Genomic DNA, 1056973 nt, shown 5'->3' on the forward strand with positions numbered 1-1056973 from the left:
AAAAAGGTACTTTGAATCCTTGAATTCTCCAATGCTCTTTCCATTGATCTCTCATATTCCATTATTGCCAGGGTAACCAAAATACTGTGATTTTAACAATCACAAGGCCCACATCATCACTATCCTTGAATCATTATTTCCTAGACAGAAACTTCCTCACTATCTTTGTCACACCATCAACTTTCTTTCCAGCCTCAAAAAACTGTTCATAACCTTTCCCTTCAATTGTTCTTCATGTGGTAGGCTGGGCTAGTGAAAGCACTCTCACCTCTAAAGTTCATATTTTGGTGTTCAAGCCACCTTCCACCCTATATGAAATAATGCTTAAGTGCTTGTGATAATGTTTTTCATCTGAAACTTTAAATCATTTTCATGCCAGTTGAATGTAAAATAATCTCCTCGTGTCCTGGCTTACATTATTTTTTTCAATTAACACAATCACATTAATTGAGGAACTTGCCGCATGTAAATAGATAGGAATGTTTGAACCAAAACCAGAAAATTCTAGAAGTATTCAGCTGGTCAGGCAGAATGGGGAGATGCAAACAAAGTTAACATTTCAGGTCAATGGCCTTTCATCAGACTGTTTGCATTTGATTTCACTTCTAATATAGTGAGTTGACTTTGAAATGTTTTGGCAGATCTCAAGGGCACCTGAAAAGCAAGGCTGTCATTTCATTCATTCTTCTCTTTCATGGATTTTCTATTAAATTCACAGATTTATGCACATATGATTAACAAAACAATCAGTAAAAAAGGAGTAACCTAATGTATCTCATCTGGTAACTTTGTCATTTGGATAGATGTTAAAAATCAATTGGATAACAAAGAAGCCATCTGTTAGGACCTAGAGTACACTCAGGCTGTCAAGCCAAGTAGAAACCACATCTGATTCTTTAATGTGATGAATCTTGATCATTGATAATCAGTCAAGTACAATATTTTGTATGTTTATGATCAAGGACAAGGTGAATGGATTTTTTTAAAATATAAGAGCAAGGTAAAATCTGGTGTACAGATGAAATTTGGGGAAGCTGAAGAAGATCATATCATCTGTAAAGGACAAATGAAACAGCACTAAATAGTTGAATCTTTGGAAAAGCTATATTTTCTATGTAAAGCAAAAGTGGAAAAGGACTTTGCGTGTGTAAGTAGGTAAATTATTCACCCAAAGACATTTAAATTGCTTCAATCTGTCTGTCTGTCTAGGTACCATATCCAATGCCGACGTTGGTGACCATTGTTTTCCATATAGATCTATCCCTCGTTCTTTGGATGACTTCCATTTCCTCGATGTGTAGCCACCTGGCTAGCCTTTTCATGTACATAAGCTGAGATCTTCCTCTAGGTTTGCTCCCCTCGATCTTTCCAGAGAGAATGCGTTTTTCTTCAATCAATCAATAAAAAACTCAGTAAAAACAAATAAAAATACTTAATAAATCAAGCAACACACATAAAAGTTGCTGGTGAATGCAGCAGGCCAGGCAGCATCTCTAGGAAGAGGTACAGTCGACGTTTCGGGCCGAAACCCTTCGTTAGGACTAACTGAAGGAAGAGCTAGTAAGCGATTTGAAAGTTGGAGGGGGGGGGAGATCCAAAATGATAGGAGAAGACAGGAGGGGGAGGGATGGAGCCAAGAGCTGGACAGGTGATTGGCAAAAGGGATATGAGAGGATCATGGGAGAGGAGGCCTAGGGAGAAAGAAAAGGGTGGAGGGGGGGTAAAGCCTAGAGGATGGGCAAGGGGTATAGAGAGAGAGACAGAGGGAGAAAAAGGAGAGAGAGAGAGAGAAAGAACGTGTGTATATAAATAAATAACGGATGGGGTACGAGGGGGAGGTGGGGCATCATACCCAATGGCATGAACATTGACTTCTCAAACTTCTGCTAGTGCTCCACCTCCCCCGCGTACCCCATCCATTATTTATTTATATACACACATTCTTTTTCTCTCTCTCCTTTTTCTCCCTCTGTCCCTCTCACTAAAATCATCCCTTTTTCTGCAGGTCAAGAATCTTCTCTTAACCATTTGAAGGCTCCAATTCTATCCCAGGTGCAAAAGAGAGTTCAGCCATCCGATAATAGAACAAAGAACATAGAATAGTACAGCACAGTACAGGCCCTTCGGCCCACAATGTTGTGCTGACCCTTAATCCCTGCCTCCCATATAACCCCCCCCACCTTAATTTCCTCCACATTCCTGTCTAGTAATCTCTTAAATTTCACTAGTGTACCTGCCTCCACCACTGACTCAAGCAGTGTATTCCAGGCACCAGCCACTCTCTGAGTAAAAAACCTTCCTCTAATATCCCCCTTGAATTTCCCACCCCTTACCTTAAAGCCATGTCCTCTTGTATTGAGCAGTGGTGCCCTGGGGAAGAGGCGCTGGCTGTCCACTCTAACTATTCCTCTTAATATCTTGTATACCTCTATCATGTCTCCTCTCATCCTCCTTCTCTCCAAAGAGTAAAGCCCTAGCTCCCTTAATCTCTGATCATAATGCATACTCTCTAAACCAGGTAGCATCCTGGTGAGTCTCCTCTGTACCTTTTCCAATGCTTCCACATCCTTCCTATAGTGAGGCGACCAGAACTGGACACAATACTCCAAGTGTGGCCTAACCAGAGTTTTATAGAGCTGCATCATCACCTCACAACTCTTAAACTCTATCCCTCGACTTATGAAGGCTAATACCCCATAATCTTTCTTAACTATCCTATCTACCTGTGAGGCAACTTTCAGGGATCTGTGGACATGTACACCCAGATCCCTCTGCTCCTCCACACTACCAAGTATCCTGCCATTTACTTTGTACTCTGCCTCGGAGTTTGTCCTTCCAAAGTGTACCACCTCACACTTCTCCAGGTTGAACTCCATCTGCCACCTCTCAGCCCACTTCTGTATCCTATCAATGTCTCTCTGCAATCTTCAACAATCCTCAGCACTATCCACAACACCACCAACCCTTGTGTCATCTGCAAACTTGCCAACCCACCCTACTACCCCCACATCCAGGTCGTTAATAAATAATGCCTGTCATTCCATGAGACCCAGGTTTTCTGGGTGTCGATTACTCATGTAGTAGGAGAATTAAGGGTTATGGGGAAAAGACATGTAGATGGAGATGAGTCCATAGTCAGATCAACCATGATCTTACTGAATGGTGGAGCAGACTCGATGGATCAGATGGCCTACTCCTGCTCCTATTTCTTATGTTCTTACCAGTAGAAACAGCTGAACTTTTATGCTCCCCGTGGAACTGTTGGTTGACTACAATTTTGAGAAAACTCCAGCTCAATAGGACAAACAGGAGCTATTATGGAAATGGGAAGATGCGTACAAAATTTAGAACATAGGTTTATACACCAAGGACAAAGTTTCAGATTCTCCTGAAATCAACAATGTTCTGTACCTCGTACATGGTGAGATACTAGTAAATCAAATGGAATCAAGCACAGGGCTCTGAATATCAACTACATCTACACTATCAAGTAATCCCAAATCAATCACCTTCCTTCACCACATTACCTTCATTGAGACTCTCCTTTTTTATAGCCTAGGAAATTTGAGTTGACTAAATTTGGAGCGTGCCATTGTTTAGAGTGGCTTTGGCTCATCAGGCTTAGGTGAGATCAGGTTTGGGTGAGGTAGATTGTCTTGTACGTTACTCTGTTTCAGCCCTTATTTGTTCACTTCTCCTCTGTTAGGCCATAGTTGGTTTGTGAGAATGGCTCCAGGGTAAGTGTTTTGTACTCTGTGTGGGATGTGGGAAACCTGGGAGATGTCCAGTCTCCCAGATAAACACATTTGCACCCAGTGCACCGCATTGCAGCTCTGAGAGAACACATTAAGAAACTGGAGCTGCGGCTTGATGACCTTCAACTCATGTGGGAGAATGAGGAGGTGATGGACAGGAGCTACAGGGAGGTAGCCACACCGCGCTTGCAGGAGATAGGTAACTGGTTGACTGTCAGAAGAAAGAAGGGAAATGCAGAGCCAGTACAGAGTACACCTGTGACCGTTCCCCTCAATGATAAATATATAACTTTGGATACTACTGAGGGGTATGGCCTACTGGGGGGAGCCATGGTGACTTGGTCTCAGGCATTGAGTCTTGTATTGTGGCTCAGAAAAGCAGAGATGTGAAGAGGACTGCCGTGTTGACAGGAGATTCCATAGTCAGAGGAACAGAGACAAGGTTCTGGGCACAATAGAGACATCTAGATGGTATGTTGCCTAGTTGGTGCCAGGATCAGGGATGTCTTGAGTTGGGTCCATGGCATTCTCAAGGGTGAGGGTGAGCAGTCAGAAGTCTTGGTGCATATTGGCATCAATGACATAAGTAGACAAGGTGAGGAGGTCCTGAAGAGAGATTTGAGGGAGCTAGGTAGAAAGCTGAGAAACAGGACCTCCAATGTAGTAATCTCTGGATTGCTGCCTGTGCCATGTGCCAGTGAGGGTAGGAAATAGAATGATTTGGCAGGTGAATGTGTGGTTGAGGAACTGGTACAGGGAACAGGGGTACAGATTAATGGATCATTAGGATCACTTCTGGGGAAGGTGTGAACTGTACAAAACGGATGGTTACACCTGAACCCAACGGGGTCCAATATCCCTGCGGGCAGGTTGGCTAGAGTTGATCAGGAGGGTTTAAACTAATTTGGCGAGGGGATAGGAACTGGAGTGAAAGTGCTGAAGATGAGGTAGTTGGTTTACAAACAGAGGCAATGTGTAGTGAGACTCCTAGCAAGGAGAGGTTGATGATAGGGCAAAATTGCAGTCAACAGGATGAGTTGCAATGCAAAAGGTGGACAAAATCAAAAAGGGTGAATACAGGACTGAAGGTGTTATATTTGAATGTGCGCAGTATACAGAATAAGGTAGATGAATTTGTAGCAGAGTTACAGACAGATTGGCACATATGATGTTGTAGACATCACTGAATCATGGCTAAAAGAAGATGACAGCTGGGAGCTTAATGCCCAAGGAAACACATTGTAACAAAAGGACAAGCAGGAAGGCAAAAGGGATGGAATTGCTCTGTTGTTAAAAAATTAAATCAAATCATTAGAAAGAGGATACATGGGGTTGGAAGGTGTTTAATCATTGTGGATAGAGCTAAGGAATGGCAAGGGTGAAAAGACCCTGATGGGAGTTATATACAGATCCCCCAAAAAGTAGTAAGGATCTGGTCTATAAATTACAATGGAAGATAGAAAATGCATGCCAAAAGGGCAACGTTACAATAGTCATGGGGTCTTCAATGTGCAGGTTGAATGGAAAAATCAGGTTGGTGCTGAATTCCAAGAGGGGGAATTACTAGACCAGACTATCTACAAGATAGCTTTTCACTGAAGTTCATGGCTGAGCCCACTAGGGGATCAGCTATTCTTGATTGGGTGTTGTGCAATGAACCAGAATTGATTAGAGACCTTAAGGCAGAAGAAAGGGATTATCGGCTAGTCAGCCTGACCTCAGTGGTTGAGAAGATGATGGAGTCAGTTGTTCAGTATGTGGTTTTATGGCTGATTGGCAGGAGGCAAAGAGTGGGAATGAAGGTAGCCTTTTCTGGTTGGCTGCTGGTGACAAGTGGTGTTCCATAGGCCTCTGTGTTGGGATTGATTCTTTATACATTATATCTTAATGATTTGGATAATGGAGTTGATGGCTTTGTTGCAGATTATATGGAGATAGGTGGAGGGGCAGGTAGTTTTGAGGAAGTAAAGAGGCTAGAGGAGGACTTAGCAAAGAAGTAGCAAAGGGAATACTGTGTCGGGAAGTGTAGGTCACGCACTTTGGTAGAAGAAATGAAATAGTTGACTATTGTATATGGAAAGAAAATACAAAAAAAAACTTAGGCACAAAGGGACTTGGGAGTGCTTGTGCAAGGTTCCCTAAAGGTTTATTTGCAGGTTGAGTCTGTGGTGAGGAAGGCAAATGTGATGTCAGCATTCATTTCAAGAGGGGTAGAGTATAAAAGCAAGGATGTAATGTTGAAACTTTATGAAGTACTGGTGAGGCCTCACTTGGAGTATTGTAATCAGTTTTGGGCCCCTGATCTTAGAAAGCATGTGCTGGAACTGGAGAGGGTTCAAAGGAAGTTCATTAAAGTGATTCTACGTTTGAACGGCTTGTCATATGAAGAGCATGTGACAGCTCTAGAGCTGTATTCATTGGAATTCAGAAGAATGAGGGTTGACCTCATTGAAACCTATCGAATGGTGAAAGGCCTTGATAGAGTGGAAGTGGAGAGAATGTTTCTGATGGTGGGAGAGGTGGGTAAGCCTCAGAGTAGAGGGGCGTACTTTAGAATGGAGATGAGGAGGAATTTCTTTAGAATGGAGAGGAGGAGGAATTTCTTTAGCCAGAGAGCAGTGAATCTGTGAAATGCTTTGCCATAAGCAGCCTGTGGAGACCAAGTCTGTATGTATATTTAAGGCAGAAGTTGATTGATTCCTGATTGGTCAGGGCATGAAGGGATACAGGAAGGAGGCATGAGATTGGGGCTGAGAGGAAAAACGGATCAGCTACGATGATCCGAGGTACGAGGCAGAGTTGACTCGAATTGTCAAAAGGCCTAATTCTTCTCCTATGCCTTATGGTCTTAAGGTCTAATATTTCCTCTCTGTAATTTTGATTAATTAATTTCTGTTTTCAATTCAATAACAATCTACAGACTTTGTCAAATTCTTCATTCATGTGATGAAAGAAAAGTGGTAGCAAACGTCATCAGCTATCCTAATAGGTACCACTTTGCTCACCAATATTATGTTTCCTGATGCTCAGTTTGGATTTTGTCTGGACACTGAGCCTCTGCAATTATTCAATCTTGATTTGAAAATGCACAACTTCCAGTGGAGAGGTGGCTGCAAATGCCCTTGACATTAGGGCAATATTTCATTGATGTGCCATCAAGGGGCCCTTGATCAATGCATGCAGAATTAGCTTCTTGATATTCTTCTTTGGTGTTAGAAATCCATTTTACAGCCAGTATCATATTTGCAGCTAATAAAAACGGAAGAAGATACAACCAACACCCAGGACAGATGTTGAATTGCCAACTAATCACTGTAAAATATCAGCAGGGATGATCACTTCTATGATTTAACCTGTGTAATTGAGGGCAATTTGTAACTAAAGAACGTACCAAGTGAAATCAATTAAAAAGCTTTATGTACATGTTTCATGGTTTCAGTGTTCAGCTGATCACACATCTCACATGCATATTCTACCCTGAAAGGTGTTTATATAATCTTAGCTTGACGTGCATGGCCTTGCACCTCAATGCTATGAAAGCAAAATAACAAAGGCTGCTCTCAAAATATCCTTGTATTCAAGGACAGCAAAGTAAAATGAGCAGTATGTTTCAGAATAATATACAGGAGTCATTTCAAAGTATTACAGGGAAAAAATGGTATGCTTTTGCAAAGCAAATATTCACTTCACAGCTGGACATTTGAAAAATGAAAAAAAGGTTCAAACCAATGTAAAATTCCAGCTGTGTTGAAAATGTAATCAAGAAAATCGCAGAATCAGGCGAGGAGACCATGCAACTGCTTGAAAAATTATCGCAACATGCGTATATGGAATCAAATACTGTAGGTTCATACACACAAACACCCAAATGGTAACAGGACTCCAACCTGCTACTGTTTTCATGTTTATTTTTATACATATGCAGTCATTTTCCTGCCTTGAATACAAATGAATGACAGGAATTCAGATGGCTGTTTTGTCACCATCTGCAGTGCTTCCTTCACATCTGGAAACATGTTATGATTGAAATGTAGTGATGTGTGCTGGGTTCCTGCTTCACAATGGCAGGTGTCATGAGTCATGAGTGAGTATCAGTCAACAATCCAGATGGCATGACTCTTTCTAGTTAGATACCTCTTCCTCTGAATAAATAAGTAGAGCCGCACACATATTATCATCTATTTTATGTTATTTTAAATAGAAATACTTTTGTTCGGATTCAACTTTAAGGCAGCTTAGACAAGTATATAAAAAGACTCTCAGAGATATTCCAATATAGCACCTTACACTATTCAGCTTCCTTACACTTCTGTCACCTTTAAAGATACGACAGGGCTGAAAAGGGTCAAACGAGATAGATTGGAATGGTGTGTTTCAGTTATGAGAAGAGATTGGAGAAGATAGGTCTGCTTTCCCTGGAGAGGAGGGGGTTATAAGGGGACATAATTGAGTGGAAATAAAATTGTGAGAGGCAAAGAGGGGGATGACTGCAGGAAACCTTTCCCCACGTCTGAGGTAGATAAAACTAGAGGACATCGATATGCAGTAAGAAATGTTGAAGGGATATAAAGTGGACCTTCCTCACCCAGAGACTGGTGAGTACCTAGATCACACTGCTTGAAAGAGTGGTGGAAACAGAGCTATTTAGTGACATCATTTAAGAAGTGTCTCTACAAGCACTAGAATCACCTAGACATAGAAGGATATGTGGCAGGTGAGGGAATTTGGGACTAATATAGAAGAATGCTCAGCGGTAATCGAGGACATCATGAGCCAAATAGCCTGTTTCTATCCTGTATGACTATGATTTCAATGAGGGCTAACAGCACTCACCACCACCCACCCATGCTTGCCTTCACTAGTTAGGGCATTGAATATAAAAGTTAGGAAGTTATGTTGCAGCTATATGTATAATAATATTGTTAGGCCGCACTCGGAGCATTGTGTGCAATTCTGGTCACCCCGTTAAAGGAAGGATGTGGAGGCTTCAGAACTGTGCCAAGGTTTACCAGGATGCTGCCTGGATTAGAGGGTGGGGGCTTCAAGGAGGGGTTGTTTTCTTTGGAGTGTCGGAGGCCAGATAGAAGGTTTTAAGATTATGAAAGGCATTGATAGAGTAGACAGTCAAAATCTTTCTCCCAGGGTCGAAAGGTCAAATACTGGAGGACATGCATTTAAGGCGAGAGAGGGAAAGATGTGTGAGGCAAGATTTTATTTACACTGAAAGTGGTAGGTTCCCAGAACAGGCTGCTGGCGGATGGTGGAAGCAGAGAGAGAGGGAGTGGCATTTAAGAAGCTGTTAGATAACATGACTATATAGGAATGGAGGGATATAGATCATGTCGTGGCAGGTGAGAATGAGTTAAATATAGCATCATGGTTGGTGCCTGTGCTGTTCTGTTCTATGTTCACTGTTCCTAAGTTCTCAGAGAGTTTATCTGACCTACAAATACTGGATGGATAAAAATGATGTCACACCAAATTTCAGGATGACCAGTGCCATTATTTTCAGTGCCCACAACAAAGTCCTTTTGTAGCATTGATTCTCACACTTTAAAACAATCATCTGAGGCTGAAGTAGAAATTTACAATTTAGCATCACAGTTGACACAAAATTAAGCCTACATCCAGGGCCATCACTATAGCACCCTATTTCCATCTCTATAACATTGTCTAATTTTGCCCCAACTAAGGCTATTTGCTGAAATTCTTGTCCACATATTTGTTTCCTTCAGGTCGGTAGTAGATAGTTGGTACTCTAAATGAATGCCTGTGATTAGTAGCATGTCACTTGAACTGGTGCTGGGTCCATTGTTGGCTAATGATTTAGATGATAATGTGGAAAACTGGATCAACAAATTTGCAGATGCCACCAAGGTCAGGGGTACAGTGGATGGTGAAAAAGACTCTCAAAGCATGCAGCTTGATCTCAACCAGCTGGGAAAATGGGCTAAAAAATAAAGGATGGAATTTAAAACAGAAGAGTGTGAGGTGTTACATTTTGGAAGGACAAATCAGGGCAAGACTTATACTGTGAATGGTAGGGCTCTGAGTTGTGCGGTAGAACAAATGGGTCTGGGAACAGAGACCCATAATTCCTTGAAAGTGACATCACAGCTAGATAGGGTGGTAAGGAAAGCTTTTGCCACATTGGCCTTCATATTGAGTATAGGTGTTGGGATGTTATGTTAAAGTTGCATATGATGTTGGTGGGTCTTGAGGACCTGAGCTATAGGGAAAGACAGAGGTATACAAAACTATGAGGGGTATAGATAGGATAAATGCAAGCCGGCTTTTTCCACTTATAGTGGATGAGGCTAGAACTGGAGGTTACAGATTAAGGGTAAATGGTGAAATATTTAAGGGGAATCTCTTCACTCAGAGGGTGGTGCAAGTGTGGAATGAGCTGCCTGCGGAAGTGGTTGATGCAGGTTAAATTGTAATACAAAAAGACGCACATGGTTGAGCGACTATGGAGAGCTCTGGTCTGGGTGCAGGTAGATGAGATGAGGTCAGCAGACTAGCTGGGCCAAAAGAACCTGCTTCTGTGACTCTAGATGAATATTCCAGTGAAGTAGATACCCAATAAGTTTCTTTTAGATTTTGATCCTAATGATTGAATATTGACAACATTATTAGTTATTATTCATACCATGCACAAATAAATGAATACTCAATTCTTTTTCAGTTTAAATATAAAGTTCAAAGTTCAAATAATTTTATTATCGAAGTACATATATGTTACCATATACAACCCTGAGACCCACCTTCTTGCCACACAAACTTGGACATTCAACCAGAGTGCAAAAGACAACAAACTGTGCAAACACAAGAAAGAAAGAAATAATAATCATTAAAAAAACAAGCAATAAATATCTAGAACATGAGATGAAAAGTCCTCGAAAGTGAGCCCATAAGTGTTGGGAACATTTCAATGATGGGGCAAGTGAAGTTCTATAGTTCCATTTAATATCAGAGAATGTATACAATATAGAACCTGAAATTCTTGCTCTTCACAGACATCCATGAAAACAGAAGAGTACCCCAAATAATGAATGACAATAAAAAAACTGTTAGAACCCCAAAGCCCCCTTCTCCCCCTTGCAAAGCATCAACCCTGCCCCTCCCCCCACTTACTCCGCAAAAAAGCACCAGCACACACCACCCACCAAGCATGCAATGACAAAGCCCCAAGAAAAACCATGAGCTGCAATACAGAAAAAACAGTTGTTCACCCAACCAATTCAAGATGCCACAGGCTGTCTCCCGAATAAGGGGCAGGGAGATGTCACACAGTGAGAGCGGAGACAACAAGAACGAAAAACTCACTGATTCATGGTGTTAAAATCTGCCAAGTTTTCTGACTCGAGAATTGGCAGCAAACCCTCCCCCACCAATGAGACAAAGAAAGAGAGGGGTCTGTCGAGTACCGAGACCTCCGACAGCTGACCCACTGTTCCCAATATTCCATTGTCTCCCTTGACGCTTCAGTTGGTGGCACCGGCTTGGAATCGGCTTGTCCACAGGACCGCAATGCCTCAGAACCCAAAGGTGCATTTGTTTTTTAGGCCGCGTCCTTGGGATATTGAAAAACAGCTGGTCAGTGAGCCCTGGGAGCAGGTCCAATCGTTGTAAAGTATCACAGCCTGAGTGCAGGTCAAGGGCATTGATAGAACCCAACCACCTTGAAAAGAGAGAAAAGAAGACATTAAAAGTATGTAACCCTCAGGCTCGGCCAGCACGTGTTCGTCCAGGGGAAAACAGCTTCTGGCCTGCCAGACTGAGAAATCTCGTTTGTGTGGATGCAGCATGATGAGTTTCCCGGTTACAGATCCACACCGCAAAATATCAGACAGTTCACCATATGCAATTAAATGATTGAATTTTATAAATCTTAATCGGAATATAGGGTTAGTAAAGTAAATAAAAAGAAAAAGGGCCCATTTTAAGGAAAAAGTCAAAAGTGCACATTGGCACTCACTGATACGGCCATTCATCAACCATCGACCTCCTCCAAGCGTCGCCGACCTTCGGACCCTCGCTCCCAGTCCACTCCATCCGGTGGTCTTCCAGCTCTCTCCACACGCGTCCTCCTTCTTCTTTTCTCAACAACGAAAGACCGCAAAAATCGCTCTTCCAGACCCACAAGAAAGAACAACATCCCTCTCATTGGATAGTTCCACATTCCAAAGCCCCGTTATCTCGAGTCATAACCCAAACATTGCTGCTACAGAGAAACCATTCCGTTAGCAGTGAAACATTACAGAGAGGCCATTACATTAGCAGTGAAACCTTACAGCGTGTTACAGGTAGAAGTTAAGCTGTTTCCACAGATGAGTTTGAAGAGGCTGCTCTCTAACGCCATTGTAGCTTCTTTGTTTCAAGAGCCTGATGGTAGGTGGGTAACTACTGTTCCTGAACCTGGTGGTGTGAGTCCTGAGACTCCTGTACCTTCTTCCCAATGGCACCAGTGAGAAGAGAGCATGTCCTGCATGGTGAGGGTCCCTGATGATGGATGCTGCCTTCCTGTGACAATGCTTCATGTAGATGTGCTAAATGGTGGGGAGGGCTTTATCTGCGATTCACTGAGCTGTATCCACTACTTTTTGTTGGATTTTCCATTCGAACAACCTTTTGTAGGATTTTCTGTTCATCTTACAAGAACAGCAAAAAAGATCAATTATAGTTGGCACTGCTGTACAACAATTCAGCACAGAACATGACCTTTTGCACCAATGCTGGACTAGTGGAACGAAGAAACTAATTCCACTCCCCTGCTCTCTCCCTATAGTTGTATAGATTTTCTTCCCATCAAGTGCTCCATGATCTTAATGAGACCAACATAAAGAACATACTTACTAAATTCAGTAAGCAACTGCCACAATAGATCTACAACAGCTGCAATCTCAATGGCTCTTCACACAGCCTTAGCTCACCTGGACAATACAAACACTTATGTCAGGATGCTGTTCATTGACAATAGCTCAGCATTTAATACCATCATTCCGTAGTCCTGATTGACAAGCTAGAGAACCTGGGACTCTGTATCACCCTCTGCAATTGAATCCTTGACTTCCTTAGCGGAAGACCACAATCTGTGGATTGGTAATAATATCTCCTCCTCATTGACACTGGTGCACCTCAGGGGTGTGTGATTAGTCCCCAGCTCTACTCTCTCTATAATCATGACTGTGTGGCTAGGTATAGCTCAAATATCATCTACAAAGTTGCTGATGATGCAACCATTGTTGGCAGAATCTTCGATGGAGACAAGAAGGCATACAGGAGTCAGATATACCAATTAGTTGAGCGGTGTCACAGCAACAACCATGCACTCAATGTCAGTAAGACCAAAGAGCTGATTGTGGACTTCAAGAAGGGTAAGACAAGGGAACACATGCCAATCCTCATAGAGACGTGGAGAGAGTGAGCAATTTCAAGTTTCTGAGTGTCAAGATCTCTGAGGATCTAACCTGGTCCCAACATATCGATATAAAGAAGGCGAGACAGTTGCTACACTTCATTAGTAGTTTGAGGAGATTTGATTTGTAACCTAAAGTATTGGAAAACTTCTACAGATGTACCTTGGAGAGCATTCTGGCAGGCTGCATCACTGTCAGGTATAGGTGGGGAGGGGGGTTACTACTCAGGATCAAAAGAAGCTACAGAAAGTTGTAGAATTAGTCAGCCCCACCTTGGGTTCTAGCCTCCGTAGTATCCAAAATATCTTCAAGGTGTCGTGCCTCAGAAAGGCGATGTCCATTATTAAGGACCCCCATCACCCAGGACGTGCCCTCTTCTCATTGCTACCATTCAGAAGGAGGTACAGAACCCTGAAGGCACTCACTCAGTGATTCAGGAACAGCTTCTTTCCCTCTGCCATCCGATTCCTAAATGGACATTGAACCCTTGGACACTACCTCACTTTTTTTGTTTTTATATTATTTCTATTTTTGCACTATTTTAATTTAACTATCATATATATATGTATATATACATACATACATACATATACACACACACACTTACTGTACCGATTTACTGATTTGCATATTTATTTTTTCCCCTATATTAACATGTATTGCATTGTACTGCTGCCACTAAGTTAACATATTTCATGACATATGCCAGTGATATTAAACCTGATTCTGATTAATTATGCTGTGTTCAAGGAATAATGCATAATCATTAACTCATTGCAGCAATAAGATGATCCACCAAATTGTGGAACCTGTTGCATTTTTAATGAGATAATTGATCCTTTTTACTGATATATAGTGTAACCTATGCTAGGAAAGTATGCTCCATTATTTAGTTTTGTTAGTCTAAGATTGTATTCAATTACAACAACAGACCTACGATATCTTCCAAATACTTTCTGAGCCACGAATTATTCAATAAGGTCTTATACACCTGCATGCCTACAAGAAAATGGATCTCAGAGTTGAATATGGTGACATATATGTTCCTTGATGCTAGATGTACTTCAAACTTTGAACTGAAAAGAGATCAAGGGTATATTCCAACATTAAGAGCAAAGTACTCATAAGGACATAAGAAATAGGAGCATAAGTGGGCCATCCGGCTCATTCAATAAGATCATGGCTGATCTAGCCATCCATTTGCCTCCACCAAACTGCCTTTTCCCTATATCCCTTAATTTCCCTACAAGGCAAATATCTACAGTCAGTAGTCACCGTATTAAGTCCACCTGTACACCTTCTCCTTGATGTAAATATCTAATCAGCCAATCATGTGGCAGCAACTCAGTACATACATGGTCAAGAGATTCAGTTGTCATCCAGACCAAATATGAGAATGGAGAAGAAATGTGATCTAAGTGACTGACGGTGAGTGATTGTTGGTGCCAGATGGGGTAGTTTGAGTATCTCAGAAACTGCCGATCTGGTTGGATTTTCATGCACAACAGGCCCTGGAATGAATTTACAGAGAAAGGTACAAGAAACAAAACAAACATCCACTGAGTGGCAGTTCTGTGAACGCAAATACCTTGTTAATGAGAGCGGTGAGAGGAGAATAGCCAGACGGGCTCAAGCTGACAAGAATGTGGCAGTAACTCAAATAACCACACATTACAACAGTATCACAGAACACACAATACATCAAACCTTGAAGAGCAGCAGAAGACCACACCAGGTTCCACTCCTATACGGAAGAAAGTGGTCACTGAGTGTACCTACTGTTGCCCTGGGCAGAGAATTTCACAGTTTCACTACTCTGTGGGAAAAGTAGTTCCTCCTCATCTCTAAATCTAAATCATGGCCTAAATCTATTCTCCCAAATCTTGAGACTATGTCCTCTGGTTCTAGTTTCACCTAGGGGTGGAAACAACTTTCCTGCCTCTATCTTATCTTCCCTTTCATAGTTTCATATGTTTTTATAAGATCACCATTCATTCTTCTGAATTCCAGTGAGCAGAGAAGCTCCAGGCAACTCAATCTCTTCTTAATAGGCTAACCCCTTCATCTTCTGCATGAACCTCCTCTGCACAGCCTCCAAAGCTCAAGTAAGAAGACCAGAATTGCACGTAGTACTCCAGGTGTGGACTCACTAGTCCCCTGTACAGTTGCAGCATCACATCTCTGCTCTAAAAAATTCCATCCATCCAGAAGACCAACATTCCATCTTCCTTCTTGATAGCCTGTTGCACCTGCAAGCCAACCTTTTGCAATTCATGTGCAAGCACTCCCAAGTCCCTCTGTATAACAGTATGCTGCAATCTTTCACCATTTAAATAACAATCTGATCTTCTATTTCTCCTTCCAAAGTAGATGACCTCACATTTAGTAACGTTGTACTCCATCTGCCAGACCTTTGCCCAATCAACTAACCTATCTATATCTTTCCACATCCTCTGCACAATTTGCTTTGCCACTCAATTTACTGTCATCAGCAAACTGACATTAGGTTCCCGCTTCCAAATTGTAAGTGAGTATCATGAGCAGTGCAAGTGTCGCACTGGTCCCTATGGCACTCCACTCACCACTGATTGCCAAGCAGGGAATCACCCATTTATCCCAACTCTCTGCCTTCTATTGGTTAACCAATCCTCTCTCCACGCAACTTCATCTTTTAAAAAGCACATGATCAAATGCCTTCTAGAAATCTAAGTAGACAGCATTCACATGTTACCCCCTATCCACAGCACTCATTATACCCTTAAAAAACTCCAGTAAGTTTGTCATTCCTGAATCCATACTGCCTGCCTTATTGAACCATTTCTATCTAGATGCCACACCATTTCTTCCTTAAGCTTCAAGCATTTTCCCGACTATAGTGGTCCATAACTGGCCCGTACTTACCTGCCTTTTACCTACATCCTACTTTAAAGGGGTTCAGGTACTCAGTTTTTATTGGAGAGGATCCGCGATTGAAATGGTGGCCTTCTTGACTATTTCTTTCTGTGATAAAGTTATGTTGTGCTTATTAATAAAACAGCGAGATAAAACTTTGCCTCTTCTAAAGGGGAAATCACAGAGAAAAATAACAAAGACCAGAGCAATAGGGTAAAAGAGACCTTCAGAGTTATCTTTTTTTTTAATTGTCTGGGAGTGAAATTGTTTTGGATCATAATACAAACAACTGGAGCATATCATATTATTTTACAGCCCGTCCAATTTTGCTTCCATAATGGTTGGCATGGACCAATTGTGCCAAAGGATCTGCTTCTGTGCTGTATGACTCTAACTCTATAATGGCAAGAGAACATCAGGTAGTGCAGAAAGTGGCTTCAAATCTGTTATTCTGCTGCAATAAAATACCAATTTTTCTTGAGTATTTCATGTTATAAATCAGAAGATTATTCTTTGTGAATTTGCAATAAATTTAATGCTGCTACTTCAAATAACTCAGGGGATAAAACAAGAATTTAACCATAAACATTTAAAGTTTAAAGTTTGTTATATTTAACAATTAGGCTTGTAGCATATTAGAATGGCAAGAAGATATTCTTTAATTGAATTGGAAAATATTGTAATAAGACCTGTGTTTGCTACAGAAACCTGGATTCATGCCAAAAACAATCTCCCTTTGATTCATCTGTCTTAGCTTTTTCAATATGATATGAAATACTCATCAATTTTCTGATAGCCAAATGCGTTTTACATCTGAAATATGCTAATTAAATGGAAATATATTTTGGCTATATGAAAGGCTTAAATTGCTATTGGAGATTTGATGCATAAATTGTTATATTTTCATTGTTCTTCAAAGTAAATTTCCTTATATAATTCACCAATTACATTTATTTTTTAAACAATTTAACATGCAGGTCAGGTCGCTCACCTGAGTGCTCCATACTACCTCTCGCGTGGTCGGGTGGTGGGCGACTAACCACCAGGCTTGCCTGGTGAGGAGGGTGGCTAGACACCCTGCAGGATGAAAAACAAGACCTGTCAAAGGGTGGATGAACCCTCTCTAGGGTCAATGGCCATCTAGCAAACACGTGCCGTGAAGCGCGGAAAGGGCATCCCTTGCATTGAAGCTTGGTCTGGCCATTCACTGCAACAGAACTTCCCCCAGCCGTCTTGGACTCCACCATGCCGCTGGATCCGGGAGGGGATGTCGAGAGGGTGGGACTGGGTCTGTGCAACCCCCTACTCACCTAAAATCCATTCACGCACACGCTGTTCCTTTCTGAGCAGTGGGGTCAACCCCACTAACTGACTAAAAGGAACCACCATCATCCTATGGGATGGATAGCCAGAGAGAGAGAGAGAGAGAGAGAACATGCAGTGGCTTTCTGTATCTCGAAGAAAAAGAGCAGAATTGATAAAGTCACGATATTCCTGATTCTTCTGTTTAAATTTCATGTAACCTATATCAAAACAATAATGGTGAAAATCAAAACAACTTAAGATGCTGGAGATGTAAAATACAAACAAGACATGCTGGAAACACTTTGCAGGTCAGACAGTACCCGTGGAAAGTTAATATTTACCATTAGCTTGGGGTTCTCTTTCTAGAGGTGTTTCTCACCCACTCAGTGTTTCTAGAAATTTCTGCTTTTAATAGCAAAGCCATTTCAGAAAATATCTTCATCATTAAACTTGCCTTACTTTGCAATTTCATAGGCTCACAAGGATCAGTGATTCTTTGATTTTGATTTCAGAATTTTTTTCCAGAACGCTTATGATTGATTACACCATTTCAATTGTTGCCTATTTCAAAAGCATATTTTAACCTGGTGATATGCTCTATTGCAGATGGTAGTAATGAATGACGCATTCCATTATTTTCCTACTGTTAACAATGTACTGAAAGTTGGGTGTGCTATTTTGCTGGTGATTCATTGTATTGGAGGTGTAATAATTAAAAGTTGGATCATTATTGGCTTTACATTTGCTTAATGCAGAGGATTATAAACTCTCCACCTCCTCCTGACAGTGCTGTAGTCTACTGTTGTACAGAAATAAATCAAAGGTAGCATGCAACAGAGATGATAGAAAGAACAGGCAGGAGAAGAGGCAAAATCACAGTCAGTGGAATGAGTTACAGGGCAATAGAAGTGTGCTGCAGTTGAAACAGTTGGACTGAAAGTGCTATATTTGAATGCAAGCAGCATAAGAAATAAAATGGATGATCTTGAAATTCAGCTGCAGATTGGCAATTATGACATTGGTCATCTCTGAAACTTGGCTAAAGGATGGCTGTCATTGGGAGCTGAATGTCCAAGGATATATGGTGTATCGGAAAGATAGGTTAGTAGGCAGAGGGGGTGATGTGGTCCTGTGCACAAGAAATAATATTAAATCATTAGAAAGGGATGACATAGGATCGGAAGGTGTAGAGTCTCTATAGGTTGAATTAAGAAGTGGCAAGGGTAAAAGGACCCTAATGGCAGTTGTATACAGGTCTCCAAACAGCAGCCAGGATGTGGATTACAAATTACAGCAGGAGATAGAAAAGGCGTGTCAGAAGGGCAATGTCATGATAATCATTGGGGATTTTAACATGAAAGTGAATTGGGAAAACCAGGCCAGTACCGGACCTCAGGAGAGAGAATTTGTAGGATGTCTGAGGGATGGCTTTTTAGAACAGCTTGTTCTTGAGCCCACTAGGGGATCGGTTGTGCTGGATTGGGTGTTGTGCAATGATCCAGAGCTGATAAGACAGCTTAAGTTTAAGGAACCCTGGGGCATAGTGATCACAATATGATCGAGTTCACTTTGAAATTTGAGGAGAAACTAAATTCTAATGTGTCAGTATTTCAGTGGAATAAAGGAAATTACAATAGCATGAGAGGGGAACTGGCCAAGCTTGACTGGAAAGAGACATTGGCAGGAAGGACAGCAGAGCAGCAATGGCTGGAGTTTCTGTGAAAAATGAGGGAAGTGCAAGACAGATATATTACAAATAAGAAGAAATTTTCAAAGGGAAGAAGGACACTACCATGGCTGACAAGTGAAGTCAGAGCCAAAGTTAAAGCAAAAGAGAGGGCATACAAGGAAGCCAAAGCCAATGGGAAGATAGAGGATTGGGAAGCTTTCAAAAACTTGCAGAAGGAAACTAAGAAGGTCATTAGGAAGGAATAGATGAATTATGAAAGGAAGCTGGTGACTAATATCAAAGAAGATACCAAAAGCTTTTTTAAGTATATAAAGGGTAAAAGAGAGCTGAGGGTGGATATAGGACCAATAGAATATGATGCTGGAGATATTGCAATGGGAGACGCAGAGATGGCAGAGGAACTGAATACGGATTTTGCATCAGTCTTCACAGTAGAAGACATCTGCAGTATACGGGACATTCAAGAGTGTCAGGGAAGTGAAGTATGTGCAGTGAAAATCATGACTGAGAAGGTACTCAGGAAGCTTAATGGTCTGAGGGTGGATAAATCTCCTGGACCTGATGGAATGCACCCGCGGGTTCTGAAGGAAGTAGCTGGAGAGATTGCGGAGGCATTAACAATGATCTTTCAAGAATTGATAGATTCTGACATTGTACTGGATGACTAGAAAATTGCAAATGTTACTCTGCTATTTAAGAATGGTGGGAGGCAGCAGAAAGGAAATTATAGAGCTGTTAGCCTGACATTAGTGGCTGGGAAGTTGTTGGAATCGATTGTTAGGGATGAGATTACAGAGTACCTGGAGGCACATGACAAGTTTGGCCAAAGCCAGCATAGTTTCCTGAAAGGAAAATCCTGCCTTACTAACCTACTGCAATTTTTTGAGGAAACTACAAGCAGGGTAGACTAAGGACGTGCAGTCGATGTGGTGTACTTGGATTTTCAGAAGGCCTTTGACAAGGTGCCACACATGAGGTTGCTTAGCAAGATAAGAGCCCATGGAATTACGGGGAAGCTACTAGCTTGGGTGGAGCATTGGATGATCGGCAGAAAACAGAGAGTGGGAATAAAGGGGTCCTATCTGGCTGGCTGCCGGTTACCAGTGGATTTCCACAGGGTCAGTGTTGGAACATGCTGATTTTTACAATGTTTGTCAATGATTTGGACTTTGGGATTAATGGATTTGTGGTTAAATTTGCCGATGATTCAAAGATAGGTAGAGGAGTGGGTAGTGTTGCAGAAACAGAGAGCCTGCGAGAGACTTAAATAGTTTAGGGGAATGGGCAAAGAAATAGCAAATGAAATACAATGTTGGAAAGTGTATGGTCATGCACTTTGATGGACGAAATAAACAGACAGACTATTATTTAGATATGGAGAGAATTCGAAATGCAGAGATGCAAAGGGACTTGGGAGTCCTTGTGCAGGATACCCTAAAGGTTAACCTCCAAGTTGAGTTGGTGGTGAACAACGCGAATGCAATGTTGGCATAGATTATAAGAGCAGGGATGTGATGTTGAGGCTCTATAATGCACTCCTGAGACCACACTTGGGATATTGTGTGCAGTTTTGGGCTCCCTATTGGTCTACCTCTGACACTTCTCTCCCCTTTCTCGATGTCTCAGTCTCCATCTCTGGAGACAGACTGTCCACTGACATCTTCTACAAGCCCACTGACTCTCATAACTACCTCGACTATACCTCTTCCCACCCCGCCACATGCAAAAATGCCATTCCCTATTCCCAGTTCCTCCGTCTCTGCCGCATCTGCTCCCAGGATGAGGCTTTCCGTTCCAGGACATCTCAAATGTCCTCTTTCTTTAAGGATCGTGGTTTCCCTTCTACGGTGATCAATGATGCCCTCACCCGCATCTCCTCCATTTCCCGCACTTCGGCCCTCACCCCATCTTCCCACCACCACAACAGGGACAGAGTTCCCCTTGTCCTCACCTACCACCCCACCAGCCTCCAGATCCAGCACATTATCTTCCGCAACTTCCACCACCTTCAACAGGACCCCACCACTAAACACATTTTTCCCTCTCCACCCCTCTCCGCTTTCCGCAGGGATCGATCCCTCCGCAACTCCCTTATCCGCATGTCCATCCCCACGGATCCCCCACCCGGCACTTATCCCTGTAAGCGTAAGTGCTACATCTGTCACTACACCTCCTCTCTTGCCACCATTCAGGGCCCCAAACAGTCCTTCCAGGTGAGGCAACACTTCACTTGCGAATCTGTTGGCATCATCTACTGCATCTGGTGTTCCCGGTGCGGCCTCCTCTACATCGGTGAAACCCGACACAGATTGGGGGACCGCTTCATTGAACACCTCCACACCGTCTGCCACAACAGACAGGATCTCCCGGTAGCCACCCGCTTCATCTCTGCTTCCCATTCCCATTCAGATATGTCCATACATGGCCTCCTCTACTGCCATGATGAGGCTAAACTCAGGTTGAAGGAGCAACACCTCACATACCGTCTAGGTAGTCTCCAGCCCCTTGGTATGAACATAGAATTCTCCAACTTCCGGTAATTCCCTCCCCCTCCCTTCCTCTATCCCTATCTCACATCACCTCCCTCATAGTTCCGCCTCCTTCTACTACTGCGCATTGTTCTCCTGTCAGTCACCTCTGTGCTTCCCCTCCCCCACCCCTGTGTCTTTCAAATTACTGTTTTTTTCAACTACCAGCATTCTTCAAACCGTCCCCGAAGTTCTTCCTTCAGTCCTGACGAAGGGTTTCAGCCCGAAACATCGACTAATCTTTTCAACTGATGATGACTGACCTGCTGAGTTCCTCCAGCGCATTGTGAGTGTTCCTTAAGAATAAAAGGTAGGCCATTTAGAAAGGAGTTGAGGAAAAACTTCTTCACCCAGCGAGTGGTGGATATATGGAATGCTCTGCCCCAGAAGGCTGTGGAGGCCAAGTCTCTGGATGCTTTCAAGAAAGAGATGGATAGAGCTCTTAAAGATAGCCGAATCAAAGGTTGTGGGGATAAGGCAGGAACTGGATACTGATTGTGGATGATCAGCCATGATCACAGTGAATGGCGGTGCTGGCTCGAAGGGCCGACTGGCCTACTCCTGCACCTATTGTCTATTGTCTATTGTCTATACTTATTTATTTATTATTTTTCTTCTTCTATATTATGTATGCATTGAACTGCTGCTGCTAAGTTAACAAATTTCACAACACATGCCGGTGATAATAAACCTGATTCCGATTCTGATTCTGACCATGACCATGATTGTTCTTGGCAAATTTTTCTGCAGAAGTGACTTGCATTGCCTTCTTCTGGGCAGTGTCTTTACCAGATGGGTGATCCCAGACATTATCAATACTTTTCAGAGAATGTCTGCCTGGAGTCAGCGGTCGCATAACCAGGACTTGTGATAAGAAAAGATAAAACTTTATTTATTCTGAAGGAAATTATTGTTGGAAGGTTGCTCAATCAGAAGTATACACTTTAAAATACAAAATGTAAGCATTGAAGCGCAAATAAAGTACAAAATGTGCATTAAAAAGTAATAGTGCAAAATACTAATGTGCAATGAAACCATATACTTATATACTTAAGGAGGAGCATATGCACCAGCTGCTCATATGACCATAGAAACATAGAAACATAGAAAATAGGTGCAGGAGTAGGCCTTTCGGCCCTTTGAGCCTGCACCGCCATTCAGTATGATCATGGCTGATCATCCAACTCAGAACCCTGTACCTGCCTTCTCTCCATACCCCCTGATCCCCGTAGCCACAAGGGCCATATCTAACTCCCTCTTAAATATAGCCAATGAACTGGCCTCAACTGTTTCCTGTGGCAGAGAATTCCACAGATTCACCACTCTCTGTGTGAAGAAGATTTTCCTAATCTTGGTCCTAAAAGGCTTCCCCTTTATCCTCAAACTGTGACCCCTCGTTCTGGATTTCCCCAACATCGGGAAAAATCTTCCTGCATCTAACCTGTCCAATCCCTTTAGGATTTTATACGTTTCAATAAGATCCCCCCTCAATCTTCTAAATTCCAATGAGTATAAGCCTAGCCGATCCAGTCCTCCATCATATGAAAGTCCTGCCATCCCAGAAATCAATCTGGTGACCCTTCTTTGTACTCCCTCTATGGCAAGAATATCATTCCTCAGATTAGGGGACCAAAACTGCACACAATACTCCAGGTGTGGTCTCACCAAGGCCTTGTACAACTGCAGTAGTACCTCCCTGCTCCTGTACTCGAATCCTCTCGCTATAAATGCCAGCATACCATTTGCCTTTTTCACCGCCTGCTGTACCTGCATGCCCACTTTCAATGACTGGTGTATAATGACACCCAGGTCTCGTTGCACCTCCCCTTTTCCTAATCAGCCACCATTCTGATAATAATCTGTTTTCCTGTTTTTGCCACCAAAGTGGATAACCTCACATTTATCCACATTAAATTGCATCTGCCATGAATTTGCCCACTCACCTAACCTATCCAAGTCACCCTGCATCCTCTTAGCATCCTCCTCACTGCTAACACTGCCGCCCAGCTTCGTGTCATCCGCAAACTTGGAGATACTGCATTTAATTCCCATGTCTAAGTCATTAATATATATTGTAAACAACTGGGGTCCCAGCACTGAACCTTGCAGTACCCCACTAGTCACCACCTGCCATTCTGAAAAGGTCCCGTTTATTCCCACTCTTTGCCTCCTGTCTGCCAACCAATTCTCTATCCACATCAATACCATACTCCCAATACTGTGTGCTTTAAGTTTGCGCACTAATCTCCTGTGTGGGACCTTGTCAAAAGCCTTTTGAAAATCCAAATATACCACATCCACTGGTTCTCCCCTATCCACTCTATTAGTTACATCCTCAAAAAATTCTATGAGATTCGTCAGACATGATTTTCCTTTCACAAATCCATGCTGACTTTGTCCGATGATTTCACCGCTTTCCAAATGTGCTGTTATCACATCTTTGATAACTGACTCTAGCATTTTCCCCACCACTGATGTTAGGCTAACCGGTCTATCATTCCCCGGTTTCTCTCTCCCTCCTTTTTTAAAAAGCGGGATTACATTAGCCACCCTCCAATCCTCAGAAACTAGTCCAGAATCTAAAGAGTTTTCAAAAATTATCACTAATGCATCCATTATTTCTTGGGCTATTTCCTTAAGCACTCTGGGATGCAGACCATCTGGCCCTGGAGATTTATCTGCCTTCAATCCCTTCAATTTACCTAACACCACTTCCCTACTAACATGTATTTCCCTCAGTTCCTCCATCTCACTAGACCCTCTGTCCCCTACTATTTCCGGAAGATTATTTATGTCCTCCTTAGTGAAGACAGAGCCAAAGTAGTTATTCAAGTGGTCTGCCATGTCCTTGTTCCCCATAATCAATTCACCTGTTTCTGTCTGTAAGGGACCTACATTTGTCTTAACCAATCTTTTTCTTTTCACATATCTGTAAAAGCTTTTACAGTCAGTTTTTATGTTCCTTGCCAGTTTTCTCTCATAATCTCTTTTCCCTTTCCTAATTAAGCCCTTTGTCCTCCTCTGCTGAACTCTGAATTTCTCCCAGTCCTCAGGTGAGCCACTGTTTCTGGCTAATTTGTATGCTTCTTCTTTGGAATTGATACTATCCCTAATTTCCCTTCTCAGCCACAGGTGCACTACCTTCCTTGATTTATTCTTTTGCCAAACTGGGATGAACAATTGTTGTAGTTCATCCATGCGATCTTTAAATGCTTGCCATTGCATATCCACCGTCAACCCTTTATGTGTCATTTGCCAGTCTATCTTAGCTAATTCACATCTCATACCTTCAAAGTTACCCCTCTTTAAGTTCAGAACCATTGTTTCTGAATTAACTATGTCACTCTCCATCTTAATGAAGAATTCCACCATATTATGGTCACTCTTACCCAAGGGGCCTTTCACGACAAGATTGCTAATTAACCCCTCATTGCTCAATACCCAGTCTAGAATGGCCTGCTCTCTAGTTGGTTCCTCGACATGTTGGTTCAAAAAACCATCCCGCATACATTCCAAGAAATCCTCTTCCTCAGCACCCTTACCAATTTGGTTCACCCAATCTATACGTAGATTGAAGTCACCCATTATAACTGCTGTTCCTTTATTGCACGCATTTCTAATTTCCTGTTTAATGCCATCCCCAACCTCACTACTGCTGTTAGGTGGCCTGTACACAACTCCCACTAGCGTTTTCTGCTCCTTAGTGTTATGCAGCTCTACCCATATCGATTCCACATCCTCCCGGCTAATGTCCTTCCTTTCTATTGCATTAATCTCCTCGCTAACCAGCAATGCTACCCCACCTCCTTTTCTTTCGTGTCTATCCCTCCTGAATATTGAATATCCCTGAATGTTGATCTCACATCCTTGGTCACCCTGGAGCCATGTCTCTGTGATCCCAACTATATCATATTCATTAATAACAATCTGCACTTCTAATTCATCCACCTTGTTACGAATGCTCCTTGCATTGACACACAAAGCCTTCAGGCTTGTTTTTACAACACTCTTGGCTCTTATACAATTATGTTGAAAAGTGGCCCTTTTTGATTTTTGCCCTGGATTTGCCAGCCTGCCACTTTTACTTTTCACCTTACTACTTTTTGCTTCTATCCTCATTTTACACCCCTCTGTCTCTCTGCACTTGTTCCCATCCCCCTGTTGGGAACTAACCTCCTCTCTCCTAGTCTCTTTAACTTGATTCCCACCCCCCAACCATTCTAGTTTAACGTCACCTCAGTAGCCCTCGCAAATCTCCCCACCAGGATATTGGTCCCCCTAGGATTCAAGTGTAACCCATCCTTCTTGTACAGGTCACACCTGCGCCAAAAGAGGTCCCAATGATCCAAAAACTTGAATCCCTGCCCCCTGCTCCCATCCACCACCTCCTCCCGTGGCTTCACATGACCGTGATCAGCGGGCTAAGCAGGATGATTTGCAGGCTAGTGGAGGGAAGGAGCACCTTATACCTCCTTTGGTAGAGACAGATCTCCATCCTACCACCCAAAACTTCCATATCCTTCCTACAAAGAGATGACCAGAAGTGAACACATAAATGCAGTCTAAACTGAGTTTTAGAGCAGCAACATTACCTCACAGCTCTTCATTTCAACCCCACCAACTGATGAAGGCCAGTGTTTGATACACCTTCTTAACCACCCTACCAACTGTGCAGCAACCTAGAGGAATCTATGGATTTATACCCCAAGATCTTTCTTCTCCTCCACACTGCTAAGAGTCCTGTCATTCTTACATTCTGCCTTCAAATTTGATCGTCTAAAGCTTAACACTTCACACTTCTCTGTATTGAACTCCATCTACCACTTCTCAGCCCAGCTCTGCATCCTGTCTATGTCCCATTGTAATCTAAGACAGTCTTCTAGACAATCCACTACCCCTCCAACTGTTGTCTCATCTGCAAACTTGCCAACCACGCCCCCCCCCCATTTATCATCCAAGACGTTTATAAAAATCACAAAGAATAGCGGTCCCAGAAAAGATCCCTGCAGAACACAACTAGTCACTTCTGCCTCCTGTGGTCAAGCCAATTCCAAATCCAAGCAGCCAAGTTCCCATAGATTCGATACCTCATGACTTTCTGGATGAGCCTACCATGGGGAACTTTGCCAAATCCCTTTTAAAATCCATATGCACCACGTCCACAGCTCTGCTTATATCGATTTGTTTTATCACCTCCTTGAAAAACTAAATTAGCCTCACCAAGACATACTGATTAGCTTAGCCCTAATAAGACTATGCTTCTCCATATGCTCTTAAGTTCTGTCCCAAAGAATTTTCTCCAATACTTTACCAATTACTGATGAAAGGCACACTGGTTTATAACTCAAACTTGACTCAAACTCGCTATCACAGCCATATATCCTTTCTTGGAACGTGCCTCCGTCGCCAACTTACTCCAGTTGGCTTTAGGATTCGTTTCCAAGCCTCTCAATTTGGATGAGGATCCCAGGTACTCACATTTTATTGACTCTGCCTCTCGCCGCTTCTCCCGTCAAGCTCTGAAGGCGACTCTCTCCGCCATGAGGAGGTACTTGGTGTCCCTATCCCAGACCCTTCCACACCTTCGGGACACTTTCTTCGCCGTCTGTAATGGTCCTACCTGTTATTTCATCCTCAGTCGGATTCACGCCTGCAATCGCCGTTTTTTTGACTTTGTCATGTTAGGCAAAGATCGCAAGATCCTACATCTACGGACTCCAGAGCCTGCCGGCCCCGACGCTAGCAGGCATGAACTTCAAATTACGGCTCCTGCCATTGATCTCGGCGGCTCCAACACCTCAGGACATATTCAAAACCCGGACTCCAGGATCGGCCATGGACACATTCGAAGCGATTGCGCAACCACCAACTGCGACTCCAGCCTTGAACTCCAGGCCGGGTCTTTATGTGCTGCTGTTGTGACTCCCGTCTCCCCTTCCCCCACCACCACTCCGCAGCCCCGTCTTCCTCAGATCCCACCGTCAGCTCCTGGGCCCTCAGAGGCTCCATCTTCCTCTCACCCCAACCATCCCCTCTCCACTGACACCCCCAGCCTCCCCCCTCCCCCCTCTGATCCCAGCTCTCATCCGTGCCGGGTCTTTACCATCCCCTCCGACCTTCAACTGTCGGAGGCAGAGCGCTCTGTTCTCAGTAAGGGCCTCACCTTTGTCCCCCTTCGCCCACACCTCAGCGAGTTCCGTATTCGCCATGATGCAGAATTTTTCTTCCGCCGTCTCCGTCTCCGAGCCTACTTCTTCGGCAAGGACTCTTCCACCCCCACCGATGACCCCTTCTCCCGTCTTCAACCCTCCTCTTCTTCATGGACACCCCGCTCTGGTCTTCTGCCTGCTCTGGATCTCTTTATCGCTAACTGCCGACGGGACATCAACCGTCTCGACTTCACCGCACCTTGTCCCCATTCCAACCTCACTCCTTCGGAACGCTCTGCTCTCCACTCCCTCCGCACTAATCCTAACATTATTATTAAACCCGCTGATAAGGGGGGTGCTGTTGTAGTCTGGCGTACTGACCTCTACCTTGCCGAGGCACAGCGACAACTCGCGGATACCTCCTCTTATTTACCCCTCGATCGTGACCCCACTAAGGAGCACCAGGCCATTGTCTCCCACACCATCACCGACTTTATCCGCTCAGGGGATCTCCCATCCACTGCTACCAACCTTATAGTTCCCACACCCCGCACTTCCCGTTTCTACCTCCTACCCAAGATCCACAAACCTGCCTGTCCTGGCCGACCTATTGTCTCAGCTTGCTCCTGCCCCACCGAACTCGTTTCTGCATACCTCAACACAGTTTTATCCCCCCCTGTTCAACCCCTTCCGACCTATGTTCGTGACACTTCTCACGCTCTTAAACTTTTCGATGATTTTAAGTTCCCTGGCCCCCACCGCTTTATTTTCACCATGGATGTCCAGTCCTTATACACTTCCATCCCCCATCAGGAAGGTCTCAAAGCTCTACGCTTCTTTTTGGATTTCAGACCTAATCAGTTCCCCTCTACCACCACTCTGCTCCGTCTAGCGGAATTAGTCCTTACTCTTAATAATTTCTCCTTTGGCTCCTCCCATTTCCTCCAAACTAAAGGTGTAGCCATGGGCACCCGTATGGGTCCTAGCTATACCTGCCTTTTTGTTGGGTTTGTGGAACAATCTATGTTCCGTGCCTATTCTGGTATCTGTCCCCCACTTTTCCTTCGCTACATAGACGACTGCATTGGCGCTGCTTCCTGCACGCATGCAGAACTCGTTGACTTTATTAACTTTGCCTCCAACTTTCACCCTGCCCTCAAGTTTACCTGGTCCATTTCCGACACCTCCCTCCCCTTTCTAGATCTTTCTGTCTCTGTCTCTGGAGACAGCTTATCCACTGATGTCTACTATAAGCCTACTGACTCTCACAGCTATCTGGACTATTCCTCTTCTCACCCTGTCTCTTGCAAAAACGCCATCCCCTTCTGGCAATTCCTCCATCTCCGCCGCATCTGTTCTCAGGATGAGGCTTTTCATTCTAGGACGAGGGAGATGTCTTCCTTTTTTAAAGAAAGGGTCTTCCCTTCCTCCACTATCAACTCTGCTCTTAAATGCATCTCCCCCATTTCACGTACATCTGCTCTCACTCCATCCTCCCACCACCCCACTAGGAATAGGGTTCCCCTGGTCCTCACCTACCACCCCACCAGCCTCCGGGTCCAACATATTATTCTCCGTAACTTCCGCCACCTCCAACGGGATTCCACCACTAAGCACATCTTTCCCTCCCTGCCTCTCTCTGCATTCCGCAGGGATCGCTTCCTACACAACTCCCTTGTCCATTCGTCCCCCCCATCCCTCCCCACTGATCTCCCTCCTGGCACTTATCCGTGTAAGCGGAACAAGTGCTACACATGCCCTTACACTTCCTCCCTTACCACCATTCAGGGCCCCAAACAGTCCTTCCAGGTGAGGCATCACTTCACCTGTGAGTCGACTGGGGTGATATACTGCGTCCGGTGCTCCCGATGTGGCCTTTTATATATTGGTGAGACCCGACGCAGACTGGGAGACCGCTTTGCTGAACATCTACGCTCTGTCCGCCAGAGAAAGCAGGATCTCCCAGTGGCCACACATTTTAATTCCACATCCCATTCCCATTCTGACATGTCTATCCACGGCCTCCTCTACTGTAAAGATGAAGCCACACTCAGGTTGGAGGAACAACACCTTATATTCCGTCTGGGTAGCCTCCAACCTGATGGCATGAACATCGACTTCTCCAACTTCCGCTAAGGCCCCACCTCCCCCTCGTTCCCCATCTGTTACTCATTTTTATGCACACATTCTTTCTCTCACTCTCCTTTTTCTCCCTCTGTCCCTCTGAATATACCTCTTGCCCATCCTCTGGGTCACCCCCCACTCCTTGTCTTTCTTCCCGGACCTCCTGTCCCATGATCCTCTCGTATCTCCTTTTGCCTATCACCTGTCCAGCTCTCGGCTCTATCCCTCCCCCTCCTGTCTTCTCCTATCATTTTGCATCTCCCCCCCACCCCCCAGCTTTCAAATCCCTTACTCACTCTTCCTTCAGTTAGTCCTGACGAAGGGTCTCGGCCTGAAACGTCGACTGCACCTCTTCCTATAGATGCTGCTTGGCCTGCTGCGTTCACCAGCAACTTTGATGTATGTTGCTTGAATTTCCAGCATCTGCAGAACTCCTGTTGTCTGGTTTATAACTCCCAGGATTATCTCTATTACCTTAGTTGAAAAAATGAAACAATATTTGCCATCCTCCAATCACCTGGTACTATTTTTCTGTCCAAGGGAGAGGCAAGGATCATTGTCAATGCCCCAGCATTATCTTCCCTCACTTCCTGCACTAATCCTGGGTATATTTGGTCCAGTCCCAGGAACTAATGTTCTTCCGAATCTTCAACACTGCTCTTTCTTAGTTGTAGCATGTTCCAGCTGATCTCATATTTGTCAAAGTCCCTCTCCCTCTCCCTCTGAAGCAAAGGAATAAAGAACTCCCCTATCTTCCCTGCCTCCATGTTTCTCCATTTATCCTTGAGCAGCCCTGTCTGTACTTCACATTATGTAGAATCCCTGGGGGGTGTTCTTAATCCTATTCACCACTGACTTCTCATGCTTCTTTCTAGCTCTCCTAAGTCCGTTCTTAAACTCCTGACTACTTTATATTTCCAAGAGTCCAGCATGACTTTTGCTTCTCAAACCTTAAGTATGCTTCCTTCTTCTTATCCAGTAAATGTTCATAGTAAGGTTTGTGGTGGATAATGTTTGATAAATACTCCAGTTTAAGTGTTTACAATCTTCTCTAAACTGCCAGCAATTCTCTCTTTTGGAATACGACTGAGTGGAGCATTAAGATGCTTCCCTTCTTCAATGTTATTCTGGTGCACAGTGGCAGGTTTCAATAACAGAAAAATATTCTCATAAAGAATTCTGAGGAACGGTCACTAATCTGAAACCAGTTCTCTCTCAATAGATGCTGCATGATTTACTGATATTTTCCAATACTTTCTGTTGTTATTTCAGAATGAATTATGCTTTCTTCACCAAGTACCATGTAGACTCTTTTTGTATTACTCTTCACTAAGGCAAGTAACTAGTACAGAGTTGCCAACAAAACTTCACTTATTATAAGCAGCCAACTTTCAAATTGTGCACAGGTGATACAACAGTGCATCAAACGTCATACAACTTTACATATATTTCTTAAAAGCTATTCTTGTACTCACAGAGACTACTTATCCATCTTTTGTTGCAAGGAATTGGGGATAGTTATTTTCAGCCAGTATATGTTCCTGTAGCTCAGCATTAACTTCATGCCTGTGGTTGCACATAGTAAATATTTTATGCCACAGCGTAAAATCCTTTTTAGTTGTTATGACGGTTAGGGTCTACAGAGGATGTATAACTTTGGATTTAATTGCATCCTAATTTTTGATAAACCCTTAACTTCTGTAAACACAGATGCTTGGCCAATCATCTGTTTTGAGTGCCAAACCACATAAGCAGAGGTGTGGTGGCCTAACTAGCTAAGCAATTGCAGCAATGCATTGTGGACATGACGAGAATCATAAGTGGCTTTATGGAATGATCAAGTAGCAAAATAATTAACAATAACGTTCTTTGGTATTGTGAGCACAGGAAATTCTTGATGACATCCTCAAATCATCCTGAACAACAAAGCAAAACTGCAAAAATTATGACCTTCATAAAGGCACCCTTGATTTGTATATCCTGCCTTCCAGGTACCTCTGTTAAGATCCAACTTTTTTTTTCTGGGAGTACACTATTTTTCCCGTATTTGAAACGACAATTTGTTTATCTCCTCAGACTCAAGTGCGTAGATGACAAGGAGCAGAATATGAGAATCCTAAGATAATTTTCATAGGTTGATTCAGTAACAGAAAATGACAGTAACCCCAGTATAATAGTTTGTCAGAACTGTGAATACTGTACTATAATCATTAATGCACCAGAGCCAGTCTACTTTAGCTTTAAAAAGAGTATGCTGATTTGAATTAATATTTAATCCTCACGAGAAAATAAAACATTTCATATTGGATAGTCAAGTCACAATGTCAGAGAATGAATAGTATTTATTACCAAAGCAATCATTAAATAATTTTTCAAAATTGATTATGAAGGAGAATAATTTTAAGGAACTATTGCTAATAACCTAAGCCTAACACTGAAGAGGTAGTTTCCGATGGCTAGCTGACAATGGTATATATATGTGTGTGTGTGTATGTGTGTATATATATAAATAAAATTAAGAACAGATAAGAACAGCTCAGAGGGCAAGGGGGAGAACTCACAGGTTTTCAGAAGCAGAGATGGAAATGCTTTTGGAAGCGAAGAAGGCATTTCCTGAAATCACAGGAAGAAAAGTGATAACTGAAGTGGTGTATATGTGCTTGGAGGTGGATAGCATCAGAATATTGCTCTACTGTCACCAAAAATGAAAATTTTTATGTTAGTGGTCATGTAGAAGTTTCAACTAATTTTTTAATAACTGCATAACCAGCAACATCACAAAGCACATGTTGAGTATGCACTGACATTCACAAAACTCAGGTTATGTATCCTGAGCACACGTACCTCAGACACATTTTTTATTCTTTATTCATGAGAGACACCAGGCACTCCTTCACCAGCACCTGTTTTTCTCTTCTGAAACAATATTATTAGGACTGAGGAAGCATGACGATTCTACTAAGGAATTTGTGCTGATAATAGTTGGAATTGACAAGGCAAACACAGTAGCTAAATGCAAAGCCAGAAACAGGTCTGTGACCAGATCAAGCTCTGAGGAAGGGCTTGAATGCCAGTGAAGTGAAATCATGCGACATAGGTTGCAACAAGGTTTCACTCCCAGATGAGCTCGATGCCTTTTATGCTTGCTTGGACCATCAGAACATGGAAGCACCTTCATGTATTCCCACAGCCCCCAAGAACCCTGTGATTTCAGTCTCTGAGGCTGCGAGAGCATCCTTCATTATGGTGAAACCACAGAAAACATCAGGCCCAGATAGGGTACCTGGCCAAGACCCCTAATCAAATAGCTGGAGTGTTCACTAATACCTTTAGCCTTTCACTTTGGCGGTCTGAGGTAGCCACCAGCAGGCTTCAATTATATCAGTGCCCAAGAAGAATGAAGCTTCAATGGCTATCACCCAGTAGTACTTACATCCACGGTGATGAAGCGCCTTGGAACTTAGTGATGAGACATTTCAGCTCCTGCCTGAGGAGCAACTTGGATCTGCTTCAATTTGCCTACTGTCACAACATGTCAACAACAGATGCTACTCCACTGTTCTTCACTGAACCCTGAAACATCTGGACAGTGAAGGTAAAGACATCAGACTGGATTGTCAATAACATTTTCTCCACAACCACCATCAGCACAGGGGCACCACAAAGCCACGTGCTTAGACCCCTGCTCTAATCACTTTATACATGACTATGAAGCTAAGCACACAGCTATTATGCCAAGTTTAAGTTTGTTAATGACACCACAGTCATTGGCTGAATCAAAGGTGGTGACCAACCAACATATAAGAGGGAGACTGAAAATTTGGCTGAGTGATACCACAACAATCTCTCACTCAAAGTCAGCAAGACTAAGGAGCTGATTACTGACTGCAGGAGGAGGAAACCAGAGGTCCTTGAGTCAGTCAGTCATCGGTGGATCAGAGGGTCAGCAACGTTAAATTCCTCGGTGTTATTATTTCAGAGGATCTGTCTTGGATCCAGCATGTAAGTGCAATTACAAAGAAAGCACAGCAGTGCCTCTACTTTCTTGGAAGTTTGCAAAGATTTGGCACATCATCTAAAACTTTGACAAACTTCTGTGGATGTGTGGAGGAGAGTACACTGACAGGCTGCATCGCAGCCTGGTATAGAAACACCAATGCCCTTGAATGGAAAATCCTACAAAAAGTAGTGGATAAGCCCAGGCCATCATGGGTAAAGTCCTGCCCACAATTGAGCACGTCTGAATCGATCGATGTCACAGGAAAGCAGCAACGATCGTCAAAAATCCCAACCAGCCAGGCCATGTTCCCTTCTTGCAGCTGCAGGAGCCTCAGAACCAACACTACCCAGTTCAGGAACAGTTATTATCCCTCAAGCATCAGGCTCTTGAAGCAGAGGGGACAATCCAACACCGAACTTCTTCCACAACCGATAGACTCGCTTTCAAAGACTCTTAATCTCACATTCTCGATATTTGTTCCTTATTTATTTATTTATTTATTTGTTTATTTTCTGTATTTGCACCGTTGTCTTTTTCACATTGGTTGTTTGTCTGTTTTGTTTTGTGTAGCCTTTCATTGATTCTATTGAGTTTCTTTCTACTTACTGTGAATGCTAGCAAGAAAATGAATCACAGGGTTGTATATGGTGGCATATATGCACTTAGATAAGAAATTTACTTTGAATTTTGAGATCATCTAGAAATCTACACCCACTTATATTTAATACATTTATGCTTAAACAGCTGGCACGTGGCCAAGTGGTTAAGGCGTGGGTCTAGTGATCTGAAGGTCGCTAGTTCGAGCCTCAACTGAGGCAGCGTGTTGTGTCCTTAAGCAAAGCACTTAACCACATATTGCTCTGCGACAACACCGGTGCCAAGCTGTATCGGCCCTAGTGCCCTTCCCTTGGACAACATCAGTGGCGTGGAGAGGGGAGACTTGCAGCATGGGCAACTGCCGGTCTTCCATACAACCTTGCCCAGGCGCAAATCCATGGTCACACGAGACTAATGGATGCCTATATATACTTATACCAAAGTATCTTAACACAATAACTCTTCTTTCTAAGTAAAATACAACATAACTGAACCATGGCCTACAAAACTAAAATAATTCAAGAGGCAAAAATATCAGGAGCAATTTAGAATTTGGTAAAATGAATTAAGAATTTGATTAGGGAGGAAGAAGAAAAACATTAGAGAACAAGCAAAAAGGAGGACTTAAAAAATAAGTTTTAGTAAAAAAAATTAGTACTGGAGAAATTAATGACACTGAAAGCTGATAAACCCTAGCACCTGATGATCTGTATCCCAAATTATTAAAAGAGCTAGCCATGGAAAGAATGAGTGCATTCAGTACCTTCCAAAATTAGATTATGAAATAATTCCTTCAGTTTGGAGAGTGGCAAAAACTGTATAACTCCACTACGTAAAATGTTGGGAGAGAGAAAAGGGAAACTGCCAGATCAGAACACTTGAAAATTTATGATAAAGTATATGGTAGTTAGACACTTTGAAATATTGTGATTAGACAATGAAAATTCACATTTGATCTAATGGAATTATTTCAAGATCTAGTTGGCAAAAATAGATAAGAAATTCAGTAGATGTGGTGTATTTGGACAAAGTATCACAACAGAGGTTATATTCCAAAATTGAAAATATTATACTATCTGGAACCGGAACGACTCGTCGGGCAGCATGGTCTAGGCCTGGGGCCTTTTGCAGCAGTGGTGCCTGGGTGCCAATGAAAGGAGCAATGCGCTGTTTAGACAATTTAAAGGCCGGCCCAGATTAGAGGAGAGAGCCAACTTCACTTGCTCTCTGCAATGTTCACTCCTCTCACCAGGGCGCCCAAAACTTTCACTGTTCCATCCTTGGTTCAATTTAAATGCCAGCCCAGATAGACCGAAAAGACAGGGTGTCAGTCAGGACAAGAGCTGATTTCATTCGTTCTCCGTGATGGCCATCTCCATGGCACTGAGGCTTTGAAGACTGCTCCGGCTGATGCACACTGTGCCCGCTAACATGAAAAGTGGGGCTTGGGGCCTGCTCCAGGCTGCTCCAGTGTTCAGATCTGTTCGGAATGCTGTTGTTCGCTTCAATTGTATGCAGGACTAGTATTTATTTTCTTTCTGTTGCACGTTGAGTGTTTTATTTTTATTTTTAATATTCTTTTTCTTTCAATTGGGTTCTTTAGGGTTTCTTGCTTTATGGCTACCTGTGAACAAGCAAATCTCAAGGCCGCATAATTTTTACATTCTTTGGTAATAAATGTACCTGAATGTTGACTTGAATCCTATATTGGAATGAATTGAAAATTGGTTTACAAACAAGAAAACTCAATCCAGCCCAACATTTCATTTTCGTAGAAAACATAGAAAACCTACAGCACAATACAGGCCATTCAGCCCACAATGCTGTGTCGAACATGTATTTACTTTGGAAATTGCCTAGGGTTACCGATAGCCCTCTATTTTCCTAAGCTCCATGTACCTGTCCAGGAATCTCTTAAAAGACCCTATCGTATCTGCCTCCACCACCGTCACCAGCAGCCCATTCCACGCAGTCACCACCCTCTGTGTAAATAACTTATCCCTGATGTCTCCTCTGTACCTACCTCCAAGCACCTTAAAACTGTATCCTCTCGTGTTAGCCATTTCAGCCCTGGGGAAAAAGCCTTTGACTAACCACATGATCAATGCCTCTCATCATCTTATACACCTCTATCAGGTCACCTCTCATCCTCTGTCACTCCAAGGAGAAAAGGCCGAGTTCACTCAACCTATTCTCATAAGGCATGTTCCCCAATCCAGGCAACATCCTTGTAAGTCTTCTCTGCACCCTTTCTATAGTTTCCACATCCTTCCTATAATGAGGTGAACAGAACTGAGCATAGTACTCCAGGTGGGGTCTGGCCAGGGCCCTATATATCTATAACATTACCCCTCGGCTCTTAAACTCAATCCCATGATTGATGAAGGCCAATGCACCGTATGCCTTCTTAACCACAGAGTCAACCTGCACAGCAGCCTTGAGTGTCCTATGGACTCGGACCCCAAGATCCCTCTGATCCTTCACACTGCTAAGGGTCTTACCATTAATACTATATTCTGCCATCATATTTGACCTACCAAAATGAACCACCTCACACTTATCTGGGTTGAACTCTATCTGCCACTTCTCAGCCCAGTTTTGCATCCTATCAATGTCCCGCTGTAACCTCTGACAGCCCTCCACACTATCCACAACACCCACCAACCTTTGTGTCATCAGCAAATTTACTAACCCATCCCTCCACTTCCTCATCTAGGTCATTTATAAAAATCACGAAGAGTAAGGGGTCCCAGAACAGATCCCTGAGACACACCTCAGGTGGCCGACCTCCATGCAGAATATGACCCATCTACAACCACTCTTTGCCTTCTGTGGGCAAGCCAGTTCTGGATCCACTAAGCTATGTCCCCTTATATCCCATGCCTCCTTACTTTCTCAATAAGCCTGGAGTGGGGTATCTTATCAAATGCCTTGCTGAAATCCATATACACTACATCTACTGCTCTACCTTCATCAACATGTTTTAGTCACATCCTCAAAAAATTCAATCAGGCTCGTAAGGCACGACCTGCATTTGACAAAGCCATGCTGACTATTCCTCATCATATTATGCCTCTCCAAATGTTCATAACTGCTACCTCTCAGGATCTTTTCCATCAACTTACCAACCACTGAAGTAAGACTCACTGGTCTATAATTTCCTGGGCTATCTCTACTCCCTTTGTTGAATAAGAGAACAACATCTGCAACCCTCCAATCCTCCAGAACCTCTCCCGTCCCCATTGATGATGCAAAGTTTGTTGCTAAAGGCTCAGCAATCTCCTCTCTCGCCTCCCACAGTAGCCTAGGGTACATCTCGTCCGGGCCCAGTGACTTATCTAACTTGATGCTTTCTAGAAGCTCCAGCACATCGTCTTTCTTAATGTCTACATGCTCAAGCTTTTCAGTCCGCTGTAAGTCATCCCTACAATCATCAAGATCGTTTTCCGTAGTGAATACTGAAGCAAAGTACTCATTAAGTACCTCTGCTGTCTCCTCCGATTCCATACACACTTTTCCACTGTCACACTTGATTGGTCCTATTCTCCCACATCTTACCCTCTTGCTCTTCACATACTTGTAGAATGCCTTGGGGTTTTCCTTAATCCTATCTGCCAAGTCCTTAATGTTTATTTTAGAGTTTTACCACTTTACCTATATTTTATTTTTTTATTTTACAAAAGTTCTAGTTGCTTCTTTCTTTTGATCATTATTATCTTATTGTTTTGCAGGATGGACAGAATTCCTGAAATGTACTTGTAGCCCCCTGGTAAGCCTCAGGCTCGCTCAGCTCACTTCCGTCTAGGGGGAGCAGCTTTTGGTCCCGCCAAACTGGGTAATCAAGTTTGTGTGGATGCTGTGTGATGTACCCCACCCCGCCAAATAACAGACAATACACCATATACGATTAAATGATTACACTTTATAGATCTTACTGGAACTATGTAATTAATAGAGATAAAATATAAAAGGAAAGTAAAAGGCGCCAAACTTATCAAAGTTCAACCACTTTGTGCACAACAGTTGGAGCTCAGGTAACGGAGTCTTCTTTCCTTCATTCGATCTCCTCTGACCACCTCGACCTGCTGCCTGGGACCAACCACGGTGGTCGACCAGATGCTCCACACGTGTCTGTCTTCATCTCCTTTCCTCGCGAAGATCCTGGGCCTCGGACCCCCGCTCGGGGTCTGTTCTGCCGCCCAGCTTACAGCATCGTGTCTCCTCTCCCTGTCCCCATCGCGCCTTCTGCCTCAAAGCCCACGAAAAACAATAGCTTACAGACACACAAGAAAGAATAACATCTATCCCAATTGGTTCGTTCTCTCTCTTATCAATAATATAACCCAAACAAACAGAGAGAGAGAGAACTCCTTACATTGCAGTTATTATTACAGAAAAGCCATTTTAATTATAACATAACAAAGAAGCCATTTTGTTAGCCTTCGCAGTAACATAAAAGAAGAAACCCCTTACATACTTCCTGCTACTTAAGACAAACTCAGTGCTCACTTTATTAGGTACAGCTGTATGCCCGCTTGTTAATGCAAATATCTCATCAACCAATCACGTAGCAATCTAATGCATAAAAGCATGCAGACATGGTCAAGGGGTTCAGTTGTTCAGACCAAACATCCGCAAGAAATGTAATCTAAGTGTTTTCGACCATGGAATGATTGTTGGTACCAAATTGGGTGGTTTGAGTTGCTCAAAAACTGCTGATCTCCTGGGATTTTTATGCACAACAGTCTCTAGAGTTTACAAAGAATGGTGCAAACAAAAGTCCAGTGAGCAGCAGTTCTGTGGTTGAAAACGCCCTGTTAATGAGAAAAGTCAGAGGAGAATGACCAGACTGGTTCAAGGAAGGAGATAGTAACACAAATAATCACACATTACAACCAGAGATATGCAGAAGAGTATATTTCAACACACGTTGAACCTTGAAGTGGATGCATTATGGCTGCAGATGACAATGAACATACACTCACCGGCCACTTTATAAGGTACAAATAAATCAGCTAATAAAGTGGCTACTGAGTGCAGTTTAATCTTCCTTTAGTATAAATTTGTAAAATTGTAAATCTATTTCTCTAACTTAGATTACTGGTTTTGTAGCAGATGGGGCTAAAATTTTACCTCCTTTCCTACCAGCATATTCCCCCCCCCCCCAACGTCTCCATCTCTGTTTCTGGAGATAAACTGTCAATGACATCTTTTATAAACCTACCAATACCCATGGTTATATTGACTATAACTCTTCCCACCCTATCTCCAGTAAAAAAGCTATTCCCTTTTCTCAGTTCCTTTGCCTCCACCGTATCTGTTCTCAGGATGTGGCTTTCCTTTCCAGGACATCAGAGATATTCTCCTTCTACACCGAACAGGGTTTCCCTTCCTCCACTATTGATGTTGCCCTAATCCGCATTTCCCATACATCTGCGCTCACCTCATTTTCCTGCCACCTTAACAGTGATGGAGTTCCTCTTGCCCTTACCTACTATCCCATGAGGCTCCACATCCAACACATCATCCGCTGCAGCTTCCACCAGCTCTAGGGATCCTTTCTCTCCCCTTTCGCATTCTGCAGGGATCACTCCCTCCACAATTCCCTTGTCAATTTGTCCCTCCCCACTAATATCCCTCCCTAATCCCAAGCAGCCTAATTGCTACACCTGCCCATTCACCTCCTCCCTCACTTCCATTCAGGGCCCTGAACAGCCCTTCCAGGTGAGGCAACACTTTACCTGTGAATCTACTGTTGTCATCTATTGTGTTCGGTGCTCCTGATGTGGCCTCCTCTACACTGGTGAAACCCATTGTAAATTGGGGGAACCTCTTCCATCAAGCACCTCCACTCCACCTGCCAAAAGCAGATCTTGCCTGTGACCAAACATTTTAATTCCAATTCCTATTCCCATTCAGACATGTCAGTCCATGGCCTCCTGTTGTGCCAAGATGAGGCTGCCATCAGGGTGGAGGTGAAACACCTTATATTCCACATGGGTACCCTCTAACCTGGTGGCATAAATATTGATCTGTCCTTCCAGTAAGAAAAATTCCCTCCCCTTCCTCTCTTCTTCTATTCCCTACTCTGGTCTTTTACCCCTTCTCACCTACCTATCATTTCCCCCTGGGTCCCCAGCTCCTACCCTTTCTTCTATGGTCCACTCTCCTCTCCTATCAGATTCTTTCTTCTCCAGTCCTTTACCTTTCCCACCCACCTGACTTCACCTATCCTATCATCAGCTAGCTATTCTCCTTCCTCTCCCCTCCCCAACCTTTTTTTATTCTGGCAACCTGCTCCTTTCTTTTCAGTCCTGAAAAAGGATCTCAGCCTGAAATGTTCACTGCTTATTCACTTTCATAGATACTGTCTCACCTGCTGAGTTCCTCCAGCATTTTGTGTGTGATACTAGGGCCAAATTCAGAATGTGACACCATGGGTTTATTTCACAATTCTACCAACATGACATGAAATAATGATAACTTTTACTATGATATGTTACAGTTTTGCAGACTTGTTTACCCTAGGTGTCACTAGTATTTCACTCTGCTGAAGAGAGACTATCTAAAAAATGGACTCAAAATGGTAGCAATATGCATTGATTGTAATAGGATAGCTAAAAAAAGATAAGAAAGCACACTACAATAAATCACTATATGACCATACATATTTTAATAATTTAAAATAAATCAGCTGTTTAACTTCTACCATTAAAAATGCTGCTTTTAGTCAGAGATGGGAGAGGGTTGGTGAGAGAGCAGTTATCTTTGTTTAGATTAATGTGCATAATGCCAGACATCTTTGCTAATGACAGCTTCAGAACCGCAAGAAGAAAGGCAATGAATATATGGCTTTCTGCTCACATCCCTTAAATAAATATTGCACTACTCGATTGTTTCCAAAATTGGCATTAATTTTCTCCCATCTTTTATGTCTTTCTCGCCTGCAATGCCATATTTTATCATTGGTACCTACATCCTTCCTTACATTTAGGTATGTTTTCGTTTCCTTGATAATTTTATGATTCTTTCACAATCACAGGTTATTCCAAAGTCATTCACAATGAGTTCATTATCCTGTTACTGAGTTTTGACAGTGGTATTTCAGGGATAACTGTTGGCCAGCACATAGGGAGAACATTTTATTCTTTTGCTTATACATGATCTTACACTCTCCCCAAAAAACTGGAAGAGAATTTAACACAGTATCAAGAGGATGTTACCTCCAGTGGTATGTACTCTCTCAGGATTGTAATGAAGTACTTGAATAGGAATTATAATCGGTAATTTACTATAGGGACACCTTTAAAATGAACTCATGGCCAATCAATGTATCCAAAGACAGCCATTTTTAATACTTCTGTTATTAAATAATGTACAAGAGTTGTTTCGGTTCTAAGTCAAATAGAACTATATGAAGCAATTCAAAAAATTATAAAGAAAAATATGAGCATTTGACCATAATGCGGACTTGGAACCAATGTAAAAATATGATTCCTTTTCTCTGGATGAAAGCTATTAGTCCGTGAGCCAGTAGGGTTGGTCGGTACCATCTGAGGGGAATAATGCACATAGTGATTTTTGGCAAGGTATACATCTCTAGAGTTAGAAAATATGTAATAACATTGTGCCAGTGGTAGCTTTATTACTTCAAATAAGTAATCACTTTTTTTATATATTCCATATTAACATCAGTACAGCAGAAAATGTTACCCCATCCCCCAAAAGGTAAAAAACTTCATTTGGAGAGATTTCTGGAGTTTTATCAATGTCATGATATTTTCCATATTGTTGTATCAAATCAAAACAATCTTAAGCTTTTGTCATAGCATATAGAATTACAGTACAATAATTCAAATGTGGGGTTCCACACGGTCATAACGTAGGCCCCATTTGGTATGCTTTTGGGGCATACAGGAAACATGTAAGTGCCTCCAGTTTGTCCATCAGTTCTGGGGAGAGGTCCCATTCCTGACCCAACTCTAAGAATGTGTCCTGAGTTTCCCTGCCACTGGTCAAAAGTTTTAGGACACTTGTCTTCCCTTTGCCTGCAAAAGCGCTTACAGTGTCACATCCTGTATATGCATGCAACCTAATGAGAGCCGCACAAACCTCTATGCCAACAGTGGCAGCAACCTTCCTGATGTCTACAAGCCTTGTACGGGTTCTAGTGCCACACTTCTGGAACAATGAGGCCTCAATCTTGTCACAAAATGCTAAAGACATGATAAAGACATCTGTGTCTTCTGAGCAGATCGCTACAGATTGGTATCCCTCTCTTGTGGAATGGGCAGCATGCAAGCGGCCATCCACTTCTTCTTGTTGACATTGAAGAGCTGACACCTCCTCACTGTCTTAAGATGTGATTCTGAAACATCCACGGCTGCATACAGAATCTTCTCCTATAGCTTGCTCTGTACTCCACTTTCCTCCATTCGTGGACTATGAAGCTAATGAGACTATTTTTGTTACTGACTTTAGTCAGGAAGCTCCTCCACTGCCTCACCATCTGTGTGCCTGTGATACCTTGCAACTCATGACCAGTCTCTTCACCCCACAGAGATCTTTCACTATTCTTGGTAGAGCTCTCCTTGTATGTGTCGAACACAACATCTGTTCTGCTACTCTGACTGCCTTGTCTCAGATCCATACCCAGAATTGTTGTGGCAACATCTCTGAAAGTAACTTAATCACCTTTCACTCTTTGGACCAAGTTTATTCCATCAACCACTGTAGCAGAGTTTCCTGAGAGTTGCTTTTCTACTGCTACATTTTTCTGCAAGGTTGTGGCTAAAGTAGCTTTATTTGTCTTTCTCAGCGATCCTTCTGGTGTGGACAGGGCCCAGGGCAATGATCCAAGCGGATGAGAAAGGATATCCTCCATACGTAGACTGCACCCTTGTGCCATCACTATGATGCGTCCGAACAAAGACCTGTCTGCTTTCAAGATGATTGCCCTCCCATTTGACTTCGCTTCTCTCTTCTTACACATACCACTGAATGTTTTCAGCTTGTTGGTTTTCATTGGGTCATGGAATTTCTTTGCTGGTGGGTCTTCCTCTAGTCTCTCATCCTTGAAGGTTGCATAGCATTGCTCACCAACCTCATATGCCTTCATCAGGTCAGAGGCAATGTCCTTGGGGGCTGCCTTTGCCATAGAGATGCTAATGAGGTCCTGTTTCTCTGCAAATGGGTTGACCCATTCATGTATGAGGCTAACTACTGCTGAAACTGCTTCCTCATCTTTCTGGATTCTTGGCCGCTGTAGCTCCGCATGACAAAGCTCTGATTTGTTGCCTTGCACCATCACCCTTAACTGTCCCAGGAATGCACTGTGGTGCTCAACTGTTATGTAGTAAAGCTTGATAGCTCCAGCATTCAGTCTGAACCGTGATGTGCCTCCAGGAGTCTGTGCACACAGAAAGCTACCACCGCTGCAATGCTATCACATATTTTCTAGGACTAGGGGTGTATACCTTGCCAAAAATCACTATAAGAATTATTCCCCCCAGATGATACCAGTAGCCCAAATTTGGGGTCCTGGCTCACGGACTATATGAAAAACAACTCAAACAAATCAAACACAAAAAGTAAAATTTTGATTATATCTAAGAAACAGATGAATAAAATTAAAGTATAATGTTTGAAACAATGTTATACAAATAATTTAGTCAAAATATCAGATTCTACTTGGACTCATTTTCATCCAGAAATCTGCACAAAGTTTCAAAAGTAGAGATGCATAGTTATGATGATTAAAAGCACAGGTTTATGTAGGAGTAAAACAAGCAAAATTAAATTAGGATGTCAATGTAAATATGGATAGGAAAAAGAAAATAATTAGCATCCTGAGCACAGAGAAAGCTTGCTCAAAATGAGGAGTAAAGAAGATGATTAATCTGAGCCTGAGAAAAGAGCCTTGAAAAATATTTTTTGGTATATCCAAAGGAAATACTGCAGATGCGGAAAATCCAAAATACAAACAGAAAATGCAAGGAAGCAACAAAGTCAGTTTTCAGGTTCATGTTCTTTCATCATGTAGCACGAGATATAAAACCTCTGAGATTCAGAAAAAAAGTGGAAAGAGAGTAGAGGACAAAATGGAAGATCTGTGAGCTGATACAAAAAGGAAGAGAACGAGAAAGAGGAGAATAATTGTCTAAAATCACCAAACAAGTTTAAAAGGAACTCAAGATATTTGTGATGCAAGTACATGAGATTGTTTGGAAATGGTGAAGACAGCAGTGCTGACTGTGGAGAATTGGACTGTGCTGAGTCAAAAAATAAACTACAGCTCCTTGCACTGACAGTGAGTTTCATTAAATCAATGTAGGAAGCTGAGGTCATAGATGCCAAAGCTGAATTTATTTGAAGTTCAAGGTCATGCATACATACTGAATTTAGATGTTTTACAAAGTGGCTGCCTCATCTGTCTTTGGTTTCCCCAGTGTAGAGGAGATAACTTTGTGACCTGCAACCACAGAGAACTAAATTGGAATAAGCATATCTCTACATTACATGGAAAAATCGTCTTAAGTCTTGGTGAGTGAGAAGGACAAATGGTAAAAGTATTTTCTTTCTCTATAGTTACATTAGAAGCAATCATGGGAGGAAGAATGGGTCCTGGTGAAGTTCGAGTGAATCAAAGAACTCCAGATGAAATTAAAAGGTTATTTTCACTAATTCCATTTCCAAGGTCATCATCAATATATTTTGTACACTTCATCTATGGATTAAAGTTTTAAAAATGCAGATTATTGCAGGTTTATATTAAATTATTAATAATATAAGAAAGCTTACAATCCAGTCATTAGGCTGGCTGGTGGCGTAGTGGCATCAGCGCCGGACTTTGGTGCAAAGGCTCCCCGAGTTCAAATCCAGCCGGCTCCCTTGCACGCTTTCCATCCATGCTGAGTTGAGCGTAAAGCTAGCAACTCAGCCTCGTAAAAATAAGAAAACCTGCTAAAAAAACACTGTTATGATGGCGTCCCGATGACTCCACTCAGAGTTAAGGGCTTTCTTCTTCTTCTTCTCTTCTATAATCTAGTCATTGGAAAATTAAGTGTTAATTATTTTTAATATTAGCCATTATTATTACTCTGCCTTTTCATGTAATTTCCCATTCTGCCATATTCATATGATGCCTCATGATTTCATAGTTTTTGCTATTCAGATTTAAAGCACCGTTTTCATTTTGAACTAAATCACTTTAATCTTTATACAAAAGTGTTATCAGATCATCCATTGTCACTTCCCATTACACAATACAGCAAAACTCCAATAGTCTAGCATGCATGGAACTTTATAGACTGCATGGAATGGCTGATTTTCTCTTCTACAGCACATTATGTTCTCAATATCTCAAACTTTTTATTTACTCCTTTTAGATGTCACATGGTATTATAATAAATTTACAAGTGAATCACTCTAAGTTGAAGGTTAGTGCACGATCTCAGTGATTTCAATGAGAGTGCAGGGACTAGGGTCCCAGTCTGTGGAAAGGGAGGATGGAGACTGCAGCCTTGGTTAGTGGAATGCAAACACAGCAGACATCACCTAGTCAGCCAGATTGCAAGCCAATGGTATTTCTTAAGTCTGACTGCAGATTATTGAAATGTTACTATAAGATCCAAACTAGCTTGTTTCCTCATTGGTTCCTCAGACACCTCCTTTTCCCTTATTAGGGAGAGAGGGAGAGCCTGTGGTATGCCAAGTTACCGGGTGAACAAGTAGTCCTTGGGGTACTGCAAGTCTGTGTCTTTATTGAGGCTTTGCTGCACACTTGAGTGCCAATGTTTTTTTGCTGGTGGGGGGAGTGGGTTCGTTGCTTTGCTGCTGCTTATGCGTGGGATGGGGAGTTGGGGTGGGGACTTTGGGGTTCTAACCTTTAACTGTCATTCATCCTTTGGGGCATTCCTCTGTTTTCATGGAAGGTTGTGAAGAAAAAGAATTTCAGGATATATATTGTATACATTTCTCTGACATTAAATGTACCATTGAAACCTTTGAAACCAAGATTAAATAAACTACCGCATTCATCCTCTAAACTATTATTTATCATTTGGCTTGTCTAATCTATATACATACTATAGTACCTATGATTTCTGCATCATCTTTATCACATGCCCCTCTAATATTGTGAGGTTTTTTTCACAAGGTCCTGCATTATCATTATTCTTAAGGTGGTCCATTTGCTTCTAGTATTATTTGACACTTGCTACTTCTTTGCTCCACCATAACTGATCCTTTTATTGATTTTCTGAGTTTAGACCTTCTCTTCTACCTTTGTCAAGTTATTTAAAATCAGTGCTACTTCACTTTTCTTTCTGTTTTCTCCTTCTAATATTTAAATATTCTAGAATATTTAATTCTTAAACTGGTCATTGGCAATGTCCCTGCATGCTCTCTTCTCTCTGCAATCATCAGGAAGAAGGTACAGGAGCCTCAGAATTCACACCACCAGGTCTGAGAGACAGTTATTACCCACAACCATCAGGCTCTTTAACCACAGGGGATAACTTCACTCAGCTTCTCTCGCCCCATCACAGAACTGTTCTCACAACCTATGGAATCTCTTTCAAGGTCTCTTCATCGCATGTTTTTGATTTTTATTGCTTGCTTATTTGTCTGTTTACTTACTTACCTTTGTGTTTTCACAGTTTGCTGTCTTTTGCACATTGGTTGTTTGTTTGTATTGTAGGATGCGGTCTTCCATTGTATTCCTCGGATTTGCTGTGTATGCCTGCAAGAAAATGAACTTAGGTTTGTTTATGGTGACATATGTGTGCTTTGACAATAAACTTACAGTGAACAAATTTACTTTTACTTCTTCCATCAATTCACCTGCACCATTACCAATGATTCATTTTGGTAAAAAAAAGAGCTTTAGTCTTTATACCATGTTTCCCTCTTCTGACTCCACAAATCTAATTCTCAGCCCAATTCAGTGAATCCCACTTCAACTATGCACTTCTCTCCTGTAAAAGTACTGGTGTCAATGGTCCATTTATTCCATCAGTCTTCGAACCATGCAGTTAATTCCAGGACCTTCTTTGCCCTATATAGCTTGCCTGTGGCTCAGTAACCCAGTTATTATCATATTTGTACTTATGGTTTTAAATATTCAATCAGCTGCTTATACTCCTTCATCAGAACCTCCTTCTTTATCCTATCTGAGTAATCAGTTCTCATGTGGACCAAGATTTCAAGATCTGTTTCCTTCCTGGAATGTACTTCCAGTGCTGAAGATAAGTCATTAACACGCAAAACACAGCACTCAAGACTCATGCTCATGGCTGCAGACTAACAGCAGCTATCCTGCTAACTATACCATCTTGTAAAAAAATAAGTCTTTTGAGCTTCACATACTTATCATATAAGTAATAGGATATGAACATCAAAATATTGCTTATTTCTTCCCTTAACTTGAATGGTTCCCACACCTCTGTGTTGTGGTCACCATTTTTATCCACGCTGCTATCTCTGTTCTCATCTACACCAGGTTACAGGAACCTTGAACTTGATTGAGAAGTGCAAGATTGGGGCTTCTGCCATACCTTTATATCCTCACTCCTATCTTATCTTATAATTGCACCATTCTGTGCCATTGGCTGACACATTCTAAAGTAATTAATCTAAGAGGTGCATCTGCATCTTGCAACAGATTGTCAAGATAACATTCCCCCATCTCCCCTTGTCTTCCTAACAGTGACTGGGAGCTGCACTCTACCACTAGTAAGATTGACGCTCCAGATTTTTTGGAACATAAAATTTATTCAAACCAAATAAAATATTTTCATAAAACTTGAATTTCTCTTAGTCACAGAAACTTATGCATCATAAAGCACTATTATGGGTATTTTTGTTGATCATTGGTACGCCTAATCATTTACATCCTCTTCCTTTCAAGAAGAATCAAATGCAATTAGGATACAGAAGGGTAAATCAAATAAAATGCAAACATTCAGGCAGAGGAATAAAAAAGATGACTGGGAAGATTTACAACATTCCATCTCTTTTAACCATTGAATAATGCACTGTGGGGTTCTGCAATTGTTATGAGAGCATTTTGATTTTGGGAATCTAGAAAGCAAATAATGGCCTTCTGAAGATAAATCAATATTTCCATTAGAGGAAAATATCAAGGCTGTCATCAAAAAATGAACAATGCTGATAAAAGAGATACTTTTCAAGTCTGAGGAGACATTTCTAATCAAAGTATTAACACTGTCAAACAGCAGCAAGTGGGTCATTCTCTCTTCATGCTCAAAATGACAAATGATTGAAAATAGACAGGCTCCTTGGTTAAAGCACTGCTGTGTGACATAAAGTAGAGCTATACTCTTTATTGCATTACATGTACAATGGAGATGTAAGTTTCTGAAAGTGTATAAGGTGAATAATTAAGACCAAATATTCAATCCTTTAACATTGATAATGGTAGGGAAGACAAAACATAACTGCAAATTATTTTTAAATCTTAATTACTTTCCTTTAGTTGGAGACAACATTGTTTTTATCACTGTTGTTAAACAGCAGCTGATAGGCTGTACTTTGTGATTGTATTACAAACTGGAATAACAGCAAGCACTGCAGGAATGAACTACACTATGGAATTACCAAAACAAAGCAAAACAAAGTATTAAAACACCACCTTCATCTTAGCTGAACGTATTAGAAAATAGTGGTGTCAATGAGACTAGAGATGAACATAGAACATAGAACATAGAATAGTACAGCACAGTACAACCCCTTCGGCCCACAATGTTGTGCCAACTCTCAAACCCTGCCTCCCATATAAGCCCCCACCTTAGATTCCTCCATATACCTGTCTAGTAGTCTCTTAAACTTCACTAGTGTATCTGCCTCCACCACTGACTCAGGCAGTGCATTCCACGCACCAACCACTCTCTGAGTAAAAAACCTTCCTCTAATATCCCCCTTGAACTTCTCACCCCTTACCTTAAAGCCATGTCCTCTTGTATTGAGCAGTGGTGCCCTGGGGAGGAGGCACTGGCTATCCACTCTGTCTATTCCTCTTATTATCTTGTACACCTCTATCATGTCTCCTCTCATCCTCCTTCTCTCCAAAGAGTAAAGCCCTAGCTCCCTTAATCTCTGATCATAATGCATACTTTCTAAACCAGGCAGCATCCTGGTAAATCTCCTCTTTACCCTTTCCAATGCTTCCACATCCTTCCTATAGTGAGATGACCAGAACTGGACACAGTACTCCAAGTGTGGCCTAACCAGAGTTTTATAGAGCTGCATCATTACATCGCGACCCTTAATCTCTATCCCTCGACTTATGAAAGCTAACACCCCATAAGCTTTCTTAACTACCCTATCCACCTGTGAGGCAACTTTCAGGGATCTGTGAACATCTACCCCGAGATCCCTCTGCTCCTCCACACTACCAAGTATCCTGCCATTTACTTTGTACTCTGCCTTGGAGTTCGTCCTTCCAAAGTGTACCACCTCACACTTCTCCGGGTTGAACTGCATCTGCCACTTCTTAGCCCACTTCTGCATCCTATCAATGTCTCTCTGCAATCTTTGACAATCCTCTACACTATCTACAACACCACCAACCTTTGTGTCATCTGCAAACTTGCCAACCCACCCTTCTACCCCCACATCCAGGTCGTTAATAAAAATCACGAAAAGTAGAGGTCCCAGAACAGATCCTTGTGGGACACCACTAGTCACAATCCTCCAATCTGAATGTACTCCCTCCACCACTACCCTTTGCCTTCTGCAGGCAAGCCAATTCTGAATCCACCTGGCCAAACTTCCCTGGATCCCATGCCTTCTAACTTTCTGAATAAGCCTACCGTGTGGAACCTTGTCAAATGCCTTACTAAAATCCATATAGATCACATCCACTGCACTACCCTCATCTATATGCCTGGTCACCTCCTCAAAGAACTCTATCAGGCTTCTTAGACACAATCTGCCCTTCACAAAGCCATGCTGACTGTCCCTGATCAGACCATGATTCTCTAAACACCCATAGATCCTACCTCTAAGAATCTTTTCCAACAGCTTTCCCACCACAGACGTAAGGCTCACTGGTCTATAATTACCCGGACTATCCCTACTACCTTTTTTGAACAAAGGAACAACATTCGCCTCCCTCCAATCCTCCGGTACCATTCCCGTGGACAACTAGGACATAAAGGTCCTAGCCAGAGGCTCAGCAATCTCTTCTCTCACCTCGAGAAGCAGCCTGGGGAATATTCCGTCAGGCCCCGGGGACTTATCTGTCCTAATGTATTTTAACAACTCCAACACCTCCTCTCCCTTAATATCAACATGCTCCAGAACATCAACCTCACTCATATTGTCCTCACCATCATCAAGTTCCCTCTCATTGGTGAATACCGAAGAGAAGTATTCATTGAGGACCTCACTCACTTCCACAGCCTCCAGGCACATCTTCCCATCTTTATCTCTAATCGGTCCTACCTTCACTCCTGTCATCCTTTTTTTCTTCACATAATTGAAGAATGCCTTGGGGTTTTCCTTTACCCTACTCGCCAAGCCCTTCTCATGCCCTCTTCTTGCTCTTCTCAGCCCCTTCTTAAGCTCCTTTCTTGCTTCCCTATATTCCTCAATAGACCCATCTGATCCTTGCTTCCTAAACCTCATGTATGCTGCCTTCTTCCACCTGACTAGATTTTCCACCTCACTTGTCACCCATGATTCCTTCACCCTACCATTCTTTATCTTCCTCACCGGGACAAATTTATCCCTTACATCCCACAAGAGATCTCTAAACATCGACCACATGTCCATAGTACATTTCCCTGCCAAAACATCATCCCAGTTCACACCCGCAAGTTCTAGCCTTATAGCCTCATAATTTGCCTTTCCCCAATTAAAAATTTTCCTGTCCTCTTTGATTCTATCCCTTTCCATGATAATTATAAAGGCCAGGGTGCAGTGGTCACTGTCCCCCAGATGCTCACCCACTGAGAGATCTGTGACCTGACCCAGTTCATTACCTAGTACTAGATCTAGTATGGCATTCCCCCTGGTCGGCCTGTCCACATACTGTGACAGGAATCCATCCTGGACACCCTTAACAAACTCTGCCCCATCTAAACCCTTGGAACTAATCAGGTGCCAATCAATATTGGGGAAGTTAAAGTCACCCATGATAACAACCCTGTTATTTTTGCACCTTTCCAAAATCTGCCTCCCAATCTGCTCTTCTGTATCTCTGCTGCTACCAGGGGACCTATAGAATACTATATGAACTGATAATTGTTTATCATCTAGGTCATCAAGAAGGCTAAGCTGGTTAACAGTGGAAAACGGGAATTTGGGTCATAATGCACAGTTAACCTGCAACTTTTCAACCCAATGTAAAACCTGCATAGCACTGATACCACTTACTCACTGTGATGACTTCAGCATTCATTGTGCACTAACTGCATTATTAATTAACTCATCATCATGGAATTCAGTTTCATTAGTGACCAGCAACAGCTTAAGCTTCCTGACACCGTTGAAAGCAGCCCTATAGGTCTGAAAGTGGATATATGTTCCTGGAGCAGCTTGTATAGCTGCTGTTGCAGCAAGCTGGGTTCAATCCTGACCTCCAATGCACTCTGTGTTGAGTTTTTATGTTCTTGAAAATGCAGACTTCCTCCAGGTACTTCAATTGCCTCTTGCATCCCAGAAGCATGCTGACTGGAAGGTTAATCAGCCCCTAGCATGGATGGTAAAATTGATGGGAATGTGGGGAAAATGGGTTATAGAGAAAATTTGTTGGGAATATAATTACATTGTGAGTCAGCATAGACTAGATGGAACAAATGACCTCCCTCTGTGTTTAAGGAAATATGGAATCAATGATGCATATTAATCCATAGATCTCTGCAACTTGCTGAGAAACATGGTGAAACATGACACCGAAATTTTCTATGCGTCCCCAGAGGACTGGCAGATAAAATGCCTAAGAGGAGTAAGGTCTTCAAGTCAAGTCAAGTCAAGTCACTTTTTATTGTCATTTCAACCATAACTGCTGGTACAGAACATAGTAAAAATGAGACGAAGTTTTCCAGAACCATGATGCTACATGAAACAATACAAAAACTACACTGAACTACGTAAGAAAAAAAACACAAAAACTACACTGGACTACAGACCTATCCAGGACTGCATAAAGTGCACAAAACAGTGCAGGCATTACAATAAATAATAAACAAGACAATAGGCACAGTAGAGGGTATAGTAGGTTGGTGTCAGTCCAGGCTCTGGGTATTGAGGAGTCTGATGGCTTGGGGGAAGAAACTGTTACATTGTCTGGTTGTGAGAGCCCGAATGCTTTGGTGCATTTTTCCAGATGGCAGGAGGGAGAAGAGTTTATATGAGGGGTGCATGGGGTCCTTCATAATGCTGTTTGCTTTACTGATGCAGCGTGTGGTGTAAATGTCTGTGAAGGCGGGAAGAGAGACCCCGATGATTTTCTCAGCTGACCTCACTATCCGCTGCAGGGTCTTGCGATCCGAGATGGTACAATTTCCGAACCAGGCCATGATGTAGCTGCTCAGGATGCTCTCAATTCAACCTCTGTAGAATGTGGTGAGGATAAGGGGTGGGAGATGCCTTCGCAGGAAGTAGAGACGCTGCTGGGCTTTCTTTGCTATGGAGCTGGTGTTGAGGGACCAGGTGAGATTCTCCGCCAGGTGAACACCAAGAAATTTGGTGCTCTTAATGATCTCTACGGAGGAGTCTTCAATGTTCAGCAGAGAGTGGTCGCTCCATGTCCTCCTGAAGTCAACAATCATCTCTTTTGTTTTGTTTACATTCAAAGACAGGTTGTTGGCTCTGCACCAGTCTGTTACCCGCTGCACCTCCTCTGTATGCTGACTCATCATTCTTGCTGATGAAACCCACCACGATCATATCATCGGTGAACTTGATGATGTGGTTCGAGCTGTGTGTTACAGTACAGTCGTGGGTCAGCAGAGTGAACGGCAGTGGACTGAGCACACAGCCCTGGGGGGGCCCCGTGTTCAGTGTGATGGTGTTAGAGATGCTGCTACCAATTCGGACTGACTGAGGCTCCCAGTCAGGAAGTCTAGAATCCAGTTGCAGAGGGAGGTGTTCAGGCCCAGTAGGCTCAGCTTTCCAATCAATTTATGAGGAATGATTGTGTTGAATGCTGAACTGAAGTCTATGAACAGCATTCGAACGTACCTGTCTTTTTTGTCCAGATGGGTTAAGGCCAGGTGGAGGGTGATGGCAAAGACATCGTCTGTTGAACGGTTGGGACGGTACACGAACTGCAGGGGGTCCAGTGAGGGGGGCAGCAGGGACTTGATGTGCCTCATGACAAGCCTCTCGAAACACTTCATGATGATGGATGTGAGTGCAACAGGGTTAACATTACAGGCACATACTAAAGTAAATAAAGAGAACATAGATCTGTTGGGGCCTAAGCCAGAATTCAGCCCTTAAGGGCATGGTTTTACTGCTGGAAGATGGTAAAAAGGCAAGGTCAGCATTATCACCCAATGCACTACTGACCTGACTCGCTGCTCAATGCACTCAATCTCCATCATTCAGGCACAGCTGGCGAAGTGGACAAATAATTGGCTTGATGGTAACAAAGCAGAAGGTGATAGTAGAGGGTTATTTTACAGAATGGAGGCTTGTGACTCATGGTGTGCCACAAGGCCTATTGCTATTCATCATTTTAATGAACAATTTCAATGATAATGTGCATGGTAGTAAGCTTGCAGGTCACATTAAAACAATGTATTGGAGATAGTTAAGAAGATGATCAAAAATTACCTGGGGGTCGTGATCAGCTACGTAAATGGGTTGAGGAATTGCAAATAGTGTTCAATACAGTTAAGTCTAAGGTGTTGCATTTTAGACGTCAAACCAGGGTTGGACTTTCAGAGTAAATAGTTAAGCTACTGAAGAGTGTTGTAGAACAGAGGAATCGAGGTGTACAATGACATAGCACCTGGAAAGTGGCATTATAGGTGGACAGAATGGTGAAGAGGGCACTTAGCAAACAGGCCTTCATCAGTCAGGGCAGTGAGTACAGGCGTTTGGACATTATGATGTAGTTGTGCAGGATGTTGGTAAAACCACACATTGATTTTATTGTATAACTTTGGTTACCCTGTTACAGGAACGATGTCTTTAAGCTGGAAAAAGTGCTAAGTGTTATGAGAACATTGTCACGGCTCGAGAATCTGTATTCCAGGGAGAGGTTGGGCAAGCTAGGACTTTATTCCTTGGAACATAGGAGACTATTGGATGACCTTGTAGAATGAGGTGTATAAAATTATGAGGGGCAATAGATAGGATAGATACACACAATCTTTTCCCAGAGAAAGCAATCAGGGCTGGAGTTCATACGTTTAAGGTAAATGGAAAGATAACCATACTGACTTCTAAAAAATATAATTTCTAAGGATGACTTTAAGTTCTTCCTTTTTACTTGAGATTTCCACATTATTTAAATTAAAACCATTAATTTTGTTTGGGCCTGTTGTTTTTGTCCCTATTTTTATTTTAAAGAATTAACCATGCAGATTATTATCATATCACATACGTATTCAATTTCAAGCCCATTTATATCTTTAATGGTTTCAGACTATTACCTTGATTGCATTTCTATTGCTATAATACATACTTCTCTTTTCCTCAACGTTTCTCTAATTCATTGAACAGCTGTCCTCCATCTACGTGTTTTCATTTTTCCCTTTATTTTGTTAAACTTATTGATTAGTAGCCGTCTACTAATCTTAGAAATACTGTATCTGGCACAAAAAATACATTAATCTTCATTCACCCATTGTTCCTAGTCTCAAGAACTACAATGGCTGTCATTTTCTACATATTCCAATATCTAGATTCAACCATTCAGACCGTATTTAATTCTTTGAAACTCAGTCCTATCACAGACATTATAATTCAAGGAACAGACAGTGTCTCCATGCAAGCTTTTAATGTCTTAGAAGAGAATTGTGATTTATTCATAAACATGATCTATTGATTTTTCCAGCTGGTTTTGAAAGCTACACTTGTAAATTTTATGTATTGGCAACAAATAGATTGGATTTTACTATTCAATTACTAAATACATGATCCTCCTATTGTTGTATATTTGTTACATATACCCTAAGGAATGTCGTCAGTTAACATGTTGCCTTTTGAATCTAGTTCATGGCTCTGCAGCCACCTACCATCTCCTATTCACTCTTCAGAATGAAAGGTGGATATTTGGAGACGATCTATTAACATTGAGATGTATTGCCACTTCCTATCAGTAACGAAATAATTATAGAGAAACTAAAGCTGATTATGGAGTTCTAAAATCGCCTCTGATCTGGGCCGACATTTACATGCCAGGTGGCACCTAATTAATTAGCGTGTTTATTTCGGCTTTTTTTCTTAAAGATGTGCTGGGTGCTTTCCGACTACCGCTGCATCACTGCATTCTTTGCGGCAGTGTATCGGTCCGCAGCCCGGAGGTTGGGGACCACTGCTATATGAAAGATACTCCCCATGCTTCTGTTCTAGTGGAATATTTGCCAAACTTACTTGCTGTGGCATTTCCATTTACAATAAATCACTGACCAAAAATATTTGAGACATTTAAGGTCCATGCCACAGTACTTGCATGTGATTGTTGAAATTTTTGGGGATACAGACTGAATTCTGATTTGACAATTCTGATTTGATGAAGACATACGTGAGAAGCAGAGGAACATCTGGAGAAATGTCTGAAATGCCTGGTTCGCTGCTGTTGTTACTGTGCGATCGAGAATCTCTGAAGGGTAGGCCCCAAAGTCCCCAGCTTTGCCTGCTGCTGGCGACCAAGGCTGAGGTCGAAGCGTTCGGATAGAAATGGTGCTCGGTACTCGGTGTCGGAGGGCTGATCAGAGCTCGAAGTTTTCGGACTACTCAGAGTTGGACTGTGGTCGGGCACGGCAGGGAGAGTTTTCTTCCTTCTCCCGTCTGCGTGAGATGTGGGACTTGCGAGAAACTTTGAACTTTTTTACTGTGCCATGGACTGTTCTTCATCAGGTTACGGTATTGTTGCACTGTTGTAACTACGTGTCATAATTAAGTGGTTTTGTTAGTTTTTCAGTCTTGGTCTGTCCTGTGTTTTTGTGATATCACACCGGAGGAATATTGTATCATTTCTTAATGCATGCATTACTAAATGACAATAAAAGAGGACTGTGTGTCCTCATAATCTAAAAAAAAATTCATTATAATACAACCAGAAAGTGGTCTCCAACATGTTGGGGCTTCTCTGACCTTAATTGTAGTGAATAAATAATAGACAATAGGTTCACAATTGGAAAGGATGGAGTCAAATATTGTCTACAATGATGTTTGGCTTATTGGTCTGTATTTCTGTTTTCTGTTTGCTCCTTAATTCATTAAATAGTGGGTTACATTTGTCTCTCTCCAAACAGTAGGAATACCCCAGAATCTAGATAATTTTGGAAGGGATGCTGTAGTTAGTGTAGCTGCAGTGACCCGACCCAGGTTCAATCCTCATCTCAGCTGCTGGTTATGCAGAGTCTGCAGAGTCTCCCTATGACCATATGGGTTTGATCACACATCCCAAAAGACATGCAAGTGGTAAATGATCTCTAATGATGTGGGAGAATTGGGGTGGGGGGAGTTGGGGATTAAGGGAGAGTAGGTTACAGGGAAGTAAGTGGGGGTATTTTGGGCTGAACTGATAGCCGGCGTAGACTCCATATTCCAAATGGCTGCCTGTGTCAAAAGGAAATATGAAAGCTTATTTACAACTCACAGTGATCTGCAGTGCACTTTCCAAATCCATACATCTCAGTAAGGATTACATTTACAGTATCAGGGACATGTTGACTTTGAGCTTTTACCATCTTGGTTCTACAAATCTCCCATTTATTGAGTGTTATTCCCCCCCCCCTTCCCCCCCCACTCCCCACACCACGACCTTAGCAGCATCTCCCAATCTAGTTCTCTTCCAGGGCCTATCTTAAATTATTGAAATGGAGACTATCAAGTCTGCTCTGCCATTCAATCATGGCTGATTTATTTTCTCTCTCAATCCCGTTCTCATGTCTTCCCCCTATAATGTTTGACACGCTTGTTAATCAAGAACCTATCCACCTCCGCTTTGAATATACCTAATGACCTGGCACCACAGTTGTCTGTGGAAATGAATTCCACAGATTCACCATCCGTTGGCTTAGAAAATTACTTCTTGTTTCTATTCTAGAGGGACATCCTTCTAAACTGAGACTGTGCCCCCTGGTCCTAAATCCTCCCACTATTGGAAACATCCTCTCCATGACCAGTCTATCTGGACCCTTCAATATTCAGTAGGTTTCAATAAGATCCCCCCTTCATTCTTCTAAACTCCAGTGAGTACAGGCCCAAAGCCATCAAACACTCTTCGTAGATTAATCCTTTTATTCCTGTAATCTTTCTCATTAACTTCTGGACCCTCTCCAATGCCAGCACCTCCTTTCTTGGATACGGGGCTCAAAACTGCTCACAATATTCCAAATGTGGTCTGACCAGTGCCTTATAAAGCCTCAGCATTATATGCTTGTTTTTTTTTATATTCTAGTTCTCTTGAAATGAATGCTAACATTGCATTTGCCTTCCATACTACTAACTCAACTTGCAAGTTAACCTATAGGGAATCCAGTGCTAGGACTCCCAAGTTCCTTTGCACCTCTAATTTCTCAACTCGTTCCCCATTTAGAAACCAACGTGTATCACCATACACTTCCCTACATGTATTCTATGAGCCACTTGTTTGCCGATTTTCCTGATTTGTCCAAATCCTTCTGCAGGCTCTCTGCTTCCTCAGCACTACCTGGCCCTCCACATGTCTTTGTATCATCTGCAAAGTTGTGCACAAAGCCAAGAATTCCGTTATCTAGATCAATGACATATTACGTGAAAAGTTGTACACGCAACACCAATTGGGGGGAACACAAATAGCCACTGGAAACCAACCAGAAAAGGCCCCCTTTATTCCCCCCCCACCTTGCTTTCTGCCAGAAAGCCAATCTTTTGTCCATGTCAGTACATTTTCTGTACTACCATTGGCTCCTGTATTGTTTAGTGACCCTGTGTGGTACTTTGTTAAACGCTTTCTGAAGATGCAAGTAAACAACATCTTTTGTCTTCCTGTTATTCCCTCAAACAATTCCAGCACCTTCTCCTCGGTTATAATGACTATACTCACCTCTGCCCCTGACGCTCCCAAATTTCTGGCATACTGTTGGTGTAATCCACAATGAAGACTGATGCAAAATACTTATTCAGTTTGTCTGGCATTTCATTGTCCCTCATTACCACCTCTCCAGCATCATTTTCCAGCTGTCCAATATCTACTCTCGCCTCCCTTTATACAGTGTATCTGAAAAAAAATTTTGGCATTCTCTTTTATATTATCAAGTAGCTTACCTTCATATTTAATCTTTTCTTTCCTTATTGCTTCTTTAATTGCCATTTTTTGCTTTTTTAAAACTTCGCAATTTTCTAGCTTCCCACTAATTTTCGCTATATCATATGTCCTCTCTTTTGCTTTTATGCCGTCTTTGACTTCCCTTGTCAGCCATGGTTGCCTCATCCTCCCTTTAGAATGCTTCTTTGTCTTTGGGATGAACTGACCTCGTGTCTTCCAAATTACTCCCAGAAACTCTAGCCATCGCTGCTCTACCATCATCCCTGCAAGTATCCCTTTCCAATCAAATTTGGCCAGCTCCTCTCTCATGCCTCCGTAGTTCACTTTACTCCATTCTAATACTGATACATGTGATTTTAGCTTCCTCCTCTCATATCAGGAGCAATAAACAAGATTCTGGATGAACTCAATGGGTTAGGCAGCATCTATGGAGGGAAATGGACAGGTGATATTTCTGGCTGAGACTCGTCATCTTGACAGAAATAGAAGGCAATTAGCAAGTATTTAAAAAAAAAGGGAATTGGTGAGGCAAGAATTTACCACACAATAGACGAATCAGAATGAGAAAAGAGTGGGAATAACGTCAGAAGCTGGGGAATGATAGCTGGAAGTAATTAAGGGCTGCAGATGATGGAATCTGATAGGAGAAGAAGTTGACGTATGGAATCAAACAAAGCAAGTGAGGTGGGCAGTAGGAACAATGGGAGAAGGTACCCAACAGAAGGAATGTGTGGGTGATAAGTAGATGAAGTGAGGAGTGAGATGGGTGTAGGACAAAGTTGGTAGATCAAGAAAAAAGGGAAAAGAGGCAGAAGGAGAGCTGACGACATAAATTTAGAATGTTTATGTCCTGATAGAAACATAGAAACATAGAAAATAGGTGCAGGAGTAGGCCATTCAGCCCTTTGAGCCTGCACCACCATTCAGTATGATCATGGCTGATCATCCAACTCAGAACCCTGTACCTGCCTTCTCTCCATACCCCCTGATCCCCTTAGCCACAAGGGCCATATCTAACTCCCTCTTAAATATAGCCAATGAACTGGCCTCAACTGTTTCCTGTGGCAGAGAATTCCACAGATTCACCACTCTCTGTGTGAAGAAGTTTTTCCTCATCTCAGTCCTAAAAGGCTTCCCCCTTATCCTCAAACTGTGACCCCTCGTTCTGGACTTCCCTAACATCGGGAACAAACTTCCTACATCTAGCCTGCCCAATCCCTTTAGGATTTTATACGTTTCAATAAGATCCCCCCTCAATCTTCTAAATTCCAGAGAGCAAAGCCTAGTTGATCCAGTCTTTCATCATATGAATATCCTGCCATCCCAGGAATCAATCTGATGAACCTTCTTTGTACTCCCTCTATGGCAAGAACGTCTTTCCTCAGATTAGGGGACCAAAACTGCACACAATACTCCAGGTGTGGTCTCACCAAGGCCTTGTACAACTGCAGTAGTACCTCCCTGCTCCTGTACTCAAATCCTCTTGCTATGAATGCCAGCATACCATTCGCCTTTTTCACCGCCTATTGTACCTGCATGCCCACTTTCAACGACTGGTGTATAATGACACCCCAGTCTCATTGCACCTCCCCTTTTCCTAATCAGCCACCATTCAGATAATAATCTGTTTTTGCCACCAAAGTGGATAACCTCACATTTATCCACATTAAATTGCAGCTGCCATGAATTTGCCCACTCACCTAACCTATCCAAGTCACCCTGCATCCTCTTAGCATCCTCCTCACAGCTAACACTGCCGCCCAGCTTCGTGTCATCCGCAAACTTGGAGATGCTGCATTTAGTTCCCTCGTCTAAGTCATTAATATATATTGTAAACAACTGGGGTCCCAGCATATACTAATGACTTAGACGAGGGAATTAAATGCAGCATCTCCAACAGTCTTGGCCTAAAGTATCAACTGTTCACTCTTTTTCATAGATACTGCCTGACCTGCTGAGTTCCTCCAGCTTTTTATGTGTGTTGCTTTAAATATAGAATGCTCCAATTTCAGATAAACTGGGATTGCAATCTGACCAACGAAATTATGTTGTCATGATCAATGACCAGTGTGCTTTCTTTAAGAACTTTGGTTCAGGGATTTTGCTTTCTGATCATTAACTATGATCACAGGGACACGATTTTTTAAATTGCATATATAAATTTCCCAAATTTCATAGGAAAGAAGTAATCAAAATAATATCCAGTAGCCTTTGAAACTGATCTAGTGATTGATAGCACAGAAGGGATCATGCGAAAACCAAACTGGTATTGAAAAATCACTAGAGTTTCTACAACAACATGGACTATTTTAAACAATTTACTCTCCAGTTGGGTGAATCTATCCACAGCCTTAAGTATACAATCACTGATACTGATGAAACATGACCTGGGACTTACTAGAAGAATGTCACAGTTATTTTAAAACTCAAAATCAAGTTCCTTTGTACTTCACCAGGGAAATAGGACTACTGATATTCACAAAAAGAACTTCACAGCAAAGTGCATTGAAAACTTTAGTTTTAGTCTAGAGAAAAAGGCTGAAGACTACCTATCTGATCTGAATCATACCTTAACTCTGAGGAAATTACGATCTATAACAAGCATAGATACACCCAAAATGGTAAAAAGTATATATATTTCAAAAACACATTCTTGCTCAGAAGTCCTCAAAAAGTCTCCATCCTCCATCAATCTAGCCATGGGAATTGTTTTAACTACAGTATTTCAAAATTCTTTTGTGAAAACCAAATTTGGAAAGGGATTTTCAGTGACTTCCAACAATGTTTAATATGTTTCCGGCCAACAAGCAATAATAAAAGTCTATCAATTGTATTCTATGTGTTTCTTCATTATCAAAGGAAAAGTAGATTTTCTCTTTGTTAATCCATATTGAAAAATTACTGCAAGTCAATCAACATATAAAGTGCTTGAGTATCATTCTTGTAAATTATCAAAGATAAAACAATTTTTTATTTCATTTTAAAGGGTAAAAACTGAACTACTTTGCAGATCCCAAATAATCTATCATCAGAGACATACAATAAAGCAATTCATTCATGAATTTAACTGAGTAGATGACCCAATTTTAATATATTTTATATTGGGCAGCAACAGAACTACCTAGGGGCTTCTCACTCAAAAGCAACCTGATGACCTTTTTAGTCTCTGAATTGGGTGCATCCTGTAAAGAATAGAATTGATGGCAGAGTGAGACAGCTGAACAATGAGAACTGGCTTTTAAAAAAACACTTAATTGATCCAAAAACCATTTGGCTTTTCTTAGGTTTGTGAAAGGCACCATAAATAGAGTCATAGACGCAGAGTTGTACAGCGTAGAAATGGGCAATTCAGCACATCTCATGCATGCAGATCTTTTTGCCAGTCTAACTAATCCCATTTGCCTGTATTAGGACCTTATCCTTCAAAGTCATGTCTGTCTAAATGCCTCTGAGATATTGTGATTTATCTCCGACTCCACCTCCTCCTCTTGCAGAGTGTTCCAGATTTCAATCACTCTCTGTGCAAAAAAAACCCTACGCCTTGGATCTCTTTTCAAAGTATTACCTCTCATCTTTGAAACTACACCCTCTTGTTTTTGATAGTTTTACTATGGGAAAAGCTTTTGACTATCTACTCTGTAAAACCTCTCATAATTTTACAAAGACTGCACCTGGATTAAGGCAGCCTGATTTATGGAGACCCTTACATATGAATGAGCTCACTTAATATTATTAAATTCAAAATCTGATGTATGTATACATGTTCGTTCCTACGAATGGCAGAACTAGCTTCCTCCATCCACTTTATTAGCTGTTCTTTCTTATCAGTCTTGGGTGCTTTTGATGCCACTTGTTACAAAACTGTGGAGGTATGGATACCATGCTGAGTGATTTTTGTGTATGTTTCAACTTAGAGACAAAATCAACTTACATATATCTGTAAAATAGAGCCTGTCCATTACCTAGGAAGAACCTGTATATTTCTGTAAAATCACCCCTTACCCTTCTTAGGTCTAGGGAAAATAAGCCTGGCCTATCCAATCCCTTCCCATGACTAAAGTCATTCAATCCAGACAACATCCTAGTGAATCTCCAATGCAATCACATCCTTTGTATAATGTGACAACTAGGACTTCACACAATTCACCTAACCAGCATTTTTGATGTTGCAACATAGTGTTCCAACTTTTATATTGTAAGTCCAAATCTGTACTATATACCCTCTTGAAGGAAACTATGGACTTCTGCCCCTAAATCTCTCAGTTCATCAAAATTCCGTAGTGCCCTATCATTAACTCCATGTCTACCCTATCTTGACTTATTAAAATGCATCATCTTGCACTTAGTAGGATTAAATTTCATCTACTGATGCTCTGCCCAACTTTCCAGGTGATCTATATCCTCTTGCAGCCTTAAACAACCTTCCTCATTATCCACAACAGCACCAAGTTCTGTTTCATCCACAAACTTATGAATCATACCTTCTACATTTCACATTCATGTCATTACTATGTATCACAAACACCAGAAGGTCCCAGTATCAATCCCTGTGGAACATCATGAGTCATGGACTTCTAATCAAAAAAGATATTCTTCCACCTCTACCATCTACTTCCTTTCACAAACTAATTTTGGATCCAAATAGCCATCATGCCTTAAATCCCATATTCCTTAACCTTCTGGACACCCCTGATATGTGAGACTTTGTCAAATGGCACACTTTGTCCATAGAGTTAGTATCTACCACTCTTCTTTCATCAGTATCCCTGGTATTCTCCCAAAAAAACTCAATGAAATTAATAAGACAGAGTTTCTCCAATCACAAAATCATGCTGACTATCCCCAAATTAATGCTTGCTTTCCTGTCCCTTACATTTTTCTCCAATAATTTCCTTATCACTTAATAACACTCACTGGCCTGTAATTACCTCTCAAATAAAGAGACAGCATTAACTTTCCTCTTGTCTTCTGGTATTTCACTTGTGGTTAAAAAAGATGCAAGAAACCTCTGTCAGAAGCCCAACAATCAGCTCTCCTGTTTCCTATAGCATTCTGGGAGAGACTGAATGCTACAGGAAACTGAATAAAATACTGAACATGGATATAACCTTATTAATTCAAGTTGTGATTGAAAATTATTTAAAAAATAAATGGAATAATTTATGAATGCTACTATCAATATAACAACAACTAAGCTTTAGAGTACATTTATCCATCACCCCCTAAAAAGACAATAACTAGCAGCTTTAGGTATATAATATACAGAATTTTATGCATCCAAGATCATTTCAATAAACTAAAAGAAATATACATATTATAAAGATAATCATCATAATATGAAATATTTCATGTTTTTTATAAAGACATAGGCATTTTGTTGATACCAAATAAGTGTCAATAGAATTGTGGTATGATCGATAGAGATATAATAGTGAGCTTTATTAGAGTGGGAAGCTGCTAACCCTGAAGGTACATGTTCAAATAAATTCTAAGTATGTCTTTGCTTTAGAACTTGATGTTGTGATTTAAGCCTCGTCCATCAAAACAGGCATTATGATCTGAATGCCAAAAATTTTACAACCCTGGGATATCAATTAATTCAAAGATATTGAAAGCCTCAAAATTTAGACTTGTTCTTTAAGTAGGAAATGTTCTGTAAAGATAGCATGCTGCAGAAAATGGATTGCATGAAAACAAAATTGAGCACTAGATCAAGTACATTTCTTTAATACTATTTCCCCTACCTTACCAAGATTGAAATTTAGTGTTTAGGTCTACAATAATCTGTTTTAAATAAGCTAACATCACAATCCCAAATATTTAAATTTAGGTAACGTAATCAATTTCATGAGAACTGTGATAATAACTATATTGCATAATCATCACATTGCCTGATGTGAATTTTCGAGGGTGCTCTATTAGCTGTATTGCCAATGGCCGAGCAGTTGCTTGTTAATGGAAAAATTAAACTTTTGAGGTTCTATGAAGTTAATCTTTTTACAGATTTGTTGTCGGTGGTATTAGTCAATATTTATTTTCATTTATTTGAAACCTAGATTGGTAGCATAGTGGACTGCGAGAAAGGCTATCAAAGCTTGCAGCAGGATCTGGACCAGCTGAAAAATGGCAGAGGGAATTTAATGCAGATAAGTGTGAGCTGCTGCACTTTGGGATGACAAGTCAGGGTAGGACTTACACAGTGAAGAGTAGAGCACTGAGGAGTAAGGTAGAACAAAGGGATCTGGAAATACAGATCATAATTACCACAATCCAAAGATGTACCAGCTGATAGGTTAATTGGTCATTGTAAATTGTCCCATGATTAGGCTAGGATTAAATCGGGGGATTGCTGGGTGTTGTTGCTCAAAGGACCGGAAGGGCCTATTCTCTGCTGTACTTCAAAAATGTTTTTAAAAAATAAATAATTCCATGAAAATGGCATCACAGGTGGATAGAATTGTAAAGAGCTTCGGCACATTGTCATTCATAAATCAGAGTACTGAGTATGGTGGGGGTGTATCCAAAAGATGTTCAAAAGGCTAAGAAGTCAGGCTCAAACTGAAGTCAGCGAAGTATTATATTATTTTGAAAATAATAGCATTGCTCATGGTGGCAGAGCATGTTCTACAGGACAAAACATTGGTAGCAGATCTGATTAACCCATTTGAAGTTGCTCTGAGAAGATGATGAGGAGTCTTCATCAGAGGGGACAGGTCTTCCTCAGAAAATTGTAAGCACTAAAAAAAATCATGTGAGGCTTTATGCTGTACCAACAGGGACTAAACTTCCTGCTCCCAAAAGTGAATAATGCAGTTTTTAACGTTCAATTTATCCGCTGTGAGGCCAGAAATAATCAGACTAAGTTTGGTTTAATAGGTTTCCAAGGAAAAACCTTGTCAAGTTGCTGTAGTAGATCCTTTATATACTACACATTGCAGCTAAAGTGATTAAGATTATGCCAAATATTCGGAATATATTTTTCTGGATATCGTGGAGCTTTTTGAGCACTTTAGCTTGTATATTCTGGAGGGGGAGCGACAAGACATATAAAAAGTTTCTCAATCTCTGACTTGCTGCAACAGGAATGGCATTTTTATAATCAGATCACTGGTGTTACCAAGAATATTGACAGTGGGGAATAGTATTCCCATTGACTATCAAAAACAGGTGTTCAGACTTTCTCTTGCTGGTTATAGTTATTGATAAGTATGACAGTACATGCCAGCAACCAACCTGGGAGTCCTAGAGCAGGATTCCCTAAAGGTTAATTTGCAGGTTGAGTCAGTAGTAAGGGAGGCCAATGCAATGTTAGCACTCATTTCGAGAGCAAGAATGTAATATTGAGGCTTTATAAGGCACTGGTCAGACTGCACTTGGAGTATTATGAGAAGTTTTGGGCCCTTTAGCAAAGAAAGGGTGTGCTGGCATTGGAGAGGGTCCAGAGAAGGCTCTCAAGAATGATCCCAGGATTGAAAGGGTTAACGAATAAGGAATATCTGATAGCTCTGAGCCTGTAATTACTGAAGCTTAGATGAATGGGAGGGTGGGGGAAATCTTATAGAAACCTATTGGATAATGAAAGGCCTGGATAGAGAAGACAAGGAGAGGATGTTTCCAATTGTGGATAAATCTAGGAATAGCGGGCACACCCCAAGAATACAAGGATGTTCCTTTACAAGAGACACGAGGAGGAATTTCTTTAGTCAGAGGATGCCACAGACAGCTTTGTATATATTTAAAGAAGAGGTTGATTAGTAGGCGTGTTAAAGATTACAAGAAGAAGGCAGGAGAATGGGTTTGAAAGGATATCAAATCAAACAAGATTGAATGGCAGAGCAGACTCGATGGACCAAATGGCCTAATTCTTCTCCTATCTCTTACGGTCTAATGTTTCTGTTCTTGATTTATTGAGTTAATTGAATTCATATTCATAAAATGATTATGATCAGAAAATTATGTTGTAGCAAATAGGGTGGATAAAGGAAAAATAGTAACTGTAGTGCATTTTGGTGTTCAGAAGTCACAAGTGTGCATGTTGTTGGATGAAATATATTGGCATGAATAGGGGAGTTCCAAATATCAGAGAATAGAGATGAATGGGTTATTTTCAGATTTGGCAACCTGAAAAAAGTGGGATGCCACAGACCTCAGTACCAGTGTCTCAATCATTTATAAACTATTTTAATAACCCAGGTGAAGAGTATGAAGGTACTGTAGCCAAATTTGCTGATACAAAGCTAAGTAGGTTAGCAATTTGTAAGGACGCAAAGAATCTGCAGAGGATAAAAATAGGTGAAGTATGTGCGAAAGCAAATGGGATATGGAATACAAATGTGGGGAAAAATGACACAATCAACTTTGAACTGAAGAAATGGTTAAACTTGACAGCATAAATGGCAGTAGCGCTTCATTCCCCTACAAGCTCAATGCCTTTAGTGCATGTTTAGAAAGGGAGAATAATACTCCATCTGTATGAACCCCCACAGCACTCAGTGACCCTGTGATCTTTGTCTTGGAAGCTGATGTCCAAACATCCTTCAAAAGGGTATCAGGTCCTGATTGTGTATCTGGCCAGGAACTGAAAACTGGCAGAAGTATTCAAGGACATCCTCAAAATCTCACTGCTAAGGTCTGAGGTTCCTGTCCTCTTCAAAAGGGCAGCAATCACTTTGGTGCTCAAGGAGAGCAGGGTGAGCTGCCTCAATGACTACCATCTGGTAGCACTCACATCTATCATAATGAAGTGCTTTGAGAGTTTGGTTATGGCTAGAATTAATTCCTGTCTGAGCAAGGACCTGGACCCGTTGCTGCTGCATAGGCCAACAGCAGGTGCAATCTCACCAGCTCTCCAATGTGCTTTGGCTAAACACCTGCAATACATATGTCAGGCTACTGTTTATCAATTACAGCTCAGTGTTCCACACCATTATTCACTCAATACTAATAAATAAGCTTCAAAACCTAACCTCTGTACCTCTCTCTGCAACGGGATCATCCACTTCCTTATTGGTAGACCACAGTCAGTGCAGATTGGTAATAACATCTCCTCTTCACTGACAATCAACACAGGCACACCTCAGGATGCCTTCTTAGTGACTGCTCTACTCTCTCTTCGTTCATGGCCGTGGGGCTAATCACAGTTCAAATAATTCACCAGTGTAGATGGTAGCATCTCGGATAGTGACAAAGGGATATACAGGAGTGAAATAAATTGGCTGGTTAAATGGCATCACAACAACCACCTTGCACTCAGCATCAGCAAGACAAAGAAGTTGATTGTGAACATCAGGAAGGGGAAGGAGAGAAGCACACACTCCATCCTCTCTGAAGGGTTAGCACCGGAAAAGGTGAGCAGTTTCAAGTACCTGGGCATCAACATCTCTGAGGATCTGTCTTGTGCCCAGTACATTAATGCAATCACAAAAAAGGCACTCCAGTGGCTCTCTTTTAGGAGATTTGGGATGTCACCAAACATTCTTACAAATTTCTGTAGGTGTATAACGGAGAGAATTCTGACTGGTTGGATCACAACCAAGAATGAAGCCTCTAATGCACAGATCTCAAGAGTCTACAAAGGGTTATAGATTCAGTCAGCTCCCCACCATTGAGGACACCTTCAAGAGGTGCTACCACAAAAGGCAGCATCTATCATTAAGGACGTTCACCACCCGTAACATGTCCTCTACCATCAGGGAGGGGTTCAGAAGCCTGAAGACCCACCCTCAACAATTGAAGGATGACTTCTTCCTCTCCATCATCAATTTTCTGAATGGTCCATGACCCATGAACATGACCTCATTATTCCTTTTTTTGCATTATTTATTTTTGTAATTTATAGGTTTTATGTCTTACATTGTGCTGCTGCCCCGGCACATTTCACATCGTATATGATATATTAGTGATAATAAATCTCATTCTGAATGAAAAAGTAAATTATAATTTTAATGAAGGCTATGAAATAATGTCTTGCCAATGGATCTTGGAGTCTATGTACAAAAGAACAAAAATAATTATTTATCTCACTATTCAGTTGCAGCTCTTGTCTATACGAATCCCAGGGTACTGATGATGGAGAGTTCAACAATGGTAATCTACTAAAGGTTAAGGATAGGTGGTTCATTTCTCATTTGTTTAAGGTGATCATTGCCTGGCATTTTTGTAAGTAAACATTACTTGCCTGAACATTATCTGGACTCTGTCACATAAAAGTACAGACTGCTTCATTTCAAAATTGCAGTTGATCATTGTACAATCTTAAACAAACATTCTGACATTTTGTGGAAGGAAGATCATGAATGAAACACCAAAAGATGACTGGGCTTGGGGCACTGTCAAGATATCCTGCATTGATAATTAGGGGGTGATATGATAGAATTCCAATGACTATAACCATATCCCCAAGACACTCAATGACTTCAGTTTTTCAACCTTCAATCATATATTGTATTGATAGTACCTCATCTTCGGAATTCAGCTATTTGATCCAGGTCTGAAGTCTGGAGTTCAGTGGTCCTGTAAAACTAGGCATCATTGAGTAGGCTATTTATTGATAATTGAGTATAGATATTAGGCAATAACTTGCCAGATCAAATGTGTCCATTTGACTATTTTTGACCTTGCTAGGTAAATTATCAGTGTTACTATTGTATTGCAATATCGAGTCAAAAAGAAGGGCTACACTTTTTCTTCAGTAATACAACTGCTATATTAGCTGATCCCATTGCTAATAGTATATCTAGAGCTCTCAGACATTTCTTGATGTTACATGGAGTAAATTCTGTTGACTGCAAACTGGCCTCTATAATGGAATCCCAGTGGAAAGCCAAAATGGTTCATCCACTCAACACTTCTGATGAAAACATAGCTGCAAATGCTTCAACCTTTTCTTTAGCTATCACAGGAGCCGGCACTGAGAACAGAGATATTGTTGGATCCTGTTCCCCCCACAAGCTGTCCATCACCATTTATAGGTAGATGTGGCAGGAATGTAGAGCTTTGATCTAAACCATTGGTTATGAGATAGCTTAGCTCTATCTATTCTATCATATTGTAGCATGCAAGTACTCCTGTTTTAGCTTTACCAGACTGACAAGTTATTTTTATGCATCTCTGGTGCTGTTCCCAGCATGACCTTCTGCATTCATCAATAAAACAAGATTCATCTCTTGGTTTGATGGTAATAATAAGCACAAGGTTACAGATGGAGAAACATTCTGAATTCTTAGATGAACAGAGGGACCTTGGGGTTCAAATCCATACATCCCTCAAGATCACTGCACAGGTTCATAGGATAGTTAAGAAGGCCTATGGGATGCCAGGCTTCATTAATAGAGGGATTGAGTTCATGAGTAGAGAGGTCATGTTGCAACTCTACAAATCTCTGGTGAGACCACACAGAGTATTGTGTTCAGTTCTGGTCACCTCATTATAGGAAGGATGTGGAAGCTATGGAGAGGGTGCAGAGGAGATTTACCAGGATGTTGCCTGGATTGGAAAACAAGTCATATGAGGCAAGGTTAGCAGAGCTGAGACTTTTCTCTTTGGAGCGTAGAAGGATGAGAGGGGACTTGATAGAGGTCTACAAGATTATGAGAGGCATTGACAGGGTGGATAGCTAGTACCTGTTTCCCAGGGCACGAATAGCAAACACCAGAGTGTACAAAGTTAAGGGAGGGAAGTTTAGGGGAGACATCAGGGGTAAGTTTTTTGCACAGAGGGTTGTGGGTGCCTGGAATGCCTTGCCAGGGATGGCGGTGGAGGCTAAAACAGTAGGGGTATTTAAGAGCCTCTTGGACAGGCACATGGATGAAAGAAAAATAGAGGGTTATGGGGTAGTGTGGGTTTAGTACATTTTTTTAAAGGGTATATGGGTTGGCACAACATCGAGGGCCGAAGGGCCTGTACTGTGCTGTAGTATTCTAGTATCTAGCGTCTTCTAGTGTCACATGATGCAATTTAAAATCATGTTGTTTTCTTCCATTCCATTTCTGACAAAGGGTCTTTAACCTGAAGCATTACTCTGTTTGCTTCCCACAGAAACTGCTTGATCTGCTGAGTGTTTCTAATGAACTCAGTTTTTATTTCAGATTTCCAGCAACTGCAGGGTTTTATTTTATTTTCATTGAACACCATTTGTAAAACCTGACATCAAATCAGAAAAAAATATTGTCACGCAAAATGCAAATTGAAACCATGAAACATTGTACATAAGCATGATGATAAATGAAGCATGTACTACTTGAAAAATGTACTACTCGCCACCATACATTCCCTCATATTGATAACAGCTACAGTTTCTCAACTTGAAGGAATGAAGATACATCTTCCAGTAATGATTTTATTCTATGACCAAATATTTGGAGTATTTCATAAACCTTAATTAATAACTTACTTACTTACTGCCCATTACTCTGCTGACCTTTGGGAAAGCAATGAAGGTCCGCCTTCTCTCTCCATGGCCACTCAACTGTAGAAGGATTCTTCACTGTTGTTTCCGTAGTAGTTTTGTTTTACCAGACAGGGTTGCTAGCCCCAAGATGAAGCCCCGAACCTGGAGGACTGGTGGACCACTCTTAGTCTAGCCTCTACTCTTTGACCTGTTTGGCATGGGTGACTCTACCAAGAGCTAAAGTATAAAGCCCCAACTCCAGCCAACATATCTCTCTGGGTCATGGAAGCACACAAGCCTCCAAAACACAACAAGGTTGTGGTTCTTCTGGAGGTTAATTAATAAGCAGCAGTGATAAATGCAATTAATTGAAAATGATACAGTGATTTTAAATGATATACTATTCTGTTATTAAAATATGACCATATATGATGATGAACATTATAATATACCACATTAAATATCTTCAGATTTTAATAGTGAACACACATTCAACATGCTACACATTTTCGCAGGTACTCGAGTGCTAAGTCAGGCTTCACTTGACATATTTAACTTTTTCATAAATCCTTGTGATATACGTTTGTAGTAGTAGGCCAGTCAACCTATTGAGTTAATGCCTGCTCTCAGCACTATCTCATCAATCCTGTAGTCACTTCTATTTTCTATGTTAACTATGTATTTCTCTCACTTGTCTGACAACACCACTCTACTCCCACCAATTCTTCAGCTACCCACCTACTCTAGGGGTACATCACAGCAGCCAGTTAACCTAACAACAGGCACTTCTTCTAGATGTGAAAGGAAACCAGAGAATATGGAGAAACTCACACAGTAACAGGTAGGACATATAAATTCCCCATAGAATGAACCTGAGGTCAGAATCAAAGGTAGGTTGCTGGATCTGTGATTTGGCCACAATACTTGTAGCATCTTTGCTCCATCCTTTCATAACTGTTCCAAATTGAAAATGTAGAAGGAAATCCATATGGAATTACTCTGGGGAAGTTCAACAGTTCAGGCTTTACGTTACCTATTTAAATTCTGTGATACCTTTATGGCTTCTGCTGTTAGGAAATTCCAACAGAGAGAAATTACACTTTACATCTGGATTGTGAAAAATTTTCACAGTCAAATTTTCCGTAGCTTATTTCAATGAGAATTCTTAGATTGACAAGATGCCAAAAACTTAATAATGGTAAATAATAGTACTTAATAAATTTTAGGGTTTCTTTTCTTTCTCCATGAATTTTTATAGTTTAGTTTATAAACATGTGGGATTTCTACCATCTCACTCCTTAACAGATTAAATCATTTCACCAGGAACTCCCTGAAGTCACATAGTAGAACCAGTGCAAAGTTTCAGAGCATTCATTTTTGACAGTTCTAATAAAAATGTTTATATCAACCCAAATGACTACCAAGTTTCAATACTGATATTTTTGTTTTGGAGAAATCTTGGTTTCAATAAATCAATGCTTAGATTTGACCATTGCCTGAGCATGCCTGTTTGCTAAACAAGTCATTGACATTACTTCTTTTTGTGGGGGTGGGGGTTGAGGTGGAGAGGGAGAGAGAGAGAGAGAGGGCGAGAGGGAGAGAGGGAGAGATAGGGAGAGAGAGGGAGAGAGGGGGATGTTGACAAACTTGTAACATATTGGTTCTGTTCATGTAAATTTCAGAATGTACATTAAGCTTAAAGGCATTCAGTAGAGCCAATTTTAGCTTCAATTTGTACAAATGGGCAATAACATATTTAAAATGGCGCTGTGGTACCAATTGTCTCATAAACTACCATCTTGAAAGAGGTTTATTTGGTTTATTCCTGGACAGTGAAGCTTTTATGTACTATAAAGCATATATTGATGAAAAGATTCCATATTTCAGGTGATGACCAATTCACAACGCATGGTCAATGAAAACCATTAATTAATATACCACAATTAATATTTTTATGCAAAAACTTCAACTATGGTTATAAACACTGTCTTTAGACAATATTTTTTCTGTGACTCTTCACTTCATTGAAAACAGATTCTAACAATGGGCAGAGGACACAATATCCCAACATACAGTGGCAGAATTTCATCAGGTTAAAAGGTGAAATGCTTCACTCCAGTTTGTAATGATATCTCTTAAGTTTCATTTCAAAATAATGTGCAAAATAGAACCAAAGGAAAAATTCAAATACTTTATTCAGGAAATTTCTAAAGCCGGCCTGTATTTTTTTAGTGTGAGTGTGGAAGAGATCCACAAAAAACACCCTAAATATTAAAGACATAACTATACTACTAATAAGATTTGGATTATTTCATACACTTTTGAACATGTAAAATGCAAAGGTAGATGCTAGCATTTATGGCAGCAATGAAGATCTCCATCTCCTCCAGTATTCAGGGCTTCCTTCATCATGTCGTAGAAACATAGAAAACCTACAGCACAATACAGGCCCTTCGGCCCACAAAGTTGTGCCAAACATGTCCCTACCTTAGAAATTACTAGGCTTACCCATAGCCCTCTATTTTTCTAAGCTTCAAAAGTCTCTTAAAAGCTACTGAGAAAGTATCACCATTGCTGGCAGCCCACGCACTCACCACTCTCTGCATAAAAAATTTACCCCTGACATCTCCTCTGTACCTACTCCCCAGCACCTTAAACCTGTGTCCTCTTAGTCATAGCCATAGTCATAGTCATACTTTACTGATCCCGGGGGAAATTGGTTTTCGTTACAGTTGCATTGTGGCAACTATTTCAGCACTGGGAAAAAGCCTCTGACTATCCACACAATCAATGCCTCTCATCATCTTATAAACCTTTCTCAGTAGCTTTCTCTCAGTTTTCACTGCTGTGAGTCATGCAAGTCCTGGGTGGAGACTCAGGAATACCATCACACTCAAATGTAAAAGGATTCTTCATTACCAAGAGCCAAAGACTAAAGCCCTGACTCCAGCCAGCATAGCTCTTCAGGTCATTGAGACATGCAAGTTTCCAAACCACAACGTTTGTGGTCCTCTTGGAGGAAAGGCTAGATGTGATGTCCCCAAATAACAATGTTGTGCAAGCCACCTTAACTCCAATACCTGTACATAAAGGTCACTGCAGCATTTAACATCTAAATCCAGGTATGGTAATTCCATGGGTCACTGCAAAGGAAAGGCTACTAGGTAGTTCCAGAAGATCTTTGATTTCAGGCTACCAAGATTTTAATTGAAAGCGTCACACTACTCGAAAAGATTCTCTAGAACAAAAGGAGATACAATACCCTGCTTAGGATAAATCGATTTACTGGCACTGTAGTTGAACCTTTATATGGATGTATAGTTCAGATACATCAAGTTAGGTTTTAATTTTTGTATACATACTTTCTCCAGGTTATGAGTGCATGAATTATTTTACCTTTACTTACTAACAAGCTCTGATATACATATGTGTCCATTCCAGACTGAGTTTCCTCTCTCTCTCTTCCATTTACATTAATTGTCCTTTCAGTTTCATGTGTTTTTGATACCATTAACTACAATGCTGTAGAGGTATGGTTACCTCTACAGAAGTGGAATTCTTTTTCTGTACCTACTGACATAGACAAAATTGACTTAAGGACATCTGTCAATTACCCAGGAACAGTCTGAATGCTTACATTTTTGGGGAGTAAGCTAAAAAGGGAACTAGCAAAAGCATTTTATGAAAATGGGGAAATATGCATATCTGCAGTCTTTGCTTGCTAGGGTCATTCACTATTCATTGAAAACAGTGAATATTAAGAGTCCTGTATTCTTTCCTGTTTGTTCCCTGTCTTCAGTGCCTCTTCCTCATTCTTCATGATCAGCACTATAGCTGCTTATTATTATATCATGTATTATATCATGCACAGGCTCTCCCGACATTATGAACACCTGACATAAACACTAGTACATATTAACGAGCTCCCACAATATATTAAATTTAAAAAAGAACCAGTCTCAGGAAAAAAAATCCTCTTTTCCCATAATCTCCCTGCAGTATTATATGCCATTTCTCTCTTAAGGACAAAGGCTACCAATTTCACATGGACAGTCGCTTGGGAGAGTTGCTTTGAAATTGATATGCAATCACTTCTATTGGTATTTGTGCATTGATACTCTACTAAACTATGTAGCAGTCACTAATACTTCAAACCCATTAACATTAGCCATGGAATGTGGGACACCTTGATTCTTCATTTTAAACTAGGCAGGGGAAGACAATAAATGTTCTTAATAATTGGCTGTCATCAACACAATTCATTGCAATATTGTATGGTGTGAATTTGTGTATTTTCTGACTTATGGACACGATCAATTACTCAACCAATAAAAAAAAGGAATCCATATGTAACCCAGGAACAGTGGGAAGTGCATAGCAAGCAACAATGATTTTGCAGCTCCTTAGTGGACAATGTTGCAGAGATCCACTATGACTTCAAGCATCCAATTAACTCAATGGTAATGGTAGTTCCTTCTCACTCATTGCACCTGTGAACTACTCTATTTATGAAGTGTAACCAATGCCTTTAGGTACAACTGCAGAGAGCCCAGATCATTAAGTAGTCTTCACAATTTATGTTTCCGAATCTTGAGAACTGATACACTAGATTGTTGTGTGATGAAAGTATCACGGTACCTTCCCGCATTTCCAATGTTCATCAGTAGTATGAAATTGGTGGCACTAGGCAGTAGCTGAAAATTGATAGGATGCTCACAATTACCATACATTAACTGGGAGTTTGAGTACCGCATGCATTCCATCAATTACATCTCTGGGAAAGCTTCCAGTCTGAAATTTAAAAACACTCTTTTTTGTTTTGTTCGTTCTGCCAGAAGGGTTTTGAATTACATAACTCTCCTACACAGAGTTTCAGTCTTTCGTTTCATAGGGTACAGCTAACAGTACTAAAACCAAAAAGAAGAAATTAACAGATTTTATCTCGTAAAGGGGCGGTGTTTTAATTGAGTTGAGAATGATGTATTATTGAAGAGATCAAAGGACATAAACTAACCTGGTCTAAATCAAACAGAAAAAAAGAAACCTGTTGCATTGTGCACTAAATCTGTTATCTGCTTCTAATCTTTTCCATCCTTCTTTCTCTGAACTGTTTAAAAAGGTTTCCTTAAAATAATTTCATTGAACTTTTTAGAGAATCTTTTGTTTCTACTTCAATCTAGGAATAGATCATCTAATGTTCTAGAATTAAGCAAGATCATATTGGTTGCTATATTGCATGGAATCTCACTTATCTCAGGAGAACAATTGGAAAGTTACATTGTACTGCTTTGGATAAATGGGACTTAATTTTAAAATAGTCTTGATACATTTGTTAAGAATAGAAACACAAACAACTCTTAAATACAAACACTTCATGACCTTTACTTTTCTCTAGCTCTATATTTCTCCCACTTTTTTTTTTGCTTCTGGATATCCCCTTACCCAAGAAAACCACCAAGTTTTGGGCAGACCATGGACTTGATATCTTACTGTGCAACCCCAGAAATCAATCCAATTACTTCCCAGGAATGGAATAATGTACATGTACAGCACCTATAAAAAGTACTCATCCCCCCTTGGGAGTTTTCATGTTTTATTGTTTTACAGCATTGAATCGTAGTGGATTTAATTTGGCTTTTTTGACAAAGATCAACAGAAAAAGATCTTTCATGTCAATCAAAGTGAAAACACATCTCTACAAAATGATCTAAATTAATTACAAATATAAAACTCAAAATAATTGATTGCGTAAGTATTCACCCCCTTTAATATGACACATCAAATCATCACTGGTGTAGCCAATTGGTTTTAGAAGTTATACAATTAGTTAAATGGAGCGGCTGGTGAATCAGTATTCTGGAAAAACTACACCATGAAGACAAAAGAACACTCCAAGTAACTCCATGAAATGGTTATTGAAAAGCACAAGTCAGGAGATAGATACAAGAAAATTTTCAAGTCACTGAATATCCCTTGGAGTACAATTAAGTCAATCATCAAGAAATGGGAAGAATATGGCACAGCTGTATATCTGCCTAGAGCAGGCCATCCTCAAAAACTAAGAGACTGTGCAAGAAGGGATTAGCAAGGGAGGCCACCAAGAGACCTAGGACACCCCTGGAGGAGTTACAAGCTTCAGTGGCTGAGATGGGACAGCCTAAGCATACAACAACTATTGCCTAGGTTCTTCACCAGTCACAGCTTTATGGAAGAGTGGCAAAGAGAAAGCCACTGTTGAGAAAAACTCACAGCTGTGAGGTGGGGGGAGGACTGTGGGGTTCTAACATTTAACTGTCATTCATTCTTTGGGGGCACTCCTCTGTTTTCATGGATAGTTGCGAAGAAAAAGTATTTCAGGATGTATATTGTATACACTTCTCTGACATTAAATGTACCTTTGAAATCTCATCTAGAGTTTGTCAGAAGGCATGTGGATGACTCTGAAGTCAGCTGGAAGAAGGTTTTATGGTCTGATGAAACCAAAATTGAGCTTTCCAGCCACAGGCTGCCAAACACTTCACATCATGAAAAACACACTATCCCTACTGTAAAACATGGTGGTGGCTGCATCATGCTGTGAGGATGTTTTGCTACAGCAGACCCTGGAAGGCTTGTGAAGATAGAGGGTAAAATGAATGCAGCAACATACAGAGAAATGCTGATGCAGTCTGCAAGAGGACTGTGTTTTCCAGAAATTTCCCCCCCACCCAAACATGAAGCCAAAACTACACAGAAATGGCTTAAAAATAACAAAGTTAATGCCCTGGAGTGGCCAAGTCAGAGTCATGACCTCAATCCAATTGAGAATTTGTGGCTGGACATGCAAAGGTCTGTTCACTCACAATTATCATGCAATCTGACAAAGCTTCAGCAGTTTTATAAAGGAGAATGGGGGGGGGGGGGGAAGTTGCAGTGTCCAGATGAGGAAAGCTGATACAGACCTATCCACATATACTCAAGGCTGTAATTGCTGCCAAAGGTGCAGCTACTAAATACCTGAAGGGAGTGAATACTTATGAAATCAATTATTTTTTTAAATATGTAATTAATTTAGATTACGTAGAGATCTGTTTTCCCTTTGACATGAAAGTGTCTTTTTCTGTTAATCAGGGTCAAAAAAGCCAAATTAAATCGACGCAACACACATCAAAGTTGCTGGTGCACGCAGCAGACCAGGCAGCATCTCTAGGAAGAGGTACAGTCGACGTTTCTGATGAAGGGTCTCGGCCTGAAACGTCGACTGTACCTCTTCCTAGAGATGCTGCCTGGCCTGCTGCGTTCACCAGCAACTTTGATGTGTGTTGCTTGAATTTCCAGCATCTGCAGAATTCCTGTTGTTTGCAAAATTAAATCGACTGTGATTCAAGGTCGTAAAACAATGAAATGTGAAAACTTCCGGGGGGGGGTGAATACATTTTATAGGCACTGTATTTTGCAATTCCCGATGTGAAATACCAGAGAGCATAACTTTATATCATGATTTTAATGTTTCACCAAAATATATTGAGCTATACTGTACCCAGTAACAAAATCATCTGCATCATATTACCGAAATAGTAATCAATTAGTTTCCCTCAATTTTTGATTGTCGTACCACAACTCAGCCACATATTTGTAAAGTTCGTTTCTCAAAAGACTCTCCACTAAACCATCTGAGCGGAACAGAATTCTTCCACTGCTTGCACTGAATTAACTCATCCTTGGCATCGGGGCTATTGTCATCAAAGGTAACAGTAGTGTGCTGGCGTAAGTTACCAGCAGTAATTTACCCCTTTGAACTGTTATAGAATACGTCTAACGCAGATGCAGCTTCAAGATTTAAATCACTTCTGGTGCGCCGCTGATGATTTTAAATAATTGAAGAGCGTCATTTATTAAACGAGGGCCTCTTCATTTATGGATGAAGAAGGATGTTCGGAGAACGGTGAAGGCCAGCCCGCGGGCCGGTCGCTGTTACTACACTTTAGCCGATTCCAGTGGCCAGCAGTGAAATCGCGCGATGACGCGGCCACCGTCCCTCCTCCGAGCACTTCGCCCGTCCTCGCCTCGACCGCCGTGCGCGAGGGTGGGCGTGCGCGCGGTCCTGGGGCTTGTTGTCGGCGATTGGACCGAGGCTGCGGCGCGAGCGCGAATGAAGTTGGAGCAACTTGGAAGCGGATTCAGTTGTCCTGTGTGGATGGGAGTGGGAGCGAGCCCCCCGGGGACATCCGCGCAACGCACTCCCCACCGTCACCTCTCCCCCGCAGTCCCCCACCCTCGCTCGGCCGTCTCCCAAAGTCTGCTCGCTTCTTTAAAACCCGCGCATCTTCTTTAAATCTTGTAAGGTGTGTGTGTGTTTTTTTGCGCGATGGAGGAGGAACTCCACCGTCATTACCGCCCGGTGTCAGCTGTTTACTCCGTGAAGAGACAAAAATGCGTATTCGCCGAGAGCAGCGGCGCAGGGACAGGAATTACCGCTATGAGTATTTGCGAGGAGTGTGCATTTTAAATCTGGAAATCTGCCACAGGCCTCTCACTCCCTCACCCTTCACTTCTCGATTCTTCCATCATCACCATCATTAAAACGGGCTACATGGATATGTCAAGGAAAGTTGAATTTTCCGCTGTCACCTCCAAGGTTCCGGGCTATTCTGACAACTCTGTCGGGCTTCGGCTGTAGTTTTTGCTCTCTGCTGTCTTAACGCCTTCTCTTTCAAACCCAAGACTCTGCAGGCTTCTGCAGCAACGATGTCCAAGGTATTAAAAAAGAAAAGTCATTGGACTAATAAAGTCCACGAAACTGTGATATGTAGAAATAAGGATGGGGAACTTAATGTGGAGATCAAAGGTGGCGCTGAGAATGGTCTGTTCTCCTATCTGGGAGAAATGAAACAAAACAAAATAATCTATCAGGTCGGAAAACTGCATTCTGATGACTTGTTGTTGGAAGTCAATGACACAGCAGTGTCTGGACTCACTATCAGAGATGTATTGGCTGTGATCAAGCATTGTAAGGACCCAATTCGTTTGAAGTGTGTGAAACAAGGTATGGTTCTCTTACAGTAAATAACTGCCACTTTCTTATTTGGTGTCAAGATATTTTTCCAGTGTTGTAATATGTAAATAAGATTCAGCAGCATGCTGCAAAGGTGGATTTTGAAGCATGTGATTGTTATGTTTTTTGAAAGGTATGTTTTGATATCATTTATTGCTTACTGCTGTACAGTTAAAATATTGGAAATTAGATGGGAAAGTTTTCTTACAAAATTAGCAGTTGTCTTTGCTATTTTGAAATTCCCTGGATTGCTTGACTAGTATAAAAAAACAGCAGTTTCATTGTGCAAGCAAAGTGTAGTGTACAACTTGCAGTAATTTTATGTGAGTCAAGTGGCATAGTTTTGCTTTCTGTTTCATTTCACATTGTAAATTTTAGTTTCTGTCAAAAGTTGTAATAATTTAGCCCAAGTTGTCATTAGCTACTTGTTTAGGAATTATATGCATTTAAAATGGTTCAACGTCAAAAACCATTTTTATGAAATTAACCTCACCATTGTTATTTTGTATATTGAAATAATTACTAGTCATGTACAAAATTGTTTTGACAATGATGTAGAAAACCAGACAATGTTGATAAAACTGAAAATTCTTGTTGACATGTTCTCTGTATTGACATATTCTAAAGCTCTACCGTTATTCCTAACTGAGTTATGTTGACTTGCAAGGTTTAGTAAAGGAATTTGTAAACATTGTTATTCTTAGTTGTTTTCTCAGTATTGTAACAGTTTTGTTTTGCACGTGTGTGCACATTACACAAGTGCCCATGTTATGTGATAAAACTTGAATGAATCAGAACAAGTTAACATAAGTTTGTAAACATCAGATTACTTTTGGTAAATGCCAAAGGAATCTAAAGAAGTAACTGAACATAGATGAAATTGGGTGGATATTGTTTGAATGTATTTTTAAATAAGTTTGATAAACTACCTTAAAAGATTGTGATCACTAAGAGTTTAAAAGGAATATGTTCTCATGGCTGAGAAGATGGTTGGATTGCAAAAAAAAACAAATGGTAAGGTTAAACTCAAGTTTCTCAGACCTGATTTGGTGCATAATATTCCATGGGATTCTATGTTAGAACTTGTGCTTGGGGCTTGAATTACATTTCAAACATGATTTTTGTTTATTTTAATTGATACAAAATGAAAAAGTAACCATGAAGGTCAATCGGAAAATGCAGCTTTTCTTACCAATAAATCATAGTGCACTAAATGTCAACAATGCAGAGTTTATAATTTCATTGATTAAGCAATCCATTATATAAAATGCAATAGTTTGTGATGTGAGGATGGTGAAAGTAGACAGAAGAGTGAAAGTATTGACAAAGATTGGGCAAAATATTAAACTTGCCAGTGTTTAGAAATCGAGATTTTATAAAGGAATAATTGAAGAAACTTCCAAAATAATTTGTAATTATAATTTTCATTATTATCTATTTGGTTGCCCTAAATGTTGATGCATTTTTTAAATGAATAGTGCCTCTTCTTGCCAGACTATAATGAAGCTAAATGAAATATTTCCAGACTCCAGAATAAAAGGTGAAAAATTTGAGTCCTACAAATAAATCTACTCTCTATATACACATGACTGTGTGGCTAGGCATAGCTCAAATACCATCTATAAGTTTGCTGACGATGCAGCCGTTGTTGGTAGAATCTCAGGTGGTGATGAGAGGGTGTACAGGAGTGAGATTTGCCAACTAATAGAATGGTGCCGCAGCAACAACCTGGCACTCAACGTCAGTAAGACGAAAGAGCTGATTGTGGACTTCAGGAAGGGTAAGACAAGGGAACACATGCTAATCCTCATGGAGGGATCAGAAGTGGAGAGAGTGAGCAGCTTCAAGTTCCTGGGTGTCAACATCTCTGAGGATCTAACCTGGTCCCAACATATCGATGTTATAAAGAAGGCAAAACAGCGGCTATACTTTATTAGGAGTTTGAAGGGATTTGGCACGTCAACAAATACACTCAGAAACTTCTATAGTTGTACCATGGAGAGCATTCTGACAGGTTGCATCACTGTCTAGTATGGGGGAGGGGGGCTACTGCACAGGACCGAAAGAAGCTGCAGAAGGTTGTAAATCTAGTCAGCTCCATTTTGGGCACTAGCCTACAAGTACCCAGGAGATCTTCAGGGAGCAGTGTCTCAGAAAGGCAGCGTCCATTATTAAGGACCTCCAGCAGCCAGGGCATGCTCTTTTCTCACTGTTACCATCAGGTAGGAGATACAGAAGCCTGAAGGCACACACTCAGCGATTCAGGAACAGCTTCTTCCCCTCTACCATCTGATTCCTAAATGGACATTGAATCTTTGGACACTACCTGACTTTTTAAAAAAATATACTGTATTTTTGTTTTTGCACAATTTCTTTTGAATCTATTCAATATACGTATTTGATTTACTTGTTTATTTATTATTATTAAGTTTTATTATTTTTTTCTCTCTGCTAGATTATGTATTGCATTGAACTGCTGCTGCTAAGTGAACAAATTTCACGTTGCACACCGGTGATAATAAATCTGATTCTGATATGCAAGATTAATACTCAAATCTTGGTGACATTAAATTGTGATTGTATTAGTTTTGGAATTTTGGAAGGTATACATTTCTTGTCCATCCCTAATAAACAAAAAAGCTGGCAATGAGCTACTGCTTTGTTCAGCTGCTGTTCTTGACATGTAGATGCAGTGTCAGTGCTGTTTAATAAGTGAAACCTTTTCTTTAATAGGTTTGACAATTGCCCTCCTGTTCATGATCCCCTTGGCACACCAGTCCAGGTGCAGAGGCACCCTATGCTCCCTCAGCTCCAATACCTCCTCTCCTCCCTCCTCCCTCCTCCCCCCTCCAGTTCAACACATGGATGAACAACGCAGTCTACATCCTCTCCTTGTCCTGCACCTACCATCCAAACCTCCACATGCCAACTGCAATTGTCCTGATCTTCAGCTTCCCTGGCTCCCGGCTCCCACCTTCCACCAACTTCCCAGATATCATGGACTTGCCTTCACTACTGAGCAGATGAGAAGAGCTCTGGAGAAACTCAGACACAGCAAAGTATTGGGACTGAATGGTGTGAACCTCAAGGACCTGAATGAGTGTGATGAGCAGCTGTGTGGAGTTCTCCAGCACATTTTCAATGTCCTGGAAAGGGCTGCGATTGTGTGGAAAACATCATGTGTGGTCTCAGTACCCAAGAAGGGCCAACTGAAAGTCTTGAATAACTACCGTCCAGTGGCCCTGACCTCACACAACATGAAGACTCGAGAGGTTAATCCTGGTTCACCTTCAACCCCTGGTCAGACCAGCCCTCGACCCCATGCAGTTTGCTGAACAGAGCTTACTCCCATATGGGTAAGCAGGGCAACACTGTGAGGATCATGCTTTTTGATTTCTCGAGTGCCTTCAATACCATACAGCCTTCATTGCTGGGAGAAAGCTCTGTTCAATGCAGGTTGGCACTTCCATTGTATCCTGGATAATTGACTACTTGACTGGCAGACCACAGTTTGTGTGGCTTCAGAGCTGTGTGTCAGACATGGTTATAAGCAGCACTGGGGCCCCACAGGGGACTGTATTGGTTCCCTTCCAGTTTACCCTGTATTCCTTGGACTTTGGATACAACAGTGAGTCATGTCATCTGCAGAAATTCTCTGATAATTCTGAAGGTACAACAGTGCCTCTTTCACCTCAGATGGTTGAGGAAGTTTGGTATGGGCCCCCAAATCCGAAGAACTTTTTACAGGAGCACAATTGAGAGCATCCTGACTGGCGGCATCACTGCTTAGTATGGGAACTGTACTTCCCTTAATCGCAGGATTCTGCAGAGAGTGGTGTGGACAGCCCAGCGCATCTGGAGATGTGAACTTCCCAAGTTTCAGGACATGTATAAAGACAGGTGTGTAAAAAGGGCCCGTAGGATCATTGGGGACCCGAGTCACCCCAACCACAATCTATTCTGGTTGCTACCATCCAGGAAACATTACCGCAGCATAAAATCCAGGACCAACAGGTTCTGGGACAGTTTCTTCCACCAGGCCATCAGACTGATTAATTCACACTGATTTGAGTGTATTTCTATGTTACGTTGACTGTTCTGTTTATTATAAATTACTATGATTGCACATTTAAACGGAGACGTAATGTAAAAATTTTACTCTTCATGTATGTGAAGGATGTAAGAAATAAAGTCAATTCAATGACTCAGCAATAATTGGGTGTATAAGGGGAGGACATGAGGATGAATACAGGGCCCTGGTGGAGGACTTTGTCAAACGGTGCAAGCTGAATCATCTGCAGCTCAACATCAGAAAGACAAAGGAGGTGGTGATGCACTTTAGAAACACTAAGCCTGCACAGCTCTCTGTTACTATTTACTGAGGACCTACAGGTACCTGGGGGTGCACCTGGATGACAGATTTGAGTGGAGCACCAACACAGAGGCTATGTACAAGAAGGGCTAGAGTCGCCTTTACTTCCTGAGGAGACTGAGGTCCTCTGGAGTATGTAGTCCCCTCCTTCATATGTTCTATCAGTCTGTTGTCGCCAGTACATTTTTCTATGGAAAGGTGTGCTGGGGCGGTGATATCAACAGGCTCAATAAACTGATTGGAAAGACTGGCCTGTTATAGGAGTCAAACTGGACATACTGGAGGCTGTGGTGGAACAAAGGACCCTACGAAAAATCCAGGCAATCTTGGACAATGTTTCTCACTCTCTGCATGCTACCTTGGCTGAACAGAGGAGCACTTTTAGTAATAGACTGAAACAATTGCGCTGCTCTAAAACAATTGCGCTATTTGATGTCATTCTTACCCTTGGCTATTAGGCTCTATAATGAGTCAAGCTATAGCTGAGGAACTGATAATGCCCTCCTGTTGACTGTTTGAGGTAACTTTTTTTGTTCTTTCTTCTCTTCTAATATTTGTATATCTGTGCGCTTGTAATGCCACTGTAACACTGTAATTTCCTTTGGGATCAATAAAATACCCATCTATCCAGAGGATTACAATTTTTTAAACCCTTCAGCTACGGAGAGGAGCAGCAAACTTTCTGAATGAAAATGGATTTATGACTTGAAGGGAACTTGAAAGTCATAGCTTTCTGAATTACTATGTGTATCTACTGATCTTGTTCCTCTAGATGTACAATTAGGTATAGTTGTCAGTTTATTGAAAACTGGCATGCTTCTGATACTGCACAGGTGGCAGGGGGAATGAATGTTTAGGGCAGAAGATAGAGTGCCAATCAAGCACTGTTCTGTCTTAGATGATCGTGAGGTTCCAGATTGTTGTTGGAACTGCAAAGTATATATACAAGTAGTAAATATTCCTTACTCTTGATATACATTCTGTGGCCACTTTATTAGGTACAGGAGTGGAATCCAGTGTGTCCTTCTGTTGCTGTAGCTCTCCCACTTCAAGGTTTGACACGTGTATTCAGAGATGTTCTTCTACTGTTGTAATTTATAGTTATTTCAGTTACTGTCTCTATGCTGTCAGCTTGAACCAGTCTAGCCATTTTCCTGTAACCTTTCTCATTAACAAGGGGCTTTTGCACATAGAACTTTAGCTCACTGAATATTTTTTGATTATCTCACTGTTCTTTGTAAACTCTAGAGACTGTTGTACGTGAAAATTCCAGGAGCTCAGCAGTTTCTGAGATACTCAAACCACCCTGTCTGGCACCAACAATCATTCTGAGGTCGAAGTCACTTAGATCACATTTTTTTTTCATTCTGATGTTTGGTCTGAGCAACAACTGAACCTCTTTACCACGTCTGCATGCTTTTATGCATTGAGCTGCTGCCACATGATTGACAGATCAGATATTTGTATTAACAAGCAGGTTTAGACGTGTACCTAATAAAGTGGCCACTGAGTGTACTTTATAGATGTACACTCTATAAAGGTTTGGTATCAAACCTTGTAAATATGTTATTTAGGTAATTGGTCTAGTTATTTTTTTCTGGCCAATAATCATCCTCAGGATGTTCATCATAGGTGTCCTGCTGATGATTATACCATATAATATCGAAAGGTTAGCCTTAATTTTGAAGTAATGTAAATGCCAATGGCCCAAATTGGAAATTGGAAGAAGATAGCACCTGTGAACAACGTGACCAAGGTTGACATCCTCCAGATGGTTCACGAAACTACTTCTTTCATTTCTTTTTTGTCTTTTGCCTTCAAATGTATCTGCTACTGTTCTGAGACGTACATTTTTGTGGTGTGTCCTTAGGCCGAATGATCTGGCACTTTTCTGTCTCTTGAGGGTGTTCCGTGAGGCATGCAGTCTTGAGGTCATGAAGCCTATAGGCAAGGCACGAGCACATGATCGACACTCCATTTCTCACTGATCTCACCAATTAAAGTGCCGAGGAAAACTGAAATCATTGATGCGTGCAGAAGGTGGGGGTGTTCAGCGCCATCTACGAGCCTCTCACTCGCTGCTACTGGAGGAAGGTCCCTGCATTCGAATGGTCTTTCTCTCCCTGAATGCTGCTGAAGGACTGTTCTGGAGACAGAATTCGGGTCTTGGGCAAGGTTTAATCAACTGTTTGTGGGTTGGATTCTGTAGGTCATGTTGTGATATGTTTCTGGTCGCTCCTTTCTTTTGTTTTTATTTTGGACAATTTTGAATCTGGGCGGCCTGCAGGTAACAAACACTGAGCTGAGCTGAATATGCCTGGACTCTCGCAATTTTGTGTTTTCATATTTCGTGTTTTTCGTTGGTTTTTTTGTTGCTGTTACACATGGAGTGGGGTTGATGTTTCTCATTGAATGGGTTTGCATGGTTTCTTTGTTTCTGAGGAAGCAACACTTTTGAGAAAATTTGCTGACCATTGTATTCAGTCAGCATTGATGGATTCCAGTAGCCCTGATACTATTTCGCCATGACTGCATTGTCCTGGTAAAACTTTCACCATGCTTGTTACAGTGACAGGATTTACAAGGAAGAAGTCAAAATGGGAATGCAGAAAATGAATCTTTAGTGACATGGTTTTGTATGGTTGAAGCATGTTGTCAACCAGCAGCACGTAGTTCGGTGCTCTGTAGGTAACAAGAAAATTTTTAATATCCTTGAATGCCTTCCATGCAATTTTCTCCAGTACCCCTAGAAGTTCTTCAAATTGCCTGTCATTGTGGACCAACAAAAATGCCATCCTCAATCTTAGCATCAGTTATTCTGGGAAACATCTGTGTCAAATGTTGAATTCCTTCGTGGATATTTTTTTGCCTGGTCATTACAGTCTTAAACCCAATAATTCTGCCTTGCTTTTGACAAACCCAAGTCTCTGACCAGGTCATTTAACTCTGATTGAGTTAACAGATGAGGCTCACTTGACAGTAAGGGCTCAAAATCTGTATCATTATCAGTGTTGTTTTCCATTCTTGGCTCGTGTATCGTGGCATCTTCGTCTGCCTCCTCGACTCCATGTCTCTGGAGGCTTTGGAACTGGAAGACTATCGTCCTGTTGCACAGGTCTCATGGCTGAAGGGAGATTGGGGTATTCAATGGATTTCTTGTTTTTAGCAGAAACCAGACACACTGGTCAGACAGAAATAGCAGTCTGTCACATGACTGTTCTGCTCTCGCTGTATCACCGGGACAGCGAACAGCATTGACTTCTGAGTTACTTCTGAGCCAAGCTGTAAGATCAACAATGCATGTTGCCCAACAAATATGAGGAGCCCAGGCTTTGTCTTGGTTGCCAATTTTACACCCAAAGTAGAGCTCATAGGCTTTCTTAATAAGAGGAGTCATGCTCTGTCTTTGAGATTTAAGCGTATATTCGCCACAAATATAACAGAACCATAGCGGCTGTTTCAACATCGGCAAGATATTTTGCTGTCACAAATAGTCCTGAAGTACAATTACTTTATTATAATGAGGACACATGATATGCTATTTGCGTAGAACTTGCGAATCAACGTGATCACAAACCGATATACATGTAAATGCAATGCATAGAACAGTGTATGCATGATGCTTCTATAACCTTTCTAAAACCTGTCCTGCCATGCAGCTTCTGCCCTGCCTAAGCATGCCTGGACAAGGTAGAAAACTTTTCAGCTTGCATAGTGGGCAACACTTTAATTGACTTGAATTATGAATTGAAATAACAAATATAGGTAATTAAAAAATAGTGCATGCTAGGGACATTTCATGGTGATTTTCAAGATTAGCAGTCCAAAATCCATAAGATACACCCATAAGTATTCAGAAAGCAAAATCTTTGTTGTCCAGTGTAATAAGTGTACTTTGAATCTTTGAATTGGGTCAAGTTGAAGAGTTGTGAATGGAATTGCTACTATATAATCCCCAGTAAATTTAGACCTCATGATAGGTAATTGCCAAAGTTTCCCAAAATATAGTACAAGAGTCAGAAATATTTGACATGATGTGCTGAGGATGAGTTATTGTTATGGATGCAGGCTGATGAGTAGCAGATAAACTAAAGAAATTAGGCCTGTCCCCTAAAACCCTCACTAATTTTTATAGATGCACCGTAGAAAGTATTCTTCTAGGGTGCATCACAACCTGGTATGGAAGTTGTCCTGTCCAAGACTGGAAGAAGCTGCAGAAGATTGTGAACAGAGCGCAGCACATCACACAAACCAATCTTCCGTCCTTGGACTCACTTTACACCGCATGCTGTCGGAGCAGTGCTGCCAGGATAATCAAGGACACGACCCACCCAGCCAACACACTTTTCGTCCCTCTTCCCTCCGGGAGAAGGCTCAGGAGCTTGAAGACTCATACGGCCAGATTTGGGAACAGTTTCTTTCCAAGTGTGATAAGACTGCTGAACGGATCCCGACCCAGAACTGGGCCGTATCCTCCAAATAACCAGACCTGCCTCTCGGGGTTTTTTTGCACTATCTTACTTTCCATTTTTCTATTTTCTATTTATGATTTATAATTTAAATTTTTAATCTTTACTAGTGATCTGTAATCCAGGGAGCAGGAAGCGCAGAATCAAATATCGCTGTGATGATTGTACGTTCTAGTATCAATTGTTTGGTGACAATAAAGTATAAAGTATAAGATATGAATCTTGAGAATGTAGTGTTTTCCCCCTGATTTGTAGTCTTCAATTTTAAGGGAGCCTCTTGGTACCATACTCTATCAAATATTGCCTTGAAATTAAGGACCTTAAGTAGTTCTTCAAATGTGATAGTCAGCTGTTCTCGAAGTCTGAGCTGTTGTGTATTTAATGTTTTAGTAATATTTGAATGATATAAGTATGTTGATTAAGCATTCTTTGTTTATTTAAATAATTAACTACAGATTATATGTAAAAATACGTGAATTGCATACATCATGAGGCTACCACGTGATAAGTGCGTGCCTCGCTTAAAGTAAAAGCTGAAGTTAGACTTTCATTCCCGGTCCTTTGTTTTTCTTTTAATGTTTTGAGTTACTTAAGCATAACATGAGCCTCAAGCTGACCATTGTTGAGTGGAATAATGGTACAGCAATTTTGTTGAGAACTCTGCTACCTTAAGAACAATGCTAAATGAATCAAGGTTAGTCCACTGCTTGACTGTAAGAGTGTAAGATATACTAGGCCATGATATTTTAGATTATTATATTTTACTACTTCTCATGGTCAACAGCCCCTTAGTTTTGGAGCTACTAAATCTGCGATGAATCTATTTTATTTAACATATTAACAAAACCACAACATAATGGAGGCACTCCAGAACAAAGATGAGTCTTCATCTCAAAGAGATGTGTTTGTTCCTATAATATTGCAATATTCTGATGAGTTTTCAATGAGGGCAATTTAAAATAGGTTTTTATCCTTAAAGTGACCAATAATTTTAAAGGCAAACAGGCCAGCATACAGGGCAAATTAGAGTTCTAAATCTAATATTAAATATTCTATTTCTCAAAATAGAAATAGAATGTTGAAAGGCATGGACAGAGTGGATATGGCAAAGTTGTTTCCCATGATGGGGGAGTCTAGTACAAGAGGGCATGACTTAAGGATTGAAGGGCACCAGGGCGCCCATTCAGAATAGAAATGCAAAGACTTTTTTTTTAGTCAGAGGGTGGTGAATCTATGGAATTTGTTGCCATGGGCAGCAGTGGAGGCCAATTCATTGGGTGTATTTAAGGCAGAGATTGATAGGTATCTGAATAGCCAGGGCATCAAAGGTTATGGTGAGAAGGTGGGGGAGTGGGACGAAATGGGAGAATGGATCAGCTCATGATAAAACGGCAGAGCAGACTCGATGGGCCGAACGGCCGACTTTTGCTCCTTTGTCTTATGGTCTATGGTCTAAAATTTTATATTTTGTGTGAAACAAAGGGAAACTGATCATGTAAGATGGCATCACCATGGAGAAGTATGTAACAAAATCATATTGTACCCTTAAATCTTGTAGGGACAGTGAGCAAGGGATTGGGAGTAGAAAAAATGGATGGTGGAGAAAATTATTTGCGTTGAATGACTTGTTTTAATTTTGTAACGTTCAAAGCCTTTTCTTGATCTGCCAAAGTGAGACATTTTGTGTGCTTTCATTTCTTGTGTTTTAAATTGTTAACTTTTTAAGAGAGATTTTGTTCCTGTTACTGCTTATGTGAAATTAGTTTGGCAATAAAAGGTGACATTTACATTCCTGCACAACTGGTATGTTACAAATGTTCATTTTTGTTTCCATAATCTTCCTTTTTACCTTTGCTCCTTTAATTCCTTTGACACAGTTAACCTCTTTAGATATTTTCACAAAGCTTTGTCTTTACTTTGCCAAAGTGAATATCATTCACTTTAGTAGTTTTGCTTCCAGATAAGCCCAATGGCTTCTCTGCTCACTTTGACCATCAAAGTATGGTAGAACCATTACAAGTTCCCACAGCCCCCGATGAAAGCACAACAATGCTTCTATCTACTTCCTTAGGACTTTGTGTAGATTCAGCATGACATCTAAAATTTTGGCAGACTTCTATAGAAGTGCAGTGGAGAATATATTGACTGGTTGCATCACAACCTGGTATGGAAACACCAGTGCCCTTGAATGGAAAGTCCTACAAAAAATAGTGAATACAGTCCAATCCATCACGGGTAAAGCTCTCCTCGCCTTTGAGCACATCCACACAAAATGTTGTCGCAGGAAAGCAGCACCCATCATCAGGGTCCCCTACCACCCAGGCCATGCTTTATCCTAGCTGAATCATGAAGAAGGTACAGGAGCCTCAGGAGTTGTACCACCAGATTCAGGCACAGTTATTACCCCTCAATCATCAGGCTCTTGAACCAAACAGGATAACTTCATGCAACTTCACTTGCTTTTCTCATCACTGGGATGTTCCCACAACCTATGGACTGACTTTCAGGAACTCTCTATCTCATGTTCTTAGTATTTTTTTTGCTTTTTTTTAATTATACACACTAGTTGATTGCCCAATTTGGTGTGGTCTTTCATTGATTCTATTATGGTTATTATTCAATTGTGGATTTATTGAGTATACCTACAATAAAATGAAGCTCAGGGATGTATATGATGACATACAGGTATGTGTATTTTAGTAATACATTTACTTTGAACTTGGATTAATTTTGTGCAATCTACAAGTCTGCAAGTTTTTATCTCTCAGTTTAACTGTCAATGTTCATATACAAGTATAGTGTAATTTTTGTTTTCTTCGCTCTTCATTATACAAGAAATGCCTTTATCCTGCCACATTTTACTTAGTCTTTTGGCTACTTTTTTTTTAAACTACAGCCAGTTATTTTACTTTCATTAGGAGTTGATATTGCTTTGGAACATTGAAATATGTATTTTTCACTATTAGAATTGGCATTTGTCAACTTTAGTTTACTTCATGGGAACTTAATAAATTTGTTGGCAACTCGTTGTTTATGTGTCAAAAAGTTCACTCTGCCTACCCTGACAGATAGTAATGAATTGAAATTCAAATTGAATTTACAGTTTGCCCAATCACAGTGAAAATTGAACTATATATAAGTTAGATTAGATTATGAGGACACGCAGTCCTCTTTTATTGTCATTTAGTAATGCATGCATTAAAAAATGATACAATGTTCCTCCAGAATGATATCACAGAAACACAAGACAAACCAAGACTGAAAAACTGACAAAAACCACATAATTATAACATAGTTACAACAGTGCAAAGCAGTACCGTAATTTGATAAAGAACAGACGATGGGCATGGTAAAAAAAAAGTCTCAAAGTCCCTTGAAAGTCCCATCATCTCACGTAGACGGTAGAAGGAAGAAAACTCTGCCTGCCATGAGCTTCCAGTGCTGCAAACTTGCTGATGCAGCATCCTGGAAGCACCTGAGCACAGCCAACTCTTGAGTCCGTCCGAAAACTTCGAGCCACCGAGCACCATCTCTGCCGAGCGCCATCTCTGCCGAGCGCTTCGACCCCGGCCCCGGCAACAGGCAATAGGTAAAGCTGAGGATTTGGGGTCTTCCCCTCCGGAGATTCTCGATCACACAGTAGCAGCGGCAGCAAAGCGGGCATTTCAGAAGTTTCTCCGGATGTTCCTCCGTGTTTCTCACGTCTGTCTCCATCAAATCAGGATTGTGCACGATACCTACTTACAAATACAATATCATTTCGGAGCAGCCGCACGCGCTGCGTCGCACCACCATCTTCTCCTCCCCTCCAGAATACAGTATATACAATAAATATAGTATTCCCAATTTGTGTTTTGTGACTATGATTTCCATTTTTCCCCCTGCAATACGTTAATGCAGTTCACAGAAATGTTAATATTTATCTATTATAAAGTACAATGTTTAAGCTTGATAGTTAGGTAAACCAAATTTTGTGAATCCTTTATGAAATCTGGAATCACAACCTGAAAGGGAGGGCAGGTACTTTATAAAGAAATCATTTGCTGGGTCTTGGTTGAAGGTGCTTATTATGAATCTGAATTGAACTGGGTTCAAGTTTTTTTTTGTTACAAGATCCTTTGATTTTTATTCTGAACCCATTATTGCTCAGACTAAATTTCTCTTTATACATGTACCTGGGATACTGGAGTAGTTTTGCTGCCCTGTCAGTTTGGATTTTGGAAAGATCTTCAGATTTGCGAATCAGTTACTGTTGTATTCAGGACCCCATTGGAATGGGCATTATACATGTCTATTACCTCTTGATTCAAGGTGGTGCTGTTTTTAAAAAGATCAATAACAATTAATTTTTGCTCAGATTTCAACATTCTCACACATTGTGTTAATTCTACATGTTTTTATTGTTTGATTAAATCTATTCATGATGAGCTACTGTGTGTTATCCATGATCAATAGGATCTAAAAACTAAGATTTATGAGTTTAATGAAGGTTAATTTGCTTTAATCCATGGGTCACATGTACACCACTCAATCCTACTGTTGCACTGCCTGTGACGATTTTGTGCATGAGTACGTGGGAAAAATTTTGAGTGCTTGTAGCCATTGCAGACATTATGAGCTAAGACTAAGCAACTGTGGAGAAATAGGATAGATAAACCTTGAATTTAAGTCTGTAATTATAAAAAGAAGTGTCTTGCGACTTGCCTTCTTCAGGATCCTCTTGAATCACAACTGACAATTAGTCCATAAGACATAGTAGCAGAATTGCGCCATTTGGCCCATTGAGTCTGTTCTGCCATTCAATTATAGCAGATTTATTTTTCTCTCTCAACCCAATTTTTTTGTTTGCCTTCTCTTGTAACCCTTGACACCTTACTAATCAAGTATCTGTCAACCTTCACTTATAATGACTTGCGCTCACGGCTGTCTGTGGTAGTCAATTCCATAGATTTGCCATCTTCTGGTTAAAGAAATTCCTCCTCGTTTTTTGTCTAAAGTGATGTCCTTACATTCTGAGGCTGTGGTCTTGGACCTGTACTTTTGCCCTACTGGAAACATCCTCTCCACGTCCACTCTATCCTGACCTTTAAATTTTTTACAAATTTTGATGAATTCCGCCCCCCCCCACCCCACATCCTTCAAAACTCCAGGCTCAGAGCCGTCAAACACTCCTTTCATTTCATTCCCAGGATCATTCTTCTAAACTTCTACCAATGCCTGCATATCCTTCCTTAGATATGGGGCCCCAATACTGCTCACACTATTCCAAATGTGGTCTGACTATCACCTTATACAGCCTCAGCATTACATCCTTGTTTTTATATTTGAGTCCTCTCAAAACAAAATGCTTTCCTTAGTACAGCCTGAACCTTTAAGATAACTTTTAAGGAATCCTGCTCTTGGGTTCCCTTGTCCCTTTTACACCTGTGATTTCTGAATTCTCTCGCGATTTAGACAATAGTCTACACCTTTATTTCTTCTATTAAAGTGCATAACCACATATTTCTCTACGTAGTATTCCATCTGCCACTTCTTTGTCCACTCTCGCAACCTGTCCAAGTCCTTCAGCTGACTCTCTGTCCCTCAGCACTATCTGCCACTCCACCTATCTTTGAGCCATTGATAAACTTGGCAACAAAGCCATCAATTCCATTATCTAGATCATTAACATGTAACATGAAAAATTGTGGACCAATACTGATCAGCTGCAGAACACCATTTGCCACTGATAACTGACCCTTTATTCTTACTCTTAGCCTTCTGTCGGTCAGCCAATCTTCTGTACATGTTAGTACCTTTTCTGTAATACTGTGGGCTCCTACCTTGTTTTTCAGCCTCATGCACCTTGTCAAACGCTTTCTGAAAATCCAGGTAAACAATATCTGCTGACTCTCCTCTACTTCCTCAAAGAATTCCAACGGATTTCTCAGGCAAGATCTCCCATTAATGAAACCATGCTGACTTCAGTCTATTTTATCATATGCTTCCAAGTATGCTGAAGCATCTTCCTAATAATGGACTCTACAATCTTACCAACCATTTGAAGTTCGGCTAATTAGCCACCCTCCCTTCCTAAAGAGTGGAGTGACATTTGTAACTTTTTAGTCCTCTGGAACGATTCATGGCTTTAGTGATCAGCCAAAGATCACCTGTAATGCCTCTGCAATCTCTTCATCTACTTAATTCACATTATAGGTGTTGCAGCAAAAATTGATCCAACAACAAAATAAAACAATTGCTGCCAGCCTATGACCCCACAGAGTTGTTAAACTGCATGACATGCCTACAGCTCTAATGATTGCTCAAAAGAGTTGAATTCCCTATTTCGATCCTTTATTAGCAATTAGCATACATATAATTAAGCATTATTGAGCAGTATCTCAGCAGTCAGCAATGATGTGACCTCTGCAGTCCCAAGCTACAAACTACCAGAAAATAAGCATGAATATGTAATTTATTCCCTTTTGCTTTTGCCATGCCCCCACTAATGTGACTAGTTATCATAATAAACCCGCAACACAGAATACAAAGCAAATAGAGAACAGATACATGGCTCCTACATTCTAGCCCCTTAATTATTATACTGTACTATAATAATTACAACTACATGCTACTAAGACAGAGGAGACATGAAATCTCAACATTTACACAAATGACCTGTTTTGGTAAGATACTAGATTGTGCTCTTTTCCTGCCAAACCAGGTTATCCTTCTTGACTACATTCAGGAAAATCTGTCTTGAAATGTTGCTGCCAAAGCTCATCCAAGCACAAAACTGAAGTCCCATTAACTATTGGCTCTGGCCAAGTGTAGATTCTTCCAGCATCATGGTCTCAAGATAGTATTGTTCTGATTACATCATTAACACAGTGAATCACTTGCAATGGCTCAAACACCTTTGGTACAGTACATTCACCTCTATCAACATCTCAATTTCTGGCAAATAAACATGCTTCAGCTGAGAACAAGCATACTTTCCTGTGTATAGACGTTAGGCAGTTCACAGTAGATTTCACTGTCCAAGCCAGCCACTTCCAATCCTGAAACGACGTAGATACTCACAACGTTCTCTTGACCCATGGTGTATAAGAAAATGCATGCTCCTTTTCCTGTCGGGTTGAGCTTGTTCAAGAGGCTCTCTGTGCAGAACACTGCTGTACTTCCTTGATCTAGAAAAGCGTAAGTAATCACTGTCTTGTTACTCTTGTTAGACTTTAGCTGAACTGGAATTATAGGAAGTTTACAATCATGGTCACCATCCTCCATGTGACCATTAGATACCAGGGTGCTACTCACTACTGTGTTTGCTTCATTCATAGCTTGTTTCGAATCTGCACCCTTTTCATCAGCTCCAGTCTCAGTTTCACTTTTCACAGTAGCTATAGTAGTGGCAAAGTTGCTTCCTTTAGCTGAAGAATAAATTTGTGATCCAGTTTTGCTTACACCTTTACTTACACGATGTAGCCTCATATACTTCCCAAACACTGGATGTGTAACAATCTTCACATGCAGTTCATACACTGCCGACCTCCATTCTTTCCAAAGCTTATCAGACAATTTATCTACGACAATCGTCATATTAGCAGGCATGTTCGGCTCATGTATGGCCTGCACATCTTCCTTGGCATTGCAACAACTTTTAAGAAGAAGACTGTAGTCCTGAAGAGTTTTTTGCATCTTGCAATATAATAAGTGGTCAAAAAAGAGCCTTTTCCATGTTGGCCGTGGCGATTATCTGCTCATAACCAAATGTTCCTGTAGTAAAGCTTGGGCCTTTAGATATCTTTGCTCCAGTCCACTGACAACTTTTAACAAGCTCTCTAAAGTAACCTCCAGTGTACTGTTTGAGAAAATAGACAGGATCACCAAAATCTTCAGCCTTACTGTCAATGCTATTCCTGAAAGCTCTCATAAATGAATGATACTGCAATGGATCCCCATTGAAGATTTCAATTTCTCTTTTAAGCAGAAATGAAATGTGTTGTTGTTTCATCACTATGCTTGTTATTTCCTTTCACGTCCTTATGGCCTCCAGTATGGCATTTAGACCTTTAACCATCTGAAACATGAGTGTCATTATACTGTAAATCAATGTTCTCAGAATCACCTTGTGCTATTAGATATGACAGCAGTTCAGAGACCCTCCTTGGTGCAGGCTGAGAATGAACTATCCCTTAGGGTTCAAACTCGTGGCTCATAAGCATTTGATCTTCAGATGTGTCCACTTTGATGCGAGTATGCTGGATCTTCTCTGTTCCATGTCAACATAGGAACTCTCACCAGAGAACTGCTCTGCTAGAGTATGTTTAGCACTCACAGCACTTGTAGCTTTTTAACTCTGGCCATCTTGGCTGCAATTTCTACTTGCAACTTAAACTCCTCCATCTTCCTCCAAAGCTGTTCCGCCAGTTGCTCCTGACTTCGAAGTTGGTTTGCCTGATCCTCCAAGGCGTGTATATCCCTCAATATCTGTTGTTTTGTGTATAACTCAGCTAAGTCAGTGTGATATTAGATACTCAGGACTTCTTGCTAACAACAGAATGTGGTGCTCCTCGCACTTCAGACACTGTCTTCAGCGTGTACATCATCCTGTAATTCGTCACCTTTATACTTAGTCACAGCTTGTTCTTTGACTTCACAAATATTTTTATTTCTCCCAGGGAAATGACTTTCAACATGTTATGTTTGTTTAATTGCTCTCGTAGCTTCAAGATCGCTCCTTCTAGCTGAAATCATTTTGTCTTCCAAGTGCGCAATTGAGACAAAACAATGGCAGTTTTAGGTTAGCATTTCAACGATAGAAGCAATTCAATTATTTCAATTCTTCAGCATTCAATGGAACCAAGGGTCGAACACTTCAGGCAACACCACTACAGCTTTTCAGTCCAACCCAGATGGTTAGCAACGTTTGACCACTTCAAAACTGTGTTTCATGCCAAACACACAGCAATGACAACAAAACAGGTCATACTGGCCACAAGCTGCTGTAAGCCCGTGCCTCCAATTTCTCAGGCACATCCAGGTGCTGATGTTCGTTTGGTATAACGGTCGAAATCTTTGCTGACAAAATGTAGCAGCAAAAATAGATCCAAATTCAAAACAAAACAATTGCCGCCAGCCTGTTACCTGACAGAGTTGTTATACTTGCATGACACGCCCACAGCTCCAATGATTGCTCCAAAGAGTCGAATTTCCTATTTTGATCCTTTATTAGCAATTAGCAAACATACAGTTAAACATTATTGAGCATTATCTCAGTGGTCAGTAAAAATCTGACTTCCACAGCCCCAAGCTACAAACTGTGATGAATAAGTATGAATATATAATTTATTCCCTTCACTTGTACCACACTCCCACTAATATGACTATAATAAAAATAATAAATGCACAACATAGAGTACAAACATAAGAATAAGAATAGGCATCCATTAGTCTTGCGAGACCATGGATCTGCGTCTGGAAAGTCTTCACTCTCCAGGGCGCAGGCCTGGGCAAGGTTGTATGGAAGACCAGTAGTTGCCCATGCTGCAAGTCTCCCCTCTCCACGACACCAATGTTGTCCAAGGGAAGGGTATTAGGGACCCATCCAGCTTGGCACCAGTGTCGTCGCAGAGCAATGTGTGATTAAGTGTCTTGCTCAAGGGTACAACACACTGCCTCGGCTGGGGCCCGAACTCACGACTTTCAGGTAGCTAGTCCAATGCCTTAACTACTTGGCCACATGCCCACAAACATATAGAGAGCAGATACATGGCTCCTGCAGATACAGCCCATCAGATGGGTTGTAGCTCAACTGATCCTGGTGACTTATTCAAATTCATACTTTGCAGCATCTCAAGTACCTTCTCCTTCATAATCATAACTACTCTCACTTCTGCCCTCTGGCTCTAATTTCTGGCATGTTGATGGTGTCACCTACAGTGAAAACTACTGTAAAAGACTTTCCATTAGTCTGCCATTTCATTGTCACCCATTACTACTTCTCTGCAATATTTTCCAGTGGTCTGATATTCATGTAGCCTCTCTTTTCCACTTTATATATCCAGAAAACTTCTGGTATCCTCTTTTAAATTATTGGCTAGCTTTCATATTTCATCTGTTCTCCAGTTTTTGTTTTATTAGTTGCCTTCTGTATGTTTTTAAAAGCTTCCCAGTCATCTAGCTAAAGTTAACTTTTGCTATACTGTATGCTCTGTGCTTTGGTTTTGTGGTGTTTTTGACTTTCTTTGTCAGCCATGATTGCCACAAGGTCCTTTTAACATGTTATAGTTCAAATCTTAATGTACAGTTTTACCTTTTTTTTATGCCCTGTGCTTTACTTGTACCTCCTGCCTTTGGTTTGCTTAGTTCACATCTAACTGAGGCATAACTGACCTAGGTATTTATGTGTTGACAAGATCACTGGTATACAATAAATTTAGCATATCACTCTTAAAAGTAATCCTATCCTTCACTGCTTTTCATATTGTGGTATACAGTACTCCTGTAAACATAACAACAAAGGGGAAGTGTTGCCACTAATGACCATTGAATGCCAATGTTTACACGTTGTCAAGACAGTTTTAGTAAATGTTCTGCTAATTTCACTTATTACATTTAAATTATTAAAATAGATCAAAATGGGGAAGAAAATGCAAATTAAACATAAAACATCAGAAGTAATTGAACCATCCAGTGGCTAAAGAGTATGCACTTTAATGTTTTGTTAGCTGGCAATAGACATGTCTGCTGAAACTGCAGAATGTACCACCTTTAACTTTGCAGAATATAACTTTTACCTTTAACTTTAACTAGCAAGCTCTGTGTTCTTGATGATAATCCAAGCTGATGCTAGGAAGCTAAGAATTTATGGAATATAGGAATGCTGAGTGTTTAGTTCATGATCGTGGCTGGGCAATTGTGCTATATGCTATATACTCATTTCTTCAGTGAAAATGTGTGAATTGCCACCAGAATTTATTTTAATCCGAAGAAAATAACAGAATCAATTAATTATAGAAGATGGTTGAGAACTTCTGAAATAGTAGATAGTTGAAAGGGGCTGTCCTTGAACTGGTTGCTGCAATCTCCTGGCTTTCTTAATTGCTGTTGATAGTGGGAGATAATAATTCTTAGGAGATTTATAGTAAGTTGGCTTGACATTTTTAAAGCGTTTTCCTTTTTGGTGAAATTGTGTGCCTGGCAGTTTTATGGTATATATGGGTTATTCTCTATCTGGTTGGATAGGCCAGGTGACCCAGTGATCTTTTTATGCTCTTTTCTCAAATGGTGATGTTTTATTTTCAGGGGTGTTGCTTGTGACCACCTGACTTGTGAGACCAGTGTGATGGATTTTCTGGTTCAGGCATTTACAGGAGTGAAACCATGCTGTAGCATAGAACATTATAGCACAATACAGGCCCTGTGGCTCACAATGTTCTTCCAACCTTTTGACCTACTCCAAGATCAATTTAACCCTTCCACCCCTCCCACATAGCCCTCAATTTTTCCTTCATCTTAAATGCTCCGAATGTATCTGCCTCGACCACAACCATAGCAGTATGTTCCATGCATTTCCAACTCTTTGTGTATACAGAAAAAGTATCTCAGAGATCCCCATACTATCCTCTAATCACCTTAAAAGTATGTCCTCTCATATAGCCTTTGCAACTCTTGGGGGAGAAAGCTGCTGGCTGTCCACTCTGTCTATGCCTCCTATAATCTTATGCACCTCAGTTGAGTCTCCTCTCATCCTCCTTTACTCCAAAGATAAACTCCCTAGCTTGCTCAACCTACCCTCATTAGATATGTTCTCTATTCCACGAAGCATCCTGGTAAATCTCCTCTGCATCCTCTCTAAAGCTTCTATGTCCTTCCTGTAATGAGGCGACCAGAACTGAACTCAATACTCTTAAGTGTGGTCTAACTAGAGTTTAATGGAGCTGAAAGATTCCTTCAAGGCTCTTGAACTTAATCCCTCAACTAACAAAAGTCACAGACAATACGCCACCATAACTACTCTACCAGCTTGCACAGCAACTTCAATGGATCTGTGGACTTGGACCCCAAGATCCCTCTGTTCCTCCCCACTGCAAAGAATCCTGCTATTATCTTTCTACACAGCCATAAAATTTGGCCTTCCAAAATGTGTCATTTCACACTTTGCTGGATTGAATTCCATCTGTCATTTTTCCACCCTGCACTGCATCCTGTCAATGTCCAGTTGTAACCTATGATAACCTTCTAAATTATGCACTAACTTTCGCGTCATCTGCAAACTTATTAATCCACCATTCCACTTTCTTATCCAAGTCATTTGTGAAAATCACAAAGAGTAGTAATCCCAGAGCAGTCACAGACTGATAGGCAGTATACTGCCCATCTGCCTTCTGTGGGCAAGTCATTTCTGAATACATACAGTCATGTTTCCCATGCCTCCTGATTTACTAGATGACCCTACCCTGGGGAACCTTGTCAAATGCCTTTCTAAAATCCATATACATCACATCTAACACTCTACCTTCATCAGTTTGTTTTGTCATTTCCTCAAAGGTCATTCCAGCTCATATAGTACTATCTGCCCCTCAAAAAGCCAGGATGGCTATCCTTAATCAGGCTATGCTTCTTCAAATGCTCGTAAATCCTGTTTTTAAGGATGCTGTCCTATAGTTTGCCCACCACTGATGAAATACTCACTGGTCTATAGCACACATGATTATTTTTGTACAGGTACCCCCCCGCTTTTCGAACGTTCGCTTTATGATACCTCGCTGTTACAAAAGACCTACATTAGTTACCTGCTTTTGCTAACAGAAGGTCTTTTCGCTGTTACGAAAAAGGCAGCACGCGCCCCAAGCAGCCAAGCTCCTCCCCCGGAACTGCATTCTAGCCGGCATTGCTTAAACACGTGCCTGTGAGCATCTGTGCTTTATGTCGATTTATTTTGAGCATCCGTTAGCAAGATGAGTTCTAAGGTATCGGAAAAGCCTAAAAGAGCTCATTAGGATATTACACTTAGCGTAAAACTAGACATAATTAAGCGTTTCGATCGTGGTGAATGAAGTAAGGACAAAGTGAATTTGGCTTGTGGAAGTTGACGAAGATGATGTTGAAGAGGTTTTGGCATCCCATGACCAAGAACTGATAGATAAAGAGCTGATGCAATTGGAAGAGGAAAGGATAACAATCGAAACCGAATGCAGTAGCGAACGGACCGAAAGTGAAGTCGTCCAGGAACTGAACGTGAAGCAACTGCGTGAGATTTTTGCTGCAATTGACAACAATGATTGCAGAAAAGTACAACCTTAATTTTGAAAGGGTACATAGGTTTAGGGCATATTTGCAGGATGGTTTGAGTGCTTACAAAGATCTGTATGATAGAAAAATGCGCGAGGCTAAGCAGTCAAGCATGGTGTCGTTTTTCAAGCCTTCCACATCAGCCACAGCAGACAATGAACCTCGACCTTCAACATCGAGGCAGGCAGACATAGAAGAAGATGACCTGCCTGCCCTGATGGAAACAGACGACGATGAGATGGCACCCCAATGTCCCACCACCTCACCCTCCGACGTCTCATCCCAACACAGCATCATCAGTGTGCTCGCTGTCTTCCCGATTCCAGCAAGTACACTGTACATACATTATTTCTACTTTATATAGGCTGTGTATTTTTATGTGTTATTTGGTATCATTTGGCAGCTTCATAGCTTAAAGGTTACTGGAGAAAGTGTTTCTGCGAGAGCGCTTGCGCTGAGTGTTTCTGACGAGAGCGCTTGCGTGAGATTTTCGCTGTGGTGGACAGTGCAGCAATGATAGTAGAAAAGTATTTCTACTTTATATAGGCTGTGTATTTATCATATCATTCCTGCTTTTACTATATGTTACTGTTATTTTAGGTTTTATGTGTTATTTGGCATGATTTGGTAGGTTATTTTTTGGGTCTGCAAACCTCACAAATTTTTCCCATATAAGTAAATGGTAATCTCTTCTTCACTTTACGACATTCCGGCTTATGAACCGTTTCATAGGAATGCTCTACCTTTGGATGGTGGGGGAAACCTGTATCTTTATTGAATAAAGAAGTAGAATTTGCAATCTTCAAATCCTCTGGTATTACTCCTATGGCCAGTGAGAACACAAAGATCATTGCCAATGGCATAGCATTCTCTAGTAACCGAGGGTATATCCCATCCAGCTTCTGGGGCTTATCTATCCTAATTTTTTTTTAAAGTTCCAACACTGCCCTTTTTCTTAATCTCTATGTTCCAGGACATTAGCCTATTGTGTGTTTACTCATATTTGTTAAGGTACCTTTGGTGAATACTGAAACAAAGGATCTCCCCTACCTCCTCCTAATCCAGGCATATTTTCCCTTTTATCCCCGATTGGTCCTACCGTCACTCCAGCCATCCTCCCATTCTTCACATGCATCACTATGTTATAACTCTTCAGAGCCCTGCCTGATCTTTGCTTCCTAAACCTTAAGTTTGCTTCCTTTTCCTCTTAACTAAATGTTGTACCTCTATTGTAAACCTTGGTACCATCCTTTATCAGTGAGACAAACTTATAAAGAACCCCATGCAAGTGTTCCCTAAACTTCCATATTTCCATTGTACATTTTCCTGAGAACATCAGTTCCCATTTCACATTCCCAAGTACCTGCCTAATAGCACAATTTGCCTTCCTCCAATTAAATACTATCCCATTCTGTCTGCTCCTATCCTAAAGGTCAGGGATTTGTAGTCACTATCTCCAAATTGCTCACCTGTTGATAGGTCTTTCATCTTGGGTGAACTTGTATTTGATTTCTTTGCCTTTTCCATGATGTCAGCAGGTCTGTTTAAAATTCATTAATTGGGGTAAGAGTATTGTTTGCCAAACCAGCTTTTATTATCCTCCTACTGTGCAAAAAAAAGCAATAAGGAGAGAAAAGATTAATTATAAAAGTAAGCTGTAGAAAGGCAAGAGTGATATTGGACTGCTGGAAATTATAAGGGAGAGGTAATGGGGGACAAAGAAATGGCAGACAAATTGACTGTGTTTTGTGCCAATCTTCACTGTGAAAGATGCCAGCATCTTGCCAGAAATTTGAGTGTTGGGGACAGAAATGAGTGCATTTGCTATTACTATGGAGAAGATGCTTTGGAAACTGAAAGGTCTGAAGTTATACAAGTCATCTGGAACAGATGGACTACACCCCAGGGTTTTGAAAGAGGCAGCTTAAGAGATTGTTGAGGCATTAGTAGTGATCTTTCAAGAATCACCAGATTCTGGAATGGTTTGAAGATCTGGAAAATTGCAAATATCACTCCACTCTTTAAGAAGGGAGGAAGGCAAAGAACAGGAAATTATAGGCTATTAGTTTGACTTTAGTGTTGGCATGATGTTAGAGCTCATTATTAAGGATGAGGTTTTGGGATATTGAAAGGCACATGAAACAATTACCTGAAGTCAGCATGGTTTCCTTGAGTGGAAATCTTGCCCGACAAATCTCTTGCAATTCTTTGAGGAAATGACAGGCAGGATAAACAAAGGGGAGTTAGTGGATGTTATTTTCCAAACTTACAGAAAGCCTTTGACAAGATGCTACACATGAGGCTGCTAAACAAGGTAAGAGCTCATTGTATTACAGGGCAGATACTTGTATGGACAGAAGGTTGGCTGACTGGTAGAACACAGAGTGGGAAGAAAGCATTACTTTTCTGCTTGGCTGCTAGCTAGTGGTATTTCACAGGGGTTACTGTTGGGTTTATTACTTTTCATGTTATCTGTTAATGATCTGGATGACCAAGTTAATGACAATGTGGCCAAGTTTATAGATGATGCAAAGATACGTGGAGGGGCAGTCGTGTTGAGGAAGCAGGGAGTCTGCAGAAGGACTTGGACAGATTAGGAGAAAGTGCAGGAAGTGGCAAATGGAATATAGTGTAGGGGAGTGTATGGTCATGCACTTTTGGTAGAAGGAATAAAGGCATAGACTATTTTCTAAAATTCAGAAAATTGATGTGCAAAGTTGCTTTGGAGTTATCGTGCAGGATTCCCTACAGGTTATCTTGCTGGTTGAATTGGTAGTAAGGAAAACAAATGCAATGTTAGCATTCATTTCAATTTCAAGAGGACCAGAATATAAATCCTAAGAAAGGATGTGCTGGCATTGGAGAGGGCTCAGAGGAGCTTCATGAGAATAATCCTGGGAATGAAAGGGTTAACATATGAGGAGTGTTTGATGGCTCTAGGCCTGTACATGCTGGAGTTTAAAAGAATAAGCAGGGATCTCATTGAAACCTGCTGGATATTGAAAGGCAAACACGAGGAAATCTGCAGATGCTGGAAATTCAAGCAACACACATAAAAGTTGCTGGTGAACGCAGCAGGCCAGGCAGCATCTCTAGGAAGAGGTACAGTCGACGTTTCGGGCCGAGACCCTTCGTCAGGACTAACTGAAAATCTTATTTCAGTTAGACCTGACGAAGGATCTCGGCCCGAAACGTCGACTATACCTCTTCCTAGAGATGCTGCCTGGCCTGCTGCGTTCACCAGCAACTTTTATGGATATTGAAGGGCCTTGATAGAATGGAGGTGGAGAGGGTGTTTCAAATAATAGGAGAGTCTGGAACCAGAGGACACACCTCAAAATACAAGGGTGTCCCTTTAGAATAGAGATGATGAGGAATTTCTTTAGCTAGAGGGTGATGAATATATTGAATTAATTGTGACCGTTGGCTTTGGAGGCTAAATCTTTGGGCGTACCTGAAGTGGAGGTTGGTAGGTTCTTGATTAGTAAGGGTGCCAAACTTTACAGGGAGAAGGAAGGAGAATGGAGTTAAGAGTGAAAATAAATCAGCCATGATCAAGAGGTGGAGAGGACTCAATGGGGCAAATGGCATAATTCTATTCCTATCCTATGATCTTATGTTAGAGGTTGGTAGGTGATGGGTGGATCTAGATGGGGAGGAGATGATGGGCAGGTGGAACCTTTCCTAACTTCTTTCCTTATTTGATCCATTTTAATTGGTGGTAGTATCTAGTTACACTTGGTGATGGATGTTGATATTCCCTCTGAGGGCAGATTCTGTGTTCAGTTTGTTTTGATGCATGTTTGAAGTATTGTGCAACTTGAACAAATATTGATTTATCAAATGAGTGGGGACAGTAGGCCATGATCAGGAGGAGGATTTCTTAACTATGAACTGATGTCTTAAGATTTTATGGGATCTTGAGACACTGTGGAGGCCATGATCACTCCTTTCATAATCACTCCCCAGTGATTATGATGGAGGAGTCTGTCTTGCGCTTGTAACCCTCTCACTGTGGCTCGTAACAAACTTCACTTGTTAGCTAACTCTGTTAACAGCCACATGACTCAGTGGTGAGAAGGCCCCCTTCAATAAGCAACACACATCTAGGGTCTGTATGATTTGGGTTCAACCAAACAGGAACATTAGAATGTTCCGATGGGAGAATGAAAATTGTGAATGCTGTGTAAATACTGCCCCGTGCAAAGTTATCATATGCCAGGCAATAACAGATTGTACACTGGCATACAATTACAGCGGAAGTATATTTACCAGTATTTAAACTTTAACGAACAGCTAACAGAAAAAGAAAAGGGACCATTAAACGAGTCTAATTGTGCACATAAATGTTGGAGCTCATTTCTGTAGCAGTTGGGTGTATCACTTTATTTATGACACTGAACTCCCATCACCAGCCATGGGTCAAACTTCTCTCGAAGAATGTGACTAACAAACAGGCTAACTCAGAAGTATTGGCACTTCCTCCTTGAAACCATTCATCTGCACAAAGCACAGCTTGCAATAAGGTCTCTGCTACCAGTGGGATCCTTCAAGCATCTCCCTTTGTGCTCTTCTCTGCACCTCCTCACAAAAGACTCCAAACCAGACTACTGTCTTTCACCAATCTGATCCTGCCCAGCTCTCTCGAATCTTCCATAGAATCCTACTGGGCAGAATGTTACAGTACATTACCAAAACAAACTCGATTGGCTGATACAACATTTCTAAATTGGACAAATGGCTCCTGACCTTAAGCCAAAGCCAAAATACTGGTCTGTGAAGCTTAAATAACAGGACACACAGTAGTTACAGAAAAGCTGCTAAAATAAAAATACCTCGCAGTATAGCAGTAGAAATGCAATAAAACATGTTCTTAACCAGGGCATTACATATGTAATGAATGATTCAAATGCAGTTATGTCAGGTTATTACTTAACAAATCAGTAGGAGAACTTTCTAAATTGGACCAATTTCCAGATGTTTATGAGGATGACTTGTTGAGGTGAACTAGGCTGGGAGAAAATTTACCATGTCTAAATTTGATGTGTCTAGTGATGCTCATTGGGTGATCAGTTTTATTCTTTATTTGTTTTAAGGTAGTGGTTACAGTATCCTTTAATTCCTGTTTACACTAAGAGGAAACCAATCTCCTTCATTCTTTCAATATGTAAGTCTCTGTTGCTATACCTCATTGTAATTAGTCCAGCTGAGTAAACAGATTCTTGAAATGTTTGGAATCTTTCCCTCCATTAAAAAAAGTGCTGCTTAGATGCAGATACTTGTTATATCTGCATGCAGCAGTGCAAACTAATGCTTTTAAGAATGTTTTTGATTAAGGATGTAAAATTATGTTTCTGTGTTTTAGGACATTATGTAATGCGTACTTTGGTCTTGGAAATGTAGACAAATATATTTGTATTATTTCAGAATACAATTATCATTTCATTTAATTTCTTCTAACTGCTGGGCAATCACTTTACCAATCATCCTAAAATGCTACTAAATCTATCATCCAATATCCAAGTAAATTTCTTGTGAGGGAGGTTCTTCTGCTTGGTTAAAATTGTAAGTTTATATTGTACATAATGTAAAAGAAATTGATCAAAAATTTAAATAATTTAACAAAAATCTTATGTTTAATGTAATGTCTGTGCTATATAGTAAACCTCAGGATTTGTAAGCACATTTTTAGATTTGAAAACCAATTTTCAGATTTTTTTTCTGCTACGTGCAAAATTGAATACATACTGTACTGAGTATTTCACTACAAAATGTGAGTAAAATACAGTACATCTTGTTAAATTTTGGGCTGGTTAAAATTACATGTTCTTATGTTTCTAAACTAGAACTGTACTATCATTTACTTTCATTTTTTTATTCTGTAATCTTTTTTCTCTTTATCATTTCTCCTTTTGCTATACCCAGTGTTGCACCAATGGTGCCATTCCTATATGTCTATCCCAACTTGCCCCCAAAGGATTTATAAATCCTCATCACACACAGAATGTTGGAGAAACTCAGCAGGTCAGGCAGCATCTATGGAAAAAAAGTGCAGTCGATGTTTTGGGCAGCAGGACCAAAGGATTTCCTGGCCTGCTGAGTTCCTCCAGCATTTTGTGTGTGTTGCTTGGATTTCCAGCATCTGCAGATTTTCTCTAATTTGTGAGTAAATCCTCAATGTCATGTGCCTAAAGAGTGGTGGGATCATTGGTTTCTTCTTGAAAATCTGGAGTGGGACAATTATATATTTCTGAAATTTCGATATACCCTGTATTTTGTGGTTATTTTTCTGGTACTGGTTTATCTTGGTATATTTTCACTTTTATGCTCTGGATTGCTAAACCAATCACAGAATAAATAGATTGCTCTGACACTGAAAGAAAAAAAATCTAATATTAAGCTGACATTTTTCAAGGCAGGCTTACAAATTATTTTCTCAGCCCAACATGGATTACACGTTTTATTAATACTGTTATTCGTGTCTACACAAATGTGTCTCCACAAACTAACCTGAAGAATGAGGTAAAACTACTTTATTTTTCTGTACAATTTCCCATGGATAGAAAAAACCATAACTTGCCATGGAGATTCCTTCATCTCTACGATTTTCATGTTTCAATTATTACTGACAGAACATTTTTAGTCTCTTGGGGTGGGGGGGAGAAAGTAACTTTAGGAATGGAAAAGTAACTTGCGGTGTCTTCTCAAGCATTAATATGAGCCACTTTTGTATTCTCTATAGGCATTAATGCTTGATGTGTGCTCTTTCTGTTAGATTCTATATATATCTTTAATAATATATTTCTTTTCGCATGTCATAAAAGTTATAATTCCTTTGGTAAGTTACTACATAGATTCTGATCAACAAACTAAGTAATTTAGGTAAGTATTTCCAGTACTGAGTGATCCTGAAATGAAAATTAAGCATGGCACATTTCATTTGAATAAATAAATACTTATTTGAATATATATTCTCTGTGTCCTGTTTCAAGACAGTTTTTAGTCTTTTTACTGAATAGTTCAAACACCTTTTTATTTTAAAAAGTAGCAATGATACCTCTTTCTGTGGGATATAGCACGTTGGTAATGTAGAAACGAGAGATTCAGCAAATGCTGAAAATCTTGAGCTACAGACACAAAATGCTAGAGGAACTCGGCAAGTTAGCCAGCATGTATGGAAGGGAACAATCTACGTTTCGAGTGGAGACCTTTCATTAGGACTGGAAAGAAAGGGGGCAGAAGTCAGAATAAGAAGGTGAACGGAAGGGAAAGGGTACAAACTGGCAGGTGATAGTGAGACCAGGTGAGAAGGTAGGTGGATGGGGGAGGGGAGAATGAAGTAAGAAGCTGGGTGATAATAGGTTGAAAGGGTAAGGGGCTAAAGAAGAAGGAATGGGACAGGAGAGGACAATGAACTATGGATGAAAGGGAAGGAGGGGGACACCAGAGGGAACTGATGGGTGGGTGAGAACAAGAGAAAAGCTGAAAGGGGAACCAGAACGTGGAAAGAAAATGAATGGAAGATAGAGTAATAATGAACTATGGTAATGTATTTGAAACTTAATATTTTATAGCCTTGCAGCACTTTTAGAAAGTATGGATTGATTGTCATTAATTTATTAGTAATTGATAATCTGCATGCCTTTCATGTTTGTGCTACCTGACATTCTGTTATCATAGCCTAGATTAAATAGCCAAGATGTTGTTAAATCTGTAGCTTCATGACTTTGTTATGCCTGCAGTATGTTTCCATGTCACGGATGTTTTGTGATGTTGAGGCAACTTAGTATGGTTTGAACTTGTTGAATAGTTGACTTTCAACAAGATCATATTTGATCAAGTACTTTTGCTACTATTGGTACTTAGCAGTTTAAAGATGCCCATTATTGAGTTCTGATATTTAATGCAGTAGTGGTGGTGCAAATTATGATGGAGGGGTCATCTTTGTGATGACCATACTTCCAGAAATTATGTGGTGGTAATTGTATTTGTTGTAATGAACTGATGAAAATGACTGAGATCCTCCATACTCTGTCACCGATTTTTTTTCTCTCTGTGCTGCTTCCACATGGTGCTAAACATGGAGGAGAACATGGTCATCTGCCGACAGATTCTTTTCTAACATTTGTCCTTTTAGCACAAAATTTCATGGTTTCAATGTTGACCCACAAGGCTACTTCCTCAATTTTGCCACCCTCTAGTGTGTCAATTCAGGCGGAAATATACAGCAGCCATGATGGAGCATTGGCCACAATACTGGATTCTGTGTAGATAGCTATGTCAGAATATTTCTGTCTTCCATTTTTGTCTCCTTTCCAAGCAAAAAGAGCTGGTTGGACTGGCTGGACATCCTTTATCATATTGAATGACCAGGTTGGTGGTGATTGGGCTCTCTAGTTAAAAAAGAATTGCAATTTTTTTTTACACAGACTAACTTGGATCATTTCAGAGGCCTTTTAAGAGTCTACCTCATAGCTGTGTGGCTGGTGTTACTGTGCCAGGCTGAGGAGTAATAGCAGATTCTTATTTTTCCCCAAAGAACTTTGTGAACCATAACTGAGCTACCAGTAGATCCATTGCAAGTGTCAGCTTTTAATTCTCTTTCAAATTTTGTAATTAATTTATTTAATGTGAACTCCTTGGCTTAATGGGATGTGACGAGAATACACATAGATTAAGAGGTTAGCTGGCCTGGGCTGGCACCAGTGGGATCAGCAGTTGGTCTGCCACCTGTCTTCAGGAGAGAGAGAGATAAGGAAAACAATGGAGCAGCATTTGGAAATGTGTAATGAAGGGACAGGAGAGAGAGTAACAGAAGGAGAGAGCTGTCAAGATCAGCTCCCCCTTTGAACCCTGAACTGTTTGAAGTGATGGACAGGCGATACCCCAGAAGGGGGATAAAAAGGGACAGGTTCGCTAAGGTAGGACACACACGACACCCGAGGTAACGAGACCCTGGAAGCGGTGCGTCTGTCACAAGTCGGTGGGAAGTTTTGGAAGGCTGGTTGCGGGACCAGGCCATAGACGCACAGGGTGGAAAGGCACAATCGGCGGGAACCTGGTGTGTGTCCACCCTTGCCTGGGTGCCGGGTTCATCGCAGAGAAACGATCGTATCTGGAAACGGAGGGGTCACGGTCGGTGACCTCAGATGACATCACAAAGGACTCGCCCGAAAGCTGACTGCGAAGGTCTGTGTGGAAGCTGTTTTGAATATTCATTTGTTTTGCTCTCTCTCTCCTTCCCCCACACTGTCCATCTCCCACGGCAGCGATTACTGCGAACTGAACTGAACTAAATTGAACTGAACTTTGCGTCACTTTGAAACTGGTCATGTACCCCTAGACAATGATAGAGCTTGATTGATCCTGTTATCTTAATTCTGTGTACATGTATGTTTATCATTGCTGAACTGTTGCATTCATTATCCTTTTGATTAGAGTACTGTGTTGCTTGTTTCTTTAATAAAACTTTCTTAGTTCTAGTAATCCAGACTCCAACTGAGTGATCCATTTCTGCTGGTTTGGCAACCCAGTTACGGGGTACGTAACATAAGTGGGGTTCTCGTCCGAGATTTTGAATGCTAAATTTGGGACGGAGTAAATTGATTGGGTCAAATTCCCGAAAGAAAGAAAAGACAAACAGTAGAAATGGAGGCTGAGGAATTTATAAAGGCGCCAACCTTGGAAGCATTAGAGGATGCCAGGAAATCGGAATTGGTAGCTGTGGCCAAATGGTTGAATCTTGCTAAGGGGAAGTCGACAATGAGGAAAGAGGAGATACACAGAGCTATCGTAGAGCACTATGTATCTAAAGGTATGTTTCCCCAAGGCGAGCTGGAGGTGGTGTCTATTGAAAAACCTGCTGGAGACGCGGTACAGGTGCAGCTTGAAAAACTGAGACTCGAGCACGAGTTCCGGGTACGGCAGTTGGAGCGAGAAGAGAAAGAGAGGGACAGACAGTTGGAGCGAGAAGAGAAGGAGAGAGAGTTAGAAAGGCAGGAGAAAGAGAAAGAGTTAGAAAGGCAAGAGAAAGTTAGAAAGGCAGGAGAGAGAGAGAGAGACAGTTGGAGCGAGAGGAGAAACAGAGGGAAAGGGAATTCGAGCTGGAGAAGTTAAGGATAAGGGCAGAGTAGGGGTTTGTGCCGAACCAAGGTGGAGGGTTCCGGGCGACCCAGGAGGTTAGGCTGGTTCCCCCATTTGACGATACCGACGTGGATCGGTACTTTCTCCATTTCGAAAAAGTTACTACAAGTCAGGACTGGCCGAGGGATAAGTGGGCTGTTTTGCTTCAGAGTGTACTGAAAGGGAAAGCCCAACAAGCTTACTCAGCTTTGTCCGCGGAAGATGCCCAGAGGTATGAGGTGGTGAAAGAGGCCATCCTCCGGATTTATGAGTTGGTCCCGGAGGCATACTGGCAGAGGTTCCGGAATGCGAGGAAGCAGTGGGACCGCACGTATTTAGAGTTTGCCCGTGAGATGCACAAGCGTTGGTGCGCCTCAAAGGGGGTAGAGGGGGATTATGACAGACTGCTACAGCTGATCCTGATTGAGCAGTTTAAAGGTTGTGTCCCTGAGGGTATGAGACCCTACCTAGATGAGAAAGAGGCAGCCACGTTAGCCGCAACTGCTAAGTTAGCGGATGAGTATGCGTTGACGCATAAAATGAAGTTTGCCCCGAGTAAAGGCTACCAGAAGGGTAGTCAGGACGGCGGGGAGAGTCCGCCAGAAAAGTCAGAAAGTAAGCCGGGGACTAGTGAGAAGGATAAGGTAGACCGGGAGCAGTCTGATAGGAAGTCTCCTGGGGTCGTCTGTTATAATTGCGGGAAAGTCGGACACTTTGCGTCCAGGTGCTTTGCCCCAAAGAAGGAGACGGGAAAAGGAAAAACGGCGATTTTGACTGGCTGTATCGAGCTGGTAAACGAACCGCTAGGACAGGACAGGTCTGCCAAAGTTCAGGAAGGGTGCGAGAGGTTTATCTCGGCCGGATTGGTGTCAGTGAAAGAGGGGTTAAAACCAGTTCCAGTGCGGATCTGGAGAGACGCGGGAGCGTGTCAGTCACTAATACTGAAGAGTGTATTAGAGTTTAGCTCAGAGACCCAGACTGGGGAGGTCAAGGTCAAAGGTATTGGGGAAGGGACAGAGGCCGTCCCTTTGCACCAGATACACTTACAAAGCAACCTGGTCTCTGGACTAGTCACGATCGGGGTGAGGCCCGAATTACCGATGAAAGGCGTGGAAGTCTTGCTCGGTAATGACCTCGCCGGGGGAATCGTGTTCCCAGCCGTGAGATTGACAGGTCAGCCTGCCAGCATTGAGGCCCCGCCCATGGACTCACAGGTTCATCACGGGACTGCGGTAATAAATTTAGCTGAGACGTTTCTGCCAGCCTTGTACGAGAAGGGGGTAGAAAGTGAAAAGAAGGAGTGTAGTGAAACAAGAGGTAGTGAGGGAGCTGAGACAGACTTAGCATTAGCCAGGAAGGAATTTGTGCAGATGCAGGAGCAAAACGAGGGGCTGATGGTTTTGGCAGAGACAGCTCTCCCTGACACAGAATTAACAAAGGAACCAGTAGGCTATTGTGTGGAGGAGGAAGTGCTAAGGAAGAAAGGGAAACCAAGTACCGTACCCACAGATGAGGAATGGGGGGTGGTGCAAAAGAGTTATGGGGATGAGATTTTTAACCTGGCCCACAAGGTACCCCCCGGTGGACATTTTGCAGTGCTGGAAGAAACAGTTGGTGGAATCATGAAAGAGGTTTACCGGCTGCCCAGGAGGAAGGATGTTATTGATTATGGCCGACGCGAACTGAGACGGTCACAGGCTTTTGATATGCTAACAAACCTAGTCGGTGTTAGCGCGGAAATCAATGAAGCTAGGGTCCCCCTGATAAGAGAAAAAAAAAACCATTTTGAAAAGATGAGTATGGAATCGACCAGATGGGAGAAGGCTATTGTTTTGGCCAGCTCTGCTGATAAGGTCTCTCCCTTAATCCCCGAACAAAGCGACTCTTTAGGAGAAGTAATTAAACGACTCGCACACGTGTGTTTGATTGTCCCGAGGCGATGCAAAGAACTGGGACGTTGGGTGGTGTCTGTTACACTAGGCCAGCCTAGCAAGCACCAGCCCTATAGAATGAGTAATTCAGTGACTAAAGGGCTGACGAACACAGAGGTGTGTATTGGCGATGTAATACGGCTGTCTGAAGCCAGCTTGATAGTGAACCCTGAAAAAAATGAGTTCGGCCACACGAAGGTCACTTACCTGGGAATTGTGGTGACACAGGGGCAGCTGGTAGCGATGCAAGCTAAAGTCCGGGCTATCTCTGACATCCCAACCCCGACAGACAAGAGGACCCTCAGAAGGCTCTTGGAGATGGTAGGGTACTGTAGGAAGTTTTGCAATAACTCTGCGGTTACTACCCCTCCCCCTCCTACTAAGCCCTTGCCAGAGAAAAGTAAGTCGGAATGGGACGACCCTTGTTATTGTGGTCCGAACGAAACCCAATGAGAGGTTACATTGATCGCAATTCATCAGTGTTTTTGGCCACTATGAAGTTTGCTAAGTTGGAGCCTGGTCTAAGGGATTATTGATAACACATATAAAAGGAACAGAAAATGTGATGGCTGACTGTCTGTCAAGGCGTTGACAACTTCAAATTCGCTGTATTAGCCAAATAGCTGATAAAGATGTGTATTTGTGTGTATCAAATAATGTATTCATGTTTGTAATTTCTACCCCGGTAAAAATCCTTAAAGGGGGGAAGTGTGACAAGAATACACATAGATTAAGAGGTTAGCTGGCCTGGGTTGGCACCAGTGGGATCAGCAGTTGGTCTGCCACCTGTCTTCAGGAGGGAGAGAGATAAGGAAAACAATGGAGCAGCATTTGGAGATGTGTAATGAAGGGACAGGAGAGAGAGTAACAGAAGGAGAGAGCTGTCAAGATCGGCTCCCCCTTTGAACCCTGAACTGTTTGAAGTGATGGACAGGCAATACCCCAGAAGGGGGATAAAAAGGGACAGGTTCGCTAAGGTAGGACACACACGACACCCGAGGTAACGAGACCCTGGAAGCGGTGCGTCTGTCACAAGTCGGTGGAAAGCTTTGGAAGGCTGGTTGCGGGACCAGGCCATAGACGCACAGGGTGGAAAGGCACAACCGGCGGGAATCTGGTGTGTGTCCACCCTTGCCTGGGTGCCGGGTTCACCGCAGAGAAACGATCGTATCTGGAAACGGAGGGGTCACAGTCGGTGACCTCAGATGACATCACAAAGGACTCGCCCGAAAGCTGACTGCGAAGGTCTGTGTGGAAGCTGTTTTGAATATTCATTCATTTTGCTCTCTCTCTCTCCTTCCCCCACACTGTCCATCTCCCACGGCAGCGATTACTGCGAACTGAACTGAACTAAATTGAACTGAACTTTGCGTCACTTTGAAACCGGTCATTTACCCCGAGACAACGATAGAGTTTGATTGATCCTGTTATCTTAATTCTGTGTACATGTATGTTTATCATTGCTGAACTGTTGCATTCACTATCCTTTTGATTAGAGTACTGTGTTGCTTGTTTCTTTAATAAAACTTTCTTAGTTCTAGTAATCCAGACTCCAACTGAGTGATCCATTTCTGCTGGTTTGGCAACCCAGTTACGGGGTACGTAACAGGGATTTGAACTCATGATTCAAGGTTATTATTCTAAGCCTCTTGTTACTAGATGAGTTACATAATTATTCTATGATGACTTTTGCTCTTACTTGTAATGAGAATCTCGTTTGTAAACTGCAATTCTCTGCAGCGTATTTCATATCTCAGTAATAGTTGAGTAATATCGCAAATGTATGGTTTCACTAAGCATTCTTTGTTTACATAATTAATTACGGCTTATATGTGAGGGGTATGTGAATGGCATACGTCATTATTCCACCATGTCATATGTGAACGCCTCACTAAAGTAAAATGACGTACATGAGTATCCCTGGCCTCCCATGTTTTGCTTTAGATTAATTCGTGGAGTTACACCATGTTGAATCGCAGCACATGTTTTTCTTTGTAAGGGGAGAGAGACATTCAAGTTTTAAAAAAAAACATGCCATGTGTTTCTTCGCAAAGGGGCAGAGACAGTGGAGTTTAAAAAAAGGCAGAAAATGGATGAAATTCACAGGTTCCTTAACAGTGAGCACAGGTGATAATAATAAATTAAATGAAGCAGAAATGGCTAGCTACATTGGAAAGATAGACGTGTTCAATTGCACATCAGATAACTGGATGATATGTACTGAATGAATTGAGCAGTATTTTGAAGCAAATGAAATATCCAATGAGAAACCTATTGCTGAGTGTTAAAGGTGGACAAGTATATAGTTTGCTAAGAGGTTTAACTGCTCCAACCAAACTAGCCAAAATGAGTTTTGCTGATATCAGGAACATAATATAGGAACATTTAGAACCAAAACCATTGTTGACTGCAAAACACTTCAGGTTCAATAAGCAGAATAAAAGGTAATGGGCATCCACTTCAGCATACGTGGCTGAATTGAAGTTGCCTAAACATTGTCAGTTCAGCAATGAGTTTGGGGATCATTTAAGTTGTGGAATCTTACAAGAAAGCATTTAAACTGAAGCACAACTTACATTTAAAAGAGCAGTTGAAATTGCTGTATCATTGGAAGCAGCGACCAGAGACACAATTGAGTTGCAGTCAGGAATGAAAGTGAGTGTGAACAAAATTGCAACGTCTAAGCAGAAACCTGCCTGGCTGAAGAAACAGTGTTATCATTGTGGCAGGGGCTCACACACACACACACCAGACCAATGTAGGCTTAAAGATGAAAATTGAAGAAAATTTAACAAAGTAAGACACATACAACGAATATGTCAAGCAGACAAAAAAAAAAGACTGTACAGTAGTGGTCGCCAACCCATCGATCTTTGAGACTTTCCCAGTAGATCCCGAAAAAAATCAAAAATAAATACACAAATACTGTTGTAATGTGAGCATTATAAAAATAAGTAATACTAATTAGGATAATGATAATATAGCAATACTTTCGCTACTGAAAGCTGTTTGTAAAGAGAGATTGTTTCTGGGTTGCGGGGTTTTAGTTCCGTTCTTTCTGCCCAGTGCGCATGTGTGTAGCTCCCTCGCCATGCACCGCGTTTTCAGCGTAACTTGTGCTGCATCAAAGTGACCAATTAGATTAGATAAGAGTACAGACTGTCGCAAACATCAATATACAGCACTCATGAGGAAATCTGCAGATGCTGTAAATTCAAGCAACACACACAAAAAATGCTAGTGGACGCAGCAGGCCAGGCAGCATCTATTGGAAGAGCTACAGTCAACGTTTCAGGCTGAGACCCTTCGTCAGGATGAAGTGTCTCGGCCCGAAACGTTGACTACCTCTTCCAATATATACAGTTCACCAGCATTTTTTGAATATGCGGCACTCACTCGTGATATCCTGATAGCATAGCGAAGGATCCACGAAAGAAGGCGAAAATGTACAAATTCCATCCAGAATGGGAAGAGGAATTTCTGTTTACCTTGGTGAAACACAAGCGCTGACTAAAAGAGTGAATCTGGAGCAGCACCACAACACCAACCACCAGAAATTTAAAGACACCTACCCCCCAAAGAGCGCAATTCGTGCCAGGAAAGTTGGGGAGATGAAATCTGGGTTGAAGGCCCAGCAATCATTTTACACAAAACATGCTGCTCAAAATAAGGCTGCTATTGAAGCATCATTTCATGTAAGTCACCTTTTGGCTAAACACAAGAAACCTTTTACAGATGGCAATTTATTCAAGGAAGCAATGGCCATTACCACAGAGAATGTTTTTAATGACTTTAAAAACAAAAATGGCATCACAACTGCAATACGTAATATAACACTTGGCCCTGCAACAGTGACAAGGAGGGTTGAGCCACTGTAGGAGTTCGTGGATCGACTTGTCACTCTAAATATTTTTCACTACAGTTCGATGAATCCCTGGAGGTAATGCAAACAGCTCAACTTGTTATATTTGTCAGAATGGCTTTCCAGGATTTTACAACTAAGGACTTCCTCACTCTTTTGCAATTAAAGGAAAGAAGGAGAGGTGAGGATATTTACAATGAGTTTTAAAAATATGTCCATGAAAATGACATCCCCATTCATAAACTGGTGGCAATTACTACTGATAGGCCCCAGCAATGCGTGGTGTGCACGTTGGTTTTATAGCACTAAAAGTCAGTGCCTACTTCGGGTCAACTTATCTTTGTGAAATTGCATTTTCACAGATGAAAATTACTAAATCTAAGTACAGGAGCTGTCTTACTGATAGACACCTCACAGACTGTCTCAGACTGGCTGTCTGTAGTTATGAGCCAAATTTCAGGGAACTAGCAGAAGAAGTTCAGCGCCAGTCATCACACTGAGTGCAACAGTCAATTTTTATTCATTTATTTTTCGTGTTGAAATAAAATTAAATAATGAAACTTAGAATTAAAGGTGTGAAGTATTGTAATATTCTTAAAGACAGCTATGGCCTGTTTGATATGCTAGTTACATTGTTTTCTTGTTTGAATTAATTTGAAAGTTTGACAAACTTATTTTGTGTAATTCAAATACAATTCGCCCAAATAAAAGGCCTCAAATTGGAAGTACAATCTGAGCTGTTTTTTCTCTAAATGATTTAGTAGGTAGATCTTGCCTTTCACGAAGGTCGAGGTAGGGGATCTTGGGCTTAAAAAGGTTGGTGACCACTACTGAACAGGAAAAGAAAAAGCTAAAAAAGTCAATTTACAGTTTCAAAAAACACTATTTTGCATGCAGTTGATGAAAAATCATATAATGATGAGAGTGACACAGGACTGGCAGCCTTTAGATTAACAACTGAAAAATAACAAGACAAGTAATATGGCTTACAACAGAAGTGAATGGCAAATTAATTAAAATGGAATTGGATATTGGCTCTGCTGTTTTAGTCATTCCACAAAATGAATTTGAATGGCATTTCAAAGATACCATCAGGTTTAAGATGGCACTGGTGAATCTCAGCAACTTCTGGTTGGTAGCTAACGAAACAAGGAAAACAACTAAATACTTTGTTAGTCACATTTTTTCTGCAAAGGATCATCACAAGTAATAGTCTGTAACTTCACTTTGGATTTAGAGGCAATTTGATGTGCTAGACCCAAGGTGAGGTGAGGTAGCGGGCCATTGCCAAGAGTGAGGAAGACCCAAGATTCAATCAATTTGAGCGCCGGGCCACATCGGAGAGGTTGGTACAGGCAGAATTGAGGCACGAGGTTGAGGCCCAGATCGTGTCGAGGTGACTGAACCTGATATTTGGACGAAGATTTAAGTGTCAAGCCAAATCAGAAAGGTTGGGTACAGGCTGAATCGAGGTGGCGGTGTCGAGGCCCCAGAGCATAGCGAGGTGATTGGACCCAACGTTTGGATGATGATTTGGGCACAGGACCAGATTGAAGAAGTTAGGGTGTCAGGGCCCAAGGCAAGGGATGTGCCGGTTCAGCTTGCTGCTCCACGACACTTATTTGGCTCTGTGCTTTGTGGACTTCAGTTCAGAATGCTATTTGCTGCTTGCTTGTGGTTACTGTTTGCATGATTTGTTCTTTTTTCTCTCTGCACATTGGGTGTTCGGTCTATTTTATGGGTTCTCTTGGGTTTCTTTGTGTCATTGCTGCCTGTTAGATGAATCTCAAGTTCGTATAATTTATAAATACTTTGATAATAAATGTACTTTGAACTTTGATACTGAACTGAAGCGTACAGATATCCCACTAGGAACTTGTACTGGAGAGAAAGATAACTTCTGTTAGAATGCATTTGTTACAGTGAAATACAACAATCAGCAAGCTACGTTGGGCTTGTATGTGGTAAAAACAGGAGGGCCAGCATTGTGGGACTGTGATTGGCTGAGACAACTACAACTTGATTGTAGATCCAGGCAACATTTGCGTGCCACACCCTGTGTAATACAGTCATCTGAAAGCGAATTATGAAAGGTACTGGAGTATGGCACAGCAGTGTTCAAGATAGCATTGGATAACTTTAAACGTATCAAGGGTAAAATAATGTTTAAATGAAATTGCCACACCCAAATTTTTCAAAGCCTGCCCAGTTCCTCATACTATCCATGATAAAGTAGCCAGTGAGCTGGATCGCATGGAGGCTGAAGGAATTCTTTCCTAGGTTGAGTGGAGCCGATGGGCAATGCCAGTGGTCCCACAAGCCAGGATGGATGGGTCTGTCAGGATCTGTGGTATCAAAAAACTATGGACCGGTACTATAAGACTGCCCAGGCACTCAGTGTTACCTGGATGACATCATTGTTACCAGTGAGGATGACAAGAAACATCTTCAAAATCTCACAACAGTGTTAAAAAAGATAACATTATTGGCTCAGAGCATGACACAACAAGTGTAAGTTCTTTAAAACATTGATGCCCAAGGATTACACAAGTGTACTGAGAAAATTCAAGCAGTGGTGGATGACCCCAAAGCCAAAGGACATGATACAGCCGTGTGCCCAGATTGACCGAGAGGACTCGCGACTGTATGGGGTGTAAAAGATTTCTACCAGTACCATATTATTGATTATTATCTGCTAGTGACCATTTTCAATCCACAGAAAGGTATTCCACTATCAGCTGCAACACGAATGCAGAGATCGGCTCTGTTTCTTGAAAGTTACAATTACAGGATTGAATGCAAGAGGACAACTGGAAGTGCTGAAGTATTGGCCCATTTATCCTTGGAAAAGGAAACAACTGAAAAATTTACAAAAGAGAACTCTCTTCTTGATGTATTCTCCTGAATATAAATTAAAATTTTCTCTATAATGGCAGAGATGATCCAAGAGACACCAGAAAAGAACCTACACTGTCTTGGGTCTACTTGGCAACCCAAAATGGCTGAAGTGTGCAGCAGAAATTCCAGTTCCCCCATTTTTAACAGCGTAAAGATGAACTTGCTCTTGACAGGGTTGCCGTAAGTGGGGACTGAGCATTGTTGTACCAACCAAGCTGACAGCTAAAGTGTTGGAGGAGGTACATGCTGGTCATCTAGGCATGGTCAATATGAAAGCATTGTTTTGAAGCTTTATCTGGTGGCCTGGGATAGATCAGCAGATCAAGCAGTTTGCCATGCACTATTCAGGATGCCAACACATCGAGAAAATGCCAAGAGCAGCACTTCTCCATCACTGCGAATGGCTTACTTTACCTTGGCAGACAATTCATGTGAATTTTGTCAGATCATTCATGTGTACACATTTCTTGGTGCTAGTAGCAGATGCAGCAACAAAGTTGATAGAAATGTTCCCAATCGCCTCCCCAACAGCCTTGCACGCTGCTGATGTGTTGAGAAGCCTCTTCTCAAGGACTGGTGTTCCAAAACACTTAGTCAGTGATAATAGACTACAGTTTGTTGTGGAACAGTTTCAGTCATTCCTGAAAATGAATGGAGTAAGTCACATTACATCTGACCGTACCATCCAGCTACAAATGGCTTGGCAAAAAGGTTTGTTCAGAGTTTAAAGAATGCATTGTTAGCCATGTCAGCAGAACACACTACACTAATGCTGAGTAAGAATCTCATCCATTTCCTCTTTGCAGCACATTCCACAACCAACAATTCAACAGCAATGCTATTTCTGGATTGTCCCTTGTATACGATTATTAGAGAACAATACCTTACATATTTCAGTTGCGATGCATTCTCTGTTGAATTGAAGTTTATAGCTAAGCAGGGAAGCAGTGTTGTGTATTTCATATCTCAGTAATATTTGAATAATATTGTAAATATTATTATTTGATTAAGCATTCTTTGTTGTTTACATAATTCACTACTGGTTATATATATGTATGTGAATGGCATTTGTCATTATGCCACCACTTCATATGTGAACACCTCACTAAAGTAAAATGAAGTATGAATATCCCCGGGCTCCCATGTTTTTCTTTTGATTTATTTCTAGAGTTCGAAAACATAACAACTTCCACAGGCTTTCTACAATCCTGTCAAATCTCCTGACTTTTTAAGAAAATTTGTTTTTTCAGAAACTACAGTGGTTGAATTGAGGAGGCATTTGAATGTAAGAAAACCAAATACCAGGAAGTGGTGGAGCAGTGCCAGTAATTAGGGTGGAGTGCATGATGAAAGTCTATAGATGTGCGATGCAGAGGTTTTGCTGGCTGCTCACTATGCAGAACTTACTCTCTCCTTGGCATTATGTGGGCTGCAAAGTAAAGAAACATCAGGGTCATCACAGAGGGTGCTGAGTATGCCTCAAGATAGCAATGGATCAAAAAGTGTGACCCATGGGCCAATGCTGCTGAGACACAGGCCAGGATCTTATCAACCCTGGCTGGGTCACCTGGATGAGAGTGTCTGAAGTTGAAAGACCCAAGCACCTGATTACACCAACTTGCATCACTGATGATGTGTCCCAGTGTATCCTTGGATGTATCTCAGCATCAATCATATATTTGCAGAATGAATTACATTGGAAAACTCAAGAAAAGATTGCATAGAAATTACCATAAATTCAACAGTGTAAGAATGGTGTGAGAGAATGGGAAAGAGCATTACGAAAACAGAGAAGTCTTTGTCCAACATAATGTGCAATGTCTTAGATTGATTAATAATAAATAAAAATCTATGCTGCCATGTGCTTTTTGTTTAGGTTTTCATTTTAAATTTCAATACCTGTACTAAAGAAGATGATTTCATTCTGAATTTCAGTGCCAAGTTTTAAGATGTAAGACTCCTGTATTAAGAATGACAGATTACACACAATTCACTAATCTGCATAGGAATTCAGACCCTTCATTCTTTTGATATTAATTTTGATAAAAATGTATTCATGAAAATACAAAGGCTTACAAATAAAAGGAAAGAGAGTAGAAAGGGAACCAAAGAAACTGTACAACAGGAACATAAATGAGCTTGTGTTTTCTTTCTTTAGGAACGTTTGCAAGTAACTTTAATACTCAGTTAATATTCCACAATGAAATAAAACTTTAAACTCATTCCAAAGTTGAAACAAAAAAAGGTTAAGATGAGTGGAGCCTTGCACAGCTCTCACATTTACATAGACTTCTGAGAGAGGTACTGATTTAAGCATAAGACATCTCCTCCAATTTAATTCCACAAAAAAATAACAGAATCTTTCCCTAAGATGCATCCTATTTTCTGGTACATAATTTGTTTAGGCTTTGTGTAGTACAAAGTTTAACATGTTCTTAACAGGTTTTACTGTCATCCAGATATTTCCATCCTCTCTCTTTCCGCTCAGCTATGAGTTTAAAACAAAGGAATTATATGAAGTGTTCATCATACAAACACATGCTATCAATAGCCCCAGATTAACCATGCTTTCTCACACTCTGATCCTTGTACTAAGATGGAACTCGGTGTCTGGTCTTGCCAGAATTATTCATCCCAGTAGCACTCTGTTTGTTTCTTACCCTTTTTTTCATTTTGTGTAGAGGATACCAGTCTGATTTTTTTTTGCAGTAGAATCATTCAAAAGATGCTGTACTCCAACTGCAAGGCTGTATTTTTTTTGATGTCCATGGTTGACATCATTGGGATCTTGTCCTGTTTGTACTCTCTAAGGAAAATAACTATCTTTAACACTTATATTTCTTTCATCTATGGGTCCTCTAAATCAAATTTCATATGGTTACTCTAGTAGACCATAAAATATAGGAGCTGAATTATGCCATTTGGCCCATCAAGTCTGCTCTGCCATTTCATTCATTTTTCCTCTCAGCCCCAATCTCCTGTCTTCCCCTTGTATCCCTTCTAGTTGGTTCAAACCTTCAAAAACCCCTAATCATGCAGGTATTGATTCTGCCCATGACCAACCTCTTAGAACCATAGAACCATAGAAACTACAGCACAGAAACAGGCCCTTTGGCCCTTCTTGGCTGTGCCGAACTATTTTCTGCCTAGTCCCACTGACCTGCACACGGACCATATCCCTCCATACCCCTCCCATCCATGTATCTGTCCAATTTATTCTTAAATGTTAAAAAAGAACCTGCATTTACCACCTCGTCTGGCAGCTCATTCCATACTCCCACCACTCTCTGTGTGAAGAAGCCTCCCCTAATGTTCCCTTTAAACTTTTCCCCCCTCACCCTTAACCCATGTCCTCTGGTTTTTTTCTCCCCTTGCCTCAGTGGAAAAAGCCTGCTTGCATTCACTCTATCTATACCCATCATAATTTTATACACCTCTATCAAATCTCCCCTCATTCTTCTACGCTCCAGGGAATAAAGTCCCAACCTATTCAACCTTTCTCTGTAACTGAGTTTCTCAAGTCCCGGCAACATCCTTGTAAACCTCCTCTGCACTCTTTCAACCTTATTTATATCCTTCCTGTAATTTGGTGACCAAAACTGAACACAATACTCCAGATTCAGCCTCACCAATGCCTTATACAACCACATCATAACATTCCAGCTCTTATACTCAATACTTTGATTAATAAAGGCCAATGTACCAAAAGCTCTCTTTACGACCCTGTCTACCTGTGACACCACTTATAGGGAATTTTGTATCTGTATTCCCAGATCCCTCTGTTCCACTGCACTCCTCAGTGCCTTACCATTAACCCTGTATGTTCTACTTTGGTTTGTCCTTCCAACATGCAATACCTCACGCTTGTCTGTATTAAACTCCATCTGCCATTTTTCAGCCCATTTTTCCAGCTGGTCCAAGTCCCTCTGCAGGCTCTGAAAACCTTCCTCACTGTCTACTACACCTCCAATCTTTGAATCATCAGCAAACTTGCTGATCCAATTTACCACATTATCATCCAGATCATTGATATAGATGACAAATAACAATGGACCCAGCACTGATCCCTGTGGCACACGACTAGTCACAGGCCTCCACTCGGAGAAGCAATTCTCTACTACCACTCTTTGGCTTCTTCCATTGAGCCAATGTCTAATCCAATTTACCACCTCTCCATGTATACCTAGCGACTGAATTTTCCTAACTAACCTCCCACGCGGGACCTTGTCAAAGGCCTTACTGAAGTCCATGTAGACAATATCCACTGCCTTCCCTTCATCTACTTTCCTGGTAACCTCCTTGAAAAACTCCAATAGATTGGTCGAACATGACCTACCACGCAGAAAGCCATGTTGACTCTCCCTAAGTCCCTGTCTATCCAAATGCTTGTAGATTCTGTCTCTTAGTACTCCCTCCAATAACTTACCTACTACCGATGTTAAATTTACCAGCCTATAATTTCTGGGATTACTTTTGGATCCTTTTTTAAACAACGGAACAACATGAGCCACTCTCCAATCCTCCGGCACCTCACCTGTAGACAGCGACATTTTAAATATTTCTGCCAGGGCCCCTGCAATTTCAACATTAGTCTCCTTCAAGGTCCGAGGGAACACCCTGTCAGGTCCCGGGGATTTATCCACTTTAATTTTCCTCAAGACAGCAAGGACCTCCTCCTTTTCGATCTGTACAGTTTCCATGATCTCACCACTTTTTTCCCTTAATTCCATAGACTTCATGCCAGTTTCCTTAGTAAATACAGACGCAAAAAACCTATTTAAGATCTCCCCCATTTCCTTTGGTTCCGCACATAGCCGACCACTCTGATCTTCAAGAGGACCAATTTTATCCCTTACAATCCTTTTGCTCTTAATATACCTATAAAAGCTCTTTGGACTATCCTTCACTTTGACTGCCAAGGCAACCTCATGTCTTCTTTTAGCCCTCCTGATTTCTTTCTTAAGTATTTTCTTGCACTTCTTATACCCCTCAAGCACCTTATTTACTCCCTGCTTCCTATACATGTCATACAACTCCCTCTTCTTCTTTATCAGAGTTTCAATATCCCTTGAGAACCAAGGTTCCTTATTCCTATTCACTTTGCCTTTAATCCTGACAGGAACATACAAATTCTGCACTCTCAAAATTTCTCCTTTGAAGGCTTCCCACCTACCGATCACATCCTTGCCAGAGAACAACCTGTCCCAATCCACACTTTTTAGATCCTTTCTCATTTCTTCAAATTTGGCCTTCTTCCATTTAAGAACCTCAACCCTAGGACCAGATCTACCCTTGTCCATGATCAAGTTGAAACTAATGGTGTTATGATCACTGGAACCAAAGTGTTCCCCTACACAGACTTCTGTCACTTGTCCTAACTCGTTTCCTAACAGGAGATCCAATATTGCATCCTCTCTAGGTGGTCCCTCTATATATTGATTTAGAAAACTTTCCTGAACACATTTTACAAACTCTAAACCATCTAGACCCCTAACAGTATGGGAGACCCAAACAATATATGGAAAATTAAAATCCCCTACCACCACAACTTTATGTTTCCGCAGTTGCCTGTTATCTCTCTGCAGATTTGCTCTTCCAATTCTCGTTGACTATTGGGTGGTCTGTAATACAATCCCACTAATGTGGCCATACCTTTCCTGTTTCTCAGCTCCACCCATAAGGACTCAGTAGACAAGCCCTCTAATCTGTCCAGCCTGAGCACTGCTGTAATATTTTCCCTAACAAGCAATGCTACTCCCCCACCTTTCATTCCTCTGCCTCGATCACATCTGAAACATCGGAACCCTGGAATATTAAGCTGCCAGTCCTGCCCCTCCTGTAGCCAAGTTTCACTAATTGCTATAACGTCATAATTCCATGTTTCAATCCACACCCTCAACTCATCCGCCTTCCCCGCAATACTCCTAGCATTGAAATATATACACCTCAGAAGATTTTTACCACCACTCACAACCTTTCTATTAGTGGATTTGCTTGAGCTTTTAACATCATTTATTTTCACCCCAGCCACACAGTCAGATCTGGCACTCTGGTTCCCATCCCCCTGCAAATCTAGTTTAAAGCCTCCGCAATAGCATTAACAAACCTCCCTGAAAGGATATTGGTCCCCCTGTAGTTCAAGTGTAACCTGTCTCTCTTGTACAGGCCCCACCTGCCCCAGAAGAGGTCCCAATTATCCTGAAATCTGAAACCCTGCTCCTTACACCAGTTCCTCAGCCACTTGTTCATCCTCCAGAGCATCCTATTCCTACCCTCACTGGCATGTAGCACAGGTAGCAATCCTGAGATTACCACCCTCGAGGTCCTGCTTTTCAACTTCCTACCAACCTCTCTATACTCACACTCCAGGACCTCCTCACTCTTCCTTGCTATGTCATTGGTACCGATATGCACCACAACATCTGGCTGGTCACCCTCCCACTTCAGAATGTCATGCAATCGATCAGAGACATCCTTGACCCTGGCACCCGGGAGGCAACAAACCGTCCTGGATTCTCTGTCACGACCACAGAACCTCCTATCTGCACCTCTAACTATCGAGTCCCCTATCACTACTGCTCTCCTCTTTTTCTCCCCTCCCTTCTGGACTGCAGAGCCAGACTCAGTGCCAGAGATCCGGCTACTGCAGCTTGTCCCAGGTAAGTCATCCCCCCCAACAGTATCTAATGCGGTATACTTGTTGTTGAGGGGAATGGCCACAGGGGAACCCTGCTCTGCCTGCTCTTTCCTCTTCCCTCGCCTGACAGTGACCCAATTTCCTGTCCTCTGCTCCTTTGGTGTAACTACCTCCCTGTAGCTATGATCTATAATCACATCATTCTCCCGAATGATCCTCAGGTCATCCAGCTCCTGCTCCAGTTCCCTAATGCGGTTTGTTAGGAGCTGCAGCTTCTTGCAGGTGTCGTCAGGGACACCGGAGGGCTCCCTGACTTCCCACATCCTGCAAGAGGAGCATTCCAACATCCTGCCTGGCATTCTCTCTACGCTAGACAATGTGAATAAAAAACTTACCAGAACCTACCCTGACCTCTGCCTATTCTCGACGAAATCTGTTTGAGCCAAAGCCGTCCCACTCTGACTCAGTCCACTCCGACGATGGCCGCTGTATATGGTGGTCTGCTTTTTAAACCTTGGCGCGCTATGTCACGCGCCTGCGCAGTGCAGACCCTTCTCCCCGAGCAGTGTTTGAAGCACATTGTCACAGTAGATGTGAGTGCAACTAGTCGATATTCGTTGAGGCAGCTCACCCTGCTCTTCTTGGACCCTGGTATAAATGTCACCCTTTTGAAGCAATTGGGAACCTCCGACTGCAGCAGGGAGGGATTGAACATGTCCTTGACCTTTGCTTTGTATTGACTTTGACTTTCTTTTCTATTTCTACTCACCATGTGACTAATGCTTTCCTTTCCTCTTTGGCTATACATACAACACCTCTTTGTCTCTGTACCTTATGTGTGGACTGATCAGCATGTTGCTTTTACTGCTGTCCCAGCACATGGAATGCTAGCTTACTAAATCAGTACACCCCTAGGGTATGTCGCTATTTCATTTTTCTTTTCTATCCATTTTTGTCTGGTGACTGAGTTCATGGATTTTACAAATGAACCTCGTGTGGTTTTAACCAGTTACACCTTGTCTCCATTTATTTCCTTTATGCAGAGGAATAATAACCTTGGATGTTTCTATTCATTCCCTCCTTCAAGTAACAATGTCTCCTGAAAGCTATAGTTGTTTGAGTGGACTGGATAAATAGGCAAAGAGATGGATAAGTAATGAGTTGTAGTAGATATTAGAACAACTAATTCATAGCTTTCAACAGACATTTATTTTAGCTAGAAAGAGGCATCACAAGGAGAAGGTTATAACCAAGGACATCAAGGAACATATTAATCCAAAGACTAAAGCCTACAATGTTGCAGGATTATTGATAGTCTGGGAATTTTACAAAGGTATTAAAAAATAAATAAGGAGGGAGAAAATCAATTATGAAAGAAGTCTGACAAGTAATATCAAATCAACCATAAGGGCTTCGATAGATTTTTAAAAATAGTAATTGTGAGACCCCTGGAGAGTAACAGTAGGGAACTAGTAATATCAAACAGTCTTCATGGAGAGGGTACTGGGAATATCTGATGGTGTTATTTTTTCAAACCCTGTGTGTGGGGTGGGGTGCAGGAGAGAGGGAGTTGTAACTATCTCTATCACAACAGACAAACTAGTAAGACTAAACATAAACAAAGGCTGATGGTTGCATGGTTCTGGTTTAAAGGAAGTGGCTGCAGAGGTGGTGAAAACATTAGTTGAAACATTTTCAAAACTCAGTGAATTCCAGGAAGATATTATTGGATTGGGAATGATGAACATGAGACTTTATTATTTAAGAAGGGAGTAAGATAAAACTAGGCATGTTAGCTTAGCACTGTTGTTAGCAAAATGCTGGAATCTGTAATTAAGGAAGAAAAATGCTAGCCATTTAAAGAAGCTCAATGTAATCAAAAATACTATAGATACTATAAGAATATATATTTATGTAATATGAGCAAAAAAAGTGAGGTAGAGTTCATGGGTTCGCTGTCCATTCAGAAATCTGATGGCAGAGGAGAAGATGTTGTTCCCAAAATATTGAGTGTTATCTCAGATAGTAATAATGAGAAGAGGTCATGTCATGGGGGGGGTGGGTAATGATGTTTTTGAGGCATTGCTTTTGAAGATGCCCTCATTAATGGAGAGTCTAGTGCCCATGATAGAGCTGGCTGACTTTATAACCCTTGGCTGCTTTTTACGATTTTATGCAGTGGCCCCAATGTACCAGATAGTGATGCAACTAGGTAGAATGTTCTCCACTGTACATCTGTAAAAATCTGCTTGAGTCTTTAGTGACGTACAAAATCTCCTCATACTCCTATGAAATATAGCAACTATCATGACAACTTTGTAATTACATCAATATATTGGTTTCAGGATAGATCTTCAGAGATGTTGACAACCAGAAATGTGAAACTGCTCACTCTTTCCACTGCTGACCCCTCAAAGAGGACTGGTGTGTGTTCTCTTGTCTCAAGAATTTAGAAATCAAAGGTTCAGTGTACATATATTATCAAAGTATGTATGCAGTATATGATCCTGAGATTAGTGTTCCTCACAGACAGCCACAAAACAAAGAAAAATCATGGAACCCATTCAAAGAAAATAGCAAACCCCTCCTCCCATGTGCAAAAAAAATCACATAACCAGCAACAAAAAAAAATCGAGTGTTGAAACACTGAATATAAATTACAAAATTGAAAGAGTCCAGGCATATTCAGTTCAGTTCAGTGTTTGTTATCTGCAGGCTGCCCGATTCAAAGTCGTCTAAAAAAGCAGTGACCAGAAACACATCACCATGAACTACAGAGTCCAATCCACAAACCACATTGATTCAATCTTGCCCAAGAACTCCTGCACCATCCTCCAACTGCACTGAGTTAAAGAGAGAGAGAGACCACTTGAACGCAAGGACCTTCCTTTGGGAGCAGCGAGGGAGAGGGATCGAGAAGCCGTCACACCCAAACACCTTCCTCCAGCAGCAGCAGCGAGTGAGAGGCTGGTATTGAACATTGAACATCATTGAACATCCTCTCGCCTTCTGCACTCACCTCAATGATTTCAATCTTCCTCAGAAATTGGCGAGAAATGGAGTCTATCATGGGCTTGCGCCGTGTCTGCAGGCTACTTGACCTCAAGGCCATGCACTTCGTTTGAAGCCTCCCGGAACATCCTTGGAGATAGCAAAGCATCAGATCGCTCAATCAGCCTGAAATCACACGACCAAAATGTAGATCACTGGCTCCCAAAGTAGCAGAACCACATTTGAAAGAAAAAGATGTGAAAGAAGTAGTTTTGTGAACTGCTTGGAGAATGTCGCCCTTGGTCGCGTTGTTCACTGGCGCTACCTTCTCCAGATTCATGTTTTGGATAAAAATATTGTGATTATTCTGTATTTTGTTCTCTTTAATTTTAATTTATACATCTAATATTGTTTACCATCCAAAGCTCTGTTTCAGTTTGACATCTTGTGAAAGGCCTTGTTAATGTATCACTCATTCTCTTCAAACAACAGGAATTCTGCAGATGCTGGAAATTCAAGCAACACACATCAAAGTTGCTGGTGAACACAGCAGGCCAGGCAGCATCTCTAGGAAGAGGTACAGTCGACGAAGGGTCTCGGCCTGAAACGTCGACTGCACCTCTTCCTAGAGGTGCTGCCTGGCCTGCCGTGTTCACCAGCAACTTTGATGTGTGTTGCTCATTCTCTTCACTTCGTCACCCTATAATCACTGGATACAAATGTTTCTACCTTTGCCATTACAATTTGTAATTTTGTAAAACTCCAATATATAAAGTTGTAACTTTAATTTATGAACAAATTTGTTTTAATAATATGCTAATTTACCCATGTTTTCATTCATTTTCTTCATTGCTGTGTATCTTTCAAAATCACTTATCTGATTTTTTTTCTTTCGTTTAAGCAGTAGACATCATATGCATTCTTCACACTTTTTATTCATGCTTTCTAGCATATGAAGATGTTATTTCGCCCTTAAAATGATATCTTGTTTTAATAAAGAAACAGTGTAATATTTCCATATTCTATTTCATTTTAATGTTTGCTTTATTACAATCAGTTTTATATTATTTTGCTCTTGCTTCTTGCATTTCCATTTAGATTTTGAATTACATTATATTAATGACACTACTTCCATACTGTATACCCACATTCAAATGTCCTTTCCAATCTACTTTATTACTCTGACTAGAAATGGAACATTTATCCCCTGGTATGCATATTATCATCCTTTACTTAAATGACTTGTTTATTGTTTTTGTCCAGCTATTAAAAATGAACAAGGCATAAAAATGCAGAATTGCTAATTTTTAAAACTGGACAAATATAATACTAAGTGCTACAAGTCAATAAATTGGAGCAGGTGATCATGCTACAAGGCTTCTTTAATATGAAATAATACAAGTATTATCAAAGGAGAAATTATCATAACAATAGGAGGTAGTGTATATCAAATCTAATTAACGTTTTAAACATATAATAAATAGAAAAAATACATTTCAGTAATTAGTATACAAATTTTACCAATGTGCTATGTTGAGAGATCGTGCTAAATGCCTGGACCACATAAACCAGGTTAACAATATTCATTAATTGGTAATGGTGATTGAAATAATAGAAAAACTTGCTCATGACTTAAAATTAGCAAAGGCCTCAAAATTGAGGCAAACTAGCAGGAGACTCTGGCTATGGTGAGTAAATATAAAGCAATGAGAAAGGAAACAGCGTTGAGCATGAATGTAAGATATACTAGGAAAAAATAGAATAGCTCACATATCTTTGAACTTTGAACTTTCAAAACATCGAGCACATTTTGCCAACCACATTGTTTTCTTGTAGTCAAATTCCTTAAAGAATTTGTATGGTTAATGTCTCTGCATCAGTATATTATCTCTACAATTCTCACTTTAAGAGTTCCGCACAGATAAATTCAAAAGCCCACTGGTGGATCCTGGTGATTTTGCAAACCAAAAGTTCTTTGCAAGTCAAGAATGAGGCATCAAACTTGTTGCTTTCTGCTGTTTACTAAGTGTTATAAGAACAATGAATGAGCACAAAAAAGACAAAGAACAAAGAAGTTGTGGCCGGTTTAAACTAAAAATTAGCTCAAATTAGAAGGATAACAAAACACCATGGTAACAAATAATCTGTGAAATAGCCAGATTCAAGTTGACATGACACCTGCAGAAAAAGAAGCTTTTAGAAAAATACAAAATCAGCTATACAACAGTTACTGGAAAGTTCACATATATAGGTGATTATATAAAATATACCAGAAAACATCGGAAAAGTTAAACCATGAGAAATATAACAATTTTACCCTCTAATGGGAACAACTTCATTTTCTTGATGGGCAGAGGGGGTGGGGTGGCTGTGTTGGTGAGGAATGATATTCAGTCCCTTGTGAGGGGGGACATAGAATCAGGAGACGTAGAGTCAGTATGGATAGAACTGAGAAATTCTAAGGGTAGAAAGACCCTAGTGGGAGTTATCTTCAGGCCCCCAAACAGTAGTCTGGATGTAGGGTGTAAGTTGAATCAGGAGTTAAAATTGGCATGTCGCAAAGGTAATGCTACAGTTGTTATGGGGGATTTCAACATGCAGGTAGACTGGAGGAATCAGGATGGTACTGGACCCCAAGAAAGGGAGTTTGTGGAGTCCCTCCGAGATGGATTCTTAAAACAGCTTGTACTGGAGCCTACCAGAGAGAACACAATTCTAGATTTAGTGTTGTGCAATCAACCGGATTTGATCAGGGACCTCGAGGTAAAGGAGCCATTAGGAGGTAGTGACCATAATATGGTAAGTTTTAATCTACAATTTGAGAGGGAGAAGGGAAACTCGGAAGTGTCAGTATTACAGTTGAACAGAGGGAACTATGGTGCCAAGAGGGTGGAGCTGGCCAAAGTTTAATGGAGCAATACCCTAGCAGGCATGACAGTGGAACCGCAATGGGAAGTGTTTCTGAGAATAATGCGGAAGGTGCAGGATCAGTTCATTCCAAAGAGGAAGAGAGATCCTAAGGGGAGTAAGGGGAGGCCGTGGCTGACAAGGGAAGTAATGGACAGTATAAAAATAAAAGAGAAGAAGTATAACATAGCAAAGACGAGTGGGAAGCCAGAGGATTGGGAAACTTTTAAAGAGCAACAGAAGGTAACTAAAAAGGCAATACGCGGAGAAAAAATGAGGTACAAAGGTAAACTAGCCAAGAATATAAAGGAGGATAGTAAAAGCTTCTACAGGTATGTGAAAAGGAAAAAAATAGTTAAGACCAAAATTGGGTCCTTGAAGACAGAAACGGGTAAATTTATTATGGGGAACAAGGAAATGGCAGATGAGTTGAACAGGTACTTTGGATCTGTCTTCACTAGGGAAGACACAAACAATCTCCCAGATATAATAATGGCCAAAGTGAGGTACCTTCATACCTCATTTTTTCTCCGCGTATTGCCTTTTTAGTTACCTTCTGTTGCTCTTTAAAAGTTTCCCAATCCTCTGGCCTCCCACTTGTCTTTGCTATGTTATACTTCTCCTTTATTTTTATACTGTCCATTTTCCCTTGTCAGCCTAGGGTAATGGATGAACTGAAGGAAATTTATATTAGGCAGGAAATGGTGTTGGATAGACTGTTGGGTCTGAAGGCTGATAAGTCCCTGGGACCTGATGGTCTGCATCCCAGGGTACTTACGGAGGTGGCTTTAGAAATAGTGGACGCATTGGTAATCATTTTCCAATGTTCTATAGATTCAGGATCAGTTCCTGTGGATTGGAGGGTGGCTAATGTTGTCCCTCTCTTCAAGAAGGGAGGAAGAGAGAAAACAGGGAAGTATAGACCGGTTAGCCTGATGTCGGTGGTGGGAAAGATGCTGGAGTCAATTATAAAAGATGAAATTACGACACATCTGGATAGCAGTAACAGGATCGGTCCGAGTCAGCATGGATTTACGAAGGGGAAATCGTGCTTGATTAATCTTCTGGAATTTTTTGAGGATGTAACTATGAAAATGGACAAGGGAGAGCCAGTGGATGTAGTGTACCTGGACTTTCAGAAAGCCTTTGATAAAGTCCCACATAGGAGATTAGTGGGCAAAATTAGGGCACATGGTATTGGGGGCAGAGTACTGACATGGATTGAAAATTGGCTGGCTGACAGAAAACGAAGAGTAGCGATTAACGGGTCCCTTTCGGAATGGCAAGCGGTGACCAGTGGGGTACTGCAGGGTTCAGTGCTGGGACCGCAGCTGTTTACAATATATATTAATGATTTAGATGAGGGAATTAAAAGTAACATTAGCAAATTTGTCAATGACACAAAGCTGGGTGGCAGTGTGAAATGTGAGGAGGATGTTATGAGAATGCAGGGTGACTTGGACAGGGTGGGTGAGTGGGCAGATGCAGTTTAATGTGGATAAATGTGAGGTTATCCACTTTGGTGGTAAGAACAGGAAGGCAGATTATTATCTAAATGGAGTCAAGTTAGAAAAAGGAGAAATACAACGAGATCTAGGTGTTCTTGTACATAAGTCACTGAAAGCAAGCATGCAAGTACAGCAGGCAGTGAAGAAAGCTAATGGCATGCTGGCCTTCATAACAAGGGGAATTGAGTATAAGAGCAAAGAGGTCCTTCTGCAGTTGTACGGGGCCCTGGTGAGACCACACCTGGAGTACTGTGTGCAGTTTTGGTCTCCAAATTTGAGGAAGGACGTTCTTGCTATTAAGGGAGTGCAGCGTAGGTTCACAAGGTTAATTCCTGGGATGGCGGGACTGTCATATGTTGAAAGATTGGGGCAACTGGGCTTGTATACTCTGGAATTTAGAAGGCTGAGAGGGGATCTTATTGAAACATATAAGATTATTGAGGGATTGGACATGCTGGAGGCAGGAAACATGTTCCTGCTAATGGGCCAAGTCTCTGGATGTTTTCAAGAAAGAGATGGATAGAGCTCTTAAAGATAGCAGAATCAAAGGTTATGGGGATAAGGCAGAAACTGGATACTGATTGTGGATGATCAGCCATGATCACAGTGAATGGCGGTGCTGGCTCGAAGGGCCAAATGGCCTACTCCTGCACCTATTGTCTATTGTCTTATCTACATGCTGCCTTTTCAAGACAGCATCTAAATTTGAGGCATTATCTCTGTGGTATTTAGCTATAATTTATCATTGCCTCCATGCTGTCAGGTTGCTTGTTTAATAATTATTTTTTAATGTGTCTGAACATTCTCCAACTAAATATCTGCAAGACCAAATTCATGCCCTACTTTACCATTTGTAATATCTACTTTATATTTATGTATCTACAGCTGAATCTAGTACACATATCCGGGTAACTCAGAGACAAAATTAGTTCAATACCTTTTACCAAAAGTACATCATTTTGGTTCTTCATTATGTTTCATTTAATACAACCAACCCTTCATCATCAAGAACTTGCATTGCCCTCCTTTCTCTCAACATCCTATATTTTAAATCTCATTCAGTTTTCAAAATCCCCTATAATTGACAATAATCAAACTCATTTCCCAATCTTTTGGTTGCTTGGATACCTCTATAAGGAACTATCTTCCAAACTTTCTCCATTCTCTCTTCCTATTTTCCTTTAAGATTCTTTATATCAACTTCCATTATTACCTCTTTCTCAGTGCATCTGTTGTTTTTCTTCTATAAAACAATATTTTATAGAACAAGGTGGATGATCTTAAAGGGAGACTCACCTACTGCAGGGAGATGCTGAACTGCTGTGTATTCTGTTTCACCGCGACCTGTCTCTCCCCTGCCACCCCCAACTGTGCCATCCGACTGGAGGAATTTTCGATCCATCGGATGGATCGCACAGCGTCTTCGGGCAAGACGAGGGGAGGTGGTGTCTGCCTACTGATCAACACTGCATGGTGCTTGGACACAGTGGCACTGACAAGCTTCTGCATCCCGGACCTGGAACACCTCTCGGTGAAGTGTCGTCCCTACTATCTGCCAGGGGAATTCACCTCGGTCATACTGACAGCGGTCTACATTCTCCCCCAGGTGGACGTCGAGTGTGCTCTGAACACACTGTATGCCAACATCAGTGAACTTGAGACCAGGCATCCGGAAGCTTTGCTCATTACAGCTGGGGACTTTAACCAGGCCAACCTCAGAAAGGTGCTGCCAAAGTTATACCAAGAGGTCTCCTGCCCCACTAGAGGCCCGAATATACTTGACCACTGCTACACAGCAGTCAAGAATGCCTACCGTTCCGTCCCACGACCTCACTTCAGAAAGTTCGACCATCAGGCCGTAGTCCTCCTCCCAGCTTACAAACAGAAACTGAAGCGGGAGTCCACGGTCCTTACGAAGGGTCTCGGCCTGAAACGTCGACTGCACCTCTTCCTACAGATGCTGCTTGGCCTGCTGTGTTCACCAGCAACTTTGATGTATGTTGTGTCAAAAGTAGTGTTGTGATGGACGGAGGAAACAGATGAGGTTCTCCGTGACTGCTTTGAATCAGTGGACTGGTTAGTATTCAAGGACTCGGCAGCTAACCTCGATGAGTATACCTCAGCTGTCATGGACTTTATTTGGAAATGCACGGAGGACTGTGTGTCTCGCAAGACGATCCGGGTATTCCCTAACCAGAAACCTTGGATGAATTATGAGGTCAAGTCCCTTTTGAAGGCTAGAGCTGCGGCTTTTAGGTCTGGGGATATCAGTCGCTACACAGAATCCAGGCGTGAACTCTGGAAAGCCATTAAGGATGCCAAGAGGCAGTATCGAGGCAAGTTAGAAGCCCAGGCTAACCAGAGGGATGCCAGTAGAATATAGCAGGGCCTAGATGAGATCACTGGGCGCAAAGAAAAGACTGGGAATATCAATAACTGTGGCGCTTCTCTTCCTGACGAACTTAACGTATTCTACGCAAGATTCGAACAGAAGAGGAGTGTCCCGTTCCCTCCGGATGAACCGGACCTGGTGGCATCAAGGTTCATCATTCCCGAGGAGGACGTTAGAAGGGCCTTCCTGAAGGTAAATCCAAGGAAGGCGTTGGGCCCAGATGGCGTCCCAGGACGGGTTCTCTGGGCCTGTGCAAGTGAGCTAGCTCGAGTGTTTGCTGACATCTTCAGCTGCTCCTTGCTTCAGTCTAATATCCCCTCATGTTATAAGAAGGCAACGATAATCCCAGTGCCGAAGAAGAGAGCAAGGTGGCATGCCTGAATAACTATCGACCTGTGGCTCTGACATCAATTGCTATGAAGTGCTTCGAGCAATTGGTTATGGCACACATCAACCACAGTCTATCAGTCAACCTCGACGCTTTGCAATTCGCCTACCGGAGCAACAGGTCAATGGCAGATGCCATCTCTCTGGCCCTACATTCCTCCTTAGAACACCTGGAGAATAAAGACACATGCGTAAGGCTCCTTTTCATTGACTACAGCTCTGCCTTTAATACCATCATTCCAAATAAACTGATTCCTAAGCTCCGGAACCTGGGCCTTAGCACTCGGATCTGCAGCTGGATCTTCAACTTCCTCACAGACAGGACCCAGAATGTAAAAATAGGGGACAAGCTCTCCTCTACAATCACTCTGAGCACCGGTGCCCCACAAGGCTGTGTACTCAGCCCCCTGGTGTACTCACTGTACCTCCATGATTGCGTAGCCAAATTTCCATCAAACGCCAAGTTTGCTGATGACACAACAATTGTAGGCCATATCTCGGGTAATGATGAGTTTGAGTACAGAGAGGAAATTAAGAACCTGGTGGCATGATGTGAAGATAATAACCTGTCCCTCAACGTCAGCAAGACGAAGGAATTGGTTGTTGACTTCAGAAGGAGTAGCGGACCGCACAACCCAATTTACATCGGTGGTGCACAAGTGGAGCAGGTCAAAAGCTTTAAGTTTCTCGGGGTCAATATCATAAATGACCTGACCTTGTCCAGCCAAGCAGAGTCCACTGCCAAGAAGGCCCACCAGCGCCTTTACTTCCTGAGAAAACTGTAGAAATTTGGCCTGTCCCCTAAAACCCTCACTAATTTTTATAGATGCACCGTAGAAAGCATTCTTCTAGGGTGCATCACAACCTGGTGTGGAAGTTGTCCTGTCCAAGACCGGAAGAAGTTGCAGAAGATCGTGAACACAGCCCAGCACATCACACAAACCAATCTTCTGTCCTTGGACTCACTTTACACCGCACGCTGTTGGAGCAGTGCTGCCAGGATAGTCAAGGACACGACCCACCCAGCCAACACGCTTTTCGTCCCTCTTCCCTCCGGGAGAAGGCTCAGGAGCTTGAAGACTCGTACGGCCAGATTTGGGAACAGCTTCTTTCCAACTGTGATAAGACTGCTGAACAGATCCCGACCCGGATCTGGGCCGTACCCTCCAAATATCCAGACTTGCCTCTCGGTTTTTTTTGCATACCTTACTTTTCATTTTTCTATTTTCTATTTATGTTTTATAATTTAAATTTTTAATATTTACTATTGATTTGTAATCCAGGGAGCAGGAAGCACAGAATCAAGTATCGCTGTGATGATTATACGTTCTAGTATCAATTGTTTGGTGACAATAAAGTATAAAGTATTTTATGCTAGTTTTGTTAAAGCAAGTAATTGCTCAGTGAATGGAAACACCAGGTAGATTATTTAACATTTGCCCTACTATGTTGATTGCCGTGGTGAAATTTCCCAATTTATTATGGTTGCTTCGTAATATATTTCAGTAGCTCCTCATAGGACTGAAAGCTGTAACTATTAGCCTCAAGGACTTGCTAACCAAGTGGTGGGTAAAAACTTCTTGGCTATAATACATTTTCTGAGAACGGCCAGTGGTTGAAGGATAGATGAACTATTCCTCCTTTTGATTACTTCTTTTTCTCATCTTAATTTCAGATTTAACTGATGGCATATAATGTGACATATAAGTGTAGTGCCCTGGTTCACATCTTTACTGTTATGCTGTAGGTATTTCTTTTAGCAGCTCTGTAAGGACACTTGTTCTGCTTTCAGCCTGTTTGGGTTATTGTTGAAGATAATGGATGATGTGGGAAGTGTGCCATCCAGTTAACGGGAGGTTTTCTTGGTGAGGGACAATAAGGTTGGTTGGGCTTGTGTTTGGCAGGAGATGAAGAGAGAAGACTGGGGGAAACCAGCCATAGCATACGATCTGGTAGGAGACCCATTGGTCTGAGATGGACTGCGAGGGATGTTCAGAAGGTGGTGTGTGGATTCACGCTGACCGAGGGCCCAATGCCTGAGTGACGAAGAAGTTCAACATGAGCTCCAGCTTGTGCACGTTTAACTGTTTAATTAGAATGGACTCTTTTCTTTTTGTTACTCTTTACTAACCCTTTAGTTAAGACTCATAAATATAATTCCTTTAATCGTATGCAGTGTACTGTCTGTTATTTTGTGGCACTAATTTGTAACAGGGTAGAAAATTACACAGCATCCACATAAACCGGGGTTTGGGGTGGGACGAGCTGTCTCAATCTCATGAGTTTGGTGGGACTTGAGAGTGTCTCCCCTAGCCAAGGTGTTTCATGAGATTTTAGGCACTTTGAAAACTGAAAAAAAGCACGAAAGGCATTTGAGATTTGAAATAAGAGCAAAAAATGTTGCAGATGCTCAGCAGATCTTGTGGAAAGAAATATGGAATGGACTTCTCAGGTTGAAGGCCCTTTGTCGAATGTTGCTGAACATTTTCAGTATTTTCTGCTTTCAGGAATGAAACAACCAAAATGATTTCTTTTTTTCTTTTTAGAAGGGATCCTTATATTTTTCAAGCTTAAAGCTGTTAGCTATATTTTTGAGAACTATATTTTTGAGGAATGCAAGTCTAGAATTTATTCTGTGATAAACATTGAGAATGAAGACCAGTTAATGTTGTTCTGCAGAGTTAACCTACTCTGTGTTCTGGAATCCAAGAACTTATAGGTATGTATTTTTCTGTATTTTAGTAAATACATGCTATTGTTATAGAAATATGGCACAGACTCCTGCCTGGTGCTAGGATTCTTGCAATGACAAAGAATGGTCTCATGGCCACACAACCTCAATATATTGTGAGTCACTAGGAATATGTGGCTGGACTGCTTGTGAGGTGTGTTGTTGATAATCAGAGCAGGCAAGGCGGCTGCTCAGGGATGATATGTGATGCACAGTGGTGCATGTGGTGAGTGTGGGCCATTGCTGATGATGAGCAGACTGCTCCTTGTGTTCACAGATTACTCAGATCCTTCAGTTAATCTCATTATTTCCTACTGAATATGCCAGACGATGCTGCCTTTCTACTCCTTCCTTCCTGCTTTTGTTAGTTACACAGCTTTCCCCAACTTGAATAGTCTCTTTTAATGAAATATCACTGACCTGACATAGATCTCCCTTTGCAGGTACAAAATGTCCTGTTGAGTAGTTCCTATATCTCTAGTTTTCTCTCTTAAATGAACATCTGCTCTTTTGGTATTGATAGTATATTAATCATCCTTTTTATCATGTATTTAAGTTGCGTCTAATATGTATCATACACAGGGAAGTAATTATAGCAACTATAAGAAGTGACATTGAAAGACTTCACAAGAATAAATGTTCATTAAACTGTGGTGCAAATCGATTATTTTTTTTATTTCGTAGTCACACAACAAGCAATTTGTCTAAAGCATCAAGATTTTACAAGAAAACATTTACACAAAAATGAGTAGTTCATTTCCTAAATTTATTTTATGTTTTCATGCTTGAGATAGTATTTAAACTTCAGTACTACTATTTGGTTTGGTTAGTTGTTTATCTATCAGTTATGGGTATTGGTTGATTATTGTCAGGTGTACTAAGATGCAGTGAAATCTTGTTTAGCATACTGTTCATACAGATCAGATAATTACATAATGCATTGAGATAGAACAAGGTAAAACAATAACAATGCAGAATAAAGTGTAAATCTGCAAAGAAAGTGCAATGCAGGTAGATGGTAAGGTGCAAGATCATAACGAGGTAGAATGTGAAGTTAAGGGTCCATTTTCTCGTATAAGGGAATCATTCAAGAGTCAGTGGGATAGAAGTTGTCCATGAGTCTATTCTTTCATTTCTTCTGCCTGCTGAGAGAGGGGAAGAAGAAAGAATGTCTGGGGTGGGTGGGGTCTTTGGTTATGCTGGCTGCTTCATACTGAGGCAGCAATATAGACAGAATCCGTAGAGGGGAGGCTGGTTTCCATGATGTGCTGAGTTGTGTCCGCAACTCTGCAGTTTCTTGCAGTCATGTGCAGAGCAGTTTTCCAATCAAGTCACATACATCCAGACACTTTCTAAAAATTGTTAAAGGTCATCATGGGGACATGCCAAATGTCTTGAGCCTCCTGAGGAAGTCAATGCATTGGTAAGCTTTCCTGGTCATGACATCAACTCGGTTTGACTTGGACAGGCAGTTGATGTTCACATCAAAGAACTTGAAGCTTTCAACCTCAATGCCATTGATGAAGGCAGAAGCATATGCTCTGTTCTCCCTTCCTGAAATCAATGACCAGCACTTTTGTTGGCATTAAAGGAAAGGTTGTTGTCATGACACCATGTCACTAAGCTCTCCATCTTCTTTCAGTACTCTGACTCATTGTTATTTGAGATACAGGTGTCCCCCGCTTTATGAAAGTTCACTTTACGGCACTTTGCTTTTACGAAAGACCTACATTAGTACCTGTTTTTGCTAACCGAAAGAAATCTGAAGAGGATTTTCACTTTTACAAGAAAAGCGCCCGCATTAAACTTGTGTTTACCCCAAGAAAGACTACCATGACTGTGAAAACTTGCACGGGCTGGTCTGTGCGCATGTGTGACGTATGCATGCATGTGCGTGCTGATTTTTTTTTTCTACAAATCGGTTTTTGGCTGAATCTTCCTGATTCACGTAAGTGAAACTGCACTGTACATACATTATTTCTACTTTATATCGACTGTGTATTTATCATATTATTCCTGCTTTCATTATATGTTAGTGTTATTTTAGGTTTTATGTGCTGTTTTGTATGATTTGGGTCTGGGAACGCTCAAAAATTTTTCCCATATAAATTAATGGTAATTGCTTCTTAGCTTTACGCCATTCCGCCTTATGAAAGGTTTCATAGGAATGCTGTACTTTCGGATAGCGGGGGAAACCTGTATGGCCCGCTAAAGATGGTATTATCAGCAAATTTGTAGATGGAGTTAGAGCAGAATCTGGCTATATAGTCATGAGTTTGCAGAATGCAGAGTAGGAGCTGAGGATGCAATCTTATGAACCATCAGTGTTTAGAATAATTGCAGTGGACGTGTTGTTGCTTATCCTCACTGAATGCAGTGTATTAATCAGGAAGTCAATGGAGGCATTGATTCCCAGGGCCCAGGGTTTGTTGATGAGTTTAAGTCAGAGCTATGGTTAATAAACAATGGTGTGACATAGGGCTTTTTTTAAAAACTGTCCAGATGCTCTAGAGCAAGGGTCCCCAACCTTTTTTGCACTGCAGACCGGTTTATTATTGACAATATTCTTGCGGACCGGCTGACCGGGGAGAAAGTGGAGTAGGGTTGCCAACGGACAAGAGGAGCAGTCAAATATGTTGTGTTTACCCCGAGAAAGACTACCATGACCATGAAGCCTTGCACGGGCACCTGTGTGCGCATGCGTGTACACGTTGATTTTTTTCTACAAATCGTTTTTGGCGATTTTGTTGGGGGGGAGTGTTAATCACGACTGGAATACAGGTGGTAAGTGGCTAATACACTCAATTTTGTTTCTAAAAGGGTTTATCTAATGAATTTAATATTAAACACACAGCGCATATTTTCCTCGCATGAATATGGTGATAAGTCAATTATCAGGGGAGGACAGGGGAGCTTGAAGTAAATGTTGAACGAACTTCCAGTAGAAGTGGTAGAGGCATGCTCGATATTATTACATAAAGGAAAAATGGATAGGTATATGGACAGGAAAGGAATGGAGGGTTATGGGCTGAGTGCAGGTCGGTGGGACTAGGTGAGAGTAAACGTTTGGCATGGACTAGAAGGGCCGAGATCGCCTGTTTCCGTGCTGTAATTATTATATGGTTATATAAGTCACTTATAAGTCAATAGCATCATAACATTTTAAGTAACGTTTGGATATTAAACACACAGCATGTATTTTCCGCGTATGAACATATACAATCATTGCAACACACCAATATTGCTGAATCAGTGAGAGCCCTGGGTTTGTTTTCCTGCAACAAGACGGTGCCATCGAGGGGTGATGGGAGACAGCGATACTCGAAGGGGGTTCCTTATGTCCAGTCTATTCCGCAATTTAGTTTTCATTGCATTCATTGCAGAGATATGTTGGAAATGGAAGCAACGTTTTCAGTGCTTTCGTGGCTGTCTCAGGATATTTAGCCTTGACTTTGATCCAGAATGCTGGCAGAGCTGTTATATCAAACATACTTTTCAGCCCGTGGTCATTTGCAAGCTCAAGGAGTTGATCTCCTTCCCGCGCTGACGTGGATGAAAGTTTGTTGGAAAGAAAATTTGCTTCAAGTCACAAGTAGTTGAAGTTCAAAGTAAATTTATTATCAAAGTACATCTATGTCACCTTATACTACCCTGAGATTCATTTTCTTGCAGGCATTCACAGTAAGTACAAAGAAACACAATAGAATCAATGAAAAGCTACACACAAACAAAGACGGACAAAAAAACTAATGTGCAAAAGACACCAAGTCATACAATTACAAAAAGAAAAACAAAATAATAATAAATGAATAAATAATATTGAAAACATAAGTTGTAGAATCCTCGAAAGTGAGCCCATAAGTTTTAGAATCCATTCAGTGTTGGAGTGAGTGAAGTAATCCACTCTGGTTCAAGAGTCTGATGGTTGAGGGGCAATAACTTTTCCTGAACTGAGTGGTGTGAGACCTAAGGCTCCTTTATCTGCTTCCTGATGGTAGCATTGAGAAGAGAGCATGGCCTAGATGATGGGGGTTCTTGTTGATAGATGCAGCTTTTCTGTGCTGGCACTCCTTGTTTCTGTGCTTAGTGGCAGGGAGGAGTTTACCTGTGATGGAGAAGGCACTATCCACTGTTTTATTTGCACACTTTTCTGTAGAGCATTGGTGTTTCCACACCAAGCTGTGATGCAACCTGTCAATATACTCTCCACCACACATCTATAGAAGTTTGTCAAAGTTTTAGATGACATGCGGAGTCTTCGAAAACTTCAAAGTAACTACACACCCAGCCGTGATTTCTTCATAATGGCACTTCCGTGCTGGACCCAGGACAGATCCTCTGAAATGATAACACAGAAGAATTTAGAGTTGCTGACCTTCTCCATCTCTAATCCACCAATGAGGACTGGTTTATGGACCTCTAGTTTCCTCCTCTTGAAGTCAATAATCAGTCCCTTGGTTTTGCTGACACGGAGTCATATGTATAAAGCAAGAAGAACACAGCAACAGGGTAAGAACACAGCTTTGTGATGCTCTGGTGATGATGGTGATTCAAGGAGATATTGAGACCAAGGTCTTGGAGCTTATTGATTAGTTGCAAGGAGATAATAGTGTTGAATACAGAGTTGTAGTCAATGGAGAGCATTCTGATGAATGCATCTTTGCTGTCCAGATGTTCCAGGGTTGAGTAAAGAGCCAGTGAAATAGCATCCGCTGTTGACTTGTTGTGATGGTAGGCAAATTGGAGTCAATCCAAGTCACTCCTCAGACAGGAGTTGACGTGTTTTATCACCAATCTCTCAAAACATTTCATACCAGGGATGTAAGTAGATGTCACAACTGGGATCTTCCCAGGTTCCATGACTTCTCATCATGCCCTTTGCTCTCCATGTAGCATTGCAGAACCGCCTTCCTGGCCATTGGGTTTCACTGTAGATCTCATCCACCCTATCCATTGGAACGAACTTTGCATGCTAGGACAGACATGTCTCTATCTCACCAGGGTATGAGACCGGCCGGCTACCTTAACCTGAATAAGCCTGCCTGTCGAAGCAGTGTACCAGGGTGTGGCTGCTGTTGTGTGTAAACAGCTACTTGTAGCCACAGGTGAGAGGTGAGTGTCCTTTGAGAACGGAAAATAAGTTTCAAGATGATTGTCGCTACCTTCAATTTCCTTGTAGATCCTAACTTGTTAAAATAGTGAAATCATTTAATTTTCACTGCCAGCCATTTCTTGCACTTCCAAGTCTGAATGCTTGAAACTGCAGTGAGCAAAACAGTTCTGAATTGTCTTGTTGCTTATTTCTCACCAACTATCAGTAACAAAAATCACACCAACACAGGCAAATGATGCTATTCACTCTAACACAGTGTAGTGTCTAACAGCAGGGGTCCCCAACCTTTTTTGCATTGCGGACCGGTTTAATATTGACAATATTCTTGCGGACTGGCCGACCGGGGGGAGGGCGGGGGGTGGGTAGGGTTGCCAATGGACAAGATAGCAGTCAAATGCGTTGTTTACCCAGAAAGACTACAATGGCCATGAAGCCTTGCGCGGGCACCAGTGCACATACGCGTCGTGACCTGCCGATTCTCGCCCCGCCTGCCCGCCCAGCAAATCCTTTTTGGCGATTCTGTTCGTGGGGGTGGGTGTTAATCACTACTGGAATATAGGCGATAAGTGGGTAATACACTCAATTTTGTTTCTAAAAGGGTTTATCTAACGAATTTAATATTAAACACACCGCATATTTTCCTCGCATGAATACAGTGATAAGTCAATTATCAGGGGAGGACAGGGGAGCTTGAAGTGTTGAACGAACTTCCAGTAGAAGTGGTAGAGGCAGGTTCGATATTATCATTTAAAGAAAAATTGGATAGGTATATGGACAGGAAAGGAATGGAAGGTTATGGGCTGTGTGCAGGTCGGCGGGACTAGGTGGGAGTAGCGTTTGGCATGGACTAGGAGGGCCGAGAAGGCCTGTTTCCGTGCTGTAATTGTTATAGGGTCACTTATAAGTCAATAGCATCATAACATTTTAAGTAACATTTGGATATTAAACACACAGCACATATTTCCCCCGTATGAACATATAAAATCATTGCAACACACCAATATCGCTGAATCAGTGGGAGCCCTGGGCTTGTTTCCCTGCAACAACACGGTCCTATCGAGGGGTGATGGAAGACAACAATACTCGAAGGGAGTTCCTTATGTCCAGTCTATTCCGCAGTTTAGTTTTCGTTGCATTCATTGCAGAAAACTCCGCTTCGTAGAAAAATGTTGGAAGTGAAAGCAATGTTTTCAGTGCTTTTGTGGCTACCTCAGGATATTTAGCCTTGACTTTGATCCAGAATGCCGACAAAGATGTTACGTCAAACATAATTTTCAGCCCGTCGTCATTTGCAAGCTCGAGGAGTTGATCTCCTTCCCACCCTGACAGGGATGACGCGCGGGTCATGACCTCACATGCGTAATGGCTGATCAGTGACCAGGACAGGGAATGAGGAAAGGTGCGGCTGACTCATATCGCCAAGTCATATCGTTTCCTCACGACCTGGTAGCGCATGCTCTGCGGCCCGGTACCGGTCCGCGGCCCAGTGGTTGGGGACCGCTGTCTAACAGCCATGCAGTGCACACGACTGATGCAGTTTAGAAACTGTTTGGCAACAACCTCCTGTCCCAATAAGTGGCATGTTGTCTCAGCTAAAAGAAGGAAATCTCAGTTAACTTCTGGCCCAATTAACCAGAATATATTGTATTTTGAGTTTATTAGGAAGAAAGTGAAATTATCGATAAGTGCAGTTGATGGTGACAGCATTTCTGCATAAATTTATCTACTGAGGCATTATTTTCTTTCTCCTCTCTTTCTATCAATTGTTTAACATTCTTCTGTTGTGCCTAGTTTTTTTTAACCCATTTAAGTGACATCACTAACTGTCCTTCAGAAGGTGGTAGAGATATGCCTTCTTGTAATGCAGTCCCATATTCAAATTGTACTTTCACATTACAGGTTTCCCCTGCTATCCAAAAGTAGAGCATTCCTATGAAACCTTTCGTAAGCTGAAATGGCGTAAAGCGAAGAAGCAATTACCATTAATTTATATGGGAAAATTTTTTGAGCGTTCCCAGACCCAAAAAATAACCTACCAAATAACACATAACACCTAAAATAACACTAACATATAGTAAAAGCAGGAATGATATGATAAATACACAGCCTATATAAAGTATAAATAATGTATGTACAATGTAGTTTCACTTACCAGAATCGGGAAGACAGTGAGCACACTGGAAGGTTGAGAACCTGTCCTAAACCTATGTGCCCTTTCAAAATTAAAGTCATACTTTTCTGCAATCATTGCAGCACTGTCAATTGTAGCAAAAATCTCACACAAGTGCTTCACATTCAGTTCCTGGACGACTTCACTTTCAGGCCGTTCACTATTGTGTTCAGTTCCGATTTGTATCCTTTCCTCTTGCAATTGCATCAGTATTGATAAAATTGATGCAATTAGTAATTGCATCAATTTAAACAAAAGGAGTAAAGTATCCACTCATGTACTCAGAAAAAAATCACTTAGGTATGCCAACCGCTTGGATGTGAACGAAACACAACAGGAAGCGAATGAAACACAAAAGGAAGTGTTCTCCACGATTAAAACGCTTAATTACATCCAGTTTTACACTAAGCATAACACCCTTATGAGCTGTCTTAGGCTTTTCTAATACCTTAGGACACATATTGCTAACGGATGCACAAAATAAATCGAGATAAAGCACAAGTGCTCACAGACACAGTTCAAAGCTATGGCGGCTTGATGCTGAGATGCTGAGTGCAGTTCCTGGGGAAGGAGCTTGGCAGCACCACTCTCGCTGCTCGGGGTGCGCGCTGCCTCTATAACGGCTCGCTGCAAAACAAACGCTAAATGCTATTTCGCTATTTCGCTTTTTGCCATTTTTCGTAAAATCGAAAATCCTCTTCAGATTTCTTTCGGTTAGCGAAAACAGGTACTAATGTAGGTCTTTCGTAAAAGTGAAGTGACGTAAAGTGAACTTTCAAAAAGCGGAGGATACCTGTACTGTTGCATGGGATTAGGACAATTTAGATACAGTTATGATGAAGATGGGTAGTATATTTTAAAATCTGAATATTATTTAACTCCGAGGATAACATGTAGAATGTCATCCCAATGTGCCTCTCCCTTTATCCTTCTGCTGGGCTGTGTTAGTCACATTTGATGGTGCACACAGCATCTATTTCACCTATAGTGAAGAGTGAATGTTTAAGACAGACAATTTAGTGCCATTTAAAGGTATAATTTAATCTTGGATGTCATCCAGTTTCTTTAATGCCTTTGGACCTGAAAGTGGAATATAGTCTATCACAAGAGAGCATTCTATAATTTTCTTAGTTTGGGCTTTGAAAGTCTTGGAGAGATATTAGGTGAGTCCCTTGACACAGAATCAGAATTCAGAATTAGCATCAGGTTTATTATCACTGACATGTCATTTTTTTTGTTTTATGGCAACAATACAGTGCAAGATATGAAAAATTACTTCAAGATCTATGTAACTTTTGTACGTTTATTGATAGTGTTTAAGCTGTGTTTGGCCAGTCATGAGTGTAGGGAGAGTAGAGTAGTGTGCTAAGCATGCACCCTCGAGGTGCACCTGTGTTGATTGTCAGCGTGGAGGAGATATTAATTACTGATCCACACTGACTCTGGTCTCCCAATTAGGAAGTTGAGAATCCAGTTGCAGAGGGTGGTACAGAGGCCCAAGTTTTGCAACTAAAGCTTCAAGCTAGTCTTTGCTTTCAAGTGGTGGCTCCAAAATTCCTTGGAAGTGGAATCTGTTCCCAGTGCAATATTTCCTCAAGGAAGTATATATTTAAAAACTTGGAGAGGCATATCTACGGTAGATGGTTTGAGACTTTCCCCTTTCTGAAAATATCGAATACCAGTGGGTATAGTTTTAAGGTGAGAGAGGGTGGCAGGGTAAGGGGGAAGCGTAAAGGAGATGTGCAAGGCAAGTTTTTTTTGTGTAGAATTATAGAGTCATTGAGTCTTACAGCATGAAAATGGACCCTTTGGCCCAACTGGTTCATGCTAATCAAGGAGCCCATTCCAGCTGCCTGGAGCATGGGGGTAGTTGAAGCAGCAATGACAGCAGCATTTAAGAGTAGTTAGACAAATACTGTACATGAATAGAGAGCGAATAAAGGGAAACAGACCATGTGCAAGTAGATGGGATTACTTCAATTTAGCATCATGCTAGTCCAGATATGGTGAACTAAAGAACCATATTTATGTTCTACTTTGCAGCGCTTCATTGGTGTTGGTGCTTGGCATTTGTAGGACAGATAGTTAAAGCTGTGGATCAGTCAGACTGCTTTAAGTATTCAGATAACACAAGGACTTCGATAATAAATGCTATTCCACTTAAAATCATGATAGAATTGCTTGTTCTTGAAAATTGTCTTTAACTTTTCCCACTTAAGTCAGATAGAAATTGCAAGTAAGGTGTTGCCTTGAGCTATAAATCCAAATTAAAATCCAAGTAGGGTGAAAGTAATAGATGCAATGCTCTTAAGAATAGCACTGTTCATTTTCAACCAAAATTGCTTTATGGAGCCCATCTGCAAATTAGATTTTAAACTAATTCCTTATTTGTTTAAGTTTCATGAATAGTGACTTGCATGGCACTTTGTCAAGGACTTTCTAAAATTTATATTTGCAACATAGAAGCTGCATTTTCTCTTACATACCATAACCATCATGTTTAATAGAACATTAGGTTTCTAAGGTACAATGATCTAGTCTGAAAAGTTTGGCCTCTTCATTCTGATTTTTGGTAACTTCATCAACAATTAAAAATTCCAAAGCTGTCAAGTAGATGGCAGTGCAGCAGACTTACAGAACTTGAGAGCAGCAACTGCTCTTGAAATGAACCAGTTGTGTTTTATCAATTCAATTATTAGATTTTTAAACATGATACAAAGTCGATATAATATACAATGTCTTATTTATATCTGGGGTTCAAGAAATAAGTACAGTAATTGAAAGAACTAAGAGCTTATACAAGCACCCATTTCTCAGTCATGTTGAGACACCAAAAGTTGAGGTTGTGTGCAGTAATTTACTACAAAATTGCACAGTATCGTGACAAAGGAAGAATTAAATAAAAGTTTTATATCAACATAAAAAATTATATTTTGTATGTTCAAATCTAAGCTTAGTTTTGAAAATGTTGACTCAAATCACTTAAAAATAAAATCTTTTCACGTCAAATCAAAATAAGTAATGGGGGTTAGTAGTAAAATTTCTATCCATTCAAATATTGACATTATAGAAAGTAAAAATATGGATAATACACACAGTTTGATCCTGAATCAGTCCTACAATCAATTAATTGCCTGCAATCAAAATCTATAGCAAAATTAGTAGTGTCTTAGGGTCATTGTCGTGGCTATCCCTCGAGGTCAAGGATGATGGTCTTCGTTCCATTGATCTATTTATGGGCTCTCAAGTGGCTTATGTCCAATCTTGGCTTTGAAAGTTCTTCCGCAGGCCCACAGAGCGAAGACGCCTGTGCGTGTATTTGTTTAACGTGTACTTGATGTTGCACTCCCAGAAGCACACGATACTTCACAAATCAACTAATTGATTCCAATGGCATAGAAACCACAACGATTGGTGCTGATGGATTTGTTGCAACCTTCATCCGCCTTCACATCCGTTGAGTTCGAAGTAACTTCATCTGCCTGTTCTACCATTGAAGTCTTGGTTGGATTGTTCTTTGTCAGGGACCTCACCCTTGACCTTATCGCCATGGATGACCCTACCAGGAGCATAGTTCCAGACGGCAGTGCTCTCGGGATCTCAGGACCACACAAGCTTCTCCACCATGACAAGGTGACAATCCACGGAGAAGTGTCTTGGAGTACTACGACACTGAAACAGGCCTATCAAGTCATGCCAACTTGATCTTCTGCCTAGCCCCATCTACTTCAAACGCTTACTCTACTTCAAGGAGCATCCTGTTAGTTACCTATTCATCATCTTTAGAGATTCTTTTATTGACCTTACTGAGTTTAAATTATAACTATTTTGTTAAATTATAACTATTTTTCACTTCACCAATCGATTATCCATGCCAGTATATATTATCATCAAATGCCTTCTGAAATCCAAATAAACAACAGTATTATGCACATGTCTTCGGCACATGTAAAAAAAATTCTATGAAGTGAAGATGCTTTCAAAAATAATGAAAGGGAAAGTTTCTAAATATCAAAAAAAGTTACTGTAAAGAGCAGTAAACAGTAATAACCTAAACCAAATCAATATTTCTTGTGCCTTTAACACTGCATCAATTCTCTTAGGTACACTGTCATGAAGTTTTAAAATCAGCTGGAAGGTTGTTCCAAGCATATCGGAGAGCTTGCCGTAGTTCTTTTGCGAACTTTGGCTGTCTCGCTTTTGTCCCACTAGGTAATCCCAGACAACCTTGATAATATTGAGATCAGAGGCAATACCATCTTTTGCAGAATTCCTTGTTCATTGTGCTGACGGTAGTTCTTTGACCTTGGCCATGTGTTTGGTGTCATTGTCTGCTGCAGAGTGAAATTGGGACCAATCAGATGTCTCACTGATGATTTTGAGTGTTAGTTGAGAATTTGCTTGTACTTCTCAGGATTGAGGATTCTATTAATTCTGACCAGATCACAAGCTCTATTTACAGAAATGCAGCCCCAAACTTGCAGGGAGCCACCACTGAGTTTCACTGCAGACATTCATCCATGTAGCAGTCTCCAGTTCTTCTACAACCACACTATCTCCTGTTTGAGTCAAAAATTTTCAAGTTGAAAGTGGTTTTCATGGAAGAGTTGCTACCAAAAAGGTATTCCTCCGAAGTGGAAATAAAGCCAAGCGACTCACCTGCTCACAAAAACACAAAGACTGGGGTGCTAAACATTGGCAGCAAATGCTCTGGACTGACAAGTTAAAATTTGAAATCTTTGGGTCAAACAGGGGGCAGTTTGTAGAAGAGCTACAATACAGCAATATTCTCTTCATGAACTTTTTCTTCCCTTTCCATTTTATTAAAGATACACCTTGATTCTGGAAACACTGAGGTCAAGCAGCATCTGTGTGAAGAAAAAAGGTTAAACTTTCAGGTCAAAGATGGATGGTGAAAGGATTTCAACCTGAAATGCTAACTCTTACCAAAAGCGCTGCCTGATGTTAGTGTATTATCCATTTTCACTTTGGAATGCTAAGGAAATTGTAGATGCTGTCGCCATAACCATCCCAATATCTGTAGATTCAGTGTCAGTACTGGAGAACTGCAACTTTGCAGAAGCTATACACTTATTCAAACAAGGATGTAAAGATAGACCCAGTAGGTACAAATCCGTGTTGGGGAAACTTTAAGAAACAATACCCCAGGACAGAATTTCAAGTCACTTGGACAAGTATCAACCCATTTAAAAAAAATTGACTCTTTTGTCTATATAACTTGATAGGGTTTTTTTTGATGCGGTAAGTGGGAAAGTTGATGTGGAAAATGGAGTAGTATCAGTGGACTTCCAAAAGGCATAAACTTCTCGTCAAGATTGAAGGCAATATAATGTTACATGGATCATCCCTTGTAATAATAATCAGTGAGGCCCAGAGAATCTGTATTTACTGGCAAGTAACTTTTATTGTCTCAACTAAAAAGCAAGTGGGTTCACAAACTAACTACTGTGTGCACCTCACTAGAATCCCTGGCCCTCCATAAACAGTTAATGAAGAGAAAAGGTATTACCCAGGAAAGGAATCTATGCTGGCCAGGCCTTCCTTGTGGTCCTGATTTCCACGGGTCTGTGGGATCCTCCTAATCTGCGATGGTTGGTCTCTGGTTACTGGAGAGTTATCGTCATTATGTAATTGGAGCTCCTGACTCTTAGAGGACTGGTGGATCTCCATCCCATTGACTCAAGGTCATCTGACCTACCTGGGTCAGCTTCTTACTGGTTCTAGTCCAGGGCTACAACTTACATTGTTTCATAGTTCTTACCGCCAGCCTTGTTTATTTGTGTCCTTCAACTCTGACTGGTCCAAACTAGTTAAACTAGGCAACCAGAGTCTAACAAGAAGTACAGTCGATGTTTGGAAATATTGACTGTAGTTTTAAGCCACTTGAGAGCCCATAAGCAGATCAACAGAACGGACACCATGATCCTCGACCTCGAGGGATAGCCACAACGACGATAGATGCTGCCTGGCCTGCTGCATTCCACCAGCATTTTGTGTGTGTTGCTTGTGTTTCCAGCATCTGCAGAATTTCTCGTGTTAGAGTCTAACAAGATTACAGATTGCTTCTATGGTAGGTCTGGCACTTTGCATAATAAATAGCTACTCGTGTGAGAATGGTTTCAAGGTTAGCAGGTCATTACCTGAAGCTCCTTGTGTGCACATTCAATTGTTCTGATTAGATTATCCCATAGTCAGGCTACGTCCACACAACGCCAGATAATTTTGAAAACGAAGCTTTTTCTCTTCATTTTGACCCTCCGTCCACACTGAACCGGCGTTTTCATCCCCCGAAAACAGAGATTTTCAAAAACACTCTCCAGGGTGTGGAAATTTGAAAACGATTGTTTCGCGTTGTAGTGTGTACGGGGTAAACGGAGAGATTTTAAAATGTTGTCATGACAACACCACAACAACAATACTTTTTCTGCTTCTGCTTGGGACTGCACAAGCACTGCCAGACGGCTGTTCTTGGTTCTTGATCCTCCAAAATATTCCGCATGGAATTTAAACTGGAGGTGGCTTTCAAGCTGGTCTCCTCGGTTTCTCTGTTTGCATCCTCTGTTCTTCTGCCCGTACCCTCCGGTCTCCCAGTCTGCGGTGGTCGTACCCTTGATCTCCTGTACCCCGGGGTCTCCAGGCCGGCATTGTCGCTGACTGACCACCGCTGTTATAATGCGCAGTCGGTGTGAACGGCGTGAGAGTTAATTTGTAAAGTGAGCTTTTTGACTAGATCCCCTAAATTGATTTGATTGAGTCTATCTTTAAAAATATTAATGTCAGAAATACTGCCCAGGTCTGGTGGCAGAAGATTCCACTCTCTTGTTGATCTTGGGTAGAGGACGGCTTCATGTGTGTGTTGTTTACTTTATTATCTACGTTAATAGTTTGTTTGGAATTAAACATCTCCACTGCTTTGCTGACTTTGTAGTCGTTTGCAACTTGCAGAAACAGCTCAACCTCATTGTCTGTCTAAACAGAGAATTCTGGTCTGATTTTTCCAGCGGAGGTTTTCTTTGTATTCCTTGAAGACATTGTTGAAAACTTTCTTTCGCTGTTGTTGTTGGTGCTCTAGTTTTATTCTATGGAAATAGCACAACGCCGCCATGGAAACATAAATATTATACCGTTTCCTCTTCGCTTGTTTTCTGTAGATGTGTCTGTGTATGCCCAGTAGGAGTAGATTTGCCCAAATATCTGCTTTGGTGTGGACAGAGATATTTTGAAAAACACGTAGTGTGGACCCTGTCGTTTTTACTCGAAACCGGCGTTTTCAAAATTATCCGGTGTAGTGTGGACGTAGCCTTAGATTCAGTTCAGAGTACACAAAATGGGGGGAAACAAAGACAATTGGTTTGTCTGCTTCCACTATCATTGATTCATTTGAATCCACAAATTTGTAGACTGTAGTTCCTTCTGGCCAACAATAGTGTGCAAGATATTGTACAAGAATTGAAAATTGACCACATAACAAGAACCAGAGCACAGTAATGAAAGGTTGTTTGTTGTCCTCAACAAGTTCCTTGGGATTGATACTGGGATCACTGATTTTCTTGCCAGTCTTGATGAAGGGACTTTGCCTGAACTGTCAACTGTACTCTTTTCCATAAATGTCTCGCCTGCTGAGTTCCTCCAGAATTTTGTGTGCGTTGCTTGGATTTCCAGCATCTGCAGATTTTCTCTTGTTTGCCACATTTTTTCTTAATGTATATTAATGACTTGGACTTAGGTATGCATGACATGATTTTTATTTTGAAGATGACATAGAATTTGGAGGCAAAGTGAGGAGGAAGCTTATTGACTTGGTGGAATGGGAGGAAAGGTAGCAAACAAAATTTAATACAGTAAAATGCAAAGTGTGTCATTTTTATTGGAAAAATGGAGAAGTAAACTACCCAGTGACCCCTACTGTAGATAATGTACTGGAGCAGAACATTGAAATGGAAAGGGTGGGTTGATAAAGTGGTTAAACAAATCAAATGAGATCCTGAGTTTGTAATAGAAACACACTCTACAAGATATTTATAGTTATGAATGTCTATAAAATACTGGTTTGGTCACAACTGGAGTATGTAGTCCAGCTCTGGTTGCCACATTTCTGCAAAGAGAGAAGGTGCAGAAGAGGTAGACTAAATGATTTCAGGAACAATAGACATAAGTTAACTGGAGAAACTGGAATATTGCACTTGGATATAGTAATTTGATATAGTAATTTAAAATCATAATGAATGTAGACTGTGAAGATGGTGTGAAACTGTTTTCTTTGGCTGAAGGGTGAAGAATCAGCAGGCATAGAATAATCGGCAGAAGAATAAAAATGTTAGAAGCTCTTTTACACAGCAAATGGTGAGGGTCTGGGATTTTCTTTAAGCGGTAGTGGAAGAGCTGTATTGAATGCTGATGTTCAAAATAGCTAAGTATCTAAAAGGAGTGAATTTGTAAGGAAAAAAGATGGGCTTAGCTGGATTATTATTACGGAAGGTCTGTGGGGACTAGACAGGCTGAATGTTAATCTTACGTATGGAAACAATTGTGAAATTTTGTGATTCGCTTTAGCTTTACTAGTAAATTGTAAATTCTAGCATTTTTATATAGAAATGGTTAACATTCTCCAACTGTTCGGTCATATCTGTGTTCTATTAAATTAAAATATTAGTGGCTTAAGTGGTTCTGGTTCCCAAACAGAGAGGAGAGTTAGGGGTCTGGTTAGAGTTTACGGACAAGGATGTGAGGAAATGGAAGTCAAGCTGGAATCTAAGTCTCTGCTGCACATTCGAAGGCCAGCAACTGTGAGATGGGGACACCTGTAGGCAGACGTTGGACTGGTAGACCGATGCAAATGAGGGCTGTGCCTCCCCCCCCCCACCCCACCCCGCCGGAGTCAGTAAGTTGTCAGCGAGTTCCAGAGTTGGATTTTGGAGTTTTGTGCAGGCAAGGGGTTCGAGATCCGATTACTCCCTAGGTTCATGAATCGGTGAGACTGGAGTTCGAGGCCTAGTGTTCCAGGTCCCATCAGTGATGACGACAGGGTTTGAAGCCTAGCAACACACACAAAATAATGGAGGAACTCAGCAGGCCAGGCAGCATCTATGGAAAAAAATGTACAGCCGACGTAATGGGTTGAAACCCTTAAGCAGGACTGGAGAAAAAAAGCTGAGGAGTAAACTTGAAAAGTGGGGGAAGGGAGAGGGAAACGTCAGGCAGTAGGTGAAACTTGGAGAGTGAGGGATGAAGCAAAGAGCTGGGAATTGATTGGTGATAGAGACAGAAGGCCATGGGAGAAAGAAGAAGTGGGGGAGGAGCACCAGAGGGAGACGGTGGGTGGGCAGGAACAAATGAGAGGAGGACAAAGGGATGGGAAATGGTGAAGGGGGTGTGGAGGAATTACTGGAAGTTTGAGAAATCGATGTTCATGCCATCAGGTTGGAGGCTGCCCAAACGGAATATACGGCTCCACTAAGTGTGGCCTTATCCCAACAGTGGAGGAAGCCATGGATGGACATATTGGAATGGGAATGGGAAGTGGAATTAAAATGGGTGGCCACTGGAAGACCCCGCTTGTTCTGGTGGATGGAGCGTAGATGCTTGGCGAAGAGGTCTCCCAGTGTACGTTGGGTGTCACCGATATACAAGAAGCCACACCGTTGTATGACCCCAGTGTACAAACACAGTTTATGACCCCAACAGACTCATAGGTGAACTGTCCCCTCATCTGGAAGGACTGTTTGGGGAAGAAGGTGGTGTAGGGACAGGTGAAGCACTTGTTCAGCTTGCAAGGACAAGTGCCTGTGGGGGGGGGATCAGTGCGGAGGGACGAATAGACAAGGGAGTCGTGTAGGGAGAAAACCCTTGGGGGGGGAAGGGAAAGATGTGTTTGGTGGTGGGATCCAGTTGGAGGTGGCAGAAGTTTCAGAGAACTATGTGCTGGATGCGGAGGCTGGTGCGGGGTGGGGGGGGGTGGTAGGTGAGGACAAGAGGAACCCTATTCCAAATCGAGAATCTTGAAAACCATCAAAATCAAGATGGTATTTTGGTGATTGGCGGATCCTGAGGTTGATGCCGAGGATCAAAGCCTGAAGATCAAATTGGAAGTCTAGAAGTTGAAACCTATTAGCTGAGGCCTCGAGCCAGTGAATTTGTGTGAGTCCGCTTGGGAAGCCAAAGCCCAGTGTCTGCAAGCAAGATGGTTTGCCCTTTGGTTAAAGGATTGTGCATGTGTATGGGTGGGGGCTGGTTTTGCTGTTTTTATTTTGTTGCTTGTTGTGTTCTGTTATTCTGCCAAGCATTGTGAACATGCTGTGTTGGTGCCGGAATGTGTGGTAACCTTTGTGAGTTGCTCTCAGCACACCTTCTAGTATGTTGGTTGTTAATACAGGCGGCATATTTCACTGTATGTTTCGATCTATACATTTTGAATCTTGAATTGTGAATCTCTTGATAGCATAGATTAATAGAATTATTATTTATAGACATCAATTCGGCCTATTGAATTTGCTCTTTCCCCAAAACTCTGGATATCTTTTTCTCTTGAGTACCATTCAAATTCCCTTTTAACATTCCTGATTGATTCTGTTTCCATCATCCTTACAGAGAGTGAGTTCTACATCATAATCACTCTGATCGATATTCCTCACATTTGTATCTTTTACCCAAACTTTCAGCCTTTATCCAAATACTTGATTCATCTACACACGGGAACAGTTTCCTCTACTTATATTATCTAAACCCATTGTTATCTTGTATAGCTGTATTAAATACTTGGACCACATATCCATTTTGCCAAATCCCTGAATGTGGAGCACTGGTTAAGTGAGTCAAACCAGTTTAAAGGGAGATCAGGACTTCGCCAGACGGTGCCACCTACCTCAACGCTGCAGAATTGGCTACCTACAATTATCACGCAAACTTTGATGAATATGCATGATTGGTGACTGACTATATAGAAAACTGAATTGAGGACATTACTGTGATTAAGCACTACACTGCCAGGGCAAATCAGAAACCATGGCTGATTGCAGAGGTTTGTGCACTGCTTGGGAATCGGGATGCTGCCTTCAGACTGGAGAATAAAGTGACTCTAAAGTCAACAAGATCTTTGTGCTCTCCCATGCCATCAGAAGGGTAAAGCAAGTGTACTCACAGAAAATTCACAGACACCTTTGTGACACCAGGGATACACGGTGCACGTGACAAAGTATACAAACCATAAAAGATTACGATTCTGCCCTGCACATGAGAGACAGCAACACACTCTTTCTGATAGGCCAAACACCTACTATGCACAATTTGATGCAATGAATGATGTGACTTTGAGGAAAGCTCCCTCTTCTCCTGAGGAACAGGCATCCTGACTGGCCGCAACCAAAGTGAAGAGGATCCTAAACAACAGGAATTCTGCAGATGCTAGAAATTCAAGCAACACACATCAAAGTTGCTGGTGAACGCAGCAGGCCAGGCAGCATCTCTAGGAAGAGGTACAGTCGACGTTTCAGGCCGAGACCCTTGTCCTGACGAAGGGTCTCGGCCTGAAACGTCAACTGTACCTCTTCCTAGAGATGCTGCCTGGCCTGCTGCGTTCGCCAGCAACTTTGATGTGTGTTGCTTGAAGAGGATCCTAGCCAGGATAAACCCATGTGAAACTGTGGGGCTGGAAAACATATCTCATCAGGTGCTAAGGAATTATGTGGCCCAGCTGATAGAGGTTTTAACAGATATTTTTACTATCTCTTTGTATCAGACTACTTCAAGGCACCCACCATCATTCCAGTGCCCAAGAGACTGATGGTAACTGGCCTGAATGATTACTGAGTAGTTGCAGTGACCTAAACAATCATGAAGTGCTTTGAGCTACTGGTAGTAGATCATATAAATTCCTACCTTCCAGCTACATTGGACCATTTTCAGCTTGCCTACCACTCAAATCAGTCTGCTAATGATGCCATAGCCTCGGCCCTCCACTCCGTCCTGTCCCACTTAGAAAACTATATCTAATACTCCAGGATGTTGTTCACTGACTTCAGCTTGGCATTTGACATGATCATCCCTCAGAGGCTGGTGTGTAAACTGTCCTTGTTGGGACTCATACCCTGTCTGTAACTGGATCTTGTACTTCTTGATGGAAAGACCCCAGTTAGTCTGATTTGGCAGGGTTGTGTGTGTAGCTCAATGCTGTTCATGCTGCTGACTCACAACAGCACTACCAGATCCAGCTCAAACCACATCATTAAATTTACTAATGATAAAACACTGGTTAACCTCATCAACAATTGTAGTTGGCATGCAGAGAGGAGTAGAGAGGCATGTCAAATGATGTGACAACAACTTGAGTCTCAACATTGAAAAGACAAAAGAGATGATTGCAGACTTTATTAAGGCACTGGTTGTCCACTCTCCATTGCACATCAATGGGTCTACCATGGAGAGAGTGAAAAGCACAAAGATCATTGGCATGCACATAACAGATGATTTAACCTAGACCCACAAAGCCACCTCATTAGTCAAGCAGGCACAGTAGCATCTATACTTTCTGGGGAGGTCAAGGCGTGCATGGCTTCCTTGCCCATTCTAACAACTTCCTAATGGAGCACTATCAAGAGTGTCCTGTCTGACTGCATTATTGTGTAGTACTAAAAATGGAAGGCATTGGACCGCAAGATTGTACAGAGAATAATAAAATCCACCAAGAGGATCACTGGGTTCTGTCTCCCTCTTATTTGTGACATTTACTGGGAGTGTTGCGTATGAAGGGCCTGAAGTATTGTTGAGGATCCTTACCAACCACCCCATCTCTGACCCACTACTGTCAGGAAGGAGGTAAAAGAGCATCAAGTCAGGGATTGTCAGACTGGGAAACAGCTTCTTTCACCAAGCTGTGAGATTAATGAATACCATACCACCACTGAGCTCTTGTCACTAGGACAGCAAGCTGTTTATTGTTTATTGTACTGTTTACCCGTGCTACACACTTTACATACTTTTTGAATTATATTTTATTAACTTGTTTGTGGTAATATTTTTCTTTTATGTGCTGTGTGTGATATTTGTATTGTGAGTGCACCTTGGTCTGGAGGAATTTTGTTTCATTTGGTTGTATATATGTACTGTCAGATGACAACAAACTTGAACTTAATTCCCCTTTCAATCTCCTTGCTCAAAAGAGAATAGTCTTTTTTTTTCAAAAGACTAATCTTGGTGTTGAAATTTTTTGAGCATCCTCTCTATTCATTTATGTCTTTCCTAAAATTAGGTGACCAGAATTGATGCAATACTCTAGTCGTAGAGGTTTCGTTAGTATTTATTAACTTCTCGGGCTCTAAACAGTACTGACAAGAAGTCTATATATTGCCTATTCCAAATTAGCACTTTGAACTACTTTGTATGCAAAGTGCTCTGTAAAGAAAGTTATTATGATTATTAGGCCTGTCAGAAGGCATTGAGGAGCTGCTATCTTGGACAATAGAAGGCTTTTCTGTAAGGGTGCTTTCCACAGTGCTCTTTCAGGATTTAGACACTGTCACACTAAAGGACCAGTGATATAATTCTAAATCAGGATAAGCAACAAATCTAGATTTAATATACTAATTTTACCTCTTTTTATAATTCTAAATCACGAAAAGCAAGAAATCTAGGTTTAATATACTAATTTTACCTCTGCTTTTATTTTTGGTATTAGAAAGTATTTGAAATATTATGGGAAATATGATTTAAAAATTAAATTATGCTGATTTTAATATTTAAGTATATCCAAAAGTAAGAGGAGAAAAAATCTAAAGCTTCTTTCCTCTGTATTTTTAAGATTTTTTCTGTTTCAAAAACTACCTTTCTACTGCCCACCTTTTCTTAATTGTTTCCATTGCACACTTACACTTACATTGCACACTTACACAGAGTTCATGATGACTTTGTTTTGGCTTATCTGTATTGTTTCTCACAGGAAATACCATGGAGTAAAACTGTTACAAATCTTTTGGGACCAACATCTGTGGAGTCCTTATTTTAAGGAAAGCAGTGCAGAATATCACTGCAGTGAAGATAATTTGTGTTCAAGGACTGTTCTTGAGTATCTTCAGCTTTATCATTATTTACCTCATTTCAACATTACCTCAATTATCCTCCTTAATGAAGAGATCCACTCTAGCAGAAAATCAATCATCAATAAAATCACATTAACTGTTGTTGTAGCTTGTACATACTTCTCTGTTTTCTCCAATATACGGCTCTGTCTTCCTCAGTCCCTGAAAAATCAACTCTATAACTACTGACATAGACTGGTCCATGAGGTGAAATTCATAATTACCACATTCCATGACTGAACATAGCAAGCCCACCATAGATCTGAGGATTGTCTTTTGACAAATAAGGTCCCCACTTCAGAGATTAATATTAAGTACAACATTGGATATAAATGTACATTTTCTTCAGATATGATTTCATTGGAGCAGACAATAGGTATCAATTGAGATAAGTGCCTGCTGCCTTGAGTACCCATAGGACCCTTTTCAGGGTAGAATTTCTGCACAGATCTTTACTTTAATGTCCAAGGTAACTAAGTAAAATTGGATAGAACAAGTTATCTAAATATTATACCTTCATACAGATAATATTTGATTCTTATGTGGTTGAATGGTATAATTGTGATAATACAAACAAAAAAGAATGATATAGTTCATATTCAAAGTTGAATAATGCGTGACGCATTATCATAGGTGAAAATTATACAAGTGCTTTGGTACTGATTTAAAGTATTTATATTTTTTGAGTGTAATTACATGAAATGCTTAGAAGAACTGCAGATTATGTGCACAGAACAGAGTTTAGTGTACATAAAATCAAAAAGATATAATTATCTCCCATTCTAACATAAATTAGTTTCTTTAACCATGGCACATGTGCACAAGTTAGAGCATATGTTATAGAGCTATAGTGGTAAGTAAAAACAAACTAACAAAAAATGATAGTGTATGGAATGTAATCATCAATGCTTAGTGCCTCTTTTACAGGTCTTCAGAGTTGGTTTGTTAACTGAACCAAAGTAACAATACAATATATAAGTTCAGCCCTTATCAGTAACTCTAGGCATAATAGGGGCCGTGGACAATTCTGATTTGATGGAGAATGGACGTGAAAGCACAGAGGAACATCTGGAGAAATTTCTGAAATGCCCGTCCACTGCTCTCGCTACTGTGTGGTCGGGAATCTTTTGGAGGGTAGGCCTCAAAATCCCCGGCCTTGCCTGCTTTTGGCGACCGAGAAGGAGGTCAAATCATTTGGCAGAGATGCCACTCAGTAGTCGGTGTCGGAGAGCTGATCAGAGCTCAAAGTTTTCGGATGACTCAGAGTTGGATCGTGGTCGACATGGCAGGGAGAGTTTTTCTTCCTTCTCCCGTCTGCGTGAGATGTGGGACATTTGAGAAACTTTGAACTTTACTGTGCTCACGGACTTCTTCATCAAGTTGTGGTATTGTTACACTGTTTCTAACTATATGTATAATTATGTGGTTTTGTCAGTTTTTTTCAGTCTTGGTTTGTCTTGTGTTTTGTGATATCACACCGGAGGAAATAATGTATCATTTCTTAATGCATGCATTACTAAATGACAATAAAAGGGGACTAAGTGTCTTCGTAATCTAATAGCAGATGTATGCTCTGTTCTATTTCCAAATATCAGTTCCATTAATTTTATTGGAACTGAATTTTAATCATGGACTCGCTGCACTGATACAACAGATTTAACACTACAAATGAAGGACACATTTCCTTTCATGTTTGCTTTATCTTTGTTTAAATTCATAAGGTACTATAATGGTGATGTTGAAATTATTTAAGTATTCATATTAGTTTTTCAAAGTTCAGTTTTCAGTAAACTTCAGTGATACTGATATGTTCACTTATGGAGTCATAGAATCAGGCTTATTGACACAGAATATTCATACCAATTATCAAGCATCCATCTATATTGGAAATAACATGGAAAATTTGTGCTTTTACATTGAATAAAGCCATGAGTACTTAGGAAAAAGCTTCACAATTTTATACCACTGTTCAGATATTAAGTGTGCTCTCTGAATGGAAGTTGATTTTGAAAATTTTACTGTGCTATCATTGGCGAAAAATAGAATGGGCTGCCAAAAATTCATTTCTTAGCTGATTTACCATTTTGGAAATTTGGAAATATCTAAAAATACATACTTCTGCTGAGAAGAAAATGGCAAATATGTATTAAAAATTTTACAAGTTAACAAATTTTACTGCAGTTAATAAATAGGTCACAAAGAATATTCTGAAAAGAATGAATGGAAAAGTGTGACTATTTATTTTCTAAAGAGGATTGTGAGAGAATTGCCTGTGAATCCATGATGGCTTGAAATAAACTCACATTTATAAGATGATTTTCATATAGGCTTCTGGTCATTAAGCTGGAAAGTGTGCAGAAAAGATTCATAAGAATGTTCCTGGAATTAGAGAGCTTGAACTATGAAGAGACAGTGAATGGTTGGAACTTTGCTACCTGGAATGCAGAGGGCTGAAAGGTAATATTTATAGAGGTATCTAAAATCAAGTGGGGCATTGATAATTTAGACTCCCCCTCTGTTGAGTTGAGTTGAGGCCTCTGTTGGTCAGAGTTGACCATAGATATTGTGTCCTAGCTGTTTAGATACACAAGCCTGGACAGTACAATGTGGAGAGCAAGCTGTTGCCCATGTAGCAAGTTCCCCCTCCCCATGCATCTGATGTACCCAAAGGAATGGCAGACACCGATACTGTTTGATATCAGCACCATCGCAACTGTTGCCAGTCAACATTGAACTCAATGTAGGACTGCCTTAGGGATTCCAGCTCCAGATTTTTCCCTCAGGGTTTACTTCCGAAGCAGTCCCCATGTGTGGGTATAGCTGCAATTATCGAGTTTTCCTTCTCCCAAATGCTCATGTGGAAGCGCTCCAAGGACTTGATGTGATGGCTATAGGTTACCTGAGCTTCACAGCTATAAAGGACGGTGGTGACACAGACCACTCGGTATACGGCGACCTTTGTGGAGGGACAAAGGTTCATGTTTTGAAAGACTCTACACCGAAGTCTCCCAAAGGCAGCTGATGCCTGTTTAATGCGGCTCTGGATGTCGTTGTCAATGCCGCTATCCTCAGAGAGAATGATCCCCAGATATTTGAAAGATGGCGCTACTGACAGCTTTTCATCACCAACAGTGAAGGCAGGTAGAGTGGGCGGGGCACTAGTATGCCATTGGCAAACCACTTCTGTCTTAGTGGTATTGACAATCAGCCCCATCCTGCTGTACGCTCTCACCACCACAGCAAGGACAGTCTGAAGATCCTCCGGAGTATGGGCCACAAGAGCACAGTCGTCTGCATACTGCAGCTCTAGGACCCACTCTCTACAGAGTTTGGTGGTTGCGTGGAGCCTCTTGATGTCAAAGAGGTTGCCATCTAATCTGACGTCTACTGCCACACCGCTGCTGTCTTCAATCTCGTTGTGGAGAAGCTTGGTAACACACGAGAGGAAGATGTTAAAGAGCATTGGTGCTAGCACACACCCCTGCCTCACCCCTGTGCGTACAAGGACCTTTCCAGCAACAGAAAGGAGTGATATGCCCCTACTATTGCTGCAGATGGCCTTGCCACCCTTGTTCTTATAAATGACAATGATGTTTGCATTTCTCCATTGCTGTGGGATGTTCTCATCAGTCCAGGCCTTGGTGATGTACTGGTAGAGGGTGCGCATCCTGGGAATTACCTGGCATGAGCGGGTGCCTCACACCAAAATACTTGTAAAGACCAACTGCAGAAGTATTTAGGCCATGATCACCTAGCGTCAGCTGCAATAGCTGGGGCATGTGATAAGGGTGTCCTCATGTCAGCTACCCCGCAGAATGTTATACGGCCAGCTACATCATGGTCGACGCTCAGCTGGAGGGCTGAAGAAACATGTCAGTCCCAAGGACCTGGAGGATGTTGCTGCTGACTGTACCACTTGGCGACAGCTGTGTAGGGGCAGGGTTCGTATTCTGGAGATGGAAAGAACAACCAGAAGGCAACAGAAGAGAGCCAGGAGAAATGTAGCCATGGTTGCCACCACTACTACATATACATGTCCCACCTGCAATAGAGCTTGTGGGTCCAGGATAGGATTGTATAGTCATCAAAGATCTCACCATTAAAGGAGTGGACATCGTCATTAGATTTCGATGGACAACCGAAGAAGAAGATATAACCAATGAGTTGCCCTCCACAGCCATCTGGCAATAAATTCCACAGATTCACCATAATTTCGCTAAATAAATTCATCCTTTAATAACTTTATGACTCTACTCTAATCACTGATCGCATGTAGAAAATGCAGTAGGCAATCTTTGGTCATTATCACATTTTCCTGAACAAAAGGATGATAATGCCCTGGAAGTATGTTTAGGTGATATTTATTGGCAACTAAATAAGTCTTCATCTGGTCTCCATAATGATGGAATGGAATGTTTTTTATGTTCACACCAGAAAGCATAGTATTGATTTAACTTCATATCAAAAGAATGAACTTTCAACAATGCAATAACCCTTTGACACTGCAAAGATATGTTGGCCTAGATTAATGTATTCAAGTTTCATGAATACAAAGCATTCTGATTCGCATGAATTGGTACCCACCAAACTTCAGTGTGCATAAAAATAAAAATTGACTATATAAGTATTTAAAGAAAAATAATTAAAACATTAGTATCATAAAACCGGGGATTAAGGTAATTGTCCTTTGAAATAGTTTTATATGCACAATACCCAAATTTTGTTTTAACATCCCAAGTGAGGTGTTAAACTAATATCTTCACTACTTTAAGGGGGACTGAAAAAATCTCATAACATTATATCAATTAAATTGAGACTTGGCTCCTTTTATCTTAAAGTTTTTATGCCTTACTTAACATTACAAAATTAAAGGTTACACTGGACAAAAAAGATTTTGCTTCCTAAGTACTTTTAGATGTATCTTAAGGATTTTGGGCTGCTCATCATGAAAATCACCTTGAAATTTTCTGATCACACACCATTTTTTAAAATTGCCTACATCAGTTATTTCAATGCATAATTCAATTCAGTATAACTGATGCCAAGATTAAGCAAGGCACTCTTTGATTGTGCACAAATCAAACAGGTCATTAATGACAGGCAATTCAAAGAACTTCTAATGGGACCAGAGAAAATTGCATGGAAGGTATTCAACGATGTTGAAATTTTTTTTGGCAACTACAGAACACCAAACTATGCGCAGCTGGTTGACAACATGCTTCAAGCATACATAATCAAGAAGTGCAACATGTCACTAAAGATTTATTTTCTGCTTTCCTAATTAGACTTCCTCCGTCCAAATGTTAACGTTGTCAGTGACGAGCATGATGAAGGGTTTCACTAGGATACTGTGTCAGGGAGAAATGGTGTCACGGCAACTGAAAACTATTAATGCTGGCTGATTATTGTTGGACACTTAAACAAGAAGCCTCAGACACTGAGTTCAAATGGAAATCAACAACAAAACATTTTTAGCTTAGTTGAACAATTGCAAAGCATCAGCACCATTATGCAATTAAACACATTATATTCAATAAAAATTAATTTCTTGTTACTCCAAATTCCTATGTGATATAAGTAATCTAAAATTACAAAAGAAATTGCTGAGGAAGCAGTACTTTAGGAAAAAATATTGTCCCATGTTAATTTGATCATTTTCACATTGTCTGTTTTACTGCATGACAGAAGTATTAGCTCATTGATTTCCTTAAATTAATTACTATTCAGAAAAGACATGGCAAAGAATGATATGTATACAGGAGATTGCACCATAAAAATTGGCTTAACTTGGTTGGATCTGCCACTTATGTAGATTATTAATGACAATTAGTTCACTTGAACTGTTTTAGATTGTGAATTGAAACATTGATACTGGGGGCAGATGAATATTCAGAGTCCAAGATTAGATAATTATTCCATTAAAACAAAAAGATATATAACCCTCCTCTTTGACTACCAGGCCTAGAAAAAAATCATATTCATTTTTTAGTACGCTCATTTAATGTTATGTTTGAGATTTAATTAATAGGGTGTGTATTTCAGTCACCATTACAACCTAATTACTGCTGCTTAATTTATACATTATTAACAGCTCTAATTTGAAGAAATAATGATTAATGCCACTAAAATAGTTTTGTACATTTTGCCAATTATTTTGAGGAATGGTGGTTGTGTTTAAGTGTCTTTCACAGTTTAAAACATTGCGGATTTTCTGCTCTTTAAGGGAATTCAGCCGCTACATGTGGACAAGAAGATTCCCAACATTTGTCCCCTAATTTGCATTAATTTAAAATAGAGCAATGGCAGTGATACTATAATTGTATTTCTGCTTCTTTAAGCTTAGAAAATCACAATTGGCAAGGATTCCTTCTGGCTGTTTGTTATATACTGCAGTGAAAATTAAGCTCTGATGAAGCTCATAGTTGAACAATTTAATTAAGCGTTATTTAGGCTCATATATAATGACCATTTGAACAGGGATTGAAGAGGAAAATCATTCAAGGAGGGTTATGGCTTCTAAGAAAGTAGGCGATAAAACTTAACTGAAAGGTGGCAAAGAATAGAAAAAAAACCTGTATTTACAATGGGAAATACCATACTCTCAGTGCTTAAAATGAACAAAGAATGAATAAGAGAATGAGCAGGAGAATAAACAGCAGGGAAGCAGAGCAGGTTACTACATGGAGGTATTCCTGTTTGTTCACAGCTGACTATTCTTCAGCTCAGCTGTGGTTCCAGTGCACTTGATTGTCCAACATGAAGATTCTTTTTGCCATCCACTAAGTATTGGAGCTGGCAGCTGCAAATGTGAAATCATGTGAGACAGTTCTTCTATCTTCACTTCCTTTTTCCCTTCACTATTTAAGGCAGTACTGTTCTTGAATATTTGAAAAGAAAATGAAACCAACCTTGACTTGAAGAAGAATGTAAGAATTTGTATGCAAGAAAGGTAAAAACAGGGTATTTACAGTTTTAAAGCAGAAGAGATTGAGAGATGAGCTGAAGTGGGATAAATAGGAATGAGCAAGTGGATACCTTCAATTTAATTGCTTCAGTCGTCCTATTGGTCAATACATCAGTAGGGTCCTTCGCATACTTTCCGGCACTCTCGATTGTAATTAAAACATTCATACATATTCATCCTTCTATTAATTCTTATCATGAGTTGCAGTTTCTTACAAGCAAGAGTGAAGTGTGTCAGTATTTGGCTAATGTTTCTGACGTAGTTGAATAACTGCCAGTGACTACACACTGTGCCTGACAATTGCAAGACTTACAGTGCCTAAAATGTGAGAACAAGGTAGGCACATGAATGTGAGATAATAGATAATAGATGATGAAAAATATAAATGAATAATGGAGGTGCAATGAATTGAGTAATTCATAACTCCTTGCTTGAAAGACAGAAGACAGTCTTGGAAGTAAAATAAGCATCAGGTTTATTATCACTGACATATAGTAGTTGTTGTTTTGTGCCAATAGTACAGTGCAAGTGAAAATACTGGTGGACTGGCCTTTACCAAAGCCATTTCTGAAAAAGCTACAGTAAGTTGTGTTACTTGAAACAACACTGCAAGAACTGAGAGCCGGAGACACAGTAGGAGCTCCTGAATAAGCTTGACCTAATTCCACGTCTGAGATCATCTGAGTACCTGAGGGATTGGTTTTCAGCTAAATTGGAATAATAAACACATCTTCATAATTGTCATCGTCACACTATTTACAATCTAGTGGAAAGGGAGAGGATTCTGTAAAAGCAGCTAACTGCTTCTAAGAAAGACAATAGAAGCATACATAAATGTATGCTTCAATCTCTTGACACAAAGAAACATTTTGACATTTCCTTTCCCTGACCAATTAACTTCCAGATCTGAATAATATTGGCAACAACTGCAGAGTTTTTGATTTCACAAACTGAATGGCAGAGTGAACAAAATCATGGTGCTGTGCACTTCAATTTCTAAGCATCATTTTTCCAAAGAGCTAATATTTGTTTATGAAACTTGCAGCATGACTACATGTTAACCATCTGTGGGAGCATCACAGTGAAGCTCACTCTTACTCTGATTTCCCCCTTTGTTTTTTACAGTAGGGATAATCACATTTGCACAAAGAGAAAAAAGCTCTAGATGGTTTTCATCTTCTATGGCCGAGTGGGCTGAAGCTAATAGTAACCTGAAGAAGGCTGTGAAAGCCCAATCACTGAGTTTATTCAAGGATGAGATCCTGAGAATCTCTGACACTAAATACTGTAATCAGATATGGAGATGTAGTAGCAAGTGGACCTGAGGCACAGGATCTGGCATGATAATATTTATGGCTTAACACGCTGGAGGAAAAGTATGGTGTACTCCAACTTTTGTTTCTAAATCTTAACAAACTGTCTGGCATTTTTATTCTTTATTTGACACATATAACTGATTTTGGAAGATGGAGAGTTGAATATACTTAATTGTAAGGTGGTGAACAGCTCTTTAAAAGTAGTTCTGCATTAAGTAATTTGCAACTTGCACTGAATTTAATTAACTAGGTAGTGACCCATTGACTTAAAAAACAAGACTTCTCCAATCAGCAAAATTGTTTTAATATAAAGCACTCCAGTTCAATATCCATAATTTTAAATGTAATTACTTTAAATTGATTATATTGTGCCACTAAGTATCAAAGTTATTATTATCTCAATGTATCAGTTTGTGAGACATTAAAGTATGACATGGAAGAGAACTATTAATATTCATTCCCTTTGCAAGCAATGTTAGGTGTAATCCAAAATGTCATTAGCTGCATTTTAATTGCATTCCAAAGAATTAACAGCACAGAAACATAGACATTTGGTCGTGTAAACTATGCAATTGTGTGTGTAAAGTGCAAGCCATCTATCACCCTTTTTAATCTAATCCCATTTTTGTTACATATTCTCCTCTTCATCATGTTCTTGTCTATTTTCCTCTTTTAATAAGAACATAAGAAGTAGGAACACGAAGGGGCACTAACCCTTTGAGCCTGCATTGCTCTGCTTCTGATTGTAACCTCAACTCTGCATTCTTGCCAACTTTCACTTTATTTCATCTTCTTGCTTCTCAAAAAATTTACCTATCTCAGCCTTAATATTCAAGGTTGCTTCATCAACCCTTTGAAGAACAGAGTTCTAAAGAATTGCATCTCTTTGAGAGAAAATCCTCCTACCCCAGATCTGTTTTTCAAAGGGAAATCCATATTTTTAAGCAGTCTTAGGTATTCCCAAGCAAGGAAACATCTTTTCCAACCTGCCAACCATCCTGGACCTTCCGTGTTTAAATCAAGTTTCTGCTCACCCTTCTAAATACCATTAAATACAAGTATGGTTTGACAAACATCTCCTCACAAGGTGAGCTACACTTCCCAGGCATCAATCTAGTAAACCTTTGAATGACTTCCAATGTATTCACTTTTATTTTGAATGAGACCTTTACTATACATGGTATTTTACATGTGGACTTAATAATATCTTATATAACCAATGCACAACCTTCCCACTTTTATATTCAATTCACTTAAAATAACCATAATATTTTGTTAGCTATCCTAATTACTTGCTGTATTTGATACAAGCCTATTGCAAATCATTCAGAAGAACATCCAGGTCTTTTTGCATCTTTCAGCCATGCAATTTCCCTCCAATGAAATGTATTTTTTTTAAATGTTCCTGCTGAAATAGGCAATCTTACCTCATTAAAGACTAATTGCCAGATCTTTGGCCACTTATTTTACCTTCCTGTATCTATGATGGCCTCTTTGCACCTCACCTTTCACCCTAACTTCAAGTCAACAGTCTATGGCGGCTTAAACCAAGTCATTAAATATAAATTGTGAAAGGTGAGGTTCCAGATACAACACACTTGACATTTTGCTAATTAGTAGTAGATCCATTTATTTATGCCCTCTCCTTCCAGGCCATCTGCTATCCATGCCAATATAATTTTTCCTATATATTCAGTTTTTCATATGGTGCCATGTTAAAAGCATCTGAAAGATCTCAAATGCCCATGTATGCTTTTGCACCTTGGCCCCAGAGGAAGGCTGTCTCATTCGGCTGTCTCCATGTATGCTTTGGATAACAATTAAACTTGATTTGATTTGGTTTGATTTAATATTGATAGGACTGATACTCATTTTGTTAACTCTTTAAATATCTATGGAAACAATAACTATCTGCTTTCAGATTGCTGATTAGCTTACCTCATTTTAATTTTAAATTAATTTTTTTAGTCATTCTTTGTGTTTTCTTTTGTCTAGTCTTATAACCAAATACCCATCTTTGCACAATTATATACTTTATTTTGTATGATACAATTTTTAACTTTTTTTAGTTAACCACAGATGGTGATTTCTCCCTTTGGAGTTTTTCTTGTCACAGTGTATCAATTCTGTGAAGTCTTAAAAAAATGTTTTTTTCAAAAAACATATGCTATTGTTTCTTAAATGACCAATGCCTTAACCTGTTCTGTCTGTTGATAAATCTTCCAACTATAGGAATAAATTATCGTATAGAATCAGAATCAGGTTTATTATCACCAGCATGTGTCGTGAAATTTGTTAACTTAGCAGCAGCAGTTCAATGCAATACATAATACAGAAGAATAAATATAATAATAATAATCAATTACAGTATACGTACAAATGTTTGTATATTGAATTGATTAAAAATTGTGCAATAGCAGAGGTAATATATATTTAAAAAGTGAGGTAGTGTTCAAGGGTTCAATGTCCATTTAGGAATCAGATGGCAGAGGGGAAGAAGCTGTTCCTGAATTGCTGAGTATGTGCCTTCAGGCTTCTGTACCTCCTTCCTGATGGTAACAGTGAGAAAAGGGCATGCCCTGGGTGCTGGAGGTCCTTAATAATGAACGCTGCCTTTCTGAGACACCACTCCTTGAAGATGTCCTGGGTACTTTGCAGGTTAGTACCCAAAATGGAGCTGACTAGATTTACAACCCTCTGCAGCTTCTTTCAGTCCTGTGCAGTAGCCCCTCCATACCAGACAGTGATGCGGCCTGTCAGAATGCTCTCCACAGTACATCTACAGAAGTTTTTGAGTGTATTTGTTGACATACCAAATCTCTTCAAACTCCTAATGAAGTATAGTCGCTGTCTTGCCTTCTTTATAACTGCATCGATATGTTAGGACCAGGTTAGCTCCTCTTGAGATCTTGACACCCAGGAACTTGAAACTGCTCACTCTTTCCACTTCTGATCCCTCTATGAGGATTGGTATGTGTTCCTTCGTCTTACCCTTCCTGAAGTCCACAATCAGCTCTTTCGTCTTACTGACTTTGAGTGCAAGGTTATTGCTGCTACTCCACTCCACTAGTTGGTATATCTCACTCCTGTACGCCCCCTCGTCACCACCTGAGATTCTACCAACAATGGTTGTATCATCAGCAAATTTATCGATGGTATTTGAGCTATGCCTAGCCACACAGTCATGGGTATAGAGAGAGTTGAGCAGTGGGCTAAGCACACTTCCCTGAAGTGCACCAGTGTTAATCATCAACGAAGAGGAGATGTTTTCACCAATCTGCAGAGATTGTGGTCTTCTGATTAGGAAGTTGAAGATCCAATTGCAGAAGAAACTACAGAGGCCCAGGTTCTGCAACTTCTCAATCAGGATTGTGGGAATGATGGTATTAAATGCTGAGCTATAGTTGAGGAACAACATCTTGACATAGGTGTTCGTGTTGTCCACGGGGTCTAAAGCCATATGAAGAGTCATTGAGAGTGCATCTGCCATTGACCTACTGTGGCAATAGGCAAATTGCAATGGTCTTGTGACCAGTTGAGACCAAAAGTCCATTTTTTGATCTTAGCACTAAGTGATATGTGTGGCGCAAATCTAATACTGCTCACCAACCAGCTAACACCATCTCTACAGTAAACAATGGTGGAAAAAAAAATCTTGCTTCAAGATGATTTTCAGCAGCAGGGACAAGAAATCTGGTCAAGATTTATGGGAAGATGAATGCTGCTAAATGTAGAAGATCCTGGATAAATGCCTGCTAACCTCTGCCAGAAAGATTAAACTGGGGAAGAAGTTCATCTTTCAGCAGAAAACAACCCAAAGCACACTACCAGAGTGTATATACCCATGGAGTGTCTTCAAATGAAGAAAATTGATTTCCTTGCGTGACCCAATCGAACGTCTCTGGCAAGACCTCAAAAGTAACGTCCACCGCTGCTAACCCAACTAACCTGGCACAGCTTGGAAATTTTGCAATGTGGAGTGGGAAAATCCTGCTCCATCACATTGTGCAAAGCTAATAGAGGTTCATCCAAAAAGACTACTGGCTGTAATTTAAATGGGGAGAGAATTCAAAGTTCTGAGATGCAACGGGACTTGGGAGTCCTCATGCAGGATACCCTTAAGGTTAACATCCAGGTTGAGTCGGTGGTGAAGAAGGCGAATGCAATGCTGGCATTCATTTCTAGAGTAATAGAGTATAGGAGCAGGGATGTGATGTTGAGGCTCTATAAGACACTGGTAAGACCTCGCTTGGAGTACTGTGGGCAGTTTTGGTCTCCTTATTTAAGAAAGGATGTGCCTACGTTGGAGAGGGTACAGAGATGATTCACTAGAATGATTCTGGGAATGAGAGGGTTAACATATGAGGAACGTTTGTCCACTCTTGGACTGTATTGGAGTTTAGAAGAATGAGGGGGGACCTCATAGAAACATTTCGAATGTTGAAAGGCATGGACAGAGTGGATGTGGCAAAGTTGTTTCCCATGATGGGGGAGTCTAGTATGAGAGGGCATGACTTAAGGATTGAAGGGAGCCCATTCAGAACAGAGATGTGAAGAAATTTTTTTAGCCAGAGGGTGGTGAATCTATGGAGGTTATTGCCACGGGCGGCAGTGGAGGCCAAGTCATTGGGTGTATTTAAGGCAGAGATTGATAGGTATCTGAGTAGCCAGGGCATCAAGGGTTATGGTGAGAAGGCGGGGGAGTGGGACTAAATGGGAGAATGGATCAGCACATGATAAAATGGTGGAGCAGACTTGATGGGCCGAATGGCCGACTTCTGCTCCTTTGTCTTATGGTCTTATGGTAATAGTTGTGTGAGGTGGTTAAACTAAGTACTGTGCAAAGGGGGATTTTTTTTTATTTTTTGAATTTTTAGTGTTTCATGCTTTACAATATTCCCTGTTTTTTAGATCTACTGTGAAAAAAGGAGCATAAGACCTTAAGACATAGGAGCAGAATTATGTCATTCAGTCCATCAAGCCTACACCATCATTCCATCATGACTGATCCCGGATTCCACTCAACTCCATACACCTGCCTTCCCCATCTTTGATGCCCTGACTGATCAGAAAACTATCAACTTCCACCTTAAATATACCATGGACTTGGCCTCTACCACATTCTGTGGCAGAGCATTCCACAGATTCACTACTCTTTGGCTAAAAAATTTCTCCTTACTGTTGTCGTAAAAGGTCACCCTTCAAATTTGAGGCTGTGCCCTCTAGTTCTGGATGCCCCCACCATAGGAAACATCCTCTCCACATCCATCCTATCTAATCCTTTCAATATTCGGTAGGTTTCATTGAGATCCTCCCGCATTCTTTTAAGTTCCAGTGAGTACAAGCCCAAGGCTGGCAAACATTCCTCATATGTCAACCCCTGAAAAAAAGTTAGAGTATTCTGCTTTATATTATTGGCTAGTTTGCCCTCATATTTCATTTTATCTGTCCTTATAGCTTTTTAGTTGCCTTTTTTTTTAATTTTAAAAGCTTCCCAATCCCACTCCGTTTTGCTACCCTATATGCCCTTTCCTTGGCTTTTATACTGTCCTTAACTTCCCTTGTCTGCCACGGTTGCCTACCCCTGCCATTTGACAACTACTTCTGTGGGACATATCTATCCTGCACCTTGAGAACTATTCCCAGAAACTTCAGCCACCTCTGTTCTAACGTCATCCCTGCCCTATTCCTCCTCCAATCCAGTCTGTGTTTCATAAATAAAATTCTCAGTTAAATTGATCAGAATCCCTGATTGCAGTACTTATTTACATAACAAAGGGTTGGGGGCTGAATACTTTTACAAGGCATTGTAAGTGCAACAATTAATTATCAATATCTGAGCAATAGAGTTCAGAGACAAGCCGGCAGAATGTATTAATCTGTAACCAAGTATCTACATTGAATAGATAGCTTCATCACTGAACAGACTCAATGACACAAAAAAACAAACTTAAACCTGCATTTCAGAAGGAGTTATTGCTTTCACCATGTCATTTGTATTTTTTTAGGGAAACCATGTCAATTATAAGCACAAAGTCATTTAAGAATGTTATAAATTACCAAAACTAAAAAAGTATTCACTAACGCAAACACGAGGAATTCTGCAGAAACTGGAAATTTAGTGAATACTCAAAGTATTCACTAGCTTGGCCATATATTGGCCTCAGTAGGTCTTGAAATCATGGACGTTGCACTGGATTTATATTCCATGAGTTGTTAGAAATACTGTGGGAATCTCCTCTCTAAGAAGTTTCTCATTACCTTTGCCAGAGTTTCATTGATTCCTCACTAAAGAATATTAAAACATAAATGAAGCAGAGACCACTTTGCATCTGCCCTAAATAAATGAATGGATATTCAGTCTCTCTGCTTTGTCTATAATTATTCAATATTCTGAAAATGTTTTAAAGGAGCATTTACCTTTCACTTTCAAAAATATATATAAAATGGCTGTTCTATATGGCTGTTCTCAATTTCCCCCGGGATTAATAAAGTATGACTATGACTATGACTATGACTAAAAAGAAAATAGCATTCTGAGCATTGGAACGGAATAATTTTTGATTTCTTTAATTGATACAGTGGAGTTCCAGTTGTGCAATTGAAATAGAGCTACTTATGTTAGACAAATGTCTGATGTGCTGCTTTCATTCTTATCAAAGGTAAAATTTTAACTATCGGAAATTCTATTTAGATCTTCCATCCTCATAACACTCTGTAATTCACAATCCCACCAGTATAGCTCTCACCACCTCTGAAATTCCTTGCCACTGATTTTAGCTTCTGCTTGCCTTCTATATTCACCTCACCATTCCTAGCTCCAAAATCAGACATTTTTCTCCCTAACTGCATCTCCAGTTCCCTGTCCTTCTATTAGACCATCAAACCAAGTTATTGTAAATGGAAATAGTATATTGACATTCATTATAAGACATTTTGAATACAGAAGTTGAAATGTCTTTCTATAGTCATAGAATCTATTGCCTTAAATGTATTAAATAATTTTTGACCTCAATAGCTTGCTATTGTAGAGAAGCAGACTCCATCCTCTGAGTAAAGAGATGTCTCTTTAGTTCAGTCTTAAATAACCTATCCTGTAGCCTGAGCTTGTGATCCCTGGTTCCAGACCTTAACCTCCAATTCTGCAATCTGGATAAGGGAAATATTCTCTCTGCATCCAATCTGTTGAGCCAGTATCAGAATCTTCTACTTTCCTATGAGATCTTGTTTCAGTCTTCTAAATTCCAGTAAATGTAGGCCAAATTGGTCCAAAATGGTTTATGTTGGTTTATATTGGACCAACATAAATCAAGTATAATAGCCCATGAAAAGTCAGGAGAAGAAAATTCACTGTCCATGAAATGTTATCAATTGTATTTCCATTTAATATGCTGTAAATCAATTTGTTGAAGTAAGGAAATATAGAACAGATCTTGGGGTTCTGTTTGTGCAGAGAAATGTCAACAATATAGTAATGGGCTATGAAGTATTATCATGTGCGTAATCCAGATTTCATAATCTTGACTTCAACCGTTATGCCCCTTTGAGATCTAACAATCCTGTAATTGTTACTTGTGCAATTCAGAGTATGTTGCTGTTTAAATGATACTGGTAGCATTTCATATTGGATGTAGGACTGATGCAAATTTGAATAACAACAGATCAGTGTAATATTTAAGACTGATACCACACATTTGATGATAGCCAATCAGTTTTGTAGTCATTACCCACATTGTACTTGTTTTTATTGAAACTTAGGGAGCTGTAAAATTATTTTTTGACCACCAATTATCGAACTAAAATATCTATCTAGTAGCTATTGGGGCACCATGCTAGTGTAGTAGTTAGTGTGACACTATTATAGCTCAGGGTGCTCCAGAGTTCGGAGCTCAGTCCCAGTGCTGTCTGTAAAGAGTTTGTACATTCTCCCTGTGACCATGAGGGTTTCCTCCCATGGTTCAAAGACATACCAATGAACAGGTTAAATGGTAATTGTAAATTGACCTGTGATTAGGTTAGTGTTAAATAGGTGAGTTGCTGGGCGGTTCATTAGGCTGGAAGGGCTTCTTCTGCACTATATCACTAAATAATATAAAAATAAATAAAATTTATTATTCAGATACTTAAAGTTATGAAGAAAATTTAAAATCAAAATATTTTCACTTGGTGATATGAACCATAGTGACCAACTATTATGTGTTTACATTACTAGTTTTCAGAAATAATGGCATTTGTGGTGCTTTACTTTTTTTAAAAAATGGGAAATGTGAACTATAATAAGATAATTATCCTTCTCCGAATTTGTTTAGTATTGTGATCTTAAATGAAAATTATTTTTTTCTGAGAGTAAATAAGTTATTGCAGTGATAAACAGCAATACCCTTGGCATCAGCTTCTTTATTCACCTGAATAAATTGACGGAGTTTTGGTTAGTTATCCAAGTACCTAGGAGACCAAAACTACTTGTTTGCCTCCTGTTTCTATTTAAATATATATTGTTAAGAGAATTTAACTTTAAAAAATGGATTAGACAAATGTAATATTGATATGCAAGTTGAAAATTATTTCCTTACTCATCAAATCTTATATTCTGCGGTTACTGCAATCAGAGAACATTGCATGTGAGACTTAGAAAATAAATCAGCAATGCCTTGAGGTTAAGTATTGAATACTGTGGTTTAAAAATAGATGCACGCGAACCTTTCCATCTCTATAAGAAAGGCTATAAGATATGGTGGGATACCATTCATGTTCTTTTGACATACAGATTGGCCTATCTGTTCTTCTCCATTGGTATTTTTGGTTTTAAATCTGCTTATGGATTTTGCATATATTTTTCTGTGATCTTTTTGGCACCATTGAGAGTTTGGCAGTACTGGATTGGCAGATATACCAATTAATACCAGCAGACTTTTAATTCACTTTTATTTCCCATGTTACACTGTAGTATAATGAATATTTCAATGAACTCACCGAGTTTAAAGGGAGAATAGGAAATTGAGTCTGTTGGGTTTGAAAGGTTTTGGAGAACAAGACCTTACTGGGTTTAAATGCAACATTGTAAACGGACATGGCATTTTAAAGGAGCATTGAAAATGGGGCTCCAGTGAGTTTAAAAGGAATGTAGGAAGCTGACTTAGATAACAAACTATTAAACAAATGAGATGTAGATATCAGAATCTGGATCAACAAAGTTCAAAGTAAACTTATCATCAAAGTACGTATATATAATTATATAGAACCCTGAGTTTCTTTTTCTTGTGGGCATTCATAGTAAGTACAAAGGAACACAATAAAATTAATGAAAGACAGCACACAAGACGGACAAACAACCCATGATTAGTTTTGAGGGGGTGATAGCATTGAAAGCAGAGCTGTATTCATTGAAGGTCATTCTGATGTATACATCTTTGCTGTCTACATGTTCCAGAGTTGAGTGAAGAGCCAATGAAATGGCATCTGCTGTTGACCTGGTGTGATGTTAGGTAAACTGGAGAGCATCCAAGTCACTTCTCAGGCAGGAGTTGATATGTTTCATCACCATCCTGTCAAAACACTTCATCACTGTGGGTGTAAGTGCTACTGTACAATAGCCACTGAGGCGGGTTACCATGTTCTTCTTAAGTACTGGTATCATTGAAGCCTGCTTGAAACCTCAGTCTGCTGAAGTGGGAGGTTAAGGATATTAGTGAACACTCCAGCTAGTTGATCAGCACAGAAGTTTAGTGTACAGCCAGGTACTTTGTCTAGGTAGCATGCTTTCTGTGGATTTACCCTCCTGAAGACTGCTCTCACAGTGGCTTCAGAGACTTAAATCACAGGGTCATCAGGAGCTGTGGGAGTTCGTGAAGGTGCCTCCATGGTTTGACTGTCAAAGCAAACATAAAAGGCATCAGATTCATGTAGGAGTGAAACCTTGTTGTCACCTATGTTGCTTGGTTTCACTTTATAGGAGGTGACAGTAGGAAAGCCCTGCTACAGCTGTCAAGCATCCTTTGGTGATTGAAGTTTGGTCCAGAATTGCCACTTCGCATGTGAGATGACTTTTCTGAGGTCATACCTGGATCTATTGTATTTTACTTGGTCACCAGACCTGATAAAGCACTCAGCAGATTGTGGATCTCATGGTTCATCCAGAGCTTCTGGTTGGGGATGACTCTGAATGATTTTGTAGTGACACACTTGTCTAAAACTGTTATTAACAATCTCCTGGAGGAATTCTGTGGGTCTAGCAGCATCTGTGAGCAGAAGGAGAATTGTTGACACTTTTTGTCAAAACCCTGCATCAGGACTATACTTGAGTTCCTCCAGAATATTGTTTGTTACTTCAAATACCAATAAGTTCATTAGATGCTACATGTGGTTTTGAGCTACTGTCACTAGATGGCAACCCTGTGTGTGTATGTATTTAGTCTTTTAGATTGTTAATGCAGCATATCAAGATACAAATCCCTGCACCACCAACCACTTCTCCACTCAAATCAACTATCTCAAACCCAGTTCTGTTCTTTTTGGTCTCCTGTATCATTCCAGTTGCTCATAGCCTCTGACTGTATGTATTTTCCACTGTTACCACTGTTATTCTTGTCCCCATTTTGCTTCAAATTCTCTCTACTGGAAATTAAAACCTTCTGATTTGGAAGTTCCTTGAAAAAGTATTGTAGGAGGCTTTAATAGCCAAATACTTGCTCCCAGTTCTGTCACCTTCTGTTCTTTCCCTCCTAACCCCTTCTACTGCTCTTGCAAGTGACCCTGCTATTCAAGATGTCCTCATCTTTCAGAAAGCATGGCTCCCGTCAGAGTTAGGCTTAATATCACTGGCATATGTTGTGAAATGTATTACTTTATGGCGGCAGTACAGTACAATACATAATAAAATCATAATTTACATTGAGAAATATATAATACACACAAAAATATTAAGTAAGTAGCACAAAAGAGCAAATAAAAAGAAAAAAAGAAATAGTGAGATGGTGTACATGAATTCATTGTCCATTCGGAGATCTGATGGCAGAGGAGAAAAACTCTTCCTAAAATGCTGAGTGTATACCTTCAGGCTGCTGTAACTCCTCCTTGACGGTAGTAGTGAGATGAAGACGTGTTCTGGGTGATGGCATTCCTTTTTGAGGCATTGCCTTTTGAAGATGCTTTCAATGCAATGGAGGGTGGGTGTTAGTGCCCATATTGGAACTGGCTGAGTTTGCAACATCTTGCAGCTTTTTCCGATCCTGTGCAGTGGCCTCTCCATTACAGACAGTCATGCAACTAGTTAAAATGCTGTCCACAGTACATCTGTCAAAATTTGCAAGTGTCTTTGGTGACGTACCAAGTCTGGTCAAACTCCTGATGAAATAGAGCCACTGTCATGCCTTTGTAATTGCATCAATATGTTGGGTCCAGGATAGATCGTCAGAGATGTTGACACTCAGGAGTTTGAAACTGCTCACTCTCGAAGAGGACTGGTATGGGTTCCCTTGATTTTCCCTTCCTGAAGTCCACAGTCAGTTCTTTGGTCTTACTGATGTTTAGTGCAAGGTTGTTGTTGGGATATGACTTGAGCAGCCCATCAGTCTCACTCCTGTGTGCCTCCTTGTCACCATCACCAACAATAGTTGTGTCATCAGCAAATTTATAGATGGCATTTGAGCTGTGCCTGGCCACACAGTCGTGGGTGTAAAGAGAGTAAAGCAGTGGGCTACTGTCATTGTCTGAGCACTCACTCCCGTCTCTTTTATTTCCCATATATTTGCCCTTGCCCCATCATGCCCTTTCCAAGCATAACGGAGTTAGTGTTGCTCTAATGACTCACCTACCTGTCACACCACCAGCCTATGCATTCAACATGTCATTCTCTGCAAATTCTGCCATCTCCAGTGGAATCCTACCATCAGGCAGTTCTTGTCTTCCCCTCTCCTCTCTGCTTTCCTTAGGGAACGTTCTCTCATGGCTCAACTGTCTGTTCATTCCACCTCACTGATCCACCTGCAGACACTTGGCTGCAACCACGTTGATGTGTAACATCTGGTCCTACACCACTTCCCTCAGCACCATTCAGGGCCCTAAATAGTCCTTCTAGGTGAGGTAGTCCTCCATATGTGTATTCATAGATGTTATTTATTGCTTCTGGGGCTCCTAGTGTGACCTCCCGTAAATTATTGAGACCTAATGCAGATTGGAGAAATCACTTTCTCGGGCACCATCTTTCCACCAGGTGGACTGTCCCAGTGGCCAGCTATTTTAATTCCACTTTCATTCTCACATGTCTGTACACAGCAACACACATAAAAGTTAACCTTCAGTTAACCTTCAGTTAGTCCTGACGAAGGGTCTCGGTCTGAAACGTCGACTGTACCTCTTCCTAGAGATGCTGCCTGGCCTGCTGCGTTCACCAGCAACTTTTATGTGCATTGCTTGAATTTCCAGCATCTGCAGAATTCCTGTTGTCTGTACACAGCCTCCTCTAATGCTGAGTTGAAGCTAGACACAGATTAGAGGAACAGTCCTTGGCAGTCTCGAATCTGACAGCACGATTATCAGTTTCTCTAACTGCTAGTGACCACTCCCTTCTGTCCCTTCCAATACCTCACTATTATCCCATTTTCCTCTTGATCTCACTGACCCTTATCACCCTATCTCTTTCCATTCCCCACCCTCTGCATCTGCCCATCACTCACATTCTACTCCTAGTGGGTTCCTGTCCTCAATTCCTTCCCTTTATTCCTTGATCGACTCTCATCTACTGTTGAATTCTTCCTTCAACCCATTGTCACTATCACCTCCTAGCTTCTTACACTGGTTGTGCTCTTCCTTCCCATCACCTGCTTGTTACTGTGCTCACCTGGATGCACCTACCACCTGCCAGCTCTTGCTCCACCACTTTCTCCCCACTTTTGTTTTTCTCCTGGCAATCCCTCCTTTCTCATTCTGATGAAGGGTCTCAACCTAAAAAATCGACTGGCCGTTTTCCTGTATAGATGCTGCTTGACCTTCTCATTCCCTCTGGTCTCCTTTTGATTGTGCTGTAGATTTCCAGCATCTGCTGTCTCTTGTGTCGCCTTTCCCATATGTTGTCTTCCGCTTGCCTCTCCACTTCCGTGCAACTAGCAACCTCACAGCTCCACTAACACAAGTTCAGTCCTATGACCTGATAGTAATTTCTATGAAATATGAAGAATTGGAAGGAGAAATCATTGACTGATGAACCTGATGCTGAAAAGTCCATACTGCTGTGCAGAATGGAGATTATACATGGAACTGAAGGAGGATAAGGAAAGTGACATAAAGTCATAGACTGATACAGTACAGAAACAAGCATTTTGTCCATTGAATCCACGCGAACCATTTTCTCTAATCCCAGGTTCTTCTTCACAGCTTCCCATTAACTTCCCCTGGATTCTATTATTTACCTACATACAAAGAACGATTTATAGATGCCAAAACATGTATTGAATCCCCGGAGCCATGAGGCAGCACCTCCATTAGATAAGGTACATAGTCACCCATTTTGTTACCACAGTAATGCTCAAGGTCCAAGGCATCATTTGGTACTGAACAGGACTTTCAAGATGAAAAAACTTCTCTTCACATGTTTTACTGTTGGAAATTAAATCAGAAAATATCCATGGTCAGGAAATGGGAGTGGGGGTGGGGAAAGAAGTGTGTATATAGGAAGTGAATTTGGTAGCCATGGATTGTTAGGGACATTTGGAGTGAGTTTTAGCTTGGACAAAGAACTTAAAGCTAGAGTTAGGTTACAAGGACAGAAAGATATAAGAGGTCAGAATGACAAACCTGTAGGATAGTTCTTTAGCATATGACTCACTGTAGGTAGAACTTCTGATGATTAAGGATATAATCAGGTGAACATTGTAACCTTGTGGGGCGGTGAGGAACCTGAGAAAAATACAACAAAATACATTTCTTAAAATGAACTGATAAGATACAGAGGCTGGGGGCTGCTGAGGCAGCTTTTCTTGAAGAACTGCTGATTGAGGCTTCACAACTACTATGTTGGGTCCTATGGATAACACGTGCATGAATGAATGTCATAGAAGTGATGTATTTGGTTGTCACATAGTATGTTGGGCTCCTCCATGCATATTGTTAACTGATTCAAACATCTAAATAACTTGGGAAGAATGTGACGATCTTCATGAACTTGATAGTGGGACTTGAGTTCTCTTCACAAAATTGCTGCACTAGTGTCTCGCATTAAGTGGTAAAAGTGGCAGTGAAAATGAGGGGTGGTGATATGAGAGGAGGACAGGTTGATGGAAAAGAGAGAAGGCAAATATTTAATCATCCTTTCGGTCAATGAGCCTTTAATTTTTTAGAGGATTCAAGTTCTTAAAAATGGAGTAAGCACTTTAAAATGACTAATAAAATTAAGAATTGAAATGACCTAAACACTTTATTTTTAATTTATTTAAAACATTAATGTAAAAACACAATTTTAAAAAATAGTGAAAATTGTTATTTTTCTTTACTTCCTTGTAGCTGTAAAATGACTGTCCTAATAAAAGTATTCATGGACTTTGTACCTGGAGCAGATCCCCTGCATAAATATTAGAAAATTTCAGCAAGTACCTGCTGTGGAATGAAAGCATGAGCTACTGAATTTCACATCAGGAATCTGTCAGTTTAGGATTTTCAGGTGTGGAAGGGCTTCTGCTCTACTGAGGTTCTGAATTCGTTGGCATTTAGCTAAATAAATGCTAACAGTTCACATCGGACCTGCTGGAAAACCCTTTCGGTCAGCTCGTATACTTGTTAGATATGAAAATACTTAAGCAATTTGCTTACACAAAATGTACGAAGAATTCCAGCTTCAGATCAAATGGATCTGTGCAATTAAGCCACTCTTTTCCTTTAAGCCATCCATCAGGATCAATGATAATTACAGACTGTTCCAAAGATGGGACTGATGGCATAGGTGAGTGTGTAGTATATGTCCTATTTTTTCAAAAAATGGTGCTTCCCTTCCACCACCCAACCCTCATATCCACTGTTTCTTGTACATCTGTGCTCACCCAATCTTTCTACCCCTGATATCACAGAGACAGGGTTCCCCTTGGCCTCACCTACCATTCCACATCATTCTCCAGAGCTTCTGCTATCACCAACAGGATCCAGGATCCTACCACCAGGTACATCTCATGCGTTCCCCCCACCCCCCACTTTCCACAGGAATCACTCTTTCTATGATGTCCTTGTCTACCTGTCCCTCTGACAAATATTCCTCCTATACATCCCCACAACCATAATATGTGCTACACTTGCCCTTACACTTCCTCCCTGACCAGTATTCAGAGCCCAAAACAATCCTTTCATTTGTTGTATCTGGTGCTCCCGACACTGGTGAGATTAGATAAAAATTGGAGGAATGCTGATGAGTACCTTAGCTCTGTCTGCTGCAACAGTATGGATCTCTGGTCATGGAACACTACAGCACAGAATCAAACCTTTCATGCTATCTAGACTGTGTGAACTATTAATCTGCCTAATTCCATCGACCTGCACCCAAACTGTAGCCCTCCATACCCCTCCCATCCATGTACCTATCTAAATTTCTCTTAAATGTTGAAATTGAACCCTCATCCACCACTTTTGTCAGTTGCTTATTCCATACTCTCACCACCCTTTGAGTAAAGAAGTTCGCCCTCATGTTCTCCTTAAACATTTTACCTTTCACCTTTAACCCATGATGTCTAGTTCTTCTCTCACAGTGAAAAAAGACTGTTTGCATTTATGCAACCTATACCCCTTATAATTTTATATACCTCTATCAGATAATCTCTCTCACTCTCCTACGCTTCAGGGAATAAAGTTCTAACCTATTCAACCTTTCCCCATAACTTGGGTCCTCAAGTCCTGGCTACATCCTTGTAATTTTTTTTCTGCACTCTTTCCATCTATTGATACAGTTCCTCAAGATAGGTTACCAGAACTGCACACAGTACTCCAAATTAGGCCTCATCGATGTCTTACGCAACTTCAACATAACATTCCAACTCCTGTACATTCAATACTTTGATTTATGCCAAAAGCTCTCTTCTTGACTCTATCTACCTGAGACATCTCTGTCAAGATATTATGGATCTGTATTCCCAGATCCTTCTGTTGTACTGCACTTCTTAGCTCCCTACCATTCACCCTGTAAGTCCTACCCTGGTTGGTGCTCCCAACTTGCATCACTTCAAACTTGACTGAATTAAATTTCATCTGCCATTTTTCAGCCCATTTTTCCAGCTGGTCCAGGTCTCACTACAAGCTTTGATACCCTTCATCACTGTCCACTACACCCCCAATCTTGGTGTCATCTGCAAATTTGCTGATCCAATTTACTACATTATCATCCAGATCGTTGATATAGATGACAAACAACAATGGATCAGCACTGATCCCTGTGACACATGACTAGTCACATACTTCCAGTTGAGGGGCAACCATCCCCTACTACTTTCTGACTTCTCTTGCGAAACTAATATGTTGTCTGTTATCAACTGATCTAGATTAGGCAATTCAATACATAACTCTTAATCAAAGCTTGAACTTTATTGTCGCTGTGCAAGTATCAACATAACTATGTTGACCCTGGGCCAACAACTTAAACCGTGAATTCTGCTGTTTCTCCTGTACTAATACTCACTCAGACCACTTCTCCAATTTTTAACACCAAAACAGGGAATCTCCCATTGGTCAAACAATAGCTCCTTCTTCTTACAGCCCCTGGCATAAGCATCTTCCTTGCGATAATTGGTCTCCAGAGCTCCTGCTGCTTTGCTTTAAAGCCCCTAATTCTTATACTCTTTCTTTATCAGTTCAAATGTAGTGTTTTGATCTCTTTGGCTCTGGCTAACTTGCGTCAGCTTCCCATGTGCTCTGGTCTAAGCCAGCATCATTTTATTGCTCCTCTCACAAGTGACAACTTGTAATTAGTATCTCTTTTGTTCTGAATCAGAGCAACCAGCAAGTTACTAGGCTTGGGTTACTTGAGTCAGCACAGACTCCCCTATTCATAAACCTGCATGTTCTATCTTACCAAAGAACACCTCACAAATAACTTCTTATTTGGAAATAATCTCTAGTTCAGCAGATTATCAGGAGGATCACTGTGCCCATTTTAAAGCACTTTGGTACACCTATTACAGAGAAAACCAGCTAACAAGACGGTTCACAAAATGGAGATTACAAAGCAGCTTCACAAAATCACAGCCTCCATTCCTTCAACCACAAGGCAAAAACAAAGACAATTGGTTAGTCTGCTTCCACTGTCCTTGACTCATTCAAGTTCGATGTTTTCCTCCATACTTTAATTCCTTCATGGCCAACAAATGTCTAATCCAGTTTACTGCCTCATCCTTAATGCCAAGCGACTGAAACTTCTTGACCAGTCTTTCACGTGGGACCTCATCAAAGGCCTTGCTAAATTCCATATGGACAACATCCTTGGCTTCATCAGCGTTCCTGATAACTTCCTTGAAGAACTCTTTAAGTTTTGTTAGACATGACCTGCCATACACAAAGCCACGTAAACTGATCAGTTCCTGTCTACCTGAATATTTATATATCCAGTCCCTTAGAATACCTTCCAGTAACATATCCACTACTGATGTCTGGGTCACTAGCCTATCATTTCTTGGCTTATTGTTAGAGCCTTTCTTAAACAATGGAACAACATTAGCTGTCCTCCTAACCTCCAGCGCCTCACCCATTGCTAAGGATATTTTAAATAGCTCTGCTAAGGCACCTGCAATTTCTGCACTAGCCTCCCACAAATTCCAAGGAAGTATCTTGTCAGGCCCTGGGGATTCAAGATAGCAAACATCTCCTCCTCCATAATCTGTATACAGTCCATGACCTTACTGTTGTCTTACTTCACTTGTATAGAATTTGTGTCTGTCTCCTGAGTAAATACAGATGCAAGAAATCCACTTAAGATGTCCCCCATCCCTTTTGACCCCATGCATAGATGACCATTCTGATATGCAAGACGACCAATTTTGCCCCTTACTATTCTTTTGCTCTTAATAGATCTGTCGAACCCCTTGTGATTCTCCTTCGCCTTGTCTGCTGGAGCAACCTCTTGCCTTCTTTTAACCCTCTTGATTTTCTTCTTGTGTGTTCTCTTGCATTTCCGATAATCCTCAAGTACCTGATTTGTTTCTTCCTACCTATACCTGCTACACACTTCCTTCTTCTTTTTAACCAGGGCCTTAATACCTCTCGAAAACCAAGTTCCTTAAACTCTTTATCCTTGTCTTTTATTCTGACAGGAACATATAAACTCAGTACTCTCAAAATTTTACTTTTGAAGGCCTCCCACTTACCAAGTACACCATTGACTGAAACTCTAATAGGGCAACCACGATAGTATAGTGGTTAGCGCAATGCTTTACATTGCCAGCTATCACTGATTGGTATTCCAATTTCTACTGCTGGCTGTAAGGAGTTTGTACATTCTCCACATGACTGTGTGTGTTTCCAGTAAGTACTCTGGTTTTCTCCCACATTCCAAAGCTGTACAGTTAAGGTCAGGGTTAGTGAGTTGTGGGCATGCCATGTTGGTGCTGGAATTATAGTGCTGGAAGCATGCCAGCATGCCGATACTTACAAGCTACCCCCAGCACAATCCACAGAATGTGTAAGTCATTGATGCAGACAACACTTTTCACTGTATGTTTCACTGTTTCGATGGACATGTGACAAATAAAATCAAACTTATCTTTAATATGGATAAGCCTTCACCAGCTGGAAGGATTAGGAGTTTCCCACAATTGTAGTTATTACTGAATGTTCATTCTGGTCATCTTGAAAAAGGTTTTTTTTCCAAGGGTTTAGCTTATCTTTGAAGTTCAGTCAGTAAATCTAATAGCTTATTGACATCACCCTCCCATATAATTTGTAATTTTATCAGAAGAGTGTGGATACTTGGAAGTTCAAGCAACACACATCAAAGTTGCTGATGAATGCAGCAGGCCAGGCAGCATCTGTAGGAAGAGGTACAGTCGACGTTTCGGGCTGAGACCCTTTTTCAGGACCTCGCGGATACTTGGAATGTTTCTTTCTGGGAGAGCTATCTTTCTATCTGATATTCTTATCTCCATTAGTTTCCTCAATTACCCCATGCTAAATTGGATAAGCTTTATAGAATGACATCTGACAGTGTCGGGGTTCATGGCAAACAGTAACATTTTTGACCTTCTCAGATTTTGAGCTTTATCATGTGATGCTTGTAAATAATCTGGACTTTAAGGGAGTGATATCTTTACCAGTTGTTGGCTGACTTCCAGGTTGTTGTTCCTCCATCGTTGACATCGATGAAGACCTCAACACAATGGTGATAGTGTCGAGACTAGCGCTTGATTTGGATTTAAGTGAGCAAGAGTTGCACAGCGTCAGCCTCACTCTCTCTTCCCAATTCCCATCTGGATCCAGTGGCAAGACAAAAGTCGAGATGGCTGGAGGTGGGACTAGGCACAGTGGATGACCAGGACAACTTCTGTGTCTTGTCGTGCTCTACATGTTCCATGACACTTGTAGAGACTGCCTTCTTGACCATTGGACCTTCCATTGGTCTCGTCTGCTCAATCCGCCAGAGTCTGTCTTCACATGCTGGGATAGACAACTCCCTATCTCACCGAGGGTTTGAGACCCGTCGGCTACCCTCACCTGGTTTAGCCGGCTCGTCGAAACCGTTGCCCGGGATGTGTCTGCTGTCGCATGAAAACAGCTACAGGAAGTCACAGGTGAGAGCTGAGTGCCAGGTGGGAACCAAAGGTGGACTAACCACCTTGAAAAGAATGCGACCTGCTCCCCCACCGAGGTGCTACCCCTCCCTGACACCCCATACACCCCAACTTCCAGGTAATACTGTTTCCACTGCAGTAACAGGCACAGGGATCTAGAGATGCTGTTGGAGGAGCCTCAGCCATCATACATCAACTGATATGAAATTCTGAAAGTTGTGTTTCAGGATACTGCTGAGATTAAGGACAGCCTTGTCCTTAAACAGCTTGTGTTTTTCTCTCTCCCTTCCCCCACCTTTTAAACCTACTCCTCATCTTGTTTTCTCCAATCCTGCCAAAGCGATTTGGCTCGAAACATCGACTTCACTTTTTTCCATAGATGCTGCATGGCCTGCTGAGGTCCTCCAGCATTTTGTGTGTGTTGCTTAAAAAATCAAGTAGATGTAGTGCTGAGCAGATTGCAGTATTCAGCAAAGGAGTTATTGAAAAGTCCTTAAACTTGCTGCTGAGAGAATTTTACGTAATTCCTTTTTAACCTGTCATAATTTTATTAAATATGGTGATCTAGATGTGTGAATCTTAAAACTATGCACCAAAACTAGCCAACACTTTAATTTACTCTGAACTGTACCAGAATTTGTTTTGATTCACTTCTGAACTAAGTTTTAATGGATCTGTTCCAAAAAAGACAGAAAATCCCACTCCAGACAGATGACATTCCAGTGAAGGAATATTTAAAATCCGATTTTCTCCTGTCTCGTTACCACTAAAACATCTTGCAAGGAATAACATGAGGAGGAATTTGAGCTGATCTTGGGTGTTTATTGCAAAAGCACTTGTGGAAAATCATGAATATTGATGGCACAATCTAGATTCAGCTACCATTTGTAAGTTGGTTGTGAAGGAAATTTATTAAGCATTAAAAGTAGGAAAAAATAATTAGTGTTGTTGCTGTTCACAGCTGGAAAAAAAAATGAAAAGCCAATATTTCTTTGTATGTGAAATGTAAAGCTATAATTGCCTAGCAACACTTCCACGTCTTTTAGAATCTACTGTCTCTGGTTGAGCATTGGTATTGTAGGCAGCCATAAACCCATTAAATCACTGTTATTAAAGCCAATATATCACAGTTAAAAGTTTGATAAATGTGCCTGTGAATGTTTTTCTCAGTTTAGTCCTTATAATAGCGTTAAGGCACCAATTATAGATTGTATTCACAGCACAAATTCATTGAAATTTCTCATGTCTTGACCTTAGAAATGCCATGCAATCGGACTCATTTCCTTGTTTCATTCATTGTAATTGAGACAATCTTCAATACAGAACATATTTGAATGCAATAACTCCAAAGCAATATATATGATTATATTATTTCCTGAATTATATTGTGCTCTACATTACTATTACTTCGTGACCTACAGACAACTTATACCAATGTTTACTACCAGTGAGCCGTCGTACGTGTTCAGTAGTGCCCTTGGGATAGTAGTATCTGTGAGTCTTAAGTTTTGTTAATATTGGTAAACATTTGGTAGATATGTTTTGAAGGAAGTATTATGTCTATTGTTATTAAGTTATCATACCACGAGTTTACTCCTGTTTATATGGTGCAGCTATGGAGCATTGCGTGTGTGTATGTTACCTTGGTTAACACCAATTATGAGAATAATCAACAGTATTAGTATATTCCGGTATGCAATGATCCTGTATTGAATTTAATACATATTTTACTTACCATTTTGCAGTTTCACAAGTAAGATCTCATTAAAAACCCCGAAGAACACTTCCATCTTGAGTGATTTTTGAGAAGGTGTTTAAATCACTGCATAGTTTTGTATATAAGCACTGCAAGGGCAGTAGAGTAACCCTTTCTGTTCTATTTGCACAATATCCATGCATCAACTATAAAATAGAATATTATACATTAAAATATTCTATTCTAGTTGAGCTACTGACTTCTGTAAACATATTTGAAAATATTATTGGAATTCCTATAATTGAAAAATGGCAAGTATTAAGGTAATTTCAAATGCAATTAAATTCTGTCATGACAAATTTAGATCTCATTGCATAAGAATACCACTTTTTCACTTGTGTGCTGCTTCTCCCCAGGATTAATCCCTGAACTAGAAATATTGTGTTAACAGCAAATGCTAATAAGAAGCTTTGTACTGCTGTTACAATTTAGAATGAGCATAACACACTGTATAAATATAAATTTTACCCCTCTTTTATTTAAAAGTACACTGACAGAATGGCAATAACACTTTCTTGACAATGCATAAAATCATAGCCTAGGAATTAGTTTGTTTAGTGGCAGCTTTTTTTTAATACAGGTTGAGTACTGCTTATCTGAAATGCTTTGGCTGGAAGTGTTTCGAATTTTGGATATTTTCAGAGTGGGATCACCATCATTTCTGACTGAGTTTTTGTGCTACTGGTAAGCAGTCTTTGTCTTACACTTGTTCATCACACACATGTACAGTAAAAATGATTACGTGCCATTAATGTAATAAAAATATAACGTGTAACGAAAGCAGCATAGCAGCATTGGGAGAATACCTGAATCAGCTGTTGAACAGTAACAAACAACATCAAGCTTTCTGTCTCCACCTACGATGCCATGGTTTGATGAAAAGGTTACAGTATACTTTATTTCTATTTTACTCTTTTTTAGCTGATATGTAAGGTTTCATCAGCGATGCTTTAAAAATTTAATATTTTATTTAAGGTATAAAAACAACATCATAGACTGGTTCTGGTGCTAGATTTTTGTGATCAGTAGATGCTTTAAAAATTTAATACCATGCCATTTCTTAAATTTCTGCAACTAGCCTGCTGAATATTTGCAATGACCTTCAATTTTTAGTTTGTCGTGATAGATTTTTGCTTGTTTCATGATCAGCATGCCATTAAGTGGCATATGTTCACTCTGGTGCTGATTAATGCATTCCTTCAATACACAATCAAGATGTTCATTTTTTCACTTTATGAGTGCTCTTTAATTTTTCATTACATATGTGATTTCACTTCTCAGAGTCATTTCAGCACTCAAAAATTGTGGATTTTGGAGGTTTTTGGATTTTGGAATTTTGGATAAGGGGTGTGAAACGGCAATACAGGGACAAGATCCAGACACAACTCTCTACCAACAACACACGCAGCTTATGGCAAGGTCTGCACACCATCGCAAATTTCAAAGCTAAACACAGTGGTGTTTCCAACATCGCTGCCTCTCTCACAGATGAGCTAAATCTTTTTTACTCTCGGTTCAATGTCGCCAACACTGAGCCCCTGAGAGCTGTTGAAGCAACCTGCATCTTGGTCATCTCTGAGGCTGAAGTACACAGGTGTTTCCAATGAGCGGACAGTCATAAGGCTGCAGGACCGGACGGCATCCCAGGGCGGGTAGTCAGAAATGTGCGCGGTACAACTAGCAGGTGTGTTTACTGACATTTTAAATCTTTCCCTCTCCCAGTGTAGAGTGCCCTCCTGCTTCAAAACATCCACCGTTGTTCCTGTACCTAAAAAAAAACGAAGTCCTGTTGTACTCACCTCAATAATAAGCAAATGCTTTGGGAGGCTGGTCAGGGACTACATCTACAGCATGCTGTCACCCACACTGGACCTCCTACAATTCACCTACTGACACAACCGATCAACAGATGACACAATAGCCACAGCTCTACACACCATCCTTGCACATCTGGAGAAGAAGGATGTTTATGTAAGAATGCTGTTCTTGGGCTACAGTTCAGCATTCAACACCATAATTCCCTCCGGGCTCAGAGATGACAAGGAGCTCAGAGACCTTGGTCTTCACCCTGCCTTGTGTAGCTGGATCCTGGACTTCCTGTCAGATCGCAGGCAGGTGGTAAGAGTGGGCTCCCTCACCTCTACCCCCTGACCCTCAACACAGGTGCCCCTCAGGGTTGTGTCATAAGCCCCATTCTTTACTCTCTGTATACTCATGACTGTGTCGCCACCCGCAGCTGCAATCTGCTAATTAAATTTTCTGACAATACTATATTGATTGGCCTAATCTCAAATAATAATGAGGCACAAATGTGTGTGTTCTATCGGAGACATCTTCTTCAGTTGCTGGTCTTTGTATGTTCTTCCCGCATGTCCAGACGGTGACCTCTACTCAAGGGAAGGCCCATGCTGTTCACAAGATTAGTACCAAGGCTGTCATTTCACCTGGGAGAAAGCAATGCATCTGTTACTGTCACTCTTACACAAGTTTAACTCATTCTTGTTTGGCCAATTTCTCCCTGTTGAAACACAATAAGATGGTCTTTCCTTTGTAATGATACCCGGTAAGGGTTACCTGCTTCTTTGGCCACAATCTCCCCCTTGCAAACCACACTTTCCCTCTTATCATGGGAGCTCTTTCTTCAATGCCTGTTTCCTCTTCCAGTTCTGGGGTACACTTGATCGTCCTGGTCATTAGCTAATCTGTTGTTCAAATTGTTCAAGGCTTGGGATAGGACAGCCAGCCACCCCTGTATGGTGTGAGTTGGTGTCAGTTCATAAATATGTTGTTTTGGAAGTCCATTCATTCTTTCGATCAGCTGTGATGCTTGGGGGTAATAAGTATATGATACACCCAATGAATGCCTTTATTGGCAGCCCAGTCTTTCACAGCTAGTCCTGAGAAATGAGTCCCATTATCTGAAAGTGTCTCTTGAGGGTCCCCATAATTAATTACTGCAAACAGAATCAGGTTTCCAGTATCACCAGCCTGTGTTGTGAAATTTGTTAACTTAGCTGCAGCAGAATAAAATAAATACAGGAAAAAAATTTAATTAATTACAGTAAGTATATATGTATATTAAACAGGTAAATTTAAAAATAGTAGTGCAAAACCAGGTTGAGTGAACTCAGCCTTTTATCCTTGGAGTGACGGAGGATGAGAGGTGACCTGATAGGGGTGTATAAGGATGATGAGAGGCAGTGATCGTGTGGAGGCTATGAGGGGCTTTTTTCCCGGGGCTGAAATGGCTAGCGCAAGAGGGCACAGTTTTAAGGTGCTTGGAAGTGGGTGGCAACAGAGGAGATGTTAGGGGTAAGTTTTTTTAGGCAGAGAGTGGTGAGTGCGTGGAATGGGCTGCCAGCAACGGTGGTACAGGCGGATACGTTTGGGTCTTTTAAGAGACTCTTGGATAGGTACATGGAGCTTAGAAAAATAGAGGGCTATGGTTAACCATAGGCAATTTCTAAGGTAAGGACATGTTCGGCACAGCTTTGTGGGCCGAAGGGTCTGTATTGTGCTGCAGGTTTTCTATGAAATAAAAAAGTGAGGTGTGTTCATGGGTTTAGTATCCATTTAGAAATTGGAATGTAGAAAGGAAGAAGCTGTTCCTGAATCGCTGAGTGAGTGCCTTCAGACTTCTGTACCTCCTTCCTGATGGTAACAATGAGAAGAGGACGTCTTGGGTGATGGGGGTCCTTAATACTGGACACCATCTTTCTGAGGCACCCCACCTTGAAAACTCTTGGATACTACAGAGGCTAATACCCTTGATGGAGCTGACTAATTTTACAACTTTCCAGTCCTCATGAATGGTCTCAGCCCAAAACGTCAACTGTTTACTCTTTTCCATAGATACTGCTTGGCCTGCTGAGTTCCTCCAGAATTTGTGTGTGTTGCTTGAATTTCCAGCATCTGCAGATTTTCTCTTGTTTGTGTTACAACTTTCTGTAGCTTCTTTCAATCCTGTGCAGTTCCCTCCACACCATACCAGACGGTAATGCGGCCTGTCAGAATGCTCTCCATGGTACATCTGTAGAAGTTTTTGAGTATTTTAGGTGATAAACCAAATCTTCTCAGACACCTAATGATATATGGCCACGGTCTTGTCTTCTTTATAAATGTATTGATATGTTGGGACCACCTTAGATCCTCAGAAATATTGACACCCAGGAACTTTAAATGTTCCCAGTCTCCAATTCTGATCCCTCTATGAGAATTGGTTCATATTCCCTCGACTTACCCTTCCTGAAGTCCACAATCTGCATTTTGGTCTTTTTGATGTTGAGTGCGAGGTTGTGGCTGCAACAGCACTCAGCTAGCTGGTATATTTTGCTCCTGTGCACCCTCTTGTCTCCATCTGAGATTCTGTCAACATTAGTTGTATCATCAGCAAAATTAAAGATAACTTTTATCCCTTCACTGTGTAATCCTGGTCAGCTTCTGTACAAGGAATTGTCATTAAAAGACCTGGATGGGTGTCATCCATGGTAGGCATAGATCTGAATCATTGCTACTGTGGCAGGTGGCCGATGTAATCAAACTGCCAAGACTGAGCTGGACAGGCATCCCTCATAATGTGGGCAGTCAGCTTCTCGGAGAGTGTTCTCCTTTTAACCAGCTGACAAATATCACACACAGTAACAGCTTCTTTAGTCATGTCTACATGTGGTCACAGACCTTGTTGTTTAGCCCATTCGGTCATACCATGCACTTCCCAGATGACCAGCCATGTTATTTACCCATTGTCCCATCACACGGAATTCAGAGTTGTTGAACTTGATTCACAACACACTGGAGGAACTCAGCAGGTCGGGCAGCATCCATGGAAACGATCAGTCGATGTTTTGGGCCGGAACCCTTCATCAGGACTGTAGAGGGAAGGGGCAGAGGCCCTATAAAGAAGGTGGGGGGAGGGTGGGAAGGAGAAGGCTGGTAGGTTCCAGGTGAAAAACCAGTAAGAGGAAAGCTAAAGGGGTGGGTGAGGGGAAGCAGGGAGGTGATAGGCAGGAAAAGTGAAGAAGGAATAGGGGAAAACACAATGGGTGGTAGAAGGAGGCAGAACCATAAGGAAGGTGACCCGTCACTCTGCCCCCTCCCCCTGCTGCCTATCACTAGGTAGTGCTGAGGAAGCAATATGCTTGCAGAATGACTAAAGCTACGTCCACATTACGCCAGATAATTTTGAAAAAGAAGCTTTTTCTCTTCGTTTTGACCCTCCATCCACATTGAAATGGCTTTCTCATCCCCCAAAAATAGAGTTTTTCTAAAACATTCTCCAGAGTGTGTAAATTTGAAAACAATTGTTGCGCGTTGTAGTGTGGATGGGGTAAATGGAGAGATTTTAAAACGCTGTCATGACAACACCACAACAACAATGCTTTTTCTGCTTCTGTTTGGTACTGCCAGACAGCTGTTATAAACGCGCAATCGATGTAAACGGCGTGAGAGTTAAATTGTAAAGTGAGCTTTTTCGACTATTTAAAAACGCTGACATGACGTGCCAGAACAGATGGCAGCAGCACGGCATTTCATTGTTTTCTTGAACGCAACCCCCCACACAACCTAACAATTTCAGAACAGATGCAAACGAGACTGAAGCCAGAAGAGTTAGAAATGTACTCACCAATTACTTTGACCTATAGCTTACTGAATAAATAAGTATACTCACTTTGCCCTGTTTTCTGTCCTTGCTTGTATGAAGGTGGTTTATCTATTTATGCAAGTACTTCTCTGACAATAGATGTGTAACAGCCTAATGTAACATTGTATGGAAATACAAGATAACACTGATGTAGATATGTTTTATACATTTGACAAGGTGCTTTATTAATGCAACAGAGTTAGTCAGTTTTTCAATGTTCGTCATCAGCTGGGTAATACTGTCCATGAACTCCCTGTCGGTTGCCTCCATATGCCCCAGTATTGTTTTTTAGTTTTAAGTCCTCCTGCGCGAGAGCGAACAGCAATTCCTTTAAAATTTTTCTAGTCTGTAACTAGACAAATGAGCACCAAGTATACCGTTTCCTCTCCGCTTGCTTTCTGTGTCCTGTGCATGCCCAGTAGGAGGAGATTCGCCCAAATATCCGTTCTAATGTGGATGGAGATATTTTGAAAAATGCTTGGTGTGAACGTCTGTCATTTTTACTCAAAACTGGCGTTTTCAAAATTATCCAGTCTAGTGTGGACGTAGCCTTAGACAAATTGGAAGAATGGGCAAAATAGTGGGAGATGGAATACAGATTTGGGAAATGTGTGATAATGCATTTTGGTAAAAAGGAACAAAAGTGCAGACTATTATCTAAATGGGGAAAATTCAGACTTGGGAGTTCTTGTGCAAGAGTCCCAGAAGGTAAATTTACAGGTTGAGTTTGTGGTAGAGAGGGCAAATGCAATTTTGGCATTTATTTCAAGGGGAATAGAATATAAAAACAAGGAGATAATGCTGAGGCTTTATAAGACACTAGTCAGGTGGCACTTGGAGTATTGTCAACAGTTTTGGGTCACATATCTTAGAAAAGACATCACGAGGATGAGTTTGGGAATGATGGGGTTAACATATGAGGAGTGTTTGGCAGCTTTGGGCCTTTACTTGCTGGAATTTAGAAGAATGTGGGGCTATCTCACTGAAACCTACCGACTGTTGAAAGGACTAGGTAAGGTGGATGTGAAGAGTATATTTCCTATGGTGGGGGTGTCCAGAAATAGAGGGCACAGGCTCAAAGTTGAGGGGTGACCCTTTAGAACAAGGGTAAGGAGGAAGTTTTTTAGCAAGAGAGTAGTTAATTTGTGGAATGTTATGCCGTAGACCACTGTGGAGGCTAAGACCATGGGTATATTTAAAGTGAAAATTGACAGTTTCCTGATTGTTCAGGGCAGCAAAGGTTATGGCAAGAAGGCAAGTGTATGGGATTGAGTGTGATCCGGGATCAGCCACGACAGAATGGCAGAGCAGATGCGATGAGCTGAATGGCCTAATTTGCTCCTGTGTTTCAAAGGTTTCAAAGGTACATTTAATGTCAGAGAAATGTGTACAATATATGTACATCCTGAAATTCCTTTTCTTCACAACTATCCACGAAAACAGAGGAGTGCCCCAAAGAATGAATGACAGTTAAATGTTAGACCCCTAAGGAATCCTACACAAGGAGTCCGATTCCCTTTGCACCTCAGTTTTTTTGTATTTTCTCTCCATTTAGTCAAGACTTCTATCAAAGTGCATGACCATACACTTCCCAACATTCCATCAGCCATTTCTTTGCTCATTTTTCTAATCTATTTAAATCCTTCTGTAGCCTCTCTACTTCCTCAAAACTACGTGCCCCTCCACCTACCTTCATATCATCTGGAAACTTTGCAACAAAGCCATCAATTGCATCATCCAAATCATTGACATTTAACATAAAAAGAATTGGTCCCAACACAGACCCCTGTGGAACACCACTAGTCACCGGCAGCTAGTCAGAAAAGGTTCCCTTTATTCCCTCTCTTTGCCTCCTGCCAATCAGCCACTGCTTTATCCATGGTAAAATCTTTCCTGTAATACCCTGGGCTCGCAGCTTGTTAAGCAGCTTCATGTGTGGCACCTTGTCAAAGACCTTCTGAAAATCCAAGTACACAACATCAATCGATTCTCCTTCGTCTATCCTGCTTCTTATTTCTTCAAAGACTTCCAACAGATTTGTCAGGAGATTTTTCCTTGAGGGAATCGTGATTATTATGGCCTATTTTATTATGTGCTTCCAAGTGCCCTTAATATTCGACTCCAAGATCTTTCCAACCACTGAGGTCAGACTAACTGGCCTATAGTTTCCTTTCTTTCACCTCTCTCACTTCTTGTAGGGTAGAATGGCATTTGCTCAACAACGAGCTGCTCTAAAAAGCCATCTTGTAGGCACTCTAGAAATCCCCCTCCTGGAATTCAGTACCAACCTGATTTTCCCAATTTACCTGCATATTGAAGACCCAGTGACTGTTGTAACATTGCCCTTTTGGCATGCATTTTCTATCTCCTATTGTAATTTGTAGGCCACATCCTTATTACTGTTTGGGGGTCTGCATATAACTCCTATCAGGGTCTTTTTACCCTTGCAGTTCCTTAGACCTATCCACAATGATTCAACACATTTTGACCCTGTATTACCTATTTCTAATGATTTGATTTCATTTTTTACCAACAGAGCAACCCCACCCCCTCTGCCTTCCTGCCTGTCCTTTCAGTACAATGTGTATACTTGGACATTAATCTCCCAGCTATAATCTTTCAGCCATTATTCAGTGATGCCTACAGCATCATACCTGCTAATCTGCACCTGTGCTGCAAATTCACCTACCTTATTCCACTTTCAAATGAAGTGACTTTCAAGTGACTTTCAAATCTCTTACTATCTCTTCTTTCAGTTAGTCCTGACGAAGGGTCCCAGCCCGAAACGTCGACTGCACCTCTTCCTGTAGATGCTGCCTGGCCTGCTGCATTCACCAGCATTTTTTGTGTGTGTCCCTAGGATATTAGTCCCCCTCCAGATGACATGAAAACTGTTCCTTCTATATGAGTACCACCTTCCTGGAAGAGAGCCCAATGATCCAAAACTCTTATGCCCTCCCTCCTACAGCATCTCCTTAGCCATGTATTAAACTCTATAATCTTCCTAGTTCTGGTCTCACTAGCATGTGACATGGGTAGCAATCCTGATATCACAACCTTGGAGATCCTGCCCTTTAACTCAGCATCTAACTCCCTGGACTCCCTATGCAAAGCCTCGTCATTCATCCTACCCATATCATTGGTACCTATATGGACCACGACTTTTGGCTGTTCACCCTCCCACTTAAGAATGTTGAGGACTTAGCCTGAGATACCCCAGACCCTGGCACCCGGGAGGCAACATAACATCCAGGAATCTCATTCTCGTCCACAGAACTTCCTGTCCATTCGCCAAACAAATCCCCTATCACCACAGCATGCCTCTTCTTTCCCCCCTTCCCTTCTGAGTCACAGAGGCAGACTCATTGCCAGAGACCAGACCACTGTGACTTTCCTATTAGGCCATTCCCTTTGACTGTGTTCAAAGTGATATACCTGTTGTTGAGAGGGATGGCCACCGGGGGAGTCTGCACTTGCTCATTAACCCATTTACCCTTCCTGACTGTCACCCAGTCTCCTTTGTCCTGCACCTTGGATGTAGCTATCTATCTATATGTCCTAACTATCACCTGTTCAGCCTCTCGAATGATCTGGAATTCATCCAGTTCTAGCTCCAACTCCTTAACACGGATTATTAGAAGTTTCAGCAATAGTCGTAGCTGCAGTTGTAGTTGTAGTCATCAGGGACACTGGAGGTCTCCCTGCCTTCCCATATTCCGCAAGAGAAGCATTCATCTATCCTGCCCGGCTTCTCTACTATGCAAGCTGAACAGATATAAAGAAAGGGAAAAAAACTTAACCTAGAGCTTTTCTTTCCTTTACTTTTTCTGACTGAAGCTTCTCTTCATGGAAGCCTTGATGAACTAAAACCTGAAGATCACACTGTGGCTCTGTCCACTCAGATAATTGCCGCTGCGCTTCCCCCTGCCTTCTTTTAACTTGCTCTTGCTAAACAATTGCAAACGTCAATTGGTCACTGGTTAAAGCTCTTTTACATTGTGCCAACCCACTGCTGCCTTTTGTACTCGGGCAGTGGACCTGATTGAAGTCACCTCCTCTCAAAACATCCGATATCCGGTTTGGTCACTGGTCAAACCTCTTTTTTTTAGTGAGAGTACTCATAGCTATTTATATCCAATAGGGCTTAAAGTAATTGTTTAAATTTAAAGCTTCGCAGTCAGCAAACCCAGTACCATTGCACAAGTGTGACTTGACCAATGCTTTATACAGTGGAAACAGGCTTTCTCAACTCTTACACTCCTTGTCTTGTCCTGTAAAAGCAAGTATACCAAATGTCTTTTGCACTATCCTATCCACCTGTGTTGGCACTTTCAGAGAGCTATGAACTTGCACTCCAAGGTCTCTCTGTTAATCAGTGCTCCTGAGATCCCTCTAAACCTTCACTATCCAGGAACCAGATGGATGTTGTGTAATGCAATGGATTTGATTAGGGAGCTTAAGGAAAAGGAACCCTTAGGAAATAGTGATCATAATATGATAGATTTCACCCTGCAATTTGAGAGGGAGAAGTTAAACTCCGATGTATCGGTATTACAGTGGATTAAGGGGAATTACAGAGGCATGAGAGAGAAGCTGGCCAAAGTTGCTAGGAAGGGGGCTCTTGGAAGGGGATGACTGCAGATCAACAATGGCTGGAGTTTCTGAGAGCAATTCAGAAGACTCAGGATAGATATATCCCAAAGAAGAAGTAGTATTCTAAAGCAAGATGACACAATCTTTGTTGATAAGGGAAGCCAAAGCCAATATAAAACCAAAGAAAGGGCGTATTATAGAGCAAAAATTAGTGGGAAGTTAGAGGATTGGGAAACTTCTCAAAACTATTAGAAGAGCACTAAAAAAAGTCATAAGGAGGAAAAGGTGTAATATGAAGGTAAGCTAGTCAACAAAATCAAAGAGGATACCAAAAGTTTTTTTCAGATAAATAAACAGTAAAAAAGAGGCAGAGGTAATAATGGAGGACAAGAAAATGAACTTAATAAGTATTTTGCATCAGTCTTCACTGTGGAAGATACTAGTAGTATGCCAGATGTTCAAGAGTATTGGGGGCAGAATTGAGTACAATTGGTATTGCTAGGGAGAAGGTGCTTGGGAAACTGAAAAGGTCTTAAGGTAGATAAGTCACCTGGACCAGATGGACCACACCCCAGAGTTCTGAAAGAGGTATCTGAAGAGATTGTGGAGGCATTAGTATTGATCATCTACAAATCACTGGATTATGGAATGGTTCTGAGGACTGGAAAGCTGAGAATGTTACTCCACTCTTCGAGAAGGGTGGGAGGCAGAAGAAAAGAAATTATTGGCCAGTTAGCCTGACCTCAGTGGTTGGGAAGATGTTGGAGTCGATTGTTAAGTATGTGGTCTTGGGTTACTTGGAAGCACATGATACAATAGGCCAGCATGGTTTCCTTAAGGGAAAATCTTATCTGATAAATCTGCTGGAATTCTTTGAGGAAATAGCAAGGAGGATAGACAAAGGAGAATCAGTGGATGTTGTGTACTTGGATTTTCAGAAGGCCTTTGACCAGATGTTGCACATGAGGCTGCTTAGCAAGATTAAAGCCCATGGCATCCCAGAAAAGAGACTAGCATTGATAGAGCATTGGCTTATAGGCAGGAGGCAACTAGTGCTTTTTTCTGATTCTGATCAGGATTTTTCTGATTCTAAAGTGAGCTTTTTCTGATTGGCCACTGGTGATTGATATTGGGACCGCTTTTTTTTGTTGTATGTCAGTGATTTGGATGATGGAATTGATGGCTTTGTGGCCAAGTTTGTGGACCATACAAAGACAAGTGAAGGAGCTAGTAGTGTTGATGAAGTAAGGAGGCTGTAGAAGGACTTGGACTGATTAAGAGAAAGGGCATGAAGTAGCAAATGGGGTATAGTGTCAGGAAGTGTATGGTCTTGCACTTCGATTAAAGGAATATAGGCATAGACTATTTTCTAAACGGGGAGAAAATTCAAAAATCTGAGCTTCAAAGAGGCTTGGGAGTCCTTGAAGGTAAGTTTACAGGTTGAGTCAGTGGTGAGGATGGCAAATGAAATGTCAGTGTTCATTTTAAGAGGACTAGAATATAAATGCAAGGGTGTAATGCTGAGGCTTTATAAGGCACTGGTGAGGCCTCACTTAGAGTGTTGTGAACAGTTTTGGGCCCATTATTTAAGGAAGGATGTGCTGACTTTGGGGAGGGTTCAGAGGAGGTTCAGAGAATGATTACAGGAATGAAAAGCTTATCCTACGAGGAGTGAATGATGGTTCTGGGCCTTTACTCACTGGAATTTAGAAGAGTAAAGGGGATCTCATTGACTGTTAAAAAGCCTCAACAGATTGGATACGAAGAGGTTGTTTCCTATGCTGGAGAAGTCTAGAATCAATGGACATAGTCTCAGAGTAAAGGGTTATCCATTTAAAATAGAGATGAGGAGAAATATCATTTGCCAGAGGGTGATCAGTCTGTGGTATTCATTGCCACAGGTGGATGTGGAGGCCAGGTCAGTGGGTGTATTTAAGGCAGAAGTTGATAGATTCTTCTTTAGTCAGAGTGTAAAAAGTGACAGGGAGATGGGAGGAGAATGGGATTGAGAGGGAAATGGATCAGCAATGATGAAATGGCGGAGCAGACTTGATGGGCCAAATGGTCTAATTCTGCTCCTATGTCTTATGGTCTTGCCTCTTTCACTTCCACTAACATTGCATTCCATACAGCCACTTGGTGAAAATTTTGCCCCTCACGTTTCATTTGAATCTTTCCCCTCACACCTTAGACCAATACCCTCTAGTTTTAGGCTCTCCTATTAACAGGGGAAAAAAATTGTGACCATCACCTTATTCAGTCCCCTAATGATTTTACCCTTCAGCCTCCTTTGCTCCAAAGGAAACAGTCCAAGCCATGTAGACTAGCCTTCTATGCAAGATGTTGTCAAAAGCCTGATAAAGTTTTAAGTATATTTGTCACTCTACCTTTATTATTTTTTTAGTTACTTCCTGTAAAATTTTGCTCAGATTTGTGAGACAAAACTTTCACTGCTCAACTCTTTTTAGGCTTTCTACTAAACACCTTAAATCCTCTTGGCATGATGTCACCTCACTTCCTATTATGTCATCAGTACCAAAATGAAAGCTGCTGGTTGCTCACACCTCTCTTTCCAATGTTCTGCACCTGCTTCTTGACTTGGGTTCCAGTGAGGCACACACAATCAAGTCTCACTCATGACCACAGAAACTCCTGCCTGTGATCAAGTCCCCTAATACCATTGCTCATCTAAACTTTGTCCCTACAGTACAATAGAATCAGTCATGGGGTCAGTAATCTGACAGTTACTGTCATTTTCTAACCACTGAGAGGCCACCAACCTCTTCCAACAAAATCCAATGTGATATATCTGTTAGAGAGGGGTGGGAGATATCCACAGGGACACCTGCACTATCTGCTTGTCTCTCTTGGCAGTCATCCAGCTACTACCTGCTGAACCTTTGGTGTGATTACCTACTGTATCTGAAGTTCCTATCTGTAACACTTACTGTCTCTTGTATAGGCTTCAATGAATCCAACTGCCGCTCCAACCAATCTTAGAAACCAATCTGCAGCAGCAGTTCAAACCTCTTAAAAACATAGTCATCAGGAACATTGACATCTTTAATTGTTCCAACATTTCACAGGAGGAGCATACCACTCCAATAACTACCATTTCTATGCATCAGATCTTTCAAAGGAAAAGACCTTCCTATTCGCCAAAGTCTACCTAGTCAAAGTCTTTGCACTTAGAGCTCAAAACTGCTGTCTTAAAATAACTGCTCCAAGATTGCTTCTCTTACAGATCTTGCCTCCATTTCATATCGCAAACACGAGGAAATCTGCAGATGCTGGAAATTCAAGCAACACACAAAAAATGCTGGTGAATGCGGCAGGCCAAGCAGCATCTATAGGAAGAGGTACAGTGGATGTTTCGGGCCAGGACCCTTCATCAGGTCTCGGCCCAAAATGTCAACTGTACCTCTTCCTATAGATGCTGCCTGGCCTGCTGCATTCACCAGCATTTTTTGTGTGTGTTGCTCCATTTCATATGTTGCTTTCAATGCTAGCCCTACTGGTAGGAAAAATCACTCTGTCTTAGTTTTTACACCACTTTATAAATTACCTCTTTAAAGTTGACATGAGGTCTACTGGTATGAAAAATTGGACTCTCTTATTGAAGATGTTCATCTCTTAGCAGTTATCTTTCACAAATGTTACTTAGCAAATATTAATTTTTTGACTGCATTGTTTTCTGAGGAGTTGCACATAGGATTGAACATTGTGCATTTGTAAAGAAGAATCCCCATTTCTGACCTAGTGGAAGGGCAGTTATTGATGAAGTAGCAAAAGACAATTATGCCTGGGATTCTAGCTTGAGGAACTCTGGCAGCTATGTCCCAAAGTTATTTGACAATCAACAGCAGGCACCTTCCTTTGCAAAGATATAACATAAACCAGTAGGGAATTTTTCCCTCAATTCCTACTTGCTTCAGTTTTATTAGACCACCTTGATAGCTTGCTTGGTCAAAAGAAAAAGATGCCTTGATATCAAGAGAATACTATTCTCAGGATGTGATTTTGCTTGCTTCTAAAATGGATAGTGTTATCATTCATCATGATTTGAATGTTCCATACTTTCATTCTGTGAAGGCATTTTGTAATGCCCACTTATTTGAGCATTAGTTAAACTTTGGGGTATCTGCAATATCAGAGTTCTGCAATCATTGTACACTCCAAAAGTTAATTTTTGTAAACATCAGTTTAAAGTTTTACTATATGTGATTATGATAATTAAACTTCGTCAATAATTCTATAACACTATGTACCTTTTGTAAAAAGAAGTGTTAATTTTCTTAATGGTAATAAATAGACTAATTATGAATTCATTTTCTGCATGATGAGAAAATATTTAAGATGGATCAGAAGAATTAATTGATTTTACCTTTCACTGTTGTATGGCAAAATGTAAAATTACAAAGGCCATATTATCGTCTGATTTAAGTATCTGCTTCCCTCACCCATTTAAAAAAATGTGATGTTGGGTTCTGTACTTGGGACACACGAAAGACTGCATATGCTGGAAGTCTGGAGCACACACACGAAACACTAGAGAAACTCAGCAGGTCAGTCAGGAGGAAAAGAGGAAAATGAACGGTTGTCATTTCAGGCCAAGACCCTTCCTTTCAGTCCTAATGAAGAATCTTAGCTGGAAATGTTGACTGTTCATTCCCACCCCACCCCCATAGGTGCTGCCTAACCTGCTGAACTTCTCCAGCGTTTTGTTTGTGTTGCTTTACATGGGACAGTAGTGTTTTTCAGTTTAAAAAATGCTTTGCCTTTAACTGAACAATGAATGGAGATTGACGGAAAATCAAATGCATCACATCTGTCACCAGTCAAGAAAAGTCACAAAAAATAATGCTAAATGAGATTGAACATGTGTTGACTTTTATTGCTTGACGAGAGGAATTATTATCTTAAAGCAATTAATAAAGAACATTTACACCTTTAGGGGAAAGTATACGGTTCAAGTATCATGTTTAATGCTTCACAGCTTTGTTTCATAAACTTACATCGAGTTTAGCGTGAAGGTTCTTGATTGGGCAAATATATTTATCATTATAAATGGACAGTTTTTTACTCAGGAATACAATTTACAACTGTCATTCTTTGTTCTACTATAATTTTGCTTTCAGCTAGTTGAACTTTTGGAGCAACAATTACATGAATTGAAAATGACAGGGCTAGTTTGTTCGTGAAATTAAGTTCAGGATTAATTACTTTAAATTTTCATGGTAGCATCTACCCTAAAACAGAAAACAACCTGAGATAAAAGTACTTAATTTTAACAATTCATGAACTTTATTTAGGAAGGGAAACAAATAAAGCTATTAAAATGTAAGGTGTGGAATTTTGAGCAATGATTATATCAGCTGATGGTCCTCACAAATTATTGAATATTATGTTGCATGGTTCACTCATGCAAGTTACAAAGATAAATTAAAGTAGGCTGTGAAGTTGGCTAACCATTTAACTGTTACCAGAAGTGGACAGTATTTAAAGTAGTTTTTGATACAATACAAAGCTAACACAATCCCTAAAAATGCAAGGGCTGTATTTTAGTCATTGAGCACTGTTCATCATAAATGAGATGAGAAACAGTATCAATATCATGGGAAATTCAAAAACCTGTGGGCGGGGAAAACTATAGAAGCATCAAAAGGATAGCAAACAAAGGTGCAAAAGGAGAATATGAGAAAAAACATATAAAATGTTAAATCTGATTGCATAGTAATTATTTTGGACCTGTTCACAGATTTTGGTCACTTTGTACTCATGATGAATTCCATTAACCTTTTAAAAAATATATTTTGCTAGTTTGTTTCTACTTTTGTTTCATTATTTTTTCATTTTTGCAAGTTAAAGTTCCATCCCTGGATTTCTGGATCCTTTTCTGAGGTAAGGAATTACAATTACAAGGCGAGAGAGATTAGAGTAGAGAAGATTGAGGGGAAACTCGATAAAAATATATTGAATAACAAGAGACCTGGACAGAGTAGTTAGTGGGACTTGTTCCCTCCAGTAGAGAGTCAAGCGATAAGGGTCACAGGTAGAAAATAAACAATAAGTGAATTAAGAATGACATAAAGAAAATGTTTTTGATACACCATGTGATTGGAATCTGGAATGCACTACAGCAACCATCCAAGCCCCCTTGAACAGCACCTTCCAAACCCAAGACCTTAACCAAGGTGTAGGGCAGCAAAAGCAAGGACCACCAGGTGGAAGTTGCCCACTAAGCAACACACATCCTGTTTTGAAAATGCTGTATATCAGTATTCCTTCACTATTTCTGGAAGAAAATCATGGAACTCTGTACCTAACAGCACTGTAGAGAAACCCACATGTCAAGGACTACAGCAATTTAAGAAGGCAATTCGCCTTCACCTTCTCCAATTACAGGTAGGCAATTAAATGCTGGCTCTGCCTGTGGAATCCACATCCATTGAATGAATGAAAAAAGGCAGGTTCAAATATGGCCTTCAAAGAGAAATTGAATAACGGGTGGTGAAGAAACCTTTGCAAAACTGCAGTGAAAGGTCCGGGGTTGTAACTAGGAGGTTGCTGTAGTAGAGAGCTGACACAAACCTGATAGTTTGGATGGGCTCCTCTTGTGCAATAAGCAATCAGGCACTTACAATTTCAACCCAATTAGTCTACCCCTGATCATTGGCAAAGTGATGAAAAGGGCAATAGATGGTGCTATCAAGATGCACCTATTTAGCAACTGCAGCTTACAAAAGCTCAGTTTGGGTTCTGCCAGTCACTCAGCACCTAACCTCATTACAGCCTTGGTCCAGACATAGACAAAAGAGCTGAACCCTAGAGGTGAAATGAATGCAGATGCTTTTGACATCATGGTAACATTTGACTGAATATGACATCAAGAAGCCTTGGCTAAGTCGGAGTCGATTGGAATCTATGTAAAATCCTCTGCTGCTTGGAATCATATCTGGCATTACAAAAGATTATTGTAGTGGTTGAAGGTCAATCATCTCATCCACAAGTCATCTCTACAACAGTTTCTCAGGCTCAATCATTTTTAGTTGCTTCATCAATTACCTCTTTTCTGTCGTAAGAACAGAAATAGTGATGTTCACTGATGATGGCATGAAGTTCAGCACTATTCATGATTCCTCAGATAATTCACTCCAGTACCTACAGTTTGTATCATCTGTAGGACTGCAGCAACTCACCACAACTCTTTAGGGTTCAACTTCTAAACCCCTGACTTCTTCCAGCTAGAAGAACAAGGGCAGCAAAAGTATGGCAACATCACTGCCTGGAAGTTGCCCGCCAAGCCACATACCATCCTTACTTGGAAATAAATCACTGTTCCTTCACCGTTCAATTCAATTCTAGAATTGCCTCCCTAACAGCATTGTGGGTATACCCACACCTCAAGAATTACAGTGGTTCAAGGAGACAACTCACCAATATCTTATCAAGGGCAGTAGGAGATGGGCAGTGTAGTGGTGACTCAGCCTGCAAAACCCACATCTCTTCGAGTAATAATTTCAGAAAATAAGATATTAAATCCAAGCCTCATTTGATCTACCAGGTGGTTATAAAAGAACCCATGACAGAACCTTGATGAAACAGAGGCCATATTAAAAGCAGAGCAAGTTAAGGATACTCAATCATTCAAGAAGCATTTGTGGAGAGAGAAACAATTAATGTTTCAATTCAGTGACCTTCATCAGAAGTGGAAACGTGCAAGTAACATGCCTGTTTTATTTAGAATAGAGACCAAGACATAGATGACATAGCCTCTTTGCATGCAATCTAAAATGCTAATTTATCATAATTAAATGCTTATTAATCATAATTAACCTGTCCAGAGGAATGTAAGTACAGGAAGATAAATGAGAATGGTAGTACTGGACATGTGTGTTGTAGAGCACAGCATTTACAAAATCTGACATAAAAGAGAAGTTTGGAAATAGCAAATCCAGTGGGCCTGTAGAGAGAAAAAAATGGAGTTAATGTTTCATGTGGTTGATCTTGCAACAGAACTTGCAGGGTCTGATTCAGACAGGAAGCAGAATCAGGTTTATTATCACTGACATACTTCATGGAATTTGTTTTGTGGCAGCAGTTCAGTGCAAGACATAAATACTACTATAAATCACAATAATAAATAAATAAATAAATAGTGCAACAGAGGAACTGCAAGGTAGTGTTCAGAAATCTTTTGGCAGAGGTGAAGAAGCTGTACCAAAAATGTTGAGTGTGGGTCTTCAGGTTCGAGTATCTCACTCCTGATGGTAGTACTGAGAAGGGGACAAGCTGAGGCACTGTTTATTTTGGAAGATGTCCTCAGTGGTAAGGAGGCCTCTGCCTATGATGGAGCTGGATTAATTACAATCCCCTGCAGCCCTTTTGATCCTGTGCATTGGAAATCCATACCAGGTTGTGTTTCAACCAATCAGAGTTGGTCCATGGTAATCTGTAAAACTTTGCTAGAGTAGGAAAGGGTGGTTATATGAACTCATTAAATTATTAACTTCACTCCTGAGTCTTGAGTCTATTTCTTGCATTCTTCTTTCGGATTTGTTGTTTATAATAGAGTCTGGATAAATTCCTCCATCAATAGCTATTAGGAACTAATACACAGTTTTTATAATACTGTAGTTGTATTAGTTGCATTCTAATTTGTTCTAAATTTCATTTAGATACATAATGTGTTACTCAATTATATGGGTGTTTGACTTTTTTATACATTTTTAAGTATTTCCATGAAACTTCGACTAATTGGGGCAGCTGCTTAATTGTGCCAAAGTGTACTTTTCCTGAGGTGTCCCAAATAACCAGAATCCACTGTAGTCGAGTCCAGTACTGCTCAGGTCAAGGATGCATTAGATATTTTCATTCTTAATAAGTCATAAATAAATATTCTAAGCCTTGCACTGTTTTTTGCCAAGACTTTCCCATGATCTTAGTTTTTTGTCTGTCTTTAGTTTAACTATGTATTTCCATTTTTATAATTTTTTAATCTCTGATTTTGATGGCTCCACGATATTCAATATTCTAGATATTCATTGTATTATGTAGGTATCCCCATCCCAAATATCACCACCAATTCATTATTTTGTCCATCTAGTGGATGGAATTGTTGTTTTCCTTGTTTTGCCTCACCCTTTCTCATCTTGCATTTAGTCAAAGGTTCAATTCCAACTTCAAGTATTTAGGAACCATTTCTTAACTTATGGTTGTCAGTACAATCTTGAATACTAGCTTATGGTGATTAATGCAAATGTTGAGTTGGACTCTTAGTTTCAAAATGCCTGAAAAATTGTACTAGTCCTGAAATCAGTATGCAGGAGCCTATATATTTTGACTACCGTTTTCAAATTGTTCTTAAACTTCCAGACATTGTATTAACCATCAGCCTAGAAAAAACACAATTTAAATATTTTCTATCTGTCATAAAGAAAACTTACACTGCTTGTGCCAGGAAATGGTGACAGTTCTATAAATGTGACTCTATGGAAATCTGAACCACAAAACAACATTTTGTGGTGGTGGTGGAATTCATACATAAGTGATGTTATTGTGCTATAGCGTTCTGTTCTCGACTGTGAAATCTGTGAACAAAACCTCAGAAATAGCTCTTAGGCTGCATTGTGGGGATTTATCATTCGGCTGTAAAACTACCTTCTCTTGAATGTTTTGTTTCAACTATGGTTGTACAGTCTGGCATTGTCAGTGAACAAAAACTAAAAGACCTGCAGATGCTGGAAGTCTGAAATAAAACCTGAAAAAGCTTTAAGAATTCAGCCAGTCAGGCAGCATCTGTTGAAAGAAAAGCGAAGTTAAATTTAAAGTCTGAGAGCTGACAAGGTGTCTTGCACTTGAAAAGTGAGCCTTATTTTTCTTTCTACAGCTGCTGCCTAAGAACTGAGTGCTTCAGCATTTCTTGTTTTTTATGTTTTGTATGTCTTTGTTTGTACACTGGTTTTAATGTCACTTTACTGTCAGCATTGTATGTAATTTCACCCTAATTGTGTCATGAGATATACATGCTCTCAGCACATTGAAAATCTGTTTGCAGTCACTGTAAATGTCAACAGAAAACAGTACACTTTGGACTATTACAATCAACTTATTAAATAGCATTTTGAATTTGCTGTATATTAGTAAATTCAAAAGTTGAATGTCTTACTAAAGATAACCTTTCAAACTCTTCAAAATGCTTTTAATTTATCATCAGGGAAAATAAATGTGAACTACTACAGAATGTTGTGACTAATTGGAACTTCAATTTTCAAGTTCTTAGCAAATGAAGCTGACAGTGTCACTGTATCTTGAGAATAAAGATAATGTTTAATAGCATTTATTATATAATTTTACAGAGGTCATTTCCGCCATTTAATCTCCTGGATGTGATTATGTTCATCACATCAAATCATGATTCTATATAATCCTGAATGTCTAATAAATTAGATTATGCTTGAGGAGAGTAAATTAATGTCATTGCTTAATTTTCTCTTGGCAGCATCCCCCAAACACCTCTGAATTAAGACACTTAAAGTTAGGAAGCTGGATTCATATCATTTAGTTTGTGCTTTTTCTTTATTTTTTTGCCACTTTTTGTTTACATGCCAGGCAGCATAATGGTACAGCATTTACAGCTCCAGGGACCCAGAGGTCATTTCTGACCTGAGGTGCTATCAGTGTGAGGTTTGTATGTCTGTAACCATGTGTATTTCTGCTAGCTTCTGCCCACATCCAGAGGCTGGTGGATTAGTTAGCAATCGTAAGTTTCTCCTTGCTATAGGTAAGTCGCCCAGGATGAAAAGGGATTTACAGGCACATGTAGAATAGGTTGCAAAGCCTTAGGGAAATAAGAGCGAGATTGAGAGTACGTCACTGTGAGCTACACAAACCAGTAGGCCAAATAATGTGTCTCTGTCATAAGTATGTTGAGAATATTAATAATAAAGGCAGCTTCAATATATGTATTCAGTGTGTGACTTAAAGATTTGGCCTGTGTGCATATGTCTGAGTTCACAGCTGTAAAATAAAAGTGACATCGTAATCTACGAATAGTAGAGCAGCACATACAAAAAGTAGTTTATGATGCTGACACATGAGAAAGTGTAACAGTATAATGTTGTGATTAGGTTCCTAATTTGAATTAAATAAACATGCAGTTAACTAATGTGCTAGTGGAAACCATAACATTTGGTTTACATTCACTCTGGGATGTCAGTTACCACCACCTTCATATGTAGTTTCACCTGAATTTTTGATTTCACTCTTATGGTTTAATTTGTACTGATGAAATTATCTCACTACCTATGGTACTCTGAAGCCCGGTTCAAAGACAGAGAATTTTTGCTCAAACCAGGTCAATTAATCATAAGAGTGCTTTAGATTATGAAGACACGTAGTCCTCTTTTATTGCCATTTAGTAATGCATGCATTAAGAAATGATACAATATTTCCTCCGGTGTGATATCACAAGACACAGGACAAACGAAGACTGAAAAAACTGACAAAACCACATAATTATAACATATAGTTACAACAGTGCAACAATACCATAACTTGATGAAGAAGTCCACGAGCACAGTAAAAGGTCAAAGTCGCTCAAATGTCCCACATCTCACGCAGACAGGGGAAGGAAGAAAAACTCTCCCTGTCATGCCGACCACAGTTCAACTCTGAGTCATCCGAACACTTCGAGCTCTGATCAGCTCTCCAACACCGAGTACTGAGCGCCATCTCTGTCCGAACGATTCGACCTCAACCTCGGTCGCCAACAGCAGGCAAAACCGGGGATTTTGAGGCCTTCCCTCTGAAAGATTCCCAACCGCACAGTAACGACAGCAGCGAATGAGCTTTTCAGAAATTTCTCCAGATGTTCCTCTGTGCTTTCACGTTCATCCTCCATCAAATCAGAATTGTCCACGGCCCTTATTTAACAGATACGATATCATTTTTCACCGGAGGGCTGCGCACACGCAGGCGCGCCGCTCTCTCTCCTCCCACATTATAACCCTTATTTACCATCATTATCAAGAAATTAGGAACTCAGAAATGGTATTGTTATTACTTCTTTACATAACCCTAATTACTGTACTTTCATAAGATTGCATATAGTAAACATAAGTTGAGTTGCAACTGAATCTAGGCTATCATAAAAACTCCAATAATCCATTATCTGACTATTCAGAAATCCTGATGATTTAGCATTTGTCTAATGGGATGTTGAATTCCATATTGACTTTCACTTAGTTTGGCCTTGATTCCTGCAATTAATTGCATTCATTTTGTTCTAATTCCTGTACTCCATTCCACTCAGATGCTAGTTTCCATGCTCCCTTCCACTCAATGGGGCTCAGATTCCCATATGCCCTTCCACTCATCAAGACCCAGGTTTCTGTGCCCCCATTTCATCTAGCAAAGCCTGCCTCCCACATTTATTTTCTCTCACCAGTCAAATGAAACCTCTTAGTAGCATTTCTTACTAACATATTATACTGATATATTGGGAGCCTACATGTAATACCGTCAGTCAAAAGATTGCTTTATTCCTTTTTGCATTTCCAACTAAGAAGTTACTTATTCCTTTTTGCATTATGCAGATGAAGCTTGTATTTGCACATATGTGAATGCTGAGGTCTAAAATATTGTTTCTATGATTCAATTAATGAATTGACAATGTCTGAAAAACCAATTTCATCTGTCAAACTGTCCATGATGCACCATATTGATCTTTAGCCACAAAGGTTCCATGATGAGATCCTGGAAATTGTGAAATACTTCTCATATCTTGTGTGCCACCTCAGCAAAGACAGACATCCATGCTGAAATTCACCATCACTTTGAACACACTACCATAGCCTTTGGTCAATTAAGGAAATGGGTATTTAAAGATGAAGACTTTAGATCTGGCTCAAAATTTATGGTACACCAGACAGGAGAGATCTTTGCGCTCCCGTATGATTCTGAGATCTGGACTATTTCAAATAGGCATTTCAAGATAGTAGAAAAATACTAGCAATGCTGGTCTCTGCAAATCCTCCAAATTAACTGGAAGGATAAGTCTCAGCATATTTTCCACGGCAACATCCCCAGCATTATGACTCTAATCATTCTCTGTCATCTACATTTATGATGATTATGAAGACACGTAGTCCTCTTTTATTGTCATTTAGTAATGCATGCATTAAGAAATGATACATTATTTCCTCTGGTGTGATATCACAAAACACAGGACAAACCAAGACTGAAAAAACTGACAAAACCACATAATTATAACATATAGTTACAAACAGTGTAACAATACCATAACATACCTGACACCAGACTCCTGGGGAAAAAAACACTTTATTCAAAGCTTTGTCATAGGAAAAACTAACCAGGTAGATAGAGAAAATAAGTTCATTGGAAAAAGTGGAGTTCTTTTCTTCCAGACTCTTCAAGCATGAAGAAAGAACATTGTTGTAACATATAGAGATGTAACAAAACAGAAGTGCAGATTTTCCCATTTCCTTTAATCGTAATGATTAAAAATTGGAATTATTCACATAGACAAGGTGGAATAGATTACCAATTTTCACATAAGTGTAATGGTTAAAAATTGCTTATTTTTTTGTATTTATGGCAATAATATAAGTTATTATTGTTTTTATCAAACACTTTAATATATTGGTAATTTCTATTTAATATTGCGCTATACTCCTGGAATATTTTTCTTAATCTTAGTTTCATTCAATAATGGATACCACACCAAATACTTACATCACAGTAATAGGAATGTATTGGAGAATGTAGCAATTAATTATCTACATAAGTAAGTTTTCTTGAATACTGGAGTTTAGACCAACATGTTCACTGTTCACAAAAAGAAATTTCATATCACCTAACCCTAATGTGAAGTTAAAGTACATTTTTAGTAAGCACACATATCAAGTTATATTTCAGCTCAACTTGCAACACAGCACAGATAATTTTTTTCATTTGACTGTTTGTGAACTCTTAGTTATCCAATTCTCCTTCTCTAGATAGTTAAGTTTTGCATTAATTTAACTGTTGGATAAACTTGGGAAGTATATAATTAAATACTAAGTCTTTTGTATTCAGGAAGATTTTATGTTACATTTACCTACCACGTTCTCCTTGTATGATAGAATTAGAATACTGTGATAAAATTAGCTAGTGATCCTAAATATATCATACAACATTGTTTTCCAAAAAGTTAATAGTGTGAGAAAATTTACTTTGTAACTTCGTATCCTGCTATTTTATCATTGCATTTCTTTTGCGAGGATACCTAAAATATTGTTTCTTGAAGGCCTTTTTTCTGAAGATTAAAAATCCCGGTAGTTGCCCCTTACAAAGTCCTGCCTGCTAATTAAAACAATCGCTGTTCCAAACTGGAAACTAGAGATGGAAATTTGTCACCGTTGTTTTCTTGGCATCATAACACCACTGGCAATCTCTTTAACATTGTTACAAAATGTACCAAAAATCATGAAATCCAGCAGCATGAATTACAAAAGAGGAACACTAATGTTAGGATACAAATCATTCAAATTATAACAATTTTCCACAAAGCTCTGTCCACAGGAGGTAGTTGTTAAAGGGTCATACCATAATACAACCACTATCTTTCAGCAACTCTGACTTGTCGGTAATGAGTGAGTGAATGAATCAAGGGAGGGGTGACAAAGACTTTTCAGGAAGTTGAGAAATCTACACAGGTTTCTGAAAAAATCTTTGTGCAGTATGTATGGCAAAGAAGTGTCTAAAAGGCCATAATGACTGAACAGTCTATCTGAAGCCTTTTGATATTGGGAGCCCTGTAGTGCAGCAAATTGGCCCTTCCAAATGTGAATCTAAAAGTTGCAATTATCAAAAATTTTAAATGTTCCCTTTTTGTTTTAGTAGAGCATTTTTTTATATTTTTGCATTGCAGAAACAAGCAGCAAAATTATCATATGTGACTTGTAGCATCAGAGAGATTACCTCCTCAACTACAAGGAAAGGCTTCCTTCCTAAAGTGAAGGTGGCACCGACTTTGATTTTGAAAACAGCGCAAGAGGTTTCTGCCCTTAAAACTTCTGATTTAAGATGGTACTACTGAAGTCAGGCGACAGCATACTGGTAGTTCAAAAGGCAAGAAATACAACTAAATATCTTATTAACAAAACTTTTTCTGTGGTAAATGTTATAAACTATCACCACAAACAATGAAGAGCAAAGGTGAAACTGACTCGAGAGTTGAGCCGTGTGGGTGCAGTGCAAATTTGGAGCATGGAATTGTGGAGAAGAAGCGAGGTTGAGGCATGGTTGAGACTGTGTTGAAGTTAAAGATGGAGTTGGAGTGATCAAATTGGAGCGAAGTCAATGTGGAGGAGTTTTGGAGCCCGTTCACCTAAACTGGGAGTGAAATTGGGTTGCTATAAGTGCCGAGCTGATTTGGAAAGGTCAAAAACGGCCTTGGACTTGGCAGCGAGGTCTAAGCCCAGAGTGTATCACTGTGCTGGGACCAAGGCTGTTGTGCATGGCACGATCCGGTGTTTGGACGATTTAAACACTGGTCCAGATAGGCTGAAAAGACAGGGTGTTGGGACCAGAGGCGAGGGTCGGGCCAATTCTGCTCACTGTTCCATGATGTTCAGTCCTCTCTCCACGGCACTGAGGCTGTGAGACTATTCTAGCTGCTATGCACTTAGTGTTTGCAAGATTTGTGGTGATTTGCCTCGCTGTGTGATGAACTGAGACAGAGGCTAATGACCTACTTCAGGCGCCGGGCCTATGGACACAACAATTGTAGGCCATATCTCGGGTAATGATGAGTTTGAGTACAGCGAGGAAATTAAGAACCTGGTGGCATGGTGCGAAGACAATAACCTATCCCTCAACGTCAGCAAGACGAAGGAATTGGTTGTTGACTTCAGAAGGAGTAGCGGACCGCACGACCCAATTTACATCGGTGGTGCACAAGTGGAACAGGTCAAAAGCTTTAAGTTCCTCGGGATCAATATCACAAATGACCTGACCTGGTCCAACCAAGCAGAGTTCACTGCCAAGAAGGCCCACCAGCGCCTTTACTTCCTGAGAAAACTGAAGAAATTTGGCCTGTCCCCTAAAACCCTCACTGATTTTTATAGATGCACTGTAGAAGGCATTCTTCTAGGGTGCATCACAACCTAGTATGGAAGTTGTCCTGTCCAAGACCGAAAGAAACTGCAGAAGATCATGAACATGGCGCAGCACATCACACAAACCAATCTTCTGTCCTTGGGTTCACTTTACACCGCATACTGTCAGAGCAGTGCTGCCAGGATAATCAAGGACACGACCCACCCAGCCAACACAATTTTTGTCCCTCTTCCCTCTGGGAGAAGGCTCAGGAGCTTGAAGACTCGTACGGCCAGATTTGGGAACAGCTTCTTTCCAACTGTGGTAAGATTGCTGAACGGATCCTGACCCAGATCTGGGCTGTACCCTCCAAATATCCGGACCTGCCTCTCGGTTTTTTTGCACTACCTTACTTCCCATTTTTCTATTTTCTATTTATGATTTATAATTTAAATTTTTAATATTTGCTAATTTTTACTACTTTTAATATTTAATATTTGTAATCCAGGGAGCGGAAAATGCAGAATCAAATATCACTGTGATGATTGTATGTTCTAGTATCAATTGTTTGGCGACAATAAAGTATAAAGTAAAGTATAATTTGGTTCAGAATGCTGTTGCTTGCTTTTATTGTTTGCATAATTTGTGTTTTTTTCTCTTTCTCTGCACATTTGGTGCTGGTCTTTTTAAAATATGGTTCTTTCCAGTTTTGTTCTTTGAGGCAGCCTGTAAGTAGACAAACAACACACATCAAAGTTGCTGGTGAATGCAGCAGGCCAGGCAGCATCTCTAGGAAGAGGCGCAGTCGACGTTTCAGGCCGAGACCCTTCGTCAGGACTTGTTGTTTGCGTTTTTAAAAACTCTGAATCCTTTGTTTTTGGAATTTGCAGTTTGTGTAGCTAACAGTAAAAGTGCAAGATGTGTTGAAATCATTAAAAATTGAAATTGTGTATAGTTATGGTCCTGTCTTATCTGTAGGAATATGATTTCTATTGGCTGGTATTCTGGCACCACAGGAAATGTTATATAATATATTGGTAATATATGCGCATTAGCACTGCCCTTAAAATATCTTCCACACAGTTAAAGTTGATCAATGGTGAAAGCAATTTTGTTTTTAAAGATTTGGCATTTTATATACTTATGTGAAAATTATTGGTATTGACAGATTCTTAGGATGATTACTCACGCATCTTGGGCTTTAACCCAGAACTCTGATGCTGTAAGGCAGCTGCTCTGCTAGCTGAACCACTGTGCATTATGTGTATCAGGAAGGTAATACAGAATTTGTGTAATATTCAAAGTAGAAATTTGGAAGGGATTTAACATGATAGATCTGCTTCATTATACATTTTCATTTCTTACATAATGCTTGTATATTTAAGAGATTTTCAAGTATGCTAAAGAATAGCATGAAGTTTTTAGCTTGCAATTCTGTCTCAGCTTACTGACTTGCACCATATCCTAATGGGTAAACACAAGATAGTATTTGACAAGGAAGGTAAAACATCTGAGATTTCTTTTACTTACCACCCAGGGATCTCCATTATAACTTCGATTAGCATTTTTGATGCAGATATCCAGCTGCACCAAGAGTAGAATACAAGGGAATGTAACTCTTTTCTCCTTCCATCACAATTTAATATCTGTAGAAGAACTCCTAAATAGATCATCAAGAATTTGCAGTAAAATTAGCAAGTGCTCAGGAGCTATTAATTAAAATTGCTGGAACGGCTCACCAGATCAGGCAGCATGCTTGGAAATGGAGACATTTCAGATCAGAGATCCTTTGTGAGAACTGGGACTTTGCAAAGGGGCCTCTAAACTGAGATGCTAACTCTTGCTCTTTCTACAAATGCTGCCTGATCTGCTAAATGCTTCAAGAATTTTCTTTCTTTTTTGGCACGTGTTTGCATCTGTGCGTGTGCGTTTGCATGCATGCATGTGCAATGTCGGTGGGACGATGTCTTTTTCATGCCTTTACAAGGTGCGGAGTGAGAGAGAGAGACTGTGCGGCGCGCTACTCCTCACACAGACATTTCACGGTATTTTTCCCATTATTTTACGAGGTTGAGTTGCGATCTCGACACTCAACCCGGTACAGATGGAAAACGTACTCGAGAGCGGCCCTGACTGGGTTCGAACCCGGGAACCTGCATTCCAGAGTCCGGCGCTGATGTCATTGCGCCACTAGCCGGCCCAAGAAGAATTTTCTATTTTTATTTTATGTTTCCAAGGTCTGCAGGGATATTTTTCAGCACACATTGATTAATTAATTATTCTAAATTATAAATAAGACAGCTACTTTGGTGAAAGAATATCACTACCTAAGTTGCCCTGTTCCACAAGAAGCTTCACCCTCCCAACATCTTGCAAGTGTCAGCATTAGACACATAAAATGAAGTAAAGTTACTGTGCCTGCCTAATAATCGTTTAGAAAACTTAAGCAAGTGATTAATTGTTACATTAGTATCAATTAGATTTTAGGCCCAGAAGATGATAGCGAAATTCTAAGTTCTGCTCATAGTGATGTCAAATTCATGGTGAAATGCCGACGACAGATACGGATTGTTCAGGAATATGATTTCTACTTTCACTTCACCTATACAATACAAAAGATCCTTTAAAAAGAGTACACCGAAGAGTGGTTTTGGTTTGTATTTTTTCTTTTTGACTTCTTCATCTGTACTACTAGGATGAAAAATAATTATCAGGACATCCATTGCAATGCAAGTAAATGTTATTGGAAAGTTAAGATTCATCACTGCCAAACAACTTGGACTGAAAGAATATTTTTCCTGATAGAAATCATTAACATCATAATTCGCTCCAGGCTAGACAAGGAAGCTCAGAGACCTTGGCCTTCATCCTGCCTTGTGCAGCTGATCCTGGACTTCCTGTCAGATGGCCAGCAGGTGGTAAGAGTGGGCTCCCTCAACTCTAACCCTCTGACCCCCAACACAGGAGCCCCTCAGGGCTGTGTCCTAAGCCCCCTCCTTTTACTTTCTTGTAGATAGCATATAATTGAAAAGTTTTAACATTCCCCAGATATCCTGCCATTTGTACCTTGTGGACAATTAGCCATCAATATAGCATCTTGTGGCTTTTATCAACTATAATGATGTACAAGCAATTGCTGTCTTTCCAGTGTAATAGTTCCTGGCTATATTTATCAAGATGATCCTTTCAGGAATCCTGTAAAAGAGAACAGAAAGTGAATCTACACAGCAACCTTCATGTTTTTGTGGTGCTCCAAGGCTTTTCACAAATAATTTTCCAACTCAGCCAATACATACATAAATCAGTGGAATGATTGTTCTCCACTTATTACACTTCTTACATAAGGTAAAGAATGTCTAGCTCCAATTTCTGTTGGAGTTAGAGAAAGGAGCATTGCACCTTTTAATTATGTTTTCATGTGCATGAATAATATGATGGACATGACACTTAAGTTAAAGTAATCTGCACCCAAAGTGCATGGTCCAGTTTACTGGTGGGCTGGACATCAAATGGAAATGAACACAATCAACAAAGTATGTGCAAAAGACATTTTATGCATAGCCACAGACACAAAGGGGTCCACTTTCTTGGCTACTGACTCCAATTTATGCACCAGATTACACTGTTAATTGTCTTTGATATTGGTTGTGATCAGATAATTTGTATTAACTATGTTGCTTGGGAAGTAACTATTGGTCTCAGTGTAACTACACTCCTCTTCAAGAAACACTGTCATTATGCATCTTCCCCTATGGAGTGTCAACATTGGTGAGTTTTGGTCTCTGGAGTAAGACCTATATCCATAATCTTCTGAGTTAGATGCAAGTGTGATACAACCAAGCAAGGGCTGGCAATGACAGGCACTGCCTTTATTGCAGAATGTGCAGAAGATGAGCGCATGTCAAGTGAAGTAAAAGAGCTGGCTGAAATGGAAAAGCATTAAATAGTTACAAGTTAGGCTGGGCTATGTATCTATTAGTGCTGACATTGTTAAATTTAATTATTGTGATCACTTTTATTTTGGGTTCTATGCATAATTTAAATGTAACAGTGATGATATTTAAAATGGACTTCATTGGTAAAAAATATCATTTGGGTCCTGATTAGTGATTTTTAATTAAAAGTTCTGGTTTTCTTTTATTTTAGCTGAACTTTTATTGAGAACCAAAGGCCACATTTTCACCATGAAAGCATTTTCACTATGGACAAACATAGGAAATAGGAATAGAAGTAAACCAGTGGATCCCTATGGCCCTGTTTTGCCATTCATCAAAAAGCATGGCTGATCCATCTCAAACGCACTTTTCTTACCTTATCAATATGTTTTTTAATATGCAGAAATCCATTGATCAGCAGATGCCGTTTGACCTGCCAGATATTTGTTGATTTAGAGTTCAGGATCTGTAGTCCCTTGTGTCCACATCTGTTGATAACTGTTTTGAAAGCAGTCAATATGTGAACAGCCCACCACGGGAAAGAATTCCAAAATTCACCATTGCTTCATAAGAAGAAATTTGTCTTCATTTCAGTCCAAAAGGACCGCTGCCTTATTTTGATACTGTGATCCTTAGTTTTTGACTCCTTAGCCATCTGCTCCAAAGTGCTCCAAGAATTTTATACCTTTTATTGAGATCATCTTTCATTTCTCTGCACTAACCTAGTCTATTCAAACTCTTTTAAGATAGGCCTGCAATTTCAGGAATAAACCTTGTGAACCTTCTCTGCACTCTTGAGCAAGTATGCCCCCTATTTTAATAAAAGAGGCCTAACTGTAAACAGTCACCCAGACATGGCCTCAATAAAACCCCACTTAATTGACATAAAAGATAAGGTTTAAATTAAAAAAATGTTAGGATACTAGACTGCTGTAATGCCAGTTCTGATAAGATGCAAAACTCTTGTGATGTAGGGCTCTGTACGGATTTTCGTGCATTGCCCAAAAACACTGTGGTTCTGCAAGTGTCGGTAGGGATAAAGAAAACACCCGATCACCGTTGTAGATTTTTTTTCAAAAGGCAAGTAAAAATGAACAATATAAACTCCGACAATAGAGCTTTAAAACTGATAGGCAACCCGAATCCGCCCCGTTTCCGCCGGGCACATTGGGTTGAAATCTGCATTTATTCACATATTTGCTGAACAATTTGATGCCTTATCTTGGCTTGGTTTTTAGCATGTCATCCGTTATCGGGAAGAATAGTCTCTACATGAATACATTATAGGTTGCCCCGTTTCCACACGTCACAGCTTTCTCTATAATGTGAGTGATTCGAGCTTATGTCAGTAGTCACAGTACATCTGTTATTGTCTGCCTGGCATTTTCACAGGCTGCCAGAAAGCATCTGCATCAATCGGCGGGCTTCACATCCCGGAGGTAGCTGCAGGACCTATCGTTTTCGCAGCCAATTGGAACGAGCGTGAGCTGCTCCTACGGGATCCGCCGCTGTGTGTCTCCAGTGCCCACGGCGGCATGTTGTGTGACAGTAGCCGCGGACAGGGCATTAGGGGCAGCGAATAGAAGCTGATGCAGCAAGGATAAGAGGTGTGGCAGTGCCTTGTTGAGGCACCAGCGCAGAGACGAGAGCGGGATCATTCAGGCTTTCCCGCCAGTGTGCAATAACGGGAGCTCTTGGTGGATGGCTGAAGTGTGCCCTTTAGGTGGCTGGGCGTGGAACTGACGGACTGCTGCCACCGAACACCCGCTCGGGCTGCCTAATCCAGTTAGTATAAATACGAACATTTATAAAGAAAGGCGAAGCAGATGTAGCTTAAAGGACGGCAGCTCCAATGGTATAAAATATAACAAAGAATCAAACATAATTCAATTTTAGCTGTGATTCTCGAGGAACTGGACTCAAGTGAGGCTGTGTTCAGGCTCGTCCAGTGATGATATTGGTATGGCTTTAACTGTTGAACTTTGCATTACTGTGTGAATGGCCAATTTATCGTGGAGGTTCCGTGCGAGGAATATATGAGGTGGGTTTTTGATTCGCAGTTCGCAAGCTCAAATCGAAACAGCGGAGGGTTCTGTATTGCTTTTCTTTTCACTCTGGGCTCTGCTATCTTTCCGGTAGTGCTAAATGTAACTTGTATTCCTTTTTGCAGGGGGCACTGTTGACAAGGACCTTCGACACTATCTCAATTTACGGTTCCAAAAGGGTTCGGTTGACCACGAGCTTCAGCAGATTATCCGCGATAACCTGTATTTGCGGACCGTGCCATGTAAGTATCGTGCTTTTGCTGAGGTTCAGACAAGAAGCGAAGAGCCGAAATGGTTAAGAGTCGGTGAAAATTAGTTTGGTATTTTAAATAATATGCTATAAAAGTAAAATAAATTACGTCGATTTGAACCCTTGAAAATAACAGTGATATGTGCGAACCAGAGTCTACTATTCGTTATATTCAATATTTTTGATATTCAGCGTTTTATTCTTGATAAAACCTTCGTTTTAAAATATCGGTTGAAAGAAAAGCATTGGAGGGAAATCGTCACATTGGGGAAAAATAAAGGACAAGATCTTCCATTTTCTAGAATTCGTTTATTTTCCAACAGAAACAGTTAAGTCTCTGCTCTGCTTTTTAGATAGTCCCCTGCGAATATATTTCGATTTTTAAAGAACTCTTATACTTTATATGACAAAACATAGCAAATCAAGTAAGTTATAATGTGAAAACTTTTTATGTCAAATTGAAATGTATATTAAACTAAGATTAAGAGTGCTGCAATGACTTTGAACTTAATTCAAAATGGAATAAAAAACCATCAATTCCAAATAAATAATTATGGGATATGGAGATCATGGATTTTTGGCATCTTTTATGAGGTTGTATGCAGATATTGTTACAAGAGTAACACCAATTAAATCAATATTTGGATCATAACCTGACATGAGTTTTCAGGTTACTAAAGTATATATAAAATTGGTTATGATATAATAGAAATTGATGTAGTTGGTTGTATAGTTTCACTTGTATCATTGAGAAAATAAAAAGCAGTACTTTACCTATAATATCCAATGTTTGTAATTCATCTTACTGAAACTAATTGTGCATATTTCTTGAGAAATGGCTTTAATTCTGAATATTTGGACAAATTTTGGTATAAACTAATCTGGAATTAATTTACAAAAATATCAGTGATAGCATTGCTTACTTCATATTTAGTTGCACTAAAGCGTGGACTCTTACACAGTTTATGGGAGGTGCTGGAGGTGTAAAATAGATGGATGGTGTAGCATTAAGGAAGAAAGTGAGTCAATATATACTAGAAAAGAATAAATAGGTAGAGAAGTAAACCATGCAGTTATTTGATCCTCTGCTGCTGCTCATTAAGATTATTACTGATCTTCTGTCTCTTGTGTCATTTTCCAGCATTGTCCCTATGTGTCTTAATTCTCCTAGTGTCCAGAAGTCAGCCAATTAATCAATCTGTATATTGAATGAACACAGTAAGAGTCTGTCCATTTACCTTCAAGGCAGAATATTCCAGAGGTTCACCACCCTCAAGTAAAGAACGTTCACTTTGTTTCAGTCCCCTTATTCTCAATGCGTTTTCCTAGTCCCAGGCTCTTCAGCCAGGGCATATAGTTTCCTTACATCAAGCTTTATCAGGGCCCTTTTCGTACTTCATTGAGCTTGCATCCTTTTGTAGACAAGTGATCCAAAACTGCATACAGTACTGTACTTCAGGTGTGGTCTCCCCAGATCTCTGTATAATTAATACTTTCATGCCTCCAATAGCTTCTCACATCACGTACTTACACTCAGAAATGTATTTTTGTTGGTTAGGTTGCTGTGAGAAACTGGAATACACATTTTACAGTATTAAACTCAGATCAGTGCCAGATTTTAAGAAATGGCATCAATTTCTATGCATATTTTAAGTGCATTTACATGTATATTTTGAACACTGATATGATAATTACTTCATTCTGGAGTAATGAAAACATGAAGTAAAAATAAATAATGAAAAATTTCAATCAGAAGCAATTTCTGCCAAATTTTTAACTGATTAGTTTTCCTTGAGAATTTATTTACCATTGTACTTTGTGGGAAACTGTTTAATGTTGTATAATTTGTTCAGGATATGTAGGTGCGACTAGCAGGGCTAGTATTTTCAGTCCATTTAATTGCTGCTGAACTGAAGAGTCAATCACATTAGTAAAAAAGGGGTTACACATAAATCAGACCTGGTAATGCTGCAGATTTCCTACTTTGAACCACTCTATTGCCTGATAATTATTGTCTCAAATAATTATTCTTAGAAGTTTGACACAAATATAATAAGTGACATAAAGCAATGCGTTACAATCAAGTTATGTGTATTACTGGTTAGCTAAGCATCTGTTGTAGGAACATGTTAGTTCTTCAGAAAACTAACCAATAGAAAGACTTTGAGAAGCTATTTAATACGGTATGCCATTGTATGTTATTGTGGAAAATGAAAACCCATGGCAGAGAAGGTAACATATTGACTGACAGAGAGAGGTTTGGCTGGCTAACAGAGAACACAGATTGGCAAAATGTAATGTGGTGTGCTGAGATCTCAACTTTCTACAGTTTATATAAGTGACTTGGATAAAAACATAGAAGGTACTATAGATGGATTAATAAAATGGGCAAAGATCTGGTAAATTAAATATAATGTAGAAAAACTGACATTGTTTGCAAAAGGCTTGTATGTGGGTACAGTGCATAAAAGGGTAACAGAATTGCATCATTTATTACAGGGAAGCAATGCAAAACTAGGGAGGTTGTGTTTCAGTTATAAAGCACACTGGTAAGGTCAGCTCTGAAATCTATATACAGCATTTGCCTTATTTAAAGAAAGATGTTGATGCCTTGAAAACAGTTCAAGGAAGTTTTAATAGGCTAATATCTGGTCTTATGAGGAACAATTGGATTAGGCTTGTATCTGCTATAGTTTAGTAGAACGAAAGGGGGCTTGATTGAATAGTATTGAAAATGGATGTGGAGTGAATGTTTGATTTTCTGGGGAAATCAAGAAGCTGGGGTTACTGTTGAAGGGGTTTTCCATTTAAGAAATGAAGAAAAACATTTCACTTAAGATGATGGAAACAGAGTATTGGAGTATTTTTAAGAACAAGGTAAATAGGTATTTGGTAAACAAGAGTATGAAAGGTTACTGGGAGTGGATTGGAATGTGTTGACATCAAAGTCAGATCATTCATGATCTTACTATTTGGTGAAACAGTCTTGGGAGTGTACTAATGCTCCAAATTCATTTGTTTGTAAGTATTTCAATAAACTGGGGTGTTTTTTTAATATAAAGCCAAAACTACAGTATTTCTTTGCATTTTGGAAAAAGACCAGTTTCAAGATGGATTTTTTCCTCTTGGATAATTGCTTATTTTCAGAGCTGGCTTGCTCGAAACTTCAATTTCTTGGGGATCTTTGGTGTGAAATATGAATAGTGACATCAAGCAGGCTGTACAGACTTTATGTTGAGGAATTCTCATTGATTTCAAATTGGAAAGTTTAATAAAACACAGTATTAAGGCAAAGTGCAATAAACGGTGAATCTTACTCATGAAACTTAAATAGAAGCTGCAATATATTATTTTAGAAAGTAAAATAAATATTTATAAAATCCAGTTAATTTTTGATATTTGTACAAGAATAAAAGTCTTTCAAGTACAAGTTCAGCCAATCAGAAACTCACTTCCATCTTGTAGTACAAAGTTTAATATTTTCAGGAATTATTACAGGTCAAATGCAGGTAGTTCTGCTATAATGCATGTATCTGTAACACACATTGGATATAATGCAATCGATTAATTGGGGAACATTAATTTTATTGCATGGCTGAATTGGTTATAAAGCAATTTTGATCTATCTGCAGTAATCAGACAATCATGTAACATTGTCTCATTGTCTGTTAAGAACATAGGCTGCTAGTTTCACAGTGGGAGGCCATTAGAACATGACAAGAATCGATTCTATTGATACATGTGGAACAATGCTCTATTGAACAATGGCAACACACAGCCTTTAGCTCTTCTAACTTGTAGTAACAAAATGAGATTATAACTTTTGAAGATGCCTTTATTATTGAAATTGCTGTGGGGGAAAGAATCTGAGGCAGTCTAGCCCCTAACCTTTTTACCCCATTAACACAATTGTTTTTATAATGTGATTTTCTATAATGCAGGGTTTCTAAGGAATGACACAGTTGCATTATAGCAGAACTCCATGCCCTTCACAAACCACATAAAATGCTGGAGAGACTCAGCAGGCCAGGCAGCTTCTATGGAAAAGAGCAAACAATTGACATTTTGGGCCGCAACTCTTCATCAGGAATCCTACTGAATTCTTCTGGTGTTTCATCAGGAATCCTGAGGAAGGGTCTCAGCCTGAAACGTTGGCTATTTACTCTTTTTCATAGATGCTGCCTGGCCTGCTGAGTTCCTCTAGCATTGTGTATGTGTCACTTTGGATTTCCAGCATCTGCAGATTTTTCTCATGTTTGTGTTATGTCATGCACTTCAATTTTTCCAATTTTACTAATTATCATGAGGTAGATTGCATGACAACACATGGTATGGTTGAGCAAGGAATTATTGATAATTTTTGGATTTCACACTTAACTGTATAGATGCTTGTTCCAGATGTTACCAACAATTTCACAAAGTCCTTGAGGCAAATACTGACCTTATTATTGCAATTCAAATTCTTCACTATGAATTTATTTTAAAAGTGAAAATATTCTACCAGGTTTCATGAAGTGACGAAGAAGAATACCAAATAATGTTGATTTGAATGGTATTATGTAGTTCAAATTGTTCAGTATCAGGAAATATCTTATTGTCTCATGACTATAGGACCATAAGACAAAGGAGCAGAATTAGGCCAGATGGCCCATTGAATCTGCTCTGGCATTTCATCATGGCTGATTCATTTTCCTCTCAACTCCAATCTCCTTCCTTCTCCCTGTAACCATTCACACCATGACTAATCACAAACCTATCAACCCCCACCTTAAATAAACACAATGACCAGGCCTCCACAGCTGCCACAGATTCATCACCCTCGGCTAAAGAAATTTCTCCTCATCTCCATTTTAAATGGATGTCCGTCTATTCTTAGGTTGTGCCCTCTGGTCATAGGCTCCTCCACCATAGAAATATCCCCCTCCACATCCACTCTATCGAGGCCTTTCAGCAATTGAACGGCTTCATTGAGATGCCCCTCATTCTTCTAAATTCCAGCCCAGAGCCATCAATCGCTTCTCATAATATAAGCTTTACATTCCTGGAATTATTGAACCCTCTCCAACATCTGCACCTCTTTTCTTAAATAAGGGCCCAAAACTGCTCACAATACTCTCAAGTGGCGCCTCACCAGTGCCTTATAAAGCCTCAGCACTACATCCTTGTTTTAATGTTCTAATCTTCTTGAAATGAATGCTAACATCACATTTGCCTTCTTCACCACAGACTCAACCTGCAAAATAACTTTTAGGGAATTCTGCACAATGACACCCAAGTCCCTTTGCACCTTGGATGTTTGAATTTTCTCCCCGTTTAGAAAATAGTCAATGTTTTTATCCCTTCTGCTGAAATATTTGACCATACACTTTCCAGCACTTTATTCCATTTGCCTTTTCTTTGCCTATTTTCCTAATCTGTCCAAGTCCTTCTGCAGCCTCTCTGCTTCCTCAACACTACCTGCCCTCCACCTGTTTTTGTATCATCCACAGACTTGGACATTAAACCATCAATTCCATCATCCAGGTCATTGACATACAACGTAAAAAGAAGTGGTCCAACACCAACCCCTGGGGAATACCACTAGTCACTTGTAGCCAAGTAGAAAAGGCATTCTTTCTTCCCACTCTTTGCCTCTTGCCAACAGCCAATACTCTATCCATGCCAGTAATATCTTTCATGGACTCTGAAAGGTGTTCTGAAAATCCAAGTACAAAACATACAACGATTTTCTTTTGTCTATCTTGCCTGTTATTTCCTCAAAGAATTCTAACAGATTTGCTTTGCAGGATTTTCCCTGGAGGAACCATGCTGATTTTGCCCTATTTTGTCATGTGCCTCCAAGTACCCCAAAACCACATCCTTAACAGTTGACTCCTACATATTCTCAGCCACTATGGTCAGGCTAACTGGCCTATAATTTCCTTTCTTCTGCTTCCCTCCCTTCTTAAAGAGTAGTGTGACATTTGCAATTTTCTCTTCATCCGGACCATTCCAGAATCTAATGGCTCTTGAAAGATCATTACTAATGCCTTCACAATCTCTTCAGTTACCTCTTTGACAACTCTAAAGTGTAGTCCATCTGGTACAGGTGACTTGTCTATCTTCAGACTTTTCTGTTTCCCAAACACCTTCTCCCTAGTAATAGTAACTGCCCTCACAACTGCCTCCTGACGCTCTGGAACATCCAGCATTCTGCTAGTGTCTTTCACAGTGAAGACTGATGCAAGATATTTATTCAATTTGTCTGTCATTTCCTTGTCCCCCATTACTCTCTCCAGCATCATTTTTCAGCGGTCGAATATCTACTCTCACCTCTCTTTTACTCCTTATATATCTGGAAAAGAAATTTCTGGTATTCTCTTTTAATTTATATCTTTCTTAGCTGTGTAAATTTTTGAAGGTAGTATGCATTGCAAAGATAATGCAATTTATATTCTTGAGTGTGATTTGATAAATAATTTTTCTAACTTGCCTCATTTAAATAGTTCAATAAGAGTAGAAGCAATGCTCCATGGGCAATTGAAAGAAATTAATTAACTGCATTGTTAGAAGGTGTGAAGGTGCAATGTGGCAAGCCAGCTGTAATGAAGAAAATGGCTGAAGAGAGAATCTGTAACTCCAAATTTATCAAGACAATTTGATGTTATCTGAACTATCCTCTTAAAATAGAGATACTTATAAAATATCAAAATAATAATCACAATCACGTCCAAATTATGCATTTTTCACTTATTTTTATTTGAGTTCTAACTTCTTCATAGTCAAGATATACAATGTTATGGCCAAAAGCGCATACTGACGCTTTTACATGTTCTTTGTCACTTATTTCTGACTGAGCATGCACCTAACTGAATTAGTTGTACATCTAGTTTGGAAGCTGATCTACGTTTCCAAAATGCAACATGCTCTGCACACCTTTGTCTGAATAAAGTCCTGATGTTCAATTCATTGCTTTTAACTGCAAGTAGTAGGATAGCTGGGTTTAGAGTTTCTAACATTACTGTTCATGTGTATATTCAGTGGCCACTTTATTTGGTATATCCTGCAGCTAATAACATGGCCACTGAGTGTATGTTTGTGGTCTTCTGCTGCTGTAGGCCATTACTTCATGTTTTGCATTAAGTGATGCTCTTTTGCACAACACTGTTGCAATGCATGATTATTTGAGTTACTGTTGCGTTCCTGTCAGCTTGACCCAGTCTAGCCATTCTTCTCTGACCACAGTAATAAGGCATTTTCATCCACAGAACAGCTGCTCACTAGATGTGTTTTTTTTTACCACCAGTCTTGGTAAAGTCTAGAGTCTGTTATGCGTGAAAACCCTAGGAGATCAGCAGTTTCTGAGCTTCTCAAACCACCCTGTATGGTACCAACAATCAATCCACAGTCAAAGTCATTTAGGTCATATTTCTTCCCCATTCTGATGTTTAGCCTGAACAACATTTGAACCTCTTGACCATGACTGCATACTTTTATGCATTGAATTGCTGACATATGATTGGCTGATTACATATTTCCATTAATGTGCAGGTGTAAAGATGTGTCTGATAAAGTGGCCACTGAACGTATACGTCTTGTTTTCTCTTGACAAGAGTCGAGCCTGGTGGGAGACCAAATACAAGCATTCCCCTTGGATTATTTACCCAGACAAATCTTCATATTGTAACATTCATTGTTCAGGATTACCAAAGAGTATGCAGACAGATTTCTCATCGGGCAGATAAGATGGATAAAGCTGCACAAACAATTGTGGTTGATGCATTGAATATCAGAATCATATATCAACTATGTGCAGTGTACAACTTGAAAATTAGAATATGCAAATAGATAAATGAAGGATGCCTTTTGCCTACTTCAGGTTTGTCAGGAAGCCATCTACAATGTTTCTAGCCGAATTGCAGATATTCTTAGCCAGTTATTTAACATGTTACAAAGAACTCTACTCCTATCTCCTGAAAAGTTCTCTGCACCCCCTCTGATGACTTCTTGCAGGCTGCAATATCTGCAGATGAACATTCCAATTTCATTCGCTCTGAGCCAGCTGAGGATGAAGTGAGCATTGTTGCAAAATTAAAATTAATGCAGCACCCAGATATGTGATATCGCAGAGGAAATGTTGAAATTCTGAGACATAACAACTAGGTTTTTTTTAGTAAATACAGAGTACAGGTTTAAAACAAACAGATTGGAATGGGAACTTATTACCCTCATATAAAGGAAAAAGTCACAGATGCAAGAAATTTTTTGGCATTAAATTACTCTTCTGCTGAGGAAAATATTCACATAATTCTGCTGGCTGAAGTTGAAAACAAACTTTTCAAAAATTACTGCAGAGAACAAAACAGTTTTACATCCAGATATTCGGCCATCAGCTGCATTACATTGATTCCTGGTCTTGCTAACAAGTTGAGAGTTTTTGCAATCCTTTTAGCACAAGAAGATAAGAAACAAGTAGAAACAGATTCATGAAGCTTTTCAAGGCTGCGCCATCATTCATTAAGATCATGACTGATCTACCTGTGTACATACATCTATTGATGCTTCTGGACACATCTTCAGTGATGTTCCTGGAATCATTGGGTGTTTCGGGTCTTTCAACATCATACAACCTCCTCCAGGTGACCCATTCGGGGCTGATCAGACCCCAGCTTGTGTCCAGATGGCCAGCTACTTATGACTTCATGGCTCCCTTCTTTTGAGCCACAGCCATCCTGAGGCCCTCTCTGCCGCATCAGTGGTACTGCGGATGGCTCTCCTCTTCCTCTCTCCCTCGATGCCCAAAATGCTGAAGGCTCTAACTAAAGAACGGGCTATGAATCCCCTACAACCAACCTCCACTGGGAGACACCTCGCTCTCCATCCAGCCTGCTGACAGTTGCTAACCAGTCCTGCCTACTTGGAGAGCTTCCTTTCAAAGGCCTCCTCCAAGCTATCTTCCCATGGGACTGTCAGCTCCAGCAGCACCACTTGCTTAGTAGACTCAGACACTAGGACAATGTCTGGTCGCAGGGTGGTGGCTGCGATATGGTTGGGGAACTTCAGCTGCCCTTCGAAGTCATATTATCCAACACTATCCCCACATCTCTTGATTTTCTTAATGCCCAGCAATCTATTGATCTGTGTTTTAAGTGATGACAGACCTTCCACATACCTGCAGGAAAGCGAGTTCAAAAACTTTGCCATCCCCAAGTGCCATGTTGCTGAGGCTTTGGTGAGAGGAGGCTGAGCAGATAAGAATGGGCAAGTCTCCGTACGGTTTTCTTAGAATTATTTTCCCTATTAGAGAAACTGGAATGCGAGTCAGGGCAGTGGTATGCCCCTCCTGCAGGATGTGGGTAATCAGGGAGATTGTCATTTTCCTTGATTACTTCACCAGTCGGAAGTGGGACCAACTACAGCTATGATAATGTGAAGGAACTGGAGCTGGAGTTGGATGCTGAGAGTATCACAAACGATTTAGAAGGTAGGTCACAGCTAAGCTGCAGGGTGCAGTTAGTTGGATGACCATCAGGAGATGTACAAGCAAGAGACAGACAGTACAGGATCCCCTAGGGGCCATTTCTCTGAGCAACAGTATACCCCTTTGGATACAGCTGGGGAGGTGAGAGGCAGATGGAAAACTGATCTCTGTAGGAACAGCAGCAACAGCCAGGTTGGTGTCATTGAGACCAGTTCTGAAGCTCAGCAGGTAAGGAGAAATCAGGCAGGCTGGTAGTGTTAGGAGATTCGATAGTTAGACGGACCGACAAAGGATTCTGTGACCAGAAAAGAGATTCCAGGAAGGTGTCTCGTCTCCCAGGTGGTGCCAGGGTCAGAGACATAAGACCACAAGACATAGGAGCAGATTGAGGCCATTTGGCTCATCGAGTCTGTTTTGCCATTTAATCATGGCTGATCCTTTTTTTTTCTCCTCCCAACCCCATTTCCTGGCCTTCTCCCTGTAACCTTTGATACCATGTCCAATCAAGAACCTATCAAATTCTGCCTTAAATACACCCAGTGACCTGGCCTCCACAGCTGCACGTGGCAACAAACTCACCACCCTCTGGCTAAAGAAATTTCTCCGCATTTCTGTTTTGAATGCACGCACTTCTATCCTGAGGCTGTGTCCTCTTGTCCAAGACTCTCCTACCATAGGAAGCATCCTTTCCACATCTACTCTGTCTAGTCCTTTCAACATCTGAAAGGTTCAATGAAATCCCCCTCATCCTTCTGCATTCCAGTGAGTACAGACCCAGAGCCATCAAACGTTCCTTGTATGATAACCCTTTCATTCCCAGAATCATCCTTGTGAACCTCCTCTGGACCCTCTCTTCTAAGATGAGGAGCCCAAAACTGTTCACAATACCTAAGGTGAGGCCTCACCAGTGCCTTATAAAGCCTCAGCATCACATCATCGCTCTTGTATTCTAGACCTCTTGAAATGAATGAACATTGCATTTGCCTCCCTCACCACCGACTCAGCCTGCAAGTTAACCTTTAGGATGTTCTGCACAAGGACTCCCAAGTCCCTTTGCATCTCAGATTTTTGGATTTTCTCACATTTATTTTGCCTGCCAAAGTGCATAACCGTGCATTTTCCAACATTATATTTCTTGCCCATTCTCCTAATCTGTCTAAGTCCTTCTGCATCCTATCTGTTTCCTCAACACTACCTAACCCTACATCAAACTTGGTGTCATCTGCAAACTTGGCAACAAAACCATCTATTCCATCATCTAAATCATTTATATGCAACATAAAAAGAAGTGGTCCCAACGCCGACCCCTGCGGAGCACCACTAATCACTGGAAGCCAACCAGACAAGGATCCTTTTATTCCCACTCGCTGCCTTCTTCCAATCAGCCAATGCTGTAACCACCTTAGTAACTTTTCTGTAATACCAAGGGCTCTTAACTTGGTAAGCAGCCTCATGTGTGGCACCTTGTCAAAGGCCTTCTGAAAGTCCAAATATACAACATCTGCTGCATCCCCTTTATCTATCCTACTTGTAATATTCTCAAAGAATTCCAACAGGTTCATCAGGCAGGATTTTCCGTAATGGAAACCATGCTGACTTTGCCCTATCTTGTCCTGTGTCACCAGGTGCTCCATCACCTCACCTTTAATAATTGACTCTAACATTTTCCCAACCACTGAGCTCAGGCTAACTGGTCTATAAGTTCCTTTCTGCTGCCTTCTTCCTTTCCTAAAGAGTGGAGTGACATTTGCAATTTTCCAGTCCTCTGGCACCATACCAGGGTCCAGTGATTTTTGAAAGATCATTTCTAATGCTGCCACAATCTCTAATGCTACCTCTTTCAGAACAATAGGATGCAGTTCATCTGGTCCGGGTGACATATTTTTAGGTCTTTCAGCTTTTTGAGCACCTTCTCCTTTGTAGTAGTAACTGCACCCATTTCTCTTCCTTCACACACTACAACATCTGGCACACTGCTAGTGTCTTCCATAGAGAAGACTGATGCAAAATATTTAGTTCATCTGCCGTCTCCTTGTCCCTTGTTATTATTTCTCCTCCGTCATTTTCTAGTGGTCCTATATACACTCTCATCTCTCTTTTATTTTTTACATACTTGAAAAAGCTTTTACTATCCACTTTGATATTATTTGCTAGCTTGCTTTCATATTTCATCTTTTCCCTTCTAATGATTCTTTTAGTTGCTCTCTGTAGGTTTTTAAAAACTTCCCAATCCTCTATCTCCCCACTAATTTTTGTTTTGTTGTATGCCTTCTCTTTTGTTTTTACATTAGCTTTGACTTCCCTTGTCAGCCATGGTTGTACTATTTTGCCATTTGAGTACTTATTCACTTTTGGAATACACGTGTCCTGCACCATCCTCATTTTTCCCAGAAATGCATACCGTCGCTGTTCTGCTGACATCCCTGCCAGCAGCTCCTTCCAATTTACTTTGGCCAACTCCCCTCTCATACCACTGAAATACTGCTATGTCAGACTTTACTTTCTCCCTATCAAATTTCAAGTTGAACTCAATCATATTGTGATCATTGGTTCCTAAGGGTTCTTCTACCTTAAGCTCCTTAATTGCCCCCCGTTCATTACATAACACCCGATCCAGTATAGCTGATCCCCTAGTAGACTCAACAACAAACTGCTCTAAAATGCCATCTCTTAGGCATTCAGCAAACTCACTCTCTTGAGATCCATTACTAACCTGATTTTCCCAATCGACCTGCATGTTAAAATCTCCCATGACTCTCATAACATTGCCCTTTTGACACACCTTTTCTATTTCCTGTTGTAGTCTGTGGTCCACCTTCCAGCCAAATTTGGGAGGCCTGTATATAGCTGCCAGCAAGGTCCTTTTAACCTTGCAATTTCTTAACTCAATCAACAAGGATTCAACATCTTCTGATCCTATGTCACATCTTTCTAATGATTTGATCCCATTCTTTACCAGCAGAGTCACGCCTCCCCCTCTGCCTACTTCCTATCCCTCCAATACAGTGTATAACCTTGCACATTCATCCTTCAGCCACCATTTAGTGATGGCCACAACGCCATATCTTGCAATCTATAATAGTGAACATCATACCTTGCAATCTGTAATAGCGACATCTTAGGGCAGCTGCAGCACATTCTCAATGCAGAGGGTGAATAGTCAGAGGTCATGGTGCATGTTGATTAAAAAGGGGGAAGAAGTCCTTTGCAGTCAATTTTAAGGTGTTATGGGAGAATCTAAAAAGCAAGGTCTCAAGTATATTATTTTCTGGAGTAGTCTCAGTGTCATGTGCTAACGTGAGTAGAAATAGATAGCTCAAACGAATGCGTTGTTGAAGAGCTGGTGCAGGGTGCAGGCATTCAAGTTCTTAGATCATTGGAATCTTTTCTGGAATAGGCGTGAATTTTGTAAGACAGACAGGTTGGGCCTAAACTGGAGAGGACCAATATTCTGGCTGGGAGATTTGCTCCAAAACCTGGACACTCTGTACCTCCCTCCACAACTGAACCTTTGTCTTCCTCACCAAAGTCAATGTAGATTGAAAGTAACATCTCCTCCTTGCTGTCAGTAAGCGGTGGTGCACCCCAAAGATGTGTGCTTAGACTACTGCTCTAATCTTTCTAAACCCATGACTGTGTAGCTTAGCGCAGCTCAAGCACCAACTATAGATTTAGTGATGGTTATTATGAGCAGAATTTTAGATGGTAATGAGGAGAAATATAGGAGTAAGATCAACTGGTTCAGTGGTGTCAAAAAAAAAACTGCCTTGCACTCAACATCAGTAAAATTTATTCTGGACTTTAAGAAGGGACATTGAGGAATCACACACCACTCTTCATTGAGTGATCAGCAGTGCAAAGGGTGAGCAGTTTCTAGTTCCTGGGTGTCAACATCTCTGAAGATCTATCCCAAGCCTAACATATTGATGGAATTATAAAGAAGACAAGACAGCAGCTGTATTACATTTGGAGTTTAAGGAGACTTGGTATGTCACCTAAGACTCTTGCAAATTTCTACAGATGTACAATGGAGAGCATTCTAACTGGTTTCATCACTGTCTGGTATGGAAGAGCCATTTCACAGGATTGGAAAAAGCTGTAGAAAGTTATAAACTCAGCTAGCTCCATTATGAGCACTAGCCTTCCCAGCATCAAGGACATCTTGAAAAGGTGATTACTCAAAAAGGCACCATTTGTCATTAAGAACCCCCATCTCCCAGTACATGCCCTCTTCTCATTGCTACCATCAGGGAGAAGATACAAGAGCCTGAAACCATATACTCAATGCTTCAGGTACAGGTTCTTTCCCATCACCATCAGATTTTTGAATGGCCAGTGAACACAGAATAACAGAGGTGATCATGGTCTCATGACCATGATGGCAAACAATATTGAAGGAAAGGTCTTGGCCCAAAACATCAACTGTTTACTCTTTTCCATAGATGCTGCCTGGCCTGCTGAGTTCCTACAGCATTTTGTGTGTGTTGCTTTGATTTTCAGCATCTGCAGATTTCCTCTTGTTTGTAACTTTAACCTAATCTGCCATGCAGAAAATTGACAGAATCTGACTGGCCCAATTTTTTTTTTCATAAAAAGTGATAGAAAATAAAAATTACACTTTGTATGAAAGTTCTGATCACATCACTTTCTGCTCAATGGGTTAGATTTAAATTATCATAATGGGATTAGTGAATTATTGGAATAAAACTTGTGGGTGATTTTGTTCACATATGCCTGTTTACCTTGTTCTTCTCGGTATAATTGCCAAACTTGGAATATGTACACTGAACGTACGGATGTGCAGTGAATTTTTGCTGTACTACTTCTATGGCAAGTCCATTCTAGTAAAAAAAAACCAAGCAAATTTGCACACATCCTTGCCAAGGCCTTATACACTTGTAATAAGATTTATTTGCTACTAAATTAAGTACAGTATCCTTTTAATACAGTTGACATACTATTTGGGGTCCTAATTAATTCTTGCACCAATATCTTGGCCAAGAAACACACTTCGGACCCTTTGACACCACCTAATCTCTCACCACATAACAATTACCCAGTTCTTCTTTTTTTCTACATTAAACTGGATCACCTTACATTTTTCCACAATGCATTCCATTTCACATATTCTTGTCAGCTTGTTTATATCCTCTCAAGCCCCTTTACATCCTCCACTGTTCTCACATTCACACTTATTTTCTAGTATATACCTCATACTGGGAAATATGGCCATGTCATTAATGCATATCATGAATAACTGAGACCCCAATCAGACATCCCCGTAGTACCCCACTGTCAGTATTGGATATCAAATCATGTGAGAGTCCCAAACCGCTGGTTATTGTGCTCTAAAGCAATCAACCACAATCTCTCAAGTGACATGACCCTAGCTACAGCATAGAAGTCCTTAAAAGATGCTATAATAATGTAATTCTACACTGATTGGTATGTCACCACTGAGTACAATGTTTCAAGTTAGTATTCATTCTGTATATCCATGTTGATTGTGGTCTTCCACAAAGTTGGCTCCAGTCCCTTATTAGGCCACTGATAAACAATAACAATGCTCTGATAACGATGTATTGAACATCTGCTGAAGTGATGTAAGAGTAAGTGAAGCTGGATGTATTGCTCAACAAGAAATATGTGATTGATAATATGCCCGCTGAAGCAGGTATAAAGTACTCTACATGCATTCGATTTCCTATGCAAGGACCACATTATGGGACCTCATGTGAGCATTTGAACTGCATGACTTTGCTGCCAGTGTGTACCAGATGTAACAATTGAGCTGTTTCATGCAATTGTCTGCTTATGAAATTTGACTTTAAATTCCTGCCTGGCAGCAAACATTTGAGATTTCATGGAAAGCAGAATAATTTTGCCATTTCAGCAATATTGACTTTTATTTGCATGTCACTCAGGTCCTGTATCTGCTCTTTAGCAATGTGCATTTTGCTTGTCACAGTCCAAGTTGATGAACATCTCACTAACTGGGATTCTTCCCACAGGTTTTAGTGAACAGTGCACAGTAAAATCTAGATGAAAAAGACAACTTCAGAGCAATGGCGTCGCCTTGCTTCATGCCATTTTTAACAAGGATCAGGAAATTCTCTGTCCACTTGGGAACAGTTGAACGTATCTACATTAACATCCCTTATCAGAATCATTTTTTTTAACAGTACAGTGTTTGAGGAGGAAACAAATTTCTACAGTCAACAGACTCAAAACTGCCTTAAGGTCTTCATGTGCTACTTTGTACAAATCGTTGAAGCTGAACTTATCAAGTACAATATAAAATTAAGATGACAAATAATATTTTAATCTTTTCAAGGATTTGAATGTAGGAATAGGGAAATTTTATTTAAACTGAAGTACTGTTTTCAGGTCTGGTTTCCTTACTCGAAGAAAGAATGCATTTGCTATAGAGGGAGTACTGCATAGATTCTTTATTGGTTTTACAATAAGTGAGTTTGCCACATAAGGAGAGATTGAGAAAATGCGGATGGTATTCTCTAAAGCTTACAAGAATCATAGAAGATCTTAATAAGACATTTGAAATCCTCAGGCCAAAGTCAATAAACTGCCATGACTGTAAAATCTAAGTAAAATGCTGAAACATACATCATGCTAGGCAAAATCTACATGGACAACAATTGTCAAACTGGAAAGAGCAAAAAACAAGAAAAATTTTGCATTTTTTAATGTTAAAACTTGACAGATTTGACTGGCAGGATGCAGAAAGTTGCATTTTTTGAGAAGGTTGGAACCAAAGGACACTTTCACAAAAGGGGTGGCTCAGTCAGGATCAAGATGTGGAGAAAATTCTTCACTGATAGTTCTAGTGTGATAGAGTAGGGAGACAGGCCCTTCAGCCAAAATCATCCATGCCCAATGAACTAGTCCCATCTGCCTGCATCTAAACCTCTCCTATTCATGTACTTATGTAGATAGATTTAAATGTGGATAATGTCCCCATCCCTATCTCAACTACTGTTTTTGGCAGTTCATTCTGTATATGCATCAACCTTTAACTAGCCTACAAAACTGGCTGATCTAGATACACCTGTGATTTTTCATAACCTTCAATATTATCTATAACACTGTGAAGCAAAAATTTCTGCAAGGCCCTCCAACGATTATTTCTCTAGCTGCCCGCAAATTCTGAGAATGTACCAGGTCAGGCACTGAGGATTTATCCACCTTAATGCACATCAAGGCCTCCAATACGTCTTCCCTGCTAATTTGTATATGGTGGAAGATAACACCACTAATTTCTCCATTCCCTTGGATTCCATCACTTTCTCCACAGTAAAACCTGAAGAGAGAGATTCTTTAAAAATCTCACTCATTTCCTTTGCATCCAGCCACAGATGGCCATGCTGATCTTTATGAGACCTATTTTCTTTTCGCCACCTTTTTAGTCTTAATATTGCTACAGAATATCTTGGAATTTTGCCTCATCCAGTCTGCCAGTCCTTTGCAATATCCTGTTTTTTCCTTCCTAGCTTTTATCTTAAGTGCACTCTACACTTCTTGGAGTCATAAAGAGATTAATTCATTCTCAATTGCTTATGTACAGTGCATAAGCAATTGGGAATGAGAGAATCTCTTGATGACTACAAGAAATGCCTTAATACCTCATCAACCAGCGTTCCTGAAATACTGTATGCTAGCCTTGTCCTTTACGCGAAGAGGAACATGCAGGCTGTGAACTCCTAACATCACACTCTTACGGGCCACCCACTTGGCTGATGCTCCTTTCCTTGCAAAGGTTGACTGGGGGAGATTGTTTCCAAGATTCCACTTAATGGCTCCAAAATTTGCTCTACCAAGTTCAGAGCATTATGCTATGAATGAGTTGTACTTTCCTGTATTACTATTTTGGAACAAATATAATAACTAGACCCAAAGTGTTTGCTGACTGACACTTCTGCTACTTGCCCTATCTCATTTCTCAAAAGGAATTCAAGTGTTGGACTCTTTCTAGTGGTTCCCTCTGTATATTGATAAAAGCTTTCTTGGACACTGTCTCACAAATTCATCTCATTCCAAGTCTTTTACACTATTGTTAGCCCAGTCAATGTTAGAGAAGTTAAAATCTCCCACAATTACTACCCTATTGTATTTACAACAGTTGCAATCTCTGATCCTCCTATTCCCACTGACTGCTGGGGGCCTATACTACAATCCCATCAGTGTGACCATTCGCTTCTTGTTTCTAAGTTCTACCGTATGCCTCAAAAGATGATTCTCCCCAGAATATCCTCTCTAATGACCTTTGTTATATCTTCTTTCATCAAGAAAGTAATTCCTCCTCTTTTATCTGCAACTGTGTCACATCTGTAGCATCTGTATCCAAGCACACTGAGCTGCCAATCCTGCCCTTTCCTCAGCTATGTTTCTGTTATGGCTATAATGTATTGGTTATAATATCCCAGGGTGATATGAACCAAAAGTTGGTGTAAGGTGCTTCTTCCTTCCGCTAGCCTACAGGCCACCCTTGGGCAAAGCGTAGGAGTTGGTTAGCAACCCCCCCCACCCCCAAATAGGATTGCATGAAGCCATGGGATTAGCTGATGGATGGTTGTATGAGCAGCTGCTGATTCACAAGTCCTGGTTATGCAACCACTGGCACCAGGCAGACAATCTTTGAAGAGTTTTCATAATGGCTGGGATCAAACGTCTTGTAAAGGCACTACCCAGAATAAGGTAATGGGAAACCACTTATGTAAAAAAATTTTGCCAAGAACAATCATGGAAGCAGTTTAATCACCTTCCAACTGGTTTGCCTACTTGCCCTAAATAAATATCTATTGGTAATGTTGTTTCAGTCAGCATATTGGCCATACTCTGCATAGTGTTAGTACCATGTTCTCAGTACTGATGCCAGGTAAGTTTTGCATAGAGAACAATATGTACCTATATGATGAGTTTAACTGCTCAGCAGAGACAATTTAGGTTCAGTGTAATGTTCTGTATTTTCTGACCTTTTCTGATATCTATATATGTCATCAGTATTGACTTGCAATTTATTGTGATAACTTGGGTAACTTATCAGAAATATTAATTGTTATCAATTATTCTGGATCAATAGACATTACATATAACCATTGAAAGATAGTTACTTCATAATGCAATTCTTCAGTGGGAAGACAGACTGCCTGCTCAGAATAACTAAAAACCAGACAATGAGTTATCTACTTTAAGTCTAAAAATTGAAAAAAGACTGTCAATTCTAATGCTATTTGATATCACAAAAGTTGTAGGTTTCTGAATGATTACTTTTCTTGATATCAGTTCATTGATGTGATGTTGGTTAATAAATGTAGTTTTATCACTGAAGATATTATCTTAAGATATGCTGTTTTACTTTGCTTCTGTTCAAGTTTAATTTTCCATCTATTCTCTTTGTCTTAAAGCTCATTATTTTAATTTAAAAAACTTAGGTTTATATTTTTATTAGCACATTTTATGAAGAAGTTTATAAAATTTCCAATTTAATTCTATTTTGTTTACTTTATTTGCTCTTTAAATAACAATCCATCTGATTTAATATAAATCGTCTTCTACACTTGTTTGAGGATGAGATGGAGTTGAACTTAGTTACACTGAAATGTAAAGACCATAAATTTAACCAGAGTAGTCACATACATACTGTTAACTTAAGAGTAGGTCAGATGTTGGCTACTTTGCAGTGTGACTAAACCCTGAATCTTCGGTATAGCTGTTCAATCTCCAGAGCACAAAGCAGAAGAGTGATACAATAGCCTACATTTGATTGGATGAGTAGATGTCCAACATTAGTGAGTTTGAAACTATCCAAGACAAAACTCACTTCATAGGTGCCTTACCTTTTTTAGAAATACTCAACCCCTCTAATACTAGCAAATTGTCCCCATAGTGTACATCTTCCTAGTTTGCCAATTATACTGAGACGAATAAGGTAAACAAGACAGGCATACATGAACATCACCACCTGCAAGTTCTATTCCAATAATTCACTAATCCCAAATTGGTAATATATTACCATACTTCATTGTTCCTGCAGTCAAAAGCTGGGAGCTCCCAATTCAGCCATCTTGTGGGTGTTGCTCAACACTCAAACTGCAATCTTAAGGAATATACTTAATAATCTGCCCCCTAAATCTCTCTGGTGTGAAGAACTTTTAAATGTCATAGTCCTTTGAGAAAAGTTTCTCCTCATAGTGATCTTAGATCACTGACTAGAGAAGAACATTCATAAACCTCGATTACGGCATTAGAAGAACATACTTTCAACATTTATTCTGTCTTCAGAATCTTATGTGTTGCAAAAAGTTCACTTCACATTTGTCTAAAGTCTAGAGTGTAGGTACAATCTGCTGACCCTTTCCTCATTGGGATAATTTCTTCAGAGTGCAATCAAGATTACTAATATCATAAAAAATGGAAATCTGGCATACTCCTGATGCACTTCTAAACATCTAATGCAAGGGTAACTTGAGATGGACAATAGATATGTTATTGCTAATGTCATTCAAAATATTTTTAAATGACGCATTTTTCATTATAGCTCTTTCATAAAATGTATTGTTGCTAGCTTTGAGGTGCTGTGCTACAGAAATATTTCTTTAAGTGTCTTATGCCTTGAGGAGGAGATGAAATCATTGGATTCAAATACAACTTCTTATGGTTTGTTTGATTTTATATTTGATTGGCAGCTCTATTTGAATTTGAGACATTTATTTCAATTTCCTAAGTTAAGTTTTCAAATGCATCGTTCATTCTGGATCATTCATTCAATTGAGTAGTCTTTTAGAAACAAGTAGTGTTGCCAATCAAACATAAATTCAAGCGAAAGAAAGTAAATATATTTCAGCAAGAATTCAGTATCTTAATCATCTTCTCAAAGAGAAATAATAGATTACGTAGACAACCAGCTACAAAACACTTATTTACTATTTTTAATCATCTTGAGAAAGAATAGCTAACCAGATAGCCACTTTAAATTTTAATTGGGTCACATCTACTGCTAAGGTTTCAATTTATTATTTTGTGCTTCTGTTTGGCAGTATAAGCTACTGTCACAGATTTTTGAACCTAGTTGAGATTATTAATGGGTTGAAAAGATAACCAGGAAATTCAGGCTCAGTCTCCACCCAACACTGAATACAAATGGACCCAGGTATTGAATAGGCAAAACACACCCTGAACCTCAAGGAACAGCTTTAAACCAAAGAAAATTGTCTTGCATAAAAAAACTTGAAATTTAGATGTGGGAGATGTAGATGCACCAGTCATAATTCAAATTTGTTAAAATTATTTTCAAATACTTTCAATGAATGTAATGAAGAATGTGTACAATTTGATAAAGAGAAAACAAAGCAATGGACACACATCAAAGTTGCTAGTGAACGCAGCAGGCCAGGCAGCATCTCTAGGAAGAGGTGCAGTCGACGTTTCAGGCCGAGACCCTTTGTCAGGACGAAGGGTCTCGGCCTGAAACGTCGACTGCACCTCTTCCTAGAGATGCTGCCTGGCCTGCTGCATTCACCAGCAACTTTTTTGTGTGTTGCTTGAATTTCCAGCATCTGCAGAATTCCTGCTGTTTGCGTTTTTAAATTTACAAAGCAATTGAATCTACTTAGTAAAAAGATTAGAGCTAAAAAGGAATGTGTGGTTCTATGACTGGCATTGAAGGAGGCACTACAAGTTGGAAAGAGCTGTTAAAAAGTAAAGAAACTTAAACAACAAATATAATATTGTAAGAAATAGAGTTATAAGTTGGCTAGTCATGCCCTTGTGCTAGGTCCAGCAATAAGGAAGATCTTGTCTGATCTTTTATTTCAACAGACATCACAACATCACAGGAAGGCCCTCCTACCATTGAGCATTTACATTGAGTGCTGCCACAAGAAAGCAGCAACCTTTATCAAAGACCCGCACTATCTAGGTCATGCCCTCTTATACTATTTCAATATAACATCCCATCTCCATTACTCAGTACACGGATTTATGAAGGCCTATGAGCCAAAAGCTTTCTTTATGCCCAATCTATCTGTGACACCACTTTCAACAAATTATGGAACTGTATTCCCAGATCCCTTTGTTCTATCACACACATCAATGCCCTACCTTTCACTGTGTAAGACCTATCCTGGTTGGTCCTACTGAAGTGCAAAACCTCCCAGTTGACTGCATTAAGTTCTATCTGCCATTTTTCAGCCTTTCTCACTGTCCACTCTATCGTGTCATTCTTAAATTTGCTGATCCAGTTAACCACATTATCATCCAGATCATTGATATAGATGACGAACAACAAAGGACCCAGCACCGATCCCTGCAGTACACCATTTGTCACAGGCCTGTAGTCAGAGAGAGGTAACTCTCTGCTACCATTCGCTAGCTTCTCCCACAAAGCCAATGTCTAATCCAATTTACTACCTCAATCCTGAGTGACTGAACTCCTCTTGCCCAGACTGCCACATAGGACCTTGTCAAATGCCTTACTAAGGTCCATGTAGACAACAACATCCACTGCCTTGCCTTCATTCACTTTCATGGGAACTTCCTCAAAAAAACTGGATAAAATTGGTTAGACATGGCCAACCACTCACGAAGCCATGCTGACTATCCTGAATCAGTCCATGTCTATCCAAATACTTATATATCCAGTCCTTTAGAATACCCACTCCCAGCTGAACATCAATGACTCCTCCGTAGAGATCGTTAAGAGCACCAAATTTCTTGGTGTCCACCTGGTGGAGAATCTCACCTGGTCCCTCAACATCAGCTCCATAGGAAAGAAAGCCCAGCAGCGTCTCTACTTTCTGCGAAGGCGGAGGAAAGTCCATCTCCCACCCTCCCATCCTCACCACATTCTACTGAGGTTGTATTGAGAGCATCCTGAGCAGCTGCATCATGGCCTGGTTCAGAAATTGCACCATCTCGGATCGCAAGACCCTGCAGCGGATAGTGAAGTCAGTTTAGAAGATCATCGGGGTCTCTCTTCCCGCCATTACAGACATTTACACCACACACTGCATCCGCAAAGCAAACGGCATTATGAAGGACGCCACACACCCCTCATATAAACTCTTCTCCCTCCTGCCATCTGGGAAAAGGCACCAAAGCATTCGGGCTCTCAAAACTAGACTATGTAACAGTTTCTTCCCCCAAGCCATCAGACTCCTCAATACCCAGAGCCTGGACTGACACCAACCTACTATACCCTCTACTGTGCCTACTGTCTTGTTTATTATATATTATTATTTATTGTAGTGCGTGCACTGTGTTGTGCACCTTATGCAGTCCTGGATAGGTCTGTAGTCTAGTGTAGTTTTTGTGTTTGTTCTTACGTAGTTGAGTGTAGTTTTTGTATTGTTTCATGTAGCACCATGGTCCTGGAAAACATTGTCTCATTTTTACTATGTTCTGTACCAGCAGTTATGGTTGAAATGACAATAAAAAGTGACTTGATTTGACTTGACCTTCCATTAACTTTCCCCCAAGTAATTTCTGACACACTGGCCTATAATTTTCTGGTTTATGTGTAGAGTTATTTTTAAACAGCAGAACAACATTAGCTATCCTCTAACCCTAGTACCTCCTCTGTCACAAAGGATGATTTAAATACCTCTGCTAGGGCCCTGGCAATTTCAGCACTTGCCTCCCATAGGGTCCGAGTGAATGCTTTGTCAAGCCCTAGGGATTTGTCAACCCTGATTTGCCTCAGGATGGCAAACACCACCTCTTCTGTAATCTGTACAGGGTCTATGAAGTTGATGCCACTTTGCCTCACTTCTGCAAACTGTGTTTGTTTCCTGAGTAAATACAGATGCAAAGAATTAATTTAAGATTTCCCCCATCTGTTTTGGCTTATTCCATTTTGTTCTACCAGAGGACAAATTTTGTCCCTTGCAATCCTTTTGCTCTTAACATATCTATAGAATTCCTTAGGATTCTCCTTCATGCCCTCTTTTAGCCTTCCTGATATCTTAAGTGTTCTCTTGCATCTCTTTAACTCCATAAGCACCTCATTTGTTCCTGCTAGCCTAAACCAGCTATGCACTGCCTTTTTTCTCTTAAACAGTGCCTCAATATCGCTTGAAAACAAAGGTACCCAACACTTGTTATCTTTATCTTTTATCCTGACCGGCACATACAAGCTGTGATCTCTCAAGATTTAGTTTTTGAAGGCCTCCCACTTACCAAGTACACCTTTACCAGAAAACAGCCAGTGCCAGTCCACACTTGCTGGATCATTTCTGATATCATCAAAATTGTCTTTCCTCTAATTTAGAATCTCAATACATGAATCAGACCTATCTTCTTGCTTCAAAACTAATGGCATTGTGGTCACTGGATGCAGAGTGTTCCCCTACACAAACTTCTGTCACCTACCCTGTGTCATTCCCTAATAGAAGATCCAGTATTGTGCACTCTCTCATTGGGACTTCTACTTACTAATGAAGGAAACTTTCTTGAACACATTTGACAAACTCTATCCCATCTCGTCCTTTTACTGAATGGGATTCCCATCAATATGTGGAAAGTTAAAATCACCTACTATAACAACCTTTTTGACTTCTTTCCAAATTTGTTCCACTAAATCCCTAGGACTGTTGGGTGATGTAATATAGCCCAAATAGCATGGTGATACCTTTCTTATTTCTCAGGTCCACCTATAACGTCTCGCCAGTTGAGTTCTCCAGTCTGTCCTGCCAGAGCACTGCTGTGACATTTTCCCTGACCAGTAATGCCACCCTCCTCCTTTTATCCCACCTTCTCTGTCATGTCTAAAACAATAGTATATTGAGCTACCAATCCTGTCCCTCCTGCAGCCAAGTCCCACAAATGGCTACAACATCATAATTCCAGATGTTGGTCCATGTCCTGAGCTCATCCGCCTTTTCTACAATATTTCTTGCATTGAAATAGACACAGCTCAGGACACTGGTTGCACCATGTTCAACCTTCTAATTCCTGAGATGGTCTGAGGCCTTACCGACATCTGTTTGTTTATGTGAAATAATCGCTTGAGTAGAGTCAAGCAACTGTGGTTATTTCATGTACCTAATATCATAATTGGGTAGGGACTCAGGAATTTAATTTGGAGTTGGAGTAAAACACTTGGTGAATTGTAAAGATTAAAGTTATGCAAAATGAATTTAATTCTCCATTAATTCTAAAATAAGTCGCACATTCAAAAGCTCCATTTCCAAGATGATGTACTTAAGCCACATATTGGGAAAAACTCATACCACAATTGAGTTTGTGTATAAAACATCCTGTAGATAGCAAATCCAAACCACCAGAAAAACAAATTATTATCAACTGGGGAGGAGAAATTGTGGAGAATGTAGTCTGTGACAGGCACAAGAGACCCATGGTGTTGCATTCAGCTTCAATATCTGTTAGTTTTATGTCCATTACATGGATAAAAACGTTATTATGGATTGGTTTTGGGCAGAAGACAATACTGTTTAAAATTGTGTCAAACAATTCTGATTAAACTGATCAGGAATTGATACCAATTATTTTTTTCCATTGTTTGTGTCAAAGTCCTGTGAGAGTTGAGTGTATGATTGAGTTCCATTTCTGTTTCTTTTTTTTAAACTGTTTCCTTTGATACAGTGCCTTGTAAATGTATTCAGCCCCCAACCGTTTGTTCACATAAATAAGTATTAAACCAGGGATTTTAACGAATTTAACTGAGAATTTTGATTTGTGAGTCACATGTTCCTTTTTTCACAGTAGAGCCCAAAATGCAGGGAAAATTGCTTGGAAAACTAAAAACTCAAAAGCTGAAATGTTAGCAATTCAGAAGAGTTCATCCCCCTTTGCTCAGTACTTAGTTGAACTACCTCTTGCAGCTATTACAGCCAGTAGTCTTTTTGGATAAGTCTTCATTAGCTTTGCACAACACAATGGAGCAAGATTTGTCCATTCCTCCTTGCAAAAGTTGCTCAAGCTATGCCAGGTTAGTTGGGGAGCAGTGGTGGACAGCGATCTTGAGGTCTTGACAGAGATATTCAATGAGGTTAAGGTGTAGACTCTGACTGGGCCACTCAGGACATGATTTTCTTTATTTGAAGCTACTCCATGATTGCTCTGTCTGTGTGCTTTGAAATGCAAACTTCTTCCCCAGTTTAAACTTTCTGGTAGAGACTAGCACATTTTATTCAGGATTTCTCTGTATTTAGCAGCATTCATCTTCCCATCAAACCTGACCGGATTTCCAATCTCTGTTGCTGAAAAGCATTCCCATGGAATGATGCTACTTCCACCATACTTTACAGTAGGGATGGTGTTACCTGGCTGATGCACAGTATTTCCATAAATGTCCTTCTCGAGCAAGGCCTTATGGTTTGTGGTGCCTCAAACTTCATCTTCAGTTACAGCCACTGACTTCTGCAGCTCACTCAGAGTGACTGTTGGCATCACAGTGGCCTCTATTATAAGTGCCATTATTCCTTGACAACTAAGTTTAGAGGGGCAGACTGACCTTGGCAACATGGCTGTGGCTTCATGTATTTTCCACATTTCACAATGCACTGCACTGAGATCCGAGGTATATTCAGTGTCTTTGAGATGGTCTCGTATTCTTCTCCACATTTCTCTTTTATTATTTCTCTGACTTGGCTTGGATGTTCTTTTATTTTCATTTTGGTTTGGTCTGTTGAAAATCTACCATATTGTCAGACCTTGCAGAGTGAAGGGATATATGTTCTTATGAATTCATTGAAAACAGGTGATTCTCCGATTTTCTACATCAACAAATTGAGTAAGTTGGTAAGGTAGTGCACAGTATTGCACCTGAGGAAAGTTAGCATAGTAATTACAATGGGGATGAATACTTTTTCAGTCACATAGTTTTGGTTTTAATTTTTAGTGAAGTATTGACAGGTTTTGGAATTTTTCTTTTGATTTGATATGATGCACAATGTTGTGTAGATTAGCTCAAAATTTCCTACTTCAATAAATTTTAAACTTAGAAAATGCAACAGTAAAATGTGAAAATAGTTGTGGGGACTGTAGTTTTTCAAGGCACTGTATGTTTATTGAAAATACAGCATGGTATAATGAGAACATGAGTTGTAGAGTCCTTGAAAGTGGGTCTATAGGTTGTGGGATTAATTCAATGTTGAAGTGAGTGATGTTATCCATGTCGGTACCTGTTTCTGAACCTGGTGGTGCTCTACCTCCTTTCTGATAGGAATAGCGAGAAGAGAGCATGGCCTGGATGATGGGGGTCATTGATGATGGATGGTGATTTCTTGTGGCACTGCTCCTTGTAGATGTGCTCAGTAGTGGGGAGGGCTGTATCCACTACTTTTTTTCGGCTTTTCCATTGATGGGCATTGGTGTTGGTGTTTGCATCTCAAGCCATGATGCAACCTCTCAGTATACTCTACCATCACCTCTGTCCATCTATAGAAGTTTGTCAAAGTTTCAGAAGACATACCTTATCTGCGCAAATTTCTAAGAAAGTGGAGGTGCTGTCATGCCTTCTTTGTAATGACACTTAACTGCAGTCCTCTGAAATGATAACACCAAGGAACTTAAAGAAATTTAAATGAATTCAAATAGCTAGAAACTTAATAGAAAGGAGTGAAAAATATGATACCTTCTTGCAGAGTGCTAGATTTTGGAAAGACATTAGCTAAAATGATTAAGAAGGGAAGGAATGAAACAGTGAGCAGGGCTGGTATTAAGAGAAAGAGGGGATGGATAGTAGGCATGGGATAGGCATAGGAAGCAAAGTGTATGACTTAGTTTGTGCAGTGCACAAAATTTGTCATGTTTGTTAATTGTTGATAATCAGCATCTCACAAGCATCAATTAGATTAGATTAGATTAGATTACGAGGACACTCAGTCCTCTTTTATTGTCATTTAGAAATGCATGCATTAATAAATGATACAATGTTCCTCCAGCATGATATCGCAGAAACACAAGACAGACCAAGATTAAAGCTGACAAGAACCACATAATTATAACGTATAGTTACAACAGTGCAAAGCAATACCGTAATTTGATAAGAGCAGACCATGGGCACGGTAAAAAAAAGTCTCAAAGTCCTGAAAGCCCCAACATCTCACGCAGACAGTAGAAGGAAGAAAAACTCTCCCTGCCATGAGCTTCCAGCGCTGCAAACTTGCCGATGCAGCATCCTGGAAGCACCCGATCACAGTCCAACTGAGTCCGTCTGAAAGATGGGGCAGAATTTGTTAAGTGTGTCCAGGATGGATTCCTGTCGCAGTATGTGGACAGGCCGACCAGGGGGAATGCCATACTAGATCTAGTACTAGGTAATGAACCGGGTCAGGTCACAGATCTCTCAGTGGTTGAGCATCTGGGGGAAAGTGACCACTGCTCCCTGGCCTTTATAATTATCATGGAAAAGGATAGTATCAAAGAGGACAGGAAAATTTTTAATTGGGGAAAGGCAAATTATGAGGCTATAAGGCTCGAACTTGCGAGTGTGAATTGGGATGATGTTTTTGCAGGGAAATGTACTATGGACATGTGGTCGATGTTTAGAGATCTGTTGCGGGATGTAAGGGATAAATTTGTCCCGGTGAGGAAGATAAAGAATGGTAGGGTGAAGGAACCATGGGTGACAAGTGAGGTGGAAAATCTAGTCAGGTGGAAGAAGGCAGCATACATGAGGTTTAGGAAGCAAGGATCAGATGGGTCTATTGAGGAATATAGGGAAGCAAGAAAGGAGCTTAAGAAGGGGCTGAGAAGAGCAAGAAGAGGGCATGAGAAGGCCTTGGCGAGTAGGGTAAAGGAAAACCCCAAGGCATTCTTCAATTCTTCAACACGAGGCGAGAGAAGAGATTGCTGAGCCTCTGGCTAGGATCTTTATGTCCTCGTTGTCCACGGGAATGGTACCGGAGGATTGGAGGGAGGCGAATGTTGTCCCCTCGTTCAAAAAAGGTAGTAGGGGTAGTCCGGGCAATTATAGACCAGTGAGCCTTACGTCTGTGGTGGGAAAGCTGTTGGAAAAGATTCTTAGAGATAGGATCTATAGGCATTTAGAGAATCATGGTCTGATCAGGGACAGTCAGCATGGCTTTGTGAAGGGCAGATCGTGTCTAACAAGCCTGATAGAGTTCTTTGAGGAAGTGACCAGGCATTTAGATGAGGGTAGTGCAGTGGATGTGATCTATATGGATTTTAGTAAGGCATTTGACAAGGTTCCACACGGTAGGCTTATTCAGAAAGTTAGAAGGCATGGGATCCAGGGAAGTTTGGCCAGGTGGATTCAGAATTGGCTTGCCTGTAGAAGGCAGAGGGTGGTGGTGGAGGGAGTACATTCAGATTGGAGGATTGTGACTAGTGGTGTCCCACAAGGATCTGTTCTGGGGCCTCTACTTTTCGTGATTTTTATTAACGACCTGGATGTGGGGGTAGAAGGGTGGGTTGGCAAGTTTGCAGACGACACAAAGGTTGGTGGTGTTGTAGATAGTGTAGAGGATGGTCAAAGATTGCAGAGAGACATTGATAGGATGCAGAAGTGGGCTGAGAAGTGGCAGATGGAGTTCAACCCGGAGAAGTGTGAGGTGGTACACTTTGGAAGGACAAACTCCAAGGCAGAGTACAAAGTAAATGGCAGGATACTTGGTAGTGTGGAGGAGCAGAGGGATCTCGGGGTAGATGTCCACAGATCCCTGAAAGTTGCCTCACAGCTGGATAGGGTAGTTAAGAAAGCTTATGGGGTGTTAGCTTTCATAAATCGAGGGATAGAGTTTAAGAGTCGTGATGTAATGATGCAGCTCTATGAAACTCTGGTTAGGCCGCACTTGGAGTATTGTGTCTAGTTCTGGTCACCTCACTATAGGAAGGATGTGGAAGCATTGGAAAGGGTAAAGAGGAGATTTACCAGGATGCTGCCTGGTTTAGAAAGTATGCATTATGATCAGAGATTAAGGGAGCTAGGGCTTTAGTCTTTGGAGAGAAGGAGGATGAGAGGAGACATGGTAGAGGTGTACAAGATAATAAGAGGAATAGATAGAGTGGATAGCCAGTGCCTCCTCCCCAGGGAACCACTGCTCAATACAAGAGGACATGGCTTTAAGGTAAGGGGTGGGAAGTTCAAGGGGGATATTAGAGGAAGGTTTTTTACTCAGAGAGTGGTTGGTGCGTGGAATGCACTGCCTGAGTCAGTGGTGGAGGCAGATACACTAGTGAAGTTTAAGAGACTACTAGACAGGTATATGGAGGAATCTAAGCTGGGGGCTTATATGGGAGGCAGGGTTTGAGGGTTAGCACAACATTGTGGGCCGAAGGGCCTGTACTTTGCTGTACTATTCTATGTTCTATGAAAGCTTCGAGCCACCAACCAGCCCTCCGACACCGAGCACCATCTCTGCTGAGCACTTCGACCCCGCCCCGGCCGCCGAGCAACAAGCAAAGCCGAGGATCTGGGGCCTTCCCCCCGGAGATTTCCGATCACACTGTAGCGGTGGCAGCGAAACTGACATTTCAGAAGTTTCACCAGATGTTCCTCCGTGCTCTCATGTCTGCCTTCTCAAATCAGAATTGTGCACGGCATCCTACTTGACAGATAACAGATATTCATCACCAGAGAGGCCTCGCGCACTGCGTCACGTCGCCATCTTCTTCTCCTCAAACACATGAATAACTTCAATTGCATGAATAACTTCACTTACTTCGATACCTTACTGGTACAGCATAAGTCTCAGCTTTGTAAGTGTCGGACGCCTACTAAATCTAGTTTTTATTGCTCGAAGACAGCATACTGCATACTTTTTAAAGATGATACGTAGTGTTGTTGCAGAAAGTGGAACTGAAGACACAGCATACGGTTGTGCTGGAGTTGGAGTGGATGATAGAAATTGTCTCTTTTACACCAACTGATTTCCAGTGGAATGGATTTGTTAGAAATATGCTGATTTAATCCCCTTCTTCAGGGCAATCCATACAGCAGGTACAGCCTAGTCCATCACAGGTAAAACACTCCCCACCATTCAGCACCATCATTCCTACAACACTGTTTGAAAATATGTAGGTCAATATGATGGCAGAATATAGTATTAATGGCAGTGTGGAGGACCAGAGGGATCTTGGGGTCCAAGTCCATAGGACACTCAAAGCTGCTGCGCAGGTTGACTGTGTGGTTAAGAAGGCATACGGTGCATTGGCCTTCATCAATCGTGGGATTGAGTTTAAGAGCCGAGAGGTAATGTTACAGCTATATAGGACCCTGGTCAGACCCCACTTGGAGTACCGTTCTCAGTTCTGGTCGCCTCACTACAGGAAGGATGTGGAAACTATAGAAAGGGTTCAGAGGAGATTTACAAGGATGTTGCTTGGATTGGTGAACATGCCTTATGAGAATAGTTTGAGTGAACTTGGCCTTTTCTCCTTGGAGCGACAGAGGATGGGGAGTGACCTGATAGAGGTGTATAAGATGATGAGAGGCATTGATTGTGTGGATAGTCAGAGGCTTTTTCCCAGGGTTGAAGTGGCTAACACGAGAAGGCACAGTTTTAAGGTGCTTGGAAGTGGGTGGCGACAGAGGAGGTGTCAGGGGTAAGTTTTTTACGCAGAGAGTGGTGAGTGTGTGGAATGGGCTGCCGGTAACGGTGGTGGAGGCAGATACAAAGGGTCTTTTAAGAAACTCTTGGATAGGTACATGGAGCTTAGAAAATAGAGGGCTATGGGTAATCCTAAGTAATTTCTAAAATAAGTACATGTTTGGCACAGCATTGTGGGCCGAAGGGCCTGTATACTGCTATAGGTTTTCTGTGTTCTATGTTCTAGAAGCTACAGAACCTAGGCCCTTCTACCTCCCTGTGCAAGTGGATCTTTGACTTCCTAACTGGAAGACCACAATCTGTATGGACTGGAAATAACATCTCCACCTCGCTGACAATTGACACTGGTTCACAGCAGAGATGTGTGCTTAGCCCACTGCTCTGCTCTGTCTACGCCCTTGACTGTGTGGCTAAGCATAGCTCAAATGCCATCTCTAAATTTGCTGATGATACAACCATTGTTGACAGAATCCCAGATGAAGACTAAAGGGCATACAGGAGTGAGATATACCAGTTAGTTGAGTGGAGCCACAGCAATAACCTTGTATTCAACATTAGCAATACCAAAGAGCTGATTATAGACTTCAGAAGGGGTTAGACGAGGGAACACAAACCAATCCTCATAGAGGGATCAAAAGTGGAGAAAGTGAGCAATTTCAAGTTCCTGGGTATCAATATCTCTGAGGACCTAACCTGGACACAGCACACTGATGTAACTATAGAGAAGGCAAACTTTCTTTAGGAGTTTGAAGAAATTTGGTTTGTCAGCTAGAACACTCAAAAACTTCTACAAATGTACTGAGGAAAGCATTCTGACTGGCTGCATCACCATCTGGTATGTGGGGGTGGCTACTACACAAGATTGAAGTAGGTTGCAGTAACTTGTAAAATTAGTCAGCTCTATTGTGGGTACTAGCCTCCATAGTATCCAACACGTCTTCAAGGAGCAGTGCCTTGGGAAAGCGGTGTCCATCATTACATAGTCATAGTCATACTTTATTGATCCCGGGGGAAATTGGTTTTCGTTACAGTTGCACCATAAATAATAATTAGTAATGGAACCTGAAATAGTTAAATAGTAATATGTAAATTACGCCAGTAAATTATGAAATAAGTCCAGGACCAGCCTATTGGCTCAGGGTGTCTGACCCTCCAAGGGAGGAGTTGTAAAGTTTGATGGCCACAGGCAGGAATGACTTCCTATGACGCTCTGTGTTGCATCTCGGTGGAATGAGTCTCTGGCTGAATGTACTCCTGTGCCCACCCAGTACATTATGTAGTGGATGGGAGACATTGACCAAGATGGCATGCAACTTAGACAGCATCCTCTTTTCAGACACCACCGTGAGAGAGTCCAGTTCCATCCCCACAACGTCACTGGCCTTACGAATGAGTTTGTTGATTCTGTTGGTGTCTGCTACCCTCAGCCTGCTGCCCCAGCACACAACAGCAAACATGATAGCACTGGCCACCACAGACTCGTAGAACATCCTCAGCATCATCCGGCAGATGTTAAAGGACCTCAGTCTCCTCAGGAAATAGAGACGGCTCTGACCCTTCTTGTATACAGCCTCAGTGTTCTTTGACCAGTCCAGTTTATTGTCAACTCGTATCCCCAGGTATTTGTAATCCTCCACCATGTCCACACTGACCCCCTGGATGGAAACAGGGGTCACCGGTACCTTAGCTTTCCTCAGGTCTACCACCAGCTCCTTAGTCTTTTTCACATTAAGCTGCAGATAATTCTGCTCACACCATGTGACAAAGTTTCCTACCGTAGCCCTGTACTCAGCCTCATCTGCCTTGCTGATGCATCCAACTATGGCAGAGTCATCCGAAAACTTCTGAAGCTGACTAGACTCTGTGCAGTAGTTGAAGTCCGAGGTGTAAATGGTGAAGAGAAAGGGAGACAAGACAGTCCCCTGTGGAGCCCCAGTGCTGCTGATCACTCTGTCGGACACACAGTGTTGCAAGCACACGTACTGTGGTCTGCCAGTCAGGTAATCAAGAATCCATGACACCAGGGAAGCATCCACCTGCATCGCTGTCAGCTTCTCCCCCAGCAGAGCAGGGCAGATGGTGTTGAATGCATCTTGGAGAAGCCAAAAAACATGACCCTCACATTGCTCGCTGGCTTGTCCAGGTGGGTGTAGACATGGTTCAGCAGGTAGACGATGGCATCCTCAACTCCTGGTCAGGGCTGGTACGGATCCCCTCTGCCCAGAACATGCCCTCTTCACACTGTTCCATCAGGAAAGAGGTACAGAAGCCTGAAGGCACACACCCAGCGATTCAGGAACAGTTTCTTCTCCTCCTCCATCGATTTCTAAAAGGACATTGAACCCATGAATGCTACCTAACTACTTTTTTATTTCTGTTTTTTTTTGCACGACTTTTTCATAGACGTATATATACTTAATGTAACAGTTTTTCTCTATACTTATTTAACATGTACTGCTGCCGTAAAGTTAACAAATTTCACAATGTATGCCGATGATATTAAACCAGATTCTGTTATACAAGAATGTTTTGTCTATCTGTCTGGTCTGTCTTTCAACAAGTTGTCGTATTTTGCACATTAGTCGTCTGTCCATCTTTGTGTGCAGTTTCTCATTGATTTTATTATGCTTATATTGAATGCCCACAAGAAAATGAATCTCAGGGTAGTATAAAATGACATGTATATACTTCGATAATTACTTTGAAATTTGAACCTTGAACTAATTTGTGTATATACATTTTGTAAACTACTTCTGGAGTGCCTGCTATGTTTGATATTGTAGTTATTGTTTCAGTGGAGTCACAACTGTACACTGTGATTTCAAAACAGAATAATGCTAATAATTGTGAAGTCAGAGTATACATTATCAAAGTATGTATGCAGTTTACAGCTCTGAGATTTAGCTTCCTGCACAAAACCAGAAATCAGAAACACATATAAAATGAACTGCAGTGTCCTCAAAAAATGAGTCCAACCCATAGGCTGCGCAATCAAACCTTGTCCAAGGCCCAAGGCAGCAAGCATGAGGAGAGGGAGACCGGTCAAAGGCAGGCAGACAGTGCTAAACACCTGCTCACCTTCCTCTCTCATCTTCATTGATTTCAATCTTTCTTGATGCTCAATCAGTGAGATTGGTGAGAAATGGAGTCAATCATGGGCTTATGCCCTGTCTCCAGGCTCCTTGGCCTCCAGGCTGTGTACACTGCTCCAAAGCTCATCAAACTCCCTCGGAGACAGCAAAATGGTAGATCACTCAATCAGTGCAAAAACACACCATCAAAATGTAACTCACAGGTTCTAATTGTACAGAGCTTAATAGAAAAATCGTATCTGAAAGAAGTAGTAGTTTCATGAACTGTCTGAACTGCGTTGCCATTGGTCACATTGTTTGCTTGTGCCATCTTAACATTGATTAAAGAGGTAGCAATACCTTCAATAGAAGTAGCTTGAACACTGGTTCAAGTCAAGTCAAGTTTACTGTAGTTTACCTATATTCATGTATATAATGTACATAACCATATAATGTATACAGAAACAAGATAATGTTTCATCAAATCAGGGTGTAAAGCACAGTAGTACACAACACACATATGCAGTAATTTATGAAGGTAAGGATAAAAATCTACAGAGGAATCACATGTAAATAACCAACTGAAGTGCATTGATATTGTATGTTGTAAGGTACAGAACAGATTAACCAGTGACACTTAGAATACGATGCAGCAGGAAGTTCAGAAGCCTAATAGCCTGAGGGAAAAAAGCTCTTTCTCATCCTGATCGTTATTGTTTTTATGCGTCATAATCTCCGGCCTGATGGTAGAAAGTTAAAGAGGATTCTGGCTGGATGGGTGGGATCTTTAATGATGCTAAGGGCCCTGGGTACGCAGCACTTCTGATAAATGTCCCTGATGGATGGTAGGGAGACCCCTTTGATCCTCTCAGCTGTTCTCACAGTCCCACATACCAGATGGAGATGCAACTTGTAAGGACGCTGTCAATGGTGCTCCTCTAAAACGTAGTAAAGACGTGTTGGGGCGGGGAGAAGAGAGCCTTGCTTGCCTCAGTCTTCTTAGGAAGTGGAGGTGCTGCTATGTTTTCTTTTTCAAGGAGGTGATAAAGGGACCAGGTGAGTACATCATTGATGTGAACTCCCAGGAACCTGGTGCACTTAAATCTCCCTACAGAGGAGTCATGTATTCACAGAGGGGGATGGTTCATCTGCATTCTTCCTGAAGTCAACAATAATTTCCCATACTTATATCAATAGTTCTAATATAAACCATATACCCTTTATGATTCACTACTCCACATCAGAAGGTGTCATTTTTAGTTATTGAGAATGGCTGGATGTGGAAGACATGGGAGGCAGTTTGGTTGATGACCCTGTCCAATCTAACAAACATCTTCCAAAATTTGATATAGGTGGAATCAATCTCACCTAGTGTTGAAACCTTACTTCTAATTATCACCTGTTACCCGATGCAGGAACACACAGTACTACGGGAGATAAAGCAACTGCTTCTTTATTAGTAGCTCGCTACTGGAGAGAGAGCGCACTTCTCGGGCACACATGGGATCCGTACCAGTGGTGTCTCTCTCTCAAAGTACAGAGATACAGAGTTTTTATATCATTAATGTCATGCAGCAGGAAACAAGTTTTAGCTATCCCCATAGTCACATGCCCAGCATCAGTGGTATTTTAAGACAAAGACCCTTTGGTTACCTTAAAAGGCAAAAGCCATCAAACTGAGATTGTGCACAATGAGGTAGTTCCTCATTTTCCAACCGTAGTACCACATTTTTCTAGACAGGAATATAATTATATTACCACTTTCTAATTTACAGGTGCTCAAGCCAGCAGAGCTTAGCTTGAAGTCTAATTTTTACATGTCAGCTGAACAAATTAACCCTTTACTATCTCACTAGCACAATGAAAAAACATCATATTACAAAATTGCACCGTTACTTCTCCAACTGCGTTTTGCCCAAGGAGACTATGCAACCAGCTTTAGAGTATTAGAGCAAAACAGCATGGATACAGGCTCTTTAGAACAACTAGTCTGTGCCAACCATGTTGGCCACCCAGCACATCCTAATATCCTGCATTTAGCCCATATCCCTTCCAGCCCTGCCCCTCCATGTACCCAACCAAATTCTTCTTAAGTGATACTATTGTACCTGCCTCAAACACTTACTATGGCAGCATATACATATACTCACCACCCTCTGCTTGAACAAGTTGTTCCTCATTTTAAAATCCTCTTTCACCCTAAACCTACACTCCCTAGTTTTGGATTCCCCGAACCTGAGGAAAAGACTGCCTCCATTCACTTTATCAATGCCACTAATAATTTTAAGTACTTGTCACACATTCTCTTAAATTCCAAGGAAAATTGGAAAAATCTGCCCAACCTTTTCCTGTAAATCATACCCTGTATTCCTGATGACTCCACGTAATTTTTTTCTGCATTCTTTCAAGTTTAACCATGGTTTACCTATGACAGGGTGACCAAAACTGTACACAGTACTCCAAGTGTGGCCTCATTAACAACTTACAACTGCAACATAGTGTTCCAGCTTCTTTACTCAATGCCTTGATGAATAAAGACTAGTGTGCTTAACACCTTTTTCACCATTCTATATAATTGTGATACTGCTTTCACTGAACTATACTCTTGTACTCCTGGTGCTCTCCATTTCATTGCATTCCCTACAACCCAACCATTTATATTACAAGTCTTATGCCGGTTTGATTTACAACACCACCTTCTAATTTCACGTCAACCACAAACTTGTGCCTTGTGAATTCGCATCCAAATTATTTGTATAAATAATGAATAACAATGGTCCCAATGTAGACTACAAGTTTTTCTGGAATATACCATGTCAATAACCTCTATGCAGTAGGGAACAACTTGAGATACATTGCAGATCCAGCTTGGAATGAGTTCAATGTGTTGAAGTTAATTCATACTGTTTCCTTATCAACTATTTATTTGAAGTTGCCTCAGGGCAATGAGGCTTATACCATTCCTTTCTAAATCACGGGTGCCTTTTAGAGTATTCTTTGACAAGGTGAACGTTGTAGTATAATCTCTAAAGAACTTTGGCTATGGAATCCTGCTGGTCCCACTTTGGTCCCATTCTGCTCATTCTTCTCGCAGTGCATTGTTGAGGAAAGGCTACCTATCACCCGTGATCAGGCAGGAACAAGTTATGCAGAAGCTTTGAATGCAAGACAAAGTCCAACAATTTTTCATACAACTGTAGACTTTACCAGTTTAAAAGCTTGAAATCACCACACAGCTAGTAACCTACCCACAATTATTAGATGATTCATTTTGCTGTTGTAGACGGAGATTGCTTTCTGTCATGTAATAACATATTAACGTATTCTGCAATAAATTAATGAGGATGGACCGGAAGACTCATAGTATGCTGAGGGCTGGATCTGTGGCATTCAAGACTAATGATCCAGAACTATACAAGAAGTCCAGGTATGACTTACGGAGGGCTATTTTAAGAGCGAAGCAATAATTCTGATTGAAGTTAGAGACGGAATCAGATGCACATCATCTCTGGCAGGGTTTGCAGTCCATTACTTGCTGCAAAGTAAAACCGAGCATCATTAATAGCTGTGATGCTTCATTCCGAGATGAGCTCAATCCCTTTTATGCTGGCTTTGAAAGGAAGAAACTTAAACCTGTGTGAATCCCTGCAGCATCTGGTGACACTGTGATTTTTGTCTCGGAGGCTGAAGTCAGAACATTTTTCAAGAGAGTGAACCCTAGCAAGCAGTTGGGCCCTGATTGAGCTCCTGATAGGGCAGTGAAAATCTATGCCAACCAACTGTAAGGAGTATTCAGGAACATCTTCTATCTTTCACTGCTGCAGTTGGAGGTTTGCACCTGCTTTAAAATGGGAACAATCATACCATTGCCTAAAAAGAGCAGGGTGAGCTGTCTCAACGACTATTGCCTAGTTGCGCACACAGCTACTGTGATGAAGTGCTTTGAGAGGTTGGTCATGGCTAGAATCAACTCCTGCCTAAGCAACTATCTGAACCTACTGCAATTTTCCTATTGTCATAATTGGTTTGCAGCGGATGTGATCTCACTGGTTCTCCACTTGTCCTTGGATCACTTGATTAGTAGTAATATCTACATCAGTCTGCTGTTTATTGACTACAGTTCAGTGTTCAGCACAATCATACTCTCCTTTCTAATCAAACAAAGTACTAAACTTGGGCCTCCGTACCTCCCTCTGTAACTGGATCCTTGACTTCCTCACTGGAAGACCACAGTGTGGATCAGTAATTACATCTCCTCCTCACTGTTATCAGTAATAACACTCCTCCTCACTGACAACTAACACTGGTGAGCCTCAAGGATGTGTGCTTAGCCCACTGCTCTACTCTCTCTAAACCTTTGATTGTGTGGGTAGACCAATCAAACGTCATCTATAAATTTTCTGCTGATACAACTATTGTTGGCAGAATTTCAGGTGATGATGAGGTGCACAGGAGTGAGATAGATCATGTGGTTGAGTGATGTTGCAGCAACAATCTTGCACTCAACGTCAGTAAGACCAAAGAATTGGTTGTGGACTTCAAGAAGGGATGTCGAGGGAACACATGCCAGTCCTCATTGGGGGATCAGCAGTGGAAAGACTGAGCAGTTTCAAGTTCCTGGGTGTCAACATCTCTGAAGACCTACCCAGGCCTAACATGTTGGTGCAATTACAAAGAAGGCATGACAATGGCTACATTTCATTAGGAGTTTGAGGAGATTTGATATGTCACCAAAGACTGTAGCAAATGTCTACAGTTGTACCATGGAGAGCATTCTAAATGGTTGCATCACCATCTGGTATGAAGGGGCATTGCAAAGAATCAGAAAGAGATACAGAAAGTTGCAAACTCAGCCAGCTCCATCCTGGGCACTAGTTTTCCCAGCATCGAACACATCTTCAAAAGGCGATGCCTCAAAAAGGCTGTATTCATCTTTAATGATCCCCATCACCCAGGACATGCCCTCTTCTCATTGCCATCATCGATAAAGAGGTCCAGGAGCCTGAACACATGTACTCAGTACTTTAGGAACAGCTTCTTCCTCTCTGTTATCAAATTTCTCAATGAACAATGAACCCATGTAAACTGCCTCACTATTTTAATATATATAATAGTTATTGTATAGCTTTTCTATAATATATATTGAACTATGCTGCTGCAGTAAAACAACAATTTTCACAACATATGCCGGTGATATTGAACCTGATTCTGATTATATTGAAAGCTTGCTGTTTTGGCAAGATAGTACATCCATTGGCATTGCTGGCTTACAGCTCCAAGGAGCCATATGCAGTCCTGACCTTCAGTGCTATCTGTGTGGTGTTTGTAGTCTTTGTTTTCTGTGACTGCATGGGTTTCTGTTGGCTAACATGGTGGTAGATTAACTATAAAAAGCCATTTTATATTGGTAAATGTCCAAAAGAATCAAAGAAAAGTTTATGGGCACATTGAAGAGAATAAGTTTTAAGACTGCAGTAAAATAAGGAGGACTGGAGCTGGACAGGTGATATTGTTCTGGTTGGAGTTGGCAAGGACTGAATGGACCAAACAGACTTACTACATGCCCTGATAAGTAAGTTAATTAGCTGAAATGCTAAGCTCTACCTTAATATCATTGATATTAAATTATGCTTATACACTGATTAACCAACATCTGTCTCCTCTGCATGTTTCCAAGCAGCCGAAGTGTTGCATGCACCAGTGCCTTTCTCCATATGACAACAGGCATGACTTGCACAACTAATCATATCAGGCACTAAACTGATAGTAATTATGAATCCATAGTGCATAAAGAACAGTCACCAAGGAATCATTTTTTTTAGCCAGAGCCTCAAAATTAATAGTTATAGAGATACCAAGAGAACAGGCTTTTGGAATCAAAGATACAAAGTACATTTATTATCAAAGAATGTATAAATTATACAACCTTGAGATTTGTTTACTCACAGGTAGCCACAAAGCAAGAAACCTGAAAGACCCAATTAAAGGAAAAAATAAAAGACCAACACCCGATGCACAAGGGAAAGAAAAAACACAAATCATGCGAACAATTGAAGCGAACAACAGCATTCCGAACCAAAGTGAGTCCTCAGATCCAAACCCTGGAGCAGCCTGGAGTAAGTCCAAAGCCTCGCTCATCAGGTCAGCATACTAGCGGGCATGGAGCAACCAGGGCAATCTTCATAGCCTCAGCACCATGGAGAGAGGAGTGACCATCATGGAGAGCAAGCAAAATCAACTCTTGCTTTGGATCCCGACACTCTGTCTTTTCAGCCTATCTGGGCCAGATTTAAATTGACCATACAATGGAAAGGTGGAAAGCTCTGCCACCTTGGAGAGAGGAGTGAACACCACAGAGAGCGAATGAAATAGCATCTTGCCTCTAATCTGGGCCGGTGTTTAAATTGACTAAACAGCAGATCGTACGTCGCACTAGAACCCAGCTACTGTGAAGGACACCAGGCCTAGACCACACAGCCCCTTGACTTGCTCTGGGCCCAGATTTCACCATCCAGTTGAAACTGCTTGGCACCCAGAGCGATTCAGTCGTACCTGGGTTGGCTGTATGGGTATCAAATCTCCTCTGCCTGGGCCCCGACTTCTCTTAGCACTCAGGGTGATCCAGCCTCGTCCCTGGGCCAGTTGATCGAAACCCTCATCTGCAATAATTCTGCAAACCATCATCTCAGCTCACCCTCAGAATTTAACACAATTTACCTCAGAAAAGGTATTTTTAATGATGTCATGCAGAGAAAGATAGTAAAGGAAAAATATGAAAGGGTAGTGAACTATTAATTTCATTTCCATGAGCCATTCCACAGTGTACTGTACCAGCAGTTATGGTCGAAATGACAATAAAAAGTGACTTGACTTGACTTGACTTGAAAATTAGAATTAAACAAAGGTCTAAATGACCGAATCGTCCAACTGAATTTTGACAATTGTATTAATCAGAAAATCATTATAGATATGCTTATGTTTCTTTTTTTTTTTTGGTTTTCTGTTTTAACCCTCATTTATACCTTTTTGTCTTCCATCACTGATTGGTAAATTCACCAAAAGCTTCTCAAGAAAAGCTAATCACAAGTTTTCACCTCAGTTTCTTCATAGTGGAGAAATCAGATGTGTTTGAGAAATTATTTCTGGAACTTTTAATTATAGTTGCATGACATTTTCTTTTGGTCCAACACACTCACTTTGTCCTTTGTCATCGAGCAGATGAGGTCACAAGTAAAGTTTAGATATGAATGCAAATTAGAAGAAAATGTTCAAGACTCCATTGCAATTATAAATTACCTTCCCCAACATCATGAATAGTTTATTTCCAAATCAGTTATATTAAGTTCATGCAATGCAGTGTCCACTAAATCACATTTGTTTTCTTTGGTACATAAAATTCAGGGACGGCAGAATTTTAAGTTCCATGTGTAAAGTTCAAAATGTTTCATTTAGGCAAATCCAGAACCCTGTTGAACTTTGTTAGGAACTTGCCATTGTTAACATACGATAGGTGTCTGTTGCATCAATTTTGGGGAAGTTTTAAAAGAATCCTTTATTTCTGTGAGAAATATTTGTGTAAATCATCTGCTCAATGAGTCTTTCTTGTTAAAGTGAGTATGGGTCTGCTGAATTAAAAATTGTCTAATGCCTGTCTTTATCTCCACAAATTCTATCCTTTTCTTTTCAAAATATGTCAACGCATTAGAGGAATATAAATTGCAGCTGATGATCAAACAATGGAAAGGCGAAAAGCTCTATGGTATCTTAGTAATGTAAGCTTTGTTACTCAGCACTGGTAAAGTGTTCAATTTCCAACCCATTAAATTCTGATCCTTCCCTCATCAGATATCCAACACTCTCTCCTAGATAAGCAGTAAAAATGGGTTTAATATGTAGCCTGGATTAATGCCATTACCTAATTGAGAACATCTGTAGTGTTTGCTAACATCACGATTCAGAAATTGATTCGACATCAAACTTGTTGCATGTGTCTTGTTTGCTCACGTGGTGATACATTAAGAAGTCATTAGCTTCTGTGTGTGTGCTTCATTTTTGTATTACATTTGGCATTGTTACAGAAGTTGCAATAATTATAATTACATTTATTGGAACAGTTATACTCCGCCATTTTGCCAAGTTTGATTTTTGTCCTTCATGTAATGTATTGTCTGAATGTTCATAGTGTCAGAGTGCATATGACGTCAGGACGTGGAGAAGTAAAAATGGAAGTCTGGTGAATAAACATGGTTGTTCAATCTACAGCGGTGTCCGAGTCACATCAATATTACATGGTGTCAGAAGAAATCGCGGATAAAAAGGAAGAGAAGACACGTAAAAGATGTCACAGTTACAGCCACTGTCAAGTTTAAGCCTACAAGGTAATCTTGCTGAAAACTGGAAAATATGGATCCAGAAATTTGAGCTGTTTTGCACCGCTACCGGCGTAGCGGAAAAGACAGAGAAAGTGCAATATGCTACATTTCTGCATGTGGCAGGAGAAGAGGCAATAAAGGTTTGCAACACGTTTGTCTTCCAAGATGATGAGCAAGATAAAATTGAAGTGTTGAAGAAAAAGTTTCAAGATTACTGCGAACTGAGAAAAAACCTACCGTACATCTGACACAGGTTTTTCACGAGGGCTGAAGGACCAATAGAGACCATAGACGCCTATGTAACAGATTTGAAGACCAAGGCAAAAGACTGTGAGTTCGGACAACTGCATGACTCTTTAATATGTGACAGGATTGTATGCGGCATACGAGATGATCAAGGGAGAGGCAGGCTATTGAGAGAGACGGATCCTACATTAGAAAAGACGATTAATGTTTGCCGTGCCAGCGAGATCACGTCAAGTCAGGTTAAAGTGCTCAATGAAGAGATTGAAGTGCACAAAATAAAAACTGTGAAAACTGACAAGAATAGGACAAAGCCAGCTTCACAGGATGATCAAAAGGAAGTTAACTAGTTATAAACATGGATACAGAAAATGTCCAGCCTTTGGTCAGACATGCAAGTTATGCCAGAAAAGAAATCACTTTGCAAAGATGTGCAAATCGAAGGAGCACGCGAGGAAAATGCATGCTGTGGAACAGAGTGAGGGCAACAGTGACATGTTCATTGGCACAGTTGAAGTGGAACAGGAGGTATGCATCAAGAATATTGACAATGCGGAGATGGAAGATGAAGATGATTGGACTCAAGATCTGATAATAAACAGGAGGAATGTGACATTTAAGCTTGACACTGGGGCAAAGTGCAATGTAATGTCAGCAGAAACATTCAACTCACTGGATATCAGAGGAAGACTGGAAAAATCTACCTGCAAGTTTGTTGCATATTTCGGCCACAAGACAGCGCCACTGGGCAAAAAAGCACTCACCTGTGTGTTCAAAGGTCAAAAATACTAGATCGAGTTTGAAATAGTACAGCAGCATGTTCCAGCAATACTGGGCAAAGCAACATGCACAAAGCTAGGCCTGATGAAGCAAATCTATGGTGTTGAAAAAGAAAATGACATTCTCAAAGACTTTGATGACTTGTTTTCTGGAGTAGGATGTTTACAAGGGAAACACCATATCCAGATTGATCCAACTATTGCACCAGTCGTGCATGCCCCAAGAAAGATTCCAGTAGCTCTCAGGGATCAAGTAGTGGAGGAGCTACACAGAATGGAACAGATGGGAGTCATAACAAGACAAATAGAACTGACCGACTGGGTGAACAGAATGGTGACAGTGGTCACAGAAAAAAAGACGAGGATTTGCATGGATCCACAAGATCTCAACCAAGCCATCAAAAGAGAGCACTATCCGCTGCTCACAGTTGAAGAGGTTGTCACCCGCATGCCTGATGCGAAACACTTTTCAGTATTAGACGCAAATCAAGGTTTCTGGCAGATCAAGCTGGATGAAGAAAGTTCTAAATTATGCACTTTCAACACGCCCATAGGGAGATATCATTTCCTGCGTCTACCCTTTGGGATTTCTTCTGCATCAGAGGTATTCCAGAGATCCGTGGCACAAATGATTGAGGGCCTGGACCGGGTGGTCAACATCATTGATGATTTGCTGATAGGGGGTGACACAATTGAAGAACGTGATCAGAGACTGAGGACTGAGACGTGAGTACAACCTAAAACTGAACAAAAGTAAATGTAAGATCAGAACTACAGAGATCAAATACATAGGTCATGTACTCATTGCTGATGGGCTAAAACCAGATGATGTAAAGGTCAGAGCTGTGGTACAGCTACCACCACCCAAAGACAAGCAAGAACTATTGAGGTTCATGGGCATGGTACAGTATTTTGCCAAATTCATTCTCAACTTACCAGAAGTCAGCGTTCCACTCTGAAAGTTACTAGAGAGCAACACTGAATGGCATTGGGAAGACGAACAAAAGGAAAGTTTTGACACATTGAAGCAGTTGGTTACCAATGCACCAGCACTCAAGTTCTATGATGTCAATAAACCAGTGACAATGTCTGTGGATGTCAGTTTGGAAGGAATAGAAGCTGTTATACTGCAGGGTGGGAGGCCTGTGGCGTATGGATCACGAGCACTTATGGACTGTCAATGCCGATATGCTCAAATTGAGAAGAAATTACTCGCTATAGTTTATGGGTGTGAGAAGTTCCACCAATATGTATATGGCAAAGAAATCCAGGTTGAGAGTGATCACAATCCACTTGAGAGCATCTTCAAAAAGCCACTCCACCAAGCTGCTATGAGGCTGCAAAGGATGCTGCTCAGGCTACAGAGGTACACTCTCACAGTCACCTATAAGCCAGGAAAAGAACTGTACATCGCTGATGCTTTGAGCCGTGCTTACCTCAAAGAGCAAAAGGAAGAGTTGCTAGGAAGAGAGCTGGAGGTCAACTGGGTTACACCTCAGCTACCCATCTCTGAGGAGAAGTTGAACATATTCAGGAAAGCGACTACAGATGATCCTGAAATGCAAATGCTAAGAGACATTACAATGGATCGATGGCCAACAGAAAGAAAAGATGTTCCAAAGGAAATACAGGAATACTGGACATTTAAAGAGGAACTCAGCTATGCATCAGGACTAATGTTCAAAACAGCAAAACTCATCGTACCAAACCAAATGAGACAGGAAGTGCTCAGCAGAATTCATGAGTCACACCTGGGGATAGTGAGATGTAAAGAAAGAGCAAGGGACATTCTCTATTGGTCAGGCATGTCAGCTCAGATAGAAGACATTGTGTCTCAGTGTGCTGTCTGTAATGAAAACAAAAACAGCAATCCAAGAGAGCCTCTGCTTCCCCACCCACTACCGGGAAGACCATGGGAGAAGATTGGCACAGATCTCTTTCATTACAATGGTGCAGAATATCTGCTTTGTGTGGACTACTATTCAAAATATCTGGAGGTCACCAAATTAAGTGACACGTCCAGTCGAGGTGTCATTACCGCAATGAAGTTGACATTTGCAAGACATGGGATTCCAGATATTGTCGTTAGTGACAATGGTCCACAATATGCCAGTGGTGAGTTCAGAGGGTTCTCAGAAAGCTGGGAATTTCAACATGTTACTTCCAGTCCAGGGCACGCTCAGTCTAATGGACAAGCAGAGAGAACTGTACAAACTGTCAAGAACATGCTCAAGAAGGCACATAGCAGCAACGGTGACCCTTGCATTGCTCTGCTTGAATACCGCAACACACCGATTGAGGGTGTGGGGTTCTCTCCTGCGCAGCTGTCGATGGGACGTCATCTGAAGTCCAAACTGCCAACATCCACAACTCTACTGACTCCTGAAGGTAACGCTCAAGTACATGACAAGCAAAAGTACAAGCAAATAAAGCAAAAGAGCTACTATGACAGACATACAAGACAGTTGCCAGATCTGCATACAGGTGAAAATGTCAGAATACAGAGAGGAGACACTTGGCAACCAGCTGTGGTTGTGAACAGACATCAGCAACCAAGATCCTTCATAGTTCGCACGCCGGATGGAGGAGTCTACAGGAGGAACAGGAAGCAGCTGCTGAAGACAGGAGAGAGGGAGTTTCCACGTACAGAAGCACAGGACATTTCCACATATACAGACATGGAAACAAACGACACTAAGAGTGATGCAGACCCCAAAGACACAGAGGTCACTCGAGAGACTGACATTGATGAAGGACAAGCACAGTCACAGTTCTATCACACACGATCTGGGAGACAAGTCAAACTTCCAGCTAGATACAGAGACTGGACATACATACAGTCTCACACAGTTTGAGGCAAAGTCACACATGTCATAAGTTTCAAGGTGTGAAATAAAAGGTTTATTCGTCTATGTTAGTAAAAGAAAATACACTGCTGTTAGTATTGTAAGATACAATGCAGAATACAGTACAAGAAGGTAAGATTTTTTTTAGTTTATATCATGGTTGTTGCACTGTAAGAAGGGCATACCTAGAGGAATTGTTTTGGTAATTCACAGTGTTCTAAAAAGAAAAACAATCATGAGAAGGGGGATGTAATGTATTATGTGAGTATTCACAGCGTCAGAGTGTTTATGATGTCAGGATGTGGAGAAGTAAAAATGGAAGTCTGGTGAATAAACGTGGTTGTTCAATCTACAGCGGTGTCCGAGTCGCATCAATATTACACTTCAGAAACATCCTTCAAAGTTTTATGTAGCCCACTGGTAGAATTTTTAGGGACAGAATAAACGTGCCCTCATCTGTGTTGATATCTTTTGCGTTGCATGACTGGAATGAAGTTTCTTAATATGATAAACAGCATGTTTCAGAAAATGCATCTGCAAACTCTGCCAGAATGCATTTTCCCTAAAGTTCAGTGTAGCTTGTATGAAAGGTTAATAGAATGGTTCAAGCATAACTACATTATACAGCGTTAAATTATTTAATAATCAAGGAGACCGATGTAAATAAACAATTTTTAAAAATTTAATCAGAAATTTGTTTGTGCTCTGCTAAGTAGTATTTTGACAAGGAGAGATGCTGACCTACAAGTACCTGGATAAATACTTTACTTGCAACATTAATGTATATCTGACTGTAAATTAATTTCCACCTCCATTTATGTAACCAACATATTGGAAATGCTACAAGGTTATTATGCATTACAGCTTTAGTTGATTTTATGAAAGGTATATTATCTTTGGTGTTATCAATTATTCTGACAACTCACTGTTAATTTCCCCTATGTTCCTAGGATGGTAACCATAAAAGAGAGCGCAAAGAATGCTTAGCTGTCAGTTTCAATATTGATTAGTAACTGTGTCTGGGCTTCTATCATGCTCTGTTTGTCATCACAAACAACTAAAGTGTTAGTCCGAGAATAAGAAAACTAATATGTTATGCTCTTCAATCGTGAAACAATCTGTCTGGTCAATAATCATGTTACCTCTCTGCTATAAATCAGAGCATGAGTGCAGGAGGAGAAAGATGCAATGATAATAGACTTTGTGGTTTATTAAATCTATTCCAGAACATGGGAGATGAATACTTAGGACAAGCTTTGATTTCCAGACACATGTAGTGTTTTGTACAATCTTTTGAATGAAGAATTGCAATTGCAAATCTCAAAACCAGTCTTCTCTAGTTTATCTTTCTGACCTATTATGGCTTCAAGGAATTATGATGTCTTCTTGTATTATATTAAGAACTCATGCTATTACTTGGAGCCTCATGACTGCCATCTCCAGTAAAAAAAGAAATTGAATCAGTGTCCTAATGAGGCAGGTTATGCAACAGAATGAGAAGAAGGTCACTTGATTCTTAGGGGTATAATATTTTTTTAAATGTTCCAATGATTTTCATCAGAAATAACTTGTGAAGTGTATCAGCTGGTATTAGAAATTGTGACTATGAAAACACCAGATTATAATGAAAGGCATCTAGTTTTCATCTTCTAGGAAGGAAAATATGGATCATCATTGACTACCACCCTCTCATCATGAGCAATTCACCTAGCTGGGCAGCATCATCTCCAAAGGGACGTTGACAAACGACTTGCCAGAGCCAGCAGTACCTTCGTGCCCCTCAAACACGTGGGGAAGAAGCACTGGCTGCGTCTGACCACAAAAATCCAGGTTTACGGGGCTGCCATTGTCACAACACTACGATACAGCTCCAAAGCCTGGGTCTTGTACTGCAAGCGAATCCGGTTGCTCAGGTGCATCCATCAGCACTGCCTCTGCTCCATCATGAGTATCAGTTGGCAGGATCATGTCTCCAACAATGGGGTCCTGGAGAAAGCTCAACTTCCAAGCATTGAAGTCCACTTTGCTGCTCAAGCAGCTCCACTGGTCAAGTCACATACAGGTGTCCCCTGCTTTTCGAAAGTTTGCTTTACGAAACCTCACTGTTACGAAAGACCTACATTAGTACCCTGTTTTCGTTTTCAGAAGGTGTTTTCACTGTTACCAAGAAAGGCAGCGCACGATAAAAAATCCGCGCAAAAAAATCAGCGCACAATAAAAGGCAGCGCGCACCCCGAGCAGCCACTCTCCCTGCCCTCCGGATTCTTGCCGGCATTGCTTAAACACGTTGCATTGAGCAAGATGAGTTCTAAGGTGATGGAAAAGCCTGAAAGAGCTCGTAAGGGTGTTACACTTAGCGTAAAACTAGACATAATTAAGCGTTTCGATCGTGGTGAACGAAGCAAGGACAAAGAGAGTTTGGCTTGTGGAAGCTGACGAAGATGATGTCGAAGACGTTTTGGCATCCCATGACCAAGAACTGATAGATGAAGAGCTGATGCAATTGGAAGAGGAAAGGATAACAATCGAAACCAAATGCAGTAGCGAAAGTGAAGTCGCCCAGGAACTGAACGTAAAGCAACTGCGTGAGATTTTCGCTGCATTGATAAAGTACGACTTTAATTTTGAAAGCCTTTGAGTCCTTACAAAGAACTGTGTGATAAAAAAATGCTCAAGGCTCAGCGGTCAAGCAAGCCTTCCACATCAGCCACAGCAGACGACGAACCTCGACCTTCGACATCGAGGCAGGCAGTCATAGGAGAAGATGAGCTGCCTGCCCTGATCGACGATGAGATGACACCCCCGTGTCCCACCACCCCAACCTGCAACGATTCAGTCTAACACACCATCATCAGCGTGCTCGATATCTTCCCAATTCCCGTAGGTGATACTATACCGTACATACATTATTTCTACTTTATATAGGCTGTGTATTTTTACGTGTTATTTGGTAGATTTGGCAGCTTCATAGTTTAAAGGTTACTGGAGAGTGCGTTTATGCCAACAGTGCTTGCGTGAGATTTTCGCTACGGAAAACTGTGCAGGCAATCATTGTAGAGAAGTACATCTACTTTATATAGGCTGTGTATTTATCATATCATTCCTGCTTTTACTATATGTTACTGTTGTTTTAGGTTTTATGTGTTATTTGGCATGATTTGGTAGGTTATTTTTGGGTCTGCGAACGCTCACAAAATTTTCCCATATAAATACTTGGTAATTGCTTCTTCGCTTTACGACATTTCGGCTTACGAACCGTTTCATAGGAACGCTCTACCTTCGGATGACGGGGGAAACCTGTATCTCGCGTGAACAATTCCAAGTTACTGAAAGCAGTGCTCTACAGAGAATTCTCTCAGGGCAAGAGAGATCATGGGGATCCGCACAAGAGGTACGAAGACCAACTTAAGCAGCAGCTCTCTCAGGCAAATATCAAGGTCAATGAGTGGCAGCATCTAGCTTATGAAAGAGACCGCTGGAGAACACTGATCTACGGAGCAGCCAAGAATTTTGAGGAATCCAGAAGAGTGGCTGCTGTAGAGAAGAGGAGATGCAGGAAGGATCCTGCTATCCAAGCACTGCATCCCAGCTGTTCCAGTGCATTACTGCTCCAGAGTCTGCAGATCCAGAATTGGCTTCTAATCAACAATCTTGCCATTGCCCCTGAGGACTCTTCTTCCCTTCTGATCTTTGCAAGCAAAGAACCGGCCATTATCGTTGTCGTCATTAGAAATTGTGACGATGAAAACTCCAGATTGTAATGAAAGCCATCTAGTTTTCATCTTCTAGAAAAGGAAATATGGTGGCTTAGTCTAACCTTTATGTGACCTCAGCCCCTCGTAATGTGTTTGACTTTTAATTTCTCTCTGAAAAGGCAAAAGAAAACTGTAGGTTAAAACTGAATAGGCCCTTAAGCAGATACTGATTTGGACATGAAAACACCACACACTAGCCAGGCATTCCTGTAAAATCTTTATTATGAGCAACTTGTGAATGAGTAAAGCAAGAGATAAACACATCCAGATGCCCGGAATCAACCTTTCAGCCAATGTTCCAGATTCATTAATTCCCACCTCTGGATGTATTTAATGCCATTACAATAACATAAGGAAAAAGAAATAGGAATCTGCTTCACCATTTAATGATATCATGGCTGATCATGGTTAAACACCATTTTTCACCCAGTCACCATATATATATTTTTCCTTTATTTTCTCAAAATATATTGATCTCCATTTGAATGTTTCCAGTTTCTAAGTTCTACAGTCATCCAGGATACAAAATTCTAAAGTTGCACCAAAATGAGTTAAGAAATTTCTCCTCTGCTTAGTTTAAAATAACCTATCCTTAATTTTGAGACACTATTCACCTTCTAAATTTCTTAGCCAGGGGAAGCAGACATGCTTTATCCACCATGTCAAGCTTGTTAAGATGTTTTGTATGTTTCAGTGAAGTCACATTTTCTACCCTGTGATTTGCAAGAATCATTCACAAATCTATGTCAATGTAGAAACGAGGGCCACTTCTTTTAAAATTCTGGGATGTAGATCCTCAAGTCCTTATGTATTTTCAATCTCATAAGTTACTCCAATTGTATCTCAAAGCTAGCAGAAGTGACGTCACAAGTTCAACATTAACTCCTGACTACATGTTGTCTCATAATATCAGCCAGAACAAGAAGACATCTTGTTGATTTCCATCTCCACCTTACTCAATATATCTCCATGCTGAGTTGTAATTGGAAGAAGTATTTGTTATGTTTTGTAACTCCAAAACAAAAAATCTAATTGAGGGAAGAACACGAGAGCCAGGGATAACTTGTGTAAGTTTAATTTTACTTTAGTGGGGCGCTCAAATATGACTTGGTGCTGTAATGACGCATGTCATTCACATACTTCTTACATCTAACCCATAATGAATTATGTAAACAAAGAATGCTTATATAAACAATATATTTACAATATTACTCAAATATTGCTAAACTCCTCCCTGCTTAGTTAGAAACTCCTGTTGGCAAGCTGAACAGCGTATGGCAAGCTGCTTGATCTACTTATCTATCCCAGGTCACCAGACAAAGCTCTGAGCCAACACTTCCATTTTGATTATGCCTACATGACTGACATATAACTCCTCCAGCAATTTAGCTGTTAGCTTGGATGGTACAACAACTCTCAATCCCCACATAAGGCAACCTCCATCAAGGGAAAGTTCATTCTGGCACTGGTTAAAAATGGGGAACTGGAATTTCTGTTGCATATTCCAGCCCTTTTGGATGGCCATGTAGACCTGAAACAATGTGGGCTCTTTTCTGGTTTCCATTTAGATCATCTCTGCTGTAATTGGGAGAATAGAAGTGTCCTGTTTTGTAAAGTTTTCAAGTATTTCCTTTTCCAAGGGTAAATGGGATGATCCATCAGCATTTCCATGGTTAGTTGCTCCTTGAATGCTATCTGGTAATTGTGTTCTCAAGAAACAGAGCCCATCTCTGCATTTGCACTGCTGTTGTTAGTGGATCACCCTTCTGTAGATTGAAAATGGACACCAGTGGTGGAGGGTCAGTAATGACGGTAAACTCTCTCTCATACAAGTATTAGTTGAAACATTTTACACCCCAAACTAGTCTCAAGAGCTCCTTCTGTCAATCTGTGTATAATTTTTCTCTGAGATGGTAAGGGAACATGATGCAAAGGCTATGGGACGTTCACTCCCATCACTCATAACATGTGACATGACTGCACCTATATCGTAAGACAAGGTGTCACTGGCAAGGTTGACGGGACAATGTGGGTTATAACGTGTGAGTACAGTGTTTAATGTCACTATTTTCTTTGCCTTTTGGAAAGCCACCTCACACTGCTTAGTCCATTGCCATTTCTTCCTGATCTATAGTAATGCATTCAAGGAGTGGAGCAGAGAAGACAGGTTTGGCAGGAATCTGTTATAGTAATTGACAAATCCTTAAAAAACACCGCAACTGTGACACATCCTTTGGCCTTGGGGCATCCATCACCACTTGAAATTTCACAGCTCACTCATGTAATCCTGTAACACTGCTGTGACCACAGTAAGTGATGCTTGGTTTAAATCACACTTCTTGTGTCATGCTCTGTGCCCATAATCTTCTAATCTTTTTAACAATATCTTGTGATTTTGGAGGTATTGCTTGTCATCATCAGCAGTATCAATGATGTCATCCAGGAAGCACTGGGCCTGGGCAGATTTGCAGCACCTGATCCATAGCTTTCTGCCAAAGTGCAGATGCTGCTCCAAAAAAACAGGCCTATTATAGCAATAAAGTCCTTAGTGAGTGTTTATAGTGCGAAACACTTTGGACTGTTCTTCCATCTTTATCTGTAGGTAGGCTACAGACAAGCCCACTTTGCTGAGTTTTTTCCCTGCAGAAAGGTTTGCAGAGATATCCTCTAACCTGAGCAGAGGGCATTGATCGTTTGGTTTTGTGTGACCTGAAAATCACCACAGATCCTGACAGACCCGTTCTTCTTGGCTACTGGGACTACTGGTATTGCCATGGGCTCCAGAAAACCTTGGAAAGAATTCTTTCAGCCTTAACGTGCTCTAGCTCACTGGCTACTTTATCACAGGTGGTATAAGGAGCTGGATGGGCTTTGTAAAACTTGGGTGTGGCATTTTGATTTAACACTATTTTACCCTTGAGTTTTCCTTAACCACTGCTCTGGCATCATCCAGTACCTTTCTTAATTCGCTTTCAGTTGACTTTATTACAAGGGATGTGGCATCCTATTGGTGGAGGGATCTCCAATCAAATTGTAGTTGTCTCAGCCACTCATAACTCCTGTTGGCAAGGCTGGCCTTCTTGTTTCTTTTAAATCATATACAAGCTCAATGTGGCTTCTTGGTTGTGGTATCTCACTGTTACCAACGTTATTCCCACAGGAGTTATGGTTATCAGACTTTTCATCAACAGCATGTAGATTAGTGCTCTTTTTGAAACTACAACTTGATTTTTTATCTTTATCTCTTCCCTGTGCCATCCATTTATTTTTGTCTGCCCAAAATGCTCTTTGTATGTGTCCTACTTTGTTGCATCCTTTACATCTACATTGGTCTGGTGTATGTGAGCCCCTGCCAGAATGGTAACAGAATTTGTACAGCCATGACAGTTTCTTTTGAAATGTTGCAGTTTTGTTAACGCTCACTTTCATTCCTGACTGCAAGTCAATGCGCCTCTGGCTGCAGCTTTCATTGCTATGGTGATTTCAACTGCTCTTTTAAATGTGAATTGTGCTTGCATTAGGAGCCATTTTTTAAATTGTCTCTTGCAAGATTCCACAAACTAAACGATCTTTTAGTGCATTATTAAGTCCATCACTGAACTGACCATGCTTGGGAAATCTCTTCAATTCAGTCTCAATAAGCTGTAGTGGATTCCCCTTCCTTTTGATTCTGCTTATGAAACCTAAAGTGTTCTGCAAAAAAAAACAATGATTTCAGTTGTAAATATTCCTGCATTATGTTCACAATATCAGCTAGTTTGGTTGGAGCAGTCAAACTGCTCAATATACTGAATATACAATTATCTCTTGTGCAATCGAACACATCTATCTTTCTGATGTAGCCAGCCACTTCTGTTTTTTTTTAATTGTTAGATTAGCCTGGTACTCACTGTTTATGAATCTGTAAATTTTATCTATTTTCTGCCTTTTTTTTAACTCAGTTATCTCCCTCTCCCCTTGCAAAGAAAATTAATATTCTGTGCTTCAACAGGTAGGTAGTCACTTCGGATTCATTTTAAAACTTCCTTGTTACCACTGTTTTGTTTTGTAACTCCAAAACTTAAAACTAATTTAAAGAAAAGCACCGGAGCTGAGGATAACTCGTGTACATTTAACTTTACTTTAGCTTGTGCTCAAATACGACATGGTGGCATAATGATGTATGCCATTCACGTGTTAAGGTCGAATCTGAATAAAATTCGGTAGACCAGCTTCTTATAGTTACAGCAGTTTGTTGCGCACCCTCCTGCAGGAGTTTGAGACCCAGTTGTCAGAGGGAAGGCATATAAGTACTGCCATCATCCGACAAGTGGACCCCTTAGGCAGGTTCAGCTATATATTTATATATAGTAAACCCCATACGTTACTGTTGCAAGATGTCATTTGAACTGGTACACCCACAAAGTCTGTTGGTGAGAAACTTAGTTACAGATAAGAGAGTCTGCTAGATCAAGGCTTAATTACAGATGAATGTGCTATCCAGTCCTTATCAGTTACTCCCTTTGCTAGGCCCTGACTTAATTACAGACGGATGTTCATTCCTGTCCTTATTGGTGAGTCCTCCTCTCCTTACTCAAACGAGGGTACAATGTATAATGTTATCAACTCTCAGTGTCTCTCTCTGCATACCAAAGGAGAAATAGTATAAGCCGGTTTTTTTTAGCTAACTGCCGAAGACAGAGTTTACTTCAGTTCAAAAATTCCTATTCAGTCCCAAATATTCTTTTAGCCAGAGGTTACATAGGTTCAAAATGATTTTTTTTATATCCCCAATTCCTCATTCCCTCCTTTTTATCATTTCATGATAACTCTCAGGGCCCAAAGGTTGCAATCGGATCCCTTAGCTGAAGCAGCTAGCCACTAGCAGCCACAAGCATCGCAATACAAGAATGACAGCAATTACAAGTATAATACTTCCATAACGCAATAGCATACCACCAATATTCCCAAAGAAGCTCCCAAATGACCACCATCCTGTCCCACTGCCAAACCCATGCAACCTCTGTCCTACGTGATGAATCTTTTGTATTTCCTGGGTTATATGCTCAGGCTCAGAAAGGGACGACATGTTACTAGATTCGTCAGGTATGTGGGTACAGCATTCTTTCCCTATAATGGCACGAGTTCCTCCTTTTCCTGCCAGAATGAAATCAAGGGCCATCCGCTTCTGTAGGACTGTTAGCCAGATTGCATTCATTTCAGTGGATATTTCTGTTACTTGGGCCTGTGTTTCTGCCAGGGCCCCTCCAGTATTGTTGGCTGCAGCCAAATTGATTATCTCTCGCAAGTTCCTGGCTGCTCCATAGGAGGGAAAAGCAATCATCAAAAATCACTCAGTCTCAGTTATACCTCTCCGCTGCCTGTTCCAGTGGAGGTGATCCTGCAGCTGGGCCATGACTTTCAGATGGGGTACTAAATACGCCAGATAACAACAGTTGGTCCACCCTTTGCTGGGACTTTGCTGATCCCATCTGCTGGCAGTTTCCCTTGGGAGTCATAGATAGGCCCGATTTCCACACACCCAGTGGGTGCCATTTACTGGCCGGGGAGGGTCTGCAGTGGTATAGGTGGCCTAACAATATATTTACAATATTACTGAAATATTACCAAAATATTAAATATGCAACAGTATTGACGTAAACAAGAACCCTGAATATCCTCCAGGTGAGGGAGTATTTGTAATCAAATGTGCCTAAGTGGTATCATTGTAGAATAAGTTGGTAGAGTCTTGAAGGATAGGGCCCCCAGACTGAGCCTGCAACTGATAGTGGGAGTACATGACCAAAGAACTTAGCATGCCATAGAAAAGCTAAGCAATCTGAATCCAGTGGATTGTATGCAAACACCACCTTCAATGTTTTGGAGTTTAGCTTTGAGATATATACCATCTTGAGACTTCTTGCCATTTTAAAGGTTCTATAATCATATAGTTGTTGGAATAAACATGTTGGAGCTATGTATTCATTAACAGCAATTGTCAGGTATTCCGTGGTCAGGAAACCAGTGTGATCCTTACTTGTATCTGCATCCATTATTTTTTTTGTTGGGAACCACCTTATTTAAAATATTTTAATATATGGATGTGCGTTGATGCAGCTGAATTTTTACAGTTTTTATTTTTTTGCTCAGTTCAGGGAAGCCAGTTTCTTTCATTCATTAGTGTTTGCAAAATAAGTTAATTTATGAAATAAATTTCTGATCTTTATAAGCTCTGCTGAATCAAAATAACAACTAATTCCATATAATGACTGAACAACAACTAAATTCTGAAGGTTATATAATGAAGCTGTTCCATGATTTAAAATCTACTGTTCAATCTCCTAAGTGATCCTGACTGATGTACTGTACCATTGGTTTTCTTTAACCAAAATCTTAGGGCATGATTGAATAATAAAGAATATTAATAAAAACATTCTGCCAGATAGAAATAACTTCCGTCACTATCCACAACTTCACCAAAGGATTCAGCAGAATATGGACCTGTTGGAAATCTGAGAAGAAAAATGGCAAATAGAATTTAATCCAAACAGGTGTGAGGTGTTACACTTTGTAAGATCAAATGTAAGAGAGAAGTATAAAGTAAATGGCAGGACTATTCAGAACCATAATGTACTGAGGGAAAGTACTGGAAACAATAAGAGGTATTTAGACAGGAACTTGAACAAGCAGGTAATAAAGGAATGTAGACCATTTGCAGACAAATAGAATTAATTTAGATTAACAGACATTGTGGACTGAAGGGCCTGTTCGTGTGTTGAAATGCAGCAGCTGGAGCAAATCCCTCAGACTAAAAAACAGACAAAATCTTCATTTTCTTTCATATATTTGTGCGTACACCTTTTAGAGAAAGCATAAGTGGTTAGAAAATGAAACTGAGGTTAGCTTCTTCACCACTATATCAAAATCCTGAACTTACCCATCTAATTGAGAATCACATAACAAAAAGTATCTTAGCATGACTTCTCATGGCAGTTAAAGATGGCTATTTCTGGCCTTGTGTCACCAATTCCAATGAATGTGTATAAGCATTTCCTAAAACATATTATCTTTATCCAAAGAAATCTCTGATGATCATTACAATAATCAAATAATATGTTTAATGCCATAAGCCCTAGTTGCAGTTTTCATATGTTGCAATTATTATTAGCCTCAGCATTTCATATTTATTAACAACTCACAGACATGCAACCTATAATTTCACATTTTCATCCTTTGAAGTTTTATCACCCAATGCACACATGTTCATTTACTGTGAAACTAGGTATATTCATGAGTTGTTGATGTTGAAAAATAAAATGGTTTGTAAATGCTTGATTTTGTACAGCATCACACAGTGTTGAATTAAACTGTAAAAGTTATTTTGAACCTTTCTTTAATTTATCATGTTAACTTTAACTTTACCTCTTCCACCTATCACCTCCCAGCTTCTTACTTAATTTCTCCCCTCCCCCATTCATCTACCTGATTTCACCTATTACCTGCCAGCTTGTACTCCTTCCCCATCCCAACATTCCTATTCTGGCTGCTGCCCCCTTCCTTTCCAGTACTGATGAAGGGAGTTGGCCCAATATGTCAGCTGTTTGTTCCATTCCATTGATGCTGCCTAACTTACTGAGTTCCTCCAGCATTGTGTGTGTGTGTGTGTGTGTGTGTTAGTATCAATATTTTTTTTAAATCCTCCGTAAATATGAAGAAATTCTATGGCTGTTTCTGAGTTACATGTTCAAAGTTAAAAAATTCAAAACAAGTTTATTATCACAGTACATATGTGGCACCATATACGAATTTGAGATTCATATTCTTCTGGGCATTCACAGTAAATACCAAAAAACACAACAGGATTAATGAAAGGCTGTACCCAACAAGTCGGGCATACACCAATATGCATAAGACAACAAAATATGCAAATACAAGAGGAGGAAAAATAAGAGCAATAAATAAGCAATAAATATCAAGACCATGAAATGATGAGTCCTTGAAAGTGAGTCCATTGATTGCAGAAACTGTTCAGTGATTGGGTGAGTGAAGTTAAGGTGAAGGTATCCCCTCTGGTTCAAGAGCCTCATGTTTGAGGACATGTGAAGATAATGTAAAAGTTAGAAATATTCTGCCATATTAATCATAATTTGAAGAAGGTTTTGTGATTTACTCTTAGGTATTTGCCCACCCATAGAGTAAATATCAAATCCCACTGCTTAATATTTGGGTGTGTAAGCCCCCCCCGGCAAGCCTCAGGGTACCTCAACTTGCTGTTGTCTAGGGAAACAGCCCTCAGCCCTGCCAAGCTGGGTAATTAAGTTTGTGTGGATGCTGTGTGAAGTATCCCACCCTGCCAAATAACAGACAATACACCATATACGATTAAATGAATCACAGTTTATAGAGATTACTGGAACTATATAATTAATAGAGATAAATATAAAAGGAAAACAAAAGGCACCACACCTATCAAAGTTCAATCTCTTCATGCATAAACAGTTGGAGCTCTAGTAACGATCCTCTATTCATCATTCGATCCCCTCTGAATACCTCGACCTGCCGCCTGGGACCAATCACGGTGGTCGACCAGACGCTCTACACGAGTCTGTCTCCGTCTCCCCTCCTCGCCGAAGACCCTGGACCTCAGACTCCTGCTCACAGAACCTTGTCCATCCTCTCTCTGTCCATCACGCCTTCTCCCCAAAAACCCGCGCATCACAATGACTTACAGACACACTAGAGAGAATAACATGGACACCCATTGGTTCCATCACCCTCTTAACAACAATATAACCCGAACAAGCTGTGAGTGAGAGAACTTTCTCAGCATTTAACATATCAAAGAAGCCATTTTAATTATAACATAACAAAGGAGCCATTTTAATTAGCCTACGCAGTAACATAAAGGAAGAAACCCCTTACAGGTGTTTAAAGTCTTGCCAGGTTTTATTCCAATTAAATCTCTTCATCTTACCTAGCAACTACAAAATAACTGTATAACTAAGTAATTTTAGATATACATCATGTTCTTTGTCCCTGATGTCAGTTTTCAGCTATTGAGATCCTGTGTTGAAAATACTAAATGGGATTTTGTTTCTCTTCAGCAGCTCTTGTTATCTTCTTCCACCAAACTCACAGAGCTGTTAAAATCTAAAGATTAAATTGGTAGGCTGATAATTAAGTCTAATTGGAAGTGATAAAAGATACGGATTGATGAACTTCAAATGTGTTCACTTTGGCAACAAGTATTAAATTCTTTTGTGCTTTGTACTATGCAAAGTATTTTTAATTTTCAAGCTGAGTTTATTGTTATGTGCACAAGTTTAGTGAGAAACATGTATAATGAAAAACTTTCAGCAGCATCATCAGTATTTCAGTTGGAGTCTGAAACTTCAGTTGAAGTTGTTGCAGGGTAATGTGCACATCATTTTTTGTTTTGGAATAAATATTTGGTGCTCTCTAACATTTGAAATGTCCAAATTTACTTTATTTCTTCCATTGTATTCTTCTGGGCAACAATAGTATGTTTGTGTTGGATTAAATTATCCTTGACAATTAAAACTGTCTCTATAGAATTAAATAAATTTGGATTATTTTATATTGAATTAATGTAGATAAACCAACAATATCTGACCAGGGAACTTTATGTAGTGTGGTGTTATCAAAAGTTATTGTACCAGTAAGAATTACTTTATAGATTTTATGAAAGTCTAAGGAAAATTGTATTAACCTATGGTGGGTATCTACTTTTTGTGGCTGTTAAATCAATAGCTTAAAGGGTATACAAGTAAGTTTCCCTTGGTTTTGCTTACATTATGGTGAGTTTTTTGGAATCTCTCAAGAATAGTTTTGGAGAACTTTTCATTTCCACTCTCTGAGGAATAGTCTGTGGATTTAAAAGGAAGATATTTTCAAAGGTTACCAATCCGGGAAGTATGTTTAGAAAACAAAATAAAAAGAATTTCTTAGAGCATATAACTCTGAAATTTCTTAGAAAAGTGGTAATTATAGAAAATTGCTAGTACCTTTATTTGGTTCAAAATATTAGTCATTTTGAGGAGAATTTAGTCTTTTATCACCAGCATTAAACATATATATTTGTTCTCAACTCCATACCTTTGATTCTAGTAATTAAGTAGAATTTAATGAGAGAGGTAAGCACACCTAGAGATCAATTAGTATTTGCGTCTTTAGTGTGAAAAATAAAAACTAATTTCTTATTAAATTTAATGTGTTCTAAAATTGAAATACGGTACAAATTTAAACATTTAAACATTGAAGTGTTTCATGCTGAGACCCTTCATCAGGACTGTCCTGGTGAAGGTCTTGGCCTGAAACGTCGACTGTTTTCTCTTTTCCATGGATGCTGCCTGGCCTGTTGAGTTCCTCCAGCATTTTGAGTGTGTTATCCAAACACACAATCCATACTTGAGTCAGTTTTTCACTTTAAACATCAGAAAGCACAAGATTTGTGGAATGGGGTCTATTATGGCCCTTTGGCATCCTACTCTGTCACTGAAGTCCTTTGGATATTTATAAATAAAACCACTCTATGTTAGTCACTCATAGTAATTGATTATGCATATTATCACCCAGTAATGTTGTTGACAACATTATTACTGCATTACCTTCTTGCTCTTATACATCACTTTTTAACCAAGTTGTATTGTAGTAATGAATAAAGTTACTTTTAGCTTGCACTTATAATGACTGGATCTGTCATCTAACAGCGGGATTTGTCCACCGTAATTGCAGATTTAAATACTGTAATTCCATTACAACAAGTTTGAAATTTTTTTTTGCAAAATGGTTGCACATTCTGTTATTATTAAATGTTGCTTTATCAAGAGCAGTACATAATGCGCTCGTATACAGCTTCTGCTTTTGCTAACATTTATAGCACTCGTTTGTCTTTGGTAATTCTTTAGCCTCACTCCAAAGCTTTTGAGTTTTTTTAAATTTATGTATTGCAGATTTGTTTTCAAACTCACTAATGGTATTAGATTACATAAGTGTAGTTTCACCCATTTTTATATATCTCATCTTTCTCTCAAGGTTAGATTAATTCCTTAAGTTAATCTTTATCATCCTTGGAATGTTTCATCTGGTGTTGTGCTGATTTACACTCTGTGGTTGGCAGTGTTGGATTAACTTTGCCATACTAGTGTTAACTTGTCTCTATCCCTGTGTCAGTCTGTCCCAGTGAAGTATATTTAATCCTTTATTTTATTGCTGTAAGAAATTTTGTTACCTAACCTCATTGCAAATTCTCCATAGCCAAAGCAATTTTCCCTGTGTTTGTTCAAACTTCCATTTTTCTACAATATTAAATCTCAAGCTATAGAGGTCACCTGGAGAGAATTGCTTTAAACGATCTTCACTACTGCTGCAACTCTGTATCAATTCCTCCTTTAAAAGAACAAGCATAATATTTTATATGTACAAAGGGGAACAAAGCAGGTCAAGCCAAGTTTATTCTCATGTGCACAAGTACATTGAAATACAGGTACAATGAAATAGGGGCTTGCAGCAGCATCATAGGTACAGACTACACCCAGAATTTAAAATGCATAAATTATACTAGATAATAAAGAAGAAAGAAGACTGTGTGCAAAAGGTCAGTTTAAGAACCTGATGATTGTAGGTTCCATTGAGAGTAGGGGAGATTCAAACAAGAGGACATGAGTTGAGAGTTAGGTGACAAAAGTTTAGGGGTAACATGAGGGGGAACTTCTTTACTCAGAGAGTGGTAGCTGTGTGGAATGAGCTTCCAGCAGAAGTGGTAGAGGCAGGTTCAATATTGTCAATTAAAGTAAAATTGGATAGCTATATGGACGGGAAAGGAATGGAGAGTTATGGGCAGAGTGCAGGTCGGTGGGACTAGGTGAGAGTAAGCGTTCGGCCTGGAATAGAAGGGCCGAGATGGCCTGTTTCCGTGCTGTAATTGTTAAATGGTTATATGGTTAAAGTGATTGTCCTTGAACTTGGTCGATGGGACCTCAGAATTTTGTACCCACTGTCTGACTGTTGCAGCAAGAAGAGGGCATGATGAAAATGGTGGGGATCCTTAATAAATGATGCTACCTTCCTGAGGCAAAGCCACCTGCAGATCGTTTCATCTGGTGAGAACTATACCTGCAATGGACGGGGCTGTGTCCAGTACTCTCTGCAGACTCTCACATTTCTATATATTGGAAACGTTGCACCAGGCCATGATGTAACCACTTAGAACAGTGTTCAAAAATCAAAATATAGAGGAATTTACTGCATTATAACATCCCACCAGGAGAGAAAAGATTTGGGCAAAGTTATTGCGTAATCCAGTCATCAATTCATCCTGTGTTCTGTGTTCGTCCATTGTCGACGTCGATGAGGACCTCGACACCATTATGATGGTGTTGAGACTAGCGCATGATTTGGATTTAAGTGAGGGAGAGTTGCGCAGTGTCAGCCTCACTCTCTCTTCCCAATTCCCATCTGGATCCAGTGGCAAGACAGAGATGAGATGGCTGGAGATGGGACTAGACGCAGTGAATGACCAGGACATCTTCTGTGTCTTGTCCTGCTCTACACTTTCCACGACGCTTGCAGAGACCTCCTTTTTGACCATTGGACCTTCCATTGGTCTCATCTGCTCAATCCGCTGGAGTCTGTCTTCACATGCTGGGATAGACAACTCCCTATCTCACTGAGGGTTTGAGAACCATTGGCTACCCTCACCTGGTTTAGCCGGCTTGTCAAAGCTGTTGCCCAGGGTATGGCCGCTGTTGCATGCAAACAGCTACGGGGAGCCACAGGTGAGAACTGAGTGCCAGGTAGGAACCAAAGGTGGACTAACTGCCTTGAAAAGGACGCGACATGTTCCCCTCCCTGACACCCCATACACCCCTCAATTCATCCACTGATCAATTGGAGTTGGTTTATTTTTGTCACATGTACTGAAATACAGTGAAACACTTTTGTCTGGTTGCCATCCATAAAAATCATTCCATATATAATTACATTGAGGTAATAGCAAGAGAAACACTGCAGAATATTACAGTTATAGATAAAGCACAGTGCAGGAAGACAAATAAAATGCAAGGGCCATGATGAGTTAAATTGGGAGATTGAGTTCACCTTTTTGCATATGAGTAGACACAGCCCCAGTCCATTATAGGCACAACCCTCCCCATCATTGACAGCACCTATAGGAGGCACTGCCTCAAGAAAGCAGTACCTAACTATTAAGATCTCCACTATTTGGGTCATATCCATTTCTCATTGCTGCTGTGATTATGCAGAAAGTTTGAAGTTAATAACTCATCAGGGATGATTGATAAGTTCGTGGCCTAATGTAGAAGGAGATGAGTTATTAACTTCAAACTTTCTGAATAATCACTCAAAGAGTTGACCTGCAGGTGCATGTAACAAGAGCTGTATAACTCATCTCCTTCTACCTTAGGCCACGAACTTATCAATCATCCATCTGTGGACACTTTCTGGAGGTCCAAGATCCGTATGCTCCACGGCTGCTGGACTAAGTGTGTAAATGTAGGAAGGGACTATGTTGAAAAATAAATGTGCTAGATTTTCTAGAATTGACTCCTTCTGCCTTAAGCCACGAACTTATCAATCACCCCTTGTAGAGGAAAGGTTGTTATCTTGACACATGCCACTCATTCCTCTGTCTTCTCCCTGTGCTTTATCTCATCATTGTTTGAGATCTATGATGTCATCTGCAAATTTGTAAAGGGAGTTAGAGCAGAATTTGAACACACCGTCATGTTCGAATAAGGATTAAAGTAAGTATCTGAGGACGCAGTTTTGTGGGGCACCAGTGTTGATGATTACCACAGAAGAGGTGCTGTTGCCTGTCATTAATGATTACCACATTAATTGTTTGGGAATGAGTTAATGCTAAGGGTGATTTTTAAAAGCCAGACCTGAATCTCAAAATCTTAACATACATGCTTTGAAGTACAATAATCGATAGCTCAGGGTCAACTAGAGAGCTGGAGAAACAATGATGAATGAAACCTGGTGCAGTGATTATTTTTCAAAAACATGATGACTTTTAGCTGCAAATCTGTTTTGTAGATAATACATTGTGGTTGATATTCTTTCATCTAATAAGTTTACTTTTACCAGTTCTTGAGCTTAGATAGATAATCACTGGCACTAGTAAACCCCAAAAAAGTATTATTGTGATCATTTGTAATAAAAGGAATAAGAAAAGACCCAGAAGTACTGAAATTTACTGAAAGAAAGCAACACTATGGTGCTGAATTTTAGATGATTAAGTTGCTACAAAGAGAGGCATGGGAAACTGAGACAACTTTAAATGGGGAAATGAAAAACAGGATCAAATTTTAAAAATAGTAGAGGAAATATACCCAGATTCATAAAAATGTTATATAAATCTAGAAGTGCCAGAAAAAAACACAAAGTAAAGTAGAAAAATATTATCTTTGTTTATTGCTGGGCTGCTAAAATACGCAATAAATACTTCATTTAAATACAAATTAGATCATTTTGTGATTCTGGGCCATGAATAATGGTGAGGGAAAAAGTAAATGAAGTAGGCTTTGTGTTGAAGTAAGCAGGGAGAAATAAAAATGCTCATTCCTTATTGCATTTTATGTCACAGCGTAATGATTAAGATCTTCTGGTAATATTACATAAATGTAGTGAAATGGATTGTGTACAAGGATTGCAGTATTATTGTTTTCAGTTAAAGCAAAACTTGCCATAAGTAGCGGATGGTGTAGCAGTGGAATTTAGAAAGACAAAGGGATACAATAGGCCAATACATAGCAGATATAATCTGCGACGCAGACTGGGAGACCGCTTTGCTGAACATCTACGCTCTGTCCGCCAGAGAAAGCAGGATCTCCCAGTGGCCACACATTTTAATTCCACATCCCATTCCCATTCTGACATGTCTATCCACGGCCTCCTCTACTGTAAAGATGAAGCCACACTCAGGTTGGAGGAACAACACCTTATATTCCGTCTGGGTAGCCTCCAACCTGATGGCATGAACATTGACTTCTCTAACTTCTGCTAGGCCCCACCTCCCCCTCGTACCCCATCTGTTACTCATTTTTATGCACACATTCTTTCTCTCACTCTCCTTTTTCTCCCTCTGTCCCTCTGAATATACCTCATGCCCATCCTCTGGGTCACCCCCCACCCCCTTGTCTTTCTTCCCGGACCTCCTGTCCCATGATCCTCTCGTATCCCCTTTTGCCTATCACCTGTCCAGCTCTCGGCTCTATCCCTCCCCCTCCTGTCTTCTCCTATCATTTTGCATCTCCCCCTCCCCCTCCAGCTTTCAAATCCCTTACTCACTCTTCCTTCAGTTAGTCCTGACGAAGGGTCTCGGCCTGAAACGTCGACTGCGCCTCTTCCTATAGATGCTGCTTGGCCTGCTGCGTTCACCAGCAACTTTGATGTGTGTTGCTTGAACTTCCAGCATCTGCAGAATTCCTGTTGTTTCCTTTCAGTATTCAGTTGGTTTCAATGAGATTCTCCCTCATTTTTCCAAACTCTATCAAGTGCAGGCCCAGAGCTATCAAATGCTCCTGATACATTAATCTTTTCATTCCCAGAATCATTCTAGTAGACCTTCTCTGGACTCTCTCTAATGCCAGCATATCCTTCCTTAGATACAAGCCCCAAAACTGACAGAAATCAAGAGAATAATAGAAGGTTGCTTTTGCAATTGCCTCTCCTATAATGGACTATTTACATACTGTTTTAAGAAAAACTACTGGATGCACCTAACAGGAGTAGCAGACCGCACGACCCAATTTACATTGGTGGTGCGCAAGTGGAACAGGTCAAAAGCTTTAAGTTCCTCGGGGTCAATATCACAAATGATCTGACTTGGTCCAGCCAAGCAGAGTCCACTGCCAAGAAGGCCGACCAGCGCCTTTACCTCCTGAGAAAACTAAGAAATTTGGCCTGTCCCTTAAAACCCTCACTAATTTTTATAGATGCACCTTAGAAAGCATTCTTCTAGGGTGCACCACAACCTGGTATGGAAGTTGTCCTGTCCAAGACTGGAAGAAGCTGCAGAGGATCATGAACACGGCGTAGCACATCACACAAACCAATCTTCTGTCCTTGGACTCACTTTACACCGCACGCTGTCGGAGCAGTGCTGCCAGGATAGTCAAGGACACGACCCACCCAGCCAACACACTTTTTGTCCCTCTTCCCTCCGGGAGAAGACTCAGGAGCTTGAAGACTCGTACGGCCAGATTTGGGAACAGCTTCTTTCCAACTGTGATAAGATTGCTGAACGGATCCTGACCCAGATCTGGGCCGTACCCTCCAAATATCTGGACCTGCATTTCGGTTTTTTTGTTTGCACTACCTTACTTTACATTTTTCTATTTATGATTTATAATTTCAATTTTTAATATTGACTATTGATTTGTAATCCAGGGAGCAGAAAGCGCGGAATCAAGTATCGCTGTGATGATTGTACGTTCTAGTATCAATTGTTTGGCGACAATAAAGTATAAAGTATAAATTCTACCCCATCTAACACTCTTGCACTAATATTGGGGAAGTTGAAGTCAGCCACTGCAACAATCCTGTTGTTTTTACAATATCTTGGTGACATTAGGGAAGGGGGGAGGGGTCTAATGTAAAATCCCATTGGGTGACAGCACCTTTCTTATTTTTGAGTTCCACTCATATAGTCTCAGTAGATGAGCTCCATTATGTCTCAGATGAAGGTAGCTTTGCTGCTGTCCCTGTCCCTGATTAGTAGTGTAGCACCTCCTTTGCTAACTCTTCTGAAACATCAAAACTCTGGAACAATTAAGGATCTGTTCCTGTTTCTCTCTCAGTGAAGTCTCTATAATAGCTCCAACATCACATTTCCATTTATAGATTCATGTATAAGCTTACCTCTATGTATTGGTCCATGCTCTGAATCGTACATCTGAGTGATTTTAAAGTGTGTGAAGTATAGAGTAATACAACAAGGAAACAGACCCTTCAGTCCAGCTTGTCCATGCTGACCATCGTGCTTAACAAGCTAGCCTCATTTCCCTGCATTTAGTTCATATCTCCTTGAACTCCTTCAATCCATATACTTATCCAAGTAACTTTCAAGTGTTATTGTACCTGTCTCTACCATGTCATCTGGCAGCTTGTTCCAAAAACAGACCCAACCCTCTTGTGTGAAGAAGCTGCCCCTTCAGATCCCTTTTAAATCTTTCCTGTCCTCCTTTATACCTATATTCTGTAGTTCTTATATCCTCTTTCCTGGGAAAATGATGATGTATGTTCACATTATCTACATTCCTCAAGATTTTATACATCTCTATAAAAATCACCCATCTATCTCCTGTGCTTTGTGGTTTGGTTCACTGGTGATCGATCACTGGCAGTCAAAGCTATGCTGTAATTACATCTGGCCAGTTATACTGAGAGAGCCCATGCCCTGAGTACAGCAGTAATCTATTGGAATCAAGGATATAATCCATCAGGGTTGATGAGTTTTCAGTTTACTAAAAAAAAAATTGTGTGGATGTACGTGTTCTTCTGCAGTGGAGCCCATTTTGTTGCATAGGGGAGTAAAATTTGTGGAACGAGATTGTTCCCTTCCCCTTTTTTTCACCTCTTGAGCATCAAGTTGTTGGGTCTTGAAATGGTGGTGCCAAGCTTGGCAACTTAAAGCATGCTGTTTCCAGTCATGACCGTCATGCCTCTGTGTTTCTGGCCAGTCTGAAATGTGTACTGTTCTATTGTTTCTTGCTTACGAGATAGAAATCTGGAAAGGGAGACGGTTCCCATACATCCATACTTAGCAGCCTATTATAGTTTTCTCAAAATTAAAACTTCAATTCTAGAGGGTTCAGCTTCATACTTGTGTTGGCCTAGATTTGGTATGATTATGGAGGCACAAGGTACTGCAAAGGCTTGAATCTGGAGCAAAAAATAAACTGCTGGAGAAACACAGCAGGTCAGGCTGCAATTCTGAAGGGGTGATTGTTGTACTCAGCCTCAACCTGCACATTGACCATCCCTTTGCCTCCATAAATACAGCTTGGCCTGCTGATTTTCTCCAGCAACTTTTTTTCCATATAATTACAGTTCATATAATTTTTCATATAATTTCATATAATCTTTCAGGGGTCTTAATATGGCATCGGCAGTTGGTCCAGGTTTTGTTGTGATATGGGGGATAGAAAACACAGGGCACTATAAACCCAGTCCTTCGTTAGCCTCTAAAAGTCTCTATTTTTAAGACTCTTTTCACTGTTACGTACCCCGTAACTGGGTTGCCAAACCAGCAGAAATGGATCACTCAGTTGGAGTCTGGAGTACTAGAACTAAGAAAGTTTTATTAAAGAAACAAGCAACACAGTAATCGAAAGGATAATAAATGCAACAATTCAACAATGATAACCACACATGTGCACAGAATTAAGATAACAGCATCAATCAAGCTCTATCGTTGTCTAGGGGTAAATGACCAATTTCAAAATGACTCAAAGTTCAGTCCAGTTAGTAGTTCAGTTCGCAGTAATCGTTGCCATGGCGATGGACAAGGTGGGGGAAGAGAGACAGAGAGAACAGGAACAACTCATCATTCAGCACAGCTTCACTCACAGACCAGCGAGATTGCTCACGAGCAACTTTTGGGCGGGTCCTTGGTGATGTCACCTGAGGTCACCGACTGTGACCCCTACTCCAGATGCGGTCGATCCTCTGCAGTGAACCCGGCACCCAGGCAAGGGCGGACACACACCGGGTTCCCGCTGATCGTACCTTTCCACCCTTGTCGTTGTCTGGTACTTCTCATTCACTCGTGAGAGGCGCACCGCTTCCAGGGTCTCGTTACCTCGGGTGGCGTGTGTGTCCTGTCTTAGCGGACCTGTCCCTTTTTATCCCCCTGCTGGGGCATCGCCTGTCCATCACTTCAAACAGTTCAGGGTTCAAAGGGGGGAGCCGCTCCAGACAGCTCTCTCTCTCCCACGTCCCTTCATTACACATCTCCAGACGCTGCTCCATTGTTCCTTATCTCTCCTTCCCCTGAGGGCAGGTGGCAGACCAACTGCTGATGCCACTGATGCTAGCCCAGGCCAGCAAACATCTTAATTTTATGTGTATTCTCGTAACATCACATATTGACAAAAACAGTAGTGTACAGTGATCCAGTTCTAGACTTTTTTCATCAATTGTACCTCATTGAGAAAAGTGACGACAAAGAGATTAAAAATGCCTCACATAGCCAGAGCTGCCCCATGCACATACTGTAGATGTTACAATGGAAGAGCAGCTGGCATGAGTAGGTTAGTATGGGCTTTTGTTTTGCCATTGAAGAGATCCACCATCACTTGCAGATCGAGTGCAAAGGCTAGTATTACACAGCATTTGCCTGCAAACTGAAGATTATGAATGTCCTAGTAATAAATTTTGTTTTCACCGAAGGTGACAAATAATTTTTAAAAATCCCATCCACTTGTTATTAAAAAACTGAGGGGTAGGTCACTTCCAGTAAGGTGATTGATGACAGTCAAAAAGATTGTGAACAATGTGAAAGGGATCATGCAACATTATTTGACACCAGTTTGGATAATCAAAGTGCCGGACTTACATCTTCCATTTGGGACTGTGGTTGTCATATTGCTATGCAGAAGTCTCACCATGGCAAAAACCTCAGTGGCAAATAAGGAATCTTGCTGTACTAGGCTGGGCCTCAACGATACCTAGGATCCTGGCATCCAGAGGAAGTTTGTACCTTGAGTCATGCTGATATAACAGCAGCATACTGGAGCAGACAACCACCAATGTCAGGATAGTGGATGATTTCTGCCATTGTACTGGTGAATTGCTGCGAAGATTTATCGTAATAAAATCAACCCCTTGCAGTTGTTCGGTGCAAAACAAGACCCCTACTGTAGCTCAGAATGAAAATCAATTGCCTTAAATTTTGCAACTAAGTTTCATTGGAACAGTACATATGATAGCAAATTTTAAGTGAATCTGTGGTAGAAAATTATAGAGACATGTTATACCACAGTAAAACTTGTCTTTTGGTAAATCAGTGAATCTTACAGGAAATTGGTTTACAGAGATCTGGTGAGAAACTATTTTATCAAGAAGCTGAGTGTCAAATGGAGTGAGTTGATGGAAGAAATTACTGGATCATGTTGCTCTGATAAATTACTGCTGGAACCTAGCAAGCCAGCAGTGTCAGAGTAAATTGGTATGATGAATGACTGTGCCCAAAATGGCACAATTTTCACAATCTGCTATAAAAAATGAGGGCAGTTTTAGAATTTACAGCAACATGGTTTGGCATAAAATCCCTCAAAGCAGGAAAACCCATTTGTAATTTGGTAGGCAACATTTGGGGTGGGCTGAAGAGTAAAGTAGCCTGGAGGCATGTCACAAGAAATCAAAAAAATAATTGCAGAATATACACAAATGTGAAGTTGTGGTTTCTGAACAAGCTAAAAAAAAATCGCTGTTCGAATCACAGCAAGATGCAAAATCACTGAGGTGAATCTCTGCAAGAAATCAAAGATTAAAGACTTGTTTTATTTGTCACATGTATATCAAAACAATGAAATGTGTCAGTAGAATCAATAGAATGAAGCAATAGAATCAGCCACTATGAGAAAAGCAAGTAGTGCAGAAAATTGTTAATGAAATAATAAAATAATAGATTGCTGCATCATGATATAATAATTAGAAACAACTTATGAGATAGATTGCTTAAATTGAAACTTAAGATAACTAATTCACAACTTACCTCCTCCTCATTAATCTACAGGAAACACAAAAACAAAGTGTCACCTCAGTATCTCTGCCAATTTTTATTAGTCCTCAGAATAACATTTGCCTGTTATGTTTCCCACAAGAGCATCCTACAGGATATACTGGTTTGCTGATTGGCTGTATAAAAGCAAGGCAAGGGTTCTTGCAGAATTGTTATGACTCAGAAGTGCATCATTTAGATCTTCAGGTCTGTGCTTTCCCATAGTATATCAATCCCATCAATCTCATTCTCTTTCCTATTCGTACGGGATTTATTGCATTATGGAAGTGAAGGGTGCATATTTTAACTGAAGTTGTCAGTGCATACAAAGTACATGGCAGATGCAAAATTCATTTTGTTGGTGTCTTACAGTAATAAAAACTGTCCACGAATGCAGAGAAATGCTGGCTCACATTTCAATATAGTGCGCAATATCCTGGTGACTTTGATCGGCCTGACCTTGGGCCCAGGGGAGGCAAATTACAGCAGTTTTTCCCCCAGGGCAAAATGTCTCATTGTATTTTCCTAACCGCCCTGAGCACCACTCCAAAATAGATGAACTTCCTGTCTTTAATTGATACATTTTCCTATTAACATTATAAGGTAGAGTATTGAAATGAAGGATTGGTGTCGAACAGATGTGATCTTCTGATAATACTTGAAGAAAAAAGAAGTTTTACTGATGGGGGAGATCCTTTCATAATTATTTTTATTCAAACATGCTGTCTTACCTGTGTATTGCTACAATACTCTGTCTACGTATGTAGTGATGACCATAATACAAATACATTTTTATTTTATCAATGTAGCATTCAGGGATGTCACAAGAATATAGAAAGGAATTCTGCACAGTATTTTGCTTTTTAACTATGGTTCCAAGTAATCTTGTTTTCCACATTGCACTTTCATACTGACTGCAAAACTGAAAATAAACTTTATTGACTTAAAGATAATTTATCCCTGTTGGAGTGTTGTAGGACCAAAGGGACAGTGATATATTGAAGCCAAAGATAAATGGTGTGTTAGTCTTGCTTGTACATGACAACGTGGTAAAAGCATGACAAGTATGGAACAGCAAACATGGTTTACCCTGAACTGAATTTAATGATCTTTCAAATGACAGATGAATTGCAGAGTAATATTATATTTGACTGTAGAAAAAAATCATCTTTAATTTATGAAGCTATATGCTTCTGAATAGTCAAGTGAATTCTCACATTTGAAGACAAAGTAAGAACAGTATTGCCTCTGAAGTACTAGGACCTGGGAAAGGAGATAGTTTTCACCAGTTCGTCTGATAGTATGAGCAGTGATTTCATTTATTTTATGTACATGGTTAATTGGGACACATCGGGACCAGTACATTTTGGCCCAATTAAGCAGCTATTCCAATCAGCCGAAGTTTCATGGAAATAGTTAAAAAGATATAAAAATGCTAACTACAGTTTAAGTAACAAATTATGTATTTAAATGAAATACAAAACAAATTAGAACACTACCAATACTACTACAGTACTATAAAGCTGTGTATTAGTTCAGAATAGTTATCGACAGAGGAATTCATCCACTGTATTTTGCCATGTTCTTTTCGTTGACTGTAGATGAACAAAAACAGCACAGGCACCTAGGGTAATTTTTTTGACTTAAGTCTTTTCATGGCATCTTGACAAGGGTTTGAATTTTTTTTAAGTCAAAGTAGAAAAAACAAAATAATCAAAAATCACTGCTTTTTAAATCAGCATATATCAGTCCAAATGGGTAACAGAGTAGGAGAATGGGCGAAGTAATGACAGATGGAATACGGTGTTGGGAAGTGTATGGTCATGCACTTTGGTAGAAGGAATGAAAGGGTTGACTATTTTCTAAATTTGATGTGCAAAGGGCCTTGTGAGTCGTAGTGCAGGATTCTTTGAAGATTAATTTGTAGGTTGAGTCTATGTAAGGCAAATGCAATGTTAGCATTCATTTCAAGAGGACTAGAATATAAAAGCAAAGATCTAACGTTGTGGCTTTTTAAGGCACTGATGAGGCCTCACTTGGAGTATTGTGAGCAGTTTTGGGATCCTTATCTGAGAAAGGATGTGCTGAAACTGGAGAGAGTTCTAAGAAGGTTCACAAATGATTTCAGGATTAAATGGCTTGTCAAATGAAGAGTGTTTGATGGCTCTAGGCCTGTATTCACTAGAATTCAGAAGAATGAGGGGTGACCTAATTGAAGCCTATCGAATGGTGAAAGGCCTTGACAGATTGGATGTGGAGAGGATTTTTCCTATGGTAGGAGTGTCTAAGACCAGAGGGGATAGCCTCAGAATAGAGGGATGCCCTTTTAAAATGGAGATGAGGAGAAATTTCTTTAACCAGAGAGTGGTGAATTCTTTGCCACAGGCAGCTGTGAAGGCCAAGATTTGGTGTATATTTAGGGCAGAGGTTGATAGATTCTTGATTGGTCAGGGCATGAAGGGATACAGGAAGAAGGCAGGAGATTGGAGCTGAGGGGAAAATTGGATTTGCTATGCTGAAAGGGTAGAGCAGACTCAGTAGGCCAAATGGCTTAATTCTGCTCCTGTATCTTATTATCATGTGTCTTATAACACAAGCATACACAATTGATGCTATTTAAAAACTGTTTGCTCTAAGCACGTGGGTATGACTGATGCTAGTTAGACACTGTTCAGTAACAATCTCGAATCCCAATTAATAAGCATAGTATCCCAAATAAATGAAGTAAATCTCGTTATTTTCTCTAAGAGTTGCCCCAAATAAGCAGCTGCCCTGATTAACCACTGGCCCAATTAACCAAATTCATATAACATCAAGCAAGACTGATTTTGAAGATATTCAAGGAACTAGATAATTTGTTTCTATAACAAAATAATGACTTCTGTGCATAATTGACTGCATCTACCAATTCTTGGAAAATTCATGAGGCCAAGATAATTTCTCTGGTTCATGTTTTCAGTATACCAAAATGCTATATTCTCATTCATATTCATTCATTCATTCATTCATTCTCATTCTCTCTCTCTCTCTCTCTCTCTCTCTCTCTCTCTATCTCTATCTCTCTATCTCTCCCCTCCCCACCTCACATGACTGGCATTTAATGTATATCTCTTTATTTAACAATCAAAAGGTGGTGATGCTACTGTCTTAAAACATTCTGGTTTATGTAGTGAAAGCTTTTAAAATAATAGAATATTTATACCATTGAAGAAGGCTATTTTACCCATTATGTCCATAGTAGCACTCTACTAGAGTAACTCAGTTCTAGTCCCAGTTCTTTCTCTGTAGTCTTGCAACTTTTTTCTGCATAATATATTTATCCAATTTTCTCTAAGGCTGAATTGGTACCTGTCTCCACACATCTAAAAATTTGCCTAAAGTAAGTTTTTTTTTAAACCCACATTAGTCTTAATTCTCTTGCTTTTTATTTTATCCTGTAACCTCAGGTCCTCGGCACATCAATCAAGGAGAAAAGCCTCTTACTATTCATTTTGCCCAGACCCTTCAGCATTTATATACTTCATTCAAATTAGTCTTCTCTTCAGTTCTGTGAATGTAGTTCCTCTTTATCCTAGGACCCAATTTAATTCACACTTTTTGGACTTTCTTTGATACTACATTTGCTGATCGGCACATTTGCCAATTTAAGGCAACACAGTAGTATTGTGGTTAACAAAATGCTATTAAAATGCCTAGTTCAATTCTGCTGTTACCTGTAAGGAGGTTGTACATTCGCCCTGTGACCTTATGAGTTTCCTCCGGGTGCTCCAGTTTCATCCCTCATTCCAAAGTCATACAGATTAGTAAATTAATTGGTCACATGTATGTAATTGGGAGGCATGGGCTAATTGTGTCAGAATGGCCTGTTACCATGCTGTATTTCTTAAAATAAAGAATATCCCCACATCCTATCTGTAGTGTGACAAAAAGAATTGAAAATAGTAGTATAGCTGAGGCCAGACCAGTACTTTATGAAAGCTTCCCAGCTTTTAAAGTTAGTCATATAGAACCACAACAGGCCCTTCAGCCCACAAGTCTATACTAGCTATCAATACTACTCCCAGTTACCCAGAATTAAATCTTTTGTCTCCTATACCTAAGCAATTCATTATGATACAATCCATAATGTCTGAAAGTAACTGCCTCCACCATCTTCACAGGTAGTGTATTTAAGATTACAGTTACACTACGAGTGAGGAATAGAGCTCAGGTCCCTTTTAATCCTCTTACACAAGATCTTGTGTATTCTTCCAATTATATTACTTGAATGAGTTTAAAATATTCTAATTTCTGCAGCTCTTTTAGTCTTGTCTAGTTTTGTTCCACCTTGAAAAATTCAGTCTGAACATAGATCATGGAGGATTACCAATATGATCACCCAGACAATTGAAACAGAATAAAGGCATCCGTTAGTCTTGCAAGACCATGGATCTGCGCCTGGAAAGGAAAGTCTTCACTCTCCAGGGCGCAGGCCTGGGCAAGGTTGTATGGAAGACCAGCAGTTTGCCCATGCTGCAAGTCTCCCCTCTCCAATGTTGTCCAAGGGAAGGGCATTAGGACCCATACAGCTTGGCACCGGTGTCGTCGCAGAGCAATGTGTGATTGAGGGTGCCTTGCTCAAGGATACAACACGTAGCCTTGGCTGGGGCTCGAACTCACGACCTTCAGATTGCTAGTCCAATGCTTTACCACTTGGCCACATGCCCACTGTTAAAACAGAATATTTCCTGGTAAAGTGAAGTCTGCTACATATAATTTGCAGTAGTATCTATTACAATCACAGCTGCCCAATCAAATTTCACATCTACCCATGAAAAAGTGTTATAAGTTTCCATTAAAAAATCCATCATGTGGCTTTGAATTTGAGGTTTGATAAGTCATTTGCTATGGGTAACCTGCAGGATGTGGTCAGTTGAGCAGGGTTGAATCAATTGGAAAAACTCAACAGTGCCTAAATGTCTGATGAGATTGTAATGCACAAATGGTAGATTGTAGATCACATTGTACTAAGCTTCAAAGTTTAGGTATATAGTCAAGGATGGGCTTTGAATCTTCTAAACTAATACATAGCCTGCATGATTTCTTATCATTCATTTTTTTTCTTTTCTTCCTTTTCATTAGATACAGTTTAAATTAAGAATATAACACTAAATAACATACTATAAAAATTGTGGTAGCTGCTTCAAAAACCGTATCAGGTCAGTCAATGATAGCGGTGAAATTAAGTATCAGTTCCTGTGGCCAGATGACTTGTTGAAAAGAATATACTGTTGACATTTTGGGCCGAGAACCTTCATCAGAACTGCAATGGAAAGGAGAAGGAATCAGACTAAGGAGGTGGGGCGGGTGGGGAGGAAGAAGTACAAGGAGGCAGACGATAGGTGAAACCCCGAGAAGGGGAGGTGGTGAAGTAAAGAGCTGGGAAGTTGATTGGTGAAAGAGGTAAAGGCTGGAGAAGAGGGAATCTGATAGGAGAGGACAGAAGACTATGGAAAAAAGGGATAGGGGAGGAGCACCAGAGGGAGGTGTGGGCAGGTAAGAAGATAAGATGAGAGAGGGAAACAAGAATGGGGAATGGTGACGGAGAGGAGCAGGGGCAATTACTGGAAGTTCAAGAAATCAATGTTCATACCATCGGGTTGGAGGCTACCCAGATGGAATATGAGGTGTTGCTCCTCCAACCTGAGTGTGGCCTCATCATGGCAGTAGAGGAGGCCATGTCGGAATTGATTTGGGGGGCTACTGGGAAATTGCACTTTTTGTGGTGGACAGAGCAAAGATGCTCAATGAAGCAGTCTCCCAATCTATGCTGGGTCTCACTGATATACAGGAGGCCACACCAAGAGCACCAGGTACATAGATGACTCTGTTAGATTTGCTGGTGAAGTGTTGCCTTATCTGGAAGGACTGTTTGAAGTCTTGTATGGTAGTGAGAACAGAGGTGTAGGGGCAGATGTGGCACTTGTTCTGCTTGCAAGGATAAGTACTAGGAGGGAATTCAGTGGGGAGGGATGACTTGACAAAAGGGTCGCATAGAGAGCAACCCCTGTGGAAAGCAGAAGGTTGGGAGGGGAGGGAAAGATGTACTTGGTGGGTTCCCTCAACCCCACTTTCTGCTTCCGGGATCCTACCACCAAGCCCACCATCACTGTTCATTGCAAGAGAGAGTGTTCCGGACAGCATTATCTATACGGGGTCTGTGATGTCAGAATGCTAAACATGGATTTTGAAATAATTATTATAGAATATTAGACACCATTCACCTAAAATTAACTTCTCCATGCCAGGGTGTCCAGTATTCAATGGTAACCAGAGTTTAGTACTATTATTGACCCGTTTGCACCTCCTTCAATAAGGCATTATGATTCCAATTATACTTTAATTGTGGGAGCAGTCTGTAAAAAGCTAATTGTTTTGTATTTAATATTTCAAAAATATTTCAGTACTGTTAAAAATATATTGTTTGATTAAATATTCTCTGTTTGTTTACATAATTCGTTATAGGTTATATGTATGAAGTACATGAATGGCATATGTTGTTACGCTATCACCTCACTAAAGTAGAACAAAGTAGACACATTTGCCCAGCTCCTGTGTTTTTCTTTTGACTAGTTTTGGAGTTACAAAACATAACAGTGATGACAAGTAAATTTTAAAATGAACCTAGGATGATTACCTACCTGCTGAACTGCAGCACATTTTTTTCATTGCAAGAGGAGAGAGACGGTCAACCTTTTTTAAAAAAAAAGTACAGCACACATTTCTTTGCAAGGGGAGACAGATGGTTGAGTTTTTTTTTAAAAAAAGGCAGATAACAGACAAAATTCATGGGTTCATAAACAGTGAGTACCCCAGGTGGTGATAATAATTATAAATATAAAAAACTGAAATGTCTGGCTACATCAGAAAGATAGGCACATTCAATTGCATAACAGATAACTGGATCATGTATACTGAAATGAACTGAGCAGTATTTTGAAGTAAAGAAATAGCCTATGAAAAGCGAGTGCCAGTGTTACTGAGTGCAATAGGTGGGAATGCATACTTAGATGTTTGACTGCTCCAACCAAGCAAGCCAAAATAAGCTTTACTGATATCATGAACGCAGTGCAGGAACGTTTAGAAGGAAAGCCATTGTTGATTGAAGAACACTTTAAATTTCAGCTCAGCTTATGTGGCCGAATTGAAGAACTTGCATGGCTAAATGGTGCACTGAGAGGCCATTTAGTTTGTGGAATCTTATAAGAAAGCATTTAAAAATGCAAGCACAAGTTGCATTTAGAAGAGCAGTTGAAATCGCTGTATCAATGGAAATAGCAGTCAGACACGCAATTGTGTCAGGAATGAAAGTGAACATGAACAAAATTGCAACGGCTAAACAGAAATCGGCCTGGCTGAACAAATTGTGGCAGGGGCTCACGTACACCAGTTCAATGCAGATTTAAAAGTGAAACTTACAGAAAATGCAACAAAGTAGGATACATACAAATAGCATTCAGACAGACAAAAATAAATGGACTGCACAGGGGAGAAAAAAAGATAAAAAGTAAAGAAGCAGTTTTAAAAAGAGCACTAATCTGCATGCTGTTGATGAAAAATCTGATAATGACGCGAATGACACAGAACTGAGTAGCCTTAAGATTTACAATGTGGCAAATAACAATAGACAAGCAATATGGCTTACACCCGAAGTGAATGGCAGATTTATTAAATTGGAATTGGACACTGGCTCGGCTGTTTCAGTCATTCCACAAAATGAGTTTAAACAACATTTCAATGATGCTGAACTGAAGCAGATATCGAACTAAGAACTTATACTGGAGAAAGGATAACTCCTGTGGGAATATCATTCATAACAATGAAATACAACAACCAACAAGCCACATTTGATTTGTATGTGGTAAAACAGGAGGGCCAGCAATGTTGGGCCGTGATTGGCTGAGACAACTATAGCTTGATTGGAAATCTTATCTACTATTTGCATGCCACATATCCTGTAATAAAGTCAACTGAAAGAAAGTTAGGAAGGGTACTGGGTGATGCCACAGCAGTGTTCAAGGATGGCATTGGAAAACTCAAATGTTCTGTATCAAGGGTAAAATAGTGTTAAATGAAAATGTTATACCCAAGTTTTATAAATCGTGTTCCTTTAAGTTCGTTATACCATTTGTGATAAAGTATCCAGTGACCTAGATTGCATGGAGACTGAAGGAATTCTTTCCAAGGTTGAGTGGAGCCCATGGGCAATGCCAGTGGTCCCAGTAACCAAGAACGATGGGTCTGTCAGGATCTGTGATGATTTTAAGGTCACCAGTACTGAAAGTAAATCAATTCCCTCTGTCCAACATAGAGGATACCTTTGCAAACCTTTCTGGAGGGAAATACGAGGGGTGGCTGATAAGCTCGTGGCCTAAGGTAGAAGGAGTCAATTTTAGAAAACCTAGCACATTTATTTTTCAACATAGTCCCCTCCTACATGTACACACTTAGTCCACCGGTCGTGGAGAATACGAATCCCTTCTTTGTCGAAGTGGTCCACAGCAGGGGTGATTGATAGGTTCATGGCCTAAGGTAGAAGGAGATGAGTTATTAACTTCAAAACTTTCTGCATTATCACTCAAAGAGTTGAACTGCATGTGCATATAACGAGAGTGCCTTGAACTTCCAGGTGGTCCACAGCATGGGTGATTGATAAGTTCGTGTCTTTAGGTAGAAGGAGATGAATTATACAGCTCTCGTTACATGCACATGCAGTTCAACTCTTTGAGTGATTATGCAGAAAATTTGAAGTTTCTCCTCACTTCTTTCTACCTTAGGCCACGAACTTATCAATCACCCCTGCTGTGGACCACTTCTGGAGGTCCAAGACGATGACTTCTACAAGAAGGGATCCGTATGCTCCACGACTGCTGGACGAAGTGTGTAAATGTAGGAAAAATGTAGGAAACGTGCTAGGTTTTCTAAAATTTACTCCTTCTACCTTAGGCCAATCACCCCTCGTACTTCAGCAAAGTGGACTTAGCTGAGGCCTACTTACAGATGAAAATGGAAGAAGATTCCAAGGTGTTTCTTACCATAAACACTCACAAAGGGGATTATCACTATAATGGGCTTTTTTTTAAGAGTGGCACCTGCACCTGCACTCTAGCAGAAAACTATGGACCAGATGCTTCAAGACTGCCCTCCCATTCAGTGTTAACTGGCTAACATCATTGTTGCCAGTGAAGATGACGAGGAACATCTCCAAACTCTCGTGTTAAAAAGACTAGTAGATTATGGGATCAGAGCATAATGCAATAATTGTGAATACTTTAAATCAGGCATCACTTACTGTAGTCACACCATTGAAGCACAAGTTTTACACAAGTTTTCTGAGAAAGTTCAAGGAGTGGTGGATACCCCAAGGCATTGCCACTGGCAATGCCAAAGACAAGGCCACAGTTGTGGTCCTCTTTAGGATTTGTCAATCACTTTTAACAGGCTCTTGCCGAACCTGTCTACTGGGACCCAACCCTTGAACTCATTACTACAGATCGGGAAGAAATTACAATGGACAAAACAGTGTGAGGTGGCTTTCCAAAAGGTAAAGGAAATGGTAACGTCGGACACTGCACTCAAACATTATGATCCTCGTTGTCCAGTGAACCTTGCCCATGAGGCCTCGCCTTATGATATAGGTGCGGTTATGTCACATGTTATGAGTGATGGAAGTGAAAGCCCTTTGCATCATATTCCCTTACTGTAGATCTCTATGTCCTGGATCAACATATTGACATTATGTGGAGACTTGTGTGCTTCAGGGACTCAATAGGTGATACCAGATCAGTGCCACCCATGTTGGAACAGTTGTGAACAAGATGCCAGACGCAGATTGATGCAATCCTGGCTCCCGAACAGACAGACGCGCATTTGCCCCTCCTGGGCCAACTTTTCAATATATGCTCTCCCAGCCTTGGACATCCTTCACCTAGTTCAAACATGCCCTCTCACAAGATTCAAGACTGCTTTGCTGTGGTCCATTGATGTGGCCACGATCTCGAGGAGTGACTTGACAAAAACCAAATAGAAGTATGAAGAGAAAAACATCCATCATACGAACCAACAACAACCGCTGCAAAGAAAAATTACACACAGATTGACAGAGAGGCCTTAAGTCTGGTTTGGGGTTTAAAATGTTTCAACCGGTACTTGTATGAGAAAGATGTTACCCTCGTTACTGATCATCAACCACTGGTGTCCATTTTCAATCCACAGAGGGTGTTCCATTAACAGCAGCAACATGAATGCAGAGATGGGCCCTGTTTTTTGGAGGGCACCATTACAGGATCGAACTCAAGAGGATAACTAATCATGGAAATACTGATGGATTGTCCCATTTACCCCTGGAAAAAGAAATACCTGAAAAATATACAAAAGAGGACACTCCTCTTGACGTGTTCTCCCTATTACAAGTCAAAAGTCTCCCTTTAATGGTAGAGATGATCCAAAGGGCAACCATAAAAGACTTCACACTATCTCAAGTCTAATGACAACCCAATATGGCTAGAACATACAGCAGAAATTCCAGTTGCCCCATTTTAGCCAGCATTGAGATGAATTTTACCTTGATGGAGGTTGGCCTATGTGGGGATTGAGAATTATTGTACCATCCAAGCTGAAAGCTAAAGTATTGGAGGAGCTATATGCCAGTTAGGCTAGCTGCAGTATAAATGAAAGCATTACCTCAAAGCTTTGTCTGGTGGATTGAGATAGATCAACAGATGGACACCTTGCCACAAACTGCTTGGGATGCCAGAAAGTGCTAAGAGCAGTTGCCTCTCTGTACCTGGGAATGGCCTGTGTTGCCCTGGCAGAGGATTCATGTGGATTTTGCCAGACCATTCATGGCTACAAATTTCTTTGTAGTAGTGGATGCATCTGCAAAGTGGCCAGAAGTGTTTCCAACAGTGTCCACTACAGCCCCGCACACTGCTGATGTGTTGGAAAGCCTGTTCTCGAGGACTGCTGTTCCAGAACACTTAGTCAATGACAATGGACCACAATTTGTTGTGAAACAGTTTCAGTTATTCCTGAAAATGAATAAGTCACATTGCATGTGCACCATACCACCCAGCTAGAAATTATTAGGTGGAAAGGTTGATTCAGAGTCTAAAGGACACACAACAAGCAATGTCAAACAGCTGAGACAAATGGAGGATTCCACAAATAAAGAGATTTGATGTTTCACTCCTGGACAAGCAGTCCTGGCGAGGAACTACAGAGGTGATCAAAAGTAGGTACTTGGAAAAATTAAGGACAGAACTGGAATACTCTCCTACACAGAGGAGATTGTGTCTGAAGTCATCTGGAGATGACACATCGATCAGTTGAGGAGAGCAGAGTCAATTGTTGGAGAAGAAACGTGTCCAGAACTGTCAGAACTACTTCCTGTAGTCCAAGAGTCAGCTCCTAAAACCATCATGGAGGAGGCCCCAGAACCTGAGATTTTTTCCACAACCTCAAGTCTCTGCTACCAAGCAGAGTGACCCCCCTGCCCCCACCATTTCTCCGGTCAGGAAGGACATTTTCCCACGAGAATAAGAAATCATGCGCAGCAATTAAATCTTAAGGCCTGAATGGGATAATTTAAAATTTACTGTGCGTTACACCACCACATCAAATCTGAGCTCTGCGCTGTAGTAAAATAAACACATTTTCCCGTGCTCCTGTGTTTTTCTTTCGATTAGATTTGAAGTTACAAAGCATAACACTAATTTACTTTAAAGTGATTCTATGTTGGTTGCCTCAGTGAAGCCTACAAATGCAATCTGTGCATTTATGCACTACCTATCCATTTAATACTACAGATAAGGTAGACAGAAGGTGCTGTCAATTACGCAGAGTAATTACAGGAAATGCTGCCAGTTCTTTGTCACTGTAACTAAAAATTTCAGGTCCATATTTAAGAGCAAAACCTCTAAATATCAAATGCATAGGGTTCAATGTACAGTACTAGGAAATTAAAGTATAGCTGAGAGGAGGAAAAAGTAACAAACTGTTTTTATCAGGGAGAAGAAAATAAGACTCACCTTGTGCCACTCAGCAAGTGTTGTTTCAGAGAGTAAGGGCAGTGGTGGTTAAGTTCTGGAATAGCAGACTGAGTGAACATATTTTTGAAAGTCACAGGATACAGTAACTATAATTCGTGTACAGTTTTGGCCATTATCCAAATTACAAAGGTTTCAAATCAAGAGTTCAGGACCAACATGTACTTGTCAGGGTAAAGAGTGAGGAAGGCAAGTCCAGATATATCGGGATGACAGAGGTTAGATTTAAAAAGCAGGTGAGGCTTTTCAGGAGTATAGAATATGTAAAGGAGTACTTTAAAAATAATAAGAGGCAAAGCAGTGCCAAGATAAAGAAATATCGTAAGGTGTTTTATTATTATAAGAGCAAGAGCGTAGCCAGGGAAAAAGTAGTCTTTTAAGGGCAATCTGTGCATGGAGCCAGATGATATATGTAAAGCTTTATATGAATGTCAAGTTATATCACATGCGATCCAGCAAAAGCTAGCTAATTGGGTACACAATTGACTTGATGGTAAGAAGCAGAGAGAGGATGATGGAAGATTGTTTTTTTCCCCTCTGCAAACTTCACTTTCTGGAGGGATTACTCTTTATATGATTCCCTTGTCCACTTGTCCCTCCCCACTGATCTCCCTCCTGGCACTTACCTGTTTAAGCATCTCCAAGTGCTGTCTCACCACCATTCAGGGCCCCAAACAGGGATGAATACTTTTTTCAATTTTGGATTTTAATTTTTAGTAAATTGTTGACAAGTTTCAGAATTTTTCTTTTGATTTGACATGATGCACAATGTTTTGTATTTAGCTCAAAAATAATATATTTTGCATTTAGAAAATGAGACAGTAAAATGTGAAAATATTTGTGGGGGCTGAATACTTTTTCAAGGCCTTGTATATAGAGGCTGTAGATAAGTTGAGTGTTTGTAAGCTGGGAAAGACCTGTATATTGTAGAACCAACTAAAAAAGAGGATACTTTAGATATAATATTGTGCACTGAGAAACGCTTAACTAATCTGTTTAGATCTGTTAAAAGATCTTCAGGGAAGAGAGATGATGTGGAGTAGTTAAAGATGTGTGGGCCACTTTGGTAAAAGGAGCAGAGAGCCAGAGTATTTTTTCAACAGTGAGTGATTGAAAAGTGTTCATGATTGGAGGGACCAGGGGTCCTTGTATACAAATCACTCCACGTTAAATTACATACACAGTAAACACTCAGAAAGGTAAATCATATATTGGTGTTTATTTGAAGAGGACTTGAATATAGTATAGAAACATGTTGTCCCAGCAAGAATGCATCTGGAATATTGTGCACAGGATTGGTTTCCCCGCTCTAGGAAGGATCTCCTTACAAAAGAGGAAGTGCTTCAGAGGTACACTGGGTAAACTCCCAGGATGGTGGGTTTATTGTATGAAGGGAGCTTGAGCCCATATTTTCTAGAGTTCAGAAGAACAAGATGTCATTTCACTGAAGTGTACAGAATTTTTACAAGTCTTGACAGCAGACTTGATATTTCCCCGGCAAGTGTGTCAGAAGCAGAGGTTAGTCCCGAAATAGAGGTTCAACTATTCAGAGCAGATGAACCTTTGGAATCATATACATAAGAAGTATGTGGAGACTTGGTTGCTGGGTGTATTTAAGACAGAGAGCAGTAGATTCTTACATTGTAAGAGTATCTAAAGGTTTGGGTTTAGTACGGAAATTAGAGCCCTGATAAAGATTTAACAGTGGAATGTTGCCAGTAGGTACACTAAATTTAGATGGTGATTGTTATGCATAGTTATAAATAAGAAATAATTATACAAAATAAATGCGCATGCCGAGTTTCAATGTGAATCATGATCTAAAACCATCTACAAACTGCGGCAAAACACATAGGCATATGGTAACCATGCAGCACAGAGTTAATATTTCAAATGAGGATTGATCAAATATCCAGACAGCGGATTTTTTTTCACTATTTTGCCAGTGTCTTCATAGTCACAAAGCAAAGATTCTTACACGGAATTTTGCAAGGCAATAAATTTATTACTTAAGTAAAATATTTGCTTTATGTGGGGATATTTACGAAATGAAGAACATTCACTAAATACTTTACTGTTTAAAAAGGAATAAATCATTACTGTAATTATTAATTAATTTACAAACAGGAGATAATGACTTAATAATCCCCAGCTACTTTCCTTTCGACTAGGTTGGCTATTTTGAGCTAATCTTGTCAATTCTATGTTAAGCCTTTACATTGAATAACATGTATTTGGGTTGGAAAGTCTGCCTGTTGAACCTGTGCCAGATTAACTTGGTACAAGTCCAATGGGCTTTTCATTTTAGCAGATAAAGTTGGCCACAGGGAAGAATATATCTAATTTCCATAAGTTGATAAGACATTGGAGCAGAATTAGGCCATTCAGCCCATTGATCCTGCTCGGCGATTCCATTATGGCTGATCCTGGATCCCACTCAAACCCTTACCCCTGCCTTCTTGCCATATCTTTTGATGCACTGACTGGTATTAATTTCTGCCTTAAATATAACCACGGAATTGACCTCCACCGCAGTCTGTGGCAGAGCATTCCACAGATTCACTACTCTCTGGCTAAAAAAATTCCTCCTTACCTCTGTTCTAAAAGGTTGCCCCACAATTTTGAGGCTGTGCCCTTTAGTACTGGATACCCCCAACATAGGAAACATCATCTCCACATCCACCCTATCCAGTCCTTTCACATTCGATAGGTTTCAATGAGATCCTCCCTCATTCTTCTAAATTCTAGTGAGTAAAGGCCTAAAGCTACCAACCATTCCTCATACGCAAATCCCTTCATTCCTTGTGAACCTCCTCTGGGCTCTCTCCAAAGACAACACATCCTTTCTGAGAAATGGAGCCCAAAACTGTTGATAGTACTCCAAGTGCAACCTGTCTAGTGTCTATAATTATAAAGGCTCAGCATTATCTCCCTGTTTTTTATACTCCGTTCCCCTTGAAATAAATGCCAACATTGCATTCGCCTTCTTTAACACAGACTCAACCTGCAAATTAGCCTTCTGGGAGTCTTGCACGAGGACTCCTAAGTCCCTCTACATCTCTGATGTTTGAACCATCTCCCCATTTAGATAATTCTCCGCACTATTGTTCCTTTTTACCAAAATGCACAATCATACATTTCCCAACACTGCATTCTATCTATTACTTTTTTGCCCATTCTTCCAATTTGTCTAAGTCTGGCTGCAATTGCATTGCTTCCTCAGCACTGCCTACTCCTTCACCTATCTTTGTATCATCTGCAAACTTTGACACAAAGCCATCAATTCCATTATCCAAATCATTGACAAACATTGTGAAAAGTAGCAGTCCCAACACTGCCCCCTGAGGAACACCACTGGCCACTGGCAGCCAACCAGAAAAGGCCCCCTTTATTCCCACTCGCTGCCTCTTGCCTCTTGCCTGTCAGCCTTTCCTCTATCCATACCAGTATCTTTCCTGTAATACCATAGGATTTTATTTTGTTAAGCAGCCTCATATGTGGCACCTTATTAAATGCCTTCTGAAAATCCAAGTAAATGACATCCACTGCTTCTCCTTTGTCCACCCTGCTTGTTACTTCCTTGCAGAACTCTATCAGATTTGTCAAGCTAGATTTCCCTTTACAGAAACCATGCTGACTTTTACTTATTTTATCATTAGTCACCAAGTACCCCGAAAATCTATCCTTAATAATAGACTCCAACACTATCCCAACCACAAAGTTTAAGCTAACTGGCCTATAATTTCATTTCTTTTGCCTTCCCCTCTTCTTAAGTAGTGGAGTGGCATTTGCAATCCCCCAGTCCTCCGGAGCTTAAGAAGGGATGCAATTATTAGTTATTGCTTAATACTCCAAAGTGAAAATGTAATTTAAAATAAACTTAAACTGACTTCAAGGCTTCACTACTAACATGACTTTTATCTTAGGCAATCTTTCGCAACTATTGTGAGTGTGACAGATGGTCTGTTTTATTTGTATGTTTTTTAAGAAAGTAGCAAATCAGTGGGTTCCTGAAAGCAGTGGAGAAAGAGTCCAGCATGAAATGTCGTCTTTTTATTCATTTCTATAGATGCTCCCTGACCTGCTGAGTTCCTGCAGCATTTTGTGTGTGTGTTGCTTTGGATTTCTAGCATCTGCAGAATTTCTCATGCTCTCTATATACTTAACATCCTTACAACAGTATCATTTCTGAGGAAGCTTCCTATCTTTACTGTGAATCTTGATTTTTTTTATTCTACCTGTGCATTGTTCACATTCTGAAGTTATTTGTTCAGAGGACAAGTTAAATATTGTAAATCTGTTCCTTCAGATTTTTTCAGATTTAACAGTACAAGTTTGATTTTAATATCTCTCAGGATTGAGCAGATGGTATATTAGTTTCTATAGTTCTATAGTTAACTTCTATAGCCGTACCGTGGACAGCATTTTGACAGGCTGCATCACTATCTGGTATGGGGGTGGGGGGGGGGGTTGCTACGACACAGGATCGAAAGAAACTGCAGAGGGTTGTAAGTCTAGTCAGCTCCATCTTGGATACTAGCCTACAAAAGTACCCAAGGCATCTTTAGGGAGTGGTGTCTCAGAAAGGTAGTGTCCATTAGTAAGGACCTCAGCACCCAGGACATGCCCTTTTCTCACTGTTACCATTGGGTAGGAGGTACAGAAGCCTGAAGGCACACACTCAGATATCAGGAACAACTTATTCCCTTCCTAAATGGACATTGAATCCTTGGACACTACCTCACCTTCTTTAATATACAATATTTCTGTTTTTGCACATTTTTAAAATCTACTCAATATACGTAAACTGTAATTGATTTACTTTATTTATTATTTATTTTATTTTATTTATTATTTTTTTCTCTTCTAGATGATGTATTTCATTGAACTGCTGCTGCTGCTAAGTTAACAAATTTCACGTCACATGCCGGTGATAATAAACCTGATTCTGATTTGCAAAATATTGAAATATAATATCACAGATATTGTACATATTTTTGTAGATATACAAAGTTTGTGGCTTTTATAAAGCTACCTCTCAGTATACACAACATTTTGGAGGAAAGGGGATTGCCTCTACACTTGCATCCTGATTTTCCTTCTGAACTGCCTCGAATAATTTTAAGATTCCATAACCTTGCTTTGTATTTGTATATTTGTAAACAGCTTATTTTTGTGGATAGACTTTCTTGTGATGCTTGTGAAAAAACACCTAAATATAATTGTAGTAAAGATTAAGTTGTTTTCAGATATTTTTACATTAAAATTAGACAACATCAAGATTTGGTATTAAGAATATTACAGGTGTAAAACACTTCTTGTTTCCATGGGAAAAACGTTATCTGAATATGATTGATGAAATCAAATTTAATGCCTCTGTGAACTTGATCAATCTTTAAACTTTCCCTAAACAGCTGAAGGTCCTGGAAAGATTGGGGCTTTACTTAACAACAAGTTGGGACAAATGTGTGTTGCATCTATTTCAATGCGTGGAGTATTGTAGGAAGGCAAATGAGCTGAGAGTATGAATTAGCACCTGCAATTATTGTATTGTAGCCATTAGTGAAACTTTGTTTCAGGAGGGGCAGGATTGTCAGCTCAGTGTTTTGAGGTTCCATTTTAGACATGATAAAGTGGGAGGTATTAAGGGGGTGGGGGTGGCATTACTAGTCAGAAAAAATGTTACAGCACTACTTAGACAGGACAGACTGGAGGGTTCGTCTATTGACGCTATCTGGGTGGAATTGAGGAATAAGAAAGGAATGACTACATGAATGGGATTATATTATAGGCATCCCAATAGTCAGCAGATCCCAATAGGAGCAAATTTGTAGACAGAGAGCAGTTGTGAGAGAAATTAGGTTGTGATAGCATGTAAATGCCATTTCAAACAAAGCATGGCAGCATCTCTATTTGTCTAGAAATTTGTGCAGATTCAGCATGTCATCTAAAACTTTGACAAACTTCTACAGATACACTGTGGAGTGTATCCTGACTGGTTTCATCACAGCCTAGTATGGAAATATCAGTACCCAAGAACAAAAAAGCGTACAACACGTGGTGGTGTTACGTACCCCGTAACTGGGTTGCCAAACCAGCAGAAATGGACCACTAGTTGGAGTCTGGATTACTAGGAATTAATAAAGTTTTATTAAAGAAACAAGTAACACAGTACTCTAATCATAAGGATATAAATGCAACAGGTTAGCAATGATAATACACACATGTACACAGAACTAGGGTAACAGGAATCAACCAAGCTCTATCGCAGTCTAGGGGTAAAATGATCAGTCTTAAGTGACAGAGAGTTCAGTTCAGCTTAGTACAATTCACAGTAATCGCTGTTGTGCTGTTGGAGAGAGAGAGAGATGCAAATTTGATTCAGGCAGACCTTTGATGTTCTTCGCAGTTGGTTTCGGGCGGACCCTTTTATGTCTTCTATCCAGCTGTGGTCACCGACTGTGACCCCTCCATTCCGGATACAACCGTTCTTCCGCGGTGAACCCGGCACCCAGGCAAGGGCGGACACACACACCAGGTTCCCACCGATCATACCTTTACACCCTGTGCATCTATGGTCGGTTCCCGTGAACCAGACCTCCAAACTCCTACCAGCTTGTGGGGGCACACCGCTCTTCCAGGGTCTCGTTATCTCGTGATCTTGTGGTGTCCCGTGCCTTAGCGAACCTGTTCTTTTTATCCCCCTGCTGGGGTATCGCCTGTCCATCAAACTTCAAACAGTTCAGGTTCAAAGCAACCAGTCTGTCAATATTCTGAATTGTGTTTCTTTTCCGTTATCTCTCTCTCCTCTCTCATTAACATTTTGAACGTTTCTCCATTGTCTTCCTTATCTCCCTCATTAGCACCAATCATCTGATAACTTGGTTTGTCGTCACAGTGGATACAGCTCAATTTATAACAGGTAAAGCTCTCCCCACCACTGAGCACACCTACAAAGAGCATTGCAACAAAAAAGCAGTATACATTATCAGGAACCCCAGCATCGAGGCCACGCTCTCTTCTCACTGCTACCATAAGGCAGAAGGTGCAGGAGCCTTAGATCCCATACCGCTAGGTTTAGGAACTGTTTTATTCATTCCTACAGTTCTGAACAAAAAAACACCAAAACTTGGGTCTCTGTACCTCCTTCTGCAACTGGATCCTCAACTTCCTAACCAGAAAACCACAGTCTGTATGGATCGGAAATAACATCTCCACCTCGCTGAGAATCAACGCTGGCGAACCTCAAGGATATATGCTTGGCCCACTGCTCTACTCCCTCTAAACCTTTGATTGTGTAGATAGGCACGGCTCAAATGCCATCTATGTATTTGCTGATGACACAACTATTGTTGGCAGAATTTCAGGTAGTGACGAGAGGGCGTACAGGAGTGAGATATATCCACTAGTTGAGTGGTGCCACAACAACAACCTTGCACTCGGTGTCATTAAAACTAAAAAGCTGATTGTGGACTTCAGAAAGAGTAACATACACCAGTCCTCATAGAGGGGTCAGAAATGGAAAGAGTGAGCAGTTTCAAGTTCCAGGGTGTCAGTATCTCTGAGGATATTAAACCTGATTCTGATTTTGACCCTTCAACCATCATGCTGCTAAATCAGTGTGGACATCTTCATTCACCACAGCACTGAACACTTCATTGAACACATCCTATGGACTCACTTGTAAAGACTCTACAATTCAGGTTCTCTGTATTATTTATTTATTTGTTTGTTTCTTTTTGGATTTATACAGTTTGTCTTCTTTTGCACATTGGGTTGCTTGTCTTTCTTTGTGTGTAGTTTTTCATTGAATCTATTGTACTTCTTTGATCTGCTGTCAATGCCTGCAAGAAAATGGATCTCATGGCACTATTTGGTGACATACTGTATTTGTACTTCGACAATAAATTTACTTCGAACTTCAAGCTTTGATGTTGTCTTTATGCATAACTGGAACTCCCATACTGTAAAAGGACTGGATAAGATACAGTTTGTCATATTTGTTTGGGAAAGGTTCTTTAATCAATATATAGAAGTTCCAACTAGAGAGAGTGTGATACTGGATCTACGAGTCAGGGTAGGTGACAGGTGTGTGTAGCGGAACACAATGTAGTGATCATAATTCCATTAGTTTCAAGGTACATATAGAGGAGGATAGGACTGGTCCTTGGGATGAGATTCTAAATTGGGGAAAGGCCGATTTTGATGGCATCAGAAAGGATCTGGCAGGTATGGATTGGAATAGATTGTTTTCTGACAAATGTTTGCTTGGTTAGTGGGAGGTCTTCAAAAGTGAAATATTGAGAGTACAGAGTTTGTATGTTCTTGATCGAATAAAAAGGTAATGCTAACAGATTTAGGGAACTTCCGTTTACAAAGTTCAAAGTAAAATTTATTATCAGAGTACATACATGTCACCACGTACAACCCTGAGATTCTTTTTCTGCAGGCATACTTAGCAAATCTATAAAACAGTAACTGTAAACTGTAAATATAGAAACATAGAAAACCTACAGCACACTACAGGCCCTTCGGCCCACAAAGTTGTGCTGAACATATCCCTACCTTAGAAATTACTAGGCTTACCTATAGCCCTCTATTTTAGTAAACTCCATGTACCTATTTAAATGTCTCTTAAAAGACCCTACCGTATCCGCCTCCACCACTGTTGCTGGCAGTCCGTTCTACGCACTCACCATTCCCTGAGTAAAAAACTTACCCCTGACATCTCCTCAGCACCTATTCCCCAGCACTTTAAACCTGTGTCCTCTTGTGGCAACCATTTGACTATCCACACGATCAATGATCAATATCAGGAACTGTCAATTGTAAATAAACTGCAGATGCAGATATAAATAACTAGCAAAGATAAAGAACACAATAATAAAAAAACACAATGAATCTATATGCATAAGGTAGCTTATAAACATTGGTTATATATTCATAAAGTGACACTAAGTACAGAAGTGTCAGGACATAAGGTTGTTCTGACAGGAAATGATAAAGTAGTGGTAGGCGAGGGTGTGGCTAAATAAAAAGATTTTCAAGAGATATTGATGCCCAGGTTATGGAGAAGATGGTACTTAGCAAATATAGGCAGCAAGGATCAAATGGGAAACTTGAGGAGCATAAGAACTGCAAAACAAAACACAAGAGGGAAATCAGGAGGGTGAAAAGAAGCTCTGGCAGACAAGGTGAAGAGGAATCCCAAGGGCTTCTATAGCTACACTGAGAGCAAAGGACAGCAAGGAACAACTTGGCCCACTTGGCCCAGTCTCGTCATTTATGCATTGGAGCCGAAAGAGATTGGGGAGATCTTAAATAAATTTTTTGCATCTGTATTTACTTGGAAGACAAACACAGACTATAGAACTGAGGTAAAGCATTGCTGAGATCATGGACCGTATCCAGATTACAGAAGAGGTGGTGCTTGCTGTCTTGAGGCAAATTAGGGTGGATAAGTCCTCAAGGCCTGACAAGGTGTCTCCTCAGCCTTTGTAGGAGGTTAGTCCAGAAATTGTGTTTATTGTCTTTTTATTATTGTCTTCTTTACCTTATTTGGGTTTTTTTTGTGCTGCATCGGATTCAGAGTAACAATTATTTTGTTGTACTTTACACATATATTGGATATGAAATTAAACAATCTTGAAAGTGAGGTACTGGAGGATAGCTAATGCTATTCTGTTATTCAAGAACATCTCTAAAAATAAGCCAAGAAATTACAGGCCAGTGAGCCAGATACCACAAGTCTGAAAGTTTTTGGAAGGCACTCTAAGTACTTGGATAGACATGGTTTGATTAAGGATAGTCAACATGGCTTTGTGCATGGTAGGTCATGTCCAAACTTAGAAAGATTTTTGAAATGGCTATCAGGAAAGTTGATGAAGGAAAGGCGGTGGGCATTGTCTACATAGACGTTGGCAAGGCTTTGACAAATTCCTACATGAGAATCTATTTCAGAAGGTTCAGTTGCTTGGAATTCAGAATCAAATAGTTAATTGGATTCTACATTGGCTTAGCAAGAGAAGCCCAGGGTAATAATCAATGCTTGCCTCTCTAACTGGAGGCCTGTGGCAACTGGTGTGCCACCATAATCAGTGCTGGGTCCATTGTTCTTTGTCATCTACATCAATGATCTAGGTGATGATTTGGGAAACTGGATCAGTAGATTTGCAGATGATACAAGATTGGGGTGTAGTGGAGAGTAAGGAAGGCTATCAAAGCTTGCAGTGGGATTTGGATCAACTTGAAAAATAGGCCAAAAAATGCCAAATGGAATTTAATGCAGACAAGTGTGGAGTGTTGCAGTTTGGGAGGACAAGTCAGAGTAGTGAGTGCTGTGGAGTATAGTAGAACAAAGGGATCTGGAAATACTGATCCATACTTCCTTAAAAGTGGCATCATGGGTAGATAGGATCATAAAGAGAGCTCTTGGCGCATTGCTCTTCTGAAATCAGAGTACTGAATATAGGAGTTGGGATAGGCAGCATCAATGGAAAAGAATAAACAGTTGATATTTCAGGTCAAGATCCTTCATCAAGTCTAGAAAGGAAGGAGAGAAGTCAGGACTTCTCCTGAAGAAGTGTTTCAGCCTGAAATGTCAACTATACTCTTTTCCATAGATGTTGCCTGGCCTGCTGGGTACCTCCAGCATATTGTGTGTGTTGCCTCGGATCTCTAGCATCTACGGATTTTTTTGCATATAGGAGCTGGGATGTTGTTTTCAAGTTGTTTAAGAAGTTGGTGAGGGCAAATTTGGAGTGTTGTTTGCTGTTTTGGTCACCTACTTACAGGAAATAAATTAATGTGGTTCAAGGAGTACAGAGAATAATTACAAGGATGTTGCTGGGACTTGAGGACCTGAGTTATAGGGAAAGATTGAATAGGTTAGGACTTTATTCCCTGGAGTGCAGAATAATTAGGGGAGATTTGATAGAGGTACAGGTGTCCCCCGCTTTTCGAACGTTCGCTTTAAGAAACCTCACTGTTACGGAAGGCCTACATTAGTACCCTGTTTTCCCTTTCAGAAGGTGTTTTCACTGTTACGAAAAAAAAGCAGCGCGCGATAAAAGGCAGCGCGCACCCCGAGCAGCCGTTTGCAAGATGAGTTCTATGGTGTCGGAAAAGCCTAAAAGAGCTCATAAGGGTGTTACACTTAGCGTAAAACTGGACATAATTAAGCGTTTCGATCATGGTGAACGAAGTAAGGACAAAGTGAGTTTGGCTTGTGGAAGCTGACGAACATGATGTTGAAAAGGTTTTGGCATCCTATGACCAAGAACTGATAGATGAAGAGCTGATGCAATTGGAAGATGAAAGGATAACAATCGAAACCGAATGCAGTAGCAAAATGAACGTGAAGCAACTATGTGAGATTTTCACTGCAATGATAAGCACAACTTTAATTTTGAAAGGTTACGTAGGTTTAGGAGGTATTTGCAGCATGGTTTGAGTCCTTACAAAGAACTGTCTGATAGAAAAATGCGCGAGGCTCAGCAGTCAAGCAAGCCTTCTACATCAGCCACAGCAGACGACAAACATCGACCTTCCACATCAAGGCGGGCAGTCATAGGAGAAGATGTGCTGCCTGCTCTAATGGAAATAGATGATGAGATGACACCCCAGTGTCCCACCACCCCAACACCCAGGCCGTGGACAGATACTGTACCGACTCGCGGAGAATGCAGCAGTAGCCGGGAGGCATACAGCACATCTTTAAGAAAAAAGCCGAAATAAACATGTTAATTAATTAGGTGCCGCCCCACACTTAAATGTTGGCCCAGATCAAAGGCGATGCAATGGGCAATTGGCACTGATCTGGGCTGACAATTACATGCCGGGCCGCACTTAATTAATTAGCATGTTTATTTTGGCTTTTTTCTTAATGATGTGCTGGATGCCTCCCGGCTACCACTGGACCCCTGCATGCTTCGCGGTTCGGTATCTGTCGGTAGCCTGGAGGGTGGGGGCCACTGCACCAGCCAACCTGCGACGACTCAGTCTAACACACCATCATCAGTGTGCTCGGTGCTGTCCCGATTCCGGTAAGTGATACTACACTGTACATCCATTATTTCTACTTTATATCAGCTGTGTATTTTTACGTGTTGTTTGGTATGATAGGCAGCTTCATAGCTTAAAGGTAACTGGAGAGCGCTTGCGCCGAGTTTTTGTCAACAGCGCTTGCGTGAGATTTTCTGCCGATGGCGCTTGCATGAGATTTTCGCTACGGAGAACAGTTCAGTAATGATTGTGGAAAAGTATTTCTACTTTATATAGGCTGTGTATTTATCATATCATTCCTGCTTTTACTATATGTTACTGTTGTTTTAGGTTTTATGTGTTATTTGGCATGATTTGGTAGGTTATTTTTGGGTCTGCGAATGCTCACAAAACTTTCCCATATAATTAAATGGTAATTGCTTCTTCGCTTTACGACATTTTGGCTTACGAACCGTTTCATAGGAACACTCTACCTTCGGATGGCGGGGGAAACCTGTATACAAAATTGAGTGGTATGGATAGAGTAAATGCATGGAGGTGTTTTCAACTGAGGTTGGGTGAGACTCAAACTAGAAGTCATGGGTTGAGGATGAAAGGTGAATTATTTCAGGGGCAACTTCTTCACTCAGAGGGTAATCCAAGTGTGGAATAAGATGCAGTGGAAGTGATGGATGTGGTTTCATTTGAGAAGATTAGATAGGTACGTAGATGGAGGTGCATGCAAGGCTATTGTCCTGGTGCAGGTTGATGGAACTTGGCAAAATAAAAGTTCAGCATGGACTAGATTGGCCAAAGGGCCTGTTTCCAGGCTGTTGTGCTCTATGACTATGACTCTAACCTTTCATATTCATCAGTTTCTTAGCCTACAAAAATAAGTGAAATAATGTGCTTGTCAGTGTTCAGTTTCTGGGACATTTTAACTTAAATAATAGATAGTAATTGCTAGAGAAAAGTTCAGTTCAAGATTTTACTGCCTGTTCAATCTCCTTAAATTCAGTTCCCCAAGGTACTCATTTTCAACATGTTACATGATCTCAAAAATTTCCTTTTTCTTACAGTTGAGATAATTCTTTCAGCACATACACTGCTTCCCCACCCATTTTATTTGATTAGATTGTAAATAATTCACTATAATCTGAGAGATGAGCTGCAAAAGGACGGATACACCAGCAAAAGTATAGCACTTACAGTATGTATGAGAGTGAGCAATTTCAAGTCCCTGGGTGTCAATATCTCTGAGGATCTAACCCGATGTCAACATACTGATGGAGCTTAAAAGAAGGCAAGACCGTGGCTATATTTCATTAGGAGTTTGAGGAGATTTGGTTTGTCACCTAAAACACTCAAAAATATCTACAGATGTACTGCGGAGAGCATTTTGATAGGTTGCATCACCGTCTGGTATGTGGGGGGAGGGGGAAGAAACTGCTGCAAAGGATCAAAAGTCGCTGCAGAAAGTTTTAAAGTTAGTCAGCTCCATCATTGGTATGAGCCTCTGTAGTATCCAACACATTTTCAAGGAACGGTGCCCCAGAAAGATGGCATTCATTATTAAGGACCCCCATCACCCAGGACATGCCTTGTTCTCATTATTACCATCGAAAAGGAGGTACAGAAGCCTGAAGGCACTCACTCAGCAATTCAGGAACAGCTTCTTTCCCCCTCCCATCCAATTTCTAAATGGGCGCTGAACTCATGAACATTATCTCACTTATTAAAATTATTTCTGTTTTTATACTATTGTATTTAATTTAACTATTAAATATAAATCTATATGTTTTAATTCATTTATTTATACGTTTTTTTCTAAATTTAACATGTATTGTCTTGTGCTGCTGCTGCTGTTAACAAATTTCAGAACATACGCTGGTGATTATAAACCTGATTCTGACAGCTTTAGTCTTTTTGTTGTTTGACTGTAAAAATACTGTAGCTTATCCAAGTCTCTATAACATCCAAGCAGAATGATGCTATGGAGGCAGTGGCGAAATCAATTGAACTGTGAGTCTGAAATTTGAGTGTTGAGACTAATTGCATAACTTTGGGTGATGCTACCAAGAGGCAACTTCTTGTTGCGAGTGGAAGGAAACAAGATCGCTTAGTGGGGGAGCTCCAAAACCAACAAATTTGATGACATAGTATTTTTTATTTTAACACCACGTAATTGACATTACGCTTCACATTTTTTCTATTAACTCCAAAAGTCTAATGAAGCACTTCCTGTATATTGTCAACTTGGAGTGTATGACAGGATTTTCAAATGAGATTATTGTCCTCTTTAGTCAGATTTATACATAAGGAATTAGCTGTTCCTCTGAACAATGTGGATTATCATTTGTTGCTTCAGGTGGAATCATATTTTCACTGTGCTGTGACAGACTAGAATCGTACTAATGCAGGTCCTTCACCACCTCTACCAACACATCTTATGTCTCTGACATTTCGACCACTCAGCAGTCCCTGATGATGATTTCCCAATGAGCTGATTGCTGAACTTACTGACTACACATATCCATGATCTTCCTACCCCAGCCTACTGAGAGGCATGACTTCCCAGTCATCTCTTAACTATTGAACTCCCTAGTTTTTTTCCTGGCATTGAGACTCTAATTATCCATCTTGGTCCCCAGAAAGTGTGACTGAAAATTACCTGGGGGATTTATTTGTAATTTTGACTAGTTAAGAAATTTTAAAATGACATTTAAATTTGGGGAGAGGGATGTGATCAAGGGAAAATTGTGTCTAATGGACAAGATAAACTAATCCATGGCATGAAAGGCCTTGAAAGTGAATTCTGATAGAAGCATTTGTGGTCGGGCTTGGCTAACAAATGGAACTGTAGAAGAGCAGGTTTGCCATACTGATTCCTGGGATTACAGGACTGAAAAGTGAAGCGAGATTCGGTCAATTAGCACATGGGTACACAAAAGCCAACAAAAGTCTTAACAAAACTGGGCAGGCAGAATAACGACAGGAAGGATGTTCCTTATGGCCATGGTGTCCAGGGCCAGGGTCACAATTTCAGGAAAATGAGTAAATCGTTTAAGGTCAAGATGATAAATCTCTTCTCCTAATAAATGGGAAACCCATGGAATACACTATGACAAAAAGAAATCGAAGCCAGATCATTAAATATATTCCAAAAGGAGTTGGATTTTAACTTGGGGCTAGAGGGATCAAGGCTTATCAGAATAAAGACAATCAAGGACATTTATTTGAATGATTCATTGAGATCATGTAGAATGGCAGAACAAGCTCAAATGGCTACTCCAACTCCTGCTCCTATTTTCATTATTTCTTTGTTTTCCTCCTTTAAAGACTATAACCTTCCTATTTAGCCCTGAGTTAATCTGCTGCTGAATATCACAATCATACTTAGAGTATGTAACATGCTGACTCAACTTTGCTGTTATTGCTAACGTCCCATCTTTCATAAACTGTGGCTAATAAGAAATGTTGCTATCTATACCTTCCCAACTATAAAAACTGCTCATGGATTGCTGTTATGCTTGGTGATTTGTAATGACTTCTAGTTTTCAAATGCCATTGATTGCAAAGTTTCATTATTTGCATTGTTTTTACTTTTATAATATTATTGGACAAATTATAATGTTTCAGACATATTCCAACTTAAATGGTTTTATTGTCTTCTCTGCCTTTCCTGAATACATTTCTGTTTGGTAAACTATTTTGTGGCCTGTTGTGTTTGTTAACTCGTGTCTAGCTGGAATCGTAAGTACTGTACCCAGTATTTCACACTTCCTGAAGAATATTTTGTCATTTAATTATTGCCCAAAGTTTTATTGGAATTCAGTGGCTGCATATTGTGTTTGGTGCTTTCCTAGGGAAATTGCTGATGCATTTTAAGATTAACTTTGTTGGATGCTGACTCCAGACATGCTAGTGATTGCCCCCGCAACTGCAGATGCATAGGGAACAGTGGACTGCAGAAATTATCCTTGTTTAGTATCCCCAGTTTTCTAGTACTTATTGCAAATAATTGATTCTTTATACATGATGGAAAAGTAGTTTTTCTTTTCAGATAAATGTAACTTAAATCAGATTTTCCCCATGCTGGCTTTAAAGCATTGCACTTGACTGTTCCAAGTGCTTTTTGATCCAATATTCTAAAAGGTTTAATCAAAATGACTGCTCATTTACTGAGTAGAACACTTTACTTGCTTTTTATATTTTAGAACTTTTTTTATTGCTTAGTTAATATTTCTGAGGAACCCATTAAATGTGAACAAGAAAGTAGTAAAATTGAATCTCACTATATTCCTCGCAAGTAGTGACATAGTGCAAAGTGTTGCATACACAAGACAGGGGTCCCCAAACTTTTTTGCACTGCGGACCGGTTTAATATTGACAATGTTCTTGCGGACCAGCCGACCCAGGGGTGGGGGGGAAGGGTTGCCAACGGACAAGAGTAGCAGTCAAATACGTTGGGATTACCCCGAGAAAAACTACAATGACCACGAAGACTTGTGCGGGCACCAATGCGCATGCGTGACTTGCGCATGCGAGTACATGCCGATTTTTTTCTACAAATGGTTTTTGGCGATTCTGTTCGGGGGGGGTGGTGTTAATCATGACCAGAATATAGGTGATAAGTGGCTAATACACTCAATTTTGTGTCTAAAGGGTTTCTCTAACGAATTTAATATTAAACACACAGCACATATTTTCCTCGCATGAATACAGTGATAAGTCAATTATCAGGGGAGCTTGAAGTAAGTATTGAACGAACTTCCAGTAGAAGTGGTAGAGGCAGGTTCGATGTTATCATTTAAAGAAAAAATGGATAGGTATATGGACAGGAAAGGAATGGAGGGTTATGCGCTGAGTGCAGGTCGGTGGGACTAGGTGAGAGTAAGCGTTCAGCACAGACTAGAAGGGCAGAAATGGTCTGTTTCCGTGCTGTAATTGTTAAGTCACTTATAAGTCAATAGCATCATAACATTTTAAGTTACGTTTGGATATTAAACACACAGCAGATATTTTCCCCGTATGAACATATAAAATCATTGCAACACACCAATATCACTGAATTGGTGAGAGCCCTGGGTTTGTTTTCCTGCAACAAGACGGTGCCATCGAGGGGTGATGGGAGACAGCGATACTCGAAGGGGGTTCCTTATGTCCAGTCTATTCTGCAATTTAGTTTTTGTTGCGTTCATTGCAGAGATATGTTGGAAATGGAAGCAACGTTTTCAGTGCTTTCGTGGCTATCTCAGGATATTTAGCCTAGACTTTAATCCAGAATGCTGGCAGAGATGTTATGTCAAACATACTTTTTAGCCCGCCATCATTTGCAAGCTCGAGGAGTTGATCACCTTCCCACACTGACATGGATGACGCGCTGGTAATGACCTCGCATGCGTTCAAGCTCAACAGTGGGCGTGACAGGGAATGAGGAAAGATGCAGCTGATTCATATCGCCAAATCATATCGTTTCCTCGCGGCCCGGTAGTGCATGCTTTGCGGCCCGGTACCAGTCCGCGGCCCGATGGTTGGGGACTCCTGTACAAGAAGATAATGAATTTGAGAGTAGTATGATCCCAAGACATAAAATATTTAAAAAATTATAGAGCAAACACAATACAGCATAGGAACAGGCCCTTCAGCCCTTGATGTTGTGTCATACTTATTAAATTAATAATCTTATGCTCAACTAAACTAATCCCTTCTGCCTATACAATGTCCTTCCATTTCCTGCACATTCATTTGCCTATTGCATTTGACTCCACCACCATCTCAGGCAGTACAGTCCAGATATACGTCATTCTGTGTTAATGTATTTTTAAAGAACTTGCGCTGCACATCCCCTTTGAACTTATCTTCTGTCACTTTAAACACAGTCCCTTGTCATTAGGCATTTTATCCATAGGTAAAAGATACTGGCTTTCTTATCTATGCTTCTCCTTAACTCATAAACCTCCCTCAGATCTGCCTGCAGTCTCTGCTGCTCCAGGGAAAACAATTCAATTTTTCTTTAGGACATGCCTCTAATCTAGGCAGCATGCTGGTAAACCTCTCTTACACACTCTCCTCAAAAAAAAACAGTTGGTAAGACACTAAGTGACCTCCACAAGATCAAGCTGACTGTCATTAATTGGGCCATGGTTTTCCATTTGCTCGTAAATCCTATCCATAAGAAACTTCTCCAGTAACTTCCCTACCAATTTTCGATTGGTATATATTTTTAATGCCGTTGTTAGAAGGATAATAGTTATTGCTACCACTGTAAGGAATAAACAGAATAAAATGCAATAAACAGTATTGCATTTCCAGCAATACTCTTGTCTCGTAGAATTAAACCAATGATGCACCCAAATCTCGGAATGGGGTTTGAGACTACAACTTTCAGTATCAGTGCACACCGTTGCCAAATAATAAACATGAGAAAGTCAGCAGATGCTGAAAATCCAAAGCAATGCACACAGAATACTGGAGGAACTCAGCAGGTTGGGAAATGAATAGATAGTCAGCATTTAGGGCTGAGACCCTTTTTCAGGATTCACAGGGCGGGAGAAGATACCAAAATAAAAAGAAGTGCAGGGAGGAGAAGGAGGCTAGCTGGAAGGTAATGTTTTACCTCTTCTCATCTGCCTGTTACTTCCTATTAAGGTCTCCTCTTCCTTCCCTTTCTCCTATAGTCCACTCGCCTCCCCAATCAGATTACTTCTTTTCCAGCCCTTGACTTTTCCCACCCACTTGGCTTCACCTGTCACCTTCCAGATGTGCTCAATTAATGGCAATCCACTGTACAGTTTACGGTAAACCTCACACCTTAGTCTTGTAGGATGCATAGCTGCTAACTCATCATAGATACATTCTCCATACATGTATGATACTCCCAAACAAGTTTCCCTCTACTTGGTGAAATGAAGTACATGTCATTGCATGGTATCAGGAGTTAAATGGTAGGACATGGGGACAATTGATTCTTTGAAGTCAATGGAAGTGTATTTTGGAAGCAGGGCACAATATGAAGACACTAGTACATTGTGAGTTTTGGGTGTGCAACTAGGAATGAATTTATACCTCATCCTGACTTATGCTTTTATTGCCTCTGACGAATGCATGTTATTATTGCAGCCCTCTCTCAAGTGCTTATTCATTTCCCTTTTGAAAGGACTAATTAATTTATTTTTTGCCTCCCTTTACACAATGAATTCCAGATCATCATTACCCTTGTTTTTTTAAAACAGGAATAAAAGTTTTTTTCACTGGTATATTTTGCCTAAAATTTGAAATTGCATTCTCTGGTCCTTGAATTATTTGCTATCTGATCTACTTTTTTTTTTACTCCAAAGGGAACAGGCCCGGCTTCTTTAGTCTTATTCCTGGAATTTTAACTCATTACAGTATCAGAAACTGATTTATTGTCTTTGACTTGTATGCCACGAATACAAGTTTGAGCTGAGATAAGAGGCTTGTTGATCAATGTAGGAATGTGGTGTCAGCCAGTCAGGATGGTAGAATTAGGAGAAGGTTCTAGAGAACACTGGGCAGAGAGGTCTTTGTTGGGGGGCTGCTGGGTGAAAACAGAGGCAAGATGGTAGCGGATACTGTCCCTGTTGCACAAGGTGCTTTGTGCAGATGAATGGATTCGAAGAGGAAGGACTAATACTCCTGTGGGAAAGCCTGTTTATTCAGGATAGATTTAGAGCTACCTTTGCAAGGCGATGTGGGCTTTCCCGTAGACTGAGGGTCCAGGGTTTGAGTTACAGACAAGTTCAAGATTTGAACTGCACCGTGCACATGTGACTGGTTAAGTATTGAAACCCCGCTGGTTTCCTTGGCTGCATACACACTCCGGTCCTGCCAAACTTGTGAGATTACGTTAGCAGTGAAACCTTTCCCAGGGTGTTAAAGTATAATGGGCCCTTTTTGTTTTATTTTCCTTTCTTTCCTTTACGAACTCTGGGTTAAGTTAATGTTTACAAATATACTTCTCTGTAATTGTATGCAATGTGTGATCTGTTATTTCTTGCTGATGGGCTATTACAGGGCAGTAAACCACACAGCATTCACACAAATCGGAGTTTGGGTGGGCAAGACATTCCAACCACACAGATTTGGCGGGACTAAAGTCATATACAGCCTCGACGTACGAAGCCTGAGAAAGGTGGGTTCTTGCCGCGGAATCCAGTGGCTGTTAGCAAGAGGCTATTGAGCTGCATTTCCAGAGACACCCAGTAAAAGGGGGTTTTGTGTAGAACGTTGTCATAGGTTACAGCGGGGGGACATAGAAAGGATGCAGAGCTGGACTGAAAATAGGCAGATGGAGTTCAAACTGGAAAAGTGTGAAGTGATGCACTTTGAAAGGTCGTACTTGAAGGCAGAGTACAAGGTTAATATCGGGATTCTAGCATTGTGGGGGAACAGTGGGATAGAACATACATAGCATAGAACAGTACAATACAGTACAGGACCTTTGGCCTTCGATGTTGTGCCAATCTTTGAACATATTCTAAGATTAATCTAACTCTTCTGTCCCATATTACCCATCTCTCTTTCATCTATGTGCCTATCTACGAGAATGTATCTTCCTCTGCTACCACCTCTGGCAGTGTGTTCGGCAATCCACCACCCTGTGTAACAAAACTCTACTCTGATACCCTTCCTAAATTTTCCTCCAATTATCTTAAAATTAGCCATTTCCACCCTAGGAAAAGGTCTCTGGCTATCCTCTTTATCTGTGCCTCTTATCTTACTACCTCTATCAAGTCACTTGTCATCCTCCTTCACTCCAAAGAGAAAAGTCCTAACTCACTCAACCTATCCTCATAAGACATGCTCTAATCTGGACAGCATCCCGTAAATCTCTGCACCCTCTCTAAAGCTTTCTATATTGAGGTGTCCAGAACTGAATACAATACTCCAAGTATGGTCTAATTTGAATTATATAGAGCTGCAACATTACTTCATGGTTCTTGAAAACCAACACACTGTACACCTTCTTAACCACCCTATCAACTTGCATTGCAATTTTGAGGGATCTATGGGTATGAACCCCAAGATCACCCTGTTCTTCCATACTTCTAATAATCCTGTCATTAACCCTGGACTTGCCTTCAAGTTTGACCTTCCAAAGTGAATCACTTCATACTTTTCTAGGTTGAATCTCCACTTCTCAGCCTAGCTCTGCAACCTATCAATGTCCTGCATAACCTTTGACAACCTTCTGCACTATCCACAACACCACCAATTTCTATGACATCTGCAAATTTACTAACCCACTCTTCCATTTCCTTATCCAAGTCATTTATAAAGATCACTAAAATTAAAATTAAGATCCTTGAAAAACACCAAACAAACAACCTGCTGGAAGAACTCAGTGGATGAGGCAGCATCTGTGGGTAGGAACTGCTAATTTTTCATGTCAAGACCCTGCATTATTATTGACTGAAGCGGGAAGATAACACATATAAAGAGGAGCAGGGGAGTGGTGAGACAGGGGCCAATAGGTGATTGATGGACTAAAGTGGGATGGTGGTGAAGAATAATTGGCATATGGAGACCTGTAGGGGAGGGGAAGGGGTGGAGTTGGGAGATAAAAGCAGATGGAAGCAGACAACAAAAAATGCATTGATGCTGGGGAGGCGATTTTGAAGTTGGACACAGCTGGGAGGATGATGGGTGTAAACACAAAAACTAGTGGTGCTGAAGTCTGATGAGTAACAAAGAACATTTTTTTGAGAAGTGAAGGGCAAATGGGGAAAAGAATCTGGTGAGTAAGGTATGGGAAAGGAGCAAACAATGGAGAGCTGGATGTGGATCAGAAGGGAGTGGAAACACAGTAGGTGTGGGAATGGAAAATTGGTTTAAGATGGCTGGTCATTGGAAGTTACTTCACTCTCCGTCTGTTGTGCCAATTGAGATCTCCTGGCAGCTGCCAGCTTTTGCTCTATCTGGTAATATCCCCTCTTTCCTTCCAGTCCAGATGAAGGGTCTTGATCTGAAACATCAGCTAACCTTTTCCCTTTATAGATGCAGCTTGACTCCTGAGTTCCTCCAGTATTTCACAGAATAGTTACCATAGGAAAAGAGGCCAGTGAGTCCATCAAATTCCATCTCTTTGTCACCTTCCCATAACTTTGCAGATTATTTCCTTTCAGCTGTTTATCCAAGCCTTAGAATGGTACTAATGAATTTGTCTCCAGTTTTCCACAACTGGCAGTGCATTCCAGATCCTAAACTATCACTGAATAAAAATGGATTTTCCTCAAGTTGCTTATTGACTGCCAAGAAATTTTACTTAGATCTTTATTAATACTCTTCTGCCTGCTGTTCCTCAGCGTCACCGGCATCTGAAAATATAGCAATATACTAATAGCACCAGCTTTGTTTCAACTTTGATTCTGTCAACACTGTCTCTAAATTTTCTAACTACTTGTCTATTTTCTTTAATAGTACTGCATAACTCGAAGTAGAAGACATTATTGATAAATCTCTGACTTTTAGTTTCCCATACATTCCAAATGGGTTTGGTTTCATATTGATAACAAACAACATCCAAGTACTTCAAGGATTTCAGTAGCTGTTCGTTGTGCATATATTTGTGATGTATTATTGATTAGTTTTAAATAACCTCAGTGTTATGATTTAGTGCTACTACAGGTTTATGCAAATAATTTAACTTAACTGCACTCTGAAATATTATTTCTATCCAATGGTTTTATTTATATTCCTCACAAAGATTAGATATGCTAAGTAATTCAGTTTATATATCCTGGACCATTTTCATCCAATTTGCTCAGCATTATTTATTATGTAACCCTTGTCTTTTTCTTTCTTCCAGTACTGTTTTGTATTGAATTCCATTCGCCACAGATTAATTTAGCCATTTGCATACTTTTTCCACATCTTCCTATAGTCTACTGCCTGCTTCATTAGTTCAAACTAACAATGTATTATTTTTAAACTTGATCAGACTGTATTGCATTTTGGAATCCATCTGCTTTAATTAGAAAGAGACAAATATTACTACATTAGAAAATAAGGATCTTCAAGCAGCCACCAATCTGCCTAGAAATAATCAGGCTCTGGATCTGTTTATATATGATATGGGCTGTGAACTTGCATATATTAACAGCAGGACAATGTATTTAAGTGCTATACAATAATATATTTATAAATGTTTGAATCCATTTAATAAATAATGTAATTATATTTTTACATACAAGAAAATATAAATTGGTTATAGACTTCCCTTTTATTGCTCACACTATTGCTCCTAGTGTTCCCAAGGAAATTAACATAACTTCTTACTATTTCTCATTAGAAGCATCTGAATGCAAGGTATAAGTTTACACTTTTACCCGAATGGCACCCAGTGTTACTTTAGTTTCTTCTGTCACAATGTGTATTACTTGTCTAATACCAATATTGTATGAGTAGAAATCTCCTCCAATTAAACGTTATTATCTTTAATTCTGACTATAAACTTTGTTTTCTTGTCATTGAGTGAAACTGAACCAGATTACTTGTAGTATTGATGTCCAATTTGATTCCAAAATAAGTTTATATTATATTTCTGTAGCAACTCATAGAGTGCTTATTTTCACAACATCTTTTGACTCTGGCAGTGTCATAGCTCATTTGCTGCTAAACAGTTGTCCTCATTTGTTTTACCTCTAGACTAGACATACATACATATACTGAAAATTAATTATAACGATTAGAATGAGATTTCAGCTGGCATTCCATCTACCATAAACTGAGGTTGTGCAATGTGTTGATGCCCATGTTCTATCATGCAACTGTATGCTACCAAGCTTGTACTGGTTCCCAATTAAGGACTTTAAAATCTTCTTCCATGCCCTAATCCTTTCCTATGCCTGTAATCACTTCCAGTTCCAAGCTCTCTGAAAATGAAGTGTTTCCTCATTTATAGCCAGGTCTTCAGCTGTCATCCTTAAACCCTTAAATTTCCTTCTTATAACTCTCCCCTAGACTCTGAGATCCTCCTTAAGGTACCAATTATAACTTTTGATCAAGCTTCTGGTCTTCCACCAGGATTTCTCCTCAAGAGCTCCGTGTCAAATTTTGTTTGGCAATTCTTCTGTGAAGCTCAGGGGAAATTTTGGGTGCTATATAAATACAAGTTTTTGTTCTTGTCTTTATTCCGATGGGTCCCTATATTTCTGGAACCTTTGTCGGCATTGCTATCCCTGTAAGTACCAACAAATAATGTTCTATTCATCATCTCATTTTAGAATTCAACTGTCCATATGTTGACCTGCTCTATGTTTTACATGGTATTTGTATCGATCTTCCCCTCACTGATCAATACTCCAGTGCACTGAATTTCATTTAAATTCTAATCGGAAAATTCTTCCTCAAGTTTGTCCCACTCCACTGTAACCCATTCCACCATAAACACCCTACACATAGCCTTCAGTTCTCAACCCTTCTACCTTATTGCAAATTGTAAAATCTTTGGTGGTTGTCTTGGGTTCATCCATGAGAGATTTTGTAGCTCAGTTTAAAGAAAAATGACCAAAGTTAGGAATCAATTATTTCCATTAATTGCTGCAATTAACATATTGGTTATTTGACAGATTAACTTTGAATGTTTATTTATTAGAGAAGCTAGATGAAGTAATAATACTGAGTTTCTCAAGAAAAAGAGCCCAAAAAAATTAACACCCACAAAATGCTGGAGGAACTCAGCAGGCCAGGTAGCATCTATGGAAAAGAGTAAAAATCAATGTTTCGGGCCAAAACCCTTCATCAGGCCGGCTGAGTTCCTCCAGAATTTTGTGGGTGTTGCTTGGAATTCCAGCATCTGCAGATTTTCTCATTCAAAGATTCTTTATTTGGTTATTAATGCAGCTAAAAATGTTTCTGTGTTTTGTGCTTTCATAATGAAACATAGTTGATTCCTAATTGTTCTGGATTTAGTCTGGAAAATGATGGGCTGAATTAAACTATTTAAGTGAGTGAGTTTGTCATTTGGACCCCTTGAAGATATGAAGACATGTCCAAGCAGTTGCCTGAATCCAGCAGGATCTGGCTCATTAAACCAATTGAATAAGATGTGAGGAAATTTTCCTTAAGCCGCATCTTCTCCAGTTCTATAATTTGACTTTATCTGTTGTTTACTGTACTGGAGAGTGTACAAATTTGGCAGTGCCCTAAGATAACTTATTATGCATTCAGATAGCACAAACTGCTTACCAGCAAACTGTAGGACAACTGATAAACATATATTTTTGTGTTCAAAGTATGTTTACTACCAAAATATGTACATATTATACAACCTTGAGATTTGTCTCCTAACAGGAACCACAAAACAAAGAAACCTAAAAGACTCCATATTTTAAAAAAGACCATCAAACACTCCATTTGCAGGAAGAAAACAGATCATGCCCACAAAAAAAGAGAATCTGTTAAAAAAAAGACTGTCTCAGATCTGGCCCTTGATTTGGTCTTTAACCGAGCTTTCTGATATGGCCCTGCACTTAAGTCTCCATCCGAACTGTGAGTTCAGACAAATAGGTACACTTTGGTGCCCGGACCTCACTGCCTTGATTCGGCCTTTGGCACGGACCCGTCACCTCACCTTGCCTCAGTTCTGCCACATCAAATTGCCTTCAAGTCCAAAGGGAAGTTACAGACTATTATTTGTGATGATTGTTTGCCAGGAAAAGTGTAATTAGCAAAGAATTTAGTTGTATTCCTTGTTTCGTTACCCACCAGCCAGAAGTCGCTGAGATTCACCATTGCCACCTTAAACCAGCTCTAAAAGTTGGATAGAAACTTTGGCTATCAAATGATAGTATTTGTTTATCATCCTTAGGTTCTTCTTTGGAAGTCAATGAAACTTTTCTTGCTGAAAAGCAAGTTGTTTAGTACAAAAGGAAGTTTTGTACTAAAGTGAATCAAAAAATATTCCACTGAAACAAAAGATAGGTTTCAAGAAGTGTTTAGAATGGAACAATTTTATATATAAGAAATAAGTATAAAGGAATAGAAACAATTAATTGACTACGGTTTGAGTGATTTTTCATTTTTCTTGCATTTAGGAAGCTGGGATTATGTTTATCTATTGTCCATGTGGATTTTTATTCATTGATATTCATGTCACAATGTGAGTTAATGTAGACAAGACTACCACAGGGTTTGTTCTAGGTAGTATTTTATCCCAATTCCACTCACACTCTTAACTGTATTTGAGGTTTCTATAAGCCCAGGGACTTGAGAAAAAGCAACTCATCTTCTATCTGGGTACAATGCTGCTTTCCAGATTTGATAAAAATTCAACAGCTTCATGTAACTTTTTCTCTCTGGTTGAACTCAGTGTTTTTCTCTTTTCATTAGCATGACCTGACCTGGTTAGAATTCCCTACAGCTCTGGATTTCACAGTGTTTTCTTTCCTTATGTTTATTTTTAATGTTAATTATCATTGTTCATATATTTCCCTCAAATTATTCTCAATATCTTTGATCTTTTTTGTTTACATTAAAAAGCAATGATTCAAATTTTAAATTGAGCCCTTGTGATCTTGGTGTATTTATTTAGGTATTGAATCCCATACTTTTGGAAAGCCTTGTCTTCCAACTACTGTGTACTCTGAAACTATCAGCTTAGTAAATCCTCACAGTGTCTAAAAATGTTTCTAACTGCTCTATCATTGAATTAAACTACAGGTATAGTACCCCTTATCCAAAATTCCAAAATCTGAAAACCTCTGAAATCTGAAATTTTTTGAGCACTGACATGATAGTCATAGTCATTGTCATAATTATACTTTATTGATCCCGAGGGAAATTGGTTTTCGTTACAGTTGCACCATAAATAATTAAATAGTAATAAAACCATAAATAATTAAATAGTAATATGTAAATTATGCCAGGAAATAAGTCCAGGACCATCCTATTGGCTCAGGGTGTTTGACCCTCCAAGGGAGGAGTTGTAAAGTTTGATGGCCACAGGCATGAATGACTTCCTATGACGCTCAGTGTTGCATCTCGGTGGAATGAGTGTTTTGCTGAATGTACTCCTGTGCCCAACCAGTCCATTATGTAGTGAATGGGAGACATTGTTCAAGATGGCATGCAACTTGGACAGCATCCTCTTTTCAGACACCACCGTCAGAGAGTCCAGTTCCATCCTCACAACATCACTGGCTTTACGAATGAGTTTGTTGATTCTGTTGGTGTCTGCTACCCTCAGCCTGCTGCCCCAGCACACAGCAGCAAACATGATAGCACTGGCCACCACAGACTCGTAGAACATCCTCAGCATCGTCCGGCAGATGATGACACAATTGGAAAATTCCTCAAACTGCCGGGAAGGTTCCCAGGCAATGTGCAGGTCTCTGTGCATCCCAAACAGTTCTGAGCAGTGACCTTACATATATATTGAACAGAAGTTAATGAAAAATAGAAAAACTCAGCATAAAGTGAAAAATGAGTTCTGGATCATGTATTGAAGGAATGCATTCATCAGCCCCAGAGTGAACATATGCTGCTTTACGGTATGCTGATCATGAAACAAGCAAAGGTCTATCACAACGAACTGAAATTTGAAGATAATTTGAATATTCAGCAGGCTGGTTGCAGAAATTTAAGAAAAGGCACAGCATTAAATGTTTTAAAATTTCAGATTTTGAAGATAAAGTGTCTGCTAATCACGAAGTAGCAGAGAAATTCATTGATGAGTTTGTGAAGATAATTGCTGGTGAAAATCTAGCACCAGAACAATCTACAATGCTGATTGTTTTTATACTTTACATAAAACCCCCAAAAAAGTAAAATACGGATACAGTGTACTCTAACCTTTTAATCAAACCATGGCATTGTAGGTGGAGACTGAAAACCTGCCATTCTTTGTTGCTGTTCAACAGCTGATTCAGGTATTCTCCGGATGCTGCTTTTGATACCCTGCACACATTATATTTTCATATTAATGGTATGTAATAATTCTTACTGTGAAGTACATACATGTGATGAGCAAGTGTGACAAAGACTGCTTACCGGTAGCAAGTAAATTCTGATTTGGAAATTATGGCAATCCCAAACTATCTCATTATATATTTCAAAATCTGAAAAATTCCAAAATCCGTGACTCTTCCAGCCTCAAGCATTTCGCATCAGGGGTACTCAACCGGTACAAGTCAGTGAACACACAGTTTCCATTGGGCCTCAACTGATAACCACAGTGTTTTACTTCTGAAAGAGAACTTGGAAGATTTAGCTGATTATGTAACAAGCAGATTTTGCAAATAAATTTTGTATTTTTATTGTCAGCAAAAATATGGCAATTTCATCTTGTTTGCTAGTTTGCCCCTTTACTGTAAAGTGGGCTACTGCTATGATTAAACAGCTTCTAAAACTCCAATTCTGAGTAGCTTGCAGTTGCATGGCTCACTATAATCAGGCAGAGTGAACATGATGAAGTAATTTCCTATCAACCACGACTGGTGACCATATTGCTGCAAATGATAGAGATTAATTTATGTTTGAATCACCACAACATTTTTATTGAGAAATTACTGTGCTTTTGTTTTGGAAGAATTACTAAAGGTTTGTTTTCTGCCTCCTTTAAATTGCCTGTTTTCAGCACAGATTGACTTTGCTTATGGTTTTCTGTGGGATGTATGCAACATTCTTCCCATACACCAAACTCATTGGCTGATGTAGTATTATGCAGAGTGTGATGCTGATAACAAGCCAGTTGCATTATGAAGGAGATTAGGATTTCTCTTTACCATCACTCAGTTGTTGTAATGACTTCCATATCTCCTTGTTTAACTACTTATTGCATACTCCAGAAGCTATTGTCAGGTTCATAGTGTGATGGCAGTAGATGCAGATGTTTTGTCATTACTTTGATGCAAAATTCAGGCCAATTGAGTTTTTTGTTTAACGGTTTTTATCCTGTTACTTTCGTCTTTCACCTCTGTATTTCCCAATACAGATTTAATTCTTTGTAGAAGTTTTACATTTTGTTTGAAGACCCAAGATGCTTTTCTTTTTGACCTGCTCAATGATGCCACAAATCCACAGCTGAGCTGCAAGAGATGCAGTTAAAGGATTTAAGAAGACTGAAGAAATTCTGGGCTCTTACCTGCAAATTCACCATTATTTTACGGAGACTTTGTTTATCACCTGGTACTTCAGGGTGTGGTAAACTGTGAGGTCCACTGGCCATTTATTTCAATGTGATGATTCCATGTTCAGTCCGAAGAAGAGGCTACTGCCTTGATAATGGAGGCATTGCCTGATTTTCTAGTCAGAAGATATCTAAAGTGTGAGAATTGCAGTATTACAGTGAGAAAAAAGGAGACCATATTGATACCCAGTTGCTTGTATACTTTTAAGTGTATTCTGTAAGTGTGATTCATCATCATTTTGCTAGTCCCAAAGGGGGAAATATTTTGTGTGTGTTTTAAATAACTACTACTTTTTCATAATGCATGGATTTGACATGAGCTGTGCTAGTTCATTTGCTGCATTTATAATTTGGAAATCTGAGTTCCATACCTGCATGAAGAATCACATACTTACAACTGTATCATCACATATTGATACCTTAATGATGAGAACAAAAAACATTTTTTAAATAATCAACCACTTGTATTCGTCAAAATGAGATGGTTTTGCCTTTCAGTATTTTCTAAGAGAAATACTGTTGTACTACCTTAATTCTATTTTAATTCTCTCAATTTTAAGTAACATTTGCATTGCTAGGAAAGTATAATTGCACAGACAGTACAAGCAAATGCAAATATACTCTGTCAATCTTCATTCAGTTAAATGAAGATCTCTTTTATGATCTGGTTATGACAGCTTCTGCCTGTTGTTTTTGCTAACAGATTGGCTGATGTATAAGTATTGAACTTCCTTTATCATGTTGTCCATCTTTGGCTAGCTGGTCATGTATTTGCATTGTAATGTAAAACTTCATTAGAGATCAATTAAAGCATTCTTATTTACAGAATGCTGCCTTCGAGGTGTAGGTAATTATTTTGAATTAGTCACTCTGATCACGAAACACTGGCTGTCTTACCTAGTATGCATGTATGTTTATGTATGTGAAGTTATATGATTAAATCCTATAATTCTAGCCTTTTATCCTCTGTTGCCTGGTGCAACAGGTCAACAGCAAGTGCCATCTCATTGGCTCTTCACTCAACCCTGGAACATCTGGACAGCAAAGATGCATATGTCAGGATGCCCTTTATCGACAATAGCTCAGCATTCAATGCCATCAGCCCCTCAAAACTAAGTAATAAGCTCCAATACCTGCTATGCAATTGGATCCTCAGATTCCTGACTTGCAAACCCCAGTCAGTTTGGATTGGCAGCAACACGTCCTCCATGCTCTACATCAACAGAGGTGCACCACAACCCTGCTCGACTCACTTTACACTTATGATTGGGTGGCCAATCACAGCTCCAATGCCATATTCTAGCTTTGCTGACATCACCACTGTCATAGGCTGAATCAAAGGTGGGAAGGAATCGGCATATAGCAGAGAGATTGAAAATTTGGCTCAATGGTGCCACAACAACAACCTCTCACTCAAAGTCAACAAGACCAAGGAACTGATTATTGACTTCAGGAGGAGAAAACCAGAGGTCCATGAGCCAGTCCTCCTTGAACAATCAGAAGTGGAAGGGGTCAGCAACTTTAAATTCCTTGATGTTATTATTTTGAAGGACGTGTCCTGAGCCCAATATGTAAGTGCAACTACAAAAAAAGCATTTCAGTGCCTCTACTTCTTTAGGAGTTTGTGGAGATTCAGTTTGACATCTAAACCTTTCACAAACTTTTATAGGTGTGTAGTGGAGAGTGTTTTGACTGGCTGCATCACATCCCGGTATAGAAGCACCAATGCCCTTGAACAAAAAATACTACAAAAAGTAGTGGATACAGCTCGGTCCATCATGGGTAAAACCTTCCTAACCATGAAACGTTGCCATAGGGAAGTAACCTCCATCTTCAGGGACCCCTACCACCCAGGACATGCTCTCCTCTCACTGCTACCATCAGGAAGAAGGTACAGGAGCCTCAGGACTCACACTACCAGGTTCAGGAACAGTTATTACCCCTCAACTTGAACGGAAGTGGATAACTTCACTCAACTTCATGCCCCATCATTGAAATGTTCCCACAACCCATGGACTTACTTTGAAGGACTCTTCATCTCATTTTCTTGATATTTTTGGCTTATTTATTTATTATTATTTCTTTTTGTATTTACACAGTTTTTGTCTTTTGCATGCTGGTTGAACGCCCAAGTGCAGTCTTTCATTGATTCTGTTATGGTTATTATCTATTGTGTATTTATTGAGTATGCCAAAAAGAACATGAATCTCAGTGTTGTATATAGTGACATAATTGTACTTTGATATTAAATTTACTTTGAACTTTGAATCTTATAAGAAAATTTTGCTGTAAAAGATAGAAATGGATACAGGGGTATTGTGTAGGCAGGTGCAAATGACCCTTGATTAAGTAGTGGCTGTCTGGAAATAGCTTGTTTCATCAGTTGAGGGTGGGGAGGGGGAGGATTAAAAAAAATCAGCAGCAGTTTGCACGGCTGAAGCTAATACTGTCACATCATCTTTTTTTTACCCAAAATGGATTTTAACATCTAACTAAAAAAACTGACAAATTGTCCATGTTATTTGGGTAGGAAGCCTCTTTGTGCAGTAAAGGTTGCATTTTTTTTAACCAGAAATCATGGTTTTAATTGTAACAGTAATAAATATCTCAGAGGATGACTTAATCTGGTCTTCTGCTATGATCGTGTGCTATTGAAAGCTTGCTACTATTTTTCTAAAGACAAATGTTGAAAGACTAACTACAGATACTGTTAAAGCATGAGACTACAGACAGCATGACTTCTTGCAATACTATTATCACTGCTGATCATGGTGTTAATAATAACATCCCCCCAGTTCATTTCTCCGTATGACTTGGCTTTGACTTGTATAGTGTGAAATATTCGTTCCATGATATTAGGAGATGTAAAGCTATTCTGTTGAAATGACTTGGCCTGGCATCTTTTGGTGCCTACACACGTTTTAAATATATTTATAAAGCCAGTTGAGTGTAGTTTTCAACCAGTTTAAAAACAGTAGCTCTGTTGGGTTATCTGCTAAGGCCTTGTTATTTTATATTCTCATCTCAAAAATACTTCTGAAAAGCACTTTGCCTTAATTACATCATGTGTGATAAGCTCATCAGATGTACAGTGAGATCACAAACTATAAATTAGCACATTTGTCCTGTCGAATTAATTCAGTGAAATGCTCTTGAGGAAAAGACTGGGGAAAAGAAAATGAGTTACTGCAGCGTAATCATTTCCTCAGTGGATAATGTTGGCTTTGTCAAGCCAGCTGTAGCAGGAAGTAAATCAACTCATGACACAAAAAAAAATAAAATTAAATGCTCATTAAAAGACCAGTATATTTTTTCTCTTGTCTGCTATATATAACCTAACTCATGAAATAGTGCAACTATTTGTGGCCTGTGTGTTTTCATGATTGTATAAATGGAGGAACTAGTACAGTTGATTTTCTATGAGAATAAGGAAAGGATATGAAAATACATGGATGTTAATGTTGAAAATCTATATATTGTCAACTTTGTTCTTTTTTTAATAAAGCCAAATTAAAGAATAGTCATTTAAAAGTAAACATTAGATATAAAGGGTGAAATATTTTGTTAATTATTATTAATTAGAACAAAGCCTTGCACAATAATAAATCTAGCTGAGCTACTTCTAGTCTAAGTAATGTTTTCTATACAAAAAGAGTTAACAAAATGTAAAATGCTGCCAAAGCTTTGAAGTAGTCTTTGCTCTCTTGATTTTCAGGTGTGCCCTGTCTGGGGTTATCAAGCATGTTGAAAAATGCATGGCGGGAACAAAACTCCAAGGGTAGCCTCAATGAGCAAACATTTTTAAAAAGAATGAGATTTCTGTTTATTTTATTGAACTGGCATTTTCTGATTTCTGGATGATTCAAATAATGTGTCCAAGTTTTATTTGTTGGTTTCGTTTAATGATGCATCTATGGAATACTAAATTCTCGACAATGATATACCAACAGTGCTGACTGGAATACTGCAGAGACAGTACTTGCAATTTCTCTCTTATATGCTGGACTGCCACTTTGGATAGATGGGTCTGATAACCAAAGATATACCAAGTCAGCTTCAACTTGCTTTTGTAATACTTGCAGACAACAATCAAGTAGACATATAGGTTTTGTGAGAAAGTGGCCTCCAGCAGTGGCATGCATGGGTAAGCATAGAGGAAGTCAAGTGGACGGTAATCTTGATGTTAGTTCTGGGCCACCGCTTAACAGTGGTTGCAGGTTTTTTTTTTCTCTTGGAAAGCTTTTTTTTCTCTTTTGGTTTGATAATTTTTCCATAAAGTTGATCCAAACAAGTGTCAATTTTTGCATGTGACTTCATTTTTATTCAAAATATTCAGAGCACATTACAAAATTAGGTAGAGGAATTGAATTCGACAGTACATTTAAAGCTACTTAGGCTGGCATTTGAATAGGCAAGGTATAAGAGGATCTAGGTATAATTTTGTCAAATGGGATGATGTCGATGGGCAGAATGGTTGCTGTGGATGGTGTGGATGAAGGTAGAAGTGTTCATATAGATAGTTCTAAACAGTTGTGAAAACTGAAGAGTTGCCCTCCAGTGATGGAACAGTTAGATTGGGGAAACTCTGGAGGCCTAAAGCAGAGGTGTTCAGATATATTGAATGTTTGTAAGACTGAAAGAGGTTACAGACAGTTGAGGCATTTGAAAACAAGGATGAGATTTTGTAAACTGAGGAAGTTATTTCCTTGGGAGTTGGTATAGATCAGCAAACACTGGAGTAGTGGCTATAAGGCTTGGTATGCAGTTCCGGTCACCTCACTATAGGAGGGATGTGGAAGCATTGGAAAGGGTACAGAGGAGATTTACCAGGATGCTGCCTGGTTTAGAAAGTATGCATTATGATCAGAGATTAAGGGAGCTAGGACTTTACACTTTGGAGAGAATGAGGATGAGATGAGACATGATAGAGGTGTACAAGATAATAAGAGGAATAGATAGAGTGGATAGCCAGCGCCTCTTCCCCAGGGCACCACTGCTCAATACAAGAGGACATGGCTTTAAGGTAAGGGGTGGGAAGTTCAAGGGGGATATTAGAGGAAGGTTTTTTACTCAGAGAGTGGTTGGTGCGTGGAATGCACTGCCTGAGTCAGTGGTGGAGGCAGATACACTAGTGAAATTTAAGAGACTACTAGACAGGTATATGAGGAATCTAAGGTGGGGGCTTATATGGGAGGCAGGATTTGAGGGTCAGTACAACATTGTGGGCCGAAGGGCCTGTACTGTGCTGTACTATTCTATGTTCTATGTTCTATGTTCTAAAAGACAGATAGCAGAATTTACAGAAAGTAAAATGGGGGAGGCTGGTGAAAAATGTGATACAATACAGTAGTCAAACCTATAAACTAACAAAATTATTGATGAAAGCTTCAATGGCAGAGGCATTGGAGGAGTTGGGTAATGTTGTAGAGATGTAGAGTGGCAATCTGAATATTGACAGGGAAATTGAAGTTCAGATTTCAAGTCGGAGCCAGATGTGGCATAACATATTTTGTATGTCAGGGGTTTGTTTTTTTAGAGTAGGTAAGAAGTTGGAGCTGAGGATGAATTTCTTCTCTGAGAGGGTCATAAGTCTTTGCCTGGGAGCTGTGGAAGTTTAAGTCATTGTATGCGAGGGTGAATCTGACAGATTTTTGCATTATGGAAAGTTATGTGGAATGAGCAAGAAATGCAGCTGAGGGCAAAATCAGATCACCCAAGATCTGGTGAAATGAAAGAGCAGGCTTGAAAAGCCTTTTGTCTGATCTTTCTCCTTTGGCTTGCATTCATATGTGTATATTTTATGTTTTGTAAGGGTTTTGTAGCATTGGCGGCAATTTTGATAGAAGGAATGATTCCTGTTTCTAAAGGTGCATCAGCTGAACTATCAATTGGATGTTCTGAGAGTACAATATTTACAGTAATTTCATATTCCATTTATTTTTGAATATTAATTTTTGAATTCATATTTCTGGCTGCACAGGAAATCAAAGCAGAGTTTTTCTTTGCCTTTATCATTATGTTTGTAGCTATTGATTTATGCCTTGATTTAATGAAACTGGTGTAATTTTAGAATGGACATCGGGATAAGAATGATTTGAAACAATTTACTGAGTGGTCATATATTCAATACAATTCAAGTTTAATTGTCATTTAACCGTACTTGAATACTCATGAATACAGTCAAATAAGACAGTGTTACTATGAGGTGATGGTGCAAGGACACATTACCAACAGTCAACCACAGTAAGCACACACAAGATCACAATCATGTAATAAGAGTCCTAACACCCACCCCCCACCCAACCTCCCGACAACATGGCTTGGTACCCAGACTCACGTATACAAGTCAACAATTTCATATAGAATATCAGTAAAAATGCAATGACACACACACACACACACACACACACACACACACCAATATCATCTGTCAACAGGCCCCGACACCCGCTTAGCAACACCATAGCTTAAAGGCCTAGTCCTCACATATAGAAGCACATACAGTAATGCTAGAAAGTTTGTGAACTAACATTCTGGCAGAAGTGCATATTGCTATGTTTGGAGGAAAAAGGGCACTGCACACCAACACCAAAACCTCATCCCAATTGTGAAGCAAGGAGGAAGGAGCATCATGGTTTGGGGCTACTTTGCTGCCTCCCGGCCTGGACAGCTTATAATCATTGAGGGAACTCTACCTTCTATCAAGGCATTTTACAAAAGAATTTCAGGGTTGTAATCCGACATCTGAAGCTTATAGAAGTTGGATAATGCAACAAGACAATGATCTGAAAGACGAGAGCAAATCAACATCACAGTGGTTTAAATGTGTTTTGGAATGGTTGAGTCAAAATCCTGACTTTAATCCTATAGAAATGTTGCGGAAGGACCTGAAGCAAGCAGTTTGTGCAAGGAAGCCCACCAACATCTCAGAGTTGAAGCAGTTTTGTAAGGAGTAATGGCCTAAAATGCCTCCAAGCCGTTGTGCAGGAATGATCAACAGTTACTGAAAGCAAAGGTTCACATACTTTTTCTGACAAATACATGTAATATTGGATCATTTTTCTCAACAAATAAATGAACAAGTTATTTATTTAATTTGGTTCTCTTTATCTAGTTTTAGGACTTACGAGAAAATCTGATCACATTTTAGGTCATACTTATGCAGAAATAGAGTAAATTCTACAGGGTTTACAAACTTTCTAGCACTGCTGTACAGATTAGTAAAACACACAACTGTGCTTTGCTACCCTCGGAAAAGCGTGATGGCTCGGACGCTTCTCCCCCGGTGACTGAAAAGCAAGTGACCCCATAGCTTGAAGCCTGAGTTCATTGAGTGCCACTGAAAATCTACAGTCAGCTACAACACAGCTTGTTGTCTGCCAAGCGAAATTGTGGGAGGCCAGCTCTGACTCCATTTTGGATGCCACGCTGCACCGCCCCTGGTGAAGCACAACAGCTTTGTCCCCTCACTCTGGGCGGCTGTAAACAGGCAACACCATGGCTTCAGGCCTAGTTCTTGCTGCAACTGAGGACTAGGTCCCCTCCATCCATCCCTGCTCACATCCAATAAATCAGCAAATCAACTTGTGGCATACCAGATTAACAATGTCCAAAGGGGTCTTGCAATCACAAGAAAAGTGACCAATGACAGCCACTTGCTATTTGACTGTGAGCCTCCATTGACTCAGGCAGCAGCATGTTGTGCAGCTCCTTCATTATCTCTGCCAGCAACCAACTCACTGATCGTTTAGACCTGCAGTACTTTGAGTTCTTAATGTATAGCAGGATCTTGCAATCATTAGACGTACGTTTAAGTAGAACTGTAGCACTTTTTGGTGAACCTATAGAAGCCACTACAACCAGTTGCACCACCAGCTTGCCAGATCTATATTATAGAGAAATGAGTATTGCCACAAATAATGTGTCTTATCAATACTATATATAGGCATCCGCTAGTCTCATGAGACCATGGATTTGCACTTTGGAAGGTTTCCAGGGCACAGGCCTGGGCAAGGTTGTATGGAAGACTGGCAGTTGCCCATGCTGCAAGTCTCCACTCTCCACACCACCGATGTTGTCCAAGGGAAGGGCACTAGGGCCGATACAGCTTGGCACTGGTGTCGTCGCAGAGCAGTGTGTGGTTAAGTGCCTTGCTCAAGGACACAACACGCAGCCTCAGCTGAGGCTCAAACTAGCGACCTTCAGATCACTAGACCGACGCCTTAACCACTTGGCCACGTGCCAACACCCTTATCAATATTAAAGGTGCATTTTTCTTTGGCGTCAGCCAAACACCACATATCATCAAAAACACACCATCTCTACCGTGACTACATCATACTGGGGGATGCTTCACTGCAGCAGGCACTGAGAAGGCAGAGGGTTAAATGAATGCAGCAAAATACAGGGGGAAATCCTGGACGAAAACTTGAAACAGTCTGCAAGAGAGCTGTGACTTGGGAGAAGATTTGTTTTCCAGCAAGGCAGTGATCCCCAACAGAAAGCCAAACCTACATAGAAATGGCTTAAAAACAACAAAGTTAATGCCCTGCAGTGGCCAAGTCAGGGTCCAGACCTCAATCCAATTGAGTATTTGTGGCTGGATTCGAAAAGGGCTGTTCACTCACAATCCCAATACAATCTGATAGAGCTTAAGCAGTTTTGTAAAGGAGAATGTGGAAAAATTCCAGTGTCCGGATGTGCAAAGCTGATAGAGACCTATCCACACAGATTCAATGCTGTAATTGCTGCCAAAGGTGCATCTACTAAGTACTGACTTGAAGGGGTGAATACTTATGCAATCAATTATTTTGTGTTTTATATTTGTAATTAATTTAGAACACTTTGTAGAGATCTTTTTTCACATTGCCATGAAAGAGTCTTTTTCTGTTGATCAGTGTCAAAAAAGCCAAACTAAATGGACTGTGATTCAATGTTGTAAAATAATAAACATAAAACTTCCGGGGGGGGGGGGGGGTGAATACTTTTTATAGGCATTGTACATGAAATGTTGCTGTGGAAAAGCAGCATCCATCATCAAAGATCCTCACCACCCAGGCCATACTCTTTTCTGGCTGCTGCCATCAGGTAGAATGTACAAGTGCCTCAGGACTCACACCACCAGGTTCAAGAACAGTTACTACCCCTCTGCCATCAGGCTCTTGAACAAAAGGGGATAGCTGCACTCATGTAAGGACTCTGTTATATTGTTATTTCATGCTTGTTATTTATCGCTATTTATTTATATCTGCATTGCACAGTTTGTTTATAATTAACACTTCCTGATGGTTACAGTTTACATTTATTGCTCTATAGATTTGCTAAGTATGCATGCAGAATAAGAATCTCAGGGTTGTATGTAGTGACATGTATGTATTCTGATAACTTTTTTTTACTTTGAACTATTGGCGTTTCTATGATCAGTTTTGAAGAGATGCTCAAGATCGGGTTGTCTGAACTCCTATTTCACTCAGTCTAAGACTTGATGGGAAGGGAACTGGAAGCAAAGATGGCTGGTTTCATTCTGAATGAAATATTAAGTCTAGGCATGCTCTTCATGATGCTGAGATACATCCTAGGATGCTTTGAGACATATCATCAGTGATGTAACCTGGGTCATCAGGTGTTTAGGCTCTTTCAGCATATGACACCCTTGCCCAGGCGACCTGGCCAGGGTTAATCAGGCCATTGCTTGTGTCCTAGCAGCATTGGTCCACAGGTCAAACCTCTTGATCCACAGTCATCTGGAGTCATCACATGCTCAGCAACCACTGTGATGGTCCTGATGCTTGTTCTCTTTGCAGCCCCTGTTACACCAAGGAGAGAGTAGGTTCTGCACAGTGATGAGCCAGCAAAACTTCTACAACTCTCTTCTATAGGCTTACAACATGCTCTCTATCCCTGTCTCTGGCACTGTTCTACCAGTTCCTGGTATTTAGCCTTCTTTCAGTCAAACATCTCCTCTATTCACTGTCAGTTCTACCATGACCACCTGCTTCAAGGTTTTTGACTGAATAGCCATATCAGGTTTCAGTGATGATGATGCAATGAAGTTACGGGACTTCATTGCTTACAAAGATCGACTTTCAGTTGCCAGTCAGACACCGTGGTGAGTAAGCCTGCAGGAGATCTGGGCTGAGCCTTTAGTTGGTCTCCAGCTTTGACAAAGGATATGGGCTTTCTGGGTTGGCAAAGGTGCTTACTCTGTCCACTGTAAAGTGTTTTCTCTGTACACTTTCAAATTTATTTACGTTTTTCCCGTCGGTAGGTGATCAAAACTGCATACAATACTCCAAATTAGGCCCCACCAATTTCTTATACAACATCCCATCTCTTGTACCTAATACTCTGATTTATGAAATGGCCGAGGAGTTACTTTCAGTCACTGTCTTCAGCACCTGGTCATGGCACCAGTGGTAGCAGCCTTCTCACAGGGCTTTTGGGCAGCTGTTGAGGATGTGTTCCAGGGCAGAGAGGACATGATGCTGCCTCACTTTTGCCCCAAGCAAAAAGGTTCACTGGACTAGGCAGGACATCGTACACAGCCTACGATGCGCTGGGATTCTGCCTGCCAAATGTTGGATCAGGAGATCTTCCACTTCAATGCACCCTTCCACCTTGTCCAAACTCCCTGCTGTCCCATTCCTGCCATCTGGGTGGTACACACTTGCTTGACAGCTGTTCGTATCTCTTCCTGAACCCCAGTGCAAAGAGCCTGCTTACATTACCCTATTTATATCCCTCATAATTTTGTGTACCTCTAGCAAATCTCTTCTCAATCTTCTACGTTCCAGGGAATAAAGTCCTAATCTATTCAATCTTTCCTTATAACTCAGGTCCACCAGACCCGGCAACATCCTTGGAAGTTTTCTCTGTACACTTTCAAACTTACTTACTTCTTTCCTGTCAGTAGGTGATCGAAACTGCACACACTACTCCAAATTAGGCCCCACCAATTTCTTACACAACATCCCATCTCTTGTACTTAATACTTTGATTTATGAAAGCCAATGTGCCAAAAGCTTTCTTTAAGAATGTGTCTACTTGTGACACCACTTTCAATGAATTATGGACCAGATCCCTTTGTTCCACCGCACTCCTCAGTTCCCTACCATTCACTCTGTAAGACCTACCCTGGTTGGTCCTCCCAAAGCGCAATACCTCACACTTGTGTGCATTAAATCCCATCTGCCATTTTGTAGTCTACTTTTCCAGCTGGTCTAGATCCTGCTGCAAGCTTTGATAGTCTTCTTTGCTGTCACTACACCCCCAATCTTGGCATCATCTGCAAATTTGCTAATCCAGTTTTCCACAATATCATCCAGTTTGTTGACATAGATGGCAAACAACAATGGACCCAGCACGTATCCCTGCGGCACTCCACTAGTCAGAGAGGCAACCATCTATCAGTCTCTGGCTTCTCCCGCAAAGTCAATGTGTAATCCAATTTACTACCTCATCTTGAATGCCAAGCGCCTGACCTCCTCATCCAACCTCCCATGTGAGACCTTGTCAGCCGCCTTGCTGAAATCCATGTAGACAACATCCACTGCCTCACCTTCATCAATTTTCCTGGTAACTTCCTTGAAAAACTCTACAAGGTTGGTTGACCTACCATGCACAAAGCCATGCTGACTGTCCCTAATTAGTCCATGTCTATCCAAATACTCATATCTCCAGTCCTAATACCTTCCAGTAACTTTCCCACTACTGGTGTCAGGCTCACCGGCTGTAATTTCCTGGTTTATTCTTAGAGCCTTTCTTAAAGAGCAGAACAATATTAGCTATCCTCCAATCTTCTGGTACCTCACCTGTCATTAAGGGTGATTTAAATATCTTTGCTAGTGCCACTGCCCCTCCTGCAATCTACCTCCACTGCATCCTGGGCCTTCCAGTCCCTACCTGGCTGGTCCTCAATGTCTGCTTTTGAGACTTTGGGATCGCTGGAATCTCTGTACAGCAGCAATTCTTTTATACAGTAAACCATTAACTCCTTGTTTAGGTTACTGGAGAGAACCTGCAGTTTATTCTCCTTCCCGAACAGAGCAGTATTGCTGTAGCTACATGAGAGGCTCAGCCATCTTAAAAGGTAGATGCTGGTCTTTCTTTCAAGAGCCTCAGTTGTTGACATGCCTACCTCATATACCAGCATTGCCCGGAGAAGTCGGGGGAGGATGCCATGCAGGTAGATCCATGCCTTGAACTTGCCCAGTGGGAAGGTTTGCATAGTGGTGGGGGGGGGGGGAGGGGGGATTGGTGGTGAGGTTAAACTGGGGTTGCAGGAAGGATGGGAACCAAAGTGCCAGAACAGATAGTGAAGTGGTTGCAGAGACAGATGTTGTAGAAATGGCAGATGAGCTGAGGGCATGGATCAGCACATGGAATTATGAAATTGTATTCATTTGTGAGACTTGGTTGCAGGAGGAGCAGGACTGGCAATGCAATATTCTGAGGTCCCATTGTTTTAGATGCAACAGAGCGTCTCTAACACCTCTGAATGATGAAAAGGACTTTGACAATACTGACCCCATCTGAAAGGTTGTCAGTGTGTTCCAAGAACATTATGAAAAGATACTCAAGAGCTGGTGGCTGAGGCCTAGTTACCACTGGCAGTCTGCACTGCTGCTATAGGCAATTATCAGTTCCAGGGATTCAACTCAGCCAGCCCTTCTCATCTATAACAGGTTAGTGCAAATATGCAAACACCTCTGATGATGAGTTCTGGCAGTGGGCCAGATAGAGAATGAACTGGCCCAATAAGCAATGCAATTAACTGAAGTTGGAAACATAGATGCAAATACAGCACCAACCATGACTGCCAATCAGAGAACTTTTCCAGTCAACTGAAAATGTTCAAAGTGCTTTGGCATCCAAACTTCAATTTTACTGTCTAATAATTTCCCAACAATAAATATTATGCTAATTAGTAATTATTTCCTGTTTATCCTGTCTCACATAGTAGAGGAGTTTGTATATTTATTCCTTTACAATAGAATAATTCCTAAATTAACAGCATTTTAGACAAGTATTGTCAGAGCAGCTGTAACGTTTTCACCTGTGTCCTTTAAAATCCTGGAAAGACAACTGTTTTGGAATGGGGATTAGTCCCCCTTTAGTGACATTTTTATCTATTTCTTTATCAACTTCAGATGAATCTCTGTCCTGAGTCAACATATGTGTTTCCTTGAGATGCCTAACATACCATCTCCTTGTTCTACTTGAAAATTTTAAAACAATTTCTTAGTATTATCCACCATTACCTCATTTTCATTCACAACATCACTGATCCCTTTTTTAGGGATCCACTGTGCTTATGATAAATTCTTTATTATACATGATTGTGTAAATAAATACTGTCAATTTTAATATCCCATTCAAATTTTGAAACCTTTCCTTGTATGGGGGAAGCAATATATTCTTAATTCTTTGTTTCTGTATCCATTCATAAATTCTTCAGTCTCTACTGGCCATTTATTACACCTTTTCTTCTCTTGCTGCTCAGTTATATCCCTATTTTTCTTGTGGATCGTAAAACAACATATGTGATATTCTTTTTAAAAATAAAATTTTGAGATATCAATGTTAGTAATTTAACAGTATAGCGGTTACTCGAATAAACCAACACTGCTGTTAGAGACCAAGAAATATATTTGATCCGTTATTGAGCAACTAGCAAAGCAGTCTTGAAAGGATAAAACTCATGAAACTAAAACTAGCAATATTAAATGTACTTAAGCGAAATTAAGCATACTTAAGCGAAATTAAGCATACTTAAACAGTCAACAAAAAGATTTCGCAGTCGGCTGTCTCCATCTCTAACTGCCTAGACTGTCAAAGCATGAATACGCAACTAATCGCTATACTTTTACCACACCCACCCATGTAACTGACTACCATAATAAATGAGCAACACAGAGTATGGTGCAGATAGAAAACAGATACATGGGTCCTATATTACAGACCCCTAATTATTATACTATAATAATTGCAAATACATACTACCAAAACATGGGAGACATGAGATCTTAACATTCACACAAGTGCCCTCTTTCTCCTTTCTTTTTCTTCATGACGAGTCATGTAACCCTCATCTAGGTCAGAGATTACCAGCACTTAGCCCAGTAAAGAGTGATCTTTACCACCACTCTCTGAAAAGACAGAATCATGAAGCTTCAAAAGCTGTAGCTTCATAACCCTTGCCTCCTGTAGAAAATAGATCTTGGTTACAGGTTGATTCAAACAGCTGGTCTTAGTCTTGATGCACAGCTGTCACAGAAATCCTCTTCTGTCTGGAAAAACTTGAAAGATTCTTCCCATGATCCATGAGTTTCAAGGCGCTGCGTCATTGACTACAAGCACGTTATCTCCTGGGAGGAAATTGCATCTTATACTTGACAATATATAGCTAGAGTAAATATTCCTTGACCCACCATTACCAAAACAAGTTTGACATGTACTGTACTAGCTTTCATCTATGATGAACATTAACATCTTCCTTTTGGAACTCTCAATGGTAAGGATGGTGAGGTCTTCAGATGGAACAAATGTTTGGGTGTTAACACTTCCAAATCATTGGGGTCATATGATTCTTTAATAATCGGATGACCATTGATAATAACCTCTACTTCACAAATAACTGTGCAAAGACACTCTTCATTAAGATTCTGCACCTCTGTGGTAGAATTGAGAACCATTCTTACCAACCTGGTCAATCTCTAGTGGGGGGAGGTGTTTAAAAATTCATTTAATTTCCTTCTGAAGAAATACATCATTGGTCTGTAAATGATTCCACTTCTCAGTGGTTCTCTCAACTCATGCTCAGTTCCAACAATGTTTGTCGTATTACTGCAGCATCAAAGTGCATTAAATGAATCCGTGTCCAAAGAAGATGCCACTCCAAAATGTATAGCTCATACAGCAAGACAGCTAAATATAATGCCATACCTATTCACTGTACTCCTTCTGCTTTTCACCTCAACAGGTCCAAAGTAGTTCACCCCTACATGTGTAAATGGAGGTTCATCTGGAGAGACACTGTCCAGAGGTAGATCTGCCATACACTGATATTCTAGTACTGCGTGCAACCGTTGACAAACAACACACTGAGACAAGATTTTTCTTATAGCTTTACTAGCACCGGGAATCCAGTATATTTGGCGCAACCTGGCTAACGTGGTTATGGCTACCATGTCCCACTTGATGTACATACCGCAGAATAATATCTGTGTTATGAAGATCCTTTGCCAGTATAACAGGACATTTAGGCTCTTCAGGCATGGCAACCCTACTAAGTGATCCACCAACTCTCAAGACATCATCTTCAAATACTGGATTAAGCTTGAAAATATGATTGTTCCTTTTCACACTTTTTCCTCTTTGCAAATTGGAGAATTCGAGAATTCATCTGGAACTCTCTTTCTTTGACAAATAGCAACAATCTCCAATTCAGCTTTTCTGAACTCTTCCACTGAGAGATAATTTTGGCCAATCTGACATTCTCTCTCTCTCTCTCTCTCTCTCTCTCTCTCTCTCTCTCTCTTTCTCTGTCTCTCTCTCTCTCTCTCACTCACTCTCACTCTCACTCTCTCAGTCTCACACTCACTCTCTCTCTCTCTCACTCTCTCTCTCTCTCTCTCTCTCTCTCTCTCTCTCTCTCTCAAGAAGGAATATCTTGATCCAAATCCTTCATGTCTTTCAATCTTTGCTCTTCTGGTATTACAGATACCATACTAAGTCTATTGCTTATCCACTATGTGAGTCAAAAAATGCTTTTATACAAGGTCATGATGGTGAGACACCACTTTTTCCTCAAGCCAATGCTGATACCAGGCAGTCATCAACATCAAAGCAATGCAAAACCCTATCCACTGTCTCATGGCTGAACAATTCTTCATTGTCTATTGCGCACTTCCTAAGAGTGAAATTGGCACAACTCAGTGATGAAGTTGCTCCAAAGAGATGAACCACCATTCTAAAGTGCACCATACCTTGGCTGAGGTCATCATCAGGCCACCAAAGAAACCTCAGTAGGTCTGCATCTTCCGTTGGCACCTTAACCTAATGAAATATTGATTCAGTATCCACCATAATCACTACTGGTTCCTTTCTGAATCTGGTCATGACTCCAGTCAGTGAACTGGTAAGATCAGGTTCATGTATTAACTGAGCTTTAAGTGACGTTCCCTGAAAAGTCACTCCACAGACAAACACATCACAAAGTTTCCCTTTCTTGGGATAATAAATACCGTGATGTGGAATATACCAGATTTACCCATCACTATATTCCAGGTCCTCTGCTGACACTGGGATAATCTTTAGAGATGACAGCCCTCATAAAAGCTGTATAGTCAGAGTGAAATGACAAATCCTTCTTGAATCTCTTCCTTAGATCCAGAGCACACTGCTCAGCAAACTTGCTGTTATTAGTCATATCAAGCAGTAATAAATATAGGCAACCGGACTTGCTGTGTTGTCTAGAAGACGTTTTGCCACTCATTCGAGAGGCTTCTTCAGTTCTGATCCATGGCGGGTAGTTTTCCGGCTTATAAACTCTGTGAGTTTTTTAAAGGTATAGCAATCTTTTTCTCCAGCCGACAGCAGGAAACCAAAGTATGCTCACCCTGGCAGAACAGACAAACCTTTTTCCCTTTCATTAGTTCCAGGCTTAGTTTTAGCTTTAATTTTCACAGTAGCCACAATACTGCTTCCTTTAACATTAGAATGAATTTGTGACTTAGTTTTGTTCATGCCTTTGCTTATTGCAGGTGGTTTAGTATCCCGTATATTTCCATGCATTGGGTGTGTAGAAATCCTTACTTGCTTTTCGATAAATTCAACAAGGTTGATGAAAGTAGTTTGCGCATATATTGAACATCTCCCATTGCATTACAGCAGGCTCCAAGAAAAAGACCATTGTCTTATAGAGACCTCTCATATTCAGATTTGCTAGGTGGCTGAGAAAGAGCCTTTTCCATGTAGGCTGATGCAGTTTTATCCTCATTACCAAAATGCTCCTGTCATAAAGCTTTGACCTTTAGCGATCCTTCCTCTAGATTGGCTCACTGGCAACTTTTGACAAACTGTCTAGGGTGATCTCCAGAGAACTGTTCAAAGAATTAGAGATGGTGGCCATAATTGTTATTCTTGCCTCCAGCACTATTCTTGAGAGCCTTCATAAATGCAATGGATTCCCAGCAAAGATGGCTGAGAATGAACACCCTGCACTATCCCTTGGGGTAACTTCTGGCCTCAGGCTCTTGGACATTTGAAGAACAAGTGTATCCACATTGATATCAAGTATGTTGGATTTTCTCTGTGCCATGCCACACCATGGAACTGTCCTGCTACAGCAGCTGTAGTACCACAGTATTTGATGCCTTCAGCGCTTTCGCTTTAGCAATCTTGTCTACAATTTCTTCCTGCAGATTAAGTTGCTCCATCCTTCTTCATATCTGCTCCTTTCCTTTCCGAATTTGCTTTTCATTTTTCTGAAACTGATCTTCCATCTGCTGCTCTTGTTCTTCCAACTGACGTTTATCTCGCAATATTTGTTGCCTTCTGAATAACTCAGCTAAATGAGCCTCTGTTCTATTGCGTGCTGAGGAGCTGTCAGACACATGAGAAGGTTTGCTGGCAATAGAACCTGCTGCACGCACATTAGATGCACTGTCGTCCGGGTGTACATCATCCTGTAAATTATCAGCTTTATACATAATAGTCAAATCGTGCTGTGGAATTTGATAAATATTTGCTTTTGCTTCTGTAACATGATCTTCAACGTCACATGTTTATTATAGCCATTGTTCAGCCTCTGCTGTGACTGAATTAATAAGAGTCTCAATATTTGCAAACTTTTCAGTTTGTTTACCTTGCTCCAAGATAGGAATTAAAGATGTTATGCCTTTAATGTTATATAATTAATGTTATGTTGCTTAGCAACAGCTTCAGGAAAATTTCTCAAATCTTCCAAATGAGACTGCACTTGTGAGACATTTTGCTTTTCTTTCATAAAACTTTTAATTGATGGTATTAAATCTTTAACCTTTTTCACAATGGTCTTAATTCCTTTTGAGCACTTTCAATTCTACTTGCTAAAGCTTTCTTAGTAAGTTTAATTTTTCTTTTAACTCCAACTTCCGTGGTAGTATTTGCAGCTTGTTTTTGTTCATGTTACTTTCCATGCGTGCAAACGAGACTGAAGAAAGAACATTCAATTCAAACGTCAACAATCGAAATATTTTTGCATTTCAACAGACCAAGCGATAAACTTTTAAGCAAAGACCATGCTATAGACTATACAGTCAGCTACGACCATTACAAACTGTGTTCCTACACCAAATGCTCAGCACGACTTAACAAAAGGTCATCACTTGCCACAAGCCGCTCCTGGTTTATCAATGTTGCTTTTAATTTTGCTAACACATCCGAGTGCTGATGTTCATTTGGTATAACTCTCAAAACTTCTTGTTGATAAGATATAGCGGCTACTCAAACAAACCAGTACTACTGTTAGAGACCAAGCACGGGCATTTATCCTGTATGATACACCTTCTGATCCAATCCAATAATAATGCTTAAAGTCAAAGAAATATATTCGATCCTTTATTAAGCAACTAGCAAAATTAACAATCTTGAAGTGATAAAGCTAATGAAACTAAAACTAGCGGAATTAAGTGGTCAACACCACTTCACACCCGGCTGCCTTTAGCACTGACTGCCTAGACTGACAAAGCATGAATACGTAAGCAGACTCTTTACTTTTACCATGCTCTACCCACATGACTAACTATCATAATAAACGTGCAGCACAGAATACAATGCAGATGGAAAACAGATACATGGTTCCTACAAGCAGTACTCATCATATAATGATGGGATGAGTCATCCTGTGTTTTCTTGTGATATCATTCTGGAGGAACATTGTATCATTTTTTAATGCATGCCTTTCTAAATGACAATAAACGAGGACTGGGTGTCCTCATAATCTAATCTAATCTAATCTAGTATGACGTTATTGGGTTTGCTAACCACAAAATTCTAAACTCAAAGGAAGACCTTAATCCTATCGGATATAAATGCCATGACTATCCTCACTAAAGGGAGATTATACAGTAACTACCCAATCTTCTAAGGCTAGTTCACTTCCCTGTTTATTCTCCACAGCAAGTTTAGCTGTCAATATCCACAGTCTGAGTAGTGGAGAAGATACTTCAAGCTAACAAAGTAGTTTAAACACAGTTAATTTGATTTTAGTGATGCATATTTAAATCCAAAGGATATTCTTAAAACACATTTAAAACTCACAGAGGAATTCTATCTTATAAGGTTTATTTTTATTATCGAAGTATATGACTTGAAAATTTTTCTCCTCTGGGTAGCAATGAAACTGAGAAAGAAAAAGGCAGCATGATCATCTACCCAAAAATCCCCCATCCCCATGCAAAAAAATGAACAAAATGGAACAGGCACATCAACCCCCAAATCCCACCTCCCACACAAAAAAACAAACAAAACAGAACAGGCACATCACCCCCAAATCATCCCCTGCACAAAAAAAACAAGAAAGATCGATCAAAAAACACACAATATAAAAACCTATAACACTGAAAAAAGTCTATGGTCCAAGTCCACATCCAAAATGCAGAAAACCTGGGGACACTCTCCTGGTCCAGTGGCAGATCTTTCCCTCTCTACGTCAGAGCCATCAAAAGACAGGCAGCTGGTGCTCACTCTCTGCACTCACCTCAATCTCCCTCGTCACTTTAATCGGTGAAGAATGGAAGATTTAATCGGTGAAATGGAGTTGAACATCGGCTCACAGCCTGCCCACCGTGTGGTTCTCTCATGTTGCCTCTGCCTCCTAGAATCCTCTCAGACACTGCAGAGCGCTGTGTCACGCAGGTGAGAAACTGCTAGAAAGTTCAGCAGTCTAATGAATAAGGAGGCAATTAAAAGAGAGAGAGAGAGTATGGTGTGAGCTGGGAAGTCACCATGGTAACAGCTCAGAGCGGTTGAGCTAACGGACGCTGGAACTTTGGATGGATTATAAAAAGTTGATCCTATGGTCTGATAATGGCAGAGGAGACACAACACAAGAGAACTGCGGAAGCTACCCGAGAAACCACTGGTGGAGTTTAAGACCACCACGATGGTGGAGGCGATAGACCGATTAATTTCGACCCGTGATTACCAGTGCGGGTAAGGGTTTGCCTGTCGGGGTCTGCTGTTGGTGAGCCCGTGCCGTGGGGTAGACCAGTCCCTAAAAGGGGCTCTGTCCATCTGTGTCTGTGAGGGAGTCACACGAAGTGACTCTGAAGACTTCGGAAGCAAGAACAACTAAAGCTGCCAACTTGAACATCAACTCAATTAACTCTCTCTTTCTCCAATTCAGCTCGATGCAACACAAAGTGAACTGAACTGCTTAAACTTACCTGACACCGTAAGACTGATATCTACCTCCTGGACTATTATTTTATTTTTGTATCCACACACACATTTACGGATATATATATATATATATATATATATATATATATAATAGTTTATAACCTGTATTGTATTATTGGATTTAATGATATTAATTCGTAGTAGTAATAAATATAGTCTTAATTTATAGTAAACCAGACTCCAGGTGTGTTCCATTTCTGCTGGTCCTTTTCAACCCATCACGGGGTTCGTGACAGCTGGAACACCCAAAAGATCTCCAAATAGCAAATCACAGGCTCCAATAATTCCAGAATCATATCCAAGTTCAAAGACAAGCATTAAAGACATAAAAGAAATGAAATATATGGCTTCATAATCTATCCAGGAGATGTCAACCGAAGGAGTATTGTACGCAAACGCTAACTTGACCAGATAATCAAGTACGGTGGTAGAGGCAGAGGACTGAAGGGTGGGGGGGGTGGCATTGCTAGTCAGGGAAAATGTTACAGCATTGCTCAGGCAGGTCAGATGAGGGGGCTTGTCTACCAAGGCCATATGCGTGGAGCTAAGAAACGGGAAAGATATGACCACATTAATGGGGTTGTATTATAGACCACTCAATAGTTAGCAAGAATTGGAGGAGCAAATCTGCAGAGAGACAGTGGATAACTGCAGGAAACATAAAGTTGTGATACTAGGGATTTTAATTTTCCATGTATTGATTGGGACTCCCATACTGTTAAAGGTCTAAACGGGTTAGAGTTCGTAAAATGTGTTCAGGAAAGTTTTCTAAATCAATATAGAGGTGCCAATTAGAGAGGATTCATTAGATCTCCTATTAGGAGATGAGTTAGGACAGGTGACGGAAGAGTGTGTAGGGGAACACTTTGTTTACAGTGATCATAACACCAGTAGTTTCAACTTGATCATGGATAAAGATAGATCTGGTCCTCGGGTTGAGGTTCTAAACTGGAAAAAGGCCAAATTTGAAGAATTGAGAAAGGATCTAAAAAGCGTGGATTGGGAGAGGTTGTTCTCTGGCAAGGATGTGATTGGTAAGTGGGAGGCCTTCAAAGGAGAAATTTTGAGAGTGCAGAGTTTGTATGTTCCTGTCAGGATTAAAGGCAAAGTGAATAAGAATAAGGAACCTTGGTTCTCAAGGGATATTGGAACTCTGGAAAGAAGAAGAGATTGAGAGGAATGGAGTCGTCGACACTAAGATTTTCTTCTTTCCCATTTTCAAGTTGTTAGTATTGCCCAAGTCTTTTAGTTTAATTGACTAATTCTGTTTAGTTTTTTTTTGGGATGGGTTTTTTTTTCTTTTTTTTCTTTTTCATGATTTTTCTTGAGTTTTTTTTGCTTTGTATTATTCACTATTATTCTACACGATTGGGAGCTTTGTTAATTTTTACTATTTGGTTTTACAATTACTCATTTTACATGTAACAATGTATCTCCTACTAGTATTTTTGCTTTGTTATGTTTTCATTCTGTGAAATTAATAAAAAGATTGAAAAAGAAAGAAAGAAGAAGAGAGAGATATATGACATGTATAGGAAACAGGGAGCAAATAAGGTGTTTGAGGAGTATAAAAAGTGCAAAAAATACTTAGGAAAGAAATCAGGAGGACTAAAAGAAGACATGAGGTTGCTTTGTCAGTCAAGGTGAAGGATAATCCAAAGAGCTTCTACAGGTATATTAAAACCAAAAGGATAGTAAGGGGTAAAATTGGTCGTCTTGAAGATCAGAGTGGTTGGCTATGTATGGAACCAAAAGAAATGGGGAAATTTTAAATGGATTTTTTGCGTCTGTATTTACTAAGGAAACTGGCGTGGAGTCTATGGAAATAAGGCAAACAAGTAGTGAGGTCATGGAACCTATACAGATTGAAGAGGAGGAAGTGCTTGCTATCTTGAGGCAAATGAGAATAGATAAATCCCCAGGACCTGACAGGGTATTCCCTCGGATCTTGTGAAGGAGACAAGTGTTGAAATTGCAGGGGCCCTGGCAGATATATTTAAAATGTCGGTATCGATGGGTGAGGTGCCAGAGGATTGGAGGATAGCTCATGTTGTTCTGTTGTTTAAAAAAAGCTCTAAAAGTAATCTGGGAAATTATAGTCGGGTAAGTTTGACGTCGGTAGTAGGTAAGTTATTGGAAGGAGTACTAAGAGATAGGATCGATAAGTATTTGGATAGACAGGGACTTATTAGGGAGAGTCAACATGGCTCTGTGCGTGGTAGGTCATGTTTAACCAATCTATTAAGAGTTTTTTTGAGGAAGTTACCAGGAAAGTGGATGAAGGGAAGGCAGTGGATATTGTCTGCATGGACTTCAGTAAGGCCTTTGACAAGGTCCCGCATGGGAGTTTAGTTAGGAAGATTCAGTCACTCGGTATACATGGAGAGGTAGTAAATTGGATTAGACATTGGCTCAATGGAAGAAGCCAGAAAGTGGTAGTGGAGGATTGCTCCTCTGAGTGGAAGCCTGTGACTAGTGGTGTGCCACAGGGAGCAGTGCTGGGTCCATTGTTATTTGTGATCTATATCAGTGATCTGGATGATAATGTAGTAAATTGGATCAGCAAATTTGCTGATGATACAAAGATTGGTGGTGTAGTGGACAGTGAGGAAGGTTTTCAGAGCCTGCAGAGGGATTTGGACCAGCTGGAAAAATGAGCTGAAAAATGGCAGATGGAGTTTAATACAGACAAGTGTGAGGTATTGCACTTTGGAAGGACAAACCAAGGTAGAACATACAAGGTAAATGGTGGGGCTCTGAGGAGTGCAGTAGAACAATGGGATCTGAGAATACAGATACAAAATTCCCTAAAAGTGGCGTCACAGGTAGATATGGTCGTGAAGAGAGCTTTTGGTACATTGGCCTTTATAAATCAAAGTATTGAGTATAAAAGTTGGAATGTTATGGTGAGGTTGTATAAGGCATTGGTGAGGCCGAATTTGGAGTATTGTGTGCAATTTTGGTCACGAAATTACAGGAAGGATATTAATAAGGTTGAAAAAGTGCAGAGAAGGTTTACAAGGATGTTGCCGGGACTTGAAAACTGAGTTACAGAGAAAGGTTGAACAGGTTAGGACTTTATTCCCTGGAGCGTAGAAGAATGAGGGGAGATTTGATAGAGGTATATAAAATGATGATGGGTATAGAAGCAAGCAGGCTTTTTCCACTGAGGCTAGGGGAGAAAAAAACCAGAGGACATGGGTTAAGGGTGAAGGGGGAAAAGTTGAAAGGGAACATTGCGGGGGCCTTCTTCACACAGAGAGTGGTGGGAGTGTGGAATGAGCTGCCAGATGAAGTGGTAAATGCGGGCTCACTTTTAACATTTAAGAAAAACTTGGACAGGTACATGGATGAGAGGTGTATGGAGGGATATGGTCCAGGTGCAGGTCAGTGGGACTAGGCAGAAAAATGGTTCGGCACAGCTAAGAAGGGCCAAAAGGCCTGTTTCTGTGCTGTAATGTTCTATGGTTCTATGGTCCATTATAAAACATTTCTAAATTACAAACCATTTCTTAAACAGGAAGAATTTCCAAAACACAGGTACAATTTCTATAAGCTAAAAAAAATACCGGCAACGCAGATGAACGAATTGTCCGTTGCAGAAATTGAAGGCAGAATAATGGATTTTAGTTCATCTCGTGTTTCTTACATACTTTTTGATGTTCTTTACCCTATTCCTAATAAGCCTGAACTGCCTTCTACACTTATACAGTTTCTTTGCCACTTGAATGTCTTCACATATATATGATATTTCCTCAAATACCCCGTCTACACAAGCGATCTAAATGTTTCTTGGAGGCACAAATCCCAGCTACCCACAATTAACGCTGTGAAGATAACTTTATTGAGGACATAAGCCTTCCAATATTAATAGATCAGTTATTGATTTGCTTAGTGATTGTCTCCAACTGGTCTGCAAGCTTCCTTGAACTAAGAAACTTAGCTAGTGTTGTCTATTTTGAAAAAAGCCAAATTAAATAACCCATCATCTTATGCTGCACCTCTTGAGCAACAGTGACGTACATCCTGCTTTCTATAGACCATGTGTCTGTTTGCAGAGCTGTGTTTTCAAACTTCAAACTGATTATTGCTTGCATTTACATTTTTAGAACTGAAGACTGGCTCCTGTTTGTGACCAGAAGGTAGACAAATGCTTGATCTTTACAAGTGGCAGCTGCTGTGTTTAGAAAGCCAAGCTTGGCAAAAACAAGAGGCTCCTCTGGCCCAGGAAGTGAATATCCAACACACTAGTCAATTTACATAAAATCTATTTTAACAATATTCAAGTAGACAAAAAAGCAGAGTTTCTAGATTGAATGGATTAGACAGTAATAAATGTTTCCTGTCACAGTATGTGGACAGGCCGACTAGGGGGAGTGCCATACTAGATCTAGTACCAGGTAATGAACCGGGTCAGGTCACAGATCTCTCAGTGGGTGAGCATCTGGGGCACAGTGACCACCACTCCCTGGCCTTTAGCATTATCATGGAAAAGGATAGAATCAGAAAGGACAGGAAAATTTTTAATTGGGAAAGGGCAAATTATGAGGCTATAAGGCTAGAACTTGCGGGTGTGAATTGGGATGATGTTTTTTGCAGGGAAATGTACTATGGACATGTGGTCGATGTTTAGAGATCTCTTGCAGGATGTTAGGGATAAATTTGTCCCAGTGAGGAAGATAAAGAATGGTAGGGTGAAGGAACCATGGGTGACAAGTGAGGTGGAAAATCTAGTCAGGTGGAAGAAGGCAGCATACATGAGGTTTAGGAAGCAAGGATCAGATGGGTCTATTGAGGAATATAGGGAAGCAAGAAAGGAGCTTAGGAAGGGGCTGAGAAGAGCAAGAAGGGGGCATGAGAAGGCCTTGGCGAGTAGGGTAAAGGAAAACCCCAAGGCATTCTTCAATTATGTGAAGAACAAAATGATGACAGGAGTAAAGGTAGGACCGATTAGAGATAAAGGTGGGAAGATGTGCCTGGAGGCTGTGGAAGTGAGTGAATTCCTCAATGAATACTTCTCTTCAATATTCACCAATGAGAGGGAACTTAATGATGGTGAGGACAATATGAGTGAGGTTGATGTTCTGGAGCATGTTGATATTAAGGGAGAGGAGGTGTTGGAGTTGTTAAAATACATTAGGATAGATAAGTCCCCAGGGCCTGACGGAATATTCCCCAGGCTGCTCCACAAGGCGAGGGAAGAGATTGCTGAGCCTTTGGCTAGGATCTTTATGTCCTTGTTGTCCACGGGAATGTACCGAAGGATTGGAGGGAGGCAAATGTTGTCCCCTTGTTCAAAAAAGGTAGTAGGGATAGTCTGGGTAATTATAGACCAGTGAGCCTTACGTCTGTGGTGGGAAAGCTGTTGGAAAAGATTCTTATAGATAGGATCTCTGGACATTTGGAGAATCATGGTCTGATCAGGGACAGTCAGCATGGCTTTGTGAAAGGCAGATCGTGTCTAAGAAGCCTGATAGAGTTCTTTGAGGAGGTGACCAGGCATATAGATGAGGGTAGTGCAGTGGATGTGATCTATATGGATTTTAGTAAGGCATTTGACAAGGTTCCACACGGTAGGCTTATTCAGAAAGTCAGAAGGCATGGGATCCAGGGAAGTTTGGCCAGGTGGATTCAGAATTGGCTTGCCTGCAGAAGGCAGAGGGTTGTGGTGGAGGGGGTACATTCAGACTGGAGGATTGTGACTAGTGGTGTCCCACAAGGATCTGTTCTGGGACCTCTACTTTCGTGATTTTTATTAACGACCTGGATGTAGGGGTAGAAGGGTGGGTTGGCAAGTTTGCAGACGACACAAAGGTTGGTGGTGTTGTAGCTAGTGTAGAGGATTGTCGAAGATTGCAGAGAGACATTGATAGGATGCAGAAGTGGGCTGAAAAGTGGCAGATGGAGTTCAACCCAGAGAAGTGTGAGGTGGTACACTCTGGAAGGACAAGCTCAAGGTGGAGTACAAAATAAATGGCAGGATACTTGGTAGTGTGGAGGAGCAAAGGGATCTGGGGGTACATGTCCACAGAGCCCTGAAAGTTGCCTCACAGGTAGATAGGGTAGTTAAGAAAGCTTATGGGGTATTAGCTTTCAGAAGTCTAGGGATAGAGTTTAAGAGTCGCGATGTAATGATACAGCTCTATAAAACTCTGGTTAGGCCACACTTAGAGTACTGTGTCCAGTTCTGGTTGCCTCACTATAGGAAGGATGTGGAAGCATTGGAAAGGATACAGAGGAGATTTACCAGGATGCTGCCTGTTAGAGAGTATGCATTATGATCAGAGATTAAGGGAGCTAGGGCTTTACTCTTTGGAGAGAAGGAAGATGAGAGGAGACATGATAGAGGTGTACAAGATAATAAGAGAAATAGATAGAGTGGATAGCCAGCACCTCTTCCCCAGGGCACTACTGCTCAACACAAGAGGACATGGCTTTAAGGTGAGGGGTGGGAAGTTCAAGGGGGATATTAGAGGAAGGTTTTTTACTCAGAGAGTGGTTGGTGCGTGGAATGCACTGCCTGAGTCAGTGGTGAGGCAGATACACTCGTGAAGTTTAAGAGACTACTGGACAGGTATAGGGAAGAATTTAAGGTGGGGGCTTATATGGGAGGCAGGGTTTGATGGTCGGCACAACATTGTGGGCCAAAGGGCCTGTAATGTGCTGTACTATTCTATGTAACCTATGTTAAGATGCCAAAGACTTCCCAGTAGGGATGAATTTGTGCAAATTGATGACTTAATTCAGTTTGGGAAAACCATGGCTTATCTGATATGGTTTTGACCAGACATCTACATATGAATATTTATAGCAGGAGTTTCAAGATAATAATGAGGAATATGAATCCTGATGATATCACTGGACAACAAAGATTTTGCTTCCTGAATACCTTTAGGTGTATCTAATGAATTTTGGGCTACTGATCATGAAAATCACCATAAATTTTCCTATCATGCACCATTTTTTGAAATCACTTACATTTATTATTTCAATTCATAATTCAAGTCAATTAAAATGTTGCCTACAATGTAAGCTGGAAAGTTTTCTATCTTGTCCAGGTGTGCTTGGGCGGTGCAGCTGCTGCATGGCGGGACAGGTTTTAGTAATAATTATCGGGTTCAGGACTGTAAGGATGGAATTTTCTATCACCAGGCACAAAAATTTCTATGAAGGATTTTGAAATTTGAGACAGATGCTTCCCAGAATAACTGATGCCAAGATTAAGGAAAGCATTTTTGTTTGTCCACAAATCAAACAGGTAATTAATGACAGGCAATTTGAAGAATTTCTAGTGGGACTGGAGAAAATCACATGGAAGGCATTCAAGGAAGTTGTTGAAATTTTTCTCGGCATCTACAGAACACCAAACTACATGCAGCTGGTTGAAAGCATGCTTCAAGCATATAAAACCATGAAATGCAACATGTCACTAAAGATTCATTTTCTGCATTCCCATTTAGACTTCTTCCCTGCAAATCTTGGTGCTATTATATGTATTCTTAGTTGGGCCATTTAGATAAGGGAAATAGATTGCATTTGTCTTACTATTACTTTGACTGAAATTATCTCAGCATACATTAACAACTCAACCTGACTTTTCTGAGTCTTGATGAAGGGACTCAGCCTGAAAAGTCGACTGTCTACTTTTTCCCATAGATGCTTCCTGGCCTGCTAAGTTCCTCTGAAACATGTTCAGCCGTTCACCTTCAGTCTTGGCGTTTGCTGAAGGATCTCAACAAGTCAGGCAGCATCTGCAGAGGCAGGAGGAAAGTTGATATATCAGGTTGTGATCCTGCATCAGGACTTATCCTGAAAAGTTGACTATCCCTCAACCTCAACACCTCAGCTACCTGACCAGCTGAGTTCCTCCAATGGTTTGTGTTTTGCTCCAGACTACAGCTTCTGCTGTCTTTTGTGTCCCTAACATTCTGTTTTTAAGTGCCAAGTTGATAATTTTCCTTTGACATTTTAAACCCTTTATCAATTTTGCCATATTTTGAATTTATTTAAATCTTACATCCATCCCACAATATGAGAGAGTAAATGACTCTCACAATGTACAGATGTGTGAATTTATAAGTCTAATGGCTTGTAGAAAGAACCTTTACCATAGCCTGTTGGTCCTGGCTTTAGTGCTGCAGTACCATTTGTGGGACGGAAGCAACTAAAACAGTTTATGGTTGGGGTGACTGGTGTCCCAGATGATCTTCCAGGCCTTCTTTATGCATCTGCTGCTGTAATTGTCCTCAGTAGAGGGAAATTCACGTCCACAGATACGCTGGGCTGTCCGTACCACTCTCTGCAGTGCCCAGCAATCAAGTTTGGCGCAGTTCTCATACCAGGTCATGATACAGCCAGTCAGGATGCTCTCAATGGTGCCACTGTTGATAGTTTTGAGGATTTGAGGGCTCATGCCAAACTTCTTCAGTCACCTGAGGTGGAAGAAATGCTTTTGAGCTTTTTTTTGCCACACAGCCAGTGTGTACAGTCCAGGTGAGATCTTCAGTGATGTGTATACTGAGGAACTACTCACCCTTTCAACTGTAGACCCATTGATGTTGAATTGGGATGAGCCTGTCTCCATTCCTCCTGTAATCCACAATCAACTCTTTTGCTTTTTGGACATTGAGGGAGAGGTTGTTATCTTGGCCCCAATATGTCAGGTTGTCAGCCTCTCATCTGTTGGCTGTTCTGTCATTGCTAGGAATAAGGCCGATGAATGTTGTGTTATCTGCGAATTTGATCAGCAGATTGGAGCTGTGTGTGGCATACAGTCGTGAGTGTAAAGGGAGTAGAGGAGGGGATTTAGGACACAACCCTGGGAGGCACCTGTGTTGAGGGGGCAGAAGAGAGGGAGCCCATCCTTAACACGTGTCAGCAATCTGGTAGGAAGCCTAGGATCCAGCTGCACAAGGTGGGGTGCAGGCCAAGGTCTCTGAGCTTCCTCTCAAGTCTGGGGAGAAGTATGGTGTTGAATGCTGAACTGTAGTCCAGGAACAGCATTCTAACAAGTGCATCCCTCTTCTCCAGGTGAGTGAGAACAGTGTGTAGTGCTGTGGCTATGGCATGATTGGTAGACCGGTTCCGTTGATAGGCGAAATATAGGTGACAATATATGTTAGGATTATTTAATATGGGGATTATATATCCCCATATATACATCCTCATATATATGGGGATGGTACTGGACTCTCACACGGTGGTGTCTGAAAAGAGGATGCTGTCTAAGTTGCATGCCATCTTGGTCAATGTCTCCCATCCACTACATAATGTACTGGGTGGGCACATGAGTACATTCAGCCAGAGACTCATTCCACCGAGATGCAGCACAGAGCGTCATAGGAAGTCATTCCTGCCTGTGACCATCAAATTTTACAACTCCTCCCTTGGAGGGTTAGACACCCTGAGCCAATAGGCTGGTCCTGGACTTATTTCATAATTTACTGGCATAATTTACATATTACTATTTAACTATTTATGGTTCTATTACTATTTATTATTTATGGTGCAACTGTAACAAAAACCAGTTTCCCCCGGGATCAATAAAGTATGACTATGACTATGACTAAATATTGAATCTGCAGTAACTAAACAAATTCTGTGAAGCCATATGATTGAAAAGTTAGTAGTTGATGAACATAAACTTCAGTTGAAAGCAAAACTGTGTGCAATTGTTAGATGTTGCTTATGTGAAATAATAAAACAAAAATTATGTTCATGCTATCAGAAATTAACAGTGTAAATGGCAGGGGAGAATTATTTGCTTTGGCTGGATTTGCATTCCTCTAACCAGTCTTAAGAGGCATTGACCTGAATACTTGTATGTACTTCCAAGCATACAGTTGGGCTGAGCTAGGGAGGAAATGGAGCTAAGCCATCATTCTTTTGCACAGCTTTGTAGTAATTTTATGTATTGTACTGTACTACTGCCTCATAAAAAAGACAAATTTCATGAAATGTGAGTGATGATCAACCTGATTCTGATATGGGTCTCTATCGTGGACTGAGAGTGGGAAGGAGACAGGGAGAGGGGAATCATGGTTGGGAGAAAGGAAAGGGAGGGGGAGGGAGCGGGAAACACCAGAGAGACATTTTGTAATGATCAACAAATCAATTCTTTGGAATCAAATGACCTTGCCTGGTGTCTCAGGGCTGGATGTGTCTTTACCCACACTATCCTCCCTCCCTGGTACTCCTTCTCTGCCACCTGTCCCACACCTCTCCTGTGGTGGTCCACCCTCAATATCCTTGTTCCCACCAGATTTACAAACTTGCTCTCCATTCCACATTGACAAATACAGTGCTGTGCAATAGTCTTAGGCACCCTAGTGTGTTCATTCTCTCTGTCTCTCTCTCTCTGTCTTGCACTGTACTGTACACAGATTACAAGTATTATTTTTTGTATAATTGTATAATTTGTATAATTGGTTATGCTGCTAACTATACAGCTGAGTTATGAAACTAACTTAATTTATTTTGCTTTAAGTTTTTATGTAGACATCAAAATTACATATAGCATCAGGTAAATAAAGAATATTTTTCCTGATAAATATAAGTCTGAGAAACTAACAACATCATATTGAGTAAAAATGGTGTAAGTTATTTATTTTCAGATAACAATACATCCAAAGCTTTTGCATGACAAATTATATGCTTCTATTTAGTATGTGAAGAGGTGAAAAATATATTAATAAGGTTTCCTGTGCTCTCGGGACTTCTTCATTATTGTACAGTCATAAATTTCCATTGTCATTCTACTAAAGCAAATAAGCTTACTAAGCATCATTAGCCTTGTAATAGCATTCCATTTTTTTTTGCTATGTCTCTATAGCTGTCACTGCTTCCACAGCGCCCACTAAACTGGTATCACTTCTGTAAATAGATGAATCAAAAGATTTCGTGGCCTCCTTGTAAAATGTGATGCTTTTTTTCCCGATTATTATACTTATGATATCAAAGGGAAGAATCAGAGAGCAGACACTAGTGAATTGACAGAGTTGATGCCTAAGTAAATCTGGTTAACTCTGTGGCGTGAAACAAATAATAAAGTAACACACAAAATGCTGAAGGAACTGGCCAGGTCAGGCAGCATCTGTGAATGGAAATGAACCATCAATGTTTTTGGTCAAGACCCTTCATCTGAACTGAAAGATAGAAGGGAGATGGTCAGTATAAAAGAGTGAAGGGAAGTGGTAGAGCAAGAGCTAGCTAGAAATAGGTGGATCCAATTGAGGAGGGGTGTATATAGTGACAGAAACTGGGCGGGTGATAGTTGGAGATGACAAGGGGCTGAAGGTGATAGAAATAGACTGAAGAGGAAGATGGACCATAGAATCAAGGAAGAGATATGTGGAGGGCAAATAGAAGCAAGGGCCAAAGTCAAAAGGGATTATCAAGCAATCATGATTAATGTAGTGCAACAAAATAGATCACATCTTTTTCATGATAGTTCCATACCGAAAAGTATACCAACAGAAGATGCTTATTCAACGTGGTTCATTTTTTACATTCCATGTATTGAGATTTCAAATACACTCAGCTGACTCCACTGAGCAGATGTTTTCAAACCTCCTTTACAAAGTATAATGATTCCAACAATCTCAAGGCGTGCTTGTACACATGGCCACACAGACTTTAGCAGGATGTAAATTCACATTGCAATTCTTTTGCTCACCTGTGACAACATTTATGGATTGGTCCATAATTCCACCATTGGCCTTATCAGCCATCTTGGCTCCCACAGGATAAGAGTCAGAATCAGGTTTTATCACTAACAATACACTCAGTGGCCACTTAATTAGGTACAGGAATGGAACTGGGTGTGGTCTTCTGCTGCTGCAGCCTATCCACTTCAAGGTTCAATCTGTTGTGCATTCAGAGACACTCTACTGCACACCACAATTGTAACGTGAGGTTATTTGAATCATTGTTACCTTCCTGTCAGCTTGAACCAGTCTAGCCATTCTCTTCTGAGCTCTGTCATTAACAAGGCATTTTCACCCATAGAACTGCCACTCACTGTTTTTCATACCATTCTCTGTAAACCTCAGAGACAGTTATGTGTGAAAATCACAGGAGATCAGTTTCTGAGATACTCAAACCACTCCATCTGGCACCAACGATCATTCCACAATGAAAGTCACTTAGATCACATTTCTTCCTTATTCTGATGTTTGTTCTCAACAACAACTGAACCTCTTGAACCTGTCTGCATGCTTTTCAAGATTCAAGGTTGTTTAATGTTATTTCTAGTACACGAGTGCAAAGGAGAATGAAATAAATGTTATGCCAGATCCAACGCAGGAGAGAAAAGACACAATAAGATAATGAATATAATAATAAAAAACATTAACTGGAAGTACTTAAGGAAGTTCATATACATAAATCGATTGTCCATAAAGTAAGCTAGGCCCAGGGGTGTCTGTACATAAGGTGGCATTGAGTTGCTGGCACTTGAATGACTGATTAGATATTTGCATTACAGAGTAGGTGTACCTCCATACTACAAAAGTAAATAGTGCAAAGGAGGACTAATGAGATAGTGTTCATGGATTCATGAAGGTAATGCTTAGAAATGAAGTGGAAGCAAATTACCCTTGTCCCCAAGGGTTTGCTCGAAATAATTATGTAAACTGTTATCTCATTTATGCTGGATTTTGTTATGGCTATTCTGTGCAAAGGCCAACATTCTAAAGAAGTATCTGTCATCTATCCACATTTGATAGAAAATTAACACTGACAATGCAGAAACATTTCCTTTTGACTGTTTTGAAAAAAAAATATATAGCAATGTAGTCACCTAAGAGGGAAAACAAAATCTAAGGCCTAGTGGTTTGGCTCTTGGTTCCTGTGTTTTATAATCTTGACATCTGCCTGTGATCAGCTGTTAACTCCTTTTTGTATAAAGGCAGTATTTTAAATCTGAACTACTGTATGCAGAACAAATTTTTAATCGGGAACAGGGAGAGTACTATGTATAATTCTATACTGTATGAAGGATGTGGAGGCTTTGGAGAGAGAGCAGAAGAGGTTCACCAGAATACTTTTTGGTTTGGAGTGCATAAGCTTTAAGGAGAGTTTGGACAAACATGGACTGTTTTCTTTGGAGTATCAGAGGCTAAGGGGGTGACTTGATAGAACTAAATAAAATTATGAGAGGCATACATAGGGTAGATAGTCACGGTCTTTTACTCAGGAAGGAAATATAAAATATTAGAGGGCACAGGTATAAGATGAAAGTGGGAAGGTTTAAAGGAGGTGTGTGAGGAAAGATTTTTTTTGCATGGAGAGTGGCTGATGCCTGAGCCTGCTGGGGAGACGGCAGAAGCAGCTATGATAGCAACACTTGACAAGCATTTAGACAGATGTGAACTTAGAGGGAATAGTGGCATATAGACCATAACCTTGGAGTACAAGTACACGGTTCACTGAAAGTGGAGTAACAGGTAGACAGGGTAATGAAGAAGAGTTTTGGCACATTGCTCATCATAAATCAGGGCATTTAGTATAAAAGTTGAAAGGTCATGATAGAGTACAAGGATGCTGCTGAGTTGGACAGGCTAGGACTTTATTCCTTCAAGTTTAGGAGATTAAGAGGTGATCTTACAGGGGTGTATAAAAACATGAGCGGCATAGATAGAGTGAATGCACTCAGTCTTTTTCCCAGGGTTGGGGATTAAGAACGATAGGGCACAATTTTGAGGTGAGAGGGGAAAGATTTAAGAAGAACTCAAGGGACAAATTTTTAAACAAAGGGTGGTGCCTCTGTGGAGTTAACTACCAGAGAAAGTGGTTGAGGAAGGGGATATAATATCAACTTTTAGAAGACAGTTGGACCAGTTGAGTGGATTGGAAAGCTTTAGAATAACATGGGTCAAATGCTAGCAAATGGCACTAGCTTGGATGGGGCATCTTGATTAACATGGACCAATTGGGCCAAAGTTCAAAGTAAATTTATTATCAAAGTACATATATGTCAATATATACAACCCTAAGATTCATTTTCTTGCGGGCATTCACAGTTAATACAAAGAAACACAATAGAATCAATGAAAGACTGCACATAACAAGACGGACAAACAACTAATGTCCAAAAGATAACAAACTGCAAATACCAAAAGAGAAAAAAAAAAATCAATATCAAGAACATGAGATCGAGAGTCCTTGAAAGTGAGTCCATAAGTTGTGGAAACAGTTTAGTGTTGCTATGAGTGAAGTTTATGTTGCCAAAAAGTTTCTAACTAGCACCAGACATGCACACTTGTGTGGTCGTTAGACACTACACCATGCTTAGAGTGAATATTTTTAAATAGCATCAATTGTGTGTGTTTGTGTTCAAAAAGCATTGATCTTTTGTCACTGATGGTTGATGAAGAACAAGCAGTAAGACAATTCAGATCTGTTTTGCTCACTGCAGTTTCAAGTATTCAGGCTTGTCATGCCAGAAATGATCTGGAGTGAAAGTAAAACAATTTCACTACTTCAACAAGTTCAGGAGTACGAAGGGTTTGATGGTATCGACAATCATCTTGAATGTTACAATCGAAATGAAGACTTGATGGATGCATTCATCGATAGCATTGTATGAAGGTAGTCCATTATCTACTGTACACTCGGTGGTGTGCTGATTTTGTTCATTTACAGTCACTCCAGAGATCATGGTACTGAATAACTAGCTCTGTTGATAACTATTAGGAACTAATACTCAGTTTTATTGTACTGTAGTGATTTTGATAGTGTTCTAATTTGTTCTGTATTTCATTTAAATGCATAATTTGTTGCTCAGTTAAATGATAGTTTATCATTCTTTTTCCTTTTTAACTATTTCCATGAAACTTCAGCTAATTGGGCCAAAATGTACTGGTCCCAATATGCCCTAATTAATCCAAATTCACTGTAGTACTTGTTCGTTGGCTTATCACAAGGTATAGTTTTAATGTAGATGTATATAATTATTTGCTTGAAGAATTAACAGTGGTACTAATATGCTACGGTAAATAGAAAAATCTGTATTTTAGTGAGATACTTAGCAAATTGTATTGCTAACTCAAATCTAAATATAGACAGCCATAATTTTTTTCTGATGAATTTATCATATAAATTGCAGTATTTTGTTGATGAGTATCACAGGCAACCACTTTCTGTGAAATTCCTCTGCTGTCAGTATCTATTTAATATAACTCATTTCAGTGATTTTGCATCAATTTTCCATTTAATCAATGATGATATTGAGGCTTAATCAGCTAATGCACAATTTAATTTTGTTCTCATCGGGTGAAGGTTATCAATACTGTGCAACACTTTTAATCAATTTTGAAGTTTTGTCGTTTGAACTCAGCACTGCAAAGAATAATATTTCTGTTTTCTTTTTCTTTGTCATTTTTTATGACTTTTTTAGATTATGAGAACACTCAGTCCTCTTTTATTGTCATTTAGAAATGCATGCATGCATTAAGAAATGATACAATGTTTCGCCGGAGTGATATCACAGAAAACAGTTCAGACCAAAGATTAACACTGACAAAACCACATAATTATAACAAAGCAAAGCAAAGCAATACCATAATTTGATAAAGAACAAACCATAGGCACAGTAAAAAAAAGTCTCAAAGTCCCGAGTTGATCGACTCCCGAGTCCCCGATAGCAGGTGGTAAAAGGGAGAAACTCCCTGCCGTAAACCTCCAGGCACTGTCAACTTGCCGATACCTTGGAAGCAGCTGACCCCAGCCGACCCTGAGTCCATCCGTCCGAAAACTCCAAGCTTCTGAGCAGCCTCTCCGATACAGCCTCCCGAGCGCCATCTTCTGCCGAGCGCCTTCGACCTCTCCCTGGCCACTGAAACACGCAAAGCCGAGGATTTTGAGGCCTTCAGCTCCAGAGATTCCGGTTACCACACAGTAGTAGCGATTTAGCACTGCACAAATAATCTCATCCTTAACTAAAGGTATATTATGCATTTTTACACCTGTAAAATCATGCTTAAAATCCTAATAAAATAATTTATCAGTTTTGGGCTGCAGAAGAATCATGACCAATCACAGGTCACACAGTACTATAGTACACAGTATTTTTTCAGGAAAGGGATACATAGGTATCTGGTATCAGATAAAGGGATAATTTCATAAAGCATCTGAATTGGGTTGAGATTGCCCAAAGTGTTGATACTTTGTCAGCAACAAGAAGCAAGTTTCATCAAATAATCTGGGTTTAATTCCAACCCAGATCCCACAGGTGAGAGTGAAGTACATTGACTCAGTTGTATCACCGTTAGGGCTCTTAGTATGGTGTGTGTGCATCTTTTACATCTGAGTGTGACAATATTCCTGAGTCTCCATCCAGGACTTGCATGACTGACAGTATTGAAAACCGAGCTACAGACACAATGAAGGAAAATCTGAATAGTGCCAGAGATGGAGGGCCTTTATTGCTGTCCTAAACCTGAACAGCGTAACAGACAGTAAGTAAGTAAACTTTACTGAGATGGCATGCAGTGTAGACAGAGTATGTGGATGGTGGGCTGGTTTTTGTGATGCATTAGCTGTGTCCACAACTCTGTAGCTACTTGCAGTCAGGTCCAGAGCAGTTGCCAAACCAGACCATGATGCATCAGAAAAGGATGATTTCTGTGGTACATCCATTAAAAATAATGAGGATCAATGGGGACGTGCCAAATTTTTTTAGCCTCCTGAGGAAGTAGAGGAGCTGATGTGTAGTTTGACCAAGACAGGCTATTGGTGATGTTCATTCCCAGGAGTTTGTAGCTCTCAACCTTCTCGACTTCAGCATTGTTGATGTAAACAGGAACATGTGTTCTCCCCTCCCCCACCCCCCTCCTCAAAGACAAAGTCTAGCTCTTTTGCTTTGCTCCTTGAGGAGTGCTTTGGAGTAGCATTGACACAGTGGAAATTGCTGACTTTAGGAGATCGACCAGTAAATAAAAAATGAATGGAAATTGAAATACATTTCAGGCAATGAAACTACTTGTCAAAGTTGTGTGGCTATAATGTAAGAATACAGATTCAACTGCACAACTCCACGTGTAGCATGTGAACCTCATTAGTTATTTGAATTAGAAGGATTAAATGGTAATTTACATTTTAATTTTAATTTTCAAATAGGCTTTTATTTAGGAAAAGCATTCCTTCAGCAACATTTTGCAGATAAATTTAATCCAACTTGCCTAGCATGAAACTGGAGGATTAATGGGTTAAACAACAGGAATTCTGCAGATGCTGAAAATTCAAGCAACACACATCAAGGTTGCTGGTGAACGCAGCAGGCCAGGCAGCATCTCTAGGAAGAGGTACAGTCGACGTTTCAGGCCGAGACCCTTCGTCAGGACTAACTGAAGGAAGAGTTAGTAAGAGATTTGAAAGTGTGAGGGGGAGGGGGAGATCCAAAATGATAGGAGAAGACAGGAGGGGGAGGGATGGAGCCAAGAGCTGGGCAGGTCCCGTTGGAGGTGGCGGAAGTTACGGAGAATAATATGTTGGACCTGGAGGCTGGTGGGGTGGTAGGTGAGGACCAAGGGAACCCTATTCCTAGTGGGGTGGCGGGAGGATGGAGTGAGAGCAGATGTACGTGAAATGGGGAGATGCGTTTGAGAGCAGAGTTGATAGTGGAGGAAGGGAAGCCTCTTTCTTTAAAAAAGGAGGACATCTCCCTCATCCTGGAATGAAAAGCCTCATCCTGAGAGCAGATGCAGCGGAGACGGAGGAATTGCGAGAAGGGGATGGCATTTTTGCAAGAGACAGGGTGAGACGAGGAATAGTCCAGATGGCTGTAGATAGTGGAGGAAGGGAAGCCCCTTTCTTTAAAAAAGGAGGACATCTCCCTCGTCCTAGATAGTGGAGAAAGGGAAGCCCCTTAATGGGTTTCATGTTTTACATTATGCTCTAGTTTACTTTCTATAGAAGTCACAGTACTGAAGCAAATATTATTGTAAGTAAAGGTAATATAAGGGCTTTACCTATTAACCTTAGGTGAGAAGAAATGGCCATGACTCAAAAATCAATTTACAAATGAGGAATTACTCATATATATGATGGAGAAAATCTTTTAAAATTACATTTTTAAACTGTGGTTGCAAGAGTTAAAGCAACAGCATTATACTGTGTTTTTAAATAGTCAATATTTATAGAAGTTAGGCTGCCATGGTGGAATAGTAGGCAGTAATTGTCATGAGGGATACAATGAAACATTTATTGGGGCATTGTTGCTTTGCTAAAATGCCTGAAAGACATATGACTAAGGCTGCAAACAGAGTAGCATATAATATTGCTACACCATTGTAATTAACTTGTTTTTATCACTAATCCTTTCTGCAGTTCAAAGTAAGCCTAATTCTCTGGTTTGTTCATTCTCTTTTACTACTTTCTAGTCTACAAGGTTGACTTGGCATCTTCAGCCTTTTGAAATACTGATGGCAAAATGGCCCAGTGACAACTTTGGGCTGAATTTTCCCTCTCAGTCTGTGGCAGTGATTAGACTCACTGCCAGCGCTACTAAGAAAGACTTTAAGAAGAGATAAATAACAAAAAGTACAGAAGTTGAAAATCTAAAGTACAAGCATAAAATGCTAGAAGAACTCAGCAGATCAGCAGCATATTTGGAAGGGGAAACATTGATGTTTCATGTCTAAGACCCTTCATGGCAACCTTCAAAAGAGGAAGGTTGAATTAATGCCCTATCAGTTCATTGAACCTCATGTTGCTGCTGTAACTCATCGTACAACTGTGACACCTCACATTTACTCATACAAATATCTCCAGAGCTAGGAATATCAGATTTGCTACAGAATTTATTTGGAACAAGACAACACTGCAATATTTTCAGAGCAGGCTGCTGAAGAGATTGAGCTTAACGAAAACAACAAGATGTCTGGTCGCCACATACATTCAGTTATCTTTGTGTATGCATTTTATCCCTGTTTTTTTCATGATGTTTATAATGTCAATATATTTATCACCACAAAAAGGGACTACAGATATTATAGATTTCTTCAATTTTCTTAAATTGTATTCAATCGTATGATAGTCATTTTTCTCATAACTCTTCAGTACGATATGAGGGTAAAATCAAACTGGCAGTGGTATTCATACTAAAAATTTTTTAATATATGCATGTGGCCTACATTCAAATTGATACTCATTATATTAGCGGGATGTCATTTGTCTTGTATACCTGCTGATTTTTTGCTTTTGAAAAATTGTACAATGAAGTAACCATTTTCAAAATATGCTTCATCAATATTTACATTAATAGAGGACGTTTATTCACTCAGCAATGTGTTTTTTTCTGAAATATTGTCTTTTTCCTACAACCGAAAAAAAGGAGAAAAAACTGTTCTATAGTATCCGCTGTTATTTTCAGGCAGGAACTAGTCGTAACTAATTCATAAAACAATAGTGGCAGGATGCAGGGTGTTCCAGAACAGTGGCTTAGTTCATTCTCTACATCACATTTTGTATACTAATTAGAGCTTTAGAAGCTTTCTTGGCTCAATAAGATGGCTAGTCTCAGGATTCAAATTTGTTTATGCTTCAAGCCTGTGTTAAATTCATAATCTGAATTGCATATTTTTCTATTTCTAAATGAGTAGTGTATGATTATGCTTGATAATATCTGCTGCTGGAAACAAGTAGCTTTATGTGTGGAATTAAATTTGTTTTTTTTTGTTTAGATGCCTTATGCATATTAAAATTCTGGTCTGAGTAACTAGGATCAATAACTCTGTTCATCCAGTTCTAACCATTGCCTGATGCCTGTATCTGAAAACAGTAAGAGTACTGCCAATTTAAAAATAGAACACCAGTGCACTCATGATTTTAAGAAGGATGAAAGAGATGTACTATACTGTTATAACTAGGTTCTGGGAAGCACTTAGCTTTGTGGGGTGAAGTATCTAATTGTTGTAACCCAGTAAGTCTCTCAATAATGATGACATGCATTTATTAGGAATATTTATTAGGAACTGGCCGACATATCACTAAAAGCAAGTTCCTAATAATCTAAATGGATTAGTCAACTCATTTATCCCTAACTGATATAGTCTATAGTTTTGTGAAGTACTTTTCATCATATTTATAAAATTGATGCCTTGAAACCTTTTGCCATTAATCTTGCTGCTTTAGGCCTTGTATATCTTTACAGCAGCTTTCTTAAAATGAAATTTTCTAAGAAGGTTTTACAGGCAGTCAGGAAATCAAAGCAGGTAGAATTATGAGGAAAGTGCTAGAAGAATTGGCCTTAGGAGCAATATTTTGAGGCACTCCTCAAAGATAAAGAGATATAATTATTAGGAAAATAATTCTAAGTTACGGGCATTTGCATGGTTGAAGGAAAAGAAGCCACAAGAAATAGCTCAGCTGTAGATCTAAGTCTGATGATCAGAAGATGAATCCTGAGCCGGTTGCTTCATAATAGAGATAGTGGGAGCAGTGGGGGAAGTTAAGGAACTAATGGCAATAGAATTCAAGTTATCATAATTCAGGGTCTATTGCCCTTAGTACGATTCAGCAGGCAAGAGGAGACCAGCTTATAGACCACGAGTCTGTGGTGGCCAGTGCTATCATGTTTGCTGTTGTGTGCTGGGGCAGCAGGCTGAGGTTAGCAGACACCAACAGAATCAACGAACTTATTCGTAAGGCCAGTGATGTCGTGGGGATGGAACTGGACTCTCTCACAGTGGTGTCTGAAAAGAGGATGCTGTCTAAGTTGCATGCCATCTTGGTCAATGTCTCCCATCCACTACATAATGTACTGGGTGGGCACAGGAGTTCATTCAGCCAGAGACTCATTACTCCAAGATGCAGCACAGAGCGTCATAGGAAGTCATTCTTGCCTGTGGCCATCAAACTTTACAACTCCTTCCTTGGAGGGTCAGACACCCTGTGCCGCAAGGCTGGTCCTGGACTTATTTAATAATTTACTGGCATAATTTACATAGTACTATTTAACTATTTATGGTTCTATTACTATTTATTATTTATGGGCAATTGTAACGAAAACTAATTTCCCCCTGGGATCAATGAGGTATGCCTATGACTATGACTAAATCAGTGCATGCACCTCCTTCTGATAGAGAAAAACAGATGAGAAACCCTATCTTCCTGAAATAAACTTTGTCACCAAGAATGATCTCAGTGACTTCACAAAATTCTGGCTTACTCTAACATGGAATTAGCACACTAAAATCATCAATGCATACAATCCAATCCTAAAGGCTACCAAAGGGGCCCGAGGGCCTTGTACTCTGACCTAAAAAACATTTCTGACCCATATCCCAAAGGCAGAAAAACCAGTTTCACTAGTTGGAAAGAGATGCAGTTCTCTGGTAAAGTGTGATTAGCAAGGATGGAATGGGGAAAGCCAGTTGCAATAGGGTGCTCCTGCTGATGAAGTATTGTACTAGATTCGCGGTCTCATCATAACCAACAATCAGTTCTGCAGAATGCATAAAACTTCATGGCAATGATCCCCAGCCAGGCACTGGAACCTGTTAGACACTCCTTACACCCAGTTTGATTATTTATTCTGCTAATTAAATAGCATGTCTAGTTTAGGTTTATGTCTTTTTTCTTTTGTAGCTCTACATGATGTCACATCTTAGTCATTTTTTCTTTGTGTGAAATAACTTGTGTTGGTTGACCTTTCTTCATAGCTTAGTCCCTTAAAACCAGAAAAATTCCAGTGACTATTACCCGACTCTTTTGAGTACATCAATATTCTTTTTGAGATTGTGTGATTTTATTAGATTTTGCACACAGGATACATACAAATGAGAAATGCAAATGAGGAGTAATGTCTTTAGGTTGGGGTCTATTTAACAGAGTACTGGGGTGATGTTCCATCTGAACTGAATTAGTATTGTTATGTTCTTATAGAGAATTGTCAGGCAAGAGCTTTCATATCTAAAGTCATGTTGCTGTTGAACTAATACTTAAGTTGATAGTGAGGATTAATTCTGTCTTTGAATGGTATTCCAGTTTTCTGTATTAATGTTCTTGTACCTTTTGGACAAGGCTATCATGTTAGCTTTTTGATTCATTTACATTTTCTCCATTGCCCACTACACTACTATATATATATAGTTCCTGACAATTTTTCTGGTCTGATGTTGCTTTATTTTTTTTAATCTTTCAATTTGACATGCATGTCCATTTCATTTATTTTAAAGCTTTGGTCATAGTGCATTTTTTGTTATGTGATAATGTGTCTATTCTCTTGGTGCCACCTGCAAATTTGAGCCAGACGTTTGTGGATTCAAGTCTCACTGAAACACATGGTCTAGGCTGATGGCTCAAAGCAGTGCCGAACAAGTAGCTGCATTGTCAAAGATGCATCTTTTGGATAAGATATTAAACTGAGAATCCCTCTGTCTACTGAGATGGAGATAAAACATTCTATGTCATTACAGAGATGTGCATATGGGTTAGCATTTACATGCTGGGCTGAAGGGCCCATTTCTGTGCTACACAACTCTATAACTCTATGACTATCATAAAAAAAAAGCAGCAGGAAAATGCTCCCTGGTGTCCTGGTTATTATTTAACCGTCACTAATATCCCAAAGGCTGATTATCTGGTCAGTTTTACAAAATTAATTATAGGAATTTGCACAAAATCTGGCTGCCACATTTCCTACAGTACAACATTGACTGCAGTGCAAAACTGTTTCATTGCTTGTAAAACAGAAAGATGTCATACTCTACTATGTAATTGAAGCTTTTTTCTGTATTACTCAAATGAAATAATCATTCAGATAATATATCATTTTGTTTGAATCCTAGTTTGAAGTCCATTTGTGTATGATAATTTTTGCACCTCAATTCTGACAAACTTCTTGATATCATTGTTTTAAACAAACTACAGTCTTAATGAAGTTTACTGTGGTTTGTGCAGTTTTTTTTTAAACAACCTGGGCTTCTTTCCAGCTTGTTTTCATTAATCTTACAGTCAAGTCTGCAAGCCTGCCTGCATTTCTCTCGCCATGCTTAAAGAGACCTCTCAACTTCAGCTATTTGTATATATTATTACATAGCCCAGTTATTTTAGTAGCATTTTATATATTGACAATAATCTTGAAGTTCTCTCTCACCTTTTTGAGTTTTGACATTTTAAGTTAATAAGCTTTATTTAGTATTTTAAATTTAGTATGATGCACAATATATTAAGCATAATTACTCTATAATGACTTCTATTTTCTGCATATTTGGTTTATTTTTGAATTGCAAATCAATATAAACAGGCTGTTTTTGTTATTGTTTCACTTAGCTAGTTATTCCAATAGCAAACATGCATTAGACTTACCATCAGTATTAACCACTGGACTTCTACCTAATTACATAAGATTAATTTTGAATTTTCTCACAAAAGAAAGCTTTTTATTTCCAGATACATGTTTTTATACCCTTGTTAAACAATGCCACTTCTTTTATATTCTGGCCTGGTGAACTCTAATCTATTTTTAATATTACTTTGAATTTTTCATATCAGAAGATTCTTTTCGAAGTGTGGTTTCTTTACCAGTTGTTATCTTAAAGTTGTCATTTAGCAATATGGATAATCATCTTTTTATATTTTTCTAAATAAGCTGTTCTTCTAGATAATAAGTTAATCATCATGATGAAAGTTTACCTAAATTTACATTATTAAAAAGAGAGTTCTATAATAACACAGAAGTTTTCAGATCTGAAATCAGATTTCTTTTGTATCTAGTCCAAATGTATTATCTTCATAATTTTCTTCTATCACTTTGGAGTTACAACATTTAGATGGTCAAAGGCATTGTAAAAAAATGAACCATCTACATATTATTTATTGTTAACTTGTTTCTCCTCTAGCTTTTAGATTCACAAATTTTGCTCAATTATTTTAAAAATTGAATCGGTTTGTCTGTGGATTGTAACTGTAGTTAACTTTTGCTTTGTTTTTTACTCTCTTAGGCACTACAAGACCACCTAAAGAGGGAGAGGTCCCTGGTGTTGACTACAATTTTGTGACTGTGGAAGAATTTATGGAACTTGAGAAAAGTGGTTCTCTGTTAGAAAGTGGAACGTATGAAGGTAATTACAATTGTTTTGATCAATCCTGGCAGACATATTTTTTGCAATGCTGCATAGAAACCATCTATGCCTCTCACAATACTTCCTATAAATGTCAGATTGTAGCAATTGCAGATACATTGCAGTCAGGTTTGTGATTATTATTATATTCTCAAAAATTAGGTGGTTGCAGATTGTTGTAAAAAAAACTTTTTGGATAGTTTTCCATTAATTTTGTTAATAAATCATTTCTTTTCTAGAATCATATTTAAGGGAATAAAACAACTAAATGCTTGATTAAACTGTGTAGGAGCTTACAATCCTAATGCATTTGTATTTGCCTATCAGAGTGGGACCTTCTAAGTGTTTTTAATTCCATCATCAGCACTTACATTAAAATTACTCTTTGGTGTATCATGGAGGATACTGCTAGAACAAAATATTTCAAGCTGAGTTTTGAAAGTAGTAAACAATATCACAATTATTTGGATTTTGCTGAACAAGTAGGATCGTTTGTGGTGAACGTTGCCATTTATGTGCAAATCAAGCAGCATGTCTTGGGGATTAAGAACTACATAGGAACTGTGAATTTAAACGACTGTCCGGTTATTCTAAATAGTTCTATCTATGCCTCCTAAAATCAACATATAACTGATGGTTTACCTATTATTCTGAAAAATTTGCTGGATTTTCATATTGATTACCTATTAAATTCTTTACAGAAAGTTAATTACAGTAACTTAAACCACAGGACCTTATTTCCCTTGGTGATGAACTGTTGTTAGAAAGTTCTAAAACTTAATTGATAATACATATTTCTTACTTTCCATTGTCCATACATCGTTCCCTGCCATCAGCCCCCCACCCCCACCTCCATCCAGTATTTCTTTTTGTCTTTAATTTATTTTTGTAAATGATTTAACTCTGATTTACCTTCCTTTTCAATGGTTCTTCAATTCCTGCCTACTTCTTTAATCTCATTATTTAAAGTGATAATGCATAAATGTCATTCACTAAATGTTATAGATATCCTCACTACTAAGTGAAGATATCTACTACTAAGTAAGTTAATTGCTGTGTAGTTACTTTGAGCAAGAGAGAGCTGGAAGCTAGCAATAAACTTTGAGGTGCCCTACTCCAGTAGTTCCAATGCAATAATTGAGCAAATTTCATTTTCATAAGTTAATCGCCACAGAAGGAAAATGGATCAGTTACTACTGTGTTCCTAAAATATAGGGAATCGTATTCATGTGTTGACTGCCAGTTATATGTTTTGTATCTTCCAGATATAAAACATGCAGAACTCTCTGTAAGCAAAATATCAGAGACCCTCAACATTTTTAATGAAGACATAGAATATTAGAAATTTTCAGCAGGGTAAGTGGCATCAAACAAGAAAAATAAATATCCCAAACCAGAGATATTACAGGCTTTAAAGAGTTGTGAAGGCAGGAAGGAGAAGGAGAGAATAATGTGTAATGTCAGTGTGAATAGAGAAATTATTCTAGGTTGGTTTACTATATTTCTAGAACTCTTAACATTTTGCATGATGCACCTGATCTGAACTTGGTACCTATGACACCATCTGTACCAGATCACCTATAGCCTGAGTCTGTTCCCTCTCATGTGGCCAAAAGCTGCCCTTGGGGTTTTGTTTTGTCAATCTTGGTTCCAAACGATTTCCACCTGACCATCACACCTTTGGCACTTCCTTACACAGCAGTCATATGGATTCCTACGGATGAATTGTGAATCTGAATTGCAGCAATCAGGACAGAGCTTCAACTCGGAGTCCTTCCCAAGGCAGCAGAATATCAGCAATACAGTTGATGAACACCATTGAAGGGAGACTATGTAGGGGAAAGGGAGGGAGCGCAGAGGTTCTCTGAAGAGAGTTTGGAGATCTTGGTTAGAAAGATAAATGGCAGAACTCCTATGTGGCCATAAGTATAGCAGGACAGGAAAATATTGACATCTCAGAAGGGAGTGATTCTATAAGGACAATTAAGCAAGCTCAAAGGAAATATTCTGACTTCACTAGATATATCAAGGTCAGCTCTGCACACTCATTTTGTTCACTTTTACTGCCATAGCTAAAATGTACCCACACCCTCTTCTCTCTCACCCCTTACTAACTCCCACTCACAATGAAGATCAGCCGCCTTCATTAACAGATAAACACAATTCCATCTACACACCACGCATTCCTAATCATGCATTCATGACTTTAAGCGTATAATACACACACATTGATTAAATCTTTACAGTTAGGATGTTTTAACTTGGTATAGAGCCAGTGCTCACCTTCATACTTTTGGTAAAGACTGCCAGTAACTTCAGTGAGGCCACCAGAACTGGAGTCAGTCCTCAAGAATGTCCTTCCCTTTATGGCAAATGGACAAATGAGACCCCCAAGTCAAGAATGAAGAATGAAGGAAATCAAAGTGGCGTGCACATTTCATTGCATCATTGTGTAATTTCAATGCATTTTACATCTGACATTACATAGCATCACTTCAGATACTGTCATTGCAAAAGGTTAAACAAGGCAGATTAGAGGTAAGTTGGTTTATTATTGTCACTTACACCAAGGTACAGTAAAAATCTTTGTCTTGCATGTCGTCCATGCAGATAATTTCATTACAACACTGTATTAAAAAAACAATATCAGAATTCAGAATAATAGTTTTAAAGTTACAGAGAAAATGCAGTGCAGGAAGACAATAAGTATAAGCTATAAAGAGGTATATTGTAAGGTCAAGTGTTCACCTTATGCTTAGAGGTCATTCAATAGTCTTTTAACAGTGGGATTAAAGCTGTACTTCAACCTGCTGCTACAGTTTTTCAGGCTTTTCCATCTTCTGCCCAATAGGGGAGAGGAGAAGAAAGAATCTCCAGGGTGCTCGGGGTCTTTGATTATGTTTACTGAGACAGCAGGAAGTGTAAACAGAGTCCAAGGAAGGGAAGCTAGTTTTCATGATTCTCTGCAGTTTCTTGCAGTCTCAAGCAGACCAGTTGCTATACTAAGCTGTTGTACATCTTTATAAGATGCTTTCCGTGGTGCAGTGACAAAAATTGTCAATAGTCAAAGTTGACATGCCAAATTTCTTTAGGCTCCTGAGGAAGCAGAGGTACTGATGCATTTTCTTGGCCCTAGCATCTGCGTGATTAGACCAAGAAGGCTGTCATTGATGTTCACTCCTAGGAACTTGAGGCTCTTGACCTTAGCACCATTTATACACAACCCACTTCCTGAAGTCATTTTGTTTTACTGACATTGAAGGAAAGGTTGTTGTCATGACACCAAACTTCTAGGGCTGTGTATCTCTTTCCTGCACTCAGAATCAATGTTTTTTTTTTGTGATTCAGTCTACTATGATGAGATCATCGACAAATCTATAGATGGAATTAGAGCAGAATGTGGCCATGCTGTCGTGAGTGTACAGGGAGTAGAGGAGGAGGCTAAGGACACCATCTTATGGGGCAACAGTATTGAAAATAATCATGGCAGAAGAGTTGCTGCCCATCCTTACTGTTTGCAGTCTTTTGGTCATGAAATTGAGAATCCATTTGCAGAGGGAGGTGTTGAGTTCCAGACTCCCAGGTCTCAGAATTTGAAGATGAGTTTACTTGGAATTTTAGAATTAAAGGCAGAGCTATAGTCAATAAAGAATAGTCTTTTCTTTCCAGATACTCCAGTGTGGGCTAGAGAAAGAGGTTGAGCTTGTCTGGGAGGCTGAACTTGAATTGTGCCATGGCCATCCTCTTGAACATCATGAATGGTGGATGTCAGAGGCACTGGGCAGTAGTCATTAAGGCACATTACTTTGTTTTTCTTCGGTACCAGAAGATAGTGGGAACATCATATTGAAGTAAGGAGAGGTTAAAACTGACTCCCCATCAGCTGACCTGCGCATGATCTGAGGACACAGCCAGGGATTCCATCCATGGCTGATGCTTTCTGTAGGGTAGTGCAACAATTTGCCACTAGTAAACTATGGTTAGGCAGGAGGGGTTGGGAGATAGGCAGGTGAAGGAAACTCGTGAGAGACAAAATGGGTCCATACGTTCACATTGTTCCAGGAACTATCATCAGGAAATGTCCACGAGAAACTGGCTGCAAATACAAACAGAAATGCTGGAACAAAACAAGGAGGGTTGGAAAGTCCATGTGCTACCTTATACAGAACCAGGATTTATCACTTCCACTCTGAAACTAACATGAATTTTGTAAGGGGTTGTCAACAATCTCCTCACATAGTTGCTGATAGATGGAGGAATAAGCAGAGTTTACTTGCCTCTTAATACACAGTGAAATGTCAAGTAGATCCATGTAGACCTTTTGTTTCTGCAGGAGCATTAGCAGCACCCAATCTTCATTCAGCAGAACTGGGCAATTCTGAGCAGTTTGCTGCTATAACTGAGCAATGACATACCATCTTTATATAGTTGCTGCCTACTTTTAGAAAGAGTAGTGCTGCCCATGAACTGAATTGAATTGAATTGACTTTATTTCTTACATCCTTCACATAAACGAGTAAAAGTCATTACTTTACGTCCAAATGTGCACTTATAGTCGCGCGCAAACAGGCTGCTAAAGAAACACATGGAGGCAAAGAGAGCTGAACTCAGAATGCCTTTACTGATTCAAAAACGCATGCTTAAATCTCCCCTCCCATGGGCCCCTGCGACCCGCGGGGCCGACATGACATCAGACTGTCCCCGGAGGGTCTGCTCCGAGTGGGTAGTTCCAAATGCACTACCGCGTGTCTGCCCGCAGCTCCCGATGGCGGTTCGAGTCCCACATGTGCGGGCCGCCACCCCCCCCCCACCGAGAAACGTCCATCAGGGGAGTGGAGTCCCCAGTCTGTGTGGCTTGCCTGGGTGGCCGGCCTTGCCGGCACAGTGCAGGTACCCTCACTGGTTGCTCAATGTCCAAGTGCGCCGGTCTAAGGCAGTCCACTGTAAAAGTCTGTTCCCAGCCACCCACCTCCTCGACACACGTGGTTCCGTTGTGCCGGATCACCTTGAAGGGTCCCTTGTACGGCCGCTGTAGAGGTGACCTGTGGATGCCCCTGCAAATAAAAACATACCCACAGTCTCAGAGGTCTTTAGGGGTGAAGGATGGCGTGGGACCATGCCTGGAGGTCGGGACCGGTGCCAGGGTCCCTACCTTGTCCCGCAGCCTCGTTAGCACCGCTGCTGGAGTTTCTTCCGAACCTCAGGCCTCTGGTACGAACTCACCTGGGACCATCAGGGGGGTGCCATAGACCAATTCCGCTGAGGAGGTGTCCAGGTCCTCCTTGGGGGCTGTGCAGATGCCCAGTAGGACCCAGGGAAGCTCATCTGTCCAGTTGGGGCCCCTGAGGCACGCCATTAGGGCGGACTTGAGATGCCGGTGGAATCGCTCTACCAAACAGTTGGACTGGGGATGGTACACTGTGGTGTGATGCAGCTGGATGCCCAGGAGCTGCGCCAGTGCTATCCACAAACCAGACATGAACTGCACCCCTCTGTCGGAGGTGATGTCCATTGGGAGGCCAAACCTGGCGATCCAGTTTGCAATGAGCGTCCTGGTGCAGGACTCAGTGGACATGTCTGCGAGTGGTACGGCTTCCGGCCATCTGGTGAACCTGTCTACCATGGTAAAGATATACCTGGCACCCCAGGGGACTGGCAGGGGGCCGACAACGTCCACGTGGATGTGTTGGAACCTCCTGTGCGTTGGCTGGAACTGCTGGATGGGAGCCTTCACGTGCTGCTGGACTTTGGCGGTCTGGCAGTGTACGCAGGTCCTGGCCCAGTGTCCAACCTGTTTGCACAAACCGTGCCAGACGAATCTGTCCGCTACCAGCTTGATGGACGCCCGGATGGACGGGCGGGCTATGTCATGCAGCGTGTCGAACACCCGGCACCTCCATGCTGCTGGTACCACAGGTCGGGGTTTGCCAGTAGACGCGTTGCACAGGAGTCGATCTGCTGCTGGAGACGTCCTCCCACTGGAGTCCCGAAACGGCGGTGCGGTAAGCCGGGATCTTGGTGTCCAACCATTGTGCTTCCGCCAGTGCTGCATAGTCTATTCCTGAGGACGATATGCCTACTGAGTGGAGGCAGGGGCGAGACAGTGTGTCGGCGACGACGTTGTTCTTCCCTGGGATGTGACGGACGTCCGTGGTGAATTCTGAAATAAAGGACAGGTGCCTCTGCTGCCGAGCCGACCATGGGTCCGATAGCTCGGCCAGTGCGAAGGTGAGGGGCTTGTGGTCCATATACACGGTGAACTCCCTTCCCTCGAGGAAGTACCGGAAATGGCGGACAGCCAGGTAGGGCACTAGCAACTCTCTGTCGAAAGCGCTGTACTTCACCTGTGGTGGCCATAGGTACTGGCTGAAGAAAGCGAGTGGTCGCCACTGGTCCTCAACAAGCTGCTCCAGGACTCCGCCGACTGCCTTGTCGGAAGCGTCAACTGTGAATGCCGTGGGTACATCGACTCTCGGGTGCACTAGGAGGACCGCCTTTGCCAGCGCCTCCTTGGCCTGCTCGAACGACTCCGTGGACTCCGCGTCCCGTGCCACTTCTTTGGCCTTGCCGGCCATCAGGCTGAACAAGGGTCTCATGATGCGTGCCACCACCTGCATGAACCGATGATAAAAGTTGACTATCCTACAAACTCCTGCAGGCCCTTGACCGTGCTGGGCTTGGGGAACTGGCGGATGGCCTGGACCTTGTCCGGTAGGGGAACTGCACCATGTCGGTTGACTCTCTGGCCCAAGAAGTCGATCTCTGTCAGCCTGAACTGGCACTTTGCCCGATTGATTGCCAGTCCGTGGTCACTCAGGGGTTGGCAGAGCTGGCGCAGATGTGCCACGTGCTCTTGGTGCGAACTGCTGGCCACCAGGATATCGTCCAAGTAAATGAAAGCGAAATCCAGGCCGCGTCCCACTGAGTCCATGAGCCTTTGGAAAGTTTGGGCTGCATTCTTGAGACCGAAAGGCATCCTCAGAAACTTGAACAAGCCAAACGGGGTGATGAGGGCTGTCTTGGGCACATTGTCGGGGTGCACTGGGATCTGATGGTATAACCTGACCAGGTCGATTTTCAAGAAGGTGGTCGCTCCGTGCAGGTTCGCCGTGAAGTCCTGGATGTGGGGTACTGGGTTTCTGTCGGCGGTTGTGGCGTCATTGAGCCTTCTGTAGTCTCCGCAGGGCCTCCATCCTCCTGCGGACTTGGGCACCATGTGCAGCGGGGATGCCCATGGGCTGTCTGAGCGGCATACGATTCCCATCTCTTCTATCTTATGGAACTTCTCCTTGTTGGGTGGGGGCCTGCGAGCTCGGGCGTGCAGCGGCGGTCCTTGCGTGGTGATGTGGTGCTGCATACCGTGCTTGGGGTCGGCCGTGGAGAACTGCAGGGTGACTGTGGAGGGGAATTCCACCAACACCTTGGCGAATTCGTTACTTGAGAGGGTCACGGAATCCAGGTGGAGGGCCGGTAGCTTGGCTTCTCCAAGCTGGAAAGTCTGGAACGTCTCAGCGTGGACCAAACACCAGCCTTTTAGGTCGACCAGGAGGCAGTTGGCTCATAGGAAATCTGCCCCTAGTAGTGGCTGTGACACTGCTGCCAACGTGAAAGTCAAGTGAAACAGCTGGACCCAAAATGCAGCGAGATAGTTCACGGGTCATACGTCTGAATACTCGTGCCATTTGCAGCGGTGAGTTCAGGGCCTGGGACCACGTTCATGTTCATGTCCATGTTCGAGGTGGGGAGTATGCTGACTTTGGCCCTGGTGTCTACCAGGAAGCGCCGCCCAGAGCGTCGGTCCCAGAGGTACAGGAGGCTGTCTCGGTGGCCAGCCGTCGTAGCTATTAGCAACGTCTGGCCCCAGCGTTTCCCGGAAAAGTACATAGTGGATGGCAGCGGCGCACGCCTGAGACCCATCTTTGGTGATAGAAACACCATTGTTCCGAACTTCCATCTTTTTCCCCCGTGGGTCTCGACGGCTTCAGTTGCGGGGCCTGGGCTTTGGGGCGCACAATCATGGCTAGGCCAATGGAGGCTGCTCCACGTTGCTTGCTCTGCCAAAGGACGTCTGCTTTAGCCGCGACCCTGCGTGGGTAGCTGAAATCCTCACTCGCGAGGAGGAGGTGAATGTCCTCTGGCATTTGCTCGAGGAACAACTGTTCAAATAAAAGGCACTGCTTATGGGCATCCATAAGTGCCAGTATATCATTCATGAGTTCGGATGGCGAGCGGTCACCCAGGCCGGCCATGTATAGGAGCCGCATGGCCCGTTCGCGGTGGGAGACTCCGAAGGTACAGGTCAGGAGCGCCTTAAGCTTAGTGCACCTGTCCTCCGCTGGTGGCTGAATTAGGAAGTTGATAACCGGCCTGCCGTCTCCTGGTCGAGCGTGCTGACCACGTAGTAGTACCGCGTGGCGTCGGCTGTGATGTCTCTGATATTGAACTGGGCCTCAGCCTGCTCAAACCAAACATGGGGCTGAGTGGCCCAGAAAGTCAGGAGCTTCAAAGAGACCACGCTGTGTGAGTTGCTCAAACTCATGGCTGGTCGCTGAGTCACTGGCTCCAGATGCCATCTGGAACGTTGGAGTCACCAATGTAGTTGCGCGCACACACGCTACTAAAGAAACACATGGAGGCAGACAAAGCTGAACTCAGAATGCCTTTACTGATTCAAAAACGTGCGCTTAAATCTCCCCTCCCATGGGCCCCTGCGACCCGCGGGGCGGACATGACGTCAGACTGTCCCCGGAAGGTCCACCCCAAGTGGGTAGTTCCAAACGCACTACTGCGCGTCTGCCTGCGGCTCCCAATGGCGGTTCGAGTCCCACGTGTGCGGGTGGCCACACACTGTGCAATCATAGTAATTTATAATAAGCAGTCGGTGTAACAATGTTGACAATGTCAGCTGTTTCTAAGCTCTGCCGATATTGCATGATGCCTGAAGAATATCCTCTCCTAGGACCATGGTATGTCCTCTTTCATCAAGAAGGAAACTCGCTCTGCTGTCTTGCCCTGGAATATTGAGCTGCCAGCTCTTCCCTCAGCTGCATTTCTGTTCTGGGTTATGATGTCTCAGTTTTGCAGAACCAATTTATACCTTATATAAGGAGTTCATCCACCTTACGTGTCGTACCTTCTGGCCCTTCGAGCTGCACCATCCCTGCAACCCCTCATAACCCCAGTTTAACCCTAACCGAGTTATGGAACAATTTACAATGACCAATTCACCTACCCGATACATCTTTGTGGGAGGAAACCGGAGGACCTGGAGATAACCCACGCATTTCACGGAGAGGATGTACAGAAATTCCTTACAGAGGATGAACTCCAACGCTCCAAACTGTGATAGCATTGTGCTAATCACTACAGTACCGTGCCGCCAATTTCCTCTCCTTTTTCTATGCTCATGTCATCCTGACGACTAAACTTCCTCTCAGTATGACCTCCTGATTTTTCATAGACATACTAGTTTTTAACTCTTCCAAGTAGTGCCAGCAATCTTCTCTCATGTGATGAATCTCTCAGCTCAATCAGAGTAAGACAATTTTTCCTGTAATTCCATAGGGTCTTATCTTCTACAGCAGCCTCATGTGCAGCACCCTGTGAAAGGTCTGAAAATATAAGTAAACATAATGCAATGACTTTTCTTTGTCTATCTTTCCTGCTATTTCTTCAAAGAACTTCAAAGTTTTATCAAGCAAGATTTCCCCTTAAGGAAACCATGCTGACTTCAACCTATTTAATCATGTGCTTCCAAGTACCCCAGAAACATCATCCTTAATAATGGACTCTTCACATCTTTTGTAACCACTGTCTTTTGGCTCCTTCCCTTCTTAAGGAATGGAATGACATTTGTGATCTACCAGTCCTTTAGTACAATTCCAGAATTTTGTGATTCTTGAACGCCTCCACAATCTTTTCAGAACCCTTGGGATGTAGTCCATCTGGTCAAGGTAACTTATTGACCTTCAGACATTTCAGCTACTCAAGCACCTTCTCCTTAGTAATAGTGACTACATTCACTTCTGCCTACTAATACTCTTGAATTTCTGGCATACTACTGGTGTCTTAAACAGTGATGACTGATGCAAAATACTGATTTGAATATGAATTGAATTAAATTGACTTTATTTCTTACATCCTTCACGTACATGAGAAGTAAAAATCTTTACGTTACGTCTCTGTCTAAATGTGCAATATTTAATCATAGTAATTTATAATAAATAGAACAGTCAATGTAACATAGAAATACAGTCAAATCAGCGTGAGTTAATCAGTCTGATGGCCTGGTGGAAGAAGCTGTCCCGGACCTGTTGGTCCTGGCTTTTCTGCTGCAGGACCATTTCCTGGATTGTAGCAGCTGGAGTAGATTGTAATTGGGATAACTCGGGACCCCAATGATCCTACGGGCCCTTTTTACACACCTGTCCTTGCAAATGTCCTGAATCATGGGAAGTTCACAATTACAGATGCACTGGACTGTCTGCACCACTCTCTGCAGAATCCTGCGATTAAGGAGGGTACAGTTCAAACACCAGGCAGCGATGCAGCCAGTCAGGATGCTCTCAATTGTGACCCTGTAGGAAGTTCTTAGGATTTGGGGGCCCATACCAAACTTCCTCAACCATCTGAGATGAAAGAGGTGCTGTTGTGCCTTTTTCACCACACAGCTGGTGTGTACAGACCACATGAGGTCCTCGGTGATGTAGATACTGAGGAATTTAAAGCTGTTTACCCTCTCAACTGCAGATCCATTGATGTCAATAGTTAGTAATAGTAACGTTGCAGATAATACCAAAATACGTCGTGTTGTAGATATTGTAGAAGCTTATGAAAAATCACAGGGGGATTTAGATCAATTGGTTGCGTGGACTGAAGATTAGCAAATAGTTGTCAATCCTGATAAATGTGAGGTATTGCATTTTGATAGATCAAATAGGGGTAGGACTTGCACGGTGTATAATAAAGAGTGCAAGTATATAGTTAGCTGAAAACAACATCACGAGCAGATCGATTATTGAAGGTGTTCATCAATCACAGCTTTGAATGCAGGTATTAGGAAGTTATAAAGTGAGGCCTTACATGGAGTATTATGTACAGTTCTTGTCACCTACAGGTGTGGGTGTACCTACAGCTCACGACTGCAGCAGTTTGAGAAGGCAGCTCATCACCACCTTCTCAAGGGCAACCAGGGCTGGGCAATAAATGCTGGCTTAGCTGGCGACACTCACATCCTGTAAATGAATAAATAAAAACCTTGTTAAAGGAAAGATATTACTAACCTAGAAGGAATGCAGAAAGGATTTAACAGGTTAGTGCTTGGACTTAGGGTGCCTGAGTTATAAAGAGAGATTGTGTAGACCAGGGGTGGCTAACCTTTTACATTCCATGCGGCAATTTCTTCATGCTCAAGTTCTATATTAATGTATTTTTGCAAGAATTGAATGGGGGTACAAGAGTTGTATGGCACATCTGAACTCGTGAGTGAAAAAATTGACGCATGGAATGTAAAAGGTTGGCCATTCCTGGTGTAGACTAAAACTTTAATCCCTGGAATGTAGGAGGTTGAATGGTGACCTGATAGAGATATATAAAATCATGAGATGCATAGACAGACTGAAAGTACATGATTTTTCCTCAGGGTTTAAGATTAGAGTAAAAGGTTTAAATAGAACATCAGGGGTAGCTTCTTCGTGGAGATGACATTTGGAATAAGCTGTCAAAAATAGTGGTTAAGGCAGGCACATTAGCAACATTTCAAAGCTACCTAGATAAGCACATTGATAGGAGGGTTTTAGAAAGTTATGGGCCAATTAAAGGCAAATAGGCTTAGCTCACTGGGCAACATACATCAAAGTTGCTGGTGAACGCAGCAGGCCAAGCAGCATCTATAGGAAGAGGCGCAGTCGACGTTTCAGGCCGAGACCCTTTGGAAGGGTCTGCTGCGTTCACCAGCAACTTTGATGTATGTTGCTTGAATTTCCAGCATCTGCAGAATTCCTGTTGTTTTAGCTCACTGGGCAGTACAGTTGGTATGGAAGAGTGAGGCTGAAGGGCATTTTTCTATTCTGTATGACTATTACTGAAGAAAGAAGCATTTGAACACCATTTGTCAGCCATCTCTCCAATGGATTTGGAGATTGAAATGATGGTAGTGCAGTACGGGTAGCTGGAAATCAGGGTGCTACCCACCTACTCAGTGGGTAGACTGAGAGATTCACTGTTGTGCTGTAGTCAGTTGTAGCTGACCCTACCTCCTCACCACACCTAGTTTCTCCACTTTCCACTGCCTCTCAGGCAACACTGTCATTCAAGTCAGCCATACCAGGTTGCAGAGTCAATTAGCCAGTTCGTTAAAGGTGAAGTCAATCATCACAAACATCTTCAGAACTAGTACAAGGGATCAACCTATCAGTTTGATGGCTGCAGCTGCTGGAGTAAAGGAGAACATTGCATTGTAGAGGTGAGGCCAGTGATTCCCAACTACAAGGTGGTCACCGAGGTACTTCCGAAAAGAATATTTTTCTGTATTGTTTCTTTTAGATAGTTAAAATTGCTATTTGCATATACTTTCAACACATATTGCAAATGATATTTGGCAGCCCAATGTGATCTTCCAGGGCATAGCATTATGTCATGTCCTGGTCAACAGCCACATTTTGATCTGATAGTTCAAGGCAATAGCATATCTCACGGACAGATATTTATTTTAATGTCTAGACATGAAATGGATTCACTGCATACTCATGATGCCTATCTCCTGTTTCAGTAGACCAGTTTCTTTGAAATTGTAATTGTATTGAAGAGTATTATACTGATCATTATCCAGCTGAGTTTGTGCAGAGGTATGTGCCATCATTACATGATTTGACAAGGTACTCCCAGGTTATGAAGTATGAATTTCCATGTGGCACTTCAGTTACTGATGTCAGATAACCCATTTACTTTCAAACCTAAAGCTATCATTGAAGCGGTGGCAGTGCTCGATACTTACTCATTTTTCAGTTACTATTACCCACAATTGGAATGCACTTAACTCCACACATCAGTGCACAAAGGAGATAAACTTTCCTCTGAAAGGTGCTTTATGATTACTGTGTGAGAATAAAGGTTCTCAGGTTACACAGCTTCTGTAACTGGCTTGTAGTTCTGTCAGTGTGGAAGGGTGACCTCTGATTTCCAGTTGATATATCTCTGATATATTGAAGAAGGATAGTTATGATAGGCTCAATGATGTAAGCAAAGCTTTAGAGATAAGTGTTGCACCTCAGAAGGCAGTGGAGACCAATTCTCTGGATTCTTTCAAGAAAGAGTTAGATACAGCTCTTAAAGATAGTGGAGTGAAGGGATATGGGGAGAAGGCAGGAAAAGGGTACTGATTGTGGATGATCAGCCATGATCACAGTGAATGGTGGTGCTGGCTTGAAGGGCTGAATGGCCTACTCCTGCACCTATTGTCTATTGTCTATTGTCTCTTCACTGCTGCATTGGATATAACTAGCATCATCCCTGTATAGTCTGATTGAGAGAGTCAACATAGATGCTTGTTTCAGGGATCCCTCCTGAGTGAGCAATAACATCTTATTGCAATGAGGAGTAAAAATCTTGGCTCAAAGGCTGGGTCATCAGTTAATTGTTATGTTCCTTGGAGGCTTCAGTTGTATCAGTAATATTGACTTTATCTCATTGCACGAAGTGAGTTTTATAAGGATTCTTTTATGAGGTCATTGTTGATTGAACATTGACTTTATTGGCTTGGAGAGTTAACCCTTTTTGCAGGACTGTATCCTCCAATCCATTTTTATTATATAATGTAATATCTATTGCTTTCAACCACAGTAACCCTCTAATGAGATGACAGTTATGGATCAAGACATTTTCAAAGGTTTCAAAGGTACATTTAATGTTAGAGAAGTGTATACAATATACATCATGAAATGCTTTTTTCTTTGCAACCGTCCACGAAAACAGAGGAGTGCCCCCAAAGAATCAATGACAGTTAAATGTTAGAACCCCAAAGTCCCCCCCCCAGCTCCCCTCCCACCCACGCGTAAGCAGCAGCAAGCAACGATCTCCCTCCACCCACCAACAAAAAAAAACACATCGGCATCCATCACCAAGCACTCAAGCGTGCAGCAAAGCAACAGCAAAGACACAGACTTGCAATACCCCAAAGACTATTTGTTCACCCAGTATTCGACATGCTACGGGCTCTCTCTCCCTAATAAAGGAGAAAGAGGTGTCTCTGTTTCACAGCGAGAGAGGGGAGACATAACAAACAGCTTGCTGGTTTACGATGTTAGAAGTCCATTGCATGGCTTTTCACGAGCTCTGTGCCCAAAGGTCTCAGATCTCTGGGCACACAGCCATAGGTCTTCTGACTCCCACGACACACCGATCTCCTGCCAGGACACAGACCTTCGATCTGCCCATCTCCAGGGCTATGGGATCTCGGACCTCTGAAGGCTAAGCCCTTAGGCCGTGTCCTTGGCATGTCAAATAACGGCCAGTTGTGAAACCCCGAGAGCAGGTCCCATTCCCATAAAGAACCGAACTCAATATGTAACTCCAGGTCGTGGTCTTCAAAAGAACCCTGAAAGGGAAAAATAGAGATATTAAAGATAGAAATAGAGCTGTTCCAAAGATGCAAGCAAAGGAGTTGCTGTTTAGCACCATCATGACTAAGCTCCGCCAGTGATTTGACCAGTGATTTCACAACATGAATTGGTTATATGTGAGGAACCTAAACTGTGTACTCTAGAATGGGTTTTATACAATCTGAGATCTTATGTAAATAGTGCCACATGTCAACTTAAGCTGTTGTGGAAGAAATATGTCATGATTAGAATAATTTTTGTGAACCCTCACTGGGTTCACTGAAACAATTATCATATGACTTGTGTAACATATAAAAAAGTAAATAAGAAATACGTAATAGCAGACATCCCACCCTGCAGGCAAAAACTCATTTCAGGGAGGTAGCACCAACAATTTGAGGGAGACTCCCGGAACTTCTGGGAGAGGTGGGATGTTTGCAATAGAGTAGCTCCTTAGCAGCTAGCCAGCTAGTTTAAATAACGTTAGCTATGCTAATGAATGAATGACACCTGTTAAATTCACCTCAACATGTCTTTTACAGTCTTAACCCACCATGGGCAATAGAAAAGTCACTGTTTCAGACAGTGCAGTGAGCAACATTGTCACTATTTTTGACCCCTATTAGGCAGGGGTACACTTTAGTGTAATCTGGGGTGACGTATGTTTTATATTTTCTTTCCTTAGAACACTCTGCCATGGCGCTCGCGTGCTCTCGCTCTCTCTTGCTCACTCTCTCTCTCTCTTGCGCTCGCCCTCTCTCTTGCTCTCTCTCAAAAAAAATCGATTTCCGGGATATTGTATATAATTTGTGGGCATCAGGGAACCACTGTCAATATGCGGGAGACTCCCAGAACCTCCGGGAGAGGTGGGATGTCTGTAATAGGAATTATATCTGAACAGTTTGTCAGTTTAGCAGCATCAATGTCCTGTGTGTTTATTGCAGCTTTATATCATCCTGCTTTGTAAGTCATTTTAAGTGAGAACATCTTCAAAGGGTGATGTCCGAAAAAGATGGCATCCATCATCAAGGACCTCCACCACCCAAGGTATACCCTCTTCTCATTATTATCATCAGAAAGGAGGTACACGATCCTGAAGACACACACTCAACATTTTAGGAACAGCTTCTTCCCCTCTGCCATAAGATCACTGAATGGACAATGAACGTACCAACATATTTGCTCTCTTTTTGCATTACTTATTTAATTTGATATATATATATTAAATATTTCTTATAATTTATAGTATATTTTATGTATTGCACTGTACTTCAAAACAACAAATTTCATGACATATGTCAGTGATTATAAATCTGACTCTCATTCTCCTTGTGCCCTTGTTACAGCTTGGTTTCCTAACTACTACAGGTCATGAGTAGATTAGCAACCAAATCTCTGATCCCTTCATGCAAGTCATTTCAATTGTAAATGTTAAGGCCCCAACACCAATCCTTATATTTGTCAATCAAAAAAGACATTTTGTTCCAACTGTCTGTTTTCCATTTGACAACCAGTCTTCCAGCCCTACCAATATGTTATTTCCCACATTGTGTGTTGATTTTGCCGTATGGGAATCAGAGCTCAGGGCATCTACTAGTTTGCGTTTATCCAATGTGTTTGTTACTTCTTCGAGGAATTCCAGTAAACTATCCTAACATTATTTCCAACTCTAATTCACTAAACCATTAACTGATTGCCTTGATGTTTTCCTAATGTCCTGCTGTCACATTTCTAAGAATAGTTTCTAATGTTTTCCCTGTGCTTCCTGCGTGATGCTAAATGCATCAATAATCTCATTGGTCATTTCTTATCGATGACTTGCTGGCTATCGCTTCTCTGATTGTGATTTTCTTGAGTTCTTCCCTCCCTTTCAGTTAATAATTTTTAACTTATTGGAATGTCTCTTCTATCCTTTATAATCAACACTGATGCAAAATACCTATTCAAGTTAATCTCTTTATTTTCTGTATTTAGTTCTTCAGTAGTAAAAGAAGAACATGTTATAAACACTCAGTAGGTCAGGCAGCATCTATAGAAGGAAAAACAAAGTTAGCATTTCAGGCTTCAGACCCTTCACAGATACTGCCTGATCTGCTGAGCGTTTTAAGAGTTTTCTGTTTTTATTTCAGATTTCCAACGACTTAATTTTATTTTGATTTTCATTTATTCATTCTTCAACTTAACTTTCTAAAGGACCAATTCACTTTGTCAATGTCTTTTAACTGTTATTAACATTGAAACTCTTACCATCTGTTTTTACATTTTAGGTAGCTTTGTTTTGTAATTCTTCAGTCATTATTTGTATTCATTCCAATCTTCTGATCTACCACCTGTCTCTGCTCAATTCCATTTGCTTTCTTCAACTTTGATGCTATATTTAAGGTTAATTCTGTGAATTCTAAAAGATGCCTTTAACTGATTGCCACTCCATCTCAAATAACCAATTTCTTAACTTCATTTGGCAATTAGCTTCAGCTAGATGTTTTCATACCTTATAAGTGCTTTTCTTTAAATTGAAAATATTTATCCTGAGCCTTTTCTTCTCTGTCTAAAACTGAATGTAAAGTTCAAAGAAGATTTTATATCAAAGTAAATATATATTACCATATATTACCTTGGGAGGGGATGTTGTTGCCAATCTGTATTAAATGGAGTTTTCCATTGAGGAAATCGAGGATCCAGTTGCACAGGGAGCTACCAAAGCCAAGGTCTTGGAGCATGGTGATTAGTTTCAAGATAATAGGGTGGAATGCTGAGCTGTAATCCATGAAGAACATCTTGACATATCTTCATTGTCTAGGTATTCCAGAGTTGAGAGAAAAGTCAATGAAATAGCATCTGCTTTTGATAGTTGTGACAGTTGGCAATTTGGAGCTGATCCAATTTGTTCCTTAAGTAGTAATTGAAATACTTTGCTACCAATTTCTCGAAGCATTTCATCATGCTGGATGTAAGTGCTACTGGATAATAATCATTGAGTCAGGTTACCAGATTCTTCTTGGGCACATGTATGATTGATGGCGGGTGTGTATCTCAGATTGCTGAGGCGAGAGGTTGAAGATATCTGTAAGCACTCCAGCCAGTTGATCTTCAGTACTTAGCCAGGTACATTGTCTAGGCCAGATGCTTTCCGTGAATTCACCTTCCTCAAGATGCTCTCAAGTTGACCTCAGAGACTGAGATCTTAGGATCATCAGGGGCTCTGAGGGTTCATGAAGGTGCCTGCATGTTCAGTCAAAGTGAGCATAAAAGGCATTAAGCTCATCTGGAAATGAAAATTTGTTGCCATTTATATTATCCGGTTTTGCTCTGTAGGATGTGATTGCATTCGAACCCTCAGTCCAGAATTGCCACTTTACAAGTGAGGAGGCCTTCTGGAGATCATAATTGGACTTCTTTAACTTTCCTGGATCATTAGTCCTATACGCCACCGATCAAGCCCTCAGCAGGTTGGGAATATCTTGGCTTCTGGTTGGGGAAAAGTCTGAACAATTTTGTGGGCAGAATTTTGTATGATTTTATGATATATTCATTGAGATCTCCAGATGAGTCATTGAACATGGCCCAGTCCACCATCTCCAAGCAATCTTTTAGCTGCTTCTCTGCTTCCCGTGACCACCTCTTTGTTGCCCTTACCTCTGATGCCTTGCTCTTTAGTCTCCTGCCTATATGCAGGTAGGACAAGGACAGCCAGTTGGTCAGAGTTCCTGAAATGAAGTTCAGGGATGGAATAGTAGGCCATCAGTAGTGCAACTCTTCACTATGAAATTATTAATTAAACCCGTTACTCAATACTGGATCTAGTAGAGCCTTCTGTCCTGTTGGCTCCATAATGTGTGGCTCAGAAACTATATCAGAAGCACTTTCCACACTCCTCATCCAGTATAACTTCAACCATCAGAATCTTCCTTTTACGATGTAGATTAAAATCCCCTTTGAATATTGCTGAACCTTTCTGACTATCTCCATTATGTTGTCCTTTATATCCTGTCTTACCAGTTTAAGGAGCCTTTTTACTACTACCACAAGCCACTTCTTGTCTTGATCATTTTCCTTCTCCATCCAAACTGATGCTGCGCCCCAGTTTCCTGCACTTAGGTCATCTCTCTCTTTTACTTAAACTATTAAATAACCAAACCACTCCTCTACCTTTTCCCCAGCCACGTCTTCCCTGAATGTTATGCACGCTTTAATGTTTAAATCCAAATACAAGTCATCCTGAAACCGTGTCAGTCTGAGTTTTGATTTTTTATTTCTGTCCCAGTTAGCAGAATTGTAGCACCACAAAACAGAACAGAAGCTGTTCTTGGTGCAAAAGCTTGAAGTTATCTCCATAACGATCTGTATGGTCCATAACGATCTGTACCTGCAACGCCTAGTCACAACCACCCACTCAAAATGCTGCCACGTTTGTTAATCGGGAAGTTATTTGCTGAACAGCACCAGGTGACAGCCGAACACACTCTGAGCACTTAAAAAAGGCACAGGAAGAGTCTCCACTAAGATTTGGAGCAGCTTTCAGAAGTCCCTTATTGTTAATTTAGCAGCCGTTTAATTGGAAGGAAGGAAGGAAGGAAGGAAAACATGGTAGGTTGCAGACTTGTTTTTCCGTTACTGTCAGATGACAATCATTTTGTGAACCTGGAAGCTCCAGTTTATTTTGAGAATAGGTATTCTATGTCATTAAGTGACATTAGGTTCATGTTGATAGTTGAGAAAATGTTGAGATACACTGGAGTAAACCTTGATTGGAAATATCTGGTTGAATTTCATAATTCGCATGATTGCACAAAATAGTGATAAATATACTATACTTTTGGTCAAATTAATTATCAATTGCACAGTACTGAAGAAAGTAACACTTTTTTTGGTTGATTTAATTCTTAAAAATTAAAATCAAAGGGTATTTTATTGCAAGACATTAGGCGGCTGTAGACTAAGAATACAAAAGATGTTTGTAAAGAATATATAATGGCAATGCTGCAACTGCATACATCTGCATCAGGTTTTTTACACATCTGTATTAACACTGGAAATTATTTCCATTGGGTAAAATTATTTGGTGTTCTTTAGTTGAACACTTTCAAGCATATAGCATAAAAGCTGAAGACTAATGAATTTTATGTGGCTAAATACACTAAAATGTGACTACTCTTTCACACACACAGCATGGAATTTATTCAGTATACATGAAATAAGACTCTTGCTGGAGCAATTTTGGCACAATCACAATGCATTAAAGCAAATTAAAACCTTCACTCTCAACTTCAATAAGCACTGTCTGTACAAGAGGAATTTATCCATGTCTCAGGAGAGGTATTTATGTGCATCAAAGCTAGTTCTGCAATGGTATAGCCATTCCCCATGCAGGTTGAAGCACACATTGTAATCATGCTCTGCATAGGGATGAATCACTCACTATATTTAAGCATGATTATAGAATTCATAACATCTGAATAGCTGACAATATGACACTTGAAATATCTGGGTAGTCGTAAACATGTTTTGATGTCATCACAGTGATCAGCCTGATGAATTTAATTGAAGCTATCAATTATGGATGGAGCTGATGATGCCTGGATAAATTGTTTGTTCTCCACCTTGGGTAGAGAGTATAGAATTGAGAGATACAGAGAGAACCCATGGAGTCTCTATTAACAGATATGTGGACTTAAAACATTCCATTTAATGTCAGAAATGTAAGATCGGAACAAATTAGTTGTTTTATAGAAGTTGCTTAAAACAACAGTTAAACTGTTATTATTTACATGTCTCTGGCATTCCAAATGTTCATTTTATTGTGTGCTAAATAGAACATATGATAAGATTGCATTTGAAATTTCTTTTTATGAGTATTCAGTTGATCTGCAAAGGACATCTGTGGCCTTAATTATAAAAAAGACTGTTTTCTCTAATTTTCATGTCTTTTGTTTTCATATAAATACCTCTAGTACTCTTAATAAACTTGTTCTTTCAAGGTCACTATCAGCAAGTGAAAGTAGTCTAATGTCATGACAAATACATGCATTTGATGATAATTTGCCTTTTATATGCTACTTGGAAGCTATTAGCATTTTTGTGTATGGGTAGCCTGAAGGTACAATACTGCAGCCCTGTATTCACCTCCAAACATCACTTTGTCAACGATATTCTGAGGACTGAATTTTACAACCAAGCTATAACGTTTGATTGAGGAAAATATATTTTGATCTTTGATCTCTGAGATATAAACAACTGCATAGAAATAAGCTGAGTAAATAAAGTACCAAAGTTCAAAATTTGCGTGTAAAATTAGAAAATTCATATCTTGCTGAATGGAGCAGATGCTCATGCATTTTCAAAGTCCAGCAAATAAATTAAAACAAAAGAATCAGAAATGAATTACAAAACAACATTTTTGACACAACATGAGTACCTTGCATGTTTGCAAGTTAATGATATTCACTAATGAAACTACTAGACTCAATTCCTGTCACTTTCAATAGTAGGATTCTGGAATATTGCTGTCAGATTAAGTCCTAAGAGTTTGTAAATTGCAGGCATGCTGTGCGGGTATTAATTCTGGTTCACTGCACTTAATATTTTTATCTATTTATGCCTGTTCAATATCAGTAGACTTAGTTATATTGGGTACTTCTCTTTTTTCCTGCTTTGCCTTTAGATTCTGCTGCAGGAATTATATTCAATAAGAGGAGACCACATCCCTCACAATATATTTCAATCACTGTGTTGAAAAAGCAACATGTCAGCTATTACGAAGTCTGACCTTTCCCAAAGCCTTGGGAAGTGTGCTACAAGTTGCTGGCTGCAAGAATTCACAGTTCATTGTGCAATATACCCTAGTTAATTAAACCAAGTCTGGAGCTAGTAAATGGTTATTTTCATCATAGGTGAGCTTGTCAAAGGGAGATACAATTAAACTCTCATTTGGAAAGTATATTTAGCAACATTTTGCTGAAAATTGTGTGTGTGGTAGAGATAGTATAAAACCCCAATCAAGCAGCAAATGATGAATAAGAAGACAGTGAAGACTGCAATGTGCCCGTAGTCTAAGAAATGAAGAACTAAAATCTAGTGCCAAAATTTATGGAAAAAACTGATAGGTTAGAGATAGACGGTGACTTCAAGTGTAAAATATGTTTAGAAGTGCCAGTCTAAGTCTTCATGAAATTGGAATTTTACTTCTATTGTACTTCAATCAAATCGCTGTTGTTTAGATAGAGAGATGGATAGATAGATAGATATATACTTTAGTGATCCCAAAGGAAGTTACGGTGTTATAGTAGCATTACAAGTGCACAGATATACAAATATACAAATATTAGAAGAGAAGTAAAAAGAATTTTTAAAAAGTTACCTCAAACTGTCTACCAGGAGGGAGTCATCTCTTCCCCAGCTTTAGGTTGACTCATTATAGAGCCTAATGGTTGGGGCTAAGAATGATCTCATATAGTGCTCTTTAGAACAGCGCAGTTGTCTTAGTCTATACTGAGAGTGCTCCTCTGTTCAGCCAAGGTGGCTTTGCACAGTGTGAGAAACGCTGTCCAGAATTGCCAGGATTTTCTGTAGAGTCCTTTGTTCTATCACAGGCTCTAGTGTGTCCAGTTTGACTCCTATAACAGAGCCAGCCTTTCTAATCAGTTTATTGAGCCTATTGACATCATCCGTATTGATGCTATTGCCCCAACACACCACTACATAGAAGATTGTACTGGCAACGACAGACTGATAGAACATGCGAAGGAGAGACTTGCGTACACTAAAGGATTTCAGTCTCCTCAGGAAGTAGAGGCGACTCTGGCCCTTCTTGTACACAGCCACTGTGTTGGTCTCCGCTCAAATCTGTCATCCAGATGCACCCCCAGGTACTTGTAGGTCCTTACCACATCCACAGCTTCACCATCAATTGTAACAGGGAACAGTGCAGGCTTAGTCTTCCTAAAGTCTATTACCATCTCCTTTGTCTAAGGATGCCTCTTTAAGATAACATAGAATCTAAGCTCATTAGTAACTCTCTTATATATTTTTTCATCTAACCAGCAAAAAAAATCTCCACTTCATTTATCAAAAATAGCAAAAAAGAATTCCTAAAGACTTTTGCAGCTATATAAAATTGCTAGTTAACTGTGGATGCCATTTTGCCAGAAAAAAGCTACAACAATAAAATTGAATTGTGATTTTATGTGACATTCCAGCTCACATGCAGTTATAACAAGCTTTTTTGCCCCAGATGTATTGTTCTGGTAGCATTGGCTTATTTTTTTCTCTCTCAAACATAACATCAAATGTTTTTTTTGTACAGAATTTTAGAACTATAAAAAGTCACTAACATGTGTGGTACGTTGTGTGGTTTCTCAGCAGTGATTATTTCAGAAATATTTTTGCTTAATTAACCCTGCAATAAAAATTAAGTAGAATTTTTTGAAACTTAGAAAATAAGTGATAGTTAAAGCTAACATTTCAGGATCTGAGTTGAATTTTTAGCTTTCCATCATGTTATTATTACTGATTACCAAAATACAAGCATTAAGAGATTTTAGGGATATCTCTTTATAGAAATGCGATACCATGTGAAGCTTATTTTCATTTTGTTGTTAAGATATATCTTCACACAGCATATTAAGTATATTTACTGTATATTAAGTAATGTATTGTTTAGTTCCAAGCAATGCAGTAAACTTCTGTTTTAGTCTTATTTTTAAATGGATGGACTCTCAAGAGAAAAAAAGCTAAAAATTACGTATTTATTATAGTGTACTCCATTTTCATTTTGAAAATGTGATATTTGTTTATATGTACTAGCAAACTGAATTTTAAATAACTGCACAGCATTGTCTAAGAATCATAGGATCATAGAAAAGTACAGCACTGAAATAGGCCCTTCAACCCACTTAGTCCTTGCCGAACTATTTAAACTGCCTACTCCCGTCTACCTGCACCAGGACAATAGCCTTCCACACCCCTACCATCCATGCACCTATCCAAACTGCTCTTAAATGTTGAAATCAAGCTCACATACACCACTTGTGTTGGCAGCTCATTGCACACTCTGAGTGAAGAAGTTTCCCATCCTGTTTCCCTTAAACTCTTCACCTTTCACCCTTAACTAATGACCTCCAGTTGTAGTCCCACCCAACCTCAGAGAAAAGAGCCTGCTTGCATTTACCCTTATCTATACCCCTCAGAACTTTGTATACCTCTATCAAATCTCCCCTCAATCTTTTACATTCCAAGGAATAAAGTCCTAACCTATTCAATCTTTCCATATAACTCAGATCCTCCAGACTTGGTAACATCCTTGTAAATTTTCCCTGTACTCTTTCAACCTTATTTACATCTTTCCTGTAGGTAGGTGACCTAAACTGCACACAATATTCCATATTAGGCCTCACCAATGTCTTACACATAACATAAAATAACTTCAACATATCATCCCATCTCCTGTACTCAGTACTTTGATTTATGAAGGCCAATGTGGCAGAAGTTTTCTTTACAACTCTATCAACCTGTGAATTATGGGCTTGTATTCCTAGATCCCTTTGTTCCACCGCACTCCTCAATGCCCTACCATTCACTGTGTAAGACCTACCCTGGTTGATCCTAACGAAGTGCGACATCTCACACCTGTCTGCATTAATTTCCATCTGCCATTTTTCAGCCTAATTTTCCAGTTGGTCCAGATCCCGCTGCAAGCTGAAATAGTCCTCCTTGCTGTCCACCACACCCCCCAATCTTAGTGTCATCTGCAAATTTGCTAAGCAAGTTAAGCACATTAATAGGAAGGGAGGAAAAAGGATCAGCCATGATTGAATGGCGGAGAAGACTAGATGGGCCAAATGGCCTAATTCTGCTCTTACTGTATGTCTTATGGTCTTATTATCATCCAGATCATTGATATAGATGACAAACAGCAACGGACCCAGCACCAGTCCACTAGTCACAGGCCTCTAGTCAGTGATGTAACAGTCTACTATCACTCTCTGGCTTCTCCCACATAGCCAATGTCTAATCCAATTTACTATTTCATCTTGAATACCAAGCAACTGAACCTTCTCGACCAACATCCCATGCGGGACCTTGTCTAATGTCCTGATAAAGTCCATGTAGACAACATCCACTGCTTTGTCTTCATCAACTTTCCTGGTAACTTCCTCATAAATCTCCATAAAATTGGTTAGACTATCCTTAATCAGTCCATGTCTATCCAAATACTTCTATATCAGGTATCTTGGAATACCTTACAATAACTTTCCCACTATTGATGTCAGGCTCACCGGCCCATTATTTCTTGGTTTATTTTTAGAGCCTTTCATAAAACAGCAGAACAACATTGGGTATCCTCCAATCCTCTGGTACCTCACCTTTTGCAAAGGATGATTTAAATATCTCTGCTAGGGCTCCAGTAATTTATGCCTTTGCCTCCTGTAGGGTCTGAAGGAACACTTTGTCAGGCACAAGGGATTTATCCACCCTAATTTGCCTTAAGACAGCAAACACCTCCTCCTTTCTAATCTGTATGGAGTTCATGAAGTTGATGCCGTTTTGCCTTATTTCTGTAGACTCTGTGTCCATCTCCTGATACAGATGCAAAAAATACATGTAAGATCTCCCCATTCTCTTTTGGCTCCACACATGAATTACCATTCTGATCTTCTAGAGGACCAATTTAGTCCCTTGCAACCTTTTTGCTCTTAACATATCTGTAACATCCTTCAGGATTCTCCTTCAACTTGTCTGCTAAGGCAACCTCATGCCTTCTTTTAGTCCTCCTGATTTTTTTCTTCAGTGTTCTCTTGCATTTTGTATACTCCTTAAGCATCTCATTTGTTCCTACCTGCCTGTACCTGCAGTGCACCTCCTTTTTTTCTTAACCAGGGCCTCAATATTCCAAGGTTTACTACACCTGTTATCTTTATTTTTTTTATTCTGATGGACACATACAAGCTTTGTACTCTCAAAATTTTACTTTTGAAGACCTCCCACTTACCAAGTACACCTTTGCCAGAAAACAGCCTGTCCCAATCCACACTTGTGAGGTCCTTTCTGATACCATCGAAATTGGCTTTTCTCCATTTTAGATTCTCAATTCATGAACCAGACCTACCTTTTTGTATATTTACTTTAAAGCTAATAGTATTGTAATCACTAGATGGAAAGTGTACACCAATGCAGACTTCTAACACCTGCCTTATCTCATTCCCTAATAGCAGATCAAGTATCACACACAAAATTCACAAACAAAGAATTTCACAAACAAAAGTCTTTATGGTAAATTTATTAACTTAACGCTGAAGTCAAAATAATTGACAGTGTACATCACTGTGTTACTGCAAGATGTAACCAGATATTACAGTAGAGTTTTTAAAATTTCTCGGCATTGAATTTTGCAATTTATGAAACTCACTGATCTCAGCTAAAAAAAGGGTGGGGATGTCATTCAACAATTCCAATGTCAGGAACCATTTAAATGTACTGCTACATTGTACATTGGAGGACAGCGCCTTCAAGTACAGTCGCTGCAGCCGAGACTGTCACTCCTGTGTGGGCCTCTGCAGCCTCAACATACGCTGCTCTACCAACACAGACTGAAGCAAGACTTTCCAGGTGCAGATCCATGGTCTTGCGAGACTAACAGATGCCACCATGACCATGGCATTGTATTACTGTTTTAGGAGGAGAAAAACCAAAACTGTGGCAGGAACATGATGAAAATTTGAGCAATATCATTGTGGTCAGTTCTACAAGAATAAACTTAAGGAAAAGAAATAAACTAAAATCTTCAAATAATAATGACCTGGATAATGATTTATCAAAGAATGAAAATGATAATAAAGAATTTAGTTAAGTAATAATGAATTTAATGGGTAAGATTGTGCCAACAAATGCATTTGTTTAGAGCATATATTCTTATTTCTTCTTTTTATTCACTTCCATGATGTGACTGTCGCGTGGAATCCAAAACGTATAGCCTAGCAGCTCTTCAGAAGTTGGCAGTAATCTGGCTTCAACTATTCAGTGAATGTATTCCCATATTGTTTTTTTTTTGCTTAGATTATTTTTCATAGGTACATCGAAACATCAAAACATACATTTTGCATCAGTCTGAACATGTGCTGGGGGCAGCCTGCAGGTGTCGCCATGCTTCTAGTGCCAAACAGTATGCCCACAACCAACTAACCCTAACCCGAGCCAGTATGTTTTTGGAATGTGAGAGGAAACTGGAGCATCCAGAGGAAACCCATGCAGTCACAGGGAAAATGTACAATCTCTTAAAGACAATGGCAGAATTGAACCACGATCGTGGATCGCTGGTGCTGTAAAGTGATAAGCTGTACCACCCTTAATGCTTGGCAGATGATAGTTCCCAAGTGCCTTAGTCTTTGTCCAATTTGGAGATAAAGGTTGCAGATTGGAGAGACAGTGTCGATGTAGCCTTGCTGACTTGCTGTAATGAATTTCATAATTGTTAGACAGTGTATCTGCAGGAAGTCAATATCTAGCATGGTGAATGGGGTGCCAATCAACTGCAAAAGGATCTTAAGCATTAACAATTTAATAGTATTATTCTGTAAGAAGTGCCACAGAGTAAAAATATTAACATATTGATGAACCAATCTCTAAAATCATCATCTATGCATGACAGAGAGCCAAAATTGGATTTTAAATTTTAAATCCACAGAAATAGAACACATACCTGATCCATTTTGAGTTTGAAACAATGCCTGACACCAGTCAGAGTACTGCATATAATTCTGGTCACTGGGTCATGAAGAAAATTAAACGAGCCTTAAACGTACATCAAACAGTAGTTAACTTGATAGTTTGAATTCTGAGAAGTTGGTGAGCAATCTGGGGATTTTTACTGTATATTGGAGAAAGGAAGGCTCCAAAGTGATTGTATTGAAATATTCAATATTTTTAAGATAAAAGTGAAACTAGATTATGAATGGTTTAAGGTTCTACAACTAGGCATCTAATATCCTACAACTAGGCATCTAATATTCTACAACTAGGCACCTAATATGCAGAAAAGGTGGACGCCATGGAGGGGTTGTCTACGGAGTGTCTGTGGGTGTAGGTTAGAAACAGGAAGGGGTCAATAACTTTACTGGGTGTTTTTTATCGGCCGCCCAATAGTAACAGGGATATCGAGGCGCAGATAGGGAAACAGATCCTGGAAAGGTGTAATAATAACAGAGTTATCATGATGGGAGATTTTAATTGCCCAAATATTGATTGGCATCTTCCTAGAGCAAGGGGTTTAGATGGGGTGGAGTTTGTTAGGTGTGTTCAGGAAGGTTTCTTGACGCAATATGTAGATAAGCCTCCAAGAGGAGAGACTGTACTTGATTTGGTATTGAAAAATGAACCTGGTCAGGTGTCAGATCTCTCAGTGGGAGAGCATTTTGGAGATAGTGATCATAATTCTATTTCCTTTACAATAGCATTGGAGCGGGATAGGAACAGACAAGTTAGAAAAGTGTTTAATTGGAGTAAGGGGAAATATGAGGCTATCAGGCAGGAAATTGGAAGCTTAAATTGGAAACAGATGTTCTCAGGGAAAAGTACAGAAGAAATGTGGTAAGTGTTCAGGGGATATTTGTGTGGAGTTCTGCATAGGTACGTTCCAATGAGACAGGGAAGTTATGGTAGGGTACAGGAACCGTGGTGTACAAAGGCTGTAATAAATCTAGTCAAGAAGAAAAGAAAAGCTTACAAAAGGTTCAGAGAGCTAGGTAATGTTAGAGATCTAGAAGATTATAAGGCTAATAGGAACGAGCTTAAGAAGGAAATTAGAAGAGCCAGAATGGGCCATGAGAAGGCCTTGGTGGGCAGGATTAAGGAAAACCCCAAGGCATTCAACAAGTATGTGAAGTGCAAGAGGAAAAGATGTGAAAGAATAGGACCAATCAAGTGTGACAGTGGGAAAGTATGTATGGAATTGGAGGAAATAGCAGAGGTACTTAATGAATACTTTACTTCAGTATTCACTATGGAAAAGGATCTTGGTGATTGTAGTGATGACTTGCAGCAGACTGAAAATCTTGAGCATGTAGATATTAAGAAAGAGGATGTGCTAGAGCTTTTGGAAAGCATCAAGTTGGATAAGTTGCCGGGACTGGATGAGATGTACTCCAGGCTACTGTGGGAGGCGAAGGAGGAGATTGCTGAGCCTCTGGTGATGATGCTTGCATCAACAATGAGGACGGGAGAGGTTCCGGAGGATGGAGGGTTGCGGATGTTGTTCCTTTATTCAAGAAAGGGAGTAGAGATCGCCCAGGAAATTATAGATCAGTGAGTCTTAACTCAGTGGTTGGTAAGTTGATGGAGAAGATCCTGAGAGGCAGGATGTATGAATATTTGGAGAGGTATAATGTGATTAGGAATAGTCAACATGGCTTTGTCAAGGGCAGGTCGTGCCTTATGAGCCTGTTTGAATTTTTTGAGGATGTGACTAAACACATTGATGAAGGTAGAGCAGTAGATGTAGTGTATATGGATTTCAGCAAGACATTTGATAAGGTACCCCCTGCAAGGCTTATTGAGAAAGTAAGGAGGCATGGGATCCAAGGGGACATTGCTTTGTGGATCCAGAACTGGCTTGCCCAAAGAAGGCAAAGAGTGGTTGTAAACGGGTCATATTCTGCATGGAGGTCGGTCACCAGTGGAGTGCCTCAGGGATCTGTTCTGGGACCCTAACACTTCTTGATTTTTATAAATGACCTGGATGAGGAAGTGGAAGAATGGGTTAGTAAGCTTGCTGATGACTCAAAGGTTGGAGGTGTTGTGGATGGTGTAGAGGACTGTCAGAGGTAACAGCAGGACATTGATTGGATGCAAAAGTGGGCTGAGAAGTGGCTGATGGAGTTCAACCCAGGTAAGTATGAAGTGGTTCATTTTGGTAGGTCAAATATGATGGCAAAATATAGTATTAATGGTAAGGCTCTTGGCAGCGTGGAGGATCAGAGGGATCTTGGGGTCCGAGTCCATAGGACGCTTAACGCAGCTGCGCAAGTTGACTCTGTGGTTAAGAAGGCATACAGTGTATTGGCCTTCATCAATCATGGGATTGAATTTAGGAGCCGAGAGGTAATGTTGCAGCTATATAGGACCCTGGTCAGACTCCACTTGGAGTACTATGCTCAGTTCTGATCGCCTCACTACAGGAAAGATGTGGAAGCCATAGAAAGGGTGCAAAGGAGATTTACAAGGATGTTGCCTGGATTGGGGAGCATGCCTTATGAGAATAGGTTGAGTGAACTCGGTCTTTTCTCCTTGGAGCAATGGAGGATGAGAGGCATTGTTCGTGTGGATAGTCAGAGGCTTTTTCTCAGGACTGAAATGGTTGCCACAAGAGGACACAGGTTTAAGGTGCTGGGGAGTAGGTGCAGAGGAGATGTCAGGGGTAAGTTTTTTACTCAGAGAGTGGTGAGTGCATGGAATGAGCTGCCAGCAACGGTGGTGGAGGTGGATACGATAGGGTTTTTTAAGAGACTTTTGGATAGGTACATGGAGCTTGGAAAAATAGAGGGCTATAAGTTAGCCTAGTAAGTTCTAAGGTAGGGACATGTTCGGCACAACTTTGTGGGTTGAAGGGCCTGTATTGTACTGTAGGTTTTCTATGTTTCTATTTCTCAAAAATACAAAACTAAGGTGAAAATAATAATGTTAATTCAACAATCTTACACGCAGGATGGTAAATGTGTGACCAATGGAAGCATCAGACAATAATTGTAAAAACAAATTCAGGAGAATGACAGATGGTAGCATAAAAGGTTAACAAAGTGATGAAAGTAATACATAACTGGTCTTTTTGTGTAATGTGATTCATTGCTTTCAAAGAATGTGTAACTTGCTACTTCAACATTCAAGATCATTCCAGACCAAGGATCTTTGTAGCACTCTGTTCTGACAGGTATTTTACAAGTAACATCTCTGAACTATGTAGACTTATTTCTGCTTTGAAGTTGTTTAAATTGAAAGATCAATAGACATTTGAGACAGACAGCAACAGGAACAGGCATAGAATGGAGAGATATAGACCATGTGCAGATGGGATTAGTTTGTATAAGCAGCATGGTTACCATAGAAGAATCTATTCCTATGCTGTACTGTTCAGTGCAAAAGTGTATGCAAGAGCAGAGGAGGGTACATTTGGAGCAGCTATTATTGAGTAGTCCACATCTAACATGGGAGTCACTTAAAGGTCAGCTGGTCAGAATTCAAGACTAACATATTTCTCTAAGAAAGAAAGGATTGCAAGGTTTATAAACATTGGATGGTGAGAGATGTTGCAAATTTAGTGAAAAGAATGTACGTAAATTTGGGAAGCTGAAATTGGAAAGGGGCTTTGAGGAATTTAAACGAAGTAGAGGAGAACTTAAAAATGGAATCAGGATGGCTAAAAGCAAACATGAACTGTCTTAGAGTGTAGGATTAAAGAGAATCTCATGGTTTCCTGTACATATATTTTAAAAGGGGGTAACTGGGAAGAGGGTAGAACCACTCAAGGACAAAGGGAGGAATTTGTTCCTGGTGCCAAAGGAAATGGGCGAGATACTAAACAAGTACTTCACATTGGTATTCATGAAGGAGAAGGACATGGAGGACACCAATATCAGGGAGGTGGTATTGGAGCCCGAAGAGGATTAAGGTGGTTAGATTAAAGGGTGCTGATGAAATTTATCTTAGCTTTTTGAGAGAGGCAAGAGAGGAGATTGTTGTGGTTACAACACAGATCTTTGTTTCCTCTTTAGCCACAAGTGAGGTCTGAGAGGCCTGGAGAACATTACCAATGTTGTTCCTCCATTTAAGAAGGACAGTAGAGACAAACCAGAAAGTTATATGCCAGTGTACCTTACTTCAGTGGTTGGGAAATTATTGGACCATGTACAGGTAGATATGTAGTTTAAGTTGGCATCATGTTCTGTGAAGTAATTCATTGTGTTGCTGAGTAAAATAACCTAAAGGAAATTTGTAAGTTGAATCAAGAGTTAAAATTGGCATGTTGCAAAGATAATGCTACAGTTGTTATGGGGGATTTCAACATGCAAGTAGACTGGAAGAATCAGGTTGGTACTGGACCCCAAAAAAGGGAGTTTGTGGAGTCCCTCCGAGATGGATTCTTAGAACAGCTTGTACTAGAGCCTACCAGAGAGAAGGCAATTCTAGACTTAGTGTTGTGCAATGAACCAGATTTGATCAGGAACCTCAAGGTAAAGGAGCCATTAGGAGGTAGTGACCATAATATGATAAGTTTTAATCTACAAATTGAGAGGGAGAAGGGAAAATCAGAAGTGTCAGTATTACAGTTGAACAAAGTGAACTATGGAGCTATGAGGTAGGAGCTGGCCAAAGTTCAATGGAACAATACCCTAGCAGGGATGACAGTGGAACAACAATGGCAGGTATTTCTGGGAATAATGCAGAAGGTGCAGGATCAGTTCATTCCAAAGAGGAAGAAAGATCCTAAGGGGAGTAAGGGGAGGCCATGGCTGACAAGGGAAGTAAAGGATAGTATAAAAATAAAAGGGAAGTATAACATAGCAAAGATGAGTGGGAGGCCAGAGGATTGGGAAACGTTTAAAGAGCAACAGAAGACAACTGAAAAGGCAATACGCAGAGAAAAAATGAGGTACGAAGGTAAACTAGCCAAGAACATAAAGGAGGATAGTAAAAGCTTCTTTAGGTATGTGAAAAGTTAAGACCAAAATTGGGCCCTTGAAGACAGAAACGGGTGAATTTATTATGGGGAACAAGGAAATAGCAGACAAGTTGAACAGGTACTTTGGATCTGTCTTCACTAGGGAAGACACAAACAATCTCCCAGATATAATAGTGGCCAAAGGACCTAGGGTAATGGATGAACTGAAGAAAATTTACATTAGGCAGGAAATGGTGTTGGATAGACTGTTGGGTCTGAAGGCTGATAAATCCCTGGGACCTGATGGTCTGCATCCCAGGGTGCTTAAGGAGGTGGCTTTAGAAATTGTGGACGCATTGGTAATCATTTTCCAATGTTCTGTAGATTCAGGATCAGTTCCTGTGGATTGGAGGGTGGCTAATGTTGTCCCACTTCTCAAGAAAGGAGGAAGAGAGAAAACGGGGAATTATAGACCGGTTAGCCTGACGTCAGTGGTGGGAAAGATGCTGGAGTCAATTATAAAAGATGAAATTACGATACATTTGGATAGTAGTAACAGGATAGGTCTGAGTCAGCATGGATTTACGAAGAGGAAATTGTGCTTAACTAACCTCCTGGAATTTTTTAAGGATGTAACTATGAAAATGGACAAGGGAGAGCCAGTGGATTTAGTGTACCTGGACTTTCAGAAAGCCTTTGATAAGGTCCCACATAGGAGAATAGTGGGCAAAATTAGGGCACATGGTATTGAGGGCAGAGTACTGACATGGATTGAAAATTGGCTGGCTGACAGGAAACAAAGAGTAGCGATTAACGGGTCCCTTTCGGAATGGCAGGCAGTGACCGGTGGATACCGCAGGGTTCAGTGCTGGGACCGCAGCTGTTTACAATATGCATTAATGATTTAGATGAAGGAATTAACACTGAGTGTCATCGGAAATCATTCCTGCCTGCGACCATCAAACTTTACAACTCCTCCCTTGGTGGGTCAGACACCCTGAGCCAATAGGCTGGTTCTGGACTTATTTCCTGGCATAATTGACATATTATTATTTAATTATTTATGATTTTATATTGCTATATTTATACTCTGTTCTTGGTTGGTGCAACTGTAACGAAACCAAATTTCCCTTGGGATCAATAAAGTATAACTATGACTGTTAAAAGTAACATTTGCAAATTTGCAGATGACACAAAGCTGGGTGGCAGTGTGAAATGTGAGGAGGATATTATGAGAACGCAGGGTGACTTAGACAGGCTGGGTGAGTGGGCGGAAGCATGGCAGATGCAGTTTAATGTGGATAAATGTGAGGTTATCCACTTTGGTGGTAGGAACAGGAAGGCAGATTATTATCTAAATGGAGTCAAGTTAGGAAAAGGGGAAGTACAACGAGATCTAGCTGTTCTTGTACATCAGTAACTGAAAGCAAGCATGCAAGTACAGCAGGCAGTGAAGAAAGCTAATAGCATGCTGGCCTTCAAAACAAGGGGAATTGAGTATAGGAGCAAAGAGGTCCTTCTGCAGCTGTACAGGGCCCTAGTGAGACCACACCTGGAGTATTGTGTGCAGTTTTGGTCTCCAAATTTGAGGAAGAACATCTTTGCTATTGAGGGAGTGCAGCGTAAGTTCACAAGGTTAATTCCCGGGATGGAGTAGGCTATTCGGCCCTTCGAGCCAGCACCGTCATTCACTGTGATCATGGCTGATCATCCACAATCAGTATCCAGTTCCTGCCTTATCCCCATAACCTTTGATTCCACTATCTTTAAGAGCACTATCCATCTCTTTCTTGAAAGCATTCAGAGACTTGGCCTCCACTGCCTTCTGGGGCAGAGCGTTCCACATATCCACCACTCTCTAGGTGAAAAAGTTTTTCCTCAACTCCGTTCTAAATGGCCTACCCCTTATTCTTAAACTGTGGCCTCTGGTTCTGGACATACCTATCAGTGGGAACATGCTTCCTGCCTCCAGCGCGTCCAATCCCTTAATAATCTTATATGTTTCAGTCAGATCCCCTCATCATCCTTCTAAATTCCAATGTATACAAGCCCAGTCGCACCAATCTTTCAACGTATGACAGTCCCGCCATCCCAGGTGTGGTCTCACCAGGGCCCTGTACAGCTGCAGAAAGACCTCTTTGCTCCTATACTCAACTCCCTTGTTATGAAGGCCAACATGCCATTAGCTTTCTTCACTGCCTGCTGTACCTGCAGGCTTATTTTCAGTGACTGATAAACAAGGACACCAAGATCTCGTTATACTTCCCCTTTTCCTAACTTGACACCATTCAAATAGTAATCTGCCTTCCTGTTCTTGCCACAAAAGTGGATAACCTCACATTTATCCATATTAAACTGCATCTGCCATGCATCTGCCCACTCACCCAACCTGTCCAAGTCATCCTGCATTATCTCAACATCCTCTGCACATTTCACACTGCCACGCAGCTTTGTGTCATCTGTAAATTTGCTAATGTTACTTATAATCCCTTCATCTAAATCATTAATGCATATTGTAAACAGCTGCGGTCCCAGCACTGAACCCTGCGGTACCCACTGGTCACTGCCTGCCATTCCGAAAGGGACTTGTTAATTGCTACTTTTTGTTTCTTGTCAGCCAGCCAATTTTTGATCCATGTCAGTACTCTGCCCCCAATACCATGTGCCCTAATTTTGTCCACTAATCTCCTATGTGGGACCTTATCAAAGGCTTTCTGAAAGTCCAGGTACACTACATCCACTGGCTCTCCCTTGTCCGTTTTCATAGTTACTTCCTCAAAAAATTCCAGAAGATTAGTCAAACATGATTTCCTCTTCATAAATCCATGCTGACTCGGACCGATCCTGTTACTGCTATCCAAATGTGCCGCTATTTCATCCTTTATAATTGACTCCAGCATCTTCCCCACCACTGATGTTAGGCTAACTGGTCTATAATTCCCTGTTTTCTCTCTCCCTCCTTTCTTAAAAAGTGGGATAACATTAGCTACCCTCCAGTTCTCAGGAACTGATCCTGAATCTATAGAACATTGGAAAATAATTACCAATGCGTCCACGATTTCTAGAGGCACCTCCTTAAGTACCCTGGGGTACAGACCATCAGGCCCCGGGGATTTATCAGCCTTCAGTCCCATCAGTCCATCCAACACCATTTTCTGTCTAATGTGAATCTCCTTCAGTTCCTCCGTTATCCTAGGTCCTCTGACCACTATTACATCTGGGAGATTGTTTGTGTCTTCAGTAGTGAAGACAGATCCAAAGTACCTGTTTAACTCATCTGCCATTTCCTTGTTCCCCATAGTAAATTCACCCATTTCTGTCTTCAAGGGCCCAACTTTGGTCTTAACTAATTTTTTCCTCTTCACATACCTAAAGAAACTTTTACTATCCTCCTTTATATTCTTGGCTAGCTTGCCTTCGTATCTCATCTTTTCTCTCCATATTGCCTTTTTAGTTATCCTCTTTTGCTCTTTAAAAGTTTCCCAATCCTCTGGCTTCCCGCTCATCTTTGCTATGTTAGATTAGATTTTTTTTTAGATTATGAGGACACTCAGTCCTTGTTTATTGTCATTTAGAAATGCATGCATGCATTAAGAAATGATACAATGTTCCTCCAGAGTGATATCACAAAAAAAAACAAGACAAACCAAAGACTATCACTGACAAGACTACATAATTATAACATATAGTTACAGCAGTGCAAAGCAATAGCATAATTTGATAAAGAGCAGACCATGGGAACGGTAAAAAAAAGTCTCAAAGTTCCAATCAACTCCCGATAGTCCCCGATAGCAGGCGGCAGAAGGGAAAACTCTCTCTGCCATAAACCACCAGGCACCGACAACTGTCGATGCATTGGAAGCACCTGTCCACAGCCAACTCTGAATCTGTCTGAAGACTTTGAGCCTCCGACCAGCCCTTCGACACCGAGCACCGAGCACCATCTCTGCCAAGTGCTTCGACCCCATCCCGGCTGCCAAGCAACAAGCAAAGCCGAGGATTCGGGGCTTTCTCCTCCAGAGATTCTGGATCACACAGTAACAGCGGCAGCGAAAGAGGCATTTCAGAAGTTTCTCCAGATGTTCCTCCGTTCTCTCATGTCAGTCTCCATCAAATCAGGATTGTGCACGGCACCCTACTTAACAGATAACAGATATCATTCACCGGAGTGGCCGTGCAAGCTGTGCCGCACCGCCATCTTCTCCTACTCCTCTTCTATTTTCTTTTTACACTTCTTCTCTTTTATTTTTATACTATCCTTGACTTCCCTTGTCAGCCACGATCGCCCCTTACTCCCCTTAGAATCTTTCTTCCTCTTTGGAATGAACTGATCCTGCACCTCCTGTATTATTCCCAGAAATACCTGCCGTTGTTGTTCCGCTGTCATCCCTGCTAGGGTATCTTTCCAGTCGACTTTGGCCAGCTTCTCCTCATGGCTCTTTGTTCAACTGCAATACTGACACTTCTGATTTTTCCTTCTCTCTCCCAAATTACAGTTTAAAACTTATCATATTATGGTCACTACCTCCTAGTGGCTCCTTTACCTCGAGTTCCCTTATCAAATCCAGTTCATTACACAACACTAAATCCAGAATTGCCTTCTCCCTGGTAGGTTCCAGTACAAGCTGCTCTAAGAATCCATCTCGGAGGCACTCCACAAACTCCCTTTCTTGGGGTCCAGTACCAACCTGATTTTCCCAGTCTAGCTGCATGTTAAAATCCCCCATAACAACCGTAGCATCACCTTTGCGACATGCCAATTTTAACTCTTGATTCAACTTGCACCCTATATCCAGGCTACGGTTTGGGGGCCTGTAGATAACTCCCATTAGGGTCTTTTTGCCCTTACAATTTCTCAGTTCTATCATTACTGACTCTACATCTCCTGATTCTATGTTGCCCCTCGCAAGGGACTGAATTTCATTCCTCACTAACAGAGCCACCTCTGCTCACCTGTCTGTCCTTTTGATAGGATGTATACCTTGAATATTCATTTCCCAACCCCGGTCCTCTTGCAGCCATGTCTCTGTTACTCCTACAACATCATACTTGCCAATTTCCAACTGAGCCTCAAGCTCATCCACTTTATTTCTTATACTTCGTGCATTCATATATAATACTTTTAATCCATTACTTCCCTCACCTTTCACATCGATGCCTATTGCACTTGGCCATGAAGTGCAATAGGATGAAGAGGTCATGAGTCTATGTGCAGCAACATACAAATATAAAAATATATATAATAACAAGGCAAATACAAGCATGGATAAATCTACACTCCCCACTCCCAGATGAAATTTGGAACCTAAGAAAATGAATGTACTCTCACTAGAAACGTCCCTATTTTCCCTGTTTTATATGCACTGAAAGAAGCACAACATTAGGGATTCTAGCAACATTGAGCTGTAGGAGATTTGTGTAAGGACACTGGGTAAATATTTTTACATTTTTCCTTAAAGAAGTATGAAAGGTTAATCTCCACTTAAAAACACTACTGTAACTGCAAAAATAACATTAAGGTTTTCTTCAGTATGAACTATATTAGCTCTGTAAACATATATTGTCAGACAACCAATGGTCAGATAATCAGACAACTGCCATCACATCTGCATAGATAAATGTGGGAATCAAGAAGTTGCTGTCCATTTAATTCCATTCTTCTAAAAGCTTTGCCTTAGCTGTTCATCACCAGGTGATTTTAACATTCAAAATAAATTTACAGTACTGACTTATTTCCTTTCCACCATGCACAATGGAGTAGTTAGTGCACATTCATTCATGTGTAAATTAATTTTTAAAAACATTTTAAGTCTTAATTTTCAACCTATATTCTTTGTGCATTTGAAAATTTTCATTCATCTCTAGTGCATTTAATTACTTAGGCATTATTAAAACCATATTTGCTAAATTGAAATAACCAGTTGCTGGTTCTCATGCATGATTTTAGCACTAGCAATCAATGACAAATTTCTCCCCCATGGACGAAAGGCAAAAAACTACAGATGCTGGAGATATGAAATAAAAACTGACAATACTGGAGATACGCAGCAGGGTCTGCTGTGAACCTGCTGACTGGCTGTCTACAGTTTTTTAAAATTTTAACTTCTCCTGTTCAATGCTGCTTTCTCTGCGGATTCAGGACCAAATCATCCATTTAGGGTGTCATGCTGTTCCACCCTCTGAATAACAATGTACAAAATCTCAGAAAAAGGTGGGCAACTTAAACCTAATGAACAATGCATAGAAGTTGTTCACCAGTGAATACCAAGTCTGGAATATTGTTTGATTTAATTAGATGGTGTTTTTTTCTAGTTTTAAAGTCCAATCACCAATTTTCTTTTGAAACCTGAATTTGAGGAGACATAGCTTGTAAACTTCATCCCTTATGAATGCCCTACTTTGCCATTTAAAATATTTAACTGACAACGTAGGGCAACCTCCAACCCCAAACCGAACCTGAAATATGATCCATAAAGTTTCTTTTGTTTTATACATTCTGGTTTAAAAGATAACTACTTAAATCGGATTGCCAAAACTAAATGTTCAAATAATCTTCAAAAGGACACAAATTAAATATTCCATAATTTGCCTTTTGCCACTGTGCTGAAAAGGTGAACAGAATGAATATTTAGGCTGGTTAATTAAATGCTAGTCATTTGAGCTGCTTTGTCATGGATAGTGACAAGCTTTTTGAGAGTTGTTGGAGCTGCCCTCATCCAGGCAAGTGGAGATTGCTCCATCACACTCCTGCCCTGTCAACGGTGAAAAGGCTTTGGAGTGTCCGGAGGTTAGTCCATTCACCTCAAAATACTCAGTCTCTGAAGTTAGTCAATGAAAAACTTCAAGATATTCTTAAATATTGCCATGGTCCCTAGTTATCAAACTCGTGTTCAACAAAAATTATAGATTCCTGAACTCTGTGCCTTTGCCAGAATATAAAATATTATCTCATATTGTATCATTTGCAAATTACTTCACTCACTAGATTTTATAAATGCTGCCATTAAATCTATACTGAATGTTCATTTGTTTCTTTGTATCGACTCTTCCAAATCCAAAACCTCTACTGGCTAAAAGGGCAGGGCAGCAAAAGCATGGGAACATCTGGAAGTGGTCCTTCAAGCTACACCTTGAACTATATCACCATCCCTCATCATCCCTCATCATCACTGAGTCAAAATTCTGGAATTCTCTACCTAATAGCATTGTGGGTATACTGATATTGTAGGGACTGCAATGGTTCAAGGTGGTAGTTCAATGTCATCTTCTCGATGGCTAACTAGCTCTGGGCAATGAAATGCTGGCTCAGTCCGCAAAACCCACATTCCTCAAATGAATAGAAAACACAGAATTTCTTATTTTATAAGGTAAACAACCATTTGAAATTTGTCTCACAGAATTTCCAGACCCAAAATTGATGATGATACTGCAAAGCGTGATGTGAAAATGGTTTGCTAGAAAACATCTTGGATCGTGGCCAAAAAAGGAGTACGAAATAGAAAGAATTAAGCTCACTTAAAATTTCCTTAAGGCTTGTTGAGATGGCCACTGTACAAAACACAAGTGGATTCAGCACTGGTGTGCCAAGACCGTAAATCGTTTACTATTATGCAAGTGAGGCTTCTATATTTTTTGGATGCATATATCAGGCACTTCAGATCCTCTCCCAAGGCAACCCTTTCTCCACTCACAGTGTTCAAATGAGCACTGGAGAAGTAGGATCGCCTTTCTCATACCTGTCAATTGCTGCCATCCCTTTGTTTATTGTACTAATTTCCAATGACAGCATGGTGCTAAGAATTCTAGACATGGTGGGACATTATGCAGTATCTTCACAATTCAATGTCAAAGTAAATTTATTATCAAAATACATATATATCGCCATATACTACCTTGAGATTTGTTTTCTTGTAAGCATTTACAGGAAAATATGAATACAATGGAATTTATTTTTTAAAACTACATAAATAAAGACTGACAACCAATGTGCAAAATAATTTTGCAAAGGAATAAAGATAGATAGATAAATAGATAATACTGAGAATGTGAGTTTCAGAGTGAGTCTGTAGGTTGTGCAATCAGTTCAGAGTAGTGGTGATTGAAGTTATCCACATCAGTTCAGGATCCCGATGGTTACAGGGTAATAACTGTTCGTAAACCTGGTGGTGTGGGACATAAGGCTCCTGTACCTACTGCCTGATGGTAGTAGCCAAAAGGCAGCATGACCTAGATGGTGTGGGTCTTTGACAGATTCTGCTATCCTGTGGCAGTGTGCTCCTTGTAAGTGTGCTCAGTGATGGGGAGGGCTTTGTCTGTGATGGACTGGGCTTATCCACTACTTTCACACAATACTTCAAAAATTATGACTGATAATTGAACCAAAGACACAGGAACTATGCTGCTTATGTGTTGAACGCCTTGACTGCCAGTGACATTTGTAAATCACTTCAGCATGGCCAAAGTGAAACGAACAGAGGTTCCTAGAACAGCACCATTATAAGGCATATTTTTAGGGCTATTGCAATGTCAAGCATATCCAGCTGTAGAAATGAAAATTTGCATTTATACCATGGCCTTACTGTAATGAATGTCCAAAGTGTTTCACAATAACTTTTCCATACTTATGCCTGATGGCAGAGATGTGAAAGCAGGTTTCAATACTACAAAGAACCAAAATTACACACAATTATGATAATGATTTCTCAGATACTGGTAGCATTCAACAAAAGACTTTGCAGTTCAAGGAAATCAGAGTTCAAATTGAAAGGACAAAGAAGATGAGGAAATGCTTTTATTTCATTTTTGGGATCTGGGCATGACTGCCAAGTTCAGTGTTTATTGCCTGTGCCTGATTTCCTACAAATTGAATGGCTTGCTGCACCAATACAAAGGAGGCATTTAAGAGTCATTCACAGATGCACACATTTTGTGTCGCCCAGTAGATACTAGGCAAATCTTTTGCGATTGCTCAAGAATACCAAAGCATTCTTGTGTACAGGACAAGTTATGTGTTTAGAAGAGATCAGTATACAACTATTGGATTTGTCAATTACTTGTCACTATGCTGTATGTTTATATCCTATTCAGAAATCAAAGAAACTGCAAATTGTTTTCTATTGAAATACAGTTTTTCTGAGGGTGGAGTCTTCAACAGTCCTCAAAATATTAGCATTATAGTCAAAAGGAATAGAAAATTCTATACTATTTAACAAGTTCTTACAAGTATATGAAATACAATGTGTTAGTAAAATAATTATACTTACCATATTTACTCAAAGATGATCTGATTTAATTTAATATTATTTTGCTGTTATATAGTTTAAAATATAAATGTATCGATAACTTAAATAATTGATAAGTGAAATTTCAGGCAAAATTGTTGTGCAGTGTATTTGTGGCATTTTTGCCTTTATACTATACCTGCATAATTTAAAGTGGACAAAGAGTGGCTATTTTCATTTACATAATTCTTAAATGACATGTCTGGTAGAAAATGCTACTAACCTTTTGAATCATTAGCAATCATCCAGCAAAATTACTGTTCTTTAAGAAATGAAAACAGCTTTGGTGCAAAAGAATAAGATTCAGTGGTTCCAATAGCTAGAGCATTTTCCTGAGCTAATTTTCCTATTCTTAAATGGAGAAAGCAAATCAAAAAATACTCGCTAAGCTAATAACCACTGATAATAAGCACTGATGTGTTTATTTAATGAGCATTGTCTACAGTATACTAAAGCTCACAATAGGGAAACTTTATGGGAAAATATTAGCACAAAGGAAGTGAGTAATGTTGCATTAGGCTCTTCTGTACATGCATGTGTAAAAAAAAGGAAAGGTACGTTGCATCCGGAATTATTCCAGTTAGTGGGAAATCGCGTACAAGGCAAGTTACAGCAGTGGTTTGCCGTTGCCTCTGCCAGGTGAGTTTTTTCAAAGAGATCACCAGCTCGTAACCCAGCACGGATGAAAAGCATGCAGGGGAGCCAGCTGCATTTGAACTCAGGACCTCCCACGCCGCAGTCCAGTGCTGATGCCACTACACCACCAGCCGGGTCATGCTTCTAAATAAGGTAGTTTCTGTGGTTACTTTGTTTATTCAAACACAGGTTGAGTACCCCTATCCAAAGTTCCAAATTGTGAAAACTTCTGAAATGCAAAGTTTACTTGAGCACTGACATGACGTCACTATTGGAAAATTCCTCAATGTGCTGGGAAGGTTCCCAGGCGATATGCAGGTTTCTGCATATCCCAGACAGTTCTGAGATGAGAAATAATCTCACATATGTAATGAACTGAAGTTAATGAAAAATAGAAAATTACTGCATAAAGCAAAAATGAAGATTTCAATTGTGCATTGAAAGAGTGGATTAGTCAGTGTAGGCATGAACAAATGCTGTTTAACGGTGTGCTGATCATGAAATGAACAAAGATTTATCACAACAAACTGATAAATTGAAGGTAATTGTGAATATTCAAAAGGCTGGCTGCAGAAATTTAAGAAAAGGCACGACAATAAATTTTTAAAGATTTATAAAATTTTAAGGATAAAGTGCCTGCTGATCATGAAGCAGTGGAGAAATTCATTGAGGAGTTTGCCAAGATCGTTGCTAATGGAAGTCTACTACCAGAACAAGTCTACAATGCTGATTGTTTTTATAACTTACATAAAGCCTTTACAAAAATACAAATACAGTGTACTGTGACCTTTTAATCGAAACACAGCATTGAAGGTGGAGACTGAAAGCCTGCTGTTGTTTGTTGTTCAACAGCTAATTCATGTATTCTCCTGATGCTGCTGTGCTGCTTTTGATACCCTACACACATTATATTTTCATGATATTAATGAAATGTAAAAATTCATGTTTGCTAAGTACATACGTGTAATGAACAAATGTAAGGCAAAAACTACTTACTGGCAGCGCATAAATTCTGAGTCAGAAATGATGCTGATCCCAAGCTATCTCATTATAAATCTCAAATTCTGAAAAATTTCAAAATCTGAAACACTTCCAGCCCCCAAGCATTTCGGATAAGGGGTACTTAACCTATACTTACAAAGTTAGCAACAAAATCTTTCATTTTTCTAAACAATAGTGCAATTATCTTTTTTTAGATAATCCTTTTTTATTAACATTGACTGTTATGACTGAATCTCAAATATAAAATATTAATTTGTTAATATAAATATTTTATATTTGGGATTCAGTTAAAACTGTAAATGTGCATGTTTCTAATTTTCTTATGATCCAATTGTAAAAAAAAGGAACAATTTTATTAGACATAAGTACCTAATAAAGTGGCCAGTAAGTTTATGGTGCCTTACCCTCAGCAGTATTTCAGGTATTAATATTCCTGAATTTTTTTACAATAGTTTGCTTTTATTCATCCTGTAGGGTGAGAGAAAACAATGGTTGCATTTTAATTGTAGAAGTAAAGGTAGGCTTTATTGTACATCTGCTTTGCAAGTGAATACTTAGTTTAAGGGCACAATTTCACCGTTACCACAGATTACCTGCAACTGTTGCATTTTAATAACTTTAAATATTATAATATTGAGCATTTTGTAGACCTATTTAAGTGTTAATAAAATCTAGAGTAGGAATTTAACAGCAGTTGGTCATAATTATTCTGCTTCATGATGACCTGCAAGCTATAATTGTCACTGCACGGCCATCTCAGTTGATGGGTTAGCCAAGGATGTGTTATCTTCTCAATTTTGCTAACTGTATTACTTCATAAAGTCATCGAGTAATACAGCATGGAAGGAGGTTCTTTGGCCCAACTGATCCATGCCAACCATAGCATCCTCCTATCTCATCCCAATTGTCTGTTTTTGCTCATAAACCCTCTAAACCCTCCCCTCCATATACCTATACTAATGCCTCTTAAATGTTGCAATTATACCCACAAGTTCCGCTGGCCATTCATTCCAGGTGCTTACTACACTCTGTTAAAAAAAAACTACCTGTCAGGTCTCTTAAATCTCTCACTTTTTAACTCATATCTTTGCCTACTAGTCTCAGATTCCCTAGCCTTGCGGAAAAGACCATGACTGTCCACCTCATCCATACCCCCATGATGTTGCACTTTATTCTGCTAAGCTCCAAGGGATTAAGATCCAGCGTTGCAAACCTATCTCTATAACTTGGGCCCAGACAACATCTTGATCAATCTCTCCTGCACCCTCTCTAGCTTGACAACATCTTTCCTGTAACGAGGTAACCAAAACAGTGCACAACTCTTCAAATTGGTACATAAGTCAGTACTGCCTCACCAATTACTTAAATAATTGCACCATAATATCCCTACTTATAAATTCAATGCCCCTGACTGATAAAGACTGCATGCTAAATGCCTTCTTCTTCACCCTGTATATTTGCACAAACACTTTCAGCAAACTGTGTACTTGTAGTCCCAGGGCTTTCTGCCATTTACTGTGCAAGTTCTACTGTGGTTTGACTGTCCAAATGCATCACCACACTCTGATTAAAGTTGAAATTGATTTGCTATTCCTCAGCCCATCTTCCTAACTGATCAAGAGTTCTGTAATCATTGTAACCTGTTTCACTATCACTAAGACCCCAAAGTTTAGTACCATCAGCAAATTTGCCAGTCATGACATTTACATAAATATATGAATAACTTACATCCTTAATGAGCAGCAGGGGCTCCAGTACTGACCCCTGGATAACTCTGCTGGTCACAGGCCTCCAGTTGGAGAATCAATCTTCAACCATCACCCTCTAGTTTCCATTATTGAGCTGATTCTGAACTGCTGGTTACCCCTGAATCCCATGCAACCTACCTTTTCAGATCAGCCTGCCAGGGAACAAAGAACATAGTAAGCACAGTACAATACAGTAGAGGTCTTTCAGCCCACAATGTTGTGTCAATCCTTTAACCTACTGTAAGATCAATCTAACCCTTGCGTCCCATATAGCTCTCCATTTATCATTCATCAATGTGCCTATTTAGTAGTTCCTTAAATGTCCCTAATGTATCTGTCTCTATCATCAGCCCTGACAGCAGGTTTCACGCACCTACCACTCTGTGTAAAAAAAAACTATGTCTGACATCCTCCCGACACTCTCCTCAAATCACCTTAAAATTATGCCCCTTGTCATATTCATCATTTCTGCCCTGGAGAAAAGTCTCTTGCTGCCCACTCTATCTATGCCTCTTATCATCTTGTACCGCTCTATCAAGTCATCTCTCATCCTCCTCCTTTCCAAAGAGAAAAGCCCTAGCTTGTTTACCTTTTCCTCATCAGACATGCTCTTTAATCCAAACTCTCTGTAGTTTCCACATCCTTCCTATAATGAGGCAACTTGATCCGAACACAATACTCCATGTATGGTCTACCCAGAGTTTTATACAGCTGCAATATTATCTTAAATTCTTGAACTCAATCCCCTGACTAATACACTATAGGCTTTCATTACCACTTTATCAATTTGCACTGCAACTTTGAAAGATCATTGGACATGAACTCTAAGATTCCTCTGTTCCGCCAAATATTAAAAATCCTGCCATTAACTGTGTATTCTGCCTTCAGGTTTGATCTTCCAAAGTGAATCACTTCACACTTTTCCAGGTTGAATACCATTTGCCTCTTCCCAGCCCAGCTCTACATGCTATCAACATCTTACTGTGTGCAACAACCTTCTACACTATCCACAACACCACCAAACTTAATGTCATCTGCAAATTTACTAACCTACCCTTCCACTTCCTTATCCAAGTCATTTACAAAAATCACAAAGAGCAGGCATCCCACAACATATCCCTGTAGAATACCACTGATTACCAGCCTTCAGGCTGAATACAGTCCATCCACTGCCATCTCTGTCTGCTATGGGCAAGCCAATTCTGAATCCAAAAGCCATGTGAGACCTTGCCAATTGCCTTACAAAAGTTCATGTAGACAACGTCCACTATCCTGTCTTCATCCATCCCCTTAGTTACCTCTTCAAAAAACTCCAAGATGCTCCACACTAAAGTGAAGAAAACTTTTCAGGCTTTGCCACCTCGTCTCCTGACTTAAGATCACTCTAACCTCGGTCAATATGCAGATGGCTCTTAAATATGAGTAGGCTTGGAAGCCAAGCTCCAAATCTATGAAGCATAAAGAAGTGTACAGTTTACTTAACTGTACCTAACTGTGCAGAAGACAAAACCCTTTAACCAACTTGTCTCCATTGCAAAACACTATCCTCTTACAATGAAGATCCATAAAGAGACACGATTAACATGATTCATTACCCATATCTTTGAGAGTCATCGCTCAGTGAGGGCAGACAGAGGAGATGAAATTCACCATTCTGGCAGCATGTCCCCAAAGTCGTAACCTGCCTGAGGAAAACAATGTCCAACCAAGATCTAAAGCCCAACATTATAATCATGGTCTATCATGCAGCAGCGACCCCAAATATCTTGCATTGTTCCTAAGCTTGTGTTAGGTTTCATTATAACAATGTACGATGTGAAAGGCAGATAAGTAAGAGTGGGACTGGAAAGGAGAATAAAAGTGGCAGAGAACAGGAAAGTCAGGGTCGTGAATGCAGGTGCTCCACAAAGTATTCATCCAAATTTTTTTCTCAGTCATAGAGGAGCCCAAATTGAAAACACTGATTGCAGTATATAACTTTAGAGAACAGCAAGTGAATCACGGATGTAGATGAAAAGAGTGTCAGATGGCAGGAAAGGAAGACATCAAAGGACGTGTGTTTGCATCTCCTGCACTTGCAACTGAAATTGCCTAGAGGCTGGGTGTAGTTAGAGGGGAAGGAAAAGTAGAGTGGTGAAAAAAATTTGCCCCTTGAAAATGCTAAAAGGGCAAGGAGGACAAGATGTAACTGGTAGTGGAATCTTTTTACAGCTGGCAGAATTTGAAGAGGAGTTCAGTTGGAGGTGGACACTGATGGATGGTAAATGAGAACCAGAGGAACTCTGTTCTTGCTGTGTCCGGAATGACAGGGTGAGAGCAAGAGATGTAAGAAATAGAGGAGATGTAGTTTCAGTAGGACTGGAGCTTATGATTTGGAATTTCTTGTCTTAAGATGAAATTACTTTCAAAATATTTCAACTGTACATGGCATAAAATAAATTGTAAGTGTGTATTCCTACATAAGTATTTTAAATGCCATTGCACAGAGGATAACTATGCTTTCAAATATCTACATTTATGCAACAGTTTTGTATTTACTCTGGCTTTGTTTTTGCTGGAGTCACTGTGAAGTACCTTCATAGCTGCCTCTGGTAATTCATTACTTCTATACAGGGCCTATAACAAGTATTCACTCCCTTGGAAGTTTTAATGTTTTATTATTTTACAACATTGAATCACAATTGATTTAAATTGGCTTTTTTGACACCGATCAACAGAAAAAGACTCCTCTGTGTCAAAGGAAAACACCTCTACAAAGCAATCTAAATTAATTACAAATATAAAACATAAAATTATTTTCCTCCTTTAATATGGCACACCAAATCATCATTGGTGCAGCCAATTGGTTTTAGAAGTCATTAAATTAGTTAAATTGGGATCACCTGTGTGCCATCAAGGTGTTTCAATTGATTGTAGTAAAAATATACTTGTATCGAGAAGGTCCAACTGCTTGGAGCAGAGGGTGGCAGTAATGCACCATTAAGCTGGATGCCAACTGCTGTAAAACAAGATACAGACAGACAGCTTCATTTGGGAAACAGAAGAGAGGAGACTGTGTGGACTAGGTTAAGGCTGGGGCACTGTGCATTAAACAAAACATTGAAAATGATAGGGAAACACCAGACAGGATTGTGTGAGGAATGTCAGGAAGAGGAGTCAGTAGAACATGTAGTTCTGTGTTGCAGGAAGTATGGGATACAGAGAGAGATGATGAAAATTAAACTAAGGGAATTGGGGGTGCAGGAATTCACATTAAAAGTGTTGCTGGGCATGGGTGAGAGAGTACAGGTCTGGGTATTTTTAGTGTTCTTAAGGGGTACAGGGGTTTTTTATAGGATATGATGGATAAACAGGAATAGGGTACTAGGATGGTCAAAGATGGGAGGGTAAAGTGTAGGTTTGTGTGTGTGTGTGTGTGCGCGCGTGAGATTGGGTGAAGGGATTTAGATTATATGTCTAGTGCACATTGCGGAGCAGAAGGTGGCGGTAATGCACCATTAAACTGGATGCCAACTGCTGTAAAACAAGACACAGACAGACAGACAGAGGTCCAACTGCTGGTGAGTCAGTATCCTAGCAAAAACTGCACCATGAAGACAAAAAAACACTTTAAGCAATTTTGCAAAAAGGTTATCGAAAAGCACAAGTCAGGGGATGGATACAAGAAAATTTCCAAGTCACTGAATATCCCTTGGAGTACAATTAAGTCAATCATCAAGAAGTGGAAAGAATATGGCGCAACTGTATATCTGCCTAGAGCAGGCTGTCCTCAAAATCCTGAGTGTCTGTGCAAGAAGGGGACTAGTGAGGGAAGGAGGCCACCAAGAGACCTATGGCAACTTTGGAGGAGTTACAAATTTCAGTGGCTAAGCTGGGAGAGACTGCGCATACAGCAATTGTTGCCTGGGTGCTTTACCAGTCTCAGTTTTATGGGAGAGTAGTAAAGAGAAAGCTACTGTTGAAAAAAAACTCACATGAAATCTCAACTAGAGTTTACCAGAAGGTATGTTGGAGACTCTGAAGTCAACTAGACGAAGGTTTTTGGTCTGATGAAACCAAAATTGAGCTTTTTGTCCTTCAGACTAAATGCTGTGTTTGGCATAAGCCAAATGGGGGAAAATGATATTCCCCAGATGTGCAAAGCTAATAGAAACACAGACTCGAGGCTGTAATTGCTGCCAAAGGTGCATCTACTTGAAGGGGGTGAGTAGTTATGCAATTAATGAATGTGTTTTGATATTTGTAATAAATTTAGACCAATTTGTAGAAATTTGTTTTCACTTTGACATGAAAGAGTCTCTTCTGTTGATCAGTGTCAAAAAAGCCAAATTAAATCCACTGTGATTTAATGGTATAAAGCAATAAAACATGAAAATTTCCAAGGGGGGGGGGTGGAGAATACTTTTTATTGGCACAGTGCATAATAAGGGATGCAAAATACTAAAGAAAAGTAAAAAAAAATAAATATTTGATGTAAAACAAAGTATGTCTTTTGTACGAAAATGTTACCAAATGCAGCAGTAGTCGACAAGTAAAGCAATATCTTGATCATCTCAAATTTCTTCGTTGAAAAAATATCAGCAATTTCTTGATAAAATTCAGAAGTTCTTTGCTTGAGTTGATATAATTGCACCATGTAATTAAGTAATTTCGCTATCATGGTTGAATCTCTTGTTACATCATTTGGAAAAATTGAAAAACTTTGAAAAATTGAAGCCCTTCGCAGAATTTTCTGTCTTTGGCTCATTTCATTAACAATTCATCCAATTCCCAGTAACTCAACTGAGTGTGGCTCTTATTATTTAAATATATAAAAAATTAAACAATTATTGAGAATTTTTTTCTGCTAAGCCTAGCAACACTTTTTTAGGTGATGGCTGTTGCAAATTACTTTGGTTCATAACAAAAGAATTTAGCTGCTTGGAAGTTTTGTTTGTATATTATTACATCAAATCCTCACAGTACTCTATAGAAAACAGATTTAAGAAGTTGTGTGGGTGAATGAATTCTGTTGATTATTACATGTCCACAACATTCTCTAACTAATACTTGCACTGGATTCAGCACGGTGCTTGTGATACTTCATATGCTGGAAATGTGCAGAGTTGGCAGGCTGTGATGCCAATGTGTACACAACATCAATTTGATCTCAATGTGGCTAAATTGTACCATAATGTTCCAGATAATGCCTGTGGTTAAGTAATAAGGAGTATCTAGTATTTTGTAGCACATCCCCTGCATTATTAACAGTAATAATCAATGGGTTAGAATGATATTTCATTAAGATTTTTATTCAGATTTGGATGCCTGCGGAAGCCTGTAAAATTTGAGGATCCTGCATCCTATTTCAGTAGAAGACAATTTCCCCTGGACATTCACACTTTATGAACTATCCCATAAGGAGATCACATTTTAGGAGAAAAAGAGGGCACACAAATGAAGGGGGAGGAAGCAAGAGAAAGGGTGAAGGAAAAGTGCCCTGGTCAGGATACCGAAGTCGGACCAAAACTTTGATTGCACTCTTTTCCATAGATACTGCCTGGCCTGCTGAGTTCCTCTAGCATTTTGTGGAGAACTTGAATTGTCACTTCCATTCTGCATCTCACTCCCATTCAGATTCATCTGCCTTTAGGTGTTCTACACTATTCCAGTGTAGCTTGAGGAGCAGTACTTGTATTCCACCTGGAAACATAGCAATGTTTGGGACACAGTATCAAATTTGGCGTGTTCAGGTGGCTTACTTCTTAGTTTGTGTCAAATTTTCCAGTGCTGCTATAAGATTATCTATGTGTAATACTAACTCTGTTTTACTCTCTCCACATGGGCTGGGTGATTCCAGCATTCTCACTTTGGTTTCTCCGTTATGCACATTACAACCTTTAGATGTACACTTGTCCTCTTGTTTTCTCAACAACACACACGATTTACTGGAGGAATTCAGCAAGTCATAGAACCATAGAACATTACAGCACAGAAACAGGCCTTTTGGCCCTTCTTGGCTGTGCTGAACCATTTTTCTGCCTAGTCCCACTGACCTGCACCTGGACCATATCCCTCCACACACCTCTCATCCATGTATCTGTCCAAGTTTTTCTTAAATGTTAAAAGTGAGCCTGCATTTACCACCTCATCTGGCAGCTCATTCCACACTCCCACCACTCTCTGTGTGAAAAAGCCCTCCTAATGTTCCCTTTAAACTTTTCCCCCTTCACCCTTAACCCTTAACCCATATCTTCTGGGTTTTTTTCTCCCCTTGCCTCAGTGGAAAAAGCCTGCTTGCATTCATTCTATCTATACCCGTCATAATTTTATATACCTCTATCAAATCTCCCCTCATTCTTCTACGCTCCAGGGAATAAAGTCCTAAGCTATTTAACCTTTCTCTGTAACTCAGTTTCTCAAGTTCTGGCAACATCCTTGTAAACCTTCTCTGCACTCTTTCAACCTTACTAAAATCCTTCCTGTAGTTTGGTGACCAAAACTGCACACAATACTCCAAATTCGGTCTCGCCAATGCCTTATACAACCACACCTTAACATTCCAACTCTTATACTCAATACTTTGATTTATAAAGGCCAATGTACTTTGGTTTGTCTTTCCAAAGTGCAATACCTCACACTTGTCTGTATTAAACTCCTTCTGCCTTTTTTCAGCCCATTTTTCCAGCTGGTCCAAATCCCTCTGCAAGCTTTGAAAAGTCAGGTAGCATCTATGGAGAGGGATAAACAGGTTATGTTTTTGGCTGAGTATCTTCATTAGGACTGGAGGGGTAGAAGCCAGAATAAGGAGGTGAAGGAGTACAAGCTGGCAGGTGATAGGTGAAACCAGGTGGAGGGGAAGGTGGGTAGGTAGGGTAGAGTTGATGAAGTAAGAAGCTTGGAGGTGATGGGTGGACAAAATAATGGGCTGAAGAAGAAGGAGACTAATAGGAGAGGACAGTGGACCATGGTAGAAAGGGAAGGAGGAGAGGAGTCAGAGGTAGATGATGGATAGGTGAGAAGAGAATGAGTTGAGAGGGTATCCAGAACAGGGAATGGAAAGAGGGGAAGGGAAGGGGGGGGCATTATTGGGAGTTAGAGAAACTGATGCTCATGTCATCAGGTTGGAGGCTACCCAGATGGAATGTGAGGTGTTGCTCCTCCATCCTGAGTTTGCCCCATTGTGGCAGTTGTTTTTTCACTTTGTTTCTCCCGTCCCTCATTAAACTTTCAACTAGCTAGTTCATTAACAGTGAGATCACCTCAACAACCGTGGCCTCATTCTATCTTTAACATAGCCTTTTCTCCATTGTCTCTATAATGTCAAGCTAAATTCTTTTCTCATTTTCCCAGCTCTGATGAAGGCTCTTCGATCTACTGTAAAACATAAACTCTACTTCTCTTCGGTATTCACCAATGAGAGGGAACTTGTTGATGGTGAGGACAATATGAGTGAGGTTGATGTTCTGGAGCATGCTGATATTAAGGGAGAGGAGGTGTTGGAGTTGTTAAAATACATTGGGACAGATAAGTCCCCGGGGCCTGACGGAATATTCCCCAGGCTGCTCCACGAGGCGAGAGAAGAGATTGCTGAACCTCTGGCTAGGATCTTTATGTCCTCGTTGTCCACGAGAATGGTACCGGAGGATTGGAGGGAGGCGAATGTTGTTCCTTTGTTCAAAAAAGGTAGTAGGGATAGTCCGGGTAATTATAGACCAGCGAGCCTTACGTCTGTGGTGGGAAAGCTGTTGGAAAAGATTCTTAGAGATAGGATCTATAGGCATTTAGAGAATCATGGTCTGATCAGGGACAGTCAGCATGGCTTTGTGAAGGGCAGATCGTGTCTAAGAAGCCTGATAGAGTTCTTTGAGGAGGTGACCAGGCATATAGATGAGGGTAGTGCAGTGGATGTGATCTATATGGATTTTAGTAAGGCATTTGACAAGGTTCCACACGGTAGGCTTATTCAGAAAGTTAGAAGGCATGGGATCCAGGGAAGTTTGGCCAGGTGGATTAAGAATTGGCTTGCCTGCAGAAGGCAGAGGGTGGTGGTGGAGGGAGTACATTCAGATTGGAGGATTGTGACTAGTGGTGTCCCACAAGGATCTGTTCTGGGACCTCTACTTTTTGTGATTTTTATTAACGATCTGGATGTTGGGGTAGAAGGGTGGGTTGTCAAGTTTGTTGACGACACAAAGGTTGGTGGTGTTGTAGATAGTGTAGAGGATTGTCAAAGATTGCAGAGAGACATTGATAGGATGCAGAAGTGGGCTGAGAAGTGGCAGATGCAGTTCAACCCGGAGAGGTGTGAGGTGGTACACTTTGGAAGGACAAACTCCAAGGCAGAGTACAAAGTAAATGGCAGGATACTTGGTAGTGTGGAGGAGCAGAGGGATCTCGGGGTGCATGTCCACAGATTCCTGAAAGTTGCCTCACAGGTGGATAGGGTAGTTAAGAAAGCTTATGGGGTGTTAGCTTTCATAAGTCGAGGGATAGAGTTTAAGAGTCGCGATGTAATGATGCAGCTCTATAAAACTCTGGTTAGGCCACACTTGGAGTACTGTGTCCAGTTCTGGTCACCTCACTATAGGAAGGATGTGGAAGCATTGGAAAAGGTACAGAGGAGATTTACCAGGAATGCTGCCTGGTTTAGAAAGTATGCATAATGATCAGAGATTAAGGGAGCTAGGGCTTTACTCTTTGGAGAGAAGGAGGATGAGAGGAGACATGATAGAGGTGTACAAGATAATAAGAGGAATAGATAGAGTGGATAGCCAGCGCCTCTTCCCCAGGGCACCACTGCTCAATACAAGAGGACATGGCTTTAAGGTAAGGGGTGGGAAGTTCAAGGGGGATATTAGAGGAAGGTTTTTTACTCAGAGAGTGGTTGGTGCGTGGAATGCACTGCCTGAGTCAGTGGTGGAGGCAGATACACTAGTGAAGTTTAAGAGACTACTAGACAGGTATATGGAGGAATCTAAGGTGGGGGCTTATATGGGAGGCAGGGTTTGATGGTCGGCACAACATTGTGGGCAGAAGGGCCTGTACTGTGCTGTACTATTCTATGTTCAATAGGTTTTAATTTCAGATTTTTAGTGCCTGCAGTTTTTTTTTAGTTTTCAAGTTATTTACTACATTATGAGTATCTATGCAAGTCATTGTCACCATCACATTGTATGCTTTTGTTAAATTGTTCATACCGGTAATATACTATCGTTTCCATCTTAACCTGTTGGATTAAGATTAACAATGTTCATAATTCCCTTACAGAATTTATCAAAAACAAGGCTTTTGAGGGGGGAAATTAATAGAATAATAAAAAAGTGCTTATTTACAATAAAATCAAACATGCTATTCTATTGTCTTGCTACAAATCTTAGTTCTAAGAAGTTAAAAAATATTACTTTAAGTATTCAGAATTCAAAATCAGAATAAGATTTATTGTCACTGATATGCCATGAATATTGATTTCTGGCAGCAGTACTAAATAATAAGAATAAAGAAATAGTACAAACTACTAAAAAGGAGGTAAGGTTTACGGGAAAGTGGACCATTCAGAAATCTGATGGTGAAGTGGAAGAAATTGTTCTTAAAGTGTTTGAGTATGGACCTCCATGCTTGTGTGCCTCCTCCCTGATGGTAGTAATGCAAAGAGGGCATTTTCCAGATGGTGAGGGTCTTTAATGATGGATGTTGCCTTCTTGTGACACTGCTTCTTGGAGATGTCCTCCAAGTGGGGAGGATTACGCCCGTGATAGAACTGGCTGAGTCGATTGAAGTTGAGCCCTCTGCAGCCTCTTGTAATCCTATGCGTTGGAGGTTCCTCATTGGGCTACTGTTCAACCAGCCAGATTGCTCACCATTATACATCTGCTTAAAATTTGCTAGAATCTTGATTGCATCAATGTGTTGGGCCCAGGTTAGATTCTCAGAGATCTTGATGTCCAGGAAGTGGAAGCTACTCCCCCTTTCCACTGCCGACCCCCTCAATGAGTACTGAAATGTGCTCTTCCAAATTCCCCTTGAAGTTCACAATGAATTTCTTGGTCTTGCTGATGCTGCATTGAGTGTAAGGTTAGTGTTGTGACATCACTCAACCAGCTGATCTATCACAGTAAGCCTCCTGGTCACCATCTCTGATTCTGACAACATTATTGGTATCATTAATAAATTTATAGATGCCATTTGAACAGTTATGAATGTAGAGAAGGTAGGGGAGTGGCCTAAGCACAATCCTTGAGGTGCTCCTATGTTGATTGTCAGCATGGAGATGTTATTACTGATCTGCATTGACTGGTCTCCTTATATAGAAGTCAAAGATGCAGTTGCTCAGTGAGGTACAGAGGCCCATGTCTGAAGCTTGCTGAGAGGATAATGGTGTTGAATACCAAGCTGTAATTGATAAATAGCAGTCTAATGTATATTTTCCTGTTTTTCATGTGCTCCAAAGCAGAGTGAAGTGCCAGTGAGACTGTGTCCACTGAAGACCAGTGATGGCGGTAGGCAAATCAAAGTGGATCTAGATCCTTGGACTTTGTTCAGGCAGGAGTTAGTTCTAACCATCACCAACTGCACAAAGTTCTGCATCACAATAAGTTTGAGTGCTACCAGTTGATGGTTGTTGAGGTAGTTCACCCTTCTCTTCTTGGTAATCACTATGATTGATGCCATTTTGAAGCAGGCGGGAGCCTCCAACTGCCGGTGTGATAGGTTGGAGATATCCTTGAACACTCCAGCCAGTTGGTCAGCGCAGCTTTTCCGTACACTGCTAGATACACCATCGGGGCCTGACACCTTTTTAGGGTTCATCCTCTTGAAGGATGTTCTGACATTTGCCTCTGAGATGGAGATCACAGGGTTGCCACATGCTGTAGGAATGTACACATACGTGGTGTCATGCTCCCTTTGAACGCCTACATAAAAGAATGAAGCTCATCGAGAAACGAAGCATAACTGCCATTTGTGTTGTAAGGTTTTACCTTGTAGGAAGAAAAGGCATGCAATGCCTGCCACAGCTGACGTGTATCTGATTGTGTCTTTAACTTCACACGTAATTGCCCTTTTGCTCTCATGATGGTCTTCCGTAGGTTGTGCATGGATTTCTTGTAGGGTTTCAGATTGATGATCTTGAATGCTACAGATTTTTAGCATATCCTACATTTTAAGTAGGAAATAAATAAATTTGGTGTCAAAATGTCAATATCTTATGATATTTAGAATTGAATTCAAAACCTTATGGTATTTTATTTGCTAACTTATAAAAAGAACTTGTTAATTTAAAACTGAAAAGGAAGATGCTGTGTCATGATCATTCTAAATTGTCTTTAAATTGGATTTTCCAGTTATAATCATGCCTATATAATTAGGTCTCCTAAATTTTCAATCCAATACATGAAATCCATCACTGGCTGAAATTATCACATCACTCTCTCCAATAGGTTCCTATAGGAAATTAGCCATTTTAATTTAATTATAAATCATGAGGAAAAAATAAATGAGAATTGTGCAATTTGAATCTATTTGATTATGCAGTTTATTGTTTCATATTTTAATTTATGACCTAGTAGAAATGGTCTGAAGGAAAACATTAAAAGCACAAAAAAATTAAATCATTAGCATTTAAATCATTAAACATCAAAAAGCAAATCTTTTTACATTCAAAAATTGATCAATGAATGATAGGGTGGTTACAGCATAGATGGAGGCCAACATAAAGACTCCAGCTAGTTCTTCTCATGGCTGTGCAGATCGATAAGGAAAGGAATAGACAATCTGAGCTCTCAGGCCTGCCTCGCTATTCAGCATGAGTGATCTGCTTCAGGCATTGTGCCTCTTGTCTGTCAGTTCCCCATAGCCCTCAAGCTCCAGACATTAACCATACCCTAAAAAAAAGTGTTTTTCCTGACTGACAAAAGGGGGAAGAAGTGAAAATATTTGGAATGGGTGTGGTCTTTGATTATGCTGGCTGTTTTACTGAGGCACTGTGTCTATACCTCTCCAAAGAGTCCAAAGAGGTCCCGTGATGTGCTGATCTTTGTCCACAACTCTGCAATTTCTTGACATAGCAGGTTGCTAAACCAAGTCATGATGCATCCACATGGGGTACTTTCCATGGTGCATTGATAAAAATTGATTAAGGTTGATGGGAGCATGCCAAATTTCTTTAGCCTCATGAGGAAGTAGAGGCATTGATGGGTTTTCTTGCCTGTGGCATCTCTGTTGTTGGACCAGGAGAGGCTGTTCGTGATATTCATTCTTAAGAGCTTGAAGCAGATAAGAGAATCTCATTAACTTTGCTTCCAACGTTCACCCTGCCCTCAAGTTTACCTGGTCCATTTCCGACACCTCCCTCCCCTTTCTTGATCTTTCTATCTCTATCTCTGGAGACAGCGTATCTGCTGGTATCTATTATAAGCCTACAGACTCTCACAGCGACCTGGACTATTCCTCTTCCCACCCTGTCTCTTGCAAAAATGCCAACCCCTTCTTGCAATTCCTCCGTCTCCACTGCATCTGCTTTCAGGATGAGGCTTTTCATTCCAGGACGAAGGAGATGTCCTCCTTTTTTAGAGAAAGGGGCTTCCCTTCCTCCACCATGAACTCTGCCCTCAAACGCATTTCTCCCATTTCACACACATCTGCTCTCACCCCATTTCCCGCCACCCCGCTAGGAATAGGGTTCCCCTTGTCCTCACCTACCACCCACCAGCCTCTGGGTCCAACATATAATTCTCCGTAACTTCTGCCACCTCCAACGGGATCCCACCACTAAGCGCATCTTTCCCTCCCCCCCCACCCTTCTGCTTTCTGCAGGGATCGCTCCCTACGCGACTCCCTTGTCCATTCGTCCCCCCCATCCCTTTCCACTGATCTCCCTCCCGACACTTATCCTTGTAAGCGGAACAAGTGCTACAATGCCCTTACACTTACTCCCTCACTACCATTCAGGGCCCCAGACAGTCCTTCCAGGTGAGGCAACACTTCACCTGTGAGTCGGCTGGGGTGATATACTGCGTCCGGTCCTCCCAATGCAGCCTTCTATATATTGGCGAGACCCGACGCAGACTGGGAGACCGTTTCGCTGAACACCTACACTCTGTCTGCCAGAGAAAGCAGAATCTCCCAGTGGCCACACATTTTAATTCCACATCCCATTCCCATTCTGATATGTCTATCCACGGCCTCCTCTACTGCCAAGATGAAGCCACACTCAGGTTGGAGGAACAATACCTTATATTCCATCTGGGTAGCCTCCAACCTGATGGCATGAACATTGACTTCTCTAATTTCTGTTAATGCCCCACCTCCTCTTCGTACCCTGTCCGTTATTTATTATAATTATTTCTCTCCTCCTCCTCCCTCTCCCTCTCCCTCTCCCTCTCCCTCTACCCCTTGCCCATCTGGGCTTCTCTCCTCTCTCTCCCACCCCCCTCTTTCTCCCTAGGCCTCCCATCCCATGATCCTCTCATATCCCTTTTGCCAATCAACTTTCCAGCTCTTGGCTCCATCCTTCCCCCTCCTGTCTTTTCCTATCATTTCGGATCTCCCCCTCCCCCTCCCACTTTCAAATCTCTTACTAGCTCTTCCTTCAGTTAGTCCTGACGAAGGGTCTCGGCCTGAAGCATCAACTGTACCTCTTCCTATAGATGCTGCCTGGCCTGCTGCATTCACCAGCATTTTTTATGTGTGTTGCTTGAATTTCCAGCATCTGCAGATTTCCTCGTGTTTGCGTTTTTAAAAGAATCTTTTTGCCTGAGTGGAAATATCAAATACTAGAGTGAGGGGGCAAAATTTAAAGATTTATCTGGCAAGGTTTTTTTACTCAAGTGCGGTAGATGCTCAGAAAGCTCTGCTGGGGAGGTGTTTAAACCAAATACCATTTAAAAAAAAGTCTGGGGTAGGAGGTACAGAAGCCTGAAGACACACACTCTGCAATTCAGGAACAGCTTCTTCCTCTCTACCATCTGATTCCTAAATGGACATTGAATCTTTGGGCACTACCTCACTTTTTTAAATATACAGTATTTCTGTTTTTGCATGTTTTTTTAAATCTATTCAATATATGTATACTGTAATTGATTTACTTTATTATTTTTTTTCTCTCTGCTAGATTATGTATTGCACTGAACTGCTGCTGAGAGTTAACAAATTTCACATCACATGCCAGTGATAATAAACCTGATTCTGATTCTGACAGGCACATAAACAAGAAGGAAATGAGGGATAAAAGACCGTATGTAAGCAGATGTACAATTCAAAGTGGCATTGTGGTCAGTACAGACATCAAAGTCTGAAAGACATGTTTCTGTGCTGTACTGGTCTAACTAAGCAAATTCACCCTTCATCTGCATCCCATCTCTAGCTTTACTGAGAAATGTTTCCCTCTTGGGGGAAAACATAACCAGCAGGTGGCTATAAACATCTTTGTACATATTGAAGCAAGGGGGAATAAAGATATTAAGTGAGTCATCAAAGGCTAGTATGTTTTTAATAAAAGCAACACACATCAAAGTTGCTGGTGAACGCAGCAGGCCAAGCAGCATCTATAGGAAGAGGCGCAGTCGACGTTTCAGGCCGAGACCCTTCGTCAGGACTAACTGAAGGAAGAGTGAGTAAGGGATTTGAAAGCTGGAGGGGGAGGGGGAGATGCAAAATGATAGGAGAAGACAGGAGGGGGAGGGATAGAGCCGAGAACTGGACAGGTGATAGGCAAAAGGGGATACGAGAGGATCATGGGACAGGAGGTCCGGGAAGAAAGACGGGGGTGGGGGGTGACCCAGAGGATGGGCAAGAGGTATATTCAGAGGGACAGAGGGAGAAAAAGGAGAGTGAGAGAAAGAATGTGTGCATAAAAATGAGTAACAGATGGGGTACGAGGGGGAGGTGGGGCCTAGCGGAAGTTAGAGAAGTCAATGTTCATGCCATCAGGTTGGAGGCTACCCAGACAGAATATAAGGTGTTGTTCCTCCAACCTGAGTGTGGCTTCATCTTTACAGTAGAGGAGGCCGTGGATAGACATGTCAGAATGGGAATGGGATGTGGAATTAAAATGTGTGGCCACTGGGAGATCCTGCTTTCTCTGGCGGACAGAGCGTAGATGTTCAGCAAAGCGGTCTCCCAGTCTGCGTCGGGTCTCACCAATATATAAAAGGCCACATCGGCAGCACCGGACGCAGTATATCACCCCAGTCGACTCACAGGTGAAGTGATGCCTCACCTGGAAGGACTGTTTGGGGCCCTGAATGGTGGTGAGGGAGGAAGTGTAAGGGCATGTGTAGCACTTGTTCTGCTTACACGGATAAGTGCCAGGAGGGAGATCAGTGGGAAGGGATGGGGGGGACGAATGGACAAGGGAGTTGTGTAGGGAGAGATCCCTGCGGAATGCAGAGAGAGGTGGGGAGGGAAAGATGTGCTTAGTGGTGGGATCCCGTTGGAGGTGGCGGAAGTTACGGAGAATAATATGTTGGACCCGGAGGCTGGTGGGGTGGTAGGTGAGGACCAGGGGAACCCTATTCCTAGTGGGGTGGTGGGAGGATGGAGTGAGAGCAGATGTACGTGAAATGGGGGAGATGCGTTTAAGAGCAGAGTTGATAGTGGAGGAAGGGAAGCCCCTTTCTTTAAAAAATGAAGACATCTCCCTCGTCCTAGAATGAAAAGCCTCATCCTGAGAGCAGATGCGGCGGAGACGGAGGAATTGCGCGAAGGGGATGGCGTTTTTGCAGAGACAGGGTGAGAAGAGGAATAGTCCAGATAGCTGTGAGAGTCAGTAGGCTTATAGTAGACATCAGTGGATAAGCTGTCTCCAGAGACAGAGACAGAAAGATCTAGAAAGGGGAGGGAGGTGTCGGAAATGGACCAGGTAAACTTGAGGGCAGGGTGAAAGTTGGAGGCAAAGTTAATAAAGTCAACAAGTTCTGCATGCGTGCAGGAAGCAGCGCCAATGCAGTCGTCGATGTAGCGAAGGAAAAGTGGGGGACAGATACCAGAATAGGCACGGAACATAGATTGTTCCACAAACCCAACAAAAAGGCAGGCATATACGGGGGTGTTTTTAATACGTTGTTCAGCCTGTGCAAGACTTTTTTTTAAACAACAGCTGTATGGAATGATATTGTAGCTAAGTGATGCAGAAATTGGAATATCCTTTCTCACATTCTTGTTCTTTTGTACTTTGCCATGTGTAAATTGGCTGCATTGTTTCTACTAATTTAGAGAGCCCTCATAGAAATGCAAATCTTTGTTTCTCTTTTAGCACTGTGAAGTAGAAATTCATTCACATTACTCCAGAACAATGCAAGCCAAGCTGTTGAAAATCACAGTGGATTTATAATTAGATAGATCAGAAAATTTTTAAAAAGTCATGTAGTCAGTGTTTATTATTTTATAAGTGCATAAATTTTAACTAGACGATTAGGCGGTATAAACATGTCAGAGAAATGTGATTGGAATGCTGTATGATAGATGACAGTTACTAACTTGCTAACATTATGGTAATTTTGCCTAGGAGTGCAGTCATGTATTGCTTAATTTTGGTTTTATTCTTTGAAGTCAGAAACTTCAAAAAGTTACTAAATGAATATGTCACAGCTGACACCATCGTTATTAAAACCTCCATGGATGGATGTGTGCTTTGAGAACATACCAAGTCTTCCCAGACCAGGGCCCTGGATGAGCCAGTCAGCTGAGGGCTAGATCTGTGCCATTCCAAGACTGGTAATCCCTAATCCTCCCAGAAGTCCAACTATGAAAGCAACCAGGCAATTACATGTGTATTTAAAGGTACAATGAGATGCAAGAGAGCTGTTGCAAGGTCGGTGTGCCACTACTTTCCTATAAGGTGGAACATAACAGCATAAGTGGCAGTGATGAGCTCAATATGATTAATTATGAAAAGGAGAATAACACATACACCTGTATGAATCCCCACAACATCCAGCGACCCTGTGATCTCCGTCTCTGAGGCCAATGTCAGAATATCCAAGAAGACAAAATATTTTAGGCCCAGATGTTGTATCTGGCAGGGAACTAAAAATCTGTGCAGACCAACAGGCTGGAGTGTTTAAGGACATCTTTAACCTCTTAATGCTGAGGTCTGGAGTTCTACCTGCTTCAAAAGAGCAGCAATCAAACTGGTGCCCACGAAAAACAGGGTGAGCTACCTCAATGCCTGTCACCCAGTAGTACTCACTAGCTGTCTATTCTGGGCCCAACACAGTAATGCAATCATGAAGAAAGGTGTGCCAGTGGCTCTGCTTCATTAGAAGTTTGAGGTTTGGTAGGTCACCAAAGACCCCTGCAAATTTCTAGACATGTAAGTTGGACAGCATTCTGACTAGTTCCATCAGAACCTGGTTCCAATACAAAAGATAGCAAGAGGACACAGAGGGTTGTAGACTCAAAGTTTCATTATGAGCATCTCAAGGACCTTTTCAAAATGGGGTGCCTCAAGAAGGCAGTATCCATCATTAAGGGCCCTCACCATCTGGGGCATGCCCTCTTTTCATTACTACCATAGGAGGTATGGGAGTCCAAAGACCAACGCTCAATGTTTCAGGCACAGCTTCTTCCCTTCCACCATCCGATTCCTTAGTGGTCCATGAACACTATTTTCTTTTAGCGCTATTTATGTATCTTGTAATTTATATTAATTTTTGTCTTTGGCTGTACTGCTGCAAAACAAATTTCATGACATACAAGTCACTGCTAATAAATCTAAATATACTTTGAATCGTTGATTCTTTATACAGTCCGTCATGGCTCTAAATGCATATCTATTATAGAGCATGATTAGTTCGCCTTTCCCCTCTATACTGATGCCACTGGTTTCATACTTAAAATAATATTCAAACCCTAGAAGTTTATGTCATTACATAGTTAAATAAACAGCAACTACATGATTGGTTTAACACTTGTGAAATATAGAAGTTACTGTTGGTAATTCTGTCTTGCCCTGCAGGCCTGTTTTCCTTCCTTCACTACTGCAACCGATGCCAACCTAAGTTACTTACTGATCTCACTGTAAATTAACCTGGGTACATTAAAGCAACACATACAAAAAATGCTGGTGAACGCAGCAGGCCAGGCAGCATCAATAGGAAGAGGTACAGTCAACGTTTCAGGCCGAGACCCTTCATCAGGACTAACTGAAAGAAAAGATTTCAAATCTCTTACTGTCTCTTCTTTCAGTTAGTCCTGACGAAGGGTCTCGGCCCGAAACGTCGACTGTATCTCTTCCTATAGTTGCTGCCTGGCCTGCTGAGTTCACCAGCATTTTTTGTGTGTGTTGCTTGAATTTCCATCATCTGCTGATTTCCTCGTGGCTGAGTACATTAAGCTTAGTTACATGAGGTATAAATGAGTTCTAATAGCATACTTTATAACTTAACAAAGTTTCTGCCTTGCAAAGAATTAATTTTATGTATGTAAATAGTAATTTGTAATTCCTTCATAATTATAATAGATTATTTATTTTAATAAGGTTTACTGATGACTTTGCTGCTTTCAACATGCTCCAAGTTCTGTTTTGGCATCTAAAATGTTCAAAATATTCATACACATGTTTATTCATTCTTATTTTCTATCTTTGAGAATTAATTAGTGCTACTGACTCCTCAGCCAACTTAACAGTTTTGTTGTTGCTAGAGGTCAGGGAGCCCCCTGAAATGACAGGAACTAAGGAAGAATAAGCACCATAGAGATCACTAGATCACTGTGGCCAGCTTTCTGTAGGCGCTGGAACTTTATGCTGACTGCAAAATCTAGATCAGCACTGAAATAATTGTATGGTTTTTTTTATTCTTTTGAAAATGTTGTGAAGTCTTATGGCTTTACCCTTGATCACATCATGAATTTAATGAACGGAACTTAACACTCCCAATAATGTATGGCAATCTGTTCTGCATAATATTGAGATAAACAACAGCATGACCCGAAGATTATGAAGGTGAATGTTTTCACTGTAGTCAGCCACCGGAATATTTCAAATATCACATGCTACCACATGAGTTCTCTTTTTAGATAATCAACTGAATCGTTTCACTGATTTTAGGTTTAGTCACAAAATCAGTAAATGTATTTTTTATTATATAGGACAAATGAACAAAAATTAGTCTTAATCAGTGAACTTAATTTTGATCTGAACTCTGAATCAAACAATAAATAGCCACTTCATGTAAGTATACTTTCCAATTATGTATTTGCTTAATTCCTGTACTCAAAATTACTCAGCTTTAATTATCAAGATTGCATGGAAATTTCAAGCCTGAACTTCTTGCCACTTTTAGTTTCAATTTACTTCACTTACTAATTACTTCTGCTGTAACACCAACTAAGAACTACTGTAAATTAACGACATTAATCACTATGGAAGTAAAAGAAAATATGATGGCAGGGTATGGGATATTGAAAGGTTAGATATTCTTCAGTCACCTACATGAACCCCAAGCTGAGAGTTACAAATATCTCCTTGAGGCCTGAGAGGAATTTAGAATGAGGGACTGATCCAGTTGTCATAATCTGTGTAGGCCTCAGCAACATTAGCTAGAAAGACAGGTAATATGAGTAGCTAGGATATAAGTTATAAAGCAGAACCTCTAAGACATTAGTTTCTAGATTAGCACGTGAGCCACATGCATATTGGTATAGGGTTGGTAAAATTGCTGAATTAAGTGCACGCTTCAAAGAGTGAATTCATGAAATACTTGGCACTGAAACAGAAGAAAGAGAGATGTTCCATTTGGACAGACTTCATTTGAGTCCAGTTTAGACCACTGTACAGGGTTGCAGATAAAACTTTAAACTAAATAATGATCAAGGAACATTCAATTAAGGCAAAGTTTAAAAAGAAAAGGAAAGGCAATAGAGTAGAGTAATGGCATGGGTTCTGAAAATCAGACTGTGACAGGAAGGGACAGAACATATTTATAAATTACATTTTGGAAGGACAAACTCCAAGGCAGAGTACAAAGTAAATGGCAGGATACCTGGTAGTGTGGAGGAGCAGAGGGATCTCGGGGTACATGTCCACAGATCCCTGAAAGTTGCCTCACAGGTGGATAGGGTAGTTAAGAAAGCTTATGGGGTGTTAGCTTTCATAAGTCGAGGGATAGAGTTTAAGAGTCGCGATGTAATGATGCAGCTCTATAAAACTCTAGTTAGGCCACACTTGGAGTACTGTGTCCAGTTCTGATCACCTCACTATAGGAAGGATGTGGAAGCATTGGAAAGGTTACAGAGGAGATTTACCAGGATGCTGCCTGGTTTAGAAAGTATGCATTATGACCAGAGATTAAGGGAGCTAGGGCTTTACTCTTTGGAGAGAAGGAGGATGAGAGGAGACATGATAGAGGTGTACAAGATAATAAGAGGAATAGATAGAGTGGACAGCCAGCGCCTCTTCCCCAGGGCACCACTGCTCAATACAAGAGGACATGGCTTTAAGGTAAGGGGTGGGAAGTTCAAGGAGGATATTAGAGGAAGGTTTTTTACTCAGAGAGTGGTTGGTGCGTGGAATGCACTGCCTGAGTCAGTGGTGGAGGTAGATACACTAGAGAAGTTTAAGAGACTACTAGACAGGTATATGGAGGAATTTAAGGTGGGGAGATATATGGGAGGCAGGGTTTGAGGGTCGGCACAATGTTGTGGGCCGAAGGGCCTGTACTGTGCTGTACTATTCTATGTTCTATAAAGAGGGCATTTCCAATAAGGTCAAAGTATTGAGAAATACTACAAAGATAAAATTAAAGGTTCTCCATCTGAATTTATGAACCACCAGAATATATAAAATGATGGCACAGTTTTAAAAAAATGTGGGCAAATCTCATTTTTCTGCCTGTCAGCTAAAACAATTCAGTCAGATAGGAAAGCATCTGCTAAGTGTGGAGGGGATAGTTTGCATTTGTGAGAAATGGGAGGAAATTAAGATATGTTAGAGTTAAGCATCAGATACAGTGCAGTGATGGAGAGAACTGAGAAACCATCCCAAGGAGTTGTCAGTGAATATATGAGGAAGATATTGGAGGAGGGAAAGGCATGCACAGAATATCTTCCTGCTCTCCAGGCTGCAGGCTGTGCTGAAAATACATCTACTTTTTGGATATTTTTTTCATGGAAACCTCCAACAACTGCTTTAAACTTGGCCTGGAAGGCTGCACACTCTCCTAATTGCAGATGGTGTTGGCTACTTATGGCAAACTAATGCTGCACCCTAATGTTGGCATTGTTTTTTTTTCCTTTGGCTTTTCCTATAACCTTTCACCTTTTAAAATTGATTATTTATCAATCCGGTGACACAACTTGGTGAACCCTCTATCAAATGGACATCCAAATCCACACACTTTCTGGAGCCAGTCAGAATTACTGCTTATCCCTCTGGGTGGTGCTGCAAATAATTTAAGAAATGGATGGTTCAGAAATGCATAGAATCCTAGTTGCCATAGCTTATGGTCAGATTCTGTAGGTTAATCCTTTATTCACAATGCAGTACTTTCTGACTGGCTGTGAGACCATAGACTCAAACTCATGAATCTAGAGGCACTTGTAGGAAGGAAGGGCGAGTTCTATTCAAAGTAGGAAAGAGAATTGGAATTGGTTTATTATTATTACATGTACCAAAATACAGTGAAAAGCTTGCCTTGCATCCTGTTCATACAGATCAAATCATTACACAATTAATTGAGGTAGAACAAGGTAAAATATTAATGGAGTGCAGAATAAAGTGTAACAGCTAAAGAGAAAATGCAGTATAGGTGAGCAGTAGGGTGCCACATCATATCGAGGTAGATTGTGAGGTCAGGAATCCATCTTATCTACCAAGGAGCTATTCAATAGTCTTATAACAATGAGATAGAAGCTATCCTTGAGACTGATGTATAAGCCTTCGGGCTTTTGTATATTTTTACCTGATGGAAGAGGGGAGAAGGGAGAATGTCCGAGGTGGATTGTGTTATTAATTTGTGTACATGATAAAGAACTTCATTTCCCCATGGATAATGCAGGTGGTTCACCCCAGAACCTGAAATAACAATGGTGAGCTGGTCGCACATGCTCAGTATTGAGCCAAAGCTGCTCTGTAAATAAAATGTTCTAGCATTAAAGCTACGCTAGAACAAACATAACATGGTATAAGAAGCGGGTGTAAGGTCTAAATACAGAGCATAAATAAATACTGTAAGCAACTGAGAAAGAGACATTAGTTCTGACAGAAAAAAGATGGCTGGCAAGGCAAGTGAGTATGTGTGTCCCTAAGTTCACCAAAAAATTTGGGTGAGAGGCCAAAAATTCCTGTCGTGGATAAGTCCTCCTGCATCAATGGAGTTTACTGTCAATTTAACAGATAACTGAAAACACTTCAAACAGTGATTCAATATATACTTAGTAGCTAGCAGAGTGGGAAGGGCTAATGAAAAATTGAAAGCATTTATTATTTTGCATGTAATTGGGAAGATGTTATGGACATTATTGTATAACAGCTTTCAAACTGATGAGGCAGTCTTTATATTGAACACTCTGATGACAAAAATTGAGGAGTATTTCATCCCCAGTTAAAATATCACATTTGCGAGTGAGTTTTTTTCCTTATGGCCTTAAACAAGGTGTTAGCTTTGGCCAATACGTAACTGAACTTCACACACTGAGTAAGTCCTGTGAGTTTGGAGATTTGAGAGGCTCGCTAGTTAGAAACAAAATAGCTTGTGGAGTCCCAGATAATAGGCTCACGGAAAGATTTCTCCATGAAATAGATTTGACACTTGGATATGTATAGGTCAGCAGAGACCATGGAGTGTAAACTAAGGAGCCACACAGGACTGATACAACAGCACATGCTGTGAAAATATAGGGACAGAGCACAAGGTATTTCCCAAAGCAATAGTAAGGCAAAAAGGAAGGCTGAAACAGCAAATGTGGAATTAGGCTCTTTCCAAACAAGTGTCTTGCTTATGGAAATTCCTGCAATAACTGTGGAAAGAAGAATTATTTTGCCAAGAGAAAGGTGCACACAGTTGCTGAGGAAACCATTGTTAATTTTCTACATACTGCTGCTACTGGTAAGACAGAATGGATTGTTCCATTGACTGTGAATGAGACAGTAATTCCATTCAAACTTGACATGGGAGCCCAGGTGAATTTGTTAGCCCTGGATAACTACAAGACTCTCAAAATAAAGAGCAAGATTTACCCAGTGAAATTAAAATTGACAGACTCTACTGGAGAGAATGTTCCTGTAAAAGAGGGCTGTATAGTGACCTTCAAGCACAAGGAGCAGAACCTGAAGGCATAGCTACAGATTGTAGAAAAGCAAGTACAGTCAGTATTAGGTCTGACTGCATGTGAAAAGCTCAACCTGGTGAAAAGCTTTCATAGAGGCTTCACAGATCAAAGATGACCACACTTCACTGGAAGAGTACGCAGATGTCTTTGAGTGGCTCGAGTGCTTATTGGGAACTTGATAAATTCACAACAGCATCTATGAGAGCTCCAGAGAGGTTATGCAAGAGAAGCACAGAACTCTACCTTCCATAGACATCTTTACCTACTACACCAGCATGACAGTCAGGATGCCAGTGCTGAACAGGGTCTTCATGATGAAGTCATCACCAGTCGAGCTTCCACATGCAGCCTTTAATTCCAAGTATGGCTTTCATTGACTCTAAAGACTGGAAATGAAATATAATCTCACAATCCTCGCCAAAGTCGAAAAGGAAAAAAATTAAAACGAAGATGCGGACACCCCAAGGTCAAAACAACAACAAACCAACAGGAGGAGTTGCTATCTACAGTGGTGCTAAAAAGTTTGTTAACCCTGTAGAATTTTCTCTATTTCTACATAAATATGACCTAAAATGTGATCAGATCTTCATGTAAGTTCTAAAACTAGGCAGAGAACCTAATTAAATAGCACAAATAAACATTATACATGTTCATTTATTTATTGAGAAAAATGGTCCAATATTACATGCATATGTTGGGGAAAAGTATGTGAACCTCTGGGGTAATGCCTTCTACAAAAGTTATTTGAAGTCAGGTGTTCCAATCAATGAGATGAGATTAGAGGTGTGGGTTGTAGAGGTGCCTTGCCCTATAAAAAAGACACATAAAAGTCAGGTTACTGACAGAGCCTGCTCTTCTCAAGAAAGATCTGTATGTGCAGAATGTCTCGATCCAAACAACTTGCAGCGGACCTTAGAAGAAAAATTCTAGAGACGCATGAAGCTGGAAAGAGCTACAGAAGCATTTCTAAAGACCTGCGTGTTCATCAGTCCATAGTAAGAGAAATTGTTTACAAATGGAGGAAACTCAAGACTGTTGCTACTCTCCCTAGGAGTAAGCATCTTGCAAAGATCACATGAAGAGTACAACGTGCAATGCTGGAGCTGAAAAAGAATTGAAGGGTAACAGCAAAATACCCACAGAAAATTCCAGAACTTGCTAAAATCTCTGTTCATCTGTCCAGTAAGAAAAACACTAAGAAAAAGGGCACTGCACACCAAAACCTCATCTCAACTGTGAAGCATGGTGAAAGGAGCATCATGGTTTGGGGCTGCTTTGCTATCCAGCTTGCAGTCGTTGAGGGAACAATGAATTAAAAATTTTATGAAGTCATTTTATCAGAGAATATCAGGGTAGCTGTCCATCACCTGAAGCTTGATAGAAATTGGATAATTCAACAAGGCAATGATCCAAAAGACCAGAGTAAATCAAAAACAGAATGGTTTTTAAAAAAAACAGAAAATTCATGTTCTGGAATGGCTGAGTCAAAGTCCTGATCATAATCCTATAGAAATGTTGTGGAAGGACTTGAAGCAAGCAGTTCATGCAAGGAAACCCACCAACATCCCAGAGTTGAAGCAGTTTTGTAAAGAGGAATAGCCTAAAATTCCTCCAAGCTGATGTGCAGGACTGGTCAAAGATTACTGGAAACGTTTGATTGAAGTTATTGCTGTACAAGGAGATCACACCAGCTGCTGAAAGCAAAAGTTCGCATACTTTTTCCAACATGTAATATTGGATTATTTTTCTCAGTAAAGAAATGAACAGGTATGATATTTTTGTTATTTATTTAATTGGGTTCTTTTTATCTAGTTTTAGGACTTGCATGAAGTTCTGATCACATCTTAAGTCATATTTATGCAGAAATAGAGAAAGTTGGTTCACAAACTTTCTAGCACCACTATATGATACACAGTCAACAGAGGGAGCTCTGTGAATTGAGACCGAATCAGTTGGAACTTGTGCAAAGACTCATTGATCACATGTATGTAGTTCAGTGTTCCATTATGGGGCATGTGAAGTGAATTATGGTCACACGGCAAGAAGAAAAACATGGACGAGTATATAGGATCTTGGCAGAAGGATGTGAAGGAAATGTTCATGTTGATCAGCGTTCTCAGAAAGGCACTAATATTAACACAGCAAATAAAAGCAATAAGCCAGCTGGTGTGGTGGCATCAGCACCTGACTTTGAGGTGAATGGTGCAGAGTTCAAATCTAGCTGGCTCATTGAATGCTTTCCAACCCTGCTGGGTTGAACGTCAATCAAGCATCTTGACCTCATTAAAGAAAAAAACAATCTAATACTATGGAAATGGCAAAAATTGCCACCTGATACTCCACAAGGCATGAAAAGGAACAACATATGAAAGCACCACATCTGTGGAAACAAACAACAGACTAAACAGGATTATCAAACCACTTCAGAGACAAATGAAAGTTGTTGAGTGAATAAGAGACTGTACTTACTCATTACAATTGAAGTTAATACAAATATCTTTGTTAGAAAGAATTATTGTTGCTTGCAGGTTTATGAAGACATAATATTGAGTTTGTTTATCCTCGGGGAGGGGGGGGGGAGATGCATTATGTGTGTGCATAAAAGGACTTCAGTTCCCAGTGGGCAATGTAGACATTTCACCCCGGAATTAGAAGTGATGATGGTGAGCTGGTCACATGCGCCTGAGTGTTGAACAACAATGAGTAATAAAATGTTCTAGTATTAAACCCACACTAAATTTGTCTTTATTAAAAACATAACTTGGATGAACTCTTTGATTATGCTGGCTGCTTTACCAAGGCAGTGAGATGCATAGACAGAGTCCATGGAGGGGAGACTGATTTCTATGATGTGCTGAGCTGTGACCACAGGTCTCTGCAGTTTCTTATGGTCATGGCAGAATGGTTGCTATACCAAACTGTGATGCATTCGATGTTGCATCATTAGAAATTATTAAGAGTCGATGAGGACATGCTAAATTTCTTTAGCCTCCTGAAGCATTAGTGAGCTCTTTTGGTCATGGGAAGAGAGAATACAGCACAAGCTAGAAGAGCAATGAGGGAAAGAGAACTGCACAAACTGGGGAGATAGAGAACAACACACTGAAGAGGACAGTAGAGAAAACAAAACTAATTGGAGAGAGGGGGGAAAGTAATTACAGGACAGAGAAATGTAGAAATGACATCTAAAGGAGGCAAACTATGAAAATATAAAAAAACAAGATACTGAGAACACTCATCAGATCAGGCAGCATCAATGGAAGTAGAAATACTGTCAACAATTCAGGTGAAAGAGCTCAAGATCTTTCTTAATGCATCTGGACAGATAGCCCAGTGTAAAAAGTCAGTGACAAATCAGTCAAGGAGTAGGTTCAGTACTTGTATATTGCCACAGCACAAGTATCAGCCATTCCAACAGTGTGGGCTATGTTCTGCAGTAAGGGGGCTTGTCCACACCTGGATAAGTGTTTTAATGCTTCCTATACTGGGTTCGGCAGTCTTAGTGCTTCTTCCTAAGGAGTGAATCACATCTCCCTTCAATGACGAGGTGTGAAATCAGGGAATTGAAATATTTTTAGCTTTGTCATGTAATGTTAAGCTTTAATTGAATTCTCATATTTCCCATTGTAGTTGATACTGTAGAAACATCACAGATGTGTTCCTTCTTTGACTTGTAAATTATCTTAAATTGATGTATTTCTTCAGAGCTTGATGATAAGTTTCTCAGCAGAATTACATGTGGTAATATTTGTAAGCTGGGCAAAGGCCACATAATTCAATATTGTACTTATGAATTACATAATCAGTGTCTCATGAACAATTCCTGTTTTATTAACTATAATATAATCAATGGTTGCATAATCAAATCTACAGAAATACCTTGAATCATGCTGCCAAGTTGACCTATGCTTCTTTATAAGGTGTATCTGAGAAATACAGATGCTACAAGCATAGTAAAGGCAGAGTTAAGAGAGGAGGGGAGTTATTTTTTTAATTGGTGAGAACATGGTGGCAGTATTTAGGATGGTAAGGTTGGGAAATTGCCCATTGAGGCTACACCTGTATATAGGTGAAGCTTTGATGGGATTGTACTGTAGAGCCCACCAATAGTCACAGGAATTGGAGGAGCAAATGGTGGAGATCACGAATAGATGTTGTAGTGTTCTCATGCAGTGTGATGAAACTCTGACTAAACACCAAGTTAAACCGGAACCAATGAAGACAGAGTCGTAGTAAGGTTAACCATTTACTGTTCACTCTTCCACATTAACATCGTATGGTGAAAACTGTTGATAAAAAAAATATAAACATATATGGCGTCTGTTTCATTTTGGAGACTACGCACGCTCTCTTCTTTTAGCGGGTGTCTCCAGCCGCCCCGTGTAGCGGGCGAGGAGGGTCCCGTCAAACCGCTGCCAGGCCCGAGCCCACCCCGCGTTTGAAATTGAAAAGCCGACACACGCGCCACCCAAACCGCCGCTTTCTTAACAGAAACCGCGTTAATATTTTTACCTCAAATACTTTCTTATGAACTCACGGCATTGCTTCTATAATGTTTCTTTGTGGGTAGAAACAGAGCTCTTCACGATCATGCTGCACGCATGGCACCCACCTTCACACCTCCGAACCGGAGGTTACACGTAAGACATGGCGAAACTGGAGGTGATGTCATCACATGCCGCGATATACCATAGACAATGAATTTACTTTTGTTATACTGTAACATAGTTATCAACCTTTAACTTTAACTAGAAAATAGTTACAAACAAATCATTTAAAGCATAGACCCAACAAAGTCGAATAAATGCCTTAAGGGCATCACAGATGTTATATTAAGGTTGTAATAGTGGGTGATATCAACTTTGCTCATATTAGCTAGGATTATCAAAGGCTTGACTGGACAGTATTTGCAAATGTTTTCTCAAACAATATGTCAATGGGCATACGAGAGAAGGAACTACACCAGACCTCCTATTGGAAAATAAAGCATAACAAGTGACTGAAATGTCATGGGGGAACATATTGAGATTCGTGACCATAATTCTATTAGTTTCAAAATCGTTATGAAAAATGTTAGGACTGATCCACAAGTTAGTCTTAAATTGGGCCAAGGCAAAATTTGAAGGAATTAGACAAGACTTGGCAAAAGTTGATTGGGAGAGGCTGTTAGCAGGTAAACTGAGAAATTTATAAAGTGAGATACGGACAGTTCAGGTCAGTGTGTACATTTAAAACAAGGGGAAAACTAGTACATAATATATACGATAAAGAAGATTCCTAAGAAATTCGACCTGAACTGTATATTTGAAGGGTAATTAAGGAGAGAATAGGTCCTCTTAAGGATCAGTGTGGTTGTCCATGTGTGGAGCTACTGGAGAGAGGTGAAATTTTAGATGAATATTTCTGATCTGTAGTTACTGTAGAAAACGTCATGGAAGCTGAAAGTTTAAGGGAAATGAATAGTGTTGTCGTAGAACATAACCATATTACTAAAGATGTGGGCCTTAACAGATATGAAGAAGGATGAATCTGCAGGCCTGACCAAGTGTAACCTAGGACATTAGGGGAACTTGGGGAAGAAACTGCATGGGTCATGGCAAAGATATTTCTGTCATCAGAAGATGAATGTTGTACCTTTTATAAAGTGCTGCACAGACAAGCCAGGGAACCTTATATCAGTGGTGGGAGGTTGATCAACTGGGGAATAGGCCAGACAATGGCAGATGGAATTTAACTCCGACAAGTGTGAAGTGTTGCATTGTAGAAGTTAAACCAAGGTGAGACTTGCACATTAAATGGAAGGGCCCTGGAAAATGTTGTAGGTCAGAGTCCCTGTACATTTTCTCTTAAAGTGGAGATATTGGTAAATGGGGTGGGGGAGGAAGGAGTTTGGTATGGGGTATCTTTTTACAACTGTACAAGTAATTGATGAGACCAGATTTGGAGTATTGTGTGCAATTCTAGTTGCTAAGCTACAGAAAGGGTGTCATTAAGCTGGAAAGAGTACAGAAAAATATTGCGAGGATATTACTGACACTGGAGGGCTTGGGCTATTAGGAAGAGCTGGATAGGTTAGGACTATTTCCCTGAAGCATAGGAAACGGAGGGGTAACCTTGCAGAGGTATATTAAATCATGAGGGGGAAAGACCAGCTGTTAAGTAGGAGGGCATAGGTTTAAGGTGAGAAAGGAAGGGTTTAAAAGGAACCTGAGTAGCAAATGGGTGGGGCTAGATAAAATGGGCTGCCAGACAAAGTGGTAGATTTGGGTACAATGTTAAAAACATTCTGAGAGCTATCTGAATAGAAAAGATGTAACGGGATATGAGCCAAATGCAGGCAAATGGATCTAGCCCAGGTCAGCCTGAACAAGTTGGGCTGAACAGTTGTTTCCATGTGTTGTAGCACTATGATAAGTCCATGATTCCAAGTTTCTTTTCTGTTTCTCGCTACTACTGCTAAAATTTTGGTTTAGGCTGTCAGAAACCCAGATGAAAAATTTTTACAGGTGTCCATAAGGAAAGATTTTTACAAATGTTCAATACATTTTTGTTAATTTAGGAGATCAGAAATATGAAACAGGAATTATTTTAAAAATATAATAGTTATAAGTAACTACTACCAATCCTAGAATTAAATCAATATTGAGATTTTCTGTATCTGAAAACAACAGAAGACACGGTGAAGACCCCTCACACCCTCTCCAAGAACTGTTTGTTCTTCTGCCATCATGCAAACGTTACAGGAGCATCAAAACTAAACCCACAAGGCTACTAAACAGCTTCCTCCCACAGGCAGTCAGACTACTAAATAGCTGCTCTACCTGACTCTGCTTTGGACATTTTTAACTTGCACTGGACACTTATAACTTGATTTTTAACTGACATGTGGCTGTTGTGTTTTACTATTTATTGTTATGTTTATTATTTAGTGTTGCGTTTGTTATGTTATGATTGCACTGCTCCAGGAAAACGCTGTCTCATTCTGCCCTGCAGAGCTGATGTACAGTTAGAATGACAATAAAGTTTTTTGAATCTTGAATCTTGAATCACAGAGCTGATAAAATTCCAATAATTGACTTGTGCTTGTTAGATTCAATTTCAAAAGGAAAGCTTCAATCATTAAAACATAATTTTGCTCACCTACTTTTAATGATAAATTGGCTATCTTAAAATAAAATTACTATTCATTAAAATGTAGATTCTTAGATCTAATTCATTGTTTTAATCTATATTGGGGTAAATACAATTATTAATAAGCAGTACATTAATATGGAAAGTTGTGTAGTTCTAGTGGTTCATTTGGAAAAAAAAACCTAAATATCCTCCAAACATGGAGCCATTTCCTTATCATCTAGACTGGGAGATTGAGAGTTCTCTGCGTTTTTAGTTTAGGGATTAATGTGCTGTGCCTAAATTACATTTGCCATGGATAGAATTTCGCACTTACAATAGATTTTGCTAATGGCTCAAATCCAGGAACTATGGCTCAACACCATCACAATCTGTCGCATTGTCAAGTCCACTAACATTCCACTTAGGATGTTTCAACCACCAATTAATGCCTAATCCCTGAGAAATATTTAAAAAAATAAATATCACTGATTCACCCTGGTCAATTTACTATATTTTGTTAGCCACTACAACAAGGAACCAGATAACCCACTTGGTAATTTAAAAAAAATATGTTTTAAGCTATCTTTTTAAAATCATATGTAGGAAAATTTGGAAGTCGTCCAGTTTGGGGATAACAATTTAAAATTTCTCCCACTCTTCTTACTTACAAGTCACTTTGAAGATGAGTTAAATTAATTTAATTCAGTGTTTCCTAATAATGCCACTGTATAGAAAAACCACAGATGAACTGTCAGTATACATTACAAATGACTTGCTTCTTCCTGGGATGCCAGAGTGACTACCAAGAGACTAGCAAATTTGAATTTAATGTTTGTTGACTTTTCCATGAACTGGCACCAGTTTCTATGAGCACAATATACAAGTTAAATATTTAATGGATTCCATTAGAAATGATATTCATATCTCTTCTAAATAAGTGTGGCCCTGCAAAATTAGATGGCATTTACATATATAGTAGAAAGAAGAGATTGTAAGTAGAGAGATACAAGAGAGTACAAATGTTGTAAACTGTAGTGCAAACCAAACTGCTGGGCAACCTCAGCAGGTGAAGCAGCATTGATGGAGAGTAAGGAATTGTTTGGATCAAGATCCTGAACTGGTCCTGATTCCTTTCCCTTTATAGAGAATCAGAATCAGGTTTATTATCACCGGCATGTGTCATGAAATTTGTTAGCTGAGCAGCAGCAGTGCGTGCAATACATGATAATATAGGAAAGAAAAAATAAGTAAATCAATTACGGTGATATATATGTTAGTTAGATTTAGAATAGTGCAAAACAGAAATAATAAATTTTTAAAAGTGAGTTAGTGTTCATGGGTTCAAAGTTCAATTTGGAATTGTATGGGAAGAAGCTGCCCCTGATTGGCTGAGTGTGTGCCTTCAAGCTTCTGTACCTTCATCCTGAAGGTAACAATGAGAAGAAAGCATCTGTTGGGTGACTGGGGGAGGGAATCCTTAGTAATGTTACTGCTTTTCTGAGGCACTTCTCCTTGAAGATATCTTGGATACTATGGAGGCTAGTACCCAAGATGGAGCTGACTAATTTTTCAACTTTCTGTAGCTTCTTTTGGTCTTGTGCAGTAGCCCCCTCCCCCATACCAGAGAGTGATGCAGCCTGTTAGAATGGTACATCAAAAGAAATTTTCAAGTGTTTTAGGTGACAAACCAAATCTCTTCAAGCTCCTAATGAAATGTAGCCACTGTCTTGCCTTTATAGCTGCATCGATATGTCAGGACCAGGTTAGATCCTTAGAGGTATTGACATCCAGGAACTTGAAATTGCTCACTCTCTCCATTGCTGATCTCTCTGAAGATTGGTTCGTGTTCCCTTGTCTTGCCCTTCCTGAAGTCCACAATCAGTTCTTTCATCTTACTGACATTGATGTAAGGTCGTTGCTCTGACACCACTCAACTAGCTGGTATATCTCGCTCCTGTATGCCCTTTCATCTCCATCTGAGATTCTGTCAATATTAGTTGTTTCATCAGCAAATTTATAGATGCCATTTGAGCTATACCTAGCATGGATATAGAGAGAGTAGAGTAGTAGGCTAAGCACACATTCCTGGGGTGTGCCAGTGTTGATTATCAGCGAGGCGGAGATATTATCACCAATTCGGACAGATAGTGGTCTTCTGGTTAGGAAGTCGAGAATCCAATTGCAGAGGGAGGTACAGAGGCCCAGGTTCTGTAGTTTATTGATTAGGACTGTGGGAATGATAGTGTTAAACATGGAACTATGGTCAACGAACAGCATCCTGATGTGGGTGTTTGTATTATCCAGGTGATCTAAGGCCATGTGAAGAGCCATTAAGAATGCATCTGCCATAGACCTATTGTGGCAATAGATAAATTACAGTGGATCCAGGACCTTACTGAGGCAGGAATTCATTTTACCCATGACCAACCTCTCAAAGCATTTCACCACCATATGCTTCTGGATGATAGTCACTAAGGCAGCTCACACTACTCTTCTTGGGTACTGGAATAATTGTTGACTTTTTGAAGCACGTGGGAAATTCTGACCATAGCAGTGAAAGGTCGAAAATGTCCTTGAATACTCCTGTCTGTTGGTTGGCACAAGTTTTCAGAGCTTTATCAGGTACTTCATTGGGTCCTGCCGCTTTGTAAGGATTCACCTTCCTTCTCAATCCATCTCAATCTCAGCCTGACATCTTAGTATTCCTCCTACATTACATGCCACTCAATCCACTAATTATTCCTCCTACAGTTTTTTATTTGCCTTTGGATATCCAGAGCTGGAGAAAGTAACCAACTGGCATTCAATTAACACAAGACCAGATAGATCAAGAACAAATGAATGTAATTTAGGGCACATATCAAACTCATAAAAACAGAAAGACAACATCAACTGGTCGATATGTCATCTCCAGGTGACATCAGATGCAGTCTCCGCTGTGTAGGAGAGTGGTCTAGTTCTGTCCTTAATCTTTCCAAGTACCCACTTTTGATTATCTCTGTAGTCCCTCGCCAGAACTGCTTATGCAGGTGTGAATCATTGAACCTCCTTGTTTGAGGAGCCATCAATTTATCTCACCTGTTAGTCATGCATACTCCTTCTGAGAATGGGTTTGAGGAGATCCAAATAAGGGGTAACTTGAGAACAGCATAGCTGGTGAGTTGTTGGTTGTGGAGTGTGCTGCATTGCAGTGAGCAAAGAGGAGATTGGTGAGCTTCTGATTCAATGTAGTGTGTTCTGCTGACATTGCTTGCAGTGCGTACTTTGAACTTAGAACAAACCTTTCCTGCAAGCCACTTGCGGTTGGGTGGTATGGTGTAGATATAGTATGTCTTATTCCATTTATTTCATAGATGACTGAAGCTGTTCCACAACAAACTGTGGTCCATTGTTATTATAAGTTCTGGAATATCCGTCCTTGAAAAGAGGCTTCTCAATGCATTAACAGTGTGTGAGGCTGTAGTGGAGGTTGTTGGGAACACTTCTGGCCACTTTGTAGTAGCATCTACTACTACCAAGAAATGTGTGCCCATGAATGATCTGGTAAAATCCACATGAATCCTCTGCCAGGTCTATGCAGGCTATTCCCAGGCATTGAGATGCATTGCTCTTGGATCTTCTGAACATATTGGCATCCTGAACAGTTTATGGCAAGCTGCTTGTTCTGTTGATATATCCCAGACTACCAGACAAAGCTTTGAGTCAATGCTGTCATATTAACCACACCTAAATGACTGGCATGTAGCTCCTCCAACACTTTAGCTCTGTTTGAATGGTACAACAACTCTCAATTCCCACAAAAGACAATCCCCATCCAGGCTTTGATATAAATGGGGGGAAATGGAATTTTTGCTGCACAGTCCAGGCATTTTGTGTTGCCATGTAGACCTAAGACAGTGAGCAGAGTTTTCTGCTTTCTTTTTGGATCATCTCTGCCGTATTACAGAGACTTCTGATTTGTATTAGGGAGAATACATCAAGAGGAATGTCCCCTCTTTTAAATTTTTCAGGAATTTCCTCTTCCAAGGATAAACGGGACAATCCATGAGCATTTCCATAATTGGTTGCCCTCTCGAATTTGATCTTGTAAATGTAGCCTCCAAAAAACAAAGCACATCTCTGCATTTGTGCTGCAGCTGTTAGTGAAGCGACCTTCTGTGGAGTGAATATGGACACCACTGGTTGATGATCAGTAATGAGGGTAAACTCTCTCCCATGCAGGTGCTCGTTGAAATGTTTTACACCCCATACAGAACCCAAGGGCTCTGACAATCTGTGCATAATTTTTCTCTGCAATGGGAAGGGAATGGGATGCAAAGGCATTCACTACCATCACTCATAATATGTGACATGACTGCATCAATACAATTAGGCGAGGCATCACAGGCAAGCTTCACTGGACAATGTGGTCTGTAGTAATGAGTTCAAGGGGTAGAGGACAGTAGCCATGTTTGGCAGGAATCTGTTATACTAATTGACTAAATATACTAAAAAGAACCATAACTGTGACATGTCCTTTGACCTAGGCTTATCCATTACTGATTGAATTTTCTCAGCACACTTGAATATTACTTGTGTGTCGATGGTGTGACCACAATAAGTGATGCTTAGTTTAAAGAATTCACATTTGTTGCATTGTGCTCTGAGCCCATTATCTTCTAACCTTTTTAGCACTGTGTTGAGATCTTGGAAGTGTTCCTTGTCATCCTCACCAGTAACAATGATGTCATCCAGGTAACACTGAGTACCTGAGCAGCCTTGCAGCACCTGGTCTGTAGCTTTCCACCAGAGCGCAGGTGCAGATGATACGCCAAAAATAAGCCTATCATAGCTATAAAACCTGTTTATGGTGAGGAATGCTTTGGACTCTTCTTCCATCACTATCTGTGGTTAAGACTCAGTTAAGTCCACTTTGTTGGTGCTTCCCTCTAGAAAGGTTTTTAAAAATATCCTCTATGCTGGGCAGAGGGTATTGATCTACTTTCAATACTGGGTTGATGTTGACCTTGAAATTGTCGCAGATCTTGACAGACCCATCTTTCTTGTTTACTGGGAGCACTGGTGTTGTCCATGGGTTCCAATCTACCTTAGAAATAATTCCTTCAACCTCCATATGATCCAGCTCACTGGCTATTTTATCACATATGGTATAAGGAACCGGACGGGCTTTGTAAAGCTTGGGTATGGCCTTTCATTTAACATTATTTTACCTTTGATATCTCTGAGTTTTCCAATGTCACCCTTATACACTGCTGTGGCATCATCCAGTACCTTCCTTAGTTATCCTTCAGGTGACTTTATTGCAGAGGATGTGGTATGCAAATTATGAATTGACCTCCAATCAAGTTGTAGTTGTCCTAGCCAAACATGATCCCACAATGCTGGTCTTCCTGTTTTTACCACATACAAGCTCAATCTGGCTTGTTGGTTGTTACATTTCACTGTTACGAATGTCATTCTCACAGGAGTTCTCTTCTCATCAGTATAAGTTCTTAGTTGGATATCTGCGGGCTTCAGTTCAGTATTGTTGAAATACCATTCAAACTCATTTTGTAGAATGACTGAAACAGCTGAAACTGTGTCCAATTTCATTTTAATTAATTTGCTGTTCACTTCTGTAAGCCATTTTGCTTGCCTTGTTAGTTTTCACACTAAATTTTAAGGCTACACAGTCCTTTGTCACTTTCATCATTATCAGATTTTTCATGCAGATTAGTGTTCTTTTTGAAACTTTTTATCTCTTTCTCTTCCTTCTGCAGTCCATTTATTTTTGTCGGCATACAAACATACTCTTTGTATGTGTCCTACTTTGTTTCATTCATGTACTTGCATTATGAATTACATAAACAAAGAATGCTTAATCAAACAATATATTTACAACATCAATCAAATATTACTGAAGTATTAAATGAACTACGCTCTCAAGTTTGAGTTCTCAAGTTTGGTATCAGTTAGTCACTTAATGATCTTTTCTTTTCTGAAAGTATGCTGTGAATCTGTTCCTCAAGAAAAGATCATTTTGAAATTGATTGTACTCTTTAAATAATATAGTGTAAGACATTGGGCTAAATCTTGCTAACATTAAGTTATTCAATTTAATGCAAGTCCAGAATTCATAACATACATGAACTTCCCAATATGTGCCATGAATGCAGGACTTACTGACAGATTTGGAAGGCAGCATCTGAAAGTGCATTCCTTCATTGCGTGACAGATGACCTCCATCATGAGGACCTAAAGAAACACTTTACAAATCCTTCACTACTCGAGAGGATTAAAACTCATTATTTTAGATCTGCAGATTGGGAAACAAAGGACAAGGCTAGTTACTATATTAATTACTTTGCTTCAAATGCTTTTGTATTTTGTATTTAGTTAGCTTTTTAATTTTTTAAGTAATTATAAACATTCTTGTTTTAATTGCTTCAGTAATTTTTGTATGTTTTTGAATGTGACTTCTTAAAAACTGTTAAATACAATGACAGTTTTGACAGAAGGCAAAAGTCTGCCCTCAGCTTTGCCTTTTGTCAAATCTTGTCTGAGCATTTCTGGGGTCACTGCTTCAGTGCAGCAGCACCTGAGGGCTAGTTGCCATTCAGACTTTGACAATCCACTTGAATGTGTAGAAGCCACATCTGACCTACTTTTGTGCAGACACCTGAAATCAGCACTTTGAAGAAGCAGGGTTAATCCAGCTTAATCTAACCTTAAATTTCATCTTAAACTAAGAAGCATACTAATGTCTTGTTCATTCTTCTTATCTTCATCAGTCTTGGATCAGAAATAGCTTGAATTGAATTGACTTTACTTCTTACATCTTTCACATACATGAGGAGTAAAAATCTTTACATTACATCTCTGTCTAAATGTGCAATATGCAATCACAGTAATTTATAATAAATAGAACAGTCAATGTAACATAGAAATACGCTCAAATCAGCGCAAGTTGAATGGCCTGGGGGAAGAAGCTGTCCCAGACCCTGCTGGTCCTGGCTTTTATGCTGTGGTACTGCTTCCCGGATGGTAATAGCTGGAATAGATTGTGGTTGGGGTGACTTGGGTCCCCAATGATCCTACGGGCCCTTTTTACACACCTGTCCTTGTAAACGTCCTGAATCATGGGAAGTTCACAGCTACAGATGCACCGGGGCTGTCCGTACCATTCTCTGCAGAATCCTGCAATTAAGGGAGGTACAGTTCCCATACTAGGCAGTGATGCAGCCAGTCAGGATGCTCGCAGTTGTGGCCCTGTAGAAAATTCTTAGGATTTGGGAGCCCATACCAAACTTCTTCAACCGTCTGAGGTGAAAGAAGCACTGTTGTGCCTTTTTCACCACGCAACTGGTGTATACAGACCACGTGAGGTCCTCGGTGATGTAGATGCTGAGGAACTTAAAGCTGTTTACCCTCTCAGCCCCAGATCCATTTATGTCAATAGGGGTTAGCCCGTCTCCATTCCTCCTGTAATGCACAACCAGCTCCTTTGTTTTTGCCACATTGTGGGAGAAGTTGTTTTCTTGACACCAGTGTCACAGAGATGACTTCTTCCCTGTAGGCCACCTCATTATTGTTTGAGATTAGGCCAATCAATGTAGTGTCGTCGGCAAATTTAATTAGCAGATTAGAGCTATGGGTGGCAACACAGTCATTGGTATGTAAGGGGGTTTCGACTTTTATGTTGCTGCGGAGGCTAATTAAAATGGCGTCTTTGTTATGTTAATCTGGGGAATGCGGCTTTGTTGTGTTAAATGCTGAGAAAGTTTGCGCTAACAGTTTGTTTTTGCTTTAGTGTGTGATAAGAGAGTGCTATTAACCAATTGGGATAGTTGTTATGGTTTTGGTGTATTTGAAGATACTGTATGCGCGGGGTTTTGGGGGAAGAAGGCGGGAGAGCGAGACAGAGGATGGACGAGGTGCTGTGAGTCCGCTAACGGGGTTGGACCCCGAGCGGGACATTCGGCGAGGAAACGGAGACGGACTCGTGTGGAGTGTCTGGTCGACCACCGTTGTTGGTCCCAGGCGGCCGGTCGAGGTGGTCCGAAGGGGTCGCAGGGTGAAGAAGAAGGTCCTTGAGCTCCAACGGTTTTTGTACACGAAGAGATTGAACTTTGATAAGTGTGGCGCCTTTTATTTTCCTTTTATATTTTATTCTCTTTTAAATATATAGTTCCAGTAATATCTATAAACTGTATATCATTTAATTGCATCTGGTGTATTGTCTGTTATTTGGGCGGGGTGGGATACCTCACACAGCATCCACACAAACAAATTACCCAGTTTGGCGGGGCCGAGGCTGTTTCCCTAGACGACAGCGAGCCAAGCGACCCTGAGGGTGGCCGGGGGGGGGGGGGGGGCTGCAGGTATACAGGGAGTAAAGGAGGGGACTTGGTACACAGCCCTGAGGGGCTTCTGTGTTGAGAGTCAGAGGGGCGCAGGTGAGGGAGCCCACTCTTACCACTTGCTGGCAATCTGACAGGAAGTCCAGGATCCAGCTGCACAAGGCAGGGTCAAGTCTGAGGTCTCTGAGCTTCCTCTCAAGCCTGGATGGAATTGTGGTGTTGAATGCTGAACTGTGGTCCAAGAACAGCATTCTCACATAAGCACCCTTCTTCAGATGTGTTAGGACAGTTTGTAGAGCAGTGGCTGTTGCATCGTCTGTCGATCGGTTGTGTCAGCAGGGGAATTGTAGGGGGTCCAGTTGGGTAGTAGCATGCTGCAGATGTAGTCATTGACCAGCCTCTCAAAGCATTTGCTTATTATTGGAGTGCAACAGGACACCAGTCGTTCAGGCATGTTATCTTGGTCTTTTTTTGTACAGGGACAATGGTGGATAATTTGAAGCAGGAGGACACTCTACACTGGGGGAAGGAGAGATTAAAATGTCTGTAAACACACCTGCCAGTTGTGCTGTGCACATCCTGAGTACTTGCCCTGGGATACCATCCGGTCCCACAGCCTTGCGACTGTCCACTCATTGGAAACATTTGCATACCTCAGTCTCTGAGGACCAGGTTACAGGTTGTAGTGGTAGCTTTCCTCGGAGGTTCAGATTTAGCGACATCAAACCAAGCGTAAAGTGATTGAGCTCATCTGGGATGGGGGACCGCAATGTTGGCGGCACCACTACATTTAGTTTTAAAGTCTGCGATGGTATGCAGCCCTCGCCACAAGTCACATGTGCAATTCATTGTGAATCTTGACTAAATCTTGCCCCTGTATTGTTTCGCAGCTTGATAGCTTTGCACAGATCAGAACTGCTTTTCTTGAGCTTCTGCTGATTGTCATGTGGTAAGTGCTACTTGCATGGAACTATTGATCCAGGGTTTCTGGTTCGGGAGCACCCTGACTGATTTCTGAGGGACAACGTCGTTGATACACTTCTGGATATAGCACGTGACTCCATCCGTGAACTCGGAAACATCTTCATCATGGAAGATATTCTAGTCAGTGTCATCGAAGAAGTCCTACAGCATGAAGACTGATTGGTCTGTTTTAACTCCGCCTCTTGTTTCAGCTTCTGCCTGTACGTCGGCAAAAGCAGGAACTTGCTTCCATTCTGGTTTTGAGATGCCCAATGAGACCAATGTGGGAATCACAGACTCTTCCACAGAACAGGAATTGCCTAAGAGGGCGGGTGGGTAGTTTGTGAGGTGGTGCACTCCTTCTTTTGCTTATGCAGGCATTCTATGTGCTCTCAATGCACAGTCTTGAGGTTCTGAATGCAAATCCAAGTGCTCTTTCTCTATTTTCTGTAATTATGAGCCATAAATTCCCAAGACTCAGTGGATATGTTCCAGAAAGAAACATTGAGTGTATCCTTGAATCTTTTGCTAAATACATGTGGTAATCTGCTCCCACTATAGCACTCAGAATAGAGTGTCTGTTTCAGGAGTCAAAAGTTGTGAACACCAGTTGGAGATGGCTATTACTGTGATTGTAACACTCTAGTAAACTGGTATCTTGTTAAAAAGTGTGTTTAAAAATTAGTGCAAGCAGATTGCTTAAAGGTAGCTGAGATGAAATATTAACCCTGTTTTTCTCTCCCCAGATGTCACCTAAGTAACCAATTTTTTTTTGTTTTGTTATTTTTGAGTTCAACATGTGCAGCATTTTGCATCAGGATTGCTCTGCTTTTGGTAAATTGCACTGAAACGACAAGCACAGGATAAACATCATTCAATAGTTCCTGCCAAATTGTCTTTATTTATATTAAATATTTATACCATGCTATGTTGGTCTTCAATCAATCTTCATATGTCATCATGCAAATTTAACAACTTGGACCCTTCTGTGTTTGCATACACCATTACTGCATTTTCCAAAGTCTGTCAATCTTTCTTTTGAACACAATCAATGATTGAGCTTTCAGAACTGCCAAGAGTAGAAATTTCAAAGACTTACCACTCCCTGTGTCAAGCAATTTCATTTATTTCACTCCTAGGTGGACTAGCCCTTATTTTGAGATTGTGAATCCTGGTTCTTGATTCTCAGCCAGGGTAAACATCTTCCTTGTGCCTATCCTATTGGGATTTCTAAGAATTTTGAATGTTGTAAAGAGGTCAGCTCTCACCTTCGAATTTCTAGAGAGCAAAGGCAAGCCTCATATATGTGCAACATTCTATTAAAAACAATAGTGTGGTGAGTCTCTGGTGAATATGCTCTCTCCAGAGCAAGTTAATGCTCTTTTTAGGTTAGGAGACCAAAATTATTCACATTACTCTGGTATATTCTCACCAAGGTTCTTTTTAATTCTAATAGCATTTTTCCTGTACTCAAAAATACAAAGTCAGTGCACCAACAAACTGAGGCAGAATATTCCAGGTATAAATTCCATTCCAGAAACTTGACAGGAAAAATCCAAAAACAACATCCCAAAGCAATACTGATGGAATAGTGCTGTATCAGAATTGCTGGCTGAACAGTTCAGCTGTTAGTGCTGCAAAAAAAGATTTGTAGAAGTGAAAATCATATTGACCAATTTTGTACATTTTCAAAGCAAATTAATGCCAGTTGTTAATAAGATGTATATCTTCTGGTGTGAAAATTTTGGGCACCATTGCACTATTTTTCCAGCTTACTTAGAGTAGTGTAATTTCCAATATCAGCTCTGGCAAAGTTTTCTATTTACATGGCCTGACTCAGAAGAAGGGCTGCTTACTCAGTGAGAACCAACTTTTAATAATACTGCTGACTAAAGCAATATATGAATTCAAAGATGAGACACAAATTTCCTGAAGTCATAATTTTTGCCAAACATGTCTCAAGTAGACATGCCCTCTTCTCATTGCTACGATCAAGAAAGTACAGGAGCCTGAAAACACAAACTCAACTGTCCAGGAACAGCTTTTTCCCGCTCTGCCATCAGATTTCTGAAAGGACAATTAAACTATATACATTATCTCACTTTTTGTTCCTTTTTGAGATGTATGTATATATAGAATTTATGGCTTTTTTATTATTATGTATTGCAGTATACTGCTGCAGCAAAACAAATTCACAACATATGCCAGTGATATTAAACCTGATTCTGATTTTGATTCAGATCATAAACAGAAGGAAGATAGCAGACAAAAAATATATCTGAATGGAAGAAATGCCAGCTATTGAATTTTTCAGGTCAAACACCAATTCTAAGAAAGGATTTTCAACCTGCTGATTGCTTCTATCAGTCTTGTTTATTATTTCTGATTTTCAGCATCCACATTTTTTCCCCATTCAAGGAAGAAACTTGGCAGAGATGCCAGTAAGGGCAGAAGTGTCCTCTATGAAAGCCTGCACTTTGGGAGGTCATGCATTTTACTGCTGCTGTATCACAAAATTCAAGAAATTGTCTGCCAAATTTGTCCTTTGTCTTTATACCTGGAGTGGACATTGGGTTGTAAAACAAGGTTTCCAAAAATTGGGGATATTCACAAGGATGCTCATTTCCTTACAGCATCCATTGGTAATATCTTTCAATTTCCATGATGAGGCTGGCCCTGCAAACTCCTCTACTTTGCTTCTTGAGAAAACTCTGCTTACTATCCCCTATCACTACAGTTTGCACTCACTCTCAAACAGCACACTCTGCTAGCAGGAAAATTGCTGGTTATTATGGCTTATCCTTTTAACGGCTACGTTCTGAGAAAAGCCATTTTTAGGAAGGGAAATCAAGTCGTGAATCCTTCTGCTCCTGAAACAAAGAGGGATTGTCCACAGAACACACTAGTATTCTTTTGCATCTGATAATAAGAAATTTAGTCATTTTGGGAGATAGAGAATCTTGACAGAGTCATAGGGAGATCTCTGATCTTAACACGATAAAAGCATGGCAAATAAATCTCATGGTCACCTTTTGGATGGAATGTTAAATCCAGGCCCTATCTTGGCCTTCAGGTAGAAGTAAAATATCCTATTGTACTATTTTGATTGAGGTCAACATCAGTCAACTTCACTAAAACAGTTATCTGGTCATTATATCACATAGCCATCCATTTAGTAATCAACTGCTGTTTTCTACATTACAAAGTAACAATGAAGCCCAATTGCCTGTAGAGTGCTTTAAAGTGTGATGTTGTGAAAGGAGTTCCATTTATAATTCTATTTCTATTTTGATTTATCAAAATAGGCTTGGAAACTAGAAAACATGCACAGAAAATTACATTGACTATTTCTCATAGTCAAATAAAATTAACAAGAGATAGCGCTAAATTTCTGTTGAACAGTATGTGGTAAATAATATTTAAATTACTCAAACTTTGAAAGTATTATGCACTGTGCGTGGAGGCTACCAGATGATTAAATCATTATCTGTTAAAATGGTAGACTCAGTGATATCATTTTCACCAGGCATTGGAATTAATTCTATTTCATGTTAAAAATGTTTGACTTTTTATCGGCATGCAAAGAATTTGAGAATTTATGGTTCTCTTTTTGCAGACAACTACTATGGTACACCAAAACCCCCAGCAGAACCGATTCCACTTTTACTCAATGTAACGGATCAGATTCTGCCTGGTGCCAGACCTAGTTCAGAGGGCAAAAGGAAAAGAAACAAGTCAGTAAGTAACATGGAAAAAGCTGAAATTGCCCCTCCTGAAGCAGAGGAAGAAGAAGAAGAAGAAAGGCCTGTTGTCAATGGAAATGGAGAAACAATAACACCAGGTCAGTATATCAGTGCAAGAAAAATAATGGAATGGGACTAGAACAAAGAGATTTAGGTTTTGTTTTGTAGTGGCATGTACCTTTGCGATATTGGGCCTGAATTTGCTATGAACATGGATCATTCATTTTTACGTTTGCTCACAAACATTCCAATAACTATTGCCAGGAAAGTTATTATAAGTAGAGCATCCGAAGTATAATATAGGTTCCTTAGGGTTTATGTGAACTGGGAAAGGTATCTTAAGTTCCCTTAATCAATCAAATAGAAAAAAAGTTAATGAGTCCAAACAATAGCATGTAAACTGCAGAAGTACATTGATCAGTAGAGAAAGAATAACAAAGAGAGGGGAAGGAAGATGAAGTCTAGGACAGAGATGATGAAGGTAAAAAGAGAAACTAAATTTGTTTCAATCTTTCTCATAAATTATTCATACTAATTAGGATTTGAAGGTTTGAGAGTCCATGTTTGTAAGGTTGACTTTCAGGGCATGTTAAGTTGTTTGGCAAGTAAATTTTATTTACATAGGCTTGAATGACTTGATGTAACTTTCTATATCAAGTTAATTATGTATCTGCAGTAAAAATACATTAATGCAATTCAATAAATTTGAAGAGTATCAGAGTTCCTGGGTTTTCACTTCTAATTGTGCATGTGCCATCATGAAAGTTGCTGAATGCCAATAATATTAATCCCATTTATTTATCTGTCTATCTATCTATTTATTTACGAGCCTGGATTTCATTGTGAACATAAAGGTAAACCTGGCAGTGCTGCACATCTTTACACACAAATAAATTAGGTTAATAGAAACAAGTTTTTGCTTTACTCAGTTTTGTAAATTATCTTATACACGGTAATTTAACAATTGAATCGTGAAAATCACGTGTGTCACATCTTCTAGTATTTATCAATTGTATCTTCAATAATGTAAATATACTTCAATAGTTTACAAAAATTACAGCTCCTTTCTTCCAGTTTTTGTCAAGTTGATGTTTGTATATCACCTGTGATGAGGACTAAAAAAGAAACATCATCTTTTTTGGTGGAATTTTCATTATTATGGCTTGTTCAGTTAGATGTTCTTCGAGTAACAAAGCTATATTGGTAATTCTTGCAATCTGTTTTATAGTTTCCTGAAATCAAATAGTATTTAAAGAAGCAATGCCAAGTAATCATTCTTTTAAAATGGTATTTCTTTATATATCTATAAAAGTAAAGGTAAAAGAATGTTTATTTTAGGATGTAATAAACAACTATTTGTTAAATCTACAGTCCACCTTCAGGTGTGTGACTAGAAATTTATCTTATAATCATGTGTTCTAACATTTTCTTCTGTTTACTTGCTGACGTTTATGGTAATATGTTTCCCAATAAATTTGATCCCAGGTGGGGCATTTTGTTTGAACAAGGAGTGCAGCAGCGTCTCGCAGTTAAGTGCTGCACGTAATGTATTCTACCTTGAATCATAAATTACATACTGTGTGACATTTAACTTGCATAGACATAATGAAGGGCCCTGAAAAATGGATTAAACAAATGTCATTAATATATTACAAGTGTATACTCAGTATAGAACCACATACAACTTCATTAATAAATCCTGGTCTTCCTTCCTTGCCTATCTCACTTTATAAACAAGAATTAAGGTAGTGGCTATAGTAGTCTTCAATGCCTATTTCCTCACCAGTGTACTTGCAATGATAATTGTAAGAAAATATTTATTCCTGTGCTACATTATCTGAACTGAATGTATTATTCACTGAGAGACTGAATGTATTTTATTTCGTGATGTTATAAACATAACAGAAAGGGTTTGAAGTGAGACAAACTAGCGCTGGTTCCTGAATTGGCTGAGTGATAGGAGGTAGATGTATTGCAGAAGGGTTGCTTTTCTGATTGGAAATCTATGACCAATGGTATATTGTAGGGTTCAGTGCTGGGACGTTCATTGTCTGTGATGTATGTTAATGACATGGATGTGAATGTTGGACGTATAATTAATAATTCTGCAGTAAAGTTGGTGGTGTGAATAGCAAATAAAACTACAACTAGATATACAGTAGATCAACTGGAAAGTTTGAGAGATTAAATTTAATCCCAATTAGTGCAAGACGGTGCATTTTGGAATTCAAATAAAGTCTGGAAATATAGAATAAATCGTAGAGCCCTGAGGAATTTTAATAAACAGAAGGTTCTAGAGATAACAATACTAGTAAATAGGGCAGTATAGGGCAGAAGTGGGGGCACAAAATATAAGAATTGGTGCATCATGGTGCAACCTTACATAACATTGGTTGAGCTACATCTTGCAGAATACAGTGTGCAGTTTTGGTGTGAATGCACTGGAGAAGGTATGGAGAATATTCAACTCGATATTTCCAGGATTGGAGGACTTTTATTATAAGGTGAGATTAGAAAAAAAGTTAGCTTGTTTTCCCTGCATGGAGAATCCTGAGGGGTGGATAACTTATAGAAATATATAAAATTATGAGATGTATAGAAACAGTTGATAGTTGGCACCTTTTTTCTATGTTGGGGTATTAAAAGCGAGGACATACGTGAGAAGCAGGAGATTGAAAGGGGATATGAGGGAAATATTTTTCATACAGGTTGATATCTCATACTATCTTCCAGGGAATGTGGTGGAATTGGATACAATGACTGTTTTAAGAGACATTTTGACAGGTATTTGAATAGTTAAGGCACAGAAAAATATGGACCTAATGGTGACAAATGGGATTAGTGTAGGTAGGTCAAAACAGTCTTCAAAATTTCAAAGCTACTGAGCTCTGACTCTCAACTGTATCAACTAAAGGAATAAAGAATGTACATAAGGAATGAAGAGTGGAAAAAAAAACTAGAAGAATAGAGAAACTGACAGCCCTTCCAAATACCCCTAAGCCAGTGGTTCAGAAATGATGCAGCTGGAGTCCTAGTGTGCTATTTTTTTTCTCCAACTGCTTTCAGAAAGGCTGCGGTAAAAATGGAAAATTTGGCTATGCATGAATAGTGGTGATGAATTTCAGTTTTATTTTTGTAATGATCTACCAAAATATCATTTTATTTAAACTAATTTTAAATAATTATCAAAGCTTCTTCTCATAATTCCTCCATTACATCATAACTATAGAAAAAACAAATTGCTCATTGTGAGCTGATTGGTTCAGTAACAGCAGATCAATATTCTACCATCTGGGCAAAGACAAGATGTGATTTTAACTGGCACTGAGTCGGTCTGTTGTAATGTTTACAGGGGTATGGTTTGCTTCTTGCAGAACGTTTCAGTTTGGATCGATGTTTTGTTTTCTTCTTATTTGCAGTATGCAGTGTTTCATTCATAGACAATCAAAATAAAATGTAGGTTTTATTATGTTGAGTTAATGGAAATTGGGCTGGTGGATTAGCTCCCTTTAGGCAGTTCTTACAGCTTCCTTAACTGATTTGCCAATGTAATTCTCTAATACTGTGCAACACACAAAATGCTGGAGGAACTCAGCAGGTCAGGCAGTATTTATGGAAATGAATAAACAGTCGACGTTTCAAGATGAGACCTTTCATCAGGACTGGAAAGAAGGGGGGAAGATACCAGAATGAAAATGTGGGGAGAGGGGAAGCTGATTGGTGAAGCTGGCTGGATGGAATAGGTAAACAGCTGGAGAGGAGGGAAACTGATGGGAGTGGAAGTGAGCCGTAGGAGAAAGGGAAGGAGGAGGGGACCCAGGGGGAGATGATAGGCAGGTGAGAAGAGGTAAGAGGCCGGAGTGGGGAACAGAAGAAGAGTGGAGAGGAGCGTGAACATCTTTCTACTGGAAGGAGAAATCGATATTCATGCCATCAGGTTGGAGGCCTCTCAGATTGAATATAAGGTGTTGCTTCTCCACCCTGAGGGTGGCCTTATCTTGGCATGAACTGACATGTTGGAACAGGAATGAGAATTAAAATGTTTGGGCACTGGGAAGTTCTGCTTTTAACAGATGGAGCGGAGGTACTTGACAAAGTGGTCCTCCAACTTAAACAGGTCTCAGCAATGTATAGGGGGCCACATTGGAAGCACCGGATACAAAAGACGACCCTAGTAGATTTGCAAGTAAAGTGGATAAGTGCTGGGAGGGAGATTAGTGCGGAGGGACAAATGGAGAAGGGAATCACGGAGGGAGCTGTCCCTGCGGAAAGCAGAGAGAAGGGAGGTGTTAAAGATGTGTTTGGTCATAGGATCCTTTTGGTGATAGCAGAAGCTGCAGAAGATAATGTGTTGGAGGCTCATGGGGTGGTAGGTTGAGACAAGAAGGACTCTATTCCTAGGAACAGAAGGAACTGAGAAAAGGGAATAGTATTTTTACAGGAGACAGGATGGGAAGAGGTTACTGTGGGAATCGGTAGGTTCATAAAAGTTGTCAGTTGACAGATTGTCTCCAGAGATAGAGACAGAGATCGAGAAAGGGGAAGGAGGTGTCAGAGATGGAACAAATAAATTTAAGGGTAGTGTAGAAGTTAGAAGCAAAGTTGATGAAATTGATAAGCTCAGCATGGGTGCATGAAGCAGCACCAAATGCATTTGTCAATGTAGTGGAAGAAGAGTCAAGGAGCATTGCCAGTGAAGGCTTGGAACATGGACTGTTCTGTATAGCCAACAAAATAATAAAGAAAGTAGTAAAAATTAAAAATCCAAGGAATGTCATAGACTTCATAGTCTCCTGTATCAGTCAGTAAGAGGATAAGACGTGAGAGAATAGGACCAATCAAGTGTAACAGTGGAAAAGTGTGTATGGAACTGGAGCAGATAGCAGAGGTACTTAATGAGTACTTTGCTTCAGTATTCACACGGAAAAGGATCTTGGCGATTGTAGGGATGACTTACAGCAGACTGAAAACCTTGAGCATGAAGATACTAAGAGAGAGAATGTGCAAGAGCTTTTGGAAAGCATCAAGTTGGATGAGTCACCGCAACCAGACAAGATGTACCCTAGGCTACTGTGGGAGGCGAGGGAGGAGATTACTGAGCCTCTGGTGATGATCCTTGCATCATCAGTGGGGATGGGAGAGGTTCCGGAGGATTGGAGGGTTGCAGATGTTGTTCCATTATTCAAGAAAGGGAGTAGAGATAGCCCAGGAAATTTTAGACAGTGAGTGTTACTTCAGTGGTTGGGAAGTTGATGGAGGAGATCCTGAGAGGCAGGATTCATGAACATTTGGAGAGGCATTATATGATTAAGAATAGTCAGCATGGCTTTGTGAAAGGCTGGTCGTGTCTTACACGCCTGATTGAATTTTTTTGAGGATGTGACTAAACACATTGATAAGGGTAGAGCAGTAGATGTAGTGTATATGGATTTCAGTAAGGCACCCATGCAAATCTTACTGAGAAAGTAAGGAGGCATGAGATCCAAGGGGACATTGCTTTGTGGATCCAGAACTGGCTTGTCCACAGAAAGCAAAGAGTTGTTTGTAGACGGGTCATATTCTGCATGGAGGTCGGTCACCAGTGGTGTGCCTCAGGAGTCTGTTCTGGGACCCCCTACTCTTCATGATTTTTATGAATGACCTGGATGAAGAAGTGGAGGGATGGGTTAGTAAATTTGCTGATGACATAAAGGTTGGGGGTGTTGTGGATAGTGTGGAGGGATGTCAGAGGTTACAGCGGGACATTGATGGGATGCAAAACTGGGCTGAGAAGTGGCAGTTGGAGTTCAACCCAGATAAGTGTGAGGTGGTTCATTTTGGTGGGTCAAATATGATGGCAGAATATAGTATTAATGGTAAGACCCTTGGCAGTGTGGAGGATCAGAGGGATCTTTGGGTCCGAGCCATAGGACACTCAAAGCTGCTGCGCAGGTTGACTCTGTGGTTAAGAAAGCATATTGTGCATTGGCTTTCATCAATTGTGGGATTGAGTTTAGGAGCTGAGAGGTAATGTTGCAGCTATATAGGACCCTGGTCAGATCTGACTTGGAGTACTGTGCTCAGTTCTGGTCGCCTAACTATAGGAAGGATGTGGAAACCATAGAAAAGGTGCAGAGGAGATGTACAAGGATGTTGCCTCAATTGGGGAGCATGCCTTGTGAGAATAGGTTGAGTGAATAGTCTTTTTTCCTTGGAGTGACAGAGGATGAGAGGTGACCTGATAGAAGTGTATAAGATGCTGAGAGGCATTGATCATGTGCATAGTCAGAGGCTTTTTCCCAGGTCTGAAATGGCTAGCACAAGACAACACAGTTTTAAGGTGCTTGGAAGTAGGTACAGAGGAGATGTCAGGGGTAAGTTTTTTTACACAGAGAGTGGTGAGTGCATGGAATGGGCTGCTGACGACGGTGGTGGAGGTGAATACAATAGGGTCTTTTCGGAAACTCCTGGACAGGTACATGGAGCTCAGAAAAATAGAGGGCTGTGGGTAACCTTAGGTAATTTCTAAGGTAAGGACATGTTCAGCACAGCTTTGTGGGCCGAAGGGCTTGTATTGTGCTGTAGGTTTTCTATGTTTCTAAAGTACCAATTATTTAGCATAGTACCATTTCAAGCTTGATCAAAAAGTCAAAATCAGTCTGGGAGAAAAGAGAATATTAGGTGATCAATTTGTTCCCACTCACCTCCAGGGTCCATGAATTCAAGTTTGAGAACAAATATCTCAGATAATAATCTTTTCGCAAACACCTCATTTGATCTCGCAAAATTCGTTATTTCGAGGCTTCAAAGAAATATTAGTGACTTTTATGTGTTGAGCAGAATTTGATTGCCTGGTGAAATATTTTCAAGCTTTTACAATTGATGTGCTAGGAGGATATCAGCAGCATGATATTTTGCCATTTGAAATGCTGAATATCCAGAATGCAGCAATGGTAACATCGAGCATCATTATCATACAGGTATTCAATTTGAAAATAATGTTCGTCTGACCACAGCTTCCACAGTCTAAGTTGAAACATTTTCTCACTTAGAACCATAAAACCTCCAGACCTCTCCCATCCAGGAGTCCTTCTTTACAGACATTGGTCAATTGGATTTTATTCATTGTGCAGATACTAATAAATAGAGTAAGTGGTTGATAGTTCGCAACCCTGAGTACGTGAGTTCAGGTTAAGGGGAAACCTGATAGAGGTACTCGCATGCAACTGTTTATTTCCGCTTCTACAGCATCAGTGAATATAGCGAACCTGCAGATTTCACAGATCCAACACTTTCAAAGTCAGCCTCCCAGTTTTAAATCAGTTAACCTTGTATTCACCCAAAATATTCCTGCACAAGTATTAGCACCTATGTATCCTAAACTAATCTGACTGCTACTCTCCCAATGCCTCTATTTAAAGTCTTGTTCATATTTTCAAGACCATGCATTAATCCCACACTGTTCCCCTCCAACATCACCACCACCACCACCACCACCCTGCAGTGCCTTCAGTTACAGCACTATCTTCCAGTCCTGAAAGCTTTCATAGCTACAGTTTTCTCCTCTTGCATGTTCCTGATTTTGAGTTGCTGCATTGTTGATGGCCATGACTGATTCCAGAGTTTTGGAATTCATTCCTTAAAACTCCTAGTTATACAGCACAGAAACAGACACTTTGGCCCAATCTGACCATCAAATAACAAATAATGCTAAAATGCCCCCAGAAAATGTTGGAAACATTCATATTCAGATTTATCACGTACAATGAAGCGATGTGTTGTTTGTGTGTTAACAAACATCATTCTGAGGATGTGTTGGGGGCAAGTATTGTCATACATTCCAGTGCCAACATAGCATGCCCACAATGCTTGGCAGAACAACATACAAGAATGAAATGGAATGCGTAGGCAGCAAAACAACAGCAACAAAATAAGCAGTTTTCTCTTTCCTTCCCTCCCTCCCATCAACATACGTGGACAGTCCTCCAACTCCAGAAAAGGCCTCCCGGCCTCGAAGCTTCAACCATTAGGCTGCAACTTCAGGACTTTCGATCAGCCTTCAGGCTTCAATCTTCTGGATTGCCAATGACGGGACTACCACAGCTCGAACTCCGACTGCATCGCCTGACCGATCCTTGTGCTTCCTACTCACATAGATATGCACCAACATGGGACAGCACGACAACCATGGATGCCTTTCATCTCCATCTCTACATCACTGACCTTTGACAACTTCCAGCTGTCCTTTGTCCCATGTCCACATCACTAGCCTTTGAGCACAGAGCGGATTTCTGGACTCTGGATTTCTTTCGTCCCAGGGTCCGCATCACTGGCCTTTCAAGCGTGGAGCAGTGGCATCAACTCTGGATGTCCTTTGTTAACTGTCCACATTATTGGTCTTCAAATACACAATGTAGACCGGAGGCCTGACCTCTAACTCTGTCCAAATCCTTGTCCCTAAACTGTAATCTGACCTTTAATTCCTTGCCTCACTGCCTCTAAATCCTAACCTGACCCCTAACTCCCCTCCCTGTCCTCAAAACCATCCATGCAAACCCAAGTCTGAGCCATGATCTCAATGGAGACTGCAGCTCGGCACCATCTTAAGTAGAGATGAATGAATGCCTTACTCATCGAGGGAAGCACCGTATATGGGGAAAAAAAAGTTAACATTTTAAATCAAAGACCCGTAATTGGAGCTGGAAAATGTGGAATTGAGGAAATGGGTATTTAAAGATCAAGCTACCACACCTGGCACAAAACTCACAGTCTGAGATGCAGCTGTGATTCCCATCCTCCAACAGACTAGGATTATCTACAACAGGTACCTCTAAAACTTCCTCCAAATTCACTGGAAGAACAAACATATTAATCAGTATCCTCTGGTCAGTCCAGCAGTCTGACCTTAATTACACTCAGTTGCTTACCACATTGTAAACATCACAAAGAAGAGGAAAAAATCTGCAAATGCTGGAAATTAAAGGAACACACACAAGTCCTGATGAAGTGTCTCAGTCGGAAATGTCGACTGTTTACTCTTTTCTGTAGATGCTGCCAAACCTGCTGAGTTCCTCCAGCATTTTGTGTATATTCCTTTGATTTCCAGCATCTGCAGATTTTTTCTTGTTTGACGTTGTAACATGCTGAATTTTAGATTCTTGAAACCTATTATAAGCTCTATAAAGTTTAAAAAAAACAACTAGAGAGAGGAAAAATTAAGCAATGATATGCTTAAAGTTTTTGTGAGAAAATCTAATATTCCCCTGAATCCTAGAAATCTCTGGCCCACGATCATTCTGAGTGGAGTAGGAGCATTCAGAATGGTTTCAGGAATACTGCGGCTAGAAGCCTTTTATAAGCAGCAGAAGGAGCTAACTCTCACCTCACCAATTACCTAGTCACTTCCTTCAACACCACCTGATCCCTGTGTGGGAGTATCTTTAATTCTCACATTGGTCACATTAGTTACCTCAGGATATACAAAGCAGGTTATTATTGATCTCAAGGGACTGCTTCAGAGCCAACAAAACTGGTATGGAACATGAAAGAGTGCCTGAGAAGAAGACGACAGACTTTTGTCCACTCACCCAACCTATTAGTCTTTGTAATCAGTCTTCATCCTTTCACAATTTCCCTTCCTACTTTGGTAGCATTGTCAAATTTGGTTATAGTGCATTTGTGTCCTTATTTGAAGTTATTAGTACATGTTATAAATGGCAGCACTCCCAACACTGATCCCTGCAACACCCCTCCGGTTACAATATACTAACCTGGAAATTCCTAATCGCTATCTCCTGCTAGTTAACCAATCCTGCGTTCATATGGATATATTCCATGAATTCATACCCTGTGAATTACACTTCTGCACAGTATCTTGTTAACCCCCTTTTGAAAATCTAAATATATATTACATCTGATCTTTCCCTTCTGGCTGACACTTCCTCAAGGAACTCTAATAAATTTGTCATGCATGATTTTCCCTTCATGAATCTATGCTGACTCTGCTTAATCAGATTATAACTATCCATGTGTTTTGCTGTTACCTCCTTAATAATTGAATCTAACAATTCTTCAATCATGGCCTTGACGCGAACCTGCCTAGTTACCTACTTACTGTCTCCCATTCTTTATGAGTAAGCTCAATTTTCCAATCCTTTGCTACTTCAAAAACAAAAGATTTTTGAAAAAATGCAATCAATGCATCCACAATTTCTGTTGTCATTTCTCTAGGTCTAAGGGACTAGTTACCTTCAGTGTCATTATGATTATGAGGACACACAGTCCCCTTTTATTGTCATTTAGTGATGCATGCATTAAGAAATGATACAATGTTTTTCCAGAATGTTATCATGAAAACACATGACAAACCGACTTAAAAACTAACAAAAAACACATAATTATAACATATAGTTACAACAGTGCAAAGCAATATCGTAATTTGTTAAGAACAGACCATGGCACAGCAAAAGTCTCAAAGTCTCTTGAATGTCCCATCATCTCACACAGATGGTAAACCTCCAGCACTGCCAACTTGCCGATGCAGCATCCTGGAAGCATCCGACCACAGTCCAACTCCGAGTCCGTCCGAAAACTCCGAGCCTCCGACCACCTCTTTGACACCGAGCACCGAGCACCATCTCTGCCGAGCGCTTCGACCCCGGCCCCAGCAACAGGCGATAGGCAAAGCCGAGGATTTGGGACCTTCGTCTCCAGAGATTCTCGATCTCACAGTAGCAGCAGCAGCGAAGCAGGCATTTCAGAAGTTACTCCAGATGTTCCTCTGCACTTCTCACGGCTGTCTCCATCAAATCTGGATTGTGCACGGCCCCCTAGTTACAATAATAGATATTCATTCGGAACGGCCGCGCGCACTGTGTCGCGCCATCTTCTCCTCAAATTAGTTTCCCAATGTTAATTCTCTACAGATGCGATGGTAATTAATTCCTCCCATGGTTGTTTTAGTATTATCAGGATGTCTATATTATGTTTTATCTTAAAGATTGATGCAAAATATGTTTAACACTTCTGCCATTTCCTTGTTGCTGTAACAATTTCCCCACCTCCTTTTTTAAGGGAATTATATTGACTTTGATCTCTCATCATTTTTGTATACCGGAAGAAGCTCAAATTATCAGTTTTTGCTTTTTATATTTTTCATTATTTTGTCCTCTAAATTTCTCTTGGTTTTTATCAGTTATCCTTTGCCAAAACCTGAATTTCTCTGATCTTCAGGTAACCTTCATCTGCAACTTGGTATGGTCCTTAATTCATTTGTTGACTGTTTGCTCATTTTCATAGATGTTGCCTGACCTGCTGAGTTCTTCCAGCATTGTGTGTGTGTGTGTGTGTGGGGGGGGGGGGGCGGCACTCCTTAATTTCCCTAGTAAGCTGTGGTTGTTTAATTCCCCTCTTAGAATTATTCCTCCTCATTACGACATAGTTTTGCTGGAAGCCATGAATTATTTCTTTGACTGTCTCACTCTCAAGCTGAATATTAAATTGTTTCATGCTGTAATCAGTACTTCCCAGAGGATCTTTTATTCTCAAATCATTTACTAAACCCTCCTTATTATACATTACCAGATTCACAATTCTCAGTTGGATCCAAAACATATTGCTATCCAAAGTTATCCTGAATGCATCTATGAATTAAGTTCAAGTTCAAGTTTAATTATCATTCAACCATCCATGAATATCCATGAATACAGTCAAATGAAACAGTGTTCCTCTGGGGCCAAGGTGCAAAACACAGTACCAACAGTCATACACAACACTAGGCACAAAGAGCACAATTAAGACAGCAAGTAAACATACAGCCATGCAAAAAATATATATAGCCTAAGTCCCTTTGTGATTTGTCCTGTAAATTGATGGTGCATGGGTGTTTTCGGCAAAAACAAGCAGTTCTCAGCATTACACAGACGAACATACGTATACACGCCCACACACATACGACATGCAGCTTGCTATTCCACCGATCGAACATTGGAGGGCAGCTCCGACAGGAGGGGTCAGCCCCCAGCCCAGCATGGGTGCCACGGGTCTCGGCCCGAAATGTCGACTGTACCTCTTCCTAGAGGTGCTGCCTGGCCTGCTGCGTTCACCAGCAACTTTTATGTGTGTTGCCATGTGTCTCCTCTCCTGGACTGCTGCAACAAGTAGTCAAAACAGGAGGGCCAGCATTGTAGGGACATGATTGGCTGAGATAACTACAACTTGATTGCAGATCCATCCATCATTTGCATGCCACATCCCCTGCAAGGAAGCCAAATGAAAACAAATTAAGAAAGGTGCCAGATGATGCCATAGCAGTGTTCAAGGATGGCATTGAAAAACTCAAACCTATCAAGGGTAAAATAATGTTAAATGAAAACGCTGTACCCAAGTTTTGCAAAGCCTGTCCAGTTCCTTATACCATCCATGATAAAGTAGCCAGTGATCTAGGTCACATGGAGGCTGATGGAATTCTTTCCAAGATTGAATGGAGACCATGGGCATGTCAGTGGTCTCAGTAGCTAAGTAGAATGGATCTGTCAGGATCCATGGTGATGTCTCCATCAATCCTATACTGAAAGTAGATCTATACCCTCTACCCAAAACAGAGGATATGTTTGCAAACCTTTCTGGAGGGAAACACTTCAATAAAGTGGACTTAGCTGAAGCCAATCTACAAATAGAGATGGAAGAAGAGTCCAAAGTATTTCTCACTATAAACACTCATAAAGGGCTTTATCACTATAATAGACTTACTTTTGGAGTAGAATCTGGCCTGCACCCTGGCAAAAAGCTATGGACCAGGCGCTGCAAGGCTGACCAGGCACTCTGTGTTACCTGGATGACATCATTGTTACTTATAAGGATGGCAAAGGACATCTCCAAAACATCAAGATAGTGCATAAATCTCTTATTAGTAGTGGATGCAGCTACCAAGTGATCAGAAGTATTCCCAATAACCTCCACTACAGCCTTGCAGACAGTGAATGTGTTGAGAGCCTCTTCACAATGTCTGGTGTTCCTGAACACTTAGTCAGTGACAATGGGCCACAGTTTGTGATGGAACAGTTTCAGCCATTCCTAAAAGTGAATGGTATAAACCATATTACATCTGCACTGTACAACCCAGCTGTAAATGTTATAGGAACCATGTATCTGTTTTTTTCTGTCTGTATTTTATTTTGTTTTGCGAGTTTACCAAGGGTAATTTGTCAGGTGGTTTGAGGTGTGGTAAGCAAATGAGTATAGCTACATATTCATGTTTTGTCTTTAAGTTCAGTTTAGTATAGTTAGATCTAAGGGTGAGCCTAGGATGATATTTTTTGTTGACTGCTAGTTACGTCAATTTCTCTATTACACTAAGATCGCTTATACAGAGTATCAATCGTTAATTAGTCCATTGTATTGTTATTAGAACACTTATTTCACTAGATTGTTAATTCAGTTTTATTAGTTTGTATCACTACAAAATTGTTCATCTTTGCTGGTTTCATAATAAAGGATCAAATGTACATTTTTCGATTTGAAAATTCGTTACTTTGGAAGTGCATCATACGGTATGAACCCCCAACTCTGAGCAATTGTGGTTTGCTTTCAAGTATCCACTACATTTCAACAACAACAAAAATAGTTATAAAAAATGAGCACCAGGTGATGGCAAAGGATTGCATGGGCCTGTTGGCAAAATTGGAATTGCGGCCCCCACAGCATGTGGCAAGTAAACAGCCTCTTGTAGATTCAAGCTGTGTGTTTGTGCTTTGTACCTAGTTTTGAATGGTCAGCACTGCCTGTCCATTGGGGACTGTTGCTTGATCATGTGATGTTAGTTTGAGGGTGCATCGCTTTGCTTTATTAAAGTGCTGAAATATGCTGGTGGCAATATTCGAAGTTGAAGGCTGTTGGCATGGTTTAAGCACTGCGGATGTGCATACAGTTTGTTCGTTGATTACGTTTATTAAACAGAATATCGCCAGTGTTTCTGGCAAACAAAGAGTTAATTGTGAGTGGCACGATAAAGAGAAAATGACATGAGTGAATTAAAGTATGCAACTGACGTCAGCAACCCTCATTTCAAGGCTGGCAAAAGGCAAATTAAACTTACTTTGAAAGCTTTAGTGGGTATAATCAAAAGTCTTCAAAAGGATTTGAAAACAAATGTGAATAAAATTGAAGGTTTAATACCATCAATTAAAGATTTTATGGGAAACAAGTGAAAATGTGTCTCGCTTTCCATCAGACAATGTTTCTCAAATTCCACAGTGTGTTTTGACTACGCATATAGCAGAGGACCCACAGGATGACGTAAACCCAAATAGCAGTGTCAAATGTCAGTGCTCCAAGATCTGCTGCAGGCAGAGAATCATCTGTATCTAATACCTCCTCTGCACGCATTAAAATCGAGGATGATTTAGCTGCATGAATCACAAGGCAACAATTATTGAAGGACAAACCTGCTCTGGAAGAGCAAGAGGAAAATAAAAACATTCAAAGTGAATGTTGATTCATTTGTTTCTCAAATGTTTGTGGAACATGAACAAGACCTCAGATGTAGTTCAAAGAGTTTACTCTCAGCCTGTACTAATGTGACACTCTGAACATGTGTCATATCCAACGGCTCAAAGTGCTCATGAACACGTTAATTTACAGCATAGAAACACTCCTGTTTTAGATGACAGAGTTTTAAAATAGTACTGTTGATATTATAACGGAGCAAAATGAAATGGCAACCTTATTGGTACAACAGCAACACATTTCATCTTTGCCTAAAACAGAAATTCAAATCTTCGATGGAGATCTATTATGCATTCATAAGGGCTTTTGAAAATAGTGTTGAAGGCCAGACTGACAACTGTGGTGACTGCCTCTACATCCTTGAACTGTACACTACAGGTCACCCTAGAGAACTTGTTGGAAGTTGCCAGCATGCTGACCACAAGAAAGTGGATCTAAAGGCTAAGGCTTTACTGCAGGAACATTTTAATCATGAACAGGAAATTGCATCCGCCTACATGCAAAAGGCTGTTTCTTGGGTACCTATCAAAGCTGAAGACATGAAAGCTCTCCAGCGTTAGTCTTCTTCGAGGCTATTGTAATGCCATGGAAGAAGTGCTGGACATGTGCTTGTATGTCATTTATTGTAAAGAAATTGCCCTATATCCTTAGGAATACATTGAGAACAGTGGTCTGTGAACTGCAAGACAGGCACAACCATAAGACTACTTCCACTGACATTGTTGATTTTATTGAAGGGTAAATAAAGATTGCTACGGACCCTAATTTTTGGAATATACAGGATGCTACACTACCTCCAATAAGCAAAAGCGTGAACAAAACTAAGACACAACTTCATTATAAAGCTAAAGGAAGCAGTTTTGCCAATGGCAAGGTATGCAATGGCAAGCATCTCAGCATACTTCATATTCACCCTAATGAAAAGGATGCAAAATTAAAACAAGCTGTGAAAGAATCAGATGTCGCAATGATTAGTGCCCTGGTATCTAATGCTCTTACAGGGGCTGGAGATCATAATTGTAAACTTCTCAGTTCCAGTACAGGTGAAGTCTAAGAAAGGTAACAAGATTGTGGTGATTTAAACTTTTCCAGATCAATGAAGTACAACAGTGTTCTGCACAGTGGGCCTCATGTACAAGCTCAATCTCACAGAAAAAAGGACACACATTCTCTTAAGCATCATGGATCAAGAGAAGATTGTGAGTAGCTACATTGTTTCAGGTTTGGAAGTGACTGGCTTAGATAGTGAAAACTGTGTGAACTACCTGAAATCTATATGCAGGAAAGTATGCCTGTCCACAAACAGAACATTCCCCAACAGAGGGAGCTCCAGGAATGGTCTCACCTAAAACATGTCCATTTGCCAGAGATTGGTTCAGAAACTGAGCTGCTGATAATGACAAATGTGCCTACAGCATTCAAGCTGTTGCAAGTGGCTCACAATGTTAACGATTGACTCTATGCAATTAGAACAATGTTGGGTTGGACTGTGAATGGACCACTGAAAGGAGACATTGGTAATGAAAGAGATTGTGCTCAGCCTGAGCTGACAGTAAGCAAGATCTCAGTTTTGAACTTGAATGAGCTTTGGCAGCAGCAATTTAAGACAGACTTCACTGAATGTCATCAGAATGAACAAACTGGTTTGTCAAGAGAAGATCACAAGTTCATGGAGCTGATTGCAAATTCTGCACAACTGGTCAATGACCATTATCAGATTAATTTACCTTTGAGAAAGAAGGTAGTTAGCATGCCAAATAATAGGAAGATTGCAGAATAGCGTGTTCTAAATCTAAGGAAGAAGTTTAAGAAGGATTTGTCATTTCACACTAACTACACAGCTTTCATGAAGGATGTCATCTCCAAAAATTAGGCTGAAAGAGAGCCAGTAGAGGAGCTAGAACACAGTGATGGAAAAGTGTAAAACACAAACAAGAGAAAATCTGCAGATGCTGGAAATCTGAGCAACACATACAAAATGTTCCTCCAGCATTTTGTGTGTGCTGATGAAGAAGTGTGGTATATTGCACATCATGGTGTTTACCACCCCAGAAAAGAGAAACTTCATATTGTGTTTGACTGTCAACAATCTTACAGTACATATTACGTCATGCTCAGCTTTTGCTGGGCCAGATCTTACTAGCTCACTGATTGGAATCATAACCAGGTTCAGAAAAAAAAGTGATTATCATGGCAGATATTGAATCAATGTTTCATCATGTTAAAGTACCAGCAGAAGATGCAGATCTGCTGAGGTTTCTCTGGTGGCCTTTAGAATAATGGTACATCTTTTTGGAGCAACTTTGTCACCAAGCTGTGCCAATTTCGCTCTTACAATATGCACAGAAGACAATGAAGAACATTTCAGCCGCAAGATGGTGGATAAGATTTTGCATTGCTTCTCTGTTCATGACTTTCTTGTGTCAGTATCCTTTGAGGAAGAAGCAGTGGTTTTCTATCATGACCTTGTATCTATTTGTGCTAAAGGCAGCTTTCAACTCACAAAGTGGATAAGCAATAGACTGTCCTATCTGTGATACAAAAAGAGCAAAGAGAGAAAGACATGAAGGATTTGGATCAAGATATTCCTGTTGGTGGAGGGAGTACTGGGTGTGTAATGGTGCATTCAGTCTGATACTTTCAAGCTTAATATCATGGTCAAAGATTATCCTTTAATAATCTTGAGTCCGGGTGCTGTTAATCTGCTAAGAAGATCGTACAAGATCCGTGTAAGAAAGGACTTGGCCAGGATGACACTATACCTACATCAGTTGTTTATGAGTGGACAAGCTGGCTGGAAGAACTCTGCCAATTGGAAGACTTAAATGTTGTTAGATGTTTGGAAACCCTAGATTTTGTAGAAGTTATTGCCGCACAGTTACACCACTTTACAGAGGCAAGCAAAGATGGCTATAGAACAGTGACCTACCTATCGTTGCACAACTTGTACCCTGAGGTGCGCAGTGCTTTTATCATGGGAAAATCCAGGGTAACTCCATTGAAGTCACTTTTCATCCCTTGTATGGAGCTCACACTGCTACAGTGGCAAGCTGTATGGACACATTGTGGAGGAAGGAGTTGCAGATGCAGCTTCAGGGCTCAAGTGTTCTGGACTAATAGTGTCTTGTCTAAGTGTGTTGTTTGTCAATGGTTGCATGCAGCTTCAGGATGCCAGCACGTGGGAGATCTACCTCTGGACAGCATCTCTCCAGGTGAACCTCCATTCACACATGTGGGAGTGGACTACATAGTGAAGAAGTGTGGGTTCATATTTACCTATCTAGCTATACAAACGATTTACATTGAAGAGGCATCTTCTTAAGATGCAGATTCCTTTGTTAATGTGCTTAAATGCTTTATAGCAACACGAGGACAGGTTTGTATACTGAAGTCTGATAATGCGACAAACTTTGTTGGAGCTCAGCATGAGTTGCAAGAACCCATTGAGAAGTGGAATCATTCAGATCAGTGATGCCCTTCTTCAAAAAGGAATTAAGGGGGTTTTTCCCACACACCCCCCCCTCCCCCACCACCACCGCAACAAGCTGGTTCACATCACGAAGGAACATGGGAGAGATTGATCAGGTCTGTGTGAAAAGTCCTCTAGTCCATCATGAAGGTACAGGATCTTGATGAAGATTGCTTCCATACAGTCTTTTGTGAAGTAGAGGCTATTATCAATGGTCATCCAGTTACTGAAGTATCCTCTTGATCTCAATGATTTGGAAGTACCTGCACCCAATCATCTGTTGCTTCTGAAGACCTCACCATCCTTACCACCAGAAGAGTTCCAAAAGGAAGACATTTATGCTTGTTGTAGATGGAAGCAAGTCCATTACATTTCAAACTTGTTTTAGGAATGGTGGGTCAAGGAGTATTTACCACAGCTGCAGGAATGTCAGAGTGGTCAGGTATAAAATGCAGTTTCCTCCCAGGAGACATTGTGCTTACAGTTGACAACACAGCACCTCAAAATTCATGGATCATGAAAAGAGTCATGCAAGTATTTCTCTGTTTTCAAAGAGTATTTTATAGGGTTGTTGCATATAATGTCCACAGAGCTGTCAGTCTAGACAAAACATTGGATAAGGAACATAAAACAAAAAAGCAAAGTTAAAAGATACTTTTTTAGGTTGTCATCATGGAAATCAGTTTAGGGTTTTTATCAGTTAAGTGAAGATATGAAAGTAGATAGGAAAATAAAGTTGAGAAAGGAATAGTCTATAAAGGGATAGAGCCGGATGGAATAAGTGCACAAGGGGATGAAAGGTGAAGAATACTGTAAGAAAAACTGAAAAAAAAAAAATTATATGGTGAGAAACTAGGAAACATTCAAACAAGTGACCTGAGTTTGGTGGTTGAGGAGATGCAGAAGGTGAAGCTGCAAGTTTACACCTTCATAAAAGATGTAAAATTTGCCAACTAGTTTTCCCTTCATAAGACTATGCTTATCTTTCTAATCATTCTATTTTTAAGTGCTTTGCTACTGCACTCTTAATGATGTGCTAAACATTTTTGACAACAGATGTCAAGGCAGCATGGTAGCATAGTAGTTAGTGCATTGCTTTACAGCACCAGTGACCTGGTTTCAATTCCTGCCACTGTCTGTACCAAGTTTGTATATTCTCCTGCATGACCACATGAGTCTCTTCTGGGTGCTCCAGTTTCCTCCCACATTCCAAAGATGTGTGGATTAGTAGGTTCATTGGTCTCATGGGTGTAATTGGGCATTATAGGCTCCCTGGCCTGGAAGCACTGTTACCCTGCTATATCTCTAAATAAAGTAAAATAAAGACTGCTGTTCCTCTATTTTGTCTGGGTATTCTTTCTTAAATAGTAATGTTATGAATACTATCTACTGTAACTGTTCTAAAATAGTTAGAGATTTTTAGTACATCACAAGGTAGCCACTATTAAAAGCTATAGATGCAGAGCATCAGGTCCAAAGGATTTGTCAGGATTTAGTCCCTTGATTTCTCTAAAATTGCTTCTTTGTTGATTTGAAGGCTATTGGTTTCCCTGTTCCCCTCTATTTTTCTTACTTTTTATAATATTAGCCACAATTGCTATAAATTAATTTTGTACATGAATAAAATACATGCTCAAATTTATTCTTTATTTGATTTTTTTCCAGTTACTCTGACATCAGTGTTGTAATTGTAGATTGAATACAGCAAATTCCTTTACATGAAACTGCATAATCTTCTCTCCCATAAGTTGGATATTAAAATTTTAATATCTTTCTCTGCTTGCACTATAATTATTGCCATTAGCTTCCTTTTTCCACAGTGTCTAGTTTTATAGCTTTATACGCTATTAATTCATCTATAATCAAAACTTTGATTGGCAATAAGTTACTATTTTGATGATGAATGTCATACCAGCACTTCTGACATGCATGTGTAAAATTTAGTTAAATGTTATGTTCCAAAGTAAATTATAGTTTATCCGCACTGTGTAATGTACTGTGAGACACGCAGACAAAGCTTTTAAAACACAGTGTTACTGTGAAAGTGATTTAGATGAAATGAATGCATTTTCACTTTGGTAGCTATAGCTCTAGAAATACTTAAAGGTTTTAAAGGCATGGTTAATGTCAGAGAAATGTATACAAATATACATCCTGAAATGCTTTTTCTTTGCAGCCATCCATGAAAACAGAGGCGTGCCCCAAAGAATGAATGACAGTTAAATGTTAGAACCCCAAAGCCCTGCCCCCTCAACTTGTATCTTCATATACTGTACATATTGTAGCCTTAGAAGCAGGCCATTGATAACAAAAGTTTTACTGTGATAAATATGACAAGCTCGAATTATTACTATTTCATATACCAAAACTAAATAGGCCATGTTTTTGAATTAGTCCTGTAACAGTTACTGTATGAGTAAGTGTTGACTCTCATTAAAGTGTCTGCTTTGTAAGTAGAAGTGAGAATGTATTTCGCTGGAGAGGTTGTTCAATGCTTCCTATTCCTAAAATAAAACATTCAGTGGGTGCATTTCAAATTTACGGATTGAGAGAATTCCATTATAAAGATTGCTAGATAGCATTAATGTTAGAAACACATTAATAATAAAAAATTGTACAATTGTTTTTAAGAAAGTAAATAAAGTGACCTTGCTTTAACAAATATTTGTTTAAAATTGTATCCTAACATGATGTATGTCCTTAACGTGAGCAGCGGAGAAACTAATCATCCTGAAGCATTAGTGAGGAGTATCAGACATTTGAATATCATTTTCTAAATTTAAGTAAATCGGAAAAAAGGAAACAACATATGAAATTGCTATATGTAATATATTAGATTCAGAATCAGGTTTATTTATCACGTATATATTGAAACATACAGTGAAATGTATGTTTGTGTTAACAACACACACACACACACTGCAGTGCCAACATACCATGCCCACGATGCTCAGTGGAACAACACGGAACACAACAAGCAACAAAAGGACAACAGCAAGCAAGCCCCTTTCCTTCCTTGCCCCAGCCACTCAAACTGACAGTCCTTCAGGCCTCCAGACTCCAGGCTTCGCCATTGGGGTTCAATTTTTAGACTTTCAATCGACCTTTGCATTTCGGTATCAGCTACTGTACTAGACAATGACAGGACCCTGAAATCCTGACTCGAACTTCAGGTTCCAATGAGTAGCCTCTTGCCTCCTGCTGACATGGATAACTGAGAGCCCTATATCCATGCAGGTCTCTCATCACCTGTCCATATCGGACAGCAGTCTATACTCTGAATGTCTTTCATCACCAGTCCATGTTGTTGACCTTCAGGCCTGGAAAGGAGTTCTAGACTCCAGATGTTATTTGTCCCATGTCTTCATTGCTGGCTTTCAAACACACAGCGACGGCCGAGACTTTGGATGTCCTTTGTTACCTGTCCACGTTGCTGGCCTTTAAGCATGGAATGTGGAGCGGCGACCTAGACTTTGGCTTGACCTCTAACTCCCCACACCATATAACCATATAACCATATAACAATTACAGCACGGAAACAGACCATCTCGGCCCTTCTAGTCCATGCCAAACTCTTACCCTATCCTAGTCCCACCGACCTGCACTCAGCCCATAACCCTCCATTCCTTTCCTGTCCATATATCTATCCAATTTAATTTTAAACGACGACATAGAACCTGCCTCAACCACTTCTGCTGGAAAGACAACCACACCTTGTCTCTTAATCCTTATCTGACTTCTAACTCCACACATTCCTGTCCTTCAACACAAATCTGACTCCTTACTCTTGTCTTTGTCCCACGAACCATCCGTACAAACTTAAAAGAAACAACGAAGTTGGAACCATGACTTCGATGAGTTCACAGCTCAGTGCTATCTTGATCAGATGGAAAAATAGAAGAAATAATAAATTGGAATTGTTGGAGGGAATAAATTAAATAGAACTTATTCAGAATAATTTGAAAATTTATGGATATTTTATGTATTGCACTGTATTGCTGCCTCAAAGCAACAAATGTCAGAGATAGTAAATCTGATTGTGATTCCATCTGTGGTACACTCACATATATTTCCAGATCTGGATGAATGAGAAGATAATTCAATGTGTGGATTTCATGATAATGCTATTTTGTTGACACCTTGAGATACAGGTAAAAACAACATATAAACATTGCATTAATTTGCAACTTAACATGTTAATGAACTCTTGAAGGCACAACCTTTCTTTATTGTAGAAAAACATGAATAAATATCGTCAGAGAACTTTCCATCTGCTTCATTTCTACATGAAATGATCCATATTAGAACAACTTGGTTGCCTGAAATATGTGTAATATTTTCCTTGCACATCACCCTAGAGACCAGTCATGTCTTTTCCATTTAAAGGATGTAAAGCTTCCTTTCACTGACAGCAGTAAATGATCAAGTAAAAGATGTTTTGGCAGATGCTGTCTAATTCTCAAGTGACATGAAATGAGTTTATCGTCTTGTCTGGTGGCAGTATTGCTATTCCATAATAAAAGAAACAGCTTACTGTTTTAATGACCAGTATGTGAAATGCAGAACCAAACATGAAATGTTAGTTTGCAGTATACAGTAAAGATATGAACTGAAATGAGTTGCTTTCACTTTGGAGTTCTGCCATTCCCTGATTAGAAAATTGCATTGTCAGAAGTGGCATGCTATTGCAGCTCCTGAAATGATACTTGAAGGTATTTTGCATTAATTTAGCTTGAGCATGTTATTTTAATTTAATTTGAAGGAAGGAGAAGCCTCAGTAACAGTGGATGCAATGAATTAAAACAATGCAATCCTGTGCTTTTCTTCTTGGCTGGCTGCAACTTGAACTTATCTTCCTTCCAACATTCAGGTGAAAGAATTATTGGAAAATTCTGTAAGAACACAATCCATCTGTCTGATTGGAGCTACACTCGTTAGATCTGACTATCTTGAGCAAAGCCTTTGGTGGAAAACTCATGTGCTAAAATATAAGTTTGAAGAAAAATAATATATAACCTCTGGGTGGAGTTTTTTTTGCATTTTTCTTAAATTCACTTTGTTCACATCTTTTACTTGTTTATTGTTTTGTTTCAGTAAATAGTGCCTGTCCTCACTCATCGCCAACAAAAACATAACTTTTGTGCCAGTTTGTGTGAATATTCATCAATCTTGATATTCTTCTATGTGGTGGTGTGCTGGGACAGTAGCATCAAAATGGGTGATGCCAACAGACTCAATAATCTGATTAGAAAGGCTGACCCTGTTATAGGAGTCAAACTGGACATACTGGAGGTTGTGATAGAGGAAAGGACCCTCCAGAAAATTCTGGCAATTCTGGACAATGTTTCTCACCTTGTCACCTTGGCAAAACAGCGGAGCACTGTCAGTATTAGTCTAAGACAACTGCGTTGCTCCAAAGAGAAGTATATGAAGTTGTAGGGACTCATTAATTTCATTAAGTAGAATTCACCTGGCCTGTTAAGGCTTGCATTCACCGCATATGTTGCAATGTACATCATTAGGTTTTGGGGGCAGGGTTTTTTCTTACGTATATACAACGTGTACCATTTGTTTGCCAGTTGAATTAAGTGTGCGTTAGAAGTAATTACACTCATGTTGATTTTTGTCAACCCTCCTACATTGGTGACCCAAATGACCAAATCACTGATTTCACCCATTTTACGATCATGACTGCAAATGCTGCTGCTCTCAAGCACCCTGAATTCTGGCAGGAATATGCCGCCATTTGGTTTGCTCAGGCAGAGGTCATTGGCAGTGTGGGGAATCTCGCAAGACGACACAAAATATTACTATGTTGTTGCAGCGTTAGACAGCTCTACGACAACCAGGGTGATGAGTATCCTACAGCACCCTTTGGAAGTTGGCAGGTATTAAGACTCTTCAGCAACTCCTTCCAGAGACTTTCGTACTTTCGGAATCTGAGCATGCCTGTCGGCTCCTCTCACTGCCTGGCTTAGGCGACTCCAAGCCATCGTAGTTGATGAACCACATGTTGTCCTTCCTTGGTGGAGATCAGCTGTGTTTCATCTTCAGAGAGCTTTTCCTACAACAACTACCAGGCGAGGTACATTGGACTCTGGCTGGCTCTCCCCTCAAAGACCTCTGGCTCGAATGATAGAGGCTGACAAGGTTTTTTCCGTCACCAAGAGAACATATGCAACCATGCGGCTGGACGACTTTACCATCTCACCGCCACCTGAACATGTGACAATCGCTGCAGCTCAACAACGGTGCATGCGAGGTTTGGGCTGAGAGCTAAGAAGTGCTGCCCACTTTGCGGATTCAAGGAGCTGGGAAACGGAACAGCCAGTGCCCTTTAGATGCTATGGGCATTGGCAGGTCAGGCAGTTTGTTGTTCGTTACAGACTCTGTTCCCAGGCGCCATGTCCTCTGTGGCATGGGCGCTCAGCTGAGAATCCTGTCCGCTTCTAAATTGGGCATATGTACTGGGCAATATGGACCATCTCTCAAAGCTGCGAATGGCAGCGCCATCGGACTTTTGGTAGCATGAGATGGCGTTGTGCTTTGGCGGGCAGAAGTTCCACTGGAATTTGGTGTCGGCAGTGTCTACACCCCTGCTGGGAACCGACTTCCTCTGCGCCAGCAGCCTTCTCTTTGATGTTCAGAACCGGCGCCTCGTCAACACTAAGACTGTCTATTCCCTCTCCAGCACATTCTGCACCATCGGCACTTCAAAATTGTCCAGTGCCCTTTCCACCTCTGACGACTTCCTCTGCCTCCTCGCTGAGTTCCCAGACCTGACCAAGCCCACCTTCTCCTCCGCCGCTAAACACAGGGTGGAACACCACATCCTCACCATCGGCCCACCCGTTCAAGCCCGTGCCAGGTGCCTCGATCCAGAGAAGCTAGCCATCACCAAAGCTGAGTTTGATGCTATGGAGCACCTGGGCATCATCTGGCAGTCCAGCAGTCCATGTGGCAATTGTCACCACCTCAATGACACCATGACCCCTGTCTGATACTCGATCCCACACATCTAGGATTTCTCTGCCCACCTGGCAGGGAAGATTATTTTCTCAAAGGTGGACCTCATTCGCAGTTATCACCAGGTCCCTGTTCACCCAAGTGACATTCCTTAAACCGCTGTTATTACACCATTTGGTTTGTTTGTGTTCCTTCAAATACCATTCAGGCAGAACAACATGGCCCAGACCTTTCAGCACCTCATGGACAGTGTTCTCAGGGATTTGCCATTCCTGTTTGTTACCTAGAAACGCCTTAGTCAGCACGGTCTTATTGTCAACCCGGCGAAGTGCCACTTTGGACTGTCCATGGTCGATTTCTTTGGATACTGCACTAATGCAGCAGCGGCAGTTCCCCTGTTGGCTAAAGTTGAGACAGTTAAGCCCTTCCCTTAGCTAGTCACCGTTAAGGCTCTGCAGGAGAGTTCTTCAGCTTGGTGAACTTTTATCATTGTTTTGTCCCTAAAGAGGCTCAGCTCATGCGCCCCCTCTATGAGGCCTTTAAGGGTAAAACAGCCGAGCACATCATGGACTGGATGGAGGAAAGTCCAAGGCATTCTCGGATACTAAGCAGGCATTGTCTAATGCAATGCTGCTGGCACAACCCCTCCCAGATGCGCCAATCGCTCTCATCACAGACGTATCAGACTGTGCAATTGGCATAGTGCATGAGGAGTTGGTCAACAGTGTTTGGCAATCTCTCGTCCTTTTTAGCCGTCAGCTTAGCCCCTGCAAGCCCAAGTGCAACACGTTCAACCATGAGCTTCTCGGCCTGTACTTGGCAGTGCAGCATTTTCATTTTCTTCTAGGGGGCTTTCCATTTATGGCTTTTGTGGATCATAAGCCTCTAACATTCGCCATGGCTAAGGTCTCTGAACCTTGGTCTGTTTGAGAACAGCACCATATTTCTTTTATTTCAGACTCCAGCATGTCATGGAAAAGCGTAACTTTGTGGCCTTTTCTGGTCCTTCACTGGTGCTGTCCATTTGGGCATGGACTACGCTCAGATGGCGGCAGACCAGGTTTCAGACCCAAGCCCGCAGGCACTGTGTTCGGCAGACACAGGGTTGAAATTGGTGGACATTGCTTTTGGTGACAGTGGTGTTGCACTGATATGTGACACGTCAACAGGGCGTCCCAGGCCAGTTGTGCCAGTGAGCTGGCGGTGGTGCATTTTCAATGTGGTCCATGGGCTTTCTCACCCAGGCTAGAGGGCATCACAGAAGCTACTGACAGAAAAGTTTGTGTAGCACGGGCTTAAGAAGGATGTCAAGGACTCAGTTGGTGCTTGTTTGGCATATCAACGCGTGAAGGTGCATCGACACACCAAGACTCCTTCGGCTCCTTTCACAGTCCCTGAGAGGTGTGTTGACCACATGAATGTGGATTTGGATGACCTGTTGACCCCATCCTGCAGGTTTACTCACCTCCTCACCATCGTTGGTAGGACCACACATTGGCCAGAGGCAGTGCCACTGTTGTCCATTTTAGCCGTGAAGGTGGCGTGAGCACTTGTTGGCTCGTGGATCGCTGTGTTCAGCATTCTGTCGGATATCTCTTTAGACTGAGGGATGCAGTGTACATTCGAACTTTGGTGTGTGGTTGCCCATGATCTGGGGGTGAATCTGCACCAGACCACAGCTTATCACCGTCAGGCCGACGGTCTGTGCGAGCGGGTCCACCGTTCAATGAAAGCCTCTCTACGTGCATACCTCAGTGATTGTTGTTGGGTGGACAGCCTGTCATGGGCCATGTTCAGCCTGAAGACAGCCCCTGAGGTGGACCTTCAGTCCTCTTCTGCAGAACTTATTTTCAGGCAATGCCTGCGGGTGCTGGGAGAGTTTCTTCCAACATCCATGGTCTTGTGGTCCATTCCACAGCAGCGGTCAGCTTTTATGGACAGCACTAAAACTTTTGCTCCAGTGCCCACGATGCAGTAAGGCCTGCTGTAGCCATGCCTGTTGCCGGGTCTACAGGAGACAAAATATATGTTTGTGCATCCTGATGGACATCAGGGTCCCCTGCAGCCGCCTTGTGACAGCCCATTCCACGTGTTGGAAGCGGGGAATAAGTTTTTTACACTGGACTTTGGAGGTATGACAATGTTTCTGTGGATTGTCTCAAGCCTGCCTATTTGTACTTAGATTGTCTAGTAGAAGTGGTACAGCCCCCACAGAGGGGCCTCACATGTCCAGACCTTCTGACATTGACTGTTCCTCCTCCCTGGCACCTGCCTATGAAGGCAGGAGTATGTTCAGCCAAGTTTTGCTCATTTGACTTTGTCTGCTAGGATGAATTCTGGGGTGGGGGTGACTGCTAGTTGAATAAAGTGTACATTAGAAGTAATTACACTCATGTTGATTTTTGTCAACACTCCTACAAGCTCATTCTTACCCTCAGCCATTAGGTTGTATAATCCTAGTGTCCAAGGATCAACCATCTTCAGCTGCTTCATCAATCACCTTCCTTCCGTCATAAGGTCAGAAGTGGGGATGCTTGCAGATGACTGCACGATGCTCTGCACCATTTGTGACTCCTCAGATAGTGAAGCAGTTCATACCCAAATGCAGCAGGACCTGGACAATATCCAGGCTTGGGCTGACAAGTGGCAAGTAGCATTCGAGCCATGGAAGTGACAGGCAATGACTATTTCCAACAAGAGAGGCTCTAACCATTGTCCCTTGATATTCAGTGACATCATCATCACTGAATCCCCCACTATCAACATCCTGGGCGTTACCATTGACAGGAAACTGAACTGGTCTAGCCATATAAACAACGTGGCTACCAGATCAAGTCAAAGGCTAGGAATCCTGCGGCATGCAACTCACCTCCTGACTTCCCAAAGCCTGTCCACCGTCGACAAGTCTCAGGTCAGGAGGGTAATGGAATATTCGCCACTCACCTAGATGAGTGCAGTTCCACCTTCACTCAAGAAGCCGGACACCATCCAATACAAGGCAGCCCACTTGACTGGTACCCCTAACACAAGCATCCAATCCCCCCACCATCGACAAACAGCTGCAGCGGTGTGTACTATCTACAAGATGCATTGCAACGATACACCAAATTTCCAAAGGCAGCACCTTCCAGACCCACGACCACTACCATCTAGAAGATGAGAACTGCAGATACCTGGGAACACCACCACTTGGAAATCCCCCTCCAGTCACTCACCATCCTGACTTGGAAGCATATCGCTGTTCCTTCATTGTCGCTGGGTCAAAATCATGGAATTCCCTCCTTAACAGCACTGTGGGTGTACCTACACCACAGGGACCGCAGCGGTTCAAGAAGGCTGCTCATCACCACCTTCTCAAGGGCATCTAGGGACGGGCAATAAATGCTGGCTTAGCTGGCAACACCCACATCCCATAAATTAATAAATAAATAAATAATGAGTCAACCTATAGCTGGGGAAGTGATGACACCCTCCTGTTAAACTGTTAATAACCTCTGTTTACCACACCCTTCTATCGCGGAAACCCTGTGCATTGCTGTGCAATACTACTGTCATTTCTAATCTGGACAGTGTGAATGTGCACCCATTACTGTAGAATATTACAGTAATTCTTGCCCTACCATCATACCAGTGTGAACTTGGAAACCTTGTAAGTCATGTAATCTTTGATTTTAAGTCTTGTTCATCTTATTTTTAAAGTAACTTTAAAAAAAATTATTTCTTACTTCTCTTTTAATATTGTATATCTGTGTACTGTGAGATTGTAATTTCCTTGGGATCAATAAAGTATCTATCTATCTATCTATTCATCACTTTACATTTAAAAAAACTAGTTCCAGTGATATATTTACAAATATCTAAACTAATTCGTATAAATACGCAATACACTAATCATCAATTTTAGTTGTGTTAATAATCTATAAGAAAACAGATTGAAATATCCATGTGTCTCTTATTTTAACTGTCACCATCTGCTTCATCCCCTTATGGATTTTTGTGAAGTGTCATGAGCTTAAAGAAAACAAATATATCATATAATGGGTTAAGTCATTTTATCTGAAGAAAATTACTGGTTGTCGACCATTAGCTCCTCACAATGTCTTGGTCTTCCCTGCATGCCCATCCACGTTAGATGCCTGTTCTCTCTGTTGCTGGACACACCTTTGAGCTCAACTGCTGTAACAGCAGTTCCCTGAAGAGAGGCCTCTCAGCATTATGCTAGAAATGCTTGGTATAGGGACATTGAGTCCATTCATCTGAACAGAATTGCCAGCTCTGTGGAGAAACTTAAGTACTTTGCTTGCTTTACTCTGTTTTAAATGATTTAAATTGTTTTTTTTTCTAATTATTCCAATCTATTTAATGTTGCTTAAATGTATTTGACTATCAGAGACACAAAACTATTAGTCTTTTATGATCTTTGGCAACCGGCAAAGAAGGGCAGAGCCTCGGATTATTCAACTGAAGCCTACTCATGATAGATTAGTCAAGTGCTTAAAGTCATATAATTTAGGCTCCGCATCCCAAAAATAATGTACTGATGGGCAGGGACTGTGGGTGATAATCCAGTCCAAAAGAAATCTGCTGATGTGGAATAATGTAGAGTGCATGTAGAAGGCCCACTTGACTTCGAACCGTAGATCTCAACTTCTTGTCATTCAAATGTGCAGAGGGAGACTCAGTTTGTTTTCAGCTGTAACGGATGCTGAAAATCTATTATAGAAGCATTCTCTCTTTTCCCTCTTTTTGCCCTTTACCCCAGCCTGCTAAAATTAACCCTGGCAAGTGCTCATCAAGACATGTGGACCTTGGACAGCCCCCACTAATGTTGTACTATTGAAACAAATATTTTGTTTCTGCCTTCTTGGTATAATGGTGAGCTGTAGATTCAGAGTGAATAAGCTGAAAGAAATCAATATTAATTTGAAAACAGTAAGAGAAACAAATGGGACAAAAGCTGAAAAATCCCTAGGAACTAATCACATGAGTGTTTAATCAATGATTTTTAAAATGTACTTAAGAAAATAGTAGATAACTATTTGACATCTTCCAAAATGTCAAAGAGTCTAGAAGATTTTGAAATTCTCTATTTCATTGATTCTAAAGCAATTCGTTTATTTAAAAAAAGGGAAACAAAGGAAAAGGATCCAGGACTGGCTAAAGTCAATATGAATTTAAAAGAAAAGAAAGTAAATCATATATGACAAAACAGTTAGTTATTTCCGTTTCTAACCAACTGACAGAATAGATAAGGGGATGTCCAGTAAATGTCTTGTATTTGGACTTTCAGAAAGTATTCAGTAAAGTGCCACTTAAGTTTATTAACCAACAAATTAAATGCATCGGATCGGGATAATATACTGGCATAAATGGAAAATTGGTAAGACAGAAAAAGGAAACTATTATTGGGTGCCAACTATTCACAATCTATGTCAACGATTGGATGAGCAGGCCAAATATAAGATATCTACGTTTGCTGCTGATACAAAGCTGAGTGATTGTGGATCATTGAGAGGATGGAGAAGATCTTCAAGGGAGCTGGTGGCAGGATAAGAAAGGATATACAAGATGGAATAAAATGTGGAAATACATGAGGTCATCTTAAATCTAAATCTTGAAGTTTAATATATTAGGTTAGAAAGAATGAAAAGTTACCTCATTGAAACGTCCATTAATGTTAGAAGTCTTAACAAAGTGGATGCAAGGTTGATGTATCTTTTCCCTCAGGTGTCTGGAACTAGGGTGACAGTTGCAAAATAAGAGATTAACCATTGAGGATTGAGATGAGATGGTGCATTTTTTTCAGTTATTAAGGAAATAAAGAAACATGGAGCCCTGATCTACTTGGGATTTGGGCCAAGAAGAGAGTACAAGCACTAAATTCAGACCAACACTTATTTTGACTTATTAGTGGCTCATTCAAATCTGCTTGAAAGTAAATAAAATTGATTATGTTTATTTGAAACATTTTTGCCAGCATGTTCATAATGAAGATAGCCAAGTGCCTCAGGGTGAGTGTCACTGTGTTGCGGAAAAAGCCAGGTGTATTAGCAACTTGGAGTCCCTGCTGAATATAAAGAAAATTCCACATTGGAAATGATGAGATGTCAATAATTTCAATTTACAAACTAAAGTTATGGTGATGTAACTTGACTTTAGCTTCTCTTTAACAGAATCAATATTGAATGATGTAACATTGGAATCTGGACAACTATCTACTAATTAAAATGCCCAGCCCTTGTGGAAAAAATTTACCTTTTAATTTCAAAGGTAGAATTTCTTAATATATCAAATTGTCACTAAATTTTCAGTGTCAGAGCTATAACTTTCCAAAATATGTGGGTAGCTTTTCTATATATTCACTAAGTAAATAAATCTCACATCACCAGCTCCTGCTCTGCTTTCAGTTAGATTTCTAAGTTCTAATATTTTCTCCTGAGATAAAACTTACTGAAGCTGCCTATAGTTTAACATGTCAGTCCATGTCCTCAACAAGTTCAGTTCTGAATTTCTTTAATGATGCTATTGTTAGCAGTAAACGACACACTACACCACTAGATCATGTTGGGAGAGTTAGAGATGGTGATAAGGCAAGAGTTTTGTAAGGGGTTGTTTTTAGCCTGAGCTAATCAGTGAGAGCTTAGTGGGCAGAGGAGAATTAGAATTTGACTCATACATATAAGTGTGGAGGTGATTTTTGGATTGAGGGAAGATTAGTGATTAAGGGACTGATTGGTAGAGATTGGTGGGTGGAGGGGAGTTCAGAGCCTTGGCCAATCAGGGACTCAGTTAGGGAAGGTCAGTGATTGGGGGTTTTAGGCTCTAGACCAGTCAGCTGGAAATTTGGTACGTGTGAAGGGACAGTACTGTAGAAGGAAGGACAACAGGTGAAAATGATAAGTGTTGCATTTTAATCTGTCACAGTGCTCTCAAGATCTAGATATCCTTGGAGTGCTAGTAATGACCATTTTTGGAGTAATGTGAGTTAATTTCTCCAACATTACTTGAGAAGGTATGATATATGAGAATTGGTGTTATTGTTTGTTTATTGATGTGGAGAAATGTCTAGTTGATTTTCCAGAGTAACAAGATGGCCCAGATGATTGTTACTGCATTTTCCTGTATGATATATACATTTTTCATTACATGGCATTCATACATATACAGTTGTAAGTTCTGTCCAGTTGCCTGTTATGAAACATATTTCAAAGCATTAAGGATAAAGGTAATGTAGGGTAAGTTTTAGTTTACTACGATGTTTATTATTTTAAGGCAGATAGATTTTAACTTGGTTTATTTCAAAGTACATTTGTACCAACTTGCCCCATATCAGATTTACTAGGTACATTTCCAGCTACACTTGACCTTTAAACTGGCATGTTTTATTTAAATTTTATGTGTCTTTTCAATTGAATTCATTTAGTTTTAAAAATGTGGTGTTCTCCGTCATTACTATCATCTTATTTAGTGGAGTCTGGATTTACTAAATGAAACACATGCTTTGTTTGATTTTAAATTCAGATCAGTTAATAAGCTTTTATGTGCCAAATTTGAGGCTTTACCTAATTATATCTGACACAAAAACAAAATGATTACATTGTTTGAGTATGAGTTGTGTATTCACTAAGGTTGATTATCTGTGTCCTCCAACAGAATCTAGTGAACATGAAGACAAAAGCACTGATGCCTCAGGTGAAATTTTTTCACATTCTTGTGCTGCACCAGTCTATGGCCTTACAAAAGGAACAAAAGACGATTCCGTTTCAGAGAAGCAAACCAAACCAGAGGATGGGGACCATCTGGGTCCACTGCCTGAGAATTGGGAGATGGCATATACTGAAAAAGGCGAAGTCTACTTCATTGAGTAAGGGCATTTATTCAAATATATGTGATTTCTAGATGAATATTTTTAGATTGCTTCTCTTAAATGTTTTAAGGTTTTAGCATAGTTTAATTGAATAGAATGTAGCTGAAATAAAGGTGCTTTTCACAACTTCAGCAGCTAATTAGATTGTGTTAGCAAATTGAGTGCCCTGATTATAACTTGAACAAGAATTTCTTAAGAATAAGCTTAGAGCCATTTTATTTCTTTGTTAGCCATAACACCAAAACAACGTCCTGGCTGGATCCTCGTTTAGCTAAAAAGGCAAAGCCTCCAGAAGAATGTAAGGATAATGGTGAGTAAATCCACATTCCTTTACTCTGCATGTGTGCATAACATTTTGTTTTAATTCAATTGCTTTTGTTTTAGATTTGGTAGCTGAAGTGTGCATCTTGCTGCTGAATAATAGTTAATGAGAGCAGCTAACACTGGGACACAGGTGACCTTCAATGCTCGCTACATATTGTTTGTTCTTCAACAACCCAATGATAGCAACTGCAGCAGTGTAGAAACTGAGGTTGTCTTTTTCTATGCCTTGGAGAATTTTCTGTGTTAATTTTATATTTCTGATTTAAAATTGAAGGAGACAAGCTGCAATCTGGAAACACTGGACAGAAGCTAGGTACTGTAACTTTAAGTAATTTTCTCATTTTAATTTCAAGATATAGCTCTTTTCATATAGCCATTTTGTTTCATTTCTGTGAGAATTTTTGCCATCTCTTTTCTGCATTTCTTCTGGCACAATTTGTTTTGATTTCATGAAGCCATTCAGAAACCAGTTTTAGATTACTGTGAGGAAAATAATTTCCATGTTACATTAAACCATGGAACATCACAGTTTCATTCTGTTTTGTTTGAAAGGCACATTATCTAAAAAAAATATACATCCTATAAGCCAAACTGATAGGCTTTAAGATTGAATACAAAAAAGGAAATCTTGAGTATCAATAATCTGTAAGAAAAATCAAATAATTGTAGTAAAAAGTTTTTTTATTATTTTATCTGAGATCCCAGAGCATCAAATGAAGACAATGCAAGCATTTTTTGATATATCTTTGCTTTTAAATTTCAAAATTAAACCACCTCCACAAGAAATTAAATTTCATATCAATAAATTTCAACATGTATAGTGTTTATGAACTGTAAATCTAAGATGGGCTCTAAAGATTGTGTAATTAAACTGTGTACATGTGTTTGCGGAGAATCTTAATTTACTTTTGCTGTCGAGAAACCTTAACCAATTACTTAAAAAAAGGTTTTTTTTATATAACTGTATATCATCTCACAGATTCATTTTTAAACATTATATTTGGATATTTTTATGGAATTGAAATAGCACCTTAGGCAAACATATTTTTAAAAAAATATTGCAGTTTCAATATGTGTGTACCAAAACACAGCAACTGTCTGAAACCCAGCATCTTATCCTCTTCATCCGCCTGCTGCACTGAAACAAACGTTTCCCTAGCAACAGCATTACCACAATGAGCAGGAGACCCAAAGTCATCAATTAAAATGGTCTCTACAGTTACATCCATGGCAACAATGACAGAAACGGTGATTCGTTTTTATTTCTTTATTAAGATGTCTCATCACCTAACTCCATTATATGTCCATCTGGTTTATTTTTCTTATGATTTGTTCCAAACCATTGTCATCTATTATTCTTTAGTTTGTACCCTATGCAAAGGAAAGGGTACATAACAGTAGCATTTGTGAGGGAGAGAGAGTTAATATCTCAGTTCAGTAATCTTTTATGAATTCTGATAAAGGGTCTTCAAATGGAAGTGACAACTCTGTTTATCTCTGCAAGTATGCTCCCTGACCTGCTGGGTATTTCCAGCACGTTTTGTTTCTATTTCAGGTTTCCAGCATTTTCAGTATCTTGTATTTGATTAAGCTGCTGGTTGCTTGTCTCTTGTATCCAAAAAGTCCCCAGTGTGTATGTATCTTTTGCTTACCAACAAAAATTTTTGCTTCTGGAGAAATGATTCATGACTACATGAAGTGTTTCTGAGTGGGGTTAATCTATCACAAATCAGGAGTAATCAGTGCACTGAAGACTAACTTTATACCAAATAGGATGTACAATAAAAATCCCCTGACTCCACTACAAATATATAGATATCTGATAAATTAGATTGTTTTAATGATAAATAGTTATCTACTTAATACTACAGAATTACTGTATTCATCTGCAGTCATACAGACCATGAGGATTATTGTTACTGATTTTAAACACTGCAGAAAAGGGACATCAGCGGCAACCTCTTCCTGCAAGCAGCAGTGAATAGTTGGAATGAGCTGCCGGAAATAGTGGTTGAGATGAGCACATTAGCAATATTTAAAAGTCATCACGATAAGTACATGGATAGCAGAGGTCAAGAGGGTTATGAGCTAAATGCATGCAGATGGAACCGGTTGGTGAGCAACACAGTTAGACTCTGACTCTAGTGCCACAGTACTATTAGAGAAAGAGGTCCAGAGTGTTGACCCAGTGACAGTGAAGATACAAGGATATAATTCCAACTGAGGATAGTGTGTGGCTTGGATGGCACCTTCCGGTTGGTGATATATCCACCCTTGTTCCTCTCAATGGTTGAGGTTGTGGGTTTATAAAATGCTTTCTAATGAGCCTTGGGAGTTACTATATGCCTAATGTACAAAGTTCAAAGTAAAATTTATTATCAGAGTACATACATGTCACCACATACAACCCTGAGATTCTTTTTCTTGCGGAGATACTTAGCATATCTATAGAACAGTAACAGTAAACTGGATCAATCAGCAACAAACTGTGCTGATGCAAATATTAAATAGCAATAAATAATGAGAGCATGAAATAACAAGTGAGACCATCGGTTGAGGCTGTAACAGAAATAGAATGTGTAATTATCCCTTTCTGTTCAAGAGCCTGATGGTGGAGGGGTGGTAACTGTTCTTGAACCTGGTGATGCGAGTCCTGAGGCACTTGTACCTTCTACCTGATAGCAGCAATGAGAGAGCATGGCCTGGGTGATGAGCATAGTTTCCTCTAAGCTGTGTGCATGTGCGTGCGCACACGTTTTTCAGCCAGCGCACAAAGGAAATGAATGTGCGCACAAGAGGTTAGTTACCTAAAATAATGTAGTAATTAATAATTATACTTATTGAAAATAATCTTTTAGCTAACTGTTTCTGTTAACTAGTTAGTCAGTTTTTCAAATACCACAATGCACGTCACTAATTCACGTCACCTCACCTATCCTGTTCCGGTTTGTACAGCTGCATCACGGCGGCAGCCATCTTTGGCGGACAGTGTTCCTATCGTAAAGTTTACAAAGATCTGTTTCAAATCCTGTAGATAGCTTACTAAGTTTTTATCAGAAAAAATATTGATTCAGTATGTCGAATTCAAAAGAAGCGAAGGGCGTGAAGCGCAAAAGAACTGCAAATTTGTTTAAAGCGCAAAAGAACTGTAAATTTGTTTAAAGCGCAGAAGAACTGCAAATTTGTTTAACAAAATAGTAGAAACTGTTACACCGAAAGGTCATGAACATTCAGCTACGAGAAATATTTATGTATGATTCAGAAGCTGGAGTTTTCTGTTTGTATTGTCGTGATGCGAAAGTTGCTGGAAAATTTGCTAGTGGAAAGAAGTGGGATGATATTTGGAAACTTGACTTTTTGAAGCGTCATTTGGCGAGTAAATCGCATTTGGATGGTGTACAAAAGCTCTGGCAACAGAACTCATCATTACCCATTACAGGAGTGCTACGCATGTTACGGTTGAGTGCAGATGAGCGAGAGCGAAAACTATCAAACTCAGAGGAGATCAAAGTTGAGGTACAAGAATGGTCAGCTTTTGATTTCTCCGCAATTGCAGATTGTGACTTCACATTTGGCCTTATGTCTAAAATATCATGATTTTCTAGCTGAAAATATTGTAATAGCTAGACAGTTCAATGATTTCAAATTTTCTGTGCAAGAAAAAAATTAAATCCAAACCGATTTCAAACTTTGCTCAAATGGTGGCATTTGTACTTCAAAATGAACAGTTTTGCGACCTTGCACAGTTGATGGACATTGGGGGAACCTTTCTTGCATCTAGTGCGGACTGTGAGCGAGGATTTAGCCTAATGAATCGACTCAAAAACAAACTGAGAAACCGTTTAGGTGAATATTATTTGGATATGTTAATGAGAATCAAAAGCTATCAATGGGATGGAAGTTCTATTAGTCGAGATAGAGTTTACAAAGAATGAGTAAATGCCAAAGACAGGAGAGAGAAAAAATGACTGAGGAACTTAAATATGATAAAAATTAAATATCTCCAACCTGATGGCATGAACATTGACTTCTCTAACTTCCGTTAATGCCCCTTCGTACCCCATCTGTTATTTATTTATTTATTATAGTCATTATTATGATTTCTTTTCTTTCCCCTTTTTTTCTCTTTTTTTCTCCCCCGTCCCTCTCACTATAACTCCTTGCCCATCCTCTGGGCTTCCCCCCCCTTTCTTTCTCCCTAGGCCTCCCGTCCCCTTCTCCAGCCTTGTATCCCTTTTGCCAATCACCTGTCCAGCTCTTGGCTCCACCCCTCCCCCTCTTGTCTTCTCCTATCATTTCGGATCTCCCCCTCCCCCTCCCACTTTCAAATCTCTTACTATCTCTTCTTTCAGTTAGTCCTGACGAAGGGTCTCAGCCCAAAACGTCAACTGTACCTCTTCCTATAGATGCTGCCTGGCCTGCTGTGTTCACCAGCACCTTTTGTCAGTGTGACTTAAATATGTATGTTATTTTGTTGTTGTTCTGTGCAGTTTTATGTCAAATATGTTGTAAACCTACATAAACTGTCCCATGTGTGCATTCAGTGCACACATACTTTTGTCACAGGAAAAAAATTTGCACAATGTAAGATTTTTGCACACACTGACTACTAAAAATTAGAGGCAACATTGGTGATGAGGATCTTTGATGATGGATGCTGCTTTTCTACAGTAACGTTTCATGTAGATGTGGTTGGGAGGACATTACCTGTGATATACTGGGCTGAATCCACTACCTTCTATAGGGTTTTCTGCACAAATATCGTACAGACAGCTGCTACTCTGTATTAGTGGTGGAGTGAGTAATTATATGTAAATGGGGTGCTTATAAAAGTGGGTTGTGATGCCCTGTATGTTGTCCAGCTTCTTGGGTGTTTCAGCCTGGCAGATGAAGAGTGTTCCATCACAATCCTTTTAGATAGTGTACAGGCTCTTTTCAATGGAAAAGTAAAGACTGGAAACTTTTGGCATTCTATAATGTTGTGAATGTATTTCAACTTGTTGAATCCAATGCTAGGAATCTTAGATATAAAACAAAAACAGAGCATATTGACGATGCCAGCCAAAATCTACAAAGTGAGACACTGTTTCAGCTCTGTGGGGTTTTTTTTGTGTCAGAACTAGAAAATGTTACAGGTGTAACTTTTTTAGCAGCTGCAGAAGCAAGCAATTCAGTGGGATGGGGAAAGTGTGATGTGCAAGGAAAGATCTGTTATAGTGTAGATGCAATTTTAGTGATGGAAGAATGTAATCGAGTGTACTCAACTTTGCACCAGTATTCACTGAGGAGATGTGAAAGAAAGCAAGATTAATGTGGAGTATGCAAGTACTCTTGGGCATATTGATAATAAGGAGGAGAAGGTGTTGTGTCTCCTGAAAAACAATAAGATAGATGGCCCAGGGCCTATCCCAGGTTATTGACTGTGATAAGTAGGGCCTTGACAGAGATTTTTGTGTCCCCTCTAGCCACAGGTGAGATCCCAAAGGAATGGAGAGTAGTCACTGTTTTAGAATGCAGTTGTTATATCTGTGAATGATCTGTATGAAAGGGACATTTAAGAGACTTTTGGACAGGCACGTGGATAAAAGTGAAATGGAAGGCTCTTAGAGGGAAGGATTAAATTGATCTTAGAGTAAGTTAAGGGGTTGTGGATCGAAGGACCAGTATTGTGCTGTACTGTTCTATGAAATGTAGTGGGCTAATTTGTAAAATTTCAAAGTTGTGTATAGTAAAGAAGGTTGTCAAAGGTTACAAGATTTAGATAAGTTGGAGATCTGGGCAGAAGAATAAAAGATGAACAGCACCCACTCAGAGAGATCAGAAGCCTGAGAAGATGTAGTTCACTCAGTTCGCCAATTGAGTAGAAAAAGCAGCGACTCACGGCAATTTGGAGTTTTGAGCAGCAGTCAATCAGCATTCAGGATTGATTGACAAGAACAAATTAAAGTAAGGCAGGGGCAAGTTAGACAGCCATCGTTAGAGTGGAGATTTTGAGACTTTAGCTCTTCAAGACTGTAGTGAGGAGAGGCTTGAATGAGAGAAGGCAAAAAGAAAGCTGCAGGTAGGGACTTTTCTTATTTCCCCCCCCCCCCCAACTACAGTTTATTGTTCTTCCTTCTTTATATTTTCTCAGTTAGAACAGTAAATAGTAGAGATGCCAGGCAGGATAGCTAAATGCTCCTCTTGCGGGATTTGGGAAGGCTTGGGAGACCTTGGGTGTCCCTGATGACTACACTTGTGAGAAGTACATCCAGCTGCAGCTTCTAACACTCTGCATTAAGGAGTTGGAGCTGGAACTAGATGAACTCCAAATCATTCGAGAGGCTGAGGATGTGATAGATAGGACATATAGAATGGTAGATAAATCCCAAGGTGCAGGATACAGGAAACTGGGTGACAGACAGAAAGGGGAAAGGGGTTAAGCAAGCAGTGCAGAGTGCCCCTGTGGCCATCCTCCTCAACAACAAGTATATCACTTTGGATACTATTGGGAGGGATGACCTAACAGGGGAAGTCACAGCGGTCAGGTCTCTGATACTGCACTGACTCTGGTTCTGTGACTCTGAAGGAAAAGGGGGAGAGAAGCAAGCTGTGGTGAAAGGGGAACAGAAAGAAGGTTCTGTGGATAAGAAGAAGATTCCCAGAGAGTTTGTTGCCTCCTGGGTGCCAGCGTCCAGGATATCTCAGATCAAATCCTCAGTTTTCTTAAGTGGGAGGGTGAACAGTCAGAAGTCATGGTCCATGTAGGTATCAATGACATAAGTAGGAAGAGTAATGAGGTTCTGCAAAGGGAGTTCAAGGAGTTAGCTGCTACGTTAAAGGGCAGGATCTCCAGGGTTGTGATCTCGGGATTGCTACCTGTCCCATGTGCTAGTGAGGCCAGAACTAGGAAGATCATACAGTTTAACATGTGGCTGAGGAGTTGGTGTAGGAGGGTGGGCTTTAGATTTTTGGATCATTGAGCTCTCTTCCAGGGAAGGTGGGACCTGTACAGAAGAGATGGTTTGCACCTGAACTGGAAGGGAACTAATATCCTATTGAGAGGGTTTGCTAGTGCTTCATGGTGGGGTTTAAACTAGAGTTGCAGAGGGATGGGAACCAGAGGGCCAGAACAGATTGTGGAGAGGTTGTTGAGACAGATGTTGTTAAGACCTCAGACAAAGTCAGGAATCAAAAGTTTGAGCATGTTGCGACTAATGCCCTGTGTAATGCCCTTGAGCTGCAAGAAGTATGCAGGAAGGACAAGTGAGCTCGGGGCATGGATCTACATCTGGAATTATGGTATTGTAGCCATTAGTGAGACTTGGTTGCAGGAGGGATTAAAGGAAGAGGGGTGACATTACTAGTATGTATTAATGTCACGGCAGTGCTCATTTAAGACAGACTGACTAGTGAAGTGTTATGAGTGGACTGAGTAATAAGGAAGGTATAACCACATTAATGGGGCTATATTACCACTCAACAGTCCTTGGGATTTAGAAGAACAAATTTGTAGAGATCGCATCTTGTTGCAAGGAACATAAGGTTGTTATAGTAGGTGATTTTTAAGTTGCCATATATTGACTGAGACTCTCAAACTGTAAAAGGAGGAGATGGGGTAGAGTTTGTCAAATGTTTTCAGGAAAGTTTTCTTAATCAATATATAGAAGTCTCAATGAGAGAATGTGCAATAATTGATCTGCTATTAGGGAATCAGACAGGCCAGGTGATAGAATGTTTGTGCAGGGATACACTTTGCATCTAGTGATCACAATGTGATTAGTTTCAAAGTAAATACGCAAAATGATAGGTCTGGTCAGCAGGTTGAGATTCTAAATTGGAGAAAGGTCAATTTTGATGGCATCAGTAAGGATCTAGCAAGTGTGGATCGGGACAGGCTGTTTTCTAGCAAAGGTGTACTTGATAAGTGGGAGGTCTTCAAAAGTGAAATTTTGAGAAGACAAAGATTTTATGTGCCTGTCAAAATTAAAGGTAAAAATATCAGGTATAGGGAACCTTGTTTAAAAGAGATGTTAAGGCCCTGGTTAAGAAAGAAAGAAAGGTGCATCGCAGGTAAAGGCAGTTAGGGACAAATCAGTTTATGGAGTATAAGAATTGCAAGAGAACACTTAAGAAAGATATCAAGAGGGTTAAAAGAAAATATGAGGATGCCTCATAGCAGACAAGGTGAAGGAGAATCCGAAGGGATTTTACAGATATGTTAAGAACAAAAAGATTGCAAGGGACAAAATTGGTCCTCTGGAAGATCAGAATGGTAATCCATTTGTGGAGACAAAAGAAATGGGGGGTGGTGATCATGAATGAAGTTTTTGCATCTGTATTTACTCAGGAGACAGACGCAGAGTCTTTCAAAGTGAGGCAAAAAGCCATCAACTTCATGGACTTTATACAGATTACAGAGGAGGAGGCATTTGCTGTCTTGAGGCAAATTAGGGTGGATAAAACCCCAGGACCTGACAAAGTGCTCCCTTGGATCCCGAGGGAGGCAAGAGCAGAAATTGCCAGGACCCTAGCAAATATTTAAATCATTCTTAGCGACAGATGAAGTGCCAGAAAATTGGATTATAGCCAAATGTGTGTACCTCCATGCAAGAAGCATCAGGAACAAAGGTGATGAACTGAGAGCTTGGATACATACATGGAATTATGATGTAGTGGCCATTACAGAGACTTGGCTGGCACCAGGGCAGGAATGGATTCTCAATATTCCTGGATTTCAGTGCTTTAAAAGGGATAGAGAGGGTGGAAAAAGGGGAGGAGGGGTGGCATTACTGGTCAGGGATACTATTACAGCTACAGAAAGGGTGGGTAATGTAGCAGGATCCTCTTTTGAGCCAATATGGGTGGAAGTCAGGAACAGGAAGGGAGCAGTTACTCTATTGGGGGTATTCTGTAGGCCCCCTGGTAGCAGCAGAGATACAGAGGAGCAGATTGGGAGGCAGATTTTGGAAAGGTGCAAAAGTAACAGGGTTGTTATCATGGGTGACTTTAACTTCCCTAATATTGATTGGCACCTGATTAGTTCCAAGGGTTTAGATGGGGCAGAGTTTGTTAAGTGTGTCCAGGACGGATTCCTGTCACAGTATGTGGACAGGCCGACCAAGGGGAATGCCATACTAGATCTAGTACTAGGTAACAAACCGGGTCAGGTCACAGATCTCTCAGTGAGTAAGCATCTGGGGGACAGTGACCACCGCTCCCTGGCCTTTAGCATTATCATGGAAAAGGATAGAATCAAGAGAGGACAGGAAAATTTTTAATTGGGGAAAGGCAAATTATGAGGCTATAAGGCTAGAACTTGCGGGTGTGAATTGGGATGATGTTTTTGCAGGGAAATGTACTATGGACATGTGGTCAACGTTTAGAGATCTCTTGCGGGATGTTAAGGATAAATTTGTCCTGGTGAGGAAGATAAAGAATGGTAGGGTGAAGGAACCATGGGTGACAAGTGAGGTGGAAAATCTAGTCAGGTGGAAGAAGGCAGCATACATGAGGTTTAGGAAGCAAGGATCAGATAGGTCTATTGAGGAATATAGGGAAGCAAGAAAGGAGCTTAAGAAGGGGCTGAGAAGAGCAAGAAAGGGACATGAGAAGGCCTTGGTGAGTAGGGTAAAGGAAAACCCCAAGGAATTCTTCAATTATGTGAAGAAAGAAAAGATGACAAGAGTGAAGGTAGGACCAATTAGAGATAAAGGTGGGAAGATGTGCCTGGAGGCTGTGGAAGTGAGCGAGGTCCTCAATGAATACTTCTCTTCGGTATTCATCAATGAGAGGGAACTTGATGATGGTGAGGACAATATGAGTGAGGTTGATGTTCTGGAGCATGTTGATATTAAGGGAGAGGAGGTGTTGGAGTTGTTAAAATACATTAGGACAGATAAGTCCCCAGGACCTGACAGAATATTCCCCAGGCTGCTCCATGAGGCGAGAGAAGAGATTGCTGCGCCTCTGGCTAGGATCTTGTCCTCGTTGTCCACGGGAATGGTACCAGAGGATTGGAGGGAGGCGAATGTTGTCCCTGTGTTCAAAAAAGATAGTAGGGATAGTCCGGGTAATTATAGACCAGTGAGCCTTACGACTGTGGTGGGAAAGCTGTTGGAAAAGATTCTTAGAGATAGGATTTATAAGCATTTAGAGAATCATGGTCTGATCGGGGACATGGCTTTGTGAAGGGCAGATCGTGTCTAAGAAGCCTGATAGAGTTCTTTGAGGAGGTGACCAGGCATGTAAATGAGGGTAGTGCAGTGGATGTGATCTATATGGATTTTAGTAAGGCATTTGACAAGGTTCCACACGGTAGGCTTATTCAGAAAGTTAGAAGGCAAGGGATCCAGGGAAGTTTGGCCAGGTGGATTCAGAATTGGCTTGCCTGCAGAAGGCAGAGGGTGGTGGTGGAGGGAGTACCTTCAGATTGAAGGATTGTGACTAGTGGTGTCCCACAAGGATCTGTTCTGGGACCTCTACTTTTTGTGATTTTTATTAACGACCTGGATGTGGGGGTAGAAGGGTGGGTTGGCAAGTTTGCAGATGACACAAAGGTTGTTGGTGTTGTAGATGGTGTAGAGGATTGTCAAAGATTGCAGAGAGACATTGATAGGATGCAGGAGTGGGCTGAGAAGTGGCAGATGGAGTTCAACCCAGAGAAGTGTGAGGTGGTACACTTTGGAAGGACAAACTCCAAGGCAGAGTACAAAGTAAATGGCAGGATACTTGGTAGTGTGGAGGAGCAGAGGGATCTCGGGGTACATGTCCACAGATCCCTGAAAGTTGCCTCACAGGTGGATAGGGTAGTTAAGAAAGCTTATGGGGCGATAGCTTTCATAAGTCGAGGGATAGAGTTTAAGAGTCGCGATGTAATGATGCAGCTCTATAAAACTCTGGTTAGGCCACACTTGGAGTACTGTGTCCAGTTCTGGTCACCTCACTATAGGAAGGATGTGGAAGCATTGGAAAGGGTACAGAGGAGATTTACTAGGGTGCTGCCTGGTTTAGAAAGTATGCATTATGATCAGAGATTAAGGGAGCTAGGGCTTTACTCTTTGGAGAGAAGGAGGATGAGAGGAGACATGATAGAGGTGTACAAGATAATAAGAGGAATAGATAGAGTGGATAGCCAGCGCCTCTTCCCCAGGGCATCACTGCTCAATACAAGAGGACATGGCTTTAAGCTAAGGGGTGGGAAGTTCAAGGGGGATATTAGAGGAAGGTTTTTTACTCAGAGAGTGGTTGGTGCGTGGAATGCACTGCCTGAGTCAGTGATGGAGGCAGGTACACTAGTGAAGTTTAAGAGACTACTAGACAGGTATATGGAGGAATTTAAGGTGGGGGGTTATATGGGAGGCAGGGCTTGGGGGTCGGTACAACATTGTGGGCCGAAGGGCCTGTACTGTGCTGTACTATTCTATGTTCTAGCCAATGTTGTTCCACTGTTTAAGAAGGTCTCCAAAAGTAAACCAGGAATTTATAGGTTGGTGATCCTTGCAGGAGTGGTGCGAAAGTTATTTGAAGGTATTCTAAGGAACCGAATATATGAGTATTTAGATCGACATGGACTGATTTGGGATAGTCAACATGGTAGCTCATATCTAACCAATCCTGTAGAGTTTTCTGAGAATATTACCAGGAAAGTTGATGAAGGCAAGCAGTGGATGTTGTGGTGAAATTTGCAGATGACGCCAAGATTGGTTGTGTAGTGGACAGTGAGGAAAACTATCATGGCTTGCAGCGGGATCTGGGCCAGCTGGAAAAATGGGCTAAAAAATGGCAAATGGAATTTAATGCAATCAAGTGCAAGGTGTTGGACTTTGGTAGGATCAACCAGAGCAGGTCTTACACAGTGAATGGTAGTGCAATGAGGAATGTGGTACAACAAAGAGACCTGGGAATACAGGTCTGTATTTCATTGAAAGTAGTGTAACAGGTTGATAGGGTGGTAAAGAAACCTTCTGGCACATTGGCCTTTATAAATCGAAGTATTGAGTATAGGAGATGTGATGTTATGTTGAAGTTATATAGGATGTTTTTGAGGCCCAATTTGGAATATTGTGTGCAGTTTTGGTCACCTACCTACAGGAAAGATGTAAATAAGGTTGAAAGGGTACAAAGAAAAATTACAAAGATGTTGCCAGGTCTGGAATAACTGAGTTATATGGAAAGATTGAATAGGTTAGGACTTTATTCCTTGGAACGTAGAAGATTGAGAGGAGATTTGAAAGTGGTATACAAAATTATGAGGGGTCTAGATAGGGTAAATGCAACCACTGAGGTTGGGTGTGACTACAACTAAGGTTAAAGGTGAGAAGTTTAAGGAGAACATGAGGAGAAATGTCTTCACTCAGAGGGTCATGAGAGTGTGGAATGAGCTGCCAGTGCAGGTGGTGCACGCAAGCTCGATTTCCATGTTTAAGAGAAGTTTGGATAGCTACATGAATGGTGGGTGTGTGGAGGGTTATGGTCGTGGTGCAGGTTGGTGAGAGTAGGCAGTTTAAAGGGCTTGGCATGGATTAGATGAGCTGAAGATCCTGTTTCTCTGCTGGACATTTCTATGACTCTATAAAGTTTAGTCTGAACAAAGTATGAGTGTTGCACTTTGAGAGGTCAAATGTAAGGTGAAAGTATGCAATAAATAGTACGGCCTCAGGAACACTGATGTACAGAGAGATCTTGGGGTGCAAGTGAAAGTGGCTATACAAGTAGAGAGGGTGGTATAGATGGTATACAGCATGCTTGCTCTCAACAGTCAAGGCAATGAGTACAAGAGTCAAGAAGTAATTCTGCAACATTTGGAGTATTGTGTACTGTTGTAGTCACCACTTTACAGAAACAACATGAATGCTTTGGAGTGGGTGCAGATGAGGCTTACTAGAATGATGCCTGGATTAAATAGTATTAGATATAAGGAGAGGTTAGACAAACTTGGGTCGTTTTTTTTCCCTGGTGTGTTGAGGGCTGTGGAGCAACCTGACATAAAACTTAAGAGAGTCATAGATCAGGTGGATAGAGTTTGTTTCCCAGAAAGGAAAAAAAACAGAGTTTAAGGTGAGAGGGGAAAATGTTTGAAGGAAGATAGTTTATTTTACTATGCAGAGAGTAGTAGTGTATGCCAGGATTGCACTGCCAGGCAATGTGGTGGAAACAGATGAAATAGCAGCATTTCAGAAACATTTCGATAGGCACTTAACAAGCAGGGAATGGAGGAATATGAGTCGTGTGCTGGCAGATGGGATTAGTTTAATTTGGCATCATGGTCAACACATGCATAGTGAACTGAAGGGTCTGTTCCAGTTCTGGACTGTTCTGTATGAGAGTTGATAATGCAACGTATCGAGATGCAAGTCCAGTGAAGTACAAGTTACTATTATGCGTGCAAGTATGGTGAGGTACACATACAATGAAAAACTTACTTGCAGCAGCATCACAAGCTCAGAAATTCAGATATCACAGAATGTAAATTAAGCATAAATTGTGCAAGACAGTTCAGAAAAACAAAAAGACTTCAAAACAAGGTGACTCTACAACCTTTACCTTTTTGCATAGGATGCTATTTTGTAGGCAATGCAAAAATTATCCCTCTTGTGTTCGTTGATCTCGTTACAGGAGATTCAATGTCACTTGACCCTACCACTTTGATCTGGCCCTTATCTTAATTAGCCTGTCCGATACTACTTGCTTTAATTGGGATCTTTCCCATTCTATCATCTATCTTATTAAGATTTAGGGCTATGAGTATTCTTAGGGCTTGTGGGGGCGGTGGCTAAGGTTGGTGGGGTTATTGCTTATGGTTGGTGTTGGAGGGGGGTTTGTAGGGAATGTGTTTAGGGTGAGGGAAAAGTTCTGGCATTAGGAATTTGTTTTAGGGTTAGGGGATGTAGGCTGAGCTCTGTGGGGATGTGGGCCAGGGTTTGTGCAGGTGGTTGGGATTGGGGTTGGAGTTCGGGTTAAGGGTTATGACTCTGGTTAAGGTGAAGACCTTGGCCTCAATACTTCTTTGTGCAAGTGGATCTTCGATTTCCTCACTTGCAGACTCCATTTAGTTTGGATTGGCAACAACATCTCCTCCACAATCACCATCAGTACAGATTCACCACAATTCTATGTGCTTAACACTCTGCTCTACCCACTTCACACTTACAACTATGTGGCTAAGCAAAGCTCCAAAGTCGTATTTAAGTTTGCTGACAACATCACTGTCATCGGCTGAATCAAAGATGGTGACAAACCAGTATATAGGAGGGAGAATGAAAATCTGGCTGAGTGGTGTCACAGCAGCCTCTTACATAATACCAGCGAGATCAAGGAGCTGATTATTGACTTCAGGAGGTCCATGAGGGTCAGAGTTGGAGATATCAACAACTTTAAATTCAAAGAACAAAATAAATTTGTTATCGAAGTACATATATGTCACCATATACAACTCTAAGATTCATTTTCTTGTGGGCATACTCAATAAATCCATAGAATAATAACCATAACAAAACCAATGGAAGACCACACCTATCTGGGTGTTCGACCAGTGCGCAAAAGATAACTGTGCAAATGCAAAAAGAAAGAATAATGATAAAATAAGTAATAAATATCAAAAATGTGAGATGAAGAGTCCTTGAAAGTGAGTCCATTCATTGAGGGAACTTTTCAGTGATGGGCAAGAGAAGTTGTGCCCTTTGGTTCAAAAGCCTGATGGTTGGGGGTTAGTAACTTTTCCTGAACCTGGTGTTGTGAGTCCTGAGGCTCCTGTATCACCTTCCTGATGGCAGCAGCAAGAAGGGAGCATGGCCTGGGTGGTCGGGTTCATTCCAATGATGGATACTGCCTCCTTAGTGTTACCATTTCAGAGGACCTGTCCTGGACCTAGCACAAAAGTGCAATTATGAAGAAAGTACGGCAGCGCCTCTATATCCTGAGAAGTTTATGAAGATTCGGAATGACATCTAAATCTTTGATGAACTTGTACAAATATATGATGGAGTGTATTGACTGGTTCCAGCCTGGTATGGAAGCACCAATTCCCTTGAACAGAAAATTTACAAAAAAGTACTGGATAAGACCCAGTCCGTCACAGGCAAAGCCCTCCCCACCTTTGAACACATCTACCTAGAGCACTGTCACAGGAAAGCAGCATCCATAATCAGGGACCCCAGCCACCCAGGCCATGCTGTCTTCTCGCTGCTGCCTTCAGGAAGAAGGTATGGGAGGCTCAAGACTCACACTTAACAGTTTCAGGAACAGTTATCACACCTCAACCATCAGGGTCCTATCACTGAACTGTTCCCACAACCTATGGACTCACTTTCAAGGACTCTTCATCTCATCTTTTTGATAATTATTGCTTTTTTTTTCTTTTGTTTGTTATCTTTTGCACATAGGTTCTTTGTACACCCTGTTGGGAATGGTCTTTCATAATATCATCGATATTATGCCACTATGTTTGACCTGTAGTCTATTTCCCTATACTCTGGGGCTAATATATAGCTGCCTGTTAACCTAATAATCAGCATGTCCCAGGGACAGGGGACGAAAATCAGAGCAACTGGAGAAAAACCCAGAAGTAAGAGGAAATTTCAGAACTTGGGGAGAATAGGCAAACTCCCTGTAGAAGGCACAAGAGGTCAGATCAAATCTAGATTGCTGGAGTTATAAGAGGGCAGTATTACTGGCTGCACGAATGTGCCATTCTGCGTTTAAGTGACTACCATTTGGAGAGATTGCGGGAACTAATTTAGATATTTTTAAGAAAAGGACGCATTTATAGAAGGGGATTGGGCAATGTGAGAAGAAATGTATACATACCAACATAGAGCTGTTGGTTTGCATGGTATGTTTCAGTGTTGCAAGTCCTCAGAGAGAGCAAAGAATACCTATGGGATTTCCTGTTATTGTCACATGTACTGAGGTACAGTGAAAAGCTTGTTTTGCAATGCAGTGCATTGAGATAGTACAAGGTAAACCAATAACAATCCAGAATAAAATGTAACAGCTGCAGAGAAAGTGCAGTGCCAGTAGACAATAAGGTACAGGATCATAATGAGGTAGATTATGAGGTCAAGGGTCCATTTTATCATGCTAGGGAAGCATTCGATAGTTTTATGTTTTTGAACCTGGTGATAAGTGCTTCGGGGCTTTTGAATCTTATGCCTAATGGGAGAAGTGAAAAGAGGGAATGCGTTAGTGGCAACTTTGATTATACTGGCTGCTTTACCAAGGCAGCAAGATGTATAGACTAAGTCCATGAGGGGAGACTGGTTTTTGTGATGTGCTGAGCTGCGTTCATGAGTCTCTGTAGTTTCTTGTGGTCATGGGAGGAGTAGTTGCTATACCAAGCTGTGATGCATCCAGATGAGACGCTTCCTATGTTGTGTCATTTAAAAATTGGTAATATTCAATGGGGACATGCCAAATTTCTTTAGCCCCCTGAGGAAATGGAGGCATGGTGAGCTTTCTTGGCAATGGTGTACACGTGGTAAGAGCAGGAGAGGTTCCACTCCAGCAGAGATGCGCGCTCCTAGGAACTTGAAACTCTCAACCTCAGTATCACTGAGTAAGTCAGGAGCTTGTGCACTGTCCCCTTCTTGAAGTCAATGAGCAGCTCTTTTGTTTTGCTAGCATTAGGGGAAAAGATGTTGTCCTGACACCTTGTTACTTAGCTCTTTATCTCTCCTGTACTCAGAATCACTATTTGAGATACAGCCCACGATAGCGGTATCATCTGCAAATTTGTAGATGGTTCATTAATTTTGAAATCCATTTTTGATTGCAGTTATCATATTATTTTCCAAAAAAAGGCCATTGAGAATTGCTCTTTGTATTCATAATTATACAGTTCAATGAAAACATCAATAAATTAGAACATTGGCTTGTTCATTTTAATGCCTCCTGTAAAGCTGCAATGGTATGTTGTGTCATAAGTTCCATAATTGTACGGAGTGTATTTAGCTCCATTGGACTAAGCCCCAAGAAAGTTTTGCACTATCCTTGTTAGCAATGTTTGTGTAGTGGACATAGCTTTTAACTCTTCTAATAATTTCAGAGCACTTATAGAAGCAGATTGATTATGAAAGCTTGAAATTACCTAATATGGTAACAGTGGAAAGACATGTTTTCAAAATCTGGATTTATTTATCCAATAATTGTAATGCAGCAAATCCTTACATACTCTCTTCAGAAAATTGTACAATGAATAATGGTATCATTGAGGTATGGAGCTGCCAGATCAAATAACATGTCAGAAGTGAAAGTCACACAGAACAAATATGCAATTTGCAAATATGCGATCCTCTGGGTCCGCCCCCCCCTTGTCTTTCTTCCCGGACCTCCTGTCCCATGATCCTCTCGTATCCCCTTTTGCCTATCACCTGTCCGGCTCTTGGCTCTATCCCTCCCCCTCCTGTCTTCTCCTATCATTTTGCATCTCCCCCTCCCCCTCCAACTTTCAAATCCCTTACTCACTCTTCCTTCAGTTAGTCCTGACGAAGGGTCTCGGCCTGAAACGTCGACTGCGCCTCTTCCTACAGATGCTGCTTGGCCTGCTGCGTTCACCAGCAACTTTGATGTGTGTTGCTTGAATTTCCAGCATCTGCAGAATTCCTGTTGTTTGCGTTTATACTACGGATGGTTGTCCTGAGAATTATATTAATTTCAGTGGTCTTACTGATCTTGATTGGAAAGTTCAGCGCAAAACACCTGTGGGATTTATTTGCTGTAGAGTTGTGATTGTGGGAATATAAGTTGGCTACTTTTGCCTTTACAAGTGTTCCATTCTAGCTCCACTTGGACTGTGCCTTGTTATACTGCACCAATGAATAACACTTGTTGTTCACATATTGATTCCTGGGATGTGAATGTTACTACAAAGGCCAGACTTTATCATCCATTTCTAATTTCTTCATGAACCAAGTGGCTTACTAGATTGTTTAAAAGAGAGGTTAAAGGCAATCTTACTAGAGGACCTAGAGTCACAAATGGGGCACATTAGTGATGGAAGATTTCTTTCCCTGAATTTCTTAAAGAATCAGATTTTTTTTTCAGCTTTCATTTGAAACTCCAGTAGTTTTTAATCACTGTATTACCACTCTTTCCACTCTGGAGAGAAAGTTTGCCCTCCCTCCATTGACATAGCCTGATTTCCCAGCTTGCTGCAGACATAAGACAAAGGATACATTGTGTCCTGTACATTCTGACAGTATTCAGCCTTTTTCCTCAGATTTATTATAAAATATTACAGTGGTTGCCAGATAACAGCTTCAATTTTGCAACCAATGGCAATCTTTGCTGACTTTGAAGAAAACTGCCCAAAATATTTAGCAATTCCCTTTCCAAAAGTCAGTTGTTGTTAGAGATTTCTGATTTTCAGTAGTGTTGATAAGCCTCGTGCAACCAGACATAGCAGATTCAGCAAATCTGAAGGGAAAAACACACTCTTTAGTTAATATCTTAAATTATTCAGCCAGCATCGACATCCAGTTCATTCCAAACTTCATTGTTGAAATGTTCAAGGACAGACATCTCAAAGAAGTTAACTGCAGATATCTGGCTATTATATTTCTCTACAGATCCACCACCAGCACAGTCTGTCGAAGAAGTAATGGAATACATCTAAGATGGCAAATTCTGTGTGTAAAAATAATTGGCATAAATGAAGATTCATCTAATTTATACTTTTGGTTCATGCCTGAAGTTAAATAATAACTTGATGAAAGGAAGATATTAAAATCAACTGTTCCTTTATTTTGAAATAAGTTGAGCAAATGCCAGACACTTCCCAATGGATAAGTGGGGAATGGAAATACAGAACACATTTGAGAGAGAGAAGAAATAGGAGTGAATCACAAGCATCCAACATATTTGATATTTCTGCAATACTGATTGGTATGTGGTTCCAAGACTTTGAATTTGCTTTGGTAAAAGAAACATTATGATAGGCATCCAAATCAAAATGTGTGGTTTGGAATACAACTGGTTGATGTTTCCATGCATTTGCTACTCTTTTTCAATGGAAGTAATCTTGCCCGTTGCTGCAAGACTTACTTCCTTTTCTTCAGGATTTGAACTTAAGTGTCTTGAAAAGTTAGTGCCATATATTTGGTAGTTTCCTTAGCTGCAAATACTATAATTGATTCAGTTCATGATTTATTAAGAGACCTCAGAGAGGTTGGAAATATGATCATCATCAAGAAAGCAGTCAAGTTTCACGGTGGTAACTCCGGGCAGGTGTCCCTGCTATTTACCATAAGGAAAGACATTGGCGGTCTTTCTGAACTGTGGCCAAGGATATGCTCTCTGAATTATATCCAGAGGTGATGGACATACTCATCACTCCTAGAAAAATTTGAGGAGCCACACCAGCTTCTATACAGTGCCTTGTAAATATATTCAGTTCCCAACCCTTTGTTTGCCTAAATGAGTATTTCAACCAAGGATTTTGATCAATTTAACTGAGAATTTTTATTTGCAAATCACATGCTCCTTTTTTTTCCACAGTAAAGCCCGAACAAAAAAGGAAAATAGTAAAGCATGAAAAACTAAGTTAGAAAACTGAAATGTCAGCAATTCAAAAGTATTCATCCCCCTTTGCTCAGTACTTAGCTGAACCATCTCCCACAACTATTATAAACAGTAGTCTTTTTGGATAAGTCTCTGTTAGCTTTGCATAACGTGATGGAGCAAGATTTGCCCATTCCTCCTTGCAAAAGTTGCTCAAGCTGCACCAGGTTAGTTGGGAAGTGGTGATGGATAGCAATCTTGAAGTTTAGGTCTAGACTCTGGGCCACTCAAGGACATAATTTTCTTTATTTGAAGCCACTCTATGGTTGCTCTGGCAGTGTGCTTTGGGTCATTATCCTGTTGAAAGGCAAACTTCCTCCCCAGTTTAAACTCTGTATTAGAGATTAGCACGTTTTTATCCAGGATCTCTCTCTATTTAGCAGCATTCATCTTCCCATCAATCCTGACCAGATTTTCAGTCTGTGCTGGTGAAAAGCATCCCCACAACATGATTTACAGTATTGTAAAGATGCACAGTAATAGATTTACATTACATGTATGACTGAGTGTTACAGTGAAAATTTCCACTTTAGTCTCATTCTTCTTCCACATCTTTACAATATCTTTGAAGTGATGCTTCGCTAAGTCTCCACAGGCAAGGATACGTTTTATTTTTAGCCATGGCTTATTTGCCACTCTTTCATAAAAACGCTTTTTGTGCAAGGCCTTAGAGATTGTGGAGCCACAAACTTCATCTTCAATTGCAGCCACCGACTTCTGCAGCTCACTCAGTGACTGTTAGCGTGACAGTAGCCACTCTTATAAGGCTATTCTTCTCTGGCAACCAACTTTAGATGGAGCAGCTGACCTCAGCAGTGTGCCTGAGGCTTCCTATTTTTTCCACTTTTTCGTGATGGATTGCATTGAGCTCTGAGGTATGTTCAGTGTCTTTGAGATGTTGTACCCTTCCCCAGATTTGTGCTTCTCTGTTAGCATTTCTCTGACTTGCATTGAATGCTCTTTTGTCGTAATTTTGGTTTGGTCTTTTGAAAATTGACTGGATTGATAGACCTTACAGAGAGAGGGGCTATTTATTCTTAAGAATTCGTTGAAAACTGATGACCCTCCAATTTTCAACATCAACAAATTGGGTGGCTTGGTAAGGTAGTATACAGTATTGCACTTGAGGAAAACTAGTGTAGTAATTACAAGCAACACACATCAAAGTTGCTGGTGAACGCAGCAGGCCAAGCAGCATCTATAGGAAGAGGCGCAGTCGACGTTTCAGGCCGAGACCCTTCGTCAGGACTAACTGAAGGAAGAGTGAGTAAGGGATTTGAAAGCTGGAGGGGGAGGGGGAGATGCAAAATGATAGGAGAAGACAGGAGGGGGAGGGATAGAACTGAGAGCTGGACAGGTGATAGGCAAAAGGGGATACGAGAGGATCATGGGACAGGAGGTCCGGGAAGAAAGACGGGGGGGGGTGACCCAGAGGATGGGCAAGAGGTATATTCAGAGGGACAGAGGGAGAAAAAGGAGAGTGAGAGAAAGAATGTGTGCATAAAAATGAGTAACAGATGGGGTACGAGGGGGAGGTGGGGCCTTCGCGGAAGTTAGAGAAGTCGATGTTCATGCCATCAGGTTGGAGGCTACCCAGATGGAATATAAGGTGTTGTTCCTCCAACCTGAGTGTGGCTTCATCTTTACAGTAGAGGAGGCCGTGGATAGACATGTCAGAATGGGAATGGGATGTGGAATTAAAATGTGTGGCCACTGGGAGAACCTGCTTTCTCTGGCGGACAGAGCGTAGATGTTCAGCAAAGCGGTCTCCCAGTCTGCGTCGGGTCTCACCAATATATAAAAGGCCACATCGGGAGCACCGGACGCAGTATATCACCCCAGTCAACTCACAGGTGAAGTGATGCCTCGCCTGGAAGGACTGTTTGGGGCCCTGAATGGTGGTAAGGGAGGAAGTGTAAGGGCATGTGTAGCACTTGTTCCGCTTACACGGATAAGTGCCAGGAGGGAGATCAGTGGGGAGGGATGGGGGGGACGAATGGACAAGGGAGTTGTGTAGGGAGCGATCCCTGCGGAATGCAGAGAGAGGTGGGGAGGGAAAGATGTGCTTAGTGGTGGGATCCCGTAGGAGGTGGCGGAAGTTACGGAGAATAATATGTTGGACCCGGAGGCTGGTGGGGTGGTAGGTGAGGACCAGGGGAACCCTATTCCTAGTGGGATGGTGGGAGGATGGAGTGAGAGCAGATGTACGTGAAATGGGGGAGATGCGTTTAAGAGCAGAGTTGATAGTGGAGGAAGGGAAGACCCTTTCTTTAAAAAAGGAAGACATCTCCCTCGTCCTAGAATGAAAAGCCTCATCCTGAGAGCAGATGCGGCGGAGACGGAGGAATTGCGAGAAGGGGATGGCGTTTTTGCAAGAGACAGGGTGAGAAGAGGAATAGTCCAGATAGCTGTGAGAGTCAGTAGGCTTGTAGTAGACATCAGTGGATAAGCTGTCTCCAGAGACAGAGACAGAAAGATCTAGAAAGGGGAGGGAGGTGTCGGAAATGGACCAGGTAAACTTGAGGGCAGGGTGAAAGTTGGAGGCAAAGTTAAAGTCAACGAGCTCAGCATGCGTGCAGGAAGCAGCGCCAATGCAGTCGTCGATGTAGCAAAGGAAAAGTGGGGGACAGATACCAGAATAGGCACGGAACATAGATTGTTCCACAAACCCAACAAAAAGGCAGGCATAGCTAGGACCCATACGGGTGCCCATAGCTACACCTTTAGTTTGGAGGAAATGGGAGGAGCAAAAGGAGAAATTATTAAGAGTAAGGACTAATTCCGCTAGACGGAGCAGAGTGGTGGTAGAGGGGAACTGATTAGGCCTGGAATCCAAAAAGAAGCGTAGAGCTTTGAGACCTTCCTGATGGGGGATGGAAGTATATAAGGACTGGACATCCATGGTGAAAATAAAGCAGTGGGGGCCAGGGAACTTAAAATCATCGAAAAGTTTAAGAGCGTGAGAAGTGTCACGAACATAGGTCGGAAGGGATTGAACAAGGGGTGATAAAACAGTGTCGAGGTATGCAGAAACGAGTTCGGTGGGGCAGGAGCAAGCTGAGACAATAGGTCGGCCAGGACAGGCAGGTTTGTGGATCTTGGGTAGGAGGTAGAAACGGGAAGTGCGGGGTGTGGGAACTATAAGGTTGGTAGCAGTGGATGGGAGATCCCCTGAGCGGATAAAGTCGTTGATAGTGTGGGAGACAATGGCCTGGTGCTCCTTAGTGGGGTCACGATCGAGGGGTAAATAAGAGGAGGTATCCGCGAGTTGTCGCTGTGCCTCGGCAAGGTAGAGGTCAGTACGCCAGACTACAACAGCACCCCCCTTATCAGCGGGTTTAATAATAAGGTTAGGATTAGTGCGGAGGGAGTGGAGAGCAGAGCGTTCCGAAGGAGTGAGGTTGGAATGGGGACAAGGTGCGGTGAAGTCGAGACGGTTGATGTCCCGTTGGCAGTTGGCAATAAAGAGATCCAGAGCAGGCAGAAGACCAGAGCGGGGTGTCCATGAAGAAGAGGAGGGTTGAAGACGGGAGAAGGGGTCATCGGTTGGGGTGGAAGAGTCCTTGCCGAAGAAGTAGGCTCGGAGACGGAGACGGCGGAAGAAAAGTTCCTATAGATCCTATAGATCCTATAGATGCTGCTTGGCCTGCTGCGTTCACCAGCAACTTTGATGTATGTTGCTTGAATTTCCAGCATCTGCAGAATTCCTGTTGTTTGCGTAGTAATTACAAAGTGGATGAATACTTTTTCAACCTCACAATTTTATTTTTAACTTTTAGTAAATTGTTGACAGGTTTTGGAATTTTTGTTTTGATTTGATATCATGCAGATTAGCTCAAAAATCCTACTTCAATATATTTTAAATTTAGAAAATGAGAGTAAAATGTGAAAATAGTTGTAGGGGCTAAATACTTTTTCAAGGCACCGTACATGGCCTTGTTCAATTGAATCAACTTACTACTTTTACTTTGCTATTGGAAGGATGCGATTTAAGCTAGAGTGGATGCAGAAAAGATTCACAAGGATGGTGCTGGGGCCGAAGGACTTGAGTTATAAAGAGAGACTAGATAGACTGGGACTATTACCCTGGAGCAAAGGAGGTTGAAGGAAGATCTTGTAGAGTTTTATAAAATCATCAGGGACGCAGGTAAGTTGAATGGTCACAGGGAAGGAAGTCAAAAAATAGAGGACACAGGTTTTAATGAAATGGCAAGATTTAAAGGGGACTTGATGGCCAAGTTTTTTCCACAGAGAGAGCGATGGGTATATGGAACAAGCTGTCAGAGGAAATGGTAGGTGCATACAAAAAGTCATTTGGCCAGTTACTCAGATAGTAAATGTTGAGAGCAAATGGGACTAGGTCAGGTAGGCAGTTGGTTGGTAGGACAAGTTGGTCTGGACCCAGTGCAATTTGCCTACCGCCACAACAGGTCCACATTAGTTACAATCCAACTAGCTTTGCACTCAGCTTTGAAGCACCTAGACAATAGCAAAACATACACTCATTGGCCACTTTATTAGGTATACATGTACACCTGCTCATTAATACAAATTACACTCAGCCAATCATGTGGCAACAACTCAATGCATAAAAGCATGTGGACATGGTCAAGTGGTTCAGTTGTTGTTCAGACCAAACATCAGAACAGGGAAGAAGTGTCTTGGTGCACTCCAACCTCAAATTCCTGTACTCTTCAAGCTCTAAAAATTTACACGGGTCCTACTTGACAGGCTGTATTCACAGCTAGTTCCTGGGGTATTTAATTCACTGTTTCTCTTCATCCGTTTATATGTATTGAAAACTAGTTAACATCTTTGTCTAAATTTTAACTGATTTAATTTGCAACATGTGAAGTATTTGTGGAATGTTACCATTTAAATATGCAGATGAAGGTAACAGTTAGAGCAGAATTATCCATATGCACTTTATTCTGAACAGATTAATACAGCAAAGAACTAGTGACTCCTTTTGAGAAAGTTTATTGTTTGACATTTGACAGTTGTTTAAGCTCTTACAAATCAAATCCTTGTAGTCATGTAACAGAAAAGAAAATTCCTCAGAGAATACAATTAAGCATATTAGATTTTAATTGACAGAATATATTAGAACATTAGAATATTAGAAAGTTTTTGACAAGAACTGGCCACTTGGTCCAACAAAGCCTGCCAAATTCCTATTCACATAGTGTGTTGAAATAACTATCAAGTTTGGATTTGAAAGTCTCGAAAGAGCTTCTTTCAACTACATAACTAGGTAGTTTGCTCCATGTGTCCACATCTCACTGTGTAAAGAAATGCTTCCTAATGTTAGTCTAAAATCTCTCTTTAACTAGTCTCCACCTATGGCCCCTTGTCCTCACTGATGGATTAATTTTGAAGTAAGCTGGCATCCACCCTACTTATACTTTTAATGACTTTGAACATTTCTATCATCTCTCCTCTCATTCTACATCTACTTAGGTTAAAAAGATTTAGTTCTTCCAATCGGGCAGGAGTCTGTGCTAGGCAAAATGCAAACCCTAGCCAGCCGGCTCTCCCATCCATTCTGCTCTCCAATATCCGCTCCCTGGACAATAAATTGGACTACATCCGACTCCAATGAAATACTCGGCAGGAGTACAGAGTCTGCTGTGCGTATGTTTTCACTGAAACGTGGCTCACCGACGGAATCCCGGATGCCGCCATTCAGCTGGACGGGCTCATCTTGTTTCAAGCAGACAGAGATGCAGCTCTTTCCAGTAAGACTCGCGGTGGTGGCTTGTGTGTTTACATCAATACGGAATGGTGCAAGAACTCTGTGCTGGTTTCCAAATACTGCTCATTGCTAGTGGAGTTTGTGACTGTTAGATGCAGGCCATTTAACTTACCACGGGAACTCACCACTGCCCTTATGGTCGGTGTCTACATTCCACCCCAGCGCTAATGCTAAGGAGGCGCTCTGTGAACTGTATGGGGCTATTAGTGAACTGCAGAACGCACACCCCAATGAACTGTTTATCGTCGCTGGAGATTTTAACCACGTGAACCTTAAGTCAGTGCTCCCCAGATTCCATCAGAACGTGGACTTTGCAACGAGAGGGGAGAACGCGTTGGACCTTTTATACACAAACATTCCCGACGCGTACCGGGCGGAGCCCTGCCCCCACCTCGGTTACTCAGACCACATCTCTGTTATGCTAATCCCAACATACAGACCGCTCGTCAGGTGCTCCAGACCAGTTCAGAAGCAGGTGAAAACCTGGACAGCAGGAGCCATCTCTGCTCTTCAAGACTGCTTTGAGCACACTGACTGGCACATGTTCAGGGAGGCTGCAACCAATGGCGACTCTACCAACTTAGAGGAGTACATGGCATCAGTGACTAGCTACATCAGCAAGTGCATCGATGATGTCACTGTGGCCAAGACCATCACTACACGTGCAAACCAGAAGCCATGGATGACCGTGGAGGTGTGTGCACTGCTGAGGACCCGTGACTCCACCTTCAGAGCAGGCGACAAGGCAGCCCTAACAACAGCGAGGGCCAAACTGTCCCAGGCCATCAGAGAGGCAAAGTGTGCACACGCCCAGCGAATCCACAGCCACTTCCAGGACAGCGGTGACACGCGACGCATGTGGAAGGGCATTCAGGACATCACCAACTACAAGACAACACCACCTGCCTGTGCTGGTGACGCTTCCTTCCCAGATGTGCTGAACAACTTCTACGCTTGTTTTGAGGTGGAAAATGACATGGCGGCGAGGAAGACCACCCCTCCTCCAAATGACTCAGGTGCTGTGTCTTTCCATGGCCGATGTGAGGAGAACCCTGTGCAGGGTCAACCCATGGAAGGCTGCTGGACCAGACAATATTCCTGGCAGAGTTCTTGGAGGATGTGCAGACCAGCTAGCAGAGATTCTCACTGACATCTTCAACATCTCCCTGAGCAGCACCGTCGTTCCTACGTGCTTCAAGGCCGCCACCATCGTCCCCGTGCCGAAGAAGTCTTCAGTGTCCTGCCTCAATGACTACCGTTCCGTTATACTCGCATCCGTCATCATGAAGTGTTTCGAGAGGCTCATCATGAGGCACATCAAGACCCTGCTGCCCCCCTCACTGGACCCCCTGCAGTTCGCGTACCATCCCAACTATTCAACAGACAACGCCATTGCCATCACCCTCCACCTGGACAAAAAAGACAGGTACATTCGAATGCTGTTCATTGACTTCAGTTCAGCATTCAACACAATCATTCCTCAGATACTGTTTGGAAAGCTGAGCCTACTGGGCCTGAACACCTCCCTCTGCAACTGGATCCTAGACTTCCTGACTGGGAGATCTTAGTCAGTCCGTATTGGAAGCAGCATCTCCATCACCATCACACTGAGCACGGGGCCCCCCCCCAGGGCTGTGTGCTCAGTCCACTGCTGTTCACTCTGCTGACCCACGACTGTGCTGTAACACACAGCACGAACCACATCATCAAGTTCACCGACAACATGACCGTGGTGGGTTTCATCAGCAAGAACGACGAGTCAGCATACAGAGAGGAGGTGCAGCAGCTAATGAACTGGTGCAGAGCCAACAACCTGTCTCTGAATATGAACAAAACAAAAGAGATGGCTGTTGACTTCAGGAGGACACGGAGCGACCACTCTCCGCTGAACATCGATGACTCCTCCGTAGAGATCGTTAAGAGCACCAAATTTCTTGGTGTTCACCTGGTGAAGAATCTCACCTGGTCCCTCAACATCAGCTCCATAGCAAAGAAAGCCCAGCAGCGTTTCTACTTTCTGCGAAGGCTGAGAGAAGTCCATCTCCCAACCCCGATCCTCACCACATTCTACAGAGGTTGTATTGAGAGCATCCTGAGCAGCTGCATCACTGCCTGGTTTGGAAATTGCACCATCTCGAATCGCAAGACCCTGCAGCTGATAGTGAGGTCAGCTGAGAAGATCATCAGGGTCTCTCTTCCTGCCATTAGAGACATTTACACCACACGCTGCATCTATAAAACAAACAGCATTATGTAGGAACCCACGCACCCCTCATACAAACTCTTCTCCCTCCTGCCATCTGGCAAAAGGCACCGAAGCATTTGGGCTCTCACGACCGGACTATGTAACAGTTTCTTCCCCCAAGGCATCAGACTCCTCAACACCCAGAGCCTGGACTGACACCAACCTACTGCCCTCTACTGTGCCTATTGTCTTATTATTTATTGTAATGCCTGCACTGTTTTGTGCAATTTATGCAGTCCTGGGTAGGTCTGTAGTCTAGTATAGTTTTTGTGTTGTTTTTATGTAGTTCGTTGTGGTTTTTGTATTGATTCATGTAGCACCATGGTCCTGAAAAACGTTGTTTCATTTTTACTGTGCACTGTACCAGCAGTTATGGTCGAAATGACAATAAAAAGTGACTTGACTTGACTTTCTCCCTAGATCATACCCTGCAGACCTGGAATAAGACACATTACCCATCTCTGAGCTCTCTTCAGTGTCTTCACATCCCTCACAAAATATGGAGACCAAAATTCTATACAGTACTATTTTGTTCTCCATATTTTGTGAGGGATATGAAGGCACTTGAGAGAAGGACAATTGTTTTAAATAAAACATGAGTGGCAAGACCCTTTAAATTTAATCTTCTCCTTGTGATACAAGCATGACCTTTATTTTTCTCCAGAGCAGTTAATCTGATCCTGTAGCCACATTTCTCAGTACTCAGTATTCTATGTCCATCTCTGTGACAGATCATTTCAAGAAGTTGTTTGTGTCTTTGTTATTTATACCTTTTTCCAAGAGCATAAAATAAAAAAAGAACTGTGCTTTGTTAGAAAGGTATCATAGGTAACAAACCATATTATTTGTACAGGTATATTATCAAATTAATATCAGGTCAATGAAATCGTTGCATGTTTGAGTTAAGTTTTTCTTCTTTTTATATTCCTACCAAATCACCTCATCAAGGTTTGGTTATACCCAAGTTAATAGCTTTGTTCTAATGTGTATGACTTAGACATTGCCACAATGATTTAATATGATTATAATTTTGTAATCCATTAACAATTGGGAAAGCTTAATTGTGGTACAATTTACTGAGAATTGACCAATCATATCAAATTCTTTGAAGATAGAGTTTTTCTTTTAATTCATTCACAGGATGTGGATATTACTGACAAAGCCAGTAGTTAATGCCCGTTAGCTCAAGTTTTCTTGTCAAGTTAATTCCACTTGACAAGAAGACTTTGAACAGCTTTCTTAACATGTCAGCCTTTATGGTTTCAGGCAGAGAGTTTCAGAAAACTGGCCCAGTGATGGTCAAAGACTGTGTTCTATTTCCATATATAATGTATTTCTTAGGAAATTAGTAAAGGTCAAGTATTTTACTGTTGAAGAAATCTTGGCAGTATTGTGCATTATGGATAGCTAGTACACCTCGATATATATGATACCTGTGATGGAAAATGTGTACTTCAGTTATGTTGATTAGGGCAGCATTCAAAAGTGTTTTGCCCCAGATGGTGGCTATGCTAATGTGTTGCTCTTATCTAGCTAGATGAAGATCACTCCATACACACTGGGCGTGTAACTTATTAATTTTCGAAAGCCCCTACAAAGTCAGAAATAGAGTCACAGGAGGATATCCAGCTTTGGACCTCTAAGCCTAGCCATGGTATTTTTATAAGTGGTTTAATTATGTTTCAGGTCACTGGTTGCATTACCTCACTTCAAAAACGTTGATGCTCAGAGATTTGGTGATGGTAAGGCAAATAAATGACAAGTGGAGGTAGTTAAATATTTTGTTGTTGGAGATGATTATTTGTCTGAATGTGTAATGCAAATTTTACTTGCCACTTCAGATGATGCCTGAATGTTCTCTGGATTGTGTTGATATGGCATCAACTATTCATTATCTGAAAACTTGTGAACATTTTGCATCCTCAACTTAAAAAAAAAAAATACTTTATTCCTGATATAATTGAGGGAAACTTATTTCTTCATTGATGAAGCAGTTGGAGGTAGTTATTCCAAAGATGATATACTGAGATGTCCTGGGACTACATGATTGACTTTACCATAACAGCCTTCTTTCTATTGTTGCAAACACGTGGAAATCTGCAGATGCTGGGATACTTACAAGGGTAAGAAGTGCCGGGAGGGAGTACGAGGATGAGAAGTGCCGGGAGGGAGTACGAGGATAAGTGCGGGGAGGGAGTACGAGGATAAGTGCCGGGAGGGAGTACGAGGATAAGTGCCGGGAGGGAGTACGAGGATGAGAAGTGCCGGGAGGGAGTACGAGGATGAGAAGTGCCGGGAGGGAGTACGAGGATGAGAAGTGCCGGGAGGGAGTACGAGGATGAGAAGTGCCGGGAGGGAGTACGAGGATGAGAAGTGCGGGGAGGGAGTACGAGGATGAGAAGTGCCGGGAGGGAGTACGAGGATGAGAAGTGCCGGGAGGGAGTACGAGGATGAGAAGTGCGGGGAGGGAGTACGAGGATGAGAAGTGCGGGGAGGGAGTACGAGGATGAGAAGTGCGGGGAGGGAGTACGAGGATAAGTGCCGGGAGGGAGTACGAGGATGAGAAGTGCCGGGAGGGAGTACGAGGATGAGAAGTGCCGGGAGGGAGTACGAGGATGAGAAGTGCCGGGAGGGAATACGAGGATGATAAGTGCGGGGAGGGAGTACGAGGATGAGAAGTGCGGGGAGGGAGTACGAGGATGAGAAGTGCGGGGAGGGAGTACGAGGATGAGAAGTGCGGGGAGGGAGTACGAGGATGAGAAGTGCGGGGAGGGAGTACGAGGATGAGAAGTGCCGGGAGGGAGTACGAGGATGAGAAGTGCCGGGAGGGAGTACGAGGATGAGAAGTGCCGGGAGGGAGTACGAGGATGAGAAGTGCCGGGAGGGAGTACGAGGATGAGAAGTGCCGGGAGGGAGTACGAGGATGAGAAGTGCCGGGAGGGAGTACGAGGATGAGAAGTGCCGGGAGGGAGTACGAGGATGAGAAGTGCCGGGAGGGAGTACGAGGATGAGAAGTGCCGGGAGGGAGTACGAGGTTAAGTGCCGGGAGGGAGTACGAGGATAAGTACTATAAGCAGAACAAGTGCTACACATGCCCTTACACTTCCTCCCTCACTACCACTCAGGACCCCAGACAGTCCTTCCAGGTGAGGCGACACTTCACCTGTGAGTCGGCTGGGTGATATACTGTGTCCGTTGCTCCTGGTGTGGCCTTCTATATATTGGCGAGACCTCACGCAGACTGGGAGACCATTTCGCTGAACACCTACGCTCTGTCCACCAGAGAAAGCAGAATCTCCTAGTGGCCACACATTTTAACTCCACGTCCCATTCCCACTCTAATATGTCCATCCATGGCCTCCTCTGCTGTCAGGATGAAACCACACTCAGGTTGGAGGAACAACACCTTATATTCTGTCTGGGTAGCCTCCAACCTGATGGCATGAACATCGACTTCTCTAACTTCCGTTAATGCCCCTCCTCCCCTTCTTACCCCATCCCTTATTTATGTATGTATGTATTTATTTTTTTTATTTTTTCCCCTCTTTCTTTCTCTTTCTCTCTTTTTTTTCTCCCTCTGTCCCTCTCACCATATCTTCCTCTGGTGCCCCCCTCCCCCTTTCTTTCTCCCTAGGCCTCCCGCCCCATAATCCTCTCCCTTCTCCAACCTCGTATCCCTTTAGCCAATCAACTGTCCAACTCTTGGCTCCATCCCTCCCCCTCCTGTCTTCGCCTATCATTTCAGATCTCCCCTTCCCCCTCCCACTTTCAAATCTCTTACTATCTCTTCTTTCAGTTAGTCCTGACGAAGGGTCTCAGCCTGAAACGTCGACTGCACCTCTTCCTACAGATGCTGCCTGGCCTGCTCCGTTCCACCCACATTTTGTGTGTGTTGCTTCTTTCTACTGTGCTGGGATGAGTTCAATTTTGTATGGAATCCTTGATTGTTGCAAGATGGTGGCATACACAGTCGCAGCGGCCTCTCTGGCTCCAATTAATGGTGAAATTTCTTGTACTGCTTGTCTTTTCTATGATTGAAGAACACTTGATCATAAGGAACACTAAAATCTGCAAATCTACCTAGCTAGCAAGCTGGATAATGAAGGTGCTGTGCAGTTATGGCCTAATCTAACACATGGCAGCCTACTACAGCTACTCGGGGAAGCGGTCATCGGAAGTGGTGAGTGAGGATACAAAAACGCAGTAAGCACGTCGGTATTTAATAAGACTTAAAGTAGATCCCTGCAGGCCCGCACTCCTGGCAATTCTACTTGCTAATGTCTGATTGTTAGAAAATAAATGGATTACTTGTGTCTGCATTTGAACCAGTGGGAGATGAGGAAATGCTGCAGTGAAACATAACTCTAGGGCATCACTCCAGACTTGGCCATCCAGCTAGAAGATCTAATCTCCTTTGAGCAGATGGAAATGTGGTGATTTCTGGTAAAACCCATGGAGGAGGTGCTTGTTTCTACATCAATAAAAACTGGTGTACAACCGCCTCGGTAGTAACAGCCCTACTTACAGGTAGAGATTTTAATGGGGTAGTCTGATTTCTGAGGGAGTTTACAGCCGTTGTGATTGTTGCTGTTTACATCCCCCTCTGCGCCCCCCCCCATTCACACTGAGTCCCTGTTCACACTGCTGACTCACGACTGCACTGCCAGATCCAACTCAAAATGCATCATTACATTTACTAATGACACAACACCAGCTGGCCTCAAAAACAACAATGATAAGTTAGCATGCAGAGAGAAGTAGACAGGCTTGTCAAATGGTGCGAGATCTACTTGTCTCAAAGTGGACAAGGCAAAAAAGATGATTGTGGACTTCAGTAAGGTGCAGGTTGACCACTCTCCATTGCACATCAATGGCTCTGCCGAGGAGAGAGTGAAGAACACAAAGTTCCTTGGTGTGCTCATAACAGCCGATCTAACCTGGACCCACCACACCTTTCATTATTAAAAGAAGGCACTGCAGCATCTACACGTTCTGAGGAGATTGAGGTGTGGAAGGCTCCCCACCCCCATTCTAACAACTTTCTACAGGAGCACCATCAAGAGTGACCTGTCTGGCTGCATCATTGTGCGGTACGGAAGCTCCAAGGCATCAGACCGCAAGACCCTACAGACGATAATAAAAACTGCCGAGAAGATCACCGGTCTCTTCCCACCCTCCCCCCCCCCCCTTTGTGATTTGTGACATTTACTGTGATTATTGTATACAAAGCTCACAAAACATTACTGAGGATCCCTACCACCCATCCTACAACCTTTTTGACCCACTACTATCAGGAAAGAAGTACAGGTACATTAAGACTAGGACTACCAGACAGGGTAACAGCTTCTTCCCTCAAGCTGTGAAACTAATGAATGCCCTGCCACTACTGAGATCTGATCACTAAGATGTTTAACTGTGCTGCGCACCACATTCACTTTGAATTTTACTTTATTAACTTATTTGTTGTAATATTTTTGTTTTTTTGTGCTGTGTGTGATATATGTAGTGAGGGTGCGCTGTGGTCCAGAGGAACGTTGTTTCATTTGGTTGTATATATGTACAGTGGTGCTAGAAAGTTTGTGAACCCTGTAAATTTTTTTCTATTTCTGCATAAATATGACCTAAAATGTGATCAGATATTCACGTAAGTCCTCAAACTAGATAAAGAGAACCAAATTAAATAAACAACACAAAAAACATGATTCCTGTTCATTCATTATGAGAAAAATTATCCAATATTACATGTATTTATTGGAAAAAGTATCCTATAGTGGGAGAGTCTAAAGCCTGATTTATACTTCTGCGTCAACTGGACGCAATAACCTACGCAAGTGCTTTACGCATGTTGTGAGCATTTATACTTGTGCGTTGGTGTGTCTGCATCGCTCTGCAGTTTAGGCACGTCGCGCATGCGCATACACCTGCCCGCGCAAGGCTTCATGGTCATGGTAGTCTTTCTCGGGGTAAACAAGTTTAAAGTGAGCGTCTTTTTTCATGAAAGCGAAATGTGTCCTCCATAATTTCGAAGGTCTTTAAAGCTTTATGGAAAGCATTGCAGCCAGAGTTCCTTCCCTGCCCTTCAGTCGCCCAATGGGAAGCTATTGCAGCATAGGATGAAATGCGATGCTACCAAGCGGACCAATCACAATTCTTATGGTCTGCGTTGCTGCGATGCGCGGTTACATTTTGGGAGAGGTGCGCGTCGCAGCAATGCAGGCTCTGGCGTAGGGATCCGCGTTGGCTTTGCGCAGGGTTTGCGGCAACGCAGTACTTATGGCGTCGCGTTGATGCAGAAGTATAAATCAGGCTTAAGACCAGAGGACGCAGCCTCAGAACAGAGGGACGTCATTTTAGAACGGAGATGAGGAGGAATTTCTTTAGCCTGAGAGTGGTGAATCTGTGGAATTCTTTGCCACAGGCAACTGTGGAAGCCAAGTCTTTATGTATATTTAAGGCAGAGGTTGATAGATTCTTGATTGGTCAGGGTATGAAGGGATACGGGGAGAAGACAGAAGATTGGGGCTGAAATGACAGAACAGACTCGATGGTCATTTCTGCTCCTGTATCTTCTGGTCTTATAAGGTTAAGGCAATTCTCCCTAGAGTAGTGAATATCATAAGGTAACCTGACAAGGTTTTCAAAGCTTGGAGGTATAAGTGAATTGAAAAACCTTCACATGACGTAATTTGACCTTTTCCAAACTTATTTTATTTCTTTGTAATATTGGTTGAGAGGAACAGAGTTGTCGACACTAAGATTTCCCCTTTTTTTTATGATGTTACATAACAGCCTGTGTCTTTTTTTTAGTTTAGTTGATTAATTCTGTTTAGATTTTTTGGGGGGTTGTAACTTGTTTTTCCTTTTTCATGGTTTTTTCTTAGATATTTTTCTTTGTTTTATCTTGTTCATCTCTATCCTATATGATCGGGAGTTTTATCATTTAAGTGTCAACTGGCTTTATAATTACTTATGCTAATTATAACAATGTATTCCCAATAACTTTGTACCATTATCATGTTATGTTTATTATTATGAAACTAATAAAAAGATTGAAAAAGAAAAACCTATTTCTCTGCTGAGTAAAGTTTTAAATTGAAATTCATTGGTATATGATATAGAGTAGAATTTAGGAGAAACTTGTCCCTCAGGTTTGTCTGGATCATAGATAGAAATCACTTCTTTAATTCTGAAAGGAAATTAAGCAATTAATGTACACATAGAACTTTTCCTTTTGTATATAAAATAGACATTTTAGATTAAGTACATCTGTATTTTTAAAGACCAACATAGGAAAGTCATTATTCTTTAAGAGCAAGCATAGGCAAATCAATTTTCTTTGCCATGCATTACTCCATTTTTCTTCTCTTTCTTAAGTGGCCATAGCAAAGGAGCAAAAAGAGTTATCTGAACCCCCAGAATGAGGCCTAGGCGTGAAATAAAAATATTTATACCTAATCATCCACTTTTACTGTCAATCGCCATACAACACTTGCAATGATGGGCCAGAAAAGTTTAGGTATTACCGAATGAGGAAGGTTGAATCTGAACCAGTTTTTTTTAAATTAGTCGTCAAGTTATCACTCAAATCCACATTTAAATTTAAGAATAAGTTTTTGGATTTTTGTGTTATTTATAAGAGCACTTAATAAATATTGTTCAAGAAATTATAAGTCTAGAGTAGCTGACAAAATAGATTTCATGTTTTCAGTGACAATTCATGGTTCATTATTTAGGTAAGTGTAGGCTTCTGGTACTATGTTGAATAGTTCTGATCTTATGTTTGTTAAAATGTGACATCTTTATCCAAGATCTATCATTCATTTTTCCAGCTATTTTAAATAACATTTTCAGAATATTGGTTGAAATAGTTATGTAAATAATAGTCCTGCATTTTTTGCAAGGTATGACTTGAAAAGTAATTTTAAACATTAATTTGGCTTCTGAGCATTTTTTCACAGCATCAGCTCAGCATTAATGAAATTATTTAACAACACATTTCCATTAGCAAATGGTTATTCATTCCTGGCAATGTCAAGTAGTGCTTCCAGATTGCCATGAAATATATTCAGGCTATATTTAGTTAGCTTTTCAGTTGGAGAAGATTAAGTTTCTTTGCTAGAAGAAAATATTAATCCCAGGGTGATGGCTTCTTTCAATGTGTACAGTCCTAATCAAAATAATGAAGGACATTTTTCTGATATCAGCTGCACAATTCTAGTTGAAAGAGAGGAAAATAAATATTTGCTAATAATTTTACAGAATATGTACCAAAACAATATGCTAATAAAGTAATTTCTGTACAATTAAAACTCAATTTTTACTTATGAGCTGTTGAAAATGTAATCTTTCTGCTTACTTTTGCTCATATAGTTATACTCTGCATTGAAAAATTAGAGTTACTTTATGCAAAGTGGTGTGCTTGAATGTAAATAACAGTAATTTAAGTCTTCTGCCCCCTCTGTGGCACACATAATGTGATGGTGCCGCAGTTAAATTACTGGACTGATAATTCAGAGTCCTGAGCTAACAAATCGAAAAGGCATATCACACCATTACATATACTAATCTGGAATTGTTTAATAAGTCTCCAGTGAAATCCACAAAAATAACAAACGTTTTAAAAATGTAACTGGCTTATAAATGTCCTTCATTATTCGATGTTCCTAGCTCATTTGGCTTGTATGTGACTTCAGACCCGTGAATGTGGTTAACTCTTATATGACATCTTAAATGGTCTACAGTTACAGAATAATTGCGGATAGACAATAATTGCTGGCATGTCACCCACCAATGTTCAAATCCTGAAAATTAATAATTAAATTATCAAAGTAAAGTTGGGTTTATGATGTAGTTATAGTTGCATGATGTCATTTTAACCATTGAAAAGCAATATTATTGTTCTGGTTTGTTAATGGGTCAGTTGTAGCTTTGTTGAACCACTTTGTTTTGTGTTAACATCTCAGCAAAATGTGTTAAAAATAAAATTTTATTCTGGCCAACAAATATGAAGAAGAAGAAACATTTAATTACCAATTTAATGTGTGTATTACCAAGCACTAATTGGTGCTGAATAATATAAAATTGAATTGTAGTTATAATATTTTTTATTTTAAATTAAAATTTAGTGGAAAACAAAGTGGTATAATGTCCTTAAAATATAGAACTAAATTCTCTAGATCAGATTTGAATACATGTTTAAATAAGGTTATGAAATTCTCAGTGGCTACTGACTGAAAGCTGTACGTCTAATGACTAGATAATATCAAGTATTCACAGTACAAAACTACTCTTAAATCAGCAAGTGTAGCTTTATTTGTATTCATAAAGAGAATTTATTCCTGATATGGTCAATTCACTGGGGTGTATTATGTCGAATAATATCTGAAGAATAATCTGAATACGTTCAAATGAATTCATTTTGTTAAACTGGAGAGCTAGGAATTGAATGGAATAGATTCATTTCTTACTGCAAAGGGCATTGGAGCTTAATGTAAGTTTTGAAATATAATTAAGGAAACAATTACAGCCAAGTTGACTAGAATCATTACCATTACCTTTTGACCTGCACACCGGTGTCACAATGGAATTTAGCAAGATATTAATAATTTGCATTCTTTTATTTTATGAAGAACAATTATATTGCTGAATTGTGCTAAGTAATGAATAATGAAATTCAATGATATTACTGCATGAATAATGTTTAGCTTTAAAATAATTGAAAAATAGATTGGTGTTATAATTTGAAAGGTGGTATAAGCTCAATAGGATGAAGTCATGAGAAATTTGAGTTATATTTTAAAATGTGAGCAGTGAATTGAAATTTTAAATTAATTTACAGGATAGAATTTTCTTCATGTTTGGGTCTTGATGTATTTACAGTTACAAGTAAACATCGGAATAAAAGTAGAAAGGCAACAAGTCGGATGTAAATAATTTTTTTCATATGAGCCTGTTTACACCTTTGCACACATGCATCTCACTGCTTTCCCACAGCCTAAAGAATGAGTCAAGTAAACATTCAACAATTACATTAATTGAAAGTTTAAAGAAAAATGGACAAGGGGGAATAATTTCTGGCTATCGATTGTGACATTTTGAATGTTAAATTTATCCGCACCAAGACATATTGTTTCTTTGTATGCAAAGAATGTTTGTATAGGTCATAGTAAGCATTTACATTTTTTAAGGCTTAGTGCTCATAACAAGGAAGGAATATGTGGGGCGAATGTACTACTTCCTTCAGTTGCCAGTAGTTTACTTCGCTGTTCACTTGCTTACACAAAATATTAGCTATGCTAATGAGATTGGCGGGAAATTTTGGTGTAAAAGGACATTATCAAAATAAGTACACTAATGGGTGTAATTGTCTTTGCCTTCTCAATTTTCATGCCAGAAGATTGCACTGCTCTGTATTTATTCTAATATACATTTCATTCAATTCAGTACTTAACATATTCAGGTTCATTTAGAAATCCCTGCAATATGAAAGGAAATTATAATATTTTTGTAGCTAACGGATTTCATATCAAACTGCTCACTAACATCTCAAATCTCTTGTGCTGTGCATTAAAATAGCTTTATCGGGAAACTGTGTCATTGCTAAAATGTTAATATGTATTCTTATAAACTTGTATTGGTGAGACCATAATCATTATATTAAAAGCATTTCAAAAAAAGATAATTTTGGTGATGTTGTGTGTCATGCCTTAACCAAGGTATTCTGATTACTGTTTTCTGAGTAAACTCTTGGTGCACCATCAAAGATATTATACATGTAAACAATGTTTCACAAAGTTTTCCAAAGCTTATCACCTAAATAGAATGATGAACTTGCAAATACAGTAGTGTGAATCTTGGAAGCAAAATTAATCTGCTATACAAAACTTTGAACACCAAAACCTGTGAATCCATCCAGATGAATTTCCACCTTAATTCACTAGCACCTTCATCTTCAAAGTCTCAACTACTCATCTGTTGGCCCAACATCTCACGCCACTTTTGCAAGACCTCATCTGGTACCAGGCACATATTTACTCCACATCCACCCTGACCCCCACTCTCAAACTCCAACAGCACATAGATTTGAATGCTTATGGCTGACAGTTGATGGCCATTTAAAGCACTATTTCCTCCTGGAACCATCTCCCAAAACTGTCCACTATTCTAGAATCACCCTAAGATGCAGAATTACTCCTGGTTTCTTCTCGCTATGGCAAATTGTATCTCCCTTGCCTCCTTGTATCTAATTAAGTACGAACAGTTCGCAAACATGTGAAGATTTTGTTGACTTTTTTGTCATTTTCATTGTAATCTCCCATTTAGCTGTGTATGCTTATCCACCCTACACAGTAACCTGAAAGCCAAACATACACTCCCCAACTAGTCTTAGTCTATCAGATGATCCTCTGAGATTGTGACTTGCATGAAAACTAACTTAAACCTTAATGTCTTCCCTCTCTTAAATTTGTTTTACCTTTGTAAATGTATGTCTATTCTTCTTAGTGCTAATGCTAAAATGCCTCAATTGCCTAAATTATTCTAACCACGATCAAGACGTTATGAGAGTGCAATAAAAATTATTTATCTCTCCTTATCTTTGTCAGCTTGTCAGGCCCATCCCACTCCACTATCTTCAATCTGAGCAAAACTGCAAAAGTAGAAAAAAGTTCCTAAATGATACCTAGTGGATTCTGCTTAAAATTATGCATGTGCCAGATTGTGAAGAAAAGGGATTCAGTTTAATCCTTCTAGGGATTTAGCCAAAATTTTCATAGAGTGTAGAAAAAACCCTCAGCTCACTATCCACACTAACCATCAAGCACTAACCATCAAGCACTAATCTACAGTAATGGCATTTTATTCTTTTCATTTCCTCATCAACTCTCCACAGGTTCTACCACTCACCTAATGCCCACTTAACCTTTAAGTCCACTTGTCTTTTGGATGTGGGGCAAAACTGGTGCACTCAGATTCGCAGTCACAAAGAGAAAGTTCCATCTTCATACAGACAGGACCAGAAATTAGGATTGAATCCGGGTCACTGGAAGTTGGATCTCAGGGCTTTGGCTATTAATGCACCGTACTCCGGCAAGCAATCATTAAGACAATGAAAGTAATCACAAAAAGAGCTGTGGAACCCAGAATATCATGTTTTAGTTTCCTTGGATTAAATAAGTTAAGTATGCTCAAAGACTGGTTGGTAGAAATGGATTTCAGTTCACGATACACTGACAACAGTCATTAGAAAAGTGAGGGTTGTACTAAAGGAATATTATATGCCTGAACAGTGTTAGGAGCAGTATTCTACCAAGCCAGATGACGAGAGAAGCAGAAAGGGTTTAAATCAAAATAGTGGGCAAATGATCGAAGTTGCAAAGATATGGTAAATCAATACGTAGAGACAAAACTAGAAAAGTTCAGGAAGGGATTCTGACAGGAAGGGATAGAGTACATGTCTAGGAGCAAGTCATTTGACAAGTCTGGAGACTACGAAGGCAATATGAAGACCAAGCCTAAAGACTCCCTTGAATGTAGCATTCAAAACAAAGTAGCTAAATAGAAATAACTATATCTAAGTTTGATCTGATAACCAATAAAGAAACCTGGCTGCAGGATAACATGGATTATTGAAGAGTGCATGATGTTTGGGAAGTACAGAAATCTCAAAAAGATTTGGATCAAGGTGCCAGAAGTGTAGTTACTAAATTCGTTGACTACATAAACATAGGTAGCGAAATTGTAAAGAAAACATTGAAACCATATATAAAGAGATAGATAATGTTAAGTATGTGGACAAAGATCTGGAAATTGAAGTATAATGTGGAAAAATGTAAAATGGTCCATTTTGGCAGGAAAATTTAAAAATAAATCTTAATGAGAGATTGTAAAGCTCTAAAATACACAATATATTATTGCCCATTATCTGCAGGAAGGACAGTTTGCAGATACTACGAGGGATCAGGAAAGCTAACAGTATGTCTTTGCTTATTGTTAATGGAATTGAATGCAAAAATAGGTGGGTTTTGCTTCAGTTACATAAACATTAGAGAAACTAGATATGGCGTACCCTATAAATTATTGGTCTCCTTATTTGTGTTGAAGGGTTGGGTGGATTGTCTAATGCGGACAGATTTGGTTTTCTAGATTTGTATCTATCTGCATTTAGAAGATTGAGAAGGGACTATGTTGAAATGTATAGGATCCTGGAGGTGGGGGAAGTCAGAGGTTTTAACAGAATGTATGTAGAGTTGATATTTCATCTTTTCTTGAGAATCCAGTTCAGTAAATTACAGTCCCCATTCTTCCCCCACCCGGTGCATAAATCTGGGGAATACACACTCTGGTCCCACCAAATCCGTCAGATTGGAGCAGCTGTTCCACCCCAAACCCCGGTTTGTGTGGATGCTGTGTAATTTGCTACCCTATTACAACTTGGTGCAGTGCACACTGCATACAATTAAAGGAATTATATTTATGAATATTAACTAAAAGGTTAGTAAAGAAAAGGGGAAAAAAACCTAAAAGGGTTCATTATAATTAAACAGTCAAATGTACACACGTTGGAGCTCAACTTTTCCAAAAGTCATATTCACCAATCCTCAGTAGACCTCTACACCTTGCTCCATTGAATCACGGTCCCCCACCTGGTCGAATGCTGCGACTGGTTCTCTCCAGTGTCTTCTCACTTCATCTCCCGGCAAACAAAGACCCCAGCTCACACCGGTGTCAGGCACACAAAAAAATCCCGCTGCCCAGATTGCATGGCTCATATTCCAAAGCACCTGTTATTTCTAACCATAACCCAAACACTGCTTTACCGAAAAACCAGTACGTTAGCAATAAAAACTTTATCAGGATGTTACATTATGATAGGAATGAGGCAGATATCCCTATTACATGACTTTGAGAATCTCGACCTAGGTTATGAGAAAAATGGAAGATGAGAAAAATATGGTAGGTTAGCTTTATTTGTGCCTTAGTCATCTGGGACTTAGCGGATTAGGAACAGTCAAAATAATCACTTGGCAGGAAAGAGAAAATTTGGCTTCTGGGACAGCGAAGCTTTTGCCTTGACTTTGTATGGGTATACATTTTTTCACAACCTGTGGTTTTATTTTGGCATCCTGAATGCATGATTCACAGCCAAAAAACTGGGGGTAACAAGTCCATTATTAGTTCTCCTGCCCTCTACCAAGAAGTCTTACGTTCTTAGTTAGTTACTTTCTTTAAGCTTGTGATTATGGAGAATCCAGTGTTCGTAATTCTGCAAGAAGTCCTGGACAGTAATACTGCTGTCTTATCTGGTTTTCTTCACCTTGCATTTTTCTCATGTTCCAGGTCAACACACAAGAAGTCTTTTGATAGGGGATCCTTAAACAATTCCAGTGTCCAGACTTTCACACACCATTACAAAATTTTTCTCTATTATATCAATCCCTTAACATCAGATTTCCTTTGTACCTTCATCTTTCTAATCATTAAGCTTTTAGTAAACAATACTAAATTAACTTACTTCACCATTCATCCCCTGAATTTCAAAATACAGGTTTGTCCTCTGCTCATTCCTCAAAATTAAAGAATGCCTGAATACAGTCTTTTTTTCCTTTTACAGCCTACAGGTTCTTCAAATCCATGCTTCGTATTGCTTCAGCATTATTTCTTGCTTTTCTGAGTAATCTGTTCCTGAACTTGATTAGGAATCTTGGGAATCCTAACTCTCCATCTTAAATCTGTAATTTTTATTTTAAAGTAGTTCATTGTTCTTTAAAGAGATGTCAGGGAGAAAATCCTCAAATAAATCAGTCTTTCCTGTCAATACAAATTTTTATTTATGATTTTTTTTCTATTATTTCAGAACTACCATATGGTTGGGAGAAAATAGATGATCCAATATATGGCACCTATTATGTTGAGTAAGTTTATTGAATTAATAGCTTTAAATAAAAAAAAAGGATAAATCTGTGTAAGATCTTTCAGCATTGTTTTAAGGTGATTGAGTTGTGTGAGGCAATTAATAACCTATACTACAACTTCATTCAATGATCAGCTTCTCATTATTTATGCTTTCATTTTCTCAGTTAAGATGGATTGTAGTGTCAAATGTTTCATTTTGAGATTTTAGTAATTTTGTGAATAGTTATTACAAAGTGATAAAGCTTTGCAAAATAAATGAGTTGTTCTTTTTGTGAAATGAGACTATCTTACATACATCTTATTGGCATCTATGTGACCTGAAGACAATATATTAAGTATGCCTTTGTTTTTTGTCACCTCTCACTGTCCCCTGGATTTTTTCTTCTTGCATACTTTCTATCCTTGATTACTCTTATTTCGATGCTTTTTTTGTGCCATTCTTCTGCTCTTGCTATTTTTCTTTTTTCCATATGATGCTTTAGTCACATAAATCGAAAAACCCAGTTTGAAAATCCTGTGCTCGAAGCAAAGAAGAGGTTGCAGCAGCAACATCCAATGCAGCAGGATCTAGTGCCCTACCTTATGCCAGCAGCAGGTTTCCGAGGTAATATTGTTATGTAAATGACATAAAATTTAGAATGATAATAGCTTCATTATTGCATTGCCTTTCTGACATGTTAAATTATATTATTGTTATTGTACCTTTATTAACATTTAGAAGTTTTTCAGTATTTCAGGACTAATGCATAAAGAAAATATAATATTATTAAAGCATCAATCATAGCAGATATGAAGCTGTAGCTACAAACTAGGACTTACTGGAATTGCTGAAGATAAATGTTCTTTTGAATTAAGTAGCATGGAACTATCAATATTCTATAGAGTATAATCATTATTCATAAGATCAAGGCCTAAGAATGAGGGTTTTTCTCCTTTATAACTGTAGAAGGCTCATCATCAACATTACCTAGACCCAAACATACCTGCCCAGGCTCTCTGCCTCAGCGGTCGCGCAGTACGAATGACCTGTCTCAGTATCGGAGTGACAGTGCTGGAATGTACAGGCTGTATGGTATGTCAAAGTGCAACTTCATAGTCAAGCTGCACTGTTGTAAAGCAGACATTTGTAGTGGGGAATTCTACATCACAGCTTATTATTTGTTGTCAAAGACGCTGGAAGTGAAATGTGGTTTTCTGTTACCTGCTCACAGCATTGTTACAGTCATTGTTTTTAACCCTTTCTCTTTCGTATTATTCAAATTGCACATTCTCTAATCAAAGATGAAGGGAATCGAAATCAGTTATTCATTTGCATCAATTATTATAAAATTATTAACTATTTTAATTTTTACAGAATTGTTTTAAAAAGGGTTAAAAACAAAAACCACACACTCTCAGGGCCTTTAACACTGTGATGGCTCAAGTTTTGTAAGGATTTTTTATAATGTGTTTGTTTTTGTTTGTATTATCAACATAGAAAAACCACTCTTCACTCGGGATGTTTCACAGCTGAAGGGAACATTTCTTACAACTTCACTGAAAAAGAGCAACATGGGATTTGGATTCACCATTATTGGTGGTGACGAGCCTGATGAGTTTCTGCAAGTGAAAAGTGTGATACCAGAAGGACCAGCTGCAATGGATGGCAAAATGGAAATGGGTGAGTGCGTCAAAAAAAGGTACAGATGCTACCAACTTTGGTTAAGGACATTATTTTCATAACAAAGTTAACTGCTACATGAGCAACCAGGAGCTTCCTCCAGTATGTGCTGTTATATCATTCTCTGTGTCTATACTTCTAACTTTCATACCTAAAGTTAAATGGTGTTCCCTGAGCCCTGGTGACTCAGCTTCATTTTGGGTTTGCTGTTGTGTTTTATTCTTCTTTAGACAAAGTAATTGGAAATGAAAGGCAGGAATAAGGGCTGGAAAGCAGAAATAAACTGCTATTGTAGGTTAACTGGCATGAAATAGGATCCTACACCCATGTACTCCCATACCCAGTAGAAATACACTAACACTATGTTAATTATCTTGAAATCAGATTTCAGTCAACTTTTATCTGCTTTATTCCTCTAGTCTTCACTGTGTTGATCAATATTAAGTACTTCATTGGCTATAAAGTGCGTTATGATGTCTTGAGTATGCATCAATTTTTCTTGTCTCATGGGAACCGAATGTCACTGAAAAGGTGAGAATTAACATCCACCTATTGCTGAGTCCATAATCAATCATCCAGGTTATATAAGAGGAGAGGACAGTGGACCATGGAATAACAGGTGGGTGGTGGAGAACCGGAGGGAGGTGATGCACAATTCATGATGGTGGAAAAGGAGAAGAGAAGGAGTGTGAGGGTAACCAGAATAGAGAATAGAAAAAAATTGTCCACAGCTGACTTACTGATTTACTGTCCCTTACACTACTGGCATTTAGGGATTTAGGGCAACAATGAAGGTCCTCCATCTCTGTCTGTTCTTGGCCACCAATTTTGACCTTGGTCTTGGCAGTGTTCAGGGCTTCCTTTATCGTGCCAGTAGCTTTCTCTCAGTTTTCACTACTGTCAGCCATGCAAGTCTTTGGTGAAGACTCAGGAACACCATCACACACAGATGTAGAAGGATTATTCATTGCTGTTTCCATAACAGTTTTGTTTGTCCATTCAGGGTTATTAGCCTTGAGCTGAACTCCGGAACCTGGAGGACTTGTGGACCACTCTTAGTTTGACCTTTTCCCTTTGACTTGTTTAGCACGTGTGACCATATCAAGAGCCAAAGCATAAAGCCCTGAATCCAGCCAGCATAGCTCTCTGGGTCATTGAGGCAAGTTACCTCCAAATCACATCAAGGTTGTGGTCCTCTTAGAGAATAGCAGACTTAGATAGCCTCTTTTTAAAAAGTCTCAATTGTGTTGGCACATGGCCAAGTGGTTAAGGTGTCGGTCTAGTGATCTGAAGGTCGCTCGTTCGAGCCTCAGCTGAGGCAGCATGTTGTGTCCTTGAGCAAGGCACTTAACCGCACATTGCTCTGCGACGACACCGGTTCCAAGCTGTATCGGCCCTAGTGCCCTTCCCTTGGATGACATCGGTGGCGTGGAGAGGGGAGACTTGCAGCATGGGCAACTGCCGGTCTTCCATACAACCTTGTCCAGCCCTGCGCCCTGGAAACCTTCCAGCGCGCAAATCCATGGTCTTGAGAGACTAACAGATGCCTACTAAAAAAAAAATTGGCAACCCACCTGCAAATTCCCACCAGTCTTTCTGATATACATGATGTGCATCAAGTCCTTCAATAGAACCCACAAACTTCATTAAAAGTTATCAGATAATTAAAATTAATGATATATGCTGGTAAAATTGGACTATTAAAGAATTTGGGAAAATAAGCCTTTGATATTTGAACAGACCATTCCTGGAGAAAAGCAATCACATAGATCCTTTAGATTAGTTGGGCTTCTGTACGTCTTATCTGCTCATCATCTATCACCTTACTTGGTTCAACCTATCATCTATCGGACCTGTCTCATCCCTCCCTCTCACCTTTTTATTTTGGCTGACTTCCCTCTACACTCTGTCCTGATTCAGGATCCCAATCATCCTTTTCCTTCCATAGATTTCATTGACCTGCTGAGTTCCTCCAACAGTTTGATCTTTACTCCAGATTACAACATCTGCAGTTTTCTTGTGTCTCCTCATTTAAGGTGAAATGTTGAAGTTTACTGAATGGTACACATCGACTTGTATGCAATTATGATAATTAGATCTGATATTAAATTTGTAAATACCACTGTTAACATTTATGTTTCTCAAGCCATGTTAAATTAAAGTAAGTCCTGGAGATTCTTTTTAAATAGTTGCTAAATGAGGTGTGAGCTCATTTAGTATTTTAAGTTGGAACTCTCCAATCTTAGAACCATAGAACACTACAGCACAGAAAACAGGCCATTCGGCCTTTCTAGTCTGTGCTGAAACATTATTCCGCTAGTCCCATTGACCTGCATCCAGTCCATAGCCCTCCAGACATCTCCAATCCATGTACCTATTCAATTTATTCTTAGAACTTGAGAATTTTAAGAATTTACCACGTCAGATGGCAGCTCATTCCATACTCCCACCACTCTCTGAGTGAAGTTCCCCCTAATGTTCCCCCTAAACCTTCTCCCTTTCACCCTAAAGCCATGTCCTCTCATATTTATCTCTCCCAATCTAAGTGGAAAGAGCCTATTTACATTTACTCTGTCCATACTCCTCATAATTTTGTAAACTTCTATCAAATCTCCCCTCATTCTTCTACGCTCCAAGGAATAAAGTCCTTACCTGTTTAATCTTTCCCTGTAACTCAACTCCTGAAGACCCGGCAACGTCCTAGTAAATCTTCTCTGCACTCTTTCAATCTTGCTGATATCCTTCCTATAGTTAGGTGACCAGAACTGCACACAATACTCCAAACGTGGCCTCACCAATGTCTTATACAACCTCCCCATAACATCCCAACTCCTATACTCAATATTTTGATTTATGAATGCCAGGATGCCAAAAGCCTTCTTTACAACCCTGTCTACCAGTGACGCCACTTTCAGGGAATTATGTATCTGAACTCCCAGATCTCTTTGTTCCTCTGCACTCCTCAGTGCCCTACGATTTACTGTGTATGTCCTACCTTGATTTGTCCTTCCAAAATGCAACACCTCACACTTGTCTGCATTAAATTCCATCTGCCACTTTCTGGCCCATTTTTCCATTTGGTCCAGATCCCTCTGCAAGCTTTGAAAGCCTTCCTCGCTGTCCACAATGCATCCAATCTTAGTGTCATCAGCAAACTTGTCTGTCTTCTCCCACACAGCCAATTTTGAATCCAGTTTACAACCTCTCCATGGATACCTAGTGTCTGAACCTTCTGAATTAACCTCCCATGTGGGACCTTGTCAAAGGCCTTAGTTAAACAATTTCAACTTAAGTATGTTTGTAAAATATTTTCCCATGTTTTATTACATAAATTATTTATCAATGACATTCTTGTAAATCTTGTAAGTGTAGGGCATATGAAACATTTCAATCCTCAACCTTTCTTATCTTATTATCTCCTACCATGTTTGATTGCTACACGTGGAGTCCATTGCACCAAATCTCTACAAAATCTTAGGATAATTATGATCTGAAGCTCCTTTTAGTTCATTTAATCACTTAAATTCACAGTTATTCTGTAGCACCTATTAACACTGCAATTAGGACACTCTAAATTGGGTGACGAAGAAATAAAGCATATCTTTAACTTCGTGTCATGTATTAGACATTTTTTCATTATGTTCCTGTTTCTTTCTCTCCTCTTAGGTGATGTGATTGTCTATATAAATGACATTTGCGTACTTGGGCATACTCATGCTGAAGTAGTCAAAATTTTCCAATCCGTTCCAATTGGTCAATGTGTCAATCTTGTACTATGCCGTGGTTATCTTTTACCCTTTGACCCTGATGACCCAAGCAACAGTATGGTGCCTCCTATAACAATAGCAGATCGGCAACCAGCCCAAGTAAATGGGCGCAACAATTCAGACACATATGTGGAGTTTACTTCTCGGACTTCTCGGTCTGCACCAGATATCTCTGACCGACATTTGCATTCTCTTAATCCAATGCCCACTGATGGCCAGATGGATGGAACTTTATCAGCAGTTCAAGAGGACAGCATTTCAATGGCCTCATCAGGTGCTGCTCAGTCTGAATTCATGACCATTGCTATTGTGAAAGGAGCACAAGGCTTTGGATTCACCATTGCAGACAGTCCTTCAGGACAACGAGTAAAACAGATCTTAGATGTTCAAGGATGTGGTGGCCTTAATGAAGGTGATCTGATAGTGGAGATTAATCAGCAGAATGTACAAAGTCTTGGGCATGCACAAGTTGTGGAAATTCTTAAGGAATGTTCAGTTGGAGTGGAAACCACATTGGTCATCCAGAGAAGCGGTAAGTCTAATCTTACAAATTTAACTCATCATAAAAGTGGCAATAATAAAACTGACTCACCAATCCATAGAAACTTTTCTTGATAGCTCATTATTTAATACCTCTCAATAGTAATATACTCAAAATGGTACACCAAGAATAATGAAATGTTCCAGTAGATATGTTATTTTATTAAAAGACCATAAATTTTGAAAAACAGAAATAGAAAACATTAGCACTCTAAAGCAGTTTTGAAATATATTCTGTGAGGTGAAATGAGTTATTGCTTCAGGGTTAATGATTCTTCTTCAAATCTGAAAACTTAATGAGCTACAATGTTAGTTCTACTTATTCTCTACAGATGATATCTACTAAGTATTTCCAATATTTCCTATATTTATACCATACTAAGTTTTGTTTTAATCTGGTTCATATGCAATGATGGTGATTTAAATAAAAGAAAATGTTTTAGCTGCAAAATATTGTCAATCTGAAAAACATATATTGGCTTGGACTTTATATAAAGAATAATAGTGAGGTGAACTGTACATTCTGTTATTATGGAATAAATTAGTCAGTACCATCTGAATTTGGAACATGTGCAGTTAAGTACAGGGAGTGTGGAAGTTGTAGTCACATAACAGTTTCAAAGTACTACACCCAACAGACTCAGCAATGAAATCAAACTAACAGTATAAAGTGGTATCACTTAACCATTTTTACTTTCTGAACATGTCAGAAAAAGTTAAGTTTGAAATACTCAGAGCTGAATTTTAGATGATTAGATCAGTCACAATTTTTGATAAAATATCTCCCTGAAAGTCCATAGTTCTCCAAATTTAATTTTGTATATCTAAATCAGATTTATTATCACTAATTTATATGTGAAATATGTTGTTTTATGGCAGCAGAAATGTGTAAAGACATAAAAATTACTGTAAATTACTAAACTAAATGGTGCACAAATAATGGAATAATGAGGTAGTGTTCATGGGTTCATGGACCATTTGGAAATCTGATGGCTAAGGGGAAAAAAACTGTTCCTGAGCTATTGAGTGTGGGACTTCAGGGTCCTGTACCTCCTCCCTGATGGTAATAACAAGAAGAAGACATCCTGGACGGTGTGGGTCCTCAAACTATGGATGAATGCCACCTTTTTCAGGTACTGCCTTGTGTAGATGTCCTCAGTAGTGAGGAGGTTGTGCCCATGATGGAACAAGCTGAGTCCACAAGCCTCCTCAACTTCTTGTAATCCAGTTCATTGGGGCCTCCTTTCCCAGCTATGATGCAACTAGTTAGAATGCACTCCAACATACTGTACGTCAATAGAAATTGTATGAATCTTCGATAACATACCAAATTTCCTTAAGCTCCTAATGAAGTACAGCTACAGATGTGCCTTCTTCGTGATTGCATCAATGCATTGACTCCTCAATGAGGACTAGTGTGCGTTCTCCCAATTTCCGCTTTGTGAAGTCCATAATCAATTCTTTGTTCTTGCTGACGTAGATTGTGAGTTTGTTGTTGTAACACCATTTAAACAGCCAATCTATCTAACTTATCCCCATCTAAGATTCATATGCACTCCTCCTTGTTCCCATCTAAGATTCAACCAACAACAGTGATGTTATCAGCAAATTATAGATGATGTTCTTGTCCACCACTTTCACCTATAGTTTTCCTCCCCAACTGTTGTTTTACTTTCAGCATGTGATTGAAATTTAATGTACGATTCCCCGTTCATATTTCTTTGTTTAAACTTGAATCAGTGATGACTCTTCGGTCTGCTTTGTGTACTTATATATGGCTAATCCCCTATAGGGTGCAGAGTCCTGTGGATGCTCAAAACCTCCAGTAACTCTGCACCCTTCCAGGAAATGAACAGCAAGCACTATTCAGGATCAGAATCAGGTTTAATATCACTGGCATATGTCGTGAAATATGTTGTTTTGCGGCAGCAGTACATTGCAATCATGATAAGTTTTAAAAAGCTATAAATTACAATAAGAAATATATAATAAAAATTATCTTAAATAAGTAGTGTAAAAAGTTAGCAAAAAACAGAAGAGCTGTAGTGAGGAAGTGTACATGGGTTCATTGTCCATTCAGAAATCTGATGGTAGAGGGGAAGAGGGGAAGAAGCTGTTCCTGAAATGTTAAGTGTGTGTCTTCAGACTCCTGTACCTTGATAGTAGCATTTAGAAGAGGGTATGTCCTGGATGATGGGGGTCCTTAATGATGGATGTCGCCATTGTGAGGCATTGCCTTTTGAAGGTGTCCTCAATGCTGGGGAGGCTAGTGCCCATGATGGAGCTGGCAGAGTTTACAACTTTTTGCAGCTTTCTAATCCTGTGCAGTGACCCCTCTATAACGGATAATGATGCAACCCATGAGAATGCTCTCTGCAGTACATCTGTAGAAATTTGCTAGAGTCTTTGTTGACATACCGAGTCTCCTCAAACTCCAAATGAAATATAGCAGCTGTCATGCCTTCTTTGTAATTGCTGGGCCCAGGATAGATCTTCAGAGATGATGACACCAAGGAACTTGAAACTTATCACCCTTTACACTGCTGGTCCCTTGACAGGACTGTTCTTTGTTTCCTGGACTTCCCCTTCCTAAAGTCCACAATCAGTTCTTGGGTCTTACTGACATTGAGTGCAAGGTTGCTGTTGCAACAACATTCACCCTGCTGATATTTCTCGCTCCTTCATCATCAGCCACAAGATGCAGGCTGTTATTACTGGCTACTTATTACTCCAGACCATCTACAGAGTAATGGTTCTGTGTACAGTTGTCATCAGTATTATATCTTGCCTGACAAGGTAGAATGTTTGTGATTGTTCCACTTAACAAATGTAACATTATTGTGTCACATTCTAGCAATTATAATTATGTGCGCTTAAGAGCATCCAGGTTATCTGCTAAAGTTGCTGGAATGTGAAATAGAAGTTGCATGTGAATTGAATTGATGACATTCCATATCCCGACTCTTGAAGATGAATTAATTAAACTATAAGAACAGAACAGCCTGTGCTTGCATTTACCATATTATGTAAATATTCTAAATATATCAAAGTGAAATGAGCTGCCATTGGAAGTGGTGGATGCATTTCAATTTCAACACTTAATAGAAGTTTGGATAAGTACGTGGATGGGAGGGTGATGGAGGACTAGGGTGCGGCTACAGGTCAATGGACTAGAAAGAATTATAGTTTGGCACAGACTAAATAGGCTGAAGAGCATGTTTCTGTGCTGGAGTGCATTATTTGCGAATGCAGTGTGTTTTTTTCAATATGCACATTGCTTGCTTTAATATACTATCTGAAATGTGAACACTACTGACAAAGCACCAGCTGCATACTGCAAAATCTATTGCATAACACAATGTTTGTGCATTAAGTAAATGAACCAGCAAAAATCAAATTGCTCAACGAGATCCAATATTGAGTGCACCTGTAGTTCCTTTAGCATAGTTTACTCTGTGTCTGACATACATAGGCACAAAATTTGGAAAATTTAAGAAATGCACTGACAAACCTGCTGTTGAAGCTTTATCAAACTCAGAGTAAGCTTTCAGTACTTTGTTGAGTTTGTATAAAATTCATAATTCCTTTCACATGTGTGAAATGCTTTCTTGCTCTGATATCATCCAATTACTAGGGATGAAATTGCTTATTTTTAGGAATGAAATTAAATATCCAGGATATAATTGTTTGTATACAGCTATTTCAATTTAACTGTATATTTTACTCCAGAACAATTTATCTGCAATCATTGGGTTCACATCTCTTGTTCTGATTTTCACAACCAGAAATAATAACTTGTATCTATTCCATCAAACCCTTTAATCACTTTAGACCACTATACTTCAACTTTTAATTTCTAAATCAAGGGAGCATATTCTGTTCCAAAAATATAATACTTCAAACTATACTAACATTTTGGTGCTATGCATCTTACTCTACCCAAGAACAATATATAAGCAACAACTTTCTGCTGGTGGCAACTAATTTCACACAAACATGTGTACTATTTGTGAGTTTAACTGTGGCAGATCCCATCATGAGACCCAAATGTTATATGCATTGGGTAAAAACACCATTTTTAATTATGCTTTATCTCTAGGAAGTGGCTCTCTACAGCATTTTTAGAGCCAGTTGGCGCAAAAAAACTGCAGATGCTGAAATAGAAGCAGAAATACTCAGCAGGTCAAGCTACCTCTGTAGAGAGAGAAATAGTTGAAGTTTCAGCTAAAAGACCCTTCATACAGCAGTGCGTCCTGGTGATAAAACGTTGACTCTGTTTTCCTTCTTTCTGATGTCTGCTTGACCTGTTGAGTGCTTTTAGTGTTTTCTGTTTTCATCTTATAGCCAGTGATGGTATGTACAATGTATGGAGGAATTCAGAAAGATTTGTTGAAGAAATATGTAGATGAAGCAGTTTTGGAGGAATGTTGAGACTGGAACAATATTGACATTTGAATGTAAGGTAGAAATTTTTAAAATAAACTAAGAGCCAGCCTATACTATCATTGATGCTTTCACTGAAACAGGTGGATGAGCCAAAAGATTAAGGTCATGTGGCACCATATTGCTCTCAATAAAAAATTCATGACAAGATCCTGGAAAACATGAAATGCTTCCTATATCTCAGGGGCAATGTCTAGTTGAAGGCAAACATCAATGATGAGGTTCACCACTACTATTACTGTGCCAGCTCAGCTTTTGGTCCTTTTGGGAAAATGGTATTTGGAGGTCAAGACCTTAAATCCAGCACACAAGCCACGATCTTGATGACCTTGCTCTCCTATATGATGCTGAGAGCTAGATGGCCTACAGCAGTTGACAGCATTTCAAAGTTCAAAATAAATTTTAATCAAAATGCATATATATTACCATGTAATATATTGAGATTCATTTTCTTGCGAGCATTTACAGCAAAAAGAAATAAATGGCATAGAATTTTACAAAATACTATACATAAACAAAGACCGACAAACATGCAATATACATAAGAAGTTAAATTGTGGAAATAAAAAAAGTACTGAGAACATAATTTGTCATTGAAAATGTGTCTTTAGGTTGTAGAATCAGTTCAAAGTAATGGTGATTGAAATTATCCACACTGGTAGTACAGACATAACTGTTCCTGAACCTGCTGGTTTGGGACCCAAAGCTTCTGTACCTCCTGCCCAATGGTGCCAGCGAGAAAGAGGCACGGCCTGGATGGTGGGGTCTTTGAGGATGGGGATGCTATTTTCTTATGGCAGCCCTCCGTGTAAATGAACTCAACTATGCATTTGGTAGGAGACAAAGATGAGCTCGGACCCTCACCATCCAAACTGGAAATCTTTTCAACAGATTTTGAATATCTTTGAAATTCAAAGATACCATACTTGTAATGTTTTAAGCAGATATAAATAATTAAAAGTTAAAAATTAACATTTTTTCCTAAAGAGGTAATTAAATGAAGACTCATTAAACTGTAAAAAAATACTCTTTTCCATCTGATTTCTGTTTGGCAATTCTTATTCAAATGAATGGGGTCACTGATCCAATGTGAGCTCTGGCTGCTGTAAGATTGCAATGCTGGGGGGAGATCAGCACATCCAGGTTAGTAGATGCTAGTGATAGAGACAAGTGACAAATGTGTCAGGCAGCTTAATTCAGTCCATTGTTTTAACCCCTTGTCTGCAGCATTTATTATTTTGGGCTTATTCTAGCATGCTGTTGTCAAACATTTTTTCTCATATGTCAGCAGTGATACTCAGCTTGATACAAGCAGTTTATTGCTTCCCTTGAGCAAGTAATGCAAAGGGATTTTCACAATTACAGCTATTTCACAAACTGATTAACTTCTTCAAAATACATATCTAGATATGCTTTTATATCGGATTTTAAATAAATTGACCTCTAGGGAATTTCAAAATGCTTCCATTTATCAACTTGTTAAAAAGTCTAATAAGATTTGACAGCCTGGTAGATATTTTAGGGATAATTGCATTTCATTCCCTATAATTAGGTCTCTTCATTATTTCAACAGAATATTTTTTCTATTCATTTTTAATCATCAATTGGCTTCCAAAGTCACTCTGTTACTGTAGTATTAAAATATTCACTCTGTCCAACCTCTTAAGGGTATTTGCAACTCCATTACCAATATGCTACCAAGAAATAGTGGATGCATTAGTGATAATTTTTCAAAACTCCTTAGATTCTGGATTAGTTCCTGAGGATTGGAGGGTGGCTAATGTAACCCCGCTTTTTAAAAAAGGAGGGAGAGAGAAACCAGGGAATTATAGACCGGTAAGCCTGACATCGGTGGTAGAGAAAACGCTAGAGTCAGTTATCAAAGATGTGATAATAGCACATTTGGAAAGCGGTGAAATCATCGGACAAAGTCAGCATGGATTTGTGAAAGGAAAATCATGTCTGACGAATCTCACAGAATTTTTTGAGGATGTAACTAGTAGAGTGGATAGGGGAGAACCAGTGGATGTGGTATATTTGGATTTTCAAAAGGCTTTTGACAAGGTCCCACACAGGAGATTAGTGTGCAAACTTAAAGCACACGGTATTGGGGGTATGATATTGATGTGGATAGAGAATTGGTTGGCAGACAGGAAGCAAAGGGTGAGAATAAACGAGACCTTTTCAGAACGGCAGGCAGTGACTAGTGGGGTACCAGTTGTTTACAATATATCTTAATGACTCAAACGAGGGAATTAAATGAAGCATCTCCAAGTTTGCGGATGACAGGAAGCTGGGCGGCAGTGTTAGCTGTGAGGAAGATGCTAAGAGGATGCAGGTGACTTGGATAGGTTAGGTGAGTGGGCAAATTCATGACAGATGCAATTTAATGTGGATAAATGTGAGGTTACCACTTTGGTGGCAAGAACAGGAAAACAGATTATTATCTGAATGGTGGCCGATTAGGAAAAGGGGAGGTACAACGAGACCTGGGTGTCATTATACACCAGTCATTGAAGGTAGGCATGCAGGTACAGCAGGCGGTGAAAAAGGCGAATGGTATGCTGGCATTCATAGCAAGAGGATTCGAGTACAGGAGCAGGGAGGTACTACTGCAGTTGTACAAGGCCTTGGTGAGACCACACCTGGAGTATTGTGTGCAGTTTTGGTCCCCTAATCTGAGGAAAGACATTCTTGCCATAGAGGGAGTACAAAGAAGGTTCACTAGATTGATTCCTGGGATGGCAGGACTTTCATATGATGAAAGACTGGATTGACTAGGCTTATACTCTCTGGAATTTAGAAGATTGGGGGGGATCTGATTGAAACGTATAAAATTCTAAAGGGATTGGACAGGCTAGATGCAGTAAGATTGTTCCCGATGTTGGGGAAGTCCAGAACGAGGGGTCACAGTTTGAGGATAAAGGGGAAGCCTTTTAGGACTGAGATGAGGAAAAACTTCTTCACACAGAGAGTTGTGAATCTGTGGAATTCTCTGCCACAGGAAACAGTTGAGGCCAGTTCATTGGCTATATTTAAGAGGGAGTTAGATATGGCACTTGTGGCTAAAGGGATCAGGGGGTATGGAGGGAAAGCAGGTACAGGGTTCTGAGTTGGATGATCAGCCATGATCGTATTGAATGGCGGTGCAGGCTCAAGGAGCCGAATGGCCTACTCCTGCACCTATTTTCTATGTTTCTATCGTATCTCCAGAAAACTGAGAAATCAGTCCTTCTACCTTTACTTAAAATAATTTATGTACTGTACCTTGTAAGTAATAATAGAACCTACTATCTATCTGTTTCCAGATTAACTGGATTCCACATACATAGAAGAGTACAGCGCAAGAACAGGCCTTTTGGCCCACAATGTTTTGCCAGGCTAATTAAATGAATAATTAAATACCCAGCTAAACTGATCCCTCTGCCCATACAATATTCATATCCTTCCATTTCCTACACATTCATGTGCCTGTCTTAGAGCCTCTTAAGTACCTGTATCATGTTTGCCTCCACCACCATCACCCTCTCATCTTAAACGTATATCCTCTGGTATTAGACATTTCAACCCTATCTATGCCTCTCATAATCTTATAAACCTCTATCAGACCTGCCTTCACCCTCCGCCACTCCAGAGAAAACAGTCCCCATTTGTCCAACCTCTCCTTATAGCACATGCCATCTAATCCAGGCGGCATCCTGGTAAACCCCTCTGCAAGCTCTCCAAAGCTTTCACATCCTTCCTATAATGGGGCGACCAAAACTGAATGCAGTATTCCAGAAACAAGAGAAAATCTGCAAATGCTGGAAATCCAAACAACAGACACAAAATGCTGGAGACACTGGGCAGGCCAGGGAGCGTCTATGGAAAAAAGTACAGTTGACATTTCGGGCTGAGACCCTTCAACAGGACTGAAGGTTCTTGGCCCGAAACATCGATTGGACTTTTTTTCCATAGATGCTGCCTCGCCCGCTGAGTTCCTCCAGCACTTTGTGTGTGTTGCAGTACTGCAGATGCAGCCTAACTAGTGTTTTATAACACTGCGATATAACTTCCCAACTCTTGAACTTTGTGCCTCAGCTAATAAAAGCAAGCATGCCATATGCCTTCTTTACCACCATATCTACCTGTGGAGCTACTTTCAGGGATCTATGGACTTGGACCCATGATCTCTCTGCATGTCATCTCTGTTATGAGCCCTGCCATTAACAGTGTACTGTCCCTTTATATTTGATCTCCCAAAGGGCAACACCTCATATTTGTTTGAGTCGCATCTGCCATTTCTCAGTAATGAACATTTTTTCATTAATGCACAGTCTTCACAGTGGAAGAATCTGCAGTATACCGGACATTCAAGAGTGTCAGGGAAGTGAAGTAGGTGCAGTGAAAATTACGACTGAGAAAGTGCTCAGGACGTTTAATGGTCTGAGGGTGGATTAATATCCTGGACCTGATGGAATGCCCCCTCGGGTTCTGAAGGAAGTAGCTGGAGAGATTGTGGAGGCATTAACAATGATCTTTCAAGAATCAATAGATTCTGGCATTGTACCGGATGACTGGAAATTTGCAGGTGTTACTCCGCTTTTTAAGAAGGGTGGGAGGCAGCAGAAAGGAAACTATAGACCTGTTAGCCTGACATCAATGGTTGGGAAATTGTTGGAACTGATTTTTAGGGATGAGATTACAGAGTACCTGGAGACACATGACAAGATAGGCCAAAAGCAGCATGGTTTCCTGAAAGCAAAATCCTGCCTGACTAACCTACTGGAATTTTTTGAGGAAATTACAAGCAGGGTAGACAAAGGAGATGAGGTAGATGTGGGGTACTTTTTCAGAAGGTCTTTGACAAGGTGCTGCACATGAGGCTGCTTAGCAAGATAAGAGCCCATGGAATTACAGGGAAGTTACTAGCATGGGTGGAGCATTGGCTAACCGGCAGAAAACAGAGAGTGGGAATAAAGGATCCTATTCTATCTGGCTGCTGGTTACCAGTGGAGTTCCACAGGGGTCAGTGTTGGGACCGCTGCTTTTTATGTCAATGATTTGGATTATGGGATTAATGGATTTGTGGCTAACTTTGCCAATGATACGAAGATAGGTGGAGGAGCGGGTAGTGTTGAGGAAACAGAGAGCCTGCAGAGAGACCTAGATGGTTTAGGGGAATGGGCAAAGAAGTGGCAAATGAAATACAATGTTGGAAAGTGTATGGTCATGCACTTTGGTGGAAGAAATAAATGGTCCAGCTATTACTTAGCTGAATAATTCAAAATGAGGGAATTCAAAATGCAGAGGTGCAAAGGGACTTGGGAGTCCTTGTGCAAGATACCCTAAAGGTTAACCTCCAAGTTGAGTCGGTGGTGAAGAAGGCGATTGCAATGTTGGCATTCATTTTAGAGGTATAGAATATAAGAGCAGGGATGTGATGTTGAGGCTCTATAAGGCACTCGTGAGACCACACTTGGAGTATTGTGTGCAGTTTTGGGCTCCTTGTTTTAGAAAGGATATACTGACATTGGAGAGGGTTCAGAGAAGATTCACGAGAATGATTCCAGGTATGAAAGGGTTACCGTATGAGGAACGCCTGGCAGCTCTTGGGCTGTATTCCCTGGAGTTCAGGAGAATGTTAAAAGGCCTGAACAGATCAGATATGACCAAGTTATTTCCCATGGTAGGGGATTCTAGGAGAAGAGGGCACCACTTCAGGATTGAAGGATGTCCATTTAGAACAGAGATGCGGAGAAATTACTTTGGTCAGAGGGTGGTAAAACTGTAGAATTTATTGTCAAGAGCGGCTGTGGAGGCGAAGTCATTGGGTGCATTTAAGGCAAAGATAGATAGGTTCTTGATTAGCCAGGACATCAGAGGGGATAGGGAGAAGGCTGGGGAGTGGGGATGACTGGAGGAATTGAATCAGCCCATGATTGAATGGCGTAGCAGACTCGATGGGCCGAATGGCTACTTCTGCTCTTATATGTTATGGTCTTAAATTGCACTAATTGTAAAATAGGATATGAGAGTTTACCCAGTTATTGGATTTGTACAGAGATGAATTAATATATAAGTTTTTTTATTTTAGTGATAATGTAGTGGCATCTTGGACAATAGGTTTAGTTAGCATTGCTAACTTCCCACAAGTGCAGACAGACAGTGATAGTGATCACGTTCATGTGTGTATTAAGATTGCTATCCTCAATCTAGTCCTTTTTATCAACAAGAAATATTTCTAGCCCCTCAATCTTCAAAGGATTGTGAATCATTAGAAGATCTTCTGCATGTTTAATACCACGTTTCTGAGAAGCGCACATGATGCATCCATCTTCAGCGAGATCAAACTGGCACAAGATTTTCATGGCCAGCACTTTCCAGAGAGATGAACTTTGGGGGATAAGGGTACACTCAACATCTAACTTCATAATCCTAAAATACTGCAGAGCAATACCACATTGAGAGCCATGTACAGTAGGTACCACAATTGTGAAAAATGCTACTGGTCTTCCAAAAGTGAGATTAAGTCCAGGGATATCTATTGTGTGTGGAGACTTCACTGTGTACTGCATAAGCTAGCAACCTTAGGACTTCAGCCATTGGTGGAGGAAGAGCAACACATGGACCCAGAGCTAGAGAAACATGATGAACAAGCTGAAGAACCAGGAGTAAGTCTTTGCAGAACACCACCAGCCTCATCTACCAGCACAACTGAGGAGAAAGACTTTAAATGCATGAACAATTAATGACTCCCTAATAAAGAGATGCTTTTCTCAAGGAGGCTTCTAAATCATAGAACCCACGCGAGCATAGTGGTCCTTTTCTCATTCAGATAATTAACATCCGTATAGTAGACTGATAATCAGCTGAGACAGTCCAGATCCCTCACAGCAGCCATTGCATGACTTCCCACATTAACTATTACACATCAGTGAAAAGATCATTTGCTACTCCTGATAATTCCTGAAGAGATAAAATAAGGAACTAGTGCATTGTCAAATGCTGCTGCTTATTTCAAACGCACTAGTTACTGAAATATTTAGTAGTTAAAACTGACAAATCCTGATCCTCATAATTCTGGAACTGTCAGATCCTCATGTTAAATAATGAAAGGGGGAAAAAACAAGTAAAATGGAGAGTATTTTTTTTTAACTTGTATCTTTCCTAGAAATACCTACTTCATTACTGTTTAACCAATTTTGAATCAAATTACCTCATAAAGTAAATGCATTGCCAGGTAATTAACAGGGTTGTAACCACAATGCTCCCTATCTGCCAGACAATAGCATTAAATTATTGTAATTTCCTTTAACCATGCAAGGATTAGAACATTTATTACATTGCGAAACAGCACATGTTAAGCACAGTACCAACACAGTGGAGACATTTTTTTCAGCTCCATTAGAAATCAATTGTACAAGAAGTTAAAAATGAGTGCCTTCAGTTGCTACTTCATTGCACCCTGCGGAAGGTTTCACCCTGCCTATTTTATGATGGTAGAAGCATGCACTCAATATAGCTAAGTGTGATTAATTTATAGTAGTCTTTTTTTTGGGGGGGCGGGGGAGGAATGTCGGTATCATTGTCGTCTCCAATTGCCCTTGAAATGATAATACAGTTCCTCTGGTGAATGTACTCCAACAGTGCAATTAAGAACTTAATTTCAAGATTTAGGCCTGAAGGACTGTTGATATATTTCAAGTAAGGATGGTATGTGACTTCGAGGGGAACCATGGAAGTTGTAATGTTTCATGCACCTACCTGTGTTTTTCTTTGTGTTAAAGTTTATCAGTTAGAGAAATAATGTGTGAGTAACCTCTGGCAAGTAACTGCGATGCATTTTGTACTGCAGTCATTATATGCCTGTGGTGGAGGGAAAGCGGTTTAGATAGTTGATGGAGTGCCTGTAAGCAGAGTTGTTTTGGCTGCAGTCACACAGGCAAGTAGAGGGTATTCCATCACACTGCTGACTTGTGCCCTGTAAATGATAGATGGCTTTGGAGTGTCAGGTATTGGGTCACTTACTGTCAGATACATGGCCTTGCACCAGCTTTATAATCTGGCTGTTCAGTTGGGTTTCTGTTCAATGATCTCCAGGAAATTGATAGTGGAAGACTTGATGATGATAATGACAGTAAATTTCAGCACAAAAGCAGGTCATTCAGCCCAATTCATCCATAAAACTAATTTACCTGCCTGACCTAGCTCTATTTGCCTGCATTGTACTCGTATCCCTCTACATCCTTCCCAAACATATAGCGATATAAATATCTTTAAATATTGTAATTCTACTCATAAGGTATAGGTAGTTGAAGAATGTCATTGCCTGGTGCATACATGCTATTGATGTTTCCTTCCGTTATCAGCCCATATCTAAACTTTGCCTTGGTCTTGCTGTATGTGAGTATTTGCTGAGGAATTCCAAATGAAATTAAACATTGCAAAACTATCTGCAATCCAAATTTCTGATCTTGTGATGGAAGGAAATACATTGTTGAAATAACTGACAATGGCAGGGCCTTGGACCCTACCTTGAGAAACCCCTGCAGTAATATCCTGAAACCAATGGGGTATTTCCTTCATGATATACATTCACTTCAGTTTGACCAGTGCTCCTTGATGCCACCCTCAATCAAATGCTGCCCTGATGCTAACACAGATGGATTTCAGCTCTTTGGTCATATTTGTAACAGCATCTAAGCTGAGTAGTTCTGGAGAAACCCCAGCTAGGCATTGGTGGACAGGTTATGGATGAGTAAGTACTACTTGAAAACATTGTTCAAGATACCAACCAGTACTTTGCAAGTGACTGAAATAGTCAGATTTAGTTTGCCTTGTTCCTTGCAGACAGGACATTTGTGGAGTGTTTTCCCACATTATCAAATAGATATCAGCATTGAGGCTGTGATGGCTGTCACATTCCATATTAATCTTGTAATAGATTATGATAGTTTACATATCAACTTGATCATGCAACCATTATTGCTGTATGAGAATGTTAGATTCTAGAACTAGGGGACATATCCTCAAGATTCGGGGGAGTAAATTTAGGACGGACGTGAGGAGGAACTGCTTTTCCCAGAGAGTGGTGAATCTGTGGAATTCTCTGCCCAATGAAACAGAGGAGGATACCTCAGTAAATATATTTAAGACAAGGTTGGATAGATTGTTGCATAGTAGAGGAATTAAGGGTTATGAGGAAAAGGCAGGTAGGTGGAGATGAGTTCATGGTCAAATCAGCCATGATCTTATTGAAGGGCGGAGCAGGCTCGATGGGCCAGATGGCCGACTCCTACTCCTATTTCTTATGTTCTTTTCAGAAATGTATTTCAGCCTCAGATTTTTCTGTGGCCTGTGATACATAAAATATTACATTTTTCACCAACCATTTCTTAAGGTTTCAAACATCTCTGAAAAACACCTAAGAAAACATTTAAGGTATATGGGAATTCAGAATTAATTAACATAACAAGTACACTGTGGATACATATACCCTTTAAAGAGTGAACAGAAACTAAAGCAACACTGAGGTCATTTTCACCATCATTAATTCAAAGTTAACCTTGGTAGATCAGATTCCCTACGGTTATTCAACTAGTTTCTGTGATCACAGTTGGAGCTGCATGAATATTTCAGGAAGCTGTTATGCAATCTTAAAATAGGATAATTTGAAGAAGGATCTAGTGCTCTTCTGGCATATCTGACGAATAGACTCTTCTAACACAAATGGATACAACTCCAATGATCCTTGATGCAGGTTTCCACCATGCGCCCTGTATGGCCAATATACACTGCTTCACATTCACAGGGAATCCTGTAAATTTGTACCTCAAGTGTCCCAACAGGGAGCAGTTATTTCTACTTTGATTAACCATGCAAAAAGTATTTCAGACCTGGAGAGTCTCACCAGGGATATAAGACGATTACACACAACCTTTCTACAGAATTGCTAAAAGGCGAAGAAAATCGATCCTTAAAAGGGCCGACAGAAAAACCAGGAAACTTAACAATGAGGAGGAACCTGTCACTGCCACCTGTCTTCTCTATATTTCCACAGTTTCTGGAAGGATTGCCAGGATCCTGAAGAAATACCAGATTAATATCATCCACAAACCCATAAGGAAGCTCAAATCCCAGCCTATCTGGATCAAAGATGACCTGGGACTCAGGATGGCTGGCGTTTACAGAATACCCCGTGTATGGGGAGCAGTGTATAATTGGCACAGTGAAATCCTGCATTAAAGAGCATAGGAGGTGCATGCGTTTGGGTTACTTGGAGAAATCAGTGGTAGCAGAACATTGCATTCGCAATGGCCATAGGATTGACTTTGACGGCACAAAACTAATGTGCCACTCCAATGGCTTTTGGGACCACCTGGTGAAGGAAACCACTGAAATAAGACGAGAGAATAAGAATTTTAACAAAGGCGAAGTTCCCGCTCTACGTAAGAACTGGAATTTGATTGTAGACGAGATGGGACAGCAGAAACTGATTGGTTGAGGACTAACCAATCAGCAAGGAAGGTTGACAGGGGTATATATACCACCAAACTACATGTGCCTAGGCATCATCGCTAATGAAGATGGCAGAGTTTGTCATCGAAACAGCGGTTAAAATTGATATCTGTACCTGGCTGGAAGCTCGAGAAGAGTTTATTTGTCAGGTTAATTTACTTTTGCAATAATTTCTTGGGACTTTAACAATGTAAGTAAGACACAATGCATGGACTATTCCAAAATGGACTTCTGGCATGATGGCAATGTGACTGGTTGCTGTGGTTTCTACAGGGTCAATAGTAGGTGCTACTGTTCTACTGCTCCACAAGGCGAGGGAAGAGATTGCTGAGCCTCTGGCTAGGATCTTCATGTCCTCGTTGTCTACGGGAATGGTACCGGAGGATTGGAGGGAGGCGAATGTTGTCCCCTTGTTCAAAAAAGGTAGTGGGGATAGTCTGGGTAATTCTGAGATAGGATCTATGGGCATTTAGAGAATCATGGTCTGATCAGGGACAGTCAGCATGGCTTTGTGAAGGGCAGATCGTGTCTAACAAGCCTGATAGAGTTCTTTGAGGAGGTGACCAGGCATATAGATGAGGGTAGTGCAGTGGATGTGATCTACATGGATTTTAGTAAGGCACTTGACAAGGTTCCACACAGTAGGCTTATTCAGAAAGCCAGGAGGCATGGGATCCAGGGAAGTTTGGCCAGGTTGATTCAGAATTGGCTTGCCTGCAGAAGGCAGAGGGTCGTAGTGGAGGGAGTACATTCGGATTGGAGGGTTGTGACTAGTGGTGTCCCACAAGGATCAGTTCTGGGACCTCTACTTTTTGTGATTTTTATTAACGATCTGGATGTGGGGGTAAGAAGGGTGGGTTGGCAAGTTTGCAGATGACACAAAGGTTGGTGATGTTGTAGATAGTGTAGAGGATTGTTGAAGATTGCAGAGAGACATTGATAGGTTGCAGAAGTGGGCTGAAAAGTGGCAGATGGAGTTCAACCTGGAGAAGAATGAGGTAGTACACTTTGGAAAGAGAAACTCCAAGGCAGAGTACAAAGTAAATGGCAGGATACTTGGTAGTGTGGAGAAGCAGAGGGATCTAGGAGTACATGTCCACAGATCCCTGAAAGTTGCCTCACAGGTAGATAGGGTAGTTAAGAACGTTTATGGGGTGCTAGCTTTCATAAGTTGAGGGACAAAGTTTAAGAGTCACGGGGTAATGATGCAGCTCTATAAAACTCTGGTTAGGCCACACTTGGAGTACTGTGTCCAGTTCTGGTCACCTCACTATAGGAAGGATGTGGAAGCATTGGAAAGGTTACAGAGGAAATTTACCAAGATGCTGCCTAGTTTCGAGAGTATGGATTATGATCAGAGATTAAGGGAGCTAGGGCTTTATTCTTTGGAGAGAAGGAGGATGAGAGGAGACATGATAGAGGTGTACAAGGTAATAAGAGGAATAGATAGAGTGGATAGCCAGCGCCTCTTCCCCAGGGCACCACTGCTCAATACGAGAGGACATGGCTTTAAGGTAAGGGGTGAGAAGTTCAAGGGGGATATTAGAGGAAGGTTTTTTACTCAGAGAGTGGTTGGTGTGTGGAATGCACTGCCTGAGTCAGTGGTGGAGGCAGATATACTAGTGAAATTTAAGAGGCTACTAGACAGGTATATGGAGGAATTTAAGGTGGGGGGGGTTATATGGGAGGGAGGGTTTGAGGGTCGGCACAACAATGTGGGCTGAAGGGCCTGGACTGTGTTGTACTATTCTATGTTGCACATACATCTAATCCTTGCAAGATCCTGCTATGCATTAAGAACTCAAAGGACTGCAGGTCTAAACTATCAGCGAGTTGCTCACTGGCAGAGATAATGAAGGAGCTGCGCAACGTGCTGCTGTCTGAGTCAATGGAGGCTCACAGTCAAATAGCAAGTGGCTGTCATAGTCGCTGTTCTTGGGATCAAAAGACCCCTTTGGATATTGTTAATTTACTACACCACAAGTTCAATTTTCTGATTTATTGGATGTAAGCAGGGGTGGATGGAGGGGGCCGAGTCCTCAGCCATAGTGAGGCCTAGGCCTGAAGCCACAGTGTTGCCTGTTTGTCGCTGCCCAGAGTGACAGGTCATAGCTGTTGTGCTTCACCAGGGGCTGTGTGGCATAGTGTCCACAACAGAGTCGGAACTGCCCTCCCAGGGTTTCACTCGACAGAAGACAAGCTCTGTTTTGACCAACTGCAGATTTGTTTTAGCATCAGTCAGTGGACTGAGGCCTCAGGCTGCAAGGTCAATTGCTTTTCAGCTGCCAGAGGAGAGGTGTCCAAGCCATTGCATTCTGTGGGGGGTGGGGGGCGATGCACACAGTTATAGTGACTGAAGATTTAAAATGGATTGAGGGGTCTGGACTCTGGTTGTGGTTTGTATATGTGAATACTGGTCCTCAAAGCCATGGATTCACCAAGTGTGAGTTGGGTGTCGGGATGAGGACTGGGTCTCAAAGCCATGGTTTCGCCCAGTGGGCATCAGGGACCAGTTGACAGATAATATCAGTGGGCCAGAGGGTCTGGACTGTAAATATATATAGGCATGTTCTGTGTCATTGTATTTTTTTAAACAATATTTTTATTGAATTTTACATATATTTCACATATACAAATAAACAATAATAATAATCAAACTAAATAGCGAAATTTAAGGTGGGGGGGTTATATGGGAGGCAGGGTTTGAGGGTCGGCACAACAATGTGGGCTGAAGGGCCTGGACTGTGTTGTACTATTCTATGTTGCACATACATCTAATCCTTGCAAGATCCTGCTATGCATTAAGAACTCAAAGGACTGCATGTTTTTCACAATCATCAAAGGGAAAGAGATATAACATTTCATATACCTTGTATTCTTACTGATATTCTATGTGGGTTTGTTGACTTTGTATTCATCAAGCTGCGGCGTTGCAGGTAGGAGGAGGGGGAAGTTAGGCCTCGGAACTCTTGTTACATGATTATGATCCTCTGTGTGACTGTTGGTAATGTGTCTTTGCACCTTTACCTGTAGTAACCCTGTCTCGTTCAGCTGTATTCACGAGTATTACACACATGGTTAAATGACATTTAAACTTGAATTGAATTGAAAAGTGCAAGGTGTCTGGAAATTCTAGGATGATTGTGTTAAATAAATGCAGATATTAGCATCAATCATGCCGGTATAATGACTATGATCAGTATTCAATGATAATATCTATTCATTGTAGACAACCTTTCAAACACATTTTTCCCTCTTCTTGTTCCTCTGCAGGCTTGTTTTCACCTTGGAAGAGTTCAAAACATGTAAGTATTATTTTGGTTCAAGTAAGCTTACCGATGGTTCTTTTAATTGATCCAATTCCTACTGTCAACTGAAACAACTTGAGTATAATTACAATATATTGATTACTTATTTACTTATTTTCATTGCTGCATTAGGCATTAACCCTGGTTGGATTCCTTACAAAGAAAAGTAATGAAGTTTGACAAAAAATGTTAGAAGCAGTGCTATTGTAGTTTACATCCAGAATCATGCTCTAAACTGGGACCTGTTCAGTTCTCAAAGAACTAAGCTCAGTTGAATGCAGCCTCTGACAGTTTGTTGCAGACCAATCAGAAAAGGATGTCAGCTTTATGACAGCCAGAAACCAGCAAAAAACAATTTTGTCTGTCTTGAAAGAAGGAGATCACAGGTCAGCAAAGAGCCCTTAATAAAAGAGGTTTGCTATTCTTATTAGTGAGATAAATGCCAGGACAGAGGTCTGTAATGCCAGGGCACCTGTGTAGATCACCATAAGAAGACTCTGGTAGGAGATATTAACAACTCTAATCTTCATGTGTGATAGCTCCCTGAGTCAAACAATGACAAATAGCACGTACCCACAAGACATGTCAGTGTGAACTGCATACTGCTAAAAACAGATCGAGTGAGCAATTTCAGTGAATTGATTAGGGATCTTTTCATTGATGTGTAATGGTCAATGTAGGAAGTCCAGCAAACGATGATGTGGGGACTTATTTTATGTCATCTGGGCTGCCTCAGCTGATTATCAGTGTACTAAGTGGACATTCACAATTTGAATGAAGAAAGGACCTCTATGCTTGAGTGGAGCCCATGACTTAGAAGGCTCCTAGATGTGAAAAGCATCTCCTTGTTAGGGAGTCATTAACTGCTCATGCATTCAAAGCCTTTCTCCTCAGCTGGATGATAAAAGCTGATGGTGTTCAAGGATTTACTCCTGGTTCGCCTGTTCATCATGTCTCTCTAGCTGTAGGTCTATGTTTTTCTCTTCTTCCATGAAGTCTTGAGATTGTTTGCCTGTGCATTACACAATGAAGTCCCACATATGATAGATACGCCTAGACTTAATCACAAGTGCAAGAACAATAGCATTTTACACAACAATTCTGGTACCTTCATGACTCTCAATGTAATATTGCTCAGCACTGTTTTAGGAGTATGAATTGGGATGTGGAGGGTGTCCTTATTCCCCAAATTTCGTCCCTCTGGACTCTACAGGCCTTGAAAATTTTATGCCAGTTCATTCTTCCAGAGGATCGGTGCATCGTGTGCTTCTTAGAAATATGCCATTGAACATGCAGAAGATCTTCTGATGATTTACAATCCCTTGAACACTGAGGAAGTGGAAATCTTTCTTGTTGATAAAAGGGGTTAGGTTGTAGATAACAGTTTTTGTCTGCACATGAATCTAATCACTGTCTGTCTGCATTTCTGGGAAATTAGCAATGCTAACTAATCCTATTGTCCAAGAAGCCATTTCATTGTCACTAAAATAAAAACATATTAATTCATCTCTGTACAAATGCAATGGCTGAGTAAACTCTTGATTTTCTAGTTTGCAATCAGTCCAATTTCACCTAGAAGTTTTGTGCAATTTCTGCATAAAGGAGGTGCAGGTAATCGATCCAATTTAGAGGCATTTCAATAATGTATCATAATTTCATTATCTGTTCCTGAAATTTGGTCCAAGTTATTCTAAACACAAAGTAATCTCTATGAAAAGATTAGGATAGTTTAAATTAATGATTTTATCTTTGTTAAAATGCTTGCAGTCTGCTTTGAACTGCCAACTTTCATGTATGTAAATGCCAGGAGTTCAAGACTATTACACAAATGTGTAAAAAAAAACAAGGAAGTTGCAAGCTTCTGCACAGCTGATTATTGATAACATTCTGTATTTTTTTCATCTTTTTTTTATAGCTAATGCAAGGTTAATTCAAGTAAGACATACATGGTAAATGGCAAGGTCCTTAGGCATGTTGTTGTGCAATGAGAACTTAGGGTGCTGGCACCCTGAAAATGATAACAGAAATGGTTGAGGTAGTAAAGAAGACATATGCCAAGCTTGCTATCATAAGCCAATGCATTGAGTACGAGAGTTGGGATGTCATACTGGAGTTGTACACAACTTTGTGTACACACTGTTACATACCCCGTAACTGGGTTGCCAAACCAGCAGAAATGGGCAACTTAGTTGGAGTCTGGATTACTGGAACTAAGAAAGTTTTATTAAAGAAATAAGTAACACAGTACTCTAATTGTAAGGATATGAATGTAACAGATTAGCAATGATAAAACACACATGTACACAGAACTAGGGTAATAGGAATCACACAAGCTCTATCGCAGTCTAGGGGTAAAATGATCAGTCTCAAGTGCCGCAGAGTTCAGTTCAGCTTAGGACAGTTCGCAGTAATCGCTGTTGTGCCGTTGGAGGTAGAGAGAGATAATGCAAATTCTGATTCACACAGACCTTTGTTCTTCGCAGTTAGCTTTTGGGCGAACCCTTTTATGTCTTCTGTGGTCACCGACTGTGAACCCTCTGTTCCGGATACGACCGTTCTTCCTCGGTGAACCCGGCACCCAGGCAAGGGCGGACACACACACCAGGTTCCCGCTGATCGTACCTTTTCACCCTGTGTGTCTATGGTCGGTCCCGCAACCAGATCTCCAAACTCCCACCGACTTGTGGGGGCACACCGCTTTTCCAGGGTCTCGTTATCTCGTGATCTCGTGGTGTGTGTCTTGCCTTAGCAAACCTGTTCTTTTTATCCCCCTGCTGGGGTATCGCTTGTCCATCAAACTTCAAACAGTTCAGGTTCAAAGCAACCGGTCTGTCAATACTCGGAACTGTGTCTCTTTTCGTTAATCTCTCTCCTCTCTCATTAACATTTTGAACGCTTCTCCATTGTCTCCCTTATCTCTCTCATCAGTATCAATCTTCTGATAACTTGGTTCGTCGTCACACCCCTATCCTTCAAAGGACTTTTACCGGGGTAAAAATTATAGGCATGAATACATTATTAGATACACACTAATATACAGGGTCATCAGCTATTTGGCTAATACAGAGAACTTTAAGTTGTCAACACCTTGACAGACAGTCAGCAATCACGTTTCCGTTCCTTTTATATGTGTTATTTTAATAATCCTCTAAGACCAGGCTCCAACTTAGCAAACTTTAAAGTGGCCAAAAACACTAATGGGTTGTGATCGGTGTAAATTCTCAGTGGTTTCCATCCCGGACAAAGATAACAAGGGTCGTCCCACACAAACTTAGCATTCTTTGGCAAGAGCTTAGTAAGAGGGAGGGTAATATCCGCAAAGTTTTTGCAAAACTTCCGATAGTACCCCACCATCCCCAAGAACCTTCTCAGGGGTCTCTTGTCTGTCGGGGTGGGGACTTCAGAGATAGCCCGCACCTTAGCCTGCATCGGTGCCAGCTGCCCCGTCTTACCACAAATCCCAGATAAGTGATCTTTCCGTGGCCGAATTCACTTTTTGCGAGGTTCACTGTCAGGCTGGCTTCAAACAGCTTTTTAAACAGCTCCTCCCACGTGTTACTCCAGACCACTAAATCGCCAATATACGCTTCTGCGTTCTTTAGCCCTTTTGTCACTGAATTAATCATCCTATAGGAGTGTTGCTTACTAGGCTGACCTGATGTGATAACAACACCATGTCCCGGCTCTTTGCATCGCCTCAGGACATCCGAACATACGTGTGCGTGCCAGTTAATTAGCTTTATCGGCAGCTCGCTTTGTTCGGGGGTTAAGTGAGAGAACTCATCAGCAAAGTTGGCCAAAACAATAGAGTTCTCCCATCTGGTCGGCACCATACTTATCTTTTCAAAATGGGTTTTCCCCTTATCAGGTGGCACCCTAGCCTCATTAATTTTCATGATAACACTGACTAGGTCTGTTCACCTATCGTGGCAAGCTGTTAGCATATCAATGGCCTGTAATTGTGTTAGCTCACGTCTACAATAGTCAGTAGCATCCTTCTTCCTGTGCGGCCAGTAAAACTCTTTTATGATTCTATCAACTGTCTTCCTCACCCCAAAATGTCCACCGAGGGGTATCTTGTGGGCCAGGTTAAGAATCTCATCCCCATAAATTTTCGGCACTACCACCTGGTGTACTACCCCCCATTCCTCATCTGCGGACACGGTACGTGGTCTCCATTTCCTCATTAGTACTCCCTCCTTCACATAATAGCCCACTGGCTCCCTTTTTAATTCTGCTTTGGGGAGAGCTGTCTCCACCAAAACTATTAGCTCCTTGTCTCGTTCCTGTGCCTGTATAAATTCCTTCCTTGCTAATGATAAGTCTACCTCAACTCCCTCACTTCCTTCCATTTTACTATGCTGCTTCTCACTTTCTAACCCCTCCTGGTACAAGGCTGGTAAAAATGTCTCCACTAAATCTACATTCACTTCGGCAGCCTTTCTGGACTTGTGCCGAGTCACTGCGCAAACGGGATAAACCTGTGAGTCCATGGGCGGGGCCTCAATCCTGGCAGGCTGGCTTGTCAATCTTACTGCTGGGTACACCTCTCCGCCGGCAAGGTCATTACCGAGTAAGACCTCCACGTCTTCCATTGGTAGTTCGGGCCTCACCCCGATCGTGACCGGTCTGGAGACCAAGTCGCTTTTTAGGTGTATCTGGTGCAAAGATACTGCTTCAGTCCCTTTCCCAGTGCCTTTTATAACACTGACCTCCCCGGTCTTGGTCTCTGAACTAAAGTCTAAAACACTCCTTAAGATCAGTGACTGACAAGCTCCAGTGTCTCTCCAGATCCGCACTGGAACTGGGTTTAACCCCTCCTTCACCGACACCAATCCGGCCGAGATAAACCTCTCACGCCCTTCCTGAACTTTATCAGACCTCTTCTCCCCTAGCGGTTTGTTTACCAGCTCAATACAGCCAGTCGGAACCGTCGTTTTTCCTTTCCCCTTCTCCTTCTTTGGGGCAAAGCACCAGGACGCAAAGTGTCCGGCTTTCCCACAATTATAGCATACGATCCCAGGAGACTTCCTACCAAACTGCTCCCGGTCTACCTTATCCCTTTCACTAGTCCCCGGCTTACTTTCTGACTTTTCTGGCGGACTCTCCCCGCCCTCTTGACTACCCTTGTGGTAGCTTTTACTCGGGGTAAACTTCGCTTTGTGTGTCAACGCGTACTCATCCGCTAACTTAGCAGTTGCGGCTAAGGTGTCTGCCTCTTTCTAATCTAGGTAGGGTCTCATACTTTCAAGGACACAACCTTTAAACTGCTTAATCAGTATTAGCTGTAGCAGTCTGTCATAATCCCCATTGACCCCTTTCGAGGCGCACCAACGCTCACAATACGTCTGCATCTCACGGGCAAACTCTAAATACGTGCGGCCCCCACTGCTTCCTCGCATTCCGGAACTTCTGCCAGTATGCCTCCAGGACCAATTCATAAATCCTGAGTATGGCCTCTTTCACCACATCATACCTCTGAGCATCTTCTGCAGACAAGGCTGAGTAAGCTTGCTGGGCTTTTCCTTTAAGTACGCTCTGAAGCAAAACAGCCCACTTATCCTTCGGCCAGTCCTGACTTGCAGCAACTTTTTCAAAATGGGGAAAGTACCGATCAACATTGGCCTCCTCAAATGGGGGAACCAGCCTAACCTCCTGGGTCGCCCTGAACCCTCCACCTTGGTTCGGCATTTGGCCCCTATCTAGTGCCATCCTTAACTTCTCAAGCTCAAACTCCCTTTCCTTCTCTCTGTCTTCCCGTTCTAACTGCCTGTCCCTCTCTTCTCGCTCCAGCTGTTTTATTCTCTCTTCGCGTTCTAACTGCCTGTCCCTCTCTTCTTGCTCCAGCTGTTTTACCCGGAACTCGTGCTCGAGTCTCAATTTTTCAATCTGCAGCTGTACTGCTTCTCCACCAGGTTTGCCAATAGATATCACCTCCAGCTCCCGTTGGGGAAACACACCTTTAGATACATAGTGCTCAATGATAGCTCTGTGCATCTCCGCTCTCCTCATTGTCGACTTCCCCTTAAAAAGATTCAACCGTTTGGCCACAGTTGCCAATTCTGATTTCCTGGCATCCTCTAATGCCTCCAAGGTTGGCGCCTTTAGAAATTCCTCAATCTCCATTTCTGCTGTTTGCCTTTTCTTTCTTTCGGGAATTTTAACCCAATCAATTTGCCCAGTCCCAAATTTGGCGTTCAAAATCGCGGACGAGATCCCCACTTATGTTACGTACCCCGTAACTGGGTTGCCAAACCAGCAGAAATGGGCCACTTAGTTGGAGTCTGGATTACTGGAACTAAGGAAGTTTTATTAAAGAAATAAGTAACACAGTACTCTAATCGTAAGGATATGAATGCAACAGATTAGCAATGATAAAACACACATGTACACAGAACTAGGGTAATAGGAATCACACAAGCTCTATCGCAGTCTAGGGGTAAAATGATCAGTCTCAAGTGCCGCAGAGTTCAGTTCAGCTTAGGACAGTTCGCAGTAATCGCTGTTGTGCCGTTGGAGAGAGAGAGAGATAATGCAAATTCTGATTCACACAGACCTTTGTTCTTCGCAGTTAGCTTTTGGGCGAACCCTTTTATGTCTTCTGTGGTCACCGACTGTGACCCCTCCGTTCCGGATACGACCGTTCTTCCGCGGTGAACCCGGCACCCAGGCAAGGGCGGACACACACACCAGGTTCCTGCCGATCGTACCTTTTCACTCTGTGCGTCTATGGTCGGTCCCACGACCAGACCTCCAAACTCCCACCAACTTGTGGGGCACACCGCTTTTCCAGGGTCTCCTTATCGCGTGATCTCGTGGTGTGTGTCTTGCCTTAGCGAACCTGTTCTTTTTATCCCCCTGCTGGGGTATCGCCTGTCCATCAAACTTCGAACAGTTCAGGTTCAAAGAAACTGGTCTGTCAATACTCGGAGCTATGTCTCTTTTCGTTAATCTCTCTTCTCTCTCATTAACATTTTGAACGCTTCTCCATTGTCTCCCTTATCTCTCTCATCAGTATCAATCTTCTGATAACTTGGTTCATCGTCACAACACTTAGAGTATTGTGTACAGTCCTGGTTGCCACACTATAGGGAGGATGTGGTAGCAATAGAGACACTTCAGAAAAGATTGCCAGGATATTGCTTGGAATGGAGGGCTGTAAGGAGAGATTGGTTGTGTTTATCCTTGCTGAAGGTAGCCTTATAGAAGTTTATATTATGATGGACATAAACAAGGATAGGTAGTCAGAATCATTTTTCCATGGGTGGGAGTGGTTGTGGTGTCCAGTTCTAGAGGGTACAAGCTTAAGGTGAGAGGGAATAATTTAAAGGAGATGGGAAGGTAATTTTTTCATTAAAAAGTGTGGTGAATATCTGGAGTGGGCTGCCAGAGGAGGTGGTGGAGGCAGGTGCAATTACAGTGTTTTAAAGGCTTTTGGATAGGAAAGGCATAGGGGGACTATGAGCCAAATATGAGAACAAGTGACTAGTATACATAGGTATCACTGTCAGCAAAGTCAAGGCAAGCAAAGGGGCCCATTTTGTGACCTAGATTTCTATGATTTATTTATTAAAAGGTGGATCAAGGGTTGCTGATCCATACTGTGTTAGGTTCTATGTTTGTTCTGTTTAAGGTAAGCATTTACAGACCATTCCAAACACTGGATGAACATTTCCTTGGCCAATCCTGAGGAAGTTAAGAAACATTGCTTTTGATCTGTATTGGATTAGTTAAGGATGGCAGGTTTCCTTTATTAAGGACATTGCAAAACATTACAATTCAGTAATTTCATATTCGTCATTGGTAATATAAAGCTGTTTTCGGATTCCAGATACATTTATATAATTACCCTCTACATCTATGGTTCTCCATACCAATTTGCACTCTTACCTCAATAACTCAGCACTAGCACAATAAGAATCACACACATACCAAAATAATGCAAAAATGTCATTATTCTTCTGACTCTGTAATCTGCATCAGTTCCAGTTGCCATGTAGTACACACTGACCAGATATGGGCATTTCATTGCTGCAAACTCTTGCCAATTAAACAAGCCAACTAGTGCCAGAGGATGTGCAGCAAGACCGTGGATCCCAGGGAATATGAGGCTAAGGCCAGGGACTATGAGGTGGGAGAAAAAATAAAAATAATGGGGAGTAATCTTTTTCATTATCTGAAGTCTCATCTGTCTACTAAGCAGAGGATCAGGCATTGTCCGTGTGGGATATGAGCGACTCCATAATAGAGGGGTGCTTCTGATGATAAAACCTGCAAGATCATAGTCCCCAGACCTTCCTCATGCTGCCAAAATGTCACAGCAATAATCACAGGCTGCTTAGTTATCTTGAATGCTTGCTTTACCTGCATGCTAGCCTTTAGTAAACCATGCATTAAGAACTATGTTCATTGTAGCCTCATCATGCTTTCTTCACAATTTGTTTTCCTGTGTACCTTTGTCATCGGCAATTTGAACAACCCTGCCTTCATCCAATTCATTTATATAAATTGTGGAAAGTTGAGACTCCAGCATCAATTCCCATAACCTTGCCAAATGTCTGATTTCATTAACTTGTTCCCCTTTACCCACAATGAGCAATACATCATGTCAAACCTCCTCTGTGCAGTGAACTCCATAAAATCTTAGAGTGTAGAACCCATTTTATTTATTTTATAAACACAAGAAATTCTACCAATGCTGAAAATCCAAAGCAACACAGACAAAATGACGGAGGAACTCAGCGGGTCAGGCAGTATATGTGGAAATGAATAAGCAGTCGACATTTCGGGCCGAGACCTCCTTCAGAACTATTTATTGATTCTTTGCAGAAGAGTGTTTGCATAGAAAAAGAATTGCATTTACTTGTACAGTATTTTTCTTTTATCACCTGAAAGAAGACTTAATACTTCTTAAAGTATATTGAGTCCTATAAACTCATGAAGCATTAGATTCAGATAAAATTAATTTTGACAAAATTAAATTACTTACTGCATGGTACATTGTTGAATGCCCTTTATAAAGTACATGTTTGCATCAACCTCATCAAAGAATTCAACCGAGATAATCAACTGCATTTGCTTTTAACAAATCTGCACTGATGTTTATTTATTAACCTATTTTATTGCTTAAGAGAATACTAATTCAACTATAGTCACTTGCACTAACCACATTTAAAACAGTGCGTGACCATTTATATTTCTTTTAACTATAAATAAGACAATGCACCAAAAATATTAGACAACAAAGCAGAACTGTCTTTTAAGATGAGAGAAAGCTTAGAGAATAGTCACTTGAACAGGCACACACTCTAATTTCTACCTGCCCCCCCCCACCTATGCATTGAATAGAATGGCATTGGATGTTCTTTGTTCTGGTGAACAAGAAATTACATGTCACTGCTGACTAATATGGTGCATACAGATGCAAATGGTAATCTTACCACACATAAAACAACTTTTATCAGTCAGTGCTCATAAATCCTATAATGAATTGTATCTAAGTCTCAGTTTAGGAATTCCATTTTTCTGGACATTTAAAATATTGAAAATTTATTGTAAAAGTAACCCATTAAAATAGATGTACAGTGAATGATGACATAATATTTCTCTAAGCTTGTATGTAATTATGGTATGTATTCTATACAACAACTTTTACTAGATTAATATTTTGCTATTTTGCTAAATTGTAAATAAAATGTATAAGATGTTTAGTATAATTTGTTACAATCAAAAGTAAGGAGAAAATAAGATCAGAGTTTTTACATTTTGGACAGTATCAAGATCAATTTAAATGTTAGGCAGGTGGCCATGAAACAAATAAAATAAAATTCCATGTTTATCAAAAATCAGAAAATATTGGATTGTTCCATTTGCTCAAAGGTACAATGTTAATTATTCAATTACAAACGTCAAAGCATTGCACCGACAAGTAGTTTGATTCAGTTTTTTTCGTCCGATGCATTTTGCACCTGCCATATGGTGATGTTATTACAAAGGTCAAAGTCATTCCCACAGGAAATGAGTGAAGAGAAGATAATCAGATTTCGTGTCACCCCTTTGGTCATTGCGAAATCTTAAATTCAAAACATTTTTCTGCTTTTCACATTGCTATCTGTAGACTCTAACAACTTTCATAAAGCCTAGCCAGCATCTGGCTAAGCTTTTCATTTGTTAGGGGAGCCTAAAACTATGGACAATGAAAACAAGCTACTGATTAATTGATTCAGTGAAAATTCTATCCTGCTAGTTATGCATGCTTTTTTTAAACAAATCTCTGCAAACTTTCTTCAAGGATAATTCTGTCCCTGATTATTACTTCTAGGATCTTCCCTACCAATATTAAACGTACTGGTCTGTAATTACTGGGTGCATCCATATCATTATTTGAACAAAGATAAAACATTTGCAATTTTCCAGACCACAGGCATTAATCCTTTAATCTATTGACGTTTGAAGGTGAAGGATTATAATCCGCATTTCTCTAATTCCCTATTCACAGTCTCTTAAAATGCATCCCACCTGGAAGAGATGATACTTCCACTTTAAGTGCTGTTACCCTTTCTAGTACTTCTTTTTTTGGTAATTCTTAGCGCATCCAATATCTCAATTACGTTTTCCTTTGTTTTGTCCCTGGCAATATTATATTCATTATTGAAGACTTAAGTAAGGTATCATTCAATACCTCAATTATGTCATTTGCTTCCAGGACTAAAACTTCCTCTTTGGTCTTTGACCTGACCCAATCTCTCCTTATAACATTTCCTTTCCTGTACGCATACCTAAAGGATATATATATTTTTTTTGTTTTCTCTTTTTACATTTGCTACCAATATTTTCTTATGCTCACTCTTTACCATTCTTATTTTATATTTTCTTTTCCTGAAATTCATGTAGTCAGCCCAGCTATGAAGATCCATTGACGAGATGAGGTGAAGTAAGGTGGGAAATTGAATGGAATTCAATGGCTTGCTGGTCTTAATAGCTTGTTTAGTATTGTAAAATTGTGTGTACTGTATTTTAGTATAAGTGACAGCACTTGAATGAGTTGTGATTGAATGTTTGGCACCATTTTGCCATTAGTGTGAGCAAGAATCTGTATCCAGTTTGAGTGAAAATAGACAATCAGTATTGAAAACATGAGGTGCAAATATTTTTAACTTTCTTTGTTTCAGGCATTAGATAGATGGGAGAATCAAGGCAGTCCTCGAGCAAACTTCCCAGCACAACCCCTACCACAGAGTCTGCCCTTCCAACAACATGTCCACAGGGCTTCTTTCCCTGATTCTTCTGAAGGATTTGATCAAAGGAAACCTGACCCATATGAAGTATATGAGAAATCAAGAGCTCTCTATGAGAGTAGGCGTAAGTAAAGTCTTTTCCTTTTATTCCCAGTGGGAAATAAGCAGGTTAATGACTACCTTCCAACAGGTAATAATATTTTCTGGTGCCACATAATTTATAAAGAGATTACACATACGATAACATTTTGAGTTCAATTGATTTCCAGTTTGACATTCAGCAATATATACGTATGTACTGTACATAACAGCCACATAATTATTCTCAAACAAGAGAAAATCTGCAGATGCTGGAAATCCAAGCAACACACACACACATGCTTCTTTGTTTAAAATTTTGTTTTAAAAATCTCATTTTATTGAAACATTCAGGTATTTACTAATAGGTTCATGCATAAGTGGTGATGAATACAACTTTAGCCTCTCTGGATGGTAGGAATAAAAGATGAATATTTTTAAAAATATATTAAATTTACTTTTGTTAGAATTAGCAGTAAAATCAGATTTTTTTTATCAGCCCCACGTGTAGATTTTTTTGAATCGGTTTCATTTTCCATATTTGGGTGGAATGTGGAATAATTTTCTTATAATCTCAGTCTTGATATATGTAGTAGTTTTCCTAAAACAATTTCTAAATAGATCTTTGGTTAAAGCTTATGAAGAGTAATTTTGGGTAACTATGGGCAACATGAAATGTCTCCAAATGAATACATAGTTTGTTTAACTCCACATTTTCCTGTACAGAGCAAATGCCACCAAGGACTGCATATCGGGCTGATTCTTCCGGCAAGTACTTCAGCATTCATCATTCTGTGGCTTATGTCTAATTCCCCATTCGTTTGGATATTGTGTTTGTCTAATCAGTCGTCTGGTTGCAGCCAACTATTTCTGCATGATCATTTTCTTTCTCCTGTTATCTTTTATTCTAACACTGACGGGTCTGAAGCATTGTAAATAACAGCAGCTAGAAAGAGTGAGGCTTTAACTAATCATTTGGTTCATTGGCTCAGATTTCATTCCCATTCGATGAAAAGCTTGAGTTTTCCACAATGACTTAATGAGGCAGTATGAAAGTTGCTGCCTATGCACACGGTATACCAGAATCACAAATCCAGTGTCTGGCAGACACCACATTCAAAAAGTAATGAAATGTGTGGGAATTTTGCCAGTTCACAATTGTCATGTAGTGGAACTGCCAGCATCTTTCCCCTAGGCTGGAGATCTGCTATACCAGACAAGGTTTCACTGTTGGAAACACACAAAATTTCTTGCAATATCTGTATTTAACAGATCATAGGTCTGAGCAGTTTTGTTTGAAGTAAATGAAAGTGCCAATTTCATTGATTCTGGAATTCAGAAGATTGGCTGCAACCTGTATGTGATGCTGTATTGAGCACATTTGTACTGAACATTTCAGAACTCACCAGATTGCTCTATTTGGAACAGTCATGTATTTAATAGCTTAGTGAAACATCCACAAAGCCTGTACATGTATTACAAGAACTTGCCATCGATAAAACTGGAATGCGTATTTACAAGATCTGGACTATATTTTTACATTTATTTCTCTCATTTTTGAGCTGGTTTGCCTATTACAGTTAAACTAAAATCAGATGTCTTGTGCATCACTACTATTATGTAAGCAGCATCATGCTATATTTGTGTGTCCAAAATTTAGTAGCTGTCAGTTTCTCGAAGAAATCAAAGAGCATTTAACTTAGGTTTATGTAGATCAGTCAGCATATGTATGAGGTAGAGGAGGTAAATGCATTCATCATAACAGTGCTATGTGGTCACAAGCATATCATCTGCAGAAAATGAGCACTTTCTGCTGTTTACATGATTTACTGTGCAATCTACAATTTGAATTGCTCGTGTTTGCACAACCAATCTGTTACACATCATAACTCTAAAACATAAAACAAATCAAAAGAAAAACACAGAGCCAGGAAACGTGTACGTTTACTTTGGTGAGGTGCTTAAAGAATGCTTAATCAAACAATATGTTTACAATATTACTTAAGTATTAGAACCATAGAACACTACAGCCCAGAAAACAGGCCATTCAGCCCTTCTAAAACATTATTCCGCTAGACCCATTGACCTGCATCCAGTCCATAACCCACCAGACCTCTCCCATCCATGTACTTATCCAATTTATTCTTAAAACTTAAGAGTGAGCCCACGCTTACCACATCAGATGGCAGCTCGTTCCACACTCCCACCACTCTGAGTGAAGAAGTTCTCCCTAAACCTTTCCCCTTTCACCCTAAAGCCATGTCCTCTCGTATTTATCTATCCTAATCTAAGTGGAAAGAGCCTATTCACATTTACTCTGTCTATACCCCTCATAATTTTGTAAACCTCTATCAAATCTCCCCTCATTCTTCTACGCATCAAGGAATAAAGTCCTTACCTGTTCAATCTTTCCCTGCAACACAACTCCTGAAGACCCGGCAACCTAGTAAATCTTCTCTGCACTCTTTCAATTTTACTGATATCCTTCCTATAGTTAGGTGACCAGAACTGCACACAATACTCCAAATTTGGCCTCACCAATGTCTTATACAACCTCACCATAACACCCCATCTGCTATACTCAATACTTTGATTTATGAATGCCCAGATGCCAAAGCCTTCTTTACAACCCTGTTTACCTGTGCCACCACTTTCAGGGAATTATGTATCTGAACTCCCAGATCTCTTTGTTCCTCCGCACTCCTCAGTGCCCTACCATTTACTGTGTATGTCCTACCTTGATTTGTCCTTCCAAAGTGCCACACCTCACACTTGTCTGCATTAAGTTCCATCTGCCATTTTCTGGTCCATTTTTCCAGTTGGTCCAGATCCCTTTGAAAGCCTTCCTCACTGTCCATAATGCCTCCAATCTTAGTGTCATCAGCAAACTTGCTGATCCAATTTACCACATTATCATCTAGATCATTGATATAGACAACAAACAACAACGGTCCCAGCACAGATCCTTGAAGCACACCACTAGTCACAGGCCTCCAGTCTGATAAGCAGTCATCCACTACCACTCTCTGTCTTCTCCCACACAACCAATTTCGAATCCAGTTTACAACCTCTCCATGGATACCTAGTGTCTGAACCTTCTGAACTAACCTCCCATGTGGGACCTTGTCAAAGGCTTTACTAAAGTCCATGTAGATAACATCCACAGCCTCTCCTTTGTCTACTTTCTTGGTAACCACCTCAAAAAAACTCTACAAGATTCTTTAAACACAATCTACCACACACAAAGCCATGCTGACTATCCTTAATCAGCCCTTGGCTGTCCAAATACTTGTATATCCGATCTCTCAGAATACCTTCTAATAACTTACCTACTACTGATGTCAGTCTCACCAGCCTGTAATTACCTTGTTTACTTCTCGAGCCTTTTTTAAACAACGGAACAACATGAGCTACCCTCCAATCCTCCGGCACCATACCCGTGGCTAAGGACATTTTAAATATTTCTGCCAGGGCCCCTGCAATTTCTACACTAGTCTCTCTCAAGGTCCAAGGAAATATCATGTCAGGCTCGGGGGATTTATCAACCCTTATTCACTGTAAGGCAGCAAGCATCTCCTCCTCCTCTTTAATCTCTGTATGTTCCATGACACTGCTGCTTGTTTCCCTTCCTTCCATATATGCTATGCCAGTTTCCTGAGTAAATACTGATGCAAAAAAATTGTTGGAGATCTCCCCCATCTTGTGAGGCTCCACACATGGACAACTACTTTGATCTTCTAGGGGACCAATTTTGTTCCTTACTATCCTTTTACTCTTAACATACTTGTAGAAACCCTTCGGGTTTACCTTCACATTATCTGCCAAAGCAAACTCATGTCTTCGTTTTGCTTTCCTGATTTCCTTCTTTAGTATTTTCTTACATTTTCTATACTCTTCAAGTATCTCATTTGTTTCTTGTTACCTATACCTGCTATACACCTCTCTCTTTTTCTTAACCAGATCGTCAATGTCCCTTGAAAACCAAGGTTCCCTATGCCTGTTGACTTTGCCTTTAATCCTGGCAGGAACATGCAAACTCTGCACTCTCAAAATTTCGCCTTTGAATGCCTTCCACATACTGAACACATCCTTGCCAGAAAACAACTTATCCCAATCTATTCTTCCTAGACCCTTTCTCATTTCCTTAGAATTGGCCCTTCTCCAATTTAGAACCTTAACTTGAGAACCAGACCTATCCTTATCCATAATTAACTTGAAACTAATGACATAATGGTCACTGGACCCAAAATGTTCGCCTATATATACTTCTGTCACCCGACCTGTCTGGTTCCCTAATAGGAGATCAAGTATTGCATCTTCTCTCGTTGGTACCTCTATATATTGATTTGGAAAACTTTCCTGAACACATTTGACAAACTCCACACCATCTAATCCTTTCACAGTGTGGGAGTCCCAGTCAATAAGTGGAAAGTTAAAATCCCCTACTATTACAACTTTCTGTTTCTTACATCGGTCTGCTATCTTTCTACAGATTTGCTCCTCCAAATCTCTCTGACTACTGGGCGGTCTATAATACAACCCTATTAGTGTGGTCACAACTTTCCCATTCCTCAGCTCCACCCATATGGCCTCTGTAGATAAGCTGTCGTGTCTACACACAGTTGCGACATTCTCCCTGACTTGTAATGCCACTCCTCCCCTTTTCATCCCTCCCCCTCTGTCATGTCTGAAACAACGGAACCCCAGAACATTAAGCTGCCAGTCCTGCCCTTCCTGCAACCAAGTCTCACTAATAGCAATAATGTCGTAATTCCACGTGCCAATCCACGCCCTAAGCTCATCTGCCTTACCTACAGTACTCCTTGCATTGAAATAGATGCACCTGAGAACATTTCTATCATGTACAAACCTTTGATTACTGTCTATACATGCAGTCCTCACATGACCTTTATCCACTTCCACCTCACTATCTGCTCTAACACTCTGGTTCCCCTCCCCTGCAATCTAGTTTAAACCCCTGAGCAGAACTAGCAAACCTACCCGCAAGGATGTTAGTCCCCCTCCAATTCAGGTGCAACCCATCCTGTCGGAACAGTTCCCACCTTCCCTGGAACAAAGCCCAATTGTCTAGAAACATGAAGCCCTCCCTCCTGCACCATCTCCTTAGCCATGTACTTAGCTGCATTATCTTCCTATTTCTAGCCTCACTAGCACGTGGCATGGGTAGCAATCCTGAGATTGCAACCCTGGAGGTCCTGTCCTTCAACTTTGCACCTAACTCCCTGTACTCTCTTTGCAGAACCTCTTCCTCCTTCCTATCCACGTCATTGGTCCCTACATGGACCACGACATCTGGGTGCTCACCCTCCCTCCTGAGAATACCGAGAACTCGATCCAAGGTATCGCAGACCCTGGCACCAGGAGGGAACAGACCATCCGGGATTTTCAATCTCTCCCACAGAACCTCTTATCTGTCCCCCTAACCATCGAATCCCCTATCACTACTGCTCTCCTCTTTTCCCTCCTTTCTTTCTGAGCTGAGGGTCCAGTCTGGGTGCCAGAGACGTGACCACTACAACTTGTTCCTGGTAGGTCATCCCCATCAACAGTATCCAAAACGATATACAGAACTTATTATTGATGGGAATGGCTACAGGGGTGCTCTGCTCACTCTGTCTACTCCCCTTCCCTCTCCTGACAGTCACCCAGCTTCCTGCCTCCTGACTTTTAGGGGTGACTATCTCCCTGAACCTCCTGTCTATTTCTGCCTCTGCCTCAGGAATGATCCAAAGTTCATCCAGCTCCAGCTCCAGTTCCCTAACTCTGTTTGCCAGGAGCTGCAGCTGGATGCACCTTTTACAGGCGTGGTCATCAGGGACAATTGTGCTGTCCCTGACTTCCCACCTACTGCATACAGAGCACTCAACTACCCTAACTGCTGCCTCCATTACCTACTCCTAAGCTAATTAAATTAATTAAAGGAACTTACCCAGTCATACCTCACTGGGATCAGGCTCGTCCTCAGCCTCTGCTCGCCGAAACCTCTTGAGCCAAAGCCTGAAAGCTCCGCTCCAGCTCTGAGCCACTCACACACTGGCCGCTCCTCTTCTTCTTCTTCTTTTTTGTTTAATGGCGGTTGGCAACCAGTTTTCAGTGCATTACCACCACCTGCTAGACTTGTGGTGTTCCAACCAAATATGTCCTGGAGTTCTCTACTTTAGACAATCTAGTTCAGCCTGCAGTTCTCTATTAGCATCACTCTGTAGTTGCAATTCCTCGTGAATGCTTATTGCGCTCATTAGATAATGCCGCAAACTGTTATTCTTCCCTAATTATGTCACGTTTTCGCGTAGTTGCATTACCTCAATTACATTGATTTCATCTACATCACCTGTAAGACTAAAATCATCTTGTTAAAGAATAGTAATTATCACACATTATACTTTTAAACTTCTTATTTTTCCAAGTCTATCTGCTTTTTCAGATTTTCCTTTTCTTGGATCGTAGCCTGCAGTTGTTTACTGAGACCTCAGAGTTCTTCTTCATTTGCTTCCATGTTTTAATTTTATAATCTGAATGTAGATAATTGACTTTGCAACAAATTCTTTTTCCTTTTGTATCCTTGTAATAATTTCCTCCATTTTCCAATCTCTTTCCAACTCACCGTTGTTCTTGTCGGGTACTTCTATTTGTTGTTGTAGTTCTGCACATTTACCCTGGGCTTCAACCATAAAATCTGAGGATTTTCCTTAAGTTCTGAAATATTTCTTAAATTCTTGACCATTTGCGATAAATATACTGCCATTAAGATTCCATCTCCCCTGCCTGTGAACTGTTGGATCCTCCATTCAGCGTTTCTTTGACTTCTTCCCACCTAATTCCTTTAATACCAAGATACTTTTCTGCAGACTTGACGATAATTTTAATTTTCTCAGTTCTTTTGCTTGTTTGTGCTGAACAATTAATTGCATCCACCATAAAAAGCACAAACTCCTTTCTACTCATTAATGGTGTATCCTTATTTTCCATATTACAGATCTTACAATTCACCAGTTTATTATTCCCTGTACTTGTTTGCTTGACAGCCTTTTTTTATCAACTTCTTTCACTGCCTCTGCATAACTGAAGTTACTTTTATATATTGTATCTCAGCTGCCTTCTTGCTATAAATGCACCCTCGATAAGCTGCACTGTGTTCCTCGCCATAATTGCAGCATTTCAGTATAGCTCCCGCTTCACATTTCCCATATTCATGTATTCCAGCGCATCTCCCGCATCTTTGTTTTCCTCTGCAGACCGCCACAATTGCCCGAATTTCTGACATTTATAGCATCTTAAAGGCAGTGGTATATATATTCTAACCGCATAACACATATACCCTAAGTAAACATTAGTCGGCAATCTCTCTTCATCAAAGTTAATCATTACTGATAAACTATCACACTTTTTCCCATTCCTTGTAACTTTCAAACGTTTGGCCTCAATAATTTTTGCTCCTTTTATGTTCTGTTTAATCTCATCCAGTAACTTTTGTTGATATCCCCAAAATAACTCCTCTAGTCCACTTTCTATTGTTGGGTATTGAGTGTTGTACTTCTCTGCCGTCTATTTTACATAATCTTATCACTTTACCTTGCTGAGAACTATCCCAACAAATCACTAATAGCGATCCATTTCGTAAAATCTTTGCTCCTTTAATCTCGACTAGAATTTTGTTGAGCATCTTCATCAAACGAATCGGGTTCCAATCACCAAATGACGCCCCGTCTTCACTTAGTTTTATAATTGCTTTAATTTCATCTTCTTTCCATTGTTTTGCTGTCCTGCTTTGATCATCCGCTGATTCCTCAGAGTTTGATATCCTGTACCTCTGCTTTCTTTTTTTTTTATATAAGTATACAAAAAGGTAAGCCATATAGACACTAATACACTGTTAGAATATAATAAAATTACAGAAGATATTAATACAAAAAAAATACTACAAACAATGTAATTTAAACATAACATACCAAGGTAACATAATAGTATACTAATTTTATATATATATCAATAGAGAAAAGGAAAAAAAAACCCCAAAAAAAACCCACCATGCAACTAACTAAAAGCAAAGCAAAGCAATGGGCTAACTTGAAACCAAACAGAGTTAAACTTAAAATCACGTCCTCAATCCCGACCTCCATTAAAAACAGTAAAAAAAAACAAGAAGGGTATATATTACATTAAATGAAAATATTGAATAAAAGATCTCCAAGGCTGTTCAAATTTAAATGAGGAGTCATAAAGATTGCTTCTAATTTTCTCCAGATTCAAGCATAATATCGTCTGAGGAAACCAAAAAAAGGTAGTTGGAGCATTAAGCTCTTTCCAATGTTGTAAGATACATCTTTTCGCCATTAAAGTAAGAAATGCAATCATTCTACGGGCTGAAGGGGAGAGATTACTGGAAATTTTAGGTAGTCCAAAGATAGCAGTAATAGGGTGAGGAGAGATATCTATATTCAATACCTTGGAGATAATATTAAAAATGTCTCTCCAAAAAGTTTCCAAAGTAGGGCAAGACCAAAACATATGAGTTAAAGAGGCTATCTGCCCCGGACATCTATCACAAAAAGGATTAATATGAGAATAAAAGTGCGCTAACTTATCTTTGGACATATGTGCTCTATGAACAACTTTAAATTGAATTAGGGAATGTTTAGCACAGATAGAGGAAGTATTGACTAATTGTAAAATCTGCCCCCAGTCATCCACGGAAATGGTAAACCCCAATTCCTGTTCCCAGTCTACCCTAATCTTATCAAATGGGGTTTTCCTAAGTTTCATAATAATATTATAAATCATAGCCGATGCACCTTTCTGACATGGATTAAGGTTGATTATAGTATCTAAAATGTATGTAGGAGGAAGCATTGGAAAGGAAGAAAGTATAGTACTTAGGAAATTTCTAACTTGTAGATATCTAAAAAAATGTATTCTTGTTAAGTTATATTTATTAGATAATTGCTCAAAAGACATAAGGGAACCATCTAAAAATAAATCCAAAAACCGTGAAATACCCTTAAGTCTTCCAAGTTTGAAAAGTACGATCCGTAAAAGAGGGAGGAAAAAATATGTTACCTAAAATAGGAATCGCTAACCCAAATTGATTAAGATCAAAAAATTTTCTGAATTGAAACCAAATACGCAAGGTATATTTAACTATCGGGTTAGACACCTGTTTAAGGCGTTTCCAATCAAAAGGGAGAGAGGAACCTAAAATAGAGCCAAGTGTAAAACCCTGAACAGATTGTAATTCCAATACTACCCATTTAGGAATGGATAGTATATCCTGGTCCAGTAACCAGAATTTCATATGTCGAATATTAATTGCCCAATAATAAAATCTAAAGTTAGGTAATGCTAAGCCTCCATTTCTCTTAGCTTTCTGTAAATGTATCTTACCCAGTCTCGGGTTTTTATTCTGCCAAATAAATGAAGAAATTTTAGAGTCAACTTTGTCAAAAAAAGATTTTGGAACAAAGATTGGTAATGCCTGAAATATATATAAAAATTTCGAAAAAAAAAACATCTTAACTGCATTAATACGACCAATCAAAGTTAAATATAAAGGAAACCATTTAGATGAAAGTTGAGTAATATGGTCTATTAATGGTAAAAAGTTAGTCTTAAATAAATCTTTGTATTTACAAGTAATTTTAATCCCAAGATATGAAAAATAATTATTAATCAATTTAAATGGAAATTTATAATAAAAGGGAAGTTGTTTATTAATCGGAAAGAGTTCACTCTTACTAAGATTTAATTTATAACCTGAAAAAAGACCAAATTGTGCTAATAACTCTAAAACAGCCGGGATGGATTTTTGAGGATTAGAAATATATAAAAGTAAATCATCAGCATAGAGTGATAATTTATGGGACTTTAAGCCCTGAGTTATCCCAGTAATATTTGGAGATTCTTGAATGGCAATTGCAAGAGGTTCTAATGCAATATCAAATAATAAGGGACTAAGAGGACAACCTTGTCAAGTACCTCGAAAAAGAGGGAAAAAAGGTGAACCTAAAGAGTTAGTACGGACCGAGGCCACAGGAGAATAATATAAGAGTTTAATCCAGGATATAAATTTCGAGCTAAAATTAAACACTTCAAGGACCTTAAATAAATAAGGCCATTCTACTCTATCAAAAGCTTTCTCGGCATCTAAAGAGATAACACATTCAGGAACATTTTGTGAGGGAGTATAAACGATATTTAACAGTGTACGAATATTATAAAAAGAGTAACGACCTTTAATAAAACCCGTTTGGTCTTCCGAAATAATAGAGGAAGTACTTTTTCTAATCTATTTGCTAATAACTTAGAAAAAACTTTAGAATCAACATTTAATAAAGATATTGGTCTATAAGATGCACATTGAGCAGGATCTTTATCCTTCTTTAATATTTGCTCTATTAAAAGATTCAGGAAGTTTACCAAGTTTCAATGAAGCCTCAAAAACCCTACAGAGCCAAGGGATTAATGAAGGAGCAAAACATTTATAAAATTCTACGGTAAACCCATCAGGGCCAGGAGCTTTCCCCAAATTCATAGAGAAAATAACATTCTTAATCTCATCCATGGTAATAGGAGTATCTAACATAGAAGCCATATCCTGTGAAATCTCAGGGAAGTCTAAATTATCTAAAAAATCATTCATATATTTAGAATCTCAAGGAGACTCTGATTGATATAAGGAAGAGTAAAAATCACAGAAGGTTTGATTAATCCCCACATGATCAAGTATCAGTCGATCATTTTGGTTATAAATCTAATTAATTTGAGATTTAGCATAATTAGACTTCAATTGATTAGCCAACAGTTTGCCAATTTTGTCACTGTGTACATAAAATTCACTTCTTGTTTTCTTTAATTGGTTTACAATCGAGGACGAGAGTAATAAACTGTGTTCCATTTGAAGTTCAGTTCTTTGTTTATATAACTCCTCAGAAGGAGCTATAACATATTTCTTATCAATTTCCTTAATCTTGTCCACAATTACCAACTCCTCCTGCTTCTGCTTCTTCCTCAAAGCAGCAGAATACGAGATAATCTGACCACGAATATAAGCTTTAAAAGTGTCCCAAGGAGTGTTAACAGAAATATCCTCTGTATGGTTAATTGTAAAACAAAGATCAATCTGTTCATTCATAAAGTTAAGAAAGTCCGAGTCCTGAAGCAACAGTGAATTAAAACGCCATTGTCTATTATTTTGTATATTGGCCAGAATTTTAATAGAAAGCTTAAGTGGAGCATGATCCGAAATGGTTATAGAATCATAATCACATTTAATCACTGAGGAAATAAGACGAGAATCAATAAAGAAATAATCAATTCTTGAATAGGAATGATGAACATGTGAAAAAAAAAGAAAAATCTTTTTCCTGAGGATGCAAAAAGCGCCAAATGTCCGTCGACCCAGAATCAGAAAGGAATGAATTAATCAAAGTTGCAGATTTATTAGGTAAGGTCCGTAAAGGAGCCGAACGGTCCAAAGCTGGAGACAAACAGGTATTAAGATCTCCGCCCCAGATCAATGAAAACTCATTCAAATTCGGAAACTGATTAAATAATGATTTATAAAATTCCAGACAGTCCATATTAGGAGCATAAACATTAACCAATACTACTTTTTTATTAAATAGTAAACCACTAACCAATAGAAATCTACCATTCGGATCAGAAATAATATCATGTTGTATAAAAGTAACTGAGGAGTCTATAAAAATAGAGACGCCTCGAATCTTAGCATTGGAGTTCGAATGAAACTGTTGTCCCTTCCAGAATTTAAAAAACGTAGTCTGTCCCCCCTCTGCACATGGGTCTCTTGTAAGAATAAAATTTGTGCTTTAAGTCTCCGGAACACTTTAAAAACTTTTTTTCCTTTTAATAGGATGATTAAGACCATTAGTATTCCAGGAGACAAAATTAATAATAGACTCCATAAACCCTAAAGTCAACCCACAACAAGGAGGATTGACGATAGGCTTGACCCACGAACCCGGAGAGGGAACAGAACATATAAGAGATACCGGGAAGAAGAACGCAACCAATACTTCAATAATGTATATAGCCCAAGAAGAAAGAAACTAAAACGTGAAGCCCCTCCCACCCCATGACCTCAAGGCTAAATCTAACGCAGACCAGCCTGAAAGAAGCAAGCACTAAAACTACCCCCATGACTTCCGGTATACGCTTCCTAAAAAAAAGTGTAAATATAATAAAAGCTCAGCTGATTATAAAACAGTAAAAGAATAAACAAAAAGATAACTCAATTAAAATAAACACATAACAGAATAAAAGCCAGAAAATATATTAAAAAACCGCAATAAACCCCAGACCCATGAATAAACAGAACAACAAAAAAAATAAGATTATTAACATAAACTAGTTATAAAAACCTACAAAACAAAATAGATTTTAAAAAAAACTACAAAATTTAAGGCCACAAAGGAAATACGTAAAATGACGATAAGGAAGTAACCACCCAGAATCCCCTGGGAAAAAGAAAGAAATGACGCAGTTAAAAAGAAAGTTTAGCAACCATATTAAGTAATCAAAAATAAACTTTTCTGCCAAAATAGGGCAAAAAAAAATTAAGACCGACAAATTCACAGCCTCCGATCAACGGAGATGGTTAAAAAATTACAATTAAGATGTTGAAGGTGAAAATTGATCCAGATAACTCTGGGCATCCGATGGAGAGTCAAAAAAACAGAGGGCTCCATCCAACGTACGAATCCTTAGACGTGCAGGGTAAAGAAGCGCTGGTTTTAAATGCTTTCTTTTCTTCCTCTTTCCATTCCATTCCTCTTCCCCGCCGACCTCCATCTCTAGTTCACTTCCACTCTCACCAAAAACTTCCTTCAACAGCTTGGCTCTTTCCTTGATGTTCTCTCTCTCCACCATTTTCCAGTCACAGCTCAGCTCAGCTCAGCTCAGCTCACCCATCACCCATCACCCATCACCCATCACCCATCACCCATCACCCATCACCCACCACCCACCACCCAACCTGGACCCTCCTGGCAGCTCCTCTTCAGCTGCCCCTCCTTTTATTTGTCCCTGCCAATTATCTCAAGTACTCACTCCCTCTGATCAACTAATCAACACTCTGATTAACCCTTCAGTTGCCCTCCATGCTCCTTTTTAAAGCACACTCACCTGAGCTGCTTCCCAGCACTCAGCGCTCTCCCGAGCCCCTCGCTCCTCCTCCTGCTGCGACCCTTCCTCAATCACACTGAAATATTAAATGCGCAACACTCCTCCCTGCTTAGCTATAAACTCCAACTCAATATAGAATGCATCTCAACTCAAATATGTAATGTATTGCTCCTTAGTCTTTTGTGTATATGTGTGTATATATATATATAAACCCACAGCATAGTAAATCTCCTTTTCAGGCCTAAGGGTTTAATAGCTGTGGAGAATTTCTTATTCTTGTGGGATAATGTCTTTCCTGACGAGGGGAGTCACTCATTCTGCTTGGCAGGTGAGACTTGTGGCTGTGAATCAATCTGAGGTTTTGGGTTCTCCTCTGTGCTAGTTGTAGGACTTGACTCTGGAACTGCAGGAAGTGGTTCTAACAGCTCTGGACACCTTTCTTCTCTAACAATTGACTTTGCTTTCCTCAACTGGTCGATGCCGTGTCTGCAGATGATATCGGGCACAATCTCCACTGTGTAGGAGAGTGGTCAAGTTCTGTCCTTAATCTCTCCAGGAACCAACTTTTGATCACCTCCGTAGCCCCTCACCAGGACAATTTGTCCAGGAGTGAAACATTGAACCTCCTTGTTTAAGGAGCCCTCAATTTCTCTCAGCTGTTTGTCCTGCATACTACTTCTGAGACTGAGTGTGAGGAGATCCAAGCATGAACACAAGCGACAACCCAGGAACAGCATAGCTGCTGAGTTGTTGGTTATGTAGTCTGCTGCATTCCAATATACAAGGAGGAGACTGGCAAGCGGCTGATTCAGTGTCAGTGTAGTGAGTTCTGCTGACATTGCTCGCAGTGCATTCTTTAAACTGTGGGCAAAACTTACTGCCAAGCCATTTGTAGTTGGGTGGTACTGTGCCAATTTTATTCCATTCATTATCAGGAATGACTGAAACTGTTCCACAAGAAACAGTGGTGCATTGTCACTGATTAAGTGTTCTGGAACAGCAGTATTTGAGAAGGGGCTTCTCAACACATCAGTAGTGTTTGAAATGTAATGGAGCTATTGCGAATATTTCTGGCCACTCTGTAGCTGCAAGAAATTTGTGCCCGTGAATGTTCTAGCAAAAGCTACATGAATCCTCTACCAGGATAATGCAGGCAATTCCCAGGGATAGAGAGGCACTGCTCTTGGCATCTTCTGGATGTGTTAGCATTCCAAACAGTGCATGGCGAGCTGCTCAATCTGTTGATCTATTCCAGCCACCAGACAAAACTTTGAGCCCATGCTTTCATTTTGATCACGCCTAGAAGACCAGCGTTTAGCTCCTCCAACACTTTAGCTCTTCGTGTAGATAGTGTGTCATCTCTCAATCCCCATTTAAGGCAACCCTTGTCAAGAGCAAGTTCACCCTGGCACTGGTAAAAATGGGAGAACTGGAATTTCTGCTGCACAGTCCAGCCATTTTACGTTGCCACATAAACTTGATTTCCTTTTGGATCGTATCTCCTGTAATAGAGAGACTTGCGATTTGCATTGAGGAAAATTCATTGAGGAGTTTCCTCTTCTGTACATTTTTTAGGTTTTTTTCCTAAGGATAAATGGGACAATCCATCAGCATTTCCATGATTAATTGCCCTCTTGAATTCAATCTTGTAATTGTGTCCTCCAAGAAACAGAGCCCATCTCTGAATTAATGATTCTGCTGTTAGTGGAACGCACTTGCGTGTTTTGATAACGGACGTTAGTGGTTCATGATCAGTAGTGAGGGTAAACTCTCTCCCATGCAAGTTCTCCCCAAATCAGGCTTAAGGCTCTGCCAATCTGTGTGTAATTTTTCTCTGGAGCAGTAAAGGAAAGTGATGCAAAGGCTATGGGTGTTCATTTCCATCACTCATAGTGTGTGACATGACTGCCCCTATACCACACAGTGAGGCATGACAGGCAAGCTTCACTGGATGATGTGGATCGTAATGTGTGAGTACAGCGTCTGATGTCAGTACTTCCTTTACCTTTTTGAAAGCCTCCTTCCACTGCTTTGTCCATTGCCATTTCTTCCTGATCTGTAGTAATGAGTTCAAGGGATGGAACACATAGCCAGGTTTGGCATGAACCTATTATAGTAATTGACAAATCCTAAAAAGGGTCGCAACTGTGACATGTTCTTTGGCCTTGGGGCATCCACCACTGCTTGAATTTTCTCAGCATACTGTAATCCTTATGCATCAATAGTGTGACCACAGTAAGTGATGTTTGGTTTAAAGAATTCACACTTTTGTTATCCTCCGAGCCTATCATCTTCTTATCTTTTTAACACTGTCTTGACATTTTGGAGGTGTTCCTCATCATCCTCACTGGTAACAGTGATGTTATCCAGGTTACACTTCATGCCTGGGCAGCATTGTAACGTCTCGTCCATAGCCTTCTGCCTGAGTGCAGCTGCAGATGGTACTGCAAAAATAATCCTATTATAGCAATAAAGCCCTTTGTGAGGGTTTGTGGTGAGAAATACTTTGGAATCTCCTACCGTTACCATCTGTAACTATTCCTCAACTTAGTCAACTTTGCTGAAGCGTTTTTACTTTTCAGAAGGTTTGCAAAGCTATCCTCCATCCTCAGCATAGACCATTGATCTACTTTCAGTATTGGGTTGATGTTTGCATTAAAATCACCACAGATCCTGACAGATCACTCCTTCTTGGCTACTGGGACCACTGGCATTGCCCATGAACTGCACCCTACTTTGTAAAGAATTCCTTCAGCCTCCATGCAATCTAACTCACTGACTACTGTATCACAAGTGGTATCTGGAACTGGATAGGCTTTGTGAAACTTGGGTGTGGCATTTTCATTTAACACTGATATGTTTTGATATACTTGAGTTTTCCAGTGCCATCCTTGAACACTACTGTGGCCTCATCCATACCTTTCTTAATTAGTCTTCAGTGACTATTGCAGGGGATGTGCATGCAAATAGTGATGGATCTCCAATCAAGTTGTTGTTTCAGCTACCCACTGCCCCACATTGCTGGCCCTCCTGTTTTTACCAATTTGGCTTGTTGGCTGTTAATTTTCACTGTAATGAATATCATTTTCACAGGAGTTATTTTTTCTCTAGTGTAAGTTCTTAGTTGGATACCTACAGGCTTCAGTTCAGTATCTTGGAAATGCCATTCAAACTCATTTTGTGGAATGACTGCAACAACTGAGCCAATGTCCAGTTCCATTTTAATTAATTTGCCATTCACTTCTGGTGTATGTCATATTGCTTGTCTAATGTTAGTTTTCACATTTTAAATCTCAAAGCTACCCAGTCCTGTATCACTCTTACCGTTATTAAATTCTTCATCATCGGCATGCAGATTAATGCTCTTTTTGAAACTGCAACTTGACTTTTTAATCTTTTTCTCTTCCCTGTGCAGACCATTTATTTTTGTCTGTCCAGCATGCTCTTTGTATGTGCAATACTTTGTTGCATTTTCTGTAGGTTTTGCCTTTAAACCTGCATTGGTCTGGTGTATGTGATCCCCTGCCACAACATTACACAATTTGTTCGGCCAGGCAGGCTTCTATTTAGACATTGTTATTTTGTTCACAATCACTTTCATTCCTGACTTGATTGTGTCTCTGGTTGCGCTTTTACATTAATACAGTGATTTCAACTGGTCTTTTAAATATGAGTTGTGCTTCAGTTAGGAGTTGTTTTTGGATGCTTTCTTGTAAGATTCTGCATACTAAATGATCTTGCAGTGCATCATTAAGCCCCTCACTGAACTGATAATCCTCAGACAGCTTATTTAATTCAGCCATGTATGCTGAAATGGTCTCCTCTTCCTTTTGATTCCACTTATGAAACCTAAAGAGTTCTGCAATCAACACTGGTTTCAGTTCTAAATGATCCTGCATTATGTTCACGATATCAGCAAAGCTCATTTCAGTTGGTTTCGTTGGAGCAGTCAAACTTCTAAGCAAACTGTATTATCTTCCACCATTTACACTCAGCAAAACTGGAACTTGTTTCTCTTCAGCTATTCCATTTGCTTTAAATTACTGCTCAAATCACTCTGTATCCAAATCCAATTATCTGTTGTGCAGTTGAACGCATCTATCTTATCAATGTAGCCATTTCTGCTTTTTCTATCACCCACTATTCACTGTTTATAAGCCTGTGAATTTCGTCTGTTTTCTGCCTTTTTTAACTCAATTATCTTTCTCCTTTTGCAAAGAAAACATGCCGCACTTTTTTTTTAACTCGAATGTCTCACTGCTCTCCAACAGGTAGGTAGGTAGTTACAAAACATTAATTTATGTTTTATAACTCCATAACATAAAACTAATGGAAAGAAAAACATGGAGGTGGGGATAACGTGTACTTCATTATGTTTTTACTTTAGTGACGTGCACACTTATAACGTGGTGTAATGACGTATGCTTTTCACGTACTTTCACATATAACCCATAATGAATTATTTAAGCAAACAAGGCTTAATCAAACAATGCATTTACAATAATCCTCCTGTTTATTAACAACTTGAGTTTTGACCTATGGCACTCCATCTGAAAACAAAATGCCATTTTACTACTACCTATATTGACTAGTACATGCAGACAATTAAGGAACAAGTAAAAGATTTTTAATTTAGAAAAGTGAGTGACTAGAGAAAACTTTCTCTTGTAGCAGCCTAATTTAAACACTGTGTGTTCTACGAGCTGATTGATCAGTCACCCGTCATCCACCTCAATCACAAATCATTTTCATCCGAAATGGTATTCTGCTCGCTGACTGCTCTTTCCCAACAGAGGAAAATTCTGAAAAAGACTAATTATGTTTAGCATGCTAGATAAACTTTTTTAATCAAAGCTATTAACTGAATGTTACAGAGTTCAGACATTAATGTTAATTAAAATTTTATGGGAGATACATGGGCAGATGTTACTGGAGAACATAGAACATTACAGCGCAGTATAGGCCCACAATGTTTTGCCAACCTTTTAACCCACTTCTAAGATGATTCTAAATCTTTCTTACCACGTAGCCTTCTACTTTTCTTTTATCCATGTGCCTTTCTAACAGTGTCATGAAGGTCCCTGATGAACCTGCCTCTACCACCACCCTTGGAAGTGTGTTCCATGCACCCACCACACTTTGTAAAAAAAAACTTAACCCTGACATCCACCCTTATATTTTCCTCCAATCACCTTCAAATTATGCCCCCCGTATTAGCTGTTTCCACCTGGGAAATCTTTCTACCTGTCCACTCAATCTATGCCTCATCATCTTGTACACCTCAATCAAGTCAGCTTTCGTCCTCCTTTACTCCAAGGAGAAAGCCCTCGTTTATGCACCCTATCCTCATAAGACAAGTTCAGTCAGAATCCCCGTAAAACTCTTCTGCACTCTCTCTAAAGCTTCCACCTCATTCCTGTAATGAGGTGAACACTATATTCCAAGTGTAGTCTTAACTAGCATTTTGTAGTGCATTATCTCGTTGCTCTTGAACTCAACCCCCCCCGACTCATGAAGACTAACACACCATACACCTTTTTAACAACTCTATCAACTTGCATGGCAACTTTGAGGGATCTGTGAATGAGGATCCCAAAATCCCTCTTTTCCTCCACACTGCTATGAATCCTGCTCTTGACTCTGTATTCTGCCTTCAAATTTGACCTTCCAAAGTGAATCACACTTTTCTGGGTTGAAAATAATTCTTTATAAGTTGTTCAGGCCATAAACCTGTTCTTTCTATTCTTGCTACTTGAATTACTATCTGTAAATACATGCTTAAAATACTTAAGAAGGTCTGTTTTGCTGAGATGCCTTTTGCAAGATGCCTTTGAGCAAATAAAAAAGGTAAACATTAAATCCTGATACCAGAATTATTTTTTCCATTTGAAGTAATTGCTGACCATTTCTAAGTTTGGTTGAGATGATGATAATTGCATGAGGCACATCATATTTCTGCCTTAGCTTTGGAGACTAAATTGTCTTTGTTGCCAGCCGCAGAGAATTCTGGATCACAGAACTGAATCCAATAAATTCTATTATTATTTATTAACTCAGAATCCCTTGGTCTTTGAAGCACTTCTAATCTAATGGATAAGTAAAAGCAATCAGCCACAGTGAGCAGGATCCTCTTTTGGTTTTCTGGATTATTTATTCTAGAAATTTTTCATCTTTGGAACTCACACTTGCTTCACTTGTATAAGTCTTTGTTGGTGTAATGCAGTCCTTGTATTCCATGTTGTAGGAACTAACGTAAAGCACATTTGTTTGTATTATTTTAAATTCACTCTGAGAGAATTCACAAGTATAAGGTTGTGTTTTACCATTTTGATTGTACTTGATCTTCATTTCATTCAAATTAGGTCCAGATTACCGTGAATTAGATGTCTATTTACGCAGACAAGAATCTGGATTTGGTTTCAGAATCCTGGGGGGAGATGAACCTGGTCAACCAGTAAGTAAGCTGTAATATTCATTTCAGTTTCCAGAATAAAAGCCAAAGAAGAAGCATTTCAATCTTTACAACAATAAATAAAATCCTGATAATACATGACAGTTTTTCAGAGGCTGACTGATCATTGCATTTTCAACATTACAATTTTAATTTCAAATTTCTGAATATCTGTTGTAATCCATTCGAATCTAATTCATTGGACTGTCATTGCAGTGAACATATTGTTATTTCTCTAAATTCTGAGCCTGTGCTTATTTTACTGAGGAACTCAGTCTGAAATATAGACAAATTTCTCAAAGATTAGCTGACATTGCTTCACAGACAGCAATCTTTGTATCCTTCACCACAAAGTCTAGACTCGCAGAGGTGGCGAACCAACGACACATGCAAAAATTTTGTTGGCACACGGCCTGCAGTGCTGCCCCTCAATTCTTTAAATCCCAACCATAATGAAAAGACACTTAATGATTATCTTTATCACCAAATGAAGCAGCAAATAATCTTTTACAACCAGAACGTTTTTACAGGAAATGTTACATGTTGGTTTAGTGCCAACTAGACGGTTGTGAAAACACAAAACATTGGATGTTTTCATTTAAACCTCACAGACCTCCTGTACACATCAGTATTTAGACAGTAAAAGGTTACAACAGTAATACCATTTAGAAACCATTATTTTTCAATTGTCTGTTTGAAAATTTTATTTTTATACATTTTGAACAAGTTTTCTAAAATGCTTCATTTATTTCAGTCTCTCATTTCTTCTTCTTATACCCATCTCACCTTTCTGGGGCACAGGCCACCTACAGCAGCTCACCAGAATCCTTTATCCGGGACCAAACTTTCATGATGTCTCCAGGTGTAGCCCATCTTTAAAGATCCTTCCTCTTCCGGGGAGGAAGTCTTTGGAGCTTTGTTGGCATTTCTTTTGCACTGGGTTTTAATGGATGGGGTTGCTAGCCCCATGCCCAACTCTCCTCCTCTTGCAGTTGAGCTTGGGACCATCCATGGTGGAGTTCATTGTTGTACTTTTATTAATAGTAATACAATGAATAAACATAAATAAGCAACAAGACCCATCCTTTTTCCTCAAAAAAATAAAGTTATGCCTTCTACCAAAGTGCATGACCATACACTTCCCTACACTGCATTTTATTTGTTCAGTCTTCTAATCTATCCAATACCTTGTGCAGACTCCCTGATTCCTCAGCACAACATGTTCCTCCACCTATTTTGGACACAAAGCCATCAATTCTTTCACCCAGATCATTAACATATAACATGAAAAGGAATAGTCAGAGAAACGGTACAACACCACTAGTTGCCAACTAGAGGAGAACTCTTAGTCGCCTTCTGGTCAGCCAGTCTTCTATCCATGCTGTTATCTATCCTGTAACGCCATGGGCTCTCATCTTGTTTAGCAGCCTCATGTGAAGCATTTTGTCAAAGGTCTTCTGAACATCCAAGTAAGCAACATATGCTGACTCTCCTTTGTCTATCTTGCCTGTTATTCCCTGAAAAGAATTCTAACTGATCTGTCATGCAAGATTTCCCCTTAAGGAAGCCATGCTGAATTTGGTCTATTCGTTGTCTACCTCCGGGTACCCCAAAACCTCATCCTTAATAAAGGACTCATCATTGCCTCTAAAAGTATACTGAATGTGGAAATGATATTAAAAGGGGAGATAATGGCAAATCAAAACAGGACATGAAAGAAAGGTTACAGGGAGAAGGCAGGAGAATGGAATTGTGAAGGAAAATAGATCAGCCATGATCGAATAGCAGATAAGGCTTGATGAGCCAAATAGCTAATTTTGTGCCTATGTTTTGTAGTCTAATTATTGTTACTAATTCATTAATCATTGATAATTTCTGCTCAAAATTACCATGGCATGCAAGAGAATTTTCAGGAAGATTATTGCCAGTTTGGCACACGCTCTCTGAAAGGTTCGCTGTCTCTGGTCTAGAGAAACTAGAACTGATATGCATTTAAGTTACTTACAATCTATTCTCACCAAGTGCTAAAAATCAGTCCTAAAATAATGTTAATAAAATAGCATTATTTGTTTTGCAAGCCATCTGACTCAATTAAATCTCATTGTAGGTACTTGCTTTGTTAAGTCTCTCGCATAAATATTTTAAAGTAGATTTATGTTCTATTTTACTTCCTGAAATACTGTCCATGAAAATTCTTCAACTCATTTAAAGGAGATCTATAGGCAAGATTTTCTACACAGTGGGAAACTTTGTCAAGATCATCCCTAAATACAATTTTGCTTCTATGAACAAATTCTGGGCTAGTGTCATGGTTCAAGATATTTTTTTAAAACTTGTATGTGATCCTCATTATTTCTTGCAGCAACAACACATACTACCATGCAAAAGTATTCTTATACAATATTTTAAAGAATTGAAAGTACTATTTAACTATTAACCAAAAGTGTATGGTTGTAAGTTATGCTCTAAATCACTTTCCTCAGCATAGTGAGTTACAAAAGTTAAACATATATGCTAGTTATGGACTTAAATAAATAAATTGAATGTAAATTGTCATAAATAATTTGAATGTAAGTAATATTTCCTGTTTTGCATGCTACCATCAGTTTGCAAATGAGGGTCCATATAGCTGACCTGCTTGTTGGTTTCTGGCAGTGTCATTTGGAGCTTGGTACCTGGAAGAATGTCAGATCCCATCTGGTGGCCACCCTTACAAATATCTTTTTTTTTTGAGAAATGCCTAGCATTTAATCAAAATCCCAAAGACTGTTACATATTAGTGATTTGTACATTGCATCTCTACAAGTGTTATCTAAGAGCAAAGTCTGAATTAAAACCCACAATCGCTAACTGGAGGCCAGTGATGATTAAACTAAATATTACCATGCATCCATACAAATTTTCAAAATGAAACCCTTACTGTAAAATATTACTAATCTTCAAGATACGGAAATTAAAGAAAATTTGATTTGCTGTTACGTGAGCACAGAATTCCAAACTACATCTTTCACCTAGTCCAGAAAGGACACAATCAAGAGGAATAGGTAATGGGAAAATGTCAGTTCAGACATTTTCCCATTATTCAACTGTCATCAGGAAGTCTCTGTCTGCATCACTATTTTTCATTCTTGTCATGCAAAAAGAAATACAAAAATCTTCACAGAGAAAAGAACATTAGAATATTCTTATTGCCAAGCAACAGCTTCAGTGGCAAACTGAGTTCAGAGATAAATGATATATTCATGAACTCATCAATGTCTGATCCAGATCAGACAAAACTGTCTTCAATATGTTATTTCTTGCCAAGCTGGAAGGCTTGTCGTAATACATTAAGATACAGTAGGCTACTCCTTCACTACTATTTATAATATTTTGATTCTAATGGATACTGAAGATAAAACTAAAGAAAATATGGATAAATTGAAATCTTCCTTAATCAATATTTCACAATAGTCTTCATTCTTTTGAATTATCTAAATCAACATAATTATGTTTCCTGAATATAAAAAGCGAGCAGAATTTTTTTTGAATTGAACACAATCAGTTGCAAATCTGGCAGATCTCAAAAATCACTCTGAACGCAAACTGCTGCTTCGGTAAAATCACCTTTACAATTAATTGAAGCTGTGCAGTTCTTTTTAGAATCTAGTAGAGCTACTGTGACAGACATCACATGCTAAATACTGCAGTGGTCATGTATTCTAAATTATCAGTTTTTGTCTGGTGACTGTGATGCAATGCTCTTACTGTTTGAACAAATATCAAAATAATGTGAAAAATTTCACATAAACTGGTGTTAATTCTCCAATAACATTGGCAAAAGTGAGAAGTTATAACTTGTATTTGTCTTCAATCATTTTAATTAGTGTTTGTTCTCACCTGGTGTATGGTATCATTAAGCAAAATTGGCATTTTTTAAAATAACTGACACTTTTTCTGTTTCGTCGCTGAAGATTCTTATCGGAGCTATAATTACAATGGGGGCTGCTGACAGAGATGGTCGTCTTCGCCCAGGAGATGAGTTAGTTTATGTGGATGGAATATTAGTTACTGGAAAATCTCACCGTTATGTGATAGATCTGATGCATAACGCAGCCCGAAATGGCCATGTCAGTCTGACTGTGCGAAGAAAGATTCTGTCTATAGGTAAGTACTGCATAACTGTACTAAGAGGAACGGTTCACGTGCTTTGTGAGTGTAAACTTTGAGTTAAATCCTGGTTTTGAATAAACTTAAAAATTACTCACCAATTACACTAAATTCTTTCTAGCTGTATGGGACAGGGTTATGCAATTCCCATGGATATCAAAAAGCAGAAGCAGCAGGGCTGCCTGTTGCTTCAGAAGTACAATTAATATGTTTCTTATAGATCTAAGTGTTGGTGCGTGGCCAAGTGGTTAGGGCGTTCGTCTAGTGATTTGAAGGTCGCTAGTTCGAGCTTGACTGAGGCAGTGTGTGTGTCCTTGAGCAAGGCACTTAACCACACATTGCTCTGTGACGACACCGGTGCCAAGCTATGTGGGTCCTAATGCCCTTCCCTTGGACAACATTGGTGGCGTGGAGAGGGGAGACTTGCAGCATGGGCAACTGCTGGTCTTCCATACAACCTTGCCCAGGCTTGCGCCGTGGAAACCTTCCAAGGCACAAATCCGTGGTCTCATGAGACTAACGGATGCCTAAAGAAGATATAGATCTAAACAGTCTTCTTTAGAGAATTCTTAAAATACTGTAACTTTTGGTCAAATAATATCAGTATGGGTCTTAGGACTCCAGAATTACAGGGAAAATGTTCAACAAACTAAAACATCTTGTTTATGATACGTAACAGTACTAGATTTCTTTTCCTGCTCCATCACGGTGCATGTACTGTGGGATCGTGTGAAATGTTAGTAGATCCGCTTCAAATTCTTGCCATTTATCCTTCACTCCTTCCTACACAATAAGGGTCAGGAATTTCAGGAATGCTATGTGAATATGGAAGACCTGACATTGCTGGCTAACCTCTGGACAGTTTCCTGATTGTGCTCCATGTTATGTTTTGAACTCCAGAAAATAATCAAAAGAAAAACATGGGAGCCCAGAATATGCATGCACTTAGTTTTCTTTAGTGGGGCACTCACATGTGACATGGTGGTGTAATAACATATGCCATTCACGTGCCTTTATGTATAACCCGTATTGAATTACTTAAAGAATGCTTAATCAAACAATATATTTACAATATTACTGAAATACTAAATACACAACCATTCTCACTGCTTAGCTATAAACTCCAACTCAATATAGACTGTATTTCAACTCATATATGTAATATACTGCTCTCTAGTCATATAAACAGTATACTACAGCTACTCTATAGACATTCACAGCATGGTAATTTTAAATTGTCCCATTCAGGCCAAAAGATTTAATTGCTGTGGAAGCTTTCTTACTAACGTCCTTCCTGACAAGGGAGATCACTCTGCTAGATAGGTGAAACATGTGGCTGTCAACCAATCTCAGGTTCTGGGGCCTCCTCCATGGTGGTTGTAGGACTTGACTCTAGCACTGCAAGAAGTGGTTCTAACAGCTCTGAACACCTTTTCTCTCTAACAATTGACTTTGCTCTACTCAACTGATCGATGCATTGTCTCTAGCTGACATCAGACACAATCTCTGCTGGGTAAGAGAGTGGTCCTTAGTCTGTCCTTAAGCTTTCCAAGTACCCACTTTTGATTATAGGTGTCCCCCGCTTTTCGAACGTTCACTTTATGAAACCTCACTGTTATGAAAGACCTACATTAGTACCCTGTTTTTGCTTTCAGAAGGCGTTTTCACTGTTACGAGAAAAATTCAGCGCGTGAAAAAAATCAGCGCGCGATAAAATGCAGCGCGCGCCCCGAGCAGTCACTCTCCCCGGATTCGGAATGGCATTCTCGCCAGCATTGCTTTAACACGAGCCTGTGAGTAGTCGTTTGCAAGATGAGTTCTATGGTGTCGGGAAAGCCTGAAAGAACTCATAAGGGTGTTACACTTAGCGTAAATCTAGACATAATTTAAGCATTTTGATCGTGGTGAACAAAGTAAGGACAAAATGAGTTTGGCTTGTGGAAGCTGACGAAGATGATGTTGAAGAGGTTTTGGCATCTCATGACCAAGAACTGATAGATGAAGAGCTGATGCAATTGGAAGAGGAAAGGATAACAATCGAAACCGAATGAGTACGACTTTAGTTTTGAAAGGGTACATCGGTTTCGGGCATATTTGCAAGATTCTTTGAGTCCTTACAAAGAACTGTATGATAGAAAAATGCTCGAGGCTCAGCAGTCAAGCAAGCCTTCCACATCAGCTACAGCAGACAACGAACCTCGACCTTCGACATGGAGGCGGGCAGTCATAGGAGAAGATGAGCTGCCTGCCCTGATCGACGATGAGATGACACCCCTGTGTCCCACCACCCCAACACCCGGGCCCCGGACAGATACTGTACGGATTCGCGGAGAATGCAGCAGTGGCCAGGAGGCACACAGCACAACTTCAAGAAAAAAACGGAAATAAACATGCTAATTAATTAGGTGCCGCCCCACACATAATTGTCAGCCCAGATCAGAGGCGATGCAGAGGTGTGCTTGGCGCTGTCCTGATTCTGGTAAGTGATACTACACTGTACATACATTATTTCTACTTGATATAGGCTGTGGATTTTTACGTATTATTTGGTATGATTTGGCTTCATAGTTTAAAGGTTACTGGAGAGCGCTTGTGCCGTGTTCTTGCCAACAGCGCTTGCATGAGATTTTCTGCCGACGGCACTTGCGTGAGATTTTCGCTACGGAGATCTGTGCCGGCAATGATTGTGGAAAAGTATTTCTACTTTATATAGGTTGTGTATTTATCATATCATTCCTGCTTTTACTATGTCTTACTGTTATTTTAGGTTTTATGTGTTATTTGGCATGATTTGGTAGGTTATTTTTGGGTCTGCGAACACTCACAAAATTTTCCCATATAAATAAATGGTAATTGCTTCTTCGCTTTACGACATTTCGGCTTACGAACCATTTCATAGGAACGCTCTACCTTCGGATGGCGGGGGAAACCTGTACTTCTGAAGTCCCTCACCAGGACTGTTTGTCCAGGTGTGAAACATTGAATCTCCTTGTTTGAGAAGCCCTCAATTTGTCTCAGCTGTTTGTCATGTATACTCCTTCTAAGATTGGGTCTGTGGATATCAAGGCATGACCCAGGAACAGCATAGCTGGTGAGTTGTTGCTTGTGGAGTGTGCTGCATTGCAATATTCAAGGAGGAAATAGGCTCGCTTCTGATGTGTTAGTGTAGTGAGTTCTGTTGACATTGCTTGCAGTGCCTTCTTTAGACAGACCTTTCCACCAAACAATTTATAGCTGGATGGTACAATGCAGATATAATATGTAATTCATTTTCAGGAATGACTGAAACTTATGCCACAAACTCTGGTCCATTGTCACTATGTGTTCTGGAACAACAGTTCTTGAGAAGAGCCTATAGTGGAGGCTATTGGGAACATTTCTGGCCACCTTCTAGCTACATCCACTACCACCAAGAAATTTGTGCCCATGAATGCCCTGGCAAAATCCAAGTGAATCCCCTCCCAGGGAAATGCAAGCCATTCCCAAGGATGAAGAGATGCTGCTCTTGTCATCTTCCGGACCTGTTGGCATCCCAAACAGTGTGTGGCAAGCTGCTCGATCTGTTGATCTATCCCAGGCCACCAGACAAAACTTTGAGCCAATGCTTTCATTTTGACCATGCCGAGGTGACCAGCACATAGCTCCTCCAAGACTGTAGCTCTCAGCTTGGATGGTGTAACAACTTTCAATCCTCACATAAGGCATCTGACAACGAGGGCAAGTTCACCTACGCTACTAAAAGTAGGGTAACTGGAATTTATGCCACACATTCCAATTATTTTGGGTTGCCAAGTGGACCTGAGAGAGTGTGGGGGTTTTTCTGGTTCCCTTTGGATCAGCTCTGCTATAAAAGGGAGACTTTTGATTTGCATTATTTTCACGTGGACTGCCCTCTTCTGTAAATTTTTCAGGTATTTCCTGCTCCCAGGACAAATGGGACAATCCATCAGCATTTCCATGATTAGTTCTCTTAAATTTAGAAACATAGAAACATAGAAAATAGGTGCAGGAGTAGGCCATTCGGCCCTTCGAGCCTGCACCGCCATTTATTATGATCATGGCTGATCATCCAACTCAGAACCCAGCCTTCCCTCCATACCCCCTGACCCCTGTAGCCACAAGGGCCATATCTTACTTCCTTTTAAACATAGCTAATGAACTGGCCTCAACAGTTTGCTGTGGCAGAGAATTCCACAGATTCACCACTCTCTGTGTGAAGAAGTTTTTCCTAACCTCGGTCCTAAAAGGCTTCCCCTCTATCCTCAAACTGTGACCCCTCGTTCTAGACCTCCCCAACATCGGGAACAATCTTCCCGCATCTAGCCTGTCCAATCCCTTTAGGATCTCGTAACTGTGGCCTAAAGAAACACAGCCCATCTCTGGAGTCATTCTGTTGCTGTTAGTGGATCACTCTTCTGTGGATTGAAAATGGGCACCAGTGGGTGATGATCAGTAATGAGGGTAAACTTTCTCCCATAAAGTACTAGTTGAAACATTCTACACCCCAAAACAGACTCAGGCCTCTGTCAATCTGTGCAGAACTTTTCTCTGCAACGATAAGGCAACGCGATGCAAAGGTTATGAGGTATTCACTACCATCACTCATAACATGTGACATGATTGCACGTATACCATAAAACAAGCCATCACAGGCAAGCCTCACTGGACGATGTGGATCATAATGTATGAGTGAGAACAGTGTCTGACATCACTATTGCTTTTACCTTTTGGAAAGCCACCTCACACTGCTTTGTCCAATGCCACTTCTTCCCAATCTGTCATAACGAGCATTAGAATATTAGAAAGTTTTTGACAACAACAGGCCATTCGGCCCAACAAAGCTCCCACACTCCTATTTACATAGTGTGTTGAAATAACTAGCAACACACACTAAATGCTGGAAGAACTCAGCAGGCCAGGCAGCATCTATAGTAAAGAGCACAGCTGACGTTTTGGGCCAAGACCCTTGTGCAGGACTAGAGAAAAAGAGTTGTAGATTTAAAAGGTAGGGGGAGGGGAGAGGGAAACACAAAGTGATAGGTGAAACCTGAAGGGGGAGGAATGAAGTAAAGAGCTAGGAAGTTGATTGGTAAAAGAGACACAGGGCTAGAGAAGGGGAAGTCTGATAGAAGAGGACAGAAGACCTTGGAAGAAAGAAAGGGGGTAGGAGGAGCACCGGAGGGAGGCGATAGGCAGGCAAGGAGAAAAGGTGAAGGAGGGAGTGGGGAATGGTGAAGTAGATGGGGGGGGGAGCATTACTAGATTATCGGGTTTAGATTTGGAAGTCTCTAATATTCTCAACTACACAACTAGGTAGTTTGTTCCATGTGTCCACAGCTGGCTTCCTGAAATACTTCCTGATGTTAGTCTGAAATCTCTCTTTAACCAGTCTCCACCTATGGCGCCATATCCTTGATGATGGATTAATTTTAAAGTAGCAGCTGGCATCCACCTTACTTATACCCTTAATGATTTTGAATATTTCTGTCATGTCTCCTCTCATTCTACATCTTCTTAGACTAAAAAGATTTAATTCTTTCAATCTTTCTTCATAGCTCATACCCTGCAGACCTGGAATGAGTCTAGTCACCCTTCTCTGAACTCTCTCCAAGGCCTTCACATCTCTCACACGATATGGAGACCAACATTGTACACAATGCTCAAGGTGTGGCCTTGCAAGCACATTATACAGCTTAAGGAGAATGTCTCTGGACTTGAACTCCACTGAGTGCATTATATAGCCCACATTCTATTAGCCTTCCTAATTACTTCTGTGCATTGTCTAGATGTTGATAGTGATGACACCGAAATCCTTGTCATACAGTGCACTTTTAACTCAAGCCACCCCCCTCTGATAGTATATTTGTATCTAATATTTCTAATTCATATATGCAATACTTAACATTTACTTACATTACATTTTATCTGACCACATCTGGATTTGGTTTAGATCTGACTGCATTGATTCTGCTGCCTGAATGTTATTAGCCCATCCCCCTAATTTTGTGTCATTGGCAAACTTTACTAGTTTATTTGTTATGGGCTTATCCAAATCGTTAATGTAAATTAAAAGCAGCAGTGGCCCCAGAACTGATCCCTGCGGAACCCCATTGTTAACATTTTCTAGGTGTGAAAATGATCCTCTCATCATAACTTGTTGTTTTCTTTTTTTGAGCCAGTTCTACACCTATTTGCACACCTCATCCTGAATCCTTAACTCTTGTAATTTGATTATTAACCTCTCACGGAGTACCTTGTCAAAAACCTTCTGAAATTCCAAGTAAATGATATCAATTTCTCTATTTTTATAATAAATTTTTGATGCCTCTTCATAGAACTCCAGCATATTAGTAAAACATGATTTCCCCTTTCTGAACCCATGCTGGCTTTCTGCTAACATGCCTGTTCTTATCATCTGCTTTTCCACCTCATTCTTTATTATTGTTTCAATTGTCTTACCTACAATATATGTTAAGCTTACTGGTCTGTTCTTACCAGGGTCAGTGCAGTCACCCTTCTTATATACCGAGATGATGTTAGCTCATTTCCAGTTCTTAGGGGACCTTCATCAGTCTTCAATGACTTTTGAAAAATACATCTTAGCATGAGTTCACAGGGTGGAGCACAGTGGCACAGTAGCCATGTTTGGCAAGAGCCAGTTATAGTAATTGACAAATTGAAAAAGGACAGAAACTGTGATACATCATTTGGCCTTGGGGCATTCACCACTGCTTGAAATTTTTTCAGCGTATTTGTGTAATTCTTGTGCATCAATGGTGTGACTACAGTAAGTGATGCTTGGCTTGAAGAATTCACACTTTTTGCATCTTGCTGAGACCACAACGTTCTAATCTTTTAAAGACGGTCTTGAGGTTTTGTAGGTGTTCCTTGTCATCCTTACCAGTAACAATGATGTCATTAAGGTTACATTGAATGCCTCAGCAGCCTTGCAGGACCTGGTCTGTAGCTTTCTGCTGGAGTGTAGGTGCAGATGATACTCCACAACAGTAACACAATTTGTTTGACCGGGCAAGTTTCTAATTAGATGTTGTTGCAATATTGTTCAAGCTCATTTTCATTCCTGACTGCAACTCAAATGCATCTCTGGCTGCTGTTTCCATTGATTAGCAATTTCAATTGTTCTTTTAAATGTGAGTTGTGCTTTAGGCAGGATCTATTTTTGAATGCGTTCTTGTAAGATTTCACAAACTAAGTGATCTCTCGGTGCATCATTAAACCCATCACTGAAGACAATGCTCAGACAATTTCTTCTATTCAGCCATGTAAGCTGAAATGGACTTCCCTTCTCTTTGATTCCACATGAAACCTAAAGCACTCTGCAATTAATTGTGGTTTCGGTTCTCAATGTCCCTTCATCATGTTCACAATATCAGCAAAGCTCACTTCAACTGGCTTGGTTGGAGCAGTTAAACCTCTAAACAAACTCTGTGCTTTTCCACTATTATACTCAGCAACACTGGCAATCATTTTTCATTTGCTGTTTCATTAGCTTCAAAATACCACTCAATTCATTTAGTATACATCATCCAGTTACCTGTTGTGTAATCAATCACATCTATCTTTCCGATATAGCTTTTTTAAAAGTTTATTATTATTACCCAGTATCCACTGTTTATAAACCCATGAATTTTGTTTGTTTTCTGCTACTTTTAACTCAACCATCTCACCCCGCTTCCAAAAAATCGCGAGCTGTGTTTATTTTAAACTCAAACGTTTTGCTGTACTTCAACAGATAGGTAGTCATCTCGGATTAATTTTAAAACTTCCTTTCGCCACTGTTATGTTTTGTAACTCCAGAAAATAATCGAAGGAAAAACATGGGAGCTGGGACTACTTAGTTTTTAGTTTTTCTTTAGTGAGGCACTCACATATAATGTGGTGGTGTAATGACGTATGCCATTTGCATACTTTGCATACTAATAAATTATGTAAGCAAACGAAGAATGCTTAGTTAAATAATATATTTACAATATTACTCAAATATTACTGAAATATTAATACACTACACTCCTGAATTAAGTAGCAGAGTATCAACAAGCTGTAGGCCTCTGGCAGTCTGACTGAGCAATCTGTCTACTGAATGTGCACAAGGTTACACTTGGTACGGAACATCTATTCTAATTCTTTGAATGGACTGGAACAGCTGGGAAGAAGAAAGCAAGAATAAAGTAGTTCCTATTTTTGTATTAATTGAGTTTGATTTAACATCTTGAATTCTTTGTATCTTTAAAAATGTTAATAACCTTTACATTATCAATTATCTTCTAAAGGTTCTGAATGTAAGCCGCAATAAGTGTTCAAATTCTTTAAAAGCCTTGTTTAGCCAGTAAGCCTGGAAGTGTAGCTTTTCTAGCTGTCAAAATGTCTTTCAGCAGCTTTATCAAGTGAGCTACTTCTGGCCCATCTGGGCAATGCCATTACTTCACACTGGGTGCTCTCTCGAGGCCATTTTTGATTGACATGATACTTAACAGCAAATTACCATCAACAGATTTGCAAAAAATAAATCTGTGGTTGGTGTCTATGTCAGTTTGAGCCTGATGGTTCATTCCTGGAAGTAAGCATTGGGTTATAAAGTGAAAAAAATTGTTGTTGGAGGAAATAGCATTCATTACAATACTGCTTGTCTACTGACAACACTGTGCCTGCCAATCTGCTGTCAGCAAGTGAATTATTTTACAGAAAACAAACTAAACAAAATATCTGTATGACTTTAAACAAATAGAAATTATGACTGCAATTGCAGCAAGTTTTCTTGATAAAATCCTTGTGATTTTTCAGCAGATTCTTCTGAGTGGAACGTAGTTGTTCACAACCACCATGCATATAGGCAATTTCCATCAGCAGCATTGTGACTTCTATGCAAGTTAGAAAAGATGTAGATGGTGCAATATTGGGTGTACATATCTTTAAGACCAACTGGTGACTATACCTTGCCAGTAATATTTCAGTAAATAACAAGGCAGTACCTGTCTGTTTATGCGAAAGTCAGGCGTTTTAAAAATGTCATCCCTCATTATATGCTTCTTTTGATAAAATACCCATGTTTTTAATTTGAATTATCAACTACTTTCCAGAATTGATTTGAAATTACCTCCATCTTGGCCCTAAAAGACAATATGACAATATGTGGCTTAATGTTATAGGCGTAGTGTCTGGAAGATCTACCGAGAAGTAAAGCATCTTTTGAGTTTTATCCCTTCAACTAATTACCACTAGGATCAATGTGAAATTAATTCTTGTGATCTTGCAGTTCTGAGTTTCAATTTTTTAAAATCCTGTTTTCCCTTATTTTAATAGACCATATTGATTTTGTTTCTCAGGTGGGCCATGTTCAGAAAATGGCCGAAGTACAGGATCAGTATCCACGCATCATAGTTCTCCGAGAAGTGATTTTGCCAGTCTGTCAAACAGCATACAAGCCCCTCCCACTGGTTCCTCACCTGCAGAGAGTTTGGTCAGTCATGCTGTTCAAGCAAATGATGTAATTATACATCGTAAAGAAAGTGAGGGCTTTGGCTTTGTGATCATTAGTTCATTAAATAGGCCAGAAACAGGTGCAACACCAGGTAAGTGTAATTTTAAGGAAAAATCCTAAACTGATGCTTTCATCATTTCTTCATTGACACTTCATTTTTTACCACCAGGAGCTCCCACTGGAAGTATAGCAATTCATTATAATGAACAATTTTAGTTATCTATTTCTATCAAGAGGTCAGTTACATATTGTTAAGAATAAAACCTAAAGCAAAACAACTTAAATTTATAATAATTGTAAAAATAATCAGCAAAATTAGCTTTATTGATTGGACGCAAACAACAGGAATTCTGCAGATGCTGGAAATTCAAGCAACACACATCAAAGTTGCGGGTGAACGCAGCAGGCCAGGCAGCATCTATAGGAAGAGGCGCAGTCGACGTTTCAGGCCGAGACCCTTCGTCAGGACTAACTGAAGGAAGCAACTTCCTTCAGTTAGTCCTGACGAAGGGTCTCGGCCTGAAACGTCGACTGCGCCTCTTCCTATAGATGCTGCCTGGCCTGCTGCGTTCACCAGCAACTTTGATGTGTGTTGCTTTATTGATTGGACATTTGCTTTTGAAGTTAACTTTACAGCAAGACAAGCATTTGTTGTCTTTGAACTGGGTAATTAATGAGACTATTTCAAAGGGAATAAAGCACAACATGAAATTACTAGATTATCATTCCTAAGGGAGACAAAGAGGATCCAAAGGATAACTTGTTTTCTGATTTTCTCTTTAAAGGAACCATCCCATCACTATCAAACAGCTTTGCAGCAATCAGTTCATTCCAACATGATGCCATCTTGTAGAAAGGACATTTAGATTAGCTTTGGGTGTTATTCTCTGATAAAGTAGTCGCTTTCTTCTCCTACTTAGGAAAAGATGTGTAATGTACTTGAGAACTGAGCGAGAAAGGTAATTAAAAACAGATTATACTCAAAATTGTCAGGGAGCATCTGTGAAAAGTAAAACAATAATGAAAAAGAATTCTTCGAGGTAGAGTGAAGGTGATCTACACTCACTTCATTGCAATCATACGACTGAATACTGGGAGAATTGAATAGTGTGTTTATGAGAACCAGGGTTTAGAGGAGTTTAGTCAAGATAGTGTTGGGAAACAGTAGGCTTTTGATTGCTATTGATTAATAGACTCAGCCCCAAAATGAATACAGGGAAGTTGTGGAAGGAAAAGGGATCAGTGATCAACCATGCAAAGAAGAGAAAAGAACCCAATTGAGACCAATGAAATTTTCCAGTTGCATAGAAAAAACAGCATTAATGCAATTATCAAGCTCCTGGAAAAATGGTGAGGGCGGAGTTGGAACACCGGAACCCCCTTACAACATGCAAATCAAACTGACTAGGGGGATTTCAGTGGCTCTGCCTGAAATCCCACAGAAATTATATCTAGACTCAGTAACTGTAGATAATTGTTTCCATAAAGCATCTCATGAACAAAGCAGTCTTGAAATACACAATATCCTGATGTAGAGTTTGAGCCAAAATATTGACAATTGCTTTCTCCCATTTTGTGCTGTTTGATCTGCTGACTTCCTCCAACAAGTTGTTTGTTGTTCCAGGCTCAAGCGTCTGTAGTCTCTTGCATCTCTGTAAAATACACAGCAAAGATGGAACAATACTGCTATTTATATAAATTACTAAGTGACTGCTAGTGTAACTCAGAAGTAGACAAAGGATCAACATACACCAAAGTTGCTGGTGAACGCAGCAGGCCAAGCAACATCTATAGGAAGAGGCGCAGTCGACGTTTCAGGCCGAGACCCTTCGTCAGGACTAACTGAAGGAAGAGTGAGTAAGGGATTTGAAAGCTGGAGGGGGAGGGGGAGATGCAAAATGATAGGAGAAGACAGGAGGGGGAAGGATAGAGCCGAGAGCTGGACAGGTGATAGGCAAAAGGGGATACGAGAGGATCATGGGACAGGAGGTCCGGGAAGAAAGACAAGGGGGAGGGGGGTGACCCAAAGGATGGGCAAGAGGTATATTCAGAGGGACAGAGGGAGAAAAAGGAGAGTGAGAGAAAGAATGTGTGCATAAAAATGAGTAACAGATGGGGTACGAGGGGGAGGTGGGGCCTTAGCAGAAGTTAGAGAAGTCGATGTTCATGCCATCAGGTTGGAGGCTACCCAGACGGAATATAAGGTGTTGTTCCTCCAACCTGAGTGTGGCTTCATCTTTACAGTAGAGGAGGCCGTGGATAGACATGTCAGAATGGGAATGGGATGTGGAATTAAAATGTGTGGCCACTGGGAGATCCTGCTTTCTCTGGCGGACAGAGCGTAGATGTTCAGCAAAGCGGTCTCACTCTACGCTCTGTCCGCCAGAGAAAGCAGGATCTCCCAGTGGCCACACATTTTAATTCCACATCCCATTCCCATTCTGACATGTCTATCCACGGCCTCCTCTACTGTAAAGATGAAGCCACACTCAGGTTGGAGGAACAACACCTTATATTCCGTCTGGGTAGCCTCCAACCTGATGGCATGAACATCGACTTCTCTAACTTCCGCTAAGGCCCCACCTCCCCCTCGTACCCCATCTGTTACTCATTTTTATGCACACATTCTTTCTCTCACTCTCCTTTTTCTCCCTCTGTCCCTCTGAATATACCTCTTGCCCATCCTCTGGGTCACCCCCCCCCCCGCCTTGTCTTTCTTCCCGGACCTCCTGTCCCATGATCCTCTCGTATCCCCTTCTGCCTATCACCTGTCCAGCTCTCGGCTCTATCCCTCCCCCTCCTGTCTTCTCCTATCATTTTGCATCTCCCCCTCCCCCTCCAGCTTTCAAATCCCTTACTCACTCTTCCTTCAGTTAGTCCTGACGAAGGGTCTCGGCCTGAAACGTCGACTGCGCCTCTTCCTATAGATGCTGCTTGGCCTGCTGCGTTCACCAGCAACTTTGATGTATGTTGCTTGAATTTCCAGCATCTGCAGAATTCCTGTTGTTTAGTAGACAAAGGATATACATTTTTTGATTTTTCCCTCTTGATGGAGCTGGGGAGCAATCTGAGCCCTTGATCTTGTGATAGTTCAGATATATTTGGAAAAGTTGTAGGAAAACAGGATGGTGAATAATAATAAACAAGTAATATAGATTTGTTTTGCAAACCTTCTCTTAAGTCTTTAAGACTAATTAATGATATTACTTTGTTGTGGATCATGAAATTAAGACTAATAACAATACTTCATTGGTATACCCCAAATATAAAGCTGAAAGGACTCACAAACCTAATTCACATCAATGACCATTAATTGATCGATACCTCTGCTGAAATTCAAACTAATAGAGCATAAATCAAGGCATCTACTCTTATGACAATAAAACACCTTCCGGTATCTTTCTGCGATGTTTTTAGGAGATCTTAGTCTTGTTGAAAGAATAATCTTTTGCCATATATAGCAGACTTCAGCTTACTTAGTCTCTGGAAACCTGTTCATATTTCTCTTGTCATGACTGTTGAAGTTAAAACAGTTTCAATTAGTAGATGCTTAGAGTTTTCAGATTGGTGTTTATTTTTTAATTTATCCTTTTCCTCTGTTTCACTTTTCTCTAATCTCTACCCTACACATTGCATCAATTGGACAGAAGACTGTGACCCCTGTTCACATGATAGAGTATAGTCACTATTAGTTCATAGAAGATGTACTTATTCAGTGACCCCACAATCATTAAGTGTTCTGTGCTGCTGTGTACCAAAAAAATTGTGTGTTTATGAGATATGATCAATTTGCAGTGATACTAACTATATGGACTATATCTCTGAGAAAGCATATGATTAATTTTATTACCCTATTTTATTGTCTATATAGTGTTGGTATTTCAGTGTTAATCATTTGCAAGACATCCACTCTTCAATATTTGCAGTGAATTTATATGTTCATTCTCAATATGTATTGCATCACTAATACAGAATAACTGTTCATGCAAACGCTGAGAACTAGCTGATTTTTTTTTTGTTTGTTTGTGATCTATACCTAAAAACTCTAATCGAATACAAGATGGACTTGACAGTGGATGCCAATGGTGAGCTGTGGCAAAGGCCTCATGCATAATTAACCAGAGGTTGCATATCTTAATAGGTTCAAAGTTTTGTCATCTGGCTCTTCATTTTGTAGTCAGGGCTGGTGGAAGGTAGATGTGGGGGTGGATGCAGTGCATGGAGATTGGAGATCATTGATGGATGGACATTCTGGACGAGTCCAGGGACACTGGTTGGTGGCTTGGGTTGGAATCACGATACACAAAGCATAAAATGGAATTGCATGGAAACAGGCCCTTTGGCCTTATTCATCAATGCTGACTGAGATACCTAATTATACTAATTTCATTTTCCTGCATTTGGTCCATAACTCTCTTTGTTTTTTTATACTTGCCAAATACTTTTTAAATGCTGTGATTGTAGCTGCCTCATGTGCAATATACCCATCACCCTCTATGTGGATAAACTTTCCCCTCAGATTTCCTTTAACTTGCCTTTCCTCCTCCTCTTACCCTGCACCTATGGCATCTAGTTTTGGAACTAGATACCTCAAACTTTGAAAAAGGAATATGATTGTCAACCATAAAGTTTCATAACTTTACAAACCTCTGCAAGGTGACCCCTTAGTCCCTTGTGCTCTAGTGAGAACGATCTCAACCTATGCAACTAAATCCTTCCAACCCAGGCAATATTCCAGTAAATCCTTTCTACATTTTCTAGCACTACTAAGAACATGGTGAATAGAACTACACACAATATTTTCAAGTGTGGTCTAATCAATGTCTGATACAGCTACACCATCTCTTATAATCAGTAATCCTGTCTATAAAGGCAAGCAAACCAAATGCCTTCTTCACAACCTTATATACATGTGTCACTATTTGCAAGGAGCCATGGACTTGCACCCCAAGTTCTCTCTGTTCACTAATACATCTGAAATCAGTGCTGTTTACTGTCAGTATTAGATGACCCAAAATGCATTACCTCAGACTCATCTCGATCAAATTCCATCTTCGCTTAACCTTCCAGCTGATCTACATAAGTCCCTCTTTATCCTCGGGTAACCATCCTCACTACCTACATCAGCAAACTATTTACTTATTCAGAGATACAGTGCAAAAACAGGCCCTTTCAGCCCAGCAACCCACCTGTTTAAACCTAGCCTAATCATAGGACAATTTTCAATGACCAATTAATCTACCAACCAATATGTCTTTGGATTGTGGGAGGAAACCAGAGCACCCAGAGGAAACACATGTGATCACAGGGAGAACATAAAAACTCCTTGCAGATGGAGCTGGAATCGAACTCCAAACTCTGATGCCCTGAGCTGTTATAGTGTCACAATAACCACTACACTACCATGGCGCCCTATCAGAGGTTTATAAATGGTTGAGTTTTGAGCGGTCAACTAGAATGGGAATTCAAGTTACCAGGGTGGTTTGGGATGGTGGGTGAGGGATGAGAAAGCTTTGAAAGGTCATTGGGAGAGCCAGGGTGCCAGTACTGTGGAAAGTTTGAATGGACATTTGTAGATGGTTGCTTGATGGGATGGATGAATGGCATGTAGTAATTTTGATTCATTGTTGTCATTCTGTGTTGGTAATAATTCCGTTATGATTTTAGCTTACTATTGAGAAATGAGGGCAATGAATGCTGTTAGTATTTCCAAGGAGGATATTACTCACTTGAGCATGACCAGTGGAGTTGTTCAGTTAGCAGCAACCATTTTGGCTGAAATATACCTCGAGCAGTATGGACCCACAATAGATAATGCAGAAGCAAGGAAAATAAATTGTTAACTTGTGCTTTCAGCTTCTTAATAAAGCAAAATAACGTTAGCCCAAGCAGTATTTTTACATATCAGGGTTATCATTAACATATGAAACCTCGTTACATATTACATAATTTTCTAAAAATGCTGTATAATTGAGAGGTTATACAACTGTGTTCTTATTTAATCATTTATTGCAGAAGACAGCATTGATTTCCCAATCCTAATTGGGAAAACTGTGCCGAGCGACCATAGTATTTCTGATGAAGGTATGTCCACGGTGCTATTGGGTAGAGAATTCCAGTATTTGGGCAAGCAACAATGAAGAACAGCAATATACAGTATATCCAAGTGAAAGAATTAACCCTTGTCTCAGTCTTAAAAAAGTGTACCTCCTATTCTGAGACTGAGAACTGTGGTTCCAGAATCCATTGTGATAGAAAACAGCCATCCTAGACCCAACCTCTAAGAATTTTGTAATTTTTGATGAGATTTCATTCTCCTAAATGCAGGAGAATACATACCAAGTGCACACAATCCCTCCTGCAGCAGATCTGCCAATGCTGGAACCATTCCAGCAAATCTTTTCTACACTCCCTCCATAGCATGTACATCCTTTCTTAAGTAAGGAGACCAAAATTGTAGACAGTACACCAAGTGCAGTCATTGTAAGACCCTGTATAATTACAGAAAGACTTAAGCATTTAATACCCCTTGTGTTAAAAGTTAACATTCCATTTGGCTTCTAATCACTTCTTGCAGCTACAACTTGGAAGGAAGCCTGCAGCTGATGGCCTTTCCGTGCCCTGCTCGTACTTGATGATAGAGATTGGCTGAGAGAATAACAGAAGTGCATTTTGTAGGTGGTACACATGTTCCCATTGTGCATCAGTGGTGAGGGAATGAATGTTTTAAGGTGATGGAAGGGATCAGTGGTGGCACCCAGGATTAATGGTGACACAAAATCATAAGAATGCCATTGAATATCAAGAGCAGAAAATTAAACTTATTCTTCTGGGACCAAGTCATTGCCTGGCATTTTGTAGCATGAATGTTTATTAACATTTATCTGGCCATGCCTGAATGTTCTCTAGATCTTGCTGCAAGCATGGACTGCCGCATTTTCTGAAGAATAATGAATGGAATTGAATATTGTGCAGTCCGAGTACATTGCCACTTCTCATATTGGATAATACAGCATGGAAATAGGCTGTTCTGCCCAATCTAACCATATCAACCACAACATCCTCTCAGTCCCAGTTCCCACATTCAGCCCATAACCCTCCAAACCTCCCCTACATGTATCTATCTTAAATGTTGCAATTGTGCCTGCCTTAACCACTTCCTATGGCAGACCTGTCCAGGTAATTACTACCCTCTGTGTAAAGAAGTTACCTCTCAGTTCTCTTTTATATCTCTCCCCTCTTGTATTTGTGCCCTCTGGTTCTGTGCTTGCCAGCAATGGGTAAAAAGCTATGGCCATTCACCTTGTCAATACCTCTCATAATTTTCTGAACTTCTACATGGCAACTCAGGCTTTCTAGTCCAGGCAGCATCCTCAAAAATCGATTCTGTTCCTGCTCCAGCTTGACGATACCTTTCCCATAACAGGGAAACCAAAACTGTACACGATATACTAGTGCAGTCTTAAGGTGTGGAATCCTTGTGGGTAGAGCCAAGAAACTGAAAGGGTAAAAAGACTGCAATGGGAGATATATACAGGCCTCTGAACAGTACTAAAGACTTGAGCTGCAAATTACAGAAGATAAAAAGGCATGTCAAAAGGGCAGTGTTATGATAGTCATTGGATATTTCAATATGCAGGTAGATAGGGAAAATCAGGTTGGTACTGGATCCCAGGAGGGAGAATTTTTAGAATGCCTACAAGATGGCTTTTTAGAGCAGCTCATGGTTGAGCCCACTGGGGGGATAGGCTATTCTGGATTGAGTGTTATGCAAAGAACTAGAATTGATTAAAGAGCTTAAGATAAAGGAGCCTTTGGGAGACAGTGATCACAGCATGATAGAATTCACCTTGCAATTTTCAGGGGAAGAAGCTAAAATCAGATGTATCAATATTACAGTGGAGTAAAGGGAATTACAGAGGCATAAGAGAGGAGCTGGCCAAAGTTGATTGGAAGGGGAAACTAACAGGGAAGATGTCAGAACAGCGGTAGCTGAAATTTCTGGGAGTAATTCGGAAGGAGCAGGATGTATACTGTACTTCCCAAATAGGAACAGTGTTCTAAAGGCAGGATGATACAACTGTGGCTGACACAAGAAGTCAAAGCCAACATAAAAGCCAAAGAGAGGGCATGTAAGTACGCAAGAATTAATGGGAAGTTAAAGGATTGGGAAGCTTTTAAAAACCAATTGAAGGCAACTAAAAAAGTCACAAAGAGGGAAAAGATGGAATATGAAGGTAAGCTAGCCAATAATATTAAAGAGGATAGCAAAAGTTTCTTAAGGTACATAGAGTTAAAGAGAGATGAGAGTAGATATCAGACCACTTGAAAATGATGCTGGCGGGTTAGTAGTGGGGATCAAGGAAATGGCAGATGAACTGAATAAGCATTATGTGTCAGTCTTCACTGTGGAAGACATTAGCAGTGTGCCAGAAGTTCAAGAGTGTTGGTGCAGAAGCGAGTGAGGTTGTCATTACCAGGGAGAAGCTGCTTAGGAAACTGAAGGTCTGAAGGAGATAAATCACCTGGACCAGATGGACTACACCCTTCTTCTAAATGCCATTTTCACCTCCCTGAATACCTGAACAGCCACTTCGGTGAACTGTGCATTTGTACTCCAGATCCCCCTGTTCCATTACAGTCACCAGTCCCCTTCCATTCACTATGCTAATCCTACCCCCGGTTTGACTATCCAAAAAGCATCATCTCACACTTATCTAAGTTTAAATTGATTTCTCCATCTTCCCAACTGATCAAAATCTCATTGTAATTCATTGTAACCTGCTTTATTATCAACAAGACCCCCTAATTTGGTATCCTCAGCAAACTTGTTAATCATACCATGTACATTCGTATCCAAATCATTTACAGAGTAAATGAATTACAGAGGTCCCAACACTGACCCCTGGGGCACACCACTAGTCACAAGCATCCAGTCAGAGAATCAACCTTCAAGCCTCACTCTCTGATTCCAATCATCAAGCCTATTCTGTAGCTCTTCCTGAACCCCAAGAAATCTAACCTTCCAGATCAGCCCGTCAAAGGCCTTACCAAAGTCCATATAATCAACATTCTCTACCCTACCCTCATCTTTCCCCTTTGTAAACTTGAAGATTCATTGGACATGACCTTCTAAACACAAAACAATGCTGACTATTCCTGATCAAGCCTTGACTATCCAAGTAATGGTAGACCATGTCCCTCAGAATTTCCTCCGGTAACATCCCTACTAATGAAGTCAGGCTCATCACTCCTTTATGGGTCCCTGCAGCCCTTTGTGAACATGGAATGACATCAACCACCCTTCGTGGAATTTCACCAGAGGCTAACAATGAAGCAAATATCTCTATAAGGGTCTTTGCAAATTTTTTTCCTTGGCCTCCCATAAAGTCTGGGGGTGCACTTAGCCAGGCACTGAAGATTAGCCCACCTTAGTGCGCATCAAAGCTACAAATGCCTCCTTCTTCTTAATATGCATATGGTCCAAAGATTTCACTTCTTACTGCCTTCATTTCTTTGTTGGTCATGATATTCTCCTTAGTAAACACTGAGCGGAAATAGACATTAAAAATTTCAGTCATCTTCTGCATCTCCACACATACGCAGTCCCAATAGTCTTTAAGAGGACCTAGTCTCTTGCTAGTCACCCTTTTACTGTTACTATAACTGAAGAACATCTTAGGATTATCTTTAACCCCACCTGCCAAATCGATCTCAAACCCTCTTTTTACCGTCCTATTTTCCTTCTTCAGCCTGGTCTTAAAGATTTTAATATTTGTCAAGTGGTTCATTGGTACCCAGCTGCCTAAATGTAATGTGCGTTTCCAAAGCTCCGATATCTCTTGACAACCTGGGTTCCCTGAGCTTAGACTGTCTACTCTTCATCGTAACAGGAACATGCTGCTCTGGACCCATTCACCCCTTGTAAACCTTCCCACTTACCATAAACACGAGATATTCTGCAGATGCCGAAAATCCAGAGCACCACACAAAATGTTGGAGAAACTCAACAGGTCAGGCAATGCTTATTAAAGGGAATAAACAGTTGACATTTCACTCTGTGACCCTTCAACTGAACTGGAAAGGAAAGGGGAAGAAGCTGAAATAAGAAGGTGGGGGAGGGGAAGGAGTACGAGATGGCAGGTGATATGTGAAGCCAAGTGAAGGGGGATGTGGGTGAGTGGTTGGGGAGGGGGGGATGAAGTGAGAAGGTGGGAGGTAATAGGTAGAAAAGGTAAAAACTGAAGGAGGAGGAATCTGATGGGAAAGAAGAGTGGCCGATGGGAGTAAGAGAAGGAGGAGGGAACCAGAGGGAGGAGATGGACAGATGAGGATAAGAGAAGGAGTAAGAAGACAGCCAGAATGAGAATAGAAAGAGAGAAGGGTGATGGGGAGAAATTACTCAAAGTTAGAGAAATCAGGTTGGAGGCTACCCAGACAGAACAAAAGGTATTGCTCCTTCATTGTGAGAGTGGCTTCATCGTGGCGGTAGAAGAGGGCATGGACTGACATATCAGAACAGGAAGTAGAATTAAAATGGGTGGCCACTGGGAAATCCCACCTGTTGAGGCCCATGAAGCAAAGGCACATGACAAAGCGGTCTCCCAGTCTACACTGGGTCTCTCGCTACACTGGGAGGACCAGATACAGTAGATGACCCTGACAGACTAGCAGGTGAAGCATTGCCTCAGGAAGGTAATCTCTGCAGTCCCTAGTATGTGTACAGGCTGGCTGGTTATTAAATTGCCACTTGTTCAGTGAGCTATGATGTACAGATAAAATGAAGAGAATGTTATTTGGGAATCATTTCAGGTTATAATTGTGGGCGGCACGGTTACGTAGTGTGGATGGCACAGTAGCGTAGTGGTTAGCACAACACTTTACAGTTCCAGAGACCTGGGTTCAATTCCTGCAGCTGCCTGTAAGGAGTTTGTATGTTCTCCCATAACCACATGGGTTTTCACCAGTGCACCAGCTTCCTCCCACAGTCCAAAGATATACTGGTTGGTAGGTTAACTGGTCATTGTAAATTGCCCTGTAATTAGGCTATGGTTAAGTCGGGGTGTTACTGGATGTCGTGGCTTAAAGGCCCAGAAAGGCCTAATCCATGCTGTATGTCAATAATAATTGTTCTTTCTTTTTAAATCTTTTTATTGAGTAAGTATACAAAAAAGGTAAGCCATATAAACATTAATACAATGTTAAAGTATAATAAAATTCCAAAAGATATCAATACCAAAAAGAAAATACTACAAACAATGTAATTTAAACATAAGAAACCAAGATAACATAATAGTATACTAAATTTTATATATATCAATGGAAAAAAAAGAAAAAAAAACCCCAAAAAAAAAACCCACCGTGCAGCTAACTAAAAGCAAGGCAAAGCAATGGGCTAACTTGAAACCAAACAGAGTTAAACTTAAAATCACGTCCTCAATCCCGACCTCCATTAAAAACAGTGAAAAAAAAACAAGAAGGGTAAATATTACATTAAATGAAAATATCGAATAAAAGGTCCCCAAATCTGTTCAAATTTAAATGAAGAATCATAAAGGTTACTTCTAATTTTCTCCAAATTCAAACATAAAATCGTCTGAGAAAACCAAAAAAAGGTAGTTGGAGCATTAAGCTCTTTCCAATGTTGTAAAATACATCTTTTCGCCATTAAAGTAAGAAATGCAATCATTCTATGGGCTGAAGGGGAAAGATTACTAGAAATTTTAGGTAGTCCAAAGATAGCAGTAATAGGGTGAGGAGAGATATCTATATTTAATACCTTAGAAATAATATTGAAAATATCTCTCCAAAAAGTTTCCAAAGTAGGGCAAGACCAAAACATATGAGTTAAAGAGGCTATCTGTCCCGAACATCTATCACAGAAAGGATTAATATGCGAGTAAAAACGCGCTAACTTATCTTTGGACATATGTGCTCTATGAACCACTTTAAATTGAATTAGGGAATGTTTAGCACAAATAGAGGAAGTATTAACTAATTGTAAAATCTGCCCCCAATCATCCACAGAAATGGTAAGCCCCAATTCCTGTTCCCAATCTACCCTAATCTTATCAAATGGAGCTTTCCTAAGTTTCATAATAATATTATAAATCATAGCCGATGCACCTTTCTGACATGGATTAAGGTTAATTATCGAATCTAAAATATATGTAGGAGGAAGCATTGGAAAGGAAGAAAGTATAGTACTTAGGAAATTTCTAACTTGTAAATATCTAAAAAAATGTATTCTTGATAAGTTATATTTATTAGATAATTGTTCAAAAGACATAAGGGAACCATCTAAAAATAAATCCAAAAACCGTAAAATACCCTTAGTCTTCCAAGTTTGAAAAGCGCGATCCGTAAAAGAGGGAGGAAAAAATATGTTACCTAAAATAGGAATCGCTAACCCGAATTGATTAAGATCAAAAAATTTTCCGAATTGAAACCAAATGCGCAAAGCATATTTAACTATCGGGTTAGAGACCTGCTTAAGACGTTTCGAATCAAAAGGGAGAGAGGAGCCTAAAATAGAACCAAGTGTATAACCCTGAACAGATTGTAATTCCAATGCTACCCATTTAGGAATAGATAGTATGTCCTGGTCAAGTAACCAAAATTTCATATGTCGAATATTAATAGCCCAATAATAGAATCTAAAGTTAGGTAATGCTAAACCTCCATCTCTCTTAGCTTTCTGTAAATGTATTTTACCCAGTCTCGGATTCTTATTCTGCCAAATAAATGAAGAAATTTTAGAGTCAACTTTATCAAAAAAAGATTTTGGAACGAAAATTGGTAATGCCTGAAACACATATAAAAATTTTGGCAAAAAAAACATCTTAACCGCATTAATACGACCAATCAAAGTTAAATATAAGGGAAACCATTTAGATGAAAGTTGAGTAATATGGTGTATTAATGGTAAAAAGTTAGTCTTAAATAAATCTTTGTATTTACAAGTAATTTTAATCCCAAGATATGAAAAGTAATTATTAATCAATTTAAATGGAAATTTATAATATAAGGGAAGATGTTTAATCGGAAAAAGTTCACTCTTACTAAGATTTAATTTATAACCTGAGAAAAGACCAAATTGTGCTAATAACTCTAAAACAGCAGGAATGGATCTCTCAGGATTAGAAATATATAAAAGTAAATCATCAGCATAGAGTGATAATTTATGGGACTTTAATCCCCGAGTTATCCCAGTAATATTTGAAGATTCTCGAATAGCAATTGCAAGAGGTTCTAATGCAATATCAAATAATAGGGGACTAAGAGGACAGCCTTGTCGAGTACCACGAAAGAGAGGAAAAAAAGGTGAGTTTAAAGAGTTAGTACGAACCGAGGCTACAGGGGAGTAATATAACAGTTTAATCCAGGATATAAATTTCAAGCTAAAATTGAACATTTCAAGCACCTTAAATAAATAAGGCCATTCTACTCTATCAAAAGCTTTCTCAGCATCTAAAGAAATAACACACTCAGGAACATTTTGTGAGGGAGTATAAACGATATTTAACAATGTACGAATATTATAAAAAGAGTAACGACCTTTAATAAAACCCGTTTGGTCTTCCGAAATAATAGAAGGAAGTACTTTTTCTAGTCTATTTGCTAATAACTTAGAAAAAACTTTAGAATCAACATTTAATAAAGATATTGGTCTATAAGATGCACATTGAGCAGGGTCTTTATCCTTCTTTAGTATTAGAGAAATTGATGCTCTATTAAAAGATTCAGGAAGTTTACCAAGTTTCAAAGAAGCCTCAAAAACCCTACCGAGCCAAGGAATCAATAAAGAAGCAAAACATTTATAAAATTCAACGGTAAACCCATCAGGGCCAGGAGCTTTCCCCAGATTCATAGAAAAAATAACATTCTTAATCTCATCCATTGTAATGGAAGTATCTAATAAAGAAGACATATCCTGTGAAATCTGAGGGAAGTCTAACTTATCTAAAAAATCATTCATATATTTAGAATCTCGAGGAGACTCTGATTGATATAAAGAAGAATAAAAATCACAAAAGGTTTGATTAATCCCCACATGATCCAGTATCAATCGATCATTTTGGTTATAAATCTGATTGATTTGAGATTTAACATAATTAGATTACAATTGATTAGCCAGCAGCTTGCCAATTTTGTCACTGTGAACATAAAAGTCACTTCTTGTTTTCTTTAATTGGTTTACAATCGAGGACGAGAGTAGTAAACTGTGTTCCATTTGAAGTTCAGTTCTTTGTTTGTATAACTCCTCAGAAGGAGCCATAACATATTTCTTATCAATTTCTTTAATCTTGTCCACAATTGCCATCTCCTCCTGCTTCTGTTTCTTCCTCAAAGCAACAGAATACGAAATAATCTGACCCCGAATATAGGCTTTAAAAGTGTCCCAAAGAGTGTTAACCGAAATATCTTCTGTATGGTTAATTGTAAAAAAAAGCTCAATCTGTTCATTCATAAAATTAACAAAGTCCGAGTCCTGAAGCAACAGCGAATTAAAACGCCATTGTCTATTATTTGGTATATTGGCCATAATTTTAATAGAAAGCTTAAGTGGAGCATGATCCGAAATGGTTATAGAATCATAATCACATTTAATCACTGAAGGAATAAGACGAGAATCAATGAAAAAATAATCAATTCTTGAATAGGAATGATGAACATGTGAAAAGAAGGAAAAATCTTTTTCCTGAGGATGCAGAAAACGCCAAATGTCCGTCGACCCAGAATCAGAAAGGAAAAAATTAATCAGATTTGCAGATTTATTAGGTAAAGTCCGTAAAGGAGCCGAACGGTCCAAAGCTGGAGACAAACAGGTATTAAGATCTCTGCCCCAGATCAATGAAAACTCGTTCAAATTCGGAAACTGATCAAACAATGATTTATAAAATTCCGGACAATCCATATTAGGAGCATAAACATTAACCAAAACTACTTTTTTATTAAATAGTAAACCACTAACCAATAAAAATCTACCATTCGGATCAGAGATAATATCCTGTTGTATAAAAGTAACTGAGGAATCTATAAAAATAGAGACGCCTCGAATCTTAGCATTGGAGTTCGAATGAAATTGTTGTCCCTTCCAGAATTTGAAAAAACGTAGTCTGTCCCCCCTCCGTACATGGGTCTCTTGTAAAAATAAAATTTGTGCTTTAAGTCTCCGGAACACTTTAAAAACTTTTTTCCTTTTAATAGGATGATTAAGACCATTAGTATTCCAGGAGACAAAATTAATAATAGACTCCATAAATCCTAAAGTCAACCCACAACAAGGAGGATTGACGATAGGCGCGACCCACAAACCCGGAGAGGAAACAGAACATACAAAAGATACCGGGAAAAAGGACGCAACCAGTACTTCAATAATGTATATAGCCCAAAGAGAAACAAACTAAAACGTGAAGCCCCTCCCACCACCCCCCACCCCAAGACCTCAAGGCAAAATCTAAAGCAGACCCGCCAGAAAGAAGCAAGCACTAAAACTACCCCCATGACTTCCGGTATACGCTCCCTAAAAAAAAAAGGTATAAATATGAAAAGGATCAGCTAATTGTAAAACAGTAAAAAAGTAAAAAAAAAGGTAGCTCAATTAAAATACACACAGAACAGAACAAAAGCCGGAAAATATATATTAAAAAAAAACCACAATAAACCTCAAACCCATGAATAGACACAGCAACAAGAAAAAATAAGATTATTGACATAAAGTGGTTATAAAAAGCAAAACAGAATAAAATTTTTAAAAAACTACAAAATTTAAGGCCACACAGGAAATACGTAAGATGACAAAAGGGAAGTAACCACCCAGAATCCCCTGGGAAAAGAAAGAAATGACGCAGTTAAAAAGAAAGTTTAGCAACCATATTAAGAAATCAAAAGTAAACTTTTCTGCCCAGATAGGGCACGAAAAAGTTAAAACCAACCAATTCACAGCCTCCGATCAACGGAGATAATTAAAAAAAAGGCAATTAAGATGTTGAAGATGAAAGTTGATCCAGATAACTCTGGGCATCCGATGGACAATCAAAAAAACGAAGGGCTCCATCTGACATGCGAATCCTTAGACGTGCAGGGTACAGCAGCGCTGGTCTTAAGTCCATCTTATAGAATTCCGACATCACGGATCTGTAACGAACACGTTGGTCCCAGATTGGTTTACTGAAATCTTCCACGAATCGGAACTTAAGATCCGAAAAATCAATGAAACCTTTAGATCGAGCGAATCGAAACAGTCTCTCCTTGTCTTGAAAATAATGAAAACGTAAAATAACATGCCTAGGTCTATCTGACCTAGACGAGTATGATGGGATTCTGTGAACACGATCCAGAAGCGGTGGTTGGTCAGGAAATACAGTAGGGAATGCATCTTTTAAAAGTTGAGAAAAATATTTCATGGGGTTGTTGGATTCCACAGCTTCCCTCACCCCGATCATTCGTAAATTCTGCCGTCGCATTCTAGATTCCAAGTCAGAGTTTTTAAAAGTCAAAAAGTCAAGTTTCTTCTTCATTACATTAATTGTTTCTTCGATTTTCCCCATCTTAAGCTCACTTTGTTGCGCGAATTTTTGAAGATCAGATATAGCCGACTGATGTTCCGCAATAAATGTTTGCATCTTATCAATTGAATCGGCAATTTTCTGGAAATTAGTTGAGATTTCCGTATGAATCAGGTCTTTAACAGAGCCTGCAATTTCCGTACGAATCATCTCCCTAACAGAGGTTGAAATTTCCCTCTGAATTAACTCCGATATCGCTTTCAAAGTCACCGGTGATTCAGTCGGGGGGAAATCCGTAGCTTTCGGTTTAACCGGAGGTTTACCATCCTTGCCGTTTTTCCCGTTCTTAGACATAGCAGATCTAAGTATCATCCAATTGTCGGAGAATTCAGTTTAATTCAAAGTATTGTAAGAATTGATGCCTTAATGGTTAATTAAAGTATAGCTGACCATAGAGAAAAAAAACTCAGAGGTAATGGAGCAAGTCAAGAACGCGACTTCACTCCATGAGCGCTACCGGAAGTCCTACTGTATGTCAATAATAATTGTATAAAATTTCTGTGTAGAACTGTGCTCTTATTTTATTTTCATTGAAATTCCATTGAAACTATTAAGTGTTGTTCAATATGCATAGTCTTTACTGTGCTGTGATTTATTGGCTCTTCCTTGTACAAAAATAATGACTATTAATCTGCCCACAACAATCTAACAAGTCATTTTAATGACTTTCAGTCCTTGAGTTATAGGTTTCAAAGTATAGCTTCATGTTCCTCCAGCACAAATATAAACTGCTAATGACAGTTCTGAGGCACAAGAGTTTATGAAATCTGCTTCTAGCTAACAAGTTACCTAAGTGAAAGATTAGTCATTGGGGGCATTCCAAGCTCAACAACAGCTGTTCCCTTGAATAGAGTCTGGAATCAAGGACCATACTCTCAGAGGGTGATGCAGGTTGAACAGTTTTCCATTAATCCTGTAGATCAGCTCAATTCCAATAGAAGCTTGTTAAAGACAAGTTGCAACAAATCAATGAGAAAGATTGAAATATCTGTTGGAGCAATAATGCAGCTTTGGCACCAATGTGTATTAAGTTTAGCTCTGTAGAGGGCCCACTACGGTTTGCATGTTATAATGAAATAAACATTAAGTGGTGCAAAATTTCTACAGACAGCCACTTTTGAGAAGGATAAACTGAATGAAGGATTTAAAAGGGTCAAATGCTTCTCCCTTATTTCATTTTGGGGTTGTTGTGTTATGATATTCCTGTATATTCTGCCTCCACTGGAACAAATTAAGTATCTGTCAGAGAAGAACTCTTTGCCAGGCAGTTGAAAAGGACCCTAGTAAGCACTTCCCTGTAACAGCCAGCAGGAGACTCTTCTTCAGTTATCATATTTAGATTTGTATACTTCCTTTAAAATGTCATAATTGTAGTATTTCAAAGGTTCTTTGGAAAATCCCCCCATTCACTAAGGAGGACATAAATAATCTTCCAGAAATAGTAAGGGACAGAGGGTCCAATGAGATGGAGGAACTGAGTGAAATACATGTTAGTAGGGAAGTGGTGTTAGGTAAATTGAAGGGATTGAAGGCAGATAAATCCCCAGGGCCAGATGGTCTGCATCCCAGAGTGCTTAAGGAAGTAGCCCAAGAAATAGTGGATGCATTAGTGATAATTTTTCAAAACTCGTTAGATTCTGGACTAGTTCCTGAGGATTGGAGGGTGGCTAATGTAACCCCACTTTTTAAAAAAGGAGGGAGAGAGAAACCGGGGAATTATAGGCCGGTTAGCCTAACGTCGGTGGTGGGGAAACTGCTGGAGTCAGTTATCAAGGATGTGCTAACAGCACATTTGGAAAGCGGTGAAATGATCGGACAAAGTCAGCATGGATTTGTGAAAGGAAAATCATGTCTGACGAATCTCATAGAATTTTTTGAGGATGTAACTAGTAGAGTGGATAGGGGAGAACCAGTGGATGTGGTATATTTGGATTTTCAAAAGGCTTTTGACAAGGTCCCACACAGGAGATTAGTGTGCAAACTTAAAGCACACGGTATTGGGGGTAAGGTATTGGTGTGGGTGGAGAATTGGTTAGCAGACAGGAAGCAAAGAGTGGGAATAAACGGGACCTTTTCAGAATGGCAGGCGGTGACTAGTGGGGTACCGCAAGGCTCAGTGCTGGGACCCCAGTTGTTTACAATATATATTAATGACTTGGATGAGGGAATTAAATGCAGCATCTCCAAGTTTGCGGATGACACGAAGCCGGGTGGCAGTGTTAGCAGTGAGGAGGATGCTAAGAGGATGCAGGGTGACTTGGATAGGTTGGGTGAGTGGGCAAACTCATGGCAGATGCAATTTAATGTGGATAAATGTGAAGTTATCCACTTTGGTGGCAAAAATAGGAAAACAGATTATTATCTGAATGGTGGCCGATTAGGAAAAGGGGAGGTGCAACGAGACCTGGGTGTCATTATACACCAGTCATTGAAAGTGGGCATGCAGGTACAGCAGGCGGTGAAAAAGGCGAATGGTATGCTGGCATTTATAGCGAGAGGATTCGAGTACAGGAGCAGGGAGGTACTACTGCAGTTGTACAAGGCCTTGGTGAGACCACACCTGGAGTATTGTGTGCAGTTTTGGTCCCCTAATCTGAGGAAAGACATCTTTGCCATAGAGGGAGTACAAAGAAGGTTCACCAGATTGATTCCTGGGATGGCAGGACTTTCATATGAAGAAAGACTGGATGAACTGGGCTTGTACTCATTGGAATTTAGAAGATTGAGGGGGGATCTGATTGAAACGTATAAGATCCTAAAGGGATTGGACAGGCTAGATGCAGGAAGATTGTTCCCGATGTTGGGGAAGTCCAGAACGAAGGGTCACAGTTTGAGGATAGAGGGGAAGCCTTTTAGGACCGAGATTAGGAAAAACTTCTTCACACAGAGAGTGGTGAATCTGTGGAATTCTCTGCCACAGCAAACTGTTGAGACCAGTTCATTGGCTATGTTTAAGAGGGAGTTAGATATGGCCCTTGTGGCTACAGGGGTCAGGGGGTATGGAGGGAAGGCTGGGGCGGGGTTCTGAGTTGGATGATCAGCCATGATCATAATAAATGGCGGTGCAGGCTCGAAGGGCCGAATGGCCTACTCCTGCACCTATTTTCTATGTTTCTATTCCAGTTTGTGGATGTTTGGGATTCCTTACTGCCGAGACCTGGAACCTGAGCATGGATACTATTCGTGGCCAAAGCCTTGGTTTTACCTGGGAAGAATCCTTTTCAGGTTCCTCTAATTAAGTTCTAGACAACAGCACTCCGAGCCCTTGTCAGGAGCAAGATCCCATTGCAGTTAGCTTCCCTGAAGCCTTGCCAAATACATCTTTCCAGAAGGTTATATTTTTTCTTACCCAGGCACTGCAGTCACCCAGGAGAATAAAATTTCCCCTTCCCAGGATGTATACCAGTGATTTTTTTCAAGGTTGGAATAGAATCCTCCTTGGTCTCATCAATAGCTTCTGAGGCAGTGTTCCCTCTAAGCATCACAGGTGTGTGGCTGTGCAAAACTGAAATGTTCCTGTGCACATAACCTTTGTTGCCACGCAGCTGGGATTTTCTGTTATATAATGTTTTATTAAATTGCCGTGCAGTTTTCAGGCCATGCAAAAAATTTACTGCTCAGAGCAATGGTTAATCCACACAGCTGTAAAAAAAGTTAGAAGGATCATTGCTCTGGGGTTGGACCATATGCACCCTGTTGATCATAGATTATTGGTTCCATGAGGTAGAGGGCCATGAAGCAAGAATTTATGCCTGGGGGGAAGAGGGAATAGCTGATATGCAGGGTAACTCATTTTTGATGGTGCAGCTCATTCTAAATGTGAGTCTTTGGGATTAGAAGAGGACATAAAAGATTTCTATAAACATACATATTTAAAGGGCATGGCAATCTTGCAGGAAGATGCTTAAATGGAGGAGTTTCTGAAAGCCAGAGGAGGTTTGTTGAGCTTGTGGACTGCAGAACATAAACAGAAGTCAAAATCTTTGCCATCAGAAGGAGACCACTGCACTCATCATTGAGCTTGAATCAATGGCAGCGAGTATTAATGAAAGGGAGAAGTAGAAATGAAAGGTTAATGGATAAATGGGTTTCAAGGCGTGTAAATGGAAGTGGACATTGTTATGAGCAGACGAAGGTAGGGGAGCAATGTGTGAGCAGTAATTGAAAGGCAATGAGAAGTAAGAGAGTGTGAGAGCAGGGCTTGAAGGAATCTGTTAGCATCGGCTCCAGGAAATGGAAAATGAATTATCGTGGGAAATGAAAAAAAAACACACTAGATAAATTAGATTATAAGGAGAGAATAAATACAATCTCAATCAACTGACCCCAAACAGCAGAATGAAGGTCAGGACCAGGGAGACTGGCTGGTGAATTATTCCTTGGGATAAGGAATAAAGTGGTTAATTGTGATTTAGTTTCTTATTCCCCTTTTGCTAAAATTAATTGTCCTTTTATGAAATAAAATAGTACCTACGATTAACCCTAATTACTTCTTTAAGATACAAAAATTTAATATGTACTGTACTGCATGCTGTTGAATTATACATCATAGAACTACATTGCACAATGGCTTTGTTAGATTTCTTTTTTAGGTGTCCCTACACCTCATTTCTTATGTGCCCTAAATAAGTATTATTTGGTTATTTCTTATTTAATTTACATAGCCTACATGACTTGTGTTTGTGTGTCAGCTATTTTAAAGCAGTTAACATATTTCCTTGTTGGCAAGCACGATGATAAGGGAATGGTCTGGAGCCTCCAATGTTTGGAATTACTGAAATCTAGGCAGAGTTTTATGTATATAATTGTACTGGTCTAAATGTTATTCAGTGGGTATGTGTGGATGTGTTTTAGTCCTTTGACTTGTATTTCTTAATTTTTATTTTGTTAACATTACTTTGATTTTAAACAGGTTGGTGATTTTGAGTGTCAAAAATGTCCATAAGCATTTAATAACAAATCAAACTACTTTTACCCTTTTGATGACCTTGGCTTCAGCTACCTAGACCCTAAGCTTAGGCATTCCCTTCCTAAACCTTCTTGTCCACACCTCTCTTTCTATCTTTAGGGTGCTCCTTAAAACATAACACTTTGGCAAAACTTTCATTCATTTGTTCAAGCATCTCCTCGTGTAGCTCATTGTGATGTTTCTTATGAGAATGCCCTGTGAATGTCCTTCTGACATTCTGACAAAAATGGGTCGATTTAACAATGATAGTAAAAAAAAAGTTGTTACTATTGCATTGTCCTAGGTATGACTGTATGAAAGACAGTGGCAGTATTTTTTGAACATAGATTCAATATTCCTACTCTCTAGTTTTGTATGTTTATATATGAAGTATGTTTTCGGCATTGCACTAATCTTTGTCTATTATTCTCTCTCGTTTTCTCCCTGCTTTAATAAATATTCTAAATAGTGGCAGTGCCTCACAAAATTGGACGTATCATTGAAGGTAGTCCTGCAGATCGCTGTGCAAAGCTCAAAGTGGGCGACCGCATCCTGGCAGTGAATGGACAATCCATCATTAGTATGCCTCATGCAGAAATTGTGAAACTAATCAAAGATGCAGGTCTTAGTGTCACACTACGCATTGTCCCTCAAGAAGGTACTGTCTTGCCAAAGCAATTTTATAAAGGAAATTTTGAGAAGTGAAGTGTGCCAAAATCAGAAATACCTATCACGTGCAGCAATCTGAAAGGTTTCTTTTGATTGTTTGCATCCATTGTAGACACAAGTAGTCCTGCTTCTGCGCCAGGTTCAGAAAAACACAGTCCCATGGCACAGCAACACAGTCCGATGGCACAGCAGAGCCCGACAGCACAGCAGAGCCCTGGAGCACAACCACCTCCTCCTCCTCTTCAGTCACAAGGACATAATGGCAGGTATGGAAACCGTCCCTCTTTAATGAGTGGTTATATGTCAGAGAGATCTTCTTTTCATTCTGCTGGTGACAGCTAGGAATATTTCAAGGCAACATGTTGTCAAATTGAAATATTAATGGCAACAACAAGATGTTTTTTATTAATACGCATGTACATTTTTAAAGTTTTGCTGTAGTTTGTAAGAATAATAGAAAGGAGTCTTAAACTTCCATTATTTAACTCTTACAGTACAGAATGAGCTTCCATCTTTTTAATATTCAACTTCCTTGCTTACAAATGACCTTTTCAAAAAGAGATCAAATTTTTTATAGGTGATTGAAGAACAAAAAACTAAGGACTAAACTGTAAATGGAGCAATATATTTAGCTGTCTTATCTTGCCCTCTGGACACTATCTCAGCAATGAAAAGTGAATTATATTTAACAGACTGCTGTTGCATCACTCTAAATTAATGAACATCTTGCTATTGGAAAGAAAGGATTAAGAGCAGGAGTAGGCCATCTGGTCCAAGTTTTCCCTGCCATATTGATCTTGTTGCCAGAATTGATGGATTTTTGGCTAAGTTTGCAGATGATACAAAGATAGGTGGAGGTGCAGGTAGCATTGAGGAAGTAAGGAGTCTGCAGAAGAACTTGAACAGATTGAGAGAATGGACAAAAGTGGCAGATGGAATACAATGTGGGGAAGTGTAGGATCATGCACTTCGGTAGAAGTGTTTTTTAGATGAGGAAGCAACTGAATTTAGTACTTCGAGTGCAGTCTCACCAAGATCATATTCAATTTCAGTAATACATCTTGACGACTGTACTTGAATCCATTCGTAATAGAGGCCAACATACAATTTGTCTGCTTGCTTGATGCACGTGCATGTCAGCTTTCAGCAACTGTATACAAAAGTGGATGACCTCATTTCTGCCCCCCACATTATGTCCCATCTGCCATGTTCCTGCATAGTCACTCAAAGTGCCTATCTCCTCTTGAAGCCTCTTCATATCTGCCACCCCCCCCACCCTGCATTGCAAGATCTCACATCTCATGTTGTGTTACGCCATCAGTAAAATTGGAAATAATGGTTCCGTTAGCCAAAACATTAATGCTATATTGAGTTGCTGTGGCCCCAAACACAGATACCTGAGTCCTCCACTAGTTAGAGAAGCCAACCTGAGAAGATTAGTTCATTCCCTTGTTTTACTATTTGCCAGTTAACCAGTTCTCAATCCATGCTACAATATTACCCACATTCAGCATGTGTCAAACTTGACCAAACAACTGGGTGGAACTTTCTAGAAAGTGTATGAAAATGTAAGACATTACATTCACTTGATTCCCCTCCCTCCCCCTCTCCCCGCCCCCCCCCCCAAATATATACGTCCCAGCAAGTTCCATGATTTGGATATCAGGCTAATAGGGCAGTAGTCTCATGTTTTCTTTCTTATTCCTGAGTTATACCATCATGTGTGCAAACCTCCAATATGCAGAAACTATTCCAGAATCCATAAAATTTGGAAGACAACCAGAGCATCTCTCTGTGGCCATCTTTCAAAATTCTGGGATATATATCATCTAGTCCTTGGGATTTATCAACTTTCAATCTCACCATCTTCTCAAGTAGCATGTCCTGACATTAAGTTCTTTTGTTGAGGACCTTAACATTAGTAATCTCTGGATTGCTGCCACTGCACACAGCAGTGAGAGTAAGAATAAGGATGATATGGCAGATGAATGTGTGCCTGAAGAATTGGTGCAGTGGGCAGAGTTTCAGATTTGTGGATCATTGAGATCACTTCTGGGGAAGGTATGACCTGTTCAAGAGGGACAGGTTACAACTGAGCAACACACACAAAATGCTGGAGGACTTAGCAGGCCAGGCAGCATCAATGGAAAAAAAATACAGTCGATGATTCGGCCCAAAACCCTTCGGTTTGTGTTGCTCGGATTTCCAGCATCTACGGATTTTCTCTTGTTTGTGATTTGGTTACAACTGAACACAAGAAGGACCAATATCCTTGTGGGCAGTTTTGTTAGAGCTTTTGGGAAGGATTTAAACAAGGTTGGCAAGGGAATGGGAACCAGTCTGACAGGCCAGAGGATGGAGCAGTTGGTGTAAAAGTAGATGCAATATGTAGAGAGCCTGTGAGGAAAATTAAGTCGCAACACGCTGGAGGAACTCAGCAAGTCGGGCAGCATCAGTGGAAATGTCGACCGATCTTTTCCACTGATGCTGCCTGACCTGCTGAGTTCCTCCAGCATGTTGTGAGTGTTGCTTTGACCCCAGCATCTGCAGATTATTTTGTGCTGAGGAAAGTTAAGTAGTAGGTAGGACATAAATGCAGTCAGTCGGATAGGTTGAAATGTTCATACTTTGTTCCTAATGTGAGAAGTATCAGGAACAAGGGTGATGAACTAAGAGCATGCAGATCGGTACATGGAACTACAGCATTATGGCCATTACAGAGACTAGGCTGTCACAAGGGCAGAAATGATTTTTATAAATGACTTGGAAGAAGAAGTGAAAGGGTGGGTTCATAAGTTTGCGGATGACAGGAAGCTTGATGGTGTTGTGGACAGTATAGAAGGTTGTGGTAGATAACAATAGGATATTAATAGGATGCAGAGCTGGGCTGAGAAGTGGCGGATAGAGTGCAATCCAGTAAAGTGTGAAGTGATACACTTTAGAAGCTCGAACTTTAAGGCAGAGTATAGGGTTAAATACAGGATTCTTGGCAGTGTGGAGGAACAAGAGGATCTTGGTTTCATGTCCAATGATCTTTCAAAGCTTCAGTGCAAGTTGATAGGGTAGTTAAGAAGGCATATGGTGTGTTGGCCTATGTTACTCGGGGGATTGAGTTCAAGAATCATGAGGTAATGTTGCAGCTCCGTGAATCTCTGGTTAGGCCACACTCCATCCTCCCGCCACCCCACTAGGAATAGGGTTCCCCTGGTCCTCACCTACCACCCCACCAGCCTCCGGGTCCAACATATTATTCTCTGTAACTTCCGCCACCTCCAACGGGATCCCCCCACTTAGTACATCTTTTCCTCCCCCCCCTGCATTCCACAGGGATCGCTCCCTACGCAACTCCCTTGTCCATTCATCCCCCCCATCCCTCCCCACTGATCTCCCTCCTGGCACTTATCCGTGTAAGCGGAACAAGTGCTACACATGCCCTTACACTTCCTCCCTTACCACCATTCAGGGCCCCAAATAGTCCTTCCAGGTGAGGCAACACTTCACCTGTGAGTCGACTGGGGTGATATACTGCGTCCGGTGCTCCCGATGTGGCCTTTTATATATTGGCGAGACCCGATGCAGACTGGGAGACCACTTTGCTGAACATCTACGCTCTGTCCGCCAGAGAAAGCAGGATCTCCCAGTGACCATACATTTTAATTCCACATCCCATTCCCATTCTGCCATGTCTATCCACGGCCTCCTCTACTGTAAAGATGAAGCCACACTCAGGTTGGAGGAACAACACCTTATATTCCGTCTGGGTAGCCTCCAACCTGATGGCATGAACATCGACTTCTCTAACTTCCGCTAAGGCCCCACCTCCCCCTCGTACCCCATCTGTTACTCATTTTTATGCACACATTCTTTCTCTCACTCTCCTTTTTCTCCGTCTGTCCCTCTGAATATACCTCTTGCCCATCCTCTGGGTCCCCCCCCCCCGTCTTTCTTCTCGGACCTCCTATCCCATGATCCTCTCATATCCCCTTTGCCAATCACCTGTCCAGCTCTCGGCTCTATCCCTCCCCCTCCTGTCTTCTCCTATCATTTTGGATCTCCCCCTCCCCCTCCAACTTTCAAATCCCTTACTCACTCTTCCTTCAGTTAGTCCTGACAAAGGGTCTCAGCCTGAAACGTCGACTGCACCTCTTCCTACAGATGCTGCCTGGCCTGCTGCGTTCACCAGCAACTTTGATGTGTGTCGCTTGAATTTCCAGCATCTGCAGAATTCCTGTTGTTTGGAGTATTATATTCAGTTTTGATAGGAAGTATATGGAAGCTTTAAAGAGGGTGCAGAGAAGATTTATCAGAATGCTGCCTGGATTAGTGAACATGTCTTATGAGGAAAAATTGAGCAAACTAAGGCTCTTCTCTTTGGAGTCAAGAAGGATGAGAGTTGATTTGGTAGAGGTGTACAAGATGATAAAGAGGCATAGATAGAGTGGACACTCAGACACTATTTCCCAAGGCAGAAATGGCTAATATGAGGGGCATAACTTTAAGGTGTTTGGAAGAAAGGTTAGGGAGGGTGTCAAGGGTGACTTATTTTTTTTACACAATGTGGTAGGTGCAAAGAATGCTCTGCCAGGGTGGTGGTAGAGGCAGATACATTAGGGACATTTAAGAGTCTTTAAGATGGGCACATGAATGAAAGTGAAATGGAGGGCTATGTGGAAAGGAAGGGTTGGATGATCTTGGAATAGGTTAAAGGGTCGGCACAACATCTTGGCCAAAGGGCTTTTATTGTGCAATTCTTTTTTATGCTTTATGAATTGCTGTTGGATGTTCCAAGATTTAGATGTTTCAAAAGGGACAGGGAGGGATGTAAAAGAGGTGGAGGAGTGGCATTTCTAATCAGGATAATCATCTACTGAGTTAGTGTGGGTGGAAGTCAGAAATAGAAAAGGAATCACTCTACTGGGAGTATTCTATAGATCACCCCCCCCCCCCAAGTGGCAGACACTGAGTACATCGGGAGGCAGTTTTTGAGAAGGGTAAAAAATAACAGGGTTGTTGTCATGGGTCAAGAGAGAAAAGGAAGTAAAATTAAGGTTTATGAAGCAAGGATCAGACAAAGCTCCTGAGAGTTAGGAGGTTGAGAATGGACTTGGGAACACTAGAAGGAGTCATGAGAAACTGAGTGGAATTAAGGAAAACATCAAAGCATTCTACATGTAGGGGAAGAACAGAAGGGTACCTGGAGTGAAGGTAGGACCAGGTAGAGATAAAAGAGGAAAGATGTGCCTGGAGTCAGAGGTAGGGAAAGTACTAATGAATAATTTGCTTCAGTATTCACTGGTGAAAGGCACCTTGATAGATGTGAGCAGAGCAAAGAAAAGGCCAAAATGCTGGAACATGTCAACATTAAGAAAGAGGATGTGTTCGAACTTAGGATAAGTAAGTCCCTGAGATTAGACGGATATACCCCAGGTTACTACAGGAAGCAAGGGATGAGATTCCCGCACTTCTGAAGATGATCTTTGTGTCCTCAGTGGCCACTGGAGTAATATCAGAAGATTAGATGGTAGCAAATGTTACTGTTTTGTTCAAGAAAGGTAATAGGGAAAGCTCTGGGAATTATAGACCAGTGAGTCTTGTATCAGTGGTAGGCAAACTATTGGAGAGGGTACTTAGAGACAGGAATTACAAGCATTTAGAGAAGCATAATCTGATTAGAGGTAGTCTGCATGGCTTTGTGAAGGGCAGGTTGTGCCTCAAGCCTGATTGAAATATTTGAGTAATTGACGAAGCAGGTTCTATCGGCTGCGTAAGTCTAGGGAAGACTATCTCTGGCCCCGTCAAACGTGTGAGATTGAGGTGTAAGCTCACCCGAAACCCCGTTTGTGTGGATGCTGCATGATTCATTGCCGTTACAAATCAGTAACGCGAAATAACAGACTGTACATCATATACAATTAAATGATTTAGCTTTATAATTCTTAATTTGACTAAAGAGTTAGTAAGGGAAAAGCAAAAATAAGCAAGGGGCCCATTTTAATGAAACAGTCTACTGTGCACAAGTTGGAGCTCACGGTTTCCCCTTTGCCAATCCTCCATCAATTTCCCTTGGCTTCGTCGACTCCCAGCCCCACTCCAAGTGCACTCCTACGACCTCTCCTCCCTGGCATCTTCTCTCTTCATCTCCCACTGAACAAAAGACCCAGGTCAGGCACATAGCACGAAAACACACTCAAGTCATTAGACAGCTCACATTCCAAAGCGCCCGTTATCTCTGACCATAACCCAAACACTGCTTCTGCAAAAAGACCATTACATTAGCAGTGAAACCTTTCCCAAGGTAATACACAGGCATGTGGTGAATACGAATTTTAGTAAGGCAAGGTTTCCTACAGTAGGCTCACTCAGAAGGTTAGGAAGCATGGGATCCAGGGCAACTTGGCTCATGGATTCATAACTGGCTTGCACACAGAAGGCAGAGAGTAGTAGTAGTTGGAGCATATTCTGCCTGGAGGTTAGTGCCCAGTGGTGTTCCATGAGGATCTGCTCTGGAACCCCTACTCTCTGTAATTTTTAGAAATGATGAATAAAGAATTTTTTTCTTAATTTTACACTTTTAAATACTAGTCATTATCTGTCCACTGAAATATCTTCTAATATAGTAGTTTTCCAGTTAACCGCAGCTAACTTGCCCCCCAGACTTTTGTTATTGCATTCTGATTTCAAGTATTTGTTATCATCTGATTGTACGTATATACAACCAAATAAAACAAAGTTCCTTCAGACCATAGTGCACCCACAAAACATAATGTTACACACAGTACTTAAAGCAAAATATTACCATAAATAAATTAATAAAATATAATTCAAAGTGCATGTAGCTTGCAGCACAGGTAAACAGTACAGTAAACAGATTGCCATCCTAGTGACGAGACCTCAGTTGTGGCAGGGCATTCATTAATTTCACAACCTGAGGGAAGGAGCTATTACCCAGTCTGGCATTTCTAATTCTGATGCTTCTGTATTCCTTCCTAACAGCAGTGTGTTAAAGAGCTTGTGAGATGGGTGTTACGGATCCTCAACATTGCTTTGGGCCCTTCATACACAACTCTTCTGGTAAATGTCACAAATAGGGGGATTTAAGAGTTAAAGAGGAGGATTTGAATTTAAGACTCTTGTTTGTAATTGGCTTACATAATTTTAAAACTCAAAAATCTTATTATCTTTAATGATCACTCCTTTCTAAAGGTTAATTTAGAACAAAACCATTAACATTTCCTCACTGTATAGTACTCATTATAAAATGCCCTATCCTTTTTATGGTTCTTCACCAACATAATGTCATTAACTGAATATTTGACTTACCTGGTCTCTGTGGATTACATCTCGCCTGACATGCCCAACATTACAACTACTTTTTACTGGCCTACGGTAGGTAACTCCCATCTATGTTTACTGCCATTTATTATTCTTAATCCACCCAAACGGATACAGATAATGATCTGCTAAGCCAAGATAATTTTCTACCGGTATATTAATCACATTTCATTCCAAAATTTTTATGTAGAGAAACACAAGAGTTAATCCGATTGGTGGAGGTTACAACAGGCATGAGATATGTAATCACTTAAACCACATTAGTGGAGTTTGCAATGTTACACAGGCAACACCCTGTACTTCTTTAAAGATTGCCGCTCGATCTTTGATATCCATTTGGAAAGGTAAACAACCACAGTATAAAGCCATTTGTGATATTATTACAAATGGCAGTCACGAAGACTTACTCAATCTTAATCAATCGCTGAAAATCGCAACGCTTGAAATGACTAAAAAGTGAATGACCTTTGTAGTGGCTGATGTTGTTTTTGCTGCGGGCTGCTGCTGCCATCTAGTGGAATTGTGTGCAGAATATTCAAGTGTCAGGAACAAAGTTTTAAAAAAATGAGCTCACAGAATGCTGGAGGAACTCAGTATGATGAAGAGGCTGAGCCTAAACTGCTGTCTAACTTGCTAAGTTCTTCCAGCATTTTGAGCCTGATGCTCAAGATTTCCAGCATCTACAGAGAGTCTATCGTGTTGATGAGAATAGGAACACCAGAAGTTATGAGCTGAGTAAAATCAAGGCTCATTCTAACCTTTGCATGTGGTAGTTTCATAAAGAAATTTGATAAGAAAAGATTCTACATTAAACTTACAATTTTAAATGTTATTCCTTTTACTATATATTTCTAGGAGTTGTACTGTAGCGCAGATTAACTGTCTTGGAATTCCAGATGCAATATAGGCCTGCATTACTCATGCTCTGCAGTTCACTAGGTTTAATCTGTCAGGCTAAAAAATATTAATCTAATTATCTGAACTTTTTTTTTAAGAAACAAAATGTTTCTTGAGATGGTTTGTGTTAATTGTAACATTGAGTATGTTTATCTAGTTACAGGTCAGAAGTGAAAGCAAGACAAGATGTCAAACCAGATATTAGGCAACCACCATTTTCAGATTACAGGCAACCTCCAGCAGCAGATTATCGGCAACCACCATCTCTCGATTACAGGCAGCCACCTTTATTAGACTACAGGCAGCAGCCTCCTGACAACCGACAGTATGCAATGTCTGAATACAGACAACCACAGGTGGGAGAGTTCAAATGTTCCAATTTACTGACCATAATAATTTTCCATGAGTGAATACCTTGATAATGTTTCAGAATGCCTTTGGTGTGTTGAAACCACAGTACAATATAATAGATGATTGATGATCCGGGAGAACTATATCTATGCCATATCTCTTCAGGACTTTACAACATTAATATAATGCTATTTTAGATTACGTATTTTGATGATAGGCGCATAATTCAATATTGAGAGAAACTTGACAATGCAGACAGAAGATGAGTACAGGAGAGTGTCAACAGAATGCTATAGTTTTGTGAAATAACCTTGGATTGCAACTGAAACACCCTGGTTTCCTTTGCTGCATAAATCTAGGGAAGACGGCTTCCAGCCCCGCCAAACTAGTGTGATTGAGGCATTCTCCCACCCCAAACCCCCAGCTTGTGTGATTGCTGTGTCACTTGCTTCCCGGTTAGAAATTGGTGCCACATAATAACAGACAATACACTGCATATGATTAAAGGAATTATATTTATGAATCTTAACTTATCTAAAGGGTTAGTAAAGAATAACAAAAAGGAAAGGACCCATTCTAATTAAACAGTCAAACATGCTCATCTTGAACTTCTCTGTCACCCACGAGCTGGGCCCTCATCAGCATGAGTACCCACACCGCCTTCTGAACGCTGCTCGCAATCCATCTCAAACAAATGGGTCTCCAACCAGATCGTACGCTACCACCGGTTCTCCCCAGCGTCTTCTCCCTTCATCTCCTCTCAAACAAACGGGTCTCCCACCGGATCGTAGGCTACAACCGGTTCTCCCCAGTATCTTCTCTCTTCATCTCCCACCGAACAAACGGGTCTCCCACCGGATCGTATACTACAACCGGTTCTCCCCAACATCTTCTCTCTTCATCTCCTCTCAAACAAACGGGTCTCCCACTGGATCGTACGCTACGACCAGTTCTCCCTAGCGTCTTCTCTCTTCATCTCCTCTCAAACAAACGGGTCTCCCACTGGATCATATGCTACGACCAGTTCTCCCCAGCGTCTTCTCTCTTCATCTCCTCTCAAACAAACGGGTCTCCCACCGGATCGTAGGCTACAACCGGTTCTCCCCAGCGTCTTGTCTCTCCATCTCCCGCCATGCAAACAGGTCACCCACCGGATTGTATACTACGACCAGTTCTCCCCAGTGTCTTCTCTCTTCATCTCCCGCTGAACAAAAAAAGACCAAGCCCAACCTTATTGACCCTCACAAAGAAAACCTCCTGTTAATTGGATGGCACACATTCCACATCATCCCTTATCTTCAACAGCTGCTCTTACAGAACTGCCAAAATGAAATACCTACAGCATAACAGTGGAAAATATAAACCAGGGCATTACACAACTTTGGCTAAAACGCTCATAGAATTTGAGAAAAGTATTTTTGTATGCAATATCAACTCAATTTATAGGGAAAATACTGCACTTATAAATCATATTTGACTTTAACAAAGAAAGGTGACACGGTCATATATAAGATGATCAGTAATTTTAAGTAATGAATATTAGAGGGAAGAATATAAACTGAACAGCACTACTTTAATAGTGGTGGAATACCCAGAAAATTTTCGCAACATATGCCAGTGAGATTAAACCTAATTCTGATTTCTGAAAATTATATATACAGTGCCTTAAATATGCAGGGCATTGATAAATTTATTTAAAAATCATGTGGAATCTTTGATTTTGCAATGGACAATTAGGGGGAAAGGGCAAGAGAATGAAAATGAACATTTACAAACCAGTAGCAATAAAATGCAATAATTGCCACGTTCACCGCAAGCGTTGAGCAGGTAAATATTTTGTTTATAAAATCAAATGCTAGAAGGCAGGATTTTATTACCCCCAAAATTCTGGCAACAGCATAAAATCATTGAAATATTATTGAGTGCCAATATTTGTTTCATTTGACTTGAAAACTTAATCAGGTCAAATTTTTGATAGGTAGTTATTGTATTGGCATTTATTTTGCATTATCGTCTGAAGTTAAAATGATATCCCTTGTGTTTTCTTAAAGGCTAACAAATACACAGGTTCATAATGTGTGCTTAATTAAATATAAAACCTAAAAGGCAGCAAGTTTATTTATATTTTTATTTCTTTATTGAGAGACAATGCAAAATAGGCCCTTGCAGCCCTTCGAGCAATGCCACCTGGCAAACCCCAATTTAACCGTAACCTAATCACGGGACAATTTACAATGACCAATTAAACTAATTTGGACTGTGGGAGGAAACCCATGCAGTCATGGGGAAAACATACAAACTCTTAACAGACAGCAGCAGAAAATGAACTCGGGTCACTGGTACTGTAAGGCATTGTGCTAACCACTACACGACTGTGCCGTCCGTTTATAAGGTTTTGAAACAAAAATGATAGAATAACTTAACTGTGTGTGGGCACGTGGCCAAGTGGTTAAGGCATTCGACTAGCGATCTGAAGGTCATGAGTTCGAGCCCCAGCTGAGGCAACGTGTTGTGTCCTTGAGCAAGGCACTTAATCACACAGTGCTCTGCGACGACACTGGTGCCAAGCTGTATGGGTCCTAATGCCCTTCCCTTGGACAACATCGGTGTCGTGGAGAGGGGAGACTTGCAGCATGGGCAACTGTCAGTCTTCCATATAACCTTTCCCAGGCCTGCGCCCTAGAGAGTGAAGACTTTCCAGGCACAGATCCATGGTCTTGCAAGACTAATGGATGCCTTTAATTTAACTTAGCTGTACCTTTTTTAATAATTATTATACAAATCTGCAATCAGAAAGTTGTTCCAATTTAACTTCTTTCAGATTCTACCATTCCTTTTTACCTGCAACAATCCTTCCTTAATTTCAATTCTGTGGCTTTTGTAATTTAAACTTGTTATGTTTTCACTTTAATATGTTTGATCTGACACTAGGGAGCCTAATGCCATAATTTCTGAAAACAATCATTAACTAATGAATTAATAGAATTAGGGGAATTGTACAAAAAGTCAGCTCATTTTATTGGAAACAACGCTCTGCTTACAAAATTATACTTGCTTTTAAATTGAAGATCATTTCCTGAGCTAATAGGACACCCTGTAACATTGGTGAAGTGTTGGTGTGTGAGAATAGCTCAGAGGATCGGTATACTTTACTTTCCCTCCAAGTGGCAAACCTTTAGCAGAAAGGGATAACAGCTTAGAAAATTAAGACAAAACATAGGCCGAACAAAATGGCTTGAAGATGTTGGAATTTGGAGCAACAGGCAGTCTGCTGGAGGAACTCAATGGGTTGACAGCATCTCTGGGGTCCTAATGCAGGACTTTGACCTGAAACTTCAACAGTTCCTTTCCTTTTAGATGCCTAAAAGAAAAGGTTTAAGGTATATCTAACTTGAATCTGACCAAGTCGCCATTGTAACCAAGCTGAATTATCATAAAATTATCTACTCATTTTGTGGGCTGCTTCACATTGTCCACCTGGTGGCATTGCTGCTATAGAGAATCCTCTGGAGAGAGCCTCCTACAAATCTTCCCTCAGAGGATTACAAACAGTGAAGATGTCAATAATTGCTGGCAATCAGTTTGCACTGACCACAAAAGCAGTCCCTGTGAATATTTAATATAGTATTTACCCTATAATGTGGGATAAAATTTTGAACAGAAGTTGCTTGCTTCCCAAGAAAATTACCAAACCTTTAGAATACTGAATCTCAAGAGCTGTTCCATTTTCTATATAAACTGCCACGTTATAACCAACTGCTCTACAATATAGTAGAAAAGTCAATATTTTGATTTAATGTTATATTATTAAATCAAAACTATATTAGGGAAATATTAATTTTAATTATGGTTGTTTAATCAGAATGTGTTCTAGTGGATTGTCATTATGTAACACATAACGAGGACAGGCTACTAGATATTTCTCTGCTTGGAAAAGAAACACAGTTATTTATAATGCCATGCAGTTCTTAAATCCCACATGAAGTACTACTTCATATTAACGTACATAGGAATGGCTAGGTACTGACCATATGAATTGAAGTTAAAAGTTCACCAGCGTTTAAGAAATACTGATTTAAGAAGATTTCACAATGAAATTCTGCCATTACTATTAATTTGTCCTACAGTTCACCTAAGCAATATTCCTGAGCCGCTGTCGTTTCAAAATATCAGGAATTTTCAGTGTTTCTGTCCAAGCTGATTAGATTTACTATATTAGGATACTAAAACCTCTAAACATTTGATGTAGTTGGTGTATATTTTGTTCTTCTTTACATTTTCACGTAGGATTTTGATTACTTTACGGTTGATCTGGAGAAAGGTGCCAAGGGATTTGGATTCAGTATTCGTGGCGGCCGAGAGTATAAAATGGATCTCTATGTATTGCGGTTGGCAGAGGATGGACCAGCTATCAGAAATGGGAGAATGAAAGTAAGCCAACAATTTACTTCTGGTTAAATGTATCACAGTCAGACACAGAAATTAAAATATTTAAAACCAGAGTGATTAAAGCTAAAACGAGAGGGCATAGGTTTAGAACACAGAACAGCACAGCACGGTACAGGACCTTCAGCACACAATGAAAACCTACTGCAGAATTCCTCCCTCCTGCACAGCCCAGAACCCTCCATTTTTCTATCATCCATGTGCCTAACTAAGAGTCTGCTAAATGTCGCTATTTTATCAGCCTCTACCCCCACCCCCAGCAGTGCATTCCAGGCATCCACCATTCTCTGTTTTAAAAAAATACATCTGACATTACCCCTAAGCTTCAAACAGTCGTCTTCTGGTATTGGTCATTGTTGTCCTGGGGAAAAGGCAAAGGCTGTTCGCTCTGTCTATGTCTCTTATCTTATACACCTCTATCAAGTCTCCTGACATGCTCATTCACTCCAAAGAGAAATGTGATAGCTAGCTTAACCTTTCCTCATAAGACAGGTTCTCTAATCCAGGTAGCAACCTGGTGAATCTCCTGTGCACCCTGTCTAAACCCTCCACATCCTTCCTATAATGAAGTGACCAGAACTGAATGCAGTACTTCAAGTGTGGTCTAACCAGAGTCTTAAAGAGTTGTAACATTATCCTGTGGCTCTTGAACTTAATCCCACCCAATTTATAAAGACCCACTCGCTATAGGCCTTCTTAACCACCCTATTAACTTGCACTACAACTTTGAGGGATCTTTGGACTAGGGACCCGAAGAGCCCTCAATTCCTCCACACTGCTCAGAATCCTGCCATAACTTTGTACTCTGCCATCAATCAGCAAAAGATTTAAAGGGGATCTGAAGAAGAACTTTGTCACCCAGTGGGCAGTTGTAATTGGAATTGTGCAGTTGTAATCTGAAATGTGCTGTCTGTGAGGGTGGTGGATGCAGACATTTTAAGATGTGCCTAGACAAGCCCTTGAATTGCCGATGCATAGAAGGCTATGAACCAAGTGCAAAAGAAATGGGATTAATATGATTGGCCACCTTATGGTCAGTGTGAACTCAGTGGACCATAGGACCTGCTTCTTTGCCCCATTACTGTATAAGTCTATATTGGCTGCACTATGTTAAGGTTGCAGAAAATAGAAAATCAACCAAAAGATTGCCATTGCAAGAAGACGTTTTTGGGTATCAATACCAGTAAGACTGTTATATGGCTGAAAGGTGTAAATACAAAGCAGGGAGTTTCTCACATTGCAATGCAAGAGCTAATAATTTGAGCAATTTACCATTGGTGCAGCAGTATGTGTGCTGTCAAATCTGACAGTATATGAAAGGTCCTTTAGAGGTAATGCAATATCTTCACTTCCTTCTGAATGCTGAGGGGAGTATTACAACCATTTCTGTTACTACAATTAAGATTCTGTATCCATCCTGGAAGTTTTAATGATTTCAATGGTTTTATATTACTCCTGTTGCATTTATCAATTTACCCATCAGGGTTAGTTTATAAAAACTTCAAATAAAGTTTCAGCCATCCATCCAATTGGGATTTTTATTGGAATTGTATAACTAATACTGTACTTTGGTGCGTGTAGTTGTGTAGAACTGGATGGGAACCACAGTAGCAATACATAGTCTGTTTTATAAATAAAATAATGTCATGGTTATGCAAATTTGTAACAGGAAATATTACAAAATGCCACTTTAAGCAGAATTCGTGTGCTCAAAATGCATCTTAGTCCAAAATTAAAATGATAGCCCAAATATTAAGAGTTTTTATGGCATAATGTAATAATTTGGGCTTCCAACCATTTAATCAGCACAAGAGTGAAACTAGACAGGACATATCTTCTTGTTGAAACTTATGAACATTGCTAAAAATGACAAACTTGCATTGCTATCTCGTGACTCATTGATTCTGATCAGGTGCCAGCCACTCTGCTAAACAAATAACTTGTCAGGATATAATATTCAAGTCAAGTTTTATTCAGGACTTAGCATGTGCAAAATTTGAAACCTGATAAAAGCTCATATGAACACACAGTGGCATGCAAAAGTTTGGGCACCCCTGGTCAAAATTTCTGTTACTGTGAATAGTTAAGTGAGTAGAAGATGAACTGATCTCCAAAAGTCTTGAAGTTAAAGATGAAACATTCTTTTCAACATTTTAAGCAAGATTAGTGTATTATTTTTGTTTTGTACAATTTTACAGTGAAAAAAAGGAAAGGAGAACCATGCAAAAGTTTGGGCACCCCAAGAGATTTCAGCTCTCAGATAACTTTTACCAAGATCTAAGATCTTAATTAGCTTGTTAGGGCTATGGCTTGTTCACAGTCATCGTTAGGAAAAGCAGGGTGATGCAAATTTCAAAGCTTTATAAACACCCTGACTCCTTAAACCTTGTCCCAACAATCAGCAGCCATGGGCTCCTCTAAGCAGCTGCCTAGCACTCTGAAAATTAGAATAAATGATGCCCACAAAGCAGGAGAAAGCTATAAGAAGATAGCAAAGTGTTTTCAGGTAGCTGTTTCCTCAGTTCGTGATGTAATTAAGAAATGGCAATTAACAGGAACGGTGGAGGTCAAGTGGAGGTCTGGAAGACCAAGAAAACTTTCTGAGAGAACTGCTTGTAGGTTTGCTAGAAAGGCAAATCAAACCCCACCCCCCACCCCGACTGCAAAAGACCTTCAGGAAGATTTAGCAGACTCTGGAGTGGTGGTGCACTGTTCTGCTGTACAGCGACACCTGCACAAATATGACCTTCATGGAAGAGTCATCAGAAGAAAACCTTTCCTGCGTCCTCACCACAAAATTCAGTGTCAGAAGTTTGCAAAGGAACATCTAAACAAGCCTGATGCATTCTGGAAACAAGTCCTGTGGACTGATGAAGTTAAAATAGAACTTTTTGGCCGCAATGAGCAAAGGTATGTTTGGAGAAAAAAGGGTGCAGAATTTCATGAAAAGAACACCTCTCCAACTGTTAAGCACGGGGGTGGACCGATCATGCTTTGGGCTTGTGTTGCAGCCACCCAGTGGCATGGGGAACATTTCACTGGTAGAGGGAAGAATGAATTCAATTAAATACCAGTAAATTCTGGAAGCAAACATCACACCATCTGTAAAAAAGCTGAAGATGAAAACAGGATGGCTTCTACAACAGGGTAATGATCCTAAACTCACCTCAAAATCCACAACGGACTACCTCAAGAGGCGCAAGCTGAAGGTTTTGCCATGGCCCTCACAGTCCCCCGACCTAAACATCATCGAGAATCTGTGGATCGACCTACGACCCAAGAATCTCACAGAACTAGAAGCCTTTTGTAAGGAAGAATGGGCGAAAATCCCCCAAACAAGAAATGAAAAACTCTTAGCTGGCTACAGAAAGCATTTGCAAGCTGTGATACTTGCCAAAGGGGGTGTTACTAAGTACTGACCATGCAGGGTGTCCAAACTGTTGCTTCGGACCCTTTTCCTTTTTTGTCATTTTGAAACTGTAAAAGATGGAAATAAAAAAAGTAATCTTGCTTAAAATATTAAAGGAATGTGTCATCTTTAACTTTATGCCTTTTGGAAATCAGTTTATCTTTTACTCGCCTAGCTATTCACAGTAACAGGAATTTTGACCAGGGGTGCCCAAACTTTTGCATGCCACTGTAAATAGCTCTTCCTTATGCCATTATGCCCCAGTGCCAATTTATGAGGCTAGGTTTCAGAGAACTTGATATCGAGGTAAATGCACTACAGCAAAAAGTCGGAATTCTATCCACCATTGTAAGCTCTTGAAACCATCACTTAATAACTTTAATTGTGTCCTTTGAAAACTAATAGTTTCTCTCTGGGGCCTGATGATCATACTTCAGTCAGGATCACTAGAGGGGAAAAAGTTGGAGTGATATTATTTTCAAAGCCAATCCTCTAATATGATTTTCATGTTAATTCACAGGGATAAGCATTGCAGATTACATACTCTGAATCATTTGTATGGTAGTGAGCTAAAATTTCTCAATATTTAGACAAAACTAATTGAAAAGGATTACTGTTATGTCAATCCACATGAAAAAGTCAAATTTCTGTCTTTTAGTTATTGTATAGCTAAATTCTCAGGACAATAGTTATAATAAATAGTATCCCTAATTTAATCTAAAATGAGCTCTAATTTTATGGTTTGTTTCTTTGCATTAGTAATTTTTTAAATTCAAAGTTGTACAAGAATATAGCTATATTGAATTTCCTCAAAGGTGGTCTGTGGAAGACTCTGAGGTACAGTGAATAATTGGACAAACATGGATTGTTTTCTCTGGAGTTTTTTTTATATACGCTCAGAGTGGTGTGGCTGGATTGTGCTGCTGAGGGAGGTGGTACAAGCACATATAAAAGCAATGTTTAAGAGTTATTTAGACTCAATCATTGAGCACCATAGAAGTGAAATAGTGTCTTTGGCTCATCTAGCCCATGCCAAACTGTTATTCTGCCTAATCCCATCAACCTGCAATTGGACTGTAGCCTCCATACCCCTCCCCTTCATACCCCTCCATACCCCTCGATACCCCTCCCCTTCATACCCCTCCCCTTCATACCCCTCCCCTTCATACCCCTCTCCTCCATACCCCTCTCCTCCATACCCCTCCATACCACTCCCATACCCCTCGATACCCCTCCCCTTCATACCCCTCCATACCCCTCCCATACTCCTCGATACCCCTCCCCTACCCCTCGATACCCCTCCCCTACCCCTCGATACCCCTCCCCTACCCCTTGATACCCCTCCCCTTCATACCCCTCCATACCCCTCGATACCCCTCCCCTTCATACCCCTCCATACCCCTCCCCTTCATACCCCTCCATACCCCTCCCCTTCATACCCCTTCATACCCCTCCCCTTCATACCCTTCCCCTCCATACCCCTCTCCTCCATACCCTTCCCCTTCATACCCTTCCCCTTCATACCCCTCTCCTTCATACCCCTCGATACCCCTCCCCTTCATACCCCTCCGTACCCCTCCCCTTCATACCCCTCCATACCCTTCATTCCCCTTCACACCCCTCCCCTCGATACCCCTCCCCTTCATACCCCTCCATGCCCCTCCCCTCCATACCCCTCCATACCACTCCCCTTCATACCCTCCATACCCCTCCCCTTCATACCCCTTCATACCCCTCCCCTTCATACCCTTCCCACCCCTCCCCTTCATACCCTTCCCCTTCATACCCTTCCCCTCCATACCCCTCTCCTCCATACCCTTCCCCTTCATACCCCTCCATACCCCTCCCCTTCATACCCCTCGATACCCCTCCCCTTCATACCCCTCCATACCCTTCATTCCCCTTCACACCCCTCCCCTCGATACCCCTCCCCTTCATACCCCTCCATACCCCTCTCATACCCCTCCATACCCCTCCCATACCCCTTCATACCCCTCCCCTCCATACCCCTCCCATTCATCCTTACCTTTTCCCCTAAATTATGTATAACTCCATCAAATCTCCCCCTCATTCTTCTACCCTCCAGAAAATAAAGTTGTAACCTTTTCATCCTTTCCATATAACTCAGGTCTTCAAGTCCTGCCAATATCCTCATTCATTTTCTCTGTACTCTTTCAATCTTACCGATACGTTCCCTCTGCTGTATTTTATAACCATATAACAATTACAGCACAGAAACAGGCCATCTCGGCCCTTCTAGTCCGTACCGGTTGCTTTGTACTAATTATTTTTGTCTGAATATTAAGTGGCATGTCATCGCACTGCCACAGAAAATGAAACCAGATTCATTGTGTGTAATCTGAAGTGCAAAAAGATGAATTTCTTTTTATTTCAGTAAAGTAGCAAAGGTTAATAAAATTGTATTAGAGAATGCTTGCTTAAAACTATTATTCAAACCTGGTGACAGCACTCACCTTTACGTTACCTCCACTCTCGGCTTCTCCTCTGCCTTTACATTGTCAGGCACAGATTGAAGTTTTAAGAAAAGCAGAGCCGTTGGTGTCCGTCACAAACTGCATACCCTGGTCACCAACATCTGTCTGAACTAGAATTTTCACATTCTTGATGTCGCATCTGACCCCAAAATGAACCAAGGCCAAGTTCCTATTTCTGCCTTCAGCATTGACAAGTCCACGACCACACAACTTCACTATTGAACATTGTTAAAGCTGTAATGATCCCTGATGGAGCCAAGAGCTGGACAGGTGATTGGTAAAGGGGATATGAGAGGATCATGGGACAGGAGGTCCGGGGAGAAAGACAAAGGGGGGGGAACCCAGAGGATGGGCAAGGGGTATAGTCAGAGGGAGAAAAAGGAGAGAGAGAGAAAGAATGTGTGAATATAAATAAATAACGGATGGGGTACAAGGGGGCGGTGGGGCATTAGCGGAAGTTAGAGAAGTCAAAGTTCATGCCATCAGGTTGGAGGCTACCCAGACAGAATATAAGGTGTTGTTCCTCCAACCGGAGTGTGGCTTACCCGCTATTTTCTCTATTAGTTTTTGTTCTTTAAGAGTTGCCCAAATAAGCAGCTGCCCTGATTAACTGATGGCCCTACGAACTGGAATCTAGCACTTGAGGCTGCACTATTGTAATAATTTGTCCAGTTAGAGATTCAAATAGGTCCCTCTGTGCCATGAAAATCTCTGAAGCAGTATCTCCCCTCAATTTTCCTCAATATAAAAATGAGCCATGGCACGTTGAATAACTTGTTAAGACAAACAAATTTTTCATTGATACAGTCAGGCTTTGAACTCAGCTGGATCCATTCTACAGTCTACTATATTTCAAGTACTTTACTGGAAAATATTACTCTTTATTGATGAATAAGTGAACCCTGTTTTGCTTGTTAGCTGCAGCTCAATAGCCAGAGAGAAACTTAATAATAGTAGCTACTCTATTATAATAGTCCTGTATGCTATCACAAGATAATTGCAGGTATGAACAATCTTTTTTGACCATTTTGATCAATTACATGTATTCATGGGATGTGTTGCTGGCCAGACCTGTACTTATTGTCCGTGAACTCAGTGGCATGTGACCTGTTAGAGGGTGGTTAAGATTTAATCACAGTGCTTCTATAAAACCCCTTCACAAAAAAGTGAACAATCTTGCTGCCCTGAAACACAGTAGTTTTTTTTTACCGCAGTCCACTAATTTCATGGCCACCATTACTGATTTATTTATTTACTTGAAATTTAATTCTTCTGTTGCCATAGTAGGAATTGAAATGTAGAGGCCTCTGGATACTACTAGTATGAAAATTTAACTACTGAGACACAATACCTTTGTGACTATGATAAAAATCACTGCTTTTGAATACAAATGCATACAATACAGAGAGTAAAGGAGGGGGCTTAGGACACAGCCCTGGGGAGCTCCTGTGTTGAGGGGCAGAGGGGCAGAGGTGAGGGAGCCCACTCTTACCACCTGCCAGCAATCTGACAGGAAGTCCAGGATCCAGCTGCACAAGACAGGGTGAAGGCTGAGGTCTCTGAGCTTCTTGTCAAGCCTGGAGGGAATTATGGTGTTGAATGCTGAACTGTAGTCCAAGAACAGCATTCTCACATAAGCATCCTTCTTCTCCAGATGTGTAGAGCTGTGGCTATTGCGTCATCTGTCAATCGGTTGTGTCGGTAGGCAAATTATAGGGGGTCCAGTGTGGGTGGTAGCATGCTGCAGATGTGGTCCTTGACCAGCCTCTCAAAGCATTTGCTTATTATTGAGGTGAGTGTGACAGGTCACTAGTCATTCAGATATGTTACCTTGGTCTTTTTAGGTATATTAGGGTGCATCCGATTCCACCTCTAACATCAATTGGAATTGTTCTTTTGATCGTGAGGTAGCTCTGTAAGTCAGAAGGTGCTGCATTTTAGTTGTACAACAGAGATGGAGCCTAAATATTAGCCCAATGCTCCAGAGCAGAACTGAAGGAATGTTACTTAGTTAGAAATGCCAAATTTAGAATAAACGATCAAAATGCTCTCTCAGGCACATTGAAAGATCACGTGGCATTATTTCGAAGAAATAATAGCAGAGATATCCTCAGTGTTCCTGGAAAATATTTATCTCTCAGTCAAAGTCATTAAGCCAGGTTACCTACTTATGATCATCTTACTGTTTAAAAGGTCCTTGGTGCTGCAATTCCAATGACAGTTTCTATATTAAATATTTAAAAAATAGTAAGTTGTAAAACATTTTGAAATAGCCCCATTTTGAAAAATGCAAGTCTTTCCAGCATTTCACACCACTCACTAAAATAGTGAAATGAGAATGGCTGCACTAGACATTACAGCAGCATTTGACCAAGTATTGTGTCGAGGATAGGCATCAAGTGGAAAACACTCCAGAGACTGGAGCCATACCTCGCATGAAAGAAGATGATTATAGTTGTTGGTGATTCTGAAGGAAGTGTCAAAGGCCCAGTGGTTTTCAGTGGTTTCATCAATGACCTTACTTATAAAGGTCAGAAGTGAAGTCAATCAATGAAGATTGTACACTCTTCAATTCCATTCACAACATCTTAGCAAATAAAGCTATGTGCATTTAAATGCACTGCATTCTAAACAATATTCAGGCATTCAGTTATAACTATCAGGTAACATCCATATCGCTAATGTGCCAGGCAACGATCATCTCCAGCAAGAGAGAGTTTAAACACTTACCCTTGACACTCAATGTCTTCATAATACCAAGCCCCTGTTGCAAACATTAAATGAGTCCCCATTCACCAGAAACACCACATAAGTACCAAGGCTATGATGACAGGTGAGAGACTGAGTATCCTGGCACAAGTGAAGAATCTGATGGAATATTGCCTCCCTTTCTCCCCCCACTTCCTCCACTTGGTACATAGAACATCATTTACTGGTTCCTGGCTAAGTCAAGTATCATCCTAATGTGTTACTGGTCCTTCATTATAGCTGGAACTCAGATGGATTGCAGCAGTTCAAAAGGTGGCTCGCTGCCCCCTGCACAAAGCAAGAAGGTATAGGCAGCGATTTCAGTGATGTCCACATCCCAGAAAATGAATTAAGAAAGCAAAGTCATAACAATGTATCAGTCAGCCTGTGTTTAAAATTTCAGATAAACTGTCTCGGTCTTCAAAGTAACAGTTTCTGATCATATGCATTAGCATGTGATTATCCACCTTCTGCCTGAGAGAGGGAGGGCCGACTGGTGCTGCTTGGTTGGTTGAGTTGTTCTCCAATCTTGGCAATTTACTTGCAAGTGTTTCGTCACCATATGAGGAGAGATCATCAGTTAATTGTGGTGTTCTCCAAATGCTTGGCCTTTATATACTTATCAATCAGCTAATTGGTCATCATTACAGAAACTCAGTTGTGACGAAGGGAAAAAGTCTCATTGCTGATTGGTTGCGTGGCGAACTTTGTGCATTGTGGTCTGGAATTTTGCCCACATCAGCTCATAAATAGGATCGAGGTCTACATGCAACACACATAAAAGTTGCTGGTGCACGCAGCAGGCCAGGCAGCATCTCTAGGAAAAGACCCTTCGAAGGGTCTCGGCCTGAAACGTCGACTGTACCTCTTCCTAGAGATGCTGCCTGGCCTGCTGCATTCACCAGCAACTTTTATGTGTGTTGCTTGAATTTCCAGCATCTGCAGAATTCCTGTTGTTCGAGGTCTACATGTCTGTTTACAGAATTGTTGACGAAAAACTGGTTTTTGCACCATGTTTCACTGATGCCCAGTCGAATTTGTGCCCCTCTTGATCTTTATGGGCAGAGACTGGGGACAGTTGGTCATGCTGCTTCACAGCTAGTTGATGTTCATGGATCCTCGTAGATAGCTTCCTCCCACTCTGGCCAACGTAATATTTGCTGCAGTCCCCGTATTAGATTTTGTTGCTGCTTTCCTATACACATTTCTAAAGGTTTCATTAATTATTCCACCAAACACCCACTTTTTCCCTTTTCTATTATATTATGTCTGCGGAGTATTCAAGAAGTCAATAAAATGTTAACATCTTTGAAATGTTCATCCCTGCCGCCTTGAAATATGGGAAGAATTCTGAATGGTTATCAGCCTCTGGAACGGCAGTATCCATTTAACTCTATTTGAAAATAGAATTTCACAGAACTAAAATAAGAACAGAAATTTTATCAACCAATTATTGATATCTATGGATTATTGCTTGTCAGTGCTTCACTGTATTTCTCATAATTTAACTTTTCATTTTCAACAGGTTGGTGATCAAATCATTGAAATCAATGGAGAAAACACAAGGGAAATGACCCATGCTAGAGCAATAGAGCTGATAAAATCTGGTGGAAGAAGAGTGCGTCTCTTGCTTAAAAGGGGAACCGGTCAAGTGCCAGAATATGGTGGGTTTCAGCTTATAAATCATATTTGTAGTTAATTAAGGAAAAACAGTAGCTTAACATTGTTGTGTGGTACTAGTACAGTATGTTGGATTGGCAACTAGCTATCATCTAGAAAATTATGCAGAATATACAGTATGTTATCTAGCTGATTGTATCTTGGCAGAAAACAACAGCATTCTCTGTCAATGGTGCTACATTAATTGAAGTTAATGATGCATTTCCTGATAAACCAGCTTTTCTCTTCCAAGGTATGGATCCTCATGCCTTAAAATGTTGTCATAACAAACATTAAACAGACAGACTTGTAATTATACAGTGCCTTAAATGGCCTCGGGGCATCCCAAAGCATTTTACAGCCATCGAAGTACTTTGAGTTTTAGCTACTGTAAATTAAATGTAGATAAAGACCAATGAATTTTTAAAGGTACTTGATAGCTTGTTGCCGAATATGTTTTATGAGGTGCATTACAGATTACATTTGTACATAGATTTTAAAAAAATTACACATGTATTATAGCTAAGCTTTGAACATTTCAATTTCTTCACTAACTGTTTAACTTTCTGCATGCCTTCTATCTTGAAGCTTATTTTAGCTTACTTCTGTCCTGTTTAAAATTTTCTATGCTGAACAACTTACTATATATCTTTTTGCTAACAGTAGTAATATCTATGTCATTGCTACTGTCAATTCTACTGATTGGTCCCAGGCTATTCCTCCCCTTCCTTTAGGAACGGTTCCTTCCAGCCTCTCCATGTGCATGAAAAGTGACAAGCATGGGTCCCCATATTTCTTCCTATTGGGCCACCCTAAAGACACGGTTTGTAAAGCTGCATGCGTATTATCATTCTTAAAACTTAAACTGATTGCATTTAACATGTTTTATGGCTGCACTGATGAGTTATTTTGTGAAATAATGTACAATAACAATTCATCAATTTCAGTAAGTTAGCTGAATTTAGCATAACTGTAAAATTAGTTTCTATTAACTTACACAATATTAAATTTAATCTTATTTTTTTAAATATTGATTTTGCCCAAAACTCTATGGCTGTGATATTTAGAAAATATTTATTTTTTCTTACTTAACCTTAAATTAAATAATTGGTGTGAATATCAATGCAGAAGTGAAATGTTCACATGAGTGGCAGAGAAAAATATGGAGCAATTTCATTTTGGTAGAGACTGAGGGATTATACAAACAAAGTGATATAATTTTAAGGAGAAAAGACAAGCAGAAAGATTTAGGTGTATGTACACATGCTGGAAGGTGGTTGCATAGGTTACTGAACTGTACATGCTCTTTGACTTTATAAATGGAGACTATAACAGCAATGAGTTAGTATAACATTAATGAACCACTGGTTAAATTTATGTTTGAATATTCTGAGAAATTCTGGGAGCCTGTTCTTAAGGTTTACCAAGGTCTTAGTTCAACAAAAGAAAAATATTACTGGAATGGGACTGATAAGATACTTCTCTTATTTGCATGGATTAGAGAGAGTGAACCATTCTCCTACAGCAGAGGCATTCCAAGGGAAGATTCAGGGGAATCTCTCTGTCTCAGCACACTATTTTATGTTGACCTGTTGCAAGGTCACACAGCTGCCAGCACTTGATCTTAGAAGGACACAAAGACAAATCTAGCAGCATTCTTCCAGCTGGAATGTACTGTTTCTTCAAGAATTCCCACTACATTGCTGGGAGAGGATTAAAAGTGCTTCTGGAGTTACACAGGCAGCTGAAGAAAATTATCCACAGGAAATATATTCTCTGGGCCTTGAACACCACCTACAGATAGCTACAACCAGTAGGAGTTGCAAGGTTGTTGCAAGGACTAATACTACATGAGTGCAATATAATCAAGTTTCAATTACTTTCTGCTGACTGAAGAACAGGTAGATGAGTATGAAGCCACAGTGCCTTCCCATATGTAGCAATGAGCAGGAAATCTAAAGGTTCCATGGAATAGTGGCTATGGCCTAGAATAATCCTGAAGCATGGATAGTGAAAGCAATCCAAATATATTTATAGCCCTGTCTTTTAGGTCACAGAGTGAGGACAGTCTTGCTGAAGTATAGATCATATTGACATTGCTCATCTGGCAAGTACAGCTAGGAGGAGTCCCTCTAATCTCTAGTTGAATAGAACCTTGGGCAATAAAGCCGATTCGGTCTCCAGTAGTCCCTCTGCCTGCCTGTTGCCAATGGTCCACCTCCATGCCATCCAGCGGGGGCGGGGGGGTGTTAGATGTTGACAGATGTCTATTTGGAAGCTAGATTTGAGAGCAGAGATGTGGTTGAAGATGTAAGATTGTGAGCTCTGAGGCTGCATTCTGCTGGAGAGCAACCTGACAAAAGGATGCTATTTGCTTATTGATCTCTTAAATAGTATGTTTCAGGAAAATGGGGCCACTAAAAGCCATTGTTCGGTGATTTTAATACTCTCATGTTTCAGAAGATAACGTTGAAGTCAAAAATTGGGCATTAAAATGGTGTCAGTTAGAAAAGTAGAGGTCAAATGTTCTCAGTGGGTCCTGAGAGAATCAGAAATGGACAATTTTGGCTTTCTCTGGTTTTATCCTATGTCAACAGCATCACACTTTTCTCGTCTCTGTGACGACAAACTTTTAGATCCCCATTGCCTTCACATTTTCCTTGACTATCACAATGCCATTTTGTGAAGTCTCGTGACATGTTGTGTAACCAGCTGAATATTTTCCGCGATCCTGTCATTTTTTGTCATATCCTCCAAACTTTGTAAGATTGAACTAATTTAATGCTGTCATCTAACCCAATATTCTGCAAAACTCCACGTCCCAGCTCTAACACAGTCGTGAGTTAAATGATTGTTTCATCAGTCAGTTGCTCTCCAGTCATCTCGATCACATTTTGCTGTTAACACAATGTTCCAACTGTTCCTTCATTACTTTCCTCATTTACAAAATAGACCTGAACTGACACTCATGCAGCTCCTTCAAGTGCTCCTCAGCAGACTCCTCCAGAGAACACCAACCTGCTGTTTCCAGTGACACACAGTTAGGGATACTGAGGTATCAGTCTAATCATAGGTTAATGAATTAATATCACTTAATGTAGCTAATCCTAATTCGTCATTATCCTCTCCTACTTCTACCAAGATCAATTGCCTGGCTTCATCCACAGGCTTAACTTTCAATGGACACATGCAGCATTCAGTAAAATGCTATTGTCCACTAAATATTTGTAGGATATACAAGGATGTCAACCCTATCTTGACAGATTCTGGTAATGTGATTATGTCATCTAATCACCTTCAGTCATATAGCACAGTCAAGTAATGTTCAATCATCTAACATTGGATTACATGACATTTCGCCATTACTTACTAATAGTACTGAATCACCAAGCCCAGAATAAAGCATTTAAACTAATTACCATAATTATGAATGAATGAATAGAAATATTCATTAGTGAAATAAAGATATTAATATGCAACCATTAAGCTACAGCTAAATAAATTTATAGTATGAAATTTGTATTCAGCATCAGGTCAACAGTGCTTGCCACTGATTTCCAAACAAAGTTGGAACTTACCCAGAGTCCTTACACGTTTCAGTTTCAGAGATGATCACAAGACAGAGGAGCATCATTTGGCCACTCAGCCCATTGAGTCCATTCCATCATTCCATCACGGCTGACTTGTTATCCCTCTCAACTCCATTCTTCTGCCTTCTCCCCATAACCTTTGACACCCTGACTAACCAAGAACTTATCAGCCTCCCCTTAAAATTTACTCAATGACACAGGCTTCGTGGTTGTCCATGGCAATGAATTCCACAGATTCACCGAGCAATGGCTAAAGAAATTTTACATCATTTCTGTTCTAAATGGGTGTCCCTCTATTCTGAGTCTATGCCCTCTGGTCCCAGACTCACCCACTATAGGAAATATCCTCTCCACATCCACTCTATGTAGGCAACTTCAATATTCTGTAGATTTCACTGTGATTCCCTCTCCCCCACCCATTCTAATTTCTAATTTTCTCCCTGTTTAGAAAATAGTCTACACGTTTATTCCTTCTACCACAAGTGCATAACCATACACTTCCCCAGACTATATTCTGTCTGACTCTTCTTTATTCATTTCCCAATCTGTCCAAGTACTTCTGCAGACTCCTTAATACCTAAGCACTACCTGCTTCTCCACCTATAGTATCACCTGCAAACTTGGGCATAAAGCCATCAATTCTGTCATCTAACTCATTGACATATAATATGAAAAGAAGCAGTCCCAACACCGACCCCTGCGAAACACCACCAGTCACTGGCAGCCAACCAGAATGGGCCCCCTTAAATCCAACTCTTTGTTTCCTGCCAGTCCGCCAATCTTCTATCCATGCTAGTATCTTTTCTGTAATACCATAGGCTCTTATCTCGGTAAGCAACCTCATATGCGGCACCTTGTCGAAAGCCTTCTGAAAATCCAAGTAAACGACATTCACTGATTCTCCTTTGTCTATCCTGCCTATTATTTCCTCAAAAGAATTCCAGTAGATTTCAGACAAGATTTCCCTTTAAGGAAACCATACTGACCTTGGCCTATTTTATCAGGTGCATGCAAGTGACCCAAAACTTCATCCTTAATAATGTACTCCAGTGTCTTCCCAACCACTGAAGTCAGACTAATTGGCCTGTAATTGACTTTGTTCAGCCTCCTTTCCTTCTGAAAGAGTGGAGTTACATTTGCAATTTTCCAGTCCCCTGGAACATTCCAAGATCTAGTGATTCTTGAACAATCATTACCAATGCCTCCACTATCTCTTCAGCTACTACTTTCAGAACTCTGGGTTGTAGTCCATCCTCCAGATGATTTATCTCCTCAGTCCTTTCAGCTTCCCAAGCACCTTCTCCTTAGTAATAGCAATTACACTTCTGCGTTCTGACACTCGAATTTCTGGCATACTACTATTGTCTTCCACAGTGAAGACTGACACAAAATGTTTAGTGAGTTTGCTTGCGATTTCTTTGTCCCCCATTACTAACTCACCAACGTCATTTTCCAGTGGTCCAATATCTGCCCTCACCTGTCTTTTATATATTTGAATACTATTAGCTAGCTTTCCTTCATATTTCATCGTTTCTCTCCTGTTTTTCTTTTCATTACCTTCTGTTGGTTTTTAAAACCTTCACAATCCTCTAACTTCTCACTAATTTTTGCTACATTATATGCCCATTCTTTTGCCTTTATGCTGTCTTTGACTTCCTTTGTCAGCCACATTTGCTTCATCCTTCCTTCATCTTTGTAAAGTATCTATCCTGCAGATGTATCTATCACAAGGAAGAATTGTTAGTTGGTCTCAATTCAAGTAGAGTTTCACCCAATATTCAGATCACCCTGAGCTAGTTCACAACATTCCTGCTCTATGATATTGTCCATTGAAGTAAGTAAACCAAAACGTGGTGATGAATTAACTTAAATCTGTGCCAGGTAGCTCTGCCACTGGAACCTCTCCATTTCAATGGAAGGGGTTGACCAGGCCAGTAGGTGTGCTTTGTGGGTTTATTCTACACAGTGGCATCAATGTCATGTAAGGTCATGTATCAGGTATAGTTTTACCAAAGATAGAACACAGAACAGTGTACAGCACAGTATAGGCCCTTTGGCTCATATTGCAGTGACGAACTTTTAACCTACTCCGAAATCAATCTAAACAACTTTGAAGGAGCCAGCTTTCCTCCTCAGTCGCCACTAAGTAGCCAGATGCACTTTACACCTGGCCTCAATTTTATACCAATCAAGACTGATGTAAGTAACTCAACCTTATAATTGGAAGCATTGATTAAACAGTGCAGTTGTGGTTTGTTTCAACTTTGTTTTTAATTAGTTTCTAGTAATTGAAGGTAAAGTTAATTACTTAAGTCTGTCTCTTTTAACACCACCAATGGAAGGCCCGAGTTTCAGGATTCGATGTCAGAAGTTAGTCAATTCTTGTGACCGGCTCCACTTCGAGCTAGCCATGGAGCTCATTTGGTATCACTAAGCTGCAAAAGTGCAACTATAAGAAGTGTTGGGGAGATGTGTGTAAGCAATAGGCCAGATCAAATGCAATCCAGCCCTTGGAAAACTATTACCCTAGCTGGCAAATTTTGATGGTATTCATGCTGTGACCCGAAAAGACCTTGTTATAAAAATTTAGAACATAGTTGTTATGTACTTTGAAAATCAGTGGCAGCTCGGTGCTTATGCTGCATAGACTTCACATCTCCTCCAGCAAAGATCAAAATTAATTCATCAGTAGCTTCCTTGGTGACTACTATCTGCTGCAGGCAATGTCAGGATAACTCGTGCCTGTTGCTAACCCCTTGTGTTTGATTGTAGAGCCTGTATGTCCTTTTTCTTTTCCAGTGCTCATAATCACCTTGCCAGTCTGTCCAGGTGACAGAGATGGCAATGGAAGCACAATCTTGACAATACAAGAGACAAACCAGAAACTGCATCCTTAGAGCTTAGCTAGGAGACAAATCGAGACATCAGTCCAGTAGATGGTTGTGTCCCTTGATTTGTTGAAAGCAAATCTATCTCTTTAGGAGTAGCATCCTTGTAAAAATGAATAAATAAGAGGGGGAAAGGAGCAGTAAGGTATGACCCAGAATTCCTAATCTCTAGAGTCATCCTTTGTGTCAGGAGACTACTCCACTATTAAATTCCAAACAGCATAGCACTGTGTAGCACTGGGTACTGGCAGGCAGACACGTAGACTCTCCTCTGCTGGAGCTGCTGTCCTTCTGTTCCCTCACTCACTGAGGCACGAAATTTGCTTCAAAGTCCTTCAGATGTCACAAAACAATGATCAGTGTATCACTGACATAAGAGCAGGCTGTAGCTATTTGATGGCTTTGAATGAAATGACAGGGAGTAGAAATGATGGAATATAATTCACTGCTGTTTTGGAAACACTGCACCCTATTCCTCACATGCAGAGAGTTTGCAATCACTCTGATATCTTAGATAGCTGCTTTGAACATGAAATTCAAAAAGCTTTAGTGAAAGATGTAAAGACAATCTGAAAATATCATTCTCAGATTTCAATTTGCTTCTGAATGCTTGCTGAAAGCACAGAATATAAATAATTTAGCAACACATTTAGAAGGCAGTTAAATATGAGACCACGTTATCAGCTTACATTTATTTATTTTCTCCATCTCCAGTTGCATTTTCTCCATCTCCTTATTATCCATGTTATAGTGTGTGGTTGATCATGAAATGGTTCATGGTCAATTATATATTATGTTGATGCTTCATGTAACCTTTCCCTGTAATGTTTATTGGATTTACCGAAAATTAGATTTAAAGCCATGCTCACAGAAAACTGGAAGAATTCAGCTGGTCAGGCAAAATTTATGGAGTAAAATAAATAGCCAGCATTTCGGGCTGAGACGTTTCATCAGGACTGGAACCGGACAGGTCCATTATTACAACGAGTTCTTTTAATAAAATGCCAGATTTATTGAACACAAGATTCCCAGCTGTAATAGCAGGAAATAAAATATCTCCTGGTTAATAGTCCAGAGGTTTGAATAATAGTAGACTGCTGAACTATCACTCTACTAATTGAAATATAATCCCATGATTTAAGAAAAGAGAGAGACGGAAGAGAAGGAGCCAAGACTAGTTTGTCTGTCATCAGTAGTCAAGAAAATGCTGGAGTCTAATATTAAGGATGTGGTAATAGGGTATTTGGACGATAATTATGGGATTAGGGACAGTAAACATGGATTTAGAAGAAGGCAATCCTGTTTGACAAATCTTGAATCTTTTGAGTTTGTAACTTGCAGAAAGAACAACCCGGTCAATGTGGTGTGTTTGAATTTCCAGGAGGCCTTTAATAAGGTGCCACCCAAGAGATCATTGAATCAAATTAAATTGCATAGTAATGGAGATAATATACCGGTGTGGATTGATGCTCAAAAAGCAGAGAATAGAATAAATGGGCCATATTCAGCCTGGGGGGCCTATGACTAGTAAGGGTCTCACGGGGATCAGTATCTGGACTATGTCTGTACACAATCTATATCAATAGTTTGGGATGCAAATATATCCAGCCCAAATTGAACTCACCTAATGTTATGAATCTGGCATATTATTCCTTTGGCATCATTGAAATCTCTACAGCTTTTGATGGGGTTAACAAAATTCAATTCTATCATTGTCCAGCTCAGTTACACTCTAGTTTCCATCCTTGTATAATTGAACTGTCCAAAAATAAATAAAAATCTCCTCCTATCCTGTGTCCCTACAGACTCTCTTAGATCTGCCTTTGAACTCTTCTGCTTCTTCAAGACATCCACAGAAGAGCAGGTTCAGGTTCTCCACTTACTATTATTTCCATTGTTTTTTCCAATGGTTCTACCTGGGTTTAGAAGTTCCACATGCCCCAAAAGAAATGTCACCATAAAAAGGAAGTGACGCTCTGGGTTGGAGCACCCCACTCTTACCACAGCTCATCACAGTAGATGTCTTCCAAAAGAATCTGAAAATTTATATGCCAATATACCAGAGAGTAGTGGGAGAGGGAAGAGAATCCCAAAGATTTCAAGAAAACTTTTAAAAGAAATTTACAAGGTACTAATAGATTATTAAGTTCTATGTATATTTGATGCATTCCACACCAGGTAAAGTCAACTTCTATAAAGGCAATTTACTCACTTTTAGGCCAGGACATGCATAAATATTTATATATACTTTACACTTCCAAATCATTAACTGCTATGAATATTTTATAACAAGCAGCTTTATGCAACAGGCAGTCCACAATTATATTGTCCACACATTGTCCTGTAGACCCAGGTAGAAGAAAAAGAACTCATCTACTGATATAAACTAAACCAGCATTTTTCAGTTCACTTGGGAGGGAATATTGATAGCAAACTATTAAAAAGCACCCTTTGTTAAAGTAAATGTTATGATGAGGTTGTATAAGGCATTGGTGAGGCCGAATCTGGAGTATTGTGTTCAGTTTTGGTCACCAAATTACAGGAAGGATATAAATAAGGTTGAAAGAGTGCAGAGAAGGTTTACAAGGATGTTGCCGGGACTTGACAAACTCAGTTACAGAGAAAGGTTGAATAGGTTAGGACTTTATTCCCTGGAGTGTAGAAGAATGAGGGGAGATTTGATAGAGGTATATAAAATTATGATGGGTATAGATAGAGTGATTGCAAGCAGGCTTTTTTCACTGAGGCAAGGGGAGAAAAAAACCAGAGGACATGGGTTAAGGGTGAAGGGGGAAAAGTTTAAAGGGAACATTAGGGGGGGCTTCTTCACACAGAGAGTGGTGGGAGTATGGAATGAGCTGCCAGACGAGGTGGTAAGTGCGGGTTCTCTTTTAACATTTAAGAATAAATTGGACAGATACATGGATGGGAGGTGTATGGAGGGATATGGTCCGTGTACAGGTCAGTGGGACTAGGCAGAAAATGGTTCGGCACAGCCAAGAAGGACCAAAAGGCCTGTTTCTGTGCTGTAGTTTCTATGGTTTCTATGGTTCTAAATGGAGTTCTTTATTAAAATCAAATACCCGTTTCCTGTAAGTATTTCCTTAATAGCATCTCCAGAAGTGCCATTACATCATTCTGGTGCTTGACTCTTAATTAAGGATGACAATTAAAACCAGTGCTTGGAAAGCAAATCATAACATAGAAAATAGATCTTGTTGCATTTTTACAGATTGTCAAGTATGAAGGTGTAGTTGTCACTCAATTGTGGCTGAAGGATGGTTGTAGTTAGGAGCTAAATGTCCAAGGTCACACATTGTATTGGAATGATAGGAAGGTAGGCAGAAGGAGTGGCGTGACTCTGTTGGTAAAGAATGGCATCACATCACTATAAAGATGTGACATAGGATCGGAAGATGTTGAATCCTTGTGGATTGAGTTAAGAAACTGCAAGGGTAAAATGACCCTGATGGCAGTTATATACAAGCCTCCAAGCAGTAGCTGGGATGTGGACTACAGATTACAACAGGAAATAGAAAAGGCATGTCAAAAAGGCAATGTTATGATAGTCATGGGAGATTTTAACATGCAGGTAGATTGGGGAAATCAGATTGGTAATGAGAGTGAATCTGTTGAATGCCTGCAAGTTAGCTTTTAGAGCAGTTTGTCGTTGAGCCTACTAGGGGAATCAACTGTACTGGATTGAGTGTTGTGTAATGAATTACACGCGATTAAGGAACTTAAAAGAACCCTCAGAAGTCAGTGATCACAATATGATTGAGTTCAACATGAAAGTTGATAGGGAGAAAGTAAAGTCTGATATAGCAGTATTTCAGAGGAGTAAAGGAAATTACAGTGGTATGAAAGAGGAGTTGGCCAAAGTAAATGGGAAGCAGGTGCTGGCAGGGATTTAGCAGAGCAACAATGGCTTGAGTTTCTGGGGAAATAATGAGGGTGCAGGACAGATGTATTGTATTCCAAAAACAAAGAAATACTCAAACGGCAAAATAGTACAACAGTGGCTAACAAGGGAAGTCAAACCTAACGTAAGAGCAAAAGAGAGGGCATACAACAAGGCAAAAATAGCAGGAAGATAGAGGATTGGGAAGCTTTGTAAAACCTACAGAAATCAATTAAGATAATTATTAGGAGGAAAAAGATGAAATATGAAAGTAAACTAGCAAACAATATCAAGATGGTTAGTAAAAAGCTTTTTCAAGTATATAAAAATAAAAGAGAATGAATATAAGACTGCTAGAAAATAAGGCCAGAGAAATAATAATGGGGGACAAGGAGATGGCAGATAAACTAAATGAGTATTTTGCATCAGTCCTCACTATGGAAGACACTAGCAGTGTGCCAGGGTTGAAGGGTGTGAGGGAAGAGAAATGAATGCAGTACCTATTATAAGGGAGAAGGTTCTCAAAAAGCTAAAAGACCTAAAGGTTCATAAATCACCTGGACCAGATGAACTGCATCCGAGGGTTCTGAAAAAGGTAGTGGTAGGTATTGTGGAGGCATTTGTAATGATCCTTCAAAAATCATTGGACTCTGGCATGGTGCCAGAGGACTGGAAAATTGCAAATGTTACTCCACTCTAAGAAAGGAGGAAGGCAGCAGAAAGGAACTTATAGACCAGTTGGCCTAACCTCAGTGGTTGGGAAGATGTTGGAATCGGTTGTTAATGATAAGGTTATGTAGTACTTGGTGGCACAGGACAAGATAGGACAAAGTCAGCATGGTTTCCTTAAGGGAAAATCTTGCCTGACGAACCTGTTGGAATTCTTTGAGGAGATTACAAGTAGGATAGGTAAAGGGGATGTAGTGGATATTGTATATTTGGATTTTCAGAAGGCCTTTGACAAGGTGCCACACATGAAGCTGCTTATCAAGTTAAGAGCCCATGGTATTACGGGCATAATTAGAACATTGGATGATTGATAGGAGGCAGTGAGTGGGAATAAAAGGATACTTTTCTGGTTGGCTGCCAGTGACCAGTGGTGTTCTGCAGGGGTCGGTGTTGGGGCTGCTTCTTTTTATGCTGTAAATCAATTATTTAGATGATGGAATAGATGGCTTTGTTGCCACATTTGCAGATGATATGAAGATTAGTGGAGGGCAGGTAGTGTTGAAGAAACAGGAAGGCTGCGGAAGTACTTAGGAGAATGTGCAAGAAAGTGGCAAATGAAATACAATGTTGGAAAATGCATGGTAATGCATTTTGGTAGAAGAAATAAATGTGCAGACTGTTTTCTAAGAGGGGAGAAAATCCAAAAGTGTGAGATGCAAAGGGACTTCGGAGTCCTTGTGCAGAACACCCTAAAGATTAACTTACAGGTTGAGCTGGTGGTGAGGAAGGCAAATGCAATGTTAGCATTCATTACAAGAGGTCTAGAGTATAAGAGCAGAAATATGATGCTGAGGCTTTATAAGCTACTCATGAGGCCTCAGCTTGAGAATTGTGAACAGTTTTGGTTCTAAGAAAAGATGTGCTGGCAATGGAGAGGGTTCAGAGGAAGTTTACAAGGATGATTCTGGGAATGAAGATTATCATATGAGGAATGTTTGATCACTCTGGGCCTATACTCACTGGAATTTACAAGGATATGGGGGGATCTCATTGAAACCTTTCAAATGTTGAAAGGCCTAGACAGACTATATGTGAAAAGGATGTTTCCCAGGGTGGGTGAGTCTGGGACAAGAGGGCACAGCCTCAGGATAAAGGGGCTTCCATTTAAAACAGAGATGCTGAGATATTTCTTTCACTAGAGGGTGGTACATTTGTGGAATTTGTTACCACAGGCAGGTGTGGAGGCCAGGTCGTTGGGTGTATTTAAGGCAGAGATTAATAGATTCTTGATTGGCCATGGCATCAAAGGTTACAGGGAGAAGGCTGGGGAGTGGGACTGAGGAGGGAGAGAAAAGATCAGCCATGATTGAATGAAAATGGCAGAGCAGGCTCGATTGGCCGAATGGCCTAATTCTGCTCCTATGTCTTATGGTCTTAACATCACAGGTACATGTCTTTATTAACCCAAAATGTTGTACCAAACTAATTAAATTAATAATCAGATTTCCAACTAAGCTAATCCCTTAATGCCATAAGCCATAAGCCACAATGTCCATAAGCTTACATTTCATGCACATTCATGTGTATCTAAGATCCTTTTGAATGGCTCTATCATATTTGCTTCCACCACCTCAGGCAGTGCATTCCAGGCACTCACATTCTTCTGCGTAAAAATCCTGCCCACACATCTTCTTTGAACACATCCACTCTCTCCTTAAATGCATGCCATCTATATTAGAAATTTCAATCCTGAGAAAATGGTACTCAGTGTACCCTCCATCCATACCTCTCATAATCTTATAAATCTCTATCAGATCTCTCCTCAGCCTCCACCATTCCAAAGTAAACTCCCCAAGTTTGTCCATCCTCTAATAGAACATGCCATCTAATCCAGTCAACATTCTAGTAAGCCTCTTCTGCACCCTCTCCAAAGCTTCAGAATCCTTCCTATAATGAAGTAAGCAGAACTGAATGCAATACTCCAGATGCTGCCCTACTAAACCTACAATACAACTTCCCAACTTTTGCATTCAATTCCCTGACTAATAAAGGCTTGCATGACATATGCCTTCTATATCACCCTATCAGCCCTGGTGGCCACTTTTGGGGACAATGGACTTGGACCCCAAGATCCCTCTGCACATCAGCACTGTTAAGGGTCTTGCCATTGGCAGTGTACTATCCCTTTACATTTGTTTTCCCAAAGTGCAACACTTAGCATTTGACCGAGTTAATATCCCATCTGCCATTTCTTCACCCATATCTGTAGCTGATCTATATCCTGCTGTATCCTTTAACAGTCTTCTACACTATCCACGACACCACCAATCTGCATATCATCTACAAACTTACTAACCTATCCATCTATCTTTTCATCTAGGTCATTTATATATAATCACAAACAGCAGAAGTCCAAGTAAAGGTTCCTGCAGAACACTTCTTGTTTTGGACCTCTAGCTGGAATATATTCCATCAATCACTACCCTCTGAGTTCTATGGGCAAGCTAATTCTGAATCCAAAAGGCCAGTTCACTGAGGATCCCATGCATATTAATCTTCTCAATGAGCATCCATTGAGGGACCTTGTCAACTCCTTAATAAAATCCATGTGAGCAATATCCAAAATTCAACCTTCATGAATTATCTTTATCACCTTTGTGGAAAAAAAAATCAATCAAGAAATTAAGACACAACTTGCTTTGCACAAAACCATACCAGATGTCCCCAGTTAGACCATGTTTTTCCAAATGCTCATAAATCCTATCTGTAAAATCCTCATCAGTCTACAGTTCTGGGATTATCCTTATTCCCTTTCTTGAATAATAGAACAACATTAGCTTACCAGTCCTCTAGGACTTCGCCCATGGCTAGAGAGGATGTGAAGAAATTGGCCAAGGCTGAAGCAGTGTTATTTCCTACCTCTCTCAATAATGTGAAGTTCAGGCCCTGGGGACATTAAGAGACACAACAGCACTTCCTCTTTTATCTTGAAATGTCCTAGCAAATAAGCATGCTGTACACTGGTCTCCCTGTTTTCCACATCGTTTTGCTTGGAAAACACGGATGTAAAATGCCACAGCCTCTGCTTCCCAGCAGGTGTTCCCTTCAGTAGAGCTACTAGGACTTGATGTTTCAATCCCTATGGTAAATTGGCACTCTCGATGTTGGCAGTGGGTTTGGAGTGGTGACAAGGAGGGAGGGTAGGTACGTTATCAGGGTCATCAGGTGGGCATCCTCCTTCTTTGACGTTTCGTTGATAAGCCCACCACGTCTCCAGAGGGCTCAATGGTGCTACCTGGTGTCCCAGATACACCCCCCTCAGTTCCATACCCTCCTGTCTTCATCTTGCAGCCCAGTTGTTGTCTTTCCTTTTAATCCAAATCCAACTGCTGCTTTCTTCTGTTGCATTTGACAGGACTTGATTGCTTGTTGGAGGGAGTAACCCCTCACCCCCATCTTCTTCAATAGACTGGTTGTAGATGTAGCAACGAATCCCCTGCATCCCACTTCTACAGGGAAAATCTTGGTCATCCAGCCATTCTGGGCAGCTTCAGTTGCCAGTTCAGGGTACTTGGTCTTTTTCCTCTCATAAGCTTCTTCGACACCATCTTCCCATGGTACTGTCAATTCCACAACATACGCCAGCTTGGCTGTTGTGGACCACAGGACCATGTCTGGCCGTAGTGTTGTAGCAGCAATGTCTGGGGGGAAACAAGCTCTTTTTCCAAGTCCACGTTCATTTTCCAATCCGAAGCAACCTGTAGAATGCTTACATCCTTTGATGTTATATGGTGCTCTGGTGGTTGACCTGCTGGTACAAATCATGTAATGTGGACATTTCCTGCCGATGTTTCTGGGAGAGCATTTGTGATGATTCGCCTCTGTTCCAAGATTGATGCCAGCTGTCTGAGAACTTGGTTATGCCACCAAGTGTGCCGCCCCTGGGTGAGGCTTGTGGTGCATCCTGTTAAAATTTGCCTTAGTGATCCGGGTGCTTGACAAAGAGAGCAAACAGGGTCTTCTCCCCACCACTGGTTCAGGTTCTGGGGTGTGGGTAGGAGGTCATAAGTGGCCCTGATGACAAAACTTAGCCGCGATCCCTCCATCTCCCAGATGTCATGCCAGCTAAGTTTCCTCTTTTCCAGGCTCTCCCAATTAGTCCAGTGGCCCTACTTGGTCATTGAGACGGCCCTGGCGTGTCGCTCTGCCTCCTCCTGGCATGTCGCTCTGCCTCCTCCTGTCTTCTCAACTCCTCCACCATGAGTCGTCTCTTCTGCATTGATGTTGCCTTGTGCCATTGAAGAGCCTTTGGGACAAGCCTGAGCCCGGCTCTCCCATGTTGGACTTGGCCAACCACATCCCTGAGGCGAAGAGCAGACTTAGCACTCTGAACAGCTTCAGATGGGGTCCACTTCCTCCCCGTTGCCACACGAGGGTGCCACTGTTTGAATAACAGTATCTTCGGATTCAATGAGGGTCATGACCAACCTTGCTTTGGTGCATTTGAATTCTTCCACAAGACTTGCAATTGGTAATTCCAATTTGCCGTTCCCGTACAGTCCAACAGGACTTAAGCGTCATGGAAGTCCAAGCCACTGTTTTACATGTGTGCTGATCATTCTTTCAAGCTTTTCCACTTTGCTGATGGGGATTTCATACCCTGTTAAAGGCCACACGAGTCTTGGGAGTATGCCGAACTGGAAGCACCACAGCTTGGGTTTTCCTGGCAGTCAGGTCTTGTTGATGCGAGCTATGTACATGATGGTATCCTTTTTGGGTTGTTTAAACTGCTCAGTGTCCTTGAGCTTAGCATCATACCATCGGCCCAAGCTCTTCACTGGCATTTCTGAAACAATTGGGACAGGGGTCCCGTCAATCTGAAATATTTTATCCGTGACTTGACCTTTGACGATGGAGATGCTTCTGCACTTGCTGGGTTTGGTCTTCATCCTCGCCCATGTGATGTTTTGATGAAGCTTTTCCAGAAGTTTCTTGGTGCGGGAGACAGTTGTCGTCAGTATCGTTATATTGTCCATATAGGCTCGTATCGGTGGTAACCGTTGACCAAACAGTAGCCCTTTTCCTCCCGCAACCCATTTTGAGGCTCTGATAATGAGCTCCATTGCCATAGTAAAGGCCAATGGGGAGATGGTGCACCCGGCCATGATGCCTACTTCCAGTGGTTGCCACGCTGTGGTGAAGTCTGATGTTGTGAGACAGACTTGCAGATCCTGGAAGTAGTGTTTTACCAGATTTGTTATTGTTGCAGGCACCTGAAAGAATTCAAATGCAGTCCACAGTAGGGAATGAGGAACTGATCCATAGGCGTTGGCCAGGTCGAGGAACAAGACATACAGATCCTTTCTTTCTTTCTTAGCCATCTGGATTTGATGCCATATGACGCTGGTATGTTCAAGGCATCCTGGGAAGCCTGCTATGCCAGCCTTTTGGATTGACGTATCAATGAAATGATTTTGTTTAAGATACTTTGTAAGTCTTTGCGCCAACACGCTGAAAAAGATCTTGCCCTCTATGTTCAGAAGGTTTATTTGGCAAAACTGCTCGATGGTGGACGAATTCTTTTCTTTTGGGATCAGAACTCCCCCCGCTCTTCTCCAGGCTTTGGGGATAATTTGCTTTTCCCACGCAACCCTCATGTTTTTCCAAAGGAATTTCGGAACACCCGGGGTGTTCTTGTAGACACAATACGGAACACCGTTAGGGCCTGGCGCTGATGCCGATCTTGCCTTCTGCACTGCCTCCTTCACCTCGCTCAGCTTGGGAGGGCTGATGTTAAATTGATGTTGTGGGGGTGAGATTGGTGGGATGTCAGCTGGGACAAATATCGGTTCATCTTTTTGCTTATCAAGTGTGGATGATTCTGAGATGTGTTTCAACCTCCTCTTTTGATACTTTCAAGTATCCGCTTCACACATCCTACTCTCTCCCTAGATATCGTCTTGCTCTTGATGTATGCATAGAATGCCTTGGGATTCTTTTTAACCATACTTGTCAAGAACTTTGTGCCCCTCTTGGTATCCCTAAGTCTAATAAGCTCAGGAACAGGTTAATAACTATAGTTCAAAGCAACGATAGCTCTCGGTTTCTCATGTTGAAATTACGCTGACTTATACTTCATTCTTAGCATTCTGACTTTCAGGTACTTGCTGCCCCTAGTTTTGTAGTTCTTGAAATTCATGTTATGATGTTAAGGGTGTTACACGATTGTGTGATAAAACTTTACAAAACACAAAAAGCTGTAAATTGCACCTACAGATTTAGTACATAGAAACGTGACCTACCGCATTCAAGTCATTTGAATTTGAACGGTTAGCTTGTGTCCAATATCTAAACATTTTCAGGTTATTGCTGCTGTTGCTACTTTTCAATAAATTTGATAAATTTTTACTTTGATAGCTCATACATAAGTTAATGCTACTTTAAGTTAACTGAACTTGCGCTTCCAACAAAGATTTGCCTGCAAGGATATTATAAAACCTCTTCAAAAAGACACCATCTGGCAAGGCCCCCCTTAAATTAACCCGTAATGCATAGTATTGATCTCAAAAGATCCATACCAAACTTCCTTTCAAAAGACTTTAGTGTAATCTGATCCCTAAACTTTCTTACTGCATACTTAATGGAAATCAGTGAAAATCTCAAAGGACAAGGAACACACACAAACTTCTGAAGAAGCTCAGCAGGTCAGGCAGCATCTATGGAAAAGAGTAAACAGTCAGTGTTTCAGGCCAAGACCTTGACTGTTTACTCTTTTCCATAGATGCTGCCTGACCTGCTGAGTTCTTCCAGCATTTTGTGCGTGTTGCTTGGATTTCCAGCATCTGCAGATTTTCTCATCCTTGTGTTACTGAAAGAACAAGGACAGCTTTAGTTTTTCATAGCAAATTTGAGCCAGGAATATCATCACAACTCTTTCTGTAATTTTACCAAAGATAAATCCCCAATTAACATGCAAGTATCATATTGCAGGAGACAGTATAATATCAGAGTAGAAGTAATTATGAAGAAATTTCCAACTTTTGTATTAAAAGAAATCAACTTTGACAAGATGTCCCATTATTTGGGACAGATCCAGGTAGCCTTTATTCTGCTGGGCATCAGTGAATATCTTGATTTTGTTCGGTTTTGTTGTGTAATTATATTTCACGCATCTTTGTTAACCTTCCCAAACTGACTGGCCCATTTTCCTCTTACTTGTAGTTGGCTTAAAAACTAGAACCAATGAAAATCTGCTTTTTACAGGTTCCTCCCACCTCCAAAATGGATAGTGGGAGCCAGGAAAATAAAAAGATGGTGAGGACAATATTTTATTAAGCAAGTCATGTTTAGAGTACTGTACACAAATGTTTATATACAAAATTAAGTAAAAATGTAGTCCTAGTCATTAAATAATTTTTACATATCTAATTTCATTGGTCTTGAGTTCTCAGAATTCTTACGTTCTGCACTAGATGCCAAAAGAAGTAGTTGCAAATAGTCTGTAATCACATTTGTTTAAACTTTTATTAATGTACTTGTTTTTATATATTTATCTTCAGTTACTAGAAATTTTATATTAATGTACAAATTAAGAGAATTTTAAATAAGCCATGAATCTGAAAATTTGAATTTAAATTAGTAATATCTAAATTTACAACTGGCAAATTACACTCCAAAACAAGATTATATTTTTTGAGTCCAAGCCTACACTGAACCTTTTATTATCATTTTAGCAGACAACTACAGCTCCTGGAATGCCTCCACTGCAGGCTCCCCTAGCCTGTCGGAAATAACCATGATCCCCGACGATCAGATAGCACCATCATCATCATTGCATTCTGCTCCAACCTGTGATTCCATTCACCAGCTACCCCCAGAGACGTTATGGGATACTAAGAAAGAACATGACATTGTGAGAAGGGAGCACTTTGTAGATCACAATGAGAGAAGAAATAGATTGGAGAGCCCTAGCAGAGTAGACAAGTTGAAGCAGCATCGAACTTCTAAAAAGAACATTGCAAGGCTCTCTACAGAAAACAGCAAAAGGAAAGATGGTGGCAGGACCACCTCTGAAAACAGAGCAACTGGAAGGAAATGCTTTACAGAGAAAAAACTGGGGGAGGACAAGTTTGACAAGAGAAGCAATGAGAAACATAAACGTGGTAGATCCATGTCGCCAGCTTCCAGGAGGGGAAGGTCTCCTGGCTTAAAGGAAGATCACAAAGTTGCAGATATCAGTGAGAGAAAATTGCTGGAAACACATAAAAACAAAATAAAAGCAGATTTTAGCTTACAGACTAATACTGGAGAAATTGGTAATTTCCACGAAAATGCCTTAGAACAGGTCAACAAAGACCTTGATGGAAGACCCCAAAAGACCTCCAGTGAGAAGCATCCACACTCAAATCTTGCTATTCAAGGTAATAACACTGTATCTCGGAAATCAACCGTCTCGCCTGGGCCATGGAAAATCCCTGGTTCCGATCGATATCCTAGTACGCTTAAACCTAGTGCTGCCACCACAGGCAGATAAACTGTTTATATGTTATCTCCCCACTGTAGTATAGATGCAGGATGTTATCTCACTATTTCCTCTAATCAGATTATTTATCTTGTACTTTTAACTTAATTTGAACCAGTCACCCAGCCTTATAAACTGGAAGCATTTGCATTAACAATATAATAGGAATAATATTCTTTGGGCATGAAAGATTTTTTTGAATAAAAGTACAACCAGCGGTATTTTGAGACTTCAGTAAACGGAAGTTGTATTGCTGCGACTCTTGCTGTAGGACCATTGAAAAACTCGTGAACTGTGTGGATCAGTGCAGTGTGATTATGTTGGTAGCTTAACCTCCATGAGCAAGAACAATATTGGTGCTTTAGTTTCTAAAACAAAATATATGAAGGATTTGCTTCATCTGTATGCTGTAGTCACATGTATGGTATCAGTAATCTTTGTATAGTGGGGACATTGGTTGTTAAGAGTCTGGCCTTAAGTAAAACTGCACTGACGAAAGAGGCACTGAAGTAAAGTAGAAGTCTGAATTTTTGTAAATAATCAATTTTCAAACAAATGCCTAGCCCAGGGGTTAAAGTTATTCTAAATAATGCCAGGGCCTTGTTACTAAGAGTAACACAAGCTAACATATTCAAATTAAATGGCATCATATCTCAAAAGTACTCCACCCTTATATTCTTATCAGTGAACCAAGCACAAAAGTAGTGTAAGAGCAAGAAGTGGAAGTGATTTTCTTTTAACTTAGGGGAACCTGAACAAGGTTCTGTCTACTTTATCCTCTGGCCTAGCCATAACCTGGTTTCTGCCATTAAAAATCTACAGTATTATCAGGTTTTGGACAATGCTTCCGTATTGTAGTGCACGTACCTGTATTACTCTCTGGTTTTAGATTCATGAAAAACTGGGATTACGATTGCATAAGCAAACTATATTTTGCACAACTCACAGCTGTTACTTGTGCAATAATTGCTGTATGCTGTCTGTAATCAAAATGATCTGTGAACATGGCACGTCACTTATCCTTTGGATCAGTATTGCTGTCTAGTGTTAGCTGTGAATTTACCTTGTACAGTATCTATAAATATGATTCCATGTATTATTAGTCACAAAGACTGTAAGTGAGCAACTATTTTTATGAAATGCACCACAATGGATAAATTAACTTTTACAGAAATCTTGTTTATGATATTCTATCTGAAACACTGTCAAATAAAATGCATACTCTATAATGAGTGTTTTCTTGGGGACTTCCAACATCTTTTATCTCTGAAAATAAGATTTACTGACCTTTAAGACTTGTATTCACATTCATGATGTTATGTATATTTATTTATTGTGTTGTTCAAGCTCTTGTTGTGTTTCAGTTTTCTATTACTGTTATGTTCTACCAACACCCGTTATTCAAGACTCTGTTAGGGCCTTTCAGATATTAGAACATTGGCAGTTAACACCCTTTCTCTTGTCTTTGAGAATTGCTATTTATGAACCGATTACAAAGGGGCTCAATTTTTTTCAATGGCATGAAAAGACTTATCAAGACAGATCATAGCATACAAAGCATTTTTCAAAACATTGTGTTGGGAAACACTTTGCATCAGATGATCAAGGTGCAGAAATTGCAGGGGCCCTAGCAGAGATATTTAAGTCATCCTTAGCAATAGATGAGGTGTCAGAGGATTGGAGGATAGCTAATGTTGTTCCTCTATTTAAGAAAGACTCTAAAGGTAAACCACGAGATTGTAGGCAGGTGAGCCTGACATTAGTAGTGGGAAAGTTCTTGGAAGGTATTTATTGAAAGGGACTAGATATATGAGTATTTAGATAGACATGGACTGATTAGGGATAGTCAGCCTGGCTTTGTGTGTGACAGGTCATGTCTAACCAATCTTAACATTTTTTTGAGGAAGCTACCAGGAAAATTGATGAAGGTTAAGCATTGAGCAGTGGATATTGTCCACATGGACTTCAGCAAGGCATTTCACAAGGTGCCAAATAGGAGGTTAGTCAAGAAGGTTCAGTTGCGTGGCATTCAAGATGAAGTAGTAAATTAGATTAGAGATTGGCTTTGCGGGATAAGGCAGAGAGTGCTAGTAGATGATTGCCTCTCTGACTGGAGGCTTGTGACTAGTGAAGAATTGCAGGGACTACTGCAGGGTCCGTTGTTTGTTATCTATATCAACAATCTGGATGATAATGTTATTAACTGGCTTAGCAGATTTGCAGATGACACCAAGATTGGGGTGTAGTGGACAGCAAAGAAGAATATTAAAGCTTCCAGCGGGATCTGGACCAGCTGGAAAAAATGTGCTGAAAAATGGAACTTAAGGCAGACAAGTGTGAGGTGTTGCACTTTGTAAGGACCAATCAGTGTAGGTCAGGGCACTGAGGAGTGTGGTAGAACAAAAGAGCCTGGGAATACAAATCCATAATTCATTGAAAGTGGTGTCACAGATAGATAGGGTCATAAAGAAAGCCTTTGACACATAGGCCTTCATAGACCAAAGTATTAAGTACAGGATGTTACGTTGAATTTGTATAAGACATTGGCCTAATTTGGAATACTGTGTGCAGTTTTGGTTACCTCCCTACAGGAAAAATGTAAGATTGAAAGAGCACAGAGAAAATTTACAAGGATGTTGCCGGGACTGGAAGACCTAAGTTATAAGGAAAGATTGAATAGATTACAACTTTATTTCTTGGAACATAGAAGACTGAGGAAAGATTTGATAATGGTGTATAAAATTATGAGGGGTATAGATAGGGTAAATGCAAGCAGGTTTTTCCACTGAGGTTGTGTGACTATAACTAGAGATGAGGGTTAAGGGTGAACAGTAAAACATTTAAAGGGAAAATGAGGGAAAATATCACCTAGCAGGTGATGAATGTGGAAGAAGCTACCATCGCAAGTGGTAGATGTAATTTTGATTTCACGTTTAAGAGAAGTTTGGATGGGTACATGGATGGGAGGGATATGGAGGACTATGGTTATGGTGCAGGTCGATGGTTTGGTACAGACTAAATGGGCCGAAGAGCCTGTTTCTGTTCTGTAGTTTTCTATGACTATGACCAATTATGGAGAAGCATAGGTTTGGTCCTTGCGATTGAGATTCTAAATAATAGAAAGGCCAATTTTGATGGCATCAGAAAGGATCTAGAAAGTGTGAACTGAGATAGGTTGATTTCAAGCAAAGGTGCTTGTTAAGTGGGAGGACTTCAAAAGTGAAATTTTGAGAGAACAGAATTTGTATGTCGGGATGAGGTTTTGATGTTGGCGTGTCATGCCCTTTTCCGTCCAAACATAGCAGTGTGCATTTTTGCCAAAAAGTTCAATTTTTGTCCCTTCTCTCCACAGAACATTGCTTGTTGTGCTCTTGGTGTGATCTCTGCAGGACACCCACTCCTAGTGAGAGTAGCAACAGTACTGAATTTCCTCCATTTGTAGGTAAATTTTCTTCCTGTGGACTGATGGACACTCAGGTCTTTAGAAACACTTTTGTAGCCTTTTCCAGCTTCATGCATCTCTACAGTTCTTCAAAGGTTCTCTGAAAGTTGTTTTGATTGAGGTGTGCTGCACATAATCGGGTCTTTCTTGAGAAGAGCAGGCTCTGTCAGTAACCTGACTTTAGTGTGTCTTTTTGAAAGGTCAGGGCACCTCTAAGACCCACACCGCTAAGCTCATCTAGTTGATTTGAACACCGGACTCCAAGTAGCTTTTGTAAACAACATTACCCCAGAGGTTCACATAATTTTTGGAACCTAGACTGATGGTTGAAATGGTGCACTCAGTATTGATGAGAAGTACAATTGTTTGTGTGTTATTAGTTTAGGCAGATTGTGTTTGTCTATTGTTGTGACTTAGATGAAGATCAGACCAAATTTTATGAGTAATTAATACAGAAAACCAAGTAATTGCAAAGGGTTCACAAACTTTTTCTTGCAACTGTAGCAGGTATAGGATGGAACAAATGAGGTACTTGTCGAGCATATGAAATGCAAGAGGACACTTCTCTTGAAGGAAATCAGGAGAGCTAAAAGAAGACATGAGGTTGCTCTAGCAGGCAAGGCGAAGGAGAATCTCAAGAGCTTCTGCAGATGTGTTTAGAGCAAAAGAATAGCAAGGGACAAAATTGGTCTTAAAGATCAGAGTAGTCATCTATGCATAGGGGCAAAAGAGATGAAGGAGATCTTAAACAGATTTTTTGCATCTATGTTTACTCAGGAGACGGAGACGGATGCAGAGTCTATAGAAGTGAAACAAAGCAGCAATGAGGTTATAGGCTGTATACTGATTTCAGAGGAGGGGGTGTTTGCTGTCTTGAGGCAAATTAGGGTGGATAAATCCCAGGGCCTGACCTCAGACCTTGCAGGGGCTCTAACAGAGGTAGTTAAAATGTCCTTAGAAACAGGTGAGATGCCAGAGAATAAGAGGATGGCTAATGTTGTTCTGTTATTTATGAAAGGCTCTGGGTAAGTTATTGGAAGGTATTCTAAGGGATTGGATATATAGGTGTTTGAATAGATAGGGACTCATTATGTGTAGTTAACTTAGCTTTGTACATGGTAGGTCATTTTTAACTAATTTTATAGAATTTTTCAAGGAAGTTACCAGGAAGGTAGTGGATATTGTTTACATGGACTTCTGCAAGGCCTTTAACAAGATCCCGCATAGGAAGTTGGTCAGGTAGGTTCAGTCGCTTGGCATTTAGGATAAGGTAGTTAATTGGAATAGACATTGGCTTTGTAGGACAGGCCAGGGAGTAGTAGTAGATGGTGGCACAGGGATTGCTGTTAGGTCCATTGTTTGTCATCTATATCAACAATCTGGATGATAATATGGTTAACGGGATCAGCAAATTTGTAGATGACACCAAGAATGGGGACATAGTGGTCACTGAGGAAGACTATCAAAGTTTGCAGTGGGATCTGGACCAGCTGAAAAAATAGCAGATGGAATTTAATAGAGACAAGTGTGAAACATAACTATGCATCACTAACTACTTTGCTAAGTTTTATAACATTGTACAAATGGAAAAAAAAGTTTGACATTTTTCATGATCCATGCCCTAATTATCTGTTACTTATTGCCCAAGAGGATACTGTGCTGTTTCTTGAACCACAGCCCCATTCTTCTGGCAGAGGGGCGAATACATTTTTAGACGATTTGGAGTCTTCAGAAAATCAGAGGCATTTTTAACAAACTTACTCCAGAGAAGTTTGACAAGCTATGCCTTGAGCTCCTTAAAGTGGGTGTAGACTCAAAACTGGTCCTAAAAGGATCATTTTACTAATACTGACATTTTCAATAGGAAAAAAGGACTGACAATATATTTCCACATCTGCATGGAGGAAAACCTGCAGGTGGTGGTGTTCCCATATACCTGCTGTTCAGCTTCCCTTATAGTATAGTCACAATTTGGGAGATGCTGTTGGAGCAATGAAGCAAATAATTGTATATTTTCAAATGCTGCACTTTGTAGACAGTATGTGCCAGTGTTCTAGGAAATCAATGCTTAGGTTGCAGGATGGGATAGCATTCAAGCAGCCTGCAGTGTCTTGAATAGTGTTGCGTGTTTTTGGTGCTGCACTCATGCTAGCACGTGGAAACTCAGCAAATGAGGTCCTTCAGCCTACTCCATGATTCAACTATATTTTATCTCACTAATACACAATTTGGGTACAACATCTACACTTGTAGTTTGTTCCTTATCCAATAAAGGCAAACATTCCAGTTGCTTTGTGGCCAACTTGCAAAAGCAGTAAGTAATTATGTGAATTAAACACCGAGACAGCCAGGTCATTCTGAACAACAATTCCCAACAGCCCCTCCCCCTATTTCATCTGCTCATCATCCACTTGTACCGGGTCCCCTCCTCCTCCTGGTCTCATCTTCCCACCCACCTCCCTTATATGGTTCCCTGCTCCACCTTCCATTCCCATTGGATTTCATCACTTTGTCACTTCTAAGCTTCTGTTGCTATTTCTACCATCCTATCCTCCATCTGCTTATCACTCCTCCTCATCAGGATCCACCTATCACTTGCTAGCCCATGCTCCAGCCTTCTCGCCTCTATCAGTTCAGATGATGAGTTTCAACCCAAAACATCAACTGTCCATTTCCTGCCTTTCTGAATTCCTCCAGATTCCAGCATCAGCAGTCTCTTCTATCTTTATTAACAATTCCTAATATCTCTACTCAGCTCTTTTACTTCTATGAAAGCAAATGACCTCACATTTTTCCACATTGTGCTCCATCTGCCATGTTATTTACCTAGTCACTAAGCTTATCCATATCCCCTGATAGCCTTTTGTCACCATTCATCTCTCACATGGCTTTATGTCACTAACAAACTTGTGAATATTTAAGTTGGTACCTGTGGCACTGCAAGGAGCAGCTCACAGCCACTTTTGAGAGCAATGAGGTAAGGGCAGTCTGCTGGCACTAGCTATAGCGTCCACACCTTCATATGAATTTTGATAATTTTTTAACACTGTACTAAAATATATCTTTTACAAGTGCTGTTGACTCCAGAAGCCGAGATTTCTGAGGATACACTGCCACAGGATTGTGTATGACATACACCAACACAGAATCTTGCACTTCGGTGGATTCAGTCAAGTGATTATTTGGGTTTGCACGATGATTCACAGTTCATAAGTCAACAAGGGACACTAGCATATCTGACAATTGTAGGTGCTAGCATTTAGTTATATCACTGGGTGTGAATTGTGATTAGCAGATGATAACGCGTGTCAAAAAAGTTGAACAATTTTAAACTGGATGTGGTGCCCTCTCTCCTTACCCATTTCTGTCCCTCAGCTAAAATCTAAAATCTTCTGCTGGTTAAGGCTTCTGTTGGAGCACCTTTTGCTGAGGCTGTTGCAGGCTTCAGTGACTGGAAATCTTCAACCGAGAGCAGTTCAAAAGAAGCTTTGCCATCTATAGCAAAGACACTCCTATTCACCATCTGGCACACCAATTGCTTCATGCTGCTCATGGAACTAATTGATTAACAGAGTTCCTCACAAATGGTCATTTGGCCTCGTTTAACCAGGCCTATCTTGGCCCAGCAACTATGTTTGCATCACCTTTAATATAGTTAAGTATCTAATACAGAAAAGTAATTAGAATGTACTATTAACCTGTGGGCTAGAAAACATGGCCAAAAGTTAGAGATTAGTTTTGAAAAGCATCTTAATGAAGGAGCTTGATGTAGTGAGGCAATCCCATTGCACGAGTACTGGGATTCAGAAAGCTGTAAGCAGTGCTGCCAAGGATAAAGTAACTAAAGATAAGTACATACAACATTCCAGAAAGAGATCAAACAGCTTAGACTGCGCAGTATGAAAGACGAATGTTACTGATAGGAAATCTGGCACATCTGCAAGAATTTAAGAGCAGATGTCTTCTGAAAGTGCTCATATATAACCCAAAATGGAGCAAATTCTCGAATGCAGTCAAACAATGTTTTGGGCTTCTATTTCATGAGTCCTAGTTCATGAATGAACAAGAAAGTGAGAACTGGATACCAACACGTCAACCACGCCTCTCAAACCCATGAGCAAGGACAAGGTCCCCAGGCACAGGAAATGCTACCACTCTCCAAGTTGCCCACCATCTTGATTCTGAAACATACTCCAACGTCACTGGGTTGAAATTCTGGAATTCTCTATCTGACAGTATTGTAGGAGTATCTTCACTACAAGGGTACTTTTTACTTTGCCGTTGTGCTATTGTGTTCCAGGATTTTGATCTAGCAACAATTAAGAACTTATTTTTAAGTGAGAAAGATGTGAATCTTGGAAATGACCTTGTAAGTGATGGTATTCCTAATTTTCCCCACTCAAAACACTTATCTGAATTACCTCCATGGAATCAGCTTCTATAAGTCTGTTAATAACACTCAATGGCATCCTTGCATTTCCTTGTCTACAGTAGGCAACCTAACAGCTTCAGATACAATGGCTTTTGTCACAATATTGATATACCTTCCATTCTGCACACTTCATTGACTTCAGATTATCCAAATCTATTGCACATTGCCTAGAACCCTACTTCCAATAAATGCACAAAGTCCCACCTATCTCTATTATCTAATGCCTACAGCAATTCCCAGTTCTCAGAATTAAAATTTCACTCATCCTTAAAATATCTACATGGTTTTGTCCTTGCCTCATATTTACAAATTTTCCTCGCCTCTCTGCCTGTATTCCAAGTTCTTACAACCTTCCCAATTCTTTCACCCCACTAGCAGCAGTCATTTATTTTAAGCTGCAAACAACAGGAATTCTGCAGATGCTGGAAATTTGAGCAACACACACCAAAGTTGCTGGTGAATGCAGCAGGCCAAGCAGCATCTCTAGGAAGAGGTACAGTCGACGTTTCAGGCCGAGACCCTTTGTCAGGACTCCCACTTTCAAATCTCTTACTAACTCTTCCTTCAGTTAGTCACAAGACTATCATGAAAGTATATGTTTTTTCTGGATCTCTTCACCTTACACATATAAATATATGGTAAGATCATAGACAGGGGACTTAGTTATTAAAAGCATAAATCAGTTCCATTACTAAGTGGTATACGAGTGACAGAAAGATACATGGATGTTCCCAAAGGCACACTTGACATTAACAGCTTAGTATGACAGTTATAGAGGAGAACAGTGGAGAAGGGATGTAAATAGTGCTCTGGAACCTCCTATTTATTCCACAAATAGCACAAAAATATTCTTCAGTTCAGTACATTCAATTCTTCATTTTTGTAAAGATTATACAAAAAAGTTTTGATTGGAAAAATGCAAGTTCAGTTCCAATACATGCATTAAATATAAAATATTAAATACACAACTTGAATTGATAACTAGTTCTTATTTGAACCTTGCCATAAAAGTATCTGCATTATAGAAATAAACAATATACAAGCAAATAGGAAGTGATAAATTTCAGATACAATTATGGAGAACTTTTCTCAATTGTCAGTCACAAAATATTTATTCCTTCAAAGGTAAATGCCAGTTATACCTCCTATTTACCAGACAAAATTTTTGTTTTGTAGTTGATATTACTTTGCATACACATTGCCATTACCTGCCATATATGCTAAACCAAATATACTGCACTGAACCAGATTTCAATGCCCTCAAAGGCATATAATGAAAGTACCACCACTTTTAGTTTAACAGATTATTTGTCCTTAAATCTGCAATAATACATTCTTTCACTTATCAAAATGCACTTCAGTCTTTATCAAACATACGTTTCCATCCAGATCAGAATAAACAAATACCACTAGTTAAGTAGATATCACTTCCCTAGTAAAACAACCATCAGAGGTGCAGCTATGATAACGGTCCATTGTTTGAATAAATACATTTCTTGCTAATTTTAAAGTTGCTTCTATTAAAACACCTTCCACTGAGGGAGGCATAAAGCTTTATTGCTGTAATGAGAATATATCAAAAGTATTTTATTTGCTACATACTGAATAAAAATTGACCACAAAGTAATACTTATAAATCAAAATAATTTGATAACTAAATAAGTGCAAAAACAGTGAAACACAACATTAAAAAGTGAAACACATAACAAAAATAAAATATAAATTGCACAATTTTTCCAAATGTAAGCAATTCCATATGTCCAAAGTGGAATAGTCAGCTGTGAGACAGGTGCCTGATTTCCCTGGGTTGCTGTGTTTCAATGATATTTTACACCTTATCAGGACTTTATTTTCCAGAGCTGTTAAGAAAAACAAAACAAATATTTTAAATTTACTTTACTATCTTCAGCTGTGGTCCAAATTTCTTTAGTGCTCAGTAACATTATTTCAATCATGTGTTTACAATTGTCCCTTGGTAATAGTACCTCAAAAGCCTCAAATTATCTGCAGCATTTTTCAGGTTTTATGATAGTTAACTTCCTACTGCATGGTTCTTGTTTTTGTTACTACATTGTGGTAGTAACAAAAACAAGAATTACCCAGGAATTAGCAGCAATGAAACCAGTGCACTGTGATGTTCTCTTCTGAACCATTCATTAGGTTTATTCTATGGAAATCCATGTGATAACCACACTTAACATTAGAGTAATTTGTGTGCTGTAAATGGGATCTTACTAATGACATCATCTGTACATTCCATCCAAAACTCTTCCAAATGGCTAATGCTCACTTCTGATGATCACTTTGCTTTCTTTCCTCTATCACACATTCCTGATGTAAAATCACATTCAATTTATTACAGGATTAATTCATGCCCATAAACTATTTGATGGCCATGAACTCCATCTTTTACGCTAAGGTCTCAGTATTTTAACTGCCATGTGTGAATTAGTCTTTGCTCACAATTGGTAATTACCAAGTCATTGCAATGATTGACAATTTACATTTATCTGTTATCTCAGCAGGTTCAATTACTGAATGGATATGATGCAATAAGTGTGAAAGATGGGAATGTTTCCAATAGAATGCAATGTTGAAATCCAGGGCTGATTCAGAACCAAGTGCATTTCAACCACCTGGTGCAGTATTGGAAGTTGATTGTTATTTTTTGTTCCTTTTCAGTACAGATTTTTTTTAAGGGAACTATCATAAATTGATGAATATGAATTTACATCAGGAATTAGCAGAAATTAGATGACAAATCGTCAAAAAATAAATTTACATTTCAAAAGCAACATAAAGCATTCAAGAAATTAGACCTCATAGCCTAGAATATGTTGCACTAAGGATAATTTTCCACTGAAATTAAACCATCTGCAAAATTTATCCAGTACTGGGTACAATTCCATAGAGGCAACTCTTACACTTCACCAACATATTTGGACTTAATAATGTCACAGTCCACAAAATCCCATTTCCTAATTTATGACAAAGAACTCAAAAAAGTAGAATCTTACAACCTTCATGAAACTCAGTATTTCTCTGAGCATATTGGTAATCTTTGCTGCACTTATATCTATTTAAAGCAGGGTGTTCCCAACCCTTTTTATGCCAAAGAGCCTTATCATTAATGAGAGCTCTGTGGACCCGAGGTTGGGAGCCCCTGATTTAAAGGATATTCTGTTGACACAAAGGAAAGTGACTGGAAACTTCAGAACTGGCTGTGGGCGGCTCAGATAAATCTCAAAGTCCAGTGTCTAACAACTAACAGGTATTGCTTTCCCCAGCAGTTAACTGCCAAGAAGCTCACTGCACGGATACCTGTGTAATGACACCAAGGGCAACAGAACATACTTTTGATGAATCTTATAGCCACAGCTCATGACAGGAGGCAAAAAGCCCTCTGATGAGTAATGTATTTGCAAGCTCAGGATTTCACAAAGTGTCACTCACTAAGGTGTCTGATATTCTGCAGAAAGACCTTGTCATGCCCCTGCACCAAACAGTACTATAGGTTTTGGATCAGCCATCAATGCTGGCTTCTCAAATGCAGGTTGTTACCATGTTCAAAAGGGGTCTGCTTAACCACCTGGACTTCTTTTTAAAGGCAAGAAAGGTTTCTATTCTCTCAATATGCAAGACTTTGTGGATCACGAGAATTTCCTCAGGTGATGCCACATTTCTAGAAAACAAACAAGATGACTTTGTCACACTGCCGGATACTTCAAGATGCATTTCCTGAAGGGATAGATTTGGAGGGATTTGGCTTACCCTCTAATTCCCCATTTGCTCACATATAAGGACTCCCCAACTGCAGCAGCTAAGCATGGATCCAATTGGCCCTCAGATTACACTAATCCTACCTCTGGAACCTTTGTGGGACTGCAAGGGTAGAACGTCAATGCTGTGCTTATAGTTAGTGGGTGCCGTATTCATACAGATATGCAAATCACAACATACCTTGCAAGATCATAAAATTTGTCCAGCATAATGTCAAGATGCAGGGCTTCTTACTCTTGGAGAAGCCCACTCTAGCCAGCTCCTACAAGGTTATCAGTGGCACTGATAGGATATCTAACTTCTACATACACAAAAACTCCCGCAAGGCACACTGCTTATGTAAGGATTTTTATGTCTCTTTAACTTAATCTACAAGCTCTCTTCCCTGCTGCCTCTTTTCCCTCCACATCAGCCAGAGTAAGTGTTGTTGGTGTCTGTCTGCTCCGGGTGGTGAACACTTAGGGAGATGACAGCGGCATTCATTGAAAGCTGTGTCCCTCAGGAACTTCACAGATCTCATTTTGGGACCTGTTTTTAGATGTACACATTTCTAATTCTGCTTCAAACATCCTTAAAGAGATTTACCTTTTTTGACATTAACAATAAAATACATTAATAGAGTATGACCACACGCTTGTGTCTGGGTCTGAGACAAGAAACTCACCTTTAGGTTAAAGCCCAAAAGGTCACTAATCACACCAGACACAGCTGAAAGGATCACCACCTGGGTGATGTTGTACAGCAGCGGATTCATTGTCAGTCCATATAATCTGAAAGGGGTGTCCAGCTCCTAAAGAAAAAAATGCACTTTTTAAGTAATGAAGAACTATGTGAGAGACACCAGTGCTGGGAGTGGGTGCTGATGCCTGCAAAATAAACTGCCAACGTACATTTATACACAGATTCCCTGCTTAACAAAAGGTGGACATTCTAAGGACAGTGTGACATTAAGTGAAAATTCAAAATTCAATTCATAAACTAGGCATCTTCCATTACTTTCAAAGAGAAAATCTCTGGATGTATTCCAAAACTCAATAATCTTAGTAATGAATACCCAAATACATTAACATATCACAAAATTAATAAAATATCAATATTTTATTAACAGTTAACTAGTAAATATTTCCAATCAAGTACTAAACAAGAAAAGATTAAACAGCAGCAAACGTAGTCTCTGTCAACAATGAGGGTTGGTTACAAAGATAAATTATCTCAAAAGGAATCCATTATACGAGTTTGCTAAGTTCTATTTAATGCATATATGAAGGGTGATTGATAAGTTCATGGCCTAAGGTAGAAGGAGATGAGTTATTAACTTCAAACTTTCTGCATTATCACTCAAAGAGTTGAACTGCACGTACATGTAACGAGAGCATCTTGGACCTCCAGGTGATCCACAGCAGGGGTGATTGATAAGTTTGTGGCCTAAGGTAGAAGGAGATGAGTTATACAACTCTCGTTACATACATGTGCAGTTCAACTCTTTGAGTGATTGCACAGGAAGTTTGAAGTTAATAACTCATCGCCTACCTTAGGCCACGAACTTATCAATCACCTCTGCTGTGGACCACTTTTGGAGGTCCAAGACATTGACTTCTACAAAGAAGGGATCCGTATGCTCCACGACCGATACTAAGTGTGCAAATGTACGAAACATAAATGTGCTAGGTTTTTGAAAATTGACTCCTTCTACCTTAGGCCACAAACTTATCAATCACCCCTCGTATGTCAATCAAGCACACCAAATAAATAGCAATCTTACTGACATGGCCACACCTGTAATTTCATATGCCGCTTGCTGGGTATAAATTGCCACAGGAATATTTTAGAATGTCAATATAAACTGTAGGCTATAAAGGAACACACACAAAATGCTGGAGGAGGAACTCAGCAGGCCAGGCAGCATCTATGGAAAAGAGTACAGTCGACATTATAGGCTGAAACCCTTCATCAGGACTGGAGAAAAAAAGGCGAGTCAGTGTTAGAAGGTGGGGAAAGGAGGAAGAAACACAAGGTGATAGGTGAAACCAGGAGGGGGTAAGGGTGAAGTAAAGAGCTGGTAAGTTGTTTGGTGAAAGAGATGCAAGGCTGGAGAAGGGGGAACCTAATAGGAGAGGACATAAGGCCATGAAAGAGAGAAAAGGGGAGCAGCACCACAGGGAAGTGATGGACAGGTAAAGTGAGAGAGGGAAAAGGGAATGGGGAATGGTGAAGGGGGGGCATTACCAGAAGTTTGAGAAATCGAAGTTCATGCCATTAGGTTGGCGGCTACTCAGACAGAATATAAAGCGTTGCTCCTCCAACCTGAGTTGGCCTCATTGTGACTGCTTCTAACTCTGACTTCTCATCTGTTTTCCTCCAATCCTGACGAAGGGTTTCGACCCAAAACGTCATCTATACTCTTAGATACTGCCTGGCCTGCTGAGTTCCTCCAGCATTTTGTGTGTGTTGCTTGGATTTCCAGCATCTGCAGATTTTCTCTTGTTTGTGATTATGCTATAAATCAGTTTAATTATAATTATTAAAGGTACCTATTATGTATAACTATCTTGTCTAACATCATAGAGGAAAGAAAACACTAAATTGTGGAAACATACCCTAAAGTGTTAATTCCATTATAGTCAAAATTCAAACTGAATATTTTAAATTATTTTAATTTTTTTTATTTTAGCGATACAGTGTGAAGTGGGTCCTTCCAACCCTTTAAGACGAGACATCCCAGCAATCCCTGACAAACCCAATTAATCCTAACCAAATCACGGGACAATTTACAATGATCAATTAACCTACCCAGTACATCTTTGGACTGTGGGGGGAAACCAGAGCACCTGGGGGGAACTCACATGTTCCAAGGGGAGGATGTACAGAGACTCCTACAGAACGGTGCTGGAAGTGAACTCTGTACTCTGGGACAGCCTGAGCTGCAATAGTGTCATGCTAACCACTACACTACCATGGTGCCCACTCATCAAGTACCATTAGCATTGTTGTAACTGGACAATTTTATTATAGATCACACTATACCTCAATTTCATGTAAAAAGGATCAAAACCCTTTCAAACTTTTCTGATTCCTAACTTACCCAATTCTCCTAATAATGCACATTAAGTATCTTTGCTAACATTATTACATTCTTATCATTCTGTCCATCAGAACAAGCAACCTCAAATGGCAACTATTTTATCGTGCAACACCATAGATCTTTAAAGGCAAATGGTCTTGGGATTTTATCATTCCATTTGGCTTTGTAACTTATTAAATCTACGTAATTAATTCCAAAGTTTTTATTCAATTTATTTTTCCAAATGGCTCTGAATGTTGTATTTAAACACAATTAACATTGCTGACACCTCTGACTGAAGGAGAAACTCCATTCCCACCTGTTTTTTCCCAAAGCCTGTCAGGGTCATACTGGGGACAGGACCTCAGCAACAGACCATCTAAGGCTTTCTCTTTGTCCACATCTTGTTGATGACTTAAACATAATCTGTCCACATCAGCCCCGGTAACTTGGCAGGATCACATGTATTGAGTTAAATCCACAATGACCCACTCCATCAAATTAGTTTATATTTCAATCAGTGTATTATTCATATTTCAATATGTATTGTAAAATTAAAATTCATGTTTCTCAGTCACAGAACATGGTTTGTAATTTCTTTATACCTTCAGCAACTTTGTTGCAAGCTTCAAAACATTATTCACCAAGTTGAGCTCTTCCTTTTTGTTAGGTTTCTTTTCCATCTTCAAGTATAAATTAATCTAGTGGAAAGGAACAGCCATGGCTAGTACATATTCAAACCATCTCTTTGAAAGTTAAATTTGAAGTTAGTCAACATACACTATTCAAATTGACAACTACAGATCACAATTTTTAAATGATTTGAATAGATAAAATCAATGTACAGTGTCTAATTTTATCACTGGTAATACTGATAGAAAAACAGATAAGATTTCAGTTAACTAGTTTTAGCACCTTCCACCATGAAAACAGTGCTGTGTGCAGATAGCACACAAACTAGTCTTCCGCCTACTAGAACTGGCCTACAGTACTAGATTCCCACAAAATACACCAAAATCTTTTAATCAATATTCTTTGCAGTATTCCAAGGCTTTTGCCAAAAAACTTTCTCATTTTAAACAGCTAGTATGTTATGAACAGCAGTAAATCTACTACTGAGAGAATCACAATCAAGTGACATAGTTAAAAAAATAAAGAGCCAGTAACTTAAAACTGAGGTACATACAAATTTCATCTGAGGGTAGGAATACCTGGAATTCTCTGCCACCAAAGGTGACAGAGGCCAGGCCATTAGATTTATTTAAAGGGAAGGTAGATAAATACTTGAAAGATTGGGGTTATGGGGAACTGGCACAGAAGACAAGCAGAGACAGGCAGAGGTCAGCCACTATGGTATTGAATGGCAGGGCAGGCTTAAGGGGCCTACTCCAGTTCCCATTGTGTTCTTCTGGAAAATTAAATATCCTTTCTATTTTTACACAAAGTCATAGGAGCCAAGAAACAAGCACGAAAGAAAACAAAATTAAAATGAGGATCACAAGTATAATTTGACAGCACATGGGGTGGGTCGGGGATAAGATGTGTGGTTAAGATTTGATTGCAAATTCTTCGCTTAACAAGTCAGTAGCTGCTTATACTCAAATTTGCCATTATCATAAAAAAAATCAAAAAGTAACTCCAAATGCTTTTATTTCAAATTCACAATAATTTGCTTTTATGGTAAAGAATTCAAGATAACATTTTTTAATAAAATCATAAGAAAAACACTCAATTACCTGTTCTGTCAGTAATATCGAGGTATTGCTGTACTTGTTATTTGTCTCAGATCCAAGCATGACAAATCTCAATAGATATAGTGTTAATGAGATACACCAGATCACCAACTCCCAATTGTAGTGAAAATCTAGAAAAGTTTCATGGATATGAAGCAACTACAAAAAAAAAGTGAAAACAAATTAAATCAAAACACACTCTACCAACTTAGAGAACCTCAGATTTTCTCCACTTTGTATTCCATTTGCCATATCCTTTCCATTCAGTTGTTGGTCCACTTTGTTGATTAAAAATAAGTTATTTAGCATCTTGTGCCCAATCTTCCATTGGATAAGATTATGGCTGATTCTTGACACCACCGTCCTGCAGTAACACCATATTCCTTAATATCCAAAAGTCTATTATTCTTAGTCTTGAATGTGACTGAGCCACCACAGCCCAACTCTGTAGGGAATTCCAAAAATGTACTACTGTCTGCATGGAGAACGTTTTTGTTGATCGTTGGTCTTGAATGGCTAACCCCTAATTTTGACACACTTACCTTTGGTCCTACACACCCAGCTAGGAGTAAAAATATTCCACATCCACCCTTGTCAAATCCCTTAAGAATTTTGTACTTTCCATTGGATCACATCCCTTATCTCGCTAATTGTTAACATACAAAATATCTGCTTAATCTCTATTCTCCAGCTGTACAATTCTAACTGAGCTCAAATTCTCTTGTAAAAAAGATAACATACTATTTGTCTTCTTAAATGTTTGCTGAACATACAGATTAACTTTCATTAATTTGTGTACAAAGATTCAGATCCCTCTGAACACTGACACCATTCATACATATGATTGCGTGGCTAGGCATAGCTCAATACCATCTATAAATTTGCTGATGATACAACCAGTGTTGGTAGAATCTCAGGTGGTGACGAGAGGGCGTACAGGAATGAGATATGCCAACTAGTGGAGTGGTGCCTCAGCAACAACCTGGCACTCAATGTCAGTAAGACAAAAGAGCTGATTGTGGACTTCAGGAAGTGCAAGTCGAAGGAACACATACCAATCCTCACAGAGGGATCAGAAGTGGAGAGAGTGAGCAGTTTCAAGTTCCTCCGTGTCAAGATCTCTGAGGATCTAACCTGGTCCCAACATATTGATGTAGTCATAAAGAAGGCAAGACAGTGACTATACTTTATTAGGAGTTTGAAGAGATTTGGCATGTCAACAAATACACTCATAAACTTCTATAACTGTACCGTGGAGAGCATTCTGACAGGCTGAATCACTGTCTGGTAGAGGGGTGGGGGTACTGCACAGGACTGAAAGAAGCTGCAGAAGGTTGTAAATCTAGAGAGCTCCATCTTGGGTACTAGCCTACAAAGTACCCAGGAGATCGGTGTCTCAGAAAGGCAGTGTCCATTATTAAGGACCTCCAGCACCCAGGACATGCCCTTTTCTCACTGTTACCATCAGGTAGGATGTACAGAAGCCTGAAAGCACACACTCAGCGATTCAGGAACAGCTTCTTCCCCTCTGCCATCCGATTCCTGAATGGACATTGAACCCTTGGACACTACCTCACTTTTTTTTTAATATACAGTATTTCTGTTGTTTGCATGTTTTTTAATCTATTCAATATACATATACAGTAATTGATTTACTTATTTATTACTATTTTTATTTCATTTAACATTATTTTTTTCTATATTATTTATTGAGATGCATTGTGGAATAGGTCTTTCCAGTCCTTCGAGCCATACCCCCTATTTAACCCTAGCCTAATTGAGGAGGAAATTTACTATAACCGGTATGTTTTTGGATTGTGGGAGGAAACCAGAGCACATAAAGGAAACCCTGCAGTCATGGGGAAAACTAACAAACTCCTAGACAGCAGCCAGAAAGTTTCTGCCTATTCTCTTAGCCAGCATACAGTATATTCTCGAACACTCTCACAAAAATTTCTCTCCTCCTTTTCTATCTTGCCTCACTTTCCTAAAAGTGAAGTAGATTCAGTTCCCAACTACGGTCACTTTACAACCATATCACATCACAGCTGGTGACTCACACAAACACGTGGTCTTCATGCTTACAGCTGTATAGAATGATATATCGCCACAATCCTCTTCGTCGCCTCAGTTTAAATGGCCCCCATCTCTATCAAGATGCTTTGGTCAGATTTCTTATCCACACTACAGTCTCTGTTCGGATTCACAAGCTTGTAGGAACCTTTATGTCCAAGGCTCGCATTCACTTGAGCAGAACCTCCTTTAGTCCTATTTACTGTTGGCGAAGATAGCAAGGAGAGGCAGGTGGTAATGGGAGGTAATGCATTCATTTCACCTTTGCTTTAGGTTTCTACAGCCTCCCAAAAGCAAGCACTTAACATCCTCAATCCAATCCAAATGTTTCTCCTCATGTTGAGTGGCCATTGACTCCGGATTGATGGGAATGTTTTACTTTTTCCAAGGGATGCTTTAAAATAGAGCCACAAATGCATGGTGCCAAAGCCCTGGGTTCATTTCTAATCTTGTCTGCTGTTTGTATGTTCTCCTTGTGATCATGTGGATTTTTTCTAGGCGTTGCAGTTTCCTTCAGCATCCCAGCCACTGTGCATTTCCTCTGGTACGTAGCTCAGTGGTATAATTGGGGGAATTGATGGGGGAGAATAAAATGTGGGATTAAATGCAGGATTAGTGCAAATGGATGATTGAAGTTGACATAATTCAGTCTATTTGTATGTCTCCATGACTTTATAAAAAAAAAATCTGACCTGACACCTTAGCAAATGGTTGCCAATGAAGAACCGATTTTTAAAAAGGATCAGTATTAAATCTACATTGGTCAATTTACATTTGCTGTTTGAAACATGTTAAGGTATAATTAAGGATGTAAGATTCAAATTTCTACATAAAGAGAAACACTTGGATGTAGCCACTGTAGCTTTCATAAAGGACAATTCGACTCAACAAATTAGTGCAGTATCTGGAAACTTTTAAAGGTGAAAGAAAATTGAGAAAAAGCTTCAGTGAAACCCAAGTTCTCCATTTTTCTTGATTTACTGGGTTAAGGACTATCTGTTTCTGGCAGTCAGTTGGGATTTAAAAAAAAGCCAGTCCTTTCCACCAACATTCAGAATAGTATTGAATACATTGGCCAACTTACAAACAGCTGGCAAATCTGTCCCTTCATCCAAAAGAAGGCCTCGCCTAAGGAGAATGAGAACCATACATGAAATAAAGAGACTGGGTAGTGACTGGGCTTAAACTTCTTAAAAGATTGCAAACAGTGATAGTTTGAAATTGAACCATTAGGCAGTGAAGCACAACCTTACCTGTGCACAGCAAATAAATACCACAGACAGGGTCAACAAGAATGCAGACGAAACAATTACATCTACTGATCGCTGTGGACCTCGTCTCTGATGGAAGAGATTAATAATTGAATTAGTATTTTAAAGGACACTAAAGGTGATTTTAAAAAAATTTTATACATTGCTTACTGCAAGGACATTTAAATATATGGTACTAATGACATGTAGTCGTAAAATATTTCTATATTATCTGAAAGCATAGATCAGTATGCCTTATACGGGGATTGAGAATTGTTAAACCATCCAAGCTGAGATCAAAAATGTTGGAGGAGCTATACATCGGTCATCTAGGTGTGGTCAAAATGAAAGTGTTGGCTCAAACCTTACTCTGGTGCCCTGGGATAGACCAGCAGATCGAGCAGCTTGCCGTGCACTGTTCAAGTTGCGAGCTTGTTCCCATTTTGGAAAAAAAACTCTTTATAAGTTTCTTAGTAAAATGCCCCTGTGCACATGTTAACTGGCTAGTAGAATTTGTATGTGCATTTTAATTGAATATATTTCTGCAGGCCTTTGCACAAGATATGCATACAACATGAGTCAAAAACTTTCTATCTGAAATGTATTTAACATATAAAAATATATCTTTTGACAGCCAGTAAAATGTGATCTTCTTTCCACCAAGTTCTATAAATACTTTTAATTGCATTACTTTTACAGATTCACTCTTTGATATACCGTAGATTGGTACCAGACAGCTACAAAGTACCACTGCACTAAATCAAGTAGGGAAGATCCTGTTACCCTTTGTTACAGTAAACCAGTCTTTTTAACATTTTCCTATGAATAAAATTAAAAGTATTACAATGGAGTAAACCAGATTAAATATGAACCAACACTGAGACAAGGAAGGAAAAGGATGAAATCGCTGGAGCCCTGGCTGAACTATTTTTTACATCTTCCTTGGCCAGGTGTGAGGCCCCAATGACTACTGGATGCAAATGTAGTCCCCCTTTTCAAAAACAGCAGCAGGAATTAGCTGGCAATAATGCCTATGAGCCTTACATAAGTAGGAATGTTAATGGAAAAATATCTGAGGGATAGAATTCACAATTACTTGTAAAGTCAGGGACAAATTGAAGACAGCCAGCACAACTTTGTCAAAGGTAAATCTTGTCCGACAATTCTGATTCTAAAGCTATAACACACTGATATGCTGGTGAAATGGCAGGTGGAGTTTAATCCTAATAAATGTGAGGTGATGCATTTAGGGAGAACAAATGAAATGAGCATCTGCAGAATCCAGTGTCCATGAATGGTAATGGTTTTCAACCTTTTTGCCCTGGAGAAACCCTTGAAATAATGTCTCAGGTCTCAGGGAACTCTTGTGTTAAAATTATTATATCTACAGCTCACGGTACGTTGGCGTGATCAGTAAGTTGCAGATATAATAATCTAAAAATAATTGTCAATGCTCCTTTGAGTAGAGAATGAATTTTTAGTCAACCTTTCTTGAAAAGAAAACAGGTAGTTAAAGCTTGTCTTTCCTTTCTTGAAATTAATCTCTGTCTTTCCCTTTCACAAATTTTAAAAACTCATAAGGCAAACATAATAAATTTCTGTTAAATAACTGGCTTAAGCTAAAATGGAATTTAATTTTTCTAAAGGTAAGCTCCATAGATTTAATTAAATAAAAGTTGTAAATTAATTTTAATTAATGCTATTTACATGATGAAAATGTACTGACAATGTTGAATAGTAAAGTTACTAAAAATCATAAGCCAAAGCAATGTGAAAAAATATAACTTGATACAAGAAGAGGAGGAGAAGATGGCGGCGCGACGCAGCGCCCACGGCCTCTCCGGTGATGAATATCTGTTATCTGTCAAGTAGGGTGCCATGCACAATTCTGATTTGATGGAGGCAGACGTGAGAGCACGGAGGAACATCTGGTGAAACTTCTGAAATGCCTGTTTCGCTGCCGTTGCTACTGTGTGATCCAGAATCTCCGGAGGGGAAGGCCCAGAATCCTTGGCTTTGCCTGTTGCTCGGTGGCCGGGGCGGGGTTGAAGCGCTCGGCAGAGATGGTGTTCGGTGCTTGGGCTGGTCAGAGGCTCAAAGTTTTCGGACGGACTCAAGAGTCGGACTGTGGTCGGGTGTTTCCAGAATGCTGCATCGACAAGTTTGCGGCGCTGGAAGCTCATGGCAGGGAGAGTTTCTCCCTTCTACCGTCTGCATGAGATGTTGGGGCTATCGGGACTTTGAGACTTTTTTTTTACCATGACCATGGTCTGCTCTGATCAAATTACGATATTGCTTTGTACTGTTGTAACTATATGTTATAATTATGTGGTTTTTGTCAGTTTTAGTCTTGGTCTGTCTTGTGTTTCTGTGATATCATACCGGAGGAACATTATATCATTTTTTAATGCATGCATTTGTAAGTGACAATAAACGAGAACTGAGTGTCCTCATAATCTAATCTAAATCTAATTTTATACAAGACTTTGAAAAAATATTTTCTTACTAAGTGACATGATCAGGTTCAAATATAGGCCCAGCACGTGATACTTCTGCTTGTTTTTTCCTGCACAAATACTCAATTCTGGGTCAAACTTGAGAAAAGCACACACGAATTTCACCTTCAACTGAAATGAGATGATTTCTATCCTTGCTCTTGATGCCTGTTAAACAAGGAAAAACTTGTTCACACATGAAAACTGCAGCAAGATGTTCATTGCTTTCCTATGAATGGTTGGATACTCTTCTTTCACAGAAATCCAGAACTTGCCCGGGCAGGTCAGTAAATCTCATCTTGAGTGCACGATCAGACTGCATCTCACAAAGTTCTTCCTCTTCTCTCACAGTCAAGTTCTTGATTCAGAGAAAGAGTCCCTCACCCAGTCCATTACTTGTGTTGAAACGGAGGAAAATACTGTTGAATTTTGTTCTGTAATTCTTCAAAGTGGTTTTCAATAAGACTCAAGACTTTCTGATATCCTTCCTCACTCTCAAGCCCAAGCATCAGAGGAAACATTTCAGGATTTCCTTTTGCAAAATGATTTTTCTAAAGATTTAGTTTCCTTTTAAATCCGAGAATCTTTTCACCTGAAGTCAAAACATTTTCTTCAGGGCCTTGCAGAGACTTGTTCAACTGGTTCATAGGATGAAAAATGTCTGCTAAGTTGGCAAGTTTCTGCAGCTATTCTTCATCTTCAAAGCACTCAGCAAAATCAGATCTACTAATTTTTGAAAGTATTCCTGTAATTCACCTTTCAGCTCAAACACCCTGTTGAGAACTCTTCCTCTGCTAAGCCACCAGATTTCTGTATGTAGCAGGAGAATGATGTGCTCTTTGTCTGGGTTTTCACACAGTTTTTTAAACATTCTGGAGTGAACTGGTTCTTGTTTAATAAAGTTAACTATTTTTGTAGCATCATCCAGAACTTTTTTCATTTCATCTCCAAGAGCTTTTGACATCAGCACCTCTCTGTGAAGAAAGCAGTGTGTTGTGACAACATCAGGATTTTCTTTTTTTACAACAGCAAAGCGGCAGGCCTGCAGCTGAGTCGCAGTGCATAAAGATTCCTTCTTTAGAATGAAATTTTTCCTCCAATTTTCCACTGCACTGATAGAGTTTGTTCGCTCCCATAAGTCAGTCAGCGGTGTGTAAGGGAAGTCGGGGGAGGTAATTCGGGAGGGAGAGCTAACGTCGCAGTCCAAGTTGGGCGAGTCCATTTAATGCTTGGAAAACATACCTCACACTCCTCATCAGCCTACCATCCACCCCTCCGTGCAATACAGCGCTCACCAATTATCAACGGCCTCCCCATCTCTTGTCAACAACTGAGAATGGACTCAACCAAATAAACACGGTTCTAATGCACACTGCCAGACTGAGCTGAGGGACCTCTAACGAGATTGTTAACAGGCTTAGAACATAGAATAGTACAGCACAGTACAGGCCCTTCGGCCCACAATGTTGTGCCGACCATCAAACCCTGCCTCCCATATAACCCCTCACCTTAAATTTCCTCCATATACCTGTCTAGTAGTCTCTTAAACTTCACTAGTGTATCTGCCTCCACCACTGACTCAGGCAGTGCATTCCAGGCACCAGCCACTCTGAGTAAAAAACCTTCCTCTAATATCCCCCTTGAACTTCCCACCCCTTACCTTAAAGCCATGTCCTCTTGTATTGAACAGTGGTGCCCTGGGGAAGAGGCGCTGGCTATCCACTCCATCTATTCCTCTTAATATCTTGTATAACTCTATCATGTCTCCTCTCATCCTCCTTCTCTCCAAAGAGTAAAGCCCTAGTTCCCTTAATCTCTGATTGCAGCATCCTGGTAAATCTCCTCTGTACCCTTTCCAATGCTTCCACATCCCTCCTATACTGAGGCGACCAGAACTGGACAGAGTACTCCAAGTGTGGCCTAACCAGAGTGTTATAGAGCTGCATCATTACCTCACAACTCTTAAACTCTATCCCTCGACTTATGAAAGCTAACACTCCATAAGCTTTCTTAACTACCCTATCTACCTGTGAAGCAACTTTCAGGGATCTGTGGACATGTACCCCCAGATCCCTCTGCTCCTCCACACTACCAAGTATCCTGCCATTTACCTTGTACTCTGCCTTGGAGCTTGTCCTTCCAAAGTGTACCACCTCACACTTCTCTGGGTTGAACTCCATCTGCCACTTCTCAGCTCGGTCACTACCCACCACTGCGAGTGCCAGCATTGTGGTGTATTCAAAAAACAATGTTTCATTTTTTAAAATCACAATCTCTCACAGAACCCCGGCTGGGCAACCTTGCTCTAGGGAGCATTGAAGAACAGAGATCTTTGAAGGTGGCAGTAGAAGTAGATAAAGGAAGCATATGGAAACTTTTGTAAAATTGCTACTTTGAATACAAAAGCAGAGAAGTTATACTCTGAAGTCACAAAACACTGGTCAGACCTCAGCTGGTGTACTTGATGCAGTTAAGGTCACCACACTATAGCTAGAATGTCACAGCACTGGAAAGAATGCAGAGCAACTTCAACAAGTTGTTCCCTCCAATGAGATGTTTTAAGTATGAGGACAGACTGGACAGGCTAAGCCTGTTTTCCTTCAGGCTGAGATTAAGAGGTGGCATGATTGCGGCATAGCGGAGTATCGATAGGGTAGACTACAGAGATATCAGAGGTGAATTATTCTGGTGGATAAAGATTTAGTATAAGGGGTGAGTGATCTGATGGGACCCCTTTTCACCAAGAGTGTAGCAAGAGTTTGGTATGCACTGACAGAAAAAGAAAGAAAGGGAAAAAAAACAAGAGAAAAGAGAGACAGGAGAAAGAGAAAAAGGAAAAGCAAGAGAGAAAAAATAGATAAAAGAGCAAGAGAATCAAGTGAGAGAGAGTGCAAGAGAGTGACGGAGAGAGAGAGATGGAGAGAGAGGAAGAGAGCAAAATGTAGATTTGCTTACAGCGTTTGATGTGTCTAGACAGTCCTTTTAATCCTTCCGATGGTGGAGAAGGGGTTCAATACAAAAGGATGCTCATTGGCTGGCATAAATGGGCCAAATGACCCGTTTCCCTATTGTGTGACTCAATTTCAGTAATAGAAAGCCAAAAAGCAGCAGATCATGGTTAAACATATCAACACTGATATTCATACATGTTTTGTTTTGTAACCACAAAAACTAATCGAAACACAAAAAAACGAGAGCCTGGGATACGGGTCTATTCTTAGTTTTACTTTTAATGAGATTCACACGTTATGTGGTGATGTAATAACATATGACATACCAGTGATGAATTATCTTCTCATAAGATCTAAAACTAGATAAACAGAACCCAATTAAATAAATAACACGAAAAGCATTATACTTGTTCTTTTATTTATTGAGAAAAATGATCCAATATTACGTGTATTTGTTGGAAAAAGTATGTGAACCTTTGCTTTCAGTAATTGGTGTGAACCCTATGTACAACAACAACTTCAACCAAACATTTCCGGTCCTGCATATCGGCTTGGAGGAATCTTAGGTCATTCCACCTTACAAAATTGCTTCAACTCTGGTGGGCTTTCTATAGGGTTAAGGTCAGGACTTTGACTCAGCCATTTCAAAACATAAATTTTCTTCTTTTTAAACCATTCTGTTGTTGATTTACTCTTGTCTTTTGGATCATTGTCTTGTTGCATTATCCAATTTCTATTAAGCCTAAGGTGACAGTCTGCTACCCTGACATTCTCCTGTAAAAATGTCTTGATACAATTTTGAATTCATCGTTCCCTCAATGAATGCAAGCTCTCCAAGCCCTGAGGCAGCAAAGCAGCTTCAAACCATGATGCTACTTCCACCATGGTTCACAGTTGGGCTGAGGTGTTGGTCCTCTAAAATAGCAATGTGCATTTCTGCCAGAAAGTTCAACTTTTTGTCTCATCTGTCCACAGAACATTGTCCCAAAAGTGTTGCAGAACATCCAGGTCGTCTCTTGCAAACTTCATACGTGCAGCAATGGATTTCTTGGAGAGTAGTGGGTACCTCTGTGGTGTCCTTCCATGAATACCATTCTTGTTCAGTGTTTTTCATATAGTGGACATATGAACAGAGACTTCAGCAAGTTCTAGAGATTTCTACAGGTCTTTTGCTGTTACCCTTGGGTTCTTTTTCACATCCTTAAGCATTGCATGTTGTGCTCTTGGTGTGATCTTTGTAGGATGCCCACTCCTAGGGAGAGTAGCAACAGTACTGAGTTTCCTTCATTTGAAAACAATTTCTCTTACTATGGACTGATGAACACTCAGGTCTTTAGAAATCGTTTGGAGACTTCTACACCTTCATGCATCTTTACAATTCTTCTCAGGTCCTCTGAAAGTTTTTTGAGCAAGGCATGGTGCACATACACAGATCTTTCTTGAGAAGAGCAGGCTCTGTCAGTAACCTGACTTTGTGTCTTTTTTTATAGGGCATGGCACCTCCACAACCCACACTTCCAACCTCATCTCATTGATGGAGTTATTTTTTCTCCAGTATAAATTCTTAGTTAGATATCTGCAGGCTTCATTTCAGTATCATAGTCATAGTCATAGTCATAGTCATACTTTATTGATCCCAGGGGAAGTGCCGCTCAAACTCATTTTGTGGAACAATTGAAATAGCTGAGCCAGTATTCAATTCCATTTAAATTGGAATTTGCTATCCACTTCTGGTGTAAAGAATACTGCTTGCCTCTTGGCAGTTTTCACATTGTAAATCTCAAGGCTACTCAGTACAATGTCATTGACATCATGGTCAGATTTTTCATCAAAAGCATACAGAGTGGTGCTGCCTGACATGCTCTTTTGTGTCCTACTTTGTGGCATTTTCTGCAAGTTTCACCTTTAATCCTACAATAGTCATTTGTATGTGAGCCCCTGCCACAAAAGAAACACAGTTTGTTCGGCCATGCAGGTTTCTGTTTAGGCGCAGCAATTTGTTCACACTCACTTTCATTCCTGACTGCAACTCAATTACATCTCTGGCTGTTGTTTCCATTGATACAGCAATTTCAACTGCTCTTTTAAATGTGAGCCGTGCTTCAGTTAGGAACCAATTTGCGAATGCTTTCTTATAAGATTCCACAAACTAAACCATCTTTCAGTGCATCATTAAGCCCATCACTAAACTGACAATACTCAGATAATTTCTTCAGTTCAGACACATAAGCTGAAATTGATTCCCCTTCCTTTTGTTTCTGCTTATGAAGCCTAAAATGTTCTGCAATCAACAATAGTTTTGGTTCTAAATGTTCCTACATTACTTCCATGATATCAGCAAAGCTCATCTGGGCTGGCTTTGTTGGAGCAGTCAAACTTCTAAGCAAACTATAAGCTTTTCCAACTATTACACGCAGCAAAACTGGCCTGGCCTGCTGCGTTCACCAGCAACTTTGATGTGTGTTGTTTGAATTTCCAGCATCTGCAGAATTCCTGTTGTTTATGTTTAAATTCACTACTGCGAAGCCTCTTCCGGTGATGCCTACACCGAAGAAGTTTAGATCCTCTCTTCGACGGGAGTTCAGTGAAACCATCTCTCACTGCTCCCCATCTGTAATTTCTTCGGCTCTTCAACTTTTCGACCACATTTTGACTCAGACTCGCTATCACTGCCATGTATCCTTTCTTGGAACGTGCCTCCGTCGCCAACTTACTCCAGTTGGCTTTAGGATTCGTTTCCAAGCCTCTGAATATACCTCTTGCCCATCCTCTGGGTCACCCCCCCCCGTCTTTCTCCCTAGGCCTCCTGTCCCATGATCCTCTCGTATCCCCTTTTGCCTATCACCTGTCCAGCTCTCGGCTCTATCCCTCCCCCTCCTGTCTTCTCCTATCATTTTGCATCTCCCCCTCCCCCTCCAGCTTTCAAATCCCTTACTCACTCTTCCTTCAGTTAGTCCTGACGAAGGGTCTCGGCCTGAAACGTCGACTGCACCTCTTCCTATAGATGCTGCCTGGCCTGCTGCGTTCACCAGCAACTTTGATGTGTGTTCCATGCTTTTTATTGCCAATTTCATTTGTTTCAAAATGCTGCTTGATTCATTCAGTGTATATCGCCCAGTTATCTGTTTTGCAATCGATCACATCTATCTTTCCAATGTAGCCAGGCATTTCTATTTTTTTTAATTCGTTTCTATTATTATTATCACCCACTACTCACTGTTTATGGACCTGTGAACTTCGTCTGTTTTCTGCCTTTTTTTAAACTCAAATATCTTGCTTCATTTCAATAAGTAGGCAGTTATTTCACATTCATTTTAAAACCACCTCATCACCACTGTTAAGTTTTGTAACTCCAAAAAGTAATTGAAAGAGAAAAAAAAACAGGAGCCAGGGATACAGATCTCTCTTATTTTAACTTTAGTGAGGCATACACGTGACATGCTGGTGTAATAACGTATGCCATTTAATAGAATTATAAAAGACTTGAAAAATAATGTTGCTGAAAACTGAATCTGGAATTTGAAGCAATGAAAACAACAAAGATCTGAAGAACAGGGATTAGGGTATTCAATCTGAAACAGGATAAACTTTTATTGCTAAAGGTAGGGAACAGGGAAGATTTGTTCTTTCACTCTGGCTCTATCGCACTCAGATTCTGAGTGTATGCAAGTCCCTTTAGGCAAATCAGGACCTTTTCCAATTATCTGGCATAATTGTGCACAATTGCCAACTAGCTAAATAGCAATTTAGGTTAATTAAACTGAAGTTAAACTGAAACAGCATGATTACAATTGAAATCCTGACTGGCTGTGCCCATTTCATGGGTGCAATCAGATAAAGTTTTATGAAAGTGCCCACACAAAGACATTTCAATCAGTGGCCATTAACTCCTATCAATAGAGCTAAGATTCCCTTGCAACAATAACAAGCAATTCTCCTTAGGTTTTGGATCCTTCCAAAATATGAATCTGAAACAATATTTTTTCTTGTTATTAATCTTTTCTATTAGACAAATTCCCAAATACAAAACCATGTGATATTTAAATTGACAGCTTTATAAATTAAGAATACCAGTCCCTGTGAATAAATTGCTAGTTCCCAAAATATAGCCAGAAAGAAAATGCTACTCTCATTTTCTTCTTCAATAAATATACTAATCTAATTTTACCTGGGCTTATTGAAAATCTAATCATAATTAAATGTAGATGGAAAATAAATCACTATTATGTAGCCTGTTTACTTAAGAAGTTGAACTTAGATGCACAGGCAGCAAGTCTCACTTCAAACATCTAGGTTTTAAATCTCAGCTGCCTAACAATTTGAAATCATTGAGTTTGTCAGCAGCAGGCACTGTATGAAGCATGTTGGTTAAAACAAATGTACTGCATAAATTAAACTATTATTCCAAAACCGGACAGAAGATCTCTACCCACCCATCCCAAAATAAAATAATGACTTGGTTACCTCATCGATCTAAATGGTATCAAAATGTCTTCTTACCCACAAAAAAGACATTGAACTTTGAAGTCACAGAATTAAATCTGGATGAAGTCATCAGCTGTACAATAAACAGGCAGGGAAAATGTCTGTTTATATTTAAAATGTCCCTGTACATCCTGTCACACCATAACCCATTTACTGTCACATCTTTATTGCACTTTTTATGCCAGCTTGGTTTAATATAGAATCCTATTCCCATATCTGTAACATCTACAATGTCTTTCTGAGAGTATCATTGCATTTATGAAACTTCCCTCACAGATTATGTTTTTATCATTGTACAAAATAAGAATTATTCCCAAACAACATATATTCTATATTATTAATTCCAGAAAGTTCTATTTATTGGCATATTGTCTTGAAAGCCAGAGTGCTTACTTGACAAAAATTCCACAATTCGTATTTTATATTATATATAAACAAAGATTATATTCTCATGGGTAAAGGAAATTGCATAAATAACAGGCCAGAATTTCCCTTATTCGCCACAAGCACAGTCCTCACAGAATGGCTTCAAAGCTGGTAAGTCCCTGCCCTAGACTCAATGGGTGTTGATGCTACCCATGCCAGATAGATATTTAACATGCATTCAGATCACTTGCAACCTATTTAGAGAATATTGAAAAGATTAATGTTAAAAGACTGAAAAAATACACTATAAAAAATACCAAGAACATTTAAACTAACCACCTCACTGTCAAAAATCTCCATTAACTTTTCAACTACCAACTGATTTCTCTTTCTCATATGCATACTTATGACACATTTAACCTGGTGCAGGGTCAGTGGGCAGATGACTCTGCCTTCAGTGCTGAGAAGCCAAAGGAAATTCCTGCTACCTCAGTGAAATTCATTTGAAGGTCACCAATACAGCACTGGGGCAGACAGCAAAACAAGCAGCAAATTGGAGGAGGCTACCATGAATCTAATACCGTGTCTGCCCTGCACATCAAAACTGAAAAATGGAAGTGCGTCCTAGTATCTATACTGGCAAAGAGGAGAAAGTTCAAATCCAATAATGATCTCCCCTTGGTAAATTACTAGGAAAAGAATATAATGGCAAATACATTTCAGAAAACTTCCAACATTTTCGCTAAGGAGAAAGGACATTATTTCTGTATTCCTGCAAAATACCACAATGATTGTCCTCTCGACCTCTCTATACAAATGTGCTATCTACAACCATGCTGGATCTGATTCATTGCAGCTACTAAAATTACAAGGAACCAAACCTACCACTCCCAAAATTTGTTTGATGCCAACAGCTGTCTGTTGCACCACATTATAGATGCAAGTTCAACATCCTCCTTTCTAGAAAGTTGCTCTGTCCTCTCTCCAGAAAATCATGAAGCCAATGTACCTCTCAGCCACCAGTCTATGAGGATAGGATGTAATGTTAAGTAAACACTCTGCAAGAAGTGCATCCAGCTGTAGCTTCTAACACTCTGTGTTAAGGAGTTGGGGCTGGAGCTGAATTCGGGAGGCTGAGGGGGTGATAAATAGGATATATAGAGAAGTAGTTACCACAGTGCAGAACACAGGAGACTGGGTGACAGTCAGGAAGAGGAAAGCAGTTAAATAGCCAGTGCAAAATACCCCATGGCCATTCCCCTCACCAATAGGTATACCACTTCACATACTATTGTGCAGGATGACCAAGCAGAGGAAAATCACAGTGGACAGGTGTCTGGCACTGAGTCTGACTCTGGTTCAAAAGGAAAGGGGGTAGAAGAGGCGAGTTCTGGTAATAGGGAAACAGAAAGGGCTTCTGGGCACGGGAACAAGATTCCCAGATGTACGTTGCCTCCTGGATGTCAAGGTCCTGGACATCTTCGATCAAATCCTCAGCATTCTTAAGTGGGAGGGTGAAGTCGTGGTCGAGTAAGTACTATTGACATAGGTAAGAAGAATGATGACGTTCTGAAAAATGAGTTCAGGAAATTAGGTGCTAAGTTATAGGGCAGGACCTCCAGGGTTGTGACCTCAGGATTACTACCCATGCCACGTGCTAGTGAGGCCAGAAATAGGAAGATCATACAGTTTAACACATGGCTGAGGAGTTGATGAAGAGGAGACGGTTTCGAAATTTTGAAGCATTTGGTTTCGGCTAGGGAATGTGGGACATGTACAGAAGAGACAGTTTGCACTTGAATTGGAGGAGGACTAATATCTTAGTTGGAAGGTTTGCTAGTGCTGCACAGGGGTGGGGTTTAAACTACAGTTACATGGGATAGGACCTCAGACAAAGTTAAGAATCAAAAGGTTGAGCATGATGCAACTAATGCTCTGAGCTGCATATATTTCAATGCAGGACATATTGTAGGAAAGGCAGATGAGCTCAGGGCATGGATCAACACCTGGAGTTATGATAATGTAGCCATCAGTGAGACTTGGTTGCAAGAGGGGCAGGACTGGCAGCTCCATATTCTAGGGTTCTGTTATTTCAGATGCAACAGAGCAGAAGGAATTAAGGAGGGTGTGGTGGTGTTTTACCAGTCAGGGAAAATGACATGGCAGTGCTCAGTCAAGATAGACTGGAGAACTCATCTAGTGAAGCTTTATGAGCGGAACTGAGGAATAAGAAAGGTATGATCATGTTAATGGGGCTATATTATAGATCACCCAACAGTCCACATGATTTAGAGGAACAGGTTTGCAGAGAGATTGCAGACTGATGCAAGAAACATAAGGTTGTTATAGTAGGTGATTTTAACTTACCACATATTGACTGGGACTCCGATACTGTAAAAGGACTAGACGAGATAAGAGTTAATTAAATGTGTTCAGGAAAATGTCCTTAATCAGTGCATAGAAGTTCAATGAGACTGCATGCAATACCTGATTTGCTATTAGGGAATGAGGCAGGGCAGGTGAAAGAAGTTTGTGTAGGGCAACGCTTGCATTTGGTATCATAATGCCATTAGTTTCAAAGTAAACATGGAAAAGGATAGGTCTGGTTCGCAGGTTGTGATTCTAAATTGGAGAAAGGCCAATTCTGATGGTATCAGAAATGATCTGGCAAGTGTGGACTGGAACAGGTTGTTTTTTGGCAAAGGTGTACTTGCTAAATGCAAGGCCTTCAAAAGTGAAACATGTATGTTGCTGTCAGAATAAAAGGTAAAGGAATCAGGTTTGTGGAACCATGGTTTTCAAGAGATATTGAGGCCCTGGTTAAAATAAAAAGAAGGTGCGTAGCAGGTAGGAACAAATGAGGTACTTGGAGTACAAGAAATGCTGAGAACACTTGAGGAGATCAAGAGGGCTAAAAGAAGGCATGACATTGCCCTAGGAGACAAGATGTGGGAGAATCCTAAGGGATCCTACAGATATGTTAATTGCAAAAGGATTGCAAAGGACAAAATTGATAAGAATGGTAATCTATGTGCGGAGCCAAAAGAGATGGGTGAGCTCTTAAATTGATTTTTTGCATCTGTATTTACTCAGAAGACAGACACAGAGCCTATAGAATTGAAGCAAAGCAGCAGCGAGATCATGAGCTTTACACATATTACAGAGGAGAAAGTGTTTGCTGTCTTGAGGCAAATTAGGGTGAATAAATCCCCAGGCCTGACAAAGTGTTCCCTCTGACCCTGTGGGAGGCAAGTGCAGAAATTGCAGGGACCCTAGCAGAGATATTTAAATCATCCTTAGTGACAGGTGAGGTATCGGTGGATAGGCGGATGGCTAATGTTGTTCCACTGTTCAGGAAAGGATGTAAAAATAAACCAGGGAATTCTAGGCCACTGAGCCTGACATTAGAAGTGGGAAAGGTTTTGGAAGGTATCTTAAGTATACATGAGTATCTGGATAGACAGGTACTGATTAGGAATAACCAGCTTGGTAATAACATGCATGGTAGGTCATGTCTAACCAATCTTATAGTTTTTCGAGGAAGTTACTATAAAAGTTGATGAAGACAAGGCAGTGGATGTTGTCTACAAAGACTTTAGAATGGCACTTGACAAGGTCCCGCATGGAAGGTTGGTCAAGAAGGTTCAGTTGCTTGCCGTTCAAGATGAGGTAGTAAACTGGATTAGACATTAACTTTACTGGTGAAGCCAGAGAATGGTAGCAGAGGGTTGCCTCTCTGACTGGAGGCCAGGGACTAGTGGTGTGCCACAGGAACGGTGCTGGGTCTGTTGTTGTTTCTCATCTATATAAATGATGTGGATGATAATGTGGTAAACTGAATCAGCAATTTTGTGCATAACACCAAGACTGACAGTGGATAGCGAAGAAGACTATCAGAGCTTGTAGCAGGATTTGGACCAGCTGGAAAAATGGGCTGAAAAATGGCAGATGGAATTTAATGCGGACAAGTGTGAGGTGTTGCACTCCAGTAGGACCAGCCAGGTAAGTCTTACGCAGTGAACGGTAGAGCACTGATGAGTGTGGTAGAACAAGGTGATCTGGGAATACAGGTCCATAATTTGTTGCAAGTAACATCACAGATAGATAAGGTCATAAAGAAAGCTTTTGGCATATTGGCCTTCATAAGTCGAAGTATTGAGTACAGGAGCTGGGATGTTATGTTGAAGTTGCATAAGACATTGATGAGGCCTAATTTGGAATATTGTGTGCAATTTTGGTCTCCTACCTACAGGAAAGAAGTAATTAAGGTTTAAAGAGTAAAAGAGAAAATTTACAAGGCTGTTCCCAGAACTGGTGGACCTACATTATAAGGAAAGATTGAATAGGTAGGACTTTATTCCTCGGAACACAGAAGACGAAGGGGAGATTTGATAGAGATATACAAAATTATAAGGGGGATAGACAGGATAATTGCAATGCATGGTTTTTCCACTGAAGTTGGGCAGACTACAACTAGCAGTCATGGGTTAAGGGTGAAAGGTGAAAATTTTAAGCAGAACGTGAGGGAAAACTTCTCCACTCGGGGGTCATCAGATGTAGAACAAGCTGCCAGCACGAGTAGTGCATGCAAGCTCGGTTTCAACATTTGAGAGAAGTTAGGATAAGTACATGGACAGTAGGGGTAGGGATGGCTATGATCTGAGTGCAGGTCAATGGGACAAGGCAGTTTAAATGGCCTGGCATGGTCTAGATGGGCTGAAGGGCCTGTTTCTGTGCTGTACTTTTCTATGACTCCAATCTTACAGACTTCTTTCTTTCTGAATCCTTTCTTTCATTCTCCTTGAAGCTTCCAGCTCATTCCCTTTTATGCCAGGAAAGTGGAAATTCCTGAAGTAGAGAGTCTCTGACAGGGTCAAGAGATAAGCTAACCTCTAATCCTAAAAGACAGCCCTGTTTTCAGTTACTCCACAGACTCCCAGACAGAATTACAATGGAAAACAGCAATTTTGACGGATGCATTTGGACTCAGAATGTGACAACAAATTGAAGTTACCTTGAGATATGAACGTAATGAAAGCCAGATTTTTATATTTTGCACCTTCTTGAGACGAAAATGTGGAACTTCAGATTTTCTGGCCCGTCTTGCTGAGGTTAAATGGCCAAAGAGTTTGGCAAATAGCAATCTCTATGAAACAAAAGGCAAGCTGTTTAACTATTCCTTGAAGGATAAGTTTTACAACAGAGGTGGAAGAAATTGAAAAATATAAGCTATATTCTATCCTCCCAGGTAGGTATCTAGAAAAATATGCCAAGAACACAATCAGCACCAAATCAGAGTTGTCCAGAATTCCCTAAGCAAACATGTTAAAAGACAATATCCTTTGATCTTATTAGCATATGTTAAGTATAAAAATATCAAAAATCAATTCAAATTAGCATAAACAAAAAAGTCAATTGTCTCTTTAGACCTCTCTTTTAAAAATCTTAAAACAATACGCAAGCTATAGAGAGAAGAATACTGGTTTACAACAATACAGTGGATTTTGGTTAACTGGGACACATCAGGACCAGAATATTTTGGACCAATTATGCGGCTGCCACAATGAGCAGAGGTTTCATGGAAACATTTAAAAAAACAACAAACTACCGTTTTAACTGAGTAACAGATTATGTACTTAAATGAAATACAGAACAAACTAGAGCCCTGTCAATGCCACTACAGTACTATAAAACTGCGTATTAGTTCCTAAGAGTTATTGACGGAGGAATTCATCCAGAGTACGCTGCAGTGTTCTTTTTATTAACTGTAAGTGAATAGAATCAGAGCAGGCACCTAGTACAGATAATGGATTGACTTCATGGCTTCTTGCATGAAGTAGTGTTGTAATCCAACAATAAATTTCCTGGCATCCTGTGTAATCACTAGCTCAAGTTCAGATGTGTCATGTTCATCACTTTACTTGTCTTCATATTTCTCACTGTGTTTTGATACACTTTTGACGGTTGCATTCTCAAATCTTTATTTTCATTGTAACATACAAGATGATTGTCAATATATTCAATTTTTTTGTTGTTCATTATTTGTTGAAACAGTGTGATTGTTTCATTTTCACTTATGGCATTTCTGGTATTTCCAAGCCTGAAAGCTCAATGCTGTTTACTCAAAACTGTTATGCAAGTCTCCTGTCCCAAATCAACAAAGGGAATCCCAGTTATTTTGTCGATCAGTTATGTTGTTTAGAGTTGTCTCAAATAAGCAGTTGCCCCAATTAACAAATGGCCCAATAAACTGGAATCCACTGTTTATTTAATTCTACACATTCATTTTTAGGATGGGATCACAGCCCTGTTTATATGTTCTCACAGCATAAAAATAAAGATGCACAAGGCACACGCGCATTACAAAGCTATTATAACAATTTGATTTACATTTGAACCAAATGCAATAAAGAGCTTAATAACAGACAGTGATACTACAGTAATTGTGCAGTATCTTTCTGTGGAAAGTACTTGAACAAAAGTGGAAGTTATTTCTTATATTGATACCCATGGAACTTAGATTTTATAGTTAAATTGCTTCACAAGGACTAGAACCCAGAACCTCTGCATCACAGCCACCCACACTGTGTACACAGGCTGTGTCCAAGAAGAGCCAGAGTCACCTCTACTTCCTGAGGAGACTGAAGTCCTTAGGAATATGCAGGCTTTTCTTTCACATATTCTACCAGTCTGTTGTAGCCAGTACAATCCTCTATGCAGTGGTGTGCTGGGGCAATGGCACTAGCATGGGTGATGCCAACAGGCTCAATAAACTGATTAGAAAGGCTGGCTCTGTTATAGGAGTCAAACTGGACACACTGGAGGCTGTTGTAGAACAAAGGACTCTACAGAAAGTCCTGGCAATTCAAGACAATGTTTCTCACCCTCTGCATGCCACCTTGGCTGAACAGAGGAGCACTTTATAGACATAGACAACTGCGCTGCTCCGAAGAGCACTACATGAGGTCATTCTTACCCTTGGCCATTCAGCTCTATAATGAGTCAACCTATAGCTGCGAAGTGATGACCCCCTCCTGTTAGACTGCTTGAGGTAACTTATTTTTTATTCTTTCTTCTCTCTCTTCTAATATTTGTATATTTGTATTGCAGTGTACTTGTAACGCTACTGGGACACTGTAATTTCCTTGGGGATCAATAAAGTATCTATCTATCTAGAACAGCTGTCACTTCTCTCTGGGCTCAGGTTCAGTTTCTTTCCCCCCATTTCTCACCAAGCACAGTAACATACAATCAGAATAACTTAATCAAAACTGATGCTCTAATATATTTGGGCAACTGGGAAATACAAGCTAATTCAAGCAACAATCATAATGACAAGAAGTTGAAATTACTCTGCTTACCTGTTTATATGTTCTCTCAGCTACACACAACATAAAGAAAAAGATCCACATCAGGCACACACGCACCACAAAGCTTAAGGCGACCATGATAACAGTTCGATTTACATTTGAACCAAATGCAATAAAAAAGAGTTCGGCAGCAGAGAGTGATGATAGTTGCTCGATATCCTTCTGCTGAAAGAGTCTGAACAAAACTGGAGTGATGGCAAGAATCAGAGAAACGACGTTTCCAAAGAGCTGGTAACCAATACCTTGCTTATAGCTGTTAACCTGCAATGTTTAAAGAATATGGTTATAAATAAACAAGCTGTGGAATCATTAGACAACACACATAAAAGTTGCTGGTGAATGCAGCAGGCCAGGCAGCATCTCTAGGAAGAGGTGCAGTTGACGTTTTAGGCCGAGACCCTTCATCAGGACTAACTGAAGGAAGAGTGAGTAAGGGATTTGAAACTTACTCACTCTTCCTTCAGTTAGTCCTGACGAAGGGTCTCGGCCTGAAACATCGACTGCACCTCTTCCTACAGATGCTGCCTGGCCTGCTGCGTTCACCAGCAACTTTTATGTGTGTTGCTTGAATTTCCAGCATCTGCAGAATTTTTGTTTGTGGAATCATTAGTTGTGAATCATACAAAATCAGGATGATAAAAAAGATTTTAAGCTCACTTGAGCATCAGTACCAATTACACAATAAAATTCCTACACTTCTGATAAATGTCAGCCAAAGCCATGCATTCTTCTCATTTTCTGTTATTTCAATTTTCTAGCAAAAGCAATCAAATTTATTTATTACATAAATTATATTTCATTTATAACTATTACATAATACTGGCAATACAGTTCAAAGGATTTTCTCTCCTGCTTAAAGTCACGTACTCACTCTTTTCATGATCATGCCACTGATTTCCATCACAGACATATCCGCTTTCTTGCATTCGTTGCATTCCCAGACAATTGCACTTACTCTTTCCAAGCTTATACTGGAACTATGAAGCCATGGCAAATGATTCTGGATAAAGGATAGATGCTAGTAAAGCAACATACATTTTCAAACATTAAAATTGTTTTTGATTAAACATTACTTATTCCTTCCAATTCTTTGGACCATGTGGAGGATAGTGCTGAAGTTGCAGGGGTCCTGGTAGAGATACTTCAAACACCTTTAGCCATACTGTATATTAGGTTTTGGAGAGCTGGGGGATAGATAATGTTCCAAAGTTCAAGCAAGGCTCTAAGAATAAGCCAGGGAATTATAGACCTGTGAGCCTGACGTCTATTATGCGTAAATTATTAGAATGTATTCTAAAGGACAGGGCCCGACTAGGGATAGTCAATGTGGCTTTGCTTGTAGCTGATTGTGCCTAACCAATCTTATAAAGTTTCTTTGAGAAAGTTGATGAAGGAAACCAGAGTAGGACTTACACAGGGAATGGTAGGGCACTGAGCTATGCAGTACAACAAAGGGACCTAAAAATACAGATCCGTAATTCCTTGGAAGTGGCATTACAGGAAGAAAAGGTTGTAAAGAGAGCTTTTGGCATATTGGCCTTCATAAATCAGGGCACTGAGTACAAGAGTTGGTATGTTGAAGTTGTATAAGATGTTGGTGAGGCCACATTTGGAGTATTGTGTGCAGTAAGGCAGGCATGGAGCACTGCGATTAGCATAAATACTAGTATAGTGCCAGCATCCCAGGTTCAAGCCCTGCCACTGTCTATAAGGAGTTGTATATTCTCCCCATGACCATGTGGGTTTTCTCTTGGTGCTCCAGTTTCCTACATTCAAAAGATGTACACGTTAGTAGGTTAATTGGTCACATTGGTATAAATGAGCAGCGCAGAGCCATGTGTCTACCTACAGGAAAGATGGCAATCAGATTGAAACAATGCAGAGAAAATTTACAAGCATGTTGCCAGGACTTGAGGATTTGAGTTCAGAAGTTCAGACTTTATTCCCTGGACCTTAGGAGAATGAAGGGAGTTCTAATAGGTGTGTATAAAATTATGAGGGGGTATAGATAGGGTAAATACATGCAAGCTTTTCATATCAATTCCAGTGATCATATCAGCAAAACAAACTCTGTTTAATTAGATAAAATACAGCAGAGAATACAGAAGATATGAATGTCATAATAGTCTGCTCTTCAAATCATGGGACTTCAATATTCTTCAAATACATATACATTCATATCTTGTATTCGACTAAACTGTTAATCCAAAAATAAAAAATGCAGATGTTAAAAATCTGAAAGAAACAGTAATTGTTTTTTTTTATTTAAAGATACAGTGTGGAACAGGCCCTTCAGGCCCAATGAGCCACACCGCCCAGCCACCCACATGTTTAACCCCAGCCTAATCACAGCACAATGTACAATGACCAATTAACCTACTAACCGGTACATCTTTGAAATGTGAGGAACGTACAAACTCCTTACAGGTAGCATCAGAACTGAAGTCCAAGCTCTGACGCCTTGAGCTGTAACAGTGTGGCGGTAGCCGTTATGCTACCCTGGTGCTCTGGAAATACTCAACAGCTCGGACAGCAGAGAATAAAAAGTCAACATATTTGTCTCTCCACAAATGCTTTCTGACCTGCTGAGTATGTTTAGAATTTCTGGTTTTATTTCTCAGATTATTCAGCACCATCTCTATGTTTTTCAGGAATGTGATGAATAACTTGTTCAGTCAACTGTTATGGAAGTACTTCATAAATATAGAACAAATTATGCACTCAGATTGCCTTGGAGGTTTTAGTTTTGATAGTGCAGATAGCCTATAGAAGCCAGCTTTTATGATGAGCATGAGAAACTGGAATCAAGACTAATTCATCTAAACTGAAACAATTGTCAGGTTGCAATTTTGTAAATGCAGACTTTAGAATGATTCTTTGGTTAATCTAAACAATTCAATCAATTAAAACTATGTAACACTATTTTTATTCAAAAAGGAAAAAATGCTGAAACAAACCAGGTGAAATGGATCATCGCGGTATTCCTTTTTCCCAGAGGAATTCAAGTGGGCATTATCTCCTTCAGTCTCACTGGTGCAGGAAGTACGGCATTCCGCACACTGCAGTAGGTCTTCCCATAAAACATCTTCAGTTTCTGATTCATGCCGTGTGCTTTCTGAATCTTGTCGTGAACTTCGTGAACTGCAACTTGTGGCAGATTTAACAGTCTCCTAGAAAATAGTATGAATAGTCAAATTTTGATCTGGAGTCATATGCATCATACCATTTAATGCAAGTATCAAAATTATTCAACAGCTCTTAATGGAGGTTTGACATTCAAGTGAATACAAAAGTCTGTATCAGAAATGTATAAGAAATGCCCTTGGCTCATGCTACTAAAGAACTAGATTAATGTATTTACCACTGAAGCCAATTTAAAATAATAAAATGCCATCTGCCTGCCATCACATAGACAACTCTAGTGGTTGATGTTTTCACAATAAAAGAAACCCTGATGAGTTTCAGGTTCAACAACAATGCCCCCGTTGCTCACTGTACTTGCACCATAGTGTAATAACAAAACTTCAGGGCTCTACAGGTTTAAAGAGTATTAAATAAAAAAACTCTAGATTCTAACCTCAGCAATGTAGTGTCTTTTGTATTGGTGAGATTTTCTGTTCCGTAACACACAGTCACTTGAAATTCGTTCACCACTGCGACGCTGAGGGAATGATTGGAATCCACCTTCTCCATCTTCATCACTTGAAACATCATCTGATACATTTACAACTGCTTTAGCTGCTTCCTATTTAAAAATGAAATGAGTAAAACCAGATCAATAAAAAAGTCTTGCCAGAGTTCATCATTTGCATAAATGTAAGTATTATACATTGAGTTTCATCATGATCTAAATATCTCTTCATTCTTAGAGAAGGAACTGTTGAAGCAAACATCTTCCAAGTGATAAGTTACCCACTACAGGGTTCATACACAACAGACTTCCTACAAGAGGTCCCTGCTCATTTTTATCACTAATCCATGCCCACCACATCTCCTTGACCAGTCTACTTTTCTCTGACTGAGGCATAACGACCTTACATCCCACCAAATGATTCTTGACCCTCCATTATGGTCTCCTAGTATAACATTTGTTTCTGTAGCCTCCAAAACAGTATACCATGAACAAGGAGAAGATCATCAGAAATGGAACTCCAATGCTCCAATTCCAAAGTCAAATCTTAACCAACTTCAAACTCACCTTCATTAGAAAAATCCCTAAGCTGCTTTTTTGCAGCAAACCACAACATGTAACCCCAACATATTCCCATCAAAATCACTCCACTGTTCATCATTCTTGGAAATGTAAGAGAAAATTTTACAAAATTGTTTGGTTAAAATCAAATACAAATTAAGCAAGCAATACAGGTGTCCCCCGCTTTTTGAACGTTCGCTTTACGAAACCTCACTGTTACGAAACACCTACATTAGTACCCTGTTTTCGCTTTCAGAAGGTGTTTTCACTGTTACAAAAAAAAATTCAGCGCGCGATAAAAGGCAGAGCGCGCCCCGAGCAGCCGCTCTCCCCGGATTCGGAACAGCATTCTCACCGGCATTGCTGAAACACAAGCCTGTGAGCAGTCGTTTGCAAGATGAGTTCTAAGGTATCAGAAAAGCCTGAAAGAGCTCATAAGGGTGTTACACTTACGGTAAAACTGGACATAATTAAGCATTTTGATCATGGTGAACGAAGTAAGGACACCGTGAGCTTGGCTTGTGGAAGCTGACGAACAGGATGTTGAAGAGGTTTTGGCATCCCATCACCAAGAATTGACAGATGAAGAGCTGATGCAATTGGAAGAAAAAAGGATAACAATCGAAACTGAATGAGTAATGATAAAGTACGACTTTAATTTTGAAAGGGTACGTCGGTTTAGGAGATATTTGCAGGATGGTTTGAGTCCTTATTAAAGAACTGTGTGATAGAAAAATGCTCGAGGCTCAGCAGTCAAGCAAGCCTTCCACATCAGCCACAGCAGATGACGAAACTCGACCTTTGACATCGAGGCGGGCAGAGATAGAAGAAGATGAGCCGCCTGCTCTAATGGAAACACCCCAGTGTCCCACCACCCCAACCCCAAGGCCACGGACAGATACCGATTCACGGAAAATGCAACGGTAGCTGGGACACACACAGCACATCTTTAAGAAAAAAGCCAAAATAAACATGCTAATTAATTACGTGTCCGGCAGCACCTAATTAATTAGCTTGTTTATTTCGGCTTTTTTCTTAAAGGTGTGTTGTGTGCCTCCCGGCTACCGCTGGACCCCTGCGAGCTTCGCGGCAATGTATCGCTCAGCGGCCTGGAGGATGGGGGCCACTGCACCACCCAAACTCCGACTCAGCCTAACACACCATCATCAGTGTGCTCGGCGCTGTCCCAATTCCTGTAAGTGATACTACACTGTACATACATTATTTCTACTTTATATCGGCTGTGTATTTTTACGTGTTATTTGGTATGATTTGGCAGCTTCATAGCTTAAAAGTTACTGGAGAGAGTGTTCTTGCCAACAGCGCTTGCGTGAAATTTTCTGCCGACGGCGCTTGCGTGAGATTTTCGCTACGGAGAACAGTTCAGTAATGATTGTGGAAAAGTATTTCTACTTTATATAGGCTGTGTATTTATCATATCATTCCTGCTTTTACTATATGTTACTGTTGTTTTAGGTTTTATGTGTTATTTGGCATGATTTGGTAGGTTATTTTTGGGTCTGCGAACGCTCACAAAATTTTCCCATATAAATAAATGGTAATTGCTTCTTCACTTTACAACATTTCAGCTTACGAACCGTTTCATAGGAATGCTCTACCTTTGGATGGTGGGGGAAATCTGTATTGGAAAGTTTAAAGATGTTCCTATTGTCATTGGGATTCTTCCAACCCTCTAACTATAAAAGGTCCTGCCCTAGATGATACATGTAAATGTTGATCTTTATGACATTCTTTTTCTCTCTCCATTTAAGCATCACATTCCAGACCTATCACATAGAAGGGCCAAAGAAGTCCTGGAAGCATTTAACAAGGACCTAGTTTCCCAAACAAACTCCACCATGGATGATCCCAAGCCTGGCTGGAAAACGAGGAGGGCTGGGCATGGGGCTAACAACCCCAACCGGTAAAACCCTAGAGCTATAGAAACGCCATCAGAAGCTCCAAAGACCTCATCCCTGGGCGAGGAAGGATCTTTGCCTGGAAGGTGTATGAAGTTGTGTGGTGAAAGCCACAAGTCCATGGAACCCATAGGACTGATCAACTTTCAGCAGGAGACTGACAGAGGGCTCTGGCAAGCTGCCGTTGGTCGAGTCGGTGCGATGGGCTTAATTAGTTTTCTGAGGATTCTAGTTGGTCTCAGAAACACACCTCCATAAGACCCTATTCATTACTCTTAAATCCTTGAGGGACCATTGAAGGGCTACTATGTGAACTTGTTACCTTTTTTGGTGATTCGGCTGCAAACTCAAACACACCATAGGTATTAAAGGCAGGAGATTTGGGAGGCCCACGTCTATGCAATGGCCTTTCCAAGAACTTGGGCCAGGGTTAGGACAGGTGGAGTCTTATCTCACTGGAACTTCAAATCAAGGAGGTAAATTCACCTCATTCTTGATTAATTGTTCTGCTCAAGTTAGTGGTCTCCTACTCTGCTGTCTTCACTTCCACTGGAGAGCCATGAGCAGCATCAATTAACATCGGATTCTCTGCTCTATCAGCCACATTATCTATAAAGCTTGTCCAGGTAGGTTTACGTGGTGTAACTGGGGTGGAGACAGAAGACCCAATGGTGGAAGTCCAATTAATGAAAAAAGGTTTACGTTTGACTTTGTTGGAGATGCTCATTGGCAATTTTTGTGTAACATAAAATTTTATTTATCAATTAGCAGCCCGGTTTTGACCCAAACTGTCAACATCTCAACCACAGCCCCCCACCCAACAGATACTGCTCAACCTGTCGAGTTCCTACACCACACTAGTGTTTCTCCAAATCTGCAGTCCCTTACATCATCAGCCTACACCTGATCTTGATGCTTGCTGGCAGACATTGGCAATTTCATTTTCTAAGTTATGCAAACAGTTTGAACATCATCTAATCACCATCAAACATCACGCCCTTTCTGATTTTATGGCAGAAGAAGGTCATTGATAAAGCAACTGATGATCATTCAGCTCAAGCCACTACCCTGAGGAAAATCTGCAAGCCCAGCAGCTAAGCTAAGAGTTGTCCAATAACCACAACTGCCTTCAATAATCATTATCTCTAACCAAATTAGAAATATCCTACTTTCTGTAGATAAAACATACTTAAGCAATTTTCTACATTGCTGGAAAGATGCCAGTAATTTAATTGTGTTGTAATACTTAGCTGAAGATATAACTAGTGTTTATGTTGGAGCTTTTGACGAAGTCCCACATGATAGGCTGGTCCAGAAGGTCAGGCACAAAGGATCCTTGGTGTCTTGGGAAAAGAGATCCAAAATTGGCTTGATGATAGGTGGTGGATAAGTGTCTATTATGACTGGAAGTCAGCAGCTCGTGTACTACAGGGATCATTGCTGGGACCTTTGCTATTTGTAAATAACCTGGTGAGAATGTCGGAGGTCTGATCAGCATGTCTGCAAATTACACAAAAATTGGTGGGTTTGTAGAATGCAAAAGGTTGCCTAAGGATGTAGTGAGACACAGATTAGCTGGAAAATTGGATGGAATAGTGGCAGAAGAAATTTAATCCAGTCAAGAGTGAGGTTTGGGAAGTCATTTCTGGTAGGATAATATACAGTGTAGATGGCAGGAACCTTAACAGCACTGAGTAAAGAGAAACCTTGGGGTGCAGGTCCATACCTCCCTGAAAATGGTGAGACTGGTAGTGAAGAAAGTAGATGGTATGCCTGCCTTCATGATCTGAAACACTGAATATAAGAATTGGAAAGTCATACTGCATACAAGTCATACAAAACATTTGTCGGATGGACACTTCAAGTGTTGCGTACAGTTCATGACTCAACACAATAGAAAGGATGTGATACTAATAGACAGGGTGCAGAAGAGATTCACTAGGATGTTGCCTGGAATAGCTGTCTGTAACATGGGAAGCTGACCTCAGAAATAGACTCCAGATTAATATTATTTAAATCAATATAATTTCCTTCTCTGTGCTGCATTTAACATTTGGAGATCCTTACTGCTAGAGCTAAAGGTACATACAAGATGATGTACTATTCTACACTACAATCAGAAATAATTCCTAGTAGGGCAGTGGTAATGCTTTGTTCAAATTAAGCAAGTGCTAATCAATAATTTAGTCCATACCTACAGACTGCCTGCTAAATTCACTCTTACTTTGAATATATCCCCCTGGACTGAATTTTCTCACCAAAGCCTGCTCTGACCTGATTAGCAAAAACATGTCCCTTACTTGTACATAGCAAACCTCATCTAGAACTGCTTTGACAGCTGACTAAGATGTGCCATTCACCTTACTGGCAACAATGAGTTTGAATCAATCATTAAAAAAAAGAATCAAACCTATTAATAAATAAAGAAAACAAAACAGGACACATATGAATTAAGTCCAATAAATCAAAATGCGCAAGAAGCAAATTCTTTGGACTTGCCCCTCACAGTCATTCCCCCTCATTCAAATCCACAGGCCTGCTTCAAAGCCAACCTGGCACTAATTCATCAGGCAGATTTCCCAGCATGAGCAATGAGAAATTATGGAAATATGCACTCCATGAGGAATTCAGTATCAATCTCAACAGTCCAGTTGCCAGCACAAGCAGGGTGGACATTCAGGACTTCTGCATTTGCTTATACTTGCCTGATCTTGCAAACAAAAAACGTAACTGTTGGCAGGTCTATGCAGTGCTGCCATCTTTAAGTAGATGGATTAACCAGTCTAATTCAAGGTACTTACTTTATGATTTAGAGGAGTATGTGAATTTCTTCCTGCTCCTAGAGACAAGTTGTACTCTTCAGATCCAGTTACTTCACAGTGAGCATCATGAGGTAATCTTCCATCTTCACGGCTTTTGGTACTCATTCTTCCATCCAGAGAAACATAGCCATTATCGGTTTCTGTTGATTTGTCAATTGATTGCTTGATCTTTTTTGACCTGAAAAGATAAAAGTAAGGAAAACTTAATGCTACATAATTAAAATTGGACTTTGGTTGGCTGTGTTATTAATGCAAAGAAAAGCTTTTCTTCCTTATTAGGTTAAAGTACGACTAAAGAAACAAGATTGTTGGATTCCATTGGACAGCTTAATAGGTAGGAAAGGAAATTTATGACAAAATAAACAAAGCACTGAAGAACTCAGCAGATTAAACAGCATATATAAAACAAGTATGTTGACATTTTGGGTCAAGACCAAGCACAAGGATTGAGAGGGAAAAGGAAACTTTGCTAGTAGGTAGCAGTATGAAGAGAGGAGGGAATTGCAGGGTGAAAGGGAACAAAAGGATTGAGGTTGGTAGGCGCCAGACAGAATGGGCAGGGGATGATGGGCAGATGAAACCAGGTGAGAGAGGGGATGGAAAAGGTGAAGAAACTGGGTGGACTGACGAGTCTGTGTAGGAAGAGAGCACAGGGGTGTGTATTTGATGGAATTGAAAAGTGTTATGTTAATATCATTGGGTTGTCAGAATGAGATGTCATTCTTTCAATTTGTGGTTAGGCTTTCTATAGCAATGGAAAAGGACCATGGAGTATGAAGAAAGAGGTGAAAAGGCATGCAAATTGAAGCTGAAGATCGTCAATTCAGCCAGAGCACAGGCACTCTGTAAAACATTTGCCTAATCAAAGCTTGGTTTCACCAGTATAGACAGGTCACATCATATGCACCAAATGCAGTTGACAAGGTTGGAAGAGGCTCAGATGAGCCTCTGCCTCACTAGGAATGGCTGTTTAACTCCCCAGGTTGTGCTAATGGAGAAGCAACCGGAGTTACACCACCTATGGTTGCATAGAAAAACAAGGAAGGGCAGAGAGGGATGAGCAGATCAGGGAGTCATGAAGAGTGGTTTCTGTGGAAAGCAGAGAGGAGGCAAGAGAGGAACATGTGACTGGTAGTGGGATCACATCGGAGCTGACAGAAATGGCACAGAATGATATGATGTGTGCAAAGGCTGGAGGGATGTAAGAAGAAAAAGGAAACTGTTGCTGAGGTGGTGGGAGGCAGTGAACAGATGAGTGGAAAATGTTAGAATTAATGGAGCCCTTCACATCCCGCTGCTGCTGACCAACACTTAACATATTACCATCCGATCCATGAATTCATGAACTATTACCTCATTACTCCTCTTTTGCAGTACTTATTTATTTTATTTATTATTGTAACTACCTAAAAGTGCTCCTCACGGCATACGCCCCAAATAGCTTCTGACAATCAAGTCCAACTCCTGGCCTCCTCATGTGGCTTGGCCTCTAAGCCCAGTGGAACTGTTTCTACTGACAGGAGAAGGGGCGAAGGTGGGTCCTGGCACCTTAAAACCAGTGCTTCGGGTTGATGGAGCTCATCAGCCTGGGAAGGCAGTCCATCTAAGAGAAGGAAAACTCTGATTTCAAACCTCCACTGCCTTGCGGCCATACCCACTCATGGGAAAGGCTTCGGGGGTAAACCCTGAGGACAAATCCGGAGCTGGAGTCCCTAAGGCAGTCCGACGTTGCCTTCAACCTCGTTCTGACAACTCCTGTGACGACACTGGTGCCAAGCTGTATCAGCCCTTGGACAACATCAGTGTCGTGGAGAAGGGAGACTTGCTGCATGGGCAACTGCCGGTCTTCCACACAACCTTGCCCAGGCCTGCACTCTGGAACTTTCCAGGCGCAGATCCATGGTCTCACAAGACTAACGGACGCCACCACCATTGTAACTTAAAATAATCTGTTATGCCTGCTGCCACAAAACAACAAATTTCATGACTTATGTCAGTGACAGTAAACCTGATTCTGCTTCTAAAAGTAGGTGGCATGATAGAGAAAGCGATGAAAATGATGGTACAAAAACAAAAAGGACAGCTCCAGACAGCAATAAAATTTAAAAGGCGTAAAAATGACAAATAAAATTTAAGCAACACACATCAAAGTTGCTGGTGAACGCAGCAGGCCAGGCAGCATCTCTAGGAAGAGGTACAGTCGACGTTTCAGGCCGAGACCCTTCGTCAGCACTAACAGAAGGGTCCTGACGAAGGGTCTCGGCCTGAAATGTCGACTGTACCTCTTCCTAGAGATGCTGCCTGGCCTGCTGCGTTCACCAGCAACTTTGATGTGTGTTGCTTGAATTTCCAGCGTCTGCAAAATTCCTTTTGTTTGCGTAAATAAAATTTAATGCTGAGATGCAGTTGAGGCGTAATATGAAAAGGGAACATACAATAACTGGAAAATATTGAATTGTTTGGGGGAAACTGAGAAATGTGAATATACAAATCCTTGAGAAGTGGTAGGAAAGGTCAATAAGGTCATAGAAGAAAACACCACAGAAACAGACTCCTTGCCCCATCACATACAGGCAAGTCATTAAGTATCTACCTGCACTGATCCCATTTCCCAGTATCAACCTGTCACCTTCTACTCTTTGGGATTTCAAGTATTCATCTACCAACTCCTTAATGTCCTGTTTTCATCATCCCATCAAACAATTCCAGGTTTCACTCTATTGTAGAAAATAATTCTTTCTTAAACTCCCTCTAAATATTTGAACCTATGCCCTTTAGTAACAACTCTGCTATGAGGGAAAGCTTCTCACAATCTATCTCCTTCATGATCTTTAATATCTCACATCAGATTGTTCCTCAGCATATCCAATCTCTCTTTATAGCCAAAATATCTCAACCCAAACAACATGCTGGTGACATTCCTTGTAACCTGTCCAGTGCATTCTTCTTCTAGCATGACCATCATCAGAAGTATGCACTGTTGTAAACAATCCCTACATCTGTACTTCATACAAGTTGATTTGCATCCCACTAATACTTGGAGCCAAATGATGAGAGAAAGAAATGGTAATGAAAGAAGAAGAACATTATCAAAGCTTTGAGGCACATGAATATTTAACTAAACACAAATGCAATAAACGACCAAGACGCAGAGAAGAATTTTAACACACACCCCGGAAAAGAAAGAGCATTCCAAATGCTTCGGAAGATTTCACCAACATTATAACTGGTCCCTGTGCCAAACTGGTGGTGCACCTCCTGTGTATTATCTGTAGTGCTAGAGCCCTCTCCTTCTCGGTGTACTTCGAGATGAGCTGCTTTCCTCAGCTTCCTTTACAAGAAAGATTAAAGAATATCGTTTTATAGTTAATTCAGTAACAATGTTGTTGTGCCCACAAAAATGTCAAAAATGCACAGAATGATTTTCCAGAATTGAGCACTTTGGTTTTCAAAGGAGGTTTTCAGCTCACATTTTGTTTTACAGCAATTAAAAAAAAACAGATATACTAACAGAAAATGCATTTATATACTAAAATACACAAAATTATTTATATCTTTACAATATTTTTAACAAAGGTCTACAAATGATGACTAAATATAAGTAGATTGTTACTGGCTTTTTGGGACTTAAATAGTTTTTTTTAAAATGTAGTACAAATCAGAATTGAATAGATTTGAATTTGAAACTTGAGATTAAGTTATCTCCTAGTATGAGGACCCCACTGCTAGCATTCAGTAACTTACTGCTACAGCTTGTTGGTCTTTGCTCTCTTTAGGAAAGATGGCTTCTGTTCCCAAAGTCTATACTGCAACACAGCCAACAAGAGAGTATTTATAATTTAACACAGTAAGCCAGATTATACTTGTAATTGCATGGGTGGAATAGAGTAGATATATTCTACCACTTTGTCATATTCTTAGTTACCCCCTCTCAAGTGGCTAGCTTGAAAGAAATTTCAATAATATAGCCAAATTAGTAGTTATAAACACAAATAACTATACCAAAATAGATTGTTTACGCCTGCAAAATAAGTCTTCAGTTTAAAAATAAATTCAGTAAACGCAACTTTTATTTAACTTGGCATGAAATGTCTTTCTATTTAAAAGTATAGTGTCCCTCCCACCACCATATACTTCCTATACAGTTTTTATCATACGTTCATATTATTCATTTAAATACAGTCATAGAAATGTATTTTAGATTCTGACCAGAGATTCCTTTGAAAGCCTCAGAGGTGATATTACCAAGCAGTTTTTTTTCACTTTAGTGGTAATGTTTGAAAAAATAAAATGGTTCTTTATTTAGTTTCATCTTCACCTCTATTTTTAGTTCCTTACATAGTTTTACAGAAGGATTTTAAGAAGCTGGTTTTAAGCAGCCTTTGATCTATTGGTTGCTTTCTCGTTTTTTCTGACCTGTTGGGATATTGAATTACACAACATAATGTAACATTGTTCATCCCCACCCCACCCCACTCTGCTCCACCCAAACTATCACCAATTTCAACTACTACCTGCCTGTGAATGCTTTTTAAAGGGGGTGGCATAAGTTAAAGAAAGAAATGATTACCAACATTTTTCCAAAAGGAGAATCAACAGGTGTGCAAAATTATTTTTCAGAAAGAAACCAAGCACTACGAGCTCAATCTCTTCACTTCTAACTTCCAACTTACTACCAATCTCAACTATAAATCCAGATCCCATTTTACCCATTTCAAATTTTTGTCAATCTACTGATACTTTCTGATTCGGTGCAATAATCTGCAACCAACAATGATAGAAGAGTCATATTACAAAATGAGATCAACTGTCTGTATGAAATTAAAATTCTGGCCCCAATGCACGCCACATTCTTTCTGTGTTACTAAATCTCATAGTATTTGGCTCATAAGCCCACTTGCTTTTCAGACAAATTAACAGTAACTCACAGCTTAGATACAACATAAATGTTAACATATCATAAAACAGGATTTCAATATTTTTGAAGTGATTAACATGTTCCAAAAATAGAGGCTACCTTCTTCGTTTGCCCCCACTACTTGCTGCAGGTTTGGGTGTATGCGTTGACACAATCTGGCAATGTACTGTTCCAAGCAGTAACATCAACCAAATAGACCCAAATACTTCGGTGTATGGTACGCTATGTGTAACTTCAGATGTGCAAAACAACACGATTGCTGTAACTGTAAACAGAAGAATTATACCATTTATTTGTGGAATTTTTGAATCAGTTATTCATTTCATCCAAACAAGTGCAAAATAAATTCAGCACTTATATGTACATTTTGATACATGGGTATGGCTTCAGTATAAAGTAACAATCACAAATAAATTGATTTGTTAAAAGCATTCAGTATTGCAAATGAAGTAGGTAATTCAGTCCATTTAGCAACTTTTGCTAGACGACCTATGTCTTAGGATCACTTTCATACTCTTATGTAGTTAACTCATGAATCAAATTCAGTGGATGCTGCACCAATGTTTTTTTAAAAGGATGTTTGTATAAGTGTGGGTTGATAAACTTGCCCTTACTGTTAAAGCAAATATAATTCCTGAATATGAAGCCGATGAAAAAAAAGATAACAGTGATTTATCAATACTTTTCCAGGACAAATGAAAAGTTCCCTCTGTAATACTGACAGAAGGGTCCAAAATTACGAAATGATCACAAACAAGAGAAAATCTGCAGATGCTGGAAATTCAAGCAACAAACACAAAATGCTGGAGGAACTCTACATGTCGAGTACAGTCGACATTTCGGTCTGAGACCCTTCAGCAGGTCAAACTGAACAACTTTTTTTTCTTGATTTCAGGTTCTTTGACATGGAATGGCTTAATAGAGAGCAGATCCTACAAAGTCTGAAATAGAGAGAAAAATGTGCAGAGAAATTGAACTAAATATATTGATCTTTCCTGCAGCTGGCTTGGCAATCTTTTTTTCCCAGTGGTAGGGTATGGACATGATAGGCAATGCTGGCATTCAAACTCAGCTGCCATTGCCACAAACTGAGGATGCTGTAAGAGCTTAACATATTGATGAACTAGCGACATAGGTGGGCCAGACTGGGCAAGGACAACAAATTTCCTTTCTTCAAGGACATAATGAATCTTAGAGTCTTCTTGTAATTTCATGGTTACTATTACTGAGGCTAACTATTTTCTTACAAAAAAACTTTACTGAAGTGCTTGAATTTAAACTTCATAGCTTCCATAGTGTGTTATTGGATCAATGGCGTAGAATTGGCTGCTAGTCCTGTAATTTAACCACAACGTCACCGCACCCACAACAGCTCAACACATTGTTTCCATCTGTGCAGTGTCATTCACTAACATTCAGATCAGCCGCCCTATAACATTGGAAAGATCAGTTTAATTTTTAAAAAACACACAAAAAAGAGGTGAGTGCTCTGCCAAATTGTTTTCTAGTACAGACAGGATTACTGATGCAAATGCTGTTGCTGCAATACATAGAACCCAGCGGTAAAAATACCATGATATAAAAAAGTATCCTGGGAAGATCTTAGTCAGACCTTACTGGATTTACACAACTGAAGGAATCTAAGATTTCAAATATGCTACATTCATATTCATTACAAAATAAAATGAATTATCATTTAAAATGTCTTTAAATTACTTTACGAAAAAACAACTAATTATCTTTGGAAAGCCTGTAGTACTAGATAAATGTTTTATTCCAAAATGAACACAAAACTTTCCGGTTGTGCTGGGCATATCAAAACTACTGCCCCACTGATGTTCTCCTCACAGTATGCAAATTATACACAGTTATAGAGAGATACAACATCGAAGCAGGCCTCCAGCCAACACCGACCTTCAACCACTCATTTTACACTAATCCTACATTAATCATCTTTTAATTATTCTCCCCACATTCTCTTCATATGAATCACCTTGAAGGAGGTATAAAATAAGCAGCCAGGAAAAGATGCATTTTGAGGTCACTTGAATCCACCATTTGAAGAAGAACGGAAAGAACACAACTCTCACAATTCCTTTTCTCGTTAATGAGGTCCAGGGACTTTCTGGTTTTGCTTTAGCAAAAGCAGATCCTGCAGGTTCAGAAAAGAAGTGAATAAATAAGCAAATAAATGAAAATCTGCATGTATTCCTCAAAATTAACAATGCATGCCTGTAACAATTAACTGCATGGGTTTTTAATACGTTTGTTTATTGAAAATTATGAGAAGGTGCCTTGCAAGTAGCAATGGACTGAGACAATATACTTTTCACCAAGTTGTGAGTGCCCTCCAGTTCTGCAAGCTCCCAAACAATATTTCTGTAGTGAAAAACAGAAAGTATGTAACGAAATACAAAACAGAATATTCCTAGTATTTTTTGTGAATGGACTTTGTTATTCTGACATTACAGCAAGGGATCACATTGGTCAAGGTTTTACAGGACCTTGCCTACCATTCAAAGTTGCTCCCCACTGTCCCCATCTAGCTGCAATCAGCATTCCTGGATGCTCTTATTTGGCTGACCGTCCCCATCTGGAAGCTGGACACAGCAAGGACTCAGCCAAAGTCATCCAAGGCATTCCCATCCAAAGAGCACCTCAAAGGTTTATGAACAGAAGACACAACACTTGGACAGGTTAACCCTATATCTTCAGTTTAAAGATTTAGGTTTCTGATATGAAAAGATGTCATTTTAAAACTTACAGATGGAAGTGAAAAAATTAAAAGTAAAAAGCTGTTAAGAAAAAAGATAAAAACAGAAATTACTTTTCTTTCTTCTGACATCCAGCACAGCTGTCCCAAATGAAGTGAAGGGGAATGCCAATCCCACGCCTAGCATGACAGGTGTGGGATTACAAAAGGGATTTCTCCCACATAACAGAGAGAAGTACCAGCAAGCCAGGACTCCACTGCTGCACTTAATGTGGAGTCCAGTGATTGAGTAGAACATTGGACCCACATCAATTGATCAGTTAGCTTCAGGTTCAGCATTTACTTGCATATATGGAGGTCTCCAAAGATTGGGTAAAAGCCAGCTATTCAGACTTCAAGAAGCAAGACCACTCAATTGTCATGAGTCACAGTTCAGAGAATAATTGTGCTTCAAAAAGAGCACTGAATAATGTCAAAGAATGCTGGAACTAGTAAAATGCCACAAATTTTACTTATTTAGAGATATGTGCAGAATAGGCTCATCCGGCTCATCAAGCTAGCACCACTCAGCAACCCCTGATTTAACCCGTCTATTTATGGGATAATTTACAATGACCAATTAACCTACTAACTGGTACGTCTTTGGATTGTGGGAGGAATCTGAGGGACCTGGAGAAAACCCGGGTATTCCACAGGGAGGACGTACAGTCTCCTTACGGATGACATTGGTGGTAACTCCTAAGGCAGTACATATTTACTTGAATGACTGGGTACAGCTGATTACAAAATAAAAAGATATCACACAAAGTATGATCTTTTGCTGTTAAGATGGCTTGTAGCAGTGAGCAAGAGAGTGTTTATGTGGATAAAATAGAGCTTTAAATTCTTTGCGATTTCTATCAATTAAAATTACGATTCCTGGTGAGTGAGCTGCTGCTTGTCTTTGGGGCAAATCAGATTGCTTGCACTAACCAACAATATGTATGTACTACCACTGGAAAAAACATAAATCATTAGTTGGAAGTGGAGCTAATTTAGTAACAGTTTCCTTGGAAAAAGAAATAAAATTTCTGTAGGTATTGGACTTCTAGTAAACGGAAGGCTGGATGTGCCAGTCTGTGCATTCTGTTACGGGACATGAGTGATGAGGTTACGTACGCATTTGGCACTGCTGTAGACTGCTTTTACTCCCTTACAAAAAGTCGCTTGTGAGTTACGAGAAAAATTTAGCAGCTCCAAAGCAAATGGCAGGTATGTTCAAGTTGATTAAAAACTATAAATCAACATCAATAACTTTAATATTTATCTCTTATATTTTTTTCATACATCTGTTTTACAGTGCAGAAGTGACACCAGCATGATATTAGCAAAAGTTATGCAAAATGAGTCATAAATGAGTCATAAATCCAGGCCAGGTTTAAATTAAAAAATAACTGACCTTATTAATCGGTTTCTCTAAATGTGTCACTGATTAAAGAGAATTTAATTTATTAAATACACAAGAGATTCTGCAGATGCTGGAAATCCAGAGCAACACACACACAAAATGCTGGAGGAACTCAGCAGGTCAGAAAGCTTCTATGGAAATGAACAGGTGATGTTTCGGACCGAGACCTTTCATTAGGACTGAAAGGGAAGAGGGAGGAAGCCAGAATAAGCAGGTGGGGGGAGAGGAAGGAGTACAAGCTGGAAGGTGGTAGGTGAAGCCAGGTGGGTGAATGAAGCACGAAGCAGGAGGTGATGGGTGGAAAAGGCAAAAGGAATCTGATAGCAGAGGAGAGTGGACCATGGGAGAAAGGGAAGGAGGAGCAGTAAGGCATGTGATAGGCAGGTGAGCAGAGAAGAGGTAAGAGGTGGGCCAGAGTGGAGAACTGAAGAAGAGGGAGAGAGGGAAAAATCACCAGAAGCTGAAGACATTGATGTTCATGCTATCAGGTTGGAGACTACCCAGATGGAATTGAAGGTGTTGCTCCTCTAATCTGAGAGTGGCCTCATCATGGCAGTAGAGGAGGCTATGGACCAACATTTTGGAATGGGAATGGGGATTGTAATGAAAATGATTGGCCACCAAGAAATCTTGGCAGGACATCAGAGATATCCTCCTTCTTCAAAGACTGGGGTTTGCCTTCCTCTACCATTGATGCTGCCCTCACCAGCAACTCCTCCATTTCCCAGACATCTGCTCTCACCCCATCTTCCAGCTGCCTTAATGGGGATGGAATTCCTGTTGTTCTCACCTAAGACCCAATGAGCCTCTGCATCCAGCACGTAATTTTCCACAACTTCCACCATCTTCAACGAGACCTTACCACCCAACGCAACTATACCCTCCCCTACTCTCCACCTTCCGCAGGGATCTCTCCCTCCGTGATTCCCTTGTTCACTCATCCCCCTCACCCCCTCCCCCACTAATCTCCCTCCTGGCACTAATCTCTGCAAGTGGAAGAAGTGCTACGCCTGTCCATTCACATCCTCCCTCACCTCCATTCAGGGCCCCAAAACGTCCTTCCAGGTGAGGCAACACTTCACCTGCAAATTTTTTTGGGATCATTTACTGTATCCGGTGCTCCCAATGTAGCCTCCTCCGCATTGCTGAGACCTAGCAACGATTGGGGGACTGCTTTGTTGAGCATCTTCACTCCATCCATAAAAATCAGGATTCCCTGGTGTCACCCATTTTAATTCCAATCCCTATTCCCATTCCAATGAATTGATCCACTTTTGCCCAGACCTATCTATTTTATGTTCAAATGTGATTGGTATAATAAAGGCGACAGGGAATATTTTCATCCAACTTCCAGATGGCAGTTCAAAATATTTGCATATTAACAGCTAGCACATTTTCTCTAAGACAAAGATGTATTTACCCCTTACAAGATCAACGTCTATGAGGTCTGGCTTTACATGGCCTGTTTTCTTTGGTTTGTTCTTCATGCCCTGCAGTAAGAAACACATCTTGTAAAAGAAGAATGTTTACAGTTGGAACCGATAATGTAAGATGTAATAACATATGACAATACGATTTTTGTTTTATTTAATTCAAGGGATCAGACATCACTAGTAAAACCAACTTTTATTGGCCTTAAAAAATCTTTGTGCTGAAGATATCTCGCAATACTCCTGGCTAGAGAAAACAAAGTTTCAATATACTAACAATGAAAGGACAGGGCCTTATTGCACAGCAGGGCCTTAAGTGCAGATATAAAACAAATACATTTCCTAGTCAGGTTGGTTTGCAACGTGGACGGGAGCTTGACCTATGGCAGTGATACCACTCTCTCTTTTAAATGTGAAGATCACAGAGTCAGAGGACTTCCCAATGATGCCTTTGCAAGATAGTGCAATGCATCTTTGAATGATGTACTACCAGCACAGACATCCCACCCGGCAAAAACTCATTTCAGGGAGGGAGCACCATCAATTTGTGGGAGACTCCCGGGAGAGGTGGGATGTCTGCAATAGAGTAGCTCCTTAACAGCTAGCCAGCTAGTTTAAATAACGTTAGCTATGCTAATGAACGAATGGCACCTGTTAAACTCACCTCAACATGTCTTTTACAGTCTTAACCCACCATGGGCAATAGAAAAGTCACTGTTGCAAACAGTGCAACGAGCAACACTGTCATTATTTTGACCCCTATTAGGCAGGGGTACACTTTAATGTAGTCTGGGGTGACGTACGTTTTATGTATTTTTTGGAACACTCTGCCATGGCGCACTCTCGCTCGCGCTCTCTCTCTCTCTCGCGGTTGCTCGCACACTCTCAAGTGCTCTCGCTTGCTTTCTCTCTCGCTCATGTGCTTTCACTTGCGTTCGCTCTCGCTAGCGCGATCTCGCTTGCTTTCTCTCTCGCTCGCTTGCTCTTGCTCTCTCTCGCTCTCCCGCTCGCGTGCTCTCGCTTGCATGCTCTCGCTCTCTCTCTCGCGCATGCTCTCTCTCGTGGTCGCTCTCGCACTCTCTCTTGCTTTCTCTCGCTCGCTCTCAAAAAAATTGATTTCCGTGATATTGTATATAATTTGCGGGCATCAGGGAGCCACTATTAATATGCGGGAGACTCCCGGAACTTCCAGGAGAGGTGGGATGTCTGCCAGCATAGGAGGGAGTACCAATCATATGGACGATTTCATCCGGGAAGAAGCTAAGTTTCTGGAATATTGTTAGAGTCATACAAATGCAATTAAGTGGAATTTACTGCACCGAAAGCAAAATGCTACTCATGCTGGGAATCTGAATCAAATATACAGCAAGTCAGACAGCAACCATGCAGAAAAAGGATTTAACAATTCAGATCAATAACTGACAAAAGGTCATCAATGTGAAACAGTGACTCTGCTTGTCTCTTCCACGATTGCTGCAAGACCTACTGATTATTTCCAGCATTATAATTTTATATTCTGCACTCCAACCTGGCCTTCAGGTTTTTTGAAACACTGAAATTATGAGGTGAGCCACTCACTACAACACTCCTGTTCTGACCTGCCTTGAAAGCACAGTATTTATAATGGCAGGTTGACTTAAATTTCTGTTCATCGGCAAATGCCAAGATTAAAGATTATATTCGCTTTGACAACAGCAACGCTTGTTACTCTAGATTCTTTCTCAATGCCGGTCACCATTCCCTAGTACTTGTGCAGCATCAACATTATTTGCTGCTTTTCCGCCAGAGTACGGTGTGAGTCTGCACTGTTTGCATTTAGAACTGAACAGCACAACCATCAATAAACATTCCTATTTCTGATGACATGATGGGAGGGAGGTCAGCAATCAGAAAGTGGGAGAACTAAGTACCTTCCTTTCTAAAGTAAACCTGCAGCAGGGTTCTGAAACCAAGCAGAATGAGCTCCCATGATTGAAATTCTATTAGAATTCAAACTTGGCCAGGTGCTGCCATAGTGTTAAAAGGCTTGGCACTAATATTTTCCTTAATTATGGAACTCAGTTCTTTTATTCACATTTAGACTAAGCACATGACAAAGTCTAGATCCTGGCTGAACATTAATATGGCCCAGCTAACAATTAATTCTCAGCCTTGAGTTAATGTCACACAGGCTTATGTACAATTACTTCATTTACGAGCTACATTACAAGTAACATTTCTTGGCCAATGTCAATCACCTTACAATTGCTTTGGGGAATGATTTTGTTACAATCATGGAGTGGATGAGAATGCAATTATATGTGAAGTAGCTGAGGTTATAACATCCCTTCAGATAGCAGTTCCACAGTCAGTTTGTCACACATTTGGCCATATACATTAAGATTCTCAGACTCTGTTCTGAAGTGAGAATTTGGGCAATGTTTATTCTGATGGATGAAAATCAAACTAACTAACCTGTCAGAGATGTTAAATTTATCACTATGTCAGATACGAGTGCTTAATCAGCAAGCTGCAATTACTAAAGCAGATATACAAATTTAGGAGGAGTAATGAAACCATAAATTTCAAAATTAGCAGAGCAAAATATACGGACAAAAATGTTCTATGTAACATAATGCAAACAGTACATAAAGGAAGTACAAAAGTAGCAACATGGAACTTGTGGTCATATTGAAACATCCAAAATGGATCACATCAAAAATGATCCATGACGGTACAAAACAAACAAAACTGATCAGATGTTAGTCTGTTCAAGAGAATACAATTCAAACTGCAGGACTCTGATCAAAATTACACTTCCACTACAGGTTTCTAATTCCTGTCACCAAGATACAAGCAAGGAATACAAGTAGCATTGCTAAGAGCAAAAACAAGCTAACCCATTAGAAATGTTACATTACTCACTATCTGTTGTGATCAAATCTGCAAATTGCAACTTAATTAAAATTATAAACACAAGAGATTCTGTAGATGCTGGAAATCTTGAGCAACACATGGCTTCTGAATCTCTCAGCTTCATACTTCATCCTCTTCCACCACCCACTCACCTGGTCTCACCTATCACCTGCCAGTGTGTACATCTTCCCCTTCCCCCACCATCTTATTCTGGCTTCTACCCACCTCCTTTCCAAGAGTACAAATGATGGCATTCTGTTATCAATTACTGCAGAAGGGAATCTTTAAGCCTTAGCCATTGTGCATATATGAGCTAAAATTGGCTTCCTCATTTTTACCGCTTTTGTTTAGGCTAATAACAACAAAATGCTTAGCAGAATAGACTTTGCAACTACAGCAGAGGTGAAAATGCTTTTAAATCGGTGATGAATTCTTCACAGGTTCATTCTTACTGAAAAGGACAAAATAATTCTATGCAAAGCACTTGGTCCCTGAAATTCAGGAAGAAACTGTGGGTACAAAAAGGGGGATGACAATTAACAGGATTGTCAGTGCAACACCACTCAACTAGCCAATCTGACTAATTCCATCATCGCCATCTGAGATCCTACCAAAAAGCTGTGGTGTCATTGTGAACTTATAGGCGGCATTTGAGCTGGGCGTAACCACACAGTTATGTGGGTACAGACAGTAGAAGAGCAATGGGTTAAACATGTACCCTAAAGGTATGCTTGTGTTGAGGATAGTCAGTGAGAAGGAGATGTTGTTACTGATCCGCACTGACTGTGGTCTCCCAATAATGAAGTCAAGGATCCATTGCAGGAAGCACAGAGGCCCAGATTTTGAAGCTGGGTTATTTGTACTGAGGGAATGATGGTATTGAACACTAGTACCACCACTTCCAGTTATAAATCTTTCAGCTTGCCTTTGACACAATCATTGAGAATTCTTAATTTCAGTGACCCCACATTATATTCAATTACCTAAATACGAGCAGGGGTGCAGTACATCAGCCAAAATGGTGCTGCAATAATATATATTTATTAATAATTAACAAAATGGGCAATGCCTTGATGAGTTAGCGCTGCTAATAAAATCCAAAAACTATGTACCAGATTTTAAAGTTAAAGTTAGTGATCGACTTTCATATTTCTAACCTGGATATCTTAAAGTCAGCTTGCAGAGAATTGGATTGGAATTCCTATATTTTTTTCCACCAATTCCAAGAATAATGTTCAGTGGAGCATCATATGATATCTTAGGGACTGAAAGTCTGTAAAGGTATGTGCAGGCATTAGTTTCTTTGAAACTATAGTATATGTTTTTAAGTTTAGCACTGCCAAAAAAGGGCAATAAATCCTACTTTTCAAAATTGCTTGCTTAAGCTTTTACACTAGAGGATATGCATAAATAACAGGCATGATGAAGAGCTTCAAAACATCCTATAGCAGTCAGCATCTCATTAGCTCAAATGAGTGTGCAACCTTCAAATGTTTTGTTAATACCACATAGACATTAGTTTCATACACTTTTGCAATAGTACATGCTAAAGTGCGAAATAAACCCTATGGTACAATTCACGTCCATGCTATTAGTAGGTGGCCACACAAGATTTCCTACATGTTGTAGCAAAATAGAAAAGACATTTACATGGTTTGTACCAGCAGCACGCAAAGGAAATCTTTCTTTAAGGTCAAAAATCTTGTGTAAAAATAAAGTGCAGCTGACCACAGTAAATTTGAATTACAAGCAGAAAGCCATTTCCTGGTGTACTTACCAATTTAATAAACTGCAAAGAGTAAAATAATATTAGAAACAATGAAAAGTAAAAGTTTGCAGTGACTACTTAGTAATCAAGACGGTGAAAGGAACGGCATGATGTAGATTTTCAACGAAGTAAAATAAAATAATTTTTTGATAGTGATAAGAGTGAACAAATTAAAACAAAAGACAAGCAAAAATGCAAAGGATTGCTCAAATTGTGGAAATACCTTTACCTGAATTGCATTTGACTGTGGTTTAGTTATCTTTATACCTATCTTTGTATCATCCAAAACTTGACCACAAAGCCCTCATCCAGATCAGTAACACATAACATGAAAAGAAGTGGACCCAACAGCTACCCCTGCGGAATACCACCAGTCACCAGCAGCCAACTATTCACACTCACTGGCTCATCCCAGTCAGCCAATCTTTTACCCATGCTAGTCTCCTTCCTGTAATACCATGGGCTCTGACCTTGTTTAGCAGCCTCATGTGCAGCACCTTGTCAAAGTCCTTCAAAACCCAAGTAAACAACATCCACTGACTGTCCTTTGTCTATCCTGCAGGTTATTTCCTCAAAGAATTCTAACAGATTTGTCATGCAAGATTTCCCCTTAAGGAAACCAGAATAACTTTGACCTATTTGATCATGACACACCAAGTAGCCTGAACCTCCTCCTTGCTAATGGACCCCAATATCTGCCATCCACTGAAGTCAAGCTAACTGGCCGAAAATCTCCTGCCTTTTTCCTCCCTCCCTTCTCAAAGTGTGGAGTCGCATTTGCTAATTTCTCCAGAACTATTCCAGAATCCAGTGATCCTTGAAAAATCAATACTAATGCCTCCACAATTTCTTCATTTACCTCTTTTGGAACGTTGGGGTATAGTCCACCAGGTCTATCTACCTTCAGATCTTTCAGCTTCCCAAGTATCTTCTCTTTCATACACACTCACTTCTGCCCCCTGACACTCTCAATTTCTGGCACTCTACTGATGTGTTCCATTGAGAAGACTAATACAAAATACTTATTCAGTTCATCCGCCATTTCTCTGTTCCCCCTTACATCCTCTACAGTGTCATTTTGTAACAGAATGATGTCCACTCTTGCCTCCTTATATATCTGAGAAAAGCTTCTGTTATTTTTATATTATTGGCTAGCTTACCTCCATATTTCATCTTACTCCTCCTCATTACTTTCTAGCTGCATGTTCTTGATTTTTAAAAGTTTCCCAGTCCTCTAGCTTCCCTCTAATTTTTGCTACATTGTATGCCCTCTCTTTTGCTTTTATGCAATCTTTGATTTCCCTTGTCAGCTACTGTCGCCCCATCTTCCCTTTAGAATGTTTGTTGGGGATGAATTGATCCTGCTTCTTCCAGGTTACTCCCAGAAACCCCAGCCATTGCTGCTCTACCATTATCGCTGTTAATGCCCCCCTTCCAATCAATTTTGGCCAGCTCCTCTCTCAGTTTTTTTTATTTAGAGATAAAACATGCTAACAGGCCCTTGCAGCCCAGTGAGCCTATGCTGCACAGTTACACCCACCAATTAACCTATTGACCTGCATCTCTTTGGAATGTGGGAGGAAACACATACGGTCATGGGGAGAATGCACGAACTCACACCGACAGCAGTGGAATTGACGCTATAATAGTATTACACTAACCACTACACTACCATGCTGACCTCATGCCTTTGTAGTTACCTTTACTCAACTGTGATTCCAAATATCGGATTTCAGCTTCACCCTCTCAAACTGCAGGGTGAATACAATCATATCATGAAAGCAGTACCGAATGGTTCCTTTACCTTAAGATCCCTAATCAAGTCTGGTTTATTACTCGACTCCCAATCTATTGAATCCATTGCCTTTTCCCTAGTGGGCTCGACCACAAGCTGCTCTAAAAAGCTATCTTATAGCCATTCTATAAATTCCTTCTCTTGGTACCTGCACCAACATGATTCTCGCAATCTACCTGCATATTGAAATCACCATGACCATCATACCATTGTCCTTGTTACATGCCTTGTCTATCTTCCTTTGTAATTTGTACCCCACATCCTCATTACTTACTACTACCCCACATTCTTACAATCAGAAAAAGACCTGTATATAACTCCCATTGGGGTCTTTTCACCCTTGCAATTTCTTGACTCTACCCACAAGGATTCTACATCGTCTGATCCTACGTCACTTCTTTCATTTTATGCCAACAAAGTCACCCCACCCCCTCTGCCTGCCTACCTGCCCTTTTGATATGTGTTTTAATCAATGGATGTTAAGCTCTTGAATTACATAATAGGCAGCCGAATTCATGCATCATGAATCAAATGGATGCCCAATGCCACACCCTTTTAATCAGTAGATAAACCGGTACAATAACATGCATTCCAAAGTCAAGAATCTTCACATAATGCTGGCAGTTTCCCTGATGAACTACAGTTCCATACTATTTTGTACTTGGAGATACAGAAAGAAAGCAGGAAGGCAAAAATAATTAGTTTAAACAAGTTTAGGATGTACTCAAAGCAAAAAACTCTAGATGATGGGGGAAAAATGCCAGAAATAGTTGGCAGATCAAGCAGCTACTGTGGAGAAAGAAATCAAGTCAATTTTTCTGGGCAGAAGATCTTTATTGGAACTAGATAATGAGAAAACAAGTACGCTTAAATCGTAGATGGGAAGAGATGAATGGAATATCTGTAAATAGGGTGGAAACTAAGATTGTCCTGACATCACAAATATAGCAGTTAGAGAAAGCAAAAGGAATATGTTGACCGGAAATCTAAACCAAAAGGAGAATGCTAGAAATACCCAACATTTCAAGCAGCATCTATGGAGAGGAGAAAAACACAACACAGTGTTAATGTGAGGGATGGACGATCCTCCAAGCCTCCTCCCACAACACTGATAACTGTAGTAGTGCTACTTCTTGTATTCACACCAAACTAAAATAAAACTCTGCTACCAATTTTCCACCCTGTTCTCACTTTCAAATTGTCTCCTTTTGACTTTCCTTCCTCTCTTCATGTCAGGGGGTATAGGTTAATCACCAATAACCATTACAAGCCCAGCAACTTCGACACAGATCATAAGTACATCTCTTCCGATCCTGCTTCCTGTAAGGACTCCATTCTATTCTCCCGTCAGCCGCCATTCCAAATCTCTATTATATCTTTTCTGCAGATGTTTCCATACTAGTGTCTTTGACATTCTTTTGCTTAGTTGTGGCTTCCCTTCCACAATAGAGCCCTACACCACGCAAACACTTCTGCTTTTATTAAATTCCACCCTCCCAGTATTGAGAAGGGACAATTCCTTCCACGACTTTCTAGCTTTCTATGCCATCTCCACCAATGCCACTTCTAATGGCTCTTTCCAATACAACCCCTGGAGTTACAACACCTCTTCATTTACCTCTTCCCCTTCCATCCTCCAGCAACAAAAACAGCCCTTGTGGTGAAGTAGCAATTCACATGCACTTCTTCCGATTTAATGGGCTTCAGTCAGTGGTCATGATGTCATCTCCTCTACACTGAGGAACCCAAGTTCAGTGACCACTGAGTGTATTACTTTGATTCAAGTCCACAAGATGACCCTGAGCTTCATTACTATAATTCTCCACCCAACTTTAATTCTGACCTCTGCCATTGGCTTCCTTCAATGTTCTACTAATGCCAACGAAAGAACAAGAAACAGTACTTGCCTTCTGTCTAGGCACATAAAACTATAAGACCATATGACATTCAGCCATTCAGCCCTGCACGTCTGTTCCACCATTCTATCATAGCTGATTTATTATCCCTCTCAACCCCAATTTCAGGAAGCCAAGCATCCTGTTTGCATCAGATCTGGCTAATTCTGATGCAAGATCATCCAATCTCCAAAGTAAGTGCCATCTTTCTCCTCTCTTCACAAACACTGGTTGATTTGCCGAATATTCCCAAGAAACACTTTTGTTTCAGATTTCTGAACAAAATATAAATTTTCTTATATTATTTCATGTTCTTTTCCAAATATAGAGCTTTTTTTTCCATTGAATCCTTGAGAGTAAGAAAATGAGAAATATTTATATATTGGTGTCACCACCCACCCTGAAAATATTAGCCAAAGTATTATACATTTCAGCCACAAAACATCCAAGACATTATTAAATATTTCAGAATTTTAAACCCATCTCAAAGTCGTCAACCAATTTTTTGTTTAGATCACCAATCAGAAAAGCCATTCTGCCAAATCTTTTACACCAGAAAAAAAGAGTACTGTCCACAATTACTGCTTTGCAATGTTTTTGTTTCCTACTTATCAACAATAATATGGACGTGCTGAAAGTTCACGTCTTATTTAAATACAAAATTCACCTTTTATTTCACTTATTTCTTGCATATTACTTTTAGTGCTCAAAGTACCTATATTAAGTGAAAAACACATTACCTTTATCTCTCGTTGTTCCACAGATTTTTCCCATATCTGTTGATCATAGGCACCAATCTGCAAAATATTTGAGTTTTTGAAATATAAGGACATACATTTTATAAATGTAGTTGGTTTAATGTCTACCATAAGCTCTTGTAATAAATTTTGCAAATTTTATTTTATGTGATACATACTACTTGAAACCCCAAATACAAACATTATTATATCATTTTGGAAAGAGAAATAAAGTTCACATTCATGTCTAAATTTTCACAAATAAAACAACTCCAGGTGTTTTATATTTAAGAAAAACCGTAACTACTCAGTTATTGTGCTCCAAAACCTGAACACAAAGCACTGTAACTGAACTTCATATAATTACATCATCACGTCAGACCAGCCTCTGGAACCCCAACTCAATGTTGGTGGCTGTGAATTATGGTAGGGGAATCTTCCAAATCTTCGTGAGCCAATTTAAGGCATCCTACCGAAGTCTTTAACCTTGGAACAGGCCATCGTAAAGGGGCCTTAAGGGGATGTTGGAGTGCATCAAGGCAGATGTAAACAAATGAGGCAGAATGTAGGTCAGCGGGACCCAAGAGTGCTGTACATTATGATGGAAGGCAGGAAAAGGTACAAAGGAACTGAATTTACCGAGGGGGGTGGAACACTGTTAAAAGGCTGACTAGGTGGTTGTGGCATCAAGAATAAAATCACCTGGCACTCGTAACAGCTGCCCATATACCAACTCAGTTGCGAATGTCCTCTTTTGAAGCTGTTCTGAGCCCCAGCAGGACCCACGAGAGACAATCATGCCAACACTCATCGGTCAGGGAAGCCCTCAGAGCAGCCTTTAAGAAGCGATGAAGCTACTCACCTAAACCATTGGACTGTGGGTGATAAGCTGTGGTGTGATGTAGCCTAATGCTGAGGTTACGAGTCATCCCAGCCCAGAGGTTTGATATGAATTGGGGACCACAGTCAGAGGAAATATCAGATGGGGTGCCAAACCGAACAACCCAGGTGCTGATGAATGCCTGAGCCACATCTGCAGCCATTGTCAAAGCTACAGGGATGACCTCTGGCCACCTGGTGGTACAGTCCACTATGGTAGGGAGAAGCACGAAACCACGGGGGGCAGGGAAGAGGACCAACCAGGTCCACACCTGTGATAAAGCAAAGTAGTATGTTGCAATTAGCAAGGCAGGATGTGCTAATCGAAAGAAAAAGGCTATCCAAATACCACAGGTGGATGACTTGCAGAATAAAATGGCCAATACTGATACAGACAGAGAATAAAAGTAATCAGAAGTTGGAGAATTTATTAGTGTCTAGAAAACTGTGATGTGTTCAGACTGAAGATGAGGAGCTGCTTCTCAAGCTCATACTGGGCCTTATACCAACAGACAAGTCAAAATAGGAGTGAGATGCCAATTAATATGGCAGGGAATAGAAGGCTTAAAAATGCTACTCTGGGCTGAACGCAGGTGCTCTACAGTCAACCAGTATAGTCCAGTGTTAGAGACACCATTGTGGACATTGAATAAACAGCAAAGGTGCAGGTGAATCATTGTTTTACCACTACATAAGTTTCTCAGAATCCCTGGCCCAAACATCTGCAGCTGGTTCATTAATGAGCAGCTGCCAACTAAATATTTAACAGCATTCAATTCCACTTGGCAGTAACCGTTCGAAACTATTAAAGTCAAGGTGACAGAGAACAATTATGACAAATAACTGGGATCTCAAACAACCTTCATTATCAAGTGATGGCAAGAACAGGGCACGTTAAATAGTTTGGACGACCTAACTTAAATCCTGATTTTTCAATTGTCCAGAAACCGCAAAGGGTACAATGGAACATTTACCACTGGCTTAAACAGATTCAAGCAAAGCATTCAACTTAACAAGTAGTCCATGAAATTCCTTTCCTTCTTCAATTTTAGTTATTCCAACTCAGAAGGCAAAATAAATTAGTGCCTATTCATTTTATTGACATTAAATTGGTGAATGATTGAATAAAATAAAAAGAAAAAAGAAAAAGGTCAAGTAGGGGAGGCAAAAAGAAAACTCCTCTCAGGTTTTTAAAAAAGGTATTAGTACATGCAGGAATGATATTTGAAGATTATACATAAAGCTCATAACAATGACTGTCTCTTCACGTTGTCAATGTAGCCTAATTGAACAAATCCCACCCATTCAATATATTAACCCTCAAGTAGTAATTGAATCAGAATCTGCATTCAGTTATACTGACAACTTTAACTGTGTTTATCTGCATCACTAACTCAGAAATACAAGAACCGAATTTGAGACTACAGTTTCATATTTCCATTGAATTGAAAGTAACACTTATCCCCAAAATGATTGCAGCAAAAGGAAGCACCTGCATATAAACTTATTCACCATTTTTCCAGGCAAGATGAAAAAGCATTAAAGTGCAAAGCCACATGCAGTGGGACCACCAGATGCATTAAACCCCACATAAAAACAACAAGCATTCAGTATAATATCTGAGCATTTAACAGGCATCTGAGAAGAATCACAAGGAAAAAAGGAAAGGGTGTTGTCAAAGTTGACAAGGAATGTTGGCTAGGCTAGAGATGGTTTCTTTCAGAACAGGAGACTGAGAAGTGATTTTTTTGGAAGGGTTATGGAAAAAGAGGCCTGGACAGAGTGGGCAGGAAGAACTCATTTCCTTTACCAGAGGTCAAATTTAAGATTAGTGGAAGAATTACAGGACCGTTTTAAGGAACACACAGAATAGCAAGGTTCTGTAGCTAATGACCCGAATGCATAGCACAATCTGAAACCCTAACCAATTACAACACTAAGGAACCCAAAGCCTACAGACAACGAGCTTGGAAAATTTCAAAGTATGCTTTCTTGACCAGCATGAACCAATGCGATAAATGGCCTCCCCCTGTGCTATACTTGTTTTATATATGATTCTATACTTTCAAATGCATTGGGCTTTTAAAGTGCTCTAACCCTATTTAGTGAGAAACATCCTAAATGACAGGTGTAGAACGAATATCCACACCAACAATTTTGTGCTAGCTAAATGAGTGGTATCAATCAAAAATTCTGTTCTCTCAGAACAGAGACCAGCTGACAAATTAGCAAATGACAAACGTCTACTCCAAGGAATCAGAATCAGAATTAGTATCACCAGTATATGTCATGAAATTTGTATATATATATACACCCACACACACATACATATATACATATACATATATATATATATAAAAGAAGTGAGGTAGTGTTCATGGGTTCAATGTCCATTCAGAAACCAGATGGCAGAGGGGAAGAAGCTGTTCCTGAATTGTTGAGCATGTGTCTTCAGGCTTCTGTACCTCCTTCCTGATGGTAGCAATGAGTAGAGACGATGTCCTGGTGGTGGGGGTCCTTAATGACGGACACTACCTTTTAGAGGCACTGCTCCTTGAAGATGACCTGGATACTACGGAGGGTAGTACTCATGATGGAGTTGGTTAATTTTACAACTCTGTGAAGCTTATTTCGATGCTATGCAGTCACCACTCACCCACCCCCATGCAAGACAGTGATGTAGCCAGTGATGCTCTCCACAGTACATCCATAGAAATTTGCAAGTGTTTTTGGTGACATACCAAATATCACACTCCTAATGAAACATAGCCACTGTCTTGCCTTCTTTATAGCTGCATCGATATGTTGGGTCCAGAATTGAATATATGATATATTCCTCAATCATAAAGTTGACTGATAGTGGAAAAAAAAGGTATCTCTCTAGCAGAAGAGCTAGCACACACACACAGCTCACGTGAGAAATAGAGCATCAAAGAAGAATATCATGAGTGAAGAACACCTCATTTTTTAACATCGCACAATACTAATGATTGTTTGACTAAAATTTTAAAGTATAAAATAAATTATTTAGGCCTAAGGGAATGAGACTGTTATACCAATGATACATCAGAACACGTACAGGAACCTGCAGCCATTACTAGTCAGTTATTAGCCCAAAATAGGTTATATTACTCTGAATAACTGACTTATTATCTGATGTACTACCAAAGCAATTACAAAAAAAAACTCAGTTTAAAATCCCTAATCAATGCCATGTTAGCTGAAACAGCATTTGAGGCCATTATAAATGGACTCTGCCTCCTTGGGTTCAGAAAGTCTGGCAACATATTCTCATCCGCGTTACCCAGTAACTGGACTGGTAAAAACATGCATAAATTGAGCAACGACTGCACTGGGCATCACTGTAACATACTATACTGTTGAATCACCCGCAGTTATTCGCATTTGAGGATCATACATGAATACTCATTTGAACAAGATGGGACAGAGATTGCTGTGATTCAAGAATCACGTGTTGCCTACATGATAACTCTGTACATAGTTACGTACATCCTAAACTACTTGATATGTACAAATGCTGAAAATAATTACTTTGACAACAGGTTACCTTCAAAGTACTGAAAACTGTTGGTTACAGTAAAAATGTTGATCTATATGTGAAACTAGCTTACTAATATTTAGGTAAGCAAGGTTATACTTGGAAAACAAATGCACTCAAGCAAAATTCTGATCAAGTACATGCAATCAAGGACTAATGTGACTAGTTTAATTGACGTCAACATTTTCAAGTAAACATGCGACAAGTTTACCCTGGTATACACTTTGTTTAGTACAACAATAAAATTAGATGGCACTTTCACTGTGGTAAAATATATAAAGACATTAAAAAGCGCTTAAAAATATCACCCACTGCATGCCTACATACACATTCATTTTGGGACTATGATTACAATCCATTGCTCTTCAATGCAGATTTAACATTGCATGGCAAAGAAAAAGGAAGTGGCGATCTATAAAAATAATCTAATTTCAAATTATACATGTGCTCTATTTCCAAAGGTTGCAGCACAAACAGTAGTTCATGAAAGCTATCAAAGAATAAACTGAAAATGTTATGATTTTTTTTTAAAACAGACATTAATTACTTCAATCATAAGTGTTTCTGGTTGATTGCCATCATGTTCAAAAATGAAGACCCAAAAGAAAGAAAACCAAATAGCATAATTTAATGCCAAAATATTATAATAAATAAAGCTATAAACTTTTTTCCCCTTTTCCTCTTCTGAGTACATAAAACAGAAAAATGGAACAGAGACATGAAAATCTAATGAAATCTGATCTCTTTAACTCTATTCATTTTCCATTTATTGAAAAAGTTAAACAAACAACAGTAGTGCGAAATGCAGCCTTGCCTCTGTATTACTTCTTTTAATCTATGATACAGATAAGTTAACATAGAGCTCAGAAGTTAAGTTAACCAATACAACCTACCTTCTTTTGATACCACACTATAGCATCTGTCACTTTAGACGCCATTTATCCCCCCTCAGTCACAAGCTGGGTATTTCAGGCTGAAAAAAGGAAAGTAAACAATATTTTAATGCCACTTGCAAGTTATTTACATGATTGGAAAGTGAAGTGTACAGGTGCCGCAATAGTATTACATCTAACCTCGTCACTGATTTAAGGTGGTGCTTTTATAGTGGCTGGTAGCTATAACAACCAAAAGTTGTTGTACTGGAATAGTTCTAACCACAGATTTTCACACGCTATAGAAATTCCACCCACCTCTAGTCTGAAGTGACTGAACATACTATTCAGCATAATTCAGGAGGGAGGGCTTCATGTTTCTGGACAATTGGGCTTTGTTCCAGGGAAGGTGGGGCCTGTTCCCACAGGACTGTTTGCACCTGAATTGGAGGGGGACTAACATCCTTGCAGGTAGGTTTGCTAGTGTTGCTCCGGGGAGTTTAAACCAGATTTGCAGGGGGAGGGGAACCAGAGTGTTAGAGCAGATAGTGAGGTGGAGGAGGATAAAGGTCATGCGAGGACTGCAGACAGAGATCAAAGGTTTGTAGTGATAGAAATGTTCTCAGGTGCATCTATTTCAATGCAAGGAGTATTGTAGGTAAGGCAGATGAGTTTAGGGCGTGGATTGGCACGTGGGATTACGACATTATTGCTATTAGTGAGACTTGGTTGCAGGAGGGGTAGGACTGGCAGCTTAATGTTCCGGGGTTCCCTTGTTTCAGACATGACAGAGGAGGAGGAATGAAAAGGGGAGGAGTGGCATGACTAGTCAGGGAAAATATCACAGCAGTGCGTAGACAGGACAGCCTGGAGGACTTGTCTACAGAGGCCATATCGGTGGAGCTGAGGAACGGGAAGGTGTGACCACACTAATAGGGTTGTATTATAGACCGCCCAATAGTCAGAGAGAATTGGAGGAGCAAATCTGTAGAGAGATAGCAGACCGATGTAAGAAACAGAAAGTTGTAATAATAAAGGATTTTAACTTTCCACATATTGACTGGGACTTCCACACTGTGAAAGGGCTGGATGGCTTGGAATTTGTCAAATGTGTTCAGGAAAGTTTTTAACATCAATATATAGAGGTACTAACGAGAGAGGATGCAATACCTGATCCCCTATTAGGGAACCATACAGGTCAGGTGACAGAAGTATGTGTAGGCGAACATTTTGGGTCCAGTGACCATAATGTCATTAGTTTCAAGTTAATTATGGATAAGGATAGGTCTGGTCCTCGAGTTGAGGTTCTAAATTGGAGAAGGGCCAATTTTGTGGAAATGAGAAAGGATCTAGGAAGAGTGGATTGGGATAAGTTGTTTTCTGGCAAGGATGTGTTCAGTAAGTGGAAGGCCATTCAAAGGGAAAATTTTGAGAGTGCAGAGTTTGCATGTTCCCGCCAGGATTAAAGGCAAAGTCAATAGGCATAGGGAACCTTGGTTTTCAAGGGATATTGGCGATCTGGTTAAGAAAAAGAGAGAGGTGTATAACAGGTATAGGCAACAAGGAACAAATTAGGTACTTGAAGAGTATAGAAAATGTAAGAAAATACTAAAGAAAGAAATCAGGAAGGCAAAAAGAAGACATGAGGTTACTTTGGCAGAAAATAATGAAGGTAAACCCAAAGGGTTTCTACAAGTATATTAAGAGTAAAAGGATAGTAAGGGACAAAATGGGTCCCCTAGAGGATCAGAGTGGTCGTCTATGTGTGGACCCTCAAGAGATGGAGGAGATCTTAAACAGTTGTTTTGTATCAGTATTTACTCAGGAAGCTGGCATAGCATATATGGAAGGAAGGGAAACAAGCAGCAGTGTCATGGAACATATAGAGATTAAAGAGGAGGAGGAGATGCTTGCTGCCTTACAGCGAATAAAGGTAGATAAATCCCCCGGGCCTGACATGATATTTCCTCGGACCTTGAGAGAGACTAGAGTAGAAATTACAGGGGCCCTGGCAGAAATATTTAAGATGTCCTTAGCCACGGATGCGGTGCCAGAGGATGGAGGGTAGCTCATGTTGTTCCGTTGTTTAAAAAAGGCTCCAAAAGTAAACCAGGTAATTACAGGCCAGTGAGCCTGACATCAGTAGTAGGTAAATTATTGGAAGGTGTTCTGAGAGAACAGATATACAAGTATTTGGACAGTCAAGGTCCGAATAAGGATAGTCAGCATGGCTTTGTGCATGGTAGAGCGTGTTTAATGAATCTTGTAGAGTTTTTCGAGGAGGTTACCAAGAAAGTAGATGAAGGAAAGGCTGTGGATGTTGTCTACATGGACTTTAGTAAGGCCTTTGACAAGGTCCCAAATGGGAGGTTAGTTCAGAAGGTTCAGACACTCACTAGGTGTCCATGGAGAGGTTGTAAACTGAATTCAAAGTTGGCTGTGTGGGAGAAGACAGAGAGTGATAGTGGATGACTGCTTCTCAGACTGGAGGCCTGTGACTAGTGGTGTGCCTCAAGGATCTGTGCTGGGACCATTGTTGTTTGTTGTCTATATCAATGATCTAGATGATAATGTAGTAAATTGGATCAGCAAGTTTGTTGATGTTACCAAGATTAGAGGCGTTGTGGACAACGAGGAAGGCTTTCAAAGCTTGCAGAGGGATCTGGACCAACTGGAAAAATGGGCCAAAAAATGGCAGATGGAATTTAATGCAGACAAGTGTGAGGTGTTGCATTTTGGAAGGACAAATCAAGGTAGGACATACATAGTAAATGGTAGGGCACTGAGGAGTGCGGAGGAACAAAGGGATCTGGGAGTTCAGATACATGATTCCCTGAAAGTGGCGTCACAGGTAGACAGGGTCGTAAAGAAGGCTTTTCATAGTCATAGTCAGAGCAGGGCGGATTTGGCATCTGGACATTCATAAATCGAAGTATTGATTATAGGAGACGGGGTGTTATGGTGAGGTTGTATAAGACATTGGTGAGGCCAAATTTGCAGTATTGTGTGCAGTTCTGGTCACCTAACTATAGGAAGGATATCAGGAAGATTGAAAGAGTGCAGAGAAGATTTACTAGGATGTTGCCGGGTCTTCAGGAGTTGTGTTGCAGGGCAAGATTGAACAGGTTAGGACTTTATTCCTTGGAGCGTAGAAGAATGAGGGGGGATTTGATAGAGGTTTACAAAATTATGAGGGGTATAGACAGAGTAAATGCGAGTAGGCTCTTTCCACTTAGATTAGGAGAGATAAATACCAGAGGACATGGCTTTAGGGTGAAAGGGGAAAGGTTTAGGGGGAACTTCTTCACTCAGAGAGTGGTGGGAGCTGCCATCTGACGTGGTAAATGTGGGCTCACTCTTAACTTTTAAGAATAAATTGGATAGATACATGGATGGGAGAGGTCTGGAGGGTTATGGACTGGGTGCAGGTCAATGGGAAACTAGCGGAATAAAGTTTCAGCACAGACTAGAAGGGCCAAATGGCCTGTTTTCTGTGCTGTAGTGTTCTATGGTTCTAATTCCATCACAGAAAACACTTAGTCTGACTGAGAACACAATACTTGCAATTTCTCTTACTGTATGAAGATCCTCCACTCTAATGTGTTTTAATCCTTCCATTGGGAGTATCCCTAATGGAAGCCCCACAGCAAGAATACAAAAGGGTTTGCACATATGCAAAATTTACTCAGCACAAACACCAAGCAAAAATTTAAATTATCAAGAAAAAATATAGCAGCTAAAGATCTAACCAAGATCTTATTGACAGTTGAGATCCTCTTTCACGCTAGAGCTAGAAAAATCATCTTAAAAGTAATAGAAACGTTACAACAGAAAAGTTACAACATTCCATGAAGCATTTCATTTCTCTATTTCGTAGATCCTCATTAAAAATTATCCAAATTTGCAATTCTTAAAAATACCACTGAAGTACATCTTCAATAGTTCAATAGTTCCACTTAATATCAGAGATAGTATACAATATAAAACTTGAAATTCTTGTTCTTCACAGACATCCACAAAAACAGTAGTGCCCCAAAGAATGAATGACATTTAAAATGTTAGAACCCCAAAGCCCCTCCCACACACAAGCAGCAGCAAAGCAATGACCTCACCCTCCCCCAATTACTGCAGCTAAAAAAAACATCAGCAACCTCCACCTACCAAGAAAGCAATAACAAAGCCCCCAAGAAAGACCATGATCTGCAGCACAATAAAAACTAATCGTTCACCCGACAATCCGACATTCCACAGACTCTCTCTCTCTCTCCTTAATAAAGGGACAGAGATGTCACCCTTTCTCAGCAAGAGGGGAGACCAACAAAAACAAGCAACTTGCCGATTTACGGTGTTAAAAGTCTGCTGCGTTGCTTTTTTCCCCCAGAGTTTTCCAACTCAAGAATTGGTAACAAATTCTCCCGCACCAGAGCTTCCTCATCACTCTGATTATTAAATATCTACCTATCAAAATGTTGCACTACAGCTAAAGAAATTAGATTAAGAAACATGCAATAGTAATGGCTAGGTGTTGATTTAGTTCCATTGTGTCACTTAAGGTCATGTAATAATCTATGTTATGTCTAAGTTTTTAAAATTTGAACTTGGGCAACAGTAATTTCCAACTGTATAGAATATTTGACTACATTTAAAGGTTTAAAATCATTTCACAATTGCACCTATACTTGCAATAGAGTGTGCTGTATGTTCATCAAATTCAACCTTGGGATAGTGGCTTTGTCATTTGACAAGAGATAAAGCAAATTAGTCATGTGTGCCTACTTGAGATAAAAATTTAGGCAATTTCACAAAAATGTAGAAAACTCTTCTGACATTTGGTGGGTTATGGTTGACATTTCCCCTGTTCAAATGTCTAGAATCAAAAAGGTCATGGATACAAAATTAGAAATTAGGTGATTCTGGACAGAGATAAAAAGAAATGTTCTCACATTGAGAATGGCATATCTTTGGAATTCACTACCTACATAACACAGTAGAGGTTCAGTAGCTGAATATATTCAAGACAGAGATTTTAGGTATTAACACAAACAAGGGATCTGTGACTTGTGCAGGAACATAACATTTTGATAAAAAAGATAAGCCAATTCTTTTGGAATGCTGAAGCAAGCTCATACAATCAAATGTTTCTCTTTCTATTCCTGTCTTTCAAATAATATTTGACACACAGCTACCGTGTGCAACATTCAGGCAGATAACCAAAATGTTTGGTGACAGAGCTAGTACAATGGAAAACAGATACATACAAAAGTACATGAAATAAAAAGGGGTCTCATTGAAGCCTATCAAATGTTGAAAGACCCAGATAGAGTGAATGTGGAAAGTTTTCTATAGTGGGGATGTCTAGGATCAGAGGGCACAACCTCAGAATAGAGGGACGTCCATTTAGAACAGAGATGAGGAGGAATTTCTTCAGCCAGAGAGTGGTGAATCTGTGCAATTTATTGCCACAGGCAGCTGCAGAGACCAAGTCATTGGGTGTACTTAAGGTGGATGTTGATACATTCTTGATTAATCAGGGCGTGAAAGGTTACAGGGAGAAGGCAGGAGAATGGGGTTGAGAGGGAAACAGATCAGCCTTAATGAAATTGCAGAGTAGACTCGATGGGCCAAATGGCCTAATTCTGCTCCTATGTTTTATGGTCTTAAAAAAAGCCCATTCTATAATATCAGAACAACTGAAAGCAGCTGTCACTCAGTGAAGTGCAAATGATCAGGAAAGAAAGAAAATGCTGGCACTCCTCTTGAAAAGACAGATGCCATTAATAGAATATGCAATTCAGAGTAATCTCTCTAACCTCTAATGGAATTTCTTACAATGGGAGCAATTAACGTAAATAGTATTGACCTATTGAAGTTAGATCTGTGCTTGAAAAAGAAAGATGACATGTTGATAAACAAGAAAAGATAAGATTATTCAAATGCAGCAGAAAGCACCTGGTTGGACTAGTTGAACCAAATAGCCTGCTTCTGTTTTGAATACTTTAGATAATTCTCTATCAGAGAACTAGCTGCATATCAGGAGGAAATAACTAAGGTAGTTTGTACTCCATAATGTACAAGGACAAGGAAGCCGATGCTAGATCTTGGCAGCATTAGGTGGCAATGGAGAACGTGTAGTCAGGTTAGGAAAATAAGGAATTACGTGACACAGGATGTCATTTACGCCTATTACAAAACCATTTCAATGGTACAGCAAAACAGAAAACTGATGGAGCTCCCAATCAATCACAGTAATTCCTTTGGTTCTTAAGCAGCCACCTACCTGCCAATAACTTACAATGACATTCTCCTAGCTAAATACTAATACGTATACAAAAATATCAATGACAAGACACAGCAGAGTTGAATGCGATAATTTCTTTGAATTATTAGCTTATGAAGAAACTGATGTCTAAAACTAAAATATCAAAATCTAATTGGTTAGAAACAACTTCTTTAAACCACCACTAATTATCTACCATCTTCAGTTTTCACTCTTCTGCTTACATAAAAGCAACAAAATAGTTCTTTTTCTAAAAAAAAGTATTAAATTCAATGCTCAGATAGTTGAACAACCTGAACAACATGTTTGTTCAACACCATTACTCAGTACAGCACATGAGAAGTTAACCACTAAAAGATTACCTATTGATGATGACTTTTGTTTTGGCTCATTATTTGCTGACAAATGAGCCTACAGTGCAAATTTCCACAAAGAGTAAATACTAGAAAAACAAGCCCAGGGAGAAACACATGCAACACACTAAAAAAAAATCAATGCCAAAATCTGACGGAACCATCAGTAGCATAGCCCACAGAGGAAAAAGCACACCGTCAGCATGTCTGACAAAATTAGCATGTCTAAGAGCAGGAGGAGAAAAATTGAACTAAAGGACTAGCAAGTATGTGCGATAGAAAACCAACAGACACGGAGGAAGGAAAGGTGGCCAAAAGGAATGAGAAAACTGTTTTCTATTTAAATATAATAATTGAACCTTATATTGTACAATCTGAGGCACCTACTAATAAACAAAAAGCCAGACACTAACATAAATCAGCATTTAATAAGATGTAAACTTAGAGTGCAAGAACTGGCAAAGAAAAACTCATTGCTAAGGTATTAGTCATGTACTTCCACAGCACAAACTCAGTTATTCCCTTAACAGAAAGACTACCTCACTATATTCAGCATAAACCGAACAAACAAACAAAACTGAAAATAACACACACAAAGCGCTAGAGGAACTCGACAGATCAGGCAGCATCTATGGAAAAGAGAAAACAGTCGACATTTCAGGCCAAGGCCCTTCTTCAGGACCCAAGTGAAAATAGATCATTTAAAAATTTTCACACACCAGCCCACAAAGTTCATCTTCACAGTAAATGGTTTCTAAACATAATGAACTCTGATTTTAATACATCACCAACATTCATAATCTTGTAAGAAGGACTGCAAATGTCTTGTATCTATCCTGTGGCACTGCCTCAAGATACAGAACAAAGTAACGTAAAATTTAACAAGGAGATTTTACTTCGTATTTTCAGAGCAGTTATTAACAATTTTCTTCAGTAAAATAACATTACAGCTTGTGCCACAGTTTTATTAAAATGTGTCTATGATCTTGTGAATATCTTTCAGAAAGAAATCAACCCAAAATCAAATTATTACAGTTGAAGAAACGTTTCCATTATCATATAATAATCCTAAAATATAGTCCTACCATTCTCATTATGAATTGGTGATAAGCTAAAGAGGCTCACAAAATCCTCCATCATGAAAAGAAAATTACATTAATTAAAACAAAACAGCAGCATAATAAAATAGCATTTTAGATAATTATAGTACATGTCCTGGTTCATGCTCTGCCATGGCAAATTCATTAAAAATTAAGAGTATTTCACAGCAGATAAAACATATTAAAAAATGTTTCCATAACAGGATGCAAAAGACTATACAAAATAGATTTAGGAGTTCAAAATAAAATGTAAAAACTAAGCTCTTTTGTACAAGTTCACTCTATTGTTGTCTGGTAAGTAATACTTTTAAAACTAATATTAAGTGCAAATAAAAATGAAAATACAACTAAAATTGCTATTACATTACATGAAGAAGCAACTAAGCCTATCTACTATTTTTACCTATTTATGTAATCTACAGTTAATTCTGCTGATGCATCACTGTTCACACTCAACCACATGATCAATGATGAGGTAGAAAAAAGTTCTCAAACTAAGCCAAATTTCAGATTAACAATTTGTGGTATGTTTGTCAAAATGGAAATTAAGAGCAGCTATTAAAACTAATAAGAATAAATCAGGTATTTTGCTCCTTTATAATCCTCTGATATAAAGCTCCAGAGATTAGGACAAAGGTGATCGTGGGAGGCAGAGAAGCAGTTAAAGGATTGCTTCGAGTCAGTGGGCTATGCCATGTTTAAGGACCAATCTGTGGATCTGAGTGAATGCACCATGACTGTCACGGACTTTATAAAAGCAGCTGTGGACGAGTGTGTCCCCACAAAATCATTCAGTCTTCCCCAACCAGAAGCTCTGGATGAACCATGAGATCCGCAATCTATTGAGGGCCAGATCAGAGGCATTCAAGTCTGGTGACCAAGAAAGTTACAAGAGGTCCAGATACGACCTCTGGAATGCCAATTTATGGGCGAGGTGGCAATTCTGGACTAAACTTGAATCAACGAAGGATGCTCAACAGTTGTGACAGGGCTTGAATTTACTATCACCTCTTATAAAGTTAAATCAAGCAACATCAACGACAACAGGGTGTCACCTCCAGAGGAGCTCAATGCCTTCTGTGCTCACTTTGACCATCAAAATATGGTGGAACCACCAAAACTCCTACAGCCCCCCCCCACCCCCGATGATCGTGTAATTTCGGTCTCTGAGGCCGAAGTACGAGTAGCCTTCAGGAGGATGAACCCACGAAAAGCATTCGGCCCAGACATAGTATTGGCCAAGTACTAAAAACCTGTGCTGATCAACTGGCTGGAGTGTTCATTGAAAGGTTCGCACAATCTATGGACTCACTTTCAAGGACTTTTCATCTCATGTTCTCGATATTTATTGCCTATTTATTTATTATTATTATTTCTTTCTTTTTATATTTGCATAGTTTGGTGCCTTTTGTACACTGGTTGAATACCCAAGTTGGTGTGTTCTTTCATTGATTCTATTATGGTTGTTATTCTATTACAGATTTATTAAGTATGCCCACAAGAAAATGAATCTCAGGGCTGTATATGGTGACGTATATGTACTTTGTTAATCAATTTACTTTGAACTCTCACAGCACTATGTACTTGCATCGTGCTCATGACAAACTATGCAATAATAATAAAAAGACATCAAAGAAAAAATCTGAAAATTTAATAACTACAGATGGTGGAAATCTGAAGCAATACAGAATATACTAGATAAGGGAATGGGGAATCTTGCAAGTTGCAGTGTTCCCAAAAGGTGTTGTTCCTCGAGTTTGTATTGGGCCTTGCTGTAAGAATACAGGAGGCTACAGAGAGGTCAGAGTGGGACTGGAATGGGGCACTGAATAGGCAGAGAACTGCAAACTCAGGACTTCTTCAGTGAACTGAGCGCAGGTGCCCCACAAAGCAAATCACCCAATCTGTGCCATGTTTCTCCAATATAGAGGAGGCCACATTGTGAAATGAAATGCAGTAATATGGTACAAAAGCAGTGCAGGTGAATCACTATTTTACCAGGAAAGAATGGATAATTTCTTACATAGTGCCTGACCCATGGGAGGGAAGAGATGAAATGACAGGCATTGTAAATGACTATGGTTGCATGGGAAAGTGCACACAGCAGAATTTCTTACACCTTTGGTCTAACTCCTTCTCCTTCTGTTTAGAGCAAGAACAGATACTACTGGTTATCACCTTCCATCCCACTGGTTGCCTCATTCCAGGGATCACACTTTGCAAATTTCGCCAGCTCTGACAAGATTCCACCACTAGGCATGCAGAGACTCCTCCCCTTCCTTTCCAACACAAAGGCATCACTCCGCTCACAACTCCCTTGGAAGGTCTTTCATCCCTGCCTAGCACTCCCCTCATACGACATTTTCCTATACAACTTCAGGAGAAGCAATACTCGTCCATTTACTCCATCCCTTCCCAACATCAAGGGACCCAAACAGTCTTCCCACTTGCACATCTTCCACTCTAGTGCACTGCATTCAGGATTCGAAATGAAACATTCTCTACGTTGGAGAGACCAAATTCTTTCAGTAACATGCTCTTTCTTTTTTATTATTGAGACTAGCCATTTCTGCCAGTCATTTCTATCTTCCTTTTTCCCCACAACAGTTGCAACACATTACACAGACAAGGTAATTCACCTGCTCATTAATGACCACATTATTTCATGGAAATTTCCTTATGTTCCACTTGAAGCCCTGCCCCACCTTCTCTGTCAACCAGCTTAATTTATTTTCTCTTTCTCAATTCAGATGGAGTACCTCTGAATTGAAACCAACAACAATCTCTCGTTCTACATGCTGTCTGACCCATATTTTCTTCAGAATTTTCTGTTTATATGTTATGGAATAAATTAAAAATACTATAGTAGGAAGACATTCTATATTAATGTTTTAAAGATATTTTCCATTAACATCTTACTTTCCAGCAAATCATTGGAACTACTGCTGTAAAGTAATGACTTTAGACAGTATTTTGCACAATAGTTTTAGCTCAGAAATTAGCATTTAACTTAAGATTTTCTTCGTTGCAAGAGCAAGTCATTTGGATCTTTTGCAATAAACTATTATTTGTCTACAACTGAAACAATGAAAACAATAATATTCCCACAGGGATGTAGAATCAGGAGTGACACAGCATTTCCATAAGAAAATTAGTACACTAGTGACAATCCATATCCCTTTAGATAAAACAATTCATGCTTGGCTTAACCAAACCACAGTTGCAGGAACTAGATTTTGTTCAAATCCATTCCGTGGTCCACTAGAAAAAAATCAAACTAATACTCTGCTTTAAAACCGGAATATACATCAGCACACTAACTTCTCAGTGCTGGTGAACATTTTTAATCTGGAATGGAGTGGAACAAACCCTGTTTGTGAAAATATTAAATCCATTCTATATTCATAGTTATCTTGAGGGAATGTTCTCACTGGAATACCATGTAAAATATAGTAAATGAACAAGTCATTACAGAAATAGCTCTTCTTAGGCTATCCCACAAGAGTGAGAATTGCTGCCACTCTGGTTTGTGGGATCCAAGTTGTCTCACCAGCCACATACGAGAACCACAGACTTCAACAAATGAGGCATGCGTGTGTATAGTGCGTAAGGTGATACAAACTGCTGCTTATGCACAGCTTCTATGTGCTCAATACCATCCTGAACGTTTATTCTTCACTTGGATCTGTCACAGACTAAAGATTGTCAGGAGTTGGGGGTGGGGGGTGGTGAGTGGCTATTTCTCTTTAGAGAAGCTTTGAGCAAATCTTTGAATCTTTTTCTCTCTGTTCTACTATGATAATGATCAAAGAACACATCCCTGGGTTACTTCTGTAGGTAAAGCAAGAAACTTCCACGTTACTTTTAATTATGGGTTTTCTTTAATTTATTTGAAAAGGCAGTATTAAAAAACTGCAATTGAACAGTCTAGTTTTGAACAAATTAGGCCTGATAAATGGGTTACAGTATAGTTAAAATATGAAAAATATTTAAATTGCCAAACTGATATCAACTTTTCTTGACAAGCAAGTCAGAAAACTATGTGAAAAGGCGAAGAATTAGTGCCTTTGGAAGTATCTTCTTTTTATTCACGGGCAGATACATCTGGCAGGCTTTACCACAAAGCTCTCTGTGAAGACAAATGTCTTCACTTCACAGAAGTGTGCAATCCAAACAAATAACTATACCTGATATATCAATCTCTTTAGAAACTTCTCTCCCTTTCAATGTATGTCCTAGCAAACTCCTCAGTTCAGCAATCTACAGAAAACTGAAATGTGGTAAGATTAACAGCTGCCACCAAAATGATCAAGGCCGAAAGTAAAGATAACCCCAACATTTAGCACTGAAGGTCTAACTTTTTCAAAAGTAATATGAATCTGAATTTAGGTCAGAGATCTCATCAAGGACAAAAAAAAAAATTAAGTTTTAGTACTGAGCTTTTATCTATAGTACAGGGTTTCTGAGGAAAGGGTTAGTGAAAAATGATTTCTAATTTACTTACAGAACATCAATGTTTTTTCAAACGCTGCATTTGAAAGTTGCATAAATGTTAATAATGTTAATCATTTGCAACAGTTTCAGCCCATCAAAACAGTGCTGGAGCAAATGAAAATATGATTCGAAAATCAGTGCACAATTTTCCCAGTAGATTCCAAAGCACCAGAAATGGCACAAAATTGCTGAAGGCTGGGTTATGCAAACTCCTAGCTACACGGTAATGCTGTTTTCAAAATGCTGGAGGAACTCAACAGGTCAGGCAGTATCTATGGAAAGGGATACAGAGTCATGATTTTGGGCCTGAAACCCTTCATCAGGACTGGAAAGGAAGGGGGAAGAAGCCAGAATAAGGTGGTGGGGGGAAGGGGAAGGAATACAAGCTAGAAGGTGATAGGTGAACCAGGTGAGTGGGAAGGTAGGTGGGTGCAAGAGGGAGGAAAAAGTGAGAAGCTGAGAGGTGATCAGTGCAAAAGGTAAAGGGTTGGAGGAGAAGGAATCTGATAGGAGAGGAGAGTGGACCATGGAAGAAAGGGAAGGAGAAAGGGAACCCAAGGGAAGTAATGGGCAGGTGAGGAGAACAGAAAGGGTAAGAGGGGAGCCAGAATGGGAATAGAAAAAGAGAGAAGGGGAAGGAGGGAGTTAGAGTTAGAGAAATCAATGTTAATGCCATTACGTTGGAGGCTACCCATACAGAATAAGAGGTGTTGCTCCTCCAAACTGAGAGTGGCCTCAACTTGGCAGTAGAGTCCATGCATTGACATGCTGGAATGGGAATGGGTTTTTGGAATTAAAATGGTTGGCTACCGGGAAATCCTGTTTGTTGCAGATGGCATGAAGATGCTGAACAAAGTGGTCCCCAAATCTACATCAGGTCTCCCTATTGTAGAGAAGACCACACCAGAAGCACAGTAGATGACCTGGACAGACTCGTAGGTGAAGTGTTGCGTCAGAAGGACTATTTGGGGCCTGAATAGTGTTGAGGGGAGAGCAATAAGTGCCAGGAAAGAGATCTGTGGGGAGGGACAAATGGACGAGGTGTATCACAGAGAAAGCAATCCCTGAGGAAAGCAGATTGTTGGGGGAGATAAAGATACATTTGGTAGGATTCCATTGAAGATGGCAGAAGTTGTGGAGAATGATGTGCAGGATGCGCAGGCTCATGGGGTGATAGGCAAGGACGAGAGGAACTCTATCCCTGTTAAGGCAGCAGGAAGATGGGTTAGAAACATAGAAAATAGGTGCAGGAGTAGGCCATTCGGCCCTTCGAGCCTGCACCGCCATTCAGTATGCAATATACCCCATACCTCCATACCCCCAATCCCTTTAGCCACAAGGGCCATAACTAACTCCCTCTTAAGTATAGCCAATGAACTGGCCTCAACTGTTTCCTGTGGCAGAGAATTCCACAGATTCATCACTCTCTGTGTGAAGAAGTTTTTCCTCATCTCGGTCCTAAAAGGCTTCCCCTTTATCCTCAATCTGTGATCCCTCGTTCTGGACTTCCCCAACATCGGGAACAATCTTCCTACATCTAGCCTATCCAATCCTTTTAGAATTTTATACGTTTCAATAAAATCCCCCCTCAATCTTCTGAATTCCAGAGAGTATAAGCCTAGCCGATCCAGTCTTTCACCATATGAAAGTCCTGCCATCCCAGGAATCAATCTGGTGAACTTTCTTTGTACTCTCTCTATGGCAAGATTGTCTTTCCTCAGATTAGCGGACCAAAACTGCACACAATACTCCAGGTGTGGTCTCACCAAGGCCTTGTACAACTGCAGTAGTACCTCCCTGCTTCTGTACTCGAATCCTTTTGCTATGAATGCCAGCATACCATTCACCTTTTTCACTGCTTGCTGTACCTGCATGCCCACTTTCAATGACTAGTGTACAATGACACCCAAGTCTCGTTGCACCGCCCAACCTGATGTAGATTTGGGGACCACTTTGTTCAGCACCTTCATGCCGTCTGCAACAAACAGGATTTCCCAGTAGCCAACCATTTTAATTCCAAAAACCCATTCCCATTCCAGCATGTCAGTGCATGGACTCTACTGCCACGTTGAGGCCACTCTCAGGGTTGAGGGCAGATGTCTGGGAAATGGACAAAATGTGGGTGAGGGTAGCATCAATGGTGGAGGAAGGAAAAGCCTGTTCTTTGAAGGAAGAGGACATCCCTGATGTTCTGGGAAGGAAAGCTTCATCCAGGGAACATATGCAGTGGAGATGGAGGAACTGAGAAAAGGGAATGGCATTTTTTTTTTAAACAGGTGACAGGATGGGAAGAAGTATAGTCAAGATAGCTAAGAGAGTCAATCGGATTAAAACTATATCAATAAACAGTCTGACTCCAGAGGTGGAGACAGAGAGATCACAAGAGGGGAGAAAGATGTTAGAAATGGACCAAGTGGATTTAAGGGCAGGGTGTAATTTAGATGAAATTGATGAGCTCAGCATAAAGCAGCACCAATGAAGTTGTCAATGCAGCACAGAAAGCATTAATTACCAGTGAAGATCCGGAAAATGGACTGTTCCATGTAGCCAATGAAAAGGTAGGCTTAGCTGGGGCCCATGCAGGTGCCCATGGCTACAGCTTGGATTTGGAGAAAGTGAGAGGAGCTGAAAGAGAAATTGTTGAGTGTGAGGACCAGTTCCGCCAGACGTAGAAGGGTGGTGGCGGAGGGGAACTAGTTAGGTCTGTTGTCTAGAAAGAAGCAGAGAGCTTTAGGCCGTACTTGATGGGGGATAGAAGTGTACAGGGTTTGGATATCCATAGTGAAAATGAGGCAACCAAGGCCAGGGAACTAAAACGTAAGAGATTCTGCAAATACTGAACATCCAGGGTAACACACACAAAATGTTGGAGGTATTCAGCAGGTCAGGCAGCATCTATGGAATGGAATAAAGAGTCAACGATTTAGGCCGAGACCCTTCATCAGGACTGTGTGTTACCAGGGATCTGAACGTTAGTGAGGAGATCCAGGGTATGTGAAGTGTTGCAGATGTAGGTGGGAAGGGACTGAGCCAAGGGGGTTAGAATATAGTCCAGGTACGCAGACACAAGTTCAGTGGGGCAGGAGCAGGCAGAAACAATGTGCCTACCCGAACAGTCAGGTTTGTAGATCTTGGGTATGAGGTAGAAACGAGCAGTGTGTGGTAAGGAAACCGCAAGGTTGGTGGCAGTAGATGGGAGATCTCCATTGTTGATGAGGTTGGTGATGATGCAGGAGACAATCACCTAATGGTCCCACAGTGATCTCTTCAAGACGTAAGTAACAGGAAGTGTCTGAGAGTTGCCACCTGGCCTCAGCAGACTACAGCAGCATAACCCCACCCTCCATATGTGGGTTTGATGATAAGGCCGGGATTGGGGCAGAGAGAGTTTCAAAGGTACTACATCTGCGGGTTTTCAAAGTGATTTTTTTATTTTTAAACCAGGCTACACGATTTACGAATATCAGTAAGTGAGCAATATCAATTTACATATAATTAGACAATAAATTCTTCAAACATTTCCTGACAGGAGACCTTATTGGAATATAGCATGAGATGAATTTAAAGAGCTATATTCTGAAATGTGAGCACTCCTTCAAAATGCTTTATCATTCAAGAAATCACTGTGATGCAGTCAAAAAAAAATGCTGTTTTAGTCTCCATCCAACACTTTTAAAATTGATCATATGGCATAAATGGACAAAAAAGTCTGCAGAGCGTCAAATTCCAATGTACTCTGAACAGGAGGCTCAAGAATAGAACTAAACACTTTTCCAATAAACAGAAAAATGGAAAGGTCAAATTCCAAAAAACTCTCAAGGGAAATATTAAAAACAAAAGTAAATTCTTCTCTAATAATGTTGAAACTATCAATGTTATGTCTCAATATCTGGAGATTTATATGGCAATTCTCAAGCATCAACTAAACTGCAGAGAAATTCCACTCTAGCTTTTCATAATCCTTATGACAAAGGAAGTTATTTTAAGCTCAACGTTAATTTTGAAGCAAGTCATAAGTCAGGTAAACACCAGTCACATGAAATATTATTTTAAAGTTTACCAATGACATTGTTCATTCCTCAGCTGCATAGAAAGTTTGAGAGCATGACATCACATCAAGAAGTCTGCATACAACTATAAAGAATGACTTTCAGTACACGTAATCCAAATCATAACATTAATCTGTTGTTGACCAATGCTTATCAGTCCATTATTGTTATGCAACATGCTACATATAGCTGTCCGGTTGTGCATTACTGTATTTAGTTGACACACTGTAGCAGTAACACCTTATTTTTTTTGCACTTATCAGATCGTGATTTTCTGTTCAAAAGCTGGACTAGTCACCTTTTCAGCAATTTAGATTTTAACTTTTCCTTTACAACTGTTGTCAAAAACCTACCTATCCAAACATTAAGATAAAGAAACTTTTGACCAAACATTCACTTATCATTTTGTTGTACTCCTTTTCCTGCAGCATGTTCCATATTTCACAATTTCCATCTTAGACCCTCTAAATTATTCATTAAACTTCTTCCTTGTTTTCTAGTGGCTTCCTGATGAAAAGTCAGATCTGTTTCCTTTAGTACCAAAATAACATCTAGTATTTTCCTACACCAAACTTTAATGGTTAATCATATTTACCAAATACGCCTTGCACAAATATCATCCATTTACAAGGGTGTTTTCTCCCCCTTAACTTTACATGACGGCTCTACCTTGGGCCATGTATAATGGAAAAGTAATTTAAACTATATCCATTGCTTTTTCCAAATAATCAGAATCAGGTTTATTCTCATTGTCTTGCTTTCTGGCATCACTAGAGTTCAAAGACATAAAATTACTGCAAATTACAGTAGATTGTGGTTAAAAATCAGGACCAGTACATTTCAACCCAATTAAGCCGCTGCCCAGTAACCAGTTTCATGGAAATAGATAAAAGGTATAAAAAAAAGATAAACTACTGTTTAACTGAGTAATGATTTATGTATTTAAATGAAATCAGAACAAATTAGAACACTATCAATACCACTACAGTATTATAAAACTGTGTATTAGTTCTTTATAGTTATCAATGGAGAAATTCATCTGTTGTATTCTTATGATTGACTGTAAGTAAACAAAATCAATGTAGACTCCTACTGCAGATAATGTACAGCCTTCATACAATGCTATCAACAATTACGTCCTCCAAATCTTCATTTTCATTGTAGCATTCAAGATAGCTTCAAATTCTTCATAATTTTTAACTTGTTGAAGTAGTGAAATCGTTTCAGTTTCACTCCCGGCTGCTTCTGGCATCTCCAAACCCAAATGCTTGAAACCACAGTGAGCAAGACAGTTCCAAATCATCTTCCTACTTATTTCTCAGCAACTATCAGTGACAAAAAACACTGCTTTTTGAACACAAACGCACAAAACTGATGCTATTGAAAAACTGTTTGCTCTCAGCATGGTGTAATGTCTAATGGCCGCACAAGTCCACATCACTGTCGCTAGTTGGAAACTGTTCCCAGTACTGATTGTCAGGAGTCTGTATGTTCTCCACACCACTGTGGAGGTTTCCTCCAGGTGCTCCTGCTTCCTCCCACAGTCCAAAGATGTTCCGGTTGGTAGGTTAATTGGTCATTGTAAACTATCTTGTGATTAGCCTATGGTTAAATCAGCGGTTGTCTGGTGGCAGGCTCGAAGGACCGGAAAGGCCTATTCCACACTGTATCTCAATAAATTAATAAATATTTTTTGCAAACCATCTCTTACTCCAATTAAGTGGCATAGTGTCCCAAATAAACAAAGCAAATCAAATCTATTTTTTTATTAGTTTTTGTTCTTTAGAAGTTCCCCCAAATAAACAGCTGTCTCAATTAACCGATGGCCCAATTAACCGGAAGCCACTGCAAATAATTAATGCAAAAAGAAAGGAATAGCGACGTTGTGTTCATGGACTGCTCAGAAATCTAATGGCAGAGGGCAGTGCAGCATCACTGAGTGCGATTCTTCAGATGGTAGTCATGTCCCTGATGTCAAGGGTCCTAAATAAGGGATGCCACCATGGATGTTATGGATGAACAATGGATGCTCTTGAGGCACCATCTCTTGCACACATCCTTGATGGTAGGGAGGATTGTGCTGTGGCTTCACAGTTAAATCTATAATCCTCTACCATCTCTTGCAATCCTGTGATCCATATCAGGGTGTGATGCATCTAGTCAGAATATTCTGCACTGTACATTCATAAGAGTGCATCTGTAAGAGTACTCCTACACTGCAAGAGTTGTTGGGGTCATACCAAATCTCCTCAACTCCTAAAGAAGAAGACCCACTGGCGTGCCTTCTTGATAATTGCTGGGCCCAGGACAGATCCTCCAAATGTTGATACCCAGGAACTTAAAGGAACATGTCTTAAGAAGATTTGACCTGTCTATAGGAATTCTCTTTAACTTCTATAGAAAGCATCCTATTGGTTGCATCTTGGCCTGCTAACAGCAATTGTTCTCCTCTGGACCTTGTGAACATGGGCTGGATGAAAGAAAGTGACAAGTTTGCAGTGGATTAGACCAGGGGTCCCCAACCTTTTTTGCACCGCGGACCGGTCTAATATTGACAATATTCTTGCAAACCGGACGACCGGGGCGGGGGGGGGGGGCCGGTGGGGGGGGGATGGGGGCGGGGTGGGGTGGGTGTTAATCACGACCGGAATATAGGTGATAAGTCACTTGTAAGTGGCTCATACACTCAATTTAGTTTCTAAATGGGTTTATCTAATGAATTTAATATTAAACACACAGCACATATTTTCCTCGCATGAATATAGTGATAAGTCAATTATAACAGTGGTCCCAAACCTCCAGGCCGCGGACCGATACATTGCCGTGAAGAATGCAGCGGTACAGTGGTAGCCGGAACGCACCCAGCACGTCTTTAAGAAAAAAGCCGAAATAAACAAGCTAATTGGTTAGGTGCTGCCCAGCACGTAAATGCCGGCCCAGATCAGAGGCGACGCAATCGGCAATCGCCTCTGATCTGGGCCGACATTTACGTGCCGGGCAGCACCTAACTAATTAGCTTGTTTATTTCAGCTTCTTTTTCTTAAAGATGTGCTGGGTGCGTTCCAGCCACCACTGTACCATTGCATTCTTCGCAGCCCGGAGGTTGGGGACAATTCAATTATAAGTCACTTGTAAGTCAATAGCATCATAACATTCTAAGTAACATTTGAATATTAAACACACACCGCATATGAACATATAAAATCATTGCAACACACCAATATCACTGAATTACTGGGAGCCCTGGGCTTGTTTTCCCGAAACGAGACGGTGCCATTGAGGGGCGATGGGAGACAGCGATACTCGAAGGGGATTCCTTGTGTCCAGTCTATTCCGTAATTTAGTTTTCATTGCATTCATCGCAGAAAACCCTGCTTCGCAGCGATATGATGTTGGAAATGGAAGCAACGTTTTCAGTGCTTTCGTGGCTATCTCAGGATATTCAGCCTTGACTTTGATCCGGAATGCCAGCAGAGATGTTATGTCAAACATACTTTTCAGCCCACCGTCATTTGCAAGCTCGAGGAGTTGATCTTTTTCCCACGCTGACATGGAAGATTCACTGGAAACATTCACAAATGGGTCACGGACCCATTCCTTTGCACGTCTTGGGTCACTGATGACCTCGCGTGCGCTAAAGTTCAACAGTGGGCATGACAAGGAATGAGGAAAGGTGCAGCTGACTCATATCATTTCATATCGCCAAATCATATCGTTTCCTTGCGGCTCGTGGCCCGTGGCCCAGTCCGACATGCTTTGCGGCCCGGTGGTTGGGGACCGCTGGATTAGGCAGTATCAAACAGATATTAAATACTACCTAATCTAATGCAGACTCATCACTTCCCTCCATCCAGCCCACCTTCACAATGCATTGCTTCAGGAAGGTTACTAGAATTGTCAAGAATGCCTGCCACCCTGACCATTACATCTTCCCTCCTTTACTTTCTGGGAGAATATGCAAGTGCAAACTTAAGAACAGCTTCTTCTCCACTGATATTAAGATTTCTGAATTAATCACTTCTTTCACATTCCCTGTGGTGTGGCCATATTCTCAGACTTCTAATTCTATGTCCCTTGGTCATTGCGCTATTGTTACTTAAACATTTCCTTTTGCACTGCAGAGGATACTGCTACCTTTGTTGTTGCTGTATTTATTTTATTTATTACCATGTACACTGTTTACTCTGTGAGCTGCACGGGAGCAAAGAACTTTATTGCACCCTGGCGTATATGACAATAAACTAATCTAAACCTAATTTATCTAAATCTCTCCAAATGTTCCTTTTTCCAACCTGACCGGGAATTGAAACCAATAGCAAAATTCACAGAAATTTTATGGCTCATGCCATCCTGCACAAATACCTCATCCATTGTGATATTCTCAGTGTTCCTGCAAATCCTTTGACTTCAATAGTGTGGCTATAAAAGCCCTTTTCATCTTGTTTGATTCATCAGAGACCATTTCTGTCCCAATCTTGAAAGCCAAGTGAAACCTATCAAAAATTCTGAAAGATCAAATCTATCAAACCTTCCCCTACTGTTCAACCCATCAAGATCACTGCCACATTAGTTACTATCAGTGAGCTTGAACAGCCTGCAGGTCAGCCACCATATTCCAGATCAGCCTTATAAATCAACTGAAGTTATGGACATTTTCCCTAACTTTGATCCAAAGTGCCTTCCACTGCTGGTTTTGGCAACTTCCTAATGAAAACACAGCAAATAACTCGTACACAGGAAACTAGCGTATTTAGTTCAATAGTAAAGATGAATCTCAAGCCGCAAGGTGAAAATGAAATCAGTTATCCAATTTTCCAAATTGCAGGCAAAAATATATCAGGTTAGAATACTAAAATATGCACCTTAATATTTAAACTTTACTAAAAGGGTCTTCACTGAATTTCTCATCTTTCAAGCACTCACAGCAGGTAGGGTGTGCAAGGACTTGTCCCACTCCAATACATCCATAAAAGTGCAAGAGACTTGCTGTTTATTGTTACATTTAAAAAAGCTAATTACCTACTACTGCATTTCAATTACACATCTGGTGGCTTTGTGGAATATTCCCTTCGGCTTATGCCCATAACAATGTATTTTTCCACCTTTGATTGCTGCTCAGAGCACTACACAGACACAAAGGCACATATTCATGGAACTCCAGCATAAGTGACACTTAAATGAGTTTTTAAAAAACAGAATTTATCTCTTTCTTCCTATTTTCATGGTTGGGAATCTTCCCAAATGAGAGGGAATCTCTCTCTTCTGCTTGAGGTAGCTGCCATAAATCAGAGGCAAATTCACCAAAACAACGTTCAGCAAACTTAACATGACCAAGCTCTTCCAGTAGACTCCATGTAGAGGTATAAATGAGGTGTTATCCATCACTAAGCTCATTTCAGACTTGTGTAGCTACAGAAGTCCAGGATACATTTCCCTGCTTGTGTCCGAATGCTGGCTGCTCAATAGGACCTGACAACTGCCTTCAGCTTGATTGAGGCCATTATTACTTAAGCATCCCTGACTTTGATGATGCAACTCCACTGCCCAAAGGCAAATAACAAACACTGTCATATGTGGTGCTCCATCTGTTGCACTGTTCCTCTGGTTCTTCAATTCCTTCACTGCCATTCGTCGTCCAGCTTGTCAGAAACATGATGTACATGAAATGCCTAAAAATGTGATAAATGACATTGTACCAGTAACTATCTTAAAGTTACTTTCTTAACTCTTAAACAACGTTTAGCCTTGAATAAACACACACAAAATGCTGGCGGCCAGACAGCATCTATGGAAAAGAGTACAGTCGACGTTTCGGGCAGAGACCCTTCATCAGGACTTGGATATTTAGCCTTGAATATTCAGGTCTAATGTGGTTATAGATTTTAGCAATAGCATTTACACTAGTGAACTTATTACTTATTTAAAGTGGGGACTGAGCCCCTGAATGCTTCTTTAAAAATAATCTTGCAATTATCTAGGAATCTCTAAAAAAAAATGTTAATTGAAATTGAAAAGATGAAAAAGTGTGCATCATCATTCTGGAAGCCAATTTCATGAACACCCAGTTTCCTCTTGAACAGCCATCTCACTGCTGTGATCTTATCATGTGCATCTTGACTTATTTAGAAGTTGCACTTTTGTAAATAAATGACATTTCTATAGATTTGCTGAGTGCCAAATATTCTTTTTAATGATGGTTCAGTTCCACAATCAACTCTCTTACAAATATTACAGTGAGGTACAGTACATCTTGATTTCTTTTTTGCTTTGCAAAATAAAGTCTGAAACACCAATTTTTCAGAATTACTGGAAAGGCAAAGCAACAGTCATCACCGTCAATCTTGCTTTACCCATAAACCCCCATGGACTACCATTTAAATTAAAAGGAAATTGTGAGCGATTTGACTTAAATTCTCAGTCTACTATGGACAGCTGATAGTTTCTCCATACCTACTCTATTTCCACTGGTCAAAGGGACAAGAAAACAAAGAATCAAAACATTCTGTGTAGACCAGTGATTCCCAACAGGGGTAATCACATTTCCTAAGGGGTCGTTAATGGAAATAGAAGTCAATGGAGGTCATTCAAGATTCTTTGGTGGGGGGGGGGCTGGTAGACAGCACACTACCTTGAGGCACAAGACCTGACCAACCGTGTCAACTCAATGCAGTGGTCAACATCCAATAGGCATTCCCAGTTTGTGTTAATTTTTAATTTTTAATTTAGTCCGATTAATGATGGATAGATACATCGGCACGATCTCTCTGAGTCTGAAGATGGTGAAGTCTTGAATTCTAACCCTGCTAAGAAATCGAAACTACAGAAGTGCATCAATACAACCTTATATACTTGGAATATGTTTTAATTCCATTACCATTAGATCAGCGACACCCATGTGTCTTATTTGTAATACTGTACTGTCTAATGAAGCCAAGAAACCATCAAGATTGCAGGAACACTTCCATAAAACACCCTGAAAAGGCTGCTTATGGTATTACTCAGTTCCAGAACATGAAAGAAGCATCTGAAAAGTGTTGCACACTCAAGTCATTTGCAAGAAAGCTAAAAATGACCTTGATAGCGGTCTCATTGCTTCTTATAACATTTCCAAAATGGTAGCAAAGTGTGGAAAATCTCATACAATTTGTGAAAGGTTAATAATGCCTGCTTTATCAGAAATGCTCAGCACTGTTCTCAAAATAGATACCAGTACTAACTCTGTAGCTCGACATATTGACAAAATGAGAAGACATTGAGTATCAACTATGCATAAAGCTACAAAAAAAACAGAATTTGGGATACAACTGGATAAGTCAACTGTGTGAGGCAATGAGGCATTGCTAATGGCTTATGTGTAGTTTATCAATAATGGAAAAGCTTATGAAGAGATTATCTTTTGTAAAAAGTTAAAAATAAATATGCAGAATCAATCTACATCAAGCTCAAAATGTATATTAAGGATAAAAGCACTCCAATTAGGAACGGGATTTCTTATGCAACTGATGGAGCACCATATATGACAAGTCACCATACTGGTTTAGTGCCATTTATGCAAAAAGAAAATTCAAGTTTGTTTGCAATCTACTGTGTAATTTATCATCAACATCTCATAGACAAAATCCTCAGCCAGCGACTTTTTTCAAGCATGACTCTTGTAATATTTGCTATCAACAAAATTAAAGCTCATCCATTAAATAGCATATTTCACCAAATATGCCAAGATAACGATGAAGAGTTTGAATACCTGCCTCTTCACATTGAAATGAGTTGGCTATCAAAAGGCTGCTGCTTAAAAGGTTTCTTTGATCTCTTTGTCACTGTGTTGAATTTTTGCTCAAAGTCAACAAGAGCTTGGGAAATAAGACTGAACTTCTAAGTGGCAATGTGGCATCCCTAGCCGATATATATGACAAAAGGAGCATTCTAAATATGAAACTGCAGGGTGCGAATTTCAATTTAATTCAGCTAAAAAGTGCAGTGTCTACTTTTATGGAAAATTGGAAATATTTAAGCAAAACATTGGGAAAAGAATGTTCTCACAGTTTCCCTGCATGGGAAGTATGGCATTCTCTTTCACAGAAAGTGATTTGCAAGAGTACTGCTTATACTTGCAGTCACTGAAGGATTTTCAGAATCGATTCAAGGATTTGAACAATCTGGAAATTCTAGACTGGGTAATTAACCCATTTCTTTGCAAGGTGGAAGAACAGGAAGAGAGCCTGCAAGAAGAAATCATCGAAATTCAGAATGAAGAAAAAGGAAAAATGTTTTTCAAAAATGTTGGCTTTTGTGGTATAAGGCTACACTGTCATACAAAGTTTCTGGATCTTTGGAGAAGAGCCAAGCTGCTCTTCATTACATTTCCATCCTCCTACCTTGCTGAAAGCGGATTCAGTGCAGTGAACCACGTACTCACAAAAACTAGAAACCACTTGAACATTGTTACGCATGAGGACTTAAGGCAGGGGTCCCCAACCTTTTTTGCGCAGCGGACCAGTTTAATATTGACAATATTCTTGCGGACCGGCCGACCAGGGTGGGTGTTCAAGTAGGGTTAAACTCACCTCAACATGTCTTTTACAGTTAGGGTTGCCAACTTTCTCACTCCCAAATAAGGGACAAAAGTAGCAGTCAAATCCTGGGACACTTTACCCCGGGAAAAGACTACCATGACCATGAAGCCTTGTGCGGGCACCCGTGTGCGCATGCGTGACAGGCGCATGTGATGTACGCATTCGCGTACATGCCAATTTCTTTTCCCACAAATTAGTTTTGCCTTCATCTTCCCAATTATACTGTACATACATTATTTCTACTTTATATAGGCTGTGTATTTATCATATCATTCCTGCTTTTACTATATGTTAGTGTTATTTATTTTCGGTTTTATGTGTTATTTGGTATGATTTGTTAGGTTATTTTTTGGGTCTGGGAACGCTCAAAAATTTTTTCCATATAAATTAATGGTAATTGCTTCTGCGTTTTACGCCATTTCGGCACAAAAGGTTTCATAGGAATGCTCTACCTTAGCAGGGGAAATGAGGGACAAGAGTTGTCCCATATCGGACAAACCAATTTAGCCCAATATACGGGATGTCCCGGCAAATACAGGACAGTTGGCAACCCTATGTTCAAGTTCAACGGTGTGTGACAGGGAATGAGGAAAGGTGCAGCACTTCAGTTAGTCTTGACGAAGGGTCTCGGCCCGAAACGTCGACTGTGCTTCTTCCTATGGATGCTGTCTGGCCTGCTGCATTCCACCAGCATTTTGTGTGTGTTTATTGTAAAAGTAGGATAGGCAAGTATAATGATTTAATCCAAGGTCTATGCAGAATCTGGCAAAATTATAGAGATTAAAAAAGTTTAACATAGTCAGTAGCACTATGCTAAACAAGGCAGATCAACACAGATAAACAAGGCAACAAGGTTACTAATAGACTGTCAGCCATAGCCAATTGCCCTGAAAAGCCCTCAGTCAATGGAGTTAAAGGACTGAAGATTAACGCTTGTCTTCTCAATATTTAGTAATGAAAAATGGGCAATCAAGCTGACAACTTAAAATCACTGGAGCAGAATCAAGGATGCTGGTGGCAAATATCTGTGTGCAGTCAGCACATGTCCTAAAACCACATAATCAGTTTTTGTAATTTTTCAAATTATAGCTATTACTGAGAAATATGAGGCCACCAAAAACAGATCCTTGGCAGAGGATGTGGTGCAAGAGTACTAAAAAAACCCCTTTCAAAATATCCTGCGGCTTTACTGGACAGATAAGAATGCAGCCTGCTGCATGCAGCTGTCTCAATTGGATGGTGGGACAGTGTGGTCAAGTATATCAAAGGCACATAGATAAATTATCCCAAAGAGAGAGAATTTACATTTATCGTAATGTTAGCAGCCACTTCGATAAAAGTAATTTCAGAGGGCTACAGGGGCAGATTCCAGATTGGAGAGATAGTGCTCCAGAAATTCTAAATATGATTATTTCAAGAAATATGGGCAGGAATCCAAGATGATGCAATACATTTAAACACCAAGAGGAAAAGATGAAAATAGGCCAGCAATTTGCAAGAACAGAGAAGTCAAATGTTTTGTTTTATGGAGAAGGCAAACACCAGCAAGTTTCACGGAAGAAAGGGCAAATCCAAAGATGAATGGGCAATTTCCCTAGAAAGATCCATTAATACAATCAGCTAACATTGAAACTATGAAGCACACTGGTGGGCAACATCTTACTGGGAATAGGACCAATGGAAGCAGGTGAGCCATGTGGACAAGTTGAAGAGGCAAAAGGAAATGGAACAGAGACATGCAGGTTCTCTTCACGTGCCTAATCAACAGAAAACCTTTGTCTATTTGATAATGTGTAGATGACTTTCAGTGCCAACGTTCAAAAAATGAAAAGTTATGCTTCCTGTACCACAATGAATTCAGATTTAGATTCCAATTAATTTATCACATGTACCTTGAAGCATACATTCATAAAATGCATAATTTGTGTTAACAACCAACCCACCTAAGGATGGGCTGGGTGCAGCCTGCTAGTATCGCCATACATTCTGGCATCACCACAGCATGCCCACAATATTTTCCAATTTTAAGTAGGAGAAACACACTGTAGAGTAAGGTTACTTATCACATTCCTTTCCCCTTGTAGATGCTGTTCGACCCACTGAGTTACTCCCACAGATTGGTACTCAAGGCTTCAGTATCTGCAGTCTCTTTATGTCTCAATCTGAATTTATAACCGGAGCCACAGGCTTAATTGGTTTGTTACCTATTGTAATAAAACAAAAATTACCTCATTATTCAGTATTATTAGTTGAATGGTCTCTATAATGGAAAATACCAGGAATTATCACTGGGATACCTCAAAAATGACATAGGTAAACCAAAGGTAAAACAGAGGGCATCTAAAGAACAAGTTATACACAGTGTGCCATGTCATACCAATGCAAGGCCTCAAAAATGCTTGTGGATGCTGCACACTGATAATCCAAGGTCACCCCATGAAGACCAAAGTATTGACAAGTGCATCAAGACTTGCTGAACAACTAATTTCAGTCGTGGATAAATCAGTGAAAGATTAGATGTTCATTTATATCAAGCAGGAGGACAGATGTCTGCAATATACGATTTTCAAAAATAGAAAGTTATTGATACAGCAAGAAAAAAAATAGAAGCACTTTCTTTACTGAGGTTTACGGATTTATTGAATTCCTGGGCGATGCTTCCCGGACTTAGCCTAAAAATTGGTAACTTCCTTTCCAATCCCTTTGCAATTTTCTTTACACAACTGAATTACTAGAGAAAAACAATAAAGAATGAAGCACCACCGCTGTCAAAACTGCAATAATACGTTATTTATTCCTTTCAAACAGCCCAATGAATTCGAGCCGACATCCATCACTTCAACAAGGCAGCGTTAAAACGAACTCTATTCAACAAAATGCATCTTCAGCCCGGCAGATTGAATCGATAGGCCCCTCACAGGAATAAGACTTAAGAATCAGAGTGAGGTAAACCTCGAGGACAGAGCTGTTATTTCCAGAGAACAGCACAGCATGATGGTTAGCGTAAATTTAAATAGATTTGCTCTATCCAGCCACATCGTGGCTTCATTATTTCAAGCATTAGCAAATCCTAGCGCTTTCATCCATTTCTAATCCACATCACTTACAGCTCAATGACGACAGTTGTCCAAAACCACCCTTTCTTTTTAAAATTGATTCTTCAAGCTCCTCGCAAAGTTATCACTTACCAGCATATTAAATTCCCGCGATCATTCCCATCTCTACACAAGCTCTCCTCGCCAGCCTCTCTTCAAAACGCTGATTAGAGTCGATTTCTCAGATTCTTTGCTTTTTTTTAAAATAGTCTGTTTCTGAGCGTGACGCTGGCTGCCGAGTAACAGCCTTCCCCATCCACCCGGCCCGCCAGACAAGCGCCAACCTACCGTAATACCACGGGGTAACACACCCCGGCCGTATTACCCGCAATACAGCGCCCCCAACCTCTTCCAAATACCGCAATACACCGAATACACAGCGCCCACCGTCCACCCTACCGCAATACACAGCAACTCCAGCACCGTATACATCGTTCCTTCCATCTTACGTCAAACATATGGCATCCCTACTGTAATAGACCGAATACTTAGCATGGCTACCCAAGTGCATAGAAAGCATACCCAGTATATAGAAAGCCAATAGCAATATACCAAATGTGTAGCGTACTTTACCGATTTCATCCCTAAAACTCCATGTTGCACTACGCCAAATGTACAGCGAGTTACCCACAATACACAAAATATGCATAATAATCCATACCGCAATACACCAAGAAGTGAACACACCGCACAGCACCAAATATGTAGCGAACGCACCGTAATGCATCTGGAAAGAAAACTAAAAATAAACTACTACAAAACACCGAGTGTACATCTACTTACTCCAATACTCCAAAAATTAGTTAGCCAAATTACCATAATTTTTCAAAATTTAGCCAAATACCAATTTCCCATTTCTAACAATTCACAGAATAAAACCTTCAAACCGAATATATATTCTATTAATAAGATAGAATACCTGTCCTACTAAAATGTACTGTCAACATAACAGAATACTGCAAGCGATCAGACTCTCCAGTAGTGCAAGTACTGTTCAGTACAGTATCCAGACACATTACCGTAAAATATCAAATAGAATGGTCACGCTGCGCAACAAATGCCATCCCGAACTGATCAACTGCAACGTGATGTAAACTGACACCAACATACCATTTTTCTTAATTTATTCAATTTGGGAATCTGGATGTAATAGGCAAGGTTTCCTGATTCCACCCCGCCCCCCCCCCAGATCAATAAAGTATGACTATGACTATGTCTATGACTATGACTATTGCCCTTGACAAGTTGGACACTGAATATTGAATACTAAACTTCTTTAAACACTAAAGTCCTTCAAATGAGCATAGTCCCACCATAATCTTGAGGAGGGAGCTCTGGGATTTAGATGCAGTGACAATGAAGGTATGTTGAAATATTTCCAAGTCAGGATGAAATCTGATCTGGAGAGAAGAGGAACCTAAAAGTGGTGATATTTCCATGAGTCTGAACTTTTTGTCTCTCTTGCTGATGGAGGTTCCATGTTTGGGGGAAGCTTTGTATTAATTTAGCTTCAGTTTACATTTGGTGGATGCAAACTGCAGTCAATGTATGCCTGTGGTGGAGAGAATAAATGTCTAGTGTCATAAGTGAGGTACCAATCCAATGTCCTGGGTGGTGTTTAGCTTCTTGAGTGCTGTTGGAGCTGCACTTGTCCAGGCAAGTGAAGGTTGCTACATCATACTGCTGACTTGAACTTCTTAGACATTGGAAAAGCTTTGGGATGTCAAAAGATGGGTTACTCACCTCAAGCTGCCCAATCTCTGGCCAGCTCTTATTGACATGGTGTTTATATAACTGTGCTATTCAACACAGCTCTACCAGTGTGGTTAGTGTGATTGCAATTTCTTGATCAAGAAATATTGGTGGCTCCATCCACTATAGTTTTAAGTAAACAGCCTTCAATGCTATGCTGAGAAGAGTAAGTGGGTGGTGTTTGCACTGAATAAGAAGGTTGAGATCTGCAAGAGTCTTGAGGTCAAGATTGAACATTTTAATGAAGAGATATGACATAGGTTCCTCCAGCATCCATCACTATAAAGTACAGAAAACTAAATAAAGCTATGTTATTCAAATGACTGGATATTTCAGGCAAGTAGAACTTGATAGTTCGTGAGCACGCAGAGGAATGTTAGGACTCCTTTACCATATTAATAATAGAACATACATGTCTCTAGATCAAATATACAGCATGGGTGATTGAGGCCTGTCTTAGTGATGATTGCTTTTACTCTTGTTGGTGCTGCTGGACTTAAGCAAAACAAGGATCAAGTTACCGTTCTAAGGTGCACTATGGAACTCGAGGAGTGACAATTTTAAGTAATCAGTGAATATAAACATTCCAGAGCTTACAAATTTTGCCATTGGATCAGAATACTTAAAGCAATGCATGGATAGACATTTTTTTTCATTTTTGTATTTACTAATAAGGCAGCTTTTTGGAAAAGCAGAAGAAAGCTAATGTGTTCTCTTACATAATGGATGTGTTGATGGATGAATGAAGACATCAAACTCAAATATCAGTAAGCATCCCTATCTCAGATTTTGATGGAGAAAGATCGTTGATAAAGCAGCTCCAGAGTTCCTGCAGTGAAATCCTGGGTTAGAATGATTGACTGCCACTTTTCTCGGCACCAGAGAAGCCTAACCATGGGTACGTTTCCCCTTGATGTCCATTGATTTTTGTCTGCATTTTTGTAGGGTTTGCTGGTCCATAATTTGCATTTTATGCCAATACAGTGATGAAGCTGGTGTCCAAATTGGTGGAGTGACAGTGAACAACTTGAGGTATGCAGATGAGGACGAGTTACTCAGAATAGTAGATAAGATAAATGCTGAAGGAGAACGATTTGGAATGAAAATAAATGCTGCAAAGACAAAGATGATGGTAGTATCACGGAAGAAAAAAGTCCCTAAAATCAGTATCAAAATTAATGGCATAGGCATAGAGCAAGTCAAGAGGTTGGTGTTCTTGGGACAGATGGTCACAGAGGGTGGGAAATGTGATACAGAAATTAGACGAAGAATTGAGATTTCAAGATCAACGTTCTGGAGTGTGAGTGACGTGCTGTGTGACAAGAGGTTGGACTTTGGGCTGCGTTGTAGAATTTGGAAATGCTACGTCTGGAGCAGTCTGTTGTATAGAGTCGAATCGTGGACCTTATGCAAGGAAGCGCAACGACGACTGGAGGCATTTAAAATGTGGTGTTTAAGGAGAATGCAGAAAATTAGTTGGGTGATGAAGGTCAATAATTTGGAAGTGTTGAAGAGAGCGAGGAGAGAAAAGGAGTTGCTGAAGAATGTGCAGAAAAGGAAGCTGGAATATGCCGGGCACTTGTTAAGAGGTGGTGGACTGCAGAAATTGTTATTGGAAGGGATGATAGAAGGAAGGAGGGAAAGAGGAAGGCAGTGAACCACTTGGTACGATAATGTGAGGCAATGGACTGGATTGAGTTATGCTGAGGCCAGAAAAAGAGCGCAAAATCGAAGAAGGTGGAGGTGCATAACCACCAACCCCGGATGCAGGACGGCACCCACTGACTGACTAACTGACTGACTGACTGAACTTGCATTTGCATTGTGCAATTACCTTTTTGTCTACTTGATTTTTACAGTACAGGATCTGATTAATTGTTTCACGTACTGTAGAAAAGTATTTAATTTCTTTGTGTATTTTATCAAATTGATTGTATATTTTATTAAGGCAGGTTACCTGCCTAGTAGATTGGCTGTATATTGCAATACACCTTACTACAAAAACAACAGGCAGCACCAAATCAAAGCAAACTACAATGAATTCCAGGAGACTGAAATAAAGGCTTAAGATAGTGCATATAGGCAGATTAGACTCCATTTGACGCAGTCAGGATTATTAAGAATTTCCACCATTTTGTGCTTTTAACAAGGATCTGCAATATTCTATCTTGGTGCTCTGATAAAAACAGGCACCATAGCATTGCATATTATCAACACTTTCCTGCTACAGGAAATTCCCAGGTTATGACTGGTGGCTGAGAACTTCATGTGTTGGAAATGATCAAAAACAGTAAGAGAGTATTACAGGAATATGAGACTGTGAGCATGAGGAACGTGCTTCCAGCTCTGCTCAGCTTGACCCAGCCCCCAGTGGTTGTGGCTCAGGGGGATGTGGTGAGGAAAGAAGGCAAGCAGAAATGTCCTGTTCCTGCATAGTAGGACGCCACCAGCTCTGCAGAAGCTGATAAATTCATTCCTTTGAACTCCCAAAGTTTGCTCAGACATGTGGGTGTCCATAAACTGAATGTTCCTAACACAGGGAGGACCGGAAACTGAACGTATGTGGCTACTGATGCAGAAGCTTTGAGGGCAGGGGAGAGAAAAGGAATGAGAAAAAAAAAACTGGTAGTACCACATATTATAGAAATTAGAAGGAAGCCTTTATTGAAAGGGAATGAGGAGGAAGAAAGAATACCATGAAAGAAGAATTTGAGCCTGAACAATGAAGAGTCCCAGTTCAATCATATTTAAAAGGAATGTTCTCAAATTCAAGAGTTACTTTAGGTGTTTAGGTACAGCAGTAAAATTGGCAAATTTAAACAGGTGATTTTTCCAAAGCAAGGTCTCATGACAAACTCTAAATAAATTAATAGACGTCTGTTTTAGAAGCTCCTTGAGAAGTAACTTTTGATTGGATACCAGGATATTTCACCAATTCTTCATTGAAATAATGCTGCAGAATTTTTAAAGACCACCTAAGAGAGCAGATGGTCTTTGTCTAATACCTCCTCTGATTGTGCAGCATACCACGTCCCGATGCAGGCTTTCAATCCAAAATGTCAATCATTCCTCCCATGGAAGCTGTTCAAAGCTTGATCTCCTCCAGTAGATTGTCTGTTGCTCCAGATTCCAGCATCTGCATCCTCCATGTCTCCATTGTGACACCATGTTGGTTCTGCCTGATTGTATTATAATTTCTTAATAACCCTGCCACAAGTTGTTCATAATAGATTCCAGTGTTTTTTTTTTGGCAAATGTTAGATCAACTGTCCTGTAGGTCTTTCCTTGATTATGTGGAGAATTATATAACTGCTTATTTTTTTACATTGTTTAATGAATTATTGTTTGTTACATATGCCAATGATAAAAATAGCAAAATCTGACCAACAGTTGTAAAATAATTGGTGCTAACCTCTAGTAACCCTTGACTAAAGAAGGGAACTAATCAAATTTAGGTATACACAATATTTTACATTAGAGGAATACTAATATAAGGCCATTAATTATGAAGCTAAAATATGCATCTTGAAAATGAAAAATGTGCACTACTAATATATTTTAACAATATTCCTCTGAAATATTTTAGGATTTTTACAATAAAACCAAAATATTACATGAATTTTACAAAATACCAATATTCATAGTGAATAAAAAGGTTAGACTGAAACAAATTAAAATAACATTTTGTTTTTCTATGACTGAAACTTACCAGAAATTATTTTAATAGTCATTCTTTTGGATCTAACCTCAATGTAATGTTGAAACCGACAAAAGCATTCCATTCATCTATACATGGTTCAAGGGATACAGCATTCTGTTCAATTCCTTGCCCTTTTACAGAGAATTTTCTTCTCCAAGCATCTGCATTCACATTGGCATTCTTCACACACGTTTCACCCTCGCATGTTTCTCTATTTCAGGCAACAGCCTTGGTTCAGTGGTAATATTCTTGCCTTTTTGAGTCAGGACATTATGAATACAAGCCCAAAAGACTTGACAACACTTTCTGACTTGACAATTCAGTATGGGATGCAATATCAAATGGACAAGTGAAAATGGATAGGATAGTTGAACTTGGAGGACACAATGAAAGAGACGGGAACAGAGGGATTAGAAAGAAGTGCTGAAAGGATTGATGAAAAATCTCACCAGCAACATGAATAGTGACATGAGTCAAACTGGGTCAAAAGGCCAGATTCTTCTACATAAATATTTTAGTGAGTAAAACAACCTTCCGCATTAACTCAAATAAATCACCTTAATATAAATCAATGACTTAATTCTTAGATGGGGTTAAACATGTAAAATAGACTAAATAAACCAAATATCTACTCCAACCATGCAACCTCACTCTCTGTATCAAAACAACTGAAGCGATCATTTCAGGTTTTAGGGTAAATTACAGCATTTCCCATATTTGGAGAAGTGTGGTTTCTCTAGAAAAATGTAGAAAATGTGGGAAATTCTTTAAGTAATGATGCAAGTATTTAGAAGTAATGAAAATAAATAATCTAAATATTCAGTCATATACTGAACCTGCTTATAAGAAGTCAGGGTGGGTGACATGACCATAAAACCCTGACCCTCTAGCACTAAAGGAGTAATAGTCCTTTAGTCAATATTGAGGAAATTGAAGTTACTTACTGCAACTACCCTATTCCTTTTACTTTCATCCATAATCTGACATTTTCTCAGTCACCGCTTTATTAGATATCAAATAAAGTGGCCACTGAGTGTAAGTTTATGGTCTTCTGCTGTTGTAGCCCAACCGTTTGAAGAGTTGATGTGCTGTGCATTCAGAGACGCTGTTCTGCACACCATTATAACATGTGGTTATTTGAGTTAATGTCACCTTCCTGTCAGCCTGAACCAGCCTAGCCCTCCTCCTCCGAACTCAGTCATTTTTTCCCATAGAACTGCCACTCGCTGGATTTTTATTTTTCATTTCTCAAACCATTCTCTGTGAAGTCTAGTCTGTTGTGTGTTCCTGAGATACTCAAACCACCTGGTCCGGTACCAGCAATCATTCCACTGTCAAAGTGACTTATACCACATTTCTTATTCATTTTAATGTTTGGTCTGAGCAACAATTGAACCTCTTTACCATGTCGGCAAGCTTTTATGCATTGAGTTGGTAACATGATCGGCTCATTAGATATTTGCATTGTACCTAATAAAGTTGCCACTTAGTATATCTGTTCCTCTATCTCACACAGGCCATTGGGAAACCTGTAGTATAAATCTATGCTATTTTTATTCCTGAGCTCAACACATAATGTCTCACTGGATGAACCCTGCAGGAAGTCCTCTTTAGTATTATGAGATCTAATTCCTTGAACTCAATAGTGTAGTATCTTTGGAGTTTTGTGTTGTCACAGAACAAGAAAAAAGCAGATTAACAAAAGCTCATCTTTTATTGAAAGTAGTAACTCTGAACCAAACAACGTAAGTCAATGAAACCTAACAGATGATAAACAAAACACTGCAATATTAAAAAGGTTTGAAATTTTAAAAATCTTCTAATATTTGTGGAAAGAAAAATTGCACCAATGTTTCAGGGAAGTTGATTGGGAGTCTCAATGTTTCAAGAAGTTTCTGTTCATATTTCAAACATAATAACTGTTTCCACGACTCTATTCTCACTATAATTTGACACTGTAAATGATCCTCCCCTCATCTTGTGCTGCATCTTCTTTTATCCTCTTGTCCATTAGCTCCTTAAAAGAAACTCTTTCACTGTTCCCTCTAAGCTGTATGGTTGTGTGGCTGTAGAGTAGCTGAAATGCTCCCACACACATAGCCTTTGTTGCCATATAGCTGTAATTTTCTTTTATATAGTGTTAATATAATTTTGAAATCATACGAATATAATTTTGAAATCTATGCTAATATAATTGAGAAATACCCTTTAATTTTGTCAATGAATATAATCCATATATTTTCTAAATAATAAACACACCACAGCCTTTACTTTGAAGCAACTGTAACGAAAACCAATTTCCCTCGGGATCAATAAAGTATGACTACTACTACTACTACATTTGAGAGCTTCAATGTATTTATATTGTCAGTCTTTCAAGTTACAATACTGTTACATATTGTAATGATAAACACCAAATGGAAATTGGTAGCTCTTTGTTCATAAACCGCTGGCCCGCTGAACGCCAATGCCATCAAGTCATATCATCATAGTTTTCCATTGTGTCTTTCAGTTGTTTTGACTGCCTAACATCATTTACTTGTGTTGTGATTTGGGAAATGTGTATGTTTGATGTGAACGTTACAAACAAAAATTGTTAAAAGCACCGCAGTTTTCAGGCCATGTAAAAATTTCCTGCTCAGAGCAATGGTTGGTCAATGCAGCTGTAAAAAAATTAGAGAGAATGTTGCTCTTGATCTCCCATTTTTCTTCCATTCCTACTATATGCAAGAAACTTGTCATCTTTTGATTTTATTTCTATTCCTCCAGTAGCTCTCTTGCAACTTGGTTTCAGCACTGAAATAGATCTCTTAAATGTACCACATCATCTAGCTTTTGGTACGATTAACATCATCCTTCTCAAATGATTTTAATAATTGCCTAGATAATATTACCCTTACTTAGCTCCATGCTTAGCAATTATCTTAACTGCAAAGCTTCTTTTTCTAGTCACTTGAAATCCCCAAAGGTTCAACTCTGATTTTATCCATCTGAGGCATCCCCGAAAAGAAATGCTAGGGAGAAACCATTATGTTAGCCTTAAAAAAAATCTGTTCACTTTCCTCTTACCATCATCCTCCCTGCAATTTAACTAGATTTTGTTTTACAAACCGGTAAGTCCTGTTTCTCTTACATTAACTCTCTATTGTTTAATTGTCCTGATTTTGAAAGTTATTCTTAACATTTTGGTTGATAGACTTATCCATGTCAAGGTCAAGATTGTAAGTTATTAGAACTTATTTGATGTTTAATTAGAATTCTGCCTTTCCTTCTCAGAAATAGTGCAGCAAAGTTTGAGGAACTGAAATAACCCATTACTTGTCAAAAAAATGTACCAGAGAATCTGTTGGCATTAGAGATAACAGACACTCTTATTAACTTTTAAAGTTCTATAGAATCTGGAATTGCTCTTGTGGATTTGGGGTAAATGATTATAATCCCATTATTTAAGAAAATAGGAAACTACTGATTTATGAATCTCATATCAATAATTAGGAAGCTGCTGAAAACTATGATGATGAATGGAAGAACAAAATAATTAGTCCCAGTCTCAATTTTGCCTGAGTTAGAATTTTATGAATGCACTCATGGACTTGAGCACTTCATTCAGGCAGGTGCTACAATGCAGTACTGAGGGGGTACTGCACTACAGAAGGTGCTGTTTTCCCAGACTAACGGCTGATTATGTAAATTGGGGGCTGTAGTCTAGCCATACTTGAATTAATCAATACAACTTATTGTTTATCAGTACTTTGGAACAGCATAAACTCAAAAATGTACTTGGTTTTTGTAGGTACTTTCTTTAAGGATTCACAGCATGATTAGTGAAGGACTTTATATCATTACAGGGGAACGTCAATTCAGACCATGAGAGGACTGCGTCGGGCATTTTCATGCCTTACAAGGCGCAGATTGGAAATATCATTACAAGTATAGGAGAAATAAAGAAAATTTTTCTTAATTCATGTGGTGGCAAGAAATGTATTGCCTATTCTTAATTACACTGGATTGAAAAAATGAAAGAAATATTTCAATTAAGCACCTAGCACAGCAGTCACATATGCAGCTCTGAATTTATAGCAGGTAGACATCTTGTGTTCATTGTTTTTCGCTGCTTACAATGATTAATAGACCATGGAAGAAAAAAAACAGGTTAGTTATGTATGCTATGTTTTGATGCATCTGTGTATTGGGAAATGGTTAGCTAAAATGCTACACATACAGCACTTCTCTGTTTCTTATGCAGAGGAAGGGCAGGAGTACAGTCAAGAGAGGGAAGGGCAGGAGTCAGAGGCTAGAGAACACCCCTGTGGCTGTATCCCTTAAAAATAAGTACTCCTGCTTGAGTACTGTTGGGGGGATGGCCTACCTGGGGGAAGCAACAGTAGCTGCGCTTCTGGCACAAAGTCTGGCCCTCTGGCTCAGAAGGGTAGGGAAAGGAAGAGGATGGCAGCAGTGATAGGCGACTCTATAGTTAGGGAGTCAGACAGGTGATTCTATAGATGCAGAAAAGAAGCATGGATGGTAGTTTGCCTCCCAGGTGCCAGGGTCCAGGATGTTTCTGGTCATGTCAAAGATATCCTGAAGTGGGAAGGAGAATAGCCAGAGGTCGTGGTACATATTGGTAACAATGACATAGGCAGGAAAAGGGAGGAGGTCCTGAAAGCAGACTACAGGGAGCTAGGAAGGAAGTTGAGAAGCAGGACCACAAAGGTAGTAATCTCGGGATTACTGCCTGTGCCACACGACACTGAGTATAGGAATAGAGTGAGGTGGAGGATAAATGCGTGGCTGAGGGATTGGAGCAGAGGGCAGGGATTCAGATTTCCAGATCATTGGGACCTCTTTTGGGGCAGGAGTGACCTGTACAAAAAGGACGGGTTGCACTTGAATCCCTGGGGGGCCAATATCCTGGCGGGGAGGTTTTCAAAGGCTATTGGGGAGAGTTTAAGCTAGAATTGTTGGGGGGTAGGAACCGAACTGAAGAGTCGGAGGAAGAGGCTGTTGGCTCACAAATAGAGAAAGCTTGGAGACAGTGCAAAAGGGAGGATAGGCAGGTGATAGAGAAGGGACGCGCTCAGACAGATGATTTGAGATGTGTCTACTTTAATGCAAGGAGTATTATAGAAACATAGAAACATAGAAACATAGAAAATAGGTGCAGGAGTAGGCCATTCGGCCCTTCGAGCCTGCACCGCCATTTATTATGATCATGGCTGATCATCCAACTCAGAACCCAGCCTTCCCTCCATACCCCCTGACCCCTGTAGCCACAAGGGCCATATCTAACTTCCTTTTAAACATAGCTAATGAACTGGCCTCAACAGTTTGCTGTGGCAGAGAATTCCACAGATTCACCACTCTCTGTGTGAAGAAGTTTTTCCTAACCTCGGTCCTAAAAGGCTTCCCCTCTATCCTCAAACTGTGACCCCTCGTTCTAGACCTCCCCAACATCGGGAACAATCTTCCCGCATCTAGCCTGTCCAATCCCTTTAGGATCTTATGAACAAAGCGGATGAGTTTAGAGCATGGATCAGTACTTGGAGCTATGATGTTGTGGCCATTACAGAGACTTGGATTGGCTCAGGGGCAGGAATGGTTACTTTGAGTGCCAGGCTTTAGATGTTTCAGAAAGGACAGGGAGGGAGGCAAAAGAGGTGGGGGTGTGGCACTGTTGATCAGCGATAGTGTCACGGCTGTAGAAAAGGGGGAAGACTTGGAGGGATTGTCTACGGAGTCTCTGTGGGTGGAAGTTAGGAACAGGAAGGAGTCAATAACTCTACTGGGTGTTTTTTATAGACCACCAAATAGTAACAGGGACATCGAAGAGCAGATAGGATGACAGATTGTGGAAAGGTGTAATAATAACCGGGTTGTCGTGGTGGGAGATTTAAATTTCCCAAATATTGATTGGCATGTTCCTAGAGCAAGGGGTTAGATGGTGTGGAGTTTGTTAGGTGTGTTCAAGAAGGTTTCTTGACACAATACGTAGATAAGCCTATAAGAGGAGAGGCTTTACTTGATCTGGTATTGGGAAATGAACCTGGTCAGGTGTCAGATATCTCAGTGGGAGAGTATTTTGGAGATAGTGATCACAATTCCTTCTCCTTTACCATAGCATTGAAGAGGGATAGGAACAGACAAGTTAGGGAAGCATTTAATTGGAGTAAGAGGAAATATGAGGCAGTAACTTGGAAGCATAAATTGGAAACAGATGTTCTCAGGGAAATGTACGGAAGAAATGTGGCAAATGTTCATGGGATATTTGTGTGGAGTTCTGCATAGGTACGTTCCAATGAGACAGGGAAAGGATGGTAGGGTAGGGTACAGGAACCGTGTTGTACAAAGGCTGTTGTAAATCTAGTCAAGAAGAAAAGAAGAACTTATGAAAAGTTCAAAAAGCTAGGTAATGATGGAGATCTAGAAGTTTATAAGGCTAGCAGGAAGGAGTTCAAGAAAGAAATTAGGAGAGCCAGAAGGGGCCATGAGAATGGCCTTGGTGAGCAGGACTAAGGAAAACCCCAAGGCCTTCTGCAAGTATGTGAAGAGCAAGACAATAAGATGTAAGAGAATAGAACCAATCAAGTGTGATAGTGGAAAAGTGTGTATCGAAACGGAGGAGATAGCAGAAGTTCTTAATGAGTATTCACTACGGAAAAGGATCTTGGCGATTGTAGGGATGACTTACAGCAGACTGAAAAGCTTGAGCATGTAGATATTAAGAAAGAGGATGTGCAGGAGCTTTTGGAAAGCATTAAGTTGGATAAGTCACTGGGACCAGACGATATTTACCCTAGGCTACTGTGGGAGGCAAGGGAGGAAATTGCTGAGCCTCTGGCGATGATCTTTGCATCAGCAGTGGGGATAGGAGGGGTTCCAGAGGATTGGAGGGTTGCAGATGTTATTCCATTATTCAAGAAAGGGATTAGAGATAGCCCAGAAAATTATAGACCTGTGAGTCTTACTTCAGTGGTTGGTAAGTTGATGGAGAAGATCCCAAGAAGCAGAATTTATGAACATTTGGAGGGGCATGAACATTAGGAATAGTCAGAATGGCTTTGTGAAAGGCAGGTCATGCCTTATGAGCCTGACTGAATTTTTTGCGGATATGACTAAAGACATTGATGAAGGTAGAGCAGTAGATGTAGTGTATATGGATTTCAGCAAGGCATTTGACAAGGTATCCCACGCAAGGCTTAGTGAGAAAGTAAGGAGGCATGGGATCCAAGGGGAATTTGCTTTGTGGATCCAGAACTGGCTTGCCCACAAAAGGCAAAGAGTGGTTTTAGAGGGGTCATATTCTGCATGGAGGTTGGTCACCAGTGGAGTGCCTCAGGGATCTGTTCTGGGCCCCTTACTCTTCGTGACTTTTATAAATGACCTGAATGAAGAAGTGGAGGGATGGGTTAGTAAATTTTCTGATGACACAAAGGTTGGGAGTGTTGTGGATAGCGTGGAGGGCTGTCAGAGGTTACAGCGGGACATTGATATGATGCAAAACTGGGCTGAGAAGTGGCAGATGGAGTTCAACCCAGATAAATGTGAGGTGGTTCATTTTGGTAGGTCAAATATGATGGCAGAATATAGTATTAATGGTAAGACTCTTGGCAGTGTGGAGGATCAAAGAGATCTTGAGGTCCGAGTCTATAGGACACTCAAGGCTGCTGTGCAGGTTGATTCTGTGGTTAAGAAAGCATATGATGCATTGGCCTTCATCAGTCATGGGATTGAGTTTAGAAGCCGAGAGGTAACGTTGCAGCTATGTAGCACCTTGGTCAGGCCCTACTTGGAGTATTGTGCTCAGTTCTGGTCGCCTCACTACAGGAAGGATGTGGAAACCATAGAAGGGGTGTAGAGGAGATTTACAAGGATGTCGCCTGGATTGAGGAGCATGCCTTATGAGAATAAGTTGAGTGAACTGCCTTTTTTCCTTGGAGCAACGGAGAATGAGAGATGACCTGATAGAGGTGTATAAGATGATGAGAGGCATTGATGGTGTGGATAGTCAGAGGCTTTTTCACAGGGCTGGCTTTTTCACAGGGCTGTAATGGTTATCACGAGAGGGCATAGTTTTAAGGTGCTTGGAAGCAGGTACAATGGAAATACCACAAGTAAGTTTTTTACGCAGAGAGTGGTGAGTGTGTGGAATGGGCTGCCGGTGACGGTGGTGGGGGTGGATACAACAGGGTCTTTTAAGAGACTCCTGGACAGGTACATGGAGCTCAGAAAAATAGAGGGCTATGGGTAACCCCCGGTAATTTCTCAGGTAAGGACATGTTTGGCACAGCTTTGTGAGCCGAAGGGCCTGTAAGGTGCTGTTGTTTTCTACGTTTTTATGAAAAAGTAAAATAAAACATATTTTCACACACCCCTTAACCTTACAATCTCATCCTATAATGCATTTTAACAAAAGTTCTTTGTAACCACAGGGGAACAACATAGAAGAGCATTTAGCACTCTTGGTAACAGTTGATACATTTTCCAAGCGCAGATATGTGCCTACATGACCTACATTTTTTAAACCAACAATTGATCTTTTTACGGATGATGATGTGGGTTTGAAGAAATTGATTGAGACTTATAACAAAGTGGCAGTGACTAAAGTGATTAAAAGAGGGGCTAAGATGAGCTAAACAGGAACTACACATTTTCCTGTGAAGATCAATTAGGAGAGAATGTGGATTTGAGGCAATTGCTGAAAAGTCTAGAGAAGATTGATGCAAAAAGGTTCATCTATTAAAAAGGTGGATTTCAGTGATGGAAACTCACGGCTACAATGTTTAAAAGCTAGCTGGTTGGTCATGATAGCAGTTTTGAATGGCGTGTGCTTTTCTATAGTGACTACTTCATAATGTTTTGATTTAATTACATTCTTTAAACTAAAACAAATTCACCCCCTTTTAAAAATTGGAACCATTTTTTGTGTACAGAGATCAGAACATTCTAACGTTCATTTAACAGGTTTCTTCTAATGCAGTTGTATTATCAACTAAACACTGCCTTCACTGCTGTTATTATCAACAGATTTATTTTACCATTTAATAAGGTGAAAGAGAGTTTTCCCAAATGATATTTATAACCTAATTAGACAAGTTTTTTTTTGTTTCTCCCAAGAGTTTATGAGGTTGCTGGTAGCTGGAAAATAATTACATTCCTGTCCCTTAGTTACAATACATGGTTAAATGATACAGACTCAATTTTCCATATACTGGAGATGTCAGAGATCCAGATTAACACTTGCGAATGGGGTGTTCAGGATGCTCATGCAATGTCTTTGCCTGCTCTATATTTCAGTTACTCAATTCCATTACAGAAGCCATTTTATCCACCGCAGTTCTTCCACTTAAAGAACTATACAGGACAGTCAGATGATTTAACATCAGTACAGCTGTGAGATAATTCAATTCAATTTGGTCTTCAGTCGCCTCACGGTCCTCGTTGGAGTGTTACCGGCTCTGAAACATCTTTCATAAATCAATCAGATATTTTGGAGGGCTGAAATTATGAGGCTAAAACTACGAAAACTGATTTATATGTTTTGTATGTATCAAAGTGCACCATTCCTGCAAACCACTGGATACACTTGGAACCGTCGTGTCAGTGATTCCGGAAGGGTGTCACACTGGTGATTGACAACGCAACTGCACAATTCGAACTGGATACACCGATGACAACAATATTAAGCACTAATCAGATTACAGCATATAGGCGGAGCTCTGGTGTTATTAAAGGGGCATGAATTGCTCTTTTTCAGCAAGATAACGGGTTTGAAGGGAAAGCGAAAGCAAATCAGACACGGACCGAAGCGAGGCAAAGCAAAGGAGCCAAGCGAAAGCGTTTGGAACGGGATTTAAGCGGGCAGCTGAGCCGAATGTTGGCCTGCTGGAAGCGGGCAGAGCTCCGAGATCGCTGATGGAAGGTTGTTTAGCCGATTCTGAATCGTAACAAGAAAGGCCGAGAATGAACGCTCTACGTGAATAAAGTCGGTATTCTTCTATCAAAGTAGTAACGTCAATAATAAAACGGACGTGCACGTGTTACATCAAAAGAGCGAATGGCGCAGTCGTAAATTGAAATGAAATGCAAGTTATTTTCATAACGGATTACCTTCGCAAGAGTTTCTTGAAATATTCTGAACAAACTATTAAGTGGCGAGCATTGTGGCTTCATCTTCTTAGATGAGAATGTCATTAGCGCAGAGGGTTCTGATGACCTGGCTCTTCACCCTGCTTTTCCTAATTGTGTTGGTGCTGAAACTGGACGATAAAGCACCTTGGAACTGGTTCCTCATCTTCATTCCGCTCTGGATTTTTGATGCTATTCTCTTAATTATGTTAATTGTAAAGATAATAGGAAGATGTAAATCCGGCTACGATAGGAATGGTACCAACCTCAAGAAGGAGGTTTGGTACTTATGTGCTATGCTGCTTAAATTAGGCTTTCAACTGGCGGTGTGCGCAAGATTGGAGCAATTTGCACAAATGAAGCTCAGTTTTATTTTTATACCCCTTTGGCTGTTAATAATTGGAGCGATTGTTGATTTAGGGTACAATACTTATTCTATGAGGCAAGATTGATGAAGACTAACGCAGGGTGAACTCTTCATTTCCGGCCTAGAAACTGCTCCATCGTGTGGCTGTTAATTGAAATAGCTGGAATAGGAGCAAAAGGAAACCCGCGACAATCGAGGCATCCAACAAAAAACGGAAAGTGCTGGAAGAAATTGACAGGGCCAGCAGCATCTATAGTTCGATAAAAAGTAATCGCCTCCGTTTCTCCTACAGGGACGTAGCTTGCCCTACAGATTATTCCCAGCATTTACTGTTGGTACTGTCGCATGGGGAAATCGCGATATATTCATTCTTTTATGTCAAAATAACTCCATAGGATGCAAATGTTATTCCTTATAACAATCTCACCCGTGCATTGTGATGTCATCGTGGTTATTAAAGTAAATGTGAATGTTTTTATATAAACACCCTGTAAATTATTGACAGGTTGCCACCGCACCTGCTGTTTGTTCCAAGCAAAAGCCGTTTGTGTTTTATGCAACTGAAATTCTTCCTTTAACATGTTAAGTTGAAAACAAACAGTATATTTACATAAGCATGATAGTTCGGTTATCTAGAATACGTATTTCCTTTTTAGGGACATGCTGTAATTATAAGATTCAGATTGGCATTCCTGCTACCTGCAATTTTTAAGCTTTGATTGTGTCAATAAGACGGCCACATATAGCAAAATCTAGAGAGACTGGAAATCTTAAAGTAAAAAAAATATAGAAGATGCTTAGGTCAACAGCAGCTGTTGTGTGGAGGAACATTGTTATTTTTCCTGGCTGATGATAGGAAAAATGTGAGAAACCTGTTGCAAGGACACAGGCCACCTGCAAGCAAATGAGCAGTTTAAATTTGCATTGTAGTCAGTACAGACATCATGGACAGATACTGTAGTTCTGTTATAAGTTGCAGAAAAAGTACAGGACTACTTGTGCCATATTTAGGAGTTGTAGCACAATCTGCATCTTCAGAGAGGGTAGCAACATTGTTATGTACAAGATGGATGTCAATGTTGTGAACTTTAGGAAGCAAATAATTTCAGTTCAAGGGAATCTACATATTTGCCAATACATAACTGCACACATCTTTCTGATTTTAAAACAAGAAATTATCTGACACTGCATATTTTGTAAATAAAACAAGCAACCATACTTGGATTGTAAAAGTTGTAATTACTGTCAACTATTTAACATGCACCAATTATTGCAGTTCATGAAGTAAAAGCAAAAAAATAGGTTTGCTGATTACGGCACATCAAGAAGATACTTGCTTGTATTACCAGCACTGCCATGAGCCAAATTTCAGAAGTGGCACTTGGGGAAGCACAAGTCCTAGCCATGTATAAATGCTACATTGTAATGTCCATGAAAGACCATTTTCTCCCTAAAATTGACAGTTTCACATTATGTGAGAACATAAAAATACAAATAATTTCTTGTTTTCAAATACTGTACTTGGAACAACTTCCAGTAATTAAAAAAAATATAATGTAGAAGTGATCACCGTTTTTCAAATCACTTTTGTTAACATTTCAGTTTGGCTTACAGCAAGACCTTCAACTGGGTTTCTTAAGATGATTGCACCATTTTCACCAATATCAGATTCAAAAATGTTTCCACCTGACATATTCAATTATATTGCTATTTGGAACATTGCATAGCCAAAGAAATAAAATTGTTTTCAATAACTCAACAACTTAACTGGATTGAAGCAGGACTTTTCTAAAGTCTATGAATGGGGTAGCCTATTCTGTTTGCTCCCCATTTACTAACATTATGTCCAATAGTGTACTCCCATCCTGACCATGTATCACTTGATTCACTTAAGAATTAACAGTCTCCCTCTTCTTTGAGTAGCTCAAGTTTTTAGATACTATAAAACATCTTCCTCATCTTAAGTCTTGAATGGACAACTGTTATTCTGAGACAATGCCTTCTGATCTGAGACTCTACCACGTCAGGTAGAAATCTCCCAGTATTTACCGTCTTAAGTGTTCCAACAATCTTTTTATCAGCTTATATCTTGTGCTTTTAAATACCAATGAGTGCAGCCTATTCAATGTTTCCACATTCTTTGAAGCATCCTGGTGAACCTCAAAGGGTCATTGTGCACAAAACTCTTAACGTGGCGTAACTAATGCTTAGTACAATCGTAGCACAAGACGTCCATACGTCTATATTCCCAAGTCCTTGAAGTAATATTCTTAAATGCCCTTTCAGATAACATGTCCTCTACACAAAACTTGAGTGTGCATAATGATCAAGGCTACCAGATTTCATTCTTTGGAGAAAGCAAGAAAACCAGTATTGTCAGAGTCAACAAATACTGTAACTGAGCAGTTAAGTGTTCAATAAAATTGTTACATTTGTACACTTTTCCCTGGTATTTCTTTTGCATTTAAAATAAACATTTCTCAAAATGCTGAAACAATTTGTGGTTCTGATAAAAATGTTTACTCTATTTCTGCTGAAATAACCTGACCTGTAGAGTATTTCTTGCATTTCATGTTTTAACTCAAGATCCTTTTTTATGATTTTGTTCGCCAGAATACAGCTCTTGGGTTGAATAGTTTCAACAGTGGCAAAAAAAGAGGCTGCAAAAGAACTTGGACATGGAAAAGTTCGCCATGGATTCCTGACTAGATTGTAAGCAATAACACCTGCAAGTAAAAGAAAAGACTCATATTTCGATACAACACTGTAATCAGAGTCATATGAAGAAACCCAGGGGGTTGCTTGTGTGACTAATTCCACAGAGGGGAATAAGTGGAAAGCACACAAGACTAAATGAAGACCAAATAAAAAGCAAAAGATAATTGAACAGCAGGGCTTCCTAGAACAAGCTCAAAGAAGAATAATTGGAAAACGTCAATCATCTTGATACAACTTTAGGGGATTATTTTTTTCTTGTACCCTTCTGACATTAATTTCTACAAGTTTCTCATTCTCATCATTGGCCTTCTACACTGTTTCATAAAGACATCAATGTAAGCTCAAGAAATCAAACCTTAATCAGGCACCAATCTCAATGTTTGAAATTAGACAATAATTCTACTATTCACAATTTCACCACATCTATTTCCAATTGATCACAGACCCCTGATTCATCTCACCCATTTATTCTGCATATTAAATCTGGAGCTGCAGCCTTTTCAGTTCGACAGAAGGTTATCAATTGAAAACATTAGGTACGCTTCTTAGATGTTGTCTTTTATGCTGAATCTTTAGTATTGCATCATCCTACCAAAAGTTTGCTTTTTCCACTGACTGAAATGGAATTGATAATTTAAAATACAAACCCCATTTCCAGAAAAGTTGGGATATTTTCCAAAATGCAATAAAAACAAAAATCTGTGATATGTTAATTCACATGAACCTTGATTTAACTGACAAAAGTACAAAGAAAAGATTTTCAATAGTGTTACTGATCAACTTAATTGTATTTTGTAAATATACACAAATTTAGAATTTGATGGCTGCAACACACTCAACAAAAGTTGGGACAGAGTTACAATAAGATTGAAAAGTGCACAGAATATTCAAGTAACACCGGTTTGGAAGACTCCACATTAAGCAGGCTAATTGGTAGCAGGTGAGGTATCATGACCAGGTATAAAAGTAGCATCCATCAAAGGCTCAGTCTTCGCAAGCAAGGATGGGTCGTGGCTCACCCCTTTGTGCCAGAATTCGTGAGAGAATTGTTAGTCAGTTCAAAAGGAACATTTCTCAACGCAAGATTGCAGAGAATTTAGGTTTTTCAACATCTACAGTACATAATATTGTGAAAAGATTCAGAGAATTCAGATATCTCAATGCGTAAAGGGCAAGGTCGGAAACCACTGTTGAATGCACGTGATCTTCAAGCCCTCAGGCGGCACTGCCTAAGAAACCGTCATGCTACTGTGACAATTATAGCCAGCTGGGCTCGGGAGTACTTCGGAAAACCATTGTCATTCAACACAGTCTGTCGCTGCATCCAGCAATGCAACTTGAAACTGTATTATGCAAGGAGGAAGCCATACATCAACTCTATGCAGAAACGCTGGCGAGTTCTCTGGGCCCGAGCTCATCTCAGATGGACCGAAAGACTGTGGAACCGTGTGCTGTGGTCAGATGAGTCCACATTTCAGCTAGTTTTCGGAAAAAACGGGCGTCGAGTTCTCCGTGCCAAAGATGAAAACGACCATCCAGATTGTTATCAGCGAAAGGTGCAAAAGCCAGCATCTGTGATGGTATGGGGGTGCATCAGTGCCCTCGGCATGGGTGAGTTGCATGTATGTGAAGGTACCATTGACTCTGAGGCGTATATTAGGATTTTAGAGAGAGATATGTTGCCATCAAGGCGACGTCTCTTCCCGGGACGTCCATGCTTATTTCAGCGGGACAATGCCAGACCACATTCTGCACGGGCTACAGCAGCGTGGCTTTGTAGACACAGAGTGCGTGTATGACTGGCCTGCTGCCAGTCCAGATCTATCTCCTATTGAAAATGTATGGCGCATCATGAAGAGGAGAATCACACAACGGAGACCACGGACTGTTGAGCAGCTGAAGTCTTATATCAAACAAGAATGGACAAGATTTCCAATTGCAAATCTACACAATTAGTATCCTCAGTTCCAAAACAATTAAAAAGTGTTATTAAAAGGAAAGGTGATGTAACACAATGGTAAATATGCCTCTGTCCCAACTTTTGTTGAGTGTGTTGCAGCCATCAAATTCTAAATTTGTGTATGTTTACAAAATACAATTAAGTTGGTCAATAAAACTATTGAAAATCTTTTCTTTGTACTTTTGTCAGTTAAATAAAGGTTCATGTGAATTAACATATCACAGATTTTTGTTTTTATTGCATTTTGGAAAACATCCCAACTTTTCTGGAAATGGGGTTTGTACATTCTCTTTATCCTGCGCATGGTGGCTCCTTTAACATAATATGTAAAGATTATGGAAGGAAACACTATCTGATATAAATCCAAGTTTCACTGATTCATTTTTCATTTATGTACATTACTGACAAATTATGTGTGAATGTTGTGTTAAACCAGAGTGAATATTCACAAATTCAAGCTGATAGTACAGAATACCAGTTTGGTCAATCTTGCTGCAAATAGGGAAAGTAGTAATGGGCCAGATTGTGATCAATTAGGCTGGCCACCTATGCTTCCCTACACCCAATTCTTATTATTGCCATGATCCTAGTTAGTTGTGGTTCTGCTGATCCAATGGAATACAAGAGAGGATCTTTACAGCCATTTTGCAAATGACATCTGGTCTCCGGCAGTGGACCCAAATTTCCCAGCTTGCTGCTATCAAAGGCCCAAGGATAGTTTTAAGTAACTCTAGCAAAGCATACACTCTTACAAATTAAAATAACATTAAAAAAGGTAAGCGTTTTACTCTTCTAAATCTAGGTCAGTAAACCAATTCAAATGTACAGGGTAATGTTACTTTTGAAAGTTATCTCTTTCAAAGCCTGGGCCAGATTTAAATTTTCCTTTTGAGATCTGGGCATCACTAACAATATCGGCATTTATTACACATAAATAATTGCCCTCCAGCAAGTGGCAGCAAGCCATTTTCTTGAACCATTGTAGTTCTTATAAAAGTACTCCCACACTGCTTTTCCAGAAGGAATTCAAGGCTTTGGATGCAATGAAGATGAAAAACCAACAATGCTGCACAATTTAGAGGAACAGGCAGGTGGTGGTGTTCCCAAACACTTGAAGTTCTCATCACACTGAGGGGTAGAGGTCATGAATTTAATTTAATTTCGAGATACAGCACGATAACAGGCCCTTCTGGCCCAATGAGACTGTGGCGCCCAATTACCCCCATGTGACCAATTAACCTACTGACCCGTACGTGTTTGGAATGAGGGAGGAAATTGAAGCACTCGGAGGAAACCCACACAGTCATGGGGAAACGTACAAACCCCTTACAGAGAGCGGTGGGAAATGAAGTCCTGCTGGAATTGCTTAGGCAGATATCTAAATTGTATTTTGTAGATGGTATACACTGTAGTCACCATGCACTAATGGTGCTTGGCATACCAACCACGCAGGATGCTTTTACCTCGGTGGCATCGAGCATCTTGAATGTCATTGGATTTGTACTCACCTCGGAATATCACTTGTACTTTGTAGATAGCAAAACTTAGGCTGTCAGAATGCAAGTCATTTGCCACAGAACACCAAACCTCTGACCAACTCTTCATATCAGAGTAATCATGGTACTGGCCTGACTGGACGTCTAGTCAATGACGACCTCCAGAGAGTTCATGGGGGCGACTCAGCTATTCGTCTTAATGTTACTGGTAGGTGGATAGGTGACTTCTTGTTGGAGATAGTCATTGTTTGATACTTTTGTGGTACAAATATTACTCACCACATCAACCCAGGCCCACATGTTGTCTAAATCCTGCTGTGTACAAGTGTGGACTGTCTAGCTTCTGAGGAGTTGTAAATGGAATTGAACAACGTAAATTCATTGGCAAATGTGCCCTCTTCTGAACCTATATAATGGAAGGAAGAACACTGATGAAGCAGCACAAGATTGTTGGGCCCTTGGACATTGCCCCAAGAAATTAATGCATTGCTGATTAATCTCTACCAATCATTCTCATTTCCTATGAGGTATGACTCATGTTTTCTCCTTGATCTCCATCAATTTGTTTTACCAATGTTCCTCAACGTCACATATTTAGTGGAGCCAGCAGCTCATAAAAAGGATGGTTTGGGCAATTAATCCAAAAGCAGAAAAACCAATAAAAACTAATTGTATTGTGTAACTGTGATTAAATTCTTAAGATTTTAACATTTCTCTGTTAAACCACATGAATAAAAGAAAACATGAAAATACTTGACACTAACATCAGAACCATAAATGATTGAAGAGCTTGCAGATACTTTGTAAAGAAGCAAAGATGCTTACAGTATAAACTGACTTCAAAGGGACACTAGTACTTCATCATCTTGGAGAACAGCACATAATGAATACCTTTATTTTGAAATCTAGAATATGATAACTTTGCACTCTATTCCTTTTCTTCCCCCTCTGGGAGGGGAACAAAGAAAGTCTGGATTTGTCTGCATGGTTACACAAACTTTATCACATCTACATTAGGTGAAATAAAATAATGCTGGTGTAAAACAACCAAAGGCTAGTACAATTGATGCTTTAAGTATATAAAAATCAAAGTACACTGAACCTTTATTAAGCGGTTCAGAGTTTAGTTTGAAATCATACTACATAATTATAATAAAAATGTATTTACACTACCATGTTGACACAAATATCAGTATTCAAACCTGCAGCTAGTTTGACATAAGCTCTATGGATAAGCTTGAATCAGGAAACAATTTTGGCTCAGCTTACAAAAAAGTATACGCCGAAGTCAACTTTGCTTCTACCTGTACTACTTTTTTATCTAAAAATAAAAAAGTATTTTTTAACTCCCTCCCCCCATTTTACCTGCAGTGTGACAGTACACCCACCCCCTAAGTGCTGTTATATTTCACAGTTATGGACAGGCACTGAGGAATGTTACAAAGCTACATGTACTTTTCTGTCCTACCATGTAACAGTCTTAAGAACAGTAACAAGCTTGCCTCACAGAGCTTACATAAGCAAGAACATCACACCATTGTTTTAAGATACATTTAAAAAAAATAAAAGCTCCAAAGAATATACACATATCAATAAGAAAAGTTGTTTTGCTAATCATGCACATCTGTGTTCACTGAGAGTAGCTGTTCGTCATCTCCACAGTCAGTTTTGGTATTTGAACAAGCTAGATCTTTCAGTTCAGCTACATACTGTGAGTCAGTGCTTCCAGACGCCACTTTAATTTCTGAGAGCTCTGTGATATTAAGTTCTATCTTGATTTCTTCATGTTTTGCACTTTCAGCAGTAACATCATCACCCTGCTTTTTATCTTCAGTCTCCATTTTCATAACTGGGCACTTGGTGTCTGCTGGTAATTCTGAGCCTTCATAAGCGCAATCTTGAGCAGGTGGATCTCCTGCATCTGGATGATACTGTTTCAACCGTACGTGCCATGCTAAGCTGCACACTGCAGAGACAGTCTTGAACTGGTGTACAACATTCCGGGGAATGAAGTACACATCATTGTCATACAGTTGAATTCTAGCATAACGAATACCTTCTCTTCTTATCTGGTTGAGTTTTGCATCATCTACCCACTGAACACACTAAAAATAAGAAAACAGGCCCAACAATTAAAACTGTAAACACAATATATATCAATACAACAGTTTCTGACATACACAAGCTCAGGTACCACTGATGTTTCTCCCAAAATCACTAATAAGAACTCAACAATTTCTCATTTGTGTTTACTATTCTGCCCCCATCTATCCTACTCACTTGCCAAGTTTCATTAGTTCTTGCTTTGCCCACTAGTTGAAGTGAGCCTCACCACGGTAAAATGCGTTCTGGAAACAGTTATAAGAACCAAACACATTTTCCCTGGATTATGTCACTGACATGGTTATATCCATTCATCTATTGAGAACAGGAAGCAGCACCCGTTAAATGTTCTAGTAAAGAACTAAGTTCAAACTGCTGTTTTATAAACAAAAACATTACAGCCTAATTTCTTCCTCCTGAAACACATTACCCAAGTTTGTTACAATGTGCCAGCTCTATATTTTCTTCACCCACCACCTACAAGTGCATTCTTTAATGGGGTCATTGATATTAAGCAGAGGTGGTGGCTTTGGCAGATTATTCTCTTCCCTAAACCATAATAACTGAACAAAGAGCTTCCCATCCTAATTGGCTCTACAGTTCATAGCCACTAGTGAAAAGCAAACACAATCTGGTAAAAAAAATCAATAACCATTTAAAAAGTTGGCATTTAAGTTTCAATTTTGCAGAAATTTAAAATATATAAATATTAATTGCAAATGTGGTTGATTATTTAACTTGAGTTACCTGTGACAATGGTGGCTCATGTAGATCTAACTGCAACCTCTGCACCACCTCTAAGAAATCTTCTGAATGAAAACAAATCACATCTTTGGTTATACGAGGTTGATCAGACCTGAAAATGAAAAAAAATTAAATTACCCCATTGAGCTAGAATTCAGTAATGAGGCAACTGTTCATTTTAAAGGGTGAATGACAGTTAGTGCCTGTCATTCTCGATTTGATGTGTATACGACATGATAGGTAGCAATATGGAACCTAGACTTCACCACACATTTAATGATAAATCACAGAACAGCCAGACATTTTACAACTTAATTGACTATTTGACTTAACCCTGCTAATCAGCACATCTTGTTTCAACGATAATCCCTAAAGTACATTCAGTTTTATTACTTCATTTCAATATTCATGGTGACTTTCAGTATTTCAATAATTAATTACGTATAGCAAAAAAAAATCCTGGCTGCTGAACCTTCACTACAAACTTTGGTATTCCAATCTCTTCAAACATATTAAACAGACATTGAAATGGGAAGACTTATAATTTATTAAGAATCCATTTTAGCTAATCTTTTAGATAGCAAATAGATATTGGAAAATAGGGTTAAGGAAGAAACCTCCTGGTACACATTCTCTATACTAGGCACCTGCAGAAGCCTGACAATGAAATATTCAGCTATTTCCTTTAACAGAATATATCCAATTTATATTGCGGCTACTTTTTCTAATTTAATCCCTTCATGGAAACTCTGTTATTCATAGACTTCAGCTGGCATTCTAGAAAATCTCTAAGGTATCAATGCAGTACGATTTAACTTGCTATATTCTAAAGTTGTTTTACAAAACAACACATTTCACTATTAAGTTAGAGCTTCTACAAAGCTGCTAAGTGGAAGAAAGTAGCATAAACAAATGTTCTTGAACATTTCAGACAGGGGCATTAAAAATGGAGAACAGAAAAACAGCAAACATGATAAAGAAATAATGTGCATCTGTCTTCACAACGAAAGGCATTAAAACCACAAAAAAGTGGGAAACCAAATGGCAAAAAAGAGAAGAGCATAGAACAATAGATATCACTAGGAAAGAACGAACAGACAAATTGGGAGAAAGAATAAGAAATCCCATGAACCTAATGATATGCATCCTGATTTTTTTTAAGAGACTTCGTTACTGCCAAAAAAGACACAATGGTTGCAATTTTCAAAGGTTCATCAGATTCTGAAAATGTCCCTATGGTTTGGAAAACTTTTCAAGAAAAGCAGATTTAAAAAGTGAGGTATACGCCAGTTGGTATTAATTGTCAGTAAATCCAACTGGGAAATTATAACAACGGACTTCTTCTTTGCCTTTGCCTAATGACATAACTTTATGAAAATAGAATTGCATGTAAAAGTCTTACACTGATCTATGATGACACAACCACCAGGTTAAGTCAGTAGAGGAGCAAAAAGGGATAAAATAAGGTTATGATACAAGAGAAGGGTTCCCGGGTTTGAGGGTAGTATATTAGCATCGATAGAGGAACTGTTAAGAGAAAACATAGGAAAGGTATAAGGGTTGTAGCAGCCAGAGTGGTCAAGTATCCTACTAAGCTCTGGGAGAATACTTAGCTAGCTAAGAAATGTTGGGAAGCACAGAACAAAGAGCCACAGTGAAGGTAGGTCACATAATCAGTGGTCAGTATAGCTGAGACAGCTTTAGAGCCTGTGAGCAATCCCATTGCAAACATCTCACTATGAGCCATCAGGTCAGAACCAGCAAATGTTGTCATTTCTGGGGAAAATGACATCTTCTGGAAAGTACAATTAAATAAGTTAGAAAAGCACAAATAAACACTCTGGTAATTAAGAAACCACGATGTTGAAGTAATTGTGCAATGACACCAGGAGGAATCTTTAGAAATTAAAGAAACATACACAATGGATTCCGGTTAATTGGGACACATCAGGACCAGTACATTTTGGCCCAATTAAGCGAGTACCTGATTAGCCAAAGTTTCATGGAAATATTTAAAAGGTATAAAAAAGACAAACTAGTATTTAACTGGGGTGTATGGGGTGTCAGGGAGGGGTAGCACCTCTGGTGGGGGAACATGTCGCGTCCTTTTCAGGGCAGTTAGTCCACCTTTGGTCCCCACCTGGCACTCAGCTCTTACCTGTGGCTCCCCGTAGCTGTTTGCATGCGACAGTGGCCACACCCCGGGCAACGGCTTCGACAAGCCTGCTAAACCAGGTGAGGGTAGCTGACGGGTCTCAAACCCTCGGTGAGATAGGGAGTTGTCTATCCCAGCATGTGAAGACAGACTCCGGCGGATTGAGCGGACGAGACCAATGGAAGGTCCAACGGTCAAGAAGGCGGTCTCTGCAAGCGTCGTGGAACGTGTAGAGCAGGACAAGACACAGAAGACGTCCTGGTCATCCACTGCGCCTAGTCCCATCTCCAGCCGTCTAGACTCTGTCTTGCCACTGGATCCAGATGGGAATTGGGAAGAGAGAGTGAGGCTGATGCTGAGCAACTCTCCCTCACTTAAATCCAAATCACGCGCTAGTCTCGACACCATCATAATGGTGTCGAGGTCCTCATCAACGTCAATGATGGACGAACAAAGGATTTAACTGAATAATAAATTACGTATTCAAATGAAGCATCATATATCCTAACTTTGTGACCTCATTGTGGTTTATTTTTCTGTTATTTGTTCCTTCTGCACATTTGCATGTATTACATTTAATCATGAGTAGATTCTAAGGGCATAGGCCCTTACACTGATCCCTCAGGAAATTCACTATATACGGCTTAACTTGAAAATTACGCTGTTGTAGCACATGATAAAACAGATCACACAATAACTTTGCCTAATTGCAATTAGTTCAAGCAACTCACAGGTTCACTGCATAGTTTCAAAGAAGACTTGTTAAGTTTTTGTTACACAACTCTCCTGTTTACTTTCTCAACTCTTTTTACACACTCTTGATGGACCTAACAAAGATTCAAGCTTAGGTGAGTTTTTTTTGTCTGACCTAGAGTAACTTTTATCAGCTGTTCTATGGAATCACCACAGCTGGGCATCTCATAGGCACTTTTTGCAGATTTCATCACAGAGCTTTCAAATATTGTTGAGTTCTTCATTGCTACTTGCACAGTTGTATTTCCAATCCTTATCCGTATGAGTACAGTGACTTCCAGTTAATCAGTCCAGCTGCTTATTTGAGACAGCTCTTAAAAAGAACAAAAACTATCAAGAAAATAGCCAAGATTTCCTTCATTTATTCAGGACACTATGCTGCTTAATTGGGACAAGGGACTTCTGCCGAACAGTTTCTAATGAGAAAGCAGAGAAAATTTGCAGATGCTGGAAATCCAAGTAACACTCACAAAATGCTGGAGGAACTCAGCAGGCCAGGCAGCATCTATGGAAGAAAGTACAGTAGACGTTTTGGGCTGAGACCCTACGGCAGGACTGATGTCAGTTGTGTGCACTTATGTGGCCATTAGACACTATGGAGTGAACAGTTTTTAAAATAGTGCCAGTTGTGAGTGCTTGTGTTACATTATCTATTTGGGCCAACAGATGTTGATTCAAATCACAATGATTTTTAAAAAAAATTTTGACTTTATGCATGAAGTGGTTAGCACAACACTTTACAGTACCCGCAACCCGGGTTAAAATCCCGTCGTTGCCATAGAAGAGAGTTTGTATGTTCTCCCCATGACTACGTGGGTGTCCTCCGAGTACTCTGGTTTCCTCCCACATTCCAAAGGCATACCAGTTGGAAGATTAAATTGGTCATTGTAAACTGTCCCGTGATTAGACTAGGGTTAAATCAGGGCATATGGGTGGTGTAGCTTGAAGGGCTGGAAGGGCCCTATCTGCACTGTATCTCAATAATAAAAAATAAGCATTTAAATGAAATACAGAACTAATTAGAACAGTACCATACTACTAAAAAATTATAGTTACCGGCGGAGGAATTCATCAAGTGTACACTGTCATGTGTTTTTGATTGACTGTAAATGAACAGAATCAGGACAGCTAATGCAGACAATGGATTGCCTTCCTTATCTTCCTGCATAATGGCAAAATAAAAAACCCAAAATGATCAAAAATCACTGATTTCTGAATACCAGTCTGTCGGCGCAAATGGATGAGGTGCAGGCCGGTTGCGGCGTGGTGTGTATGGGCTGAATTGAAGTGGTGGAGTCCAGGCCGGAGTGTGGGGAATGGCTGATAAGGTAATTCGATTGGGCCGAACTGAGGTGAGAAAAGCAGAGGTGACGCAGAGTCAAGGTGGCAGGGCCTGAACCTGAACCGGAGAGTGAGGAAAGACCCAAGGTTTGACCGATCTAAGCACCAAGCCGAATTGGACAAGTTGGGTACGGGCCGAATTGTAGTGGCGAGGCCTAGGCCCTACAGCAATCGAAGCAGCAGTGCCTGGGTCCAAGAGCAAGGAAGGACCTGAGGTTTTAACGATTTAAATGCCAGGCCAGATTGAAAGGCTAGGGTGTCTGGGCCGGAGGCAAGAGAGGGGCTGGTTCAATTACTGCTCCGTGAGTTTTAGTCGTCTCTGCACTGAACTTCAGCTCACTGCTCCGTGAGTTTTACTTGACTCTGCAATGAACTTCAGCTCGTTGCTAAGCAAATTTTACTCCACTCTGCACTGAATTTCAGCTTGTTGCTCTGTGAAGTTTACTCATCTCTGCACTGAACAGTGGCCGTGGCTTGCAACTATTAGCCTGCACTCATTTCAATTCTGAATGCTATTTGCTTACTTTTATTGCTTGCTCATTTGTTTTTGCTGCACATTGGGTGCTTGATAGTCTTCTTTTGTTTTAATGGGTTCTATTGAGTTTCTTTGTTTTGTAGCTGCCTGTAAGAAATCGAATCTCAAGGTTGTATAGAGTATACATACTTTGATAATAAATGTACTTTGAATTTAACACAAGCATAGTCGCAACTGACACTATTTAAAAACTGTTCACTCCATAGTGCCTAATCACACAACTGTACACAACTAACACCAGTGAGAAACTGTTTGGCAAAAGACCCTTGTCCTAATTAAGCAGTATAGAGTCCCAAATCAATTAAGGAAATACTGGCTATTTTCTCGATCAGTTTTAGCTCTTTAAGAGCTGTCTCAAATAAGCAGCTGCCCCGATTAATTGAAATCCACTGTACTTGTAAGGATAAGAAATGAAATTACAACTGTGCAAATAGCAATGAAGAACTCAACAATATTTAAAGGCTATGTGAAGAACCTCCCAAAAAAAAGTGCTTATGAGATGCCCAGCTGCAATGATTCCAGAGAACAAGCAATAGAAGTGACCCCAAATCAGGATGCAGAAAACTCGCTAAGGTTGAATCCTTGCCAGATCCATCAAGAATGTGTAAAAAAAGGTTGAGAAAGTAAACAGAAGAGCTGTGAAACAAAAAGATAACAAGTCTTCTTTCAAACTATGCAGTGAACCTTTTTGCTTCAACTAATTGCAATTAATGCAATCATTAGACAAAGATATTGTTTGATCTGTTTTATCATGTTCTACAACAGGGTCATTTTCATGTTAAGATGCAGTATATAGTGAAGTTCTTCAGGGACTATGCCTTTAAAATCTACTCATGATTTACTCAGGTGAAGAGATCAATGTAATAAAAACAAATTTGCGGAAGGAACAAATAACAGTTGGTATTTCAACGAGGTCATTAAGTTAGAGTATAGTTAGGTTAACTAAGTGAATGAGAACCTAAAGCCTATATAACATCTGAAGTAACACACATAAAAGTTGCTGGTGAATGCAGCAGGCCAGGCAGCATCTATTGGAAGAGGTACAGTCGACGTCTTGGGCTGAGACCCTTCATCGGTATTTCGGGTCTCGGCCCGAAACATCCACTGTACCTCTTCCAATAGATGCTGCCTGGCCTGCTGCGTTCACCAGCAACTTTTAAGTGTGTTGTTTGAAATTCCAGCATCTGCAGATTTCCTTGTGTTAACATCTGAAGTGTATATTTTCCCAATGGCCACATGGATTCTCCTTAAGTTCTCCAATTTCCTCCCATATTCCACAGATGTTTGGGACTGGTTGATCAAATACCTCCGTAAGTTGTCCTTAGTGTGCAAGTATGAATTAGAATCTCAAGAAATTATGGGAAGGTGGGGATAAAAACCTAGTGGGGAAAAAATAATTCAGGAAATGGAATTTGCTCTCGTAAGCTAGTGTAGGCATTAAGCTTCCAATGTCATACGGATTTAATATGGAACAATTGTTACTCCCCAAAACAAAGTAGTTTAAACCATGCTTTTTTATCTCACCAACTTTTGTCCTCCTGATAATACTCCTATAGTAAATTCTTCGCAAAGCACATTGTACTTACAGAAACTGGGCAGCACATTGACACAACTGTTAATTCTGCTGCTGCACAGCTCCAGCAACCAGGGCTCGATCCTAATCTTTGGCATCATCTCTATGGTGTTTCTAAGCACACTCTGTCGCTGCATGGCTTTCTCTAAGGCTCTGATTTCCTCAAACACTCAAGGGTGAGCTAGCAAGTTAACCATCTACTATAAATTATCCCTTGTGTAGGTGTGGTAGAATTGGAGGAAGTTAGAGAGAATGGGTTACAAGGAGATAATTGAAATGAGATGATACGAGCTGAGAGCTAATGTAGAATACATGAGTTGAACATTCTCCTTGTAAAAAATAAAATAAGAGACATATGGAGGGGTGAAATAATATAAATAATGTAGGTAGAAATACTTATTAACTTACTATTAAGAGTATAAAACTTAATATTCAATTTAAAAGATACTGCCATTTTGTTGATGTTTATTGTATCGCTCCCAGCCATTGCATTAATTAGTTTAGAACCAGTGAACACAATTGAAATGTCCGCTTCTCAATACAGATCAGAGTTTAAGACCATAAGCTATAAGAGCAGAATTAGGTAATTTGGCCCATTGAGTCTGCTCCACCATTTCATCATGTTTGATCCATTTCCCTCTCAGCCTCAACCTCCTGCCTTCTCCCCATAACCCTGCATGCCTTGACAAATCAAGAATCTATCAACCCCTGCCTTCAATATGCCCAAGCACTTGGCCTCCACAGTTGAATTGCACACTTCAGTTCCACAGATTCACCCACTCCCAGGCTAAAGAAATTCCTCTCATCGCCATTCTAAATGGGCGTCCCTCTATTCTGAGGCTGTGTCCTCTGGTCACAGACACACCACCTCAGGAAATATCCACCTTATTGGGGCTTTTCAACATTCAATAGAATTAAATGAGATCCCCCTCATTCTTCTGAATTCCAGTAAGTACTGGCCCAGAGCCATCAATCAGTCCTTATACGGTAACCCTTTCATTCCCGGAATCATTCTCGTGAACCTTCTCCAAACCCTCTCCAACTTCAGCACATCCTTTCTTAGATAAGGGTCCCCAAAACTGTTAACAATACTCCAAGAGCGGGCTCACCAATGCCTTAAGGCCTTATCATTACATCCTTGGTTTTATATTCTAGTATTCTCAAAATGAATGCTAACATTGCATTTGCCTTCCTCACCACCAACTCATTTTGCAAATTAACCTTTAAGGAATTCTGCATATGGACTCCCTAATCCCTTTGCACTTCAGATTTTTGAATCTTCTCTCCATTTAGAAAATAGTCTTTGGTTTTATTTCTTCTACCAGCATGACCATACAATTCCCGACACTGTATTCCATCTGCCACTTCTTTGCCTATTTTCCTAATCTGTACAAGTCCTTCTGCAGCCTCCCTGCTTCCTCAACACTACCTGTCCCTCCATTCATCTTCATATGGTCTGCAATCCTGGCCACAAGGCCACCAATTCCATTGTCCAAATCATTGACATATAACACAAAAGGAAGCAGTCCCAACACAGACCCCTATGGAACACCACTAGTCACCGGCAGTCAACCAGAAAAGACTCCCTTTATTTCCACTCTTTGCTTCCTACCAATCAGCCAATGCTCCATCCATACCAATATCTGTCATGCTAATACCATGCCAGAATATGTTGAGCCTTGAAAGATCCTTACTAATGCCTCCACAATCTCTTCAGCCAGCATTTTCAGAACCCTGGGGTGTAGACCATCTGGTCCAGGTGATTTATAAAATTTCAGACCTTTCAGTTTCCCAAGCACCTTCTCCCTAGTAATGGCAACTTCACTCACTTCAGCTCCCTGACACTCTCAAACTTCCAGTATATTGCTAGTGTCTTTCACATTAAAGACCGATGCAACATATTCAGTCTGTCACCATTTCCTTGTACCCCATTACTACTTCTCCAGCATCATCTTCCAGCGGTCCAATACCTACTCTTACCTTTCGTTTACTCTTTATATGTCTCAATAAACTTTTGGTGTCCTCTTTAATATTATTGGATAGCTTACCTTTGTATTCCATCATTTCCTTCTTTATGACTTTTATAGTTGCCTTCTGTTGATTTTTAAAAGCTTCCCAATACTCTAAGCATGGGATGTCACTGGTTTCACACCACAGTACCATTTTTATAGCATACTTCACCCATTCAGATCAACTCTCCTCATCTATTATCCACACTTTACAAAAAATATTCACAGGCCCGTCTTTATATATAAACATCAACGAAGGAAAACATTCAAGATTTTTAGTGCAATATTTCCTTTCAAGGCCAGATACCAGAGAAAAAGCGTAATATTAGTTTCTCAATTGTATATAAGTTAAGGATTTTGTGACTAAATAGTGAGGATTTTACAAAGCAAAGAATTATTTTTATAGTTTCAGAAAAGCATTACATTTACTACATAGTGAAAATGGAAGAGTTAAATAAAAAGAGAAAGTAAAGTTTCAGAAAGCCTAGAAGCAATTCATGAACAATTCATCTATGTAACTTCTGTATCAAAATTGACATATACCCCAGAAAAGATGCCACATATCTCATCTCCATACATCCCTTTCAAATTAAGTTTAGTACCAAAATTTACCTTCACCCATTTAAATTTTTGTCAAACTTAATAATGTTTTAAGAATACTACATATGGGTATAAAAGCTTTAGCTTTAAAATCAGTAACTATAGACAAATTTTTCTTCAACCTTTATAATTAGCACAGCATATAGAACAAAGCAATCAAGTTCACATACCAATCTCCACACTGTACAGCTTTCAATACTCCAACAGCTGCAGTAGTCTGACGCTCAAATCCCTGTCCAATATGATCTGCATGGGCTCGGGTCCTATCCTCAAAGAGCATTTCACGTGGCTCACTTGCACGAGGTAGATATTGTAAATTTTTTATTTCATTGGTAGTTCTACAGGAAATGGATAAAAGTATAAATGCAAAATTTGGCCAATGTTCAGTTTTTTTATTTTTATCCAGTTGATCGGTTTTGTCATTTGCAAGGAAAATACAGGTCTTCAAACATCAGGGAAATCAAAGGCAGGAAATAAGAATAACAAGTCAGCAATTTACTGTTGTTAAGTCAACATTTGTTAATGAAATTACTGCTAAACCCAAATATAATTCATGACAAAAGATGGCCATTTTAAATACATGTAATATATTTTCTAGCCTTCTCCCTTTATTTCCCCAAGTGATGTTGATATAAAGTAGCCTGTATTACTCATTTGGAGTCTTTCTGTGAGAAGGCACATTACTACATTTGAAACCATTTCTCTCTAAACATAATCCTTCCTTTGAAACTGGAAAACTCAAGATGTGTATATAACTTACTTCTAGTCTAGTAAAACAAAAGCATTTAGGGTGGTACTACTTTAAAAAACTGGATTATATTCTTTAGGTGGGCAAAATTGCAATTTTTATACAGCATTAAGTACAAATAGCTGCAATTATAAGTGCAATTCTATCCTTCCCAAAAGTATGGGGAAAATGCCATCAACTAGAGTGTAGGGGGATGGGAACCAGAGCAGAGTATAGTGGTTGTGGAGAAAGAAGCTGTTTAGCCTACATACAAAGTCAGGAATTAAAAGGTTGAGCATGTGTCTATTTGGAGATTGTGTCTATTTTTGGTAACCTATCTACAGGAAAGGTATCAATAAGATTGAAAGAGTATCATCATCATCATCAGGTGTCATGCCCAGCTTGAGCTTTGACTGCCATGGCCCACACACTCCTGTTTCGGGTCAAGTGGATCAATTCATTGGCATTCATTTCCAGTTCTCTGGCTGCTGTCTCCGTCATCATTTGTCTTTACCTTCCTTTTACTTTCTTCCCTTCAATCTTTCCCATAATTACCATGCATTCTAACCCCCTTTCCTAATCACATGTCCAATGAAGTTATGTTGCCTTTTCAAGATTTCATATATTATTTCTCTTTTTGTGCTTGCTCTGTTAATGACATCCCCATTAGGTATTCGTTTTGTCCATGATATTTGCATCCTCCTCAAAAACCACATCTCTGCTGCTTCAATTCGTTTCCTCATGTTACTAGATATTGTCCAACATTCTGATCCATATAACATAACTGGATAAACGTAACATTTCAGTACTCTGAGGCGGTTTGTCATGCCTAGTTTAGTGTTGGTCAGTATACCTGTACTCTTCATTCTTGTAAAGGTATAGAGAACATTTACAAGGTTGTTGCCAGGACTGGAAGACCAGAGTTATAAGGAAAGACTGAATAGGTTAGGACTCTATCCCTTGGAATGTAGAAGATAGAGGGCAGATTTGATGGAGGTATACAAAATTATGAGGGGCATGCAAGCAGGCTTTTCCCACTGATTCTGGGTGAGACTAGAATGTGTGGTCACAGTTTAAGAGTGAAAGGTGAAACGTCTGAAGGAAACATGGGGGCTAACTTCTGCATTCAGAGGGTGGTGAGAGTGTGGAATGAGCTACCAGCACAAATGGGGGAAGTGTGTTTAATTTCAACATTTAAGTGAAATTTAGATAGGTACATTAACAGGAAGGATATGGCCTAGAAGTGGGTCGATGGGACTAGGCATTGTAATAGTTCAGCACAGACTAGATGGAACGAAGAGCCTGCTTCTCTGGTGTAGTACTCTATGACTTGGAGATAAAGTGCTGAATGTGGAATATATGCTTAATTATTTAAAGAGAAGCCAGGCATTTTCTCTTGGAACAGCACTACATAAACAGAATAGCTAACACTTTTCCGAATATTATCAGTATCAAGAACAAGTAGTTTGGCAATGACATCAAAAGGATTTTAAGTCTCAAAATATGATTAACCCATTTAAAGAAAATTAAGATTTTGCAGTGCTTAATCTAGAATTAAGGTACACTATATTTTGGTTATCAGTCTTAGTAACAACAATGCCACTGCAATACAGTCTTGGCTTTGTTTCATATGCCTCATCTACAATGGGAAGCATTAGAAAACACAACTCAATTGCATTATGGCATTTTGTTAACAATACCACATGGTCTTTGCATTTTGGAATGGGAAATTTGCACAAAATATTTACACTGTAAAATGCTAGGAATAATGCAGTCACTAACCCACACAAAAAGTTATTGATCATTCCCTCCTTAAGCAAAATACAACAGATCACTGATGTTTTGATGGGTTGAACATATCATGAATGAATTTGTAAATGTCTTCTGACCATATGAATGACAATAAAGTAATTTCATTGACATAGGACATTAAATCAGATTAAACCATCTCTCATGCGAAATGTGGATTGTTTTATCAACTTCTACCACCTTGAAGAAGAGTGTTCAAGGGGAAGGTCTAAAACAGGCTGTATTACCAGTTGCAATATGGCATTTCAATTTGCTTTGTTCCATCTGTAGTCTATTTTATGATCTGGATCAATATCCAATGCAATACTGAGTGGCACATTGTTGGAAGGGCAACTTTCTGGTTCAGAAATTAAAGGAGATGCAAGCTAAAAATACTATACCATCATTTTGAAGAGAATCGGAGAGTTCATATTCCCTAGTGTTCCACACATATCCTCAATTTACATTAATAAATTGTATTTCTGGATAGTATTATTCTTACATGAACAAGTTCAGCAACAAAGATGTATTTATCAACAAGATAAATCTTGGCTGTCTACCTGACCTACATACATGTGAAGCAATAAAATATCATACCCAACCTCATCAATAAGTAGCACAAGTACACCAATATTAACAAGTGCCAATATCATTGAATTCTCTGCAAATAAACCCTGAAAAAGCTGCATACATTATCTCAGAATCTGTTACTCTTGAAATTCTTGACAGTCTACTCTTTTTAAATACAGAGAAACAATCTATATCATTCCTCACAAATTACTACAGTATTTGGCATTTATGAAAGTATCTATGACATCAAATAATCTTTCCCCACCCAAATTCTTTCATGACCTTAATCCTCTCTCACTCCATAATACCTTACAGACAACCAATTTTCTGTTTTATAAGCAAAGCATTCAATAACCATACTTAAAAGTATTTTATAGCCACGTAAAGCCAATCTATCCAACAAGGAGGCACATCTTGATGAAAGTACCATTCATACCATGCTGCAACCATGTCCAATAAGAGAAAGCTCCAACTACTTCCACTAATCTGAATCAGCCATAGAAATTCTGCAGTGAATAACTTGCCTCCTGATTCCCCAGTGTGGCTGTAGTGGGTGCCACCTAAATAAAAGTAGATTCCAGCAATTTGTACTCTGGCAATATTACCCAAACCCAAAGGAGAAGTTGTGTGGGAACAGCGCCACCTGCAGGTTCCCTCAAAGTCACACACCATCTTAATATGGAAATACAGTACATTGCCTCTTTCTTCATCACTCCAGACATAAACCCTAAAGTCCCAACTTGAGTGTACTTCCAGCCAAAAGAATGTAGCAATTCAAAATTCCAGCAGAACACCTCCTTAACATTGTGCAAAAGTAAGGGTACATCTTTTAAAACAAACTCCTTATACACAGATGAAAGTCACTTCATTATGTTCCAAACTTCTTCCTTCACCCAATGTTTTGCTTAGGTGTCCAAGAACATTTTATCCCTTGATACCACATTAATCAATACAAGTCCTGCAATTTAAAAAATCCAATTATCATAATTTTATACAAATGAACAATTAAGTGTTGTTATTCTATTAAGGAAGTATGAACAACCTCAATTTTAAATGCAGAGGGAAAATAATGGAGTTTTCTATAACTTTGAAGGCACTGATGGACTCCACTATTGCTTAAAGGAATGATAAACATAATCCTGGAGTATCATTCTGAAGGAAATGAAGAACCAGAGGAAATAAAGTTAAGTGAAATTTGGACGCTTGAACATGTTGGGTCAAATCTTCTACCGAGACGTACCAGCAGAAATACCCGTAACTTGGAAATTCTTGACTTAAGGTAGTATAGCTTTCCCTTAGTGAACACTGGCCAAGAGACATCTGCACTGCCCTGGTTGGACTTCAAACAATGTTCAATAACGCAATGCAAACTTCTGCTTGGGAAATCTGCTCACTGAACCCACATCAAATTAACCTGGTGCAAACATATCTAACCTATTAGCTGCCAGAAGATTTAAAAAATATTTTAATATGAATTAATGAAGAAAGTTATAAAAATTTAAAGTCATACATACATTTTATTTAACTCTTTCCAAATAGTTTTTAATTTCTGAAACGATTTACTTCTTAACCAGTCCCAAGTAACTTTGACTTCCCTTTGACATCAAAAATATCAATATACTTTCAATTTAAGTGGTAGGTTTGAAAGATACAAGCCAAAGGGTTACAGATTCTCAAAGTTATACAGCGATAGAATCACTACTTACAGCAGAGAAGGAAGCCCTTCAGCTCATCAAGTTAGCACCCACCATAACCACCTACATATATTAATTCTACATTAATCCCAGTTTTATTGTACCCTGTCATCCACAGTTAAATATGAAATTCAGAAGCTTAAGTTCTATTGATTATTCATTTACCCACAAATCATTAATCATTTTTTTCTTTCTCCATGAATGCTACTTGGCATGTTGGGTATTTTCTGGTTTTGTTTTTATTTGCATGGTATGTATAATGGATGTCGAAAGTCTTAATTAGCTCTGGAGTACAACATTTCTGATATTATACAACCTAAAAAAAAAATGCTGATTAAGTAAGGCAAGCAAAGATTGTAGAGCTTATTCCTATGAAAAGCAGTTAAAGGGAAAATGACTGCAAGTGAGCCATGATTGCTTATCATCTAGAAGATAAAATTACAGCCTTGGTTAACACAATACATTAGGCACTGAACTCACCGCCGTCGTTTAAAAGGTGATTTTGGCATGTCCGCTATAGGGATCACCTGCTCTCCTGGACGAACCCACATAATAGGACCATCATCACTTTCTTTACGGCACTTAAGTTTGAGACTAGAAAGTGATCCCCATGGCAATGTGCGCTATTAACAGAAAAAAAAGAAACAAAAAAATTTTCAAATTTTGTTATGCCTTCTTCATATCAGTGAAATTCGTCCAAGTTAGAATTACAAAATTCAACCAAATTCCTTCAAAATGAATTTCAATATACTTATGATATCTAATTACAATTGTAAATTTATCTTTAGTTGAAGGGACAAATTTAAATGACCAAAGCGACCACTTGTATTGGTTTAATTCCTCATTTAATAACATGGAATCTTTCTGGTCAGAAGGCAAGTAAATATTGTTCTTCTGTAGGATCAAAGAAAAATATTTGCCAAGGAGAAAAATACACTTGACAAAATTAAATTTTGCTCAAAAGCAATCACCAGAAATCTCCTCTAATTTTTGTGAAAATCTAAACTAAACCATTTAAGCTTCAGCATTTCATTTTAAAATCATACTTGTAACAGCTGAAACTTTCCCATCTGATACCTTTGAGACCTAACTAGTGCTGAATCACAAAAAATAGCCTCATGATCACTTTCCTCCTCTGAAGAGAATTGTTCTTTTTAAGTATAAATACTCTCTGGGTTAGACAAGGATTCCAAGAACAGTTGGTAACCTGAAGTTTCTGTAAAGTGAGAAACACTGTTGGCTGAGGTTGCAAGAGCTACACTGATAGTACAGATCTTTGTTAATTTTAGACCTTTAACTAAATCTTACTTAGATTTAATTAGTACAGCTCCGAATTAGATTCAAAACATGCCAGACCACAGAATTTAAACATGTATGACTACTAATTTCGGTCACTTTTGCAATAACAATATGATAACCTAATTGTGCTTTCACAGATAAACTACCATTAACCCAACCTTGACAAATATTACACGATTAGACATTGCTTGAAATTTAAATCCCTGGGCAAGTACTTCGAATGGTTTATGATCCAATTGATTCTGCATTTGTATAAGGATAAGTAGTTATAAAAATAAGCTAGATAGCACTCGAGGATTTTAAGCAGATTATAATAGATGTGGATGTGGTTTTAGTGTTACTTTTCATTTGCTGGTATTCAATAGCAAGTGAATTCTTTCCATTCACTAAACAATGACTGACTATTGCTTGGAAGAATGATGAGGTTAGTCGCATGGGGAGTCTCCATTTGGCAGCGTATGGAGTAAGACGTATTTTTGTCTCAGCTCCGTCTTTCATAACTTACTTTCCACTGCTAGATCTGTTTTAAGTTTGAAGATTTATTATATTTGCTGAAGGATTTTACAGTTTAATTACGATGGCTGGAACCGAATTACAATTAGTGGCAAAACTCTTCCTGAGCCGCAACAAACAGAGAAATCAGAGGAAGTTTCTACTTCAGAAAAAATGTTCTCTTTAATGGAAGCTATTAATGTGAAGATCAGTGCGCAGGATACCAAAATGGATAAATTGACGAAAGCTAATGAATTGTTTGAAAAAACTAACATTGCTATTCAGGAGTCTTTGAAGAGTTTGGAAGATCGATATCAGACGCTTAAGCAGAGTACTCACAGAATTGAAAGGGATTTTGAATTAATGGATCAATCTATTAAGGAACAGGATTTGAAGATGTCTTTTATGGAAAAGAAAATTAATGAGAATACTTCGAAACTATCATGGATTAAGAAGAAAACGATTGATTTGGAAGGCAGAAATCGCAGGATGAATTTACATATACTGGGTTTGCCTGAAAATACGGAAACCGGTGAGCCACTAAAGTTTTTTTCAAACATGTTATATTCACCTTTCGGTGACATTCTCGAAGCTTGTCCAATATTGGACAGAGCTCACCGAATTCAGCATTTTAAACCATCAGCCGAAATTAAACCACGTCCTGTAATTCTCTGTTTGCATTATTTTACAACCAAAGAAGCTATCCTTCGGAATGCAAGGAAAAGGGATAAGCTAATCTATAATGAAGTTCAGATTCATATAGTGGAAGATTTTGCCCCAGAGATTTATGCTGAAAGAATTAAATATCAGTAAGTGATGGCAGAATTTTTAAAAATGAATTATCGCCCATCGTTGCGTTATCCAGCACGTTTGATGATCACTCCACCAAATGCTCCTCTAAGACGGACTGACTCTCCAGAAGATGGTTGGAAATTTATAAAAGAGTTTAAGTCCACTTCGCAAGCAATTTGAAAAGTTGATCCTTAGTTGGGAGTGGTTTGTAACGCCATTGATGAAAGTCCGCTTTTCGTTTTATCAATGTTCAGATACAGTCTTGGTTAACTTACTTAGATCTGTTGTTGTTTGCTTTAACAATTAATGTAGTTCTGAATTCAATACATATATATTTACTTATTTTTTCCTTGATTTGTAAGTCTTTAATATTAGTTGTAGTATATATTAGTATTTATCCTTCTTTTTTTGAATACATGGTTGTGTATTTTAAATGGATTTAAGATGGCCGTCATTAGCTCGGTCTTAACTACTGTTAAGGCGTAATATGAAAATATTTGGAATTTGTTTACTTCTTTATGTATTCTTTGTTATGTCTTTTTGGTGGTGGTAATTTTTTTTACTTTGTAAATGGAGCTGCCACCTGGAGACAGGGGTTAAGGGTCAATAGTTTAGCATGTCATTCGCCTATTGGACAATTTCTGGGCTTTCGGGGGAGGTGGGTGGGTCTATTAGGTTAGTTTTTTCCTGACTGGGCAGTCTTGAGGGGTTTCTCTTTGTCAATCATCTTGCTGTTCTTTCTGATTGAGTCATGCTTCCACCTTTCTTCCAATTTGGGCTGCGCCTGCGCGTTAGATTAGTTTATAGAATTTTTGAATTAAATTTTAAATATGGATCTCAATAAAATCAATATAATATCTTGGAATTTAAACGGTATGAACCAACCTATTAAGTGTAGAAAGATTTTTAAGAAATTAAAAACACCATGCAGATATTATTTTTGAGCAGGAGACACATATTCGTAAACAAGATGAAAATCGCTTTTTTAAATTTTGGAAGGGACCCTTATTTCACTCTTTATAAAATAATAGGGGTATCTATTTTCATTAATTCTAAAATCTTTTTTGTTCATTTTAATACTGTTACTGATTTAATTGGAAGATATTTAATTGTTACTGGTTTGTTGTGTGGTCAAAAGGTGGCTTTGGTTTGTGTATATGCACCTAATACAGACAAACCCGATTTTTTTTAAGAAGCTATTTTCTGTATTGCCGAATTTAAATGAATATAAGTTCATTATGGGCGGTGACTTTAACTGTTGTCTTAACCCATTGATTGACAGATCGTCCACCAATCCGTCACTTCCTAACAAAGCTGCAACTTTCTTCTTTTTTATTTGAATACGGTCTGGTCGACATTTGGAAATTCAAATTTCCTAAAGAAAAAGATTTTTCTTTTTTTCCCCCCACATGTATATCATAAATATTCAAGAATTAATTATTTTTTCTTGGATACACGATTGGTGCCCTCTGTTGTTGACTGTGCTTATGATGTGATTGTGTTGTCAGATCATACACCTATGAAACTAACTTCAGAATTTTCTGATAACAGTTACAGACCTTAGTGGAGATTTAATATTTCATTGTTGCAGATTCAACTTTTGTAAATTTTATTAAAGAACAAATTTCTCTATTTCTTGAATTGAATACAACTGAGGGAATGTCAAATTTGGTTATTTGGGATATGATGAAATCTTTTCTTAAGGGACAGATAATTTTATATTCAGTAGGTTCAAGAAGGAAAACTAACGCGGAACTTTTGCTGATCACTAATAGGATTAAAGAAATAGATAAACTCTATTCAGTAATGCCTAGTGAAGATCTCTTTACGGAGAGGGTGGAACTCCAAGCACAACATGATTTGCTTTTGACTTTTCTCACTGAACAGCAACTTTTTAAATCCAAAAGCCAATTTTATATACACGGAGACAAATCAGGCAAATTATTAGCTGGTCAGTTAAAAGCAAGTATGGCTAGAAGACAGATCCTGAAAATAAGAAGACCTGATAGAACTACAACAGTAGATCCTCATGAAATTAATAAGACGTTTATGGATTTCTACTCTAATCTTCATGTCCGAATTTTCAGATATTACTTTTATGAATAGCTTTTTGCAAAAAGTGAATATACCTAAAATTTCTATTCAAGATGTGAATGCATTAGATGCACCTATTAAACTAGAGGAAATAGCAAGGGCTCTATCCTCTCTTCAATCAGCTAAAGCTCTGGGACCAGATGGATGTACAGTGGAATTTTATAAGACTTTTACTGATATACTTATACCTTATTTATGTCAAATTTTCACTGACTCTATATCCTCTGGGACTCTCCCAAAAACTTTCTATGAAGCTTCAATATCTTTAATTCAGAAAAAAGATAAAGATTTATCTGAATGTGCCTCTTATAGACCAATTTCTCTATTGAATGTGGGTTTTTAAATTCTCTCTAAGATTTTGGCTAATAGACTTGAGAATATCTTACCTAACGTTATTTCCAATGACCAAACTGGATTTATTAAAAATAGATATTCACATTTTAATATTCAAAGATTATTAAATATTATTCACTCTTCACCATCTAAAGAATCTGAATGTGTTGTTTCTCTTCATGCAGACAAAGTTTTTGATAGTGGTCTTACTTATTTGAGGTTTTGGAAAGATTTAATTTTGGCCCAGGATGGCTTTGCCTAACTTTAGAATGTACTATTGGGCAATTAATATTCGATATATTACTTTTTGGATTCACTATTCAGATATACATGAATGTCCTTCATGGTTGGATCTAGAGGTAAACTCAGTGAAAGGTTTTTCTTTGGCCTCTTTACTGGGAGTTCCTCTTCCCTTTTTGTTTTCTAAGATTAGAGACAAGAATTTGATCCCGTTATTAAACATACATAAAGAATTTGGTTCCAGTTTAGTAGATTTTTTTTGAGTTTAATAATTTTATTCTTTCTAGTAATATCTATCTCAATTATTTTTTTAAACCATCAATTTTGGATAAGGCCTTTTTAATTTGGAAAACCAAGGGAATAACAACTTTTTCAGATTTATTTTTAGGGGACTGTTTAATGTCTTTTTCTCAGTTAGCAGATAAATATGATTTATCTAATGTACATTTTTTTAGATATTTACAAATTAGGAATTTTTTACGTGGTTTGTTACCAAATTACCCTTCTGCTTATCCACCTAATATGATAGATGTTCTTTTTCAGTTTAAACCATTTCAAAAAGGGTTGATAGCTATAATTTATAAACGGTTATTGAGTTTACGAATGATATCTAATGATAAAATTAAACGCGCTTGGGAATTGGAACTTCAAGAGTCATTTTCAGATAATCAATGGAGTAAAATTTTTCATTCGGTTAATAACTCATCTATTCGTGCCCGTCATTCCTTGATACAGTTCAAGGTAGTGCACCGGGCCCATATGTCAAAAGATAAACTAGCGCATATTTTCCCCAATTAATCCTATTTGTGACAGATGTAATACTGAGCTGGCCATTTTAACTCATATGTATTGGTCTTGTATAAAGCTAGATAACTTTTGGAGAAATGTTTTTAAAACACTATCAAGAGTTTTGGATCCGGATTTAAAACCTCATTTGCTTATGGCAATTTTTGGGATTATCCCATCGGAAGCAGGAAATATTCCTGTTTCCACTCAACGTATGATAGCCTTTTCGACTTTACTGGCTTGGAGAGCCATTTTATTGAAGTGGAAAGATTCTAATCTACCTACGGTCTTTTATTGGCTCTCCTCCATTATGTCCTGTTTATGTTTAGAGAAAGTAAGAAGTCGGACATTTGATACACCCTTTTAATTTGAGCAAACATGGCAACCTTTTATCCAATATTTTCACTTAATTTGATTTATTACTCTTTCAATCTTTTTTTTTCGAAGTTTTAAATTTGATCAGAGAGTCTTCTTCTCTTCTTTTTTCAGTTGTATCCTCAAAATGGACTGCCCAGTCCCTTTTTTTTTGTTTTGTTTGTTCTTTTTTTATATATAGTGTAGTGGGTTGTTTATTTTTCTTTTCATTTAAAACCCAATGTTTTTTTCCCTTTCTCCTTTTAAACTGGTAAGAGGAGAATTGTTATTTTCTTTTTTTAATTATATATTTTATACTAGTTTAACCATATCTATGATTTTGACAATGTCTATTTTAATCTTGGTTACTGATATATATATTTGAACTAATTCTCCTCTTGATTGTATTTGTGTTTTTTTTTAATCAATGAAAGGATTAATAAAGAAAGAGGTTAGTCGCATGAGTTTTGTGCACAAATTGCTAAGTTCTAGAATTCTCTGTACCTGAGCTTTTGGGAGGTTAGGTTATTTAAATAGGAAATAGATACATTTTAACAATCAAGAAACTGAGGGCTATCAGGAAAAGACACACAAAAAAAACAGGTGAAGCCTGAGGCAGATCAGCTATGAAAATATTGAATGGCGGAGCAGGGTTGGGGTCTACTCCTATTTTCTCATGTTTTTGTATTCACCATACATGCAGTCCAGAACATTTCCTAACAGTTGTCAATACCTGTAGATTTCTATAATTAAAAAAATACTTGCTTTTAAAAACGGAGACTCTTCCAATCTATCAAGAAACTCTGGAAAATAGTCCCCAACTTCTTCGTCCACAGCTCCTACTAAACTGATCTGTCGCATTGGACCAGCCCTGTAAGTACCATGCGAATATGTACGCTTCACCTAATATCAGATTAAACAAAAAAAAACACACTTGTTAAGCAAATATACATTAGTCCTGCCATGTTACAATATATAACATTGAGTATGAACATGAAATAAATTTCTTTATAAATCTACGCGGCCTGCGTCAAGAATTGGAGCATTTTCATTTTATGCCCAGTTCACAGTAAAGTATCTCATTTACTATTGAAAGTATAACCTAACTGCAATTAAAAAAAAATAACAGCTGGTCTGCCACATACCTCGAGAGTAACAAAGGCATGATTTGATGTGGCAGAAAATCCAACTTATTTGCTATTGATTGGATGGATGCATTGGCCATGATCTTTCAAGAATCACTTGAAAAGGAGGACTGGAAAATTGCAAATGTTACTCCACTCTTTAAGATGGGAGGAAGACAAAAGAGAGGAAATTACAGGCCAGTTAGCCTAACCTCAGTGGTTGAGAAAGTGTTGGAGTCCATTATTAAGGATGAGGTTTTGGGGTACTTGGAGACTAATGATAAAATAAGTCAAACTCAACATGGTTGAGTTTCCTTTCAACAAGGAATCTTGCCAGACAAATCTGTTAGAATTTTTCAAGGAAGTATCAAGCAGGGTGGACAAAGGAGAGGCAGTGGATGTCATTTACTTAGATTTTCAGAAGGATTTCAGATTGATAAGGTGCCTCACATGAGGTTACTTTACAAGAAAAAATCCAATGGTGTTACAGGAAATATACTGGCATGGTTAGAGGAATGGCTAATAGGCAGGAGACAGTGAGTGGGAATAAAGGGGGCCTTTTCTGGTTGGCTTCCAGTGATTACTAGTGTTCCTTGGGTCAGTATTGAGACTGCTACTTTTCACATTGTTTGCCAGTAATTTAGATAGTGGAACTGATAGCTTTGTGGCAAAGTTTGCGGATGGTATGAAGATAGGTGGAAAGGTAGGTAGTGCTAAGGACTTATGACAAAGTGGAAGAATGGGCAAAAGAGTGGTAGATGGAAAGCAGTGGGAAATGTACAATACTGCATTTTAGTAAAGGGAACAATAGAGTAGACTATTATGTAAATGGTGAGAAAATTCAAACAACACAGGTGCAAAGGGATTTAGGAGTCCTCGTGCAAGATTCCCAGAAGGTTAATTCACAGGTTGAGTCTGTAGTAAAGGTGGCAAATGCAATGTTGGCATTTATTTCAAGGGGAATAGAATACAAAAACAAGGAGATAATGCTGAAGCTTTATAAGACACTTGTCAGGCCGCATTTGGAGTACTGTCATTGGACAGAGTCCAAAGGAAGTTCATGAGGATGATTCCGGAAATGAAGGGGTTAATCTATGAGGAAGATTTGGCAGCTTTAGGCCCGTACTCACTGGAAATTAGAAGAATGCATGGGGATCTTATTGAAACCTACCGAATGCTGAAAGGACTAAAGGAGGTTTCCTCTGGGTGGGGGCATCCAGAACTAGAGGGCACAGCCTCAAAACTGAAGGGCAGTTTGTAACAGAAGGTAGAATTTTTTAGCCAAAGAGTGGTGAATCTGTGGAATGTTCTGCAACAGACAGCAGTGGAGGGTAAGTCCATGGGTATATTCAAAGCAGAAGTTGATAGTTTCCTGATTGATTGGGGAATTAAGGGATATGGTAAGATGGCATGTGTATGGGGTCGAATGGGACCCAGGATCAGCTATGATGAAACCGCAGAGTGGACTTGATGGGTGGAATAGCCTAATTCGGCTCCTATGTTTTATGGACGTCTTTTTTAACAATAAAGTTTTAAAAATGTGGAAAGTTGTTGAATAAATATGCTGATCCTGGCATAATAGGGGAAACGAGGCAGGTGGGATCTGAATGAATCAATGCAACTGAACATCATTATGACCAGATTGAAGAATTACAGAATTAACAGTAATCGGAATAGGTGACTTAAATATTAAGTCAGGAAGAGAGAAAAATACAGTAGTGAAAGAAAAACTGGTTAGAGGAAAAAACCATCTTGATGAAACAGCGCCTTCACTTTAGAATATATGAATATAAGCACAAACATCTTCAATTCCTTTTACATTTCCATTTTACCAATGTTACCAATTTCCATCTATTATCTTAATAAGCACATTCTAACTTTAGATTGTTCAATATTCTGCTTCAAATACTGTGTCATATACTTATAGGCATTTTAAAGTAGTAATAACAATCACTACTTTAGAACCATCGAGGTGAAAATGAAGGTCTTCTCACTGATTCAAAATATAAACCAAAAGAAATAGAGGACATACAGCATTAATTAAAATGACAAACAATAAAAGTGGGACATTTATACAAGATGTCTTTGCTTAAATTCCAAAATTTGCAGTTAACAAAGCAGTCGAGTTAAGTATATGACGCAAAAACACCAGCAAGTATAGGAAGATGCTGGATGGTACTTTCTGATGGCACAATTATTAACAAAGAAATACCCTTCAGATCTCTCAAATAAGCATACCCATCTTTGATTTGCCATTTTTTAAAAGAATCATTTCCTCAACCTTCAAAACTAATTTTCAATCCAATTTCCTCTATGTGGTAAGATAAGTAAAATTCATTTCTTTCTTCCTTTCCAATTACTAGCACAAAGTATAATTACATCACATCCAGCCAAAGGCTTCATTTCAATATAGTGTTCATTTAAGGGTACATAATTAAATGAATTCTTTCCAAATGTGAATATTTCTTCAAATTAAGAAGGAAAATCTAACTCTTAACCAGAAATATTTGACAACGCTGAAGCAAAATATTTTGAAGACATTTTAGTTAGATATATAAAAAATATTATTTAAAAAACGTCATGCAACCATTTTCAGAAGAGTACATGTCTAATAGCATTACTCATGACAAGTTCAAAAATATATAAATTTATAACAGAAGGAATGCCACGCAAAACCATCTTAATCATACCAAGTTGCTGTGTTCACCAGCAACTTTGATGTGTGTTAATCATACCAATGACTTATTTTTAAAAAAAGGTCGCTCTAGATCAGGGATTCCCAGACTTTTTTTATGCCATGGACCCAAACCATTAAACGAGGGGTCCGTGGACCTGATTGGGAACCCCCTGCTCTAGATTATTTCAAAATTTTGGAGAACAAATTCTATGTAATGATTCTTCCAACTTAATATGGATGGAAAATAACTCTTCTCATCAATGAAAGAAGGCCTGTGGCTGAGGAAGTATGATGCTGCTGACATTATAAGGCTTGAATTATTAGAATATTTTATTGCTGGTAGCAATACAATTTTTCCCTTATTAGTATCCAGTGATATCCATAGGTCTGTAACCCAGGCCATTTTAAGCAAAATAACGTTACAACAGATCCAATAACAAATTATCAGACTATCTGGGAATTGGGAAAATTTGGTAACTGGCACAGCTTCTCACACTTCCTTGAAATTTATCTTTGTTTCCCATGCTCCTTTTAAACTTACTGGGTTCTCTCAAAACGTTACTGTTAAAAGTGAATTGAAACTGTATGGGAGTATTGAAAGGAACAACATCCAAGAGTCTGGAAAATCCGGTGGTCCAGCAATAAAGTCCCAAGTATCCTGGATTAATAGACTATACTGTATTCCACATCTCTTGTCAACTGCTTGATATATTATTCAAACTTGATGTATTATTCAAGTGATCAGAAACCAAACCAAAGATAAATTCCATTCATCCAGCTCATCACTCAGACTACCCACATTCTCCTCCGTAACACAGCTCTCTGTATCGCTGCACTACTACTGAAATACTCCAGATCATCATCTTCCCTTCCAAGCTTGATATGACAATGAAGGCTCTGGATGGACAATAAAAATAGATCTTTTAGATGTACAGTATATGGCATCACTGTGACATGGAAAATTTGTTAAAAGTCCTCTTCCAATAAAATCAGCAAAATATACTACCAGTAATATGTTAAAAACTACTCATCCTACAAATATTTGGACTACATCTACATAGATAGAGTTTACTACACCATGTAACACACCTGTAAGATGTGCAAACACCTTTTTCTTTAAAATCAAATTCTTGTGACATCACTTTGGCAGTACCTTAAAAGTGTGAATACTTATCATACTACAGGACACAATAGCCTTTAAAAATGTGTATTCTTAGACTTTACCATCTCAAAATATGCCTTTTTCACACATCACCAGTTTTTAATATCAGCTTAATTTTCAACATGTTTTAATTATTTCAGGATAAAAATCATGCAAAACAGTATACAGTGAATATGGATTTTTGCAACTAAATGGCTGGAAAACCATACCTAATGTGTGTCAAGGCTCCCTGCTAACATCCAAGTTCTGGACTAATCATATCATCCCAAACCAATACAGCTAGCTCTGCTGTAATACAGCTTTCCATAATGCAAATTAGATACATGATTAATGGTTTAGGGAATTTATTTGCAGTGCACAGACCACATTAGTTATAGTGTGATTATGGTGGGGAATCTACCTTGAAGGCAAAAATAGCCAGTAGTACTACAATGCAACTCTTTATGATGCACAATTTCTTAGGAACACAGCTACTGCATTAAGCTGAGCTACATACTTAGCTTGTACATTCACATAATGCAAAAACTTTAAAAAAGCATATAGGACTGCATCCCTGCTGATGCCACCTTGTCCAACACCCCACTCTCACTGCTGACATTCTTGTACCCTTATCACCAATGCTGAAAACCACTTCTGCTGTCTCTTCCAGGGCTCCCTCTATTTCTCTTCTCTTTACTACCTCCACAGAGAAAAGAAACGTCTTCATTTAAGGGACTGTGGGTTACTTGTGGCATTTTATAAACATACTTAATTCACATTTTCTGCATGTAAAAGAATAATTCTACATATGTCAATGTGATCTCTGTACCTTATATATCTAATACACAATGTTGAGTCAGATAGTACATAACATCATTGATAATTTTAAAAGGAACAACATCAGCTCAGGATTTGTAAGCTTGAGCCTTGAGTCCATTAGAGGCTGTAGGCCAAAGAAGACAGCCTGCCCTGGGCTTCTGAGAGCAGCTTGGGGTTTAGCCCACAAGGAAAATGGCAATTCAGGATTGGGTGTTATGTAATGACCCAGATTTGAGAAAGCAGCTTAAGGTAAAGCAACACTCAGGGGACAGTGACTATAATATGCTAGACTTCACCCTGCAGCTTGAGGAGGAGAAGCTAAAATCAGACGTATCAGCATTACAGTGGAGTAAAAGGAATTACAGAGGCATAAGACAGCAGTCGGCCAAAGTTGACTGGGAGGGGACACTAGCAGGGAGGGTGGGAGATCAGCAATGACTGGAGTTACTGGGAGCAATTCAGAAAGTGCAGGAAAGAAACATTACAAATATGAAGAAGGGAGTGTGAACCAGCCATGACTGACAAGGGAAGTCAAAGATAGCATAAAAGCTAAAGCAAAGGCATATAATAGAGCAACGATTAGTGGGAAGGTAGATGATTGGGAAGCTTTTAAAAACCAACAGAAAGCAACTAAGATAGCCACAAAGAGAGAAAAGATGAAATATGAAAGTAAGCTTGTCAGTAATATAAAAGAGATTACAAGAAGTTTTCTTTCCTGATATAGATATATAAAGAATAAAAGAGAAGAGTGGATGTAAGGACCTCTGGGAAATTACATTGGAGAGGCAGTAATGGGGGACAAAGAAATGATGGACAATCTTAGTAAGTATTTTGTGTCGGTCTTCACTCTGGATAACATTGACAGAATGCCAGAATTGCAAGAGTATCAAGGGGAAGAAGTGGTTGTTGTTGTTATGATCAAGGAGAAAGTACATTCAAAGCAAAAAAAGTCTGAAGGTAGATGAGATGGATGACACCCAAGGGTTCTAAAAGAGGTAGCTGAAGAGATTGTGGAGGCATTAGTAATGATCTTCCAAGAATAACTTTCCGGAGTACTGAAAAATTGCAAATGTCACTCCACTCTTTACGAAAGGAGGAAGAAGAGTGGAAATTATAGGCCAGGTAGACTGACTTCAGTGGTTGGGAAGATGCTGGAGTCTATTTTTAAGGATGAGGTTTTGGGGTACTTAAAGGCACATGACAAAATAGATCAAAGTCAGCATGGCTTTTCAAGGAGAAATCTTGTCTGACAAATCTGTTGGAATTATTTGAGGAAATAACAGGCAGAATAGACAAAGGAAAACCAGTGTAAGCTGTTCATTTGGACTTTCAGGAGGCCTTTATCAAGGTGCTGGACAGGAGACTACTTTTAAAAAAAATAAGAGCCCATTAGAAGATTGTCTGACTGGTAGAAGACGAAGAGTGGGAATAAAGGGGGCCTTTCTGGTTGGCTGCCGGTAACAAGTGGTGTTCTGCAGGGACTGGTGTTGGGTCCACTTCTTTTCGTGTTATATGTCAGATGAAGAAATTGATGGCTTTGTGACCAAGTTTGCAGGTGATATGAAGATAGGTGGAGGGGCAGGTAGTGTTGAAGCAGGATGTCTACAGAATGTCTTTAGGCACATTGGGAGAATGGGCAAAAAAGTGACAGATATAGTGTAGGGAAGTCATGCACTTTGGTAGAATGAATAAAGGCATGGACTAATTTCTAAATGTGGAGAAAATTCAAAAATCAGAAGTGTAAAAGGACTTAGGAGTCCTTTTGCAGGGTTCCCTAAAAGTTAACTTGCAGGGTTGAGTCGGTGGTAAGGAAGGCAAAGGCAATGTTAGCATTCATTACGTGAGGGCAAGAATACAAAAGCAAGGATATAATTCCAAGGCTTTTTAAGGTATTGATCAAACAGAACTGTGAGCAGTTTTAGAAAAGATGTGCTGGTATTGGAGAGGACCCAGAGGAGGCTCATGAGAATGATCTCAGAAATTAAAGGGTTAACATACAAGAGCGTTTGATGGCTCTAGGCCTGTACTCGCTGGTGTTTAGAAGAATGAGGGGGTATCTCATTGAAACCCAAGGAATATTGAAAGGCCGAGATAGAGTGCAAGTGGAGAAGATGTTTCCTATAGTGGGGGATTCTAGGACCAGAGAGTACAGCCTCAGAATAGAGGGAAATCCATTTAGAACAGAGACAAGGAGAATTTCTTTTGCCAGAGGTGGTGAATCTGTGAAATTCATTGCCACAGACAGCCGTGCAGGCCAAGTTATTGGGTATATTAAAAACAGAGGTTGATAGGTTCTTGATTATTCAGGATGTCAAAGGTTATGGAGAAAAGGTAGGAGAATTGGGTTGAGAGAGATAATAAATTAGCCACAATGGAATGGCAGAGCAGAGCTGGGACAAAATGGCATGATGCTGCTCCTGTGATATTATGGCCTAAAGGACTATGTACTGTATCTGCATGGGCGGGAGGGAGGGAGGAAGGGGGCTTAATTTACTGCTGCTGTTTTGTTGCTTGTTGTGTTCTATTTTGTCCTGCTGCTATGTTGGTGCTGGAATGTGTGGTGTCACTTGTGGGCTGCCACCAGGACATCCTCAGGTGTGTTGATTGTTAACTCAGACAATGTATTTCACTGTATATTTCCATATACAAATAAACTTGAATCTTGAATAAAGTGAACCTGCTTTTACAATTTAATATCCAAATATAGCAAGTGATTATTTCCATGACTGGACTCTGGCAAATAATGCTCTCCTTAATCACTACAGCAAGATAAATTAATCTCTTTCTACAAGGTTATAGGAAAGGTTTTATCAATGTTTACAGTTTACCTGAGTTGTATATGATACTTCTGACAAACTCAATTAAGTACAGAAAAATGAAGGCCAACTAACAATTTAGTTTCTAAGCAAATATTTAAGAAGCAAGATTTAAGGTCCCAGGGCAGTTTGGGGGAAAAAGATAAATCATTGAATATAATGTTTCTGGAAATATAAACAGATTATAAGGACAAACAAAAATGTTCCACGCATGAAGCAACCATTAATTCCCTGTACCATGGCTGAAAGAGCACTTGACTGCAATTTCACTCTTATCCCTTCTTCTTCCGCCTCTCCTTAGCTAGGATTTCTGTCCTCACATTCTACGTCAACACATCATCTACTGCAATTTCGGCACATAAATGCACCTTTCTCTTTACATAGAAAATAGAATTCCAAATGGATAGTTTTGACCTCATGCTTCCATCTCTGCTAATACCCACTTTATTCAATAACACATTCTAATTTAATCACAGAAACGCAATAATCTCCCTTTTATATTTCTGCCTTCCCACTATTCAAAACCCCAAGACCTACCTAGTGTTCATGGTACACAACATTGTCTCCTCTATGTCAGGAACTAAATGCAAATCGAGCAACTACTTTGCAGAATATCTCTGTACAGTGCACTAGTGTGATTATGAACTTCCAGACGCCACACCCCAATCCTTACATTGCTTTTCTTTACCATTCCAATACAAACTTGAGAAATAAAACCTTGTCTTTCAACTGGGTATTTTTAGATTTTGTACTGAACACCAAGTTCAACAATTTCAAAAAGTCCTATTTTGTAATAAGCTTTATATTTTAATTTAGATTCAACCATCAGCTTGCACTGCAACATTCTAGACTGATTCTTTCTTCACTTACCAATCCTCTTTTTTCACCATGAATTTCCACTGCTTTTCTCTCCTGCCTCTCCATTTTGTTTCCTACTGCCCTCTCCAATTTCATTACATCTTAGAACTTCATCTTAAAGCTAGAAAAATCTCTAGCTTTTCCTGATGAAAGATTATCAACCGATAACATTAATTCAATTTCCAACTGCACAAATGAGAACTTCCCACATTTTCTGTTTAAAAGTAGCTCTAGTGAGTAGCTTAACTGTGCAAAGTTTTGAACTCCGAATCCAACAAAGGATAAATTTGTCTTGGTTGCAGTCCAGTACTGATTCACTGAGTTGATCCTCAGTATTCTGGGAGATTTACTTGAATTGCTTTATATACAATATCATTTAAACAAGTGAGAAGAATTATTGCAGAAACATAAGATCTGAGATAGCCAAATGCTGAGAGGCTGTTTCTTCTAGCTGAGGTACCAATGCTAGAGCTCAGTATTTTTGAAATGAAACAAATTACTCAAAGAGTTGCAATTTTTTTTTAGAACTCTTAACCCCTGGATGCTGTTGATGCTCAGCCATGCACTTGAGGAAGAGGATCAACCATGATCATAATCAATGGCAAAGTAGGTTTTGGTGTCAATCCTGCCTCTATTTCATGTTAAGGGATCTCTCCAGCACTTGCAATGCTAAATATTGCTTTAGTTAAGCTGTTTTCAAAGTCCTATTGACTGTGTTATCATGCAAACAAATAGTCTAGAGTTCCTCAAAAAACAGTCAAAAGGCCCGGTTCTATCAATATGTTAAAATAACTTTAACAAAGAAGCCCCAGTTAAAAAATGATACAATTTTTTTTTTACAAATTTTACAATTTTCCAAATTTCCAGTGTTTCACTTAACTGTGCTTGCCAATTGCTGCTTCAAAGTGTCACATGGTGAGTCGTTGAAAAGTACTGTTCAGCAAGATGTATTACTTTCTCTTGCTGTATAAAATGCATTTAACATAATTGACAAAAATCAAATTACTGCACCTCTCTCTTAATGACTTTCATAGAGATGTTCACTATTTACCTAACTTTTTTGCTTAATTATATGTAAGCTTAGGGACAGCACAGAAATGTAAGAAATAGGAACAAAAAAAGGCCATTTAATCAATCCTGCCTGCTCCGTAGTTTAAGATCATGACTGCGCTTTTACCTCAACATGAAGTTTTTATAGCACCCCACATCCCCCCAGTCTCCCAAAACAAAAAATGTATTGATCTCTCTTGAAGCTACTTAATAACAATCCTTCCATTGCTGTCTTGGGTAGAAAATTTCAGAGATTTACTACATTCTTGGTGAAGAAATTTTTCATCTGTCCTGAATGACCAACTCTTAATTTTGAGGCATGTTTTGTTGCCTCCTGATACCCTAGCCAGCAGAAATATTGAGTCTGCGACCATGCTATCAAGTACTTTAGCATTTTTATGCATTTCAATGAGAAAGCATAAAAGCTAGCAAATTAATTTATGTACTTGCAACATCCATTTTTGGAGATTGGAGACACAAGCTAATTCTAGCTGCTTTGCAGTTTGCTTTCCTCAGTTGATAACAAGCTGCTTTGAACCTTACATGATCTAAGAGCAACTATCATATGAGAACAAACCTTCAAATATAGGTGGATACTGGCACACCTCTAATAAATATTCTATTACAACTTACAAAATAATATGCATCTAGTTTTAATCATTTACATACTCATGAACTACAAATAGGAGGCCACTCAGTCCTTCAAACCTGCTCCACTATTTAGTAAGTTCTGGACCAATCTGACTGCCATCTCAACTCTGCATCGCCATCTACAAATGGTACCTTTCATCACTTTGCTTACCAATTTTTTTAGAGCAGGATACATAGATATTCAAAGACCTCTCCCACCTCTTTGGAAGAAGTGCTCCAAAATCTCATGATACACAGACAAAAAGATTGTCTTAGTTCACCTTAAATGAATGACCTTTTATTTCTTAAAAAAGTGACACCTAGCTCCGATTATCCCACAAAAACATCCTTTCATCACCCGATCTGTCATATTCCTTTGAAGTTTTACATGGTTTTATCAAGTCCTCTCTCACTTTTCTAAAAATCCAGTGAATGCAGGCCTAACTTGCTCAGGCTCTCTTCATACATTAACCCCTAGCCCAGGAATCAACCTCTCATTCTAAGTGAATACAAGCCTGGCCAGTCAATCTCACGTGTAAACCTCCCAAGAACTTGCTTAACCTGTTTAAAACAAACAAGATGAATACTAAACATAGAACTCCAGATATAGTTTCAACAAAGCTCCATAAAACTGAAGTATAGCCTGCATTTTTCCAGTTTAATTTTTCAAGTAATAAATAACATTCTATTAACTTTCCTTTTCTATCCATAATAAATTTAGCAATAAATTTGGTAAAGCAAAAGTCAGATGTACGAGTATTAGAGTGGAGTAAAGGAAATGATTGAGGCACGAGAGAGGAGTTGGCCACAGTTGATTGGAAAAGAACACTGGCAGGGATGCTGGCAGAGAAGCAATGGCTGGAATTTCTGGAAGCAATTCGGAAAGCACAGGATATATACATCCCCCAAAGAGGAAAAAGTGTTCTAACGGAAAGATGACACAACCATAGCTAACAAGAGAAGTCAAAGCCAACATAAAAGCCAAAGAGAGGGCATACAATAGAGCAAAAATTAGTGGGAAATTAGAGGATTTGGAAGGTTTTAAAAACCACAGAAGGCAACTAATAAAGTCATTAAGGTAAAGATGGAATACGAAAGTAAGCTAGACAATAATATTAAAGTGAACATCAAAAGTTCCTTCAGATACAAAGTATAAAAGAGAGGTGAGAGTGGATATTGGATCGCTGGAAAATGATGCTGGAAGGTAGTAACAGGGGACAACGAAATGGCGGACGAACTGAATAAGTATTTTGCATCAGTCTTCACTGTGGAAGACACCAGCAGAATGGTGGAAGTTCCAGGTATCAAGAAGCATCAAGTGTGTGAAGTTACCATAACTATAGAGAAAGTTCTTGAGAAACTGAAAGGTCTGAAGGTAGATAAAACACCTGGACCAGATGGTGTACACCCCGGAGTTCTGAATGAGGTGGCTGAGGAGATTGTGAAGGCAGTAGTAATGATCTTTCAAGAATCACTAGATTCTGGAATGGCTCTGCAAGACTGGAAAATTGCAAACTCCACTCTTCAAGAAGGAAGAGGCAGAAGAAAGGAAACTATAAGCCAATTCGTATGACCTCAGTAGTTCAGAAGATGGAGTTGATTAACATTGAGGTCTCAGGTTCTTAGAGGTGCATGATGAAGTAGTCAGTGTGGTTTCCTCAAGGGAAAATCTTGCCTGACAAATCTGTTGGAAACCCTTGAAGAAGTAACAAGCAGGATAGACAAAGGAGAATCAGTTGATGTTGTGTACTTAGATTTTCAGAAGGCCTCTGACAAGGTGCCACACATGAGGCCTCTATCTCCTGATCTCCATGGAACACCTCTGGCCACAGACCTGTTGTCAGAAACCCTCCCTCCACTGCTACCCTTTGTCCTCTAATCTTTGCCTTTAAATCTCTCAGACTGTATGTCTCAGATTGGAAGAAAATAGGTGCAGTGGTGCCTTGCTCAGTGTTCAGGCTGTGTTCTCAGATAGAAGAATGATAATCGAATGTGCCAAATTGGGTCATTATAGCATAAAAGAGATGCCAATACTAATAGTACAGGCTGCTCCTGAGCAATAAACAGGTTCTGTTTTTAAGGATGTCCCAAAATCAACTAAGTCCACAAAATGAAAAAATATGCTTTTAAAAAAAAAAGTGGATACGGTAACCATAACTCTATAGTACTGAGATAACTATAAGAGTGATATGAAATAATTACTAAAAATGGAGGGAGAGCGAAATCTAGTTCTGTTATCTGTAGGAATGAATGTTCATGTGCAGGTTGAACTTTTAAAATTAATATAGAGGGCATATGCATGAATCAGACATTTGCAACCCGGGTATGACCTGTACTATACTGGGAACCAGTCACAAACTTCTGCCCTCAGATGTAATAAACTCAACAGTAATCACTGAATGGCAAGATTATTACTATAATGGTCTCCAGGCTTGGGAGAGCTGTGCAGTCAAAGGGAGAGAGGGAAAGACAGCAGCTTTCCAGCATTGGGTGATTAGATCCAGATGATCTGTCAACATGAAGAGAAGCTGCCACTCATTGTGTTGGACAGTCTTGAGACTCACATTGTTAGCACCAAATGCTTCTTGCAAACCCAGCTTGCCCATCACTATCTCCCATTTACAACTTATCCATACTGAATCATTGATGACCCCTGTTGTTGGAGCATGAAAGGGATAGCAAAGTGCAGAGACCAAGCAGATTATCATTTTTAAAAACATGAAAAAAGTTCAGGTGGGTATATATCTGTGTTTGGTTTCGGTGACCAATGTCCAAATAAAACAATACCCTACAGGGCAAATCCAAATAGGGCACCACAGCTCTGCCCAAAAGAATGGTTCCTAAAAATACATTTTCTTTCTGCACAGTACATGTTAAATAACCACAGCATCAACTTGCTTCAATTAGAATAGGTTATTCAGCTAAAATTATTTATTTTATTGTTTTCCAATCTTCACAAAAACTCAATTAAAATAGCCTACTATAAATACAGTAGATTCTGGTTATTTGGATCATTGATTAATAGGGACAGCCACTTATTTGGGACAACTCTTAAAGAACAAAAATTAATTGAGAAAATAGCTGGGATTCCCTTAGTTTATTTTGGACAACATGCTGCTTAATTGAGACAAGAGACTGTTGCTGAAGTTTTTGTACTAGCGTCAGCTGTGCGCACTTATGTGGCCAGTAAAGACTACAACTTGAAGTGAACAGTTTTTAAATAGCGTCAGTTTTGTGTGTGTAAAGAGTAAGACAATTTGGAACTGTTTTGCTCACTGAAGTTTCAAGCATTCAAGCTTAGAGATACCCGAAACAGCTGGGAGCGAAAATGAAACAATTTCATTACCTCAATAAGTTAGGAGCTACAAAGAATTTGAACACATCGACAATCATCTTGAATGTTGCAATGAAAATGAAGATTTGGAGGATGCAATCATTGAAAGTATCATATGAAGGCAGTTCATTATCTGTACTAGGTGTTTGTGCTGATTTTTTTCATTTAGTTGATCAAAAGAACACGACAGCGTACACTGGATGAATTCATCCATCAATAACAACTACAAACTAATACTTAATTTTATAGCACTGCTGTAGTATTGGTAACGTTCTAATGTGTTCTCTATTTCATTAAAATACATAAACTGTTACTCAGTTAAATGGTAGTTTGTCTTTTTTTAATCTTTTTAACTATTTCCATGAAACTTCGGCTAATTGGGGCAACTGCTTAATTGGGCTTACATGTACTGCTCCTGATGTGTCCAAATTAACCAGAATCCATTGTATTATAACTGCACACTATGCCCTCTTTACCTGTATACACGTCATGGGGATAAGACATAGATAGCAGCACGGCACTTTCCTTTGTATCCAATTAACCACTAAACAAATATGCCTAAAAGTATTTTAAAGGTGTTATACACATATTAATGTATTAAAATATAAATATCTAAAAGGGATGAAATATTGGGTAACAAACTATTTCCCGTGATACTTATAAGCAGTGATCATTTTTTAAATCACAGGTGCAGCTGCACAAGTGAAAGCTGTTCTCTGCTAGAGCAACATAAAGCAGGAAGCCACCAGATACAACAGATCATCCCGTATACAGACAATGACCAGTACTTCAGCATGGACATCGATACTTGTTCAATATATTTGTAGCAGATAGGACTATATGTGATTACAAATTTTAAATAAGACAATATTAAAATATATGATTATTTAAGTATTATAAAAGGAATTGAATTTAAGAGCATGGGAGCTTCCAACTGTACAGGTTACTGGCGAGGCTGCATCTAGAGTAATGTGTGAAGTTCTGGTCTCCTTACTTGAGGGAAGATATACTGGCCCTGGAGACAGCGCAGAGGAAATTCGCCAGGTTGATTGTGAAGATAGGGAGTTTAACCGATGAGGAGAAATTGGGCTGCCATGGATTATACTCACTGGAATTCAGAAGATTAGAGGAGATCTTACAGAAACATGTAAAATTGTGGAAGGGATAAATAAGAAAGAGGCAGGACATGTTTTTCTATTGGTAAGCTAGACCTGAACTTAGGGACAAGATCTAGATTCAGGGTAATAGACGTACGACAGAGATGAGCAGTGAAAAACAAGGGAGACAACAGTTTTCCCCAGAGAATAGTGAATCTGCAGAATTCTCTGCTGAGGAAAGCAGCAGAGGTTACCTCATTAAATATATTTAAGATACAGTTAGATCGATTTCTGCATAGCAGGGAATTAAGGTTTATGGAGAAAAGGCAAGTAGGTGGAGCAGAGTCCATAGCCAGATCAACCATGATCTTATTGAATGGCAGATCAGGCTCAACAGGCCAAATCGACTACTCCTGCACCTATTCATAGGTAAACAATATTCAATACTATTACCCTGGAATTATAACATATAGTTATGCACAGACTGCTACTCCCAATAGAATCAGTTACTGGAGTTATAGTTATTTTCTTTCAGCTAACTAAATATCCACAGCAAAACCAAAGTGCAAGAAACATCCAGCGGTCAGGCAGCATCTGTGTAAGGAGAAACAGAGTTAATATTTCAGATCTTAACCCTTTTGTCAGAACTAGGAAAAATAAAAAGCAAGTTAGTTTTGAATTCCAGAAATTGTTGGGTGTGGGGATAGGGATGGGAAGGGAGGGGAGAGAAGGAGTTGAACAAATGGATCATCTCTGATGGAGTTAGACCGATGATCTAATAGTTGAAAGCATACTATGCTTATTTATGTTGTGTGTTGTTGCTAATAGCAGGCCTGTAGAACTTGGCCATCAGGGCAGGCCACACTGATGCGGGGGGGGGGGAAGGGAGGGAGGGAGGGGGAGAGAGAGAGAGAGAGAGAGAGAGAGAGAGATCAAATAAAAAAATTAGATGGATGACTGACAGAGCTGATCAGAGAGAACAAACAAGTTACAAAGCTCGAAAAATTAGATGCAGTCTAAAAGACTTCAATAAGCCCAGATGGAAGATGAGGTGCTGTTCCTTAGGTGTTTTATTCAGCCTTGTTGTACGAGCATAGATGGCCAGTAACTGATAGATCAGAGTGGGAGTAGGTTGTAGATTTAAAATAATAGGCAATCAAAAGCTTAGGGTTACTCCTGTGAAATAAGCAAAAAGCAATCACCCAATGGTTTCTTCCACTGTGGAGATCACATTGTGAAGTTGCTAGAGCGAACTTGGCAGCAATGCAAAGTAGCAAGACTGAGGCAAGGTAGAATCGAGGAAGCATGGCCCAGGCCCAAGCCCAAGCCCAGGCCCAGGCCCAAGAATGAGAAACATGCCAATGTTTGATAGATTTAAGTGCTGGGCCAGATTGGAAAGGTTGGGTATGGGCTGAACACAGGAGCCCGAGGGCAAGGAACAACCCCACTGTTTGGATGATCTAAGTGCCGTGCCAGATTGGAAAGGTAAAGCTGCTGGGCCAGAGGAGTAGGACGGGCCAAGCTCGCTGCTCGTGAGGTTTACTCATCTCTGTGATGAACTTAGGTCGTGACCTGCAATTAACAGGCTCCTGGACCAGCTGTGACTGGCTTTGTGGCTGTGTACTCACTTTCATGAACTTCAGTTCTGTAAGTTATTTGCTTATTTTTATTTTTGCATGATTTGTTTTTTCTGTACACTGGGTGCTTGATCATTTTTTAAAAATGGGTTCTATTAGGTTTCTTTGCTTGTGGCTGCCTGTAAGGAGACGAATCTCAAGGTCATATATAGTATACATCTTGTTACATACACCTGTTAGGGTGCATTCTCCAGATACCTTATAAGGTAACCATAGCCTTCAGACAGGAGCAGATGTCATCCTACTTTGATGATCAATGTACTTTGAACTTTGAAACAAACGTAGTATCCTAGAATGGAAGATTGCATGCAAATCTCTGTTTCTCATTGTTTGGGATCCTGGATGGTGGAAAGGATGGGCGTTTGAAATTCTGTGGCTGCAAGGGAAATTGCTGCAAGATGGGGTTGAGATTGGGGGGGGGGGAGACAGAAGAGAGAGACAGAGTTGCAACGGGATTGATCCTTTTGAAATGTTGAAAGGGAAAGAAGGGCTGTGTGTCTGCTGGTGGAGTCTTATTGAAGGTGTTGTAAATTATGAAGGATAATCCACTGAATAGGGTGCTTTGCTGGGTGGAAGACAAGGCTTAAGGGAACTATTCTTGTTCTGTTCAAGAGGGGGGTGACAGTAGAGGTGTGGATAAATTGTTGACTTGCAGTCAAGATTCCTGTACACTATGGGAAAAGGGATGCCATACTTTAGGAAGGAGGATATTTCAGACACATCTGGAAAGTCTTTTTATTACAGAAAGTACAAAGAAGAATTAGGAGAATGGAATCCTTACAGAAAGCAGGGTCAAAACAGCTAAGAATGTCCATGGACATCCAATGGATGTTTGTGGCAAGCCAACCAGGGAGATCCAGAAAGGAAGGAAAGAATCAGAGACCTAGACATCTAGCTAACCCCTCTGAAAGGCTTTCAGTTTATTTCACTAACCTTAACAATCATCAACACCAGTGAGAAAAGGGTCCCTTACAACATATGATAAAGAACTGAAGTACAAATTCTTATGCTTTTATTTCTGATGGCATGGGATTTCCAATATGTGATTGGCCATGGAAGTCATTAACACACAAAGCTATATTCAAGGCAGCTTCCCCTCCCTTGCCAAACAATCCAGCAGAGTATAAACAAATTTTTACGGAAGTCAAATATAGCAGCTGTAGCTTCCAACTGAAAGCATTGGCACCAATTCCTGAAGTGCCATTAATATTAAACTTTAAATTACACACCCACACACCCTACCTGAGCATTGAAGTTTGAAATGGTAGTTGTCTCTATATCCTTCTTTCCTAAGATCTCCATCTTCACTGGTGCATTTGGAAAGCTATAGGCAAAGTACTCAAGGAAATCAGGCAAGTATGCAGCAGCTCCATGAACAATACCCATGACGTAATAGGCTGCAGAATTATTCTCACTAAATGTCAGATTCACAAATTCCTCTGAAAATCTCTCCATCTCCACAGGAGACAGCGAAGAGAGCTCATCCATGTAGGCATGCACAACTGAAGCTCCTCCATTAGGCTGGTCTTCTATGTGGATAAACCTTTTGAATTCCAAGTTATTTAGCCTTGAACTTTTGTTTTCAACACTGGAATTGCTGAACACAGTAGGCAAAGGGTGATCACTTTCCTCTGATAGACATTCAGGCAGTCCATCGGGGTAGAGAATGGTTAGATTTTTCTCATCTTGTATTGAAGCCAACTGCTGGTCTTTGATTTCTGATATTAACGCTGAACAAACTGTTTGAATGGATTTGCTGCACATTTTGGGCTGTTTTCGTTTTTCACTTTCCTTGTGTTTCTTTTTCTTTTTCTTCTTTATTTTTTTAAACTGAAATTCTTCTGTGCTAAGTTTCCTTTTTTCACCGTTACCTGCAAGCGAATGAAACAGAAAACATCTATAGCTTCAACAAATTTGTAACGCCGGCTTAAATGGTTCTTTGAGAATTCAATTCAGGTTCACAAGGAACAGCCTATTTTACCAATTCCTTCCAAACTCTTCAAATTCAATCAGGGTTATGGAGTAAATGGTTTTAAAAAAAGCTATATTTTTATTTGTGGTTCTGTTTGGAGGAGTCTTTACTGCTATTGTGCATTTTGAATTTTCATAATCTTATCTGCAATAATCAACCATATGTACAAGAAACTGCCAATGCTTTTGAGCCACCTGCAAGGAAATGCACAGACATCTCCACCACTAATAGGCTCAAGCAATCCCTTACATGTGAGGTAATTAGTTTGGTAATTGTAACAATAAACCTGCCTCCTATCAATGCATCACAGTGGTACTATCATATTTCTTTTTAACATTAATCTGAATATCAATGTGAAAAGAAAATAATTGTTAGATTGGGTCAGCATTTGCAAACAATGATTCCAATTCAATTCCACAGAAATACAGAAAATCATCTTCCATGGTAAACAAAGCATGATTACCTTATTGGTTTATGCACACTTAGATAAGAAACAATCCCACTTCCTCATCCAAAATTCATTCCAGACCATGTGATGAGAAATGCATCCATAGCCCTAACTTTTCAAACAATATAATGCTCTTTATTCAAATAAATATAATAGTGAAGAATGTATGCAAAGTAGTTTGGAGAACTACAAATTCAAGATACTCATTATTCTGAATGATAAGTGATTCAAATATGTAACATTTAAAACTTTCTCTCTCAGTCCCCTCAAGAATCAAATCTGCTCCAGGCAAACATTGCCATAAAGTAGAAACCTTGGCAATACAACTAATTCTCATGCAGGATTAACAATACTACAGCAATATTAAATAATGTTGACAAAACAACACTTAAAAGCTTTTTATGCAATAGAAAATGTTTATGGTCGAGGAACAAAAATTGGGCTGAACATATAACAGCTATCTCGTTCTACTTCAAAACAGAACATCGTTCATATTTATTTATTTAGAGATACAGTATAGAATAGGCCCTTCTGGCACTTCAAGCCACTCTGCCCAGCGGTGCTCGACAATCCCAATTTAATCATAACCTAACCACGAGACAATTTACAATGACCAATTGTCTGTGGACTGCGGGAGGAAACCTGGGCACTTGGAGAAAACCCACAGATTCGTTGGGGAGGTAGAGAAAATCCTTACAGAGGACACTGTGATTGCACTCTGAACTCTGAGACTAACTGTCACACTACCTTGGCGCCCTATCTTTATTTATGACAGATGAAGCCTTAGTTGAAAGCTTCCCCCTACATATAGAACTTTTTGCTATACCAGACTGGATTACATGTCCAAATCTCTGGAATAAGATGCAAATACACAAATGAGAGTACTACCATCAATTCTAAACTGATCCCTCAATGTTAATGCACCTTACAAGCAACCTGATTTTCCAGACACATCTCGCAAAAGCTCCAGAAAAATTAAAATATTTTAATATATTTTTATTCGGATATTAAAAATAAAATTAGCATATAAATCTAACATACACATCCAAGATGATTTTATAATGAAATAACTGAAGAAAGAAAAACCAAAGAAATATTTGGAAAATCTTGTATCATAGGGAACTGTGATAGACAATGTGTGGAACAAGGTTTCCTAATTGGCAAAAAGATTATCTGTTTGTTGGGTGAGTGATGTATGTCATTAAGCCACAGGCATAAAGCAACAATTTACACATTTCCAGTACTGTGACTCTCTAGAACAAGGGTTCTCTACTTACCCCTTGCTTAATAGTATTGGTCCATGGCACGAAAAAGGCTGGAAATCCCTGCTATAGAACTAGTGATCATTATCAAAGAGCATTTTTAAGATATTGTTATTTCATGAAAGTTCAATACAAGGTCCAAATACAAGAAATCAACACAAAATTTTGTTCGTATGCCAACATTCAAATCTCTTCCATCAACCTACCACCACCTTCATTCTTTCTACTGTTCCCTCCAAGATGTTTGGGTAGGTAGCCACTCAGCAACTGAAAACGCTCCCGCACTCATAGCCTTTGCTGCCACGCAGCTGAATTTTCTTTTATATAACATTTTTTAAGTGCCGCAAAGCTTTCAGGCTGTGTAAAAATTTCCTGCTCAGAGCAATAGTTGGTCCACGCGTCTGTTTAAAAAAAATTAGAGGGAATGTTGATTCTATCCGTCCAATGTGTTTTGTAAACCCACGAGAAAGCTACAGTAGGAAAATGCCTACATGGTAGCTAGTGAAAGCATTTTGACTCCCAGGTGCTAGTTTCTCTCTGGAAGTTGTACAGATGTCAGTCATTTCAATGACATACTCTTATTGTTTATATTTAAAACATAAGACACAGAAGCAGGAGCAGAAGGTCATTCAGTGCCTCACGCCTGCTCTGGCATTCAGTGTGATCACTGCTGATCTTTTACCTCAGTTTCACTGACTTGAACTATTACCTTCAATTCACTTGATATTTAAAAATTTATCCAGTACTATCTTGAATAAACTTAGAAACTGGTCAGATTTGCAAAGATCATTATCAATGTCCCAGCTTCCGTAGTAACCAAGGGAAGAGGGGGTATATCCCGACCAGTAGCAGGGATATATCCATCCTAATAGAAACTACAGCACAGAAACAGGCCTTTTGGCCCTTCTTGGCTGTGCCGAACCATTTTCTGCCTAGTCCCACTGACCTGCACACGGACCATATCCCTCCATACACCTCCCATCCATGTATCTGTCCAATTTATTCTTAAATGTTAAAAAAGAACCCGCATTTACCTCGTCTGGCAGCTCATTCCATACTCCCACCACTCTCCGTGTGAAGAAGCCCCCCCTAATGTTCCCTTTAAACTTTTCCCCCCTCACCCTTAACCCATGTCCTCTGGTTTTTTTCTCCCCTTGCCTCAGTGGAAAAAGCCTGCTTGCATTCACTCTATCAATACCCATCATAATTTTATATACCTCGATCAAATCTCCCCTCATTCTTCTATGCTCCAGGGAATAAAGTCCTAACCTATTCAACCTTTCTCTGTAACTGAGTTTCTCAAGTCCTGGCAACATCCTTGTAAACCTTCTCTGCACTCTTTCAACCTTATTTATATCCTTCCTGTAATTTGGTGACCAAAACTGAACACAATACTCCAGATTCGGCCTCACCAATGCCTCATACAACCTCATCATAACATTCCAGCTTTTATACTCAATACTTTGATTAATAAAGGCCAATGTACCAAAAGCTCTCTTTACGACCCTATCTACCTGTGACGCCACTTTTAGGGAATTTTGTATCTGTATTCCTAGATCCCTCTGTTCCACTGCACTCCTCAGTGCCTTACCATTAACCCTGTATGTTCTACCTTGGTTTGTCTTTCCAACGTGCAATACCTCACACTTGTCTGCATTAAACTCCATCTGCCATTTTTCAGCCCATTTTTCCAGCTGATCCAAGTCTCTCTGCAGGCTCTGAAAACCTTCCTCACTGTCTACTACACCTCCAATCTTTGTATCATTCGCAAATTTGCTGATCCAATGTTTTTCAGAACTTCCAAAACTGCTTCTTTCTTAACCTCGACATGTTCTAGCACAGTAGCCTGTTCTACACTGACCTTACATTCGTCAAAGTCCCAAGCAAAGTATTCATTAAGAACTTCAGCTACCTCCTCAGCCTCCATGCACATTTTCCCCTTTATCCCTGAATGGTCCTACCTTCACTCTAGTTATCCCAGTACTCATCATGTAGATGTAAAACATCTGAAAGTTCTTTCTTACTACTCACCCTCATGCCCCCTTCTACCTCTCTTAAAGTCCCCTTTTAAGCTCCTTTTTGGCAATCTTTTAACTAACAGCCCTGTCTGATTTTTGCTTTGTAAAACTCAAGTTTTTTTTTCTTCCTCTTGACTTTTGTCAACCATGTGCCATCACTGTGCCATCCTTTCCTGTCTCAGTGGGACAAACCTATCCAGAATGCCATGCAAATGGTCTCTAAACAACCTCTGCATTTCTACTGTGCATTTCCCTGATCTGTTTCGAATTTACACCCCCCAGTTTCTGCCTAATACCATTGTAATTAGCCTTCCCCCAATTAAATGCTTTCCCAAATCATCTGCTCCTATCCTTGTCCATGGTTACGCTAAAGGTCGGGGAGTTGTGATCACTATTTCTGAAACACTTGTCCAGCAAGAGGTTTGTCACCTGACAAGGTTAAGTGTCTAGTACTAGATTCAGAATGGTCTCTTCACGAGTCAACCTGTCCACATGTATTTTCCTGGGCACACATTACAAATGCTGCTCCATCTAAACCTTTCGCACTAAGGAGGTGCCAATCAATATTAGGGAAGCTGAAGTCACCCATGATAGTAACACAATTATTTTTCCACAATTTCAAAATCTGCCTACTTATCTGCTCCTCAGGATCCTGGCTGCTGCTGGGTGGGGGGGCGAAAGAATATTCACAATAGAATGATTACTCCCTATCCATTTCTGGCTTTCACCCACACTGATTCAGTAGACTATCCCTCCACGGTGTCCTCCCTTTCTACAGCTTTGATACTATCTCTGATTAGCAAAGCCATTTCCGAGCCCACATTTTTCACTCCCTCCCTATCCCTTCTGAAACCCTGGGTGCAAGGTTGGTGGTTAGCGGTTAGCACAACACTATTTCAGTTCAGGGCATTCTGAAGACTGGAGTTCAATTTCAGCCCCATTTTGTAAAGAGCCTCTGTGCATCCTCCCCATGGAATGTGTGGCTTTTCCCTGAGTGCTCTGCTCTGGTCCAAAGATGTACTAGGTAGGTTATTTGGTCATTAAAAGTTGTCTTGCGATTAGGTTAGGGGTTGTGGGGATACTGGAGTGGCATGCCTCAAAGGGCCAGAAGGGCCTACACCAAATGGTATTGCTAAATAAATCAATCTCAAACCCTAGAAACTCAAGCAGCCAATCCTGCCCTTGCAACAGCCTCAACAAGTTTCAGTAATGGACAGCTGGAATTTCTCCCCCCACACGAGGTGTTAAAGAGGAGGCATATACAAAAGAAATGTATTTGATCATGCATTTATTCACATCTATTAGTTTCACTTTTAGTCTTGTAATAGGTATGACTGAAAAACAAGTGAATAGCTAGCAATGAAACATTTAACAGCTGAACAATACTGCTGCCTTATTACACTTACCTTTATTTGGAAATCTGCATGTGGCAAAACATTTAATTCTTTATAACAATTTAATTCCTTGATTAAAAGCACAGACCTTCATTTAATTAGCAAATTGGGTTGTCAGTTCTCCCCCCACCCACAATCCAGAACATCGATTTTGTCTTTCCTGCACGAGCACAAGTTCACTCTATTCTTGAATGAATAAAAAAAATTTAAGGCTGACATTTCAGTACAGTACTAAGAGGGTGCGGTACTAAAGGGAATGCTGCACTGTTAAAGGTGCCACATTTCAGATAATTTGCTTGGAGAGGCACAAAAGATTCCATGGCCCCATTCTGAACATGGAGAAGTGACTTATTCCCAATGGGATGGCTAGCAATGATCTATTATTTAACAGTAAAAACAAAATCATTTGATCACTATCACATTACTGATTAAGGGAGCTCTGAAGGGAAACCTGTTTCCACCTTTCTCACAACAGTAACAACCAATCAAAAATACTTCAATGGATATGAAGACAGGACATTGAATACAAGAACTAGAAATATCTAGATGGTACCTTCTAATTCACATTGTTGCATCAGATTCACAACAATATAAAATGCAGAAATGGATTTTACATAAGTGACTCACATTTTTACAAGGTCTGACATTCAACTACCACATATCCGGACAAATATGGGTCTACTATAAATTCATAGTATTTTACAAAATGCAAACTTTCAAAATGTAACTTCATCTCAAGCTATCTCACTGTCTTGATTATTTTGCTGAATGGTAGGGCAATGCTTCTACTCACATATTTTAAAAGGATATGAAGAAAACTCAACATCAGATAGCAGATTCTGTAGCAAGTGTCAGTTATTTTATAAGAATCGTGGTGTCATACAACTTTCAAATAAAGTAAAAGCTTACCAAGTAGTTCATTAACTATATAAAACAACACTAACATGTGACTCATAAAAACAGGTCTCAGATCCAGCATAGGGTATTCAAAATAAAACTGTGATCAGTATCTCCCTCTTCAGATATTAAAAATGCAATAAAATTTCAACAAAGTGCAGTGTTCGTTATATGAAGTGCTCACACTTATTTCAACTTGCAATGTGAATAAAACTCGCTTGACTGCAACAGCCTGAACCATTCAAGCTATGAATCATGCTTGAAGGTAACCCTTGTTTAGCCAACTCGTGGAAGCTGAACTATCACACAATAGCTTTAGCTTAAAAGCAATGTGCTAAACCACAAAAAACAATGTCCTCTGTAAAAAATAAAATATATCTACGAATATAAAGGTTCTGGCCCGAAGCGTTGACTGATCGTTTCCACGGATGCTGCCCGACCTGCTGAGTTCCTCCAGCTTGTTGTAAGTATATATTTATCTTAAACTAATTTTATGTACTTTCCTCATAACTAAAACTACAGAAGGATCACTAGAAATTACCCATCATTGATTGGAAGAATATTTCAGGAAAATGAACTGAATACAATTGCCGAATATTTACAAATTGAAAACAGGATATTCAGTCCAACTGACAGGAATGCTCAAAATCGTAAAGAAATCTGGTTGCTTCTGGAGATTAGATATGGGGCTGGAGTTTTAATTCAGAACAGGTTGAGATATTTTATTGATTGATTGTATTACTTTTTAAAGTTCAAAATACATATTGTCGCCATATACAACCTTGAGATTCATTTTCTTGTGGACTTTCACAGTAAATAAAAGAAACACAGTAGAATCAATGAAAGACCACACCCAACAGGATAAACAACCAATATGCAAAAAGATGTAAAACTGCAAATACAGAGAGAAAAAAAAATCAATGAATATCAAGAACATGAGGTGGAGACTTGAACTCAGAGGTTGTAGGAACAGTTCAGTGAGGGGGCGAGTGAAGTTATCCCCTTTGGTTCAAGTGCCTGATGGTTGCTGGGTAATAACTGTCCGTGAACCTGGTGGTGTGGGTCTTCCAGCTTCCTGATGGCAGCAGCAAGAAGACAGCATAGCCTGAATGGTGGGGAGGACCCCTGATGATGGATGCTGCTTTCCTGAAACAACTCTCTATGTAAATGTGCTCAATGGTAGGGAGGGCTTTACACATGCTCACCTGGGCCTTATCCACTAATTTCTGTGGATTTTCCTTTCAAGGGCATTGGTGTTTCCATACCAGCCCATGATGCAACCAGTCAATATACACTCCACCATACATCTATTGAAGTCTGTCAAAGTTTTAAATGTTGTAGAAGCCATGTATTGATTTTTTGTCCATTGGAGCCATGTACACCCTATCCTCGTTATATGCGGGGGATACGTTCCTCGAAGTTGACGCATAATGTGAAATCGCATAATATGAATAATTACTTAAATGGAGAAAATAGGGATGCGTTCCAGAGGGCTTCCTAAGTATGTTTTATCTGTAATTTATTCACATTTTCATACCAATACGACACAAAAGCAGTACTACAAGACAACATCTGTATTATATTTATTCAATGCAATAAATCATAGAAAGTTAACATCCGAGGGTGTACAGTACTCACCAACAGTGGCAAGTGTGTTCGCTCCGAGAGATAAGTGGTTGTTGTGGTGTCGGGCAGCTTTACACGGATAAGGTGGATGATTGTGGTCGTCAGGATCATATCAAGCACAGCAAGGGGTGAAGGAAGACTCACAGAACTCTTAGATCTGCCGGAAGGAGTTACCGATTTGAATAAAGTGGTGAGGGTTGTTTGCTTGGCAGCATTTTGTTTTAAATTTGCTTGTAGGGAAGACGGGTTGATGGCAGGGAACGACTGAAATGCTGGCTCCATTCTAAACGTGGGTCCATGTCCATCGCCATTTGTGCCAAGTGTTCCAACTTCCACCATTTCCTCACCGTTGGTAAACTCCCGGGATTTTCAAAATCATCTGTTGCTTGCAGCATCTGAGAGAGAGTTCGCGGTAAAAAAATACGCAAGCCTTGAATGTGGATTACACCTTGGTCGAGTGGTTGAATCAGCGATGTTGTGTTAAGCGGCAGGAAACGCACTGTTATGTTAGGATGAATGCTGTCCAAATGTTTAGGATGGGCTGGCGCATTGTCAAGCAACAAAAGAACTTTAAAGGCAAGATCCTGCTCCTGACAGTAGTGTCCCACAGCTGTGTTACCTTCAGCTGATACCGCGTTGTTTATAATTTCCAACTTTTTTTCAAGTGTTAGAGCAGTTCTCTACCGCTCGGCTGACGACCCAGGACATGACATTGGACGCTTAGGAGGCATAGTTAAATATTTCAAGCGCATCCACACCTTGCCAAAACCAATGCAAGATTAGCGGGAGTGAGATTGTGAGGCGCGCGCACCTGACTTGTATTGGAGGGAAAGCGGTGCTTCTTGTCCCAACAGTGAGACTGTGAAGCCTGCGCACTTGACTTGTATTGGCGGGAAGGCAGTGCTCCTCGCATAACTGTGAATTTTGGACGCATATAACGAGACGTTGCAGAAATAGGTTCCTCGCATAACTGTGAATCCGCATAGTCTGAAGATGCATATAATGAGGATAGGATGTACCTATTTTCTGACATGTGGGTTGGGGCATGGTAGAAACAAATGAGTATAGCTACATATGCTCATTTTGTTAGTTGTTTTGTTTAGAATATTTTTCTTTTGACTGCTAGTAAAACAACTTACATATGTATAGAACACTAATTTAGATTGACCGTTTAGTTGCACTAATTGGGACTTTATTGGAATGCTAACTAGATTGCTAACTTTGCTTAAATACGTTAGTTCAACCGCTAAATTCGTTACTTCACTAACTTGAACTAAACTGCTAACTTAGTTTTGCTACTTTTTCATCACTACAACATAATTCGTCTTTGCTGGTTTGGTAATAAAGGATCAAAATTACCAAATTCGGCTTTGGAACTTCGTTATTTCGAAGCGCATCATACACGTCGATCGCCTGGCTTTATCTCTCAGTGATTTTGGTTTGTTTTAAAGTAACAGCCACATTTTGTCAACAATAAAAGTTATATCAAAAATCAAAAACAAAAAAGTGGACCTGTTGGCAAAACTAGAGCAGCTTGTAGCATGTGAACAACCTTTTTTGTTTGGTTCATGCTGTGTATTTGTGGTTTGAACACAGTTTTGAATGGTCAACACTTCTTGTCCATTGGGGACTGTTGCTCGATCGTGTGGTGTTTGCCTGAGAGTTTGCCATTTTGTTTATTGAGTGCTGAAATATTCCGGTTGCCTACGTTTGAACTGAAGGCTGTTTACTCAACCTGGTTTAAGTGCTCTGGATGCTTGGATAATTTGCTTGTTGATGTTTATTGAACTGAATATCGCCAGTGCTGTGGGCGAACAAAGAGTTAATTGTGAGTCACGCCACTAGAGGAAGTAACGTGTGTATCGAAGCATGGAATTAGCACCAACGACCCTGCAGTTGGGGCTGGCTAAAGAGAAATTAAACTTACTTTGAAAGCTTTAGCAAGTAGAAAATCTTCAAAAGGAATATAAAACAAATGTGAACAAAATTAAGGGTTTAATATCATCAATTAATGACCTTATGAAAGTCAAAGAAAATGCTTACAAGCATAATCTTGTTTTGAGGACTTGACTAATCTCTGAAGCTGCTGCAAAACAACATCACATGCTAATCTTATTACTTAACAAGCTTGAGCAACAAAGACAAACTAGATGGTTTTCAAGGATTGCTGGGCTATGGTAGTGCATTCATAGGGGATGTGAAACAATGGTTGAAGCAAACATGAACATCCACTTAAGGTCATATTGCTACAGCAAGTCATATCCAACAGCCTGAAGGGCTCATGGGGACATTCACTTACAGCGTGGAAACATTCTTGCTTCAGATGATAGAGGTCAAAACAGCTTTATTGATGTTATGAGGATACAACCTTATTGGTACAACAACACATTTCATCTTTGCCTAAAAGAGAGATTCAAATCTTCGATGGAGATCCTTTACAGTATCATGCATTCATGAGGGTTTGAAAATACCGTTGAAGGCAAGACTGATAGCTATGATGATTGCCTCTACTTCCTTGAACACTACACTAGAGGTTGCCAGACAGAACTTGTCAGAAGTTGCCACCATGTTGATCCAAAGAAAGGATATCTAAAAGCTAAGGCTTTACTACAGGAACATTTTGGTGTTAAACAGAAAACTGCATTTGCCTTCATGTAAAAGCTCTTTCTTGGGTACCTATCAAATCTGAAGACGTGAAAACTCTTTAAGACTACAGTTTTTTTCTTGGAGGTTGTTGCAGTGCCATGGAAGAAGTGTAGTATATGCATGAGCTGGACATGTTGATTGTCATAAAGAGATTTGGAATAATAAAAAAATCAAGAGACAATAAGTTTCATTTACAAAAATCCAAAAAAAGATGGTGGACTTGCGCCATCTAATTTTAGATTGTATTATTGGGCTGTTAATATTCAACAACTATGCTTTTGGTTATATTGGCTCGATAAGAGCCAAAAACCAGCTTGGATTGATTTGGAATTAAAAGCTTTTAAACAATTTCATTTAACTTCATTATTAGGAGCTCCATTACCTTTACAGCTTGCTAAAATTCCCAATTCAAATCTCTACCCTGTTATTAAACAGTCCTTACGGATTTGGTTTCAGTTTCGCAACTCTTTTAATTTAAAACAATTTAAATTGTCTAGCCTTGTGTTTCAAAATTTGCTATTTAAGCCTTCAATTACTGATCCCATTTTTCTTCTATAGAGAAATAAGGGGATCTGTTCTTTTGCAGATTTGTTTAGTGATGGTCGATTGATGAGTTTTGAAGAGTTAATTAGCAAATATTCTCTCTCTCATACATATTTCTTGCAATACTTTCAGGTTAGATATTTCTTACAAAAATATGTTTCTACGTTTCCATATAAGCAAGAATTTGATTTGTTGGATACTATTTTGAATATGAATCCTTTAGTGAGAGGTTCCATTGGTAGAATTTATTATTTATTTTTACTACAAAAAGATAACCTCTCACTAAAGATTAAACAAGATTGGGAGAGAGAACTTAATATGACTTCTGTTAATGAAGATTGGTGGCGAGTTCCGAAAATGGTTAATTCTTCTTCGATATGTGCCAATCATTGTTTAATTCAATTTAAAATTGTTCACTGTTATTATTTAACAAAGGAGAGGCTATCCAAAATATTTCCTAATATAGACAACTATTGTGATAGGTGTAAAAATGAAGTAGCTACTTTCTCACATATGTTTTGGTCATGTTCCTCATTGAAATTTTTTTAGAAATCTTTATTTTCTACAATTTCTGAAGCTTTGAAAATTAATTTACAACCTAATACATTGACTGTTCTATTTGGAATGGACAAGGGAGTCACGTAGGGAGCGATCCCTACAGAAAGCGGGGGGGGGAAAGATGTGCTTAGTGGTGGGATCTTGTTGGAGGTGGCGGAAGTTACGGAGAATTATATGTTGCAGGCTGGTGGGGTGGTAGGTGAGGACAAGGGGAACCCTATTCCTAGTAGGGTGGCAGGAGGATGGGGTGAGAGCAGATGTGCGTGAAATGGGAGCGATGCGTTTGAGAGCAGAGTTGATGGTGGAGGAAGGGAAGCCCCTTCCTTTGAAAAAGGAGGACATCTCCTTCGTCCTGGAATGAAAAGCCTCATCCTGAGAGCAGATGCGGCGGAGATGGAGGAATTGCGAGAAGGGGATGGCATTTTTGCAAGAGATAGGGTGAGAAGAGGAATAGTCCAGATAGTTGTGAGAGTCCGTAGGCTTATAGTAGACATAAGTAGATAAGCTGTCTCCAGAGATAGAGACAGAAAGATCCAGAAAGGGGAGGGAGGTGTCAGAAATAGACCAGGTAAACTTGAGGGCAGGGTGAAAGTTGGAGGCAAAGTTAATGAAGTCAACGAGCTCAGCATGCGTGCAGGAAGCAGCGCCAATGCAGTCGTCGATGTAGTGAAGGAAAAGTGGGGGACAGATACCAGTATAGGTTTGGAACATGGGTTGTTCCACAAAGCTAACAAAAAGGCAGGAATAGCTGGGACCCATACAGGTGCCCATGGCTACACCTTTAGTTTGGAGGAAGTGGGAGGAGCCAAAGGAGAAATTATTAAGAGTAAGGACTAATTCTGCTAGACGGAGCAGAGTGGTGGTAGAGGAGAACTGGTTAGGTCTAGAATCCAAAAAGAAGCGGAAAGCTTTGAGACCTTCCTGGTGAGGGATCGAAGTATAGAGGGACTGGACATCTATGGTGAAAATAAAAGCGGTGGGGGCCAGGGAACTTAAAATCATCGAAAAATTTCAAAGCGTGAAAAGTGTCACGAACATAGGTAGGAAGGGATTGAACGGGGGGGGGGGGTGGATAAAACAGTGTCGAGGTATGGTTGAGGTCCCACTTTCAAATCTCTTACTACCTCTTCTTTCAGTTAGTCCTAACGAAGGGTCTCCGCCCGAAACATTGACTGTACCTCTTCCGATAGATGCTGCCTGGCCTGCTGCGTTCACCAGCAACTTTTATGTATGTGGCTTGAAATTCCAGCATCTGCAGATTTCCACGTGTTTGCGTCTGTAATTGCATTCGTTACATTGTTGGCAAGAAGGGCTATCTTATTGAAGTGGAGAGATACTTCTGCCCCTACACTAATTCAGTGGTTTTCCCAAGTAATATTATGCCTTAGTTTGGAAAAAATTAGAGGGAGGACTTTGATCCCCGATTTGATTTTGAGAGAAGGTGGGGCTCTTTTGCCAAATATTATCATTTAATTTGAATTAATTTATACGGTTTCCTTCCAATTTTATGTTATATAAATGTGATTTGGTGGTTGTTGCTTTTTCTTCTTTTATATATATAGATGATTGTAAGACGTATTGCTCCGGGAGTTGGTTCCTAATTGTTTTTTTTCTTTTGTAGTTAGTGAGTTTTTTTTTAGTTAGTTGGGTTTCTCTTTTTCCCTTCTTTTTCTTATATAATTTTTTTTTCATTAGCATATATGTTTTTTTCTTCAGCTTTATTATATACACACACACACACACACACACACACACATATACACACACATACACTAATTTGTTGAACTTTTGTATTTCATAGCTGTAGAAGATTATATATCAATAAAAAGATTTTAAAAATGAAGAGATTGTCTTTTGTAGTGGTAACCTGAATATGAACCAAAACTGCTCAGAGACTAAGCAAGGGGGCAAACACTGTATGACATGCTTCAAAGTACCAAAGTTCTAAAGTTCAAAAGAGTATGTTCGATCCTTTATTAAGAAACCAGCAAAGACGAACACTCTTGTCACAATAAAAATCTAACAAAACTAAAACTAGCGATTGAATGAAATAAGTGATCTAATAACAATATAATAGCAATCCAGTGGTAGCTTTAGTGCTCAACAAAAACATAATACCCCGTGGCTTACCCCTGGCTCTACAATAGACTAAACTGAACTTAGGCAAAGTGTGAGTACCCAACTATACTCATTCGCTTCTACGCCCCAACCCATGTGACAAATTACCCATAATAAATGCGCAACACAAAATAGAACACAGACAGAAATTAGACACATGGTTCCTACACTCTATAAGCTTAGCGATAAATGGAGAATGCTATTCTGCGAACTGCAAGAAAGGCACAACCATAAGATTACTTTCACTGATATTGCTGATTTTATAGAACAGCAAGTAAAAATTGCTACAGACCCTGTATTTGGGAATATACAGGATGCTACATCACCTCCAATAAGAAAAGATGTAAACAAAACTAAGTCACAATGTTGTGCTAAAGCTAAAGGAAGCAGCTTTGCAACTACTAGACGTAAAGCTAAAAGTGAACCTGGAACTAATGGAAGGGAAGAGGGCTTGTTTGTTCTGCGAGAGTGCACACACACTAGATATGTGCCCTCACTGAAGAAAATGGATCAAAGTGAGAAGTTTGTCTTCCTGAAAGAAAGTGGTTCCTGCTTTGGCTGTGTATACAGGACACATCAGCAAGGATTACAGGAAGGTATTTCATGCAAGGTTTACAGTTGCAAGCATCTCAGTATACTTCATATTCACTCTAACGAAAAGGGTGCAGAATCAAAACAAGGCATGAAAGAATCAGACATCACAATGATTAGTGCCCTGTTATCTAATGGTCTTACAAGGGCTAGTGATCGTAATTGCAAACTTCCCATAGTTCCTGTACGAGAGAAGTCCAAGTAAGGTAACAAAACAGTGGTTACTTATGCTTTCTGAGATCAAGGAAACACAGGAGTGTTTTGCACAGTGGACCTCAAGAACAAGCTCAACCTTACAGAAAAAAGGACACACATTCTCACACACAACATGAGTCAAGAGAAGATCATGAGCGGCTTCATTGTTTCAGGATTGGAAGTGGCCGGCTTTGACAATGATAACCATTATGAACTACCTATTGTCTACACACAGGAAAGTATGCCTGTCCACAAATGGAACATTCCAGTGATAATCTCACCTAAAACATGTTCATTTGCCAGAGATTGATTCAGAAATTGAGCCGCTGATAGGGATAAATGTGCCTAAAGCACTGGAGCCGTTGCAATTTATCTGCAATGTGAATGATTTATGTTTAGAACAATGCTGGGTTGGACTGTGAATGGACCACTGAAAGGAGAACATGGCGATGGAAGAGAATGTACACAACCAGAGCTGATCTCAGTTTTGAAGTTGAATGAACTTTGGCAGCAGCAGTTCAAGGCAGACATCCCTGAGTGCAGTTAGGATAAACAACCTGGCTCGTCAAGAGAAGATCACAAGTTCAAATTTAAATATCACAATCTCAGATAGACCACTCACCAGAAGGGGGATCCTCTACACATTTATTTACATCTATGATCCTTTAGGAATGCCAAGTCCTGTGGTGCCGTCTGCTAAGAAGATTGCAAGATCTATGCAAGAAATAGTTTGGCTGGGATGACTCTATATCAACATCAGTTGGTCATGAGTAACTGCTGCAGTTACACTACTTTACAGATACAGATACAAGCAAAGATGGCTATGGATCAGTGTCCTACCTATCGTAGTGCACACATGCACTATCAGGTGCACAATTCATTTACCATGGGAAAATCTAAGGTAGCTCCATTGAAGTCAGTTTCTATCTCTTGTATGGAGCTCACCACTGCTACGATGGCAAGCCACATGAACACATTGTGGAGGAAGGAGTTACAGATGCAGCTTGATTGATTGATAGTACTTCTGTGCTGAAGTACATCAACAACGAAACTTCCAGGATCTGACCCTTTGTTACAGAGTTTCAGAAATTCTTAAGGTCTCAAGCATCTCAATGGAGGTATGTAAACACTTGAAGCAATCCAAAAGATGTGGCCTCTAGAGAGTTGAAGATGAAAGCATTCCTGAAGAATGAGACAAGGGTACGAGGGCCTCAGTATCTTCTTCAGCCTGAAAGCCTGTGAAACCCAATCATTCTGGAGAACTGCAAAGTGATCTGAAAGTCAGGAGGAATAAATGCCATGCAGATTGAAGAGAAGGTAGACGCTGTAACACATATAATTCATCACTTCTCATCTTGGATCTATTTGAGGAAGACAGTGGCCTGGATTCTTAGATTTAAGAACCTGTTCTTGTTTCCTAGTTGGAAGAGGAAGCAATTGAACATTGATCTTGCTCAGTCTGACTTGGATAAAGAACAAGGATATTCTTTGGAGAGAGAGAGAGAGAAATTGAAAAGGCTAAAGGTCAGATCAGCTGAGGTCTCTCACTGAAGGATCTCCATATCTCTGATGCCATTCTGTGGTATGTACATCACGGAGAAACATGGGAAGATTGATTAGGTCTATGGGAAAGGTCCTCAAATCCACCATGAAAGTACAGAATCTTGACGAAGAGGGCTTCCACACAGTTCTCTGTGAAGTACAGGCTATTATCAATGGTCATCCAATTACTAAAGCATCCTGTGACCCCAGTGATTTGGAAGCACTAACACCCAACCACCTGTTACTTCTGAAGACCTCACCATCCCTACCACCTGGAGAATCCCGAAAGGAAGACATTTATGCTTATCGGAGATGGAAGCAGGTTCAATACATGTCGAATTTGTTTTGGAATTGGTAGGTCAAGGAGTAGTTACCACAGTTACAAGAACATCAGAAATGGTCAGGTATAAAATGCAATTTCCTCCCAGGAGATACTGTGCTAACTGACAACACACCACCTTGAAACTCATGGATCATGGGAAGAGTCATTCAAGTCTTCCCGACAAAAGAGGATTTGTGCAGTATGTGCACATCATGATCAAGACCAGCTGTCTGGACAATCCTATAACCAAGACCTGTCTTGTACAGGAGGCAGAGGTTTGAGGAGTTAGGGATCTAGAAGATTCAAAACTTTTGACTTGACAGAGATTGGTGATAAAGATCACCCTGTACTCGGCTAAGCGCTAGTAACCCCTGGCCTAGATGACTATTATATGACAACTGGAAGAAGAAAGAAGACATTTGTATAAATGTTAAAATGCTTGTCCTTGAAGATTTCTTGCCTCCTATTTTAGTAGTATGTAGTTGTAATTATTATAGAGTAATAATTAAGGGGCTGGGATGTAGGAGCCATATATCTATTTTCTATCTGCTGGAGCCACGTACCTATTTTCGGTCACTTGTGTTGGGGTATGGTAGAAGCAAATGAGTATAGTTGCACATTCCTGTTTTGTTAGTTGTTTAGTTTAATGTGTTCAATGGGGTAAGACATGGAGAATGTTTATTTTTGTTGACCACTATTAGTATGCTGAAATATGTATAAAACCCTAATTTAGTTCAACCGCTTAGTTACCATTATTGGAACTCTAACTAGATTGCTACCTTCGCCTAAGTATGTCAGTTTGACTGCTAACTTCGTTACTTCACTAATTCGAAGGTTATATCGCAAATTTAATTTCACTAGATTTTCATCACTACAAGATAGTTTGCCTGTGCTGGTATCATAATAAAGGATTGAAAGTACCTTTTCCGACTTTGGAACTTCGTTTACTTGTCATTCTCCTGGTTTAGTCTCTCAGCAGTTTTGGTTTGATTTAAAGTAATCGCTACAGATATTATGCCAAATCTTCACAAACTTCTCATAAAATAGAGGTACTGTCATGGTTTCTTCGTAGACAGATCCTCTGAAATAACACTGAGAAATTTAAAGTTGCTGACCCTCTCCACCTCTGATCCCCAAATGAGGACTGGCTCATGGATGATGGTGTTGAATGAAAAGCTGTAGTCCATAAAGTACCGGCTAGTGGCGCAGTGAGATCAGCGCCGGACTCCGGAATGAAGGTTCCCAAGCTCGAATCCAGTCGGGCTGCTCCCGGGCACACTTTTCATCCATGCCGGGTTCCGTGTTGAGCTCGCAACTTGGCCTCGTAAAAAAAACACTGCGCTGTGAGAAGGATGTTGGGGACCACTCATTGAATCTTTCCTCCAAGACAACCACTTGAAAAGTGGTCGCCAAGGCTCTGGCAGAGTATGGCACACAAAAAAATTCCATAAAAATCATCCCAATGTATGCATCTTCACTGTCCAGATGTTCCAGGGTTGAGTAAAGAACCAATGAAAAAGCATCTGCTGTGGACCTGTTGTGACAGTAGACAAATTGGGAGTGGATCCAAGTCACTTTTTAGGCAGGAGTTGATATGTTTCATCAACAACCTCTCAAAACACTTCATCACAGTGGATGTAAATGCTACTGGACAATATTCCTTGAAACAGGGTACCACTTTCGTCTCAGGCACCAGTATAATTGATAGCCTGCTTGAAACGGGTGTGCACCTCAGAATGCCGAAGCAAGAGGATAAGAATATTGGTGAACACTCCAGCCCAGGTCTTTGGTAGTCAGCCAGATACCAAGTACCCCATCTGGGCCAGATGCTTTCCATGGATTCACCCTACAGAAGGATGCTCTCATGTCGGCCTCAGAGATGGAAATCACAGGGTTATTGAGGGTTGTGGTATTTGGTGAAAGTTCCTCCATGTTTTGACAGTCAAAGTGAGCAGAGAAGGCATTGAGCTCATCTGGGAGCGACGTCTAGTTGTCACCTATGTCACTTGGTTTCACTTTGTAAAAGGTAATAACATTCAAGCCCTGCCACAACTGTCGAGCATCCTTCAGTGATTCAACTTTGGTACAGAATTGCCACTTTGAACATGGGTTAGCTTTCCAGAGACCGTACCTGGACCTCTTGTATCTTACTTGGTTGTCAGACCCAAGTATCATTGATCTGGCTCTCAGCAGATTGTGGAATCTCATGGTTCATCCAGGGTTTCTGGTTGGGAAAGTGCCTGAATGATATTGTGGGTGCACACTCGACTACGATTATTTTTATAAAGTCTGTGACAACAGTGGTGATTTGATCAGATCCTCTGAAGAGTCCTTGAACACTGCGCAGTCTAGCAACTCTACTTGTATGCAAGAAGGAGGAGGGTAGTCAAGTGATCAGATTTCCCAAAATGTGGTTTAGAGATAGGACGGTAATATTTAAGCAAAGGTAATATAACAGTGGTCGAGTGTGTTGGGATCTGTGTTTTTTTTTTGCCCTTAACTCTGAGTGGAGTCATCGGGATGCCGTCACAACGGCATGTTTTTTTAGGCAACACACACAAAAAATGCTGGTGAACGCAGCAGGCCAGGCAGCATCTATAGGAAGAGGTACAGTCAACACTTCGGGCCGAAACGTCGAATGTACCTCTTCCTATAGATGCTGCCTGGCCTGCTGTGTTCACCAGCATTTTTGTGTGTGTTGCTTGAATTTCCAGCATCTGCAGATTTCCTCGTGTTGGCACTTTTTTAAAGCAGGCTTTCTTATTTTTACGAGGCCGTGTTGCTAGCTTGACGCTCAACCCAGCACAGATGGAAAGCGTGCAAGGGAGCCGGCTGAATTCAAACTCAGGAGCCTTTGCTCCGAAGTCTGGTGCTGATGCCACTACACCACCAGCCAGCCAGGGATCCCTGGTACTGCAGGTTATATATTAATGATAATTGGGCAGAGATTTCTTCCAACAAGCCGGATTGAAAGTCCTCTATAATGATTTGGAAGGCATTGGGATAGGCTGTTTCTTGTTTGTTGACAGCAGCATTTTATACTTTGAGTGCCCATTTAACATCTGCCTTTGGTGGTATGCAAGCTGCAGTCAGGATCAAAGAGGCGAACTCTCTTGGTGAGTAGAATGGTCAGCACTTAATTATTAGATGTTTCAGGTCAAGGGAACAAGAATGCAACAAGACTGCTGTGTCCAAGCACCACAAAATAGCTTTTCAGATAGCTGCAACATGCCCAGACAAGTAAACAAAGATAAGTTACAAACAGGAAGAAAAAACTTATCCAGAATAATATTTTAAGAAAGAAGCATCTTATAAGAGGTATTTGCAACCACAAGAGCAAAGTACTAATAGGTTGGCTTTTCAAATAGCTCTCGTCACAAGTTTCACGTCACATGCTGGTGATAATAAACCTGATTCTGACTTCATAATTCCAAGCCAAGTAATGATTAAATGCATGATAAATTACTTAAAATAGTAACAATAGAAGGGGCATTTTCAACCTCTCACTGCCACGGGTAGAAGTTCCCATTTGCTTCAAAAAGGCAACAAATATACCAGTGCCTAAGAAGAATAACGTGAGCTGCCTTAATGACTATCACCCGGTAGCATTCGCATTGACAGTGATGAAATGCTTTGAGAGGTTGGTCATGACCAGTCTGAACTCCTGCCTCAGCAAGGACCTGGACCCACCGCCATTTGCCTATCGCAACAATAGGTCAATGGCAGATGCAATCTCAATGGCTCTCCACACAGCTTTAGACCACCTGGACAACACAAACACCTACGTCAGGATGCTGTTTATCGACTATAGCTCAGCATTTAATACCATCATTCCCAAATCCTGATTGAGGAGTTGCAGAACCTGGGCCTCTGTACCTCCCTCTGCAATTGGATCCTCGACTCCCTAACCAGAAGACCACAATCTGTGCAGATTGGTGATAACATAGGACCAACAGAAAATGATGCTGGAGAAACTGTAATGGGAGATAAGGAGATGGCGGAGGAACTGAACGAGTATTCTACATCAGTCTTCACTGAGGAAGACATCAGCAGTATTCCAGACACTCCAGGGTGGCAGGGAAGAGAAGTGTGCGCAGTCATAATTATGACAGAGAAAGTACTCAGGAAGCTGAATAGTCTAAAGGTAGATAAATCTCCCAGACCAGATGGAATGCACCCTCGTGTTCTGAAGGAAGTAGCTGTGGAGATTGCGGAGGCATTAGCAATGATCTTTCAAAAGTCAATAGATTCTGGCATGGTTCCGGAGGACTGGAAGATTGCAAATGTCACTCCGCTATTTAAGAAGGGGGCAAGGAAGCAAAAAGGAAATTATAGACCTGTTAGCTTGACATCGGTGGTTGGGAAGTTGTTGGAGTTGATTGTCAAGGATGAGGTTAGAGTACCTGGAAGCATATGACAAAATAGGCAGAACTCAGCATGGATTCCTTAAAGGAAAATCCTGCCTGACAAACCTATTACAATTTTTTGAGGAAATTACAAGTCGGCTAGACAAGGGAGATGCAGTGGATGTTGTATATTTGGATTTTCAGAAGGCCTTTGACAAGGTGCCACACATGAGGCTACTTAACAAGAGCCCATGGAATTACGGGAAAGTTACATACGTGGATAGAGCATTGGCTGATTGGCAGGAAACAGAGAGTGGGAATAAAGGGATCCTATTCTGGTTGGCTGCCGGTTACCAGTGGTGTTCCACAGGGGTCCGTGTTGGGGCCGCTTCTTTTTACGTTGTACATCAACGATTTGGATTATGGAATAGATGGCTTTGTGGCTAAGTTTGCTGACGATACGAAGATAGGTGGAGGGGCCAGTAGTGCTAAGGAAACTGAGAGTCTGCAGAGAGATTTGGATAGATTGGAAGAATGGGCAAAGAAGAGGCAAATGAAATACAATGTTGGAAAGTGTATGGTTATGCACTTTGGCAGAAGAAATAAACGAGCAGACTATTATTTAAATGGGGAGAGAATTCAAAGTTCTGAGATGCAACGGGACTTGGGAGTCCTCGTACAGGATACCCTTAAGGTTAACCTCCAGGTTGTGTCGGTGGTGAAGAAGGCGAATGCAATGTTGGCATTCATTTCTAGAGGAATAGAGTATAGGAGCAGGGATGTGATGTTGAGGCTCTATAAGGTGTTGGTAAGACCTCATTTGGAGTACTGTGGGCAGTTTTGGTCTCCTTATTTAAGAAAGGATGTGCTGACGTTGGAGAGGGTTACAGAGAAGATTCACTAGAATGATTCCGGGAATGAGAGGGTTAACATATGAGGAACGTTTGTCCACTCTTGGACTGTATTCCTTGGAGTTTAGAAGAATGAAGGGAGACCTCATAGAAACATTTCGAATGTTGAAAGGCATGGACAGAGTGGACGTGGCAAAGTTGTTTCCCATGATGGGGGAGTCTAGTACAAGAGGGCATGACTTAAGGATTGAAGGGCGCCCATTCAGAACAGAAATGCGAAGAAATTTTTTTAGCCAGAGGGTGGTGAATCTATGGAATTTGTTGCCACGGGCGGCAGTGGAGGCCAAGTCATTTGGTGTATTTAAGGCAGAGACTGATAGGTATCTGAGTAGCCAGGGCATCAAAGATTATGGTGAGAAGTGGGGGGGGGGGGAGTGGGATTAAATGGGAGAATGGATCAGCTCATGATAAAATGGCTGGGCAGACTCAATGGGCTGAATGGAAGACTTCTGCTCCTTTGTCTAAAAAAAACATATCCTCCTCACTAACGATCAACACTGGTGCACCTCAGGGGTGTGTGCTTAGCTCAATGCTCTACTCTCTATATACACATGACTGTAGCTAGGCATAGATCAAATACCATCGATAAATTTGCTGACGATACAACCAGGTGGAGACGAGAGGGCGTACAGGAGTGAGATATGCCAACTAGTGGAGTGGTGCCACAGCAACAACCTGGCACTCAACGTCAATAAGACGAAAGAGCTGATTGAAAGAGCCCTGCACTGTTTTGTGCACTTTATGTAGTCCTGTGTAGGTCTGTAGTCTAGTGTAGTTTTTGTGTTGTTTTACATAGCCTAGTGTAGCCTTGTGTTGTCTCACTTAGTCTAGTGTAGTTTTGTGTTGTTTCATGTAGCACCATGGTCCTGGAGGAACTTTGTTTCATTTTTACTGTGTACTGTACCAGCAGTTCATGGTTGAAGTGACAATAAAAAGCGACTTGACTTGACTTATACTTGGTCTTCAGGAAGGGTAAGACGAAGGAACACATACCAATCCTTATAGAGGGATCAGAAGTAGAGAGTGAGCAGTTTCAAGTTCCTGGGTGTCGAGATCTCTGAGGATCTAACCTGGTCCCAATGTATCGATGTAGTTATAAAGAAGGCAAGACAACGGCTATACTTTATTAGGAGTTTGAAGAGATTGGGCATGTCAACAAATACACTCAAAAACTTCTACAGTTGTACCATAGAAAGCATTCTGACAGGCTGCATCACTGTCTGGTATGGAGGGGCTACTGCATAGGACCAAAAGAAGATGCAAAAGGTTGTAAATCAAGTCAGCTCCATCTTGGGCACTTGCCTACAAAGTACCCAGGACATCTTCAGGGAGCGGTTTCTCAGAAAGGCAGCGTCCATTATTAAGGACCTCCAGCACCCAGGACATGCCCTTTTCTCACTGTTACCATCAGGTAGGAGGTACAGAAGCCTGAAGGCACACACTCAGCGATTCAGGAACAGCTTCTTCCCCTCTGCCATCCGATTCCTAAACGGACATTGAACCCTTGGACACTACCTCACTTTTTAAAAATATACAGTATTTCTGTTGTTTGCACTTTTTTAATCTATTCAATATACGTATATCATAATTGATTTACTTATTTATGATTATTTAAAAATATTTATTGTTTTTTCTCTGCTAGATTATGTATTGCATTGAACTGCTGCTAAGTTAACAAATTTCACGTCACATGCTGGTGATAATAAACCTGATTCTGATTCTGAGAGCAAATATATGGATCTCTGCTAATACTTTCCACTAATTTCATTGTGATTTTATTTATGACAACCAAAGGCATATTGCTCAAGAATATCTTTTACTCCACAATTCCTTAAACCAGTAATTAACTCAGTGAAAGTTTGAATTAAAAAAGGCGCTTAAGATTACTGTCATTGGAATTTCAATCGACTATTAGAGAATTAACATCCAATTTAAAGAACACATGATTTCAAACATCTGCTCTTGCATTATGCAGACAGCCCCTCAGCCAAGTGCCACACACTGTGCATCTTCTAACACAAAAGACTGGATTTAGCAAACATAATCTGATGACGATATGACGTATTTTCTATATCTGGATATGCTGCTGTCAATTAACATTAAAATTTGTATACACATACTTCTGAATGAAATTGGAAAAACTTTAATGCTGCTCATCCTGGATCATACGAATTTTGTGCTAAAGTAAACAAATTAAGACTGACTTTTAGACTCAACATTGTCAGAAAATAACAAGTTGCTACATTGATGAAGATTCAACTACAGCATGGCAGGAAAATAATGTGACTGTAACCAGACAGTGAGGAATTATATACAGAACAAAAAGGGTTAAAACCTGACCGACTTGTTTGCAGCTTGACTAGTCACGCTATGCGAATAATGTGGCAAGATAACTAATCGCGCCTTACTAAACTGCTAACCGTAGGGTTGCTCGAGACACAGACACAAGGAACAAAGGAGTGCTTGTTGCATGATACAGCTACTTTGTACAACCACTAATCAAGGATGTCTGGCAATGATCAGAGTATTATGGGATAACGAATGTTTAACAAGCAGCACCGGACAGTGCTCAGGGCTCACTTGGTTATAGATATCCAGCTTCTATGAGTGGGACTCTATAGATCAACTGAGCAACACAAGTTTACTAATAAACAGTATGTAACCTTAAGTAAACTGTGTTTGACAATTATTCCCTTGGTCTGAACCTGAAGTCCTTTGGTAGAGAGACAGATGAACAACAGTTACACACCATTTATGAATTAACACTTTCCTTTATTCAAGATATAAATATTTTCAATATCAATCCTACATGAAATGAGCTTAAAATAAAACCATTATGAGTTAAAAATAAAAATAAAATAAATCTGATTTTATATATACACATATCCATTTAGAAACCAGATGGCAGGAGGGGAAGAAGCAGTTCCTGAATCACTGAGTGTGTGCCCTCACACTTCACTACCTCCTCCCTGATGGTAGCAATGAGAACAGTGCATCAGATTTGAAGAGAAAAGCCCATTACTTTTCCATTGATCCACAATCAGGAAAAAAAAGGAATCAGCTAATATAGACTATATAATGAAAGGTTTATTTGCAAGTCTCTTTTTAAAAGGCTGCCAGAAGAAGCAAGTATACGCCATTCAACTCCTTTTTGGAACATTTAAGTAGATCATTTACTTGTCTGTTTCTCAATCCTATTTACTTGCCTTTTAAACTCTCATCTGAATATCAAAAGTTTCAATTCACCAAGATATTACAAACGTTTGTACATTTTTTACTATTACAGTACAACTCTGATAATCGGGATATTTTCATGCTGTTGGACTGTCAGATGTTCTTGTCCATTTGACAAGTAGGAATCCAGGAGTGAGACTGATCGGCTGGTTGAGTGATGTCACAATAACATCGCATTCAATATCAGCAAGAGTGATATTGTCACGGGTCAATTATGAGCATCATTGTGGAGATTTTAGCTGCTTCTTAGAGAAAATTATGGTGAGATTGGATAGAAATGTTCAAAATTATGATGGTAAATATTGAGACTTATTCTGGTATTTGGAAGGTTGTTAGCTAAATACAGGATCTAATTGTCTAACTCAAAGTGTCTACATACACGATACCCTGCTTAGCTTAGCACTTCAAAACACTAGTATGTCATAGCTTTCACTGCTGGAGTTACATACCTCCTGTACATTGAAAAAGACATCTGCTCAAATTATGCACAGCACTTCAGGAATGTGGTGCAAGTCCCTGCTCTGCTTTCAAACAGGAATGACATGGTGATCATGATACGGATCAGTTCTGTGTGGCTTAAACTGTTGAGACATTGGGCTGAGGCTGCCTATATGGTCTGGGCAGGTTGAGACAAGTGCAATGCTGAAATGCCAGTCTTGGGTTACATAATGGCCGGCATGGTGAGTGTGAGCCTTTGGTGGAGGCGAGCTGTGCTTGGTGTTAACAGATTGTTTGGACTATGTGACTTCTCTGTCTCTCTCATCACATCCTATTTGTCCATGATTGTAACTGTTACCTCCCCTGCCAACCTCTGGTTTGACTGCACCTCCCTTCCTACACTGGAAATTTCTCTAAAATAACACTCCAGACTGGCAAAAGCTGAGCCAATCAAAGTGACAGAGTGATGGCTGCTGGTGATGAAAGACTTTAGCATGCATGTGATCTTTTAACATAAAGGCAGCCACTCCTGGTCCTCAGTAATGTGCCACACGGATACAGCCCTGAGCCCATGTGTTAGTGCTGAGTGGCTGCACTACTCTCCTGAGCACAACCAACACCAGCTGCCACAGGCAGCTTTTGATCTGTGGCTCACTCTATACTGAGCCCTGCAACAGTAAGATAATTTTGTTTCCTTGCTGCAGGAGTAACACTCAAGAGTTGAGCTCTCAAACAGGTTTCTGGTATACTGGTGTGAGTTACCCTACTATCTAATGTTAAAATAGTCATGTTTAGTTCTTCCAGAATACAGATTTTCTTAAATCTAGAAGTATATTCTAAGTGTTAAGTGAGATACCAGTGTGTGGAAACAATGGGAGAAACAAAGTTCAAAGTCGTTTTAATTTAATAATGCTAATTGATCTTGGTGTGGGAGTATTCTCTGATGAAATTACACAAGTACTCTCTCCACAGGGAATATTGCTGAGGCATAACTTGAGATGAGAATTGAAGATTAGTAAGTTTGATAGATCAAACATTGAACTTATTTTTTCCACTTATAAAGTTGTTTAAAGTTATACATAATATAAAGTGTCTAAGCTCAGTAAGAAATTTGGAGCAACTTGTTTATTCAGAGTGGAAAGAATATGGAACACGTTGACACAAGCTATATGATGTTTAAGGGGTGGGTTTAAAGCAAAGCCAGGTAAGCATGTTAAAAATAAAAAGTGAAATGTTGATCAGAGTTCAATGTGGACCTGTCTGCTGTTTACATACAAATCACAAACCACAAGGGAGGCCATTCAGCCCACCTTCATGTGAAAGGCCTATTCTGTGAAGTACCACACTTTTTTCTCACAGGCCCCAATCTGAAGGAGAAATCTTCTCCCCGCCTTCTTTTTGAGCCAGCAACAAAATAATAATCTACTCTAGGAAATATACAGTATGTTGTGAAGTATACATCTCATTTGAAAATTTGCTCTTTGCAATGCCCAGACTAACAAACACTTTCATCAATCAGGGCAATGAGCATAAAATTTGAAGTTATGCTGCAAATTGTATAGACTTTAGGACTGGGCACTATTTGGAGAATTATGCGCAGTTCTAACTGCCACACTACAGGAAAGATGTGAAGGCTTTAAAGACTGAATAAAGGGATATTTAAAGGAAAGTTGGAAGAACTTCAATTGTTTTCTCTAGAGCATCGGAGGCTGAGGGGCAACCAAAATGAAATATTAAATTATGCCAAACAGACAGCACAGTCTTTTTCTCCAGGGTGGAAATGCAAATACTAGAGGGTAAAGGCTTAAGATGAGAAGAGGAAAGTTTCAAAGAAGATGTGCAGGGAAAGTATTTTTTTTAAACAGAGGGTGGTAAGTGCCTGGAAAGAATGCATTGCCATGGGAGTTGGTAGAAGCCAATATAATAGTAGTGCTCAAGAGGCATTTGGACAGACACTCAAACAGGTAAAGAACAGAGAGATACAGACCACAGGCAGTTTGATGAGATTAGTTTAGTTGGCATCACTGTGGGTGCAGATATGAAGGCTGAAGGGCCTTTCCTGGTGTAGTACTATTCTAAGTTCCAAATGTTAATCAAAACAATAAACAAGAACATTATTTCATTCAACGTTCTGGCATCACAATGAATCTGCAGTTTGATTGCATCATGTACTAAAATTATGCCAACAAACAGCCAAACTAGCTGATAACGCTTCAGGTAGAGAAGCATTATTGGCAATTTATCTGGGCCTAATATGTTGATTATAAGATATGCTTAAGATAAAATTATAAGAAGGTTAGGACTTTATTTAATTTAACCAAGACAAGCAGTTTGGTAGCATTTTTGTAAGAAAACCCACCATTTTCATTGAGCATCTCCAGTGAGCACCCTCAAAGCACACTGGAGTAGAATTTCAAAGTTTAAAGTACATACATGTCTTCATATACAGTACTATGCAAAAATCTTGGGCACATATATATCACTAGGGTGTCTAAGACTTTTGCACAGTACTGAATATTATGCCTTTCCAGTTACCAAATAACACTTAATACTATTGAGCTAATTTCTGTTTCATAACCACCTTCCTATTTTAACCAACATACAGTACTGTGCAACCCGAATATTCATTTTCTTATGAGCAAACACAGTAAATCCAAGAAACACAACAATCAATGAAAGACCACATCCAACAGGATGGACAAACAATCAATATGCAAAAGACAATGAACTATGTAAATACAAAAGAGAAAAATAATATCAATGAATAAGCAATAAATATCAGGAACATGAAGTGAAGAGTCCTTGAGACTGAATCCATAGGTTGTGGGAACAGTTCGATGATGGGAAGTTATCCCCTCTGGTTCAAGAGCCTGATGAAATACCAGTTCCTGAATCTGCAAATTTACATAATGAAATAAAAATTATGCAACAAAAGTCAGCATGGTTTAATTGTTATTGACAGATATTAAGAACTCACTTGTAGAGGCCCACAGTGCAACAACAACAACATTTTGATCACAATGAATACAGGTTACATTTGTGGACTAAAAACCAGAGGTCTAAACTAGCAACCTATAATCACCGAGATGAATATCCTTAACATGTTTAGTGATTATTTGGGGTTTCCTCTGAAATATTGGTCTCCCCCTCTGAGAGCCCATAAAATCAAAATTAACCTATAACAATTTAAAGGATTCAAATTCCACACACGTCAGCAGGGAAATTTAAATTCAGTTACTTACCAATTCTGGAATAAAGCCAATATTTGTAATGGTAACCATGAAAGTAGCAGTTCATTGCAAGAAAACAAAATCTCCATACACTAATGCCATGTAAGCATTCTGACTACTAAAATCCAAAATAAATAGAAAACACTAGTAATACTAAATGACTAGGAGTATTGTAAATAGGAATATGAATTTAACATTACAAGTTGATGACTTTTTATCAGTTTTGATTGCTCATTCACAATTGCTACATAACCTCTTAAGTATTTTCAGCACCTTATGTTCAATAACATCCTTGAGACCATAAGGCATACTGTAGGGGCAGAATTACACCATTCAGCCCATTGAATCTGTTCTGCCATTTACTTTGCCCCTCAACACCACTCTCCTGCCTTCTCCCCATGACTTTTGACACCCTTGCTAATTAAGAACCTATCGACCTCCACTTCAGATACCAAATGACTTGGCCTCCAGAGCCGTCAGTGGCAAAGAATTCAACAGGTTCACCACCCCCCTGACCAATATTCCTCATCTCTGTTCTAAACACGTCTTCCTACTGAGACTATGCCTTCTGATTCCTAGACTCTCTCAATATTGAAAACATCCTCTTCACCTCTACTCTATCTAGGCCTTTTAATATTCAGTAAGTTTCAATGAGATCCCCCTCATTTTTCTAAACTCCAGTGAGCACAAGCCCATAGCCATACAATCCTCATATGTTAGCCCTTTCATTCCCAGGATCATCCTCATGAACCTCCTCTGGAGCCTCTCCAATGCCAGCACTTCCTTCCTTACATCTGACACCCAAAACTGTTCACAATACTCCAAATGTGGTCTGAACAATGCTTTATAAATCTTCAGATTTACATCTTTGGTTTTATAGTCTATCAAAATGAATGGTAACATTGTATTTACATTCCTTACTACTAACTCACCTGCAAGTTAACCTTTAGAGAAACCTGCACTAAGACTTCGAAGTCCCTTTGCACCTCCAATTTCTGAATTTGCTCCCCATTAAGAAAATAGTCTTCACTTCTGTTTTTCCTACCAAATTGCATGGCCATACACTTCTCTAAACTCGATTCCATTTGCCAATTCTTTGTCCATTCTCTTAATCTGTCCAGGTCCTTGGACAGAGGAAGTCCTTCTGCAAACTCCCTGCTTCTTCAACATTACCTGCACCCCTGTTATCTTTGTATCTTCTGTCCACTTGGCCAAAAAGCCATCAATTCTATCACTTCAGGGGATGCAAACTTTTCTTATTTCACGGACCCCTCCCATTAACCGAGAGGTCTGTGAACCCCAGATCTAGAGCATTAACATGCACACAGCGGCCACTTTATTAGGTACTTCCTGTATCTAATAAAGTGACCACTGAGTCTACGTCTGTGGTCTTTTGCTGCTGAAGCCCATCCATTTCAAGGTTTGGCAGGTTGTGCATTCATAGATGCTCTTCTGGATACCACTGTTCTAACACGTGCTTATTTGAGTTGCTGTCACCTTCCTCTCAGCTTGAACCAGTCTGGCCATTCTCTTCTGTACTCTGTCATTAACAGGACTTTCATGTTTGCCCACAGAACTGCCTTTCATTGGAAGTTTTATTTTTGTTTTTTTACATCATTGTCCATAAACCGTAGAGACTGTTGTGCATGAAAACTCATAATATCAGCAGTTTCTGAGATACTCAAACCACCCTGCCTGGCACCAACAATCATTCCACAATCAAAGTCACTTAGATCACATTTCATCCCCATTCTGATGTTTGGTCTGATCGACAACTAAATCTCTTGACCATGCCTCCATGTTTTTATGCATTGAGCTGTTGCCACATGATTGGCTGCTTAGATATTTGCATAAATGAGCAGCTGAACAGGTGTAGCTAACAAAGTGGCCACTGAGTATATAAACGGGAAAAGTAGTGGACCCAACACTGATGCCTGTGGAACATCACTACTGCCAACCAACTGGAAATCTCCCCCTGTATTCCCACTTTTTTTGCCTTCTGCCAGCCAATCTTCTGTCCATGCTAGTATCTTTCCTGTAAAGTAATGGACTTTTGACTTGCTTAGCAGCCTCATGTGTGGGCACCTTGTCAAAATCCAAGAAAACAACATTCACTGACTCTCTTATCTATCCTGCCTGTTACTTCAGCAAAGAATTACAACAGATCTGTATGGCAAGTTTTCCCCTCAAGGAAACCATGGTGACTTCATTCTGTTTTATCACGTGCCTCCAAATACCATGAAGCCTCATCCTTAATAATGGAAACATATCAATTACTAATTGATAATTAATAACCCTTTAGGGAAAGAAACCTACCATTTGTAACATTTTAGGCTATTCATAGTTGAATGTCTCTAATATATGGTTAGTTTTTAAATGTCCTCTGCTATATCAAAACCTTTAGATAAATTAAGATTCTAGATTAAATAGGAATAAAATAATTACTTGAATTTGCTGAGTTTACTTGAATTCAGAAGACCATAACATGACTTGTATAATTATGTCCTGCTCGTTCAAATCTTCCAACGAGCTTCATTTGAATAGTGCACAATCCCAAGGACAATGTGATTAATGTGAGAATAGGTTGAAAAATTAAAGTAACAGACAATTTGGAATCTCAGGGTCATACTTTGAGTCTGGCTGAAGACTTTTCATTAAGGGTCACCACACATGCATCTATCTCCATAGTGCCAGATGCAATGCAAGTAGTGAATAATACTAAACTGAAAAATGTGTTGGTAAATAACTTTCACCTGGGATGTGTGTGAATCCTGAATGATTAGGAAGGATATGGTGAGAGGGTAGGCATTACAGCTTCGTTTCTCACTGCCACTTTTTCACTTTACACCACCACCCCTTCAACCAAGTAATTAAATTACTCCTGCTATTTACTTTTGCATAGACTTCATGATCCCTTTTCAAGACTCTACAATCATTTTAATTTTTTCCAATATTAAAAAAAGACCCAAAATCCACCAGTTGTATTTTTCACAGATGCTCATGATTTGGTGACAAATTACAGTATCTTCTACGTTATAATTTTTGCAGAATGCAGTATTTCACTTTAGTACAAAAATATGAAGAGGTGATCTAGCTACCACACAATACAAGTGACTAGTTAAATCAAACTTGAAAAGTTGTGTTCAGCAGCATTTCAGGATGTGGCAAAAAGTGGGAGGGCAATACCCAAACAGGCAGGCAATATTCTGACATAGTCATGTTCACACAATAATATTGTTCAGCTGGCCCCTGGAGTGCTCCATCACTATCCCTGGGCACATCACACCTCATAAACATGGTCAACTTACAAGATGTTGCAGCATTGTATATGGTAAAGGAAGAGTGGACGTGCAAGTCCTCTTTCATTCAGAAGTCACTAGGTTGCTGCAAGTGCAAGAGAAATATGAGACTATTATACATATCATTTTCAACCCTCGACTTAAGATGGTCCTAAGCCCAGCTACAAGAGGAGCAAGGTTGGACATGGGACTAACAAACCCACCCTGTAAAACCCAGTGCTACAGAAACGTCAGTAGAGGCTCCAAAGATCTTATCCCTGGGAGAGACAGGATCTCCGATGGGCTACACCTTGAAAGTCTGAAAGACTGGTCCAGGACAGAGGATTCCGTCAAACTGCTGTTGGTGACCTTTGCTCCTGTAAGGATGATGGGCTTACAAAGAATAAACAATGAATCTGCTGCATTTCCTCCATACCAATTATTTAATTAAGAGCAAAACTGTAGCTCATAATCCAAGAGACAACAGATGCTGGAAGTCTAGAACAAGGTGGAGGAACCTGATGGGTTTAGTAGTATCGAAAGAGGAAAATGGACAGTCAACGTTTCAGGTAATGTTGACGCCACCCGAAATGTCAACTGTCTATTGCTGTTCATAGGTGCTGCCTGACCTGTTGAGTTCCTCCAACTCCTTTGTATGGTGCTCCAATATTCCAGGTGTGGTTTTACCAAGGCCCTGTATAATTGCCATAAGACATCTTTACGAAGAAGGCCAATATTATTAACTGTCCACTGCACTTAAATGTGTATTGGGACATACAAGTCCACATCTGAACAAGGGCCCTTCCCAATTTGCATTACATTTTTTTTTCTACAAGTGGAAAATCACATTCTCTCCAGGTGCATTTCCTTGAGTTGACAAGATTAGAAGTGTGAATGTTGATAAATCCAAAATGCTCAGTTTCAAACGCAATCTGGTAGATTAATAAAGCAACCCATCCATACATGGCATAAAACCTAGATTAACATTCAGGCATAAGTGATATGTAGCAAATATAATCTGTACTACTTTTAGGTGAGCAACTATAACCATTACCATCACCGTTATCTTCATAGTCTTCCATAAATATGCAGGAGAGTTTACTAAATCCAGGAATCGACATTACTAATGAGAATATTAACAGAAAAAGCCACATAAATATTGTGGTTACAAGGTCAAGCCATTGGCTAGATACTTCAGAGGGATGGATTCAACTGGATCTCCAAAACCTATCTATAAAGCAGAAGTCAGGAGTGTAAGGCCCTTCACTTACCTGGAGTTCCACCTAAAGTAATTCTGGATTATCCAGAACACAGAAACCCTCTTGAATTCCATTTCATAGCACACTGAACATTCACTCTCTCCACTATTATTGCAACGTAACAGCATCATGTATGACCATCTGCAACTTGAAGTACTTTGACAACTCCTCCAAAACCCACAATTTCTATTGCCCACAAGGGCAACAGCCTCGTGTAAATAACTGCACTTGTAAGCTTTCCTCCAAGTGTCACTATAACTCATTGCTGCTTAGTCAATGTAAGTGTGTCTGAACCATCTGCAATAACAGAGGATACCTTCTAGCTCAGACTGTTGCTACTTAAGAATTCAAGTGGTCACTGCCATTTTCTAAAAGCTAATTAGAAATTAGCAATAAATGTTGCCCTTACCTACATATTACTTTTCATGACATAGGGGTATAGATATGAGACTTTAACATAAAAGAAAGTGGTACAGCATAAATTAGATGGAACTGAATTGAACCTGTGAATGAGTGACTATTAGCTTACTAGAAATAATTAATGTTAAATAAAAATATTTATGCAGTACAAAACATATCAACTTGATGACGTTCTACTTTATAACATCTAATTGCCAGATCTGCATTCTAATAGTGAGACCATAAAGATCGGTAATCGCTACATGACATCTGACATTTTGAGGTCGATTTGCAGATCTCCGAGACTTGCCTGGCGCCAAAAATTCATTTGGAACCAGTTGTTCCATTAAGATTATCAACGATATAAACAAAAACACTGGGTAATGCATACATCTGAACCCAATTTATCTACAACATGTGCAAAACTGTACCTTTCTGGAGCAATTTGACGTCACCGTTTTCTTTCTTGGCCCTGTGCTTCTTCTCCTTCTCTTTGCTGGTGTTGTACTTTTCTTTGGAAGGTTTACTGGATTTCGAGTGGAGATAGAGCGAAGAGGTCACGGAACTGTAGAGAGTGCTAGGAACGGGAGCTGCCACTGTATATTTAGAGCTAACACCAAGTTCCGGGCAACGTTTGTTGGTGTTACCGCTGCCCTTCTCCCGATCTCTGTCCCTGTCTTTCCCATCATTATCCTTCTCCACCGGCAACAAACTAGCCGGCGGATTGGCGCCACGCACTTCCACCGTGGGCTTATGGTAACCTTCGGGCAACGGTTGCATCTTCCTTTTCTTTGTTGCAGTTTTATTATGCTCCGATGAGGCATTCAAAGCCGAGTTCGCTTTGAGAACCTCTGCGTTGGGAGTTGACGACAGATCGGAGCGCTCGGCACTGTCGTCTTTCTCCACCACAACGCGAATATAACTCAACTGCGCCATCTTGAACCTTGGTCAAAAATGTCCTGCTTTTTTTGGTGTAGTCATCCAAATCGGAGCACGAACTGCGGGTGTTGATTGGCCGCGCTGCGCGTCAATCGCATATCGGGGCCGCTTCCGCTAAAGTTGAGAGCGGAAAGGAGAACGTCAGGAAAAGAGAGGGATTTCCGGCCCCGAGTGCGGAGAGGCTCTGTGGCATAATGGCAGAAGAAGGAGTTGTCCTCTCCCCCCCCCCGGGACAAAACCATAACATTTAAAGCAATTGCACCACCACTGTAGTACTATTTAACTAACGCACACTCCACGCAACCGGAAAAGCTGCAGCACTTCAGTCAGGCAACTTTCTTTCGCGTCCAGCGCAATAGGTTCCGGGGTGACGGGGGGGGGGGAGGAGGAGGACGCCCTCCCGCCGGTTTTCCAGCGGCGCGCGAGTCCCCGGGCCCCGGGCCGCGCGCCGCCGACGTCACCAACGGTTAAGCTGGCCGCCGCTGAGTCCGGGAGACGGCGATGGCGCCGCTCATCTCCGGGGAGCCCTCCCGGGCTTGTGGTCGGTGGTATTTCTCCGTATTCGTGGATGCTCGGACCCGCTTCCTCGCAATCGCCGGCAGCCGTTGCTTTAGCGGGCAAGGAGAAAGGTCTTTGCAATCGGGGTTTGCGGAGGGAGACAGGAACATCAGCAGCGGGGTGCGGGAAGAAAGAGGAATTATACAAGTTTCCGGTTGACTGGGAGTGGATGTAAGGAGACCGAAAACGTCCTTTCCTCTCGACCCGCTGTCTGCCTCCAGCCGACTGTGTGGTGCCAGTTTCCAGCATCTGCACTCTCTTGCGCCTAAAGAATGTCCGGTTTTGTTCGAAAGATAAAAGTTGAGCTAGAAAGACTTGGTGGTCAGGATTGGATGTCATGGGACCGGCACCGTAGCTTAGTGGTTAGCACAATGCTTTACAGTACCAGATACTCGGGTTCGTTTCCTGCCAGGGGTTTGTACGTCCCACAGTCCAAAGGCCTACTTACCGGTTGGTAACACACATCAAAGTTGCTGGTGAACGCAGCAGGCCAGGCAGCATCTCTCAGAAGAGGTACAGTCGACGTTTCAGGCTGAGACCCTTCGTCAGGAAACCCTTCGGCCCGAAACGTCGACTGTACCTCTTCCTAGAGATGCTGCATTCACTAGCAACTTTTATGCGTGTGGCTTGAAATTCCAGCGTCTGCAGATTTCCTCGTGTTACTGGTTGGTAGGTTATTTGGGCATTATAAATTGACCCATGATTAGTCTAGGGTTAAATCGGGGGCTGCTGGGCGGTGCGATTCGAAGCGCTATATCGCCATAAATTTGCGTGAAGATACAAAACTCTTTAATTCAAACCAAAATCTGGTTTGAAATAGATCTTTTAAAATCTACGAACACTTGATTTAGGAGTTGACTGTGATGGATATAAAAGTATGATAGCAAAACAGCAATGCATGTTCAGAAACATACTAAGTTGATAGGTAACATTTATCCCTGTTTAAGGCAAAAGGTAAAGTGTGCAGCTGTTGGTAGGTGAAATTGAGAATAGTGTTGAATTGAGTATTGTAAATTGTCCTGTGATTAGGCTAGAGTTACACAAGTGGCTAGTTGAGCCTGTAAAGGCCTAATCAGTATCAGTGCTGTATTTCTAAATAAATAAAATAAAAAATAAATGGCAGAAAAATTGAGCAATAATTTTGACTTCATGAAAGTGAATATACAAAACCTTGGAAAACTGATGGATTAAAGATGAAAAAATTTTCGTTTGTTCTGAGAAATTAACTTTCATAAACAAAAGTAATTAGTGAGATTGAAAGGCAATAAATCTCAGCAAATTAATATAGATGGTAAATGTCACATCAAGACTATATTAGACGGATGGTGGTGGTCAGTGTGGAAATCTGTAACTAGTGGTGTTTTGCAGGGATGTAAACTGGAACCTCTTCTGTTTGGGGTACATACCTGTATATATGACCTGGAGGAAAATGGAGATGGGTAGATTAGTAAATTTGCAGACGATGTGACGATTGGTGGTGCTGTGCATAGTGCAGGAGACTGTGAAAGGATGCAGAGGGAATATAGCTCAACTGCAGATATGGATGGAGAAATGGCAGATGGCGTTTAACCTGGCCAAATCTGAAGTAGTGTATTCTGGGAAATCAAATGTGAACAGACACTACAGTGTTGATGGCAAGACGCTTAACAGTGCTGTTGTGCAGAGGGATCTTGCAAGTCTATAGCTCCCTGAAAGTTACAATGCGGGTTGATACGATGGTAAAGATGGCATATAGCTTGCTTGCCTTGATTTGTCGAAATGAGTTCAGGAATTGGGAAGTTATGTTGCGGCTTTATAAAACTTTGGTTAGGTATTGCATTCAGTTTTCGGTTGTCCCATTACATGAAGATGTCAAGTATTTGGAGAGCTGCAAAAGAGGATAACCAGGATGCTGCCTGGATTAGAGGGCATGGGTAAGTTCAAAAGAAATTTTCAGGGCAAGTTTTTTTCTGTGGATTCAGAGGCTGAGGGGAGATAGAGGTTTATAAAATTATGAGAGGCATAGATAGACCTTTTTATTCCAGGGTTGAAATGTCTAATACCAAAATGCATGCATTTAAGGTGAGTGGTGGGTAACTTCAAAGGAAATATGCAGGGTGAGATTTTTTTCCATACGGAGTGTGGTGGGTGCTTGGAATGCACGGCCTGGGTAGTACTGGAGTCAAATACAATAGAAGCATTCATGTGGCTCTTAGACAAGAGAATGTGTAAGGAATGCAACGATATAGACAGTGTGTAGTCAGAAAGCATTAGTTGGGCATTTGATTAGTTCAGCACAGCACTGAGCTGAGGGGCCTATTCCTGGTACTGTGTTCTGTGTATTCTAGGATGGCTCCCACAACTTGTAACATAGCAAAGGTAATTTCAGAGAGCCATTGAACACTACAGCACAGAAACAGGCCTTTTGGCCCACTTGTCCATGCAGAGTGATAAATCTGCTTAGTCCCATCAACCTATACATGGATCATAGCCCTCCATACACTTCCCATCCATGTACCCATCCAAATTTCTCTTAGATTTTGAAATCAAACCCACATTCAACACTTCCTGTGGCAGCTTGTTCCACACTATTACCACCTTCTGAGTGAAATTCCCCCTCATGATTTCCTTAAACATTTCACCATTCACCCTTAACCCATGACCTCTAAATCTAGTCTCACCCAAACTCAATGGAACAAGCCTCCTTGCATTTATTCTCTCTCTACCCTTCATATATAAAATCTCTTCTCATTCGTCTATATTTCTAAGGAATAAAGTCCTAACCTATTCAATCCCTTTCCCTATAACTCAGGTCCTCAAGTTTGGGCAACATCCTTGTAAATTTTCTCTGTGTTCTTACAATCTTATTTACATTTTTCTTGTAGGTACGTGACCAAAACTGGACACAATATTCCAAATTAGGCCTCACCAACATCTTATACAATTTTAACATAACATTCAACTCTTGGACTCAATACATTGATTTTGAAGGCCACTGTGCCAAAGGCTTTCTTTTCAACAATCTACCTATGATGCCACTTTCAAAGGATTTTTAGACCTGTATTCCCAGATCCGTCTGTTCTACTGCACTCCTCAATGCCCTACCATTCACTGTGCAAGAGCATCCCTGGCTGATCCTCCCAAAGTGCAACACACCTCACTTACCTGCATTAAATTCTATCTGCCATTTTTCCAACTGGTCCAGATCCTGCTACAAGCTTTGATATTTTCCTTGCTGTCTACTACACCCCAAATCTTGGTGCCATCCGCAGATTTGCTTATCCAGTTTATCACATTATCATCCAGATTGTTAATACAGATGATAAACAACAAAGGACCCAGCAGCAATCCCAGTGGCACACCAGTATTCACAGGCCTCCAGTCAGACAGGCAACCATCTACTACTATTCTCTGGCTTCAACCACAAAGCCAGTGCCTAAATCAATTTACTACCTCTTGAATGCCAAGTGACTGAACCTTCTTGACTAACCTCCCATGTGGGACCTTGCTAAAGTCCATGCAGACAACATCCACTGCCTTGCCTTCAACTTTCCCAGTAAATTCCTCAAAAAAAAACTCTATTAGTTAGACATGACCTACCATACACAAAGCCATGTTGAGTATCCCTAATCAGACTCTGTCTATCCAAATATTTACATATCCAGCCCCTTAGAATACCTTACAATAACTTCCCCACTACTGATGTCAGGCTCACCAGCCTATAATTTTCTGGCTTATTCTTAGAGCCTTTTATAAACAACAGAACAGCATTGGCTATCTTCCAATATTCCAGCACCTCTCCCGGTTAAGGAAGTTTTAAATATTCCTGCTATGGCCCCTTCAATTTCTGCACTAACCTTCCACGGATTCTGAGGGAACACTTTGATCAGCCATGGGGGTATATCCACCCTACTTTGCCTCAAGACAGCAAATACCTCCTCCTCTGTAAACTTTGTATGGTCCATGACCTAGCTGTTATTTTGCCTCACTTCTACAGATTGTGTCCATCTCCCAAGTAAATACAGATGCAAATATCTCCCCTACCCCTTTTGGGTCCAAGTACATCACTTGTTCCTATCTGCCTATACCTGCTATGTACCTCCTCCTTTTCTCAACCAGGGCCTCAATATCTCTCAAAATCAAGACCTGTTATCGTTGCATTTTATTCTGACAGGAACATACAAACTCTGCACTCTCAAAATTTCACTTTTGAAGACCTCCCACTCACAAAGTACACTTTTGCCAGAAAACAACCTGTCCCAAACAACACTTGCCAAGTCCTTACTGAGGATCAGACTTATCCCTTTCCATAATTACCTTGGTACTAATGACACTATGATCACTACATGCAAAATGTTCCCCTGCAACAGGGGTTCCCAATTTTTCTTATACCATGGACCCTTACCATTATCCAAGGGGGTATGTGAACCCTAGGTTGGGAACCCCTGCCCTACATAAACCTGTCAACTGCCTTGTCTTATTCCCTGACATGAGATCTAATATTGCATTTTCTCTAGTTGGGACTTCTATGTACTGATTAAGGAAACTGCTAAACATATTTGACAAATTCTTTCCTAAGCAGCCCTTTTACAGTATGGGAGTCCCAGTCAATATGTTAAAATCAGCTAGTATCACAACTTTATGTTTCTTGCAACAGTCTGCAATCTCTACAAATTTGCTGCTCTAAATCCTGTGGACTTTTCTGTGGTCTATAATATAACCTCATCAACACGGTCATATCTTTCTTATTCATCAGTTCTACCCATAAAGCCTTACTAGACAAGCTCTCCAATCTGTCCTGACTATGCACTACCTTGACATTTTCCCTGACTAGCAATACCACCCCTCCCCCTTTAATCCCCCCACTCATCTATCACATCTAAAACAACAGAACCCTGGAACATTGATCTGCCAGTCCTGCGACCAAGTCTCACTAATGGCTACAATATCATAATTCCACATGCTGATCCATGCCCTAAGCTCAACTGCCTTTCATACAATAATTGTATTCAAGTATAGGCAGCTCAGAAAGTGGGACTACCTTTTAATTCCTGGTTTAACAACATGTTTTTCCACAACCACTCCATTAGCACTCTGGTTACCATTCCCCCGCAACTCTAGTTTAAATCCCCCTCCCCCACCCCCCAACTGTGCACCAGCAAACCTTCCTACTAGGATATTAGTCCTCCTCTAGTTCAGGTGCAAACTGTCTCATCTGTACAGGCCCCACCTTCTCTGGAAGAGATCCCAATGATCTAAAAATCTGAAGACCTCCCTCCCGCCCCATCTCCTTAGTCATGTGTTAGACTGTATTTCTGGCCTCGCTAGCATGTGGCATGGGTGGCGATCCTGAGATCAGAACCCTGGAGGTTCTGTCCTTTAACTAAGCACCTAACTCCTTGAACTCACTTTGCAAGACTTGTCACCCCTCTTACCTATGTCATTGGTACCAACGTGGCCCATGACCTCTGGCTGCTCACCCTTCCACTTAAGAATGCTGTGGACTTGTCCAAGATGTCCCTGTTCTTGGCACCCAGGAGGCAATATAACATCTTGGAATCTCGTTCTCATCCACAAAATCCCCTTTCTATTCCCCTAAGCAGCAAATTCCCTGTCACTACAGCTCGCCTCTTCTCCACTCTTCCTTTCCGAGCCACAGAGTCAGACTCAGTGCCAGGGAACTGACTGCTGTGACCTTCCTCTGCTTGGTCATCCTCCCAACAGTATCCAAAGCAGAATACCTGATGTTGAGGGTTACAGCCACAGAGATGCTCTGTACTGGCTGCCAGTCACCTTTTTTCCTCCTGATGGTCACTCTGTTAACTCCGTCAACTCCGTCCTGCACTTTAGGCGCAACTACCTACCTGTATGTCCTGTTTATCAACTCCTCAGCGTTCCGAATGGTTTTGGTTTGCAGCTTCAACTCCTAACACAGCTTATTAGAAGCTGCAGCTCAATACATTTCTTGCAGGTGTAGTAGTCAGGGACATTGGAGGTCTTCCTACCTTCCCACATTCTGCAAGAGGAGCATTCCACTACCCTACCTGACATCCCCACTCCTCTAAATGTGCAATAAGAAAGAAAATTAATGGAAAACCAATTTATGTCCTACACCTCTCCTAAAACTCAATGCGCCAAAGCCTCAAGCTCCCCTCTCTTAACACAAGCCCTCTCACAGAATGGCTGCTCCGCTTAAACCCAACTTCTTTTTGCCAAGTGCCTAATTATATGCAATCCAACGTCTCCTCAAGAACCGCAGTGCACAAAATGTGCCAACTGCCCCTGCTCAGTTCTTTTAAACTCACTCTCTCTCTCTATGCAATCCAATGTCCCTTAGGAACTGTGGTGCACAAAATGCACAAGGTAGGAAAGGAGGGAAGGAAAAGCCAAATAATAAATGAGTGAGTTTGAGGTAGCAATAGTGAAAATGCTTGAATCTATTAATAAAGAAATAGCAACAAATCATGGGAAAATAATAATTTGACAGATTTAACATGGATTCATGAAAGGAAAATAGTGTTTGACAAACATTTTGAATACCTTGAGACAGCACCAAATAAGGAAGATTATTAAACAATAAGTGTAATATACTGGCATGAACTGATTGGTTAAAACAACTAGCAAAGGGAATACATTTTTGGATTATGAGATTGTGACCAGATATGTACAATAGATTGATGTTGGAGTCCTAGATATTCAGTGTGTATCAATGATTTGAATTCACAGGTATGATATATGAGAATTTGCTTTTGATATGATGTATGGGCTTGAGAGGAGGATCCATAGAAGCTTCAAGAGGATAGAGACAAGCAAAGTGAACTGGCATGAACATTATGGGATACAATATGGAAAAATATGAGGTCATCCATGTAGAGTATTTAATATTTGAGTAATATTGTAAATATATTGTTCAATTAGGCATTTTTGTTTAAATAATTATGGGTATGTGAATTAAATAAGTATGTGAATGGCATATGTGCTCACCTCACTAAAGAAAACCAGCTCCTGTGGCTTACTTTTGATTAGTTTCTGGAGTTACAAAATATAACAGCGGAAACAAGGAAGTTTTAAAATGAACCCGAGACAACTACCTGCCTGTTGAAGGACAGCACATTTTTCCTCACAAAGGGAGAAAGACATTCGAGTTTTTTAAAAAAGCAGAAAATGGTCAAAATTAACAAGCAAGAAGTACAGCCAGAGGTTTATAAACAGTGAGTACTGGGTGCTAATAACAATAAATAAGTAAGTAGAAATGGCTGGCTGCATCAGAAAGATAAGACGCATTCAAATGCACAACAGATAACTGGATGATGTATGCTGAATGAGTTGAGCAGTATTTTGAAGGAAATGAAAAAGTGAATGCAAAACAAGTGCCAGTGTTGCTGAGTACAATAGTGAAAAATTAGTTTGCTTACAAGTTTAACTGCTCCGACCAAACCAGCCAAAATGAGCTTTGCTGATATCATGAATGTAATGCTGGGACATTTAGAATTCAAACCATTGTTGACTGCAGAATGCTTCAGGTTTCATAAGCAGAATCAAGAGGAATGGGATGCTCTACATACCACCCTTACACATCTGGAAAAGAAGGATGCTTATGTGAGAATGCTGTTCTTGGACTACATTTCAGCATTCAACACCATAGTTCCATCCAGGCTCAACAAAGAAGCTCAGAGACCCTGGCCTTGACCCTGCCTTGTGCAGCTGGATCCTGGACTTACTGTCAGATCGCCAGCAGGTGGTAAGAATGGGCTCCCTTACCTCTACCCTTCTGACTCTCAATACAGGAGCCCCTCAGGGCTGTGTACTAAGGCCCTTCCTTTACTCCCTATATACCCATGACTCTGTCGCCACCCACAGCTCTAATCTGTTAATTAAATTTGCTAATGACATTACACCGATTGACCTTATCTCAAACAATAACGAGGTGGAGTCATCTCTCTGACGCACTGGTGTCAAAAAAACCCCTCCCTCAATGTTGCAAAAACAAAGGAGCTGGATGTGGATTACAGGAGGAATGGAGGCGGGCTAACCCCTATTGACATCAGTGGATCTGGGGTTGAGAGGGTAAACAGCTTTAAGTTCCTTGGCATCCACAACACCGAGGACCTCACGTAGTCTGTACACACCAGCTGTGTTTTGAAAAAGGCACAACAGCGCTTCTTTCACCTCAGATGGTTGAGGAAGTTTGATGGGCCCTTAAATCCTAAAAACTTTCTACAGGGGCACAATTGAGAGCATCCTGACTGGCTGCATCACTGCCTTGTACCTCCCTTAATTGCAAGACTCTGCAGAGAGTGGTGCAGACAGCCCAATGCATCTAGAAACACAGAAAACCTACAGCACAATACAGGCCCTTTGGTCCACAAAGCTGTGCCAAACATGTCCTTACCTTAGAACTACCTAGGCTTACCCATAGCCCTCTATTTTTCTAACCTCCATGTACCCATTCAGGAGTCTCTTAAAAGACACTTATTGTTTCTGCTGCCGCCGGCAGCCCATTCCATGCATTCACCACACTCTGTGTAAAAAAACTTGCCCCTGACATCTCCTCTGTACCTACTTCCAAGCACCTTAAAACTATGCCTTCTCATGCTAGCCATTTCAGCCCTGGGAAAAAGTCTCTGACTATCCACACAATCAATGCCTCTCATTATCTTGTACACCTCTATCAGGTCACCTCTCATCCTTCGTCACTCCAAGGAGAAAAGGCCCAGTTCACTCAACCTATTCTCATAAGGCATGCTCCCCAATCCAGGCAACATTCTTGTAAATCTCCTCGGCACCCTTTCTATGGTTTCCACATCCTTTCTGTAGTGAGGCAACCAGAATTGAGCTGAGTACTCCAAATGGGTTCTGATGAGGGTCCTATATAGCTGCAACATTACCTCTTGGCTCTTAAACTCAATCCCATGATTGAAGGCCAATGCACCATATGCCTTCTTAACCACAGAGTCAACCTACATAGCAGCTTTGAGTGTCCTATGGACTCGGACTGTTCCTATACCTCTCCAAAGCTATGGTAAAGGAGATAGAATTGTGATCACTATTTCCAAAATGCTCTCCCACTGAGAGACCTGACACCTGACTAGGTTCATTTCCCAATACCAGATCAAGTACAGCCTCTCCTCTTGTAGGCTTATCTACATATTGTGTCAAGAAACCTTCCTGAACACACCTAACAAACTCCACGCCATCTAAACCCCTTGGTCTAGGGAGATACCAATCAATATTTGGGAAATTAAAATCTCCCACCACAACCACCCTGTTATTATTACTCTTTTCCAGAATCTGTCTCCCTATCTGCTCCTCGATGTCCCTGTTACTATTGGGTGGTCTATAAAAAACACCCAGTAGAGTTACTGACCCCTTCCTATTCCTAATTTCCACCCACAGAGATTCCGTAGACAACCCCTCCATGACTTCCTCCTTTTCTGCAGCCATGAACTTCTGTAGTTGTGAACTTCCCATGATTCAGTACATTTACAAAGACAGGTGTTTAAAAAGGGCCTGTAGGTTCATTGGGGACCCGAGTCACCCCAATCACAATCTCTTCCAGCTACTACCATCCAGGAAAGGGTACTACAGCATAAAAGCCAGGACCAACAGGCTCCAGGACAGCTTCTTCCACCGGGCCATCAGACTGATTAACTCATGCTAATTTGAGTGTACTCAATGTTACTTTGACTGTTCTAGGAAGTTCATTTACTTTTCTTAGAGAATCTTATAGAAATCATAATCATTCTTTTCATTTGCACAAATTCCTGAAAGTAATCAAATTTTCCTCTAATTTCTTAATTTGTATTTCTAAAAGTCTTGTTGGATGTTTTAGGTAATCAAGCATGTACTGATGGTGACAATTGGAGGTAAGAGAGGAGGAGAAGCTGCAATATTGATTAGTGGGAACAGCATAGTACTGAAGCAGAATTCCAGATGAATATCCTTTGAGACTATATGGGTTAAAATTCTAATAAACTGGATAATCACTTTGATAGGATTATACTATACCCCCATCTCCTGCCTAACAAGTCAATAGAATTAAGTAATAAATATGCAAGGAAATCAGAGGTATAGAAATAATAGGGTTGCAATAATATATGGTTTTAATTTCCCCACAAATGGCTGACTGGTATGCCATAGTGCTAAAGGGATCAGAGAGGGCAGAATTTGTTTAGTATTTGGTCTTACACTTGGCCATCTATTATGAAATGAGGCTCTGCAAGTGGCTAATATATCAGTAGTAGAGCTCCTTTGGACCAGTAACCATTTGATTAGTTTCTAGATACAGTAGTTAGGGAAAAAAGATACGGACTGGTCCATAAGTTAAAGTACTAAATTGGGACAAGCATAATTTTGAAGATTATTAGATAGCAACATGCAAAAATTGATTGGGAGAAGTTGTTAGCAAGTGAATCTTTTAAAAAGGAAGACAGGAAGTCTTTAGGTCCTACATATACCTGCTAGAGCATAGGCCAAGGCTGACACGTTTAGAGAATCTTGGTTGACAGGGCATATCAACATTTTGGTCAGGAAAAAAGTAGGCATATGTCATGTACAGACAATTGGGATCAAGCTAGTCCCTTGGGTTGAATAAGGTTTGCAAGGATACACCCGACATTAGAAGGGCAGAGATATGCTTGGCAGATGAATCATGAAATCCTATCAGTTATAGAGAAAGAAAGGAGTAACTGGGGATAGATTGCTGCTGTTGTTGAGTGCCATCGAGTCATCATTGACAACTGGTGACTCTATGGATAGTGTAGTTATCAATCAGGTTTTCGTGGCAAGATACAGAAGTAGATTCCCACGCCTTTCTTCTGCACAGATACTGAATTGCTGCCCATGTTGGGACCTGGCTGGTTTCAAACTCGGGACCATCCACCTTGAAGTCCAATGTTGATGCTACTACACCACTGGCCAGGCCTGGAAGAGCTTAGGTGCCTTTAAAGACCAGCAAGCTGTATGAAACCAGCAATGGGCAAGGTCTTAAAGGAACACCTCAGGTTTATTATGGCAAAAGACAGAAGCTCATGCATTCGGAAGAGGATAGCAATATTGTCAATCATAGTCACATTACCAAAGTGTTGAGTCTTGAAGGTAGATACACTATGTACACCTGCCCAAATGCATCATGATGTGGGAAGCAGGGAAGGGGAGAATATTGTATCTGCATACACCACAGGTACCAGCAGACTGGAAAATGGCTAGAGAACAATAAGCCAGTGAGGACAGCAACACTGGTTTGAAAGGATTCTGAGACACAGGATTTTTTTTTGGAAAGTCAAAGACTGATTAGGCATATTCAGTATAGCTTTGTTTGTGGGAGGTCTATTACAAATTTAATCAAGATTTCTGTGATGATCAACAAGATTGCCAAGGCCAAGACATTTGATGTCATATACATAGACTTTTGCCCCACATGGTAGGCTGGTCCAAATCAGTATTTATGATTTATGAACCAGGCTATGTTCGCAAATTGGCTTGATGGTAAGAGGCTGACAGTGATAGTGGAAGGATGATTTTCAAGATTGGAGACCTGGAACCAGTGGTATGGCACAGGGATCCAGATTAGTTCTTTATAATTGTGCTTAATTTGGTCCCTTCTTCACCTTACATTAAACAATTTCCATAATCTGCAGCCCTTTGTTGTCTCCATTTATAATCCCCCAGTCTCTGTTGTACCTCCATCCTTCGTTCCCTGAGAAGACTCAATCATCTGGATCCACCCTATCTCTTGCTCCATCCTTCCCCCCTCACCACATTAATATGCTGTCTACCCTCAGCTCTCAGTTCATATGAAGAGTCTTGGTTCACAATGTCAACTTTCCTTTTTCCTTCAAAAGTGGCTGAGTTCTGCAAGTAGCTTGTTTTTTTTTTGAGTCAGTGGTCAATTGTGGTCCCATTTAGATTGGGATGTACTTACCTTGGAGGTGGAGCAGTGAAATCTATCACCTGGGAAAATGGTGCCTTCTAACCAAGGCGCAATAAAATGGGCCTAGATTTTCTGGAGTTTATTAGGTTTATTATCTTCTAACCATATTGAGGAGAAACCCCACATTTGAAATGCTTTGATTTTGCTTAAACTATATAGCTATATTTAAAGAAGTTTGTTTATGGAGTCTTTATAACAATCTTTGCTTTGAAAAAGTGAATTGTACTAAAAGCATTGTATACAGTCTTTTCTGAGAGTATGAAATAGCTTAATGATTAGTGACATAATAAATCCTTAATGTTCTTTTACTTAAATTGTTAGAGTATTTTAATGCAAAAAAATGTAAACAATTTATTTCAAGATCTTTACTGACAGGTCAATATAATGTAAAATACAGGTTTGTGTGGCTGATAGTCATCTAATTCCAGATGCACAAAATCAAATGCTCATGTTAACAGGATTGCATACTGTTCGAAGGCACTTACTAAATTCAAGGCCAAATGAACAGATGAAATGGGATTGGTTATTAACAGCATATAATATAAAAATATCCTTTTGCTTACAATTTACAAATGTATTATTACAATCTCAACCCCTGTTAAACTGAAATTTCCTGCTCATTTCCAGTAGTTAAGAACACCCGAAAGAATATGTTTCTATTTTTTCAGGGCAAATAATTTACAAAAATTGGTACACAAAGGTTTAAGTCATGCACTGATTTCTTACATCTTCTGTTAAGAATATTTAATACCTGCAACACAGTCAATTATATACCTACCCTGCCCTGTACACAAAGGAGTAATGCACATAATAGTTTCTGGAAGTTAGCAAAGAATAAATGTCCACAGACTCCCTATTTATACTTATTGTACTATATTAATATACAATCCTACAAGCAGTGTAACAAATTCCCCAAAAATTAAGGCCTGTAATACTTTTTTTTTGGAAAAAAAAAGTTAATACTTAAGTGTGAAATAAGGCAGGTCAAAATGGTCCCAGCAGAGATATTTAGCACCGGAATCCACCCCCGGGAAAGGTCTTAGCAAGTTACAATAGATGTAAAATGTGTACCATTCTGTAAATGAGAAGACACCGAAATTGCTCTTGCCTTTTGTTAGTTTAAAAAAAAATTAGTGAACATAATTTTGTCAATGTTTCAGTCCTTTAGTGGCACTTGAAGAAAAACACTCCAGTATTAAAGTCCATCAGAACACTTTTCCCATCATGTCCACTCAGAAGGAGGATCCCTTGGTCCTTTTGGTTTTGTGTAACGATTATTGAATCCTGCAGGTGAGAAAAAAATGAATTATTTAAAGTTTTAGAACTTCTTTATATACAGCACTGTTACAAAATTCAACACTCTACAATATTATAAAAATGATTATGGGAAGGGTATTCAGTCAGATATTACACAATTGAATTATTAAAGTTATTGTTCAAGAGCTATTACTTCTGACCTATGCAGTTTAATTACAGTACAAATCAAGGACTTGAAATTCAGTTGATCCAATTTTTGTTCCCAAAGGGTACCAAGTTTATTTAACTGGATATACAGCACAGGTGATTTAAAACAGTTCTTTAATACAAAAGGAACAGGTCCATCTATAGTTTGCTTCTAGCAGCATTTTGTTCAGAGGAGATTAGAGATCAGATTGCTGACAACACAGAAAAAACACTCTGGTTTTACACATGTTAAAAAGGTATTATTTTCTCTGAATCAGACACCAATTCTGGAATTTTAGCGGAAGAAATTCTAGAAATAAAATTTCACTCATCTTTTATGCACATTTTTAATCTATTAATCACTTCACCATATTCAACTTGGTATAAATACTTTTACACAATCCACATGTGTACATTTTTAAACAATTTAACCTGACTGATTTTTGTTCAAATGGCCCAAAATTCAATTTTGTATGTGCAAAATTCTGTGTAGAGGGTTATCATAAAGTAAATGTTATCTAGTTTTCCATTTTCAAAACTTGAACCAATGAGCCATTAGGTCAAGCAAACAGGAGAGCTCACTTAATGGTAATCAGAAAGCAAATTAATTGGAAGTAGAAGTAAAAATAATTCACCACAATTCAAAGCTAGGGAGATGCAATTGGTAGTGGGTGGGAGGGAGTTGATGATGAAGTAGGATAATAATTCATAACTTTTATTACACTATTTTAAATACCTTTGTTTCCTCATTTCAGCAACAAAATCATTAAAATGTAAATTAAAACCATTTAGATGTTCACCAGACTACTGAAAAATTTCAGTAAAAGCTAAAGTAAGAAAATGCAAAGTAGCAAAATTGAGAAGGGAAATTACAACAGCAAAGGAAAGCAGACACATATCAAAGCAGGTAGATTTAAAAAATAAATAAGACCTACAAATTTAACTAAGAAAATCTATAATTTGACATTTCATACAAACTTGCAATGGTAGTCTATAGCAAAACAAAAATATTTTGGGCTTTGCTCCAAATTAAGGATCAAAATATTAAATCTAAAAAGTTCCCTATATAAAGCTACTGGAATCATTTGATCATTTCACAAAGACAGATTTGCATTGTTACTGAGCTCAATAGTGCAAGGACATTGAATTAACATATACAAGGTCAATGGGATTTAATTATTACTTTAACTGCCTGACAGTAAGAATTAGTAAATTCATCAAGTTGTTACTCATAAATAGTTAAAATGTGCAAAGGCAATTAATATGAACTGGATTGTAGATGGAAATCAAACATTAATGATAATGTTTACTAAGAGCCTTATAAATTTAAGGAAAGAGGACAATACTACCATTTGAAAATTCAACCATACCAATAGCAAAATGGGCAAGAATGTGAACTAGTGAAAATTAGATATGCAAATTTTCTTCTCCCCAAAATGTGAAAGCCTTGTTTTGTCCACAGGCAAACACATTTCCTTATTGCTACATTGTGAGGGAATTAGGAATTAAGAGTATAATAATAGTTTACATTTTGCCCTTCAGAAGGGAACTTACCTTGTCAAAGCCACCACCATCCACCGAACATCAAAACAACAACCAGAAATATGCAAACCAGTTATTATATAGTTAAACAGCCAAATTAATGGATGTCCAAGCATTAGGTAACTACTATTTCAAACATTAGTTGTGTTGATGAGACTACATTAAAGTACTGAATGAAATTATACAGTTAGAACCACCTTTGACTATTTAAAGCCATACTAAAGTTAACCTGTGACGCAAGCATAAAGGATAATAGAAAGTTCAGTACTAAAAAACCCCAGAACTCCTCACCTAAATTTGTATGTTGGTTTTAAATTCCCATATGCACCACCCCACAAATTTTTTTAAAAAAGGGTAATGTTTTAAGATAGTGGATTTTACTTTCATGTTCCTACATCCAGGATCACTCACCTCCAGATGTTTTTATTGCTAAGTATTGGGGCAGTGACGATGAAGGTCCTTACCTGATTTTTGGAGACAGGATACAAGGACAGTTCTCAGCATGCTCATTTTCGAAAGGAACCCGCTGTCTGATAAGAGGAGGTCACTTATGAAGTTTGATTAAAATCTAAGACAGCATTTTTGAGGTGAAAGGTGTATATAGAAGACAAGCATGCATGCATGGAGGTTATGGCATTCTAGGAAATTTACTTTGAGTAAATTAGTAATGAGTTATGCTTTGGTTAAAAAGCAGGAGGTCTTAAATGTACAAGATATTTACAATTACATGATCAAGACAAATGGTACAATTCCAGTATGACTGTAATTCACCATATGATTACAGTTGATTAAGTACAGTTAAGTTCGACTGGATTTTTTGATCAAGCTCCATAATAAACCTCCCAACTTCCAATGATATAAGCTATACTAGCTTCAAATACTTCAAAGTGAATGGACATGCAAAATTAGAGGGGGAAAGGGGGAAAGGAGGAAATAAAACAATGTTTCAGAATCTCTATTAGTATATATAGCATACATCTATTGGTTGGGATAACTCGCTTACTAGGTTTAAGAGCCTGAGCACCTTTGATGAGATATCCTAAACTTAAATACAGCAAGAATTTGCAGCAGTTTTGATCATTTTTTAAAAATCTGTCCTGTAGGGCTGACAGAGAACTCGAAAGTTGTAAATGTTGCATTATCCTCAGAAAGGGACAAACCAAGCAAACACTGATCAGGTAGTTTAACTCGGGTTTTGCATATTATTTGAATCAGTTGAGGATAGTCTGGAAATGCATCACATGCAATCAGCATGAATTTGTAATGAGAAGGTCATATTTCAAATACTATCATTGAATTTTGAGAGGTAATAATGTACACAAACAGTTGTGCATTTAGAGTAGTTAGTATTGATTTTAGTGAAGTTTTTTTTGGGAGACTGGAAAACTGAAGTAAAAGTCTAGAATTTTACAAATCAAATCCAAAATTGGCTCAGCACCAGAAAGGGAAAGCTGACTGTGAGAAATCTATTCTGATCAAAGGTCAACTTAAAACATCACTGTTTGGTTTGTTTCTCTATAGATGCTGTCTGACCTTTTTATATTTCTAGGATTGATAATATTGCATGTTCCCAGCATCTAAGCCTTATTTTGCTTGACTAGTACTTTTGGAAATCTGTTTTACTCAAGGCTTTATAACATTCAGTACTTCTGCCCTGCATGCTTAAAATGAAATTTACAGATGATTCAAAAATTAACCATCTGGTTGGAATGTACGGGAGTATATAGCCAATAATGTTAAATTGTGGTAAATTAAATTTAAAATGAAGTGGGAGGTAATACATTTGGTGAAGCAAAAAGGAAAGCAAAACAGAATAAATGGGAAGATACTGAGAGTTGTAGAAGAATAAAAAGTGCACATCTTACAGATCCTGAAGATCTTTAAGATCCTCATGAAATATTTACCATATTGAATAATTACTTAGATGTTCACTGAATTGGCTACAGTGATGACTGGTTTCATGGCTATGGACTCAACTTTCATGAACTTCAGTTCTGAATGTTTTTTGCTTACTTTTATTGTTTGCACGATATGTTTTTTGCACATTGGATGTTAGACTGTCTTTTTTAAAAAACAGGTTTGAATGGGTTTCTTTGTCTGGTGGCTGCCCGTCAAGGGTGTATAGAGTATACATAATAAATGATAATATTGATAATTGATTATTGATAATAAATGTATCTCATACTTTGAGGGGCCATGACCTGTAAGACTACACTGCTAAAGTTGTGAAGCTCTTTTCAGTCTTTGTGAAAATAATAGACTAAATGGTCTCTGTATGTGTCATAAATCTCTATAGTTCTAGGCTTTGCCTTACCTAATACCAGTTGTTTAAAATCCACATGCATTTTATATATTTACAGGTCTACAGAAATCAGTTTCTACATGATTAAAATGTTGCACAAATCTTATTTCCTTAGAAACTGAATGATCAGAGTTAATGATCATCAGGAATATCATAAATATTCATAAACAACACCCATTTATGCTTCAGAAGTGTGAGAATATACAGCATGTATTATTGACAAGAGGTCACTATCTCCTGCTGTGCTGAATCTATTTTATTTTAATGTAGACAAGACTTTACCTAATGACTTTCTAAGTTTTAAGGGCACCAAAATTATGGAATATTAATTGACTTCATAAATTGTCCCACTGCTGAATAGGAAACGTTCACTATTATAAAGATCTTTGAAGCCAAGCAAAGAAAGCAGCAAAGCAAGCAAATAAAAATGCATTGGACATCAGACAGACCCATTAGCTTTCACTGGTATCTTAATGACAATTTTTCTACCATAACGACTTTTGCCCATGCTTAACTGTAATTAAGGCCCAGTTTAACAAAAAATACAAATCCACAGAATTACCACAAAGTATTGCCTTTCTTTAAAGCTTGATTTGCAAATTAAGATTTATCATTGTCTAATATCTAGGGAGACATCCCTTTTAAAAAAAATTGCGAAGAATTTTTAGCAAGAATTTAAGACAATCAGACAGCAGGTGTCAGTAACGAGAGATTTCATATACAAGCAAGATCATTTACATGCTTCGGATCAAGACAACTTCTGAGTTTTTGGAAGAAAACCTATTTTTGGCACCTTGCCCTTTTGAGTCCTTCTGTCTTCTTCAGACCAGACGAAATGAAGACATAAGAGAGCAGGTTATACACTCTCAGAAAGAAAACCTCAAATTATCAAATGGAAGTACTTCATCACTACTAAAAAAAAAATCCCATAAAACTCAGCAGTTAAAAGCAACGTTCAATCCACTTGCCCTGTAAACTTCACTAACTTCAGCTCCAGAGCAGTAAGTTAGATACAAATACAGTTTTCGACATCTATTTCAATAAAAATCCAAAATAATCACTTTCTCTCCAATATCTATTACAAAATATCAGTTATTAATCTTTGGTAAGAATTTAATTACCAGGGCCACATACACTACATTGTTTATAAGAACTCATGTACCTTGCTTGAAGCTAAATGAGACAACTACCCAAAAGCAGTCTACATTCTTTCAATTACCCGTATCATGTTGATCTAATATGCACTTTCATACTGCAGGCATTATGCTTCATGTGCAGTGTTTAATAAATATGTCTGCAGGGTAGGTAAGGAGGTGGGAGGGGAATGGATTTTTAAGATGTTAGTATTGGCAATGAAGCATTCAATTGTCCTGTTTATAGATAAAGTAGCAAATATTCCAGCCAGATGGCATTAATGTAGTAAAAGCATTATACTAATCAATGATTTAATTCATAGCCAGGATACTATTTCTTCTATATCAATGTAAGACTATAAGACATAGGAGCAGAATTAGGCCATTCAGCCCATTGCATCTGCTCCACTATTCCTTCATGGCTGATTTACTATCCCTCTCATACCTATTCTCTTGTCTTCTCCTCACAACCTCTGAGTACATTTAAGCAGACATTGATACGTTCATGATTAGGCAGGGCATCAATGTCTTTGCCTCCATAGCAATCCATGGCAATGGGTAAATAAATTCCTCTCAATCTGTTCTAAATGGACACCCCTCTATCCTGTGAGTGAGCCCTCTCGTCCTAGACTCAACTATAGGAAAAATCCTCACCACATCCACTCTATCTAGGTCTTTCAATATTTCATAGCTTTCATGAGATCCCCCTCTCAGTCTTCTGAACTCCAGTAAGTACAGGACTAGAGCCATCAAATGCTCCTCATATTAATCCTTTCATTCACAGTATCATTCTCGCATACTTCCTCTTGACCCTCTCCAAATCCAGCACATCTTTTCTCAGATAATGGCCCAAAACTGCTCACAATACTCGTAAGTACAGTCTCACCATTGCCTTAAAAAGCCTCAGCATCACAACCTTACTCTTGTATTGTAATCCTCTTGAAATGAATGCTAACATTAATTTGCCTTCCTTACCAATGACTCAACCTGCAGGTTAACCTTTAGGGAATCTTGCACGAGGACTCCCAAGACCCTATTTACCTCCAAGTTTTGAATTTTCTCCCCATTTAGAAAATAGTCTAAGTCTTTACTCCTACCAAGTGCATCACCATACACTTCCAACTATATTCCATCTGACACTTCTTTGCCCATTTTCCCAAACACCAAGTCCTTCTGCAGACTGATTCCATGCTTCCTCAACTCTACCCATCACTCCACTCATCTTTGTAACACCTATTTTATCATGTGCCTCCAATGGACTCCAATATCTTATTCAGTTATAGCTAACTAGCCTGCAATTTCCTTTGTTTTGCCTCCCTCCCTTCTTAAAGGGTGGAGTGGCACTTGCAGTTTTCCAGTCCTCCAGAACCATTCCAGTATCTAATGATTCTTGAAAGATCATTACTAATGCCTGCACAATCTCTTCAGCTACCTCTTTCGGAACCCTGGGGTGTATTCTATCTGGGCCAGGTGAGTGTGCATTTTTCAGACCTTTCAGCTTCCCAAGCACCTTCTCCTGAGTGATATCTTTCCACTTTTGCCTCCTGACACACTTTAATTTCTGGCATACTGCTAGTATCTTCCACAGTGAAGAATGACACCAAATACTTAGTGACTTTGTCAACCAGTTCTTTGTCTCCTATTACCAGCTCTCCAGCATTTTACTCTTTATAGATGTGAAAAAAGTTTTTGGTATCCTCCTTTATATTATTGGCTAGTTTAACTTCATATTCCATCTTTTCTTTCCTTATGCCTTTTTAGTTGTCTTCTGTTGGTTTTTAAATTCTCTAATTTCCTACCAATATTTTGCTATATTATACGTCCTCGCTTTTGATTTTATATTGTCTTTGACTTCCCTTGTCAGCCATGGTTGCCTCATCCTCCCTTTTAGAATACTACTTCGTCTTTAGGATGTACTTATCCTGCACTTTTCGAAATATCCCCAGAAACTCCAGTCACTGCTGTTCTACTGTCATCCTTTCCAATCAACTTTTGCCAGCCCCTCTCTCATGCCTATGTAATTCCCTTCACTTCACTATAATACTAATACATCTTCTTCCTCTCAAACTTCAGGGTGAATATCATGTTATGATCACTACCTCCCAAGGGTTCCTTTACCTTAAAACCATATAACAATTATAGCACGGAAACAGGCCATCTCGGCCCTTCTAGTCCGTGCCAAACTCTTACCCTATCCTATTCCCACCGACCTGCACTCAGCCCATAACCCTCTATTCCTTTCCTGTCCATATATCTATCCAATTTAATTTTAAACGACAACATAGAACCTGCCTCAACCACTACTGCTGGAAGCTCGTTCCACACAGCTACCATTCTCTGAGTGAAGTTCCCCCTCATGTTACCCCTAAACTTTTGTCCTCTAATTCTCAACCCATGCCCTCTTGTTTGAATCTTGAAAAAGTCTAACCATGTCAACTCTATTAATCCCCCTCATAATTTTAAACACCTCTATCAAGTCTCCCCTCAACCTTCTACGCTCCAAAGAATAAAGACCTAACTTGTTCAACCTTTCTCTGTAACTTAGGAGATCAAACCCAGGCAACATTTTAGTAAACCTCCTCTGTACTCTCTCAATTTTATTGACATCTTTCCTATAATTCGGTGACCAGAACTGTACACAATACTCCAGATTTGGCCTTACCAATGCCTTATACAAATTCAACATTACATCCCAACTCCTATACTCAATGCTCTGATTAATAAAGGCCAGCAAACCAAAAGATTTCTTCGCCACCCTATCCACATGAGATTCCATCTTCAGGGAACTATGCACCATTATTCCTAGATCCCTCTGTTCTAAAGCATTCTTTAATGCCCTACCATTTACGATGTATGTCCTATTTTGATTAGTTCTACCAAAATGTAGCACCTCACATTTTTCAGCATTAAACTCCATCTGCCATCTTTCAGCCCACTCTTCTAACTGTCCTAAATCTCTCTAAGTTTTGAAAACCTACCTCATCATCCACAACACCACCTATTTTAGTATAATCTGCATACTTACTAATCCAATTTACCACCCCATCATCCAGATCATTAATATATATGACAAACAACATTGGACCCAGTACAGATCCTTGAGGCACACCGCGACACAACATCCTCCAATCTGACACACAGTTATCCACCACTACTCTCTGGAGTCTCCCATCTAGCCACTGCTGAATCCATTTTACTGCTTCTATATTAACGCCTAACGATTGAACCTTCCTAACTAACCTTCCATGTGGAACCCTGTCAAAGGCCTAACTGAAGTCCATATAGACAACATCCACCGCTTTACCCTCGTCAACTTTCTTAGTAACCTCATCAAAAAATTCAATAAGATTTGTCAAACATGACCTTCCATGCACAAATCCACGTTGACTGTTCCTAATCAGACCCTGTCTATCCAGAAAATTATATATACCATCTCTAAGAATACATTCCACCAATTTACCCACCACTGACGACAAACTCACAGGCCGATAATTGCCAGGTTTACTCTTAGAACCCTTTTTAAACAATGGAACCACGAGCAATACGCCAATCCTCCGGCACCATTCCTGTTTCTAATGACATTTGAAATATTTCTGTCAGAGCCCCTGTTATTTCTACACCAACTTCCCTCAAAGTCCTAGGGAATATCTTGTCTGGACCCAGAGACTTAACCACTTTTATATTCCTTAATAGTGTCAGTACTTCCTCTTCTTTAATTGTCATACTTTCCATAACTACCCTACTTGTTTCCTTTACCTTACACAATTCAATATCCTTCTCCTGCGTGAATACCGAAGAAAAGAAATTGTTCAAATCTCCCCCATCTCTTTTGCTCCGCACATAGCCGTCCACTCTGATTCTCCAAGGGACCAATTTTATCCCTCACTATCCTTTTGCCACTAACATAACTGTAGAAACCCTTTGGATTTATTTTCACCTTACTTGCCAAAGCAGCCTCGTATCTTCTTTTAGCTTTTCTAGTTTCTTTAAGATTCTTTTTACATTCTTTGTATTCCTCAAGTACCTCATTTACTCCAAGCTGCCTGTATTTATTGAAGATCTCTCTCTTTTTCTGAACCAAGTTTCTAATATCTCTTGAAAACCATGGCTCTCTCAAACTTTTAACTTTTCCTTTCAACCTAACAGGAACGTAAAGGTTCTGAACCCTCAAAATTTCACCTTTAAGTGACCTCCATTTCTCTGTTACATCCTTCCCATAAAACAAATTTTCCCAATCCTTTCGCATCTTCTCAAAGTTAGCCTTTCTCTAATCAAAAATCTCAATCCTAGGTCCAGTCCTATCCTTCTCCATAATTACACTGAAACTAATTGTATTGTGATCACTGGACCCGAAGTGCTCCCCAACAAATACCTCCGTCACCTGCCCTGTCTCATTCCCTAACAGGAGATCCAACACTTTACCTTAGGCTCCCTAATCAAATCTAAGTCATCTCATAGGCATTTTACAAATTTCCTCTTGGGATCCAGCACCAACCTGATTTTCCCAATCTACCTGCATATTGAAATGCCCATGACAATTGTAACATTGCCTTTACTACATGACTTCTCTATTTCCTATGGTAATTTATATCCCACGTCCTGGCTACTGCTCAGTGGCCCATACACAACTCCCATCAGGGTATTTTTACCCTTATGGTTTCTTATGCAATATGATCTTTACCTCATTACAGAAACAGATCATTTTGCAATCTGAAACCATTGTGAATTTTGTGTGAACGTAACAGAACAAAATTAAACATGTGCAATTGGATTGACAGTGCAAACTTGCAGAAATTTTGTGGTCAGAGATCTCATCAGTCTGGCACTTTAAGAAAATGAAAGTCCTTTGAACCAACCAATACTCATTTAAAATATCATATATAGATTAGATTGTATCTTCTACTGCAGAGGTTGTGGTTTGATGCCAAGGAATTTGCAGCCAGCTAGATACATTAAAAACACAACACTGGGTTAATGAAGGGGTTCCATCTTTATAAACTTGCTTCAGTTGATTTTGTCCTTGAGACGGAAAATACAATCATTCAATATAATAACCATAACTCTACAGTACTAATAGTGTTGATAAGGACCAATTAACATGAACATTTGTTTATTGTCTTCTCTTGCCAAGTTACAATGGTACAGAATCAGCAAGTTCTACAGTCAATGCTGGTTTTAATAGGCTTGAAATATCAGTGCATGTTATATTGTTTAATAGATTATCACTACACAAGTATGAATAGAAGTGTTAGTCAATCTCCAAGCCAACTTTCTCATGTGGCCTTCCATTGTGAAACTGGCAGCCTGTGTTCTTAAAAGACAAACATGTCTGTTATTGTAGAGAAGTTGCACACAAACAGGTTCCCTTCCCAACTCGCCAAGACTAGGTCTCATTTGAATTTAATAATACACTTATGGGAATGTATTGTATGTATTGGGCTGGCAACTGTTACTCAGGGAGGGCCTGTACAACATTTCCTAATCCACTCATTTTGAATTTCATTAACAGATGAACTTTGGAAATTGAAACAAATATTGAATTACACAAAATATTTCAATATAAGTTTAACTATGTTATTTGCTTGTCTTTATCTCCTGTACATTTGATTTTAGAACCCTTTAAAAAATTACAAACTTAATACAAATATTTTGCTTAACTAGGATTCTTAGTTGATTACTTTGCTCACAATTTCTTACTGAAATATATTACAGATTATAATGCTCGAGTAGTATTTACGGGTTTCTCAAAAGGCAGGACCCCAGAGTAGACAGAAAATAAGACAGTTTTCTCCACTTTGCTTGGAGAAACAGTCACAACCAAATTACACCAAATGAACTTGCTGCATTGCTTTAATGTATTTACCGACTGCAAATCAAAAGGTTGGCATGTTATATTGTAAAAGCAATCCTTTGAAATTATTTTAAAATTAATTCTATTTAATTTTATTATAGATAGGGTGAAAAACTTAACAGAAAAAAACATTATCATCTTTACCAATGAAGTAATTGGCAATTAAAAATGATCATTGAGCCAAAATGAACAGATCTTGTAGGCTCATATCATTACATATACCCACCTAAATCAGAACAACGATTTCTTCTTTTTGCATTTGTTTCTGGGCTATGTCCTACCTCACCCTTGGTAACAGTAGTAGCTAATCCAGGCAGACCTGAAGGCCTCCCACAGTCGCCTGTTTCAGGAGTATCTGAAACCAAGATGAATATCTAATTAATTCCAAGTCCACAAAACAAATCTAAACCTAGATTTTTCAAAACAAACCAGCAAACGAATCAACTGCATACCAGCCAACATCATTAACAGTGGCAAAGACTCAACCAATCAGCATAACATATGAATAGAAACCATGCACAAATGGTTACTAGACAATCTACAAAACACATCAGATGTCAAATTCAAAAGTAAAAATAAAAGTAAGTATAATAACACTGATTCCCTTGCATTGCTTGAAACCTCTGATACTATGCTGTATTGATCAGGCTGTGTGCAAGTTTTTAAAGAAAATTAGTAGCACCCCATTCAGAAGTTAGACTATTTGAAAATAACTTGCCTTTAAGATCAACTCTTCTATTCCATTTCCCTATAATCAACATTTTCTTCACCACTTCTTAGAAGTTCAAACTCTTAGGATCTTTATCCCCTTTCGGCTTTACTTCCTCCCTTGCTGTACACTAAGATGTCTGCATGATCTCATCAGCACTTATTTCTCAGGTGGCAGAAAAGGGGAAGAAAAATCATTCTACAGACACTAATTTGCAAGAGATCAGCTATAAATAATACTCACTTAGTTGAACTATGGGCAAGGAGGGAAAGGCAATGCATCAATAAAGTAGTAAAGTGCTTATCATAAGAGACAATGAACATAATACAAGACAAATTAATAGAAAGAAGCCATTGAAGTCAGTTCTGCCATGCATAACTATTATGGCTGACTACCTACTCCAGAGCCATTTTCCAGCATTTTCTCCATATTATTGAATGTCTAGAAATCTATCTGTTCTGAACAAACCCAATACTGAGCATCCATGCTCCTCTGGGGTAGAATATTCCTCATCTTGTTTTGACAACCTGCTCCTTAATCTCAATCTGTGAGCCCTGGTTCTAAACTCATTTAAGAGAAAAAATCCTTCCTTTATCCAAACTGTCAACACCTATAATAATTTTGTAAGCATTAAGAGCTCTCTGCTCATTGTTTGAAACTCTGGAGAATAAAATGGCCAATCTATTCACCCTCTTCAAATGGGAAACTTGTCATCACCGAAGCCAGTGTACTGAATATTCACACCAAAAATTGTTTCTTAGGTAAAAACAAAATTTATACACAATACATAAGGTGCTGTCTCATCTAGGCTCTACACAACTGCAATAATACTCCTATGTTTATATCCACTTCTACTAAACAGTAACATGTTCCTTCTTAATTGCTTGCTCCACTTGCATGCAAAGAGACACAAGTCTCTTTGAATATTAAAACTACATACTCACCATTTAACAAATATTCTGCTTTTTTGTTTTGCGCAAAATTCTCATATTATTCTAGTCACCATGCACTTGTCCACTCGCTTAGCTTGTGCACACATCCTTGACGCCTCTTTAGAACCATGTAAGCACTTGCGATTACCACCTGGTTACTATGTCAGTTGCTCCCTTCAGCCAAATCATTCATTCCTACTCTGCTTGCAATCGCATAATTGTCAACCAATGAGTGCATGTTGATTTAATTTTTAAAGAGCTGATAAAGATAAGCCAATAAATGTATATAGGAACTTCAGTAGTGTTCCTCAAGCTCCCTCATGGTAGGCTAATAGAGAAGATTAAGACATGCAGGATCCATGTGGGAGACAAGACTCAAAATTATCTATGCTAGAGAAGAGAGGATTACTTAGAGGGTATATTCTGACTGGAGATCTATGAATACTGTTTTTTTTGCAGGATTCAGTGCTGGGACCTCTTGTTTGTGATATTTTGAATGAACATGCAAGTGGATCAATTAGTAAATTTACAGGCAACACAAATATTGGCCGTGTTATGGATAGTCAGAAGGGTCTCAAAGGATACAGCAGGATATAGATCAGTTGGAAATACAGATGGAGCAATTGCAGATGGGGTTTAATCTAGACAGGTGTGAGTAGTTGCACTTTGTTAAATGCAAGAGGAAAGTAAATAGTAATTTGTAGGAGCATTGATGTACAAGGGGATCTTAGGGTGCAAGTCCATATCTCCTGAAAGCAGTGACACAAGTGGAGAAGATAATAAAGATGACATTTGGTATGCTTGCCTTCATCAGTCAGGGTATAAAATATAAAGTTGTAAAATTCATGTTTCAGGTGTAGAAAACTTTGGTTAGGCCACATGTGGAGTGTTGTTTGCAGTTCTGGTTGCAATATTGCATTAAGGCTGTAGAAGCTTTGGACAGGATGCAGAAGAGATTCACTCATATGCTGCTTGTATTAATTCTGATGCTGATGAAACCTAGAGTCATTGGTTCCGGGTCTTTCAGCATCAGACACCTTTGCCAGATGACCCAGTCAAGTTGATCAGGCGCCAGCTTGTGTCCCAGCAGCATGGTTCACGGGTCACACCTCTTGATCCATAGCCATCTGGAGGCACACTCAGCAGCCTGTGATGGTCCTCTTTGCAGACCCATGATGCCAAGGAGACAGTAGGTTCTGCACAGCAAGCAAGCCAGCAAAACCTCTACACCCCACCTCTACAGACTTGCAAAGTGCCCTCCACCCCCATCTCTGGCACTGCTCTACCAGCTCCTGGTATTTGGCCCTCTTGTGTTTGAACTCCTCCTCAAAGCAGTCTTCAAGGCATTATCAGTTCTACCATGGTCTTTGAGGTTTCTTACAGAATGACCATGTCAGGGCTCAGTGATGATGTTGATGTGATGAAATCAGGAAACTTTAGTTGCTTACCAAGATAGACTTTCAGTTGCCAGTCAGACGCCGTGGTCAGCAAGCTGACGCTGTGCTTGGTCTCCAGATTTGACAAAGTTATGGCTTTCTGGCTTAGCGGAGGTGCCAAATGTTGTTAATGACCAAGCAGATATTTTCAGCCACTGCCTTCAGCACTGGGCCAGTGGCCTCCCAGGGCTTTTGGGCAGCTGCTGAGGATGTGCTACAGGGGTGCCTCTGCCAGAGCACAGGGAACATGATAGTGCCTCGCTTTTGCTCCAAGCAAAAAAGTTCAATGGACTAGGCAGGACCGTACACAGGCTGGATCATGAACTTGAGGCGCTGGGGTTCTAACTGCCAGATGTTGGACCAGATCTTCCACTTCAACGCACCCTCCCACATAATTCAAGCTCCCTGCTGCCCCATTCCAACCATTCTGGTGGTACACACTTCTTCAACAGCTGCTCGCACCTCTTCCTGGACCAGTTTGTGTCTGTGCCTGTCCTATGTCTTGTTCATGTGGATTGAAGCAAAGCTGACTAGATGCCACTGTCCCTACCAGATTCCTGTGGCTCAGACAAGGCTCAGCTATCTCCACTGTGTCCTGGGCTTTCCACTTTCTACCTGTCCGGACCCTCAATGCCTGCTGTCGAGACTTTGGGTCGCTGGAATCTCTATACAACAGCAATTCTATTGTACAAGAAACCATAACCTCTTCATTTAGGCTACCGAATGGAAGCTGCAGTTTATTCGTCTTCCCATACAGAGCAATGCTGCTCAGAGTACATTGGGCGGGGGGGGGGGCTCAACCATTTTTGAAAGTAGCTATTGCTCTTTCAAGAGTCTCAATTATTTACGTTTGTACCACATATACCAGCACTGGCTGGAGGATGCCATGCTGGTAGATTCATGCCATGAACTTGCCAGGTAGACCTGATCTGTCCACACATTTCAGCCAGACTTTAACTCCTTAGTTGTTTTCTGGATGGCAGCCACATCACAGACTGCAGTCACAAACCTTCACCAGGCTCTTGACTAGTTTCTCAGATGGATGGGATAGCAATACCATCTAAGGAGAAACGGAACTTGTCCACGAGTCTGCCTTTCTTTAACACCAGAGACCTGGATTTCTCTGGATTAAAGATCATTCTTGCCCATGTGATGAACCTCTCTAGCCCCTGGAGGATCCATCTAGTGCCTAGAGTTGATGTCATTGTCACCAGGAGATCATACATGAAGCACCAATTGGGGGCTGCTGCACGCCTGTCTTAGTACACTCCACTTCGGTTGCCTTAACCACTGTGTTCATGTTTTTAATTAGGAAGTATTAATTCTACGGCAAAGTTGGAAAAAAATTTTCGATTATTTTCTCTGGAGTATTGGAGGCAGGGCACATTGAAATTCATTTAGTAGAGATCTGAAAACAGGCAACATACAAAGGCAATGTTAAATTAAGTTTATAAAGTGTTTGGGCATATATCTATGGTATTCCATCTAATTTTGGAGTGAAGGTCCCCAAAAGGATGTACAAGAGATTTCCGATAATAGTTCTAGACCACAAACATGAGACTGTAGATGCAGGAGTTGTTTGCCTTAAAGAATTGACAGGAGTGTACAATGTCACATTAGACACACAAATAGCTGTTGTCATTAGCAGATGATTTGAAGACCTGGAGGCACAGACTAAAAGCAATTGACAAAGGTTTTAAGATTAATCATAGTAAAATCCCACTAAATAATTTGCTGTCTTGAATCAGTGGAAGGAATTTTTGAGTAGGAAAAATCTTTAGAAAGTTTAAACTAAAACACGTATAACAAAAACTGCTGATCACAGGAGTCATGATTCTGAATACATTTTGGACCAAGGCTGCAATGCATTCTATCAACAGAGTGCTCCGCAGAAACCCACATTTGCCAAAACTGCAATCTTCACCACTTAGACAAGAGCTGCAGGAGAATATTTCCATCTCCAGTTTGCCAAATCTCACAATATCCTGGCCTAACAAAAACAACTACTACCAAAATCATTGTCCAGCATTATGTACAGACCTTCACTAATGGATTTCTCAAAAAAGTTAGCATCTGAAGAGATTAAGGTTACTTAAAACACTCTGCTGAACTGAATTTCCTCAATTACAGAATGTAGAAGAGCAATTTATTCTGTTTCATGTTTAAGAGAAAACAATGACTCTGGACGCATTATTTCAAAACCTTTCTAAAGGGTTTTCCCACCTTTTAAGCCTGGATTTGTTGTCCACTAACTAATGGGAATGGACAGTGACATTGAGTCAACAACTCTATTATTGTTAGATCAAATAACTATCAAGTTAGGAAAAATAAACACCTTCATCTTCGTTCATTCAGCGATTTGTTTACAATAAGAACTTTATCACCTTAAAATTTAAAGAAGGAATATATTCATGCCACAAGCACAACAAAGCATCTTAAGGGCAGAGAAGGCAACTTTTCATTCAGTAAATACATTTTAAATGAATCAGCAAAAGAGTAAACACTAATTTAAAAATGCTGTTTACTCACTTTTTCTTTGACTTCGCGGATTTTTTAGGCTCTGCTTAAAAAAAGGAAAAGTATTTAAACATCTTTTAAAAATGGAATATGATTATTAATAATTGCTTTTGATTTGCTTAAATATGGCATTACATTATACAGGTGCACAAAACCATTACCTTACTCCTCACCATCTTGGCTTGCTCAACGGACTGTGGTTGTGGAAAGCCACCCCATTCTGCAGACTTTCCAATATGAACAGATCTAACAGGAGCATCTAGAAAAATACCCAACATTTTAATTAAAATTGATTAATGTTATAAGGAAAATTCAAACCATTGAACAAAAATTTAAATACACTTTTAAATTGTTAAATTTCATTTTCACTACAAAATCTGCTGCAACAATGAATCTTGGAAATAATGCCCATAAACTACAAGTTATCACTATATTATTGCTATTACAACAATGGAAATCTGCCTTTACAGAGTTCACAAATCACTACACAAAAAAAAATTGAAATACGGAATAATATTTGCTCTCACAGACTTGTGTGAAAAAACAAGTAAACAAATTTTTATTTTCTGTCACATGGGCAAACAATTGTGGCTTCACATTGCAGAAGAACACAACATGTACAGTTTTCCGGGAAGTCAACCGTCCCCATTGTGTAGGGGTCACTTGTATCACATTAAAACTTGGATTATTAACCATAATCCACTTATGTGTAGTATTAATCTTTTGCTCAAGTAAATGGGAAGATATCAATAGAATAAAAATAGTGGGAAAATTATATACAATGGATCAAATTGAAAAGAGAACAGCCCAACAGAAGGCTTCATTCAGTGTTCATATTTAAAGTATAGTTAGGGAATGTGATTGAAAACAACTCCCTGTAGTGGTGCGCAGCTAAAACTAAGTTTGGACATATTTTAGTCATTACAGTAAAACTCCATTAAGCCATCACACTTGGGGGATTTCAATGATGCAGAACTCAGATTTTCTAGACTACTAGAAGTTATCACTATAATACTCCAACACAATTCACTTTTCAAAAGTTGCTGACAGCAAATAGTATTTTCCCAAGACTCAAGTGAGCTTCTAAGGAGCGTGGGAACCAAGGCTCTAATAAGTGATCTGTAGCACAGGAATCAGTTCTCTGAGCTTGATGCCAAAAACAATCCAGATTTCAAAGAGCTGGACATTAAATTGTAGTTTTACTGCATGAGCCATATGGTTTCTGCATAGCACAATCCAGTAGGAAACAAATAATAGTACAACAAATGTTACCATTTAAATTCATTGCCACTAGAGTACGCCACAATCAGCCAAAAAAACTTGCTATTTTTTAAAAATCTGTAGATACCTGGCAATCTCACAAAGTTCAATCCTGAAAAATTAAATCTCAAATTGTAACCAAATTATATTTGACTGCAAACTTATTTCACCTTGAGATTTTCTACACATGTCAAGTACTTATCCAAAGTAAAAGGCAGCAGTTACTCAACTGAATTCTCTATTTTTATTACTTTTTAAAGAAGAAAATCAATTTTGCCTCAACTCATAAGTGGCTGAAAGAGGCCGTGAGGAAATGCACAGCACCAATATCTACATAAATGGAATAAGTGACTAAGTAATTCTTTAACAATGAAAGGAAGTGTAAAGCTTTACCAGATTCGTTAGCCACAACAAAAGATTCAGGTGTTCTTTCTGGCAAAGGGGGTGGACTATCTTCTTTGTTCCCAGTACCTTTCAAAATAAAATTTTAAAATTTATTTTGGAATACTGTATTACTGTTCAGGTTTGCAGCCTTTTTTGTTTTCACCAGGCATTGAAAGTGCATTAGCCTAACATATGCCACTATGAAGATTTCAGGCATTAAATAAAATTCATTTACTAACTCCAGAATACAGGAGGTATTGCAGTTACTTCAAAATCTGAGTTGCATACATTGATACATTTAAATATATGTTTCTGCAAACACAAAGGAGCAAGGATGAAGCAATCACACAAAGTTGCAGTTTATAAAATAAATACAGCATTGTCTTAGATGTGCTGTATCAAGCAATATATAAACAGAAAATACTGGCAACATTTTGCAAGTGAGGCAGCACCTATAGAGAAATGCAGTAAACCTTTGAGGTTGAAGAGTCTTTGCCACAAATAGGAGAGAGACAACGATAAGTTAGTTAAATGTTAGCACAGGACGGATAGAAAGGAGACAACAGTGCTGCTGCTTCACACCAGGGAGCCAGGTAAGAGTCTGGCTGCATATCGCATTTCTGCTGAAATCTGCATATTCACTTCATAACTGAAGTTTCTCCAGAAGCTCCATTTTCTTCTCACTTCACATAAATGTGCCAAGTTAACTGGCTATTATAAACTACAGTGACAAGATGAATCAAAAGAGAAGTTAATGGACACATGAAAGAGAGAATATGTTGCAAGGAATAAAGTACAGAGGGAACCTGACTAATAGGATTGCTCCCTTGGGAACCAGCATGGACTCCATGGGCCTAATAGCTTCATTTATGCTGTTAGAAGTAGAAATCAAATGAAATTGCTCCCTTAGGAAGCAGCATGAATTCAATGGGCTGAATGGTTTCATTCTGTGTGTTAGAAATAGAAATTAAAGGACAATCTCTGATGCAATTAAGTTAAGGTTGCCATGGGGATGAGACACCACAGTAATATGGTGATCAGATTAATAAGTTAGAAAAAAGAACACGCCGCAATGTGAAAGTTATGAAATGCAGTACTTTAAAGAACCCCGAGTAGGTCAGAGCCTGGTCACAGACAGAAGTTCAGTCAGTTTCACAAATGGATGACCCACAACAGAATTGCTATACAAGAAAACAAGAGAGCAAGAAAACAGAAACTGTAGAATATAAGAGACACCTGCATAGATCATCTCCGTTCACTACAATCTCTCAGCTGTCTCAATTAAACTTCCTCCTGTAAGACTGACATTCCATTTTCAGTTTCTCTATATCTGTCACGTTGATTTCAATGACAAAACTTTTCACATTTGCGCCTCAAAGCTATCTTTTTTTTTAAATTCTGAATTGTGGTTTCCTTTCTACTACAGCTGACACAGCCACTGGTATCTTTTCTATTTCACCTCTGTTCTTACCTCTTTTCCTATAGACAGTTATCCTAATCCTCTTTCTATTTCACCATATTCAATAGATCATGTTTCACAATCTCCAATACCTTCAATAGTCATAGTCATACTTTATTAATTCCAGGGGAAATTAGTTTTCGTTACAGTTGCACCATAAATAATAAATAGTAATAGAACCATAAATAGTTAAATAGTAATATATAAATTATGCCAGTAAATTATGAAATAAGTTCAGGACCAGCCTATCGGCTCAGAGTGTCTGACCCTCCAAGGGAGGAGATGTAAAGTTTGATGGCCACAGGCAGGAATGATTTCCTATGACGCTCTGTGCTGCATCTCGGAGGAATGAGTCTCTGGCTGAATGTACTCCTGTGCCCACCCAGTACCTTATGTAGTGGATGGGAAATATTGACCAAGATGGCATGCAACTTAGACAGCGTCCTTAGATTTTACCACCGCATATTGACTTCATTTTCAACATTGCAAAGGAACTGCCTCTTATATTACTTTATTGTCGCCAAACAATTGATACTAGAGCATACAATTATCACAGCGATATTTGATTCTGCGCTTCGTGCTCCCTGGAGTACAAATTGATAATAAATATAATAAAAAATTTAAATTATAAATCATAAATAGAAAATAGAAAAGGGAAAATAAGGTAGTGCAAAAAAAAAACCAAGAGGCAGATCCGGTTATTTGGAGGGTACGGCCCAGATCCAGGTCAGGATCTGTTCAGCAGTCTTATCACAGTCGGAAAGAAGCTGTTCCCAAATCTGGCCGTACGTGTCTTCAGGCTCCCGAGCCTTCTCCCAGAGGGAAGAGGGACGAAAAAGTGTGTTGGCTGGGTGGGTCGTGTCCTTGATTATCCTGGCAGCACTGCTCTGACAGCGTACGGTGTAAAGTGAGTCCAAGGACGGAAGATTGGTTTGTATGATGTGCTGGGCTGTGTTCACGATCTTCTGCAGCTTCTTCCGGTCTTGGACAGGACAACTTCCATGCCAGGTTGTGATGCACCCTAGAAGAATGCTTTCTACGGTGCAACTATAAAAATTAGTGAGGATTTTAGGGGACAGGCCAAATTTCTTTAGCTTTCTCAGGAAGTAAAGACGCTGGTGGGCCTTCTTGGCAGTGAACTCTGCTTGGTTGGACCAAGTCAGGTCATTTGTGATATTGACCCCAAGGAACTTAAAACTTTTGACTTTATTCTACAGTATCTGGTTTCTTGCTTTCCTGTGGGTCTGCTGTGGGTCATCCATTTGTGAAATTGACTGAACTTCTCTCTGTGATCATGCTCTGACCTACTACGGGTTCTTTAACCAGCTCACTGGTCAGCTCCCATGTTCACTAACTACACTCATTTTCACAACAATTTCTCATGTAATCCCAAAGAGGCAAGATTCCCTTTAACACCACTCTGGAAACTACACAATCCTTACAGATGAAGAGGTAAACCAGTTACCGTATTCAATTGCATGTATGTGTCTGGGCCCCGCAGGCAAGTGCAATTACAAAGAAAGCACAACAGCACCTCTACATCCTTAGGAGTTTGCGAAGATTCAGCATGTCATATAAAACTGAGAAACTTCTATAGATATGTGGTGGAGAGTATATTAACAGGCTGCATCACAGCCTGGTATGGAAACAACAACACCCTTCAATGGAAAATCCTACAAAAATTGGTGCACATGGCCCAAACCATCACAGGTAAAGCTCTCCCCACGACTGCACATCTACATGAAACGCTGTCACAGGAAAGCAGTTTCTATCACCAGGGACCCCACCATCCAAGACATGCTCTCCTCTCGCTGCTGCCTTCAGGAAGGTGGTACACGAGCCTCAGGACTCACATCATCAGATTCAGGAACAGTTACTACCCCTCAACCATCAGGTTTCCTTGAACAAAAAGGGATAACTTCACTTGCCCCATCACTGAAATGTTACTACATCCAATCGACTCATTTTCAAGATCTCTTCATCTCATGTTCTCAACGTTTATATATCATTTTCTTTTTGTATTTGTACCGTTCACTGTCTTTTGCAGTGGTTGAACACCCAAGTTTGTGTTGTCTGCCATTGATTCTATTATAGTTATTATTCTATGAACTTATAGAGTATGCCTGCAAGAAAATGAATTTCAGAATTGTATATGGTGTCATAAATATACTTTGATAATAAATTTACTTTGAACTTTGAATTTAGTTGCAATACTTTTGTGGTTCAACAGCGCAGCCCCTCTATACTGGAGAAAACAAATGTAGATGGATGTGAAGCAGCAGTTATTGTCCACAGAGCCAGTCTCTTAATTTCTGCTGCCTACACCTTCAATTCTTCATTCCACCCTTACCAACCTGGCTGTGCCCTCCTAAGATATTACAAGATCCAAGTGAAGCCTGAACAACAGGGCCTCATTTACAATCTGGCCATCACGTAGCTTTCTAAATTCAATGTTGAATTTAGCATCTGGAGACAATTTGCTTTTTTGTTTGTACAAGAAACTACCAGTTCTGCTAGAATCCTTCCATCTGTAATAGTTACTCAGGATTTACTTTTAATCCACTCAAGTAATATAAAACTGATCTGCAGATATTCCCTACAGCTCTGCACCTCATAACTTGTGTTTCTTTGTGTCTTTTCTCTCTAACTAGCCTCATCATTTAATTGGCTAACTTACTTCAAAAACTTATCCCCACAGCAGCCCTGGCCTCACCCTATCAGATTTTCCTCTCATCCCGACGTTTCCTCTCTGCGAATTGTCTAGTTTTCCTGTCTTTTTTAATTCAAATAAAGGGTCTTCAATTGGAAATGCTAATTCTGTTCCTCTTTGCATAAATGCTGTCTGATTTTGTTCATTGCTTCAAGTATACTATTTTTATTTCAGCCTTGCATAATTCAAACAAAGAGTGGTTGATATCAAATGAAGCCAGATAGGGTATGTCAGTTGACCAAAAATATTAATGCAATCAATGAAAATAATTTAACAAACAGCACAACTATGGCAACAACTTTTTCTTTTAAAGACACGAGCATTCATTTTAAATGGAAAATGCTCATGCACAATACAAGCCAATAATTTCACTTCAACATTTAGTCAAATACCAAAAAGCAGTTCAAAAGTTAAGAATTTTGCCATAAAATCTCTCAGGCACAAGAAATCCAGATACAATTATGAACTTTTTGCCCAGTAGTTGTAATTGGTGGTTTGGCTCATCTACGCCATTGCACAGGTTTGCTTGTGCAATCCGGACCACGTGAGCACACCAAGAGCTGCTTTAATGCATTTGTTTTTGTCAGTTAGTCTCACTTTGCCCAGTTTGCCATTAAGCTGCAATTTCCACCAGTCCGATGTATCAGTCTTTCTCAGGCTGCATGCCCATCACACAAAAAAAGTCAAGGAAGTAAAACACAAACATATCAAGTGCAAATACAGTGCATTTCATCTTAACATTTTACCAATAAAAGTGATGCACATGCTTGCCCATTGTGAATCTTAGCACTGAGTTCAAGATGCCCTTTACTTACTTAAAAGTGCAATTAGTCATATCTAATTCTTCACTAGTCGCCAGGGTAGTAAATTTTGACAATTCTAAATTAACAAGAGGTTTATGAGAATGTAGGGTATTTTTCTGTTTAAATTTGTAGATCAGTTGTTATTGCACAAATTGTGTCAGAACATTTTTGTTAGAAAAACAGCAATAATTCTGAGAGCAAGATCGTGAGAATAATCCATTTTCTTAAAGGAACCATCAGCAGTAAATGTGTATAATACGATCCCACTCCAAACCATTCTGAAAGGAAACTACTCCACATGTTAATCTACTATGACTGCCTGGAAGAGGTTGCCATTAAGGGTCAACATCGTCTAGAAACTGGCTAACACAGATCAGAAAGCATCAGTGCTCTTCATGACAAATGATAGCCTTTTTACATCCCTTAGAGGAGTCCTGTGCACCAGAAGAAACCACCCGTGCATATACCAGCGTGTGCTGCACTATTATAACCCTTGAATGATTCCAGCATCTTGGTTTCAATTTCTACCATATAATGCATCATTATCCCCATGCTTTCCCTGCATGCCTTTATAAAAGCCAATAAATTGAGGAAAGTAAAACCTCAACCCGACTTCAATAAGTTAAATGGATATCATTTGAATTTGAACAAGCTCATCATGTACAAAACTGTAACATCAACCCAGCTTGGATAAGCCCACAAAGTTCATAACCCACAACTAAGATATATAAGGCCTCAAAATGTCTGAATGCCCTATTTGCAAAGACCAAGGTGGCATAATAGCAATACGTTTTATTATTATCGCCATGACTGAGTTCAACTATCAGTAAAATAGCCTTGCTCTGCATAAAATCATGAAAAAGAACCAGAGGCCAACTGGGCAATATTTAATAAGTTATTACCTTCATTTCTACAAGAATAATTAAATCAAAGAAGCACATTCCTCAAATGAAGTAAATACTTACATTTTTCAGCTGCTAAATTTAAGGTAGTGGGTGGATGCTCTCGGGCAATAGACACAGGTGATATTTTTCTTGTTGAAGGGGTTTCATTTTGTATGGTTGCAGTAACAATGGCACTTGTTAAAATACTGGTAACATTTTTGGGTACTGTATTCCCAATGTCTATCTCTTCTGGCTCAGAGTCATCAGAATGGAGTGGATTAGTAAAACAGAGAGGCGGATTGTTTACACTCGTGTCCATTGCTACATGTGCAGATATCTTTATCGGTGATGGTTCTTCTGGTAGAGCAGCTGCTTGAGAAGAATGGTATTGATTGTTGTACAATTTATCACCTGTGGAATTCTTGCTTGAAGATGGGGTACATTCATGGCTTGGCTTGCTCCACACGGCATGAGCTCTCTCTTTAAGTGGTAACTGAATTGGTCTCAGGGCAACATCTGAATTCTTGTCTTCCTGAGTAGTATCAGAGTGTTGCAGGATTTCTGAATTTACTGAAATTTGTCCAGAGCTAGCTTCAGCTGATTTACTTGTTTGTTCCATCTCAGCTGCTGAAGTGGGTTTCACTTTATTCGATGGTAATCTATTAAGAGCACTGTTGGTATCAGGTGAGGATACGTCAAAGCTTTTAGGTCCTTCTTGGAGTGGTATCTTCTTTATTTCAATACTAAGTTTTCTTTCTAGCTTTTTCTCTATAGGTTCAATGTGTGCAGCAGAATTTTCAATTTGCTTGAAGGTATCTCCAGGTTTGTTGTAGTTTTCATTGAGGTCTGTGGGTAGTGGTGGTGTATACGAGTGCACAACTGGCTTGGGATGGTATCGGTCATTATCCTGCCACACAGTAGTAACAGCTGGATAAGCAGAGGGTGGGGAAGGAGTGAGGATGGGCGGGACAGGCTGGGGCTCTGGAGGCTGCAAGATTTCTTCTTTAGCATCTCCTTCTACCAGGCAACTAAAGGAATTATTGGTCAAGAAGAGAGGAGGAACACAGGAAGAAAAACAGAGGAATGGGTTAGGCAGTAGCACCATTTAAAAAGCCAATAAATAAATTTTTAACTTAAACAAAAAGCAAACACGATAAAAGTAAATACCTTAATATTATACTGAAAGGCAATTTGTTACATAGTAAATGGCAGACCGTTTACTGAAATTAAAAACAACATGCCACTAAAAGATACCCACTACTTATTTACAGCTGCTGAAATAGCAGTAGTGTACAGTAGTAGACACTTTCTTCTGCAAGTGAGAGTGGAGTGACAGTCCTAGTCATTTCTACCTGTGTGATCAAACTCAAAGTTCCAGAAAATTCCTAGAAACTGTTATTCCAACCATGCACCAATGAACCCTTTGTTGCTTCCTGGCTATAGTTAATCTGCTATAAATTTAGCAATACCTTTTATTTCAATGGGTTGGAACATGCTAAGTTTTCAGGTTACATTTTAATGACTGAATTTAATTAACTAATATATTGATTTTAAATCATTTAATTCAACCATTTTATCTATATTTCTAGAGCCTGTGATTTTAATAAGTACTGTTAATTTCTAATGTCCAAATTCTTCTAAACATTCTATCAGCCAGAGAGCCTTGATTACTTGTCAAAACATTTCTTGGATCAGGGCTTACCATTTACACCTAGAAAGGCAAGCCCACATGCATCCCTGAAAAGGAGCAAGCTCTGGAAACGACATTTCACTGCAGGCAAAAAGCTGAGGGTGTAGCAATGAATGGGGACAGCTTATTCAGGTAGATTAGATCAAGCAACCCATGGGTTACAAGAAGGCAGCCTGATGCAGGATGTGGCCTCTGGGCAGGTGAATTAGTTGCATTTCTTAATGTGTTTGGCAATTACCTCAAGTTGATTTTCTGCCCATCTTTTAAATGTCTAAGAACAAAAGACAAAATGCTGGTGGAACTCAGCAGGCTAGGCAGCATCTATGATAAAAGAGTAAACAGTCAATGTTGTTTCGGGCTGAGGCCCTTCTTCAGGACTCAACCTGATGAAGCATCTCGGCCCAAAATGTTAACTGTTTACTCATTTCCATACATGCTGCCTAGTCTACTGAGTTCCTCCAGCATTTTGTGAGTGTTGCTTGGATTTCCTGCATCTTCAAATTTTCTTGTGCTTGTAAGAACAAAACAATTGTTTTATGCTCTGAAATGTTCGCTCATGAAAACCACTGGGCAAAGTAAAATCAACAGTTCAGTTCCACTGTGGTGTTACAAGACATCACACCATACAAGCCTGTTGTTGCACTGACCAACCACTGTACAATTTTCAACTTCTCTGCAACAGCACAGCAGGTACACACAAAATAAAAATAGCTTTTCAACCATAATAGGCCCAACAGAAATAACCTTCCATGTTCACAATCAAATTGCATACTCAATCATGAAAATGTAAATAATTACATCGTTTTGCCTGATATCCAATTGACAACCAGCAAATATTATGAAATATAATTGTGCTGAAAGCTTGCAATTTCACCTTACGAAACCCTTTTTGACAAACTACCTCCCCCCACCAAAGTATTATGGCCTTTGGGTTATGAAAATCCAAAATTCACAGATCACTACAGAAATCACAGATTTTTGTGTGAAGTAAAGTGTGATTATTTTTGCAATTTTATGTCGGTAATACTACTTCCTGTTATGGAAAATAGTGATACAGACTGTTTACTAGGAACAGCCCTCTGTAATGCAAAGGTCACTTGTTTTCAAAACTCAGAAAAGTGTGAGCAGTGTCTTTCAATTTAAACTTTTGGGATGTATGCTTTTTAAATTACGCTCATGTATATATTTTTCCCGAACAACTGTTTTCTTCTTCATCTCCACCACATCTGCTCCCTGAATGCAGCTTTTCTTTCCAGGGACATCAGAGATGTCGTCCTCCTTCAAAGAATAGGGTTTCACTTCCTCCACCATCGACACTACCCTCACCCACATCTCCTCCATTTCCCAAAAAATCCATGCTCACTCCATCTTCCCGCTGCCTTAACATTGATAAGAGTTCCTCCTATCCTTACCTATCACCCCTTGAACCTCCACATCCAACAGATCATTCTCCACAACTTCCCATTTCTAAAGGGATTCCTCCACTAACTCCCTCTCTCCTGCTTTTCACGGGGATTGTTCTCTCTATGATCTCAAAAGCAGAACTTCCCAGCGACCAGATATTTTAATTCCAATTCCCATTCCAAAAAGTCAGCCAATGGCCTCCTCTTCTGCTATGCTGAAGTCACCCTCATGGTGGAGGAGCAACATCTTATATACCGTCTGGGTAGCACGGATTTAGATTTCCTTTTCCAGTAAAATAAGGATTTCCACTCTCCTTTTCCCCACTCTGGCCTCTTACCTGCCCATCACCTCCTCCTTCCCTTTCTCCTATGAGATTCCTTCTTCACCAGCCCTTTATCTTTCCTATCCACCTGGCTTCACCCATCAGTTACTAGCTATCCTTCTTCCCTTCTCCCGACACCTTTTTATTCTGATGTCTTCCCCCTTCCTTTCCAGCCCTGTGGATGGTTCTCAGCCCAAAACGTGGACTGTGTAGAATCTGCCCGACTTGTTGAGTTTGTCCAGCATTTTGTACGTGTTGCTTTGGATTTCCAGCATCTGCAGAATTTCTCATGTTTATTTTTCCTCCAGTTACTTTTTAATTAAATAGAAGTGGTTGTGATTTTAGTTCATCAGGCAATCAACCTATCTTCAGTCAATCTAGATGATTTCAGCAAATGAGGGAAAATTGAATTATTAAGTATTCATATACACAGCAGCTCTGTGATACAAGTTGGTGCAAGACTAAATTAAGAAAGAGAAAAAAGCTACAATGAAAAGTAAGAGATCAGAATTTATTCCCATAATCAAAGCAAACCAAATAATGTTCAGTTGATCTCAGACACTAATGCAGAAGACAGAGATCACTATATTTATTTTAAATGGAAATTACCAATTCAAAGCGTCAATTTTCTAAATCTATCTAAAACTAGATCTCCTATTAGGAAATGCAACAGGGCAGGTGACAGAGCTCTGTAATCTCAAAATTTCACTTTTAAAGGTCTCCCAATTACATATTTGCCAGAAAACAACCTGTCCCAGTCCACAAGTAACCCAAGGCAAAATTTACGGTCCAAGTTTGTGTAGGGGAATACTTTGCATCTGTTGATCATAATGCCACTTGTTTCAAGGTAAATCTGGAGAAGGATACGTCTGGTCCTCTGGTTGAGCTTCTAAATTGGAGAAAAGCAAACTTTGATCATATCAAAAAAGTGTAGGGCAAGAGTGCATTGGGGCAAGTTGTTTTCTGGCAAAGGTATACATGGTAATTGGGAGGCACTTAGAAGTGAAATTGAGAGTACAGAGTTTGTATGTTCCTGTCAGAATAAAAAGGCAAGGATAACAGGTGTAGGGAACCTTGGTTTTCGATAGATATTGAGGCCCTGGTTAAGAAAAAGATGCATAGCAAGTATAGACAGGTAGAAACAAATTAGGTATAAGAAATGCAAGAGAACACTTAAGAAATAAACCAGGAGGGCAAAAAGATGACAAGAGGTTGCTCTAGCAGACAAGGTGAAGGAGAATGCCAAGGGTTTCTCCAGATATATTAAGAACAAAAAGGACAGCAAGGGACAAAATTAGTCATCTTGAAGATAAGAGTGGAAATCTACCCATGGAGCCGAAAGAGATGGGAGAGATCTTAAATGGATATCTTGCATCTGTATTTACTCGGGAGACAAACAAGAGTCTATAGATGTGAGGCGATGTAGCAGCGAGGTCATGGACCCTATACATTTGCTGTCTTGAGGCAAATTAGGGTGGACAAGTCCCCAGGGCCTGACAATGTGTCCCCTTGGATATTTTAAAACATCCTTAGCCACAGGTGAGGTGTTGGAGGATAGCTAATGTTGCTCCATTGTTTAAGAAAGGCTCTAAGAATAAACCAGGAAATTATAGGCCAGTAAGCCTGACATCAGTAGTGGAAAAGTTACTGGAAGGTTTTCTAAGGAACCTGATCTTTAAGTATTTGGATAAACAAGAACTGATTAGGGAGTGTCAACATGGTTTTGTGTGTGGCAAGTTGTGTCTAACCAATCTTACAGAATTTTTTGAAGTTACCAGAAGTGCTGATAAAAGGTAAGGCAATGAATGTTGTCTAAATGGACTTTAGGATGGCCTTTGACAAGGTCCTGCACGGGAGGTTGGTCAAGAATATTCAGTCGCTTGGCATTCAAGATGAGGTAGGAAATTGGATTCAATGTTGGCTTCACAGAAGAAGCCACAGAGTGATTGTAGATGGCTGCATCTCTGATTGGAGGCCTGTGACCAGTGGAGTCCTTCAGGGATTGGTGCTGTGCCCGTTGTTATTTGTCATCTATGTCAACAATCTGGATGATAATGTGGTGACACAGAATGCTGGAGGAACTCAGCAGGCCAGGCAGCATCTATGTAAAAGAGGCCTGCTAAGTTCCTCCAGCATTTCGTGTGTGTTGCTTGGATTTCCAGCATCTGCAGATTTTCTCTTGTTTGTGATAACGTGGTAAACTTGATCAGCAAACCTGTGGATGGCACGAGGGTTGGGGGTATAGTCAACAGCAAGAAAGATGCAGTGGGATCTGGGTCAGCTGGAAAAATGAGCTGAAAAACATCAAATGGAATTTAATGAGGACAAGTGCAAGGTGTTGCACTTTGGGATGACCAAGCAGTGTAAATCTAACCTAGTGAGTGGTAGGGCACTGAGGAATGCAGTAGAAGAGGGATCTGGACATACAGATCCACAACTCCTTTAAAGTGGCGTCATACGTAGATAGGGTCGTAAAGAAAGCTTTTGGCATATTGGCCTTCATAAATCGATGTATTGAGTACAAGAGTTGGGATGTTATGTTGAAATTGTACAAGACGTTGGTGAGGCCTGATTTGGAATATTGTGTCCAGCTTTGGTCACCTACCTACGTGAAAGATGTAAATAAGATTGTAAGAGTGCAGAGAATATTTAGCAGGATGTTGCCAGGACTTAAGAACCTGAATTACAGGGAAAGATTGAACAGGTTAGGACTTCATTCCCTAGAATATAGAAGATTGACGGAAGATTTAACAGAGGTATATAAAATTATGAGGGGTAGAGATAGGGTAAATGCAAGTAGGCTTTTTCCACTAAGGATAGGTGAGACTACAACTAGAAGTTATGGGTTGAGGGTGAAAGGCGAAACATTTAAAAGAAACACGATAGAAAACTTCACTCAGCGGGTGGTGAGAGCGTGGAACGAACTGCCAGCGAAAATGATGAAGCCAGGGTCAATTTCAACATTTAAGAGCAATTGACAGGTACATGAATGGGAGAGGCATGCAGGGGCAAGGCCCAGGTGCAGGTCGATGGGACTAGGCAGATTAGTGGTTGAGCATAGACTAGATGAGCTGAAAGACATGTTACGGTGCTGTAATGATCTAGGATTCTAATTTTGTTTTCTAAAATGCATTCCAACAGAACTAAACTAAGCCAAGCCAAAGTTATTTTATGAATTGAAACTTCTTATGCTTAGAAGCCAGCAAATATAATTACTTCCTATAAACTAAAGCACGAGTTACAATGCAAAATCAGTTGGGGCAACTCATTACTAATACAGGAAAACCATATATTTAGTGTTTGAATTTACAGACAAGCTTTCCATTAAGCAAACTATCTGCTATTTCCATGGAGTGAAATTCTCATAAAATGAACAAAAATCGGGAACACACATAAAAATTGCTGGTGAACGCAGCAAGCCAGGCAGCGTCTATAGGAAGAGGTACAGTCGATGTTTCAGGCCCAGACCCTTCGTCAGGACTAACTGAGAGAAGAGATAGTAAGAGATTTGAAAATGGGAGGGGGAGGGGGAGATCCAAACTGATAGGAGAAGACAGGAGGGGGAAGGGATGGAGATAAGAGCTGGAAAGTTGATTGGCAAAAGGGATATGAGAGGATCATGGGACAGACAGGAGGCCTAGGGAGAAAGAAAGGCGGGGGGGTGAGCCCAGAGGATGGGCAAGGAGTATAGTGAGAAGGACAGAGGGAGGAAAAGGAGAGAGAGAAAAAAATATAATAATAAAAGATAAATAAGGGATGGGGTACAAAGGGGAGGTGGGGCATTAACAGAAGTTAGAGAAGTCAATGTTCATACCATCAGGTTGGAAGCTACCCAGACGGAACATAAGGTGTTGTTCCTCCAACCTGAGTGTGGCTTGACAGTAGAGGAGGCCGTGGATAGACATGTCAGAATGGGAATGAGATGTGGAATTAAAATGTGTGGCCAATGGGAGATCCTGCTTTCTCTGTCCCCCATTTTTATATGTGTTGCTTGAAATTCCAGCATCTGCAGATTTCCTCGTGTTTGCGTTTTTAAAAATCAGAAACACCCTGAACCCAAACCATAAAAGTTCTATAGAAAAGCAAGGTAAACAAAAATACCTTAAAAATAGAAAAAGGTAAACACACTAATATACAAATAATAAACATGAGAATGGAAAGAAAATTAAATACCGTTTCACTTAATGAGTGATAGCCACAAAAATAATCAACCATTTATTTCTCTGCACAGCAGCTGAGCTCCTCCAGCGTTTTGTATATTGTTTATGATAGCTGAGACTTTTCTTGGTAATTCAGTAATAGTACTTTCCATATGCTCTTTGCCTGAGTTTATTATCACTCAGATCTAATTCAGGGAATTCTGTAATGTAGTTAGTTATTACTATCCAAGACAAACAGTATCTGACTCTATAGTTATGCAAAACTTCACATAAACAAATTACCTTCGTACTCGTGGTGGCTTGGGTGGTGGTGAATCAGAAGTTGCAGGAACTGAGGAAGGAGTCGTCCTTTTAGAACTGATATCATCCTATTGTAAAGACAAAAAAGTTTAAGTAACAAAGATCTTAAAAAGCAAGTATTGATATCTATTTATTTATTCAAGAACAACACAAACAGTGCATTAACACAAAGCCTGAAATGGAAAAGGAACAATGTTCAAAGTTCACACCTGAGCCTGGTAAATAAGGACAGAAGAGAAAGTATTGTGATGCTCTGGGAGGGCGGGGGGGGGGGGTGAGGGCATGGTCGACAGCCCGCCCCTGCATTTCTAATGACCAGTACTGTTTATTTTTCTTGTGTTAAAATGCTTTTGTGGGATTATAGTGGGAAGTTCCAGTTCAATTACTGTTACATTTTAGCTTGGGTTATACAGCTATTTGCTTGAGTATTTGTGGGTCATCCTAACTGTAACTGGGACGTGTGATTGTCACCTCGCACCACGCCACCCCCCGGTCTGTGGGAGACTGGCTGGGTTCATGCTCTGGGTCACCTTCCTTTTGTCTGTCATTCTGGACCAATTGCTCGCCACAGTACTAATGCAAATATATAAGGAGATGACTCCAAAAAACAACAAACCTTAGCACTGTTCTAAATAATGTGAAAATACATTCAGGATGGACAGATGGATAATTTCTGTACAAATACTCCCTAACTCTGCAAATTCAGATGAATGCATTTAAAATTGAAGTGGGACTTTTTCCTCTGCAGAGCTTGTTCCCATTCAAAACGTGATTATTCTGTTCTTTGAAGATAAAAGTTATTATATTACTAATCCATAAAAATAATAGCTATTTAGATGTTATGGTGTGGGCAGCAGCTGCATATATTATATGCTTTGCAATCTGAATACAGCCAGAAATTAGTTTATTACATTATCAACTCTAAAAATGCTCAATAAATTCCAAACCTTCAACCATCACAGCATAAAACAATTGTATAATGCATAACTTAGTTGTGCAAGTGGTTAAAGGTTAAATACTGCAAATATTCAAAGGTGTTTGGTTACTGTGCCCAAAATCAAACTATACTATTTTATCAACCTGCGGCGCCAGTTACTTTGTGTTTGACAATATTGCTTTTGCAGCCCCTTTAAAAAAATGAACGTACTCATTAGTTACAACATACAGAATCCTTCCGCCGTCCCTTTTCATTCATAAAATTGAATAGTTATAGATACTGAATTGTTAGCTACGGTATTTAAACTGCAGTATGTAATTGCAACAAGTACACCTATGCATATATCTGGCTGCATCATAGTTTGCTAAGAGCAATATTTCGTTATCTCAATAATAGGTAATTATTGCTGGAGATCACGTAGGCACTTACAGCAATAATTTCAGGTGTGTCAGTAATGTAATTCAATATGCAAAATATATTTGCAGAATTCACAGCCAGAAAGAACAGCAAACATATTTAATAGTAGCACTCAGAGGAAATTAGACGGTCATCTTAAAAGGAGAAACATGCAGAGGTAAGGGACAGGAGAGTAGTGATGATTGAGCAGACCCTTTCAAGGAATTAAATTAATAACAGACGCACTTCTGTGCTTAATAATTCAATGTTATATGGCATTTTTGATATATAATCATTAACTGCATTAAATTACAATTTCTCCAATGTACAGCATAAATATTCATGTTGGTCATCCAAGCTGCACTGTTATATTCCTTGTGTGTCTGCACAACTCTACATTGATGTGAAAGTTAATTAATTCCCAGATATCCTGCCTGCAACCATAAAACACATTACCAAGAAACTGTCTTGGATAGTTGGTAAAATAATTTTGCATCTAAAAGCGAACACCCCAAAAAAAAAGCATGAATACTGTTATGAGCCGGCCAAATTTCCTGTTACTGAATTGCTTTTCCCAGATGTTTGATTACTCATGGTTCACTACTTTAAAAGAAAAGCATTATGTCAAAGTCACAGGTACTGTAAGTGACCACATTTCAATGAACAAAAGGAAGCAGGCTTTCCGGAAAATAGCAAACAGCCATCTGCATGCAATACAGCATTTTTTTTTTAAAAAAAGAGACTTTAGGATTGAACTCCTTTAAAACTTAAAAAAATGAATGACCTCAATATTTTTTCCAACGTGAAATGATTCCCATTTGTCTCTACCATTCACAACTATAAGACATAAGTTCACATAAAAGTTACACAACTTCTGGTAAAAGTTAATCTGGTGTACTTTAAACAATAATTATAATGGTAACAGACCAGCTGAAAGTAACTCCCAAACCATAACAAAATGGATGAATCACATACTGCAAGGAATGAAAATAAAATGACTTTCTATGAAGTGATGTTTCTAAAGACTGAACATACCATATCAGATAGCCTTTGAGCACAGTGACTCCTCTGCAATTCTTTTTCAAATAGTTGAGCTATTGCACGGTGAACAAGCTCATATTGCTCCTGGAAAAACAATAGGCACTCCTTGATAACTGAATTCAAAAATTTACCATGAAGTCTGAAAGAAAATGGAATGTATCTTGCAAAATGTCCTGGAACATTGCTTAAATAACATATGCATACTAAGAAAATGATAGTTACAGGATCATGTTGAGGCCAAATAAATTTAAAACCATAATTATGCAAGTAAGGTCTCAAAACACTTAAGACCCTTACCAATTTAATACAAATGTGTATATTATTCTACAGGTTATAACTATGCTTGGGCTTTTGGGCAACAGAAATTTGTCTTGAGAATTCAGTACCAGAAAATTTTGAGATAAAATATACTCCCATGAAATTTGTGAAAATAGTAAATAAACATCTTTTTCTAACTTGCCATGAAGAAGATGGAGGCTCAATCACTAAGTATACTCGAGTAATAAAAAAACATTTGTATTAAAAGGAATCAAGGGATATGTTTTTTGCTGGAAAGCGTTTTTGAGGTAGAAGATCTGCATGATCTTATTGAATAGCAGGCACAAGGGAATGAAAATCTTAATGCCATTATGATTTGTTACCATCTTACAATTTTATAAGCATAGTCACTGTTGTAATAACAAAAAGGGGCAGCTAATTTGAATGCAATATCATTACACAAACAATAATGTGAATATGTTCATCAGTTAGATGATGATGAACCAAAGAACTCTCACATTCTTCTTTCAAATAGCATGAAACAATCTTATGTCCAATCAAGGATGCAAAACAAAAAGGCCCCAGCTAAAATACAGTTGCACTGACACTACAGAACCATCCTTTAAACTACACTCGGGAATTAACTGTGACATTGTGCCAAATTATCTGGAGTTGAATCTTCTGACTCATTTGGGCCTTTAGTGTTGTCAAGCAAGTGCCTCTTTTACCCTTATTAAGGAAACTGCCAAATATTATAATGCTCTACTAAAAATAAATTTCATGGCAAGGCCACTTCTTCAAAATGAAGGGCAGATTGCTTATCTGCAGAATTCAACTAAGTTAAACTTTCATTCAAGTCTGTTAACTAAAAGAAATTATGAGGTGATGCAAACCTTAAACCACAGAAGCCTCGAGAATAAATGCAAGTTATGACCATCAGTTTTAGAAAGTTCATGATATTATTTTGAACTAATTTTAAATAAATTTTATGTCAACAAAACTAGATTGCCAAACAACTCAACATTTCCTTGTATCTGACCACTTCTACAAATATAACCATATAACAACTACAGCACGGAAACAGGCCATCTCGGCCCTTCTAGTCAGCGACAAACTCTTACTCTCATCTAGTCCCACCTACCTGCAAATGTATTTGCACTTTTTACTGCATTTAAAATTATAATGGCAGATTAGATTCAACTGGAAACCAAACGATAAACAACCTAAGGTGGTTTAGGGAACAAGGGATAAATGATGAAAAAATAAGTATGACATGTACACACTTTTGTTTGAACTGCAGAATGCCTCTGTGTTCTCATTTCTTGTATCAAATTAAACACACTGAATTCTTCAGGTATTTTCTAGGAGAGAACACATTTTGCACAAATGAGAACTAAAATCTACATAATTAAAATTCATATGCATAATTTGTGTTAACAGACAATTCATGCAATAAAGACAGAAAAAATAAGTGCCTCCAAACAGTAATTCAATTAATACCTTTATTAATAAAACTTAGGTTTGTTCTAGTAAAAACAGTCCAAAGTACTTCACATGAATATTAAAGAAAAATTGACATTGAAAGCAATGTTTCAATAATTTATAACTGCATTTACAAGATTGTAAAGTACATCACTCCAATTAATCTAAGTAACATCTTGCTGAAATATAGATCCAAGCTTGTTTTATTATCCAAGCCCCTTCTCCAGACAGCTGTGACCACATTATCTTTTCCCCAATTACGAGCATAATCACACATCAATTAGAAAGAATTTATTTGCTTCCTTAGATACTAAAAACAAACTTAATTACTTCCAGGTAAAGAGCTGTCTTCATTAATCATTAGTAGAAGAATCTAACTTGCAATCCATTGCCAATAAAGTGTGCCTTTACTTAGCCAGATTAGCAATTTCCTTACATTGTTACAGTCAACCCCAATCAAAAGGACATTTAAGAGCTGTGGAGAATCTCAACAATTAGGATTTATTAAACAAATCTAGAATTAATGTTGCCATATTAATTTAAAACTTATAAATGTTCATATTTGCATATTAAAAGTGATCAAATTTATCTTACACTGTTGGATTCACACTAAATAAAATTTTGAATAGCTCCCTGAAGGTACTTTATGGAAGTGCTGTGTCAATAAGCATATTAATATTTTGCAGAAGGCACTAAACTTAAACATCAAAATGTGGTTAGAAACCAACCTCAATCTGAAAATAGTTCAGTATTGTCTATTTTCTACTCTCAGGAGGGTAATTCGTTTCCTATCTTTAAGAGGAAAGTTGTAAAAGAGATGACTCACCCCAGCTTTTAGTAAATTCCAGGTATAATCAATTGCACATATGGCTCCAGTTCTACCACATCCAGCACTGTGGGAGAAAACAGCATTTCAGGAAATGACTCAGTTCAGTCAGCTTCCATAAACTGGTGTGAGCACTGCCTTTCATATCAGCATCATCTCCATTACCAATGTACAGGAACTGCTTTAACTTCAAAGAATGAAACTTCAATGTTGCATTACAGATATTAATCTGTTAAGTAATCTGCTAAAGTTTAAATTTATTGGGTCACTAAGCTTACAGATCTCAAATTCTATAAATCCTGGGTTTAACCTCAATGCAAACTTATGCCTTAAAAGATTGTTTGCCTACACAATGAGCCTTTAAAATATTGTATTACCTTCAAATTACACAGGAAGAGTCAACATGGTAAAAACACATATACAACATGGTAGTGTAGTGGTCAGCACAACGCTTTGCAGTACAGGTGACTGGGGTTCAATTCCTGCTGCTGCCTGTAAGGTGTTTATACGCTCTCTCAGTGACCGCATGGGTTTCCTCTGGGTGCTCCAGTTTCCCCTCTTGGTTCAAAGACACACTGGTTAGAAGGTTAATTGGTCACTGTAAATTGTCCTGTAATTAAGCTAGGATAAAACTGGGGGATGGCTAGGCTGCGTAGCTTGAAGGGCCAGAAGAGCCTATTCACCCGGTATATCAACCAATGAATAAAAATTTTGCTCCATCAACCCTTCTCTAACTTTATACTTTATTGTCGCCAAACAATTCATATTAGAACATGCAATCATCACAGCGATATTTGATTCTGCACTTCCCGCTCCCGAGTACAAATCGATAGTAAATATTAAACATTTAAATTATAAATCATAAATAGAAAATAGAAAAGGGAAAGTAAGGTAATGCAGAAAAAAAAACGAGAGGCAGGACCGGATATTTGGAGGGTACGGCCCAGATCCGGGTCAGGATCCGTTCAGCAGTCTTATTACAGTTGGAAAGAAGCTATTTCCAAATCTGGTCGTATGAGTCTTCAAGCTCCTGAGCCTTCTCCCGGAGGGAAGAGGGATGAAAAGTGTGTTGGCTGGGTGGGTTGTGTCCCTGATTATCCTGGCAGCACTGCTCCGACAGCATGCGGTGTAAAGTGAGTCGAAGGACGGAAGATAGGTTTGTGTGATGTGCTGGGCTGTGTTCATGACCTTCTGCAGCTTCTTCTGGTCTTGGACAGGACAACTTCCATACCAGGTTGTGATGCACCCTAGAAGAATGCTTTCTACGGTGCATCTATAAAAATTAGTGAGGATTTTAGGGGACAGGCCAAATTTCTTTAGCTTTCTCAGGAAGTAAAGGCACTGGTGGGCCTTCTTGGCAGTGGACTCTGCTTGGTTGGTCCAAGTCAGGTCATTTGTGATATTGACCCCAAGGAACTTAAAGCTTTTGACCTGTTCCACTTGCGCACCACCGATGTAAATTGGGTCGTGCGGTCCGCTACTCCTTCTGAAGTCAACAACCAATTCCTTCGTCTTGCTGACGTTGAGGGATAGGTTATTGTCTTCGCACCATGCCACCAGGTTCTTAATTTCCTCTGTACTCAAAGTCATCATTACCCGAGATACGGCCTACAATTGTTGAGTCATCAGCAAACTTATATACTGAGTTCGATGGAAACTTGGCTACACAATCATTTGTATTTGAAATACAAATAACCTATTTGTATTTCATCAACAGCTTCATAGATTTGAACTATTTATCTTCAGCAATTGCCACTCCTGCTTGTTTCCCTTTATAATCCAGCAACAAATTTAGTATTAAGTTTATAGGAAGCATATATAATACACAATTTTTAAAAAAATTATGAGGACATGCCTGTCCCGGCATGCGAAGTCAGCTCCGGTGGACTGGGAGAATGAGATCCAACGGCCAGAAAGGTAGTACTGCAACACTCCATGATGAGCAAAAGGTATTACAAGACACAGAAGACATTGTGGTCATTCATTGAAACCAAGGAAGACCCCAGTTTGTGACCCTTGTTCATACAGACTCAAGACTTTGGAGGCTGAAAAAATTGAAGTGCCCCAGTGCAATGGCTTTTCCAATGTAAAATCTCTCCCACACATATGTTCTGTCATCATCGGACAATGGACAACCATCACATATAATTTATAATAGTACTTTCTAGCCAACTGATAATTGTAATGGTAGCTTTAATTTTCCGTCATGATATTTTAAAAATTCAGGATGTGAGGTTTTTGAACAGCGGTTTCTATACTACCACCCAATTGTCCTGAAGTGGATGCTTCAGTCAAGTCAGAAATATAAAACTCATGGAAATAGAATAACATGTAAATGTAAGCTTGAGAGATGGTTGAGGGGTGGGGGGGGGGAAGAAGCAGGAGCAGAATGAGTTTAGATTTCAGAGACATTTGATTGAAAGAGTGGGAAGCTATAGAAGTGGTGGATGAAAGGAATAGATTACAGAACATGATATAGTCTATTATAAAAGGATAGTCAAACAGACTCTGTGGAAAATATGAGCAGATTTAGACAAAGTCAGCAAGTAGTTATAAAAGGGGAATACTGCTAGACAAACCTATATCAGTACTTTAGGATATATCTGGTAGAATAGAGAAGGCGAAATCAGTGGATATGATTTGTAGTTTCAAGAGGCTTCAAATAAAAGCCTGACGTAAACTGATGTGCAAAATTAAAGACAATGAGATTGGGAATAATATTTCACTGTGGAAGACACCAGCAGCATGCTAGAAGTTTGAGTGTCAGGGGACAGAAGCGAGTGTAGTTGCTACTTCTAAGGAAAAGGTTCTTGGAAGCTGGAAGGTCTGAAACTAGATAAATCACCTGGACTAGGTGGACTACACCCCAGAGTTCTGAAACAGGTAGCTGAAGAGTCTGGAGGCATTAGAAGAAATCTTCCCAAACAAAAAAAAACAAACTAGAATGGTTCAGGAGGACTGAAAAAATACCTCACCAATCTCATTCCACTCTAAGAAGGGAGGGAAGCAAAAGGCAGGAAGTTATAGGCCAACACGAGGAACACGTAGTCCTGACAAAGGGTCTCGGCCCGAAACGTCGACTGTACTTCTTCCTAGAGATGCTGCCTGGCCTGCTGCGTTCACCAGCAACTTCTATGTGTGTTGCAAGTTATAGGCCAGTTAGCCTGACATCAGTAGTTAGCAAGATGTTAAGAGTTTATTATCAAGGATGAGGTTTCAGGGTACTTGGAGGCACATGAAAACGTAAGCTTAAGTCAGCATGGTTTTCTTAAGGGAAAATCTTGCCTGACAAACCTGTTGGAATTCTTTCAGGAAATAATAGCCAGGGTAGACCAGAGAGTCAATGGTTGTTGTTTACTTAGATTTTCAGAAGACTCTTTAGCAGACAAGATGCTGCTAAACAAGAGTCCATGGTATTACAGCAAAGATACCAACATGGACACAAGTTTGGCTGCTAGCAGAAGGCAAAGAGAGGGAATAAATCTTTTCCGTTTGGCTATGGTGGCTAGTGGTGTTCTGCAGGGGTTGGTGTTGGATCCACTAATTTTCACTTTATATGTTAATGATCTGGATGGTAGGATTTATGGCTTTGTGGTCATGTTTGGCAGATGATACAAAGATAGCTGGAGGAGCAGGTTGTATTGATGAAGCAGGGAGTCTGCAGGACTTAGACATATTAGAAGAAATGGCAAAATAGTGGCAAATGGAATATATAATAGAAGGGGAAGAGAAGATGGCAGCACGATGCAATGCGCGCGGCCACTCCGAATGATATCGTATCTGTAAACTAGGATGCCGTGCACAATCCTGATTTGATGGAGACAGCCGTGAGAAGCACAGAGGAACATCTGGAGAAACTTCTGAAATGTCTGCTTCGCTGCTGCTGCTACTGTGCAATCGAGAATCTCTGGAGGGGAAGGCCCCAAATCCTCGGCTTTGCCTATTGCCAGGGCTGGGGTCGAAGCGCTTGGCAGAGATGGTGCTCGGTGCTGGAGAGCTGGTCGGAGACTCTAAGTCAGACTGTGGTCGGGTGCTTCTAGGATGCTGCATCGGCAAGGTTGCGGCACTGGAAGCTCATGGCAGGGAGAGTTTCTCCCTTGAACCGTCTGCATGAGATGACGGGACTTCCGAGAGACTTTGAGAGTTTTTACCGTGCCCATGGTCTGTTCTTCTATAAAATTACGGAATTGCTTGCACTGTTGTAACTATATGGTATAATTATGTGGGTTTTGTCAGTATTTTTAGTCTTGGTTTGTCTTGTGTTTCTGTGATATCATTCTGGAGGAACAAATTGTATCATTTCTTAATGCATGCATTACTAACTGACAATGAAAGATGACTGCGTGTCCTCATAATCTAATATTGTAAGGAAGTATGTGGTTGAGCATTTTGTAGAAGGAGTAAAGGCAAAGACAATTTCCTAAATGGGGCCCAAATTCAAAAATCAGAGGTGCAAAGGAACTTGGGAATCCTACTACAGGATTCCCTTAAAGTTAACCTGCAAGCTGAGTTGATAGCAAGTCCAATATTAGCATTTATTTCCAGAGGACTAGAATAAAAAAGTAAGGATGTAATGCAGGGGATTTACAAGACATTGATCAGACCATATTTGGAGTACTGCGAGCAGTTTAGTACCCCAAATCCAAGGAAACATTTGTTGGCGTTGGAGAGGACCCAGGGGAAGCTTACAAGAATATTCCCAGGAATGCAAGGGTCAACTTATGAGGAGTGTTTGATGGCTTTGGGTCTGTACTCGCAGGTGTTAAGAAGAACAAGGAGGGATCTCACTGAAACCTACCGAATATTGAAAGGCCTATGTAGAATGGATGTGGAGAGGATGCTTCCAATAGTAGGAGAATCTAGGATCAGAGAGCTGGTTGACAATATCCTTCAGGCAGTAAAGTCTACAAGTCATGCTTATGCTGTGTCTCAGCAATACAAGGCAGGGCAGGTTCAGGTGGAAAACTACCTAATGTCATGCTGCAAGAAACAGCATGGTCCAAGCAAAGGCAAACAACAAATTTATGATTAAGAAACTATCCCAACTTCATGGTGGAATCTTGAAAATATACTTTGATATGGGACATTAACAAACCCCAAGAAATACTGTACCTTCCCTAATTGTTATAGTAATTTTGTTCCAGTCAGCCCCAGGGTTGACATTTAAGTACAATGCACAAGATACAAAGTAGGGTTCATGTCACCATGTCTGCATGTATAAAAGGACATTACATGTAATGACAAATCATTCAAGAGGATCATTAATATTTTTTCCATACAGCCAGTCCTTACCCTACTGTAAAGTTAAGAATGGATACATTCCATCTTCCCCATAATTTATTCTTATTTACCTTTCCCTACCCCAATAACCTTGTGAAGATAATCAACCAGCTGAGCAAACCATAAGTTCATATTGATACACCTTCACTATTTTTTTTTTTAAAAAGATGAATTATCCTCCAATTTCCTCCCCATTGAACATCATTTCAGTTATAGTTGTGATTTCATAGGCATCAGTCCATCTCATTCTACATAGTAAATGTGAGCAAGCCTTTTAATCAAGGTTTATCAGAAGTTCCCCAGATGCACACACATGAATCACCTCCTCCAGTTCAGAAATGCCAAGGCCAATTTTCGTCTCCAAATATTGTGCACTTAACATACAGTGGCATGCAAAAGTTTGGGCACCTCGGTCAAAGTTTCTGTTACTGTGACTAGCTAAGTGAGTAAAAGATGACCTGTAGATTACTTTTTTATTTCCATTTTTTACAGTTTCAAAATAACAAAAAAGGAAAAGGGCCCGAAGCAAAAGTTTGGGCACCCTGCATGGTCAATATTTAGTAACACCCCCTTTGGCAAGTATCACAGCTTGTGAACGCTTTCTGTAGCCAACCAAGAGACTTTCGATTCTTGTTTGGGGGATTTTTGCCCATTCTTCCTTGCAAAAGGCTTCCAGTTCTGTGAGTTTCTTGGGTCGTCTTGCATGCGCTGCTCTTTTGAGGTCTATCCATAGATTCTCGATAATGTTTAGGTCAGGGGATTGTGAGGGCCATGGCAAAACCTTCAGCTCGCACCTCTTGAGGTAGTCCATTGTGTATTTGAGGTGTGCTTAGGATCATTATCCTGTTGTAGAAGCCATCCTCTTTTCGCCTTCAGCTTTTTCTTTTTTTTTAAATATACACACGACGGTGTGATGTTTGTTTCCAGAATTTGCTGGTATTTAATTGAATTCATTCTTCCCTCTACCAGTGAAATGTTCCCCGTGCCACTGACTGCAACATAAGCCCAAAGCATGATCGATCCACCCCCGTGCTTGGAGAGGTGTTCTTTTCATGAAATTCTGCACCCTTTTTTCTCAAAACATACCTTTGCTCATTGCAGCCAAAAAGTTCTATTTTAACTTCATCAGTCCACAGGACTTGTTTCCAAATGCATCAGGCTTGTGGTAGATGTTCCTTCTGGTGCTGAATGTGGTGAGAATGCAGGAAAGGTTTTCTTCTGATTACTCTTCCATGAAGGTCATATTTGTGCAGGTGTCGCTGCACAGTAGAACAGTGCACCACCACTCCAGAGTCTGCTAAATCTTCCTGAAGGTCTTTTGCAGTCAAAGGGGGGGGGTTTGATTTGCCTTTCTAGCAATCCTACAAGCAGTTCTCTTGGAAAGTTTTCTTGGTCTTCCAGACCTCAACTTGACCTCCACCGTTCCTGTTAATTGCCATTTCTTAATTACATTACGAACTGAGGAAACAGCTACCTGAAAATGCTTTGCGATCTTCTTATAGCCTTCTCCTGCTTTGTGGGCATTATTTATTCTAATTTTCAGAGTGCTAGGCAGCTGCTTAGAGGAGCCCATGGCTGCTGATTGTTGGGACAAGATTTGAGGAGTCAGCGTATTTATAAAGCTTTGAAATTTACATCACCCTGCTTTTCCTAACAATGACCGTTAACAAGCCATAGACCTAACAAGCTAATTAAGGTCTGAGACCTTGGTAAAAGTTAGCTGAGAGCTCAAATCTCTTGGAGTGCCCAAACTTTTGCATGGTGCTCCTTTCCTTTTTTCTCTCTAAAATTGTACAAAACAAAAGTAATACATTAATCTTGCTTAAAATGTTGAAAAGAATGTTTCATCTTTAACGTTATGACTTTTGGAGATCAGTTCATCTTTTACTTGCTTAGCTATTCACAGTAACAGAAATTTTGACCAGGGGTGCCCAAACCTTTGCATGCCACTGTAGTTTGTAATGCCCATAATTATTTGAAGCCAAATCCTTTTGGCTTTTTGTGTCTTGTTTCTAAAGACTCATCATTTTATTTCAGGCAATCTCAGAGCCAGTTGTCGATTAATTTTCTTTGAAATGTTCATATGTAATTAAATTTGTAGATCTATGAACATTTTTGAAATGTTCCTAATAAACATTTGTAAACTTAGCTTTTCTGTTAATGATCTGAGGAAGCTTTCAGATTTCCAAAAGACAGATTGGCACTCCTTGATTGAACCAATGATAAGGAAGTTTACTTGCTCAAAAACCTAGCTAAAATAATTTGACAAATAAGGCAAAATAAAAGTATTTTAGGTTTCAAGTATCTGCTACTGTGTTTATTTTTTAAATTTTCATTCACTGAAGTCAATAAGCAAATTTTAAACTAAAAACATGCAGAAAATCCTCAAGTTCTGAAATGTTAATAGTTTTTTTTAAGTGAAACTTTTTTGTTTAACTGTACAGTTAAATAATCTTTGAATGATCTGAAATATCAGAAGAAAAAAAAATTGGCTTTCCAGGTCTGAAGGCAGCAATTTGAGAAAAAAAGGGGAATAGTAAGCATCTTGTACTGGTGATTGGACCCATTGAAAAAAAAATTCCAGTCAACAAATAGCATCATGTTCTGGTATTTACTGCCTCATATCCAAACATCAAAAGGAGCAAAGGTAACTAGTATGAGACAATGGTACAACATTCAAACTTATCTCTGTACAGTTTGAGTGATGAGGAAGCCAAAGAAAAGGGGTTTTCCTCCATACCTGCAATGGATACAAATAGGGACATCCTCATGCTCTTGATATTCACGCATCAAACTGATCATATCCAAAATTGAATCGAATGAAGAAGGTACATCATGATCAGGCCAGTTGACATAATGAAACTGATAGATTCTACGAGATTCCTGCGCAAAAAAAAGATTAAATGGCTTGATTTTCTAAAAATTCACCAAATGTTTTGAATGTAACAAGCACAATGAAGTTTTACCAATGAAGGGAAAGTATTAACCAATTATATATTGTCAGCTTCTACAAAATTAATATTGTGCTAAAAGAAAGGATCTAGTGCTTTGCCTGCATATATGACAAAAACTCTCCTTCGGCTTCCAGCTGAGTATAGGTTGGAATCCCTTAACTAATATTTAAGGGATGCCATCTTCAGGGATGAAGCCTAAGAAGAGTTTATACATTAACTTTGTGCTGCTTCTAAGCACATTTCTGACAATCTGCACACAACTGGTCCAACTTCAGTAGAAACAAAACCTCACTAGATCCTGCATGCAAACAATATGGATGAGAGAGTATATGTAATGTAGAATTGTGTTAAGAACTTTCTTTCCAAGTACTGCAACTGAGGGACTGACAAAAGTAACCAATTTCAAATAACGAACAGAAAATGATGGATTTTGGAATTGAGAAAAGAAGTGGGAAAAATGAGTACAGCAGTTTCATTAATCTTGAGTTTTTGAACTAGGCCACAGTGGAGCAAACTGTTCAAGGCACTTGCACATTCAAAGGACACCTCTTCCTTTAACAATTACATCAAACATGTATTTTGGCAGAAAAACACTAAATAATTATGGTAAGGTAAAGCATTCAAGAAATGCTAATACCCAACTATAGTCATCAGTTGCTCATTGCCAAAGAAACAGAGACTTGGATTAAGAGGAAGAGAGGTGTACGGATAGTAAACACCACAAAAATATACCCAAAAGGGTAATTATGTATGCACTATTTGCTCTCTCATTATGCTGAGATAAGTAAGACTGGTTACTTTTTGTAGAACCAAAATAAACAGTAAATGTTAATGATGTGGTACTAACAAATTAATACCCATGCCTTTATCACCAGGAATTAGGTTCAAAAGCAATCAGATATCCAAATTACGGAAGATTTTCAATCAAAAAACCTGTGAAATGAGAAGCAGCAAAGCACAGATCTAAAAGCAAAAGGAGCAAAATTAATAATTGCACGGGAAAATGGCCAGATTGGTATTTGGTGTATGTACTTGACACCAATGGCTTCATTGCTGAAAGGTAAATTATGACTGATAAACTTGTAATACCATTCTAGTGTACAGGACCAACACTTTGTCTGGAGCATGTAATGTTGCAACAGATTGGGTGACCTCCCCCACCCAGCCCCAGGGCTCTGTGCTGAACCCATTGCTGTACATTCTGCTCACACATGACTACACAAACATCCTCGTAATCACATTGTCAAGTTCACCAATGTCACACCAGTGGTGGTACTCATCATCATCATCAAGATGGCCGACAGAGAGGAGGTGGAAAAGCCTGAGGCCTGGTGCCAGGCAAATAACCTCTTCCTAATGTCGACAAGAGAAAGGAGATGGTTATTGACTTCAGGAGAACTCGCACCTCTAACATCCCACTTTATATCGGTAGAGCAGCAGTGGAAACTGCAAACAGTTTCAAACTCCTGGGAGTGCACAACCTCTCATGGTCCCAAACCACAACCTACACAAATCAGGAAAGCTCACCAATGCCTCTATTTTCTGAGGAGGCTGAAGAGATCTATATTCACATCATTCTCCAGATACACAGTAGAGAGTATCCTAACATGCTGTATTACTGCCTGGTGCAGAAACTGCAGTGGTGGACAAGGCGGCTCTGAGGTGGATAGCCAAAATTGTCCAACGCATCACCAACACCTGTCTACTCGCCATCAAGGACACAGATACAGAAAGGAGCTGGAAAAGGGCCAGTGACAACATGAAGGATCCTACCCACCCTGCTCATGAACTGTTTGTCCCATTCCCATCAGAGAGAAGGCTACATAGCATCCATGTCAGAACCACAAGACACATAAACAATTACTTTCCCCAAACAATAAAGCTGAGTAACACCTCCACCCACTAACCCACTCCTCTATGTCCCCAACCATCACTACTTCTTCATTTCCTGTCAAAGTCTTTTAATTCATAGACACACCTGTACCTAGCATTACTTCATGGGTATACAATGTATACAAACTGTCTGATGTATTTACATTTATTGTGATTTTTGAAAAAATGGTGTTTGTTATCTTATTGTTTTCTTTGTGTTAGATCTGATCTGGAGTAACAATTACTTTGCTCTTGTTTACACTTGTGTATTGGAAATGAAACTAAACAATCTTCAAAGAGATGCACGAAACAACGGAGTGAAATAGCAGAGTGATCTAGGTGCAGGTAACTGGAGATAGACAATAACTAGTTACCAATTGTGCCCATGTACAGTGAATGTGTATATCCATTTAGATTACAATTACAAATTCATGAAGTAGTACAATAAACTTCAGTCTTCCAAAGAGTCACTTCTTTAAAGTTTCTAGGTATTTTAAACAATAATTGCCAATTATTTTCAATCAAATGCAAATATAGTAAAAATCAAACTTCAGTTATGTAAAAGTATATTTATTACTTATAGCTCATGAATACTCACATTTTGAAATTCTACTAACAGAGTCCTTATGAAATAGTCATTTCTGGCCTGTTCCTCCTCCTGGAAGGACAAGGGGGGGGGGGGTGAAAAATCTATCAATGGAGATCAATTAATTTATGTTATTACTCTGTAATTGCAAAAACACCTATATAAAAGCAATAACTCACTGGGTTTCACTCTTTTGATAGAGTGGAACACGATTGCTATAATTTCAACTTAGACGGCACCAAGGCAGAGTTCTAAAACAATGATACTTTCCACCACTTGAATACCTTATCATGTCTATGCCAGCTTCCAGAAGATCAATTCTTTTAACCTCATTCCTCTCTCCTTTCTCTGCATCTGTGCAATTTATCCTGTCTCACATGTCCTTCCCTTTTGATTCTTTCTGTAATTAAGCTACAGTAAGGGATAACTAACTCTCCAATGAGTCTTTGGGATGTGGGAGGAAACCAAAACACCTGAACAATGTGTTCACTGAGAAAATGTACAAAATCCTCACAACAAGGTGAAGATCAAGCTCAGATCCCCGAGCTATGAGGCAACCGCACTAACTGTTGTGCTGCAGTGCTACCCTAATATACATCAACTTGACAAAGCTAGATCATGAAAAAAAGGGATGAAGAATTAAAAATTGATTAATATTAGGCACTAAATGCTATTGCAAACCATTTGAAGAGAATGCTGTTTCTATGCCCTGTAATAATAATAAATAATAATAATAATAATAATAATAATAATGTGAAGCAGCAAACATTGCATAAATTATTGTTCAATTTTTTTTTAATCTTGGAAATTAGGCAACTCTGAGGAGGTCGCAGTTAATGACCATCCTGTTGAACAAGTTACTACCTTCTTGAAGCAAGACAATACGGCAGCAATTCTTTTGATTTAGTTTACAAATCTATGACTTGCTCAGCTGATTCAGAGGGAATGAATAACTATCCAATCTGAGATTGGATGTTGATAGCCAGTAGTATCCTTGAAAGGAATCTGTGAACCAGTTGTGCTTTTCACAGAATAGCAACTTTCATGAATGCTTTTCTCCCCCACTTTACAAATTATGATATCCATCCAAACACATTAGGACTTGAACTTAAACTCTGGTCAGAGTTATGAAATGCATCTCCCATGCTACTGTAATACCATGTGCACACAAGATTTTGTCCAACTGCAAAGAAACGCTTTGTTTTTATTTATGTCACACCAAGTAGGGTGACACGGTAGCATAGTGGTTAGCACAATGCTTTACAGTACCGGTGACCCAGGTTCAATTCCTGCCACTACCTGTAAGGAGTTTGTACATTCTCCCCATGACCGTGTGGATTTCCTCTGATTTACCCCCACGATCTGGTTGGTCGGTTAATTGGTCGTTGTAAATTGTCCCGTGATTAGGCTAGGATTAAATTGAAGATTTGCTGAGCGGCATGGCTTGAAGGGCTAGAATAAATAGACTGTATCTGAATAAACTTTTTAAAAATAAAGCCTGAAAAAGAACACAAAACTCAGTTGTAAAACACAGGCCCTTTGGCCTACCACATCTATGCTGATCTTTTTGCCCATCTACAGTTAATCTTTTGAATATGCATTAAGGTGCAATTAAACTCAGTGATAAACAGAGTCAACAGAAATTATAACTTATTTTTGATCTACACTATGGTGTAGAAATTCACAGAGATGAATCACAGAGTCATCTCTAACCAAAATAACATTTAGGCAGACCAATAAATGATAATAGACCCACTTCCTGTAATTCAACATGCACATTAACGATTTTGAAATAAAGATAAATTCAATTAGCTTATTTAAATACTGCGGTGAATTGTGTGTAGTGGAATTGCCACATCATTGATTAAAATCTATCCTACACCCCAACTACACAGTTAAACCACACCCACCATTGATTATAGGCTGACAATCTTATGCCTGCATATTATGGATGTTAAATGTCATGTAATGTGCTCACAACAGATCCTGCATCACCATAAAGTCTCGGCTGTTCACCATTGCAGCCTTTTGATAAACTGCTCAAGGAAAAAGTGAGGAAATTGGAGTACACATAGGGTACAAGCCAGAGTGAATGGAAAGTAAACGATAGCAGATGGAGCAAAATGTGAAGCAACCTACTAAAGCAGGAGGAATAGAAAAGCTCAATGTCACTAAATATCAGATAAGCAAAACTAATGTGAATCTTCTTTTTATATTAATCTGGATAGAAACAAAGTAAAGCAGGCTCTTGTCTGAAAAAGATTTTGGTCGTCCAATTAGCAAATGTAACACTATGATCACCACCCCTCCACACCCCACCCAGCACTCAAACGCTAGATTCAAGTGCAGCAAGATACTCACACAAGTAATCTGGAAGTCTCCAAAATTAAGAGGACCATCCCCATATAATGGCCAGTAACGTTCACATTTTTTCTGTGGAAAAAGAAGCAACTAGAATTATGAAGAGACATTTTTAATATATTAGCTGAGTTAATGCCACAAATGAAATTGGACAGAGAAACTTACCCTTCCCATTTCAAACTCACGGCAAGCCATGATAATTATCTAGAAATAGAAAATAGTAAAATATCTGATGACTTATTCAAAAGGCAGGCCAAGAAAAGGTTACGATACAGAAGGCCGTTCTTCCATATCACTTGTTGAAGGAAACTGTATAACTTATCCAACACTGCAACTTTGCTTTAAAGCTTTGCCAGACTGTTTCAATTCTATACCTTGAACAATAAAGTAAACCACTCGACTTCTCCAACTTATTTACGTTTTCAAAAAACTTCTGGGATCTGTACAACTATTTATTGAGTACTGCTTGCAAACTGTTATAGATTTCTGAACTGACTTAACTGTTGGTGGTCGAAGAATCTGCCCATCAAGATCTTCTAGCAAATGACACAGTTGGAATGAACAAGTGGGTCCAAGAACAAGCCCCATTGAAATGGGGCAAGTGACTACACTTTGAACTTTGTACTAGTTATTTGAACATTAATAATAAACATCAAGAGTAATTAAAATCCCATTCAGAACCTGATAATCAACAATGACATTTACTAATTGCGGGTACAAGCCCCTGAGATTTAAAAGGGAGGCTGTAATTTTTTAATTCCACAGAATATTCCTCATTCAAATAAAGATCTCAAATTCATGTACTTATCAGTTTCATCAACAGCCTTATGTTCTGCTGTATTAAGACTACTGAATGGCTCCTTAGTACAGTAAGATGCATTCTTGATCTCACAACCTACCTTATCACGATCTGCCACCTTACTGTTTATCTGCACTACACTTTCTCTGAAGCTTTTATACTTTCATCTGCATTCTGTTCTTGTTTGTCTTATTCTACTTCAATGTACCATGTAATGATTTGATCTGGATGAACAATATACAAGATTTTCACTTTCAGGATAGGTGATGATAAGAAACAATTCCAAAAAATCATTATCATCCAAGTACAAAAACAGTACTCAGACAAGTTAAATTGCTCAAGTCATTCTCTTGCTTCATATCTCCCAATGCAAAGCATAAAATAAACTAACTTGTCTAACAAAAAGCAGAAGTAACATGCAATAAAATTGAGCTGACTGCATACGAGACCACCTTTCCAATATTCTGACTGTACTCAGCATCACAAAAAGCTGGCAGTAATTAGGAGTTCAAGCAGTGTCAGTGGACAGGGAAATAGAGTGTATGGAGTCTCATCTGAATAAGTGGAACAAAGGAGAGAAATCAAAAATCATGAGGCACAAAAAAGATTAATAGCCACATTCTTTTCCACAGCAAAGGGAAGTCCAAAAGCGAGCAAGGGCTTGAAGTGACAGGGAAGAGCTTTGAAAGAGACCCAAAGGGTCACACAGTGGCTGGTGTATATACTCAGTGGCTACTTTATGAGGTACACCTTTCTAGTAATGGACAGGACCCCCATTTGGCCACAGGACAGCCTGAATTCTTCATGACGTGGATGCAACAAGGTGCTGACAACATTCTTTGGAAATTCCAGTTGATGTCGACACGAAAGCATCGTGCAGTTGTTGCAGATTTGTCGGCTGTATATCCCAAAGGTAACTATTGGATTGAGACGTGGTGACTGTGGAGGCCACTGGAAAACACTGAACTCACTGTTGTGTTCGTGGAGCCAGTTTGAGATGTGTGCTTTGTGACGTGGTACATTGTCCTACTGGAAGTAACCATTAGAAAATGGGTAGATGGTGGCCATAAAGAGATGCACATGGTCAGCAAAAGCACTCCAGTAATCTGTGGCATTTAAACCATGCTCAATTGGTCTCAAGGGGCCTAACATGTACCGAGAAAACATTCCACACACCATTTCGTCACCACCAAGGCAGGTTGGATCCATAGATTCATGTTGTTTACACCCAATTCTGACCCTATCATCTGCATGGTGCAGCAGAAATCGAGATTTGTCAGACCAGGCGACGCTCTTCTGTTCTTCAACTATCAAGTTTTAGTGAGCCTGTGCCAACTGTAGTCTCAGTTTCCTGTTCTTAGATGACAGGAGTGGAACCCAGTGTGGTTATCTGCTGCTGTAGCTCATCCACTTCAAGATTCAAAGTGTTCTGCATTCAGAAATACCTTTCTCCGTACCGCTGTTACTATCGCCTTCATGTCAGCTAGAACCAGTTCTTTTCTGACCTCTCTCATTAACAAAGCATTTTTATCCACAGAACTGCGACTCACTGGATGATTTTTTTTTTTTGTTTTTTTGCACCATTCTCCATAAATTCCAGTGTGTGAAAACTCAGGAGATCAGCAGTTGCTGAGATACTCAAACCATCCTGCCTGGTACTAACAATCATTCCATGTTCCAACTCACTGACATCACATTTCTTCCCCTTTCTGATGTTTGGTCTGAACCTCTTGACCATTTCTGCATGTTTTATGCACTGAGTTGCTGCCACGTGATTGGTTGATTAGATATTTACATTAACAAGGTCTAAAGGAGGAGTAGCCACTCGTGAGGTAGCCACTTTTTGTCAATGGAATATGCTGCATTTGAGACTTGGAGACTGCTACAATTAGGATTGGTATATGGATGCAAAAATTTAGGATATGGGCAAAATGAAGCCCAATAGGATTAGGTCATATAGGCAGCTTGGTCGACATGAATGTAAGTTGGGCTGAAAGAGCTTTTTTCTGCATTGTATAGCTTTAAGGCTCTATAAATGGGAGAAAGGAATGGAGTTCTCACAGGAAGCAAAGTGGAAGGAGGTACAACCAGAACAATTAACATCTTTTCCAATAACTTCACACACACCATTCAAAGTTGTTAAGACAATGAAAAATGGGACTACTTACTGCAACTTTATATTCCCAGATCATCCTCCAAAAGTCAAGGACAGAATTTGCTAGTGGACCCTGCGTTGCAATATAGGACTTTGGCCCATAAACTCCCTGGAAACATAATTAGAATGTACATTAATCAATTTAAAATGTTTCCAAAACAGTTCAGCTTCTACACCATCAAGGTAATCATTCTAAATAATCTCCTATAACAAAAAGGATCGTTATTATTCAGTACAATTACAAATTGCTCAAGTCTAATCTGAATCAAAGCAATGGATTTTGTTTACTGAATCTTAGTTCTTAAAAAGAACAGCAACAATTTGAAATAATGCATGTAGCCTTAAACATTACCTCAAATTTTAATTCTGTACGCTTACAAAACTGTTTCTATTCACTTCATCTTTCTCCTTCAGAAAAAGTCATACTGTGTCATTCTTAACTATGCAGCCCTGAACATGTTAGCGATTTTACTCAGAGGACTATTAATGTAGTTATTCCATTATCTTCAAGAACCAACATCTCACACACAGCTCTTCTCTTAGGACTGTTTTCTCACCCCACCATTCTCGCCTCAGCAGAACTTCATTTTCACTCAGTGGTGGCTTCCTTTACCTTGCTCTATTCCTTTTGAGTGGTCTTATTTTGAAATAGTACCCTGCTCCCTATTCTGCTTTGTTCAAAGTTAAATTAGATCTGAAAGGCAGCGAAAGAAAGGGTAGATTCAATGTCATAACTAGAATTTCTTACTACCTATAGATAGTAAGAAACTTGGAGTAATTAGAGTATACTTGTGGACAAAGGAGGCAATGTAGTTTATGTGACCCACCCAAAAAAGAAACAGCTATGCCTAGTCCAAATCCATAACAAAGGAGTGCAAAATGAATAGAATCCAAGAAGCCTCCCAGCTTCGCACTTTAGATAGGTAGGCATAATTATAAAGCTGAGTATCATATCCACGATAAGATTATGGAGTTTGAGATAATCCTACTTTCATATTGATGAAGTTTCTCCGGCTAATTTTTTTGTAGTCACTGAATAAGAGCACAGCACAGGGCCTTCAGTCATCCATTTACAACAATCATGCACTAATCCTATTGAAGGAAAGGTTGTTAAAATAAAAAAGTGTTCAGGAATCTAACTTCAGGCAACACAAGGATGCCTTTGAGGGGGAGGCAGTGAACACAGGGCTAAGGATATTGTACTTAAATGTGCGCAGTACATGTAAAAGGTAGTTAAATCTGCAGGACAGATTGAAATTGGAGGACACAAGGTCATGGTCATCTTGGAGATATGGCCGAAAGAAAAACAGTGTTGAGCATTACACATACAAGTTTCACATCCTATCAAAAAGATAGCTAGGGGAAAAAGGGCAATAAAAATGCACTGTTAGCAAAAAATGAAAAATCAGTAGTAAGGAGTGATAAAGGATCAGAAGATGGAGAATCTTTGTGTGCAGAGATGAGGTTCCACAAAAGGTAAAAATACCTTGATGGGAGTTGTATACAGCCTTCAAATAGTAGGCAGGATGTGGGGTACAAAATACAACAGGAAACCAAGAAGACGTGAGAAAATCAAGGTTGCAGTATCACAGGGGACTTCACTATGCAAGCAGACAGCAGCTGGGGGCGGGGTGCAAACAGACTGGTAGTGGACCATAAGAATAGGATTTTGAACAAGAATAGGAATAGGAACAAGATGGTTTTTTTAGGACAGCTTGTAGAAACTGGCAACTCTGAATTTGGTATTGTCTGATGAGGCAGAGAGCTTAAAGTAAAGGAACCCTGAGGAGCAGATAGAATTGAATTGAACTGACTTTATTACTTACATCATTCACAAACGTGAGTAAAAATCTTTACCTTACGTCTCCATCTAAATGGGCAATATGCAATTTGCATGTACAACAGGACAGTCAATATAGCAGAAATACAATTGTATCAGCAGTCTATCATATCTGATGTGACTATCAGCTTCTTGAACAAGAAATGCAAAGGAAATTGCAGAAATTAGCAGTACACTGTAAAGTTGGAACGGAGCTCGCAACACAGCTGCTGTATGAGGCGCCATTTTAGGAGATAGCAGCTGAAACTTGAAATATGGTACAGTTGAGTCAAAGGCAAGTACAGAGACACAAGGGAGGAGATGACTAAAATTGACTGTAAGGGAACCATAGCAAGGAATACAGTGCTATGGCATGAGTTTCTGAGAGACCCAGCAGAATTTCATCCCAAGGAATCAGCAACACGCACTAAGGGAAAGGCAAAGTAACCACGACTGACAAGGGAAGTCAGGACAACATAAAAGCAGAAGACAAGACATACAATATAACAAAGATTGGGGGAAGCCAGAGGATTGGGAAGCCTTTAAAAGCCACCGCACAACTAAAACTAAAAGTGAGAAGATGAAATGAGGGTAAAATGAGGGTAAATAGACAAGAAGATTCCAAAAGTAATTTTTTAAAAAGATACATAATAAGCTAAGAGGGAGGCAAGAGTGGGATTAAACCATTTAGAAATGACGGAGGAGTTGTAAGGGAACAGGGAAATGACAGCAGCTAAGTACTTTGTGTTAGTGTTCACACTGAAAGACACCAGTAATGCACCAGAAATTCAAGAGAGTCGAGGAGTAGAGACATGTGCAGTGGCCACTACCGAGAAAGTACCAGGGTTAGCTGAAAGGCCTGAAGGTAGACAGACACCTGGACCCAGAAGTAGGTGTAAACCTAGATATCTACACCCAGAGTTCTGAAAGTAGTAGGTGAAGAGACTGTGGAGGCATTAGTAGTGATCTGGAGTCAGGGAGGGTCCCAGACGATGAGAAAAATCACAAGTATGTCACTGCTGTTTAAGGAGGGAGAGCGGTGAAAGCCAGAAAATTATAGGCCAGTTAGCTTGACCTTGGTGTTTGGTAAGATTTTAGAGTCCATTATTAAGAATGAAAAATTAGAGTGCAAGCATATATGGTAAATAGGGTGAAGTCAGTACAGGTTCGTTAAGGTGAGAGCTTGCCTGATAAATACGCTTTAGTTCCTTGAGAAGGTAGCAAGCAGATTAGACAAAGGAGAGTCAGTGTATGTACTTACTAGGATTTTCAGTATCCCTTTGACGAGGTGCTACACATGTGGCTAATGAACAAGAGCCATCATGTTAGAGATAAGATACTAGCATGGACAGAAGATAGGCTGACTGGCAGAAGGCAGAAAGAGGGAATGAAAGGGAGTCTTTTCAGGATGGCTGCCAGTGACGAGTGGAGTTTTGCAGGGGTCTGTTTTGGGACTGCAACATTTCACTTTGAACTGGATGAAGGAGCTGGTGACATTGTGGTCAAGTTTATAGATGATACCAAGAGGGACGGAGGAACAAATAGCATCACAGAAGCAGGACATCTGTAGAATGACTTGGTCAGGTTACAAAAGTAGGCAAAATGACAGATGGAATACAGTATAGGAAAGCGCATGATTATGCACTTTGGTAGAAGGAATAAGTCTGTGGTCTATTTTCTAAATGGGGAGAACACTGAGAAATCACAAGTGCAAAGGGGCTTAGGATTCCTAGCACAGGATTTCCTAAAGGTTAACTAGTAAATTGAGTTAGCAGTAATTAAGGCAAATACTCTGATAGCATTCATGTCAGAAGAACTAGAATATAAAAGCCAGGATAAGCTACTGAGGCTTCATAAAATCAGACTACATTGGAAATATTGAAAAATTCTGGGCCCTGTATCCAAGGAAAGACATATGGCTATTGAGAAGTAACCAAAGTAGGCCCAGAAGAATAATCCCACATGAAAAGCCTAACATATGAGGAGCATTTGATGTCATTTGTATTGTATTCAATGGAGTTCAGAAGGATAGGAGGGGAATCTTACAGAATACTTTAGGTCTCAAGAGTAGATGTGGAGAGAATATTTCCATAAGCAGGAGAGCCTAAGATCCAATGGCACAGCCTCAGAATAAAAGGCATGTTTCTTTAAAACTGAGATTGAAAGGAACTTCTTCAACCAGAAGCCGGTGAATCTATGGTATTTGTCGCCAGAAGGCTTTGAAGGCTAAATCACTGGGTGTATCTAAATCAGAGACTGATAAACTCTTGATAGGTAAAGGGTTAAAGGATTCCAGGGAGAAGGTAGGAGAATGAAGTTAGAAGTTTGCGAAGAATCAGTATGCTATCTAAAACTCTGACAAACCTCTACAAATGCACAGTGGAGTGTATCCTGACAAATACCCAGGAATGGAAGAGCCTACAAAAAGTGGAGGATACAACCCAGACCATCACAGGTAGAGCCCTCCCCACTATTTAGCACATCTACAAGGAGAGCTGTCACAGGAAAGCAAGATTCCATGTCAAGGACCCCCACCATCCAGGCCATATGCTCTTCTTGCTGCTACCATCAGGAAGGAGGTACATGAGCCTTACGTCCCACACCACCAGGTTCAAGAACAATTATTACCCTTCAACCATCAGGCTCCTGAACCAGTATGGATAACTTCACTTGTGAAATGGCTCCACAATTTATGGACTTGCTCTCAAGGACTCTACAGCTCGTTCTCAGTTATTATTTATTTAATCTTATTATTTGTATCTGCACAGTTTCTCTTCTTTTGCATATTGGTTGTCAGTCTTTGTGTGTGGTTTTAATGGATTTATTTTAATTCTTTGATCTACTGTGAATGCCTGCAAGACCATGAATCTCACAGTAATATATGATGACATACATGTACTTTGATAATACATTACTTTGAGCTTTGAATGGGGCTATACATTTTTTAAAAATCAGCCATGATTCAATGGTGGAGCAGACAATGGATCTTATGGTCTTACTCCCCCAACAGATTTTACCACTATATGGAAGTCCTTTAAAGACAATGTGACTAGCATATGGATTTTTAAAAATAGCAGGGATATGAAAAAATAACAAAAAATTGCTTCTGATTTAAACCTGAAGATAAAATAAGGGAGCGGATATACAATTTTCTAAGTGCTTGATGCAAGGCTAAGACAACCAATGCTTATTAAGAACAAAGTGATATGATGCCACTGGTGCAAAAGGAGGGAACAATTCTGTTAAGGGGAAGCCAGCATGAGGTTTTGGTCCTAAAGGCCAGTAAAATAATATTAAAAATTCTTCTTCAGTGCCGTCATTCCTTGCCTGGTAAACCACAGAAGTCAAATAAAAGTCACAACCTCATTGTTAGTTTGCATCACACTGGAACTACGTTTTTTGTCAGAAAGAAATGCTTCCATTTGCAAACACAGGAAATGAATAAACATGCTTTGAAGACAAAGCACAAATAAATACAGTGGATTTCAGTTAATTGGGGCATGGGTTAAACGGGGCAGCCGCTTGCTTAAGACAACTCTTAAACAAAAGCTAGTTTAGAAAATAGCCAGGATTCCCTTTGTTTATTTGGGGCACTTTGCCACTTAATTTACATTAGTGTCTAATGGCCATTTGACACGCACACAACTGAAGCTGGTTTCTAACTAATGTCAGTCGTGAGCATGTCATTTGGTTGTTAGACAACATACCATGCTTACAGCAGTTTTTAAATAATGTCACTGATAGTTGGGAAGTAATAGGCAGTAAGACAAGTCAGAATTGTTTTGCTCACTGCAGTTTCAAGCATCCAGGCCTGGAGATGACAGAAACAGCCGGGAGTGAAAACGAAACTATTTCACTTCTTCAAAGTTGGGCACTATGAAGAATTAAGGTATCTTGAATGTTACAATGCAAACGAAGATTTGGAGGATGCAACTGTCGAGAGCATTGCTTAAAGGCTGTCCATTATCTGCACTAGGTGCCTGCACTGATGTTTATTCACAGTCAAACAAAAGAACATGACGACATACAATGGATTTAGTTTCTCTGTCGATAAATATTAGGAACTAATACAGCTTTATAGTACTGTAGTAGTTCTGGCAGTATTCTAATTTGTTCTGTGTTTCATTTAAATACATCATTTGTTACTCAGTTAAACAATTGTTTGTCTTGTTTATACCTTTCTAACCGTTTCCATGAAACTTTGGCTAACTGGGTCAGCCACTTAACAGGACCAAATGTACTAGTCACAAATATGTCCCAATTAACTGGAATCCACTATACATTGATTAAAAATCCCTTCAAATTTCACTATCAATCAGACTTCAAAATTTTAACTACTAAATACTATGAAATATAAACAATTATTACCTTAATAAAATTTGCATTAATATAATCTGAATCCTGTTCTGTAAGTTTCAATGCAAGTTTCACCCTGCTATGGTCAACTGTGGTGTGAAGAGGGAAAAGGAAAGACATTTTACAAATGTAAAATACTGCATACCACTTACTGAGAATTTAATACAAATAAGTAGTTCATACAATAGAACTGTGAGGCATTGACAAGAATATAGCAGTGAGATGTCAGAAATTATAGTGACACTAATTTATACTAAAACAGAAATAACTGAAGACTTGGAATACAACCACAAAAGCATTGCAACAATGTGATATTTTTAGCAAGCAGAAACACAGGCTAAAAGTAACTGGGGAAGATTCTAACACTTTAACCAAAAGTACTTTACAAGTACTGTAAAATATTAATCAAATTGAATTATGTTAATACAAAGTAAATTTGCAGTTATATTTACTCTAAGTTATGCCAAGATTTTAGATTAGAAAACAATGGGTCATGGAACCAATTAGCAGTAATTCAATTTTTTAAAAAACTATCACTCTCCTCCAATCCTCACCTAAATGAACACGTACAATTAAATGTTTTTAAGAATAGACAGAAGCCACACCAAGAGTTTGAACAGAATTGCCTTGACCACAAAGTTGATTTCTGGTTTAACAGAATCTAGCTGCAGAGCAAAAATGAGACCAGGTACATGGCAACATCCTGGAAAATATAAGCTAACTCTCTAATCTTCATTGCCATCTCTCAAAGGCAGATATCAAGGATGAAATTTGTTACCATATCAAGCAGGTATTCACACAGTGACCGCTTAGAGCAGGGGTTCCCAATTTTTTTTTTAATGCCATGGACCCCAAGTTGGAATCACTTGGATTTGAGTGATACTTTTGCCTTCTTTCTCATTCGTGCCTCCCCCACTCCTTTTTCTCGTCTCCTCCACACCAACTGCCACTACACCAGCCTTCACTCTCTTCTCTCTGATCCCTGCATCCCCACAAGCTGTTTGCTCACATCCAGGATGAGACCAACCCACATGCACATCTTCCCATCACCAACTCAACTTACCAAGCACCAATCTTCCCATCCTTCAAACCTTCCAGTACCAACAGCAACTCCCCAAGCACCAGTTCTCCACCCATATACAAGTTCAAGGAACACAACCAGGAACTTGGAGTCAGAGTATATAGAGCACAGTAACAGATCCTTTGATCCAACATGCCTATGTTGGACAAGATGCTCATTGAGGTAGGCCTAAATCTCTCGAAGACATTCCTATCCATACAATTGTCTAAATGTCTTATGCATTTTAATTGTACCTGCTTCTACAACTTCCTCTAGCAGCTCAAACAATTTAAACACCAATCTTTGTGTGAAAATGTCAGCCCCTCAGGTCCTCTTGAAATCCTTTCCTCTCACTTCAAACCTATATCCTCTGGTTTTATGCTCCTCTATCTAGGATAAAGACCTTATCGACGTGCATCATGATTTTATATACCACTAAAGTCACCCTCAGCATCTTGCATCCCAGATATGAAAGCATCAGCCTATGCAATCTCTCCTTATAACTCAGGCCCTCCAGTTCCCAGACACAACCTTGGGAATATTTTCTGTACCCTTTGTAGCTTAAGAAATTTTTCCTCTAACTAGGTAACGAGAAATACACGATTGTAGTCTCACCGACATCTTGTACGACCCAGTCAATTAATTGACTGACTGATGAAAGTATACCTGTTGAAAGCCTTCTTCGCTATTTATGTCACTACTTTCATGGAACTCTGAACTTGTACCCCTTGTCTCCGTTCTTCACTCTCCAGGGTTTACCATTTACTATGCAAGTCCTGCTCAGGTTTAACTTTCCAAAATGCAACACTTCACCATTCAGCTGCCCACTGCTCCAGTTGATCTAGATCCTGTTATAATCTTAGATTTTTTTTTCCCCACCATTGACAATACCACTACTTTTGGTTTTCTTCTCAAACTTACTAACAACTGTCATCCAAATCATTAATATAGATGACAAGCATTAATGAACACAGTACTAATACCTGTGGCACACCACTAGTCACAGACCTCCAATCTGAAAAATCAACTGTCTACCATGACCTCAATTCCTTCCACTAAGTAAATTTAGTATCCAATGACTAATGTGCCTTAGATCCCATGTGTTACCCTCCAGACTAGTCTACCACAGCTCCTTGCTTTCTCACCATTTTCTTTCTTCAAACATTTTATCTATTAAATTGGTGAGAGATCAGCAACCAAAAATATTTACTTTTCTTCTCTTCAGACTCTGGCCACCTTGCTGTGCCTTTCCAGTACTTTGAGAATTCTGTTTTCAAACTAAAAAAAAGTCTACCCAAAGATAAATGAGAGAAAATCTGCAAATGCTGGAAATCCAAGCAAGACACAAAAAGTGCTGGAGGAACTCAGCATTGTGTGTGTCTACCTGAAGATTTATCTGGTTCATAAGGAGTCAGCTGATGGGGTTATGGAGAAGGTGGTCAATCAAATAAGGCCAGATACGTCAGTTTAAGATATTGAATGCGATGTAACATGTAATATAGTTAAATGACAATAAACTTGACTTCATTTACAAAATATATCAAAGCACTATTAAAACCAGCACTTTCAAAGCACAAAATGTTAGTCACTCCTAAATTTCAAATGCAAAACTGAAAACTTACATGGCAAGATATCTTTATATCTGTTCTTTTTAACATTTTCTTCCTTTTCTCCAGTAATTGTTGGATAGATCTTTTCAGTTCTATACTTAGTTGACAGTCTTCTGAGACGCTGTTTAATACACAAAATATACACTTTAATGGCTGAACATCCCAACAAATTCTGACAGAAACATGTCCATTAGTAATACATCACACTAAATGTCAACAGAAATTCCCAGAACATGGAACAATTACTCAATTTACACATGGAAAAATAACTATAAATAAATCTTGTTTTCAAATTAGATAGTAGAATTCGGGCTTAACAAGCCTCTCCTGCTACTTCTGTATATATTTTATTGTAATGCCTCAAAAACATGCATTTCTTTTGTAATAGAATTTCTTGCTACCTTTTAAAAGTTCATCTTTTAAATCGGTTAAATCGGGGCAGCTTCTTATTTGTAACAACACTTAAAGAACAAAAACTAATCGAGAAAGTAGCTGGGATGCTCTGGTGCAATATGCTGCTTAACTAGGTTAAGAGACTGTTGCCAAACAGTTTCTAACTAGTATCAGTTGCGTGCACTTACATTGCTGTTAGACCCGACACTATTCTTATAGCAAACAGCTTTTAAATAGCATCAGTTGCGTGTGTTTCTGTTCAAACAGCAATGATTTTTGTCACTGATAGTTGATGAGAAATAAGCAGCAAGACAATTTTGAGCAACACACATCAAAGTTGCTGGTGAACGCAGCAGGCCAAGCAGCATCTATAGGAAGAGGCGCAGTCAACTTCGTCCTGACGAAGGGTCTCGGCCTGAAACGTCGACTGCGCCTCTTCCTATAGATGCTGCTTGGCCTGCTGCGTTCACCAGCAACTTTGATGTGTGTTGCTTGAATTTCCAGCATCTGCAGAATTCCTGTTGTTTGCGTTTAAAAAGACAATTTTGAACTGTTTTTCCTCACTGCAGTTTCAAGCATTGAGGCTTGGAGATGCTAGAAGCAGCCTGGAGTGGAAATGAAACAATTTCACTACTTCAACTACGAAGAATTTGAAGGTAACAACAATCATCTTTAATGTTACAATGAAAATGAACATTTGGAGGATGTCATTGTCAAAAGCATTCTATGAAGGCAGTCCATTTCTGCACTTATTTTGTTCATCTGCAGTCAAAAGAGCACACCAGTGACACTGGATAAATTCCTCTGATAACTGTTAGGAACTAGTAGTTTTATAGTACTGTAGCAGTATTGGTAGTGTTCTGCATTTTATTTAAATACATAATTTGTTACTCAGTTACACAGTAGTGTGTCTCTTTTATACCTTTTTAACTATTTCCATGAAAGTTTAGCTAATTGGGCAGCTGCTTAATTGGACCAAAATATACTGGTCCCGATGTGTCCCAATTAATCAGAATCCACTGTAGTACCAGAATTGTGCAGATTTCCGAGATTATTGAAGCAATTGGTGAACCATGATGCAAAATAAGGCTCATTTGAGATGTGGGCATACTGGCAAGACATTTTAGTGACAATCCTTATTTGCCTTTTAACCACTTCAGAAAACATTTAAAAGCTAATTACAGTGCTATGGAGCAACAATATAACCACGAGAGCACCAGCAAACCTTAAAAGATTTTCGTGACAATGCTGGTTTCTTGGTCATTATGACTAACAAATACATCACAAATAAAATATGCAAGGTTAATTTCTCAAAACGCCTTTATGGGATTTGAATTTGCTTCTCCATACCATTCATCCAGGCTTCTAAATTACATCAAATCTGACCAGTGTATCTTTCTAGAATAGCATAATAATGAAGAAAAAGGACATGCTTGAATAGACTCAATACATACATTATTGCAGTGAACAACAAATCCAGGTGACCATACATCAGTGCACTAACAAATCACAGAAGCCCAAGGAGCTACATCCATCCTTCCAAAGAACCACCTTATTGATTCCCCAGTTTGTTCTTGCTCAGATATCCAAGTGATGTGATAGAACATCTGGGAAATAGCAAAAACTCTTGTTTTTTCTCCTTCCCCACATTACCAACTTTTTACAATAGTACAATTGTGCAAAGCACCAAATTACTGTTAACAGTGACTGTGTACATACATCTATTGATGCTTCTGGACACATCTTCAGTGATGTTCCTGGAATCATTGGGTGTTTCGGGTCTTTCAACATCATACAACCTCCTCCAGGTGACCCAGCCGGGGCTGATCAGACCCCAGCTTGTGTCCAGATGGCTAGCTACTTATGACTCCATGGCTCCCCTCTTTTGAGCCACAGCCATCCTGAGGCCCTCTCTGCCACATCGGTGGTACTGTGGATGGCTCGCCTCTTTCTCTCTCCCTCGATGCCCAAAATGCTGAAGGCTCTAACTAAAGAATGGGCTACGAATCCCCTACAACCAACCTCCACTGGGAGACACCTCGCTCTCCACCCAGCCTGACAATAATTGTCATGGCTTGCAGCTTCCTATCAACCCCTCCCTTCACCGTTGCCTCCAGAATTTGGTTAACATCTTCATCAACCTGCTTCCACAGTGAAGTCATGTTAGCTGCAGGCCATTTGATCCGCATCCTGTTAGACTTCATGTTAGAGGGATTAGTTTGCAACACTTGGAGGTTCCGGGCACTATGGGGTGACTCCGGGCCTGGCCCCTCCTTCGTCTCACCAGGTTGGACACCTGTGTGTTGTGCTGTTCCTGCTCCCGCCAAACACTTCAACTGATGCTGCTGTATACATTTTAAAATGGCACAGCAAAATCTTGAATCCTCAACAGTAGATTAATGCTCCTCCCCACCCCATTGCCAAGGTCATAAACAATGGCCCAAGTTTTCACTCCATCAGGTCAATTCCAAAACTAATATCATTCAAGCACTTGTTAGGAAGTATTCAAATTAGAATTGCACACCACAACAATGGGCCCTTTCGGCTCACCTTTTCCATGCTGGTCATGATGCTCATCTGTACTTACTCCATTTGCCTGCAATAGGCCCATATCCCTCTTAACTTTTCCTATTCACCATCTCTCTAAATACCTTTTAGGAATTGTAATTTTATTTACCTCTACCACCTCCTCTGGCAAATCGTTCGAGATATCCACCACCCTCTGAATGATAAATTTCCTCCTCAGATCTTTTAAAAATTTCCCCTTCCTACAATGTAGTGACCAGAATTGTACACAATACACCAAGCGCTGTCTAACCAATGCTTTGAAATCTGCAACAAAGCATGCAAGCTTTATTCTCAATGCCTCAGCCTACAAAGCCAAGCATATTAAAGGCCTTCTCAACTACCCCAGTCGCCACTTCGAGGGAGCTATGGACACACCAAATGGTCAGTCTACACATCACTCTTAAGGTCCCTACAATTTACTAGACCTACAAGAATTTTCTTATATCTGTCTGGATTAAATTTGTCGCCAATCTGCCAATTTTCTAGGTGATCTATGTCCTGCTTTATCCTTAGGCAACCTATTTCGCTGTCTATTACATGTTGTCTGTAGTCTAATTAATCAGATCACCTACATTCTCATCTAAGTCAAAACAGAAGGTCCCATTGACTCCTGTGGTACAATTGTTACAAACAGAATCAGAAAAAGACACTCATCCAACAGCAATTTTCTTAGTTACTTCCTCAAACTCCGTAGCTTTCCAAATGAACATTAAATTCTGTCCCTCTGAACCTTCTGCCACAATTTTACTATCACCGATGCAAGGCTGACTAGCTTATAGTTTCAAAGCTTGTCCCCAAATCCTTCTTGGAGCAAGGGGAGTACATCAATAGCTAATGTGGAAATTTTACCCAATGGGATGGGTAAGAGACCCACGACAAACTGAATTATAAAAGGAGGTGTTACTCTTAGAATGCTTCAGGATTCAGATTAGATAGTTACAATTTCACTCCAAGCACTCTGGCTGGATAATCTGTGGATCTAAACCTCTGCAAGAATTACACCCTTGACACGATTCTCAAGGGACATGCAAACCTACAAGACAATTTACTGCTCAATTGCACAGTGTAAAAGTTGCTACTGCAGCATCTGATACTCTTATGTATACAGACATGGAATGTGGGCACTCAGCCAAAGGAATGATAAATAACAAGTCAACAGCTCTCTGGAAGCACACCAGGCAATCTAGCGCATCATGCTGAAATCCTGTTTAGTTGACTCACATATATTAGGAAATACATTTACGGTTTCGTGTTGCAAAGCCAATGCATGAACGAATCTAGAAAATGAAGGAAGCAGCTGGAGTGAGGACATATGCACAAATATAGCATAGACAGCACAAGGGTCAAGCTTCCTCTTGGACCAAGCAAATTTAACACTTCCTCACACCTAATGAATACTTAATGAAGATCAATTTTACTTTGTAAGAAAGTACAGGATCATAATCTATCCACAAGGACTATTACAAAACTGTATTAAATTCCAGTTTCTCAAAAATCATACAAGACAAATCTCCGCAACGAAAGCAAATGTTACCCACTTTTAAATCTTACTAATGTATGATACAATAACTGGACCTGCAATGCAAACTGAATCTTAATCAACTTAAGCAACAGTTAAAATAAAGCGGGCAGAATCCCAAAATTATTCTGTATCACACAAAAAAAATGGTTAAACTAGCAGCTTGGCAAAATCAAATTCAATTTATTTCCTTGCTTGGAAGGCAATTAACATTAACAAAACTGGAGCAAATAGCCCAAAGAACCTTGCAGAATAAAATTTCTAGTAAGAATGTAAATATTTTTCAATTAATTTACTGCCCATTCTATATCAAAAGTCCCAGGAGCCAGTTTTTTTTTAAAAAAAGAAAAACATAGAAGGCTCATGTCCAGCAGTCAATTAAAGTCACACAACTGCGTTCAGCTTTGCAAGTGCAGTAATTATGAAAACACCATGAGATAAACACCAGGATTAGACATAACTGACTGCTCCTCACCACAAATGTAGATAATTAACACAATTCAGTCCACGGCTACTTGATCATTCAAGTGGGAATAATAGTTCACTCCATGTTGCAATTAACACAATAAAAATTATACTTAAATATGAAAACACACAAAATGCTGGAGGAACTCACTAAGTCAGGCAACATCTACGGATTCCATTGGATCAACCACACAAGTGTTTTTTTAAAATACTAATTCATTAGAAAACCATTTTTTTCATTTCTGCAAACTGTTCATTAAATTGAAAGATTCATTGCCCAAACATTTTTGAATGTAGTTCTTACACAATAATCAATACTGATAAAATTGCCACTTTAGGTGAAATTGAACTTCACAAAATCCAGCTATTCCAAAGGCAACAGTTGCCACATGATCTTTAAATACTGGAGAGTGTCACATAGGAAAACACTACAAGCACAATGGCAGACATTAATTTGCTTGTATCAGTACTGAAGTTTGTAATGATGGGTGCATCAAGATAAACTCAAAATTATTATATGATTAGGGTCATTTTGGTGATCCTATAATAAAACAAGCTAGAGAAGTTTCAAAAGTTCTTTCATTTTAATTTATGGTAGCTTTCAACCAATCTTAGTTTATCCCAGAACATCCCCAACCACAGCATTTCAAATCCATCACCTTTTAAATTTTTGACTCTGATGACAATATTGAATGTCCTTAACACACGAACTTTCATCAGTTTCAACATATATCCAAATGCCCTATCAACCAGTTATTCACTTTGTTTGTAAAAAGTTATTTCCCTCTTCAATGCTTTATTTCAGTGTATATATCTTTTTAAAAAGATGTCCAATGTAATAACTATTGCCAATGAACCATCCTGCCTCTGATAATGCTAATTTTAGACCAAATGCTATCTCACTGATTCTAAGGAGAATCAATGCAGGAGATTTACTTTTTTGTCAGACTCTTACCTTTAGTCATCTTAATAACATGCCTTCCATTGCCAGTGATTAAATTTAATCCTAACTTGGCTCCATGTGTGAGCAAAAATTCTCTAATCTAACTGATGAAGATCCACACTCCATCTTGACCTATTCATTCATGCCACCAACTCTGAGATGAAACAGGGGCAAGATTAAAGCAAGTTTCCACTCCAGATCTGTGGAGGACTGTGGCAAATAAACAGTGAGATGAACTGCAAGCATCATTCTTCCACCACTAACCTCAAACCATCAAGTTTACTCTGGTCAAGAAAATCTAGTTTGCATAATATAAATGATTTAAAGTTACCCTGAAAATAACTTATCACTTACCATTCAGCTGTGGCAGCGTGTTTGTGTCCTTGAGCAAGGCACTTAACCACACATTGCTCTAGTGTCTGTGCGAGGAGTGGCGACCCACACAGACTTCCAATCTGTGCCTTGTGAGGCATGAAAATGCCCGACACAGGCCTCTCACGGTCTGAGTTGACGTTCCCTCCTCCTCCCCTCCTTCCCTCCCTCCCTCCCCTACTATTCAAACAGCTAAAATAATTTCATCTCTCACAAGCCATCAAAGGTGGTAGCTAGCCTTTGTATTCTTTTCATTTTCTAGTTTTTATATGTAATAAATAATAAATCCAGTATTTAAAGCATCAGTGTACTCTGCCTCAAATAGCCTATTGCTTTGATGTGGCCAAAACCCGCATGCCCTCCCTCTTGCTAACTCCTAAACTACAGCTTCCACTTGAACTACACTCCCATTGGTTGATTTTGAGACTCAAATTCCCCGTAGACCTTGTTAACTTACAAACCATATATTTTAGTTTTAATATCAATCTGTAAAAAGTATTAGGCAATTCTTCTCCTCAGTAAAAACTGACACAGCAGTCTGTTGAGAACAATTGCTGTGGGTGTGGGGGAAGTTTCCAGAGTAACTGGGTTTGAAGGCAGGGAAAGGGGGTTTCTGTTCAAATCAAAAGGTGACTGCTGTCTACCTTAAGCTGCAACAAATTTTTAAACCCAAAATTCAAATAGCAATTCTTGAGCTCCAGATGAGCAATATAATAAGTGGAGAAATTAATAACGCACAATCAGCCCAAAAGTAAACTAGTTGGGGATCAAATACAGATATTAAAGTTCCTTTCCTCTGTAACCTTACTGGACTATTCTCCTTTTCCTTGGGGACCAAAACCACAAAATAATTAGCCCAATCTTGAGCCAGGAAAAACGGTGAAATTATTATTATTCATCGTACTAAATCAGCCACAGCAAACACACCAATCAGACTGCCTTCTCCTCCATAGGATGTGCTGTCCTTGAACTTGAATTGAAATAAAATAATTGCAACAACATGAAGCTTAGCTATTTACCAGCTCCATAGCAGAAGCGTATGAAAATATTTAAGGGTGGTAAATCTAGACCAGGTTTATCCTCAGTGGTGTTTGCTTATTAACGCTAAACAATCACCAAAATCTGCATTTTACAAGTGTGAAACTCATTCCCTTAGAAAACTAGTATGGCATGGTTTTAAAATAAATTTAATGTCTTTCTTTATGGTTCTCTTAATGTTATATTGGATTCTGTTTTGGTATATAAATTTACATTTCCAGTGATATACTTTCTGGGTTAGATACTGCATAAACCAGTGCAGAATCTTTAGCCTGATTCATTGAAGAGCCTTGCTTCTTCAGTCTTTTCTCCAGATCACAAGCAAAGCGGGATTCGAGTAAATCTGCATTTCACAGCCTGTGAAAACTTGATAGATAGCTGTCAGTAAGGTACACAACCCCTACCCCTTCATAGTCAACTTGGATACCTGTATCTTTAATCTGCAGTTTGAAACTTGTATCCTGCACCCACAATTATCGGATGTCTAAGCAAGAAAGGATCTACTGCTTAAGCAGCTTGCCCAGCTCTTCCTAAATACAAGAGATCCTGCAGATGCAAAAAATTCAGAAAAACATATAAAATGCGCAGGAACTCAGCAGGTCAGGCAGCATCTACAGAAATGGATAAACAGTTGACACTTTCGGCTGGGACCTTTCATCAGGACTTCCTATCGAGTACATATGGCTGGATTCCAAAGCACAAGAGGTGCTATGTTATTTTGAGAATTAATCGACAGACAGGAAATGGGAATGAATGGAAGCAACATCCACAAAATGCTGGTGGAACGCAGCAGGCCAGGCAGCATCTATAGGAAGTAGTACAGTCAACATTTCTGGCCGAGACCCTTCGTCAGGACTAACTGAAGGAAGAGCTAGTAAGAGATTTGAAAGTGGGAGGGGGAGGCGGAGATCCGAAATGATAGGAGAAGACAGAAGGGGGAAGGATGAAGCCAAGAGCTGGAAAGTTGATTGGCAAAAGGGATACCAGGCTGGAGAAGGGAGGATCATGGGATAGGAGGCCTAGGGAGAAAGAAAGGGGGAGGGGAGTACTAGAGGAAGATGGAGAGCAAGCAAGGAGTTATTGTGAGAGGGATGGGAAAATAATAAATAAGGGATGGGGTAAGAAGGGAAGGAGGGGCATTAACGGAAGTTAGAGAAGTCAGCGTTCATGCCATCAGGTTGGAGGCTACCCAGATGGAATATAAGGTGTTGTTCCTCCAACCTGAGTGTGGCTTCATCCTGACAGTAGAGAAGGCCATGGATAGACATATCAGAATGGGAATGGGATGTGGAATTAAAATGTGCGGCCACTGGGAGATCCTGCTTTCTCTGGATGCCTCTTTTTCCTGGTGCTAGAGACACATGGTGTGAGCAGAATTATCTGCAGCTTAATGTGAAAAAGACTAAGGAGCTGGTGGTAGACCTGAGGAGACCTAAGGTACCGGTGACCCCTGTTTCCATCCAGGGGGTCAGTGTGGACATGGTGGAGGATTACAAATACCTGGGGATACGAATTGACAATAAACTGGACTGGTCAAAGAACACTGAGGCTGTCTGCAAGAAGGGTCAGAGCCGTCTTTATTTCCTGAGGAGACTGAGGTCCTTTAACATCTGTTGGACAATGCTGAGGATTTTCTACGAGTCTGTGGTGGCCAGTGCTATCATGTTTGCTGTTGTGTGCTGGGGCAGCAGGCTGAGGGTAGCAGACACCAACAGAATCAACAAACTCATCCGTGATGTTGTGGGGATGGAACTGGACTCTCTCACGGTGGTGTCTGAAAAGAGGATGCTGTCCAAGTTGCATGCCATCTTGGACAATGTCTCCCATCCACTACATAATGTACTGGTGGGGCACAGGAGTACATTCAGCCAGAGACTCATTCCACCGAGATGCAACACAGAGCGTCATAGGAAGTCATTCCTGCCTGTGGCCATCAAACTTTACAACTCCTCCATTGGAGGGTCAGACACCGTGAGCCAATAGGCTGGTCCTGGACTTATTTCCTGGCATAATTTACATATTACTATTTAACTATTTATGGTTTTATTACTATTATTTATGGTGCAACTGTAACGAAAACCAATTTCCCCCTGGACTATGACGAGCGGGGTGTCAATGGGATCTGGAAAAGACAACTAAATGTGCATCTACGTGTATGCAAGCAGCTAAAGATAGTAGGGACAACAGGGAATGGGAACTGAGACCCAGGACTACTTCAATATAATTGAGAGAAACTGACTGAGTGAAAAAATGTATACCTCAAAGCTCTAAAAATTGAAAGAATGTCAGTGGATAGCCCTGCATTTATAACCTTAAGCTGTAATAGCACAGGTTCCCAACCTAGGATCCACAGACCCCTCAAATTAAAGGCAAGGCTCTGTGGCATAAAAAGTGGTTGGGAACCCCTGCTGTATAGTGATGGATTGCCAAACAGAAGGCTCAAGGCACTGTAGGCAAGCATTTAAAGAGAGTAGGTAATTCAGTATCATTTGCACTAGATGGTAACCGCAGCCGCAAAATTAAATGGGGCTTACTTCTGGGGAGGGCAACGATGGTAAATTTACATCAAATACTGAAGAGCAGAGACATAACATTGTCTACAAAGACCCATATAATCAAGTCTATGGTATTTCCAATCGTGATGTATGGCTGTGAGAGCTAGACTATTAGTAACGCTGAATACAAAAGAATCGACATCTTTGAACTTGGATGCTGGAGTTCGTTGGACGGCAAGAAGATCCAACAAGTCAATACTTCAAGAAATACAGCCAGACTGCTTACTAGGAGGCTTAATTAGGAGACAAATGCTCAAATATTTTGGCCACATCATGAGAAGACAGGATTCCTTGGAGAAGGCTCTCATGTTAGGTAAAACTAAAGGTAAAAGGAGGAGAAGACGATAGAGACCACGATGGATAGATAATATTACTCAGACAATGCGCATGACCTTGGCGGATCTTAGAGAGGCAGTTTCCAACAAAAAGGCTTGATGTGCAGGAGTCCGTGAGGTCACGAAGAGTCAAACTCAATTTCATGACTGAACAACAGGTAATTCAGAAACAAACTGCATTTAGTCTTCCTTGAAAGAGGATGAGTACGTGAACAAAGGTGTCTTGCTGCAACTGCACAGGCATTGCTGAGATTCCACCTTATTTTGTGCACAGATTGGGTCTCCTGTTCTGATGAGAACAAAGGTTTATCAGACAGATTCCTGGACTACAGGACTGACAAGAATCTGGGTCACTTGGAGTTCTATTCATTAGAGTTTAAAGCCAATAGTTCTGTTAAAACTTCAGTCATACAAGTACAGTGAGTACACTTCTAACGGTCAGAAACCCAAAGGGCCTGTCCCTTTTCCTGTTTTATATGTTTGATGCTCACGCACAAGCTGAAGGTGATTTCAAAATTACATGACTACTGTTTGAATCCTCAGATCTATTTTTAAAGCATTTACAGCACACAAGTGCTAAACAGTAATTGGACATTAACCACAACTGCCCATTTAAATTATGTCAAAAAACTGACTGCAAAGTCAATCAGTGGAATTTTCCCAACATTAGAATCTCTTCTAGGAAAGGCATGACCTGTACAAAGAGAACAGGTTACACCTGAGCCCAAGGAGGACCAATACCCTTGCATGCAGGTTTGCTGGATCTGTTGGAGAGGGTTTGAACTGACTTAGCAGAGTATGGGAAACAAAGAGATAGGGCTGAGTATGGCGCAGTTGGTACACAACTACAAAGGTTTGTAGATGCAGTGTGTAGTGTAGTTTGAAAAGGGTGACAAATACAGGACTGAAGGCGTTATATTTAAATACATGCAGTATACAGGATAAGGTAGATAATCTTGTAGCAGAGAGGTAGGCAGGTATGATGTTGTGGGTGTTGATGAATCATGGCTGAAAAAGATCAAAGTTGGGTGTTTAACATCAAAGGATAAACGCTGTATTGAAAGGACAGGAAGGTATGCAAAGGGGGTAGGGTGACTGTGTTGGTTAAAAGAAAATGAAATAAAATCCTGAGGATGAGCCTGTAGAATCAGCGATGTCAAATCCTTGTGGCTAGAGTTAATAAACTCCAAGGACAAAAAGCCCCTGATGGGAGTTATGTACAGGCCTCCGAACAGCAGCCAGGATGTGGGTGACAAATTACAATGGGAAACAGAAAAAGGATACAAAAAGGACAATTTTACAATAATCATAGGAGATTTCAATATGCAGGTAGATTGGAATCAGGTTGGTGCTGGATCTCAAGAGAAGGAATTTGTAGAATGCCTACGAGATGACTTTTTCGAGCAACATGTGGTTGAGCCCACTAGGGGAACGGCAATACTGGATTGGGTGTTCTGTAATGACCTATATTTGATTAAGGAGCTTAAGATAAAGGAACACTTAGGAGTCGGTGATCATGATACGATAGACTTCACCCTGCAGTTTGAGAAGCTAGAATTGTATGCATCAGTATCACCTTCTCCTTTACAAACTCCAGGGTGAAGTCTATCATATTATGATCACTGCCTCCTAAGGGTTCCTTAGGAGTAAAAGGGAACTGTGGAGGCATGGGAGAGGAGCTGGCCTAAGGTTGATTGGAACGGGACACGAGCAAGGACAACAGCAGAACAATTCAGAAGGTGTAGGAAAGACGCATGCCAAAGATGAAGCATTCCAAAGGCAGGATGAAGCAATCGTGGCTGACAAGGGAAGTCAAAGACAACAAAGCAAAAGAGAGGGCATAGTAGAGCAAAAATTAGTGGAAAGTTAAGAGATTGGAAAGCTTTTAAAAACTAAAAGGCTGCAACTAGTAATAAAAAGCGAAAAGATGAGATATGAAGGCAAGCTAGCCAAAAATATCAAAGAGGATACAAAAAGTTTCTTAGATATATAAAGAGTAAAAGAAAGATGACAGAGAATATTGGACTCCTGAAAAATGGCGCTGGAGTGCTTAGTGGCGGTGCTGATGCTTGCTATTCCCCCCCCCCCCGGCTTGCCAGGGGGTGGGGGGGGGGGATTGTTGCTTGCTGCCGCTTACGGGTGGGAGGGGAGAACTGGGGACTTGGCGGTTCTAACATTTAACTGTCGTTCATTCTTTGGGGCACTCCTGCGTTCTTTGATGGTTGCGAAGGAAAAGCATTTCAGGATGTATATTGTATAGATTTCTCTTGACATTGAATTGTACCTTTGAACCTTTTAAGAGGTAGTAATGCAGGACAAAGAAATGGCGGTCAAACCTAGTAGTATTTCATGTTTGTCTTCTCTGTCAAAGACACTAGCAGAATGCCAGAAATGTGAGTGTATCACACTGGAGTACCTTTGCTATTACCAAATCACCCAAGCTAAATGAACTACAACCAAGGGTTCTGAAAAACGTAACTGAAGAGGTTGTGAAGATATTAGTAGTGATCTTTCAAGAACCACTAGATTCTGGAATGGTTCCAAGGGAATGGAAAATTGCAAATGTCACTCCACTCTAAGAAGAGAGAGGGGCAGAAGAAAGGAAATTACAGACCAGTAAGCCTGATTTCAGTGAATGGAAAGATGTTGAAGTCTATTATTAAGGATGAGTTTGAGGTACTTGAAGGCACATGACAAAATAGGCCAAAGTCAGCATGGTTTCCTTCAGGGGAAATCTTGCCTGAAAAATTTGTTGGAATTCTTTGAGGAAATAACATGCAGGACAGACAATGGATGTTGTTTACTTGGATTTTCAGAAGGCCTCTGACAAAGTGCTACATATTAGGCTGCTGAACAAGATGAGCCCATGGTATTACAGGAAAGATGGACAGAAGGATGTCTGACTGGTAGGAGGTAAAGATGAATATAGGGTCCCTTTTCCAGTGACCAGTGGTGTGCTGCAGGGGTTGGTGTTGGGACTGCTTCTTTCCACGTTGTATGTCAATGATTCGTATAAATGAATTGGTGGCTTTATGGCCAAAATGTGGACAATTCAAAGATAGGTGGAGGGACAGATAGCTTTGAGAAAGCAGGGTGTCTGCAGAAGGACTTGGATAGATCGGAAGAATGGGCAAAGACATAGTAGATGGAATATAGTGTAGGGAATCATGCACTTTGGTAGAAGAAATAAAAGTGTGTACTATTTTCTAAATATAGAGAAATTTTTTTTAAAATCAAAGGTTAACTTGCAGGTCGAGTCAGTGGTAAGGAATGGAAATGTAATGTTAGCATTCATTTTGAGAGGTTTAGAATACAAAAGCAAGGATGTTTTGCTGAGGCTTTACAAGGCATTGGTCAGACCACATGGAGTACTGCGAGCAGTTTTGGGCCCCTTATCTGAGGAGAGGTGTGCTGCCATTGGAGTGGGTCCAGAGGAGGTTCATGAGAATGATCCCAGGAATGAAAGGGTTAGCACATGAGCAGCATTCAATGGCTCTAGGCCTAAACTCCCCAGAATTTAGAAGAATGGGGGTGGGGGGTATTTCATTGAAACCTATCGAATACTGAAAGGTCTAGATAGAGTGGATGTGGACAGGACATTTCTTACAGTGGGGAATTCTAGGACCAGAGGGCACAGCATCAGAATAGAGGGACACCCATTTAAAACAGAGATTGGGAAAAATTGCTTTTAGCCAGAGGGTGGTGAATCTGTGCAATTCTTTACCACAGACAGTTGTACAAACCAAGTCACTGGATATATTTAAGGTGGAGATTGACAGCTTCTTGATTACTCAGGGTGTCAAAGATTACAGAGAGAAGGCATGAGATTGGGGTTAAGAGGGATAATAAATCAGCCTTGATAGAATGGCGGAGGAGATTCGATTGTCTTAATGGCCTAATTCTGCTCCTATAGTTTATGATCTAAACATTAGATTAGATTATGAGGACACTCAGTCCTCGTTTATTGTCATTTAGAAATGCATGCATTAAAAAAATGATACAATGTTCCTCCAGAATGATATCACAAGAAACATAAGACAAACCAAGACTAAAACTGACACAACCACATAATTATAACATATAGTTACAACAGTGCAAAGCAATACCGTAATTTGATAAAGAGCAGACCATGGGCACGGTAAAAAAGTCTCTAAGTTCTGATAGCCTCATCTCACGCAGACGGTAGAAGGGAGAAACTCTCCCTGCCTTGAACCTCCAAGCGCCACAAACTTGCTGATGCAGCACCATTGGAAGCACCTGACCACAGCGGACTCCGAGTCCGTCTGAAAACTTCGAGCCTCCAACCAGCCCTCCGACACCCAGCGCTTCGACCCCACCCCGGCCGCCGAGCAACAAGCAAAGCCGAGGACTCAGGGCCTTCCCCTGCGGAGATTCTGGATCACACAGTAGCAGCAGCAGCGGCGAAGCAAGCATTTCAGAAGTTTCACCAGATGTTCCTCCATGCTCTCACGTCTGTCTCCGTCAAATCAGGATTGTGCACGGCACCCTACTTGAAAGATAACAGACATCACCACAGCAGTGGCCACTGCGAGCTGCGTCACGTCACCAACTTTTCCTCCCGCCATATTTCTGTCATTTTACCATATCAGTATATTGAGTGTCTTGATACAACAAATCATCACTTACTGCTCTTGGATATAACAGAAGCACCTGAAATCCACTTATATCAAAAAAAAGGATATCAAGATATTCAAGGGGGCTATTTCAATATTTAAATAAATTCTAATTGTGATTTTTAGCAGTGCTAATTGTAGAACTGAAATAGGTCAATGCTCTATTTCTTGCCTACTTGCTTCACTAAACTTGTTTAAAAAAGCAGTTTTCATAGCTATTAAATGTTTTTTCTTCAAAAGCATATACTGCAAATTCAAACATGCTATACAGTAATAATGTTCTTCTGTTTCAAAAGATTTACTGGCGATCATAGCTCATTTGATTCATCAGATCTAATTTAAAGAGAGTATTTTTTTTTAAAAGTCAGCTCCGAACAGAAACAAGTCAATGGTTAAACAATTCATAGTTCATTTAACTTAATTTTTGATAGTCTGTGTTGCCCAAAACATCCTTACTTCAGGAGCTTTCTATACAATGCGTAGGCACACGAGTTGTAAAGGAAATAACAGTCTTTAACAATGGAAGATGTATAACATGAAGGATCATTAAGAGAATTCCAAATAAAATTTTAAATGTCTTAATCAGCAAAGCATTTCCATAAAATGTAGCCCTTGTTGATTATTCTTGAATTTTTATAGGATTTAATTTGCTAAACGCGATTATCAAATACCACACAAAATGTAAATTTGTGTAAAATGCGAATATTCACTTGTCTAGACAGTTGCAAAGCATAAAGGGAAAAGTAAAGCATTAATTGTAAATGAGTAGTATGTGGCTTTTAGTCATTCAGCAAGTCAGAGATGACTGCTCACAGGGAGTGTGACTAGTACATGGGGGTTGGGATGAAAGATGAAAGGAGAACAGCAGAAACAATGGCTATTCAGCAGAAGGGGCAAAGGATTTGCAGCACCCAAATTTAGTTATTACACAAAAATTACATATAATCAATAGCAAAACATGGGTCATATGGGCATATGGGATTTTATTCTCCATTTCAGCTTTCTCCCGTTCATCCTTCATTATTAATACATTTATTCAAAGGATGATGGACTAAAGAAAAAGGTTTCTAAATCAAACTTGGTCCTTGGCAACACATGGTTTGCTCTTTGTAAAAGATTGTAGCCCTGAAAATGAGACTTCAATATACTCCTGTAGTAGACACTAGGCAACACTTCTACTTAAATAAATCCTCCTTCCTCCACAATCATGTCATTTCAGAGATGTCTGAGGAAGTGAATAGGGGCAAAGGATTGCTTAGACTAGCGGCGGCTGATCAAAGTGTTGGAGTGAGTCACAGGAAAAGCTCAAGATTGAGAGGACAACTAACAAAGGGTCAATGAAGGGCTGGGGTGGAGGGAAATTGTAAAAGCAGAACCAGTCACTCACAGTGGAAATTAAGGCAGCAGCTGATGGGATGACATTATTCAACAGAAAATTTGCACACTAATTCCCAAAATGAGAAAAGGTCAATTTGATTATGGCAATACTGAGATACAAACACCAGCCCAAGGACAATAGGAAAAACACCTCTGCCCTTCTTCAGAGCTACACCTTGGAAACTAAGATGGGAAGGTGGTTCAAAGAGCTTGCCTGGTGGAGGAGAAAGGAAAGCAACCGAACAAAATGTGAACACCAGGAAACCTGCAGATGCTGGAAATTGAAGCAACACACACAAAATGCTGGTGGAACGCAGCAGGCAAGGCAGCATCTATAGGAAGAGGTACAGCCAACATTTCGGGCTGAGACCCTTCGTCAGGACTAACTGAAAGAAGAGATAGTAAGAGATTTTAAAGTGGGAGGGGGAGGGGGAGATCTGAAATGATAGGAGAAGACAGGAGGGGAAGGAATGGAACTAAGAGCTGGAAAGTTGATTGGCAAAAGGGATACAAGGCTGGAGAAGGGAGAGGATCATGGGACAGGAGGCCTAGGGGGAAAAGAAAGGGGGAGGGGAGCACCAGAGGAAGATATAGTGAGAGGGACAGAGGGAGAAAGAGAGAAAGAAGAGGAAAAAAATAATAAATAAGGGATGGGGTAAGAAGGGGAGGAGGGACATTAACAGAAGTTAGGGAAGTCAATGTTCATGCCATCAGGTTGTAACGAAATGTGACTTCACATTACTTTGTACCTCCTGTCCAGCAGCTTGTTTATACCTCCGAGGTCTATTACTAATCTCCTGAGCTCACAAACCTCCAAGTTGCATCATCTGCTATAGTTCTGAATCCTGCATTCTATATATATTTTTTTTTTAAAAATCGCTCTTCGTAGTTTCTAAATTATTCAATAACTTATGTTGATGATCAGTAGTTTTGCTTTTCCCCCCAACAAGCAGAAATAAATAGAACTCCATCTTCAATCACTTGCACCACACAAATACAATCCATAGTTTTTTAGTCTACACAAATTTGTTGTGGTTCATTTCAGAAATGAGAATATACAGTATGCATAGTTGCTACTATTTTACATTCTCATGCAAGCTTCCACAAATAAATTTTATCTTTTAGTTTTCAATCTCTCAAGGCTCTTCAGGTTTTTAAAACCACCTGTCACATTTTTTTTCCCTGAGACATCACCCCAGCCAAATTGTCCTTTCCTGATTGTTCAACATCAACGGCAGTATTAGGGCAATTGTACTGTTTTTTAATGTAATCTTGTAGGGTTAAGATAACTTTGCTCCCTCCTTAGTAGTGAAGGTTCTGAGCTCCACTCATTCTTGGTTCTCTGCAGGATTGGTCCTTGGATGTTTAGGCTGATATGAGATGACACTGACATTGCTGAGGAATGCATCTGTCGAATTGCTGGATTTTTGTTCGTACAACCTGATGTGTTCCTTCTAACCACAAAATTTCTTTTGGACATCGACCATCAGGTGACTGTAGAGAAGTTACTCTTGCCTTGAAGCACAGTGGAATTTCTAATCCAGAATGCCTTGATCAATCTCAGGTCATCCCTGATTTCTTCTGGTAGAAAGGCCTAGTATCATTATAGACAAGTTACGATGAATGTCAGGCACTACAGAGATACTACAGCTCATTTTGATCGGGGCAATTCAGATATCTGTGATATGTTGACTCAGGAGACTCATTTTACACAATTGACAGTTTCTACATGTACTTTTTTTTCAGGCCGCATTTCTATTGTAGATATTGCTTTGTGGTTAGGCTAACAGAAATAATAGAGCGGAATAGTCTACGGTACGTCCAAGAGTCATTGATATTCACCATGGCATGTGTGATGCAGACAGCTTGCAATCTCTTATTTTGACAATGACAACTTAACAGGTACAAATGCTCAGATCTGAATGCCGTCACAATTTCTTGTATGTCTTTCTGACTGGAGAATGCAGGTTCCATAATGGAGTTGGACAGGACAGAGAAAGTCTAAAATTTACTCATCCTGTAAGAGAATCAATAAGACAACAAGACCATTCTTGACTGGAAAACTCACAGAATGACCTATAATGATGAAGATAGTATTCCACTTCTGGTTGGAGTTGGCCTGGCATTCCAGCTCCTTCATGTCAGATCGAGAGCCGGAAGTTACCTGTGAATTAATTCCTTTAATATAGGACAGCTATCAGAAAACAGTCATTTACAGACAAATTTGGTATGCCTCTACTTAGATGTCTTGTTTACAGATTTCTACTGCACTTTAGTGTACTGTCCACTATACTGTTAAAAAGTTTTTAACATTAAGTGCACCAATATTTTTAAATGATCCGGCAGATGTTTTGATCAAAATTCTTGAGTTCCAGGAAACAGATTCTATGTTGAAACAGGAAAAGGCAAGTGCTCTCCATTTAGAAATGTTTGCTTGATGAAACATTTTTCAGAAGTGTTGCAAATTTCCTTTGCAGATCAAGGAATTCCACATATGGCACAACAAAGGCTCAATGTGAAAGCAGCAGAAATTTCTACTTTTTGGTTCTAATTCTCAGTTCAACCACAATGAGAGTTTGTTTTTATTATGCTCCTGCTTTAAAATTTTATTCAGCTTTGGGATAAGGGCTCCACTGGTACACCAGCATGTACGTCCATCCACAACTGCCCTTGAAGTGTCGGCAAGCCACCTTCTTCAGTGCAATCTTCTGTTGTATTTATACTCAGGTCAGGATACCATTCAACCTAGAAGGGAACTTCTTAGCTGTGGAAGGTTGTAGCATTCCCAGGCATCTTCTGCCTTGGTCTTTCTTGGTGGCAATGTCAGTGTAACCAATTGAGTCAACACACAAGTACGCACAGCTAGGATTAGGGAAAAGGAGGGGTTGGGGAGGTAGTAAGGGATGAGAGTAGTGGATATGGAAATCACTGGTGCCATTCCCTCCTGCCCAATAACCTTCAGCATTGTTTGAATTGCAAGAGGCAAGTGAAGAATATTTCACCACACTTTTGATGTATGCCTTGTTAATGATGGAGCAGAGTGTTGAATGCCAAGTCACTTGCTACAGGATACCTCATCTCTGCTGGCTCTGATTGCCATGGTGGTTGTTTGGCTGGTGCAGATGAGTTTCTGCTCAGTGCTAATGTTGTACCTTCTCCTAGATATGGATTGTGGGGCACTCAGCAGTTGTAAAGCCATTGTAAAGCCAGGGCAAGTGGTTAGACTCTCGTGTTGGAGCTGGTGATAGCCATATATCAGCCCAGTGTTGAATGCTATGGTATTCTGCAAGGAGGCAGAGATTGCTACATTTTCTAGGGAACTGTAAACAGAATGGAATCTGTGCAACTAGCAGGAAATGTCCCCATTTCTGAGCTTACCATGGAATGAAAATCTTCAATAAAATGAATGTATCAGGACTCTACCTTGAATGCCTACAGAGATGTTCTGGGGCCAGATGACTGATGTCTGATAATACAACTGTCTTTCTTTGTGTAAGATATTACTCCCTCTACATGCCTTTAGCCTGATAAATCCTTCTTAATGCTGCACTTGGTCAAATGCAGTCGTTTCAAGTTAATTCGGACTGAATACATTTTGGCCCAATTAAATGGCTACCTGAAATAGCTGAAGTTTCATGTAAATAGTTAAAAAGATATAAAAGACAAACTGGGTAACAATTCTGTATTTAGACGAAATACAGAACAAATTAGAACACTACCAATACTACTATAGCACTATAAAGCTATCAGTCCCTCAGTTATCGAAGAAATTCATCTGGCTATTTTGAGTGACTGTAAATGACAAAATCAGCACAGACACCAAGTGCGGATAATGGACTGCCTTCGTACTCTTTCGACAACTGCATTCTCCAAATCTTCATTTTCATTCTAACATTCAAGATGGTTGCCAATTTCTTCAAATTCTTCATAATTTCTAACTTGAAGTAGTGGAATCATTTAATTTTCACTCACTCATTTCTAGCATCTCCACATTTGAATGCTTGAAACCGCAGTGAGCAAAAGTTCTGAATTGTCTTACTGCTTATTTCTCACCAACTATTAGTGACAAAAAAAATTGCTGCTTTTTGAACAAAAACACCTGCAACTGACACTATTTTAAAAAAAAGTGTAGTGTCTAACAGCCACAGAAGCACAAGTGACTGACACTAGTTAGAAACTGGCAACAGCCTCCAGCCCCAACTAAGTGGCATAATGTCCCAAATAAAGGGAATACCGGCTATTTTCTTGATTAGTTTTTGTTCTTGAAGAGTTGTTCCAAATAAGTGACTGATACAATTAACCAATTATTTGGAATCTCCTATATTACCTTGATACTCAGAAGCTGCTCTCACCTTGACTCTAGAATTTAATTTCTTCAGCAATGTTTACATCAAGACTGATAAGATTTTTGGAGCTCAGAAATCCTGCAAACCCAAACTGCAGAGGTGATTGTCACATTTGAACCCACTGTGATCAAAACCCAACCCTTTGCTAATGATTGAAAGTAGACTGACCACCAAGTTTGGGCTTGTACTATTCTAGTGAACATTGTCAGATATATGCAAGCATTGCAATAAACTTGACAGCTTGAGTAAAACAATAGCTAGTGTTGGAGTGCAAGACTTCATTAATGCAAACAGGATTAGTGGTCTGGTGCCTTCAACTTTATTCTGAAGAACACAAGTTGCATGATACACTTAGTATGACTGGTTAAGCACGATTGTGAAATGCTTCACCTTATTCACAGCATTCAAGTGGAGGGTACTGTCATCCTTAAGGGCAAGGATTTTCTTGGAACTTCCTCTGTACAAAAGATTTCTGGTGAATCTGTTTTGGCAGTCTGATAGGCCTACCTAAGATTGTGATGGAGAAGTACATGTGTTTGTCTGTAAAGTAGGCTTCTATAAGCAAAGGACTCAAGTTCACAGGTTTGCAGACTTGTGTCCAGAATGGACAGCAATTCTACAGATATTTTTGAGGAGACATCTGCAAGGTCAAGCGGACTGGGAGCAACTCTACTGATTGTAAGCCTAGGTCAATGCCAGGTGCTTTGTTCAGCTTTATCCTTTTTCATAGCCGCTATGATACAACTGAAAGGCATGCACAATTTCAAAAGGCAATTAAAGTTAAAGTTAACCAGATTAATACAGATCCAGAGATCTACAGATTTCCTCTCCTAATAAGTGTTTTTCTTTCCCCCCCAGCGCCTACCCAGTGGTTTCTTGGTTATCATTACTAAGACTACTTGGAATTTAAATTCCAAATAATTAACTAAATGCAATTTCTACAACTCCCATGTCCCTGGATTACTAATCAAGATCTTTCTGTTAGTCTGGTAATTTAACCACGATATCATTCCAATGCCCTACACGGCAATTTTGTGGTTGTATATTTGGGAGGTGAGAGCAAAACTGCATGTAAACCTGTTAACAATGGGTAGTTACTCTTCAGGCTCACATTTGATCTTCAAACATCTTTAGGACAATGAATTTTGACATTAACAAAAGCAAAAATAAATCAGTATTTATTTTAAGAAATTAGTTTAAGAATTCCATTCAGGAACTGAGTAAATATTTCAATGATGCAAGAAAGACAAAGTGACAGTATGTTCATAAATGTGTGCCATTTATTGTTATTGAATGGAAATCTCTATAGACTACAGGGCACAGAATTTGTCATACAGTAGCAGAGAAATTCTGGTGGAATCCAACCTTGCTGAGACTTGTTCACTTATTGCTCCTGTGTATACTGACCTACATTTGTTCCTGGTTGAGTAACAGCAATTTTAAATTGCCATCTCAGTTTTCAATTCCCTGCGTGGCTTTTCCTTCTCTACTAGGGCAACATATTCGAGCACTCCTACCCACCAAGATTTTTACAGTTCTCCAGTTCAAATCCTTTTTACTCTACCACTATTACCAAGCTACTTCCTGAGACCCAAGTTCTTCATAAATCTTTTATTTCCTCCTTTACTTTTTAAAAGAGCTTCTAAAAATATGCTAAGTTGCCTAAGAGTCAGAGTTAAAAGATGCCATGTTAGAGTATGAAAAAGCAAACCAGTTTTACCCTGTGTCGTGGTTAATATTCTTCCGTTCACATTTCTAAAACAGCTTATATGATTATTGCTGGTTTTAGTTTATTGGAGGCTGCTGTATGAAAACTGTCCAGATTATTTCCTGCACTAGAACAGCAACTAGTTTCAAAAGGTCCTTCGTTAGGTGTGAGGTATTTGCATGCCCTGAAATTGATGTGAAGGGCAGCATGGCAATACAAGTCTATAGTCCCTTCATTATTATAGTTGACTTGAGATACAAAATTAAATGCAAAAGGTTTAGAAAAGTGCAAAGAAATATTGCAAGAGGAAGTGTGAAATGCACTTCCAGCACCTTTGCACACAGTTTGAATTTTCAAAAATTATTTTGGATAAGAGGATGTGGGAGAAAAAATTGGAAGCATTCAGCAAGTACACTGTAAAGTATTAAAATATTTTGCTCTCTTACTAGATTACTGCTTACATGGATTACCTAGGCATGTTATTTACACTGATGTACTTATTAGTTCAAAGAGCTCAGTGCAAAGTAACAAGCCACTATCCCACAGTACAAACACAAAAACATCTTTACCTATTATTTTCATGCAAGTCCTGTTCAAATGATAACAGAGATAAAGAAAACAGGAATGTTAAGGCAGAGAAGGAGCATTGACAGGTTTGGAAGCAAATCACTCGTAGAAAAATCTGTAGGGCAAAGAATCTGTGGAGCAATTTTTGGTGCGATACAGGAGCAAATAAAACATGCCACTGAATTGTTTTGATGACTCTCTATTCATCTATTCTATACAGTTGATCACATGCTGTAGAAGAAAACTAAATCCCCAAATATAGCAGTCACAGAATAGAGTCTATTAATCAATACGCTGTGAAACAGGGACCCTTACCTCTAAATAATTTTCATCCCAACCAACCCAACACTGAACCACATTATTAACTGAATTTAAATTCCACAGCAGCCCAGGTAGAATGTAAACTCAAGTCATTGAAATACTCCGGGGATCTTGACTACTGGTGCGCCAACGTAACCACTACCGTAATGTGGACAGCTCAGAAATAACAGAATATATGAAGCTCAGCTTACCACAGTAAATTAAAACATTCATACTCTGCAAGTACTTGGCAAAACAAAATCAAAAAGTGAAAATTAAAAATTAACACTTTGTAAGGAACACAGGACTCCACTTCCCAAAAATAAATGAGCTTACAAGGTCAACTGTTCGTAGCTATTTTAAGTATTTGCTTAAATGACAGTTGCTTAGTCAAAAGAAATATCCTTTTTATCTTTCTGAACATCCCCCATATTCTGACACATTATCTCTTATAACCACAACACTTGATTTCCTTTATTTGTGTAATGGATTGTGATAAAGCAGCAAGGCTCTATCAAGAAAAATAAACGTTTTCACATATTTAAGTAGTCTCTGTGCAATTAAAACTTTGGAGTGGTGAAAAGGAAAGCAGGTACCCTGAGCATAAAGGCATGTTGAAATACATCTCCCACTCTACATCATATCCAATGGGCACTAACGGACTCACAGTAAACATTACTTTATTCAATAATTCCATCTCATGACCAAACAGATTGCTAATTATAAAGTTGAGGAGAGTTATGTTCATGAAGTCATTAGCCAGTCATTAATCATTTATTACAAAACAGATAATCCCTTTATTTTAAAACTGCTTCCCCACTTGGAGTGCAGCAGTACTTCTCCCATAGACTTACACCTGAAAGACATGCAATTCCAATAAAATGGAATATCTGCAACAGTACGTGCAACTTGGTGATTTTATAAATTTCCACTTAAACAGCACAAAACTAGATAGGAAAGGTCACCTTAAATTTGAATCTTTTTTGTATGTGAATAATATAATGCAGGCACTGAGGCTACTATGGTTTGGCACTGTAATCTCTCTGAGACAAGGAGTGAATTCAATTATTCACAAAGGATGCACCCAAAAATAGCAACAAACTTCCTATGACTGTTAGTCATTTGCAGGGGGGGGGGGTGGGGAGGGAAGTGGAGTAGTTAAAAATACCATCCCTTATAATCTTCACTTCTCTGTTATCAATATACTTCACATAAACAATGTAGTATTTCCAAGCATAACCTAATTTTCCCCCCCTAAAGAAAAGGGGTATGGAATTAGAGGGCCCAGTACACGTGCAATTATGAAGAAAGCAAGGCAACACCTTTATTTCCTGCAACACACATCAAAGTTGCTGGTGAACGCAGCAGGCCAGGCAGCATCTATAGGAAGAAGCGCAGTCGACGTTTCAGGCCGAGACCCTTCGTCAGGACTAACTGAAGGAAGAGTGAGTAAGGGATTTGAAAGCTGGAGGGGGAGGGGGAGATGCAAAATGATAGGAGAAGACAGGAGGGGGAGGGATGGAGCCGAGAGCTGGACAGGTGATAGGCAGAAGGGGATACGAGAGGATCATGGGACAGGAGGTCCGGGAAGAAAGACCGGGGGGGGGGGTGACCCAGAGGATGGGCAAGAGGTATATTCAGAGGGACAGAGGGAGAAAAAGGAGAGTGAGAGAAAGAATGTGTGCATTAAAAAGAGTAACAGATGGGGTACGAGGGGGCGGTGGGGCCTAGCGGAAGTTAGAGAAGTCAATGTTCATGCCATCAGGTTGGAGGCTACCCATACGGAATATAAGGTGTTGTTCCTCCAACCTGAGTGTGGCTTCATCTTTACAGTAGAGGAGGCCGTGGATAGACATGTCAGAATGGGAATGGGATGTGGAATTAAAATGTGTGGCCACTGGGAGATCCTGCTTTCTCTGGCGGACAGAGCGTAGATGTTCAGCAAAGCGGTCTCCCAGTCTGCGTCGGGTCTCACCAATATATAAAAGGCCACATCGGGAGCACCGGACGCAGTATATCACCCCAGTCGACTCACAGGTGAAGTGATGCCTCACCTGGAAGGACTGTTTGGGGCCCTGAATGGTGGTAAGGGAGGAAGTGTAAGGGCATGTGTAGCACTTGTTCCGCTTACACGGATAAGTGCCAGGAGGGAGATCAGTGGGGAGGGATGGGGGGGGGACGAATGGACAAGGGAGTTGTGTAGGGAGCGATCCCTGCGGAATGCAGAGAGAGGGGGGGAGGGAAAGATATGCTTAGTGGTGGGATCCCGTTGGAGGTGGCGGAAGTTACGGAGAATAATATGTTGGACCCGGAGGCTGGTGGGGTGGTAGGTGAGGACCAGGGGAACCCTATTCCTAGTGGGGTGGTGGGAGGATGGAGTGAGAGCAGATGTACGTGAAATGGGGGAGATGCGTTTAAGAGCAGAGTTGATAGTGGAGGAAGGGAAGCCCCTTTCTTTAAAAAATGAAGACATCTCCCTCGTCCTAGAATGAAAAGCCTCATCCTGAGAGCAGATGTTTTGGCTGAGACCATTCTTAGCCTAATCCTACATGAAAACACTAACCCAAAGTGAGCTTCCTCATTTCTTGCATAGAATACATGGAAAACAATGTAGATCGATTAATACCTTAATGCCACAAGTCTCTTCAAGGATGCATTGTAAAACAACGTGGCTCTTAGAAAGAATGTCCAAATGCATGATTGATAGATTTAAGTAGAAGCTTCAAATGGAAAAAAAAAGCAGGTGTTGAATGGAATTCCATTAGCTTAAATGGATGAGCGTAGGCCAGAATTCCAAGAGTGAAGTTTTCTTAAAAATTCACAAATGTTAGAGAAATTGGGAAAGTTGAGGGAATGAGAGATTTGGGAAAAAAAAAATAAAATTAAAGTTTTAAATTAAAAGCTGTAAAACTGAATGCAGTTCATTGTTCACCATCCTGACTCCATTATCAGATAATGCCTTTTGAGATTGTATGGCGATTGGTTCGCCATGACACACCAGAATTATCAAGTCCAGAAGTAAAGAGAATACAAACAAGAATATCAGCACATGACCAGAGAGTTGGGTTGAACATTGTTAGAAGGAACTTCACAAATATTAAAATTTCATTTTTGAAATACCTATGCAAGAAAATTGCAAAATATATACAAAAGTTTTCTATTAGACTAAGTAGTTATTATGATTTAAATATCATTATAACTTAAGACGTTCTAACTATGTAAGATTTCTTGGGTACTTTACTATGGTTTATCAGTTTAAATTTATGCCGGCTCAAAACACAGATAATACTGGATTGGACTGAAAACAGTGCACCATGTCTCCTTGATCAATGACAGCAGCCTTTGTATGCATCAGAACCCTCAGATTCAGTCACAAGGAGAAGTAGTGGCAATACTAGTAGATCTGCTGTTCTGGTAACTATATAGAATCTGGGTCAATAGGTATCAGCCAAGAGAGGGAGGTGGAGGGCAAAAGGAAAAAAAGCTACTCAACATCAAGAGTTTCAAGTAGCTGGTCATAGCACACATTGATGCTAGCCTCCGAAACAACCTCAACCACGGTAATTCATCTCATGCTGAAACAAGACTACAGTGGAAGCCAAATCCCTGGCCCACACTCAAGTCTGAAACATCTTGACAGTAAAGGCAGCTACATAAGACTATATTAACTACAACACTGCCTTCAAAACTATAATTCCAGTAATTTCAATCTCCAAGACCTAGGAGTCAATATGTTCCTCTGCAACTGGATCCTCAACTTCCTGATTACAGACCACGATCTGCAAGGATTGGCAGCAACAACTCCGCCATGATCACTCTAGACAAAGGGCTCCATCCTTTTTTATGCCATGGACCAATATCATTAAGGGGTCCATAGATCCCAGGTTGGGAAACAATGCTCTAGACCGGTGCTCCACAGGGATATATCCTCAGCTCCCTACTCCCTGTACACTCATGACTACATGGCCAAATTCTATTGTTACTCCATCTGTAAGCTTGCAAATAATTCCACCATAGTGAGCTGTATCTCAAAGTTCAAGTTAATTGCTGTTTAACCACATACATGTATACCACCAAATGAAACAACGTTCTTCTGGACCAAGGTACACAACATCGTACATATAACTCACTCAACACATAAAAGTAATATTACAACAAATAAATTAACAAATAATAAAATATATTCCAGAAGATTGGTATTTAGCACAAGGTGCATTTATTACACTTTAAAAAGTGAACACTACTGGCATTTCATATGAGATGACTTCTGGGTGGTGGAAGTAGTTGAATAGTCTCACAGGCTAGGGAAGAAGCTGCTTCCCTTCCCAACAGCCCTTGCCCTAATGCTATACTAGCTCCTGCCTGATGGTTGGAGTTTAAAAGAGATTGTGGGGCAGATGCAAGGGATCCTTGGCAATGCTAAGGGCCCTATGTAAGCAGTGCACCTCAAATAGCTCAGATGGGTGGAAGAGAGACACCAATCCCTTGTACAGTCTTGTGGTCAAATGCTTTGCAACTCCCATCCCAGAAGTGATGCAGCTAGTCAGGACACTGAATGGTACCCCTGCAAAAATTGCTTAGAGTTGGGGGGAAGGGGGGGGTGGAAGAACCTCACTGGCCTCAATCTCCTCAGGAAGTGCAAATGGTGCTGTGCCTTCTTGATTAAAGGGGTGGTATTGAGGGACCAGGTGAGATCATCCATTATGGGCACTCCTGGAAACTTGGTGCTCCAAACTCTCTCCACAGAGGAGCTGTTTAATGTGCAGTGAGGAGTGGTCAGCCTGCACCTTCCTAAAGTTCACAACCTAATCTTTAGTTTTGTCCACATTGAAACAACATCTGACAATGATGAGTTGGAGTACAGGAAAGGGATACAGAGCTTAATAATTTGGTGCCATGACAACAACCTTTCACTCCACATTAGCAAAAGTAGTGTTGATCACTAACTTCAGGAAGGAGGTTAAGGAGGTCATCATCAAATGGTACTGAAGTGGAGAGAATTGAGAGCTTCAAGTTCCAAGGAGTAAACATTACCAATAGCCTGTCTTGGTCCAACCACCATTGATGACATGGCTAAGAAAGTTCGCCAACTCAGGAGGCTTAGAAATTTAGCATGACCCTTATCAACTTTTAATTGATACAACATAAAACACATCCTATCACGAGGCATCATGACTTAGCATGGCAGATGCTCTGCCCAATGATTGCAAGAAACTGCAGAGTTGTAGACAGAGCTCAGCTCATCGTGAAAACCAGCCTCCCCTCCATGTCTATACTTCTCACTACCTCAGTAAAGCAGCCAGTATAACCAAAGACCCCATACATTCTCTTTTCTTCCTTTTCCCATTGGGCAGAAGAAACAAAAGCCTGAAAGCATGTACCACCATGCTCAAAGACAGCTTCTATCCTGCTGTAATAAGACTACTCAATGGTTTTCTAGCACAATAAAATGGACTCTACAATCTAGTGTATTATGATCTTGCACCTTGTTGTTTACCTGCAGATGTTGCGCTTCATTTGGCTTTAGTATTTTACATTGTTCTACCTCAATGCATGGTAGCATTTTGATCTGAATGAACAGTATGCAAGACAAGCTTCTCACTGTACCTCAGAACAAGATGACAATAATAAACCAATTCCAACATAGTATTGCTTAAAATAGATAACACAAGAAAAATATTCACCATAATTTCTAGTATTCCTATAAATAGATTATATATCTAACATTCCTCCCAGTATTTTGAAGGTCAAAATTTTAATTTTAGGATACAGTCTGCACCAGTTCTGAAAATGAACATTCAAATGCAGAGTTTAATTTTACCTCCTGCAGATTATCAAATGGTTGACAAATATTTTCCAAATTTGTCTAGAAAGATCCCACAATTCCGAGTAAATGCCACTTAAATCAGCAATATATTATATAACAGCTTCAAGTATTCCTGTTCAATTGAAAAAGGCAGTGGATTCCAGTTAATTGGGCCGTACATTAATCAGGGCAGCTGCTTATTGGGGACAACTCTTAAAAGAATAAAAACTAATCAGAAAATTGCTGGAATTCCCTTTGTTTATTTGGGACACTGTGCCACTTAATTGAGGCGGGAGACAGCTGCCAAACAGCTTCAACTAGCATTACTCAATTGCACCAGCATGGCCATTAGACAAAACACTGTTCTTAGAATAAACAGTTTTTAAATAGTGTCAATTGCATATGTTTCTGCTCAAAAAGCAGTGATTTTTGTCACTGATAGCTGGCAAGAAATAAACAGTAATTCATAACTATTTACTTGAAATCGCATTAAGAAAATCAGGAGACAAAACAGCCAGGAATTAAAATTAATGATTTCACTACTTCATCAAGTTAGAAACTATGAGGAATTTGAAGGTATTGACAATCATCTTGAATGTTACAATGAAATGAAGATTTGGAGGATGCAATCATTGATAGCATGGTATGAAGGCAGTCCATTATTTGTACCAGGCATCTGCGCTGATTTATTCACTGTGTACACTGGATGAATTCCTCCATCAATAACTATTACGAAGTAATAGTTTTATAGTACTGATTAGTATTGGTAGTGTTCTAATTTCCCCTGTGTTTCATTTAAATACATAACTTGTTACTCAGTTAGTCTCTCTCCCCCCACCCCCCACCACATCTTTGAACTATTTCCATGGAACTTCAGCCAATTGGGCCTGGTGTCCAATTGGATCAATTGATCCAAAATGTACTGGTCCCAATGTCTTCCGATTAACCGGAATCCACTGTATATTGAAAACTTTCTTCAATGAAACACTTTCACCACATCGTAAGCCTGTTTCCAATGACACAATCCCAAACTTGGAAGAACGTGATGTGATAACTTTTACTCAGGTGATACTGAATGGATGGAAGGACATTCAGTGGAAGGTTGAAGGGATTTGAATAGCACACTAATTCTCTCTTCCTCCACCACTTGTACATAAACTCATTTGCTCAACATTCAAAGCTGGTGGTCCACAAATTCCTCCAACTTTAATTTTTCTTCCACTACCCGAAGTCCATTCTAACATAATGCATGGATACCCACAGGAAAACCCTGCACTGACTGCTTATCCCTTACTTCTCCTGGTGGTCACCCATCTACTATCTGTAGCCAGCACACTGGGTTTGACCACCTCAGTCAACATTTCATCTATGAGGTTTTCAGACTCCCAGATGGTCCTGAGTCCATCTAGCTCCAGTTCCCTGACCTTGTCAGTCAGGAGATGAAGATAGGTACACCTTCCATAAATGTACTCATTAGGGAGATGTGAATTCCCGCATCTGACAGGAGAAGCATTTCACTGCCTTAACTACCATTCTCCCTACACTGAAGTAAGGACTAAGGAATTACAGACAACAGAAAAAGCCTACCTGTGTTTTCTCTATGAAAGCTTTGAGTTTCACACTCACCCAAGTCTCTTACTCAGCTTATTCTCGCCTAGTTTGTTATAACTTTGGCTCTAACTTCTTAAGCTCAAGTTCTATAGTCAAATAATTGATTTTAAACAATTAAGCACTATTAGCCTCTAAGTGTTCTTGCCAAAGTTTGTTGAACCAAAGCTTGATCACTCGAAGACTGGCACACCCCAATAATGGCCGCTCCGCTTACACCTTACTTCTTTTTATTGGCCATTGCTAACTTACCAAGCAAACCCCTGTTCGTCAGACAAGACCCAACAGGCCTCGCTCCTTTTTTAAAACTAGCTCATTTCTGCATCTATGGTGTTGTTGTGGAATACATTTTTAAACTTTGTTTACATGCAAAGCAGTTTTTCCATCCCCTAATGTGCCAACCTGACTCCTCCCTATTAGGTGCCTCCCATGTGGCAAAACAGAGCAAGAGAATTCTACTAAACAAAGACCACTAAAATTCTCATGCCCTGAAGGTAATTCGTTCTTGAGTGCAAGGTTACTACAAAAGACATGGAACAGTTCTGCCTCCCAAAATCATGTAAAAGCAACATTCATAAAATGAATTCAGAGACATGGACACACATGTTCTGCAGACTGACTAAAGGTTACACAGAGCAAAGACATTGAGAAATGGCTCACAGATGAAACTACAGAAACCAGAAAAAACAAAAAAAAACCTAGTCTTTTTTCTTTTTATTTTCTATTTTCCATAAATTCCCAAAATAACTGTGGAATGTATGGATTCATGCAAAGTAGACACATAAACTGCATTTGTAGACAACTGGAACAGGTCATGAATAATTATTAATATTCTGTCAGGTTAAATCTGAGCACTTCCTTGTTAATGCTTAAGTATAATGGAAATACAAGTCAATTTTAAGAGTTGCTGGTAAAAAATTAGAACATGCAATATTTTCATCACTTACGTTATACACACCAATTTTACACAATTCCCTTTATCTGCTCTATGAACTGAAATAATTATAAAGCAACTGAAAGCATTATGTTGGATTTAACCAATTTTGTTTGGCATTTTCTATGAAATGCAAATGTAGCCATGGGTATGTTTAAGGTGGAAGTTGATCGTTTCCTGATCGGTCAGAGCATCAAAGGACGTGGCAAGAAGGCAGGTGTATAGGCTTGAGTGGGATCCAGGATCAGCCATGATGAAATGGGGGAGCAGACTCAATAGGCTGAATGGCCTAATTCTGCTCCTATGCCTTATGGTCTTACAAGGTAAAAATTGTATTACGCTTTAACAATGAAGGTGATAGCTAGGACACATATCTACATCAATGCAACAAGACTAACATTTAATACCAAACTGGAAATGAAGTTCAAATCCCTTGGAATACATCAAACACATTTATAATCCAGATTATGCTTCATCCAGTTTTTGCCTTGTGGCCACCTCAATAGGGCCAAACCCCTTGTGGTCCTAAAGGCCCCAATCAGAACACAACAGAAGAACTAGGTCATCAGGCCCCTCGTAGCTGCCCTATCATATAGTACAATCATGGCTGATCCATGCTGGCTTCATCTTCCGTTTTATGGAAGTTCCTCATGACCTGCAAGTCCACAATCTTCAAGAGGTTCCAAAAATTCACTATCCTCTCAAAGAACAACTTTCTACACATCTCAGATTTAAAAGAACAGCCACAACAATGGTCCTCTTGTTCATGACTCCCAATTAATGAAAACATCTCCACATCAATCCTGTCTACCATGTTGTGGATCTTTTATGTTTGAATAAATTCAGCCGTCATTCTTCTAAACTCCAAGGAATACAGATACAAACCATCTAGTCTCTCCTGCTTAGATAACTGTCTCATCCCAGGAATTAGTCTGGTAAATATCCTTTGCCTGCCTTCAAATGATAATACAAGGGGTCTCTGGATTACAGAAGTTCAGTTTACCAGCTTTAAATCCAACTCTTACCTGCAATTTCTCCCAGACTACAGACTATGCTCTCAGGTAGAGTACTTAGATTTTTTCCACCAGCGATCAATGAAAAAGATAACACACAGAAAAAGTCAATGCCTTCTCCAAACTCTCCTTCAGGTAACATCAAAACCACTTCTCTTAAATTGCCAGCTCCCTCACTGACAAATATTCATCTGAATGCAGTCTGCACAGAGTGATAGGGAGGGAGTCAAAGTTAACTAGCTGGTAACAATGCTTTTGTCAACTATGAAGGTCACAGTCACCTACTATGACCTTCCCAAATCTTCTCTTTGCAAATCAGTCCTCAATGCCTGTCAAAGCTACAGATTTCACATTACAACTTTGAAGGAAACTGTTTGTTTATTCAGTTGAAAATAAACCAGTTTATGTACGGATTGTTCTCAGGAACTGAACCCTTGTGTAATCTGGGGATTCGTCGTTTGTTTTTTTAAAACCAAAGCACCAGAACTGAACAGTATTCTAGGTGTGGCCTCACCTCAAACAAAACCTCCCTATTCTTAATCTCCAAACCCTTTGCAATGAAGACCAACATGCCATTTGCCATTTTAACTGGATATGCCACCCTTGTGATTCATGCACGAAAACTCTTGGACCTCTCTCAACTTCAATCATTTGCAATCTCTCCATATTTGAACAATAATCCACCTGCAGATTCTTCTAACCAAAACACATTACCTCACAAAACTCCATTTGCCACATTTTCACCAATTGCTTAATCTATCTGCTCCAAAATCACAATGTTGTCCAACACAAAATTATCTATTACCAATTTTCATGTCACTGACAAATTTGGCAACCTATTTTCCTTATGAATCATAAATACCTGAAGGCTAGGAACCAATCTCTGAGGTACATCGTTGGTTACATCCTTTCAGTCTGCAAAGGAGCCATTTTGTTCCAACGCTTTTCCTACGTGACAGATACTTGTGAATCCACGCTAATATATTTTCTCTAACACCTGGAGCACTTAACCTATGTCCCAACTTTCACCATTCATCTTGTCAAATGCCCTTCAAAAGTCCAAATACACTTTATCTACAGGCTCCCTTCTATGAGCTCTACAAATTTGTCCAACATTATTTAGTATCTAGTATAGGCATCCGTTAGTCTCGTGAGACCATGGATTTGCGCCTTGGAAGGTTGCCAGGGCACAGGCCTGGGCAAGGTTGTATGGAAGACAAGCAGTTGCCCATGCTGCAAGTCTCTCCTCTCCACACCACCGATGTTGTCCAAGGGAAGGGCATTAGGACCCATACAGCTTGGCATCGGTGTTGTCGCAGAGCAATGTGTGGTTAACTGCCTTGCTCAAGGACACAACACGCTGCCTCAGACAAGGCCCGAACCAGCAACCTTCAGATCACTAGACGAACGCCTTAACCACTTGGCCACGCGCCAACACCCAACATTATTTACTTCCCATAAAACTATGCAGGCCAGATTTGATTATTCAATTCTCAACGATGTGTTATTTCCTATAATTATTGACTTCAGCATATTCCCAATAGATGTTAAACTGGCCTATACTTACTATTTTGCTAATCTTATGGTACCCTCCTAGAATTTAGTGCCTTTTCAAAAAATTTACCAAAAAATGGTTTTCTATTCTCTGCAGCCACTTCTTTTAAAATCTTTAGATGCAGACCATTAAGTCTCAGCAATCTGTCTGTCTTTAGCCACTCTCTAATACCTTATTCCCTTATGAATGGAAGTTTTATATTCTCTCATTAGAAATTAGTCCATTTGTTGTCTTCAGGATATTTGCAGTATCCCACACAGTCAAGACTTGCACCAAAAAAAACACTAATAATTGTCATTACCAGTTTTCACTCGATTTATATATCTATTGTTATGATACAATACACATTTCCTCCAAAATCAATTTTCTCCCTTTTTAGGAGGTCTTTCGTCTTTCACTGTGGCATCCCACAAATTCCCCAGTCCTTTGGCCTACCACTTTTTATGTCCTACTCTTTAACTCAACCTTACCGTTAAATCTTTTATTAAGAATTGCAAAGAATTGCATCTTTTTTCATGGAATCCTTTAACTGGGATCAATTCCCCCTTACTGTGATGGATCAATTATCTGACTATCTGTCACTGTTTTACCTTCTTAGTTATTTTCCCAGTCCACTTTAGACTCGCACCACCAGGTTCAAGAACAGCTACTACCCCTCAACTATCAGGCTCTCGAACAAAAGGGGATAACTACATTCACTTAAGGACTCTTGTTATTTCATGCTCGTTATTTATTTATATCTGCATTTGCACAGTAAGTTGTCCATTGATCCTGTTTACTGTTCTATAGGTTTATGCCCACAGAAAAAGAATCTCAGTGTTGTATATGGTGACATGTAGGTGCTCTAATAATAAATTTTACTTTGAATTTTGACAACTCAGCTTTCACAATACTATAACTGCTCTTATTTAAGTTGAAAAGAATGCAATTTATCCCATAGTGTTTACCCGCAATCAGCACTTGGGATTCTACCATACTGTGGTCAGTACCTCCTCGTGAATCTTTAACTACAAGAGCTCTTTTTAATCCTTCCAAATGGTATGCTCCAACATGGGTTTCATAACATACTGTTTTAAGCAGCAATTCCTGACATACTTCACAAATTCTTTCTCTACATGCCACTGCCAGTCTGCTATGTCCAATCAATATGTAGATTAAAATCTTCCAAGACAATTGCAGTTCTCTTAAAACATACCCTAGATATTAACCCCTGTGTGTTCCACCCTATTGAAAGGTCACACGTTAGGGGTCTATAGCTTTCTTTCATCCAAGACAATTCTGCATTAATACCACTTCCTCTATATCATGACTTAACTCAGTGGTGGAGACCTCACTGCCACAGTCTTTTCACAAGGTATTAAGAGCACTAACTAGGTCCTAGGCCTTACCCACCAACCAAACTGGTATCCCTCTGACAATCTTTATTGTTAGAAGACCTTTTCACTGCTTCCAAGTGTGTCTAGTCATTAATTACATTAATATTAATGAGGCTGAAAAAATGCTTACTTTTTTTAAATGCAGATGCACAGCTCCATTCAATTGAATGGAGCCATGCCAGAGGGGATAAAACATACCCAACTCTCGAGTTCAGGTCATGACATGATGTCCTTGGAATCACTGACAAGATCAGTGACTAAGGCTAGATGTGTTCACATTTTCTTCCTAGACAGCTATTGAAGATTTAATAACAACCATGTTACTCAAACAATTGGAAGTGTTTTGACGAAGAAACAAGAAAAGGTGGGCAAAAGGCAACACACTGATTATGTGCTACAGATGGATTTTTTAAAATGTGTGATTATTTGGGTTGCTGGCAAAAGCTAAAAATAGTTAGGGAAAACAAAAAAAAATAATGGAAACAAAATTTATTAAGGGATGCTAAATACAGACCGATAATGAATTAACCTGAGTTAATACAAATACAGAAGGACATTTTCATACACTATGGTTTCCCATCTACCATAGTTAAGTGAGCCCTTGGTCACATACATTTTCTAATCTTCACTCTCTAGTATTCTCCTAGACTAGGCAAGGACAGCATTCCCTGGTTTTGAACTTCCACAAGATTTCACTGTGACACATACTTTTCTTTCCCCATTCAGCAGTTCAAAAGGAATCACCTCCCTCACAACTCCATGGTCTGTTGTTCTGTCCCCATGAGCTGTTCACATCTGACATTTTCCCTACAACTGCAGGAGATGCAGCATCTATCCTTTCACTTCTACCCTTCCCACTATACAAGAACCAAACAACCAAACTTGACAGCAACTCGGTGGCACTGCTTTCAAACTGGCACACACTGCAGTAATTGATATTCACAATTCTCTATAACTGAGAAACTGAACACAAAGCTTTATGAGGCACTTGCATTCAGTCTTCATGGCTGACATCTGTCCTTAAACTCTTCACTACCACCATTCACTTACTGACCATCTTAACACCATTGGTCTCACCTCACTGATGTTTCTTTTACCTGAACTATTCCTCTTTCTAACTTCTCTTACAAAACAACTTGTTTTTCCTCTCACAAAATATCTTCTCTTTGGATAAGTACATGGGTGAAGGAGGTGTGGAGGGCTATTGTCCATGAACAGTTGGATGGGACTAGGCAGAAAAGCAGGTCAGCATGGACTAGATGGGCCAGAAGGAATGCATCTGAGCTTTAGTGCACTATGACTCTCTTTGAAATGCAGCCCGATCTGCTGTACTCCTAGCATTTTCTTTTATGAAAAAATTGGAAATCTAATTGCTATCGCAAAGTTCAATACTATGATTACTACTTTTTTTGATGAACTTCAGTAGCTTGGAGCTACAAGGGACAATTATGATTTCAAAGTTTGAAGTACAGTAAGTGTATTATCAAATTACAGTACATACACGTCACCAAATACAACCCTGACATTAATTTTCTGCAGGCATACTCAATAAATCAAGAGAATAACAACCATAACAGAATCAATGAAAGCCCACTCCATCTTGGGCATTCAACCAGGGTGCATATACAAAAAGAAAATTATAATAAATAAGAAATAACTGTCGAGAACATAAGGTGAAGAGACCTTGTAAGAGAGTCAATAGGTTGTGGGAACATTTCAATGATGAGGGAAGTGAAACTGAGTGAAATTATCTCTTTGGTTCAACAGCCTGACGGATGAGGGGTGATAACTGTTTCTGAACCTGGTGTGAGAAGCAAGCATGTTCTGGCTGGTGAGGTCCCTGATGATGGATACTGCTTTCCTGCAACAGTGCTTCATGTAGACATGTTCAATAGTAGAAGGGCTTTACCCATGATGGACTGGGCTGTATCCATTACATTTTGTAGGATTTTCCGTTGAAGGGCATTGGTGTTTCCACACCAGGCCGTGATGTAGCTTGTCAATATACCTTCCACTGCACATCTAAAGAAGTTGGCAAAGTTTTAGATGTCATGCCGAATCTTCACAAACTCTTAGGTAGAGGCATTGCCATGCTATCTTCATAATTGCATACATGCTGGACTCAGAAGTCCTCCAAAATAATAACACTGAAGAATTTAAAGTTGTTTACCATCTCCACATCTGATCCTCACATGAGGACTGGCTCATAGACCTTTGATTTCCCTCTCCTGAAGTCTATAATCAGTTCCTTAGTTTTTCCTAACATTGAGGAAGAGGTTTGGTTATGGCACCACTCAGCCAGATTTTCAATTTCCCTCCTATACACAGATTCATCACCACCTTTCATTCGGCAAAGTGGGGCTGTCAGCAAACATGAACATGGTATTGGAACTGTGCTTAGCCACCCAGTCATAGTGTAAAGCAAGTAGCACAGGGCAAAGCACACAGCCTTGTGGTGCACCTGTACTGATGGAGATTGTGGAGGAGTTATTGCCAATCCATAGAGACTAGGTTCTGCAAGTGAGGAAATTGAGGATCTAACTGCCCAAGGAGGTATTGAGGCTAAGGTCTAGGAGCTTATTCATTAGTTTTGAGGGGTATTCTACATATTCTAAAATATAGCAAACAAAAATAGAAGGGATAAGTTATCCAGCACTTTGAGCTGGCTTTGCCAGTCAATAGAGATTTAAAGATCAGCTTTGTCACATGTACAATGAAAAAGAATGAAATGCAATATTTGTGTCAATGTCCACAGTCTAAGCATATGCTTGGGATGGTCCACATGTGTCGCCATGCTTCCGCTGCCAACATAGCATGCCCACAACTAACTTACCCGAACCCCTACACCTTTAGAATCTGAGCACCCAGAGGAAACCTGCCTGGTCACGAGCAGAACCTGCAAACTTCTTGCAGAGGGAAGCAGAAATTGAACCCTAATTGATGGTACTGTAAAGCACTGCAGAAACCACTACACCACTGTGCCACCACCCCCACTCTCAAAAATGACTGACCCCGATCTCAATACCACAGCTATCATCCCATATCCCCTCCAGAAATCCATCTACATTACATTCAAAGACTTGACCATCTCTCACTAAGATTCCCACAGATTCATCACTCAGTGAAGTTTTTCATCCTGGCCCCATGGCTTGTCCCATATCCATGGTTCCAGAAATCCCAGCCACACAAAAAAACATCCTTGCTCCATCTGTCTGGTCCTGTCAGAATTTTGTACATACAATGTGGCAGGGAGAATGAGGAAATTAAAAAAAACAACAGAACTCTGGAAATCTCTGACATGAGAGTCAATTGAGTATTGTAGCATAGTGGTTAATGTGTGCAACATCCAGAAAAGTACATATCCCTCCACTAAGCTAGTTCCAGAACAAGCAGGAAAGACAATCAACTCTGGTGACTTCCATATAACCTTAACAAATAAAATAATTCCACCCATTTCCCAGAGAATAAAAAAAACACTGAGATTAATTCCAATTTCTATCACATTATGAAAGCTTAACAAGTTACAGCTTCTAGAGCAAGGTCTCTCTGAACTTCACTGACACGGCTGCTCAGCAATTTGAATAGCTGCAAGTTCCGGACTTCCATTCATCATTTGCAAGCATGGAATGGTGCCACATCACTCATTTTGTTCTATTCACATACTGTAGAATGGAAGGATCTCAAGCTTGCTGGAATTCCCTCGCATTACACCAAGAAATCTCCATTCATTTCCTGTGCCTGATCAGACCTTGGCAGTACCTGAGACTCCACTGATTGTTACGTGGTTTAGAAATCAATCGGAAGGCCAGTTTTCTTGTAATTAGTTTACTTCAGTCTTGTGTTGGTAATTGTTCAAAATTTTCATCTACTTTAGTTAATTTTTATATATTATATATATATATATATATATATATATATATATATACACACACACACACACAAAAAAAAATCAATTTTAGGAGTTTAAACCTTCATACTGTTAAAAGGTCCTATAGCTGGCAAAACACCATTCAACAGCCTTTGGAGCCATCGGAGCAGATCACTGCCCAATCACCTTCAATCAAAAAGCATAAAGACCATCAATACAGCTCCTCCATATCTGGTCCAACCAACGCAAATCCACTCAACTAAATGTCTCCAATACCAAAGACAGGAATTTACTTCACCTTCACAACTGTGGCTGATGTCAGTCCCAAACTGTTCTCTCATCCAGGAGCTTTGAATGGCAGAGAAAATACTCTGCAGGTGAAGAGTAAGCTAGCTTTTCATGTGTCCTCTGACTAGAGAGCAGAGCAAATAAAGGAATTGGCTGTGACTATAACCCAATTGACAGGGGTAGGGGGTGGAAAGAGAAAGAGAGCGCAAGAATTTTAAATTTGAAGCACTGTTACCAGCTACCAGAAAAGGAACAATGTGTGAAGGAGGACTTGAGACAGTTCCTGTTCAGTAAGTTTTGGGTTATATTAAAGTAACAGGGAACAGAACAAGGGAGGCTGATCAGCAATGTTTTGAAATAACCAACTCGAAAAGGTAAAGGCAGAAATAAGTGTTTCACCAATAGATCAGCTAAGGAAAAGTCAGACAACATCACCATAAGGAAATGATTCCAAAATTCCTGTACTTCGTTTCGTTAAATAAAGAAGCTGCTATGTATCTACCATTACTTTTCTCCAGTGACTTCATTCATGCAACAAAGTGAATAAGTATTTTGCCTCTGTCTTCACTGTGGAAGGTACTAGCAGGATGCCAGAAATTCAGGAGTGTCATGGGGCAGAAGTGAGTGCAGTTGCTATTCCTTGGGAAGCTGAAAGATCTGAAGGTGGACAAATCTCCTAGACCAAATGACCATACTCCAGCCTTCTCAACGAAGTAGCTGAAGAGATTGTGGAGGCACTAGTAATGATCTTTCAAGAATCTCACTGAAACCTTTCAAATACTGAAAGTACTAGATAGAGTGGATGTGAAGAGGTTTCCTATACTGGGCGAGTTTAGAATGGATGGATGAATTTCTGTTTGGATGGATGTCCATTTCAAACAGAAATGAGGAGGAATTTCTTGAGCCAGAGGGTGGTGAATCTGTTATTTTGCAGTCAATCAAAACAACATGGCAGTAAACACCAAACAAATTTGTCTGTTGATAACATAGGAACTCATACACAATTTTATAGTACTGTAGTAGTATTGGTAGTGTTCCAATTTGTTCTGCATTTCATTTGAAAACATGGTTTGCTACTCAGTTAGAAGGTAGTTTGTCTTTTTTTATGCTTCTGTTTCCATGGAACTTTGGCTATTTGGGTCAGCTGCTCAATTGGGCCAAAATGTATCGGTCTTCATGTGTTCCGATCAACTGAAATCCACTGTACTAACTACCCTCTGCGTAAAGAAGTTACCTTTCAGATCTCTCAAGTCTCTCCCCTCTTACTTTGTATTAGTTAGATTCCAATCACAAATTGTTTAGATTTTTCTTATCGTTTGACTTGCTTCCTTTGTGCTTTATAATGTTAAGAAGGTGCTATAATCATAGGAATACTTTCTGGTGGATACCTCCAACCCACTTTCCCCTCACTTCAATTTAATGCGCATTTTTTGTTCACAATTTCAAAGTCTTCCTAACTTTGGTTTGTTTCTTTTAAAGCCTCTTCATCTATGGATACTGAAGTTCATTAACCAAGGTTGCACTATCATCTCCATGCATCTGAAAACATCCTTAAGGGAATGCACTCATTATTTAATGACTACTGCTCTCCCCCGCCCCCCCCCACCGCCAACTGGCATTTTTTTTAAACCAAGTTGTCAAATTTATTTTGGCCATTTACTCATGTCTCTTAAATTTGAACAAGCAAGGTTTATACACAAGGAATTCAGCTAAAACTTAAAAATTCTTTCATGACTGCCCATCCTCAAAATGGTTATCATAAAGTTATTTATTAACCATGTATCATTGCTAATAACCAAATAATCTGGCCCCTATTTGTCTTTTGCATTCTGAAAATCATTGAATGCATTCCATGAACATCGTCATAGCCAAATGGAAAATTTGTTTTTCCAACAGCTACAAAGGTCAAGATTTCTAGTGATTACTGTTTACTTTTATTAACAGACAACTCCAATTCTCTGCCTAACACAATTGTTAGGAGTTTATAAACAAAAGGAATAAATTTAACAAGGAAATGACAGAAGTTGCAGAATGGTGATAAGGGAGGACTTCATCTACGCTAATATAATCTGGAACAGCAAATGTATCAAGATTAAAATTAGAAGACCAACTTGTAATTGAGAAATTTCTTGAACAGCAAATTTCTAGTCCAATGAACGAAGAGGCTCTGCTAATCCAGCTTGGGAAATGGGGTAAACTACAGCCAGTACCTCCAAAACTTTAATTTTTACTCAATGTAGCATCCTAAAACACACTCAAAGGTAGCATCTTATTTTTGCAACAAATCCAAAAACTGGAAATTTGAAATCAGAGAAGGACAGAAATATTGATGCAAAAAGGAAATATAGAATACAAGAATGACAGAGTGAAGAGCACAAAAGTAGATTGCAAAGACCTTTGAGGGTTCAGCTCAGGGCTAACAACCCTGACTAGTAAAACAAAATCGCTAAAGAAACAGCAATGATGAATCCTTCTATATCTGAGTGTGACTGTATTCCTCAGTCTCTTCTTGGGACTTGCATGACAGAGAGGAAGCTGCTGACACGAAGGAAGCCGTAAACACCACCAGAGATTAAGGACCTTTGTTGCTGCCCTAAATGCCAGCAGCATAACAGGCAGACCAAATGGGAAGAACATAACAAGTTTGATGGAAGTACAGAGATTGAGGCTACAGTGAATTGGAAAGGATATCATCTAGTGAGCCATATGCTGAACCATCACAATGTTTAGATAGTTGGAAAGTGGGTGATCTGGTTTGTAATGTGTATTTGATTCTGGTGTGAAAATTATGAGAATAGAGCGAACAGATAGATTATTTTAAGATTTGCACGATTGTGCAAAAAAGTGGCACAAAGATGAAAGATCAACCACAATCTCAATGAGTGGAGCCGCAAGAATGAGTAGTCTAAATAACCATGGTTGTTTCTGTTCTTTCAGAATCCAAGCCGATTCTCAATGTCACACATACTTGTGATCTATTCCATCCTGTTCTCAATCTCATTCATTTGCGTAGCCTACCTTTATCTCACTGTGAAAGCATATTTAGGCTATACCAGAACTGTTTCTACATTAGGAACTATACACTGTTTGAATAGTTTTGCCTAACAATCCAGTTCACCTTGACTTCAATCCACAATTTTCAAACAAATCATCTACATCCATTTCAAATTAAGTGTTTTATTCTAGTCTGCCACGCATCTTTCTTTAGAAATTTTAAAATCTATGAACATTATTCCCCAAAATTTTCCCTCATTTAAACTTGTGCCACTTGATCTTATCCAAAACAGGCTCTTGAAATCCATCACTCCCCTCATCTTGTTGATTCCTCCAAGTTTCATGCCATCTGCAAAATTTGCATCCTGCAATTTCATGATCGCAAGACTGACTCCTAGGACTAAAGACCACTTAGGTGAAGGAAAGTATACTAACAAGAGAAAATCTGCAGATGCTGGAAATCCGAGCCACACACACAAAATGCTGGAGGAACTCAGTAGGCCAGGCAGCATCTATGGAAGAGTACAGTTGACACCTCGGCCGAAACCCTTCGGCAGGACTACAAGGAAAATATACTATTTTTTTAAAGCCCATACTGACATTGTACAATTTGTTCTAAGATTTCAATTTTGCTTACAAAAATAGCACTTTATGAAATGCCTTCCTTGTGGCTAAATAGATATTAAATGCAATGCTCTCATCAAAAAGCAAACAAATAATTTATGCATGCTTTGGCTTTCCTTTAATTCAAAAGCAACCCAAGTGTCTATTTTTTGCCCCAATTATCACATCCAGCATTTTCCCCACCACTCAAGTTAAAACGATGACTTCAATAATTTTAAATGTAAAAAGGAGCTTGCCTTTAGACAACCTTAAATCCATGCTTCTTCAGATAACATTCCGTCTGCTAATACTTTGAGTAAATTCATGAACAAAGTATGACACCAAGTTAAATTTCTTGAAGGACTATTTAAAAAAACATCATGGTCTTCTTGTGCTTCCCTGGTTTGTAATTGCAATCTTTTTGAAAATACTTATCCTTCATAAATACAAACCATTAATTTCCAGGATCAGATATTTAATTATTACTTATTTTGCAAGGTTAACTATAAAGCATTCTGTTTCACTACTAATCCAGTGCAAGGTGGGAAATTCAAGAGGATGTCCTTCAAGGTTTGCCAAGGCAGGGGTAGGACAGATTAACATAACATATATCCAACAGGGATCACTTCTGAACCAAAAAGAGAAATGCTGCCTTCAGGAATTAGTCAACAACTAGAGGCAGAGAAATGGCAGATGGAGTCAACACAGGCAAGTGTGAGATATGGCAATTTGAAATTTGAGAGATCAAAAAGAGCCAGTACATTAGAAATGGCAAGACCCAAAACAGGGATCCTGGGGGTCTAAGTCCAAGGCTCCTTGAGAGAGGCTGCACAGATTGAGAGCGTAGCAAATAAAAATATGGCATTCTTGCCCTTATTAGTTGAGGCACTCAGTTCAAGAGTCAAGAAATTCTGTTGCAGCTTTATAAAATTCTAATAAGTCTGAAACACTGCATTCAATTCTAGTCTACTTCCTTTGGTGTTCACAATATAGTTTCCTCTATGTTGCAGTAACCATATACAAACTGAGTGATCACTCTGTGGAGAACCTACCTCAGTTCAGTGGTGATTCTGTGCTACACCACTGTAATTCTCAATCTTTCTCCCATTGTGGTCAATGGTTTTCTACACTACCACAGAGAAGCCCAACACTAACTAGAACAATGATGTCAGATCTTCATGTTCAAATTTGTCATCATTCAGCCATGCACATGTACAAAGCTAAACAAAATGTCGTTCCTCTGGGGCCAAGGTGCAAAACACAGGAAATATGCAGTTATGATCCAGCATGTATAGTCACAGAATAATACTAGCACAAGTTCCGGAGTGGCATAGCCCGAAGATTGACAGGGTGACATAAAGCGCGAGGTGCTAAGCTTCTTGTAACCCTCTGAACACTGAATTTTCCAACATCAGGTGCTCTTCCGCTGCCCCATTATAGTAAGGATGTGAAGGCTCTGGAAAGATATGGAAGAGATTTACCATAATGCTCCCTGGATTAGAGAGCATGTACTATAAGGATATTGTTTGTGTTTTCTTTAACTACCTCCAAAGCAGCAGTGAGTGAGGGGAGACCTCAGAGGTTTATCAGAAGCATAAACAGGCAGCTGCTATCTTTCTCCCCCAGGTTGAAATGTCTAGCCCTAGAGAGCTGAAAAAGATCCAGATGGAAGATAAGATGATGTTCCTCGAGTTAGTGTTGGGTTCCACTACGGCAGTATACGAGATCATTGACCACGATGGGAGTGGGGTTGGTGAATTACAGCGGTATGCAACAGGAAGCAGAAAAAAACCACTGAACTGAAGCAGGTGCTTCACAAAGCAAAGATTCGATCTTCATGTGGCTTTCTCTATATTGGAGAAACCAACATGAACAACAAGCAAAGTAGATTAGAAAAGGTGGAAGAGAATCATTGCTAGAGTGGTTGGGATTGGAATACTGTCACGTACTGAGGTACAGTGAAAAGCTTTTCTTGCATACTGTGCATGCAGATTAATTCATTACACAGTGCATCAACACAGTACCAAGAGTAAAATAACAGAATGCAGAATAAAATGCAATGGTAAGATGGCAGCATGCTCAGTCACAGTGGCTTCTAAGGGTCCAACCAAAGGAGTTATGTATTTTTTATTATGATTGCAAGACCCTGTTGGACATTAAGAGCTTGAAGTACTGCATGTCTATCCCATCAGCGAGTTGCTCATTAGCGGACAAACTAAAGGAGCTGGACTTGGTGCCAATCGGGCTCCTGCCTGCGTCAGAGAGGCCTCGAAGGTGTCAGCGCACGAAGGTGGTGTGCAGCTTTAACACGAGTGATCATCTGAGTCGCTCTTCCTGTGATCACAAGACCCTGTTGGGCATTGTTAATGTGTTATGCTGCAATTTTGATTCACTGATTTATTGGTGGATGACAGAGGCGGTCAAGTCAGGGAGCTGCATGGCCTCAGTCGTAGTGAGGACAAGGCCTTAAGCCACAGCGTGGCCTGTTTACAGGCCCCCAGGAGAGGGGCGCTGGAGTCAGTGCACCGCACGAGAGTGCTAGGGGAAGCGTGGGCGGTCCAAGCTGATGTTGGAAGCGTGGGCGGTCCAAGCTGATGTTGGAAGCGTGGGCGGTCCAAGCTGATGTTGGAAGCGTGGGCGGTCCAAGCTGATGTTGGAAGCGTGGGCGGTCCAAGCTGATGTTGGAAGCGTGGGCGGTCCAAGCTGATGTTGGAAGCGTGGGCGGTCCAAGCTGATGTTGGAAGCGTGGGCGGTCCAAGCTGATGTTGGAAGCGTGGGCGGTCCAAGCTGATGTTGGAAGCGTGGGCGGTCCAAGCTGATGTTGGAAGCGTGGGCGGTCCAAGCTGATGTTGGAAGCGTGGGCGGTCCAAGCTGATGTTGGAAGCGTGGGCGGTCCAAGCTGATGTTGGAAGCGTGGGCGGTCCAAGCTGATGTTGGAAGCGTGGGCGGTCCAAGCTGATGTTGGAAGCGTGGGCGGTCCAAGCTGATGTTGGAAGCGTGGGCGGTCCAAGCTGATGTTGGAAGCGTGGGCGGTCCAAGCTGATGTTGGAAGCGTGGGCGGTCCAAGCTGATGTTGGAAGCGTGGGCGGTCCAAGCTGATGTTGGAAGCGTGGGCGGTCCAAGCTGATGTTGGAAGCGTGGGCGGTCCAAGCTGATGTTGGAAGCGTGGGCGGTCCAAGCTGATGTTGGAAGCGTGGGCGGTCCAAGCTGATGTTGGAAGCGTGGGCGGTCCAAGCTGATGTTGGAAGCGTGGGCGGTCCAAGCTGATGTTGGAAGCGTGGGCGGTCCAAGCTGATGTTGGAAGCGTGGGCGGTCCAAGCTGATGTTGGAAGCGTGGGCGGTCCAAGCTGATGTTGGAAGCGTGGGCGGTCCAAGCTGATGTTGGAAGCGTGGGCGGTCCAAGCTGATGTTGGAAGCGTGGGCGGTCCAAGCTGATGTTGGAAGCGTGGGCGGTCCAAGCTGATGTTGGAAGCGTGGGCGGTCCAAGCTGATGTTGGAAGCGTGGGCGGTCCAAGCTGATGTTGGAAGCGTGGGCGGTCCAAGCTGATGTTGGAAGCGTGGGCGGTCCAAGCTGATGTTGGAAGCGTGGGCGGTCCAAGCTGATGTTGGAAGCGTGGGCGGTCCAAGCTGATGTTGGAAGCGTGGGCGGTCCAAGCTGATGTTGGAAGCGTGGGCGGTCCAAGCTGATGTTGGAAGCGTGGGCGGTCCAAGCTGATGTTGGAAGCGTGGGCGGTCCAAGCTGATGTTGGAAGCGTGGGCGGTCCAAGCTGATGTTGGAAGCGTGGGCGGTCCAAGCTGATGTTGGAAGCGTGGGCGGTCCAAGCTGATGTTGGAAGCGTGGGCGGTCCAAGCTGATGTTGGAAGCGTGGGCGGTCCAAGCTGATGTTGGAAGCGTGGGCGGTCCAAGCTGATGTTGGAAGCGTGGGCGGTCCAAGCTGATGTTGGAAGCGTGGGCGGTCCAAGCTGATGTTGGAAGCGTGGGCGGTCCAAGCTGATGTTGGTGCTGCCCCACCCACCCGCCCGTGTTGGCTCAACAGAAGACAAGCCATGTTGTGGTCAACTGCAGACTGCAGCAAGATTCATAGACTCAGGATCTTGGACAGTAACCTACTGATATATGTGCTTGCTATCTGACATGTGCTACATGCCTTGTGCTGCGTATGACTGTTGATACTGTGTTTTGCACCTTGGCCCCAGAGTAACACTGTTTAGTTTGGCTGTATTTATGTATGGCTGAATGACAATTAAACTGAATGAACAATGAATGAACAACTACAGTGGAAATGCAGTGCAAGTAACCAATAAAGTGCAAGATCATAAAGAGGTACATCGCGAGGTCAGGAGTCCATCTTATTGTCCAGGGAGCCATTCAATAGTCTCAAAAGTGGGATAGAAGCTGTCCTTGAACCTGGTGGTATGTGCTTTCAGGCTTTTGCATCTTCTGCCCGATAGGGGAGTGGAGGAGAAAGAATGTCCAGGATGGGTTGGGGGTGGGGGGTGGGGGTCATTGATTATGCTGACTGCTTTACTGAAGCAGTGAAAAAGTATAAACTGAACCAATGGAGAGGAGGCTGGTTCCTGTGATGACCTGAGATACATCAACAGCTCGGCAGTTTCTTGTGGTCACCAGCAGAGCAGTAGCCATTCCAAACTGTAATGCATCCAGGTGGGATGCTTTGCATTGTTTGTGCCACTGGCTGGCAGAACGGAAAGATGTGCGAAGAGTTGTTGCATCACCTCTGGCAGCATGGGAAGGTGCTATGGGACCAGGATTGGTGGGTGTGGATGGGAGGGCACTAGGGTAGTGTAGCAGCTAGTGCAATATTCAGAGTTTCAATCTCGGCAACCTCTGTAAAGAATCTCTGTACGTCCTCCCCCTAGAATGCATGAGTTTTTCCCCAGGTCCTCCAGTTTTCTCCCACAGTCCAAAGATGTACCAAGTAGGTTAACTGGTCATTGTAAATTGACCCGTGATTAAGTTAGGATTAAATCAGGGTGGTCAGGGGTTGCTTCTGCTTGAAGGGCCTAGTCCACACTGCATCTCTATACTAAAATACAAGAGCAGACCAGAGAGTCATAAAGTGAGTGGTCCCTATGAAGTGCAAAAAGGGGAGATGAGGGGAAGATAGGGCTGATGGTAGGATTAAGTCATAACTAGCAGAAACTGCAAACAATAATGCGTTAAATACACCTCTCATCCTTTTTTCCAGTCATGATGACGGGTCTCAGCCCAAAATTCTTTTCTCTTTTCCACAGACGCTGGCCTGTTGAGTTCCTCCAGCATTTTGTGGGTGTTGCTTGGATTTCCAGCATCTGCAGATTTTCTCATGTTTGGCATTAAATACATCAGGCGGTTAAGTGGAAAATGAGCACTGGGGGAACTTTTATCTTTCTGTCCCAAATGGAGAACAGATGTCAACAGACGTGCAGAAAAAGAGAGGAGATACAGTTTACCTCCACTCAACAGGGCACAGCAGAAGGAAGGCCACATTGGAGGCAAATAACACCATGAAAAGGGAATGGAGTCCTTACAGGAGGCAGAGGACATGTAGTCAAGGTAACTTTGGATGTCTGTGGGCTCATTAAAAAAAGTTTGTGGCTAGTTTCTCTCCTTAGATGGAGATAGACTTGTTTCTGACCTGGAAATAGCCAATATTGTTGGTAGGCTGAAGCAGGGTCTCTCTCACCTTCCAATAAAAGAACTCCCCTCAAACATTACTGATAATTTCACAACGCTCCCATTGCTTTAAACATTGACTGATTTACAGATCCCTCACGTTAATAGGTCATGTCTTCTCAAAGAACTTCCATAGTTCAACTGAAGCAGTAATGCAACACATTCCCTCGGAAATCAGGGCTCAACTGATACGGGAAATAAGAGTTTAATTATTCTATTAAGTATTACATCAATTTGAGAAGAAAAAGGAAAAACTGAAGTAATTAAATACTGGGAAGATCATTATTGCCAATCTCTACCACAAGTTCCAACTGGCAAAGCAAACTGTACATTAACCTTCACCCAAGGGGGATGAAGAGCAACCAAGTCTTAATGCCACTAGTAAAACTTAAACAACACCATGTCAGGAGGACTTTGGGAAATTTTCATCTCCATACCCAGAAAAAAATCAACTTGCTTTGAGGAATGTAGCCTAGATTTACCAAATTGACTGTTGGCCAATGATCACTTGGGTTTAGAATTAGAAGGCATCCTATTGAATAAAATTAGGCAGCGAGAAGGATTAGAGTAATGTTGAGAATCCAGCATAAGCACACAGTAGGACAAGCCTTACAAATAAGATGAAGATTTTGTTTTACTTATCTGTGAATCTTTGACAGAGTATTTAAAAAGATGTGAATGGCCAGTGTCTTCTCAAAAATGAAATTAACAGATTTTTTTAAAACACCAAGCAAATCAAGAACCATGGGTTTAAGGTGTAGATTTGGTAAAAACCTGAGTAATACAATAGGCTTCACTGACATTACTTTTGTATCTGTATAGTGCAGACCCAAATAGAGTTCCCATTCCAGAAATTACTTGACACAAAAACCATATATCCAAATTTTCAAATTTCTATGGCTTCCTGCCTTCTTATAACAGACTATTTCCACTCCTACAATCCACAGACACTTCCTATTTTAAGCTCTGCTTCTTGGTCCTTTTCAACTCTCCATCCCTCCAACAACAGCCATGAACTCAGCTATCTTGGTCTTAAGCCCCAAAACTCCCTCCTTATAACCTTAAATTTAATCTTTACCAATACTCTAACTCTTCTAAACCCCAATGATTATTAGCCATTCAGAAGTCCCTCAGACTAAAAGTCAATCTGGCAAATCTAGGCTGTATTCCTCAACAGTAAACTGGTATTTCCTGAGTAGGAAGCATTGGACTAGCGACCTGAAGGTCGTGAGTTCGAGCCCCAGCCGAGGGAACGCGTTGTGTCCTTGAGCAAGGAACTTAATCACACATTACTCTGCGACGACACTGGTGCCAAGCTGTATGGGTCCTAATGCCCTTCCCTTGGACAACATGGGTGTTGTGAAGAGGGGAGACTTGCAGCATGGGCAACTGTTGGTCTTCCATACAACCTTGCCCAGGCCTGCGCCCTGGAGAGTGAAGACTTTCCAGGCACAGATCCATGGTCTTGCAAGACTAACGGATGCCTTTATATTTAATTTCAGGGAGGTGAAAACTTCCCAAAGGTGCAAACTTGCTTTAGCCCCAATAAAACTTTCTTGCTCTTCATTCCCCTTGGATAAAGTTTTTGTATGCATCTACAAAGCTAGCTTCAGTGTTTATTTAAAGGCTCTATGTGTTATGGAAAATAACACTATTCAGTAAAGTATAAACACAAGAGATTCTGCAGATACTAGAAATCTAGAACAACACACAGGTCAGGGAGCATCTACAGAAAGGAATAAACAGTTGTTATTTCAGGCTGAGACCCTTCATCAGAATAGTTCCTTTCCATAAATGCTGCCGACCTCCTCCAGCATCGTCTGTGTCGTTCATACAAGTGCTGACTGCAAAATCAACATTGTATAATGTCATTTCCTGTACACATGTGTAAAGGAGAACAAAATTATTGTTACTCTAGACCTGATTAAAAAAAACCCACACTAAAAATAAAGGCACAAAAACACTAAAGATAAAGGCACAATAATATTTAAAGAGACGCAATAGATACAAATACATAAGATAACTTATATACATAGATTCACTGTATGTCCATAAAGTGATGCTAAGCTGTATATAAGGTAACTGTAGGAAAATATAAAATAGAGCTGGAGTTAGTGGGTGAGGTGTTGATCAGCTTTACTGCTTGGGGAAAGTAACTGTTTTTGACTCTGGTGGTCCTGGTATGGATGCTATGCAATCTCCTCCCTGATGGGAATGGAGCAAACAGTCCAAGAGTAGTAATCAAATCACAAACAAGAGAAAAACCTGCAGATGCTGGAAATCTGAGCCATACTCACAAAATGCCGGAGGAACTCAGCAGGCCAGGCAGCATCTATGGAAAAAAGTACAGTCGATATTTCATGCCGAAACCCTTCAGCAGGACCAAAGGGTTTTGGCCTGAAATGTCAACTTTACTTTTTGTGTTTGTTAGTCTATGAGAAGCATTGGTGGGATCTTTCATGTTACTGGCCCTTTTCTGGCACCTTTCCATATACAGTATATGTTATTGATGGTGGGTTGGCTGGTGCTAGTGATACATTGGGCAGTTTTGACTACTCATCCAATGCAGTGCAGTTTACTGCACCAAGCTATGATGCAGCTTGTCAGGATGCTCACTGCTGTGCATTTGTAGAATGATGTGAGTACACATGCGCGAAGTCCAGCTCTCTTCAGCATCCTCAGAAAGCTAAGGAATTGGTGAGCTTTCTTAACTGCGTAGGATGTGTTCTGGGACCATGAGAGGTTTGTGTAACGTGCACACCCAGGAGTTTAAAATTGCATGCAGTTTCCACTGTTCTACCACTGATGTAAAGGGGGTGGAGGGGGTTGAGTGGCCCAAGTACTCCTGAAGTCGATGACCCCTTTGTCTTGTTGACATTAAGAGGTCATTTTCCTGGCACCAGGCCTCAAGCTCCTCCATCTCTTCTCTGTAAGCCGTCTCATCATTGTTGGCGATGAGCCCTGCCGTTGTCGTGTCATCAGCGAACTTGACAATGTGATGACACGGGTCTTTGGTCGTGCAGTCCTGTGTGAGCAGAGTGAAGAGCAATGGGCTCAGCATATGGCCCGGGGGGGGGGGCACCCATGTTGAGGATGATGGGGAGGGAGGAGCGGCTGTGCGTCCTGACTGAGGTCTGTTGGTTAGGAAGTCCAATGTCCAGTTGCACAGTGGTATATTAAGACAGAGGACGAGTTTGTTCACCAACATCTGTGCGACAATGGTGTTAAACTGAAATCCAGAAGCAGCATTCAGACATGTGTCCTTGTTTTCTACATGCTAGGGCCAGGTACATGTTCTATCAGTAAGCATATTGGTCAGCGTCCAATGTGGCAGGAATGGACTTTTTGACAGGTGCTATTAGCCATTCAAAGCACTTCATGATAATTAGCATCAGTGCCACAAGGCAGTAGTCATTTAGTTTTAAACTCCTGGGTGTGCACATTACACAAACCTCTCATGGTCCCAGAACACATCCTACACAGTCATTTAGATGATATTGTAAAGCCACTGGAATCTTCAGATGCCCGATTTCAATTTCAATATTGATAACAAGTTTCTATTAAATATTTTTCCTTCCTCCTTGTATGTTCCCAACCCTAGCAGACTGCAAATCCACAAGCATCATCCATGCTATATTTCACAATTGGATGAAATTCATGAGTTTTTTCACTGAATACTGGAAAGACCAAAGGGATTATCACAGATTAGCCCATTCGTGCCATTATACAATAGACAATCTCCACAAACTACACTTCACACCTTCACTAGCCAAATGATAACACCTTCCCTTGATACAAGTACTGAGCATTAACAGAATTAAACAATAGTATACTTCTCTTGCCTATTGTCATATCGAATACGAGAGAAGCTCTTAAAAACAATTAGTAAATATTTAAAATTAACACGAGACCACTCATTGCATACTTCGAGCGAACACAACGCCCCTGTGTCTTGCGCAACATCCGCAAGCTCTCCATAATTCTGACTCACAGCTGACAAATTCATTGCATTTTTTTGCTATGCAAACCTGGAGCGTACACCCAAGATGAACCCTATAGCTTTATGCGGTCTCAATTATTATTGTGACCCGACAATTAAAAGAAAAACCGAAGCATTTCGCTCAGTGAACCCGAGACAAACGCAGGCTTTATTTTTTCTGAAAGTGAATGAGGAGCCATGAGGGGGCGGCTTAGGCCGCACAGCCTGGAGCTGGCAGAATTGGTCCCGGTGGGTCGTGGCTGAGAACGAACGGAGGGGGAGGGATGGAGAAGACACAGTCGAGGCGCTCGCTGCACGCAAACCGTCTTCACACACAAAAAAAAAATCCGTCTTCGCGGGCTGTAAAGAAAGTTCATCACATATAAAAATAAATAAGTGAATATTATAAAACGCGAACAACTAAACGCACAGCAACTCACCATGAAGTCGTTGGCAAAGTTATCCTCCCCATTCTGGTCGCGGACTTTCATAGCCAGCACTCGATCAATGAATTTCTTCAGTATCTCGCTTTGCTCCATCTTTTCAACACATTGGAAAATTGAAACCAACAAATGGGGTCAAATGCTCGTCACTTTCGCATCTTCCTCAGCAAATATCTTTTTTTCTCTTGGGATATTGATGATTCGTATTATCCTTATTGCATCGAATCCCAGCCGCCAGTAATTCTCTACGCAGATCCCCCCGAACCTCAGACTCCGTCCGCCCGTCCGTCCGTCGCCACTTTCCTCTTTTCCGCTCTCTCCGTTTTCCCCCCACCCACAACACATATCCAAGGCGCCCACCCCTTCTCCTGCACCTCATTGGTCCACCTACCGCCCGGCAGCGCCTGCCATCACACCAATCCTGCCTCCGGATTGGACAAACCGGCTGACACTCTTCTCTGCGGGGTCTAAACTTTTTTTTTCAACTCAATGCTCCAGAGATCCCTAAAGACACTGAGCTCCTGTTTCAAGAGGCGTGGGTAATTTGATCTTCCTCTGATGATATTCAGGAAAAATCTATAAGTTATTTAATAATTATACTGAAACATTTCGGCAGACACCCGAGAAACCGAAGCTAGACTGAGCGCTATTGAGACGCCGTTAAGCTAGAAGTATAAAGAAAGCAAACTTTTATCTCTCAGCAGCAAGGATGCGATCTGAGCAAGGGAGAAATTATTAAATATGTAAAGTGGGGACCATTTAATGTTCAGAGCAGTGACTATGCGTGGACTTGAATGGGATTTCCACTGGAGTTATTGAGTTTCCCCCCCCCCTAATTTTATTTAAGATCTCTAAGATTTGGAGTTATTTGATTACTACTCGAGTTCTTGATTATCAGACACTATCATCAGTTACTAAGTGAGTTAAACCCGTGCTTCTGTTTCGTCAGTGCTCTATCCAATTGTCCAATGAGCAAGTAGTGACAGTCTTTGAAAAGCAGAAAAAGTGTACATGCTGGAAATCTGAAACAAAAGCAGAAAATACAGGAAACTCTCAGCAAGTAAGACAGCATCTGTTGAAAGAAAAATGGAGTTTCAATTTTTCAAATATTCAATGTTTCGAAATGAAAACCCTTCATTAGAACTGGGAAAGAGAAAACATTGTTAGTTTTAAGTTGCAGAAAGGAGGGTGTAGGGATGGAGGGTACCAACATTCCCTCTAATTATTTTTTAGAACTATGCAGACCAACCATTGCTCTGAGCAGGAAATTTTTATACAGTCTGAAAACTGTTTAACACTTTAAATTAACATTATATTAAAGAAAAGTCCCGTTGCACGGGAGCATTTCAATTACTGTGCGGCTGTGCATCCACGCAGCTTAAAGGGAATAGTGAATAGTACAAAGAAGATACACGTATTTGCAAAAGATTGAGGCTTGGTTGGGTCTGGAGATGGATTGCTAATGGGGTAATTAGGGGTTGACAAAGAAATATCATGATTTGCAGATAACAGATCAAGGTGTACTAATAGAGAGGGAAAATAGAACTGAGCCAATATAGCAGGTATTGATTTACAACAAAAATGGCCAGTTCTGATATAGACTGAGAAAGCAAGTTAACAGAAGTTGGAGGATTTCTTATTGACTTTAGTACAGCTGTCATGGATAATTTTCTGTACATTTTGTATTCTAAGATAATGCTGATAGTTGAATTCTAGTCTAGATCAGTGGAGCTAGAACTCCCGCCAACAACCAGTCTGCTGGAGGAACTCAGCAAGTTGAGCAGCAATTAGGAAAGGGGTGGGGGGATTGAAATTTCAGACTAGTCCTGATGCAAGGTTTTAACCCAAGTAGTTGGTGGTTCCCCCCCCCACCCCCCTTTGTTCTGCCAGCTCCAGTTGACAGCATCTGTAGCCCTTTTCTGTCCTTACAATTCTTACCACTTCCCTTCAGATATCTGTGTACACCTCACCACATGCCAAACCCAGATATTTCTATTCCTATTTCTATAGAAAAATTACCAAGGTTCCCCATGCCAGTTAACTAATACTTTAGCAATTGTCTTTAGTAGCAGGATCTATCTACATTTCCTAAATAACGGGTCTTGTTAGCATGCGAAAATTTTTCCGGGTTTAGGCAAATGCAACGGATGTACCATTATATCTAGAAAACGAAACCTACTCATTTGAATTTCTAACTAGATTGACAGAAATTGTTAAAGATAATGACTTTTTTCTGCATTGTTACCGATGAGTCAAAGTTCAAATTATACTTTATTATCAAAGTATGTATACTTTATCCAGCCTTGGGATTTGCCTCCTCACAGGCAGCCATGAAACTAGGAACCCCAATAGAACCCATTAAAAAAAACATTCAAGCATCCAGTATGCAAAGAAAGAAAGAAGAAAAAAACAAATTGTACAATAAAAGCAAGGAAACATCATTTAGAACTGAAATTCACAACATCAGACATCACAGCAGCCAATTCAGAAGTCTACTATTTGCAGGCCACAACCTCAATCCAGCTCAGAGATGAGCAAGTCCCACAGAGCAGTGAGCAGAACCATTGAACAAAGAACTTATAACAATACAGCAGAGCAACAGGACCTTTGGCCTACGATGTTGTGCCAGACCAGCTAAAAAGTGAAACAACAAACTCCCCCCAAAAAAAATCCCTACCGACCCGTCTCTCACCTCGAACCCCGACACCCTGACCATTTCAATCTGGCCTGATGCTTAAATCGTCCAAACCTCAGGCTTCAGTCCATATCTCAATGCAATCTTGGTCTAAATGTGAATAAAAGAGCTGAATTCCAAAGACTGAACGAAAATGACTTTCCTCAGAATTACAAATGTATACCTAACATATAGAAAGTTATTTGTTGTCTGTCAATTAACTCAGCCTCAAGTTCTCCCTGCAAGTGTCTTCCAAGATGGTATCCTCATCTCAACTATTTTCAGCCCCTTCATCAGAAGTAGCCAGCTGGTGGTGTAGTGGCATCCGCACTGGACTTCGGAGCAAGAGTTCTCAGGTTCGAATCCTTCATGGTTCCTTGCATGCTTTCCATCTGTGCTGGGTTGAGTGTTGAGCTAGCAACTTGGGCTCGTAAAACAGACAAATGCTAAAGAAATGACAAAGTTGCCGCCCGATGCGTCAAATAAAGTGCAGGGAAGAACTTTATCAGAAATAAGGTGCAGAAAAGAAATTGTTTACTGATAATACAGTCCACATCATCTAGATATGAGCTGATGTGGAAAGTATGTTTGTGCCAGAGATGTGCCAGTCAATGATCAATGTAACAGAAGGGAACTTAACCATTCCATTGCCTTCCACCGCACAATCATATTCTTGGAAGCCCATTGATCAAACAGGCATGACTTAAATTCTGTTAGCCAAAAAAAAGGTTGAGGATGTGTATGAAAAATGAATAGAACAAAATAGAAGAAAAACAATGTAATTTAACAACATTCTCGAACATGTGCAAAGTAGTACCTCCTTCATGTTACCAACAGGCTTTATTTGGGATAACTACAGACAAGTAAATGTAGTGTGTATTCGATCAACAACCGTTTTCCAAAATTGACTAGAATACAAATGTTTTCATATAAAGTAGATGCTAACCTTTAACTTTGATGACTAATGAGTCATAGCCTTGAGTTGGTATGAAACCAATAAATCGCAAGAAGACTGGAATTCAGTTGCTTTAGGACATGAATTCCCTTTGTCACGTGACTTTAATTATTTGTCCTTGCAAAGAAAGCAAATATTAGGAGAATTGCTCCATTATGGAAGAAAGGCAAACAAGCATTGTGAATTGTAGAACAGAGTTTGATGTGTCCTTACTACATATAAATACAGTACATATGAAGTAAAACTTAAGCACATCACTACCTTGTTCATCAGGGTATCAATGATCAATTTGCTGTTGCTCGATAGCAGACAGAAGCTTCCAATAAAAATCAAGTCATGGTTTTCTTTCACAGGGTGGAGTTTGTATTTATGCTTGATTCACACATCTTCGTGCCAGGACATGAAGTTTAGAAAAATATAATACAGTTCTAGTGGAATGAGTGATCAAGAATTGCAGCTACAGTTTGGAAGTCCTTAATGTACCTGTTAAATGCATTCAGAATAAAATATTACTAGAAAAGCAAATATGAATATAGAAATTAATGTGATAAAGACAGTAACCAACCAGACAATTTCAGCATTTAACCCTATTTAAAACAAAAAGTTTGAATCACGTATATCCTCTGTCTTCCAGTGCCCCTTCATCTCCTATTGAGCCATCCACCCATCCAAGCTACACACATCAAAGTTGCTGGTGAACGCAGCAGGCCAGGCAGCATCTCTAGGAAGAGGTACAGTCGATGTTTCAGGCCGAGACCCTTCGTCAGGACTAACTGAAAGAAGAGCTAGTAAGGGATTTGAAAGTGGGAGGGGAAGGGGGAGATCCAAAATGATAGGAGAAGACAGGAGGGGGAGGGATGGAGTCAAGGGCTGGACAGTTGATTGGCAAACGGGATAGGAGAGTATCGTGGGACAGGAGGCCCAGGGAGAAAGAAAAGGGGGAGGGGGGGAAAACCCAGAGGATGGGCAAGGGGTATAGTGAGAGGGGCAGAGGGAGAAAAGGGAGAGAGAGAGAAAGAATGTGTGTATATAAATAAATAACGGATGGGGTATGAGGGGGAGGTGGGGTATTAGCGGAAGTTTGAGAAGTCAATGTTCATGCCATCAGGTTGGGGGCTACCCAGATGGAATATAAGGTATTGTTTCTCCAACCTGAGTGTGACTTCATCTTTACAGTAGAGGAGGCCATGGATAGACATATCAGAATTGGAATGGGACGTGGAATTAAAATGTGTGGCTACTGGGAGATCCTGCTTTCTCTGGCGGACAGAGCGTAGGTGTTCAGCGAAACGGTCTCCCAGTCTGCGTCGGGTCTCACCAATATATAAAAGGCCACATTGGGAGCACCGGACGCAGTATATCACCCCAGCCGACTCACAGGTGAAGTGTCGCCTCACCTGGAAGGACAGTCTGGGGCCCTGAATGGTGGTGAGGGAGGAAGCTAACCTTGAAAGTTGAGTAAACCTGGAAGCGAATTCCACAACTGGAGGATTTTGTGTTTCAGCAATCATCTATTAAAAATCTTTTAAATTTAATCCACATTCTTTGGCCTCATAACAGCTGGAAACATAATTCTGCCCTGTCCCAACAAGAAGAAAGTTTAAACAGTCTATTCCCACAATATTTTTACACATTATCATTACTGGAAGGTCAATAGATTAATCTTCAAAGCTTAGTGCTGCTCTGAATGTTTCCCATGCAAACTCCCTAAAAGGGGAATGAAAATTAATGTTTATTTTCAGAAAGTTAATTTAACATTTTATTACTATGGTGGATTCTGGTTAATTGGGCCATCAATTAATCAAGGCAGCCGCATTTGGGACAATTCTTAAAGAAAAAAGAAATCAGAAAATAGCTGTGATTCCCTTTCTTGGGACACTATGCCACTTAATAGAGGCAGGAAACTGTTGCCAAACAGCTTTTAACTAGCGTCAAACATGTGCATTTGTGTAGCCATTAGATATAGTGCTCAGAGTGAACAGTTTCTAAATAGCATCAGTTGCATGTGCTTATGTTCAAAAAGTGGTGATTTTTGTCACTGATAGTTGGCGAGAAATAAGCAGAGAGACAATTCAGAACTGTTTTGCTCACTGCAGTTTCAAGCATTCAGGCTTAGAGATGGCAGAAATGGCCAGGAGTGAAAATGAAACAATTTCACTACTTCAACAAGTTAGGACCTACAAAGAACTTAAAGGTATCGACCATCATCTTGAATGTCACAATGGAAATGAAGATTTGGAGGAGACAATCGTTATTAGTGTTATTCAAAAGGCAGTCCATTATCTGCACTAATTTTATTAACTTACAGTCAATCAAAAGAATGCAGCAGCATACAAGTACACTGGATGAATTCTTCTGTCGATGATAATTAGGAACTATTAGTTTTATATTGCCCTAGTAGTTTTGACAGTGTTTTAATTTGTTCCATATTTCATTTAAACACATAATTTGTTACTCAGTTAAATGGTAGTTTGTCTTTATTTATTGATCTATGTATTAATTAATTGAATTATTTATTTATTTATTTACTCGTTGAGATGCAGATTGGGATAGTCCCCTCCAGCCCTTTGAGCTGTACCACCCAGAAGCTCCTGATTTAACCCTGGCCCAATCACAGGAAGATTTACAATGACCAACTTACCTTTCAACCAGTACATCTTTGGACTGTGGGAGGAAACTGGAGCACCCAGAGGAAACCCACGTGGTCACAGGGAGAATATACAAATTCCACACAGGCAGTGGTGGGATTTGAATCTGAGTTGCTGGTATTGTAAAGCGTTGTGCTAACCATTATGCTACGATGCTGACCTTTTTAACTATTCCCAAGAAAATTCAGCTAATTGGGGCAGCTGCTTAATTGGGCCAAAATGTACTTGTCCCAATTAACTGGAATATGCTGTACATGGAAAGTGGCATAAGTGGAATATGCAGGATTCTGTAAGCTTTAGAACTACATTAAAACCAAGTACTAGTGAGAAAATGTACTTGAAGTAAAAGGAGCAGGCTGTTAGAGCCCACTCCATTATTCATTAAAACCAGAAGAGCACAAGAAGATAGGAGCAGGAAGGGGCCAAGAGAGCTCTCAAGCCTGCCTCACCATTTTATGTGGTCTTGGCTGATCAGCCCCAGGCCCTACCTCCACCAAAGTGCCATATTTTCATGGCCCTCAATCCTGTCCAACATTTCAAAAATGTATCTACCTCCACTCCCCAAAGCTGTCTGGAGCAGTGAATTCTGACGAGTCATCTTTTTCTGCAAAATGAAATTTCAACATACCTTGGTTTTAACTGACTGTTCCCTTCTTGAAAGTATGTTCCTTCAGTCACGGTGTATCTTAACATTTACCCTGTCATGCCTCTTAAGATCTATATATTTCAATAACATCACTCCCTCATTCTTCAAGGACCAAAGAATACTGACTAAACCTGTTTGTGCCTCTCTTGGCAGGGAAATCGTCTCATCCCAGGAGATAGTCTGGTGAATCTTGGCTCTGTGCTGAACTATGGAACTCTCTTTGCAGACTTAAATACAAAACGCCGTTTGCTTGTGATTATTGGTTTGCATGATTTGTTTTTTTTCTCTCTCTGCACATAGGGTGTTCAACGGTCTTCTTCTTTATGGGTTCTTTTGGGTTCCTTTGCTTCATGGCTACCTGCTGGGAGACAAATCCCAAGGTTGTACAGTCGGCCCTCCATATCCGCGGATCGGGATCGGAAAAAAAACCCAGAAGTTCTCTCTCCAGCACTCGTCGTTTGAGCACAGTTCCTGACATTAGTATTATTGAGCCCCCTCCAAAGGTTCCTTGTTCCCTAAACAGTACATTGTAACAACTATTTACATAACATTTCCATTGTATTAGGTATTATAATTACTGTAATCTAGAGATGATTAGAAGTATTACTCGTTTGAACATTGTTTGCCTTGCGTCTCTTTCATTCGCTACTTGTGTTGTGAGCGAGAGGGAGGAGTTTACAGCTAGTAAGGGATGGCTGGCTAGCTATGTAAAGCGCTACAGCCTCAAGAACTTAAAGATCACGGGAGAATCGGCATTGGTTGATGCCGAGGCAGCATCAGCGTTCCCAGAAGAGCTATGATGGTTGCATCCGTACTGAACATGTACGGACTTTTTTTCCTTGTCATTATTCCCTAAACAATACAGTATAACAACTATTTACATAGCATTTACATTGTATTAGGTACGATAAGTAATCTAGAGATGATTTAAAGTATACGGGAGGATGTGTGTAGGTTATATGCAAATACTACGCCATTTTATATATGGGACTTGAGCATCCGCGGAATTTGGTATCCACGGGGGGGGGGGGGCCCAGAACCAAACCCCCGCTGATACAGAGGGCCGACTGTATAATGTACACATACTATGATAATAAATAAACTTTGAACTTTGAATCTCTACTAGGCTGCCTTGAATCTACCATATACTCTCTTAAGTAAGGGGACCAAATCTGTGAGCAGTACTCAAGTTCTGGGCTCACCAACACCCTACACAATTGTAAGATAAATTCCCTGTTTCTAAGCTCAAACTCCTTCGCAATGAAGGCCAATTTGCCCTCTTAGCTACTTGCTGGACCTGCCTGCTAATATTTTATGATTTGTCATTCATTAAGATTATCAATGATCTTCTTCCTCGACGTAATTTTTCTGCACTATCCCAAATTACTTGATTCCTTTAAAATCCAGAAATATATAAAGTTCCCAATATCCACAGCCTTCCAGTATGGAGAATTACAAAAACTCAGCCACTGAGAAAATTTTGAAGAAATGTCTTCTCACATCAGTCCTCAATGACCATCCATTATTCAGAGACTATGACCCATGGTCTGGACTCATTAGCCAGAGAAAACATTCTCTCTGCATCCATCCTGCTAAGACCTTTAAGAATTGTGCACATTTCAAAGGGATCCTCCTTCATTCTTACAAATTTGAGGGAATACAGGCCTAATGTACTAAATCTTTCCTTAAATGGCAAACCAGATGAATGAATGTTTGTCACACCCCTTTTTATGGCCGATACATCAAGATTGTTTAAAGAAGTGTAAAGAAGAACAAAATAATTGTTACTCCAGATCTGATGCAGCACATAAAAAGCACAAGATAAAGAACACAATAAATATAAATACATAAGATAGCTATATGCGTAGATTAATTACAAATAAGAGAAAATCTGCAGATGCTGGAAATCCAAGTAAGAACCACAAAATGCTGGAGGAACTCAGCAGGTCAGACAGCAACCATGGAAAAGAGTAAACAGCTGATGTTTTGGGCCGAGACCCTTCAGCAGGACTGGTGAAAAAAGATGAGTCAAAGGGTGGGGGGAGGGGAGGGAGAAACAAGGTGATAGGTGAAACCGGGAGGAGAGGAGTGGTGAAGTAAAGAGTTGGGAAGTTTATTGCTGAAAGAGATTCAGGACTGGAGAAGGGGAAATCTGATAGGAGAGGACAGAAACCCGTGGAAGAAACAAAAAGGGAGAGGAGCACTAGAGGGAGGCGATGGGAAGGCAAGTATATAAACTGAGAAAGGAAAAGGGGAATGAGGAATAGAGAAGCCGTTGGGGGGGGAGGTGGTCATTACCAGAAGTTTGAGAAATCAATGTTCATCAAGCATGTCCATCCATGGCCTCCTCTACTGTCGCGTTGAGGCCACACTCATGATAGAGGAGCATCACCTTATATACCGTCTGGGTAGCCTCCCTGATGGCATGAACATCGATTTCTCAAACTTCTGATAACTGCCCCTCTACCCTCTTCTTCACTTTACCTGAAACACCGACTATTTACTCTTTTCCATAGATGTCCCTCCCTGGGCTGCTGAGTTCCTCCAGGATATTGAGTGAGAGGTTGTTGTGGCACTATTCAACCAGGTTTTCTATCTCCCCCCTGTACGCCAATTCATCACCACCTTGATTACTCATGTTTGGCTGGCCCAGAAGATTAAAACACATGAGATCCACCAAAACTAGGTCGATTGGATTCAAAATTGGCTTGGCAATAGAAGATAAAGGGTAATGATGGAGGGGTGTTATTTTGACCAGACGTCTGTGACCAGTGGTGTTCTGTAAAGATCAGTGCTAGAACCTCTCTTGTTTATGATGTATATAAATGATCTGGATGAATATGGAGGTGAGCTGATCAGCCACTTTGCAGAAGGCACAAAAATTGCTGGAGTTGTAGAAAGTGAGAAGATTGTCAAAGAACTGAACAGGATATAGATCAATTGGGAATGTGAGTAGAGGAATGGCATATGGTGTTTAGTAAGGACAAGTGTGAGGTGTTTCATTTTGGGTGGTCATGTGCAAAAGAAAGGAATACATTAAATACCAGGGTGCTTAGGAGCATTGACGTACAGAGGGATCTTAGGCTTCAAGTTCATGGCTCCCTGAAAGCGGCAATGCGTGAAGGAAGGGAGGTAAAGAAGCAGTGCTGAGTATAACAGGAGGGAAGTTATGCTGCATTTGTCCAAAATCTTGGTTAGACTGTAATTGGAGTCAGTTGTGATTGCCACATTACAGGAATGATGTGGAGGCTTCAGTGAGGGTGCAGAAGAGGTTCACCAGGATGATACCTGGATGAGAGTGCATCAGCTATAAAGAATGGGTGGACAAATTCGGACTGTTTTCTCTGGACCACCAAAGGCTGAAAAGCATCCTGACAGAAACAAAGAAAAAGTAGATAGAGATTTTCCCCCAGGCTGTGAATGTCAAGTACTAGAAGCTATAGCTTTAAGAAGAGAGGGGAACGTTTACAAGGTAAATTCTTTTTGCATAAAATGTAAAACATACTACCAGAGATAGTGGTGGAAGGAGATACAATAGCAATGTTTAAAAGGCATTTAGATAGGCAGTGAATGGAGAGATATAGACCATGTGCAGGCTGATTGGATTAGTTTGGAATGACATCATGGTTGGCAATGGCATTATGGGCTGAAGGTCTGTTCCTGTGCTAAACTGTTCCCTGTTTTGCGGCTATCAAACGAAATACTAACATGCTTCAATGAATGAAATGATAGTGACTCTGAAAGAGTGCAAACGCACATGTCATCTGCACACTGCTGCTCAATGGCTGTGGTGATCTTCGTTTTCAAGTGGAGGTGATGTAGGATGAAGAGTATCCGATTTGTTTTGTAGATGACTGCACTCCGTTGGTTGGCGGTGATTTCAGCACTGGAGTGAGAAAGATTATGAATAGCATGGACAGAGTACAGCTTTGCCTGACACCAGTCTGCACTGAGAATGGGTCAGCTGGACAACCTTTACTGAAGATCACAGCTTGCACATCATCACATAGCAGACAACAGACATCTCTTCTCGAGCAGCACCTTGCGGATATTTAGTGCCTGTACAGAGTTCCTTGGCTTGTCAATGGATAACTATCAAGACTGGGTTAATGAAAATAACTGAACCTGGAAATAATTAACCACAATTGCTCTATGTTAGTAGATTGAAATCTCCACCTTTTTTAAATGAAAGAGTAAGAGCTCTACGGCTTCCTGAAGGTTAATGTCCAAAACAACATAAAGACCAGGCAACCTTTGGAAAGAGCACAGGAAGTTCAGAAACTCACTAAAATCATGACATATGCAGATTCTCCAACATAATCAAAGGTACCTATAGTCTATGAGTGCCACCTTGAGCCTTGCCAAAGACATCCACAGCCCAAACACTTAAAGAACCACCCTTCTGAGAAACAAAAAATAAAGGCAGTCAGTATCTGCAGGCATTTCTCAGTCAGGAGTCTTTCTATGTTATGCTCACTCTCAATCTGGATTGGAGTTGTGGCTGTGACTGATAAGATAGATAGGTGGATGTGTTGCATTTAAACTTCGGCAAACTCTCAATAAGGTTCCACATAGGACATTGGTCAACAAGGATAGAGCATAAAGAGTCGAGGTAAAGTCAAGTCAAATTTATTTATAAAGCACATTTAAAAACAACCCATGTTGATCAAAGTGCTGTACAAACCATAACAGGTAACTAAAATCACAAATTGGACAGAAAGTAAAGAATGCAAAGAAATGAATCTTTCTCATGTGTGTAGGTTGTGACCGGTGTTTTTTTTTCACATAGAGGATGATGGATATATGGACTGAACTACCAGAGTAAGTGGTAGAGGCAGATACACTTAGAATGATTAAAAATCATTTGAACAGGTAAACAAAGAGGGAAGGTTGACAAATGGTGTGTTAGCCTTTATTATGAGAGGTTTTGAGTAGAGGAGTAAAGATGTTTCAGTGCAATTATATAGGGCCAGGTGAAACTGCATGTAGAGTATTGTGCACAGTTTTGGTATCCATACCAAAAAAAAATGTTTTTTTTACAATCAGAAAAGCTCACCAATGCCTCTACTTTCTGAGGAAGCAGAAGAGAGCTGGACTATGTGCATCTATACTCGTGCCATTCTCCAGACGCGCAGTAGAGAGCATCCTATCGTGCTGCATCACTGCATTCTATTGAAACTGCACTGCGGTGTACGGAAAGACTCTACAACGGGTAGTCAAAATTGCCCAATGCATCATTAGCACCAGCCTACCCGTCATCAAGGACATATATACAGAAAAGTGCTGGGAAAGGGACAGTAACATCATGAAGGATCCTACGCACCATGCTCATGGACTGTTTGTCCCACTCCCATCAGGAAGGAGGCTATGTAGCATCCAAGCCTGGACCACCAGACTTAGAAACAGTTACTTTCCACAAGTAGTAAGACTGATCAACATCTCCACCTACTAACCCACCCCTCCACACCCCCACAACCACTACTTTATCATTTCCTTCAGTCACCTAATGTGCAGACAGAAGGCCATGGAAGAAAGAAAAAGGGGGAGGAGCACCAGGGAAAGGCATTGGGCAGGCATGGAGATAAGGTGAGAGAGGGAAATAGGAATGGAAAATCAAGATGGGGGACACTAGATGAAGTTTGAGAAATCAATGTTCATACCATTAGGTTGGAGGCTACCCAGATGGAATATAAGGTGACGCTCCTACATCATGAGTGTGGCTTCATTGCGACAGTAGAGGGGGCCATGGACTGTTATGTTGGAATGGGAATGGGAAGCAGAATTGAAATGGGTGGTCACTGGGAGATCCCACTTTTACTGGAGAATGGAGTATAAGTGCTCGGCGAATCTCAGAGAGCATTCGTATATGTCCTAATGTCCCCTTTATGGAAGGAGACCTTATAGCAACTTCATTAGATTTCTCATTGTCTCTTCTTGGGTGTTTCTCGGGTTGGCAGTCAGTGCTAATCAGAATGCTGCAGGAGTCGGTGATGGGCCTGCAACTGTTCACAATAGCTAATGGCACTAAATTAGGTGGAAAAGCAAATTGTGCAGACGATGTGGGAAGTCTGCTGAGAGATATAGACTGGGTAAGCGAGTGGGCAAGGGTCTGACAGATGGAGTATAATGTTGATAAATGCGAGGTCGTCCATTTTGGAAGGAAGAATAGAAGATCAGATCATTATTTAAATGGTAAAAGATTGCAGCATGATGTTACACAGAGGGATCTGGCAGTGCTTGTGCATGAATTGCAAAAGGTTGGTTTGCAGGTGTAACAGGTTATCAAGAAGGCAAACGGAATGTTGGTTTTGATTATTAGAGGGATTGAACTGAAGAGCAGAGAGTGCGTGCAGGATACTGGTGAGGCTGCACCTGGAGTACTGTATTTCCAGTCTCCTTACTTGGCTTTCACCAGGTTGATTCCGGTGATGAGGGGTTTAGCCTATGAGGAGAGATTGAGTTACCTGGGACTATACTCTTTGGAATTCAGAAGAATGAGAGGGGATCTTATAGAAATATATACAATTATGAAAGGGTAGATAAGATCATGGCAGGAAACTTGAGATTAGAACTTAAGGGCGTAGCCTCAATATTTAGGGGAATAGATTTAGGATGAAGAAGAGGAGAGTGCACATAGATGAATAATTAAGTCAAGAAACTTCATTGTGACTAAACAAATGGCTTTGTAACATTACATGTCAAGTCAACTGATTCAGATTATTAGAAATGGAATTGCAAGTTGCAAGAACTATATATAAATTGTACTTCCTCACATTGTAAGTTCCTTAAACATCATTAAAATAGAAAATATCGGTAACTACTTCTCAGTTCGGGTTGTGACCGGTGTTTTTTTTTCACACAGAGGATGATGGATATATGGACTGAGCTACCAGAGGAAGTGGTAGAGGCAGATACATTTAGAATGATTAAAATCATTTGAACAGGTAAACGAAGAGGGAAGGTAGACAAATGGTGTGTTAGCCTTTATTATGAGAGGTTTTGAGTAGAGGAGCAAAGATGTTTCAGTGCAATTATATAGGGCCAGGTGAAACTGCATGTAGAGTATTGTGCACAGTTTTGGTATCCATACCAAAAAAAGAATGTTTTTTTTTACAATTAGAAAAGCTCACCAATGCCTCTACTTTCTGAGGAGACAGAAGAGAGCTGGACTATGTGCATTTATACTCGTGCCATTCTCCAGACGCGCAGTAGAGAGCATCCTATCGTGCTGCATCACTGCATTCTATTGAAACTGCACTGCGGTGTACAGAAAGACTCTACAACGGGTAGTCAAAATTGCCCAATGCATCATTGGCACCAGCCTACCCGTCATCAAGGACATATATACAGAAAAGTGCTGGGAAAGGGACAGTAACATCATGAAGGATCCTACGCACCATGCTCATGGACTGTTTGTCCCACTCCCATCAGGAAGGAGGTTATGTAGCATCCATGCCTGGACCACCAGACTTAAAAACAGTTACTTTCCACAAGTAGTAAGACTGATCAACATCTCCACCTACTAACCCACCCCTCCACACCCCCACAACCACTACTTTATCATTTCCTTCAGTCACCTAATGTGCAGACAGAATGCCATGGAAGAAAGAAAAAGGGGGAGGAGCACCAGGGAAAGGCAATGGGCAGGCATGGAGATAAGGTGAGAGAGGGAAATAGGAATGGAAAATAGAGAGGGGTGACACTACATGAAGTTTGAGAAATCAATGTTCATACCATTAGGTTGGAGGCTACCCAGATGGAATATGAGGTGATGCTCCTACATCATGAGTGTGGCTTAATTGCGACAGTAGAGGGGGCCATGGACTGTTATGTTGGAATGGGAATGGGAAGCAGAACTGAAATGGGTGGTCACTGGGAGATCCCACTTTTACTGGAGAATGGAGTATAAGTGCTCGGCGAATCTCAGAGAGCATTCGTATATGTCCTAATGTCCCCTTTATGGAAGGAGACCTTATAGCAACTTCATTAGATTTCTCATTGTCTCTTCTTGGGTGTTTCTCAGGTTGGCAGTCAGTGGCAATCAGAATGCTGCAGGAGTCGGTGATGGGCCTGCAACTGTTCACAATAGCTAATGGCACTAAATTAAGTGGAAAAGCAAATTGTGCAGACGATGTGGGGAGTCTGCTGAGAGATATAGACAGGGTAAGCGAGTGGGCAAGGGTCTGACAGATGGAGTATAATGTTGATAAATGCGAGGTCGTCCATTTTGGAAGGAAGAATAGAAGATTAGATCATTATTTAAATGGTAAAAGATTGCAGCATGATGTTACACAGAGGGATCTTGCAGTGCTTGTGCATAAATTGCAAAAGGTTGGTTTGCAGGTGCAACAGGTTATCAAGAAGGCAAACGGAATGTTGGTTTTGATTATTAGAGGGATTGAACTGAAGAGCAGAGAGTGTGTGCAGGATACTGGTGAGGCTACACCTGGAGTACTGCATTTCCGGTCTCCTTACTTGGCTTTCACCAGGTTGATTCCGGTGATGAGGGGTTTAGCCTATGAGGAGAGATTGAGTCACCTGGGACTATACTCTTTGGAATTCAGAAGAATGAGAGGGGATCTTATAGAAATATATACAATTATGAAAGGGTAAATAAGATCGTGGCAGGAAACTTGAGATTAGAACTAAAGGGCGTAGCCTCAATATTCAGGAGAAGAGATTCAGGATGAAGAAGAGGAGAATGCACATAGATGAATAATTAAGTCAAGAAACTTCGTTGTGACTAAACAAATGGCTTTGTAACAGTACATGTCAAGGCAATTGTTTCAGATTATTGGAAATGGAATTGCAAGTTGCAAGAACTATATATAAATTGTACTTCCTCACATTGTAAGTTCCTTAAACATCATTAAAATAGAAAATATTGGTAACTACTTGTCAGTTCGGGCCTTGGCTGAGCTGATAAATAGTTGCCAATATTCCCAGTTTCATGTTGTTTAAGAGTATGTGCCCAGTTACGTATTCGTGGAGGAGGTGAGGTGGGGGGATTAGAGTGAGTGTTAAGGAAAGCATGCACCAGGAGAAGTGCACAAGTGCAGTTTAACACCCAGAAAACCAGAAACATGGGGTTCCTTTGCTCCCCAATAACAGGGAGTCTGACAGGCATTTCGGAAATCCGTTTCCTTGGAATATGCAGCTCAATGCAATAGATCTTCACCATCACACTAACTAAGGAAGACACAAAGTATAGTGGTAAGAATTAGTAGGAGGGATTTGGAGAAGAAAAGGAGATTGTGATAGCCCTTTGGAGAACACTGGATTTTGTTGGGGTACTATCGCTGCAAGTTTGCTTGAGGGGCAAAGGCTAGCAGTCCTGAAATCGCAGGGCAACAAAGCAGCACTGAAAAGCATGTATCTCTTTCAAAAAACAGTCCACAGCTTCCTTTAGTTGTCAGGCTTCTTAAGACCCAGGACACACAACACGCTGGAGGAACTCAGCAGGTCGGGCAGCATTAGTGGAAAAAATCAGTCGACGTTTCAGGCCGGAACCCTTTGTCAGGAGTCCTGACGAAGGGTTCCGGCCCGAAACGTCGACCGATCTTTTCCACTGATGCTGCCCGACCTGCTGAGTTCCTCCAGCGTGTTGTGCATGTTGCTTTGACCCCAGCATCTGCAGATTATTTTGTGTTTAAGACCTAGGAAATTCCATCAGCCAGCACCAGAATTGAAAAGGAGATGAAATCTGAGGCACAGAGGTGAAATCAGCTGTTTAGATCAGAGGCCAATCCCCGATCTCTCATCCTGGTTGGGCATCTTCAGCTTTTTCAGATTTTTACTTTCCTTTTGAATTAGGCACAGCAGCATATGGAAGGTGTTCTCAGTATTACACGTACAATAAATAGCGAAAGAAGTGTCCAGAAACAATCTGGAATAGTACATTGCCTGAACTGTAAAGGAAGAAGGAAGTATGGGAATTCCTGGCAAGAAGGCACAGTTTCTGTGAGATAGAACTGTGGCAAAGAAAGGTAGACAGAACCCAGCCCCCTAGTTCTTCTTACCAGATATGTATCAAAACATCAGCTCATGCCTCCTTCCAGTATAGTGTCTGTGATGCAGTTATCCTGCATTTGTAGCAGCTATGAAGAAGCAGAAATGGTAACATCCAGTGTGAATAAACTCATTGTTAAGGTTTGAAGGTTATAAAGAGCAGAATTGAACTGTTGCATATGGTTCATCAAAGTTGCATTGAGAATCACTGCAATAGTGTAAAAGGTTATAAATGGATTTGACGGGAGAAATAAAATTGAAGCCAAACGTTACCCTTACAAACCAAGTAGAGATGTTCGAAGGAATGACCATCTAATCTGAATTTTTATTACCACTGTCAAAGGTGCCTCAAGAAGAGCAGTTTCCAAGAACACGGTACTAAAGGGGAGATTGGGGACCTTGACAGTGGGAAGGAAGGAAAAGAAAAGTTTGGCCTCTTCTGAGTTTGTACTGTATCATTCATCAGTGGCTTTACAGCACTTCGAAAAGTGGATGTAAATTGTCAAAATTTGCTAAAATTAAGAGGATGAATGAAGATCAGAAATTCTCTAAACACACCTTCTTAAGATAAATTGAAGTAGAAGAATTGGGGGCTAATATTACTACAATAGGAAAGAACACTGCTTTTCATACAAATTTTTATGTAAATCTAAAATATTATAGTTTAACAAATTGGAAGGAAACAAATCATACTATTTTTGAAATTTAAAGAATTAACTTGCACCTATAAAACTCATTTCATAACCTTAGTATTTTGCAAAGGTTTTAAAGCCAACTAAGTATTCTTGAAATGTAGTCACTGTATAATTTAAAAAATATGACACCAAATTTAAGCAGAACATAATCCCACAAACACTCTGGTGAAAATGACCAAATGAGCCTCTTTTTTGGTTTTATTCAGGTGATAAATGTCAGCAGGGTGCTCGAAAAAAGTACCTTGTAAATGGAGTCATGGGATTCATCAGAGATGGTAGACGGGAACAAATACCCAATTACAATGATGACTTTTGAGAAGTTTATACAATTAAGCAGCTCACCCCATACAGATTTCCAGTTTTATGAAGAAGCGTCAGTGGCATAAATATCTGTTGAATGATTTAGAAATACTGAATCCAAGTGTGATTTGCATTTCTCAAATCAGGGAACTTCGTTGATTTGAGAAATGGGTCATCAACTATCTTCAATTAGCTAATTAAATCCATTTTTATAATCTAAATAAATAATTAAAAAATTTTATGCTGATTACCTTGTCCTTCTTGACTTCCCCCTACTGTGATTATTCGTGTCTTTTGAAAAAGGAACATATTCTTTTTCTTTTAGAGCTACTCTTTCCATCTAACAAAATGCATTCTGCTTTTTTTCTTCAGTTCCACCCTATGTCACCACATCATATACTTTCACTAAAAAAAATTAAAACATAGAAACATAGAAAACCTACAGCACAATACAGGCCCTTTGGCCCACAATGCTGTACACAACATGTACTTAGAAATTACCTAGGGTTACGCATAGCTTTCTATTTTTCTAAGCTCCATGTACCTATCCAGGAGTCTCTTAAAAAACCCTGTTGTATCCGCCTCCACCACCATTGCCGGCAGCCCATTCCACACACTCACCACTCTCTGTGTAATAAACTTACCCCTGACATCTCCTCCGTGCCTTCTTCCAAGCACCTTAAAACTGTGCCCTCTTGTGTTAGCCATTTCAGCCCTGGGGAAAAGCCTCTGACTATCCAAACGATCAATGCCTCTCATCATTTTACAATGATGTACTTTCCTTTTTTTCTTTCTCTGATCTTACCATTTCATCTTAAATGAGTAAGATTGAAAAAGCTGAGGTAATTGTCTATGAATGACCACAAAGGACCATCATTTTGTCAATCAAAATACCAGATTTGGAAAATTACAGAAGTAATTTTGACAGTCCCACATAAAACAGTGCTGACAAATAATTGTACCTTTAGCTAACCCACAAAGCCAGCAGTGTCAGTGGTTAAGGTAAATTCTTAAGTACAATTTCAGGAGGCAAAACATTAATTTCTTTGACACACCCAATCTTGTCAGTTCTTACTCCCTGTTATTATACATCAAATTATGAAGTAAACTAGTCTGAAGGTAAGATAGGGAATGAATGGGAATACTTGAAAAGGAGGTGTCATGGTTGAAAAAGGTATGTTTTATAGTAGGTCAAAAGGGAGGAAAGCTTTGAAATAAAAGATTGTAAGTTGTATTGTCTGCAACTTTTGCTATTCACCTGAATTTGACCTGAATATTGATTTCAATGGAATGAGAGTGAAGTAAGAGTTTTAAAAATAGCAGATGATCTCCTTCACTTCATTGTGGTGAATACAAAATTTTACCGAATTGAACAAAATACAATTAGAATAAAAATTGTGATGTATTAGAGTAATTAACATTTACAATAGCCAGAAGTTAATTCTTATTATTACAAATACTATTCTTCTAACTCTTAATTTGCATTTTTTTAGATTACATGGTTTGATTGGAATAAAGCAATATTTCTCTTCAAATACTGACCCAGTTCTGCCGATCATATTCCTGAGATAATTGGTCTCCATCCCTAAACACATTGACACATGACCCACCAGTGTATCTGATAATATTTTCAACTTCTAATACCAAATAGAGCAATGTTGTAGCTAAGCGACGATATGAATTGGAAATAACTAAAAATTTGAGACACAAATAACTTCGCAGGGAGAAAGAGAATCTAAACTTCTTAAGGTAGATAGGCAGAAGCCCAAAACAAGTATATCTCCATCAGCTGACAGAACATACAGCCAGAAAATCCAGCAACTGCTCTCCTTGTAGTATGAAGATGGGGTGAGTGGGCTAGAGGTATTCTTATACTTATCCTGACCTTTGCCCAAGTATATTTAAAAGAAACATTCCACAGTTGACCAGGGTATTTAATAGATCTGGATTGCATTGAGTAATGCTATAGAATAGTCCCTTTCTTATCGCACTTCAAGTCTTGAACAAGGTCTTGTCAAGAGACAAGATTTGATTTATAATAAATGGATATTGGTTATTTTGCTTTATAAGATGAGTGGGAAATTTCTTCCTCTTCTCTGGTGTTCCACCAAAACCTTGCAAGTGTTGCAGCAGAGGTTCAGTCACCATAAATATTTCAAGCTCTGAACATAAAGTAGCATTTCCCTGTAACTTGCTACAGAGACATTTGTAAAGACATGTAAATGCCTATAGAAATAATTTAATTATTAAAAGAGATGAAGAAAATTCACGCAATCTAAAGGTATATAATTATCCATAGTCACATATAAAGGATTAATAAATTCTCAACTATGCAGTGGTTTTAGCCAAATAAGTTGCTTAATTTTCATGTCACACTATACAATCTAATTATTTTGGAATAATCCAAGTGCCCCAGGTCAGCCAAGGAAATTCTATTCAGTTTCCAACCAATATTGGGCAATGACCAGTTACTGTTGTACAATATTCTTCATATAGTCGTTGTAAAGTAATCCTCTATTTCGATCAGACTGACAATAGAAAATACCGTGTTCCTCTTTCCTCCACTATCTATTGCTCATAATGTGGTGAACATCGTTTCAGCAGTTTCTCTTTGTGATGGTTGCATCAGATCCATAACTATTGCTGTGTAACCATAACTGGAGAAAGTGTTCTAGAAAATCCAGAATGAGGTACATGTCAAAATTCTTTGACAACTTTGACAGTGACCCAAATCCGTTGAAGTTGGAAGATACTGACATGTCCAACGCGACTTACCCTGGATTGTCCACTATCCCTTGCCACACCGACCACTAAAATAAAATGCCTGGGTCATTCATATGTTCCATTTCCAGTTTATCCCAGTTCTTTCTTTGCTTAAGATGTGCGACTAATACGGGTAGGGAACTGCCATGATCCATGGTGAAACCAGACTGGTGTTTGGGATGTAAGAATTCTTGCCTCCACTCTATCCAATCCCAAAAAGACAACCGCTTATATGGCATCATCTGGACTCATAATATCCTCAGCGGCCAAATCTGTCTGGTCTGCAAATGGATTTGCATGGTAACTTCAATGAGAATGCTCTGCAAAGGTCACAAATGCCTTCGGAACTTGGATACACTTTCTAATCTGTTTTCATGAAGCTGTAAGATTTGCAGCCAAGCACCGGCATTTGACGTGAAGACAATATCCTGTCCTCACTCAAAGATTATAGCTCTCTCCATGACATTGCCATGCCCCCATTTTGCTGTTCTCCTTCAGCCTAGTCAGCCTTAGCCAGTGTTCAGAGCCTTTGCAGCTGCGGTGTGCCCCAGATGAAGCCAGAAGTACAAAGATCATTGTCACTTAGATCCACTTCCTTTGACCTCACAGTCTTTGGCAAGGTCAGCAGCAGGAACAGGAGTTAACACGTTCCGGCACTACTTTGTGACTTGCCCTCCCTTTTCCGCCCAGCTGATTTTCTAGGCCAGTCACGCCATATAAATTATGTAAAGGGAAAACAGAGTCTTGTGTTTAGCATGTGCTCTTCCTGAATACTGTCATGTGGCTCAATCCACACTGCTTTTGGTAAAGCAACAGTTCTTTGAAGAGAAAACTAGAATTGCACCATATGTTGATCACATGCACGGGCCGAACTTTTAAGAAAGAAAATACAAAAAAAAGAAATTTCCTGGTAAAAACAGAATACTTCAACAGATCTTTCTTAGGAAAAATTATTTATTTTTTTTATATGCTGCTATCACACCACCTATCTACTGACAATGTATTCTAAATGCAGTAAATTTGAAAACTGGGTCCCAGAGAGGTCATTCTTATGATCTCTCTGTAATGTGAGAGTTATTACAAAATAATTAAAGAATTGTGACTTATTCTCTATAGACTTTTAAGTGTCAACCAGGTGCAAATAAATATAATCTTCTTCTTCTTGACTGGAAGATATATTTTTGAGTCATTGTGATATAACTGAAGGCATTGAGGCATTGAATAAGATTCAAGATTCATGATTGTTGTTTAATGTAATTTTCTGTACGCTAGTGTAAAGGAGAACAAAATAATTGTTACTCTGGATCCAATGCAGCACAAGGAAGAAACATTAAGATAAAGAGCACAATAATAATAAAAAAAACTCAATAAATACTAATAGATAAGACAGTTTATATACATAGATGATTGTATGTCTATAAAGTGATGCTAGGCACTGGAATGTCTGTACATAAAATACTCTGACAGGAAATGTTAAAAGCAGTGATGGTGGCATGTGTTAGTGGGTGGAGAAGTTGATCAGCCTTACTGCTTGAGAAACTGTTTTTGAGTCTTGTGGTCCTGGTGTGGATTCTATATTGAAGGAGTCCCCAACCTCTTGCGCATCGCAGACCAGTTTAATATTGACAATATTCTTGTGGACCTCGCGTGCGTTCAAGTTCAACAGTGGGCATGACAGGGAATGAGGAAAGGTGCAGCTGACTCATATCGGTTCATATCACCAAATCATATCGTTTCCTCGCGGCCCGGTAGCACATATTCGCGGCCCGGTGGTTGGGGACCACTGCTATATGGCATCCTCCCTGATAGCAGTGTGAGTGTTGATCCTTTCTGTCTACCACAGTGCAGTTTCTCTACCATGTTGTGATGCAGCATTTTAGCATGGTCTCTGCTGCACATCTGTAGATATTTGTAGGAAATGATCTATATATTCCAGCTCTCTTCATCCTCAGTGGTGAGGTTTGATTGTGTAGAATGTGTTCATGGACCACGAGAGGCCGTGTGAGATGTGCACTCCCAGGAATCTGAAACTGCTTGCAGTTTCCACTGCTGTGCCGTTGAGGTAAAAGGGGGTGTGAGGGGTGCCAGTTCTTCTGCAGTCAATTACCATCTCCTTTGTCTTGTGTAACATTGAGGAAGAGGTTATTTGCCTGGCACCAGGCATCGAGCTCTTCCACCTCCTCTCTGTGGGTCTTCTCACCTGTGTTGGTGATGAGCCCTGTGTCATCAGCGAACCTGACAATGGGTGTTTGGCCATGCAGTCATGTGTGAGCAGGGTGAACAGCAACGGGCTCAGCACACAGCCTGGGGACACCCATGTTGAGTATGATGAGTTGGGAGTGGCGGTTGTGCATCCTACCTATCTGAGGTCTGTTGGTTTGGAAGTGCAACACCCAGTTGTACAGTACAGTGGTGTATTTAGACCGAGGAGTAGGAGTTTGTTCACCAAGGTCTGGTCTGTGGGACAATAGTGTTGAATGCCAAACTGAAATCTAGAAACAGCATTCTGACATAAATGTCCTTGTTTTCTAGATGTGTCAGGGCCAGGTGCATGACAGATCTTGTGGCATTTGTCATAGAGTGGTTCTGTTAGTAAGTAAGCATATTGGTGAGTGTCCATTATGGCAGGAACGGAGTTTTAGATGTATGCCATTAGCAGCCGCTCAAAGCACTTCATGATGATTGGCATCAGTGCCACCAGGCAGTAGGCATTTAGTTCTGAAAGTGTAGAGATCTATGGTACAGGGACAATCGTAGCTGATTTGAAGCTTTTGGGGACAGCAGCCTGGATGAGTGAAGTGTTGAAGATGTCTGTGAAGATGTCACTGAGCTGGTGTGCACACTCACTGAGTACTCGGCCTGGGATGTCACCTGGCCTGGCAGCCTTACGGCTGGTTGACTCTTTGCAGAGTCCTTCTTATGTCAGCTGCTTACCTGAGTGGGGCAGGGGGTGTCGCAGAAATAGACATGAAATACAAGGAGCTAAGTTGTTCAATTGCTAAATCTAAATTGTTGAAAATCTGTGTGAGGTGCCACTCACTGAAAGCATTCTTATCTTTGTTCAAAAAAGTTCAAAAAAAAGTTAAAAAGTAAATTTTATTATCTAAGTACACATATGTCCCCCATATACATCTCTGAGATTTATTTTCTTGTGGGCATACTCACCGAATCTATAGAATAGTAACTACAACAGGTGCAGTGAAAGACCGTCCAACAAAGGCATTCAAATGCAAAAAGAAGAAGCAATAATATAAATAAGTAAGCAATAAATATTGAAGATTGAAGAATCACCATGTAATCTAGACTGACAACATTTTAGGGGTGTGAAGCGAACGTATGTGCCTGCTGCTCTTGAAACACCATTTAAAATACGTTATGATTAATAATTAGATCTAATAATTAGATAGACACACCTTCTCAAAAGCAGACAAGATCTCCCACATTTCTGGACAACACTTAGATTTCACCCGACATTTGAAACTGCTAATTTTAACTGTTTATTTAATTGTTGCGGTAAATTGGCATACAGGAGTGAGATATGCCAATTAGTGGAATGGTGCTGCAGCAACAACCTGGCACTCTACGTCAGTAAGACAAAAGAGCTGATTGTGGACTTCTGGAAGGGTAAGACAAGGAAACACAGACCAATCCTCATAGAGGGATCAGAAGTGGAGAGAGTGAGCAGTTTGAAGTTCCTGGGTGTCAAAATCCCTGAGGACCTAACCTGGTCCCAACATGTCGATGTAGTTATAAAGAAGTCAAGACAGCGACTATACTTCATTAGGAGTTTGAAGAGATTTGGTATGCCAAGAAAAACACTCAAAAACGTCTATGGATGTACCATGGAGAACATTCTGACAGGCTGCATCACTGTCTGGTATGGAGAGGCTACTGCACAGGACCGAAAGAAGCTTCAGAGGGTTGTAAGTTTAGTCGGCTCCATCTTTGGTATTAGCCTACAAAGTACCCAGTACATCTTCAAGGAGCAGTGTCTCAGAATGCAGCTTCTGTTTTAAGGACCTCCAGCACGCAGGACATGCCCTTTTCTCATTGTTACCATCAGGTAGGAGGTACAGAAGCCTGAAGGCACATACTCAGCGATTCAGGAACGGCTTCTTCCCCTCTGCCATCCAATTCCTAAACGGGCATTGAACATGTGAACATTACCTCACTTTTTAAATATATATTATTTCTGTTTTTGCATGATTTTTAATCTATTCAATATACATACGCTGTAATCAATTTACATATTGATTTATTTATTTAATATTTTCTTCTTCTTCTATATTATGTATTGCATTGAATTGCTGCTGCTAAGTTAACAAATTTCATGACACATGCCGGTGATAATAAACCTGATTCTGATTTTCCTTTGACAGCAACAAAGCGGACCTTCCTTTCTTGTTACATCCGCTAAGCAATATAACATTTCTTAGTTGACTTAATTAATTACTTAAATTGCAGAAATCCATTGATTGTTCCACCATACATACAGTATATCCTATTTAACATCCCATGGCTTAGACTTTACTCGCGATCAATTATTCCTGTTACAGTTAATAAACTGTCCTAATGAAGCATCTCTAACAGTGAAATGTCCCACAGCACGAGCATTTAATCTGTTTTGTTTGTTTTCAAGATTATATTTTTATTTGTTTATTCTCACCACTCCAACTATTCACACACTTTTGTGAAGTACATTTCATCTTTAGAATTGTGCCCCTTTTTTTCACACTGTTATCTTTGTTCTGCATCATTTAACTGTATAATTTCCATCTGATAAGGAATGCATATCTAAAACCACTCTATAAACTTTTACTGAGAGGTTGAGAATTTCCATCATGTCCATGTTTGTTTCATGTTTTCAGTACTCCCATTTGTTTTGTTCTCCATAAATATAAAATTCTTTCTACAGAATGGGACATACAAAGCACTAGAGGAACTGAACAGGTCAGGCAGCACCCATGGGGAAGAATGAATAGCCAACGTTTCGGGCCAAGACCCTTCATCAGTCTTCTTTGGTTGCAGGGGAAAGTACCAGGGTACAGGGACATGTGGGTAGGGAGGGATAGCAGACCAGAATGTCACGGAAAGAGTTATCCCTGCAAAAAGCAGAAAGGGGGTGGAGGAGGGGAGAATGTGTATCCGGTGGTGGCGGGTCCATATTAGAGCAGGCAAAAATGACGGAGGAAGATCTTTTGGATGCGGGAGCAGGTGGGGTGAAAGGTGAGAACCAAGAGAAACCTGTTGTTCTTCTGCCTGTTTCAAAGCAGATGTGCAGTAAATGGAAGTATGTGTGAGGACTTCATCGATTATACAGAGAGGAAGGAAGACTTTGGCAGCATCTTGAGAACAGACAAGGTGGAGCTAAAGAAATTGAGGAAAAAGGGATTGATCGCACCCCTACATGAGGCAAAATGGGAGGAAGTCGTGAAAGAATCAGTTCCAATTCTCCAGAATGTATCCTTACTTCACACTTCCACCAGCCATCAGACTTAGCATATTATCTCTGTACACACTAATATATGGTATCCATAGTCATCTGGAGACTACCAATTTTGAAGTCCTGCTCTTCTTCAACTCATTCCCAGCTCCTCATTGCCTGCACCACCTCAGCCTTTCCAATTATGTCATTGGTACAATTTATGGATTGCAATCTCTGGTTGTATAATGTATACATACTTCGATAATAGATGTGATTTGACCTTTGAACTTTGAGTCATTCAGAGTTATTTCTGAAATAGGACTCATTTTTTGAATTGCATTGTGAATCATTTTTTGAATCAAATTAAGTATAGCTACTTTGAAAATAACAAGATGTCAATATTTTTTGTCACTGCATCCACTTCCTCCAAGACAAAACAGATTTAATTTTTTTTGATATCCAATCTGTAAGAAAACAAGTCCCTGCTGGTTCTTGACTTCTTTGCACAAACTATTTAATCTTGTTCGAGCATGGAATGAAAAAGCTTCGGGCTTTTGCTATTGATTGCCTGTTCAGAATCGAATCCTTTTGTGGGAATCTATATTATACAAAAACCTCCTGTATTCCGAGATTCCACAAATATGGGGTGTTGTTTGGATGCTTGATGGTCTTTAGATCATTCCAAGGCAACTAGTTACACATCCTTTAAATGTTTGGCACAAAGCCAGTATTTTGAACACATAGTTTCGACTAAACCACAGAAAAATAATGCCTCAGCTTTGTTACAAGTAAATTCAGTGCGGCTGAAGGAGGCATCTAAATATCATCCGTAGTAAATAGAAAACCTATCTGTATCAAGCATATTTCCATATTTTGTTTCCCTGCATCAAACTGTGGAATACATTAGTTGTCATCATGTCTGCTTCTGGAAAGTTATTTTTTTCTTCTTTGACTGCTGGTGTTAAAACTTGTTGATTCACATACCACTGTACAGCTCCGGTGCTCCTCCCTGAAAATATTATCAACACAAGGTAAGAGGATTGCAATCATCTGCCCACTTCACTAGAATAATAGGATTGACTAATAGGATCTTACAAAACTAAAAGGGGCAACTGCTAAATATTTGAATGAGTAGTCCATTCTAGACCCGACACACCCCAGCCAATTTCCCCATATCATCATCATTATGTGTGGTGTTGTATGACATGGGTGGTCACGGTCTTCCACCTGTCTTTAAGACCATGATCGTTCTTGGTAAATTTTTCTTCAGAAGTGAAGTGGTTTGCCATTGCCACTGCTGTTCTGGGCAGTGCCTTACGAGACGGGTGACCCCAGCCATTATCAATACCCCTCAGAGATAGTCGGCCTGGCATCAGCATAACCAGGACTTGTGATGTATACCAGCTGCTCATATGACCATCCACCACCTGCTCCCATGGCTCCATGTGACCTGATTGGGGGGGGAGGGGGCTAAACAGGTTCTACTTCTTGTCTAAAGGTGGACTGCAGGGACGGGGAGCCCGACACCTCCTTTGGTAAAGACATATCTCCACCCCACCTCCCTGCAAATTGATTCTCTGACTACATTTCGACAGGATTTGTTAATCATTGAAAAGACAGTGCTCATGCTGACCTCAGAGAAGGCGAACTGCAAAATTTCAGGAAGCTCCATGGTCTGGATTTTCCCTTTCTCAAGCTAAAATGTTGTCAGGCACCTTTTTTATGCTCAGTATAAGTGATGTCATCAAAGTAGCATCAGACAGATTGAAAACCAGGAAATTAAAAGGAATAACTTTTATAGAGAGTGAAATATAGATTAGGACAGTTACAGACGGCATGACTTTTAAAAATTGGTACTTTGAAATCCATGGAATTTGAAATAATTATACAGAGGAAATTAAGGACTGTGCATTTTTTTTTCAAATTCAGGGAGGTTGTTCAGCTATAATTATGATTAACTATGTTACTTAAAACAGAGGTGCATTTCTTTCAAAAATGTAAAATCTCCATTTTTCATAGCAAGAAAGGTGCATAAAATTATCCTGATCTATTGATATTTTGTAATGATTGAGATGGCAGTGCATCTGACCAACTATTCTGTTGATGAATAGCAGTTTATGGATTTTGACCTATGACTGCACAGGTATGAACACCAGAAACTGCTGTCATTTCATACAGTAAGGTATAAATGTTTAGCTTTTATAGTTAATTAAACTGCAAATTTTATGTTTCTATTATTAAAATTATCATGGAATCTAGTTCTATCACTTTCTTGTATTGTGTGTTGCTGATCATAGATGTCTACCTTATCAGCTACTGCCATTTCCAGATTAAAATGTTCTTTTTTTGCTTAAACTGGTTTACTTGCTTCATCAAATCCCCTCAGCTTTATATAAAAAATATCTCCTTATTTCTTTTGCTTTCCTATAAAGCTCCCCTACTCCCTCTTTCAATTGTGCCATATTTTTTAAAGGCTAATGTCCAGAAACGTGCAGAATTTCCAGATATTTGTATCACCTGAATACTTTCCCCTTTATTTACAAAACTGGGTGCTAATCTGTTTCCTTAACTGCCTCAGCAACTTGCCTTGTTCCTTCAAGCATGAGCATATACACCCAGATATCTGCTGGTATTATTTAGATTATACTGGAGAGGCAGTATAATCTATCCAAATTTTTTCACTTCATAGTTCATCATCATCATCAGGTGCCGTGCCCAGTTTGAGCTTTGACTGCCATGGCCCACACACTCCTGTTTCGGGTCAAGTGGATCAATTCATTGGTATTCATTTCCAGTTCTCTGGATGCTGTCTCCATCATCATTTGTCTTTGCCTTCCTTTTGCTTTCTTCCCTTCAATCTTTCCCATAATTACCAGGCATTCTAACTCCTCTTTCCTAATCACATGTCTAATAAAGTCATGCTGCCTTTTCATGATCTTATACATTATTTCTCTTTTTGTGCTTGCTCTGTTCATGACATCCTCGTTAGATATTCATTTCGTCCATGATATTCTTTGCATCCTCCTCAAAAACCACATCTCTGCTGCTTCAATTCGTTTCCTCATGTTACTAGATATTGTCCAACATTCTGATCCATATAACATAACGGGGTAAATGTAACATTTCAGTACTCTGAGGAGGGTTGTCATGCCTAGTTTAGTATTGGCCAGTATACTCTTCATTCTCGTAAAGGTGTCTTTTGCCATCCCTATTCTTCTTTTGATGTCCAAGTCGCACCTGCTATCTGATGTCACCCAGCTTCCTAAGTAGCAAAAGTTCTGTACTTGTTTTATGTCTTCCCCATTTATTTTCAGCCTGCAGATAGGATTCTCCTTCTTTTTGGATATCACCATACATTCTGTCTTTTTGTGATTGATAGATAGACCCATTTTTGCATTTTCTTCAACAACTATATCAATTAAGTTTTGTAGTTCTTCCTCCGTACTTGCAATTAACACAGTGTCATCTGCATATCTGAAATTATTGATGTTTTCACCGCCAACTTTGATTCCCAAGATGTCTCTTATTTTTTGTAATATTGTTTCACTGTACACATTAAACAAATCAGGGGAGAAAACACACCCTTGACTAATACCTCTCTTGATTTTCATAAACTGACTCACTTCTCCATCTATTCTTACAGCGGCAGTTTGTTCCCAGTACAGATTTCTGATTAGGCGGAGGTCTTTCAAATCTAGATCTAGAGTTTCCTGTAATATTTCAAATAACTTATTGTGCTTTACTTTATCAAATGCTTTTGTGTAGTCGATAAAACAAACAAACAAATCTTTTTGCACTTGAATAACTTCATAGTTATCTATATTAAATTGCATCTGCCACATATCTGCCCATTTCCTCATTCTTTCCCATATCTTTATGAAATTTTCAACTAACATAATAACTATGGGTATAAGTTTCATATAATTCACAGACTTCATAATTGTTCTGTTTTCACCCAGATCCAGATCATACATCAAAGTTCAAAGTAACATTTATTATCAGTGTACATACACGTCACCACATACAACCCTGAGATTCTTTTTCCTACGGGCATACTTAGCAAATCTAAAGAACAGTAACTGTAAACAGGATCAATGAACAACAAACTGTGCAAATGCAAATATAAATAAATAGCAATAAATAACGAGTATGAAGTAACATGAACTGAAAGTGCATGAAGTAATAAGATGAAGAGTCCTTAAGGTGAGACCATCAGTTGTGGGAACACCAGAAATAGAATTGGTGTGGTTATCCCCTTTTGTTCAAGAACCTGATGGTTGAGGGGTAGTAACTGTTCTTGAACATGGTGGTACGAGTCCTGAGGCACTTGTATCTTCTACCTGATGGCAGCAGTGAAGAAAGAGCATGGCCTGGGTGGTGAGGATCTTTGATGATGAATGCCGCTTTCCTACGACAACATTTCATGTAGATGTGCTCAATGGTTGGGAGGGCTTTACTCGTGATGTACTGGGCCGAATTCACTACCCTTTGTAGGATTTTCTGCTCAAAGGCATTGGTGTTCCCACACCAGGTCGTAATGCAGCCAGTCAGCACACTTCTCACCAAACATCTGTAGAAGCTTGACAAGGTCTTTGATGTCATGCCGAATCTCCACAGACTCCTGAGGAAGTAGAGGTGCTGTCATACTTTCTTTACAATTATATTTATATGATGGGTTCAGACAGGTCCTCTGAGATAGTGACACTGAGAAGTTTAAAGAGAAAAGAAGTATTCCTAATATTGACTGCTGATGTATCTCCCTGCCTCTAACTTACCTACGTCTCTGAAGTCATAAATTAATCCATTCACCACTAACCTCTTAGCCTGTTACTACCATTTCTTTATTATCATATGTTTCAGCTTTCCTCTAATGCTCATTATGTTGCAATTAATCAAATGTCTTTTCAAACTCTGCAAAATGTATCACACCATTTTCACCAAACCTTCCGATTACATTATCAAAAAGAAAGATTAATGACTTTGGTGTCAAGACCACAGAAATAGAAACACTAACCTATATCTATTACTGCCATAAATTATGTAATTCATTTTTGTTTCAAAGAAGCATGGGATTAAATTGTCGTCTCTGTTTATCTATCTGTGCAGTAATGGTCCAGAGCATGTTCAATGTTTGTTCCAAAGTATTTAAATATGGAAATCAGTGTCCTCCTCCCAATGAAATGGAAAAAGGAACGGCAACTTTAGGCCACTCTGAAAGCTCAGGAAAATTGTTAGTTTCCAGCTGTCTAAGATTTTTATGGGGCATAATATAACCTGAATACTGCTGCTTACTCAACAGAAATCACTCAAGTGGTTTCATTCACTCAATGATACCCCTCCCTATGGAGAAATTTCCTTTTAGCCTGTTTGAAATGCAGCATCCGTCCCCTCACCTCTTCCATCACCACCATCCAGGCACCTATACCACTCTTCCAAGTGAGGCAGTACTACTGTATTTGGTGCTTGTGACATGGCCTCCTCTACACTGTTGAGTCCAAGTGGAGAATAGGCAACTGTTTTGTGGGACACCTTGCACTTTGTCTGCAGTGGCCAACTCCAGCTTCTGGGTGCGCATCATTTCAACTATCCTTTCCACTCATACACCAACCTGTCTGCCCTTCACCTTCTCCATTGCTAGGGAAAGGTAAAATACAGATTAGACAAACAGCTTCTCATAGTCTACTTGGTCAGTTTTTAACCCAATGGTGCGATCATTGAATCCAGTTCAAGTCCAGTTTCAGGTAAACAAGTGCCCTCCTCCCAGAGACACTCAAATATCCACCGAGTTTTCTTCTCCCTCTGTTCATCCCTGCCATCCTCTCTCCTGGACTGGTTACATCTATCCATCATCCCCTTCCCATCTGGTTCTGCCGATCATCTACCACCTTCTATCCTACCCTTCTACATACTAGAAAATATATGGGCTACCTTCCTGTTCCCTCTCAGTCCTGATGCAATGAAATCATCAAAATAGGATACTGTGCATTTACTTTAATGCAGGCAGTGTGGTAAATAAGTTTGATGAGTAAAACGCACCGTGAGGGAATACGATTTGATGTTGATAATGGAAACTTGGCTCAAAATGGGGAAGGACTGGCACTAAATATTCATGGATACAAAGGGATCAGGAAGGAAAGAGAATGAAAGAAAGGAAGGGCTGCAGCATTAATTAACAAGAATATTACACAAGAGGGATAGGATATTACAGGGAGGTCAAAGACAGAATCTGTTTGGTTAGAGTTGAGAAACTGTAGAGGGAATATTACATTTCTGGGTGAATTCTAAGGTCACCAATGAATGGGAAAGATAGAGAGGATCAATTATGCAGGAAAATTACATGGAAGTGAAAATCTGAGATTGCAGTTAGAACATGAGTTATCCCAACACTAGCGGGGACAGCAATACCATTAAGGGCAGAGATGATGAGAAATTGTAAAACAGTATCCAGTGTAGCATATTTCCGGAAAAAGAAAGATGGTTTGCTAGATTTCATTCTGGGGAATGAGATGGGTTAAGAGCACAAGTTTCCTTAGGGGAACATTAAGGATACAGTGCCAATAACATCTTAAGATTTAGGTCAGCTTTCGAAAAGGAAAAGGAGCAACCCTAAATAAAAATGGGCCAGTTTCAATAGGATGAAAATGGATCCCGGAACAAGAGCAGACAGGTAGTAGAACAATGGGCTTCCTTTAAGGAGAAGATAGTTCAGATACAGCTAAGACACACTTCCATAAAGGGCAAAGGAAAAGCAACAAATCCAGACACGAAGGAAGACATTAAAAAAGGCTGATATGATATGTTGGGTTGTAAATACAAGTGAGGACCCGGTAGATTATTAAAGAAGCTAGATGGGTACCAATATCCCAGAAGGGAAGTTCACTAACGCTATTCAAAAGGGTTTAAACTAGTTAGGCAGTGATGGAAACCAGAACATGAGGTCAGAAAGTGGAGGTATTGAAAGGAAGGTAGATGTCATGACCAGTAAGAATAGGTGGGAGTAAGGTAAGAGACACAAAGGGATATTATCTTCCTGTCTTCTCTAGCCACAGACAAAATCCCAGGAGACTAGTGAGTAGCTAATATTGTTCCATTTTTCTGGAGGGAATTAGGGATGATCCTGGAAACAATAGATCAATGAGACTCATGTCAGTGGTAAGAGAAGATGTACTGGAGAAGATTCTCAGGGTTAGGATTTATGAGCATTTGCTCAATGTTAACCTGAGACAGTTAGAATGGCTCTGTATCATGTCTGAGTTTTTCGAGAAGTTAAAGCTATGATGAAGGTACATCTGTGGATGTTGTCTACATGGATTTTAGTAAGGCTTTTGACAAGACTATGATGCATGGGATCCATAGTGATTTGTCCATTTGTATTTGAATGAACTTGTCCATTGAGGACATAGGATAGTAGTCTATAGGACTTATTCTGACTTGTGTTGTTCTGCAGGGATCCATACTGGGATGTGTGTGTGTGTGTGTGTGTATATACACATTGATGGGTGGGCTATTAAGTTTGCAACTGATATGAAGATCAATGGTGTTATAGGTCAAAGGAAGAAGGTGCAAATTTTCCACAATATTTGGCTGGAATCTGGAACCCGTTGCATACAGGACGGTGGGTTGCAAGTCGTATTGTGCCCTTTAAAAGGGAATTGGGTAAATATGGTGGAGAAGAACTTGCAAAGACATGGAGGAAGAGTCATAAACAAGAGATGCTGGAAATCCGAGCAACACAGACAAAATGCTGGAGGAACCCAGCAGGCCAGTGTGGTAAACCATATATATATGTTGTAACTGGGTTACCTGTCTGGACACACCCCTCTGCTGATTGCCCCTGTGGCTCCTCCCACAGAGTTCTGAATAAAGGCGATTTCACCATTGCTCCTCCTCCTCAGGTCAGGGGCAGACACTCAGTATGAAGGTCACATTTTACTGCAAATAAAAGCCTTTCAGTATTTACCCTACTTCCAGTCTTTTGGAGTAATTTAAGGTGCATCAGCCAGGCAGCATCTATGGATAAAAGTACAGTCAGCGTTTCGGGCTGAAGCCCTTCGGCAGGACGGCTGAGAAAGAGTTATTGGTCAGTTCTCTGGAGTTGCTGTAGTAGAGAGCCAGCAAGGGTACGGCAGGTTGAATGACCACTCTGTCTGTAACTATTCCATGGTATGTTGGTATTGTACTGTAAAATAATTTGACTATGAGAATAGAAGATTCGGAAAGTCTTGTTCCTGTTATACTGGTGAGACATTGTGTACAGGTCCGATCTGCATTCAGGAAGAGGGAGTCTTTTAAGAAGTGAAATAGTGAGAGCTCAAGGCGAACACGTTCCCATAGAGTGAAGGGTAAGGAAAGCAGGTGTATGAAACCCCTGATGTCCAGGGATAGCGGCAGATAAAAAAAACAGGAAGCTTGTGCGAGGAATGGAGTGTGTCTTCAGGAGTATAGATAGTGTCTGTTTGGGGGTGGGAGGTTTAAAAGATAGAAATTGAAAATATAAAGAGAGGCTGCAAAATATCTCCGGTAGATAAGATCAAGAAAAATACAAAGGGGCTTTTAAGTATTTTAAGAACAAATGGGTAATTCAGGAAAGTGTTGGGCCCATGAGGGAGCAGAGCTACAACCTACACGTGGAACCACAGTACGTGGACATGGTCTTGAATGAATACTCTTCATGTGTATTCACCAAAGAGAAAGATGCTGTGGAGATTTTATTTTGGTCAGTGAAATTCTAGAGCACATTAAAATTGAAATGGAGGAAATATTAAGTTTCTTAGAAGACAAAGGTGGAACAATCCCACAGGCCTCCTGAGATGTATTCCAGCCTGCCATGGAAACCATCACCTGACAGAATATCTTACATTTCTGATGCTGCAAGTGAGGTGCCAGATGACTGGAAGACAGCAACATGGTACTTTTATTCAAGAAGGGCAGCAGGATAGAACAGGCATTGATAGGGCAGTTAATCTAACATCAGAGGTTGGAGAATTACCAAAAAAAATGAGTGACAGGATTAATCTATACTTGGGAAAACAGAGATTGATCAAGGATTTATTGTTTCGTATTCATGTATAGAATGATCCTTATGGCTTGCTGTCAGGCTTCCCAGTGTGTTACATACTGAATGGAATGTGAGAGGGCATTCTGGATAGACAACTTACAAATGAAATATACAACAGAACGTTTGTTCCACACCTCGCCGTCTCTCATGTGTGTTATTCACAGTCACCCAGCTTCTCACGACCACAAACACAACAACTGGCGATGAGGTGACAAGTCCTCACACGATACTTTATTGTTTCGTTCCCTTAGGTAAGAAAGTCCAATTGAAAAGAAGAAGCTGCACCTTGCGAGATGTGGTGAGTGAACGGCTGCAGGAAATGTGGTGAGTTAAGAATCTGAGGGGAGAGAACGCGAACGGGACAGTTAAATAAAACAAATAAGCGAGGGAGAAGACTTTAACGCAAACAACAGGAATTCTGCAGATGCTGGAAATTCAAGCAACACACATAAAAGTTGCTGGTGAACGCAGCAGGCCAGGCAGCATCTCTAGGAAGAGGTGCAGTCGACGTTTCAGGCCGAGACCCTTCGTCAGGACTAACTGAAGGAAGAGTGAGTAAGGGAGAAGACTTGTTAACTTTTCTGGAACATGGTTGTGTTTGAAAATGATTGAAAGTATAGGGCCTTATGACAAAATGACAGAGCAATGGGGATCATATTCTGAAAGATTTGAATATTTTGTACTGGCAAATCAAATTTTAAATGATATTCACGTTCCAACTTTTCTGACTGTGATGGGTGCAAAAATGTTTTAATTTATTACACAGTCTAGTGCAACCTGCTGAGCCTGGAGATAAGCCTTATGAGGATATATTTTAAATCTTAAGGCATCACTATTCACATAAACCTTTTATTACTGTTGAGAGGTTTAGATTTCATAAAAGGAATCAAGAGGAAGGCGAGTCTGATTCACAGTTTGTGGTGGTTTTGAAGCAATTGTCTGAACCCTGTGATTTTGGGTAGATATGAATGACACATTATCTGATAAATTCCTATGTGGTCTGTGTAGTGAGGCAATTCAGAAACACTTGCTTACAGAAGGCAGACTAACATTACAGAAGGCAATTGAGCAAAACTGGGCATTCAATGCTCGTATAAGGATCTAGATTGGTGAAACTGAGGCAAAAAGGGACAAGTGCCTGTAAAAGCAAAAGGACACTGTCAATCAAAAACACTGCAAAGAAGAAAAATGACTTTTGAAAAAACAAAAAGAAACATGAGAAAAAGATGGAACATACTGAGGACGGACTGAGTGACTCTCACTCTGTGCTTGAAAGGCTTTACATGTTTTATCTGTTTCAGGACACAAAGACGGGCGATAGGATGAGCCCATGGTTGGATGGGGCCACAGTGAAGATGCAAGTGGACATGGGTGCTGCAGAATCGCTGGTGTCAGAAATAGTTTCGTCGTCATTAGGTCGCATCTGGAATTTCCAGTTGGCGGACGGTTTCCCTTCACGCCGCTCTGACATTTTGGGAAATCATGTACTCGGCAGGTTAGAGCGGTGGTCTGCCTTTGCCTTCTGCCAGGTGAGTTTAAAGAGGTCACCACCTCTTGCAGTGGATGACCAGGACGTCTGAGTGGCTTGTTGTGTTCTTAGCGCTCCACCAACACCTGCTGGCCTGCCTTCTTGACCGTTGGACCATTAATTGGTCTCCTCCGCTCAATCCGCCAAAGCCAGACTTCACACGCAGGTTTAGACAGATCCCCTACCTCACTGAGGGTCGAAGACCCGTCGGCTACCCTCACCTGGTCTGGCCTGTCTGCCAAGACGGTTTACAGGGGTGTGGCCGCTGTGCGTGATACAGCTACTTGAAGCCACAGGTGAGAGCTGAGCACCAGGTGGGGACCAAAGGTGGACGAGCTGCTCTGAAAAAGGGCACGGCAGGCCCCCCACCAGAGGTTCTACCCCTCCCTAGACACCCCATACATCCCAGAAATTGTTTACAAGGAGAAAATGCAGTATCTCACCTCAGAAGGAGCAAGGCTGACTTTGAAGACTTACACTGGTGAGGTTGTTCCATTGAGGGGAGGAGTACTTGTTACAGTGGAGATTAACAAACAGAGAAAGAAACTTCCACTGCATGTTTTTAAGGGGATTAATCCATGCTCCTAGGCTGCTTGTGGCTGGAGCAGCTCAAACTCAACAGGCACGAAGTGCACTTGATTGGTGGAAGCACCAGTCTACAAGAAGTATTGAAGAAATGCACAGGAGTACTCAATGGAGAACTGGGCAGTATGAAAGGAATCCCTGTTAAGCTGGCTGTTTAAGCCCCTGGATTCTTAGCGGAGTGGCGGAGATGGCTGCTGAGCCTCGGTGGCAGCATGGATAAAAAAGTATGGATTGAAGAAAAAGATCAATTAAATGATACAATAAAAATGTGCGGCATGAAGAAACCAAGGAAAAGCTACTAGAAACCATAGGCAAAGCAGAGACCAGCATGTCTTATGGAAAAATGTGACAGTGAAGGCATCTGGAACCCTAAAAAGTGTCATGTATCCTTGTATCCCAGTTCTGACAGGAGCTTGTCACTGAATGGAACTAAGAATGACTGTGCTTCAGATTTGGAGAGAGCAGTTCTCAAATGAAAAATTTGGAGAATAAAGGAAGAAGATCCTGGTGGTGCGCTGAAGCTTTGGTGGTGGCTGTCATGTGACCAATACCTCCAATAGTCGATGATCTGGAAGCCCATTGGCAAATAAAGAGAATGAAAATATTTGTGGGTTGAAGTGCCAGTGGAGAATTGGAAGTGGGTGCATGATAACATGAAGGACCTTTGATCGGAATGGCAGAGACAAAGGTTTGCGTGACAGAGCTTCTAGAGAAGAAGGGAATGAGACTTCGAGGAAAAGCACTTCTGAAGAGAGTTTCAGAATCAGAATCAGGTTTATTATCACTGGCATGTGTTGTGAAATTTGTTAACTTAGCAGCAGCAGTTCAATGCAATACATGATAATAAAGAAAAAAATAAATAAGTATATCAATTACAGTAAGTATATATATGTGTATTGAGTAGATTAAAAATAGAGCAAAACAGAAATAATATATATTAAAAAAGTGAGGTAGTGTCCATGGGTTCAATGTCCATTTAGGAATCGGATGGCAGCAGGGAAGAAGCTGTTCCTGAATTGCTGAGTATGTGCCTTAAGGCTTCTGTATCTCCTTCCTGACATTGCCTTTCTGAGGCACTGCTCCTTGAAGATGTCTTGGGTGCTATGTTGTCTAGTACCCAAGATGAAGCTGTCTAATTTTATGACTTTCTGCACCTCCGTTCGGTCCTGCGCAGTAGCCCTCCCCCCCCCCAAATAACAGACAGTGATGCAGCCAGTCAGAATGCTCCCCGCGCTACATCTATAGAAGATTTCGAGTTTTTTAGTTGACAAACCAAATCTTTTCAAACTCCTTGTAGTTGCATCAATATGTTGGGACCAGGTTAGATTCTCAGAGATCTTGACACCCAGGAACATGAAATTGCTCACTCTCTCTTCTGATCCTTCTATGGGGATTTGTTCATGTCCGCTCGTCTTACCCTTCCTGAAGTCCATAATCAGCTCTTTCATCATAATGACATTGAGAACAAGGTTGTTGCTGCGACACAATCATCTAGCTGGTATATCTCACTCCTCTACACCCTCTCATCTCTATCTGAGATTCTACCAACAATAGTTGTATCATCAGCAAATTTATAGATGGTATTTGAGCTATGCCTAGCTACACAGTCATGGGTATAGAGAGAGTAGAGCAGTGGGCTAAGCACACAGCCCTGAGCCAGTGTTGATCATCAGCGAGGAGGAGATATCACCAATCCACACAGATTGGGGTCTTCTGGTCAGGAAGGTGAGTGGAGGTGATGCAATTCCTGTACTGAAGAGGAACCAGAATGGTTTTCAGCTGGCCCCACTGCTCAATCAGAAGCAATAGAGCTGACAGGCTTTGATGATAGAGTGCTATTGGATGAACCAGGACGGGCAAGGTGGTGGAGGAAGCGATCAGAAACCCATAAAGAATGCAACGGTGCTGCCCAAGCAGAGATACCTACTATTTCTGCATCAGAAGCTGACCAAGAAGTTCCCTAGGAAACAATTCTGTCTGAACTCTCAATGGGGGACTTTGACTTGAATGAGTTCTTCAGCACGGAGAAGAGTGTATCTGGACTAGCATCGATGTTTGAAGAGGAGCTTGGTGAAGGATCAGTGTCATTCTGCCAGTTCAGTCAATGGTTTTCAAGTGACCTAAGTAGACCCTATTAGTAGTCTGCAGTCCACCCCACATGAAGAACTTAGGAGATTTGCTGTTCTGGAGTAGAGGATTCCAACTCTTGTCTCACAGCTTGGAAACAACATTGCTTCCATTCCATCATGAGAAGATAATAAGGAGATTAATAAAAGGGTTCGTAGTTTAAAAATAATGCAATATTCAAATATGGATGTAACACTACAGCTGTCCGGTCTCACTGCTGATAAGGAGAAACTAAAGGAGAGGTCACAGACTGGAGTGGTTTTGTCTGTGGAAGTGGAGAAAGCGGAACTGAAAGCTCTCAAAATGGAATCTGAGTGGAGGCTTGCCACCCTGTTCATGGTGGAATTTCCAGAACTGCATCTGGTCCAAAATAAGTACAAAAAAAAAGGACACAGATATAACCGCTTTTAATAAGCTAGTTAACGGTATGAAGGTTTTGCAATCAAAACCTCCTGGAACTCTACTCTTTCTGAGGTGGCAATACAGTATCCAAGCCCAGATCTATACCTTTACCACCAAGAGGTAAAAGATTTTGGTGTCATCCCCAGGTTGTCAGTACCCTTTCAGGAACAGGCAGCCTCCAAATAGATTGAATCTCTAGTTTAGTGACTAACTGTCAGACCATGGGACAGAATAATCCTCAGGGTTATGTCTGGGATTAGGGGAAGTCTACTTTCTTCCCCCAGTTTAGAAAAAAAATGTTTTTTGTTGTTGGTTGAATTTGATCATTACTCCATTGAATATTAATAGTTCAACAGCTGGCTTGTGAATGAGAAGGGGGAGAAACTTTTAAGGGGGGTGTGAAGAGATATGTTAAGTATTCATGAAAATTTTAACCCTTACGAGTTGCTGTCGAGCTCCCCTGTGTGTTATATACTGGACGTAATGTGAGAGGGCATTCTGAGTAGATGACTTACAAGCACAGCAAACAGCAGGATGTTTGGTTGTCATCTCCTTGTCTCTTGTATGTGTTATTCACGGCCACCTGGCTTCCCAGTACCACAAACATAACACTTATTAGTGGGAGATCCCTCCCGACTAAATCTATCGAGCATTTTGAAGAGCAAGCTTGTTATATTTATAAGGTCATTGCAATTGACGTGGTTCTTAAGGACTTCACTGAGACCTTTAACAAGGTCCGACGTGGAAGGGAGGTCCAGCTAGAACCCGTGAGTCCAAGGCAGGTTGGCAAATTAGATCCAAAACTGAGAAGGAAGATGGTGATGAAGGGTCTCTGGAAGCCTGTAACCAGCGACACACCACAGCAAACAGTGCAGGGGCCCTTGCTGTTTGTTTTATGCATTAAGAACTTGGAGTCATAGTCAAAGAGAGATACAACACGAAAACAAGCACTTTGGCCCACCCAGTTCACATTAATGGCTAACCAGCCACTTACACTAATCCTGTTTATATTTCCCCCACATTCTCATTGATCCTCACAAATTCTACCACTCAACGACTAAGAGCAACTTACAGTGGCCAATTAACACACACACACACACACACACACACACACACACACACACACACCTGCAACTCCTTTGTCAAAGTGGGAAGAAAATGAAGCACCCAGAGAAGAGCAATGAAGTCACAGGGTATGTGTGATCTCCACTCACAATCAGGCTTCAATCTGGGTCTCGACACTGTGTGGCAGCAACGCTGTATGGACCCAGATGGGTATGCGGGAGATATTACTTCCTGAGTTTGCAGGTGGTTTGGATGTTGTTGTTGACAAGAGATTTGGATGCTGTTGTTAACGAGAAGAAGAGTCTAAGGCAACAGAATGATGTTGATCAACTAGCAATTGGGCAGAGCAATGGGTGATGAACCTTAGTCCTTCTAAGTGTGATCTAAGCAACACACACAGAATGCTAGAGGAACTCAGCAGGCCAGGCAGTATATACGGAAAAGAGTAAACAGTTGACATTTCAGGGCCGGGACCCTTCATCAGGACATCTTTTCCATTGAAGCTGCCTGGCCTGCTGAGTTTCTCCAGCATTTTGTGTGTGTTGCTTGGATTTCTAGCATCTGCAGATTTTTTCGTCTGAGTGTGAGCTAATGATTTTGGGAGGTGCCTGATAAGGGGAGGACATGTATCATTATGGTAGGGCCCTAAGAAGTAGTGATCAACAAAGGGGACCATGGTGTATATGTCCTGAAGGTGGAGGCATAGGTAGGTAGGGTGTCGAAGGATGCTTGTGTTCATCAGCTATGGCATAGAGCTTAAGAGCCAGAAAGTCTAGGTACAACTTTAGGTTAGGCCACAGCAGGGACATGGTGCTCTGGTCTTCACGAAGTAAGAATGAAATGTCACATTGGAGACTGTATTGAAGAGATTCACTGGGGTATTGCTTGGGATAGAATGTCTCAATTGTGAGTGACTCGAAAGTCTGGGCTAGTTTGTCTTGGAGGTGTGGTAGCCAAGGAGGGACCTGACAGAGTTTAAGAAAATTAGAGAGCAGTTGATAGGGTAGATTTTAGGAAATCTACCAGAGGAGTCCAAGACCAGATGTCAGAGATTTAAGGAGAGTTGTAAAAAGTTGAGAGGGGACCTGGAGAGTTTTCCCCACCCACACAGAGGGTGAATGAAATCTGAAAATTACTTCCTGAGAACATGGTGGAGGCAGGTGCTCTCACAGCACTTAAGGATAAACATTTGAATCAAAGCATGGTAGGCTAGCGGCTAATGCTATTCAACGGGACTTGTATCAATAGGTTCACAATGGCTAGCATAGATATGGTGGGCCAAAGGGTCTCCTGAGCTATGTGACTCCATGGTCTCCTTAAGGAAGTTTGTACTTGTAACTGAGAGAAGGCAGTGACTTTCACCAGACTAACCCCTGAGATGGTGAGTCTCTCTATGCGGAGAGGTTAACGAGACTGGACCCATATTCCCACGTTTTAAAGAATGCAAGATAATCTTGTTGACGATACAAACTGACAGTGTTGATTGAGGTGTCAAGTTTCAAGTTAAGGGAGTCCGACTTTCAGGTTAGTGAGAAAAAAATTTCTTCACATTTTTTGCCACCACGGGAAAGCATAATTTTAAGGTGATTGGAGGAAAGCATGGAGGTGGATATCTGAGGTAGTTTTTTTTCAACTGAGAGTGTTGACTGCACAGAAAATGCTGCCAGGGATGATGGTAGAGACAGATACATCCGGGACGTTTAAGAGACTTTCAGACAGACACACAAATGAGAGAAAAAATGGAGGGCTATGTGAGAGAGAAGGGTTGCATGTAGAGTACGTTAAAAGGCTAACACAACGTTATGGGCTGAAGGGCCTGTAATGTTCTATGGTCACCATAGTGGGGTTAACCAGTGGAATTCTCTGTCCTAGAGAGTAGCTCAGTCACTATATTCAGGCAAGTGAGTGACAAAAATTAGATAAAGGAAATAAAAGGAATCATGGGATCTTCAATAAGTTAATACCGAAGTAAAAGAATAAAGATTTTATATTTCACCGAAGTCAGCCTGCTTCAGAATATGACTAAGTTATTAAAATGACTTTCTTCTTTCATGCAGGTTTGTTATCTGACATTTGAACATTGAGGTGACTATCACTATTTATTTACATTGCCAAGGGCATAACAAAAGACTGCAATCCTGTCAGTGTGGAATTAAAAGAATGTTTATATGTATCCGGGTATTTGAAAACTGGTGCCGGATAGCCAGAGAAAAGTAACAGAGAACACTGCCACCTCCTGGAAATTCGAAGCAAGAGCAAATAATCAGGCCAGTCACATTTTTTCCAAAAAAGAATGAAGGAAATGAGCTTGGAATTTCCATTTCACTTAGGGATGGAAACCAGAAGTAGGAGCATCAGGCAGCCAACACATCGTTCAGGGCCAATATTAGTTTGTGCACAGATCTGGAAAGATTTACAAAGCTCACAAATTGCAGAACTATTTTACTTCTGGTGACCTTTGCATTTCCCGTACAGTAGATAGCACAAAAAGACACTTAAAATATAAAATGTCCAAAGTTATTTCACACAATCATAAGGCAATTATGAATTTTCATAAGATTCTGTTCAGTTAAAATTCTGTATATTATTCAAATACATTTTGCTCTTTTGTGACAAGTGCATTATAAGAGTCATGATTCTTATAAAACAAGCCGAGTTTCATCTTGCAAAACTCTCCGAAGGATGCATTATTTATGACAATTTCAGATTCATTAAAAAAAACAATTTCTAGAATACATCCTATACTTTAAAAATATATGAAACAGTGAACAACTTCGCTTCAAGTGCTCCATCACAAATGGAAATTTCCTTGCATCCTTTCCAATCAGGTCTTTAAGATAAAAGTGCAACACAGACGCTATACCAGAAAACTATCCTGAGGACTTTAAAAAGATTCATTTCTAGCGACTGTACTTTTTTTCATAGATGCTGCCTGGCCTGCTGAGTTCCTCCAGCATTTTGTGTGTGTTGCTCTGCATTTCCAGCATCTGCAGATTTTCTCTTTTTTTTCATTTCTATGGACTTAGTAAATTAGTAAATTTAGTAAACTTAGTAAATTGCTTGCATAAAATGAATGCCAACACTATAACACATAAGATACAGCTGGCTAGAAAACAATAAGCAGAAGAAATTTGCTGTAAAATGGAGTCACTCTTTTCATTGCCTATACACATATGACCACTGAAATTAGTCTTATTGAATGTACCACTACCCAAGCATATTAACAGCATTCGGAGAAATGGGTTCAATTGTACAGTGCGTCATTAATATAGTAGATATAAGTTACTCAAAATATACTTGCGATAGAACATAAGCCTAAAAATGGCTCCAAAACATTAGGCCTAAAAATGGTTCTCTTCTTTTTAAAATATTGGTTTACAGTTTATATCCAGTTTATAGATCTTGCAAAGTTTACCATCTGAACTGTTCCTTGCCCTCCTCCCATCTAAAAGTATTTAAGCACAAAGGAAAGTGAACCAAAATATGTGAAAAACTCTTTGAAAAGCTTTTCTAAGCAGACATCCCTTCAGCACAAGGGGAAGTGTAAACTAAATTGTTCTTAGCTGCCTTTAACACCTTCCTGAAGTGACTTCCACTGTGAAAGGATTTACAGGGAGACTAGAAGCAGGGTATCAAGGACTCTCTTAAGTCATTTTCAAATACTGTAGTTTAAAGGTTGATTTGGAATCCAGAGCATCTCATGATTAGCGAAGACTCAACCAACTTGAGCAAATATTTTCTCATGTAGCTGTTGAGTGATCAATTTAAAGTGATATGTAATTGCAAAGATTTGTTTCACTTGTTCTACTTTATACTGCTTTGTTTCTAAGGAGTCAGCTCACACAGTAAGAAAGCAAGAAATGAAACAAACAGTGGATTTCACAGGGCACCCTACTTGAACATGAACTGAAAAAAATGGCAGTAATATACAAAGGCTTTGATCGTGAAGAAGTTAATATATGCATGGACTAACTGGGTAGTTACTATAATAATCATAGTCTACGATTTAAATCCTTTGTCTGAACACTATAAACAATTTATAGATATAGGCTGTGTGCTTAAAGCAACTGAGATGACTAAGAAGGTAAATTACCAAAATCAGTCACCTATAGGCTCTCAGAAACCAAATCAGGTAATGGTACCCCACACACAACACTGGAGAAACTCAGCAGGCCAGGCAGCATCTATGGAAATGAATAAACATTCAGTTTCAGGCAGAGACCCTTTTACTATGGGTATATTTAAAAGACTAGAATATTAACCCTGTCCTGAGTCTCTTCTGGCATAGAATTTGTATTCAGTGGCTTAATGACACTGCTTACCAGTGACCTCACATGAAAGGACAGATTGCATGATTACATAAACACAAACTTGCAGAGGGTGGCTCCATTAGTAAAAGTGAGTCATTGCATGGATGACAGGTCCTTCTGCAATGTAGCAACATCCCATGGGTCATAGCATTCATAACAAAAGTAAAAATTTAATATTCTCCAAAAGTAAACCAATATCCTTAAAAATTCAATACAGACAAAACCTAAATGCTTACAAGCAACTTAACAAAATCAAAATTAACTGCTCAATCTCTTGCAGCTGTTAATATGGACAACACTTCTTCCCCCAACAGGCATGGGAATGTGGAAACTGTTTTCAATTCTCTACAGAATTACATCCATGACCACCAAGTACTGTATTTAAATGAGATATCCTTCCCAAATCTGGCTAATTTGTAACTGCACCATGGATTTCATAGATCCAAGTTCAGAAGTAAAATAAAATGCAGATGCTGGAAATCTGAAATAAAAATGGAAAATGTTATATATACACTGTGGTCAGTATTAGTAACATCAAGTTCCTGGGTGTCAAGATCTCTGAGGATATAAGCTGGTCCCAACATTTTGGTGCAGCTATAAAGAAGGCAAGACAGCAGCTATATTTCATTAGGAGTTTGAAGAGATTTGGTTTGTCACTTAAAATACTCGAAAACTTCTGAAGATGTACCATGGGAAGCCTTCTGACGGGCTGCATCACTGTCTGGTATGGGGATGGGCTACTGCACAGGACTGAAAGAAGCTACAGAAAGTTGCAGAATTGGTCAGTTCCATCTTGGGTACTACTCTTCATAGCACCTGAGACAGCTTCAAGGAGTGGTGCCTCAGAAAGGAAGCATCCATTATTAAGGACTCCCATCACCCAGGACATACCCTCTTCTCATCATTACCTTCAGGAAGGAGGTACAAAAGCCTAAAGGCACATGCTCAACTTCTTCCCCTCTGCCATCCAATTCCTAAATGGATATTGAACCCATGAACATTACCTCAGTTTTTTAACATATATTATTTCTGTTCTGCACAATTTTAATCTGTTTAATATACATATATATTTACTGTAATTGATCTATTTTTCTTCTTTCTATATTATCTTGCATTGCACTGTATTGCTGCTGTTAAGTTAACAAATTTCATGACACATGCTGGTGATAATAAACATGATTCTGATTCTCTAAAACATGATTATCCTTGTCAGCTTGACACATTTTCCAAAAATAATTCCAGCGACAATCCTGGAAATTATTGATCGATGAATCTCTTAACAATGGATAGGGAAGCTATTGAAGAGGATTCTTAGAGATAGAATTTATGAGTACAGTGGATTCTGACTAATTGGGACACAATAGGAAGTGTACATTTTCACCCAATTAAGTGGCTGCCTCAACAGCTAAAGTTTCATGGAAATAGTTAAAAAGTTATAAAAAAAGATGTTTAGTAATAAATTATGTATTTAAATGAATACAGAATAAATTAGAACACTACTAATAGTTCTGCAGTACTTTAAAACTGTGTATTGCTTCCCCATAATTAATGATGGACCAACTCATCCAAAGTATGCAATGAACAAAATCAGTGCAAACACCTTTCTGTAGATAATAGACTGTCTTCATTCAATGCTATCAATGATTGCATCCCCCAAATCTTCATTTTCATTTTACATTCAAGATGATTGTCAATACCTTCAAATTCCTTGTAGGTTCTAACTTGCTGAAGCAGTGAAATTGTTTCATTTTCACTCCTGGCTGTTTTTGGCATCTCCAAACTTGACTGCTTGAAACCGCAGTGAGCAAAGTAGCTCGGAATCGTTTTACTGCTTATTTCTCGCCAACTATCTGCGACAGAAACCTCTGTTATTTTGAGTACAAGCACATGCAACACACTACTTAAAAACTGCTCACTCTAAGCAGCTGAGAATTTAAATCAGTCCTACTCCTCAAATAGTGTCCTCTGTTTCTAAACTTCCATCAAAATGTACACACCCTCTAAGTCACTCTCTCGAATGGTGGACCTCCAGGTGTTTCTGGGATCTATTTAAAACAACTAATCTTCCTGCATGTGTGCCATGTTTGGGCATGTAATTGTAACCCTCCCACTTTCAGTTGGATGAGAATACTACCCTTTTCCTTTCTCTCCCTCTTCCCTTTAACCCAGACCTCCAATCATAACCTCTTGTTTGCCTGGACCTTCAGTCTCAAACTTGCACGTTCTATTCTTACTTGTCCAGATCTTATATTGCCTATTCACTGATGGCAATAAAATTGCTCTTCTGAACCAGGGTACCACCCCACCTCCACCATATCCAAAGAGTGCACACACTCTTGATTTCATCAATGGTGCCAAGGGCAAGAGGGTTAAAAGCTTCCATTCGTTGAAGTGACATCACCAGTCGTCTATCCTGTTCCAACCACACAAATGTCACGGCTAAGAGAATACACCAGGGCCTCTACTTCCTGGAGAGTAGGAATAGAAATTTGGCGTGACTTCCCTCACCAATTTATATCAAAGCGCCACAGGAAGCATCCTATCTGAATGCAACATGGCTTGGTATGTGAAATACTCCACCCAAGACTGCAAGAAGTGCAGAGACTTGTGGACACAGAAACCAGCCCCCCTTCTATGGACTCAGCCAACATAATCAAAGACTCCACCCACCCTGAACATTCTCTCTTCTCCCTCTTCCATCATGCAGAAGATACCGAAGTCTGAAAGCATGTACCTCCATGCTCAGGTACAACTCTATCATGCTACTATAAGTCAATTGAATGGTCCCCTAATACTATAAGGTGGGCCAATGATCTCACAAACCACCTTTCATGATCTTGCACCTTATTGACTACCCACACTTCACTTTCTATGTAACTCCTTGTTCCACACTGCTATTATTTTCCCTTGTACTTGCTCAATGCACTGTATAAATGAAGAGCTTTTTGGGTGACATACAAAACAAAGTTATTTTTACTGTACCTCAGTACATCCAACAATCAGTGGACAACAAAGATATTGCTTCCTGAATACTTCTGGGTGTATCGTATGGATTTTGGGCTGCTGATCATGAAAATCACCATGAAATTTCCCAACCATGCACTATTCTTTCGAAATTCCCTATATTTGTTATTTCAATTCATAATTCAAGCCATAATAACTGATGCCAAGATTAAGGAAGGCATTATTGTTGGTCCACAAATCAAAAATGTCTTTTCTTTAAGACCTCTCTTCTTTTCTAAAATTGGACGAATTATGTACATTGATATATGTTTTTGCTAATAATTCTACTTTTTCAGAGTTAGTAACTGCAACCTTCTCCCCACCATGCAAAAGCGGTAATACATCAAGTTTTCTAAGCACCCCCCCCCCCATCCCGATTTCGGTTACCATGTGCCAGACTTCCCTCACCTGGATCTCTTTCCTAATGCTATCACAGTACATCCTCCAATAAAATTGCTTTGCCTTTCTCACTACTTACTAACTATAGCTTGAGCGCTTTTAAATTCTATGAAAGATGAATTGCAGTAACATTTCCTAACTTTCCTAAAAACTTTATTCTACTCCTTCACAGCTCTTTTACATTCATTGATCCACCAGGGAACAGCTTTGCTTTCTACGACTGTGATTCTATGATTCATTATCTCCCAACAATCTAGGGATTGGCTCCTTAGCTACAGAGTTGAGTATAGAGCACAAAACAAGGTAACTCAATTTGCCTTTTTAAAATTCCATTTGGGGATCTGAGAACCTTTCCTCTGAAACACAGCAATTCCCATTGTACAGATAATGGGGAAATGATCTCTCCCCACTGTTGTATCATTATACACTTCCCAGTTACACACACTTGCCATATCCTCAGATATTAGTGTAAGATCTATAGCAAAAACAATGTTGTTAAACAGATTTATCCTTGTACTCCTACTGTCATTCAGACACGCACCCACTTCTCTTCCACCATTGTCCCATTCACATTTGTGTCAATACAACTCCACATAGTGCTATAAGCATTAAAATCCCCACACCACATGACCTTATTTTTCCCATATTTCCACTGACACTTTCCAATATATCAGGTGTTAACCTTTCACAAGGGTTATAAAAAATTATTTTTTTGTACTTTACTATTCTTTCAACCACAATTGACTCATAAACAACCCCAATCTCCAAAACTCTGTATCCGATCCCGTTTTTAGCAAAGGGAGCCACTCCTCCTCCATTGCCCATTTTTCGAACACGTCTTATAGCAACATAACCTCGTATCTCAAAACTTAGACAAGATTTTCTGAACACATATAACATCAGGTTTATTTGGAAAAACTTCAATAAATTTCCTAAACTCTTGACCATTAGCTAACAGGCATCTAGGATTCCATTGTAAGATTAGAAAAACCATTAACAACCCCCCTTTGAAGTCTGAACATTATTTACTTCTTCATATAAGGCATCATTAATAGCTTCTAGAGTTAAGTCTTTTATCTCTGGATGTTTTTCTGCAGCTTTTAATATAATTCAACATTTTTTCTCTTCTGCTTTTAGTTTGTGCTGTACAAATTACTACATCTGCCATGAAAATGACAAGCTTTGATTTATCAGCAACCAGAGAGTCATTTGTTATACAATTATGCACTTTTCACGTTGTCTTTAATCTATCTGTATTCTGGATATTAATAGGTATCATTAACACTGTCTTCTGTACTTCCTGCAGAGCCTCTGCATTTAATATGCCAATTTCCACCCAAACTTCTACGGCTTTCTTATACACAAGACACCCTGCATTAGCATCCTCCACAATTGCTAAAATTTAGCCTAATGCCTTTGCCACAACTGCCATAATCATGTTCTCCAACACATCTACCACACCACTTTTTATCCTTACACACAGCTACATGGCCAATCTTCTGGCATTGAGAACATCTCAGAGGGGGTGGCACATTGACTCAAACCATATAACTCATATAACCTAAATTAACTCTATGTGGTAACTACTTTCCATCAAATTTGATCAATATTGATAAGCTATCTGTTCTAACGACACCATGAAACTCTTTTAAACATTTAGTGTTCACAACTTTCCTCCTGACTAAATTACACTGGACAACAAAGATTTTGCTTCCTGAAAACTTTTGGGCGTATCCTATGGATTTTGGCTAATCATGAAAATCCCCATGGAATTTCCATGCAGCATTTTTTTTTGAAATAGCTTATATTTGTTATTTCAATTCATAATTCAAGTTAATTAAAATATTGCCCACAATATGAGCTAAAAAGTTTTCTATCTTGTCCAGGCATGCCTGGGCATGCTTAGGGCAGATGCTGCATAGCAGGACAGGTTTTAGAAAGGCTGCTGTTAGGAATGCAGATCGGATACACCAAGTACTATAATTTCATTTGTGAATGGGATGGCCATGCTAAAGAATCTCATTATGTTTAAAATGATTGGCCACTCCATCAGCAGTTGGTTCCAGGTCAGAAAAGTGAGACACATAAGCCATTTGTAGACCAAACGAAGATAGTTTTGCCTCCTCTTCATACATAAAAAAAATTGTGAAATTGATGAACAAGCAAGGTGAAGGATTTCGATACTTGAGACGGACATTTCCCAAAGTAACTGATGCCAAGATTAAGGAAGGCTTTTTTGTTGGTCCACAAATCAAACAGGTCATCAATGACTAGCAATTAGAAAAACTTTTACTGGGACCGGAGAAAATCACATGGAAAGCATTCAAGGGTGTCATTGAAAATTTTCTTGGCAATTACAGAGCACTGAACTAGTGCAGCTGGCTGACAACATGCTTCAACCAAGAAGCCTCAGACACTGAGTACAAACAAAAATAATCAAAAAAACATTTTTAGCTTAGTAGAACTATTGCGAAGTGTCAGCACTCTTATGCAATTAAATACATTACTGGTATATTCAGTAAAAGGTAATTTCTCGTTTCTCCAAATTCATACGTGATGCAAGTATATTGAAATTATATTTGTGTTCAGCTTCAAATGGTCTATTAAAGAAAAATCCTAAGGAAACAAACAAATATTTGTTGTCAAGTGTTATTTTTAACTTGGTCCATGGATATACTCCAGAGATTACTCCCCAAAGCCACTGTTGTTCAATATAATTTCTTGGTGTTACTTTCCTTCCTCCTACAGCTTTTAACCCCAAAGCTTTCTCACACTGTTTACTATATTTTCAAAATACTGAGTGCCCCATTGCATGCATATGAAAACTTACTGTACATTCCCAAACCGAAAACTATGGTTGAACCAAGAGGTACGTTGTCTACTGAGGACTGGATCTGTGGTATTCAAGTCTGGTGACCCAGGTCTGTACAAGAAAACCAGGTATAACTTGCGGAGGGCCAATTTAAGAGCAAAGAAACAATTGAGAGTGAGGTTGGAGGCCACATTGGATGGACGTCAACTCTGGCAGGGTTTGCAGAACATTACTTCCTGCAAAGTAAAACCCAACATCCTGAACGGCAGCAATGC

The 1056973-nt window shown here is 40.1% G+C and overlaps 5 protein-coding genes, 1 long non-coding RNA gene and 1 pseudogene across 20 annotated transcripts; 4 read left to right on the forward strand and 3 right to left on the reverse strand.

The window, feature by feature from the left end:
* Positions 1-80017: 80017 nt before the first annotated feature.
* magi2a (membrane associated guanylate kinase, WW and PDZ domain containing 2a) lies at positions 80018-680080 on the forward strand. Of its 12 annotated transcripts, none has more exons than XR_010021125.1 (26): positions 80018-80332; positions 224421-224537; positions 380982-381101; positions 469288-469512; positions 501987-502197; positions 502431-502510; positions 502799-502837; positions 544915-544972; positions 545456-545577; positions 545920-546045; positions 546451-546633; positions 550300-550932; positions 569157-569188; positions 580363-580552; positions 581233-581274; positions 600030-600121; positions 604072-604264; positions 613612-613857; positions 635755-635943; positions 636067-636220; positions 644341-644539; positions 648822-648965; positions 659158-659296; positions 660004-660114; positions 677603-677653; positions 678073-678156. XR_010021125.1 is itself a non-coding variant. In XM_063072817.1 (26 exons), the coding sequence occupies exons 1-26, from the start codon at positions 80035-80037 to the stop codon at positions 678130-678132; spliced, it is 4032 nt and encodes a 1343-aa protein (XP_062928887.1). In that variant the 5' UTR covers positions 80018-80034; the 3' UTR covers positions 678133-678281. The 12 variants fall into 12 exon arrangements, 11 of the variants coding, with proteins under 11 accessions (XP_062928887.1, XP_062928888.1, XP_062928889.1 ...); XM_063072817.1 differs by having other exon boundaries at positions 660026-660114; positions 678073-678281; XM_063072818.1 differs by lacking the exon at positions 677603-677653 and having other exon boundaries at positions 660026-660114; positions 678073-678281.
* A 7469-nt stretch (positions 680081-687549) lies between these two features.
* Positions 687550-778333, reverse strand: LOC134359209 (protein PHTF2-like). 3 transcript variants are annotated; one of them, XM_063072163.1, is made up of 18 exons: positions 778174-778333; positions 750161-750240; positions 744833-744889; positions 735730-735799; positions 732143-732301; positions 730249-730414; positions 728404-728562; positions 725211-725409; positions 719876-720043; positions 719256-719468; positions 717170-717298; positions 716290-716559; positions 713943-714074; positions 698635-698721; positions 695312-695467; positions 694181-694276; positions 691179-691304; positions 687550-688593 (listed from the first exon to the last, which is right to left on the reverse strand). In XM_063072163.1, exons 2-18 carry the CDS (start codon positions 750203-750205, stop codon positions 688573-688575), a joined length of 2253 nt encoding a protein of 750 aa, XP_062928233.1. In that variant the 5' UTR covers positions 750206-750240; positions 778174-778333; the 3' UTR covers positions 687550-688572. The 3 variants fall into 3 exon arrangements, with proteins under 3 accessions (XP_062928233.1, XP_062928234.1, XP_062928235.1); XM_063072164.1 differs by lacking the exon at positions 750161-750240; XM_063072165.1 differs by lacking the exons at positions 750161-750240; positions 778174-778333 and having other exon boundaries at positions 735737-735799; positions 744833-744884.
* Positions 778334-793227: 14894 nt separating this feature from the next.
* On the forward strand, positions 793228-796633 carry LOC134359210 (transmembrane protein 60-like). Its single transcript, XM_063072166.1, has one exon. The coding sequence runs from the start codon at positions 793711-793713 to the stop codon at positions 794107-794109; it is 399 nt and encodes a 132-aa protein (XP_062928236.1). The 5' UTR covers positions 793228-793710; the 3' UTR covers positions 794110-796633.
* A 4431-nt stretch (positions 796634-801064) lies between these two features.
* On the reverse strand, positions 801065-878230 carry LOC134359491 (lysine-specific demethylase RSBN1L-like). Its single transcript, XM_063072823.1, has 7 exons — positions 876022-878230; positions 841606-842234; positions 823946-824083; positions 817271-817413; positions 812182-812349; positions 803049-803157; positions 801065-802303 (listed from the first exon to the last, which is right to left on the reverse strand). Exons 1-7 carry the CDS (start codon positions 876524-876526, stop codon positions 801809-801811), a joined length of 2187 nt encoding a protein of 728 aa, XP_062928893.1. The 5' UTR covers positions 876527-878230; the 3' UTR covers positions 801065-801808.
* Positions 878231-888711: 10481 nt separating this feature from the next.
* Positions 888712-1005617, reverse strand: LOC134359492 (tyrosine-protein phosphatase non-receptor type 12-like). Of its 2 annotated transcripts, XM_063072824.1 has the most exons (19): positions 1005293-1005617; positions 952044-952152; positions 949374-949450; positions 943200-943295; positions 940398-940436; positions 940233-940304; positions 937884-937943; positions 935200-935342; positions 927180-927246; positions 926155-926232; positions 924608-924697; positions 922222-922307; positions 914445-915391; positions 908517-908594; positions 907025-907122; positions 906876-906906; positions 901496-901624; positions 892448-892513; positions 888712-890282 (listed from the first exon to the last, which is right to left on the reverse strand). In XM_063072824.1, the coding sequence occupies exons 1-19, from the start codon at positions 1005389-1005391 to the stop codon at positions 890221-890223; spliced, it is 2427 nt and encodes an 808-aa protein (XP_062928894.1). In that variant the 5' UTR covers positions 1005392-1005617; the 3' UTR covers positions 888712-890220. The 2 variants fall into 2 exon arrangements, with proteins under 2 accessions (XP_062928894.1, XP_062928895.1); XM_063072825.1 differs by lacking the exon at positions 892448-892513 and having other exon boundaries at positions 888715-890282.
* Positions 1005618-1005802: 185 nt separating this feature from the next.
* On the forward strand, positions 1005803-1013195 carry LOC134359493 (uncharacterized). Its single transcript, XR_010021126.1, has 4 exons — positions 1005803-1005834; positions 1008196-1008325; positions 1009559-1009655; positions 1012519-1013195. It is a non-coding gene; the product is annotated as an uncharacterized LOC134359493 (long non-coding RNA).
* Positions 1013196-1031164: 17969 nt separating this feature from the next.
* LOC134359243 (eukaryotic translation initiation factor 4E transporter-like) lies at positions 1031165-1045118 on the forward strand (annotated as a pseudogene).
* The last annotated feature ends 11855 nt before the right edge of the window (positions 1045119-1056973 follow it).

Source organism: Mobula hypostoma, chromosome 20 (genome assembly GCF_963921235.1).
Source record: "Mobula hypostoma chromosome 20, sMobHyp1.1, whole genome shotgun sequence".
In the NCBI taxonomy this organism is placed as follows: domain Eukaryota; kingdom Metazoa; phylum Chordata; class Chondrichthyes; order Myliobatiformes; family Myliobatidae; genus Mobula; species Mobula hypostoma.

What these genes read in the sequence shown, in the direction of transcription:
- LOC134359210 (XM_063072166.1), top strand. Translation starts at nt 793,711, where the DNA reads ATGAGAATGTCATTAGCGCAGAGGGTTCTGATGACCTGGCTCTTCACC.
- LOC134359209 (XM_063072163.1), bottom strand. Translation starts at nt 750,205, where the DNA reads ATGGCGTCTAAAGTGACAGATGCTATAGTGTGGTATCAAAAGAAG. An exon ending in TATTTTATACCTCCTTCAAG is followed by an intron (nt 730,415 to 732,142) that starts GTGATTCATATG and finishes TTCTGTTTACAG; the next exon opens with TTACAGCAATCGTGTTGTTT. An exon ending in CATTACGTTCATATCTCAAG is followed by an intron (nt 698,722 to 713,942) that starts GTAACTTCAATT and finishes CTCTTCCATCAG; the next exon opens with AGACGAGGTCCACAGCGATC.
- LOC134359492 (XM_063072824.1), bottom strand. Translation starts at nt 1,005,391, where the DNA reads ATGGAGCAAAGCGAGATACTGAAGAAATTCATTGATCGAGTGCTGGCT. An exon ending in TTAATGCAAATTTTATTAAG is followed by an intron (nt 943,296 to 949,373) that starts GTAATAATTGTT and finishes TTATGTTTCCAG; the next exon opens with GGAGTTTATGGGCCAAAGTC. An exon ending in AAATTTAGCAGCTGAAAAAT is followed by an intron (nt 908,595 to 914,444) that starts GTAAGTATTTAC and finishes TTATTTTGAAAG; the next exon opens with GTACTGGGAACAAAGAAGAT.
- LOC134359491 (XM_063072823.1), bottom strand. Translation starts at nt 876,526, where the DNA reads ATGGCGCAGTTGAGTTATATTCGCGTTGTGGTGGAGAAAGACGACAGT. An exon ending in TCACCTTTTAAACGACGGCG is followed by an intron (nt 812,350 to 817,270) that starts GTGAGTTCAGTG and finishes CATTTCCTGTAG; the next exon opens with AACTACCAATGAAATAAAAA. An exon ending in GCTGTACAGTGTGGAGATTG is followed by an intron (nt 803,158 to 812,181) that starts GTATGTGAACTT and finishes TTTCATTTTCAG; the next exon opens with GTCTGATCAACCTCGTATAA.
- magi2a (XM_063072811.1), top strand. Translation starts at nt 80,035, where the DNA reads ATGTCCAAGGTATTAAAAAAGAAAAGTCATTGGACTAATAAAGTCCAC. An exon ending in TGGAATGTACAGGCTGTATG is followed by an intron (nt 546,046 to 546,450) that starts GTATGTCAAAGT and finishes TTATCAACATAG; the next exon opens with AAAAACCACTCTTCACTCGG. An exon ending in CGGTCAAGTGCCAGAATATG is followed by an intron (nt 659,297 to 678,072) that starts GTGGGTTTCAGC and finishes TTATCATTTTAG; the next exon opens with CAGACAACTACAGCTCCTGG.